Source organism: Danio rerio, chromosome 6 (assembly GCF_049306965.1).
Source record: "Danio rerio strain Tuebingen ecotype United States chromosome 6, GRCz12tu, whole genome shotgun sequence".
Lineage (NCBI taxonomy): Eukaryota > Metazoa > Chordata > Actinopteri > Cypriniformes > Danionidae > Danio > Danio rerio.
This window is the reverse complement of record NC_133181.1, coordinates 35557501-36452500: the sequence shown is the minus strand read 5'-3', so window position 1 is coordinate 36452500 and position 895000 is coordinate 35557501. Positions and strand designations below refer to the sequence as shown.

At 36.0% G+C, this 895000-nt stretch overlaps 12 protein-coding genes and 1 long non-coding RNA gene across 57 annotated transcripts in view; 8 read left to right on the top strand and 5 right to left on the bottom strand.

The window, feature by feature from the left end:
- prpf38a (pre-mRNA processing factor 38A) overlaps positions 1-2937 on the top strand; it is a 4864-nt gene extending 1927 nt beyond the window's left edge. The window contains exons 3-10 of the mRNA NM_001003483.2: positions 10-131; positions 231-316; positions 1709-1819; positions 1901-2007; positions 2112-2138; positions 2260-2363; positions 2482-2530; positions 2633-2937. Of these exons, the coding sequence (NP_001003483.1) occupies positions 10-131; positions 231-316; positions 1709-1819; positions 1901-2007; positions 2112-2138; positions 2260-2363; positions 2482-2530; positions 2633-2678 (652 nt within the window). The 3' untranslated portion in view covers positions 2679-2937. The remainder of the gene's footprint in view (positions 1-9; positions 132-230; positions 317-1708; positions 1820-1900; positions 2008-2111; positions 2139-2259; positions 2364-2481; positions 2531-2632) is intronic.
- Positions 2938-4360: 1423 nt separating this feature from the next.
- On the top strand, positions 4361-10957 carry akr1a1b (aldo-keto reductase family 1, member A1b (aldehyde reductase)). 5 transcript variants are annotated; one of them, XM_005166286.6, is made up of 9 exons: positions 4361-4418; positions 5054-5149; positions 5647-5766; positions 5862-6013; positions 8076-8271; positions 8335-8534; positions 8611-8683; positions 8768-8854; positions 10797-10957. In XM_005166286.6, the coding sequence occupies exons 2-9, from the start codon at positions 5063-5065 to the stop codon at positions 10860-10862; spliced, it is 981 nt and encodes a 326-aa protein (XP_005166343.1). In that variant the 5' UTR covers positions 4361-4418; positions 5054-5062; the 3' UTR covers positions 10863-10957.
- A 2023-nt stretch (positions 10958-12980) lies between these two features.
- Positions 12981-18615, top strand: nasp (nuclear autoantigenic sperm protein (histone-binding)). Of its 4 annotated transcripts, NM_199782.2 has the most exons (15): positions 12981-13164; positions 13841-13879; positions 14175-14288; positions 14908-14988; positions 15061-15170; positions 15380-15979; positions 16197-16261; positions 16365-16441; positions 16534-16607; positions 16718-16906; positions 17020-17192; positions 17360-17428; positions 17506-17580; positions 17882-18010; positions 18410-18614. In NM_199782.2, exons 1-15 carry the CDS (start codon positions 13127-13129, stop codon positions 18443-18445), a joined length of 1869 nt encoding a protein of 622 aa, NP_956076.2. In that variant the 5' UTR covers positions 12981-13126; the 3' UTR covers positions 18446-18614. The 4 variants fall into 4 exon arrangements, with proteins under 4 accessions (NP_956076.2, XP_073809528.1, XP_021332626.1 ...); XM_073953427.1 differs by lacking the exon at positions 15380-15979 and having other exon boundaries at positions 13047-13164; positions 18410-18615; XM_021476951.2 differs by lacking the exon at positions 17882-18010 and having other exon boundaries at positions 13047-13164; positions 18410-18615.
- Positions 18616-18673: 58 nt separating this feature from the next.
- ccdc17 (coiled-coil domain containing 17) lies at positions 18674-32096 on the bottom strand. 2 transcript variants are annotated; one of them, XR_012408050.1, is made up of 14 exons: positions 31180-32096; positions 29332-29430; positions 29196-29249; positions 28974-29091; positions 26825-26966; positions 26632-26739; positions 23803-23936; positions 23206-23328; positions 21661-21836; positions 19776-19837; positions 19472-19646; positions 19175-19397; positions 18922-19026; positions 18674-18848 (listed from the first exon to the last, which is right to left on the bottom strand). XR_012408050.1 is itself a non-coding variant. In XM_001341164.9 (14 exons), the coding sequence occupies exons 1-14, from the start codon at positions 31366-31368 to the stop codon at positions 18816-18818; spliced, it is 1776 nt and encodes a 591-aa protein (XP_001341200.6). In that variant the 5' UTR covers positions 31369-32096; the 3' UTR covers positions 18674-18815. The 2 variants fall into 2 exon arrangements, 1 of the variants encoding a protein (XP_001341200.6); XM_001341164.9 differs by having other exon boundaries at positions 19472-19681.
- On the bottom strand, positions 31808-48295 carry gpbp1l1 (GC-rich promoter binding protein 1-like 1). 2 transcript variants are annotated; one of them, XM_073954336.1, is made up of 12 exons: positions 47817-48295; positions 45054-46174; positions 43786-43899; positions 43495-43624; positions 43094-43410; positions 41791-41866; positions 41479-41675; positions 41155-41295; positions 40178-40333; positions 39513-39631; positions 37229-37328; positions 31808-33568 (listed from the first exon to the last, which is right to left on the bottom strand). In XM_073954336.1, the coding sequence occupies exons 3-12, from the start codon at positions 43843-43845 to the stop codon at positions 33413-33415; spliced, it is 1452 nt and encodes a 483-aa protein (XP_073810437.1). In that variant the 5' UTR covers positions 43846-43899; positions 45054-46174; positions 47817-48295; the 3' UTR covers positions 31808-33412. The 2 variants fall into 2 exon arrangements, with proteins under 2 accessions (XP_073810437.1, XP_021332858.1); XM_021477183.3 differs by having other exon boundaries at positions 48115-48295.
- Positions 48296-51065: 2770 nt separating this feature from the next.
- Positions 51066-54593, top strand: tmem69 (transmembrane protein 69). The gene is made up of 3 exons (NM_001287082.1): positions 51066-51164; positions 51363-51412; positions 53670-54593. Exons 2-3 carry the CDS (start codon positions 51368-51370, stop codon positions 54372-54374), a joined length of 750 nt encoding a protein of 249 aa, NP_001274011.1. The 5' UTR covers positions 51066-51164; positions 51363-51367; the 3' UTR covers positions 54375-54593.
- A 4327-nt stretch (positions 54594-58920) lies between these two features.
- mast2 (microtubule associated serine/threonine kinase 2) lies at positions 58921-265769 on the top strand. Of its 17 annotated transcripts, none has more exons than XM_073954325.1 (30): positions 58921-59930; positions 114456-114600; positions 116199-116344; positions 194446-194477; positions 223296-223387; positions 232653-232728; positions 233324-233344; positions 235738-235816; positions 239004-239140; positions 244706-244781; positions 246052-246261; positions 251602-251703; positions 253941-254073; positions 254364-254434; positions 254528-254643; positions 255730-255938; positions 256046-256184; positions 256315-256447; positions 256543-256708; positions 257533-257634; positions 257849-257971; positions 258112-258221; positions 260059-260213; positions 260316-260608; positions 260824-261033; positions 261239-261465; positions 261562-261684; positions 261763-261899; positions 262024-262208; positions 262449-265769. In XM_073954325.1, exons 1-30 carry the CDS (start codon positions 59850-59852, stop codon positions 264404-264406), a joined length of 5787 nt encoding a protein of 1928 aa, XP_073810426.1. In that variant the 5' UTR covers positions 58921-59849; the 3' UTR covers positions 264407-265769. The 17 variants fall into 17 exon arrangements, with proteins under 17 accessions (XP_073810426.1, XP_009300769.1, XP_073810427.1 ...); XM_009302494.5 differs by having other exon boundaries at positions 238986-239140; XM_073954326.1 differs by lacking the exon at positions 233324-233344.
- An 8903-nt stretch (positions 265770-274672) lies between these two features.
- On the bottom strand, positions 274673-279673 carry LOC137495980 (uncharacterized). 2 transcript variants are annotated; one of them, XM_073954324.1, is made up of 2 exons: positions 279434-279673; positions 274673-279332 (listed from the first exon to the last, which is right to left on the bottom strand). In XM_073954324.1, exon 2 carries the CDS (start codon positions 279319-279321, stop codon positions 278455-278457), a length of 867 nt encoding a protein of 288 aa, XP_073810425.1. In that variant the 5' UTR covers positions 279322-279332; positions 279434-279673; the 3' UTR covers positions 274673-278454. The 2 variants fall into 2 exon arrangements, with proteins under 2 accessions (XP_073810425.1, XP_073810424.1); XM_073954323.1 differs by having other exon boundaries at positions 279490-279673.
- A 59726-nt stretch (positions 279674-339399) lies between these two features.
- LOC141386311 (uncharacterized) lies at positions 339400-459827 on the top strand. Its single transcript, XR_012408049.1, has 3 exons — positions 339400-339695; positions 363854-364017; positions 457519-459827. It is a non-coding gene; the product is annotated as an uncharacterized lncRNA (long non-coding RNA).
- Positions 371287-834177, bottom strand: pik3r3b (phosphoinositide-3-kinase, regulatory subunit 3b (gamma)). 6 transcript variants are annotated; one of them, XM_073952389.1, is made up of 17 exons: positions 684647-684832; positions 683861-684341; positions 683470-683783; positions 559534-559629; positions 555791-555868; positions 518679-518810; positions 503485-503686; positions 499129-499214; positions 385094-385205; positions 381250-381348; positions 380978-381158; positions 380308-380433; positions 379982-380124; positions 379729-379905; positions 379535-379609; positions 379279-379449; positions 376101-377723 (listed from the first exon to the last, which is right to left on the bottom strand). In XM_073952389.1, the coding sequence occupies exons 3-17, from the start codon at positions 683690-683692 to the stop codon at positions 377522-377524; spliced, it is 2103 nt and encodes a 700-aa protein (XP_073808490.1). In that variant the 5' UTR covers positions 683693-683783; positions 683861-684341; positions 684647-684832; the 3' UTR covers positions 376101-377521.
- tspan1 (tetraspanin 1) lies at positions 801676-825734 on the top strand. Its single transcript, XM_017356780.4, has 8 exons — positions 801676-801757; positions 801905-801967; positions 811971-812177; positions 813839-813913; positions 821545-821643; positions 822393-822539; positions 824176-824259; positions 825352-825734. Exons 2-8 carry the CDS (start codon positions 801911-801913, stop codon positions 825409-825411), a joined length of 729 nt encoding a protein of 242 aa, XP_017212269.2. The 5' UTR covers positions 801676-801757; positions 801905-801910; the 3' UTR covers positions 825412-825734.
- A 1096-nt stretch (positions 834178-835273) lies between the features above and the next one.
- Positions 835274-895000, bottom strand: part of pomgnt1 (protein O-linked mannose N-acetylglucosaminyltransferase 1 (beta 1,2-)) — a 125358-nt gene continuing 65631 nt past the window's right edge. For 3 of the 14 annotated variants that reach the window (XM_073953317.1, XM_073953306.1, XM_073953305.1), the window contains 21 exons: positions 853663-853853; positions 850877-850979; positions 847839-847954; positions 847688-847753; positions 846425-846538; positions 846219-846336; positions 845550-845648; positions 845331-845458; positions 844683-844753; positions 844275-844350; positions 844083-844166; positions 843951-843992; positions 843294-843352; positions 841940-842012; positions 841639-841767; positions 839532-839657; positions 838943-839007; positions 838816-838860; positions 838590-838725; positions 838161-838270; positions 835274-836627 (listed from right to left, as the gene is read on the bottom strand). In XM_073953317.1, the coding sequence (XP_073809418.1) occupies positions 836546-836627; positions 838161-838270; positions 838590-838725; positions 838816-838860; positions 838943-839007; positions 839532-839657; positions 841639-841767; positions 841940-842012; positions 843294-843352; positions 843951-843992; positions 844083-844166; positions 844275-844350; positions 844683-844753; positions 845331-845458; positions 845550-845648; positions 846219-846336; positions 846425-846538; positions 847688-847753; positions 847839-847954; positions 850877-850979; positions 853663-853782 (1962 nt within the window). In that variant the 5' untranslated portion in view covers positions 853783-853853 and the 3' untranslated portion in view covers positions 835274-836545. Of the gene's footprint in view, positions 836628-838160; positions 838271-838589; positions 838726-838815; positions 838861-838942; positions 839008-839531; positions 839658-841638; positions 841768-841939; positions 842013-843293; positions 843353-843950; positions 843993-844082; positions 844167-844274; positions 844351-844682; positions 844754-845330; positions 845459-845549; positions 845649-846218; positions 846337-846424; positions 846539-847687; positions 847754-847838; positions 847955-850876; positions 850980-853662; positions 853854-854180; positions 854304-890870; positions 890953-891035; positions 891120-891892; positions 891942-893205; positions 893286-893997; positions 894142-895000 lie in introns of those variants that run through there. The other 11 variants (XM_073953313.1, XM_073953307.1, XM_073953316.1 and 8 more) reach the window with 8 other exon arrangements.
- On the top strand, positions 855601-860021 carry si:dkey-170g13.2. The gene is made up of 6 exons (XM_021471795.3): positions 855601-855678; positions 857308-857673; positions 858235-858279; positions 858388-858426; positions 858506-858593; positions 859823-860021. Exons 1-6 carry the CDS (start codon positions 855648-855650, stop codon positions 859977-859979), a joined length of 726 nt encoding a protein of 241 aa, XP_021327470.2. The 5' UTR covers positions 855601-855647; the 3' UTR covers positions 859980-860021.

Below are 895000 nucleotides of genomic sequence, written 5' to 3'. Positions count from 1 at the left end.
TCTCACCAGGTATGTGCGTTTGCTTGGAGCGATGTATATGCGCCTCACTGGAACGTCTGTGGATTGCTACAAATATTTAGAACCATTATACAATGACTACAGAAAAATCAAAAGCCAGAATAGAAATGGAGGTTAGCAGTTTGCTTGAACATTTAGTAGGTGACAAGACAATTTATCTTCACAGAAAAAGACATTCACAGTTAATGTTGTTGTTGTTGTTTTTTACTCAGAGTTTGAGTTGATGCATGTGGATGAGTTCATAGATGAGCTTCTGCATGCAGAGCGAATGTGTGACATCATTCTCCCCAGACTTCAGGTTGGTTGGACTTGTTATATATGTATATGGGCCTTAAAATTAACACCCACTAAATGCGGGTAGATTTTAGCTGTGGCAAGTTAGACAGACACCCAGCTAGTCACTTTGGCTGGTTGAAAATAACTTTTAAATTGTCAGATCTGCCTCGTCCCTGACGATTACGAAATGTCCTCTTAGAATCAAGATGCGGCACGATTGATAACTGTTTGCGCAAACAAAATAAAGCAGGTGAATAATGAATGAGAGAATGATCAGGTGCACAGTGAGACAAGCGATCCTTGCTTACTGACGTTGTGAGCAAGGCACAGCTATGTGATGCACGCGAGTGCTTAAAAGCTCCCGTTTCCTTGCACAAAACCACCTTGCCTGAAAATGCAACTGGTGCGATCGTTTCTGTTTAAAAATAAATTGGAAAAAAAGGCTCGTGCATCCACAGTCCTGCTGCTTACAAGAGATCTCCAGATTTATTGCATGCAGTAGCTGTTGCCGCTTTCCCTTTTATCATTTTTTTTTAAACCGATTATTACCCAGTGTAACATTACCCATGTATACGAAATCATCTTTTCACTGTCGCAAACAGAATATTTTTTACCTGCTTTCTTTTGCTTGCAGGTGTTTTTGTTAATGGGGTTTAATTGTCATCTATTGCAATAGCTTTGCTTTAGGAGATAACTCCGTTTATCTATAGTTACCCAATTATTTGGGACCCTTCGCCTGTACAAAATACTGTGTACAGTTTTAGATAAATGAGAATAATTTTATAGAACTGTCAACATTAAGAACATTTATACATTTGTATATATGTATGTTTTGACACATTATTTAAAATTTGTGGCAAGGACATAATTAGTTTGGTGTTGCCAGTGAAAAAAATAGCAAATCCTTAGTCTTGAGCCCTAAAAGGTCATGTGAAATTTTTTGAAAAGTTACATTTACGAGGAGGCATGTGGACATAACACAAAATTTTAAAAATTAACATTTTTAGCATGCCAAAGTCAAGATTTATGGTCAGAAAACTATTTTTTCCCAACAAAAAAATTGTGGCTAGTAAAAATGGCAAGTGGCTAGATAAAATGTTGTAATTTCTTTAGGCTAAATGTGACTAAATGAAACAAAACATTTGTATATAATAATAAAATAAATAAATAATTATATATATATATATATATATATATATATATATATATATATATAAACAATTAACTACAGAACAGAAAAGGGGTCAAAATATACAATTGTTAGAAGTTAGTATCGGAAACAAAAATATATTGTGGTGTATGTTTGGTTTGTGTTTTTGTTTTTTTAAATGTGAATTATGAAGGAAGTGTATGAAATCAGATATATCATAATATAGTGATTATCTATTTACTGTTTTTTATTTTCCCTCCATAGAAGAGACAGGTGTTGGAAGAAGCTGAGCTGTTGGATCCACGTATTAGTGCCCTTGAAGAAGACCTTGATGAGGTGGAGACCAGTGAAGAGGAGGATGATGAAGATGAGAAGGTAAAAGTAGATTTACAACTTCTAATAATCTGCACATGCTAATTCTTATAAATGTAATCGTTTTAATATCTTGTGCCACAGCCGGAGAGAATGCAGTCCCCAGAGCCACACAGAAGAAGTTATAGAGATATGGACCGGCCACGCAGGTCTCCATCTCCACGTTACAGACGCAGCCGCTCACCCAGAAGGTCAGTGATGCTATTACTCATAGTATTGTGATTCATAATGATAATATAATTTATTACAGACTGACTTATTGGATGTTCTGATTCTTTTTTTTTTTTCATATTAGACGGAGCAGATCACCAAAAAGACGAAGGTATGTTATTAAATTATAAATAGGATCTCACCAAAATATCTTAGACACTATTATGTGGTCACATTATTACTGCTAAGAATATACAGTTTAATACATTTGTCTAATTACTCTGTTTAATCAGCCCATCACCCAGACGTGAAAGAGATCGGGACAGACACCGCAGCAAAAGTCCTCGTAGGCACCGTAGTAGATCTAGGGAGAGAAGGCATCGCTCCAAATCTCCAGGTAAAGCCAAGCACTTCTCAAGTGCATAAACAAAATAAAATGCCACATTATCTTTTTTCAAATATTTGTAGTAAATTACAAAACTGCTAATTAAGAATATTGGTATATTTTCTTCCAGGTCACCACAGAAGTCACCGACATCGCAGTCATTCTAAGTCACCAGAAAGGTGATATTCATATAAGCTAAATTATTATAAATGACATCTTTATTCCTAGCCAGTCTTCAGTGCTTTTACTTTTGCTTCATGCTTTGTCTCTTTGTGTTCTAGTCGCTCAAAGAAGAGCCACAAGAGAAGTCGAAGAGGAAACGAGTGATCTCAGATTTTTCTTTTTTAGAATTTTTTTTTTTAAAACAGCCATTTCTGTTGTAAAAAAGCTTGACCTTTCTATCTGTAAATCACTGATGCCAGATTTAGTCCACATAATATTTTGATGTTTTTTTTTTACATGAAGTTGAAATTTACAACCAGGTTATTATTCATCCTAAATTAACTGTACTGTGCAAAATAAACTTTTGATGTATTGTAGTTTCCATGTCTCCTTTAAAAAGAAAACAAGTGGAATGGTGAACAACAAAATGTTTATTGTCGTTATTTTGTTGTATGATTTCAGTAAATTTTGAAAAATGTATGCAGGTGTGTATATGACTCAAGAACAAAACTGAATATTATTTATTATTTTATTATTTATTTATTTATTTATTTATATAGCGCATTTATTGTGTATGGCCATACACCCAAAGCGCTTTACAATCATGAGGGGGGTCTCTCCACACTACCACCAGTGTGCAGCATCCACTTGGATGATGCGACGGCAGCCACAGGACAACGGCGCCAGTGCGCTCACCACACACCAGCTATAGGTGGAGTGGAGAGACAGTGATCGAGCCAATTCGGTGTAAGGGGATGATTGGGAGGCCATGATCATAAGGGCCGATAGAGGGACTTTGGCCAGGACACCGGGGTTACACCCCTGCTCTTTCACGAGAAGTGCCATGGGATTTTTAATGACCGCAGAGAGTCAGGACCTCGGTTTAACGTCTCATCCGAAAGACGGCGCCCACTGACAGTATAGTGTCCCCTTCACTTTTACTGGGGCATTAGGACTCACACAGACCACAGGTTGAGCGCCCCCTGCTGGCCTCACTAACACCACTTCCAACAGCAACCTAGTGTTCCCTAGTGGTCTCCCATCCAGGTACTGACCAGGCTCAGCCCTGCTTAGCTTCAGTGAGTAACCGGTCTTGGGCTGCAGGGTGATATGGCTGTGGCCATTAACAGGCTAAAGCAAATAGAAGACAGAATATAAGCCCTTTTACTGTTTTAGTCATTTGGGTTTTAAAATATCTTAAACATTGGTTAATTGAATTCCTAAATTGTATGGCCTCTTTTACCTAACTAACTAAGTTAATTACTTAAGTTTTAAGTGTGGACAGACAGACAGACAGACAGACAGACAGACAGATAGATAGATAGATAGATAGATAGATAGATAGATAGATAGACAGACAGACAGACAGACAGACAGACAGACAGACAGACAGACAGACAGACAGACAGACAGACAGATAGATAGATAGATAGATAGATAGATAGATAGATAGATAGATAGATAGATAGATAGATAGATAGATAGATAGATAGATAGATAGATGTAGTATTTGAAATACTCTTAGAGAAGTCATAATATTTTCCCAATGATCACTGAATTGTTAACTAAAGTACATGGTAAATAAAGGTTAAAAATCCCAAATACCATGTAACTTAGATGGGGTTTGTGTTTGTATACCTTTTTTACTATGTACTTTAGCCAACTATTGTTTTTGAAATAAAAAAATGTTTTGTTTTGTTTTTATCAAGTATTAACCACAAATATGTTTAATTTTTATTTATGTCACTAACTGGGAAAGATTTCAACGAAGAAACTTGAAAACGAAAATGTCGACTTGCTCATTTTCATTGAGACCTTTATTTTGACAGGTGTTTCTACGGGACTTTGAACAGGAAATAAATACGTCGACGTTATGAAAAAAACAAATAATTTTTAATCAACCAGGTTTGTCGAGAAGAATTTTCCTTATCCTACTCACTCAAAGTAAGTATCTGAACAAATACTATATAAACTGTCCTCCGCACAATAATAAAAAAAAACAACCATTGTTATGAAGCGCCACATGGGACGCTAGTTGACCTGATTTCTCAAAGAAATGCAGCATATTCAGCGTGCTCTCCGTCTCTTCATTCATTCTCACAAGTTTTACTGTCGAAGAATGGTACGTTATCCAGCTGACTGAGTGATTCATACAGCTAACTAGATCGTTTGTAGACTGATGAAGAATAACGACTGGGGTGTGACAATAATTAAGCTATACTTGAACTTTAATTTTATAAAGCTGGCTAACTAGGATATACAGGATCCAAAAGGGCAGTGCAGGGAGTTTTATAGTGTTTACATCCTGCTAGAGCTGCTGTGGAAGTCAGCTGACGAGTCAGCAGGTTACACTTCCTTTCATTTACATCCTAAAATTCAGCTCTGGACAGTTTGCTTTAATTCACCTTACATTTTCTGCAACCTTTCTGTTAGTGGCTCGTTTTCCTAGTACGCAGATTAAACCACACACTTTATATCGTACTGGCTATTACATTGCTTCTGTACATACACTGTTCATATTTGTTCATTCTTTTCTCAAGGCACACAAGATGAGCATGAATGATTTTGCTGTCCTGAGCACAGGACGAAAGATGCCCCTTCTGGGACTTGGGACATGGAAGAGTGAACCTGGACTAGTGAGTTTTAGTCAATACTTTGTTCTTCTTTAAGCTTGTCAGTTCAGCAACATGACAGAATTTGGCTGTACAGTAAACAGTTTTTTGAGAATTAGGATGAAGTATACTGTTTCAATTTATATACTTTTAATAATCATATTTTGCAATAATTATGGGCGACGCGGTGGCTCAGTGGTTAGCACTTTCGCCTCACAGCAAAAAGGTCGCTGGTTCGAGCCCCGGCTGGGTCAGTGGGTGTTTCTGTGTGAAGTATGCATGTATATATGTATAGGTGAATTGAATAAGCTAAATTGGTCATAGTGTACGTGAGTGTATGGATGTTGCTCAGTATTGGGTTGTAGCTGGAAGGGCATCTGCTGTGTAAAACATGTGCTGGATAAGTTGGTGGTTCATTCCGCTGTGGTGACCCCTGATAAATAAAGGGCATAAGCCAAATGAAAATGAATGAATGCAATTATTATAGTGTTTTTTAAAAATAATTATGTTATTTATTCCAGGTAAAGCAGGCAGTTATTTGGGCATTGGAATCTGGCTATCGACACATTGATTGTGCTCCTATTTATGCAAACGAGCCAGAGATTGGTGAAGCTTTCCAGGAAACGATGGGACCTGATAAAGTATGTCAATACATATGGATTACATATGAGAAATATACCCTAACACACATATATAAAGAAGCAATTAGTGCATTAAGACCTCTTTCCTCTATCAGGGCATAAGGCGAGAGGATGTGTTTGTGACCTCCAAACTGTGGAACACAAAGCACCACCCGGATGACGTAGAGCCGTCTCTATTAAAAACTCTGAAAGACCTGAAGCTGGAGTACTTGGACCTCTACCTCATCCACTGGCCATATGCCTTTCAGTAAGCTTCCAGTTCTACTCATAATTAATACCACTTTTTTATGCTTTATCATTTTTTGAGCTCAAAATGATAGCTAGCAAGCACTTTTCCAATTATTTACAGAAGAAACCCACTTAAATGCAATTAGGCGTAACAAAAGTTCATATATTTTAAAAGTCTAGGCAAATTTAAAGGAAGAATCCTTCGAAGACAAATTGAAAAGACCATAATAGAGCCCCCCAAAATACAAATTAATTGTCATTTTTTTATTTATCTTTCAAACCAATAGGATTTTATCAATTATCAGCACGTTGTTATATGTAATATAATGACATTTAATAACCTTCAGTCAAAAAAAGAGATTAATGTGAGATTTTTATACTAGTCGTTATATCTAGTCTTCTATCTATTATATCAAGTCTATATTAGGTATGAGCCGGTATAAGATTGTGACTGTATGAAAACCTTGGATAAAAATATTATGGTTTCACTGTAATGTGATTATTGCTCTTAAATATATTCTTTTAAAATTTCTGGGTAAAAAACTACAACTGTTTTCCACATTAAACACAATGTATTTTATTTTGAGAAACATTTAACATATTTTGGAGCAGAAAACATGTCAGGCTAAATAATTCAAATGAATCATTGACCTCTGCTTACTTTATTAGTTTCTAAAACAGAGATTTCTTTACTATTTAAAATGACATTTTAGGATATATTTTCTGCTGGAGATACTGTTGTCCTAAAAACAAACAAACAAAAAAAAAATCTTACATACACCATAGAACAGTATAGCAGAAAATTTTTGTAGTTTTAAAACTTTCAATTTCCAAACTGAGATATTCCTTCAAAACAGTTATCATCTTATGCCTAGTCTATATTCTAGTGTTTAGATAGATGGTCTTACTTAATGACTAACATGTAATCATTTGTCCTCTAACTTATCATCTTAAGGAAAAGAAATATGAAGTATTTTTTGTTTGTTTGTTTGTTTTTTGTCATGGAACTTTTATTCTTGCAAATAACATTTTACATTTTACAACAACCCACAAAAAATCCCCAAATAAAACAATCAACATCTGAAAAAAAAAGAAATTAAATAAAACAAAATAACAAATACAGGAAAAAATATAAATATATATCTTCACTCAATCCACATCTAAGTTTTTTAAGTCATTAAAGAATGCAATAAATTGTTGTCATTTTTTAAAAAACTGTTCAGCCCTACCTCTGATATTGTATTTAATTTTTTCAAGTTTTAAAAAATCTTTGAGCCAGAATGAAATTGAGGGTGGTTGTGGGAAGGTAAAAAAAACAATATTTTGCACCTATCAGGAAGAAATGCAAAAGCCACAATGTCAGCGGGTCTCTGGTTTAAAGGTTGAAATGGAACACCAAAGATCGCGATTAAAGGGCAAGCAGCTAACTTGACCTCAGAATATCAGAAACTATTTTATAGAAAATAATCCAATAGTTTTGCAAATTGGGACAAAATACAAACATATAAGAAAATACAATACAACAATACAATACAACAATACAATACAATACAATACAAACAACTAAGGTTACATGATGAAAGTTTACATTTATCACACATTTCAGAAAGTTTGGCCTTTGAGAGATGAGCTCTGTGAATTGTTTTAAATTGTATAAAACGGAATCTAGCGCACAAAGTGGAGGTGCGCACATTGTCTAATACTGCACTCCAATAGTCATCTTCAAACTTTTAAGTTCCTCTTCCCAGGTCCTGATAGCTTTAATGTTAATAAAGTAGTTGTAAAGGGACAGTCATCTCTTTAGAAACCATTAGAAATTTCTTGAAGAATGCTAACGAACAAAAAGTTTCAGAGCCCATTGACTGTATGGTCAAGTAATGCAATGCTAGTCAACAGAACCGAAAACTTCTTGGTGATCAGCATTCTTCAGAACAACATTTATTTTTGTGTTCAGAAGAAGATGCAAAGTAATACAGGTTTTAAACTATAAAATGATGACAGAATTTTTACTTGAACTATCCATTTATTGTCTTCTGCCTGTTCTCAGATATCTGTGTTTTTATCCTCTTACTTTTGTCCAGACGAGGCGATACCCCTTTTCCAAGAAAGGAAGACGGAACCTTGCTGTATGACGACATAGACTATAAACTGACATGGGCTGCAATGGAAAAACTTGTGGGAAAGGGTCTTGTCAGAGCAATTGGACTCTCAAACTTCAACAGTAGGCAAATCGATGACATCTTATCAGTTGCAAGCATCAAACCCACAGTTTTACAGGTATAAAGAGGATCACTTCCTAATGTATTTGGTCTATAAATCAGTAACAATAGTACCTTGCAGGTGGAGTCCCATCCATACCTTGCACAGGTTGAGCTGTTGTCTCACTGCCGGGATCGAGGTCTGGTAATGACCGCCTACAGTCCCCTAGGATCTCCTGACCGAGCCTGGAAGCATCCAGACGAGCCTGTGCTATTGGAGGAACCAGCCATTGCTGCGCTAGCCAAGAAATACAACAAGACCCCTGCACAAATTATCATCAGGTAAGTGTGTGCTTTTGCATTGGGTTTTTTTCCACTGATTATTTTGTCACATTGTTTCTTCATTGATGTTTGGCAGGTGGCAAACTCAACGAGGAGTAGTGACTATCCCAAAGAGCATTACACAGTCTCGGATTAAAGAGAATATCCAGGTTTCTGCAAGCTTCCCCTTAGTGTTGTATTATGTGGAGGGTTTATAATCACATATCATAACAATGCAATGCATTTACCTACAGGTGTTTGATTTTACTCTTGAATCTGAAGAAATGAGTCAGGTGACAGCTTTACACAGAGGCTGGCGTTACATTGTGCCAACTATTACTGTAAGTTACATTTAATTGTATGTCACAAAATAACATAAAATCCTACATTGCATGTAACTTAGAGGTTACCTTAAAGGTGCAGTATGTAAGTTTGACACCCAGTGGTTGAACTAGGTATTGCATTCATGTATCAAAACGAATGCAAAAGCAGGTTGCCAGATTGAGGACGAGCAGGAGCGAGTCTGACAATCGAGCCTAAAGGCTGAATTAAGTCGTGTTCTAAATAAAAGCTACGGCATGCGATAGATAGAATATTCTCCATATTAATAGGAGTTTTTGTTCTAACCAACACCTCAAGTTGATATATTAGAAACAGTTTCTGTTTCTTGCAGCTGAACAACAGAAAACTGTCAATGTTCACATCAGGTACACCTCATGTGCTTTATTCAGAGTTATATGGTAAAAATTTAAGTCCGAATGCCATTTTACATGACATTTATTTCCATACTACTGAAAGCAGCAGCAGATAGTTCATCTGGAAAATAAAACCATGTGAAATTAAAATTGAGCCATTTGAAATAGAACTGGGACTCAAAACCAACACATAGTGATTCAGCATGTACATTTAATAATGTTAAAGAGGTTCATTATGTATTAATTAGACTATAAACCTTACCATTTCATGAGTGAGTGCATATTTTGTGCTTCTGTAAGGCTGTATTTAAATTTCTATCGTGTTTCATCTGGTGCAAATTGCTTATGCAAATCTCGTCACGTAGCGTGTTGTTAGGATCAAAAATCAAAATCAAATCACTTTTATTGTCACATCATCAGCAGGATGGGTGCTATGATGAGTGAAAAGCTTAGGTGCTGGCTCCAGACAGTAAAAATAGAGACTGCAAATAAAATGACAATGTGAAATTGACAGCGATATGTACACTGATCAGGTATCCACATAGTTGTTGGCAGTATTGTTTCAAGTATGGATCGGTTAAAGTGCAGTGCATGCTTCATATTGATGGTGTGCAGTGAGGGGTGTGGAAGAGTCCGTGTGGGGTGTGTTAAGTGTTCATCAGCCTGATAGTCTGAGGGAAGAAACTTTCCTTCAGCCGGCTGGTGCGTGACCAGATGCTGCGGAACTGTTTGCCTGAGGGTAGCAGAGAGAAAAGTCTATGGCTTGGGTGGCTGGAGTTGCTGATGATTCTCTTCGCTTTCCTCATGCACCGCCTTGTGTAGATCTCGTAGCTCACCTCCTACTACGCATACAGCTGTTCGCACAATCCTATGTAGAGCTTTGCGATTGCTGCTGGTGCTATTCCCATGCCAGGTGGTGATACAGCCAGACAAAATGCTGCCCATAGTGCAGGTGTAGAACTAGCGGAGGATGTGGGGGCTCATTCCAAACCTCCTGAGACGCCTGAGGAAGAAGAGGCATTGTTGTGCCTTCCTCAGCACTGCGAACACACAGGGGTTACAATGTAGCCTGCTCACCTAATGTTTACGCTTGTAATATTTATATTATTTGCTAATTATTAACCTCATGTGGAACTCTGAATATGCGTATCATTTCATAGTCTGCTACTGTCCACCTGAGGTCGCAGTTTGATTATAGACGCATGCTTTAAGAGCCTTTCTAAATGACTGAATGAAATATGCAGTCTTCCAACAAGGCAGCCCGTGGTACTGAATACAACTAGTTAAACTGGAATTGAACAGGATAGAGACTAAAACAAATATCAAATCAGAATATCTGACTTCAGCATTGTTTTTAGAAACACAAGTATGTCTACCCAGCATATTTCTTAAATCTCTTCAAACATATTATGATTTTTTTTTGCTTTAGAAGAGTCAAAAGCTTACATACAGCACCTTTAAATGTTAATCTGATATTGTGTTTCAACAGCAACAACAAAAAACACAGCGTCCAAATGTAGTTAGATGTAAGAATGTTTTTGCATCTGTTTTCAGATTGAGTGTTTTTGTGTCTGTTTATTATTTGTAGGTTGATGGTAAATCTGTACCCCGTGATGCAGGACATCCTCACTACCCGTTTAATGATTCCTATTAATTCACACTTCCACAAGATTCTGTGCCTTGGAACCAGCATTCATTAACTTCTCTGTGTACTTATAAACACATTAAACATTTTGTTATATACTGAAACGTCTGCTTTTTTGGTTTGTTTTTCTTGGAAGAGAACTTTTTGAATTAGGGTTATATTCACTCATTTATTTCAGCTTAGTCCCTTTATTCATCAGGGGTTGCCACAGCAGAATGAACCAACAACTTATCCAGCATTTGTTTTACACCACGGATGCACTTCCAGCTGCAACCCAATACTTGGAAATATTCACATACACCTATTCACACACATACACTACGGTCAATTTAGTTTATTCAATTCACCTGGACTGCATGTATTTGGACTGTGGGGGAAACCAGGAGCACCAAGAGGAAACCTACAAGAACACGGGGTGAACATGTAAACTCTATACAGGAATAACAACTGACCCAGCTGGGACTTGAACCAGCGACCTTCTTGCTATGAGGTGACAGTACTAACCATTGAGCCACCTCAAGGAGTTACTGTAAATATGAAGGATAAATCGTGAAATGTATGAAACCTGTGAAGGATACATCAAGATTGTTACCACTAAAAATAGAAATAAATAAGAGATTATTAAATTAAATATTATTTTAATGAGTGAAGATATGCAGAATCTTGTTACTGTCATGAGAAATCACAATGTTATCACTGTTTTGTTTAATATAATTACAATTTATTATACACCATGGTCATTAGTTGATCTATCATGGGCTTTAAGATGCAAATGTTTGATTTAAAGTATTTGTTTTACTGAGAACAATGATGATCCAAAAGTAGAAAATAATATTTAGACACTCGTTACAATTATGTATTTTTTAAATTAATAATTTGCATATTTTTTATAAACAAAGTAAAATGTTTAGCTAAAATTGTAATTCTGTAGCTACGGTAACTATTGAACAACATAAATTACTAACATTTAACAATTTTTATTTTATGCTGATGTGTGTCATTTATTTTCTTTTCAGCTTTAGTCCCTTTATTAATCAGGGGTTGCCACGGCGGAATAATTGATTTTGTTTTATGCAGCGCATGCTCTTCCAGCTGCAACCCAACACTGGGAAAGCTGATGTGTTTAATATATAAAATATTTAATGATCTTGCACCACCGCCTCTCAAACAATGTGTGATTGTCTGCAAGGACAACATAAGACAGACTAGGTCATCAGTTAGAGGTGATTGTTCAGTTAAACTTGACAACTTTTTTTTTTTTTTTTCAGTCAGAGCAGAAGAAAAATAATATTTTTAAAACCGTGCTTAAACCTCTATGGGATTAATTATGAAATCACATTTTAAAAAATGATTACTATTTATTTCTAGAGAGTATTTAAGGCTAAAATTATTTATCATTATTTGTTTTGTACATTTTACCTTTGACCTTTGTTTTAGTTCGTCGCCATTTATGACTGACTTTGTCCCATCAGGGTAACAAATATATATATAAACTTGTTTGAAACTTCACACATTTAAATGAACATCATCTTAGAACACAGACAAAATAGTATTACAGTGCCTCATTGTACAAAACAACATAGACAGCAACACAGGAAATATGTATTCCTAAAAGCACTTTGTAATTTTTACATGACACAGATTTTTTTTTTTTTATTGTTTTTCTAAAACTCTGATTACACAGCTCTTTAAAAAATCCTAAAATGTACTCTCTCTCTCTCTCTCTATCTCTCTCTCTCTCTCTCTCTCTCTCTCTCTCTCTCTCTCTATATATATATATATATATATATATATAGACGTAAATTAGCTTTATAGCTAACTCTTGCACAACGTCATGTACATTGCCCCTGTATAAATCAATCAATAAATAAAATGCAATGTTTTTTTCCCAATAAAAACACCTTCAATAAATGCAAACAATATGTATTTACTCGTTATTGTGAATTGACTAATCTTGCCTTAGTATAAAATAACTTTTTCAATGAATCCTATATCATTTATTTTTTAGATAACGTATTTACTTTATAAAAATGATACTTTTTTAATCTAGTGCGACTCAACGCATGTGGCGAGGTAGCTATAATACAGTTACTGGCCCTTTAAATTTATTCTCCCGCGTTTTTGTGACAGGGTCGTAGTTCAGCGGAAGTACGGTTTGTGTCCGTATTTAAAGGCGCCAACAAAGACTAATTCAGGAGCAGCTTCACAAACCCGCCACAGACACACGCATCATCCAACAGTACAGTTCAGCTTAGTTTATTTAACGCATTAAAATGCCCGAAGAAACAGGAGCTACTTCAACCGCGGAAAGGTAAATTGCATTTTCAAGTTAAGAGCGCTTCCAAGCCTGTAGTTAAAGTAACCTTATAAGTTAAGTTAAAGGAAGTCTGCGTGAGAGGTTTCGACTGCTTTCGTTTGATAACAAAGCTGCAGCAGCGGCGTCCTTGTCAGGAAAAATGTCTCTCGCTCGTGCGTCGATTCGCTTTTCTCACGCGCCCGGACCCTGTCGCACGCGACGGGATGGCATCACCGTTGATCCCCGCTGCCGTGTTGTTTGTTTGGCTGCCTTGGTTTGGCGGGAGAAGGTTTAATACGAACGGTTAGCTTGCTTTTATGTCCTAAATGAGGAAATTCCCGCTCGGTTGACGCACCGTCATGAATGGCCCGTCAGTGAGCTTGGCGCTGCATTGAAATGGCTGCACACGGCGCCTTAGTTCAGTTTAAAAGGTGGCGGTGACACCACAAACAATAGTCTTTGCATATTATAGTTGCATTATAGAGTGATGTTTGTTAGCTACGTTCACGGCGGAATATTAACACTCTGTTATCCAGTGGTAGCAAAGCGTTAACTTAAACCATACATGTAATTTATGTGAACTTTTTTTTTTATAAAAAGTTTAGTGCTACTTTATTCCTGAAATGTTTTTAGACTACCCAGAAACGTTATATTTTATAACCGTGTGATTCTGTGGTGTTTGTCATTTCAGGATGGAAGAGAAACCTTGCTCCTCAAGCACTGGAGACAGGTGATTTAACTGCACTTTATCCAAACACAAATTAAAATCTAGAAAAATATATATTAAAGTGATTGTTCGCCCAAAATGTTTACATAAGGTCTTTACCTTATTTACAGGTACATTTTTTTTTTTCAGCTGAAAATAAATGAAATTTATAGTAAACTTTAAGCCATTGACATGTACTGTAACGTTAGGATTTAAATAAAAAAAAACTACAGTTTCCAATTTTATTTTGACAAACAGATTTGAAGTTGATGGATATTATGTAAATGACCATTTTAAATGTGTATATATTTTCCCTCAGTTCTGTCGATGTCGCTGAGGAAGCAAAGAAGCTGATTGGCACTGGAAGTCGGCACTTAGTGATGGGTGATGTTGTGTCTGCAGTCAGTGTGTTCCAGGAGGCTTGTGCCATGCTGTGAGTAGAAAGCAGATGATGCATGTGATTTTTTTTTTTTTATAAATGGAGCCAGTGTATCCATTCAATCCATGCGGACACTTTTACTACTAGGTTATGTATAGATGGTGTAAATTTAAACCCATTAGCTGCTAATGTCACTGTTTACAGGAACCTTGGTATCACTAAGGGGGTGGTGTTTGTTAAATTCTAAAGAATATTGCGTTAAAAAATAATTGTCTTTGCTATTTTAAGTTCTTTAGAATTAACTTTCCTGAAACCTTTTTTATTATTATTGAAGTACTTATTTTAAACCTAGAAGCACTAATTAAACTATGCAACTCAAATGACCAGTACTATTCTTGAAAAAATTAATTTGTCCTATGCACTGTGAACTATGAACTAGTGCACATGTTGCTTCTCCTGCATTAAAATGCTTTCTTTGAAGTGCATGGTGTTAAATGATCCGTACTTGTATAATATAATCTTGTTGAAATGCATGAGTGGGACTTTTTGTTCCAAAAATGCTGTTAGGCAGTAATTGCATGAAGATTCAAGTATCCTTCTAGTTACTGAAAAGAGAGAACCAGAACTATTGTTTTATAATTTATTTATTTTATATATATTTTTTTTCTTATAGAGCTGAGAAGTATGGAGACACTGCTGATGAATGTGGGGAAGCTTTTTTCTTTTGTGGGAAGGCCCTTCTGGAGCTTGCCAGGTATATAAAGATTTAGTCAATTTTCTTTTTTGGCATTTTACCATTTGATTAACTTTGCTCTTAATTTTCTAGGATGGAGAACACTGTGCTCGGTAATGCTTTAGAAGGAGTCCCAGAAGAATCCTCTGAGGAGGGTGAGAAGCAGGATGACTCGAAGATCGAAAGTGCTGACAACTTGGATGGTTTGTTAAATATTTTCTAGAATTGTTAATTTTGGTAATTTCATACATGGGGGAAATTCTTGACATCGTATTTGCGAAAGGTGGGATTTGAAGAATCGCCAAATTTAAGACTTTGCTCAAGCCAGTTTGATTGAATTAAAAAACGTTTACATTTCTTAGAGGGACTTTACCTGTAACATGGCAATTTCCCTCTTTGTATGATGATTCAGAGAAAACCAGGGATGAACTTCGAGCACAGGTTTATGATGCCATGTCAGAGGACAATACTCGGTCAGAGGTAGAAAAAGAGGAATGTGGTGAAGGCGAACGGAACAACAAAGAGGAAGATGAGAAGCAGGTAAAGGTAGATGAAGCACCAAAGGAAGCAGATACTGCATCTAAAACTGAGAAACCAACTGAAGATGAGGCAAAACCCGCAGAGAATCAGGAGAAAATGGCTGTAGATGAGGAAAAACCTGCAGAGAAACAGGAGAAAATGGCTGTAGATGAGGCAAAACCTGCAGAAAACGAGAAACTAGCTAAAGACGAGGCAAAACCTGAAGAGAAGCTGGCTGAAGAAGAGACCAAGCAGGCTGAAGACGAGGCAAAACCTGCAGAGAATGAGGAGAGGCCAGCTGAAGATAAGGCGAAACCTGCTTCGATCGAGAAATGTGGTAATGAAGATGAGAAATCCAAGGGTGAGGATGAAGACGCTTCTACAAATAAAGATGTCACTGTGTCAAACGGAATTGCTGAAAAGAATAAAGATGAAAGTGTTGAAGAGAAAAAGGGAAGTGAAGATACTGAAGAACCCATGGAAGAGGATGGAGGTAGTTGCGCTTGGATTCTGGGGAGCACAAGATTTTAGTGTTTCGGTGAATTTACTAGCCTTCACTTGGTAAATCTACTTCTAAATTCTGGTGGAGCCACAGACTATTTAGTTGGAATGCTTGCAGTGTCACTGAGGGTGTCCATGGTGAGGAGTTTTTAAAAGGTCAGTGTTGGAGTTTGACTTTTTTTTTTTTTTTTTTTTTTTTTTTTTTTTAGGTGATGACGATGGTGATGAGGATGAGGACGATGATGAGGATGCAGAGGGTGATGCTAAGGATAAGGTCCGTAATCATTGCATACAGTTCCTTCTCCCTTGTGGTTTTTTTTTTATTTTTTTTTTTATTTATTTATTTATTTTTTTAACTGAGTTTGTTTGCTTTTTAGGAGAGTGAGGAGGATGAAGTTGGAAACCTGCAGTTGGCCTGGGAGATGCTTGAAGTTGCTAAAGTTATTTATAAAAGGTATGTCCTTTATTATTATTATTATTATTATTATTATTATTGTTATTACATTTTTTTTGTCTCAAACCTTTTGTATATTTCTTCCCATATAGAAAAGATGACAAAGAAGATCAGTTAATGGCAGCACAGATTCACCTGAAACTTGCAGAAGTTGGAGTTGAATCAGGTGTGTATGAGTAAATTACTTTCTTTTGAATTCCTCCACCTTTTTAAAACCGATTAAACTGTTCATCACCCATACTTTTCATTTAACAAGTGTCCATTTCAATTATGTAGGAAACTACAGTCAGGCTCTGGAGGACTTCAATGAGTGTTTAACCCTGCAGCTCAAGCACCTTCCCTCTCATAGTCGTCTTTTGGCTGAGACTCATTATCAGTTGGGCACCACTTACAGTTACACCACACAATACAACCAAGCCATAGAGCACTTCTCCAACTCTATCAAAGTCATCGAGAGCCGTCTTGGTAGGGGCTTTTTTTGCAATTGTTTTGTCTTTTTATTCCTTTTAAACTAAAGATTTGTTATGTGCAAACGTTGTATACTTGTGCATTTATCTTGATCCATGCTTGTCCACCAGCTATGCTTCAGGAGGTGATCGACAAGGCAGAAGGTGAAGACTCAGCAAAGGAAGAGAAGGGCGAGTTTGAGGAGTTGAAACAGTTGCTGCCAGAAATTAAAGAGAAGATTGAAGATGCCAAGGAGAGCCAGAGGACAGCTGCAGCAGCTTCAGAGGCCATCCATCAGACTCTAGTGAGCTGCTTCATTCTCTTTTATTCCGCTAATACATCTCATCCATTGCTTGTATTTACACAGCCATGTGCTGTTAATATAAATTCAGTTGTAAGGTTTGGTTTGATACCTGCTACGTACACAAATGGAACCCAAGTAGAGTGTTTAGAATTTGGTTTGTTTTACAGGCTGGAGCATCCACATCATCTGCATTCCCCACTGAAAATGGTGGCCCGTCTTCATCCACTGCTAGTCAGGTGTGTTAATGCTTTATTAAAGTGACCCCTGCCAAAGTGTGCTTTTCCGTATTAAATCTCTCTTCTTTCTCCCCTAGATTGCTGTGAGGCCAGCTGATGGCGCCTCTTCCTCCAAATCTGCATCTGATATTTCTCACCTTGTCCGCAAAAAGGTTTGTCTCCATTTTGATTTCTGATTGGGGGACTTGGCGTGTTTTACATTTACATGCAGCTATCGTGAATAGTATCATAAAGGGACCTCTGCTTTGCCTCTGCCGAGGTCAATTATGCATGCTTTGGTCAAGAGCTGAATTTGCCAGATGAGATTTGGTGTTGCTTGGAGCTTCTGTGGTGACTGCTTCATTATTGTGGCTTGGTGTAGTTGAAGTGTCCGTGTGCTTGAGTAGCATGTAGAGAATAGGTGTTTAGCACAAAAATTTAAGTGGTGTTCTGTCCTGCTTTGTTCTTGCACAGAGGAAACCAGACGAGGAGAGTCCAAAAAAGGACAGTGATGCTAAAAAGACTAAACAGGACACCTCAGTTAATGGCAGCGACGACTCCGCCCACAACGGCAATGGAGTCCAGGAGAAAATGGAACAGGAGGCGAGTTGATAGGCTTACTGTTTCTCTAATAGGGTCAGGGGGCTCGACAGTAAGGACCGTTTAATGGCACCGTGGCCAAGATGCATCGTTGCATCAAGTTTTCTCTTAAGTCTTGCCAATTTTAAATATCCTTTCCATTTACTTAAACATTTGACGTTTACAATGTATATAAAATATTGCTTCAAACATACTAGAAGGGTTGAAAACTGGACCAGGGAATATTTAGATATTTACTAGTACACTCCTAGCAGGGTCTTGAGACGTTTAGTTCCTCTTGGGTTAATTCATATTGACTGAGCTAAAAGAAGAGTTGGAAGTTGAATGTTTCAGCATAAATTCTTCATACCAAAGCTGTGTTTTTGAGTTCTGCTTGTTAATATTTCTATTTTTCTCTTGCAGCCAGCCAACTCTTCCTCTGTGGAGACCTCCGCGTGATGGGCATCTTCTGATTGACTCCTTACCTTCCAACCAGCAGAGCATGCCTGCCTCATCTACTCCCCATGAACAACTTTTTGTCTCTGTTTTGTAAATAACCAGATTTCTTTGTCTGTTCGATTTTTGTATACTTGTAGTAAACTTTCAATAAAGGATATTTGCATATGTGATCACTGTTTCAATAGAATTATTGAAATGGAGTAGAATTGTCAAACTTCTACATAGAATGCATTTTTCCCAGCTCAAAAGCATTTATTTATAAGCTACAGCAAGCTTCCAGTAGTGCTATTCAGATTTAATTAAACCAATCTAACTGGACTTCTCCGTGATTGATCGGTGCCTTCGATGAAGGTAATGAACTTGATGGTTGTTAAATGGTCCCTGAGTTGCTTTTTGTGACCACCTAAACAAAACATTTGAAACCCTTTAAATAACTTCAATTAACATCAATGTAGAGAATTATGCATGTATCATACCGTGAAGTACTTGTATAGGTTGATGTTTGGGTCCATCTTTGCAAAGGACCGAGCATCTCCATCACAAGCATTTACTATTCGAAGACAGACTTCCATCTTACTCAGCTAAGGAAGGAGCACACTGTATTTTAGTCCATTTGAAAACCTGTCTTGTCACCAGCTATTGGCAGTAGCGACAAACAGATATTTAGGCCATGTGTATATAAGAGGAGAAATTAATGATCCTATACTGCCTAGTAATTGATTATTATACCTGAGGCATAGAGTTCAGTTGAAATGAACTTAGAGCTGCTTGAACTGGAAGAAAATGAAACGGAAGCCTCCAGAAACCACTGTGAACCTGGTTGTGCTGGTCAAAGAGTTCAAGTTTAGCCCATCCAAAAGTCGCAAAGCCTTCAGTTTCATGGTTGTAAAAGTCCAGACCTCTAAGAGTCTGTATCTCCATGACCAAAGAGAAATCTGGAGACGGCTGTACACTGAAATGAAACTCATTTAAGAACATATACAGTACCAGCTTGAGATGTCTACCTGTAAGTCTAAACCAAAATACCTTGGCACAGGTTGTTTAGCAGCCAGTATGGCATAGTTCCCAGGAATCTTGGTGGAGAGTAATGACCCTGCCGGCTGGCACTGCACAGGTGGCATTGCGATGGTCTGTCCCAACGGCTGCCCGTTACAATATAACCCTGCCAACAAGCGCACTGATCTCAAAGCAGCTTCAATACCTATAATTATGTCATAGAAGATCATAAAGCCAGCCCTGAAGACACATTCAGAAAAGATTAGCATTTGAATTAAATTAGCATGAAATGTGCATGTGTTGATTTGGGGAAAAGTAAAAGAATTGGTCTTACGCTGGATCATATTGAACAGGACCAAATGCTTCAATTGAATCAGTTACAAGGGAAGTCTGATCCTGCAGTATTGGTAGAACAAAAATACATACATTATCATTCAACAGTCTGGTGTTTTAATCATTTTATTCTAAGGAAATCATACTTCAATCGTCAATAACGAGCCATTAAATTTAAAAAAAGTTACAATAAAACACATTACACCATTTATTGATTAGAGTTAAAACAAGAAAAATAGTTAGGCCTATAAGGATCTGAAATCATTTAGTAAATTCGTAAAGTAAAATGAGCCTATTTCTTTGTCCAAAACAGTTTTACTATTTTTGAATTCATTCAGACGATTTTGTGTCTGGTAAGTGCATTGCATAGCTTAGCTTAGCATAAATTATTGAATCGCGTGGCTTAATTTGTGTCTGAACAAGCCGGATCCAGATTTGGCACCTCTAAAATCGAATCTCGTGTTGTGCCAAAAAACGCACCCCTGCCACAAAATGCACCCCCTCATAGACTTTAATAGCATTCTAAATCTACATAAAAAATAAAATTTAAATAATCAAAGTCCATAATTGATTAAAACTTAAAATGATTATTATTTTGATGGTAAAGCAAGAACAAGAAATGAAACCCATTTTAAATGCACTAGCTTTATAAATAAATGTAAAATAATAATATGGACTGTAGTGTAGCCTAAAATTAGGCTTTTTGATGGGTTTTAAACATTTAGGCTACAGAGAGCACAAAATTTTTGCTGTTTTAAACTAAACAGCACAATAAAACAATTTACATTAAACAATCTCATCTGTATTTATTCATTCTTTCATTTTCTTTTCAGCTTAATCCCTTTATTAATCTGGGGTCACCACAGCGGAATGAACCGCCAACCTATCCAGCACATTTGTACGCAGCGGATGCCCTTCCAGCCACAACCCATCCCTGGGAAACATCCACAAACACTCACACTACGTACAAATTAGCATACCCAATTCACTTGTACCGCATGTCTTTGGACTGTGGGGGAAACCGGAGCACATGCAAGGAGAACATGCAAACTCGACACAGAAATTCCAACTGAGCCGAGGATCGAACCAGCGACCTTTTTGCTGTGAGGCACTACTGTGCCACTGCTTCGCCCCTCATCTGTATATCTTCTGTAAGGGAAGGGTTCCATTCATGAAACTCACCTTAATAACTCTATTTTTATAGAATTATTTCTATTATTTATTTATTTTTATAAATCAATTTTAGTTAATAGATATACATTTCAGAGGGTGTGTATTTTACGGCGGGGTGCACCTCCCGGCACAACACCAGCACCTCATTTTACCAACCCCCCTACTCACACGCACTGAACCTTCCACCCCCTGCTCCTCACTTTCCTCTGCGACTCCCCAACCCTCTTCAATTTCATCCGCCACACCCCGTTAACCCTATCCGTTACCACAATCTGTTCCTGGACTTCGCAATGTACAAATTAGGCACTGGGTAAGACCATTGACACACTTATTTTAACGTAAAAATCAAGAAACTGTATTATGGCTACAGCAGCCACAATGATATTTCGGAGGGCATATAGTTCCTATACAGTGTGTAGTTCCTTTCAATATCGAAAGCAAATAGCAACTTTTAATTTTTCATCGGTCAGTACAATATGTAACTACAAAAGTCAAAGCTTTAAATAAATAAGATTATCAAAACTCTGGTATTTTTGAGTGAGACACTAATGGTCTAATCTGATTTATGCTGAGCTAAGCTAAAAGTGTTACTGACACCCGGAGTTAAATTGAATAGATCCAAAAATAGTTTAAAATCACTTAAATGTTACTTATGTTCAACATTACATCGGCATTCTGAAACAAGATTTGATGAACTTTTAGCTAACCAGTACCAAAGCAGGATGAGTTAAGGCCATGGATGATTCTGGAAAAACCGACAGAGGAGGTTGAAGATGGTGTTGTCTTCTCTCTCGGTCCTGCTCTGTTTCTCCACTTAGAAAGGCAATTTCAGCCTGGAGGCTTTCCATTTGATAGATGTGATCCTTCTGGATATCAACAACCCCTGATCCTTAAAACGTGACACAATATTTAAAATACTAATGCCAAAAGTAATATACTTAGATATTTAAATGTTATTAAAATACTCAAATAATATGCAGATGTACTCTCAGGAGAAGATTTATTTTGTATGACCTGCTAACACTTATGCCTTAAGGATTGCCTTAATTCTTTGTGGTGTAGATTCAGCAGATTCCTCATTGACTGTCTATATGGACATGATATTATCATGTTGCTGTCATTCACACATCCCCCTTTCATCTCATCCTAAAGGTGCTCTAATGCACTATGGAGGTCATTTGAGTTTAGAGTTTTAGAGAACTCACTGTCATGTTCAAGAAACCAATTTGACATTATCTGAGCTTTATGACAGGGTGGATTGGCTAACACATGAGGGATACACTGTGTGTGGTCATACGGTTAAGGACACGATCAGCCCCTGCATGATTTCTGCCCGTGCCATCCAAATGTCGCAACTGAAATAGAGACTCACCAGACCTTTTTCCAACTTTTACTGTTCATTTATGGTAAGTCTAGTATAAGTGAACTGTAATCTCAGTTTCTTGCTCTTAGCTGACAGGAGTGGCACCATGCGCCTCTTTGATCAGATTCAAGGTACAACAACAAAGTTTTGCAGATCATGCAAAATTTGTTGCCGATATGTTTTAGAATTGAGTTGAACATTTTATTGTATGTTTTTAAGCTATTAAATGGCCTGGGGGGGAATTGATCCTTTTGTATCTATTTGGTGTCTTTTTATGTATCGTTGACGCTGTGTGGTATATTGGATGTAATCTATATGTTCTTTCATCTGTTGCTGTCTATTTTTGATCATTTGCTTTAAGGTTTGTACAGCACAATGGTCAACAACTGTTGTTTTATTGTGCTATATGTATATGTATATGTATATATATATATATATATATATGGTTGTAACAAGTGGTTATTACATTTATGTTGCTATCACATCAAACCAGTCTGGCCATTCTCCTCTGACCTTTTCATTTCACCAAAAAAAAGGGAACTCGATCAATGTTTGTGCTTGAAAAACCCAGTAGATGAGCAGTTTTTAAAATACTCAGATCAGCCTGTCAACCATGCCACCTTCAAAGTCCTTTAAATAACCTTCCTGCCTAATCTGATGCTTGATTTGGCTTCATCTCCTCTTGACCATATCCACACGTTTAAATGTATTATGTTGCTGTCGTTTCGTTGGATGATTAGATATTTGCATTATCAAGCAGGTGAATGGGTGTACACTGTAGTTCGTGGTATGAGCACGCAAACTAGACAGAATAAAATAAACATCTTAGCTATCAAAAAGTAAGCATTATTTATAGTTTATTATGTCACGCTCAGTATGTTCAGAACAGATTTACCATTCTCTCCTTTATGCCTCTCCCTGGCCTGCTGGATTCTGAATATTTCCTCCTCCAACTTTTGGTTTTCCTGCTCCAAAGCAAGAATATCAGGATCCAACGATCTCTGAGGGGACTTCATCCCTGATGATTACAGGAACAAAGAATATGTAGACACTTAACTGTACATTCATAGACATGGATTGAATCTTATGGATTAAAAAAACTTTTAGAATAATGGCAGAAGGTTTTTACTTCACCAGCCAAGAATTATCAAAAAGGCCATCTGACCAACATATGAGGCAACCAATCACAATTGGTTTTCTTATCATTTAGTTTAGGTGTGAAAATGTAGTCATTGTCCCCACAATAACAGACCAACATACCTTTTTTCACTTACACTAAATTCCTCAAGCAACCAATAATGTCTTATAAACTAATATGACTGTCTTTGAAAATGCTATGAATAATGTATAAATAGACCATTGATAAAATAAAGATCGAATGAACAATATAAATTAGGAGATGTTTGTAGCAGTATTGTCATATTAAAAACTTCTGCATCGAGTTCAGTTTAAGTGCCCAAATAATATTTGTAGTGGTGTCAGTCCTACTCACTTCTTGCTTTTGTCCTGCCATCAGCTCTAGGTCTTGTCTGCTCCAGTGTAAGAGCCTCTGTTTGAAGGTCATGCATGTGAGCCAGAACTTCTGGATCGGAACCACCAGACTGCATATATGCCAGGCGCAAAGCTCTGGTAGAAAAAGAAACAAGCCCCAGAGTGTTCAGAATGGTTGCTAAGTCATCAATAAATGACTGCCAGTGTGAACTGTGTGATTGGAAGTGTGATCCCTCTGGTTCTACTACTGGATGGATGCACACTTGACTTTGTGTAAGAGGGAAGTGCACAAACAAGGATGTATAAAGACTGTAGCATCTAACATTGGTTGCTAATTTGCTCTTTGGGGACAGCGGAGTGATGTTTACCTGTATAGTTTTTAGAGGCTGGCCAACATTTCACTTAATCTCTTGACCTCTCTACCAACCGCGTCACGGCACCAATTGAACCACTCTTGATCTACTGGAAAGCCAAAGTGGAAGATGGGTAAAGGACTGATAAATGTTGCATGCAGTGGGCAGAATCAGTCAGTAATGCACCTCCTGATTTTAGGAGAGATTCACGAAGGTCCCTAGTGACCACACCAACTTAGGCTATCTAGTTTTGCTTGTCCTGCCCTGAGCAGGTTTCAAACCAGTGTTTCCAGCATCGAGTGCAGATGCATTAATAAGTATGCTAAACACAGCAACTACCTCAGTAGTTCATCTCTTGAGGCTGGGGAAGAATTGGATATGGGCTCTTATTCATCCAGTTTTAAGCGGGTTTTAAATCAGTGTTTCCAGAATGTGCACTAAGGATGTAGCATGTAGCAGTTTAAGTCGAGTAACTAGCATGACTCTTAAAGTTGGGGTAGATCTTGCTAACTCACTTCCATTACACTCAACCTTACTCCCATCTAGATCAGGTCACCCTCCAATTCTACTCACCTTGTATTTAACATGTGTGTGCCCATTAACAATGATACTACTGTAGTTTCCAGCATTGGAGCGATGCACAAACCCAGCAAACAAGTTTGTGTTTAATAGATGTCTAACCGACATCTAAACGTAGACAGCTTGGCTAAAACAAGGCTATATATATTGGGCTGTCAGTGTAAATCTAATAGACATCTAAGAATAGCCTAAAACTAGACCAGTCATCAAATAGACAGATTGGACAGACTTTATATGTGTAGTCATTAATTTCTATTTATTCGATGACTAGACTAATTTTGACCTACTCTTAGATGTCTATTAGATTTTCACTGACAGTCCAAATTTATTCGTATTTTAGCCAAGACGTCTATGTTTAGATGCCCATCAGACATCTTTTAAAACCAGCATATGAAGTTGGTGCACTTACAAAGATATAAAAGAAACTGTATGTTCCAGCATCAGTCACTCGTCAGATAAATCGAGGCCACTTCACAGTTTTTAATAGCCACTTCTAGTCTTATTATCATTAACCTCACTCCCATCCAGGTTAAAGTACTAGAATAACCATTATAGTTCTATTGCCTCAATCCAAGCCTGATTCAAACCACCAGTTTTGACATGGGAGATGGGTACACTACCAAGCACACTAAACACCACAACTTCAGCATCAGTCAAAAACTAGCCTGTGTTACAATAGATGGTGGCTTTTGTCTTTTAAGTAAAGTTAGATTTTAACTTTTTTAGGTTAAGTAGTTCCTAATTAGCCCAATGCAGTCACCACTTCGAGGACACAGTATCGAGGATACAGTATAACTTCAAAGTGATAATATTGTCTTTAAATATGGCTAAACTCGATTTAGAGCATTCATTGAAATATTAAATTTTAAAGTCAATATTTTAAACCCCCTTAAGAAATACATATGTTTTTTAATTTTCTACAGACATCTACTTGTCTAATTATTCTAACTTACTTAACATATTATTAACATAGTTGAACCTTTAAACTGTACTTTAAGCTGAATAATAGTATCTTGTAAAATAACTAGTAAAATAGTATGGACCATGACCAAGACAAAATTAATTAGGTATTAAAACTTTTATGTTTTAAAATGTTAAACAACACTTAGGAAATATTTTTAAAACAATTAAATTTTTTCAGGACTAATAATTTTGACTTCAATTGTATATACAGTTGACGTCAGAATGATTAGCCCCCTTAAATTATCAGCCCCCCGTTTTTCCCCCAATTTATTTTAACGGAGAGAAGATTTTTTCAACATATTACTAAACATCATAGTTTTAATATCTCATTTCTAATAACTCATTTATTTTATCTTTGCCATGTTAACAGTAAATAATATTTGACTAGATATTTTTATTATTATTATATAATATAATAATATATAATATCTCTTTATTACAGCTCAAAGTGACATTTAAAGGACTCAACTAGGTTCATTAGGTTAAGTAAGCAGGATAGGGTAATTAGGTAAGTTATTGTAAAACGATGGTTTGTTCAGTAGACTCAAAAAAAAAAAAAAAAAAAAATATATATATATATATATATATATATATATATATATATATATATATATATATATAGCTTAAAGGGGCTAATATTGACCTTTAACTGTTTTTTTTTTTTTATAAAAAACTGCTTTTATTCTAGCCGAAATAAACCAAATAAGACTTTATCCAGAAGAACAAAAAAATATTATCAGACATACTGTAATACTGTCATTCCTTGCTTTGTTAAACATCATTTTGGAAATATTTTAAAAAGAAAAAAATTCAAAGGGGGCTCATAATTCTGACTTTGTTGATATACAATGTACATCAATATCAATAAAGTTAACAAATATTGATCATTGGCTAATAGAGGGTTAAATAAAAGTACTTTTTTGCACTTTTTGTACCTTATCTGAGCAGAAAGTGGCCCATCCACAGAGGACATCAAGTCAAATGTAACATGCTGTGTCTTCTTTTCCTCTGGTGGGTTAGAAGGGACTTCACTGGGAGCAGGTCTATAACATCAGCAAAGTGTAAACACACATAAAGTGATTGATTCTCTTCTCTGTAAACACCCACTTTGCCTTCAATCTCTCCTACCCCTTAATTGTGTTGATATGAGAGCTGAGCTGAAGCAGCACCTCTTCGTTCCTCTGTTCCTGATATCTCAGCTCTTGCAGCACTTCCTCCAAATGAGCCGTCTTCTCCCGGCCCGCCAGCTCAGCCAGACGCTGTTCAATTTCTAGAATAAACACATAAACATTATTAAAATCATAGTGCTAAAGTAATCAGCATGTTAATTCCTTTTAAGCATTCAACCAATCACAGCATGGCTTTGCAGTTGCTAAGTACAAACAGTGGCTGTGGCCAAAATTGCATACTCACTTGAAACTAAAATGATTGTCTGCAGTATGAATGTACAACATAATCTAGATGTCCAACATTCACTATGCTGTCATCATGATCATGAAGCATTTGCCTGCTTTTTGAATTCAGACATACTTCATCTATCACATATTGTATTTCACCAAGAGAAGTGTGCTATTTTGAGAGAGGTGAGATAAAAGTTTGGCCTTCCTTGTTTAGTATGACTTCAGTATTTCGCTTTTTGCTAACATGCAGTGCAGGCTAATGGTGCTAAAATGATTTTATACATATAGAAAGCATATGTCAAATGTAGATATGTGTATATATATTTTTTAAATGTCTGTGAAATGTCAATATTGTGACGCAGTGGCGTAGTGGGTAGCGCTGTTGCCTCACAGCAAGAAGGTCGCTGGTTCGAACCTCAGCTGGGTTAGTTGGCATTTCTGTGTAGAATTTGCATGTTCTCCCCGTGTTCGCGTGGGTTTCCTCTGGGTGCTCTGGTTTCCCTTACAGTCCAAAGGCATGTGGTACAGGTGAATTGGGTATACTAAAACTGTCCATAGTGTGTGTGAATGAGTGTGTATGAATGTTTCCCAGAGATGGGTTGCAGCTGGAAGGGGCTCCACTGGATAAGTTGGCGGTTTATTCTGCTGTGGTGCCCCCAGATTAATAAAGGGACTAAGCCGAAAAGAAAATGAATGAATGAATGAAATGACAATTGGCAACATGTGGGGTAATTTTCCATTGTCAATCGGGATAACATATATTTATTTATTTCTGACCAATACCTTTTAACTTACATACAATAATACATGGTTGTAAGTTATTTTTTTAAAACTGCTCAGTGACAAACTGGTAAAGCCAGTGTTAAGAATCCTTTACATAATATGGCAATTCATATTTTGAGGCTGCATCATGATACGTTTTTAACGTCATAAAATGATTATTGTTCTAAACATGGCTAACAAGATTTTTTTAACAAGAATTTTTTTATTTTGTATGCATTCTAAACCATAGGTCTGAAACCTAATTCCTGAAGTGCTGCAGCTCTGCACAGTTTTGTCCCAACCCTATCAAACACAGCCGATCCAAATAATTGATATGTTCAAAAAGTCATGAACACCTTCCTTCATTAGGTGGATCAGCCGTGTTTGCACTTTAGGAATTGAATTTGAGATCTACAGTTGAAGTCAGAATTATGAGCCCCCTTTAGAAGTTTTTTCTTTTTTAAATATTTCCCAAATTATGTTTAACACAGCAAGGAAATTTTCACAGTATGTCTGATAACATTCATCAATATTATTAGCCCCTTTAAGGTAAATTTTTTTTTTTGACAGTCTACAGAACAAATTATCGTTATACAATAACTTGCTTAATTCCCCTAACCTGCCTAGTTAACCTAAATAACCTAGTTAAGCCTTTAAATGTCATTTTAAGCTGTATAGAAGTGTCTTGAAAAATATCAAGTCAAATATTATTTACTGTCATCATGGCAAAGATAAAATAAATCAGTTATTAGAAATGAGTTAATAAAACTATTATGTTTTGAAATGTGTTAAAAAAATCTACTTTCCGTTTAACAGAAATTGGGGGAAAAAATAAACAGAGGGGCTAATAATTCAGGGGGGCTAATAATTCTGACTTCTACTGTATGTGCTAAACTATTGTTAAAATTAAAGAAATAGTTAACCTAAAACTGAAAATTCTGTAATCATTTAGCCGACTCACCCTACATTTTTCAAAAACCTGTGAGTTTCTTTTTTTATGGTTGTAAAAAAATGAAGGACCTGATGCTTAAAATCTTTAATTTTATTATTATTTTATAATTTTATTATTATTAACCTGTATGCCAGTTTTAGTCATTCATTAAGGAAAAGCTTACCCTCTCTGTCCTTCTCCAGCTGAAGGTTGCGAGCTCTGATCTCAGCCAGTCTCTGCTCATGATCTTTATACCTCTGCTCATCATTCCTCTGCTGGACTAAACACTGCTCCTTTGAGACCTGAACAACACTTACCCATTGTCAAATATACATAATAACACACACACAATCACAGTATTCACATTAGGACCAGATTTTAAAAGCTTTAGGCTACTGAAACTGACCTCAGTGTGTTTTCCTGCCAGGTTTTGTTCAAAAGAGATCCTGAGTTTTTGGAACTAAAACGTCACATCAGACTTTGTAGTACAAAGCTAGTTTGGTTAATTGTGAGATTTGTTATGTTTGTGTGTGCTTGTCTACCTCTTCAGTGAGTTTGTTTAGAGCTGTATTGTGAGGCCCATTGTCCTGTGCTTTGTCTTGTTCCTTTTCAGTCTGATCATCTCTTCTTTTTTCTTTGAGCTGACCAATGGAAAATCAAATTGACTGGATTATTTCTTGTTTGAAGTCTTAATTTTTACAATTTGTAAATTATAAAATGAAATTAGTAAGAATAAAAATTCAAATAATGTCCTATATTTATATATGAAGAGTTCAGATGTAAAAAAGACTGTATAAGTCCCATTTATTGCAGTCTTCTGTTATGTTGAGTTATTCTAATTTAAAGAACTTGAAAAGAATTTATTCTTTGCCATACAAGTGAAATTACTGAACCTACATGCATAGGAGTCTGATAAAATGCTCATTATATATACTGTACGTGTGTGTGTGTGTGTGTGTGTATAAAACAGTTCTGTCTGGTTCTCGAATCTGATTGATAGTCGTGTGATATTCTGCAATAACAGCCCTTATACATCCTCCTCACCCTTCCGTAATACTCCACAGCAGATTAATAAACTCACTACAGTTTGTCAAATATATTGCAGCTGTTGGACAACGTAATATTTTTAGGCTTTTTTAAGTGAGAATGTAGTTGTTTAGATTGCAACTATGTTTATTTATAAGGATAGTGAATATTTTATATATTTTTTAATTTCGGTGATACACTGCATCGGCATCCATCAGCCTGTCATATTGAGCAGAAAGACGGTTGATATTACACAAGATGATGACAGAGACAGTATAAGTCCATAGAGAAGAAAACTCAGCGTTTTTCAAACTACAGCTGATCAAATCATTATAAAACAGGTAAGAGACTTTTTAAGTTGATCTCTCTCTTTTGTATGTTGTAGTGCTGTATTTATATCATAATTTGGTAGTTTTTCTGGAAGTGTTCACTCTGCTTTGGCTTTTTTCAGGGTTAATTATTGCGATATCCTGATTGCAACAGAAATACTGGGAAATTTCTGTAGACTAATGGCAATTTAAGCTGTTATGCTGTCTTATAATCTTAAAACACAAGCACAATCAGCTGTTTTGTCATCACTTTAGACATTACGCCAGTGAATCATTCATTTGCTAGCTCTAAAGTGACGTTGGTGAAGTGGCAACGGTTTCTGCTGTTCTGACGTCAGCTGTAGATGTGAATAAATGGCAGAAGAAAGTAGTTTCTAATACAAAAGGATTTTGAGACTCTTAGTGTTTGATTTTTTTATGTATATGATTATGCCGTCGAACAGTTGTATAAACGCAATATCACACTCGTGACAGTGCGATGGTTGTATATCATCACTGGTGGGACACTGGCAGGCATGTCTTCCACCAATGCCGATGTAAAGTCATATCGCACTGATACTCATGCAGTTAACCATTCCTCTGCTGTCTTTTTTTTTTTTTTAGACCAAAATACTACTTCTACTATTTTCTATTTTACATTTCTATTAAAATAAAAATAAAATTTAATGTATAAAATTAATGATTATTTCATGCAGCAAAGCTGAATAATGGGAATGCTAAGGTTTTAAAGAAATAAGGTTTAGTGTCTTTCAAAAATCATTCAACGTGTGTTTATAAATAATAATGAAATACATCTTGCTGGTATTTCATGCTGAAAATAGTTTTCAGGAGTCTTTGACGAATACGTGCATGTTTGCTAGATAAAGACTAATAAAAAATAAAAAATAGTTAGCTAAATTTAAAACTTGACCCAACAAAATGGAACACACTACTCAACCTTACAAATTAAATCTATATTTTTATAACACACAGCATAATTTATTACGTAGTTCAATTAGAGATTTAGTTTTGAATAATCAGCATTTACCTACTTACAATAATTAAATCAGGTGTCCTTGCCCTTGTAGGATGCAGAGCTGCTTTCTCTGTTTGTCTTCTCCCCAGATACGCTGGTTCTCTCAGGTCTGTTCCAATGCATAATTTGGCCTTGTGTTTATCCAGGAGTCCAACAGAATGAAACACCATGCTACAATTTCGACAAATCAACTCCCCCAAATTGTCCATCTCTCTAAAAATGACTCAGATGTCTAAAGATGTTATTAACTTTTACCCTATTAAACTGATATGATTATTCTTCATTTGAAATGTCTACCCCAGTTTATATGTAGCATTTGTTGACTAAAGTTTGCTTGTTGGTTACCATCACCTCGGAGATGAATGAGGTGAATAGCAGGACAAATCCACCCCTTGAATATTTTTTATGCTCGTTGTTTTTTTATCCACATTTAGAGCGTTATCCCATCTAAAACACCCCCCAAGTGTTTTAGCAGAAAACGAAAGGCTGGACATGTTTGGCAAACTGATGCAAAATATTTATTACAATTTGTATTCTCCGACCTTCTCATTATGTTGCAGTAGTTTATGTTGCTTCGTCTCATACAGATAAACCCATACACGACACCTTTATCGTCTCAAATCTGTAAATAATGTTATCAAAATAATCTTAATCTTCCAAAACTCACAATTTTTTATTCTTATATTTTTTACAATCCACCCTGAATATCAAGGCTGCAGAAACAATATAATGCAAACAAAAGAAGAAACAAAACTATGTGGGAATTTTTACAGCTGTACCAAAATAATGATAAAAAAAGAAACTTAAATCTGTGATAAAGCCATTTTTATACCCTATCAGCAATAACAAGGTACAAAAAAAAGAAAAGGAGATGCACAATTTACACCAGCAGTCCCTCATGAAATGAAGACATTAAAAGATGGATCTGTACTTCACCGCCAGCAGCAGGGATTGAACTCAGCGGCCAAAAATGAACCTCAAACGAACTGTTTAAACAACAACATAGCAGAACAAAGTGTGTAAGCCATATTACTGAAAGTTCACAGTCATTACAAACCATAAGAGAGCTCGGATCGATTCCTGCACTGTAAACATTACATAAGCCCAACAATGTTTGATGCTTCCTATTCCATCGGCAAGACTTTATTGGGGTTTTTGTGAGGGGATAAGCTCATCGAAGCTTGCTTGTGTTTATTAAACACCCCTTTTAAATCCATTTACATGCAATGAAGGTAAAGCTTTTGAAAATGATTGCCACGGCATTACTTGTGTAAGCACGAAAACGCTTCAACTCTGAAATGTTCAGGATTTCAATATGGTTCAAATCAAACAGCTTTTAGGTTAAAAGGCAAAACTGTTTTACACCATATATGGGCAAGAAGAAGACAGTCTGTTTATGATTTTTTGTATTTTTTTAGTACTCAACCTCAGTGAACTGAACATCTGTATGTTCGCCTGGCTTCCCGGAACGCGACATAAAACATAGACCCTTCCATCCAAACGTATACCTTTATTCAAACTCTCCCTCAAACTGACCTTTAAAGGTTTTCTCACAGGTGTACTTGGCAGACATATGAACTCTGGTATATTAGTATGATTCTGCAGAACGAAACGATTGGAAATGAGCAGAGCTTTCTTGAACTGGAGCCAGAAATGGACTGATGTTCTAGCTGCCAGACTGCGTGCGACAGTCCATTCGCTGTTGCTTTAGTTCTTCCTTGCTGCGTTTGAGTTCATTTCTATGAGGGACTAGGAGCGACGTCGCAGTGAGCGGCTCACGTTGATTGTTTCATCTTAACGCTAATGCTACGAATTGTTTTCGCGAAAAGGAAAAAAAAAAATCTTTTAGAAAGGTGTCAAAGCCATTTTATAGAACATTCAGATGATGCCACGTTAAATCACGGTTATAATTGGTGTTGTTATTATGAATTAGTCTTTTTTTTTTCCTTCCCCCAAGCAAAACAAAGAAAATAATCGATCTGGTGGAGGGTGTGCGTGTGTGGGTGGCTTTCTTTGACGTTTCTAGTTCAGGATAAAGAACAAAAAGTAGACAGAGAGAGGGAGAAAGGGGAAAAAAAATCAAACAGAAAGACATTGAGCCTATGAGGTGACAAGTGACTTCTTTTTCTCTCCACCTGGGATATGACCGATGTTCCTTGTCCAAGAAAAGAATGTGTTGGCTCTTGTTTGAGTTGGAAATAAAAGGTGTGATGGAGGAGAAAGGGAAGTATGGGAGGGGTGTTTAAAGCCACATTAGGTATCGTCGTCGTCGGAGGTCTGGCTGCTACTGCTCGTCTCAGATTCAGAGCCCTCTTCCAGGCCGGGGTTTGAGGTGTTTCTCCAGGTTAGCAGGGCCACACTGCGTGGCTTCAGGAGCACACCGTTACGCCCCTGACCAATCTTCTTCATCTGACATAACACACAAACACACACACATATATATATAGTCAGTCACAGACAAAATAATCTAGAAGAAACAGAGTTACAAACACTTGGTGACATCTTCTGGTGTTAAAAATAAAATACTGTGGAGTAAAAATACTGGATATAATTATTTGGAGGAGATTCCTCTTGATACGGGACAGAACATCAGAATTATCAAACATGAAAGATGGCTAAAGTCATTGTCTACACTAGAAAGCCCTGTGGTGTCTTAATGGATCGGAATGATAACTTAACGATCTAAACCGAAAAAAACACGGCTTCGTATATATTTTGATCCAACTGGTCAGACTTTTGTGACTTCCTAGGCTGCATTTACATTGCAGATCTTGATGATCAATTCCGATTTTGTGACCATATCTGATTTTTTTGCTAACCTGCCCACATCCTCTTTAAAAAGTGACTCATATTTGATTGTCTGTATTTACACAGCATACGGCAAAGGCACAATGACCAGGACGAAAAAAAAGTGGATTCACTCAAATCAGATTCAGGCCTTGTTCATATGTGGAAATTTATCCGATACAAATCAGATCGGTGTTCTCGTGTCTGCAGTGTAGAGATCTGCGCGGGACTAAATTTTGAATCCCGCACCCGCCAGGTTTTAGCCGGAACCCGACCGCTCCCGCTTATTTTAAGAATTTATTGTCCCGCTGCCCGACCCGCCCCGTTTTCTGGCCGCCGCGCCCGATCCCGCTAAAGAGCGGGGGAGAACAAAACCGAAAATCCCCCAGCTATACAGTCCAGACAGCAAAGCTGTCTTTATAAACACACACACACACACACACAGACAAATCTCTCTCTCTCATACGCGCGCGCGTGCGCACTAACACACACAAGGCCCAAGCAGACACACAGGCGTTTGCTGTTATATCAACTCAAAGGCTTGTAATACCATGTATCAAGTACCAATGTAATACCAAAAGGTTTTATATAAAGGTATATAAATACTGAGTCGCGCCAGCTCCGGGCTGCAGCGCACATTACTCTCGGGCCGATTCCGGCGCGGATGCGGCAGCGTTGGCTCGCTTACGGCCGCCGAATCTGGCCCGATTGATTCGGGCCGGAATCGGGCAGTGAGTCCACAAGCATCCGGAGTCCGGCAGCCGGAGCCGGGCTGAGTGGTAAGTCTCCGGCAGGCGAGAATCTAGCCGGAACTGGCCCGAGTGTATTTTGCTATCTGGGAAAGCTCTCTCTCTCTCTCATTCGCGCGCGCGCACTAACATACACACAAGCACAAAGCACACACACACAGGCAAAGCTCTCTCTCTCTCTCTCTCTCTCTCTCTCTCTCTCATTCGCATAGCAATATCCGCGACATTGATAGACAGCGTGCTCCCGTCCCAAATTAAACCCGTTACCGACCGCTCCCGCGTTTTATTCTGAAATTTATTCCCGCGCAGACCTCTACTGCAGTGTAAGCAGGTAGATCGGATTGTCACCTGTCAATGTGAGCCGCGCGTCATTAAAACCATAGCGAATGGCGTCAAGTCTGACACTTTCATTTCAGAACAGACTTCAGCAGAGTCCCAAACCTTAAATGTCATACACGAGAACTTTAACAGCTTTTATATTGTCATATAGCACAAGTATTAAATCATGTAAACAAGAGCGAGAGAGTGCAATGCCCGCCACGTAACCAATATAAACTAATATAAAACTAGTGCATAGCTACATCACGTGCATAAATCACGCCATGGACATTACATTAAGATGCCTAAAGGTTTTTAAAAAAAGCCTATATAACAAAAGAAGATGAACAAATGAGAACCTTTCAGTCATAAACTATAGTAAAACTGCTTGTCAAAAGCTGCGAACAGATACATACAGGAATAGAGAAAAGAGCACTCTTTAATTATCAGCTGCTAGTCAGCGACCGCTCATTTCGCCTTTGCCGTGTACTGTGTAAATGCAGACGATCGGATACGAGTCACTTCTAAAATATTATGTAAGCAGGTCATCAAAACATCGGATACAGTCACAAAATTTTAATTGACCATCAACATCTGCAGTGTAAATGCAGCTTTATATTAGTTTATGTTGCTTTAGTTATGTGGCGGATATTTCTTTCTTTCTCTCTCTCTAACATGTTTAAATACTTGTGCTATATGACAATATAAAAGCTTTTTTAGTCCTCGTGTATATGAGATTTGAGGTTGGGAACTCATTCACTATGGTTTTAAAATGATGCGTGACTCACATTGACATGTGAAAATCCGATCAACTGCTTACACTGCAGATATAAGGGCACAGATATTATATCGGATAAATTTCAACATAAGAACAAGGCCTGAATCTGATTTGAGTAAATCGGAATCCATGTGATTTTTTTCCTGCTTAAGCCGTGTGACAACAGCTGCGATGAGTGTCAATCCAAGATTCATTCATTTATTTTCTTGTCGGCTTAGTCCCTTTATTAATCCGGGGTCGCCACAGCGGAATGAACCGCCAACTAAACCAGCACGTTTTTATGCAACGGATGCCCTTCCAGCCGAAACCCATCTCTGGGAAACATCCACACACACACTCATACACTAAGGACAATTTAGTCTACCCAATTCAACTGCACCGCATGTCTTTGAACTGTGGGGGAAACTGGAGCACCCGGAGGAAACCCACACGGACACAGGGAGAACATGCAAACTCCACACAGAAACACCAGCTGAGCCAAGCTCGAACCAGCGACTTAGCGACCTTCTTGCTGTGAAGTGACAGCACTACCTACTGCACCACTGCGTTGCCATCAATCCAAGATTAGTTAAATTTATTTATTGCCCAAAAATGCATAGAGACTGTATAGCTACTATTAGGAACAGGAATATAGATAACAGTGAGTGTGGTGAAGGCAGAAAACCATATCTAACTCTTTAAACAGAAGATGTTATCTGAACCCATCTACATCGCTTTGTAAACGTTTATTATGACCCTTTGTTGAGTCTCCCCATACAGTTTGATAGAGTGATTGGACCCGAAAGCAACTTTGCCTGACGTCACACTTATCTAGTTGATACTGTAATATTGCTACTTGTGTTCATTTTCTTCTAAGGCCGATATATATTTAATATACTGAAAAGGATTATAAAATAATAAATGGGTATATTAAAAAAAGCTTAATCTCAAATCAATAACTCATTCCCTTTATTATGAGGTGACAACCGATGCACTTAGCAGTATTACTGTATCCTGTGTCACCTTGGAATTATAAGGTTCTATCTGCGTCCTGAATGATTTTGAGATATTGAGCTTCAAAGTTTTTGCATTGCATAAAGCAAACAGTATGTGTGTAATATTTGTTTTTAAATAAAAAGTCTTAAAATGTAAACAACCTATAAAAACATCAAATAATGTAAACAAATTGTCTTTTAATATGAATATGTCAATACCTCAATTTTGACAAAAAATTCTCAGATAGAACCTTATAATTCTAAATTGACGATTTATGCTCTTTAATTGGAAAACTGTTTATGGTATTGAGTTCAATAATTATAATTCAAAATAACAGTAATTTGTTCTGTTTAGTAAATCTGGCCTTGCTCTTTCCCATTTCATATTCTCCTTTTTAGATTTATTTTATTTTAGATTTACTCCTTTTTTTGTTTATTTCCTATTTGTATGCATTTCCCATACCTGTTCAGTTTTAGCTTGAAACTCTTTGAGTTCATCCTCAGTGAGAGGCTGGAAGTCATCATTTTCTGGGTATTCTTGCCATCCCATAGCCTTCAGCAACCTGTCACAGAGAAACCACATGTGAGCGTGAGTGTTATTAATGTGAATTACGTAGGTGGATTGTGGTCAGATCAATGTGTGCCTCTGTAAAAAAAAAAAAAAACTATGTGCCTCAGGTGTCAAAGATACCTCATGTTGGTAGATGTACAAGTTAGAATAAATTTAAGTAAAAAATATTAGATAATCATGAGTGATTTGTACATTCGTTCCATTATCAAAAAAAAAAAAAACAAACAAACTTGGTTCTACTTTATATTAAGTGGTCTCAACTAACATGTACTTGCACTGAAATTAATCATTCATTACAATGTACTTATTGTGTAAATACATGTTATACTTAAGATTAAACACGTGCACATAAACTGTAATTAATTACATCGTTATTTACACTGTTGACCATCCCCCTTTCAACCTACTAATACCACCAGCTTGTCCCTAATCCTACCTTTAAGTTTTTTACAATACATTATGAACACGGTAAGTATGTTGTATTTATTTTTTCATGCAAGTACATAGTAGTTAAGGGCACTTCATATAAAATGGGACCAAAAATTTAAAAGTTACACTTTTGATCATGTTTTACACCTTAACTCACCCTTAAACCAACCCATACCACCAAACCTGCCCCTAACCCTACCTTCATCCCATCTCAGGAGAATCAGAAGTGTTTTGTAATACGTTATGAACACAGAAAGTAAATTATATTTGTTTTTGATGCAAGTACATAGTAGTTAGGGCAACTTAATAGAAAGTGGGAATGAAACTTAAACAGAAACTATCGATGTTTAGACGTAAAAATATTACAGTGTGACTAAGCAACATCAGGGCTTGAAATATTTGCTTTGTAGCACCGGTGCTCCTAACTTAAAATATGTAGGCGCATCAGCCAAAATTCAGTCGCACTTATAAGCACTATTACTACAGGTTTTATACAAACATATTTATTGCATTTGAAATCAACACTAATCAAACTAACAAGCAATAAAAATATGTATGCAAGCGTGAGGAAAATATGTCTCAACGAATCCCGTTATCACAAGAAAATAGATTTTTTTTTAACATAACTGAGTGACCAAAAGGTACACGGACCACTCACTGGCCCTGCATGCACTGCTTGACATGAATGAATCGGTTAACGATTTAACTGTGCTGTTCTTACGGGTTGTGTCTAATATTGCACTGATGTGTTTGACATATGCTGTACCTTATTATATGCATATGTCATGTTAATAGCAATACTTTTCATGAGTAGCGATATTAGTTTACTCAGTGCAAGCCCGTTTGCGATGGTGTACGTGGTTATAAATTTTACATATCGCTGCCACTTGCACGGCAGACAGCATCTGGCGATCATATGAAGGATTAAAGAGAAGCTCTCGTGCTAGATGTGGCAAACAGTTAGCAGACTTTTCATAGCGGACTTGAAGCAAATGGAAGTCTTTTATACACTCTTCGAAAAGTGTTGATGGTGGATTAACATTCAGCACATGATCACTACTGTATCATCATTATTTGTAACTTTAGATGCCGTGGTTTCTAAAACAAAATCTGTCAGTGTTATCTTCATTCTCATCTTCAGCGCTTTACAATTTTTCGCAGTAGTAGCTCTCTGTCATCCCAAGCCAGAAGGCATTGACTGAGTGATTGACAGCTGATATTTAAGTGCTAGAGCAGAGGGCCAATAAGAAGAGCGCGAAGGTGGGGTGAGCATTACGGACTTGGCTTAGTTTACTGCAGCAAGTTGACATAACAACTGTTTTAAACCATTCCTGAGCTCTGCGTTTCGCCATTTCAAGTGCAGGGATGCATTCTGTGTGAATGTCTCCCAAATCCGCGCATGTGGGGAACATTTTGCAGCAAAAACTGGTCGCACACAACAATTTTTTGCACTCGCACAAATACTCCCAAATATATTTTAAGGTCGCATAGATAAAATTTCGGGCGCAAATGCGACCAAAATGGTCGCAATTTTAAGCCCTGAACATGGTAAAGGCCCATCCATTAAAGTTTGTATGATTTATGGAATTGCTGCCCATATAAATCATTCTAATTCAGTAACCTCTGACATGCATGTTAATAGAGGGCAATTGACCCTGTAGGCAGCTCTCTGGGACCAGAAACTGAGCTTAGGAATGTCTGATGGAAGAGAAAGTGTTGAAGTGTTTGTATATGTGGTCGTTCTGACCTGTGTTCCGCCTCCAGAGAGCTGGACAAGTGCTCTGGGTCTGAGTCACTGAGAGAGTGGGAGATGCCGTTCTCATGACTCTCTCCAAACTCTTTTGGTTCAGGGGTACTTCCTTCGCCCTAAACATCAAGACAAATCACAAACGAAAGCTTTAGCACAACACGAACATGTAATGAAACTAAATCTAACAACAAGATTTCTCTTTTTCTTTTATAATAGATACTTTAAAACTTTATAACATTAAATGACCCACAGCAAACATATTGAATAGAACTATTAATAATTACAATTCAAACAAATATGGGGGAAATTTATTGCCATATCAGCTTCTCTGGCTATTTCATGGCAAAACCAGATAAAATTAACATTATATCATCAACAGCAAAAAATAAAATACACAAATAATAATCTAGAAGATTTAAAAAATCTAAAACAGTGTAAGGTTTACCTTTAATAAAAAATTTTACAATTTCGGAAGGATTCACATTTAAAAATATTTAACTTAAAGTCTCTCCAGATAAACAACTTAAAAACTGTCTGTTTGGTTTCTGTTGCAATATTCCGTCTTAACTTGATAATTCACTACTGATAATCTTGATGTAAACAGATAAAGACATTATTGCTACATCTAACAGTCTACAGATCAGAGGGGAATTAATGTGCACCTCTGCTGGGGCTCCTGGACTGTGGCAGTCACTCAAATCCCCGTTTCTCTCATCCTTGAGTCCACGCAGGAACTCGCTCTTGCGGTCTGTGCTGCGGCGCATCAGTTTTAGCCGTGAGGGGGTGATGTCTATTGGAGGAGTGGTGCTGGAAGGTGGCTATGGAGGAGATAACAAGAGACAGAAATATGTATATGCATGACAAGTATGAAAGTGTAAGTAACAGGGGCAAGGAGCCATGTTTTTTAATCGAATACTATGCTTGTGTGATGTATAATGGAAAATTGTAAGTGTAGATAAGATTTATGTTTCATTTTTATGTAGCCAAATTTATTACATTAATAAAAGGAATTTTGTATTTGAGGTGGCAAGTCCTTGTAATTGAGAATCTCTGTATCTGAGATTACAAGGGTAAATTTTCCTAACAGCTAGAAAAAAAAAATCAATCTATCCATCCATCCATCGGTTTGAGTAAAATGTTAATATTTGTTTAGTCTACAAAATCGCATTTCTTGCTATTTATTTACATTTAAATTGAATTAATCCTTATTTTCTATAGAATAAAAAAGATATTTGATTTTAAAAATGACTCAACTATGATTTAATAAAAATTATTTAACTACTTTCATTGACTTAACGTAATTAATAAACAAGATTATAGATCATTTCACAGAAGGATTTATTTCAAACCCTGACTATTTATTAAATGGGTTTGGAGTAAAACATTACCATATGTGGTACTTTCCCATTCTTTCAAAAGTAGCAGCATTTACTACACAATTATCACAAAATAATTATCTTTGACTTCATTGTCACGTCTTTAAATTGAACCGTCTGTGTTGTAAATTCAGCCCCATATAAAAGCATCTGCTATAGATTTACTATTGATCACAGAACTGGCTTTTACAGACAAAATATGCATAACAATTACTTTTATCATACAGCTCTAGTAAAATTCAAACCTGATTTCATTATTTTACCTCTTTAGTAGTGCCATGGGCAGGTGCACTGATGGGTGTCAGAGGTTTGGTCACAGAAACAGGGCTGGTAAAGGCCGAATCCCGTCCAGAGAAATGCAAACCCACTTTAGTTTCCCTTCCATTGGGTTTCCATGGGCCAGGCTATAAAAAGACAATAAAACGTTTCATCTATTAATAGGAAAAATTACACAAATTTCCTAACAAAATCAAAACAACATTAAGCAAAAAGCCTGGTCTTCACCATTAGTAATGTGATCCAATAAGCTGATATAAGAAATCAAAAACATCACCCAGGGACTATTTTCAGATACGCAGGCTCAATACCTTGGTTGGGGCAGTGGCAGGTTTGGGCACCAGATTCTTGTAGACGCTGGGTCCAGGGATAGGAACTTTAGAACCATTGGCGGGCAGAGGTCCAGCACTGGCAAACCCAGCCGAGAATGCAGCACTGGGGTCCTCCTTAGACACTTTCTTAATGACCAGCATCTTAGACATAGTCTGCTTAGCACTAGGGGGGTTCTCTGTAACAGATGTTGCAAAAAAAATAAACTTTCAGAACAAAGCAATACGTACAGCATAACGTTCTATTTCTGTGCAGCTGGAACAAAGTGAATTAATAAACCGAAGCAAGTTTACCCCATACTCCTGCTGGAGTCCCAACAGCTCGAGGTTGACTTGCTGGCTTTCCAGTTGTCTCTGGGTTCAAGGAGGGCTGAGATTCACAGAAAAACAGAAAGTATGAATGCAAATCAAGTGTGCAAGTGGTTCATAAATGGCATGTAAAGTATGGCATGTAGAGGTTAACGAATGGCATAAGCAGTAAACTCATGCCTGGTAGGGGTGTGACTTATTTACACGAGTAAACAAACATGGTAATACTTTTACATATTGTAACATTTGAAACACACAATAACCAGTTTTATTAAAGCATAATAAAACAGGGTTTCTGCAGGTTTCATCAAGTCAAATTTTAGACTTATGCCCATTTTAAACCATCATGTATAAAATTTTAGACTTATACAGAGCTAAACACTAAGACATTTTTTCTAATGGTCCGTTTTTGTTTTGTTTTTGTCACAACAGCAAAAAAAACAAACAAGTTTAGTTATTTCTTAGCCACATATTTAAATGTGTCAAAACAAAAAAACTCTAGTTGTATATATATTTTTTCAACATAAGTTTTTTTATGACAAGTTTAACATTGTTAAAAACATATTCCTTGTGGACCCAATTACAGGAATAAAAATACATATTTTTCTTTATCTGAATGGATTGAGTATAACTCAATATTCAAAATAACTATTCAACATAATGCTTTTCTGTTATAAAACCTTGCTTTGTTCTATGTTCATTTATGTTCTATGTTCATTTATGTTCTATATATATATATATATATATATATATATATATATATATATATATATATACACAGTATGTATATTATGTCCACTCCACCTTTTGTAGATAGTTTTTGTAGAAATGGAAGCTTATGTTAAAATTTAGGTAAAAATGTCTAATAACTGTATCTATTTGCAATAAAAACCAAGAGAAAAGAAAATCTCAGACAGAGTAAAATTAAGACCCGTTTAAAATGTTAAGACCTACAACACAATATTTCAGTGAATTCATGGGTCTGAATTTTTGCTTTTAAAATTTACTACATTTCATGACTTTCAAACCCCACGGACCGCATGATTAAATAAACTTAAAATATAGAACACAAATTATTAATTTTTTTTATCAACTCTGAGAATTTTTTTGTCTCTTCGCTGTCTGATCACTCTGCAGTTTGACACTTCAAAATCATTTTGAGAAGACATCACTTTATAAGATGAGCTGCTTTAGGCATTATCAACAAACAATGTTTACAGCATTCACATTTGGTCATGAAAGCTTAAGCGTGAGAACTTTTGTGTCAAGCGATACCAAAAATACTTACAAAATCCTCATCAACAAACTTGAGCTTGTCATCGTTGCGCTCCTCATCAGAACATCTGTCCTGATATGGACCACCTTTGCGTGGATGGAAGTTTCCATTGCGCTGTCGGTGACCCCCTTGTCTATCCCTCTCACCTCCACCACGTTTGATATGCCGCCCATGGTGGTGGTGTGGACCTTCCTGGCCCCTCTGTGCCCCATGCCAGCTGGGGGTCTCCTTCCACCCTGGTCCACCTCCCAATCCCCCCTGACTCCCTTTTGCAACACCAGAGTCTACAGAGTCATGCCTTAACAGAGACGGCTGTTGCCACCCATCACCTAAAGAAAAAAAAATAAGCAGCTATTACACAGGGCAGGTCAAAAAGCAGGCTACTTCTGTATGCAGAGGAGGCTTTCCACTACCTCCAGGGGCTCTTAGTGGGTCATTGTTGAAAAAGCCATCAGAAGAGTTGTGTCTGCGGCGGTTTACTCCCGGCCGGCTGTCTCCGCGGGGAAAGTGCTCTCCATGCTTTTCAATGGGGGCAGCAGGGGACTGAAAAAAATCATAGACAGAAATTAAACAGGCAGCTTTAGATTTATAAAGCTTATTTTAGAAAAAGCTCAGGAGACCTAAGAGAGGCCGTTAAGCCACACTGTCCTGAATGTAAAAAAAAATCCACAAAGTCAATACAAAGTCAGCATCTTTTATAATACCTTGGCGGGCTGAGGCGTGGAGAAGTTAAGCCAGGCAGGAACAAAGTCATGCTGCGCCATTTAGGTCCAGTGTCTCCCGTCAGTGGATGGAGGCATCAAACCTCATGGCCTGAACTAATAATGCAAAAATCATCATGTCATTAGTGCAAAAATGACATGTCATATTCAACAAACAGCAAAGTCATAAAATATGAAAATGACATAAGTGAAACAACTTGCAAAGGAAAAAAGTAGGTTGAGGTTTGATTTTGTAAAGACTGTTATTATTCGTCATTTCCAGCAAATGAATCCAGTGAATGACTGGCTGAAGGAGAGAAAGGCCTTTTCTGGTCTTCTGATAAACTTAATGCTCAGCATTTGCAGTGGTATACCCAGCAGCATCTGATGTTGGTGCAAAGTGCATGTTAAAGTTGATTAAAGACATAGGCACATTTTGTGGTGAAAAGGTGAAAAGCGTCACTTCAGTAACAAATGAAAAAAACTGACTGATTTCAAACAGGCTTTGAATATCCCTCTCTCCTTAATCAGCTAAAGGTCAGGCAAAAGCTTGTCACTGGTTGAGCCAGCATTGCTGAGTCAGGTTGAATGGGTTACTCAATGAAAGAGAAATGTTTTGAAAGCACCACACAGCCAGTGTTTACACTTTTGTGGAAAATCAACTGCCACGTAACCGAACTACTGTTGTATCTGCATCTTAAACATGTTAGAATTGTTGTTTAAAATACCATGCAGGAAATGTCGCACAACTTGACAGATAAATTAAAAAGATGACTTCAGAAAACTCATCCGTGATCAGCCCTAATATCATCAATACAGAATGAAGCTGTCTCAAACATTTAAACCAATAAGAAAACCAGCTTGAGAAGTGGAGAAGCAGAATTTATACCGACTTAAAGATACATCACCAGAGAAAACTTTGGATGATTGAGTTTCAAGATTAGACTAAACATTTTGAGCTTAAAACTCAAAATACAAAAACATGCATTTTCTAGTTTCTTTTTAGGCCTATTTTAAAAGTAAACAAGATAAGCGCATGTATCGTCTTTTGTCAAGAAAAGCTAACAGCTTCTAGGTTAACCATTAAAACAGCAACTTCTATTTTATTGCTCTTGTGGCTCTTGATAAGATTGAGTGTATTTACTTAGACCCAAGAACTTACTTTGTAACAATTCCTTCAACTTAATGACAAGTCTCACATATCTATGGCACTTATTCAGAATACTAAACAATAGCAAAGAAAGTTCCAGCTGAATGTTGTGGCTTCTTACCCCAGAGACAAAGGCTCTGTAGTTCAATGGCCCTGTTCTTGGCTGTGTCTGTGTAGAGGGCCCAACCGACTCACTTTCTCTGGCTTTGAAGCCTCAGGACAACCGCAGCTCCACAGACAAACTCCAGTTTTCAGGATGGTGCAAAGAGGATGGAAGTGAAACGTGTACAGCCCGAGGTGGAATAGTAAGGTGATGGAAGAGACGGTGACGTGTTGTTCTTAATCAACGGTGTGCAGTTGTGGAAGAGTAGTGGATATGTTTTTGTTCAGTAATGCCAGAGTGACCCTCCACGACACCCTTATTTCATCGACGACTGTGTGCATTCAGGTCAATCGAACACAAATAAAACAAATCCAAGAGGTTTTGAAATGAAACTCTCGCACTGTCCAGTCTCTTATTGTGGTGCTTGTGGTAGCAGCACGTTGTGCCTGCTCTGACACTCAGAAACTCCTTTACGAACTCATTTTTAGCTGAGGACACACACAACAACAAAAAACGAAGTGGATTTGTACCACACAGTGCTGTTTTGTGGAAAGCGGTGGTTTGAATATGTTCACCTCATCAAAACAGCGAAGGTGCTACGTCAGGGCGAAAAGGGGAGGGGGGCTGATTTGTCACATCACAATAGCTAGAAGTGCTATGTGTTATAAAGTCATGAGAAGTGCTTTTGCTTTCAACAGCTCATTCTTTATATGATTCAGTGAACCAAACAATGAAAACTTGACATCTTTAATTCTCGGCCCACATGGCTGATAAAAGGCTGGTGGACCAATATCACGTTAGGCTACCAAAAAAAATTAAAGTAAATATGATTTGACTCCAAACAACACTTTCGATATTCCAGTTCATCAAATTAGAAAAAGCTTCCACAGGCGGGTAAGTTGAAGCCAATGTGCACAGATTCTTGTTAAGCGTAGTTTGCTGTGCATTGGTGACTGAATGAAGCCAAAACACAAGTCTTCAGGTGCAAGCAAACCTTGAACATTCACTGTGAAACAACAGGTGTACTCCAGATTGTATTATTGCATGTAGGGAGATTCTGGGTTTGTTTAAATCCTGCAGTTACAAATCCAACAGGTCGTTTCTCCTCCAGGTCTTCACAAGTAATCTGCAGACCAACTCTGTAAAACAACAAATCAGAATTAGAATGAGATTAATTCGCCAAGTGGAACAAGGAATGTTTTGTGGTTTTGCAGAAGCTCAGGGTTCATACATCCATATCAACACAAGAACAAAGAAGTAAGGTTGTCGTGATACCATTAATTCATCTTTTAAAACTATACCAGCTGAAGTATCACGATACCAAGTAGTATTGCAATACTATAATTCATAACTCAAATTCTAAAGAAAATTGTCAGAAATACTATATACTATACGTTAAAATATGTTTTGAATTTAATTCATAATTCCCTTATTATTGAAAGAAAATGTTATTTGCACCTCACTTCACCTAAAATGTATTCATTATTCTTGTTTATTTTGTAGATAACTGACCAACAACAACAAAAAACATTACAATAAAGATACAAATTATACTTAATAAATTTTGTTTGCAACATTATTAAGCTATATAAAGTGATCAAAAATTGTTTCAATGTTTCCTGTTGCTCTTTTGAGTTTTTCATCTATTGTTTTTTTTTCAGTCTTCAATCAGGTAACAATCCAAAGAAATTCAAAATTTCACTTTGCGAGACGTTCTTTATAAGAGATTGTCTTGGTTGTAGCTTCTAAATCATATTGACAGGAACAGAAATGAACCAATTTAGATGCGTGTTCGAACTGAAGCATCAGAAAATGTGCAATAATTTACTACAAAAGGTGCATATTCTACACAGTTTTGCAATTTTAAAGGGCTTCACAGACTATTCAAATAAAATAGTCTATTGTTACAACGTGTGAGTATTTTAGTGACTTTACCACATGAAACACTATCTTGTAGATAGGCCACTTATGATGATACTACTAGTGGCACCATCAGTTTTTTGGAGCCATAGTATCGCGATACTTCCATAGTACCGGTAAATAAAGGACATTTAAATAGGTGGGAAAAAAAGTAAACAATTAAAATGATAAAGTTTTTCCAAATGTGTGGTTGCAAATTTGATGCCAAAAACAAAACTTCAAACTCTACCAGCAACTAAATTACTTAACACCATTTACAAAAGAAAAAATGATAGATTTAGTCATTTTTATTTATCATTTTAGCATTGTCATATTGTTCTAATCCAAACCAGTAGAAGCCTTTTTCCTCTCAGAGAAACACAAAAAGCAGAATGACAACTATTGTCACAACTGACTTTCAGTGCAGAGGGGAAAAAAAAGAATTAAAGTTAATGACTGAGGCTGATACTGACAAACATCTCTTTTCCGTTCCTCACAATAAAGCAAATAATACAACTTGAGGAATAAATAATTACAAAACTAAAAACAATCCTTACGCCTTAACATGACTAATCATCTTTAAAATAAAATATTTCTACCCATGGTGATTAATATTCTAGCTAACCTTATGGTAATATAAACAAGCTAATTGTAAAATGCAAAATAGTTGAAGAAGCAAGTAAAGTGGAAGACAACTAAAAGCTACTTTATAACTAGCAAAAGAGTTAGCTGCAGAATATAAACAGACTTTGAAAAGTATAACTTACAACATAAACCGAATCGTTCATATGATTAGTCAAGCATTCTGGCGCACTCGGTAATTAAAAATACTCTGAAAATATGACAAACTATGAGTGAATGTTAAGTTGTCTTCCTACTTACTGGACACTCGCTAGCACGGCACACTTAGCATAGTAGGCCATTCAATGTGTCCATAAACCTTTTTGTCCACGTTGACTGATTAAATGTAAGGTTTTTAGAGCAAAGAAACTTTTACGCATAATATAACGGCTACAAAAGGACGAATTATAGCGATGCTTGCTTGTGTCGTGACGGAATGCGTGTTGTTATAGCCGCGGCGCGGGCTAGGCTAAGCTAGCATCCGAACAGAAATAAAGTGTTGTAAAATGGCTCCCTCTCGACACCAAAGCAGCGAATAAACATTTCGATATACACCCACCTTTTGATCCCTTGTCTATCCCAATAAGTTATTTGAAGACAACGATGCGCCGCTTGTCAAGTCAATTTGACAGTTTAGAGGTTGTCGTATTTCTGATTCTGTATTTTGTTTGTGTTTTTTTAATCACACTCGTTCCGACTTTGCCAATCCATCTAGCTTGTTCCTGTCTACTTCTACAGACGAGCTAATCGATCGCAGAGCAGAGCGCTCTCGACGCGTCATAACATTCTCTCATCCCGAGCCAGGATATACTCTCGGGAGTGCTTAAAATGCACTGAGGGCGAAGTTTAAAGTTATTTTCATTTTGTTTTTGTTTAGCTTTTTAAGAAATTACGTTAAATGGTTGCGCAGTTTTATGTAGGCAATATGGCAGACTAGATAGGATGCAAATATGGAGAAATTACAAAAATAGATATATTTTTATTGAAAAGCTTGTTATGTTGTCGCACGTAGACTCTTATTGGAATAGCCTACTATATAGAGAGATTTAAAATTGGGAAAAAAATATGGTCTTTGCAACAAAAAATATTTTCTCACCAAGGTCAAATAATTTTTTTTAATTAATCAAATTTGTATTGTATTAAACAACTAATGAAAAGGTTTAATTCTAATTTTGATGCAAAATGTTTATCTTGTCAATTTCATACAGGTTTTCATTTATTTTAGGTTTGTATTTATCATGGAGTAAGAAACTTGCAAAAACAATAAATAAATTAAAACGCAATTATATAAATAAATGAGTAAATAGTTCCATAAATTCCTGCAAATATAAAATAATAAATTATTAAATATGCAAATAAATAAATAGATAAATAAATATAAAAATTCACAAGTTCCTCCATAAATAAATATATAAATAATTAATAGTGCAGGCAGGTAAATAATTGCACAAATACACAAATGTTGGGGTTCTAAAAATGTTAAACTGAAAGTTTATTCCCTCCCCTTTAAACTTTTATTAATTCGTTCTCATTAGCATATTGACCTGAGGAAAAGTATATGGAAGTATGTTCAAGAAATGAATTAACTTTTAAAGGAGGTGATAAACTTTTAGTTAAGCATTTTCTTATTCTCCCAACAGTCATGTAAGTTATGCAATTAATTACCTGCCCGCACTAATAATTATTTAAATATGTATTTATGCAGGAATTTGTGGATTTTTTTATATGAATTTATTTATTTATTTATTTGCATTTATTTATTTAATGTTATATTTATGCAGAAATTCTGGATTTATGTACTCATTTATTTATATGTTTGCATATTTTTTATTTATATATTTATTGTTTTTGCAGGTTTCATTCTCTATAATTTATGTTGTACAATTTAGCAAACTTATTGGATAATTTTTTAATGACAATATAACAACAAGATGTTTCTGTTACTTTAGATATTATTTTTGATTATCTTTCTCTTCTAAAAGAAATCCTTGCTTTATTATACATTTATTTTTTTTGTTTGTAAATTCCATATCTACAAATGCATTTTTTACATTTACAGTGAATTTCTTTGCTTTCCAGTCTTCTAATTTATTCATTTAAAAATTGTTTTCAGTACCTTTATTAATCAGGGGTCACTACAGTGGAATGAACCGCCAACTTACTAGTCTAGTGCAAGAAATAGTGCAAAACCTACTTATGGCTGTCAGAAGTTTGCTATTTTTATTATGTATCCCAAAACAGTAAATTACTGTTTGCACAAACATTATAAAATGTCATTGAGTGTTTAATGTTGCTTTTAATATGCAAAAATACCCAAAATATTGCAGAAAGAGAGAGAACAATATAGCTAGGCTGCACGGTGGCGCAGTGGGTAGCGCTCTCGCCAGCTAGAAGGTCACTTAAATGAAAATTAATAAATGAATGAACAATAGTTATTAAGTACTTCTATTTACAATTATTTTTTTCACCCATTTAATAAACATTTTAGTTACTTTAACAATTAAAGTTGCTTTAATTTTTTTCATAATCCACTTACTATATATTTATAGTATAGTAGGGCTTTTCTTGCAGTTCAGACATGATGGTCTATCATCTGCATAATATGCTTACATTTAGGTAAAATGTTAATGTCAAATCAAAATTACAATAAAAACAAACAAACAAATAAATAATACAGCAATATACCATCAATAATAATTAATGTCCATCAATTAAACAAAACAGACACCATCAAGACTATTCAAATTTACAAAAGTTTGTTGAAAGATACAGTTGAAGTCAGAATTAGCCCCTTTTTGATTTTTTTCTTTTTTTAAGTATTTCCCAAATTAAGTTTAACAGAACAAGAAAATTTTCACAGTATGTCTGATAATATTTTTTTTCTATTGGAGAAAGTCTTATTTGTTTTATTTCGGCTAGAATAAAAGCAGTTTGAATTTTTAAAATGACAAAGTGACAAAATTATTAGCCCCTTTAAGCTAACTTTTTTTCCCGATAGTCTACAGAACAAACCATCATTATACAATAACTTGTCTAATTACCCTAACCCACCTAGTTTTTGGCTAGCCTTTAAATGTCACTTTTAGATGTATAGAAGTGTCTTGAAAAATATCAAGTAAAATATTATTTACTGTCATCATGGCAAAGATAAAAAAAAAATCTGTTATTAGAAATAGGTTTTTAAAACTATTATGCTTAGAAATGTGCTGAAACAATCTTCCCTCCATTAAACAGAAATTGGGGAAAAAAAATAAACCGGGGCACTAATAATTCAGGGGGGGCTAATAATTCTGACTTCAACTGTATGTAATATTTTATAAGGAACTCATAAAAACAAGTAGGCTAGATTTTTAATGATAGTCAGACGTGACGTCTTTATAAATCGAAAAAAAAATCCAAAACATCTACTGCAGATTTTTCATACGAACAAACTATGCTGAATTACTCATAATTTAAATTTAATTAGACTTCCGCAGGACTTTTAAAAGAACTTTCCAGGCTTGTAATGATGATTCTGGCTTCACGCTGCTAGTGGCTCACGAGTTGTAATGACCTTCCGCTGACTGAAGTCCGCGTTTTATTTTAGTATATTATGATATAACACCAAAGGTATGTTTTCGAGTTTTGACCTTTATAGTAAAGTCTGTTTCTAGCGTAATATACATCACTGCCTATGTGGGCTACACTGCTAGCATGTTAGCATATAATAGAATTCTGTTCAGCGGATAAACTTTTAACTTAATCGACGATTAAGGGTAGTGAATGTTATTAAATAAAGCCTTAATAATATTTATATTTCAATTGCAGGCAAAATGTTGGCAAGTATAATCGGACGGCAAATCCTTGGGAATTTTAGGGTGAGTGAAATACTTAATCTTTCATATTTAGTTGCTGTCAGTCAGTCTTAGTCTGTTGCAAAATTGTGTCGTTAATAATTTGTATTATATAATTTTATATTATTTAAAATATTTTAATAGTTAATTAACGTGACTTTGTTTACATACAAGTTATGTTACAAATAATGTGGGTAGATTACAAATTATACTCCCATTTTCCACCCCATTTCTTTACCAAAGGATTTTATAATAATAAAAAAAAGACAACAAAATTGTTCTTTGGTATAAACCTAAACATGATCAAATGCATTAAGCGTCACACAGTGTTATTCAAATTGATATGATTTAAGAGTTGAATATGAATTGTTTCTTACAATTTCATTAATAAATGTTTACAAAATATATGTCTGTTTATCAGTCTGATCGTTAACCAACAACAGAGAACTATAAACATGCAGGCGTGTTGTTAAATGATTGAAATCTTACAGAGACTTCTAATAAATAATTCATTCATTTATTTTCTTTTCGGCTGGAATGAACCACCAACTTATCCAGCATATGTTTTACGCAGCGCATACCCTTCCTGCTGCAACCCATCACTGGGAAACAACCATTCACTCTCATTCACACACATACACTACAGACAATTAAGCTTACCCAATTCACCCTAAGTACATTAAGACACATTAATAGGCATAAAAACAGAAATGAAATCACCAATGTTTTTCAGGTTTTTAATGTTTATTAAGTTATACCAAGTGTATGCTGCACATGGTGGTGGTGTGTGGAGACCCCTCTCATGATTGTTAAGTGCTTTGGGTGTATGGCCATATACGATAAATGCTCTATATAAATACACATTGCATTTATTTATTTGTGGCATACGTTTAGGGATGCGATGATTAACCGGTTTTACTATTAACCGTGATTTAATTTGTTACGGTTAATTAATCGTAAAGGCTTCTCAACACCGCGTTTCTACACGGAACAGAACTGCAGACACTAAACAAAGTTATGCCAACTGTGCACTAGTTTGTACACCAAGACTAATAATCACACTGGACTTACTATGACTGGGGCTGTTAACTAAGGCAAGCTTGTGCAAGTTTGTTATTTCCAATGGAGGGACACGCACACGACGCTACACACTCACGATTTTCAGGCAAACCTAGTTGAGATGACCGGGACGGTGGGAATTGCAGACGGCTAAAATTTGAGAAAAGCAATTGAAAGTACACAAATTTGCAAACCCTCTTAAAGTTACAAATAATGTCGCTGATGAGTGCGATCATGTGGCGAATGCCAGCCGAGATCAACCAAGTGTTTTTGGAGAGAGTGCTGAAAGACTGAAGCCTGTTTCTCACCGCGAGCGTGAGCTGAGCTTGTTTTTTTGGCGTCCATTTTAACAGATTAGAGCTTTCATACTACACGCAGAAGCAAGGTGTCAACACAAGGCGTGCGCGTCGTTGAAACCGCAGTTGCGGCATAGTTTCGCCACTGGGTCCATTTTTGCCAGTGCGTTAATAATGACCAAAAACACATTGAATCAGCAATTTTATCCAATAAATGCATCGATAATATCTACTAATATATATATATATATATTCAATTAAATGAACTTACACGATTAGAATGGCAACAAATATTTAGTTGGACCCGAACTACAAAACGAAATTCAAAACAATTTTAAACTAGTTTTAAACTAGTGGGGTTTTAAAATCAACTAATGCAAATAATCGAGATAACCGTGAAAGCGTGATTATTTCTTAGACTATAATCGTACAACCAAAATTTATAATTGTTGCATCCCTATACAATTTATAATCAGTGTAGAGTGGCTTCCCTATTTCAGAAGCATGTGCTGCTAATTTTTAGAGAGATCACAAGATTAACTTGGCTTTTCTAAATGACTAATTTTCAGATGTAACTAATATGACTTGAAAGAAATCAATAAACGAAGTATTTCGCTGCTGTTGTGGGTCTAATTTGTGAGACGATTATACCTAAAAACATAACATTGACTTAAAGATAATAACAGAGATCACTAATAGTGATCTAATTTTAATATGGATTATAATCTAATTACAGGTAGTAAATCTTTGGAATCTTATTATGCAATGTAATCCAGATTACATGAAATCATTTATAACCCAGCACTGACTTTATTACTTTATGGTAATAGAGCTGCACCATGTAATAACTTGATGTATTTTCCATTGTTTTTCCATTGTGAAAATTCTTATAATAACTGACATCTCTTTCTTCTCCTAAACAACAGGGGAGCAGCAGTCTTCTGCAGTTGTCCAGAAAGTTAGCCTGTTCAGGGCAGCAAACCGTTAATTTTTCAACACTATTGACTAGATGTTTAAATGGACAGTTTCTCCCAAGGCATGGTACCAGTGCTGTTCTGGGATCCCAGTCATTCCACTGGTCGGTCCACAGACTCAAGAAACAACCTCAAGGAGAAGAGAGTCCACCAAGAGAACTTGATTTACTCCGTTACGACATGAAACACCTAAAGAATGCTCCCAAACCAGCTCTCTATCTGGGATTAGCTGGACTCATACCTTTTGTATCTGCTCCTCTGCTAATGGCTGTCACAGAGCTGTATTACTCTGATGTTGCGTTTGCTCAGGTTGCATATGGAGCATCCATTGTTTCCTTTCTTGGTGGGATTCGCTGGGGTTTTGCCTTGCCTGCAGGAAGTCCTGAAAAACCTGACTGGCTCAATTTGGCCAACAGCGTGGTTCCCTCCCTGATTGCTTGGACGGCGCTTCTTTTCCAGCATGACATTACATCTTCTGCTATGATTGTAATAATAGGGCTCGGGATAGCATTGCATTATGACCTGTCCCTCCTGCCCACTTACCCCAGCTGGTTTAAAGCGTTGAGGGCAATACTCACAATTGTAGCCTTTTTGTCCTTGCTGGGTACTCTTATCATTAAGCAGGTTTATCCTGAGAAGAAGTTTATAAGGGATTAAATTATTTATTTGTGATGTCAGTATTGTGTTAAAAGTACGTGCATCATATCTGTTTCCATTGTCTTTATTTTTGTACCTTCAATTAGATTTTGTGTCCTATGGTTTATGGTTATACAGATATGTTTTGTTTTGACTTTGTAATGAATGAATGCATTCACATAATGTGTGAAATTACATATAAATACTGTTAAATAAAGATAAGTAGGGTTGTCACAATACTAGAATTCGATACCAATCAGTACTGAAATTTTAAAAACGTCTATTTCCCGTGAACAAATGACAAATGAGTGCTGTTGCACGATCTTAAACACCGCTGATTTGCTATTGTGTTCACGTGGTCAACAGAAATGACTGGCCATGTGATTATCCGTGAAGGTCATCGGTAAACACAGATACAGGGGCTCTTTCTCAATTTCAAGAACGCAGAGAATAGACTTCTTGTGAAGACCAGTCTTGCCAGGTGTCCTCGGAAGAATGGACTCGGGAGACTACAAGGGCAGAGAATGCATCCTGTGAGAAATGAGATGCTGCGTTCTTCCTGATAGTCACATGACCCTCATGCATTTTTAAAGAAAAATTATTTAATAATGACAGCATTCATACAACAATCTATTGTTTTTCCCCTAGTCAAAATATATACTATGCATAAAAACGTTATAAATATACATTGCACAATACAAATAAAACAGATTTAAATATAAATTTCAGTAAATAAACAACCTTAATGTGTTTATTCCTTTATTAAGATGTTTATGGTGATGTTTACTTTCACCGTTTTGTTTAGGGAATCTCCTGAGTTAAAGAAGTTATATCTCTGAACTATAATAAATCTAAATAAAATGCTGCGCTTCCCACCTCCAGTCGCAATGACTTCTGGAGCGAGTTCGGTGCATAGATTTCTGCATAGATGCGTCCTTGATATCAAGAACACATCCGAGAAGTTTCATGCGTCCTCTGTTACTGTGGTCTTGAGAATTGGAACAGAATTTCGGCAGCCGATAATGACGTTACACGAAAACACGAGGATGCAAGACCCCTGATGAACGCTTATTGAGAAACAGCCAGGGACACTGGAGCATTTCAAAGTCACGTTGATCAGCTGGTTTGTCTATAAGCTGTCATACAAGTGATCCGCTGATAAACTGCGGCTTTAAAACGCTCCAGTGTTTCTGTATCTGTGGTTACACTCAGTATACAGCAATGATCTTGTCAAACTAATGACCTTCACGGGGAATTGCAGCCATTTCTGTTAAGCATGTTAACACAATGGCAAATCAGCAGCATTTAAAAACGTCCTCACTAGCGCTCAAATATCTATCTATCTATCTATCTATCTATCTATCTATCTATCTATCTATCTATCTATCTATCTATCTATCTATCTATCTATCTATCTATCTATCTATCTCTCTCTCTCTCTCTCTCTCTCTCTCTCTCTCTATATATATATATATATATATATATATGTGTGTGTGTGTGTGTGTGTGTGTGTGTGTGTGTGTGTGTGTAAACACATATACATACAGTTGAAGTCAGAATTATTAGCCCACATTTGAATTTATTATTATATATTTTTTTTATATTTCCCAAGTGATGTTTAACAGAGCAAGTAAATTTTCACAGTATGTCTGATAATATTTGTCGTTCTGGAGAAAGTCTTATTTGTTTTATTATATAGCAGTTTTTTTTAAGCCATTTTAAAGTGAAAATCATTAGCCGCTAGATCCTTGTTTACTTCACTCTATGTCAAAATGTACAATAATATTCTAAAATGTGTGATATTTGTAATTTTTTAAGCTTTCTATAAATAATGTAATTATTTTAGCCTCTTTAAGCTATTTTTTCCAGATGGTCTGCAGAACAAAGCATCGTTATACAATAACCTCCCTAATAAAAAAAAGCTTGTTCATGCTTTTATGACTTCTAGGCTGGATTACTGTATGCTCTGTTCGCTGGTTGTCCAGCATCCTTTATTAATAAACTTCAGCTATACAAAATGCAGCTGCCAGAGTTCTTACCAGGTCAAGAACATATGAACCTATCACCCCAATTGTATCCTCCTTACAGTGGCTGCCGGTTAAGTTTTGTATTTATTATAAAATATTGCTTCTTACCTAAAAAGCTTTAAATAATATAGTTTCTGTTTGTCTAACCAACATTCTGTCTCTCTGCCATTCAACCCGCTCTCTAAGATCTCAAAATCAGGGCTTCTGGTAGCACCTAGAATAGCAAAGTCGAGTAAAGGTTGAGGTTGAGCTTTCTCGTTTGGCTTCTAAACTCTGGAATAGCCTTCCTGATAATGTCCAAGGCTCAGACACACTCTCTCAGTTCAAAACTAGATTAAAGACCTATCTTTTTAGTAAAGCAGACATTAAATAACGGTATGATGCATGAATGTGCTCCACGCGGGTGAGCTGGCTTGACAACCACCTGCAAGACACACTCCTCCTTAATACACCAGACGTTGTGTTAAAAACTCTCATCTGCTTTACATGTTTGTTTCTATGTTTGTTTAAATAACTGCTATTTTCATTGTTGCATCTCGTTTAAATACACTATGAACAGCAGCTACGATAATTATTTTGTTTATTCTCTATTTCCACCTGGGGATACTCATTCTAAAGTCCCTAGAGACTATGCAGTGTCATTAATGCGATCCAAGAACTGTGAAGAGATGATCCCAAGATATCCATAATCATGGACCAGGCAGTATCCTGACTTGATGGTGATGGTTATTGAGGAATGGAATGCATGAGACTGATTCCTGAAAGAGCACTGTGACAGATGCACAGTCACCGCATTGTTCGATTGGGCCAGCCTGACTCCCCAACGACGACCTACTCACACCTGCACCTTCTCCACGATTGACCTCCAGCTTCTCTAGAATCTGGTGTGTCCAGTGTCCTAGACTGCAGCTCTTCAAGTTTGGCCATAAAAATTATGGTTATGTACAACAGAGCCTGGTTCCTCTCTAGGTTTTTTTTTCCTTCACTTTGTCAATGGGTGAAGTTTTTCTTTTTTTCCCTCACTTCTGTCACCAGTGGCTTGCTTGGACTTGTGGAGCTGCACTTCGGTGAGTTTGCTCTTCAGTTTTAATTTTCAGCAGTGAAACATAAACCGCATGAACTAGTTAACTGAACTTCAACTGTGAAATCTGGACTTTACTAGAACTATGTTAAGCTGCTTTGACACAATCTTCATTGTGAAAAGCACTTTAAAAATAAACATGAATTGAATTGAATTACCCTAACCTGCCTAATTAACCTAGTTAAGCCTTTAAATGTCACTTTAAGCTGAATACTAGTTTCTTAAAAATATCTAGTAAAATATTGTACTGTCATCATGGCAAAGATAAAATAAATCAGCTATTAGAAATGAGTTAGTAAAACTATTAAGTTTAGAAATGTGTTGAAAAAAATCTCTCCATTAATTATATATATATATATATATATATATATATATATATATATATATATATATATATATATATATATATATATATATATAGGCGAAGCAGTGGCGCAGTAGGTAGTGCTGTCGCCTCACAGCAAGAAGGTCGCTGGGTCGCTGATTCGAGTCTCGGCTCAGTTGGCGTTTCTGTGTGGAGTTTGCATGTTCTCCCTGCGCTCGCGTGGGTTTCCTCCGGGTGCTCCGGTTTCCCCCACAGTCCAAAGACATGCGGTACAGGTGAATTGGGTAGGCTAAATTGTCCTGTGTGTGTGTGTGTGTGTGTGTGTGTGTGTGTGTGTGTGTGTGTGTGTGTGTGAATGTGTGTGTGGATGTTTCCCAAAGATGGGTTGCGGCTGGAAGGGCATCCGCTGCGTAAAAACTTGTTGGATAAGTTGGCGGTTCATTCCGCTGTGGTGACCCCAGATTAATAAAGGGACTATTTATATGTACACACACACACACACACACACACAAACCACAGAAAAAAGCATTTAAAAAGAAAAGTAAGTTTAAGTGCTAAATTTCCCTGTTGTTAAAGTTTAATTTCTGAACAAATTATTATTTAGAATATGTTTTTTTTCTGTTTTTTTTCCCTTATGCATACTATTGTATTAATTTATGTATTCATTAAAATATTAGTTTTACTTTTTTCATGTTTATTTTTTATTAATCTTTAATATTTTGCATTACTTATTTATATATTTTTATTTCATAATATATTTTTAAATGTTTTATTATTATATGCTGAGCCTCTATTTTTCTCAAATATATAGAATAGGAATAGTACAGAGAGCTTGGATCTATACATTGTTTTAAGCAGGAAGGGTTACTTTAGTCTCAGCAGATGGCAGCAAAAACAAACTAAAGTCGAATTTCTCCAAAAAGCGATCTTTTCACTTGCCCCTTCTAAGCCATTGGAGGAAACAACGTTCCCAGATCAGCCCTCCGGTGTATATGCAATGCAAGACTCCCCCACTTAGTTAGAATCTGCTCCTACACACTGAACTCAGATCAGCTCTCGAGTGCATATGCAAGACTCCTCTCTGAGACTCTGCTACACAGACTGAACTTAGATCAGCATTTGGCGCTCACCGGCGGTCGTTCACTTGATGCGAGCTTCAGGAAGCTACTAGATTTCCTCCTCGGAGAAAAGCGACGGCATGACAGAACACCGGGTCTGATTAGCGATTGTTTTCGGCACCGAGCCGTTTCCCCCGCACCCGGCCGGGCTGACGTCTGAAGAAAAGCGAGACTGAAGGAGAAACGCGGAGCTTCGCGACCGCTAGATATAATGATCCGCGTCAAAACAGAGCTCGCTCTCTAGACTCACGAGACATGATGGACAGTTAAACGCTGTGTTGTGGCTCTGCGGCGAAGTGTATCTCCAGTCTGCTGGCAGTTTAGTGGATGAGGAAATTTTCTGTTTTTATACGTTAGCTCTTTGTTTTGTTATAACTGGAATGCTAAAGTATTGGTTCACCAAGACGAGACAATCCGCTGGAAGACTTCAAACGGCAGCAAACACGTTGGAAACGCGGCATTATTCAGCATAATGATAACCTGTCGTTACACTCTCACGGTGACAGACTCGAGCCCGGCGAGTTCATTTACACATTGCTTTTAAACGATCACTTTCTCAATTTTGGTAAACTCAAAAGGCGTTTATTTTGCGGATGTTGTCAAACTTTATCAACAAACTGCTAGCGAGCTAGCGTGTTCCGCCGGGTGATTTTCGGCGCTAAAACCGCATAGTTTACATAAAACTGAAAACAAAGCAGTATTTGACGGAAAAAGAGAAGAAAAACAGACTGGCTGTCATGGCAGATGGGGTTGTAACTTAAGGTCGAGAGTGCAACACAAAAGCAAACCTGCGTTCATCATTTATTCTGTATTTGTGGACCAAAGTTGAGGAGAGGTTTGCTCACCATGTACCAGGGCGAGATTTGTTTCAGTATCTGAATGCACTGACCACTGGATTCAACAAAATATTAACATTAGAGTAGCGCTCAGCCGCCATCCATCAGAATGAAGAAAACCGAGAGCAAAAACAAAAGGAAACTCTGCACATCTGAGCAGCAGGACAGCAGCACTGAAGGAAAAGACGAGGTGAGTGATTGCGTTTTGACATTTACCTTGTGTATTTATTTCAAGAATGCAAAGTAAACAACAGTACACATGCAGTGGTGCATGTGACGCAGCTGCCCTGCAGAATGAGCGCAGTGCTCGATTTCAGTGCATCCATGAGGCATCAGGGCTTCTTGGTCATGAATATTGACAGGAAGCTTCCCTTGCAGAAAAAAGACAATTGATGTGTGAATGCATGCTGAGCCAGTTTATATGCTATTTTGCGTGTGTGTGTAATCCCTGACGTATTTATTTAGCTTAAATAATTAAATGAATTTTTTATAATGGGCTATAATTGAAGTCAATACAAACTCCAGCACATCAGAGTGGACATCAGGTTTTAGATGTTTTTTTGCTTTGTGCATTATTAGATTTGTGCACTTCTGAATAGGTTTAAAGGACTTGCTCAAGTTTATTACCCACGTTATGTTTGTTTTGGAAGAGTTTTATTGACTCCTTGGTTTTTGTTATTGAGTCTTGTGTTATCATTCATTGCGAGAGGACAGAGTGACACTGAAAGAAATAAAAGGAATGGAGTACTCCTATTGCTTATACACACATATAGTGTGTTTCAGATGTGCTCCAACATTAGGCACATTCAAACCAAGACTGAAAACACATCTGTTTAGCTGTGCCTGTACTGAATGAGCCCTGTGCTTTGTCCGACAGATCGCTCTATCATGTCTTTCTTTTGTTTTTCATTCTTTTATAACCTTTTAAAACACGTTTGATCTGTTTTAATCACTTTTATTATTTGTTTTTATTTCCTTATACTTGTCTCTTTTAAAAACCCGTTTAAACCCGTTTCTGTTTATGTAAAGAAATTTGAGTTAAAATTGTGAATGAAAAGTTTAATTAGGATCACACATTTTGTGCATAGCCATTCAGATTTATGTACTTTATGTTGATTTATGTAATTTATGTATTTATGTTGACATTAATTTGAAATGTTTTCTTGATAAAGCATTGTTGGTGATTAATATAATTATGTTGAAAATCGATCTATATATAAATAAGGCGAGGCAGTGGTGCAGTAGGTAGTGCTGTCGCCTCACAGCAAGAGGGTCGCTGGTTCCAACCTCGGCTCAGTTGACGTTTCTGTGTGGAGTTTGCATGTTCTCCCTGCCTTCGCGTGGGTTTTCTCCGGGTGCTCCGGTTTCCCCCACAGTCCAAAGACATGCGGTACAGGTGAATTGGGTAGGCTAAATTGTCCATAGTGTATGAGTGTGTGTGTGTGGATGTTTCCCAGAAATGGGTTGCAGCTGGAAGGGCATCCGCTGCGTAAAAATTAGCTGGATAAGTTGGTGGTTCATTCCACTGTGGCGACCCCGGATTAATAAAGGGACTAAGGCGACAAGAAAATGAATGAATAAACGTATATAAATAAATCCCATGTAATTTAACTTGTTGTAAAAAATTGATGAATAATGTTATACAATTACTAATAGCCTATTACTTTAGAATGTGCATTCTTTTCATTTTATGGTTTTAGTGCTTGAAAACCCGTTTAAACTTTGACCCCAAAAAGTGTGAGATTTGTTAAAATAGTTTTGTTTCTGGATAATCACCACCCTGCAGCAAGCAACTGATTTACAACATAAGTTTGACAATAATGCTTGAAGAAGAAATCCCATTTAAAGGGGTGGTCCACTACGATATTATATTTTAAACTTCAGTTGATGTGTAATGTAGCTGTGTGAACATAAACAGCATCTCTAAATGTAAAATATTCAAAGTTTAATGCAAAGGGAGACCTTGATTTGTACAGAGTTAGCTTAGCAACGCCTACAATTAACGAATTTTGGGGACTACAAAAAATACTTCCGCCCCCTGTGAGATCACAAAAGTTCGTTATTGCGCATCCCACACTGCGCAGGTAAAGGCCGTGGCCAGAGGCGCTGTAACGTTACTGCAGAGGGAGAAATGCCATCCTGCTGTTTCCACATAGCTGTTCTGTTTCTGTTGTTGGGCTTCCAAATGACACGACCCAAACACAGAAGTGCTTACAGTTCAATATTAATTATGTTCCAGAGAACTATAAAATACATAGCAAGCATGATTTGACAAAACACAGCTTCCAGAATCTCTCCCAGTTCAGTGCTGGATTCAGTTAAAATCTCCTCAAAGATGGAGCAAGGAGACGCTGTGAACTCTGAGTCATGACCTGTAAGTGTTTTTATTTGTTAAAATTGATCATGACATGTACAGTGTCTAACTTTAACGGTGTGTTGTAGCAAAGATGTAAACAACGGGAAATTATGGTAACCGCTAACGACTTAGCTAACGTTACAAATCTATATTTATCAAACGGCTGTAAACGCACACACACACATACACATACACGCTCTCTTGGCCAGCACCTGCGTCTCTCTGTGGGAGACGGCAGAGTTTCTCTCTATAGGCAGCTTTGCTATGCGTTTTACAACTCGGACAATAAAGTCGCAAAAGATATGTGAACGATTCATGTTACTTACACAGGCATATTCCGCATATGCATGAAAGACGTTCTGTAACGCGTTGATTTAAAAAAAATACAGCAATGATTTCCCAACTGGAGTGTAACATCAAAAACAAATCAATCCAGGCTCACAAAGGTCTCATCTCACATCTTGTGCTTTATTCTGTCACCATAGAAAATAACTTAATCCGAGCATGAGAGAAAAAGAACAATAAAAATCTCTCCCGCGCACATGCGCTTCTCGTGTTACAGATACTTCATCGTATACACGCATAAACACACTAAAAGGCACAGAAACAGTTAAAGGAGCCGCATCCCATTTTCACTCGTTACAGACACGTGTTGACTGACTGACTGACTGACTGTTTACACAAAAACGCGCGTGCTTGTCAGGGCGTGACGTGGAGCCGATCGGCGAATCACAGCATATTATGATGATGACCAATCAGAGTCACTTGAGGGTGGGCCTTTTAGAGAAACTAGGAAATATGACAGTCGTTTTCATGTTAGCTGAGTAGCTGTGTATAATCAAAGTGAGATTTATGAAAAAATAACACGATTTCCTTCAAGTTAAACATGAGCACACATTGCTTTGCATCTTATTAACACAACCAAGCCTTAAAAATAACATTCTGGACCACCCCTTTAACTTAAAAATAGATGCAAGAAACCACTTTCAGATGTGTTTATTCATTTGTGTAATAAATTGAGCAAAAATAATAACAATATCATATAATAATATCATTATATGATTCATCCTATGAGGCTTTATAAAACAGTGATGCAATACATGATTGTTCAAGAAGTGCAGACTGGATGTGATTAAAATATAATCTATGCACTTTTTTCCAAAATATACATATATGCTGATTTTCTTGAAGTAGTACTAGCTGATTTCATGATTGTTTATTTAGAGCAGCAGTTTTGCATTCAAGTGTTGTTCTTTTAATCTGAGCAGTAGGCCAGGCTTGTGTTGTTCATGCTGATAACTGGCACATGTTGTCATACCTGTCTCCTTGTAGTAGGTAAGAGGAAGTCAGCTTCACTATATCACTATTGTGATACATTGTTCAGTGTTTTACCTGATGAGATCATCAAGGGAGTGGCAAAGTTTAAGTGAGCCATCAGTCTTTCTAACCTGACCCAGTTGGCATAGTGACCCAAAATGCAGAAATTGTCTTTTTGGTGCTTTTGTGATGCTTATATAGACTCACCGGCCACTTTATTTGATGCACCTATTGTGGTGGAATGGGAGATTCGCATCATAGATGTGCAGGTGACAAATCTGCAGCAACTGCATGATGCTATCATGTCAATATGGACCAAAATCTCTGAGGAATATTTCCAGTACCTTGTTGAGTCTATGCCACTAAGGATTAAGGCAGTTCTGAATGCAAAAGGGGAACTAGAAAGGTGTACCTAATAAAGTGGCCGGTGAGTGTGAGTGTGTGTGTGTGTGTGTGAGTGAGTGTATATATATATATATATATATATATATATATATATATATATATATATATATATATATATATATATATATATATATATATATATATTTAATATTTTTTATATTTATTTTTAGGGGGTTTAACTATTATTTTACTTGGATAGTTTAGAGAGGAGAGAGGAATGAATGAGATGCAGAGAGAGAAGGGAAGGATCGGCAAAGGACCTGAAGCTGGTGTTTGAACTGTAGTCACTGTGAGCACCTCTGTGCTATGTGTCGATGCACTAACTACTAGGCTATTGGCGCCAACAACAGAGCACATTCTAAAGCCCAGCTCACACTGTGCACTTTTTAATAATCCTATGCGATTGTAGCTCGTCGGACTGCACAAACACAATCCCCATGTCTGACTGTAAGATCTTTGTTGCCGTTATGTCAGACTGAACAACCATCAAGATGCACCAAACACGACATGAAAACTCATCTGGCATTTGACATCATCCATCCTTGACACATTAAAATCCATGTGAAATCAAAATGTAAGGTGTTAATTTTGCTATCGCACATTGTTATTATTTAAATGAACGATTAATCTGTGCTAGCTAATTTACTGAATCGTTTGTTCAATTAAAATAAATTTATCTTTATTTCTATAGTGCTTTTACAATGTCGATTGTCAAAGCAGCTTAACATGGAATATTATAGTAAATTGAAACTGTGTCAGTCCAGTTTTCAGAGTTGAAGTTCAATTTAGTTCAGTTCATTTGGTCCGCACCAAGGGTAATAAATGATACATTGTTGCATTTTCTGCCGTCTTTGGGTCGTTTTCACACCACACTGCTGGCTTTGGTCCGAACCAGTTAAAACGAACCAAAATGCAGTCATCTGTAAAAATCCACATCTTTTATTGGCCAGATGTTGTTGAACATATTTCCTAAACTGCTTATATATTGGTCAAAATTCACGTGCGGGAAAATGCCTATTAACTCCCGCAGGTAAACAAAACCGGCAGACACAAAATGTCGCTTTTTACTGTGAAGGGATGACTGCGCTGACTGATTGTATTTCCTGCCGCGGCTGGAAAACAGGGTTTTAATGCATTGCTCGTCACTTTAGGAGGAGGCGTGAATTAACTTAGCTAAACTGCGACATGGTCATCTTGCGGAAATACTACCAACGATCCATCAGGTAATGTTTTCCCCTCTATCTCTCTCTGTTGGTAAAGCGCTGTCAACAAATATTTTTCCTCCATATCCAGCCTGATCTCACGAGAAAACGTAAGTATTTTACGTTTTGCCAGTTTAGTGGCTAATTCGTACGAATTCGTACGATTTCAGTCGTACGAAATGATACGATTTTAAAAAGGAGGCGTGGCACCTAACCCCACCCCTAACCCCAACCGTCATTGGGGGAAAAGCAAATCGTACTAAATTGTACGAATTAGATCGTGCGAATTCATACGAATTAGCCACTAAATGAAAAAGTTACGAATTGCTGTGAGATTGTGTTGCCATATCCCATAATGCACAGCGCATCGGCCTACGGCAGCTGAATTATTCCGAAAGGTGCAGTACTTATTGCGGTTGGACCTGTTTTAGTACGGATCATATTCTCACCACAAACAAACTGCTCCAGGGTTCGTTTGAAAGCGTACCAAGACCACCTCTTCTAGCAGGTCTCGGTGCGCTTATTTGGTCCGCTTTTGGTGTGCACTCAAATACGATTGCTGCATTCTCACCTGCCCAAATGAACCACACCAAAAGGGAAAATGAACTTTAGTGCGATTCAATCGAATTAATTAAGGCAGGTGTGAAAGCACCCTTAATTTTCACTGCTGAAAGTCCAAACACTGAAGAGCAAATCCATCGATGCACATCTCCACAAGTCCCAAACCATGCAGGTCAGAGGCAAGGAACAAAACTTAAACAACAGATGAAAGGGAAGGAAAAAAACTTTGAGAGAAACCAAGCTCAGTTGGGCATGACCATTTCTCTTCAGGCCAAACTTCTTGTGCAAGTAAATAAATAAAAATGGTAGTTATAAACAAACTTGTAAAGCACAGAAATTTTTTTAACGAAATGTCTGTTAGTTTTGGTAATCTCCAATCAAAGTCTGACCATTTGCACCCATGTTTGGAGTGGCAGTTTTTTTGGTTGATGTCAGTTTGACAGCTTCAGTCACAATATTCTTTCCACACACCCTTACCATTAGTTTGCTGAGGTATTAATGCGAAAAATAACTTTCTTAGTTCGACTGTCATCAAGATGTGTCACTGCAGGACAGTGGCTGAAATCTACAGAGACATTTTCGAAACTGGAATTAAGCATCTGTCGGTGGTCCATCATGATGCCAAAAGAAAATCTTCTTCAACATATTCAACAAAAGAACCCAGGCTTTAGGTTTATGTAGATTATAGGTCTCAAACTCAAACTGAAGGTGTTCATGACTCTTTTGAATTATTTGAATCAGATGTGTTTTGATTAGGGTTGGAACAAAACTGTGCAGAGCTGTGGCACTCCAGGAATTGAGTTTAAGACCTAACATGTAGATCTTCAACAGAGATTATGAACTGTGTTTATAATAGGTGCATTTAAAAGAAAGTTTGTCCAAAAATATTATAAAATAAACATTCATATATTTTTTTCTTCTGTTTCACACAAAATGATCTTCTTACAAAATGATTATTATTTTTTTTTTACCCCAGAATTCTTCAGAATATTTTTCACCTACTTTCAAATATGCCTTGGGATAATGATTTTTTGAGTAGCTTTATGGATTCCTTATCCAAGGAGCACTGACATTAATTACTCCTGTAGCTTTTTTGTCTGATTCTGGATCATATTTTTTATAATGTCTTCCATTGTGTTCGAAAGAGGAAATAAACTCATCAATAAACAGATTTGGAACAAGTGGAGTGGTGACCAATTCTTTTAATGCTGAAAGTATTGCCATGAACCTAACATGGTTATGATTCTTTGTTATAAATGCTCTCCATGTGCAGTAAAGCATTTCATCCAATTTAAATGCTCGTCATAGGAGGTTTGGCTTCTGTTTCTTCATGGGATGTTTTTTTTTCTTTATTATAACCTTTTGGTGGTGAGCTAAACATCTGTGGGATTCAGCTTTCCTTTAGGAGATCCTCTCTCCGGTAGTCGTTTAACCACATTTATTGTAAAAGTTTTTTTGACCAGCACAGATGGTCTGGCTTGTGCAAAAAAAAAAAGCTATTACATAAGCAACTCCCAACCCAAATCAGCTTTTCATCCTTGCATTTACTTGCAGAAATATTTTGATCAGTTGAGAGATGAACTGACATAACCGGACTCTGTTAGATAATGGAAAATTGGTCGCAACATGTTGTTGATGTTACTGAAGACTAATTCCCTTTTGGCATGTAAGCTTTATGCTTAACGCTTACACTGAAACCAGGGCTAAAATAAGCCAGTGCTGTGCTGTGAGCCTGTTTACATTGCTGTCAAGAGCTTTCTGTCTGCCTGGTGTTGCATCTGCAACAATAGAGGGTGGTGCCAGATATGCTCACCAATTAATTTTTGGTGTTGTATGAGGTTGTCTGTTCATCATTTGAAGTATGAGTGCCCTCAGGTGACTTAGCCTTCAGTGCTTTTTTTCTTAGTTCATTAGAGAGCATTTAGATTATCGTTTAACTCCAAGCCTTTATGATAGTGTGACTATATAACCAGGAAATTGCTTCTGTGTGCTTAATGAGTCATTGAAGGGTTTCATCGAGAGCTGCAATAGACAGTCAAGCATTAAGTAGAGATGTTGTTTTCCACTAGTCACTTTATTATGCAGAACTGTAATTTAACAGGGCGTAGTCATTTGGTCAAGTGTATTTGTGTGATGTGAAATCCAGTTAAAAAGTTCATCCAACAATTAAAATTTGATTTTTTTTTGTTTCTTTAGCAGAATATAAAAGATTTTGAGCTGAAACCTTGATTAATCATCAAATGCAATTTGTAATCTTTTAGTCTTTTTAAAAAGGTAAAAAAAAGGTGATTTGCATGCACATTTTCTAAGCCATTTCTAGTAAATCATCGGGATGCGCTTTCACTGGCAAGCTATGAAAAATCATGCTTAAAATTAAAGTCAAGTTAATTAAATCGAATCAAGTTATTCGTTCTGTGATAATGACAGCTGTTTGTGTGGTTTCACATTAAACTTTGGCTATGTGTGGTGAATGCTGCTGCATCTGAAAGCATGTGAATTCCACATATAATAATGTTTTTTCTCCAAACTCACTTCATAACTGCAGTAGAGTGTTGTAAATAAATCCTTCTGTGAGGTGATGCCATAATCTTTTGTTTATGAGTCACATGGAATCAATAGCTCCTTTCACACAGTGATGGCGGTAAATATCCAGAAAATTTCTGAAACTACTTTAGCGGTATATTCAAAAAACGCTGTTCACACAGGCGAGGACGTTACAGAATTTTTACGGAAAGGACCATCCACACATCCATTCCAAAATACCGGTAAATTCTGACATCATTAACCAGAAATGAGCTATAAACGGCTGCGATTGTATTAGTAAACATTTGACCACATTACAACCTCTGTGGATGGATCAATATTGTGAACAACTTTGTTGAAAGCATAGAGAAACACTTTCGCATGTCGAGATGGTCATAATATGTGTGTTCTTTACGTGCACACGCGTCAGAGCTTGAAGGTGAATGCGTCTGAGTGTTCTGATTGGCTAAAGTAGACGTCTTACGTCAGCACGTTCCAGACGTGAACGCGCTCTTTCCGACAATCTTCATTCTGGTTTCGCACAGCGCAGCATTCCGGCAAATTACCGGTAATGTTACAACTTCTCTTTTCGGAAATTAACCGGAATTTACTATTATTTTAAAAAAGGGCCTGTTCACACATACAAAATTGCCGGTAATTTTCCGGAAAGGTCTGTATGCGTGAAAGGGGTTTTTGAAAGCATTTAAATCTTCTGTTTTTTCAGCAACATTCGTAGGGATTTTTTGAGTTTCTTCATTTTTTTGCATTTGAAGCTTCTGTGTGAGAGTGCCTTCTGTGGAGGAGATTTATTACTGATCACAGAACTGTGTTTCCCTGATAAGATGTACATGACAACTGCTTAGCCGTATTTGCATTTTTGTTTCAATTAATCGCCCAGCCCTACTCCTGATGACATATTGAAGTTTTATTAAAGAACCCCTATTATGGGTTTTTGAAACTTACCTTCCATGCAGTGTGCAACAAAGCTTAATGAAAACATTCAGCTGAGGGTTAAAGCCTGGTTTATACTTCTGCAAGTGGTCGGCATGACCCACGGCTGCTCTGCAATAACACTTCCGAAATGCTAGCTGGCAGTAGGTGTTTAAGTTTCTCTGTGTCGAGTTTCTTTAATGGTGTTTTGTTTTTTTCTGACGCTAACTTTATGTGCAAGTGGCTCAAACTTGCTCATTTTGAGGCTGGAATCGGCGAACGTGCAACAACTCTAATCATAAAGTAAACACAATACAACAGTCTCCATCTGGACTCGATTCTGTTTCCTTTACGAGACTCGACACTTGTAAACACTTGCCACATCAGGCTTGCCTCTCACCTCCGCCCACGCTCATCAGGGCTACCAAGCCAACTAATCACAGAGCTTTGTTCTATGAGAAATTTTTTTGAGAGGTGCGCGTCCATGCATAGGCTGCGCTGCAGCGTACGCATGCGGTTGACACAGAAGTATAAATAAGCCTTAAATGTAAAAGTGCACCATGTTTAAAATTATAGATAAAAAAAGATTAGATTCAGAATTGTTTAAATGATTTGTTATTCGTATAGATCTTTTGCCTGTTTGTATCGACATCGACACAAAACAATACCAAATACGAACTGCCGAATCTGTTAAAACATGAACGCACCTTTCCCTTCAGAAACTAGCGTAGTGTGAGGGATCATGGGATTGATCATAACGCGAAGATTACTATCACTGAGAGATGGCCAGACATGCGGCTGTGGGGAATAAAGGATTAAAGTTCATTTTCACAACAAAACCACTAGTACAGCCAATTGAGTGCTGTGTTTGTTCTTGTCATTTTTTCGATTATTGATACAATAACCAACACTGCAACGTGGGATTCGCCAGCCGTTTGCTATTAAAAGAAAGTTAGCAAAGACTACAGCAAAGACTGGCTTTTACCGATTTAAATGCATTTTGTGCTTGCGATCTACTGCTGTTTGTTAGTACGGCCACCATCAGCTGTTCATTACCCGCGCAGATCAGTGAATTTTCAAAATAGTTTTGATAAAACTTTTTCAACTGTGTGGATTAATATTGAATGTCGTTGTTTTTACTTGGGGTTGTGTTGGGTCATCAGGCCAATCAGCGCAGAGTAGCCTCACGCAAAGGAAGGGTTTGGGAACAAATGAAATACTGAACAAATCATATGGGAGTCTTTGGGATAATTAGGTAAAAATAAATACATATTTAAAGACAATGAAAGTGTTTCTTGACTTTGCATGCAAATCAGCCTGTTGTTGTTGAGCCCCTAAACCAAACTATGACTTTTTATAATGTAAAATAGGGGCTCTTTAAATGAAAGATCAGTCTGTTCAAGAAACTAAGCTTATTTCAGCATTATGTTTCTGTCCATAAAGATGTGTTTAGGGTGATAATGTTTTTTTTTTTTTTTTTTTACAATGGTAATGGAGGACACATGTTGTTGCTCATCAAAATTGCACTTGTTCTCATCCTGAATGGTAACCAAATGGTGTCGGATCATGTGCAAGATTGTGCCCATCATTATATCACTAGAAGCCTGCACTGCTGAAGAGGAGATGATGTTGTACAAATGTCCAGTTTCTTGCACAGAATGGCTGTTTTGCCCCAAGGAAGCCAGGAGGGGGTATCTATTTTGTGTTGCCTCTGTTTATTTAGTCTAAAGGTGCAGGTATGACTTGCAGTTAATGAATCAACCAAGGATTTACCTAAAGATCTTTTATGATTTTTTTTTACTTAAAAACAGTCACCTACATTTAGTGTTTCATTCTATTCAAATTTTAAATCTAATTTGAATTTGATGATTAAGTGAAATTCTCAGAATTTCGGTGTCAAACAGTGTATGTATTTTGGCCATTGTTTGCAGTGTTTGATCAAAGGAATAAGAGTTCACTTAGACAAAGTGATAAGAGATCACCTAAATATAACTCTGTGGCATCCAGTATTAAACATCTATTTTTACAAATCATGTTTGTGAATAGTGTGAGCACTTTCATTGTTCATTTACAGTGGATACAGAAAGTATTCAGACCCCCTTAGATTTTTCACTCTTTGTTTTATTGCAGCCATTTCCTGCAGTCATTTAAGCTTGTTTTTTCCTCATGAATTTACACACAGCACTCCATATTGACAAAAAAAAAAAAACACAGAATTGTTGACATTTTTGCATATTTATTAGTTTAGATTTATAAGTAAAACTGTAATATCATATGCTCCCAAGTATTCAGACCCATTGCTCAGTATTTAGTGGAAGCACCCTTTTGATCTAATACAGTCATGAGTCTTTATAGGAAAGATGCAACAGGTTTTTTATACCTGCATTTGTGGATCCTCCACCATTCCTCCTTGCAAATCTTCTCCAGTTTTGTCAGGTTGGATAATAAACATTGGTGGACAGCCATTTTTAGGTTTCTCCAGAGATGTTCCATTGGGTTTAGGTCAGAGTTCTGGCTAGGCCATTCAAGAACAGTAACAGAGTTGTTGTGAAGCCATTTTTTTGTTATTTTAGTTGTGTGTTTAAGATTATTGTCTTGTTGGAAGGTAAACCTTCAGACAAGTCTAAGGTCCAGAGCACTCTGGAGAACTCTTCACTGATTGTCGTCTTGTCCCTGCAGCTGAAAAACACCCCCACAGCATGATGCTGCCACCACCATTCTTCACTGCTGGGACTGTATTGCACAGGTGATGAGCAGTGCCTGGTTTTCTCCACACATACCACTTAGAATTAAGACCAAACAGATGGTCCGGATGGTCAGCTCTAGGATGGGTTCTGGTCATCTCAAACGTCTTCTATTTAAGGATTATAGAGGCCACTGTGCTGTTAGGAACCTTAAGTGCAGCTCTTTTGACCTCACGATTTTCATTTGCTTTGACATGCATTGCGAGCTCTAATGTCTTATATGTGGTTTTCCTAATCAAGTCCAATCAGTATAATCAAACACAGCTAGGCTCATGAAGGTGTAGAACCATCTCAAGGATGTTCAGAAGAAATGGACACCACCTGAGTTAAACGAGTGTCACAGCAAAGGGTCTGAATACTGAGGACCCTGTGGTATTCAGTTTTTCTTTTTAATAAATCTGCAAAAATGTCAACAATTTTATGTTTTTTTCTGTCAATATGGGGTGCTTTGTGTACATTAATGTGGAAAAATAACTTGAATGATTGTATCAAATGGCTGCAATATAACAAACAGTGAAAAATGTATGGGGTCTGAATACTTTCCGTACCCACTGTATATATAAAAATATTTATATGACATGGCCAAGACTATTAGCAGTGATTTTAGAGGTACTTATACTTTGCTGTCCTCATTAAGGCACAGAGAGGCTGGGTAATGCAGAGAAGGTGCTGACTCTCATAAGAAAGTAAGATCATTGTCCTTGCACTGCATGCAGTTAGTCACACAGCAGGGGTGTTTCAGTTCGTCTCTCTGCTGCACTCAGCTTTTATTTCAGGAGTGTTCGTAAGCCTCTGCTCTACTAAATTGAACTATTTTAATAAAATTGGAATTTTGTGGTCCTTCGAATATAAGCTCTGAAGCCTTTATTATGCTGTTCTTATAAGCTGATAAAAATTATTTTAAGCAATTAAACACAAAACATCAGTTGCAATTTGCTTTAATTTGTAATTGACACATGCTTAATGTATGACTCCTGAGTGTCACTGCATTATGTTGTACCGTCTCTTAAGATATTAAATTATGCTAAATGTACAATTTTGCATGCATCAGTAATTTGTTTGTTACATTTCTTTAACACTTTAATAATTTTGAATAAATTACATGCATCAACAGCCCTGATTTTAGTGCACCTGAAGCTCAAATTAGATTGTACAATTTTGCATATTCACATGACTAGAACTCCATGCAGCTTCTGTGCTGCAATCCATCGAAAATAGTGTCTCTTAAGAGAAGTACATTAGAGCTGACATAGGGAGCAGATAATTTTTATTTTTTAGCTTCTGCTTGCTTTAGACGTTTTGTTATTTCCTCTTGATCAGATGTGCAAATTAGGCATGAAAACAGTGGCTTTGCCAGGCACTCTGCTGTCATAAATGACAGGAAATGACTGAGCCATTTATGAGCCTTGAAAGTTTATGGCAGTGCCTTAATACCCCTGAATAGTCCAAAACACATTACAGAACCCCTCTTTGTTCTGTGCAGATGTTGAATATGTTGAATTTGATCAATAAACAGAAAAACTTACTGAAAACTTTTTGCTGATCACTGGAACTCATTTAAAAATTCATAGCACGGCACGATATATATGAGTGTATTAAACCATGCATTGCCATAACTGTCTGGTTGTGAGATGTTAGTGACACTGGCTGGCTGGATTTCTGGAGAACAGCACTGTACCATGAGGGAGAAAGAAGTCCACAAGCTGAATCCTGTGTATGCCCTGAAACATGTCATAAAAGCAGCAGTTTTAATGCGGTGGAAAGCATTCTGATCGTTCTACCAGTCACTAGAGAGAGGAGTGGTTCAATATTTTAGTTGTGTAAGGGACAAAGTGCAGTTTAGTGAGTTGAAGCAGATTTTCCTTGTCTTGAACCTTTAGGGACTGACTATCGGGAGTGTCTGTTGTTCATTAATACTTTTCACCTACTTAGCACATGTACAATACCTTAAAGGCATAGCAGTTCATCAAAAAGTGATATTTTATTATTAGTTTACACATTTTCTGGCCATCCAGAACTGTAGTCCAATGGCTACATTAGACATGGGCCGGTGTAAGGTTCTGATGGTATAATAACCTTGGATAAAAATATCACTGCTCTAAAATATATTCTTTTCCGCAAACTACAGTAACATGGCTGAAATAACTCTGAAATTGTGCTTGGCTGTTGCTTGTTACTAGATTGTCACTGGCAATACTTTCAGTTGACTTTTTAGCAAGACACTCCTCATATAGCTTCCTGTGGTGCTTTTTTAGGTGCTGGTTGTTGCATTTCCTTGTGCTGAGGCAACAATTCTTACAAATTGTCTGTTTTTCTGTGACTTTGAAACCAAAATATTCCCATATTACCAATGTCTTTTCTTTGATATTAATTTGTCTTTTAATACTTCTGAAGCGGCAAATGCAATCATCCCACTCCTAAGTGCTTTCCTGTTTTGTTTGTTTGTTTGTTTAAAAAAAAAAAGTTTTTATTGTGGGCATTCTGCATAATTCGGTTGCACAATTCTGATTATAATTAGAACAAATTTAGAATAAAAGTGTGCTAACTCAGATGGCTAGTAAATCTATTACACACAAATGGTAGTCACGCATTTGCACTGGGCAGAGGAAATTAAATAATACATATGTATATTTTATATCGTAGCATCTTGCGATTTAGCTAATCGCAACGTTTCAAATTGCGATTGCGATTTAATTTCAATTAATCACACAGCCCTATTGTGCAGTCCTAGTTCATAGATTCCCAAACCTGATATTTGTCTCAATTATGCAAAAGTAAACTCAGATTCTACCTGTAGATTGTTGTGAATGCACTTTCAGCCATTTTCTTAGGCTTTGGATTAAATGTAACTAATGTTTCTTGCACAGACAGATCGTTTGGCTTTGTAAGACCTCAGTGTGTCGCCAGGGGCCATGGGTATTTTTTTCTTCACAGGTTTAGACCATGAAGTTACAGCTTTACAGAGGATTTGTCTGTGTTTGCTGAAAAGTACTTTGTTACCTAGTATTACGAGGATTTGTCTTTATGCTGCTTTTAGACTTCAGTAGAAAGATAATCTGTTAATAAGTAGATAAAGTCTTGTGTGTTTCCTGAACCTAGCTAATTCATCCTCTAGCTTCCCTCTGCAAATTTAGTAATCCCATTCAAAGACTTCTTAGAAATATGGAGACACCCTTGGAAAAAAGAAATCTATATAAGCTTTTGCTCAACATCTTGTAGAACAAAATCTACAGTTGCCTTATTCACTAATTAAGAAAGATTGCTTCAGTTTTCCCACTTTATTTTACTTGAATTCCTACTATTTGCCTTCATTTTGTTCCTGCTTTTCTTCTCTCAGTTGGCCTTGCCTATAAAGCATTCGCCATTTTCTGTTATCAGTCATTTCTGAAATTTGAAAGCTCTCCAGCACCATCATTATTATGGCTGAGCACACATTGTTTGAGCTGGTGGCACAGATGAAAACCCCTCAGAGGCACAGCCAATTGCATGGCTTCCTTTATCCCTGAGTTTGCATGCCGTGTGTAATTATTCAAATTCCTCTAGATTACAACCCTTGGCGTTGCTTAATCCATGTTATAATAATTCAAACCCACGTAGACAGGGGACTCTAAATCTTTTAAATGTAGGTCTACATACATACAGAATTATTGATGTTAACATGTTAACAGGGTATCTTATATATTTTAAGGTAATATGAGATTTTTTAAGGGTTGTTTATATATGCACATAATCAGCAAGTGCTTTAGTCTGCATTTAATGAATTTTGACAATAATTCCACTCTCTTGTGACTAAAAGATTTGTCTATGAATATGTTTAATCATTTTCCAGTGTTTAGAAAATTCCTGCTTTAGTTTTCAGCAATGTTAACTAGGATATAAATGTTCCAGGATTCACACTCGTGCTTGTATGTGTGCAAATCTTTATTGATTGTGATTCTGCATTGTAGAGTGGTTCTGGCAAGGCTGGAATTGATGCTGTCCACAGGCAGAATGTAATGATGCAGAAACAATCAGCTGACCGACTGACTCTGCACTGCGCAAACCTCAACACAAACACAACTTTAAACCGGTGGAGAGAATGGGTAACAATTAAATGGAGAATACAGTATGGATTTTTCTATGTGAAAATCTCTCCTATAGTCTCACTGTAACACTGTTGCACTGTTTCTATGATATGTTGTTATTTTCACTGAATCTAAGTATAATCAAGCGACATTGCTACATGCAGGAATATGTTTACTTTCTTCCCTACACTACAACATTTTGGCTTTTCTTTGACATCACAGTAAATCATATATAATATCATGAAATATGTTTTTATTAGATTTACAGTGTATTTTTTTTACCCATCGATGTTGTGTGTATAAAACTAAATCCATTACAATTCTTTCATGATTTCTGAAAGAAAAAAAAAACAATGTTTCTTAAGATAAAATCCTGTTCTTGTTTGGGATTCATGGATGTTTTCTGACAGTCTTCATGTTGAAAATGCGTTGACATTTTCAGAAGTTTGAAACAATTATGCAAATGTTATATTTTCTTGGTAGTCTAAATTTCAAAACAAAAATCATATAATGTCAGTGCCGATAGCCTAGTGGTTAGCAAGTCGATATGCTGAGCTACTTGCGGCGACCCAATTTAAAACATTTTTTCCCAGCTCAAGGTCTTCCGCTGATCCTTCCCCTCCTCTCTGCACCCCACGCATTCCTGGCTCCCCTCTCCACTATTCTATCCGAAAAAACCCTAAAATTGTCAACAAAAACCCTATAATGAATCAAATAAAAAAATGTACTGTTAAAAAATACTAAAAAGGTCAATAAAAGTCAAATTTGTAAAATATTCAACAGATCAATAAAAAAGATAATTAAAAATTTAGTAAAATAAAAAGTTATATAATAATAAAAAGCTTTTTACAGCGTCAAGGTTCGTTTGTCCATCAAATATGAAATATTAAAAGAATATTTAAAAGATTATTAAACTTGCCAAATTGCTCTCAGCAGTCTATGAAAAAAAACTCAAACTTGAGATGAATCTATGGATATTTTTATTTATTTATTTATTTATAATAATTTTTTCAGGGTTTTCACCTTTATTTGGATAGGAAAGTAGAGAGAATTGACAGGAAAGCATGGGGTGCAGAGAGAGGGGAAGGATCGGCATATCGAACTCTCGCCGTGAGCACCAGGGTGCATGTTTTGACGCACTAACCACTACACCACTGGCGCCAACTGGATCTGTTAAATGTTACTGTAGTATACCACTAAATATGCCACAGACATGCTAGTTACTAATATCAGCTTAAAATACCACACATAACATTATTTAAAGCACAAGAAAAACATGCATTTGTTTCAGTTTTCACTGCAGATAGTGCCACCTTGTTATCTAAAATGAATTGTTTCAGTTCTTTTAAATTGGACATTTTCCAAACCAGTAGTGCGGACCTTCATTTTAAAATCAGCAATTTAGCCCAGGCTTCAGTGCAGTGTGAAAACGTTTGAAACCCCTTGCTCTAAGACACTTATTTTATCATCTACACTAAAAAAAGTATTAATTGGATTTACTACATTTATTTAAGGTAACCGGTTGCAAACTATTTATGGGATGAATTTTAAACAAACAAACTATGTTGAACATTAGTACATTTAAATTATTTTAATTCAATCCATATAAATGGTTTGCAACCAGTTAAAGTGCTCAGCATATGTGAGTACACCCCCCACAAATCTCTCATTTAAATGAATATTTTGAATAGGATGCTTTACAATATTATATTTGTGCATATACATTAGTTTAGTCAGTACTGAAGCCAAATCTGGAGCTTATCTAACAAAATAACTTACAACAATGGTTCAAAAATTAGTAGCCCAAATTTATATGTTAAGGAAAATATTAAATATATATTTTTTGCAATATTTCACATGATTTTAAATGTATTATCTTTCCATTTCTAAAGATGTTCTATGACTAAAATATTATTTTAATATATATATGTCTGTTTAATAAATCTGTTTTGTTCAAATGCACTAATATATTACCCATATTCACTAAGAAATGAAAAAAAAAAAATCATTTCTACAAAGGGGTGTGCTTAGTTATGCTGAGCACTGTACCTTAAAAAATGTGTAAATTTAATAAATAATTTTTTTTTGTGTATTAGTGTTTGACAAAATGTTGGTTTGGATTGGCAAAATAGCACTGTATAATCTTCTAGATGTTGAAATGTCTACGTTTTAAAAAATAGTATTTATGCCAGAGTTTGAGGTTTAAACAATATTGTATGCTGCCGAAGTACTTTTAGTTAGAGTTGTATTGTTGAGCTTGTTCATGTAGGAGTTTGACTAATAGCCTTCTTCTGTTTGAATCCTGTAAGTAAACAAGCACAGAAGCCTAAACACCCATATTCTTACACCCTTCAGCCACACAGATGGATGTGGATACTGTAGTTTCATGTTTGTGTACAAATCAGATTAACGTTCTGTTTGAGAACTGGATAAAACACACACATTTACATTGAAAACATTCCCCTGTGCACATCGATCCTACCTGACTCTGAACTCTTGTTGACCACAGAGAATAACCTAAAATTTAAGCATGTGTAAGCATCATATGTGTTGTTTTGCCACACCGTAAATGTGTTGATTAAGCCGTTTTCATGTCCACACCAGTGCTCACATGGTTAGTGACTTTCACTGGATGGATTTCCCATTCATCAACTGCACTTGACAGACCAAGAATGAAAACAGAGCAAGGATCACTAAGTTTACACCAATAACTCTTTTTCATGGTCTTTGTTGACAGCAGTTGAACATACGTACAACGCTGATGTGTCCTTTTAAAGTGGTGCCTGAAAAAAACATTACACACCACATCTGAAGATTTAGGACAGTTGTCATAAAATTGTATTTGATTGGAATTGATTATTGCTCAATGATTAAAAAATGTGCCAGGGGTAACAGTTTAGGAACTTATTGGGCATTGCTGAAAAATTTATTCTTACAAATGCTTTTTGGTAATGACATCTTCAATATGCCTCTTGTATGGAGAATGGAGATGCATGCATTGCCCAAATGGGATTTTCCTCCCACTTCAGACTTCAACGGAGTCTAACAATCTTGTTGCTTCTATTGGTCTCGTGTGATCTGTGATCATTAGTGCTTCTTTTTGAAGGTGATTGGCTAAGCCATGCTAGCAGCTTTATTTTCTTGAGGTGCTTTCTAATCTGTAAGAGATTTCAGCTGCTGTCTGGGTTTTCCATGCATTTTTTCACCTTCCTTTCTTCATTTCCCATTCAATACTTTTCCCTGTGTCGTTTCATTTTATTACACATAACTTAATTTCTGTATTTATTCATTTGTTTTATTGGATTGCTTTGGTTGTTACTGATATCTGGTGAGAAGTTCAAGTTAACAGCAACTTTAGAAATGTGTTTTCTGAGAAAAATGTGACCTGTTATGCATTAAGAATAATTTATTCCAGGTCATCACCTGTCTACTTAATATCTGGAGACGTAAATAGGGGATCTGATGTATGTGAGATTTAGCACTGTATCTTTTAATGGAATAGGCTTTGCCACACGGGATAAAAAAAACATGCAAAATAGTAAAGATCATGGCTCCATTTATGACACAATTTAAACAGCAGCGCCTACTGATGAGATGGTAAAGATGAGGTCTTCTTACTGGCAGGCTTAATTTATGTTGAAATAAATCTGAATGTGAAATGATCATGCTATTTATGTTAATCAGTTTATGCAAAGTAAAATCCAATTTAATGGCTGGGATTTTCAACGAGGCGCTAGATCGTGAAAGAGTCTGGAGCGTCACGCTTCAAGGCCCTCTAATTACTGTGGAGGGTTTGAAGTTGCACTTCTTCTTTTATGCCGCTGGTAGACTGAGACAGGGTGCAGAGGAATTGAAAGAAAACCATATATTCTACAATCGTATTTTCTGTATGCATACTACAAAGACCACTATACCAGATAGACCTCTGCTTGAATGACCTCTGAAGAAAACAATTACTTCATTCTTCTAAAATAATCTGTCCAGTATTAAGTGAAATTTATTAGCTTTTCAAATTTTGTTGTATCTCTAATGATTATTAATTAATGCACCTTCTGTTTCAACTAAACAACTTCTTTATATAATATATGCATAATATATTAAAAATAAAAACCAAAAATAATTCATGACTAATTTGACTTAGTAAAAGTACAGTAATCATGTAACATTTCTCCTTTGATATATTTAATTTATTAAAAGCATAATAAAGTTCAATAAAAAAAATCCAACGTTTCTGTTGGCTTCAGTTAAGGCATACTCACACTATGGACAGTTACCTTGAACCGGGCCAAAGCAAGCTTGTCCCATCTCCCCCGACAGCCCACACTCACATTACATTTGGGTCTGGGCATGCTTACGTCATCAATGATGCGCTGTTCAGTAATCGCTTTTGCTCAGAACAGTGGAGATTTCTTCAGTTATATCGTTTTAGTCGTTTGATATGCAGCGACACGCAGTCAAATATTTCACCGAACAGATCAGCCACTTTTGACGCTCATAAACAATCATAAAGTCCTTGTGCTGCAGGAATTAGGAGGTTTGCTGAAGGTGCAGCTGTCGTACAGTGAGAAGTTTGCGTCTTTAACAAACTACGACAGTTTGCGGTCATTGAACAGATGAATGATTAATAAATCCGTATCAAACAGTCCCTTAAAAGTCACGCCTCGCTTTTTAGTTTCAGACTCAGGCATGTTTTGCCCTAACACACAAGCGTACCGCGCCAAAGCCCAAGTGAACCATTTGAGCACTCACACTTTTCAAACAATCCAGAAAACGGGTCTGGGCACGGTTCGGATGGCATAATGCGAGTAGGCCCTTAGTGTTACTACAGTAAAACCATTGTTCTAGTTTTCTGCCTATAATGTAAGTTACAAAGTTAAATGTAAAAAAAATTATAAAAATGTAATTTTATTTTTGAAATGAAATATCAGTAATTATTACACAGCACTTTCAGTTTTCAGCCAAGTGCAGTTCAGAAATGTTATGTTTCAGTTTTGGCCCGTTGAGTGCATATCAATTTAAAGTAGTAGGTAGGAAACAGTTTGCAATGTCAAACACCATAATGAATTGTGTTCAAAAAATATAAAAATATCTGAAAGCACAAGTTACCAGAGGCTAAACGCATAACATTTAATGCTATGCATGTTCTTGCGTAAAATATTGATATGGTTGTTATTAAAAAACAAAAACAAATACTATGTTGTAATGTCAATTTAAATGTTCTATACTGCCTTGGGTATAGCGAATATATAGCTTGAAGGCTGTTAAACTGGTTTTCACACATTTCAAGGTGATTAATGTAATAAATGTATTCATGTGGTTCAGCTGGCGGAGCAGCAAAACAATCTCATTTCTGAAGCCTTCTCCAGCTGATGATCATTTAACTGAGAACCTCAGACACTTTGAGCTTAATGGAAAAAGACAACACTGCTATTATCACAGATTCTGATGGATGGGTTGAAAATCCTTCAGAGGGAGACCCTTTCTTTGCACCTGTCAGTCTAATTTAGCATTTATAAAATTCAGGCCTGTGTAAAAAGGACACAATTACCGAATTAGAATATGAATAGAGACATGCTGTTGTCTAGTTAAAATGTTTGCTTGGCATAATATGATTAACAGTAGCTTAGAAAAACCTCTACTGTTGTATATGTCAAATAAGTAGAGGTGTGAACCTATACTGGTCTCACGGTTCGGTTCGGTTACGATTATCATGCTGTCGATTCGGTGTAATTCGATATCTCTGTGCATCACGGTGCATTGACGATGCTTTCCATACACAGTGTTATATTTTGTGGGGAGGCTATAACATGCTGTCTGTATAAACACACAGACACACAGCACCACACTGTCTCTCATTCACAAACATACACACATAGACAGCACCAAACACACACATGCGCTTGCGCTGAGCGGAGAAAAAAAAAAAAGCGAAAAAAAGAAGCACTTTTCCGACAGTCCATTCCTGAGAGCTCCTCTCCGCATGAGCTTTCACGGCTAAACACATATTGCGAGGGGTTAAAGGGAGCAGTGTTTATAATATCGGGTGAAAAAAAACAGAAAAAGACAGCTGTGAAACATAACCAGCTTTGTCTTTTTGTAGGAAACACACTTTAGATCTTTTTAGGGTAAGAAGTTTTTGAGTTATTGCCGCTATAACTGAATGTGTCTGGAATATCAAAAACAAAACCAACTTAACCACGCTCATTTCTGGCGCCCCCCTGGATTTACAGCACCTTTAGCATTTGCCTATACTGCCTATGCCACGGGCCGGCGCTGAGTTCGCTCCTGAGTGTTGTAAATAGCGGCGCTCACCTCCCTCGCGACAGAGCGCATAGGAGATAAATGACGTCAGTAAATATTAACTGGTTATGATTATTACTAAACCAATACCGAATTGTCCGCATCTGCATCGCGATGCACCGAAAAAACTATTAATTTTGACACCCCTACAAATAAGTGTTTCCACTAGCAAAATAAGAGAAGATCTGTGTATTTGCTCATGTTAAAGGTCAAACCGTACCAATCAAGGCATAAATTCTGTTCTCTGCAGATGCAATTGTTAACTAACTTGGCTCTTGGACGATATTCCAGTGTCTGGACGAGTGCTCTTGTGTACAGGTCCTACTTTAATGAATCCGTTAGTCATTGTAGACATTGATGCTGTACTTATGGCTTGGGCAGCCTATGAACTTTTCTCTTAATTAGCTCAGTGAAAGGGCATTGCTGTCAGGCACAGTGGGGAGTGGGACATCTAGAGGTGCTTTTTTTTTCTTTCTGGTAATGACCTGTGTTGAGTCCCATCACACATTGGGGGTCGATGCTCTGGGCCAAGTGTTTTGATTGGTTTGAAACTGCTGACCCCGCCAGCTAGCTGAATAAATAAATAATCATTGTTTTCCCATACATTTAACAGTGCACTGGACTGTGAATGCCATATTCTTGAAAGAGGAGTCGATTCGCGGTTTAAGCCAATTCCAATGGCTAAATTAATTTGCAAAAGTAGGGTTGTCTAAAATGTTATCTGAGGACTAGAGCAGGTTATGGGACAAATGGTGTTTTTATTTTCTTATTAAAGATACTAATTATATATACCAACTATTCAACCAATGAACAATGGTAAGATCTGCTGTTCTTTAATAGTTATGAAAAAAAGGTCTTTTTGATATTGTTTCTTTAGTGTTTGCATGCGTTATTGTTAATTGTGCTTTTTGACTCAACAGCTGTATTAGGCAAGGCAAGTTTATTTATATAGCACATTCATACACAATAGTAATTCAAAGTGCTTTACATAAACATTAATATAAGAAAAATTTAAATAAAAAAATATTAAAAACAAAAAAAAAATCAAATGTGTTAAAGTAGGTTATAAAGGAATTAAAAATAAATGAAAGAAATAATAGTGTGATCTGTTGGAAGTAGCACAGTGCTCATTCAGTAAAGGACCAGCTAAACAGATGTGTTTTAAGCCTTGACTTGGTTTCCACTACAATCATTCTTCCATGACGGGGCGCCACGCCAAAATTTATCCCGCCATGGCTACATTACAGATTCTCATTCAAGACATTTTATTTTTTTAACAGTGGGGAATAATCGCATCAAAACCTTTTAAAGGGTAATTAAATTATAACAGCGCAAACTTTTCTGTAACTGTAGTAGTGCTGTGCGCCATTTGTTTTTAACCCTTTAAGGTTACATGCTGACTGACTGACTGATGCGTGAGGCCAGCAAACACGACATATAGCCATTTCACTTTACTTCAGGATGCATTAATACCGCTCTGTAGGCCTATTGGAGACGTTCATATATATTTCTAGCAAATTTAATAAATGCTGGAGACATACTCGTTACATAAACGCACTAAACCGCACTTCAGCAGCGTTTGTTTGAGAGCGCACTGCACACAAGAAGAACTGCGCTTGAGCAGCTTATATTTGAGGGGCGTGCAAAAAGTTTTGTGCACGAGCAGAGGAAATTGGCACGCGAGGAACGAGATTTGAAGTAAAGCAAAGAGAAACTGATTGCAGCAGCGGGGTAGCTGAAAGCAGATTCATCCTGCTTTGACTAAACCCTTGGATTTTCTCGTTTATATGATCCGAAGATCTGAGTAATCCGTTTGTACTCAGCATATCTGTAAGGTATTGATGTCCTAGGCCATTAAGGGATTTATAGACAAGTAATAATACTTTAAATTTATTCTGAATGTTACATGGGAGCCAGTGTAAAGACCTGAGGACAGGTGTAATGTACTCTTATTTTCTGGTTCTGGTCAGAATCCTGGAAGCAGTGTTCTGGATGAGCTGCAACTGTCTAACTGTCAGTCTTATTGGAAGGCCAATGAGGAGTCTGTAACAGTAATCCACCCTGCTGCTGATAAAGGCATGATCAAGTTTCTCTAACTGGAAACGAAGCATGTAATTCTTGGAATGTTTTGTTTAGTTACTGCTTTGACATGACTAGTGAAATTTAGACTTGACCCCAGAATCACATCAAGATTCTTGACTTTATTTTGTTGTTGTTTGATCCCTATAGCCAATGTGTGCATTTACCTTGAGAAGATATGTTTCCTTGCTCACATTCAGTAGAAATGCAAATATAGATTTTTTCTTAGTTTAAAAACAAATAGAAATCAGATTTCAATTGCTCAATAAAAGGAACGCTGGTTGATCAATAATTGCGTGTTTTAAATGAGATTTGAAATTGAACATTTCCATGCATTTATTGTACATTTAAATTTCAGTTTTTGTCCTGTTTTTGCGGGTCTTTGTTTTGATCTCACACCCATTGTTTTGTTCTTTTCTTGAGGACTGCTGGCTAGTGACATTTTGTTGCACTTAAACCTGTTAGTTCAGATCAGGGTCAGAACATGTCAATAACATTAATCACAAACTCTTTGACTCCTGAAGGCATTTGTGAAAGAGGCGATTGCATTATGAAATATGCATGCTTGCAGTTTTTATGTATGGTGTCAGAAGGCTTCTGTATGTGACCTTATCTTCCCCTGCAGGTCCTATGTTGTGCCTTACTGTTCTGTACTTGGGAGAGAACGAGCTGGGGCTTTTTTGCCTCAATTTGATGCTCGTTTCACAGCTGCAAGAGACAGATTAGAGTTTGTGCACTAAATATATAACTTCACCTAAAAGCATTGGATTTTAAGATGTGAGACATGTCCCTGGTAAGCCAGAGACATAATCATATATTCACCGACCTATTTATTACTCATTAGTATCTTCATTAATAATAATAAAAATAACAAGTAAAAGCCAACTGGTATGATTGACTAACATTCTGTAATAAACAGATTTGAAACAAGCAATAATTGTGTTTTTCTCTTTCATTTTTTTACCTTAATGTGTAAATAACAGGAGGTAATCTGAAAGTAATGTGAAAGCAGGTGTTCATCTTCTGTGGAGATGGGGTCAAGACACTATTATGTAATAAAGTCGTACATTTTGTTGTAGGGTCGTGGCGTTTACCTATATTGGTCTGATGGATTGGCTACAATCGTCATACATCTTGGTTTCATTCGAATTCTCGCGGCCCATTGATGATGCTTTTTCATCCACAATCTTTCAATTTTACTTCTTAACAAAAGTGTACAGTTTTGTCCTATAGTACAAGCAGACAGATAGATGAATTGTAAAATTAATTTTACGTACTTAAAGAAAACAAGCTTTTTTTTTTGTATGAAATGAAATTAATAAAATTACGATTTTCGCACAATTCTACAGTTGTAAAATAAAGGTTAATATATGTAGGCTGTTATTATTGTTATTTCTCAAACATATGGTAAAACAACAACAATAATATCAGGCCTTTGTGTAGCTCTACTGTTGGTTAAAATGCTAAATTTTGTATAGTTTTTGAATGGTGGACTTTAAAAATGTTCTGGTTGTTAATTCACAGTAAAGTGATGACATCAGAATACAACTATTCTTAATTCTGAAGTTGAATTATTAAGTTAAATTGAGACATAAGCTTGCAATCTGTCATTGACAACATTATTAGACCATTTTTTACTGGTAAAATCAGGCATTTGTCATTATTAGATTCCTTCTTGCATTTTATTCAACATTATAGGCTGGAGTAGTTCTACTGACACTGTTAAACATTTATTTTCATGCACAACACTTTGTTCACTATGAAAGAAAAAACATCAAATGCTGGTCGTAATCATAACTTTACATTGTTATAGGATCATTCAAATGATGTGCGCCCTTTCGGTTTCACTTTCACTGCTGAGTGCGCTCATGTCATGGCTGCTGTCACTTTGAGAAAAAAAACATACATGCATATCATGCTTCTCAAATGATTGTTCTTTCAACAAGCTGAAAGTTTTTTACAACTTTAGGTTTAATATTCACAGCCTTTCTGTTCATGTGCGTGCGTCCTCTCAGTAGTAAACAAACAGTGCATCAGCTCACATGTGATTTAGCGGCCACAAATACGTCATTACATTAAGTCAGAAATTACTTTTTTGGGTAAAATATACCTTATAAAAACAGTACAGGGCTCGAAATTGCGACCATTTTGGTCGCATATGCGCCCGAAAATTAATCTATGCGACCTCATAATATATTTGGGCGCCTTAGTGCGACTGCAGATAATGGTTGTAGTGCGACCTGTTTTGATTTTTTTGTAAAAACGTGCTGAATCGCTCTTCCATGACGCTATATTGGTTCATATTAGCTGTCATTCACTCAAGGTATTCCGCTGTCAGATGACAGGGAAGGAGCTTTTATGACCACGGGAAATGCAAACGGCTGAAGAGTAAAAACTTAAAGCACACAGGTTTGCAAACCCCACCTAAAGTTTAGGCGCAGATGAAAGCGATCATGACACGTCACGTGGTGAATAATGATCCGCCAGCTGAGATCAATCGAGTACGCGCTTCATGGAGAAGGTGCCCGAATCTCCATGCGTTGCATTCACTGCGTGTTCAGCGCATGTCCACTAAAAGTCAAATCTAATACTGTACATATCATCGCCAAAGAAGCTCGCCTTTACTAAGTTTACACTGAAACTGCGGCTCATAACAAAGACCGGTATTGCGCCGATGGTTAGCGCAAGATTCCTGCTCTGCCTGCTCATAAATTGGGTCGGCTGACTCGCCAGCTTTTCCACTAACACAGAAAAATGAAGATCAGCTCAGACTGAACCTTTAAATTGACACAAACTGAAACCAAAACTTTTAAAAATTATTTTTATATTTATTTACTGATGACTGTTTTGCAGCTTTCATCATTGAATTGAATGATATATTATAATCTTTTGTTTGTTTTGTAGCAGAAATATTATTTATTAAATTGACATGCATATAAAAACAGCAGTTCAAAATAAATATTTCTTACTGCAATGCTTGATTTTTGTTTGATGCAAACTATACAATTATTTTTCATAAAGTAACAGACTTTTTATAGCAGATAACCTACATTCATGCACATTCAAGGCAGTATCATAATGAGAAATGTAATTCATTGTTACTATTATTGTCATTTTTTATCATCATTAATATTCTATGGCCTAATTATTAGACATTCATTTTGGAATTATTGCCCACAAATATCAATGTCTTCGCAGCATTAGTTAGATAGTTGTTTCTGGTTTTTGTTAGTCCTATTAATGTTGTTTTAAAACACAATAAATCCCTTAAAAAACAATTTGCAGCGGTGTTCATTCATTTTTGGTGGGTGCTCCTAAATTTTTTCTGGTGCTCCTAAAATTGTTTTGGTGCTCCTAAATATTTGAAGTTGGGAGCACCGGTGCTACCAAGTAAAAAAGTTAATTTCAAGCCCTGCAGTATGTAACTCTTTCAACACTCTTTGTAAGTGTTCACATTGATGAACAATGTACTATGTAAAACAATGTAAAGACTTTTGCGATTCTTTTCTCGAACTTGAAAATATTATTGGCTGAATCATAGAAATGCTGGATTAAGATTGTGTGCGGGGTCGAATCGAGATTGTCATCTTTTTTTTTTTTCAATTAACCGTGCATCCCCATTGACTCTGGTTGGCTCTCTCAGCGCTGTTCACCAAGCAGTGACACAGACACTGAAAAACGGCCATGCCAATCAGCTTACCCCCAATAGAGAGTGTAAGCAAAGTTGCTCTGCAAACATGCTTGTGGCCACACAAGTGTCACTGTAACAGCCGAGAGAGAAAAGGAAACTTTACCACATGAACATGCCACCAGGTCAAAGGGTCCACAGTGAAGAGAGATAGATTGAGATGGAGCTTTACAGTTTTCATTTCCTCCCTAGCAATGAAATAGGGGCTCTACTGTCTTTGAAAGACTCTACAGCAAACCCACAAGCAGTGAAATATGCGCAGTTGTCTGCTTTTTTACTAAGTTGGTGCATTTTATTTACTAGCACCCACCTCAATCGCCATACTATGCTACTACAACTTTTTGCATTTGAGATAAATGACATCAGTATGTAATGAAGAGTTAAGATCTTTAACTGAACCCATACCGTGTATGAATCATGGTGCATTGAAGAAACAATTATTTTTGACACCCCTTCTGTAAATGTCATTTTATGTGTTGCAGATAATCAGTACCAGTTGTCATCATACTTTTCTCTTTACTGTGCCCCAAGAGATCAGTTCCAATCCCCTGGATGTGTGGCTTGATCTTTGTTAATCTCCTTTAAATGACCTCTGAGCACAAAGGTTATGCTCCTCAGTTGAGTTTCACTCCTCAGAGTTTCAGATGTGGGCGATGTAGCTAAACTGGAGGCTTGCCTTCCTGGTAATCATATCCCTGAAATGTTGTACAAAGCATTGCAATGTCCTAGCTTAATCCTGGTACTCCATTTATTAATCTTCAGAGCATCTGATGACATTGCCATCCTCTCAGAGAGTAATTCTGCATGTGGACAGCACCACACAGGATATGTCCTCAATAGCATCCTTGTAAATGTTCCTCAAATTCCTTCCGTAGTTTTGTTGAATAAATATTGTGATAAATTTGAAGTAGCACTTTAATGCAATTTTTGCATATTTTACTATATTTATTACATCTATTCTGCAGATATTAATGCCAAAAAACACTGAAACTGTCATCGGATTCCATCTGGAATTGGTATTATCTTAGATATGGGCTCTAGACAAACATCTTGAATTTGTTTCTGTGTAATCCTCTCCAGTAATCAGTTCTTACTGACATGTATGTGCGCAATAAACCTTTTGCTTAATGCTTGGGCATGTCAAGTCTGTTTGGAAGGACTCAATCCTAAATCTGTCTTTTGTCTCTTGATGCATTCTGTTGATGAATTCTCATTCTCAAACTTTAGTCTCACATTTCATCGCCTCATTTGTCAGGACTTGTCTTGGAAGACTAATCCATTTTTTTTAAAAGAAAGAAGCTTTGATTTAACACGCATAAAAAAACTTGTAAGGATATACATATTTTGAAGCTGCTGTATGCAAGTTTTTGACTCTTCTAAAGCATAAAAATACCATAATATGTTTGCAGATATTTAAGAAACATGCCAAGTGAACATTCTTGTTTATCTGAAAAATGATGCTGAAGTCAGTTATTCTGCTTTGAACATGTCTGTTATGTACCTGTCTTTGTTCTGGTTCCTTTAACCTGCCTGATGCCAGTTTAGCTAATTATATTTCAGCACTCTGGGTTCTCTTCATGGAAAACTGCGTATTTCATTCATTCATTCAAAAAGGCATTTAAAGCATGCCTCTGTAATCGAAATGCAACCTTCCTTGGACAGTAGCAAACTCCGAAATGAGACACAGATTCAGAGTTCCACATAAGGTTATTAATTAGCAAATAATATAAATATTACGGGCATAAACATTAGGTAATACATTTGTAACCATGTGTCCTAACAAGATGCTTTGCGACGAGGTTTGTATTGAAAAGCAATTTGGCTGTTTGTAGCAGATGAAACACGCCAGAATATGCACTTATTTTATGAAATAGTAAGGTTTATAATCCAATTAATACTTATTAAACCTTAGCATTATTATTGCTGAATCATTGATACTGTATGTGTTTATTTTGAGTCAATTCTAAAGTTCAATTTTATTTTATTTTCAAGATCTGAGGTGAACTATCTGCAGCTGTTTTCAGTGGTATGGCAATAAATGTCCTGTAAAATGGCATTCAAACTCACCTTGTTAGCATTTTCTGATGTAATCATTGTCAGTTTTTTGTTGTTCAGCTGTAGAAGCAGTTTCTAATATATAAATTCAAGGTGTTGGTTAGAACAAAAAGTCCTTTGGAAAATATTCCCTCTATCACGTGCCGTTGCTTTTATATGAACACTATTTAAGTCAGTCTTTAGACTCGATCGTCAGACTAGCTCTTGTTGGTCCTCAATCTGACAACTTGTGCTTGCGTTTGTTTTGATATTGGAATGCAATACCTAGTTCAACCACTGGGTGTCAAACTTACATACTGCACCTCTAACCATAAGGAAAAAACAAGATGACAGCATGAACAATGCCTTGGTATAAAGTAGGTGTATCAAAATTATTTGTTTGCTTTGTGCACCGCGATGCAGATGCAGACAATTCGATATCGGTTCAGTAATAGATCATAACTGGTTATTACGTACTGCTGATATTTATCTCCTACGCGTGATGTCACGGGAGAATACTATGGATAATTGTGCACAATTCACTGCTTGTGATTTTGCTGGAAAGTCTTTCATTGACACTGAGAAAGGTATACATCACGAGCCGCTATTTCACTACTAGGGAGAAATGCGGTAAAACTCCATCTCTGCCTCTCTCTCTTTCACTTTGGGTATTTGACTCGCTGGCGTGTTCACGAGGTAACTTTTCCTCTTCTCTCGGCTAATCTAGACACGAGCGTGCCTGTGGTGTGAGATTTCTATCTACTCCATCTATTATGGATTACCTGTGGTTGTTCTTCCCACGTCACTCATTGGTGAACAGCGCTTTAATTTAAAAGCCAATTGCACCCCTTTTTGTTGAGCGGGTGAAGTCAATGACCAATTATAGGAGTGTAAGACCTCGCTAGACAAGGATCAAAAAGCAAGCTAAATAATATTTACATTAGTTTATTTGCTATAAATGCTCACGCTGTCTTCTGTGGTTGTATTTGAGTTTTAAAACATTCAAAAAGAGTGTTTTCAGGTCAAATTAAAGGTACAGATCATATATCTGCTCTCATTAAAGGACAAAATTACATTACAAGTAATATTTAAATACTAATATATTTATAGATTTTAATACAGTTTTTTGTTGTGTTGTGAAGAACAAATCTAATTATGTATGGAAAGTATCGTCAATATACCGTGATGCACCAAGACATAGAATTGAACTGAATCGATGGCATGATAATTGCAACCGAACCAAACTGTGAGACCAGTGTAGGTTCACACCCCTAGTATAAAGTGTTGAATGTAATTCAGTAAAATAATCACTTTTTACAGTTTGGAAAATCTTTTTTTACAATTTAGAAAATGTTTGCACCATCTTACTTTTACGCAGTATGGCAAGAAAACAACCCATAAAAAGTTTTTCCTTTTTGTATGGTTGTTCTGTGAAATTTCTGTGAAACAAACGTTCATTTATATAATAATAAGCTGAACATCCATAAACTCCAATGATTCAAAACTGGTCCAAAGACATTTGGCCTGGATTGCAAGGCAGTGGCGTGATAATAAGTCTGGCTCTTGTTTTGAATAAGTCAGAATTCCAAAATTTCACAGTTCACATTCAGGTCTTGGCATGGTGTCTGCCTTCTCATTTCTCCATTGCATGCAGCATTATTGGTTTGTCCTGGCTTTGAAAGTCAGAGGGTGGTGGGGTTCAGCTGGAGAACTGGCAGAGTCATGTTACACTGTGTAACACACCATTACATAACCTAGGAGAAGCGCTGCTCAACCATTACTCATGTGCCTGGCAGTTTGAGCTCTGATGAGAGTTCTTTCACAGTTCAGAGGTGAAGCCCTGGGCGATGCTGTCGTGGTTGACAGATTTTTGTGCAGTTAGCTTTTTTGAAAACCGGTTTTGTTTAAGAAATGAATTGCCCTTATGTGTGAGAAACGGCATTGAACACCAAAGCTGAAGACTGAATTCTAGCATTCTTTTGTTACAACTGTGTTATAAAATGTTGTTATTAGCTACATAACTTTGGGACAGCGTTTTGTTTGCTTTTTCATGCTAATATGACAAAACTTCTCATTTATCAATAGGAAGGAAAGTAACAGATGCATAAAAGCTGTGGGTGTGTGTCTATATGCACTTTGTGAAAATGGGAACAGCAGATAGAAGCAAAAAAGCTTATCAGTATTACTCAAGATGTTGGACATTCAGTGGTTTAATATAGCACAATTGCATGGATGTGTCATGTTTTGACATTATGAAACTGGAAATTAGTGGATTTTTTTATATGTATTAGTTTACACAATTCACAAACCAGATGATTGTAATAGTGTCAGATTACAACAGTACAGACTACGAAGTTTTCATGGTAAAATACTGTAAGTGACCTTCGCAGTCACTACATAAAATTTTTAAAATTAAGAGTTGGAACACTGATAAAAGACTACTTGCAACAATGTAAAATGACAAATGAGACTCTAGTGGTGGCCAAGAGAGCTTAACATGCTGCAATTTAAGACAAGTTCCTCATCAGTTTGACAGCATATGTGTTGCAAATCCTCACAACCAGGGCTTGATATTTTTGATCACCAGCCACTATGGCCTGTAGTGTTTCCAACATTACTTGCCACTCACCCTTTGCACTAGGCACAATTTTAGCCACAATATTTCTATGCATACACTTGACTTTGGCATGCTAAAATTACTTCATTTAGATTTTTTGTTATGACCACATGAGTCCTCATTCATTTCACTTTTTTCTTTGTTGTGTATGAGCTTGCTCAATTAGCATGAGCAAATGTGTTGTGGTTTCATAGTGTCGCATGGCAATAGTTCTGGTTTCACAAGACTTTTCAGGGCTCAACACTAAGGCTATACAAAATAAACAAATAAATAAATAGTTTAAAATAAATAGAAATTTTCAAAACAAGCAAAATAAAGCTGAATACCAACATATTTTATTCAACAACTTTTCTAAAAATAAAAACTATTGACATTAAAAAAAAAATCTCATCATGTATCTCGAACTGTGCACAGTAGTCTGTCATTGCTAAAGGTCTCAGATCACCAGTTCACTATACATAAATGGGAAGTCAATCTCCTATTAATGCAATGCTATTGTAAAAGATGATAATTAAACCATGAATAAAAAAATAAACAAAACAAAACAGGTGAAAAACATACTGGGCTCTATTTTGACGGTCCATGCGCAGAGCGCAAAACGCAGGGCGCAAACGCTTTCAGGGCATGTCAGGACGCGTTTTTGCTAATTTAAGGACGGGAAATCTGCTTTGCGCCGCGGCGCATGTTCTAAAAGGGTTGAGTTTATTTTCTTAATGAGTTATAGGTGTGTTTTGAGAATAAACCAATTAGAATCTCATCTCCCATTCCATTTAAGAGCCAGCTGCGTCTAGCCAAGAGCGCATTCGCTATTTACAGGACGCAAAGTAAGTCTAAGTGGAAAAAATGAGCATTTCAAAAGCAAACAGTTAAAAGTTTTTTAACAGAAAACTGTTAAACAGAGCATCTACTGCGTGAGAATGAGAGATAATGGATCACTTTCACTTTCGCTCTTGGATAGGGAAACCTTTACGCACAGACATCAATTAGTCTACAAATAAATATTTTTGTTTGTTAAGCGCAAATATTCATTTCAAAACTATTTCTAAATTCAGTTCTAATTTCCAGCAAACGAATAAATGAATAATAATAGCAAAATGTGCTCAAAAACATGAGTTATATCCTAAAACACATGCTGTGCTCCATATGGTCTAAAACCTGACAGGTGGGCAAATCTAAGCTTGTTTTTAATAAAACAAATATAAATATGGATATAATAAATAATACTGCTAATAATAATAACATTATACAAAAGCAAATCGTTATGAATGAACTGAAAAAGCCTCCCGAGATAAAGAAGACATAAAAGCAGTGGTTTTTCATATTTATGAAGGCTAGAAAATAATATGTTTTGTAATATTTTAATCCTTTATATTTATATTCTATATCTATTCTTATTTTATACTATATATATTCTTAATATTTACATTTTTTCATATGTAAAGATATTTGCCTATTGCTCTCTTGTGCGTATTAAGCAGTGCGTAAGCGAGGCACAACTCTGCGCAACTCTGCGCCGGAGTTTAGACCGGGTTAGTTTTGGTCTAATAAAAAATCTATTATAGATTCTCAAAATAGCAACGCGCCAGCGGTTCGCCTCAGAACGCCTTCCTTTTTAGACCAGAACGCCTATGGGCGCAAAAATGAGCGCTAATGCATTTGCTATTTAAACAGCGTAGCGCAACACCTCAAAACGACTCTTGCGCCAAGCTGAAACTACCAAAAGACTACTGCGCCACGCCTTGCGCCACACTGCGCCGGGTGTATGATAGGGCCCACTGTGTGCAGTAATGAAAGGATGATCACCTGCACACTGTTAACGTTAGCCCCAATAATAATCTGGTCAAAGAATGGTTAAAGCGAAAGTGGCAGCCTCTGCTGCATACACAAAGACATTTTTTTAAAGAATCTCAAACTCTTGAAAGCAAGCATTGCTTTTTGTCCAGTCTATTTCAAAGAGAACCAATCACATCATTTGCATTCCCAGACACGGTTGCTAATTTACTCAAGGAAAAGGGAGTGCGCAACCATTTAACTACTTGCTCACAACACATTAGCTGAGCACGCGACACTAATTTCCCTCATTCACACTAGCAGTGATTTTGTAGCTGTCCATTGCTCTGGGTGGTGAACTGCTGCAAACGCAGGTCTGTGTAGGTATATACAGCATGAATACAACCTGCTTCTGAGCGAGTAGAGAGAGGATCACGTTAGCTGTACTCGTGCTCCTGTTGGCTGTCGCTCAAGGTAGTCACTTTTCATTTGCACAAAGTTGAACGCTCGACATACCAATGCTTGACATGCCAACCTGGTCGCCAATGATTGCTATCGATTGCGTAGATGGAGATCGATGAAAGTAGCTTGCTCTTCGTTGAAATGAACGGTTGCTTTGCCACTGCAAGCCGGTTGTAGTGTGAATGAGTCTTAAAGCCCTTGTCAGTGAGTGAGAGTCTCTCCATTTTCGTGATCATTCTCTGCACTCGGTTCTCACCTACTTTCTTTTGCTCACACAAACTCAGTTGTTTTTGTCAGTTGTGCTGCTTCTCGATGGTCATCCTTGTCTAACCCGCCACAGCTGAAGCCTACCAGCATTTGGTTTGTTGCTGGGTGTTCATGCCAAGTCCTGTTCACAATGCAAACAAATAAAAATGGAACAGAAATGATTCAAGAGGACCCTAAACGCCATTTCACACAGAATATGATTAATTTGTGCCAATGTACAATGTAACAGTGTTTTTTAGGCAGTTTTTGTTCCTGTTTCCCTATGACAAAATGAGCCATCCAGTATTTGAGGTTTATATCATATATATGGAGTCAGAGCTGTTATACAAAAGGGTAAAATTGGTGGCACTACAGGGCTCGACAATAAGGACTGCCCGATGGCCCGGGGCCAGCGTGCGAGACACTCGGGCCAGTGTACAGAATGTTACTGGCCCGATCGGGCCAGTGCTGCCTTTTTGCCTGCCAGATCGAGGCAGTGCTGCGACTGTCTGTCAATTGTGTGCAAATACAATCTTACGGTGCTTTCACACATAGACGTTTGTTTCGGAATCTGTCTCGTTCCCCCTGTTAGCGCGGTTTGTTTGGCATTTATCCAGCAGTTGCGCTCAGCGCTCGCATCCGCGCCAAATCAATCAGTCCGACATCGCCTGAATGATACGGTCTCTGCCCTATTGAGCGGATCGATTGTAGTGAGAAAACAAAACAATGCAACGAACTAACCACCCAGGCTATGTCACAGTGTATTATGATTGTGTAATAGCCATATATACGGTTATATGACGAGAGAATGATGAGCAGGGCGAGATGTCATTCTTACCGGTAAATGCGAAAGTGAAAGCATGCTGAAATATTACCGAGAGCTGTTTATCCAGCCTGATCTCGGTTTATCTGTTAGGAAAATTGACCGAAGTTAATATCTGATAATTTTTCCATATTTTAATCATATAATATGTTGTGTTAGGCCAGTTGTTTTGTTCATTTCCGCTCTGACAGCTCGAAAGACAGATCAACATTGATCTTCTTCGCAATCTGATGAAGTCTCGGTTCATATGCTATGTCTCTATAATTTAAGCCTAAAATGCAGAATTCTAGCCAACGTTTCTTTAATAGATTGATTAATTCAATAGATAGATTTTTACAAAACCTGACAATTGAAATGAGGCTCTGTATAAGAAAGTCTGACCTATCTGATTTGTATTAGGTGACAATGTCTCTGGGTTGTTAAAATTAAAGTGCACATTTTCGCTTATAAAATATTCTATACACAACTGGTCAAAAGTTTGGGGTAAGTATAATTGTTATATATGTTAAAATAAGCTTCTTCTGCTCACCAAGGCTGCAATTATTTCATCATAAATACAAATTGTGAAATGTTGCATAAAATAACTCTTCAAAAGTACTTTATCATTTAATTTATTCATTTATTCCAGTGATTTTAAAGACGAAAGTTCAGCTTCATTACTCCAGTCACATTATCCTTCAGAAATCACTAATATTAATTATTATTATATTTATTAATGGTAATAGTAATAAAAGCAATAATGTCTGGAGTAATAATTTTATTTGAAACTATACATACAATAAGAAAGCAGTTATTTAAAATGTTGATGAATATTTAACAATTTAATTTTTTTTACATTTAATAAATGTAGCCTTGATTAACTGAATAATTTTCCTTAAAAAACATTTTAAAAATTTCTGTAAATTATATATATATATATATATATATATATATATATATATATATATATATATATATATATATATATATATATATATATATATATACACTTAAAGTCAGTGTTATTAGCCCCACTTTGTTGTTTTTTTCTTTTTAAAATATTTCCTAAGTTATGTTTAACAGAGCAAGGAAATGTTGATAGTATGTCTGATAATATTTTATCCTCTGAATAAAGTCTTATTTGTTTTATTTTGGCTAGAATGAAAGCAGTTTTTAATTTTTCATGAACCATTTTAAGGTCAAATTTATTAGCCCCTTTAGCTAATTGTTTTTCAGACTGTCTACAGAACAAACCATCGTTATACCATAACTTGTCTAATTACCATAGCCTGTCTAGTTAACCTAATTAACCTCGTTAAGCCTTTCACACACGCACACGCACACACACACACACACACACACACACACACACACACACACACACACACACACACACAGTCAAATAGCTATTAACTTTTTTTTTAGGTGGGGCCAGTGAAAATTTTGGCCGGGCAAGTAAAAATCAGAACCACTGGCCCGATCGCTAAATCCTTAGCGTTGAACCCTGCACTAAATTATTGAAAGCGAAATCCAGAGGCTGAAGAAAAGTGTTGTGTTCAGAAGAAAAGTGTGACTACAAAAGCAGTGATAAATTTCAATGGCAAGTAATTGTAGGGAAAATGCAAAACAGTGGTAAGTTTAATAATTGATTAAAGTCGTAAGCTTGACAGATGGTTTGCGTTTCTGGTTCTGCTGATACTGGTAGAGAATTCCATTTCTGTTTTTTGTCCCTTGTGGTGATAAGTGCCAACATTTAAGTAATTCTTTTTAGTGGTCTAAGAGGGTAAGCCAATCTGTTGAACGCTTGTTTGCGCCACCTAGTGTACAGGCATGGATTTGCTGAAGATCAGTCATTTGCATTCCTTGTGAAAGCACCACTCATCAGCAATTAGCAAATAGCATTTAATCAGCTTTATAGCGGTGTGCTCAGTGTGAAATGACCTTAAAACTGTCATAAATCTTTCCTAAGTGGAGTCCAATTGAAGATGCAGTGCTTATAAGAATCCTGGAGTCAAGGTGCTTTCAGTAACAATTACTTCAACTTTAATAAATTATTTTTTTAAATAATTTTATAATTTTTTTTACCTGTAAAGCATCTCTCCAATGTGAATCTTTATATTAATAAATGCAAAAATGACATGATAAATGTAACTGTCATGGTGAGACAGCTGTTTGACATTTTCAAATACTAAAAGGTTAATATATTTAATATTAAAAATCCATATTACTGTAACACTTATGGCTGGGTGATTTGGCCTAAAATCAAAATCTTGGTTAATTGAATATTTTAACTTGATTATGATTAATTAATAAGAAGGTTTATTTTTTATTTATTTATTTTTTGCACTCATAAATCACTGACAGGTTTTGTACAGTAAATATGGCCACATATTACAAATGAGAGTTTTGAATGAAGGGAGTATCATTTGATTTTAAAATAATTGAAGGAAACACACACACACACACACACACACACACTAGCAAACACAAGCACAAGCACAAGCACACACACTATCTACTATCTATGATTATTTATTAAATATCGACTTGAACAACTGAGATTAAATCACACAAAACCTAAAACCTAAAGCCTGTCATGAAAATAAATAACTTGCACTTTTGGAAGGAAAATAAATAATTTTCAATGTTTTTCATATTAAAAGTAGAAAATAAGAGGTATCTCTTCTAAATAACATAACCCTTGCATATCCTGTAAATAATATTTGAAACATATATTTGAAATATTTCTGTAAACAAATTATTTATCGTAAATAATCATTTAAATTATAAGCTTCCAAGATCAGTGTGCCGATGATGCGGGTAGCTGTGCATTTATACTTCTGCTTGCTGTTTGTGTTGCTTTGCAATAACAGTTCCAAAACGCTAGCTGGCAGAGGGTTATGTTTCTCTCAAGTTTCTTTATGGGTGTTTTGTTTTTTCTGAACGCTATCTTAATGTTCAAGAAGCTAAAACTAGCTCATTTAGAGGGGGGAACCGGCGGAGGTGGAACAACTTTAATCATGTAAGGTAAACACAGAACAAGACACTTGTAAACACTCACTCCAACGGGCTTGCTGCTGTCCGTGCTGCCCGTGCTCATCACTGCTACAAAACAGAACAATTACAGAGTTTGCGCTATGCATCTTTGTGACGTGTAGTTACATTTTGTGAGAGGTGACTGCGCAATGGGACTGCGCAAAAGCTGCACTAAACCATATGCGTGCACTCAACGTATAAATCAGCCTTTACTTTGCACTACATTGATGATGCTGTGCCAGAGATGGGTCACATGACTCCACACACAGTTGGGAAAGTAATCGAAATAATCGACCTACAAAAATTTGATTTTTGAGTATAGGTTCTGAATGTTGATTTCGATTACTTGTGAATTAATCACACAGCCCCAGCAACACATTCTATTGGACTCGCCTGCTTTTAATGACTTCAGAAGTCTTTTTTCTAAAACCTCCCTCGATGAGATATTCAACTTAATTTTACATGAAAATATTTTAGAATTGTTATCATATATTAACATTAACAATCTTATCTGTTATTTGTTTTTAATTGTATATTTATTAATGAAATGTTTTTGCCAAGGAAATTTGTTTGCTGACATTAAATGATGATGGTTATTTAATAATAACAATATGTATCGCTTGATGTTTGTATAGCATTATCTAACTAATTTATAAGAGGTAGTCATTAAATTATTTAAATAATCATAACTTTATCTATTACCAAGCAACCAGAATTGTTTGTTTCTGTTCCGATCTGCTTATCCTGATATGTTATTTGCTTTTCCAAAAATATGAGCTGATAATTTTTTTTCTTTTTTTTTTTTTAATAAAAACTGTGATGCATTGTTTGATGATTCATTAATAAATTGAAACTTTAAATAACTATTTAAAATATATTTATTTATTTGTCAAGTTGAACTGTGTTTTCTTTATTGTATTTAGTTTAAGTATTTAGTAAAACTTTAAATGATAGTCTACAGCAAATTTTTTGATGTCAAAAACACAGACACTTTCAACTACAATTTGACTTTGAGTTCCTCCCATTCTCGGGTTAATTCCAGTGTCACGCTTTTCTTCAATGACTTCTCAAGACCATCTCAGCTGGCTAGGCGGGCCAACAACCTGGCACAGCCCCCGAATATGAGAACATCTTCCTGACGTTTCCATGGAGTCAATGGACAAAACATTCAGTCTTTCGTTTAGCAGAATCCTGGACACCTACAGCACATCTGGAAGACATCAGTAGCACTCGGGCTTCAACTGGCTAATGGGACATTGTATTCTGGTTGTGTGCACATGTACAGTAGGCGTTACACATTAGGCGTGGACAGACACATACGTCGATAAGTCTCATTGGGAAGTTGAGGCATAGAGGATTAGATGAGGATTAGAGGATTACTTACCCAGGTCTGCTAGAGATGATTAAGGATCATTCAGGCCATCACAGTGAATTTTTTTCTACTTTTACATTTTCTGACTGCATATGTGAAAAAATTGAGAATAGAATGTAGATGAACTGATTGAAGTCAAATGTATTAACCAAAGTTCTAAATATATATTTGTTAGTTTCCAAAAATGTTCTTTCATTTGCTTTAGTTCCACAAAGTTTTACTTTTCAGAGTCATGGCAGTTTGAATTGTATCTGATCATCTTTCATTGTAGAGGACATGCTGTGTTTGTGCGGTTATATATTTCTGCTGAGTAGAACAATTCTGGAAGTTTCATGACGAGATTTTATCATCTTGCTTTTTTCTTGAGGTCCACATGGATAATGTTAGTTATGATTCTTGACCCCCATTCCCCCGCAACCTCCCGAGTTTTATGTGATCATTTTCTGCTCTCTGGACAATGAATTGTTGGTTCTCCCCAGAAAATATGAGAACTCCAAAATTCCAGCTGACCATGTTACCCTTTTTGTGCCAATATGTGTATGTAATTGTTAGATTGAGCTATTAAAGGAAGTAAGTCAGAATAATAGACTGAGCAAGTACAAAACTTGTGAGAAGTAAGAGGGCATTCGATTGTGACAAAAAAATTATTGGAGTTGATGTTGATGTGACGTTGCATTATTACTGTCACATATGATAAAAAATTATATGATCATTATTGTCATAATTGATTTTTTTACATCATTGAGCCTCAAAACTGGCCTACAGTGTGACTGTCTTGACCGCTTCAGTTTGCGATCGCCGACAACCACTTCAGTTCATGATCGTGATCTATTGAACTGGGGCTACCTATCAATAATGTTTGTGGGGGTTCCCACTGAGCTCAGTGGGGTTTACGCCACTGAGCTCAATAAAATACAATTATATATTTAAATAACATTGATAAATGCCTCATATTTATCAACATGCAAGCTTCAGATAGAAATGCCAACTGGCCCAGCTGGGGTTCGACCCAGCGAACCTCTTGCTCTGGGGGGATCATGCTACCCACTGCACCACAGTGATGCCCAATAACTAATTCTTAGCCACATATTTTGAGTAAGGTGGCAGTCCTTAGGGATGCAATGATTCACTGGTTTCACTATTAACCGTGCTTTAATTCGTCATGGTTAATTTATCGTAAAGGCTTCTCAACACTGCGTTTCTGCACGGAAAAAAACTGCAGCAACTAAACAAAGTTATGCGAGCTGTGCTTTAGTTTGTAAACCGAGACTAATAACCACATACACTGGATTAACTGTAACTGAGGCTATTAACTAAGGCAAGCTCGAGCTAGTTCATTATTTCCAATGGAGGGACGTGCACGCGATGCAACACACCCGCTTTTCAGGCACAGTAGCTGAGATGGAGCTTTTGTGACCGCAGGAACTGCAAATGGCTGAAGTTTGAGGAAGAAGCAATGAAATTTACACAGGTTTGCAAACTCACTTAAAGTAACAAATATTGGCACTGATCATGCAGTGAATGTTGATCCGCCAGCTGAGATGCATTGCATTCGATGCATTGCATTCACTACGTGTTCAGCGCAAATGGACGCTCGAAACTTCAGCTCAGGGAACAGTATTGGACATGTGGTCATCGCGAGAATCCTATATCCTCATATGTAGGGTCGGCTGACTCGCCTGCTTTTTTTCCACAAACACAGAAAAATGTAAATCAGCGCATAATGAGACTGAGCATTTACAATGACACAAACCGAAACCAAAACCTTTAAAGAGTGGTAGAAGTGAGACCTTTCTTCATTTTTGTTGTCCATTCTTTCTGGTTATTATATTGACATGCGTTTAAAAACAATAGTACAAACTCTATATTCTATATTCTTACTGCAATGCTTCTTTTTTGTTGAAGCATTTGTTACATCCGTAGTCCTTATTGTCTAGCCCTCTTCACTGAAAGCAATGTACTCTGGTGTGACGCCACATGCTAAAGTTTTTTTTTTTTTGCAAGTTATTATTATTATTATATTTTTACATATTTAACTTTTTTGTAACTATTATTACCTTAAGTTTTGTTGACTTTTGGTGTAACGCACTATTTAATGAAAAGCCATGGAGGAAAAAAAATATTCATGGCTTCACATGACATAAATTGCACTATATAAAGTTGGAAGTGTCGAATAATGAAGATAAATGACGCAGTGGCGCAGTAGGTAGTGCTGTCGTCTCACAGCAATAAGGTCGCTGGTTCGAGCATCAGCTGGGGCAGTTGGCATTTCTGTATGCAGTTTGCATGTTCTCCCTGAGTTTGCGTGGGTTTCCTCCGGGTGCTCCGGTTTCCCCCATAGTCCAAAGACATGTGGTACAAGTGAATTGTGTAGGCTAAATTGGCCGTAGCGTATGAGTGTGAATAAGAGTGTATGGATGTTTTCCAGTAATGGGTTGCAGCTGGAAGGGCATCTGCTGCGTAAAACATGCTGAATAAGTTGGCGGTTCATTCCACTGTGATGACCCCAGATTAATAAAGTGGCTTAGCCGAAAAGAAAATGAATGAATGAATGAATGATAAAGTTAATGACTCCTTATATCTCCTCAAACAGTGACTTAAAACTACATAAATATAACTATTTTCTTAAAAAATGGTATTTAACAAAAAAAAAAACTTTTTTAAATAATAAAAAAAAACATGTCAACCACTCAAAATATATAATTGGTTACTACCTATCTTTAATCGATAGTCATGTGTGCTTGGTTTGAATTACTGTCATCACAGTTGAAAATAAACATCAGCCTTCTTCTGTTAAACGTGTGTGTGGTAGGGTTGTAACGGTATGAATTTTTCACGGTATGATAATCGTCTAAAACAATACCACGGTTTGACGGTTTCGCGGTATACGGTATGTTACAAATGTTACAAAATAATTGAACAGTGAAGCAAATTTGACTTTTTCCAAATAATATATTTTTAGTTACTATAAACAACACCACTTACAATGAACAAATAAAAATAAGAAAATAATAAATAATGTGTCAAAGTCCAAATAAAGTCCAAATAAACATGGTGCAAATCCTCAGTAAAAAATAGATATAAATATTTACTATACTATAAATAGTTACATAACGAAACTAGATTCAATATGGGACATCCTTAGGTTTTATGTGCCAGCATGGATATGGTTGTCTATCGATATGGATTTGGATATGCTTGTCTGCAATGCAGACAAACAGCTGCATCTTCATTTGCGTCTTTTGAAATCAGCAAGAGCAGCAGTTCGTCTTTGCTGTGTCACTGTTTTGTCATGTTTCTGTGCTGCTGTGCATGCAAAAGTACTTAGTATGAGAATTATTTCATGCAAAACTTTTTTTTTTGCGTTTTATTTAGCCACGCATTAATGTATGCCTATCTCTCATTCCGTGTTGTTCAAAAAGCTTGGTCCACAAACAAAAGCGAAACCTATGCTTATTGGTTGTGATATAGAGAGTTTGAACCAATCTGGGCATGGAGGAGGGATAATGCATCAATGTATCATGTCTGATTTGTCCGGAGACACAGTGACGTGCGTTTCTTTGTCAAATCAGCGTTGTCAAATGTTGATGACGTAACCGCACTGATTCCGGAGCCTCTGAAAGTCCGCGAATGTTATGTGATACAGCACTGGAAAGCTGAGATTCTCTTCTTTATGCCAATCTTTGAATTGTATGAATCGGATCAGCGGATCAAAAGTTATTAAACATTTAAGAGCAATACTTATTTTTAGCCGCGGGCGGCTGTCTCGGTCTTTAAGGGTTAAAACCGTTGATATGCAATTGTTCATGGTATGATAATCGTGCACGTTCAAATCGTGGTAAACCGTCATACCGGTATATTGTTACAACCCTAGTGTGTGGACTCTGATCTGCAATACAGCACACCTCACCTGCTTGGACAAACAGAAAGGCCAGTAGCTCTTCGACCACAGCAAGGCAGACTGCCAGGGAGTGTGAGAGTGTTTATGTTGGTATTCCTGAGGGATTGACTGGTTTTACGAGCTGTTTTCTGTACCGCAGCGGAGGCCGCACTGCCTCGTGGATGGAGGCAGTTGAACTATGCTGTAATGGGGAAATCATTTGTCATTTTTATAGCCTCTTTAATGATCAGTTGTCTTGAATCTGAGTGATACAAATACTTACTTTCTTGACTACACTTTTATTATTTTAAGTGGTTTAGGATTTTAACACTGTAATTGCTTTGTCTTGTCAGTGTTATTGTCCATCGGCCATTGTTAATCTGTTTGTTATTGTTTCTGGAGGTTTCAGTTTGCTCAAGGACATGTTGTAAGTGTTACCTGTGCATCTGAGAGCAGAGCAGAGTCTGTTTGTCATTGGTTTTCATCAGAACTGTGTTAGTCCACAGGGTGGAACCAGGACAGAGGAGTGGGTGGAAAGAAAAAAAGAAAACATGGGATGTCTTGAAGGAAGAGTGAATCACAAATGTTTAGATTTTGAAAACGCTCTGCCAGATCTGATGCAGTACAGATACAGACCTGTATTTCATTACAGTTTATCAGTTAGTAGTGAACTCAAGTAAACTGCACAGATGCTCTGAAGCATACACACTGACACCTGAGTGAGGGAGAGACTGGTGTACTAGCTGTATGTAAAACTCACTTACTTTTTTTTTTCTCATAGAGCATTGACCTTATGTGGTTGAACAGTGACATTTCTTTGATCCATCACATCCGCAGTAAAAGCAGCCTGTCTCTTCTTTCTCTTACAGTCACATTTTGCACTTTGTGGTTGGATTGTTTACATGTCAAGATGGAGCTTGAAATGACCAGTATATCTTCTTTGGCTCCAGTGTTTCCCCTACCATTATATTAGGAAGGCGTCCCGCCCTTCCAATGGCTGTCCCCGCCCCCCTTGAAGTTAATTGTATTTTCCATATCGCGCCAGATCATGACTTCTTTTAATAAACAAGCTAAATAGCTGTCTTCATTCATTTTCTATTTGGCTTTGTCCCTTTGTTAATCAGGGGTCGCCACAGCGGAATGAATGGCCAACTTATCCAGCATGTGTTTTACACAGCGGATGCTCTTCCAGCCGCAACACAACACTATAACAACTATACACTCATTCACACACATACACTACGCCCAATTTAGCTCATTCAGTTCATCTATACCGCATGTATTTGGACTTTGGGGGAAACCAGAGCACCTGGAGGAAACCCAAGCGAACACAGGGAGAACATGCAAACTCCACACAGAAACACCAACTGACACAGCCGGGGCTCAAACCAGCGACCTTCTTGCAGTAAGGCAATTGTGCTACCCACTGTGCCACCATGCCACCCTAAATAGCCTTATGTAATATCCTATTTACACAATGGCATGTCATTTCTGTCTCTACATGGTCGTGCGTTTACAGATTTCTGCTCTCTGAATCGTGCACGATGGAGTTCCACACAGCCATTCTCTCTGGGAATGAGAGTGTGAGCTACATCTGACAGGACCGATAGTTTCTCAGAAGTTAATCGCTTTAATTTCACAACTGTTGTTTAATTCTTGGAGAAAAGCTAATTTAAACAGATTTTTCTGTATTTATAGTCTCACAGAAGGTCGTCTGACAGCAATAACAACAATGTTTTGATAAGATTATGTTGACATTACATAACACACATGAAATTTGGCTGGCTAGGATGTCACGTCAACCTACAGAAAAATATCAGAATTCTTTAAATGTCTCCAGTGTAGTGACGATGGCAGCACTCGCTCTGCTTGGAGCAGCCGGAGTAGGTCTCATGCTCCGGGTCCCATAGTATAAGGCGCCAGACTGGACAAAAGTCAAGCGAACACACAGAGATCGAATGCACATGAGGCAGACCCAGTGTGCAAGTGAGAGAGACCGAATGGGCGCGAGGTAGACCAGTTTAGGCGAGAGATCGTAAGATAGTAGCGTTTGAATTCCATTCATACTGCACACATTCATACAAATGCAGTACCTACTGAGTAGTAGGCAGTTTCGGACGCAGCCTTGGTCTCTCACGCGCGGCAACACTTGGCTTCTCTCGCGTGAACTCAGTCTCTCTTGCTTGCATCCGGTCTACCTTTTGAAACCTCTTTCTACAGAAACCTTCTGTTTCTCTCATGCTCACTCTCGGTCAAAGGTCAAGTATAAAAGTATACTTTATTTAGTTTGTATACTAATATCAGTGTCTTAGTAGTGTAATTGTGTACCAATAGCGCTTGCGACAAACTGGCCCACTTTCACTTTCCCTGTGAGAGCGACCTCTTAACCATGAACATGGTAATGAATACTTTTTACAACAGTATTTGGTGCTTTAAGTTGAAATCGAACATTTTATGTATTTGCAGGACAAGACAAACATTCGCAACAGGCTGCAGGGAGACTATCTTGCAGCCTGCATACGGCTCTTAATAAATGGGCCACACATTTCTGACTGTCCATACCAAGAAGCTCTTGTAATGTTTTTCCAAAAGGACAGAAAGATGCTCTGTAGTGATAAAAGCTGCAAACTTTGTGGATTAAAAATATATAAAAAATGTTTTTTAGCTTGTATGGGAGTACAGTTCAAATCACCCCTATCCCCCATTATTTTTAATACAAAAAATAATTGTTGTGAAGAGGTGATCACAAACTGAAGAGTGGGTGTGGGGAGTTAAAAGGCGATCGTTACATTTTAAGCACACTCTTTATGAAAGTAGTAGGCTAAAATCCACTGTAGACCACTTTTTTTTTTTTCTTGAAGTGAAGTTAGCACTTTTTTTCTGTAATCCCAGCTACTTCAGGGCAGGGTCCTGTTGGTTTCATGCATGGCAATGAAGTGTCATCACAGGAACCAACCAATTAGTTCTGTCATTTTCATCTGATTTGTTTGCCTCTTCCTCATCAAGGCTTAAAAAAAAATCTTTTTATCTACTCAGATCTCCTTGCCGATCACTTTTCAATAATTAATTGTTTTATTTTTTTTTTATTTAACTGCACAAAAGCTTCTACAAAAATCTCAGCATAGATCCTTGATACATCTGCCATCTCATACATGACATCTGATGTCATGTCCTCCCTTGCTTGAGTACATTTAGCTAAACTTTGTTAATCAGATCGAACCCAGTCAGGCATCTTATGATAAGCCAGCGCGTTTCCTTTGGCTTTTATCCACGATGATTGCGTTTTCATCACTAGTCTGGAGGCTCATCCTGACACACGATCAGTCAGTCTGATTGCTTCTGAATGGAGAGAAATGCCTGGATGTGAGAGTGGCCTGGAGAGATTGATTAGAGGAGACCTGTGGAAAAACATCTGGGGAAGTGAAATTAGCCCAGCCACAAGTGTGCAACGTGAGCTGGGTCTAAACATCCAGCGTTCACTGGAGAGTCATTAAGGCCTGGACTCTGAGGTCATGAGTTAAGTGTGTAGTTTTCCCTTTCATGCTCTGTCAAAGCAGAGTCGACCAAACCAAAGTGAACAGTAATGTATGCTGGTGCATAGAGGCGTGCAGTCTTTGGAGTTTGCCTGACATATTGATATGTTTTTAGAAATGACATGCTGTGACAATTTATGTTGATGACAATAATTTGATTCAAATGACGAGATCACAGAATGAGCTGTTGTGGGTAAAGTACATAATCCCATTGGTCCTAAATATGAGTCTTGTTGTATATTAAGGGCTGTAAAGTAACTTGTAGCCACTCATAGCCATGTGGACTGTGTGCCAACAAGCAGTACAACTGCACTTTGGTCTTTCTGCGTTTGAATCCCGGCTCTCAGACCTTTGATGTTCCTGTCCCCTTCTCCAACTTTGCCTCCTGTCCTACTGTCTTATCACAATAATAGCAAAAAAAAAAAAAGTTTAACTTATGTTTTCCAGAAAAAATGTGTAAAGGTTAGAAACTCATTAATAATATTACCATTGTTCATGATCCTGCTGAAACGTTTTTAAAACATTCAAACCATTTGGCACCAACAATGTGTGCACAAAAGGCACAGTGCCATAAGAATGCAAAAATTCTAACAAAGTTGTACACTGTTAGACTTTGCAGCAAGTTTAAATTTATTTACTGCTAAACACCCACTAAAACATACATTCTTTACAGTTTACTACTATAATATGAACTTCATTGTGGGTCATTTTAAATCTTTTACAGCAACTTACTGCATATTGGCAGTTTGCGGTAGTCTACTGTAATCAAGTACTGTTACTTTAATTGAAGACAAAAATGAGACAGCAGTAAAAAAAGTCAATACTAAAATCAAATACTAAAAATAAAGTTTCGTACTGCTAGTGTAAAAGGTAAAGAATTTACAGTAGAAGTACTGTAAACATTGTCGTACTGTTAAATTAAAATGTTGTAAAGGGCATTTTACTAGGGCTTTGCTATTATTTGAAATTCAGTTTCAATTTTGTTTTTGGCTTCTAATGATTATAAAAAACATTAATCGAGATAAAGCAATTATTGTATCACATACCGCCCCCATTCCAGTTGTACACATTTGTTGCTCTGCAAAGCTCAGTTTCACGTGAAAATGACTAAAAGCAAGTACTGTAATGTAATTTTGCTGCATAGGATGCTCGTTATTCATTGATGTACATTCGAATCATTCATGTTATTAAAAGCGCTCAAGAAATCGCATGTTGTTGTGTGTATGCACTTAGCCTCAGAGACGAGCAGAGCACACACATCTAGGCATGGGACGATAACCGTGTTCAAGGTATACAGCGGTTTGGAAAAGTCAAGGTTTGAAAACCGTTCCTAAGGTATGAGTAAGATTCTTTTTATTTACATTTTTTTGTTTGTTTTTAGGACATCAGTATCTCCACCAGAAAAGCTCTCCAAAGATGCCATTTTAAATTGTAAAAAAAAAAAAAAAAAGATCAGTGTTTTTGAAACAAATGAAATCAGCAAAAGTCAATAATTTATTAGACAATAGAAGAAAGTAAGTTCTATGTTTTTTGTTGTTGTTGTTGAATATCATAGAGTTGGTATTTGTGCAATGATCCCTTTTAAAATGATTCTACTTTCTTCACAGCTGTTTTTACTAAGCCATGTGCAAACACGCTTGAGTTCATTTTACAGCTGCCAGTCATAATACTAGTCATTTGACATTCTTCTGCTTTTTCCAGCCGTAGTAATTATCCACTGCCCGGAGTGCTGCAGTTAATGCTTAAGCCTGCAGCTCATGTCTCGTGGCAGGTGAGAGTGTTTCTCTCAAACCTGTTCCTCACGTGTGTTCACCTGAGTCTCTGATCCTCAGCTCATTAGCCTGGGGACTCCAGGCTTACGTCATGGTCACCCAGCCTCAATCACCAAACCTGATAATGTTTTCTCAGGCAGGATTCTGAATGGCTGCATCTTCTCTAAAAGCCTGTCACTGATGGACTTTTCACTTGCTTATTTGTCTGTAGTTCTCTGGAGTAATTGGACGGTGCTTTCTGTAAATTTAGCTGCACTTAGGGGATGATAGCATGTAGCAATCCTAAGGAGAGTATTGCTGGTAAATCAGTGCTGCAATTCAATGACCAATTCAAATCTTTGCTTCTGTCCACTGTGCAAAACAAAAAGAGAGCATTCAGCCATGCGCAAGGTAAGGGATGCAAGGCATTGTGTTTGTGATGTGATGCAAAAAAGTCTGTTGCTTCTTAATGTTTCTTTTGGCTGTTGTAAGATTACATTCCAAGGTTGTTTATTTGGTCAAAAATACAGGAACACAGCTTTGCTGATAATATTTAATTTAGTAGTAATAGTTTAAGTGATTAAAAAATTATGTAGAATATAAGACGACTATTACTGGACATTGGTAAAAGGTAAAATGTCCCATTACTTAAAAAATGGGTAAATTGTTAAGGAAATATTTAATATTGACACACTGACTTCATATATTAACTTTGCTGACCTCCTGACAAATATTGAGAAATGTTACAATATTGTAATATACACTCACTGGCCACTTTATTAGGTAACCTTACTAGTATCGGGTTGGACCCCTTTTGCCTTCAGAACTGCCTTAATCCTTTGTGGCACAGATTCAACAAGGCACTGGAAATATTCCTTCGAGATTTTGGACCATATTGACATGATAGCATCACACAGTTGCTGCAGATTTTTCAGCTGCACATCCATGATGTGAATCTCCGGTTCTGCTACATCCCAAAGGATGATCTATTGGATTAAGCTCTGGTGACTGTGGAGGCCATTTGAGTACAGCGAACTCATTTTCATTTTCAAGACACCAGTCTGAGATGATCCATGCTTTATGACATGGTGCGTTATTCTGCTGGAAGTAGCATCAGAAGAGAAATCTCTGCAGATCTTATGCAGGTAGTTATGCATTCAGAAGTTGTCCAAACCTGTCTTGACATTATTTCACATTGTTGTTGCAGATGAAATATAACACTTAAAACATGGTTTAAACATGTTCCATTTGGCTAGATATTAATTAACAGTCATTTAAACAACTTTACCGAATCCTCTCTTGACGTTCGGTCTCCATGTTTGTAGTTTGTTTACACTTTTTACCCAAATTTGTAGTTCTAAACAAATTCACATCCAACGTGCAATGTATTGTGGACAATATGAGTGGTTAGAGTATGGACGCTTCTACACTTCGAGTTTTTCCCGGAAATGGTAAACCATCCGGGAACCTTTGTCTACATGTCTAAATGGATTGAGTTGCTGCAATGTGATTGGCTGATCAGATATAGTTAACGAGCAGTTGAACAGGTGTAACCATTAAAGTGGCCAGTAAGTTCATATCTGTGATAGTAAATACTTTGGAGCTTTATTAATGATAAATAGGCTGCCTGCTTAAGATGCCATCTAAATAAAATAGTTTTTTTATATAATAATAAAAATAATAATATTCACATGACATGATTCTTAAGAATTAATAAAAAAAATATAAAACACACTATTTTATTATTTGTTACATTTTTGGTAGAAACAATTATATTGCTGCAGGATTAAAGGAACCACATTTTATAAAAATACATAGAATTATATAAAAAAAATAGCGGTCATTTGTGATCAATTTAATGCATCTTTGCTAAATAATAAAAATATTATTTATAAGAAACAAACGAACAAAAAAACTCTTGACTAGTGTTTTGAAAGCTAGTGTATGATTTGAGTGCGATCGTGAAGCTTGTGTATAAGCAGTTTGTTTTCTTCCTGGTTATTTTTTTGGATATGTCTTCAGTGGTCACTGGTGCATTATTCAGTTTTTTCCCTTTTTAAGTGTGTGCGCGCAAGTGACAACGATGACGTTTGTTTGCTTTAAGGCTTTGTGCTTTGGAGGACTCGTGGTGTGGTTTTATGAGTGCTGTGCGTTTGATACAAACAGGCCTACCAGATGTTTTTGGAATTTCGTGACACCACAGAGAGGATGTGACCAGCACAGGGCGCTTGCCAGATTTCCATGGCAACGTCTGTTTCCCATCCTGACGGAGAACACAAGGAGTATGAATGAATCTGCAGGCATCATGAAAGAAAATTATTTGGCTCCCATTTTGGGTCTGCATTTCTTACCACTTACTTTTGATTGTTCTGTTTCCTGTCTGCATCGCTTCTGTGTTGATGACAGCTTCACTTTGTTGTTGACATTTTAGTGGCTTGTTAATGTAGTGATGGAAAAATACATGCAAGGAAAGAGCAGTTGCAGGTGTTTTGGCTAGGGATTTTTTAAATGTTGGAATGAGTTACAATTTGATTCTTGATTGAGCTTTTTTCTTATTGATTTATTCTGCTATTCCAATACAAAAAGTTGTTGGGTGTTTGCATGTTTATTTGTGTGTCAGCTGAAGAACACAGTTTTTATGGAACATTGTGACCCTTTGTGTTCAGCTTGTAGTTCGAACAAAAATGTGTGGAAATAATTATAAGCTAAGACCTGACCACATTCACACTTGTATGGTTCTTGTATGGTTTCACAATATTTTCTGTACTTGATGTATAAGCAGCTCTGCAGTATCTTTGCTGCTGTCTGAATTAATATTGATTGGATCAATTGTTAATGCATTAATTGTTAATGCATTCATTTCACAATCACCAGCAATCTAATCCACACAGATCATTGGAGACCTACAAATCAGCCACAAAAAGAACTACAAATCCCGTTTTACCTGATTAGTGATTACTCACACACCTGTTCTGGATCACTGGTGACACACACAGACACACAGCTGAAGCTCATCAGTGAATCATTAACTGGATAGTAAAGACACCTTTTTTGACAAAACATATTGCTGAATCTTGTTTTACCCCGTGTAACCTTACAAAGCATTTTTCTTTGTCTTACCGTGATAAGATCCTTTCTTTAATCGTTTTGATTGTGGTGGGCAAAGCAAGGCTTTATGAAACACTGAAACAGCAAATGTGTCGTAGCTTCAAAACGTTTCGAAACCCTATTCTACAGTGATCCTAGTGGTCATTTTTTAATGTTTTACACTGGAACAACTTCAGTAAAGAAACAGTTTAGCAAATTGAGGTATTAAACCCCACGTTGTATAGTTGAAGCTTCAAAGAGAGTTCCTGACAAGTATGCCGAGACAATGGGTTCGAATCCAGGGTGATGCAGCTATAGAAGTTTCTAAATGCTCTGTCCTTGTAACGTGATTTGTTTTAACATTTGGTCTGACATACGAATAAACACTGTGACCTGGGTGTTTCGGAACATGCTTCGGTGCAGTGTTTTGAGACACTTTGGTCTTCACGATCTTGACACTTTTTGCCGTCTAGTCTGACTTTTTACCTGTATTCTGACCACATATTTTGGATGACCTTTATGCTTCTGTTTGCTCCTGTTTTGACCATTGCCTGTCTGACTACACTTATTATTAAAGAACTGCACGTGTATCCTCACCTTCATTGTCATCGTCTTTACGTTACAATTAACATGACTTGATTATTTTTCTCTTCTCAAGTTTGGGTTTTACAATTGAACAAATGTGTAGAATAATTTGATTATCAGAACTTGATAAGCATGGCTATTGTTTACATTGTAATGATAACAATACTGTTTATTGATACTGGTTATTATCGGTACTGTTATTGATACTAATATCTATAATTTGATGTAAAAAGACAAAAAAAAAATTCAGTTATATTATTAATGTTTAAATTTACAGCAGTTTACCAATACCTGCAATAGGGCTGTGCAACATGACAATATGGCTAGTAAATTTATTCTGATTTTGGCGAATAATCAAGGAACTTTGGTGCCATACCATGGCTACGACAGGCGCAATGATGTTACACATTACCTGAAAATAGTACCCAGCTAACTTCCAATGTGACCATCTGCTGCAAATGGAGCATGTGCCGGTTGTGTTGCATAATTTCATTGCGAATGAGTTTTAAATACGAAAAAAAGCTTTAAATACGAAAATGAGCAAACTCTTTGCTCTTTCTTGAGCGAAATGCTAATAGTCTAATCTGCTTCACTGATTCATGCTAAGTTAAAAATGCTCCCGCCAGACCCGGAGATTGGCTGAATGGATTCAAAAATGGTAAAACTCAACTGTTTATCTTGGGAGTTTTTAAAAAAAGCCTTTTTTTTAAGTGGATTGTTCCTTGAACATTGAAGTATATGGAGATAAAGCAGTGCGGGAGTTATTAGCAGTACCATTTTCCCTGAAGCTTATCAGTAGTCCATTATTGACTGAATTATGGTAAAAAAAAACTGTTCTCAGTAGTTATCCCTAATAAGCAAGTGTACTTTTTTGCCTCAAGCTTAATGAAGATTAATTTAAAATTGTTAATGTTATTATTTTCCTGAGCTCCAACAAGAGATTTAAAAATGAAGCGAATGTGTTGAACGTTTCATAAACCAAATAAGACTAGCAGCATTCACAGTTGGCCGGATCAATTCAGAATAGTTAGAGAATCACAGTTAATAGATTTATTTTCCTCAGCCCAAGTGTGACAGGAAATCTTCATTTTGCAATGGATTATTTTAGTATTGAATTTGGTGCAGTGCTTCAGCATGAATGGTGACACTGCAGACATTTTATAAATCAATTTTATTTCTTTGAAATTGATTATGTGGACTTATTGGGTGTTACAACCCACACAACCTTCCATCTGTGTCTTCTTCTGTTTGCCTAAATTATATATTCTGAAGTTCGAAAGTCACTTTTGTGGCATTTCTTAAAACAGTTGCATATTATTGTTTGTCCTTGAAAGTAGGAAATAAACTCTTAATCTGCGTGTGTTTAAACAGGAGCTGCCGGCGCCGCCTCCCCTGCTGTTCAGGAAGCTGAGTAACCCAGACCTGTCTCCTGCCGCAGGAAAAACCAAACTGCAGAGGCAGCTCAGTCAGGATGACAGCAGAGGCCGACGCAGCAGCATGGCTGGCATCCTCACTGGTGAGACACTCTGGTGATTGATTTTAAAGTCACCGTGATATCAAAATTTATAGTTTTTATTTTTAGGGAAAATTGCAGTACTTGTATTAAATTATGTGTATTTATATCACCGGTTAAAAGTTTGGGGTCATTAAGATTTTTCAATGTTTTAAAATAAGCTTATCCTTCTCACCAAAGCTGTGTTTATTTATTCAAAAATATAGTATAAATTGTAATATTGTGAAATGTAATTGCACTATAAATAACTATTTATTTAATCATTTATTCCAGTGATTTTAATAATGAATTTTCAGCTTAATTACTCCAGTCTTCAGTCACATGATTCTTCCAAGATCACTTAATAATAATAATAATAATAATAATAATTATAATTATTATTATTATTATTATTAATGTTAGTAGTAATAAAAGCAGTAATGACTGGAGTAATAATTTCATTTGAAACTGCATACAATAAGTAGTAAATAAATATTTAATAAATAAGTATTTAACAATTTAACACTTTTTTACATTTAGTAAATATTGCCTTGATGAACAGAACAATTTTGTGTGTGTTTGTGTGTGTGTGTGTGTGTGTGTGTGTGTGTGTGTGTGTGTGTGTGTGTGTGTGTGTGTGTGTGTGTATAAAGACAAGGAGAGAGAGAGAAAGAAAGATATCATGTCACTGGAAAAGATCCAGGGAAAGTAAACAAACAAACCTGAAAATGTAATGTGGTTTAGTATGAGTATCGCATTGCAAAGAGTTTGTGTGATCGTATAAATATATATTAAATATAAATATAAGATACAGAACACTGTCATTGTTTTATGTGAGCAGCTCATGATAATCAGTGTCTTGGACCGTTTCAAACTCAAAATCTGCAATTTCTGTGACCTAAATTTTAATAGAATGTGAATTTAAATTTTTTAGAATTAGAAAATGCAGCAAGCATCAAACATCTTTGCAAGCTTCCTTGCATTTCACCCTAAAAACGGAAGCTGTGTTGTTTAACGTTGAAAAAAGCATAAACTAATTTTGTAATTTATTATTCATATTTAAATAATATAATATTATATAAAACAAATATCACTTTAATACTAATACTACTATTAGATACTATTATACTACTATTGCTAATAATAATATGAATAATAATATTACAATTAGAGGTGTTATCATAATTTACAATTTTTTGGCGTTTAAATATTTTATTATTAGCAATTTTAGCTGACATTTACTTGTAAATACACTTTTTTCTATATAATTTAAATTTTAATATTTTCAATTAAATACTTCACAGTTTTAATAGCAAGTAAAACATATTTGTCAGTTTTTGCAAGCTTTTGGCTTTTAGCAGGTGCATCAACGTTTTATTTTTAGGTCCTGTATACATAATACTTTAAGATGATCAACGTCACAAATGTGCTTGCATGTATTGCTCTGGAAAATTGCTGAATTTTGCTCACACTGTATAAAACATGCAGATTTATACAGATGACATGTGGCTTGGCTTTAATTTGGTTTGTAAATGCAGAATGCAGACACACACACTCATAAATATATGTAAAGAAGTACATACAGACCATGTCGTGACTCTGGCTTGTTCTGTGTGCCGCAGGAAAGCAGCTTCTGCCTCTGTCCAGCAGTATGCATGGAGGAGTGAGTCAGCTGGCCTGGCAGCAGCACACAGGGGAGCCCAATAACTTGGTCCGCATGAGGAGTCAGTCCTTTGGCCAGTCTGCCCCGTCTCTCACTGCGGGACTGGTGAGTGCAGTGTCTCTCTGTCCATTTATATTGATTTGTAAGAATGATAGCCTGATGGATCCAGATACGTTTATTGAGCATATTTTTCCCCATTAAGAGCTGTGTGTTACATGTGGCCAAACTTTTAAACATTAGTTCACCTCCCATTGACTTTTGGATCCTGTTTACACCTCTGAACAAGATGTCACACTGACATAACCTTAGGACTGAATGTTCCACAGTTGTGACTGATGATGCGTGACTGGAATACAGCAACAAACAAATGCAAATGTACTTCTTATGAATGATGGAAACTCGCATATTTCCATGTGTGTTGTATTCATCCTGTTTCCCATTGTATATCTAAGCAAATACAATATGATGTGGATGGTTTTATTGTTTAGAGGTGAGGACTTTAAAGAATATAATAAATGTGTGTTAATTTCAGCAGTATAACATTTTCTGATGAAGTCTTTTATAAAGATGTTTACAGGGAGTTTGAGCTTTCTAAAGCCTAGAGCCATAGCTACATCTGCTGTCCATGGCTAGTATTACACCATTTAGGGAAAATGCCAAAAGGCATGTCAAATTAAAGTGCAGTCAGTGGAAGATAGCCTGATAGCCCTGAAAGCCTACATCCCACCCTGCAAACTGCCATCCAAATCCATGCCTCACTAATACAATTCGTCATGTAACAGTCACTAAAAAAACTTGATAGTACAGTAGTTAGTAATTAAAAACTTGACAAAAAAAACATGGAAGGTTATTGATGTTTGCTTGCCACTCTCTGTCTGACGGACATTCTGAAGTTTATCTTAATGTTTGGATGAACCGTTTTGTTTGGACAAACTTTTCTTGGTCCTATACCTTCCACAGAATATATATATATATATATATATATATATATATATATATATATATATATATATATATATATATATATATATATTACCCAAGTTAATGATTGCTGTTAGGATGTTAAGATTTTTTTAGAATTTTAACAAGCATAGAAAATGTTTTATGATGCTAAAAGATAATCCCCTATTTCACCTTTAGGTGTTTCAAATGCTAATATAAATGTATAGTTTTATATAATGATTTAATGTAATATTAGACACCTATCTGCCACTTTATTAACAATGCTTGCTAGTACTGTTGGACATCGTTTGCCTTTAAAAAAATAAATCCTCCTAAATTGACAAACTAATCAACACTCAAGTTGTTTGTAACCTTTGTGACTTAATTTTTTCTGAAAAAAGTTGAAAATAAAATGAAAACCAATTGCCTTTAAAACCAAGTGTTACTTGGGTAAATAAAGTGGTTCAGTTGTCCATAGAAAGATAACAGCTGCATTCTATTCTTATTCTGAATTAAGACCCTACATTGGAAAAAAGCTTTCATTCATCCAATTAAAAAATGTAGGGTAATGATCCACATCTAAATTTGATCACTTGACCCAATGAAAAATAAACAATTTACCTTAATATTTTCTATCTTCATGAGAAGAATTTTATATACCCTAGTACAAAGCATGTTTGTCAGTTAATTAATCTAAACAAGAATATATAGCTTTAATCAAAACAACAATTTTTTTTCAAGTATATTGAACTTCTGTTTAATAGGCATGCACTGGGCTGTGTGATTAACCTTAACATTTTAAATTGGTGAAAACAAATATTTCTTAGTTGAGCTCTTCTAAGTCAAAACAATGTTAATTGTGTTATATATTAATTGTTATATAAAAAAGACAAATAATATTAAACTGAAATGAATGATACATTTTTAATTGGATGAAGTACTACTTGATTTTTTTTCAGTGTATTTTCTAAATGTTCTTGCAAAAATTGAGACTCATGCTCACCAAAACTGAACAAAAGAAGATTAGAAAGAGTTTGTCTGGTTTGATGTGTGTTTGTGTTCTTAGCTGACAGTAGGTGAACCAGTTTGCTCTTTTTGACAAGATCAACAAAGCATGCTCTTCTGCATCTTTAGTTGTATGGGTCGTTCTTGATTTTTCTCTGTCTGACCATTCTTCGCTGACATCAACAAGATATTTTGGTCCCAACAGAACTTTTCTTTGTAAAAACCTGAGGGCATGCAAATCCCAGTAGATCAGCAGTTTATGAAATTTTTATAGCAGCCCATCTGTCATCAAACAGGGGGCCAAATCTATAAATGTCTGACTGGCATTTTAGCTTGCCATGTTTTTTCAACAGATTTGCTCTATACAGCTCATATATTATCTGTAAAGAAATAATCTTTGAATATAATACCTTAAGAGTTCTGTAATTCTCTCATGGATGTTTCTGTCCATCAGGTGGCAGCATTGCATATATTCTGCAAACTCGGAGGCTCTGCCTGACCACTGGTGTAGAACTAAGCATTACAAATCTTGAATGGGTAAAGTGCTACTACACATGTGCGATTATCTCAGCCCTTATGTTTATGGATGAATAATGTACTCACTAATGCAGTGTAGCATGGTGTCCTAATAAAGTGCTAATTAATATGCCAGTGCTTCAGCAGGCCCTCTTTAAAAGGCCTTGTCTGTTGAAAGAGAAGCCATGGACACACTAATTGCTGCTTAGTAGGGTTTATATGCCAGCAAACAGCAGCAGGCTGATATTAACATGGTTCACAATTATTTAAAGTCACAAGGCTTCTTCTTTTAAACCTTGTTCCAGTAAGGATAATATTAAGTTTGATTTGTCTGCAAAAAGTGTATGCGCTAAAATGACTGCATCAACATATCTCCACTCTAAATTTGAATATCTGCTGGTTCGGATCGAATTCATCACCGTTTCGGATGACAAATAATCATTTGATGACAAATTCATAAGTGCACTGAGCAAGCTTCATCGTAAACATGAAATCCATCTTGATGCGGGAGTATATTGAGTTTTTAAAAGGAAATGATTCATTTTGATATCTGCACCATTTATTTGATTAAAAAAGCAGCTTCTCAGGAAATTGCTAATGGAAATATAACTTACTGATTTTTAAAAAATATATATTTGTATCACTGCATGTGAATGATAAAACTTAGCAAAAAATGTTGGGCCCCACATTATATTAAGTGTCGCTTATACCTGTGAACTTACACGCTTACTAGACATGTAAGTAGTATTTTACTACAGTAAGTACACACATTGGTATGTAGGATTTACTTGTGCAATACTGGTGTAGCTACACACATGTAACAACCCACTAAATAGTATGTGTAAGTTCAAATGTGTAACAGGACATTAATAGCAATATCTTTGATAAACTACCCCTTTAATGTGAATCACTTACTGTATGTGATTCTACAATTTACCTTAAAACAACATAAAAACATAAGACATTTGCATAGGCTTAGGTTTTATAAATTACACAGTAATTTGTGACCATTTTAGACTTTGTATTGAGTGGACAGTTCCTGAGGATTTACCTTGTAATTACACTGGTACCACAAGGTAAAACCTCCTAATACAACATTAGATCTGCCATTCTTATTCTAATACAGTGTTTAGAAGTGTATGGTATGCTAACAGGTGTGGAAGTGGAAAAACACCTGCACATGTTGTTGTTACACGATGCACTTATGTAATTCTTGTTACAGATGTGTACTTTTAGTGTTGTTATCAATGTCCTGTTACACATTTGAACTTGCACTAACTATTCAGTGTGTTGTTACATGTGTGTAGTTACACCAGTATTACATAAGTAAATACTATGTACCAGTGTGCACATACAGTGTAGTTACATACCACTTACACATCTAGTTACCATGTAAGTTCACATGTTTAAGTAGGCCCTCCCGGAATCTGCACGCGCAGAATTCTGTAGATTTTCCGCAGATTTTTAGCCCATCATTAATTCTGTTTATTTACTTGAGTAAATGTGTGTATATCTATATTTATTCAGTTTTTTAATTCATTTCAGGGATATTATTGACCAATGTGAATATGTTCATCCGATTTATGTACAATGCAGTTTGTAAAGTGTTATTTTCTGTCTTTTACTAGACATATTATATGAAAAACTTGCTTTATTTACCAAAAAAAATGAGTCTAATTGGATATGCATTTTAAACATTAAATAAAAGTTAAAAAGATATTTTGTTTATTTCTTATGATGAGGTTTTAATTAAGATACTCCAAAAATAATTCAGCAGAAATCAGCAGACTTTTACTAAAATTTTCCGCAGAACTAGCAAAAAACGTCTGCAAATTCCATCTGGTCCTAGGTATAAGCGACACTTCATATAAAGTGGGACCAAATGTTGTATTTGTCTGTGTTAGTTAATGCATTTACTAACACAAACAAATAATGAACAATCCATTTTTACTATATTCTTCTTTGTTAACATTAGCTTAATTAAACGCATTCATAATTCTTGGTACCTCTTTGCATTACCTAATGTAACAAGTACAGCAGATTTTATTAATGCATTAGATTAGAAAATGTTGACCTGTGACTAACTAAGAATGATCAATATATGCACATCATTTAGTAGTGTTTGCAAATACATGAACTTTGTAAAGCTGTCACTTCTTATTTTAATACATAAGAGTGTGGTGAAGGAAATGAACTATGGTTGGTTTGTCCTTTAGTCATGTAGTTCCTAATCCTCCGATCCGGGCTGTGAGGTGCCAAGGGAGCTGCTTCTGTGGTGCTTTTATTATGTGAGTTGTGGGAGAGACAGAAGAGAGGATGGAGTGATTTTAAGGGAACCATGCAGGACAGGCAGATGGTGTTTACCTTCCAATAGAGGCATGGAGCTCTGTGTGTGTGTGTTTTGTACCAGCCCAGTTTTTTCTTCTTTTTGTGTGTGCGCGTGCGTGTGTGTGTGTGTGTGTGTGTGTGTGTGTGTGTGTGTGTGTGTGTGTGTGTGTGTGTGTGTGTGTGTGTGTGTGTGTGTGTGTGTGATATTTGTGATGTGAACCGTAACTGATTATGTAAAGTAATTCATCTGATCAGTTTTCATAAAAATTATTCTGCCATTGAGATACCCACAAGGAGCTGACAAGGTGCTGGAATTAAATTTGCTCATTGGGCTAAGGGATTAAAACCAAGGACATAAAGCCCAAAGTATATTTTTCACTTTGTTTTCTTGAATCTTTTTGCATTTGTACAGTCAAATACACAGCCTTTAATAGCATACTCCATTTGATAGTGAGCATGTTTACAGGGGCTGGACACGTAATTAAAAAACAATGTACATCTTTGTCCACTTTCTGCACGTTTTCTCTCTGAAACACCAAAGCATCAAAAATATTTTGAAACTAGGTTAGAATAATTTTTGGGTAAAAACAAGTAAAGTTTGCAATCTTTGGTTGCCATCTTTATTTTTTATTTTATTTATTTATTTATTTTTCTGACTGTGAAACAATGGTCTGGTGTTGACATCATATAGCAGTACAAAAGTAATTTAAATGTGTGTACCTTATACCAGCTGTTACAAAAAAAGGCAATGTGCTTGTATAGTTTGTACATACCTTTCTGACAGGGATGCTCATAATAACCAATTACCTGTTATCCGAAAGGGTGCGTTTTTAACCGATTAATGGTATCAATTAAATAATTAATTACATTTTTTTTTACATTTTCTTAAAGTTTGGCTGCATAAATGTGCAACACATATTTGTTTACTCGCAGGGTGGTAACACGTGCAACCACACATGCCTACAGATGTATTTTGTCAAAGAAGCACAATGAAAGAACGATAGGCCTATTACTTGTCACAGTTTGACACAGACAAGCTGATGTCAAACCAGCTGTAATGCTGATTGCCTCTGTCCTGGATCCACATCATAAACACCTCCGTTTTTTTTTAACAATTGGAGAAAGAAGCCGCAAAACTTTCTAAAATGTGCTCTGCTTTTTAAACAAGCTCGCCACAAATTGGGTCTGGTTTTTCTCTCCATCAGAGTGGTCTCCGACACCCCTCATAAACACAACAAATAGGCTATAGTTTTGATGATTTAGTGTACAACCATCAAACCAACCTTTTTTCCATTTGGAAAATTACAGTTATCAATAGTTCTTAAAAAATATTAATTAAAAAAAAAAAAGCCTACATAGCCTAATCTACAAATCAAACAAAGCCAGTGAATTTCTTAATTTTTGCATAATAATAACTCCATACCAAACTGAGACTTTCATAGCTTATAAAACATGGATGCAAATTAATGCAATATAAACAACAAAATTCTTCCATGCTATAGTAGCCTATACTTTACAAAAAGTCAACAAATGAGTCTTTCATCACACGTTGTGCATGCATGAACCACAAGTTAGATAAAGAAAATAAAAGCACACAAGCTTCTAAGGTAAAATCAGAAGCTCAAAACATAAACTTTAAACTAAAATGTTGACAGAGGTTTGTGATATAAGAGTTACAGCAGAGCATTAATTAAAAGCGTATTTTCTGTGGAGCGATCGATTTGTGAGAGCCTGCTATTTTTTTTTGACGGGGAAAAAAAACAAAACATGATTGTTTAAAAGGATTCAGTTTGTGTTTTTGTTTTGTAATCTACGTAATTGTTTTGTAATCTACCAGATTTTGCTATAAAAAAGAGGACTTCAGAAATGCAGTTTCCTTTTTTGCTGTTAAGTTTTTCATTTTTAATAAATGTTCATGGAATTGTTTATAATCACATTTAAAAAAATGTGTCTTGTTTTTAGGGATTAGACTGCATATTGTTGTCTTTTCATTATTCACTATTCATATCTTTCAAATGCACACATTCATGGAAGCAAAAGGTTGTTTTGTTTTCACCCTTTGGTGTTCACCGTAAAGTGAGATGACAGAGAGACTGGAATAAGTGAACAGTGGCATTACCATACTGAGATATTTGCATTTTATTTGCATATAGACGGATGGGTGAGGCACTGTAGGTGATATTATGATTCAGACCTTTTGTTTCTTTTTTTGTGTTTTAGTTATGTTAATATGCCCAAATATTTAACTGATGTAACATCTGGTCCACTATAAAAATCTAAAATTGTATTTTATGAGTAAAAGAAATGAAGATAAAGCAGTTTAAGTGTCTTTAAAGTAAACCAGGCTTAAATTATGCAGCGCTTGTATATTTTAATTGTTGATTTGTTTTTCCCTCCCAGGGAATCTGGTCTTCAGTGTGGTTAATGGAGCTTTTAGAAGCAGTCAGACGCCTGCATAAGTAGCTGCTGCAGCACACAAAGTCAATCTTTTGTCAATTAAGTTTTTTAAAGTGAAAGTGAAATATGTTTACATCGCTCTCTTCTGTACTTGATCGATTATTTTTAGTGGTGTGAATTTGAAAACTTTTAACCCAGAGGCGATCAGGTTTTAAAACAGATGCAAAGAAGACAAAGAAAAACAAAAGACCATAACTCTTATCATCGAGGTCACAAACAACCTACTGTAAGTGAGCAACTATGTACAGGATTAAAAATTCAAACGGCAAATATGAATAATTACTTGAAAGTCCTCCACTGCGCTGCCAACCAACCCAATGTGACGACACTCGTGGCAGCGGTAGAGGCTGTTGGGATCTGTCTTTTATTTTTCTTCTGTTAGCTTTGTTCTCACAGTATTTACTCTCTCTGCTTGTTTTCTTTATCTGCCTCTGACAGTTGTTTTGCTCTTTGCTATGCACCTTCTGGTTCTATGTTCAGACTTTCAATCTGATGTTCCTGGCATTTGGCCCCAGATCCTGATCGTGATGTATGACGCAAAATTATGAAAGTAAATGTCTTGGTGTACCTAGAGGGGAAAAAATGCCTTTAATGCTCTTAAAAGTTTGATTTTAAATCTCCCCAGTGCTGTTTGCAATGCATAATTTTAGCATGTCTTGCAGGCAGTAAGAATAAATATCATTTTTATGCATAAGCTAGCATTGACAGCTCAACCTATCATTTAAAGGCATCAAGCAAGATGCGATTACAATTTTTTTTAATACTAAACATCTAATCAGTCAGGCTTATTTTGTGTTTTATAAAAGTTAAACTGTTAAGGAGAAAAAAGAGGAATGAATGAATTATGAAAAATGTATTACCAGTCTCTTAACTGCCCCAGGAAATTAAAATAAAAATTTTAGATGTTAGTGTCAGGATTGTTTGTTTTTAAGATAGATATAAGCTTGTGTGCACCAAAACGATGACAAAATTCATGTTTAGAAAATCTAAAACTGTTGTAAACATGTAAAGCTTGTAGTTTGTCTCTTCTGCCTAAATGGATCAACGGTTTTATTCACCTTCTCTTGTTTCGGGTGAGATTAAGTTAAACATTGAAGAAAAATGCACATATCAAAGCACTTCACTGTAGAGATCTGCGTGGGACTAAATTTTGAATCCCGCTCCCGCCCGCACCCGCCAGGTTTTAGCCCGAACCCGACCGCTCCCGCTTATATTAAGAATTTATTGTCCCGCTGCCCGACCCGCCCCGTTTTCTGGCCGCCGCGCCCGATCCCGCTAAAGAGCGGGGGAGAACAAAACCGAAAATCCCCCAGCTATTCAGTCCAGACAGCCAAGCTGTCTGTATAAACACACACACACAGCACCAAGCGCACGCACACACACACACACACACACACACACACACAGACAAATCTCTCTCTCTCTCATACGCGCGCACGCACTAACACACACACACACAAGCACCAAGCAGACACACAGGCGTTTGCTGTTATATCAACTCAAAGGCTTGTAATACCATGTATCAAGTACCAATGTAATACCAAAAGGTTTTATATAAAGGTATATAAATACTGAGTCGCGCCAGCTCCAGGCCGCAGCGTACATTACTCTCGGGTCGACTCGCTTACGGCCGCCGCATCTGGCCCAATTGATTCGGGCCGGAATCGGGCAGTGAGTCCACAAGCATCCGGAGTCCGGCAGCCGGAGCCGGGCTGAGTGGTAAGTCTCCGGCAGGCGAGAATCTAGCCGGAACTGGCCCGAGTGTATTTTGCTATCTGGGAAATCTCTCTCTCTCTCTCTCTCTCTCTCTCTCTCTCTCTCTCTCTCTCTCTCTCTCTCTTTCTCTCTCTCTCTCTCTCTCTCTCTCTCTCTCTCTCTCTCTCTCTCTCTCTCTTTCTCTCTCTCTCTCTCTCTCTCTCTCTCTCTCTCTCTCTCTCTCTCTCTCTCTCTCTCTCTCTCTCTCTCATTCGCGCGTGCGCACACTAACATACACACACACACAAACACCAAGCACACATACAGGCAAAGCTCGCTCTCTCTCTCTCTCTCTCTCTCATTCGCATAGCAATATCCGCGATATTGCTAGACAGCCTGCTCCCGTCCCAAATTAAACCCGTTACCGACCGTTCATTTGCATTTTAAAACAAAAACACCTTTTCAAAATGCTCCATTTTTGGGGCTCGAAAACTTCGACGTAGTGTTTATGGAAGGCGTAACCATTTCAAAACGTATGCGTTTTAAATCTAAAGCATTTTAGTGTAAACATGGCCTAAGAAACTGTCTAAATAAAGATGAAAACTATAGTATGTTTACACTATGCCAAACATAAACTTTTTATAGTTAAGGTAATCGCAGCAGTTGTTCTTTGTTATTCATGTTGGTTTTCTTTAAATTAAATTGTGTAATTATTCTAAATTGGAATCAGCCATAAAAATGTATATTTAAAACTTAAAAATTTTAATATTTAAAAATAACATTTGAAGACTATTGCAAACAACACTGTAAATCCCAAAACATATATGAAACTTATACAAAATACTGAAATCTTCAGGATGCTATCTGTAATGCAGAAAATCCCTAAAGAAAAACTGCACAAGAGAAAGCACACAGTCCTCATCGTCCTTGTCACTGAAGGGAGTGATGCTGACTCATTCTTTCTTATTAAGGTTAAGCTTTCAGCAAGCAGCAAAGAGAGAGGGAAATAGGAAGAGGAATCATGCATCCAAAACAGTTACTTTTCTCCTCACTGCCCTCAATAACGTCACCTGTCGAGCCAGCAGGACACATCCATAATTCATCTCCAAAAGTAGACTGGATGTACCTGGTCTCGCCTTGGGTCAGAAACTGAGGATAGCTACACTTAGCCTATATCCTGAAGAAAGTATTGAGGCTAGAGCAGGGTTACAGCATTTCCCTCAAAGAGATATAGCAGTCAGAACAGAAGTCCTAAAAGTGTCCTGTCTGTGTCTTATGTAAGAGAGGATGTACTGAGCGTGCTTAACCTGCATTACTATTACATTCTGGAAAGTTACATGTTATCAGTTTATCAACATTTTCTGAATGTTGCATGCTGAGTACTGCTTTACACATTTTTAATTACAAGCTTTTATAGATTGTTATTGCTACAATAGTTTTGTTCCTGGTGTTCTTGATTCAGCTCTTTAGTAGAAAACATTTTTGATGTAAAAGACAATATTTATTCCAAAGAGGCACATAAAACTTGTGTGCAAACTGGATTATCGAATAAAACATTTAATAGTTTAAAAGTTTAGTTTAAGGCTTAATTAATCCCCTTGGGGTAATTCATTCAGACATGGTGGTGCTTAACATAACAAGAATGACACATAAACACAATATACACCGACACTTAACATCAAGTACACAAACAAAAACTGACAAGAAAAAAAAATTATAATAAAATAAAACCATAATAATAATTCATCGATCAACTACATTTATTATATAACGGAATTGCTTCATGTGTAAAAATACATTTATCATGGTTTGTGGAAAATCTTATTGTCCTTAAACGTTGCCCAAGGATCATCTACTCAAAATATTTGTTTAACAATGTGTGCTCTCTCCTATTATTTTATGTGCCATCCTCAAAACCTGCTGTTCATAAGTTTCAAATGAAGAAGCGTTTCCAATCCGTCCAATATCAGAGAGAACAAAATCATCACTTCTTTATAAACTGGCTCTAAATGTCTAAAATACAAATGGAATTGGCAGTTAAGGAGAAGTCACTGTGGGCCTCTTTCTTAAATATTAAATGACTTGCACCTCGGAAGATGAAGATGAAACTTAGTGAAGGGAGACACTCAAGACCCTTCTGAAGGTAATAATACCAAAGCACTTTGATGATAGACTTTTTCTAAGAGATTTTAGAATGACCAACACAACATTTCAGATATTGTTCACAATATTTTCTAGGGGTGTATTCGCATTAGGATTTCCGCACAATGCGCCGGCATGTTTGATTCCCATTTCCCGGTTGTTTGACAAGTGTGAGTGCTACGCCCAGGCATGCTTCAGTTGTCCAGCTCTGACCTGAGAAGAGTATAAACAGAGGTCGGAGACAGCTCCAAGTGGGTGGGACTTGAGCTCCAAGTGGGCTGTACAATCCTGTACAAACCTGTTGTGTTTTAATGACATCTACACCTACCACTTAACCCAGCCCACTTGTGGCCTAAGTCCCTCCCACTTGGAGGTCATCCAGCCTAGTTGAAATAAAATCCCTCCCACTTGAAAGTCTCCGGGCTGCAGCGATACCTACTTGTCTGGCCCGGTTGGAAGAGTTGTGCCAGAGCACGGTTCATTTGGGCTTTGGTGTGGTAAGCTTGTAGTGTGAGTGCAAAGCTTGCCGGAATGCGAAACTGAAGACCCGACATCACTTTTAAGGGACTATTTCGTATAGATAATTAATATTCTTACTTTTTAATGAACGCAAACTTTCATAGTTTATTAAAGATTGTGGCGACCTTCAGCAAACTTCCAAATACGTGCAGCACAATGACTTTCTTGAGCGTCAAAGAGGTGGATATGTTTTGCAAAAGATTTGATTGTGTCTTACTGCATATAAAGCAATTTCCGTTGTGGTGACGCAGTGGCGCAGTAGGTAGCACTGTCGCCTCACAGCAAGAAGGTCTCTGGGTCGCTGGTTCGATCCTCGGCTTAGTTGGTGTTTCTTTGTGGAGTTTGCATGGGTTTCCTCCGGGTGCTCTGGTTTTTCCCACAGTCCAAAGACATGTGGTGCAGGTGAATTGGGTTGGCTAAATTGTCCGTAGTGTATGAGTGTTGGAGTGTATGAAGTTGGTGGTTCATTCCACTGTGGCGACCCTGGATTAATAAAGGGAACAAGCCGACAAGAAAATGAATGAATGAATTTCCATTGTACACACCAGGAGGTCTTCTCGTCGCATCATTGATGATTTAAGCGTGCTCAGGCTCAGAGGGCAAAAAATGCAGTTTGAGTGCGGGCTGAGGGGCGGATGGGAGGGGGCACAATCGCTCATAGTCACAGTTTAAGAAAGCTGTGCCTTGTATGAGTACACCCTAAAACAAGAGCATTCTGGAATTTATTAATTAATTGTGTTTCAATAATAAATGATAATTGAAAAAAGTGTGTCTTAATTATTTCATATTTGTTTAATAATTTCATCTTGGCATTTCCGGTAAATCTTTTTTAAGCAATATTCCAAAATGTGCATAAAAGGTGAACAGGAACAAAGCTACTGATTTATTATTAATGTATTTTGTGTCTCTCAAAAAGCATTTGTCCTTATTTGTCATCATACTCTTATGAAATCTTATTCTTATCTACTTTAAAAAGGCACAAGAACAGATTCTTCATTAATTTCTAATCTCCTCTTCCTTCTCACTGTCTGTGCTGTCATCACCTCCTCCTGCTGTATTTTTTCCCTTTAACATGTTCTTATGCTCATTTGTCAAAGCTGTGACCTTTTAAAACTCAAACCGAGGAAGAATTCAAAATTTAATTGGACAGAATATCAGTTCTTTAGCTAAACTGACTGCTTCAGACCTTGCAATTATAAGCTGGCTCTGAATACATGGTTAGCCATTAAAATTCATATTTACAAATGCAAGCTTATAAGTCTATTATGAGTAAATAGAGTTATTTATGTTTTTTTGTTGAAAATTGTAGGCACTTGATTGAGATTGGTTATACCGGCTGCTTTTTGATCCAAATTGAGTAAATTACCCAGGTCTCCACAGGACTCGCCACAGCCCTTTTGTCTTTCTTCCTCCCCACAGTGAGATTCTGGTTGACTGAGTCCAGATAGCAATTAAGATGCATATGAAAAATTAAACGTGTCTGCTTGAGATCAGCGCACATTTGGAGCGCAGAATCAATAAACACAGCACAACATTACTTTTGGCTTCTGGCAACTCGTTTTCCAAAAATAATTGTCTGAAGAAGTTTTCGCTTTGTTTTTGCAAGCTCTCTTGTTCCTGTATGGCTTATTCTCAGGTTTCTTCCTTAAGGACTGTGAGCTCCAGTGCTGCTGGAGGACTTAAACGAGTCACATTCTTGAAGGAAATCCTCCTTCTTTGTGTTTTGAGCAGAGCAGGAGTGCAAGACACTTTGATGGTTTGTGCTGTGAATTTTCTTCAGGTACCTTATTAACAATATGGGGATTATATATTTCATGCTCTTTGCTCCTTTTTCCATGGCCAGGGTATTACTGACAGACTCTGAGATTGACAGGTGCAAATAATAGTACATAAAATGTTTTTGTGTGAAATCCCAGTGTTATGCAGTTCTTAAACATGTCTTGAAGGGTAAAAGATGGAGAGTAAAACTGTTTTTAACAAATAGGTTTTCTGTTGTTTTAGCTTGATATCCAGAGACAGATTCCCTGTCTTTCATACCAGCAATGAGGATTAATAATGATTAGAAATATATATTTAAAAACTGAATGTTCTTCATAGTGTTACAAGACTTGAGGGGTTTTTCCACTGCATACGACACAGTTTGCTTTGGTATGGCTCACTTTTAGTGGCTTTTTATCGGTGTTCTGTACCTTGTACCTGGTATTTTTTGTTTATTTTTTGGTAACACCTTGAGTGAGGCTACAAGTAAGCCATGCCATTACCATAATGTTGTATACACGCCACTAATCACTGATTGGTCTGAAATTATGTCAATAATAGTGTCATTGGATTTGCAACATGAAACTACAAACCTGCTAAATTAAAATAGTCTGCGGCAATTACTACTGTAATGTTGTTTACACACCTAAACTGTTTTTATACCATCGCAAAAACAAGACACTTGAAATGGCAGCATCATGGTCCATAGAAGAGGTCTAGACATTCCTCTCTTTGGTAACACAGTGCACCCAAACACTGCAGTGCTTTTTACTTCATAAGCTTGCATCAGAGCTGCAGCAATGGTTTGTCTGTTTGTCATCCTTTGAGAAAACGGTTGATGGATAACTAGTTACAGAAATACGGCAGGAGAGCGCGAACTCAAAGCACATTGAACATACTAAAGGAATCCACGCGCTTGTCAATTCGGGTAGAATAACAACACATGTGAAAATGATTCTCGTGACTAGCAGCAGCAGTAGGAGACTACATAAAAAAGGATGTAAGGATGTTGCCAGTGTGGCTTTTTAATTTTTTTTCTTGTGCATCCTAGCCACTAGTTCCCCATCTGAAATGTTTGTTTTTTTTTAGCATAGGGGCTCATGTAGTCATCCAACTTCACAATTTGTAATGTTGCAATATTTATTTGAATAATGATGGATAGTTCCTTTATTTAAAAGCTCAGATTTGATTATTATAATGTGTTTTGTTAAAAGAGTTTGCGGTTTACTGTATCATTATTATTTACACCCTAAAGTTTGCTTTGATTGTTCATTTACCCTTTACCATTGCACACACTTTGTAACATTTTATTTACTTATCAAGTTTAAGAGTCTCTTTAACACTTATGTTTATTTTATTATAAAAAGATCAGATATATTGTTTAAATATTTTTGTTTTTGTTATTAACTATTTGGCTTCGTAATGTTTGTAAATTAAAATAAAGCGGTAAAAATACTAATATTTCTAAATGTATTGTTAAAAAATATTCAATAATTATTGATACCGAATGATATGAAACAAGAGAATTTATTTTGCAATATCGCCCAGCCCTATACTGAACTTTAGTGGAAATGCAAAACTGATGCAAGCCGAGCTGTACCAAACCGTACCGTACAGCTCAGTGGACAAGCAACTTTTGTTACTTTCGTGACACTTCGTGGTGGAATTCAATGGGGTTTTGTAAACAAAAATCTTTTTAGTTGAGAATAGGAGAGTTTTTTTGTTCGACGCAGTGGTGCAGTAGGTAGTGCTGTCGTTTCACAGCAAGAGGGTCGCAGGGTCGCTGGTTCGAGCCTCGGCTCAGTTGGCGTTTCTGTGTGGAGTTTGCATGTTCTCCCTGCGCTCGAGTGGGTTTCCGCTGGGTGCTCCGGTTTCCCCCAAAGACATGCGGTAAAGGTGACTTGGGTATAGGCTAAATTGTCCATAGTGTATGAATGTGTGTGTGTGTGTGTGTGTGAATGAGTGTGTGTGGATGTTTCCCAGAGATGGGTTGCGGCTGGAAAGGCATCCGTTGTGTAAAAGCGTGATGGATAAGTTGGCAGTTCATTCCGCTGTGGCAACCCCAGATTAATAAAGGGACTAAGCCGACAAGAAAATGAATTAATGAATAAGAGTTTTAAAAAAAAAAATCCCAAGTTTTTACCCGTTTTTTGTTTTTTTGTTTTTTTTGTTTAAGGAAATAATGTGAAACAATAATAACAATAATAAAGTGTTATTTTGCCATTTAAACCCCATGACAGCCCTATCAGTTGACATACCACTTTATTCTCATCCTCCCAATGTGGCTGTGGTTCCATGTCAGCCGAAATATCACACTCTCTTTATTTCATCTCAGACAAGGGTTTAGGTCTTCAGCTGTCTTGTTTTAAAAGTGAAAGTAGCTCTCCTTCCTCTCAAGTGGCTAAACAAGCTCTATGAGTCAGTCTTTCATAGAATGTTCTTTTTCCTTCTCTCCACTATTGTCATCATACATTTGCTTTTGTTTTTGCCTGTATAACAACCTTGTTACTTCATGCATTTTAAGTATGACGCTCAATTAGTGCGTGGTTCAATTAAAACAAGTGTTATATAAAGTGTTTATGAACTCTAATAGCATGCTTGATATGTTTTTGGTGAGAGCTTGATTTGAAATGCATTAGCTGGTGCTCAGGGAGGGAGTTTAATTGCTGTCAGCGGTGGACTGTATTTGTGCCTTAAGGCAAGATGCGATGTCTGTTTCAGCTCACCTGCTGATCTCTCAACCCATCTGTTCAAGGATCTGTGTGTTTACTACATGGACAATGTGTCATAGCATGCACACAGTTTGCACTCTTGTAATAAAGGGCTTGAGTATATGGTGTGTGTGTGTGTGTGTGTCTGATTTCGAGGTATGCAGCTGGCTTTTAAATTTTCAAATTTAAATATATATATATACATGCATCTGTTAGCATTTGTTAAATAGGCACATTGCCTTAGAGGGTGGTTTCTTGCACAAAGCAGATGATGTCGGCAGATGATTGTCTGTGCCTTAGGCTTTTGCTTGTCTGAGTTTTGCTAACCTTGGTTGGCTGGGTGAATGATATTGCTGTACATGTATTGTATTTTGAACGTGTGCATCTTTGTTGTTGTTTTATTTTTGCTGATACTGTGTTTATGCTTCATTTTTACAAACAGTGTTTGCACATATTTATTGAGCAGGTAGGAGTTTAAAGCGTATAGTCTAATATATTTATGACTGGATATTTTATATATTATTCATTCATACATTCATTTTCTTTTTGGCTCAGTCTCTTCATTAATCTGGAGTCGCCACAGCAGAATGAACCGCCAACTTATTCAGCATATATTTTACGCAGCGGATGCTCTTCCAGCTGCAACCCATTACAGGGAAACACCCATACACTCTCATTCACACCCATAAACCACGGACAATTTAGCTTTCCTAATTCACCTATACCTTGGGCCGCACGGAATCTGCGCGCTCAGAATTCTGCAGATTTTCCGCAGAATTCCGCAGATTTCTGCAGATTTTTAGCCCATCATTAATTCTGTTTATTTACTTAAGTAAATGTGTGTTGATATAAATTTATTCAGTTTTTAAATTAATTACAGTAATATTATTGACTTGTATGAAAATGTTAATCTGATTTATGTGCAATAGTTTTTAAAGCATTATTTTCTGTCTTTTAGTAGAGATATTATATGAGAGACTTGCTTTGTTTACCGAATGAAGTAAATCTAATTGGATTTGCATTTTAAACATTAAATAAAAGTTAAAAAGATATATATATATTTTCACATATTAAGGTTTTAGTTATGATACTCCCAAAATGATTCTGCAGAAATCTTCAGATACCACATGTTTTTTGGGAAACCAGAGCACCCAGAGGAAACCCATGCAAACTCGGGGAGAACATGCAAACTCCACGCAGAAATGCCAACTGACCCAGCCGAGGCTCGAATCAGCAACCTTGCTGTGAGGCGATTGTTCTACCCACTGTGCCACTATGATGCCTTTATATATATATATATATATATATATATATATATATATATATATATATATATATATATATATATATATATATATTTATTTATTTATATATATATATATATATATATATATATATATATTTATTTATTTATTTATATATATATATATATATATATATATATATATATATATATATATATATATATATATATATATATATATATATATATACACACAAACATACAAACATATATTACAATTTGCCAGTTTTTCACAGACATAATAAAAAATACAAAAGGTCTGCACACCGGAGATGTCCAAAGAAGGGCCCGCTGGCCAAAGTTGACCCATTAAAAGCTTTGATTTAGATTGATTATTGATGGAGAGCCTTGGGCCGGATGCCTTTAACACAGCGATCATAACTTCTAATTTAAAATAATATTTTTTATCGTAACCTCTTTTGATTTATTGCTGAGCTACAAAAAAGCAAACTGAAATTAAATACTTCAATTTAATGTAAATTACTCAGATTTTTAAAGATAAAAATAATGTCACTCGACGAGTAGAGGACTATGCAGAAGACATCGGCGAGCAAATCAAGGCAAAAACTAGGGTAATTCTGTTATAAATTAGATTGTTTTGTTTTTACTGTAATAATTAATAAAGGGACTAAACCAAAAAGAAAATGAATGAATGAATGAATGAATGAATATCTTATGTTATATCTGCTGAAGGAACATCCACTTTATAATGTAAGTATTTATTATATGTGTGGGTGATGTTGTGTCACAACAGATGCATTGGGGACTGATATTAGAAGTCTTAAAAGTGAAAGCAACTATTTATACTTTGAACATGTATTGTGGTGATTTGACATACATTCTATTGACTAACTAAACTTTATAAATGAGATGAAATCATTTTATAATTACACAGAAATCAAGTGAAAGCTCTTTAAAAAAAAAGAAAAAAAATAGTTGATTAATCATATTACGTACTAAACATAATTTTGTGTGAAATAAATAAGTAAAAAGATAAACACAACACACAAATACAAAATGGCAGTAAAATCTAAATTGTACTTTTATGTAGCTAATTTGAAATCAAATGTCCCTCCTCTTATTACTTTTGTCGCAAAAAACACACTAAACATTGAACCTTAGTCTAAGAATTTTCCAATGATATGAATTGTCAAAATTCATTGGAAAAAAGACAAACAGTCTTTGATAAAAAGTTTTGAACCTTCTGTAAATGTATAGTGTTGGGAAAAGGAATTTATTTTAAAAATATTTTTTGTCTTTTAAATATTTTTGTCGTTTTGTTTTCATTTAACAATTTTATTTGTATTGCTTAAGGTCATATACATGAACCAAACTTCTTGAGTGGGATATGCCTTGCATACTAATGAAGTATTTTTGCAGAAGTAGATGAAGCTGATATAAATGCAAAGGCCTGATTGTCTAAAATTAACTTCCTATGAGCAGAGATGGGCTGAAAATGAACACACAATATTTACAGTGTAATTATTGTGTTTTTGACGTTGTGCAGAGAATTAGTAGAAAAAGTGAAAGTATGTATGAGTGCGTCCAATGGAGAACTAGAGAATGATAGTAAAAAGTGTATCTAAAAGACTGTCAGTCATTCTGTCAGAGGGACAGTGACTGCAGAAACGGATGGAAAAACAATTATTCAATCTTAACATTTTTATGAAGACTACAGCTATTAAAAGGGCTGTGTGCATGCTTATTTTTCAGAAGTTCCTTTAATGATTTTATCACTTTAAGCCAGTCTTGTATCAGCATATACAGTTTGTCTTTCTCCTGCATGTCATTCGTCTTTGTTTGTTGGCTGGCTGTGCTCCGGCATCAGGTGCCTATTTGAGGTCAACTCTACCTGAATGCCATCTCACTCATAGATAAGATCTATTTCTTCAGCCAACACTGCCATGGATAAAAGCCACGTGAGGTTGCCTTGGAAACTGTCAGTGCCGTTATGAATGTTGTCTCTTTGTAAATTGATTCACATTTCCATTTTTTTTCCTCTTTGCTCTTTGTGTCACTCTCAGTTACAATCAGTTGCAGGATTTGAGGGTGGAGAAGGCTTATTTATTTATTTAAAGTGATTGAAACCTGTGCACGTCTGGCCACATCCACCCTTGACTTTATATCACAATTTGCATTTACAGAGTTCTAGGTAGTTTCATCAAGTGGGTTTTTATTTGCAGGTCTATTGAAAAATAACTGAAAACAAGAAGACAGACTGGCTGTGACTATTCAATAAATTCGAGTTGCCTTGATCAGAATGTTAATGATGCTGATAATACAACAGAATGTTTCTTTCTGCAATTACTGAAATATTAGCTCTTCCACTATTTAAATGATCTCAAAACAGAGCTGGAAGACTTCAATTCATGCTCATTGCATTACATTTTGCATTCAAATATTTAAACATCTCTAAATCTAGAAACATTTACCTGAAATACAAAATTATAGATTAAGCTTTGTTTTCTGAGAGATCTTTTAATGAAACTAGAATATATACACTCAACGGCCACTTTATTAGGTACACCTGTCCAAATACTCGTTAATGCAAATTTCTTATAAGCCCATCACATGGCAGCAACTTAATGCATTTAGGCTTTTAGACATAGTCAAGATGATCTGCTGCAGTTCAAACCTGGCATCAGACTTGAGAAAAAGGTGATTTAAGTGACTTTGAATGTGGCATGGCTTTGAGACACTGCTGATCTACTGGGATTTTCACACACAACCATCTCTTGGGTTTACAGAGAATGGTCCGAAAAAGAGAAAATATCCAGCGAGCTGCAGTTCTGTGGGTGCAAATGCCATGTTGATGCTAGAGGTCAGAGGAGAATGGCCAGACTGGTTTGAGTTGATAGAAAGGCAACAGTAACTCAATTAACCACTCGTTACAACCAAGGTATGCAGAAGAGCATCTCTAAACTCACAAACCTTGAGGAGGATGGGCTACAGCAGCAGAGAACAGCTAAGCTAAGAACAGGAATCTGAGGCTACAATTTGCACAGGCTGACCAAAATTGGACAATCGAAGACTGGAAAAATGTTGCCTGCTCTGATGAATCTTGATTTCCGCTGTGACATTCGGATGTCAGGGTCAGATTTAGGCATCAACAGCATGAAAGCATGGATCCATCCTGCCTTGTATCAAGGCTGATGGTGGTGGTGTAATGGTGTGGGGGAGTATTGACCACGGTGTATCCATCTTCCATCTACTTTATTGTATTACTTTGTGCATCTGAAGGTAATATAATATAGAATAAAATGCCTTTTTATTTACTGTCATAATACCTTCAGATGCTAATGTAATACAATAAAATACAATACAGTGATATGCTTTTGTGATTATTATAGAAGACAAAAGGCCAGTATCTAAGCATTCTGCTGACCCGTTTATTTCAGCTGACACCCTCATTCATTATTCATTATGGTTCCTGGAGCTTAGATAAAAAAGGTCTTAACTATACTAAGGCCATGTCCAGCTCCTTTCCTTTGTGATCAGATACACACAGACAGGAATTGATGGGCCAGAAAAACAGTTATTGAGTTTGAACAGCGATTGATTGAGTCAAGTCTGGATCAGCCAGAGAGGAACGGATGTCTCCCTTTTAATTAACCCGCTTGTAGCATCTGACCGTCTGTCAATACAGCAGCCAGCCCCGCGTCTCATCGAACACCACTGGAAGACTGTGCAAATAAGCTCGCTCCAGTGGGACAAATTGTTTGATATTTGTAATCTGCACAATAAACAGTGCCGTTGCAGTTGATGGCAGTCCCATGTCATGGGCTGCTGGTTTAATTTAGTTGTGTGGAAGCAGATCTGCGGTTGGTGCAATGCTAGAGACGCCCCATGGAAACTACCGTCTCACACTTTCACAGCCAAGATTTCACACCAGTTACAAGGCCAATGTCTAACCAAGAAACCAAAAAGCAGACAATAAGACAAACAAGCTCTGCTTTTTCATTTATGACCCTCCTGGCGCTTATGCACAAACATAATTCAGCTATTCAGCCAGAGGAAAAGTGCTATGTTGAAAAACAGAAATTAAACGTTGCAGTAAGAAATAAACGCATCTCTGTGAAGACTTTTCTCTGGAGAAATATAAAGAGAGGGGAAATATGTCATAATGACAGATTTGGTTGTGTTGCTCCATCTTCGATAATGAGGCAGGAGCAGGAAAAAGACTACCGTCTACCTCCCAGACTGCAGTATATTCAATCAGTAATTTTGTGATTATGTTTTTGTGTTTGTAATGGAACATATTTTATGCTGCCTGACTGCTGGGTTAAGAACATTTCATTTGGCTGTTCAGTGAATTTGGGAAGATGGAAGCTAGGCATAAGACGATAACCGCTTCAAGGTATACAAGTCAAGCCGAGCTTTATTGTCATTCCACTACATGTGTGGACAGAGGAACGAAATGACATGTCTCGAAGGACAACAGTACTACATAAATTAATCATGTATACAAACAACACTGGACATTAGAACTATTTAAAAAACATGCATAACTAACATATACTATGAAATAAAATACTTAAACTATACACTAGGGTTGCAGAGATGCCATTAATTAATCTTACGATACTATACCAGCTGAAGTATCACAATACCAAGTAGTATTGCGATACTGTAATTCATAACTCAAATTATGAATAAAATTGTCAGAAATACTAGATTTCTATGTTATAATAGGCCTACTTGAGTGTAATTCATAATTCTCTTAAGGCCAAAATCTATTATTTGCAAATGTACCAACTAAAATTTGTTACAAAAAGAGCATTTATTCAACAAAATTAGGCTATATGAAGTGGTCAAAAATTGTTTCAATGTTTCTTGTTGCTATTTTGGGGTTTTCCTCAATTTTTTTTTTCTCAGTCTTATCAGGTAATAATGCAAAGTAATTTAAAATATCACTTTGTGAGTCTTTCTTTTAAAGAGATTGTCGCGGTTGTTGCAGCTACTTAATGATATTACCAGGAACAGAAATGAACCGATTCAGATGTGCGTTTGAACTGAAGCGTTAGAAATTGTGCAATAGGCTACCATAAAAGGGGCGAATTCTACAGTTTTGCAACCTTAAAGGGTTCCACAGATTATTAAAATAAGATGTTCTATTGTTGTACAAACATGTGAGCATTTTAGTGACTTTACCACATGCAACATTATTTATTGTAGATAAACCATTAATGACAGTGCTACCGTTTACAAACCACAGTGGCACCGCAAGTATTTTGGAGCCATAGCAGTGTTTCCTCTAGGATTTTTTCCAGCTGTGGCAGCAGGCCTTTTTTACAAAGGTCTACCAACTGGCGCGTGGCGTTATTTCAATGTCAAATGCTGTGAGTGCTGTATTACAAGTCGAGATCACATTTATGTAATAGCCTACACCATGCGAATCTCTTTGCTTGTGCGCAGATTTCCTCTGCTTGTGCACAAAACTTCTTGCACACCCCTCTTCTTGTGCGCTCTCAAATAATCGCTGCTGAAGTACGAATTAGTGTGTTTATGTATAACTATTTCTCCAACATTCAGGTTTTCAGAGGTGGGTAAGTTGACTAGAGCTGAGGGCTCTAACAGCCTAAGGGAAGAAGCTGTTGAGTAGTCTAGCCAAGCATGCTTTAATACTTCGAAACCTTCATCCTGATGGCAGCAGATGAAAGAGACCGTGAAAGGGATGAGTAGAGAATTTCACAATACTGCTAGCTTTGCTGGAGCAGCTTCAGAGGAAAATGTCCTGAATTGAGGATAGAGGGGCACCAATGATCTTTTTGGCTGTACTCACTGTGCCCTGAAGGGTCTTGCGGTCGGCAGCACTGCATCTCCCATACCAGAAAGTGATGCAGCTGGTCATCACACTTCAATGGTTCCCTTGTAGACTGTGGTGAGGAACAGTGGAGGGAAACTTGCCCTTTTCAGCCAGTGTGGTGTTGGTAGTCCAGGTGAGATCCTCTGTAATGTGCACCCCAGGAATTTAGTGCTGCTGACTCTCTTGACAGTCGAGCTGTCGATGGTCAGTGGGTGGTGGTCAACAGAGTTTTTCCAAAAGTCCAACACAACCTGTTTTGTATTCTCTACATTGAGGGAGAGATTATTAGTGGCACACCATTCAGCCAGCCAGCTGTGCCACTTCCCCTCTGTAGTGCGTTTCATATCATGGTTTGGAAAAGTCAAGGTTTTAAAACCGCCAACATTTTCTGCCATGCCGTTCCTAAGCTATCTGCAGGGCTTGACATTAACCAAATGCGAGTAGAATTCAGCTGTGGCAGGTTAGACAGACACTCACTAGCCACTTTGGCTGGGTGAAAATCATTTTTAAATTGCTATTTTCTTAAAAGCAGGGTTCAACAATAAGAATGGATTAATATTCGTGCAATGGTAATCTTAGAATCGAGATGCAGCATAACTGACAAAAATAACTGGGTTCGCATGAGCAAAAGAAAGCAGGTGAATACCGAATGAAAGGATAATCATTTGCATGCACAGGTGATGTAATGCACGCGTCTTTAAAAAGCGTGCACGCTACCGTTTCCTTGCACAAAGCAACCGTTCCTGGAAATGCAGCTGGTATGAACGGTTCTGTTTATAATAGGCTGGACAAAAAAGTGATGCTTGTGAATTCACAGTCCTGCTGCTCTCAAGAGCTCCACGTGTTTTAAAAAAGTTATTTTGATAAGCAGCAGCAATGGTTGCTGCTTTCGTTTGATCCATTCTTTCAACAGATAATTAATAGACCCAATGTTAAGTGTGCACAATCATCCTTTCATCATCACACACGTGTTTTTCACCTGCTTTCTTTTGCTTACAGTTAGTTTTGTTAATGGTTTAAATATTATTTCTTAACATTGCTTTAATTTATGTGTAGTTAACTGGTGATCTGAGATCTTTAGCCAGGACAGATTACAGTTAATTGTTTTATTTATTTATTTATTTTTTTGTTTAAAGAAAAGTTTTGTTGAATAAAAAGTATACATGTATAATGCTATATATTGTTTGTTTTGAAATATTTGACACTTAAAATTTGTGGCTAAGAAATATTTAGTTATTTATTTTTTGGTGTGGTCAGAGATAAATTAAAGGTAAATCGTTAATTTTAAGCCCTGAAAAGTCATCTGAAATAAAAACTAATTGTGATCAAAAACTATGAAACCAAAGTCAAAGTCAAATTTATGTTGTTTTTGGACAACAGTATTTCCAGCAGAAAAGATATCCAAAGATGCCATTTTAAAATGTTAAGAAATCTGTGTTTTTGAAACTAATGAAGACAGCAGAGGTCAAGGATTTCTTTGAAATATTTAGCCTGAAATCTTTATTGCTCCAAAATATGTCAAATGTTTCTGAAAATAAAATACATTGTGTTTACACAGATATTCAAAAATAGTATATTTTAGAGCCGTAATCACAATACCACGAAACCGTGATATTTTTATTAAAGGTAATCAATACCGTCAGAATCTTATAGAGATACTTGTTTAGTTGAGCTGTAAACACATGCTTTTCTGCCTCTACATAAATGTCTGCACACGGAGGAGTTTTAGATTACACTGCGATTTATCTATAACTGTGATTTATACATGAAGCTTTAATTAAGAGAGAGCTATTAAACATCCAATAAAATGACATCATACCTTGCCTGGGCGATTCACTTGTATTGGTTGTCTGTCATGATTGTTCTTGTGCTAAAAGGCATCTCATTTATCACAGTAATGGAGAACTACATTCAGCTTCCCATAAATGCATAGGTAGAAGTGTGTTTTTTTTGCCTGAAGTATCTCATGGGGCATTTTTGCTTTGATGGAAATGTCAGATGTTTCGGTCTGAGAGTTGTTTTCCCTTAAAACATCTATTAAAGTTGTCAGATAATCTGATGCTATTGTTTTTCATTTTTCGACTAGGGTTGCCCACCTGCGGCAATGTGGGCTGAAATCAGAATGAATCGATGCTTTGAGTTGAGTTGGCTATTCACATTTTATTTTATCCCCCTTATTTTCAGCCTTTGTATTGAATTGATATCTAGAGAATAATCTATACTCTATAGATTCCTTTGTAGACTCAGTATTATTTGTATGTCTGATGTATTGCCTTTCTCCTCCTTTTTTCTCTTCCCCGTGATCTTGACCCATCACGGTTTCCAGCATGGCTATTTGAGCTGTATTGATCTGTTCATCCTCAGAGATCCTATTACCTCCCATTCTTTTATATATAGGTGTTTTTTTTTTGGTGTGTGTTTATACATTTTTAAAAGATCATTAGATAAACTGCACCAATCCATCAGTGTCCTACAGGCTGCTATTGACTCGCGCTCTAAGCCATTAATAATTATTGCATTTTCTTCATTGCTACAGATTTAATGTGGATGCATTTTCCTGACAGCAAGGTTTTCTGGCCTCCAGACATTCATTTAGAGGTGTTCGTTCGCTAGCCTGTTTCTGGCTAGCACCCTAAGACTCTGAGCTCTCCAGTCAGGAGTTGGATTTTAAGCTCTGAGGATGCATGCAGTATTGTGTTTTTGCTTGACCTGAGAGTTCAGATGTTGAATTTTGCTTTAGGTGAAAACATACAAATGTAAACCTACAATGAAAGATATTTATGTTTTCGAATGCTGGGAATGTGTTGGTCAGTTATGGTATTATGTTATAACTGTTTTTCATATTTGTCAATGGTCCTTGCAAACTCCCACACTATTATTTTTGTAAGTGCCTTTCTATCAGAAAAATCCCATAAGTATTTCATTCGCATTATTTGACTTCTTATTGCGGCTGTGTATTAGCAAGAAAATTTAAGGCGAAATGGTCTTTATTAACACGGGATATATTGTTACTTTTCTACAAGTACTGGCTACTAACAAGGTAGCAACGGCCAATACTGGCCTGACATACAGTTGAAGTCAGAATCATTATCCCCCCCTTTGAATTTTTTTCTTTCTTTTAGAGAATTTTGTTCTTCTTCTGGAGAACGTCTCATTTGTTTTTTTTTGGGCTATAATAAAAGCAGTTTTTAATTTTTTAAAACATATTTATGTTTAATTTTTATCCCCTTTAAGCTATACATGTATATATGTATGTGTTAATTACCCCAACCTGCCTAGTAGGTAATGAAGTATTAAGCGTTTCTTCCAAAGAAAACCCATCAAAGCAAAATGCTAGCAGGCGTCTGTATTTTTGCTCACGCTCCGCCTCTTTGCCTTTTTTTGGTCAACGTCATTGGGTGCGTTGAGGCACGAACAAAATGGTGACTGTTGGCCACGCTTACTTGCAGCTACATTTGCGCTCTTCAGAAACTTATGAGTGACGACATGATACTACGTCCATATCTTTTACAGTCTATGGTCTTCATCTATATGCAATGCAGCATTTATTTTTTTTGCCATTTTCACAGGTATGTGTTGAAAATATGTGTCGAAAAATATTAAACTTTTTAAAAATGCAAGGGAAAAACTTTTGGCTACATTAATGTAGTGTAAATATACTCTTAATCTGCTCTTAAAGCCACTTTGACAGAAGTGCTGGCAAGGATCAGTCACTCAAAGCAGTGAACTTGATTTATCACCAACAAACTGCAACTCCTATATCATTATACCCCTGGCCTTGTGCATTCAGTAGTCAGCAGAGGTGAATAAGTTGTCTTTATATCACAAGCAAATGATAGATGAGCCTGTCTGATGGTGGATGAAGTCTGGTATTGATAGTCTGACTGGCTGCTTACCAAAGCCAAGAACATCCCTGAAGAAAGTGCTTATCTAGTGATAAAACTCCCAGTTCAGGTCTGAGAGCGGTAAAGTGATCGTGTTTTGCAATGACTTCAAGATTGAAAAAGTGATGCAAGCGGCTGAAAACTTGCAACATGCCTACCCTGAGCGTATAGAGTTTGTGGATCAACTAACTGTGCTTTTAACCTCTTTGTGAACCCGGCAGATGTTACAATATGTGCATATGGTCGATCATCCCGAGAAATCTCTACATGTGCTCAGAGAGTCCCTTCATTATTCTTTTTAATGTAGATGAATAGGCCATTAAATTACGTGGTTGTAGAATGCTGCAGTGATTGTGTGTTTTTGTTGGCTAAGTTAACATCAGTTTTGGTTCCCCGAATGAAGATGCATTCTCTGGCTTTTGGATTATTCTAAAAAAATAAGTTCTGTGGTTGACAAAGGTTTACAATTACTAAACGTTAGATGGTAGATGAAGGCTTAAATTGACTATTCCTACTCTGTCAGAAATAAAGATACGGAAATTGTCACTTGGGTGGTACCTTTTCAAAAGGTACAGATTTGTACCTAAAAGGTCAATTTTAATACCTCAAAGGTACATATTGGTACTTAAAAAGTACAAAAGTGTTCTTAACACTTTTTAGGTACTAATATATAAATTTAAGGTACCAATATGGACCCTTTAAGTACAAATGTTTACCTTTTGAAAAGGGACCACCCCAGTGACAGCTTGCTTACTTTTTTTTCTGAGAGTGTATGACAAATCTTTAAGACTTAAGAATGTAGAGTCTGTGAAAAATAGGCTGTAAAAAACAGATCAATACATGAGTTTACATTGTTAGTCTGACATTTAGGGTGATTGTCCACCGAAGCATTTTTGCACAGTTGAAAACACCAGTGCTCCCCTTAAAACACTGAGCTGTGCATTCTTCTCCAGGTGTCGGAGCATTTGAAAAAACTCAGTGCCTCGCTTCTTTGATCCAAAATACGGGAAATCGTTATTTTTTTAATCCGGCAACTTGTCGCACAAACAGGTTGGCAGATTGATGAATTTAACCCAAACAAGCGTGTCTGGCGATGATCAAGCCTTAAACTGTAAGCTTTTCAGCGAATGTTTTTGTTTGCGTTAAATGTATTTCTTCTGAATTAATAAACACCTCATGTATGTGTGTCTCATTTAGGAGGCTGCCTGCCACCAGAGGTCACTTTTTTCTGGCAGTGCCCACATACATTGAGGGAGCCTTTAAGACTGAAATGAAATGCACTGTTTTCTGCCAAGGCAACTCGGTTAGCCAAAATATAATTGGCTAAAGTGGCAGTTAGTGTAGTTACACAGACCAAAACAAATACAGACATTCTGACATGAAATGCATATAAAAAAGAAAATTAAAGCATTGTTTTTCAGATATGTTAATGTAGAATGTTTCTTCAAGAATTGCAAACATAATATGGAATTTTTATGCTTTAGAAGAGACAAAAGCTTACATACAGCATTTTTAAAAAAGCTTGACGCTTCTTTTGACAATGACAGAAAAACAACTTCAGGAAATAATGCTTTCGGTGGACATGTACCCTTTATGCTCTCAACTTTTTTGTAAATAAAAAAATAGTTATTTCTGTTGTAATGTCTGTCATACAATACAATGCAACTGTTCAGACTGATACTGACACAAGTAGTCATCGTGGTGTTAATTTATTTCTTTTAATGACAGCAGTAAATGACTGAACAATTATTTGAACTGTACAAAGGTTAAGCTAAAAATATAAACATTTTGGTGTCATGGCAAGAAGCAGCTTTACAGAAAATAATTCATCCATTCATTCATTTGACTTCAGCTTAGTCCCTTATTTAGCAGGGGTCTCCACAGCAAATGAACCGCCACAGAAAATAATAAAACACAGATATAAACACTGGTAGGAAAAATTACAACCAAAAATGATTGAACGAATGAATGAATGTAAGAAATTGCAAACAATACAATTAGGAAACATCACAAATGATAAAAGAAGAGTTCAACATTTCTCAGTCAAGAACAACTTTGTAGCTCACATTTGATGCACAAGAACTTCAAATGCACACCTGTATATCTAATACTTCTTTACTAAAAGGAAATAGGCCTATAAACAATTTATTGCAATAAGTATATTACAAGTTATAATATTAAAAATCAATATTATAAAATAAATTAAGTTTTATTTATCTAATAATTACAGCTGAGAGTGGCTATGTGAACTCCACCGTGCGCGATTTAAAGAGCAGAAATTTGTAATCAGGCGACCATGTAGGTACAGAAATGACATGCTGTTGTGTAAATAAGATATTACATATAAAAAAACGTATTAAAAGAACTTATTAAAAAAAGTTGTGATCTGGCACTATATAGAAAATAACATTAACTTCACTTTAAGGGGGGCGAGGAAAGCCTTTGGGAGGGCAGGGCGCCCCCCTAATATAATGGTAGGGGAAACACTGATATATATATATATATATATATATATATATATATATATATATATATATATATATATATATAAATATTTATATATTGTTATGCATGTTTATTTGTTTTTGAATCAACTTTTCTTGCTTAATGGGTTTTTAAGAGTGTCTTGCTCCAGTACGTCTTCTCAGACACATCGTAATCTCAATGCTTTATTGAAACCTAATTGTTCTGTGGAAAAAGTAGGCTAAACCTTTATTATTGTGCATTTGGCGAGGAACGAGATGCTTTGGAGCTTGTACTGGCAATTATTGTTGACAAAATGCTTATAAAAACAGCTTGTGAACAGTTATTCTACATTGTGTTGTATATTCACTAGCCTTTCTGTCAACATTTTTTCCATTCTTGTCTTTTTACAATAAGATAGCATCTCTGTCATTGGCTTTTTTCAACAGAACTGTCATTCAGATCTTACTTTATCTGTTTGCTTGAGGGGCTGGATTGACCGCTTTTGAGTGGCAAGACTGTGAGTAGTATTGAGATAAAGTAGTTTATCACACTTCTATCTTGATGTTCTCTATGCTTGTTGAAAATGCTTCATCATTGCAGATCTTGCTGAAGCTTGTATGTTTAGTCCCTGCTCAATAACATTGCAGAGTTGTGCACATGAATGACGTTATTAAAGATAATGTGTGTAATATGCGGTTATTTCTGCCTAGAATCTCAGTATGGTTGCTAACTAGGGCCGCTGTATCCTCATCACATTGATGTAGTCACATTGGCAGTCATACATGCATTTTAAGAGTAATATTGCAAAATATTTTAACGATTTAAAATAACCAACAATTTTAAACAGCTTAAAGTCAGATAATCTTAAAAACCATTAATGCTTAAACCTTTCTTCTTAAGTTAAAAGCTATTTTAAAAGTATAAATAACAGTATAAATTAACAGTAAAAACAGTTTAAATCACTATTGCTTAGTTTAATGTATCTTAAACAGAAGAACCTTAAAGACAAAAATAACTCATTGAGCATTGATGTTGATCAACTACACCTCAATATGCAATCTCTAAAATTGCATATTGAGGTGTAGTTGATCAACACCCACCCCCCCCCCCCCCCCCCCTCATGTAAGTTTATATGACATTTTGATATATAGGATGTAATTTCAGGACGTTTTTCTCTTTAGTCCAACAGTCCTTTGTGCGCATTGATATTCTGCACAAACACTTGCCCATAACTTTGCCCGGTAAGTTAAAAAAGATGGCCTATGCTTTTTTTGGCCTAAAGCTTGCTCAGCAATTCATTTTTATTAGCCCCTGACGATGCTGTTTCTTGGAAGCAAACCGTTTCTTCTCTTCACAGACACTTTGAGACATGTGTCCTCGATAGCCTTCTCTGCTGCAGTCTGATTAGCTCTCTGATCAAAACCTGCTCTCTTGAGTGGCATCTGATGACATCTCTGACATGGTTGTATCTACCTTTTATTAGTATAATATTAGTTCATCCAACAATGAATTCTGTTATTAAATACCTTTGGTTTATATTTAGAATACAAATGAATATACTTTAGATCAGAGAGCTTCTTCATCCTCTACATGCAGTAACGATCCCAAAATTATTATTTTTTATTTCTGTGGTTGACAAAGGTTTACAATTCTTAAACATTAGATTGTAGAAGCAGGCTTAAATGGACTACGTCTATGACCTCTTTAAGATTTAATAATGTAGAGTCTGTAAAAATTAGGCTGTAAAAACTCACCAATACATGAGTTTACATTGTTAGTCTAAGGATATTAAGGGTAAGTGTCCACCAAAGCATTTTTATGAAACACAGTGAACTCAAAGCTTTGACCACAAATAGGGTTTAATGTCATATTAAAATGGCATAAAGTATTTTCATCATCGATAAAAATAAAGCTAACTGCCAAACTTAACTTTTAAGGTCTTTACGCACTGTCACATTTCGTATGCATTTTTTTTTTCATATTCATATCCGAAAAATTTGTCTGATGCATATTAATTAATCCATTATGCCCCATTGCACAGGGTGTCAGTTTCAACGCTTCCCATTCACTTTGAATAGGTGACGTCAGCCGTTGCCGAACTGCATTTTGGATCTGTCGGTGCCGCTTCAGAGGCATTGCTCACTGCAGAAGTTGGGACTTGCTCAACTTTTCAAGCGCCGACTGAAGCGTCAGCCAATCAGATCGCTTTATGCAAATACACCAGCTCAGACAATTGCCTATTGCTGACTAATTTCATTGGCTGACGATGTTATGACGATCGTGTCAGCCCCAAATTCAGACACGCCCTCTGTCAAGCGTTGACGCTGAATCCCAGTGTGTATGGGGCGTTAGGGGAACAAATGCAAAACAATTCTGAGTCAATTCAAGCAGTGATACTTTGTTCTCCTGAAGTGCACCAGTCTCTGAATTCAGCATGTAGGGGTTCTCAACTGTCCGCCACATTCTGTCTTATTATATACACTGTGTTTCTCAAGTGACGGCATTTTGTATTTTGCCTTTCACTTGTACAGTGGCTCTGAACTTCAAAACACAGAATGTGTTTTTCCTCTCCAGTACACTATATTTCTATTGTTTTTCAATGTAAACACACTGAATGGATTGTGTGTGTGTTACTCTTGTGTATTAGTAGCACATCCTTACAAGCAAAATGAGTTGTTTAATTTCTCTTGAATAGAAAAGTATAACTCTGTAAAAGCAGTAGTCATTTAGAGCTCACATTTTCTACTGTTTTCCTCCAAAATAAGTCGATGACCTATTTGTAATGTTGTATGTTTTTAAATTAATATTTGATGTGTGTCTTAATTTCCTAAATGCTAATGAAGAGCTCATGTCTGTTTTCATCATTAATTTATGTTTTAGTTCTCAGTAGGCAAACTAACCCTGGTGGCTCCGGAACGAGATTAAATTTGCAGAAATGTTTTCCTGTAGCTAGATGTTGCATCAAATTAATTTTTGCTTTCCTCTTTCCCTCGGGTAGGTCTAAATGTTTTTGTTTGTGGTATCCATCACATATTTGTAATGGTGCACTAGATTAATGGCATCCATTTCTGCTGTCAGGTTTGCTTTTAGCCCTCTATGACTTGCTCATTATGTGCCCAGCGAATGGCGCAAAAACATCACTCTTCAATGAGAACTGTAGTTCACTTACACGCTGTTTTGTTGACATGATAGAACTGCTGTGAATGCTTAATATGTATGCAAATGTTAGGGATGTGCGCCATGACTTGACGTATAAGCAGAAGTTTTGTAACAGCGCTGGTCTAACAAACAATCCATTTAAAATAGCCTTACAAAATCTATAAATCAAACATGCCACTGAAAAATAGGTTTTATTCATTTGATGTTCTTGCAGCATTCACTTATCCAGCCAATGAAGACATTAGGTGGAGACATATACTGAATCAACCGGCAGTGTAGGACCAATGAGTGCAAAGTCTTGATTATTTAAATAGAATTGTTAAATAAAATACAATTAAATTCTTAAAATACAAAAAAATTAACATATATGTAAAGTTGTTGTTGACCATAAGCAAGGCAGCCAAGATGGCAGAAGATACGGTATACACCTAAGAAAAAACTATTACAGTTGACTTGATAATTTATCAAGTTTATTATAATTTATATAGGAACTTACATGATAGTAATGCAATTGTAGCCTTACAAACCATTAAGCAGACTAAAAACTTCTTAAAAAATGCAAAAGAATTAGGAACTAGTGTTTTTTTATGTAAATATATATTATTTATAAAACTATAAATATTTTGATCGCTAAAACCATTAAGTTTTATTCTTGAAAGCAAATTTTAGTGTGAATGTATACTAAACAATGGGTGTTTTTCAGTGATGGGTTGTACCTGGAAGGGCATCAGCTGTGTAAAACATATGCTGGATATATTGGCGGTTCATTCCTCTGTGGCGACCTCATATTAATATATATTGGGACTCAACCAAAAAGAAAATGAATGAATGAATGTTTACTAAATGGAAAAGACATAATCTGTAGAGAGGCCTTTGAAATCTATCTGACTTTGAATAAAAACTGCATGTTTATTGGAAAGAGGCTTATTTTACAGCTCTCCTAGAGTTAAACAATAGAGTTTTACAATTTTAAGTCCATTCAGTTGATCTTCAGGTCTGGCGTGAGCATTTTTAGCTTAGCATATATCTTTGAATTGGATTAGACCATTAGCATCTCACTCAAAAATGAATAATTTTCCTATTTAAAGCTGCACTCTTCTGTAAGTACATTATGCAGCGCTGTTACCATAGTGCTGCTGCAGTCATGGCACGACAGCAAGGTTTTTTGATCATGACGCCAAGATAAGATTATAGTTCCCTGCCCTATCAGCCTCGAAAATAGCTACTTTTCATTTTCTGTTGGACTTGCAGAATGGCCAAGCTTTAAATAGGAATGTTATCAAATCTCTTTTGAGTGAGACCTAATAGTCTTATCTGATTAAGTGATCTATGCTAACCTAGGCTAAAAGTGCTCTCACCAGACCTGGAGATCAGCTGAATTAATAAAAAAAATGATAAAACTCATCTGTTCAAATAAGTGTTTGTTTGTGTGTATTGTGATATAGTTGTCATTGTGGTCATCATTTTTAACCTACACGTACATACTTTACATTTGTTGAACTTTTAATATTGGTGTTTTGCAATTGCTTTTTTTTTGTGAGCTGTGTCATAAACATGCCCTACGTGACCCAAGCATGTAACCTTTAGAATTCATGCCATTGCTCTGTCTGATCAATAATAGTGAACATGCTGTCTGTCTCTAGAATCATGCATAGATCAATGATGTTTTCTGCTGTGTCCCTCAGGACTGAAGCCCAGAATGTGATTTGTGGGGGTTCGTGTCCCGTATGAAACGGGAGCAGTGTCTGCGGAGTGTGTGCTGGGTCAGGACTATCTTATTACATGAATAGTCAGAGTATTTGTCACACGTCAGCTTTTTATGCCATGAAGTGCCTCCCAGGTGCTGGTTATTGAGTGGCAGACTCAGACTTGTAATGTAATACAGGTATTTGAAGCCTCGCAGGATGTTGTTATAATGCAGGCTCATTAGTAATGTATATTTACAGCATACAATTCATTTGCCTCTTCTGTTGAACTAAGTGAATTGTTTTTGGAGTTCTATATGATTCTTAAATTGAGGAACTTACTCGGGTTATGAACATAAAATTATCATAATGCTTTATTATTTCACTATTGTGTTTTCATCTAAATTGCAAATAAACCAGCTTATTTATTTATAACATGAAGACTGTGAGTTTAACAGTTTTTATTAGCCTTGTTTAAGAGATCATAAATTCAACTTCTCATTTAATTTGGCAAAAAATAAAATCTTTTGTGAAAATGTTTAGACACGGCAAGTTTATTTATATAGCACATTTCATAGACAGTGGCAATTCAAAGTGCTTTACGTAAACAGGAATACAAGAGAGAAATATAAATAAAATAGAAACAAATAATATAAAAACAGATGAACACGTAAAGACAGTTTTTCCCTATTCCAAAATGCTGGTGTATCATATTTTCTCATTTTACTCTGGGACTTCCCCAATCTGGTGATCACCCCCCCCCCCCCCCCCCTCTCTCTCTCTCTCTGGACTTTTTCGGTACCTATTAATCTATTGGACGTCTCTAACAGATTAAAATGTTCACCTAAGATCGAAAAGTTAAGCTTTACAGCTCTAATTACGTGCCTCCCCCCAATTTCAACTTCCTTCTAGAAGTAAATTGCACGGCCCATGATTTCTACCACTTCCCGGGAGTAGATTGCTTTAGCTAGCTAAAAAATGTAGATGATATATTTAAAGAGAAAAAGGAAGCACTGGGAATTTGTTGCTTATTCCTGTTGTACTGAACACATATTGCACCGTGACCCCTATGCTGATGTATGTGCCAAACATGTCTTCTGTGTAACGTCACATTAAATGTATAAAGACATGCATTTGTTTATGCTTAAAACTTCATCTAAAAATGCTTAGACTATTTGGCCTTCAGCAATTCTTGAAGATGTTTATGATGCATGTTTAGTATGGCAGGCTGCCTAGCAGATGCCTTATTCTCACACCTTTGGCTGGCTGGAAAATTTTCAGTTACTGGGTAACCGCATGAGATAGCGCCCTCTTTTCAGGGAACAGTTGTCACTGATAAGCCCTGTATCAGTGGGCCATGTTTCCTCTCTAGTCCTTGACTTGACCACTAACCCTTGAACTTCGATGTGATAAATCAGGCTCAGTATCTGTAAGTGCCTGTAAAAGGTTGATCGACTGCTTTATATTTCTTGTTTAGCTAAGCAGTTTATCAAAAATAAAGTTTGTTTACTGTATTTGTTTGCCTTTTGTGGCAGTTATTTCATTAACATTGGTTATTGTTATTGGTCCTAATGTTTATATTGTTCCATCCATGTCACTGAAGATTTTGTGCAATAACATATTTTTAAAAATGTTATTGCAAACATGTCATATAGTTATATGTTGCATTAACTTTTAGTTGGATGTAAAATTCACTATAAGTTCCCTAGTGGGAAAAAAAAGAAAAAAAAAAGAAAAAAAATTATATATATATATATATATATATATATATATATATATATATATATATATATATATATATATATATATATATATATATATATATATATGTTGTGGATATATAATGGCCAGAAATTCAGTGCATCACCAGATAACATAATTTAGGCCCAAGATATGCATTTACATTAAAGCACAGATTTCAGTGCTGTAAATGTGTAAGTGCTAAGGCATGTTGTGAATAACGTAAATCCTGTAACAAGGCCAATGTGCTACAGCACAGTTGCATGGAAGTTTTTTTGTGGAATCACAAGAATAGGCAAATTTGGCCAGTTTTAACATCAAACAACAACATGTAATCTTTGCAGTCAGTTATTAACAAACAACTGGAAATGCCATAGAATAACTGCAGACCTTCATCCATATGTTTCTGAAATTTAAGAATATATTTAAAGAAAATTATTTCTTTAAAAAACCATTAGAAAACTATTAGCTAAGACTTTTTTAGCCGAATAAACTTGCCATTAGGTATTGGGTAGGATTAGGCATGTAAAATAAGATCATACTTCATAAGTTATAATAAACCATTAATAACTTAATAATAGGCAGGTAATAAGCCAATAGTAAATGATAGGGCTGGGCAATTTTATTTGGCCTAAAATCAAAATCTTGAATAATTAAACATTTTTACTTGATTATAATTAATGAATGATTATTTTCTTTCTTTCTTTATTTTTTGCAGTAATTATGCTCACTTATTACAAGTGAGAGATTTTTGAATGAAGGGTGCATTACTTGATTTTAAAATAATTAAAGAAAACACACACTGTCTACTCTCTATCATTATTTATTGAACATCAACGTTGAACAACTGACATTAAAACACACCTAAAACCAACAGTCACTTCTTATAAAAAGTTAAAACTTTTGGACATAAAATAAATTATTTTTCAATGTGAGTCTTCTGAATAAAATATCTCTTTTATCTCCTGTCAACAATATTTTAAATAGTGCATTTATTGCATCTTCTGTAAACAAATCTTAAAATATGAATAATAATTTTAATGTAATGGATATTCGATTCGAATTTCGATTACTGTTCAATTAATTGTCTAGCCCTAGTAAATTATGTGGATTATTACTTAAACTAAAGTGTTACCAAAATTATTTTTCAGCCGCAGTAAAAACAAAACGTATTAAAAATTACTAAGCAAAGTAATTCTGAAAAGTAATTCAGCCCTGCACAAGAAGTTTAGCCAGAGAAGAAATGGTCATGCCCAACTGAGCCTGTTTTTTTCTTTTGTTTGTTTTTTCCTTTATTTTCGTCAATTAAAGTTTTGGTATAGTTTCCTCTGGCTTGCTTAGTTTTGGGATTTTTGGGACTTTTGGAGCATTGATAGATTTGCCCTTCAGTGTTTGGACTTTCAGCAGTGAAAATTAAACCACACTGAACTGAACTGAACTTTAATTCTGAAAACTGGACTGACATAGTTTCAATTTGCTCCTTCTATTTTTGTTAAGTTGTTTTGGCACAACATACATTGTAAAATCGCTGTAGAAATAAACATAAATTGAATTGAATTAAGTATTAATTGTGTTCTCACGGCACACTCACTGTTACTATGGTTTTGTGAGTGATCTTACTGTGCATGCCCAAATCCAAATAACACATAATTTGCCTTTCCTCTGGCACTCACCTGATCATATAATGAGTGTATGTCTGCTATTCACTGTGCGTATGTGTGTGGGAGGACAGAGCTCCTCTCTCCACTTCCCTCTCACTCTGCAATACACATGCATTTTCTTCTATGCTTTACGTTTGTTATCCTGCCTGTTCTGCTGCATCTGTGACGTCAAAAGCAGGGAAAAATAAAAGAGAGAGAAGATTTGGGTGATTAATATACACACCCATAGATGTATAGTACTGTATGTACAGCAGCAGCAGCAATGGCAATGTTCTGCCTATGGACGATAATTCCTCTTGCTTTTGTTCTTGCAGTCCCTTGAGATGAGCACAGCCGTTGCTAATGCATCACTGTACTGAAGGAAAGCCCTGCAAAATCTCATTAGACTGTCATTACCAAATACACTGATATTAGACTCACTTATTATCCTTGTACAAAACACAGACACATCCTATTAGAGCAAGGAGAGACATAAAGGATAGGATATTTTATGGTTGTCGTATCAGTATGTAGGGTAAGAAAAGAAAATGTGTGTTTTTGTGTGTATGTGTATTTTTATGTATTGGGGTAAAGCAGAGCATTGTGAGCAGAATGGCAGAGAAGGGAGTGAAGAGGCGTGGCTTTTTGGCTCCCCCATTCATATTATGCAAATAGCTCTGAGCCTGTGTGCGTCTGATTGGCTGACTGGGTGTGTTGCTGGCTGATAGGACAGATAAAGCAGCATTCAGCAGTGAGGCGCTGCGAAGAGGAGGAGGAGGACGGCTTACAAGGAACAGAGAGCGAGAAACAGAAGATACAGCAGGCTTATATGTACAGCACAAGCAAAGAAATACAGCTCTTTGGTTCCTTTAACCACCTGCATGTGCACTGATAGAAAGAATGTGCAAGTGGAAGATTTAAATGACAAGATTGAATGTGACTGTGCCGTTGCAGCCCCTCCGGCAGGCAGCCCATTCACAAACAGCGGACCGCTTCAAGCGCTTTGACAGGGGAGCAGATGAGGAAATTCTGAGTGACACTTCTCTTGCGTGGAATTTTTCATCTTGTTTTCAATCTCGCTTGTTTTCTGGAGACCAATCTTGGCTGTGGTCCAGTTCATCAGGCTGAGCTGAGGAAGCTGAAAAAAGCCGGGAAGATATGCGAAGGAAAAGCAGACAAGTAATCAGCGAGAGTGCAGCGTCTGTTTGCACCTGCCACTGAAAAGACAGCTCTGCCAGCACGGCTTTTGTCGTCCGCTTGCTTGCCTTCCTGGCGAATGAGAGAGGGAGGCCTCTCGGCCGAGGGGAATGGAATCCAGCCATGCGGCTCTGACTGGAGTTGTTGTTTGCCTTGTGCTGTCAGTGGGCAGCCAGTGCCTGCATTCTCCTCCTGCTGCTGCTACCGACTGTTTCCAGATCATCTCCAGTGTGTAGGCTGAAAATATTCTCTGCTTGCTTCCGCCCTTCCACTTTTAGCCACTCTTCGGTTGAAGCAAGTGATAACAACTTTATTGCTCGAATCAAGCTACAAGATGAATGCTTTCACCAAGTGTTAAACGTAACTTGATCAATTCAGTGCAGGTTTTTTTGCGCCTAACACTGATTCTGCATCTCTGGAGAACTGCGCTGCCCTGAATATTTTTCTATTTTCATCCCCCGAGGTGCCATTTTTATCATTATCTGTCTGCCGGTTATGCAGAGACTGTAGTTTCCATAGAAATGAAGATATCCGGGAATCTCTGGAGACTAAGAGCGTTAGAATAAGGTGAAGGAGAGGCACAGGTTGTGTTTTCTTAAGCCCCCCGAGTGAAAAGATGTTCTGATTTGTTGTAGAGGTCACCTGTTCTGAATGGATGAATGAAGAATGAGTTTAAGAAAGACGCATATTTCCCAGCCATTCCGTACTTTCAAGGAAGCAAAGATACAGAGACAGGCTGTTCTGAACTCTTCTTTCTCTGAACTGCCAGATGCAAACACTGAACTGAGAAGAAGAATGTGAGCCATGTGTTGAATTTCTCCTTCAGTGCCCTGAGGTTGAACTGTGCTCTTGAATTTTTTCAAATTTTGGAATACCTTTTGTGACTCTGTCAAATAGTGAATTATTTCCCCCATGAATGTCTGGTGCTGTACAGAAAGAAAAGTTACCAACAATAGTGTTGTAGCTTTTGTGAAAGGTTGTTCTATAGTCATTTGCTAATCTCATAGGATGATCGCATCAGTGTTTTGCTGGGGATGAGAATGACATCAGCAAAGAGCGAATTCCCAGCACTACTACCCAAAGCCGGGTCTCTGTCAGATCATTTGTGCCTCATGGAGTGCTGTTAATTCTCGAGGAAAGGACTCTATCCTTGATTTGGAAACTGGGACAGCTTCACTAAAGTTTGGGATCCAGATATAAGACAGAAAAATGGATGACTCCAGTATATTAAGGCGAAGAGGCCTTCAGGTAAGCATTAATGTTCTACACGCTCTCTGAAGATTTTGCTCCAGTTTGCTGTTGTTAAATATCCTCTCAGTTTGCTTGCTTTCTCAGTCTTGACTCTTTCTGTGATGTCAGCACAAATTTTAAGCACTGCGGAAAGCATTTTTAAGCACTGACTTGGGATCAAATTATCCAGTTTTGTCAAGCAGAGTCAACCTTTCGAATGTGTCTCGGTGATAACAGATTGCCACGCTCATGGAGGGGTTTCACATTATTTCAGGGGTAAATTCAGCATTTTTCCTTCTCATGTCTGCTAGTCTGTCTCATTATTCAAGTGATTTTTCTTACTAGCTTTCTAGTCTCTGTTTTATTTTTTGATTAACAGGAATCTCAATAATTATCATCATGACATGAGTGCAATTTTTGTTTGGACGGCTGAATGAGACTTAATCAGTTTGTGTTACAATGTGAGCAGAGAAAGCATTTAAACTAGAAATGTTTTTAGATGTTAGTATCAGTATAATAGTCTTAAACAGAGGTGCCCAAAGTTGACCAATGGTAACATTTGATTTGGTCTGTCATGCCATCTGAGAAAAGAGGAAGAATGATGGGGAAGCTTTAGAGATTTGTCATTTAAAATCTAATGTCTAAATCCTTTTGTTTGTTTATTGTTTAAAGCTAACTGAAGTGAATTGTTCAATTAAATATTGCAAATTGATCAGATTTAGTTTAAATGTACATACTGTCACCTGATAGACACTGGACAATGCAGAGAGTTTGTTGAGCAAATCAAGGCAAAGGCTTGACTAGTGTATTCAGCAAACTCCAATATTTACTTGTATGTTTTTATTGCAATAGATTATCATTATAAAAATTATGCTGCATTAGTTAATCTGATTTAAAGTAATTTTTTTTATTTATTTTTTTTTTAAATTATGAAATAAATTAGGAAATTGCCCATGGCAGCTTTAATGTAATATAGTTCCGTATATTTACCTTTGGCCCATGGCTCATAATGATATTTGGTTTTAGGCCCTTTATATTTCGGTTTGAGCACCACTGGTCTCAAGAATATCTACAGTATAAGCAAGTGTGCTCTAAAACAGTGCCAAAATTCACATTTAAGGTCTTTGCACAACAAAGTCAGAAATTTTCGCATGGGTTTTTTTTTCATATTCATATGCGAAAAATTAGTCACATAAACAAACCTTGCACATTAAGTCCGTTGCATATTAATAAATCCATTATGAAAAAAGCAAACCATTTCAATTCAGTTCAAGCAATGAAACTTAGTTTTCCTCTTTCTAGAAAGAAAAAGAGAGGAATAGGCTACATATTGTGTTCATCCAATACTGCGTAGAGAAGAAGGAAAGTTCAGCTCATTATCTAAGATTTGTGCCGGATCATCCTGAAATGCAAAGTTTATTTCAGGAAATGAGTTGAATTTTGATACATAGCTTGTGATACCCACATTCACGTACATAAACAAATCCTGAATAGAGACTGGCAGTACCTATAGACATTATAATAGATGGTGGCTGTGTTGAGATGTTAAAGCAACAGATCAAAAGCAGACCATGCTTTCTATTATAATGTCTATGGGCAGTATGTCAGACGTATAGACACACACACAGCAAGCAGCCGCAGGGTAGAGGTGCGACAGTCACTGAATCCAGCATATAGGGGTTCTCAACTGTCCGCCACGTTCTATCTTTATTTTAGGCATTGTGTTTGTCTTAAAGTCATCTGTAGCTCAAATGATGGCATTCTGTATTCAGCTTTTTGTTTTTATGGAGGCTCTGACTGACTGTCAAAACACCTCTTAAAACACTTTTTCAGATGTGAAAAGCAGAAAAAAAATAGCTTTGAATTTTATTATGACGAACGAAAGTTTCAGAGGCAGTGTGTCAATATGATTCATGCAACGCGAGGTCAAATTTTTTGTATAAAATTACAGACAAAACTTTCACATTCAGTGTGAAATAATTTTTAGAAGATATAAACATCCAAACTTGCAGTTTTATATTTCGGTTTCTTATCAAATCTTCTGATCAATCAAATGCTCTCTAGTATCTGACATTTTCTGTCCCTTTAAAGACACTTTTGCTTTAAGCACTTGAGCTCAACTACTCTTACTGACTGAACTATGATAAAAACAAAATGCTATTGGCTGTTTTAAAAAAGGGGAGTGGCAACTCTGTCCCGCCCTGTACTCATTGTTCAATTCAAATTACGTCACACATCAAACAAAATCGAATACACATTTCAAAGCACAAATCTCCTCATCATAGGGCTTATTTTAGTGGATTTATAATTTACATTCTTCCCTGCTGTCTCAAAAGAACTGTGTGAGGCAATCTGCCTGCGTGCTTGACACAACACAAACATGCTTGTGTGTATATATGTGTATATATATAGACACACATTAACACTTAGTCACCTGACACAGATGCTAAACTCGGGAGTGTAATAACACACATCAACAAATATATTCCTGGCTTTTTGCATTTTGTGTAATATTTGAGCAGTCCAAGAGCCTGTTATTTAACTGCATTCATAGCCAATCCACTAGTTAACTCAATTAGAAGATGAATATACATTATATACTGCCACATTTGAGAATATCACCCCTTGATGCTATAAGTGCCGGTGTCAGGGGTGTTTTTCACATCTCATATCCATATATTGAGTATGAGCTCTAATTGAAACAAACACAGTATTACCTTCACAATGCACAGTGTGATTCAGTCTACTATTTAAGAAGCTATTGGATTGTAATTCAGATCTTTATCCGCAGGGAAGATGAGATGTTGGTAAACAAGATGAAAACAGAACTGACAATTTCCTGCTGTAATTTGAATAATATTTAAAAGACACTTGTGAAGCGGAGCGGTGCAGCTTTGCACTGAAGTGTCATTCACTTGAAAACCTTTCTTCAAGTATTGTCGTATCCAGCAGGATCAGTTCCTGATGCTGTTTGTACTTATGTGTTATAAGCAGCAAGAGCATGGACAGGCGCAGTTTGTTCCTATTTTTCCATAACAGTGAGGGTTTTAAGGCACTTTGCTGTATTTGTGCTCAGTACGGTCTATTGTGGTATGGTGTCTGTGATTTTGCCCGTTGGCTGTTGGGTAGGATGTGGATGAGCTGAACTTTGTATTGTGTCTGTTCGCTCAGCTGTGCAGTAGGGAGGTTTTGTCTCAGTAAATCCACCTTAGGGCTTTCTGTCTGCCAGAGCTGGACAGTGAGATGAAGCAGTGGGCTTATTCCGCTATCTACTGTAACATCTCATTTAACTTCATATCCTGTTTCTACAATAGCTTTTGATTCCGTCAGCAGATTCTAGAAACCCAATCACTATTGTTTAAAAGTAAGGGTGCACAATATTTTCAGTATTAATATCACTATGTGTCTATCCGTAATATTGACATTAAAATATATGCAGTGTTGAGTTGGGATTATAGATGACCAAGAGCCACAGGTCAAAACACATGAGATTTCTGGAGTGCAAGTTTGTCATGTGTATGTGTTTTAAGGCCTGTGATTGTATGAGTATTTCAAAAGCGTTTAAAGCATTCAGGCAGAAGGAATTTTACTGTTTGTAACTAATAAAGATAAATTTTAAATATTTTTTGTATTTAATTTTTTGATTTATCTACCTTAATGCTAGTAGACGTCCCAGGAAACCATAGATTATGTTTTATTTCACTTAATTTTTTGCTTCATTGTGTTTATGTATGACTGTAGTTTGTTTATTTTATGTATATAATAAATTATATAAAAAATGTAGCTATATAAAATAGTAGCTATAGCTATACCCCTGTACATGATTCACTCACCTACATAATCATCCGAATCAATCTAAATGAATGACCTTGGAAATAAGAGGTATTTAAGTCATTTGGTGAAATTGTGTTCTTGATATGTTCATAGCACTATACAGTATATATCACAGAAGAAAAAAAGTACTGTCAGATTATTAGATTTAAAAGTGTAGGGCTGCATTTACTTGTTAACAAAGTGTATTAAAATGATTTCGGCGCAGTAAAATAATTAATATAGAATATTGCTAAATATTAATTGTTTTCTATTGAAATGTATTTGGGCGTCACAGTGGCGCAGTGGGGAGCAGAATCGCCTCACAGCTAAAAGGTCGAGCCCTGGCTGTGTCAGTTGCCATTTCTGTTAGGAGTTTGTATGTTATTCCTTTTGTAGCGTGGGTTTCCTCTGGGTGCTCCGGTTTTCCCCACAGTCCAAAGACATGTGCTTAGGTGTTGAATAATTGATTAAGCTAAACGGGCTGTAGTGTATGTGTGTGGATGCAAGAGTGTATGGGTGATTCCCAGTGTTGGGTTGTGGATGTAAGGGCATCCGCTGCGTAAAACATACAGTATGCTGGATAAGTTGGTGGTTCATTCCACTGTGGGGACTTCTGATTAATAAAGGGACTAAGCCGAAAAGTAAATGAATTTAATATATTTAACATACTTTTACAGATTATTATTATTATTAATAATTATTATTATTGGAAACTTTGGTACTGATAGTATTTTTTGAGGGAACCATGGTCAATTTTCTTAAGAATTAAGCGATGAATTTGAAGTTTCAGTGAAGCACAATTTCTTTATTACACAGATATCCATTTTTGACTAATACATTTATGCATTTTCTAATAAAAATAACAATTTATTTTCCTTTTTTTTTATATCCCAAACTGAAAAACTGTGAAACTAAACTATTTAAATTTAATGAAATTATAAAAAAAAAATTATTAACATGAACTTAATATATAAGATATTTAGTGATCTTGCAATCATATTGTATTAAGCTGAAGTTAAACTGGAGTTAAAAAATTCTAGTAATCTGCATCAGACTGTATAATGAGAATAAGCATTGAAGTAAGTGTTATTTTATGTGTTTTTGCTGAAGAATAATATGGTGAGACTTTTTTTTTTGTGTTTAATTATCTGTTGTATGGATATTTATATGCCTTTATGTAATGGAGAAGTTTTGTAGGATTACCATTGTTTCTATTGGATATTCTTTTATTATTTTAAAATGTTTCGTGAAATTAGCACATGTGTTCTACTAATAATTACTGAAACATTCATCAATGAATTTATTTGACAATAAAACTTTGGTTTCATAAAAAATCTTACCTGTTTACTTAAATGTTTAGGTAATCTATGAGATGTTTTAAGTATCTTAAACTTACTGTGATTTTACAGTGAGTACACATTCACTGGGGGTTCTTGGGTCCATATTTTTTCACGAACTATTGAGTGATTGCTGATGAATAGGTCATTATGGCTTTAAGCCATGCATCCTCTTAATGCACTAAAGTGGTCTGGGCAGTCAGTCACATGGGGGACCGGGCTCAATCTGGCTGGCCAGTGTGAGATGCAGTGCCCTGGAAAGCCACATTTGGCATTGTTTATGGGAAGAGGTTAAAGGCTGAGGGGAGACTAAATCTCTGTAATGCTTCTGAGTGGTCTCCTGAGGCTCAGGCCTGGTAAATGCCTTTTGCTCAATGTCAGTGGTCATCCACATGCCCCTGACAATCAAACACTTTGGCCACAGCTTTAAATTGTTCATTAGGCACTTAGGCATGTCTTGAAGCTCCTTATCAAACTTTTAAATATGCTAATAAAGCAGACGCACAGATAATGTGGCTTAGATACGCGGCACATTAATTTAGAATGGGGAATATTTGAACATATATCATCTAACTGATTAAAATAACTTTCGACCTACCAATTTCCAAAAACACATTTTTGTAAAAGCTGTTTGTAAAAATAGGGCGACGCTGTGGTGCAGTAGGTAGTGCTGTCACCCCACAGCTAGAAGGTCGCTGGTTTGAACCTTGTCTGGCTCAGTTGGCATTTCTGTAGGGAGTTTGCATTTTCTCCCCGTGTTTCCGTGGGTTTCCTTCAGGTGCTCCGGTTTCCCCCACTAGTCCTAAGACATGTGGTACAGGTGAAATGGGTTAGCTAAATGGTCTGTAGAGTATGTGTGTGAATGAGAGTGTATGGGTGTTTCCCAGTAATGGGTTGCAGCTGAAAGGGCATCCGCTGCGTAAATCATATGCTGGATAAGTTGGCGATTCATTCCGCTGTGGCGACCCCAGATTAATAAAGAGACTAAGCCGAAAAGAAAATGAATGAATGAATGTTTGTAAAAATGTTCATCAATTAATAGGATTTAAAAATTAAATTTTGGATGTTTTTTTAAGCAGTTTTTAAATCTTGAGCCACATGGTTAAGAAACAAACTCTATATTTATTCCTTATAAAATTAACAATTTTGTTAAGTTTTTTCTCTATTCACAGAATAGATTCAATAATCTGTAAATCTTGTTGATTTTTTTTGTTATTTATGCAGCTATTTGTGCTTGTAAAACTAAAAATAAGTATATTTTTTCTTTTTCTTTTATTTATTTTTATAGGTCACAACATTCTAATCTTGTTGGTTAATAGTTAATTAGTTAGTGATTGTTTGTTATTAGAAAATTTTTATGAAACAAGCATCTCTAATATTTTGCTTAATTACCTCGTTTAACACTTCAGACTTCACATCCATATTTCAAAACATGACAGCTTAGTACTTTAGTCATTTTCAGAGGTTAAGTAGAGATTGCCCCATTGCATAATGCTGTTTTATGCTCCCATTTATTCCTTTTTTGGAAGTTCTTCTATAGAAAACTGTAGAACGTCCATCCAGCTCATCTCACAGTTCTGCGGATTAGAAGTGGAATTTAATTAGAAGTGAAACTAAAATAAATTACACTTTTGTGATACCAAGAAGCAGTTTTTACATTTCACTCTTATCTGCGGTGATGTTAGAGACTTGATGTTCCTCTTGATTACTCGGGTAAATGTTATGTAATGCATTCATGTAAATTCAGTTTTACATGTTGTACTTGGATGCGACATAACACACTGATATATTTTCACTGTAGTGTTTAGTCTGTGCTATAAAAACATGACTTTAATTTAAACCTCACAGTTTCAGGCAGTTAATCAGTGAACTGTATCCTCTGTTGAGACCTTAGCTCTGGGAATGCAGTTCTTGGTTTTGTAGCTCTATTGTTTGTGTTGATGAGCTGGAGATAGAGGTGTTGGCGTCAGGGCTTTTGGACTGCAGGTGCCGATGAGCTGTGGAGGATTGGAGCGTAGAGGTGCTGCCGGGCTCTTCATTTTTATGTTTCTCCCATTTCCTGACAGGTTAGAGTGTTAAATTGTTCTTATGCCTTGGTGCGTTTGTAGGCGAGGATTTCAGACATCAGAAGATTGTACCTGCAGGCTATATTGAATCTGAAAAGAAAAGCAGAAGGGTATGGAGAGGGAGCAATTTTTGGGGATGAGGTCTTTAGGGGGGCAGTTCAGGTTGTAATGGCGTATTTTTTTGACTCCTATTGCTTTGCATTAACCACACCAGCTTGGTGCAGTGACCCACTTTTCTGCAATTTATTTTCAACTGCAGGAACTGATAAATAGCTTGTCTCCCTGTTCTTGCAATTGGGGATACTTTTCAGCTTTTATATGCTTTTTTTCTGCTTGTATTGTTGCAGTACCAACACTTGAGTAATAAAAAATCCACACTTTTGAATTATATATATTTTTTTCCAGTGTCAGTATATTGCGCACGTTTGAGAGCACTGTGCAGTGATGTATGCCCCCAAGTGCCCATGCGCAGCTTCCTTTATTTAAAACAAAGCACAAACTCATCTGAGGTAAAGCCAAAGACTACAGAACATAGCATAAGTAATATCATAAAAATGGAATTTGCTTTCGTAGGAGAATCTGTGTCAATCTTTTCTTCATTTAATAAATGACTTGCGCCTCAGAAGACTAATGCCGACACGCAATTAATGCGTAGTGGTGTTTGAAGGCATGAGAAGCAGAGCACAGATTCTCATGACAGGTCTGGAGGTAATTAATTATATAAAAACACTAATATTGATTCTGTTAGTTGGTTGATTTCCATCAACCATTTTTTAATGTGCACATCTATAATGCAGACTAACAATTCTCTGGGGAGTGAGCTCAGATTTTGTGTGATTTGAACGTTTAGAAACGAAACTAAAGAGTCAGTTGTTGTTTAATTTTATCAGTAATTCTTAATATGAAATTTTGTCGTTTTCTTTTGAGAATTTGATGTTTCCTCATTCAAATAGAATGTCCGAGCATACTGCTCAAGAGGCATTTCAAAGATGGAAGTGTAGTGAAATAAATTGCACTGAAAGGACTTTGGTAATACAACAGAGGTTGACCGAGTGTGACAAATGATCACGTGCCTTTTGATTAATGTAGTTACTTTTGGGTGCAATCAAGTAAAGAAAAAGTATTCTGGCAGATTGTAAATATTGCTATTTAACCACTGAAGGCATATAGTCTTTAAGTACTTTTAACAAATCTAGAACCTCACTGTCTATGGAGGATGAGGGAGCTCTCGAATTTCACTCAAAAGATATTAGTTTATGTATATGTGATTCACTATCTTCTGCCTTTTTCTGTGTGTTTGTGAATATCCTCTTTAGAAAATTGTATAGTAAGAGTTTAATTTGACAATGCTTTAAAATGTCTAAAGATATATTGTTTTTATTGTTGCTTCCACCCTAAAACAGCATTTACAAAATGCTGAAACTTTAGACAATTTTTTTGGGAACACTTGTATTAAAATAAATTCTCACAGCAAGGGACATCATAGAACCATTTTAAATCTCAGCACCCACAACTCCAGCTTTTGTCATTGTATTTTATTGTTTTGTTTATTTTAAATCTGCCTTCTGGCAGTCTACCAGTATTGAACCAAATGGCTCTAATTCAGTAAGGAATTATTGAATTTGGGCTGTGTAAGCAAAAACAGCAGCATACCCCCTGTATCAAGTAATCGCTTTTACTTCAGCTGATTAAAAACAAGGTGCCTCGGCCCGGCACAGTTCTTATGAAGTGAATGGTGAAGGGCTGGTGTTTTTTTGAGTGTATGCAGGCTACTTCTAGCTATGGCCTGCTCCAGGATACTACCAGCAGACAATGATGAGAACAGAAAGCCATTAGCCTGTAGGCGCTCACTGAGCTGGTATGGAGTCAGGCTGTGCATTCTCAAGGAATCGATACAGGCTGCATCTCAGACTGGGCAGGTGAGAGAGAAATTCTACTATTTAGGTTTTGCAAGCAGTGTCTTCATTTGTTGGCAACATTCCTGTTTACTGACTTTTGGTGGTGTCACAATGTCTCTTTTTGCCTTAATGTACTTATTATGTATGTATACAGCTCTGGAATAAAAGATCACTGCAAAGTTTTTACTGGTTCACTGCATTTGCTATTAATAGATATGCGTTGGAGGTAAAATTTTCATGGGTACCTGCTTCATTCCAGACATCTTTCAGGGATATAGTTGTAGACCTACCTAGGCTACTGTGTATATAACATAAAGATGTTGTGTAGTCCTATAATGTGACTAAGCCGCGGACAATATGCAAGATTATGAAATCGCTATGAATGCGTGTGCACCTTTGCACTTTTTCCGCACTCACATTTGCATGTCAAGCCCACGTGTGCTCTATGTACATTATAAATCCTGCTGCAGGACGCACATTTTATATTATTCTCTGCATCTGTCCTGATGTCTTCATTAATTCAGTGCTACAGCTCAAATCGAATACCTTAAAGTGTCATAAGTTTAGATGATATTACAAATTTATAAAAATATATATTATAATTCATTCAAACTACTAAAAACAGGGACTAAGCCGAGGGAAAGGGATGTATGATTTGTTTTGTGTTAAAGTATATTATGTTGAGTTCAGGCTGCATGATTTAAACCCCAATTTTCATTTGCCGACAAGTTTTGAGAAATCGCAGACAAATGCCAGAAATCACAGGCAAAATTGGTGCTCATGCAAGCGAGTGACAATCACACAGTGTAAACTATCAAAGACATGATCTGAGAGAATCGCAGACGAGTTGCCAATGCCCGTGAGATATTTGGGGCGGTAAATCTCTGGAGCTGTCTGCGAATCAAATCATGCCGTGAAAAATTAGTTTTGACTGAAAATAACACCAATAAAAAAGCAGCATTCACTAGTATGGGTACCTGCTGGCCAGCGGGAGGTTGAAGAAGTTAAAAGCGCTCATTTTCAGTTTATCTGGACCCTAGAGAAATTTGGGAGCCATATCACAACCGGATCAAAAAAGAAGAAAATTTGAGGAGAAATTGCTAATTCCCTTCAAACCCATGTGAGCAACTATGTACATTTTCTACCCATTTTAAGGCTTCTTTCTCATTATGTAGTTAATAACAAAGGATATACTAAGCGTTTTTGGTTGTGAGACATAGTTTGGACAGAGCGATTCTTTCTATTGTAAAGTCATGCAGTTTGAAACCCCCTGTCATCGGTCCATCTTGCAGTGTAAACAAACCAGAGACAAAACAATAGCCTAGATAATCATGCAGTGTGAAAAAAATCTTACACGACTACTTTGAAAATCATACAGTCTGATCTCGGCATTAGGCTACTCAATTCAACTGGACTTAATAATTTTACAGTTCATATCATTGACTGACTAGTTTTTGTCTTTTTTTGTCACATGGAATAAAGAGTCTAGTAAATTACAGGGAAAGTTATATTCTGTGGACACAAGAGAACTAACCCAGTTTGTGTCCTGACATTGAGGTACAAAGTATAGAAATATTAATTAAAACAATTATAAAATTATAAAAATGCTAAACATTTATTTTTATAAAACAAAAAAATATAAACTAAATCATGTGGCCAATAACAAATATTTACATAAACAAAATTATTTATTCTCATCTTCCATGCTAGATTTATGGAACTGACTGAGTTTATTTATGAGATTCATAAATATGTTGTTGAAACATACTACCAAACTCAACAATGTCCACATTATCTAATTAGTGAATAGTGGTATACAGCTCTCTTTTATAAATGTTATAAATGTCACCTGGAAAAGTCTTGGAATTTTGACATGGCATTTTCCAGTCCTGGAAAAGTTTTGGAAAAACAGAAAAACCCACAAAGTTTTGGAAAAGTCATGGAAAACAAATATCTGTTTACTTGAATATAGGTTAGTTGTCTTGACTTCTATTCTGTCCTTGTCCAGTCACATACTCTCACATTATTAGTGCTGTGTAAGCATTATCTAAATCAATTCTACATAGATATAAATATAAATTGAAACTAAATAGGTTGCTGCGCGTTTTACGATATGCTGTAATAAATTTGAACATGCATTGTTTTTCTTTTACCACACATATGTAGACATTGCATGAAACATTAGGTCATGAAAATTTACTTGAAAGTCATGGAATTTTAGAAGTAAAATGTGTATGAATCATGAAATATTTGGTTCTAACCTTTAGCTCAGGAAATTCTTATTAAAATAATTTTAAAATAACAAAACCTCTTCATGCTTTTCTTCATGTCTCTCAGTCTGTTCGTAGCTGAAGGCATCACTGATACTACGCAATTACTGACGCAGCATTGTGTTTTCGTGTTGTGGAAACGTCAGTCTTAGCTATTGAGCTGCTAAATAACTCATGACCGTACTCTGACCAGAACAGCCGCTTACCACCAAACTAAAAGGATCGTTTCTGATGACTCGGCAACGTATTAGAACTGGCATTAGTCTAGTTCCCCCTTGTGATTTATATCTCATTAATACTTCACTTTTAATACAGCATTATGCTAAAGAATAAGGTGATAATTAAAGTGTAAAGGCCTGTAGGTTTATGCATAGCTATTTAGAAAGGATGTACAATGTTTTCTATTTATTTTTTACCTGCATAAGATACGCTTGACTAAACAGGAGCACTGTGGAAGTCAGGTTTCTCTAGCACACCATGCTTTGATTGAAGTAAGCTTAGTCTGTAAGGTCGTTCAGACTGCAGAGAGATGCCTATGCCCTAGTTTTGTCTTTCCTCATAACACTACAGTGCACTCTAAACACTCAGAGGTGGCAAGATCCTTTTCAGTGTTTTTTTTCCCACTACCTGTTTCCCTGAAAATAAGTTTCTCACTGAAACCCGTTTTACATGTTTGTTTTTTGGTAACATGATAAGGCTGTTTTCATTTCATCTGATAGATTTAAATCTAAGGGAAAAAAAAAGAAAGTGTGTATGTGTTTTAGGCTTCTGCCGGTAACACATTTTCTAGTTGTGATTCATTGCTGAAACCTTTATCATGGTATAAAGTACCACGATGTTGACCTAAACTGCAAAAAATAACTTAAGCAGTAAGGCTGCAGCATACTAGGAAAATATGTGATATGCGACATTGTGATATTACATTTCCCTAAATAAAAAATTATTAGCTTAAAAAAATTTAGGTAATGATCACACTAGGGCTGCCCTATATTGCGATTATTGAGGTCAATATTGCAATATGCGATTGCGGTTATAAATGGAATCATGAGTCACCTCAATGGTTGTTTAGGAAAAGTGCACACACAGATTAGTAATAATGCAGAAATGTGTATTTGTTTCAAAATCTTTTTTTTTTTTTAATAAAATGAAATGTTTGCATTAGCGTCAACTTATTTTCATATGTTTATAATTATTAAATGATATATAATATTTTATATGTAAAGCTTTATTATTGTGTTATATATATACTTATTTTATGATCTTTGTCTTGTTCTTGTAAAGCATTCGCTAAAACATGTTTTCTTTGCCTAAGCACAGTTATGTCTGCGTGTCACAGACAGGACTCGATGTCAAACAAATCTGTTCTCACGCCATCAGAAAAGTACCGCAGTAGGTCTGGATTAGGTATTTAGGCTGAGTTTTGTTAGCAGCACGAAAATTAGAAAACTTTTTCAGAAAGTATGTGGTATTTATTTAATATAATCGCTACATTGTCTTGTCATATACCCGCACAACTGCTGACATCTCGATTACGATACGATCGTGCAGCACTAAAATAAAGGTAATAAAGCATATTTTATCATTTAATAAACTTTTCTCTTTTAAAAAACAAAACAAAAACTCAATGTGAATAATTATTGGCTGTAGCATTAGCATTTTCTTTTCATCTCGACTGCCGTCATTAGTGTTTATTTTCATCTCTCGGGTTCACCTTCTAGCAAATAGCAGAACGGCTGCTTCTGGGTTGGTGGGTATAAAAATTTTAGGCTTCAGCCGGGAATTTTTATTTCAGCGCATCCCTAAAAAAAGTTATTTATTGCATCACTCACTATTATCACTATTATGGTAATAACAATAATTTTTGAATATATCATGCAGCCCTATTTAACATTTAAAAATAGTGTATTACTTTATTGTTTGTACATGTATAGAGGAACCAAATGTTTCAATTAAATTCAAATTCAAAACGATCACTTTTTAAATGAAGACTCATTAGTAAACATTAGTTGATATGTTAAAATCAGCAGTGATAGATTGCTTTATGATAGTTTTAAGTAGATTCAAAAACCACAACAGATTTTTCATTAGTTCTTTAAATCTGTTATTAGGTGTTAACTAAAATATTAACATTGCCTAAGATTAATAAACGCTTTTGCATTTGTCATTAAATCGACTTTAGTCAAATTAACTGATATTAACAAAACAAATCTTACTGTACCCACATTTACAAATAATACATGTCATCATCCAGATTAGCATGTGAAATTGTTACTACATGTTAAATTGCTTCATGTTTGAAATAAATCACTTGGAATCACAATCATTTGATGTGATGAACATCAATTACAACATTCTCAATATTCTTAAATGTTGAAATAATAAATGTTTTTTAATCGTATGTGTCCACTGTATTAATATTGTGCATGTTCATTATCACAAGTGATTGAATATGGCCATTGTGTGCTTTTTGAGGTTGAGTTCCCAGAATTTAATATAAATGGGATGTGTGGTGAAAAGACAGGAGGTATAAAGACGGGATTTTGAGGCAAACATTGGAAGAAGGAAGATAAGTGTCTGGCTGCTCTGTCAGCACAGTTGAACTTTATCTTATCCCAAGATGTTTGAAATTGCTTAACAAACCTGGACTTCAAAGCTCCAGGGGTGTGAATCAAGACAATGTTGTCTACATTATGCATTTCAACGTGCTCCATGGGGGAGTCAGGCGGTGCTTCCACCCCCCCCCCCTGTCAGAGACCTGGATAAATGCATTATGAGTGCAGCAATAAGCTCACATTGAGACCATCGTGAGAGCATGAGCTCATCGTTTTAGACTGAATAGAGAAGGAGGGGTGAAGGGGAAATTGCCAGAAAGAGAGTGGACTCAGCTGCCAGAAATCGAAACACACATACTGTACTGTATTCACAAACCCGGACTTGGATTGGTGGCTTCACGGCTGACAGTATTACTTAGCGGTAATGAATTCTGCTCCCCAAGCTGGCTTAATCAGTGTTGTCCCTCTTGTCTTTGGAGATGAACCGTTAAGATAGACAGTAAAAGGCATTCAGTCAATGACGAATGGGTTAAAAATCTTGTTTTATCATTAGCGTAAATCAGACACTGGAAGAGTCAGCATGAAATTGCATACGCAACCAGTTTGACACATGTAACGTGTCATTTGTAGCAAGATGTTCAATGAGTAGAATATTTTGGGTTGGACTTAATTTTACTCATCAGGAATGAGAAGTGGCTCATATCAAAATGCAGTCTGAAAATTTCTGCAGTCAGTAATGCATTTCAGTATATTAAGATTTGTTCAATAATTTATTATCGACACTAGGGCTGCAGGGTATTGAAAAAGAATTACATCATTATTTTTGGCTTTTCTGAGATATAAATTGCAATAAAAAATATATTTCGCCAGATGGCTTAAATCAGGGGTGCCCAAGCTTTTTATATGAAGGGCCAAAAACCAAATATCATTATGAGCCATGGGCTGAAGGTAAATATACCAAACTATATTACATTAAAGTAGCCATAGGTAATTTCCTAATTTCTTAATCAATATTTCAAATTAAATAGAAAACATTAATTTGTATTACCTATTGCAGTATACCTTTTTAAAGTATAACTTATTGCTAAAAAAACCCCATAAACAATCGCATTTACTATATACCGCAGTGGAGTTAAATGCTGAATACAGTCAAGCAGAATCTGCCTTGGACTTGATTTGCTCACCAAAAACTCAGCATTATTGGGTAACAGTATGTACATTAAAACAAAATCTGAATATTTTAATCGCCATTTTATCAAAACATTTCATTTCAGTTAGCTTTTAACAACAAAACAAACAAGGGTTACACTTAATTTGAATTGACAGTCTCAAAAACTTTCCTTGTCATTCCTCCTCTCTTTTCAGAGGGATGGCGGGACAAATCATAGGTTACCATGGGGCAACTTTGGCGCCCAGGCCTTACTTTGGGCATCACTGGCTTAAATAACTTCTTCATTATAATAAGAATTCACTATTTTAGAGTGGTTGCAGGGATTTTGTAGTATAGTTCATTTGTATAAAATATAACAATCTAGACAAAGAAATAATGATACCAAGCCAATAAAATGCTTTATTATTTTTGTAAAGCATTAGCAGTGACAGATACTGAATAATCAAATGCACAACAACACTGCACTATCACTTCACACTAGGGTTGTAACAATATACCGGTATGACGGTTTACCACGATTTGAACGTGCACGATTATCATACCATGAACAATTGCATATCAACGGTTTTAACCCTTAAAGACCGAGACAGCCGCCCGCGGCTAAAAATAAGTATTGCTCTTAAATGCTTAATAACTTTTGATCCGCTGATCCGATTCATACAATTCAAAGATTGGCATAAAGAAGAGAATCTCAGCTGTATCACATAACATTCGCGGACTTTCAGAGGCTCCGGAATCAGTGCGGTTACGTCATCAAAATTTGACAACGCTGATTTGACAAAGAAACGCTCGTCACTGTGTCTCCGGACAAATCAGACATGATACATTGATGCATTATCCCTCCTCCATGCCCAGATTGGTTCAAACTCGCTATATCACAACCAATAAGCATAGGTTTCGCTTTTGTTTGTGGACCAAGCTTTTTGTACAACACGGAATGAGAGAAAGGCATACATTTATGCGCGGCTAAATAAAACGCAAAAAAAAAAGTTTTGCATGAAATAATTCTCATACTAAGTACTTTTGCATGCACAGCAGCACAGAAACATGACAAAACAGTGACACAGCAAAGACGAACTGCTGCTCTTGCTGTTTTCAAAAGACGTAAATGAAGATGCAGCTGTTTGTCTGCATTGCAGACAACCACATCCAAATCCATATCCACAGACAACCATATCCATGCTGGCACATAAAACCTAAGGATGTTCCATATTGAATCTAGTTTCGTTATGTAACTATTTATAGTATAGTAAACATTTATATCTATTTTTTACTGAGGATTTGCACCATGTTTATTTGGACTTTATTTGGACTTTGACACATTATTTATTATTTTCTTATTTTTTTATTTGTTCATTGTAAGTGGTGTTGTTTATAGTAACTAAAAATATATTATTTGGAAAAAGTCAAATTTGCTTCACTGTTCTATTATTTTGTAACATTTGTAACATACCGTATACCGCGAAACCGTCAAACCGTGGTATTGTTTTAGACAATTATCATACCGTGAAAAATTCATACCGTTACAACCCTACTTCACACTATGTACATGCTGTCCGCTGGGTCTTCAATGTCTTCAATTTCAAATCTACAATTTTAGGCCTTACAACTCTTTCAGTTTTAAATTCACAGAAAGAATATATCTTGTAAGCCTTAAATCATCTTAAATGAGTCTTAATTTTAATTTTAATTATTTTCTTAATATGAGTCTTATTTACATTTTACAGTTCAATATCATTTTTTTGTTTTGAAACATTTTTCACAAATGTGGCTATGAAATACTTTTTTGATAGTGCAAGTAAGTTTCTGCTGGCCTAACTAGGCCATTAGTAAAAAAAAAAAACTAGCATTTAGCCTTGTTTAAATCTGAAATTTGATTCATTATGGTCTTAAAATGGTCTTAAAAAGTCTTAAATTTTACTTGATAAAACATGCAAAAACCCTGTATATAAATACAATTAAATCAATATTTGTTAAAGCTACAAAGGCTTTCATTTCTTGTAAATGAATTCTGAAAAAAAAAAATTGATATGAATTCATGCAAATTATGAACTTTAACTCCTTAATGGCTAAACAAAATCTACAACTTGCATGCATTTCAAATTGCATGCATTTCTATACTCCCTACTTGACATTTTGCAATGTGCACATTGCAGTGTTATATTATACATCCCTAATTGACACAGTATTACATTATTACTCAGCATAATGTTCTGCATCACCTACAACAGGAGTCTCAAAATCTTTCTTTTTGGTTATTGATTTGTTATATTTTTGATTTTTATACTAGATGTCGGCATCAACTTAAAATCAAAGTCCTGTAAAGCTGGACTGAGTAATTGCATTTATTGAAAGATTATGAACACAAACACGACATGCTCTGATAAACCATTTGCAAAAAGGTCATAAAAATGAAATGGAACCAATTTTGGTTCATTTTGACCTAAGAGTTCTATGAGAGGTTTTAAATAAAGTGTGTCCTTTATTCTTTCCCTCTTTCATCAAGGACCCAGTCAAGCAGCAATAAGAAAACTCACCTTTATTAAAAGCCTGTCATAGACGTTTAGTTATAGCAAGACTAATTTAGTTCTATATTGTTCTTGATTTTCTAGTGCAGCGATAATATTTGCTCATAAAGAATATTTTTATATATATATATTTATAATTGGTTTGTGGGTGAAGGATTGACAGTGCCAGAATAGTGTCTAGACACCCCCCTCTGCCCACACTTGGCCATGCTGGGCTAAATACTGTTTCCAAACACAGTTTCACAAAAACAACACATTTGGAAGAATGATTACTCTGTAGTCCTTCCCTACACTTCCAGCAATTCTCTCCCAATGGAAACTATAATAGCATGACGTTCACATTTCTATCTGTTCATATTTTTTTTCTTCCTTTTCTTTTGTCTCTGGCACTTGAAGTCAGTGGTCTCTGCTGTAGCACCACTCTCCGAAGGCATTAATCAAATGCACAGCAAAATAGCAGTATGTTGGTAGCGTGTCTGTCTGTTCACACAGTTGGGGGTGGTTTTTGATCGTCTACCTCTCGCGTAGTGTCCTCCCTGGGGAGCCAGACCTCCGTCTACCCTCACACAGCCGTTTTTCTTTTAGCTCGTCGTAATGAGCCCCATTGCTCCTTTTGTCTCTGTGTGTCTTTGGCATCTTTTCGTCCATCCATAGCACGTTCATGGGCTCCATGCCTTGGTGGCTTTCTCTAAATGGGCTCTTTTATTCATCAGGGTGTGGTGTGTTGCCCTATTCCAATGTTTCCCCTGCCTATTTTCTCATATCATTATATTTTCATTATCATTACCTTCCATGATTGCGTTTTCCGCTCTTGTGTTCATTTGCTTTTACATTGTTGTCTACCTGAGAGGCGCGTTTTAGTGGTTGTTTCATTATTCAGGATGATTCTCTAGCTTCTTTTTTCATCTTTGACTATGACAAATGAGGGTCCCTCTCTAGCGTGCAGACATTTTTTTTTGCCGAGTATGTGTGTGTGTGTGTGTGGATTGTGAGGATTTAGGGTTTATGGGGGGTGGCGGATATGCCAGAAGTGTGAATTGAAGATGTTTGTGTGTCAGGGAGTTTGATAGCACCTGGGAGTCGAATACCGGTGAGCGGAGAAGCGTCTGTTCGCCTACTGGTAATGAACTCAGACTCACAGTCATGTGGGACGGGAGGAAGACTAGGAGAATGTCAGAGACAAAGATAGGACAAATATGACTTCATTGCTCTCACAGAGGAGCACCGGATCTGTTTACAAGAAGCATTCTGTTAAAAATGCTCTTGATATTCTTCCATATATTTTGGAAAGTATTTAAGAATATGTTGTTGGTTGTTTTATATATTTTGTAAGGAAAAGAGAAGCTATTAGTCAGCCATTATTTATTAAAGGTCCCATGAAGTGCTTTGAAATATGCATTTTTATTCAGTGTTTGACGTAATCTCAACTGAAACATGAAGAAAGGGTGGGACATAGTGTAGCTCCTCCCTTTAAAAATAAACAGCCAGTAGTGTTTTGTTTTATCAAAGCTCCGCCAGTGAGAACTATTGAGGTCAAGCACATCAAATGAAAAGCAAACGAGAAGGCTCTTGAAGAGGGCGGGGCAAGAAAGATACTAAAGAGCATTTGGTTGGCATGATTGGTTATGATTTGATTAAAAACTGTGGTGTGAGGTGAATAAAACCGTTGATCCTTTTAGACAGAAGTGACAAACTGCAAGGTTTACATTTTTATATCAGTTTTATATCTTCAATTTTTTTTTTTCATTTGTTTTGGAGCACACTAGCTTATAGATATCTTAAAAACTAACAATACTGATACTTACATCTAAAGAGCTTTATTTTAATTTCATGCAGCCTTTTAAATTATTACTGTTGCTATAGTGGTATGTGTATATAATTATATACATGTATTCATCAAAAGACCCCCAACTCCCCTTCACGGCAATGATTTTTAAAAATAATTTCTTTGTATATTTGTTAGATATACACTACTGTTCAAACATTTTGGGTTTGTAATATTTTTGTTTTGGAAAAAAATATCTTAGTAATGTTCAAAACATTTGTTCTCTTTTCCAAATTATTTATTGCTCAGTTATTTCTTTGGAAAATGACATTTGCGACATACAAATTAAATGATTTCTTTTGCTATAAACAAAGGTACTGTATAGGGCTGGGGTCAGGAACCCTTTTTTTCATCAATGAGCCATTTCATATTTTCTTGGCAAATGCATTTTTTCCTAAGAGTCATTGTTGTATACACAAAAAAAATTGTTGCTTGTTCAAGCTGCTTATTTAAAATGAGCTGAAACAACACAATTCTTTAGTTTTTGTTGGGACGACTTAATTGTTTTTCATTCAGTCTACTTAAATTTGTAAAAACTAAGTTAACTAATGTCCATGCACAACTCAAAAATTGAGCAAGTCCATGAATGAAGAAAGGACAATTTATAGAATTTTTTCCTTTCGCCAGCAGCACTCAAGAATGTTAAATTCAAGTGCACGAGGTTGCCATAGAAATGTAAGTTCTTTATTAGTGTTGTGATTTAAGTTTATCCATTGATCGAAACGTCCTGTTATTGTATTTTATTTCATAATTATTTTTAGGAGTTTTTCACTTTTATTGTGATAGGACATTGGAAATCTACAAACAGGTGAGGATTGGGAGCAGAGATAGGGGAAGGGTCAGCAAAGGACCTCGAGCCGGGAATCAAACTCGGGTCGCCGTGAGCACCTCGGCGCTGTGTCGATGCACTAACCACTAGGCTATTGGTGCAGATAAGTTTTTATTATTTTTGCTGAAAAAATAAAAAGGGAATTGTAATTGTATTTTCAATAATTAACTGATTTCTAGTGCGGCTTATAATTTTTTGAACTGTAAAATATTATGGAAGGTCAAAGCTGGAGAGCCACGTATTTTTGGTTAAAGAGCCACATATGCAAAATGACTTTTAATTTTTCAGTAACCCGTGTCAAACGCTTCAGGTGAACTGTATGAAGTTACAATAACGGCACGTTTAAGGTCCGTTTTCTTTAAAAATCAACAATCTTCACTGCCTGATTAATTTGCGATATAAAGTGGGTCTCAGAATGTACAAGAAGCACTGCAAATTAATTACATTTACCCTTGCCATGTCTTTTAAAATATGAACATTTATTTTACCTCAGTATTTTCAACGGAGATTCTGCGATAGCCTGCTGATCCTGACAGCGCATGCATGGCTTTTTACCTAATTTCTCGCTTGAACAGCTAAATGAATGCTTTGGTCTATTTGATGGATTGTATTTTAATTACATTACAACATCGATGCTGTAAAAAGAACTGTATACATTTAAAAAAAAAAGTCACATTAACCGTTTACTGGACGTTTGTTGGTATGGGAGGAACACTAGCTGTGCATAAACCTTATTACAATGTATTTGATTCCTGATTGGTTTTGCAGCTTGTCATTGCAGCATTGACTTTTTAAAATGTGGGTCAGACTCTACAGTTTTTTTTTCTTTTATGATCCCTTCCTGCTGCCTTATGGTTTGATTAATACATTCAAGTGCTTCGAACAACCCATTTTTAGACTACCATTCCCGCACCTGTCACTTAGAGCAAAACAGTACTGAACATCAGCATGATCAAACCAACTGCAGCACTGTATTGTTCAAGCCTCATTGTGGCGAGGCGCTGCAGAGTTGCGAACAATCCTGCAACATTGTTTTGAATTCTCGGTCTGCGGTGGGGGGAATGACTACTGTCACCCTGCATGTACAAGACGGATGAGCTCCCTTTGAAAATCGCAGCCGGTGAGATACCAATGAGACAGCCTGCTGCTACACAAGAAGGGCTTTTCAGAGATCTGACAGAATGTAGCTCTAGAAACGTAGCATTAGCTCGACGCTAATGCAAAATGATCTGTAAAAAAAGCAGTGCTGCTGATAGCTTAAAGCGCTAAAGTTCAAAAAAAGGTAAAGGCAACATAGCTGTCAAACATAAGCACTAAATACGCTTCCATGCCGGAACATCATTACTGCATTTTAATTCCTCAAAACCCGTCTGCCAATCTTCACTCCAGCATTGTGTTTTCTTCACTCTCCATTATCTTCACTCAGACGTTTCATCAAGGAATGTAGATTTAATTTGAATATGCAAATTCTAATTAGGATTAGTGAGTTTTTTTCTCCTTCTTTTTTTATTTCAACAGTTTGATAGTCAGTATGAATAGCTAGACTGATCACTAGATTAGCATCTGAGCGAGGGAGTGCAGGAAAAGACAGAATGAGTGAATTAAGGGCTAGACGTCCTCTTCTGCCAAAAGCAAACCACAATAGTAGGGATAATTACTTGGCGCTTCTTTCCAACAACACGAGGAGATCCTCCTATATCACCACTGCTAATTGTGCCGGTTTAGCCCTCACACAGTTTGACGGGCGGCAGCCAAGTTGTCTTTGTGTGTGAAGATGATGGGGCATCTTTTCAAACCTGCAGCTGCATCTGTTTCACAGCATTTCTCTCTGCATCCTTCCGTTTGCCCTTCCTCCGTTCTGTTATTCACCCTTTCTGTCTCCTAAAGCTCAGCTGCTGTGCATCCTGTCTTCCCCTGAGCCCTGCCTCAGCCATCTTCCTGTCCTACATACACCCCGCACTGGCTTCAATTAATATGAATGAGCTACAACCTTAATGAAACACTCAGTTCACTCTTACACGCAACTGGGTTCTGTCTAATCCATGCATACTTTAGTAAGTGATGATTATGGGAAATTATAGCAACTCCATAGCTATGCCCTGGTTCCAGCATCCCGAAAACACCTCTAACTATTGAGATTAGACAGATTTCTATCTCTTTATCTATCCGAAGTTCACTTAAAGAATTTTAGGATTGAGACTACCCTTAAAATGGCTCCTTTATCAGCACCCTGACCACTGAACAACTTGACTGTTACGATTTAATAAGGTGGCTAGAAAATTATAACTGAAGAAAATGGATGGAAATAAACAAGGACAATCTTAATGTTCAATTAGTTTATTCCTCTATAAATGACTATGATAAAGCCAACAAAAGAGCATATGAGCGTTGTACAGCGTATTTGAAAATAAATAGAAACTATCACAGAATTATAACCAAAAATTACTGGGGGAAAAAGGAACTGGAGTGGCGCCAGAGTAAAGAAACTAAACAAAACCAACAGCCACATAAACTAGATCAACACAAGATCCACTCTAAACTTACTAAAGAAAATAGAAATGTGAAAAAACAACCAAAATCTTTAGCAAAGTCGACAGCAACAACGTATACTGCCTAAATAATAAACAAAAATACAAAAAGCAGCGCTCACCCACTTACCTAATATTTCTGAACACTTCAAGTAACCACGGGCAAAATGTATGTTGCGTGACATTCCCAAAAAGGAATGATAAACTTTTAAACCATATTGGATTTACAGATTTTTTTGATTAGTTTAGAGAGCAACGGGATCAAATCATAATACAAAAAAACAGAAGCGAGTGTACACAACACAACCACACAGCACTTAAAAAAAACAAGGTGTGTCTGTTAAATTTAAAATCTAAGTAGTGACAGGCTCGGGATCCAATCAGCAATACCTAAAGTAAAAATAGCAGGTTGTATAACAGGTGATGGGGCGAGAGCAAGAGCGAATGACAGAAAGCACGAGAGAGAGAGAGAGCGACAGAGAGGGAGAAAGTGACAAAATCCAACTCCAACTTCCAAAGACCGCAACAGTGACACACCCTAGCAGTTTGTTTAGCAGTTTTTTTTAATGACGTACATACACATACATTTACACACACATAAACAAATACACACATGCACACACTGAGAGCAAAGAATGTCTCCCGCAGGTGGTTTGTCAAGCCCACTCACCTGTGTGAAACACTCAAAATTGTTTTCCCAGAATTGTGGAGTGTTTATAAGAAGGTGGCCTTTTGCATATGGAGAGGATAAAGAGTGTGTCCTACCGGTGGTTTGTTAAGCCCACTCATCTGCATGAAGTTCACTAGAAGAAACATGCGCTGCTATGCACTTGTGCACTATACTATTGCACTTACACACCCAACAGCATAGTACATGAACTTACTGTCGTCCCAAACAGAATACTAACGTTTCTGTTTACAATATAAAATTCAAATAATTTTCGTTGCCAAATTAATATAGGTACCAAATAGTACCACACATGAGTATAACTGGTTTCTCCATTGGGGGATTGGCATGATTACTCATGTAGGAGAGTTTGGCTTGCTCATATTAAAAATTAATAAAGTAATCCATCGTCAGTGCTTGATAGCTCTGCCCCTTCATCAGTAGCTCCGCTCTTTCTGCTACGTGCGCAAAGCTGTGATTGTTGAGTGTGTGAAGTATCCAACACTGCACTTCTTTTTAATGGTTGAATAAGTGCTTCATCCTGGTATTTAAAGTGCACTTATTCTTTTTAGAATAAAAGAATTGTTCATTGTTAATTCACTTCCTACACTATTTATAACACAAAATGGCATAGAATAGTGCATAAGTATGCGATTTGGGACACTCAAATGAAGTGTGTCTCCTACTTGAAAATGTTTATAAAGAGACATTTTAATCTGTATCAATTCCTTCTGCTTTGGTGACCCCTGATAAAGACGCAACAATGCAAAAGGAAAGTCAGGGTTTCTTTGTTGTTTGGCATGATTTCCAATACTCCATCAGCTTCTGTTACAGCCCAACAGTTTTCGATCACTCATTATAATGTGTGCTCTGCCACAGGCGTCACGTTCTCCTTCTTATGTTTATTGTTCAATCTGTGTTACAATGACCCAGTTAATTAATATCCTCCTGATACATATAACTCTTTCATTTGCTGTTCCCTCTCTTTCTCGTTCTCACCCCCATCAGTTTCGTTTACGCGTTCATTGCAAGCAATTAGTCTCGACAGGCTTAGTGCTACGCCCCATTTGCTCCACCAAATGATTAAACAGCTTCAGACCTGCTTCATGCAATCACTAGACTACACTCCTTGACCTTTTATTGTTTAAAATAGTGGAAGGAAGCAATATAGGACATGTCAGTGTCTAAGGGTTCACTATGGGGCACGTGTAGATTTATTACTAAGGGTGTCACGATCCTCCAAATCCTCGATTCGATTACATTTTCGATTCTAAAGGCACGATTCGATTTGATTTTCGATTATGAATAATTAATTAATGATCAATTAATTATTTGTAGCCTACCGTTTAATCTACGACTTGCATGATCTTTGTTTTACCCATAAACAAATCATACAGTAAATGAATAAAGGCAAGATAAACACATAATTACCACCTGTCAATCACTTTTTCTGCGGGACTCGTGAATAGGCAGTGATCTGTGTCGTTATAATGGTGTCGGTAAAAAAGACGCACAACCAACAGAAACCAGCCAACAGTATCTGAGGTGTTCGCTAAAATGACAAAGTACAAGTGAGTGAAAGATTGAAGCAGTCCTCTGACTGCCTGGACCTGCTGTCTCGAGCGCTTGGCTGTGTCTGTGTGGTCACGTGATGTGCATTTTCAGAGGTAGAGAGGAAGGAGGGCTGCTCAGAAATGCTACACGCCACTGTGGATGTCAAATCGTTGTCACTCTAAAATGCCATTTAAAAACAAACACAGTGTAAACAGGGCCTGAGTGTGAACTTTTCGCGAGCGGATTTGCAACGGGGGCGGGCGGAGGATCGCGATGCCGGTGTTGTCTATCGGACAAACCGTACGTAATACGTACATAGCAGAGCTTGCAAAACTGTGTTTTTTTGTCGACAACACGAACGTTGTCAACATAACTCACTGGAAATCCAAAATGCTTCCACACCGGCGACTTCATTGAAAGAGGAGAGGGTTTAAGCTCTGTCGACGGGTCTCCTGCTTCTGCAGTTTAACAAGCACTTCAACAAGCCTGTTTTTTCCCCGCTTGGAAAGCCAAGCTGACGTGACATGGGGGCGTGGCAGCATCGACGATTCTATTTTTTGATTCGATAATCGAAATTGAGCATAAATTTCGATCGATTTCGATTAAAAATCGAAATCGTGACACCCCTATTTATTACTGTATATGCACACCGTATACTGTTATTGTACCCTTTTTTTAAATCTAGCATGGCTGCATTCTGCTGTTTAAGTGACAGTAGAAACGTGTCATTTTACTGTTAAGGAGTTTTTATTGTTAAATAATTCTGAAATTTATATATATATATATATATATATATATATATATATATATATATATATATAATTTGTATTGGTTTCCTCAAAAATCTTAATCTTAGTTAAAAAAGTAAAATAAGTAAGAAAAAACAAACATAGTTTTTTACATTAGCGTATTAGAGTGATTTGTTACTGGTAAATAATCTTTGTTTTTTTTTTTGTGATAAATTTTTATTGAACAGGTGGAAATAATCCAGCATACACTGTTATAGACAAGAATAGCAACCAACTTTATTTTCTGTTAATACCGCACCCCACCCACCCCTTGCTAAAATGAATAAATAATTAAACAAAAAAGGAAACAAATCGGAGCCAAAAATAAGAAAAGAGAGAATTAAATACATAAACTAAAAAAGTGGAAAGTTACAATACATGTAAATATGAAACTAAAGTAAATAAATTTACCTATGCATTTAACTTCTTATAAGAACACTTTTAACAAAGGTATACATTGGGCTTTTACAAATACACTGTAAAACAAATTTGTTATTCAAAGTTTTCTTTTTTTTTTGGCAGCTGGGGTGCCGGAAAAAAAGTAAAATAACAGTTTTTAAACAACAGAAATTTACTGTAAAATCTGGAAGGTTTAATTACAGAAATTTACGGTACATTTCTGTAATTTAACGGCTGTTAAAACGGGTGTTGCAATCCGGTGTTTCCAGTGTTTCTGGTCCAGGGAGTGTGGAGGCTGTCAACGTAAAGTTGTAAAATATCTTTGTTAAAGAAACCTGAAAAACATTGTAAGTTTAAAAATAAATAAATAAATAAATAAATAATATACAGTTGAAGTCAGAATTATTAGCCCTCTTTTGATTTGATTTGATTTGATTTTTTTTATATTTCTTAAATGATTTTTAACAGAGTAAGGAAATTTTCACAGTATGTCTGAATATTTTTCTTCTGGAGAAAATCTTATTTGCTGTATTTCAGCTAGAATAAAAACAGCTATTAATTAAAAAAAAAAAAAACATTTTTGGGACAAAGTTATTAGCCCCTTTAAGCTATTTTTTTTCGATAGTCTACAGAACAAACCATCGTTATACAATAACTTGCCTAATTACCCAAACCTGCCTAGTTCACCGTATTAACCTAGTAAAGCCTTTAAATGTTACTTTAAGCTGTATAGAAGTGTCTTAAAAAATATCAAGTAAAATATTATTTACTGTCATCATGTAAAAGATAGATTAAATCTGTTATCAGAAATAAGTTTTTAAAACTATTAAAAATATAAAAATATTTACAGCTATGTGTTGAGTAGCTTATTTATAGGACTTATTTATGTTTGTACATATGTATGGAATACATGAAAATATCAATGTCTATGAGTAGTTGTGCTATTATTGATGTCTTCAAGTACCACAGCTGATGTCATGCTACAGAACTTGTTCCTAGAGTTAAGTGTTATTGAAATATCAACATATGAAATGTAAACGGCGTGCAGCTGTTAAGTGTTTTGAAATTAAGTCAATAATGTATCAATAATGCTTTTTTATTTATAGTACATCAATAACAGATTAGGAGTGTTGGTTAAAGCTGCTTAGCTTTTAGGAGTGTGTCTTCTTTTGTAGTTCCATAACGCTGTCCTTTCCCCAGAAACACAGATGGGGAGGAGGAAGGCCTCCCCTGAGTCCACTGTAATTAGTTCATTAGTCCTTTGTAATGAAATCGGCCAAGACCGCGTCAACATGTCCAAGGGTGGCAGTGTTCTTCTGTCTTTTCCCCTAACACTGTGTCCTAACCAGGTGTCAGTCGATAAAGCTACAAGCGATTAAAGCTATCTCTTCCTTGCTAATTTGAGCAATTTAAAAAGCAAATAGGACCGGGCGTTTTGTTAATTGTGTACTTTCTATTTTTGCTTCAGGCTTGTCCCACCCACAGTGGGATTTCATTGGTCTTCTCCATTTTATAGTGTATAAATGGCAAGGTTGAAACTGAAGAAGTATCATGTGCAGTACAGATTCCAAATTTCTGGACAGGCTATTAACAATCATTGAAGCCCACTTTTAATGGGTACTGAGCATCATTGGCACCCTTTGGTTTATGCTTCTGCATCTGTGATCATCTTTTGAGGAAGTGTGCCAGCCATTCAGTGCTTTTTCGCAGAAATGATTGAGCCACTCTGTCTGTCCTGGCTGTCCTGCATGCAGCATGTCACTGTCAGCGACTGTCCAATGTCCCTGGTGAGATCTCAAGGGAATCGGTGAGCTTTGACTTTTTTGGCTGGAGCTTTCTATCTTGGATGTCTTTGGACACTGTACTGGGCTTTGGCACAAAAGCACTTTTGACAGCTGTCGTCAGCTCTTTAAGTGTCATTGTGAACCTTATTTTTTAGGACTGCTCGGCAAAACAAATGTTGCTTTTACTAGTCTAACTTTTATACTGCCAACTTCCGTTATTTTATTAAAGGTGCAGTATGTACAGTAAGTTTGACACCCAGTGGTTGAACTAGGTATTACATTCGTGGATCAAAACAAACGCAAGCACAGGTTGCCGGATTAAGGAGCGAGTCTTAAAATCGAGCCTAAAGTTTGATTTAAACGGTGTTCCAAATAAAGCAGCATGCGATCGAAGGGATATTTTCCATATTAGAAGGAGTTTTTGTTCTAACCAACACCTCGAATTTAGGCATCAGAAAAGGCTTCTATTTCATGCATCTGAAAAACAGGATGAATTGTAATCACCTCAGGTACACCTCATGTGCTTTATTCAGGGTTGAATGCTAACAATGTGAGTTTGAATTCCATTTTACGTGACATTTATTGCCATACTACTGAAAGCAGCAGCAGAGTTCACCTCAGATCTGGAAAATAAAATAAACCATTTGAAAATAAATATACTATTTAGTGCAAGCCAACATATATCAGTGATTCAGCATCTAAACTGTAATGTTAAAGAGGTTTAATAAGCACTAATTAGATTATAAACCTTATCTTTTCATAAGTGAGTGCATATTCTGTGCTTCTAAATGGCTATATTTAAATTTCTGTCATGTTTCGTCAGGTACAAATGGTCAAATTGCTTATCCCTGCAAATCTTGTCACGTAGCGTGTGTCAGGACATATGCATACCTGTAAACCCTCCCGTTTTTTCAGGGATTCTCCTGCATTTTACAGTTCTGTCCCACTATCATCCCGTAAAGGTATTTTCCCGTCTTTCTCTGAAGGATGGCAATAAACATTAAAGAGGCGAGCCTCCCTATACTCAACCCACACCACCGAACCACCAGGGGCTGTCCCTTGCTCTTAAATGCGAGTCTGTTCTTTGTTTTTGCTTTGTTTAGGAATGAAAACACTTTCAAATAAATATTAAAATGGCGGGATTCCCTTGACTTTTCATTACAGGTGTCGTCTCCCCTTCATATGTAATCCTCAAAACAGTCATATAGCAGTACATGACTCTCAGCTGACACACTCCATAGTGACAAATAGACGCTGTTTTCCAAACTGATTCTGTACAGGTGATTTGAAGCGAAGCGAAACTCTGGGTTTTGGGTGCATGTTTAAACAGACATATACACATAATTAATAATAATCCCTTATTATGGTGGGCATATCCCTTATTTTATATCCCAAAGTTGACAGGTATGCATGTGGTTACAATGTAACCTGTTTACATGAGTAATATTTATATTATTTGCAAGATTATTGATTAGAACCTCATGTGGAACTCTGAATCTGCATCTTATTTTGGAGTCTGCTACTGTCCACCGGAGGTCACAGACGCATGTGTTGAAAGCCTTTAGGAATAATTGAATGAATGAAGGCATCAAGGCAACCCAGGGTGCTGAAAAATAATTGGCTAAACTGCCATTGAGTGGGTTAAAGAAACCAAAACTAAGAAACGGAAAACACGGTTTCAAAGCAGAATAACTGACTACAGCAGGGTTTTTCAGATAAACAGGAATGATCACTTGGCATGTTTCGTAATTATCTGCAAGCATAGTATGGTATTTTTGCTTAAGAAGAGTCAAAAACATACATACAACACCTTTAAAGCCATCGTCTAACAGGAGGTATTACAGTACATTTCGGCACATGATGCTAATGATTTGGGGGGTTTGAGGTAAGCTGTTGTTGCAAATTTTCATTTAAAAGGAAACCCATTTATACTTTAGCAACCTTTTTTTTGATCAGCAAGAATTAATACTTTTAGATTAGCATGGGTACATTAAATTGTTTAAAAGAACTTGTAATTGTTTAGATTTTCTAACTTCATTCAAAATTGTTATGATTGTCACTAAAATATTAAGCCCGCAAATAGCAAGCAGAAATTCAAACATGATTAATATTTGAGGGAAACAACTTTTTACAACATAAATACTTATCTATGTGCAATTCCTTATAGTCCTGGCAAAATTAAGAAAACAGCAATATTTTAATAATTTTCAAAACATTCAATACTAATAAGAGAGATGCAGTAATTTAACACTTGAAATAAACCTATATTAGGCCACAAATGATAAATTCATTAACACATATATTCCTCGTCGATTTAGTAAAGCATCTACTTGCCACAAAAACTGTTTATTTAGTTCTATTACAGTAAATATGCCACTTTATTCTCTTAACTACTGTAGCTATTTGATATGAGTCACTTTTTTTTAACAATTATTTTAGAAATTATACAAACAACTTTGTCCTACTCCAAATTTGTGAAAGTCCTAACATTTTTTTGTTGTTTTGTTTTGTTTTTATTAGACCAAAGGTATCTGCTGCTGTCTTGTGCTATTCTGTAATTAACCAAAAATTCGGTTCACATTTTGGAGTTTCTGCCTTTTTAGATGTTTTATAAACATGTCTAACTTAATGCATGTATCCAGACAAATAAATAGAGTTGGATGTTGTTCCTTATTGGTCTTTGGAGACAAGAGGACCAATTTCCATCTGACCTGCTGTCGCTGCAGCTCTGCTTTATGTCGGTGCTCCAGCATTGCTGTAGCATTATTACTGAGTGCTGTGCTGCTCTTGGATTGAGTGCAGCCTGACTCTCCTATAATGAATCATAATGATACTAAACCAATGTCCAGCATGTGTTTTGTCTTAATGTATGGCTGCTTAGCCTCAAGAGCTCAGAGGCTTTTGTAATTAGCTCAGCTAGCTTGAAATCTGTGCTGGAGGGCACACCACTAAAACTTGGCACTAATCGCAGAGAGGTTTAGAGCTGTCAGTCAAACCTAAAACTGTTGCTCATGATAACTGGATCCAGTCGGGTTCCACTTCACCCAAGGTCACAATGAAACTGCACAGTATCCCGATAGGTTAACTCTGCTGCACAGGTTAACTCTGGAAACTTGAAATCTGCCACCTCAGGTAAGCTCTTAAGACCGTCTAAACAAAGAGTTTCTTATCTAGATGCTGTTCCTGATGTCTCAAACTGTCTCCTGGAGTCCATTTGAGCACCGGGTTGCTGCTTTTGGTCAATCTCCCTGATTACATTTCCCTGCACTATGGCTTCCTGTCATGCTGGACGAACTTAAGAAATATTAATGGGCTCCATTGGGGAGATTGCTTTTGTGGGAGAGCAGGGGTCTGCTCCAAACTGTCACTCTGGCTAATTTCATTGCCCAGCATTTTAGCCCTTGGCAATGACAGAGCCCTGGCCAGGATGCGGTAGTCTGCATCTGTGTGGCTTTGTGCAACTGCTCCTTCAGACTCTCCCTCCATTTAATGTAATCAGTCTGCCAGAACACAGTTGATTTGCTTCAGATTGCATTTTTTAGCACATTGGAATACTTTTATGAGACATTATTTCATTTTCTCTCTAATGTAGATGGAAAAGAAGAAAATAACCTGTGTAAAATTCATTGTTTTAGGGGTTAAACATGATTATGGTTTTAAATAATTATTAATTAATTGTCTGAGCAAGATTATAATAGTTCTAAGATTATTAATACCACAGTTGTCTGATTTCATTTTTTAAATAATCAAATAATACAAAGACACAATTTATATATGATATTGGTGTATATATACACCAATATAATATAAATATAACAATCAGTGGCCTTACATCTAGATGTACTTTCAGAACTAAGACATACACTCACCGGCCACTTTATTGGGTACACCCATCCAACTGCTTGTTAATGCAAATTTCTAATCAGCTGATCACATGGCAGCAACTCGTTGCATTGAGGCATGTAGACATGGTCAAGACGATCTGCTGCAGTTGAGTTGTTTGCTGCTGACCTACTAGAATTTTCATGCTTGACCATGCTTTGGTTTAAAGAAAATGGTCTAAAAGAACAAAATATTAAGTAAGCAGAAGTTCTGTGGGTGCAAATGCCTTGTTAATGCCAGAGCTCAGAGGAGAGTGGCCAGATTGGTTCAAGCTGATAGAAAGGCAACAGTAACTCTAATAACCAGTCGTAACAACTGAGTTATGCAGAATAGCATCTCTGAATGCACAACACGTCAAACCTTAAGGTGGATGGGCTACAGCAGCAGAAGACCACACTGGGTGCCACTCCTGAACAGGAAACTGAGGCTACAATTCGCACAGGCTCACCAAAATTGAACAATAGAAGACTGGAAAAACATTGCCTTGTCTGATGTGTTTTGATTTCTGCTTCCACATTTGAATAGTAGGGTCAGAATATATAAGCACCGGCATGAAAGCATGGATCCATCCTGCCTTGTATCAACGGTTCAGGCTGGTTGTGGTGTTGGTGTAATGGTGTGGTGATTTTTGTCGTGGCACACTTTAGTACTAATTGAGCATCGTGTCAACTACCTGAGTGTTGTTTCCATCTTCTGATGGCTCTTCTTTATGACCTTGTCATAAAGCGTGAATCATCATCTCAGACTGGTTTCTTCAACATTACAGTGAGTTTCACTGTGCTCAAATGGCCTCCACAGTCACCAGATCCTCAATCCAATAGAGCACCTTTGAGATATGGTGGAATGGGAGATTCCCATCATGGATGTGCAACCGACAAATCTGCAGCAACTGTGTGATGCTATCATTTCAGTATGGACCAAAATCTCTGAGGTATTTTCAGTGCCTAGTTGAATCTATGCCATGAAGGATTAAGACAGTTCTAAAGGCAAAATAGGGTCCAACCCGTTACTAGAAAGGTGTACCTAATAATGTGGTCGGTGATTGTATATGGATATTACACTTATTATTATTGTTGTTCTCTTAGCTCTTTGATTTAACTTTTTGATGTTACTACAATATACCATATTATCTAAAAAGTAAGTCTCATTAGACTTTAGTCACAATAGGTAAAAATTGCTTTTGAAATTAACATTTAATATTAATATTAACTGCAGATAAATGCATTTAAAGCAAAACTAAATCTATTGGCTCATTGTACTGTAGATTGTGCTTTATAAATCTTCAAAGTCCTTTCTTTTTTCAACACCAATCCAAAAGTGTGCATTCAGTATACGTTTTGCTTTTCTTTGAGTTAATCCATTGTATAAGTCACTTTGAAATAAGGTGACGTAAATTACATTTTCAGAAAAAAGAAAAAGAAATATCATGATTATCAAGCAATGCAAGTTAGTAGAATATTATAAACCAAAATTTGCTATATCCGAGGTGGGTGAAGGAAAGTAGAAATACAGAAATGGGAAAAGGCATTTAAGGACAGCTTCAGTGCTATCTGTGGTTGTAGTTTTTCCCCCTTCAATTAATATATACTGTTTTGTTTCTAGTGTTAAGGTGAACAAAACTTAGGCCCCGTTTACACTAGTGCGTTTTAGATTGAAAACGCATAAGTTTTGCTACGGTTACGCCATCCGTCCACACTACGCCGGAGTTCTCGAGCGCCGAAAACGGAGCTTTTTGAAAACGCTGGAGAGGCCGTTTTCATTCTAAAACGCTGCTGCTCCGTCTCAGTGTGGATGGGGAAAGACGGAGATATCTGAAAACGGAGGCGGGGCTGCAAACGTTCGCCTATCTGATTGGGGCTTTTCCTCAATATTAAGTAGCCCACACACAGTTCAGTCTCGCATCCTCTTCTTGTAAGTTAAGACTTCGCAAGTTTGATCAAGGCCGCAGTCTCCCCCTTCTCAGTTTGATATGGAAAACATACCGAGGACACGCGTCAATCTTCAAACGGGACAGTGTACTTTATAACTTCATTCACATCACCTTGGCTACGTTGTTTCACTTTCTCAACAATAAAATGTAAACATGATTTAAGGAACTGCCTTATTTCTTTTTAATATTAGCAACTTAACAGACAGCAGAAATGTTGAGGCGTCGTGCTGCATATATGAGCGTGGATATTTATAACAAAACGGAGCATATAACAACTGCCTCCTTTTAATTTAAGTGAAAATACGAAACGCACCCTCTCTTTTGCTGAATATCAGTTTTAATAATCGACAATTATAAAAGTATAACATAAAATAAGTTTATACATTGTAGGAAATAAGGGCAAGCGATCAGTCAATGTACCTGGATTAATCATTAACTTATCTTTGCACTTAACCAAAACATGTTACCCGTGAACAAGTAACTTAATAGATTCCAATGACCAAAGTCAGGGAATTGGCCTATGTCGTTAGATAAAGACAACAACATGAATGAAATATCACGTTTAGCAAATATAGTGAGATTAGATCCAGCGGGAGATGCTTGATGAGAAGTCCGACAAGCAGAGCTCTCATCTGGGTAGAATGCTGGAGCGCTTGCCCGAGAGTGTGTGTGTGGTCACGTGATGTGCGTTTTCAGCGTTTTGGTGTGGACGGAGAGCTGTTCAGAAACGCTGGGTAAAACGCGAGTGTGGACGCGGATCGTTTTCATTCTACAACGCCGTTTTAAAACTAAAACGCACTAGTGTAAACGGGGCCTTAGACTGTGCTCTGATGCCCCAAAAAGTACTGCCAAAGGTGGATAAGCTGCTTACAAAGAGCCTTAGTCTGGTTTTGCCTTATTTTAATCAGTGTAAAATGCTGAGCTGTAAATAACAGGCATGAACATTTCTATGGCACGCTCTCGCTCTTGTCACCCTGAGCACAGCTGGGCTCCGTTCTCAAGAACACTATCACACATACACAACATCCAGATATCAGCCAGCACTGCTATGCTGCACAACTAATCTGATTTGGCATCGAGAAAAGATACTCACTTCATCTTACACACACAAGCTAACAAGGTTTAGTCCATCCAGAGCTCTCCAAGGCTGATGCATCCTTACCTGAGTCAGGTCAGAGCAGTGGGAATGCACTGATGAGCACTTCAGATTTGTTATGGAGAGACAGAAAAGAGGATACAGAGGTCAAGAGAGCACTTTTTCTGACAGCACAGTGGAAAAGTGATCTCAAGTTGACATGAAAAGCAGGAAAAGCTGCTGTATATGAAGCCTCCAGGCATATCTGGCTGCTATCGGTGGAGTTGCTAATTAAAAAGTAGGCTGGTGTTTTGCTAAGGTTGCACTTTGGGAAGTTGGCGTGTTAATATTCTGCAGACAGGTCAGGAGGATGTGAAGGTTCCCTGGCACAGCTATCGATGTTAGGAGACAGATGTCTTCTAGATACACTCCGAATACAGTCTTTTTATCATTATACCTAGTGTTTTGCTACTGGTCACTTTGCTATTGGATCTGTTCTATTGTCTTATATGCTCTTTTTTTCATTGCTGTCAAATAAGCCTGCAGTAATAAGAGCGGCTTTCAGTGGGAGGCTGAAGTTTTTAATGCACTTGAAATGAATTTTGCTCTCAACCAGTTATTGGACTGAAACAAGAATCATTCTCAGGTCTTTAGCAGGCTGTTGACAGCCACGATTGAATCCATAGAGCATTTGAGATGGGAATTGCAGTATATACACTGCAAAAGAAAGTGATTTAAAATAAAATAATTACAATTTTCACGTATATTTTTTTTAGAAAGCGGCCATGTTTTTTTTAATTTTAGTTAGGTTAATTTAGGGTAAAAAAAGTTTATTTATATATATATATATATATATATATATATATATATATATATATATATATATATATATATATATATATATATATATATATATATATGGGCAATTCCATGCAAATGTCAACTTTGCCATAAAAAATTATTTAGTTTTCTCCAAAATAGAGAAACCGTTTTTACATTTTTTGTGTTAGCAAGTTTTTTACAGTACTTTAAAAATACTCGTAAATGTATCTGTCAGTATTTCAAACTATTATATTTAATTTGCCAAAATCACACAAGTGGAAATTTCACAGCTGTCACATCCATAACGGAAATGTGTCACATCCATAACGACACTTTTTCTTCATAAATGCAAAAATGTCAAATTAAATAAAATCAATCATTTTAATTCTATAGTGAGCCGACTCATACCTGTTTGATGAGCATTGTGTCTTTTGGGTTGTGCAGTTTAACTGTCAGTATTTCTAAATAATCTGTTGTCGACTGTAAATTTGCAAACTTTTTTGTCACATCCATAACGCATGTTTATTTTCCTAATTTAAAATATAAAACATGTTTACATATTGATATTTTTCTGCTCCCAGAACTCTGTGGTGAGCTGTTTTGGAAAATATAAACAGAAGTTTCGATATAATGTCAACATATACTTTCTGTGTGAAATTATGTTTTGAGTTTTTACTGCAAATGTCACATCCATAACGCTGGAATCGCTCATATATATATATAACAACACAAACTACACAATTCAGGAAGTTTTGATTCCGGATTTGTTTTTACCACTGTCACTCTTTCTCTTGTGTCCATGTAGTTGCAGTGCCTCGGATCTGTGTTAACGGGTGCACAGATGTACAAATCTACATTTGTTGCCAGACAGTTTGGGCTACTTATTAGAATTATGGGAATTATCGGTCCGACAAATTTTAATTGGATAAACTTTTTTTTTGTCTTCTGCCTTACAAAGAATATATAAAGACATAAATTCATTTAGATCATTTACTTTAATCACTACTATTGGAACGTGAAGAGAAGTTTCTGAAGACAATACTGCACCTTTAATATTAAAAGTAAAATAAAATAGTATAATGTTAAATGCAAAAGGCGTAGACATATCTGGGGTTTTGACAAATGAGTTAATTGTGTAAAAAGCACATTTTCTTCAAAAACTTACAGTATTTAATGAATGTGTTAAGAGCCCTAAGAAATAAATGTTTATTTGAAGACTGCTATGTGCTTGAACGTGACAGCTAAGCCAGATGCAAGGAAACATGGTGTCAACAGAATATGCTCATTACCGAATGCTGGCTTTGTGTTTGGATGAGTTGAATCAGTAAGGATCAGTAATGCGTGGCCTCTGCTTATACACCCACACTGTTAATGGATGATAGGCTTTGTAAACACATTCAATAATTGAATGTAATGACTTATCTAAAAGCCATTGTTTGTGTTGCCTATTTATCTGTCAAGAGTGCTAATACAGATTTTTATTTTGATAAAAAAAAATTAACTCTTCAATAAAAATTATAAAGGGGGTCTATAGACCACAATAGGAACCTTGTAGATCCATAAAAGATTTTCTGGAGCAATACTTCTTGTGACAAGTGACACAAATATCTAATATCACTGTCATAATAGCGAGAAAATAATATAAATATGTTAATGATGTTTTTATTTGTTTGCCAGTTGTATACTTACAATATAAGAGCTCTTTAATCATTTAAACAGCTTGATTTCGTAGATCACATTTTCTTTTTGCAATATCATTGCTTTTCCCTGGATTTTTACACTCGAGAGCAGTTTCGTTGTGGTTGAGGACAGATGGAATCGCCTTATTCTGTGTCTTTCCTCTGTCCCATGGGTCTTCTGGACATGATATCAGTTGTCTTTTCTCTGTCCAGCTAACAGTATGCATTCACTGGTCTGAGGTAGATCTGGCTGAGTAGAATAATGGTTCACTTTTGCCATCTAGTGGTGTTTTACTTTCTTTCACCAATGGTAAAAGACTCATTATGCTGGATACTGGCCATTATTCCACCTAATCATTATTGAAATCATGTATTGAATCTACCACGGCATAATAATTTGCTAAAATCAGCTTGTTAATAATTCAAGTTAACTTGTGAATATTTGTAATGCAGTGTTGGATAAGATGAATTGAGGTCGTTGTATTACGCCACCCGGTGGACTGTTCATTACCTGCAGGATTGTTACTGTATACTGCATTCAAGTTCAAAAGTTCTGGTTTTCACGTAATTATTGTGACACATTTGATTTGTAGTTAATCTTGTATTTTTCTCTTTCTTTATTTCAGAAGGAGCTGAGTCTTCCTAGAAGAGGCAGTTTGTAAGTACAAATTACAAAAAGACAGAGAAAGCTGTGGTGTTTTGTGAATAATTATATAATAGTTTATTTTCTTTATTTCATTTTATTTTGATCAAAGAGGATGCAATGCCCATTCAGCAAAGAGTTATTTTGTGTTACACTGAATCAAATAAAGCAAATACTCAAAGTTCTTTGTTGATGTGCTTTACATGTGCACTGCAAGGCTAATTCATTCTCTTAAGTAGCAGATCCGTATCTGACTATGAATTATATCCAGTTTGTTACGTTATTACATTCAAAATCAACCAGATTAATCCAGGCTGCGTTTACACTAGTATGTTTTTATAGTTATGTTGAAAACGCTGCTTGTCTACAGTATATTGCCGTTTTTACTGCATGCCAGATAAAGGTGTTATGTCCACAGTATGCAGCATAAAATGCATTACATGTGACCATCCACACTCAATGACCATGTGTATATTTTTCTTGTATCCGCACTTGCTGTTTACCAGTTGCGTAATGGTCATATGAGAGCAGCTTTAAGAATCAGCGAGGGATGCGCAATAGTCCAGAAAAGCAGTCAGTGAGCGATTGTGTACAGCCACATGTCCATTTTCAAAAGTCTGTGTTTCAATTCGTCTATATGAAATGGAGCTTCAGCATCTAGCATATAAAACATTACATTATACAGCCACTCATCTATTTCAGGCTTGTGTTATTGCCTTTCTACATCTGGATACTGCTTAATAAGTCAGCATGTTTAATGTTTCAGACACTGCTGTATCAGTTCAGTTAGCATTCCTCCTAGATCACAGTGTCAACGCTGTTTACTGCACATGGACAGGGTCACGGCGGGTCGTAGGTGACTGGTAGGGCAGTGACAGGCAGATTACTCCAAGCCTTTTCCGACAGCTGAGCATTTCTGTTCGTGTTCTGACACACCTATGTATATCTTCCTTTCTGTTTATTTTTAACTCACTGCTAGCAAAAAAAAGTGCCATCATAAGATCACGCAATATCAAAATCATGAGATTGGGGGTGGCGCAGAGAATCTTGGGGTCTCGTAAAGGGTTTTTCAAATCTTGTGTGCAAGCATACCGTCGCTGATCTTTTGGTTAGCGTTTTCTTTTTGCTTTCTTTGTGTAGCTTACAGTGACTGGCAGGAGTGGGCATAATGTCGGCTATTGTGAGGGTTCACTGAGTTTATTCCACCCGCTGCAGGATTACAGGGCTTAATCAAATCAAGCCTTCAATTCCACAATGCTGTCAGTGAACTTTTCTTTTAGTCTTCATGCAGTTAGGGTTTTTGGTTAATTTCTGGGTGACCTTCTCATAACTTACTGCTTTCTGTCTCATCTTTTCACATTCTGGTGTGTTGTTAACCCTGGATAAAAAAAAACTAAATTAACTAAAACTAAATTATAACTATTCAATAATTTATTAATTACTAACCCTGAAATTGTAAATTTTTCTCCCCGGTGTATACAACAGGGTTAAAAATGTAAGAACAATTTTAAACACATTATTGTGTGTGTGTGTATGTATGTATGTATGTATGTATGTATGTATGTATGTATGTATGTATGTATGTATGTATGTATGTATGTATGTACTGTATGTACTGTATGTATGTATGTATGTATGTATGTATGTATGTATATATATATATATATTTGTTTTGTGTGTGTGTGTGTGTGTGTGTGTGTGTGTGTATTTACACCTCTCATCCTGGTGTTTGTGTTTGTTTTATCTGTAGCGTGCTTTTTCATTCTCAGCCTTTCAGTCTAGTTGGTTTGTTGACTTTTTAACCAATAAACCCATCGTGAGTCCTCACTCCCTCATCCTTCCTGACAGTTTAGATCAGCACTCTATTCTGCCATTTCATTATTTTAATGTTTTCTGTTCCAAAGAACTGCTTTAACGATTGGCACTCATCAACCTGAACAAAAATTAGATGGATAATTGGGTGATGAATGCAGGGAAGGAACCACATGTTGATGAGTTGATGAAAGAGCCTCCAATAAACATTTTCATTCACTATGCCATGCAGCACAAGCTGCACCCTACTGCAGAAAACATCATCAAACCATGAAACTTCCTCCTTGAACTTTCACTCACTTTTTCTTTCTTTCTTTCTTTCTTTCTTTCTTTCTTTCTTTCTTTCTTTCTTTCTTTCTTTCTTTCTTTCTTTCTTTCCTTCTTTCTTTCTTTCTTTCTTTCTTTCTTTCTTTCTTTCTTTCTTTCTTTCTTTCTTTCTTTCTTTCTTTCTTTCTTTCTTTCTTTCTTTCCTTCTTTCATTCTTTCTTTCTTTCTTTCTTTCTTTCTTTCTTTCTTTCTTTCTTTCTTTTCTTTTTATTTTTTTTACTACACAATTTGGGTTCAATCTTTTCCCAGTTTGAAGATGAACATAATATGTCTCATCAGACCCAACGCTTTCATCACTAAAGTGATCTTTGGACCAGTTCTCTGTCCACACGACATGCTCCTTACTAATAGTTTTGTGATAGTTGTGATAGTAATTCTATCTCTAAAACTTCAAGACCAAGACCAATTCCTCCTCTGACTATTATGATTTTTTTTTGGTCATTTTTTTGAGCTTCACTTTATCTACAGTAGTCAACATTTGAAGTGGATCAAAAAAAGTCTAAAATTGTCATAAGACAAGAATGGGTGTTGATTAGTTATAGTTAGGACAACTTTGTTAAAAGGTGCTTATCCACTTCTAATGTTCACTACTAGATTCCCCTTTGTTTTCATTTTCTATTGAAAATAACAACCCAGGCATGCAATGAAATTTGGATTAGGAAAAAATATGGTCAGCAATTCATACATGAATGTTCATGTTTGGGACAACCATCACTTGAAGTATACACTCTAGGCGTGGGCCGGTATAAGATTCTGACGGTATGAAAACGTTTGATGAAAATATCAGTTTCATGGTATGACGGTATTGTGATTACTGCTCAAAAAAATGTTATTTTTAAATGTTTGGAATTTTATTTTTAAGAAGCATTTCAAATGTTTTGGCAAAGTAAACGTATCAGGCTGAATAATTAAAATAATTTATTGACTTTAGCTGTCTTCACTAGTTTCAAAGACTTAAAAATGTATCTAAAATTGCACTGACCAGTAGCTTTTGATGTGGAGATCATTTTGCCCAAAAAACTAAATAAAACAGTCTTGAACAACATGTAAAAAAAAAAAAAAAAACTTACATATACTATAAGAACAGTATTACACACAATTTTAGCAGTTTTAAAACCTTAACTTTTCCAAACCGCAGTGTACCTTGAAACCGGCTATCGTCCCATGCCTACTTGCACAGAGACATGTATCATGTGTCAATGTAATTGTATTAGGCTCTCCTGTGGCGTTGTGTGTCAATAGAATCAGTAAGGCTTAACGCTTGTGTTGCTTCTCCTCTGCTCTTTGATCCTGCCTATTGTCTGCTTGGGGCTACATTTAGCCAAAAGCATTCGCCTGGGAACAGTGGATAGGATTCTGATGTTCTCCGGGTTCCCAGAACTGTGCTTATACGCGTGTGTGGGTGTACAGAGACGGACTGGTGTGAGGAAGGGGCAACAGCTGCACCTCCCCCAGGGTCTTGTGATATCATGAGAATGCCCTCTCCCTCATTACATGCTGTGTTTGTGTGTTTCTGACCGTCTTGCCAACATATACACATTAGCAGCAGAGGTCGGAAGCGAGTGAAGCGTCTTCTAATTTGCCTGGAATTGGACCGTCACGCTCTTCACATTCTCCCATCAGACCAATGTTATGGTACTTCACAGTGCGGAGAAAGACACGCGCTCTTGGATACAACTTTCAGAGGACTGTCTTTTAAAAACAAACACCATCATGACCTCAGTTAACACAGAATTGGATACTTGCTCGGGTCGCAGACAAGCTGAGACTTGAAGGCACATTGTGATCTTGTGATCTGACAGTTGATGATTTTGATGAAGATAGAGGAAGTATGGCTGGAATTGCCCAAACCTTCATGAGCAGAGTTGGTCGTTTGGTAGCAGACGTTCGCATTATGCCATGCTGTGTTCTTGGAACCGTAAAGCTGGAGACTCTTCAGTGTTACACTTCTGAGTAAAAGTCAGATTTACGTTTTCGCATATCCATCTGCCCAACTTATGAACATGAAGAAAAGAAAGGAAAGACTTGGAGCCCCTGACCTACACATACAGTAAGAGTTTATTTGGGTCATATACAGTATGTAACTAAGGCTGCACGATTATGAATTTAATTATTGTTAGAAAAGAAGACTTGCTTCTTGGCCTTTACAATCTAGACAACAAGAATAAATTATATATTGTGTAGTAATAGTAACATTACTACTTTATAATTACAATTTTATGTAACAATTTGGCAAAAAATATCTTCAATTACTATAATATTACTGCTACTGTTATTATTGCTGCTATTATTATTATTATTATTATTATTATTATTATTATTATTATTATTATTATTATTATTGTCAATAATCTCATCATTATTTGTACAGTTGCAATCAGAATTATTAAACCCCTTTGATTTTTTTTCTTTTTGAAATATTTCCCAAATTATTTTTAACAGAGCAAGGAAATTTTCACAGTATGTCTGAAAATATATATTTTTTTTGTGTGGAGAAAGTCTTATTTGTTTTATTTTGGCTAGAATAAAAGCAGTTTTAATTTCTTTAAAAACCATTTTAAGGTCATAATTATTAGCCCCTTTAAGCTATATTTTTTCGATAGTCTACAGAACAAACTATTGTTATACAATAACTTGCCTAATTACCCTAACCTGCCCAGGTAACCTAATTTACCTAGTTAAGCCTTTAAATGGCACTTTAAGTTGTATAGAAGTGTCTTGAAAAATAACTAGTCAAATATTATTTACTGTCATCATAGCAAAGATAAAATAAATCATTAGAAATGAATTATTAAAACTATTATGTTTAGAAATGTGTTGAAAAAAATTCTCTCCGTTTAACAGAAATTGAGGAAAAAAAATAAACCGAAGGGCTAATAATTCAGGGGTTCAATAACTCTGATCGCAACTGTATATTATACAAAATTTAAGGAAATACTAATAATTATTAACAATTAGTTTTTTAGTTGATCTGTACACTTTTCCAGATTTCATTTGTTTTCAAACTTCAACCATTGAACTTTTTGTGGGGAACTGCAGGGCACCCTTAAAGCTTCTCTTTTGTTGACAACAGCAAGTTTCTCAGAACTTCTCCCAAGTATGGTTAGATGGTTGGCACGTTATGTTCCCAAATGCATGTTACAAGCGATCCAAACTAAAAGCAGATGCAGAAAGGTGTTCATGTGGAGCATCGTTTACTGCAAACTGAGCTGCGTGTAGAAAGACACAGTGCCATCCTTCACTCTGAAGCGTGCAGCGCATATATTTACTTCATTAAAATAGCAGCTTTTTCGAATGGATAAATCCGCTAAGCTTTATAGCTATTTCAGATAATCGTGCAGCCCTACTGGTCTACAAAACTACTTTGTATTCGTTAACAGAGCCTTTATTCATGCCCAATACTTAAACTTTTACTCGAGTCCAACTGACTGTCAGTCATTTTTTCAGTGCCGTTGAGGTTTCTAAACATGACCACAGCATTAGCTTTATCCAAACAGACCGCAGACTCTGACCTCTTTGACAGTTAAGCACCGGGTTTCCTCTTTCGCTCTCTCACTCTCAGTCCATTTGAGAATCTGATACCTGCTTTCCCCCAGTGCTCTTAGTGGTGGCTGAATTTCTAGCTCTCATTTGGCTGATTGACGGCCACAGTGTGTAGCTTGGTTTACGGTCTCTAAACACAACTCAACAGAAAGCCAGAAAGACTCAAGGAAATTCAAGCAAAAGGAGTGTGTCTGTGTGTCTGTGTCTGTGTGTCTGTGTGTCTGTGTGTCTGTGTGTCTGTGTGTGTCTTTGTGTGTGTGTGTCTGTGAGTCTGTGTGTGTCTGTGTGTCTGTGAGTGTGTGTCTGTGTGTGTGTGTGTCTATGTGTGTCTGTGTCTGTCTTTGTGTGTCTGTGTGTGTGTGTGGGTCTGTTTTAGCATGAATCAGCCATGTCAAATGGCAGCTTTTGCCCACTCAGCCTCTACTCTCTACCGAGAGCACATCTGTCTTGGAGGACTACGCATGGTGACACATGAGATACCTATACATTTTTAAATCAAAATGAGTTCCCCTCAGTATTTTTTAATATAGGTTAATATTTATAACTTTTATTTATTTATTTATTTTTTAATCATTTTTAGGGGTCATTCACACCGAACACATCTTTCCATCTTAAATCTAGAGACTGATCGCTCAGGAATGTTTTTTTTTTTTTTATTAAAAAAGCACCCTCTTCACCATGTTATATAGTCAAATACTGTAAAACCATTGTCATACTGTAATTGCTACTGTAAAGTGAAGCTCGCAACACTTGCCCTTGCCCTCAAGTTCTTCTGATTGGTCCACTGCATTGGAGCTGACGTTAATGCGGAGCTCAATGTGTAAAAGTTGAAATTCTTTTAACTTGACATGACATCCTAAAGATGAGGCACTCGTGCGAGACACTGCGAAATGTGCCAGATGTGATTGTAATGGTCACGCACATCTGTCAAGCACATGCTTACATATAAAAACAATGGAAAAGTCACACATTGTAATGGAAAAACACATTCTGTGTGAATGGCCTTTAAATTCTGTTCACACTGAGATGTCAAAACAAAACAGTGTATCCACATGGATGAAAGCACATTGAAAACACATCTGTTGAAAAAAAAAAACACATTCATGAAAAAAACATCTGTCCAATATTTTAATAAACTGCTTTTGAATAAAAAGTGTATTTATTTAATTATAGATTAATTCAATTTAGTTATGTACAGTTCAGATTTATTTAATATAAGTAAATAAGTAAATAAAAAAAAACATTAAAACAAAAAGAAACTATTTAAAATACAGAATTTGAAATAAGATCTTGTTTTACTTTGACAAAAAGACCATAAAGAATCGTTATCTGCAAGCTGAGCAAAGGGAGGTGACGTGTTTGCTAAATACAAAAGAATCACATAATTACTGCTAGAATATTATTATGATAATTACAGCAAATTGGAATGTTTTATTTTGCAAGTATTTGGTCTAATTTTAATGACAGGTTCCATTTTTCATAACATTCCTTTTCTGTCTTTTTATATTTAATTCATATATGCTACAGTTCATAAGACAACAAAAGTGTTTGCTGTTTTAAGTTGTTTTGTAATTTCACTCTTCATTTGAATGATCTTATATGCCAAATTAGATGGTTTTAAGTGAACCATACAATTTACCAGATATATCAGATCTTATCTTTTGTGTTAGTCCAAGGAACCTCTTTCCCATTGAGTTGTGCTCTGTCTAGCTGTTTAATGGATCATTTCCACTGAGCAATACACCTCAGTACTCTACAGTAATGTATTTTTTCCACTGTCCGAAGTACAATAATGGAAAAGCAAACTGTACCTCTTTTTTGAACCCTTTCATAAACGTACCCAGTGCAACGGTTCCAAAAGGGTTTAACTAGACTTCCTGTGGAACGCTAATGGAATTGGAGAATCATCACTTGTATACCTTCCTCTCTATTAACTCTCTACGTTTTAAATGAAGAACTTTAGCTTGCAAAAGATGCAATATGTGAACGGCCCATTTCTTCAAGAGACTGACATTGATCGCAACTTTGTGTCATGCACCACATTTACAAAGTAAGACTACTGTTGGCAGTGGTAACACAAACTGGATTAGGGAGACCAAGACAAAATCATAATCTACTGAACCATAGAGTATCACGTGGTGGAAACAAGGCATAAAAGAAAAAACAACAACATATCCTTTGTGTTAAAAGTTGTCACTGCCCCAAACTAAAAGTCTTGTTCGAGGTTTAATTAATGAAATACAAATTCCTGTTTCTCAATTATGTAAAAAAAATAAATAAATAATAATAAAACAAAATGGTCACCCATTCCTCTCTGCTTGAAAACCCAGCTTGAATGTGGCCCAAAGCAAAGAGCCTGACAGAACTGTCATCTCATCCTAGTGCCAACCAGCTTTAACTTCACTGTGTCCAGTGTGCGTAACTGTTGAGACTGCCTGTCAGCGGCATCTCTCAGAATAACAGTTCAACTGACTGTCAACAACAGCTCAAAGCAGGATCTTGTTTTGCCACTTTTATTTGGAGCTCATAGTCATATGTTCAATTAGAGTTCAATTCACGCCGTTTCATTGAAGTTTGGACGTATGCTGAGGCAGAAAGCCAGTGTCAGTGTGATATTAAGCCTTTGCTTTGGTCATGTTTATGAACTGTATCCTGCCTTTCCATGTCCTTCACAAGGACAAACACTTCACCTTTTATAAACCACTCGCATTACTCCTTGCTTTCCTCTCTTGCTGTATTCACTTAAAAGAATCTGGCCAACTGCTCAGTACCGTTGTCATGGCAACAGCAGCCTCCTGCAGCATCTCCTGTCCCCTTCTTCCTCCCCCTCTGCTCTGTTCTCCCCATCCCCGGCTGGACCCGAGGGGCCTGCGTCCGCCCCTGTCCTTGCTCCCGGCGCCAACCCCTTCTTCTGGAGGTAAGCTTATGATGTGAGGGCAATTGCTTGCACTTGTGGCTTATTCAGACCCTTTTAGAAGAGCATGCTGGATAACAAGGCATTGTGCGGTTCCTGTTTTATCTAATCTGGAGTGATGTGGTTTAATGACTGAATGCTGGGCACCGGAAGGCCGCATGTACCTGCACTGTGCCTTTAGTTCTCTGCCCTTGAGTAATGCACATTACCTCGGGTTATTCAAAATGGATTGGTCATGTTATGAATATGCTATGTCAGATTTTGTTTCAACTGAAATGACTGCTTAATTATTAATAACAAAAGCCTCAGTGTCAAGCTAAGACAAGATGTAGATGGCATTCTTTCTTTTTTAGTAAAACATTATTATTATTATTATTATTATTATTTTTATTATTATTATTATTAATTTAATTATTATTATTATTATTATTGTTATTCTTCTTCTTCTTATTATTATTATTATTATTTTGGCTATAACTGATTCTTTCAAGGAAAACAAAATTCAATGCCTGTGTTTCCTGATGATACATTCAGGTCTTATGAAGTTAAACATTTGTTGTGTGCATGAAACTGGATATTATTTCCAACATTATTACCTTTAATCTGTAGCCTTGGAAAATAATCCGGTCTTAAGGTCTTTTTTTAGGCTTCAGATGAAAGGTAATAATATTGTGAAGCACAAACCAATTGTTTAACTTCAGAAGACTTAAATGTATCATCAGGAGACAGAGGTAATAAATTAGTTTTGCCTGTGTGTGCTTTTTTGATATAGTGGTGGTCGATGTTGACTTGCCCCCAGCTAGTTCTCTGCAATATTCACATGGTCACCCACTGAAGCTAAGCAGGGCTGTGCCCGGTCAGTACCTGGATGGGAGACCACATGGGAAAGCTAGGTTGCTGCCAGAAGTGGTGTTATTGAGATCAGCAGGGGGCGCTCAACCTCCAGTCTGTTTTGGTCCTGATGCCTTAATATAGTGAAGGGAACTCTATACTGCTCTGTAAGCACTGTCTTTTGTTCGAGATGTTAAACCGAGGTCCTGGCTCACTGTGGTCATTAAAAATTCCAGGATGTCCTTTGAAAAAGAGTAGAGGTTTAACCCTGGCATCCTGGCCAAATTTGCCCACTTTCCTCTGTCTATCTTAGCTTCCTAACGATCCCCATATCATAATTGACTTCATCACTCTGTCTCCTCTCCACCAATCAGCTGGTGTGTGGTGTGCTGTCTGGCGCAATATGGCTGCTGTCACGTAATCCAGGTGGATGCTGCACACTGGTGGTGGATGAGGAGATTTCCCCCAATGTGTAAAGTGCTTTAAATGTCTAGAAAAGTGCTTTATAAATGTAAGCAATTATTAATTAATATTGCTTAGATTTTATGCAACACCAAGGACCTAAAAATCTAAATAAAGTTACATCATAATATTTTAATCTTGTACTGAGGTGGGGAAAAAAGTCACCTACATGTTAAATGGCTTATGGATGATTTATTTTTTCATTTCTGGGTGAACTGTGCCTTTAAGGATGCATGTTTATTTTGCTTGCGATGTGAGTGGTAAATGGAGGGCAAGGTGTATTATGGTAATATATTCATAACGATTTGTTAATGTTGGTAATTAAGTATAATTAACATTGCAGTGATGTCATTGTCCTTTGTGTTTATTCTCAGTGGAAAACTAACAGCGGCTTCGTGATTTTTAATTAGATTCCTTGTCATTTATGTTTGATCTTCGAAACATTTTAAATTTGTTGGGCTATTGTTTATTAAAGTAGCATCATTGCAAGAAATTAAATGATAGTATTTTGAGAATAATCTCCTTGTGTTTTTTTTTTTTTTTTATGGATCTTTTTATTAATGTATGATTTGGTACATAAATCTTTCTCCATTGCTGTAAGGGAGCTGTAGGCGAATTTATGATGGCAGAATGAATCCAAATGCTGGAAGTTTATTTAACAAACAGCGTACATCAAACACAGGCAGAATCGAAATCGTAATCAGGCGAAGTCAAACAAACAGAGAGGCAGTCTAAATAAACAAACAAGGCAAATCTGAAGTCTAAAAAAGCAATAGGCAACAAGGCAGGCAAAAAGGTCATAACACAATTGCAAACACAATAGTAGGAAAGTGCTAGGTAAGCCTGTAAAACTGGCAATACTTTGCAAAGAACAGACATAAACAGTAGCTGCGTCCCAAATCGCATACTTATGCACTATTCTACGCCATTTTGTAGTATAAATAGTGTAAATAGTGCTTTCATACTGAAAACTCTAAAAATAAGAAGTGCACTTTAATTAACCAGATGATGCACTCATTCAGCCGGTAAAATGAAGTGTGTAAGGATGGACACTTCACGCACTTAACGACTGCAGTTTTGCTCACGTAGGGGAAGGGGCGGAGCTATCAGGCGCTTATGTTGAATAACTTTTTATTTTGGATGGTGAAAGCTAAATTTTCCTAAGAGAGTGATTATAGAGCCTCCCAATGGAGAATGCGGTTGTACTCATGGCAGGTATTATTTGATAGTTTGGTGATTTACTTTACTGATTTGGCGACCGTCAAACGTCATCAGGGAAATGGTTTGAATTTGCGATTAGTAAAAAAAACATTAGTGCTCCATTTGGGACGCCACTACATACATATACTATGCTGTTGAGTGTGTAAGTGCATAAGTACATAGTGCATTATTGTATAGTGTGCCATTTGAGACGCAGCTAGCGTGCTTAGAAATGGTGACCACTAAGGTAGTACCCAGTCAATATTCGGGTGAGAGTTCCCTCTGGTGGGTGGATGAATGGTCATCAGCCACATTCATCACAATTGTATAAATTGTGCTGCTGCCTTGGTGAGCTCTCTAACAGCTTTTTTTGCTTTTGTTGTTGACTTTTGTCTTCTAAATGTGTAGTCTACGCCAAAATTATTTCTTTAATCCACTTTCCTGTGCCAATAATAATGTTGAAAACAGTTGTGCTTAACATGTTTGTGGCAGCATACTTTTCAAGATTCTTTCTGTCTCTCTCTCTCTCTCTCTCTCTCTCTCTCTCTCTCTCTCTCTCTCTCTCTCTCTCTCTCTCTCTCTCTCTCTCTCTCTCTCTCTCTCTCTMTATATATATATATATATATATGTATATATATTTTGTTTTAGTTTTTTTTTTTTTATACATCAAACATGTCAGATTTACGTTTAAAAAAGCCTTTTCTTTTGATCCTTACTGAATAAAAGAATTTGATCATTTGTATCTCAAAACTTTTGAATGGTGGTGTATTTTGCCCCTTTGGTTTATCACCCAGCTTTATTCTGCAGATAATTTTAAACAAATAAAATAAAACCAGGTTTGAAATGGTTTGCCAAAGCCTTGCTCATTAACTGAAGTGTGTGTACCTGTGTGTGTTGAATGCCTGTGGAGAAGAATGAGAGCGATTCGGCACTAATGAGCGGCAATGGAATGTCAGAACACAGTGTACTGTCCCATTTGAGTGTGTGTGTGTGTGTGTGTGTGTGTGTGTGTGTGTGTGTGTGTGTGTGTGTGTGTGTGTGTGTGTGTGTGTGTTCAATCACCTTGATCTCTTGCTGATCTCTTGTTTGATGGCACAAATTGCTGAGCACAGTTTGCTCTCTGGTTGTCTTCAGCTTGTGGGTTAAGAATATCTGTGTTCACAATGTAGGAACACAATGTGTGCATGTTTTATGCATTGTAAGGGCTAATTTTAGGATTTTTAGAGGTCACAGTGTTCTTCAGGATCACTGTGGAGTCTTTGACCTTTCATTAACATTCAGTAGAGCTTAACGAATTCACTGCAGTCTGCTTTTTTCTTCATTGCCTTCTTTTGCCTTATCCATTCTCTATTGATCGTGATCACAATAATAAAAAACAGGGTGAAGCATCATTTGCTGCGTGTATTGATTTGATGCAGCAAGCATCATTTCCTTTTTCTAAATGATGTTATCGTCGGAGTGGAAAGGCTGTTTTCTTTTTCTTTTTTTTGTGGTTCCCAATGGGTTTAGACCAAGAGAGAAGCTGCAGGAAATCAACTCCTAAAGCCTTTAGAGCTGAACTCAACAGGGCATCAGAAAGAGAGGCAGCAAACTTTTCAAAAAGACTGCTTATTTCTTTTCTCCAACACTGGGTCTACACTTACTCTCAGTATCCTGTAGTTCCTGTTTTTCTGTAAATATAAAAGCTGCTGTCTTTTGTTACTGTATGTGTAGACTTCTAGTTTCTCTCTTGTGAGCTGTACCAAGCATAAGGAAATTAATTTAAAGCCTAGTTCACACTACATGACTTTAAACATCCGCAGATCATTGTGCCGTTGACACTACATAACTTGATTTTGTGTCTTTGAATCACTGGGGTGTTTACACTATATGCAACGCTTTGTAAATAATCCACAAGAAGGGGGGTCACACACTACATGATCTAATAACAACTTATTTCCCAACAGCACATTCAAGCTACCAAACCACAGCCAATGAAATGTTGTGGGAGGAGCCATTTGAAAAAGCTGAACACTTATATGCTGATGACATAACAGACAGTATTTCAAACTTCACTGAAAGCTTTTAAGTGAGCATTTAAAAACATTGTCAATCTGCTGATCAATCGCTCATCTGCTAGGTTTATGTGGATAGATGTGGCTTTAACACTAGAACTACAGAGGGAGTCAGAGTTTTTTCTTGAAATAAAACTTGCATATGTATATTACCCAGACTTATATCTGTATATATCTGACCCAAAAAATATCAAAAATAAATTTCTTCCAGTGCTATTTATTTATTTTGATCATAAAACAGAAAACAATTGAGTTTTTCTACCATTAATTATAGCTATCAAAATGACTGCATGCATGTCTGCTACTTTTCGCCCTGACTGTATTCATGCCTGTTTTCGCCTAGCAACATCCTGCTAACATAAACATAACTTGTGTTTATAATATGTCTTTCAAAACAGCATATTCTGTGCCTCTAAATAGCTCCCGTCCATGAAAGTGAAAATGAAAGGTCCAGACCGTTGCGGGTATTTTAGTAGCTTAACTAGTTATAGGCTGTGATACCAGCTGAGCTCTGAGCACCCCCAGATTTTTCCCCGATCACGGCCTGTTCTTTCGCCGAGCTTGTAAACTTTCAAATTGGGCTTAAAATCCTGTAGTGTGAACTGTAATAAACCCAAATCTGTTATGATTGACACAGACTCTGTTCAATAACATCTGCATTGTCATCTGCTGATTCATGTACAGTAGATTGTATGTACAGTGATTATTCCTCAGAATATACTCGTACAAATAATTTTAAAAATTGTTGCATCCCTAAGAAGGTATTAGATGCAATTTTTGTAACCGTATTAGGCAATCTTATATTATTACAGTTTGGGATTTCACCAGCATTTTTGATTATTGTCAGTTAGCATTTTCAGTCACAAATGTAACTATTGTAGGCACAGGCTGTCTGCCAGTTAAACCACTTTTTTTTTTTGACAAAATAGGTGGTTCCAGTGTCTAAAGCTCAATCAGTTGGTGTTAATATTGAGTTGTTTTAGCAGAAGTCAGTGCATTATACTTAGCTATTCATTAAATGTTTTATATTCATTAACCTATGCATTTGAATTTTTCATTGAATGTATTTATTTGTTGAAAAAAAGCATGTTTCCTAAAAGAACATTCCCTTATGTATAGTGTCTGCGTTGTAACCTGCTGTTGTGATTGTTTGTTGTAAATGGATGCATGTGGTATTGGGTTGAGGTGTTTTCTCTCTCTTGCTGTTTGTTCTCTGATGTGTATCTGAAGCGATTGAGCCCATGGTGCCGTTAGCTCAAGGTGACACAGTTCTTCTATGCCTGCCTGTCTCTACCCCATTGAAAAACTGCTTACACAAAACACACATTTGATTTCAAATAGAGTGGTGCACAATATATATATATTTTTTTTATATCTTCATTGAGTGTTTTGTGTGTGTGCTGAAACACAAACAGTTTAGGTCTATCATACAAAAAAGCAGATGACTCTAAAACCCCCTGTTAGTGGCAAGCCTGTGTTAAGCCCCGGTCAGATCAAAACGACATCAGATTAAATGACAAATGGGCGTCGTGACACTAGATTCAATCGTTTCTTCTCGTATAATGTGGCATAGTTCACGACACCCGATGTCATGTCTGCGACGCCTTCAACACCATCACAGAAACATGATTTCTCAGTTACTGTATATTAGCGGGTGCTGCCGCTAATCCGTGGATCATCAAATGGTTAAAAAAGGTTATCAATTAATAGGCTGCATATTTAATTATGGGTGGGTCTTGGGTGGATAAGATCAATCATTGGTTATGCAAACGTTAACTACTCCAAAAAAATATATACAAATAATTTTTTTGTTTGTCCCCATCCACTACTGGAGTAGATAATTTGTTTCACTCTGTGAACAAAATAAGGACTTAGTTAATGCATCACTGTGATTGTTAACTATAAAGATCCTGTGATCTGACCAGGGCTTTAATAAGTGATTCAGGAACAGTTTATTTAAATCGTTTGTTTAAAACACCTCATGAGAAACAAAGCAAGTGTCTTTAGATAAGTTAATTAAATAATTTATTTATTTTATCAGCTAATTCAAGAACTAAACATTGCTACACAGAGAACCAGAAACAGGTAAACTGGACAAACAAAAAAAAGTTTCATCAAGTGTAAAACTCATTCAACATTATATTTTGTTATCAATTCTTGTTTACTAATTCCTGTTATTACTTTATTACCTCTATAGGCCAATTACATTTGCGAAAGTGTATATCCGCTTGTATTTGTGAAAACGGTATACTTGAGAAAAACATTGAGAAAAATAGCACCCATCATACATTTGTTGAAACAACAAAAGAAAGATATATACAGTTTTATGCAAAGTTTGTCCACCCCTGATCATTTTCATAATGCAAGCCATAGCCTGCTGACCTTTCAAATCAGCAATTTCGATTGGATATATTTTATATCCTAGGGAAAAAGCGACAATTTAGTTCTGTCATAACATTTATTTAATCAACAGATGCAATGCAATTTAAGTCATAACAAAAACAGACAGGTGGAAGAAATTTTGGGCACCCCAACAGAATAATGACATTATTCTTTTGTGCAGCCACCTTTTGCTGTAATAACAGCCTGTAGACACTTCTTATAGTAAAGAATAAGTCTCTGAGTTCTTGCTGAAGGCATTTTGGACCATTTTTCCTTGCCAAATTTCTTCAGTTCAGTCAAGTATGATTGGTGCCAAGCATTTTTCTTGGTCTAGCACTTCTTCCTTTACAAGAACTGCTCCTGTGGCCTACCATTTTCTATATTCCTGACTGTGGAGATAGATACTTTAAACCTTTGTGATAGATTTTTGCATCCTTCTCCTAGTTCATGTTGGTGAATGATCCTAGTTTTTAGGACATTAGAAAGTTCTTTTGAGGTTGCCATGTTGCTACTTTCAGGTTCATAATATGGAGAAGCACAACTAACAATCAGATACCTTTTCATAATTGGTTGGACCTGTGTTAGGGTTCTTAAGGTTCACTGAGTCACTCAAATAAATGTTTGTGTTGTAATCAATCAGCATTAAGTGACTACAAGTTTTAAAATCCAAACAAAAAAGAGGGTGCCCAAACTTTCGCATTGCCTATTTTTCAGTTTCGGTTTAATTTCACACATCTCAATACTGCTACACTATGTATTTTTGTTTGGAAAACATGTCATTATTCTAGCTTTCAGCTAGAAAGGTAAGCATTTTTTGCATTAGACTGTATATGTTTTATTTTATTTATTTTTTATTTTTTGAAGATTGTTGGCAATCATTATTCATTGACATCTATTGTAAAATGTATCACAGTGTAAATCAGAGGCTATTGGTTTCCAGGATTCTTCAAAATCAGACAAAAGAAACTCAAACATGTTTGGAACAAGTGGAGGGCGAGTAAATCATGACAGTTTTAATATTGGGCTGATCTGTCCATTTGATTTCAACCAGGATTTATTCATCTTTGCATTTTTCTTTCTTACATCTTTCTCTCCTTCCATCTCTCCTCTCCCTCTTCCCCTCTCTCTAAAGATGAACCAGTTTTGACCACACAGGAAATCTCTCACATGCTTGCACTATTTGACCACATAATCCTGCATGTGTGCTTGTGCGTGCGTGCTTGTGTGTGTAGATTAATCCGCTGTCATTCTGTCACTTTCGCCAGGGACGCTTTATTGAAAACCGCTGTCAGATTGAGCCATTTCTGGTTGGCAGGTCATCTAGTATTAAAACATATCTCTGTTTCTCAGAAAATGTTTAGTTTTATTTGCAGACTTCCTGTCAGTTGCAGTTGAGCTGCTAATCTGGAGGTTAAATGTGGAGTTGTACATGCACTATGTATTTGACTTAGAAAGAGAGAGAAAGCAAGGAGGGAGGGTGTAGAGAGACCAGAGAGAGAGAGGGAAAAAAAGCACATGACAGCACCTCACGATAGCTCTAGTAGTGTCACAGGTTGCCGGCAGCAGCAGCAGCAGCTGTTGGATCATCATCTAGAGCTTGCTATCAGAGAGGAAACGCGCTCATTTAGCCAGCTGTTCCTCCTTCTCTGCCGCTTTATCGCGATTGATCTCTGGATGACAGCCATGTTAGTGCATCGATATCATGTCTGACTCCTTCTGGACCGTTCTCTCCAATTTCTCCCTGCCGGAGAGAAGCATGCTCCGCCGATCCAAGAGGTACAGCTCTCCATTTTCATCCATTCTTTTTTTTTGTGTACGGTTTTCTCTTTAGTCATATGAGCTGTAATTGACGGCGTGCTGCTGGCTGTCTTGAGGTTTCGCTTATGTTTGTGTGCTTTGTGAATTTTCTCGGTGTTTGTTTCAGTCGCTCCACATGAACATCATACTGTGTTGCTGCCTCTCTGCCAGTGTGTGCAAAAGTAATGACCCCCCTTTAGCCAGGGGCACGAATTATGACGTGGTCAGAGATGCATGCAGACACACAGGTGAGCAAGGTTAGTCTTTCGTAACATGATGGTTCAGAGCTCTGACCTTCTATGTGAACTTATCCACAGACGTGCGGTTTGGTTAGATGGAAATAGTCTGTAATTGCTTTCCATCCTTCTCTGCTTGTGTTCTTCCTGTCTTCCTGTAGCCTGGAGAGACAGATGAGGGAGGGTACGGTGCTTGCATAGCAACAGAGTCGAGACTGTTGAAGAGTGATCCGCTTCTTTGGTTTCCTCATGAGAAGTAGCGTCACTCACAGAGTGATGCTAAATGTCTGAATCATTCAGTGATCTTGATGTTGGAGCAGAGCACAGTGTGAATGAATGATGTATACATGGGACTAAAGGAGAAGAGAGGTTTGCTGTTAGTTTTATAGTTTTAGCTTCAGTGTTTTACACACCCATGCTTATTTTATTCAGCAGTCATTTCTTCAGTTGATCAAAAGTGATAGATGTCCAATAAATATTAAGCATCATTGCTGTACATTACAAAGCATGTGCTAAGCATGTTAGAATGTTTCTTTGGGGGATTGTGTGACACTAAAGACTGGATTAATGAAATTTCACAGTACCATTGACATTACTCTTTCACATCGAGTGGGCGAAGTCATTGACATCTTGTTGGCTTGAGTTTTCCGGTCTCATTCACTTCTATTGATTTTTATCTGAAGAAGATTCTCGTAATGCTGCTTGATGTTTCAAACTGGTATTTTTAAACGCAATTGTTTATATACTGTATCAAGTAGTTTGACCATTTGCTGCATTTATTATTCCAAGTCTTTTCCCCGTAGGGAAATTCATATGAAGTTTTAAAACAATTAAAGAGAGAAGCTTACTTCCACACTTAAGAATAAGATCAGTAGTTTTTACCGTGTTTTTCTCAAATAAAATCCAGCCTTTTGAGACTTCTGAACCTAGACTAAACTAAACATAGTGCTGGGCGAATAGGTCTAAAATCAAAATCTTGATTAATTGAATATTTCAACTCAATTACGATTAATGAACAATTTTATGTATTTATTTTTTTACATGAGTTTTAAATAATTGAAAGAAACACACACTATCTACTCTCTCGACATCAACATTGACATTAAAACACACATTGCCTAAAACCAACCTTCATTTCTTTTTTATAAAAGAGTGAAAATAAATAACATGCACTTTTGGAAACAAAATAAATTATTTTTCATGTTTTTATATTAAAAGTAGAAAGGAATATTATAATAATATAAAATACTATATATGTAATTAAATGTTTTAATAAACAAATGTTTTAATGTAATGTAAAGTATGCCGTCTCAAGGCATCTCTGGCGCAGCTTCGTCAATCGTCAACGTAGTGCAAAGTAACACAATAGTTACAAATAGAGGGTCACATGACTCTACATGCGGTAAGGTAAGTAACTGAAAAAACTGACCTGGAAAAATTTGATGAATTATTGGTTTTGAATGTCAATTTCGATTACTTTCCAATTAATCACCCAGCCCTATTTAAACGATACACATTATGGTTAGGTATTGTACCCATATCACTGTTTCCTCTATGAATTTTTTTTTTTCAGCTGTGGCAGCAGGCCTTTTACACAGATCTTTCCACTACCTATAGTGGTATTTCAATGACAAATGTTGTGAGCTAAGTTTTACAAGTCGAGATCGCATTCATGTAATACAAGCATGCGAATGTCTTTGCTTGTGCGCTGATTTCGTCTCTTCATGCATGGAACTTCTTGTACGCCCTCAAATAAACACTGCTAAAATGCATTTTAGTGCGTTTATGTAATGAGTGTCTCTAACATGTATTAGTGTGCTAGGAATATTTATGAATGTTTTCAATAGACCTACAAAATGGCATTGATGCATACTGAAGTAAAATGAAATGGCTATAAACTCTAGCAAGGTAAAGTTATTCTATGCAGAACTATAGAACTTTATCTATAAATAAAATATACTTACGGAAACTGTTGTCATCATAATTGAAAGTTATGTCTTGTTTGCTAGCCTCACGCATCGCATAGCCCTGTTAGTCAGTCAGCATTTAACCTTAAAGGGTTGAACAAATAATGCAATCAATTACAGAAAAGTTTGCTTTGTTATGATTTAACTACATTTTAATTTATTTTGGTGCAATTATAACTCGCTATAAAAAACAGCAACAACTGAAGGTTTGGAATGAAATGTAGTGGAGCCATGGTTTTAACGAATTAGGGGGTGGCATGGAAGAATGAATGTAGCGGAAACCATGCATAACTAGATTTAATTTAAGTTCCCAATCCTCTGATTCAGTTCCAATCATAATGTCAACAGGCTTGTTTCAGTTGTTACTATAGCATTGTTTGGCATCTCTTGGCATTTATTTATTTTCTTTGTCTAGCCATCCTGACCTCTATCACGATGTTGACCCCCTGCTACATATTGATGTAATAGATCTGCTTTATTAATGTAATGTATTTGTGTAAATGAGAATATATGGTGCACCCTGTGATCACACCACCTTTAGCACATGCTATTAGGGATTGAACTCACCCGACATTCACACACTTGTCAATTATGGTGGCAACATTATAAGCATGTGTGTTATAAGTCACAACATCTTCTGATAAGGTTATGAGTATAATTGTGATCACTGGTGAGAATTTTGTTGATTATGGGCACACTTACTGAATACTGTACTCTTGTGAATCTCATCATAAATAGTAAAGTGCGGATACAATACAAACAAGAAGGTCATTTTGACAAGTACTTCATTTAATATTGTGCATTAGTTAAGTTAAAGTTGCCATGATACCAAAATTTTAGAACTTGTTATTGATACTATAGACATTTTACAATTTTAAATACTAAATTACTAAATACTTACTTAGATTTTGTTATTGTAAAGCCACCTTTCCACTACACAAGACATTGGCACACGACTGTCAGAATACGCCGCCTTGTGGCAGTCGCACTGAATTTTCAGTTTTGTTGTGCACCGTGGGAGAGAAGCTACTATTCACTATTTCTCACAGTGTCTGAAATAAAGGAGTGCAAAAAGAGTCTTTATTCTCCGTGCATTCGCCATGGTTGAATGAATAAATGAAAACTACAAACTCATAAACTGCGAAAAATTTTGGAGGGAATGTGGAGAATAATTTAAAAAAAAAGTTTCTTATTACTCCTTTATGAATAGATTTTTTTTTTTAATATAGACTTTTTTCAGATTCCAAAAGAAACGGAAAAACTACTATTTCTCATCTCACGCACACAGAACTGCTTGGACAACACTGGAATACATCACATACGGTCGGCCGGTCTCAGGAGTTAAAATATTTTACAAAAGTAATTAAGGCTTAAGTAATATAAATTCATATAAAACCTGAAATATTGCTACAAATTAGTATACATTTAAAACATCAAACTATAATTTACATTTTATGCAATGCAATAAAATATTTTTGTTTTTAACTTTCTTAATTTTTTTTCTAGAATATTTTTCTGTGATACATACACACACACTCATATATATATATATATATACATATATATATATATATATATATATATATATATATATATATATATATATATATATATATATATATATATATATATATAATTTATTTGTGCTTTCATCAAAATGTCCATTTGATGTCTTTTGTTCTTTACAGACAGTGTGTGGGCGTAATGACATGGATATGACATGGGTATTACTAGGAGTAGGTGACTTGTGAGGACATTGCCCATGTCCCCATTTCCCATTTTTCAAAAGACTTCTAAATCATACTGAATGAGATTTTTTCAGAAAGTAAAAATACACCCAGTTTCCTGTGATGATTGAGTTTAGGAATAGGGTTGGGTACAGTTTGACCAGGATAAAAACAATGGAAACCTATGGAATGTCTTCACAAATACCAAAAAATGTGTGTGTTTGCATGCGTTTTTGTGTGTAAAGCTGCTGTAAGTCACCAGTCTCCTCTTCCTCAGTCTCTGGGGTGATGCTGAAGTACCTGCAGTGGAACACCTCACTTGTCAGCTTTCATCAGCTCACATGACTCCACTATAGAATTTCCCAGAGGTATCATGGCTTAATGCGGTCTGTGTAACACGTCGCAAAGAGTATAGAAGCGTATAGAAACATAGTCCAGCAGAATGAGCACAGAATCTCGCAATACATATTTTGAGCCCATGTCCTGCTGTCACAGGCTCTGCAGGGTTTTAATAACTAAAGCCCATTTATCTCTCTTCATCATTCTGCCTCTCTTCAGCATTTTCATTATAGTCACGCCACATGACATTTTAGCATATAAAAAGTCTTTGAATTTCTCATGAAACATTCAGCAGAACCAATTTCAGATCATTCAGACTGTTAAATTGTCCGCTTCCTTGATGATATAGAATGTATGATTGATTTTTTTCGTTTTCCTTTTCATCTTTTTCTGCACTCGCTATAGCACCTTACACTGTGGAAAGCCTTCCTATGCACATCCGAGCAGTCTTAATTATTGATCTATTGTATTTCAAACTGTAGTTAATGGTTGTATGCAATTTAATTACCCGCAGAGGAAAAGCTATAGGCATTTTAATAACTTGTGGCAGCTTTGGGATACCATATTCCTGTCTTTCTCCAAGAAAATTGGCTTCATTTAAAATGAAAATGACTGTGCACAATATTGATAATACCTTGATTACAGGAAGGAAGCTTGAGGGGGAAACAATCAGTGCTGTAATTGGCTTTTTGGCCAACATCGATCCCATCAGACAGCCTTGCATCTCTGGAAGCAATATTTCTGTTGTTTCAGTTATATTATGCATACCAAACCCTTAAATTGGGGTCAAGCTTGCTATAAAAGAGGCAATGCTTTTGTTTTTTTCTGTTATTTCTCCCCCCGCCCTCTTTCAACCTGTCTGCGATGTTGAGTTGGGTGGAGCGCTAGGCTAGCAGGTGCTTGCTCATAATTGCAGTGTTCAGTATTAATTGGCTCCTTGCATCTGCTTATGGCAATTACAGCATTCAGCTCATGGCATTTGGCAGCATGAGTTCTAGACTGAAAAACCAGACTGTTTTCTCAGTCTGTGAGGTGGATAATCAGTTGATATGCTAAACAGAGGAAATTATATTTCCAGAACAGTTTACCTACAGTTATTTAAAGCTTTTCCGATTGTGTTATAAATGTATTACTTACCATCTGTTATCAGTCTGAGCACATGAATAGATTTTGTTGTGGAAATAGTGAAGACGCAAATGGCTTTAAACACCTGTGATATGAGAAGGAATTTTAGCCATAGTCATCAATAGTAACTGCTGCAATGCAACAATAAGGAATAAGCAATAAGGTATAAAGTCTTCTGTGTAAAAAATGCACATTTGTGTGTCATATTATTCCATCAAGACATTTTGTTATTTACTAGGGGTGTAACGGATCATGGTTGATCCTTGATTCGTACAGATCACAACCCATGGTTCGGAACACATGTGACCTGCGGATTAGGCTAATACATTTTTTTTTTTTACTTGTAGATTAATCCAAAATGTGTAACGATCGCAGTGAGATCACCTCTCGCGTCATTCAAATCTCATATATGAAAGCATTTAGGCTTTCCTGTAAAATATAATAATGACGGAAGAAGTTGTGGTAGGTTATTTAGGATATAGTGGGCTTACTGTAGGTTATTAAAGGTGTTTTCTTTCACTACTTGTTTAGCCTGCTTTAATGCATTCAGTGTAAGGTGCACAATTAATCATTAAAAGATCGGGATCTCAACACCCACACAACATTAATTATAAAGGATGGTGATTTGTATATGTTTATTAATCCTTTGACTCGCTGCCTTCAAATCTGTGTTCGAAAAATGCAAAAATAAAAAAAGAGATTGAGTCTTTAGTCTTTTGAATTAGTTATGAAGTTACAAACAGTCAAATAATACAGAAGTACTGGCATAACAGTTTATAGTTTAGATAAAACCACTGATGTTTATGATAAAGATTAAAATCACTATCATATGCATTTAACTTGATGCTCAAAAATGAAAGTTGTAGGCATCAATTACATTATTTAAGCAATAGGTGGTGACAACCAGCCATCAAATATTTGCCACTGAATAATTCTTAAAAAACGAAACATCTAGCAATGAAACATTAAGTTTTATGAATAAATAATCATTTATTTAAAATGCCACCAAAATAGACAAAAATAGCAAGAAATGGCTTATGCACAATGAAATAAATATATTTATCTGTTATGAGAATGAAGTGAATAAAAAGTGTAGAATCTGGTAAAATCTGAAGCATTTCTTTCAGATTAGCACCTGTTGCATCAGATCTGGTTTTAAATGTTTTTTTTTTCTTCTTTTTTTGCAAGTTGTTTTTGCTGGAAACCTGTCTAGACATGGTGTTAAGAAAATCAATCACATGCACTTCTGTTGAAATTGTAAATGCAACGATTGGCCAATCACCACTGAAAATGCTAGTTTGTTGATGGCATACACACTCATTGATTTCTGTGCTCTTGCGGTTTCATCATAAACAAGCTAATGCAGTATATGTCTAAAGTTTTTTTTTGTTACTAGAAAAAACATGCTGTTTCCCTGACATTAAAGTTTTTTGTTTTTTTTTTGTTACTAGAAAAAACATGCTGTTTCCCTGACTATAAATTGTCATAAATAATAAATTTGATTAGCAAGAATAATAATAAGATTTTATTAGTGTATCTTGAACATTTTTTTTGTAAGTTTGCTATATTCTAAATGATTATGAATGATTTTAGAAAATAAAAAAGTACAAAATTATTAATAAGGTGAGTTAATAATAAATTTATAGTAAAATGAGATATCAGCAATGCAAAACAAAAGTTGCTTTGTTATGATTGTAAACTTTATAAGTTGCAACACATTCTGGTTACATGGCTCCTACTGGTTTTTCAAAGTCTTTACTTTGGTTGTAATCGCGTGTCTGCAGTCAGTACAGAAAAATGAGCCGTTGTCGCAGGAAACCTGTCTGGACAGTGTTATCTGCTGCTTGGTGTACAGAGCAAAGTAAAGGCAGTTCAGCTTACATTATCCTGACTCGTGTAGAGGAGTGTAATTTTCTTCTGTTTTCCACCGAGACTGCTTTATTTCTCATGAATAAAGATCCTCCATTATAGAGTCTCATCCGGCTTTTCTATAATCAAGCTCAGATGGATAAAGCTCTCATAGTCTCCCACAAGCACAAACACCTAACTATAGCATCTCTTATCCTCAGGATTTGTACCCAAGGCTGTGCAGTACACATTTAAAAAAAAGTGTATGTTCTCAAATATGGGCATTTTAATGGAGTATTTTGTGCTGGCGGCGTACAATCTAATCCAGGATAAAGGAGCATGAGAGTGGATTATCTTTTGGTTAGTTCAGGTGGCCCACTTTTAGAGAACTGCCATGCCTGTTTGAACTGATATAATCTTGATGAAAATCTAAAACAATCACTCTTTATTTTGTAGTCAAAAACACACAATATAGTTGTAAATATAAGCCATATTCTTCATAGTTTATTATATCCAAAATCTACAAAATCTAATGTCATTCTAAACAGCCATCAACAAATCCAGTCACACTTAAATTAGTTCAATAAAGCTCAATCAGCTCAAACAAATGCAAACGAACCCAAACGAAATTGAAAACAAGCAAGTTTGCTCACAAATAAAATTGACATTTTTTGGGTGTTTAGAAGTCAGAGGGAAGCAATTCTCTCTGCAATTACTATAATTAGGGGATAACTTTCGTATTACGGGTTTGAACCCTACACAGCTGCTCAAGCTATTAGCATGTAAATTGTACTGGGGCTTTTTTTCTGCTACGTTTTCCCTCTTTCTGTTTCCTGATGATGGAATGATGTTTTAATGAGTGTGCGCAGCTCTTTCCAGCAGAATACCTCCTGGAGTTTCACATCCAAGCCCAATTTATGCCAAAATGCACTTTCATTTTGTTCATTTTTGCTAATTCATGTCAATATCCACCCACATGCTCACCTATAAACAATATGTAATTTTCTAGATAAAAGCTTCTTGTAAATTGTCAGGTTGTGTTTAAGCATGTTCTTATGTTCCCTGTGTTGTGTACTGATGGTTTGTGTGTAGAATAGGATATTCTGTAGTAGTCATGCTTAAGTAAAATTACCAGCTCTTTACTGAAAGTGTCTCTGGTGAGAATTAAAATGGCCTTCCATCAGGACCTAAATTAGAAAACAAGAAAGGACCATTTTTATTTTCACCAACTATAACACGAAATCTGCATGAAATTTATTTATTTATTTAAAAATAAATAAATACAAACCTAATTTCAAGCTTGGTGAGATGTTAGTATCCATTCATTTCAATTTTAAAGCTAGTCAATTTAGTATTTTTGTCTCTCGGGTTTAAAATTTGTACCATCTTCCAGACTGAAATTCATCTGCGTCAACTCTCACATTATATTGTATGGAATCTTTATTAACACTGTCCATTATCATTATTCAAATACATATTGCAACATTACAAATTGTAAAGTTGGATGACTACATTACCCCTATACTAAAAAATCTTTTAGATGGGAAGCTTGTGGCTAGGATCCACAAGAAAAGAAACCAAAAAGCCACTCTGGTGACATCCTTACATTCCTTTTTTATTTACAATCTCCTCACTGTTCACTCATTTTTGCATGTGTTGTTATTCTGACCTGGTCAAGCGCGAGCGTGTGGTTTCCTTCACCATTTTCTATGCGCTTTGTGCTAGGTGACCGTTTTCTTAGAGAATGACAAACGGACAAACCATTGCTGCAGCTCTGATGTAAGTTTATAGAGAAAAGTAAAAAGCACTGCAATGTTTGGTTGCGCTCTGTTTGTCTGAGGTATTTAGTCTATCGTTATTACTGAATTGTGTATATTCCATGCAAAATGTGAAGCAGATGGGCATGAATTGCGATAAGCTCACGGCATTCATAAAATTTCTGATGTTTTTCAAGATATACCTGGAAAATGCGCACGTCATCTGTGCGCCACTTGCGCACCTTATGCACATTGTGGAAATCGCACGCTCCCATTGGAAATGACAAACTTACACCCTAAGCTTATAGGCATTGCTTTCAAGGCGTGTGTTTACCAGCCACATTCTAATAAAACTATAGCCTTCATACCAAAAATCCATACCAAACCTTTTTTTTTAATCGTCATTAACAATGGTGTACGGTCAATAAATACCGATGGCAAATTTGTCACCCAGCCCTAATACATCTGTAACTTTAATGAAGAACAATTTTACTGAATTATTACATTTAAGACAGTAATTTACAATTTCCATGTTATTATACAATTTCTTTACCTGAACAGTGTTTGATTCTGCAGAAAATTATAAAGCACTGTTTATTGGACTTTTATGTTTTCTATTTTAATCATTTTACTTGCGATTTCTTTCTTTCTTTATTTATTTTCTTTATTTATTGATTTGCCCATACAAAATCAGCCCAATCTAAATTATTAACTTCTTTTCAAATAAAGCTATTCAAAACATCTGGTGAAATTGTGTTCGTATCGCAACATTTATTGCAGAAAAACAAAACATTGCAATGTTCGATTTTTTCAATATGGCACAGCCCTAGTTGAGAGAAACAGTTGTGTGTGTGTTTTGGTTATTATTTCTCATATATTTAATAATGAATATAAAATAGAACCCAAGGAAGACACATTAGTAAAATGTAAATGCTAATGGGTTTTATATGCCTATGGATGCTTTATCTTCAAACGATTACACTAAAATACATATTTGCATGGAGACGTAACTTTTTGCACTGCCACAGACTTCCACATCTAGTTCCCAGCGGCCGTTGTCACTCATGTCTCTTAAAGTCACCAGTTCTCATTGAAAATGTATGACTTGAGCTCGCTGCAGATCACTGTCAATGTAAGTACTCTTTTAGATAGCCCTGCTTTATTAGGTCATTGAATGCTACGAGTCTTGATCGTTAAAATCAGCATAAATCTATTGACAGCTCATTAATATTTCAGGTGGCTTAGAATGGCTTTGACACAAACAGACTGCACAATAAAAGCGTTCTGCTGTTAGATATTTATTGTAGAGTAAATACATGCCTCTGTGAGGAGGAGATTTCTTTATCGCAACTGTTTCGAAGCACTTTGTGTGCAGCGTGTACAAGATAAACAACACCACAGTACTTTTTTGAGGTTTCGTTCAAGCCAACATCCTTTGTAATAAAAAAATCTCTTAATCCACCACCAAAAGAAATCCTTTCTTATCAGCTACTTTAGAAGAATGGACTTTCTTTAAGCATTAATGTGCTAGCGTTACCTCGTCAGTTATCGATTTTTCTCATACTTTCTCGCTTTTCTTCTTTCTCCCGCCCCGGTCTTTCTCTTTCTCTCCATGTCTCCTGCTGTGACTCTACTCACTTCTGAACCTCCATTACACACAGACTGATGGCTGCCACTGTGAAAGTGGTGCAGGTCTCCTCTGTGATAGTTACTCCTTCTGTAACACTGCTTGGACCAAGAAGCATTCATGTAATTATCCAGACGTCATTTTCATGGTCTGTAAAGAAAAAAATGCAGCATTTTACTGTAAAAATGTGAAAATCTCAAAACCATGACAATGTGTGTTTGCAAACTCAAAATACTGATGTGTTGTATATTTTTCATGGCATAGATGTGGTTTTAGAAACGCTGTGATGTCTCATAGGTCACAGTTAGGCTTTCTGTTCGCTCAGCTATGTCGATATTTTTCTCACAATAAATCAAAGAGCACTCATCCTTTACTTTTCACCACATCGCTCTCCGTCTTGCAGCTTTGAAAGCGCAGCCGGTCATCTCTCTTTTCTGCAATGGAGCGTGAGGCTGTATTGTCCTAGCGTGAGGTCTCAAGGTTCATTTGAGCTGAGTTTCTGAGCTGTAGGTGGCCGTTTTTCTCCCTGTCAGCTTGGGCTGGAGGCTTTTAGCATTTGCGTCAGATGGAAGGAGAGCAGATAATGCTGTGCACTTTCAGCCTTTTAAACTGAGTGTGTTTGTGTGACCTGAATAAAGGAGAAAACTTCCATTTAGTGGTCAATAATTTGCACAATTTGCTGTCTGTCATCTTTCTGAATGGGCATACTCTCCAATTTGGTATTTGTGTTTCATTTAGTTTGATCTAAATATCATCTTCCTAATAAGGGCTTTGGCATTGTTGTATATTTGGTTATTAATTTGCATTATGTAAGAGGCAAATAAGAGGCAAATGATCATACTGAGTTTTATGTGTGTGTGTTTTTTTTTGTTTTTTTTTTTGCAGCTGTCGGACGAGCAACCGAAAAAGTTTGATAGTGACATCCAGCACGTCTCCAACGCTGCCTCGACCCCATTCACCACTGCACGGGCATCCAGGTAAGAGATATATGTCAAATATGTTTACCAGAATGCATTTGAGCTCCTTTGTGCGTCCAAATATGAAGTGCATAACAAACAACAGGCAGAAACCATAGGCAGCTATAAGCTGTAGCTTGGCAGAAGTTTTATTCTCCACAAAAGAGAATTTGTTGCTTTAATATTGTGGTAAAATCATCCAAAATGACAAACAGAGTTAAGGAGCATTTACTAAGCTTGGTTTTGTAGTGTGTTCTACTCATTGGTAGAAGAGAGAGCTTTAAATTGGGAGAATGAAAGCAAAAATGATGAAAGCTAGCAAAGAAATCCAGATGGCACAGACAGAAGGTGGTTCTAGTGTTATTTCATCTTACCTGAGCATTTCAATACGTGATTATTTTCATAACAGCATAGGCCACCTGGAACGAAGAAGGGGATAACGTCATTGATATTCATGGGGAGTTGTAAAATGAGCCTCAAAAAAGTGTTGCTTTAAGCATGTAAATGACAAAATGTGACTATTTTCTTGGCCCTATTCTAAAATACATTTGCACTTGAGGAAAACCACACAGCAAAACATGCTTTTGTTGTAGAGTTTTTCTGTCGTTCCTTGTCTAAATATCATACAATTATTAAATCAAGAAACATTTTTTATACTAAAGAAAAATATTAGCTTGTTTTCAGATAAATATGTCAGAATTAATAGCCAGCATCAGGACGTGGACACACTGGGGCGCTGTTTTTGCATTGCAGTGTTTATGAATAGATTACATAAAAAAGAACGCGAGTAATCTTGACTAACTATACATCAGTCTAAACCTACAACCCCTTAAGCAGCCAGTGCGTTAGTTGTTGGGAAGCTTTTAAAGAATGTATTTGCTAAATTTGTGTAAGTTGTACAGAAAACGCTTATTAGATATAGAGTACATATCATCATAATAACAAGACACACATGCATTGCTGTACATCACATTTTATTTTGAAAGGTAAGAGTTCCATCATGAATTTATCATTCATATACAAACAGACAAAGAAAATGTTGTTTCTGTGACTGTTCTAATCGCAAATTTTGGAATTGTACCCGTGTAAAAATATGAGTATTTTCCATTTTCCTTTACGTTTTTATAATTACAGATTATATAATTAATTACATGAAATATTTATGACAGCAATTTTTATTCCATATGATTGTCTATTCATTTTTTTATGTCACTGTGTCTTCCGGAGACCTGTTGTTTACATTGTTTACTATGTTATTTACGCACGAAAACAGCGTCTTTGTAGTAAAATGCAAGACGATGTGATAGCTTACAGTGTTACAGATAAAATGAAACCGCAAACTCAATAAAAAGTCAAAGTTAAAGTTTCTAAAATCTAAACAAAGCAGTCGAGTATTTTGACGTACTGTATATGCTATCTGTGAGTCACTTGCTTTTAGCCAGTAACTTTAAATTCTAGTTTGACTGATGGAGAATTTAGCCAATGGGTGCATGGTCTTTCGAAATACGGTTATGTTTATTCATCTATTGGACATGTTGTCGTTTTATTGCTCTCTGTGCACGGCCACAGGTTTAGTGCCCTGTTAATTATTACGCAACGCACACATTCCTGCTCTGCTGCTTAGCTTTATGCTAACAGTTCAAGCTAATGGCAGAACGGCTGGTTTGGAAAAATATTAAGTAAAAATTAGGTTGAGTTTTATTTAAGATAAGCTAAATAATCTGCCGATGGGGTAAGCAAAGTAATGTTAATTTAAAGCAAAAACATGATTATTTTGCTTACCCCATTGGCTGGTTTTAAGGAAAAACTCAACTTAATTTTTATTTTATATTTCTGAAAACAAGACATTTTTCATTAGTCGAGAAATTGCTTCTTGATTTACTAATTTTTTAGATGTGTGAACTAGAAACAAGACAGAAACTCTAAGGAGAAACACTTTTTTTTTTGCAATGTATGATGCATGTTTACATATATATTACATCACCTGAATGGAAGGAACTGGTGAGTGGATGAGACTAATCATTTATTTACTGAAAACCCTTGTTATGGAAAGGTTTGTGCACCGGTAGGATATGCCAATGGCAGTTATACTTTTTGGTGACATTATCATTTTGTATTTCTCCAGTTTTGAATATGGTGACTGATGCATGTGCTGCCGTTTCATAAAAAATGCATGTTATGCACATGCACAAAAATATGAGTCAGATTAAAACACTTCATTGTCAATTCAAGCCCTCTTTTATATAAGACAACATCACAAAAACCCTTTTATTAGGTCATTAAATGGTACGGGCCTTCTTTGTTAATATCTCATAAATCGATTGAAGACTCATTAATATTTCAGGTGGCTTGGTATTGCTTAGACACAAACCGACTACACAATAAAAGCTTGCTGCTGTTAGATCTTGATTGTAGAGTAAATAGAGTAGGAGGTGTGAGATTTCCCAATTTTAACCGTTTTTAAGCACTTTGTAGTCAGCATGTACAAGATAGACTACATAACATTCATATTATGCTTCTTCACAAAACCCTGAAGTGAAGCCTTGACCAAAAGAAATAGTTTTTAAATTTCATACTTATAACTCTATTGATTCATATAAGCAAAGTTTTAAACAACTTTTAAAAATACTGAATGTGAGCATACCTACTGGTAATACAGTATTACATGTATTACTAACACCAACGTTGTACAAATACAAAGCTACACTAAAAATATATATCTGTAAACAAGCAGTTTTCTGTATTTGGTGATTCTTGTTTTTTTTTTTTTTTAATTCTTATATTTATGCTTTTAAACAACTTTTAACTTTGAAAAGATTGAAAAAGTGATTTTTATTAGCATTTTTTAAAGTGATATATTGTTGAGTTGGTGTTGTAAATTACGGTACAAAATTTATTTCACTATACTGTAAATTGTTTCTTATGCATTTTATTATTTTAAACTACTAAAATGTCAATAAAAGTCACTATGTTAAACTCTGGAATTGAATTTTTAACATCAAAAGTCGACAGAGCAGAGATCAAGGTCCCAAAATGCAAGTCACAATATATGTAATATATGTAAAGCGATTAACCAACTTCTTTTTTAAAGTGTATCCTTTAACTTCACGTTCAAAAAACTGTTTACTGTTGATGGGTATTTTTATTAAATTAAATATAATATCAGTCTTTTTTTTATTGAGCTTTCTGTTCTGTGAGGATCCAGCCTCAGTAGATAGCTGGCTATGTAGGCAGTATGAACGCTGGACCAAAACTATACAAAATGTGCACACGTCACATGGTGAACATCTTGTCGAAAAAAGGAAATGTGTTGCAGGCAGCTGTTCACAAAATATTACATTATAACTCCATACCAACCATCAAATCTCAGTCTGCCATAGAGTAACTCTAATGTATTACTGGGATTTCTCATCTAATTCATGGCCATTATGAACGGATTGGCAGTTGACATTTTGTAATGCAGTTTCTCAGTATGCATTCTCAGTATCTGTATGCAGACAGATTTGTACTTTCCGTCTTCTCTGAAATACGTCATTCTAAGTTTGAAAAATTTCTTATTAACCTTTTTCTTTATATACCATGAGGCAATATCGGATTTATGCATTCCACTGAATAGTGTGTTTACCTAACAATGTAGTTTTTTAAAGATCAGTGTGTTGTATAAATGGGAGTAAGAAAATACTTTTGTTTTACAGAAGTTATGGCCTCTACCTGTGGATTAAATTATCATTAAAATAAACATTGCTCATTATGAGTAATAACTCCACAGTTAAAGATTATTATTTAGATTATAAATCTGAAGAACTGCTATAAAATTATGCTAAAGAGCGTCTCTTAGAAGTAAGTTTCATAAGGAAAGAATCTATGGGTGGCCAAAAGAAGCCATTAGTCAAAGAAACCAATGTGAAAACACATCTGGGATTTGCCAGAAACCATAATAGTGACCCATTTGTAATGTGGAAAAGATATTTTGTGGTTAAAGAAAGCTTTTTAAGTGAACTCTAATATGATTTACTTTGTGCAAAATGTGATGTCTAACACAGGCCACAAAACACCATATCTGCAGTGAGTTATGATGATGGTTGTTTTATGCTTTCGCCGCTGGCCATTTTATTAAAACAGAAGCAAGAAAGGATATTACAGTACAAAATAGAGGGGATGCTGCAGTAAAACCTTTAAAATAAAGAGACAAAAATGGCCATGACCACAAACACCAAACCAGATGTTGTCAACTAATTGCTTACACTCAGTTTGTTGATTTCAGTTGATTCATTAATTATGAATGAACAATATTTTATTTTCCTGCATCTGCATTCATTAGTGCTCGAATATAAATAAAATGTTGTTCAATGCTAAATTGTTTGTCCATGATACATTAGGTCATTTTACTATGTACAATAAAGTGTTAAATATGTGTATATGTGGAAATTAATCTATTTATTAAATTAATATGTAATAATTGCTTAGAAATTGTTCATTGTTATTGATCTGTAATTGATTAACTATAGCTACTTTTATTAAATTGAACCTAAAATGTTACAAGCTTACAGATATGTGGCAATGAGTGATTGCAATGTTTTAGAATATGTTTGTTTAGTGTTTAAAACATTTTTATTATTAAAATAGATTTATTATATGATGTTTTATAATTCTAAAATGAGTATTAAAACATTTTAGTGTCTAAATAAATAATAAAGTAATTACTCTTTCTTTCAGAATCAAACAAGAGGAACAGTTAATACTTTCCAAACGCACCCTGTCACAGTTGTCACAGTAATGCTTTAATAAAGCTGTAGCTGGTGATAAACACTTAATAAAAGTGCTGTAGCTGCAGTGGGTGTATCCCTTGTGTCACTTGCACATTGTGGAAAATCTGAGCATGAAAGCAAAATGAAGAGATCAGCTGTCAAAGCCAGCAGACTTGGTCTTTCTGTGTGCAGAGAGAGAGATTAAAGAGATGTTTATAACTGATCTCAGATTGTGAGTGCACACAAACCACACCATTTTCATGCTGTTCAGTGACCTAAAATTATTGAGTAATGTGCTAACTGTCCTAATCATTGACGTCTGCTTGCCAATCCATCCACTTACTGATTTACTGAATTAAACCATTGTGTGTAAAAAGTCAACATTGCTTAGTTTGATGCCACACTATAAATATAGAAGATGAATAATTATGTTGTGCTCAGTCCTGATACAAACCACATGAGTTTTGCTGGAAACGGTTTGTTTTTGTTTGTGCTGCATCGCTCAAAGCTGTGTGACTGCAATATTTAAATGAACGAATCTAAAAGGGTACATTAACCCAAACGCGGCTTCGTTTTGAGCACTTCAGAGCCATTAGCAACATTCTAATGCAACTGCCAACAGAAGCAGCGGAAGCTAAATTATTTCAAACTCAACTGAGCACAATCAACAGGGGGTGAGCACTGCCACACAGCACTCATTACAGGCTGTTTCAGGAAGCTGTTTGCCAGGTTATGACACCAGCAGCACAAGAATTAAATACCGCAGTGCTTTGTGAGGTGCCATTATACTTTAGGTAGGAAGATAACTGAAAAAAATGATTAGCTCTGCTGATATGATGCTGCTATTTCTTTGAGTTCATCAGATTGGTCTTTGCAAAACAAAACAAATGAGCATAAAAAAAAAATAAATAAATGAGTTCATAGAAAAAAAAAAGATTTTTTTTTTTGCTACAAAAGGCTGGTGTCATTGCATTAATGCAAGACTCTTTAGGGGTTTTCGCACTAGAAATAGTTAATGCTGGTTCATTCTAAAACCAAGGTAAACCTGATGTTTCGACAATAGCTTCAGATTTCACAGCACATATAATTTCACATTTGTACAATCCAAGCCCTATTTGAATATTTGGGGTACAGTTTGCATTTTTACTGATGCAACATAGCATGTTGAAGATATCCCATGACCCTTGATCCTTGTTTTCAGTTGCTATGTTTCCTTCCAAAAATGCTAATTAACTTTATATGCAAAACTGGAATATTGCATAAAAGATGTGAGAAAAAAGCAGCGTTTCTATCTAATGAGTCAAAGTGAACAAAATAACTTCCTCATGATTAACTGGCACTAATTATTAACAGTAAAACTGGAATGTATTGTGGTTGGAGAAGCTGCGTGAATCTTTTCTTCATTTAATAAACGACTTGTGCTTCTGAAGGCAATCCTGACACGCAGTGAACGCGCGGTGGCGTTTGAAGGCGTGAGATGCAGAGCACTGATGCTCTTGATTTTGGAGGTGATTAATAATATAATAACACTAATACTGAAATGGTTAAGGCACTTTACAATGACCAAAACAACATTTTAGATGTTTTAGTCTGGTCAGCCTGCTGGTTTATCCATTCACACACATTTTTATCATGACATGATCTTTTATAACAAAATCACATGATTTTTTTTATGTGCATACTGGAATTTGTTCCTTAAAAGTGTTTCCATCACTTTTTATTTTTTTATGTGCTTTTCAAAAATTTTTGAGCATCTTGGCATTTCCATCAACTGTTTTTTTCTTTTTTGCGCATATCCAAAATGTGCATAAAAATAGGTGAATGAAAACGTAGCTAATGAAGTGTACATCAGATTAAATGTGGAATCCCAAGAACAGAAATATTATTTACATTAAACTCGTGTTACCAAGACAGGGACTGGCGCATTAGTATTGCATTCCAAAAACTCAATTTTCATGAAACCGTATGACTGGCTGAGTGGCCCAGATCGGCACAGAATGGAACACCTAAGCAAGAGAACTGTTCACCCAATAGTGGAAAAGCCGTTTGTATGTTTGGATGTTTGACATAAGAACAAAAATGCATGCACTCACCACTTCATCTTCATTTATTCTGGTTGGTCACATATATTCCCAGTGCTAACTGAAGAATGGGATCACATCTTTTGGTTGGCAGAACACCTCATGAATTCTTCTGTATTCATATTAAATTAGTGTTTTAAAAGTATATATATCTTATGCAATTTATTTCCTCATGTGAAGGTTCAAAAGTGTCAGATTCTGTGTGATTTTTCACACCATTATCCAAAAAAGTGATTAGTTCCACATTCAGCTGTGGTGTGAATGTAGTATGTGTAATTCAACAGGGTGCTGATTGGTTTTCATATCTCAGCTGTGTCTCATATGAGCAAGTCTCTGTTTCTTTTTGGCTAAACCTGCATCCACTCGAGTTTTTGTGATGAAAAATAAGCAGGTGGTTCACTGTGCTGAGCAGCATTGTGCCCTCTACTAGACACTCCGTGACTGGATTCCACTTTAAGTGGATGCATCTCCATGACAGAATCACACTGCTCCATATCCCAATCCAGCTGTGCGCAGCTGTTCCTACAGTCTCTTCCTGACAAAGAATTATGCTCTCATTAATATTTAAGATTTGGCATAGGCTGCTCAACGAATGCATTAATGCATGATTAATGCATTGGGGATTGTGACCCGAGCCGTACCACATAGTCCAGATAGGAGCGCCCCATTGCTCGGATTGACTGGATTGATTTATTATACCTGGATCTTTGCTTCCTTTATTCACACAAGACTTGGAATAGAATTATTTAGATCAAATTTTCTCTCTTTCTTTCTTGTGTCATTAGTCAAAGCAGTGATGCACGTCTTAATCTATAAACCATACTCTACGTAATTCATTCTAAATTGTGTTATAAAATGCACCACATTGTTAAAGGGTCCATGACGTGAAATCTTCTTGCCATAAAAATGCCACTGGAATTGAAATAAAGGGAGCTTTCATGGCCAAATCCCTTGAATATGAATTTGAGCTTGAGTTAATCAAAAGGTGATTCTTTGCTCATGGCCTGCAAATCATTAAATAACATTCATTATGCAATATCACTGCACTTGAGGCATTTATAATGGAGAGGCCTGTTGTCTAAAGCACTTAAACACTGTAAGTGCTTCACTTTCCAAGCGCTAATCTATTCTCAGAGCTGTGCAGGAGAAAAGAAAAGACCCGTGATCAAAGTGTGTTTTATCCTTCTACCTCTGGCCTACATAAGAGGTACACCCTTCTGAAGGGTTTTGTTATCTTAAAAGGGCTTTGATGAATAAATAAAGGGGAAAGATCAGCAGTAAAGAAGAGGTGAGAACCGTAGGCCAATTCCATTTACTTACGATGGGCATAATATTTTTCCAGGTGGCCTGAAGTATGGTCTTTTCTCATTTTAACAGTCTGGTTATAACAGTGGCAGAGTTTCTGCAGGTCTTGAAAAGTTTGTATTTGTCCTTGTAAAGTTTAAGGTCATAAAAGTTCTTAAGATGGAGCAAAAAAAACTTAAATCTATGAAATTATGTCATTAAATGTAGGATAAACTGCAAAAAGGTGTGTATATATTCAAAGTATTGTCACCAATCTTGCTGTATACAGATATATGTGTATATATATAAATGTGTATATATATTGTATGTATATATATATATATATATATATATATATATATATATATATATATATATATATATATATATATATATATATATATATATATATATATACAGTTGATGTCAGAATTAATGAGCCACCTGAATTGATAAGCCCCCCCAACCCCACCCCCCGTTTATGTTTTCCCCAATTTCTGTTTAATGGAGAGAAAATCTTTTCAACACAATTTTAAGCATAATAGTTTTAATAACTTATCTCTAATAACTCATTTATTTTATCTTTGCCATAATGACAGTAATAATATTTTACTAGATATTTCTCAAGACACTTTTATACAGCTTAAAGTGACATTTAAAGACTTAGCTATTTATTTATTTAATTATTATTATTATTATTATTTATTTTTATTTATTTATTTTTTGCATTTAACACAACAAGAACTTCAACATTTTAGTAGGAGTAATTTCTCAGTGAAATTTCATATGCGATTAGAATAATTAAATGATACATTGTGTAATCAAATACATAAAAAAGTTTTATTGATTTTACAGCTTAAATCTATTGCTTTTGCTTGAGATTCAGAATGTATCCTTTTTTTGAGAAATTGAACAAAATTCAGTAAGTTTCTGCATCCAAAAAAAAAAAAAAAAAAAGTCAATAAAAACATTTCTTCCGTTTTTTAATAGATATGCACAGAAGCATGCAGAAAGACTTTTAATTTTTCAGTAACCTGGGTCAAACGCTTCCGGTGAACTGTATGCTGTTACAAAATTGGTGCATTTAAATATGTAAATATTAAAAATAAAATATGTCTGTGACTTGGTTGTTGTGAATAACCCCCTAAATGTCACATTTCTGTTCTATTTCAGGAAGCAGCCCATTGGACAGCCCTCGCAATTTCTCCCCCAACACTGCAGCCCACTTCTCTTTTGTACCAGCTCGAAGGTGAGAGACATCACTACCTCAGTTCAAAAGCATCTACACAAGCAAAACATTCAACTCTAAAATATTGCATAGTCTGCAAAACAAGTTGTAATAACTTTTAAAACATTTTCGAATTAAAATTAGAGCAAGTTCGGAGCTAGTAATAGCTCTTTGCTCTTCTTGGAAATATCGTCGTCTCATGCTTCTCATCTGCTGGTTATTACAGTCCTCGCTTTCAATTAATTTGTAAAATCGCATAATCCTTCACTGTGGCTCTGAATAATGACACCGGGAATGTTAATGAGTAAATCTGAATTGGTAATTGAGCAGCAAAAGATGGTAATGCTTTAACAACTGGGAAAGAACACACAGAGCTGATGACCCCAGGCTTAATTAAAAGGATTCGTTTGAATGTCAGCCATTGAGTCATCATCCAGTGCAAATCGCTCCTGTTACTACACTGCCACCTAACGGACAAACTGATAATAGCGCTTTTAAATACTAGAACCACGTTTAGATCTATGAATTGCACGAATCTGCTAGTACACACACAGAGAGACACATAGATCACCTTACAGTAGCTTCACTTTTTAATGTTTTACTTTCTCCCATACAGCCATGGACACAGGGCTGACAGGTAATAATCACCCACTTCTCTTACAACATTGTTTTCTGTGTCTGCTTCCAGCATGGCCGTCTACATCGAATATCATGTGTCTGTTTCATTAGAGCTGACTGTCAGATATGTTTAAAAACATCTCAGACAACTTCATTGATGTATCGAAATTATCAATTATTAATCATTCTATCTCATTCAGCCAGCTCGAAACAAACAGCCTGACTGTGTGCTTTGAAGTGTTATTCAGTCTTCAGAAATGCTCCACAAGTTTCCACTTTCATACTTCTGTGCTTGACATATCAATTTTTTCATCATTTGATTTTTTTTTTTTTTTTGCCTTTTCATGTTTGTTTATTTTTGTTGACAAGATATACAGTTGAAGTCAGAATTATTAGCCCCCCTTTGAATTTTTTTTCTTTTAAAAGTATTTCACAAATGATGTTTAAAAGAGCAAGGAAGTTTTCACATTACGTCTGTTAATATTTTTTCTTCTGGAGATTCATTTGGTTTATTTCGGCTAGAATAAAAGCTGTTTTTAATTTTTTATAAACCTTTTTTAAGGTCAAAATAATTCGCCGCTTTAAGCTATATATATATTTTCAATAGTCTACAGAACAAACCATCGTTATACAATAACTTGCCTAAATTACCTAACCTGCCTAGTTAACCAAATTAACCTAGTTAAGCCTTTCAATGTCACTTTAAGCTGTATAGAAGTGTCTTAAAAATATCGAGTAAAATATTATTTACTGTCATCATGGCAAAGATAAAATAAATCAGTTATAAGAAATGAGTTATTAAAAATATTCTTTTTAGAAATGTGTTGAAAACATCTTCTTTTCGTTAAACAGACATTGGGAAAGAAATAAACAGAGGGGCTAATAATTCTGAATTAATTCTATTAATTATTTAATAGAATTAACTAATTAATTATTAATTCTAAAACTGAAAATAATTTGTTTGGTATGTTGTCAAATCAAAATGATTTCAATATTGATTCAAATGATTTAAGTATGGATACTATCATTTAAATGTCTTGGGTGGGTTAATTAATTAAATAATTAATTTAAATTAATTTTAATTAAGAAATTGTATGCACAGAAAAGCTTAATTTATTTGCTAAAATCAATATAAACGGCTATATTGGAAATGTAAATATGCTTACATTTCTTAAAAGTATATTTTAGAATGTGGTTTTTTCCTATGATGGCAAAGCTGAATTTTCTGGTTTCAGTCTCCAGTGTCATGCGGCTCTTCATAAATTGTTCTAATATGCTGATTTAGTGCTCAATAAAGATTACTTGTTATTGCCAACATGGAAACCTTCAACTGTAGACTGTGTATGTAAGGTCCCGCACAAGCAGCTTAGCCATCATCAGATATGCTTATGGCTCTCATATGCAGGTTGCACAGCATCATCTTCATCAAAATTTTCTTGCCAATTTTTTCTTTTTTTACATGGGATAAATCTGTGGTGCTTTACTTGCTCTGATTGTGTGGTATTTAATTATTGAGCATGTTTACATGCACACTAATACACTAATAACTTACAAAAATCAGCTTATTAAAATAATCTTTTGTTACGGTTTACATGCAAACCAATTACCCGGCAAAGAAACTAGGGCTGCACGATATAAAAAAAATATTACTATACTACTATATACTATATTACTATATTGCGCTTTTTTGTTTTGCTATGATATATTGCGATATGAATATAATTTCACCAGATGGGATTTGAATGGCTCTGTTTGGAAAGATTTCACTTATTTAGATCGACTGGGCTGATCGAGATGTTTTCTATGCAGTTCTTTTGCATAAATTGTGATAAATTCCAAGCAAAAAACACATTATTTAAAAGTGCTTTAATTTTCTGGGGAGTCTAACAGTATTCAAGTACAGAACTTGAAAAATCTAATATAAAATAACATGATCATCATTGTATAAATAATAAATAAATTTATAAAATGTAATAATTTCTTTATCTTTTAATATTTATTTGAAGAATGTAATCTTATAATGTGACAATTGCACATAAAGTGCACACAAATAATATATTATTCAGCTGTAAAAGAAAATAAAGTTTGTTCAGAATACTTAATTAATAAATCAATTTATGTGCAAGTATTGACTTCAAAATATAAAGGTTTGCATATGCAAATGGATTTGTTAATTTATGTATATTTTCATGTTTAATATATCATCTAAACCCAGGTAGAGTATTGCGACAAGTCAATGAGAAACTCAAAAATCTAGCTCTTGGTTTAAGCTTGAGTTGTGATAAAAGAAAATGGCTTAGTTGTCAACTTAAGCTGAATGTGCATGTAAACACACTCACTCATTGTCTGAATGTTCTAAGAATTTCAACAGTTTTATAAAGAACTGATTTTCACCTTTTCCTCACCTTTCAGGACTGACGGTCGTCGCTGGTCTCTCGCCTCTCTGCCGTCCTCTGGCTATGGAACAAACACCCCCAGTTCGACAGTCTCGGTGAGTGTATTTGTTTGTGCTCTTGTTCTTTCTGTAGTCCCTCTGTGTTGTATCAACTCCCAGATATATGCATCAATGTTTGGTATTGCATTTGATCCCCAGCCTTAACTTGCCTGGAAGGTTTATCCTATTGACCCTACAGTGGGATAAACTCTAGGTACAAAGTAACCCCCTTGCCTTTAGCTTGAAGTAAAGCCAGTGGCTTCATATCAATGCGTTCACTTCAAAAAAAAGTTCCGTCCCTGAAAATTGACTGTAACTCGGTCTGTCTGTTGCTTTCATTGGGGAGCCAGTTCAAACTGCAACAGTCCCATTGAAGTCTCTGCAGAAAGATAAAAAGAAAATTTTTCTAGTTTAGGACGAATTTTTATTCTGAAGGCTGAGGAGGTTTAATTTAGCTCAAAACACCACAGGAAATAAAATCTACTGAAGATCAGAAAGAATGTCCAGAAATGATTTTAGAATGGAAATGAAGTCTATTGTTAGGTTAGTTTAGCTTTTTACTGTATTTTATTGGCTATTATCAATCATGTTTTATACGAATTGGAATTATTTTTTATTTAAAGTAAATAAAAGTCTTAAATAAAGTCTTAATAGTCTTTAAAATCTTCACTTTCTTTACGAGTAATATGCAGCTATGAAAATAAATGAAAGGGATGCTTCACCTCAAGAAACCCCTTATGTTTTTCCAAACCCTTGACAGTGGTTAATGGACCCAGCTCATTCAAAGTTTTAAAAATACCAAGAAAACATCCTCAAAACAGACTGTATGCCTTCAGTGGTTCAATCTGAATAATATTAGGCTACAAGACTACTTTTTGGTGGACATAAAACAAAAATAATGACTTCGTTCAACAGTTTCTTCTCCTCAGTGTTAGTATAGGGTGCCATAATGAGCTCTGTTCAATGATGTATACCCGTATCAGCAGGGCAACCAAGCACAGCACGCATAAAGAGCACAGTGCTATATACTGACATTGAGGAGAAGAAACTGTTGAATAAATTTGTTTCATGCATTTGTGTTATCCTCTTAGCTTCATAATATTCCAATTAAATTACTGAAGGTTTATGTGTGATTTAAAGGATGTTTTTTTCATAGTTGTTTGGACTTTAAATGAGTTGGAATCACTGTTTTCTATGGATAATGAGAGAGCTTTTCGATTTCACCTTAAATACAGTGCATCTGAAAAGTATTAATAGCGCTTCACTTTTTCAAATTTTTTTTTTTGTGTTACAGCCTTATTCCAAAATGGATTAAATTCATTTATTTTATCAAAATTCTACACGCAATACCCCATAATGACAATTACCTCTCAAGCTCTATCAAGTTGGAAGGGAAGCGACGGTGTACAGCCATTTTCAGATCTCTCTAGAGATGTTCAATAGGATTTGGATCTGGGCTCTAGCTGGGCCACTCAAGGACAAGAACATTCACTGAGTTGTTGCGAAGCCACTCTATTGATATTTTGGCGGTGTGCTTTGGGTCATTGTCCTGCTGGAAAATAAACCGTCACCCCAGTCTGCGGTCAAGAGCACTCTGAAGCAGGTTTTCATTCAGGATGTCTTTTTACATTGCTGCAGTCATCTTTCCCTCTATCCTGACTAGTCTTCCAGTTCCTGCTGCTGAAAAACATCCCTGCAGCATCATGCTGCCATCACCATGCTTCACTGTAAGGATGGTCTTATATTGGTGATAAGCGCTGTCTGGTTTTCTTCAATTGTAACGCCTGGCATTTATTCCAAAGTGTTCAATTTTAGTCCCATCAGAGCAGAGAATTTTGTTTTTTATGGTCTGAGAGTCCTTCAGATGCTTTTTTGCAAATTCCAGGCTGGGAGTGACTTCTGTCTGGCCACTTTACCATACAGACTTGATTGGTGGATGGCTGCACAGATGGTTGTCCTTCTGTAAGGTTGTTCTGTTTCCACAGAAGGACACTGGGGCTCAGACAGAGTGACCATCAGGTTATTGATCACCTCCCTGACTAAGGCCCTTCTCCCCCGATCACTCAGCTTAGATGGCCGGCCAGCTCTAGAAAGAGCTGGTGGTACCAAAACATCTTCCACTTCTGGATGATGGAGGTCCACTGTGCTCATTGGGACTTTCAGAGCAGCAGAAATTTTTCTGTAACCCTCCCCAGCCTTGTGCCTCAAGACAATCCTGTGTCAGAAGTCTACAGACATTTCCTTTGTCTTCATGCTTGGTTTGTGCTTTGACATGCACTGCTAGCCCTGGGACCTTATATAGACAGGTGTATGTCTTTTCAAATCCTGTACAATCAACTGAATTTACCACAGGTGAACTCCAATTAGGCTGCTGAAACATATCAAGAATGAGTGGAAACAGAATGACCTGAGCTCAACTTCACGCTTCACGGCAAAGGCTGTGAATACTTCTTTACATGTGATTTTTCAGTTTTTTTATTTTTAATAAATTTGCAACAATTTCAAAAAATCTTTTTTTACATTGTCATTATGGGGTATAGTGTGTAGAATGTTGAGGAAATAAATTTATTTATTCAATTTTGGGATATGGCTGTAACAAAAAAAAAATTCCGCATGCACTGTGCTTTAAGACAAACAAAGCTCTTGAGTGTCTTAGAGTGACATGAGGATTAATATTTTGCGTAAAATAATGGTATGTAAATGTTAATATCAATATTTACACAACAAAATGACAATGCTGTAACATCAGAAAAAGTTAAGAAATCAATATTTTGTGGAATAACATAAGTCTCAACAAATGAAAACATTAGTTATTCTGACCATATTCTGAACAACAGAACAAAAACAACTATTCACAGGGCGTTATAAAGTAAAAAAAAAAAAAATAAATAAATAATATATATATATATATATATATATATATATATATATATATATATATATATATATATATAAATACCTACAACTACAATAAATCTATTAAAAAAACTAAACATTTTCATTTGAACCTGGACATTTTCAGTAGATAAAAAAAGAAACTTTACGTGTGATTAAATACAAATAAAAAAAATACTGTTTAAGTATTCCCCCCTCTATTTGGCCTAAAGTTTTCAGTCACATTTTCAAAATCGGTCAGCGTTAGCCAACAAAGGCAGTTGACTGACAGTCAGGGCAGCCTATGCAATGCCTTCTGTCCTTGTAATCCCTCCCTCTCTGCTTCTCACAGTCATCATGTTCATCTCAGGAGAAGCTGCACCAGTTGCCCTTCCAGCCCACTGCAGACGAGCTGCATTTCCTCACCAAACACTTCAGCTCGGAGAGCATCACGGATGAGGATGGGAGACGATCCCCAGCCATGCGTCCGCGCTCCCGCAGTCTCAGGTACAAACACGTACACATTCCCATTTCACAGCAATCAGAAGCTGGCCTTCAAGTGAACATGACGGTTGTGAGTGTGTGATGTCAGCTGAGCCCTCAGGCTTTCACTCACTCGCTGTTAAAGGCCAGATCTGCAGCCCTGACAGGAAAACTGCCACACTTCATTCTCTAGACTCTGACTCTCTTCTTCAAGGTTGCAGACATTTATCATTCAGCCTCTCTGCCCTTCACTCAGCTGCCTTCACGTGTTCTTTATGATTCTGTCCATCTGTCAGTACTATGCACAAGTTTCACTGCACCTCAAAATCCAAAGAAATATTACAATTCTGTTTTCATGGGAAGTCTAATAGTATTTGCAAATGCATTATCAAAGTTTTTTAACGGTAATCACCAGTTTTTATTACTTTAATGAAAAAATATACACTACCAGTCAGTTTTTGGTCAGTTTTTAGCTGCATTTATTAAATGTAAAAAAAAAAGATAATTGTTAAATATTTATAAAAATTTTTGAATAACTGCTTTCTTATTGTACATAGTTTCAAATGAAATTAATACTCCAGGCCTTTTTGCTTTTATTACTATTAAATTAATAGTATTAACAATAATAATAATAATAATAAATATTATTATTATTAATAATATTAGAGGATCACTGAAGGATCATGAGACTGAAAACTGTAGTAATGAAGCTGAAAATTCATCTTTAAAATCACTTGAATAAATTATTAAATTAAATGATAAACTAGTTTTGAACAGTTTTTTATAGTGCAATTACTTTTCACAATCTTACAATTTGTACTGTATTTTTGATGTAACAAATGCAGCCTTGGTGAGCAGGTGAAGCTTATTTTAAAACATTTAAAAATCCTACTAACCCCGATTTTTCCATATCGGTAGTGTATATTGAAAATTTTAAAGGCTGTATTTGTTGTACTGGCTTTATTCCAGTTAGCTTTATATTATTTTTTAAATTTTGATTGTAAGTGGAAAAACCTTAATGATATAACTAAAGTCTAATTTTTAAAACATCATATCATAAATGTTGAAATCCATCATGTTGATGACATGAAAAATTAAGAAATGTATTTAATAAAATAAATAAATCAACAAAGCTAACATTGCATTTAATAGATATATATTATATATATACACAACAATTAATTGATTATCCCTTATATACAATATGTATGCGTTTATAGTGTATAGTATTGCATAGAGCTGTGAGATAAAAGTCGTCTGTGTGTGATAGACTTACTAGCCAATTGAGTGTGGATGCATTCGTTCTGCCCAAACAGAAGTGTACAACCAGACTATGTTATTTCTGCTGTTATTTCATGATTTGAGTTTTTCATTTGAGTCTTTTTATGAGACTTGGTGTCATGATACTTCAGCTGGTATAGTACCATAACATGAATTAAAGGTATTGCGACAACCCTTACTGATAGTATTGCCAATGACACTCAATCTAGTAAATGTTGGAGTAAGTTAATATCGTTTCAGTATCTTTTTTAACTAACACTACAGCTTTTTGAGTTGAATCTTGAGTATAAAATTAAATTGCAATGTCTGTCAAAAAAAAAAAAAAAAAAAAAAAAAAAAACGGCACAGCTGTAGCACTACACATGTATAAGTAACTAAAGTGTTATAGCCTTTTTTCCATCACAGTGTGGCCTAAATTCTTCCTGTCCACTTTGTTCTTCCCTGAAGCAGAGTGGTATGTCTAGCAGTCTAGTATGAGTGGACTTGTATGATGAATCTTCCAGTTGCCCAGACTTCTGCGCAACACCTGACAGATTGAATCATTTCTGTTCCGCCGCTAAGAAAGAGCCCTCCTTCATGAGCTTCTTATCTGTAAACACATCTTTCTTCTCTTTCCCCCCTGGCTCTTTCTTTCTTTCTGTTGAGATGACTTATTCAGGAAACACTGGCCTTCCTCTTTCCGTATCTAGACACACTCGGCAGGGGGTTCAGCACTGCAGAATTAGATCTATAAATATTGGATGAGCTGGGGAGGTTTGCCTTTGCCATATCTTACAGATTATGGCTTCCCAGGATTATCCATTTCTACCATTGATGGAAGAGTGAAAAGACTGGACCGTGTGGAGGTGGTTGAGGAGATTCGAAAGCTCTCTGCAGTAAAAGCTTTAGCTAGTTAATTAAAGACTAGGATGTGAAGCAGTATTATGCTAATTTCACACCCTGGACAGCAGACACGCAGAGAGAATTGACAGCGGCGCTTCTTCATTCACTGGTCACATACGGTTCTTCATCATTCTTCACCCTTACATTTTTTTAACTCACTCTAACACACTGGAGAAGTAATGAGCTCAACATACAGCAGTCATCATCCATCATCCACATGTTGAGCGATGTGGTAGCCGTAGTTTCAGATTAGAATATTATTTGAATAAAGAGCTCATTGACAGAATATGAGAAGCATATTCAGGATTCCTTCCAACAAGCAGAGCCTGTCATTTGTCTTAAAACGAACATGCATTAAATAAAATCTAAACGTGAGATGACTATTTGACAGTCCGCATGGATTTCTTGGTGATGTCATCCGCTGGTGTGTCTGTGTGTGTGTTTATGTTAGCGCAGACTACTCTGTCACGGCCAATTAACCAGCTGATTTCCCTGGTTCCAGCTCCTCGGAGAGATTTAGAGGTCATTTCTGAGCTCAACTGTGACACATTTACTCTCTCCCACTCTCTCGCTCACTCGCTCCCTAGCTCTCGCTCTCCATTCCTTTGTTTGTCTTTTGTTTCATGTGGTAACATCCCTTTCCTTTAGTCTTCACATACCTTTAAGATAAGTTTACATTTTTATAGTTCATGAAGAAAATCTGAGTGGGGATTGCTTGTATAAATCTCACCACTGTGATGTAAGCTCATTTTTGATGATATTAACAAAACAAAACAAAAAAAACTATTAAAAACAGTCAATATCAAAAGAAAGAACAGAGCTTCAGTTTTCATGATATTAAATGGGAAAAGTCAAAAAGAGACACTTTACAAATGAAATGTGCAAATATTCAAGTTCAATATTCAAAGTTATTTTTATCAGCTCTTATAACATTTAAATAAAAAAAAATCTTTCTAACATAAAACTGAGAAAATTGCATTAGTTTAAAAGAATTCAAAGAAGACTTGTATTGCTTTGTGGGTCTGAAATTTACTTTAGTATTAAGCAGTTTGGCATAAACTGGCTGGTAGAAAAAAGGTAACACAGTGATGATTTGTTACGATCATTATCTATTAATCCAGAAGAAGCATTAAAATATTTAAAACTGATAGTGAAGACTAAAATATTGCAAAAGATAATATATAACATAATTGCTAATTGCCTGAACCATTTAATAATGAATAAAGGTTTTCAGAGAAAAAGAGCAATACATAAATAAATAATTATTAAAATATTCTGAGATGGATACACTGTAATAAGAAATGATTTATGAGAGTAAAAATTAACAAATTAAAATGATTTCGGAAGGATCATGTTGTGCTAGAGCAGGGGTGCCCAAACTTATTTCTATAAAGGGCCAAAAACCTGATATCATTAAGAACCATGGTCCGAAGATTAATATACAGTAGCAAGTTGCTGTGGCTAATTTCCTAAATAATTTCATATTATTTATTAATAAACGGAAAACATGACTTGAATTGTAGTAAATATGAACCTTTCAAATTATAACTTTCAATTAAATTACATTTATCACAGAAGTGACGTTTAAGGCTTTATAAACTAGGCAAGCAGAATCTGCTTTTGCCTCGATTTGCTCACCAAGGTCTCTGCTTGGTGTTACCATGGGCCAGCTTTGGGCTGTGGGCCCTAGTTTGGGCATCTCTGTGCTAAAGTAATGACTGATGACAATTCAGTTTTGTTATCACAGTAGTAAATTAAATATAGAAATATATTTAAATAGAAAACAACTTTTTAACTGAGTCACAGTGTAACAGTTTCACTGTATTTTAGATCAAATAAATGCAGTCATGCATCTCTAAGTGAGTATGAGAGACACCACTTTTGTCATGAAAAAGGAGAATTCAGGATTTTAATTTAACTAGTAGGTAATCTGGAGATCTTTCAGCTTTCTTTTTTTGTAAATACCAAAATTAATTGTTTGACATATGACACACTGTTTTTAAAATGTAGATGTGTGAAAGCATAAAGTTCAAAATAAAAAAAAGAGCTGTTTGTGTGTACTGTACACTGAAAAAATGATTCTTTGGATTTACAAAATTTTTAGTGGTTTTTAAAGTGGTTGTAAAAGTTGGGCTAAATTTAAAAAAAAAAACTAATTAAGTTGAACATTACTAAATGTAATTAGTTTGATTAAATTCAGCCCATATCAATTGTTTGCAACAATTTAGCAAAAATATTTTATTTCAGTGTGGCCAAGTTAAGTTTAATACTTGGATTTAGAAATTGTTTGCAATTACTTCCTCTCTTTTTATTCCTATTTCTATTTTAATACTGTGCTCTCTAACTCGAGCACTCCACATTACTTTTTCTTTTAACACATTGCATAAGAAGAGCAGTTATTTCTTTATTTCGTCCACTGTTTCCATTATATTCCCTCACAGAACAGATCTGCTTCAATTAAATCCTTTCGGCTTCAAATTATAATGAGAATCTTTTTCAAGGTCATTTCTCCAAAACATTCAAGGCTACACAGACATTTCTGTGTCCATCACAGAAAATAATTACATTCACTAATTATCATCTGTCTGAATGCTGAAAGTTATTGCACCACAGGAGGTTCACGCTGATTCTTTGCACACGCTAAATTCTTGATTTAATAAAACTAGCGAACGGCTTGCAGGCATTTTCTTTCTTTCATTTTCCCTCGTCTTTTCTCTCGATCACACTCAGCAGGAGAAATATTCTCAGTGTGATTGTTAATGCAGCTCCCTTCGGCTGCGAATCAATCTCTGTCAGAGTTAACCTTTACCGCAGACGTGCTCGGATCGTAATTTTTGATTGAAATGGCTCTCAAGTAAGTTGAAGATTTGACTAGAATATTTTCTCGCTGTCTCTTATTGTCACTGACACACCTGTAGGTGAGCCAATTTAGCATATAAGTGTGTGCGCATTTCGGAGCAGCACCCTGGTTAGTGTGTTTCCATTCAGTCAGGTGGTCTAATAGGCTTCGATTGATGACTTATAGCATTACCTCATCCACAAGGTCACATGACCAGCTTACCTTCACTAACCGGGTGAGTCATACAGCACCATCTGCAATCTGTGTCCCTGAAACACACACACATACACACACACACACACACACACACACACACACACACACACACACACACACACACACACACACACACACACACACACACATAGTTACTTATCTACTCTGTATCTCTCAATATTCCCTATGGGACATCTCAAGTTGAAGATGCTACTTTGACATGAATGAGGTTTGATATGCCAAAAAATCACAGGTGCTTCAGTCTATCATCCCCATTAGATTTTAGGTATGGACACTGCTAATCAACTTCTGCTCAGTGACCCTAGGGTTTTGTCCACTTACTGTATGTCTTTCTTTTCTCTGTTTTTCAGCCCTGGACGGTCACCAATATCATTTGACCATGAGATTGTCATGATGAACCATGTCTACAAGGAGCGTTTTCCTAAGGTGAGGTCTTAAACTGAAATACTAGATAGATTATTTTAACAAAGTAATGTACGTTATTGTCATGACCTGGGTAAGGCATCAATACACATCACAACGGAAAAAGGAGATTTAAAAAAAATCACAAATTTAAAATGAGTAAATCTGCTAGAATGTTAAAGGGATGGTTCATGCAGATATGAAAATCACTACTGACTATAGACCCTTTTCACATTTGTGGGTTTCTCAGTAGTGGAAGTCATCATAGTTAGATACACTAAAAGCACAGTGAATCTGAGAGTACAACCAATGATTTTTTTACAATCTTATTTGCTGAAATAATAAAAGAAAAATGCCACGTTGGTGTTATCAAGACTTTCAGAAAAGGAAATAAATAGTGTGAGACTAATAACGGCAGCCAGAGGAGAGAATACTGTCAAATTTACTGTCTTATATACACTCCATTAGAAACAGCTCGCACAAGCGGTACTTCGATTTTGGGCATTTGAAGCAAAGATGATATAATACACAATATAAACATATAAATGTTCAAACATTTTGAAAAAAAAAATTTAATAAATAACTTATATATATATATATATATATATATATATATATATATATATATATATATATATATATATATATATATATATATATATATATATATATATATTAAAAACTTTCAAGAATTTAAGATGCTGATGGTCGTCAAATGTTCAGGCTTGTGAAAAGGGTCCAATTGATATTTCCAATATTGAAAGTAATTAAAATACACAAAGATATTAATTAAGCCAACTGTTTGCACAAAGTAGAAAAATAAACAATGTAAATACATAAATCATCCTCTGTTGGTTTAGATCAGTAGAAATAATTGCATATTTTTTTTCAGTTTTATGTCAGAATTAGTGTACAATGATGTATTTTATTTATTATTATTTTTTATTTATCTGTAACACCACAGCTTAAGTACCAATTCTCACTATTAACTCATGGCTTAATACCATTAAAATATTGCCTGTGTAATTGTACATATTCTGCATGATCTGTCCTAATGCTCCCCAATACCTAAACCCAACTACTACGTTAATAGCTATTAATAAGCCACTCATTAGAAGTTTAACTAGGCAAAATGATTAATGAATTGTTAATATTGAGAATTGCATACCTTAATACATTTTTTTTTTAAAATATCAACTAAAGAAATTAAATATTACAAATCACTGGATGCCTCTCTTTTCAATGGTTTAGCTTTTGTTGAACTCAAACTTACAAGGATCCTTCTGTGCTACAGGCCACTGCTCAGATGGAGGTGCGTCTGGCCGATTTCATATCCTCCTCAGCTCCAGAAAAAGTCATGCCTTTAGCTGATGGCGTCCTGAGCTTCATCCACCACCAGGTTATCGAACTGTCTCGAGATTGTCTGGACAAATCTCGTGAGGGTCTCATCACCTCCCGCTACTTCTATGAGCTACAAGAGAACCTTGAAAAGCTACACCAGGATGTGAGTATGCAAAAACTGCTATGTGTTAGAAATGTATGACGGCATATACACTATCGCTCAAATTATCGAATCAGGTTATGAATATTGTGTAATGATTTTAAAAGAAGCCAATTCTGCTCAACATAGTAACATTTATATAATTAAAGTAAAATCTGTAAAACTGTAATGTATCATTACTATTTATAAAAATTATTTTCTTATTGAATGTAATTTATTCCTGTTGTTAAAAGATTTTATTTATCTTCTTTTGAATAAAATAATCCTAAAAATAAAATAAAAAATATCACACTTTCCTTGTAAGTTTAGTTTTTGTAAGTTAATAGTTTCCTTAGAACTATTAAGCAGGAAATAAAATCACTATTGTTTTTTTTTTTGTTAGGAGCATTGTTAATGATTGGGAAGCAGTAATAATTGATCATAATAGAACAGCAAAGCAGCATTTTATAATGACGTCTTAAGGATCATGTAAGACTAAAGGCTGAAGTAATAATGCTGAAATTTCAGCTTTGAATCTAAAGAATAACTGCATACACTACACTCAACGTTTTTTTGTTTTCTTTAATAAAATAATACAGCTTACACAACCTGACAAAAGTCTTGTCGTCAATCCCAGTAGTAAAAGAAACAAACAATAACCTGACTTCTAGTTGACCATTTAGAAAAGTGTCAGAAGGTAGTTTTTTACGATGCATCATCTGTTGAACTGCATCCCAGTCATCACAAATACTACAGAAATCTATTGGATCCACCATGGACCCAAGATTCTCACAGAAATCAGTCAAGTTTGGTAAAGGAAAAATCATGGTTTGGGATTGCATTCAGTATGGGGGTGTGTGAGAGATCTGCAGAGTGGATGGCAACATTAACAGCCAGAGATATCAAGACATTTTTGCTGCCCATTACATTATAAACCACAAGAGAGGGCAAATACTTCAGCGTTCCTTCTCCTAGTTCAGCCTCCACATCAAAGTTCCTGAAAGCAAAGAAGGTCAAGGTGCTGCAGGATTGGTCAGCCCAGTCACCAGATATGAACATTATTGACCATGTCTGGGGTAAAATGGAGAAGGCATTGAAGATGAATCCAAAGAATCTTGATGAACTCTGAGAGTCCTACAAGAACACTTTCTTTGCCATTCCTGATGACTTTATTTGACTTTTAGTTATTTGAGTCATTTCAGAAATGTATGGATGCAGTCGTCCAAGCTCATGCGAGTCATACGTTGTCATACATTGCCAAGCCATATCACCCATGCAACCCAAGACTGGTTACTCTCTGAAGCTAAGCAGGACTGAGCCTTGTCAGTTCCTCGATGGGAGACCACATGAGAAAAATAGGTAGCTGTTGGAAGTGGTGTTAGTGAGGCGAGCAGGGAACGCTCAATATATGGTCTGTGTGAGTCCTAATGCCCCAGTAAAAGTGAAGGGGACACTACACTGTCAGTGGGCGCCGTCTTTCGAATGAGGCGTTAAACCGAGGTCCTGACTCTCTGTGGTCATTAAAAATCCTGTGGAATTTCTTGTAAAGAGTAGGGGGTGTAACCCCGGTGGTCTGGCCAAAGTTCCTCAGCGGTCCTTACGAATTCATCCTCGTCCATCAAATTAGCTGTATCACTGTCTCTCCACTCCACCAATAGCTGGTGTGTGGTAAGCGCACTGGCACCATTGTCCTATGGCTGCTGTTGCATCATCCAAGTAGATGCTGCACACTGGTGGTGGTGTGGAGAGACCCCCCTCATGATTGTGAAGTGCTTTGGGTGTATGGCCATACACAATAAATCCGCTGAATAAATACACATTACATTACATAATATTAACTCTTTTTTCACCTCACCATGACTTTATATTCTATACTGTACATTATTTCTGTTCAGTGACAGAATTTTGTCTCAGCAAATTCAGATGTTACAATCCGACTTAAATAATTAAAAATCAAAGCATGATCATATTATATTTTGGTAAAATAAGTGTAATCTAGAGGCCTTTGGCTTTCATATAAGTCACTTCTGATACCAAGTGATCAACTAGAAGTCAAATTATTGTTTGTTGTTCCTAAACTTAGATAGACGACAAGATTTTTGTCAGGTACCTTACCTTCTTTTAAATCAAATAAATGCAGCCTTGTGGAGCAGGAAAAAAAAAGGTTTCTTTAAAAACATTAACATTTTTTACTTACACTACCATGCCAAAAAGTTTAGGATATTTTATGTATTTTGATATTTCGAGAGTATTGAGATGAGTCCATATCCATAAATCCAAATCTGCCAAAGTGGTGATGTCATCAAAACAAGTCACTGCTTTTGTTTTCCATCGTTCATTCTGTGGTCACCTGTCACATCTGCATTAGTCAGGAAACAGGTCGCTGATGTCTTGATTAGCTCAGTCACAGCACCAGGGGCCAGTGTTATGACTCCCAGAGGTCCCATTCTCACCCCACAAATCATGTGTGCAGGAATGTACACGACTGTGTGTTTGTTGTGTGTGTATGGTATAGGAACGGGGGGTGCAGCACCTTCCTGATTTTAATTTCACACCCCAGTAACCACCACTGGTGACGGATGAGTATCCTAGACACCCAAAGAGGAGGGTGGGGGGAGCAAGAGAAAGAATGGGTGGGAGTGAGAATGGAAGGAGGGATCAGGTCGGGTTTTCGCCTCTTTCGGTTGGTTGTCCTTAACCATCCGGTTGCTGTTGCTTGCCAGAATCAAAAACACACACGCCGTGATCTCATGCAGTCGCCGTACTATCATCGTAGCCATACTTGGCATTCAGGCGAATTGGGATGACATCATCCAGGCTGTGCTAATTGGCTGTTTTAGTTTGGGAGCCGATGGTGACAGGTGGGCCAGACGGGGATCGCGGTATAAATCGCATCTTCAGAAGGTGCTCAGAATTGCATTCCAGACTTCTCCATTTAACACCTTCATCGCTCGCGCTGAGGATGTCCTGCGTCTCATGGCAGAGGCGGCTGGAGGAAGAGGAGGTTCTTCAACAGATTTTAGAGCGCTGGGAGCAGAGCGCACTCAGAAACCATGTGGATCTAACAGTTGAGTTTCTGGTTGTTTTTACTTTGCAGGTTTGCATGGAATCAAGGTCATATGGAATCATAGGGTGATCAGTAGATGCTGTTTTATGATGTTGATTTGTGGACACACCGGTGGTCCCACAATCTAAACAGGATCTGTAGCTAAACTGTTTTAATGGGTGATAATTCATCTGTTAGAGTTTACTGTATTTATATTCAAATTGTAAATCAAAGTTTTTTTGTTTGGTAGTGTTATAGTCGATAACACTTTAAACTTATTTTGTAAAAGATCCACTTATGTTAAAATGACATGCTGTTACCAACAAGAATTATTTTATTTGACTTTATACTTAAATAAATATACAGTGCTCAGCATACAGTATAGAAGTACAACCCTCATAAATCTATCTTTTCAATTCATTTAAATTCATTCATTTTTTTATAGGACGCTATGCAATATTATATATGTGCATATACATTAGATTAGTCAGTACTGAAGCCGAATCTGGAGCTTATCCAGCTAAATAACTTACGATAACATTCCAAAAACTAGTACACCCAAATTTATGTAATAAAACAATCTTACATACAAATTTAAAAATGAGGAAAAATCAAGAGAAGCAAAAAAAAAATCAATAATTAAAATTTAGTAGGGTGTAATTTCTTTTTCAATATTTTTGCTTGAATTTAATTGTGTTATCTTTTCTACATATTTGTTTTGGTAAATAAAATTTGATTTTAATAATTATATCTGTTTCATTAATCTGTTTTGTTTCAATGCACCAAAATACATTGCCTATAATCACTGAGAAATGGATCAAAATATTCATATTCAAAATGGGGTGTGCTAAATTATGCTGGGCACTGTAGAACTTTAAATGATTGGCACTATAACATTATACTTGAATGTGTAAAATAATTTGTAAAATATAAAGTAATATAAATTGTATATTGAAACAAAATCACTTATATTGGCTCATAATAATATGGATGTATATATATATATATATATTCTCATTAATGGGCTTTTATTTATTCAACTGGTCATTTTTCTTTAGGTCAGACTAGTTTTACTTTTTAAAGTGACCAGCCTATATCATTCAGTCTCCCATGGTTGCATCATTAAAAACCACAGGAGCCAATCTCAAGTGCGGGTCATTTGAGTGACCTGGCTGTCACCATGACGTCTGGCTCTCGTGGAATCCTGGGAATTTTCTATTGACCTTAAGCTTGACCTTATGGGCAGCTGAGTGCAGAGTATCTCATTTCATATAGTTTAAAGTGTGCTAATCCCTTCACCATCCTACTTCTCACTCCTGTTACTTCTGTCTGTCTATAGTGTATTTACTCTGTGCAGAGACCCTTTATTATCCTGAGTATGTGCAATTCACTGGCGGTTTCATTACCTGTATAAATAATTCAGAGGCTGATTAGACATCCCCTGAGGTGACTGTGCTGTCTGTCAGAGATGGCTCTATTACTGTCAGCCGGCTGTTTAACCATCTACTCTAAACGGCTCTCTTCTGTCCCATTGATGTACTCTCTCTATCTGCACCTTTTATGTACTGTCTCTGCACACTGCTTTCAACTGTCTCTTATTCTAGTGTCAAAAATGTATTTAAATTCTGTCTCACTCGTTACAATGAAATTAGTCAAGTTTACCCATGTAGGATGGAATGCGGTGTGCTTTACATCTATTCAGCTAATTTCAACTGTAGGGTTAGGTAGTTTATGTACACATACTATAACTAGTTACTAAAAGTACTAAAGTTACTAAAAGACTTTTCTGCAGAAAAAGCAAAATATAGATTCAGGTAATTTGTTAATTGATTTACCTGCATCTTTATTGTATACAAAATGGTGGACCAAGACATTGGGATATGCTTAAGACAAAAAAAAAAAAGACAAGCTACAGTAGTTGATAACTTTATATGGTATAAATTTAGAGAAGCAGACTTATTTCATATGTATTTTTGTCATTCAGATTACAGCAAATAAACTGTTCATGCTTGAGAAACAATTAAATGTTTATTCAAATATATGAGGTGTATGAAATAGGGTGTCATTTATTTGAAACGTTTTGTATTTTGATACTTGTTTCAAATTTGATTATCTATTTAATTATTATTATTATTTTTTAACGAAATTCTAATTGAAATCAAAAAGTACTGTTTGACTCAGTTAAAGAATTAAGTGAATTTGTTGAGATTTATGTGGATGTTTAGTATTTTGTTAAGGAGTTAAATTAATTGTTGAGGAACTAATTTCATTTTCAGACAAAGCAACTTAACCAATGCTGGTCTTCTGTTTGTTGCCAGGCTCATGAGCGTTCAGAAAGTGGGGAGGTGACATTTGTCACCCAGCTAGTTAAAAAGCTGATGATAATCATCGCTCGGCCTGCCCGGCTGCTAGAATGTTTGGTAAGTACTAATATTTCAATAGATTTACTCTGGAGTTCTTTACATTTTTTTTTTTTTTTTTTTGCAAGATTTTAGATTACTGCTTTTCATTTCAGTAGTTAATAAAGCACATGTTCAGTACAGTTGTAATTATGTGTTATCTACTTTTTAAATCAAGACTATCATTGCAAAGTATACAAATGCACAATGACTTAAAGGTGCTGTATGTAAATTTGACACCCAGTGGTTGAACTAGGTATTACATTCCTTGTTCAAAACAAATGCAAGTGCAGGTTGCCAGATTGACCAACAGGGGCGAGTCTAACAATCGAGCATAAAGGCTGATTTAAGTTGTTTCCTAAATAAAAGCAACAGAATGCGATAGAGGGAATATTTTCCATATTAAAAGGAGTTTTTGTTCTAAACAACACCTCGAATTGATATATTAGAAAAGGCTTCTGTTTCTTGCAGCTGAACAACAGAAAGCTGACAATGCTCACCTCAGGTACACCTCATGTGCTTTATTCAGTATTAAAAGCTAACAATGTGAGTTTGAATTCCATTTTACCTGACATTTATTGCCATACTACTGAAAGCAGCAGCAGATAGTTAACCTCGGATCTTAAAAATAAACCATTTGAAGTTGAACTTTAGAACTGTGAAATAATGCAAACCAGCACAGTGACTCAGCATGTACATATAATAACATTGAAGAGGTTTAATATGTATTAACTAGATTATAAAACTTACCATTTTGTGAGTGCGTGCATATTCGGTACTTTTGAAAGGCTGTTTTTAAATTTCTGTCGTGTTTTGTCTAGTGCACTGCAAATCTCGTCATGTAGCGTGTTTTGAGGTTACACAAGGTTACAATGTAACCTGCTCGCCTAATGTTTACGCTCGTAATATTATTTGCTAATTAATAACTTCATGTGGAACTCTTAATATGCATCTCATTTCAGAGACTGCTACTGTCCAGATGTGGTTTTTCACTAAGGCAACCTGGGGTGCTGAAATATTATTGGCTAAAGTGGCATTGGGTGGGTTAAAAGAACCAAAACAAAGACAGCAGTCCGGCACAGAAGGTCCATTTTCAAAGCAGAATATCTGACTTCAGCATTGTTTTTCAGATAAACAAGAATGTTCACTTGGCATGTTTCTTAAATATCTGCTAACATATTATGGTTTTTTTATGCTTTAGAAGAGTCAAAATCTTACTCACAGCAGCTTAAATTTACTGTACTGCTGAACAAACTATGCCAGATGTTTATATATCATGTGTTGTAAAATAATGTATAGTTTTACACCACCCAAAACTGCTTACATGCAAACACAAATGTTTCTCAGACTCCAAAATGGAACAGCCGGGCTGTGTGAATACGGCCACATGTGTATTTTGAGTAATCTGGTGCATTCAGTAGTTTGACAACACACAGTACAGCTCAGCACTGATGGAGGGCCAGCAGCTGAGAGAGTAAATGAGCTGTTAACCTGTTCTGCTTCATATGCGCACAATGCATCCAAAACACCTCAGTGTGACACCTGGAGACAAACCTGCCTGAATAGGCACGCCAGCAATATTCTAAACTGTTCATTTAATTAATGACAGTCATTTTGGCTCTTACTGAGCCTTTTGTTTGTTTGGCTTTTTCCTTCTTCTCTTACACTGTAAAATGATTAAAGAAACACTCCACTTTTATAACTCCTCTATTAAACAGTTAAATTGTACCATTTTTGAATCCATTCAGCTGATTAGCCTGAGAGGAGCACTTTTAGCTTAGCATAGCATAGATCATTGAAGCGGATTAGCATTAGCATCTCATTATCCTATTGAAATCCTGACTCTTTTATATATATATATATATATATATATATAGTGTACTAAGGCTTTAAAAAAAATGAAATTTTGCTGTTTTCTAGGCTGACATGGCTATAAACTACACTCTCATTGCATAATAATCAAAGAACTTTGCTGCTGTACCATGGCTGAAGCAGGCGCAATGATATTATGCAGCGCTTTAACATAGTTCCCAGCACCAAGCCCTACTATTCCACCACCAGAATCTGTGATATCATTGCAAATTACCTTGCCAGAATGAGGAGTGTTTCTTAAAAAAGCATAAAACTGTAGAAACAGGTGTTCTAACAGTAATCCATTAATCATTATTTTACATTTTTTGTTCTGAAGTGTTTGATTTTTGATCAACTCTAGGCTAGAAAGCATCTCGCATGTACTTAATTCTCCCTATGTTTTGTAGGAGTTTGACCCGGAGGAGTTCTACCACCTGTTAGAGGCAGCTGAAGGTCATGCTAAAGAAGGTCAAGGCATCAAGTCTGACATCCCTCGATACATCATCAGCCAGCTGGGCCTCACCAGGGACCCCCTTGAGGGTAGGAGTCTATAAACAGTTGCTCTGAAAGCATTCAAACCCTAAGCTACACATAAAAAATTAAATGACACACCAAGGCAAAAAAAGAAAAAAGAAATTCAGGTTAAAGCGGACAGTCAAATATATGTTCAGTGTGGCATCTAAACACTTTTTTGGGGAATGTACAGTATGAAGCAGCTATTAAGTTATTGATTTTGCATTCTTAGTTGAGAATACCTAGAGTCACCTAAATCCCAAATAACTTAGAATAATGGAGACATCTGTTTGTTTTCATTTGTTCTCACTCTCTAGAAATGGCCCAGCTGAGCAGCTATGACAGCGGTAACCCTGAAACACCAGAGACAGAGACAGATTCCACAGATGTGAGTAAACAAATAGAGAAAACTTCTGAAATGACTTGGTCACCTTTTCATAATAACATTCGTCTAAGACCAAGTGTTTGTGTTGACATGCAGAGTCGAGGAGCAACCGTACAGCCACTCCAACCTCAGCCTCAACCGCAGCCCAAGACTAAAACACCTCGCGAGGAAGACTTCGAGACCATTAAACTCATCAGTAATGGAGCCTATGGGTAAGACAATAGAATTTCACAACCTCAAGAATGATTATGAGTCAGAGCCTCCAGGATTTCACAATTCCACAATCTCTAAATTTAACACAAAATCAAGCAAATGTCACAAATTTGGTGGAGCTTGCAATTTGTTTTCAATTGAGCCTGATTTTCCTATTTTTGGGGCTGTCAGAATACTGTTCAATATTCCGCCATGCCACAGAGCTCCATCTACATAGTTTTAAATTCAAAACATTGGAGTATTTGCAAATAGAATGTGCCTGTTTGCCGTGCAAAGCCTTGAGTTGTCAATACACACTTCTTGTCCAATGTGTGATCTGCATCATGTGACATTATCGTAATGCACATTCAAAGCCTGTTTAGGCCATGTGAGTTACATCAATAGCTAAATTTCTATACATTGTATAGGCCTTTTCATTTCGGTGAAGTCATTGGCCCATGAACATTTTCTGCTTATTATTAAACTATTTTATAACTGTAATAAAAGACAATTCAGTCATAACTTAATGTTAAAACAGCTATTATAACATTATTTATCAAACAGGAAATATGTTGGGACCATTGTTTTTGTTTACATCCCTTAAAATGGTCTATAAATGCATCTGTCATCATGAGCGTATCGTTCTCTCTTTCTTTCTTACTCTGTTAATCTTAATCTAACACTCAGACACACATGCTCTGCATCTTTTATCAGTGTGTTCAAATCTTCAAACAACACAGACTTAACATATATTTTCAAATAATAATAATATTAATGGTTTCATTTTCAAAAATGATAAAGCAGACTTTAGGGGTTATCTCTGTTTCTCAGTGTTTCCTTTATAAATTACAGAGATCAATAGTTCTGGAGGTAAACAATTAAGAAATTGGTGAATATTTTCATACTAAAACAAGAAATGCTGCAGATTTTATGACATTTTGCAACAAAAGTTAGTCTTTTTAGTAACAAAAATCTGAATCTTTATTTGCAAAATCCTGGAGGGACTAAAAAGTTATAATATGTCATCATCGATTGTATCTCCTGTGCTTTTTCATAGTCGAGTAAAAAGAAACTGATTTGCGTAAAACATACCTTTTTTCACTCAGGGCTGTGTTTCTGGTGAGGCATAAAGAGACCCGTCAGCGATTTGCCATGAAGAAGATCAACAAGCAGAACCTGATCCTAAGAAACCAGATCCAGCAGGCCTTTGTGGAAAGAGACATCTTGACATTTGCAGAAAACCCTTTTGTTGTCAGCATGTTCTGCTCCTTTGAGACAAGGAGACATCTTTGCATGGTTATGGAGTATGTGGAGGGTAAGATATATGGCATCCTTTTGAAGATGTAACTGTTCTGTGGAGGATTTCAGTATGGCATACACCACAAAGTGATGCTCTAGTTGAATTGGTTTGTATGTCTAAAGGTGGGGATTGTGCCACTCTCCTGAAGCACATTGGAGCTCTGCCTGTGGATATGGCACGCATGTACTTTGCTGAAACCGTTCTTGCATTGGAATACCTTCACAACTATGGTATTGTGCACAGAGACCTCAAACCTGACAAGTAAGGAAACCAGCTTGTTTGCAGTTGACTTTCTGTCAATTTAGTTTGCTTTGGTTTATACAGCAATTCTTTTTAATGGATAAATGGTCCTCAAATACCGACTAAAGAACAAAATGTCTGTTTTCTGCAGTCTCCTGATTACCTCAATGGGACACGTCAAACTGACTGACTTTGGCCTGTCCAAGATTGGTTTAATGAGCTTAACAACTAATCTGTATGAGGGCCACATTGAAAAAGATACTCGAGAATTCTTGGACAAACAGGTAGAAGTGACCTGTTAGACTATATATTTTCTTCTCTTTCGTTTATTCTTTTCTTTTTTTTAATACAAGGACAATATTCTCTCTTTCTCTCTTAGGTGTGTGGTACTCCTGAATACATTGCTCCTGAGGTTATTCTGCGACAGGGTTATGGAAAACCAGTTGACTGGTGGGCCATGGGAGTCATCTTGTATGAGTTTCTGGTGGGCTGTGCTCCTTTCTTTGGAGATACACCTGAAGAACTGTTTGGACAAGTCATCAGTGGTCAGTTTTCTGCAAAGAAACAGTAAAAATATTTAAGGATCATAAACCATATAATAAACTTGGTGTGGGTGTTCAACCTTTTTAACTGATACAGAATGCAGTATAATTTATCAAAACTGATATGGACAGTATTTAATTTATATATATATATATATATATATATATATATATATATATATATATTTTTTTTTTTTTTTTTTTTTTCCAATTTATGTTTAACAGAGCAAGGAAATTTTCAAAGTATATCTGATAATATTTTTTGTAATGAAGAAATTCGTATTAGTTTTATTTCGGCTAGAATAAAAGCAGTTTTTACTTAAAAAAAAAAAAAAAAAAAACATTTTAAGGTCAAAATTATTAGCCCCTTTAAACTATATATTTTTTGATAGTCCACAGAACGAACCATTGTTATACAATAACTTGCCTAATTACCCTATCCTGCCTAGTTAACCTAATTAACTCAGTCAAGCTTTTAAATGTCACTTTAGGCTGTATAGAAGTGTCTTGAAAAATATCTTGTAAAATATTATTTACTGTCATCATGACAAAGATAGAAAAAATACATTTTTAGAAATGAATTATTAAAAGTATTATGGTTAGAAATATGATTAAAAAAAAAATCTTCTCTCCGTTAAACAGAAATTGGGGAAAAAATAAACAGGGGGCCTAATAATTCAAGGGGGCTAATAGTTCTGACTTCAACTGTATGTACTAACCTGTAATCTTGCTTGTCTTTGAGTTATCTGGGATACAATAGTACTCTGAAGTCTGATCTGACCTAACAGTCCTCTGGGAAATGTGGTTATGTATGTTTTGTTCAACAGATGAGATAATCTGGCCAGAAGGTGATGAAGCTTTGCCTCCGGATGCTCAAGATCTCATCTCCAAACTTCTTCGGCAAAACCCTCTAGAGCGTCTTGGGACAGGTCCTCTTGCACATTTACTCTTACTTGCACAGATGCTGACTTCTTAATGTATTCCCTGGAAGACAATTAGAGGAGTAACTTGGCTATTATGATTAATAGTATATAAATAAACCTCATCAGAAAATCTTGGGAAGTCTTTGTTTTTTTTATATAATGCTACATCATTGCTCGCTAAGAAATATTTAAAGAAATCTTCTCTTTTTATGTCTAACAGGGAGTGCGTTTGAGGTAAAACAGCACCGCTTCTTTACTGATCTGGACTGGAACAGCCTCCTGAGGCAGAAGGCTGAGTTCATTCCTCAGCTGGAGTCGGAGGATGACACTAGCTACTTTGACAGTACGTCTTCAGGCAGAAGATACTAGAGTGAAATTTATGATAAGACTTTTTTCTTTACCTGCAATGCAAATAAATACCACTCGTGCATACAGTCTGGAAAACACAATCTAAGATCTCTCTCTCTCTTTTTCACTCTTTAGCACGCTCAGATCGTTATCATCATGTGGACTCAGAGGAAGAAGATGACACAAATGATGACGACCATTTGGAGATCCGTCAGTTCTCCTCCTGTTCGCCACGATTCAGCAAGGTGGATTTTACAAATGCATGTTAACTCAACACAACAGAAACTGAATAGTATAAAATTAAGGATGCCCGATTGATCAGCCGAAGATCAATTTTGGACGATAATCACATTTAATGACTCGATCAGTACTCGCCAATCTGGGCGTTCTCGTAAACCAATAGCAGGGGTTTGTTAATGAGCTTACAAGCAAAGGAAGACACACATGTCCTCCTTTATATTATACATAGCCTACAGCAGCCACAACACGTAAGGAGGTAAATAATGTTTGGAGGCATGAGCGTTTGCTGTGCTCGCATCACATAAACTAAAAAATATACCAATGCGGTGCGACCTGTCTATTGGCGCAACTCGTGTGAGTGATGTTCTCTGTGCAGCCAATGTACATCCAGTGTTTTGAGCTGCTATGACGCGAGCAGAGCGATTGCCCCTATCTAGCGTCTTATCCAACCTTATGACTTCTCCCGTAAGCTCCGCAGGTCTCTCCCGCAAATTCATAGTAGCTCTGTGATCCCCAGAATTAGTTAAAATAATTGGAAATCATGGCGACGAGAGTGAATGAGCAAGAGAACAGATCGAGAGAGGCAAAGTGATGTTTTAAGCATTACATTTCTTAGGTTAAATGAATAGAGCAGTAAAGATATCATGAGTGCACATCTTCCTCTCTCATTGAATGATCTGCTGTCAATAGTTGGAGAAAAGCTAAATATTTGAATGGTCTTGCATGTATTTAGGCCTTTCTACATTCAAGTTTTTTGACTATTGCAAGTTCACCAGAAGCTGGCTGGAAATATTAGATAGATAAAACTAATACTTTATAATATAACTTCTTGTAATATACTTACAGCAATAAACGGTAGTTTACAGGCTTATTTCCTTTTAGTATAGAAGTATTAGATTTATAGGTGTGCATTTTGAATTCTTATGCATCAAATGTGTGCTACAAACCTGTTCTTGATTGAGACATGCTGAATTTTTCTTTTATTATTTGCAATGTTTCCAAATTGCATTGTTTGTTTTTTATATCTGTTATATTATTTTCTGTGGTTGTTCATACCACTGTGGCGACCTCTGTTAAATAAGGGACAAAGCCAAAGTAAAATGAAAGAATTAATTATTTTCTGTAAAGCTGCTTCTGGCTATGACATGTTTACACCTAAATGGTTATAAGAGGTATGTTTAAGGTTTTATATGCAACATATTTAATTCTTATTCTTAGGTAAGGCAAGATCTTCTCTTAAGGTTCGTACTTAGAGGGAAAATGTGCTTAATGCATTATAAAGCTTGACGCATTAGAATCGGTACTCCGTATTGACGATCACCAAGACAAGGAATCTGTACTTGTTATCGGCTGAGAAAATCCTGATCGACGTCTCCCTATACAAAATATTCAATAAATATACAGAAGAACAAGTGTTTTCCTTGTATAAAAATTAATATAAATACACAATTAAACATGACACTTGTTTTCCTTATGTAAAAAAGTAGTTGCAATTTAGAAGAAATTGCATTAGCAGTTGAAAAGAATTAAATAAAAATTACATCTGATTTAAACAAATAACTATAAATCATAAATCAGGCTAAACCTTTCCCACAGCTGTAAAATAGGCAGATGTACGAATGAAGGGCTGGCGCATAAATGGGACAGAAGGTGGCCAAAATAAATCGAAATAATAAAATGCATCTTAATTTGGTACATTTATGGAAATGTCAAAATGAATCTAATGAATTTAATCTAGATCCTACAACAGTTCACATTTTCCCCCAAAGTTCAACTTTTTCTACTTTGAACTGTATATATTTTCGTTCTCTTTATATTTAGTTGTTGATCTCCCTCTTTCAGGTGTATAGTAGTATGGAGCGTCTTTCCTTGCATGAGGAGAAACGCACCCCTCCTCCTACTAAGCGCAGTCTGAGTGAAGAGGGAGGAGAGCGGATCGACAGTCTAAGTGGCCTAAAGTCCAGAGACCGAAGCTGGTTGGTGGGCTCACCTGAAATGTGAGTGCAACACCAGAAACGATTCCAATAAAAAAAAAAAATTAAATATGTACCACTGTTTTTGTCAAGCATGATATATTGAACATGTTTGGTCTTTTGCAGTCTCAGAAAGCGTCTCTCTGTTTCCGAGTCTTCTCACACCGAGAGTGACTCGAGTCCACCTCTGACTGTTCGTCGCCGCTGCTGCTCGGCCATCATTGAAATGCCTCGCTTCGCCATATCCAGTGAAGAGGATAGCTGTGTGGGGAGCAGGAAGACCCCTGTGAGAGGCCCTCGAGGGGATGATCTGCCTCAGGCCATACCAGAGCTCCCTGTAGAGAGAGAGCTCAGGCTGGATGAATCGCCCACCACGCCAGGATCCACTTCCAGTCAAATCAGCCAGTCCACACTCACACGTGAGTCTTGCTGAATTAGACTCTGGCATATGGTATAGGTTCTAGATTTAACTGGAAATTGTTTGAAATGTTTTAATGAGATGTACAAATCTCACATAAAGGGATTTAAAAAAAAAAAGCGTATTATTATTGTTTAAAATAACACCGTAATTGATAATTTTGATAGTTGAAATTTTTCTGTATATTTATATGGTTGTTTTTGTGTGTGATTTCAGCTGGTAGTTCTGGTGATGTGTTAGATCGTGCTTCTCGCTATAGTGCTGAAGTTTCTGAAAACTCCACTCCAAGAGCCATCAGTGATTTGGCGGCTCGAAGAGCTCGCCACAGACTGCTTTCAGGAGATACAGATAAACACACATCACGTCCACTTAGCAAAGTCATCAAATCAGCTTCAGCAACAACCCTGTCACTCATGATCCCTGCTGGTAAGTGTACAGTATATGATTGACCATCATGATTTTACAATGTAAGACATGATCCTATATCAACCTTTTGAATCTTAGATCTACTGTCCACATGATTGGGAACATGACACAATCATCTAGTTAACATCACAGTCACTTGATTGGATTTGCTGCCTTTATATATTCAGAAGAAATGTGTGAAGTGAGCTAACTTCTTGTTTTTTAGATCACCATGGTGCTTCTCCACTGGCCAGTCCCATGTCGCCTCACTCTCTCTCTTCGAACCCCTCATCACGTGACTCCTCGCCCAGCCGTGACCTTTCCCCAGCTGTCTGTAGTGTTAAACCTGCCATAATCATCCATCGAGCTGGAAAGAAATATGGTTTTACTTTACGTGCAATCCGGGTTTACATGGGAGACACAGACATATATACTGTCCATCACATGGTCTGGGTGAGTAGTACTGGGTGAATGTAGTTATTGTCGAAAAATACAGTTTGTAAATACAGCAATTTGTAGCGTTACAACATTTAAAATATGTCTTTGCAGCATGTGGAGGATGGAGGACCTGCTCATGAGGCTGGACTGAGAGAGGGAGATCTCATCACACATGTTAACGGAGAGCCTGTCCATGGACTTGTGCACACAGAAGTTGTTGAGCTCATTCTTAAGGTACATTTGTAGCCAAGTTCTTATGAGCCTTTTTGCTGATATTGATATTAAGATTCATTTTTATTTTTTCTGTTCCAGAGTGGCAGTAAGGTGTCCATCTCTGCTACACCCTTTGAAAATACATCAATTAAGGTTGGTCCTGCTCGCAAAACTAGCTACAAGTCCAAAATGGCCCGTCGCAACAAAAGAACCAAAACTAGAGAAGGACAAGACAGGTGAAGTTTAACATATAGCATAATTTAAATTACACCTATATTCCACACAAATGTTTTCCATTTCAGTTCCTTTAAATATGTTTGCTGTTCCAGTAATGGTTTGTATCTAATTTATCCACTTCAGTAAGAAGAGGAATTCCCTCTTCCGTAAGATCACCAAACAGGCGACCCTTCTTCACACCAGTCGCAGCCTGTCCTCTCTGAATCGCTCGGTCTCTTCTGGTGAGAGCGTCCCAGGCTCTCCTACACACATGTCACCTCGTTCACCCACACAGGGCTGTCGTTCAACACCTGACTCCGCCCACTCAGGTGAAGCCTTTGTTTTTATTTCACAAAATCAGTAAGACTGGCAAACATTGTTTAAATGTAATATAGAATATACAAGCCAATGTTACTTCAATACACATACTGCCATGTCAGATATTATAATCATTGATTTTTTTTTTTTTTACTTAATATTAGTTCCCCGTGAGATCATGCATATCATTTTGCTCATTATTTTTGGTAGTATTAATATGTAACCTTGAACCTTCTTTTTTCCTAATACAGTTGGTGGAAACTCATCCCAAAGTAGCTCGCCTAGCTCCAGTGTGCCAAACTCTCCTGCCAGCTCTGGCCAGATCAGACCCAGCTCCTTGCATGGTCTGGCCCCCAAGCTGCAGCGCCAGTACCGATCCCCCCGCCGGAAGTCTGCAGGCAACATCCCTTTATCCCCTCTGGCCCGTACACCATCGCCCACTCCACAGAGCACTTCTCCCCAGCGTTCCCCTTCTCCCCTGCCAAGCCACGGGCTCATCACTTCTTCAATAGGCCAGTCTTTTCCTGTCAAACTGCACTCTTCACCTCCATTAGTAAGACAGATATCTCGGCCAAAGAGTGCAGACCCTCCTCGCTCTCCTCTGCTCAAACGAGTCCAGTCCGCAGAGAAACTCGCCGCCTCTCTTTCTTCTTCATCCTCCTCTCCTTCTCCCTCTTCGGCTGCTGATAAAAAGCTTCCAGTTGGTGCCAGCCGCAAACACAGTCTTGATACCTCACATTCAGAGTTTAAAAAAGAGATGCTGCAGCGAGACCCTAGTCTACAGAGCCTGCAAGAGTCAGCCAGTGAGACTCTTATGGGAGGAAGAGTGTCTCCTGCAGAAAAGGGAAGCCTGCAGAAAAGTTCAGTGCGTAAACTGGGCAGGCAAGAAGGTCCCGAGTCTGGAACAGGAACTCTGGGACTTGTTCCTGGAAAGAGTAAATTGAAAGACAAGCTGTCTGCCATACGTGCTGAACGCCGCGAATCTCTTCAAAAGCAGGATGCCATCCATGAAGTGGATTCATCTGAAGATGAGACAGACGAAGGGTCGGAAGACAGCCAAGATGGGCGCAGAACTTGCTATGCTCCTCCTAGCCATGTCTTGAGGCCTACAACTGTAATGGCCTCTCCCCATACCATCAGAATGGGGCCAGCGGCTCCACCAACACTGGGACTTTTTCCTTCAACAGTTGCACCGCCATGCTCACCTCAGCTCATCAGAGGACTGCAGATACAAAACCAAAGTACCACTCAATCTCAGACACAAACTTCAACCTCACAACCAGCGCAAGCTGCAGTTAAACCCCCAGAACAGAAACCAATAACCTCTGTTAAAGACTCAAGTTCAACGATAATTGATGATTCGAAAAAACAGTCACAGGCACAAGACATTCAGTCCAGACCTTCTCCACATCAACCCAGTCCTCTGTCTAGTACCTTTTCCACCCAAGGCAGCGCCTTTACCTCTGTTAGTAAAGACCCATTTGTCAAGCCCACCACACCTCCATTGGATCCCCGGAGGACCCCAAAAATGTCTGAGCCAAGGTCAAAAACCAGTGGTAGAACTGATTCTAGCACTACTTCTGGAGTAGCCAGGGATACCCCAGTTGCGACTACCCCAACAGGAGGAATCACTAAGGAGATGAAGGAGGCTGACAATCGCAGACAGGCTGCAGCTGCTGCTGCTGCCTCTGCCGCCGCTGCTACCACCTCTGCATCCACTGCCTCTGAAAGTGGAATGGATAAAGTTGTGTCTCAGCTCGCCACTGTGGCCAAGAGTGTGCTTGGACCTGTCAAGCTCAATATCCCAGGTACTAAAGAGACCATGGAACGAACAAAGGACCAGCGTACCCAGGCAGATGCCACCCACCCAAAGATAAAAGAATGTCGCCTGGAGCACCCTGATTCTCCTGACCAATTGAGTCCATCTGCTGCTTCGGGCTCCCAGTCTCCACGACTGACTGAATCTCCATCTAAACAAACATCATCCAAATCTGAGCCAGCCTCAACTTCTCAGAGACCTTTAGAGGTCCCAGGGACTTTCAAAAGACAAACTTCTCCAATCCCTCAAGCTAGGGAAGAGCATCAGGATAGGTCAGGAACTCTGCAAAGTGGCACCACATCAAGGCCTAGGTCTGAAGCACAATCACAGACCCAGCAGGCAAAGCCCAGTTCCACTACGTCACGAGATAAATCCAACAAGACAACGTAGCAGCCTTGCAGAAGACCCAGCTTTAATTGAACATGCCTATTAACAGACAAATACATATTGTAACGCAAGGCTGTTGTGTTGCTTAATGTCAATATCCCTGTGAAAAGATTGTGGAAGAGAGATGATGTTTACAGGCGAGCCCAACAGCTTTATTTCAGAAGGTTTTATGCTCTGCCATTCATAAATAATTGAGGCTGTGTTATTTTTTTGTTTTGCTTTTCTTGCTTTTCCTTTTTAACAATTTTTTTTCTCAGCAGCCACAAAAACTAGAAATAATGTGTAGTTCTGCCCTCTGAGAGAAAGAGAGAGAGAGAGAGAGAGAGAGAGAGCGCAACCACATCCACTATAACAGTGTATTACCTCTTCATATTGTCTTTATGTTACTTTAAGAATCTTTTATTGTAGTAGGTATAGTTGTGCCTTAAAGCTCCACCTCACACTTTCACTTGTATTTCTTTCTGCCTATTCATCTTTGGAAGAAGACATATTGCAGCAATAAGAGTAGCGTATCTGGAGCAATTTATACAAACACACAGTTGATTGCATCACACCTGTAGTATAAGAAAACCAAACTGTTTCCATTTTTTTTCCACTTGCACTCATCTCAGCTTTCAGTTGTGTTGATAAGCTGAGATGTAAGTCTATGAAAATCAACTTGAAATGTTCACAGCCATCACCAATGTTGAGACTGAAACTGACATTGGTATCGCTGCTGTAAATTGGGAGAATGACGGCCATTAAGTGCACAAACGACATCTTTACATGTTGCTCAGTGCTCGGAATTCAAAGATGTTGTTAAAAATGATTTGGAATTACTCTTTATGTGAACTTTGGCCATCATTCACATCTCACTAAAGTGATGTAGCTACAAGCTACACAGTTTTACCTTTTCAGTTTCAGTTTCATCTATTGTTAAACATTTCGAAAGGACCATTTTATTCCTTACTCGGATTGCATATTTTATTTTCCCTCATTTTAATATCTGGACCAATTTGCTGATGTCTCTGTATATCTGTTTGCCTCGTTGTTTTTATTTCAGCAGACTTGTGTCTGGAGTGTGTGTGTGAATGCCTGTGTACAGAAGCATGGTTGAGTGTGTGTGTGTGTGTGTGTGTGTGTTCTTATATAATGCATATTTAAAAAAGTCTGTTCTTTAATTGTTTTATGCCCTAAACAATGGGAGTGTGTATTTGATTGGTGTCCTACATTGGCCATATCAGCTCTGTCTGATTCAGCCCTTTTAATGTATTTGCACAAACTCTTTTTTTATTTTGTGTGTCACTAATATGAAAACCAATAAATACAGTATCCAATTAGATCCCAGACTTGGTTTGGGGTCTTGAGGGGTTTGACCAGTAAGTGAGACTGTGGTACGTTGTCATATTCTCTTGACATAAAACTGTGTTAACACCATAATGTATTGAAAGTCTAACCTGTGGAACTTTGTTTTAACCACATTTTGCATTTTTAATCAAAGCCAATAGTCTCTGTTGTGTTTCTGCTCAGTTTACCGTTTGATTTGTGTGTATTGTTTTAAATTCAACACTTGCCCGTTCTTTAAGATCAAAAACGTCTATTTCCAATACTACTTCCGTGTCTTTGCTCAAGTGTTTTTAGTTTGGGCTTTATGACTGACGTCACATGATGATGGTATGTACAGTTACACTATAACCTAATTCATGTTTTGTCCATATGAAATGTGAATGGATGTCTTGCACATTTACACTTCTTTAGGGAATGGAGCTGTTGATAGCATTGCCGCCTGAAGCTTAATTCCTGATGAACCTAACTAAACTGGGCACTATGAACCGTGGAGATAACTGCACTTGTAACGGAAATGGCATTTGGATGAAGTTGAAATGCATCTGTGGGCTGTCAGGTTTAATATACTGCAGTATTTTCCGTGTTGTGTGTGGAGAACCCCCAGCAAACATTTTTTGCTTTTAAGAGATGTCTAATAGACGTCTAAACATGGTCGTCTTGTCTAAAACAAGTCTAAATTTGGGCTGTTTGTGAAAATCGCCTAAGAATAGGCCAAAACTGGTCGTCAAATAAACAGAAATGAATGACTACACTTATAAGGTCTGTCTATTTGATGACTGGTCTAGTTTTAGGCTATACTTAGCTGTCTATTAGATTTTCACTGACAGCCCAAGTTTAACCTTGTTTTTTTAGCCAAACTATCTGTTTGGATGTCTATTAGATGTCTATTAAACACAAAATTGTTTGCTAGGCATTGATCAGTGTTACATCCCAGTGGCAGAGACACAAATGACACAAATGACACAAATTCATTAAGCAACACCGTTACGCCCAACAACAGATGACCTGCAACTGAATTCCACTCCAAAGTTCCCATTTTCAAACCCAGAAAACCTAAATCTCCACTTGAAAATCGAAGGGCTCATAGAAACTGCCCTTAAATGTTTACATGCGGGAACATTTGTAAACTTCACACTAGTGCGTTATGTCTAAATAATGTATTATGTAGTGCGAGTGCTACGGCACATTTTGTAGCTTAGATGAGGGAAGACAATGCATTTATTATAAGATTTAACAGGGTGTAAAGAATTGTTCACTTGACAAGCCTAGGTTTTTGTTCCTCCTGATTTACATGTACTCATTAATGCGTCTCATTTACCCATTTTGCTTTTAAAGGAACACTCCACTTTGTTGTTAAAAAGCTCCTTTAATGAGTCCCTAAACAGCTAAGTTTGACCATTTTTGAAGTCATTCAGCCAAGCTCTGGCCCATGCGGAAGCACTTTTAGCTTAGCTTAGCATAAATCATTCGATTAGATTAGACCATTAGCAACTTTCTAATTTTGACTCTTGTGTAATTATATTGTTTATAATGTCCAACGGAAAATAGAAAGGCTATGAACTATACATTCATTCAAAGTAATGATCAAGGAACTTTTGCAGCAACAGCGGACACCATGATATGCAGCACTGTTACCTACACTGAAAAAAAAAATGATTCAGAGATGATTCCTTGGATTTAAGCGGTTGTAAACAATTTATTTGGGTTGAATTTAAACAAACAAATTAGGTCGAACATTACTAAATAGAATTTGTTTAAATTGAATTTGTCTAATTAAATTAATTATAGATAATTTTTTTCAGTGTATCTGGGTAGTCACCTGCTTATCAAAACTCCTTTATTATTTTGAGGAACATGCTAATGGTCTAATTTGATTCAATGATTTATGCTAAGCTAAGCTAAAAGTGCCTGCTGCTAAAGCCTGAATTGATTAAAAATTGCAAAGCTCGACTACTTAACTCTAGGGGAGTTGTAAAATGAAAAAGGTGAATGTTCCTTTAATCAGAATAAAAAGAAAACAGCAATTTCCTGCAGCACATTTGTACTCTAAATGTGTTAAATTCACCTCAGCTCCCTTTTCTAAAGTCGTGGGCTGTGAAAGTGAGCGCTAACTGCCTTCTCGTGTACGTGATAGGGATGACGATGATAATGGTAGGGCTGTTTGTCAAGGTGTGAATAAGTCGGGTGTCAGAATGCCTGCGGTGGTCATCCATCAATGTCCTGCAGCCACATGCGCCACCATGCGCGCACTAGTGAAATGTAATCTTGCACACCGTCTTGAGCAAATTCACCCGTCACCTCTCACCTGTGGTTCAGCTCGGCTCTTTATGAATGAAAACCTATGGAGCACACATTTACCCACTTTAAACACACATATAGTCTTATGACCAACCACCACCCTCTAACATCCATGATGGATCACTTTTGTGTAAATATTTTTAAATCTAGTGTTCTGAGTGTCTTTAATATGAAAAGAATTGGAGTTATTTGGTGTGCAATGGCCACTGCCTTAGACATGACGCGTAGATGGAACAATGACTCAATATTATGTGTGTTTTAAGATTTGACACTCAGTTGAAAAGGATTCGATGGAGATCTGGGGGTGTTATGGATATAGGACACTGTCGATGTGTCCAGGACTATATGTGGTTGTACAGATTAAAGTGAAAAGAAATGGGCAAAGAAAAAAACCTGCTAGTTAAACCAGTGCAATATCTTGCAATTTTATATTGTGGTAAGACGCATGTTTGTTGTTAATCCTACCTTATGAATAATAAAGATTTTTTTTAAGTAACTGAACTTGTGGTTTGTTTTTATTCACTGACACACTTCAAGCTAGTTTAAACACTAGTCTTCTGTTGCTTGGATTCCTGCCTTATGTCTGACAACTCAGTTTACCTGTGAAGGGATGGATTTTACTCAGATTTAAAAGTGCCATGTAATAAAAAATAAAAACAACAACTCTGGAATCTGAGGACTTTCTTAAACATATTCTTGCCCTCTTTCCTGAACTTTCCTTCCCCTCTGGTAATGATAAATACTCAGTTGTGACAGGTAACGAGGTTTTGTTCAATATTTGTTATAACTTTTGATTAAATCCCAACAGATGAGTAAATCTTTTAGTCGCTGGTTAACTTTAGCAAAACAACCATCATTGCTCTTATAGGGTATTTAAAGAGAATCGCGTCTGTATCCAGACCGGCCTGTAGTGAAGAACTCTCAAGTTCAACTCAAGCTGTATAATTTGGATTTTCATCTGTACTCTTAGATTTATCCTTGAGTAATTGATATTGTGCATTTACTTCTGAATTGGCTTTTATAGTTTGATTCTGTAACTGGCATGACACACCAAGGTTATTAGTTAACGAAAACTAGAAATAAAATAAAAAAAATATTTTCATTAACTGGATGAAAAATAAAAAACTAGAACTAACTAAAACTGTATTGTGTATACTGAAACTAACTAAAATGATAGAAAATGTCCTTACTGGGCGACATACTGTATGATTTTAACTTTTTTGTTTTTGCTTTGCACCATCTCTCCGTACTGCCTGCCCCCGCAAAATGCCGCCCTGTGCGATTGTCCATATTGTCCATGCCTAAATCCGCCACTGTTTATTCTGATGATTTTAAATCTTGCACCTAACAAATATCCTAATTTACAAAAAACAGCAAAAATAAATAAATAAAAATTAAGCAATTTTAAAATATAAAAACTAATGAAAACTAGTAAGTCTACTGTACCTCAAAAAACTAACACTGGGACTTATAACTGTTTAAACTTACTGAATTTGAAAACAAAAAGTCACAACGAAATAAAACTAAAACTACTGAAAAATCCAAAACTACTATAACCTTGTGAAACACTTTCATTTGGAAAAAAAAAGTGTTAAGTGTTGATGCATTCTGAATTCTCCCGAAATCTTTTTTTTATTCAGTCGAGTATGTGAAGGCTGGTGCTACCTCTGTGTACATAATATCCAAATGAACTGGATTTTCGAAGGACATCCTGTGATTTTTAACGACCATAGCGAGTCAGGACCTTGGTTTATTATCCAAAAGACTGCGATCACTGAGCAGTATAGAGTCCTCATCGGTATACTGTGGCGTTAGGACCCACACAGACCACAGATTGAGCACCCTCTGCAGGTCTCACTAACACCACTTCCGGCAGCATCCTTGCTTTCCTGTGTGGTCTCACATCCAGGTACTAAGTGCATCCCTGCTTAGCTTCAGTGGGCGACCATGTGACAGAGAGCTAGCTGCCAGCCGAAAAAACTGATTACCCCCAATAATTTTTTTTATTATTATTGTTTAAACTGCTCTTTAAGCTGAATACTAGTTTTGCATAATATTAGTAAAACATTTTGTGGACTGTCATCACGGCAAAGACTAAAGAAAGTTATCACAATTACGTACAATTATTATGTAAAAGAATTCAAATTTCACAGGAGGCCTAATAATTTTGCCTTCGAATCTAATTATTGTGCTTAGCAAACACATTATGGACATTCTTAAAAAAAAAAAAAGAAACATTCCTACCATGCAAGTGTGACCTTTTCTGTGATGCAGTTTAATTTAAATCTGTTAAATGGGGCAAAGGAAGCATGCTTAATAAGGACATAACGACGTATTTTATCTTTTAAAACTGATGAATTCACTCTTAGGTTCATTTCTCTTGATTTAAGCATGTTAAATGGATCCCTAATGAATAGTTTTTTTTTAGGTGTTTGCTCACCCACCTGTCATGAGCTTGTTTTAGGGAATTCATTGCCTTAATGAATGTAGAAGACAGTACAAGCAAGATGGATACACCATGTTAATAAGCACAGCATGCCAGAGCTGGGCATTGACAAGATGGCAATAATGAAGCCTGTAACATTCTGGTGTGTATGTGTGTTCTTTCAGGATTCACAGAGCGTATGTTCAAGAGCTGAATGCCCACAGGCAAAGACAAGGGGGTAAAAGGTTAGCTGGCTTTCTTAAAAGCTGCCCACCATAGAGGATAATTGGACTCTGCCCTGCCATCATTTACAACTTTCTCATCAGATTCAAGATCCATAAAGAACCTGTATAAGGTAAAAAGGGGTTTGGAGTGATTGTTTTGTAACCTAATGCAATGTGTGTGGCAATCTCTGTTTTATCATTTAATCCATAATAATAAGGATGAGTGCTACTAGAGAGCTACAGCCGTATATAAATATATAAACTCAATGCATGTAGACATGTGGACAGGGTCAAGATGATCTGCTGCAGTTCCAACCGAGCATCAGAATGGGGAAGAAAGGTGATTTAAGTGACTTTGAATGTGACATGGTTGTTGGTGCCAGACGGGCTGGTCTGAGTATTTCAGAAACTGCTGATCTACTGGGATTTTCACGCACAACCATCTCTAAGGTTTGATAGACTTGACTCAAGTCCCAGAATTAATGTTATGAAGCCTTTCCTCCCTGCCTTATAAGTAACATAAATAGACTGTCACACTTGGATGGTGCATATTTTATCGTCGTGCATATAAAAAAACGGGATTCACACCAGGAGGTGTGCGGTTGAGGTCTGCATTCCCGCGGACCCAACCAGGACCCGACCAGATTTCTGCGGCGCGGGAATAAATTTCCGAATAAATCGCGGGAGCGGTCGGTAACGGGTTTATTTTGGGACGGGAGCGCGCTGTCTAGCAAAATCGCGGATATTGCTATGCGAATGAGAGAGAGAGAGCAAGCGAGCTTTGCCTGTGTGTGTGCGCTTGGTGCTTGTGTGTGTGTATGTTAGTGTGCGCGCGAATGAGAGAGAGAGAGAGAGAGCTTTCCCAGATAGCAAAATACACTCGGGCCAGTTCCGGCTAGATTCTCGCCTGCCGGAGACTTACCACTCAGCCCGGCTCCGGCTGCCGGACTCCGGATGCTTGTGGACTCACTGCCTGATTCCGGGCCAGGTGCGCTGCGGCCCTGAGCTGGCGCGACTCAGTATTTATATACCTTTATATAAAACCTTTTTGTATTACATTGGTACTTGATACATGGTATTATAAGCATTTGAGTTGATATAACAGCAAACGCCTGTGTGTCTGCTTGGTACTTGTGTGTGTGTTAGTGCGCGCGCATATGAGAGAGAGAGATCGGTCTGTGTGTGTGTGCTTGGTGCTGTGTGTGTGTGTGTGTTTATACAGACAGCTTGGCTGTCTGGACTATATAGCTGGGGGATTTTCGGTTTTGTTCTCCCCCGCTCTTTAGGGGGATCGGGCGCGGCGGGCAGAAAACGGGGCGGGTCGGGCAGCGGGACAATAAATTCTTAATATAAGCGGGAGCGGTCGGGTTCGGGCTAAAACCTGGCGGGTGCGGGCGGGAGCGGGATTCAAAATTCGGTCCCGCGCAGATCTCTAATGTGCGGGAATGGTTCTCTGTGCAAATGTATCTGTTTATACACCAATATTGGACAATAGAAGATTGGAAAAAACTTTGCCTGGTCTGATGAGTCTCAATTTCTGCTGCGACATTCGGATGGTATGGGTTAGAATTTGGCGTCAACAAGATGTTTCAATAGTTCAGGGTGGTGGTGTAATGGTGTGGGGAATATTTTCTTGGCATTAATACCAATTGAGCATTGTGTCAACACCACAGCCTACCCGAGTATTGTTGCTAACCATGTCTATCTCTTTATGACCACAGTGTTACCCGTCTTCTGATGGCTACCTCCAGCAGGATAACACGCAATGTCAGAAAGCGCGAATCATCTCAGACTGGTTTCTTGAACATGACAATATATCATTGCTTGTAGGCTATTAGACTGAGATTTGGCAAAGTAGCCTTTTTATTTTGTTGCAGTGATTAGCCTACTATTGTCCTCCTTTGTAAACTGCAGTGGATAAAAGCGTCTGTCAAATAATTAAATGTAGCTAAATGTAGATGGTATGACCTGGGCCACTTATCTGAATCAACCTATTACCTTTTGAATAATTCCGGTTCACATGCTAAATAATCTGATTAGGCCTATATTAAGTTTAGGTCTTTCTAATGACCCACAACCACGGTTTACTCACGATCTGTTTACCTTCTATCAAAATCCACAGGCTTTCCTTTCATTTCCTTCACCATTTCCTTGGCACACAGCATTAGTAGAGCTGAAATCCCAATACCCCGCTCTATTTCTCTTCTCCACGGGCTAATTTATGGCTCTCAGCAACTGAACTTTCACACTATTTGCCTGGCAGGCAACATCAAGTCAGCACACTGTACAGGTTATGGGTGTGCATGCACATTCATCACACCGAAAAAGGCTCATTAAATGTGGCGCGTGGTACCAGAGAGAGCAATTAGCCTATAATGCAGCTTCCACCTGCCATTCTTCTATGCCACACTATAAGCAGGTAAAACTAATTGCTAACATCTAATATCAGATCGAACTGATGAAAGCATTTATTACGTATCCTATTATCTAGTTCGCCCGAGTCAGTCTAGAAGGTTAACGTTCAGCATGTGGCTCGTGCTCGCAAATAGCATGCAATGATTCATGCGGCGGCGTCCAAACTTGTCACATTTAAATTGAATCAATAGGCAGTGAAACCTCTCCTTCCTTTTCATTTCTTAGAGAAAACTTGGAAGTGGAAAAAGTGAGAGGACTGGGGAAAATAAATTCTGAAAAAGGGGAGAATTATTGCCCCCTGGGGCCCTGCTCCCCCTTCGCTTTTCTTCTCAAATCCATTTGGCCTGGTCCCCCCATTAGGCTGGCTGTCAGGCAGGGGATGCTGGGATGGGCGGCCGTGTAGAGAGAGGCAGGAGTGGAATGAATTTACCCGGTCATGTAGAGCGGGTGTCAGAGACAGACTGAGTCGGCAATCCATCAGTGGCTCCGGCTTCCTGTCAGAGTGGGGGAGGGGTGAGAGAAAGGGACACGGCGGGTCATCGGTGCATCTTCATTCTCTAGTGGATCGCAGGCCGTAGTGAGATGGAGAGCGAGGAGGGTTGAGGAGAACAGCCTTTTTACACCTGTAGATCCATTGTTTTGTTTGGATCCATTGTTTCAGGGATTTTGGTTTGTTTAAAGAGTGGTTTACTGCTCTTGCATTCTGATTTATTTGCACTGTTAAAGAGTTGGACTCTTTGGGCCAGGTTTTAAAATAAGATTTGGATGTAACGAAGAGTATTAGTAACTAGTTTTGCTAAGCTTAAGCAAGGGTGAAACTCCTTGTACGGGTGCTTTTCCTGAACAAGTATTTGAATAACCAGCACAAGCACACAACAGAGCTACACAGGACTTTCCTCAGAATGTGCTTTTGGATGTGAGGGAAAGCTTCTCTTAATTTCACACTAAAAGGGCTCCTATTTTACCCCTTTTACAAGATGTGTGATTAGACTTTGGTGTGTTCAGAATGTCTGTAAATTTCAGCTCAAAATACCCATCAGATTGTTTATTAAACAATGCAGAATCTGCTCATTATGGTGTCTGAGGACAGTGCAGCTGTTCTTGTAGCTCGTGCCTTTAAATGCAAATGAGTTGGTTTTCCTTGCCGAATGTTACCATGTGCTTGTCTGTTTCTCACTGTTATAGTGCATCCAGAAAGTATTCATAGCGCTTTACTTTTTTCACATTTTTTATGTTACAACTTTATTCCAAAATGAATTAAATTCATTTATTTCTTCAACATTCTACACACAATACCCCATAATGACAATGTGAAAAAAAGAGTTTTTTAAATTGTTGCAAATTTATTAAAAATAAAAAAGCTGAAAAATCACATGTACACATGTATTCACAGCGTTTGCTCAATACTTTGTTGATGCACCTTTGGCAGCAATTACAGCCTCAAGTCTTTCTGAATATGAAGCCACAAGCTTGGCACACCTGTCTTTGGGAAATTTTGCCCCTTCCTCTTTGCAGTACCTCTCAAGCTCTATCAGGTTGGATGTGAAGTGACAGTGTACAGCCCTTTTTGGATATCTCCAATTCAATTCAATTCAATTCAGCTTTATTTGTATAGCGCTTTTACAATGTAGATTGTGTCAAAGCAGCTTCACATAAATGGTCATAGTAACTGGAACAGTGTGGTTCAGTAACTGGAACAGTGTGGTTCAGGTTTTAGTGTTTAAGTTCAGTTCAGTTCAGTTTAGCTCTGTTCAGTGTGATTTAATCATTACTGAGAGTTCAAACACTGAAGAGCAAATTCATCGATGCGTAGCTCTACCAATCCTGAACCATGCGAGGCAGTGGCGACAGCGGAGAGGGAAAAAAAACTTCACCTGATGAGAGTGAAGAAAAAAAACCTTGAGAGAACCAGACTCAGTTGGGCACGACCATTTTAATTTCTCCGCTGGCCAAAAGTCTTGTGCAGAACTTCATTCGCCGTGGTTTATGCTGGAAGATTGCCTCAATGAAGACTCGTCTGTCCCTGGAGCGTCGCTGGAATCAGACACATGTTCTCCACTCCCCACGACCATCAGCGCAGCAGCAGCTCAGGATATGGCCTGGTCCCGGATATGGAATCCTTGGGATCATCACGTCGCTGGTCTTGGATCCAATCAGTGACTCCGCCTAATCTGAGGACCTCGGGATGAGTATCCCCAGGTGAAAATAGAGAATAAAGAGAATAATTAGCGTAGCTGCTGTTCATAGTGTATATAAGCAAGATGCAGAAGCCTGTGTGGAACCCGCTAGGTGATGCATTGAGTGTATGCTTTACTAAACAGATAGGTCTTTAATCTAGTTTTGAACTGGGAGAGTGTGTCTGAGCCTCGGACATTACCAGGAAGGCTATTCCAGAGTGTAGGAGCCAAGAAAGAGAAGGCTCGACCTCCTTTACTTGATTTTGCTATTCTAGGTACTACCAGAAGCCCTGAATTTTGAGATCTTAAGGAGCGAGTTGGTTCGTAGCGAGACAGAAGGTTGGTTAGATAAACAGGAGCTAGATTATTTAGAGCTTTATAGGTGAGAAGTAATATTTTAAATTCAATACGAAACTTAACAGGCAGCCAGTGTAAGGAGGATAAAATTGGGGTGATATGATCATATTTTCTAGACCTGGTCAGAACTCTGGCTGCTGCATTTTGTACTAATTGAAGTTTGTTAATAGAGGATGCTGGGCAGCCAGCAAATAGAGCATTACAGTAATCCAGTCTCGAAGTCATAAAAGCATGAACTAGCTTTTCTGCATCTGAGATGGATAGCATATTTCGTAATTTAGCGATATTTCTCAGATGAAAGAAGGCAGTTTTTGTGACATGGGATATATGGTTTTTAAAAGTTAGATTGCTGTCTAATATGACACCCAGATCTTTTATAGTAGAGCTAAAGCTAACTTTGTATCCCTCTAATTGTAAATTGAGTTGCGAGATCTGCTGTGTGCAAGATTTAGGCCCAATAAGTAATAATTCTGTTTTGTCTGAGTTTAAGAGAAGAAAATTGTTGGTCATCCAGTCTTTGATGTCTTTGATACACTCAGTTAGTTTAGAAAGTTCAGACGTCTCGTCAGGTTTAGTGGAAATATATAATTGAGCATCATCTGCATAGCAGTGAAAGCTGATCCCATGTCTTCTAATAATGTCTCCCATAGGTAGCATGTAAATTGTAAACAGTAAAGGGCCTAAAACTGATCCTTGAGGCACCCCATACTTTACTGGGCAGATTTGTGAAGGCTGTCCATTAAGATTCACAAACTGGTAGCGGTCAGTTAAGTATGACTTAAACCATTGTAGAGCCTGTCCCTGGACACCTGTAGACTTTAAACGATTTATGAGGATATTGTGGTCAATGGTATCAAATGCCGCACTAAGATCGAGTAAAACTAATAGCGAGACGCACCCTCGGTCAGCAGCTAAGAGTAAATCGTTGGTTATTTTCACTAAGGCGGTTTCTGTACTGTGGTGAGCCCTGAAACCTGACTGAAACACTTCAAAAATATTGTTCGTCTGCAGATAAGAGCATAATTGAGTGGAAACAACTTTTTCTAGTATTTTAGACATAAATGGAAGATTTGAAATAGGCCTATAGTTAGCTAAGTTGTTGGTGTCTAGTTGCGGTTTCTTAATAATAGGCTTAATAACAGCTAGCTTGTAAGAGTTTGGAACATGGCCTATAGATAAAGAAGAGTTGATAATGTTAAGAAGAGGTTCTCCTATAGCAGGTAGCAGCTCTTTCAGTAATTTTGTTGGAATTGAGTCCAGCATACACGTAGCTGGTTTAGAGCTATTTATAATTTTATCTAGCTCTTCCTGTTCTATGATTTTGAAGCAGTGTAGGTTATTATTATGATTTAATGAAATATTTACAGGATTTGGAGTATAAGCCGGTGCAGAAAGTTTGGCATCTCCTATTTTCTGTCTAAAGCCTTCTATTTTATTACTGAAAAAATTCATGAAATCATCACTACTAATTTGCGGTGGAGTAGTTTGTTCCAAGGATGACCGATTATTTGCTAATTTAGAGATGGTGTTAAATAAAAATCTAGGATTGTTATGATTATTTTCTATCAGTTTGCGCAGGTGCTCGGTCCTGGCAGATTTTAGAGCCCTCCTATAGCTGGACATACTGTCTTTGTACGCAATTCTAAAGACCTCTAAATTAGTTTTTTTCCATTTACGTTCCAGGGCGCGGGTTGCTGTTTTGAGCGCACGAGTATGACTATTATACCATGGTATAGTTTTAATCTCTCTAGCCTTTTTTAATTTGATGGGTGCCACAGTATTTAGTGTGCTAGTAAAGATGGCATCCATACTGCTGGTTACTACATCAAGATCATTTGAGTTTGCGGGTGCATTACGAAATAGAGAGAGATCAGGTAAGTTATTTATAAATTCATCTTTAGTTGACGGAACAATAGTTCTACTAGGGCGGAGTATTGGAGCGGGTTTGCTGATTTCAGGTAAACATAGCTTATATAGTAAGAGGTAGTGATCTGTAATATCATCACTTTGTGGTATAATGTCTACGTCAATAACCTCGATTCCATAAGACAGAATTAGATCTAATGTATGCTTTAAGCGATGGGTTGGACCCACAACGTTTTGCTTTATCCCAAGTGAGTGTATTAAATCCATAAACGCGAGCCCTAATGTATCATTAGCGTCATGGATGTTAAAGTCACCTACAATTAGCATTTTATCAGTTTTGACTAGTAAGTCAGAAATAAAATCAGAAAATTCTTTTAGAAATTTGACATAGGGTCCTGGGGGTCTATATATGGTGATTAAAGCGAGAGATAACATAGGTTTTTGTATAGTATCTCGAAGCTGAACATTAAGCGATAATACTTCAAAGGAGCTAAACATAAGTCCGTTTCTCTGTTTAATATTAAGGAAATCACTAAAGATTGATGCAACTCCACCACCACGACCAGTTTGACGAGCCTCATGTTTATATAAGAATCCTGGAGGAGTTGCTTCATTTAAGCTAATATAGTCATTTTGTTTCAGCCAGGTTTCAGTGAGACAGAGTGCATTAAGATTGTTTTCTGTTATTATTTCATTAATGATAAGTGCTTTAGGTGCAAGTGACCTGATGTTTAGGAGACCAAGTTTTACGAAATTTGTATTTTCACTTTCTACTGGTTTTTCTGGTTTGATTCTTACTAGATTTTTCCTGGAGCACACAGTACGTTTATTTCTTAATCTAATAATACGAGGAACAGACACAGTCTCTATAGGATTCGCCAGATATGCGTTACTGATGTTTAAGTGGGGTGAACAAGAGTCTAGGTGGCTATAGTGTGAATTTTGTGAATTTTTACCTGCTAGTCAGATGGTGCGAAGTAGTCTGGAGATGTTGTCCGACAGGAGTTCAGCTCCGGCTCGACTGGGGTGCAGGCCGTCAGGACGGAAGAGCCTAGGACGCTCCCAGAAAAGATTCCAGTTATTAGCAAAGAGCAATTTCTGTTCTTTACACCATGTTATTAGCCATTCATTCAAAGCTAAAAGTCTACTGAACCTTTCATTTCCTCGGCGGTAGGTACGAAGCGGCCCAGAAACGATGATCTGCGTGGCGGGCGAGGTGCGTCGAACCGTCTCGATCAGGCTCCTGAAGTCCTTCTTCAGGATCTCCGACTGCCGGAGCCCGGTGTCGTTTGTCCCCACGTGGAGGACAACGGCACCAGGGCTCTCGGCAGCGCCCAGGATGGTTGGAATCTGTGTAGAAATATTTTTCACACGGGCACCAGGAAAGCAGAAAGTACGTACTTTATTACCTTTTGAGGAGGCGGCACGGACGTGACGAACGATCGAGTCACCGATGATGGCCACATCGGGACCCGACTCGCGGAGAGGGGAGAAGCGGTTCTCCGTGGAGATCTCGAACACAGGCGGAGACGTTCTGCCCCGGGATCTGGGAAGCACCTTGCGCGGCTGCACCCAGGCGCCGTGGTAGCCGGGTGTCGGCGTGAACGACGCCTGGCTGAGCCGCGCCCCGGGTGCGCTGGGCCTGGACAGAGAAGGACGCGGGGTTGAGGTAGAGGGAATGATGTGGTTGTAATTTCCACGTACCTCAGGTGATGAGACGGCCTTAGCATTAGGTACGACGAGAAGCCGTTCCCGTAGCCGCGACCGTCTTACCACCAGCGCGCGGATCTGGGACTCCACTTCTTCCAGCTCCAGCTCCAACGCCTCCATCGATGCTTCTCCTGCACACAAGGACAGAGACGGAAGCGACATTTTACGGGGTAAAGAGCAAAGCCAGTAAGTCAAAAGTGTATGGTTAAAGAGGTTGGTAGCTTTAGCTGACCAGCGGCGCTAGCAGGCTAAAGCTACAAACAACAGGCGGATGCTCGAGGGACAGACCGTTTTTAAAGCAGCTTTGTTTGTATAAATGTATTAAGGGTTTGGTCACCCTAAGTAGGAGAGACAAATACTTAGCGAATGAGGAAGAATTTAATGATTAAGATTTAAATTGCGAGTAAATAGCAAGTCCAAACTTCAAGCACACAGTGTGTGACCGAACGGAGACAGTGACGCCAGTGACGTCACTCGAGCATGCGCGTCAAAAATCTCCAGAAATGTTCAATATGATTTAGGTCTGGGCTCTGGCTGGACCACTCAAGGACATTCACCAAGTAGTCTTCATTGCAAACACGGTCTCTTTTAAAAACATTTTAAACTTGTAAAACTAATTCTTGAAGTAATAATGCATAGCAATGCTTAATGGAAATGCAGAGAAGCATTAACTTGAAAATGTGCATAAAAAATCTTAAACACTACTGAGTAACATAAACAACAATACAATGGAAACAGATTTACTGAATAAATTAATTGGTTGTTGGTGCTAGATGGGCTGGTCTGAGTATTTCAGAAACTGCTGATCTACTGGGATTTTCACGCACAACCATCTCTGGGGTTCACAGAGAATGGTCCAAAAAGGAGAAAATACCCAGTGAGCAGCAGTTCTGTGGGCGCAAATGCCTTGTTGATGCCAGAGGACATAGGTGAATGACCAGACTGGTTCGAGCTGATAGAAAGGCAACAGTAACTCAAATAACCAGTCGTTACAACTGAGGTATGCAGAAGGGCATCCCTAAACGCACAACACGTCCTACCTTAAGGTGGATGGGCTACAGCAGCAAAAGACCACACTAGGAGCCATTCCTGTCAGCTAAGAACAGGAAACTGAGACTACAATTTACACAGGTTCACAAAAATTGGAAAAAACGTTGCCTGGTCTGATGAGTTTTGACTTCTGCTGCAATATTCGGATGGTATGGGTCAGATTTTGGTGTCAACAAGATATAAGCATGAATCCATCTTGCCTTGTATCAATGGTTTTGGCTGGTGGTGGTGATGTAATGGTTCTTAGCATACTTTGGGCCCATTAGTACCAATTGAGCATTGTGTCAACACCACAGCCTACCTGAGTATTGTTGCTGACCATGTCCACTTCTTTATGACCAGAGTGTACCCATCTTCTGATGGCTACCTCCAGCAGGATAATGCACTATGTCATAAAGTGTGAATCATCTCAGACTGGTTTCTTCAACATGACAATGAGGTCACTGTACTCAAATGGCCTCCACAGTCACCAGATCTCAATCCAATAGAGCACCTTTGGGATGAGGTGGAAAGAGAGATGCGCATCATGGATATGCAGCTGACAAATCTGCAGCAACTGCATGATGCTCTTATGTCAATATGGACCAAAATCCCTGAGGAATATTTCCAGTACCTTGTTGAATCTATGCCACGAAGGATTAAGACAGTTCTAAAGGCAAAAGGCAGTCAAACCCTGTACTAGTAAAGTGCTGTGTTGCCAACTATTTCCAATGAAAAGTAGCTAAAGCCTGCCCGAAAAGTAGCTAAATGTTGCCAGATGATGTCATGCACTAATTTGCATATCAGTGACATCCAAATGTAGTCTCTGACAAGCGTAAGCCTGTCATGTCTCTACTCTCTTAGGCGCCGTGTAGCCAACTATATTATATTTAAACATACATTACATCCAGATGCACAATAAATAGGTTTTTATTGACATATTGCTTTGCGTGATGATGTCATTGCGTAATCGCAACTCAAAACTACATCTTTATGTAGTAAAATAATAATGCTTTCTCAAACTGACTGGCCATCTCAGCAAGAACATTATTTGAAATATGTCCATTTAGATTTGTATGAGAAATATAGTCAACTATTTGTAAAAGTTATACAAACACTTTTTGATTATTTTTTTTTTGTTTTTTGCAAATATAACGCTGTCAATGACAATGAACAGTTACAATCTTTTAAACAATCATAGTTTGTGTACTTACTGTTTTCAACTTGTGAAATTAACACATTTGTGAAAGTGACAACAATTATAGCACTATTGCAATTTATTTATACCCAAATTACCAACAATTATACGTTAACAAATATCAGTAAATTAACAGTTATGAAAAACAATCTCAGCTAGCAATTTACTCTGAGTGAAGCCTGCACTTTTTTAAAAATTGCTAAAAGTAGCCAAATGAATGTTAAAAATGGCTAAATTTGTTGCTTGGTGCTTTTTGAAAATAAAGTTGCTATGGTTGTATGAAAAGTTGCTAAATCTGGCAACAAAATTGCTAACTTGGCAACACTGGTAAGGTGTACCTAATAAAGTGACCAATATGTAACAGCGTTTTGGTTACAAAGCTAGTATAATCTACATCTTTCTTTTTTTGCCATGCACGTGGAATAATCTTTTTAAAAGGGTTTTGCTTTTCTTTCTTGTTCACTGAATAAACAGTTGTGGTTAAGTCTCAAAACTCTCCCTCAGTAGGGGTTAATAATGACAGATGGGAGAGTTGGGGCAGTATGAGGGTCTGGCCACTGGGGTCTCCATCACTGTCACTCTGATTGATTGGGACATCAGCCAAGATAAAAGATCCTGTCTTCACCGCACGAGAGCCCAGCTCCTCGGGGAAAGGTAAGAGTGGAACCCCCCCAAAACATACACACCTGCATGTACATATGCTCAAACACACCTGCAGGTGGTCTCCCTGCTCCCCTTCTTTTCTCGGCCCGAGAAACACAGATGTTTCTGCTCTTATATCTCTTGAGGTTCGCCGTGGCCTCTAACACTCAACCGATGCGTCCTTTATACTCTTGCTTTTCTCTGTTATTCTCTCGTCTCTCTAGTTTCACCATCGTCTACATTACAGTGCTGCTGATAGAACATTAAAATTTGATAGCAGAGAATCAACAGAGTTCCTGTGTTTGCCTCAAGACTCCAAGTCTTGGACTTATTAATAATTAATCAAGGTTCTGTGTTTTTGAAAATCTCGACTGGCTGCTATTCCGTAATGAAGGTGCAGACTTCAGCACTGAATAACAAAGTTTAAGTTCTTGTTCTTTTCCATCCGTTTCTGAAAGCATTTTTAGTGTTCATGTTTTTGAGACAAAGACATCGCTGATCTGCACTGTTGCTCGTCAATACTTGTTGTGTTTTTCTAGTGTTTCTTTCTTTTTTCTTTTTTTGTATGGCTTTTGGTTATGTACAGCTACAGTTCAGGCATAAGAACACACCAGAATGCCCTTCAGTGACAAACCAAGTCATCAACAAAGAGTAATAATCCCCCTTCAGCGTTGTATTGATGGTTACACAGTTGAGCCATGGGAGGGCAGTATTTGATTGAATCATGTGCCATACAGAGACTTAGCTTTCTCATTGGGTATCAGTTTTATTTGACTCACTACTTTAGTGGTAATGGATTTGTATTTAATTTGGTTTATTTAATATAATTCTGAAGTTGTAGTTGTTATTCTTATCATGAAACTACAACTATAAATAATAGCTCGTTTTTGTCTGTTTATCTTTCTTAACTCTTTGACTGGCCCTCTACCAAACTGTTGACCATGTTTTTACTGTTTTAAATATTGACTTTTAAAATCATTTAAAGTATGTTTTATAAACTATAAACTAAAGTAAACCATAGTTTTAAATAATGGTTTGCACACACACAGCATTGTTGGTTTACAAAAAAAAAAAAAAAAAAATCAAACATCCTGTTGCACTGCTACATTTGATTATGATTTTATTGTAAAAAAAAAAAACAACAACAACAGCAACAAGAAAGCATGTTAATGAGAATCTAAAATATTTTATGGCGTACTTCAACAAAAAAGGTGATTTAGTATTTAAAAATGTTTTATATTTAATATATATATATATATATATATATATATATATATATATATATATATATTTTTTTTTTTTTTTTTTTTTTTTTTTTTAATTGGTCTTTTGCTTCATATTTTCAGATTTTTCATAGTTTATGTATTTAGCCTGGTACTTTTACCCTAAACCGACATATCAACCATTTGGTAGAGGTTGATATTTTAGAAATGATGGGATGTGTTGATAAAAATGCATTGAGTATGTTAAATTTTGACATTAGAAGTTAAGAAATGCAATTCAAACATTTTTTTTTCTTGGTTGGGTAGTTAAGGGTTAATGTGCAGCTTAACTACCCCATCATAACCAGTATGTGTTGCATAACCCACATACTGTAAATGCTCATTCGAGAGCGAATATGAATTATAACTAACTTTAATAATTATTGTATTATTATTATTCAGATAAGAGATAATAGAAAATAAGCAGATTACAATCAATGATTAATGTGATGAGATTGTTGAGTTGTTGATTGTTGACAGCAACAAAACACTGAAAAAAAGTGATGTCTGCAAAATTTTGTAAACAATGTATATGACATTGTTGAATTTAAACAAATTAAATTTAGTAATGTTCAACTTAATTTGTTTGTTTAAATTCACCTCAAATAAATAAAATAAAGTGGTTTACAACCACTTAACTTAAAAAAATGAGCAAATCCAAGGAATCATCTTTGAATATATATTTTTTTAAATATTAATATCCTTTAAATGAATTTAAAATAAGATTATCATTAAAAAGCTTAACGTTAAAAAGTTAATTAGACTGTTTTTAATTATATTTTTAATGTAAAATGCACTATTTATAGTATGAAACATTGATAAAAATGAGAAAAAAATATATAATAATGCATAGTATTTGAAAAAAAACAAAACATTTATTTGTTGTTTTATTTTTACTCATAGCATCATTTAACCGCAGACGTCTACACACATCCAGGAGTCCATCATATTTATATATAAAAAGTTCTTATTTTTCATTTGTATAACGTGTGTATTGCAGTATTTGTGTAACTGTGTCACTGCCCCCCTGTGGTGACAAATATAACTGCAGAAATGAGAACAAAGCCCCATGCACTCTCAGAGTCCAGTGTTCCCTTCTTCACTTACTTATCCCATTGTTTGATTTCTGTCATCTTTCATAGCTCTGCAAGATTTCTGGAACATACAGGTGCAGCTTGTTCAAATGAATTAAAAAGGCTGTAGTGCTCTGTAATTGGAGCAGTAGTGCTCAACTCATTACGTAATATAATATAAAGACGTCAGATTGAAGGAGTATACTGGATAAATCCCAACACACTCTTACAGTTGAATGGAGTCCAAAGAACAGGCTTTTGCAGAAGAACTTAATAGGGTTAGGCAGCTGCTTTCTTAAGTGCTGCCCACTCCAGACAACAGAGCGAAAGATTCTGCAAGTCAGAGAGTGAGTCTGGAGGGACACATTAATTGATTCAAGGGAGACAATTTTCAAGGAGGAAATTCAGTTTTGCCCTGAGTGAAAAAATGAAGGGGGTGATCAATGTTTTCACACAAAGAGAGAAAAAGGTTGTGTGATTGTGTTCACGTTTGCACAAAAAATGAGCTCTATAGGCTTTGGTGTGCATGTGTAACGCAAAAAGCACTAAATGAGTTGAAAATAAATCAATGAAAGGACGTTTTACAGTTTGCTTGGAAAGTTATTTATGAGGTTTCTCTTGATTTAAATAGATTATACAGAATATTCGATATGCTGCTGCTGCTCATGAGAGCTCAACAACCTAAAATGCATAATTTCAGAAGAAAGAACATCCTAAGAGGCATCTGATTGAAACCTTTTTTTTTGCCACATTCTTGTGCATCATCATTCTCGGTGAGCACTCTCATTTTTGCACCTTGTTTTTTTCCTTTATTTTATTTATTTATTTGTTTTACTTTTTCACATCTCATTTTATTTATTTTTTTGTCCTTTACCCTCCTGCCCTACTGCTTTTATCGTCTATTACTCATAACCTCTCTTATATCCCCCTAGTATCTTTCCATTACCTCATCACGTTCATGTTATGAAGGATCTAGTAGGACACCAGGAACACATTTTGCTGTTATGCACATCTCCTGTTGTCTTGCTCTTCTTAAATGTATTGGCTGTGAATGGATTATCACCTCATCCACTTACATTTAGCCAGCAGATGGCAAGGGAAAGGTTTCTGCTGTAAGGATTCTCTATTCTGTGGAAAAGCTGTGCGGATAATTAGCTGTAATGGGCTACAGTATGGGATACAGTATGGCATACCCATTGACATCTCAGAGGTAAAGAACAAAGGACAATAAAATGTGGTGTGTTTTTTAAAAATATTTCCTTTATCCCATAAATCACCAAAACTACAATATAAATGAGTATGGATGGTTGGGCCCTGTTCTGTACCTACATACAGTGCATCCGGAAGCCTTATTCCACAATAAATTAAATGTATTTATTTCCTTGAAATTCTAAACACAATACCCCATAATGACAATGTGAAAAAAGAGTTTTTGAAATTGTTGCAAATTTATTAAAAATAAAAAAGCTGAAAAATCACATGTACACATGTATTCACAGCCTCTTAAGTTGAGCTCAGGTCATTCTGTTTCCACTGATCATTCTTGATATGTTTCAGCAGCTTAATTGGAGTTCACCTGTGGTAAATTCAGTTGATTGGACATGATTTGAAAAGGCATACACCTGTCAATATAACGTTCCAGGGCTAGCAGTGCATTTCAAAGCATAAACCAAGCATGAAGACAAAGGAATTGTCTGTAGACCTCCGAGACAGGATTTTCTCGAGCCACAAGGCTGGGGAAGGTTACAGAAAATTTTTTGTTGCTCTGAAAGTTCCAATGAGCACAGTGGCCTTTCATTATCTCTAAGGGGAAGATATTTGAAATCACCAGGACTCTTCCTATAGCTGGCCGGCCATCTAAGCTGAGTAATTGGGGGAGAAGGGCTTTAGTCAGGGAGGTGACTAATAACCCCATGGTCACTCTGCCTGAGCTCCAGCATTCTTCTGTGGAGAGAGGAGAACCTTACAGAAGGACAACCTTGGAATTTGCCAAAAGGCATCTGAAGAACTACTAATACTCTGTTGCAGCAGCTTAATGTCGAAGGCTTGGCATCTCAACGCACGTTTTTACACACACAACCAATGTCCAGTCTTGCTTCCTCTTCAAGTTTAAATTCACTTTATTTAGCTTATTATAAATACATACTTGCAATTAATAATGTTGAACCCTTTAGCGACCTCAAAGGTGTGTGAGTTTGGTGTGGTAAAAACTGCATGCGTTCCCTTCCTCAAGTCTTCTTCTCTCATGCAAGAAACACTGACTTTAAAACCCTATGTGCACATATTGCCCCCAAGTGGTGACAGCCCAAATTACATTCAAGTCAACATATAGGCTCCTACATACTCTGAGACTAAAATTGAACTCTTCGGAGTGAATGCCAGGCGTTACGTTTGGAAAATTAACAGGCACCGCTCATAACCAGGTTTTTACCATCCCTACAGTGAAGCATGGTGGTGGCAGCATAATGCTGTGTGGATGTTTTTCAGCAGCAGAAACTGGATGACAAGTCAGGATAGAGGGAAAGATGAATGCAGAAAAGAACAAAGACATCCTGAATAAAAGAGAGGGGTCTGGATGCAGACCTGGTGCAGTGCAATCTGAGCTGCATCCAATGCTTTTTAATACGCTCACCTAACCCCACCCCTAACCCTACCTGTTACGGTGACGTGACTCACTCCATTGGGTGAATTGTGTCTGACATTGCATCGCTGCGTGATGCAATCTCAGCTTGCATCATAAAGGCTGCATCCAGATACAATTAGAATGAAAACCTGCTTCAGAGCACTCTTGACCTCAGACTGGGGCGACGGTTCATCTTCCGGCAGTACAATAACCCAATCACACCGCCAAAATATCAACATCTGCACATCACTAGTCTTTCACATACATCACTGGTCTCTCACACTGATCTTTTCCAATTTTTGGCACAGTTCACTAATTGCAGTGCTTTCTGCGCAAAAGCTTTGTCACTAATGATTTTCTAGAGATTTTCTATCAGGTTTTGATCTGGACTCTGTTCTGCCATATAATTTTTTTTTCAGCTTCAAGCCACATTTACACTACGAGTGACTCGCAGTGGCAAAGCGACAAGCAATCGGTCATTTCAACTGAGAGTAAGCGACTTCCGATGACCTCCGTCAACGTGAGTGACAGAGGCCTTTGGCGACCAGGTGGGCGTGTCAAGCAGTGTGACAAAGTTAAGAATCCTTCAACTTTATGCAAATAAAGAGCGATTTTCTTGAGTGACAGCCAATAGGAGCACCAGTAGAGCTCACATGATCCTCTCTCAGCTCGCTCAGAGGCAAGTTGTATTTTCCGTGCTGTAGACCTACACCGACCTGCATTTGCAGCAGATCGACACCCGCGACAGGCAGAAGTCGTTGTTAGTGTGAATGAGCTATCAGGGATTGGCTGTACCTATGTTACTGTTTGATGGGACTCATTGTCCTGCATGGAAATGACTGGCTCATGGAAGAAACCAGATGGTGCCAAATGAGCTACTTATAAACGATGAGAGTTTTGGTCACTGCAGGGCTTTAGTTTCTTCTGTAAGCCGAGACATTGTTTGCTCAAATATGTATCCTAACCTTGTTCAGCACTGACAAAGAGGGTCATCCTTTTGTCCTTCATCTGGATAGCCTCATGTCAACCTTCTTTAACTGTGTACAGTTTCCGTGTGGGGCTTCCTTGTCACTCATTATGCTAATGTTCTTTTCTGAGATGTTGCCTGGACTGCTCTTGTGAATTAACCTTCTGGCCTGAATCCACTTACCACTTGCAGGTGAGTCAGAGAGAGGTTGCTCTGATCATCAAAGTGAATAAAGTTAACTGACTTAAATGGTTTTAGGATTATCACCGTGCAGACTGAAGGTTTAGTCCTTCTAATGCAGTAAATGATAAGTGCCCCGCAGACCTCCTGGGTCTTTATCTTCCTCTGATAGTGTAGATGTAGATGCCAGTTTTGTAAGGGCAGCTATATGCTTGATGAAATGCATGTCTATTACAAAAAAAATACAATGTCAGACTGGTATTGTAAAAAATGGATTGCAGGTCTGATCCGAGCATTGTTTTGCATGTAGTAAATGCACGCCATTATCTGTTTTATAAAATTAGCAAAATAAAAAATAATAATGCATATTTCATATGAGTCATAAAAATATAATTAAAATCTGTGGCGAGGGGAAGTGGACCATAAAGGGAGGACCGATGGCAGAGGAAGCTGAGAGAGGACCGGGCTCGGACATGTTTTACTTTTACTTTCAGTTTGACGGCAGTCTCCGTGAGGAGCTGCCGTCCGTTTGTTTTGGTTTAGACGGCAGCCTCCGTGAGAGGCTGCCGTCACTGTTATTAATAAATCAGTTAAAAACTGCATCAGTTCTCCCTTTATGGTCCAGAGCTCCTTCCGTGGGATCCGAGGCAGGTGCGCACCGCAGGTGTATCCACTTACGCGGTGGCCTCACCCCGTTCCCACGGCTCTCGGCCACGCCCCCTCGCCACAAAATCATTATTATTCAAATTATTATTATTATTATTTACAGGAAAAACAACATTTTCAGTTTAATAATATTGGAAATTGTGCATGAGCATAAGAAGATACTTCAAATAAATAAATAAATAAATAAATAAATAAATAAATAAATAAATAAATAAATAGATAGATAGATAGATAGATAGATAGATAGATAAATAAATAAATAAAATAAAGTCTTTCTATTCCAGATGTATAATAAATAGATTTTATAATTTCCAAGGATGTGAAAAAATGTTTGCTGATTTTTTTATTTGTTGCTTGTTTTTTTCCACGCTTTAATGTTTCAGATCATTAAACTAATATTATTAATATTCACTAAATATTAGTCAAAGACTTTTTCTCTAAGGGCTGATAGCTTTGGATTTTGTTTTCCCCTAATAATAAAAAACCCTTCATATAAAAACTGCACAATGTGTTTACTTGCGTTAGCTTTGACTAATATTTTAATTTGTTTAATGATATGAAACATTAAAGTGTGATAAATATTCAAAGAATAAGATATGAGTAAGGACGAAAACACTTTAACCACGGTTTGTATTTATCTTATTATTTTATGCAACTGCTTCAATGCTAATATGTCCCTTAGTCCCAGCAGACGCAGGACGTCAACATGACGTCAGATTGACACTGTACCCCAACGTTGTGGGATGTTGCATTTTATTTGGAAATGAAAATCGGGTTGACGTCAGAACCCAACATTAGGCTGACGCCAATGTCCAGCAATGGGCAGAGGTTACATTTTTGTTTTCGAATAAGTAACAGTATTTGACATCAATATGACTCTGGTTTAAAGGGCCATGAAACCCCCTCGTTTCAGCAGGGTGTTTTCACACCTCTACTTTGGAAAAAGTCAGAAAAGTGGGCGTGTCCAGCTCTGTTTAGGGGGAAGTGTCGGAGGAACTAAAGTGGGATGGTGTGGGAGTGTCTATTTGTGCACGCGCAAGTTTCAGAGTCAAAATACACACCCACACAGACAGGAGAAAGTGATGGTGTTTAACCTACATGGACATCTGTAGTCGAATTATTTGCCAAATTATTAAATGTTGGACTTTAACTGCAGTTTGGCTCTTTCATTCAGGGAATTCATTCATGCCTCTCGCGACAAACGAGATATTTGATTCGAGGAACTGCTGCAAGCGTGTATTTTTCATGCAATGTTTGATACCGCACGGCGAATGAGAGAAAAAAAACCTCTGCATTTCCCGGAAACTTAGATGCACATGGCAGGTAGTGTCAGAAAGCCGCGTGTGTTATTCCGGTCACAAAATGCGGTGCTAACATTTCTGCACTCAGTGCAATAGTTAACTTAATTCAATTCGAACAAACTGAATAAACAAAGAGCACTGGTCGCTCACTTACCAAATCTGTAGAGACAGAACAATCACCAGCAACTAGAGCTGCGTCTTTATGAAGAGAATACTACAAGCAAATCCAGATTTCAGCGTTTGCAGATGAGAACAGCTCTCAGGTAAACAATAATCCTCCTTAGACACGTAAGTTATTGTTTTCGAGCGTCGCGTACACTGTTAATCCACACGTGATCCAGATGAGCTCTCACAGAGAGAAAATGAAAACGAAACTTAACAGCAGGAAACTATAAAAGCAACACTTCACGCTTGTTTTGCCAACACAACGTGGCGTCTTTGTGGTGTAAACACGGTGACAATAATGAATATTAATGAAGTTGCACAATAGAGCGCGCTGATTGGTTTGACCCAAGTCTTACTCATGCATTAATGCATCACACTGTAAGACGTAATAAGACTCACTCAGGCACAGACGCCCAGTCTGCACGCTGGAATACACGCTATTATGTCATGGCCGTGACGCAGCTTCAAAAATTTGTTTCAAACTGGAAGTACAAATTTGCTTGAAATAACGCAAAAACAACCAATTTACACTTTTTAGTGAAATATAGGTGTCCTAATAGTGTTTTTAGCAGTGTGGGACACATATACGACTGTCAACAGCTCAAAAAATGTGTTTTGGTGTTTCGTGACCCTTTAAGATGTTGGCTCAACATTGGATTTTTTTTCCACTTTCCAACACAACCTCAATCATCAAAATATCAGTGTCATTTCACGTCATCATTGGACATCAAAATAACATTGTCCTTAGATGTTGGTGACCTAAATCTAACCTAATATTAACATCGTATAACGTTGTGTTTCTGCTGGGAGTCTTTTTAACATGTCTGGACTCAACATCTCCTCGGTTAGGATGGAATGATTACTCCAAAAGACCTCTAATTACCTCGGCCTCTCCGCTCATATCCATACACCCTCCTCTGCACCCGACCCACCACACATCAGAATTCATGCCCTCGTCTCTTCGCCTCCCTTCATCGAACAAGATAGATCACCTCATCCAATGTGTCACTGATTCTGAAAAATTAAAATGCAGAAAAGGTGTTTTGATGAATGCTTTGCTGAAACTCCAGTTTTTGCTCAGAGCGCGAGGAAGGTTAGAGAAACAAGTACCTCGATCCTCTCCTGAAGGCCACAAGAAATGAGTCTGTTAATTATTCATATGTTAATTATTCATAGGTTCATATGTTATTCATATATGTAAATGTTTATTCTGGACTAATAAAAGAATGTCCATTAATCAAAATGGCTAAGACATGTGGGATTCATTATTATTATTATTATTAAGGGGCTCCCGGTTTATTATGCCGTGTTGTGCTACGTGTGCAAATGTGGATCCTTGTCAGACTGAGATTGTGTTCAGTTGCGGTGGTGTTCGATCAGCGGTCAACAGACTGCAGTTACTGCTGTCAAACTTCCAAGTGCTGTGTTACTGCATGGCTTTTCATTGTAAGTGTGATGTGTTGTCAGGCTCTGCGCACATACGTGTCTCATCTGGCTGTGGATTGTGATTGAAGCCTCTTCTCATCCATCACACACTGGAGGGTGGAAAGCCAGTCAGGGAAATTAAAAGCCATGAGCGAACGAAACCAGTCAATACACTCTTCCTGTCACAGCTTGGAATCATCTTTCTTCATCTTTTCTTTCTCGCAGAGGTTTATCACTGCCTTGGCAATCATGGTTGTCAATATTATTTGAACATAAAATGATTTTTAATTTTGTTAGTCTGTTGTGGGGCCATTTCCCAGAGATGGGTTGCGGCTGGAAGGGCATCCGCTGCGTGAAAACTTGCTGGATAAGTTGGCGGTTCATTCCGCCGGATTAATAAAGGGACTAAGCCGACAGGAAAACGAATAAATAAATGTTGTGGGGCCATATGGTTCCCACAATGTTGGACTTGTGAACTATCTATTTAACATGCAATATCTGGACATTTTGGAAAAATTGGTTGTATAGATTAAAAGTAATGTACACTGTCAGATAACTAGTGGCTGTGAAACATGACATGAACGTCATATGCAGGGTTCAGTTCATCAGCATTTAAACATTTTCCATCCATCCATTGTCTGGGTTGCTGAGGCAGCAATCTTAGTAGAGAAGCTCAGATTTCCTTTTCCCCAGACACACCCTACAGCTCCTCCAGGGGAATCTCGAGGCGTTCCCAGGCAAGTCGAGAGACATAGTCCCTCCAGCATGTCCTGGGTCCTCCCTGGAGCCTCCTCCTTGAGAAACACCTTCCTGAACTCCAGAAGGCACTTGAAACGGATACTTGAGCCACGTCAACTGGCTTCTTTCGATGTGGAGGAGCAGCCGATCTACTCCGAGTTCCTTCCTGGTGACAGAGCTCCTCACTCTATCTTTAAGGAAACCTATTTCTGCCACTTGTATCCAAGATCTGGTCCTTTCAGTCAAGACCCAAAGCTCATGACCACAGGTTGAGAGTAGGAAAGTAGATAGATCTGTAAATCAAGAGCTTTGCCTTTCGGCTCAGCTCCTTCTTTACCCCAACAGGCTGATACATCAACATGCATTACTGCTGCCGCTGCACCGATCAGCCTGTCAGTCTCACGTTTCATCCTTCCTTCACTCCTGAACACACCCCAATATACTTAAAGTCCTCCACAAAGAGTAAGGACTCTTCTCCTCTGCCACTATTTCCAGATGAGCACCAAAGCCTTGGATTTGGAGGTGCTGATTGTCATCCCTGCCACCATACATGGCAGCAAATTGTCCCAGTGCAAGCTGAAGGTTCATGTTCAATGAATAGCAGAGATGAAATCCTCTGGTTCCTGAACCAGACCCCTCTGGCTGTGTGTAAATATTCTGTCCATAAAAATAATAAACAAAACTGGTAACAAATGGCAGCCTTGTTGGAGTCTGGACAGTCCTTAACATAGCTGACTCCATACTCCCAAAACATGGCCACAAAATGCCAGGAGGGACATTGAATGCCTTCTCCAAGTCCACAACAAATGTCAGCTTTTCGGGATGGGTGAGTCAACCCCTGCATCCCCAGTCTCTGCCTCCTCAATGGAAGGTATATTGGTGGGGTTGAGGAGATCCTTAAAGTATTCTTTCCTTTAATTAATAACACCTCCATTTAACAGCTCCGCACCTCCATAGTAAACAGTGTTGGTGTAGAACTGCTTCCCCTCCCAAGGATTTGCCAGAATTTCTTTGAAGCCGATTGGTAGTCTTCCTCCATGGTCCTCCATGGACCTATTGTGGAGTTTTCACTTCCACAACCGCTCGGGCTGCAGCACCACATAGTAGGTACCTCACACTCCTTCCAGTGAGGCTCCATTCCATGTCCCAAGAGCCAGTTTCTGTGTCCGAGTATTGGGTTGTCTTGGTCCTGACCTTTCCACATTTCACAATGATAAAGCTGTTCTTGCAGGCCCACCACCTGATAGTCCCATAATGGTCCCTCATTGCTCCTTCAGGCTGAGCCCAGCCAGGTTCCATGGGAGCAAGCCCTGACCCCATACAAGCCCCATCTCCAGGCCTGGTTCCAGGGTGGGGCTCTGGCTGCGCCATACCGGGCAACTTCACAGTCCTTGATTTCCGTTCACTCGTAAGGGGTTTTTAAGCATTTTATTTGGAAAAAGAATTGTTGTCATGTTCAATACACAAAGACCATAAACACTCAAAATATACAAGTTTGTCAAAATAAGGGTTTTCTATAATAATTGTGACAGAAAGTTAGGCCTGTTGCAGTAGAATTTACTTCTCTAAATAATGTAATGACAATAAATCATTTTTTAAATTAAGTTATTGTTAATTTAATTAATTATTAACAAAAATAATACAGAATTGAGGAAATAATTAAAGCATGTTTTAAAGGTTCAATAAAAAATGTGATTTGTAAAAATGTTCTACAAAATGTTAATATTATACAGTTTATTTAATAAATATATATCAGCATGTAATTTGATTAGACAGAATTAGTCACACTTTAGCAATGAATGCCATTAGTTATGGTTAAAGGGATAGATTACGCTAAAATTAAAGTTCTTTCATCATTTACTCATCCTTCACATGTTTAAAACCTATTTGATTTATTATAAGAAAAATAAAAGAGTATAATTGCAAAAATAGTGGGACCCATTGTCTTCAATGTAATTGTTCTCTATAAGTGAACAATATTTGAAAGAATAATAAAAAAAAAGTATACATAAAAAAACATGAGATCTTCGAATTGAGCTTGTGAAAATGTATTGTATTTATATTTTTGTTAAGCATACATTAACTAACCAAGTATTAAATAACTAAGTATTACCCTGTTCATTTTTAACAAACTCAGAGAAAATTTCCTTTCAGGAAAAATCTTTAAGCAGAAAATAAAATATACAACAACAGCACAGTAAGTGACCCTCAGGGTAATGTCGGTTTTTTTTCCAGCTCAGCTGTTTAAATGCAAATAAAGCACTTACACTCACTCCCTTTTTCAATTTTGTTTGAATGCTCAAATCCCCTTTTTATTGGTTGTGTGTAAATGTAAATATATTGGTTGATCTCTTAAGAGATGAGCTATCCAAGTTATGCATAATTTCCATGACAACCAAGTCATACATCAAGGCGCATCCTAGCAACTGGTGACGGTTAGGCTTGTGAAAAACAGGCATATTGTCTTGGTTTCACAATGGAATGAATTACTATATAACAAGATATATATTTTTATATATTTTATATATATATATATATATATATATATTATATTTAGTAAAAACTAAATATGATTAGCAGCACTTGTTGTTTATGGCCTTACGGCCAAAGTACTTCACAATATTGGGGGGGGGGAGGGGGGTCTCTACACCACCACCAGTGTGCAGTTCCACTTGGATGATGCGATGATAGCCACAAGACAACGTTGTCAATGCACTCATCACCACTAGAGCCCTGCATTTGAGCCTGGCCCCACAAGGCCCAACTTTTTGTTGCCCCTAGGGCCGGGCTTTGGGCCAATTTTCACATCATAGCTAACAAAAATATCGGGCCCAAAGCCTGATATATATATATATATATATATATATATATATATATATATATATATATATATATATATATATATATATATATATATATATATATATATATATATATATAAATTTTTTTTTTGTTTGGTCTGTTAGGCCTATCTACCAGATAAAATAAAAGAACTAATAACATTTTAGGTTAAGTGCTTCAGCTACAAAACATGAACTGGAACATCAGATAGAATAATAATCTAGCCTAAATAAAATTAAAGGGAATCATTCACAGTTTCATAGAAGCCTATATTAAGCTGTTTTCCCTGTTAATCAAAAAACATCCTCTATTGCGCTTGTCAATTACAATTTAATTCATAAGCAGGACAGGCATTTACAAAGTAAAGTATTTGAAGTAGTATGTGTTCCCAGATAACCTTGGAAGAACAAGCTTGGTTGGAAGTGTGAGAGAACTCAGAAACTCGTAAGAAGGAGTATGTCAGCTTTATGCCAGTCTGTCAGATAAATTTTTTTAAAACTAAATAAATTCCCGCCCTCTTATGGTAGGTACACGCAGCATATATATACAGTCAGCTGCAGGCGACACTTTGTTAAATTGAGTAAACTCACTGTGTACCACATACTGCTTAGATATCTATGTCACTTAAATTAAATCTTACATTTTAAAAAACTAACAAAAAAGACAAAAATTTTGATAAGCTGCTGGACAAAGTTTGGCGTACAGCCTGTGCGTCTCGGATCAGGACCGGACTAAGGCTTAGATTTAAGGCTGTGCAGGGTTCTATTCACCACACACAAGCTGTTGGTGGAGTGGAGAGATAGTAATAGAGCCAATTTGGTGGATGGGGATGATTCAGAGGCCATCAGGCACGTGCACACATAGGGCTCAACCTGTGCAGTGCACATGCCCTTTTTAGTCTTGGATAGAAAGTGCCCTTCCAAAATGATCAAAAGTGCCCCCGCGATGCAACACACCCTCGGTCCCGCCCTTCAGTAGGCGCGCGACAACACCGCTCTTGAGTACACGCGCGACAACACAGCTGATCAGAACGTGCGGTACAATAACGCTCTTTAGTACGCGCGCGGCAACTCCCCCCCGCTCTTCAAAAAATGTATCCTGCACACAGGGCCGGAGTGGGACTCCTTTTCAGCCCTGGAGTTTCAAGCCTCAGACCGGCCCACCTCAGTTCACGACTGACTATATTAAAATAAGGTCATTTCCAAATCAGTTTCTAATGACACTTTCACGTCTTTTTTTTGAGAAAACAGCTGCTTTAGAACTTCAAATGTTCAACAACCCAAACAGTATTATATGTCTTAACAATAAAAATGAAAACATTAAGTTGCTTTAACGAGGATCGAACCCAGGTCCGCGGCGTCTTAATCTAGCGTGCTAATCGCTGGACCACAATAGCTGCATTCAGAAAGAAGACAAAACTGAGTTTTATAATCATTAAAATAGATGAAAAGAGAAGAGTTGTGGTAAAATAATGAATAAAAAAGCTGTGGTCAAGTAAATAAATAAATTTAAAAAGTGTGACTGCTGAGAGCAACAGATTCTGCAGCTAGGGACACCGGCCCTCGCGGCCAAAAAACGGACCGGCCCACCGGGAATTCTCCCGGTCCTCCCGATTAGCCAATCCGGGCCTGCCTGCACATGCCCTTTGGACGGTCTCTGCACGGGCCTGGAGGCCATGATTGGTAAGGGCTGAGGGTGAAATTTGGCTAGGACACCGGGGTTACACCCTTACTCTTTACAAAAATTGTCATGGGATTTTTAATGACCACAGAGAGTCATGACCTCAATTTAACGTCTCATCTGAAAGACGGCGCTTATTGATAGTATAGTTTCCCCTTCACTATACTGGGGCATTAGGGCTCACACAGCCCGCAGGTTGAATGCTCCCCTGCAGGCCTCACTAACACCACTTCCAACAAAATAAAACAAAAAAAACAATTAAGCAAAAAAATAAACAAATAAATAAATAAAAAACCGCAATTGCCCTGACCATAAAATCATGTCAGTACATTAACAATGACTTGTTTGATATGCTTTAGTTTGGTTTCTTTATGCACATTTGGATCTCTGAATGGGATTAAGCACTCATATCTATTTATAGTAGCTGCAGAGAGTAATTGGCCTAGTGCTCAGTTTTAGTTTCTTTGCAATACTGTTGTTTTGGATAGCTTTCTTTGCTGGGCAGTTTTATTTTTGTCTCTTTGTTCAGGATATACTGTACATTGTATGCTTCCCTGTGCTTGTCAGCTGCATCTGGAGGCCTGTTTATTGCAGATTCTAGCGGTGAACAACACACACACACACACACACAAGTTATCTGAAGTGGAAAGAGTTTTTTTTTGCCCAAGGCTGACGTCTCACTAGCTGCCCAGAAGCAACTCAATTTTGGTCAGGATTGTCACTGTCACTACCCACTGTTTTTGCTGAAATCTCCTCATCTTCTGCCAGAGGTCTGTCACACATTTCAATGTAAGAGTGAAAGATTGGTGAATAAATAAATAAATTCCACTGACATTTCTCTCCTTTTCCTGTCATTTGTCTCAGAATAACAAAAGGGGAGGAGTTCAAACACAAAAAAGTTATGACAGGCTGAATTAGTAAGCTATTGAGAATCTATATATTTTGAAGTGGAACCTTACAATGAGTTTGTGATCACTGTAGATCAGTGGTCCCCAACCCCTGGGCCGCGGATTGGTACCGGTCCGTGGATCAATCAGTACCGGGCCGCACAAGAATTAATTATCTTTAAGTTGGCAGATAAAGTAGCTGCATTTAAAGCCAAACTGGATTTGGGGAGACAGGCTTGAACAGAGGCATATTGGACATGTTTTAAACATTAGCGGGTATTTTGTGTGAGACTGAGCCTGCGCCCTCACTCACTAAGCTGGTGCTCCAGTCTTAGCTGTTAAAGGAGTTTGAGCGCTACTTCCCAACCTCAAAGGACCCACAAACGGCCAAGGAATGGATATGTGACCCATTTGTGAACAAACCAGCTGAATCCAGCATGTCCGTGCAAGAAGACCAACTGCTGGAGATCGCAAATGACGGCGGCCTTAAAACAGTGTTCGAGACAACAACTCTGCCGGTGTTCTGGATTAAAGTCATGTCAGAACACACAGAGATCGCTAACACAGCGCTGAAGACCCTGTTGCCATTTCCAACATCCTATTTGTGTGAAGCGGGGTTTTCTGCAGTGACAGCCACCAAAACAAGGCAAAGGAGTAGACTAGACACAAGCAACACACTTCGGGTGTCAATAGCCCCTTTCACACAGTGATACCGGTAAATATATGGAAAATTTCCGGAATGACTTGATCGGTAAATTCAAAGAAGAGCTGTATATGTGAAAACATATAGAGAAACACTTTCATATGTCGAGATATACATGACGTGTGTGTGCTGGCGCTCATGGGCATGCGCAAAGCTTGAAGGTAAACAAACAACGGCTTATCATAAGCATCTTATCGATAATTATTTACACGGTTGGCATTAAGATGAACATATAAACGTGATCTGCCTAATTTCTAGCAGCTAAATGTGTCTGGAAAAATATTCAAAGGCTTTTATTCTCATAAACCGCGTGGACGTGAATGTGTCTGACTGTACTGAAAGCAGACGTCTCACGTCAGCACGTTCTAGACATGCACGCGCTCTTTCCGACAATCTTCCTTCTGCAATTACCCCCAAATAGGACCATCTCATTCCAAAGAAACAAGCTCTGGGCTCCCATTGATTTAGCTTTATGGACAGTTTTTGATGCTATAATATGTCATATTGTTGGAGCAATGTGTTAATAAAGTAATTACTTCTCAATGTTATAATAGCATTGTAATGTTGGAGCAATGTGCTAAAAAAGTTCCATATGAGTACACAGTCGATTCACATTTATTATTATTTCAACCCCCCGGTCCGCAATTAGAAAATGGTTGGGGACTACTGCTGTAGATCACTGAGCTTTTAAAATGGTTGTGGGGGAACATGTTTAGATGTGCAGAACTATTGGTAATTTCAGTGTTTTATCATCTATAATTTAAGAAGTGTACAGATGTATTTGAATAGTTTTTTTTTTCTCTAAAAGCTTGGAAGTGAATCTAAGATCCTTGAGTCCTTATCTAAGATGTGTAACAGTAAATACCACATATTACCAGTAAATAACACACATGATGCTTCTTGCTGCATGTGTGAACAGTGAGCATAATGACCGATATGAGCATATACTGTGCAAGACGAGCAGAACGTGAGGTGTGGTTTTGGGCCAATCATAATGCTCTATCAGAGCTGTTTACAGTAAGCTGTGCTGCTTTATTCTGTGTAAACATGCACAGGTCAGAATGAGCATAGCAAAGCCTTAAATGCAAGACAAAGTGCTTTTTTCCATTCATCAATGCTGTGGCTCTGCAGTTACCGCATGCTAGTAATTGCAGTTCTATTATACCCTAACTATTCTATGTCCTTTTAAGAGCAAAAAAAAAAAAGTGTTCTTTGTGATCATACCCTTATGGACAGACAAATCAACTGTCCTTGGTCATTTGTAGTGTTTAAAGGTAATTTGGCTTGTAGTCCAAAGGGTTTGTGAACTGATTTATTTATTTCATAGGTTTGAATTCAAAGCCGAGTACAAGTTGACAGGTTTATGTTGCTTATTTATGTCTGTGGAAGAGAAATCCAAAGATTTCCATTCTACCAGTGTAAAATTGTCTCTCTGAAATTGCCAGTGGTGGAAAGAGACCTGAAAAATCATACTCAAGTAAAAGTACCATTACTTGCCAATTAATACCCAGCTAGCAAAATTCATGTGGTTTAAATCCGGTCCACATCAGACACTTACATCCGGCCCACATCCCGCATGGAATGATGGCACTTGGGCACATATTAGCCAGAATTTAACCAGATGAACCAGAACTGACCCTATTCTGGGCCACAGTTTGCTTTTATTCTGGCCCAGATCTGGCCTATTACTTCTAATAATGAATTAAACATTAGTAACCATCAGTGAATTATATTATTTCATCACAGGTTGTGCCTGACTTCGTTTTGTTTGCTGTAATGAACAAACATTTCAAGCAAAGTTCTTAAAAGTTCCTGCAGCCCAAATGAAAATTTGTATTAAAATGTTCAGGGCTATGAGCCCAACTAAAGCAAACACTTTTCTCCATGAAAGTGACTTTAGTCTACGTGGTCCACATATGTTTTAAGATAACTGTGCCACATTTGCCAAATCTCCTGTGGGCCGCTTTAGGCTCACAGCCACATTAGCCAGAGCTAACTGTGCCAAACATCTGCCCAAAGTGGCCCACATTTGTTTTAGGATAACTAGGCCCCATTTGTCATTGTACAGGTTGGCCACTTCAGGCGCACATTCCTTTTGTCTGGGCCGAAGGAATACCACCAGTGCCGCATAACTGCCTAAAGTGTCCCACATTCGTATGCTATCTAGGTATAGTACAAGTAGAGTAAAAGTATCTGTTCAGAATAATACTCTAATTATGTACACTCTGAAAATGATTACACCTTATACACTACCTGACATAAGTCTTGTCGTCGATCCCAGTTGTAAGGGCAACAAATGTGGTTCTTCAGCAGAAGCACTCCTTCTCATACTTAAGCCTCCAGATCAAAGTTCCTGAAATCTAAGAAAGTCAAGGTGCTCCAGGATTGGCCAGCCCAGTCACCAGACATGAACATTATTGAGCATATCTGGTTTAAGATGGCTTACGGTATGGATGTATGGATGCAGTCCTCCAAGCTTGTGCATAGAAGCCACTGCCCCATGCCTATATATTCTACATTATTTCTGTTCAATGACAAAACTTTTGTCCAAGCAAAGTCAGACCATACTTTCCTAATTAAATAATTAAAAATCAAGGCAAGATCATATTTTATTTTGGTAAAATTAGCATAATCTTGAGGCCTTTGCTTTTCATACAAGCCACTTTTGATACCAAATAATCAACTAGAAGTCAGGGTATTATTTGCTGTTCCTAAACAAGACTTTTGTCAGGTATTGTACCTTGTCAATTAAAAATGTAGCTGTTGTCAGTGCCATTTTGTCTTAAGGGTGATTGTAAGTTGTTATTTGACAGTCATGGACTATAAATTTAAAATGTGAAAATAAATTAATGTGAAAACACAGTACATTATACTAATATATGCATATATAATAAGGTGACAGAAAGCAGGTCAATGCGTTTACTTTCGGAGCAAAATCTGTGTACCCTAAAAAAAAAAAAACTATAGGTCTGACGATACGTAGGCTTGTACTTTGAACCCTGATTGACAAGCTATAAGTGTCCAGTTGATGGTGCTGCAAATCAAGCGCTATATGAGCTTAATTTGCAGCACCAGCAGCTGGACACTCGTAGACACTTATAAAATACATGCAATTTGTGCATGTATTTGAAAACGTAACATTCTGTAGTGCATTTAGTTGTTGTTTAAGGCTATTCGGTGATTTTGGTCAGCATATATTCAATTCAATGTCAAAACAGCTTAACATAGAGGTTCTAGTAAATGGAAACTGTCTAAGTCCAGTTTTCAGAGTTGAAGTTCAGTTTGGTTTAGTTCATTGCGGTTTCAATTTCACTGCTGAAAGTCCAAACACTGAAGAACAAATCCATCAATGCGCAGTTCCAAACCAAGCAAGGCAGTAGCAACAGTAGTAAGGAACAAAACTTGATCAATGGACGAAAGTGAAGGAAAAAAAAACGAGAGAGAAACCAGACAAAGTTGGGCACAGCCATTTCTCCTCTGGCCAAACTTCTTGTGCAGAGCTGCAGTCTAGGCTTTGGAAGCTGGAGAACACTGGACATCCATCATGAAGAACTGCAGGTGTGAGTATATATATATGAGGCATCCTGCATCTCTCATCAGTGACAGGCAGCCTAAACAGTCTCTCATTATCTTCTTGGACACTTGCTTCCAAACTGTAGATGTTTGCTGCATTTTTAAAGTGTCTTTCAGTCTGATGTGATTTTTCTATGCATGATTTGATTAGACAAGAATTTTGCTCAGCCAGTCACAGTAGATAAGAACAAATAAAGTAGTGACTGCATGTTGAAGTACAGGGTGGGCCATTTATATGGATACACCTTAATAAAATGGGAATGGTTGGTAATATCAACGCCCTGTTTATGGCACATTAGTACATTCAAGGGGGCTTGTAAATATCTCATGAAAGAATAAAGTTACATTTAAAACCAAGCACACCATTGTTTTTCTTGTGAAATTCCCAATAAGTTTATTAAGGTGTATCCATATAAAGGGCCCACCCTGTACAATAGCAAAAAGTAAAAGTACCAAGACATCGCTCAAATGTACTCAAGTTCACACGTAATTTCTGAGGAAAACCACTTAATAACAGTAATTTAAGTATTTGTGGTCTGACTAAATGACTTGAAACATGACAAAGGCAAAGATCATCTGCAAAAAGCTGAACAAATCTTTCTCAAAGACTATAATCACTGTATTACTGGTACATTGGAACAATCAAAATCCTACTAATGGTCTTTGACACGGTATACGTTGAACTGACAAGCTAAGAGGCTAATCGGCTGGAGTTAAATCTGCAGCATGCCAACAAGGCAGCTTAGGGTCGAGGGATGAGCATAGACCAGAGCTGTCTGAGAAAGCCGACACCTGAAGGTCAGAGTTTAAGACTGCCTTCGTGGTCCTTTCATTCCAGTCATCAGACAATAGCAAGTCAACTTCGATAATTTTGATAAAAAAAATTAAATATATGCTTTTTTTAAGCGGTACTTTTCTATGGAGTGTAAGACAATTTTCGATAAGTCTTCATCTTGAGCATGGGTCTCAGTGTGAGAGGCTTTGCTTTACGTTAACGCATTAGCAAGCTCCTGCTTCTGGTGAACTGAGGACAGGACATCCGTCTACAAAGAAGTCTGTTTACTTGTCAGAAAGCAGGACTATGCGCAGAGATCAACACCTTTGGGATGGACATAAAGATGTGTTGGCTTACACAGTTGGCTTACTAGGTCGAAGCATAACCCCGGGTTAATGTAAAGTTGGCTTAAGAGAGAGGATTTCTCTGTGTGACGTGATATTGGAGGCTGAGAATATACCATGTGAGGTAAAGTTTATGCAAACAGGTAACTTTGGCCTTGTGCCCTATATAAGCACACTACGTAACTATGATTTGATGTTTAGCCCATGCTTTTATTCAAAACATGTTGTGCTCATGACAGAGATGGTTCTTCTAGACCATCCAAGGCTGTAATGCTGGTAGCTTTTACCATGAATTAGTAAGGTATATGCTGTAGTAATTTATTTTTGTTCAGTTTTACTGTAATCTTATTAATTATAAATCTGAAATATTCTGTGTGGAAATCAAAAATATCAATAGTTTACACATAAACCCTTTCACACAGTGACACCGGTAAATATGTGAAAAATTTCCGAAACGACTTTACCGGTAAAAAAAAAAAAGCTGTTCACACAGGCACTGGTGTTCTGGAATTTTTTTTTTGGAAAAGACCGTTCACACATCCATTCCAATATACCGGTAAATTCTGACATCATCAACCAGAAATGACCTCTAAATGGCTGTGCTTGTAAACATAGAAGGGGTCAGACCAGTGTTGCCAGATTGGTCAGTTTTGAATTTGATTGTGCTGGTAAAAATGGCATAGTCGTGTTGACAAAATTTGGGTGGTTTTGAAATGTAAAATATATATGCAACTTATTCAACAAAACATAACTGCGCTGTAAAAAATGTCCGTGATTTTAACAGTAAGAGTCTGTACAATCTACAATGAAAACCTGTTAAATGATTAACAGCTTATTTCTGCACCTACAAGTTGGCTCAGAAGGCTGTTATCATCTATCCACATAGTTAATCATCTATAGATCACATACGGCTGCAGCTGAAAGTTAACGAGAATTATTTTTATTTATTTATTAAATTTCCCATTCGTTGTATTTTATTAACGTCTTCCCCTTCTCCAACCCTTATTCCAACCATTACAGTAATGTAAAAACAGATCTGGATCTGGAGTCTTCTCTATTGGTATAGCTGTTTAACCATGTGAATAGATGATAATAGCCTTCTGAGCCTATATGATAACCAGGTTATCAGCTGATAACCACTGATAACACCCATTTAATTGTGATAACATTCAAAGAGGGTGTTTAAGGTTGCATTTGTTTATTAACTTACAGCAAAATACTGTGAAAACCTGTCATATTGTAAAATACTTCAAGAGTTCACACTTATATATTGCTTGATAATAATAGCAGGTTTGGCATGCTGTTCAGGGAGAGAACCTAATATATGGGAGTAGTTTTAGACAGGTTACTTATAGTGAGTTGGGATTAATCTGATTGGCTTACTAATGATTACAGATAAAAGACCAGCTGCGATTAATCATATCACATGCTCCTCTCGAAGTGAAGTTTATTTATGTACTAATTTCGAGAGGATCACATGCTTATGATTGCTTGCGGCCGGCCTCGCATTTTTCAATTTATGATTTACCAATCAGACGATTCCTAAGCTACTATAAACACCCTAAGTTCCACATAACAGCCATGTTCATTTTGAAGAATCCCCCCTTCAACCCCTACTCCTCCTCTTTTCCTATATGGGTGGCACGGTGGCACAGCGGTAAGCACTGTTGCTTTACAGCAAGAGTGTCACTGGTTCTAGTCTTTAACAAGCTAGCCGACGTTTCTGTGCGGAGTTTCACATTCTCCCCATGCTCATGTGGGTTTCACCCGGGTACCCCGGTTTCCTCCCACCTTCCAAAAACTTGCAACTTATGTTAACTGATTAATCCAAGTTGGCACCATAGACATGCACCTAGTAAGTAGTTATCTCTTAAGAGCAATCACTATCTGTTCATTAGCTACTACAGCATTGGAGTTCTCGAGATCTCCCTGAGCTCAAACTCTCCTCTCGCCTAGCAAACAGAAAAAAGAGCCCTAAGCTCGAGGATCTTATGAGCTCGGGGCTCTCTCCCGGGACAGCATGCCAAACAAGCTTTATAATCAATCATCAGCTAAGTGTGAACTCTTGAAATTAGACAAGTTAACTGTCATCTGTTTTTAAACTTTCAAATGGGATTTATTCTTCATAATGTTATTTTCAATGCTGAATTTTCAGAATTATTACACAAGTTTTAGTGTCACATGATGTTTCACAATTTATTCTTATATGTTTGTTTGATTTCACATTGCTGGGTTGCAGCCAGAAAGGGCATCCGCTGTGTAAAACATATGCTGGTTAAGTTGACGGTTCATTCTGCTGTGGTTACCCCTGATGAATAAAGGGAGTAAGCTGAAGAAAAATGAAAGAAAGAATGAAAATTAGTTTGATGCTCAAGTAATAGCTATCATTTTTCATGATGTTCAATCATTGCCCCAGTTTGGGGGCAATGATTGTTTGAATAACACAATGCTTGAAATATATAGTATTTAAGATTCATAGAATAAAAATTTTACCAGCCACAAACTTTTAACCGTCATTGTGAAAAGTTTGATATTATGATTGTATCATAATATAAACATATCATCAGTGAACGTGTATAAAACGTGGCACAGACTCATCTTGCATGTCTTGTCTAGTGATTTCCATAAGCGTTTGTCCCTGTTGAATGCGGGCCTGTTCTGTGAAGTATGTGTGGTATGCTGGAGCTCAGGGCTCTGCTGTGTGTTACAGTGAGACGGCCTCGGCTGTGTGTGCACATATGCTGCCAGTAACTGATCTCCGAGAGGATGTTTATGAAGGCTGAGAATACACAGACACACCTCTTCAATCAGCCCTGGAAGAGCTGAGCGAGATGTTGAAAATGAGACGACAGCATTTCTTTGCTCTTTTCCTTTCATTACAAATTCATGAAGATTTGAAAACTCTGTTTGGAGCTCATCGAAAAACACAACTCTACATATGAAAAACAGGGAGAAAAAATACTTCCTGTTCCATATTTAATGGCATTTGCTGGTTTGAGGATCTTAATTAACCACAGAAGAAGATTCATGATGACCATCTAACAGTATGTGTAATTAAGATGACTGCTTGTGTGGTGAAGAGAATGTGTAATTGGTTGTTTGTCCCTTGTGAATTTTGACGTTTTATGCTCTTTGTTTCATTGTTGTGCTCTTCCCAAGAGAGCTTCCCAGAACCCTGTCACAGCGGGCCAGGAGAGCATTACTTTACTACCATCAGTGCCAGTGTGCGGACCCTCTTAAGCCTGCATAGCAGCAGGGTGTCTGCAGTGATAAATCTCATTTACTGTAATAATGCATCCTCTCTCTTGGTTAGTGAAAGTCTGAGGAGGACTGTGAAGAATTGCTTGAATTGAATGCATTTGGGTTGCTAGTACATGCAAGCTGTCACCATGAGGCTAGTGTTTGTTGATGGCTGCCAGGACATAGCTAAGTAGTTGCTTTGGTCTTCTGAGAGGGTGGTAGGCAGTTAGTAACTGTTTCAAGTGAAAGACTGAAGACTGACAGCATGAAAACTGACAGCATTTAAAAAAACATATGACATAGAGTATGACATGTTTTCATCCATATTTGTTTTTAAAGTAAAACTCAAAACATCAAGAAGGAAATGCTGGATGTCTGATGGTGCATGGCTATGTTTTTAGCAGAACCCAAAAACACACGGAATGTCTCAAAATTATCAATTTCTCGTTAATACCAAAAGTAATTTGATTAGAAAATAAAGACCTACTCTTATTATGGGTAATTCGTCAACTACGGGAGCTTTCTTGTCTTTTGATCATATATCCAAAAATATATATAATTTTGTTTAAATTCCTTTTTCTTTGTCAAACTAACAATAAAACCTACTTTAAATTTTTTTTACTACCTTTCTATTATATTTTTCATATTATTCAATCTCATTTTAGGTGTCAAAATCACTGTTTTCGCCTTGTCGCGCACCCAGAGTTTTAAACTTCACAATGAAAATAACATTTTAAAATATTATTTATCTGGTATATATTAATGTATCCTTATGACAGCACTAGTGAAATAATTTAAAGACTTCATAGTTATTAATGTGAGACTATTATCAATATTATTTTTTATATAAAATATAGCTGTCGCACAGTATCAGTGTCATTTCCACCACAACAGTGTAATAGCTTTAAAAAGTTTGTGTGAAATTTTATTTAGGTGGTTTCTATGAAAATGAATAGTGCCATCTGAGAACATCTTCAAGAATTTTTTTTTATCAACAACTCTTGGTATTTTCAAAGATGTTTTTAAAAAACAAACAAAATTAAGGTAAACAGGAGTGTTTTGTATACATGAAAGTCTGGTATCAATTCAAAGCTAATCGGTGAAGCTATTTTCCTTTTTTTTTCACAATAAACTGTTGAAATGTCATTTCCACCACTGTCATTTCCATCACCACACACATTAAAAAAAAAAAACATTTTATAAGTTCTCATCACACATTAAAAGTGTATTTACATTGTATAAGTTAATGTTATATTTAATATACAAATTTAGTTTATTTATTTTCTAATAAACTCTTAACCAAATTAATATAAAATTTTAGAGTGTGTCAGGTGTACAATTCAGCAAACAACTAATTTATTTCATTGACAAATGTGTAATATATATATATATATATATATATATATATATATATATATATATATATATATATATATATATATATATATATATATATGTATGTATATATATATGTGTGTGTGTGTGTGTGTGGAAAGACTGATTAAACTAGATACAAAAACGATCTTAGACAATGTTTGACTGCCTTAATTTATTTCATTTTGAAATAAGCTGTATATTGAGATGTATATTGACATTTGTTCAGTTCACGATGGAAAAAAATGTTTCTCTTCTTATCTAAGTTTGTCCTCATACAGATCCTAAAACTAGACAAATTGTTTAAACTTATGAGGCTATATTACTGAACTATAAACTGTTCTCCCAGTACTTCTGTGTTATTTAATTGTTTGTTAAAAAGTTTAAAAGCTGAATCTTTTTTGATCAAACACAGATTTGAATGCAGCGCTTCGAAGGATTAATAAACATATGCAAATCATTATCATTTATCATTTGGGTTGCGTTGGTTTCTATTGAGATCATGATCTTTTAATGTTTAATTGCACCACTTTAGACTGAATGCATTAATGCAGGCTAAACAAACAGTGACAGAAAACACCTTTAATTAATAATCTAAGATAGCATTTAGGTCCCATCATAACTTTTTTCACCATCATTATATTTTATAGGGAAGCCAAAATGCTTTCATACACGTGATTTGAATGACGCGGGAGGCAATCTCCTTGCACGTGATTTGAATGACTCGGGAGGCAATCTCCTTGCAATTCTTATAAATGTTGGATTAACCTACAAGTTAAAAAAAGATCTCCCTGTGTTTGCGTAGGTTTCCTCCAGGTTCTCCGGTTTCCCCCACAAGTCCAAAGACATGCGCTATAGGTGAACTGAATAAGCTAAATTGTTCGCAGTGTATGTGTGTGAATCAGTGTGTATGGGTGTTTCTCAGTGATGGGTTACAGCTGGAAGGACATCCACTGCATAAAACATGTGCTGGATAAGTTGGTGGTTTATTCTGCTGTGGTGACCTCAGATTATTAAAGGGATTAAGCCGAAAAGAAAAGAAATTAATGAATGAAATCCCCCAAATTTTAATTTACTACATACAATGACCATTTACTCAAGTGTTTATTACACACACAACGTATATTTTGAAGAATGTTGGAAACTAATAGCCAGTTTGAAGTCAGTAAAAACAAGTTTCCAACATTCTTCTTTTTTCTGTTTGGAACAAGTAGATGATATTATATGATGACAGATTTTTTTTCTGTCCCTTTATATATACCCAACTTAAGATTGACATATATGCTCATGTAAAATACTAACAGTGATGATAATGATCTAATTTTCACTTTTTACAAAACACACATGTCCTTTTACCTTTTAAGATGATTTTAAGATGCCTCTGAGACTCTATGTTAGCTAAAACAGGGTTTGAATCGATTAGCGCATCATGCTTTGATTTGATTATCAAATCCATCTGTGATTTATGAACAGTCTGTGTTTAAGATTATCCTTAATGTCCCTCTGCAGCTCGCTAGCATCCATCTCCATTGATTCCTTGTCATGTTAGATACATAATGCCTGTGTTTTCGTATTGAATAGAACTAATCAAATGATTCATGCAAATGTCAACATGCTGGAACTATTACAATGTGAACACAATGGTGTATTTATAGTCGCACAAAGTTAAATACCATTAGAGGACTGCATTGATTCTTGATTTCTTTTTTTCCCTCTAATATTGAACCAGTGAAATGGATTTGCATTTTATACACAGAGATTCAAAGGTCAGATATTATATTGAAAATTCAGCATTTAGAATCCTATTCGAACTTGGAAATAATGTTGTAGATTTCTGAACCGTTCAACCTCAAAGCAGAGGTAAACTATTTATACATTTTTAAACTAAACAATTTCCACAGCACTAATCAACAAGTTAAATATCAGCCTGATTTTTTTCCCATCACAGCAAACACAAGAGACTCCAAATGAATTGAACTAAATTCTTTTAGGGTACTTTTGACTCGTATTACCATTTTAATAACCATTGGGACACTTTTGATGTCTTTAATTACCATGTAATAACCTGCATGTATGCAGATATCTAATTAATTTCTGTAATTATATCTATCTGTAATTACATCTACACTGCTGACCCTTCCCCAATCCCTTAATCCACTCTTAAACCTAAACAAAACCTGTCCTCAACCTTAACTGTGTTTTGCGATACAACATGCAAACAATAAGCACGTTGTACTGTATCAAGCAGTTTTTTTTACCTAATTACACGGTAGTATTAAACATCCATTATTGAGCAGGAACATAAAAAATGACTCATTAAAGCAAAACATTAGGGAAAGAAGCTTTTTTTACAGGTTTGTTTTGGATCAAGCAGTACATTTTGAACGTCACAATTGAAAATATGGGACTTTTTTCGTTCAGTATGCTATACAGTGCTGTTAAGCATGAAATGTAATGTACATTTATGTACTGCGTTTATTGCATTAGAATTATGTCATTATGTCATACCAAAAGGCGGAGCTAGATGCATAACTGAACGCTATTGGTTTACAGAGAAACGTCACTATTGCCTGTACAAGCCAGGAGAAGGAAAACAAAGGAAGTGCCTATTTTAAAAACACAGCCAAGACATTACTCCGTTATAATATATACATATAATAACAAGCCATGGTCGACCTGAGCTTGAACAAACATTGTTTTTGGTAGACTTGATGAACAGCCACAAAGCCAAGAAGATAAACCTGTTGCTCCATTGTTGTTTACGAGGCCATCTAAAGCGTGAGCAGTTTCACTTTCCCCAAAGAGCTTGCAATCACTCGTCATTCTATATTTGAAATCACAAACTTTGTGAGCTGATGATAATAACGTATGCTTGATTATTTAAGTGCTTCTGAAATCTGAACAACTCTGTTGTACACCAAGCCAGGCAGTGGAGACACAAACCTGATGAAGGTGACCCGTACCAAACCATACCACACCATACTGTACCACTCAGTGGAAACAAGACATTATGTATGCTCACGGGATGTTAATATTCTTAGAAATGTAAACATTGGCCTTCGGTGGATTTACGAGAAATGGAACATATGGCAAAAAAACATACCCAGTAACGTATTTGAAATGGTCAAAAATGTATACAGCGTCCTCAAGTGTATTTGTGAAAACAAAAATTGCAAGACAATGTAGTCCAGGTTACATATTTGTCAGTACTTAAAAATGTAGTCCCGGGCACATATTTTCAATATGCATTTATTGTATTAGTATTGTACCAAAACGACAATACTATATAAGAATGAGAGACAAACAGTCCATGTTTTCTAATATTAGGCAATGATATTCTGGTTAATGATATGTAAGCATTGTATATAAGTTTACAGGATTAAATAGATGAAGTTTAAAGTTTTCCAGGCAAACAAAAGTTTTTCTTTCCTTCTCTCTTCACATTTAAACAAAAGAGAAAAAAAAAAGACTTGAGAGCATGGGATATGAGATACACTGGAAGTTTCAGCCCCCTTCAGTTTCAAATGATGCGAGTGAATGTGGTGACCGTAGTTTGACTCCTGAGTTGTCTCTCTGTGCGTGACATTGATTTGAGAAGTAGAGAGGGGAAAATGTGACAGGGCAGAGGAAAACGGGTTGGAGTTGGACTGGATGAGTTAGAGCGAGAGAGACAGAGAGCGTAGGGTTATCTGATCCCTCCGCGGAATTGTTAACGAGCTTGCGACAAACTGCTTTAGTCTCTTAGGGGATAATTAAAATCATGAAATAAGATGGAAGCCGCTGCCATGACGAAGACTGCGCACGCCAGATGAAAAGACAAGGATTTGTGTGAAACTTTGATAAGAGTGCAGTTTTTGGAGAAATGACCTAGAAAGGGTTGACTTGATAGACATGATGTACATATCCCATCCGACTTCACTAATTTCTCATAATGGGGGCATCTGTCTGCTGCCTTAATCAGAATAGACAAACCTTATAAAACACACTCGCACACGTACGCACACACAGTTAAATGAGCGTTATTTAAGTGTACAACACTCATCTGGCTTGTCTAATGATTGTGATTTTAATGATCAGGGTTATTCAGCGGTTCGACCAGTCAGGACGTCGTCTGCATAAGCTTCTGAGAGTTCTTATCTTATGACAGATGAACTCTTAGCCTTGCGAGATATTATTTTAATAACTGGCTTATTTCATCTAATGCCCCTAAGACAAAATCTGAGTGTGCTGCAGATGCAGAGCGTTGGCTGGAAATGAGAGAACAGACCTCTGGCTGTACTGGAGGATTTTAGGTTATGCTAAGGTGTGCGTTGAGTGTATTCAACTAAATTAGTGCTAACGTAAACAGTTTTCTCCAATTCTAGTCCAAGTCCTACAGTACTATGACCCTGATGTTTACACCTGGTGTTTAAGGCAATGTCCAACATTCATTTATTAATTTTCTTGTCGGCTTAGTCCCTTTATTAATCTGGGGTCGCCACAGCGGATTGAACCGCCAACTTATCCAGCAGGTTTTTTTTTACGCAGTGGATGCCCTTCCAGCCACAACTCATCTCTGGGAAACATCCACAAACACTCATTCACACACTCACTCATACACTATGGACAATTTAGCCTATCCAATTCACCTGTACTGCATGTCTTTGGACTGTGGGGGAAACCGGAGCATCCGGAGGAAACCCATGTGAACGCAGGGAGAACATGCAAACTCCTCACAGAAACACCAACTGAGTCGAGGATCGAACCAGTGACCTTCTTACTGTCAGGCAACAGCACTATCTACTGCGCCACTGCCAGCCATAATTATTACAGATATAAAAACACAAGCATGTTAATGCCTTTTGAATTTCAAAACAATCAATGCCCATAAAGTTTTGACTAATTTTGACAACACTAATATATATATTAGTGCTGTCAAAATTAGTGCGTTAATGCATGCAATTAATTTTAAATAATTAACGTTTTTAAAAATGAACGCAATTAACGCAGTTGCAGGTTTTTTTATTTCCTGTTGTGGTTGGTGTGTGTTTAACATGCAAAGAAATATGGATAATTACAAGGAAGCACTTTTTTAAGGCAAGTTTTAGTATAAAACAATTAATGTCGCATCACTAGGCTCTCCAGAGTTTCATGCAATTTCAGGTGTTTCATTTTTAACGAACGAAAAAAACAAAAACTCTGCATTTTGTGACTTGGTGGTTCTTTCATAACCGCTGCTTACATGGTAGACTCGTAATAAGAGTATTATCTTATTCATATTAAAATCTGAGTTTTGGTGTTCATGAAGTGCCGGATGAAGTCGCGAGCTGTCAAAAGACAGCGCATTCCTTTGCCTTTCAGCATACGCCCTCCAATGTTTTATTAAGTTTGACGTGTTTCCCCCTTAAACGCGAGTGTATGCTTTGCGTTGTTGTGTCAGAATCCTTGTGAATTACAGCCATACTTTAGAATGCTTAGTTTAAGCAAATTTGATGAACGTGATCATGCGTGTTAAATCTGAAGGGAGTCACTCCGGCTGCGATGTCCTGCGTGCATCTCTCTGTCTCTTTCTCTATCTCTCTGTGTGTGTGTGTGTGTGTGTGTGTGTGTGTGTGTGTGTGTGTGTGTGTGTGTGTGTGTGTGTGTGTGTGTGTGTGTGTGTGTGTGTGTGTGTGTCATTCAAAAGAAAAGGTCAACATTGTCCCCCGATAATGTCAACAGACTGGACTGTTTTAGCAACTGGCTGCATCTTAAGGAGGACAACTGAACAATTCAACTTTACAATGAGTGCAATTTTTTGTATTCAATACTTTATTGTTATTATTATAATTTTCCATTTTCCATATTTGCAATGCCTGTATTTTGGTATTTTTTTTTTGCAGTCCACTTAGAATCCAACTTGGAAAGCCAGGATCTTGATGGTTTATTGTGGGTTTGTTCTTTACATGAAGAAATGTGTTACAAGTTAAACAAAAACTCTAATAAACAATTATGTTTTGAATTTAAATAGTTTTTGTCTTGCGTGTACATTAATTTTACATTTGAATTGCCAGAATTACAAGTTTCAGTTTATTTTTTTAATCGATTGACAGCACAAATTTATATATATATATATATACACATATTTTAATGGAGGTCAATGGCTACCGCCATTATATATTAGTGTTGGGCCATTATCGGTGTTAATGCAAGACTTTTATCGCACAATAAATAAATGACCGCCGTTAATCTATTCTCAAAGTTGGGTTGGGAGCTGCGTCTATTCTACGCAAGCTATATGACTTTCACCTTGATATTTTAGCATGGATGTATACCTGACTGGTGAGCCGTCTGACAAAGTGCCCTTCTGAATCAAATCAGCAGGATGCCTGACTTTAACTGCAGTTCGGCAGTTTCACTTTAACTCATGAACATTTCATTCATGCCACTGTGACAAACTGGGGTATTAGGCGCAAATAAGGAGTAAGGACTGGTGAGAGTGTTATGGAATTTAATAACGCACGCCAAATGAAAAGAAAAAACACAGCGTTTCGTGATGTGTGTTTTTGTGTGTGTGTGTGTGTGTGTGTGTGTGGTCCTTTACTGTGAGTCCTACATGAAGTTATACAAGGCTTTGAACGTCTCCATATGAACCCGAGGCAACCCATTAAAAGCAATGGAATTCCATACTCCACGTCTTAATTCCTTTTCTGTTTTGTTCAATTATGACTTTAGTTGGATTAAGGTGATCAAAAATCGCTGTTTTGAGCTTATGTAGGCCTACAGTTCAAAATACATGTTTAACTGAATAAACAGTTAGTAAACACAAGTACATCTTATTGAAGAGAATTTATTTTCATCACCAATTGTCTTAGTAGAACTGTTTCTCAAGCAGTTTGTGATGCATTTCGGAAACAGGAGAAGAGCCCCTGGTGTAATGCGCCACCTGGCTTGAGAAACCCGTTCTCCAAGTCTTATCATTTGGGTAGCATACATATTCTGAATGCCTTTGGCAGAATTCAAATGAGCCTTTTTAATCTAGATTAATCTAGATTAATTCCGAGATTAATCTAGATTAAAAAATGTATCTATGCCCACCTATAATATATAACTTTTACGGTGTAACCAGTTTGCCCATTAGCTCGCCATGTACGTCAGCGGACTTGAGACAAAGAGAGGAGTTAACCGCAATGATGGGGTTCGTGTCCGGTGTATTATGTTTCCAGAAAGCAGGTAAAGGAAAAACAAAAGGCATAAAATAAAATAAAATAAACAATCTTTAGAATATATGCACACAAAAACAGATGTAGAATAAAAAAGACAGCAACAGTTTTTTTGTTTCACTCTAATATCTGCAAAACTATATACCAAACGCTGAGAGTGAGTGTTAGAATCAAAACTGTCAAGAAAACATTTGATTTTTACTTTTTTTTTTAAATTGAAAGCAAACTTATGATTGCTGACATTGATTGACCACCCATATCTACACTACAACATCAGTCTGACCACATGCATTTTCATCAACCTCTGGAAGTGGTTGAATATAGAAAACCTCAAAACATTTGAGACTGTTTTTACATCTGTATTTTAATTTGTTTCATTTACTTTTGATCCGATCAACTAAAACGCAAAAGCATGCATATTTCATGTTATAATCGCAACTGGATTTTCTTTGCTCAGCATGTATGTGTCTTTATTGCCCATAAAAGAACAGCATCGTTTAAACCTCTCTGTATCCATTTTAATTAACCCCTCGGTTGACCCTCCTCTCTATTATCACTTGCTGAAATGCAAGCTTGGTGATTACAGGGTTAAAGGTATCTCTAGTCTCTCCTAACCGCAACCTTGCTTTACAACCAAGTCTTATTGCTGCGGTATGTATTGCTTTTCTGTCAACACCCCAAACTAATTATTCAGTTGCAATTACAGATGCAGTAACTCTGGATTTAAATGGAAACACATGGGGCTCCTTAAAAGCTGCGGGAAATGTAACTCAAGATATTGCGGGAAGGAGCTACAGTAAGAGAGTGAAAAACAACATCCAAAGCTTTTTGCTATCTCACTTTTCTCTTTCTCCCTCTCTCTCTCTCTCTCTATCTATATATATATATATCCAGATAAAGAACCAGCTTGTTCCCTAATTTCTCTAGTGTTTCCCATGTGAGTTGGGATAACCCTGGAACGGTGCCACCGTTAAACCCCATGGGTCCGGTAGCTTGGCTACCTGTGCATCTGATGGAGGAATAATTATCTTCTCCTTTATGTATTTCTCTGGCCTCTTGGTTGCTCTCATGAAGATGCCTAATTTGTGGTTACTCCAAAAGTGGAAGGTGGGCTATGAATCACTATAGCAAAAGATATGGCTTCCTCTGAAGTGCAGCCAACTCTGAGTCAAGCCACCTTATTTCATGGCTGAAGTAATGGGCTTTTAAATCCATTACATTCAGCTCTTTGCACAGCTATTTCTGTCTCAGACTGGTAAAAATGGGTCACCGTGTGATATTGTTAGTAGTATAAGTTTAGCGAAATGTGTTACTCTAAAATTAGAGGTTGTGTCAGCAGCATATGGACCATTATTACATTTCTGGGTTAATCTCTATAGAAACATGAGAAAGAGTGACCATAAAAAATATAATTTTTGCATTCCCATTTGCAAAAGTAGCCAAATAATTAATTTTAATAATGAATTTAAAAAGTGTTGTTGATCTGATCAAATAGACAATGGTAGATGCAGGTGTAAAAGTGTTTTGAGCTTTCAGAGGAACATTGCAAACCCGGCTGTTGTCACTAATAAAAATATTAAGTTGATTAATATTATTTTATACTTGACATTAATTAAAATACCAAGTTTTGGCATCAAAACTTAAACAGGTGTATTTAACTTACTCATTAGACAGCAAAACACTTTTAGTTCATATTTTAAGTTCACTCAACTTAACATTTTTATTTCTTTAAATAAATATGTCACCATATGTCTGTTTAAAAAGATTGGTTGCACTTGAAATTCTGCCTTGATAACTGTGTTGGGGTGCGTTTCACAAACAACATAACTCGTGGCTGAATTATCGTAGTAAGATGCATTGTTTGGGAAAAGTTCGATGTAGTGATGAGTGTTTTCCAAAATCCATAATTTGTCTCAGATCGATCATTTGAACCATGTTATAGTTACAACGTAAAACACCTATATTGATGGTCTAAATTTCTTTGTGCAAATTATATTGTTTTTCACGCACTAGTATTTTTTTAAAAAAAAGTCCAATATTAGCTTTGGTAAAAACATGCACTCATTTTTCATATTAATTGAAATATATATAAATAGCACATCTAGGGCCTATGTTTCCTTTACAAATATTGTAGGGAATACTCCATATTGTATTCTAAAACATAAAACCACTTGCAAAAAGCTAACAATCTCATAAATTAATAATAAATAAATCATATAAATAAATAATGAGTCTGTTTATTAACATTTAATATTTTTTATTTTTATTAAAATGACATTTAATATTTATTACTTATTAGGAAATGAAAAAACCTTCTTTAATAATAATATTAATATTAATAATGATTATTATTAATAATGATTATTATTAATTGGTTATATATATATTTATTTTTTTATTTTTTATTTTTTAAGTCTACTTTAAGAATTTGACACATGCAAACCACTGCAGAAATGTTGTAATCAACAGGCCCATGTCATATACAGTATAGATACTTAATAAATAACCTACTATAAATTAAAAGCATTAACATGTGCTATATATTTTTGTTTTCACAAGCTTTGGAGACGCAACATAAATTCCACTGTTTGTAAATAATAGGTCACCAATAGCTTTCATCATGAGGCACAGCTGTGTTCAAAGTGACATCAATGTTTTCAATGTGCACTACAAAGGGAGCGCAATTGTCAATATGATCGCTAAACTGAACTGTAAACTACTTTTAAAGCAAGTAACACCTTAGAGAGATGACTTTAATGCTTTTTTTTTTAGATAATTCCAAGTTTAAATATTAGAATGTTCTAAACGGATAGGGCATAGAGGGGATAACTGGGAAAAGAACACAGCCAGGAACTATTTATCTAACTACAGCTCCTAACTACAGGCGTAGTTGCATGCATACAGGTTTGTGACGGAGTGTGTGAATGTTCGTTGGAACGATGGATTTGGGAAACGGCAATTCAACAAACTATGTTTGTAACTTGCGACCTTAGTTGGCTAACAATGGTTTTCAGAAACGCAACCCTGATTGGTCGATATATGTTATATGACAAAAGGTGGTCCTTTTGTTTGTGATGCTGAATTTTGTTGGAGCGCAGCAGGACGGAGGCACTACCTGAACCCATCTGACGAAAGAGAAAGTTAAATTAGTAAGTATAGATATTTAATGCTTATATAAATTTTTCTTAATTGATATACATGCAGGGGTGACATGGGGGTGCAGTGGGTAGCAGCGTCGCCTCACAGCAAGATGGTCGCTGATTCGAGTCCCAGCTTGGTCAGATAGCATTTCTGTGTGGAGTTTGCATGTTTTTCCTGTGTTCGTATGGGTTTCCTCCAGGTGCTCCGGTTTCTCTTACAAGTCTGAACACATGCGCTATATAGGTGAATTGTGTAAGCTACATTGTTCATAGTGTATGTTCTGGTCCTCCAGGTTTGGGGTTGAGCATTGGGCTAACCCACCTCGTAAAAATTAGATGTTACGCAACACCAACATGGTGTGGCTAAAGGTTCAGCTTGAATATAAACGGCCCTGGGAGTAAGTAAGTAAAGAATATAAAGGCTGAAAATTTGTAGGTTTAATGAATTTAAATTAATTTAAGTTAATTCTATGAAGAGACCACATATGGTCAACTCAATTAATTGAGTTGTCAACTTCCCATACTCAAACTGAGGAAATCACTTTCCTCAAATCATTTGAATTGTCTCAACTTAGGGTTTACAGTGTAGTCAAAAGTCTTTTGAAAGCTCACACTCTGCCCTCTAACCCAATTGTTAAACTTTATGAGATGTGTTACTGAAGACTGCTATAGATTCAACCTCTATGTTTGTAAAAATAAATGTACAAATGTAAAAATGTACAAATAGTATGATAGCGTGATCTTATTTTAATCTGACAGATAAGAAAAGGCCCATTTATAGACACTCCCATAAAAATAATAATAATAATAATAAAATTTTTTTAAAAATAGTAAAGTTGTTAAAAGTGTGCAACAGAGAACCAGTATAAAAGGGAGAGTGTGAAAACCAAAAACCACTTGACATATTTAAAAGGATCACCTAAAAATAAAAATTCGGTCATCATTTACTCACCCATCACTTGTTCCAAACCAGTTTGAGCTCCAGTCGAAGATGGCAGTTTATTGAAATGGCAGAATTTGAGCCTGTCCTTTAGCTGGGATTTTTTATGATCAGTGAGTCATGCAATGAATTGTAAAGCTGGTAATGAGTTTTTTTTATGTGGTAAGATTTATGAGAAACAGTTTGTGAAATGCATGGGCATGATCAACCAGAGGTGCATAATTGAGAACATATTATCTTTTTCTCCCCCACATCATTTATGTGACACAATGGATGCGCAATCTCACTACAAATGTGCACATGGGTGCATTATGTTTGTATGGAAATACATTTTATATTAGTGAGGAAGTCTTTGGGATTATTGCTCAAGAAGACAGAATTAAATCAAAAGAAAGCAACAATGAATGGCACTAAAATGATGATTTGATAACTAATTTACTTTAAATTTACAAAAGTTGGCATTGTTTATAAGGGTTTAATATATCATTTTAATTGAGAACACTTTACAGGAAACCCCTTTAGTTAACATTAGCGTAGCTCTATATACATGTCTTGAGATCGCAAATTATGTTGCCAGAAGTACGTGGCTGCATTTTGTCCTTAAAATGAATGCTTTGGGGTGGTATGATGCTGTTCCTTTTACCAACTGTCTTTCGTCTTTCCCACTGTTACCAGTTTGTCCAGTAGCTTGCCATGTACTTCACCGAACTTGAGACGCAGAGAGGAGTTGACCACAACAACTAGGTTTGAGTCTGGCAAAGAACAGTTAAAAAAGTGAGTAAGACAAAAACAAAAGCCAAAAAATTAAATAGACAAAAAATAATATCTGAAAACATAGTAAAGTGAGAGGGCTCTTCTTTTTCTGGATTGCATTTCAAAACTGTCAGTTGGGTTGAGGGAAGTGGGTGAATGGGTGGGTCAATTGGTGCTTTCAAAAACACTATGGGTTGGAGGGTGGGGCAGTCGATCGCATAGTCATTCAGTCGACAGTGGCCTCTGTTGGATTTAAGCGAGAACAGCAGGCACGAATGCCACTTGTGATAGAACTTTTAAATCTCAAAAAGCATACGACAACAAAAACTGCAAAAAAAAGAGGAGGTTTTGGGATGTATTTGGCGCTCTCCAGAAATGTATATATTTTCAGAATAAGCCTGGGTTGCACATAACTTACAAAAACTAACAATGTGCAAAGCAATTGTTGTACTGTAGTATTACTCTTTTGTAAACTTAATACAATTACTGTTCATTGTTCAAATATGAATCAACAGATAGAACTTTGTCTTTTCATTGATCCTTAATTAATGTAGTTAATGTTGACAGTCCTGAAGTGAAATCACTATTAATTTGTCATATGGAAACCCATTTAACACTTTACCTGAAGGTAGTGTTTATAAGACTGTCATGACACTTTTATAATCATGACATGACACATTATGATAATAAATGAGATTTAATTCATGCCTTATTGTTGTTTTAGCTCACTTATGTAATTTTAAAAGCAAAAATTACACGGTTCTTACATCTACACAAATGCGGGTAAATCTGAATATGGCATTTTCACCTAAATCACTCACCAATCATGATAAAAAAGGGTCATCCACACTGATACAACTGAAAACTTTTTTATGTACAGAAAATGCACACAGATGCAAAACTCTTTTACCTGTGTCTAATCCGCCTGTTGTTTTTTTACTTTCCATCTATTTGAAACATTAAGGCAAAATGTCGCAACTGCCATCTGCTTCCGCCACTGATTAATACCTCTCAGTAAACATTCCTTGTCTTTTGAAGAGAAGGCAATATGGAGCATGTACAAACTTTATTAAAGGCGTCAAATCGGACAACCTCCAAAACATCTGCTTTCTATGTTGACCACCATGTTAGCTGAAATGGTCACAAAAATGGCGTTTTCAAATGTATTCATTTTGGCCAATTTTATTAAAAAGTTATTTTACCTAAAAAGGCCAAGTCAGTGTGGACGAAAGGCCAAAACTGAGGAAAAAAAAATGTAGATGTAAATGTATCAGTGTAGTCATGGCCTATCTCCACCTGTATTCGCTTTGTCATGATTATAGTTATTAATGATTTTTCATTAGAGCAAGACAAAAAAACATTAAACTTTTTCAGTGAAAGTGTCAATACTCAAATAATTTTATAACAGTGCAAAGTTTACTGACAATGAATGACATTTCAGTGACATATCAAGTTTGTATTGCTAAACATTTACCTTAAGCTCATAGTTTTTTTTTGTATGATGCGTTTCCACTGTTATGTTATGTTTTGATCTAAAAGCTGTCATTAAAAGCTGTACTCCATGAAGTGGACCACTTCAAACTTGTATTGGTGAGGCTCAAGTTGAGTGCACGAGCATCTCCTCTTTCTATCTCGCTCAGTTTTCTATTGGGTTTGAGTACATTTGGGTCAGACTGACACCACAGCACTGCCAGGTGTTGCCCGTGAGGTCCTCTGTGCTCCTCTCTTCACCCTCTCCATCTCTCAGAGTAGAGCCAGAGAGACATACTGGCCTCATTCATCTCTGTGTGGTGGGAAGCTGTCCGATCCCTTGCCAGTAGTTTTCAAAAGGCTGAACTCTGGTTGACTGTGGCCCAGACGGCTAGCTGTCAGACCTTGAGGGAGGGGGGCTAAGCTCCAAACGTGCATTTTAAACTCAAACCCCCATCCGGGACTTGGCAGGGTGCTTAAACTTCAGAGACCAGTAGGACATGATGCAACAGCACATAAGTTGCGTTGCACATATATCCACCTGAATCCAGGTGCAAGGCACAGAGGGGTTACTTATGAAGCCTCATTTATTTCTAACACTTTCAGAGAGGGCAGAAAGGTGAGTGGGATGAAGGCAGATCGACAGGAGACAGCAGAGTAGCTCAGTCTGGTTTGTTTCCAGTGTCAGCTACTCTTCCTCATAACAGCCTCATGAATTTTTTAAATTCTCTTGGTTGAGCTGACCCAGAGTCAGTTAGCATATCTGCGCTAATGAAGAGTACTGTGTGCAGATTGGCCTTCCGCTCTCGTTCCACCAGGGGGCATTAACAAACTAATTGCCCTTCCGTAGAGGAGGTCTGGATGTCCTCTACATGAACCCAGATCAAAGGCCTCATTTGGAATGAAAATTAATGAGTAAAGTTACTTAATTTCTAATTCATTGAACTGGCAACCTATTTTCCCCACAATAATATTGCTATGAATTATGAAAAATAGGTCATTGAACATCACAGCAAACAAGTTCATCTTAGATCCTTTACTATATTGGGACACTCTGCCTCATTTTTTTATCTTGGTCAATAAAAGGTCCTTCAATGTCATTCCTTCCTGGGAAGGTGAAAAGAGCACCATAAAGTTTGCTGAATTTCATCAGCCAAATCTAATATTCTGTTTGGCACCATGAAACATAACAACTGTTCCTTGGGGCTTATTAGTTGTCTGTTTTTTTTAAAGTTAACTTAAGAGTGTGAGAGTGACAGAAGTGGAAATCAAGAGTTGAACTTGAAAGTCTGTAAGTTCTGAGACTTTTTAGTCTTGCAGTGCTTTGGATATGTGGACATATTCACAAAACATATTTGAACTATTGCATGTCAAAGTAAATGGATTTAAAGCTGCCATAGGGTGCATTGACTCAATAAGTAAAATTGTTCTCTGATATCTATTTATCTGGCTTAGTGTGTGTGGCTTAGGTAAGTTCAAAAATCCTCCAGAAAGTGTTTTATATGCTCCTCTATCAGCTCAAAAATTACTTCTTAGGATGAAAGTTTTGCTTTGACCATATTTGTAACATCGTTGTGATTATTAATGAGATCTGCTCTGATGCTTGCAACTCCTCAGTGCCTGCTCTCTCTCTCTCTCTCTCTCTCAAAACTCTTTGTCAAAAATATTTTAAATTGTGTAGATTGTGTTAAATATTTTCAACTGAAGTGGTAAAGAGGTTTGTTTTAGCTAGAAGGAGTGAGTGAGATATCTTTATGCCACCAGAGTAGCAATAACTAAAGTACCTAAAGATGTGTTGTGGATAAAATATAGGCTAAATTATAAATTATACCCAACAAAATGAGTTGTATTTTGAAGCTTTAGTGTATATGCAAACACAGCTAGGACTTAATCAACCTTTGCATAAACTCAACCTCTGAGTTTCAGTGGCATCCTTTCAAACAAGAAGAATGACAGTAAAGGCTGATTTATACTTCTGCGTCAAGCGCACGTGTATGATACGGCGCAGCCTACGCGTTGACGCATAGCCCTTTGCTGGTGTGCAACTCTCAAAAAATGTTACTACAAGTTGCAATGACGCGGAGCGCAAGCTTTGTGATTGGTCGGCTTGGTACCGCTGATGAATCAGGGCGGGACCGAGAGCCGCGCGAGCAGCGCGAGCCCGATGGAGCGATTGTTTACAAGTTTTGAGTCCCGTGAAGGAGCTCCTGATGGAAAGTTTTGTTTTGTGTTTACCTCAATGTTAAAGTTGTTGCATGTTCGCCGGTTTCTGCCTCAAAATAAGCGAGTTTGAGCCACTTGTACATTCAGGAAGCGTTCAGAAAAAAACAAAACAGCAGCGAAGAAACTTGACACAGAGGAACATTAATACCTCACTGCCCCCCAGCATTTCGGAAGTGTTAATGCAGACTAACAGTGACAGCGCGCAGAGGTATAAAAGCACAACTCGCACGTTACGCCGGTCACTTGACGCAGAAGTATAAACCAGGCTTAAGAGCGGAGTGAAATGACACAATATATAAATACTGCAAAAAACATGGCAAAATTCACATCCCGCTGAGCCAACAAAAGATACATTTAAACAGAGTTTATCTTATGTGTCTTTGGAGTGGCATTGAATACGTTTCTAATCCGTATATCCTGCATTTTTATCCTGATGAGCTAGATGGCTGGTTGAGAACTGTTTCTTAAAGCTCATTGCAATTGCCTTGACACATCTTTTATAATTCTAAACATTGTTTTCTATGAGTGTACATTAGTGCCTCTATTTGGCATCTGCTTATGTTGCTTGGCACCATATAGAAAACATTGTAAAGACAGTGTGATGCTGCAGGTTTAAGTCGCCTCTTGTTTTCAAAATAAGAGTGCCATATAATTTTAAATAAGCTTAGATAAGCTCAAAAATAAGAGTGATACATTGTGGCCAATTAAACACTGCCTGTGGCATGCATATTAACAAAGTCCCTTTATGGCAAGTCATTTCACTTAGCGGCCATCTTTGAAACGTCTCTCAGGTGGTATGCTCGGGCAGTCTGTTTAAATGGGGGAAAATCAAATTCTTCAAAACTATTTTCCAAGCTTACAATCACATTTCATATGTGTAACCACCAATAAACTTAAACAACAACTGTCTCATAAGTTTAGGTTCTAAACATCTGAATCGAACAAAATTTGCATATTTTCTGGTTGCCCAAGCATGCGCACTCAATAGGAATGAGACTACGACTAAGACTAAACTTGATTAAACATCTCATGGCTCTTGCAAACAATCTGGCAAACAATCTTGTAAATTATCTAATGTAGCATTACATTTCATTTGGGCAGGTCAGTGTCCACAGCTTGGCAGTTCACTGGAGAAATGAACTCCACAAAAGAAAATGTGTAAATATTTCTACTATGATGCTTAACTTGTTAGTGGTGTCTTATTTACTGTATATGATCATAAAAATCTGTTATGAAAGTTATGAAAAATGTCATGATGTAAATTATTATATTTCTACAACAAATTGGACAAGAATAATAATTGTTATATTAGATTTAGATGTTAAAGTATAAGCTTATTTATATTATATTATATTATATTATATTATATTATATTATATTATATTATATTATATTATATTATATTATATTATATTATATTATGTTATATTATTCATTTTCTTTTCGGCTTAGTCCCTTTATTAATCCGGGGTCACCACAATGGAATTATCTTGCTATCTTAATATCTAACTTATCCAGCACATGTTTTACGCAGCGAATGCCCTTCCAGCTGTAACCCATCTCTGGGAAACATCCATACACACTCATTCACACTCATACACTATGAACAATTTTGCTTACCCAATTCACCTGAACCACATGTCTTTGGACTTGCGGGGGAAACCGGCACACCCGGAGGTAACCCACGCAAATGCAGGGAGAACATGAAAAACTCCACACAGAAATGTCAACTGGCCCAGCGAAAGCTTGAACCAGCGACCTTCTTGCTGTTAGACGACAGCACTACCTACTGCGCCACTGCGTCACCTAAATTATATTATATTATATTATATTATATTATATTATATTATATTTTTATTATATTATATTATATTATATTATATTTTTATTATATTATATTATATTATATTATATTATATTATATCATATTATATTATATTTTACGAATTAGCAAAATGGTTATGTTTTAAACCTTAATTATTGTGTAATATGCTTAACATTGCTTTGCCAGACATTGAAAGTAGTATGCTGTATAAGTTAAAATATATTATTATGTGTTTAAAACTAAAACACTATCTTTATATAAAAATATATATTTTAACTGCTTACATACTACAAAATAATTGATCATGTACGACTGTATATGTTTATACAAAAAATATATCAATTTGTTATATGTAGCATATTTTGTGCGTTCATGTATTTGTGCCTGCCTTTGCTTGCTTTTAAGTTGTGGTGTGTTGTGGCATGATATGACTGGTATGACTAGAAAAAATGCACCATCCTGGCTACTGTCCCTGCTTCTGAGTGGTACGTAAAAATAGTTTTGGCACGAAAGCCTCATCTGGACACAGATTCTCTGATACATTCAGAATGATTAAGAAATCTTTAAAATTGTTTGTTGAGATAAAAAATAATAATAAATAAAAAAATAATAAATAATATATATAAATGTCTTATTAAGTTATTTTTAAAGCAAACAACATCATCCATTTGCCTCTATATTGGTAATTGTGACGCACTTCAGTTTCTCACTCTGTCTCCTCTCTTTAGGATTGGCCTGCATGTGACGTACTGAAACTCATGGACAGGATATAGATGGGACTCTATCCTAGTAACGGCAAGCTGATTGGTTAAGATGCAGTCTCTCAGAAGCATGCTATTGGTTGTCTGTGCTGTATTTAGATGTGGGCTAGAGCAGAGAAAGAGAGAAACGTGAGGCCATAAAAACTGTAGCACTTGACCATAGGAAGAACTCGACAGACTGCTGTGTGTGAGATGTATGTATTTGTGGGTGTAATTTACATGGTTTGAAGAAATAAATGTGTTTGCATGTTGCTGAGTGTGTTTATGTTATTCAAGTGCCTCAACAGTGTCTGCAAACCTAGGTCAGGACCTCTTGTAAAACAGAACAGATGACTGCATCTGACTGTCGCTTCAGCAGTGGAACACTAATAATGAAATGGCGTCCTGTTGTTGCTTTTTTTGACCAAAAGCTGAACAGATTCTACTGTCGTGCCTGCCATCACAGCAAACATAGCGTCAGTTCATCAAACACTATAACTAGTCTTTAGCTTGTTCAAAGTTTTCCTTTCCTCATGGTATTTTCAGTACTTTCAAACCAATTTGTCTGTCTGCTATGAAGACAGAATGAGAAATTGAGTCATGCACTTGTTGCCCTTTTTATGAAGTTACAGTGGATGGGAATTTCAAGATTTTTAGACTATATTCTTCAGCACCTATTTTACCCTTATTTCAAAATTTAAGATAAGTCTTTTGTGTCTCCAGAATGTGTCTGTAAAGTTTTAGCTCAAAACACTCATCAGATTATTTACTATACCTTTCAAAATATTAGATTTTTTTCTGCTTTGAACAATATGTTGCTGTTTTGCTTGGCTGTGCCTTTAATGCTGGCTCTCCTCGCCCACTGTTCTCATGTGCCTGTCAGAGTGTGCCTCAATCTCTGGCTGTGTCAGATAAACAACACAGTGACAGACATGAAGGAAGCAGATCTCACGTAACTTTTGTGAGAAATACTACTGTAAGAACTTTCCCAATGATTATTTGATGTATTTGCTGTGGTATTAATTCAAGCCTTTCTGCATTGATGAGTCACACACAATGTCATTACAAGGACACACACAGCATGCACAGCAAATTTGACAAGGTTCATGTTAATATCCACTTTTGCATGGACATTCATTATGTTAATGTACAGATGAAGCATCTTTTATAATTGTGCTGACATGTGGCTGTGGTGATTAAGTAAAGATGGTAACATTGATGTTATTCATTACAAACATGCACTGTTTTAAAAACATTTTAAACATGTAAAACTTATTCTTGATTACATTTGAGGACGATTGATGGTCACAGAGAGCTAAACAGATCTTTTAATCCCAGTTGCTTTTCACACGTCCTGCCTTGTTGATATGATTATACGTGTTACTACAGAGTATGTGGCTGCTAATCAAGTGGGCGGGGAAATCACACTCCTACACCACATTGCGGGCCTCAAATGGGAGGGATTTTGATCCTATTTTAACATCAGGAAATTTTTAAAAGAGACTTAATGTCTTTATATCTCTCCAATATGACTCTGGACACACTATACATACACACAGTTCAGTCCAAACAGCTTACAAAAGATGCTTTTCATCATAGGTGCCCCTTAAGTCACACAATAGATTATAAAAAAAAACTTTGCGATATTGAGTGATCTTCCTCTTTAGTGATGTGTTAGTCACTTGTGGTCGGTTTAGGGTTTATTTAAACCCAATCACAAGATAGCAAATCATACAAAGCAATTAAAACAGAGCTCTCTATGATCTTTGTTATCCATGTGGCTTCTCCTGTGTAAACAGGCTAAGGACAGATGTCCAGATATTGTAATGAATCTGTATTTAATTTGAATTTGTTTCTCTCATAATGCATCAGAATACAAGAAATACACAGAATTACATTGTTACATACAGGATCTTCATTACATAAAAAATAACCACTTATTTTCCATTGAGCAAATGAAATAATGAACCCTTTTCACATTGCTGGTTTTCTTAGTAGCGGAAGTCGTCATAGTTGGGTAAACCTAAAGTGCAATGCATGGGAGAGTACAACAAATATTTTTTACAATCCTGTTTGCTGACATAATAAAAGAAAAACTAGATGATGGAGTTATCAAGACTTTTAGAAAAAGAAAAAAAAATGTGCGAGGCATCCAAAAAAGAGATGAACTTGTTTTTTTGTAATTTAATGCAAAGATGATATAATACATACCTAAAATCATATAAATGTACATACAAATGTAAGAAATCAAAATATAAAAAAATTTCATTATAATTACCATTAAACGCGTCACAGCAATCTTGTGAAAAGGGTCTACTAACATCATGAGCTTGTACAATTCATGGGGTTTTGTTTCCTGTTTTTAGGTAAACTATTCCTTTAATACCTAAAATATAACCTTTTAAAGTGTAGGATGTTTACACATACTTACTTTCAACTTAAAGAGCCACCTGCCGCAGGATACCTCGTTTGAACTTGTATCCTGAAGTGACTTCTTTAATGCGTTCAGCACCATCATGAGTCAGGGTAATAGGTTGGACAAGAACGCTTTAGCTTTCACCTCCTAACCCTGGAGGACAGAAGAGAACATGGGGCCAAGACTAGAGCCCTGGTATACTCCAATAAAGAGAATGTTAATCCATTGGCCTGGATTTGAGTGGATCTTACCCGGGAACATCCCTGGCACCGCTAGCCTAATCCGTACTAAACACAGAGCTCACTTACGCTGATAGGACACCTGCTACTCACCATGCAGCCAATAGGGTGAAGGCAGGATGGCAGTGTGCAGACTGATTCTCATTCTTTTTCTCTTGCTGTCTGTCTGGAGGGGAGCTGGGCAAGAGGAATGGCTGTGATTGGTAGCATTTTGGAAGTTTAAGAAAAGTGAGAAACAGAAAAATGAAAGGGAGAAAAAGAAGGAATTGATTGACTGTCTAGCTAGATGGTCTGAATTCCTCTTGCTGTCCATGCCTGGTGCTCATAAAACTTCATTCTTGTGCCTGGCAGTTTACTGACACGTCTACAAGGCAAAAGTATTTATAATTATTTTGAGTGGAGTACCAGCATTGAGTGGATAAATAATTATTTTTCATTCTAATATGAAGTTCTGTCGATGCAATGCAGTTATTTGAAACCAATCATGAAACTTCTTTTAAATGGAAAAATTTTGGGGAAAATGGTAATTATAGCTATTGTGTAATTGTGTAATTTAGAAACATTTTAACATTTGAGTACATGATTACTTTTTCTGTCTCCTGTGTGAAGTCCCGGTTGATGGGAATTTCAAAACACTTTTCAAAAGCCCCATAAAATGTTATAAAAGTAGCTTACTTCATTAAAAAAAACAAAAAAACATTTAAATGATTTTCATTCATTTATTTTCTTGTCAGCTTAGTCCCTTTATTAATCTGGGGTAGCCACAGCGGAATGAACCGCCAACTTATCCAGCAAGTTTTTACGCAGTGGATGCCCTTCCAGCCGCAACCAATCTCTGGGAAACATCCACACACACAGTCATAAACTACGGACAATTTAGCCTACCCAATTCACCTGTACTGCCTGTCTTTGGACTGTGGGGGAAACCCGAGCACCCGGAGGAAACCCACACAAAGGCAGGGAGAACATGCAAACTCCACATAGAAACACCAACTGAGCCGAGGTTCCAACCAGCGAACCAGCGAACCAGCGACCCAGCGACCTTCTTGCTGTGAGGTGACAGCACTACCTACTGCGCATTATGTAAGTTTGACACCCAGTGGTTGAACTAGGTATTGCATACCTGGATAAAAGATAGAGATAGAGCACCAAGGAGTCTGATGACCGAACCTAAAGGCTGATTTAAATCGTGTTCTGTATAAAAGCTACGGCTCATTGTAAAAGGAATATTTTCCATAATAAAAATGATTTTTTTTTGTTCTAACCAACACCTCGAATTGATATATTAGAAACGGCTTCTGTTTCTTGCAGCTGAACAACAGAAAACTGAGTGCTGTTTACCTCAGGTACACCTCGTGTGCTTTATTCAGTGTTAAATGCTAACAATGTGAGTTTGAATTCCGTTTTAAGTGACATTTATTGCCATACTATTGAAAGCAGCAGCAGATCTTGAAAATAAAATAAACCATTTGAAATTGAACTCAAGACTTAAAACCAACACATCAGTGATTCCGCGTGTACACTAAAAATGTAAAAAAGGTTTAATATGTATTAATTAGATCATAAACCTTACCATTTCGTGAGTGAGTGCATATTCTGAGCTTCTGTAAGGCTGTATTTAAATGTTTTGTCTGGTGCAAACAGCCAAATTGCTTATCACTGCAAATCTCGCCACGTTGTTGTTGTTAGGACACGGGGTTCCAATGTAACCTGCTCACCTTAGGTTTATGTTAGTAATATTTTTATTACTTGCTGATTTAAAACCACATGTGGATCTCTGAATCTGTGTCTCTTTTTGAAGTCTGCTACTGTCCACCAGAGGTGGCATTTGGGTCATGGATGCATGCTTTAAGAGCCTTTCTGAATGACCAGCCTGATCTCACAAGGAAAAGTAAGTATTTTACGTTTTGTCAGTTTAGTGGCTAGTTTGTATGAATTCGTACGAGTTGAGTCAAACGAAAATGTTTGATTTTAAAAAGGAGGCGTGGCACCCAACCCCAACAATAAACTCATTCATCATTGGTTGTACTAAATTGTACAAATTAGATCATACGAATTAGCTACCAAATCAAAAAGTTTTGAATTGCCATGAGATTGTGTTGGAATGACTGAATGAATGAAATATGCTGTTTTCCAACAAGGCTGAAATATAATTGTCTAAACTGGCATGAGGCAGGTTAAAATAACCAAAAGCAGAATAACTGAGTTTAGCATTGTTTTTCAGATAAACAAGAATGTTTACTTAACATGTTTCTTAAATATCTGCAAACATATTATGGTATGTGTATGCTTCAGAAGAGTCAAAAACTTACATACAACACCTTTAACATTTACAAGTGTTTTAACAGAGGCTAAACTGAAAATGATCAGACTTTAGTATTTGTTGGCTGGTCATGAATGATGACAGACAGCTCATATGGTCTCTTAAGCATGTGATACACAATCTTTTACACACCAATTTCACATTTTACATTGTGTGTGTGTGTGTCTATGTGTGTGGTAAATGTGCTGTTAAGTGGATTTCTGAGTTCCAGCTGGGATTGAACATGGCCGCCCATCGAGTTCCAGACCCGGGGTGAAAAAGTGCAGGAAATTTGGAAGCACATAGTGGGGAAAATAGTTTGTCACTCCAGGAGTCTGGAGAAAGTCTTCTCACGGCAGTGGAAAATAGAAGTGGTAGAAGTTATATATTTTTTTCTTCTCTCAAGTGATTAATGATCAGAGGCCTGCTTTTTCTCTGACTTGTGCGTGTATGTATCTATCTGTATACACTTGGTCACGCAAACAGTGAGTCAATCAAAATGGGTCACAGGTAAAAGAGAATAGATATAATCAGGGCTCTACATTAACTTTTTTAATCACTGGCCACTGTGGCTTCTAGTTTTCCAATGTTACTAGCCACTCTGCATTTTCACTAGCCACAATTTTGTTGTTGGGAAAATATATTTTATATGCATAAATTTGACATTGACATGCTAAAATTACTTGATTTAAATTTTGTGTTATGTCCACATGCCTCCTCATTTATTTCACTTTTTGTGTGTCGAATATGAGTTTGCTCAATGAGCATGAGCAAATGGGTCATGGTTTCATAGTGTTATATTGCAATTAGTTTTTATGTCATATTAATTATTTTAGAGGTCAAAATGAACGATGTACCAAATTAATCTCTATAAAAACACGAAACAATAATTATTTCTTAGCCACAATTTTTTAATGTGTCAAAACAAGCAAAATATAGCTGTATACTATACTTTTTATTTAACAAAACATTTCTTTAAAATGAAAGAAAACCAATTGACTTTTAAAAAAATAACTATTGTCATGTATCAAAAATATGCACAGTAATCTGTTGTGGCTAAAGATCTCTCAGATCACCAGTTGACTGCACATAAATGTAGAGTTCATCTCCCATTAAAGCAATGTTTAAAAAAATAAATAAATAAAATAAAACCATTTTAACAAAAATAAAAGCAAATAAAACCATAAGCAAATGAAAGCGGGTGAAACATACCGTGTGTGATAATGAAAGGATGATCACATGCTCACGCCATTTAATAATCTGTTCAAAGTGAAAGCAACCGGTGCTGCTTACAAAAAGACACATTTTGAGCTCTTAAAAGCATCAGGACTGTGGGTGCATGTTCCTCACTATTTGTCTAGTTTGAAAGAGAACCGATGACAGTTGCGTTTCCAGAACCTTAAGCAGTTGCGTGCACGCGTTTTAAGCTGTCGCGCGCATCACATCAGCTGTTAGCGCTAGTAATCATCATCCTCTCATTCGGTATTCATTTGCTTTCTTCTGCTCACGTGATCACAATAATTTTACTTCTTGATTTTAAGATGAGCGCTGATGAGTCTGGGCGGGACCGAGAGCCACGTGAATGGTGCGAGCCTGATGGAGCGATTGTTTACAAGTGTGGAGTCCCGTGAAGGAGCTCCGGATGGAAAGTTTTGTTTTGTGTTTACCTCATAGTTAAAGTTGTTGCACGTCTGCTGGTTCCTGCCTCAAAATGAGCGAGTTTGAGCCACTTTTACATCCCGGAAGTGTTCAGAAAGAACAAAACAGCAGCGAAGAAACTCGACACAGAGGAACATTTACACATTACTGCCTACTAGCGTTTCGGAAGTGTTAATGCAGACCAACAGAGACAGCGTGCAGAAGTATAAATGCACAGCTACGCGCATTGCATGCGCAGTGGGTTACGCCGGTCACTTGACGCAGAAGTATAAACCAGGCCATCTAAAGTAGCCATCTAAATCAGAATACAGACAAAGTATTAGGCTTATTTTAATCCCTGCGTCTGAGTCAAATTCTGACGCCATTTTAATATTATCTATAAATGTATCTAATATTAATTAAAACTAGTAAAGCAATTTAAAAATAATTAACTTTGTTATTTTCTTATTCTGATTCCGCTTAAATAGACTCCATTCTCTAACTAACTCCAAACTCCAAACTAACTAAAATACTGAAAATAAATGTTATTTTCTTTTCAAATAGCATTTCATTCATTTATTCATTTTCCTTTGGTTTAGTCCCTTTATTCATATGGGGTCGACACAGTGGAATAACTGCCAACTTATCCAGCATATGTTTTACACAATGGATGCCCTTCCAACAGCAACTCAGTACTGGGAAACACACATACACACTCACACTCACTGCACTACGGGCAATTTAGTTTATTTAATTCACCTGTGGCGACCTGTATTGTTGTCGCCTCAAAGCAAAAAGGTCGCTGGTTCGAACCAGTGACCTTTTTGCTGTGAGGCAACAGTGCTGCTAACCACTGAGCCACTATGCCACCCCAAAATAGTGTTTATCACTGCTAATTATATTGAATATGATAATGAACTTATAAATAAGCATACATTAAAGCATAGCATAAATCAATGAAATTTCTATGCTTATAGCCAGAGGCTGTGCTGGGGTTTCTGTGCCCCCTGGCTAGTTTGTACTCCAGACCCGAGGCCCAATTATCTTATCTTTTAGCCAAATGTAGCAACAATGAATATTAATAAGTATAAGAATTGCAGTAGTCATTGGAAGACAATAAAGTACAACATTTGAACAAATTATTAAATTAACAACAGTTATGTATATATAACTATGACAAATGCACCAACAGCAACTAGAGTATATTTGTAACTAGAGTATAAACAATTAACAAAACAAAACATGTTATCCATGTTAAACATGACTGTTTACATGAAACCCCTCAGAAAAAATAGGCACAGATGAGTTAACACCATTGAAGGAATGAAAGACTTTGTTAATGTCATATAAGATATATTATTCTCATCATCAATTATTACAAATATATTTTTTTTCTCAAAATCTATTGTAAAAATTTACAGTGGATACACACTGGTTCAGCATCATCAATATTTGACAAACTTTTTGTTTTATGTTACTTTAAACAGCTTCTTAAAGACTAGCTTTAGGATCACAACACTGGCTCTTACTGTATGTCCAGTGTTGTGTTCATATTCATGATTGGTTAAATATGTAACCTGCAAGACAACCTTTCTACTGTATGCCCACACATATAACAAAACAATAAAGCTCCATTTGACTTGAAAAATTAATAATAATGAATAACAATTTTTTAAATGACCACAGTGCAGCTTAATAAATATACACAGTGTTTTAATGTCATCAAATTGATCTAGTTCTTAATAATCCTGACATTGTTATACTGTACTACGTTTTAGTGGGTGTTATTTGTTTAACAGTATAATTCATGTGTGCTAGTTATTTTATTACATTATACAGTTAAAGTCCCCATTTGAATATTATTAGCCCCCTTTGAATTTTTGTTTCTTTTTTAAATATTTTCCAAATAATGTCTAACAGTGATAATATTTTTTTTTTAATGATAATATTTTTTATTCAAGAGAAAATCTTATTTGATTTATTTCGGCTAGAATAAAAAGTTATCAATTTTTAAATACCATTTTAAGGTCAAAATTATTAGCGCCTTAAGTTATATATTTTTTTAATAGTCTACAGAACAAACTATCGTTATACAATAACTTGCCTAACTACCCTAACCTGCCTAGTTAAACTAATTAACCTAGTTGAGCCTATAAATCTCTTTGAGCTGTATAGAAGTGTTTTGAAAAATATCTAGTACAGTATTATTTACTGTCATCATGGCAAAGATAAAATAAATCAGTTATTAGAAATGAGTTATTAAAACTATTATGTATAGAAATGTGTTGGAAAAATCTTTTCTCCGTTAAACAGAAATTGGGGAAAAAATATGCGCACACATACACACACACGCACACGCACACACACACACACACACACACACACACACACATAAACTGCTTATTGACGGCATTTTGCATATATGTTAGTAAATATACAACTTGAAAATATATACTTGAACACAAACTTTATGGTGTATTGATCAAGCCTTGTCTGAAAATTTCTAGAATCATAATTGAAATAATTTAAGCAGTTTCCAAGAAGTTTGAAACAGTTGGCATAGATAGATAAAGGGCCCTATCATACACCCGGCGCAATGTGGCGCAATGCGCGACGCAATAGTTTTTTGCTAGTTTCAGCATGACGCAAGAGTCATTTTGAGGCGTTGCGCAACGCTGTTTAAATAGCAAATGCATTTGTGCTCAAATGTGTGCCCATAGGTGTTCTGGTCTAATAAGGAAGGCGTTCTGAGGTGCATTGCTGGCGGGTTGCTGTTTTGAGAAACTATAATAGATTTTTCATTAGACCAAAACAAACCCGGTCTAATGTCCAGCGCAGAGCTGCGCCTCGCTTACACACTGTTTAATACACACAAGATGTAGAGCAATATGCAAATATCTTTACATATGAAAAAAATTTAAATATTAAGGATATATATATAGGATATAATACGAAAATATATAGGATATAAATAAAAAGGATTAAAATATTACAAAACATATTTATTTCTAGCCTACATAAATATGAAAAACCACTGCTTTTATGTCTTCTTCATCTCGGGAGGCTTTTTCAGTTCATTCATAACAATTAGCTTTGGTATAATGTTATTATTATTAGCAGTATTATTTATTATATCCATATATGTTTTATTAAAACAAGCTTAGATTTGCCCACCTGCAGGTTTTAGACCATATGGGGCACAGCATGTGTTTTAGGATATAACTCAGGTTTTTGACCACACTTTGTTATTATTGTTCATTTATTCGTTTGCTGGAAATTACAACTGAATTTAGAAATAGTTTTGAAACAAATATTTGCGCTTAACAAACGCAATTAATTATTTATAGACTAATTGATGACTGTGCTTAAACGTTTCCCTATCCACGAGAGAAAAAGTGAAAGTAGATCATTTATCTCTCATTCCCACGCGGTAGATGCTCTGTTTAACTGTTTTCCTGCTAGGGAAATGCTTAGTTTTTCCACCTACACTTACTTTTCGTCATGTAAATAGCAAATGCGCTTATGGCGCGACGCAACTGACTCTTAAAGGGAATGGGAGATGAGACTCGGATTGGTTTATTCTCATAACACACCTAATAAACTCAACCCTTTTAGACCTTGCGCCATGGCGCAAAGCGTATTTTTCCGTCCTTATATTAGCGAAAATGCATTTTGACACGCCCTGAAAGTGTTTGCATCCTGCATTTTGCGTTTTGCGCTTTGCGCATGGACCGTCAAAATAGAGCCCAATATGTTAGCATGTTTTTTGCTTGGCTGTTCTAAGTGGTTGCTAAGGTGTTGCCAGGTGGTTGTGAGGGTGTTCTGAGAAGTTGCTAGGATGTTGCTAGCAGTTGCTAGGGTGTTCACTGCGGTTGTTAGGAAGTTGGTAACAAATTAGAATGGTTCTAGTTTGAGTTAAAGTGGTTCTAGCCTGATTTAGCATTTTGCTTGCATGTTTCTACAAGTATAAACTAGCATGTTGTTAGCATTGTTCTAGTATGAATTAGCCTGAGTTAAATGAGTTCAACCTTAAGTCTGTATGACAATCTGTAAGAAAGTTATGTCACAAAGTTTGGTCCAATGTTAAGTCATGGTACTTTTCCGAATTTTACAGGTCAGTTATCTGAAAACTGTAGGTTGGATCAGTTGGAAAAGATATAGCAACCCGAATCAGAGCAGTTTGGAGTTTTGGAGTTAGTTTAGTTTTTATAGCTTGAAAGAATTTAGAAATTGGTCTCAGAAGAAGAAGAAGAAGTTTATGTAATATAACAGTAAGTTTGCTTTCTCAAGCCACAATAATAATATATTATAGATGTTATAACATGATATACAAACTATAGAAACATCTGAGTAACCCATGGGAACTAAAAAGACACACACATCGAAACGGTGAAGCCATTCTGGCATTAACAGAGCGGCATTGTGCTGGTATCAGGTGTTGGTGTGACCTAGGCATGTGATAAGGGCAGGAGCGCCCCGCTGACTGAATGTGTTAGGGTCAGCTGAGCTCTTCAATGGGCTCCAGCTCCAACCAACACAGCCACTCTCCACTGCTGTATGGAGCCTTTCAGCTCAGCCCGCACCACTTCCAGACCCCTCTGCTGGGCTTCTGGCCCAGGGGATCAGCCCGGGTTCATCCGGAGATGAGTGTAACCGGTGATTCAGCAGACGCAGACACTGAGGCTTTTTGTCTATATTTGCATTCCCTTTCTGCATCTCTCTCACTCTCACACAAGACACACAATAGTAATCCAGTCATATGGTCGAGACAGCAAACACTGTGACAAAAAAAACCTCGTAAACCACTCTGTCCCTTGCCTCTTGTTTGATGATGTTTGCATTATGTGTTTGCACAATGTGTGTCTTTGTTGATAAAACTGATACTTAGTCTGTTTCGCCTTCGTCTTGCTCCTCATTCTTAAAAAATCTCCCTCTTTGTTTCTTTTAATGCTTTCCATCAGAATACGTCTGCTAAGCCCATGGTCTAAAAATACTCATGAAAGTCTGGCTTTTCCCTTCCCTCCTTCAGGGCACAGAAGACGTGTTGCATTCTGTATGTGTGTATATATGTGCACACTCAGGCTATAATTAGTCAGAGTGAAGGAAAGGTAGTGTTACTTGATGGGGTGTGGTCCGCCATTAGCGAGTGTTGGAGCTAGAAAGAGCTGACGATTGACACACAGCCAGTTGCATGAAGTGTACTGTATGTGCGGCAGCTTCCATGGAGCCATGTACAAACACAGACATCTGATATGCCTACAAACACAGTTGTAGACTCCAATGTGTATGGGTGCTTCTAAATACATTTACACAGTAGGCAGGTCACAAATCTAGATGTTTCGTCAACAAATATTAATCAACTTAAAAAGTACTTTATGTACAGCATATCAATGACAGGTAAAAGTACATTATGTACTGTTTAGATCAGGGGTGTCCAAACTCGGTCCTGGAGGGCCGGTGTCCTGTAGTTTAGCTCCAACTTCCTTCAACACACCTCCCTGGAAGTTTCTTGTATACCTAGATAGAGCTTGATTAGATGGTTCAGGTGTGTTTGATTTGGGTTTGAACTAAAATATGCAGGACACCGGCCCTCCAGGGCCGAGTTTGGACACTCCTGGTTTAGATAATTCCTTGGACTCTGTGTTTTTTGCATGTCATAACATTTAAAACTAATATTTTTTTATTTTAAATTTAACTTTAAAAACTAATTTTAAAATCAGATCAGAGGTTTTAGGCCATACATTATTGAACTTACAATGTTCTTCACTTCACGGATATTAAATTATTCATATTTTTATGCTGCCGTGGAGATTACTACGTAAAAGTTTTCTTACGCAACAGGGTGGACACTAACAGAGTACACCTAAAATTAGCCATTACACTGTCTGAAAAAACAGCAGGCCAACAAAAAAAGAACCAAATGTTTTTTTATGTTAAAATTAGACACACACACACACACACACACACACACACGCACACACACGCACACACACGCACACACACGCACACACACACACACACACACACACACACACACACACACACACACACACACACACACACACACACACACACACACACACACACACACATGCATCTACTTTGTATTTCCTATGAAAGGATGGACATGAACAATGAGGTTAACCACATCAGTTTGGAAAAATAAAATAAGTAAAAATAGACAGTTGACAGAACAGAGCCCCTTACTCTTCTTTTTCCCACAAGGCTGTGATGTAAGCTGTTTGATATGATGTTATTACATTTTGACAACTTTTATTTAAAGGGCCAGTTATAAGCATGCACCAGGGTGGGCAATAGTTTGAGAGACAAGTTTAAAAAAGTTTTATTTTTTTATTATATTATTACAATTTCGTTTTATTAAGAAGTATTTCTTATTTTGAAAAAATGCATTAATGTGGTGGTGCACTACGATATCATATTGTAAACTTTAGATTTTTTGTGTAATGTACCGGTGTGAAGATAAACTACACCTCTGAATCTAATACGCACAGTTCAATGAAAAAGGAGACATTGGCTTTTACAGAGTTAGCTTAGCCAAACCTACAGCGAACTAAGTTTAGGGACTGCAAAAAAATACATCTGGGTCTGTGAGATCACAAACACTTCAACGCGCATTCACCATGCGCATACTCACCACGCAGTGAATGGGCATGGCCAGAGGCGCTGTAATGGTATAGTAAAGAAAGCTAAAATGCTGTCTAAATGCTTCTATTTCCACAAAGCGTGTTCTGTTTCTGTGTTTGGGCTTCCAAAGGACATGACACACAGAGAGAAGAGCCTACAATTTAATTTTAATTATGTTTAATTAAAGGACAGCTTCCAGAATCTCTCTCAGTTAAGTGTTGGATTCGACTAAAAACTCCTCAGAAGGAGCAACTCCAACCATAATAGATGAAGTTGTGGATTGTGAGCCACAACCTGTGAGTATTTTAATTTGTTAAAATTTATCTATTACACTCATAGTGTCTAGCGTTAACGGTATGTTGTAGCAAGGAAGTAAACAGAGATGCTGTTTGCCACCGTTAACAATTTATTTACAAATTCAGATTTTTCCTTCAAACCTCTTTAACTATCTACAGCCTTTAGCAGTGCTGCAGTGTTCCTCTATGCAGCTGCTTTCTGTGCATTCTACATCTCAAATAACAAACTCACAAAAGATATGTGAACGTTTCTTAATACTTACACATGCCTGAATACTGTATATGCGAAGGACACTTATCAGATTTTATTTTAGAGAGCAGGCATGAGGTTCAGCTGTGTCCTTTTCATTTTCTGTCAAATTCAGGCTCAAACTGATACGGCTAACAGCTGCTCTGACTGACAGTGTTTACACAGCAAAGGCACATTGCATGCTATTAGAGGCATGCCACTTTTCCTGGTGACGTGGAGCCAAGCCGCAAATCACAGCATATCTTGTTAGCTGACCAATCAGAGCCTCTTGAGGGTGGGTATTTCACACGAACTAGGAAATATGACAGTCATTTTCTGATAGCTGAGTAGCTGTATATAATTAAAGTAAGATATATGAAAAAATAATGTGATTTTCTACAAATAAAGCATGAACACAACAACTTTGCTTATTATAAACACAACCAAGCCTTTAAAATACTGTGAACCACCCCTTTAAATAAAAAAACCATTCAACAATGTGTGAGTAAATGATGAAATTTTTTTATTTTAAATAAATTATCTTTTTTTTTATTCTAGTGCATTGAGAAGCATAATACAAATAATATTAAATAAATCTCTGCGTGGGCAAACTAATTCTGTTTAACTCTTCCACTGTGAGCATGTCGATATTTTAAGTAAATTTGCCTTTTCCGTTGTGTTTGTCTAAACCTTGCCCTTATTTATTTTTCCATTCCATCACTCCCATTTCCCTTACTATATTTTGTTAGCATTTTGACTGAAGGAAAATTTCTCAAGCGACATCCCTGTGTCTTCCATTACTGTATCTCTGAGGAAAGTTTGTATAACGGCCATCAACTCTTTCAAATGCATGCTATGCTGTGTTGTGTTAGTGTACAAGTCAGCTTTTCCTTTATGATGTGGTCCGTGACCTCATTATGTGACTTTAGGCAACACTGTAAGTGTCAAGCTTTACATAATGTCATATAACTAAGCCTTATGTTCACTTATTAATTTTTTTTATATTATTCCTTAAATGATATGAGACACTGGGTCTTGCAAATGTGTGAATTCCTGCCAATGTGATGTTTTGATGCTGTATATATTTAGACTTTTGCTTTGAGCCACCCAAAAGAGGCAGAAAATCACTTTAACAGACTTTTACATTGAGGTTGTTCATTGCTGGTTGAATGACTTTTATGTCTCAGCAAAAGCTGCTTAGACTTGTATCATCTACAGGAAATTGCTAAAGACACTTTAATGGCTTTATCAACGTCTGACCTGCCATTACTAGCACTTTCTGTATTTTTTTTACAGTATCTAATAAGAATTTTATTTTTTTTCAAATTTTACTTTAAATATGAACTTTAAAATTATTTGTATATAAGCAATTTCTGTATTTGGTGATTCATGTTTTCCCCCCACTTATTTATGCTTTTAAAATACATTATGTGATCTTAATCTTTCCTCCAAAAGCTTTTGATGTTAAAAAGTAGGAAACATTTACATTTTTAATTATTTTAAGTAATATACTGTCTGTGTTTGTGTTGTAAACAATGATGCAGAAACAGTTAAAAACTAACAGTACTTGTTCTTTTATTTTACAGACTTAATTCTCTCTATATTATATCTAAAACAATATCTTGTCAAAAAAACATCAAAAGTAAATCGGGTAGAGATAAAAACTCCCATAATGCAATTCATAATAAAAAAAATAAACAGAAAACAACATGTGAACCACAACATACGGAACCATTTTAATTAGATATCTTTTATAGTGTGTGATGTGGATGATATTTGGTTAGAACTGCTAACTTTACTGCACATGCTAGTTCTAGATTTAAAGCTGGAGTATAGTTGGTAAAAAAAAAATACAATTATATTTTAACATAAAAAAGGCTGAATAAAATGTTTTCACTAAGACACATGAAATGTTTCCACCAGGCAACATGGTAGCAACAACAATGTGTTAACTGAAACTATGCCTTCTTTCTTTGTGTAGACAATAGGGCTGAATTATGCAAATATTTCCAGACAGTGGTGTTGATATGTGAGGTACATTTCACTTGAGGCATTTTCAGCTGCAATTAGCCTTCTCTTTTCATCTGAAAAAATTGTGGGTAACTTAGAATTTTGCAACCTTGCCGATTTTATACATCACAAATATCACACTAAAGGAAAAGGAAAACACACCTTATCACTCCTTTACAACTTAGCACATAAGGAAAGGAAAGGGAAGTCATGACATGTGGCCAAGTGTGGTGCCCCATAAATATAGTGTCCCTGCATTTAACACATCAGTGAGCACATACACTGCGTGAACACACACCCAGAGCAGTAGGCAGCAGTTGGGTGTCTGATCACCTTAGTCGTGGTATTGGGGCGGGTTGTAAAAGCTGCACATAGTATATTACATTATAATTGTATAGTTAAATGTTCCTAATGTAATCATTTTGTGAAAATGAAATACAATATTGAGCTAACTTAATCCTTTCCAGTACATGGACTTAACCTTTGGGTTGCAAGTCCAACTCACTTACCATTACCCTAAGAAAAATGCATTTGTCCTGTACATCAGCAAAATAAAGTATATACTGTATGCTGTTAACAATTCCCTGTAGAATCTACAGCAATTACTGACAGCAGTTTACCAGCAAACTTACTGTAAATCAATTACAGCTAAAATACTGAATTTACATTTACAGCACCATTTATCTTGCTGTATATGTATTTACAGTATTGTATATCTTAACTGTAAAATATACAGTAATGTTCACAATACATCTTTAAAATAGAGTAAAATACTGCATAAATGCCCTACAGTAAAATACAGTTCATATTACAGTAAAATACTGTATAATTTACAAAAATCGCTAACAGTGTAGTTACAGAACAGCAATTAAAATTGTGGTATGTTTACATGACAATGATGTACTCAAAACATAAACATGTTTTTCTTGCTTATTTTGAAAAAGTTTCACATACAGATGGCATTGCTGTTAAAATAATCCATGTTTACACACTAAAATGAATAAATTGCTGTATTATGCTGGTATTGGAGATGTTAAAAAACACAGAGTGTTTTTGAGTGAACGAATGGTCCTGTAGTGTTACCTTTAGCAACAGTTAACATTAGCGTTGTGCTGGTTGTTAATTACTTTTGCATATCTATAGAGTGAACACATTATGAGCACATGTGAGCATGGTCACAAAATCACTCTTTTTTTTTGTAGTTTTTCACAGAGAAAAAAGGTACTTTTTAGGTTAGATTTTTCAGCTTCCATCTCACACCTTAGTTAAAGTTTATAGTTAAAACAGTTAAAATATAGAATATAGATACATTAAAATATTAGTGCTTGGCAAACATTAATCACATCCAAAATAAAAGTGTGTTTTGATATAAGCTTGTGAGTGTGCTCTGTTTATTTATTATGTATATATAAATAAACACATGGATGCATAAAATTGAGAAAAAAGTTGATTTAAATTTAGATATAAAACATATATGTACAGTTGAAGTCAGAATTATTAGCCCCACTTTGATTTTTTTTTCTTTCTTATTTTAATATTTCCCAAATTATGTTTAGCGGAGCAAAGAAATTTTCACAGTATGTCTGATTTCTTATGGAGAAAGTCTTATTTGTTTTATTTTGGTTAGAATAAAAGTAGTTTTTATTTTTTAAAAACCACTTTAAGGGCAAAATTATTAGCCCCTTCAAGCTATATTTTTATTCGATAGTCTACAGAACAAACCATCATCAATCAATAACTTGCCTAATTACCCTAACCTGCCTAGTTAACCTAATTAACCTAGTTAAGCCTAGTTAAGGTGTCCTAAAAATATCTAGTCAAATATTATTTACTGTCATCATGGCAAAGATAAAATAAATCAGTTATTAGAAATGATTTATTAAAACTATTATCTTTAGAAATGTGTTGAAAAAAAATCTTTTCTCCGTTAAACAAAAATTGAAAAAAATAAAAAATAAAAAAATAAACAAGGGGGCTAATAATTCTGACTTTAACTATATATGATACAAATTATGTATAAATTTGAATATCTATGTAACTAAATTGTTTAGTATAATTTAGTTTTTTTGTATGCGTGTGGATCATTATAAATGAGCAATATCACACGAGTAGTGCGAAAACTACATTTTCCCACTATTCAATGACATCTGCAGCTGAGGTCAGAACAGCAGACACCGTTGCTACTTCACCAATGTCACTTTAGAGCTAGTATTTGAATGAGTCTCCAGCGTAATGTCTGAAGTGATGACAAAACAGGTGATTTTGCAGACAATTTAATATTATAAGGTTGAACGGCATGAAATGCCATCAGTCTACAGAGATTACCCAGTATTTCTCTGTATCCTTATAAATAACTGCATAGTTGCAATCTTAACAACATTCTTGCCTGAAATAGCCTCAAAAGTACATTATGTAGTTTAACAGCTGCAGTATTTGCTGTATGTTGGCAGAGTAATACACAAGGGTGAAGAGGCTGAACGATTATTGTTATTTGCATAATATCGCACGACTATCAGCCAATCAAATTCAAGGACTAGACAGAACTGTTGTATAAACAAATATAATACACACATATATACTATGTCAAAACAAACTTTTATTTTGGATGTGATTAATCATGATTAATCTTTGCCAGCATTGAAAAATATAACATTCAGTGTATTAAATAAATATTCACATTTTTGTCTTTTTTTGGCATCACAAATATATCGCATATACTGCTTCAAGAGTCTTTTTTACTAGTATTCACCGGTGTGTAAATACCTGAACTAATCTGCAGTCACGCTGTTCGCACGTCCTTTCACGCTGTTGCAGTCCAGCTAGTGAAAGCATAGACAGCCAGGACTTAACATTAAATAAACATTCATTAAACCATTGAAAGAGGAGCTACACATCTGTTGCGGAGCTCTCATAATGTTGTGGCTTTCCTGTCCACTTCAGCCACCGCCGGGGGAAACTGGAGCTCATTTCAAACATGCGGTCCGGGCCGTAGCATCAAAAAAACAAGGCTACGGCTTAAACAAATACAGCAGAGTTTCTTTAACCTGAGCACAGGGTGGACAAACATAGCCGTTAAAGTGTAACAGTCCTTCCCCCCAGGCCAGAAGAACAGTAGCCCTCTTTCAGAAACTGCCCACTGGACCACAGGCCAACATCACAGACCTGTAATAGACACAGGGTTAAAAGAAGGCCATTGAAAGGGACCTGTAGGTCACTGCTATATTTATAAACATTACTTTGCAGATTTTTTTGTGGCCTGACCACGTATCCTGTAATTTAACCCTCTTTCACACACCCAGCACCACCCTTATGTAAACACTGTCACAGAGGATAGTGCTCCACTTTCCAGCAAAGTGTCAGGTGACAGGTCTTGGGAGCAAACGCATACTGCTTTCACAAGAATACCCGTATGAAACCATCTCTTCTAGTTGCCAGTTCATGAGCAGAGTGAATATGGTGATGTTTTAGAAAACTTGTGTATAACATTGCATATTTACATGATTGTTCAAGCCCTTGCCAAGTCACTAATATAACTATTTTTGGGTCATACACAAGCCATGATGACATACTTTTATTCAACAAGTATGCATTCAATTGATTAAGTGATTTTAAAGACTTATATTAGCAATAAGCTATATGCACAGCAAATGTTTTTCCGCAACTGACAAACTTCTGGTACTATTTTCAACTTCATAAGGTTCCATTTACAGCATCGATAATGTAAATGTATTGACATAGAATCTGTTAAGCATTCATTTAGTTGTTCAAGCCTAAAATGGTGAAATGCAAGTGCAGGCGAGTGCTGAAATTTCATTAAAAATACTGTGGAAATATAAATGTCTATATTCTAAAGACATAGTGTGGTCCAGTCTAAGACCAATTTTTAGTAAGCTACCCTAAGCACTACCGGTAAACAGTTAAGCCATTATAAAATCACCAATTTTAAGATCTAATTTCTTTAAAATCATGATCTTGACTGCCTGATCAAATAATAAGACTTCGTTACAGGGAACTGGACATGAGCCTCAAACACCATTGTTTTACACTCACAAAATTTGAACGAGGATGTGAAAACAATGGGGTTTGAGGCTCATGGTATGTCCAGTTCCATGTAATGAAGTCTTATGTTTGACAATGCCTAGGTATACCCATTATTTCTTTAAAGGGCAGTCTGAGAGCCACTTTATATTATATCTCAATCAGGCAGTCAAGATCATGATTTTAAAGAAATTAGATCTTAAAAGTGGTGATTTTATAATTGCATGACTAATAATAGCGCTTAAGGTGGCTTACTAAAAATGTAAAAAAAAAAATCCCTGAATCCCTGTGCATAAACCCAATTAAATACTATTTTTCCAAAAGTTTACACAAAATTATTTAAGTGATTGCTTAAACTATACAATTTGTAGTTAATTTACTGACTTCACTTTTATTTGAGTGTATATAACAGATTTAAATTCATTTGTACTTTACAATTAACTATATACAGTTGAGGTCAGAATTATTAGCCCCCCCTTATTTTTTAAATGTTGTTGAACAGAGCAAGGAAAGTTTCACAATATGTCGGATACAAATTTTTCTTCTGGAGAAAGTCTTATTTGTTTTATTTTGGCTAGAATAAAAGTAGTTTAAATTAAAAAAATAAAATAAATAAAACATTTAAAGGTCAAAATTATTTGCCCTACAGAACAGCCCTACAGTCTACAGAACAAACCATCATTATACAATAACTTGCCAAATTAGCCTAACCTAGTTAACCTAATTAACATAATTAAATCTTTAATTGTCACTTTAAGCTGTATAGAAGAGTCTTAAAAAATATCTTGTCAAATATTATTTACTGTCATCATTCATTCATTCATTTTCTTGTCGGCTTAGTCCCTTTATTAATCCGGGGTCACCACAGCAGAATGAACCGACAATTTATCCAGCAAGATTTTTACGCAGCAGATGCCCTTCTAGCCGCAACCCATCTCTGGGAAACAACTGTCATCATGGCAAAGATTAAAAAAAAATTTAAAAATCAATTATTAAAAATTAGTTATTAAAACTATTTTGTTTATAAATGTTTTGAAAAAAAAAATCTTCTCTCTGTTAAACAGAAATTGGGAAAAAAAAACAGGGGGCCAAATAATTCACACTTCAACTTTGTCGTGTGTGTGAGTGTGTGTGTATGTATATATATATATATATATATATATATATATATATATATATATATATATATATATATATATATATATATACTATATATATATATATATATATATATATATAGTATATATATATATATATATATATATATATATATATATATATATATATATATATATATATATATATATATATATATATATATATACTATATACACACACACACACACACACGCACGCTCGCACAAACACACACACACACACATATATATACAGTTGAAGTCAGAATTGTCAGCCCCCCTGTTAATTTTTTTTTTTATTTTTGCCTCTTTTTTTTTTTGCAATTTTTTTATTTATTTATTACCGGTATTAACAGGCTTCTGCCAAAGATAATAAGATGATAAGATGTACAAGAGGGATCACTGTGGGAAACAAAATCTCAACTTTTATTTACAGTTGAACAAAAAAAAAAAAATTGCGTCAGAATTTGCCTGGCTGTATATCAGACAATAACCATCACAGCCCTAGGCGTGTGACCCCATTGTGGTAACAAAAACCTATTTTTACTAAACATGTAAAAGTTTGATTAATTCTTTTTTGATTTATTTACCTTTTTGGCAATATTTGTAAAACTTGGCTCTCTTTTCTGCTCTTCCACCATCTTCCTCCACTCCTGCCAACATCTGCAGCTCCTTTGCCAACACCAACATCCACCTTTCCCTTCTGCTAGCTTTCTACACCCCTTTACACACTCTGTTTCTCTGTTTTTCTTAACCAGTCTCTTTTTAGTAGATTCTTGGCTCAACAACATTCAGCTCCAGAACTTGATGAAGTGTAGATGAGAGCAAATGTGTGCCTTCAGAAACATTGCTGCAGTGATGATCGAAAACTAGCCTGCAGAAACTTTCGCTGATGAATTATAGAAATAGTTATTATAAATTAATTGAAACTTTTAATCACACTTTCTCCACAAAGTTTGATAACGTGAAAAAGAGCTGCCTGGATATTATGGATATTAGAGTTAGAAATAAAATATATTAAGGAACTGATTTTGACTTATTTATAAACCTTCATAACGATTTTAAGCTTCTTCATTTTATATGTGCTTTCTTTCATTTCACATACTAAGATTTGACCAAATATTTCAACCAGTCTGAATACTGTACATTTTACCACTAAAAACAAAATGTTTAACATTGTATGTCAATTACTGTGTGATTAAAAACAATAATAACATAATGAAATCACTATTGCTGCTTAATGTTTTTGGTGGAGAAATAGCACAGCGTAAACTGGCTGAACAGATAAAACATGGCAGTGGTTTTTGAAGAACTTGTGCTAATGACAAAAAATGTATTTCACCCTGTACATCATTTCAGCTCTTTGCTGCTTATTATGAAAGAATTTGGAAGAGTAAATTGATAAAAAAAAATTTAATTGAATTGAATATAGAGCAATTGTGCAAACAAAAAACCTTTGCAGTTTTGAGTACTCACTCATCTCAATGGCTCTGATTGGCTGCTCTATTCACAAGTTTAACAGAAACATGTAAGATTGGATATAAGCATGCTGGAAATGAGATTTTTCTCTATGATTTTAATGAAAAATATGAACCGCTTTGACCAGTAAAACCCTGGGTGATGATGACTTATTTAGTTAAATACAATTTTATTATAATTTTACATGCTAATATGTGTTACGTTGGATTTGTGTGTTTCTAAGGGTCCAAGCATAGCAGTGTAACCCTATTGTTATTATTAAAAGGTCTCTTTTCTGCCCTAAAAATGATTTATTAGACCAAACCAAACCTATGTGTCGCAGGGACTCGAAACTCATATGACTTATATAATTGGAATCATTGGAACAAAGCAAGGGGCATGTGTCAGATCCGGACGTCTTTACAAATTTTAAATTTTAAATTTTTTGTAAAACATACTTTTGCAAACGATAAGCCCCATCTGAAACTAATTTGCATAGACAGACTCTCTGGTGTCTGAATATCAAACGTTACAAAAAAAAAAAGTGGCCACTTTTATACAAATTTCCATAACTCTGGACGCAATTGGATATCACCACTATAAAAAAGCAGCTTTAACTGAGGAACTGCTGGTTCAACTGACTGAAAATCATCCAAGGTGGCACCCAAGCCACCATGAGACGATATTATATTACGAGTGTGTAAGCAACTGCAGATTACACAATGAATTTTGGTAAATGCAGGCAGCGCATATAACAGTTCTACTGAAGCAAGAATTTTAAACATCTAGCTGAGGTTTAAATCTGAAAGTACACCCTGTTTAAAATTGTCATTTTTTAAATAAAAGATTTTACTCAAGAGTTGTTTAAATGATTTGTCGTTCGTTCTGATCTTTTGCCTGTTCTAATTTCATGTCAACACAAAACAATACCAGATATGAACTGCCGGAGCCGGTAAAACGTGAACACACCTTTCCCTTCAGACACTGGCGAAGTGTGAGGGATCAAGGTCATTAACGTGAAGACTACTATTACTGAGAGATGGCCAGACATCCAGCTGTGAGGAATAAAGGAATAAAGTTCATTTTCACAATAACACCACAGTATAGCCAACCATGTGCTGTGTTTTTTCCTGTCATTTTTCTGATAATTAATACAATAACCTACACTGCAGCGTGGAATTCACTAGCCGTTTGTTATTAAAGCAAGGGTCGGCAAAGACTACTAATGTATGGAACTTTTGTCAGTAACTGTTACACAGTTTGTATGAACCAGTTTGTTCATCTTACAAATCCTGTAAGTGTTAATCCTTCATACAGAATGTGAAGTATGATTAAAGTGTTTGGCTCATTTTCTGTAGTTTGCAAAATATGTGTTTAATTGTGTGCTGTAACTTGTAATCGCTCCATGCGGCTTGTAATTAAAAATCTGTCATAGATCAGTGCTTGTATTGTACCTCTCAGGTTAAATCTGTATAGGCTATTTCACATTTCGCGTCCAAAGCCACGTTGAAAACTCAATGCGTGCTTCTTCCTTTACCAATTTAAATGCGTTTCTGAACTCACGATCTCCTGCTGTTTGTTGCTATGGCCACCATCAGCTGTTCATACACACGCGGCGCGGTCAATTTTCTAAATAGTTCAACTTTTGCCACTGTGTGTATTAATACTGAATGTGTGTCGTTGCTATTACTTGGGGTTGTGGTTCGGAATAGAGGAATATACTGGTGTTTGCATTGCTTTAATGCAATACTGCATTGGGCTCACACATATACTTCTTAACTTCTGGGCGTTTCTCTCCATCTCAATCACAGCAGACTGGATCATCGGACCAATCAGCGCAGATAAGCATCATGCAAAGGAGGGGGTTGGGAACAAATAAATCGCTGAACACATCAAATGGGAGATGTTGGGATAACTAGGTAATATAAATGCATATTATAAGGCAATAAAAGTGTTTCATGCATATCAGCCTGTTGATGGAGACCCCAGAAACCTCCTATTATTATGCATAATCGGAGCTCTTTATCAACTTCAGCCAATTGGTCAAACAACCACTGTTAAAAAGGTGGAAATTTCCGTTTTTCTTTCTCAATTAGACTGAAAGGTAAATAATTTTTTAGCATTTTGTAATACTTTGAACTAGTTACAGATTTACTTAAGGGTAAATACTACACATATTACTTACACAAACACCTATTGACCTTTCATCAAATTCATCAAATGTATTTATTTATTTTATTTTGTTTATTTATTTTTTTAACTCGAGCCTTGTTTATGACCGCTGACAGCACATGGGGTCTGCAGCCCGTCAGGCAAGGTTCAGCACAGACCTTTCTCTGAAGGTTGTCTGTCTGGAGCGGGAAATATCCTTGTCATGATGTTGGAGAGATATGAGAGATGTATAGGTGATGATATGACTCCTGCTATCTGGCAGACAGCGTCTTCTCTATTCGCTGGGAGTGTGAAGGCCTTGGGCTGCCAGAACAGTCTGACACACGTCACCTGAACTTCCCAACTGCAGTGTCAGCAGCTCTGCCTCAGTCAAGCTCACTTTTGGAGAAACAGACCCAATGGATCCTCTGTAAAGAGGCCAAAAATACAGTCGAAAGAAAACTGTCCAGTATCGCTGTATAAACTATTATTCGACCTCTGTGCAGGAATAACAGGCTCACAAGTTTGAGGAAAAAGTTTGCTGAGTAGTTCTGCTCACTTTCTTTGCATTATTTATGAGCGGTTCTCTGATACTTGAGAAGCTACTTTAGAAATGAGTGTCCAATTATTATAAAGCTAATATTTCAGTGGTTAAAATATAAGATTCTCCTTTTTTAAATTGAAAGTTTTTTTTTTTTTACAGAATAATCAGATCAAATCAGTTTTACATTTTTTCTATATGCCTTTGCACTGATATTTAAGAAGACTTTTATGTTTTACAGTCTAAGCCTGCTTGACAAGGTCATACTGGTCAGTCTTTCAGCGCAGTGTACTCATAGTGTAGTCTACATAGTCTTAGAGACAAAACTCTTTTAATCTGCCCATGTATGGTTTCGGTGAATGTGAAAAATATATACTTCTTTTGTTAAATGTAGGTAACTTTATGTGCTCTTGCCAAATTGGATAAACTTATTATACTTTAAATATATTGCAATATATTATAAATATTTTTTGCTTTAGCTGTTAGTATGTTTTAAAAATAATGTATATTTTACTTTATTTATTTCAGTAACCATTTTCAGTATTAGTTTGGTCACACTTTAATTTAAGGTTCACCTTTCCTTATTAATAAACTATCAACTTTAACTATTAGCTCAATAAACTCCAAATTTGCTGCAAATAAATAGGTAGTATTTAGGTATTGGGAAGGATCCAGGATGTAGAATAAGAATCATGCAGAATATGTACTTTTGTAACACTTTAAAATAACTACACACTATGAATCATTTGTCAAGCATTAACTCTACTTTAACAGTCAGTTAGCAGTTTATAACTGCAGATACAAAGGCTCTATTCCTAACTTGTAAGCACATAAAGTACAGTGCATCCTGAAAGTATTCATAGCGTTTCACTTTTTCCACATTTTTTATGTTACAGCCTTATTCCAAAATGGATTAAATTAATTTAGTTCCTCAAAATTCTACACACAATACCCCATAATGACAATGTGAATTTTTTTTGGAAATTGTTGCAAATTTATAAAAAAATAAATGCCTGAAAAATCACATGTACACAAGTATTCACAGCCTTTGCACAATACTTTGTTGATGCACCTTTTGTAGCAATTACAGCCTCAAGTCTTTTAGAATATGATGCCACAAGCTTGGCACACCTGTCTTTGGGAACTTTTGCCCATTCCTCTTTGTTGTACCTCTTAAGCTCTATCAGGTTAGATGGGAAGCAACAGTGTAGAGGCATTTTCAAATCCCTCCAGAGATGTTCTATAGGATTTAGGTCTGGGCTCTGGCTGGGCCACTCAAGGACATTCACCTTCTCCTCCAATCACTCAGCTTAGATGGCTGGCCATCTCTAGGAAGAGTCCTGGAGGTTCTAAGACAAAAACAGAATCCAAAAAATAAAGCGAACGAGTTCATAACAGGATTAAATTATCATATTGTTATTGGTTTATCCAATTTTACAATAAACTTTGACACTCCTGTTATTCAGCAATGTTTAAACTTTACAGTAATTTTATTTTTTTAGATCAGTTTGCAAAGATAAATTGTTTATTTGATACTGAGCCTTTAATTATCATTTATTAGGGATTTATAAAGCAGAAATAGTCCTCACTTTAGATTAGGTCAAAAAACTGCATGAAGTTCACTTAATAAAGCAGTTATTAACATACAAACTAACTATTAGTATATCCTTGAATAATAATAATAATAATAATAATAATAATAATATTATATACATATTGATTTGAATAGTTTATTATTCATTTACTAACTCATTCTGAATGATCTTCAAAACCCAAACTATTCTTAAATACAAATCATTTGTAAATGATGTGATACTTAGTTTAGTGATGAAAAATTGACCAGTATCAAGTCAATACAGCATTTGTATCTGCAGTTATAAACTGCTTACTAATGTCTGTTATTTAGAGTTAATGCTTAACAGATAATGAATTACATATTTGCTAATGCTAACAGATAAATCCTAGTGTGTAGTTATTATAATGTGTATAATACTTTATACTTGTACTTTATATGTACAAATAAATAAACAAACAAAAGTCTTAATATATAAGGTAATACATTGCTAGTTAATATGAATTGGTACTTAAACTAGTTTTCCCATTAGTTTTAGTTAACAATAAACACCATTTAATCCATTAAAAAAAAAAAATCATGAAATGTAAAATTGTTGGTAGTGTGTATTCGTAACTAGTCTCTATACTGATATTCTCATCACTTTCCTTGCATTTTGTAGGCAGTGTTTCCAGCAAACCTGCCACATCCAAAGAAGGATGTGGAGAAATACAGTTCCCCTTCGGGGGGAACTTCAGCACTATAAGTGGATTTGATTTGTAAAATCCACGCATTGGGAGGTTCGGTTCAGAAGCTACTCGTCTGAAAGAGTATTGAACGGGCCAATTAAGAATGAATTGGCAGCGCAAGCCTGCGCAGGTGAGCGGCATAAGCAATCAACTGAGTATATAAGCTCACCTGGCGCCAGCAGACGCTATCCTTTTCGCTTCAGAGACTTTCTGATCGAGTCGATGAGGGTTCCTCCTGCTGTGACCAGCGATTCTGAGCGAACGAGAGCATTCTCCCGGTCCAGAGTGTGTACACGCAGTGGCAGACGGTCGAGCTGGGTTTCTCCCTTGCCTGGCGTTCTTTGGGTCCGGTCCTCCAGAGCGGTGCGTATAAAGTTGCAAACTTCACAGAAAGAGCAACACAGTCGTGCAGCACGTCCTTATCAGGACGGCGCTCCGACTGTGCGTTTCTGGATGCGGTGGTTTCCTGTCCTCGGATGATGGGCGCGGGCACTGCGTTACATGTCTGGGGGTCCAGCATGTTAATGCGCTGCTCGCGGGCAGTTCATGTCGTCATTGCGATGCCATGACTGTTGCGCAAGATCGCGGTTAGCCTTTGCAAAAGGGTGAACCACCCCAGTTGTCCCCTGCTCTGCAGCGGGCACTCGGGCAGATCTGAGGGTTTCAGCGAGAGATAATCCGTCGCCCACGGGCCCGCGGACCTCCCGCTCCTCTAAGCGCTCCATCCAAGCTTCGGGCGGGGGAAGCGATCCGTCTAACAGATGGTAGCCCTTACGCCCGATGACACCGGAGACCAGATGTCCACCGCGGCATCGGAGGGTGGGCTTTCATTGTCCGATGATGATCCAGACCCGCTCGCCCCCTTCGGGCTGGTGAGCGCTGTCACTACGGATCCTGAAACGGACATGTTAGCCGTGCTTTCCCGGGCTGCTTCGGCCGTGGGTTGGAGATGGTTTATCCCCCAGCTCCGCGGCCGGACCGACTAGAGGGGCGTTCCCTTCTTCCCGGAGGTGCACAGTAGGCTCACGCGGTCTTGTAAAGCACTTTTTTCTGCTCGTGCTGCGTGTTCCTCCACCCTAACCACTCTTGACGGTGAAACAGCCAGGGGGTATGTGGCGATTCCTCAGGTTGAGTGCGCGATGGCGGTAAATCCGCGCGGCGCCTCTTCTTGGCGGGATCCGCCTCGTCTCCCATCCAAAGCCTGTAAGTTATCTACCTCCCTCGGAGCTAGAGCTTACATAGCTGCGGGCCAGGCTGCTTCCGCCTTGCATGCGATAGCCACCTACTAGCGCTACCAAGCGCAGGCGCTGGCCGAGCTGCACGAGGGTGGGTCCAACCCAGGCTTACGAGCTTCGCACCGCCGCCGACTTAGCTCTTCGGACTACTGAGTCCGCTGCGTGTGCGTTGGGGAGGACGATGTCCACATTAGTGGTCCAGGAGCGCCACCCCTGGCTGATATGCGCAAAGTCGACAAAGTCCGCTTTCTTGACTTCCCCATATCCCCAGCCAGGTTCGGCGACACTGTCTGTGAATTCACCCAGGAATTCAAGGCGGTGAGAGAGCAGTTGGTGGGTGATGTCTTATCGGCGGTCCGTAGCCCGCTCCGCCCGCCGTGCCATTCATACCTGCTCCTCGCCGAAGGCGCCCGCCTACGAGAGCTGCTCCGCCCCCGCACACGCCTCAGGCGAAGCGAGCGCGTCGGGCACCTCGGAAGCAGGCAGCCCCCCTGCCCAGAACGCCGCTAAGTCCGGCAACGGACCGCGAAGCGCCCCTGGGACAGGCCATCTGGAGAAGAGGGAACTTGCTCTTTCCCCGCTGGAGGGCGGGGCCCCATTTCCAACGGCACTTTTTACTGCCATGAAAACATTATGAAAGGGCACTTTTCACTTCCCCAGATGTGACAGCCCGAAATCTGCCAGTCTGGGACGCTATGCTTTCTAGCTTGCAGATTCGGTGCGTTTCGCCAGTGGCTCACGAGCGCTGGGAGGACGGTCTCCTTTCTCCCACCCCTCGAGCCTCCCCTCCGGAGCTCGGGTTTGGAGTGAGAGCAAATATCTCACCTCCAGCTTTTCCGTGGGACCCGCGAGCTTCCCGGATCAGCACACCCACTCCGCGCTGCCCCACTGCTGGTACGTCAGCGATTGTAGCGATGAGTCCATTAGCGAGAGCTCTGCCTGCCTGGTTAGCGCGGGCCAGCTCTTCGCGGTGGCTCATACGCACAATCAGACTCGGCTATGCGATTCAGTTCGCGAAACGGCCCCCCAAGTCACGGGTGTGTATTCACCAGGGTCAGCCCCCTGTCCGCCCCTGTCTTGCGAGAGGAGATTGCTGTCCTCCTGGCGAAGGATGCAATCGAGCCGCTCCCTCCAGCCGAGATGGAGAGTGGGTTTTACAGCCCACGCTTCATCGTGCCCAAAAGAGCGGTGGGTCACGGCCAATCCTAGATCTGCGCGTTTTGAACCGCTGCCTGCACAAGCTGCCGTTCAGAATGCTCACGCAGAAGCGCATCCTCCGGTGCGTTCGTCCTCTGGGTTGGTCTGCAGCATTAGACCTGATGGACGCGTATTTCCATGTCTCCACTCTTCCTCGCCACCGACAGTTTCTGCGGTTTGCGTTTGAAGGTCGAGCTTGGCAATACAAAGCCCTCCCCTTCGGGCTCTCTCTGTCTCCGCGGGTCCTCACCAAGCCCGCGGAGGGTGCCTCAGCGCCCCTTCGGCTCGCGGGCATCTGCATACTCAATTTCTTTACGACTGGCTGATTTTTGCCCTCTCTCAGAGCAGTTGATTATGCACAGAGACAAAGTGCTCTGGCACTTCCACCTGTGGGGGTTTCAGGTCAACCGAGAAAAGAGCAAACTCGCCCCCGTGCAGAGGATCTCTTCTCTCGGGCTGGAGCTGGACTCGGTCACCATGGCAGCGCGCCTCTCCGGAGAGCGCGCTCAGCTGATGCTGTACTGTCTGAGAGAGCTCGACAGTAAAATAGTGGTCCCACTGAAACTATTTCAGAGGCTCCTGGGGCATATGGCATCCGCAGCCGCTTCATGCCGCTCGGATTATTCTATATGAGACCACTTCAGCACTGGCTTCACGATCGAGTCCCCAGACGCGCATGGCACGCGCGCGCACACCGAGTCTCTGTTACTGCGCTGTGTCGCCGCGCCCTCAGCCCTTGGAGCGACCCCTCGTTCCTACAGACCTGGGTGTCTCTAGAACAGGCGTCCAGTCTTGTTGTCGTTTCAGCAGACACTTCCAACACGGGCTGGGGGGCTGTGCGTTGCGGGCATGCGGCTGCGGACCTGTGGAAAGGTACCCAGTTGCATTGGCATATCGCCTGGAGCTGTTGGCAGTGTTCCTCGCTCTCCACCGTTTTTTTCCGGTGCTGGAGCGGCAACACGTGCTGGTCAGGACGGACAGTACGGCGGCGGTGGCGTATATCAGCCGTATAGGGGGTATGCGCTCTCGCCGCATGTCTCAGCTCGCCCGCCGTCTGCTCCTCTGGAGTTATCCGCGGCTGAAATCGCTGCACACCATTCATATTAAGGCAAGCTCAACCGTGCAGCCGATGCGCTCTCACGGCAGCCTTGCGTCCTGGAGAATGGAGACTCCACCCCGAGTCTGTTCAGCTGATATGGGCGCGATTCGGGGAAGCCCAGATCGATCTGTTGCTTCCCCCGAGATCGCTCATTGCTAGTTGTTCTTTCCCTGACCGAGTGCTCTCGGCACGGATGCACTGGCTTACAGCTGGCCTCGGTGCACGCGCAAATACGCGTTTCCCCCAGTGAGCCTGCTCGCGCAGTTACTGTGCAAGGTCAGGAAGAGGACGAGGAACAGGTTGCTGGTTGCGCCCCTCTGGCTCAACCGGACCTGGATGTCAGAGCTCTCCCTCGCGATAGCCCTCCCCTGGCAGTCCCTTCGAGAGAGCACCTACTCTCTCAGGGACAGGGCACCACCTGGCACCCTCGCCGATCTTTGAAGAGATTTTAGACGCGAGGAAGACTTAGGTAACCTCCGATTGCGGTGGCTAATACCGTCACTCGGGCTAGAGCCCCCTCCCCGAGCGCGCCTATGCCCTGACGTGGAGTCTATTCACTGAATGGTGTGTCTCTCGCTGAGAAGACCCCCGTAATTTGCCAGATCAGCGTTGTGCTTTCTTTACGCCGAGAGAAGCTGGAGAGCAGGCTGTCGCCCTCCACACTCAAGGTTACGTGGCTGCCATCTCCGCTCTCATAACGCGGTGGCTGGCAGCACCGTGGGAACGCATAACCTCATCATCCGGTTCCTCAGGGGCGTTAAGCGAATTAATCCATCCCGCCCCCTCTCATGCCCTCTTAGGATCTCGCCCTCGCTACACAAGCCGCGTCAGATCCCTTCGATCCTCGACTCAGTATCTTTCTGTCCCTGAAGACAGCTCTGCTGGTCGCGTTGATATCGATTAGAGGGTCGGGGACCCGGAGGCATTTTTCGGTCAGTGACTCGTGCCTGTAATTGGGCTGGCTTCTCTCACGTCCTGAGACCCCGCCCGCGATATGTGCCCAAGGTTCCTACCACTCCGTTTTAATACGAGGTAGTGAGCCTGCAAGCGCTGCCCTCGGAGGAGGCAGACCCAGCCCTTCTTTATTGTCCAGTTCGCGTTTTGCGTATTATCCGGACCGCACTCAGAGTTTAGATCATCTGAGCAGCTCTTCGTCTGTTATAACGGTCGGCAGCAGGGAAGTGCCGTACCGAAATAAGTTCCCACTAGATTGTGGATGCCTTTCTTTCACTATCAGAGCCGAGATGAGCCGCGTCCCCCGAGAGCGCGTGCGCACTCCACTCGGAGCTTCGCATCCTCTCGAGCGCGCGCACGCGGCGCCCCTCTAACAGACTTCTGTAGAGCTGCGGGCTGGGTGACACCCAACACATTTGCAAGGTTTTACAATCTGCGAGTGGAGCCGGTTTCCTCAAGGGTATTAGGTAACCCTTGGTGATTGAGGAAACAATTCGGTAGGGTGTTGAAACACGCTTGCTGCGCCATTTTCCCTAACACGGAGATACGAGCGCCTTTTTATCTGTCAGTAAAGTTCCCCGTCAGGTGAGCCCTGCAGATTCCTCCGTGGCCCCCAGCACTGACTCAGCGGAGGAGTCACTTGCTGGCCCACTACGTTGTAGGTCTGCCCGCTGGTCAGCCCGCGTTTTGGGTAAAGGTGCCTGCTATGCGTGATCCCCACTAGGCGATCCCATATGCTTATTCCGCCACGGTTAAGTCCCCCCCCTGGGCGGACCCGTGTCTTCCCTCCCCGCTAACCACTCTTTTGCTATGCGTACTCCCCCTTTTTAGGGCTAGTCCATATGTAAATTCTGCCATCTATCCCCCCTCGGGTAACGGATGGCCTCCGCAGCGTCCTCCCTATCGGGATTGCATGCTTCCCAACGTACTGTCGTATTTCCTAGAATTATCTAGATGCTCACGACTTCCCAAAAAATATATCTAAATCCGTAAAACTTCTGTTGAAGTAGGATAAATTAGGGCCAGGGACACGTTGGAGGACCGCGCCCCCCATGATGTGGGTGCGTCACGCTTGCTTGACTATCTCCTCATCGGGGGTGTTGGTAAGGTGCAGTCATTATGGCGCTTTCAATGGGCTCCCAATGCGTGGATTTTACAAATCAAATCCACTTATAGTGCTGAAGTTCCCCCCGAAGGGGAACGTTCGAGGTTACTAAAGTAACCCTTCGTTCCCCGAGGAGGGGAACGGAAGCACTATACTCCGTCGCCATAATGACTGTCCCTTAGCTGTTGAAAGTCTCTTCAGCTTAAAAAGGATAGCGTCTGCTGGCGCCAGGTGAGCTTATATACTCAGTTGATTGCTTATGCCGCTCACCTGCGCAGGCTTGCGCTGCCAATTCATTCTTAATTGGCCCGTTCAATACTCTTTCAGACGAGTAGCTTCTGAACCGAACCTCCCAATGCGTGGATTTTACAAATCAAATCCACTTATAGTGCTTCCGTTCCCCTCCTCGGGGAACGAAGGGTTACTTTAGTAACCTCGAACGTTCCTTTATGTCAGTCCTCAGTGCCAGATATTTGAAGCAGTCAGAGGGAAATGTGATAGGATTGGCAACAATTTTCAAAACCAATAACCTGTCAGAGAAAGGAAGTCGTTGAACGGTCATAGCAGCTTCACACACTGTCTTTATACAGTCCACATCTGCCTCGGCTGGGCACCAAAACAAAGTCAACATTTAATTTAAAAATGAAGGAAACTTTGTATGAATATGAAATAATGGAAGGAGCAAGCCATGGAAAACTATGAAGTTATTTTTTCATTATAGGGGTGAATGTTGTCTGTGCATAGAGAGAAAGAGAGAAATCGAATGTGCCCATTAGGGAAAAAGATGATGCAATGAATAATTGGATAATCGTGTTATTTGATTGCAATCAGCAGGGAGCTATTTGGATGATGAGGGTGAGTTTCAACCGCTCTATACATAATATAGATATTTCAAAATGACTGCTTATTCTGCATCATTCTGATCTCATTTGTATCACTGTTAAGTGCTAAATATTTGAATGTGCTCGAATAAACAGACTCAAGCTTGAAGGGCTACCAGACAAATCAGAAATGGGAATTTCAGATTATATCAGTTAAAACTAACTTTCAACAGTCAATAGACAGAAGTTTTGTGAAAATGTGTTTAGAATGTTTCATGTCTTTATTTCAATGCCTGAATATATTATTTTGTATTCTATAAAATTGATTTAGTTTTTATTTATTTATTACAGTATTCATGCTAAAAAAAAGAAGTTCTTCTTCTCCAGAGGGTCTATTACAGAAAGATCCAAACTTTAAAATCTAATCCAATCTTTTTGGTAATCATATCAGTCATAACACATTTAGGACAAAGGCTATTACAAAACAGCATTTCCTAAGTGTGTTATCTTAAATACAGAAAGGAGAGTGGTCCCAGCAGACACACAACATCAAGACATTAATATTAGGTGAGATTTAGGTCATGACGTCAGGTTGCCAAAATTCAATGTCTAGCCAGCATCTAAGGACAATGTTATTTTGACATCTAATAACAACATCAAATTACATTGATATTTGGTTGATTTTAGGTCGATTTTAGGTTGGACATTGGACATTGACTAAGGCCTGACAGTGGGTTCTGATGTCAACCCAATTTTCATTTCCAAACAAAATCCAACGTCACCACGACGTTGGGTTACAATGTCACTGTGATATCATGTTCATGTCCTGTGCCTGCAGGGGTGTTACAAAAACATTGTAACAAAAAATAAAATCATAAAAGCTGTCATATTTTAGGGCAACTCAACAGCTGTTCAAACCTCAAGATTATTCGAAAGCTAACAGAAAAAAAAGTTATGATTGGTTTGTCCAACAATGACATTACATTAATTTATGAATAAAATTAAGAAGTGTAAAAGACTCTTGAAGGAACCTGAACAGCCAATTCAAATGTTATCAGCGGTTATTAGCATACTCCACATGGTTAATCAGCTATAGATCACATAAGGCTGCGGTTGGAAGTTAACAAGAACTATTTATATTATTTATTAAATTTCCCATTAATTGTATTTCATAAACATCCACCTCTACCCAAACCCTAAACCCAACCGTCACAGTAATGTAGAAACAGATCTGGATCTGGAGTCTTCTCTGTTAGTATAGCTGATTAACAATGTGGATGGATAAAAACAGCCTTCTGAGCTTACAAGTAGTCATAGAAGGCCCCTTCTGGCCCATATCTATCTGCTGATAAACACTGATAATGTCCATTCAATCAAGGACTGGCCCATATCTATTAACTGATAACCACTGATAACGCACATTCAATCAAGTGATAACATTTAAAGAGGTGTGTCCTGAAGATGTGTTACAAAAACCACGCAACATGATATTACCAAAACAATCTCGCAGAAATTTGTACATTCCTATTCAGCACCTAATTCGTATAAATTTGTAAGAAACGGTATCATTCGTACAATTTAGTATGATTTGTTCATCCCCCAATGACTGGGGTTGGGTTTAGGGGTGGGGTTGGGTGCCACACCTCCATTTTAAACTCGTACATTTTTGTACAACTGAACTTGTTTGGATTTCAACTCATTCATTTATTTTCTTTTTGGTTTAGTCCCTTTATTAATCTGGGTCGTCACAGCGGAATGAACCACTTACTTATCCAGCATATGTTTTACGCAGCAGATGCCCTCTAGATGCAACCCACCTTGTACGGATTTGTATGACAAAATGTAAAATAATTAGGTTTCCTCATGAAATCAGGCTGAATGTTACAGTTAGCACAGGAATGCAACCAGCTTTACAAAGACCACTAATACATCATTGAGCTTACTGCAAATAAACTCCAAAAAACGTATGGATAAAAAAATGACAGCTGTGGTTGCCAGAAATGTACTGTTTTTATGGCAAATTTAGTTTATTTATAATATTATACAGCAATGTTTTGAAGTACAAACATCTGCACTTATACCTTTGTTACATAGACAGAAGCACAAAGCATGTGGTGATGAGAAAATTATGTCGAAGCAAAGCTCATTAAGATTTTCATTGAACTGCATTCAACATTTCCCACAAGCAGTGAAAAAGCATACAAATAGGGCGCTCTGTGTCATTCACACAACTACTAAACACCAATATGGTAACACAAATAATATTAAAATATTGTAAGAAACATTCTTTATCAACATTGCATCTAAAATAAATTTCTAATGTACATCTCTGGAGAAAAAAAAAACTAAAAAGAACCATAGCTATGTAAAAAAAAAGGCATACAAAGTGAAGTGTCATGCGCAGAATTCTGAGAAAGTCAATTTATTTAAGGTTAATTGTATTAACCATATACACTACCTGACTACCTGTCTTGTCACCAGTTGTGAGAGCAACAAATAATAAGTTGACTTCTAGTTGATCATTTGGAAAAGTGGGATAAGGTAGATTTTTCTGATGAATCATCTGTTAAACTGCATCCCAATCATCAGAAATACTGCAGAAGACAGACCTATTGGAACCCACATGGACTCAAGATTCGCACAGAAAGGGGTGGAGGGGAGGTGGGTGGGGGTCGCGAGAGATCTTCAGAGTGAATGGCAACATCAACAGCCTGAGGTATCAAAAGATTTGAGCTGCCCATTACATTACAAATCACAGGAGAGGGCAAGTTCTTCAGCAGGATAGCGCTCCTTATACTTCAGCCTCCACATCAAAGTTCCTGAAAGCAAAAGAAGGTTAATGTGCTCCAGGATTGGCCAGTCCAGTAACAAGACATGAACATTATTGAGTATGTCTGGGGTAAGATGAAGGAGGAGGCATGGAAAATTAATCCAAAGAATCTTGATGAACTCCGGGAGTCCTGCAAGAACGCGTTCTTTGCTGTTCCAAATAACTTTATTAATAAGTTATTTGAGTCATTGCAGAGATGTATGGATGCAGTACTCCAAGCTCATGGGAGTCATACACAATATTAATTATTTTAGCATGACTTTATATTCTATACTGTACATTATTTCTGTTAAGTGATAAGACCTTTGTCTAAACAAAGTCAGACCTTACTGTCCTAATTATATGATTAAAAATCAAGGCACGATCATATTTTATCTTGGTAGAATAAGTGTAATCTAGAGGCCTTTGAATTTAATATAACACACTTCTGATACCAAAGGAACAAATAGGTCAAGTTATTTTTTTCTTCATTACTTTTCAAGACTTTTGTCAGGTAGTGTATATTAAAGAACATACTTTTAACCAGGTTATGGATTTTTACCATTTTTCACTCTTGTGTAAAAAATGTAAATGCCTAATTTTTTTTGCTGGTTTTGTTCATCTTTTTTATTTAGGCTAACTCATTAGCAGCTTCATTAGCAGAGTGTCGGTTGGCTACTAACAGACTTGAGAGTGGATTGTCGAACTTGATGACACAATTTAAGTCTTCCCAACTAGGAAACTATTTTTTAAGATAAGATAAAAATACCAAATCAAGTTGTTATCAGTTTCTGCAATACAAATTTGTGAAAAATCCTAATTTATGTATCATATTTTAACTTCAGACTTAAGTTTAGAAACCTTCTGTAATATGTTCCCAGGCTCAAAAACATCTACAGAACCACAAGGGGTGAATGGTATCGATTGAGTTGGGTTAATTTTTAATCCCTATTATGGTCTAAATCTCTTCCATCTCTGTAATCTATTATTTTATATCTAATGAGAAAAAAAAAGCCAAACACTGTTATTTGGATTGACACAGGAAAACCTTACCATGGGATCTTTTTCTTGCAGCTTGTATGGATAGTGCTAGGATCTTCAGCTGACTCAGTCGTTTAACCAACCAACCGACTGCAATATGATGACTGTAATGATCTTACATAGGACTTTTCGACTTGAGAACATCCAAAGTAGACGTGAAGGCAGGGGAAGTGCCCGAGGCCATGGCCTGCTGGGAGGTAAGATGACTCAAATATGTCTCTGTGTGATTTCTGTCATAACTGAAAAATGCCTCAGTGGCAGATTTCAAAGGCTACAGTTTCGAAAAGTGATCATTTCTTTTAAAGCGATCCAATTTACACAACTGAAGTAGTGCCGTAAACTTCATGAGTTCAGCAAAACAATCCAATCGCAGATTAATATCTGAGCTGAGGTCTGAGGGAAGCTTCTCCTTTTAATAACTGAAACTATCAACTCATAATATTATCGAACGGCCCGACTCGGAGGCTATTGATTTTGCTATTATTGTGTTTTCTGAAGTTCTAGCAAGGTGACACAGGGGGCTCAAACTCCATCCCTACCCAATGACCCCTCGCTCCCACTGGACGAGTGCAGTTGATAAAGGACGTAAAGATCAGCTGCCCCTTGGCCTTTATAGATTAACGAATATGAGCTGTCAGCACCTCTCATCTCCATTTCCAATGATTTACGTCAAGTTTAATGAGCCTGCCAGTGCCAGATAACACACTCACAATGCTGCATTTTACACACTGTCCATTCTAGTAGCTTTGCTCATGGTAAAATTGCTTTAGTATAGTTAGGGAATAAGTTGTGGAGATTTTGGAAGGCATTGCATTCGGGTGGAAGATTCTGTATTAATGTATTACATGGTGAAGTTGAGGTGTTGCAATAAAAACAATTAAAATTTGCAATAAAAAATGCAATAAAAACAATTAAGATTGCCCTAAATGAAACAATTATTCTATGTCAGTACATACAGGTGTATAGATATTTGCATTTTTAACTGGTTGCATTTAAATAAAGATATGAGAAAACAGCAACACTATGAATGCAGATAACCTCCTAGACTTTTTAATGAAAAGGAAGGTGATTGGAATGTACATTTAAGTATTGGAAATATTAAACTATGACCACATAATAAATACATTTTTAAAAAATCATGTAAAAATCCTGAGGTAACATTTAGAAATTTTACCTCAGTGTTCTAAGTGTATCTTTTTACTAGAACTATGACTTCTATTGCACACATCACGTCATTGTATCAGAAAAATCACTCATTATCAATTAGACAACAAACGCACTATAGTTATTTTTCAAAGACATAAAATTAGGTAATGTAACCTTAAACCCCTCAATTCAGATGATGTGACTAACTCACAAAACGACAAAAAATTGTGCAATAACAGTGTAATAATGTGCCAACTGTCACCTAATGTGCCAACAATTCACAGTACCCATTGCTTAAAGGCACAATATGTATACGGTTTTCATTAAAACATCCAAAAACCATGAAACAGAGTATTATATATATATATATATATATATATATATATATATATATATATATATATATATATATATATATATATATATATATATATGATAATGTTTATGAAAAAGAAAACCAAACACATCTAAAAAACCCTTTTTTATGAGGAACTATTTTCTTCCGCCATTCATTCACATCTACAGCTGATGGTCAGAACAGCAGAAACCGTTACTCATTCACCAAGGTCTTTTTAGAGCTAGTATTTCAATGATTCTCTAGCATAATATCTAAAGTGCTGACAAAACAGGTGATTTTTGCTCACATTTTAAGAATATAATGCTGAACGATCAATCTATAGAGATTTCCCAGTATTTCTCTGTTGCAATCAGGATATTACAATAACTAACAAAGAGAGACAGTTTCTGAGGTGTAAATAAAGCACCATAATATATAACAAACAAAAAAAGATTGAGATTGACTTAGAACGTCACTTACCTGATTTATAATGATTTGTTCAGCTGTAATTTGAAACGTATGCTGAGAAAACGTTGAGTTTTTCTCCCTCCAAAGCCTGGTTTATACTTTTGCGTCGAGTTATTAGCTAGAACCACGCCGTATTGCTTGCGCATTGCCGTGCATTTTATACTTCTGCACTCTGTTTCTGTTGCTCTGCAATAACATTTCCAAAACGTTAGTTGGAAGTAGATTTTTATGTTCCTCTGTGTTGAGTTTCTTCGCCTATGTTTTGTTTTTTCTGAACGCTAACTTATTGTACAAGTGGCTCAAACTCGCTCATTCAGAGGTGGAAACCGGCAGATGTGCAACAACTATAATAAGGCAAACACAAAACAGTCTCCATCTGGAACTACTTCATGGGACTCCACACTTGTAAACACTCGCTCCATCAGGCTCGCCCATCCATACTCGTCAGCTCTACCAAGCCGACCAATCATAGACCTTGCGCTACGCATCGTTGCGATGTGTACTTACATTTTTTGAGAGGTGCGTGTCGGCGACGGCTATGGTGAGGGTTATGCGTCCACATGCAGGCTGAGCAAAAATCACCTGTTTTGTCAGCACTTCTGCGCTTGACACAGAAGTATAAATGACAAATTTTTGGATTGCTTTAATAGAAAACAGGAAAACAGAAATTGTGGTTTTATTAGAATGCACATTGCAGCATTATAACAGAACCATCAAATAGTTTAAGTATATGTATGTAATAGTATAAGTATAAAATATGTAAAGTATACTTTAGTATAATAAAACATTGCTGCTTCCACGTGCATCGAGGTTGTGGTAAACAGCGGCATACAGTGGCTTTAGTGTAACGTCACATTTTTTCATCAGCAGATTGTTTAATAGCTTAGTTATAGCCTTACTCTGCTTCATGCTAACTTGATAATATGTTTTGAATACTTCTGCTCATCCATGAACATGATTTCTGCAGGACTCCTGAAGAATGTAATGAAGACATTTGTTTGTTGTGAATACAAGCACCCTCTAATAGCAAAAACGACCTACTCCACCTTTATAGTTAGTTAGGATGTAAGCTGTTTTAAAAATATGTAAGCCATTTCATTTTAGGGCAAGGCATTGACTGAATCTACCACATGCTAATTTTGAGGTTGTAAAATTTGCCAAGAACCTGGAAAAACAAAAGCTCCTGTTTTAATAGTATTTCAAGTAGCTTCTGTATAAATCCGGAGATTATATCAGACTGTGTAGTGAAGATCATCTGTGCAGCTGGACAGATGCCTTGAATTTGATGTTGTTTTGGTGTAACATTAATTACAGCTGTGTTTAATGTGATACTCGTCTTAGCACAAAGTGTATCGCAGCGCTGCTGACTGATAAAGACTTGGCTCAGAGGACTTAGTCAAAGCTTAGCCCTTGATCCGGAGTCATGAGCAGGTCAGAACAGTCTGGACATGCATGAAGGCCAAACGATCAGGTCCAGGAATAATATCAGACTTTATCTAACAAAACACATTCAGGTTTCTACAGTCTGCTAACTCTTAGAAAATGTAAAAAGGGCAAGATTTACTTTAAAATGTATGTGAAATTATTCCTAGCACAGTGGTACGTTTTAATTAATTGATCCGTTGATATTAAGACATTATTGCTTTCGTTTTAAAACATCTGTCATGGCATAATAATTAAATTAATAATTGTATGTGGGTCAAAGACAAGACTGCATGGTGTTCACATGAAGACAAAGAAAACTAAAAATTTTGTCATAATTTACTCGCACTTTACATGTTCCAAACAGTTTTAGAAGATATTTTTCAGAAAGCTGAAAGCCTTTTGACTGCCATAGTATTCTTTCCTACATAGTAGTTTTTTTCTACTGTCAATGGTTAGCAGGTGTACAGCTTACTTTTAGATGATTTTATTTTAATATCAAAATAAAATATTTTATTATTTCACTGTTAACCTAAATCGTTAACCGTTTTAATGAAAATATATAAGTAAATATAGTTTTAAGAATATTATATATATAATGATTGAATTGGGCAAAGCAGTGACACAGTAGGTAGTGCTGTTGCCTCACAGCAAGAAGGTCGCTGGGTCAGCTCAGTTGGCGTTTCTGTGTGGAGTTTGCATGTTCTCCCTGCATTCACGTGGGTTTCCTTCGGGTGCTCCGGTTTCCCCCACTGTCCAAAGACAAGCGGTACAGGTGAATTGGGTAGGCTAAATTGTCCATAGTGTATAAGTGTGTGTGTGAATGTGTGTGTGGATGTTTCCCAGAGATAGGTTCCGGCTGGAAGGGCATCCGCTGCGTAAAAACTTGCTGGATAAGTTGGCAGTTCATTCTGCTGTGGCAACCCCGGATTAAAAAAGGGACTAAGAAAATGAAAGGGACAAGAAAATTAATGAATGATTGAATTGAATTAAATTTAATTAAGTCGGTGCGTCTCGGTGGCACAGTAGCTGTTTCGAGCCTTGGCTGGGTCAGTTGGCATTTGTGTATGGAGTTTGCATGTTCTCTCCTTGTTGGTGTGGGTTTCCTTCGGGTGCTCCAGTTTCCCCCACAAGTCCAAAGACGTGGTACAGGTGAATTGGGTAGGCTAAATTGTCCGTAGTGTTATGTGTTAGAATGAGAGTGTATGGATGTTTCTCAGTGATGGGTTGTGGCTTGAAGGGCATCTGCTGTGTAAAACATATAAGTTGGCGGTTCATTATGCTGTGGCGACCCCAGATTAATAAAGGAACTAAGCCAAAAAGAAAGTGAATGAATGAATAAATGAAGTAGTACATTAAATGATAAATAAAAACACTATAGCAAGAGCACAGAAGTCTTTATATTCAACATACTGTAACACAGTTTCATCATTTTCCACACAAAATTGGATCATTAGACCTCAAACTTTACATGTAAATGAAATATATTTAGTTGAATAAGACAAAACCCAAAATAGTGTCATCATTCATTAAAAGTGCTGAGATGACGTCATGGGGCATCTGTAATAAATGTCAGTATTAAAGTCAGTTTACAGCTTGATGGTCCTTGACAAGCCCATGCAGTGTGTCATATGTTTATGGTCATAGAAGTGCCGCAGTTTTAGGTGTATTTTAGTTTTTTAAAATTTTTTTATGTTTAAAATTTGAAATAGTTTAAACTTAGAGTGATCTTAATCTTACTGATTTGATCTTAGAGTGTGTGTACGCTTAAATTCATCAAAACGTTTATATTACCAAAAACACTTTTTAATGTGGGAAAGTACTTTTCGACGTCAAGCTCTGAGCACACTGTAAAAAGCTTTTTTTGAGTTGACTCAACTTTTAACCCCAGTACTGCACTTGACTTGATTTAAGTTGAGAAAACTCAAAAATGTCCTGAAGCTGGTTGCCTTAAAATTTTAAGTTAAATTTATTTATTTATTTTTAAAGTGCAGGCATACACACATTTTCTTGTGTCAACGTCGTAAAAAAAACATGTTACCTAATGTTGAGAGTGTGTTACATTCTGTAGGCTGTACAGTTTATTTCATGTTATTTTTTTTTAATTCTTAGGACAATTTGCAAAGTCTTGACTAATGCTTAAAATTCACAATAAATCAAAAAAATCTAAATGAACCCAAAATAAAATAAACATCTGTAAAAAAAAATTTGAGCCAATAACCTTAAACTTTTTTGTTGTTGTTATTTTCATATTATTTATATTTGTACTAAATATATTTTTGTGTTGTTAACATCTCATTAGTAGTAGTATTAGCATTAGTAAACTGTAAAAATAAAGAAATGGCAAATCACATTGTTTTCTTAAACCAGCTACCATAATTGTGTTATACTTTATATATCATATTTATATACACAATCACAGGCCACTTTATTACCGGCCTTCCTAGTACCAGGCTGGACCCCTTTTTGCCTTCACAACTGCCTTAATCCTTCGAGGCATAGATTTAACAAGGTACTGGACATATTCCTCAGTGATTTTGCTCCAAATTGAAATGATAGCATCACGCATTTGCTGCAGATTTGTCAGCTGCACATCCATGATGCTAATCACCCGTTCCACCACATCCCAAGTTTCGATGTGTTGTGGGTTCAGAGATGCTTTTCTGCATACCTCGGTTGTAGCGAGAGGTCATTTGATTTACTGTAGCATTTCTATTAGCTCGAACTAGTCTGGCCATTCTCCTCTGACCTCTGGCATCAACAAGGCATTTGCGCCCACAGAACTGTCGCTCACTGGGCATTTTCTAATTTTCAGACTATTCTCTGCAAACCCTAGAGATGGTTGTGCATAAAAATCCCAGTAGATAAGCAGTTTTTGAAAAACTTAAATCACCTCTCTTTTTCATTCTGATGCTCGATCCATTCTGAACTGCCGCAGATCGTCTTGACCAGGGGTCACCAACCCTGTTCCTGGAGAGCTACCTTGCTGGAGAATTCAGTCCCAACCCTGATCAAACACACCTGAACCAATTAATAGTACCTAAAGCAGCACTTAGTAATTACAAACAGGTGTGTTTGGTCAGGGTTGCAACTAAAATCTGCAGGAAGGTAGCTCTCCAGGAACAGGGTTGGTGACCCCTGGTCTTGACCATGTCTACTGGTTGCTGTCATGTGATTGGCTGATTAGAAATTTGCTTTAACAAGCAATCGCACAGTTGTACTTAATAAAGTGGCCAGTGAATGTATATTAAATGAAAATTAATTTTACATTTTTTTAAGTTTTGCAAGAATATTGTGAAGTGTCACACTTTTTATAAGACTACTGAAACTCGAGTTTCACTTCCAAAAACTGTCCCTGCTCGAGCCTCCACCTCTGTTAGCAGGACCCCAGTTTCAGACAGAATTTTTCTGTCATACACATGCATTGGAATTCAGATATTGGCATGTGCTCTTTTATGTAATAATGATATTAATTTGGGGACGTTTGCAAGGCGGAGATCTGCGAGCAGTCATCTGCGTGTGCACAATTACAACAACTGCTATTTATAAATGTCACATCTGGAAGAGACGTGCACACATTTGTTTTCTCTGAATCGCACACGCGCTTCTATGAAATGATCTTAGAGTGATTTCTCTACATTTTAAAAATAATGCCCCCAAAAAACTAAATTGCATGCATATTATGGTAAATCAACAACATAAACTGTAATCAATCGACTAGAAGGTCTAGGTCACTTTATTTTGATGGTCCGTTTGTTGAAGTTACATTGCATCTACATGCCAACTAATTCTCTTTAGATTACAAGTAGACTGTTAGTTTGGGGTTAGGGTTAGGTAAGGTTACATGTACTTGCAAAGTTTCTTATAGTCAGTTAAATGTCTGTTGAAGGAGCAGTATCATCAGATATTAAGCAGACAGTCTACTAAAACTCAAACGAACCATCAAATTAAAGTGTTACCAAAGGTTAATTCCACTTTGAAACCATACTAATCTTGAAAAGAGATGTGCATGTTAGATTTGGCAATGTTTGACAGTGTTATTAATAATAATAAAAGCTGCTCGCACAAACCAAGACAAATGCACAGAGATGGATATTTTGAACAAAATATTTTTCTTTATTCTGCAAGAGAACTGAATAATGTGGAGTTCCATTGAGTATATACATGAGTTCACCTCATAACAAATGGAGAGTCTACAACCAATACAAACTATCGTAACAGATACAAGAAAATGTTTTGTGTCGGAAGTCGTAACTGAAGAATACCGAGAAGTCTGAAGCAACAATGATATTCAAATACTGAGAGAGAGGATTTCTGACGTCTCTTGTTCTCTACATGCAACGAACAGGAGATCAGTGTCTCGTGTCCTTTTTGTGCCATAACTTGTCCGAAGAAGACATTATACAAGGTTATATGAACCAGAGCCAGAGCAACATGTTTATTTTCATTGGAGTGCTTTTTTTATTTCTCAGACATCAAAGGCCCGTGGCTTATTGCTCAAGCTGAGTCTATAAAAGATGAAAACACTGCTGGTGTTGAGGAAATATTTTGCATTATGCAGAATAAAGTGTGTATTTAAACTATACATTGATCTGAGAGTGAAATTTAAAGGTTTTCCATAAGATGCATTTTACATGTCGGTAGAGGTTGTGCAAACGGTACTGAAAAATCGCTGTCGTCTATTGCTTCAGCTCCTCTGTCTCAGTTTTTCTGAACATCATTTTGAGTTTGTCACTGCAACAAAGGGCTCCAACTTATTTCAGCTGAAAAAAGCATGAAAAAAAGTCATAAGCTATAGTAAAATTTATATTCGACTACACCATAAACAGACAAATAACAGTTTTGTTCCACATCTTATTTTTTTTTCTTTTTACTTTTCCTTTTTTTGTAAGTTTTTTCCATACACAAAACAACAGTCAAGAGTAACAAAGCATGCTGGGTTTTACGTATGTCAAAGTGGGAAGGAGAGTGATCGTTTTTTTCCTCTTTTCCTTTTTCTGAAAACATTTGTTTTTATTTTATTTTATTTTTATATAAGAAATGGGCTGGATATCACGGTAGGACAGCTGTGGTAAGAACACAAAAGACTCCCAACGAGAATCACAACATATTCAAACCTGACTGCAAATAAAACTTTGCAGAACTGCACAAGGGGAAAATAGCCAGTGCTAGTTAACAGTCCGGAAATAACCTTAGCCAGGTCTTCTAGTCATAACACCTGCTTTGTATACCGTGTCTATCTGAAAACTCCAGCAGTTAAGAGTCCAAGAAAAAAAAAAAAGTTGTTTTGGTTCATGTCCAAACCCTCTGAGCTTTTGAAGCAATGCACTGTTGATTTTGTCGGCTTGTTATGATTTGCAAGCTTCCCCCATTCCCACTTCAATACAAAAAAAAAGCACTCTAGTAAATGTCTCTCATACGAATTCCCAATGCAATGCTTTTCACGTCCCTGAAAAAACTTTCGCGATAAAAAACAAATGCTTTCTTGAGTATAGAAACAAAGAAAGCAAGCAATCCCTACTGCTTTCTGCCCTGCAGAGAATGACAATCACTTAAAAAACAAAAACAAATAAAAAACATACATTTCTGTGTGGTATAGGGTTGTCTGTTTTCTTTATGAATTTTACAAAACAATGAAAAAGAGCAAGAAAGAATCTATCTGGAGTCTGCGAGACTATTCTGTAAATAAAAAATGCTTAGAGACACTCAATTTCGCTGACTTTAGTGACTGAAAAGACAAATTAATGACAAAAAAAATCTAAGATGGCACACTCACACAAATAAAGTATATACCCATTACAAACAAGTGAGTGCAAAAATGAACAGCTTTAGGCTGATCTGTTTACTTTGAGGCTTAACAAAACTCAGTTCGGTAAACAAACTATCATTTTTCAAATGGCAAAAACAAAACAAATGCAGCCCAGCCAATCCACAGCGAGCCCTCAAATATATACGGACAGTAACAGATGTTTTTCTGACAAGCAAGGGGATGGCGATAGCAACCCAAAAACTAAGACACAAAATTAAGTTTGCATGAAAGCAAGGCAATTGAAATACTGGGGTGTGGGGGTGGGGTATGCATCTTTTTAAAACTAGTACTAACCAAACAATGTAATCAAAGCAAACTTAAATCTTTGGTCTCGATGTGTGGGAAAATGCTAATAAAAATAGCAAAACAGTGATTAAAACATTTCGTTTTTCTTTACTTTCTTTAATCAATATCATGTCATGGCGTAAATTGTCAAACATAACATGTTGTTGACCAGCCTATTAAATAACTAAAACTCTTTAAATATGATGTGTGCTATATTGGACTCCAATAATCTGTCATATCTGAGCTTTGTGAACATAAATAAACCCCTTTCATTTCGACAAAACACACACGTTGAGTTCTACTCCTAAATATGTCCACCCATGTTTCCATTCGCACCATAAAGGGGATTTCCTGTGTTTTAATATATGTTATATCTATGCATTATTAAAGACATTCAATGGTGAGTGATGCAAGAGTTCAAGTAATAGACAGGGGGGCCCTCAGGACCCAGCTTCAAGCAAAAACAAACAAACAAATAATAATTAAAAAAGAATTGAGGACAGAATAAAAATAAAACTGGACCTGTGATTCTGAACACAGCAACATACAATGTTCCATTGAAAAAATGGTAAAACCAAAGCTCCGCAGATGTTTTCTAGAACAAATCGCACACACAGAACTAAAAATCAACTTTCAGAGGCGAGCATGTTCTGGGTGAGCGAGATCAAGCCGTACCACAGCCATGGTAAAGCAGACGAGACAAGAACACTGAGTTCTGCCAATAACACCCAATCAAACCACAGTCACTTTCAATAGCAACAGGATGAACAGCTGAAATAAACAGTGGATGGGAGAAAAGAAAAAACCTCCATCGGCTGCATGTGGTTTTCATTAGGGCTCGAGGATGTAACTTAATCTCAACAGCTGATTTGACTGAATGCTCTGTCTGTTTGGACCCCATCATCACCACCACCAAACTAACCACCAGAAGACTCCAACTAAAGTTTCCCGTCTCGTATGACACAGCTGATCCAAACAAACAACCCGATCTTGTGAGAAAAAACAGCTATTGTGAGCATCGACAAATTCGTAATCACATATACAATTTGAAAGTTTTCTGGGAGAATATTTTGACAATATAGTTGAATATAAATTTTACTTTTGATGCGTCCAAAATCCCATACTTCTGCTGAGAAAACAGCGTAAACCTGTCTAAGCTGGTTGGCTGGTTTGGTTTCAGAGGGGTTTAGGCCATTTCCAGGCTGGAAGATGACCAGCTAAAACCAGCAAAAAAAAAAAACAAAAAAAAAAAAACAGCTTGACCAGCCTGATTTAAGCTGGACATAGCTGGTTTTGGCTGTGCTCTCAGTCTGGCTAGGCTGGTCAAGTTGGTTTTAGCTGGTCATCTCCCAGCCTGACCAGCTAAGACCTGGAAATGGCGGAAAGCTAGCCTGGAATGGCCAAAACCCCTCTAAAAAACCTAGGCTGGTCAACCCAGCCTGTTCTTACGAGAAAATGCAAGTATTTTATGTTTTGTCAGTTTAGTGGCTAATTTGTATGAATTTGTATGAGTTTAGTCGCATGAAAATGTACGATTTTAAAAAGGAGGCGTGGCACCAAACCCCACCCCTAAACCCAATCGTCATTGAGTGATAAGCAAATCGTACTAAATTGTACAAATTAGATTGTACAAATTCGAACGAGTTTAGTCGTATGAAAATGTACGATTTTAAACAGGAGGCATGGCACCCAACTCCAGCCCTAAACCCAACCGTCATTGGGTGATGAGCAAATCATACTACATTTTTTTAATTAGATTGTACAAATTCATACGAATTATCCACTAAATCAAAAAGTTACGAATTGTTGTGCGATTGCGTTGGTCGACCAGCTAAAACTAGCGAACCAGCCTACAATAAAAAAAAAAATTATTCAAAGATGATTTATTGGATTTACTAACTTTTTTAGTGGTTAAGGGGTTGTAAACTATTTATTTGGACTAAATTTATTCAAACAAATTAAAGTTAAACATCACAAAATTTCATTTGTTAGTTTGAATTCAACACATATAAATTGTTTGCAACAATTTTGCAGACACCATTTTTTCAGCCTAGGCTGAAAACAAAAAACAGAATGTGAGCCAAGTAGTTTGTCCGAATTCCTATTATTTGATAAACAATAGGCAAAATGTACCTGGATGACCTACTACTTCTGGCCAGATTATGAACTGCATATCCAGTGGACACTGGGACATCCAATGTGAATGTGTCACGTGATAACGATAAACGACAGATACTACAAGTATACTATCGATATTATAAAAGGCAGAAAACGATCAAATTTCTCGCTCTACATACAAGTGGGTCCATAACTATACAGACAAAGTAGAATAATATAAGATAATGTCAGTTTTCAATGTAACGAGCCGTTTTTAACATCTGAATATGAATAGAACTGAATAAGAGCGAAAGTCTCAAGCCAAAAAGATTCATATGGCTGCGCTCGCTCGTACGCGAAAAATAAGATGAATATAGAGTGTCCTTTTCTAACGGTTGTGTATTAAATTCAAATTCAAACATAGTATCTTAGTGAGTAGTATGCGATTTCGTTTGCAGCTTATTTGCTGCTGTTTATCAGGCTGTGCATTGAGGGGAACAGTTGGGTAGTTGCAGTGGTGGGTAAGGGAGCTGGCTAACTCTAACAACTTTTCAGTGTATGGCCAAATTGTGAAAAGGGGAAAACTGTAAGAGAACAAAAGAAAAAAAAAAAACCCTATGTGAACTGAAATACTCAACTAGAAAACCTACTAGTACAAAAAATAAGACCAAAACAGGACAGTGATGTAACTGACATACCGACATGCTGTAAATATATTTTCATAAAGGTTTTATTGTGTGACATTAAAAGCAACAGGCAGCCACAATGAAAAGTGTATTTTCTCTTTTCTGATACAGAACGAGTCAACCTGCTAAAAAGAGAAGCACTAGGCAATAAAGGGGCTTTTTTTTAAACAAAACAAAACAAAACAAAATCAATTCTTCAAAAGGTTCAAGTGATTATCGCTTTTTGATGCAACTGAGAGCAGTTTGTTTCTCTCTGACAGACCACTTCGCTACCATCAAAAGCTGGATTGCACTTTTTATTTCAAGTTATGTACTAAAGCACATCTGCTGTAACATACACGCTGCTCCGACGTTTTCTTGATCGTATGTGTGAGCTACACAAATCCAATTGTTCTAGACCAGACATTTAGATGCCACATTAGTTAAAAAAAACAACAACACAGACACATACGTGAATCATTGTTTTTAAATTTGGTGTTTAAACATGCAGCGCTTACTTTTCAGTTCTACATAAGTGCTTTATGTTAACTGTGTCTGTGCATACGATTTTGGTTCTTAACAATAACTTGGTACTCCACAGGACACAGACCCAAACTATTTTGTGTCGTTTGCAAACATGTATTAACTTGCCGCTCATTTAATATAAGCCAAATAATAATAACAATAATAATAAAAAGTCCTCCCCATGCCAACTTTGGTCTTTGTACTGAACTGTAATGATCTTTTCTGGTTAGAAAGGACAGATATTTTGATCCAGAAAAACAGAAAATTAGGACAAAAAAAAAAAACTTTGTTTTTAAGACTACAACACATTTTCACGTGTGCCCTCCCAAACAACCCTCCCACAACCTCTCGTTCAGCAGCAGTCACTGTGAGAACACTCAGAAAGTGTCAGTCGTCTGTTTGCTACATATGTTTTAACTTTGTTAAACACAGAGAAAGAGAGAGAAAGAAAGAGAGAGATGGAGAAATTTTAAAATTTTTTCCTGCCTTACATTTTCGTTAAAGAGTTATGCAAAGACAATAGAAAGAAAGAAAAAAACAGCTGAATGAAAAATGGAAGGATGTGTGAAAAAAAGGCAGGAAGATCGGGGAAAAAAAAGAAGAAGCTCAAGCTAAAAGCTAAAATGGAGCATGTAAAATGTCCCAGCTGGAGTTTAGGTAGCAGCGCGGGTCACCTGAAACTCGCCTCCTCTGCTTCCTTCTGCTTTTTTTCACATTCACAAACATTTAAAACTTCCTTGTGCAAATCAAGCAGTCTTTAGAAAGAATGCCCTCCAAATTGTTCTTGTAAAAATATATAACTCCAAGGTGGCTGACGTGTGTGTTGCAGCAAGTGTTTATTTCTTTTTTTTTTTGTCTGAATGTTTTTTGTTTGTTTGTTATTTGTTCAGAAACTGTCCCCCCCTCCTGGGAGTGTAAAGAGTTTAGTTTTTTCGGGGGGCAAGTCTTCATCTCCGGGGTCCTGAGGGCATCTGTGCATACACTGGGTACGCCAGCCGCACGTTGAGCGAGTCATTGTGCTGGACCAGTGAGGTCTGGTGGTAGTGCAGGACCAAGTCTTTAAGAGTGCTATACAAGTTGTAGGGCTCTGCAAAGCCGAAGCCGCGGGGTGTGCTATAGATGACGCAGTGCTTCACCTCGCCTTCCACACTGTAGGCAGAAAAAAAATGATTATCATGAATGTTCAAATCTAGAATTTGACCTCAGACAAAGATAAAGGCAATTCATGTGATCAGTGGCAAAGTTAATAACGCTCTAAAGGAGACTGATTCAGCCTTACAGAACATAATCAAATGGGATCAGTACAGTAATGTGTTGTGCACTGCGTATCTGTTAAAAGGTACTGGTATAATAAATGCTGAAAAGACTGAGAAATATAGGTGAAGTTTAAAATTAAACTAATTTCGAGAGGAGCACATGCTCATGATTGACCTAGCTCGCCCAGATTAGCTAATCACGATCCTCCAATCAAAGAATGCCAAGTCACTATATATATCCTCCTTTCCTTTCTACAACTACCTTCATCTGGAAGAAACCTCCCTCCTCCCCTTCTTTCACCTTTATCCAGAATGTGCGGCACGGTGGCCCAGTAACTAGCACTGTTGCCTCACAGAAAGAATTTAGCAAGAATATAGTATTTCTGTGTAGAGTCTGCATGTTCTCCCCATATCCACGAGGGTTTCCCCAGGGTTCCCCGGTTTTCTCCCACCATCCAAATAAGCTCTATATTACAGACTAAATAAGCCTAAGTCTCTTTTTCTAAATGTCTTTCAGGAGGTTCACCTTAGCCTCAGCAGCGGGGGAGTTTTGAAGTCAACCTAAGCTCAATCTTCCCTCGCCCTGCGAAAGGGAGGGAGCCCTGGGCCCGAGAATCCCTTGAGCTCAGTGCTCTCTCCTGGGACAGCATGCCAAAAATATAAATCATGAGCTAAGCGTGAATTCTTGAAATCTAGATTATTTAATCCAAATTTTTATTTGCAAAAAGTTCATTTTGGAGTGATAAATAAAAATAGGACATCAGATTCTGTAACTCTCAAAGTGTTTGCTAACTTTTAGCTCACTGGTAAATATTTGATATACCTCCACGTGACAAATAAAGAAACCCAAAATGGCCTTAATAACTTTTTTTTTAATTGAATCAACAAAATGTCCAAATATTTACTTAACGATGACATGGAAGTATGTAGTCATAGATATTGCCCTCCCAAATCATTAGCATCTAGGCATTTGACGACAACTGTTTAAGGTATACCGTGGTTTTGGAAAAGTCAAGGTTTTAAAACCGCCAAACTTTTTTGGTTTACTGATCCTAAGGTATGTATAAGATTATTATTTTTTTTTTTTAGGACAACAGTATCTTCAGCATAAAAGATTTCCAAAGATGCTGCTTATATTGTAAAGAAATCTGTGTTTTTGAAACTAATAAAGACAGCAGAAGACAATGATTCATTTGAATTATTTAGCCTGACATGTTTACTGCTCCTAAATATGTTAAATGTTTCTCAAAATAGTGTTCAAAGGGGAAAAAAGTTGTTGTTTTTGTTTACCCAGACATTTTAAAAGAATATATTTTAGAGCAGTAATCACAATACTGTCAAACCATGATATTTTTATCCATGGTTATCATGCCGTCAGAATCTTATACTGGCTTATGACTAGTGGCATCACACTCACTGAACCGTGTTCTACATCTTAAGATACTTACACAACAGAGCAGGCGTAACAGCCTTTCTTGCTGCTTTCCCGGATGAGGAAAGCTCCGTCAGGTTTGCCATGTAGCAAATCTTCTGACTGCGTTCGGTTCAGGTCCCCCACAAACCAGCTCTTCTCGTCATAGTGTGGCAGATTCTCATCCTCCTCACTGACAAAGTAGGCACTGTGGTAGTTAGAAAATGTGTTAGATGCTTTACAGGAGCCACTTGCAAATCCATGATCTCAAAAGTTAAGTAAACTTTACTTACTCATCTGTGGTCTCATTTTTTAAGCCCAGCCAATCGTTGATTCGTTTCTGTCGTACACCTTTATGATTTAGCCAACTGCGTAATAAATAAAAAGCATTAGTCAGTAGAGTGTTTATACTTGACAGAAAAATAGTCAACTCAAACATAACAGTAATGATGACTTGGAATGGTGTGTGAAGGATGGTTTTGCTTACACAAGGTACTGATCTCTAATCTTTCGGAGCTGAATGAGATCTGGCTTTAAGCTGTTCATTTTCTTGTCCGTCTCCCTGTTGTCCAGAGCCTGCGTTTTCAGGTCCTGTTCAAGCCGGGTCTTACTGTCGTGAATTTCACCCAGACGGGATTTAAGCTTCTCGTAGTTCATCATAATCCTGAGAAAGATCAATTGAAAAACCCTTAGATACAGGCTGACAATCCAGAGCTCTCTTAATTGTGACCTCTGCGTACCTCTCAATCTCTTTGTCGTTGCCCTCTCTGCGGAATCGCTCAATGTATTCCTTACTGTAGCGCTCCTGTGTGTGACACTGTTCTTCAAAAATTTTAATAGTCTCATTGAAGGCCTCTATTGCGGTACGTTTCATCTGGATCTCCTGCAATCAAAGGAAAGATAAATCAATGGATGTGATGCAACCTCAAAGGAACGCGCCTCTTCACAGACTTGGTTAATGGGCTTCTCGCAATCAAATGAATTGTTTGTATACACATTGCGTTTGGGGCTGGAGTTAAGAGGTTGGATGTCTATCGATCAAATAGCGATGTTCTAAGAGGCTTACCTGTGAGGTTTTTGTGTGCTCCTCGTAGAGTCTGTCATATTCTTTACTCTTCTCCTGATATTGATTGTGATACTCCTGGAGCTTCCTTCCCACTGCATCAATGTTGTCCTCTTTCACCAGCTGATCCTGAGAGAGCGAGAGTAAAAGCGTTGTTATTGATATGAATTGCTGAGAGGAGAAAAGTGTGGTGGGGATAAAAGGATTGCTCGCAGCAACCTATGGTAGATTCTGCTTACAAAGTTAAAGCCATTTTTCAGGAATTCTTTTTCCCAGGAATCATTAATAAAAATCTTGGAATCTGTAAGTGCCTCTCGAGGGCCTAAATTTGTGGAACCCCCTAAATAATGAGCACCTGTGTGTCTGAGAAAGATACCGGGCGGGCGAGGGAGGAGGAGCGGGGGAAAGGAATAAATGCCTGGATGGCCTTTCGACACTGTGGATGTGTGCAATTATTTAGGAGGTGCGCTGCTGTGGCAATAAACAAAGTAATATTTCATGCCAAAAGCATCCTGCTGCCTCTGCAGTTTCACTCACAACAAACTGCACAATTCATTCAGCAAACATGCTCTTTAGGGCTGGAGGGAGGGAGAGGTGGGAGGACAGCACGGTAAAAGTAAAGGAAGGGAGGTTGTAAAGCGATACCCCCCACCCACAATCTAAACCCATTTACCTGCTGGTAGCGGGAGACCGGATACATGAGCTTAACGTCCAGTTTTGTGTTGTACTGGGCCAGTGACTCATGTCTGTAGTGACTGATGAGCTCCACCACAGAGTTAAACGTGAGCGGGTCTGAGAATCCGTACTTCCCATCTCGATGGTAGATTTTTATTAGCTTATTGTTTCCACCTTTCCTGCAAGGGGCAATAAAAGGAATTGCGTTGTACTTCAGATCAATACAAACCAAACTGCGAGATCTTGAAGGAGCTTTCAAAATTGTGTTACCTTAGCGTTAATGTGTAATCTCCCTGCATCTTGGTTGAAGCGTCCCGTACCAGGAAAGTACCATCAGGCATGTCTCGCAATTTATCATTCACCTCTTCCCTGCAATGAAAAAAAGGAAAGAGAACGGTTTGTGTTGCAAATAATCCACTCATCAAATCTTGTTCCTATTAATTAAAGCATAAATAAGTTTCCTGTGGTCCCGTCCTTTACTCTTCACACACTAAACTCTGCCTGACAGTATTTGGTCTGGCAGAGGGCAAAGGCACTGGTCTGTGACGATGCTGTCTGCTCCAGCCATCTGTCTGCTACAGAGAGTGAGACATCTTTGAATTCTTTAACTGTTGACCCTGTCCTGCACGCCCACATGTACGCTGATGCCTCCAGCTCTTGTCTCGAAATCAGACAGTCTGCTGCTTTAAAAGTGCCTCCAGACGACCAGCGGAGAAGCTGACAGTCTTCAAAGACTTTCCTACTTTTTCTGCCCCTTCTCCATTTTAGTCTATCAAGGAGGAATGTCACACCCCTCTACTTCCAGCCCTCCTCCTATTCTCCTGACAGCCAACAGCCTAGTCATGCTGGAGCTCAGCTGACCCTGACCCGGTCTCTTAGGAAGAGGTAAATTTAGCCTACTTCGTGCTGCTGAGGTAAGAAGCCTTTGACTAAGCAATACTCCAAATTTTTTTCTGTGGGAGGAGTCATCTCCTGCACTTAGAAATGAACAAATCATGTACATTTTTAGGCTGCGGTGCATCAGCAAGTTCATTGTTAATTAGGGAGGTGTCCTGTAGTAACTGGTTTTGATCAAAGAAGCTTCTAACATACCTTGGCAATCAAAGCAATGTGAGACATTTGTGAACAATTATACTGCTCTCATGTGACACGCTGAAATGAAACAAGATGTTCCAGAAATACAGCATTGCACTTTGGTTTTGAATGCGTTAAAGTGAATGAAGACAGCAGAGAAATAACAAGATTTGTCACTGTGCTCACTGTGTCATACACATGATCTCTAAGTAGCACTGATGCCAGTGTTACGGAGAGAATTTTTGTTTTTCCATTAAAAAACCCCTTGATAAAAAATATATTTGGTAAATAAGGTAAATATGCTAGGCATAACAGCCTTCACCTCGGTGAATAGTAATGATTGTTAGAGTAATTACTAAAATACATGAATAACAGGCCTTTAAAAATTGTGTAAAACAACAACAGGAAGTGAACCCCACATATTTTAAAAGAAAGTCAAAAGTTGACCTCATGTAGACTTTACCTCAAGCTAGGGGTGTAACGGATCACATTTGATCCATGATTCGTGTGAATCACAACCCACGGTTGGAAACACGTGTGGCTTGCAGATTGATACTTTTTTTTTTACTTCACTAAATTTGTAAGAGATTGCCATTTGTGTCATTCAAATCACATGTATGCAAGCATTAAGGCTTTCTTGTAAAATTTAATGATGATGGAGGAAGTTGTCTTAGGTTATTCGGGATGTGGTGGGTTTCTTAGGTTATTAAAGGTGTTTTCTGTCGCTACTTGTTTAGCCTGCATTAACAAATTCAGTGTAAGCTGCACGATTAATCATTAAAAGATCTGGATTTCAACACCCACACAACATTAATTATAAATGATGGTGATTTGCATATGTTTATTAATCATTCGACTCTCTGCATTTAAATATGTTTAAAAAATGCAAAAAAAATCAAGAGATTGAGTCTTTAGTCTTTTGAGTTAGTTATAAAGTTACAAACAGTCAAATAAAACATAAGTACTGGGATAACAGTTTATAGTTTAGATAAAACCACTGATGTTCATGGTAAAGATTAAAATCACCGTCTTATGCATTTAATGAAGCCCAACAATGAAAGTCGTACGCAGCAACTACATTATTTAACCAATAGGTGGCAGCAACCAGCCATCAAAAATATGCCACTGAATAATTCTTTAAACATTAAACATCAAGCAATGAAACATGAAGATTTATGAGTGAAAAACTGAATATTTTTTTGAAAATGAGAAAATAAATAAATATGGGTTGTACAAATTATTATTTTAGATTTCTACATTTAGTGTTATCTGCAACAGGAGTAGTAACAGTGAATTATTTACAGTACTGATTATTTTACAATTAATTTTTATTCAGCTGATTATGTTTTCATTTTATTTTTAATAAAATTGCAGGTTCTAAGTTCTATTTGTTGAAACTAAAAGTGTCTTTCAGCACTGTTTTTGTAATAAATGGAAAGCAAATTACATTCTCCTCCTCTTAGTGGCTGATCCAAAAAAATGGTCCGATTCGTGACTAAAAAACATAATGTGATCTGAACCGTGAGATTTGCGATCCGTTACACCCCTATCTCAAGCATATCAAATCTAACAAAAAAATAAAATAAAGACTTGCAAGATCATAACATGGCTGAACACCATTACTGTGTGATGCAATCGGTCATTAGGCATGGGCTGGTATAAGGTTGTGACAGTATGATAACCTTTTAGAAAAATGTTTCACAGTATTGTGATTACGGCTCTAAAATATGTTCTTTTTAAATGTCTGGATAAAAAAACAATTCCTTCCCCCCCATTGAACACAATAGATTTTATTCTAAGAAGCATTTAAAATATTTTGGACCAGTAGCTTTTGATGTGGAGGGTCCTTTTCTGCTTGAGATTTTGTTTTATATGTTCTAAAAAAACTACATAAAATAGTCGCAAAAAACAAGTAAAAACAATGTAGGAACAGTATACCAGAAAATTCTGACAGTTTTAAAACAGTGACTTTTCCAAACCACAGTAAACCTTGAAACAGGTTATCATCCCATGCCTATACATCACTGCAGTCTCCATTGGATTAAAATGTTCTTAACTGGAACATACATAAAAGCCCCTAAAAAGCTTTAAACATATACTTATATGGTTGTATAGAATAACAGGATTTTGACATTTGTAATTCAGCAATCCGCAGTACCTCGCTTAGGAGTTACTTTATGATTCTTAAACGAGTAAAAGCACTGCAGATGGATATAAAGCGCAGCAAAAAGAAGCTCTGGTTTATCTGGAAAGGGACTGCATGAGTTAAAGGATAGCAAGGGCTTGAGAGATTGGTGAGCCTGTGAGCATCTCTGCAGAATTTCTCCTCACCCGACATCAAACGAGTCTAAAGCTGGTCACTAAGCAGCAGACTAATCTGCTAAAACCTGAGAGTTTTATGGGTTGTGCTGGAAACTGGCCAGACTGCTTGACATTTTGGAGATTTGGGCTCTTCTATCCATGCCCTTAAGTAATGGCAACTAAACCACCCCTCTCTCTCTCTCTCTCTCTCTCTCTCTTTAAACTGTGTTTCTCTCCGCATTTCATTGCCTTTCTGCTTTTGTACAGCTGCGGCAAAAGGAACATGCCTCCAGGATCAGTGAGCCAAAAGAAGGGGAGGATCAAAATAAGTTCACCAGCTTACATAAAGAAAAAAAAACTGGAAAAGTTTGCAGAGCAGCGCCCAGTGGCCTTGTTAGATATCCAGCAGCAGAGCGGACTGCTGAATGAGATGCGAGTGAGATTTCACCTCCAGGCTACCGACATAGAAGCCATCAGAAGGAGGGAATGGAAGAAGAGGTTCTGACATCCTCAAAGGAGAAAAAAACATTTTAAGAATCCAGCAAGATTTTCAACGGCTCTGTATGCAGTCATATTACTACACTGGTACCTATCACCTGACATCTACACTGACATACATGTCAAACACATGATTATGGCAGTGTCATAAGAGTTAACAAGTTTTAGGAAATATTTGAGAGCAGAACAGACAGAAATTCAATCACGTGAGAAATGGAATGTACTGTCAAGTGACTCCTACCTTGATATGTCTCCCCAGTACCATTCTGCTTCTTGCAGTGAGCCGCTGGCGGCTTCTTTCACACCATTGCCGTTTACTGGTGTCATGGGTTTTGTTGGCTTGGGAGGAAGAGCTGCAAAAGAAATGAGTGGAAAATCTTTTAATCTCATGATCAATCCTTGAGATATGAAGTAGATCAAAAGTTACTGCTGTGACCTTACAGATGAAAATCTAATCTCCCTGGAGTCTGAACTAAGTGGATGTCTGTGTTAACAAATGGCTGTTCATTTAGAGAAGTAGACACGCATGGACAATCCTCAAGAATATGTTTGTGCTGCCAAGAAAGTCTAAATTTGAGTTTGAATTGCTTAAAGTGGTTAGAATACAACCTTTTTTAAACTTAAAATACAGATTTACCACAGTACAGACAAAACACTACTCTTCGGAAAAACCTAGCAAGTCAGCACACAATCCAAGAAACAATATTATTTAAAACACTAGTCAAGTAGTAGTACCAGCATGCAGGTTACCGCCCAGCTTTATCCATTGACCTTTACCACATAAAGTCTCGATTTTCCCATAGAATGCCTTTAAATATTTTTCCCAACCTATGACGCCTTCACATCAACTTAAGTCAGGTGAGCTGTTTTGGAAAATGCAACAGTGATTTCCACTGAAAATGCAAAAGATCAGTTTTCACGGAAAATGCAACAACATCATATTCCATTCGGCTCATGTAAGTGTAAACAAAAAACAAATAACCTCCACAACCAATGTTGCTTTTTTTGTGCTACTTGCTGAATCTGTAACTAACAGGTTTCTTTCCTTTGAGTGAAATCCTTCCTTTGTTGCCTGCAAAAGCAAACAACAGCTGCCGCAACAGCATGCTGCAAAGCTAACGCTGATGCTGCTCTTGCTATCTTGAGGGTCAGGGGTTACCAGAATGTTCTGCTCAGCCATGCAGTACATCACGACACCCTTACCATAGACAGATTTCACTATGAAAGTATACCCTGTGAGTTACGTCTTCACAGAATGCTTTCTTGCATCTAATCTTCTGAATCTTTTAACCCCAGCCAAGAACTGAATGATGGTTACAAAAATGACATGAAAATGCAGCGACAACTTTCAGCAGGATTAGTTAAATAGTAAGGGTGTTATAAAAAAAACTAGAGGGTATTAAATAAGGTACAAGTGCTTTGGTAAAAATCTGCAAGTGCTTAGCCAGGTGCAGTTGGCAAAGTCGTACTAATTTGAGGCAAAAAAAAAAAACTGTGCAAGTCCGTCTGAAATGCACAGAGAAGCAGTGTTCAAGCTCTGCACCTAATGCCAAACCAAACTAACCTCCCCCTGACCTAGCTGAAACTCGCAACAGTGGCTTTGACACAGCAATGTATCTTCGCTTTCAATGCACGGTTTATTCAGAAGGCGTTTAAGTGAAACCAAAGACGTACTCCAAGCAATACGTGGTGATACTTTTAAAATATCATTGCGATGTTAAGGAAGGACATGTATGGCCACATCATTATGTAAATTTTTTTTTTAATACCCCACCTGTCCTTAACCTGGCAGAGACAAGTTTGCATGAGAGTGTGTGCATGTCTATGCCAGGACAAAGAAGGGGGAGTTGATAAAGGCATTTTGGGGAAGGCACAATCCAGAGAAAGAGATCATCCAGATATCATAAAAGCTCTAGCAGATTTTTGAAACCCCTGAGCCCCCTGAGCCCTTCTACCCAAGGAAACCACTATCTTTTATGTGAATGAAAGGAGGCAAGACTTATGTCCAATACACCGGAGGTGAGTCAGAGAAATAAAAGCCTACTGGGACATCCAACGCACAGTGCAGCCAATGAATGAATCACTGTGCTGGCTCATTGTGGAATGACCCACTGTTCTGCACACAACTGGCTCCTCTAAAAACACATTTATAAAGTTTATAGTTCATATAACAGAAAAAAATATGTTTTAATGTTGGCAAAAAGTTCTAATTTAAGATTCACTTCTTCCCAACTTTGCAAACATTTGTGGAGTGAAGTTTTTTTTTAAGTTTCTGTATGTGGGAGAGGGGCATTTGAATGAATTTCTTTGAGGGTGTCATTAATTAAAAGCAGTGGCGGTTTTCAGAGTGAAAAAGCAAGACTGTAGTCAGAGTTAAAAGAGACCTGGGAAGAGTGACAACTCCTCCCTCCACAAGCCCACAGGAAACACCTTAGTCTGGTGGGGTGAGCGGCTTCAACCAGTCAAAGTGAAGCCAGCTTAACGGACACATCCCCACCCAAATTATGCTCCTGCAGGTGCGCGCACACACAAACACACAATTCCTACATTTCACTTGGTCTGGAAGTAGATTGGCCAAAATGCCTTCAGAGGAATATTATTTTGTGAAAGAAGCAACTTGAGAATATGGGGTCTCTGTGCAGTTTCCTGTCACAAACTTCAAAGGAAATGCTCACCACATGGTTGAGGACCAGCAATGCAGCTTATAAAGAGTCATTTGACAAAGGATAACCTTCTGTTCCCTTTACGCCAACACAATAATCACCATATTAATATTTCATTTGCCAAAGCACACAAGGCTAACCTTCTCCTCTCCCTAACGTAATTCAGAGACACAGTTGTGAGCTTAAGACAGTCAAAAAACTTTATATAAATAAAGAAAAAGTCTGTCAATTTCTATTTCAGATGCAGTTTATTTCATCACAAAGTGCCTTTCAGAGCTTAAGTAGCAGTCTGCCATCAGAAAAGGAAATGACCCCCTCCTTTTTTTACTCACTCTCTTTGGCAGCCTAAAGGCAGGTGCACAAGCCCAGCTGAAACCTCAAATTCCTGCCTAGCAGTTTTCCCACCATCAGCAAGTCTGTGACCACCTTTATCCTACACATACACTAGGGTATTTTTGTGAGCTACTGTTGGGTTGTGAGTATGGAAAGCAGAAAAAAAGAATGAAAGAAAGAGGCAGAGATGTGACTAGGTGATCTCATTACGGAGGTCAGCCCATCCGTGTTAGTGTCAGAGATATCGCAGCTGGGGAGCACACAATGGAAAGGCCACATAATCGCAGCTTGCAGTCATTTTTAAAGCTACCATTCACCGATTCAAACAAATTACGATCATGATTTATGGCAAAACTAAGCAAACAAAGGGCTGAATTTAAATGACAAATGCGAAAGCATTTCTTTAAAATATATATAATAAACTTAGCCTATCATGTTTCACAAGGTATGAAAAACAAACTGCACAAATATTTCTTTTTTCATTAATAAAAAATATATATAGTTCCTAAACTTGTAAGGAAAGATGAAAGGGCAAAAGTAAGAAAAAGAAAGTGACAATGATGGAAGGATGAGCAATAATGAGAAGATCAGCAGTGCTGCAGAGCTTGGTCAGAAAGAAAGGATGAGAAAGAACGAGGAGGAGTGCAACGCTGCAGAGCTGCGCACGTCTGAACAAAGAAAACTATACATCCATAGGTGAAGCCTATGGCAGTCGACGACCAACCAGTCCATTGTTTAGGAAACAAACATAAATGACAGTGTGCAGCTAAGACCTCAAGGGCTCAATGCTCTACAGTCCTACTTTTTATTTTGTTTTACAAAAAGACACCATCAAACTTCTGGTTCTACAGGTGAGATCTGATGAAGCAACCGTACTTTAAAAGAGAGCACAAACAAGGACTGACACCACAGACAGTTTAGTTTAGGGTTTGTATGTACAAATTAGAGAGTGAATTAGCATGAGAAAAGGCATGTGGCAGAGAGTAATGACAGTGCCATTGAGAGAAGCAGCAGGCATGGACTGCCACGTCCCGATCCAGGGGGAATGAATTAAAAGTGTCACTAAGCACATGGGTGGTTTAAAAAGTCCATCAGGGACACTCACTACCACATGTGAACCTATACAGGCTCCACACACAAATCGACACGGGGCACTGTCACAACCTATTCCTAATGAATGACTAAAAACCGTCCCTGCAATTGAAATCCCACAACAGACATAAGACTAATTTTTCCAAATATACAAAATTACAAAACAAGAAAATGAAATGTATCCGGAATAGACACACACAAAAAGCACAATTCTTATGTTAATAAATGTTGACATCAATGCATGTCTCCATCTACAGAAGATCGAGGACACTTCCCACACAATGGGACAAACACTAATTGTCATTGTGCTCCCCTGACAGTCTATTCAGAGAGTTACAATAGCCATATAAGACAAAAAAATGACGAAAGCAAAGACAGTGACCATGAAAACGCTAAAGAAAAGAATGGTGCCTCCCTTACCGTCCTCCTCGGGATCCTTTTTGAGCTGCATGTATACAGCCTGCACTCAGCTGTCTGTGACACGAGTCCTCTTATTCTCCCTCTCCCTCTCTCTCTCCCACTCGCTCTGGCTTTCTCTCCACCCTCCCTCGCACACTCGCTCTGCCTTTCAGACTAAAGCCAGAGGGAAAATCCCTGCTCCTAAATTCAGATGCTGCTGGCTTAACAAACCCTCTCAATGGAGAAGTCGGCAGCAGCCAATGAGAAGGCAGAAGGGGAGGTGGACACAACCATATGAGATGGAGAAGAGAGAACGTAAAACTCTGGGGAATGATGTAGGAGGGGGAAGCGCTCCTCCCAGAGAGAGACAAGGCAAAGACGCTAACACATGCAGAGGCGAACACATGCAAAGAAACAACTCACAAGCGCATCATTGCTAGTCAAAATCCAGAAAGTAAACTAGTTTTCAAAACATTACAAAAAATAAGGAACTTACATATAGATATGACAGTAATAATGAGATAAGAAATCAATTATTAAGACTAGTCAAATTAGGGTTAATGCAGTTATAAATGTATAAAAATCAGTATATGGATTAAATAAGTGTTTTATTTTTATGCATATATGCCTACATGTTACAGAGTAAGAAAAATGACGCTCTATCACATTCTGCTTTAAAACCCCCCCAAAAAAACCCTGCTTCTCAACATATAAATTTTCTGTCGACATTTATGAATGAACAAGCTAAATAAATTCAGGACTGAACAAGCTGAAAAGGCACAGAACAAAGAAAGAACCATGTATCAAGAGAGATATGGTGACATTTCCATCCCTTGTGTCATACGAATGCCCATTAATGGATGTCAGAAGCTGACTTTCCCTTTGGTGTCGCTGCACTTTTGTTGTCCGCCCAGAACACACGGCTCTGGCAGCCTTTATTACACTCACACATCACTGGGCCTAAGAGACAGAGGCCAACTTTCCCCTGGGGGCGGTGTGGCACCTGTGCTCATTGGACACTGCAACGGAACAAAGCGGTCGCTTGCTTGTTTGCAGACGCACACACATACAGGGCTTTACCTCAGAGTCTTTCACATGAGTTCGTATGTAATAAATATTCTAATGAACATCTGCAAGGGAAGCTGGTCCTATTTCGTTCCTTTCTCAGTCGTTCATTCTAATCTACCAATCTTCTCTAGGGCCAAGCAAATTTCACTGTCCCGCAGTGCTTCTCGAACACAGTCTCTGAGATGAAGTGTCGAGAGTTGAGGAAGAAGCAGATGATAAGTCAATGAGTGGCTATTGCCACTACATAGGGACAAATGGAAGCCTAGAAAAAAGGAGAGATCTGATAAACCTGTGTGCAGTGGCACAGAATGAAAGATAAGATTAATGTGTGGGTTGATCACACAGTGCTGTGCTCATTCATCCCCGTGGCAGAGCAATCGAAGGACTATTCAACCCAGAATCCTGCTTGCCAGATCCGTTCAGTCCACCACAGCTCATTTTCTAGGAAATGAGGAAGTTAGGACAGAGCATTGGGCTTTGTTTCTTTGAACAACGCAGAGAAACATTTTTAATTTTGCATACTGTTTTAAATAGGTTGCATTTGGACCAAGAAATTACTAACTGCGTGTGTACATTTGAAAACAGCACAATCGCTGCAACACTCAAGACAACAAAATCATAAAAATGTTACAGATAAGACTTGAGAAATGATCCACAAAATGTGCTTTACACTTCTGCCTCAAACAATAGTCACATTAAAGAACAACCTCATGCAAAACTGTCAAACACAGTTTCTTTCCCATTCCATTCACATTTCACGCTTCCTAAAGTGTCATTTGTCCTTTTATTGCAGGAATTAACGGCGTGAATTAACGACCCATTGTCAACTATGGCTGTGACTTCTGAATAGGATCCAGTTTCCAGTCTATGACATCATTGTTAATGGCAATAAAATGGTGTCAGCGCTTAATATAAATGACACATGAATAGCACTGAATTTGAATAAAGTGTGCAAAACACCAAAACTAACATTTAGAAAGGTGGGAAAGTCGCTTCTAAAGACCACTGAAAAGCCTTAAGCATTGAGTCCGTTAGGTGACTATAAGCTGTGTAAAGTCCATATTTACTAAGATGCCTTGGAAAAAGAGAACAGTTCGGATCGAGTATAACGTTACTAAAAGTGACAAATCAATTCAGAGAATGCATTCTGAACTCTCCACATTTTGCATTTAGATACCATTTGTGGCGAGCCATGCAAAACATTCGAATCTCCTGAGGGGAAACCTGTCAGACTATAGCAAGACCTGTAACACAATCTTTGTACAAACTTTTTTTTTTTTCATTGAACAATTTACAGAGCATAAATTATATTATGCTAACCAACATAACTGCGTATATATAAAGTATATACCAGTCATACCTTTAAAACTAGTTTAATCTATAAGAAAAATGAAAAATGACCCCTCACTTACTATTTATATACATTACATAAAAAGATGCATTGAAAAGCGAATGGGAAATGAGGTACATTCTGTCAAACATCTAATTTTGTGTGCTACTAAAGAAAAGTCAGATTTTAAACAAAAGATTAAGTACATTTCAGTATTTTCACACTTGGGTTAACAATTACTTTAATATAAAGTAGAAAATTAAACAGTATTGCATTGTATAAGGTGAAAGCTGCTTTAATATGGCTCCCTTGTCTGAAAGAGAAGTCGCTTATCATTAATTTAAAATATGCACGATAATGTTAATGCAGACTTTGTATTTTGAGCACGATTAGGGGCACATTTTACTGACAACCTGTCAAAAATAGAAAGGTTTTGATATGACAGGTTTTTTGTAACGTTGGATGTCAACTCAATGATGATTCATTGTAGGTAACACTACTATAAAATACATTTCAACCATGAAGAGGCGCAAGCTCCTTTTGTCTGAGCCGACTACAATGTTAGATGGCACATTTTGCGACATTTCTTTCTCTTTTTCACGAAGCACAATGGGAGATAAAAGAATGACATCTCAATCGCCATTACTTTTCAATGTATTGTAAAATGATACAATGTAAGTATATGGTGAGTTAGGCTGTCAGTCCCTAAACGTTTCCTTTTGTGCTTCATAAAGGAAAAAAAAGAGTCATATACTGTAGGTTTATAACAACATCGCAGTAAGGAAATGACATAATTTACATTATGAAGGTGAACGAAACGTGCTGTTAGTTATATCTGTACCTGGCGGCTGGTCCATTTCAATGTAAAATATTAATTCAGTGGAATAGGGCATCATCACGTCTCTCCAGTCGTCATCTTCTTTCTCCGTATTCCACACTGTATTGTACATGGTCTGAGTCCTCGGGTGATCGACTAAACGCTCACCAACTTGAGTAAAATCTAATTTTCAACAGATGGACGAAGGAAACATAAAAAAGCTCGTCTGACTGAACGGACAGCCCAACTTTAACAGTCTGAATGCCTGCTTCAGAGTAACTGCGTGTCATATGAAAGCTGTCAAAGCACCAGGCTTCACTCATCCGGTATAACTTGATAAAGCATTTTTATAAAAATCTCTTAAACAGTCCGACAGAACAGAAAGTAGATACCAGCTCTACAATCCACTCCGTCCTACCATGACGAAACGGTAGCTTCATTTCAATCAGCTCTACGGGTCTACCGGCCCTTTCACTTCATGTGGAGTGGTCCATTCAGTGCGCACAGCACGGGGGGGCTCTGTTTATAACCGATACGTGTGCTGCAAAGACTCTCATTGTGCATACGTTTACCTGATAATGTATATAATAACTCATTAAAAAGACGAAAAAAGGCCGAGTTCATAAGGATTTGATTTCATTTCAAAGTGTGCAACGGTGTCGTTTCATTCACAAGTGACATCATAGTTTTGACACCCCTTCTTTGGTAGACAATAGACTCGCCTCAAACGGATCACTGGCACTACAGGGGCCGTGGAGAGCGCACACTCCAGATTTGGAGCCAATCAGAACGCGCAGCACTTCCAACTAGTTGCTAAAGTCTGAGTTTGTACATAATTTGCAGGCGCGTGTTTCTCAAGATCCAATGAATTTGATCGAAGAGCGGAAGTACACATCCCATTGGTCGAACCGTTACTATGAGCTGCAAATCTGATGGAAAGAACAGAGTTGGAGGAAGTAGTGATGATACTTTACGTTGAAACATTGGAATTGTATGATGTAAAATATTGTGTTTACTTGAGATACCTATTGGTATAAATGCATCAATAAGTGTAATAAAAGTATAATAACAAGTCAAGTATAGAATTACCAGTAAGTGTAATAAAAGCATAATAACAAGTAAAATAGGTGCTTCTAAAAATCTGGTTATCTATGTTTGAAATTATCAAATGAGAAATGTCATGTTGGACTAATAAGTTGTGCTGATAAAATAAAAAAAAATATCATTTGAATAATAATAAAAAATATATTAAACATTCATATATTCATTCATTTTTCGAACCAGCAACCTTCTTGCTGTGAGGCGACAGCACTACCTACTGCGCCACTGCGTCGCCATTATTAAACATTAGGTTTACAATTTTGTTATTGGTTTAATTGCTGAAGTTTTAATGGGGAGACATGAGATTATCACAATGTTAAAGTCTGCGTGAAATCAAAACGTACAACCTTCTTTTTTTTACCAGCACATGATGCTATACTTTACGTGATCAATTAATCCATACAAGTTAATCCACTGAAGTTTGTTTTGGTAATCTTTAATCAAACTCTGACCATTTGCTTCCGTGTTTGCAGTGGTGATTGTTCTCTGTTGACATCAGTTTGATGGTATCAGCCACAATATTCTTAACCAGGCCTCCTCTTACCATTAGTTTGTTATGAGGGAATGAAAAGAAAGCTCTTCTCTCTACTCAGTATCCTATTTCAGTTGCAAGTACCTCAACAAACTGAAATAAAAGTCTCAGCAACTTCTAGTTCAAGCGGACTATAACATAAACTGAAAAAAATAAATAAAGAGGGGGATGGTGGTTTTATTTATTCATTAATTTTCTTTTCGGCTTAGTCCCTTTATTAATCAGGGGTCGCCACAACAGAATGAACTGCCAACTTATCCAGCATGTGTTTTACACCCTTCCAGCCACAACCCAGCTCTGGGGAAAACCCATACACTCTCACATTCACACCCACACATGCACTACGACCAACTTAGCTTATTTAATTCACCTATACCACATGTCTTTCGACTGTGGGGGAAACCAGAGCACCTGGAGTAAACCCATGAATACGTGGAGAACATACAAACTCCACACAGAAATGCCAACTGACCCAGCCAGGGCTCGAACCAGCGACCTTCTTGCTGTGAGGTGGCAGCACATAAAATGTTTATAATGTACTAAATGTAACACTACAATGAGGTCTTATTAAGGTCTTAACACTAACAACTAGCTTAATTTTTTAATTGTTAAAGTGAATAAAAATAATAAAGTAAAAAAAAAATTAGTTATTTCGATTTATTTTAATGAGTTATTAAACAATGCATTACAAACTAACATCTCATTAGTTTAACAAATGCTTTACAAGTTTTGATCATACAATTTTCCTCAGTTTAATGAACTAATATTAGGAAATAGAGCCTTACTGTCTTCAATTAACGACTTGGGCATGTTGTGGTGAGCCAGATGTAGTGTACAAATGTATATACATGTAAGTAAGTAGCCTATTAATGTGTTTTATGTATGAACACCATACAAACATTTGAATGCTTTTAAAAGGCATGCACAAACTTTAATTAAGAAATAATTATTCACTATATTTCCCAAAACAACATATAATGGAATAACAAAATATCATGCATGTTTGTTATAACAATATATTCTACATAATATATAGGTGTAAATATTAAAAATGTAATTTCAGTCAAACACAAACTCACTGGCTTGTGTATGTGCTAGTACATCAGTCAACAATTAAACTTCCTTCATGAATTATATTTATCCTGACTATTTCACTAATTGTTGTCTACAGTTCAGGCCTTTTTTAATACATGCCATCAAATGCAGCAGTGGTTGGTGGTCTGCTTTAGGAACAATTGTTTTATGGATGGCAATCTGCCTTCTTGTCTGCCTTTTTCAGGCCCCTCTGTTCACATACATGTGATCTATCCATCAAGAGGGAGGATGTCCTGAGCAAAAATAGGATCACAGTGTTTGCATCTCTTTAACGAAGGACAGGGAGGACCCTCCAGATGGCTCGTGCCTGACAAAGGCTGTCCTTGTCAACTGTGTCAAACTTGCTTAATTGTCACTGTCCATGCTTCAGTTCAGCATGAGCAGATGGATCCAAAACAATGACAAGCAACCGAATAGCCACAGTAATCCATAAATGCTGTGGGAAAATATTAATCACCTACACCCAGCGCATAATGAACAAGTAATAAATGCCACAGGATCATGTAAATTACATCTGTAAGCGCTATAAATTCAAGGCCGGTGGATTTATTAGAGGTTACTCCATTTGTAGGACCGAAAATGTCTGCTTTTGGACCACAGTGTATTGCTAGCCGCCTCTGCAACACCGGAGAAAGACACACGTGACCGCGGGGAATTGAGCGTCAGAAAAGTGTGTGTGCCTTAGAAACCTTAATGCACAACCAACTGCAGCTTGTTATTGGTCCAGCCTGTCCTCTTATTGGACAGTGAGCTAAATGTTAACAGTGTTTCTATGGCATGTCTGCAGGGGACTTAGATTTGGTGGATCCAAGAGGTGTGAGTTATGAGGAGAAAGAAATTGGCAAGTATAATTACCGCAACTTTAAACAATTAGCTAAAGTTATTATCAATGTAATAAAACATGTGAAGGAACATTTGGTTAGTCCCAAAGTATTTGCTGCATTCACACACATAAAAAATGCAAAAATTCAGATAGATAATGAAATAATCTTGAAATAATAGTTTCCAAGGTCTAAAAAGATCCACTTGGTCATGAGGACAATCTCATTATAAATAGCATCTGCCAGATGTTTGTGTAGTCCAGAGATGTATTTTCTCCATATAAACTTTAAAAAAAGAATGTGCTTTGTCACTGTTTAGGAGTAGACTAGCATATAGTTAGCAATTAGCATCAAAGCTAACACATGGTCACAAACCTATGAAATAATAATTCAGTTTGCATAGAGTTTAGCATTAAACTACCTTCTGACATAAAATGGTATTTAACAGTATACCTACAAAGATTTATTATGTCACTAAAACCAATAGGTATGACGTCATTAATGACGTGCAAAATTCAAATAGGCCAGGAAGTGAATCTTCTACATAGGAATCACTATCAGAACAACAAAATGTTTCTGTTTTACATTGTTTATAATTGTTTAAATCAGCCACAATAAGAAATGCTGAACAGCTTTTATAGACTATCAAAAGTTTTTGCTCAAAGGGGGGGGAAAGTTCTAAAAATTGGCTTAAAAACAGAAGAAAAGGTGGAATTTGATAATCAATTTTTAAACACAATCATGTGTACAAACTTTTTTTGAATGTGCTAATTTGTTTGACAGCACCAATACATATTATATACAGATCTAGCTATGTGTATTATATGTTAATGTGTTATATAGATCAGATACAAACACCACCACTTATACAAAATCAGTTATTATTGTGGAGCTCTTTTACCCCCTTACAAAAATAAATAAATAATAATCCATTCTATGTGTCCACACTTTTGTATGCTGCTTTTGATAAAAACTTTAGTTATTTATATTAAACATGTTTTTGAATCACATAGTAAGGTGTATAATGTGTACAACTCTTTGTTAATGAATGCTACAGAATGCAGTAGCATGGTAAACTGATAAACTGTAATAAATACTGTAACGTTAGTGCAAACTGTGGTGCATCATTATGGTTGACAATTATAGTGTAAAAAAACTGAAGCCTATTGAATAATTTGTTTATTACTACAGATGTGTTTTACCACAGCTGCAATATAATTACCACTAATTTAAGTAATTATCTATATTATGCCTCCAAACACTAGTATTTACTATAATATTTTGTCATGTAACGCAATAGCTTATACAGTATCTACCGTCTCGACGACAGGCAAATATATTTTAGTTCAGTGAAAAACTCGGCTCTTTTCATTATGTAAGGATCATGCCCATTATTTGTGGTTATTTTCTAATTATATCTTCTTTGAAATATGGTATAAAGTACAAAAATATGGACATTTCTCTGTGTCACATCACAGGAGCTATTGATTCAAAACAACCTATTGTAAAATAACATAACTATTATTTGAAGGTTTATTACACCAACTCCTTAATTGGAATGCTTTTTCCTAATGTAGATCTGAGCATGTGAGCCCAACAGCCAGGCATGACTAGCAGAATGAGATTCTAATCTGCCTGACTACAAGACCCAGCCAAACGATGTCAAATCCAGTTTGTGAGGCAAAAAATGCAAAGGAAGTTTAAAGGAACATCAATGACGTGCAGATTTGAGGCTTGAGCATCTCATATTTATATGTGACTAGAGCGGAAAGTATAATTTCAGTTCAGATGCAAATAGGTGACTTCATTGTTCCATATTTAACACAGACATGAGGGCGGCACAGGAGAAGCACACAGAACCCAATGCTGTTGTGTGACCACTGGTGTACATTATACATTATTCATAAAGGGGATGAAAGCTGAAAGAAGCAATATCATTGTTCCCCAGCTGATATCACGGAGGGGAAATTAATTTCAATCCACTGTAAATTACACACAGTGAGAGCGATCACCTTTTTTTCTTCTTTTTTTCTGCTGAGCTCATGAGAATCAGTTTACTCTCTCTGTCACTGTCTTCCTTCCTGGAATAAGCCATAAGCTGTTTCTCTCAAAGCCAAAAGAGAAAAAGAAAAAGAACAGAACAACTAAAGAACAACATGTTTCTTTAAAGGAACAGCTCATATGTGAACTTCTATTATCATTTTTTATCATGCTGCTTAAAATTCATATTTCTTCCACTGAACACAAAAGAAGAATGACATTGTTTGCTACTTTTTCACAACCGTTGGGCGAATTAAAGGAATAAATCAGCAAAAATATACAATTTACTTACTATTACTCAGTTAAAATAGTTGGATTAAAAATACCGCAATGTATAATTCAACTACACGTTGTTATAGCTCCTTCCTAACTATGGGTTATTTTAACCCAATGCATTTTGTTATATATTTTCATACCTAACCAACTGGTTGAGTTAATAAATAAATAACCAAATAAAGGTTAAAAACAACAACAACAACAAAGCACCAAATATGTTTAATTCAACCATTGGGTTAAATAAATAACTAAATAAATAACATTTAATAGAGTGTACTCAACCATGTGTGATTTTAAGCCATTGTGAGTTTCCTTTTTCCTGTTGAAGACACAAAAATAGATATTTTGAAGAAAGCTAAAAACCTGTAATCATTAAATTTTATAGTAGGAAAAACAAATAACACGAAAGTCAATCATCCCCATCCACCAAATTGAGTCTATCACTGTCTCTTCGCTCCACCAATAGCTGGTGTGTGGTGAGCGCACTGGCGCAGTTGTCCTGTGGCTGCCATCACATCATCTTGGTGGATGGTGCACATTGGTGGTGGTGTGTAGAGACCCGCCTCATGGTTGTGAATCGCTTTGGGTGTATGGCCATACACAATAAATGCACCATATATATATGTATATATACACCACATTACATTACATTACAGAGATACGTCACTAGCACGTGCACAATTTTTAAATGCACAGCTGCGACATTACGCGTAATAATATATACATATAATAACGAGCCATGGTTGACCTGAGCTTAAACAAACCTTGTTGTCTTCTTGAGGAACTGCCACAAAGCCAAGAAGAAGAGCAAAATCTGGCCTGTCGTTGTTTGCAAGGCCATCAGTGTGAGCGGTTTCATTTTCTCACGTGCACGTCTATATTTGAAATAACAAGCTTCCAAAGCTGATGATAACAACGTGAGCGTAATTATTGATGTGCTTCTGACGTCCTTTCAGAAATGGACAAACGCGAAAGTGACACACAAAAAAACAAGGGAGAAGCCCAAAAAAATAAAAAATAAAAACAAGTAAATGATTCTTTCAGCAGGCTAAAAGATGAACAAACTGCCATGTCTAACTATTATCATCACCTTTTGGACTACTCAGAATGATAGAATCACTTTCTAACAAGAGGTTACATGTGCTGGTAAAGATTAAAGTTACAGATAAGAGGTTTGCAATGACTGTGGGTAAACTGTTGCTTGTTGTTTTTGAACCCAAATAAGGACTAAATGTATGCTGCGTGTAATTTTTCTGTAATTGATAACATTTCAGAGACTGTAAGTGTCTGTATGTGTTCATATATGTTGATTTTATTTATTTGATACAATTGCAGACATTACAGTAGGATATAATAAATCATTTATCTGCAGTTATAATCAAATTATGTTCATAGAAAGGTGAGTAATAAACATTTATAAACAAGTATTTATGTGTATTAAGCATCTGTTTTATGAGAAGTACTTGATATGTAAAGGACCTGTACAGCTTTACTTTGACATGTCCTTGAGCGAAAATGATGTCGACTGAAACTGTCTGTCGTACACCACACCCTAAAAGTACCATTGGTGTCCTTTTGGCATTGGAAATGCAAGCCTGATAAAGGTGACCCGTACCGTACTGTAACACTCAGTGGAGATGGGTCGTTTAAAGATTATAAAAGCAGTCCACATCGCTTGAACTTTAGGCTAAAAGCATTCTGAAGTCACAGTAAATTGTTAAATCATTAAAGTCCTTGTTATACTGAAAAGAGTAGTGAGAATATTCTTCACAAATTCATTGTGTTCTACAGAAAAAAAGCCTTTCAAGTTTAGAAAATCATGACAGTAATTAAATAACAGCAAAGCTTCATTTGGCAAACTGCCCCCTTGCAGCAATCTTCATGATAAATATAGATTATATATGACTAACTTACAAAGTACATCACAGACCGGATGCTCATTATAGACAGACTAGTTCATTATTATCGGATACACCTTCAAGCATGGCTAGATATCAGTCTCTTTTATCCACAGGGCAGCATTAATGGGCACACTCGGCAGAAGGAGTCATGTGTCTTGGATAATGTACGCTCTGATTCGAGTTAAACGATTAGGCATACTGTCTGGTATTTGCTCTCCGCTTTTCATCCTGATTTGGTGAGATTTTGAGGGGTGTGAATATGCATAAATCACCAGTATGGCCGTGCTAGCGTATATGCAACAGAGCAGTCTCAAAAATGACAATGAAGTGTTAATGACTCTGCAAAAATGAAAAAGTAGCACACACACACACACACCCCTCCCTGCCCCCGGCTTATTAGCTAGCAAAGACAGAAGCACCCTCCCTCCGTCTCCATTTCTGGGTGGCAGGCAGTCTGCGGTCCTGTGATGTCATCCTGCAATGTGAGCATCCCACTTGGACTGATGCAATACTCCGGTGACACTCGGTAACAAGCAGCTCGGCGTCTGCCAATCCCCGCCCCCATGCCCCTTTCTTCAGTCTCATTGTCTTTCTCAGCCACTCTCCACCTTTTGGCCAGTTTTCCTACAGCGTTCTCAAGTTTTAATCAGCCTCTCTTTCACCTTTCTACCTTTCTCTCTCGCTTTCCTCCCCTGGGTCTACTTTTCTTGTCATCCTTTTCTTTCCACACGCCTACTCCTCGGCTACCCTTCTCTCTGGTTGTCATGGCATCAGGCACCATTGCTCAGCATTCTGCAGTTCAGCAGATAAAGGACGGGCTGTTTAACTCTTGCCTGTCTGAGCTAGAGCATTCTGCATGACATGCTGATAGTATATCAGCAGGCGTTATCCACATAGCCTAGACTAATTACCAGCTTACGATGTTGATTAAACAGTCCCTAAAACAAAATATCAGGGATGATAAGATGAAATGCTCAACAAACAGAACATGAAAGAGTTGAACTGTGGTTTGAAGTAGCAGTTAGCCTAGCCACATCGCCTGAAACTGCTGCAATAAAACAAGCCCTTTGTTTTCTAGTACTACACCGGTTCAACCGATATCTTTGCATTTCGTCATGAGACTAAAGTGGATAAACGAGGTCTGCAACTACTGAAAGTATGTGTCAACTTAAAAAAGCAAACAGTGGAAGACTAACCCTCTGCCATAATGGCAAGGCTGCACTTACAGATGACAAGTATTGAATGGACTTTATCAAAAGAGTAGAGGCTGAACCTGGGTGTGCCTCAGGATCAGGGTCTAGAAAAATTCAAGATCCTCTTTTTGTTTTATTGTTGTATTTTGTTAACTTTAATATTCTCCCAAAAATTCTGGAGCTTTGTTAGGAGTTAAACTGCCTCCTATTAATCATTTATTTTATGTTTCCCTACAATGATTTGGATAAAAAAATGAACTATTTAAACCAAATGCGTGCTTGTCTGTTTTCAAAATGAACATTTAAGTATGCTCATTTCAAAGAGCCCTTTAAGAAAATTATATAGGGACACAAACACCACATAATAGCATAAATGTACTTTTAGAAGTAATACTGTAAAAATGTTTGGCTTTGAGTAGGACTGGGTGATTCATTGAATTACGATTGTAATGCACATCTTGTCAGGGAAGCACAGTGCAATCTGTAGTAAATTTCCTCCGAAGGCCAGAGGGCGCTCTCTCAGAAACCCATTGCTAACCCTACATTACTAACCCCATTACAACCCAACCCCATTACACTAGGGCTGTTTCTCAATAGGGTATATGCTTTCGGTGAACTGTATGCCATTACAAAATTGGCATGTTTAAGGTCTGTTAACGATCTTCACTGCATTAAATAAAAGTTTTTAGCCATGTCCTTAAAATATTTAAATTTATTTTACCCCAGTATTTCCAATGTAGTTTCTGCGCTAGCCTGCTGATCCTGAAGGGCTAACAGCTTTTTATCTTGTTTTATGCTTGAACAACTAAATGAATGCTGAAGTCTATTTAACTGAATATATTTTAATTACATTACAACATCGATGCTGTAAAAAAACATTAAAAGGAAACAGACAAAAAAAGAAACGGAAATTGAAAAAAAGTCATATTAATCATTCACCGAAAGTTTATCTGTATGGGAAGAAACACTTGCTTTGCATATGCCATGTTCTTGTGGAGACCGGTCCTGCCAAATTACCTTAGAAGAATGAACTTAGGAGACCGCAAGAACAGAGAATGCATCCTCTAAGTAATGAGATTCTGTGTTCTTCCCTGGTTCTGACTGATAGTCACATGATCTTTACGTGTTTTTTTTTTAATGGAAAATTAGTTAAACGTTACAGCATTCATACAACAATTTATTGTTTCTCCCCCTTTCAATATGTATACTACACATAAAGACATTATAAATATACATTGCACAATACAAATAAAACTTATTTACAAATTAAATAAAAATAAGAAGAATTTCAGAAATAAACATCCTTAATGTGTTTATGCCTCGAGTCCAAAAGCGGACCAAAAAAGCGTACCGATACCTAACTAAAACTAAACTAAACTAAAACAGACCTAGCCACAAAAAGTATTGCACTTTTTTGGACTAAATCAGCTGCTGTAGTCCGATGCACTGTTCCATCTTATGGGGTGTGGAGGAAAAATATTTCTTTTACCATAAACTTTAAAGATAGAGAAACGGAAAAAACGTTACCTAATGGATCGTTGGTAATATTTCCGGAAGATGACCATGTCACAGTTTAGCTAAATTAATTAATGTCTTGCAATTAATGGCTGCGCTTTATTTTTGTATTTGTCTAAAGTGATGTATACAAACTATATAGTATACTATGACCAGGGATACAATCAGCCAGAGCAGTCATCTCTCCATAGTAAAAAGCAACATTTTATGTCTGCCAGTTTGTTTACTTGCAGGAGTTCCATTGGCATTGTCCCAGCAGTAAAAGCAGTTTAGGAAATACGTTCAATAACATCTGGCCAATGAGTGATGTAGATTTTGTCACATGACTGCATTTTGATTCTTTCAACTGGTTTGGACCAAGCGGCAACCTCCCGCTCTCCCTCAGGAAGCCAATACGGAAGTAACTAAAACTGCAATTCATCCGAAATTCCGCTAGTCGTGGCCGCTCCTGGCTCCAAAACAGAGCAAATTTCAATTGAGCACACTGTTAGAATGGCCAACTTTACAGCAGAAAAAAAGGTGTTTACAGCCTGGTACAAAAAAAGATTTTGGTTAATACAGGTAATATCACCCTTCATGACAACTGTGAGGGGGGTGAATTTTTTTATAACTCATCCGTTTCCTTTATATTAAATTATATTAAGTTTGCATAATTAAGGGCGTGGCCACTTGAGTGACAGCTAGGTCTCGTTGGTCGCCATCACGTTACCTCAGCTGAATCCTTCAAATTAGCCACTGATCTCGGCATATTCATCGTATTTCTATGTTGTTTTATGTGGCTTTACACACTCAACTGCCTTTTGGACTTGTTTCCTACAATTATTAGATGGCATGGCATGCTGAGTGAACTTAATTGTGCTCACAAACCATTCACGTGGCCTCCGTTTCCCATGTGAGTAAAGTTATATACTTATATACCATCTCTATACATGTATTTGTTTTATTTAAGATCATTTATCATTTATATTTAGAGCTGTAATGCACTCCATAATCTGTCAGATTGATTAGCTGTGGGCTCTAGAACAGTCATCTGAAGCGTTGTTATACAGTGTTATGCTGGATTTCATCAATAGTCTTACATTAACTAACACAGACTAACGTTATATCTGAAGTGTTTGGAAGTAATTTGCGTTTTCCTCCTGTTGAAAAACGTCATAAGAACAATGTTTAGTGGCTCAATGTATTACAGCAGTGTTTTTAAAAGTCTAAACACTTTATTGATATAGTGTACAACCAAGCACAAGTGGTCAGAATACAAACGAGTCACAGGTGATAAAAGTATTAAGCGTTTCTCCCAAAGTAAAGTGTGTCTGAACCAGGTCCAAGCTAAATGCTAGCAGGTGTCTGTAGCTCCGCTCACTCTCCGCCTGTTTGCCCTTGTTTGGTATCCCGCCGTGGGTGTGATGACACGTGACCAAAATGGCGACGGTTGGCCGCGCCTACTTGTGGCTTCTTTTGCGCTCTTCAGAAACCTATGGGTGACGTCACGGATACTACGTCCATATATTTTACAGTCTATGGTTTGGACCAACGCAATCAGTGTGTTGTGAAAAGGACCCAGAAATGTCAGAAAAATGCTACGATGTATCAATTGTTACCCTTGGTCTAAACCAAATGAACCGAACCACAGATGTGGAAGCACCCAAAGAAAGTTAATGATTACTTTCACACTCTCATTTAGGGAAACTATGAGATAATTACAGTAAGTTATATCTCTGAAATTTAATAACAAATTTATACAAAATGCTGTTCTTCCTACCTACTTTAATTAGCCGCAATGACTTCTGGGACGCATCCTCGATATTAAGAACACATTCGGGAACTTTCAAAGGCTAGGACGCAAGAATGCTGAAGAATGCATATTGAGAAACAGCCTAGAACTGGCTTTACTGCAAAGGTGTGTATGAAAATCACCTTTGATTAATTGCCCAGTGCTATCACTGAGACATGAATAATTGTGAAAATTAATAACACAGCTGAAATTAATTGCACAGATGAAAATAAAAGTGATATGTGAAAACAAGATGCGCATTAACTCCAGAACGTGATTTTTGACACGTTTATAAAATCAGTTTTGCACGAGAACAGCAACAAACTGTTTTTATTTTAGGCTTAGAACATTATGCATGAAGGACATATTGCATCCTCTTTCTGTGGTTTTAAAAAGGATGAGATTCTAATTTGCATCTTTCCATTCTTTGTTTGGATGCAATTCAAATGCCTAGCAACACAACCGTGGGAGTTGAAGGCAATCAGCAGTTGATACAATGACATGCGTGTGTCACTGAGTTCAGTCTTCTATCAAGGGATAAAACAGGCATCAGGTGCTGGTTATAATTGTAACTAAGAGCCAGGGGGGAGAGAAGGGGGGTTTATTGGAGAGTTTGTTCACTTCAGCATGAAATCTCATTGGAACTCACTCAGTTATCAGACAAAATTAATTACGTGCACAACTTTGAGATACTTGTTACAATCAAGGTTCCAGGTTAAAACCCTGGAACACTTACACTGAAGGGTCCTCGATGTGTATGTAAATATACTGCGCATTCACCAAGGATTTATGCTTAATTTAACACACTTCATGTATAAAAGATGTGGAGATGATAAGTGCTATGCTAAACTTTAAAGGGGTCATAAACTGTCATGTTTTTGACTCACTCTTTGAAACACTCTTTAACATTTAAAGAGATAGTTCACCCAAAAATAAAAATGTACTCCATATTTACTTACCGACAAGTGGTTCCAAAACTTTTATAAGTTGTTTGTTCTGTTGTAAAGAAAAAATATGTTGAAGAATGCTGAAAACGTATAACTATCATATGAAATACATATACTATTGAAGTCAATGTTTACAGGTTCACAGCATTCTTCAAGGAATGTTTTCTTGTGCTTAACAGAAGAAATAAACTCGAGCAGGTTTGAGGCAGGAGAGTTTTTAATTTTGGGTGGACTATATCTTTAAGACTTGTGGTTAGTATTGTTTGGTTAATAAAAGTGCATATCAAACAATCTGTAACAGACAAAACAAACAGTGACACAATGTAAACTGATTGATTCTCACACTCTTGAATTGCACATCTAACACTGTTGGCAATGTTCTATATCATCTCATGAAAGCTTTGCACTGTGATGTCATATTAATGACAACATTTAAAACAAATCATGTTTCAATCACATGATCACATCATTTTAAATCACATGGCAGCATCCACATGAACGTATCAATGGCCACTAAGTTATAAATAAAGAGGTCTCTGTGATGGACTTAAATTTTCATGAGCTATAAAACATTTTTACAGTACAATGACCTCTTGTAAGAAAATGAAGGAATCTCAAAATGATCAAAGTTAGAACCATGCATCATAATAAATTTTATTCTATATTTCTATATTCTATATTCTATATAATATTTTTATTGCTTATAAGACTGACACTACAGAATCAACACAAATTCCTCAATTCCAGCAAATGGATGCAAAGCTGTTGTGTCATGGTGTTTGTTGCTGATGGTTACATTGAGACATATGAAAGAGAGTGAATATGAAGTGAAAATGTGCAAATACAAACCATATACTGTAAGTAGATGAATAACAAGGCTAAAAAATAGAGAATAAAACATACCTCTTGTATTTAAAGCCTACATTCACAATTCAGTATTTAGTGTCTCAAACCTTAAAATGGATGTTATGCCACATTGAATATTTATATAAAAAATAGCAAGAAAAACAGAAAACTATATTTAACGTAGGACCACATATAAATATAATGCAAACATTATATTTAAAATATCTAAACCTTATGGAAAGGGCCTGAAGCATAGCATATGTGCATGAGGCATTGCACCATAGGCATAATTTGCGAGTGGGACAGGCCCCAAACCACTTTCTATCAAAGTCAATTCTTTCCCAACCACTTTTTGAAAGTTACTGAAGAAATAGTCAAACTATGTGAAAGGATTATAATGCAAAGTAAAAAAAAAGGGTTTTAAAAAAAGACCAATATTTGCCTTAAAACAGTAAGATACTGTTTTTTTAATGTTTCAAATTTAGTTTTGCAATAATTTATATTAAATAATAAGTAATATTTTAATATTTACAGCAAGACTGTATATAGTTGAAGTCAGAACTATTAGCCCCCCTGAATTATTAGGAAAACATAATTGTTATTTTATGTACATATAATTATGTATAATATCCCCCGATTTCTGTTTGATGGAAAGAAGATTTTTTAAACACATTTCTAAACATAATAATTTTAATATATTTTAACTACTTTCTTTTATCATTGCCACGATCTCAGTACATAATATTTGACTAGATATTTTCTCAAGATACAAGTATTCAGCTTAAAGTGACATTTAAAGACTTAACAAGGTTCATTATGTTAATTAGGCAAGTTAGGGTGATTAGGCAAGTCATTGTATAACAGTTTGTTCTGTAGACAATAATAACATTGCTTAAGGTTGCTAATAATATTGTCCTTATTTTTATAAGGTATATTTTTATATTTTCTTATATATATTCTAATTAAATACATATATCCCAAATGATGTTAAACAGAGCAAGGAATTTTTCACAGTATTTCCTATATATATATATATATATATATATATATATATATATATATATATATATATATATATATATATATATATATATATATATTCTTTCTGGAGAAAACAAAAGCAGTTTTTATTAGAAAAAAAGGAGGGCTAATAATTTTGACTTCAACTGTATATTTATACCACATATACACTACCTCACAAAAGTGTTGTCTTCAATCCAATTTTAGGAACAACAAACAATAATTTGACTTTTAGTTGATCATATGGAATGAGAAGTGGCTTATAGGAAAGGCAAAGGCCTCCAGATTACGCTTATTTTACCAAAAGTAAGGTCTGACTTGTCACTAAGTCTTGTCACTGAACAGAAATAATAAAGCTTATAGAATATATAGTCATGGTGTAGTGGAAAAATAATTCATATTTTGTATGACTCCCATGAGCTTGGAGGACTGCATCCATTCGTCTCTGCAATGACTGAATTGATGATGAATTAATAAAGTCATTTGGAAATCTGGAATGGCAAAGAAAGCGTTCTTGCAGAACTCCCAGAGTTTATCAAGATTCTTTGGATTCATCTTCAATGCCTACTCCTTCATCTTACCCCAGACGTGCTCAATGATGTTCATGTCTGGTGACTGGACTGGACAAATTCTGGATCACCTTGATTTACTTTGTTTTCAGAAACTTTGTTTTCAATACATCCACTCTGCAAACACCCCCAGACTGAATGTAACCCCAAACCATAATTTTTCCTTCACCAAACTTGATTGATCTCTGTGAGAATCTTGGGTCCATGTGAGTTCCAATAGGTCTTCTGTAGTATTTGTGATGACTGGGAAGCAGTTCAACAGATGACTCATTGGAAATATCTACCTTCTCTTTCCAAATGATCAACTAGAAGTCAAGTTTTTATTTGTTGTTCTTACAACTGGGATCAATGGCAAGACTTTTGTCAGGTAGTGTATTTTTCTTCTTCAGCAGAACATCAAGGAAAGTTTTTAGTTGAAGGCTTAGTTAGGCTCTTGGTTATTTATGAAATGCAAGTCAATTGCTATGATACGTTGGGTTCTACTGAAAGCAAATAATCAGTATGCGCAATAAACTGAACATAACTTATTTATAACAAAAACATTACCTTGAATCTGCTATCTCAGAAAACAGAGTTTTTTTATGACAGTCTGGAGCAACTTTTTTTCCAGAACTGGGCTGCAGCTGAAAGTTGGCCGTTCATTCAGCTGTGGTGACCCCTGATAAATAAAGGACTATACCGAAGGAAAATAAATGAATGAATTAATGAATGGAGCAATGTTTACTTCCGTATAAACCAACATAATTTAATTGGGTGAAACATGCACCTATATTTCAATAAGCAACAGAATGAGCACTCGGTTTTTACGTCTCAGTCAGTAGTTACCAAAAGAACAACAGCTGACCCTGTTCTAGCCTGCAGAAGGAAATCTGTGTCTGCACAAGCTAAACACCACCACACCGAGGGAGCTGAGAGGCCAAACAGCCCGTGCGTGACGGTTGTGCTGTTGGCACATTTGGAGATTGGACTGTGTGATTGTTCAAGGGACTTGGAGCCAGATGGATAAACAAGGATTCCGCAAAATTCATAAACATGCTCTTGTGTTTGTCTCTCTCTTTACACGCATGTAGTACACACACAGATTGAGAGGAAAATGGTGTTTGTTTGTGTAGTATGCAAATGCACTTTTCAACGCCACATACTGAGGAAACGAAGCACTTCTAGGTTTGAAAAGTACTATTAAAAATGACCTACAGTGAAACAGATTCCCATACAATAAATAATAAGCAAGAAAGAATGATGTGGGGCAAAACACAGTGCTGCTGGCTCAGCAAAATACAGATTTACAAATCTTAAGGGAATATTCGAGAACCAAATGAAGTGGCAGTGTGAGTTTGTTACAATAGGTTGAAAACAACTGCATCATGTTTTCACAGGAAAGAGGTGAGACGAGGTAAGGAACAAAGATGAGGGAAAGATGAGTGGTGACAAGTGGACAAAAGCAAGAGATGGGAAATCAAGCAAGTCTGAAGTGGCAGGGTGGATAAAAAGGCATAGAAAACATCTTTTGTGTTCTTAATGTTTCAAGGCGACTCAAGGGTCCAGAGATATAAAGGAAAGAGTTAATGACAGTAGTGTAAAGAAATGAAAAAGTGGATGATCAATTGTGCATTTCAAACTCGTTTAGAAAAGCAGAATGGAATGAATTCTAAAAAGGCTTTATTTAAAATCAGCTCTGCTCTCTCTGTTCAGTTAAGATGAAGTGCATTAAACCTCCTGTCGTGTTCACCTTCCGTCTCTTACTTTAGTGTTCTCGGTCAAAACTGATTCTGTCACAATCAATTGTGGATAAATCAAAAGAGCAGATTGGGTAACTTCAGTGACTTACTGGCAATTGTTCTCAGTATCTTTCCTTTTTTGGAAAACTACAACAAAGAGGGGAAAATATTTAGTCAAATTTTACTAATGCAAATTTTAATACAAATTTTAATATGCATATGAGGAAAATCTATTAAATGAGATGAGACGGATATTAGCAAAATTATCATATTCACACCACCATCATAATGTGTAACCCATGGAAATGTGTTTCCAAAATAGAGCTTTAGTAAAAATAGAGCAGTTTCAAATATACATTTCAACGTTTAAATCAGCCTTATCTGTATGTACCTTCGACCCCATGCTGAGAAACCAAAAGTAAGTAACCTAAACATAATATAGTACCGAACATAACACAGTCCAAAAGTGCTCCAGTGTCTCCCACAGTCCAAAGACATGCTATAGGTGAGTTGAATAAGCTGAATTGGCATTGTGTATGTGTGTGAATGTGAGAGTGTATGGGCGTATCCCAATACTGGGTTGCATTTGGAACAGTATCCGCTGTGTAAAACATATGGTGGAATAGTTGGTGGTTCCTTCCACTGTGGTGACCCCTAATGAACAAAAGGACTATGCAGAGAAGAAAATTAAAGAATATTGTAATAAAAACTTTTTTCTTTTTTTTGATAAAATTGATTGCGGCTTTAAAATATTAAAATCTAACAAAGCTTTTGAACATTAGTGTACTCTATTATAAAACCACAGTGTTTGAGTGATTTTCATTCTCTGGCAATGCAAAATTAATACTGTATGCACTCTGCCAGGTCACTTTGACCGTATGCAACTATCTGACCATGCGTATGCAATCATAGGACACAACACTCTCCTCCAATGACATCTATTTGTTCTCTAGGCCCAGGCAAGCAGAGTGATTTACTTGTGATCGCAAGATTGAATTAGCCTAAATGAAAAAGGGAACGAAGGAAGACAAATTACAGAATGAAAGGCTCACTTATGTGCATGGACGCAGTTATTGTGGTCAAAAGACAAGCGGTCCACGCATCTTAAAGAGGACAAATAACATTATGTGTCTAAAATTGAGCAAAGCATGCTAATATGCTTTGCAGCATTATTCACAAACACAGAGCAGCTGTGAGACATGAGAGGTTGGTCGAATGTTCCCAAACCAGCTGTGGGAACTCTTGCACCCATCCCATTAATTAGTTGTAAAAGTTAAAAACAAGATTTCAGAATTACATCTGCATTTAATGAAATTATGCTTCCTTTTTTAAGGAAAGGTAAGGTGAAGTGTACTATAACCTCTTACATTCATCCACTAATAAATAAATCTGTATTGGAACAAAACAAAATGACTAACAAAAAAGAACCAGTGGCCATTATGTGAAATGCAGCCAACAACTTATTGCAATTGTGCAAACATAACATACAAAAAACTGAATGTGATTTTATGGCCAAATATACACAAAGCAAAGTGTTTTTGTCTCTTACTAAATGTAAATAGAAGTTGGAAGTACGTTCGCAAAGATTTACAGATGAACATCTAGACTCCACGTGGTTGAGAGTGACACGAAATGTAAATATGTACTAATAATTTAAATAATGTCTTTTATTTTGTTAATCTAAAGACAATAAAACTTTGATCACAAAAAAACTCATACTATTTAGAATATTGTATAATCATTAGCTTCCCAAGCATGTGATAGAATGGAAATGGAATTTTATTCGTGCATACACACATTATTTTGATTTATCCAACAAAAAAAGGGTCTTTAGTCCTTAAAAATCATTGTAAAAGCTTGAATAGAACTTGGCAAAGGTTTTGTTACAACCATCGGAAATTAAAAGCCCTTAAAACATGAACATTTGCTTGTAAAAGCTTGAATAGAACTTGGGAAATGTTTTGTTACAACCATCGGAAATAAAAATCCATTAAAACATGAACATTTCTCTCTATATCGTATTTTGTACTGTTGGCTCTAGTCAGATGTCACAGCTGTTTTTGTCTGTTTCTGCATGTCGAATTGGCGGAGGAGCTAATTGGTGAGACACATTACTCCATAAACTTTGCACACTGTAGTCTGTCTGCTGTGTTCTAGCACTGAAAAAACATAATTTTCTAACCAAGTTAAGTTTTTACACACCCTGCACAAACTGCATGTCAACACATCAACTTTTCACAACGTAATACTCAATATTCACAACTCACAAAAGCCCTGTTTACATTAATATGTTTTAGTTTGAAAATGGCGCTTTAGAATGAAAACACACACACACACACACACACACTCTCTGGCATGCTCTATAGCATATGCGCGCGTCTGAGCTCCAAGCAGTCAGCGGGTGCTTTGAGGACATCTACCCAGATGAGAGCTGTGCACGTCGGACTGTTCATCAAGGATCTACCGCTGAATCTAATCTCACTATGTTTGTTAAACGAGATATTTAATTCATGTTGTTGTCTATATCTAATGACATATTCCGCAACTTTGGTCTTTTGAATATATTGTTCTCAGGTAACGTGCATTGAGTGCAAAGATAGCCTAAGTTAATATATTAATTTATGTGACCACATACACTGACTGTGCACATTTGACTGATTGCTTGGATTTATTTCCTATAATGTGTAAACTTATTGTACGGTCTACTTTTTTAACGGCCATTACTGATTATTAAAACTTATATTCAGCAAAAGAGTAAACAGTAGAGAATTCAGACAGGAAAGCATTGGGAGAAGAGAGAGGGGAAGGATCGACAAAGGACCTCGAGCCTGGAATCGAACTCAGGTCACCATGAGTTGGTGCTACAGTATATGTCAGTGTCAGTACCACTAGGTTTTGTATTTTTAATGAAATAAAAGGAGGCGGTTATGTTATAGGCTCTGTTTTGTTATAAATATGGATACAGTGAAGATGACGGTCTTGTAAATATGTAGCTACACAATGCCTCAACATTTTTGGTGTCTGTTAAGCTGTTAATATCAAACTGAAAATAGGCAGTTCCTTATATCATGTTTTCATTTTATAGTTAAGAAAGTAAAGCAACGTAGCCAGCATGATGTAAATGACATTATAAAGTACACTGTTACCTTTGAAGACTTACTTGACGTGTCCTCAGGAGTTTATTTTCCATATCAAAGTTGTGAAGACTAAACTTTGTGTAGGCTACTTAACATTGAGAAAAAGTCCCAATCAGATTGTCTGCAGCTATGCCTCTGTTTTCAGATGTCTCCGTTTTCCCCCATCCACACTAACATGGAGCAGAAGCGTTTAAAATTAAAAGCATTGCTATTGAAATAGAATTTTCAAAAAGCTCTATTTTTAGGCGCTTAAAAACTCTGATGTAATGTGGACAGATGGCGTAACCTTACGCATTTTAAAACTAAAACATATTAGCATAAACGGGGCCTAAAAGGGCTACTTTTTACTCATGCTTTGAGTAATCTTTACAACAGATACTTTTACTCTACTTGCACTACATTATGGGCATGTAATGGTACTCTCACTTGTGTCTGATTTTTCAGTACTCTTTCCACCACCATCAAAGGCACATGAAAAAGTAACAGACCCTGAAATGCAAATTGACAATTACGTCCATTCAAGGTAAAAAATACTAACAACTTTTTTGTTTTTTGTCATTTTCATTAAATAACAATATTAGAATGCAATTAGAATGCCGGTGCCCCCGTGTCAACAAGCTTGTCCCCCCTCTGGCCCCCCTAAATTTGGACGCGTATTTTTGTGCCAAAACGCCACAAAGAAGCGAGATCAGCCATCTGTGGCGCGCGCAGTCGTATTGCGCGCACTCGCTGTCTCTGCTTTTGCGCGCTTTCTCTCGCTCTCCCTTGTCAGTGTGTGTGACGGTCCTGCGCACTTCAGTTCCCCGCATTCGTCAGAAGTTAACCCCCAAATTGACACAGGTAATGAAAATACTCAACTTCAGTCATGTTCATGTTGTGAAACACTATCAAAATGTCCACTGTCGATTATATTAGACTTCTGTTTTCAATAGCGATTTCAAAACTTTTATTATGGGAAGTGCTCGGCTATGCAGAGGTATTAATAATCAGAAATTGAGAGTACATAGTTTTACCTTCGAAAATGCAGTCGGAAATGCAGTCTTAAACTTACAAACGGTCGGCAAGTACCGGATAACAGATGAAACACATTGATCCAGTTTAGTTTTCAGTCACGCTTATGTAAAGGTAATATTCAACTCTTTTAGTTTTGCCTTCATTCGTTTTTGATTTCAGTCGTGACATAAAGCACGAGTCTTCAACACATGATTTATTACAACACGTTTTTAAACATAATAGTTTAACTAACTCATTTCTAATAACTACTTTTTTATCTTTCCCATAGTGACAGTCAGTGCATAACATTTTACTAGTTATTTAGCAAAATAGTTGTATTCAGACAAAGTCCCTTTAAGTACTCTATAGTCTTTAATTCAGATAAAAGTGTCATTTAAAGTCTTAATTAGGTTATGTTAACTAGGAAAGTTGGAATAATTAGTCAAGTTATTGCATAACTGGTTTGTTGTGTAGACATCTGTTAAAGTTTACAGGTGTAAAAATGTACCTTGATGTACTTGGATGTTAGAAATGCGTTATCCTACATTACAAAGTTACTTGTCAAATAAATGAACATGGAAGATTATTTCGAGTTTAAGTTATTTAATTAGCTTATTTATGAAGGGCAGCACAGTGGCGCAGAGGGTAGCACAATTAGCAAGAAGGTCTCTGGTTCAAGCCCTGGCTGGGTCCATTGGCATTTCTGTGTGGAGTTTGCATGTTCTCCCTGTGACGGTGTGGGTTTCTTCGGGGTTTCCCCCACACTCCAAAAACTTGTGGTGTAGGTGAATTGGTTAAGCTAAATTGTCCTTGGTGTATGAGTGTATGGGTTTTTCCCAGTGATGGGTTGCAGCTGGAAGGGCATCTGCTGCGTAAAACATATGCTGGATAAGTAAGTGGTTCATTCCGCTGTGGTGAACCCAGATTAATAAAGGGATTAAGCCGAAAGGAAAATTAATGAATAAATGTTTATGAAGACTGCAGAGTGATGCATAAAAAATGACTTTGAATAATTGTTTAAATAGTTTGTGATGTATGTTAAAGTGTGCCCCCTAAAAGTGGCCCCTGCCCGGCCCCCCAGTCACTCTGGTCTAGAACCGCCACTGCTAAAAGGGTCCATATTTGTAACTCAAAAGTATATATTAGTACCTAAAAATATTAAAAGGAACACATTTGTACTTTTTAGGTAGTAATATGTACCATCGAGGTATTAATATGGACCTTTTAGTTACACATTTGTACCATTTCAAATGGTACCACCCCAGTGACAGCTCTCGTACCTTTATTTCTGTGAGTGTGTGTGTATGTCCTGGTCCTCCAGGTTGGGGGTTGAGTGTTGGGCTAACGGCCCACCTTGTAAAAATGAGATGTTACAAATACCAACATGGTGCAGCTAAATATCAACTTCAATATAAAAATGGCCCTGGAGGTAAGAAATTATGTAAGTAATATAAACACATTTAGAAAAAGTCAGGGTACTATTATATGGGTTTTATTTTAGCAAAGTTATTAAATTTCAAAGTGTAAAAGCTGTCAAAGTGATTGCCTATGTAGTTCTACTTCTTTATATTTTTTTGCATTGATGCAGGTTATACGAGGTGAACCATAGTTCTTAGGCGTCAGTTTGGTGTGTCCTGACACTTAAACAAGAGCAGCCAAAGTGGCTTTCAGTACCAGGTTGCACAGCATCAGTATTGTTTTGATTTGACTCTGAAATGCAGAACTAGTAAGTGAGTCAATTTGGTTTGACCCCTTCGTCTTTTTCCCTTTTGAGAGTTACGGGGCATTGGGTCTGGTGCAATGACATCACCTCAGAGCATGACAACTGACACCGCAGCTCTCATTGACCCAGTGCACTCTCGGCTTTGTTGACTGAGCAGCCAATCATTAGAGCACATCGTCAATTATTCAAGGTACTGCCATGTCACTTATCCTCCCTGATGAAGACGAATGGGGCCGTGGCGGTGGTACGAGATGACACTAGGGTCTGCTGAGGCCTGACATCAAGTGCTAAAGAGACATACTCATGCGCTGAGAATCTTTAAGTGTCCTCTGTGATTTGACCATAAAGAAAATCCAAGCATGAAGCAGTGTGAGATATACAGTATTGACCTGTGCAAATAAACAAACCAACTAACCTTGTGAATTACAGGGGCTGACATTTACACCTGAAACCATCTTAAAAACTATCACATAATTATTTTTGAAATCAATCTGCATAATAGCTGGTATATGATTATCCAAGTAAGTTTACCAAAATTAAATATATGCTTTCAAAGTTTTGAGTCTCAAGGCCTCAATGAAGACTTTGCTAACAGTAAATTTTGCTTTACCTGCATATTTAACTTTAAAGTAACTTAAGCCATTGACTTAGATTTTATAAATCAACAAGAACCAATGGTTTCAGCTAAAAAATGTTCTTTAATGTTTAAAAAAGACAAGCCCATACACTTCTAAAGGTTTTTTTTACATCCTGTGGTAAAAATTAGTTATAAGCTGTTAGAGAAAAATAAATAAATTAAGGGGTAAAACAGCGTGTCACTTGGTGTCATCTTAGTAACTTACTTGTCTGTTAACAGTGCACTAATATTGAGATGACAAGCATTTATTCTAATAAAAGTAACATTTTCAGATTCAATAGGACACCCTTAAAGTTGAAACAAAACTGTTCAAGTACCATCAACCTCATCAGTATGTTAATCCATTTAGGCCCACCGACAACTACAGTTGCCAAAGTGCATAATTACCATTTTTTAAATAAGTAATTTACTACATGTTATCTATGTTTAATTTCAATGACACACAAGCAAACAACCTAATAAATGATTTTAAGAAAGTAAAAAAAAATTGATTTACTTCCTGTCACATGAGGCTTTCAACTTCCTGCGTTTAATTTCAGGATGCAAAATAAAGGCAAACCCTCCCAAATAAAGGCTATTTTCATGTTACATAATTTGTTTTCTTTACAAATGTATATTAAATAATCATGAACGTATCTAGATTCATTTAAACAAAACAAATGTTTAAAAGATGTATAGTTTTTTGTAAACTTTGTCAAACGTTCAATCAGCAATTGTAGTTTCCGGTGGGTAAATACCTTGTAAGAAAATAAATCATGGGGAATAATGTGTTAATAAGTTAAGAAATCAAGGTTACTGGTCTTGTTTAATGTTTTTTACTTTCATGATACCCCATCTAAATATAACAATTTAACTGATGTCTTAACTTTTTTGATACACAGGAAAATCTTTAGAATAAAATTAACTTCTGCCACAAATAAGACTCAAAATAACACAGCAGCAGAGTTAAAGTGCTGAATGAATGGAGAATAATGAACTCCTGCAGTTAAAAAGCAGAATCAGAAGAAAAACACAAAAAAAAATCTGTAATAGCCTTAGGCCCTGCTGTCCACACAAACATGGGTTTTGTCTAAATTGCAGCTTGGTTTCTACAAAAAACAAACAAACTATCAGGTCACTGAAACCCACATTTTTTAAACTCTTGTCAGGGTGAAGATTTTCGAAAGCGCTAGGGTCTGTGTTTTTTTTCTTTTCTTTTTTTTAGAAAATTGACAAATAAAACGTGGATTTGTGGACATGGCCTTAGGAACTGAATTGAAAAATCAATAAATCTCTCAAAATCGGGATCATTAAACAACTCCACAAACAGAATCAGCAGTTTCACTTATTACTAACCTGTTTAAGAATTTCTGTCAGATGTCTACAAAAGTCCTTAGTAAGTTTCACTGAAAATACTTGTTTTGTTAGATGTCACCATTGTGGAAAACTGTATTTACTTTATTTGGCCCTTTTGACTTTAGTTTTTTAATGTTTCTTTTTTTTCTTTGAGTGCAGTAACATTTTTAATTTATCTTTTTGACACACAGTAGTCTGTTGAGTAAACTAGTGTGCGTTTCATGACTTTTAGACAAATGCATTAGTTCTTTGTGTTTTCATATTCATGAAATTATAGGATAGATACTTTTGGGAGGGTTCATATTAAATGATTTTCTAATTTTAATCAATAAATGTGTTTATGAATATGAATTGGTCTGTTGAATGTAATTATTTTGAGTTAGAATGCTAAAAAAATCTGGAGAAAACAAATGCGAAACATGTTCATATAGGACAGTATTAACAAGGCTACATGCATGAAACTATATTTAACAATGTGGGCACAAATGGGTTAACAATCAGATTTGCTGTCAATGGAATAAATAAGATTTTAAATATTTTTAAACTGAAAATTAAAAACATATATGCAATAATACTCCACAAAATTGGATTACTTAAAGCTATATTTTTGCTATATTTATTTATTTATTTAAAGAGTTTTTTCCCTACAAGGGAAACTGGAGGGAAACGAGAAACTGAATCATAATTTGAACACACAAAATGTAATAAACTGTACACTTTAAAATACAGATGAAAGTTTAAGACAATTCAGTCATTTAAGGTCTTAGTAAACTGACACTAAGAAAAATGGAAAAGCTCATACTGCAAACTGAGAGAAGGAATTTAAGATCCATTGAGAGTGAAGTGTGTGTGTGTGTGTGTGTGTGTGTGTGTGTGAGAGAGAGAGAGAGAGAGAGAGAGAGAGAGAGAGAGAAAGAGAACTCGAGCATTGAGACTTGTAGATGTGGTTAGCCATAATGGGATTAATGGAGGAAAATCTGTGTGAATTAATGTGGTCTAACAAAGAGAGAAGCTGAAAGATGCAGTGCACATCTCATCCAACACTCCTCCATGCACTCAGCTCTTAATATGAGAGAGAAGGACAAAAAAGATAGGAGTTTGCAGAATAACTTAAATGTATGAATTCAATATTCATATGATTATATTAAAACAGCAAAGTTTGGCAAATACCCGGCTAGTACACTTACTATTGCGTTAACTAATTACGTTTTGCCTCAACACTGAGAATTAACTGGGTCAGGCTCTTCCAATGGCCACAGACATATGCTAATGCATGTAACTGTGCCCAAAAATACCACACCCTACCTTAGGGGCTCTCGTCTGGTGAGGTGGCCTACAGTGTCATCTGCTCGCTGCCCAGTGGGTATGAGCAACCAGCATCTGCTGCATGTTAAACATTCACATGTACACACTCGCACGTACGCATAACTGCTGAGAATACAACATATAATAACTCAAATCCCAGCGTTTGGTTCCAATTTATCCTCTCTCTACTGGGACCAGATGGAATCATTTTTAAAGAAGTATCTAAGCATATTCTGGTATGTGACTTCTGTCAAAGATATTTCTTTAACTGGTATTGATTAACTTACTTATTTAACAGTCAATTGGAAACTACAATTGGAATTTACATACATAGCTAGTATGTACGAGAACAGTAGTACTATACTAAACTGAGCATGTATTTGAAGAATGCAGACGCAAAAACCTTTAAGTGCCATCTGAAATTTTCTTCTAAAACAAGCATTTTTCTCAGGCTCCTCCTGAATCCTGTCTTGATTTAGTAATTTCAACTTCATGACAAAGAATAGGTTATTATTATTATTATTTTTTTAGCAATTTTAACATAAACATAGGCGAGGCAGTGGTGCAGTAGGTAGTGCTGTTGCCTCACAGCAAGAAGGTCGCTGGGTGGCTGGTTCGAACCTTGGCTCAGTTAGCGTTTCTGTGTAGAGTTTGCATGTTCTCCCTGCCTTCGCGTGGGTTTCCTCCGGGTGCTCAGGTTTCCTCCACAGTCCAAAGACATGTGGTACAGGTGAACTGGGTAGGCTAAATTGTCCATAGTGTATGAGTGTGAGTTTGAATGTGTGTGTGGATGTTTCCCAGAGAGGGGTTGCAGCTGGAAGGGCATCCGCTGCGTAAAAACTTGCAGTTGGCGGTTCATTCCGCTGTGGCGACCCCAGATTATTAAAGGGACTAAGCCGACAAGAAAATGAATGAATGAGCATAAACATAAGAGGTAGAGACAAATGTTCATTGAAGAAAATTCTAGATGGCATGGTTTTTGCATCTGATCTCTTCATTTGTGTTTTAAAATGAAAATAACTTCTTTTTCTTCACTGTTTTAAAGACCTACTGAGGGAGTAAAAAGCTGCTTATGATGTATATCAAAAACGGCAGTCCAGCTGGGAACCCACTTAGCTTCTGTTGTGCCTCTTTTGTTAACGTGCATGTGAATACATGTGCACTGTGTGTCAGAGTAATGGGCTTGACATCTGCATGTCAACGGTCTCTTTTAACATTAAGCAGAGCCATGCTGGCTATGTGTTGCATGTGTAAGATGCAAACTCAGATTAGATACAATGTATATTTTCTATATGTTATTTCCTATGCTTTTATTGTCCTAAACACCTGGCTGGTTTAGTGTTGATGTGTATACAAGAGTAACAATCTGGATAATTAACTGCGAATTAAGTGATATGTGTGCATACATTTAAAAAACAAAACAAAACAGTTTATTCTGTAAAAAGTAAGGAATGACAAAGCTTGTGAGCTATAAAAATTGCCTTTGCTATTTGGTCAAACTACTTACAGTTGAAGTCAGAATTATCAGCCCCCCTTTGAATTTTTTTTCATTTTTAAATATTTCCCAAATGATGTTTAACAGAGCAAGGACATTTTTACAGTGTGTTTGATAATATTTTTCTTCTGGGGAAAGTCTTATTTGTTTTATTTAGACTAAATTAAAAGTAGTTTTTAATTTTTTAAAAACATTTTAAGGTCAAAATGATTAGCACCTTTAAGCTATATTTTATTCGATATCAGAACAAACCATTTTTATACAATAACTTGCATAAATACCCTAACCTGCCTAGTTAAGCTAATTAACCTAGTTAAGCTTTTAAATGTCACTTTGAGCTGTATAGAAGCGTCTTAAAAATATCTAGTAAAATATTATGTACTGTCATAATGGCAAAAATAATATAAACCAGTTATTAGAGATGAGTTATTAAAACTATTATGTTTAGAAATGTGTTGGAAAAGTCTCTCCGTTAAACAAAAAATGAGGAAAAAATAAACAGAGGGACTAATAATTCAGGGGGGCTAATAATTTTCACTTCAACTATATTTAAAATAAGCTGAAACAACACAGGGCGAGGCAGGGGAGCAGTAGGTAGTGCTGTTGCCTCACAGCAAGAAAGTCGCTGGGTCGCTGGTTCAAACCTCGGCTCAGTTGGTGTTTCTGTGTGGAGTTTGCATGTTCTCCCTGCCTTCGCGTGGGTTTCCTCTGGGTGCTACGGTTTCCCCCACAGTCCAAAGACATGCGGTACAGGTGAATTGGGTAGGCTAAATTGTCAGTGGTGTATGAGTGTGTGTGTGTGGATGTTTCCCAGAGATGGGTTGCGGCTGGAAGGGCATCCGCTGTGTAAAAACTTGCTGGATAAGTTGGCGGTTCATACAGCTGTCGTGACCCCTGATTAATAAAGGGACTAAGCCGACAAGAAAATGAATGAATGAAACAACACAAATCGATTTTTGGGGGACAACTTAATTGTTTTATGTTCAATCCACTAAAATTTGTAAAAAAACTAATAAGTTAACTAAATTCCTTCATGTTGTCCCAACACAAATTGATTGTGTGAAGTGCGACATTTTTTTCAGTGCTGTAAAAAGTGATTAGTTAGAAAAAAGTAAGAATACTTTTTGCCTTCAAATTAATAAGTAAACAAACTATGTTTATAGTTATAAAAGCTAAGTGGACATAACAATTATAAGTTACAACAGAAATACTTAAACTATTAAAAGTAAAATCAACTTGTCATTTCATTTCTCACTTTTTTTAAGAAACCAATTTTTACAGTGTACAAAAACCCTATTACATTTCCTCTAACTGCCACTGCATAAAAAAATCTAAAATGTAAAATATATTAAAGTATATTTTCAATATAATTTAGCTTTAATTATATTAAATTAAATGTGTATATATTTACTCTTTATTTTATATTATATCATACTGGTTTGGTCTCTTGTAGATCCTGATTACATATTTAGCAAGATTATTGTCTTAAAAGACAACAGATTTTGGTCTACTGCAAATTATTATTAAAAAGAAACACACATGAAAAAGAGAGACATGAGAACCTGACAATTTCTTTGGTTTCCTGAAGAACAGTCTAAAGAGTGGTCTATTTTTGACTTAGAAACAGCATTCAACACCTGATTTGGATTATAATACAGATCTTGGAACAAGAGAGCTTTCCAAGTGCTTACAAAGCAAGTGGACGAGGCTGCCTTAGAGTATCTACCAGCAGAGAGAAAGAAAAAGATCACTGAAAATTAAAAGCGATGCAGACATCTGGAGAGATGCTGACCTGAAAATTAAATGAGACCAAGGCAAAGTTGGTGCTACATTTGAAATGCACTTTGTGAACAGCTTGTTTTAGAGAGATTCATTAAGATAAGTTGCAGAATATACATGAATTGATACTAATTCTAATAGGCAAAAGCTACTGGTTTGATAGGGGTATAAAGACTTCAGATAATACAGAGTGATCCTTATGCAGTCTTTTATTATGTAATCAAATGACTCTTGTGCTAAATATGAGACTCTTTAGTATGCAAATTGGTTGCACAACATGTCTTTTTAGAGAATGTCTTGTGTAAATAATGGTTGAAATGTTTGCTAGTCATTAAGTTTGATTCAGAATAGAATTGAGCGGGTCATCTGTAGAGGCATCTTTCTGTCAATTTGAGATATATTATTTGTATATTTTTTGACACTGCACTGAAAATTCAATTGGTTAAAAAAGAAATTATAAGCATAGTGCTTCAGCATGGGCGATTGGTTCAGTAGTTTGTACATTTGTATTATAACCAAAGTATTCCATGACTAATACAATTACATAGTCTACTGAACATGTTGACGCTGATGACGCTCGCAGTTCTGAATTTGGATTTTAATTTGAGTAGAGGCTAAATAAATGAAAGGGAAAATTGCAAAGGCCCACTTTTTTTTCAGGGCATCCATCAGGAAGATGAGCCAGCAGGGTCTCATCCTCATCTGTCTTTGCCACTGTCCCAGACCCATCCTCCTCCCCCCCTCCATGACCCACTCTTTAACCCATTCCCCTTATCGTCACCCCATCAAAAGAGCTTGTGCAGTCGAACGGTTCAAATCAGCTGACACACATGACTATTATGCAGAAATGACATCTCTTATTGTGACATTAGTCAGATGTACACGTATCTAGAATGGGGAATCTCAAAAGTGAGTGATAGACATCAGAACAATGAAGGGAAATGGAAAGAGGAGAATAGAAGTGACAGAAGAGGAGCATCATAAGAATATAAGTTGAATATGTGAGAATATAAATTGAAAATCTAGAAATTTGTGAAGGTGAAATAACTATAATTAAAAATATCATTCGATAGACATGCATTGGAAAGGTTTACATTCAATATTTGCCACATTCACAAAGATCAAAGTCTGTACCTGAAGCCTGGGGAAAATCTTATTACAGTAATACATTCAAGCAGTCATGCACACATCCAGACATCTGTGCATCAAAGAAAAGGTCAAACATCTCTTTCAATGGAAATTATGAGGATCACATACATGGTTTAACAGGTTACGTCAGCAGTTCTTCAGCTTTGCCAGTGGGGAGAATGGCACGTAGCATTTATTTTCAGCCGAATCAAATTTTATGAGGTGAAACTTTGCAATGCGGAGCCAGAAGCACATACAAGGATTTTTGAAATATGACTATTACTATATATACAAGGAGATTGATCAGTTTATGGAAAATCCTGTGGTTAGTGGAAGTAGCACTTCTTCAAAATCAGCATTGGAAAGCCGTAACAACTATATTTGGCTTATCGCTTGGACACAGGACACGGTTTGGTCCAACAATAGTGTCATTATTTACACCCAGATGGAGTGGCCAATTGATAGACGAAGGTGGATTTATGCTTTGAGCTTGAGGAGGGTTGACCTACACCCCTGACCTTCTCTCATCTGTCCCTGAGAGGGGGATTGATGTCTGAATGCACTAGGCCAACAATGGCAGACCTAGACACGGGAACAGAGCTCTCTGGGGGAGGGAGAAAAGAGAATAAGGATCATCAGTGACAGCTATGAAGGAAATGACCTCCGCCTTCATTTGGTGATGTCTTTGTAGTATTTTAGACTATCCATCATGGGCTATTGTAAACGACAAAGTGTACAATGCCAGCAAAAGATTATGAATTCTTTAGTAGGGCTGCACGATATTGAAAAAAATCTGATATTGTTATTTTTGGCCATATATATTAGGTTATAAATATATTTCACCAGATTTAAATAGCTCTATTTGGAATTAATTCATGGTAACACTTTACTTGAAGGGATGTTCATAAGACTTCATAAAACCTTTATAACCATTACATGACAGTACCAAGACAACAAAACCTGTCATGACGACTTGACATTGTCTAGACAACGTAACTTCAAAAAGTTATAAAACTTCATAAAACTATATATCTGTCATAAATATGATTGTGATGTGGCCATTATAATTAATACATATTTTGCCTGTTTATGTTTCCCTTAAATAGATATAGTTCACTCCAAAATGAAAGAAATGACTTCTGCACAACATAAAAGAGCCAATGCGGTTGAAAACATTGATTTTGGATTGACCAAAAATTTAATTTCCCCAAACTTTGGTGATCTATTTATTCCTGAATATAGTGATTTGTTAATAAAGCTATTAGAAAGTTGTGGCTAAAATCACTAGAACACATAACAGATCTAATTATGTATTTTTTATTTATTTTTTTGCCAGATGAATTAAATAGGTCTATTTGTAAAGAATTCATGGTAACACTTTAATGAAGGGTGGGTTCGTGACTTCATGGAACCTTTATAACCATGACATGACACATCAGAGTACTAAGACAACAAAACCTGTCAGTGTCTTTGTCATGACAACTTGACACATCAAGACAAATAACTTCAAAAAGTTATAAAACTTCATAAATTGGTAAATCTGTCATACATATATGATTGTCATGAGACCATTATCATAAATTAATTAAAAAAAAGCATAATATTTTTCTTGATCCCATCTAAAGTGATACAAACTGAATTTGTCATTAAAATGCCAAGTCATGAGGCCATCATTCATTCATTCATTCATTCATTCATTCATTCATTCATTCATTCATTCATTCGTTCATTTTCCTTCGACTTATTCCCTTTATTCATCAGGGGTCACCACAGTGGAATTAATTGCCAACTTATCCAGTATATGTTTTACAAAGCGGATGCCCTTCCAGCTGCAACCCAGTACTGAGAAACATCCATACACACTCATTCACACAATACATCACACTATGGCTAATTTAGCTTATTCAATTCACCTATAGCGCATGTCTTTGAATAGTGGGGGAAACCGGAACACCCAGAGGAAACCCACACCAACACGGGGAGAGCATGCAAACTCCACACAGAAATGTAAACTTACTCAGGTGGGACTCGAATCAGTGATCGTCTTGTTGTGATGCGACAGGGCTAACCAATGAGCCACCGTGTCGCCCCATAAGGCCATTATAATGAATTAATTTTACAAAATATCCTTAAATATTAATGACACTGTTATAAAATGATTTGACAGAGTATTGACATTTTTAATGATAATTCTTAATGACGATTCAGTTTGATTCATTTAAAAAAGTGATCAGAAAGATTTTTCATGACAATTATAATAGCCTCATGACATTCATGTTTATGGCAGATTTATGACAAGTTAGGTTGTGTTGGTAATGTCAAGATGACAGGGCAAGGATGCTGACAGGTTTTGTTGTCTTGGTAATGTCAAGCTGACTTATAGACAAAGACAGGTAATGGATTACTTTGTCATTTTGTCATAAATACATCTCAAACAATGTCATCCTTGCATTTAAAATAACTGAACTAATTACAATTAATGACAGTTGCATAAAACCTCCTTTATATTCATGATGTGTGTCATGTCAAGTTCCAAGTAAAACAACTGATCTGTGTAAAAAAAAACTGAACATTATTTCTATACACGTTTAATCCTAAGTCTTGGTAAATGGTCCTGAGCATGCTCACCAAAGAGGATTGTATTTTGCATGTAATGTTTCCCTTTAGTAGGTATAGTTTTTACCAAAATGAAGGACATGACTTCTGCAGAAAATAAAACTGTTTTGTCCATATGAAAGTCAATATAGAACCAATAGACCACATTTTGGGTGATATATTTAATCCAGACTAGTGATTTGTTAATAAAGCATTTATAAATGTGTGTCCAAAATCATCAGACAACATGGTAGATCTGAATATACTGACCTTTTTCCTCTTTAAACATGATTTAGTTTCATAATGTTCATGAAACATGTAAATGCTTGCTCTAAAGTGAGTCACTGTTTTTATCCACTTCAATATTTGGAATGTCCACCTTGTAACAATTACAGCAGCCCATCTACTGGCAGAGTGTCAATGCATTTCCTGAGAACTACTACACTAATGCTATCCCATGCTTTTTGCAACCGAAGACAAAGGCTTTCACTTGAATTGACTGAAGGAACTTGATTGTGTGATATTGGCAGTAAAGCAGATCCCAAATGACAATTGTTGACTTAAAATTAGGCAAATTTATAGAGCATGACTTTGTAGATATTTGATTCATTTATGGGTAGTAAAATGAGGAATTCAGAAAAGAAAAAACAATAACAAAAAAGGAATCTTCTCCTAAATATGTCAAGTGTTCTAATATTTTTTGCCCACCAATGTATACTGGTCTCCAAGCTCAAAAAGAACCAGAAAAGGGCATACAGACCAGAGAATTAGATGATACCGTCAGTCACAGTATAAATCACAACAAATAACCTCTTGGGTTGTGAAAATGGAGTACTTTCCCCAACAGACGATTGCTACAATAAGACCCACAGTCCATGAAAGATATACAGCTTTTAAAGTACTGTTCCCTACACCTCCTTTGTCATCCAGTCATCCATCTATATTCCTCTGCTCCCAAACACAATCATGTATAGGATTGTAAAACAAAAGAATCCCCTTGATAATTTTACTCCTGAATAAGAAATATGTTATATTTAAAGATCCGAATGTCTTTTTTTTTTGGACTTGGTAAATCTCCTGGGTCACTGCTGATATGCCCACTCGGTTTTCTTGATGGACAAGGCCATCTTTCTTTGTAAAGCCATAGTAATCCGTCCAATCAAATGCATACAATAGAGGTCTAGGTCAATAATGCAAATCCAACAGTGCATGCGCCAACCATTCCATTCTGAAAACATTTAGATTGTAGCTATATTTGATTTAACTCAAACATTGAAAGTCTGCTGATAACCGGAGTCAGTGTTGTGGGAGTTCTTTTGAAAACAGACATTTTGAATGGTAAATGGCAATTTGGATTAAGCAGAGAAATGATTCAGGTTTGCTGAGAGGAAGACATATTGGACAAAAGTACAGAAGGATTTTTTCTCTCTCAAGGTATAGGTTTTTTAACTTAAATTCAAAGAAACAAGCACTATATTTGACTTGGTATGTTGTGATTGTGAAATTTCCATAAATGGGTTATTGTTGCCTTGGAAACTTTGGTGTAGACTAAAACCAAACGCAAGAGAAGCAGATCTGGCAGTGTGGGATAAACGAATTCTACCTCGTCATCACTGCCATCATTTTCTCTGCACCACTGCAAAAGGTAATCTATTTCTTTGCATTTAAGCCATCTGTTCCACAGTACATAAAAAGCTGAATTACTTAAGGTATATTTAGGCTGTGTGTCCAACAAAGTGTTTTTTCTGGTGTTTTCTGGTGTTGTCAATGGTAGCCGTGCGTTTTTTGAGCACCTGCAGTGAAGCGAGGCGCTGAGAGGGTGTTTTACGGTCACCGTTGAGTGCTCAGCGTTTTTTCAGCTGTTGCAAGTTGAAAAATGCAGTGCCCATCAGTGTCCCTTCAGCTAGCTATCCAATCACAATGCAGAAGGGGTGGGACAGTACACAACTAATAACTAATACTCAACAAATAATCTGCTAAAGACTTTTAAATGGACCCTTTTCACAAGCCTGTTATGACATGTTTAATGATCATCAGTCCCTTAAATCCTCAAAAGTTTTAAATATATATATATACATATTTTTTTTAAACGTATAAACATTTATATGTATTTACGGTTGAAGACAGATTTGTTAGCCCCCTTTGATTTTTTTTTTCTTTTTAAAATATTACCCAAATGATGTTTGACAAAGGAAGAAATTTTTACAGTACGTCTGATAATATTTTTTTCATCTAGAGAAAGTCTTATTTGTTTTATTTTGGCTAGAATAAACGCCATTTTTAATTCTTTAAAAACCATATTAAAGTCAATATTATTAGCCCCTTTAAGCTGTATATTTGTGCGACTAAGTACAAAACAAACCATCGTTATACAATAACTTGCCTAATTACCATAACCTGCCTAGTTAACCTAATTAACCTAGTTAAGGCTTTAAATGTCACTTTGAGCTGTATAGAAGTGTCTTAAAAATATCTAGTAAAATATTATTTACTGTCATCATGGCAAAGATAAAATAAATCAGTTATTAGAAATGAGTTATTAAAACTATTATGTTTAGAAATGTGTTGAACAAATCTCTCTGTTAAACAGAAATTGGGGGGGAAAAACAAGGAAGTTAATAATTCAGGGGGGCTAATAATTCTGACTTCAATAGTAAGTGTGTAGTATATCATCTTTGCTTCAAAATAATAAGTGAATTACCGCTTGTGCTAGGCGTTTCTAGTGCAGCATCTATGGGAGAGGACAATAAATTAGATGTTATTCTCTCCTCAATTTCTTTCCTATTTCTGAAAGTCTTTATAACATCATTGTGGAGTTTTTGTTTTATTATTAGAGTTTTCCCAACTATGACGACTTCTGCTACAGAGAAACCTTGAAATGTGAAAAGTGTCTATTGTAACTACAACTGTCTGAAAACAACAACATCAACAACAACAAAAAGCTGTGCTGCAAATATGCTCACAGATGAGCATTATTTAGAACAGTGCTCGTGTTTCTACAGCACAAAATATGTTTTGGTGGACACACAGCCTTAAGGGGTTTTTAAGACATTTAAAACTAAATGTCATTGGGAACATAATCAGGACAAAACAAACTTTGTTTAAAGCTTGTTTTAAGGGTTTGAAACAGTTTGCCAAAGCTGTCAAAAACGCCAGTGGCAGTTACAAATTGTAGACATTTCCCCTAACATTTTTTTTAGGCTACCAAAAATCTATACACACATGATAACACATGCCAAAGTGGACTTCCTGAAGCCTAAATATCTTCAAAATACAAAACATAGCCACAAATAGAAGAGTTTGTCCCTTGTATTTTAGAAACATTTCACGTTTGCATGATAATGCTTTTAAATTGATTCATGTTTACACATTTGCGAAAACGGCCAACAACTCTATTATTACTGTATGTATGCCAGCCCAGTAAATTGTAAACAGTACCTATAAGATAGCAATGACGTGTTGTTGGCGGCTCGGTGTTGGTGCGTATATAGATATTTGCTGTGTGTAAATGATGCGTCACTGCTTTTGGTTGTAATGTGAAGTAAATCCACACATAGACAATGAAGCATTAGGAAGCACTTAAGCAACAACTACATAACCACATACTCCACCATTGTGTGTTTGTACATGCTTGCCTTTAATCTACACCTCCCTGAACATGCACTATGCACATGCATGATGTCTTTGTTTTTATAGACTCCCGTTTTCACAACAATGGCGATATCTTCAAAAACTTATGTGTTTTCAAGATTAATGTGTTTTCAGTCCCAAAAACACAACTGTCATGTAAACATACAGGCAAAACAATTATAAAGTTTCTACATTGTGGTGAAACGGATTGAGGTCTTAACTTCATTCATTCATTCATTCATTCATTCATTCATTCATTCATTCATTCATTCATTCATTCATTCATTCATTCAATCAATCATTCATTCATTAATTCATTCAATCATTCATTCAATCATTCATTCATTCATTAATTAATTCATTTTTAGGTTAGTCCCTTTATTAATCTGGGGTTGCCACAGCGGAATGAACCGCCAACTTATCCAGCATATGTTTTACACAGCGGATGCCCTTCAAGCTGCAACCCATCAATGGGAAACATCCATACACTTTCATTTACACACATACACTACAGACAATTAAGTACTCAATTCACCAGTAGCGCATGTCTTGGACTGTGGGGGAAACCGGAGCACCCTGAGGAAACCCACTCGAACAAGGGGAGAACATGCAAACTCCACACAGAAATGCTAACTGACCCAGCTGGGGCTCGAACCAGAGACCTTCTTGCTGTCAGATGATTGTGCTACCCACTGCGCCACCGTGGTGCCCTCATTTGATTTTACATAACCTGTTTTAAATGACCATCCACAACATGCATCACAAGTCAACACTACTTATTTTTCTTTAAATAAAGTGGCATTTGCATTCAAAACACAGACCCAAAGCACTCAATGGAGCTAGTGATGTCATTGTGAAGGGTAGGGTTAGGTGTGGGCATTAAAAAGCATTGCATGCAGGCCAAGTGCACCAGGTCAGCATCCAGACCCTTCTCTAAAAAAAGTGAAAAATACGAAAGGTGTGTAATGAAAACTTTAGGTGTTGTAGTTTTGTTATCTTTAAATATGTATTTTGTGGATACTGCTGTTCAAAATGTCCGTGATTCGTTTCAAAGTGGCGTTTCACATTTCCACTCTTTATAAATGCACAAATCAAGCAGAATGGCATTGTGCTGGCTTGTGGGAAAATAAACGCATATTTATGAGTTAGTTTAACTTTGAACTGTCTATTCTCTTCATCAAGTTTTCTTTTTCGTGAGAGCGACATTTTTATCCATTCAAATGATCACTTTACTGCGATGCATTAGCCTGCTCGATCACGAAAAGCCTCGTATGATCACTGGATGTCATGACCCTAGAGCAGGGGTGGGCAAACTCGGTCCTGGAGGGCCGGTGTCCTCCACAGTTTAGCTCCAACACTAATCAAACACACCTGCTTATAGATTTCTAGTGATCTTGAAGACACTGAGATTAGCTTGTTCAGGTGTGTTTGATTAGTGTTGGAGCTAAACTGTGTAGGACACCGGCCCTCCAGGACCGAGTTTGCTCACCCCTGCACTAGAGTCACGCACGAAAAATTAAAATATTTTGCCTTTGATTTTATTTCCACCCGTATTTTTTAAACAAAAATACAAAGAAATAAACAGTTGATTTACAAAGTTTGCAATTATCAGTTAGGGAAATTCACAATTGAAATCTTTTACGCATGGTCCTGCAATACGAAATGGAGTCGGGACCGGATTACATACCCTTGCGGTCCAGATTGGGACTAGAGTCCGGACTTTGAGAATACAGTATATTTCTTTATATTATAACTCTCTAAAATGTCAAAAGAAAAAAAAGAGTAGTAAAATAACCAATTACACACTTTATTCTGTGTGCATGTGGGGGCCTGATGCTGAATAGTAGTAACCAATTAAGACAGGGGTGTCAAACTCAATTCCTGGAGGGCAGAAGCCCTGCACAGTTTAGTTCCAACCCTGCTCCAACACACTTACCTGTAGGTTTCAAACAAGCCTGAAGGACTCAATTAGTTTGATCAGGTGTGTTTAATTAGGGTTGGAACTAAACTGTGCAGAGCTGCGGCCCTTTTGGAACTGAGTTTGACACCTGTGAGTTAAGATATTGTGGTGCTTAATCAAATCATTCTTTCAGGCTCTGTCAACCCTCTGACAAACCATAGTGAATAGTGAATACATTTCATTGATACAGTATGTTTGATTGATGGTGTGTTTCAGCTCTGATTTTTAACCTTTACCAGCATTACATCTGAGAAAAGCAAGAGAAAACATTTTTTTTTTGTCTCACAAATAGAAAATGTGTCAGTCTGACCTCCATATTTTGGTTGTTACGCTCTGAGGCAAACCGATTTGAGTTTCAGTTCACAGTTCAAGTGAATCCGTACGCACCAGGCAATCAAAACACAAGCGCTTTCTGCAACAAAATCCAACGCTGAGGCAGCACCAACGGAAAATGCACTGTAACTCGGGAAGCTGGAAATCTTTCATGGGAAACTTTTCATCCACGAGAAGTTATATCATTCTTTAATCCTTTCCAAAATCATTTGCAATTTTCTCTAATTTTCGCTCTACATATCATCTTCTTTGTCTCCCACACACAAAACAACACCGCTGGCTATGTGCGGGTGGAAAACGTCCCATGTCTCTCCATGACCTCATTTAAACCCTCCTCCTTTGCACAGAAAAGGAGTTACCAAACTTAGGTGTATATCCTTCATACCTAGTACACTTAATTAGCATTTCGGATCTCCTCCAAAGCTGCATCGAAAAAGCCTGGACTGGATAAATATACCATGCAGCATGTGAACCTACTTCATTGCTCCTTTTAATTTACAACAGTTTCACACACATGACAGGCCTATTGAATGAGATATTTCTATAGGGACCCCTTTCAAATTACATTATCCAATAAGATAGAGGGGGAGAGAATTGTTGCATTTGAGCCTGGAGGACAAAGTGTCTACCATCAGAATGTAAATACAGCATTGATTTTTGAGACTCAACTACGGCACTTATAAAGAGTGCGCACACACACAGACATCACAGCCTGGCTGACATTTCATGCTATTCGATCCAGGGAACTGGAGAATGAAAGCTTGAATGAGAGCTGAGACTCAAACAGAGAGAAAAGAGAGAGTTGAAAGCAGTAAACCTTGGGCACACATGAACAGCATCGTTTGACAGTTTATTTGATGATGTGATGTAGGCCATCCAGGAGACACTCTGTGTGTGTGTGTGTGTTTTAAGTATGCATGTCTTTGGATCTACAGTATGGGTACTGAGAAAACGCACACACACACACACACACACACACACACACACACACACACACACACACACACACACACACACACACACACATACACTACACACCCTCCTTTAGTTTTGCCATGATCTATCAAGGGTTAAACTTTTTATATAATAAAAAATATATATTATTAATATTATTAATTTTACTAGTCTAACTAAATATTTAAATAAGTCAAATGACAAGGCATGTCTTACTCTAGTCTTCAAGTTCATTTTGCATATATATTAGGGATGTAATGGTATCAGAATTTCACGGTACGATAATACCTCGGTGTGAATTGAACGGTACGGTATTTATTGAATTATTTACAGGAAAAACAAAACTAATGAAAAGACTCGAAAAAAGTGCCAAATCTGTTTATTTACCTTAGCACTGAACATATTATTGACATACAAATTAGATTTCAGCCGTGGCGGGTAAGACAGACAATACCACAAGCCTTTGGCTGGTTGAAAAGAATTTTCCCGGATAATAATTCTGAAAAGCAGGGTTCGACAATGAGGATGGTCTAATATGCACGCAAAGGCGATCTTAGAAATGAGAAGCAGCACGACTGAAAAAAATAACTGCGTTCGCAAGCAACAGAAAGCAGGTAAATACCGAATGAGAGGATAATCACTCGTACTACTGAGGTGATGTTTAAAACGCGTTTAAAACGTGTGTGCGCTTCCATTTCCTTGAGTGAAACAGCTGTGTCTAGAAACACAACTGATGTGAACGGGTCTCTTTTAAAAAGACTAGACAAAAAGTGACGAACATGCACCTACAGTCTTGCTGCTTTCAAGAGTTTCAGATTTTCAAGAGCACCAGTTGCTTTCGCTTTAACCATTTTTTGAACAGATTATTTATGGGTCTAACATTACCCGTGTATGTGTGATCATCCTTTCATGCACAAGGTATGTTTTTTCTCTGCTTTCTTTTGCATTAATTTGGTTTAATTATCAGTTTTTACAATAACTTTGCTTTAATGGGAGAAATAACTCCCCATGTATGTGTTGTTAACTGGTGATCTGTGACCCTTAGCCAGGACAGATTACTGTGCCTATGTTTTGTTAAATAAAAAGTGTAGTATAGAGCTATATTTTGCTTGATTTGACACATTTAAAATTTGTTGCTAAGAAAAAATGTATTATTTATGTTTGGTGTGGTCAGAGATAAATGTGGTAAATCCTTCATTTTGAGCTCTAAAAATTATGTGAAACAAAAACTAATTGTAATACTATGAAGCCATGACCCATTTGCTCCTGATTGTGATATTATATTGTGAGATGATAATCTTTGACAAATAGATTGTTTGAAAGAACAGTATTTAGAAATAAAAAAGTCCATTAAATGTCTCCTCAGAGAAAATCATTTACAATTTATAATATAATAAATTGCGGCACGGTGGCTCAGGGGTTTGCACCTCACAACAATAAGGTTGCTGGTTCGAGCTGGTCCAACATTTCTGTCTGTTCTTTTCGTGTTTGCGTAGGTGCTCGGGTTTCCCCCACAGTCCAAAGACATGCGGTATAAGTGAAATGAATGAAGTACATTGGCCATAGTGTATGAGTGTTTTTGTGAATGTGAGAATGTATGGATGTTTCTTATTACAGGGCTGTGGCTGGCTGTGTGTAAAACATATGCCGGAATAGTTGGCGCCTCATTCCGCTGTGGCGACCCCTGATAAACAAGGAACTAAGACAAGGGTAAATAAATAAATGAAAGAATGAATAAATGAATATAATAAATAATAATAACAGACAAACCCTGTAAACAATGGTGATCACTGAGGTTGTCAACTGATTGTATATGCTTTTGTTTCACATACCTGTTCACTATAATTCAACATATTTTAAAAGTAATTGTGTTTATTAGTGCATATTAATGCTTGATCAGGCTTACTGCAAAAAAAAAAAAAAAAAACACAAACAAAGAAAAACAATGGATCGTTACTCTAATGAAGCAGTGAAAAGATCACTGTCCTCTTTATTTATTAAATCATTTTATAACAAAAAGAACAAACAAATTATGTTTTAAACTTACTTTTTATTAATATTTAACAATAAACCACTAATATTTAGGCTGTTTATAAAATATGTAAATGAAAGAATCAAATTAATACATGAAATAACTATCAGCACAAACCTGAGTGTGTGTGTGTGTGTGTTGTTTATAACTCTTCCAATGTCCTCAAACCACTTCTATGGTAATCCTGACTTCATTTATGAAAATAAATAAATAAATAAATTGCCGCCTCTGGTGTATTACAGCACACTCTGCGCATATATTATTACCATTTGCTGTTCACTCTTGGCATCTGAGTATTTGGACCCAGAAACTGTGAACCATGGCATCAGACTTAACAGGAGGATATACATGTGAAGGTCAGTGAAATGTGGACGTACTGCTTGAAGGAGACGCTAATCTATGGATAGCTTCGATTTCAAGTGTAGTTTTCACTCCATATCGTTTTAACTCATAAAGTATGACAAATATGCCAGGATGCAATTTATTGATGTCATGAAATACAAGATACTCCATACGGACAGGTTTTAGACCTTAGCCTATATAGTGGCATCTGATATGCTATCAGGTGGCCCACAGGCATTCAAAATGGGAAATAACCTCATCAATATAGACTATAAAGACTGGCTGCTGCCTTGACCCCAGAGTGGACTCACTAATCATCTCGGATTGTGCTGCAACCAGATGATAACATTTGTTAATGGCAGCTGAGTTACTGAGTACTCGACATTAACAGTGATACTATAGGCGCTAAACAACAGATCTGATAAACTGGGGATCAAAAAAAAAAATGAAATTAAAAATAAAAATAAAATAATAATAATAATGATAATAATGTATTTGGATTATAAAAAGCAATTAGCTTTTACCAAAAAAAAATAAAATAAAAAAAATAAAAAAAAAAATATATATATATATATATATATATATATATATATATATATATAAAATAAAAAAAAATAAAAAATATATATATATATATATATATATATATATATATATATATATATATATATATATATATATATATATATATATATATATATATTGAAGTTTTTTTTTCAATATATATAGATTGGTTGAAAAATGATAAAAAACAGCTTTTATATTTTGCAAAATATATTGCCTAAATATATATTGAAAAAAATACATATATACACATTTACAAGTAACTTGAAATAGTGTTAGTGGTTCGCTTGGGAACATATGGAGTTCAATAGCTGGATAAATTCATTATTAGTTCAATCACTCATCTCAGTGTTCATACCTGATGTTTAAAACCCAAGGGATCAGGACACATATCTGCTTAAAGTGTATTACAGCATTTCCAGTGAGAGCTTTATATACAGCAAGCAGGCTTATAACTATTGAGTGTTTGTCCAGCACCCAGGGGAAATGAGAGAGCAGCTATGGATGCACATTCTCTCTCTCACACACAGAGAAATGCACACACACACGCAAACATGCACACACGCAAACACACAGGGGAAGCAATGGCATAACTAATATACTGCTACAGTGACAGTTACAGTACATTTCTCCTGCTCCTCTTATTGCTTACTCTTAAAGTTAACCCCAGGTATTAAAACAAGCACTGAAAAAAAAATATTCTACAAAATTGCTGCAAACAATTTATGTGTTGAATTTAAACAAATAAATTAAATTTAATAGTGTTCTTGTTTGTTTGTTTAATTGTTTGTTTAATTTTAGATCAAATAAATTGTTTACAACCACTTAACTCGAAAAAAAAAATGTAAATCCAAAATATATATATATATATTTTTTTCAGTGTGGCTTAATATAATGTAAATTATGTCTATTAATGAAATATGTAATAGAAAACCCATGAAAGGTTTACATTTTTAAAAGAAAAATACACATTTAATTTAGTCTATGGGAAGAGTTTAAACAAATTAAATTGCAAAAGGATAATAAAGGACAATAGCTAACGCTTAAAGAGTTCAGATGCAAAAACCTCTGTGCCATCTGTAATTTTCTCCTACAATGAGAATTTTTATCAGCATCTCATGTTTATGTTCAGTTATTTCATGTTAAAAGCGATAAAAATAACCTATTCTTTGTCATAAAAGTAAAATTACTGAATCAATACATAGGAACTCTTCACTTGACAATAAAATTGAATAGTAAATGTTAGCTAATGCATTAATATCAGCAGTAAAAACCAGCCATTTTAAAAGGTTAATAAAAAATACTGCGTTTTATTAGTTTTTAGCTTATGAACATGACTTTTGATTTTGAAGCATTATTAGGCATTTATTAAGAAATTAACATCAGATAAGATTAATAAGGCTTCTGTAGTTGTTTAGTTAAATGAACTGACGTTAACAAATAGAACCTTACTGTAAAGTGTTAGCAAATAAAAGGCTTATTAATAGTAAGAACTTTTTTCAATGACATAGGCCAGATTATTGTGAAAATGTTAATGTTTGAAAATAAATCGCCTATGAAGTCTTCAAGCATTTGGTTGCTGTTGAGAGTGGTGACTTTTTCAAGGGGAAATCCAGACACTACTTTGATTTCATTGAGCGCAAAAACTAAAATATTGATGTCAAATTCAGTCTATGTCAAGTCTCTAAAGAACTTTCAACTACTTTCAACTTGTTCAGGTACTTGAATAGAAAGCATTCTATGACAATGTTCGTCACCAAGGAGGACACTGGCTCCCAAATTGACAGCGGCCCAACCCTAAACAGACTAAACTGGATTTTTGTGCAGGATCGGGTTTCTTCAGAATTTTAAGAGAAGGCTAGCTGCTTATAAGGCCGTTAACATATCTCTGTCTTTAACAACGTAACCACAGGAGAACTCGTCATATTGGGAGAGCATTTTGAGCATGCGCATATGGAGCGTACATTGCACACCCTTGCATTTCCAAGGCGCTCCCAGTTGAAAACCGTGAGTCACGAGACAAGAACTGACTGATCAGTTTCATACTTTGTTTGGGATATACACATTTTGGTAGACTAATTACCTCAGACAAATAGAGAATACCCAAACACTGCAGTGCGTTTTCATACTATGGATGTTAAAGTTTACAGGTATCCAATTTCTTTCTAAATGTCTTCTTTTGTGTTAAAGAAAGGCAACCAGGATTGGAACATGTGAATGAGAGAATTCTAAGTTTTGGGTGAACTCTTTAAGTCTTTTGAATATGCCAAGCTGCTGTGATCAACTCATTGTAATGTTTTTCAATGAATATTAAATTACTGAAAGAGCTGCAGTTTATTTAGCATTTTTATAGGTAAATTTTGCATGTTTTAAAATTATTTTTAAAGTAAAGTAATTAGTAATCTGATTCCTTTTTACATTAATTAATTATTAATGTAATCAGATTAAAATTTTTGAGTAGTAGTCAGTAACTTGTAATCTATTACTTTTTTAAAGTAACTTAACCAACACTGGAGGCAACATTTAATGTGACTTTTTGTTATAATTATTAAGTCTTCACTGGCTTCCACATGATAAGGAAAAGAGAATGGAAAGATGCCTGTGAACAAATAAAACTTTCTGAAGACTCCCATCCATGTTCTCTCCACTAGCCCTGATTCCTTTGAGGCTTTTAGCAGACCACAGCTACTGAAAGAGCTTACAGGTGGTGATGGACATAAGTGTAGGCTTAAACCAAATGCCTACCATCGATTTTCCCCCAACAAGGAGCCTAAACCATCCTGGATTTCGAGTGAAATCTGTGCTGGAAGTAAACATGCTGAAGATTGTCAGACACAAAAGGAGATTCATGAAGAGGCTTGCCGATTCATCAGATTCACTGCAGTCAGTAAGCGTACAATATACTATAGTTATGACTGATGCAGAAATGCATCCTCAGCATCAAACAGCTCATGTTTTTTTCTATTTCATCAATATCAAACATTTTCAGTATGGATTTTGTTTGATATCCAGTGGTTTTTAGATTCATTGTGGAGAAAAATCAAAGGTAGTGTACACTTTACTTGCTTCTGTTGTGCCAAAAGCTAAATAATGTGGCATCGTGTCAGTATTTTTAGATGAGTAGCCGAGGGTTCCTTTTAACACACCTAACCTTCATATTAAAAGATTACATACATAAGCACGGGCCATAATTCACTCTCTTTCTCATACACACAGCCTTCCAAGCTCATTATGTGTTTGGCGTCAGTGCTCCATGTGGGTCACATCCCGTTGGCCCTAGAGACTTGTGGTCTGGTAGGACGAGGCAGTGCTCATTTACCGCCTGGGGGAACAGCTGATATCCCCCTCCCCCGCTCTCTAGTTCAGACCGGGACACTGACCTAACTAACCCTTAATCAGCTTAAAGTGCGTCAGCCTTACTTTACCACTCACCCGATGTAAAGCTCACAGCCAGCGCAGACCTCAATCTCACGGCCTCTTTCTTTCTTCCCAGCTCAGAGCGCGAGCCTCAGTCTTACATAACAGGGCAATTCTTCCCCAAAGCCCCCTCATACTGAGGAATTAGACCCCTGGAATGCATTAAAAGCCTTTGCTGAGAGCAATGAAAGACCTGCTGTATCCTCTGTTCTATGAAACGTAATTAGGTAGAATGATTTTTTTATACGCTTTATGCCTTTAATTTGACCAAAGAGGGCGAGACTGTACAGTATAAGGGGGATGATGCTTTTAGGCCTAGATTTGAATGTCTGTGATGATCATGCAATAATACCTCCCAAAAATGGGTACTGTACATAATATGATAACTTTAACTTGCCATTCAAAAGTTTAAAGTGTGTAAAAAAAGTTATTTTTTATCAAGGGTGCAATGAAAAAAAATATTCTGCAATATTGTTACAAAAAATGTATGTGTGTAGAATTTACATAAATTAATTCTAGTAATGTTCAATTTAATTTGTTTAGATTCAGCCCAAATACATGGTTTACAACCACTTAACTTAAGAAAAATATAGTAAATCCAAGGAATCATCCTTGAATAATCTTATTAAAATATACAACTGGTTAATAATAAACAACTTTTTTACCCTTCAATTGGGCAATCTAAGAAAAGAAAGGCCAAATTTTTGTAACACTTTTGTAAATATAGGCTAATTTTACAAGTCACCAAGAGTAAATCTATTCAGCTGATCTCCGGTTTTCATAAATCATTGAATTGCATTAGAGCATTAACATCTTGCTCAAAAAGAATTCAAAAAAAGAGTTTTGATCATTTCCCAATTTTCCTAGACTCTTCTGTGGTTACATCATGTACCAAGACCTACAAAAAATCGGCAATTTTTTAGGCCGATGTGGCTAGGAACTAGAAATGTCTTGATCAGATTTTTTTGGCCTTGAGTCTGAACATTTGATTTTGAGTATCTACCAATACTGAAACTAGATCCGATACTTTTATAATTCATAAAAAAGAATAAAGAAGAGCGAATAAAAAAATCCGGGAAGGAGTCAACCTATTGACTCCATTGGCCCCATTTAATAATACATTTTAGATTTGAAATGCATACGTTTTGCTATGGTTACACCATTCGTCCACACTACGCCAGAGTTTTCGAGTGCCGAAAAAAGCTTTTTGAAAACGCCGAAGAGGCCTTTTGCTGCTCTATGTTAGTGTTGATGGCGGGAAACAGAGACAAAACTCACAGTTTACTATGGCAATGTTGTTATCATCAACTTATAATACCTCCAGACTGAAAACATACTTGTGCTTTCCGCTTAAAGCTGCTTCTGTGTTCTACTTTGCCAGCATTTAACCAATAATGTCTCTGCAGCAATGTGATGTCATGCCACAAGCATTGCTGTTTCCGTGTCAAGAAAGCCAAGAAAGAGGTCTAACTCTGTACCACCGCATTTACAGTTAAAGTCAGAATTATTAGACCCCCTGAATTATTAGCCGTGTTTATTTTTTTCCCCCAATTTCTGTCTAACAGAGAGAAATTTTTTTCAACACATTTCTAAACATAATAGTTTTAATAACTCATTTCTAATATCTGATTTATTTTATCTTTGCCATGATGACAGTATATAATAATTGACTAGATAATTTAATTAGGTTAACTATAGGCAGGTTGGGGTAATTAGGCAAGTTATTTTATAACAATGGTTTATTCTGTAGACTATGGGAAAAAATATATAGCTTAAAAACATAGCTAATAATTTTGAACTTAACATGGGTTTTAAAAATTAAAAACTGCTTCTTTTGTAGCCAAAATAAAACAAATACATTCTCCAGAAAAAAAAAACTGACATACTGCGAAATTTTCCTTGCTCTGTTAAACATCATTTGGGAGAGATGCTAATAATTCTAACTTCAACTGTATATAAATATCTATTCGAGTCTTGATCGGGAGGTAACATCCGATTACCTGAACACCCGATTTCCTATCTCCGATCACGTGATCTGATCTGACATTCCTTCTAGGAACTATACTCTTATTCCAGCGTAGTTATCAAGGAGCTTTGCTAATGTACCAAGGCTGCAACAGGTGCAATGATATTATGCAAAAAAGGTCCCCAGTTAAATATGTAACTTCCAACATGACCATTTGCTTGCAAAGGGATCATGTACCGTTCACACTGTCTTTTTGAGAATAGTCTAATCCTATTCAATGATTTATGCTAAGCTAAGCTAAATGTGTTCCTGCCAGACCTGCAGTCTGAATTTAAAAATGGTAAAACTCAATTGTTTAACTCTAGGTGAGTCGTCAAGGAGGTTTAAAATAAGCCTATTTCCAAAAAAAAAAAAAATGTTCCTGACACCACTCTAAGCAATTTTCCTTCTTTTTTTTAAACAAAATCAATGCATAAAAGACCAACCATCAGTTACAAAACCTGTTAAAGAGTTAAATAACTCACAAGTTTTGTTCTGAAAGGATACATAAATCCAAACAATGAAACTCAACATGAACCTTCATCTTATGCACAACACTTTTCTTCTCATTTTCTTCTCCACAGTTGAAAGTATGTCATCACAGGTTGAAAGGATGTGAGGGTGAGTGAATGATGGCAGTTTTCATTTAACAGATAAGCAGTGATGAATTGGAGAGAGGAACTATAGGGAGTCCAGCACAACATAATACCACAGCATGTAGGAGGCAGACAGCAAAGAGAGCAAGCCAGACGTCTGGAACCAAAACATCAAGGCTACATCGACTTAATCGGCCTCTCTGCTTGCTTCCAGCTTAAAATGAGAGAGAAGGGGAAGAAAGAAGGGCTGGTTACTGGTTAGGGCACAGTGGTAGGACCTCACCAGGCCTCTAAGCAACCCCATTAAGAGCTATAGTAATATAACAGACTTCTTCCAATAAGGAGAGAGAAAGAGAGAGAGCGAGCAGTGCTGGAGAAAAACAGCACGAGAAACTCAGGCTTTTGAAGTTCGCTCCAAAATCTATAACTAGTGGTTCAAGGAAAGAGAGATCATGTTTAGATGAACTCTCTTTAACATTTAATAAGCAAAGGGATGTTTTCATTGGCTTTAATGAGGTGCCATAGTAGGCCTGTGCCTCTGGTAATGAATTGATCAGTGTAGTACATTAAGGTAGATTCAATATGCACATAGATCTAGAAGTAGAAAGCATTAAAACATATATAAGACTGAACATGGTCAGATCAGTCTGATTCAATGAAATTGATTGTTTCTGTTCTGTGAAGTCATTAACTTGAAAGTTAACTTAAAAAAGCAAAGCAAAACAAGCTTGCCAAGATGAAGGTCAATCAGTTTTATAAATCTTCAACAGAATAAAACAACAAACAAAACATAACAAACAAACAAACATTAAACAGGAAATTACACTGATTGTGTCATCCATAAACATGGCATGGACCCCAAATTTATTTTTATTTACTTATTTATTTATTTATTTATTTATTTGTTTGTTTGTTTGTGTGTTTGTCTGTCTGCCTGTCAGTCAGTCAGTCAGTCAATCAATCAATCAATCAATCAATCAATCAATCAATCAATCAACCTACCTACATACTTACCAATCTACCTACCTACCTACCTACCTACCTACCTACTTACTTACTTACTTAGGCCCCGTTCACTATGCCAGTTAAATGTGACCCAGTTCTGATTTTTTTTGCTCAAAAGGTAATAGATCTGATCCGTTCTATGACGGTGTAAACACAAAAAAAAAAAAAAATGCATGCATTCGGATATTTAGAGATCAGTTTCAGGCCTCCATATGTGGAAATAAATCAGATATGTGAAAATACGACTATTGTGTAAACAGGCAGATTGTATTTATTAAGGCATTCCATTTTGTATGTCATTAAGCTTGCAACAATGTGGAACTTCTCCGCGGATTGGATACGACCGGCCAGAAGAGCAATATGCACATCAATATAGCAGCATTTTTATGACAATGTATATAACCGTATACACTATATAACAATAGTTTATGTGACAGTAGGGTTTAGGGTTGAGGAGGGGGTAGGCGTTAAAAAATACAATTTATTTGGTAATTTAATAGATAGCATAAATAATACTTAGTACAACTACTGTTTTTACATTACTGTGACGGTTGGCTTTAGAGTTGGGGTGGGGGTAGACGTTAATAAAATACAATAAATGGGAAATGTAATAAATAATATAAATAATTTTTGTTAATTTTCTGCCGCAACCATATCCAATCTAGCAACAACCCTCCTCTGTGGTTTAATGACGTAGAAGAGAGACGCTGTGGAGACGCTAACGCGGTAAACAACAACAACAGAGGAAACATAGAGAGGAAAGTGGTCAGTCGCCACAATTTGCTTCCAACAGCCCTTAGATCTCTCTCATACCCACAAATTCCTCTGAATGCTGGAGGACACCATATATAAACCATAGGCACAAGCTGCGATGACGGTTCTTTCCCCTCGCTGGGCGAACTTAGCATATTTCGCAGAGCTAAAAGCAAGACAATTACTTCCATCATGGCTAGTGTGGCGCAGATGCTAGAATCCACCTTTATGCGCAAGTGCGACATCGTAAATTGTATAGCAAATGTAAACACATGAATCAGATATGGGTCACAATTAAAAGAGCGTGTAAATGGATAGGCAAAACAATCAAATATAGGCAACAAATCTGTTTATTTATTTATTTATAACATATTATGTATAAATATATTACTATATTCCTAAAAATCCTTACTATGAATTATATTATCATAATTATAATTAAAAATTAATCATAAATTGTTTACATTATTCAGTTTTGGGTCTTGTTTTGTTTTTTTGCAAAATGTGCAGTTATTTTGTTTTAATATTCTTTAAATGTATTAAATTATTTATTTTCTGCCATTTATTTAAATATTTTTTAGCCATTTCTCCAAATTTATCCATCCATATGGACACCTTAACACTGCTTTTCAGGCCTTTTTATTAACTAAACGAAGTTAAAATAAACTATAAAGAAAAACTTTCTTAAAGCAGTATACACTTCATGAGCAATGTTCATGGACTGGACAATACCAAAAAAACCCTCCCAGAAGTGAGGCCAGACCACTCTAGAAATGTGTCACATGAAAGCGTCAGACTGAAGCTATAGGAAGTCCACCTCAGAAATGATGATGATGCAGATTAACTGCTTATACTTTACACAAACAGTGTGTCAAGAAGATTAGATTGGACCAGTATGAAGAGATTACACCGGTTTCAAGAGATTACGCAGAGAGGACTGATGAAAGAGCAAGCTATACATCTGTATGTCACAGTCAGCTTTAATGAGGGTTCAGTGACAGGGACAATGTAGGCCTACTTCAGCATTATACTGTACACACACATTCAGATATGACCGGCAACATGATATATCTTCTTGAGCATTAAGACACATTGTACGCACTCACTCAGGGATCAAAGAAATTGAGAAGTAAGGATGAGGAATGTACAGTATAAATAGGAAAGCCACTTTATTAGGTACACCTTGTACCAGGTTAAACACCCTTTTGCCACCAAAACTGCCTTATGCCTTTATTGTATAGATTCAACAAGGTACTGGAAATATTCCTTAGGGATTTTGCGAATCTCCCATTCCACCACATCCCAAAGGTGCTCTATTGGATTGAGATCTGGTGACTGTGGAGGCTACTTGAGCACAGTGAACTCATTGTCATCTTCAAGAAACCAGTCTGAGATGATTCACACTTTATGACATGGCGCGTTATCCTGCTAGAAGCAGGCATCAGAAGATGGGTACACTGTGGTCATAAAGGGATGGACATGGTCAGCAACAATACTTAGGTAGGCTGTGGCATTGACATGATGCTCAATTGGTACTAATGGGCCCAAAGTGTGCCAAGAAAATATCCCCCACAACATTACACCATCACCACCAGCCTGAACCGTTGATACAAAGCAGGATGGATTCATGCTTTCATGTTGTTGATGCCAAATTCTGACCCTACTTTCTGTGACTTTTATGACATCACCACACATTACATCTTCACATTAGATCTGCTCTCTACTATCTGAAGCATCTATCAGAAATCTGCCACTTATTTACATGCAACAAAGCATTCATATGAAGGGTTTGGCTAAATAGTAAGTGTTGACCTGAAGTTGTCTATATTTAGGAGACATGTTAAAAAAGCCAGCATGCTAATAGGCATCATCTTAAGCCCCAAGAGAGAATTTTTTTTTTAACTTCCAGCAAATTAATAAATAAAAAAGAATAACGAAGTGTGATCAAAAAACTATGCATTATATCCAAACACACGTCCAATTTCTATGCCCCATATGGTCATGCATTTGTCTCCAAAACCCAACAGGAGAACAAACCATAACAGAAACGTATAAAAACAATATAAATATGCACGTAGTAAATACTACTGCAAATTCATCATTCATTTATACATTCATTTTCTTTACGGCCAAGTCCCTTTATTATTCTGGGGTCACCAAAGCAAAATAAACCGCCAACTTATCCAGCATATGTTTTACGCAGCATATGCTTTAACCTATCACTGGGAAACATGTCTTTGTACTGTGGTGAAACCAGAGGACCTGAACACAAGGAGAACATGCAAACTCTGCACAGAAATGCCAACTGATTCAACCGAGGCTCGAACAAGCGACCTTCTTGCTGTGAGGCGATCATGCTACCCACTGAGTTGCCCATCTAATAACAATAAACAAATGTCAATTTTCAGGAATAAACTGACTAGAACAGAGCCGGATTCCACCAAACCCTCCCTGAGTAAAAAAAAAGCACGGGAGGAAGTAGAGGTTTTTATATTCAAATAGACTATAATACTTATTTTAACATTTTAATCACTTAATTTTTTATATTTAATTGAGTGTATTGCTATACATCCCTGTATTTTATTAACCAATGCGTATGCTTATTTTAGACCCGCATAACAAATAAAAACTCTGTTCCATTGACTTTAGCGCTACTTTTTGTTGGTCAATGGTGCTGTCTATTTCAGTTGCCTCAAAATAGCAATGCGCCACCAATACACCTCAACACACCTCTTATTTAGACCAGGACACCCATGAGCATCAAAACTAGTGCAAGAGTGGTTCAAATGCAATTTTTGCCCCAATCTGGCACAAAACTTAGTATTTATGTACATATTTCCTTATCAGATGTGAATTCTACTCATTTGTGCACATAAACAGACATTTTATAAAATGATTTACAGTACATCTTAAGATTTCCATTAAGCAGTTTTTTTCGTGCTATATTCCAAAAACATTGCTAATAACCCTGACTGGACAAGCTTTAAAATAAGCCAAACACTATCGACTGTTTTTTTAAAAGAGGAAGGGTCTACTCAATATGTCTCACTCTGTCTTCCTGTTTCAGCTGAAATTATGTCACACACCAAACAAAGTGGCACATTTGAAGGCACTTCAAGGTTCCTTTAACATGATAGGTAATTTTAGTTTCCCACACAAACCAAAGCCTTCATTGAGGACACAGGAATTAAGTCAGAAAGACGGGTTTTTCCTCTGTGTCTGGTTCAGTGCGAGGACACCTTCTTTTAGTGAGGCTTGGATTTCCCACAAATCTCCCTGGGTATAATTTAGCAATGTAAATCCATGCATGGGAATACTTTATCCAGGAAAGTGACTGAACATCCAGCACAATGAGTAGATGCTGTACTGAAGATGAACCTTAGCAGGGTAACTTCAACTGATCTTCCTGCTTCAATTCTGAACAGACAGTATGGCATTACCGTATGGTATTATTTTATGCATAAAAACACATGATATACAACACAAAGACACTTTTAGACAGCACAGTGATGCAGCTACCGGGGTCGGTTTTTTAAATATTAAATAAACCAGTGCGGTAGAAAAAGTTCTGGCTTTTCTAAAAAACACTATTTTACTCTTTCAGGACATGAAAAATCCATGAAAAATCACATTCTATATTAAAAACATGAATGAATTCCTGAAGTGCTGTTCAATGTTTAATTCACAAAGTGCATTAGAGGCTGAGATGTGACCTGTTCTGTACTCCAGTACATTATGTGTGTGACTTGAATTAAATGTTAATATGAAGCACAAAAAATGTGTAAAACAGCTGTAGAAAATCTATTATATATCGTATATGTATTTTGATATAAATTATAGCTTTTTTCTCTGAACAAAAAAATGACTTTAATACTTTTTTTTTAACCATGATTTACAGAAGACACTTACTAAAATGTCATTCAACAACTGTTTATACACTAAAAAATCTATTCAGGCATGTTTAGAACATGAATCATTTAATGGCATATTGAACAGTTTCATTTTAATGAGAACTATTATGCCTTTTTTACAAGATGTAAAATAAGTCTCTGTTGTCCCTAGCGTGTGTGTGTGAAGTTTCAGCCCAAAATACCCCACAAATACTATTTTATAAACAGAGTTGTGTGTAACGCATTCCACAGTAACGTGTTACTGTATTCTAATTCCATTTTTGGGGAATACAGTAACGTAATGAATTACATTTTAAATTTGTGTAATTTGATTACATTTACTTAAGTCAATGAAATTGTGTTTCTTACGTTACAAATATAGATTTGTAGAATAAAAAAAAACACTTATTTTAAATTATGTTCTCTGCAGCAACATCAGTTAATAAGCATGGGATTTTAAAATTGCTGAAGAACGCGAGCTCAAATAGTTGCTGACGAGAGAGGTTGCTTCAAGTGGAAATACAGACATTACTTTCATAAAATTGTGTGTGAAAAACAAAAATATTGCTGTGAAATGCAGTGTATGTCCAGTCTACAGAAAGAACTTTCAACAGCTTTTAACTCGACCAGCAACTTGTTCAAACACTTGAACAGAAAGTATTCTAGGACAATACTTGTCGCCAAAGAGGACACCGCCACCCAAAAATCTGGCCAACTCAGCCTAAACAGGCTATAATGGATTTGCGTGCAGGATCGAGAGTGAACGTTTCTTTTGATGGTGAAGAGAAGCGTAGCTGCTAATGGGGCTGTTCACATATTGCATCTTTTGCACACACAAGTCTGTTATTTCCAGGGGAGGCTTGGAATAATTTTACATTTTACAAATGCTCACACTTTCCATGCAAATCCAGTTGAAAACCCCAAGTCATGTGACAAGAACTGACCAGTCAGCTTCATACTTTGTATGGAATGTAAACATTTCAGTACCTCAGACAAACCTAGAACACCCAAACACTGCAGTGCTTTTTCATATGGATGTCTATGGTTACAGGTGTCCAGTCTTCTTCTAAATGTCTTTCTTTGTGTTCAAAAAAAAAAGAAAAAGAAAGAAAGAAAGAAAGAAAGAAAGAAAGAAAGAAAGAAAGAAAGAAAGAAAGAAAGAAAGAAAAAAACAGGCTTGGAACAAGTGAATGATGAGAGAATTTAAAGTTTTTTAAATTTTAAGAACTCTTAAAGTCTTTTAATTATGTCAAGCTGCTATAATCAACTCATAATGTTTTTCAGTGAATATTAAAACACTGAAAGAAATGCAGTTTATTTGGTATTGTTTATAGGTATGTTATCAGAGTACAATTTTCCAGTAGTAGTCAGTAATTTGTAATCTATTACTTTTTTAAAGTAACTTATCCAACACTGTTGTAACTGCTTTTTTAGGATTTGATCTAAATTGTTATATTGGTGACTGTTGCTTTAATTTGCTCTTTTCAAAAGAGGATGAAGTTATAAAATACCTATGGAGTCTTGAGTGTTCATTTGTGCATCCTAAAACTTCACATTTACTGTATAAAGCCTCTTGGTCGCTGAAATTATCTCCAACAGGCACTGTGAAAACTAATGGTGAACAGTTTCTCACTCAGGGCTGTTTATGCTAATGAGAAAGAGATCATCAGTATTGAGCGCGGCTTTTCCCCTCTGGTGACATGTACAAAGGGAAAATGTCAATCAAAATGTTTCTGCAACCAGTTTTTTTTTTTTTTTTTTTTTTTTATCAAGTGTGATTATAGAAAATAGAATTTTTTTTTACCATTAGAGGCTGGCTATATTCAGACATTGTTGCCACAAAACGGTGTTTAAACCTCTTATAAAAAAAGTTTCATAATAGTGCCCTTTAAGAATCATAATGTAGTCCCAAAATATTAATTATTGTCATTATAAATTTGTATCATTTTGCCATTATCACTTAAACCACTATAGTTTTACAAGTTCATCAGAAGGAAATTTGTCGAAGAAATTTGAAAATTGGTTAGGTATATTAAATAGGCTTGTAGGGTATGTATTTGGACCATATCAGAAGTCAGTGCCACATAAATAAGCTGTCGACTGAGGTGAGGGAAGTAGCAGATTGAAAACATTCTTTTTTTTATTTAAAAGAAAATCAACAGGCTATCATTAACCAGAAAGTATTAAAAATTTGAGCAGCACAATATATCATTTCAGCATCGACATCGCAATGTGCATATACACAGTGGTGACATCGCAAGATCTGCAATGCAAAGTGTAACCATAATCAGGTAAAACATTATCACTTGCATGTGTTTTTATGGCCTGTGTTTGTGTGAGCACTTCAGGAGATTTTAAAGCATTCAGGCTCAAGAAATTTTAGACCTAACTTTAATAAAGGTTAAGTTCAGAGAATTATTAATAAGATAAAGTCAGTGTTGTTTTACAATTTATTATTTCATTTCTGTAGCTGAATACTGTAAAGACTCCTGAGAAAAATTGTAAAGCCCTTTTTCACTTTGTATTCATCAATGCTTGAAAATAGTTTTTATGCAAATGATTCAATCCGTCAAACTAAATTACTAAATTATTTCCAAATAGAGGTGATAAAGTAATTTACATCGCAATATATATTGCAGAAAAACAATTGCAATGGCATAGTATGCCAATATCGTGCAGCCATATTATAAATATTTTACAATTATTGTTAACCTGCATACTGTATGTACTGCATGCAGCTTCATTTTCTATCTGCACATGAAATGTCCAAGAGCTCACACATGTGCTTTGAATTATTTTTGCAGTACTGTTCGTTTCATAGTAGAAAAAATACAGAGATAGAAAAACAGCACTAGTCATGATAGCAATAACCACCGACATAATGTGTTTACAAATACATTTGTGAAGGGAAAAATGGATATCAAGTACTGTAAATGAGTATAAAGGCATTTTATTGATCTCAATTCTTTGAAATGTTTTTTTTTTAATGTGCAGACACTGCAAGTGCATGGCAGACAATGACAGGCACGACTCCAGGCTTATAAGTATCCTGTCAAAATGTAACATTTCTAGTGAAATGTATTGTAGCGATCTCATGATAGTTCTTGACATGCAGTAATTCTCAACAGAGGTGTCTTTTTTTTGGCACTGAAGGCAAATAGTGGTCATATTTCTGCAAAAAAATTAAATAAATAAAAATTCTGACATTTGAAGCTGAACTTTGTAACATACCAGGAATTCCTTTTTTGCTACTGTACTGTTAGTACTGTAACTGTTACTTACGTTAAATTACAGCTTGGCTAGATGGGTCTTCAATTTTTCTTCCATTTGTGTTTATATTTAATTTAAATTGTATATTCATGTAAAAAAAGAATAATAAAATAAATAAATAAATAAATAATTATATTAGACTTGAAAATGTCCTTAGTGGGTTGACTTATTTTTAATCCCTATGCAGATATTTGCAACAATGTAAGTGACAATGCTTACACAAAAAAAAAATAATATAAAATTAATATCAACCACCCTTATTCCAAAGATTTGAAAAAAGAAATCAGGCAAGACATAACCCTACTAAAAACTGACAGAGACTAAAATGTTAGTGTTCCACCTGTTGTGTTTGGTATTCACGTGCCACCAGGTGAACAGATCAATGCCTGCCTTCTGTCAGATGAAGAGTGCTGTCAGTATCTGCTGGATCTCTCCGGAGAGAGAGCCTCAGGTCAGATTCACAGCTCTCAGCCAGACGTCTGGGCTCGCGTGAGAGGACGGCAGAGAAAGCACGCGATGGAATCCCTTGCCTGAAGTGCAACCACTCACAACCTCTCTTTTTTCATCTCTCAGTTACACACACACATTTTTACACACTGCACGGCAAGGACAAGTTTTGCTGGTTTACAGTAGAGCCTGTCAGAAGCAGTGGGTAAGCATGTCACTTTGGGATGATGGCTGTCTCTCTGGGACCTCCTGTCCAATGAATCCTTATGGTCTTAAACCCCTCCCTGCCCTGCAGTAGAGGGGTGTCGAACATGCACGCAAGCTGTGGTAAAAGACAGACGCTCCAGTGAAGCAAGAAATGCATATACAGCGAGGATAGTGTCAGAAAATGTCCAGAGACGGTGTCTATCCACTGCGGTCCTGTCAAGGGACAAGACTACAGAAACAAAGCAATACTTTATTATTAAATATGTTAAAATTATACTATAATATTGTGATTTTTTATTTTTTATATTATTACTATTTATTTGTTTCTTTTTTACTTTATAAAATGTATACTGCTTACGTTGAATTGACAACAGAATGGAAATTAGATGCGAAAGCTACTAAAAAGGCCCCCGCAACACATCTAAGCCAAGTGTACATTACCGCTAAGCCTCGTCTAGACAGACAATCTAGTGGTTGACCCATGTTAGCTGTGTACAGGCTGTCAGCCTCTTTGCATAAATTGCATGAGGAAAAAAAAATTACTTTCATGATGTTAATTTTTTTTTTTTCTGTAACAGCAAAGCAGAGCAGTTTGTTAGAGGTTAGGATTTTTATTTAATTTAAAACTGCTAGTTAATTTCACTAATTAAATATAAATGATTTAAAATAGATGGACCTAATTATAATTTAAAATAGCAATGTTATTTAAAATAAATTATATTCCAATGATATTTTTTATTTGATGTAATAAAGATTATCTACAAAAAGTTACCAATTAAAAAAGTTACCAGAAAGTTATCTTTCCAAAAAATAAAATAAAATTCAATTTGTATCAGGTGTAGAGAAATCAAATAGTTGTATAACATGTTAAATACTATCTACAAGTTATCAAATTTGTTAATTAGAGACTCTTTAATACAATATTGACTTTGTTTGTATTTAATAAGTACATTGTAAAAAAAAAAAAACTTAAAATTCACTGCAACCAGCTTCAGGACATTGTTTTTATCTGTTTATTAAACTTTTACAGTTATAACAAAGTAATTTTACAGATAAATTTAAACAAATAATTTTTTACAGTGTAGGTAGTTAAATGCAATACAATTAGGATAAAATGAACCCTGTCTATGAAAGTTAGCAAACTTTTGAATGACTCTAAAGTTTCTATTAGAGACATTAAACTTTTGAGCTCTGCAATTGTTTGTAAACTTCTTTAAAATAGGACAAAAATAGATTATTTGGATGTAAAGAATACTCCCTACTGTAAGGTTGAATGTTTTCAAAGTGATTTGTGTTTACACATATCTTCAAAAACTGTCCAATTTTTATACATACACTACCTGACAAAAGTTTTGTTGCCTATCCAAGTTATAGGAACAACAAACAATGACTTGACTCTAGTTGATCATTTGGTATCAGAAGTGGCTTACTGTATATGAAAGGCGAAAGCCTCTAGGTTATGTTTATTTTACCAAAATAAAATAAGATCACGCCTTGATTTTTAATTATTTAATTAGGACACCAAGGTCTGACTGTGCTTAGACAAAAGTTTTGTCACTTAACAGAAATAATTTACAGTATAGAATATAAAGTCATGCTGCAGTGGAAAAAGAATATTGTGTATGACTCTCATGAGCTTGGAGGACTGCATCCATACATCTCTGCAATTACTCAAATAATTATTAAAATCATCTGAAATGGCCAAGAAAATTCAAGAGTTCATCAACATTTTTTATTCATCTTAAATGCCTCCTCCTTCATTTTACCTCAGACATGTTCAATAATGTTCATGTCTGGTGACTGGGCTGGCCAATCCCGGAGCACCTCGACCTTCTTTGCTTTCAGGAACTTTGATGTGGAGACTGAAATATAAGGAGTGATATCCTGCTGAATAATTTGCCCTCTGCTGTGGTTTGTAATGTAATGGGCAGCACAAATGTTATAATACCTCAGGCTGTTGATGTTGCCATCCACTCTGCAGATGCCCCCATACTGAATGTAACCCCAAATTACGAGTTTCCTTTACCAAACTTGACTGATTTCTGTAAGAATATTGGGTCCATGTGGGTTCCAGTAGGTCTTCTGCAGTATTTGTGATGATTGGGATGCAGTTCAACAGATGATTCATTTGAATAATCTCCCTTCTGCCACTTTTCCAAATGAAGAAAGAAATCAAGTTATTATTTGTTGCTCTGGGCTCAAAGACTTTTGTCAGGTAGTGTGTGCCAGGCTTAGAGTTGGGACTGTCACTTTGTTAATAGTAAACAGTTAGTAAGCAGTACCTGAAGAGTAAAAAATTAACTCATTCACCAAACATTTGTTCTCCCAGGTCTGATCCAAAATCACTTTGTAAAGACATTTGACGCAGATGTGTATTCAGAATTTGCAGTATGTACATTTTAAGAGGAATCTCTGCTGTTTGTCGTAATATTCGGGAAGTAAATCCATGCATTGCTAAAGAAGCAAATTACCATGTTTTCTGCCATTGTTGCATTTGATTATGTGCACTTGCCTTTAAAACCAACACACACTGCTAAAGAATAAAAGTTTAAAATGTACTATGGACAAGCATGACTTTCCAAATATTTAATAGTTTCATATTTAACAGTTTTCAAATATTTCCATATTGGATGTTTACTCTGAAACGATAACAGTGCCGTTTTCAAAAACACACTTTGAAACAATTTTACAATGTTTAGTGTCCAAAATGCAGTTGTTATGTAAATGCACTAGCAAAATGCATAACAAGTGTTCCGTTTTGGCTGAAAATGTTGTTGTGTTAATAACCTCTTATACACCATCCATTTTATTTAAACTCTGAAAAGGTAAGGAGTTCTGCCAGCAAATATACTTGCTTTTTTTTTTAGTCATAAACCTTTATCAGGGCCATAAAGCATATCAGCTCTCCTCTTGTGTAAACACATCTTAACAATAAAACCCCTGGGTAATCCAAAGCCCATAAAAAAGAAAGATAAAAAGACTAAGTACTTCAGAACCTACAGAAATCCAGAAGCCTTAAAAGTCTCGCAGATCTAAAGGCTCTTGATCTGACTTGGTTAAAGAATTTGTGGAGTAGTGAGGTCAGTATTGGCCAGATTTCGCTTTGATTGCCGCAGTCAGCATCAGCAGGCAGAGATTTTAGTGTCCCAGAGCCACTTCAAGGAACATTAAACATAAATCAGTTAGCCAGGGTCATCTGAGGATAATCAAGACCCAGATTCAGTTTAAGATATGTTTTTGTCGTTGAGAGCTTTGCATTTAGGTTGTTAAAATAAGAGAAATCCGTTGAGGTGTGAGGATTTTTGCATGCTTTCTCTCTTTCTTTTCTCACTCTCAATCCTGTCACCTCTCGATGAACCATTTACCCAGCAATCACCAACCCAAACCTACAATTTAACTGACCAGTGCCGGTCGTGAGTAATACTCTCAAGGTATTAAAGGTAAGGTATTAAAGAGGTCTCAAACTGAGCCTCTTAATGTCTTTGCATAGCTAGACCAAAAACACAGAGGTAGAAGTAAAGATCATTAGAGTGGTTAAGTTGGCTTCCACCGTTAATAGTTGGATCTTGATGGATTAACATTAACGTTCATTGTGACTGAATGGAATTAGGTAATTTGCCATCTTGCCATCTTCATGTCAGCCGGCTTTGGTAGGGTAAGCCCATTTGACTTAAGGTTGCCTATGGATTGGGTATTAAGAAAGGACATTGTTAATTGTACAAGAAGGCCACCTTCGTCTTCTTTGCTGATTAGAAAATTTAATTATTATCTTCGACGTAACGTCCATTGTTCTTTTGTTTCTTACAACAAAAGACTAATCTAAAATGCAATATTTTAAAGTAAATAAGAGCAGTGGCTTTTGTTTCTGTACTGACGTCTACAAAAATGTTTTTTTTTGTTAAGAGAAATTTGCATTTTTTAACCCTTAAACTAGGCTTAGAATTACATTCAGCAAGGTTTAAATCATGTCTTGATATTGCTCTTTAACATGTCCGATAATAATTAAGAAATAGGTCAGGAGTATAGCTATTTTTATGGCTGTTTGAATGCATTCCAGGGACAACACGGTGGCTTGGTGGTTAGTACTGTTGCCTCACAGCAGGAAGTTTGTTGGTTCGAGTTCCAGCTGGGCCAGCTGGTATTTCTGTGTGGACTTTGCATGTTCGCATGGGTTTCTTCCGGGTGCTCTGGAGTTTCAAAGACATGTGGTATAGTTGAATATAATTGGATGAACTGAATTGGCCATAGTGTATGAGTGTGTGTGTGTGTGTGTGAATGTGAGACTGTATGGGTGTTTTCCAGTGCTGTGTTGTGGCAGGAAGGACATCCCCTGCGTAAAACATATGCTGGAATAGTTGGCGGTTCATTCCGCTGTAGTGACCCCTGATAAATAAGGAACTAAGCTGAAGGAAAATGAATAAATGAATGCATTCGACCACATAATTGCTTGAAAAATGAAAGAAAAGCATTTTCAACTACAGTAGCTTAAAAGTGCGTCACCGTTTATAGGTAACAGTGGATTTGCAGTTTATTTTTGTAGTAATTTATCCGCAAGCAAACTGTGCCTTGAGGGTGTTGGTACCAGTGTAGTCAAAATTATACTCCATGAAGAAAACAGATTGAACATGTCCAAGCTACAGTACAGCAACAATGCATGCCCTCACAGACCAGAGAATGTTGAAGAGGTTAGAAAGTACCCTCATTTTTACAATGGGCTGTATGTACAGCTAGTGTTTTTTAGCCAATAATGGTGAGAGATTTATGTGTCTTATGAGAGATTTATGTGACTATTATAAATTCCGTAAGGTTCCTTTAACAGTATTGACACTGTAATATAATTAAAATACAATCAAGTAAATAGATTTAAGCATCCATTTGGATGTTAAAGTGTAAAAGAGACGAAAGACTGCTTAAATACAGGCACTGTTATTAGTCACAGGCGAGGGCAAAAATTCCATTGAAAATACTTGGGTAAAATTAATTTTCATATTTTAAAGAAAGGTGACGCGGTGGCGCAGTAGGTAGTGCTGTAACCTCACATCAAGAAGTTTTCTGGTTTGAGCCTCGGCTGGTTTAGCTGGCGTTTCTGTGTTGAGTTTGCATGTTCTCCCTGCGTTCACGTGGGTTTCCTCCGGGTGCTCCGGTTTCCCCCACAGCCCAAAGACATGCAGTACAGGTGTGGTACAGATAGTATGAGTGTGAATGAGTGTGTATGGATGTTTCCCAGAGATGGGTTACAGCTGGTAGGGCATCGGCTGCGAGAAACGTGTGCTGGATAAGTTGGCGGTTCATTCCTCTGTGGCGACCCCATATTAATAAAGGGACTAAGCTGAAAAGAAAATGAATAAATGATTGAATTTTAAAGGCATAGTGTTGAAAAATGTAATTTAATGCAGTGCTTCTTGTTTGGTCCGATACCCACTTGATATCGTATCTCAGCCAGGCAGCGAAGATCGCTGTTTTAAAAGAAAATCCGATCTTAGATGCGGCGATTTTGTATAGGATGACAATTAACTAGATGTTCTCGAGCTGAATGACTCAATGTTTGTGAAAAATGTTTGTGAAATTTTTTTTGTAATATTTTTCCATGAATTTAAATGTATTATCTTTCCATTTCTAAAGATGTTCTGTGATTAAAATATTATTTTAGTAAATATGCTTATGTTTAATAAATCTGTTTTGTTCAAATGCAACTGAGAAATGAATAAAAGTATTCATTTTCAAAATGGAGTGTACTCGTTTATGCTGAGCACTGTATATTTAAGTCAGCAATATTCCGTTCGTTGTGTTTACATGCAGCTCTTTGGGACTTTGCCAAAGTTAGCAGACAACACAGTTGGTTTTTGTTGTTTCTAGTCCTTTGACGTTGACCTATTGTGTCCCAGACCTTAAATCACAGCAGTCAAGGTCCAAGCTGGTGCAACATGGCAGATTGCAACATGGTAGATGGTCAGCTGTTTAATGAGCAGTTTAGACCATCTACAGTGCTCCAAAACACAGCTTAAGCTAGATATCCAGTTTTAACAACAGCCAAGGGGTTTCACAGCAACCACCAATACCGATTTTGTTTCTTTCTTCTTCCTTCAGGTCCATTCATTCAGTATAAACCTGGGTGACCTCAGCAATGTAATCCACAAATAAACAAACAAGCCAGATATATGTGGGAAGAAACATTGAAAAGAGTTTGGCACACCACTGGCCACGCACTAGAGCCGCATGTTTCTGTAAGTATACAGTACAAGCAGCACCACATTCTATTCCTGTAGCACTTGCTGTGAATGCTGCAATACGTCACTGAGGGTGCAGCCTGGGAAAGAGCTGGTGGAACAGTGGCCCCAGGACTGAATAGTCTGAGGTTGAGGGGATTTTTTTCTCCAAATGTCTAACTCCTGACCAGACCTCACCCTGACGAGACATCTCAAATACTAACAGTGTGGTGAAAGCAAAGCAAAAACTGAGCAATAGGACATTTTTGATATTTTGGTTTTGGGGTAAAAGCATTGGACTTTCTGTTTTCTGTTGTTGTTCACATGCATGGCCACAGTTTTGCTACACTAAACTAACATAGCTCATTTAAAAGTAATGTCTATAGTTTTGGAGAAGCATCAATGCTAATAATGACATTGCTCAGTAGAAAGAAAAAAAATACAGCAGTAGTTTTGTCTTGTACTCCAGTCCAAAGGTCATTCTTGAAAATGAAAGTTGAATACATACTAAATTACTGTGGTAAGGAAAATAAACTTCACATAGCAAAGATGCAGGGCGACACGTTGGCTCACAGCAAGAAGGTTGCTGGTTCAAGTCCCAGCTGGGTCAGTTGGCATTTCTGTGTGCAGTTTGCATGTTCACCATGTAGGTGAATTGAATAATTGGTCATAGTGTATGTGTGTGAATGAGTGTATGGGTGTTTCCCAGTACTGGGTTGCACCTGCAAGGGTATCCGCTGCATAAAACATATGCAGGATAAGTTGGCAGTACATTCTGCTGTGATGATCCCTGATGAATAAAGGGACTGAGTCGAAGAAAAATAAATGAATGAATGGCAAAGATGCAGTAAAGTTGTGTAAAATTGGTTAGTTAGAGGCAAATGTTCGCAGGAAATGCACCCTCTAGATCAAGAGAGTGTAAATTACAAAAGAGCAAAATCAGTGTATTGTTAATTCAAAGCATGTTAGCATTGTCACAATCACCATCGATCTAGTCCATACAGATCGCTGGAGAACTACAAACCCTGTCATGCACCACACATTCACACCTGTTCCAGTTCTTCTTTGGTTACACACACTCAGCTAGGAGCTGCTCAAGGACTGATAACATGGAGCTTATATACAGCACATAAAAACACAAACTTTGCTGTTAAAACTGTTAAAACTGTGATATTATGACATATTTTCCATTGCCTTGTCTAGCAGTGTTTTGGTCCTTGCTTTATTTTATTGCTTATCTTGACTGTACTGTTGGGTTGATAGATATTGCCATGGTCCATCGCCGATACATCACGATGCTGAGCTGGCATTTTATCAAGGATATACTGCTGGATTGCGTCTCATAGCTGTTAAATGTGATATTTAATTAATCTTGTCTCCATATAATGACACTTCTGTCTTTTGAATCGATCAGGTAACGTGTCACAGCATCAGTACACTGCTTCTATCTTTCGCTTTCAGGCTTGTACTTAGTCGTTTTAGCTAAAACCTCAAATAAAGTTGGTTGGCCACTGTTTTTTGTGCACCTTTTTTACCAACCAAGTTTGTCGACTCTATAATCTCGACATTATAACGACACAGATCAATCTGCCTATTCATGCCAGAGTCCCGCAGAAATAGTGATTGGCAGGTGATAATTTGTGTGTAACTTATTTTTATTAATTTATGATTTGGTTATGGGTAAAACTAAGACCATGTGGGTCAGGTAGTTGAAACGGTAGGCTACAAATAATTAATTTGTTATGAATTAATTAGTTAATCATGAATAAATAATTCACCGCCACCTATAATGACGATGCTATCGTCCATCATGATGTTTCACATTAGACATACTCTGATGCCAAATTGGTCGACATCGCCCAACCCTACTTGCCTGCTGCATGTACAAACCGCAGAGCCGTTTATTTGACCTCGACATTAGATTGTCTGCATGTACCCGTTTACACCTGTTTTGATCATTGCATGCCTGACCAATCTGCCTAATAAACTGCACATGGATCCTCATCTCCGTTGTCCAGCGTCTGTCATATAACAACCATTGTCACTTGTATTTAACTGGAATAACTTTTTTATAAAGCAAAATACTCAATGCAATGAAGACATATAATATATTTTAGTTTTTAGTTTTGAGTCTCAGGTCATCTTTAAAAATCATCTTTGGTTGAAGTTCCCAAGCGCCCCCTACATATCTAAAAAAAAAGGTACAAAATAAAAAGTAAATAAAAAAAGCATTAAAAGTTCTTGGTTAGGTTGCGTGCGACGTCGAGAACTGGTGGCTTCTTGGGAGTGCATTTTTCTCTGACAGCATCATTAGGCAAAACGAGTGTGGCCTGGGAGACGCGTTCTATCAATAAAGCACCAGAGACAAGAGGCAGACTGCCAAAGCTTGCCCAAAGAGCTGTGGGTGCAAGCAGTGGCTGGAGGCTGGCCGAGAGCTGCATCCCCAGGGGGTTCGTTGGGAAACACACCCGGCCCTTGCTGCCTACATTTCCTTCTTGCTCCTTCCTCTCTTTATGACTCAAACCCTAGATGTACGAGTCAAATCCTCCAAGATCTATGTTTATACTACCCCTCTGCAAACCGCAGTTTGGCTTTTACCACCGTATATGTGCTGAAAGAACACATAAAGCAGCACAGTGAGCGGATAACATGACAACAAAACAACACAGCCATAACAGCAAGTAGGGCAGAGAGAAGGTCTGATGAGGCCTTCGTGAAAGACGCTCTCCTGGCTTCGAGAAGCTCTTGGCAGCCTGTTCGTTGCTGTTTAAGCAGCGTGAGAGAGATCAGCTTTGATGACAGACCACAGGGTAAATTTCCATTAATCTGAAAGCAAACTCAGCTACAGTCACTGCAAAGCCGACCACAGAAGTCCCTCAAAGTTCCAAAAAGTGTCCAAAAAAATAAAAAAATCAAAGCGCAGATGGTACACACTAAAATGATGCAGCTGTAGTTGATCTTCACTTTCTTTTTGAGATTTTCCTAATTGAAAAAGGGAAAGACACAAATGAGTGCTATCGTTTTGCGAAATGTGCCTGAGGAGCATTACGTGTCCCTTTTGGCACACATACTGCTGCTTAACTGGAAGATTGAGGTTCTTGAACGCTTGGAAGATTCAATTCGTAGAGAATACTCATACTGGTTATATTTAGCAAATGTAACATAAAAAAGGATTAATGAACTGGGTTCTCCTAACACTGAATATTCTGTCATCGTTACCTGTGGTGTCATTTACAATATGACTTTTTTTTTCTCCTGTGTAACAAGATATCATGTTTATATTTACCTTGCATTTTTCATGTAATCCCTGTAATTTCCCCTAAACAATTTAAAGTCAATAGGGTTCAAAAAACAATGGACCATGTTCTAGCACATGGAAATGAAAACAACCCAGCAGGCACAGGACGTCAACATGACATCAGACTGACGTTGTACTCCAACATTCCGGAATGTTGCATTTTGTTAGGAAATGAAAATCGGGTTGACGTCAGAACCCAACGCCAGGCCGACATCACAATGTCCAATGTCAGACAAATTTTGCATTTTGGTTACTTTTCAATGGAACCTAAAACCAACCACAAATCAACGTCTAATGATATTACATCCTGTGTGGACGTTACCAATTTGACATCTATTAGACATTGGATTTTGGTTGCCATACTCGATGTATAAATGTTGTTAAGGTTGGTTTAAGATGTTGGCTCGACTTTTTATTTTGGTCAGTTTCCAACACAACCTAAAATCAACAAAATATCAGCGTCATTTCACATTGTTGTTGGATGTCAAAATAGCATTGTCTTTAGTCACTGGCAACCTAAATTTAACGTAATATTAATGTCTTACGACGTTGTGCATCTGCTGGAAAGTCTATATAAGGCATGTTAGAACATCATGTTCAATGGATTTTACTGTTGTTTAACAAAATATTGACTGTTCATCTGATGAAAAATTTCTGTGAAAAAGAATTCAATAGACAAAAACTTACCTTTATACAGTGTGCATACAATTGTAAAGACTAACACGGTCTACACTTGATGCAACCACCACATAGTAATGTTTTCAGAGTTGTGTGATCCCAAGTTTTTAGCTGAGCTGCATTTATGTATTCACCTGATATTAATATGTATTCAAATGCATCTCGAGACCACTTGGACTCTCAGTAATGATTTTAAATCACGCTACACTGAGCTAAACTGAACTGAACTTAAACACTAAAAACTGAACTACTCTGTTCCAATTACTATGCCCATTTATGTGAAGCTGCTTTGACACAATCTACATTATAAAAGCGCTATACAAATAAAGCTGAATTGAATTGAATTGAATTGTCAAGGTTGGATGAGTCCATTGATATTTCATAATTGTTGTTCTGCCTCTTTTCCACTGTACCAAAGGAGAAATGCTCCCTCATCTGAGCCTGGTGTCTCCCAATTTTTCATCTCTTGCTCTTTCAATTTGTGGAGTTTTTGTTCCTTACTACTGTAGCCTCTGGCTTGCTTATTTGGGATTGGTGGAGCAGGTTCCATCTTCCTTCAACAGTGACATTCATATTAAACTGAACGAAATCAGATTTGAACTAACTAGAATTACACTAGCATTCTACCACTATTTGTGTGACATCTTGAATATCCCCCACAAATTGAAATAATTGTATATTTTCTTTTTTTGTTTACCCTTTTAAAGTGACACAACCTCTCTATTTTATAAAAGGCTATAAAAGAAAAAATAGCTTGAACTTTGTTAAGAGTATTCCCTCATGGCATCATACTATTCATAGAAGCTGGAAAGCAAGTGAGTAAAAAGTAAACAGAAAAAAATGGCCAGAATGTTTGCCTTGAAATAGCACAAGCTTAAAATGTTTTAGGCTCTATTTACACCTGTTTTTGGCCCTGCCACTTGTGACTGGATTGCCGAAAATGCTTCTTAATGTCAGTTAAGACTTCTTTCATAGTTCTCACCAATGTTGCATTTGAGTGCATCATTCTCTATAAAAACATGTTCAAAGGAGACCTTTGAAAAGCAAAAAACGAAGCACTTTTCTATTGATTGACAGTGTTTTTTGAACTCATCCCTATTCAGCAAATAAACACACACAAACAGACTCGCCTAAAGGCATACATTTCGACACACAGACAGACATTACACACTCTAGTCTGAAAACTGTGCGCAGAACTACATGAACAAAGTTTATAATCAGTTATATACAGCTACTTGGCAGCACAGTAGAAGGAGAAGAGAGATCATATTTTTTCCATGCTTATATAACTCTGCTGGAGAATGGAGGAGGAGGGGGAGGTAAATGAGACTTTGCTGAAAGTTAGCTCAGACTCTGAAACTGAGAAAAAGTGGAGCAAAGAAATGGCGTGAGAATCTGCTGAGGAAGGCAGCTCCAGTCGGAGATCTGCCTGGAGGCCATCTCATGCGGTCTTTCCCTCTTCTCTTCCTCTATCCCTCTACCGTTCTCGTCTGCTCCTGAGGGTCAGGAGCATCACAATCCCCTTGACTGTTTCATGGAAGAGGCACTGCGCTCATTATAAAGTCTGAGACTGCCTTTTTTCATGTGTTTTTACCACACTAACAAAGCCCTAAGCATAGTGCTTGCCTTTTTGTTCACTTTAACTGCATTAGAGTCCATCAGCGCAAGAGCTTCGGCTTTCAGAACAGCCAGATTCTCTCAGATCATCTACTACTATAGCAGACAGTATAGAATATGTTGTAAAGTTTGGTTTGTGTTGTGTAGCAGCCCTTATCACTTTGACATTGATTTGTGAAGCTTATTTATAAACTAATTTCGAGAGGATCACATGCTTATGATTACTTGTGGCCGGTCCAGCATTATTCAATTTATGATTCACCAATCAGACGATTCCTGAGCCACTATAAGCACTCAAAAGTTCCAAAACAGCCATCGTCATTTTGAAGAATCCCCCCTTCAACCCCTACTCCTCCTCTTATCCTAGATGGGTGGCATGGTGGCCCAGTGGTTAGAATTGTTGCCTCACAGCAAGAACGTCACTGGTTCTAGTTTTTACCAAGCCAGCTTACGTTTCTGTGCGGAGTTTGCACGTTCTCCCCATGCTCACATAGGTTTTCTCCGGGTTCCACGGTTTCCACCCACCGTCCAAAAACATGCAACTTAAATTAATTGACTAATAAAAATCGGCACCATAGACATGCTCCTAGTAAGTAGCTATCTCTTAAGAGCAATCACTATCTGTTCATTAGCTACTACAGCTGGGGAGTTCTCGAGATCTACCTGAGCTCAAACTCCCCTCTTGCCTTCCAAACTGGAGGAAGCCTCAGGCTCGAGGATCTTATGAGCTCGGGGCTCTCTCCGGGGACAGCATGCCAAACAAGATTTATAATTAATCATCAGCTAAGAGTGAACTCCTAAAACTTTATTTATTAATTAAAACACGGCACAAACGTACAGTTCTAAATGCCCCATGGCTCATTAGATGCAGTCAATTTGCATATAAGTTAACAGTATTTCCATGGAAATCATCACAAATAATCGCTGTAAATCAAATCATCTGTCCTAGTTACAGATTACCAGTGTATAGAAAACATGAAAAATAGTCAAGATGTTCTTTGGGAACCACATAATTTAAACATGCAACAAAATCCAATAAAACATTCTGGCAAGAAACTTGACAGCAGATGCTCCCAAAATGCCAACACTCAAATATCAATTGCCACCATAAAAAGCTATGTCCCAAAAGCGTGCGAATAAATTATATCCGCTTTCCCAGGGAAGACACGATCTTTGTCTCTGTCTTGACTCCTGTGGGTATCTAAAAGGGCACATCTTTGATAACACTCAACAAATCGGCCCTGGGGTTCTTCATTTGATAATTATCAGGTAATGTCACTGATGTAATTGGCACTCATTAGAGTACAGTAACACTTTAACTCTCAGCCCTTCTGAACTTTCATTTTAATGACACGCGCACACACACATAAATTTGTGGCTGGGAGGATTGGGACCTTTGCGGTGAGGGGGGTTATCATAATTACCACCGTAATCAGTTTCTCCTCCACCATGTTATCGTTTCAGTAATTATTGAGGTGCTAATCGGGATTTATAGTAATTAATCATATATCAACATGGCTCTCTCCATCAATTAATGTAAATAAGCAGCCATGTGATGAAAGCCCAATTTCATCTGCTTTCATCTTTCTTCTTGTGGTCTTAGGGGTTAGCAAGGGGGCCTAGGGGTCCTACAGAAGTGGCATTCATTTAACAGATTGAATTCTTTTATGAGATCTCAGAGACTAATAATTTCATAGCTGAAACCCACAACTCATGAAATACATTTCATTTTGGTTTAGATGGGTGGAGTACCATATTGAATATAATTATTTATTCATTTTCTGTATTGATATTAAAGGATTACTCCACCCACAATTTTTAATTTATGTTCTTTAAAGGGTAACAGAGGCCTGCTAATAGAAGCTGCATGGGTAAACCTCACAGACCTCAGGAGGCATGCTAGAAACTAGCGTCATAAGCTATTGGTCTTTAATGTCCTTGTTAGCAAGTCCCCTCCCATGCCAGGGATTTCAGTTTAAAATCCTGGTTGTAGATGGGTAATACCAGAGGGTTTAAATTGGTGCCAAGACTTAGATGAGAATGAGGTTTTTGTGGTAAGTGTAATGGGGGCCTGCTTGTAGGGTTTATGACAGTAGACCTCACTCCTCAAGAAGTGTACTATCGACTGATGCCAGAGGCAGAAGTCTGTAATGTCCTTATTAGTGCACCCTGTCCCATTCTGGAGACACCAGATTGAATCCCACTTGGAGTGGTGAAAGTAGAACCGGTAAAGTTATATTTGGTGCTGTGACCCAGATGGGAGTGAGGGTAACAGAGACCAGCTAATAAGAGCTATCTGTCAAGAGATCGACTGTAGCTGGAACCTGTAGTATCCTTGTTAGAATGCCTTGTTCTATTCTGATGACATTAGTTTCAATACCACTTGGAGCACTGCCAATGCAACCGGAGCAGTTACATTGGTGCCGTGACCCGTAATGATGTGAGAGTAACAGAATAAAGCTAATAAGAACTATGTGGATTAACCTGAAGCCTAATTTATACTTTCGCCTGGCGTCACATAGCGCACCTCCACTGAGTGCGCGCACACCTCGAGAAATGGAAGAGGCTTTTATACTTGACACGTTTGCCATTGAGATATTCTTTATAATGACAGGGAGCGATCAAAAGGAAACCACTTTGAAAATGTTTCCGTAACTATGTCATATCACTAATATTATTAAAGGTTTTTTTTTTAACAATGTATTTGTATTATTTTTATAATTTATTTTAATGATTATAAAGATTTTTATAGCCATTCGGATACAGTTCATATTTCAGACAGTATGTATATTATAGTTTATTTAAATTTGAATGACAAAAGAACATGGGTTGCTCTTTAAATGCATTTTTTTATTATCTCATATTAGGGGTGTCACGATTTCGATTTTTAATCGAAATCGATCGAAATTTATGCTCAATTTCGATTATCGAATCAAAAAATAGAATCGTCGATGCTGCCACGCCCCCATGTCACGTCAGCTTGGCTTGCCAAGCGGGAAAAAAACAGGCTTGTTGAAGTGCTTGTTAAACTGCAGAAGCAGGAGACCCATCGACAGAACTTAAACCCTCTCCTCTTTCAATGAAGTCGCCGGTGTGTAAGCATTTTGGATTTCCAGTGAGTTAAGTTGACAACGTTCGTGTTGTCGACAAAAAAACCCCACAGTTTTGCAAGCTCTGCTATGTACGTATTACGTACGGTTCGTCCGATAGACAACACCGGCATCGCGATCCTCCGCCCGCCCCCGTTGCAAATCCGCTCGCGAAAAGTACACACTCAGGCTTTGTTTACACTGTCTTTGTTTTTAAATGGCATTTTAGAACGACAACGATTTGACATCCACAGTGGCGTGTAGCATTTCTGAGCAGCCCTCCTTCCTCTCTACCTCTGAAAATGCACATCACGTGACCACACAGACACAGACACACACACAGCCATATGAGCTTGAGACAGCAGGTCCAGGCAGTCAGAGGACTGCTTCAATCTTTCACTCACTTGTACTAAGTAATTTTAGCGAACACCTCAGATACTGTTGGCTGGTTTCTGTTGGTTGTGCGTCTTTTTTTCCGACGCCATTATAACGACACAGATCACTGCCTATTCAAGAATCCCGCAGAAAAAGTGATTGACAGGTGGTAATTATATGTGTATCTTGCCTTTATTCATTTACTGTATGATTTGTTTATGGGTAAAACAAAGACCATGCAGGTCAGGTAGTTTAAACGGTAGGCTACAAATAATTAATTGGTCATTAATTAATTATTCATAATCGAAAATCGAATCGAATCGTGACTTTAGAATCGAATATGTAATCGAATCGAGCATTTAGAGGATCATGACACCCTTATCTCATATATATATATATATATATATATATATATATATATACAAATACACACACACACACACACACACACACACACTGACATTGTTTTTATTTAGCCCACTCCAAAATTCACTATTTTCTGTCCTCTATTTATATGCTAAAAAGCCAATAATTGTCCAACATCACCAATAAAACCTAGAAAAACAGGGCATCAGTACAATGTAAACCTGTAGGTTCAAAAATTATTTTCCAGTTATCGAAGAAATTATTTGTTACTTTATTGGAGTTTTGTAACTATTAAATTGTTTTAAATTCAAAATTGTAATAAATACATCAGTGTTAAACCTATGAATGATGGAAAAAAAAATTCTGTAACTGTATTAAAACCACCCGAGTCTCCACTTTTGCCATGGCATCTTTAATGAGTTTAAACAAACGTATTCCTCAAGTTTTTCTAAACTTTTACAAAAACTTTCCTTTTTTGTTTTTCCACTACTGTTGCAATTTGTAGCCAAGAATTATTGGTCATCTGGTTCTCCCTATGATCACGCATGGACGGATCATAAAGGTGTCTGTACAGGTGTATGTGTTTCAGACAAATTCTCTTAAATGGTTTCATATTCAATTGAAATGAAACGTGGCGCCGCGCACAGTTAGCTCGAGTAAAAACAAAAAAGTGCACTTCACCAGCCAAAATCATATCACGTGCACCCAAATTGAATCTGGTGAAGTTTAGTGTAACTATTATTATTATTATTATTATTGAACTTTAATCTTACTCATATACTTTTGTGCTGTCTCCTACAAACCTATTAACATAGAATGCATCAGGACCCGGTTCTGGCAGAAATGCATAATTCAATGTCTTGAGATGATCAGAGATGGAAAAAAAAAAAAAAAACTGATAGGGAATTTTGTCTTATAGAAGGTCTACACTTTGATTTCTATACATCTGATAATCATATGATACTGTATTATGATCCATTAATAAATTAACCCTGTTCGCAACATGGTTTAGACTGGGTTTTACTCACTGGTTTTTGTTCTGGGTGGGATGTGCCATCAAGTAAAATAAAATCTGTAACTGCCCAAGCAATGCATCTATATAAGAATCCTTCAAATAATTATATTATTACATTATTTTATTTGTGCTTAATGTTACAATGTCAAAACAGCACATAAAGACTTTTTATATATGGAAAAGGAAACACAACTGAAACAAGATTCGAATGATCTACCTTATGATTCTTAATAATACAACAAGCCACAGTGCAAATGTAGCACAAGGTTAACGTTAATCTTTTAAGAATCTTCAGTCGATTAAATGCAACTAGCTACAGTATCTACATTCTACATTCAAGTCTTGTTTCACCAACTAAAATCTTTGCTAAAATCCTTCTATCAGAATAAATGTGCAACTTCTACTATGGATCATAGAACATTTAAGTTTCCCCTGCCATCTCGGCATGACATGTGCTCTTGGTCTGTGAGGTCTGGATAAGAGGCTAGACACCGGGGCATGTTTAATTGTATTGCACTGTTGTCTTCAGCCAGCAGAGCTCTGAAGCACGTCAAACTGTAATTGGTGCCATTTAAAGAAACATGATTTATGAAGAGACAGTCGAGCTGGCAGGAGTCAATCAATGTCTTGTATAGCTGTTTTTGGACAGACTGCACACAAACAAAAAAAAAAAAAAACAAAAAAAAAAAACACAATGCTGGAGAATAGAAGCACTAGGCAAGTTTATTATCAAAGTTTAATCTTAAAATTTAAGTAGAAAGTAATCACATAAATCATATGAAATGACCTGTCTTAAAGCTGTTGTTTTCAGGAAAATTTTCCTTAACATTGTGGCAAAAAAATACATAAATAAATAAAATAATTAAATAAATTTTACGGATTTTACAATAAACAGATTCATGTGAATTCTACGCAAACTGATAATGAAATATATAAAATAGATTTGAAAATAAAATCAAATAGTTATTAATAATTGTGTATCATAATGCATAAATATATATCTAACATGGCTCATTCTGAAAAAGTAGCCTTATATACATTTTTGGAGATTGTGAATTTTGTATGAAGAGATTTTCTAGATTGCTTTTTAAAACACTGAAGTTAGGTTTAGGGTAGGAGGTGGGCGAGTCAGTCTGTGCTTTTTAAAACACTATTGCTTGGGTTTAGGGAAGGCGGAAGGTGGGGGATTGTTTGGTTGGTCAGTCAGTAAGTCAGTCAGTCGACAGCAGCCTCTGGTGGATTTATGTGAGAACAGCAGATGCGAATGGTACACACGAGAGAAATTTGAGATTTGAAAAAGTGTACACATCGGCCTCTGGTGGACTTGCAGAAACAAAAACTCCAAAAAAAAAAAGTATTTTGCTCTCTCCAGAAATGTATATAGGGGTACGTAATCAGAATGAGCCTGGGTTATATCTTTTATGCTCTTAATGTTTATACACATATTAGAAATGTTATGGCTGTGCATATATTTGTTAAGTAAAATAAAAATCTTATCTGTACAATTAGTTTCTTTCTTTTAATTTGTCATTTTACTACCATTTCCTTAAGCATCTACCACCCTTTCTGATGCTACTGTATCAGGTGCCGGTGCCACCATCAGTACAAATTAGTGCCAACAGTACACCCATTGTCGTGTACTAGTCTGGTGCCCTGCTTAAAGACATGATGATCATTAGAGTCCCGACATTCTAATTATGAACCCATAATTCATCAAGAGAGAAGAGCTTCTTCTATTCACTCCTATCATCAATCAACACATCTCTAACTCCATCCAAAGTGCTCATGAACTTTTCAGAAATTCTGCTGACTGACCTAAAACGTCATTCAAATGCAGTAAACAAACACTGCTTCTTCACTACGCGACTCACCTTCTGAAATGTACTGTACCTGAGTCGACCCCATGGCCAGGACTAACCCCGTTCAACTGCCAGACGGCAGCCCTGATTGGATTCTGAGGGAGCCTCTTTCAATTTCTCAGTAATGAAATCCAAACTCATTAGAAGAGGGAGAATCCCTTTAGCCAGCCATGCAGAATGGCCCATAACAGCCAGTCAGATTAAGACCCTAAAGCAAGCCTTAGACCATGCACCATGAAGCTCCAGCGCTGCCTTGCTAATTCAATAAGAGAGCCTTGAGCTTCTGGATCCGTGGCAGAGCTTGGCCCTAAATGCATTTGGATTTGCATTCAAATGTTGCAACCGTTGTCCAAAGAACTAGTCGTTTCATGCAACCTTCAAATCTGTCATTAAATTCTTTGATATGAGTGTGGATTTATATTTACATGAATGTGAAATGTGAATGATAATGGAAGTGAAAATACTGTGGATGAAAAAAATGTATTGGTTTGATGCATTTGATGAAGGGTACATTGTAAAAAATGCTGGGTTCCACACAATCCCTTTATGTTGTCCCAGCATAAATCAATTAAGTTAATTTAATGTTATTTAAAAAAAAAATTTTAATGTTATTTTAACATAAAACAGTTAAGCTATCCCAAAAAGGACCTCAAAAACTGTGTTGCTTCAGCTCATTTTAAGTTTAATTAAGTGTATAATATAGAGTAGGGTTTTTATTCTGAAGGATGTGTCCTTTTCAATTTATCAGAGCAAAAATAATGTTCATGAGACATTTTTTTACAATGATTTTCAGAAATCCACTAAAATTTTGTTTCATAAAAAATTATTTATATACCTACAACTATACAGAGACATATTTAAATTATTTGGTGACATAAAATGATTGAAATGCTAATTGATTTCATTTTAAATCTTTATTTTTGCCACAAATAAACAAAAAAAAAATCTGAATGATTTATTTATTTTTAAACATTTTAAAGTTTTATTCCTTTAAAACAAAATACATTTTAGCATGATTGTTTATTTTTCTAATATTTAAGTACAGTGTCTTTCATTTTTACATGAAATTGATCTGTAACGCTGAATGATTATTTCAACCATATTTTGACATTTTTTTTTACAAAAGTTATTTGAAACATTTAATAGACGTTCATTTGCAACTAATATGATTCATATTTTTGTAAAGCCACGTTTGTAAATTTAAATGAATGCCTTTTATTAAATCGGTGTTGTTACATCTAAAATGCCTCATACCTGAATAATCAAACTTATTTCTTGCTCAAATTCCCATCTTTAATGCAAACACAATTAGTTTGACTTCAGTGACTGTAAACTTGTGAAACAAAAGAGCCAAATGAGTAAAAATATTGGATCTGTGCATTGGGCCTTGCTGTGTAAATACAGTGTAATAGACCTGCTGCACTTTATTATGCTGTTAATATTAATTAAACACAAATATTGACACGAAAAAAAGAGAAGCTACTAATTATTTCTAGTTTCTAGTTACAGTTAATTTGAATAATTATTGGGAGAAAAGTTCATTTATTTGAAGTTTATAATCCATTGATTCAGCAATTTATTTAAACACAAATTTAATTTATATTAAAATGTAACTTTAAATTACTTTTTATTAACTTTTAAATACATTGATTTAATAGCATATTAGTTAAATCTGTTCAATGAACTGCTAATGAGAAGCGTGATATTTCACTGGCATTGCTAATGGCTAATGAAACTGAAGTCCAAGGTTAAATATATAAAAACTAATAATATAAAACAAAACAAAACAAAACGTAATAAAAAATAATAAAAATATAATTACAACATAATAACAAATTATATTTATTCAATCATTAATTTTCTTTTCGGCTTAATCCCTTTGTTAATCTGGGGTCGCCATAGCGGAATGAACAGTCGAATTTTCTAGCATATGTTTTACGCAGCGGATGCCCTTCCAGCTGCAACCCATCTCAGGGAAACATCCATACACACTCATACACTTCTGACAATTTAACCCACCAAATTCACCTGTACCACATGTCTTTGGACTGTGGGGGAAACCGGAGCACCCGGATGGAACCCACGTGAACGCAGGGAAAACATGCAAACTCCACGCAGAAACGCCAACCGACTCAGCCGAGGCTCGAACCAACGACCTTCTTGCTGGGAGGCCACAGCACTACCTACTGTGCCACCGCGTTGCCCAACAAATGATGTATATATGTATATACATATTTAGATGCAAAAACCTCTAAATGCCATCTGAACTCTTCCTCTAAAATTAAAAATCAGGCTCCTGTGTGTATGTTCAGTAATATCACTTTTATGGCAAAGAATAAGTTCTTTTCCTGATTTTAAAGTGAAAAATCTCAACATAAACAAAGGAAGTTGAGCAAAAATGTAAATTTTTTATGGAAATTTGAGATGGGATGGCACTTAAAGGTTTATGCATCTGAACTCTTTATATATGATCCGTGCTATATATATATATATATATATATATATATATATATATATATATATATATATATATATATATATATATACACATACATACATATACATACATATATACACACACACACACGCACATACATATATATTTGTACATGTATATATATACATACACACACACACACACACACACACACACACACACACACACTCTTTTAAAAAAAAGAATAGATCATATTTCCACATAACATGCTTTGCCCCCAGTTTATCCTCATGCAGCACTGAAAAAAAATTCTGTTGCATTGCCATCCAAGTTTTTAACTTCCCAGCAAGGATTTACCAATTTGAGAGCAGAATTAAGTATACACTGTATAGGAGAAACAGGTACTGTAATCCACAATTATTGCATGCAGTCACTTACTAAACACACAGGACACAATGTGAAACTGTTTGGCTAGGAAGAAAAATAATGTACTGGCTTAAATCCACAATCCTCAACAAGCTTATACAATAAACAGAGCAGGACATTCTGAACTCCAGAACTAATTGATGCATTGCTGTGTGTGCTAAACACCGTACAACCGAATAACAGGCAGGACACTCTTCTAGGCTCCTCATGAAGTGAGGCTCGCTGGGGATTATGTGTCACTGTCCCATCAGCAATACGCCATTCAGCAAAGAGTATCAAGTTGCACATTCATGGCAGAAGCTGTTGGAGATGTCAGACCCCACAGGGAGAGGGTTTTTATTGTGAGCTCAAGCGCTTCTGTGATGCTAAATCGGCTCGCTGCCTCCCAGGCCATTGTGTTCAACCCACATCAGATGAGAAGAGGCTCTGTCGAGAGTTATCTTACAGTACTTACATAATCGCTTCGGCACATCGGATGTCCCGCTTTAACAGCTGGGAAACACAACTACTGTGTGAAATATGTTTGAATTTACAGGGTTGCGTGTTAAATGGAGTACATTGGGCCTGGTAAATGTTTAAAGGGCACATATTTTATCCCTTTTTCAAGATTTAAGTTTTTTGTGTCTCCAGAATGTGTATTTAAAGTTCCAGCTCAAAACACCCATCATATTATTTATTGCACCTTTCAGAATATTGGAATTTTCTGCTCTAAACATACTGTAAATGTATTTGTTGTCTGTGCCTTCAATGCTAGTTTTCCACACCCACTGTTCCAACATGCCTGTCAGCGTGTGCCTCAATCTCCAGCTGTGTCAGATAAACAGCACAGTGACAGACATGAAGGAAGCAGATCTCACGTATTGTTTGTGAGAAATACTACAGTAAAAACTTTCCCAATGATTATTTGATGTATTTGTTGTGGAGTAAATTCATGCCATTCTGCAACGATGAGTCACACACAATGTCGTTACAAAGTTCACGCACATACATACACACACAGTGCGCATATTTAACTTTGCACTGTTTTTTCAAGGCAAATGTGACAGGACGTTCACAAACCGAGACTGAAGCGTCTTCTTAAATAATTTTATTGACATGACGCTGTGGTGATAAAGACGGTAAAATCGCTGTAATTCATTACAAACATGCACATGTTTTAAAAATGTTTTAAACTTTTAAAACTCATTCTTGATCACATTTGATCATGATTGATGATCATAGAGAGTTGAACAGATATTTTAATCCCAGTTACTACAGAGACATGTTAATACGCAGCTGTCAATCAATTCGGTGGGTGGTGGATCTAAATTTGGATCTTATTTAAAAAGAAATACTTATATTCTTTACACATAGTTGTCTTCAAACAGCTTCCAAAAGATGATTTTCATCATGGGTGCCCTTTAAAATGTTTACATTTATATATATATATATATATATATATATATATATATATATATATATATATATATATATATATATATATATATATATATATATGTTAAAAAAAAACAAGGACAGAGTTATAAATAATTAACAAACTATTAACTTTTATTTAAAAAGTCTTTTATAACTCATTAACTAACAGTTTATTAATGGACTATAAACTAGTTATATTGGATAGTTATTCAAAGTGTTACCAGGTATCTTTCCATGTTAAAATGAGTTTTTGTCCTAACCTCCAACGACGGAAACAAGCCAAATTTCTATTTTAGAAACAGCTTCTATTTTTCACAAAGTCACAGTAAAACAGCAGCATATTCTACTAGGCATGGGACAATAACTGGTTTACCATGGTTTAAAAAATGTTGTTTTAAATCAGTAAAATGTTCTATTATACTGTTGCTACAGTGTATGTAAGAATGTATGTCTTGTCAAAGACAATTTTATTATTTATTTATTTATTTATTTATTTATTTTTATTTTTTTTTTATTTATTTTTTTTATTTATTATTATTTATTTATTTATTCATTTATTTATTTAGGACAAGAGTATCTCTGGCAGCAAAGGAACATCCAAGCTGGTCAGCCCATGATTTAGTTAACATTTGAAAAACAAATCACTTATACACCAATATCCAAGCATGCTATAGACCTGAATAGTGCAGTGGTTTACTTTATATCCTAACAAAAAGAACGATATCCAAAGATACCTTTCTAAGTTGTAAGTGTTTTTGAAACAAATGTAATAGTCAATGAGTTATTTTAATAATTAATTATACTGACATATTTACTGTTCAAAAATATCACTTTTTTCTTTTAAATAAAATAATTGTGTTGAATGGGGGAAAAATATTTCTTACACATTAAATACACAAACTGTAAAATAAAGTGCAATCATTATATCTTAGATCTATTGCCCCTCAAAATTGTATTTCTGTTATCATTTATTGACCCTCATACAGTATATACTCAAAACACAGGCTATTCAAAATATTATTAAAAAAAGTTTATCATATAACAAAGTGATCATGTTTGAGGTCCAGTTGATCCTTTTATTGGGATAGGACAGAAGAGAGTATAGACAGGAAAGCAATGTTGTGCAATGTGTTGATGCACTAAATTTTGTGGTAAACTATATTATATATGGTAAACTAACTACATTAACTCACAACTTGTGGTAAGACTATATCAGATTTTTGTTATCTGAAGGTATATTTCATTTAACTTTAATAAAAAAATGTCTTCAGTAGTGTTGACTAAGTAAAAAAGCTTTCTCACTGGGTTAAAACAAGCAAAGTCTAATAAAACATGCTTTAGTGATGAAGGATTTTGACAAAAAGAATGTTTTGCTGGATCTTCTACTATTAAAAAACGTATGTATCGTCCAAGGAATGGCTTATTTAGCAGCGAGTCCAAATGATCTGCTCTAATTGTTGGTTTTAGTTCCACAGGAGGTATTGTGTAATCTTGAGGTCTGATAATAATGCCTCTTTACCAGCAGTAAATCTTCCAAATACTCAGCAAAACCACGTTTTGTCTATAGGTGACTGTTACTGAGGGATGACAGTGCTTGAAGATGAGGCTTTGAGTCTGTATTTGTAAGATCATTGTATTGCAAGGGCTTTATGTAATGCAGTGCCATGACAACATTTATATCTGCTGTAAAACTCGGCCTATGTTTAAGCATAATATATCCTAAGATCCATAGATCTTGATTATTGTTATATCAAAGATGATTTTGGTTTGTTTTATAACCAACCCATTAAACACTCCCAGCAATGCATTTAATGACAATTATGTTAGTTGAAATTAATTTACACCTAAAAGAAAAAATATTGTTACATTTTAAAATGTGATTTCCATCCATCAAAATTGTAGAAAGTAGGGGAAAGTAGAACAAACGCATTAGAAAATGAGAGAAATCCCTGGAGGAAAAAAATACGAGAGGGTCAGAAATAGATACTGAGTGGTTATGCGTGGAACTCATGGGTCAAATCAACTTGACCTTTGGCACTGAGGTGAAAACCTCACAGAAGAGTCACGGTCATATGGTTGCAGTGTGTGTGCATGCGTATGTGTGAGGACAGCAGAGATGAGAGAGACAGCTGGTCTAAGCTAAGGGCTGGATGCCAGTCTGCCAGATATGACCTCATGGCCTCGCTCAGTAACAAGGATGAGACATGCATTACAAATTTCCTCGAACACCTCCCAGACTAGTTAGACTACTTACCAGATTTGATTTATGACACATGACACATTTTTGACTGAGGATATTTGCTTTAAGCACAAAAGGTGTCACATGCTATTTACTGTTCAAACAGCCAGAGATGCAAATTACAGTAAGTCAAACCTAAGTGTGAATTGTAGTTGGATTTTATTTATACTTGGTGCAAATAGTGATACTATTTGCATCCCTGTCTACATTGTAAAACAGTACAAAACATACATATCAGTGCATATGATGAATGATTCTGTGATGGGACTATGCTGTACTTGTCTATATCCCAAAAGCTCTCAACCTGGGCCTGTCCACACAAAGACTCATTTAGTGTACACCGAAAAATGTTGTGTTTTACAGCCTTTTCACCCAGATGGAAAAGTGTTTTGGAGAGTGAAACCACTATTTTTTGAAACCAAGTCCTGGAGTAATGAGTCTGAAAATGAAACAAAGGTTGTTTCTCAATTCAAAGAATGCAGACAACAGGCTAATTCTTCAACAGGATAACGCTCTTTCTAAAACTTCAGCCTTTACATCAAAGTTCCGGAAAACAAAGAAGATCAAGTTGCTCCAAGTGACAAAACTTTTGTTTAGGCAAAGTCATAACTTACTGTTCTAATTAAATCATTAAAATGAAGGCATGATCAGATTTTATTTTGGTAAAATAAGCATAATCTAGAGGCCTTTGCCTTTCATATAAGCCACTTCTCATATCAAATGATCATCTAGAAGTCAAGTTATTATATGTTGTTCCTAAAACTTGGATAAGCAACAAGACTTTGGTCAGGTAGTGTATATATATATACATAACATAACATGCACAAAAGCCTTACAAATATACTTTGCACAATACAAATAAAACAGATTTTGTTATGAATTTCAACAAACAAACACCCTTAATGTGTTTATGCCCTTTTTTAAGATTTTCATGTTAATGTTTACGCTCACCATCCCATTTATAGGTATAAAATGCTGCTCTTCCCACCTCTTTAATTGAGCCACGATGACTTATGGGACTTCTAAAGTCAGTACTGCGCTCAAACCTGCATCGATGCCTCCTAAGTATCAAGAAAACATCCGGGTTCTTTCACGCGTTCTTCATTCTTGTGGTCTTAAGTAACTGAACTTTGGAGATTAATGATGACGTTACACGAGAACAGAAGGACGCAAGATCGATTAAGAACATATTGAGAAAGAACATATTTAGTGAAATGCTGATGTCATCAGCCCATATCTCAATCCTAGTCAAACACTGCTGCATCACGTAACAGCAACAACAAAAACAATGGCGGACTATATGCGATTAACAGCTTTACTAAAAGCATTCGCCATGTTTGTTTTGTGTCAGTTTGTATACAGCATGCAAGGTTTATGTAAACTTTCCATGTCTTAGTAAAAAAACATTTGGAAAAATAAGAAGCTCTGTCTTCATGTGGATGTATCATGTATCAATGTATTTTAAAGACCATTCAGTTCAGTGTAACAAAACTCAGTGTAACAGCGTAACTAATTCATGACATCGAATCTTATTAATTTTAAGCAAGTTAAAAATAATAAATTAATAAAATATGACTTTTCCCAGTGATGGGTTGCAGCTGGAAGGGCATCCCATGCGTAAAACGTATGCTGGTTAAGTTGGTGGTTCATTCCGCTGTGGCGACTAAAGATTAATAAAGGGACTAAGCCAAAAAGAAAATGAATGAATAAAATAACACTAATGAGTAGTCCCACAAGGAACCTGCGCGCACAGAATTCTGCAGATTTTTAGCCCATCATTCTGTTTATTTACTTGTGTAAATGTGTGTAAATTCATATTTATTCAGTTTTTTAATTAACTTCAGTAATATTGTTGACTAATATGAAAATATTCCTAAGATTTATTTACAATATGGTTTGTAAAGTAATATTTTCTGTCTATTAATAGAGATATTATATGAGAGACTTGCTTTGTTTACCAAATAAAGTGGATCTAATTGGATTTGTATTGTAAACATAAATACAAGTTTAAAAGGTATTACTTTTTATTAAGGTTTTAGTAATGATACTTCCAAAATAATTCCGCATAAATCCACAAATTTTTAACAAAATTCTGAGCAGAAATAGCAAAAAATGTCCGCAGATTCCGTCTGGCCCTGCTAATAAGATAAAACCAGAAGATTTGTTTCTTTAAACTAGATTGTCATGTATATTTATAGTTAAATCCTATATTTTGTGTGTATTTATGTGTTTTTTTCCCGCAGCTCCCAAGTTTTATGTTGAATGAGCTGGTTCTCCCCACCCACTGTTCCTACATGTGTGTCAGAGCCGTAGCCTTCACGTAGCCAAACAATACAGTGACAAGAATGAAGCAGATCTCCCTTACTACAGTAAGAACTTTCCCAAATGTTATTTGTTATATTGGTTTGTGGAGTAAATTCAAGCCTTTCTGCGATGATGAGTCACACACAATGTCATTATTATGGCCATTCGTTATGTTAATGTACAAAATAATGCTGATTCACACACTGGAATTTAAGCATCTATTTTTTATAATTGTACTGACATTATGTGGCTGTGATGATGAATTACGAAGCGATTTTAACGTGTTTATTATAACATACTCAGTTTAAAAAAAACGTTTTACACTTGTAAAACTCATTCTTGATCAAATTGGATGATGATTGATGATCACAGAGAGTTAAACAGATTGGGGGAAACCAGGACGGGGAAAACTGCACTAACATGTCACGTTGCGGTGGGTCTCCAAATGGGAGGGATTTAGATCCTATTTTACATTAGATATTTTAAAAAAGAGAGACTTATTGTGTTTCTATCACTCCAATACGACTGTGGACACACTATAAAGTTCTGTCCAAACAGCTTACAAGAGTTGAATTTTATCATAGGTGCCCTTTAATTTTTTATATATTTTTTTAATACAAATTCTTATGGGACTTTTGCTTTTGAGCCTGAACTCAATACATAAACAGTACATACATTTGAACAAATAACTGAACAAAAACAAAAGGCACCACATCAAATATCACGAGGATATGTAAGAACAAATAGTTATTGTTGCCCCCAAAAGAGACTGCTCAACATGTAATATTCCAGGCTCACAACAACATGCTGCCCTAAGGTAAAACTAAAATATTATATCAACAATCGAAACAAGAAGAAGATGGAAAAAAAGTCATCAATATCAAAACACATAAAGTGCATATAACCAGAATTACAACTCCTTTGAGAACAAATTTCATTACCCAGGCTTCTTCACAACAGGACAGGCCCATATATACAGACCACACTTGTGGGTGTGTGCTTGTGCATCACGGTGTGTGTGTGTGTGTGTGAGTTGTCATTGTGTGTTTTCTTCCATCTTGCCACCTCTACGATCCCCCAGCTGCCTATAAACCTTTCGGCCCATGAGAGGAAAGGTGAGGCAGCTGTTTTATTGAAATGCGAACAGAAATTAGAGCTGTTTCTACACATCTCAGCGCGGGACAATATCAGGGCCCATTTCACATCTTCATACTAGCTAACCTTGACCCCCTGCTCTAAGGGCTTGCTAAAGGCTCATAATGTCGTGCCATTATTCTCGGTGGGCCAGAAAGAGATGGTATCGGCGACAGTGCAGATGACCTGATAAACTGCGCTGCACCACATAAAGGCCGTAAAAAGCCTGAGCCTCGTAAATCACGGCACATTAGAGCCGCAGTCAAAGCGGACAAAGCCTCGGCTGCTCATTTATGCAGCACTGATCTGAAGTTCCTGCTACTTTGACTTTCATCTCCTCGGTCTCTTGGCCTCTGCTTCTCAGGTAATACATGTGTGTGTGTCATGGCAAACAACTTCTGACAGCTTGTCCTCGTCTCACCCTTCCACTCTTCATATGCCACTTTCTGACACGCTAACATGATGATGACAAACCTGAGACTCGAGGGCTTTAAGGCAACTTGCTGTCATTTAAATTTTGGGCTTTGGAGCCCGACCAGGCCAGGGTTATTAGTAATTTCATTTGTTTTTATTTAATTAAATGTTAATTCAAATTATTTTAGTTTCGTGTTAAGGAGAGCATACTAAAATAGTTTAAATTTAAATATAAAAAAAATATATATATATGTATATTTTAAAAAATGATCTATAAAAATATTTCTTTATAATATTTTGGCTAAGTATACTTGGATTCTTCAAATACAAATACGTTAAAATGACTACATTTAAATATACAAAAGCTTGATTTTAACCCTTGTGCACTGTTTAAATTTATTCCCTTTTTCTTATGTTTGGAATGAAAACATCCACTGAATTAAATGCATCAGATAAATATTTGTAATTTGTTTTGGCTTAAATCTGTTAATCAACCTAAGTCCTGATCAAAACCACTAAATTGTTTAGAAAATTACAGGATTTTAAGTCTTTTAATTGGCAAGTATACAAATGATGTCACTGATTTGCTAAAAAAAAAAAAAAAAGACACAATATGACGTATTTTCAATAAAAAAAAAAAAGTAGATTTTACCTTTTATCACGGTCTTGGACGTGTAAACAATTAGTAACAACATTGGCTTTGATGCATTGTAGATTTTCATTTTTTTCGACCGAATTTACTGTTAGTGGCTTTTTTTCTTTTTGCCCCATTGGATTCCATTATAACCACATTTGATGGTGCATAAATGCACAGTCCTTGTTTTTATTTAATCCATGTAGTTCTGAGAGCTGAAATGCTCTCAAGGTATATCAAGGTAAGTGCGTAAAGGTCACTCTCACACTCACAGACACACACTTTCATTTGCTGTTAAACTCCATATAAAATACAGAAACTAAGCTTTTTTAGGACAGGCCAATCAAAAGGGTTAATGGTGCCAACTGATGATCAACAGTAACAATTACAAATTTTACCTCTTCCCTACAGGAAAAACCACCAACAATCAAAAATGAATGATTATACGGTGTCTTGGTTTTGTCATCAAAAAATGTGGTTATAATGGAAGTCAGTGGGGTTAAAACAGCCACCAACAGTAAATTAATAATAATAATCAAAAACACTGCATCAAAGGCTTTACATGTCCAAGACATGATAGGTAAAAAAAATTGTCCACAATTACCTTTTTATTGAAAATATGTCATTTTGTGTGTTTCTTTTTTCACCAAATCAGTGACATGAATTTAGCAATTAAAGGATTAAAATCATGTATTTTTTAGGCAATTTAGCAGTTTTGCTCAGGACTGAAGACTCTGATTAACAAATTTATCTGATGCATTTTTTTACAGCTGTTTAATTCCGTGGATGTTTTCATCCCAAACATAATGAAAGGTAGTAAAGGTGAAATAAAGGTAGATTTCCTCCGGGTGCTCTAGTTTCCCCCACAAGTCCAAAGACATGCGTTAAAGGTGAATTTGGGTAAGCTAAAATTGTCCGTAGTGTATGACTGTGAATGAGAGTCTATGGGACTTTCCCGGTAATAGGTTGCAGCTGGAAGGGCATCCACTGCGTAAAACGTATGCTGGTTAAGTTGGCGGTTCATTCCTCTGTGGCGACCCCAGATTAATAAAAGAACTAAGCCTAAAAGAAAATGAATGAATAACAGTATATGATACCAAAAGCACTGCTACAGGCCTAAAATAGCCTGTTCATGGACTGCTTTTAAACGTTCTGAATAAACCTTATTAATAATTCAGAATTAATCTGTTTTAAAGCAATGCCAAATTTTCTCCAAAGTAATTAAAACAACGAAATATGATGAAACGATAATGAAATATATATGAAAAATAAGCACTTTCAGTATTTCTCCAGTGAGCGGAGGAAATTCAAACTCATGCTGTAGTTAAATTGAGTCTGACACTCTTGCACTTGCCTTAGTCTCTCTCTCAATCCCTCCCCTCGCTCCATCATTCACACGTTCCCGGTGGAAAAGAGTTATACAAGGCCTTGCACTTCAAAAGGCAGTGCTAAAACTGGAAGCGAGGCAAAACAAACAAACGCAACAAATATATGCATTAGACTTGACACATGCTGATGAAACTGACTGGAAACACTCTGAAAGTTGCAGATGGTTTGGACGTCTGCAACACACACCCTCATTTATGACTGACCAAAAGGTTAGGACGTTTTTCATTCATTAAGAAATCTAAAAAGCATGACTAAACGTATGGTCAAATGTATGGCTAAACTATCTATAAAATGCCATATCTGGTATTCTGGACATGTACAAAATAGCAGAGCACAACTGTATTGTGGTGCTCAAAAAGTAATGATTGAATCAAAAATTAAAAAAATATTTTGAACACACTGAAAAAAATTCTGGGTTTCATACAATTCATTCATTTTCAAATCATCAATTATTCATTCATTCATTCATTCATTTTCTTTTCGGCTTAGTCCCTTTATTAATCTGTGGTCGCCACAGCGGAATGAACTGCCAACTTATCCAGTATATGTTTTTACACAGTGGATGCCCTTCCAGCTGCAACCCATCACTGGGAAACAAAATAATCTGTTTAATTAAGTTAACTTAATTTTTTTGCAAGTTTAAGTGAATTGAACATAAATCAGTCACAGTAAGCTGTCCAACCCCAAAAACTCAAGAAATTTATATTGATTCAGCCCATTTTAATAAATAGTTTGAACAACAAACAAAAACAATTTTTGAGTGACATTTGAGTATAGACTCTTTTTTTTCTAGCCAGTTTTATTTTATCCAAAAAACCTTAAATTTACATAACTTTAAATATCTTTACGTTGAATTGTATTATTATACATTAACAATAATTATATAAATCTTATGTAATATAATTTTTATTTAAGTACATTTATAGAAATACAATCTCCTGTAAATTGAATTTGATGTGGATACCAATTTGAATATTCATATTCCAATTCGTATTAATTTTCAAATGTCTGAAATTACAATAAAAAAATCCCCCTTCAAGATATCTGAAATATTTGTGAAGGATACATTGCATACATATGAGAACATTTGTTAGATGCAGAAAAACTCCAAAACATGGTGGATAACTGCATATAAAAACCACAGAGTGGTTTGTGATTATTAATTCATTCTTACAATTTCATCATATATTGTGTGTTAACGATCAAAATGGTATTGAGAATGATAAAAAAAATAGGATATAATCAAATCTCGCAACGAAACATAACTATTTTATGGAATTTCAGAAAAGTGACAAAATATGTATAAAAAAATATGATTTAAAAAAAAAAAGCTGTGTCCCCAAACCTCACCCCTAACCTTACCACTTATTAGGGCATGAGCAATCAGTCAATTGTTCTAAAGCCATGTTCACACTGCACTTTTTGTCCCAAAGACTTCCTTTCATATGTGTGCAAATACGACAGACCGGAAACGCAAGTTTGTGCGACGACAAGTATCACATTACGCTGCATTGCAAGCTTGTTAAACTTTGACCAACAAAATCTCATCATATGATTGTGTAGAACCAATTAAAGATCAAAACATGACCTTTTTTTTTCCTTTTCTAAAAAAATATATTTATTTGAAAGCAATAGTGGCAGTGTGCCAATCATTGTTTGTTCACTATTTTGTAACCAAACACTAACCCTAGCACTCATTGGGGGGATTAGCCAACCATACTAAAATGTGCAAATGTATTATACAAATTATTACAATTGATATCCACTAAATCAAAAACAAATTCTGAATTGCAGTGAGATTGCATTGAATAAAACACAGGAAACTCTCTGGACACTCTGTAGTGACTCTTTCAGACTGCAAATGTGTGCTTAAAAATCAATATGATCAAACACTCAACAGTAAGCTCAGATTGCGAATCATGAGCATTACACTCTTTGCATCCACAAGATCACATTCATCGACACTCTGTACTTTCCTGGCACATAAAACAACTTCCTCAACCACAGGGAGTTTTCTTTGCCAAGTTGAAACCAGGCTGTTTTTTTCCTTCCTTATTTTCAGCCAATTCCCTTTGTTGGCAAAGTGCCAGTGTATCTGCATATGACATTTCTGCATGCGTGTGAGCAATTTGTTATATTAATTGGTCCGGATTGTCTCTCCAACTCTGCCCCTGAAGAGACAGAGCAAGACACGGAGAAAATAAAAAAGAGGAGGGGGTAGAGAGAGAGAGAAAGAGTCAAGGTCGAATAGCTGTGTGTTAGGATTTATTTGCTTTTTATGGTGGTATAAATTCTTTTGTGGCACGCACTTACTCACATTCACAAACGCACAAACACACGCTTACTCTTGTCATGCGCTACTGTCCGCTGAGCCTTTATTCGAAGTCTGTACATGTAGCTTGTTTGCGATCAGAATGCGAGGTAAATCTGTTCTTTTGTCTATATGCAAATCTGACCAAATAAATCCTCATTGGTACAGGGCATGATGTCATGGCTGAACAAACACATAATTGGATGAGAGGCACTGGAGTAAGCAGTAAGCTCTAATGTAAATTCTTAGTTCATTAAGCGTGTGTGCATAATTACTACGTAAACATATACAAGTAAAGGACTGTGTGAACAAAGCAATCTTTGTGGTAATGGGTTTTGTGTTTCAAAAAACAATAACAAAGCTTAACGAAACACGTATACTGAACTGGGGTCAGATATTTGTTTGCACAGTCAGATAATCAAAGCTATTAGAAACAGACAAATGTTAAATTAAAACGTTTAGACTGCAGTACTTCCCTACAGTGTGTATCTGACACGTGTGATGTATTGGTGGTTTTTGGGTCACTTTTTTATGGAAAGTCTCTCATTCCTAAACCACATATCATATGGGAGCGGCTAAGCTAACAGCAAAAAGTTTATGTTTGTAAACCAGACACATATAAAGCAGAAACACTTTCTCTCTCAGGCCTGCATGAAAGCAAAGTTACTTGTATTAAAATAAATATCTCACGACTACAGTAAAGGTTTTATCTATGTGTTGAGGTTGTTCCAACATTCTTAATGTGCGCAAAATACTGGACAGACAGTAATGAGTGTCCTGGCTTCATGCCTATTCTTTCTAAACTGGCCTTCTCGTATCAAATATTTGAGTAAGATTAAGTGGCACACAGCCAAAGGAAGTGATTCACAATGTGTGAGTGTGTGTGTGTCCGCAGGGGTTTACTTTGCTAAACTTTAGTGACAGATTTTTCTTATAATGTTAGCTAAATCTGACGCATCTTCTCTATGGGGACATGAGGGGAAGTGATCAATTAGGACAAATAATTAATAAACAAAGAAGAAAAAGTATCTACCATTTTAGAGTTACTCTACTGATGAACATTTTGGGATCAGTAAAATTTTTCAACCTGCTGTGTAAAACGGATGCTGGGATAAGTTGACGATTCATTCCGCTGTGGTGACTCCTTATTAATAAAGTGACTAAGCCGAAAAAGGACATAAATGAATTAATTTTTCAAAATATTATTATTTAGTACTTTCGTTTTTATTTAGTATTCTGCCCACCAATCCATTTGTTCGCTCAAAAATACAGTAAAAACTGTGAAATGTTCAAATAATATTACAATTTTTAATATTTAATATTTTTATATATTTTTTTACTATTGAATGCCATTGAAACTGTTATTGGCTATATTTTTCGAATTATCCCTGTAGTTTTCAGTGTCCCTCCTTTAGAATTTATTTTTTGAGTGCATGTGCCTTACTGAAGTCTATGGTCTTGATAATAACCCATGAACAATGTATTAATTCAATAGACCGTTTTTTTAAACTAAATTAAACAAATACAAATAAGAAAGAATCAGCACCTCCAAGGCCATGGTGCTCCACCGGAAGAAGGTGGTATTCAATCTCCAGGTTGGAGGAAAGTCCTTACTCCAGGTGGAGGAGATCAAGTATCTTGGGGTTTTGTTTACAAGCAAGAGAAGGATGGAACGTGAGATTGACAGGTGGATTTCCTGCAGCGGCGGGTAAACAAGGAGCTGAGCGTTCCTATGTTCCTTTTCTCACCTATGGTCATGAGCTTTGGGTCATGACCGATACAAGCTGTTGAAATGAGTTTCCTTCGCTCTGTCACCCGAGAGGAGCTCGGAGTATAGCCGCTGCTCTTCCACATCGAAAGAAGTCAGCTGAGGTGGCTCAGGAATCTGTTTCGGATGCCTCCTGGATGCCTATAGGAAGGTGTTCCACGCATGTCCCACCGGGAGGAGGCCTCAGGGAAGACCCAGGACATACTGGAGGGACTATGTCTCTCAGCTGGCCTTGGAATGCTTCGGGATGTCCCAAGAGGAGTTGGAGGAAGTGTCTGGGGAGAGGGAAGTCTGAGGTTCTCTCCCAAGACTGCTGCCCCCGCGACATGGCCCCAGAAAATTGGTTGAAAAAAAAAAAAAGTGCCATCTGAAATTTTCCTCTAACATTAGCAGTTTTCTCAGTCTCCTATGTTTATATTCAGTTATTTCACTATAAGGCAATGACAGCCATATTACCCTGCAGCCCAAGACTGCTTACTCACTGAAGCTTAGCAGGTCTTAGCCTGGTCAGTACTTACAATAGTTGGTAGACCACATGGGAAAACTAGGTTGCTGTTGGAAGTGGTGTTAGTGAGGCCAGCAGGGGGCACTCAACCTGCGGTCAGTGTGAGTCCTAATGTAATGCCCCTGTAAAGTGAAGAGATACTATACTGTCAGTGGGCGCAGTCTTATAGACGAGACATTAAACCGAGGTCCTGACTCTCTGTGGTCCATGGCACTTCTCATAAAGAGTAGGAGTGTAACCCCGGTGTTCTGGCCAAATTCCCTCCATTGGCTCTCACCCATCATGGCCTCCCAATCATTCCTATCCACCAAACTGGCTCTATCACTGTCTTTCCACTCCACCTATAACTGGTGTGTGGTGAGCACACTGGAGCAGTTGTCCTGTGGCTGCCATCACATCATCCAAGTGGATGCTGCACACTGGTGGTGGTGGGGAGAGACCCCCCCCCCCCCCCCTAAGATTTTAAAGGACTTTGGGTGTATGGCCATACACAATATATGTGCTATATAAATACACATTACATTAAAATGGAAATAGCATATAATTTGCAATAAATTACTGAAACTACACACAATAGCCTAAGAAAAAAAGAAAACTTTAGACGGTACTTACAGGTTTTTGCATCTTAACTCTTCATATATATATATTAAATACATTTATATAATTAGTGTTTTATTTTTTTTGCACAATTTTTTTTGTCAAATTGCTGCACAGATAAAACATCTAAAAATGTATAATCTGAATATGTTATCTTGAAGTTGTTCAATTTTTAATTCCATCTTATTATTATTAATACATCCTTGATAAGAAAAAGAAGCAAATACTCACAAAAGGCTAATTTGCTCCATGTCTACAATTGATATGAACCCTTGTATTTAAACGTGCTCAATCTAGAACAACGTCGCCAATCAGCTGAGGCTAATTCTTTTCCAGATCACCTTATCAATGGTGGTAAAACTAGCTAAACAGCTTAAGATCGACCACGTCATTTTAATCGGAGCTAGATTCACCCAGTGCTAAGAGAAGGTAGAGGATCCTTTAAGGAAGATTAATGCATTTTAGAGTGCAACTGAGGCAACCTTAATGAGATTGCTATCTCTTTAATGAAGAAATGGTGTAATCAGACAGAGAAAGCCAGCGAGTGAGCGAGAGAGAGAGAGAGAGAGAGAGAAGGGGAAAGAGAGAGCATCTGCTCTTCCAAAGCATTAAAGCTGAGCTGAATTAGTTCATGGCACATGAGGACAGCCTGATGCTAATATTAATTGAAATATACAGTAAAAAAGTATTACTGAGCAATTTAAGTACACAATAATCCTGAATAGTTCAGCCATTCATCATATCTGAGCTCATCTACTCCCATTGTTAACTCTCTACCCATAATGACCAGGCTTGAGGTCTGCATGATCAAGCAGAATGCCAAATGTGAGCCTGCGCTTGCAAATGACCCTAGATGGATGAAGATAAAGCAAGGGAGAAAAAAAAAAATCGAGCCATGGAACAAAGGCCATAGAGCGAGCAGCTCAAAGATTATTACATGGAACATTGAAGCATGTGATTGTGTGCAGCTGAAAGCACTGGTCATTTTCACTGGGTCATCTGGGACAGCAGGTCAGCCAGTGGGGAATTCCACGAGGCTGCAACATGACCTCCAGACTGAACGTGCGCATGTGTGCTTGTGCATATACGGAGGTTAAAGTCAGTGCTTAAGGGCATGACCGAAAACCGCTTTGAGTGATGGGAAACAAAGGCGAAAGAGAGAGAGAAAGAGTGACAGATATGGATCTGAGTTTTCAACATAAATAAGCACTCCCTCAACCAAAGCAAAGAAATTTACAATTATTGTCAAAAATGTGTCAGCTCAGCACATTACTGAAAGAGAAAGAGGTGCATGGTTGAGTTAAAACAACGGAGATAAAAACAGCAAGCGGAGGCCTATAGATGAGCCAGAGTTCAGTCCATCTGTTTCTAAAATCTAGAATGTTCCATATATAATCTTCTAAAGCAGCTTAACAACATGTCAGAATAAATACATTTCTTTAAAAGATATAAGATGGGATACTTTTCCATATTACATATCCCATAGGATAGCAAATATTTTGCTTTAAAATAGAGATGTGGATTGTGTTTTAATGTGTTGCTGAAATAAAAAGAATTTACTATACGGTGATGCAATTTCAGCCATTCATTCATTTGCAAACCAAATCGTCATTGATCATTTTTAGACAAGCCGATAGCATTTGTATTAAATCTTGAACATTCTTTATTCATATCGAATTGAGAGCTTGCAAATCAGAATTGGGACATTAGAATCAATAATTATTACAGGATGATTATTCTGAGATTGTAAGTTTTGACATAAGACATAATGTTTATTCAGTACGTTAAACAGGTATACATAAATATAGCATATATAAATCTAGTAATATTTACTGTATATATATTATTATTATTATTATTAACTATATATTAATATTAATCTTTATATTAAGGTTCCTTTTTTAGCATAAGTGCGTCCAACACAGACTATACTTGGAAAGGCTGCCCAGGTATGTTCATCAAAATTTTTAATTTTTTTACTATTATTTTCATCATTTTACACTTTTTTGTATCCACCAAATATAAATCTTACACCTGTTTTACAGTGCTTGTTCTGTGTGCATGAGACAGTCACATGTGCTTCGCAGCAAAGACCCACACCTTTTTGCGTCCAGCCAGAATTTCTAAATCTACTAATGTCCAGGATTTGTTTTTGTTTTTGTTTTCTAAGCTGTCGTTAATTTTATGCGCACAGCCACCAGAGAGATATTAAATAATTAATTATTTAATCTAAACAACTCAGAAAAATGTTGCTAAATGCTCAGAGAGGACAAAATTACATCTAAATTGACTGCAGTATATTTGTACACCATTAGAAATGGATAATCAACTCATTTGTCTTACTTAAACAATCTACCCATTTTATTCTAGTAATTATATACTTTTTAGAGATATTGTTTGTCTTTTTTCCTTTTTTCTGTAATTTATTCCTCATTCCATATCGTATACATCTAAAATACTTTAATAATGTTTATAAGAGAAATAGCATAAAAGAGAAATAATGGGTGTTTTTTTTATTTAATTTAACAGTCTTTTCTTTACCTTTATCCATTGAAAAGAAAAAGTTCAAAACAGATAATAACAAAATTTTTGTTAAAAATCAATTTATAATTTGTTTGTAGCATATAGTTAAAGGTGCAGTAGGTGATCTTCCACAATTATAACAGCTTAGCATAAATCTCTGAATCAGTCCCTCCCCTGCCGTCTAGAGCCACGCCTCCTTAAACACGCGCACAGCAAAAGAACCCTCTCTCATGTGTTAAAAGCGACTAGTGCTTGTCCGGTGGTGTGCAAGCCAAACTGACATACTATTTCAGAGCAAATATTTAGAGTTGCATGGTAAACAATATAGGGAGAGACTAGGCGAATAGCGGTATTTACTTGTGTTTTGTTGTTAAACTAATTAAAATCTACATTATCGATGCTGTAAAAGGTCCCTTATGAAACTGAAAATAGTCTTATCAATCTTTCATCGGAAGATTTTAGTGGTTGAACAACACTTCTGTGATATAACCCATTTGTAACAACAACATCTTATGTTACATTCATTCATTCATTCATTCATTTTCTTGTTTGCTTAGTCCCTTTAATCCGGGGTCGCCACAGCGGAATGAACATCCAACTTATCCAGCAAGTTTTTACGCAGTGGATGCCCTTCCAGCCGCAACCCATCTCTGGGAAACATCCACACACACATTCACACTCATACACTATGGACAATTTAGCCTACCCAATTCACCTGTACCGCATGTCTTTGGACTGTGGGGGAAACCGGAGCACCCGGAGGAAACCGACGAGAAGGCAGGGAGAATATGCAAACTCCACACAGAAACACCAACTGAGCCGAGGTTCGAACCAGCGACCTTCTTGCTGTGAGGCGACTTCAGTTTTAAACAGAACATTACCTGTCTAAGATAAATCCTTCAGACATTGTGTCATCCTTTTTCCAGCGTGCAAAGGTAACTCCAATATTGATTCAGGTTTTTGAAAAGTTTTGATTCAGCAGGTTTTTGACGATCGCGTGCGCGCGCATACTCTCTCTTGTGAACACGCGGCGGTTGGCGGAGCTGCATTCAAACGGCTGCGCAGTTGTTCAAATCTGAATTTGCAGAAAGACAGATTGGGCTACTTATCGGAATTATGAGAGATGTCGGCCCGACTCTATTTATGTGAATGAACATTTTTTTTTGTTTTATGCCTTACCCAAAATATAAAAGTATATATAAATACATTTAGATCATTTACTTTAATCATAACTATTAGACTGTGAAGAGACTTTCAATCAGCACAACAAAAAATGCTTCTGAAGACAATCACCTACTGCACCTTTAACTATTTATATGCTGTGGGTAAAAGGTGTGTTTTAATTCGGCCACCACCACAAGTATAGTTTAAACCTTTGGGAAGCACTAATTCATTAATTAACGTGAATTAATTTTCTACTGGAAGTGAAATTAACTATGATTCAGAACTTTTGAATTTTAAAAATATATAATTGTATTCAGCAATGATTCACTAAAATGAAAACAGACTTTTATAATAATTAAACTTTTATAATAATTAAATTAAAATAGTCCTGTTTTCAATCAAAGTTTTTTTATTTGAAAATTGTACAAAACATTATTACAATGTTTTCACTAAAGCCTCATTCACACTACCAGCGACTCGCAGGGGCAAAGCAACAAGCAGCTGTTCATTTCAACGGAGAGCGAGTGTCTTATGGCGACCTCCGTCTCCGTGAGTGAAAGCAATTGTTGGTGACCAGGTGGGCGTGTCGAGTGATGCGACAAAGTTGAGAATTCTTCAACTCTATGCAAATAAAGAGCGACTTTCTTGAGCGACAGCCAATAGGAGCACCAGTAGAGCTCACGTGATCCTCTCTCAGCTTGCTCAGAGGCAGGTTGTATTCGTGGTGTACGTGTATACCGACACAGACCTGTGTTTGCACCCGGTTACCACCCAAAGCGACAGACAGCTACAAGGTCGCTGCTAGTGTGAATGAGGCATAATTGAGATAAAAATAGCATATTATAATGACTTCTGAAGGATCATGTGACAATAAAGACAATTAGATTTGGTAACACTTTGATGGTCCATTTGAGTATTAGTAGACTGTCTGCTTAAAATCTGCTGCTAAACAGACATTTAACTGACTATAAGAAATTTTGAAAGTAGAGTACATGTCAACTTACACTAACCCAAATCAACTTAACAGTCTACTTATAATCTAATGAGACTAAGTACAGTATTATTACATGCAATGCAAATTGATCTGTGTCGAAATAACACGAAGAAATTAAGTATTTACAAATTTAAGTGGTCTATGCATAAAACAATTAAGTTGTCCCAAAAAAAACTCAAGAATTGAGTTGTTTTAGCTCATTTTAAATAAGTAGCTTAAACAAACAGCAAACTTTATTTTTTGAATGTATAAAAAATGAATGCAGCTTAATGTACACAATGCCTTAAAATGTTATGCCACACCAGGTTTTGTAAAAGAGCAAATCACTTATAAATGCTCTAAAATATGTCTTCATAATAAAAACAGAAGTATGTGACAGTGACAGAAAAACCATAAAAGAAGATGTGACCTTTCCTAAACTGTATTCGTCATACCTTTCTCCCTGCTTTCTTGTTTTTGCCCACTTTCCTTTTTTTTTGCCTCCCTCACTTTCCCTCCAGAGCCCATGCTAACAGCCACGGTGAATCCATCAGCATCTGACAAGTGCAGTCATCCAAAAGAGAGTGAGCCCGACGTGGCCCCCAAAAGATTGCTCTTTAAACGCAATGTTTTGCCAACAAACTTTACCAAGCTGGAACACATTAGGGCCAAACTGGAGAGTTGGAGGTACAGGAGGGGTCAGCGGTTTGCTAAAGCACTCTAGGTACATTACTGGCTGCCTCCAAAAAGCAAGTCATACATAAGTTGATGGGTTGTGATGTGAATAGACGTGTTCAAACCCGTTTTTTTGCTTTAGTTGCTATTTTTGTTTTGTACAGATCACATTTTGGCTGGTGAAGAGGTTGACTCTGTACAGGCTATCCATCCTGAGCCATCTGACCCTGTTAATGTAGCCTTTAGTAAAAGAGATGATGAAATCATTAGAAAAGCAGAGCTTATGCTCGCAGTCCCTGCAGATTTGGAGTTAATTTATACACAAATAAATTCACGAGGATGCTCGAGGGCTAGTTGCACTGTGCATGTAAAATATGCAAATGCTTCTATTGTGTTTTCATTTTTCTAATTTTAAACTACCACTCGAAAAAATGTAAGTGCATTTTTATATGGACTAAACTATGGAACAAATAAATTGATTAAAAGTATGTGGATGTACATTTGTAATGTATCAAATGATTTTAATCTCAAATAAACGCTGTTGTTCTGAACTGAATTTTCATCTGAGAGTAATGAAAAAAATGGCAATACTTCCGTTAAAGATCCAATTCTCACTATTAACTAGTGGTTTATTACCTGCCTATTATTAAGATATTCCAGTGTTTCCCACAGGTTTGAAATACACTTGCAGTAGCAGCTGGATTAAAACACATCTTTTACCCATAGCACATGCGACAAACAAAACAAAAAAAATATTACTATATTTTTATTTGTTATGACACTGTTATACACCTTTTCTTTTCAATGGGTTAATGTTATTTAAAAAGGCTGGTGAAATAAAAGTAATCCACTATTTCTCTTTCTTTTATGCTATTTAGAAGCCATGCTGTGCATCTACTGATAGGTAAAGGCTGCTATCTTTCTCTCTGTAAAGTTGCTTTATTGGCATGACATTTATAGTATTGCCAAAGCATTTTAGATATGTTAAAGTATTTAATATAGGAACATCATTAAATTAATAAAATATACACCAAATGAGAAATAAATAATAGAAAAATTGAATAAAAATAGACATTATTACTCAAAATTATAATAATTACAAGAATAAAAGTGTAAATTATTTAAACAAGGCAAATTAGTTGATAAGTCATTTCTAATGGTGTAGAAATATTTTGCAGCCAGTATATTTTGTTCTCTCAGAGTATATAGTAAAATTGATCAGACTTGTTTATTAAATGATTAATCATTTAATGTTTCTCTTGTGGCTGTGCGCCTACAGTCAGCTGCGAAAAGATAATGCATACAGACGTATACAAATAACGGAAACTTTAGAAAGCGAAAATAAAACCAGAATCCTGGAGATTTAAGGAGATTCAGAAACTACGATATGATGCATTTTGATGCAAAAGGCGCATCTTTGTGGGTCTGCAGAGCATGTGAGATTGTGTGAGTGTTGACAGTTGTTGCACAGAGAACCAGCAGTAGGAAACATGCAGAGCAAGAGACGATTTTCCACTGGTTAATCGATCGCGAATGTTTGGCTTTCTTGGGGCGGATACAAAAAGTATAAAAAGATGAAAATAATAGTATTCTAGCATCTCCACTAAATATACTTGGATGGCAGTTAATATACCTGAGCAGCCCACCCAAATAAATTCTACAGTATGTAAGGAAAACAATGTATTGTCTGTTTATTTGTTCGTATAAAGTACATCTTCTGCATGATCTCATTCTACATCCCTAATCCTGGGTAATACCTAAACCCAACTACTTCCTTAATTACTATTCATAAGGAGCAAATTAGAAGTTTATTGAGCTAATAGTCACAGCTAATGGTTTGCTAATGGTAAGAATTGTATATTAAAATAAAGAGTTGCCAACCTTTTCAATGCTTTCCACTATTGGTTCACATTTATGAGAAATGTTTCTCTGGGTGTGTTTACACTTTGTTATGCTGTTAGTTTGGTTGCTTGAGATCATTGTACTCCAAAACAAAAATAAAAGTGATACATATTGTTTGCATTGCTTTACCATTTATAATTTAATATTTAGGATCAAACCATGAGATGTGAGGGAAAAAAGGCTTTTATAAAGGATATTTTGTCGTTATTATCGAACATACATAATATGTTTGTGTTGGGCTAAAAATGCTCATTGTATGTGAACCAATAAAGGTATTTTTAATGGTTAACTCATGAAGAGCTTATATAATTTGTGTAATGATCCAAAACAGCATCAGAAGTTCTTTTGTCACACACTGTAAAAAATATCTGTTATTTTACGTTTTTTCCCAGCAAAATTTGATGTTTTTTTTTCCAGCAGCGGGCGTTAAATTACAGACTGTAAATTACAGAAATTTACAAAAAAATATATATATATATATTAGGGATGTAACGGTATCAGAATTTCACGGTACGGTAATACCTCGGTATGAATGTCACGGTATGGTATTTATTGAATCATTTACAGGAAAAAAAAACTTTTGAAAATACTCCAAAAAAGTGCCAAAAGTGTCAATGACATACAAATTAGCCATCTATCTGTTAGCTTTGAAACAGGAACTTCAATTTTAATAACAAAAAATTATTAAACCATGTAAAAAAATAAAGTTTCAATTTAGTATTGTTGAAAACTCATCACATTTAACATTTAATCACTCACTTAGATAGAGATGGGTTTAAAGGAAAATTATCATATAACTATAATCTGGTAAAAGCTGGGATCTCTGGGTATTTACAATGTCCCCTGCAACAGAAAAAACCCCTCTCATTTGGGACTGAGGTTTCTGGGACAAGAGAGATATGACTTGGTCCATGTTGACAGCAGTGGGTAACGTTGTGCATTGTCTTTCCCCCACTTGAGAAGACAAACCATGAGTGAGATAGAGGTCTCTTTGCGGTACAAGTCAATGTCTGCATCAATCTGAACAGTGTGCTGTGTTTCTGCAGTCCCCATGACTGTTATTAGTCGTATTCCCCAATTTGCAGGCACGTGCACACATAGGGCTCAACCTGTGCAGTGCACATGCCCTTTTTAGTCTTGGATAGAAAATGCCCTTCCAAAACGATCAAAAGTGCCCCCGCGACGCGACACAACCTCCGTCCAGTCCAGCCCTTCAGTAGGCGCGCGACAACACCTCTCTTGAGTATGCGTGCTCAACCCCCCCTCGGCGCTTTACAATACGCGCGCCACAACACAGCTGATCAGAACGCGCGCGACAGCACCGCTATTCAGCACGCGCGCGGCGACAACACCCGCTTTAGGTTCGATCATTTCCATCTTTTTTTCATCTCCGCTACTAGCAGCACACTCCATTTCCGCATTACTGGATCTGTAGCGACAACAGACCGCAAAGGATTATGGCCACGCCGGGGCTGATGGGAAATGAAGTTTCAGCTAGCTCCCGTTCGCTTCATTCGCCTGAGCAAATTTTCTCAGAAGACCTATAGTTTTACCGAGTCATGCGACTTCGGTAATATCGAAAAAATTTAATATTGCGGTATGACGGTATTTACAATACCGTTACATCCCTAATATATATATATATATATATATATATATATATATATATATATATATATATATATATTTAAGGAAATGTCTGTAATTTACATCTGTTATTTTACACTTTTTATTTCAGCACAACAGCTGCCAGAAAAATAGAAGGAAAATTACAGATTTTTGTTATTATTGAAGGTCTGCTGCAAGGAGACATGTTTCTTATACCTGTATTGAACTGTAATTGGCTACATCACAGCAGCCTCACAGAAAAAAAAAAACAAGCTTGAAAGTTTTATCCTTTTTATGGTTTCACATTGAAACATCATGTCTTATGGTTGTTTGGTGTACACCGAGGTTCCCTACATTCAAAAACACAAACATCTAATGAACCAAATTTAATAATTCAATACAGTTCATGTGTAAGTTTAAGTTTTAGAGAGCAGATTTTTGTTGTAAGAATGAAGCTTTAGCTTGCCACACACAACAACCCCTTCAAAAATTGTGTAATCTTTGTGTTACAATCCTAGCTTTTCTTTCATTTTGATCTGTGTATTAAAAAATTGTTTTAAAAAAGCTCCCTGGTTATTTTGTACAGCCACGTTAAACAGTAAATATTACATTATTTCTGGAAAAATATTTTGTTCTCCTGTGTTTAATGAAGCATTGCCTATGTTCCACAGTACATCACACTATATATGTCTAAACGTGAAGTTGGACATAAAACCTCTAACATGCAACTTCTAATCATAAAACACAGAAGGCTCATGTTCTGTTTTTGGCTTGTTTAGATGTTTTTGGTCTGTGTGTGTGTGTGTGTGTGTGTGTGTGTGTGTGTGTGTGTGTGTGTGTGTGTGTGTGTGTGTGTGTGTGTTTTAGTTGAGTTTGTGTTGAAAGTGGACCGAGACCTAACTATTTAATGGTCACGATACAGTTGTTTGGTGCACACCGATGTTCCCTGCATTCGAAGACACAATCTTACCACCACCAAAATGTTGAATGGTAACACATATAGTAACAAACCAAACTGAATAATTTATTACAGTTCTTGTGTAAGTTTAAGCTTCAGAGAATAGATTTTCATTGTAAGTAGGACTGAAGCTTTAGCTTGCAAACCACAACTACCCTTTCAAAAATTGTGTAATCTTTATGATACAATCCTAGATTTTCTTTAGTTTGATGTGTGTATATTAAAAAGAGTTTAATAAAGGTTCCTGAGTATTTTGTACAGCCACTCTTAACAGAAAATGTTACATTATTTCTGGAAAAATATACATTGTTCCCTAGTTTTAATCTCCTGTGTTTAGTGAAGCATTTGCTTATGTTACACTACTGTACATCACACTATGCGTAAACATGAAGTTGGACATAAAACCTCTAACATGCAACTGCTAATCATAAAACACAGAAGGCTCATGTTCTGTTTTTGGCTTGTTCAGATGTGTTTGGTCTGTGTTGTGTGTGTGCTTTAGTTCAGTTTGTTTAAAAGTAGACCAAGACCTAACTTCTGGTCTAAGTACGAACGTTTGGTGCATACCGAGGTGCCTGGCATTAAAAAAAAAACACAATCTTACCACCACCAAAATGTTGAATGGTAGCACATATGACAACAAATTAATTGGAATAATTCAATACAGTTTATGTGTAACATTAAGTTTCAGTGAACAGATTTTTGTTGTAAGTAAGACTGACGCGTTAGCTTGCCACCCACAACTACCCCTTGTCTTGTCGTGGAGTAAAGGTTATGACCCCACAGAAGCTAAAAGGTCGCACAAGGCCCTATAAATCTACATATGTGACCATGGGTGGTAAATGTATTAGGTCTAAGTTTACGTCTGTTACCACATCCCAAACTGAGGCTTTGTGTCTGAGATTTTGTTGACATGAGTTTTCAATTACATCTTAAAATGAAGTTAGCTTTTTACAATTCTAATGCAGAGTTCTGCCTTGAAGTATCAGAGAAATGGTTACTTTCAGTTGTGCATCCATATGATTCCCCACGCTTGCTGTCTTACACATTCAAAAATGCTGTTCAGCAAATTTAGAAATTGATATATTCATAATTGCTCAAGGTTACTGAAAAGCTAATGGCTTGATTGCATTAAACTGAAACACAACAATCTATGTTTTCTTGTGCTGAACTGGTCTAATTCATATTTAATGCATTTCATTAATGTAGAAAGCCGAGGCAAACGTTAACCTCCTAGGACCCCAGACATCTAATGGACTTCAATGGCTAAAATTCGATGTTTGGATTCTGCATAATGAAAGTAGAGTGAGTGTCAAGCCAGAAGATCCATTACAACAACATTTCCTCAGGCCTGATGAGTAAAGCAACAGCAATCTATAAATGCAAGCATGATAAACTCACTATTTCAGCCCTTACAAGCCTACAATGAACACCACTGATCCACAAATACACACATTCATCCTCCAAAATCTGAAGAAGACATCTACTTCTAGAAATGTCCCTCACAGAAGTCAGATAAGCGTGACTTGTTTAGACTGGATCTAAAATCTACAGCAATTTCTCATCATAAACCATCAAACTTACAAGTTAATAACAAAGGCAATGAAATCTACAAAAACAACCAAATGGAGTATAAAAACCCCTCTGGATTCTAAGAAAAAAAGAAGCCTGAGGTAATGCAATTATCTTACATTCACAAAGTATAATACGGAGTAAACAAATAAACTACCTAATGCGGAGAAAATAAATAAAAAATCATCCAAGAAAGACAAACCTACAGCAGTTTTAATAAGTGACAAAAACCTGCGAAAGCCTACCTGGAGCTGCTTGTATCTCCACCAGGCCTCCAACCATGATGAGTGCCTCAAGAATCTTCACATGGTGTTCTGGGTTTACATCCGCACTGGAATAAGAGGGAAAGAGACATTTGGAGAGTAAGTATTTAAAGTAAGTGCAATGGAGATCCAAACTGAAGAAACTATGATTTCCTAAATGATGTTGTGAGAGATTGCTGAGAGAGACTAGTGAAGTTCTAATTATTTTCTTTGCTCTCTATTTCCACCACGGGATGCCTATCCTGAGGCATCTAGATTGTGGAATGCCACTCGATCATAAATAATTCCAACCCTTTGAGGACTTCAAGAGATAATACCACCCATCCAAGAACTTTACCATTTGAACCAAGAACACCTAATACAGGTCATTGAACATGTATGGACCTCACCTTTTTGGAAGCACACTAAATTACTGTATAACTGTAGGTCAGGGCTATTAAATTAGTTTGTCATCTGGGCCAATTCATGGAAAGCATCCCAAATGAGGGGCTGGAGAGATATGACTTGCAATATAAGCAATGAAATGCTGTATGTTTCCTCCTTAAGACACCCACGTTGGTAAATATTAAATTATTTCTTGCTCTTTAGTTTTGATCTCCTGTGTTTAGTGAAGCATTTGCTTATGTTCCACTACTGTACATCACACTATGCCTAAAAGTGAAGTTGGACATAAAACCTCTAACAGAGCATAAACACAGAAGGCTAAAAAAAATAAATAAATAACAGATTCACATAAGCACACACACACACGCACACGCACACGCACAATCACACGCACACGCACACACACACACACACACACACATTTAAACATACACACACAATGAAGGCAAACTGGTGACTGCTTGTTTATGGTCAAAACCCGATTGGATTTTTATAGGCAAATTTTAATTTACTCATGCATTCAGCTGTAATTCAGGTTCTGTGACACCTCAGTGACCTCAGGTAGTGTGTGAAGCTGATGACTAACCAGAAATGGCTGTTTGAGGTATAATGCATTCTGTTTCCCTACGCTCTCTCTCTCTCTCCCTGAACTGCCCCAAAGCCATAAGACAATTGACAGGCCGCTAAGAGTAGGGAAAGTCCCACTGGAGTCTCTTGGCAGAGGGACAGGATAGCTGCTCACAATCAAATAAGTGCGAGGTGACTTAATGGACTACAATGTGCTGACTGAGTTAGCAGTGACTCACTTGCACACTACTCTTTATTATGTGCACTGAGGTCCTTCATTCAGTAAAGCACTTTATGGAGAGTGTGAAGTCTCTGGCTATTTAACTGTGACTAGTTATAGAGATCTCATGTAGCAAAAATACCCAAAACACAGCCCCATCATAGACATGTAAAAATGTTAATAGCACAGCTTTCTGCTGGTATTCATTTAGTAACACAGTTTGCACTACTGTTCAGAGATTTGGAGACTCTAATAATTAAAAATAATATTAATAACATATTGTTTGTATTAATACTATATTATTACTGACAAAATAATTAAATTATTGAATATACAAAAATAATTAAAATAGAATGTGAATTTGTAACACTACAATCCTATTACAATCACAGGGCTGGATGTTAGACTTTATATTATTTATTTTGATTAAAACATTCACACTCATAGGGCTCTATTTTCATAATCTAGGCGCAAAGTCTTAAGCATATGGCACAAAAAAGCATTAGGGGAATGTCCGTTTTTAAGGATGGAAAAATACGCTGTGTGCCCTGGCTCATGGTCTAACAGGGTTGTACTTATTCTCTTAATGAGTTATGGGTGTTTTGAGCAATTATACACTTGATCTGATACATGCTTTTATGCAAGAAACATATTTTTTTCTTGTAATGTAGACATAACTGGATTATACACATTAAACCAATAAGAGTCACATCGCATTTTCTATTTACATGGTGGATTTTGTAAGTGAAAAAACTGAACGCTTCACTAGCGAGAAAACAGTTAAACAGAGCATCTGCAGCGCAAGGATAAAGAATAAGCCTCTTCCATTTGGCCTCTATACTTTCTCTTTACTTTACTTTTACTCTTTACTTTACTCCTTTACAGTGCTGTATGCATTCCACTGAAGACATCCATTAGATCACATATTTAATTTAGTTCAAGATTTTTTTTTTCTAAAATCAGTTCTAATTTCCAGCAACTGAAAAAATTAACAATAATAAAGTGTGGTCATTAACTGAATTATATCTAAACACACGTCCAATTCTTATGCCCATATGGTGATGCATCCGTCTACAAAACCCAACAGGGGGACAAATCTAAACTTGTTCTTATTAAAACATATATAAATATGCATATAATAAATAAACATGCAATTAATATTAACATTATACAAATGCAAACTGTCATGAGTAAATTAAAAAAGCCCCCCAAGATGAGGCAAAGAGGTGGTGTTTTTTTCATATTAAAGTAGTATTTTTTTTGTAACAGTTTAATCTTTTATTTTATTTTCATATTTAAAGATATTAGTGTATTGTTGTTTATCCTATGTGTATTAAGCAATGTGTAAGCGTTTGGACCAGCATAGGCACATATCTAATGCGCTCTGGACTTTAGACCAGCTTTTAGTCGGTCAATGGCACAGTGTATTTCATTCATTCATTCAATTTCTTGTCGGCTTAGTCCCTTCTTTAATCCGGGGTCGCCCGGCAGTGTATTTCAGTTTCTTAAAATAGCAATGAGCCAACACTGAGCCTTGAAACACCTCCTTTTTAGACCAAAACACCCATGACTCCACAAAGTGGTGCAAATGAATTTGCTATCTAAACAACGTAGCACAAAATGTGAAAACTAGGGTTGTGTTCGTCTGAAAATAGTAACAAATCACGCCATACATGTCTTGTGCCTTATTGTGCAGGGTTTAATATAGGGCCTTTAATGTTTTTTAGTAGTTTGGCAATTTACCTTTATCAGTTTAACTGGAATTTGCACAGCTTCATTAAAAAAAATAAAAAAAAACTAACTAAAAATATCATTAAAATCACTTCGTCAAACTTTTCAATATCAAACTTTGTCCAACCAGATATAATAGTGCTTTAATGCATTTTGAAAGCATAAAACACACATGAATCACAAAATTACTAACTTTTTTTGTAAACAGTGGAGTAAATTTTGAGACATTGGAGATAAACCTTAATGACTGCTCCAACTATCACTTTCTTGCAAATGCAATTGCATCAACCATTATGGTAATTCTTATTATTTATACAATTAATTTAGCCACTACAACAGCTACAGTCAAGAACTAGGGCAATCAAAATAATGATTACTTTAACCTGTGGTATAAAAGATTATGTATGTGCTCAATAGTTAATAAAGACACCAATAATGTGATCGTGTATTATGGTCAGACACAAAGATCTCGTACATAATACCAGTCGGGTTACATAAATAATGAGTTATCAACATTCACTCCGGGTACTCTTCAAATGGCATGTACAAGGGATTGTAATGTGGTGCAACACATTTTAATAAGCATTCCCATCTGTTGTATGTTATGTGCGGTTTCTCTCAGGAGATTGTGCTGGAGCTGTAGCCATTAAGGGCTGTCTTACAGTGGGCTGAGGGACAGATCAGAAATAACAGCTCCCTCATCTCTTTCTGCTCCACTTTAATTAAACTAGGGGAATAAAGATATGGTCCGACATATGTTCAACTGGGCTTTCTGCTGAAACAAAGAACACGCATACACATGCAAGTGTAAACGTGAGTGTGAATTAACCACAAAACTGAACATGAAAACATATTACTTGCCTCTTTTAAACGTTTTAAATATAATGCAGCCCGTTCAGGATAGTAATGAGACTGGAACGTGAATGTGTAGTTACACAGTTTGCTATAAATAAAGAGTTACCAAAATTCTAAAAATATTTATTCTGTCATCATTTACACTAAATTGTTAAAATTCTAAAAGCTCTAAATTTTACTTTCTAAATTTAAGAACATAAATTAAGATAATTGAAAATTGATAAAATAAAATAAAATAAAATTCCCAGTGATGGGATGCAGCTGGAAGATCATTCACTGCATAAAACACGTGCTGGATAAGTTGGCGGTTCATTCCGCTGTGGCGACCCCAGATTATTAAAGGGACTAAAAATAAAATAAAATTGGAACTTTTCAGAATACTTGAATTTATTCATAAATTATGGATTCATGAATTATGTAAAAAAAAAATTACAAACTGAGCTTATAAGGTTCCTCTGTAACTGTATAGTTGATCAAGTAAATACAGATCTTAATAATATCCTTAAGCACATTTTATTACTTAAAAACTTGTCATGTGGCAATGTATCTGTAAATAAATCTGTTTTTGCAGTTTACAGTACCTGAAGTGGTTGTTTTTGAAGACGGCTTCACTGTAGGCCAGAGCCAGAATCTTGGGGCTTGCCTGAGCTGCTCCCCCACTTTGGGCCACCTTGCTAAGGTGTCGGGTCAGATGAACCAGGAGCTGGTGGTTAGCCTGAGGGACACTGGGAGAGTCCAGGATTGTTTTTAGCTGTTGTCCACATTCCTCCATGCTTTGGATCTCTAAAATACAGAAAAACTATGTTAAAGAGGCATTCCAATTGTCACAAGTTGATGTCTCAACACTCCTGATCTGTGATGTGAAAGGGAGCAGACAGAGAATAATTTAATAATGTTGTTGTACAAAAACTAATTATAAATTCATATCTACTACAGTGAAAAAACTGTTGTCTTTAAAATTGTTGCAAACAATTTAAATGTGTTGACTTTAAACAAAAAGATTAAACTTAGTAATGTTCAACTTAATGTGTTTCCTTAAATTCAGCCCAAATAAATAGTTTACAACCATGCAACTTAAAAAAGTAAATCCAAGGAGTCATCTTTGAATTATTATTTTTTTCCATGTATACATATCTACTACAGCAATAAAATATATGTAATTTAAGTGCAGTGATACTTTTAAATGGCTGTTTTTTTTTTTTTTTTTTTTTACTTTAAAGGGATAATTCAAACATAAATGAAAATGCAGTAATTATTTACTTTCCTTCATTTATTTGGTTCCAAACCTGTTTGGGTTTCTTTCTTCTGTTAAACACAAAGGAAGATAAGTTGAAGAAACTATTGACTTCCATTGTTTTTATTTTTCTACTATGATGGTTTATGGTTACAGTTTTTGAGCTTTCTTTAAAATGTTTAACTGTTTAGAACAGGGCTATTCAATTAGTTTGGCATGGGGGCCGGTTCATGAAAAACATCCCAAACGAAGGGTCGGAGAGATATGACTTGCTATAGTGATAACACAACTACATATAAGAGCCCATATGCTGTATTTGTGCTCATAAAGACACCCACGTTGGCTTTTTCTACATTAAAATGTTAATATATTGTATTTTAAAACAACTGCATTGTCCAACTGATTTTTTTTTGTTTACAAACATTCAAAATGTTGTATTTTGCACAACCTTTTTGGTTGTACGATTATATAGTCTGAAGAATAATCATGGTTTCACGGTTATCACGTCTAATGTAATTTAGAACAACAAGGTTTATATTAGGAAAGTAGCTATTTAGATTAACTGTTGTTATCATCTGGGTTCATTCGTATATAATCATTTTAATAATAATTCATCTAACATAAATTTTGGTTACATTGCACTTAAAGGCACGCACAACTCTCAACGTGAGATGTTTTCTACTGCGTGCGCCCGGATAGAGGCAAGCGTGTTGCTCTGCTTGTGCGCGCTTATTGACATTCTTACATTAGAAATTACAAACTTGCAAGCGGAAAAGACGTGATATGGGAACGGCCGCTGCTATAGTTAATCCGGTGAGCGTGCTTATTAGCCTCAGTGTACATACTTGGAACTTTAAACTAGTGCACAGTTGGCAACTTGTCATAACTTTTCCGTGCAACAGAAATGCGGCTTAGAGAAACCTATACGATTCATTAACTGTGATGAATTAAAGCGCAGGTAATAGTGAATTCATCTAATCGTTGCATCCCAATTAATGATTACAGTGCATTGTACAAAAGGCATTTTCTACAAAATATATCCAAATGTTTTCGGGTGTCCGCACCACTGACTCACGCTCTGCACAGCCTCTGCAGCTCATACTGAATTGAACAGACGCATGACACTTCATAGCTATAGCGGCCATTTTTCGACTGAACTAAATTTATTTTTATGTCGTGGTCACACTATTTGGAAGGCCAGAAAAAATTGCCTTGGGGGCCGGGTTCGGCCCGCGGGCTGCCAACTGAATAGCCCTGGTTTAGAACAATGGTCTCAAACTTAATTCCTGGAGGGCCGCAGCTCAGCATAGCTTAGCTCCCAACACCTCCAACTCAAACCTGCTTAATAGTCTACTAGTCACCTGATTAGTCGGATCAGCTGTGTTTGATTAGGGTTGGAACAAAACTATGCAGAGCTGTGGCCCTCCTACATTTAAATTCAAATGCATTACCTATGCAGAGTACTAGGCGATTTCGGATGCAGCCATGGTTTAGAACCACTTGAGGGCTATTGAATAGTGAGCCGATTTTCATTTTTGGATGAACTATCCCTTTAGTGCCGAACGATCAAATGATTTGAATGAAGATTTAAATCTGTCTATATTTTTTATATAATGCAGTGTATCTTTTTCTCTCACTTTATTTTCTGTATCTCTTCTGGAAATATTTGTCACCTGCCAATGAAATAACATGGCTATCACAAATTTATTGACTGACTGGATACACATGTTGATACAGTATGTGAGAAATCAGACATTAAGGTAAACTTTTTCGATAGAAATGATTTGCCACCTTCCTTAGTGATTTTAATATGTTTGTTAATTTAAATGGGCATTGATAACTTATTTTCACTTTTTAAATATTAATAATACTGTAATATCTATGCATGTCAATTCCTTAATTCATTTCAAGACTGAATCTCAAAACTTGTAAAATGTTGTCTATGGAAAAGATGATTGTAGATGATCACATTGTACCTACATTGTCCAGCAGGGACTAAAAGGCTAAACATCAACCCTACAGTTTTAATAAAATAGGAGTAACTCATCTGAACTCAGACAGCAGCACTGAACATTTGGGGACATTACAAAACCTACAACCTGGAGACTGGAGAGTCAGCTCACCAGGAGTTAAAGCGCTACCCTAACATTGCCCTCAAGCCCATTGTCTATGAGCACCACAAGGACAATGCAGTTATTTCGACAGCATTCAACATATTGATGAGCTCCTTTGAGAAGGGCTTTCCCACAGCGAAAAGGCCAGCATCTGTGATCCGGGCTTAGTTGAGCTAAAGTGTACCCTGGTGGCAAGGAAAAGATATGAGCATTTCATCCCTAAGTCCCTTAAACACAATGAATATTTGTCTTCATCAGCCACAGGAACAGGGATACGGGATATCAATGCAAAACATCAGCCACTCTGGAAAGTAGAGAACGAGAGGGAATTTCCTTAGAATGAACTGCTGATCGTGCTGTTTATTCATAATGTATGCCTTGTTCTAACTCCTGTCACCATCATTTGATGAATCACGGCAGCTAACTATGATCGATATAAAAAAGGTAAAGCATTTCTTTTATTATTTTTATTATTTTACAAACTGTTTTTGCGGATACAATGTTCAAGAGCTATAAAAATGAAAGGAATTTAATTCATTGTGAGGTAAAGAACATGCTATGCTGACATTTATGATTATAAGCATGAATAATACAGTGGACGTCGAAAGTTTGGGCACCTCAGGTAAAAATGTGCATTGATGTGCATAAAGAAGCCAATAGTGGAAAAATCTCTAAAAGGCATCAAATTACAGAATAGACATTCTTATAATATGTCAAAAAAGTTAGACTTTATTTCCATCATTTACACTTTCAAAATAATACAAAAAAATAAAGAAAAAAAATGGCTTCTGCAAAAGTTTGAGCACCCTGCAGAGTTTATAGCATGCACATTCCTTGGCTTCTTTATGCACATTAATACAATTTTTTTTTACCAGGGGTGCCCAAACTTTTGATTACCACTGTATTATGGAGTGCAACTGTCAATATGGAGATCGCTAAAACTGAACTTTAGAAAATACATTGAAAAGCAAATTACATAAGAGAGATGACTTTAATGCTTTCATTCTTTTTTAAACCATTCCAAGTTTAAATGTTGGAATGTTCGAAAGGAATAGGGTATAGAGGGGATAAATGGAAATAGAACACAGTTGCTTCTATCTTCTACCTGTAATTACAGATCTAGAGAAGTAGTTGCAAATGTTTAGTACAAGTTTGCGACGCAGTTTGCGAATATTTGTTTGGAACGGTGGACTTTGGGAAACACCAATCAACAAACTACAGTATGTTTATAATGATGGAACTTGCAACCTTAGTTGGCTAACAATAGTTTTCAGAAACGCATCCCTGGACAGGCTGATTGATTTGGGGGGCATTCGCTTGCGCTGGCCTGACAATAAAAAAGCAGTTGTTCCCTGTGTAACCTGGTGGATACTGCATAACGCACAAAAGTGTTTTTTTTTTGTTTTTTTTTACAAAAAGGCAGCCATTGCTGATGCATCGCAGAGCATGACTGCACGTGACAAACTGCAGCACTGCGCGTGAAGAATTGCACATTCTCGAACCCATATCTGTGATACAATTTATATTAAATAATTGATAATACAAATTTAACAAATTCATTTGCACATTATGGATGCAGGGTTATGTCAAATACTTTTATTTGTATACATATCAAGTTAATTTCAAGAATGAATCTCAAGACTTGTAAATTGTTGTCATTAGATAATAACTAATAACTTCAATAACTATATGATGCAGTACCTACAATGACCAGCAGGGACTAAAAGGCTAAACATCAACACTGCCATTTTAATAATATAGGTATAACTCTCAAAGTGAGCCGTATATAAGTGTAGTGTAATCAGTCCATGAGCAGCATCAGCTCTGGGAGTGTAATCAATGGAGACTTGAAGCAGGTGTGTGTGTTGCATGACTGGATTTTGTAGTCCAAATACAAGCAGATTTGTAGTTCTTCAGTGATCTGCATGGGCTAGATGGCTGGTGACTGTGTGACTGTGACAAAATGAGTTTATATGGATGTTTCCAGGTACTGGGTTGCAGCTGGAAGGGGATCTGCTGTGTAAATATGCTGGATAAGTTCATTCCGGTTCATTCCATTGTGGGAACCCTTGATTAATAAAGGGACTAAGCCAAAAAGAAAATGAATGAATGAATCAATAAGGTCACACTTTACAATAAGGCTTATTAGCTAATGTTAAGTAATGCATTTACTAACATGAACAAACAATGAACAATGCATTTACTACAGTATTTATTCATGTTAATAGACGTTGGTTAATGAAAATACAGTTGTTCATTGGTAGTTTGTTAACTCATGGTGCATTAACTAATGTTAACAAGCATGGCTTTGAATGTTAATAATGCATTAGTAAATGTTCAATTATGATTAATAAATGCTGTACAAGTGTTGTTCATGATTAGTTCATGTCAGTAAATGCATTAACTAATGAACCTTATTGTAAAGTGTTAACATAAATAATATAGGCAGCACAGTGGTGCAGTAGGTACCACAATCACCTCACAGCAAAAAAAGTCACTAATTCAAGCCTCAGCTGGGTCAGATGCCATTTCTGTGTGGAGTTTGCATGTTCTCTCCGTGTTCGCATAGGTTTCCTCCTGGTGCTCTGGTCTTCCCCACAGTCCAAAGACATGTGGTAAAGCTGAACTGAATAAGCTCAATTGGCTGTAGTGTATGTGTGTAAATGTAAGAATGTATGGGTGTTTTCCGATGGTGAGTTGTAGCTGGAAGAGCATCCACTGTGTAAAACATGTGTTGGATTAGTTTGTGGTTCATTCCGCTGTGGCGACCCCTGACAAACTAAAGGGTCTAAGCCTAAAAGAGTAAATGAATGAATAATATAATATAATATAATATAATATAATATAATATAATATAATATAATATAATATAATATAATATAATATAATATAATATAATATAGGGCGACACAGAGGCGCATTAGGTACTGCTTTTGCAACACAGCAAGAAGGTTTCTGGTTTGAGCCTCAGCTGGATTAGAAAGCATTTCTGTGTAGAATTTGCATGTGTAAATAGTCTGTAATGTATTTGTGCAAGTGAGAGTGTATGGGTGTTTCCCAGAGATGGGCTGCAGCTTGAAGGTCATCCGCTGCGTAAAACGTGCTGGATAAGTTGGCGGTTTATTCTGCTGTGACGTTCCTAGATTAATAATATAATATAATATAATATAATATAATATAATATAATATAATATAATATAATATAATATAATATAATATAATATAGGGCGACGCAGAGGCGCAGTAGATCCTGCTGTTACCACACAGCAAAAAGGTTTCTGGTTCAAGCCTGAGCTGGACTAGAAGGCATTTCTGTGTAGAGTTTGCATGTGTAAATAGTCTGTAGTGTATTTGTGTAAGTGAGAGTGTATGGGTGTTTCCCAGAGATGGGTTGCAGCTGGAAGGCCATCTGCTGCGTAAAACGTGCTGGATAAGTTGGCAGTTTATTCCGCTGTGACTACCCTAGATTAATAATATAATATAATATAATATAATATAATATAATATAATATAATATAACATAACATAACATAACATAACATAATATAATATAATATAATATAATATAATATAATATAATATAATATAATATAATATAATATAATATAATATAATATATCTATTATTGTTCTGATTATTAAAATACAACTAAAAGTGTCATGAAACAAACCACAACTTGTGAATATCACATCCTCTTCATATAAATACCTTTATTGTATAGCTCTAGTCATTTTAATCAATTAAAATAATAATATTTATCATTATTTTCTGATTTCCCTTTTATTTATGTTTATTTGTAAGTTTCCAAGTAATCATAATTCACTGTCAATGGCATCAGATTGCAGATAGACCAGTTTTGCAGTACACTAAGTAAAACCTGTATCAACTCTTTCAGTGTAAATAAAGACTGCACACAGACAGACGCACAAAAAAATCCCTAGCCAACTGCACTTCGCGCATGAATTATGACCATGAACAAAGCCATTAAGGTGTTGGGCTGGTTAAGATGCTTCAGCCACAGTGCTTATAGAAGATAAGTGCTAAAAGGTCAAAGGTTATGAGCAGAGGGGGTCGAATGATGAATGTCTGACAATCTGCCGATCAGAAAACGGGTCAGTACTTTGACCTTGGCCTGAGACGCACTGACCACCGTTACAAGAGCTCTCTATCCACAAGTTGTACGCACACACTCAGTAATGCATGCAGGGACACAGACACCCATGGCCCCAGTCTGGAGCCGGACGGTCCCACCCGGAGATTACCGATAGAGACTGACCCCTGCTCAATAAAGGCCAGCATCATGGGCTGCAGGCCACGGCTGGGAACTTGGCCGAGTCCATCTGGACACAGCAAGACACAACCGGGGGAAGGGGAGCCCTGCAGACGGCCAATCGCATTCTTGGAAGAGGGCACACGGGCTCCTGGCCAGCCAGATGGGCACCGGTGCTCAAGGCATGAGAGATATCACTGAGTAATGCTCTTAGAATCAGACATAGACACTCAACGAGAACGACTCTAGTGAACTTCTAAAGCACCCCATATAGAAATCTAATACTGCACGTCATTATATGCAAATGACATATAAGGCATACAAGTCATTGTTAGGCTTTCCTATATATGTCATATATGCAATATGTATTAAAAAATATTGCACAAATGGCCTATAGCTGAAGTCAGATTTTTTGCCCCCCCGAATTATTGTTTAACTGAGAAGATTTTTTTAACACATTTCTAACATAATAGTTTTAATAACTCCTATCTAATAATTGATTTATTTCATGTTTGTCATGATGACAGTATATAATATTTGTTTCAAGACACTTCTATACAGCTTAAAGTGACATTTAAGGGTGCTCGCACACCTGGGGCCTCATGTACGAAGATGTGCGTGGAAATCATACTAAAACATTGCTTACGCACAAAGCTGTAAATTTGGTACGCAGAAAAAATTCAGATGTATGAAACACTGCGTACGCCGAATCCCACGCATATTCTTTTGTACATCCGAATGAACGTGAAACTGAGCGCAACATGCAAGAGCACAAAAACCCTCCCTACTTCCTCCCCCGTATGAATATGCTAATGACTCTACTTTGGCAAAACCCAACGAAAAAGCAATGGCAAAAGTAAGCAAAAAGAGAAACTTTGAACAGAATGTGAATTGGAGCTGCTGCTTTCGGAGGTAGACCGGAGGAAAACGGTGTTATTTGCAAGTTTGTCCTCAGGAATTAACAACAAAAGAAAAAAATAGAGTGGGGAGAGTTTAGCTGATGCGGTTAACACAGTTGGAACATCGCACTGTGTGGATTAAAAAAAGAAATAGTGTGATTTATAGATGTAAAATGTTGTAGTACCCTTAACAGTCTCAGTGGTGCAGCTCGTAATACGCATGTCAATATGTTTTGACATGTTTGAGCATGAACTCGGTTCGAATCCAGCGTCTGATGAATTCATTCTTCTTTTTTTCCCCCGCTTCATATCAGATTTTGCCAACTATTTATCACGAGAAAGACAAGTAGGAATTATTAATAAGTTTGTGCATCATATTTTATTTGCACATTTATTAAATGGAAATGTTTCTGATTCATGCATGCAAATTCATCTTCGGTTGGTGTCTTTATAGCAATGTGCGTGCAGTCAATCGCTCTGATTACATTGGGAAAACAGTCGACCGCTGCAAATTGCGCTTTAATGTTTGGCTGGTCAACTGTATGGTATGGAAACCTTATGTACCTGCTAGATGAACCTGTCTCATACAGCTGCAATTGCAAGGCTCAAAGACACTTTGTAGAGTGCAATTTAACACAACTGCCTCTAGGAGTCGCCAATAGAAATAAAACAGACACGCACAAAAAATGTGCGTACGCCAGCCATGAAGCTGGCGTGGAGCTGTGTACATTCCCACGTTCATTTCATCGTTAGTAAATCCAAACGTGAGCCATTCTGAGTGTGAAACCTGGCGTACGCAAAGCTTTGTGCGTACGCAGCGTTGATACATGAGGCCCCTGGACTTTTGTTTCGAAACCTGTCTCTTTTACCCAGTTAGTGTGGTTTGTTTGGCATATGTAAATCCAGCAATCGTGCTCGGATTCGCGGCAAAACAATCGGTCTGAGATTGCCTGAATTAGGTGGTCTCGGCTCGATTGAAGCGAACTCTGGACCGGATCAATTGTAGAGAGAAAGTGATACGATCTGAGCCCAGCCATATCACAGACATTCCTCCTGGTAATCACGCGTTCCCCTCCCGGTCTTTAAATACGTTGCGCACTCTTCTCATACCTCCCTACTGCATTTTGACCTTATGTTTTATTTTATTTATTTTTTTATTAAAATTGCTTTTATTCTAACCGAAATAAACAAATAAGACTTTCTCCAGAAGAAAAAATATTATCAGACATACTGTGAAAATTTCCTTGCTCTGTTAAACATAATTTGGCAAATATTTAAAATAGAAATAACAATTTAAAGATGGGCTAATGATTTTGACTGAACTATACTGCATACTGTATATACAGTAGTGGCCATACTGTATATGAGATTTCAGTATGGAACTTTACATTACAACCGGTCATAAGAGATTTGTCTTTTTTTCTATGCTCCTCACCAAAGTAGCAATTATTTGATCAAATAAAGAAAAACTGTGAAATAAAATTACAATTTAAAATGACTTAGTAGTTAGTAAGTAGTCAAATTGTATTTATAACTGTAAATAAATTGTATTGAAATTATTGCAGTCTCATCACAAACATTATCCTTCATAATTCATTAGGATTTCTCCTTAATTTGATGCTTTTAAATCTACTTTAAAAAACGTATTTTTACTCCATGCATGTTATTTCATTTCTGTATGTCAGATATTACATGTATATATATATATATATATATATATATATATATATATATATATATATATATATATATATATATATATATATATATATATTATTGTAAAGCACTTTGGACCAACTACAGTTGTGTAAAGTTGTGCTCTAAAATTAAAGTTTGCCTTGTCTTGCCTTGTCTTCCGTTATATTTTTAGTGTTTAGATTTACAGTTTGAAAACAGTTTTTGAAATCTGTATCATTATTTCTGTCATGCATCATAAAATACTCTGAGTATAACATGGAATTAAAAAAAATGCTTTTAAGAGCCAAAATTGGTTTATGTAGTAAATTAAGGACATCAAGCAAATGCATGCCTCATTTCACGATCAAATACATTTTACGCAGAGAAAAGTAAGGTGATGGCTTATTATTTTATGTATTAAAGGACAGGTCAGATTAAATATGTGCATTTCATTGTTATATAAATGTATCTGTTTATCTGATGAACATATTTATATTTACATTGCACATATATTTTGACACTTTATTTTTACAAAAGATACTTAAAATTTAAAATTACATTTAAACAGTTTTTTTTTTGTTGTTGTTGTTGTTGTTGTTTGTTTGTTTTTAATGTCTTTTTGTAAAAAAAAAATAAAAATAAAAATCCTTGGAGAGCAGAATAACATCCAAAAATCTTGATCCACAAGTTTGTCAAAAAGTGTGTTTTATGTTAGATTTGAAGCTCAAATTGAATTCAGTTTTATAACCCTCAAGTCATGCATTATAAAACTCTAGATTACGTGGTATTTAAAAACTGGATCTAATAGCACAAATTGGTTTGCTGATTAAATTAAGGATATCCAAAAAAGCAAGCCTGATTTCACAATCGAATGGATTTCATCCAGAGAACAGGGAGGTGGGATTTGGCATTGTTAAGAGCACCCCATGACAAAGGGACTTTCCAGAAAAGCTTATTTGCCATAATAGACCATTGATTACTTAGAACGGTTGATGCACAAATGCTGAATATGCCATATGGCACTTTTTACAGTGACTTAGCACTATACGATTTGAAGACACAAAATGTTTTATAACCCCAAGTGTATTATATGGAGTCATTGCCTTGATTTCTGCTCACTGCATCACAAAACTAATATAAGTTTCTTCCATTAAAAGGAATTTCATTTAAAGTAGCTCACATAACAGTGCTGGCATAACTGAAGATAGAAAATTAAATTATTAGGTGCAGAGGCAGATCAATCAAACATGTTCCTGCTGCACAATCTAAATGGAACTAATTAAAGTGCAATTAGACTTACTACTCTGTGGGCCCAATCCTGAAATCAATCAAGACATTATGAAGTAAATGAATAGTTAATGTTTTTGAGGAGATTGCAGACCAAAGGTGGAAACCACAGAGAAATACACTGTAAAAAATGCAGTTTCAGAAATTTCCTTCATTTTGTCCAAACACAAATCGATTAAGTTAACATCATGGTAATTTAAGTGGATTGAACATTAAACAATCAAGTTGTCCCCCCCAAAAACTTAAGAATCGTGTTGTTTCAACTCATTTTAAATAAGTAGTTTGAACAAGCTGTAAACGTCATTTAAGAGTTTATATTTAGTCACAAAGTAGAATGGAGGTTGTGTCATAGAAATAAGCAACAAATTAAGAAACACATTGGTAAAATATTTGAACATGGGTGTTGGTTTTCAGTTAAATATCTTCATTCATTCATTTTCCTTTGGTTTAGTCCCTTTATTCATCAGGGATCGCTACAGCGGAATTAACCACCAACTTTACCAGCATATGTTTTACACAGTGGATACCCTTTCAGCTGCAACCCAGTTCTGGGAAACATCCATACACGCTCATTCACACACATACACCATGGCCAATTTAATTTATTCAATTCACAGAACATGCAAACTCCAAAAATAAATGCCAACTGACCCAGCCAGGACTCAAACCAGTGACCTTCTTGCTGTGAGCCGACAGTGCTAATCACGTGTCCCCTTCATAATGATTGACAGCCCATTGTACCAGTGACAGTGCTGAGAGTGCAATAAAACAACAACGTCACCATATGTCGAAAGAATCATGCAGCCATTGGCTAAATTCTCTATCAGTCAAACTAGGAGCTAGGAAGTAAGTGACTGACAAATATGCATATGTAGAACGCCAAAACACTGGACTGCTTTGTTTAGATTGTAGTGACAAATACTTTAACTTTTTATTCAGGTCGTGGTCTCATTTTATTTGTAACACTGTAAGCTATGACATCCACTTGCTTTTTACTACAAAGATGCTGTTTCTGGATGTAAGTATACATAGTAAACAATGTAAAGAACAGGTCTCCGGCTGAAACAAAGACATAAAGAAAGGAATAACCATCCATAATTCAACACAATTGTGTTGGTGGACTAAATGTGTTTGATGGAATGTTGTTCTGTGGACTCTTACCTTTCAAAATATATTGTGATGTACAGAAATTAATGCGTGTGTGTGTTGTTATTAAGATGACATGTACTCCATATTTAAAAAGCGTTTTCTGTACAACTTAAACAAATTTAGCAAATATATTCTTTAGAAGCTTCCCACTGAAAAACAACTAGCTGTAATGAATAAAGCTGTAATGTGGAAGAAGCGTCAAGCGTGAGTGATTTACATGATAAGTCAATGCAAAGATACATATAGACTTTTGCTGTGCGATATGCGCGAATGAGGCAGCGCGATTGATACGTTTCGCAAACGAATGAGTTTAGCATTTTGAGTTTAGAGTTTGAAAATCTGAACTTCAGGGGACATTCGCACCATGTTAACCCATCAGAAGCTTGCTTTTGTATGGGAGTAATTATGATAGGGAAAAGTATCCCAGGGAAAATCCTCCTGCCGACACTGACAATTTACACCGACAAGTTTCTCAACTGGGCTCAGTCGAAAGCACCGATGAAAGCTTTTATCATCCAGGTACAGTTTCTGGAGGAGTTTATGAACTCACAAAGCTGGGTGCACCTCTGAAAGGATCTAGTGGACTCAGACATGGCTCCAAACGAATCTACGCTGTTTTTGAGCCTTCATAAAGCACATAAACACAGCTATTTTCTCAATAAAATCAATGTTAGCCATTTAGCAACGAAGCTAGAGTCACTAGGCATACAGAAGCTCTGCCCATCACGCGAATCAGCATTTGACGCGTTAATGAAGCATTATACTATACCTCTTTAGTGTAATACTATTCTATGCTTTTGATGTTTTTTTAAAATCCTTTTGTACTTTTTATTTGATGCCGACACTAAAATGGGATGTCTAATTTTTGATCCACATAAGGCCAATAAGGCCTAAAAGTAAATAAAAAAGTTGTCAAAGTAAAATAAAAGTAAAACTAAACAGTTTTTTTAAGCAAATGTGATAATACAAGTTGAATTTATACAAGTAATATAATTAGATATTTAGCAATTCATTTCCTTAAACTTTATTTAGCAAGTTTTTAAACTGCAAAAGGAGTCTCAGGCAACCGAAACATGTAGCGGGACTATTCGGCGAGGTTGCTTACATAATTCTGTTTGTCCTTACTAAGTCATCCAACACTTCTAAGCAAGCAAGCATGTCTAAAAGATGATGCAGACTCTGTGTTTTGCTTGTTTCATTTTCAGTGGGTGTAATGCAGAGCGAGGTCAGAGAGAGAGATGGTGTGAACATACCCTCCGGCACAGTAGCGCCCCCACTAAAACACACACATACACACACACACACACACACACACATATACACACACACACACACACACACACACACACACACACACACACACACACACACACACACACACACACACACACACACACACACACAAAGCCTCTCTGAAGCCTTTTTCTGCCCACTGAAAAGTAAAACATTTATATTTTGAAGAGGACAAACCCACTCACCTATTTTAGTTCTGCATTTTAACTCAGGAGAATTTACACATTTCATTTCTGACATTTTATTAAACTTGCCCATATGCCATTTCAAACCTTTAAGACTTTTATTTTGAACTGGAAGGCACTTATGAAGAATAAATTGATGCTTACAGAAAATATAAAAAGGCTGCAAAATCATAAAAGTGACACCTTTCGGTATTGACTTCATATTTACAGGCATCCTTCACTTACTTTGTTTACAGTTTAAAAGAGATGCAGTTCAATGTTGTTTGATTCATGAACAGTTCATTCTTTTGATTCCTACTGTATTTTTTCAGCGAGTCCAGCTTTATCAGACTGATCCATTTCATTCACTTTTTCTCACATAGAGCTATTGCATCAGCAAATTTTTCTAAAATTTAAAAGCCACCATTAAGAAGATATAATAAAAGATATAATGAAGAATGCTGGAAGCTGGTAAACTTTGACTGTACTTAAGCCAAGGGAAAACTGTACTTTGACAGTATTTGAAACTAGTGCTGGACAATATTGTAAAAAATAAAATCACAATCACAAAAAAAAAAAAAAAAAACAATAGTTTTATATCATTCAATATTGATAATTTTTGAATATTTTTAAAAATACATTTAGGAATATTAGGATGTTTTTTAACCACTTTATTTTATTTGACCAACATTACTAAGGCAAATAGTCTTGACAGTCAAAAACAACAATATTTAAACAAAATATCTGATCTATTTATAATAAAACAAACTCAAGAGTTTAACTCAATAAACTAAAGAGACTCTTAAACTTGATCAATAAAATGTTACAAAGTGTGTTCAATGGTAAAGTGTGAATACTGAACAATCAAAGCAAATTTAAAGTGTGAATAATAATGATACAGTAAACCTCAAACTCTGTAAACAAAAGAAATTATGATAATCAAATCTGAGCTTTCAAGTAAAGGACCCAGCTATCATTATCTAAATATATACTGTAACATTACAAATTGTGAAGTTGGATGACTACATTACCCCTACGCTAAAAACTCTATCAGATGGGGAGCTAGTGCCTGGGATGCACAAGAAAAGAAACCAAAAAGCCACTCTGGCATCATCCTTATATTCTTTTTTATTTACAATCTCCTCACTGCTGCAAGTCACCGCACATGTGTTGTTATTCGGACCTGAAGTGACAAGCCCTTGTTGTAGATTGGAACAAGTCAAGGGCGATTAAATGGTGACAGAGTTCTCGAGTTCTCATTTTTGGGTGAATTATCCCTTTAAGTTCTTAATTACTAATTTATGAACACAATCTTTCTAGATTTGTTGAAGTATATTGTTTAAATAACGACATATGTGACAAGACATATTTTCTAGAGTAAAAAGAAAAACTAAAGCCAGTAAAGAGAAGACTTTGCTTTGTGCATCTTTAAATAGTATCCAACTAATTAAATGACAACTGTATAATTCTTTATATAATGTTTAAATCTATTTTTTTATTATTGTTTTTTCTAAAAGAAGGTCACTGTCCTGAAAAGTTTAGCTTCAACTCCAGCTAAACACCCTTGAGCAAGCTAATTAAGGTCTCACTTTTCATCAAGCTAGGTGTGTTTAGGGACATTGGAGCTAAACTTTTCAGGAAAAGTCTGGCTTACATGTTTTGTGCTGAGCTCCATACGGTCAGCTTACCCTGAGCAGTGTAGACCAGCTCACTGTACACAACAGCTGGGATGAGCGGGCAGGGCAAGTCCTGAATGTAACTTCTCAGAGCATCAGCCAAAGTGGACAGTTCATATTGCTCAAAATCCACCGCTGCTGGGTCTGAAAGAGAGCGAGAGGGAGAGAAAAAGAGAGAGAAAGAGAGAATGGTTAATTATAGGCACCCATGAGTGCTTTCTCCATTATTTACCCTTCCAAAGCATGTGCCCTTGGTGAAACCCTATAACGATTCACAAACAGTGGTGGTCAGATCCCCCTCTGGGGACAATGGTCCAGTCACAAGCTTAACAAAGGGAGTAAATTTGAATGGAAGTCTCCAGGTCAATAACTCAAATCCGGGAAGAGTGCAATTATACAGTAGTAATTTTATAAGGGCCCTTTATTGTGATGAAATTATAATGGCATATTGATATATCGGAAATGCGTAAAAGGCAATGACAGACCTCTTACATATTTCATTTCAAAGATTTTTTAATACACACTTTGGGTGTGATCACAGATTCATAAATACTTTCCTAACTGCACCATACACACTCTGTGCAGGATATTTAAGGAAGTGAATGATGTAGGAAAAAATGTAGATGCTCAGAAGGGTGTGTGCAATTTTGACAGGTTTATTTCACATGCCGGACATCTGAATAAAAAAATAAAAAAAACTGTAAAAAAGAGTTTAAAGCTGACTTTATTTTTACACTAAAGGCTCTAGTTAAAAATAATTAATTAATCTATAGGGATGTAAATACCATCATACCGCAATAGTAATTTTTTTCAATATTACCGTAGGCAAATGACTCAATCAAACTATATTTCTGAGAAAAGTTTGCTTAGGTGAATGAAGCGAACGGGAGGTAGCGGGAACTACAATTCCCATCAGCCTAGGCCTGGCCATCATCCTTTGCGGTCTGTTGTCACTACAGATCCAGTAATGCAGAAATGGAGTGTGTTGCAAGTAGCGGGGAAGAAAAAGAGCTGGAAATGATGGAACCTAAAGCGGGTTTTAAATCGGATGTGTGAAAGCATTTCGATTTCTTACTAAAAAGATACGAAAAAGGAGAAAAGGTGACAGACAAAGAAAAAAACAGTATGCAGGCACTGCCAGACTGTGGTGAAATATAAGTCAGGCAATACGACTAAAAACAGTCATGGGGACTGCAGAACACAGCACACTTGTTAGATTAATGCAGACATTGACTTGTACCGCAAAGAGACCTCTATCTCACTCATGGCTTGTCCTCTCAAGTAATGGAAAGACAATGCACAACGTTACCCACTGCTGTCAACCTTGGCTAAATCATATCTCTCTGTCCCAGAAACCTCAGTCCCAAATGAGAGGTTTTGTTTTTCTGTTGCAAGGGACATGCCCAGAGATCCCAGCTTTTACCAGATTATAGTTATATGATAATTTTCCTTAAAAACCCCATCTCTAAGTGAGTGCGTGATTAAATATTGAATGTGATGAGTTTTCTACAATACTAAATTGAAACTTTATTTATATTTTATATGGTTTAAAAGTTTTTTGTTATTAAAATTAAAAAATTGAAGTTCCTGTTTCGAAACTTACAGATAGATGGCTAATTTGTATATCATTGATATGTTCAGTGCTAAGGTAAATAAACACTTTTGGCACTTTTTTTGAGTCTTTTCATTAGTTTTGTTTTTCCTGTAAATTATTCAATAAATACCGTACCGTACCATTCGTACCGAGGTATAATCGTACCGAAATTCTGATACCGTTACATCCCTATTAATCTATATTTTCCTCTTGGAAGTAATAGGAGTAAATGGGTATGTAAGACAAAAACAGCTAAAATCTCAAAACTCTAAACTTTAAAATTATCAACTTTGCTATACATTTATAATATTTTCTGTTTTAATGTACTTTTTGTCCTAATCCCAATTCTATTTTTGTACCCCTACTCTCTGAAACAGAGTGTGAAAGGGAAGGGCTTCCCCTAGGAAATAAAACCGCACTACAACAATTCAACTCAAAGCTCCTCAACATAGAAGTTCTAGTAAAGTCTTTTCAGAATAGCAGTCCAGTTTAGTTCAGTTGAGTATGGTTTAAATTTCACTGCTGAAAGTCCAAACACTGAAGAGCAAATCCATCGATGCGCAGTTCCACAAGTCCCAAACCAAGCAAGTCAGTGGCAACAGTGGCGAGGAAGAAACTTCACCAACTGACGAAGTGAGGGGAAAAAAAAAACATGCTCAGTTGGGGACCACCATTTCTCCTCTGGCCAAACTTCCTGCGGGAAGCTGCAGTGTAGGCACCGGAGAATGGAGAACGCTGGATGTCCATCATGGAGAACTGCAGGTGTGATTAGGTCACTGGCGGGTGATCATACTGGCCCACAGGATCAATGAGGGGACTCGTCTGTGACTGTGGTCTTTCAGGAACCAGTCTTATGCTCTCCACTCCTCCATGACCAACATAGCATCAGCTTAAGATACGGTCTGGTCCAGGATTATGAATGTCTTGGCATTATTTCTTCACAGGTCATGGTCGCAACAATGGTGCTGCATAATCTCTGGGGGCTTTGGGATAGGTATCCCCAGTTGGAAACAGGGAAAACACCCGCACACGTCATCATATGTCATCATGGTCTCTTGCTTCATATGAGATCAACGATCGTGACTGCTGTAGTTATTCCAGTTGCATTATTTTTTTAGTATTTATATTCAGGAAATCAGTGAAGGCAACGATATCAAGTTATCATAATGAGAAAATGTGGCAATAAACTCGCAACTATATTGTGCATTTATTCCGTGGCCATATTCATCAATGTAAACACACAAAAACAAGCTTAACATTATAGCAGACACTGTAAAAAGCTCATTCCCAGCCACTAGACTTTTCTGACAGGGTATTTGAGTGTCATCGAGTGTCAAATTTCAAAGTATGTTGTGGGATTACTTAACAAGAGTTATTATTATGGATTATAGATAATTTTGGGGTTTTTATTTTAGCATTTTTTTTTAAAGAATAATGGTAAAACACAAACGCTGTTATGAATGTATAATAGCATATGCTTGTTTGTTGTAAAAATTCTAAACGATAACAAAAATACCAATTTGTGCATCTCCTGACTTCCGGGTCCAGCCATGATGCCGTTGTAGATGGTGTGTTCTGGGAAATTTTTGTACCCCTTGGTTTTTAGGGCTATCTAGCCCTTCCCCTAAGCTCTACGCCTTCAAGCTAATGATAATTGGGACACCCCTACCTCTTTATGTGAAAGTGCAAAATGAGTGGTAAAGGGAAGAGGAAGGGCTAAGGGGGAGAATTGGGATTGGGCCTTTATGTCACCAATATTGCATCATTATATTTAACATAAATTCAAGTAACTTTTTAACCACTTTTCAGTTAATGTTTATTTTTTCTTAATATTATTTCATAAAACCAGAACTTGAAACAAGTTGCCAACATGACATGATATAAGCATGACATAAATGACATAGAAATACAACAAAAATAGAATAAAAAAATTTAGAATTAAATGCCATATAAAAATGTAGAACTACAATTCAAACTTTAATACATACTATGGCTACTCAATAAAAAAAAAACTAGTTCAAGTTCATTGCAAATGTAATTAGACACATTCTAAGTAATTAGATATATTCTAGAAAGAGGCCGAGAACAAAAGTGTGTGTGTGTGTCTTTCTCAATAGTGAGTTTTAATTATGGACAAAGTGTCTTTTTATCATACCCTTTCCTGACTATATTACAGTATCAAATAACTAAATAAATAAAAATTTTCCAGTCATTATGCTGATTACCAGTGGAGATTCTCAGAAAGTTGCAAAAAACAAAAGGTCAAGTGTCATTGAAAAAACCTGAGGAAGAGCTTGAAGCAATTGACCTCTCTTCACCTCTTAAATTTTTTACATCCTATGCCATTTTAATATAAGAAAAGTGATTGACCCCCACGGCTGAATTGCAATTGCATTGATCATTCCTCTGACTAATTGTAAAATAAAGTTTCCCACTGATCAGGTTGCAGTGGAATCAAAAACCCATTAGGCTTTGCTGATGACCTTCTCCCTCTAAATGTGATTAGTTTATTGACTTGTCGTTTTGCCTGCTTTCAATGCAAAGCTCGATATTCCAGATGGACTAGGTAAGAAATATAAACTGCTTGGGAGGGATTTATAATGGCAGAGGGGAAACAATAAGGAGAACAAGCCGATAATATCATATCAACATAAAATTATCAGCCCCCTTGAATTATTAGTCCCCCTGTTTATTTTGTTTCCCCAATTTCTGTTTTCCACATATTTTAAACGTTATAGTTTTAATAACACATTTCTAATAACTGATTTATTTTATCTTTGCCATGATGATAGTAAATAATATTTGTTTCAAGACACTTCTATACAGCTTAAAGTGACATTTAAAGGCTTAACTAATTAGGTTAATTAGGCAGGTTAGGATAATTAGGCAAGTTATCATATTGTATAATGATGGTTTGTTTTGTAGACTATCGGAAAAAAAATACAGCTTAAAGGGGCTAATAATATTGATCTTAATATGGTTTTTAAAACAATTAAGAACTGCTTTTATTCTAGCCGAAAATAAATAAATAAATAAATAAATAAATAAATAAAAACAACAAATAAGACTTTCTCCAGAAGAAAAAACAATATCAGACATATTGTGAAAATTTTCTTGCTCTGTTAAACATCATTATATATTTATATATAGATTCCCTAAAAACATGGAATATTTCACATTGACAAATGTACAGTAATTATATGCATAAAAATGGATATTTTATTCATAAGCTAACATTCACAGATTAACATAACAGAACTAAATCCAGAAAACCAATAACAACAATAACATTGAAATGGTCTTTTATTATTTCTGGAGCTGTATTTAACAATTTACATTATTTATTGCTCCCAAAAGTGATATTAGAAGTAATTTGCTACTAATGACCCAACAAATGAAATTAAACCACCCAAATCCATGGCACATGTTACATTGGGAAGAGGAAAACACTTAGTATGTTATTGTTGTAAGGTACTGAACTGACAAAAATATATAGCCTAAAAATGTATACAGTTTCTCATAATATTTAAGTTTTTTTACAATGAAAAAAAAGAAAAATGTATAGAAAAAACACAGGGAATTAAGCCTAAAATGACTGCAATATAATTGCTTATTAATATTTCATCAGTTCTCCCTTGTATTTGATTAGCAGCCATTCTCCAGTGAATTCCTCAGTAAGCATGTTTTCTTGAGTAATTACAAATGAAAAAAAAACTGAAATGCGGCAGTCACTTTAACTGAAACTATTATTCAACTACAGTAGTTAAAATACTATATATTATAGAAACATATAAAAAATAGAAAATACTATAAATATAATACTCAGCATATTTGAGTACACCACATTTTGAAAATAAATATTTTTTATGAATTTCTAAGTGAATATAGGAAATGTATTTAGGTGGATTTACACAAAATGTATTTATTTAACAGATACTCATTAAAAAAATATTTTAGTCATTAAACATATTTAGAAATTGAAAGATAATACAATTAAATTTAAGCAAAATGTCACAAAAAATGACAACCTAAAAAAATGTAACAATTTTTTTTTAGTTTTGTTGCTTCTCTTGATTTTTCATCTTTTTTTATTTGTATTTAATATTTTTCTATTATATATAAATTTAAGTGTACTAGTTTTTGGACTGTTATCATAAGTAATTTAGCTATAAGCTCCAGATTTGGCTTCAGTACTGACTAATCAAATGAATATGCAGAAATATATAATACTGTATATCTTGCTATTAAAAATATGAATTTAAAAGATAGATTTTGTAAGGGGTGTACTTATATATTCCGAGCACTGTATAAATAGTATAAATTAGCATATATACTTCTGAGTATACCCTTCTATTTTTTTACTAAATAATTCCTTTATTTTTAAATCAGATCTATTTTTATTCAGCCCATCTGAACTATGCCACCGCAACTCTATGCACTGCAAATCTAAAAATGTGCAATTTATCAAAGACATAGTGTTCTTCTACATTAAACTCACATGGCTAACAAAAACGCTGAGCTAATATCAGCAGAGGGATTTTCCATAAGCCAAGTCCCACTCTATCACAGAGAAACAGTCAAGCGAGAAACTACCACCTATTGATCACATTTTCTCAATGAATCCCATTTGCTGGTGGTGATGTCCATCCTGAGCTTCCACATGTATTCCTTATTTTTCTAATCATCCTCCCAGTGGATGCCCATCTGCCGATCTTTAATTTCTAGCCTGCCAGTGGCCTAAATCGATTATTTCCCCCTGCTTGGCTTGATCCATATATTGTTTGGAGTGTGCTTTTAAATACCCAGCTTGTAAAGTGTCTAATCCACTAAAAACAGATTTGTTTAGGTCATCCCTGCCTCTCCAAAAACCCTCCTTTTACATGCCAATCAATTAAGGCAAGGCATTACAGGCAGAGAAAACATTTTTTTTTAAGTGTACCTGTCAATTTTACAAATCTTTGGATTTCAGCAAGTGTTTTGTTTTCAGTCTAATGGTGGATAAAGCATACGAATGCACTTTTAAGTGTTTCTTTTGTTGTTGTTTATCAAGTTGTGTCTGTAGATTTAATTTACAATACATATTTTAAATGCTGTTTTCTTAAATCTCTCTTAGATCTTAAAGTGCTTATTGTCTTCTGCACTGAGCCATACATTTCCACTTTAGCAGCAGTACATGCAGAGGTTACAGGTTTATTTATATCTACATTACGAAAGTTTTTACAGTACATAGGGATATTTAAAACTATAATTTGATGTTTTGAATGTTTTGAATGTTTAGAGTATTTTCTGGTTTATGGGGTGGCAAATAAAAATAGCCAAAATTCCCTCTTTAAATGAAAATGATTCAAATGAATGAATCAATGAATGAAACAATGAACGAATCATAAATATGAACATGACATCTTGCAAAAGTTTAACATGTTTAACACGTTTTAGAAAAAAATCAAATTCTTTGGTTAATCAATAAAATGATACCAATACTAAAAAGACTAGTTCAAGTTCATTGCAAATGTACCTGTAATTAGATGTACTCAAAATTCTAGAAAGAGACTTGGATGAGGTAAAGAACAAAGGTGTGTGTGTGCGCGTGCATGTATGTGTGTCAATAGTGAGTTTTAATTATGGACATGATTTTACCTTTTCCTGACAATATTACAGTATCAAAAAGTTTTTAAAATTTCAGTTGCAATTTTTTAAAAATATATGACTTTTACGAGATATAGTACTAATCCAACTCATTATCATCATTAAATGGCTTTTACAGTGAATATAGTGATTATCTTCTGCAGTACCTTCCGTATGAAATTTATACAAAATCTATACTAAAATCAAAGAGAAACACAAGTTATATTTTTATGTAAACCTCATTTGTAATATTTTCAAAATACAAATTACAGTAATTCATTGATTGAATTCATTCATTGATACATTTGTGGCTGCGGTATTTTGTAGTTTATTATGATACACTTCAAATTGAGGTATTTGATATTTTATTTTAAAATACATTTCAATGTATTTTTGCCCAACTCTGTCAACAACTAAAAGATACCCAAAAATCTCCTTTTTAAGATTTTATAAGATTTCCTCTATAAAAAACAGCAATCGAATCTAATGTCTATAAAACATTAATGAAAGAAAGAAAGAAAGAATGACAGAAAGAAAGAAAAGAAAGAGACAAAGAAAAAAAAGAAAAAAAAGAACAAAAGTAAGAAAGATTTTAGAAATATTCCCTCTTTAAAAAAACAGCATTCGAATCTAATGTCCATAAAAACATAAATGAAAGAAAGAAAGAAAGAAAGAAAGAAAGAAAGACAGAAAGAAAGAAAATAAAGAGACAAAGAAAAAAAGAAAAAAGAACAAAAGAAAGATTTTAAAATATTTCCTCTTTAAAAAACAGCATTCAAATCTAATGTCCATTAAACATAGATGGAAGAAAGAAAGAAAGAAAGAAAGAAAGACAGAAAGAAAGAAAATAAAGAGACAAAGAAAAAAAGAAAAAAGAACAAAAGAAAGATTTTAAAATATTTCCTCTTTAAAAAACAGCATTCAAATCTAATGTCCATTAAACATAGATGGAAGAAAGAAAGAAAGAAAGAAAGAAAGAAAGAAAGAAAGAAAGAAAGAAAGAAAGAAAGAAAGAAAGAAAGAAAGAAAGAAAGAAAGAAAGAAATGACAAAGAAGATAACAAAGAAATGTATCGCAATATGAAAGAAAAGTCCTCCTCATCTGCAGTATCTTCCCTTATTGGAAGTCTTCATTAAATTCAGTCCTCAAATCTGTCTAGCCTAAAGCTATTGATCCGCCAGGCCTTTGTTTATTGTGCCTCACACTTTATGTTAGCCGTCAGGACACATAATCAGCAATGATCAGACAGGTCTTACCCCACTCTTTAACAGTGACCCTTTAGTACCTGTTAGGAGACGTCATACAGTGATGGACCGAAAGGTTGTGATAATAGCTTGAAACCCTTCAGACTGGTTTTAGAGGTTAGTGTTGTAAGTTAAAAGCATTGAAACGAGTCATCACCATGATCCGCTGGCTAAAGGTCAGCACTGGCTCTGGATAAAGCAGCCTCAGCTGGTCATTATCTGCTGTTAAAATTTTACAGATGGCTTAGTCCCTGTGGAAGCGCTGACCTACAAATCTACCATAGGCTGTGGAGGAAAATAAAGGTGTAAATTATAGTGGTTTCAAAAAGCAGGAAATTGACGTCATGTGTTTGAATTAAATTGTGAAGGAAATGTAGCTGCCCTGGATAGATGGAGTCTTAGAATGAGAAAACAAGTACGATAAGATAAAAAAATTAAAACGAGATAATAAAATAAAAAAAATAAAATAAAATAAAATAAAATAAAATAAAATAAAATAAAATGAAATAAAATAAAATGAAATAAAATAAAATAAAATAAAATAAAATAAAGGGACAACATAGTGGCTTAGTGGTTAACACTGTCGCCTGTTGTCATGGGTTTCCTCCAGGTGCTCCAGTTTCCCTCCCAGTCCAAAGACGTGGTACAGATGAATTGAATAAACTTAACTGTCTGTCGTGTATGTGTGTGAATGAGTGTGTATGGGTATTTCCCACTGTTGGGGTGCGCTGAAGGGCATCCCCTGTTGCGACCCCAGATTAATAAAGCAACAAGAAAATCGGAGTCGAAAAGAAAATTAACGATTGAATGAATAATAAAAAAAAATAGTAAAAATAAAAAGAAATCAATTAATAATAAAAAATAAAAAATAAAATAAAAAATAACAAAAATAAATAAATGAAATAAAAAGCAAAACAATAAATTAAGTTAAACTAAATTAATAAATAAAATGAAAAATGAAAAATAAAACAAAAACAAAATTAAATTAAATAATTAAATAAAAAATATGAATGAATGCATGACGAGTAAAAAGAAGATGTATTTTTAATTTAGAATAAATAAAACCATTCAACTGAAGCAATTTTAACTGAAATGAAAAAACAAGCAAAAAGAACAAAAAATTTTTTTCAATAGCTTAACTTTTAAATGAGCTAAAACCAAAAAAAAAAAAAATAATAATAATAATACAAAACAAAAAATACTGCCATTAAGAACATTTTTGTTCTGATTGCCCAAGATCGAAACTAGGTATCATGTTCTTTTGTTGTGACTGAAAATCTGTCAGATCTTATTCCACCAATTATTTAACGTTTCTGAATTTAAAACATTGGTATGTTGTCTAAAAAAACAATAAAACATGCCTAAAAACATAGCATTGTTTTTATTTTATGTAAAAACAAATGCTCTAAATGACATTTTTGCTGCACATTTGCAAAATTGTATCAGAATACTTCAGTTTTCACAGCCAAATATTGCCCCTTGGTTCATTTGTGACACATTCAAACTGTTTTACTGAAGGAAAAACTGAGATAAATGTCAAATGATCAAATTATTTTCAGTGAAGTTTCCAAATTAAATCTAATATAGTAGATTAAAGCTAATGGAATGGCCTGATAATACGGTCAGGAAAAATGTGGATAGGTGAGACAGTGGTGCTTTTTTTCCTGCCTAAGAGAATTAGATTCACCGTAATTCCATTTGCCACATTATCTCATCTTTCACTCAGCTGTGCCATGCAGGGTCTCAACTCGCTCACAATGGTGAAAGCTGTGACTGTGTTGCATAAAAAAGGAACAGTTGTCAAAAAAGTCATGGGCCTCTAAATCAAAAAGCACTGCTAAGTGTATTAGCTGCATGGAGACGAGAGATGGAATCAGGGCATGTTTGCTCTGTAGATCTCTACAATTCTTTCTAGTCAGACCAAGAAAATAGTGTTTTTTTAAAAACAGGTTGTTTGGCTTGTTGTACCCAAAACATTGAGAGTCTGCTGACATTCATTTGCCTCACACTGAACTATAAGCTGAGCAGTAATTTGCAAGTCTGACTAAGTAAGGACATAGAATTAATTCAAGGTTTTAATACTATTTAGTATATAAAGCAGCATATTTTAAGGCGGTAGATCAAATTGCTAAATACAGGTTATTATGCTGATTTCTTTTACACATTAGGTCATTTTCCAAATAGATGTCAACCCTCAGAGTATTAGTAAGGTAACAGAAGACTATTAGGGTTTGTAGAACACACTGACATTGTATTTGCAAATACACTACCTTTGCAAAGCTTTATAGAGTCTATAGGAAAATTACTAATCTAAGCTAACTAACTAACTAAGATCAAGGTCAAAATAAGATTTTAAAGGAGGCAGCTATGGCCTGATGATGAGCTTTTAATCTTACACTCGGCATTTCAGTTTCATTGTTTAAAGATATAGGTTTAGACCACAATGATTGCGGCCAATAGAGCATCAATTAATTTTGGAAGTGACATATACAAGTCCTGCACAGTGGCCAGAGCGGTTTTGAGCCATACTTCTAATAGAATAGTGGCCAGGTCACTACGTGATGCTGGTGAAGGAAAATGATGCCTGACTTGCTCCTCCAAAACACCCTAAAGTGGCTCAATAATATTTATATCTGGGAAGTACTGACACTTTCCTTGAGACAACAAGACTTTAAACTTTCTGCAAATACTGGAATAAATGGTTGAGAAGAAATGGAATGTTTTAAATTTGTTGTGGTGCTTTTTATTTACTGCATATATATATATATATATATATATATATATATATATATATATATATATATATATATATGTATATATATATATATATATATATATATATATATATATATATATATATATATATATATATATATATATATGGAGCCTGTTGATCTTTGATATGTAACCCTTAACAAAATTTTATTTTATATAGCAACATTTTATCAACCATACATACAACTGTAAATAAGATTGTATTCGGTGACCTTTGACACTTGTATTGTATGTCTTTTTTGTTCCTATGCTCTTTTGAAAATGTTTTTAATACTATTATTATAATTATTATTATAATTTATTTTTATTAATTTATTTATATATTTTGTTTTGTTTATTTTGTCTAAACTGTTTTGAAAAAATAAATAAATGAATAAAACAATAAATAAAACAATAAATAAATAAATAAATAAATAAATAAATAAATAAATAAATAAATAAATAAATAAATAAATAAATAAATAAATAAATAAATGTTTAGATCTGGTGACTGCAGGCCTTATCTGTATATAATAACTTAAATTATATTAAAATTGTAACCTAGATTGATTGTAATGCCATATTGTGCACCTTTTGTAAGGTGCTTTGAAACGCTGTAAAAAGTGAAAACTTCAACAAAATACTTTGACTTGTTACAATTAAATTAATTAGGTTTGACAAACTTAATTTATAACAGTTTTCACTTAAAAATTAAGTAATTTAATTTAGCCATCGAAGATGTTTAACTTCACTTTCATGTTTATCACACCACTCTGTCCCTGGTCTTGCTGTGTCTATTGATGCATTATAATTCTGATATAGGGCACCGCCTTCAGGATACAATGTTTGAACCATTTGGTGCACATGGTTCTCCGGAATGGTTTGTTAGTCCCTGTTAGTGATGCGCCCATCTAGCACAGGTATTGGGCCTACGGAATCCCATGGTTAAATCTGGTCATGCAACAGTCATGGTGGTACACTTCTTACTAGTGTTTGTGTTTGTTCTGTCAGCATCGCGCTGCTTTATTCTCGGCGCCTCCGTCTAGTTGGTTTCAGTTTTGGTTGGCGCTGAGATGAGGCATGCGCGTTGCTTATGTGTGAGCGCACGGTAAGGTGTTTATCTATCGTGTGCTCGCGTCTTGCGTGTCACGTGCTTTTATCATGTGCTTCAATGTTGTGCTTGTCTTGTCGTGAACATGCGGTTAATGAGTTCTCTCATTGGCTGCATGTTCTTGTCCTGTTTTATGTGAGCGCATGGCTTGTGTTGTCTCTCTGTGTCATGCGCTCTCCCGTCTATTGTCTAGTCCCACCCTCCTTGTTAACTCATTATTAGTTTGTCATGTTCACCTGTGTCAATTTACTTTTTGCTTTATAATCCCTGTCCTGTTGTGTCCAGCCCTGCTTAGTCCTGCCAGTCCTGTCCAGTCAAGTTTGTTTGTTCGTTTATTTGTTTTATTAGAGTTTTCCCCCTCGGGGTTGTTTGTTTTGCCTTTTTGTTTTTATTTTATTATTAATAAAAACCCATTATTGCTGCACCTGAGTCCTCGCTCCTTTTCCCCTCACCCGACCGTGACATATATATGTATTATTTAATTTATCCCACACAGACCAAATGCATGACTGCTGGCTGTGCGTGACAGTCTTACTTACTAATTGAGTGAGCACACTTTCATTCTGCGCCATTCAGAATTGCGCAATCAAACTATGCCCACAATAACAAAAGGAAACAAGGAAAGCGCTGACAAGAGAGATTATGGCATCTGCCGGTACAACAACAGGTCATTTTTAAGAGCTGTTGCAGAATTGTTACCACAGCTTGCAAATTATTGAGCTGAAGCTTAACTACAAAATTAAATCGCAAATCAAATCGCAATCGCAATATCTGTAAAAACAAAAATCGCAATTAGATATTTTCCCCAAATCACACAGCCCTAATCTGCAGCACTAAATTTGCAAGTGTTTTAGTTTCATTATCCAACCCCTGTATATTTAGACTGTTCAACAGCATAATTGCAGATGTATTCATCATTTATTTTACTAACATATGCCAATGTGGCTTTATATTTCATTACTTACTGTAACATCCTGCTCATTGGCTCACCCAATAATCTGTAATATCTCAATGACTTGTTCTATAAAAACATAGAGAGCTTGGATAAGGCACAGCATAAATAAAAGTAGCGCTTAAAAACACTGAGTGTGTGGCTTCACTGCCTTACATCTAAGAAATCAAGGTTTTGAGAGAAAGTAATCAGATTTCTCACAGTGGGAATCACGGTCGGTGTGCGTATGCATGCAGGATGTTTGACTCGGCGCCGCATTGTGATTTTATGTTTGAAGCTCCCACACCGTGACAGAAATGGATCTAAATTTTTTTCCCTCTCTTTCGCTTTCGCTTCACTCCCCTAACTTGCATTTTCACACACACACACATCAAAGTGCTTCCTACATGGCTCAGACGGCATACTGAGATCTCCTCATATGAACCAACATTTTTAAAACTGCAATCATGAATACCAAAGGGCAGTTCACTCAGCTGTGCTATCTACTTTAGTGATCCAGCCAAGAAATAGTTCAAGAAAACAAACAAATAATTGGGTCCACATGGAATCAGCCTGCATAAAAAGCTCAATAGATGTCAGAAAATTAAATCCACATCACTTACAAATGTATACACTTTGTCTGACCCTTTGCATTATTTATTATACCTTTGGTTAGTTTGATAACATTTTTATCTAGCAAAAATGGATTTATTACTTCTGTGGAACACAAAAATCCCCAAATTTTAGTCCTACTAATAATAGACTCAAAGTGATAACTTCTTAAGATATCTATGACACCACCAGAATTGAACAGTCTGGATTGGATCTTTGTGGAACAGCAAACCTGACTCTGACCAGGACACTTTATGACTTTGCATGTAAAGCCACTCACACCCTGTCAAAGCATTCAGTAAAATTATTCACAATTTCATGCTCTATTAAGCCTACTTTAACCTGTGGTGTTACTCTCTGGTCTATGTTCTATGTACACCCAGCACAAGCCTTGATCCCTCGTTTCAGTTTCTCTGTCACCTTCTCTATCTTCCAGTCACCACGAAGCAACTAAAGAGTCTAGCAGGTTTTTGTTTATGATATTTACGGGTGCAAACAGAGAAAGGCATTCAGACACTGGGCTTAGACTGGACACGCAAAGGGTCATTTAAGGCGCTCGAGGAAGCTGAATACCTAAACGGCACGGGGTCAGTTAGTGACAGAGTTTATTTCAGGTAGTGGACCACTTTTTTAAAATAAAATAAAATAAAATAAAATAAAATAAAATAAAATAAATAAAATGAAATAAAATGAAAAATATGAAATAAAAATAAAATAAAATAAGCTAACTTTTTTAAATTAGAAACTGTCCAGGGGAAATACACAGAAATTCTTTTCCTCTTCATTGCAATTATTGTTCTGTTGTTTTCCTAGTAAATGCTCAAGAGCAAAAAGTTTGATCGTTGCACTTGCATATTTTGCACACACTGGGTCATGAATCTGTATTAAAAAGAACACGGGTGCAAACAGAGAAAGGCATTCAGACACTGGGCTCGTACTGGACATGCAAAGGGTCATTTAAGGCGCTTGTGGAAGCTGAAAACCTAAACAACACGAGGTCAGTTAGTGACAAAGTTTATTTCAGGTAGTGGGCCACTTTTTAAAATAAAAATAAAATAAATTTTAATGAAATAAAACAAAACAAAACATAAATAAAACAAAAATAAAATAAAATTAAAGTAAATTAAATATTATAAAATAAAATAAAATAAAAATAAAATAAAATAAAATACATTTTCTTTTCAGCTTAGTTTCTTTAAAAATCTGAGTTTGCCACAGCAGAATGAACCACCAACATTTCCAGCATATGTTGAACACAGTGGATGCCCTTCCAGCTGCAACCCAACACTGGGAAACATCCATACACACTCATTCACACACACACTACAGTCAATTTTAGCATACCCAATTCACCTGTGCTACTTGTTTTTGAACTGTGGAGGAAACCGGAGCACCCGGAGAAAACTCATGCGAACACAGGGACAACAAACTCCACACAGAAATGCCAACTGACACAGCCAAGGCTCGAAGTAGTGCCCTTCTTGCTGTAACGTGATGGTGCTAAACACTGTGCCACGGCATCATCATAAAATAAAAATATTTAATAAATAATTAAATATTTAATTATTTATTTAATAAAAATGTAATATAATTTAATTTAATTAATTTTTCATTTTTTAATCAAAAACTGTTCAGGGTCAATACTTAGAAAACATTTTCCAGTCCACTATAATACTTTTCTATTGTTTTTCAAGTAACTAATCAACAGGAATTTTAGCAAACACACAGCAAAATAAGACGGTAATATTAGGTCAGATTTAGGTCGTCAACATGTAAGAACAATGTTTTTTTTAGTGATGTTTGTAAACAAATTTCGGGAGGAGCATGCGCAGAAGTTTCAGTATCGAATACGTCATTGACAATTATCCCATCATCAAATCAGTTTCTGAGCAACGCCTATATATACCAAAGCTGTCCTACCTGCAGCATCTCACGACTTTAGCATTGGCACATCCAATCGCTGTAGCCTCGTCCAAACAGTAAATTTCCATGAGGATGACACGGCTCCTCTTGCAACTCCAAGCCGGCGTCCAGCGCATCAGCACTCGGCAGAGCATATCAACAGAGTCCGCGGTCTTAACTTAGGCCCGCCACGCCGCCGCTCTTTCAGACACCGGCAACAAACCTGAGCCGCTCCCCAGTTGGAAACCACCGGCCCAGATCAAGCGAGTGCCAGGCCACCGCTCTACAGGCAAAGCGCCACCATCGGCCAATTTGCCATGACAGCGTGAGCACGTCTCCGCTACGGTCTCATCCACCCCCCACGCACGGAACATTTCCACTTAGTAGCGCCCGCAATCCCTGCTCTCGGCGCGCCAAATTTAGGAATAACAAGCCAGTCCGCTCGTGAGTGTGACGTCACGCGAAGCGGCTTCCGGGTCCAAGCGCTCTATTCAACTGCATGGGGAGACCCATGAAATGGTAATTATAACGTTTACAAAGCGATTTATTACTTTCGAAAATCATGATCACAATATATATGTCTATGCCTCATACATGATGCAAGTGATTAATTTTATAAATTGTTAAAAATGTTTGGTATTTGTTATGCAGCAAGCCCAAAAATGGTTGTGTACAACATGACTCTTATCGTGTAATATGTTTAAAATTGATCATAAACAAATAATTTCTCAACTTACTGCATGGGGAGACTCATGAAATGTTAATTATAATGTTTACAAAGCAATTTATTACTTTCGAAATCATTATCACAACGGGGTATATGCCGAAGCATGCTAATAGGACTCTTAATTTCCCAGTAACCTGGGCTAAGCACTTCCGGCGAATTGAATGCCAATGCAAAGCCAGTGCGTTTAAGGTCTATTTTCTTTAAAAATGAGCGATCTCCACTAGCTGAGTGATATCGTCATATCTTTATAATATGAGCATTTATTTTACCCCAGTATGTTTAATGGAGCTTATGCGTTAGCCTGCCGATTCTGACGACCGCATGCGAGTAAACAGCTTTTGTCTCATTTTACACTTGAGCAACCAAATAAATGCTAAAGTTTATTTAACTGAATGTATTTTAACGACATTACAACATCGATGCTGTATAAGGAACCGTACAAAACGGAAAAAGTTTACAATAACAGGTCACTGGAAGTGTATCAGCATGGGAACAGCAGTAGCTCAGCATATACCCTATACATACGTCCACACCTTATATCTGACGGGCAGAAAGTGATTAATTTTTATAAATTGCTTATTGTTTTTTGGTAATTGTTATGCAGCAAGCAATGCTTGTGTACACTGATTTTGTATAAAATTAACTTTATTGTATAAAATTAACTTTATTGTGTGATAAAAATTTAAAGTGATCATAAACGAATCAATTTCTCAACTCAAATGAGTGGCAGCTTGGACCCGGAAACAGTATTACTTACGTCACCAACAGGTCACCACTTAACAAGCGGAGTCTTCCTTCATGCCGCTTGCAGGTTAACCAGGTTTGTTCAGGCCCTGATGCAAGTTCCAGCGTGAGGCTGCCTCCGCTGATGTCACCAACGCCGGCAGCCCCTTCTCTCTTCTCTTTTCCTTCCACCTGTGATCCTAGGGCCATCAGTAGCGCGAGCATGCCTCCGCAATCGGCTCTAGCCCCCAACTTTCTTCAGGCCCCGACGCAAGTTCCAGCGTGAGGCCGCCTCCGCTGATGTCACTAGCGCCGGTAGCTCTCCTCTCTTCTCTTTTCCTTCCACCCGTGATCCTAGGGTCATCAGTAGCGCGAGCATGCCTCCGCAAACGGCCCTAGTCCCCAACTTTCTGTCAGGCCCCGACGTAAGTGCCAGCGCGAGGCCGCCTCCGCTGACGTCACTTACACCGGCAGCCCCTCTTCTCTTTTCCTCCCACCTGTGATTCTAGGGTCATCAGTAGCGTGAGCACGCCTCCGCAAACGGCTCTAATCCCCAACTTTCTGTCAGGCCCCGACGTAAGTGCCAGCGTGAGGCTGCCTCCGCTGACGTCACTTACGCCGGTAGTCCCTCTTCTCTTTCCCTCCCACCTGTGATTCTAGGGTCATCAGTAGCGTGAGCACGCCTCCGCAAATGGCTCTAGTCCCAAAAATTTTCTGTCAGACCCCGACGTAAGTGCCAGCGTGAGGCTGCCTCCGCTGACGTCACTTACGCCGGCAGCCCCTCTTCTCTTTTCCTCCCACCTGTGATTCTAGGGTCATCAGTAGCGTGAGCACGCCTCCGCAAACGGCTCTAGTCCCTAATTTTCTGTCAGGCCCCGACGTAAGTGCCAGCGTGAGGCTGCCTCCGCTGACGTCACTAACGCCGGCAGCCCCTCTTCTCTTTTCCTCCCACCTGTGATCCTGGGCCACGTATAGACTATATTCCTTAGATTCATCGTCTAGGTACTTAACATGTATAAACTTAAGTACGTTATTAACGTTTACATAGACAACACGCGTCTATAAAATAAATTGCTTGATTAAATAAATTTGATAAGTTAATTATGAAGTAATAATAACATCCAGCTGATAAGCAACTTCAGCTCAGAAATCATCCAGAATCCAATGACTAGCTTACCCCATCTATTTTCACAGCGATTCAAGTCGCAATTGCACTCAGTATAAACCATGGAACTCCATTCAAAACTTTGGGTACTGCTCAATGCTCCTCGCACTACCTTAAGTTCCTTTAATCCTATCAATTAAGTTTTCCACAGAAATTAAACCTAAAAGTCAGTGGAAATGCGCTATCGTTGCCCCCTTTTTACCATTTCAACCCCTAAACCTTTCCTAACCCTGGTCATTAACCCCTTCAAGGAGTTCTATTATAAGGTTGCTGCTGCACAGCGACCGCTCTCATTGTGGACGCACACCCTATTACGTACTACTGCAAGCAAGGTGGCTGCTTCCACTCTAGACACACGCCTTATTACGCTCCACTGCAAGCGCTGTGACTGCTCCTATGGTAGACGTACACATCATTATTATGCACCACTGCTAACGCAGTGACCGCTCTCACTGGAGACGCACACCTTATTTATCATGCACCACTGCAAGCGCAGTGACTGCTCCTATGGGAGAAGCACACCTTATTTATCATGTGCCACCGCAAGTGCAGTGACAGCTCCCACTAGAGACGTACACCTCATCAAGCATCACTGCTAGTCCAGCGACCGCTCCCACGGGGGAAGCCCACCTTATTATTATACACCACTACAAGTGTAGTGACCGCTCCCGCTGGAGACGTACACTTTATTATGCACCACCGCAAGTGCAGTGACCGCTCCTACGGGAGACACACACTTGATTACACACTACTGCTAGTGCAGTGACCACTCCTACGGGAGACACATATCTTATTATGCACCACCGCTAATGCAGTGACCGCTCCTATGGGAGACGTACACCTTATAATTATGCACCACCGCAAGTGCAGTGACTGCTCCTACGGGAGACGCACACCTTATAATTTTGCACCACTGCAAGCGCAGTGACTGCTCCTATGGGAGACGTACACCTTATTACACACTGCCGCTAGGGCAGCGACCACTCATACCCCATACAGGAAACACACACCTTATTATCATGCACCACTGTTAGTACAGTGACCGCTCCTACGGGAGACGTACACCTCATAACTATACACCACTGCAAGTGCAGTGACTTCTCCTACGGGAGACGTACACCTTATAATTATGCACCACTGCAAGCGCAGTGACCGCTCCTACGGGAGACGTACACCTCATAACTATGCAACACTGCAAGTGCAGTGACTGCTCCTACAGGAGACGTACACCTTATAATTATGCACCACTGCAAGTGCAGTGACCGCTCCTACGGGAGACGTACACCTTATAATTATGCACCACTGCAAGCGCAGTGACTGCTCCTACGGGAGACGTACACCTTATAATTATGCACCACTGCAAGCGCAGTGACCGCTCCTACGGGAGACGTACACCTCATAACTATGCAACACTGCAAGTGCAGTGACTGCTCCTACAGGAGACGTACACCTTATAATTATGCACCACAAAAACAGCGTTTTTTGGGGAGCGCTCTGGGGCCGGGCTAGATACTTCGCTTGAATCCCAACTCCTCTTTGTTTCCTTATAAGGGGAATAACTCGAGTTGGGGTGTCTCCTCGAGCTCAGAGCCCTCCCCCCGGACAGCACGCCAAATATGCTTTATACTTAAACGAATGCAAGTGTGAACTCGTGAAGTGATGTTTGTAAACAAATTTCGGGAGGAGCATGCGCAGAAGTTTCAGTATCGAATACGTCATTGACAATTATCCCATCATCAAATCAGTTTCTGAGCAACGCCTATATATACCAAAGCTGTCCTACCTGCAGCATCTCACGACTTTAGCATCCCTCCACCACCCCGTCACCTCACCTCTTGCATTGCATTCCCGGGGGGAGCGCTCTGGGGCCGGGCTAGATACTTCGCTCGAATCCCAACTCCTCTTTGTTTCCTTATAAGGGGAATAACTCGAGTTGGGGTGTCTCCTCGAGCTCAGAGCCCTCCCCCCGGACAGCACGCCAAATATGCTTTATACTTAAACGAATGCAAGTGTGAACTCGTGAATGTCGAATAATAGCGTGAAATGAAGTTGAAGTTTTGTTAATTTTAGGTTGAGTTGGAAAGTAACCAAAATCCAACATTGAGCCAACATCTTAAACCAATGTTATATTGACAACATAGAAACAAGGATATCTGAGGTTCATGGTATAGTAATTTCCATGTACTGAACTTATTGAACTTACGAATTATTCGACTATGCCAAGGTATACCAAGACCTTCTTTACAGGTGAGCTTTAAGAAATATTTACAATGGTAAAACAAAACAGCTCTTGACACAGAAAGCTCTATGGTTAAAGGCAGTGTTGGGGGTAACGCGTGTTACATAATAATACTTGTTTTCCAAAGTAACGAGTGAAGTAACGTATTACTTTTAAAAATGTGATATTATTTGAGTTGCTTTTGAAAAAAAAATGTAATGTGAGTTACTTTTTACCTTGCTTAATTGGCTTTTAAAAATATATTGTGAACTAAAAATGACCTTAGTCAGGTTGAATCACTCACTTAATCAGAGAGTGTGCTGTGAGGGAACAGTCTGCTCAAACTCATCACCATCAGATCTTTTTTTTTTTCATAACAGATGAGTCAGTGTACTGTTCTAGTAATTGAATAACTCAGAATATAGTTTTTTTGAGTCAGAAGGGGTCTTTGGTATGTTAGTACTGAGAACACAATCCGTTCCATGAGAACTCAGTTCTATTTAATGAACTGGTTTGACCGATTCACTTAGAAGATCTGGTTAAACTAAACGATTCATTAGCGAATCGCCTGTCATCACTACAGGCAGTTGAAAACAGAAACAATGACAGGCCAGAGACTTACATATTTGCAAAGAATTCTTGTTATGTTGATCTAATTGAAAGAAAGAAATGGATTGTCGTTAAGTGTAGATTATGTGTAAGTATAATCTAAACCCAATAAAAACTAAACTAAAAAATAGGTCTACTGTAGAAGCGACGTTTTGTAATATAGTAATATTTTTTTTCTGTTTTGAGAAACAATTTACAGATTTGTTAAGGTTACTAAAAGCTTCATTTATTTATTTATTCAAATAGTTATTGTGATTTTTTATTGTTTTACTGTTTTAAAGGTTTAAAATCTGTTTTTGTCTTAATATAAATTATTTCATGTTAGTACTCTTAGATATTATTGCAGTCTTTATCTCAACGGGCAGTGAATTTACTTAACTAATAACACAAAACATTTAAAAGTAGCTTTACAAACTCTAATTAATCTGTATTTACAGCTCTGGGCTCAGAAAGATTTCGAAATATAATTTCATCCAACTTTTTTAAGGAAAGTGAAGATGTAGGTTATATAAGTGGCTGTTAAATAAAAAAAAACAACTGCAAGTTCTGCAAGACATGAAACCTCAGGCAAGGAAAGGTAGCACAAAAGTAACTCAAAATTAATATAATGCATTACTTTCCATAAAAAGTAGTGAAACAATTAGTTACTTTCTTGGTAGAGTAACTCAATATTGTAATGCACTACTTTTAAAAGTAACTTTCCTCAACACTGGTTAAAGGTATGGTAGGTGATTTTGGAGAGGTTAGCAATAGCATGCTAGCATTTAAAGCCAAAGATCCTCACCACCCTGCATAACCTCTTTACAAAGCCACACCTCCTTTAAAACACGTAAGTGTCCACAGGCAGTCCGGAGCCTCAGACATTAACATAAGAGAGAGTCAGATTACCTTATGTTTTCTCATGTGCTTGCCTGTGCCTCTTTTAGAAGGTGGTTGTTGTTCACCTTTCACATTTTGACTCTGACTGTGTAGCGCTGATGATTGTTCCTGTCTTCACGAACATGATGTGCAAAAGTACTCGAATACAGGCAGATATTGTTTGGACTGATGGCTTCCACAGATGATATAAATACATTTAACTTAGCTTACTGAGTGCTATTGATATGTGGAGACATTCAAAGAACATATTGTAACGACAAAGACATTTGAACTAAATTTTCTACCCAGACTTTAGTTTTAAAGAATTTAACTATTTAAGAATTAAGAATTGCTTCGACAACAACGTAAGAAGTATCAACTGGTACATCAAAGGCCCATACCAAAGATATAGACTTCTTACAGGGACTTTGGTCACACCATCTCGAAATATTTTATTCTAAAGAGCTTTGAGGGATACGGACACTGTCATCGATGTTAGGCATTTGCTCTTGTTGCTAGGAAATGCACTCAAGCACACATACACACACACTCACACACAGACAATCACGCAATACAGCGCATCCGGTGAGCGACCCTTCAGATTCATAAACACGCACAATCACATTTATCAAATTTGCTTAAGCTAAGGGTTCTAAAGTATGGCTGTATTTTACAAGCAAGCATTCTGACACAGCAACACGAAGCAGATGCTTTACAAAAGTTGCGTGTAGGGGGGAAACACATCAAACTTAATGAAACATTTGAGGGTGCATGGAATCAACTTAAAGGCAGAGGAATGGGCTTTGTCTTTGACATCACGAGACATCATCTGGCACTTTTACTGAGTACATTTACATGGACCTCAATACTCCAATTTTTTGCTTAAGATAATACTCTGATCAAGAGTCCATCATGTAAGCAACAATTTTTGATTACTTTAAAGGACCACCTGAGGGAGGGTAGGGTTTTCTTTCCGTTCGCCATGCGGTGTCAAATTCCATTAAAACAGCACTCTTCCAGCAGTTTTTACTAACAATTGTCAAAGGACATGAACAATATGTTGCTGAATGAAAGTGAACTGCTGAACTGCAGTTAAAGTCTGAAGATTAAAAATGAAACACCCGAAATTGCATTAAACTCTGAAGGAAACGCTGGATAGCCTGCTGATGCCACATTAATTGTTTTATACTGAAAACTTTCCTTCTAAAAGCACTTCCAAGATCTTATCCATATTTCTCTGCACGTTAAACACATGTCGGCCACAACAGGAAATAAAAAAACGGCAACTGCATTAATTGAGTTAATTTTTTTAAGGCGGTAAATATTTCAAATTAATCGCGTACGATAACATGCTAATTATGACAGCACTAATTTTTATAGATCATCTGTAAGCTAAAAACCTTTTAGTGTATGTTTTAGTTTGTTATAATAGGACAATATTTGACCTATATACAACTATTTGGAAATATGGAATCTGAGGGTTCAAATAATTAATACTTAATATACTTAATAATACTTAAAATTCTAATCATGTTGGCATAAAAGAAAAATCCACAATTTTGAACCATTCAATGTATTTTTGACTGTTGACAAAGATATACCTTTGCAACACAAGGCTGGTTTTGTGGTCCAGGGTCCATATGTGTTTTGGTGTGTCTCTGGAAGATGTGTGCTGGCTGTTTTCAGCTACAGCTTTAGCATACTATGCTATCGTTAGCTTGGATTCTGGGTATTTGTTGTTATTTCTGCATGATGAAGAATGCTGTTCCAGTAAGGCACAACCTTTAGGGACAGGGAGGGGAAAATAGCTCCAGAGATGACAGCCCTCATTCCTGTGTGACCGCAAGACCCACTGTGGACCCGGCCAGTTGGGCCATGTTCCTCTTAAAACTGAACTCATTCAACTCCTTCATTGTTCTGTGACAGAACAAAACATCTTTATGGGTGTAAATCAGCTATGAAGTGTGGGATGATTTTCATAAATGTGTATCTGTCAGCACTGTGATGACATAAATCGATTGTGACAGCTACAGTCAGTATGAAGAATATTGTGTATGTAGCCTGCCTGTCATGATGACAAAGATCTTAAGAATTGGCTTTTTTATTCTGCAGAACATAAAAGAAGATCCTTACAAGAATGTCCAAGCTGCTCTTGTCAATGGTTTGACAATGGGTTTAAATGCTCACCGTTATTACATCCAAAAAGTAAAAAGCACCTTAAACAAAACAAAATAAGTGGTCAGGTACTTTATGTTCAGAAATTCTATGTCTTTAAAATGTTTTTACTGTAATGAGAAAGAGAAACAATTATGGTATTCTTCAAGAACCTGAACAGTGAAAAAACCTTAAAATAACCTTTCAGTTATTTTGTGTTAAACATTTAATACAAAATTTACTTATTTTGCACAAAACTAGAAAAGTTTGTGGGTAATCAAACTTTTTCTCATCCCCAAAAACAACTGTCTTATTTATACATTTTTTCATTTTTTAAAAAGGTGAAGACTAGCAACTGTTTGATTATAATCAGAATCTTCTTATTTTAGTCTTCTATTTTAGAATTAAGAACTGCCTTTCTTTTGATGATAAAAAGAAGCTGGTTGAAGCCACATTCATGTTGACATAGGACTAAGGTGATGTTATCTATATGCATGCTTCGTCTCAAAGTCTAAATGAATTGGACTGTTTACCATGGTGCACTAAGATTTATAACTAATTTTAAATCCCTAACTCATCATTGTTTGCTGTATACTAGGCTAGGTTGGTCTGCTTTGTCCATTCATAGGCTCAAACATTGGCACATCCTTTTTTACAAATCTATACTTGGTTTACTCCCATCATATCTACAGAATTACATTTGTAAAAAGCCTTTTCTTAACTTTGGTCTTCGGTCACAGGATATTTATTTACTGTCTGTTCCTAAAGTGCGGACTGAGATGGGAAAAAGGCTTTTAAGTACTCAGCACCTTTTGCTTGGAATAATCTGCAAACACAGTTGCAGTTCAAAGAGCTAGATTCATTACATGCTTTTAAAAAGACTATAAAAGATTTAGAAGTTGAAACAGGTTTGCAGATGTTTTGAATAGTTTGTCAGTGTGATTCATGTTAACTGTAAATTGTTTTTTGTTTGTTGTCTGTTGGACTCATGTGACTTGTGTACTGCCTTATCTTGGCCAGGACGCTCTTGTAAAAGAGATTTTTAATCTCAATGCGTCTTCTCTGGTAAAATAAAGGTTATAATAATACTAATTAAATAGAAATCTAAAATATAAATCAAACTTACATTTTTTTTTATTTGATTTCTTTTAGTAAATAATATTTGGAAAACTCATCATTCATTCATTAATTTTCCTTTAGCTTAGTCCCTTATTTTTCAGGGGTTGCCACAGCAGAATGAACCACCAACTATTCCGCATTTGTGTTATACAGCAGATGCCCTTCCAGCTGCAATCCAGTACTGAGAATATTTTGAACTATTAGATCTTACCCTATAAGATAGGACAGCGCAGTGGACTATGGCAAATGCGCGGTACTTTTTGTGGTTGGTTCTGTTTTAGTTCAGATCATGTCCTCACCACAAACGAACCGCTCCAGGGGTGTAAAAGCATCTCTTTTAGAAGTTATCAGTACGCTTTTTTGGACTGCTTTTGGTGCACACTTGAGTATGATTCCTACATACACACCTGCCCAAACGTGCTGCATCAAGAGGAAAAACAAACTAGTGTGATTCAACCAAATAAAATAAGGCAGGTGTGCCTTTATTCCAGCCTCCTCTGCACAGGAGAAATGGTCATGCCCAACTATGCCTGGTTTTTTAAGTTTTTTTTTTCCCTTCACTTTCATCAATTGGTGAAGTTTTGTGGAGCTCCGCATTGATGGATTTGCTCTTCAGTTTTTGGACTTTCAGCAGAGAACTGAATTGAACTAAAGTGGCACAGTTTTAATTTATTAGAACTTCTATTGTATGTTAAGCTGCTTTGACATCTACATTGTAAAAGTGCTATATAAATAAACACAAATTGAACTGAATAAAAAAAAAAAAACATTTTTTGGGTGAATTTTTTTTAGAACTACTTAAGGATATTTCAAAAACTGTGTTTATTCTACACTGTGACCAATATTTTTTGCAGAACTAAAAAAGATATATACCACAATAACAATCCTGGGCATTTTGTGTATATGCTCAAAAACGCATTTACCAGCAATGTGCAATAATACAGTTCATGACGCCTGTGGCATGCCACTGTTTACCCTCTGGGCTGGGGCAGGAGTGCAGTGAGCATGCATTTGTGTACGTGTGAACACGCATGTGCGAGAGTAGAAAGACGGTGATGACTGTAAAATATGAGTGTGAAGACAGTCACGTAAACCTCTCAGGCGATGAAAGCTAGGGCAAGTGGAGGCAGCACAGACTCTAAGTAATCAACAGAAACTGTCTGACCAACAGAATTATTGCATGGAAAACAGTAGGCCTCATTATAAACCCAACAGTCTAAACTTCCTACTGATTAAAGCTGCAGGTCATTAAACAACTCTAATCTAATAAAGTTAAAAGATGGCAACTTTGCAAAATGATCAATCTTAATTACGTAAAATTACTCTTCCTGCACTGCTAATGAGAAAATGCGTTTTGGCCAGAGATAATACATGGCATGAGTCTACAATTATTAAAATTATATTAAATAAAGAGAGACAAACAAGTAAACAGAGGGGTAAGCACGAAAACAAACATCAGAAAAACAAAAAGCAAAGAGAGAAAGAGAGGCGTTTATGTGTTATTATTCAGCTTAAGCTCTGGTGAACTTAAAATCTAATTTTCTCTGGTTTGACAACTATGCATTATGTGTATCTATTCAATCAAGTCTTCGAGGAGATCATGAAAAGAGTTAAGGGGAGGAAATGAGGGAAGATGAACAAATGAAATGAGTACTTCAGAAGATGGGTGAAATTAGAGAGAGCGGAAAAATAGAGATGATACATCTGTGGCATTAGACTGCAAAGGAAGAGAGCACTGCAAGTTGTATAACATGCTCCTCATTAAAGGGAATTTGGTATAAAAAGGTCAGATCATAGACAATTTCTTTAGAAAAACACACAAAAAAAACCTTCAAAAAAAGAGAACTGAGAACTCAGTCTTCCATCCGTCCATCCATCCATCAGTCCATCCGTCTATCCACCCATCAGTCTGTCCATCCATCTGTTCATCCATCCATCCAATATATGTCTGTCCTTTAAGCTATTTAAATACCAGGCAATTCATCTATTGAATTGTCTATTCATATATTGAATAATTTATTCATATATTCCCATATACATACTGTAAATTCAGTTCAGATGCAAAACCCTCTAAATCCATCAGACACCTCTTTTCCTGTGAATGAGCATTTTCTATCAGGCTCCTCTGATAAGGTTCAGAAGTTTCAGTTTATTTGTAATGATAAGGTTATTAGTTAGTAAATAATATAACTTTTTTTTTTTAATGACACTTTAGAATTTTTTTTGTTTTTAACAAAGGTGATTTTCTTTTGTGTCAAAACCAGCTAAATCCACTAGTGCTTTTTTTGCAAAAACCATTAAATCCATCTATTCGGACAAGATATTGTAATTAGCGAAAAAGCGCTAAATATGTGATTAGAAATTATTTTACCAAACATAAAACTTTACACAGAACATCTAAAATCAAAATACATATTTGTCAAGTGAGTGGTGGTTCATTCTGCTGTGGTGACCCTTGATAAACCAGAGAGTAAGCAGAAGGAAAATGAACATCAATACGATTCTAACAATCTGTAGTCCTTTCTAATTTTTGGGATTTAGATTTAATGTAAGTAAAACGATGTAAACATTGTAAACTAAGCTTCAAATAATGTTGTGTGAAAACATTGTGAAACATCACCTGTGCATTGTCCATTAATATAAAAAGCTTATTAGGCATATGAAGAATATAAACAATGTATAGTTTTACACATTATATTTACCTTTTATAAAATAGCTTAAAATGGCTTAGAACACAAGGTCTACTGGACAAAAATAGGATGTCTCTCAGACACTTTTAAAAGCTGTCATTCATTTATTCTCACCATACCAAATACTATAGATTAGAGACTTTGACCATACTCACGATCCTTCTATCTTTTTCATCTCTTGTTTATCCTCATAACATCCACGTGGGATAAAAGAACGGCATCTTAACTTTGTCTTTCATGAAATGGAGTTGCCATCTAATTTAAAGTAAAAAGGATTCATTCAAAGTAGCGTCGCTGCGCAAACACATGTTAGGAAAGCATGCTACACTTCCGACTGTGTGTTTTTTTTTTTTTACAATGCAGTTTTGAGGTAAGAGACAATTTCATTTGCCATTTAGTGAAAGCCGGACAGGTTTATGCAGTTCATCAAACTCCATCTTTTAAAATGTACGTATGAATCGGAATAAAACAAAGCCGGCTCATCAGCACACTGCTACATTGGAAACATGTTTTGATTCCTGCCTCCTGATTGGTTCTCAGGATATAGCGGCTTTTGCTGTCAAAGGCAAGTGGCGTTTAGAGGCTTTTGCCAACAAACTGTTATTTCTGAATGCGCTGACGCTGCGATTTAGATGATTTGAAGCAAAAAATATTTGTTGAACATGCAATACGTGCTGAAAGCATTCCCTCAATGTCATTAGCTAATTTTTGATCCAGTCTTTGATTATTCATCCAGTCTTTTCATATACATCAATATGGAATAAACAATTCATCTAAAAATTTGAATACCCATACATGCATGCATCCATCTATCCATCCATCCATCCATCCACCACCTCCATTGTAGCCATCCATCAATCCATAAAAATTTCTGATGATGTGTTCTGATACACTATCCAAACGTTTGCACTTCTTTTAATCTCACGCAGCATCTTTAAAACATGCAGCACTCGTGGGAGAAGACATAAATATAGGCAATAAAAGAACTGTGAGATGGCTCACTGTGGTCAAAACACCCACCTAGCACATTTATATATAAAACACTATTTAAAAACTGTGCAGATGGATGCAGGAGTGCATGCTGTGTGAAAGGCCCCTACAGGACGTCAGCGGAGGAATCGATCAGAACATCTCTGTCAGGAAATTTTAAGAGCCAAAAAGGCTGAACAAGGGAGGAGTCTGGCCACAAGTATGTGTGTGAGTGTGTGGAGAGAGAGAGAGAGAGAGAGAGAGAGAGAGAGAGAGAGAGAGAAAGAGAGAGAGAGAGTAATTGAGGGATGACATCATTGTTAGTGATCACTTCCAAGGCTGTATCTGCAGAAACGAGGAGAACGAGCTGGACAGAACAGATGACATGGATGGATTATGCAGGTAGAGTGAGCGTAAACAAAACTAGAGAGGCAATCTTGCAGAAAGGTGAGGACATTTTCAATAAGACTCCTAAAATGATGCTGATACATCTCAAGTTATCCAGCCTGAACAATTACGGTTATTTAGTTCCATACTATGGATATTTATATGGGTAATTATACAGTATATACCCCCAAACACACCATATAACTTAATATGCAAAAACAATTGCACTTCTGCAGTCTTTAAATGGCCTGCATTTACAGACAGCACAAAAAAAACAGCATCATTTGCAATGAAAAACAATTATAACACCACCCGCAGTACAAAGTGATCCCATGGGGGAACTGAAGCGTCTCCCCTCAGAAATCTTTAGGACTTTAGGGCTTGTTAATCAAGACAATCGCTAAAAGACTCCAATAAAACAAGGGTGTGGGAGAGCTCAAGCGGCAGAAGCCCCTTCTGCCCAAGCTGACTGTAAAATGCTGGACTCTAATAGGTTATTGACTATTGCATATGAGACAGGATGACATCACTGGCAGCCAATGAGACAGCAGCAAAAGCGAAAGATGAGTAGAGTGTTTTTAATTTGTGTTTTGCCGAGCTCAGCTTCTCTCACGCAAGAAAAAGATGACAAATGCAACGATGATGAACGTTGGAATTAATAATCGAAAAGGGTAGAGGGGCTGTTGGCGAGTGGGCACGGGTCAGTCGCGTTCTCTGTGTGCCTGTCACTGTATCCAGGGAAACTAGAGATAGAATCGCTCTCTTTTCCTGTCGACTGTGTGTATGTTTATGTTCATGCTTTTGTGCTTCACACCGAATGTATGTCCATGCACAGATTTGTCAATCCTTTTTGACTGTTAGCTAGAATTTACTGTGTGAGCACTTGTCGATCTTCAATACACCTGATTCATGAGTCATTATTGCCTCTCTGCTCCTCTCGTCCTCCTACATGAAACCTTTCCTCACTCGTTCGTTCTCGTTTCACTAAAATATGTCACCCGGTGGCTAAAACGGTTTGCCATCTCTATGACAACACACTGTTGATCCACAAATCGCTGGTTGGTTAGCGCAAGCTCTAGCTGGGTGACGTAATGTTGTCTTCAGTTTTCTGTGGCCACTGGACTTCACCACTTCTTGGCTGAGCTTTTAAATGGCAACCATGGTGCGTGTCTGCCAAAACACTTACGAGAGTGCATGCAATGGTGTGAGTATTTCCAGAATGAGTAACCAAGCCGTTATATAACTGCAGGAAATGGATGCTGGATACATTTTGCAAAGTTTACCGTTGGCTTAATAGTGTTCATTCCAGTCAAAAGGTTAGACATATGTTATAGACGGTATGAATGGTATTGTTGGCCTTATAAACGATATTTTTTTAAGTATATATTATTATTGTTATATAAATGAACAAATTTAAATCTCTAAATTACAATATTGTTTATATGAAATTTGGAAAAGATCTGAATCCGGGCTTTTCAGGCTTGTGTTTCCACAGTCAAAAGGGTCCCAATGGCAGAGTTTTAGTCGTCGTCATTCTTGCTCGAGGAAATGTCACAGTAAAGCCATAAGGGTCGTTCTCATACCATATGAGAAGCACTTCACACAAAACAGATGCTTTATACACATAAATACTGTGTATAAATGTTCATTATAACCTTTTTATGAACAGGATTTGATTATAGATGCAGATCAATGATAATTATAGCCTACTGTAAAAATAGCCGATTGTAACGTCTGCGATTATATAAAGTAAATAAATAAACGCAATATATATGAACACATACAAAACCTTGCAGTCTCATTTGTTAACAATTACAGAAAAACTGCACACAGCATACATGTAGTCCTTAGTCAATGCAAACCTCTCATATGCATCTTTAATCTTCACCAGCACATGTAACCTCTTGTTATAAAGTAATTCTGTCATTCCCGAGTTCATAATAGTCCAGAAGGTGATGATAATAGTTTAACATGGCAGTTTGATAATCTTTTAGGTTGCTGAAAGAATCATTAGCTCCTTTGTTTTTTCTGGCATCTCCTTTATTTTTTCGTGCTTCACTCTCGAGCTTGTCTATTACTAAAAGGATTGGATATCAGAAGCACCTCAATACTTACACATACATTATTATCAGCAGTTCAAGAAGTTCACCTCACAGCAAGAAGGTTGCTGGTTTGAGTGCCAGCTAGGTCAGATGGCATTTCTGTGTCGAGTTTGCATGTTTTCTCTGGGTGCTCCGGTTCCAAAGAAATGCAGTATAGTTGAATGGAATAAACTAAATTGGCCGTCGTGTATGTGTGTGAATGAGTGTGTATGAATGTTTCTTAGTTGCAGCTAGAAGGACATATGCAGTCTAAATCACATGCTGGAAAAGTTGGCGATTCATTCGGCTGTGGCAACCCCTGATGAATAAAGGAACTAAGCTAAAATAAACAAATTTTTTTTTTTTTTTCATTTTAACAATATTTTAAAAACTAATACAAATAATATCTGACCTTTTATTTTTATAATTTTTTAGCATTAATTTTTCTCAGTTTTAGCATTCACTGTCATTTTTATTTAGAATTCAAATTGTATTAGGGTAATAAATAAATAAATAAATCACATATTTTTAATGTGTTCTCAGACTTAAAAGCCCACGGTCTGCAACTTAATGGATAAGTGTTTTGCAAGCATTAAATTAACTGAGGATGGTACTATAAGTGGACCATGTAAAACAAAATGTCCTTAAACCAGAGGGCCCACAAACAATGCCCAAACAAGGGCCCGCAGGCCAAAGTTGGCCCATTGTAACCTTTGATTTGGCCCATCTTCATCTTATCTGAGAAGAGAAGTAGAATATGGTGGAGGGTTGGGGTTAATAGTTTTTTATACACACTGTAATTTTTAATTTAATGTAACTTTTCATTTGTTGCTTTTATTTTTAAAGCAAAAAAATAAAATAAAATAATTAAATGTTTCAATTAAATGTTGTAAATGAAGGTGGGTGCAACTTGACTAGTGTATTCAGCATTGAACTCCATAATGTTATAAATAGAAAATTGAATTCTCATGTTTTCATTATAATTAGTTAATTATAAAATGTAAAAAAAAATAAATAAATAAATAATATATATATATATATATATATATATATATATATATATATATATATATATATATATATATAACAGATTAGCTAATATGTTTGAAGTAATGTTTTCTACTTATTTTTAAACAAACAAGAAAACAATTGATGGAATCTTTGTATTAAAGCTTAATATATAGGAAAGAGTTTGGGCACCCCTGCCCTAAACCAAAATCATATAGCTCTGAGAGCTGCATAATGACCAAATGCAATCTAAACCGGCATGACACATTAATAAGCGACGGTTTTTCTAAGCTTGAAGTACACACACTGACATTCTCAAACATACTGAAGAAATAGTTTAAAAGGCGAAAAGTGATTCTCAAGGTTGATATAAAAAAGACTAACCTTCCCAACACCACTGTGAACTGGCCTTACCACGCTGTCAGAACAAATCCACATCACACGGTTACAACCTGACAGCATCCACCTTACCCACCCTATACATATAGTTCATGAGAGTTCTTACGTGTCAGAAGACATTTTTCACAATCTGTGCAGCAACTCGTGAATAACCTTTTGCCCTTTTATGGATTTGTGCATGTGAGCGTAAGTTTGAACATGTACTTCAAAGAAACTGACATGAACATACGGTTTCTTAGCCATGTTAGTGAACACGTCACGTTGTCATCCTAAAAATTATTTAGAAGGTTGTGAAGCTTGAGTTGTGACAAATACTGCTTTACCTGTGGCACACCATGCATACTGCATACCGTACATGGTTTTGCTAGACCATGTACAGTATATTCATGTATATGTTGCAACCGTAATCTCTAACAAAGCCTCTTCTTAAAACTTAATAAAAGTCTCAGTCTGAAACCACAACAGAATGTGAATCACAGTGATAAACGTAGTTTTCTCCTATGGGAAATTCATGCTTTGCCTAATCATTTTAGAAGAGAGGGAAAAAAAGTGATGAGGTGTGTGTGAGTGTGTGTGTTTATGCATATATTTGGCTGATCTAATCCAATAGCAGAGCAAAGGTTTTTTGGAAGCAGCTTCTCCCAAAAAAGTACGGAGCCAGAGCACTCCCTTGTGGTGCTACTAAGAACTCCAGCTAAAGTTCACAAAACTTTTTTTTAACAGCAATGGCCTGAATCTGCACTAGTGAACACAAGGAGTTGCTGTGCTCAGAACACTATGTATTAATTGCTATTTTTCCCTTGTTCTTGTGTTTTAATCGATAACACAACGCTGCATGTGAATGCAAATGAATGTAATTGGTATCGTCATCATTTAAAATGTAGTAAATGGTTCAACATTTCTTTGTCTCCTATGGACATCTTGTAAAAGCTCCAGTTTACTACATTTAAAAAAAAAAATTTGAGCCAAATTTCCAATGAACAAACAGTCCTATGGTGTTTCAAGCAAAGTTCAATATATTACAGCTCTTCATATATATATAATATATATATATATATAAATCATTATATCATTAATAAATACATCAGGCCTAATCTTACAATGGCTATGGACCCTTTTCACAAGCCTGTTAAAATGCTTTTAACGGTCATCTGCACCCTAAATCCTTGAAAGTTTTTAAAATTGTATGAACATTTATAGGGCGACATGATGGCAAAGTGAGTAGCACAGTCGCCTCACAGCAAGAAGGTTGGTGGTTTGAGCCCTGGCTAGGTTAGTTGACATTTCTGTGTGGTGTTTGCATGTTCTCCTCATGTTCGCGTAGGTTTCCTCCGGGTGATCCGGTTTGCCCCATAGTCCAAAGATATGCTGTACAGGTGTATCTGAGTGTGAATGGGTGTTTTCCAGAGATGGGTTTCAGCTGGAAGGCTATCAGTTGTGTAAAGAAGATGCTGGATAAGTTGGTGGTTCATTCCGCTGAGGTGACCCCTGATGGAAAAAGGGGCTAAGCTGAAGGAGAATGAATGAATGAATATTTATATGTATTTATGTATGTATGTTTTATATCATATTTGCTTTAAATTACAAAAAAAAAAAATAATAATAATAATTACCGCCTCTGTGTCTATGGGACAGGACAGTAAATTTGACTTTATTCTCTTCTCTGGCTGCCGTCATCAATGTCACACAATTATTTTCCTTTTCGATATGTCTCTAAAACATCATCGTGGAGTTTTTCTTTTATTATTTGAGCAAATAAGATTGTAAAAAAAAAAAAAAAATGTGTTGCTCTCTCCCATTCACTGCACTCTAAGTTTTTCCAACTATGACAACTTCTGCTACTGAGAAACCGGGAAATGTGAAAAGGGTCTATTTTAGTAATTTGTTTCATCCACATAGGCAATTCCACACACACACACACACACACACACACGCACGCACACACGCACGCACGCACGCACGCACACACACACACACACACACACACACACACACACACACACACACACACACACACACACACACACACATACACACACACAAATAATAATTGTTAAAGGAAGACGCAATTTGTTGTAGATGTTGACATAAACCTGTAAGTTTTTGTCTCAGAATTTTTCACATATTTAATTTTATTGGAACTACTATAAAATATAAAAGTTTTGTTGTCTTTTGATGTGACACCACTATTCATTGAACATGTCCAACACATTATAATATAAAATTGTCCAACATGAAGATGAATCACCAGTGTGGGCAGACGAGGTGGGAGATGTTAGAGATGGGGTGGATTATTATGGTTGTTATTAGATTTGTGGTGCCAGGTGGGATTTAAGCCTGCAAAAAAAATTCTGTGGGAAAACTGTGGACTTGGCAGCACTGAAAGTGATGGACATTTATAAATGGATCAATCAATACAAAAATAAATGAGTAAAGCGATAAGAATAAAAATATATAAAATAGAATATTATATATATATATATATATATATATATATATATATATATATATATATATATATATATATATATATATATATCTATATATATATATATATATATATATATATATATATATATATATATATATATATATATATGTATATATAAAATATATATAAATAGAATTATTTATAGTATTTATAGAATTATGGCGATGCAGTGGCGCAGTAGGTATTGCTGTCGCCTCACAGCATGAAGGTCGCTGGGTCGAGCCTCGGCTCAGTTGCAATTTCTGTGTGGAGTTTGCATGTTCTCCCTGAGTTCGCGTGGGTTTCCTCCAGGTGCTCCGGTTTCCCCCACAGTCGAAAAGACATTCGGTACAGTTGAATTGAGTTGGCTAAATATGTATGAGTATGAGTGTGTGTGTGAATGAGTGTGTATGGATGTTTCCCAGAGATGGGTTGCGGTTAGAAGGGCATCCACTGCGTAAAAATGTGATGGATAAGTAGGCGGTTCATTCCGCTGTGACCCCATATTAATAATGGGACTAAGGCGAAAAGAAAATGAATGAATGAATGAATTTATAGAATTATGCCAAGAATTGAGTACATGCTGGGATCCACACTATCAACTTATGTTGGAACAACAAGAATAAATTAAGTCAACTTAATAGTTTTTACATGTTTAGGGGGATTGAATATAAAACAATTAAGTTGTCCCAAAAAAAAAAAAACCTCAAGAATGATTTTTATTCAAAGATGATTCCTTGGAAGTTAAGTGGTTGTAAACAATTTTTGGGCTGAATTTAAACAAACAAAATTAAGGTAAACATTACTAAATTTGTTTGTTTAAATTCAGCCCATATAAATAGTTAGCAACAATTTTGATGAAATAATTCTATTCAGTATCAGCTTGTTTTAAATAGGTAGTTTCATTTTTAGCAAACTTCCTTTCTTAGTGTATATAATGAAACTTTGTTTTAATTATTACAAATCGTCACCTTGGAATTATAAGGTTCTATCTGCATTCTGAATGATTTTGAGATAATGAGCTTCAAAGTTTTTGCATTCCATATACTGTAGCAATCAGTATGTGTTTAACATTTTTTTTTGTTTTTTTAATAAAAAGTCTTAAAATGTAGACAACTTATAAAAAAAGTCCCATAATGTAAATAAGTTGTCATTTAATAAAAATATGTCAATAACTCAATTTTGACAACAATGGCAGTTAGAACCTTATAATTTCAAGGTGACAAAATATAAATAAAAGCTTTAACATATAAAGTGTTTAAATGACTAAGCTTGCACATATTTCCCTGTTTTAGCTGTTTGTGAATTCATCAGATCTACTTTCATTAATACAGCCTTCTATACTCTTTGATCTTTATCAGCAGCTTTACTTTTGTTTGTCAATAGGTTTACGTTCATATGTTCCATAGCGATATCTCTTCATCTTCGACTGAAGGGTAAATTTGCGCCAGCTCTCTACATATTTCATGTCATCAGGTGTATGGTACATGTGTCACACATCATGCGCTTCACAGAGTTAATTATCCTGAGTGTTGTGAAACTGCTGAACAAGATTCTGGTTTTGCAAGAGGCCACACTTATAAACACACCCTAAGACTCACACAACCTTTTGTTAACCAATCAATTCAGGCCCAGTTTTGAAATACAATTGTTGTCAATAACTAGATGAATATTATAGGTGGAATATAACATTTAGTAAATATTTAGAAATTTGCATTAATAACTTACAGAATAATCAACTTATGAAAGAACAAAAAAGCATGTCTTTACTGACCTGTTTCCAAAGCCTGAAGTAATTCTGGAGGTCCAGTGGAGGCCTGGCCAGATCGGTACAGTGGCTCATTCTCCCAGTCTTGAGCACAGAACAGAGGTCAAATATCAGGTTTATAATTTGATGTGTTATCATGAAACATTGCAGTAAATTGAAAAGATGGAGAAACTAGGTACATGTTATCCACCTTTAATAACAACTCTGGCAGTAAATGGTAAGAGCATTAAACTGTGTTGTAAAAATACAATATGATTCATACAAGAGTTTATTATTGTTCTCTAATCTAATTGGCTGAGAGGTTTTTCTCGCCACGTAATATTCTACCAGTATCACTATGGCAACTGATTAACTCACTCTGGCTTTCTGAAGTCTTCACGTTGTGTCATGGCAAAGGATAAAATCACTATAGTTTGGTAAACAATGTTGTTTTTGTGTCACATAATGTATTTTTAAAAGACTTTAAAGTAAGAATATAGTTGTTTAGACCCCATACAAGTTGTTAATACATAAGAATATCATCTTATTTGGAAGTCATCCATGATACCAAAGAGAGCAGCTTCACCACAGACACTTTTTTTTTTATCAAAAAGGATCAAAACTAGTATTGTCGTAAAAAAAAATACTCTTATAAGTTGAAACTATTCATTGTTTTCCTTAGCAGAAATTCAAACTAAGGCTTCATTAAGGTGAGACTGGTTCGAAGATAAGACTTAAAGAATAAACACAGAGATGAAGGTAAATTGCACTCTTCCAGTTTATGTTTTCTTTCTCTAATTGTTGATTTCCTGGATGGGGTAGAGTAATTTAAAAAGAACTAATTGATTTTCTGAGTTTGTTTTCCTCCATTCAGTGTTATAATCCTAAAAAAATGTCCCAGCGAGCAAAACTCTCTGATTTGTCATTACTAATACATTGCAACTCTACATAAGGGATTCGCAACCGGTGGGCTGTGAGAAATTAAAATTAAGTCTCAATATTATACTACAATTTTTGGATTTCATTAATAATATGTTACGATATCAAAATTATCGAAGTAATGCACTTTTTCCTGTTCTCTCATTAATTAATTAAAACTCAGCGCAAAAACAGCCTCATGATTGCATCTGCACAGGGGCGGACTGGCCATCTGGCAATTCTGGCAAATGCCAGAAGGGCCGGACCATTTTTTAAATGTGGGCCGGTCAGCTATTTTATTTTATTTTTTTCATATGTATTGTTTTTTACATGTAAGCAGCTTTTATCTCTTGCAAGATGTGTATATTATGATGATGATGATAATAATAGTAAGAATATTAATCAATGTTAAGCATTTGCCCAATCATCAACGACCGGCTGGTTTCGAGATGGGCCGACCCAATCAGAGGTTATGCAGACGTAATCAAAATCTGGCAAGGATGTCAAACACACAGTAAGTGCAACAAATTGATAGAGATGGACCATAAAAAGGGAAAGGCAGTCAAGTCAGACAATGCCAAATACATCAAATTAACTGCACTAGTCTCGAAAGGGGACAGTGCAGTGGCGCAGTGGGTAGCACTGTCGCCTCACAGCAATAAGGTTCCCTCAGCTGGTTCCCTCAGCTGGGTCAGTTGGTGTTTCTGTGTGGAGTTTGCCTGTTCGCGTGGGTTTCCTTCTGGTTTCCTTCACAAGTCCAAACACATGCTATAGGTGAATTGGGTAGGCCGAATGGGAATTGGATAACCCAGTAATGGGTTGCAGGTTTGAGGGCATCCGCTGTGTAAAACATATGCTGGATAAGTTGGTGGTTCTAATAAAGGGACTAAGACGAAAAAAAAAATGAATGACATGATTGCATATATAAATGGGTTGTTTTTGTTTTAGTCACATACATTAAATGTTTAAATATCTCTTAAATATGTTACTGCTTATATAATTTTACCATCTGTACACCAATATAAGTAGTGAATGTGTGTGTCCGTGGGTGGGGCTGTGTCGGTGTGGTAACGTGGGCTGGTGTGGCTACAGTGCAAGGGCTGATTTTTAGTCTCAATTCGCCCCTGCGTCTGCAACTAGTACATGTCTGTTCATTCACAAAGTGCGTCAAGTGAAAGTATCTATTTAATAGCCACAGTTTTCCAAATGAATATCCTGTGAGTGTTTTATTATAACGGACGCACGCCCATGCAGGAGGATCTAGCGAAGCTCAATGGTGTTTCTGCCATAGAATGTAAAATAACCTTCCATAAGAACTACAGAAACACTGGTGGAGTTGTTCACTGTTCCTGTCAGCGATCTCTCAATAATATTTAGCTGCAAACTCAATCGCCATCAGATTAGAAACGTAATAGTAGATTTTCAATCAGTCTAGTTTAAAGCCGAAGTCCTTTGCAAACTCCCTGTTGACCTGTGGTACTCTTTGAATCCGTGTTTGTTTAAAAAATATATATAAATATAAAATTATATATATATATAGTTTTAGTATTATATATAATAAAATTTATATAAAATGTATAATTAAATGTATTTATTTATAATAGAAGTATATACACACACACACACGCACACACACACATATATATATATATATATATATATATATATATATATATATATATATATATATATAAATATATATATATATATATATATTGAGAACCCCTGCTCTACATAATGCATTAAAGAAACTCAAAACTACGTAGCTACTAGTTTTTTTTTGTTTTGTTTTTTTGATTATACGCACAGACTTTTGCTCAGCTGTCAGAATATCAACTTGAGATTTAAATCCAAGGAGAAGAAGGTATTTCTACACTTAAAACGATTCTCAAGAAACATTTTAGTTGGTATTTACACACTTGTGCCATCTAACCGTTGTATAAACACAATATCGCATACATATTAATGCAATGTAGCTTTACTGTATATAAAAACAGCTGTACATGCTACATTTGCTGATATAAGAGACATATTGTTCAGCTACTATTGTAAGTGATTAAAGAGATAGTTTACCCAAAAATGTAAATTCACCCACTATCTATTCACCCTCAAGTAGTGCTAAATCTTTATTAGTTTTTTATTCTGCTGAACACAAAAGAGGATATTTTGAATAAAGTTGAAAACCTGTAACCATTGACTTTCATAGTACTGTAGCTAAGCCAAATATAATGGGAATCAATAATTAAGTGTATGGATGAATAAATGATTCAATGAATTTTCATTTTAGGGTAAACAATGCCTTTAAGAGTTGCTTTTATACTTGTAAATAACATGCACTACTATACTTGGAAATTCTATATATATAGTAAACTACATACAGTTGAAGCCAAAATTATTAGCCCCCCTGATTTATTAGCCCCCCTATTTATTTTTTTCCTCTTTTTTCTGTTTAATAGGAAGCAGATTTTTTTTTCAACACATTTCTAAACATAATAATTTTAATAAATTATTTTTATTACTTTTTTATTTTTCTTATATTATTTTTAACTGAATTTTTTTTATATTTGTCAAGATGACAGTAAAAAAAATTTGACTAGATATTTTTCAAGACACTTCTATACAGCTTAAAGTTACATTTAAGGGCTTAACTAGGTGAATTAGTCTGAATTAGGCTAATAAGTCTGACTTCAACTGTATATTTAGTTTGTCTTTAAAGGCAAAATTTAAACAAATCCCATCTCTACAGTTACGAGAAGCTGTCAATTGCATCATTAGAGACCCACTTAAGTGCACAACTAGTGTTTGACTCTCTTTGAGTAGTTCAATTGGGTGAGGTAGAGGAGCAAACTCACCTAGTCTCTCCAGAGCCTCCGTCAGACGAAGCACTACAACTGGGGACGGGTCAGGCAGAGCACACTGCTCCACAACATCTGCCTTTCCACAGGGGCCTGTCAGAGAACAGAGAGACCATGATGAGAAATCCCACCAGTGAGACCAAATTCCCTGATTAGGTGACTGACTGTAAACCCACATCTCATCACTCCTTGGGGAACAGTCAGGTTGTCATATTCACACGCAGCATGGTAGATATGCCACATAAAAGTCCAGTCTCAGTCTCACAACAATAGAGTTATTGTTTCAGATAGTATTTGAAACATAAAACTAAAACCACGCTTGTTAACCGAGAAAAGAATATTTATTCCTCACTTTAATTAGCTGAATCTGAAAATGCAATGACTAAAATGAAAAAAAAAGCAAACAACCAAATACTTAGTGGTTGTTAGAGAGTTTAGTTGGTTACTAAGGTGTTGCTGGGTTGTTGCTAAGGTGTTCTGAATGGTTGCTAGGTGCTAGCTAAGGCTTTACTAGGTGGTTGCTAAGGTGTCTACTCATTGCTAGGTGGTTGCTAAGGCGTTGCTATGTGGTTGCCTAGTTGTTCTATGTGGTTGCTAAGGTGTTGCTAGAAGGTTGCTGGGTGGTTGCTAAGGTGTTGCTTGGTGGTTGCTAAAGTGTTGCTAAGGTGTTGCTAGGTGGTTGTTAAGGTATTCTGATTGGTTGATAGGGTGTTCTAGGTGGTTGCTAAGGTGTTGCTAAGTGGATGCTAGAGTGTTCTAGGTGGTTATTGTTAGGTGGTAGCTAAGAGGTTGCTAGGTGGTTGCTAAGGTGTTCTAGATCATTTGCTAAGTGGTTGCTAAGGCTCTGCTAGATGGTTGCCTGGTTGTTCTATGTGGTTGCTAAGGGGTTACTCAATGGTTGCCAAGGTGTTCTGAGAGGTTGCTAAGGTGTTGCTAGGTGATTGCTAAGGTGTTGCTAGCTGGTTGCTAAAGTAGTCGGCGCAATAGCCTAGTGGTTAGCGCGCCGACATATGGTGCAATAGCACGTCAGGGCGTCGCGAGTTCGAATCCCGGCTCGATGACATTTCCCTACCCTACCCCCTCTCTCTCTCCCACTTCGCTTCCTGTCTCAATACTGTCCTATCTAATAAAGGCAAAAAGGCCAAAAAAAATCTTTAAAAACAAAAAAAAAGTGTTGCTAGGTGATTGCTAAGTTGTTGCTAGGCAGTTGCTAAGGTGTTGCCAGGAAGTTGCCAAGGTGTTCTGAGTGGTTGCTAGACAGTTGCTAACATAAATTAACATGGTTCTAGTATGAATTAGCATGTTGCTAGTACGATTAGTATGTTTGTTAGTAAGTTTTTAGCATAAATTGATATATTGTTACTATTTTTCTAGTATGATTAGTATGTTAGCATGTTTGTTGGTATGTTTTTAGTATGAATTATTATGTTGTTAGTATGTCCAATGAAAAGTCAATGGCAGTTTTTATTTTTTTTTTCACATCGCAAGTCTATGGGACAGTTGCTAAGGTGCCGTAAATGGTTGCTAGGGTGTGGCTAGTAAGTTGAAAGGTCATCAGTGATTGGCATTGATAGTCTGAGTTAAATTTGTGTAACCATAATTCTGTCATAACTGTATAACAAGTTCTAATAACTTAGGGCAAGTTATGAGGTCAAAACAATTTTTGTCCAGTGTTAAGTCATGGGACTTTTCCAAATTTTCCAGGTCAGTTTTCGGAAAACCATAAGTTGGATCAGTTGGAAAAGATATAGCAACCCAAGTCAGAGCAGTTTGGAGGTTTAGAGTTAGTTTGGTGGTTGTAGTATGAACGGTCTAGGAGAAGATGGATATAGAAATGAGTCTCAGAAGGAAATGAAAGTGTAAAAAAATTATGTAGTATAATAGTATGCTGGCCTTTTTAAGCCACGATTTTTAGAGAAAAAAAAAAAACAATATAATACAACTTTGGGACAAGGATAAAAATTTAAATCCATGACAACCTATTAATTCATATAGTTACTTAATGACACTTAAAAGATTCTCACTGCATCAATCAAAATTATTTATTATTTTCTCAAATGTTTAAATATTGTGTTATGAGCTAACACTGATATCATTTATTAATATTGATTATAAATATCTAATGAATTCATATACTTAAGCATTTTAATGTCTAAATTAATATTCCTTTATTACAAACAAACACCAATGATTGACAGTGTATTTGTGACATTTATTTATAAATGCTGTAAATATAATGATTTGTTCACATTGCCTAGTGCATTTTTTTTCTAGCTCACAAAAAAGGAACCCATATGTTTGGAAAAACTGATATGAATGACAGATATTCCTTTAAAAAACGCACAAAATAAACATTTTGCCCACATTTGTTTTGTTTATTTGTTTTAAATTCAGTATATAGCATGTCCTCCAGGTTTGTCCTCTAGCAGAATAAAATACAATGCATAATGTATCATAATGCACCACTGTCTCTGTCAATCTCCATTGTCCTTCAACTCAACAGTGACATTTTACTGAGGTTACAGTTGGAAAGTGTGCCCATATATACTCATATGTATCAGACTCCAATGGATAAAATCCTTTAGGGGGTTGATTTTTATGTAAATGTAAGAATGCTTCAGTACTGTATGTTTATATATATTAGATACTGCATTAATCAAATAAAACTTTCAGCTAGGCCTAACCTGTTCATAAAATTAAGAGGATGAAAAAAATGGTGTGAATAACTTTGCTAACTCTAGCATGATGGAGTGTCCGTTTCCAATATGCAGATAAAGTCTAAAGGTCACATCGCAGTATAATACATGACCCTCATAAATATATGGAAATTACATAAACATGAATTCATCTTGTACCCAAGTATTCATAATATACTGTATAAGGTCCAATGATTTCCATGATGTACAAAACACAAGCAAATGCAGAATCCAGATAATAGATAATTAGCAGTATAATGTTGAGCATCCCAAAACTTGTTAAATACTGGATTAATTAATCAAAAGTTGTGCTCTAAACTAGATCAAATCACAGTGTGTATTTAGTATGTATTGTCTATGAGTACAAAAAATACTAATAAACTCAATTAACCAAAGACTTTACATTGAATTTAATTATTAAACAAATAATTTTTACCTTCATACGTCAAGGTTTGAACTATAAACATACTAAAAATATTTTAAACTATTTATGGTTAATTGTTAAATATTTCAAGGGACTGAAATCAAAGCACACATTATTTAAATTAAAATTAATTTTTATATTAAAAAAGAAGAAAAGAAACAAACTGTTTCACAAACAAAATTTGAAAATTACACAGCATCTCTTGCAAAAAGATTCCATTTTAAATAGTCATGTTAAAAATAGAAGAAAACCCAAAACTGCTTAAAATAAAAATTAATTTTAAATAAAACAAAAATAGTATTATCTGAAAGTAAGAAATAATAACTTGCATCTTCTGCAAACAAATGCTTTAAACTTGTGTAATTCTCCTAACAAAAGACAGCTCTATGCAATCATTTGATTGAAGAGTGTAAACACTCATCTCTCTTATGCACCCGACACCTTACAAGAACTCAATAATGAAATCGATGTTTACTATAAATGTACTACAATCCTGTTGCACTGCTTGCTACAACCTTAAAAAACTCTTGCACAATATTAAACCTTTAATACCTATTTTGCACCATATCCTGCACAGAATTGTTCACTCTCATGTAAAGGAACCTGTATAGACAGTCTTATGTGTATAGTCAAATATTTTATAGTATACATTAGTTCTGCATAGGTTTTTTAAAATAGCTCTAATGTCCAGTGTTGTGTTTGTATTTATGTGTAATGTCCGTAGCACCGTTGTCCTGCAAGACACAACCTTTCATTCCTATGTATCAACACATGTAGTGGAATGACAATAAAGCTCAACTTGACTTGATTAAATTTGATGTCATAAAAAAGTTAACAAAACATCAGCCAACTAACCAATTTGATTATTAAATTTAGTGATTCTTAACACGTCAAAGTTTATATATATATATATATATATATATATATATATATATATATATATATATATATATATACATACATACATACATACATACATACATACATACATACATACATATATATAAAAAAATTTGTGATTCTTAACACGTCAAAGTTTATATATATATATATATATATATATATATATATATATATATATATATATATATATATATATATATATATATATATATATACAGTAGGTGAGAGTTCAAAGTGGCTATTAACGCCGCGGCTGGTACCGCCGCCGTTTGAAATAGGTGCCGCTCTGTTTTTAGTGTATGACCGCAGTTTGTGAATGAGCCGCCAGGGGGCGCAAAGGGACGGGATGCGAACGGACAGAAATAGCCCATACAGCTACTGTGCTTGTAAATGATATTAAACAATAAGTCAAAGCATTATAATTCCTTCATTAATCATTTAAAATTTGTTAACACGCTTTATTGTAAACTTTTTAAGTGCAAAGAGGATTCGTTTTGGAAAATAGAATTGAAGAAGTAAAAGACAACTAAAATGAAAGCACAAACATTTAGTACAAATAAGTAGTCTTAAATAAATAAATAAATTAATTAATAAATAAATAAATAAAGCAGCCTAAATATAGAAAGATGTTCAGTGTTTGCTATTTTGATAGGACTAAGACAAGACATTTTCATTTATGTTTTTATTTCCATTTTCGTTGTTGATTATATTTTACTATCTCATTTATGTCTCAACAATTGTACATAAACGAATAATGAAAATAAATGAATAATGAAAATAGGCCTAAATAAATTATTTATTTAAAGACATTGCCGTACAGTACGTGAAACACTGAGAAAAATAAATTGACCTACCTTAAGCAGATCACTAAAAGTGTAATAAAAATATTTTTGCCGCAGGACATAAATTAAGTCTTGCAGGTTTATTTTTAATAATTTAGTTTCAGTTCTGTTCAGTTTTTTTTTTTTTCAAAACGTCAATGTTCTCCTTTAAAGTAGCTATAACTGTTGTTTTTTTTTTTTTTTTTACTTATGGCTCAGTATGTTTTGTATTTTAACTTCATATTCAGTCACCTTGCAAATGTGTGTGAAATATAATGCCGCATAACCGCGGAAAAAGAAGAAAAAGCTGTCAAAGGTTAGAGCTAATTCATCAAAATAAGCTATATTAAAATACAGCATTTATGTTAATACAGGCAGAGTGTGAACAAACTCAAGGCTAAGATATGCGCTTGCCTTTTAATGCATTTGCGGCCTTTAGGCTACAGGCAACACATTATGTTATTGATGTAAACTTAGGCTAAAACTTACCATTGATAAACGTGACCTACCTCAAGCAGATCACTTAAAGTATAAAAAAAATAAAGTAGGCTATATATATATATATATTTTCTTAATAAACTTCACAGCCACAAATATAAAAAACACAACTTGTATTAAAACTGGGCGAGGATAAGAAAGAATACGATGCTTGTTATATAATTTAAATTTTGATTCCAATTTCTGCAAGCACATTTTTTCACTCGCTACTCTGCCAGAAACTTCGCCGCCGGAGAGCACCTCAATAATGTAAACATTTGTTTAAAGATGGAGCGCAAGATGTGCCGAGTGGCAACATGTGAAGAAACTAAGTTATAAAGCAGAGTCCCGACCAACAGGACTAAGCATATGCGGTTGGCTCATTCTTCACGAATATAGAATTAAAATAATGGCGCGTTAGGTTCACTAAGCAGCGCATTCTCTCCGCCTCATCGTTTAACCAGCGGGACACACTGCTGAAGCAGGAGAGACACTCCGTCATTCATAATCTTAGCTGATGTATCGGAGTCGAAAGAATATATCAAAAAGGAATTTTCTTTTAACAGTCCCGATATGTTTAATCTTTTTATTATTTTTTTTCGTGTCATTTCTCTTCAGCAAATTAGATATTTTTTAAAGCTGCTTGATTCTTTTAAAACCGAAAGCAGAGCCCGTGGTGTTTTTCCATAAGATAGCCTACTCCTTTATGAATGTTTTAATTTTTTATTAAAGTCTTTAATGTGCTTTTTGATAGTTTTATTTCATTTCAAGCAGCATCTAAATGCGAATTTATCCTCAAAACTTGGCATGAGAGCGATGCAAGTCATGTGTGGCATAATTGCCTTTTTTCCCTGCGCGTGCGAGATCAATTTCTGATCTTTTTGCAACTAAAATGAAAGCATAAACATTCAGTACAAATAAGTAGTCTTAAATAAATAAATAAATAAATAAATAAATAAATAAATAAATAAATAAAGCAGTCTTTTAACCTAAATATAGAGAGATGTTCAGTGTTTGCTATTTTGACAGGACTAAGACAAGACATTTTCATTTATGTTTTTATTTCTATTTTTACTTACATTTTCGTTGTTGATTATAGTTTACTATCTCATTTTATGTCTCAACAATTGTAGATAATAATAAACGAATAATGAAAATTAATGAATAATGAAAATAGGCCTAGATATATTATTTATTTAAAGACATTGCCGACATTGAGCTTAAGTTGAATGCAGCTTCATCAAAAGTAAAAATAAATAAATAAATTGACCTATTTTAAGCAGATTATAATAAAAATATTTTTGCGCAGGACATAAATTAAGTTTAGCAGGTTTATTTTTTTAATAATTTAGTTTCAGTTCAGTTTTTTTTTTTCAAAACGCCAATGTTCTCCTTTAAAGTAGCTATAACTGTTGTTTTGTTTTGTTTTTTTTACTTAATGGCTCAGTATGTTTTGTATTTGAATTTCAATTTCAGTCACCTTGCATATGCGTGTAAAATATAATGCGAGCATAACCGCTGAAAAAGAAGAAAAAGCTGTCAGTTAGAGCTAATTCATCAAAATAAGCTATATTAAATTACAGCATGCATGTTAATACAGGCAGAGTGTGAACAAACTCAAGGTACGGCTAATATGCGCTTGCTTTTTAATGCATTTAAAAAGATTTGCGGCCATTTTATAGGCTACAGGCTATGGTGTACAACAATGTTTTTTTGTTTTTTTTTGTATGGTAAAGGACAATGCACATTGATTTGAAACTTTTAATTGCATTTTTATGTCCTGTAAATAATAAAAGTTGAATCAGATTAATAAAATCGAATCTGAATACCTGCAAACGGGGTCCCAGTTACTTTTTTTTTCACTGACTGGCATGACTGGCAAACGCGTCAGAAAAAAAACTGCTGAATCTCTGCAAATATTTGGTTAACTTATAAAACAAATGTATGGTTTAGTGATGTTAGTAATGCATAGAAAAATGCAAAGCAGAATTATTAAAGTTATTATTTCATTGATCTGAACATAACCATTTATAATATAATTACTAACCCGTCGTCTAAAATATTAAAATAATAAAATATTCTATTATTTTATTCGTGGCTAGAGCTTGATTAAATTGATTAACAAGCCATGTGCTTTTGTTTGTTTGTTCTCGGTACTGGGTATACGCAAAACATTTTCTAAAATGTCAAGCAGTATTTGTCTATAGCTTTAATTAGTTCAAAATATTAAAAACAACAATAATAAAATTATAAAAATACAAAGATAAATAGAGCAGCATTTTGCTAATTATAATAGTCCTTTATATTTATATACATGTGTTTTTGCATATTCGTTATTTCACTTGATGCATTCGTTATTTAATGTTTGAATACTGAAATAAAAAGCCATCGTTTAAAAGGTTATTTCACCATCAAAATGTAGCCTGTTATATGTATCATTAACGTTTTATATAAAACTGATGTGCAGTGTAAATGGGACCTTAATACAGTTTAAAGCGAAGTTGTCTGTAAGGATGATGGGCATGGCATGTCTATTGTTGTGGCTCGCGTTGTGAATATTAGAAAATAACTGTCGGGTGAAGGCTTTATGGTCGTGCGGAATTGTCTGCTGCTGTCATGGCTCAGCAGGCAACACCCTATTCAGCTAGGCTATGTTCGGTGTTTTTATGTACAAATTCGTTTTGGCGAATGCTAGAGCGTAATAGAGATATTTTAAATAACAAGTAGTTCAGTCCAGAAGTTGTTGTGCATAGAAACATTCATTTTCATAAGGCCCCATATGCGGTTTGGTTTTAAAACGCATAGGTTTTGCTACGGTTACGCCATCCGTCCTCGGGAGTTTTGGATTTTGTGTAACCATGTTTGTGGAAAACACTTGAGGGAGGAGACATACCCCTTCCCCCATCTCATAACCAAAAGCTTGTCTTTCAGGTGTTAATGGGCATCGTGAGACCGAAGTCATGTCGCATTTCCACTGTCGGCCTATAGCTTGCAGCGCGTAACGCAAACCCAGCCCCTAGAACGTCCCCCGACTGTTGGCATCGTGCATCCGTTAATAACTCGGTAGAAAATGTATTTTATAACATCCTCATTTAGACACAGTCAAACATTCAGCCCAAATGCACTGGAGAGACCTGAAACGTGTTCCCAAAAATGCTCTGTTTGCACGATTTGATTATTATCATCATATCCAAATACTTTATAAATAATATTCTAAACCTTCTCTGGTGTTTATTGTTTTTAGAAAATATCTAAAATCTTTTAAAAGAAAATATCTTGAAAATAAAAGTTTGATTTGGCTTTAACGGTTTTTTATGTATAGGCCTACCTAAACTGTTATAGCTTGCTTTTGCTTGTTTTATATTGGTTTGTTTATTTAATGCGATTTTATTATATCCGATAATGTAATTCTTTAAATTATATTTCAATGTGGCTTAGGCTTATCAAGATATGACACTTGTTTTGAGTCTACAAAAGGTAATTTGTAAAGTTTTATGTCTTTCTGTTGTATTCATATGGTGTATTATCTGCAAAATAAATAACAAAAAGAAAGAAGCCGCTAGCAGCATCAACAGAGCTGTGAAGAGAGCGCTCTTTTGCTCGGTCTCTCACACACAACCTTTATGTCTGCTGTGTCTTTAATATGGTGTGTAGATTATTATGCGTTATTGAAACATCAAGGGGGACGCAGCAACACTTATAAATTAAAATTGTATTATTCTATGCAACAGCCTTACATTTAAAACGGAAACATAAGGGCGATTATAAGCAAAAAGACCTCAGCCTATAAGTCTAGATGTTTTCTTTTCCTTTTTTATTTATTTGTTTATTTGTTTGGCGCATGTGTGCGATAGGAAAACTAGTGTAATTACGGCAAGCAATCTTTCCCAGACTCGGGGCAAATTCCGCCTTTCCTTTCACTCCGTCCCAAAGCCCCAGCTGGCCCTCCTGCCATCCACTGCGTAAAACATATGCTGGATAAGTTGACGGTTCATTCCGCTGTGGCGATCACAGACTAATAAAGGGACTAAACCGAAAAGAAAATGAATGAAGAATGAATGAATAAATTATTAATAATAAAATAAAAATAAGGTAATAATAAACACAAATGTAATGTAAGTGGCCTTTTTTTTAGAGATGGTACATTTGAATTGCCTCTTCCCACTTCCCCCACCTCGAAATTGAAAGTTGCAAAGAGAACTATAGCTCATTTACACCTTGATGTAGCCTCAATAGCAAAGATCATAGCCCATTTACACATCAACACAGTGCAAGTTTAGCGGAAGAATGTCAAATCAGAATCACGCAGATGAAGCACACCAGCTACTACTATGAAACTATTAAAATTGTTTTGTCATAAATTTGCTTATTTGAAGCAGCTTTTTTCGCGCAACAGAAATGCGGCGTTGGGAAGCCGTCAATGAATAAAAACAGGGTCAATAGTGAAATCGGCTTTTCATTGTATCCCTATTACCTATTTCAGTGCATTGAAGGCCTTTTATGGTGTCATCTCATAGAATAGCCTAAGTTATAAATAATTTAAAGAGCAAAGTTATAAAAACTCACATTACATAAATAAACAATTAAAAATATGTTTAGGTTGTCTATTTAATTGCCCTCGTGATGATGGTGTGCTTTATCATTATGTGCGTTTTACTTATAACTAACCTGATTCAAATGATGGATCTGCGACAGAGAAACTAGGGGTTTTAGGGGACATGCATCACTATATCCTTTTTTTTCCCCAAACTGTGCATAGTTCAGCTGCAAGTTACTGTACGTCTTTTTTTGGAAAAGCACCCCATGTCCGCTAGTGCCGCGCGCCTCTTTCTCTGGGCAAAAATGAGTTGATTTTTAAAATAATAAATAGAAAGAGACATTTATTTCATATTTCACTATGCATTTCATCTGATCTTTATAGCTTAATTAAACACATATTGTCAAAACCCACACATGGGCCTATTGTATGAAAATGAAAAGGGCATTTTTTGTTATTATTAGACTACTATTTATTTGTTGCCTAGGCTATTTTCACATTTGAGGTGCTTTATTGGCATGACAAGTAACTGTACATTCGTTTTGACAAAGCAGTGCGCGTCTCACAAACAAGACAGTGCAAAAAGGGCAGTAGTGCAAACAAATATGAAAATAACATATAATAAAAAATGATTAATAAAAATAAAAATAGAATAAAAAATAAAAATATAATAATAAAAATAAAAATAGATTTTTGATAACATTAAACAGGATAAAGGTATTAATAGTAGCCTATTATCAAAAGTAAGTCCACATAAAGAGTTCCAGTATTTGTGTGTTGAAGACAGGAGCGGGTATTGTTGGGTGAACACACAGCAGCACACACACTCCCCCAGTAAGATGGGTTCTGTTCGACAGGGACTCAAAGTTGTTTTGTATGTGTTGGATTATCGGGTAGAATTTCTCCCGGATCTCGGAGTATTTAGTGCACTCAGGATATGCAGCTCCGTCTCAATCAGCTGCTGAGGGCACAGCCGCTTCTCCACCGGCAGCCATGTTTTTTTTTGTGCCGGCCCGTCTCTACGGCTGGCTGATGTCCGCTGCCCGCTTCTAACATGTTAGAAAATACTGCAAATCAAGCTGTCGGTATCTCCCCGCGGTTGAAATTGTTCGTTATTCGGAAAAAAAGAAGAATAAATATCAGCGCGCAGTAGTTGTTTTCTAGATTATTTAGGCCTATATTCAGCTGTTTTAATCTTGCAATTTTGATAATTAGAGATAATGTCTGTTTTTATCAACTTGTCTGTCATTTATTTCTCATTTGCTACTTATTTTATTAATTTGTTGATGTTAATATACTACATAGTCTTGTATATGCATATCTAAAATCCTTTGGCATTCAAATTTGCTTTGAACTTGAAAGAGAGAAAGAATCGGATTTTACCTGTCAGAGCACATTGCATATGCTTTTTTTGAAATAACATTTATTTAACAAATATTTTAGCACATCGAAAGTAATTAAATTACCTGTCTTTTGATTAAAACCTTTATGCAAAAAGATCAGAAAAAAAGGCAATATGCGACACATGACATGCATCGCTCTCATGCCACGTTTTAAGGATAAATTCGCTTTTAGGTGCTGCTTTGAATAAAATAAAACTATTAAAAAGCACATTAAAGACACTCATAAAATAAAACATTAATAAAGGAGTATCTTATGAAAAAACACCAATTGACGGGCTCTGCTTTCGGTTTTAAAAGAATCAAGCAGCTTTAAAAATATAATTTGCTGAAGAGAAATGACAGGGAAAAACAGATTGAACATATCGGGACTGTCAAAAGAACATTCCTCTTTGATATATTCTTTCGACTCCGACACATCAGCTAAGATTATGAACGACGAAGTGTCTCTCCTGCTTCAGTGGCGTGTCCAGCTGGTTATAAACGAGGAGGCGGAGAGAATGCGCTGCTTAGTTTCGGCTCGATATATTTAAATAAAAACTAACAACGAGCTGCTTATAACGCTCAAAAAGTTAAACTCAAATGCACAACCCTTGTTGGTGGCACCTGCGGGATGCACAATGTACCTAACGCGCCATAATTTTAATTCTATATTCGTGAAGAATGAGCCAACCGCATATGCTTAGTCCTGTTGGTCGGGACTCTGCTTTATAACTTATTAGTTTATTACAATAATCACACTTAGCTTTGCCATTGTTCTTTACCACATAGCCACTCAACACATCTTGCGGTCCATCTTTAATGTTTAGATTATTGAAGGTGCTATTGACGTTTTGAGAAAAAAATTAATAGTACTGAAACTAAATTATTAAAAATAAACTTGCGGGACTTCATTTATGTCCTGCGGCAACATTATTTTTATTACACTTTAAGTGATCTGCTTGAGGTAGGTCACGTTTATCAATGGTAAGTTTTAGCCTAAGTTTACATCAATAACATAATGTGCATTGTCCTTTACCATACAAAAAAAAAAAAAAAAAAAAAAACATTATTATACACCAGTTGCCTGTAGCCTATAAGAAGGACGCAAATATTTTTAAATGCATTAAAAGGCAAGCACATATCTTAGCCTTAGTTTGTTCACACTCTGCCTGTATTAACATAAATGCTGTATTTTAATATAGCCAATTTTGATTAATTAGCTTTAACTGACAGCCTTTTCTTCTTTTTCCGCGGTTATGCGGCATTATATTTCACACGCATATGCAAGGTGACTGAATATGAAATTAAAATACAAAACATACTGAGCCATTAAGTAAAAAAACAAAACAAAACCACAGTTATACTTTAAAGCAGAACATTGACGTTTTGAAACAAAAAACGGAACTGAAACTAAATTATTAAAAATAAACCTGCCAGACTTAATTTATGTCCTATTTTCATTATTCATTTATTTTCATTATTCGTTTATTATTATGTACTATAATTGAAACATAAAATGAGATCGTAAATATAATCAACAACGAAAATGTAAATAAAAACGTAAATTAAAAATATAAATGAACATGTCTAGTCTTAGTTCTATCAAAATAGCAAACACTACATCTCTCTATATTTGTACTAAAAGACTGCTTTATTTATTTATTTATTTATTTATTTATTTAAGACTACTTATTTGTACTGAATGTTTATGCTTTCACTTTAGTTGTCTTTCATTTCTTCAATTCTATTTTCCAAAACGAATCCTCCTTGCACTTAATAAGTTTACAATAAACCAGGTAAAAAAAATTTAAATGTAAGTTGAGGTGATCGCAAGTTCACAACTGTGAGGTGATGTGCTCTACCGGCAGGATAATCTATATTATTTTGCTGTTTTTCATATGCGCACGTTTAAGATTTGAGATTATAACATTGCCATGATAGTCAAAGAAATCAAAACATTATTTTCACCCCAACGCAATTTAATCGGGCACTGAAGGCTAATAACTTAATTCTTATATTTGCTTTTTGACTTCTCACCATGTATCTTTTCTACAGCATAGTATAGTGTAAGAGCATGTCTATTACCAGAAAAACTAAATTAAAATTATATTTTAATTGAACACATAACATCACATACAGTAAGTTACGCCTACAGAACAGTCTGTTTAGCATTGTGAAAAGGCAAAGCTGAATATCTGTGGTTAAAGTGCCACCCAGCGGTCAAATGCTGCTGGCGCATCAAGTACCGCTGTCGCCGCGGCATGAATGGCGGCACAAGGAACACATTGAAGTAGTAACATCTGTATATATATATATATATATATATATATATATATATATATATATATATATATATATATATGTGTGTGTGTGTGTGTGTGTGTGTGTGTGTAAGAATGGTCTTTAAACCTCAGCGGTTCGAACTGTAGTTCTGCCGAGTGACTAAAAAGTAATCAGCATGATGGTAAAAAACTCTACATTTCTAGTCAAACCATTCTTCTGCAGTCTCATACCAAAAACGGAAATAAGGGCAGTATTAATAGCTATAATTGCAGGAGAGCGTTGATATTATGTGATTGTATTGTATTGCAATATGGAACAATTAAATGTTGATGTTAAATCAAAAGTAATTCACAAATACTTGAAAATGAGATGATTTAATGACAATAAATCTCTCTGGTTACAACTGAATTAATAACAAAATACTGTATAAAATGATAAAATATGAAATGATAAAACATATGGTATAAATTGTACCCAGCTTAAATGTAAAATTAAAGTTACCAGAGGTAGAAGGAGAGACACGGAGGGAGGGAGAGACAAAGAGAGAAGGCCCAAAAGCCTGATTGCAGTAGAGTCAGAGAAGATAGACTCCAGAGAAGGAGAGGAGCAGAGCAGGAGAGAGGGCAGGAAAAGGGGCAGAGCTCGAGTTTACCACCTATCTTGTATCTTTCTTGACCATGTGACTAAAGCCATTCAAGACATTCAAACTGACCAATCAACATGTGACCACACCATAAAACCCCCAAAGTCCACACAACAGGCCCTGATCTTATCAGTATCTGCCTTTGTAGTCAGTATGGACCTTCTTGAGTCAAAAAGCATGTTTTGTCATATAAACAAATGCATATGATAATTTAGCCTCTTACATGTGTGTGTATGTGTGTGTGTGTGTGTGTGTGTGTGTGTGTGTGTGTGTGTGTGTGTGTTGATATATAGATATACATCAACAAATTTCTAAACATAATAACTCATTTCTAATAACTGATTTCTTTTATCTTTACCATGATGACAGTAAAAAATATTTTACTAAATATTTTTAGGACAGTTTTATACACCTAAAGTGATATTTAAAGGCTTAACTAGGTTAATTAAATTAACTAGGCAGGTTATGGTAATTAGGCAAGTTACTGTATATCAGTGGTTTGTTCTGTAGACTATCGAAAAAAAATACCTTAATCATTTATAATTTAAAAATAGCTAATAATTTTAACCCTAAAATGTTTTTTTTTTAATTACAAACTGCTTTTATTCTAGCTGAAATAAAACAAATAAGACTTCTCCAGAAGAAAAAAATATTATCAGACACACTGTGAAAATGTCCTTGCTCTGTTAAACATCATTAGGGAAATATTTGAAAAATAAAAAAAAATAAAAATCTAAGGGGAGCTAATAATTCTGACATCAACTGTAAAAAAAAAAAAAAAAAAAAAAAAAACTAATCTCTTTAAAGCTACTACTAATACTCTGGCAGGCTTCTGCATATTATTTACATTGTCCATCTTCACTTCAAAATAATTGTTGAAGTCTAAATGAGAAAAAAACACAACTGAAAATCTTTCATCACTATAACCAAGATGACCACCCGTTTGTACAATGAGTGTGTGCCGGTCACGTTGAAAGTTGAATCTAGCTGGTCAATATTTATTTGCATAATTGTATTGCTCCTGCTGCAGGCATGGTAGTACAGAAAAGTTTGTTGATTAGTATGCTGGAATAAATTGTAGTTCCTAGTCATACTGGTCTACAAAATAGCAGCTTTTCATTTTTCGTCCTTTTCAGTACACAGTGTAACTACAGAAGGTCATGTTGTCAGTTACCTAAGTGGGAAACATTTTCAAGCGTTGCATGCTTTCACTGCGGCTGCTGCAGCCATGGTACAGCAGCAATGTTCCTTGATTATTACGCCAAAATAAAAGCATAGTTCCTAGTCATATTGGCCAACAAAATAGCAACTTTTCATTTTCTGTCCTATAAGTACATAATGTAACTACAGAGGTCAAGCTTTAAATAAATAAAAAAAGTGAAACTCTTGTCATTTTTGCGTGAGATGCTAATGGTCTAATCTGATTCAATGATCTATGCTAAGCTAGGCTAAAAGTGCTCCCACCAGTCGAATGAATGGATTGAAAATGTGGTAAAACTCGACTGTTTAACTTTACAGGGAGTTGTAAAATGAGTTTATTTAAAAAAAAAAAAAGGTGGAGCGTTTCTTTAATTAAAGAATGCTGGCTTTCAAATTTCGGCTAAAGCGCAGCAACAAAAGAATATCATTTAAATGCAGCACGTCAATTATTAGAGGTATGAGAATTGCATTCTCTCTTTTTGCATGTATGTGTTTATAAGTTTATGGTGTTTCAGATATGCAGTGCATTGATTGATATGAACAGGAGGAGTTGCTCACTGTGTTGTTAGTGAACCTTTCAAGCAAGCACTCTGTTACAATGTTCATCCACGGTAGTATATAGTACTTTTAAAGGATCAGTATTCAATGGGATAGTTCATAGAAAAAAATTGATCTTGAAGAAAAACAAGATATTCTGGATAATATTCAATAAAAGTTCCTATTGACATACACAGTAGGAAGACAAAATACTATGGGAGTCAATGGTTGTTTATTCTTCAGCACATCTTTCTTTGTGTTCAGAAACTCAAACAGGAGAATGAGTAATTGATGACAGGATTTTTGTTTGGTGAACTATCCCTTTCCCTTTATCCCTAAAACTGAAACAACTGTCAAAATCAACTCTCAAAAGTCAGGTCAACACTGGAATTTTGGGTTTTATTTCTTTTTAATTAATCACCCAGTCCCCTCATAGTAACTCAGGGGAGTTTATACAGAGTAAACAGCCCAAAAAGTCCATCGGTGTACATCAATTTTCCATTTGAGCACCACTGGTGAGAAATTTAGATGAAAAATGTTTTTGAGACATTGTGTGAATGATGAGGTGGATGAAAGTGTGGTGCTCTTGTAGTGCCGTTTACAGGCTCTTGTGAATTATCATCAGTGACAACACTAATTAGCGCTGATGTGTACCACCCGCTAATGTCTACACAGATACCAGTGCTATCTCTCACTTTTTCTTCCTGTAATTAGGAAATGTCTGTTTATTTAAAAGAATCTCACACACAAGCATCTGCTGGCAGCAGGAAAAGTTTGCATTCACATGCACGGGTGTAATTGGTGAGTTAATCTGCACAGCAGTGGCTCCTGTAGCACCCGCTGCATGCAGTTTACACACAGAAGATTCATGCTATGAGGAGGAGACACATTTCTAAGCTGAACCCTTATTTGTATTACAATTCTCACTCTATTTTTTATTATTGACACTTTGTTTCTCAGAATTTTTGTTTATATTTTACAATTCTGACTGCCTCACAAAGTGAAGTTAACTTATAAACTAACTTCAAGAGGATCACATGCTTATGATTGACCACAGCTTGTCCTGCATTAGCTAACACATGAGTTACCAATCAGATGATTCCTAAGTAACCAAAAATAACCAGATTTTTTTTTTTTTTACCTTAGTTATCTTTGTCTTTTTGTCCTTTTCCTTGATAGGGTGACACGGTGGCACAGTGGTTAGCACTGTTGCCTCACTGCAAGAATGTCACTGGTTCAAGCCTTTACCAGGCCAGTCAACATTTCTGTGTGAAGTTTACTGTGGGTTCCTGCCGGGTTCCTGGGTTTCCTCCCACCATCCAACATACTGCAACATGCAACATACTGTAAGTGAATTGACCAAACCAAATTTTCACCATAGATTAATGGTTTCCAAGATGGGGGTCGTGGAACAATTACAGAGGGGCGGATGCTTAGTGATTTTTCAAAAGTCAAATAAATTTGATTAAACTATTAGAATTATCATATTTTAATTATAACTCACAAAAGATAAAAACAATCATTTTAATAGTATAAAAAAACAACAACAAGCAAATGAAAAGCCATCAGGCTTTATATATTTTTTATTTTATAGGATTGCTTTGTTTACATTAGATTAACAACACAGCAATAGCAGCAGTTGCAGCAGATTGATTTAGCAACAGGTTAAACTTTCTGACATCTTTATGGCAATTAAATACATAAAAAATACAGGCCACAACTGAACGTTGAGAATGATCTCTGATTGGCAGAGAAATACCTTAAAAATTAAGCCAAGACTTATGCTGAAAACACTGTCCTCTAGACTCTTTAGTTGAGGTTAATATTAAATTAAACAAATTAATAAATGATTGTTGCAGTTTTTGTGTTGTCAATATGCTTGTGTTTAGATAGGGCTATTGTTGTGTACGCAACATTGGTATATTTATAACCACCTCTGAGTAATTTGGGGATCGCGTGACACTGGTATTTTTTGGGTTGCGGGCTGAAAAATTTGGGAACCCCTGCCATTAATAACCTCTTAGTCAGAAGCAGGGCTTAAGTTGTGCTGGAACACACCTGATTCAGATCCGGCACCTCTGACATTTGATCAGGCACATGATTTTACCAATGCCCCTCCTCAACCGCCCTCCTCTCTCATCCACTGTTCACTTTCACTTTCTTCAGTGACTCCTCAACCGTCTTCACTTTCGTCTGCGACAACCCCCTGCTCTTCACTCTTGTTCTTCGTCTACGACACCCACCACTCTCAACTTTTGAGCGTGACACCTGTCCATCCTCGGGTACCATGCCGGATCCGTTACCCGGATCTGTTCCGGGACCTCACAATTCACAAATTAAGCACTGGTCAGCAGTATATTACTCCATGGCAATCCCTAATTAGTCATTAGCCTTAAATAAGAAGGGGAGTTCTTGATATCCACCTGAGCTCAAACTTCCCTCTTGCACTGCTAACAGGAGGGAGCCCCGGGCTTGAGGATCTCATAAGCTCAGGGCTCTCTCCCAGGACGGCATGCCAAACACAATTTTGATGCACTTTTTTGGTTTATATCTAAATGTATATTTATGACTTTTCCTCTAATCTTTTCTCTGAAAATAAACTGAATATGAATTGCAATTGGGAGTTCATAAATTAGAAGTGCATAATATAACACTGCATTCCTAGAGAACACAAGTTTAAACTGTAAAATGTAAGAATTTTGATAGGAAAGGTCACAATTACCTTTTTTGTGTTTATTGCAGCAACAAGCTTCAGATTAGGCCTATTATTATAATTAAAGCTGACTTATGCAAATATATAAGTTGCTCTGATCCTTTAGTAGTAAAATAGTTGAAGCTAAAGGAACAGGGAAAAGGGGGAGATGACAGTAATTAAAAATAATTTTAAAAAGATTAATGAAGAGTTCCTTTGAGGATTTTGATGCAGGTGGCATGAAGACATTGAAGGCTTGAGATTATACACATTAACAGCGGAGCACATTGGTATTCCAAAAACACACAGTGCATTTAATTGCTCCACATCCTGCTGGTTTCTCTATGGACCCCGAGAAGTGACGCCTTATGAATGAGCAAACAGGTCAAAGCACGATGGGAGGAATAATAATGCTCTCTCTCTCTCTCTTTCTATCTCTCGCTCTCTCTCTCTCTCTCGTTTCTTTTGTTTTCGAAGCCTCACTTTACTTAATTGCTGATGAACTAAGATTTATAAGACAGAAGATTAATGTGGAGCTTTGCAAACTATATAGCACAATATAGCAAAACTAAAGATGTATGAGATATATTAAGTTAATCAGTTTGTTGATGGATTAACATTTCTTCAACTTTTTACTGTAATAAATGAGACACAGGAATAATTTTGTCATGTGTTGATTCATATTTTGACTAACTTTGACTGTTGCTTTTTTGACTACATTTGACTATTTAAGTGAGAATTTAGCAAATATTCATTAAGTTCTGTGAGTTTTTTGGCAACAAAAACATTTAGTAACATAATTGTTTCCAACACTGATAAAACTTTGATTCTTTTAGCTGAATATTAAATCAGCATATACTTCACTACCTGTCAAAAATCTTGTTGTCTGTCCCAGTTTTAGGAACAACAAATAATAAATTGACGTCTAGGTAAACACGTCTTGATTATGCTTATTTTACTCAAATAAAATATGATCATGCCATGATTTTTAATTATTTAATTAGAACAGTAAGGTCTGACTTTGCTAAGAAAAAAAGTCTTGTCATTTAACAGAAAAATATGTACAGTATAAGTCATGGTGCAGTGGAAAAAGAATTAATATTGTGTATGACCCTCATGAGCTTGGACGACTGCATCCATACATCTCTGCAATGACTCAAATAACTTATTAATAAAGTTTTCCAGAATGGCAAAGAAAGCATTCTTCAGATTCTTAGGATTCACCTTCAATGCCTCCTCTTCCATCATACCCCAAACATGCTCAATAATGTTCATTGTCTGGTGACTGCTCTGACCAATCCTGGAGCACCTTGACTTTCTTTGCTTTCAGAAACTTTGGTGTGGAGGCTGTAGTATAAGAAGGAGAACTATTCTGCTAAAGAATTTGCCCTCTCCTGTGGTTTGTAATGTAATGGGCAGCACAAATGTCTTGATACCTAAGGCTGTGGTTGTTGCCATCCACTCTGCAGATCTTTCGCATGCCCCCATTCTGAATGTAACCCCAAATCATAATTTTTCCTTCTCCAAACTTGACAGATCTCTGTGAGAATCTTGAGTCACCAAACTTGACAGATTTCTGTAAGAACCTTGGGTCCATGTGGGTTCCAATTGGTCTTTTGCAGTATTTGTGATGATTGGGATGCAGTTCAACAGATGATTCATCGGAAAAATCTTCTACCACTTTTCCAAATGATTAATTACGAGTAAAGTTAATATTTGTTGCTCTTACAACTGGTATCAACAACAAGACCTTTGACAGGTAGTGTACAACGATTTAACAAAAATCCTGACAAAGAAGATTAATTGAATTTCTTTTTCAGTTTCAGCCAAACTTTTGCTTTGATGAATAAAACACAAGAATTGACATTGTATTTAACATATTAATCATGATTTTGATTTATTTACATAGACTAATTGACAATTGATTTTAGTATGATTTCAAATATTCACTACCATTCAACACTGTTTGGGTTTAGTTTTTTTATGTTTATTGAACAATATTTCACAAGACACTAAAGACATCTTCCACTGCATTACTAAATAAATATGCAATTATCAATTTTCCTGTTGTTCTTTTCAAACATGCACAGTAGATTAAAAATGAGTACAATACTAAATACATGTGTATATTTCATTGCTTTTTTTAAAGCAAATTATTTTTCTATTGATGTAGTCACTATACAATGCTATGACCAATTCATGCAGAAACAGATGTTAAATCAATTTTCCTGTAACTATTATATAATGGATTGCTACAATACTGTGAAAAACAACTGTACAGTTTAATGAATCAGGAAATAATTTCAGGCATCTGACTTGGTATTCTCCTACTGTATTCTTTAACTATGTGTGCTTCAAATATCAAAACTTAGCCCTTCAATCTGCTCCAGCATAAACTTATGTTTACATTTCTGGCACCACACATCTCTACATGAACTTCCATGTTGATCTTTTTTTTTCTATGAAAAGCAGTCACAGGTAGTTTGACTTTGTGTAGAAGGCAGTGCGCAAATTTCCTTTCAATTGGACCGCTACTATCCGTTTGGTGCTTCGATTAACGTCACTGTCAGAAAACATCACTGAGGCAATTTCTCAAAACGTGAGCCACAAACTGATGGCTGCAGGACAGCAAAGAACAGAGGAACAAGAAGGAAAAGGCAGTGCATGGGGGAAAAAAGACAACAACAAATGCAATGCCACATTACAAATGGCACATTTGAGAAACTGTAATTCCTTACATACAGTAGTACACCCTCCATGTACTACTAAACCTTAGTTCAGGCCAGAAGGTAATGCGATCATTTACTCACCCTTATGTTGATCCAAACCCAAAACAATTCTGCTAATTTTAGAAAACAAAATAAAGATACTTTTAATAAAATCTGTGGTTTTTGTAGCTCCATTAAAAGTTAAAATGGAATAAAAAAAAGTTAATGGAATAAAAGTCCATTAATATTATCTCAGAATTTAAATCTTTACTTGAAACTCACTTGTTTTCTGAATGTTACACTTTTGATTTGATAAACTGACCACTTTGTTTGATCAACCTGTACTTTGCATATTTGTCTCCTAGGACTTTATTTTGTTATATTAGACTTCTTTTATGTTTGTGAACCTAATGATGTCTCTACGTGATTACTTATTACTATTTCTTTAATGTCTGTTCGTACTATCTCCTTTTGCTACATTCTTTGTAAAGTGTCCTTGAGCTCTGAAAAATAACAGATTTTTTGCAAGTCATTACGACATGTACAGGTATGTTGTGTTATGAATATATACAAAATTTTTATAATTTCAGTCCATTGCACAGGCCTATTTCAATGGATATATTTAGTGGCTGAGTGAAGTAAGTGGCATAGTGAATGCTTTCACAGCAGACACAGAAAGCACTGTGGTATGAAACCCATTCATTTCATTGCATCAAGCAAAGCTGGTTTGTTTGTTTTTTTGCAGACCAATGCGAAAGAGAAGCAGAGAATTGCGCACCATGGTCAAAATATTCCTGCTGGCAAAATCACTACTGTGCTGTCATTGCAATGCTGGTAAAATGATGCCTTTCAGTATCAATAAAATGTGTTTTTGTGAGTTCATTTTAAAAAGTCAAAAACTTACATTATTTAATAAAATAATAAATAATGATTACAAAGCATTTTTTGTTTCGGTTTCATCACATAATTTTCATTTCAATGCATCCCAAATAAATTTCCCCAAAACTGGGTTGACACAACTCATCAAGTTACAAAAGCTTTACAACACAAAAACAAATGTTTTTGAGCACCATTTAAAAGCATAATACAAAACATAAAACAAAATGTCATAATAAGTATGCTTTGAGAAATACATTAAACATTAAACCAAAAAAAACATTTTAACATTTCAAAAGATTACCCTAAAATGAACTACTGCAATCATTCAATAATTACTCATTAACTGTTAATAATTACTTACTTTCTAATATGTCACCTTGAAACTATAAGGTATTATCTGCGTTCTGAAAGATTTTGAAATATTGAGCTTCAAAGTTTTTGCATTCCATATAGAAAACAGTGTGTGTGATATTTTTTAAAATTAAAAGTCTTAAAATGTAAACAACTTATAAAAAAAACATCCCATAATGTAAATAAGTTGTCAGTTAATAAGAATATGTCAATAACTCAATTCTGACAAAAATCTCAGATAGAGCCTTATAATTCTAAGGTGACAAATTGTTCCAAACCTGCTGGAGTTTAATTCCTCTGCTTAACACAAAAGAAGATATTTAAAAGAATGTAAGAAACCGGAACTCACTGAGTTCCGTAGGTTTTTCTACTATGAATGACAGTGACTACTAATGGCTTTCAGTTTTCTGTTTTTTAGATATTTCTTTAAAATATCTTCTTTTGTGATTAGAAATCACACAAGGGAGAGTAAATTATGAGTAAATGTTTATTTTAGGTTGAACTATCCTTTTAAAAAGCGAATGAGTTTTAATAAGAATAATTCTTTCCGGTGAAATCAATTATTTTTTTTTTTATACAAACGTTATTTCAAAAGACCTTCAAAAAAGGGCAACATAAACAAAATGTGGCACGGCTGGTAAAGGATCTCCAGGAGAAATACATCACCAGTTAATATCTATTGTTGATCCCATTAGAGGCATTTATGAGAGTAAAGCACAAGACTAATGTTAAAATGTGAGGGTGTCGCTGTCAGCCTACAAAGCTTTCTGTGTGCCTGTTCCAGCGGCTCCCTGAGAACACAGCCTATCAGATCTTATCCATTTTCTATTAAGAGGACAGAAAGCAATTTCTAGGGTTTTCATTGCCCTGTGTGTGTATGTGTGTGCGTGCGCACGAGTGTGGTTGTGTGTGTGCACACGTTTTAACGAGCTGTGGTCAGGATGACAGGAAATTACTGAATGGATCAGCACTTCTGCACAAAGCCATTAAGTGTCCAAAGTCGGGGGTCAGCCAGCTGAAAATGTAGGAAACAACACGTCCCTATAACAAAAACATTTTCTTCAATTGCCCATAAATTAAAATAAGTCCCCTTATTAATTTTTGGACTTACCGAAGCATATTCAGAACATTGTCAGCATAATTTACTCATTTTCTGCACACATTATCTATTAAAACAATTGTTTTTAATTGGCTCCTTCCCTTTGAAGGTTGAATACAGTGACCCACTCTTGCATTGCAGTACTGTATATACAAATCTGATTCACATTCAGAGCAATATTTAGCTGTGACCACTGGGGGGTGACAGATTAGCCACAGCATCTCTGCGGTCCAGATATATGAGCCTTTGTGTGCTGAAGAAGGGACTACAGTGTGTGGGACAGAATCGTATGCTTTGAAAGGACAAATGAATGGTGAAAGATAGTAGTGGGATCTTACATAAGATGTTAGAGAATGTCTATGAATGTCAAACATTCACATCATGCAAAGGGCTGAATGTGAATTTTAAATGCAGTTTCAAGCAGTTTGGTTCACAATTTGGAAGGGGCAATTGTGTTGAGCAAACTGTTATTGTAAATTATTAAAATTGATAATAATGATTGATGATACTAATTATGATTATTATTATTATTATTATTATTATTTCATTATGATGTTTATGATTATTATTATCATTATTATTATTTATTTTTTATTATTATCATTATTATTATTATTATTATTATTTGATTATTATTATTATTAATCATTATTATCAATATCATTCTTAAGACTATTATTACTACTAGCCCAAAATTGGCTGCCTCTACATAATTTGGACACGTACAAGTGGTTGGTACAACTCCAGGACATTATAATGTTTGAATTATCCACAGCTTGAGTGAACTTGGTACAAATGAGTACATTAAAGATTTGGACTTCAGAAGCTGAAAAAATCTGCATGTTTATTGCAAAAAACAATGATCAGGATCCAGAATTATTGCCTTATTTTGTATAATTGATACTTGATACTGTACTTTGTTTTTGTTTTTTGTTTTTCTGTTATCATCTATTTATTGGATACCAGTTTTAAGAGACTGCAAGGGAGGAGGGTGGGGGAAATTTAATTGATATATTTCATTATTTTTTTTTTTTTTAGCCTGTGTGCTTTGCTAACAATAAAAATAGAAGAAAAAAATGAAAGAAAAAACAAACAAATTAAAAATAAAAATAAAAACTTTGAATAAAACATATGAATCTTTATTTCCTTGATATCCAGTATAAATGGTTAAAATAAATAAATGTTAAAATACCATTATTATTTTACTTTCCCAGAGATGGGTTGAGGCTGGAAGGGCATCCTGTGGCAACCCTGGATTATTAAAAAGACTAAGCCGAAAAGAAAATGAATGAATGGACTAATATTTTACCCTAAATATCCAGAACAGCTCTTTCACATTCTTTCAACATTTTTGACCACCATTTTAAAAATCCTTGGTCAAGATCAATGTGCAGCAAGCTAACACTCATTATCATTAAAGAGCTCCTGTTATGGGTTTTTGAAAATGACCTTCGATGCAGTGTGTAACAGCTCTAAGTGAAGTAAAATATCCAGCTAAGGCTTAAATCTGAAAGTGCGGCGTGTTGAAAACTATTGATTCATCTATAAAAGAGTCAACTAAAAGTGGTTTAAATAAATCGCCGCTCTAACGAGTCTTTAGCCGTGTCTGCGTGACGTTGATACAAAACTCAAGCCCTGCTTATTTATTGCACACGCGGACCGGGTAAAATTTAAATCTCCAACCCCACCCACAAACACTGTAGAAAGAAAAAGAGCAAGACAAACACTGTAGCAGATCCCGGGTGGATCAAGCCACAAAAACAAGGTGCTCAGAAGTGTGAGGGAAAGTTATTGTTATTTTCCCTACCCAAAGATGAGGCTGTGTAGAGTCAATGGTTGAAGTTTATTTCTGCAAAAATACCTCAGCATTATAGCCCCAGCCCTGTGCTGTGTTCCCGTCATTTTTCTGACGAGTGCTTTAGCAATCTACATGCTTACAATGGGAAATTCATTGGCTGTTTGTTAAAGGAAGGATCAGAAAAGAATATATTGCACTTTGTCAGAGCTTGACAGGGACTTTACAGTACATAGTTCATGGATCAGTTTCTTCCTCCATTTCACAAGTGTAAGTAAGTGCTATTAAAGTGGTTGCCTCCTTGTTTTCTCTAGCCTGCAATTTATGTATTTAATTGTGGTTTGTTACTTGTAACCGCTTGTACTGTACCTGGTTAACTCTTTATATTCTCCCTTTATATTTATATAGTTTTCCGGGAGAAATAACAAAACAGGAGGGTGGCGGGAGATTGGCCTGAAATACGGAAGACTCCTGGAAAAAACGGGAGTGTTGGCAGGTATGCTCACACATACAATCGGCACTCTGACTACCTCAAAATTGTTGATAAACTATGGTGGGCATTTCTGTCTCATGCTGAATGCAGTCGACCAATCACAACAGACTCGGGCATCAGACCAATAAGCGCAGATTAGCTAAGGAGTGGTTTGGGAACAAATGAATCGCTGAACGAATCATATGGGAGTCTCTGGGATAATTAGGTAAAAAAAAATGCATATTATAAGACCATGAAAGCGTTTTTTGACCTTGCATGCATATCTGACTATTGTTGGAGACCCCCAAAACCAAAATATGACCCTTTTTAATGCATAATAGAGGCTCTTTAAATTAATCCAAGTGGCACTCAATGTAGATGCAACCGATATCGACTCAGATATCGCCTGAACAAGCGCTTGAGATTATATCACGGCAGCGAACAGCCAGATTGAATTTCCAAATCAAATGGGATTTGTCGACAAATTCCACACAATGCAATCCACATAACACAACATGAAAACAAAGCTCCGGCTTAGTCCCTCTACATAACACTCTCTTCATCGCCTTCAAAGTGATGTCACGATAGTAAACTGAGCTTTACACATAAAACACAGTGATGAAAAACACACAATTCAAACAGAGAGAGTTGATGTCTCTCTCTCTCTCTCAAATAAAACTTGAGTATAAGGAGGAGGAGGAGGAGGAGCGGCGGTCAGACAGATGAAGGCTTGCAGCTAACAAAGTGATAAGGGATTAGTCTCTTGCTGTAAATCTCAGAATGTTTTTGAAGGATTTATCCACCCCTCTCACTCACAGCTATAGCCATCTCCTCCATTACAGTGTGAAATTGAAACTCTCCTCTGTTTCTTCACCTGCTCTGCTCTACTGTGTCAATAAGGGCTGTTTAGCCTTTGACCCTGCCATAGGCTAGAGTGATGAAAGAAGTGGACCGGCAAAAGTATACACCCCTTGAACAAGTATGAACTGATTCAGATGCAGCTTTCGAGATATTTCGATCTATAGTGACACACACACACACACACACACACTCCACAGCTTTTTAATTCCTGCAATCCACATCCTTATCAATCACATGTGATAGCAGGTGCCACCCCCTTCAACGTAGGAAAGATTACCACAGCTTGCTTGTGAATAGCCTCACAAAACAGCATCTTGCACTCACACACACTATGCGTTTGGAATACTTTCTTAAAGGTAATGGCAAAAATATGTCAGTAGAAATAATTGAGTTTAGATGCACTATCCAAACCAGTTGGTCGCATGGATTGAAGCGTAGAGCTCTTCCCTCGATATTGATTATGTGCTCATTGTCTATTCCTGATGGGATAAGAAAATACATTACACAAATCGATAGTTCGCACAAATTTTATCAGGATCGCGCAACCCCAGATTAAAATGATTATGAAGTCTGGGGAAGCGATGCCAAGGGGGAGACTGTCAATCTATCAAATTTTGAACCATTTCAGTAAATTTCAACACGAAGACCCCTTTGGGATTGATATGGGGTATAGAAGGGTGAGATTCTCATACTGAATGTATTAAAGGGCTTATCTGGAGAGATGTGTGTATTTTATTAACTTATTGGGAAAAGTGTAGCTCTACCTTCTGGTGCTCAAATAATAATAATAATAATAATAATAATAATAATAATACAATTCACTGCAGTTACCAATTGAATTAAACTAGAGCTATGCTTGTGCACTAGAAAAACAATGAAAATAATGTGTGTTTTTGTCAACATTTTTTTCCACTATAAAGAACATTGTGTGAAATGGAATGTTACGCTGATGATACACAGGGCAACTTTTTGAGCAATGTTTCTGGGCTACTTTGGAAAACGATGCCATAAAAGAACAATCAGGTAAGACACGGGGTAACTAATTAGCACAATGGGTTAAATATTCAATAGTGTTGCTCATTCTTAACAGAAAAGTAGCCAAGCAACAGCGCTTTGCAAAATTGCCCAGCAAATTTGCTTAAAAAGTTGCCCTTAATATCGTTCCGTTAGCATTAGTCAGGCTGTTAAAGGTTTTTCATGGAACCAGTGATGTCATATAAAGAACTTTTTACCACAAGGTCTCTATCCTAATGCATGATTCCTTGTAAAAATATTTAAAGTGATTTATTTAAAAATGCAGATTCTTTTAGAATAAAAGCAATAAAGCAACAGACTGCCGGTGTCTACATATGCCCACTGCAATACTTGTAGGGAAAAAACATGTTTATGTCAGAGATCACTACAGTCACAAAACATTGGTAAAAATGCTTCTGCCTATTTTCTAGAGCAGGAGTGCCCAAACTTTTTTTTTTATGTAGGGCCAAAATCCAAACTTTATAAAGGTTAGTGGGCCGAAAGTAAACATAGTTGTCATGGGTAACTTTCCAATTTATTTAATAATATATATATATATATAAAAAAAAAAAAAAAAACTAACTTCACTTTATAATAACTAATACAGTATAATTGTTTTACATTTTATACTAAACATATTACAATAAAAACAGGGGCTCGCTGATGTCTTCTGCATAGTCCTCTATTTGTCGAGTGACAGTATTTACGTTTTTAAAACTCAGATTCATTTATATTTAATTGAAACATTTAATTTCAATTATCTTTTTTGTAGAAAAAACAAACAAACAAACAAACAAACAAAAAAAGGTTAGGTGAAATTAGAAATTACGATCTCTGTTAAAGGCATTACCCCAATCCTCGCTATCTTTCTCAGATGGGATGGTGGGCCAAATAAAAAGTTACATTGAGACAACTTTGGCCTGCTGGCCCTACCTTGGGCAGCTCTGTTCTAGAGTGCACATCTTGTATACAGCTGACGATTCCATGAGGCCATGGGAAAGGATTTATGAATAAGAGTGAAGCAAAAAAGTTACATGTGAAAAGTTACGTCACTGTAAACACATTACATTCCAACTTCATTGACTACTCAGATTTGCTCTATATTAAACAACTTTTTTTTTTAATTAAAAAAGCAAGTTCAAATACAATCATAGTACATAATATACCACAGGTGTCAAGCTCCGCAGCTCTACACAGTTTAGTTCCAACCCTAATTAAAAACACCTGATCAAACTAATTGAGTGCTTTAGGCTTGTTTGATATCTACAGATAGGTGTGTTGAAGGCTGTGAATAACAGGTAATCAAGTTGTAAATAACTTTCAGTTTGTTGCACAGAGCGATCAATTGGGAGATTTGTATGTGTAGTTGCGTCTCAAATGGCACACTATACACTATGAACTCATGCACTATATACTTATGCACTTACACACTCAACAGCATAGTATATGTATGTAGTGTCGTCCAAAAGGGAGCACTAATGTTTTTCTACTAAGCGCAAATTCAAACCATTTCCCTGATAACGTTTGACGGTTTCCAAATCAGTGAAATAAATGACCAAACTATTAAATAATACCTGCCATGAGTATAACCATATTCACCATCGGGAGGCGCTATAATCACTCTCTTAGAAGAATTTTGCTTTTACCATCCAATAAAAATAAAGTGATTCAACATGTATGCCTGATAGCTCCGCCCCTTCCGCTACGTAAGCAAACCTGCGGTCGTTGAGTGTGTGAAGTGTCCATCATTATACACTTCATTTTGCCAGCTAATTAAATAATTAAAGTGCACTTATTATTTTTAGAGTTTTCAGTGTGAACGCACTACTTACACTCTTTATACTACAAAATGGTGTAGAATAGTGCATAAGTTTGCGATTTGGGATGCAGCTTGTGTGTTTTTTTCTCTCAAAGTGATGGCAGCCATGACATAAGCGCATTAGGCAGTAAAAGTGAAACCAAAAGTACACACATCATTTAAAAGATCATATCGCACTTAAGTTATGATTGCGACAAGCATTTGATATGTTTTTTTTTTTCTTTCATAGCAAACAAAAAGTGTTGTGCATGAAAATAAATGTTTGCTGGGTCAGTATAACTATTCTAGCCTATATAATGTTGCATATAATGCAAACAGGAATCTGATAATGATTCAATGATAATGTCTCATTTTACCAGTGGGAAAAAAAGGTCTAATAATGTTGTCAATGACAAATGACAAGCATATGTCTCAAACATAATAAATCAATTTTAGAATTATGAAAAGTTGTATTCTGATGTCGTCACTTTACTGTGCATTAACAACCAAGACATATTTAAAGTCTGTTCAAGACTACCATAGTCTCTACAAAACATCACATTTTAACCAACAGTAGAACTACACATAGGCCTAATATTATTATTGTTGTTTTACCATATATTTGTAAATTAACAATAATAATAACCTACACATATTAACCTTTATTTTACATTTACAGAATGGTGAGAAAATCGTGAACTTGATTTTAAGCAAAAAAATTGTGATTCTCATTTTAGTCAGAATGGTACAGCCCTAATATATAGTGTTTTGCCATGTGTGTGTAACTCAAAAAGAACTTCATCTATGTTAATCTGCGTTGACAATCTACCTTGAGAAAAGCGCTTTAAAAATAAAGATGAATTGAATTTGTGTGCGTCTGTTTGTGTTCATACTTCTAATAGCATAGTACTCTATCTACACATTTGTGCTGTGCACGTTTGTGCTTCTTCGTCCACCACAGGCACATTTTCCCAGCTGACATTGTGTTTGCAAAGAAAGCATGTGAAAAAGTATGCCAGACAGTGGAAAAACTATAAAATTTCAACAAAGAGAAAAACAGAAAGAAATAAAAAAAAAATGTGAATCACGTTGAAGAGAAATAAAAAAGGAAGACATGAGAAGGGAAGAAAAAGGAATGTAAACAAGCAAAGAGTAAAGCAGGTGATGGATCTAGGCAAAAAAAGAGTGGGAAGTCGCAGTGTGGCCTTCCCAAAAAGATGCCACCTGGCAGGGGCCTGGCCTCGGATGTTTTGCCTGCAGCCAATGACAGAGTCCCACAAGAGGGGCGTAGAGCACATGCCTCTTCAATTAGAGCACTCCATGAGGGAGGAGACCGAGAGGGAGAGGGAAAGCATCGGAGTAGCTAAGCAAAGATTTGTGTGTTGTCAGATGAGAAGTGCAAAAAAAAAAAAAAAGCACTGATGAAAAGGGAGAAAACAGAAATGAAAAACTAGAAGAGTCAGATGAGGGCTGAAGGTTTATACAACTGAGGTTAACATGTCATTAAACAAAAGTGTGCAGCAAACTTTATTACAGCTTCACTAGTTACAATATATGTTTGGTTGGGATTTAGTGTTTCTTTTTTGTGATCAGTTATGCATTTACAGAGAAAGATAGTTTTTAAAACAACAACAAAAAACAAAAAGAGCAATTTTTACTTGAATTAATTCATATTTGATCAACATCAATAAATGCATGCATCTAAAACACAGTTTATATTAAATGAAGCAAATACAAACATCCAGCAGGCATAGTTAGGGCACCTATGATGAAAATCATCTTTTGTAAGCTTTATTGAATTTTATTGTAATGAATTATAGCAATTTTACTGTCACTTTACTTTTTCACCACAGCTGAATGTCAGTAGATGATTCAATCCCAGTTTTTGGACATTATTTCAGGTTTATTTTGTACATTAACATAATGGATATCCATAGAACAGTGGATATTAACGTGTATAACGTGTCACATTTGCCATGTAAAAACAGTGCAAAGTTAAATGCACTGTCTGTGTGTCCTCCATGTGTGTGTGTGTGTGTGTGAACTTTGTAACAACATTGTCTGTGACTCATCGTAGCAGAAAGGCTTGAATTACTCCACTACAAATACATCAAATAATAATAATTGGGTACGTTCTTACTGTAGTATTTCTCACAAACGTTACATGAGATCTGCTTCCTTCATGTCTGTCACTGTGCTGTTAATCTGTAGACAGCTGAGGCAGAGTTTGAGGCAAACCCTGACAGGCACGTGGGAACGGCGGACAGGGAGAACTAGCATTAAAGGCACAGGCAACAAAAACAGCTACAATGTGTTCAGAGCAGAAAATTTTATCTTCTTAAAGGGCACCTAGGTTACCACTTTTTTCAGATTGAATATGAGTGTTTTGTGTCTCCAGAATGTGTCTGTAAAGTTTCAGCTCAAAACACCAATCAGATTTTTTATTATGCCTTTTATAAGTTTCTCTTTTATACCTTTTTGCACCAGGTGGCGGTTTTGTTGTACTGCTCCTTTAAGGCTAGTCCTCCCCACCCACCATTCCTATGTGCCTTTCAGCGTGCCTTATTCTCCTTCCTCGGCTGCTTCAGACAACAGACAGGCTTAAAGAAAGCAGATTTCACATAGCGTTTGTGAGAAATACTACAGTAAGAACTTTACCAATTAGTATTTGATGCATTTGCTGTGGAGTTGCAACGATGAATCAATAGGTGCCCTTTAAGACATCAATAATATTTAGCGAAAGGATTATTAAAATGACTAATATTTATTAATTTAAAACTGCATTCATTAATCGTTTAAATTATGAATATATAATATTTGGGTTTGTTTATAATAAATAAATAAATCCCAAAGTAACTTTATATTTTTATATTTTCAAACATATAATTTCAGAATACTACTGTTTCACTCTATTTAAACGAGTGTTAACACTTTACAATAAGTTAATGGTAATAAAGTTGTTCATTGCTAGTTCATGTTAACTCACAGTGCATTAAATAATGTTAACAAGCAAGATTTTAGTAATGCATTAGTAAATGAAACTATATAATTTGAAGTAATAATTGAACTATTTCATTAGCAAATGCTTTATTATTCATTATAAGTTCACATATACATTGTAAAGTAACCAAAAAAAAGCCTTATAAAACTAATAAAAGTCAAATAAAATTGAGGCTTCTTTCAAAAACAAATTAATTAATTTTTCATTATTTAAAATTAAAGGGAAAAAAAAGACAAGAAATAACAAGAAAATAAAATTATCTGTTCTGTTCTTTGTTTCTGTGTGGAATAACTAGTCTTTGAATGAGGGTGTCTGTATCAGGGTGTACTTTGTGGTGGTCATCCATCCTCTGCAGAGAGAACATTAATGCTCACTTACCGCAAGCCCCTTAATGAGCTATTAAAGACCTCTTCACTACCGTGAGAGAAACTCAAGTGTATGTGTGTGTGTGTGTGTCTGTGTTGCAAATGTATTCGTTCATGAGCGTCTGACCGCAGCCCACTGAGGCATGCATAATTAATAAGAAAAGGGAGATAAAAGCAGACTGAACTTTTTTTTTCTTCTTGATGTAAATGTGTGCATTGCCCATCAGCATGTTCTGTATATGTGTATCGTCTGAGCCTGTGTGCGTTCGTGCATGTGTGTTTCTGTGATAATTTAGCAGCATTCCTCCTAGTTATTGCAATTCTGAAGTAAGATGAGACGAATAGACGGGAAATATAGGCCAACTCTCTCCTGCTGGCCGCTAAATATTTATCACATATTACACATCCAAGCCCGGCAGCTTCATATCGCACATGAAATGCAGACACACACTCCTCAAAACTGAATTTAAGAGAGACTAAAGCTCATTTAAAAAGTGGATATACTGTATGATGACACTTTCTATATGATAGGGCTGCACGATATTGGAAAAATCTGACATGGCGAAATTTTATTTTTCTGCGATAAATATTGCGATATGAATACAGTTTCACGAGATTCACTTTCGTTTTTCTCATAGACTTTAATAAATATGGATGTAGTATCCGTGGCATCACCCATAAGTTTCTGAAGAGCGCAAAATAAGCTGCAAGTGGGTGTGTTCAACTGGCACCATTTTGTTCGTGTGTCATTGCTCCAACCGGGGGTAACCAAATTAAGGCAAAGAGGCGGAGCGTGAGCAGAGCTACAGGCGCATGCTAGCATTTTGCTTAGACAGGCTTTTCTTTGGGAGAAACACTTAATACTTCATTACCTGCAACTCGTTCGTTTTCTGACCACATGGGCTTGGTTATACACTATATCAATGAATTGTTTATTCTTTTAAAAACACTGTTGTAACACATTAAGCCACTAAACATTGTTCTTATGATATTTTTCTACAGGGGGAAAACACAAATTACTACCAAATACTTCAAATATAGTCTGTCTTAGTAAAAGCAAGGCTATTTATGAAATCCAGGCATAACACTGTAAGACAACGCTTCAGATGGCTGTTCTATAGCCTACAGCTAATAAATTTGTCAGATTCTGGAGTGCATTACAGGTCTAAAGAAAATTATAAATGATAAATTATCCTAAATAATACAAACACATTTATAGAGATGGTATAAGTATATAATTTCACTCAATGGTTGCAACTTGAGCAGTTTGTGAGAACAATTAAGTGCACATAGCATGCCATAAAATCTGATAATTATAGAAAATAATTACAAAAGGCATTAGACTGTGTAAAGAAAAAAACAAAAAAAAACTATGATTTATAAGCCGAGTTCAGCAGCTAATCAGCCGGAATCAGCTGAGGTGAAGTGACAGCAACCAGTGAGACCTAGCTGTCACTCAAGTGGCCCAGCCCTTAATTATGCAGACTGAATATAACTTAATATTATAAAAAAGTCAACCCCCTCACAAATGTCATGAAAGGTAAAAATACTGAACCAAAGTCTTTAGGGGTCATTAGAAATTTACTCTATTAAAGAGCCAGGACTAACAGAATTTCAATGAATTGCAGTTTAAGTTACTGCCATATTAGCTTAATGATAGAGAGCGGGAGGTTGCCGCTGCCGTCGTCGTGCCGTCATCGTGCTGTCGAGAGTAACGCACATGCAGATTATTTCTGGTTTTGATTTAATCATTGAAATAAATGTGCATAAGTGCTCTATTTTTACTAAATCTCTATTTTTGTAAATATCCAAGGGTTGCTTGATTATTATTAGTTTTATACCATTTGTATTTTATTGAACAAACACTTTTTCATGGCTTACACCTTATGCTAGTGATGTAACAAATATGCTAATTTTACTAATATTCGCTTTAAAAGGACTCATTTAATAGATTTTCCTCATATGCATATTGAGATTTCTATAAAAACTATGTATATTTTACTGCTGGTTGAACTGAATATGTTAAAGTAAATGTTAATATATACTTCCTCTTAGTGGTAGTTTTACAAAAACAAAACAAAAAAAAAACTATGAAACTAAAAAAAAAAAAACAATTGGCAGTAAAGTCAGTAAAGTTGCTCAATCTGCTTTCTGCTGTTCTTACGCCATCTGTTAAACTTTTGGTAAAGCAACAATCGGTTGGGACAGAATAATAATAATTATTATTATCATTATTATGGCTCTTTAAATGTCAAAATGCTAATTTAAACAGTCACAGATATATATCAGCTGTTGATTTGTTGATTTGTGATAGGTAATGCTTGAATTATAAACATCATGTCTGTTGTCCTAAGATGCACCAATAAAATCACTTTTTTTTCTTGTGCTTGAATGTTAAAATGGCCCTCCTATGAATTTTCAGTCTGAAATGACTCCTCGCCAAATTGAGTTTAAGACCTGTGGTTTAATAGCAATATTTGACAGTTTTCTGGGGAGTCTAACAGTACTCAGGTACAGAAACTGAATAATCAACATGCAAAAAAATGCTTTTCTTACTTTGCTTTGTCTCGTTTGTAGTCAAAATATCAAAACAACCTTGCAGCAAGTAAAAATATTGTTTTGTTATCAACTTTAGAAGTAGCGAGTCAAAATTAAGAGTTAAAACTAGCTAAATGATCTGCCAGTGTACAGTGTACAGATGTTAACACTTCAATATGTTCCCTCTGCCGATATGCTTGCTGCCAATATGGCAAAAGTAAATGCGCCTGCAGCTTTTGACCACTGGGTGGGGCTTTAACCATAGACTTTTACAAAAGTTTTGAAATCTTAACAGATAATAAAATCTGGGTGCAGTGCACACGAGGAGAATGTTTAGCAATTTTATTGCCTCAAAACATGCGCACACTAGAAGATATGAAAATCGCGGCACAGCACACACTACAAGATATTGTTAGAATTATCGTGCCTGATGAAGCACATCACCTGATTGCAGTATAACTTGCTTTATAAATAATTATTATTTATAATAGGCTTGGTTACAAATATTGGACCAACTGCCACTACATGCAGAACACTCTTATGCACTCAAAATAGCTTCCCTTTTGCATAGCAATTAGTGGCTGTTATGAAATTAAATAGATAAGCATATCCGCGCGCAAAGTGAGCGGCATATTATTTATCGTCTGTTCATTTTTCTCTGTTCATTTCTCTTTCACACGCATGTAGAGCGAACAGCCTGCAGAAAGAAAAAAAAATGAAGTAAAGTAAAATAATCTTGTTAGTGCTTTGAGATGTAAATATTTTGACTAAATCATAAGAATCTAAAAATATTTTTATATTTATATTTAAAAAAAAAATTTCAAAATAAATTCCAAATAAATACAGTAATTAATTACAATTATATAGCTTCTGGTCAACTATAATTCAGACCAACCATTGCATATCCTGCAATGTGTCAATTGTGGATGCACACATTGTGATATCGATTATGAAACAACGCAGCCCTACTATGTGATATAAAGTCTTTGACGAGGGATGCTAAACTCATCCGCTTCTTCAGTCCATCCCCATGGGTGATCAGCTATGCAATGGCCAAAATTTATGCATAACATACATGTCCCCAATCTACACGTCACAGTCGCACAATGCAACAGAGCAAAAGACGAAGGGCTTTTATCCAACTGAATGTAAATTAAACGAAAACACACAAAGGCAACCTTGAAAACTGAGTGTTATATTATGCGTGCTTTCAAATCTGGAGGATGGGGGAAAAAAGCGGAGATGGGAAATTAACATTCATTTCACGATTCCCTTTTCATCGTTTTTTTAATTTCTACACACAATCTCTCTGTTTGAAAAAGTTGAAAAAGCAAACAATGGATCCTTTCCTCTTGTGCATCCAAAGCCATTTCCTCCATTTGCTGCATTATCATTCTTTCTTTTTCTCTTCCTACACTTATGGAAGCACAAGAGTGGTCTTTACATTTTCAAAGAAAATCAATTAATTATTCAATTAGTTCAAATCGATAGTAAAGGTGCATACTAATCTATACCATTCAGAAAGAATATCAGATGATTGGGCATACTTTACAATCTTATTCATGAGAGAATATTTTTTTCTCCTAGAACAAGAAACAGTCAAACTTCAAAAGGCACCATTAGAGAAAAAAAGACCAAAGGGATACGGTTCGGTAAGAGCTGGAGTAGAGAAAAGATTAGACTGAATGTGTGTAAAATAGATCTGCTGCTTCAATTGCTAAAGATACATTGCTGGTATAAAATAATTAAAGTGATATGACTGACAGGAGATGTCCGCTGGATCATCTTAGACCAGACTGACGGGAAAGATAGTATACAGTATGAGTATGAATCAGATTTTGTCTACACACATACAATCACCGGCCACTTTATTAGGTACAACTGTCCAACTGCTGACGACATGGTCAAGACAATCTGCTGCAGTTCACACTGAGCATCAGAAACAAAGGGGAACAAAGGGTAACAAATGTGATTTAAGTGACAACCGAGGTATGCAGAAGAGTATCTCTGAACACACAACAGGTCAAACCTTGAGGCGGATGGGCTACAGCAGCAGAAGACCACACTGGGTGCCACGCCAGTCAGCTAAGAACAGGAAACTGAGGCTACAATTCCCACAGGCTCACCAAAATTGAACTATAGAAGATGCATTGTCTGGTCTGATGAATCCCACTTTCTGTTGCGACATTCAGATGGTAAGGTCAGAATTTGGCATCAACAGCATGAGAGATCCATCCTTATATCAACAGTTCAGGCTGGTGGTGGTGGTTTAATGGTATGGGGCATAATTTCTCGGCACACTTTGGGCTCATTAGTACCAATCGAGCATTGTGTCAATGCCACAGCCTATGTATTGTTGCTGACCATGTCCATCTCTTTATGACCACAGTGTGCCAATCTCCTAATTGTTTCTTCCAGCAGGATAACATGCAATGTCTTAAAGCGTGAATTTTCTTAAACTGGTTTCTTCAACACAACAATGATTTCACTAAACTTAAATGGCCTTCACAATCACCAAATGTCAATCCAATGAAGCACCCTTGGGATGTGGTGCAACAGGAGATTCGCATCATAGATGTACAGCTGACAGTTTTTCAAACCTATATGGTAATAGCCACAATTTAAACTACATATATATTTATGTATGTGTGTATATATATATATATATATATATATATATATATATATATATATATATATATATATATATATATATATATATATATATATATATATATATATATATATATATATTAGGGGTGTAGCGATTTATCGTTGTACGATTTATTGCGATGCAAAAATGTCTCGATATGCATCGTGGCGTTATGACGATTTGATTACGATATGACGTCCGTTTTCCCTTATTAGTTGAGCTGTCTGCACGTGAGCTACGTTCCACCTGCTGTCGCACGTGAGTTCAGATTGCAGCAGCAGTAATGTTAGCAGACCAAGATGAGTGGAGCTGAAATAGAGGATGGCCCATCCTCTCAAAATCAGACGTCTGGCAACATTTCGGTTGTACAGTCATTGCTTAAGACTCGTCCGCTTTTTGACACGCATACTGGGTCAAACATCCTAAGTTCTACAGAGGGCGGACTATGATAGACGAGCGCGTATGGCAAGCTGTTTTAGCATTTAAACCTTTGATCTGACTATCCATAAATATATTTAGAGATATCTCTAATTATATTTTGACTAGTCATAATTATAATTCGACTAGTCAAAATATTATTAGCGATATCTCTAAATGAATTTAATTAAATATGAATTAAATATATTTATGGATAGTCAGAACAAAGGTTTAAATGCTAAAACGGCTTGCCATACGCGCGCGTCTGCTTCAGTGAACAGAACCTGCAGGTTGTGACAAATAAAGTAGTAAACAACATTCAGTTTGTGGAACAGAGTGATCTTTCAGGAGCCCGCGTGGGAAGTATGAACAGCACTTAGCAGTGGAAATGAAACCGAAAACGTACACATTATTTAAACAATCATATCGCATTTTAGAGTTATGATTACGACGAGCATTAACCCTTTTGAGTACAGAGGTACACAAAAATGCATGTCAACATGATACACTTGATAGCGCCGACATCAGCGACGCCGAGGAAATAGTAAACCTGCCTAAACTGCTGAAAAGAGCCACGACTGTCCTGTGTACGTTAATGAAAAGACGGCCACCCTGTCACTCATCATGCCCAACATGAAGACAGCCATCCATAAAAACCTCTCAGACAGATACACATAAGTTCAGGATTATCTTATAGAACTGTTGATTACCTGGAAATGTGGATTTTTTTTTGCACACACAAAAAATGCAAGTGACCAAGCAAAGCCTTAAGCTCTTACTGTTAAATTCAATTGAATAGAAAGTGTTTTTTTGCACCTTTGCTTAAATTGTTCCTTAATTTTGTCTCTGTCATTTCAATAATATTTTTTAAGAAGTTTTTAAATTGTTTTATTTTCCAGAGACAGGCCTGTTTAATTTATTTTCTAAAAGAAGGTTCAGTTTAACAAGTTGAAACAAAAGAAATACATAAAAAATAGTTTACTTGGTAAAATTTGCATTTCAGTTAAATTTTCAATTTTTATTCCAAATATCGTGATACATATCGAATCGTGAACATTATATCGTGATACACATCGTATCGTGAGCTGAGTGTATCGTTACACCCCTAATATATATATATATATATACATATACCTGTGACACAAAAAATTGTTCTGTGATGGCTTGGTACTTTAGTTTGGTGTCAAAACTGTCCCTAAATTTAGATAAAACTCAGATCTACTTTAAAATAATACAAATACAAACTAAATCCATGTACTATATTTAATTAAAACTTAATAAGAACATGGGATAATGTTTTAAATCTACACATGCACAATAGGGCTGTCAATTTATTGTAATGTGCAGACATTCTTGTCATATTTGTTTATTTAATATGGTTTAGTTATTTATTAGGTGTTTTAAAGCGACAAGATTACTCTAATAGAGTTTCCACTAACATAGCTTTCGAATGGTAAACATGCATTAGATAAATTACATTAGAAGTCATTTATGCCAGCTTTCAAACGATATGTAAATGAATAAACAACATCATGTTTGCGATACAAATAATGTATTGTGTACTTTGCCTATTTGCATGCAAAAATAATGGAATTTCTCTGAATTGTAATTAAATGAGTGCCTTTTGTAAACAAATATAATCTATATCATATTGAACAATCATAATGTAATTAAACAGATGAAAAAAAAAACATTTTAATTGACTAACAGCTTATAAATAACCAATTAAATCTACGGTATTTCTTCATTTAGAGAACATACTGTAGTTATGCTAGTACATCTCTGTTAGAGTAGAAGCCCCTTCCTGTGAAAATATCTAGAGACAGAGACAGATGACTAGTGACCTCCATCACAGCTACTGACCCTATCACTTCGAGCGGAGAAAAAGAACGAGACATTGGATACGGGCAGGGGAGATTCAACATGTCTCAGTGTCTTTTCTTGCCCCCCTACCTCATCTCCAGCTGTACATCACAGATTGCATCTGCTTAGGGGGCTTTCTGTACGGTGATGATTTACCGTTCCTTATCATACACACCTGTGCTAGGTAACCCATTAGATATGCCCAATCATTTGCGTAGACGCATTAGCTGCAATTCAATTCACATGCTATCCATCCTAATTATTATCTAAAACAAATAAATAATACAAATGAGCATTTTAAAGTTACCTAAATTGTCTTCTACTGCCAGAAATTAAAATTAAATCAGTGTTCCAAATAAAACTTGCTTGGAGCTGCAAACATTTGTAAAAACTGTTAAAAACTCCAAACATGATGTAGAGACCAATGGTCAAAGGATTAGTTCACTTCCTGAACAAAAATTTACAAAAAAACGTACTCAGCCCCTTGTAGTTCAAGTTTTTTCTTTCTTTCTTTCTTTCTTTCTTTCTTTCTTTCTTTCTTTCTTTCTTTCTTTCTTTCTTTCTTTCTTTCTTTCATGGTTTTTTAAGGTAAACATGTTAAGACTTTTAACTTAAGTGGTGAGTTTAAAGGGTTGGTTCACCCAAAAAATTATCTATTAATTAAGAACAAAAATTAAAAAACAAAAATTAAGATACTTTAAATGAAATCAGAGAGCTCCCTCATTCTCCATAGACAGCAACAGTTCTGAGACCAGGTTAGATTTAGGTCATCAGCAACTAAGGACAACGTTATTTTGACATCCAAGAATGACGTGAAATGATGTTGATATTTAGTTGATTTTAGGTTGTGCTGGAAAGTGACCAAAAATCTTTTGGCCTTTTGTTCGTCAGGTATGGCAACCAAAATCCAAGCGATCCAGCCTCTGCAGATAAGGTATACACACGGATCGCTAACAGACTACAAATCCACAATTTCATGGACTACAAGACCCAATCATGCACCACACACACACACACACACACACACACACACACACACACACACACACACACAGCATTTCCTGATCTTGACTGAATGTAAACACACAGCCTGAGGATCATCAAAGACTGATTACAAGGACTTCAAAGACAGTGCACATTGTTGCTGAGTCTTGTTTACTGCTTTTGTGACATTACAACACGTTTCCTTTGTCTTGCTTTACCGTGTTTGGAAACTCGCCTTGTTTTTTTGTTTATTCCTGTCTGCTATCTGCCTGACCATCTGCCTGTGTATTTGACTTCTGCTCTGGATTGTCCGTATGCCATTTGCCCCTGTGTTGACCATTGCTTATCTGACTTCTCTAATAAACCTGCATTTAGAACCACACCTCCTTTGTCAGCGTCATATTTCATGTCAATCAAATTGGTAACGTCCACACAACGTCAAGCTGTAACATAATTAGACGTCGATATTTTGCTGTTTTTAGGTTGCGTTGGAAAGTAACCAAAATGCAAAATCTGTTAGACATTGATCTTTGACGTCAACTTGAATTTCATTTCCAAACAAAAGTCCCACGATGTTGGGATACAATGTCAATCTGACGTCATGTTGACATCCTGTTCCTTCTGGGGACATTCAAAGACCACAAAGTGAAACACAAACATCCCATGTGATTTCAGTGGTTCAACTGTAATCATCCAAGAACACCCTGCACCCTGATTACCTGATGAGAAAGAGCAATCATTGGCAAACAAAGTAATTTTTACTGTTTATTTTGTGCACAAACAATATTACAATTGAACCATTGAAGTCAAATTGAATGTTCTGACAATGTTTTTGGTTCCTTTTCTGGATATAAATGAGTCAAGACCTTTGCTGCCTATGGATCATATTTAATAACGTAATTTTCACTTTTAAGCTAACCCTTTAAACTTTCAAATTGGAGATTAAATGCAGCTTCAAGTCAGATAAGGATTAAGGAGTCTTGTCTAGTTATGATGTTTAAGGCTCTTTGAAACTGCACTTAATTCATTTAAAGAATTTCATTAAAAACCATAAGTTTCTTACGACTAAAGAAAGAAAGAAACATTGTGGATCAATTGGGGGTGTGTAAAATATCTGTACATTTTCTGGAAAAAGAAAAAGTCCTGGATGCAAACTAATCCTTAAAAATGGAGAGGCTTGAGTAAAGGGGTTTCCATAATGAATAATAACTAACCTGATAGTAATAATAATGGCAATATTTAATCTGCAACATCACTGTGACCTTTTATTAAGATTTTGTTCTTCAATATGTTTGAATTTATTTTTGCACAATTATGCAAACACATGAGAGGATTTCTCTGCATGGACCCGTTAATTGCAAATTAATGTTCAACTTCTTCTTAAGTACAGTAGGAAATTGATCATAAAAAATGTGGAACGTGACAAAAAAAAAAAAAGAGTACATACTTTTTTGGGTATAGTATACTGTAAGTGGGCAAATTGGGAAGCAGCAATTGAATCATCCCTCACACCGACTAACAAACCGAATGGATAACAAAAAGACACAGCTGGCTGTGATGAGAAGTCATGCACATTAGAATAATTGAGGGGAAAAAGAAAAATGTATGAGAGAAGAGATAAGGATGGGTCAAAGAATGAACAGGTGCAGATGTGAAGTTCAAGTGCATGTGTGCGGATGACACTTCAGAGGCCAAGGTCCGCTGGGAAAGCAGTATGTGTGTGTGTTTGTCCTGATTAGTGCACAGCAGATGTGCAATAGTAGCAAGCAGAGAAACCAAGGTCCCAGCAAGCCTGTCATTATAGTCCACTACATCTTTTTTTTCTCTCTCTCTCTCTCCATAAAGAAAAAATTATGCTAACAGTTGTGGCCAACACGCTGTGGCCTCTTTAACCTCAACAACACATATTTGAATCAACATCAACAGCTATTTTAGTGGAAACTGTTAAGGTATTTTAATGCTTTAACAAAAACATATGGTTTTTATAATAAATAACTAATGTATATTATAAAAATACAATGTAAGGTCTATACTGTATGCAAACAATACTCAATGCTTACATAACATGCATATATTTTTTTAAAAAGTAAAATACAATACAAAGGGTATTACATCTGAATATCCTGATGATTTTCATTGGTTTTGTCTTTACAATCTGTATTAAGCTAAAGATATTAAACTATTTCTCATACTGTAATATGACTGCTGAACTATCTGAATAAATAGAGGTGCTAAGATCTGATTTTCTTGTGGCTGTGCTTTAATGTTAAATTATTGAAATTTAAGTGGATAGCGCTGTCTGCCTTACAGCAAGAAGGTCACTGATTTGATACCCAGTTGGACCAGTTGGCATTTCTGTATGGAGTTAGTAACCTAATCTGCTTTAAAAGGATAGTTCACTCAAAAAGTAAAACTCTTTTTGTTCACCCCTTACTTATTCCAAACCACTTTGACTGCGTGTGTTCTGTTGAACACAAAATAAGTTATTTTGAAAAATGTTGGAAACCTGCACCAATTGACTTTTCATTTGTTTTTCCTACTGTAGAGGTCAGTGGTGGTTTCTTCAATACATATTAGTTTTTGTTCAACAGAACAAAAAATAATATTACAAGTCAAGTGTAGTGCGTACTCAGTGGTGCTCAATTTGCTACTAATGCTTCGAGATGGCCTGAACCAGCAATGAGAAGAAGGGATTCAACTCAATAGCACAACAAAAAGGGGTAAGCAGAATATGTATTAGTATACCTTATCAAGTTCACAATTCAAAAGAGAATAAACCAGTCACTGAAAATGTGATGACTCGTCTAACATTTTCACTCAGATACTTAAAATTTGCAATTGGTTCAGAAATAACAGAAATATAATTACAACAAGTGATTTGAATAGTACGACCACAAAATAAAGAATTTTTTTTTTGCTCAATTCAAACTGAAAGTCCCAGTGTTCCGTTCGGGCACAGATACAAAACAATCTGAGCTCTTAATGTCCAGTTCCAGATAAAGAGAAAAAAAGAAAAAAGCAGTGCCAAGGGAAAAAAAGTTAAAGCAGAAGCAAAATTCAAGTCCAAAATGTGCCCATTCAACAGGGGTGGAGCTAACCTCTTTTTTTATTTGCAGAGGAATTATTCTGTACATTTTTATTTCTTCCTAAATATTATTGTAAAAATAATAAGATAAATAAATGAATCACCTATGTAAGTTAGATTCTTGATCTGGGTAACACAAGAGGGAGTAAATTATGACAAAATTAAAAACTTTGGTGAACTATCCCTTTAAACGTCACCTTAGAATTACAAGGTTTACATTTTAAGACATTTTATTTAAAAACAAATGTTACACACACACTGTTTGCTATATGGGATGTGAAAACATTAAAGATGAATATCTCAAAATCGTTCAGAACGCAGATAGAACCTTAAAATTCCAAGGTGATGAGTTTTTATTGTCAAAGTCTGAAAAATGTCTGAAATTCATCTTCTAAACAATGCCTTTAATTGTGGTAAACATAGTACGGCTAAGTAAAATAATCACTGTGCTCTGTTGAATCCTTAAAGTAATGAAATAAAAATAAAATATAACTTAACTAAGCTAAATTTCCCATAAAGCAGCATTCTTTGAAATGGTGTTCCATGGATCACCAGCATTGGGAATTTTTTTTATTGAGATAAAACATGTAAAATCCAACCAAGCAAGGCAACAGTCACAACATCAACTGATAATGGGATTCTGCTGTAACGTAAATCTTTTTGAGCCACAGCCTTGAGGGGAACGCACAAGCTCTAATGGAAACTGGGGAAAATACCAGCAACAACCACAACAACAACAATAACAACAACAACAAAAAAACATCTAGTTTGGCTCAAGCTGAAAACTGAAAATCAATTTTAATTAAATAAATAGGTCGACATAGCAGTTCTCTGGGACGGGGTTAAAGCAAGGCCTTGGCCTCCCTGCAGTGTCATACATACATACATACAATGTTGTAATTGATCATAGTTAAAGGGCACAAGAGAAATTCTTCTGTGTCCAGGCCACACTGGACCAATGAAACACATGTTTTCTTCCTGTTATGTGTGAATGTGAGAGTATAGGTGTTTGCCAGTATACTGGGTTGTGGCTGGAAGGGCATCTGCTGCGTAAAACCTACGCTGGAGTAGTTGGCGGTTCATTCCGCTGTGGTGACCTCTGATAAATAAGAAACTAAGCTGAAGGAAATTTAATGAATGAATAAAAAATGAACACAAAACTGGTTTTCCAGAAATGCAGCATACTTGAAGACTTCATAAGGTGTCACGTTTTTTTTTTTTTTGAGTCTTTGCAAAAGTGAAGAATTCTTATTAAGTGGGCGTCATATTTCAAGATAATTTAACTTAGCAAAGTCTCTGAGAACCTGACACCTTGTACTTATGAAGACTCCTAGTAAGCTGCAGTTCAGGAAAAATGTGGAGATTAAAGGGCTCCTGATGGTTTAATTCTTTGTTTAACACCTACGTAATTCCTCGTCTCGTTTCTCACGATTTTCTCTCTCTTTTTTTATTTTAAACTAGCATTTTCCATCGTAGAAATTACATCCTTCTCATGTGTACTGCTGACTTCACAGTGGGAGTTTAATCACGTTTTGGCAGATTTGCATGTAAAAGAAAAGTTGCTGAATTATTATGCATGTGAATTATGGAACTGAAACGCATGTGGATATACTGAATATGTATATTTAACTTTCAGTATTCCTTAAATATTGCTTTATACAGTAGAGTTGGACCATTAATTGAACATAAATTCTCCATTAATTGAACATTGAATAATGAATTATTATTTTGTTTATTTGATTATTTATTTATTTTTAGATAGTTCGCTTTTAATTTGAGTAAATATGCTCACATATTACAAGTGATAGATTTTTGAATGAAGGATGCATTACTTGACTTTAAAAGAACTGAAGGAAGCACGCTATCTATGATTATTTATTAAACATCAACGTTAAACAACTTAAATTAAAATACTTTGCCTAAAAAGAACAGTCACTTATTTTTTTTATACAAAAAAAGTTCAAATAAATCAGTGAAATACATTTGAAAACAATATTTGAGCAGTCCTATGCAGTCCTATGCAATACACTGTTTGTATAAAAATGTAATAAACATTAAGATTGATGTCTTTTAGAACTTGGAAAAAAAATCTATTTGGGAAAAAATCGTGAAGACTTTTCTAGTAAAGGCAAGGCAAGGCACGTTTATTTATATAGCACATTTCATACACAATGGCAATTCAAAGTGCTTTACATAAACAAGAATAAAAGAAACAAGTAAAATAAAAATAAAAACAAATAATAAAAATGCGTAAAAACAAAACAAAACATAAAAACAGGTAAAATGTGATATGAAAGAATGAAGAAGAAGAGAAAAACATGATAGTGCAATCTGTCGGACGCAGCACAGTGCTCATTCAGTAAAGGCACAGCTAAACAGATGTGTTTTCAGTCTTGATTTGAATGTGCCTAATGTTGGAGCACATCTGATCATTTCTGGAAGCTGATTCCAGCAGCGAGGGGCATAGTGGCTAAAAGCCGATTCACCCTGCTTTGACTGAACTCTTGGAACTTCTAATTTATATGATCCTAATGATCTGAGTGATCTGTTAGGTTTGTATTCAGTGAGCATATTTGTGATGTATTTAGGTCCTAGGCCATTTAGTGATTTATAGACCAGTAATAATACTTTAAAATCTATTCTGAATGTAACTGGCAGCCAGTGTAAAGACCTGAGGACAGGTGTGATGTGCTCTGATTTTCTGGTTCTGGTCAGAATTCTGGCTGCAGCGTTCTGGATGAGCTGCAACTGTCTGACTGTCTTTTTAGGAAGACCAGTGAGGAGTCCATTACAGTAATCCACCCTGCTGCTGATAAAAGCATGAACAAGTTTTTCTAAATCTTCACTAGAAACAGGACAGGTGTGATGTGCTCTGATTTTCTGGTTCTGGTCAGAATTCTGGCTGCAGCGTTCTGGATGAGCTGCAACTGTCTGACTGTCTTTTTAGGAAGACCAGTGAGGAGTCCATTACAGTAATCCACCCTGCTGTTGATAAAAGCATGAACAAGTTTTTCTAAATCTTCACTAGAAACAAAGCATCTGATTCTTGCTATGTTTTTGAGATGATAGTATGCTGATTTACTGACCATTGTTTGTTAATATTTATGCACTATGGACTGACAACCACTTCAATTGAACAATTACATTACCTTTTCTTTCTTATTTTGCATTGTGATCAAGTTTAGCAAACATTTCAAGTTATATGTTTGTTTTTAATCAGAATCCATTTTAATAACTACTATATCCGCTGGTAAACTGGTTATCAGACAGTACACTCCAGTAGATTTTTTGATAAAATCCAGACCTCTATTATTCACACAGAAGCTATTTTTCAATGTTATGACACTACTTTATATTGTTTTTCAATGTGAACACATTAGGCAGATGTGTTTGACCATTGCACTCCCATTTCTGTATGACACAGCATTGTAAAAATGTGGTGCTCAAATAAAAAGCTAAAAAAAAAAAAAAAAAACACACTCATAAAAAAATGTCTCCAGGCCTTGAATTTTTTCTCCACTCCATTGCCCACGTCTCGTGTTTTTCAGAGCAAAAACACATTCTGTGTGAATGGCCCCTAACTTCAGGCATAAGTACAAATAATCTACAAATTACATCATGCAGATGAAAGCAAAGGCAGTACATTTAATTACATCTCTAGCACATAAGCATAGAAATTGCACCTTTTTTGCAATAACTAAAAATACCTGTAGGCACTAATTATTTGAGAGGATTGTGATTCCCTTGGGGTTAAGCAGAGATGTGACACATGAGAAGATAATACATTGCAGGCAAACTTAAACAATATATGGGTAGGATCTTAGCCAGACAGAATACATAAAGCATTTGGCATTATAGCACTGTGTCCTGCTGCTGCAATTAAAATATGTCCACTCTGTTAAATATGATGCCAGCTTAAGAGATGCAGCAATTACTTAATAAGCACTATCTACAGTATGAGGGCTTCTCTAAATGATGTCTTCATATAATTGACTGAAACACATGAAGTGCATTAATGTGTAAATTAACCTCATATTACCATCCACAGCTTGAAAAAAAAAATTATTATTATTATATAAATATATATGTGATATAATAATAATAATAATAATAATAATAATAATAGCAATAACAATATTGTAGTGTTTATTATTATTTTTATTATAAATAATATGATTATTATTATTATTGTTATATCAATTCGTGCTGCATGATACTGGAATAATCTAACATTGCAAAAAAACATTTATTCTACAACATATATTGCAATATGAATACAATTTCCCTGGAAAAGTTAGACAATTATTTGGAAAGAAATTATAATATATATGTATATCTATGTTTTTCTTTGATTTTTCAATGAATTTTAAAATTTTAAATGAACATACAGTTGAAGTCAGAATTATTAGCCCCCCCACCCCCCCCCCCCCCCCGAATTATAAGTACCCCTGTTTACTTTTTCCACAATTTCTGTTTAATGAAAAGAAAATTTTTCCAACACATTTCAAAACATAATAGTTTTAATACTCATTTCTAATAACTGATTTATTTTAGATTTGCCATGATGACGGTAAATAATATTTTATTAGATATTTTCAAGACACTTCTATACAGCTTAAAGGGCAATTTAAAGGCTTAAGTAGATTAATTAGGTTAACTAGGCAGGTTAGGGTAATTTGGTAAGTTATTGTATAATAATGGTTTGTTTTATAGACTATTTGATTTATTTGAAAAAAAAAACTGCTTATATTCTAGTTGAAATAAAACACATAAGACTTTCTCTAAAAGAAAAATATATTATTAGGCATACTATGAAAATTTACTTGCTCTCTTAAATATCCTTTTGGAAATATTAAAAAAAAAAAAAAAGTTTCAAGTTTTCAGGGGGTTCAATAAATCTGACTTTAACTGTATACTTTAAAATTAAATGTATTTTAGCTGAATTTTCTGAATTTATAACACCAGGCTTCAGTGTCAAATAATCTTTAAAAAAATATTTGAAAATGATGTTTTAGTGCTAAAGAAACATAACATCAATATTAAAATCAATCTTGTTTCTCAATATTTTTTTCTGAAAACTGTTGTATGCTAACATTCAAAAGTCAAAAAGAAGAAAAAAATATATACATTTCAGCAGATTTGAACACAAAATACAATATAATGCAGTAGGGCTGGCCGATTAATCGAAAAGTAATCGAAATTGATATTGAGAACTTATAATCGATCAAATTTTTCCAGGTCAACTTTTTACAATTACTTTGCCTACAGTTTGTGGAGTCACGTGACCCATCTCTGTTAAGGCTGATTTATACTTATTATATTATGTTTTATATATTATGGTTTATATTATTATGCTTCTGCCAACCGCACACATACGGGCCGGCGCAGCCTTTGCATACCCGCGCACCTCTCAAAATGTAACTACACATGTCACAACGACGCATAGTGCAATCTTTGTGATTAGTCGGTTTGGTCACAGTGAAGAGGGTGGGCGATGCGGAGAGCCGTGTTTTAGGCAATGTGTGCTTTAATTTTAGTTGTTCAGCGTTGATGTTCAATAAAATATCATAGATAATAGATAGTGTGTTTACTTCAATTATTTTAAAATCAAGTAATGCACCCTACATTTAAAAATCTGTCACTTGTAATATGTGAACATATTTACTATACAAAACTTGAACTATGAGGACTAAAACATAAATAATTGTTCATTAATTGTAATCGAGGTAAAATTAATCGAGATTTTGATTTTAGACCAAATCGCCCAGCCTTTTGTTGCAGTATAATATACTTCTCAAGCAATCTACCAGTTCATATTATTAAATAATTTTAATAAACCATTTAAACATCCTATTAATTAACTCCCAAAGTACGCACAGAATAAGGAGATTCAGAAGTTAAATTAATTAATGAGTAAACGCAGTTCTAAGAACCCATGGTGTGAATTGTACTTCCCACCAGTAAGAGAAGAATTAATCAGTTTTAGAAGCTTGGAAATGGACCGGAAAATTGTGCTAAATTAGACATCACTTTTGAGAGGTTTTGTGTGCGCTGAGACAGAATCTCTGTGGGGCAGGTGCCATTAACAACCACCTTTGTTGTGAAACTCCGATCATATGCAGACTCCGGTGAAGTATATGTACGCTTCACTTGTGTGTTTATTAGTGGATTGATTGCATTAGCATGTTTTCTCATTAGGAAACTGTGAGGGACACGGATCAGCATCCTGCTCTACGTGTATCTCCACAGTGCTTCAGTTTCACTTATTTTCCTGCTTTATCGTCACTGCAGTTCTGCTTCCTTTGTCACCAAGTGAGCCGTTGCAGCTCTTTCTCCTTACTTCCCTTTCTAATCAGCTCTCTGAAGGACACTTTTACCAGCTCACAGCACTCAACCTCCACCTCCACTACTACACCATAGATGTAACCATGCATACATAATCACAGGCTTCCTAGAAATTAATTACTTAATATCTATAGTGACGGGGAAAAGTGAAAAGATCCTAGTATATGATGTTATCCTATCAAGTGATTACAGTAACAGAACATGTAAGTACTTGGGTTTAAAATGTACAGAAAATAAAAGCAGTGCACTGCAAAAAAAAATAAAAAAAAAATACACACACACACACATATATATATATATATATATATATATATATATATATATATATATATATATATATATATATATATATATATATATATATATATATATTTATTCATTATTATTATTTTTTTTTTGTATTTGTCTGTTGTTAATAATTCTTAAATCAAGAAGTATAATCTAGACAAGCAAAACATTAAGTATGTTGACATGGATACCAATAATCAGATTTTAATACGATTAAGACAATACTCTGATTAAGAGTCACATTATTGAAGTGTAACACCTTAATCAAACTATTACCATCATTTAGGATTTTCTCTGCATTTTGTGACAGGATAGTCTATACAAACACAGCTGTTTGACACTGTTTGCTGAACCTACCAAATTAGTGAAGGACCACAGATGCCAGCATCGTGAAATGCAAGGCTTTTTTTCCAATACGGTGTATAATATCCAACTCCATTAAAACAACACTCTTCTAGCAGTTCATACTCGCAACTATATATCTCGTTTGTTACTGGGGGCATTCATGAAACGTTCCTGAATGAAAGTGAAAGTGTCAAACTGCAGTAGAAGTCGACAAATTAAAAATAAAACACCTGAAATTACATGAAACTCTGGAGAAAACATGGATAACGTGATGATGTAATGACTTTAATTGAATTTGCTATAACGTAAAACGGGACATTCAAAAAGTAACTCTAAGTAAACACCTTAACCATATTATTGTCTTATTAAGATTAAGGCAAATAATTTGATTACTGATGTCCATGTAAACTTGGTCACTGTCAAATGTATTGACAGTTTAATTTATTGACATTTATAATTTTATGTATTTTTTTTTAAGTTTATCCTTAAACAATCAAAATTATCTGCCAATGGGGCAAGCAAAAAAATATTATATTAAAAGAAAAATGAAGAATATTCTGCTGACCCTATTAGCAGATTATTTTGCTGTAATTTAGGAAAAAAAACTCACTTAATTTTGACATATTATTAATTAAAATGTGACAATATTTTTTGAATGTCTAGAAAACAGATTTGGACTAGAAACAAAAAAAAAAAAACAATGAGTAAGAAAATAACTTTTGCATTGTGAAGTAAATAATCTAACAGTTTTATTAATGAGCCATATTTTGGATGGTGGATAGCACAAGTGTACAACTCTTGTATGTCTTCATGTAAAGCCACACGTTTGAAGAACCAGCCTATTCTGTTTAATATGTTGTCCCTTTTCTCTCTCTTTTAAATCTTTATTTTTCTTTACTTATTTATTTTTTTCTATTACTTTCTTTACGTTTTTTATTACTTATTTTACTTAATACACCATGCTGCCAACCTCAACTTTTGGTGATGACCTGTTTATATGCTTAATTTGTAAAATGAATGCACATCATATATTGTTTATGCACATCACCTACTGTTTGTTGCACAATATGTGGGTTTTAGTTTGGGCTTTTTTATTTAAATAAACCAATTTTGTACTGTTATATATTTTTATGTATTGTATTCTATTTGTACTGTTATTTACTTTTTTACTTTTGTTTGTTTAACTATCACAAAAATTTGATAAATAAATCTTATTAAACATCAATAAACACCTATATACTTTCAATATTTCCTTAATGATGTTTAACAGATTCAGTAAATTTTCACAGTGTGCCTGATGAAATTTTTTCTTCTGGAGAAAGTCTTATTTGTTTTATTTTGGCTATAATAAAAGCAGATTAAATTTTTTTAAATTATTAGCCCCTTTAAGCATTTTTATTCCTGATAGTCTACAGAATAAACCATCGTTATACAATATTTTGCCTAATTACCCTAACCTCCCTAGTTAACCTAATTAACCCAGTTAAGCCTTAAAATGTCACTTTAAGCTGTAAAGAAGTGTCTTGAAAAATATCTAGTCAAATTTTATGTGCCGTCATCATGGCAAAGATAAAATAAATCACTTTTTAGAGATGAGTTATTAAAACTATTATGTTTAGAAATGTCTTGAAAAAATCTTCTCTTTGTTAAACAGAAATTAGGGAAGAAATTAAACAGGGGGGTTAATAATTCTGAATTCAACTTTATATATATTACTTTGTTCAGCTTTTTTTATCATATGTTTTCAAGAAAGATACAAGTTGAGTGCAAATACAACCACATTGTTAAAAATAATATAGTTGGACATTTTTATTTACAGTATTCTTTAACTGTGTATATGTACTTTTTGCGCTCTTTTAAAGCCTGATGAATGTGGACAGACTTGGCAGAGTGGAGATTGCTTTGTTACTGTCTCTCTCATTCCATTGATTAATACAGAGGAAAGGCACACAACGCGAACAGAAGGAGGTCTAAAGAAAGCGACAGTGTACACAGACACTCACACTCATACATGTATTAGAAATACAGTGGGTTTTCAAGCAGTGCACATAATGTCTCCTGTGTACACCGAACACACACTGAGGTGTACTATAACAATACACTGGCATTTCCATCTACTCGACGCATGCAGGTGCGCATACAGTAAACCACACACACGAAGACAAGTGGCCACACATAAAAAACGACAACAACAAAAAAGAAGAACTCCCTCAGAGCACAAAGACAGATTCATCAGGAGAGTCACAGAGAAAAGAGACATGAGCGAAAAGCAATTAAAAAAAGAAGCAGAAAAAAAAACCTCCTCCCTGGTCCCACCTGTTTCATATCAGACAGCCCACTCGCTCACTCCCTCTACCCTGGGATGTTAGTTTTCCCTGAGGAGAGGGGCCCGATTAGAGAAATGCCACCACAGTTTATTAGTACTGACTTCAGTATTCACTCTTAACTGCGCAGATCATTTTCCTTGTAATTAAGATAAGATCCAACTGATGTTGTGATCTATGCTGTTCATTTTGAGTGCCTTGTTTCCCTTTGTCTCTCACTCTTGTTCTCTCTATTGTATGTACGCACACACACACAATGTCAAACAAGCTTTTATCAAAATAATTCATATGATTTGTGATGGTAATGGTTAAGTAAAGTGTTGGTATGTGGATATATTTAGATGCCCTAGTAGCCTTAGTTTCTACCAGATATGTGGAACATAATCGGAAATGTCTAGTTATTTATATGTTTAATTTTTACTATATATCTTCAGCTTGTCAAGCAGTTCCTTTGACCTCATGATTCTCGTTTGTTCTGACATGCTTTGTGAGCTGTAAGGTGTTATGTAGGTGCTTGGCTTTCCTAATCAATAATTTCAGTTTTTCTTTTTTAATAAATCTACAAAAATGTCAACAATTCTGTGGTTTTCTGTCAATATGTGGTGCTGTGTGTACATTAATAAGGAAACAAATGAACTTAAAAGACTTTAGCAAATGGCTGCAATATAGCAACGAGTGAAAAATTTAAGGGGGTCTGAACACTATCCTTACCCACTGTATATTTACATAGTGTACAATGAACAACGACATATAATGGCATGGGTAATATTAAAATAAAAACAGGATGACCTAACTGTTACTTAGTTAATGTGGTTTACGAAGATATGCCTTGTGTGGGCATCAAAATGCCTAAAAATCATACATAATAGGGGCCTTTTTAAATCAGTTTGCTCTGTGTGTTGGGTTTAGAAGTAGCAGTAGCGTAGGGCCATATAACAAGTGTTTTATTGCAGTATAAATACATTATATATATGGAGAGTCCTCATAATCCACAGACAAGTATCTGTGTATTTTTGTCTTCATATGTACGAATTGCATTTAAATGTTAAAATTGATAACACTTTACAATAAGGTTCCAATACTTAGTGTTTACTACTATGAACAAACAACAAACTATGTTTATTACTGTATTGATCAACCCAGGCACGTTCTACATACTTACCCCTATATGCATTTCTGGAGAGAGCAAAATACATCCAAGAAGCTACTTTTTTTGCAGTTTTTGTTTTCGCAAATCCGCCTGAGACAGATGTGTACGCTTTTTCAGATCTCAAATTTCTCTTGCGAGTGCCATTCGTGCCTGCTTTTTTCACTTAATCCACCAGAGGCTGCTGTTGACTGACTGACTGACTGACCAACAAACCAAACCCCCACCCTCCCCTTTCCCTAAACCCAACCGCAGTATTTTTAAAAGCAATTCAGAAAAAGAAAAGCCCTTACGGCAGCCTGACATCGCGGTCAACTCCCCTCTGCGCTTAAAGTCTGCCGACGTTTGTGTCGAGCTAACGGACAAACTAGTAACAGTTGAAAAGCCCTCCATACGTAGGTAAGCGGTCCGCTGGTAAGCAAAAAATTACCTGTGGCATACTGCCCCATAGTGTTCGTTTTAAAGATGAAATGCAGTCATATGTAACACTGGCTACATAATTCGCAATCTCTGGAAACGTATATAGGGCTACGTTTAAAGCCTCCTTTCCACAGAACACGACAAACAACAAGCGACAGACTAGAAGTCATTCATTTACAATGGAGAGCAGTCCGGGAGCTGCGTAGAGTTCCGATCATCTCCATATGCGGAAAATTCGGATCCGATTTAAGCTGCGGATTCGTTGAAAAATTTTAACTCCTGCGACTAGACCGCATGCGACCGGCCGACCGGATGTGATGCATTCCAGTGTTGTAAAAAGCAGGTCCGTACACGCGAGATGAGAAATAGGAGTTTATTTGGTTATTTTTTGAATTGTAAAAAGTCTATATTAAAAAAAAATACATTTCTGTTCATAAATGTAAGTAAGAAAGTAATAAAAATATATATTTTAATGTTGTCTCCACATTCTCCAATATTTTAGCGGCCTATGAGTTTCTAGTAATCATTCATTCATTAAACTATGTAAACACACAGAGAATAAAGGTTCTTGCTTTCGCACTCCTTTATTTCGGACACTGTGAGAATCAGCTTCTCTCCCTTGGTGCAAGACAACACTGAAAAAACTGTGCGACTGACAGAAGGGGGCATATTCCAACAGTCGTGTCCAATTGTCGTGTACAGTGGAAAGGCGCCTTTAGATGGGCCTATGTTAAATAATGCTAACAAAGCACAACTTTGAATTTTAATATTGCATCAATAAATGTAAAGATTTTTATTTCATATTTGTAATTACGCAGATTAATTAACAAATTTTAAATAATTAATCAAAAATCATTGATCTGTTGAATGTTCAGACAAACACCTTTTAATATTAAGAATACAACTGTATGATATTAAAGATTTTTTTTTTCATTTAAAAAGCACTTGGCTCACACATCATTTCTGATGGGCATTAAGTGTCAAATATTGACAAAGCAATAAGCATTCAAATCACCCGTGATTGCTTTCACTTCCTTTGTCTAAAATACAATCATATTAGAATGATGTACATGACACAAAACTATGAAATGCAGCCGGTTCAATTAACAGCCTCATTTTATTACATTCTCACCCCCTCTTTCTCTGAAGCAGCACCATCTGATAACCTGATCATAAAATCAAAATGAATTCAAAAGAGCCCTCCTCCAGAGAAACGGCCATAATGCTTTCACTAACATCCACATTTAAAATGACGGAATGTGCATGCGGCGCTTGTTTTCCATCTCTCAACCATCAAAGCATCTCTCCATTGTTACCTTTCCACCACAATGCAGTTAAAAGGACTTCCACCGCTATTGTGGAAACAAAGAAATCCCATTCTAGCTCGGAAAAGTGATGGAATACAGTCAAAATAAACATCTTATCGCAACAATGATGTAAAACCAAACACATTAGGCTGGAAATGGATTTGGAAAATTCACAGTTTGAACGGTCAGATAGGAGGCTGCTTCTGAACGCAGATAAATAATGGTGAAATATGTGGGAGATGGGGCGGATAACATTTTAAAGCTTGATAAAGCCAAGCTAATCCTATTTTTTAACCTAAAGATTCATTCCATTTCAGCAGCTAAAGGACAAAAACCAGAAGATATGCTTATCTGGACTGGGAAGTTGGGGAGGAGGAAATGCTCCTGACATTTTTCTTCATCCTATGTTTAATGCAGTCAGCAACTAACCTCTGTTTTGAGAGTAAATTAATTTGAATTATATCATCAAGCTAACTTAATCATACTACAGCATATTCTGACAGGTTAAAAGACAGACGGATTACTAATTGGTCACAGTTGTGTGGTTGAACTGTAAAGACTGCGTAATTAATGACAGTTTCTCAGAGTAAACCTACATTAAAAATCGACCCCCAACCCTCCATTCTCAAACTCAAATATTGTTATGTATTTCATTTTGTCACTTTGATTGGAGTCTTTCTTTTTTCAGGTGGCGTTTACTACTCGGAGACATAAATCATTGGTTGGACAGCAAACAAAGAGGCCTATCTCTCTCTCTCTCTCTTTCTCTCTCTCTACACTCCTTTCAACCAAGTGATTAATGGAACATAAAACACATTTATCATCACTAATGTCGTTTTCCTTAAGACGCAATTTGTGCTGACCCAGTAAGAAAGAAAAAAAAAACATACAGAGATGGTAAGACCACATCATCATCATCCGGAATCAAGCTTCAAATACACAAAAACAAAAAGCCACTCCATATGCATGCAACGGACCGAATCAGAGCACAGATTTCAGTGCCAACTAAATGCCCGAGTTGTTGATTAAACTCAATCATGGGCATAGAATGTAGAAAGCTGAAAACACACTTTGTATGAATAAATAAATTGGCTACATTATGAATTAGTAAACTGTAATTCATTTGGCTATACTTTGTAATTTTTAATAAACCTGATTACTGTATGTGTGTAGCTTGATTTTTTTATATATGTGTGAGATGTATGAGCAGCTTGCTTATGTGTTTAAATCCTTTTTAGACAACTTATTTTGTCTGAAATAAAGCATTTACTACTTTACAGTTGGGAAGGAACAGAAAAATGGACAACAACACTACTGTAGATAGAAAAAAAAAAACAAAAAAAAACACAGACACCAAAAGTTGTCAAGCACACATTGGAAAGGAATAATGGATATGAGCTACTGTTCTTCAAATGAGTACAAAGACATTTTATCCATCATAACTATCGAGAAAAAAAAGCACGATATCACGTTATTTTATAATAGACTGTACGTGTATACCTTATATATACACCATATAAGGTATAGTATTACCATATAATTATTCTATAAAAAAAGTTAGATTTCAAGTGAAATGTATTGTTTAAATTATGTCATATGTAAGTCAAGATACTGTTTTTTTTGTTTTTTTTTTGGCAGAGAAGGCAAACTTGTCATATTTCTGTAAATACACCAATATTTGAAGTTGATTTGTAGCATACCAAGAATACCAACTATTATTAGTACTATTATTGTTACTTATGTATTATCATCCCCATCCACTGAATTGGCTCTATCACTCTCTGTCCATTCCACCTACAGCTGGTGTATGGTTAGCGCTATGGTCGGGCCGATAGACGATGCCATCGTCCATCGCCAATGGCCAATAGACAACATGATGCTGAGCTGGCATCGCCCATCCCCCGCCCCGCCCCACCCCCGTCGCAAACTTGCTCAAGAAAAATACACACTTAGGCCCTGTTCACATTAATACTTCTTAATGTCAAAATAGCATTTTAGAACGAAAATGATCCACATCCACACCGTGTTTTACCTAGCATTTCTGAACAGCCCTCCGTCTGCTGAAAACACACATCATGTGACCACACACAGAGACACAGCCACACACTGTCATGCGCTCCTCTGAGCTCCAGAGAGCAGTGCATGCCGGACAGTTTACGATGCCATCGTCCATCGTGATGTTTCACATTACACATCGTACAATGTCAAATTGGTTGACATCGCCCAATCCTAGTTAGCGCCCTGGCGCACTGTCCTGTGGCTCCAAGTGGATGCTGCACACTGGTGGTGGTTGTGGGTGTATGGCCATACACAATAAATGCGCTATATAAATACACATTACATTATTACCCGGCTTTTTGGATTCTGATTTGTTCAGTCATGACATTCAAAAATATGTTATTCCCAGATAACAACCGCAGAAACAATCACAGGCTCATTTAGGTACTTCTGAGTCTACTTGGTTATCATTGAATATTGAATATGCAACATCCATAAACAGTAGATAGATGCCTGTCTGTCACGCCACTGTTTATTGACTGTTTGGTGCCATTTTGTGACTAAATAATATGTAGGTTAGTGTATGCACCATTCAGCTGTTTTTGTCTCTTATTTTTGCTTTTAATTAAAGTTATTAATTAAAATGTTTTATGCCTAATTTTTATGTTTTGTGGCAAGTAGCCATGTAATAAGTGGTATAAAGTACATCCATGCAGTTATTTTTTGCAAAAAATATCTGGAAATTAGCAGTTTTCAGTATTTTGTGATTCATATTTGTATTTTTTCCCTTTTATTTGTTCTTTGAAATTGTATTATGCGACCTTGATATTTCTTCCAACAACTTTTGACCTTTAAATGTAAAAAAGTGACTTTTATTATATTTTTTATAGTTTAAAGGAATATAGTGTCTGGGTTACTGTTGTACATGACAATACAAAAATTATATTATATTATATTATATTATATTATATTATATTATATTATATTATATTATATTATATCAAAATAAAATGTCAATAAAAGTCAATCAGTTAAACTGCAGCGTTTAACTTTCAACATCAAAAGTCTATAGAGCTTATTAAATATTATCCATGGCCATTTTGTGACTAATTTGTATCGATTCAGATACTATTTTAAAATTATTGATTAAGCACCAAAATTGCAAAAAAAAAACAAAAAAAAAACAAACAAGCAAACAAAAAAAAAAAAATACCCAACTCTACTCACGCATGTGCACGACATGCAGATGGTGGATGTTTCCATTCAGCCATTAAACAGTTATTAGTGTCGGTAGACTTTTGCTTGATCATCTCAGCAATTTCCAGCATCCTTTGCCGAACTCATTACAAGCACACAGTTGGACATGCAGGTGTGCGCTTGACATGTAGACATGCTTTGTTGCTTTGACTGAGTGGTGGGCTGATCACTGCAGCCCAGAGTGTTTGATAAATGTAACACAGGCACAGGATTCACAGCTCTCTCCTCTGTCTTTGTGTGTGCGTGTGCATATTGTGGCATAGTTTCTGCCTTCTCGCTCTTTCTATGCCTCTCACAGGGCAGTTATAACTAGACTGTCAGGGGAAGGACTGCACTATCCATTAACCTCTGGCCTCATGCCCCCTGCTGCTGATAGAAGACATAACCTGCATTACAGGGGTCACTTCCAGCTGCTGACACTCACTCTCTCGCACCGTGTCCACTGTAGCTCGCCATGCTCTTTCACTAGGTCTGACTTCTCTAACAAAGAAGAACAGTGAGGCCACCTATTGAGACAAAGATTTTCGGCTCTAAAAGACTTTTAGCTTTTAAAGAAGTTTTGAGTTATTCGCAGCTTTAAGTGAAAAAAAAAAAAAAAAAAAAAATATATATATATATATATATATATATATATATATATATATATATATATATATATATATATATATATATCTGAAAAAACAATTATCTGTAGTAACAATGTAATGACACAAGGAGAAAGTTCTAAATAACGTATTTACTACTTTATATAAAGGCTTTTTTGGTGATGCCAGCTTAAAGGCGACTCTTATGGAGAATGAATTCTCATGACTTCTACGGAGTATGAAAATCTTGATGGTTCTGTTTGTCTCATCTATCACATCTGATCTTTAATTTGTCTTTTCTATTGGATTCAAGTCAGGTGACTGACTGGGCCATTCTACAGCTTGATTGTCTTTCTCTGAAACCATTGGAGAGTTTCCTTGGCTGTGTTTTAGATCATTGTCTTGCTGATGTTTTCCACCCTGGTTTCATCTTCATCATTCTGATAATGTAGATGCTGAACAGATGCAGCTAATATTAAGTTTTAGTATTTCTAAACCTCTCTTTTTTCACGTGTTCAATACTTTTCCCAGTGTAATTTAATTTTATTACAAATAGCTTAATTTCTAAACTAATTAGTTTTGCTTTTTGTTCCTATATGGATGTCATTGGGTGTTACCAACACCCATTAAAAATTTCAAGTTAAAAGCACCTTTAGAAAAATGTTTTCAGAGACAAAATGGTGACATGATAAAGTGTTCAATGCTTATTTCAGTGTCACTTTATTTTGATGATCCCTTTAACGCATTTTGTTGAATTTTACTTACATTGCATCTACATCCCAAATAATTCTCAACAGATTATAAATAAACTGATGGGTTGGGGTTAGTGTTAATGTAAGTTGACATGTACTTGCAAAGATTTGCAATGCAACTTTTAGTCAACAAAATGTGCAATAGGGACCATCTAAATAAAGTCTTACTCTTATTACCCCTACTGTATGATCAAATTGTATCTTATTAATAGCCAAAACTAAAGAGTAAAGGCGAAATGCAATTCACAATGCTAATGTAATGTGATGCTGATGTTATTCTTTTGCAATATGTTACATTTAAACAATGTATTATTGGGAATCAATGCTGTCTGGGAATCAGCTGCGCCCTGGGCTTTCACTGCCTTCCCTTCTTTCTTCAACTTAAACTTATTAGTTTGTTTGTGATGTGTTCAATACTTATTTTGTACCACTGTATGTTCAAATCGTATTTTCTTATGTAAATAGCCATTTAACTAAAGGCCAAATGCAATTCACAATGCTAATGTTATGATGTTATTTCCGTGCTACATTTCGTTCACTCTGTTACATTTCAAACCATGTATTATTGGGAATCAATGATAGTTTACAATATCAAGAAACAAATGCACTAAAAAATAGGTCTCATTTACAACTAAAAATGTAGATGATTTAGTTGCACTATGGGGCGTCACGGTGGCGCAGTGTGTAGCACAATCGTCACACAGCAAGAGGGTTGCTGGTTCCTCCGGGTGCTCCAGTTTCCCCCACAAGTCTAAAGACATGTGGTATAGGTGAACTGCATAAGCTAAATTGTCTGTAGTGTATGTGTGTGAATGGGTGTGTATAGATGTTTCCTAGTGAGAAGGGCATCTGCTGGATAGGTTGGCGGTTCATTCCGCTGTGGCGACCCCTGATTAATAAAGGGACTAAGCCGAAAAGTAAATGAATGAATAGTTGCATTACTTGACCTTGGGATGTTAAAGCCATGTGTCTAACAAAGCTTTGTTTCAAAAGTTAAGCTGGTATAACAGAAAGTTGAACCCTTTGGATTTAAATGCTACATCAAAAAATGTAAATAATGTATAAAATAATATTTTTATAAAATAAATGTAGCTTTACATGTAACCACAAAATAATTTTTCTGTCAAAAAAAAAAAAAAAAACATTTAAAATGGTGCAAAAACACTTTAAAATCAAAACTTCTGGACGGTAGTGTTCTTAAAGCTAAAGTTACAGGCTGCTTCTAATCACAGCAAGGGTTCTCATCTACTATTCAGTTGACTTTGCCTTGCTTTGAAAGCAGAAGTTGAGCTGTCACATTAAGAATTCAGCCCATGAAAAACTAATGCAGCTGCATGCTTTTTTCAGTCTGAGATAAGAGCGCTCGGAGGTGGCAGCACTGCATTGGGAGGGTTCAGACCAGTACATAAAACACAGCTGGACCTGATGTTCTACCATCACACGTAGCAGATGGGGATTGAAATAAGAGGTACGGTGGGATCCATATGCAAACTAGGGACTGCACAAAGAGCGAGAGGAGGCAGAATCAACCTCTAGCCTCAGCAGGTGGATGCCGAAATGGCCCCTGGGAGATTTCTCGATTTGAGTAAGAGGCGTTGACTTGCTTTGATTTTTGGTGGAAATAATGAGTGAGAGATAAAAAGATAGCATGGAGAAGCTTCTGACTGCAGTCTAAATTAAGACTCAGATGTCTCATGATACTCCATTAATATTCCATTATGTTTCAATGATAAATCAAAGTTCACATTAAAGGCCTTTGACGAAAGCAATACGTGTCTGAGAAGAAAAAGTCAGTGCATGGTAAGGCCTGAATATTTCAATGCTTAGGCTTCAGTGAAACATTTATGAGCCAAATTACTTTTTAGCTGCAGAACTACAAAATCACTTGATGAAGATGGTTGTTCAGAAGTGCTTCAGTTTATTAGGGTCATCAAAAACTATTAATGTGAGTGCCATTGATGTTTAGTGATGATCTGGTTCAGTTTTGCAGTATATTATGCACAGACTGCACTAGTTTGACTCAATCTGGGACTTTGACTGAGCATGTTGAGTTGGTGCTGTTAGTAAAATAGGAAAACTTGATTGGCTGTTTAGTTTAGTAAATGAGATGTGAAAATAAATTAATGCCTTCATATATTTATATTGACATTTGGAAAATTCCGAGACAAAAGGGATCAACAATATGCATTTTTAAAAAAGTATGCAACTTCTTTTATTCTTTTTCGGCCACATTTTAAAACTTGTTTATGGTTTGTACTAGGGATGTATTGATTCCAACATATGCTCATTCTGAAAACATAGCCCTATATACGTTTCTGGAGATTCAGAATTATGTAGCCAGTGCTACGTATGGCTGCATTTCATCGAACGCTATGGTGTGGTATGACACGGTTCCTTTTCTCGCTAACCAGCTGACCGCTTGTCTGCATGTTGACGGCTTTCCCGTTCTTACTAGTTTGTTCTGTAGCTCGAAACGTACATTGGCGAACTTTAGATGCATAGCGGGGTCGACTGTGACGATGGGATTCGAGTCCGGTGAAAAACGGTTCCAGAAAGGAGGAGAGATGAAAACAGAAGCTAAAAAATAAACATAAAAAACAAGTAAATAGCAGGGTGGGAATGCAGTAAAATCTGAAAATGTGGTAAAAATCTTTTTTTTTTTTTTTTTCTAAACTGCTTTTCAAAACACTGCAGTTGGGTTTAGGGAAGTGGGTGTACGAGGCAATTTGTTTGGGTTTAGGGAAGCGGTGGGTGGGGGTATTTCTGGTCAGTCAGTGAGTTAGTCAACAGTGGCATCTGGAGGACTTACACGAGAACAGCAGGCGCAAATGACACTCGCAAGAGAAATTTGACACCTGAAAAAAATAAACAACAAATTTAAGGTGAAGAGCCCTTTCAATTTTTTTAAAATGCAGCACATTTTTGAAAAATATATTTTCTGCCATAACTAAATTGCTGTTTTTAAAACAAATTCCAAAAATAAAAAATAAATTTAAAGCAGACTCATTAATATAAACAAGCTAAAACTGTGACTGTGCTGATATTTTACTTTTTAAAAAAGAAATACCAGCATATGTCTGTTTTCTGGCATAAGGCAAGGCAAGGCAAGGCAAGTTTATTTATATAGCACATTTCATACACAATGGCAATTCAAAGTGCTTTACATAGACAAGAAAAAACAAGTAAACAAGTAAAATAAAAAATAAAAACAAATACTAAAAATGGGTTAAAAAAAAAGCATAAAAACATGTAAAATGTGATATAAAAGAATGAAGAAGAAGTCTTTGTACATTTACAACGTCCCCTGCTGAAAAAAAAAAAAATTACTCTGTCAATTTACTCTGCTGCCCCACCTCTTGCTCGCCAACTATGTGCAGGTAAAGCGAGTTTGCACCTATAAACACAGTGCCCCCTCTGTTCAAAAAATGTATTGCCATTCATTCAACATTTCAACCGGTTTGAAGCATCACATATTTGGATCGCTTTTCAACCCGCTCATGGTGAATAGTTACTAATAATGAATATAAAGAAGATACTGACAATAATGCCTGCTGCTACTGATGGTTCTTTCATCCCATGCAAGCGTACTGTAGATTGCATCTGCTATCATTAAGATGTTCATATGTTGTTGCATTTGTAACTATTTTAGTCTAAATTGTAATCATTTCAATTGACTTTATTACAGAATAAAAATGTAAACGAAAGTAATTGTGACTTACATAAACACACATCACAATTAACATGATTTTTGTTTGTTTGTTTTTTCTTCTCAAAGAATAATAGAGTGCAGCTTTCCTGTGGGATTTTAGCATAATGTACATGACCAACATAACTTGACAATATGCTCTGCAACCTATATTAGACAAACTAGTAAGGAACATGTTAACTTTGTGTTCCTTTGTATTGAAAAATGTATTCTTTTCACCACATTATTGCAACTTAATGTTTTAATTTCAACGTATAAATGTGCAATTCCTAAGTTTATATCTTGCAATGCTGAAAACCTATAAAATCGCAATTGCAATACATAAAATGAAAGAATAACGTCAGGACTGCAAAATGAGGTAATAAAAAAGGGTCGTTTTATCCCATCATGGTGCACAGAACAGATTTTTATTGTATAGCACATATACTTAAAAACTTAACTTAAATACTTTTTAAGGTGTGTGTGTGTGTGTGTGTGTGTGTGTGTGTGTGTGTGTGTGTGTGTGTGTGTGTGTGTGTGTGTGTGTGTGTGTGTGTGTGTGTGTGTGTGTGTGTGTGTGTGTGTAACACACTGCATAACTGCTTATATAAAACACGAGCAGAATAAATATAAAGACATGGAAGTTTATCAGATATCATAAAACTTCTCTGAATCAATATTTTACTTTTATCGCACATATCAAAAGAATGAGGAGAGGAAGCAGAGCAAAGCAAAGACTGATGGGATTAGGATTTAGTCTGAATGATAAATGAATAAAGGACAGGGAGTGTGGGAGGTAATCAAGAAGGAGTGAGAGAGAAAATGGAAAAAAATATATAAAGTTCAATAGAGGTGGGAAAAAATAGTGCATAAGGGACATGTGTGGAAAATGTGTGTGTAGGAAAAAGGAAAAAAGAAAAAGTGAAGAAGGTGACTGCCAGTTTTTCTTGTCCTGAGCCAATCAATGAGAACTGGGATTCTGAGATGAAAAATACAGCAGAGAAAGAGATCTTACTTTCATTGGAATTCTCTCTCACTTTATAGTCAGTAAGGTTTTTTGGTGTTTTACAAAACACCAAATCTGGTCAAATATGTAATATCACCAAATATGTTTTGTGTAATATTTTTTTATCATACTATATATCTGAAATTGTATGTCATTTCATATTAAGTATTGAATTTCCAATAGTAATTAATAAAGTGATCTTTCTAACATGCTTATTTAGTTCTAAATTTCTTATCACAGTTGTAAACAGTTGTGTTGCTTCATTTTTATGTGAAATTTGACTAAGTAAAAAAAGAAAAATCATTTTTAATATGATCACTGTCTTTACCTTTTCATAATTTAATGCACACCTGCTTAATAAATACATATTATAAAAACTAATTATAAAGGCATACATTCACTAATAAGTTATTCAGTTTTTCGTACTATTTAAGTCCATGGCTTTTGTTTTACTTACACTTTATTGTGTGTATATATATATATATATATATATATATATATATATATATATATATATATATATATATACATACAACTTTGACTATACACATTATATATATTTTTATATATATAATATATATATATTTGTTCTAAAGACTATCGAAAAATTTTTAAAGACTATCGAAAACAATTTTTTCCTTCAAATGGTGTTTACAAAATTAATAACTGCTTTTATTCTAGCTGAAATAAAACAAATAAGAGTTTCTCCAGAAGAAAAAATATTATGAGACATACTGTGAAAATTTCCTTGTTCTGTTCAACATAATTTGGAAAATATTTTAAACGCTTTAACGCAGCACATTAACACTGATAACAGCAAAATATAAGCTATTAACAGAAAATAATTTGAATGAAATTCATTTCAAGTATTATACACAGTTTTATATCATTTCAGTAATATAAAAAATTCTAATATTTTTAGTCCTTTTAAGAGCACAAAATGAGATAATGCTGATGCTTTCTTTATATAATGAGTGGATACGCTGACCAATCAATCAATCAATCAATCAATCAATCAATCAATCAATCAATCAATCAATCAATCAATCAATCAATCAATCAATCAATCAATCAATCAATCAATCAATCAATCAATCAACCAATACAGCGTTTACATTATTATATTAACAACATATTTTATTAAATAAAAGCATGTCAAAAACAACCTCAAATGTCACATTCACTTTTTTTTTTACTTTGATGTTTACTCCATATAGCTTGACAGCCCACCATCCCAATACTGTATTGATTTTGCTGTATGGAGGGACAAAAAAGAAGCACAAAAGCTGTATGAAATCTGACAAAAAAACTCTCACTCTGTGTTGGATTGATATATGGTTGAGTAAATCAATTCTCATTCTTTCTTTAACTTAGACTCTCCCTTTAACAGGAACTTCCACAAAACCAGCAGAATGGCTTTAATATAGTTAAAAGCATCAGAAGTCTCCTGCTATGAACAGGTTGAAAGGTAAAATTCAAAGCGAAGAGAAATGAAAGCAGCAGATGCTTACGTGAAAATCTTGAAAGGCTAGTGCAAAACAAAAGATTACAACTGGGAGAAAGTGTAAATGTATACACACAGAGAGAAGGAGCAAACAACAGAAGACTCAAAGGAAATAACTGGAGGTTTGAGGAAGAGCGGGACAGCTGAAGATCATGGGTGCAGGTGTCCTTGCCTGAGGGTGTTACCATGTGCCCCGCTAAGAGGGCACATTAAGAGGAGACATGAACAGGTGCAAAGTCCCATGTTTCACTAGCGCAGGCCAAAAACACAGCATACTGCCCCAGTGAGGCATGACCAACAGGGAATAGTCAGATAGAAAGAGAGACAACAAAGCAAAGCAAGGCACTGAGGCAAACAGATAAGAGAGATAGCACATAACAGAGGTAGAAGAATCTCACTCTTTATACTTTGGGACAAGGATAAACTTCCCTTTGTTTGTCCTTTTCTCCTTTCCAGTGATCTCGAACGCACACTCGTGGATCATGCATTGCTCCTGTAGACCTCTAATCCCTCTTCTTCAGGCCCTCCCTCACAAAGTCAGGGCAGAGGTGCAGGGCGACTATGTTTGTGAATGTAATTAACCTTATCGCCGCTGTGCAGCTCTGACAATGACTGTAAGTTAGGATAAAGGATCCCCAGCATTGTTCTTTAACATTGTTGTTTAACATTATCCGCGATTTTAACATAAAGGCATGAGGAATGTGAATATAACCATAGTGTGGCTAGACTAACCAGTTTAACCATGTTATTTGTAATAAAACTGTGGTAAGACAAATGCTAATCAATACACAAAAAAATAAATGTTTACTAGACTTTTCCTAACTGAAAATTAATTTTTGTATGGGATGTCTTCTTGTTTAACATTACCCATGAGTTGAACATGGCACACTTGGGGTTCTATTTTAACGATGTAGGCGCATGGCGCAAAAAGCATTAAGGGCGATTCTACTTTTGCTATTTTAAGGATGGAAAAATATGGTTTGCACTGCAGCGCATGGTCAGGGTTGTGCTTATTCTCTTAATGGGTTATGGGTGTGTTTTGAGTGTAAAGTGTATTAAAACAATCAAAGTCTCATCTCATATTCCCTTTAAGAGTCAGTTGAGTCAGTTGAGTCGTGCCATGTTGCATTTGCTATTTACATGGCGTAAGTGAGTTTGTAAGTGGAAAAACTGAATGATTCACTAGCGAAAAACAGTTAAATAAACAATCTGCAGTGAAAGGATAAAGAACAAGCTTCCTCCTTTCGGCCTCTTTACTTTCTCTTTACTTTACTTTTATTCTTTACATAACTCCTTTACTATCGTGGATAAGAAAACTGTATTGTATGCACTCCACTCAAGACATATAGACGGGCACACCCTGGCACAAAAGGTTTTGCTATTTAAGCAACGTGGTGCAAAACATGAAAATTAGGGTTGCGCTGCTCTGAAAATTGCAACCAAGGCAGAACACATCTTGTGCCTTATTGCGCCGCGTGTATGATTGTCACGGTATGTGGGGGTAGATGGAGAGGAGGCGAGGACCCAAATGCAGGGAATGAAGAGTTTAATGAAAAATAAAACAAAAACAAAACTCAAATCTCCCCACGTGGGGAAAAACACAACATCATATTACACACTCAACTAGACTAGGTCTGGAACTTGACAAGACAATACTTAAACCACTGTTGTAGACTAGAAATCAGCAGATACAACAGTGAAGGGAACAATCAACAACGGACCAGCACGGAACAGAGCACACTAGGAGAATAAATAGGAAAGACAAACCAATAAACAGACAGGCGGACAGGTGAAAATAATAATTACAAACACGGTAACAAGGTGGGTGGGACAAGACAATAGACGGGAGAGCGCATGACACAGAGAGACAATACAAGCCATGCGCTCACACAACACAACACTGAAGCACACGACAAAAGCACGTGACCACAATGTAAACACCGAGCCACGTGCTTTGACAAAAGACGCAAGACACGAGCACACGATGAATGAAAGCACTCACCGTGCGCACACACACGCAGCGTGCATGCTTCATCCCAGCGCCGACCAAAACCGAAACCAACAAGACTGAGACGCTGGGAATGAAACACCACGCCGCTGACAAACGAAAACACAAACACGAGTACAAGAGCGCACGCGTCTGAGTGACGCAGAGCGCGCGCGCGGCCGCGTCAAGCAGGAGCGCGCACACTCTACGTACACCCACGACGGCGTGCGCTCACACAGAGACAGAAACAGGACCCGACATGAGAAGTGTCAGAGCTCTGCCACCAAAACAAGAATTTACAAGACCAAAGTGGCAGAACCCTGACAATGATAGGGTCCGTCATGTGAATACCGAAGTTTTGCTAGACTAACCAGTTCAACCACAATATTTGTAATAAAATTGTTGTTATTTAAATTAATTCGCCAAAAAAAAAAAAGTTTACTACACTAAACCATGATAATTTTTTTCATTTTCATTACACAAATACAACGTCATGATGTAACAAGTTACAAATGAAAAAATCTAAAGTTTTTTAAGTGCTAAAGCTTGCTAACAGTGTGTTAGCATATGCTAGCAATATTTGAAAACACACCAACAAAGTGCTAACAAGTTGCACATTTTAACAAAAAAGCAATTACCAAAATAGGCTAGTATTATGCAGGCTATCAACCCTCAAAACACAATGGTGTTGTGTTAAAATGTGCAAACAACTGGTTAAAAACATGTTTTTTACAAGCAAGTAAAACACTAACCCATTCAATATCCCTAATCTAAGGCTTCCTTTAAATTTAACCCAAAATGATTTCCATTTAAATAAGAACACAACAGAATACTTCTGAGCCCAGACTATTTCAGGATCATTGTGTTTTGATTATGATGTGCTGTTTAAAAAATAATAATCTGGATTATACTTGGATGACACGGTGGCTCAGTAGTTAGCACTGTCGCCTCACAGCAAGAAGGTCTCTGGTTCGAGCCTCAGCTGGGTCAGTTGGCATTTCTATGTGAAGTTTGCATATTCTTCCCGTGTTCACATTACTTTCTTCTGGGTGTTTCGGTTTCCCCCACAGTTCAAAGACATGCGCTATGGGTGAACTGAATAAACTAAATTGGCCATAGTGTATGTGTGTGTATGAGTGTGTATGGGTGTTTCCCAGTGCTGGGTTGCAGCAAGAAGGGCATCCACTGTGTAAAACATATGCTGGATAAGTTGAATGTGTACTGTGGTGATCCCTGATGAATAAAGGGACTGAGCTGAAGAAAGATGAATGAATGAATGAATGAAATTCAGATGGCGCCTGTAGGGTTTTGCCTCTGAACTCCTTATTTCCAAAAAGTTCCTAATGCCATTTTATAATTTACATTTTTCCACATAGAAATCTTTCACAGACAAGACCCATAGCATGCAAAGTGCATCCCACAATTTAGACTGAAATGGAGGCCACAACCTCCTCCCATGGGAAACATCTGTCTTCTACACTTGTGAATTTTTTGCATGTGATCATCAGTTTGTTTGCAATCTCATTTGTTAATGCCATTTCATTAGAGTGTGTGTCCATGCACGATTATGTGTGTGCCATCTCAAGGTTCCTCTGGTGTATTAGAAATCAAGGACTGCTAATGAAGTAATGGAAAACGGTGCTCTTTGGCTCATCAAATGTCTTGCCTGGATTATTTCCCAGTGTGCTTTACTCTCTTGCACTCCTGTCTTGACTATCAACACACGCATATTTGTACCAATGACAAATATAATCATAATTTGACTTTGTAAGATCACAATGTATTGTGTTAAAGCAATAAGATAAAGTCAAGTAAAGTAAAGTGTAGTTTTAATTTTGCATTTAAAAACCCAAACACACATAATTAGATGATTTATGATTAATACGCGTTGAAATGTTTCTGAACTGACAGAATGATATGCATTATAGTTCAACTACTGGTTTCAAAGTGTTTTACATACGTTTACTTGTGATAAGACAAATTCATTGACAGGATGACATCATCGGTGTGAGCTGAGGGCAAGTTTCTGTTTAGTGTCTAACTTGAGTTCAGTTTGTTCGAGTTTTAGAACTGTGAATCATGAAATGAGTCACAAAATGAAAATTGACATAGGCTGAAAGAACGTCTCTGACCACTGGCAAAAGAATGAGTGGGATTTATGCATGAGCAAATGTGGAATAATCTAACTGTCCCCAATCACCCAAGGAAATACAATTTGTTGAATGTATAGGTGAAACATGCAAAAAGGAAGGCAATATGCAAAAAGGAAAATGGTTCCAGGTAAATTCATTTTACATGCTACTGCACAAAAAAGAAATAAAAAATGACCTGTTTTATATGAAAACCTGATGCAGAAACTAGATGCACATGCAAACACACGTATATGTACAACATTTCACATTATCAAATGCCTGAGGGGAAGTTGTCTGAAACCGTGCCAATGCACTGATAGTTAATATGCGCCTGCATTTGAGGCATCGTCTTATTTACATACATATTAAATATGTATACATTACAGTTCTGCGTTTGCATACATTGCACTTTCAGATGTGCATTTAACACCACTAGACACCTGTCTCAGGTCAGCTTGCCTATTTTAAAGACATTTACTGGCTGGTAGTTGTGACCTATAAATCGAGGAATAATACTGCATTCTATATTCTATTCAATTTCAAAAAACGCAAATGTCTGTCTATTTGTGAGGATCCCAGCAGACCTTATTTGATCATTCTAGAATTCGCTATAACTAACACTGGGTCATGCAAAACCATTAGCCAAAATATACAGTACAGTGGATGATGGAGAGGGAAAACATGCACAGCATACATATATTATGTCTAACATGTTCACATATTTCTACCGATGGATAATGGATATGACACGTTAGCAATATTATGATAATATTATGCTAATCTTATGATAAAGCAGTATTATTATTTGAATAGGTTTTATTTTAACACTATGAGATGAATGATACATAGTCTACCAGTCAAAAGTTTGCAAGTATAAATATACAATTTCTGTATAATAACATAACTAAAAATATATATTAAAAATATGAAAAAAATGTTAAGTATGTAAAAGTATGAAAAAAATGTGATAATATTTTACAATTTAACAGTTTTTACAGTATTTTCAACAAATAAATGCAGCCCTGGTGAGCAGAATTGGCTTCTTTTAAAACATCAACAAATCTAACTGTTTCCAAACTTTTGACTGGTAGTGTATGTTGGCTTTTTTATATAAAAAAAAGTCAATGTCAAAAATATGTAAGAATTTTGTCATATTTTTTGACCTGAATTGCAATATTTGATTTCGTATGACTGCTCATGTTGCTATTGCTGATACAAATGGCACTGGAAATAGTTAGCCTTTATAAAAACCAATGAACTCTTCTTGTTAAGATACAATTATATTTATAATACTGTTCTATTTTTCACATGTAAAGTCATAGCTTTTAATATTTTAAATCCTCAAATGTTAATTTTAGTTGGTAATTTGTCTGTCCATCATCCATTCTTCTATTAATCCATTTATTTTTTAATCAATCAATATTTATATTACTTAATACATCTATGTATTTATTTCAATTCATCTGTACATTCACCTTTCAATCAATCATTTAATAGATTTCAACCATCTGCACCTCCTCAATCATTAATCCATCTGTCCAACATTTAACTATCACTCCATCTATTCAACTTCCCATCTATCTGCCCTCTATCTATCAATCCATCCATTAATCTTTTTTATCCATTTCCCCATCCATCTTAAAGTACAACCCCAACAGCCCTCTTCAAAAAAACAAAGAGTGGACACTGCATTTAACACATACACAGCAGAAGCATTCAGCTCTTCTGGCGATGGGGTGTGCGAATGTGAGAGTTACAAAGTGTCAAGGCTTGCCCTCTGCTTGACCACCACAGCATGGCTGTCAATCAAACACTCCACACTGAGAGCTCATAATTTATCACTGAGCCTGCTAGACAAGCGCTTAGTAGTGTCAAAATCCTCACATGAACACCCAGCCTTATACACATGCTCAAACAGAATGTTGGGACAAATGCTTCTGTTTTTATGTAAGAACTTCATTGTGCTTCATTTACATTAGGTTACCTGCAGTCAAACAGCTGGAACCCTTAAATGCAACATAGACTCATTCTGAAAATGGAGCCCTATAAATGGTTCTGGAGATCGCAAATTATGTAGACAGAAGTACGTATGGCTGCATTTCATTTTTAAAAACAAAAGCTGTAAGACGGTATGATTCCGTTTCTTTTCGCACATCCAAATGGATGACTTTCCTGCTGTTACTAGTTTGTCCAGTTAGCTTGCCATGTACAGTCGGTGGATTTGAGACGCAGAGAGGAGTTGACAACAACTAGGGGTTTCGTGTCCAGAGAGGAACGATTCCAGAAAGTTGCTAAGAAAAAAACAGAAGGCGAAAAATAAAATAAACAAATAAATAACGGTGAGAATGTGATAAAATCTGAAAATGTGGTAAAAATCAGGCTACAGCTTTTCTTTTTCTGGATTGGGTTTGGGAAAGTGGGTGGGCAGGTCAATCTGTGCTTTTGAAAAAACTATTGGTTGGGTTTATCGAAGGAGGAGAGTGGGTCAGTCGATTGGTCATTCAGTCAGTCAATCATTCAGTCAGTCAACAGCGGCCTCTGGGGGATTTATCTAAGAACAGCAGGTGCGAATGAACCTCGCGGGACAAATTGGAGATCTCAAAAAGTATTCACAACAGCCTCTGGTGAATTCGTGAAAACAAAAACTGCAAACAAATGTAGCTCCTGGGATTTGACGTATTTGGCGCACTCATATTTATATAGAGGTAAGTTTTCAGAATGAGCCTGGATTGCTTAAATGGTGCATGTCGTATACCCCATTCATGTCTACTGAAAGGAAAAAAAGACCACATACAGCCAGGTCTAGAACAATGAACTGCACAGAAATGCATGTGCAAGCAACATGCGTTAACGTATAGCCTCATCAAAGCTGCAACAGAGTTGCAAAAAGCACTAATTAAATCTGCAAATGGCTAATGCTACATCTTTATGAGTATCTTAAAATGCTAATTAAAAAATACAGAGACAAAGTTCCTTTTGAGCTCTAGACTATAGCTCTACACTACACCTCGGGCTTCTTCTGGAAGAAATACAAGCCAATTAAAACAGCCCCTGAATACTGGACAGCAGCAATTAAACAACTGTCCCAGAATGCCTCGTTTTCTTTCCACAACCCCCACTTTCTCTCTGCTCATCACTCTCTTGATTTCTTCAACTCTTTACTCCATCTGTCATTTGACTCATTTATCTTCACCTTCCTCTTAATTGGGTTTGTGTGAGTGCATGTTTTATCTCCCAGCAGCTTCAAGGGCGATTTAAGGGGCATTTGGCACAGAAAACATAAACTCAACTTGTACATGTGCGGATGCAAACAGCACTGTTTGTGCACATCCCGGAATCTCATTTAGCGCACAGAGTCATATATAAGCACACACGTGCTCGCATTATGTGATAACAGATCGGAACTGATAGCACTACAAACCAGTGACCTTTACAGCACAATCTGACTCAAATCAACCAAAGCCATTAAAGCACAACATTAACGGTGCCATTTTCTTCCAAATGGAACTGCAAAAATAATGGGCTTCATTCAGAAAATGTGAAGATCGAATTTCAGTGTAAATCATTTGTAAAAAGCATTGTAACGTATTTGGAACACTGATTTTTATTAATATTATTAAAAATTTTTGAATGAGCTCGATGACTTACCATCTACATTGATCAGATAGAATGAAAGATATAAAACAGACAGATATAAAGATAAAGAAAATAAAGAAAATAAAGCTAATGCTAATAAAGATAGCAGCAAGATATCAGACAGACCACTAATAACCAATTATAAAGAAGCTGAACACTATAGACAATTTTAATGTGGTAATGTTATTGGACCAATAACATTCCCTGCTTGTTGTCAAATTATTTCATAACTGTAAAAAGAGGAAATTCAACCATAATTCAACATTTAAACAGCTATCATAACAATATCAATACATACAATAATGTTTATCAATATATGGACCTTTTTTGGATTCTTGGAAGCTATGGAAATGACAAAAGCAAAACAGGAAATACATTAGGACCTTTGTTATTGTTTACAGCCCTCAAAATGGTCTATATAAACAGATACTAAAGACAGACAGATGAACAATAGAAATAGAATGAAACACAGACAGATAAAAAGAGAAAGATAGACAGAAAGACATGTACAAACAGACAGACAGATGAACAGACCAAACTGAAATTTTCATCAAACTCTGCCATTTATGATGTCTATAACCATTAAACATATGACTGAATTTAGGTGAAGCAGCCCTGAGATAAATCTGGTTAAAACTAGTTTGTTTGTTATTTCAACTGTTCAAACCCAGCATGGGCAGAGTCAGTGCAAACAGCCTCTGCCAGCAGGCCTGGCTATTTGCACTACATATGTGTAAATAGACAATCCATTTTGAAATTTGTGGATTGATGCAAATCGCTAGAAGATGAAATCTCAATTAATAAGCTCAGTATGTGAATCAATCTTTTTCCCTCACCCCTAATAAGATAAACAGACAAGACGACAGTGTAGAACAAAAGATAGAATAGCTGAATACCGAAAGACAAATAATTAGATGAACAGAACAAGATACAAAAGACATAGAATGGCAGATAGATAACAAAACAACATACAGAGAGATTGACTGAAGTAAGTAAAGGTTTATTTATATAGCACCTTTCTCAGACATTGAGTCACAAAGTACTTTACAATAAGAGAAAACAAAAAGAACACCTTGACCAAAAAGATGCGTCTTTAAATGCTTTTTAAAAAGATCAACTGATCCCAGAGTTCTCAGTGCTATCGGGAGAGAGTTCCAAAGCCATGGAGCCACCACACAGAAAGCACGGTCACCTTTAGTCTTAGGACGAGTTCTGGGAATGGTTTTGGTGTTGGGTGAAGGTGTCAGACGCGGAGCACAGACGCTCTTGATTCTGGCGGTCATTAATAATTTAATAACACTAATACTTAAACAGTAAGGCATTTTAGAATGACAAAAACAACAGTTCAGATGGTTTACAGTGTGCTCAGCCTGCTGGTTTGTCCATTAACACACATTTTCATCATCACATGATCTCTTCTCACAAAATCACATGACCTTTTTTCATGCGAATAATGAAATTTGTGCTGTAAAAGTGTTTCTATCGTAGATTACGCACATTTTTTCTTATCGAATAAAAATTTTTTCCTACTCAGTGGATGGAAACATAACTGCTGTGACACAAAGGAAATCAGCCATGAATCGCTGTCATAAATCTAGTCGAGATTAAGTAAAATAATTAACGCAATCTCACGGTAATTCATAACTTTTTGATTTAGTAGCTAATTCATATGAATTCATACAATCTAATTTGTACAATTTAGTACGAGTTGCTCATCACCTAATGACGGTTGGGGTTAGTGGAGGGGTAGGTGCCACGACTCCTTTTTAAAATCGTACATTTTCGTACGACTGAACTCGTATACGAATCCGTACGAATTAGCCACTAAACTGACAAAACATAAAATACTTACGTTTCCTCTTGAGATCAGGCTGAAATACCTTGAAATAATAAGTACAATAATTCTTTGTTTTTTGGGGTGATGTTTAAATTGTCAGAGTAAAACTCAAAAAATCTAATCAAAATGAGCATTGCAATTGGCTTGAAAAGGTTTTGTAAAGGCAATACTGAAATTCTTTTTTTTATTGCAAATATATATTTTTTTGCACTACTTGATTTTTAATTGCAGTTCTTTATTTTTATTTGTATTTAAAAAAAAATTGTTATTTTTCAAAGCTCAATTTTCCCTTTGCATTTTTTTTTTGGAGATATGCATTATTTTACAATGTTTTGCTTAATAATTTATTTTTTGTTTTCAAGTATATATGGGCCTAGATTGACTCCATAGACTCCTGCCTTAGAGTGAATAGATTTTTTTTTAAAACATAACATTTTTTAAAATTATAATACCGAGTATCTCTTGCAGTGGACTTTGTGTTGTTTAAAAGATCCTAATGTCTAAAAGCAACAGAGAGTACACCTGGGGCAAGCACCTGGGTTAATGGCTAAGAAACTTATCATCTCATGACAAAGAGGCAGATAAGCTCCCGCTCTCACGCTATGAGTATGTGAAATAAATTAAAGCCAGTCCACTTATAGCACACTTGCTTATAACTGATGACAATGCTACTTCAGTGATCAAAGAACCGCAAACTGCGTATTATAGCCCTCGTCTTTTGCATCTTTACCAGCATGCTCCAGTTGTCACAATCAAGAGACAAAAGAAAGGAAAGCTTGTTCAAGCTTTACAAAAAAATAAACCCGCAGCTTCAAACAGGCATGTACACTACAGCGGTGTCAAACAAAGCAAGCTGCACTTCTCCAGCAGAGCGTCATTGAAGCTAAACACACTCTAAAAGGGTCCCGATCGGTTACACTACTTAATCATGCTGCTCCGTAAATGATGCATAACTAATTCAGGGAAAGCATCAGAACCTTCATCACTCAGCACAGGACAAATGGGCAGCCAGAAAAGCGATTTTCCACTCCAGATCTTTTGATATAATTTCATGCAGTCTGCTGACAGTATCTTTGACCCTAACTATAATAAAGTAAGGGCATTTGAGTCTGTTGTCAGGGATTTTTTTTTGTCTTTTGAGGTTTGCAGATGACATATTCAATAGGGAATCACAAGTGTTTTTCGTTGAAATGATGCCAGCTGATAGTTACATCATGATATCAAAGCATTCATGATATCAAAGCACTGGAATCTAATGTGAAATACAAACGTATTAATTTTAGTGTCCATTAACAATGAAAGAAATGCAATACACATACAAAATAGACACTTTTACAATCACTATGAATGAACAGAAAAAAAAAAAGATAAATTTCATAAAGGCTCCTATCAGTTGACAAACAATGTAGCGATACAGTATGCTGTGATATATGATGATCACAATCAAATTCATAAACAATGATAAATGCCAGATGAAAGACGAGTGTTGTCACTATTTTGATTAAAATACAGCAATAATATAAAATCTCTCTATTTTTCCTAATGTATTCCTTTAATTCTACAGCTGAATTCTTAGCAGCCACTGATCCAGTATTTAGTGTCACGTGATCCTTCAGAAAATCCGATTTGGTGCTCAATAAACATCTTATTGTCATAATTTTGTATCGATATGCTACTTAAAATTTAGTTAGACCACAAATTTGACAGATTAAGTTTGAAAGAACATGCATTTTCCAAATAAAAAATAATCAATGATAAATGATGACAAGTGTTGTTAATATTTTGTTATAAAGTTTAAAAATACTGGTAAAACAATTCTTTTTAAATTGAATGAATATATATATATATATATATATATATATATATATATATATATATATATATATATATATATATATATATATATATATATATATATATCCTTAAATAAATTTCATGATGATTGATCAACGTACCCTAAGACAAAACAACAACAATTACTACTTATACTAATTAGAGCAGTCAAAATTAACAAACAAAAAATTCCTGTTGTGGCCGACGTGTGTTTAACGTGCAAATTATGCAATTATAAATAAGACCTTTTAGAAGGAAAGTTTCAGTATAAAACAACTAATGTTGCATCACCTGACATCCCTGAGTGTTCAAAGTCTCTTTAAGGCATTCTGTATGTTTTCTATAGTCTTTGCGGTGTTCGTATCTCTTAAAGCCTTTTAGAATTAAATGTTTAGAGATGGTGTGACCAAAGTCCTGGTAAGAAGTCTATACTCTTTGGTACACGCCTTCGATGTACCCCTTGGACATATTGTCCCCCGATAATGTCAATAGACTGGACTGTCTAAGCAACTGGCTAAATGTTAAGGAGGACTAAGCAAAATTGTTTCTACTTTATAATTAATGTTCTCAACTCGCAATATAACTTTACAATGAGTACAATTGTTTTTATTCAATACTTTAATATTATTATAATGTTCAATTTTCCATATTTGCAATGCCTGTATTTTGGATTTATTTATTTTTTGTAGTCTACTTAGAATCCAACACGGAAATCATTTTTGTTTGTTATTGGCATTGATTGTTTTGAAATTCAAATGGCACTTACATGCGTGCGTTTTTATTTCTGTAATAAATATGGTTTTTCGCAATTAATCAAGATCAAATAAAAAAGTGTGATTAATTAGTTATTTTTAAATCAATTGACAACCCTAATAATAATACATTTTTAGATTAAGAAAATGACTGCTTTAGGGTTTGTTTTGCACACAGAACTTTTTCAAATATGTTTGCTATCTAAAATTCTCACTGTAATGAATCGGTTTTGTTTTTTAATACTTAATTATAGCTTTCTACATTTTATTTGATTGTTTTATTAGGTTGATACTGTATACAAAAAGGCAAAATACCATGATGTACTGTACAAACCATTTACAATTATCATACTTGTGTTTGCTTTTCATTTTAACAAGTTTGCAATACTGTAATAAGATTACTTCCTCATACAGTATAGTATGCTCTTTTGTTGAAGTTTACACAAACAATAGCATTATCATTTAGATCAGGAGTGCCCAAATATGGACCTGGAGATCCATTGGCCTGCAGAGTTAAGCTCCAACCCCAATTAGACACTCCTGATCCAGCTAATCAAGCTCTTACTATGTGCACTAGAAACTTTCTGGCAGGTGTGTTGAAGCAAGTTGAAGCTAAACTCTGACTCTAACTAGGGCTGACTTTGGGCACCCCTGATTTAGATAAACTTGCATTTCAAACCCCAGGTTTGATCATGTAAACGCCAGATTCATATACTACAACACAATATCTCTACATTAAGCGCGTACAGAATCAGCAATATTCAAAAATACCCTCTTAATGAAATATATTGATGTGCACAGTCTTCGGGAGCGATCAATGCTAATAATTGATCCAATTACTATGACGGCCAGGACTCAGTGACACAAAGTAAATATCTGTGCAACACAGTGTCTGGCGAGAGTACAGTAATACAAACTGATTTAATTGACATTCAGCTCAGTCAATTCTACATCTGCCTCTCTTCTTGCCAACACAACAAACAACAGCAGCTCCACAAACACAACCCGATAACATCAGATATGAAAAAGAAGAGCTGTAGTAATACGACTGCTATTCTAATAAGATAAATGCATGTGATACAGCAAACAAACAAAACAAAATCCAATTCACTCTTCTTTCTTGTTAAATAAATATGTGGCTTATCAAATGCTACAGAATTTATGGCTGGAGATCGCAATTGAACCAGCTATTGTTCCATTCTATTCTTCTCAAAGTGTAAGTAATGTGTTGTCCTCACTGTCTGAAAGCCATTCAGCTCTGCAACAGGCGTCCCGTGGGACAGGGCAAGTCAGAGGCTGTAATAAGTCCCATTGTTTTACGTTCAATTTGGCTTAAATAATTAATGGCCTTAGTAGGAAGATGGACATCGCCACCTCCTCATCCCTGTCTGGAGGGAGAGACGTTGCATGACTTGAGGAGCCGTTTAGATGCATCTAAGAGGATTAGCACTAATGAGATGAATATCACTAAATAGATAAAGCTTGATTAATATTGGGCCAGAACGGGAAGTGTTTTTGAGAGCCCTGAAAGACAAATAACAGGGGGAAAAAATATGCAAAGGCACATTCGCAAATCTTTTAACCCCTGCTTCTGATTGGCAGGATTTTGAAGGTATTAATGAGCTAAAACAGCGTAATTGAGCCTTACAAATGCCATGGCTTTACTAGAACTCAACGGAGGCCTTACTGAAATGAACTGAACATATTAAAACCGACAAGACGTTTCATTTTTGATTGGCCGCTGCCAGTTTATGGCACAGTCCAGCTGTTTGTAAAGGTTTATAGAGACTTTCTATGCATTCACTTGCACAATAATGTATGTCTGTGGCAGTGTTACCTAAGGGGCAAGCTGTAGGCTGTTGAACCGTGGAGCTTATCAAAGCATGGAAGAAAGAAAGGGTGGAGGGATTGTGTGAGGCCAGGTGAACAACACCGAGAGATTTTAGAAGGCTCACGCTACACATCTGAACATTAATGTCAGCAAAAATGGGGCTCACAGCTCTGTCGGTGGTCCGTAAGTATACAAAGCCTCTTAGAGATACTACACTTACTAGCACGTTAATAAAAAAAGTTATCCTTTTACTGTCCAATTTTTTAAGATGATATAAAAGCCTGTTTTAACAAGGTTAGGACTTAAAAGTCCATTTACTGTAAATGTGCACACTTTTTATATGCTTTTTATATATATATATATATATATATATATATATATATATATATTTTTTTTTTTTTTTTTTTTGCTTTTGGGGTGGGATAAGATTGCTATTTAAAATATGAACATTTTTGTGAAAAGGATATAACCCTTTAGCTGCCATACTAGGAGAAAAAAATGTAATTGCATTTCTTATCTCCTAACGCAAGTAGTTAACACACTTTTTGTTTTTCAACACATTCCGTAATTTCTAAAATATCAATCTCTACCAAATGATCAATCTGTTGGTTTATGAGAAATATACCACAATTAATACACTACACAAGTGTAAAAATCTGAAACTGAAAAGTGGAAGATTTAAAATTAATTTAAAAATCTAATCAAAATAAAACATTTCTGAATTCTGAATATTTTTTTAGTATGCATGTATGCAATACAATATTTCAGATTCTCATTTAACATGCTTTTTGTTCTTTTTTTTTTTATAAAAACAAACAAAAAAAATTAAGTGTAGTAGTGCAACATGATTATGTTTGTTAGATTTTTAAGTAGACCAAATATGCTGTGTAGTGTAAACCATTAATTTAAAAATTTTGTAGAGCATTCAGATAAAAGGCTAAAAATGTTGTTATACATAATAAATATACATAATTGCAAGCACAATTGAAATATGGACAAACACAGTCACTTGGTTACAATGTTCAACTCAATTAGAACCAAATTAAATTTAAACCATCTTTAACCTAAAAATCAGGTTAATTCAAATAAACACTGCAGCATGTTGGGGTTTAATTATAAGGGTGAAAAACCATTGACATTTTTTTACACATAAATAATAAAAAATCTATTAAAAATAATTTTGAATAATCTCTTTTTTTACTAATGTATTTCTTTAATTCTACAGCTAAATTATTAGCAGAAATTTATCCAGTCTTTAGTGTCACGTGAGCGTTCGGATTTGGTGCTTAATAAACATCTTATTGTCATAATTTTGTATAGATATCCTGCTTAATATTTAGTTAGACCACAATATTGATTGATTAAGTTTGAGTACAGCATTTTTGAAACCAAAAACAAAATGCATTTACTGTTAGTTTTGATTAATTGAATGTATCTCAGCAAAAAAACAAACAAACAAACAAACTTAGATTTCTTTAAAAATTATCAAATTAATTATTTTTATAAATCTACCACCTCTACATGACTGTACAGCTTCCTTAAAAGTTCATTTAGTAGAACTTGCCACTTACTAGCAAATCAATATTTTGAATCCAATTAGTTACGCATGTTGAAAGCAGCTGTGTAATGAGAAAGTTGATGTACACCCAGAAAATATAACTACTTAAGGGCAGTGTTCATTTAGTTGATGAAAAATTTGTGTCATAATTTTCATAACAAACAAGTTTTTACTGACAAACACTAGACAAAAGCTACTCATTCATAGACTCATTCATTTTTTTTTCAGCTTAGTCTCTTTATTAATCAGGGGTCATCATTAACACACACACACACACACACACACACACACACACACACACACACACACACACACACACACACACACACACACACACACACACACACACACACACACTCACACTCACTCACTCACAGCAACTACTGAGAGAAAAAGAAGTCTCGTTTGATCTCAAAACAAAAAGACCTTAAACCGTATGGTGAGGAAAAACCTGATAAAAACAACAAATCTAAAGCAACATCAGCAAAAGACTTGTTAAAAAGACAAGTACACTGTAAAAAAAAAAAAAATAAATAAATTAAATAAATGTGTTATTTTACATTTTTATTTCAGCATAGGGTGCCGGAAAAAAGCCAGAAAATAAGGAAAGGTAAATAACAGACATTTACCGTAAAAATAACGGCCGTTAAATTACAGACATTTACTGTAAAATAATGGTTGTTGAATTACAAACATTTACCGTTAAATAATGGATGTTAAATTACAGACCTTTACTGTAAAATAACAGACGTTAAATTACAAACATTTAGCTTTAAATAACGGACATTCAATTGAAAAAATTACTTTAAATTTAAATTTTACAGTAAATTTCTGTAATTTAACGTCCGTCATTTAACTGTAAATGTCTGTAATTTAACAGCCACCACCCCAGATGTTTTTACAGATTAGTTTGAAACACGTTGAAACAAAGGGTTTGCTAAATAAATGCACAATCCTGCATTTTCAGATGGCTATACTGTTTTTACATGTGGATTGACTGCAGAGACATACTTTTACATATTACTAAGATATAAATAAACAATGCATATCTAATTTTGGCCTTTAATGGACAAGCTATATTCCATATTTTAATTAGACTGTTTCATTTAATTTTAAGTTTAAATATTTTATTTTGGTCAAAAGAATTTGCTGTCAAAATTAACACTAGGGAGATGCAACCCTCCTCTGCTTTACATCAGGGCAATTTATTTATTTAAACGGGCAGCAAAAACAGGAATTAAAAAAATATATATGTCTAAATAAAAACTATTCATAAATGACAAAAATTATAAATATTGTTATACAGTTTTTCCTTCAAACAAATTTCCCTTGAATATTAAGTGGTCTGATAACATGATATTTCAGAAATCTGAGAATTCTGCATGCTCTAAGTCAAGGAGCATTCAACCAGTAGCTTTCTTCAGAATTCCAAGGGCACATATTCCATGCAACTGAAGAAGGCAGACAGATGTATTTTAATCACAGTAATAAGAGAACAGCTGTTGTGGTAATACAACAAAATGAATTGCACTGGTAATCAATAGTGTCCTTGGATGTGATATAATGTGAATGTGAAATTGTTGAATCCAGAAAGGTGAAAGAAGAGTATCAATAATGTCTGCAGAAATAAGAGGATTGATTGAAAAGCCCCTGTGAGATTAAATGAAGGTTGAGATTATGAAGCTTGCGTGCCAAAGGTATATTGAGTATATGAGGGATTGTGTATGCTTGCGTACAATTGTGCACCATCAGAAGGTGAGGCATAATCCACAGAAAAGAGGCTTTGTTTAAAACTACACGTGTGGCAAATGTGTGGGCGAACTCTTTTTTGTTTTATTAATCTTTTTTTTAATTAATATTTATCTTTGGTATTATTGATGTTATCATTGAGTGATGTTTTGAAGAGATCTCATTAATATTTTGTTAATATGGCTTTACTTTTAGTGTTTTCTTTTTTATGTCATGAGCTTGATAATGTATTGGATTGTTCTGTTGGAAACAAGGGATTACCAATGGATGTGTTCCTAGTTCGATCAAAAGCAACATATCGTGAAATGTTACTTTTGGTAAGAATAATATGATGCATTATTTTTATTTACAATATTATTCTACTTAGAACAATAATGATCCCCTGATCATTTTTATGTGGAGCCAGATCAGTCTCAAATATAATACATTTGCATTCATACAATTCATAAATGCACAGCACAATTTGTAAACTCAAAACAAGATTCATAAATCCACAACTCCAATTCATAATTGTTTATCTGTGCATTTAGCCTTTAGGTTATATCCTGAATTTATACAGTATATTATATATTGAATATGTATACTGTATATAGAATAGCTATAGTTGTTGTATTGCAACTATAAAATTGGCACCGCAAATTAATTAAATTACTTCCCTACAGTATTGTTCAAAAATACTATAGTGTTTACATTTTTTGTTTATTTGAAGTACTACAATAATAATACAAAATTAAATTAAACTTTTTTTCATGTAGGTGCACTTGGGCACATTTGCAGAACAAAGAGTGAATATATTTAAAACAAATTCAACACTAACAAGAACATAGCATCAGAATTAACTTTAAAGGGCACTCATAACGAAATCCTATGTTTGGACAGAACTGTCTGTATGTATAGTGTGTAAACTGTCACATTGGAGTGATATACTGTAAACCCAACAAGTCTCTTTTTTAAAAATGCCTGACGTTAAAATGGGATCCAAATTCCGGTGATTTTGAGGCCCACTGCAACATGATGTAAGAGTACGGTTTTCCCCACCCACCAAATTGATTGACAGGTGCCATGTTTCTATATTAACATGTATACACTTGTCCACAGAACATTTTTTGCAAATAAACTGGTTATAAAGTTTTATAGGTTTAAAACATTTTTTTAAACAAAGCATGTTATGTAATAAAGAAAGTAAAATTCTTAACCACTATGATCATCACAGCCACATTGTGTCAGTAAACACTAATGTGTGTGTGTACTGCAAACGGCATTTGTGTGAGACTCATCATGTCAGAAAAGCTTGAATAAACTCCACCCCTTTACCTACTCTGCAAAAGCTGATACGCATGTGGGAACGGTGGGTGAGGAGAAGCAGCTCATTTGGATTTAAAGCCCGAGGCTACAAAAACAGCAACATTGTTTTCAGACACCTAAATTAACAGATTCTTTAAGCTATAATAAATTATCTGATCTAAATCTTATCTGAGCTAAATTTTACTAACACATTATGGAGACACCAAAAAAGGTGCTCTTTAAGACATGTACCTTAAGATATGGACCAGCTTCCGAAATGTTTCTTCTACAGTTATCTTTCCATTTGGCAAGTTTTTTCGTGTCAGCCCAATGATTGATTGGTGACATTAGCGGCATTACCGACCGGAATGAGAGGTGGCAGTAATTAACCAAAAAGTTTGTTTTCGATCATCATAAAACATGAAAAAGAAGAATTCGCTATTCCCTCTCATAGATTAGTATGGACTTACTTTCAACAGCCAGATATCGGCCTGCTCCGCGAATATCGGTTGCGTCACCTTATGATTTGCAATCAGTATATGTAGCTTGTGTGGATGCTACTGAGCTACTTGCTTAATATATTAGCTTCGCTACCAAAAAGATATTTGATTTTGACACTACCGCCATGCTACTAAGAAATGTAGTTAAGCTATTTGCCTCACTACTTGTAGCAACACTAACACCCAACGCTGCCTGTAGGTAATCTTGGTGTTTGTGTGTGTTTTTTTTCACTAAATTAGACTACTTTAATATTCTTTATGTGAGGTTCTCATCACTTCACAATTGCAACTAGAACTTGGCGACCAGACTATTGAAGAACTAAAAAAAGGTTATTATATCCCTCCTATTTTGGTGGTTCCCAATTGACAGGTCTTTCTGTATGTTTCCAAAGCAGTGCATAGAATGCCTCTAGGTTTTTAAGATCAAATATAGTAATAACTTGCATCCTACTTTACTAACTAATTTCAGGGTTAAATGGTATCAATCCTTTGCTTTTGTATGTTCGAAGCTATGAAATGGCCTCCACAGGAAATCAGTTTTAAATGGGCCAAGACCACATGCTGTGAGGCAGATGTTTACATGTCAAAATGAACAGAGTAAAGTTGAGAAAACACGCCAGGAGCACTGAAACAACAAGCCAGGTCTAAAAGAATCCTAATATGTGTTCAACAGTATCATCTCTGTATCTTCACATAAACCAGACTTCTTTATTTCTATTAATAGAACTCTTTCCTATCCATTAACGTTGACAAAACCATAAAGAAGCACCATCTTGAAGTGTCCTGGAGCTTCAAAGCACAAAATTGCACGACATCCTGCTGGGAGTGTGATGGAAGCCAAAGAAACTGAAAGCATGACAGGAGCGCAACATATTTTGCAAAAACTTACCTAACAGGCCCGAGGCTTGCCTTCGTTTAATAGGCGAGTTTCCCAGACTCTTTGAGAACAACAATCACCTGTCATCTATGAAGATGTGAGAGTCTTTTTGTCTTTCTGTGACACGCATGTCCTCATTTAGGTGGATGGATGAATGGATGACAGTGACAGGGAAGGTGACAGTTTAGGTGTTGGATTCTTGAATATGAAGAGTGTTAGGATGGGAGGGAGTGTGGGGGGTGAAAATGGGGTAACCATAAGACAAAGGGGGATGATGCAGAGTTTCTTTAGCACTGCTCTTTTCTTGAGCGGGCAGACTATAATTGGCAATTAAAATAACAAACCGCAGTGCAAGTCTAGCTGTGAAAATGGGCTCACTGAACTAAGTAGAGAACACATAAGGAACGGCTCACTTATGTCAGCTATCTCTCGCATGCAGCAGTGTAACAATTTCCCACAGGTCACTGCATAGACTGGATAGAGTCCTGACTTATATGTATTTTACTGCTATTGGATTCGTTTCTTAGAAGCACCAGTTACGTTGCTGTAGAGAATGGATTATAGAGTAAAGAGAGGAACGGTGTTTAAATCAGGAATTAGAAAATAGAATCTAAGGCCTTTTTATTGCACGAGTGAACATGCTATTTTTCAATGCTGGGAACTAGGTAATAGCGCCATTTCTTCCTTTCACATTTCTCTTTGTTAACTTGCAGAATTACTTCAATTTCTGCTGCATGAATTCTTTCATTGCCAGCAGGCTCTTGGGAGTGAAATAATTCACCTGTGTACTGCTGACTGTAGATCTGGGATTCAGTTTTTTTAGGCCATACACTGAAATTCAATGGAGTCCAAAGTAGGTTGACTGATACATATTTGTTTTACTAATTAAATGTATATGAAAAGAAATACCTTTTTATAGCCCCTTTATCATTTTCTGTATATATTTATAAATATATTTATGCATTTATTTATCAGGAGTCACCACAGCAGAATGAACCGCAAACTTTTCTGCATGTTTTTCACAATACACTACGGTTAATTTAACTGTTGGGAAAACTGGAGCACGTGGAAGAAAACCCACCTGAACACGAGGAGAACATGTAACTACATACAGAAATGACAACTGGCCCAATCAGGACTTAAACCAGCGACCTTCTTGCTGTGAGGAGACAGTGCTAATCACCGAGCCACTGTGCCTTCTTTATACATTTCAAATAGAAATTAAGATCTACAACAGATCTACTTACTTTATTAATTTGTTTTTGTTCATGCTCTCACAAAAATAAGTCAATAATGATGAAGTTTTTTTTTTAAACTGGTGTTTAACAAGACCATACATAGTCGTATACAATACAACATAGAACAATTTACACACTGTTTAAGTTTTTTTCTTTTTCCACTATCCCAAAATAAAATAAAATTTATGAATTATAAACAAACATATCCTCTGAGATAAAAAAAATGAATGAATTAAAAATAATATAAAATGAAAAAAAATGAAAGATAATAATGATTATTAATAATAATTAAGCAAGTTTACAATAAAAAGATAAAAAGAAAAACAAAATCTAAAAGTCTGCGTTAATGTTTCACAGTAATTGCAGCTGTAAGGGCATCCGCTGCATTAAACATATGCTGGATAAGTTGGTGGTTCATTCCGCTGTGGTGACTCATGATGAATAAAGGGACTAAGCCGAAAAGAAAATGAATAAATGACTGAAGTTTGCGTTAAGGAGTCAATATTTTCTCTTTCCAGTTATTTGCTGTGTAACAGAACTGATATCAACTGAACAAAATAAGCCTTTAATATAGTCTAAAACAAGATTCCAGGTCTTGTAAAAAGATTTGAGAGATCCTGCAAGTAAACATGTTAATTTCTCAAGTTTTAAGATTACTCGGATCCACATGTCATGTGATAGAGGAATTACCTATTTCCATTTGATAAGAATGGCTTGTCTAGGTAAAAGAGTAGAAAAAGCAATAACCTGCCAAGATCAACAGTCAAGTCAACTCTCTCTAAAATACCAGAAAGGGTTGTCAAGGGCTCTGACTTCATAGCTCATATAGTGTCGTTAATTGTATTAAAAACACTGGACCAGAAATTTATCAATTAGGGCAACTCCAGAACATATGTAGATGGTTGGACTGCTTACAGCAATGACAGGCATTACTTCTATCAGGAAAATAACAATGAAGTTTAACTAATTATATGCAATGATATTAATTGTAGAATTTTAGTGATTCATTATTAAATAATGAAATGGACATGGCTTCATTAACTGTTAAAATCCTCATTGAGTAAATTAAAAGTAAATAGAAAGTTTTTAATACTACATTAAGTATAGTGTATGTTATATTTGTGTACATAAGAAAAAAATAAATAAATAAAACTATTTTGTGTAATGACCATATTTTCCAAAGCAATATTTTCCAAAGCAATACAACACACAGCTCTGCAGTAGCTCCAGCCCTAATCAAAAACAGCTGATCCAACTAATCAAGGTGTTCAAAACTACTAGACTAGCACGTGTGAGTTGGAGGTGGTGGGATTTAAACTATGCAGAGTTGAAACCCAGGAATCGAGTTTGAAACCATATGTAAATGATGACAGATTTATATATATATATATATATATATATATATATATATATATATATATATATATATATATATATATATATATATATATATATATTAGGGGTGTAACGATACACTCAGCTCACGATACAATGTGTATCACGATATAATGTTCACGATTCGATATGTATCACGATATTTGGGGAAAAAAAATTTAAATTAAACTGAAATGCAAATTTTACCAAGTAAACTATTTTTTATGTATTTCTTTTGTTTCAACTTGTTAAAGTGAACCTTATTTAAGTAAATAAATTAAACAGGCCTGTCTCTGGAAAATAAAACAATTTAAAAACTTCTTAAAAATATTATTGAAATGACAGAGACACAATTAAGGAACAATTTAAGTAAAGGTGCAAAAAAAAAAAGCTTTCTATTCAATTAAAGTTAACAGTAAGAGCTTAAGGCTTTGCTTGGTCACTTGCGTTTTTTGTGTGTGCAAAAAAAAAATCCACATTTCCAGGTATTTAACTCATATTTAATTAAATTCATTTAGAGATATCTCTAATTACAATTGTGACTAGTCAAAACTCATTTAGAGATATCTGCAAGTATTTTTCAATGGAAGTCAATATAGGAATATGACTAGTCATAATATATTTGCAGATATCTCCAATCTGATTTTGTACTAGTACAATTGTAATTGCAGATATCTCTAATTGTCATTCTGACTAGTTGAATTATAATTATGACTAGTCAAAATATAATTAGAGATATCTCTAAATATATTTATGGATAGTCAGAACAAAGGTTTAAATGCTAAAACGGCTTGCCATGCGCGGGCGTCAATCCAATTAAAGTATCCCTTTAAAAGTTGAAAACTGGAACAAAGCATTTTTATTTGGAAGACACATTTAATATTTTATCCATAGTAAAAACAAAGACACTGTAATAAATTCATAAATGACATATCTAAATAAAGGCTCTTTCAGTTTAGCAGTTTAGGTAAAACCATCCATCTTCTTTGTGACCATTCTCTGTGGCCCTCCTGAGAGTCTGACACAAGTACTGAATAAACTTTAATTAAGCTTAAACGTAGACTTAACTACTTTTTTTAACCACAGCAGCAAAATGTGCTGCTATTTCAATAATACAGGAGAAAGCCATTCCTTCCAATTTTAACTAAAACCCTAATCATTCCCCATGCCAGCGGCTTAACGCGCCGTCTCCCCCACACTTCCCCCATATCCCAGATCTCAAGCACTCACCCCCGCCTCATCATGCCCCATTTCTACCAAAGAGAGACCTTCACACCAGCCCGCAGAGGAATGAGGAAAGGCTCTGGTACTGCATGCCGTTTGATCTTTATCCATGGTGCTGCAGATCTATTTTGGGATGCGCCTAAGCTAAAGCGACGATTTCCTGTACTTCAAATGCTTCAGATGGAAGAGAGAAGCGAGTGGGGGAAATATGAAGAATAAAAGAACCTCAAAGAAACAAAGAGCTTCATTTATTATATACCTGGAGGTGCCTGTCCAATAAAAATAACTGTAATTAGCCCCCCACTGCTTAAAACACACACTTAACGTCTTTTTACCATCATGCTTTTCAACACTTTTCTTTGCTGACAATGTGAATGCTAAATTACAGTCTTTCTGTATTTTTCGGAAACTTCTTTCCGAGACTCATAATTGTTATAACTGCCATGATTCCATGATTAGATTCCATTATCTGAAGCTTTTTTTCTGCACTGTTGGAAGTGTCAGGTCTAGTAATGAATATTTAACATTGTGTGTATTTACTTCAGCTGTCTGGCTAACAGCTTATAGCATTCAGCAGTACGTCATTAAATTTCAGTCTATTTTTTGCCACAAACATGCATTTGTTTATTATGCTTTTATGGAAGCATAAAGCAGAGGTTTTTAAATATTCACATATAAATAATTGTGACTTTGGTAACACTTTACATCACAATTCACTGTATTAACAAACCAATAACTAGCACTACTAGTTATTGGTTTGTTGTAATAAACAACTAATTTTCTGCTTATTATTGATTAGTAAGGTAGAAGTTAGGTTTAGGTTTTGGGTAGGATTAGGAATGCTGAATAAGATCGTACTTTATGAACAGTTTATATCTTTATAACAAGCAGGTAATAAGCCAGTGGTTAAAGGGTGGTCATGTGTGGTTGTGACACCCCCACTTTCGGTTCAGGTCTACCTCAGAATTATTTGAAAAGATGGATCATAATGGGTGTGAAGCTCCACAAGCAAAGGGCAGGAGTGGGCGTGGCCAGCACAGGAGAAGGAGGGAAGTGAACAACTGTTGTCAGTTAGCTCACAAAATGAGACATAAACCGTGAGGAGACGTATGATTTTATAGTTTACAAAGTTAAAATGCAAGGAAATAAACAGTAATTTAATGCCCTGATACATTTGTTATTTGTAATTTCATATACAGATAACCACAATTTATATCAATATAAAGATAATCATGTTCATTTAAACACTATAAATGAGGACTTTTCCCTCAATCCCCAGGTCATAGGTACTCCTGACAAAAGACAAACGTCTGCCATTCTCCAATTCTCACACCGCTCTCCCGAAAAAATAGCTTTGCTGTATAGGCCCTGACAGCATCGCGGGGAAAAACATGCAACAAACCCCATGGATCATGGAAACAAACACATATGACCCTTAATGAACAGCTAAATACTGTGTGCCATGGGTCCCAGTCTCACAGCTTGGCACTGACAGGTCTGCAATGCCTTCGGAAAGCATGTGAGGTCATGAATAATTAAGAAGCAGACTCTTCTAATAGGATAAAAAAAAAACCTCCTCTACGAATAATAAACCGATGCGTCATCTTTGCACTTGCAGTTTTGCACCATGTCGCTGATTTTGATTCCGCCCTAAAAATCATTTTAAAACAGGAAGCTGAAATTAGCTGACAAAAGCTCAAAATTATCCAGTTTTTCCCCACAATTAAAGCTAACAGGTGCTAACATTGTCTTAACTGATGCTCAACACACACAAATTTGTTAAAATCTCAAAAGTACTCAAAGGGTTTCGTGAAGCTTTAATAAGGTGTAGTGGCATGCAGTAACAAAAATTGTGACCTAAACTAAAGTGTTACTTAGCCTTTTTATTAAATTTAAATTGCAGTAAGTGTTATTTCCATTGCTAACAAATACAATATACTGTAAAGCTCTCATTTCACAAATATTTTTGCAACCCGGTCTCATTCTAAAAACATACCATTAAATACATTTCTGGACAGAGGCAGGTACTTTTTTCTCAGTTTTTGTTTTCATGAATCCACCAGAGGACACTGTGTATGCTTTATGAGATCTTAAATTTCTCTCACAAGTGCCATTTGTGCCTGCTGTCCTTGCGTAATTTAATCCAGAAATGTATAAGGCTAAAACTTCAGAATAGGCCTATGCAGCATTTTTTTTACATCCATGAGTTTATAAACTAAAAACTACAGTATGAGACAATAACTAGCTAGGTGACATAGCTTTGAATTTTAAAGCATAGATTCAGAAATTGGAAACAAATATTTTGGTTAATATTTCCATAAAAAATTAAATATTTGACAAAATATTGTAATTTTTCTCAATTCCGAAAAAATGGCAGAAATGTTGTATCAAGCTGAAATTACAATTATTATTATGTTTTTATTATTACTGCACACTACCTGACAAAAATCTTGTCATTAATACCAGTTGTAATACCAACAAATAATAACTTGACTTCTAGTTGATCATTTGGAAAAGTGACAGAAGGTAGATTTTTACGGTGAACCATCTGTTGAACTGCATCCCAATCATCATAAATACTGCAGAAGACCTATTGGAACCCAAAGTTCTCACAGAAATCAGTCAAGATCAGGAAAAATCATAGTTTGGGGTTACTTTGAGTATAGGGGTGTGTGACCAAATATTCAACTTGAAATCAAGTTATTATTTGTTGTTCCTAAAACTTGGATAAGACTTTTGTCAAGTAGTGTATGTTGTTGATGTTATTATTATTATTTAGTAAACTTAAAATTTAAAAAAAAAATGCTGAACATGGTGCTAAACATAATATTGATTCATTAATTCTCACATAAAAAAGTGTCAGTCTCTAAACATCAAAAATATAAGCAGTTCATAACTGCAGCATGTGGTTTGGCTTCCATTACATTTAAATTAATTACCGTCAAAAAGAGAAGGTGGTCCCTCCTCAGGCAAATTTGTTTTTTATAAAAGACTCAAGTTTGCAAAAATTCCCAAAGGTCAACTCTCAATAAAAACATGATATCTTAAGCACTTATTAAAAGCTCATGTTGTGCCACACATGTCTAATAAGAACAAAGATTCTGGAGTAAAAGCAATGCTCACAAAACTTTATTCTGCAAATATCCACTCTACATCAACTCATCAGCTGAACAAAAGGACACTAGCCATAAAGCATTAATGAGCCTGTTATAAAGAATAAAAAATGCAAGGCTGAAACGGTCACTGTAGTAAAAAGAAGAAACAATAAATTATTACAAGAAGAAAATGTCCCTGGGCTGTTAAATCAAAGAGAGAGCGCAGGACAGAGAAATAGAAAGAGGAGACTCATGGGTTGGATAATGTGTTGTGACAGTAATCAGCCGCTCCTGATCCAACAGTAGCGCTTGAAAAGGAAAAAAGCAGGTAAAACAAAAAGCGAGTGTGCAGTGGCTCCCATGCGGCTACATATTTTGCTACTGCAGTCCTTCTCTTTTATGGCGTACTTAGAGATAGATCAGCGTGTTCTCTCAGACGGGGATGGGAAAATAAAGATGAATTGTGGTTGTGGGCTAATATACCCCCTATCTAGATCACAATAAGAAACAAACATCTACCCAACATACACTAATGGAAAAGAAAAAAAAAAGTTAATCCATCTGTTTAGATGATCCTTGAGGTTTTTGCAGCACAATTTAATATCCAAACCAGTGTTGAGTAAGTTACTTCAAAAAAAGAAATTAAATTACTATATACATCATTACAGTTGAGTTTATACTTTTCTAATTTACAAAATACTAAAATACACATAGAAATAAACTCCTAAGAGGACATTATAAAACTCTTTTGAACAATATCTCAAGAGAATACCAGATTAATGTATAATGTAACCATATGTAAATGTAACCATATTAACCAAATTTCTCAATTATGTTTTTAAGCATATGCAATGGCCTAATGTTCTTTAGTTGAAAAATAGAACCAATCTTTAGTTTGTTGTTTGTTAAAACTATTGATTAAAAATGAGTTGGGACAATATAACTCTTAAATTAACAATTCTTGACAACTGAATTGTTTTATGTTAAATCCACTTAAAACAGTAAAAACAAATAACTTACACTCGCTTGTACTGGGTTGGACCCCCTTTTGCCGTCAGAACTGCCTTAATCCTTCGTGGCATAGATTCAACAAGTTACTGGAAATATTCCTCAGACATTTAGGTCCATATTGACATGATAGCATCACACAGTTGCTGCTGATTTGTCTGCTGCACATCCATTTTGCGAATCTCCCATTCCACCACATCCCAAAGGTGCTCTATTAGATTGAGTTCTGATGACTGTGGAGGCCATTTGAGTACAGTGAACTCATTGTCCTGTTCAAGAAATCAGTCTGAGATGATTTGCACATAATGACATGGCGCGTTATTTGGTTGGAAGATGGGTACACTGTCGTCATAAAGGAATGCACATGGTCAGCAACAATACTCAGGTAGGTTTTGGCGTTGACACAATGCTCAATTGGTACTAATGAGCCCAAAGTGTGGCAAGAAAATATCCTCCACACCATTACACCACCACCAGCAGCATGAACCATTGACACAAGATAGGATAGATCCATGCTTTCGTGTTGTTGAGGCAAAATTCTGACCTTACCATCTGAATGTCGCAGCAGAAATGGAGACTCATCAGACCAGGCAACATTTTTCCAATCTTCTATCGTCCAATATTGGTGAGCCTGTGTGAATTGTAGCCTCAGTTTCCTGTTCTTAGCTGACAGGAGTGGCACCCTGTGTGGTCTTTTGCTGCTGTAGCCCTTCTGCCTAAAGGTTTGATGTGTTGTGCATTCAGAGATGCTCTTCTGCATTTCTCGGTTATAATGAGTGCTTATTTGAGTTACTATTGCCTTTTTATTAGTTCGAACCAGTTTGGCTATTCTCCTTTGACCTTTGGCATTTGTGCCCACAGAACTGCCGCTCACTGAATATTTTCTCTTTTTCGGACCATTCTCTGTAAACCCTAGAAATGGTTGTGTGTGAAAATCCCAGTAGATCAGCAGTTTCTGAAATACTCAGACCAGCCTGTCTGGCACCAACAACCATGCCACGTTCAAAGTCACTTACAGTAAATCACCTTTCTTTCCAAATCTGAAGCTTGTATTTAACTGCAGCAGATTGTCTTGACCATGTCTACAAGCCTAAATGCATTGAGTTGATGCCATGTGATTGGCTAATTAGAAATTTGCGTTAACGAGCAGTTGTACAGGCGTACCTAATAAAGTGGCCAGTGAGTGTAATTCCTTCATGTTTCCCAACACAAATCGATTATGTGGAAGCCAGCATTTTTTTGCAGTGCAATTTAATAACAGTGACTAGTTACTTTGTAACTACACTGATAACTACACTTTGTAACCACACTGATCCACACGCACATTCATGCAGCTTGATGTCAAAATATATGCAGTCCTTGAAATTCTATGGAAACAGCAAGTACTGTTTGATCCAAACAAGCGAGTCTGCCAGGCCATGATTCGGGTTGGCGCATGTGTTTCGAAGGCCACACTGCTTTAAACTGGGAGTTTCCCCTCAACGAGAGGTATGACCAAAGCTGTGTTCTTCTAAAGGCCAATAAGAGGCCAAATGAGGTCCGAGGTGAGGCCAGAACTGAGCGTAGCCCACAATGATGTGGTCCGTTCTGGCCCAAACTGTCCATTCGCAGAAGCCGCAAGTGTGTGTCAGAGCACTGAAAACATTCCTGCTTCACCATGGCAGCCACCATTTACAATAATCAACAATAATCTCGTCAGAGCAGAGTATTTTGAGGAGACAACCTGGGTGTAGAATCCTCGATGAATTCTGTATTAACCATACTAATAAAACAAAAAGTCTCTGTGGGTCTTTTGTCTTGTAGGTATGTGTCCTAAACAAAGCCATTGTTGTTAATGTTAACACACACACATATATATATATATATATATATATATATATATATATATATATATATATATATATATATATATATATATATATATATATATTTTTTTTTTTTAGAATTCTAAAAAAAACACATTTACATGATTAGTGGGTCCTATTGTGTGTCCTGATGATAATATTGGATAGAAAAGGTGTTTATAGGTCTGGTCACCCTGCCTTGAACTTACTCTACTTGCAATATTACAGGTAGCATTGAGCTGGTCTCCTTTTTTGCATGTCTGGATTTTAATAGGTAAAATTCCTCAAATATTTTAGTGTGTTTATTACAATGTCTAGAACACATATATATTTAGTCATCAGATGTGAGTCCCCCAGCCAAGAGGTCATCAGATCACCTCGCAGTGGATGTACGCAAAGACATGATTGCACATTTCCCAGTAAAGACTTGGAAAGGACGCTGCAAAAACTGCAATGACGGATACACAAACACAGTATGTAGCAAGTGTAATGTTCGCCTGTGCTTCTCAGATGAAAAGAACTGTCTTAAGGGCTATCACTGCAAGTAAACACAGACTTCATTCAAACCGCGCTGAATGTGACCAATTTTTTTCTTTTTTTAATATTTTTATTAATAAATGCTTATTCATAAAAAAATATGATCATTGTCTGATTTCCTTCGGCTTAGTCTCTATTTCAGAGGTCGCCACAGCAAAATGAAACACCAACAATTCCAGCATACTGTATGTTTTACCCTGCGAATGCCTTTCCAGTTGCATTAAAACTGGGAAACACCCATAGACACTCATACACACACACTCATACACTACGGCCAATTCAGTTTAATCAATTCACCTATACTACATGTCATTGGACTGTGGAGGGAAACCAGAGCACCCAGAGGAAAAACACAGTAAAATGCCAACTGGCCCAGCTGGGACTCAAACCAGCGCCCTTCTTGCTGTGAGGCAACAGCGGTATAACCACTGAGCCACCGTGCCACCATCATGTCCATATATTGGCAAATTATTCTTATTTCTTACTGTTTTTTATTAATTGCATTAATTATTAATTAGTTTTCTGAAATTAAGAAGCATTTATTTGCCAATACTGATACAGCTAAACCAAACTTTTACAGTTCAAAACTTTGGTTTGGTTTCATTGATGCATGAAATTGATCAAAGGTGACAGTAAAAAAAACTATATTTAAAAAAATTATTCACTATAACTATATTAATTTCAAATAAATATTGTTCTTCTGAACCATGTGACATACCAACCCCAGAATTAATATATTTCTGATCAAATAACCTGAAAATTTACAAACCTGAGATACTTTTGTTCAAAAAATGAAAAATGATTAAAAAAAAAAAATTAAAGAATACAGAACATAAGAGAGGGCACAAAGGAAAACCTTTTAAAAACTGGACACATGACATGAGTCCCAAATTTTCACAATCCATTTTTGCTGCCTACAGGGAATGAAATGTAAACTCCAATAGGTACTAAATGAGAATGACTCACAAACATCTTCCTTTCCATAAACACTCCACTTGATGTACTTTTGACTTTGATGCCTTTATCTTACGCCAAAAAAACCTAAGGCAACTGTGGTCAAAGACACCCATAAAATGTTCCTGTCATGAAACTACGAAAGAAAAGAGCAAATGAAAAGTCTTTCAGCCCTTTTTCTTGTCAACAGGGAACAATAATCAGGAAGATGACTGCTGTGAACTTTTGTTCCTTTCTGAGCTTTATGGTTTAAATGGACCTACAGGATCCAGAGTGAAAAAAAATTGAGTTCAGACTAAGGTTGTCTTGGCAGTACAGCAGCGGGCAGACTTTAGAGGACTATTAGTAGTTTCCAGTGAGCAAATAAATTGGTGATTTAATAGTAGTGTCCCTCTGTCAGCCTCTTAATTTAGATGAAGGCTACAAAAAGCCACAAGGAGATGATATAGTCATCATCTCCAGATTTGACTCTCTTCATTCAAGAAAGAATGAAGCTGAGGGGAAGAGAAGTTGAACATTTATTTAAGAACATTTATGGATTTCAGGATTCAAGCACACAGGACCACGGAGGGAGAAATGGAGTCATACTTTGGCAAAGGGATTGAACGCAAATCCATTAGAGAGTCTAAAACAGTCCATAATAAAAATGATCAGTGAGAGAGATAAAATAAGTATAAAATACAAAAAATAGAAAAAAAAGGATAAAATAAGTTTTTGAGTAAAGACTTGAGGAATAAATATCAGTAGAATAACCATGATTTTCAATCATTCATTTTCCTTCAGCTTAGTACCTTATTTATCAGGAGTCACCATAGTGGAATGAACAGCCAACTATTCCAGCAAATGCTTTATGCAGTAGATGCCCTACTGCCATTGAAATATGAGCAGATTTGGTCTAAACACACTTTTTTTTGCGCTCATTATATTTTGGTACACAACCTTGTTGTTTCTTATTCTGCATTTAGTTCTCATTTTCGCATGTTATAATTTTACATGCGATGTCAATATTTTGATTTACGCGCATAAATTTTCTATCCGCGACCGCAATACTTTAGGCAGGAATTTGGTCCCATTCACTACGGCCAATTAAGTTCATCTATAACGCATGACTTTGGACTGTGGGGTAAACATGGTGAGAACATGCAAACTCCACACAGAAATGGCAACTGGCCCAGCCAGGACTCGAACCAGTGACCTTATTGCTGTGAGGCGACGGTGCTAACCACTGAGCCACCATGCCACATGATTTTCTACCACAACAGCTAAAAACATCTAAAAAAAAATAGCATTTTCTTTTTCGTAAGCTCTTTTGTGTAGGTTCAGTAATTTCACTTTTATGGGAAATAGAAGGTTATTCATATTCATTTTCTTTAAAGTGAAATAACTATAAACATAGGAGGCTGTTAAGCGTGATGTCACGAAAAGCAGCTTCCGGGTAGGATAGTTATATCAAACTATATAGGGAGACTCAACAAATGGTAATAATAAACATTTACACGACAAAGTATTACTTTCAAAAATCACGATTACAATATATATATATATTTATAATACTTATTAAATTATTGGTGTTTGTGATGCATGTACACCATGATTTTATTCATTCATTCATTTTCTTGTCGGCTTAGTGCCTTTATTAATCCAGGGTCGCCACAGCGGAATGAACCGCCAACTTATCCAGCACTTTTTTACGCAGCGGATGCCCTTCCAGCTCCAACCCATCTTTAGGAAACATCCACATACACTACGGACTATTTAGTCTACCCAATTCACCTGTACCGCATATCTTTGGACTGTGGGGGAAACCGGAGCACCCGGAGGAAACCCACGTGAATGCAGGAAGAACTCACAAACTCCACACAGAAACGCCAACTGAGCCGAGGTTCGTACCAGCGACCCAGCAACCTACTTGCTGTGAGGTGACAGCACTACCTACTGCGCCACTGCTTCGCCCATGACTTTATATAAAATTAACTTTGATGTGAGATATAACCTGGGGCAGACAGAATCTGCGGACATTTTTTCTATTTCTGTGCAGAATATTATAAAAAAATCTACATATTTATGCAGAATGTTTTTGGGAGTATTGTAACTAAAAACTTTCATTCATTCATTTTCTTTTCAGCTTAATCCCTTTACTAATCTGGGGTCACCATAGCGGAATGAACCGCCAACTCAACCGCATACTCATTCACACTTATACACTAGGGATTCACCTATACCGCATGTCTTTGGACCGTGTCTTTGGACCGTTGTAGAACACAGAAACGCCAACTGACCCAGCCAAGTCTCGAACTAGCGACCTTCTTGCTTTGAGGCAACACCACTACCTACTGTGCCCCTGCATTGCAGCGTAGCTAAAAACTTAATATACTAAATAAAAAAATAAAAAACAATACCTTTTTAACTTTTATTTAATGTTTACAATGCAAATCCTATTAGATCCACTTATTTGGTAAACAAAGCAAGTCTCTCATATAAAACTTCTACCATATATCTACTAAAAGACAGAAATGATTACTTTACAAACTGTATTGTAAGTAAATCATATGAATGTTTTCATATTAGTAATATTAAAAACTAAATTAAAAACTGAATAAATATAAATTTACACACAACTGAGTAAATAAGCTCAATGATGGACTGAAAATCTGCAGATTTCAGCATGGGCAAATTCCATTTGGGCCTAGATTATGACTCAAAAATGGTCATAAATGACTATTTTTTTCAATTGAAATGAGTAGCGACTTAGATCCGGAAACAGTATTACTTGTGTCACAACTTAACAAGCGGATAATCATATTTCTTAATTAAAAAAAAAAAAATTTTTCATAAAAATTTGAAAGAAAGGTTATCAGACTTGACAGTTTTAGAATCTGAGAATGTTCAAATGTCTTTTATATCTTCAGCTATGCATAAGTAAATATACAAGGATGAATTATTCACATTCAGACTAGTGAGCAACACACTAATAAATAAATAGGCTCCATTTTCACAGAACCTGCCAACATTTAAAGTAGTTGGCGAAAATTCAAACATCTCAGAGTCCAATGCAATTTGCATCAAGAACTCTGCAGCTTAAGGGATTTTAAAGTTCTCAAGCTTAGTGCCATAAACTGATGAAGACCAGACACGTCAATTAATGAACAGAGGAAACCAGACTTAAGGTCATATAATTAAAACAAGAAATCTATCAACTATCATTAAAGGTGAGATGTGTGTAAATTCCGTACCTCAAGCTCCGTCAAACAAAGCTGCAGCCCATCTGGTGACATCCATTAAATGCAATAACCCACGCAAAAAACAGTTTGACATTCACCTGACAAGACAATACTCCTGAGAATAGAACAAATTAGCCTGGAGGAACAGCTAGTGATACATAAATATCTATAGACGAAGAGAAGTATAGACAAGAGACACGTGAAAGAAGACTTAGGGCAAAATCTCTAGTGCGTGACCTTTAACTTCTCTCTGCCATGATGTATACATTTGATTGAAGACTGTGATTAAAATGATTCTTTCTGAGTTTCTCCAGAAAAAAAAAAAGCCTCTGGCATGTGTAGATTCTCTAGCAAGACTGCATACAATGCCAAGCATAAAAGAGTACACCCCATCACATATCTCTTTTAAATTCATATTTTTCTATAGGTATAGACAATATAGGATATATATATATATATATATATATATATATATATATATATATATATATATATATATATATATATTTATATATATATATATATATATATATATTCTATAGGATAATATATGTGTGTGTATCAGGGGTTTAGCTCCATCTTGCCTCAACCCACCTGCCTGGATGTTTCAAGTATACCTTGTAAGACCTTGATTAGCTTGTTCAGGTGTGTGATTAGGGTTGGAGCTAAAATCTGCCGGACACCGGCCCTCCAGGAACAAGTTTGTTGACTACTGCATTAGATTAGCTAAGTTCAGACTGCATGAGTTCAGCTCTGATTTTGACTCAGCGACAGGTTTTGAGAAATCGCAGACAAACGGCTGAAATCACAGACAAATTTGTGCTTGTTCACACGAGTAACAATCACACAGTGTGAACTATCATAGATGCATTCTGAGAGAATCGCAGATGAGTCTCCGACACCGTGAGATATTTGGCATGCTAAATATTTGGAGCTGTCTGCGATTCAAATCATGCCATGTGAAACGTGTTCTGACTGAAAATGAGATTGGTGATTAGCTACAGTCAATAAGAGAGCAGCATCCAGCTGAGAAGTTCCAAGTTCCAGGGAGTAGTAAGGGCTTCTTTTCAGTCTATTTGGAACCAAGAAACGGAGGGAAAACTAGTGGAAATTTGGCATGAGCACCAGTGTCTGTTCGATGTGTCATCTGAGCAATATCACAATCGTGTCAAAAAAGAAAAAAAGGTAAACAGAAATTGCTAATTCCCGAACCCAGGAGAGCAAAATAAGTATATTTCCCACACCACTTAAGGCTTCTTTCTCATTATGTACTTATGTAAATAAATATATACTATGTGACCTCGCGTCGTTTTCATGTCACTTCTCGCATGCTTTTGGTTGTGAAACATAGTATGGAACCGAGACAAAGTTGTCGGTGGTTCTCCTATTGTAAAGTCATGCAGAGTGAAACCCCATGTCGCCGATCCATCTTGAAGTGTAAACACAGCAGCGACGGAACGCTACCCCAGATAGTCATGCAGTGTGAAAACAATTGTGTTGAGACTACTTTAAAAATCCTGCAGTCTGAACTCGCCATTAGTCAGAACCAAGACAAAACTGGAGCTAACTAAAGACCATGGTCTAAACCAGGGGTCACCAACCCTGTTCCTGGAGAGCTATCTTCCGGGACATTTCAGTTGCAACCCTGACCAAACACACCTGTTTGTAATTATCAAGAGCTGCTTTAGGTACTATTAATTGGTTCAGGTGTGTTTGATCAGGGTTGGGACTGAATTCTGCAGGAAGGTAGCTCTCCAGGAACAGGATTGATGACCCCTGGTCTAAACAATAGCACAACCAAAATAATATGTGAGGGAAAATATTTGAATTAAGAATAAATCAAGAGTAAATAAAAAAAAGTAATTTAGATAAAGTCTTTTTTTTTTATTCCAACGTACATTATTAATATTTCTAATGATATTTGTAGACCAAACTCTAAGGCCCAATCCCAATTCTTACCCTTACCCCTCCCCATGCTCACGTGGGTTTCCCCCGGTTTCATCCCACCATCCAAAAACTTGCAACTTAAGTTAATGCAACTTAAATTAATTGACTAATCCAAATCTGCACCATAGACATGCTCCTAGTAAGTAGTTATCTCTTAAGAGCAATCACTATCTGTTTATTAGCTACTACAGCAGGGGAATTCTCGAGATCTACCAGAACTGAAACTCCCCTCTCGCCTTGCAAACAGGAGGGAGCCCCGGGCTCAAGGATCTTATGAGCTCAGGGCTTGTAAGCTCCTGGGACAGCATGCCAAACAAGCTTTATAATCAATCACCAGCTAAGAGTGAACTCTTGAAAAAGAAAAGAAAAAAACACTAAAATAAAAACCACTAAATTTATTTGTAAATTAATTTATTTAAATTTATTTATATAATCCATAATAATAACTCCTTTATAGTAGTCCCACAACATACTTTCACATCTGACAATCGATGACACTCGAATACCCAGTCTGAAAAGTCTAGAGGCTGGGAATGAGCTTTTTACAGTGTCTGCTATAATGTTAATGTTGTTTTTGTATGTTCACATGAATGAATATGGGAATGGTGTATATGCACAGTACAGTTACGAGCCTAATGCCTCATTATATCATTTTGATTACATGTAATCATAGCCTACAGTGATTTCCTAAAGATACATACCAAAAAAAGAATGCAACTGGAATAACTATAGCAGTCGCGATCATCAATCTCATATGAAGCAAGAGCTTGCAATGACATACGATGTCGTTTGCAGGTGTTGTAGCTGTCCCATTTCTGAAGGGTAAATTTTGATTTCTTCCCCTACACACTCATTTTAAAGGGGTTTCAGGGGTTCCAAAATAGAATTGAGATTGGGCTTTATTTTAATGACTTTTTACTAAAGCTGTTTTGTTGTGCACCAATGCACAAACTACAACATTGCACCAACACCAGTTCTAATACACCAACATTTACTGTCTATATTGGCTTAGAAATGGATAAAATGTTACTTTTATAAGGGGGTGTAGTACTTATTTATGCTGTGCACTGTAGAATATATGTGTAAAAATATATCAAAGTGTGTTCTGCCTCCTCAATTTAATCGGTAGAGCATATGAGACAACCATGACAAGTATGAAACTAGGTTGCCTTCAGGCAGCCATCAGTGCAGCACAAACGCCTCAACTAACTTTCACTGACAGTGTCAGTCTATCTGAGACGTGTTCACCAGTATTTGACATTGAGAAGATCACCGCCAACAAAGACTGATTCTTCGGCTATTAAATTCTCTGATGCACTTGAAACATGGCGTTTGCTTAACCTTAGCTGCCTCAGCAAACAAATTGGTGCAAAAATCTACTTTGAATTAAGAGTGTTGTTTGAGCAAATCAAATACTTTTCGTTCGTTTGGAGAAGAAAGTCGGCCTTTCCCCCCCCCTTTCATGCTGCAGTCTAAACATTATGAAGGTTGTGTGTAGCTCAGAGCAGATGGGAAGACTTTAAACAAACTTGCTACTTGTAAAAGACTAGCAAATTGAAGATGGAGCCAAGGTAAAAGAGCACCACCTGTGTCAACATGGCTCTGTGGGTCATATTTACTGATGCATCATTAATTTCCTTGGAGTGCTGTCTGTTTCGGAGGCGCTGCAAATTTTCAGGAAAGATGAAAGGGGACAGAAGGTTAAGATGGAGAGTAACTATTTAACTTGAGGGCAGCCTGGAAAACTACGAGCTTGTTTAAAGGACTTTTGATGTGTCTGCAAGGACAGGGTATAACCAAGCTTCCCTCAATTCCTGTGATGTTCTCTTTTAGTCTTCAGAAAAAGTGGAACGGGGCTGACAGCTCATGCTGTCACAAGGGAAGCGGTTCACATCAATCCCCAAAATGAAATAAAAAAGATAGCTATGTATCCATCTGCTTTTGTGACACATGACATAAATAATCAATCAATCAACAGGAGCATAGGTAGCTGGGAAGGGTCATGGTTCTTGTAGTTTGCAGCTATATGCACATATGGTGATGGTGCGCAAAAATATGAATAAATAAATTGCATAGCAAACAATCAAGTCAACAGCACTAAACAGGCAGTTGTTCCTGATGTGAAATGAATTGAACTGAGAATTGCTATTAGACTGTCTGAATAATGCATGGCCCTATATTGTCAGAGAATTGTCCAAATGCATTTTAAAATACATAAAGCAAGGGTTGTATGCATTTCAAGTATGCATTAAATAGATCAACAATGGCAGCGAACGATGTCTTTGACATTGTTAGTAAAGAGTTTTATTTAAAATAAATATTTTAATAATAATTTAATAATTTAATAATAAATGTTCTATTTACCGAATAATCTTTAAAACCAAAACGTATTATGGTAGGAACCAAACAAAAAAACTAAATTGAGTTGTTTTGTTTTGATTTGACACTATGCATTAGGGATGACCTGAAATTAATATTCTGGGACGAAACCCAAAATTCTGGATGTGCTTGGCCAGAAACCAAAACTGCTTTGTAATAATTGTTTATTATTTTAATAAATAATATAAATTTGTAAGACTTTATCAATTTTATGCATAACCTAGATTGTACTGAATTTAAAAAAGACAATATTTTAGTATCAATGAGTGAGTCAAAAATCATCATTTTACTAGCCTAGCCATGGCAGCACAGTAGTGCTATTGCAAGCAGCAGGATTAATTAATGCATGATCATGTCTTGTCAGTATGCGCATAACTGAGTAGAATAACATTTTTATTCGATAAGAAAACATTTGCATATACTACGATGGAAACACTTTTACCGAACAAATTCCAGTATGCGCATTAAAAAAAGGTCATGTGATTGTTATAAGTATTAGTGTATTAGTATTAGTGTTATTATATTATTAATTACCTCCAGAGCTTTCAATAGTGTCTGTGCTCCGCTTTTCACGTCTTTAGACGCCACCACGTGTTCATTGCGTGACGGCATCGTCTTCTGAGGCGAAATTCATTTATTAAACAAGGAAAAGATTCACGCAGCTTCTCCTACCGCTGCAAATTACGTTTTTCCTGTTGATATTTGGCACTAGTTAATTAGGAAGTGACGATTTTGTTCTCTTTGACTAGTTGGATGGATACACTATTTTATTCGCACATCTTTTATGCAATATTACAGTTTTGCGCACAAAGCTAATTAAGATTTTTGGATGGAAACATAGCAAAAGTTTTATTTCAGCAGACTTTATTATTCCCATGACCATATGTGGTTCAAGTATAGATAAGCATTGGTTCATAAACATAATATCCATCCAGCAGAATATTAAGCTCTGCTCAGCTTCTTTTTGCACTTTGGTCAACCAAGCAACAAACCTGCCTTAGAATGAAGTAATGAAATGAATGGATTTGATAACGCAGCACTTTCTACGCTCAGAAAGCAATGACTATGGCTGGAGGAAGAGTGAAACTTGCACGCTTAACACTGTTGAGCAGTGTGGTCAAGCATAAGTTTAACAACTCATTTTTTAGCCGTTACTCTCTTTCAACAGAAAACCAAAAATGCCATTTTCCGAAAATAATTCAGTGCATCCTATACAATTATAAGAAATGTACTAAACAAAATTTTTTAGAACTATTTTTTAATCATGATTTGACACTAAAAAAATCTGCCAAAATTTGTTTTGATGCTGTGAAAAGCTGACATACCATCTATATTTTTATATGATTAAACATTTATTCATCATGCAACATACACACTGTCACACAACAGACCAAAAGAAAAACAAAGGAGAAAAGAAAATGTCATGAGCTTTATGAAAAAAGGCATAACTCACCTCTTGACCTTCAGTGATGTTATTTGTTCTTCCTGGCTGAATGAAGATTGCTTCTCCACAAAATTGTCACAGTATATCTAACTGATTTCTTAGAATCAAATATATTTCACCGCAACTAACCCAATTATATGCAGCAACGTCCAAATTTATAGTGCTGCTGAATTGGGTGGCAGTATATTGAAAACTGTCTTGATTGGATTCATGTGTAAAAGATAAAAAAAGAAACACTGTATTGACATACTTCTAAAGTATCTTCTCTATGTATCATACTCAAACATGCAAATATTATACAGTAATCAACACAAAAACAACATAAACCACAATAAATAACACATAAACCCTAATTATATCCACCTTTTATCTAAGCTGCATGATGACTGCTTTGTGTGAATTTTAGTAGTCCAATAAACTAAAGTTCTTTTAAAAAAATATAAGGTGTCATTATTTTCCTCAGAGCATTCATCAAAATGTTTTTAGAATTAACAAATTAAGTTGACTGTAATAACCCTAAACAAGTATTGCGGCAATAATATTATTGACATGTTGGAGCATCATTGTACTGTAGGAAATAAATCTTAAAGCTCTCATCCTTCAAAAATTAAATTTGGTTAATATTACAAGACCACTGTACTTCTTTTAAGTTTTTTTCTCTTGTTTTATGTTACTATTTCTATTTTTGTTAATTGTACTCTACTGTAATTGTATGTTTCTGAAATATTTATGTGTTATTATGTCATGTAATTAGGATATTAAAATAAACGAAAAACAAGTCACCTTTCAAAGACCACCAATCACTTCACTCAGCAACTGTCATGGCATAATAACACATAAATATTTCAGCAGGGTCCGTCCTGTTTTTGGGTCCCCTTGAAACATTTCCATTGTGTTACATGGATATTTGCAAGTGTTGTGACCAATTTGCAGCGCGTTTCTTCACTTGTTTGTGTTGTGACCAATTTGCAACACGTGTGCTGTGAAATTGATGAAGATAATTTCTTTATTTGCTGATGTTTTTTGTAATTGCATGTGCTTTCCTGAATTGCAGCGTGTTAAGCTCTCTCAGCCACCGTACATGTAAAAAGACCAAGAGTAACGTTATTTTCATGACTGACAAAACTAAAGCATAATGCCAAATGTACCTCTCACTTAGTTTTCACTATGCACAGTGTATGGATAGCACGACCTAAACAGAAAGATTTGCTTTAGTTCATTTGAAACTAGAAGTGCAACTCATAATGTGAATAGCAGAAAAAGGTGGATAACACTGGCCCTGCAAATACAAACAGGGGCTCGATTCTCCAAATCCCGTCTGACAGCTGGCATACTGGCACACACACACAAACATGCAATAGCACTTCACCCGTTATACCATGGCTCTGAGTCTTAAAATGCCAACACAAAAAGAGCATTGATTCAACGAGAGGAATGTTGAAGTAGTAAAAGCTGGAGAGGCCAGGAACACTTAAGAATTTCAACCGAGATAAACCTTAAATTCTGACTGCAGGCTTTTTTTCAAGAATGGCCAAGATTAACTATCTGCCTGCGGCTCATTGCAACACTCTTATGGGGATGAGATAAAAGAACAGTTCTTAACAGAGCCTAAAGTGTCCGGTGCACTAGTCTTGCATACTCCATTTCTTGCTGCAAATGTTGCCATCCAGGCATGTGCTGGAGTTTAAACCCCAGGTCAATCTGCACTGCAGCACATTTAATGCTAATGGAAAAATGTACATTCCACACTACCATCTCACACGAGTGGCTTAAAGTTATGTGCTGATGCTATTAAAGGTCTGCTGTGTTTGTAAGACTTGATTTTAAAGTGTTTTTCCAGCTTGCTTGCTAGTTTATTTATGGTTTACATTGAGAAATCATGGTTTTGAAAACATATGCAGGTATTATGTCACAGTGAATGAAGACAAATCAGACTGCATGATTTCAGCCAGGTGACATTTTCTTTGTTTTCACAAAACAATTTTAGTTAAAAATAACTTGCTGTTGTAATTATTTTAGTCTGGTTTGACTTTTGGAATTTGAATTATTTGACCTCTAAAACGGATTGTCAACATTGTACAACATTGCAACTAGTACTTTTTTAGATACTACTATCTATTCCATTAATTACTGATATATTAATATTACTTATCTGTTTTGTACAAGTGCTTATTTTTTATTATCTTTCTAGTAAAAAAAACATCAGCTACACCAGTGGTTCCTATTCATTGGACCGGTACTAGGCCGTGGATCACTTGGTACCGGGTTGTAAGAGAAATTATTAATCATTTCCATTTTATTTTTCATCTGTGTCTGAATGATCTTTTATTTAAAAAATATATATATTTTGTTTAAAAAAAAATGACTGTATTCTTTTGGTTACATTTCTGTCACTTAAGCACCAAAATTTAACCCACAAGCTAGCAAAATGAGTAAGAAACAGACGTCTTTCAAAAGTTTTTTTGTGAAGGGGAAAAGGCCCAGTAAATGACCCATGAACTGCCAAGGAATGGCTCTGCAACCCATTTGTCAACAAATCAAGTGAATCCAGAATGTCTGTGCAAGATCAACTGCTGGAGATCACAAATGATGGCGGCCGTTAAGGTCGATATTGGAAAAATCTGGTATTGCAATATATATTTTTTGCGGTATGATATTGCAATATTGTATACAGTTTTACAAGACAGTTTGAATTGAGCTATTTGTAGGGAAATCTTACAGTATTCAGGTAAAGAAATTGAATAATCACAATGCAAATTCAAGAGTTTACACTTAGCTGATTATTAATTATAAAGCGTGTTTGGCATGCTGTCCGGGGAGAGGGCCCTGTGCTTGAAAGATCCTCGAGCACGGGGCTCCCTCTTGTTTGTATGGCGAGAGGAGAGTTTGAGCTCAGGTAAGTCTCAAGAACTCTCCTGCTTATTATTTGCTAATGGCAATTATGAATTGCTGATTAAGAGTTCATCAATGCTGCCGATTTGATTTGGTCAATTCACCTATGTCATATGCCTTTAGACAGTGGGAGAAAACCGGAGAACCCAATGGAAACCCACGCAAGCACAGAAAGAACATGTAAACATTGCACAGACACGTCCTACAAATAGTAAATTTGTACTAAATTTGAACCAATGACATCCTTGCTGTGAGGCAACCGTGCTAACCACTGGGCCGCTGTGCCATCCTGATAAAGTAAGAAGGGATGAGTATAGGGTGAAAGGAGGGATTCTGAAAGATGAACATAACTAAGGTAAGAAACTCCTGCGTAGATAATGCAGGACTAGCTGTGATCAATCATAAGCACATGATCCTCTGGAAATTTGTTTATAAATAAACTTCACTAAATGTTTTTCTTACTTTTTATAATGCTTTTAGTACAAATATCAATTCTGAGATCAAGTTAAAATATTGTTTAGCTTTCACCGTCAGAAGAAATGTGAAAAGTATTTTTTGTTTTGTTTTTGTTTTTTTGCTTGTTTTAAGTAAATTATCTGTCAGTGTGAGAAGTGAAATTATTTTGTTTTCACTTTGAAATGTAAATATTTGGACTAGAAACAAGACAAAAATTCTAAATAAGAAATGGATTTTGCATAAATCATACAAATTCCATATAAATACAGTTATTAAATACAATTCTGTTTATTCTGGTCAACTATAATTCAGACTGGACATTGCATATCTTGGCGATGAGTCTATTGTGAATGCACACGTTGCGATATCGATGCTGAAACGATATTGTACAGCCCTTAAGCGCCCACAACGAGTTCACATCTCGCATCTTTTCCATGTGCTACAGTGGAGGATTGATGGGCAGGAGCGGTGCAATGCAGAAGCACCTTCGAGGAGAACCAGTTGAAAACATCTTCAGGATAGACCCTTTTCACATTACCAAGTTTTTCAGGAGCAGAAGTTGTCATTGTTGGATAAACTTTGAGTGCAGTGATTGGGAGAGTACAGCAAATATTTTTTGTACAATCCTATTTGCTGAAATGATAAAAGAAAAAAGAAAAGGGGAAGCATAGTAAGTGACTGATGAAGGCAGCCAGAGGAGAGAAAAACATCAAATTAACTCTCAGCCCTACAGATGCTGCATTACAACCACCTTGCATAAGCGGTAATTTGTATTTTTGTAATTTTGCGCAAAGATGATATACTACATACTTAATTAAATATAAATGTTCATAGTTTTTTTTTTTTTTTTAATCTAAATATTAAAAAGTTTTAGGAGAAACTTTCAAGAAAGTTTCAAGATTATGATTTTTTAAAAAACATGAACATTTTTGTTATGACTGTTATGACGCGTTAAATGGTCAAAACGGTCATATAAAAATATTCATAGGTTGTTGTTTTTTTTGCATTTTTTTTAGACTGCAGTGTTTTTTTTTTTCAATAAATAAAACATATCAGAGTTGTAGCAATGTTTTGTCAGCTTATCCTCAGAGATAATGGTTGATAGTCGCTTAGCATCACTCCTTCCTCCCTCCACCGGGCCACGATAAAATTGTCAATTGTTGATCCGTCTGCAGTGATAAAAAAGTTACTTAGGAGCTACAAATCATGAAGTAACAATGAAATATTTACTGTCACTGAAAAGTTTAATCAGTAAAATATAACTATTATCATTTTATTTTGTCAATAGTTGTGAGCAAGGATACACAAAATAGACGATATATATATGCAAGTACATGGAAAAACAACAAGCACTTTTGGACGGTCATCATTGGCTAAATTTTTGTGTTTTGTTTTCAATTTGGTGTATGACAACTAACCAAAGGAACTCCGTTATAACCTGTAAATCCATGACCACTCGGTTTCTACATCAATAACTATTTGCGTTTCAGATTTTACAATAAGTTTAACACTAGTTGAAATCAACATGGTCTTGTGTAGAAACTAAGCCCCACTTGTTTACAAAAGGCAGCCCGCCAGTCATTTTACCCTGGTGCATTTTATATCCTTGCGTATTATGCTGGTTAAATTAGACTGCGACAAATTTATCGCAAGCCTTTTCGGGTCGCATTTAAAATGCACAGATGAAGGGGACATAAAAAAAGGACATAAAAGGCATGTGTCTTTATGGGTGCTCATAAATAGCTAGAGAAAGCGTAATATTGAGAAGCAGTTTTAGCCGTTTTTGTGCTTTCTTCTTGATTTCAGAAAAACCACAGTCCAATCCTGCAGCCACAGCACAGGAATAAGGATAGAAACAGATTTATGATGCAACGTTTTCCCAGGCGAAGGCAGTGTTTATCACCATGCCTGGGCTTCATGGAAAACAAGCGAGAAAGAGAATACACAACAGCAGGAAAAAATGGCACACAAAGACTTGGCTGTCTTCCGCTTGGCATTGCACTGAGTGAAATAGTTGGAGATGGATTTTCAGAGAGATATGACTGAGAGGGTCTGATGCACCAGGCCTCGTTGTCATGCTTAAAGTGAAATCCTTCAAACGTCTGTTCGGGAATGCACATGGGACAAAGCGCTCTAATGCTGAACAGCTGCAGAAACAGGAATGCCTACCTGCATTGCAAATGATGTGTAAAATTAAACATGTCATGTAAATATAAAATGATGATATGCCTGTTTCAAATTTTGGCAATCCAAAAATTAAAGCTATTGCGAGAATCTGCATTAGTCTGAAATTTGGGTTAATTTACAACTATGGCTATTTTGATCATTTAATCTAACACTTATTAGAACAAATCATCAATTGATCATAGCTTATTTAACTGGTTAATCAGTAGACATTGACTAATTTTACAGCTTTTAACAAATATACAAGATCATTTTGAAATGTCAGTTACTATTACTACAGTACTACAAAACTGCAATTATCAGCATGACTTGATAAAACTGGAGTCATTTCATAGCTCCTGAAAAAACAAATTCCACATTGCTACCATCAGATGCTTCCTTAACTGTTGTTTTCTAACCACCTCTCATTTTTGGCTTTGTTACTGAGAGAAAGTGCAACACATGTCTATATTTTCTTTTAACCATTGCTTTTAGCAGTGCGCACTAAGAGGTTATTTTTCAATAATAACAATTAATCTATATTACCTATAAGAAATTAAATAACTCATCCTTCACTTGTTCCAAAACTGTTTGAGTTCCTTTTTTGAGTTCCAGTTTATATTTCCACAAAGAAATATAAACTGAAAAACAATGGAAATAAACACCCATTGTCATTCATAGTATTTTTCGCTGCCACTACAGAAATCATTAACAGCTATTTTTCCAACACTCTTCAGAATATCTTGTTTTGGGTTCAAAATAAAGAAGAAAAAGAATTGTAACCATTGAAGAACTTTTAAAAAATTTAGAATTTTGTGAGTAAATGGTGAGGAAATTTTCGTTTTTGGGTGAACCTTGTTTTAAAACCAACATAGGCTTGTTCTGAAAATGTTCCCCTATGTACATTTCTGAGAAGTGCCAAATACGTCCCAGGGGGTATGTGTTTTTGCAGTTTTTGTTTGCGCAGAGGCCGCTGTGTACACTTTTTGAGATCTCAAATTTCTCTTGCGAGTGCCATTCGTGCCTGCTCTTCTTGCGTAAAGGCCACTGTCGACTGACTGACAGACTGACCAACCAACCGATAACCCCACCCACTTCTTTCTCTAAACCCAACCGATAGTGTTTTAAAATATATCAATAGACCAGCACCCACCCACATCCCTTAACCCAACTGACTGTTTTGAAAAGCAATCCAGAAAAGGAAAACCCTTTACAACAACCTGATTTTTACCACATTTTCAGATTTTACCACATTCTCATTCTGTTATTATTTGTCTTACTTGCTTTCTGGAACCGCCACTGGACAAACTGGTAACAGTAAGAAAGCTGCCCATATGGAGGTAAGCAGTCAGTTGGCAAGTGCTCCAAAGTCTAGACCCTCAGTAGTGATTATTAAACTACACTGAACTGAGCTGAACTGAACTTAAACACTAAAAAACTGAACTAAACTGTTCCAATTTACTATGACCTTTTACTGTATGTGAAGCTGCTTTGACACAATCTACATTGTAAAAGCGCTATGAAATTAAGATGAATTGAATTTAATTGAAAAAAGAACGGCACCATACCCACCTATATCGTTTTTGTTTTTTTTTTAAGATGAAATGCAGCCATACGTAGCTCTGGCAACATAGTTTGTGATCTCCAGAAATGTATATAGTTCAATGTTTTTTAACGAGCCTTTATGTTCTTTAAAACCCATAACAATTTGTCAATCAATACAATGTAACCTCGCCTTAATTCTTACCTTAACATTTGTGTTAAAAGAAGAGCAACATTGTTCCACAAAATGTTAAAGGAATTACCATTCACCTCAGTATTTCCTGTAATGTCCTCATTATGACTACAACCTATCAACTCACAGCTCATATAATCTTAAGAAAATTGCATACAAACTTGTACACCTCAGGTAATGAAATTCTGATGGGGAATAAGTGTAAAATTCTTGTTTATTTGCTGTTTCCAAACACATGCAGTCAGTTTTTTGTAGTTACCAGCTTTTTTGCAGAAAAAAAAAACTTCCATAGTGAGAAATAATACAAAAAACAGAACCTTCAGATATGATCTGCTTTCAAAACCAGTTTTTCCGTTTTAATTTGCTTTGGCCAAGTTCACCTGGGTTGTGCAGGGCCACTTGGTTCAGAAATGATGCTATAACACTGCAATGTCCTAATCTAAGTTTAAAAAGGTTACGTTTTTGAAATCGCTCCACCACCTTCGGAGCTAATGTGGAACTGAGCGGAGCAAAGAAATATGGGAGCCAACAAGTGTTCTGCCAAAGCCTTGGCCGACTCTGAACCTCCCTGTCACATGGGAGCACAAAGCACTACACAAGGGCAAATCGAGCAGAGCTGCTGGAGCCAAAAGCCATAAATGAAGCTTGTAACACTGAGTCTTAAACAGTGGATTCTAGCAGTGGAATCACCGCCAACATTTTCACCTTGCCATTTGCATGGCATACCAAAGAACTGCACAGCTCAGCTTGATATTTTGCACAATAGAGCTGTCAACTGATTCAATTGTTGTCAAAACAGGCATTCATAGAGTGTTGTTTGGCTGTAAATTTAATGGAATATTCACCCAGAACTGAAAATTCTGTCATCATTTACTCACTCTTCACTTGTCAGAAACCTGTTTGGGTTTTTTTTCCCCCTGATGAACAAACAATAAGGTATTGAAAAAAAATGTTAGAAAGCTATAACCAATGACTTCCATAGTATCTTTTTCCCCACTAGTTTTCTAACATTTTCCAAAATATCATATTTTGTGTTTAACAGAGAAATGGAACTTATAAGGGTGTGAAATCACTTTCTCATCAGCAAGTAAATGGTTTGAACTACCTCTTTTACTCTCCCAGCTTTTTTTTTTTTTGGATAAATAATCCATGATTGGTCAGTCAACAAGCTTAGTGCAGGGACTTCATGGGTAAAATTTGAATTGAAAAGCTTTTATATAAACATACATTACTCAAAATGATTTATAGCTTAGAAAAGCTTCATTAACTTACCCAGGCTGAAAGCTTTATTAGAGTAATAATCATGATAAAATAAAAACTTTTATTTAATGCTTTAATATCTTAAGGCAGTGTTACGTGAGCTTATGACTCAATTAAATGCAATTGATAATGATTTAAGCAGAATAGTAAAGTTTGGTTTTACAGTAAAATAAATAAATATATATTAAAAGAGAAAATGAAAGGCAAGGCAAATGCCTTGTTGATGCCAAAGGTCGGAGGAAAATGGTCAGATTGGTTCCAGCTGATAGACAACAGTACCTTAAATAACCACTTGATACAACCGACGTATGCAGAAGAGCATCTCTGAACGCACAACACGTCCAACCTTGAGAGGAATGGGCTACAGCAGCAAAAAAACTACACCTGATTAAACTCCTGTCAGCTAAAAACAAGAAACTGTGGTGACAATTCGCACAGGCTCCCCAAAATTGGACAATAGAAGATTGAAAAAACTTTGCCTGGTCTGATGAGTCTCGATTTCTGCTGCGATATTCAGACGGTTGAGTCAGAATTTGGCATCAACAACATGAAAACATGAATCCATCCTGCCTTGTATCAATGGTTCAGGCCATTGGTGGTGGTGTAATGGTGTGGGGGATATTTACTTGGCACTTTGGGCCCATTAGTACCAATTGAGCACCGTGTCAACGCCACAGCCTACCTGAGTATTGTTGCTGACCATGTGCATTCCGTTATGACAACAGTGTACCCATCTTCTAATGGTTACTTCCAGCAGAATAAAATGCCATATCATAGAGGAAATCATCTCAGATTTCTTGAACATGAGAATTAGTTCACTGTACTCAAATGACCTCCACAGACACCAGACCTCAATCCAATTGAGCACCTTTGGGATGTGGTTAACCAGGATATTTGCATGATTGATGAGCAGGGATCTGTGAAAATCTGCAGTAACTGCGTGATGCTATCATGTCAATATGGACCAATATATATATATATATATATATATATATATATATATATATATATATATATATATATATATATATATATATATATATATATATATATATATATATATATATATATATATATATATATATACAGTATATATATATATATATATATATATTAAAGACAAATCATGTGACACTAATGGCTGTAGCAGTGGCTAATGAATTGTGAGTTTTTTTAATTTTTATTTTTAAAATGTAAATTATTATTACTGTGTTGTTGTTGCTATTATTACATGCTCAAAAACAATTAAAATGTCTTAAATGCATAAAACAAATGTAAAACTAGTTGTCTCTATTTATTAAAAACCAAAACTGGTACAGAACATTTGGACATGCTTTACGGTGGGCTAATTTTGCTCATATTTTTCATCCACACTTATGATGAAAATGCCATGAGCAATTATCACACCTGTTTCCGTGGCAGCACTAGAATCAGCAACAACAACAACATATCAGCCCACGTTAATATTTAAATGTGCTTTTGTATATTTCATTGCTGGCAGTCATTTCAAACTCATAAAGAATATTAGTTTTTTCTCCTCGGTGTACTTTATGGAGGACTGCATGTACAGCTCAGTTCCTCATTAAGTCTAGCCACAAATACAGCCACGATGCCTGACCTCCATGTCTGGAAAATTGATCCCAGAAAGACTTGCTCATGCTTCTTCCCAGAGTCGCTTCGAAAGCCATCATCTCACTTAGCAGCTCACCGACTCATCTATTAACACATCACTGTGTGCTTGATCAGAGCGAGACGCCAAAAGTGGCTTTTCCTCATCAACCATACGACTGCACAAAGCCTTAGAGAAACCCGAGTCAAGTAATCAGGCATCAGTGATCAAACGAGATGGATCTGAAGTCAATAACAAGGATAATGGTGAATGCGAGGGTTGCAGGCTTTAACTGACACTTTCACAGAGCTGGTGGGCAGCTAATAAGTTGATCTTTGCCCCATTACTGCATGGGAACATGCTAGTTTATTCATAGTAGGAAAAACACAAAGAGACAAACCAGCTGTCGAATGCAGCATCTCCACCATTAGCCCGTCCAACAATTGACAGCCAATTGTATGCTTAGGAGACACGACATAGTGCTGTTATTAAGCAAAATGGGCTACGTTTTGTAACACTGGAGCAAATGTGCGCAAACATGAAATGCTAATGACGTCTCTGCTGAGAAGAAGAGATTGAGGGAAGAGCCAAAAATCAAAGAGACGGCTGTTGACCTTATAAAACTATGCTAATGCACAAAGCAGCATATGCTGATTCTTGGACTTTCTCCATTGCAGCATCTATCTAGAGATGACATCAGGTCAGAACAGTCAACACCAAATTACATTGAGGGTTGAAAAGATCAAAATTATTCTCCAAATGACCTACAGACAGATGGGAACAATGGTTACTGCCAACTTTACAACAATCCATTTAGTTTTTGAGTTTTTGAACTGAATATTTACAATGTATATGTGGTGAAGTTTAAAAAGAATTATTAAATTTTATTAAGGGCACTTTCACACCTGTGGATGGATTCTTCTGTTCCAAAACAGGAATTAAAACTGTTACAATGTTGCACTTTGTTTTCTGTGAGTTTTGCTTTCACTGTAATAACAATACACTGTGATATACCCTGGTCTGGATTGAATTGCTTTCTAACTACAATCAGTTCACTCCAGAGATTGTTTTAATCAAGCCAAGACCACCATATTCAGGTAATCTCGGACCGATTAATTTGACGCGGATCTGAGCACGATTGCTGGATTTACATATGCTGGGGACTGGGGAAAAGTGCCAGGTTCCGAAATAAACTTCTAGGTCTGAAGCACCCTAAAACTAAGTTTTGCAATTCAAATTAGGGCTGGACGATATAGCAAAAATGCAATCTTAATGAATTTTTTTCCATACTGAATGATAACGATATATGTTTTGAAATCAGTTGTTAATGCTTCCAGATTTAAAAGAGTACCCCAACAATGACTGAAGCCACAAAAATTCTTTAAATGGCATAACATTTTTAGCCGATACTTTTTATTCTCTATATCAATACACTTTCGATACCTATTGTTGCACATATCTGCAGGTTGATTGGCTATTGAATCAATATAGAGTAAAAAAGTCCAGAGCTTATCACTATTATTGACATAAATTTTATCATAATTCGATTTAATATCTTCTATCGGCCCAGTCCTAATTCAAAAGTTTTGTTCTCTCTTTATAGAGAATTTTGGCTACAATGATTACTTTTGTTGTTTGTTTGTTCATTTGTAGCAACTTGGGTGCATAAAATTTATATAAAAAACTGTTTTTTTTATGACAATCATGAAACCATGTTGGCTCAAAATATAATAATGAGCAAAACAATGATGTTCAACATTGATAGAGATGAGAAAAATTTAATATTTTGAAATCAAAAACAAATTATAAAATTTTACAGCACTTTGTAACAATTTTTCTTTTACCTAATCACTTCCATTTTTTTTTTTTGTATGAAGTTTTTTATTAATTTATTTTTTTTATTTTATGAATTTAAACTGTCCAATTCCATCATTTTTTTCACACAACACTTCCTCCTGTAGTAAACTTTGACATTCTAGAGCAGGGGTCACCAATCTCTTTTTAAGCTAAAATCTGCAGAACACCGGAACTCCAACAACAATTTGGTGATCCCTGTTCTAGAGGTATGTGGTAAATATTGAATAAGTGAACAAGTCAGCAATTTCACACACAGTGTAACACAGAAAATACCTGTTTTTCATGTCTTCTCAGGTAAATAAGAATTCAGTCCTCCATTTCCTAACATCTGTTGTAAGAAAAAGTCTAGACATGAAACAGAATCTTTCATCATTACTTCAACTATTGTTGATACTGATACTAACTACACTCTGAACAAATAGATAAGATTTCTTCATTTGAAAAAAATTAATTGTCCTAAGAATTAACTGTGGAAACCAAATTCAATTTATGTGAAGTGTGAACAACTCAAGTGAGTTTAGGGTCTCATTTGTCTAAAAAACACAGTATCAGATTAACACAAGGGCATTTAAGCAAGTCAACTCAAGACATTTGTCACTTCATGCACCTTAAAACAATTAGATTATTCTTGGATTGAAAAGCACAGTCCATCAATATTCCTGTTGCTGTGCAAGAATGAACAATCTAACAACCGCCAAGTGGCAAATGAGTGTAAAATATTGGTGTTGGTGATTATATGCAGCAGTATTATTCAACAGTTGGCTGGAACATCTTTAATAATTCTAACAATGCCTAAGAGTGTGATGCATCTTATATAATGACAAAATCACAAACACTGCAAAATATATTGCAACACTGCAATTACATAAATACGTAATCTGCTGCACAGCACTGTGGTCTTTTTTTTTATTTGAGCAGCTCATGATAACAGTATTTTTAGTGTTTTTGGAATGGCCTGGGTGGCAGTAAACTCAGCTAAATCTCTGCAAGTTTAACTCAGTTATAATGTGCATTTGCAACTGCGCCAAACCTCTTGGCAAGTGTGTAACAAGGTTTATAAATCTGTTGTCAAAATAAATAAGAGAAGCATTTCAGAAGATAAGTTTCACCACAACACTTAGAAACAAAAAAATAACAACAACAACCAGCATTGCTTTTTGGAATTTTACATTTAAATGTAATAATAATAATAATAATAATATTTTTTATTATTTTTATTATTATTATTATTATTGTTGTTGTTGTTATATTATTATTATTATTATTATTATTATTATTATTATTATTATTATTATTATTATATGTTTATTTATTATTATTATTATTATTATTATTATTATTAATATGATTATTAGTAGTAGTAGTAGTAGTAGTAGTAGTAGTAGTAGTAGTAGTAGTAGAAGTAGTAGAAGTAGTAGTAGTATTGTTATTCCCAGTGTTGTGTTGCGGCTAGAAGGGCATCCGCTGCGTAAAACATATGCTGGATAAATTAGCGGTTCATTCCGCTGTGGTGACCCCTGATTAATAATTGGACTAAGCCGGAAAAAAAATGAATAAATGAATTATTATTATTATTGTTGTTGTTGTTGTTATTATTATCATTATTATTATTATGAATGCTGTTTAATAGAAATACAATGCAAACAGATGTATTTCCATCATTTGTTCTGCCTTTTTTATGAACACAGTTTCAATGCTTTTCATAAAAAAAAAAAAAATTCTCAAGTCACTGGCCATTGGCACGCTTGACAAAATATTATTTTTTGGCTCTGTGAACACACATACTGTATATAGACTTTTCATATTCTACAGCAAACAAGTAAAAACTGACCAATGTGCAGTAAAACAATGACCAATAAACTATTCAAAACAAGGATCAAATTTCATATTGCATGACAACGACTAATTAACACAAATGGTGATTTTGGAAATAATACATCAAATTAATTTCAAAATAATTCAAAATTTGATTAAAACTGAAGATAATGTGTTGCAATGTCTCTTTTTAACATTTTAAACATAAACTGTATTTACACTACTCCATTATTATGCCTTACTTTATGGATTGAAAACAGAGGGCATTGAGCTTGACACCACATCATACTGCAGATATTCACAGCAGGATCGTACATAATTTTGCATGCTTAAAATGTAGTGTGACTCTGCATGTAGGTCATCCACCACTTCCGGCTCTAATGACTTTAAAATGCATCTCTAATATCATTAAAATAACACACAAATGTAACAACAACGTCTATGTGATCATTCTCAACTAGAGTTTAAACTGAAATCCACTTTGCAATACCTAATCGGTTAAAATAAAATCGATTTGATAGATTTGGTAAACTTGACACTTTAGACTCATAAAACTCTCTACAATCAGAGTAAGTGTTTCGTCAGTGTTCCACAAGGATCCCTTGGCACAGGGTGAGTCTCAGGATTGGCTGACTGTCAGCCATCCAATGCACCAGTGATCAATTATTCAACAGAACTGCATGTTTTTGCCTCTCTCGACACTTAGGAATGGCTTTGCTATGCTGTTTATCACCGTCTTTGGCGCCTTGGCTGAAACAAAGGAACTCAATAAGCCACTAAAAGAGGATCTACAGTGAATAAAACACATTAATACCATAAATACTACCTAAACCTTCACCATAAAAGAAACATGCACCCCAGACAGTAAGAGAGAAGAGCGGTCTTTGAACTAGCAGACTTGGCTGTCTGACCTAGTTAGCATATGAACACCCCCACAAGCAGACTGTACCACAGTCAGAAACACGGGGGCAACACAGGCCCCAGAAGAGCTTAACACCACACTTTAGATGTATTTTTGGCTATAAAATACCCTTAGTGCAAGTGCTTATTTCTTATCTTTGCATATGACACATTCACAAATCCTTGACAGAGGCCTAAAATCAGTATTGGAAGTAATGTTTTTTTCCCTAGTTGGAGCTGAAGTCTTTGATTTGCACACAATGTCCCCAAATTTCAAGTGAAGCGTTTTATTATAGGGTTGTGCTGCCTAATCTGAATGTGGAGAGAACATAATTAGCCACCTTGCTCTAAAGATGGGATTATGGATGCCCTATAGATGTGGTATTTTTTTTACCCCATTATATATTTATATATATATATATATATATATATATATATATATATATATATATATATATATATATATATATATATATATATATATGCTTTCATTTTTATTAATATTATAATTGCTTTTATTGTTTTAAAACTTTATTTATTTGTTTAATTGTTTTATCTCAAATGTTTAACCCTTTATTTTAATAACAATTTTCGATTATATTAAACCCCTTTATTTTTATACTTATTTTGAAATGTTATATTTGTTTTAGAACATTTCCACAGACATTTACATAGTTGAACTTTTCTTGTTTTCTACTTTCCACTTTGTATTATTCTTACAAAAATTCATTTATGTATACTAATGTTTCAATATTTATTAATTTTTTAATTGTACATTTCTTTTATGCCATTTCTACAAAGTGTCCAGACTTGATCTATTTTTTAGATGAAATTTTGCAATATTAAAAATTTTTTTTACATTTGTTATGCCTTTTCTCCAAACATTTCTTATATACAAATGTATATTTTATACATGATTATAATATATTAACAAATATGTATTTATTATGAAATCAGAATTATTAAACCTCTTTGAAATTTATTTTCTTTTTTAAATATTTCTAAAATTATGTTTAACAAAGCAAAAAAAAAATTGCAGTATGTCTGATAATATTTTTCTTTTTTTCTTCTGGAGAAAGTCTTATTTGTTTTATTTTAGCTAGAATAAAGGCAGTTAATATAATTAGCCCCTATAAGCTATATATTTTTTAATATTCTACAAAAGAAACCATCATTATACAATAACTTGCCTCATTACCCTAACCTGCCTAGTTACCCTAATTAACCTTGTTAAGCCTTTAAATGTCACTTCAAGCTGTATAGAAGTGTCTTGAAAAATATTTAGAAAAATATTATGTGCTGTCATCATGGCAAAGATAAAATAAATCAGTTATTAGAAATGAGTATTAAAACTATTATGTTTACAAATGTGTTGGAAAAAATCTTCTCTCGGTTAAACAGAAATTGGGGGGGGGGGGGGGGGAAACAGGGGCCTTATAATTCAGGGGGTTTAATAATACTCTAGATGTATTTTTGTTCAATATTTCCTTTTTCACTATTATTTCATATGTATTTTATTTACTTGCTAAAAGATACATAAATATCCACACAGTAGTGAAACTCACCCTCTGAAGCTGAAGCCCCTGGAGGCTGAGGCCCTACAGGTGTTGGTGGCACAGGTCTTGGCCAGGGCTTTCCTGAAGTAAGGCCTGTCCTCACGACCCCAACATACTCCACAAAGGTGCCAGGGAAGTTGCCCTTCTCTTTAGTGCGTTCGTTGGTTCCATGCAGCCAGCCTTTGGGGCACTTTTCATCGCCTTCCTGATACTCAGATGCCAGCAGTGCCATCTTACTGACGGTGAGCAGATCACCAGGCTGCAGAGAGATATCGTCGCCCCGCTCCTGTTTGTACTCGAACAGTGCACGGTACTGGAAAAAACTGTCAGAGCTCATGATTTACTTTTCACATGAGCGCTCTGGTGGCTTTTCTGGAGTTGATGCTTGTTTAAAACTGACCTGGTTTAAAATCCTGAGTGCTAACTCACTTGAACAGTCCTTGGGTTAAATCCTGAGAGCTCATCGACATTCAGCTTGAGTTTCTTGTAAGGGTTAAAACTCCAACAGTACCATGTGTTGGGCTGTTATTGCGCAGTTCTAAATTTAGTCTATTAAGAAAAAGTAAAAACTTTTTTGGAATTAGTTACAAACAGGGTCAGAGAATGCAAAATTCAGCCCCATGGGGAGAACAGGAGAAACAGACCGATTGGGTGGCGGGTGCTGGAGAGTGGCAGCATTAATTTGGGGACACAGTGACCTGGAATCGGGACGCTGGGCTTTTTCTGCAGCGTTGGCACTAGTCCACATAGAAAAATGTACCATTTATTGAAGTAACCTCTGAGTTCATTTGCAGGTGTGGTCAGAAAGATGACATTTTCAGTCTATATATAAAATGAGAGAGCAAGAGCCTTGGACATCTTCTTGATAAACACCTCAAAACCTGAAAGCATTCATTTAAATAGTCAGTTTTACAAATTCTAACTCAAACCAATATAACAGCATTAAAAGAGCAACTTTTGTATTCCAATTTACAGCCTATATATAAAAAAATCTCTGCATTGTTAGAATGCAGCTACTATGCAAACCATGCATACATAGCATAACTCTGTGTGTTTACCAGTCGTAGAGTAACACAATGAAAACTGACATGTAAAAATGACATGTCTGACTTGCAGCGCGTGATTGGGACACTGCCAACTTGTGTACAGCGTGCAGAAACTCGACTCGCGTGATACTATAACTTACCTCCTGTCGCACTTCCTCAAACCGCCCGAAACAAAGGATGCGCGTAGTCCAAAACAAGAGCAAGGAGCGAGCATTTTACGGTCTTTTTAATAAAAACGTGCGTTTAAAATATATTCCCCCAAACAACCTGCGTGGCTGAGTCAGACATCCAGCCAGACTAGTGCTGTAGTACGGTTCAGCCCGAGTGACGTCAGATACCACGCCTCCTCTGTCTGCTTGTCACGCCGTGGGATAAAGTTGGGAAGTCGGGATGTCCTCATGGAGCGGTCAGGATGTGAAGAACGCAATGCAGCGTGAAAATGTTGCGTCGTACTTTTCATCTCGCCACGCAGTTATATAATACACGTCTGACGTGCGCAGATCACGTTAAAGGCACGCATCAGCATAATGCTTTCTCTAGAATAGTTTTTTTTAAACCTTTTATCCAATATTATTTCATTTAAATGTTGCAATATTTTAGGAAAAACGTTATACGTATCAAATGGGTAAGAGCTAGTTAGGACATGTTTAAGACAAACTGCATGGATTATTCAAGATGCATTGATAAGTTATATTTACTCTTACTGCAAATCAGTGTAAATGTTGGCATTGAACATTTGACATTCAATGCAATTTATTTCAAATGAAAAGAAAAAAAAAACAAATCTAAATGATCTAAAGTCATTCTATAGGAAAACAATAAAACTAGAAAATATAAATGCTTAGGGAATAACCATCGTTTGGTAACACTTTAAGTAATTCACAACATTTACTATAGGCTTATTACCTGCCTATTATTAAGATATTAACCTGTTATTGGCACTTAAAAATTATGATCTTAATCTTAATTGTAATCGTACTCGTACTACCAGAACTACTACTGTTATTGACTGAAATATGCAGATAATTATTAATTTTAAATTAATAATTAAAAAAATAGCTATTGGGCTAAAAGTCAATGATTAGCTAGGAATGGCATGTGGTGTACATTAAAATAAACATGTGTGTGCATTACTCCAGTATTTTGTAATTGTGTTAACATTTTATAAACATGACAACCCAACATCAATGTATGCATCTCTAGTGAGATCATCTGTGAGTTAGCCAGTTACAATGGACCTCAACTCAGTGAAAAGCATTTACACATCTCTCAAACTTTCAGAATGTTCATTACTTTTTCTAACAGTAAAAACATTGCCAATCTTCGCAATCTTAAAACTTTAAAACTTAAACATTCATTCATTTTCTTTTCGGCTTAGTCCCTTTATTAATCTGGGGTCGCCACATCGTAATAAACCGCCAACTTATCCAGCATAAGTTTTACACAGCAGATGCCCTTCCCGCTGCAATCACTGGGAAACACCCATACACTCTCATTCACACTCACACACTACAAAGAAATTTAGTTTACCCAATTCACCTATAGCACATTTCTTTGAACTGTGGTGGAAAATGGAGAACCCAGGGTTCACACGGAGACAACATGCAAACTCCCCACAGAAATTCCAACTGACCCAGCTAAGGCTCGAACCAGCAAGGTTCCTGCTGTGAGGTGACATCGCTACCCAAATAATTAAACTAAAATAATGTAATGGTGTCAATGTACTAATATTACTATAACCCTGTTTCAAAAAGTTTTACAATCAACATTTGAAGTGGATCAAACGCTTTCATGAAAGTTGCTCTAAAACACCTAAGAACACCTGTTCTTGTCTAAGAACAATTTGAAAAAAACTTCTTGATCCACTTCAAATGTTGAATACTATATAACATGAATTTATGTAAATATAGTGGTTAATAATCACGAGAACATTCATGCCCTTCCAGCTGCAACCCATCACTGTGAAACATCAATACACACTCATTCACGCACTTACATGGACAATTTAGCCTACCCAATTCACCTATACCACGTCTTTGGAGGAGACCCACGTGAACATGCAAACTCCACAAAGAAATGCCAACTACCCTAGCCAGGGCTCGAACCAGCAATCATCTTGCTGTGAGCCAATCGTGCTACCCACTGCGTCACCATGACTCAAAAAATCATTAAAAATCAAATTTTGAAACTAATATTAAAATCACAAATAATAACAAAGGAGAAAAAAAAACCTATACAAGTGGTAACTAATCTAAAAAACATAGTAAGTTACTATAACAAAATTATGCTAACCGCACACAGATAATATATTAAGCATTACCAAATGGTTAATAAATCATTTATTAAAAATTAATTACATGAATAGACTTTAGTAGCTAGTTTATAAATATACACTCAAAAAGCCAACAAAGCCACTTGCTCGATTTGCAAATAACAAATATGTCTTGTGGAAAAGAATGGAACGAGTTTAGTTCTGTTAATTGATTCATTCTAGTTGTTTGAAACTAAATGAAGAAATAATCAAATGAATTAGATGAGAACTTGTTGATTGAATGAAATTCATATGAACGACTTCACATGAGTTACTGTGCGCCTCCATCACAGTAGGTGGCGGTAAGCTGGTTCGATACCCACCAATAAAACAGCATACGAACAACAATTCACTGTGCATGCTTAGCTTAACAGACTGAATTTTATAAATATATGCACAACTTATTCTTGGCACAAGAAATTTCAAGACAAAAATGCACTTGCTTTTTCTTTTGCATGTCGACGATTTCATTTTTGCACTGTTCCCTTCAAACAAGCTAGGGCATGAACTTGAGCTAGAACAAGACTCATGTAGTGATTAAATAAAGAAGATGTACATTTTTAGCTGGACAGAAGCTGTTGTGGCCAGCGGTTATGACAGTATTCCTTTAAATGTGGTGTAGAGTTAGCTCAGATTGGAACATCTTTTATTGTAATTGGCATTTTATTAAATACCGTTATTTTCTTCTGGGTTACTATTTTACAGCTTTAAAAAAGTTATTTACAAATCCTCTTGTTATCATTTTATGTTTATTTGTGTTAATACATAAATTGTCTCACGCCATGGTTTAACTTAACTGCCAAAAAGATACTTTGAGACATACAGTATTGTGAGGATGTGAGGCAATATTGGTAATTTGGTGAAATCACAGCAGGTCGGCTGCAAGTTAAGAACTTCAATGCTGCCAACTAAGACAAATAATTGAAGAAACACAACAGATTTTAATATCCATACATGGACAAGACTAAAACTTGCTGATGTAACAAGGACGAATCTTGTTGAGTTGAAGGCTTTACTGACATTGAGTCAATAATACATTTAATCAGATAAACACAACACCAACATTTTAATTCAATTAGCTTCAAAGAAGTTGCATGTTGATTTGATTTTTTGATTTGACTTATTTATTTTCGAACAAAACTATCACACATAAAATATAAATAACAAAAGAAATGCATTTATTTTTTAAAAGTTTATATTGTGTTCATATGACACATTCAAAGCAGTTCAAGTTTACTTGATTAGTTTAGATGCACAATGGGTGCTACGATTAAATCATGTTGATTCAATAAATAATTTTTTGATTATAGCTACACACGTTATATTCTTGACCCATATAAGCACATTTATACTGTGCTCAATGATATTATTTTCATAAATAGTTAATAATTTATTTTTCATTACTAAATTAAGTATTGCATTATTTACAAGCCAGTTATTTTAAAGTAGCTGATGGTTTTTTGATCATTCTGATTGAGTAAGAGTATAAGCAAATAATTAATAAACTATTCAAACAAACATCAATGCATTATATTATTCAGGTATTAGTAATATGCATGTTAAGAAATGCTTTATTAACATAACTTAATGCAGTTTTATGACCTTATATAAAGGAGGGATTATTTATGCTTTGTAAATCCTTTAAAAAGGCTCAGTTATATACTATACAGAACAGAAAGGAAATGAAAAAAGACGAACGAGTGACTCATAACAAAAGACATTCATTTAGTGCTTCAAAATAAAAAAATACTTGAATGCTAAGTGTGGCAAAGATTATTAATTTATAAAAATTATTTTAAAATATTGGTGCGATAGCCCAGTGGTTGTGCCGACATGTGGTGCAGCAGCTCTCTGGGTGTCCCGAGTTCAAATCCTGGCTCGTGGACCTTTACTGATTCTACTCCCCTATCTCTCCCACTTCACTTCCTGTCAACCTGTACTGTCCTGTCAAATGAAGACAAAAAAAATCATTATTCTTATCATCATAGTAGTTGTCAGTGATGGAAAGAGCACAGAAAAAGCGTAAAAGTACCATTACTTGCCTAAAAATGTATAGTGCAAGTAGAGTAAAAGTATCTGTTGTAAATATTAAAACAGACATTTTAAAAGTACTCAAGAGTAGTCTACAGTGAGTATTACGCTTTAAAAAGCTGGTGAATTTACATGTTATTTGTAAAATGTGTGTAAACGTACAATCTGTAGTGCATTTAGTTATTGCCCAGCATGCACATGTCATAAGGCAATAATATTAGTTTAGATTTCGGTTGTGATGTCAGGTGACCAAAATTCAATGTATAGCCCGTGTCTTAGGACAACGTTATTTTGATGTACAATAACAACGTCAAATTACATTGATATTTGGTTGATTTTAGATTTTGTTAGAAAGTGACCAAAATTTAACATCTGAAACAAGCGTCATATTGATGTCAAATTCTGACATTTATTTATCAGGTATGGCAATTAAAATCCAACATTTGATAGATAGTGGTAACGTCCACACAACGGTAAGCTGTAAGATCATTAGACGTTGGTATTTGGTTGATTTTAGGTTGTACATTGATGTCAGCTAAACTGAACTGAACTTTAACGCTAAAAAACTGAACTACACTGTTACAATTTACAACAACCTTATGTGTGAAGCTGCTTTGACACAATCTACATTGAAAAAGCGCTATACAAATAAAGGTGAATTGAATTGAATTGAATGTTGGGTTCTAAAATGTCAACCAGATTTTCATTTCAAAACAAAAATGCAATGTCCCCACAAGGTTAGGGTACAACATCAATCTGACGTCATGATGATGCCTCGCGTCTGCTGAGTGTATGAGGTTATTTCGGCATATCATACAGTAAACATCTGTCATCTTCTCATCAGTGACATGCATTTAAACAGTCTCTGGGTCAATGCGTGTAGATATTGGACATTTTCTTGGACACTTTTAATGCTTCCAAACAGTTTACTGCAATTATAAATCGCCCATGTCTTGAAATAGTTAATTATGATGTGACTTACCTTTTATGTGCGATTTGATTGGACAAGAATCACAGGACTGATTTTTCTAATCGCCATAGACAGTAAAAATAAAGTAGTGATTGCAGGTGGAAGGAAAGTAGGGGAGTAAAAGTACCACTAAAATGCACTCAAGAGAAAACAAAGGTGCAAATTTATAAAACGTCCTAGTAAATTACAATTTCTAAGAAAAACTACTAAATTACAGCAACTTGAGTCATTATAATTTGTTACTTTACAGCAGTGGTAATAGTACATATGGTGGTAGTAGTAGTATTGCTAGTATTAGTACTATTGGACTGGAGAAAATGGCAAATCAACAACAAAAACATTCCTGATGACAACAGCAGCTGAGATAAAGTGCTCCCTGACATGGCCCATCAAGCTGTCTTTCAACTGAACCTGAAAGAAGTGCATCTGACCTTTCTTCCATATCATAATGACATAGCTTGTGTAAAGACAGACACAAATTGTTTAGTTCTGCCATTAGCATTTCTGCATTAACCTTCACGGCATCCAGAGCCCGAGATGCCCTCTTCAGCAATCCCTACCATTCGCTTTCATCAAACTCCATTTCCTTTTCAATCAGTGACAGCTGAGCTGGGAAGGTAATAGTCATCTTCAGTCAGCATCTGCTGTGTTCTTCTGACCAGCTTGCCTTCACAAGATTACAAACATGCGGAGAAACTTGTATTTTATACAAAAGAGAAATGTGACAGAATAAAGCCATTAACCCATGGGGGTATTGTGAGGCACTCTATTGTTAGAAATACCATTTGTGAATAAGTGTCAATGTGATGAAAGTTGATGGGGAAGTAAGACCCTTCCTTAATATGCACATCACTGTGGAACATGACTGAGGTAAATGAAAAGATTTAGGGAGCCTTTTCACTGCATAGATTCACTGATGACACTCTTATATACATCAGAAGAACTTCACCTAAAAAAGTGAGTAAACTTGTTGCCTTAAAAGCAACAAGTTCATTCATTCATTGATTTTCTTTTCGGCTTAGTCCCTTTATTAATCTGGGGTCACCACAGTGGAATGAACCGCCAACTTATCCAGCATATGTTTTACGAAGCGGTTGCCCTTCCAGCTGCAACCCATCATTGGGAAACACTATCCACTCTCATTCACACACACACACACACACACATACACTACAGACAATTTAGCCAACCCAATTCACCAGTACCGCATGTCTTTAAACTGTGGGGGAAACCGAAGCACCCAGAGGAAACTCACATGAACACGGGGAGAACGTGCAAACTCCACAGAGAAATGCCAACTGACCCAGCCGAGGCTCGAACCAGTGACCTTCTTGCTGCGAGGCAACATCGTTCCCCACTGTGCCACCGCACCACCCCAAAGCAACAAGTTGACTTAAGTAAAAAAAAAGAGTGAGTAAACTCATAGTAACTTCTAACAGTTAAGTTGGTGTTGAATAAAGACTTTGAATTTGAATAATTACAAACATAAAAAGTTTATTTACTTAATAATTTTAGCGCAATGGGTTTACTCACTTTTTAAAGTAAAAGTAAACAAAATGCTTTAAAAGAAATGGGTTTTCTCACATTTAATCACCTTTTACATTTTGTTACCAAAAATAATGGAATATTATATCTTTTCACTGTTATTCATCAAATACGTAAATAATTTTTTTAGTCAATATCATATCTGCGTACATCAGAGGCATCACTAGACCCCATGTACTGTAGCACGTACCTCAGTAAAAAAAAAAAAAATAAATAAAAAAAAATTCTCTCTCTATATATATATATATATATATATATGCGTTGCTCATACATTGTGAAACCAGCTTAACAGCCTTTAATGCAAAGGTGTCAGCTGCTGTAAGTTTTGCAAGTCGGCAAAACTAAATGTTTAAGTAATATGATGATGATATTATTTTGACTACACATGGCTTCTGTAAGATCAATTCTTTTTTGTATGCAGCAGAAAAGAAAGCTGATGAGTTAGGGAGATTAGACATATTAACATAAATTCTCAGCTATCAGTCTGGTCTCAGACAAAATATAATTTTATACATTATTTTTTTTGGTTTTCTGAAAGTAATATTCATGCAAAAGATTTCTTTGAAGATATTAGCTTATGACTCCAGTTGTGTCTTTACATTTGATTGATTTCTGTTATTTTTTTATAACAATAAATCTATAATAATACTTAATGTAATAATAACAACAATACATTTATTGATTTATTCATTACAGCTTTTTATAGAGTAAACAATATTTTATGGAGGGTTTAGGGGGCCCATGCTCCCATAGAGCTTTATGTCTAGTAACCCCTGGCCTACATCAAATAACAGACACAATGTGGACACATATGCCCATATACCGGCAGCTAGCTCTCTGCAACTCTTACAGGGTCACCCACTGTAGCTAACCAGGGCTGCGCCTAGACAGCACCTGAACGGGAGACCACATGGGAAAGCAAGGTTGCTGCCGGAAGTGGTGCTAGTGAGGCCATCAGGGTGCTCAACCTGTGGTCTGTATGGGTCCTAATTCCCCAGTATAGTGTAGGGGACTATATAAGGTTTAGTGAGCACTGTCTTTCGGATGAGACATTAAACAGAGGTCCTGACTCTCTGTGGTTGTTAAAAATCCCAGGATGTCCTATAAAAAAAAAGAGTGGTTAAACCCCGGCATTCTGGCCAAGTTTGCCACTGGCCTCTGTCCATCATAGCCTCCAAACAATCCCCATATCATAATTGGTTTTAACACTCTGTCTCCTTTCCACCAATCAGCTGGTGTGTTGTCTGGAGCAATAGGGATTACCGTTGTGTCATTCAGGTGGATGCTATACAATTGTGGTGGATGAGAAGATTCCCCACAATTTGTAAAGTGCTTTGAGTGTCTAGAAAAGCACTATATAATGTAATTATTGTTATTATTATTATTAATGTAGTTTAGCTTTAATTCTTGTTCATCCTTATTTTAATGTTTCCCTTTGAACAATCTGTATACCTGAGCAATTACAGTACATCTCATATGTAACTTTCATTAGGACATTAGGTTATTAGTAGTAAGTCAATAAGAAGAAAAAAAAAAAGAAAAAAACAACAACAAGGTTATTGTTCAATGTAAAATTATGTTAAAGTCCTTAATTTTAATAAAATACATTGTCATAGTATTCCGAAAATGATAACCTCTAAAGCAGTTAACTGTTTGAAAAGCAGAAAAAAGCACTTAATAATTGCTATGTGTTATGTTATACAGTTCTTTTGAAGGTTTCATTTTGATTGACTGACATTATTCTAATGTGTGCAACTATTTTCAGTAAAAGTATAACAAAATAATGCTGAAACGAATATCAACACCATCTGAAGTCTATTGGTTTTTGGACCATTCCTCTTGTGGATTTTAAAGCTTTATCAATCCCACACAAGCCCAAGCAAAAACCAATTCACACCGTGCCAGATGTTTTCAGAACACATCTGTTTTCATTTGTCAGACCCACCTACACCGAACCTACTCTTGCAGATACATTTAAGATTACCAATGTCTGATAAAGTAAATAGAAAAAGTTTGGATTACAAAGAAAACCTCCAACCACAATTATACGACCCCCTGCTTCTGCTGAACGCAAAGATATTTTCTACATACTGGTGATGTAGATCTCACATTCAGTTGTCTATGCCTGTACTGTCAATATAAATGCATGAACTGTGAAACTGTCATAGTCTATAATGACAACCAATGCAGGCCTTGAAGCCCTCAGGGTTTGATGCTTGCCTGAACGCTCCCATTTACTGCCCCCTCCAGTCGACATACTGAAGATATATTGAGCCAATCAGAGGTCAGGAATGTATTGGTGGCCCATGGTCAGTATAAGAAAAGTATGGTGAGATAGACGCAGTCATATGTTTAGCGGAAGGTAATATAGACGTTACGCTGTGAATGTAATTTTAGTCAAATTACTGTAGGGAATGTTTATTTCGCTTATCACATGAAAACATGTGTCTTCAAGTGTAGGCGATGGGAGAAAAGCTGCTGAAGTGTGTAATAGAAGCACAGGCAGATTTTAGGCATCGTTTTCAGGAGGTGGCAATCAAGCAAAGAGGCTTAACCTCTGTTTGGTATCTATAGAGGATCTGGTAAAAGCCGACTATAGGTAGACCTTGTCATTTTTAAGCATGAGTGAACACGTCTAAAAAGCGAAATAGCTAAACGTTCAGTCTGACTGAAATTGTTGGGATTCAGGGCACTGTTTCCAGACAGCTAGTAATTGGAGTGCTTGATAGTGTTTGGCTACAGATAAAGCTGATGATTAATGTTTTGAAATCAGTGAGATGATATATCCTATATAGGTATGTGGTGCGCACAAACATCCATCATTATATCTCATGTTGCATTACCTTTAATCCACTGCTTTACAGTAAAACTAATCCTTTTCTGTCCATAAACATTATTACATTTGATTTTTGAATGTAATTGTGTGACATTTACTATGAAATGCTGTTCTCGTTTGACCTTTCTGTAAAATACTAATAATAATAATAATAATTTAAAGATTACACTACTGTAAATGTGGGGAAAGACCACCGATTATGTCACCTTTAGACATTTTGTTGATATTTCAACAGATTACGTGTCATTAAAATCATAGTGAACTGTTCGGTTAATGTCTTCTAACACTCCTCTGACAATTAATCTCTCACAAACTTTTATCTACTAACTTCAACCGTAACCTATACTTTGCTAATACTCAGTTGTAATATACACTCACTGGCCACTTTATTAGGCACACCTGTTTAACTGTTTGTTAACGCAAATTTCTAATCATCAGATCACATGGCAGCAACACAATGCATTTAGGCATGCAGACATGGTCAAGACGATCTGCTGCAGTTCAAACCAAGCATCAGAATGGGGAAGAAAGGTGATTTAAGTGACTTTGAATGTGGCATGGTTGTTGGTGCCAGACAGGCTGGTTTGAGTACTTCAGAAACTGCTGATTTACTGGAATTTTCACGTACAACCATCTCTAGGATTTACAGCGAAAAAGACAAAATACAGTCCGAAAAAGAGAAAATATCCAGTGAGTTGCAGTTCTGTGGGTGCAAATGTCTTGTTGATGGCAGGGGTCAGAGGAAAATGGCTGAATTGGTTTCAGCTGATTTAAAGGCAACAGTAACTTACAACCTCGGATGTAACCACTCGCTACAACCGAGGTATGCAGAAAAGCATCTCTGAATGCAAAACATGTCCAACCTTGCAAATAGACAGTGCATATACCATTGAATTAATTATTTACTTTTTTTTTTTTTTTTTTTGGACATTTTTCAAGCAAGCAAAACATGGAAGAATAAACTTATATTGCTTTAATAACATCAGGGTGAGTATAAATGAAGTGTAAATGATTTAAAAAAAAAAAAATTAATAGGCAATAAAGATACATTTTGACCATGTGCTGTATGAAAGAGTTTTCAAAAGCCTCTTACTGTACATCTTCTGCAGGAAATGTTTAAGAGGAGGTCGAAGGACAAAAACATTAGACTAGAGGACAGAGCGACTATAAAAAAGGACAAAAATACACTGAAGAGGGGTCACCTACCGCCCACAGCATCACTTGTAAAGAGCTGTTACCCAACCAAAATAAACATTATAAGGTGCAATGAATTGAAAGGAAAGTCATGGAAAGAGAAGGAAGACTCTTGCCAAGCCTGCCGCCCCAGGGGTGAGTGAATGCAAGAGGACAGCCAGAGCATGGCAATGATGTCCTCTTAAGCCAGAAAAAAAAAACGGATCATGAAGGACATGAATGGGCATTGGAGACATGCATGGAGAAGTAATAACTGCAGACCTGTAGGGCTCAAAATTTGGCTGGCCGACGTGGGTAACTACACTATTTGGTGCTAATAGCAATTTTCATTGGCCCATTGATGGCCAATAAGCATGGTTTTATCACTACTATGCCAAGAGGGGAAATAATAACAATTTTAATGTAACATTTCAGAATTCCTGCTTTTACCCAAGTAATTATAATTTTGAGCTTTCAGCATTTACTCTTTAATCAGAAGTACAGCTTTAGTTCTTGTAATTGCTTTGTACTTGTATATGTGTAATGACAATAAAGTTGAATCTAATCTAATCTAAATTGCAAGCAATCAGGCTCTCTTGCAATTCTGACTTCTATTTCTTGCTTTTTGACTATAGAGCTCACCAAAAATTCCAAACTGATAGACAAAAACTGCTTATGCTATGCCAGAAAAAAAAACTGCAGGTTAAGCTTCCATTAAAAAGAAGGTAAAATGTTAATTTTGTGATTTATACTTCCAAATTGAAAGAATATTTGTATGTATGTGTACGCGTATGTATTTACATGTGTCAGTATTTAAAGCCTGAAAACATGGAATACTTAATATTGGCCTACAGTCTTTTTTGTTGGTATATTCTTGCTCAAAATTATCATTTATAAAATCAATATAAGACACAAACAAACTTTTTACTCATAATGCATTCCTATAAATGAGAAATCCAGAGCACCAATAATAACATACTCTGTCACTGGCCTGCAAAGTTGAGCTAAAACCCCAAATAGATACACGAACTAGCTAATAAAGCTCTTATAGGTATATTAGAAACTTATTGAACCAATATTGAACTTGGGCACCGTTTATCTATAGCAGAGTGCTGGAGGGCTGGTCTCCTGAAGAGTTTAGCTCTAACTTGCCTCAAAATACCTGCCTGGAAGCTTCTATGCCAACATAGAGCTTGATTAACTGGTTCAGGTGTGTTCAATTGAGGTTGAAGCTAAAATCTGCAGGACACTGGCCCTCCAGGACCGAATTTGGGCACCCCTGTTCTAGAGCTGTATTTTACTAATATTTCATTACTGTAGAATAGGGCTGCATACAATATATAGCATCACCATTGCAATGTGTGAATCCACAATAGTCACATCACACGTCATTGCATATTTTTACCATACTGAAGTAAGAATTTACTATTAACGTGTGATTTTAAGGCCTGTGATTGTATAAGCATATCAAGAATTTTAAAGCATTCAGTCACAAGAAACTGTTTTTGCTTAATTATTTATACAATGAATACTAGTGTTATTTTACATGTGATTATTACATTTCTGTACCTGAAATGTCATTTCTGTCATTCATATGACAATATATCATATCTCAATGCAGATTTTTCCAATATCATGCAGCCCTGCTGTACATTCTCCAGATATTACAGACCTCTACAGTGCACAAATCAAAGCATAGTAAAAAATATGCTCTGTCACAGTCCAAACAGATTCAACTCTAACATTCCACCTAATATATTAACAGACATGTTTATGAGAAATATAAGCCCACCACTTTCTACAGAAGGTCAGTGTTATCATCACATGTTGAGCATATGTGTTCTCAGTGTGGGAGAGAAGCCAGACAGGATTCGTCTGGCGCTGAGAGAACCTTAGGGCTTTGAGTCGACGCCATGACCTAGTAAACGTGTTCATCACAATACACACTTCATCACTGGGTTGCAAACATACCACTGATAATTTTCACTAAGAGGTATTGTACAACAGAAACATCCTGAAAGTTTCAGAAGTCAAATCCAATCTGACCAAAAAGCAGGAATGAGTCTTTATTATGTAATGGTGTGTCTAATCGTTACCTCTGTAGATGAAGATCAACACCTACTTCTACAGTATATCTTTCCCTGTTTAGCCCCATGCACCAAGTGCTGTTGTACTGTACACTGTAAACCCCAACAGTCAACTTTATAAAAATAAAATGAGTGTACAGTAGTTAACTCAAAATTGACTGAAAGTTAATTCGTATCATTTGAAAAGAGTTTTGAACTCAGGGTTGAAGGTAATGAGTCAATTAAATACCTCATTACTTCAACTTAAATGGAGTAAATTCACAGTACTCATATAGATTAGTTTTTTTTAACTCATATTGTTTGTTGTAATCAGTTTGTTGTAATCGGTTTGAGCTCAAATTACTTCATTTACTCAGAGATTAAGCTCACAGTACTCATTAGGATTAGTTTTTTTAACTTAAATGGGTTGTTGCAATCAGTTTCGTCAAATGGTTTGAGTTACTTGAACTTTTTGGGTTTAAGGTTTATTCAAAAACCAAACAATAAGTTATAGCAATATTTGGATCCTTGTGGAATATAAGAAGCTGTGCACTGTACAACAATATCTTTTTAATCGTTTCCGTATTTTGTGGTTCACAAGTGTTTTCTGTTCATCTACGTTTGTGAATTGCATTATTGGAGTTTTATCTCTGCTTTGTCCACTTTTAATTCAACTCTACAGTTTTAAAAAGTGACTTTTACTGACATTTCAGTTTAAACAAGACATTGTTTAAGAAATAATATACAGAAAACTAAGTTTTTAAAATAACAGAAAATGTACTGGCAGCTTATTACCAGGTTTACGCATCATACTTTACAACAGAAACCCAGACAGTAAATCACTTTAAACTATTAAAATATCAATAAAAGTCACTTTTTCAAAATGTTCATCTTGAAAAGCTTTTGGAGAAAAAAAAATCAAGGTCCCATAATGTAATTCAAAAGCATACACAAGTGAGGGGAAAAAACCCACAATTACAAAATACGGAAAACAATTTACAGATATTTTTACAGTGTGTGCTGTGCCACGTTGTGGAAAGAACAACACAATCACAACTTTTTGAGTTAGTTGCTAAGTCATATAAATTTGTACAATTTAGTATGATTTGCTCATCCCCCTATGAGGCGTAAGTTTAGGGAGCATTCATCCTTTTAAAAATTGTATGTATTCATAATAATGAAATCATATGAATTTGTAATAACTGACAACATATAAAAAAAGTTTTGAGTTTAAATAAGACACTTTATTCTGTACAGTCATGAACAGTCAGGCAGCAAATGCCATTCTAGTTAATTAATTCTGATGGTTTCAAAAACACGCAAAGTAGGAGCATCTCACATATTTTGGGAGGGATATACTACAATCTATAAATATAAACACTTTCATCACTTCAAAAAAGAAAGAAAAAAGAAAAATGCTTGACAAGGATTAATCAAACTGTGTGATTCAAAATAAATAGTATACAAATCAGTCTAGTTCTGAAATCATTCTCAGTCTAGCACTTAATTGAAATTTTTATTTAATATTTTTCCCTAACAAATAAATTTGGGCTACTAATTTTTGAACCATTATTATAAGTTATTTTGTTAGATTAGCTCCAGATTTGGCTTCAGTATTGACTATGTATATGCACAAATTGTAAAGCATCCTGTAGAAAATATTAATTTAAAGGAGAGAACTCGTATATGATGAGCACTGTATATTTTTAAGCACAATTGTCATGCAAAGATAATAATATCAATAATAATAATAATGATGATGACAATAATAATAATAATAATAATAATAATAAACAATATTTTATATTATTAATATAACAGTGTTTTAGGAAGTTGATCAGGAATAAGACTTGTTACACAAAGTGGCAGTAAAGGGAGAGAAAATAAGTCCTTAATTTTAATAGAATACATGTTCTTCTTCTTATTATTATGAAGTTACAGCTGAAGTAAACACACATACATTCACATAAAGTTTGCAAATAAACAACCTAGAAAGAGTGCAAAACTTTAAGTGTTTTTCATTTAGCAGTAAAACTTTTCTGGGATGTCTGTGCACTCTCCGCATTCTGTCAAAAAAAGTTTTGTCTCTATTTTACTTTGGCTGCGCCCGGTCTTTTTATCTGTCATGATGTACTGTTGCTTTTCAGAGCCCTATAGAATTACATTTCACTTTGTTGTTGTGTTTGAGTTCTCCAGCAGCGGATATATTTTCTCAGTAGCTGCTATAGTTTTTGTCTCTGTCTATTCCCATATGCCTTCAGGGATCCTGAACAACGAGACTTCAACGGTTCTTAGGTGAGGTCATAAGGAGTTCAAAGCTGTTTAAAGACTTCTCAAGAATTCATCCAGGCATTCAACACTTCAGCCCCAATTCATCACAAAACTGCTACTGTTGAGTTAACATGTTGACTTGTAAATTAATAATCACTTGTGGAAGACATGTCTCCGGATTCTGGCAACTAGAGAGCGAACTTCACTCACAAACCTGCTCATTAGCAGTGATAAGTAGAGCACTCATCATGTGGGATTGCAGACTGTCATACAGCCCTCGCTCACTTACTCTACAAGAACAGTCCTTTTATTCTCTCTTTGCCTTCTCCTTTTGTTCTCATGCTTTTCTGCAGTGACATTCCTCGTCCGTTTCCTCGCTCTCATCTTGTTCAATTATATTTCCAAACTAAATGTTTACTGTGACATAAAGAAGAAAAAAAAACAGGAGAGAAAATATTTATGTGTTATTATTATTATTTAATTTACACTAGTGTTGAGAAGTTTGGGGTCAGAAAGAGTTGAAGTCAGTGCAAACAACACAGAACTTTATTTATTATGAATTGTTGTGAGAAATAAATAAGCACAATTATTTTCAACATTTCTAATAAAAGTAGACATGCACAATATATTGGCAACATCGATATTGGCTGAAAAATGCTATTTTTAATGTTATCGTTATCAGTCCGATATTAAAATCTGCCTGATATCTTTAAAATAAACAAATTACGTAATTGCACAGAACAGTAATTAAAGTGTCAAATGACTAACAATTGTACATTACTGTAACACTTTTTATTTGAGAACATTTGAGCTGGTTTCAGTTCATAGTTTTTTTATTTTCTTTTTCATTTTAATTAAATTATATTTATTTAACTTGTTGGTTAATTTAAGGTTCAAGACACACTGTACTTTTACAGATTTGTGTGTGTTGAGCATCAGTTAAGGCAATGTTAGCACCTGTTAGCTTTAATTGTGAGGAAAACTGGATAATTTTTTAAGCTTTTGTCAGCTAATTTCATTTTCCAGGTTTAAAATCATTTTTGGGGTGGGATCAAAATTGGTGACGAAGTAGGAATTTGCTAGTGAAATGATGACGCATTGGTTTCTCATTATTATTCATAGTGAAGTCTTATCCTATGAGAAGATCCTGCATATTAATTATTCATGAGAGCACATGCTTTCTGAAGGCAAGGCAGACCTGCCAAGCTGTGAGACCCAATGACTGTGTGAGACAGCGTCCACGTATGGTGCGAGTCGTATGCATTTGTTTCCAAGTTGTTTGTTGCATGTTTTTCCTGGCAATGCTATCAAGGGCGATACAGTGAAGCTGTTAGTTTGCAGCAAGCATTTTTTGTCCGGAAAGCAATACGAGAATTGGAGAATGGTGGACTTTTTCTTTTATCAGTTCAGTTCATTACCATTCAGACACATTGCCAATATGCATGCTGCTGTTTTCACCTATGTTTGAAATCCTTCAGATTACCGGCAGGGTTAATGGTTAAAATACATAGCAAAAGAAACCTGCTGCACTGCTATCCACTGTGTCTGCATTCAGACTCTTGGATCTCATAGTTTGTGTCTCATTTTGTGAGCCTACTGACAACAATTGTTCGCTCCCCTCTTTTCCCCCTGCTCTGCTGGCCACGCCCACTCCTCCATCTGCTTACTGCACTCTACAACCCATTTTTTTTTTTTTATTCTAATGTAGACTTGAACTGAAATAGAGGTTTCACAGCGCTTTAATTAAATCCAGTTTTGTCATATAACCTATTATTTTTTATGCAAGAGTCAAAATACATGTTAATTTGCTATGCGAAAAAAAGGAATAATTTATTTTTGGCATGCTGATTTATGTGAAATTGTGAATAGGTCTATATAATTGAAACAACTTGCAATTTTGAAATTATTGCTTTGAGTAGGCCATCCTAAGATCAGTTCAAAATGAATTTTTTTAAATTAAAATCAATTGTTTACTGTACAAAAATATTAAATATTTAAATATTTACATTTATCGGCTATTATATTGGTTATCAGCCCCCAAATCTAGAGATTTATAGGTCATCGGTATCAGCCCGAAAATTCATATCAGTGCATCCCAAAATAAAGGTATACCACCAAATCAGCATACTGACAAATAAGCTTTGTCCTTTCAGAAACAATTACAGTTGTGATTATGCATTTAACATAGAAAAATACTGTGATGTTTATATTTGTTACCCTACCACTGTCCTTTCTCTTTTCCATATTGTATGATGCGTCCAACATGGCATACTCTTCACTAGGTGCTTATTTTTAAGTAAATAATTATTTCTCAACCTTTAAAAAATATCTTCTACATTGTAAACATGTTATTAGACATAACACATTCCTCATGTTGCTATCTTTGTACATTGTGCCAAGGTTTTCATATCACATATACTTTTTTGTCACGTACTGTTTTTCACCTAAACAGCTAATTATAGGATATAGGATGCAGCCCTAGTTTTTTCATGGTAACCTAATCGTTGATTGATTTTGTTCACCTTTGCCTTGTTAAGTTCCTCATCATTCTGTGTATTCAATGGCCTTGATTTTATCAGTTGTTTGTCCAGTAATAACCTTAGATTTTATTGTAAAATGGTAGCATTTACCCGTATGTGTATATTAGCGTTTATTGGTTATTAGCTTTGTTATTTCTGGCAACTAAAGAAACTGCTAAAATTAGATCCTCGTCTCCTTTCCTTACCTTTCCCTTTCATGACAATTACTGTTCTATTGTATTTTAGATCAAATACATGCTGCCTTGATTACCATAAAATACTTTTGCAAAATTTAAATCCTGCCAAAAGTTCCATTTTTTAACTAAGGGATTTCCAAACTCGGAAGGCTCAGTTTAGCTCTAACATGCTTCAACACACCTGCTGGGAAGTTTCTAGCATATCTAGTAAGAGCTTGATCAGCTAGTTCAGATGTGTTTGATTAGGGTTAGAGCTAACCTCTCCAGGACACCGCCCATCCAGGACTGCGTTTGGACACCCCTGCCATGATCTGATCAAAATTATTGTGCTGAAATAGATACAGTATGCCTTTTACAGACCATAATTTCTTTCTCTCTGTCTTTTTTGAAGTCCTTCATGTAGGTACTAGACAAAGTAGTAAAAATTTCAGCTGCCTTCAGTATTATCAGACCTATGAGAAAGAAAAGGAGAAAAGGCAAAAGAGTTGAGTGTCCTTCTGCTCTGATGAAGCTGTGTCGGACACAGATGGCTGCCTGGTCACATCCCAGCTGGCTCTCATTGAAGGCGTCCTCTGCATTGGCTCACCTCTGATTACCACTTTCAGAAAATAAATGTTTATCACAGAACATATGAAGGAAAGTTGGAGCTATATAAATTTATGACTGACCTAGCAAAAGTTCAAACAGCGGTAACTCAGTCGTGTCACCGCAAACCTGAATGACTTTCTTTTTTCTATAATTATAAATGTTATATTGAACGAAAAGTTCACTCTCAGAAAAAAATGCACCAGAGCTGTCACTGGAACAGTATTTGAAAAGGTATCAAAAACCTTTGGCTGGATAATTAATCGAAATGTAATCGAAATTGACATTCAGAACCTATAATCGATCTAATTTTTCCAAGCCATTTTTTTTCAATTACTTTTCCTACCGCGTGTGGAGTCACATGACCCCGGTCTGTTAAGGATGATTTATACTTCTTCAGACCAACAGGTGTGGTCCAGCGCAGCCTTCGCAAGCTCGTATACCTGCGCACCTCTCAGAAAAATTTAACTACACATTGCACGTTTGCACTACATTGACGATGATTGGAAGCTGCACCAGAGATGCCTTGTGACGGCATATTTTCTATTATGATGTTTAATAAATAATCAGATAGTGTGTGTTTTCTTTAATTTATTTTTATTAAGTAATGCACCCTTCATTCAATAATCTCTTACTTGTAATATGTGAACATATTTAATGTACAAAACTTGTCAGTGAACTATGAGGACAAAAAAAAAAAAGAAATAAAATAATCGTTCAATAATCGTAAATGAGTTAAAATGCTCAATTGATCGGGATTTTGATTTTAGGCCAAATCCCAACCCTGCAAAAACCTTTTGAAAAGGTACTGCCCCAGTGACAGCCCAGCAAGCACCTAGACGTCAAAACAACATTAACAATCATGTCAAAAGTGCTAATCTATTTGATGTCAATTGATTGCCTTGATGCCAAAAAGAGATCAAACTGAAATCTACCATTGGTTTCAAAAAACATTTCGCAACACTGAACAGAACTTTTTTGATGTCAATGTTAGATGTAAATGTTGATGTCTTTTTTGCCATTAAGTTTGCATGCATAAGAGGAATAAAATTTGCAATTGAAGCTTTCAAATGAATGAAACCTTTCTTATTTTAAAATAATTTTGTGTCATTATTTTGGTGGGTGGTGGTCAAAAGGGCATCACTGAGGATGTCAAATTGGGTGTCAAGGTTTTGACATCAAATCAAGTAGCTTTTTGAATGTGTTCAAAGGCATCAAGGTGGCCGCTGGGAGCTCTCAGTCCCTTATTTCTTAGAGTGTATATTAATTTTTTTTTTTTTGTGTGTGTGTGTGTGTATGTATAAAAACAGTGCTGAAACTACTCTATAGTTTTTCAAAAGCTGTGTTTTATTCTGAAAGGCTTACCCCTATGCCTATTTGTTCAAAGAGGTCACTGTGCAAACAGCTTTGAAGTGAACTTGTAAGAAACCTTAACAACTGTTCCTTGGAACACACTTTTGCTTCATCTCATAAATTCAACATCCATAAAGAATAATAAAAAATATAGTGTTGTTGACGTTTTTGTAAATGAAATCACATCTGGACAAAGCTAAACAGAAGTGTAGTAAATGGTATCTGAAATGTAAACCTTGCCTTCTGAAATCATAAGTTTCTCTGTTTCCAGTTTTGACACAAAACCCACAGCATTTGACATATAGCCGTTAGCAAAGAATTTAATAAATCAAAAAATAAAAAAAGCATACATGCACCCAAGTATTATTCATCCATATTTTAAAAAATCTGAAAAGTGGTCAGAAGTGGTTAGAAGAGATGAATTAAACAGTGTAAACATCATTATGTCTCCTTCATCTACTTGTGATATGACAAACAAAAAAAGCATTTGACTACCCAATGTAAACAAGACCTTAGAAATCATTTATTCTTAGTAGCACTTTGAAAAGGCTGCACAAATATGAGCCCTTTGGACTGAAACGACCCTTCAATATTGTGGCCCTGATTGTTCTTACTCCAAAGTACCCTTTGGAGACAGATTTATCCCATTTGGAAAGCAATGAAAGCATGCTCCATTTGATTGCATTTGCAAACACAAGCACTCGATACATGCACTAGATAGAATTCATCATTGCCCACTGCTTGTATATTTGTCTTCAAAAGTTAATAATGATATATTTTTTTTATTTTGCTTTAAAATAAAGTTTTCAATATTGGCAATTACAGCTTTTTCTGTCTTTGTTGTTAAAGAGCCATGAAACCCCCTGTCTCAGCAGGGTGTTTTCACACCTCTAGTTTGAAAAAAGTCAGGAAAGTGGGTGAATCCAGCTTTGTTTAGGTGGGAGTGTTGAGTGGCGAAAGAGAGAAGGGTTTGCATGAAAAGGGGAGTTTTAGTACATGCATGTGCTCACTTTTAGGCCCCGTTTACACTAATGCGTTTTAGTTTGAAAACGCATAAGTTTTGCTACGGTTACGCCATCCGTCCACACTACGCCGGAGTTCTCGAGCGCCGAAAACGGAGCGTTTTGAAAACGCTGAAGAGGCCGTTTTCATTCTGAAACGCTGCTGCTCCGTCTCAGTGTGGATGATGGAAAATGGAGACATCTGAAAACGGAGGCGGGGCTGCCGACATTTACCTATCTGATGTGGGCTTTTCTTCAATATTAAGTAGCCTAACACACACAGTTCAGTCCTGCATCCTCTCCTTGTAAGTTCAGACTTTTCAAGTTTGATTAAGGCTGCAGTCTCTTCTTTTCAGTTTGATATGGTAAACAGACAATACCGAGGACACGGGTAAATCTTTAAAGGGAACAGTGTACTTTATAACTTCATTCACATCACCCTGGCTACGTTGTTTCACTTTCTCAACAATAAAATGTAAACATTATTTAAGGAACTGCCTATTTTCATTTTAATATTAGCAACTTATAAATGCAGCACGACGCCTCAACATTTCTGCTGTCTGAGCGTCATCTTCACTGTGTGGATATTTATAACTAAACGGAGCCGATAACAACTGTCTCCTTTCAATTTCAGTGAAAATACGAAACACACCCTCTCTTTTGCTGAATATCAGTTTTAATAATCGATAATGGCCATTATAAAAGTATAACATACAATAAGTGTATACATTATAGGAAATAAAGGCAAGCGATCAGTCAATATACAGAATGTAGGCTACGTGGTTACATTAATCATTAACTTATCTTTGCGCTCAGCCAAAACACGTTACCTGAAAACAAGTAATAGATTCCAATGACCAAAGTCAGGGAATATGTCGTTAGATAAAGACAACAAGATGAATGAAATATCCCGTTTCATAAATATAGTGAGATTAGATCCAGCGGGAGATGCTTGATGAGAAGTCCGACTAGCAGAGCTCTCATCTGGGTAGATGGGCTGCAGCGCTTGACAAAGAGTGTGTGTGTGGTCACGTGATGTACGTTTTCAGCGTTTTGGTGTGGACGGAGAGCAGTTCAGAAACGCTGGGTAAAACGCAAGTGTGGACGCGGATCGTTTTCATTCTAAAACGCCGTTTTAAAACTAAAACGCACTAGTGTAAACGGGGCCTTAGTGGCAACACAAACACAGATGCAGGGGAGACATACAATGACAATATTTATATGGACCTCAGTAATTGAATTATTTGAATAATCTAAATAGAGAATAATAGGATTAAGGTGTTTACATGTGTTGCTTTTTGAATGTTCCTTTCATGATATCGTTTTACATGTTATAACACAATTCGATTAACATTGCATCATTGCCACGCTATCCACATTTCCTGCAGAGTTTCATGTCATTTTGGGTGTTTCAATTTTTGCTTAATTTGTCAACTTTGACTGCAGTTTGGCACTTTCACTTTCATTTTCATTCAGGAACATTTCATGCATACCCGCTGTAACAAACGAGATATTAGATGTGAGGAACTGCAGGAAGAGTGTTGTTTTAATGGAAGTTTTGAAACCGGATGCTGTAAGGGAGAAAAAAAACCTCTGTATTTCTTGTTAGGTGAAAAACTCGGTAGGTGCTGAGAATAGTGTCAAGCAGCAGTGTGTGTATAGACTATCCTGTCACAAAAAGCGGCAAAAATCATATGCTGAGTAAATCCCACACAACGATAATAGTGTGATTAAGGTGTTTACATTCAGAATGCTGCAGATTTTTTAAATTCATAATATTGTAGTGATGTTAATGTACTTAAACTTAGAAACTAAATCACTTTGACTAAGGTATGTTTTTTAAAAACTGAAAGAGTACTGCTGACAATACTAACTTTGCCATTTTGAATAAACAAAAAAAAACAAAAAAAAAAAAAAAATCACACACTTAACAAATCCATAGAGACAGGACAATCAACACCAACAGGATCTGCATCTTTTTTTAAAAGAAGACGAACAGCAAATCCGGATTTTACCATTTCCAGATTTGAAAAGCTCTCGGATAAAAAAAATGTTCCTTATAAACATATGTTTGTCCATGTTAGCAGAGCACTGTAATCCGCAGTCAAATGTTGGCCCACAAGCAGTGGTGCACTCATTGCAGGAAAATGGAAACAAAACTTGCTGCACATTTATAAATACAACACTGATAACCCATGTTTGCACTTGTTTTAATTACGGTTGGCAACACAACGTGGCATCACTCTGCCATCTGAACAGTGTAACAGATAAAAAGTCTTCGAAGCTATATCATGCATATTAATGAAGTCTCATTTACAATAAAGCTCACTCATTGGTTCGAATCAAGTCTTTCTCATGAATTAATGTTAAAAAACTCATTGACGTCATGTTGTACTGGCCGGTACAGACATCTAGTCTCCACACTGGAATTTAAACAACGATCTCATCGCCAAGATGCAGCTTCAAAAATTTTTTCAAACCGGAAGAACAAATTTGCTCGAAATAACGCACACACAAACAATTTTCACTTTTTAGTGAAATATATGGGTCCCAATAGTGGTTTTTAGCAACGTGGGACACATATATGACTGTCAGCATCTGAAAATATGTTTTTGGTGTTTTGTGACTTTTTAATAGTGCTCTGTCTCTTTTTTTGTGTGATTTTGAAGCAGGCATGATTTAGTGTTACTTTCTCTAAAAACCGAGTACACTGTTCGCATGGTTGGAAAAACATGGTTGTGCACATACTGTGCTCATGGCAAAATTTGTGGCACCAATACTTTGTGCCCTCTCCTGTTTACAATAACAGTAAACAATGTCAGAATTTTAATATCGGAGGTGAACATTCCCTTTAAAGCAAATTGCTTTACATTCCTGTGAGCATAACAGCTAATTATTAATGAGAGCCCTGTAAACTCTGTGCTAGGAAAGCAGATGTTAGCACTCAGGGAGTCTTCCCCATCAACAGTCATTAGCCTCTGGCTAATCAAAAGTCCTGTGAAAACACCAGTGTAAAGGCACTGTTAAAGTGGTTGTTCTTGTCACTCATCTTCAGCATCCCAAAGGCAGAAAGATCAGTTGGTCATGTCAGCAATAAGTTTTCAATCTTGAGTGTGTCTACATATGGAACTCCCACAGCTTCTTTGTACATAGATAATGAGAAACATACACATAATAAATATGTGATTGAGCATACTTCCAAATGCCTTATTACCACCAGTGTGGAGCTTTTAAAGTGTTTCATATATTTTTATGAATAAACCATCGCCCTGGTGAGATAATCAATGTCGAACCGTTGACAGATTCCCCCTAGCTACTTTGGTTTCCGACAAAACTCAGATGATGTTTCCCTGAAGTTCATTAAAATTGCACAAAAACTATGTATGAAATAACAATTTAAACATGTCTCCTGCCATTTTGCAAAAGCGCCTATGGAAATGTTCATCATTAAAGCTAAATTTCTGTGCCCTGTACATTTAAGAATACTTCTCGCCACCTTGGCTTTTAACAGCCCACAAATGAGCCCTTGGATTCCCCCTGAGAGGGGCTACTTTTGCGGAGGTTGATCGAGGGTCTGCCCACAAGGCATATAATGTACTTGAGGGTTACAGAGGCTCTAATCACTGGAGAGACTGATGCTGGAGGAGAGATGTGTGCAGTCTCAGAGCTGATGAGATATTCACTGCCTGTATACTGCAGTGAGGGAACTCTCTGACCTAGTTGGGTATTGCCTTCAGTGCTGCTGCTAATGAGTAGAGATGTCACAGGCTGTTGCCCACATCCCAATTAGCCCTGCTTCTGCTTCAAATCAAGAAAACTCTGTTTAGCAGACAACAGAGCTGCGGTCAAAAATTCCACAAGAGGTTAAAGCAGATTAAAGAACGGAGGATATCAGAATTTCAGTGATTTACAGCGGCTGATAACAAGCAGGTAATCACAGCCATGCTGAAACTCTCTAAAACAGCACAATGGCCAGTGGGATGTTACTTTCATGCAGTGGTTTAATAAACAAGAAATCCTAACTTGCATGTTGCCTAACTTAGCTTTTAGACTAAATACTCCAGGACACACTGTCTGGTTTTATGTCACCATATAAAACTGTTCCAAATACAGCCATTGAAGAACTAAACATTTCCAATTGTGAGCAGCAGGCCATTTTGAATGAATTGTTCACCTTTGTCATTCAGACCCAAAGACAGAATTCAGCTCTTTGTAACGTGTCTTTAGCTGGCCAAAACTATTTTATTGTTTTCATTCTGAAAGTGCATTAGCGAATCAGAATTTTTCATTTAATTCCTCTCAAATGAAAATGAACTACATGAACCGACTAATGTGAATACATATTAGCTGAAGGAGGTCCAAGTATGAAGCCCATCAAAGCATTTGATCTTCCCATCTCTAGCTAATGTAGAGGTGATTTGAATGAATGAATCAGTGTTTGAGCAAATGAGCTGAGTGAATGATTCAACGATTTACCTAAAAATTCAACCCAATAATTTTGTTTCTAACTGACCAACAAGTAAAATAACATTTAAAGAAGTCCACAATTAAATGTCCTTTAATGTGTAATATTGCAAAGCACAATATCTACTCTGAGGGTTTCTGAATTGCCTCAAATACCTCAATAATAGTTCCAGAATAAACTCGTCACAATATCCTGAATTAAAAAAAAAAAAAGTTCAAGGATTGTCGGTATTGATAATTATTGAATGTTTTTTAACAATCTGTTTAGGAATATTAGGATTTTTTTTTATTTAACCACTTTACTTTAATTTACCGACATTACTAAGGCAAATAGTTTTATTATAAAATAGACATAAGTGTTAAAGAGACTCTTAAACTTGATGAATAAAATGTTACAGTGTGTTCAATGGTAAAGCGTAAACTCTGAACAAACAAAGCAAACTTTAAGGTGTGAATAATAATGATACCTTAAAATCTGTAAACAAAACAAGATAATCAAGTAATGATAAAATAATTATAATCAAATGTGAGCTTTTAAGTAAAGGAACTAACCTTCATTATTCAAATACACATTGCAACATTACAAATTGTGAAGTTGCATGACTTTATTACCCCCTATGCTACAAAAAAAAAAAAAAAAAAAAACTTTCAGATGGGGTGCTAGTGACTGGGATGCACAAAAAAAGAAACCAAAAAGCCACTCCGGGGACATCCTTTTTTATTAGCAATCTCCTCACTGCTGCTATACGACACACATTTTTGCTCGTTGTTATTCTGACCTGAAGTGGCGATAATGAAACCCAAAACTCACAAGTGTAAGCATGTAGTTTCCTACACCATTTCAATGTGCTTTGCGCTCATGCTCCCCTGCCCTTTCAGCCGCAACCCATCTCTGGGAAACATCCACAGACACATTCACACACACACTCTTACACTACGGACAATTTAGCCTACCCAATTAACCTGTACCAGGGAAACTGGAGCACCCGGAGGAAACCCCCGAAAACGCAGGGAGAACATGCAAACTCCACACAGAAACGACAACTGAGCCGAGGATCGAACCAACAACCCAGCGACCTTCTTGCTGTGAGGCAACAGCCTACCTACTGCGCCCTGAGATAATTATTCTACCATTACTACTGAAATGCATATATTCCATACAAAGTGTAAAGCAGGTTAGTTCTACTTACATGAATCGTGGTGCGCTCGCAGCATTCTAGGTAGAGGTGTGAACCTACACTGGTCTCACGGTTCAGTTCGGTTATGATTATCATGCCATCAGTTTGATTTAATTTGATATCTCGGTGCATCACAGTGCATTCTCGATGATTTGCATACACAATTTCATATTTTATTTCAAAGCACAACAATTCTTGTTTCAAAATTTCTATGTCTATATTATTTGAAACACAATTTTGTCCTTAAATATATATACTGCACCTTTAAAAACTCAGAACATGCACAAAATCACATGAGCATTTATAGCAAACAAACAATTGTAAATATTCTGCTCACTTTCTGAGTGTTGTTGCGAGAGTTCTTATACGCTTATGATTGGTCACATGCTCAACAGAAAGGGCTGCACTCTGGCACTGTTTACTGATGAGTGACACTGATAAACGGCAGTGGCGATCGCAGCTAATACATGATAGGGGCGGAGGAGAAAACTTCCTCTGCAGACACGCTCGTGTCTGTATCTAGAAGTATTGCTGTAAAAGCAGAGAGAGGAAACGTCATCTCACGCCAACAGGTCAAAGGACCACAGTGAGAGAGAGAGAGAGAGAGAGAGAGAGAGAGAGAGAGAGAGAGAGAGAGAGAGAAAGAGAGCAGGGCCGGAGTGGGGAGGGCCGGAGCTGTTTTAGAACTTCAAATGTTCATCAACCCTAACAGTATTATATGTCTTAACAATAAAAATGAAAAAATAAATTACTCAGACGAGGAGCAAACCCGGATCGGTGGCGTCATAACCTTACATGCTAACCACTGGACTGGACTGCAGGCTGCATCTTGCCCACGAGGCTGCGGGAAAATAGATAAAAAGAGCGGAGCTGCAGTAAAATAATGACTAAGAAGACTGTGGTCAAGCAAATAAATTAATTAATTTAAAAAGTGTGACTGCTGAGAGCAACAGATTCTGGAGCTAGGGATACCGGCCCTCGTGGCCAAAAAACGGACCGGCCCACCGGGAACTCTCACGGTCCTCCTGATTAGCCAATCCGGGCCTGAGAGAGAGAAATGGAGTTTACTTTCATTTTCTTCATAACAGTGAAACAGGGCTTCTGCTGTAACTTCTGTATCAGTGAAAGACTGTCCAGCAAACACACACACAGTGAATTGTGCAGAGTTTCTGTATTTTTTAAGGAGTTGGAGTGTAATTACTCGCGCTCATCTCCCTTGCCATAAAGCTACGCAATATAGTGCATATGAGATGAATGACGCAAGTATGTAATAACCGGTTACGGTCTATTACTGGACCAATACCGAATTGTTAGAGTCTGCATCGTGGTGTATCGAAGAAACAATTAATTTTGACAGCACTAATTCTAGGTGCACCTGGAAAATGTGTGTGTGTGACGTGCGTGCCACTTGCACACATCCCTTCCTATTTGCATCGCAAGTCGCGCGCCTCCATTGGAAATGACAACCTTACACCCTAATTGCCATTCCTTCCATGGCATATGCTCAGCAGACACATTTTAATAAAACTATATTGCTTCATACCGAAACTACATACCAACTTTTTTTTAATCATTGACAATGGTGTACAAAATATACCATTCCATTTTTTATCGCCTAGCCCTAGTGTGTTGTCACCATTTCCCAAAATCTCTATTTCACAGATCTAATATAGACATGTAAACCTTTTACATTCACAAACATTCTGAAAACAAATTTGACTACTTTTGACAGTTGAAATAAAAGAGAACTAAGCTTTATATTCAAATCTACCGGCATGCTTTCTGAGTGAGTGCTCAGAAAACTATATTAGGAGTTAAAACTGAAAAGGTTTTATAATGACTGTTGATTATTTGTTTGTTTTGCTGGAGTATGCAAGGCACACACAGTGAACACTCCATCCAATAATAAAAAAGGGGATATGGAGCAGCAACTCATGTACATTTAAAAAGACGCACACAGTGTCAGGGTTGGTGAGGGGAAATGGGGAAAAAGGAGCAAGGACTCAAGAGCAGATAATTGGGGAATTTATTAAATAATAAACATAAAATAAAATGCAAAATAAACTACCCCGAGGGGGAAAACATTAACAAAACAAATACATACCAACAAACTGGACTGGGCAGGCTGGCAAGGATTAGGACTGGACACACGACAGGACAAGACTTCAAACAACGACACGTGATGACGAACTGGCACAGGACAGCAGACATGAGGGGTTTATAAACTGTAGGAAATCAACACACAACCAGCTGAACACAACTAACTAATAATGGGTTAACAAGGAGGGTGGGACTAGATAATAGACAGGAGAGCGCATGACACAAAGAGACAACACAAGCCATGTGCTCACATAAAACAAGACTAGAACACGCAGCCAATGAGAACTCATTAACCGCGTGTTCATAAAATCACAAGCACGCGGTGCATGTAAACACGCACCACGTGCTAAACACAACACCAACAGAAGACTGAACGAAAGACACGAGTACACAATGAATGAAAACACCGTGCACTCACACACGTTTCATCCCAGCGCCGACCAAAACTGAAACCAACTAGACTGAGACGCTGGGAATAAAACCCCATGCTGCAGAAAGACGAAAACAAACACGAGTACAAAAGCGCGCGCGTCCGAGGTACGCAGAGCCCACACGGCTGCATCAAGCAGGAGCGTGCACACTCTGCGTACACCCACGACGGCGTGCGCGCACACAGAGACACACAATGACAGAAACAGGACGAGACAGGGCTAGTGTCCGAGCTCTGCCACCAACACAAGAATTTACAAGACCAGAGTGGCAGAACCCTGACACACAGGCTTTTGCTTAAACTTTGAATTTTTTTACACTATGGATAAAAACATTAAACCTTCATAGAGATACTTTAGACTTACATGCTGTAAAAGCATTCAAAATAAGACCCCCTTTAATTGTTCATGTCTACATATTATTTAGAATGAGATATCCTTGTAGTGGAACTGTCATGTGTGCAATCAGCAGATTAAAATCATAAAATAAGCCCCTTCAGATTCCCGCAAGACCCTGATCTCTCTCTTTTGTGACAATTACGAGCTGACCATAAATTATCCCTCACATGTGTTTCTGCTGCATTGGCCAGCGTTCACTAATGTGCGGTTCTGCAGAGGAAGCACTGCAGTCAGCCTCTTTGTCTCCTTTGTCTCCAGCTCTGCACAAGCCTCCCTTCTCTCCTAGAGGGACCCAGAGAGAAGAACACTCACAACAAAGGCTTCTCTCCCACCCGCACACACAAACTCAACCAGAAAGCACACAAAAGACAAACAAAGTCAACAGAATAGCAATATGTACATATCTCCCATGCTGTTTCATGGGTTTTATCAGATACGACACACCGGGCAGAGCAGCAAACTACATTACATTGAACACAAAATGAAATCTTGGCCATGTATTGATGTTTTCACCAAGCAATTAATTCTGATTTATCGCATTACTTGCTCAAGGATCTACAATAATCACCTGGAGAAACTCTAAATTGCCCTGTCTATTTTAAAAAGCAGTGCACATTCAATACGCCTCTTTAACTATAAATGATTTTGTTACAGCTGCATTGCGGTAACTGAGGTATCGGGAAAACGACTTTATCAACTATCATAACAGGTGTGTGGGTATTAAAATGCAATACTGATCCAAATATGTCAAGGTTCATAATGTGGAGAAAAAAAAAAACATCAATAAACTGTAGCTCTGTGCATTAATATGAGGAATGTGGTGCCGGGCTCTCGTATAATGGCCACTGCTCTCAGCGTGAATGTGCTTATACATTCAGACACCCAGGAAAATGATCTTTGATGATAAGCAGCTATTCACAAGTATGCTCTGCGCTATTTATTTCCACCAAGATGTGGAGGTTTGATTTCATTCACTTATTCCTCATATAACTTATCTGAGGAACAGATAAGAGCCGAATGCAGAGAGAGAGAGAGAGAGAGAGAGAGAGAGAGAGAGAGAGGGAGAGAGCAGAAACCCAAGATTTCTTTGCTTTGCAACTTCAGAAAAAGACAAATAGATAAAAGAAGGTTGTACAGTTAGCCAGTGGAGACCATAACAAAAGCACAAACTCTCTTCCATCCCTGCTGATGCATTATGGGGATATCCTACAGTGTCCTTTGTTCAAGAGATTTTTTTTTGCTGTTGTTGTATATACTGTATAGACTCTATTGTTAGACATTTGTGTCAACAACCACAAAGGTGAACAGTGTGTTCTATAGGCGAGTAAAATGGTTTTGTAATTATATATTTTTTTATTTATTTCACACTTTTATTTAAATTTTAGTCAAGCTCTTAAACATGTAGACTTACACTTTTGTAATGATATTGGTTTATGCTTTAAAAAAACAGTATGTCAAAAATAACTTGTGATGTATTTGTTAAGTAGCAATAAATGTCAATACAATGAAATAAATTTAAATCTTAACCATTATTCAAAATATAATTAATTAATATAATTTTTAAAAAATAATATTCATAAATTTTCTAACAAAAAAATACTTTTTCCACATGATTCACAGAAAATATGGGGAAAAAACTAATGACACTCACTGTAACAGCACCAAAATACTAATTATTTAAAATTATTTGACATTTCCAAAAAAAAAAAAATATATATATATATATATATATATATATATATATATGTCACTATGTCAAAGCACTATAGGTGTTAGCCACTTTTTATTGCAAAGAGTATTTAATAATTAAATGTTATTATTACATGACTTATACAACCCCGAACCATAAAAAGTTGGGATAGTATGGAAAACACACACTGAGGAAGGCTTTGTGCCGAAACGTCTGTTTGTCTGTTATCACCCGTAAAATGTAAGAAAAAGTAAAAATAAAAACAGTATGAAGCAATTGAGTGCAAATCATTTCCTTCTTTTGAATAATAATATGGAAAACAGAAATAAAAAGTAGGTAGTGATTTTCAAATTTACTTTGACTTGTATTTCATTACAGACAATATGAACACAAAATATTTCATGCTTTGTTTGGTCAACTTCATTTCATTCGTAAACATACATCCTTTTCCAACCCAGGCTCACTCTGAAAACGTACCTCTATACACATTTCTAGAGGCAAAGTTTTTTTTGCAGTTTTTGTTTTTGTGAATCCACAAGAGGCCGCTGTGTACGCCTTTTGAGATCTCAAATTTCTCTCGCGAGTGCCATTTGAGCCTGCTGTTTTCTTGCAAATCCACCAGAGGCCATTGTCGACTGACTATTTGAATGACTGAATGACTGACCGATTGATTGACTGACCCACCCTCCCCCTTCCCTAAACTAAATCAATAGTGTTTTCAAAAGCACCATCTGACCCTCCCATTCACTTCCCTAAACTCAACCGCCAAATTTAAAAAGCAATTCAGAAAAAGAAAAGCTCTCGTCTGTTATTTACTACGAAAAGGAACAACATCGTATGACCCTATAGCTGTCATTTAAAAAATTAAATGCAGCCATATGTACTTCTGACAACATAATTCACGATTTATAAAAACATATTGGGCTACGTTTTCAGAATAAGCCAATGTTGTCATTTCCTGTCATTTAGACCTGCAACACATTCCAAAATAAAAGATGATATAGGAGCGATTTCGAGCTAGTAACCAGTAACTTCAATCAGTAGGCTTATTTATTTTATTTAATTTTTTTAACTGGTTAAATAATGATTTGAAACAGATGATGTCAACAGAGGATTGTTATCATGATTTGGCACAAAAGGAGAATCCAAGAAAACTCAAGTCTTTTAGCAGTAAAGATAGGCTGTTAACAGCCAGTTTGCCAACAAATATGTGAGGAAATTATGTAAATGTTTAAAATCAATCTTCCTCAAAGAAAACTATAAAGACATTTGGATATTTCACATTTAACAGTGCATAACATCATTAAAAGACTTAAAGAATCTGGAGGAATTTCAGCGTGTAAAGGATAAGGACACAAGCCTAAACTAAACTACCATTATCTGCAATTCATCAGGCACCATTGTATCGAGATTCATCATTCATTTATAACCAATATCACCACACATGCCAAGGACTTTAAAAAACTTTTGTCAAGTAGAACAATATTACATCAGAAATGCATGTTGTATGGTCCAGACCAAAGATTAAAAGGATCATCCAGACTATTACCAGCAACACGCCCAAATGCCAGGGTCCGTCATGGTATAGGGTTGTGTCAATTCCCTTGGCAAAGATAGTTTGCACTTCTGTGATGGCACCATCAACGCTGAAAAGTACATAGAGATTTTGGAGCACAACACGCTGGATTCTTTTCCAGGGACGCTCTAGCCTTTTTTTTACAAGAAATGCAAAACCACATTTTGCACACATTACAAAGTCCTGGCTGCAGAGAAAGCAGATACACGTACTTGACTGGCCTGCCTGCAGTCCTGACCTGTCTTCAATAGAGAATGAGTGGTGCATTTTGAAGTGCAAAATGCGACAATGAAGACGACCCTGTACTGTTGCCCACTTGCAATGTGCTGCAATAACCAAAATTAGAATTTGAGTTTATTTAAAAAAATAAATAAATAAAATAAAAATAAAAGTTAATAAAGAACACTTCAAATAATGTGCTGTAATAATAAGTAAATTTAGAAATCACTTCTTTCTTTTTATTTTCCATACTGTCCCAACTTTTTTCTGATTTGGGGTTGTATATCTATTTTTTTTTAGATAAATATATCTTAAACATCTTATTTGTACATAAAAAACATCCAAACCTTCACTTTTATTACATTTATATGCTTATATATATATATATATATATATATATATATATATATATATATATATATATATATATATATATATATATATATATATATATATATATATATATATATATACTACTTATTTCCAATTTAATCCAGACACCAAAATGAATTGTTTCATCTTTGTGGAAAAAAAAGAATAGTCATGAGAAAAATACCATATTTCATATTCAATATATTAACGTCCCCACCTATCAGCGTAATCCATCTTTTTTCATACATGTTGATTGTGCACAAAAAAGCAACATCCATCGATCATGTGATAAATCATTTCCCAGGATCGTGAGCACTGTGCAACCACATTTATTCCGCCTCTGTGTGCAGTGTAGAGTCTGCGTAAATTACATGTATTCATTTGTAATGAGATCACACAGAGGAGTCCTTGCATTAAGGCTTAGCTTTTGCATTTAATATTTGAAAATTACACTCTCGACTCACGCTGTAATGCTCTAGGGATGTTTTTTTCCCTTGCCATCACCTTCCTACTTTACTCTCTCTCTCTCTTTCATAAGAAGCATTTTCTTACACTCTGTACTGGGTCTCGCCATCTCTTCAAAGGCCCTGATTGTCATTAGCGGAGTCTGGGTTATGAATATTACATTTGCGGCGTGAGGCAGCATCGTGCTGCATAACCTGCCTCGACAACCACATCAAATATTTAACTAGGTGACTGCAGGCATTCTTGTGGGCATCAGTTTGAAGAGAAGGCACTCCAGGTGAAAAGGGTAAATAAAAACCTAATAGTTATTAGGTGGTTGATTATGTTAAGAATTGCAAAAAAAAAATCATTTTTTCATTAATTTTTCTTTGGGTTAGCTCCTTATTTATCAGAAGTTGCCACAATGTTGAAAAAATGTCTATATTAAACATTTTCAAAAATATTATATTTAAATAGATTAAAAAGATTTTGTTGAATTAAATGTTAGCTAATTTGCACTCCTTTGTGGCAAAAAAAAAGCTTTTTGTTTGTTTATTCTTTATTAATTTGTTTATAATTAAATTTTCATTTTTACTTATATTTATAATTTATATTATATTTGTATTTTCTTTTTAAAATTCTACTTTTTCTATTAATGTTATATGGTAGGCACCTAAGGTCTTATATAATGCAATTTCGATTCTTTATTGTCCTGTATGTCCTGTGTCATGTGGTTGAATTGACAAAAAAGCCGACTATGACTTTGAACTATCATCTTTTGACATATTAAAGTCAAAGGCTGTTGTGTATTTCTTCTTAATCACTCCATAAATCAGAAATAATCAGAAATATTTCAGAATATTGGTTCTTTATGAATAAAATTGTAAAGTTTGGTGTATGTAAATGCTGCTGAATTAGAGATTTATGCAACACAGGCTCATTGTGAATACGTAGCTCCGTATACATTTCTGGAGGGCCCGAATTATGTAGCCAGAGGTATGTATGCTGTGTTCCAGAAAGCAGGTAAAACTACAACAAAAGGCAAAAAAATTAAATAAACAAGTAAATAACAGGGTGAGAATGTGGTAAGATCTGAAAATGTGCAAAAATGTCCTATTTTTTTCTGGATTGCTTTTCAAAACCCAGTCGATTGGGGAAACATTGTCGATTTAGGGAAGGGGGTGGGTGGGAGTATCGGTCAGTCAGTCAGTCGATAGAGTCCTCTGGTGGATTTACGCAAGAACAGCAGGCGTGAAAGGCACTCGCAAGAGAATTTAGAGATCTCAAAATGCAAATACAGCAGCCTCTGGGGTGTATTTCACACTCTCAAGAAATGTATACAGGGGACATATCCATAATGAGTCTGGGTGGATTTATGGCATCATTTAGAGAAAAAAGCCTTTATAATAATGCAATGTAATTGAAATACACAGACACAGATCACTAAAGTGTGATGAAATAGGCACTTAAAAGTACATATTGGATGTTTTCTTTACATTAGACTGCAACTTGAAAATTAAGTAATTTTTTTTTACTTCAATTTGCCTTCTTTATTTAAAAATATATAACATAAAACAATTTACAATGTAAACAAAAAATCATTACAAAGGTTTTAAACAAAGCCCATTTTCAATAACAGAAGAACACAAAATAGTTCTATGACACCATAATCCTTCAAAAATATTTAAAGAGCTTTATAAAGAAAACCTATGGAAAAACCTTTACTTCTAATCATTAGAATTTTTTTTTTGCTTCTATCTCTTCTTCTGATATACGTAGATGGCAATTTTCACTTAACCGAAATAAAATGTAAAAACTGACATTTACATTTCCACTTTTTGACACATTTAGGAGAGAGAGAGGGAGAAAGTGAGAGAGAGAGAGCGTGGCTTGTGTTTGTGGGGGTCGAGGGTTTAAGTTGTTCATCATTTACATGGAAGTGCTGATCCTGACAGCCGCCGCCACCTCATCATACCACTTAGGGAAATGAAAAGAAGGAGACAGAGAGAGATGGTGGCAGAAGGTTAGGGGGACGGAGAGGAGGGTGGAGTGGAGGGGTGAGTTTTAATCAAGTTGCCGTATCAAGCTTGCTTATGCAAACAGGTCCCGGTGTGGATGAGATGCAGCTGATAGCCTTGACAAAATGTCAAACAGTGATGAGATAAAGCGATAGTTGAGATGTGAGTAGAGATGTTTGTAGTTCTGCAGTAAATTAACGTTCAGGCAGGGTAATCATGTATGAATCAGAACGCGTGAACCCGGCTTGTATTTGATCAACAGAAGCAAGCATACAGTATTACAGTCAGGTAACAGCCAAAGCTTTTCTCTTCTTGTTTTTAGTGGATATACAATTTACAGTGCTCGGCATATATGAGTAAACCCCTTACAAATGTATCTTTTAAATTCCTATTTTTAATAGAAAGATACACAATATTATATTTGTGAATATCAATTAGATTAGTCAGTACTGAACCCAAATCTGGAGCTTATCTAACAAATTAACTTACAATAACGGTCCAAAAACTAGTACACCCAAATTTATATGCTATAGAAAACGGTAACACTTTATTTTGGTGGTCCATTTGAGTATTAGTAGACTGTCTGCTTAATATCTGCTGATACTGCTCCTTCAACAGACATTTAACTCACTATAAGAAACTTTGCAAGTACATGCAATTTACACTAACTCTAATCCTAAACCCAACCTAACAGTCTACTTATAATCTAATGAGAATTAGTTGGCATGTAGATAGAATGTAACTTAAATTCAACAAACGAACCATCAAAATAAAGTGCGACCTAGAAAAATATTAAATACAATGGAGGAATTTAATTGTAATTTTGTAGGTTGTCATTTTTTTTTAATTTATTTATTTTTTGCTATATTTTGCTTGAATTCAATAGTATTATCTTTCTATTTGAAAATATGTCTATTCACTAAAATAATACTTTAAAAAAATATGTTTCATAAATCTGTTTTGCTTAATTGCACCAAAATACATTGTCTATATTCACTGACAAATGAACCAAAATATTCATTTTAAAAATGGAGTGTACTCAATTATGCTGAGCACTTTATTACACAATTGGTCAAACATTTAGAATGACTACACTTTTAAAATTCTCAAAAGAAACCAAAACTTGAGCATTGTGTTAGTTAAGGCAGGTCATCAATCAAGCTGTTGGTCTGCTGTTCATGACATGTGACAATCCGGTTCTGACATTTATCACAGCAGACTATATCCATACACCTGGTTTCTCTTCAGTGCTTGGCTACATGCCAGTTCAAATTCAATCAGCTTGTCAAGGCTACCTTTAATTAATCAAAATTTCATTAGAAAAAAAGCAATGTTGTAAAATAAAACTACATTTCAATGAATTTTTATATATTTAATAGCATTTTTTTTATTCCTCAGATTCAAAGCTGAATTTTTAACATTAATTATCCAGTCTGAAGTGTCACTTATCATTGCTAAAGTGAACAAGTTCTCTGTCCACACAACATGCTGCTCAGCAAAGGACAGTCGACTTGATTCTTTCTGTTGGTAAGAGGTTTAGTTTGCTTACGGAGGTGACATATACAGTAATACATACATACATAAAATACTTTTACTGAAACATTTTTATCACAAAGTCAGTTTGTTTTACTGAAAAAAGGATCAGAAAATATTTATGACAAAATTATGATGCGCTCATGACAATCATGTTTATGACAAATTTACTACAAGTTATGTTGTCGTGGTCAGGGATGGACAGAATTTATCATACATGCATTTCAAATACATATTTCAATTTCTATTTTCAAAACAGTATTTTGTAATTTGTATTTGATAGGGGTGATGAAAATGGCTTAATATATTGTATCAAAATACTTTTGTGTCTTGTATTTTTGTAGTTTCAAAATACTGTAAAATACTTTATAAGAAGTATACATGATGACATTATAAAAATGCAACCTCTGACTGGAGCTTTCTCGGGTATTTGCCTAGGCTTGAGATTAGCACAGAAAATTTGTTTATATTGAAGAAGGTGGTCAATGCTTGGAGTATGAAAGGAAATTATCCATCACAGCTAGATCTACGATGCATCAATGGCTGTTTAAATTTCCAGTAGTATAGTTAAATAAGTGAAAAGATGTCTGCCTAAAGATGTCAAAGTGGGACAATACTTGAAACCCTAATATTTATTAATACAGCAATTCAGTCTATACAGACTAGTCAAAAACACCCTGGGTAATACGGCATTAGCAGGATATGAAGAGTTTATTAGCAAAAAATTGCTAACTCATTTTTTAGCAATTTTGAGATATCATGTTTTTATGTTGTGCATTGAAAAAATTATGTGAAAATTACATATGGAAATGACTAAGACGAGTTTTCTAGTTTTCAGAAATCATATACATCAAGTAGGCCTATTAAAGAGTCCCATTTCAATATATATATATATATATATATATATATATATATATATATATATATATATATATATATATATATATATATATATATATATATATATATATATATATTAATAAAAAATTCTGTGAAAAAAAAAAACATTTAAAAATTAAACACTTCATATATTACATTTTTTAAATATCGAATGTTAGGAGGTTGAATAATCATTATACAAAAATGATATCAATTTTACTGGCCACACAATGGCTGGAAACATAATCAACCGATATTATACTATGTTTTAAATTATTATCTGCATTGAACAAGGCTTTCTGCATAAAATTCATACAAAAAATACTAAATGAATAAAAAAGAAACAAGCTAAATAAAATGTAAAGATATCTACTTGTGTACAGTAAGAGTAGAAGTGAATGAGGAGGCAGAGAATTTGCTAAAACTTGCTTAGAGAAAAGCTGTTGCTATGAAATATAGTTTACTTCATGTTTAACAGTGAAGAGATTGATTTAATACGGCCATTCATGGAATGTTTGCAAAAAAGGTTCATGCTTACTTGTAATAGAGTAATACAAAAATACAGTATTTTTCTATACATTTGAGGCTGCTGTTTTTTGTCGTTTATTTTAATACACCTAAAAGGAGGTATTTGGCATTTTATTTTTAAACACATTTCAACATATTGCCCATCCCTGGTTTTGGTAATGTCAAGTTGTCATGACAAGGACAGGTTATGTTAACTTGGTAATGTCAAGTTTTAAAATGTATTTATTTTTGTTAAGGTTAGACCTGGCATTCATACTACTCTGGCGTCTTCGACCTGTGAAAATGTGAGTTTTTAAATACGCTAAAGAAAGCTGGTGTTCCATTTCAGTATAGACCAGGCATGTCCAAACTCGGTCCTGGAGGTCCGGTGTCCAGCAAAGTTTAGTTCCAACTCCAATCAGACACACCTGGGCTAGCTAATCAAGCTCTTATTAGGCTTTCTAGAAACATCCTTGCAGGTGTGGTGGAGCTAAAATCTGCAGGACAACGGCCCTCCAGGACCGAGTTTGGACCCCCCTGGTATAGAAAGAAACACAAACGTTTTAAAATATGGGCAAATCTATCCACAATTGCTCTCTGACTGGTCTTCTAAACTATTGGGATTCCCTGATTTTGTATGCCCCTGTCATATGATTGCAATGCAGAAAAAAATGGTCCCACACCATGCGGTTCTGTATAGTGATGGGGATTGTTTTTCTGAAACTCAAAATGCTAGTTCCGACGAGAAGCGCTTTCAGTCTAAAACGTTCTTTTAAATGAAAAAAAGGACTAGACTAGCCATTATTCTGTCCTTTAGTGATTTTTTTATGGACAACCAGCCTTTTAGTGACTTAAATGAAATGATAAAATATCTAGAAATAATAGATTTAGAACAACCAGCTTCTCTTCCAATGGGGGCTAAATCATCTTGATCTTCTTGATCAATTCAAAGGGAGGCAGTTAAAAATGAATGCAATTGGATTGCTATCATTGTGTAGATGCTTATGGTGGTTGAATATGTTCAAACAGCCACAAAATAGGTATTCATACTTATATTCATATTCAAAATGTTATACCAAAATTTAAATGATAGTTTCCGTCCACCTCTTTCTTTTCATTAGTTTGCTCTACCACTAGCTTACTTAGGTTCAATAATAGGGTGAGTTCTGTCTGTCTGATGACCAAGTTATAAGGAGCAATCAAAAATAATGCACCAATGTAATTCATTTACTATGTAGAATGTTGTTGTTACAGTATATGCAAATTGCATGCTCATGTTTGTTACTGACATTCTATATTTTGTTTATTCATGCATTCAAAATCTATTATGGCTTTTAGACTGAGCAAGCTACAATTTCTGTAAGTAACAGTATTTGAAGTAGGTTAGAGCAATGGAGGAACTGGAAAATACACACAAATACACTCCACAAGGAATACATTATAAATCTGTAATGTGCAGCTTTGGTGCTCTAGTTAAAAAAAAAGAAGAAGCTACTACAAAAACTACATGCATGAGCGATATCTATATTAAAGTCTGCTTTATCGCAGCCCCTCACACTGTGCCCGAAAAAAAGAAAAAGCATAACACATCAAAAGGCAAATAAATTGGGTCAAACTCAAAAGAGGAAAGCAAAAATGAAAGTGGAAGCATGGCAAGGGATACAATTGAATTTCTGTGTAGTTGGGAACTTTGGTGAATCTCATTAATTATTTTAATATTTTATACTCATTTATCTGCTTGCCTTTTAAATTTAAAAAATGAGGTCCAGTGAAACAGATGAACAAAACAGCTTTAGCTTTTAAATTTGAATAGAAGTATCAAATATGCAGATCTCTATAGTGTCAGGAGTCACTGCTACTGTTTCCCTGAGCTTGTTACTATGCCAGGTATTGTTATGGTTGTAAAAGTGGTTAAATCTGTCAGCTAGATGATGGTTAAGCTGCTTCTCTCTGCACTCATATTAAATTAGGTCTGTGTGTGCTCTCTTTGATCTTTCACTCGGCATTCTGGGCTTTTGAGGATGAGAAAAAAAAAAATCAACATATGGAACTATTTCTAATGCCAAGTCTGTAAAACCCAGCCAAATAGCTATTTTATATTCTAATAGTATTTCAAAGTCTGATTGATTGCTGCTTTTTTAATGACTTATTTTTAGATCAAGTTATTCTTATATTTATTTATCGTGTTATTACAGCCATATAAACTGTCCAACATTTCCCATGTTCTCTGTGATTCTAGGAATTAACATGTTTTTTTTTTCTCCTGTTTCTTTTAGAGACAGCCCCCTTGTATCTAAAATGGACAATACTGAGGTCAGATTTAGTCAAATATAGTTGTTAACTTCTCCATCCTTTGAAAAAAAAGCCTGTTTATGGCAATATCTGTCCTGAAGTTTGCTATTGCAAACAAATAAACAGAAGTAAGACTTTATCATACTAGAAGTTGGGTTATGCATTATAAGCTTTACATTATAAAGAGAAATAAAAGATAAACCAAGACTGCAGTTCGGTCAATTTTCCGTATTGCTTTCTCACTACAATCGATCCGCTCCAGAGTTCGTTTTAATCGAGCCGAGACCACCTCATTCAGTCCGATTGTTTTGATGCAGATCCGAGTGTGATTGCTGGTTTCACATATACCAAATGAACTGAAATAACTGGGCAAACAAGACAGATTTGGAAACATAAGTCTAGGTGTGATAGCACCCTAAATCAGTAAAGGAAGAAGCATGCGTCACGTTTTTAATGTGGTTTTAAACGCAATATGTGAATAGCTCCAGAATTAACCTGAGAGATACAGTACAAACAGTGATCTATAATTGATACATGATTGCAAGCCATCTGGGATGATTACAGTGTATAACACACAATCAAACATATATTTGGCAAACTACACAAAACGAGGAAACAATTTTAATTACACTTACATGTTATGATCCGGAGGAAGAAGAATCTGGTCCATGTGAACTTAAACAGTTACTGACAAATAATAGTCTCTGCTGCTTCTTCCTCTAATCGATGAATCCCGCATTGCAGCCTAGGTTAGTATATCAAAAATCAGAAAAATGACAAGGAACAAACACAACACAGGGTTGGCTATACTGTGGTATTGTTGGGAAAATGAACTATTCCCAGCAGGCGAATATCCATCTGTCATTGATCGTCATCTTCCCGCCATGATCAGTCCCGTGATCCCCCACGGCCCGCGCTGCGCTAGTGTTTGAAAGGAAATCGCATTTAAATTTTGAATTGAGTTGTGTTCGGATCATTTGCTTGAACACGTCGACGTCGATATGGTATCACCAAATATATTTATATTAAATATGATTTTATTAAAGAAATAGTCTACACAGAGTTAAATGAATAAATCGAGTTGTGTTCGGATCATTTGCTTGAACATGTCGACGTCGATACGGTATCACCAAATATGTTTAGGTAATACATATTTGGTGATGTACCACATCGACGTTGATGCATTCAAGCAAGATCCGAACCCAACGAACCCCCTCGATTCGTTCATTTAACTATGAGTTGACTATTTTGTTAATAAAATCATTAGTTTTAAACACGGCGCACTTTTCAAATTTAAACCTTAGCTCAGCTGGATGTTTTTATTCACTGAGTGCTGTGTTATACACTGTATGGAAGGTCATTCAAAAACCCATAATAGGGGCTCTTTAAAATCTATTTTTATCCTAAAAGTTTGTCTTGTATTTTATAAGGGATTTTCGATTTCCTAGATATTTAGAATGGCATCATTCTTACCAGAGAATTAAATGAGTTGGTCCAGCAAGGAGCTATGAAAGTCAAAAATGAAAACTGCTGGAGTGAAAGCAAGACTGCGAGTCTCCACACCATTTCCCCCCAACAGTATTCATGAATTATTTCTCCTCAGAAGGTAGAAACAGATTTATTTTGAGGTAAAAGCCAAATAGCTAGAAGCGCTCCAGGCTTTATGTTTTCTTAATGCAGGACTATTTACTGAAGTTGATGTCAGGTAAGCTGAGAAGCTCCCCAGGCCAGTCTCAGCGCAGAGGGCTTGTGTCCAATATTAGACCCTGTCTAATAAAGAGAGCAGGTCAAGGCCATAGGTAAACATATAGCGGCCATAATTCCCACGGAAGAGGACACTGGGAGCAATAAGAGGTGCTATAATGGTAAAAAAAGAACGGAAAGACACAGACAACAGAGCTAATAATCTCAGTATTGCAATGAACATGGTGAAAAGGGCCATCCATCTTTGGGTTTGGGGTCAGTGTACTTATGCTGTCAGACAAAGGGTCGTTGGGAGAAGGGATGGGTATGTGGTTAGGTAATGTAGCCTTTGTGGCGGCCCTTGGGGCAAATATGTTTCAAGTGTGTGCCTGTGTTTATGTACCTCATTTTTCAATCAGGAAACAAATTTGACACATTCTGGACAACAGAGAGCGTTGTCTTTGCAAAGGATATCTGAAAGTCTGTTACTCAAAGGAACATCTTTTTACCCTGAAAATGAACATGCAGTATTTACAAATTATAAGCTTTTTGTTACAAACCCACTTTCTTTCTTTCTTTCTTTCTTTCTTTCTTTCTTTCTTTCGCATCAGAAGAAAGAAAGAAAGAAAGAAGACAAACTGTTCTGGAGCTTTCAAGCTTCAATGTAAGACTCATAAAAATGTGTACCCGCATAGCACTTCGATTAAAGTACTTGAGTCTCATGCTGTATAGACCATTTTATGCTGCTTTTATGGTGCTTTGTGCCATTTTTGAAGATTCTGGAAAGCTTTTGGGTTTGGGGTTTCTCAAAATAAGCATGTCAGATAGAATGGATGAAGCATCTCTGGTTGTCTTTATTTTTACAGATTAAAATAACTTAACTATAATAAACTAACAACTTATAAGTGATACCTTTACATTTAACAATCTACCGCATGGGGTTGCCATATGTTAACAAGTTATTTATGTTCATTTCCCTGCCACTTTAAGACCAACATTAATGTTTAATTTTTATTTTTTGTTGTCACATGACATGGAATGTTTTTCTGTAGCCCGATTTCTATCAGACTGGTGTTTATTGTGAGTAGTTGTTGTATGTGAATGTAAACGTCAATAAAAACAAAGGATCAACTCATGTCAGATACACAAATAAATCTAAAACATCCCCTCCACTGAGTTATGATGGCATATTCACAGCTCAATTTTTTTTTTTAACAAATTCGTTTTTTGAAAATCGATTTAATGAATGTGTTGCCAAATGGCAACACTGTGCAATACTGGAATGTGCAATATTGAAATGGGTTAGCTAGCTAGCAGGGTCAGCTGTGAACTTTTAAGATGTAACAATAACAACGTGAATGCTAGTAATATAATGTTGATTTGAATTGTGTTAATGGCATTTACATTATGGATAATATCTAGTTTTAATGGCAATACTACTTTTGAATAGATATGAATACAGCGAACAGTGTATTAGCGAGCACCACCATGTTCTATGGTAAGTGAAACAAGAAAAGGACAGAACTGGCTCTTCCTGCAGATGAAAGTGAGGATGAGATGGGTTTTAGTGACCATGAGAATGATGCAGATTGGACATTTGATCAAAGCAGATATGCAGACAGTTCAAGTAAGTTAGCTCTGAGGCAGATAAGACAGACGTAGTATAGTATAATATATCAAATTTGTTAGCTGGTAGCTACATTATTCTGATGCATCTGGATATATTAGACATGCTCTTTATTTGTTATAATATTTACTGGAGAAATATTAATACCTATTGCATGTTGTATACATGATAATACAATATTATGTTTGTTTTCAATAATATTCAGAAAAAAACTATTAATAAATGAAAGCTGTTGGAAAATGAGTTGTTTGAAAAGTAAGTATAACGTGTCATTTATTAATTCTGCGTTAAAGCTCATAATACTGCTACACCAATTAAATAATTTCATACAACTAAATTATTAATTATAAGGAAAGTTCTAAATTTTAAACTTCTAAGTTAGATCCACTGCTGGACGCTGTTGCCATATGGAAACAAATCATAAAGTACCTTAATAAAAGATATTTTTCCATTTTTTCTTTTTTTTACAGCTCTTCAAGTTAAGCAATTTTAAGAAAGAAAAACAGTCAAATATTTTTTAATATATCTATCATAATGTGTGTAGTACAAGGTTAAAATTGCCTATTTTCTGACCTTCTGTTGGAAGAATCTGAAAAAAACATAATAAAAATATTCATGACAATGAAGAATGTCAATTTATTGTTGTGGTCAATAATAATATTAATGATGCTGTTATAAAATTATTTGATGAGTATTGACACTTTTAATGAAACATTTTATTGACAAAATCAGTTTTTTTCACTGAAAAGGGTTTGTGACAATTATAAAGAGCCTCATGACAATCATGTTTATAACTTAATGATTTATTACAAGTTATATTGTCTTGTTAAATGTCAAGCTGCCATGGCAAAAAGACAAAAACAATTGACAAAGACGTTTATGTTAAGTTGTCATAACAAAAACACCTGAAACAATGTCATCTTTGCATTTAAAATGACAACTGAGCGAATGACACTTAATAACTTGTCATAAGCATACATAAAAACTCCTTCATGTACATGACATGTGAATTATGAACATCCCTTTCAAGGAAAGTTTTACTAAAATAACTAATTCATTCATCCATTCATTTATTCATTCAATTTTCTTTTCGGCTTAGCCCTTTATTAATCAGGGGTCGCCACAGCAGAAAGAACTGCCAACTTATCCAGCATATGTTTTATGCAATATGCCCTTCCAGCCACAACACAACACTGGGAAATCCCATACACTCTTGTATTCACACACACACACACACACACACACACACACACACTGCAGACAATTTAGCTTATTCAATTCACCTATACAACATGTCTTTGGACTTGTGGGGGAAACCGGAGCACCTGGAGGAAACCCATGTGAACACGAGGAGAACATGCAAACTCGACACAGAAATGCCAACTGACCCAGCTGGGGCTCGAACCAGCAACTTTCTTGCTGTGAGGCGATCGTGCTACACACTGCACCACTGTGACACACTCCTACTAAAATAACTTTCTATATTAAGAGAATCGTATGTATCAATGAACTTTATTATCTTGGTGATGTTAAAGCATGTCAAATACTGACAAAAAGCAGGAACAGAGAATACTGGAGCTGGATCTGAATTTTGGGAAATGCTGCCTACATACATACATGTAGGATATATTCCAAGGTAGGAAAGTATCAAGGGACATCTGAATTCTAATCTAGGTACACTTCCAGAGATATACCTTCATCTGACAGATTTTTGAAGGCAGAATGTATACAGTATATCCTTCACTGCCTTTGATATCAAATGCTCAATCCTTGACAGCTGAGCTGAAAAAATAAAGATGCATCTGAAATCTGCACATGTGTGGGGTGTGTGTGTACATTTTTTGGTCACCTTTTTACATTTTTTTTTTCAAGTTTTCTGTTGAAGTCTGCATTGTAGTAATTAAAAAAATTATATCATAGCTATCACTCATAAAAACCAATTAACAGACAGTTACCAATATTTTTAGATGCAACCAATGTCAAATCATTCACAGTAAACAAAGAATACAAGAAAAAAATCTTAATGGACAATATATGTGGCAATAGCTTGGCATGCGTTGTTAACTGTAACAGTCAAGGGATAATATACAATTTTTTTGCATTTAAATATCCAATAACTTATCCTAAATATCCTAAAATATCCAAGAACAAAGTTATATATTTTGTTGATGTGTATTTCCATTATCCCCAATATATTCAAGTGTTTATTATCTGAACATGTTTTTTCTATAACAGAACATGTTTTATTTTGCCTGTCAATGCATTTATTTTCAAAAACTAAGATAAGCTGGATATAGTGCCAAGCACAGCTGCATGTCTATGTCCATTAAAAAAAAAAAGGTTTAAATAACCCAATAGGATCAGTAAAATGAGGATCAATACTAGAATCTGTATTGCTGCTTTTAACAAGCAAATGGAACAAAATGAGCTGAATAAAATGATCTTTATAAGTAATTTGAGCATACATGACACTGACTAAATTAAAGCTCACTGTTTTGTAATTTAAAATAAATAAGCTGAAACACCATTAACTGATTAACAAACAAATATAATTTAAGTCTTATTGATCATAATTTTTACAGTGTAGGCCTACATAATGTGTCTTTAACATCATAGCCAGATGGACTATTTATTTAGTTATTTTTTAATAATAATAATTAAATAATAATAAAATAATAATAAAATAATAATACAATTATAAGATAATAATAATAATAATAATAATAATAACAACAGTATGGCTAGTATGTCTAGTGGGACATACTAGTAATAATAGCAGAACTAGTATGTCCCAAAATGTAGTATGTTGAAAAGAGTATGCCAAAGGTTCCCGAATGGTTTACTATTTCCAGTTAAATTTTTAAGTGTAGAACCATCCATACTCTAAACGCTGGAATTGCCAACAGTACATTAAGCATTAGATATGAATTCGATTAGAGCTACAAAAGTGTAAATAAACTACAAACATGATGGATGCGAGAGACCAAACATCAAGTAGAGAGGCTTTGGTAAAAATGTTTGTATGACTGATAATTAATATCTAGCCAACTGGGAAATATTTAAATTGTGTTTTATGTGTTATATTTCATCTGCAACAGCAATACTGAACTTAAATAAAGACGTGTTTGAACATTAACGTCTGAATGCATAATTATCCAAAGACCTGAGGAGATTTATCTGCATGAAAGACTCATAAATGGCAGATTATCCTGCTGCTGCTTTTTCAATAAGGTAGGAAGTTAAATATGAAAGAAATGTGGAAGATGTGTGTATGATTGACAGGGCTCATAACTAGGCAACAGAATGATCTGTTAATGAGGAAATAGTATGTCCCTAAGCTTCTGTTACATACTCAAAAAATATAGATTTTTCCTTCACAAAAAATGTACACCAAAAGATGTAGTACAAGTACGTGAATTAGGACGCAATCCAAGACTTGTGCCTAAATGTCTGTTGAAAGTGAGGGGATTACATTTAATAAATTTAAAGCAAGAAATAATTAATAATAATAAAATAATAATAATAATAATAATAATAATAATAATAATTATTATTATTATTATTATTATTATTATTATTAAAACCTCAGCATGAACTATCCTTTAGGGGCACAAGACATTTTTTATTGTCCTTATATATCGTCCCAGAGATGGACAGACCTCACATGGCACGTCCTGCTGACCCTGCAATACATCTATACGGCAGCATGTGATTTCTTTGATTCAATAACATGTCGATTGGTTGAGCTGCGCGATGTGACACTTACATAATCATTTCAATAGCACTTCAGTAGGTCTCTGGCTTAAATAAAAGTGTCCCACTTAAATTCGGTTACTGCTGATCGCATTGGCTCACTCCTATAGCGCTGAGCCCCTCTGCCAGGTCTCTATACCCTTTTCAGTCATCTTCAATTACCGCTCATATAATCCAGGAAATCCATTTAATGGCCTGACGACAAGACCTAACTAAATTTATACTTTAAATTTAAGGTTTTAGAACCGAGTCCACAGAACTTAAGACGTGTATTCTCAAACAATGTATATATCATCATATATGTTATGCATTTGATTTACCCTTAAAATTAAAATAGAACTAATGTTTAACTCTTTGTACAAATATAATATAATATTATTTATTATAATAGTTGTAAAATGCATTCTATTAAGTTTAATATACTAATTTTTTGTTTAAAACAACATATGTTTATCATTGCTCACATCCAAGGGTTTTTTTTTTTTTCGAGAAAACCATAAAGTTTATGTTGTCAGGATGATTTAATAAATGGAATAGGTTGTATAACATGCATACATGCCTTTACTGACACTTTTTGACCAACCAAAAATATAATAATAAAATGTATGACCAATATCCCAAGTAGCACTAGGCCACAGGTACTCACAAGACCAATAATATACAACCATAATGCACTGCTACTTATATTGTGTTTGTACAAAAGCTTGATGGCTGAAGTGTTTGAGAAAAAAAAAAAAAAAACAACCAAGGAAAGTCTCAAAAACCTTCAATTGACCATTTGAACAGCTCAGCAAAAGCTGTTGCTAATTAAAAAACTTAACTTTATAACAAGCATTTGAATTATTCATTGCATTTTGTAGAGTACTGAAATGTCTTACCATAGAGGATCTTGTTCACAGATCAAGATTTAATTTTAAATTCAATATGTTTATTTACTTAGTGCTTTTACAATGTATTTTTGTCAAAGCAGATTGACATAGACCTTCTATTAAATAGTCAAACAGCATAAAACAACATTAATATAATATAATATAATATAATATAATATAATATAATATAATATAATATAATATAATATAATAATTCCAGCCTGATCTCACGAGAAAACATAAGTATTTTACGTTTTGCCAGTTTAGTGGCTAATTCGTACGAATTCAGTCGTACGAAATGGTACGATTTTAAAAAGGAGGCGTGGCACCTGACCCCACCCCTAACCCCAACCGTCATTGGGGGATAAGCAAATCGTACTAAATTGTACGAATTAGATCGTACGAATTCATACGAATTAGCCACTAAATGAAAAAGTTACGAATTGCCGTGAGATTGTGTTGAATAATTCACTCTTAAGCTATCAATGCTTTCAAGAATTTTTTTTCAAGAATCTGATCATTATCCTTTTTGAACACCTGCCACCAAAGGGGATAATTAGTAGAGTCCTCACTCAATGATGCATTTTGGCTGCAAAAAATGGACAAACACCAAGCCTCTATAGATCCTCCGATGATTAGCTTATGTAAATGTCATGGAGAAAATTCACTGTGGACTCAAAACACACATGTACAAACAGAGGGGGAGCACCTGCCTGTCGCGACTGTCCCACAAATGAGGTTTAATTGCTTTACAAGAAGACACCTGCACTGCTTCCTAATGTTGGCAGACATTAAGATCATCATTATCACTGGGAAACATATTAATGGTCCCAAGACAAATAGCTTAAAGAAATTGCTTTGGCCAATTGGTCATTTTATATGATCCTCTATACTGAAGTACTGTACATGGTCAATTATCTTTGTTAATTGCTTTTTTTTCCCCTCCTAAAAAAAAAATCTTTGTGATGAGTTATAGTTCAAATTAACTGACAACTTTTGCAGTAAATGAACTACTAAGACGTGCCGTTATTCAATAATACATATATCATTATAATGAACATGAATTATAGTTGTATATCCTGTCTATTGTATATTTAAATATTCTTGTCATATACATAGGCACTACAAAACAAACATATTTTATTTGAATGCCTTATGAATATTTGTAGTGGTATATTCATTACAGCACAAAAAACTTGACAATTGAATAGGCTATGTATTTGTTGCACTAAAGTTAAATAAAAGTATTTTTAATTAGACATTATTGTTTGTAAAAGTTATTTAACCTGCAACTTTTTAGTTTATGTAATGTATACTGTAAACTGAAGAACATTTTTTGCTGTATTTTTAAAAGTAAATTTCTAGCAACCACAGCTGCCAGTTATTTTTGTACTGTGAAATTTACAGTATTCTCAAGTATACTGTAAACTGAAAAAACATTTTTTTTTCTGTATTTTTAACAGTACATTTCTGGCAACCACAGCTGTCAGTTTTTTTTTAAGTGAAAACATTTCTACAATAATTTTAACGGTAGATTTCTGGCAACCACAGCTGCCAATTGTTTACAGTGAAAACATTTCTATAATAATTTTAACTGTAGATTTCTGGCAACTTTTTTTAAATTTTACAGTTCTCTTATATAAGAGATACCATATAAATATATATAAGTATATATATATATATATATATATATATATATATATATATATATATATATATATATATATATAAGTATTTATAAGTCTTATATAAGTATACCATAACAAAAAAAACATTTCAACCGTATTTTTAATGGTTGATTTCGGTCAACCACAGTTGCCATTTTTTACAGTGAATTTTACAGTTCTCTTAAGTATACCGTAAACTGAAAAACATTTCTACCGTATTTTAATGGTTGATTTCTGTCAACCACAGCTTACAGTTTTATCTTGTAAATTTTACAGTTCTCTAAAGTATACCATAAGCTGAAAAAACATATCTGCCGTATTTTTAAGGGTAGATTTCTGCCAACCACAGCTGTCAGTTTTTTTACAGTGAATTTTACAGTTCTCTTAAGTATATCATGAACTAAAAAAAACATTTCTACTGGATTTTTAACAGTAGATTTCTGTCAATCACAGCTTACCGTTTTATCCTGTAAATTTCACAGTTATTGCTACCGTAAACTTCATGACATTTCTACTGTATTTTCTAAGATAATTTATGGCAACCACAGCTGCCAGTTTTTTACCATAAATTTTATAGGATTTTAATTAATAATTTTCACATAGTAATTTGACCTATACAACATGCCATTGAACAACAAGATATTGATTGATGATGTTCAAATAATTTATATTGTTTAGGTTATATTGGTTAACATCAGTTAATTATACCACACTGACGAGGAAAACTACTTTTGTTCAAATTTGGTGATGTTAGTTTCTTAGCTATAATCTTCTAAACTCAAACTCAAATTTAACAGTTTTATAAAATGAAGCAAATGAAACAGATGTATTTAAGAAACTAATATAACTTTAGTAATGAATATATTTCCTTTGTTGATGTTTGTTAAAGCATTAATCAACATTTATTAATGAGACCTTATTGTAAAATGCACATATAAACCTAAAGCACTTTATAACTCTCTTGCCTCTGAATTAGTTTGACATTTTTAAAAAAACATTTCTTATATACAAGGAAGCAATACACAAAAATACTCTCAAAATAATCCAGTTCATGTCAATGTTTGACAACTATCACAGCAAGAAAAGTTGAAATTGTTATACAGTACACTCAAAACTACTACAAATAAACACATTTCGGCTGTATTTAGTACTTTCAGCCTGTAAATTTCAAGCTCACTCCACCACATTCACCAAAAGCGATCATAAAAATCATTAGACCATATCACAACACACAGTAAGTGTTGCAATTGCCCAGCACTTTCACACGCACTGCTGGGTTAAAAGAATTTTAACACTCAGAACTTCCAGTAAGCTGTGAAAAAAAAAAAGCTTCGGCCTGATTTCTGTCCAATCTCCTGGCGTCCTCTTACAGTGAAGCAGATTAAGCAGTTGGTTTGAGGCTGTGCCTGTTGGCTGTTGTACTGAGAGAAATCAATAAGGATCAGTGCTGTTAGCTTATAGGCCAGCTAATCCTTATCTCAACAAGCGCATCCTTCAGCTTGCTTCTCCACCAACTCCTAACAATCACGAGTCCACCCAAATGAATGAACGAGCAAATGGAAGTGACTGTGGCCTTTAGGCAAGCAGGGTCTGGTATTGATCCAGTACAGTTTCTAGAAAACACAGCTGGGTATCAGAGGACATAATCCAAAGGGCATCTACACTAGTCTTCAGTCCAAATCCAGCAATTTGTGGGACGAGGAACTAGATCAAAGACCCCGGCATCATATTAATAGCAATAAGGGTCAGCGGAGGACAATAAACAAAAGCAAAGAGATTCGATAGAGCATATAGTAAAAAGTGGAAGTCTGATACTATGTTTATCAAATACTATGTTTACTATGTAATACTATGTTTGTTTCAACATATATATTTTTAAGATCCTTTAAATTTGTTATATTATTATTAAAGTGTTTTTAAATGTGTATTATTTCCATTATATTTAAAATATGGAATTTTATAAATATATATTTTTTCACTTTTTCACAAACCAGGCTCATTCTGATTACATACCCCTATATACATTTCTGGAGAGGGTAAAATACATTCCGGGAGCTACGTTTTTTGTAGTTTTTCTTTTCTTTCCACCAGAGGCCGCTACATATGCTTTTTTAGATCTCAAATTTCTCTCAAGAGTGCCATTCACACCTGCTGTTCTCACATAAATTATCCAGAGGCTGCTGTTGACTGACTGACTTACTGACTGACCAACTGACGGACCCAGCCCCTTCCCTAAACCTAGCTGCAAGGTTTTGAAAAACAATACAGAAAAAAATGCCCCCTGATATTTACCACATTGTCAGATTTTACCACGTCATTACTTTGTTATTTACTTGTTCATTTTTTTTTTTTTTTTTTGGTTTTGTTTTTGTTTTACCTGCTTTTTGGAACCGTTCTTTACCAGAACCAAACCTAGTTGTCGAGGTCAACTCCACTATATGTCAATTTAGCCGACATACATGTTGAGCTACCAGACAAACTGGTAACATCGGGAAAGCCGTCAAAACAAAATTGTATATAGGGCTACAGTTTCAGAATCAGCCTGTGTTGTTTTTATAGCACTGCTATTTTAACACAGCTTTATATGAAGTGATGCTGTAATATAATATAATATAATATAATATAATATAATATAATATAATATAATATAATATAATATAATATAATATAATATAATATAATATAACATAATATAATTAGGCATGTAACAATACCAATTTCAACAGAACTTTCTTGGCTATTGATACAATATCGGTACCGATATTGGTCAATTGCATAGACCTATACAGTACTACTTTTCTCCATTAAATGTATTACATTTAAGAAAGGGTAAAATGTTGACAATATTCAAAGGTAGTTTTTCATTTTCCATTCAGTATTAGCGGCTGATCATGGTGCGAACAAGTTGGTCTGCTGACGCACATCTGGCATATTGTTAATAATAGATATTTTGCTGATAATAGTCTGATATTTTGTACAGATTACATTAAGCTTTTTTTCTTTTACAAGTATTTAGTCTTTTTGCTCAGAGAAGCACAACTGATTATTCAAAACACAAGCAACTCATTGCCTCCATGTAATTATCAACTATCAGTACCAGCCTTTTCTTTATATTATTGCCGATGTGCAGACAGCTTTAAATTTAATCCAAATATTGGTCAACAGATCCCTATGATATATGATTTTCAAAAATATGTTTGCACCTACTAGTTGTTCTTTAAATTACATCATGTAAAAATGCATACATTTCATGATTATATTGAAAATAAATGTTCAATCAGCAATTTGGTACACAATATCATTCACAATACACACAAAGACAAAACCTGAATTCTCCTTGCTCTTATAGGACACACAGGCACATATGGAGACTCTGAGGAATTGTCCTCTTCTGCTGTCCCTTCACGTTCATCTATGTGTAGTGTACTAGGATAGAAAATGGTGTCCAGTGGGGTGTGAAATTTGGCTTGCGAAAAGATGAGGTTGCGATAAGGGCCCCAGATCTAGAGCCTGATGGAAGGTGCTCTTGGAAGATAGGACTTAATTTAGAGATGGGATACAGGGCAGAGTAAGGGGAAAAGTCGAGTGGAGGAAAACAAAGTCTGATGGACCCAGTGTGACTGGAATTTTTCAAACCCTGTCCATTCGGTGCTCCAGGTTTGAGCACCTTGTTTAATGTAGCCCATTTGTCTCAGCAGGTAAGGACCTGCCACAGCTTCCTCTCGGGCCGTCCAACAACACCTCTATTTGCTATGCAAGACAGGTCATCGCTGTTCTCCCAGGAGACCAGGGCAGGGAACAAGATGGAAGATTGAAGAGCAGGGGAAGTGAGGAAAACAGCAAGTGAGGGCAAGAGAAGTGGGAGGGACAGGAAATATGAAAGTTCTCCCTACCTATTTGTACCATGTCGACACTATGTATTACCTCGCCGAAATAGATTCTAATGCCACTGAGAGACTGAGGACTTAATCTGCTGTCAATTTGATACAGCAAGGGGGCCCTCGCCCTCATTTTTTAACCCCACATCCCGCTGAGCTGCGAGAGTTAATAGCCTCCCAGCAGCAGGAGCCCAGACAGGGGTGAGGAAAGAACGGGACAGGAGGCGAATGAAGAAAGATGGAAGAAAAGACTCGCTTGGTCATTATGCATCCTCTGTAGCTTCCAGGGATCATCTTTGCACACATTTTGACATTGTTCGGTGGAGTCATCGATCAGGACTTGAAGCACTCAGAGTTGTACCGATGCCTCTGAACAGGTGAAGTTGCAGGAGAATAAAAGAAAGGATGGTGATTGAAGATGATGATCAAGACCATTCCGGGTCACTTTTAATCAAACTCCTGCCCCATACTGCGCCTGCATGACACTGATGATGATGATGATGATGACGATGGTGTTGACGATTATGATGATGTTGATGATGATGCCCACCATTGGGGAAAGTCTGTCCCTTTGGGGCGGCATGCTGACAATTTCTGAATGCCCAGGAACGGTCAATCAAACCTGACAACTGAGTTCCTGTCTCGCACAGATGGCTTTACGCCATATACCCGGTTCAATCCCCTGTGCTCCAAATTAAAAACCAGAACCTCTCAGCTCTGCTTGATGGGATTGAGAGCTTTGAAAACACCCTTAAGGTGATAGTGGATTGGTCTGTTCACTCCCTCTTTCTCACACACACACAAAGAGCTGGGCAGAGCGGTAACCTAACAGTGGTACAGCAATAAAGTCATCAAAAGCCCCCTGAAGTCCTATTCATAATTAAAGTTTTTAATAACAGCTGTCGTGGGTATGGGAAGGCCAACGGGTACTTGGTTGACCTTTCCGAAAGTGATTCCCTGAGTTATGTTCTGTAATCAAAAGTGGATCACAAATCAACAAAAATGAAGGTTACACCACTCACAAACACATTGAGTTTTGTGCTATGTTGTTAGTTTTAAATGGGCTCTTGAGCTCAATCTGGGAGACTGCTTGTTTGAAAGCGTCCCGTTTGCCCCTATGAAACCTTGAGAAAAAAAAAGAAACAACAAAAATTAATTTCACGTTTAAGGTCTGTTTACAGGGCACTATTTTAAACAAAGACACTTGCTAAGCATTTTTTATTGAAAATAGCATGTTGGGGCCTTGCAAATGCAAACTTTTACAAAATGGGTTTACAGAATTATTTTATTTTTTACAGATCGGTATGAACATAAATTGTTATTTTGCTTTTCATTTTTTATGTTATAAACAGATTTAGGAATGTTTCAATATTTTTAGAGAGAGGTAAATTTTCTTGATACAATGTTTTAAATTCATTTCAATATCAAAGTTCATAAGCTTTTAAGCAGTATTTTGTATGGTCACACTTTATTTTAAGAAACAATTCTTGCTATTAAAAACTGTTAACTACTGTATGACTTTTGCCTCAAACTCCTAACTTGCTGCTTTAAATATTAAAGTAGTTAGGTTTAGATATTGGGTATATGCAGAATAAATATCTTAACAATAAACAGAAGAGATGGCAAAAGTACACACATCCTTTACTCAGGTAAGTACAGATACTCATGTTTAAAACCACTCTTGCAAAAGTTGAAGTACTGAACACACTTTTGTACTCAAGAAAAAGTAAAAAAGTATGGCCTGAAACATGTACTTAACTAAAAAGAATTCATTACTTCTAAGTTCTACCTGTTTTAGTTTCATTGTGATAACTACCACATGTATACATACAAAATAACATAGATTTCATTTTTTTTCAACAGCAAATTAGCCAAGCAACATTTTTTTACAATATTGTCAAACAACACTGCTCAAAAAGTTGCCCTGTGTGTATCATCACCTGAACGTATGGCTGTTAAAAACAACAGCTTCCATATACTCTAAAACAATTCTGTAGGCCGTCTATATTTTCATAATTAATAAATGTCTTGAACTTAACACTTAATTTTCTCTAAAACATATTTCAGTTTTTTTTTTTCTTTTGATGAAATAATAAAAAACATATGCAAATAATTTTTGCATTATGGTAAAGCTGCTTCAGTTCTGAAACAGTATCCCTCTTGCAGCTCATACGACTGTTCATATCACCTGTTTGTTTGTAGTCTTGTTCTGTTTGTTTGTTCTTAGAGTATTGTGTGTATTTTGATTACCGGATAAAGTAATTAAAGCTGTTAATACGTTTTTACATCATCTTTTTTCACATAATAAATTCCTGATCCTTCGCATTATAATTCTGTTCATACATCACCCAGTATACATACTTTTATTTGTCTGACAATGCAACAAATTTAAATAAAACATACAGTGTATATAATATACATATTATAACTATAGAACAGTATGAATTCTGCACTAGGAAATATTAACACATTGGAAATAAAGGACACAAATCTCAGTGCATAAGGTGTTTAGCACATATTTAATTGCTTTAGTACTAATTGTACAAACATTAGCAAAAAAAGCACATGAGAAGTAGGCCTACAGTTCACCATGTTCGGAATTGGACAAAATACTTTTTAATACCATGAATGCCGTAAATGCCAGATTTTGAACAGGAATGGAGACATCCCAAGACTCCCAGGACTTCCATGAGTCTCCCACAAATGCATAGAGAATGCCCAATTGCCCGCAAACAACTGATAATCTCCCGGATATTGCGCATCTTCAGTCTGGTCTTCAAATACGTTACACACTCCTCTCCACGGCATCGTCACTTTGGTATTATAAGGTTTTATCTGCGTTCAGAATGATTTTGAGATATTGAGCTTCAAAGTTTTTGCATTGCATAGCAAACAGTATGTGTATAACATTTGTTTTTTAAATAAAAGGTCTTAAAATGTAAACAACTTATAAAAAAAAACACAATGTAAATAAGTTGTCTTTTAACAAGAATATGTAAATTACTCAATTTGGACAAAAATGTCAGATAGAACCTTATAATTCTAAAGTGACGGCATCCCTTCCCGCTCTTCAGATATGCTCTCCCTCTTCGATAGGGTATATGCAGAAGTATGCGGAATGACTTTTAAATTGTAAGTAACCTGGGTTAAGCTCTTCCAGGGAACTGTATACCATTACAAAATCGGCTCTTTTAAGGTCTGTTTTCTTTAAAAATCATCTTTCATCTCCATTGGAGTGATATCCAATATAAAGTGGGTCTCAGATTGTACAAGAAGAACTGCATTAAATTACATTTTTCACCGCCATGTCTTTACAATATGAACTTTTATTTTACTCCAGTATTCAATGAAGCCTCTGCTCTAGCCTGCTGATCCTGGCGGGTACATGCGAGTAATCGGCTTTTACACTTTTTATGACTTTTTCTTGTTTTACACTTAAACAACTAAATTAATGCTGAAATCCTTTTAACTTTTTTACATCATCCATGCTGTAAAAGGAACTGTATTAAATGGAAAAAAGTCACATTAACCATTCACTGGACGTTTATCAATAGGAAACACTAGCTCTGCATATTCCTTATTCAGATACGATGTGCACAATAATCCCCCTGTTTGTACTTTGTATAAACAGGTAATAAGCCAGTAATTCATAGTGAGAATTGGTCCTTAAACTTAAGTTTTATCATCAAATTACTATTAAAATTACTATATGCTATATTGTAGTGTAGGACATGATGATGATCACTATTAATAAATCAATAAATGCCTGATGAATTAATCTTCATCTTCGCAGTGCTAACAATATAAAAAATAGCTTTCCCTCAAGTTTTGTATATCAAGTAAGCACGCATGCAGATTTTATTTCTAACATCTGAAATAAATACTATGAAACATCCAGGTCCACAATAAAAAACATAACCAAGCAAAAAGAGGCAAGGGAGGAGTGTTTGGCTCTGCATTTAGGTGTAATGAAGTTGGTGGTTGAGCATACAGAGGTAGTGAGATGTTTTAGTAGCTTGTGAAATGCAAGTGGTGGAGCCAGACTTGTAAAGTTTTCTGCTTGGCTGGTTCACGCAGACTGGATTTAGGAGTCCAGAACAAAAGAGCAGTGTGCGCACATAAGGAAACAGCTGGCGTTTAGCACACTTGGCACATGCAGTGATACACACGGGCACAGACATGCACATACATGTATACAGACATATATTTAAACCACTGTTAAATATGCAAAGAAAAGAAAAACATTTTTTACATCTGAATACATGTATTAATTATTTAGTGCATTAAATGAATACTGAATTATGCAACACACAACCTCATCCTTTAATGAATCATACTAAAATGTCATTTAACACTGATGATAACCCACTGCATTATAAAAAAACACATTTGGTATTAAAGACATATTGATTATTTGAATGTATTAACTTAAAAATCAGCAGATATCAAATTTAAAATTGCACAAATAAAGCAATTAATATGTAATCAATTTAAGTTTTAAGAATTCCCACTTAGACATGCTTGGCTTTTATAGGTTTGACATGCTGTCCCGAGAGAGAACCCTGAGCTCGGAGATATTTGAGCCCAGGGCTCCTTCCCGGTCTATAAGCATATCAGGGGATCCGAGATCAGGTAGGTCTCGATCGCTCCCCCTTTAGAAGGGGAGAAAAAGGAAGAGATGGGGTGGAAGGGGGGATTCTTCCAAAAAGAATGATTGGATTATTACTGATTACGGATGAGTGGCCAGCAGTGCACAATCATATCACGTGCTCCTCTCGAAATTAGTTTGTGAAACTTAGTACTATACATTAAAAAAAAAAAAAAAAAAAATATATATATATATATATATATATATATATATATATATATATATATATATATATATATATATATATATATATATATATATATATATATATAGGACAGGTCCCTGGTTATTATATAATTTGTGTATTGTTTTATGGTCACGTAAGTGTCTTAAAATACAGGATAATTTGTCATTTTATATACTAGGTCACAGTGTAAAAAAGCCAAACAAAGCAATAATGCAAAATATGAGGATATTGTGGAAGTAATCAGTTATAAAATTTGTTACAAAAAAAAAAAAATTACCTTGAGAGATAAGTATTCCAATTATAAAAGGGTGGGAAAAAAAGGATAAACAAACATCTTGAAAATTGTATAAAGCTGATTTGTTGGGTTCAAATTAAACCAAATCTATCAGTGTTCAAATGTTTCAAGGTCAGTAAGATGCTTATATTTTAAGTGATTACACATTATAATGACATGTTTAATGTTAAAACATTTGTTTCAATGAAATTCTAAGAAATGAAAATCTATCAGTGTTCAAATGTTTCAAGGTCTTTAAGGTGCGTACATATTTTAGGTGATTACAAATTATAAATGAAATTTATAATGTTTAAACATTTTTTAAAAGAAATGTTTTCTATTCAATGAATCTTGAAAATATGTATACCGGTTTGCATAAAACCATTTTCAAAAATGTTCGTATAGCAAATTAGTAGCAAATCAGCATACTAGAATGAGTTATGAAAATATCAGGTTACACTAAAGAATAAATTGATCAACATAAAAAACATCATTGTTATAAACTTAAAAAATAGGGCGTCACAGTGGCACAGTGGGTAGCACAGTGGGCGATCCCTAATAATGGGATGAAGCCATAAAAAATTAATAAATGAACACTTAAAAAAATTATTACTGCTGCTTGTTACAACCACCTGTTTAAAATGAGCAACACCACAATTTTTGAAATTTCTTTGGACAATTTCTTTGTTTCCTGTACGGTCCACTTAAATTTGTAAACCATTAGGTTAACTTAAGCGTTTTCTGTTGGGACAACAGTGTTGGAAATTGTGTTGGTCTAACTACCTGGTTATATATAGGGGATTTGTACTTCCCAGCATGCTTTGCATGGGATTGAATTATGAAAGGGAAATGTTGACAATAAAAGTAATCTTAGGTGTTTAAAGTTGATGAAAAGTCTTGTTAGAGTTAAATCTTCACTTTAGTTAGAAGATTTAAAAGAGTTTCATGTAATGCTTTGAGTTTTGAGATTACCACCTAGCACCCATGATTTAGCAACAACTGTCCTAAAATTAAGTATGAGATCAGTCTCAGTCAACTGTATATGTAACTCATGAAATACTCATAAATACGGCTCTCATTACTTCAAATAAAACTATAGACTTCAAAATGTATGACACATAATAGACATACATGATATTATCAGAACTTTGAGTTTAATTCACATGTATTTCAACTTTTATTTGACAATCATGGGTCACACTTTATTTTGATGGTCTGTTTGTTAATTTTAAGTTTCATTGCATCTAATACTCAGATTATAAATAGACTGTTAGGTTGGGGTTATGGTTAGTAGTTGACATGTACTTGCAAAGTTTCTTATAGTCAGTTAAATATCTGTTGAAGGAGACCTATCAGCAGATATTTAAAAGACAGTCTACTAATACTCTAATGAACCATCAAGATAAAGTTTTACCAAATCTTGTTGGACCAACTCAATTGCATTAATAGTTTTATTTTAGTTGGTGCTAAACACATGTATTGGATGGACATCCTGCAATCAATTAAATTAAGTTCATCCAACAAGATATTTTTAGTGTACTTAATTACATAGACATTTTTTTTTAATTGCAAATTTTACATTTCACAATGCTACTTTTCCCTCTACATTTTCAAATCATCAAATGAATGCAGTCTTGGGGAGCTACAATCTTACCAACCACAAACTTTTGAACAGTAGTGTACATTTCTATCTTGGCACTGGGGACTAATTTTTCTTGATCATGGATACTCGAATGACTCATTTTTCCAGTACCATAACAATTAGGTGAAAAGTTCATGACCATCACTTACTGCCAAAAGCACTACTGCAGTTTCAAATGAGAACATTTGAAGAGAGAAGTCAGACTGGGTCAGTACCTAAGTACAGTCCACCATCTGATGAATCTGCTACATAGACTACTGTTTAGAGTTTCTCTATCCTGCTATCAGACTCAGATGGACCAAAAACCCATTTAATCCCCTCCTGCCCTTTTCCTACCTATTTTATACCACAGCCTCTATCATCTTAATGAGAATTCTTTATGGCAGAGGACTAGATGCATTTGGAGTGTCCAACTGTAATGAAACCACAAAGGCCTGATATTGAGAGCCACACACACACATACACGAACACACACACACACATAGAAGAAAAAGCACCAGGCAGTGGACTGTAAAACAGAGTTGTGATTGGGTTAAACCAAATCCAATCTGATGGCCTTTTTTTGCTGATCGTCATGTGGAATTACAACTAATCGGTGATGTTGTTAATGAATTCAACGCAGTAGAGTATATACATAACCTAATACATATGCACATCTTCTCACCCCTATAAACATAACAGCCTGGCTTTCGCTGTGTTCTTTGCAATCTCATCCCAGCCAATTGCTGTAATCCATCTCAATCTGCCACCTCTGGCCCACTTTAATGAGGACCGCGAGTCAGGCCTCATTCAGCACCCCTTCCCCCCCATTTACACCCATGCCATGATTCCCCAAACTGACGCGTGCCCCCCATAACAGCAAATTCATGAGGGACATTCCAGAAAGACTTATATCCTTTTAAGCCTGAAGCAAGCAGCAATTGCGTGTCTGGTGGGCGGCTTGGAATAAGAGATTTCCCAGTATTAATGGCAGTTTGTGTGAGCCTATAATGAGATGACCTGTAGCAGAATGATGCATCATAATGTGCTCACAAATAGGATCACTGTCCGGCGGTGGTCCTTTCATTTTTATCGTCACGCGCATCACATGTGTGATCATGTTCAGGGGTAAAGGAGTGATGCTGAATTTTTCAGCTGTCAATCATCCGAGCTTGACTGACAGTGTCAGAGGAGAATGTCATAAATAGTTTGCAGCCGTGGCCTTCATTGTGATGTGAATGCTTAAGCAAGGGCAAGGTTTAACTGTACAAAAATAACTCAGGTTATAAGGTGTGTTGTACTGTATATTGAAGGTCAATGATGCAGTATGTGTAGAGTTCAGATGCAAAAGAATTTCACTCTAAAGCAATGGTTTAGAGATTGTCATTTCAAATTTAATGTAAAATATATTTATTTGTTTTATTGTTAAGCTACAAAAAAGCTATCTGAAATTAAATGTTTCAATGTAAATGTTATAAATTAATCAGATTCAGTTTAAAATGTACATAGAATGGATAGAGGATTTCTCATTCAGTTAGGGACTAAGCCAAAAGGAAAATTAATGAACGAAAGAATTTTGAAATTAGCAAATTAGCCATGGGAATTTTAATGTTGGGCATCACGGTGGCACAGTGGGAAGCACAATCGTCTCACAGCAAGACGGTCGCTGGTTCAGGCCTCAGCTGGGTCAGATGGCATTTCAGTGTGGAGTTTGCATGTTCCTCCTATGTTCGCCTGGGTTTCCTCTTAAACGCTGTGAAAAAAGAACCTATTTGCCATAAACTTGAAATCACTGAACCTACGGTAGCCTGAAAAAAGCACATTTTATAAGACAATTTCAGATGACACTTAGAGCGTAACTATAACTGACTTTTTATTCAGTTTGTGGTCTCATTTTATCTATCACACTGTGAACTATGACATCGACTTGCCTTTTACTACAAAGTAATTACTATGTTGGTGGACTAAATGTGCTTGATGGGATGTTTTTCTGTGGACTCTTACCTTTCAAAGTAAACCGTTATGTACAGCAATGAATGCATGTGTGTGTTATTATGATAATATATTCTCTATATCTAATAAGCGATTTCTGTACAAATCACACACATTTAGCTCAAACATTCTTTATAAGCTTCCTATTGAAAAACATCTAGCTGCAATGGCTGCTTGAGGGTTGTAGCTTTAAACTGATGTACAGTTTGTCAAGATTACTTGTTTCTTCTTGATGTAATCAAGTCAACTGTACATAGTGTGTGTTTTGATTAATAAAAGTTTTGATTAATAAAAGTTCTATTTGTGTTTTGAAAATCACAGAGGACGCACTGTTGCTAGATGGAATGAAAACAGAATGAAGTCAAATGTGTGCCATAACTATACAGATTGATCAGAGCAGTCTAACCAACAGTGAAACTTCTTGTGAACTTTTAGTGAATTCAAACCGCAATGAGCAATTGGTGTAGTCCAACTCCTGAATTAATAACTCTTAGATATCGGTTTATAGATTTCATAATGGTTCTGAATGTGATTGCCGCAGTCCAGTCAATTGTGAAAGATCATTTTTTAACTACTTGAACCACTTCACCTAGAGGGACAAACAACTAGCTTGAAAAAAAATAACTTACACTTTGTGATACATACAATGCAATATGGAAAGAAACTTGTGGACACATTTTTTAAACAATCCAAAATTAAGCTTCATAGTGTAATATACCTATACAAAGTGATTATCATAGTCCAATCAATAGCGAAAGACTCTTGTGGACTCGGGGCTGCGTTTCCCAAACACCGACATATCTCGCGGCTGAACTATCATAGTATGATGCATCGTTTGGGAAAAGACAACGTAAAGAGGGGTTTTCTCTGTTATAGATCAATCATTTGAACCTTATTAGTTATTACTACGTAGGCCCACGCAGAATCTGCGCAAACAGAATTCTGCAGATTTTCCGCAGATTTCTGCAGATTCTTAATTCTTAAATCATTAATTCTGTTTATTTACTTATGTAAATGTGTAAATATAAATTTATTCAGTTTTTTAAAATAATTACAGTAATATTATTGACTCATATGAAAATGTTAATCAGATGTATGTACAATGCAGTTTGTAAAGTAATATTTTCTGTCTTTTAGTAGATATATTATATGAGAGACTTGCTTTGTTTAACTTAAATAAAGGGAATCTAATTGGATTTGCAATTTAGACATTAAATAAAAGTTAAAGAGGTATTACTTTTTATTTCACATATTAAGGTTTTAGTTATGAGACTTCCAAAATAATTTCGCAGAAATCTGCAGATTTTTACAAAAAATTCTCTGCAGAAATAGCAAAAAAACGTCCGCAGATTCCGTCTGGCCCTGGTTATCCATGATGACGCTTAAAATGGGGCAAATTATATTGTTTTAAACTCACACACATTTAAAAAAAAAAAAAAAAAACAATATTACTTTTGGTAAAACCATGCACTCACATTCCATATTAATTGAATTATGTAAACGACACATATAGGACGTATATATGTTTCCTTTACAAATATTATTGAGAATATTCCATATAAAATCACTAAGCTAACATGTATTCTAATCTCGTATATAAATCAAATAAATCATTAATGATTGCAGGCTAGGCTATTTATTAGGAAATCCTACTTAATAATAATAATTATTTTTAGTAGTAGCAGATAGTATTATTATTATCCATATCTAATAAGTGTTTTCGGTACATCTTACATAAATATAGCTAATACATTCTTTATAAGCTTCCCATTGAAAAACATCGAGCTGCAATGGTGTAATCTATTCATATAATGGTGTAATCTATTCATAAACACTGATATGTGCAAAAATAACGCCCCAGTGCGTGCACGTCCTGGTGCTGGCTAAGAGGTTGCACTGCGAAGGGGGTGGAACTGTCAAAATAAAGATCGCTAAACCTGAACTGTAAAAATACCATGAAAGCAAGTTATACCTAAGAGAGATGACTTTAATGTTTTTTTATCTTCTAAGTTTAAATTAAATTCCAAGTAGAATGTTCTAAATGAATAGGGCATAGGTGGGATAACTGGGAATAGAGCACAGTCAGGAACTATGCTTCTAACTACAGCTCTAGAGGTGTAGTTGCAAATGTACAAGTTTGAGACACAGTTCGCGATTGTTTGTTGGAACGACGGATTTGGCAAACATCAAACCAACAAACTATGTTTGTAACGACGCAACTTGTGACCTTAGTTGGCTAATGATGATTTTCAGTGAATCAAATACATAAAGCAGAACCAGTGTATTGTGCATGAATTACTCTTCTAAATTGATTCTTTAAAGTTCTTCATATTGTACATTTGTCATCTTAGTCCAATCAATACACCTGGCATGAAATGAACAGCAATATTGTATGCAGTATAAAATAACCCTCTGAGTAACACACAGGTCAGACAAAACTCCTGTCTTTGTGGTCTTTCTTTGAGTCCATACTTTTGTGACATACAGATTAAACTGTCTGTTACATCATCAGTGCATATCGACCAAAAAGGGGACAGACTTGGCTCATGGAGCCCATTGTAAGTCTACAAGTGTACAGAATGTGTTGGAACAAAACAGGATCACTGAAGTGAGAAAGTGAAGCTAGAAGTGGAACAAAGCAAAACCACTAAATTATGAAGGATCAAGATTTAACATACACAATTACCATGGAACAAAGCAAAACTAATGAATTATGAAAGATCAAGATTTAACATGCACAAGAGCATGTGTGCATATGTGACATTGTTTGCGAGCATAATTTATAGCCGGGAGATTTTTTACACAATTATTGTTTAACCATGATAGAAAGCCAGCGGAAAGTGACAGTATTGGCCTATTAGAAGCATGTTCCTTCATAACAAGCGCCATTCATTACATGGGCAAAAATCACTCAGCATAAGTGCTGGACTGAGACTAATTAGACCTCCATCAGTCAGTAACTCAATTACTATGTACATGCTTTTGAGAGCGGCACAACACCAAATGGATCAAAGAAGCGAACAACAGAACGACTTAGTGGCAGGTGTATAAGCAAAACAAAAAAACATTATGATATAAATGAGGTGATTTTACTGTCAGTTTGTCATAGGAACCTGTCCACTTACAGCATAATTACTAAAGACTCCTGGGCAGTTGGGAATCATTTGAGAAGAGCGGAAAGAAAGCCTCTTTATTTGTGCTTATTTCTTGCTCTACCCTTCCCTTTCTTTCACTTGCTCTCTCACTTACACACACACATACAGTTTCTAACTGCCTGGCCAAGCACACTGTTGATTTCCCTCGGGCACACCCAGTGTTCCTGCTTTTATTGTTATGGCCTATTAAATTCCATGATGGAGAGGCCAAGTTGGGGATGGCATCTGTTCTGCCGGCCATCCCAGATGGATACTTGCGCCAAGTTAACCAAAGCAGACGATTTCTGTGGAGCTGAATATATTTGCTGAAAAGGTCAGATCGATTTAGGAATCATTTATTGTCTACTTTAATGTCCCGTTCAAGGCTGTTGGCCTTTTTCCACCCAATATTTTATCTGCAGTTGCGAGGCACTAGTGAACTGTGGAGAGAAGGGTGAAATGTCTCGTTTCAGATATCAGAGGTCTTGCATTGAGCCCTAAAAGGAGAAGACTGATGACTACGCTAGATCTGCTGATGTGCTTGACAGTGCAGATAAAAGCCAGAAAGAGGAAATCAAGAGCAACTGGATGTGCTGAAAAGACCTCAGCCATCAGTTTGTCAGCTAATTTGCTCGTTCCTTTTTCTATCCCGTTACTCTCTCGCTCGCTTTCCCTCTCCATTACATAAGAGTTCAGCTACAAGTTGATGTGAGGTGAGCCTTAAATGCTTAAAAATGTATGTTTCTTTCCAAACCCTTCTGACTTTTCTGTCGAACACGAAAGGTAATTTCTTTTATAATACAACCAGAAGAAAACACTGTCCAATAAAAATACAAATCAAGTTTACTGCAAGTTGTAGGATGCATTTATATGTTGAACAGATTTTAATTAAGGACACTGACAACAATGTATTGAAAAACTAGAGAGTTCAAGTGTGTTTTGAAAAACAACTAAAAGCAAAATGCATACCAAAGCAATATTTGGCTCACATACAGCTTGTTGTCAAGTATTTCTGCATGCATCTCTATAGAGATACCCAAATTAGGGCCCGCGGGCCAAAGTTGGCCCAGGGTAATCTTTGATTTGGCCTACCATCCGATCTGAGAATTGATGGAGAATGATGGGGATGGTTTAGAGCAGGGGTGCTCAATCCTGTTCCTGGAGATCTACCTTCCTGTACAGTTTAGCTCCTACCCTGATCAAACCCACCTGAACCAATTAATTAGGACCTGAAATCCACTTGATAATTACAGACAGGTGTGTTTGATAAGGGTTGCAACTGAAATCTGCAGGAAGGTAGATCTCCAGGAACAGGATTGGCCACCCCTGGTTTAGAGATTGTCATTTCAAATTTATTGTAACCTTTTATTGGTTTATTTTATTGTTAAACTATAAAAAACAGCTTTCTGAAATTAAAGGTTTTAATTCAAATGCTGTAATTCAGTTTAAAATGTACACACTGTCACCGTACCACTGTCACCATACTGGACCATGCAGAGAGTTTGGTGAGCAAATCATAACAAAGGCAGGTTCTGCTGGTGTATTCGGCACTGAACTCCACTGTTTTAAATGTAATGGTTTATGTTTTTATTGCAATAAGTTATAACTACAAAAGTTATACTGCAATAATTGATATGATTCAAAGCATAGTTTTGTATTTATTTGTTAAATATTTTGATTTAAATTCGGAATTGACCTATGACAACTCTGATTTAAAACAGTTTGGTATATTTATCTTCGGCCCACAGCCCTCAATGATTTTTGGTTTTTACCCCTTCATACAAAAATGTTTGGGCACCCGTGCTATAGATTAACCATGCAATATGCATTTCCTTGATGTAATTATTTTCATTTTAGTTCACATAGTTATGACAACACAATGGTATAATTTTCAATACTTTTAATTCAGCACTCTAAGACACATTTGCATTTTCAAGCTTCCAAAATCCTTTGTGTAAATGGCCAACACAAATTATTATTTGAAAATCATTTTGTAGACATACCTAATTCATGACTTACTAAAGCTTTTCCCAACCATCAGTTGTAATATTAGTTCTTATTAACGTCAAGTCTGAGTTAACAGTTGTATGTATTTATTTATTTTCATTTTCCGGATTTAAAAAAAAGAAAGAATATGAAGTAAAAAAATAAATAAAATTGAACAATTGAGATAATGCATCCATGTATTCACTTCCCATAGTTAAATTGTCAGTTCAAATCTTGCTTATAGTGAACTAAGTAGAAACAGAAGGACTACTGTATGTGGAAACAGTGAAACCATGTGCTGTGACCTGGATCAGAGTGAGTTTTGTATGGGGAGAATGTAATATAGGTAAGAGATGTACAACTAAATCTCACTATTTTAAAATAAAACGGCACATTCTAGAGGCTGTGATCTTTAAGGCAAGGCAAGTTTATTTATATAGCACATACACAATGGTATTTCAAAGTGCTTTATATAAACGAGAATAAAAGAAACAATAAAAAATAATTAAAATAATTAAAAAATGATTAAAAACAGAAAAAAACTATTAAAATATGCTGGTTTTAAAGAAATGAAAAAGAAAAGAAAGACATAATAGCGTGATCTGTCGGACGTACAGTAGCACAATGCTCATTCAGTTAAGGCACACCTAAACAGATGTGTTTTAAGTCTTGATTTGAATTTACATAATGTAGGAGCACATCTGATCATTTCTGCTGGTTCCAGCAGCCAGTGACGCGGTAGATAAAAGGTGGATTCACCCTGCTTTGACTGAACTCTTGGAATTGGTCATTTACTTGATCCTAATAATCTAAGTCATCTGTTAGGTTTGTATTCAGTGAGCATATCTGTAATCTACTGAGGTCCTAGGCTATTTAGTGATTTATAGACAAGCAATAATACTTTCAAATCTATTCTGAATGTAACTGGTAGCCAGTGTAAAGATCTGAGGACAATTGTGATGTGCTTTGGATTTTCTGGTTCTGGTTAAAATCCTGGCAGCAGCGTTCTGGACGAGCTGCAACCGTCTGACTATCTTTTTGGAAAGTCCAGTGAGGAGTCCATTGCAGTAATCCAATCTGCTGGTCATAAAAGCATGAGCAAGTTTCTCACTGGAAACAAAGCATCTAATTCTTGCATCTAATTTAATATCCTGCTCGAAGTGGGGTAAGTAAAACCATAGCACTTTGATTATGTATATTGTGGAGAACAGGCAGAATATAAAAATATAGTCAAACTTGAAATTATTTATATTCAACCAGCAAGTTTTTTTCTTCCTCAGAAATGACATAGGCTTCTTCTAAAATATAATAAGACAATGTAATAGAGGCAAAACATTTCTCAGTTTTTACTTATATTTGAACAAAAAAACTTTAAGTCAGAATTTGCCAGGGGTATGAATTATTTTGGGCTTGACTGTATTTAATACCCTTGTGTTGGATATAAAAAGGAAGTAATTTGGCTTTGGAACAACACGAGGGTGAATAAATAATGACAGAATTTTAATTTGTGGGGAACCATTCATTTTATTATGTATTGTGTGGTTGGTTGGATGCATCAACAATAATGAAGTCAACAAAAAATGCAGTGGAACCATTCCAACTAGCTAGCCAGACACATTCCATGACTATCACACTCTTCCCGTTCCAACATCACGAACAATGCTACTGTTTATCCTCATTAGGATTTCCTTCTCCTCAGTGTCATTTCCATCTCAATGAAATTTGGTAATGACAGACCAGACAGTAGAATGGGAATTACAAAAGCAGCGCTTTTGAGGGATTAAGCATTCTGATGACTGACATCAGTAAATGTCAGCATAACAGCACAATTTAATATTCAAAATAGTCAAATTAATCAAATTTCTGTATAACAAAAGCTAAATAAGCCTGCAGCATCTGGTTCGGTAGATAAAGGAGGGTGCGTATTGCGAGCGCTCGGTTTTTATACAACATCTCGTTAACCTCCCTGCTGCCGCTCTCATGAATTTCACATGATTAAAGCTGGAGTTTGGATGAAAAAAGTGGCTTCAGTGGGGGGCTGAGGATGGAGGTGTAGGTCGAGGTGACGGATCAGATCAGACTGCATGAATCCATGCAGGTACATTGGCACGTGCTGCGAGCAGGTGGAGATTTGTATCGCTGTTGAGTTAAAGCCCGACAGGCGGCTCATTTTGTTGTTTAATTCCCTGCTTAATTTCCAGAGGATAACCATTGTCCCCTGCTGTATCGCACGCTGCCTTATCTACAGGCGAGCGGAAAGCACAAAAGTCTATTCCTGAAACATCCCCGGCACAATTAAGCTTTGACAGATGTATTATTCCAAACACTGACCGTGCCTGGAAGACAAAGGAACCTACACTGCTCATTCTCCACAAGCTCCTCTGATGTACAGCTGCCTTCGTGTAATGATGTCACCAGCGCCATGGAGATCTCTTTGAGAAATGCCATGGATACAAACGGTCTGTTTATCATTTCAGTAAAGTGCTCCCATATCGATGTGCTGGCATTAGCAGACAAATAATTGCTTGCGGCATCCAATACAGGGTCTGGCGTCTGGACAAGCCGACATGCAAAACAAACAGAAGTGTACCTGTCTCCAAGGCCAGCTGACTGTAATGCAATATTCACAGAGAGGACGTCATCGAATGGGTCAAATCCATCAATCTAGACTTGCAGCCCTGGGAATCGCTGCTAGCCTTTAATGGGCCCACCCAATGTCAAAAGGAACACATTAGCATGGTTGGTGTTACATAAACTCCCTTAATGGATTATTAAATATCAGGCTAGAGAGAAGTGAAATGCTTGTGAGATGCACTAGGGCTCATGGGAATGTCTAGGTATACGTGAGTGTTATCCGACAAGGCCTTTGGAGCATGAGAAAACCCACAGGCCTGGTTGCATGTGCCAAATGAAAGCATGAGAAAGGCAAATCGTAGCAGATGGTTTCCCAAAAAACAAAGAAATGATTTAAGGGACCACACCAGTCTGACAGAGGGGATCTTATATTGTGCTCTGTTTTTGTGATGTTTTGATTTATGCAAATTTGCTAATTTTACAAAAGATAAGTGAGAGAAAACTGGCTGAGATCAAAGGGAAAATAACTGATCCGGTTTTGAGATGTGTGCACATTGATTTAGTTACAAGTGGACAATGCTTAATACAGGTTTAAACAAGGTTTGAGAATAATCTATACCTGTCAACTCTCCCGTTTTTTCCAGAGATTCTTCCGTATTTTACAGTTCTATCCTGCTATCATTCCATGAAGGTATTTTCAATTATTCTATGAAAGGTGGCAATAGTATTTGAAACCCATACTGACAAACCACCAGGGGATGCCCCTTGCTCTTAAATGTGAGTCTGTTCTGTGCTTTCACATTATTTAGGAATGAAAACATTTTGAAATAAATATAAAAACGGCATGATTCTCTTCCTTTTCATTACAGGTGCCATTGCCCCTCCTATGTAATCCTCAAAACAGTCATATAGTGGTGCGTGACTGTCAGCTGATGTTCTCCATACTGATAAATAGACACTGTTTCCCAAACAGATTCTCTATTTATGGTGGGCATGTCTTATTTTCACATCCCAATGTTGACAGATATGAAATTCTGAATGTTTTTTGAAGGTATAGTTCACCCAAAAAAAAATAATAATAATAATAATTTACTCACCCTTCACTTTTTCAAAACCTATTTGTTTCTTCTGTTAAACAAAGCATTTTAAAAATTTATGTTTGTTGGGAGCCCTTTGCTTCCATTTTTTTTTTCCTACACTTTAAAAAAATGCTGGGCTCCACACAATCGATTTGAGTTGGGCCAACATGAAGGAATTAAGTTAACTTATTGGTGGTTTACAAATTTAAGTGGATTAAACATAAAACATATTTTTTATATGTTAAATAAGTAGTTTGAACAAACAGCAAACATCTTTTTTTTCTTTTTTTTTTGAGTCTACTAATGAAGTGATGAGCAACCAGCTTTCTCCAAATACTCTTTTTTGTTCAACAGAAGAAAGAAACTCATAATGGTTTAAAACTATATGAGGGACAATAATTAATGAGGTAAGTTTCAGTTTTGGGTGAACTATCCTTTTACTTTTGAATTAAGGTGACTGGATTCTTAAGAAGGATTGCAGGACAACAACACACACAAAAGACATCACTAAAAGGTTAGGTAAAACATAATATAATGTTGTGCATATTCTTTTCTTTTACTCCTCTCCTCTTTAAGGCAAGGTTGCACCTAGCTGATGGTTGAGCTAGTTGTTTTGCTGTGTTCCACATGTTGGTTCTCATATTGGAGCTCATTGGCCCAATTTAGCATATCAAATCGTTATCTGCTGAAGAGAGCCATCTGAATGGTTATTCAGCAACAAATTAGAGCTTAAATGTGACAGTGAAGTGACATAAAAGTAAACATTGTGTGCCCTTTCACAACACATCCTTTACAACTTGTTTACTGCTGCTTTTCCCCAGTTAAAACACAGATTCAGTAATTACTGTACATGAGTTGCGACACTTTTCATTAAGTTGTACTGTTTCTTTAAAAAAAAAAAAAAACGATAAAACGGACTGCAAGTTAATGGATATGGAACGATACGGAAATTATTACAGTTTTACCATTACATCATTGGCTACTATTGATTAGCTTTTTGTACGCATGACAGAAGATTACTATTAGCACTCAGCAATGACGAGTTTAAGAAAATATTACATACGCAAATAAAATTTGATTGTTTTTCATAAAAAGTCAAGACACTTAATAGAGCTCAAATATGGGACTTAATAAAATGTCCTATTTCGACCATGGGAACCCACAAATGTTGAACTTGGCCTCTTTCTGTCAAGACATAGTATACTAAAATATACAAACAGACATTAAAACAAACAAACAACCAAAAAAGTAACTCTCAGATAACCGACAATGATTCTTTACTTTTTGTGGCCCTGGACACATTTCTGATGTTGTCTACGCTATTTGCAGACATTGATTTTGAGCTCTCTCAGCCACCGTAGCCTGCCTAAATACTATTCAGAATATTAGACTAGGCCATAAACCCTAACCTCAAATAAATTTGTAAAGTGGTTGAAAGTGGACAAAGTCAGACTAAAGCATCAGGATTAAACAGTATCATCTCCCTTGCATACTTGCAATCTGTTCAAACCAAAATACATTTTAATACCAAGTGCTAACAGGGGCAAATAAGAATTATTCAGATCTTACATTATATCCATGAGTCTTTAAAAAAAAATGTGCTTTTAAACTTTGTACTTTTATCCAAAAAAGATCTAAAACTGAATGTTCTGTCATGGCTGATGGCCACGTTTAGTCAAACAAGCAGTCAAACACAGAAGGCTATTAGTGCTTAGAGTACATTATTAAAACCAGTTAAGTTTAACATTTCACACTGCATACCATAAAGGTATGAAAGAAAAATGAACTGCACGATAAATCTCATATGAAAATTATGACTTCTACAGCGCATAAATATAAAGCATGGTATTTAGTGAAACAAACCTTGTGTCTCTTGGCAGAATAAGCATAACCATTGCAATTTGCAAAGTATTTTGTGTTTTGCAAACAGCTAAATGAACAAAAATGATGTGCATTAGATAGCATCTCTTTTTCAAGAAATGGAACTGAACATTTCTTCTAATGATCTGTGTCCGCTCAGAGCGAGCCGACGGCCATATAGGGTTACACAAACACTAGTTCCCAGAGCAAAAAGAACATCAAGAGACTCAGTGTCGGAATGTGCTTCCATACTAAACAGTAGGATTTGCATATTTTGTTAAAATTATATAAAAATAATTTTTATAATTTGTAAAGTTACTATTATGACAACACAGATAGCAGAAAATTATTTTGTAAAGTATTTTCTCACACAAGCCTAGGTACTTTCCTGTAATCCATGATATTGTTTTCTTTGCATACAGTTGAAGTCAGAATTATTAGCCGCCCTGAATTATTAGCCCCCTATTTTTTCCCAATTTCTGTTGAACGGAGAGAAGATTTTTTTTAACACATTTCTAAATGTAATAGTTTTAATAACTCATTTCTAATTTCTAGGCTTAACTAGGTTAATTAGGTTAACTAGGCAGGTTAGGGTAATTAGGCAAGTTATTGTATAAAAATGGTTTGTTCTGTAGACTATCGAAAAAATATATAGCTTAAAGGGGTTAATAATTTTGACCTTAAAACATTTTATTCTAGCTAAAATAAAACAAATAAAACTTTCTCCAGAAAAAAAAAAACAATATTATAAGACATACTGTGAAAATTCTCTTGCTCTGTTAAATATTATTTGGTAAAAAAAAAAAAAAAATAAAATAAAATAAAATATATATATATATATATATATATATATATATATATATATATATATATATATATATATATATATATATATATATATATATATATATATATATATATATATGTGTGTGTGTGTGTATATATATATATATATATATATATATATATATATATATATATATATATATATATATATATATATATATATATATATATATATATATATATATATATATCTCAAAGGGGGGCTAATAATTCTGACTTTAACTGTATGTCTATATTCTGAACAGGTAATATGTCACAGTTCTATTTTATTTTTTTATTTTATATTTATATGCAACAAATAAACAAAAACATTAAAAAGTCAAATCAAACAGAAAGCAAATAATGGCTTCAATATATTGTCAGTAACAATTGTCATATTTTTTTGCATGTTTCGATCGCAAAAAAAAAAAAAAAAAACTATTGCAAAAAGGTATTTCAATCTTCACTACATAATATACTTAGCAAATTTTCATCATTAATATGCTTGTATAAACCTAGAAGGCTGGGACTTTTAGCTAGTGATTCAATTGAGTACTATAAAGTATCCAGAAGGGCAGCATGAGTATGATGTATAACTGACTAGAAGCAAATAATAGCAAGAAGAAATGCTGTATGATCTGACTGATTCATAATTGTGTGCAACTATTACACACCTTGCTATTCCACAAGTCCAAAGTTGTCATTAAATTATAGCTCAGGAAAATGTCAACATGGCAAAGATAGTAAAAGGGAATATATTTTTACCACACACCTGCATATCAACAGAACGCACTGAAGTAAGCTCCTTCATCAAACTCAGCCCTGAATTTGCCTTTCTCCGCCCAGACCAAAAACCCATCAAACATAAGCCCCAAAACAATAGCTCAGGCTGCCATTCCTGCCGGCGGAGCTGGAAAAACACGGCAGGAACATCAAACAGACTGGTACAAAGACAAATCTAGCCCTGGCACTGTGGCTTATAGACATGTACAAGAGCAATTATAACTGAGCATTGAGAGGGAAAGTCATAGAGATATATATGTGTGGATTAGACGTAGCAATTATTCAATTTTAGAGAGAAACGAGCAGTTTCACCCAAAAATAATGGTTAATAGAGTTATGTAAAGTTCCCCAAGACATCCCTTATGACTGATGCACCCTTGCAGAAGAAGAAAAGTGGATTTAGAAAGAAAAAGTAGAATAATATTAGCATAATTAGTACAGTGGATGTGGAAAGTATGCAGAGTGCTTCGCTTTTTTACATTTTGTTGTTGCAGCTTTTTGTTATAACCCAAAATGGGTAAAATTCATTATTTTTCCAATAGCCCATAATGTAGCAGCTGAAACCCCTGTAATCTTTTGTACAGCCATTTTTATCAGTGGAGGTTCTAGTATAAATGGCATCATGGGCAAACCACAACGTAGCCCCCCCCCTCCTCCCCCAATATATTGCTATTTTTATTTTTCAATTATTATAACAAATGTATCTATATGTATTATTATTATAAATATTACTCAATTATTATTATTATATTTTTTTTATGCAAGAAACATCTAATGGATGCATTTGGGACACATCATCAGTGATGTATATATACACACACACACACACACACATTTTTTATAGAATTACCTGTTGTTTTAGACCCAACTCATGGCTGAAAATTCGTGTCATGGAGTCTTAGGTCCCTGACCTTTTATGCCTCCGTTCTGCTTTATAGCCATACTTGGTGAAAGTAATATAATCGTCATATTACATAAACTTTGTCGACTTGCAAAACTTGCTGCGTGCCGACACCTCTGCACAAAAGATTTCACGACACATAAGCAGTGCATATTTTATTGGCGTGCATAAAAACTACCGTGAATACACAGGAGCGCATATGAGGAATGGTTTTCTATGCATATGTGTCGGTTTGCTTTCACCAGCGTTGTTTTGGTTGCACATCGAGAATAACAAATTTGTGGTGCAAAAGATGCCAAATGTGAATAGCCCCTAACGTTTTTATTCTGGCATTGCCCCTCTAAATTAATACATTTGCATAAAGTAAATCATATCTCAAAGCTTTTACAGGGGGACATTTTTTTTGCACCGTCTCCCCATCCTGCCCCCAGCAAGAATGCTACCCCCCTGAACAATCGCCCATATTGCCCATGCCTAAATCCGCCACTGATCTATATGATGACATTTGATAGATGTCTTGATTTTTATACTGTACAAACTGTAATCCATCACACTAGCCCTAACCATCACAGGAAACGATTTGCATATTTACATTTTCAAAATACATAAAAATATATGTAAAACACACACACGAAAGTCACATGCATTCAAGTATGCACAGCAGTTTTCTCTCTAGGCTTCCAAACAGAAATTAAATTTAACCAAAAGATGACTGAATAAGTAAAGGAACACACCAGGACACGATGACAGAGATAGATCTCTAAAAATATCTCTTAGACTCCAAAAAGCCCTATCCGTACTTACATAACATGCAGATGTTAGCATTCATCAGAGCCAGATGCCAGTCATGCATGCAGCGAGCAAGCTTTCGCCACACCAAAACGGCCTGTCTAAAAAAAGGACCCTCACAGTAACTCAACAAAACACTCATGATGCACTTAAACCTCAAAGGACAAAGTTCAAGAGCAGAAAACTTGCAGCGTTGCAGTTTCCTGGCAATAAAGTCCAATTCACTTGCTTCTAGAAGCTTCAAAGAAACGGGTTCCAGTACAGCAGTCATTTTAGCTGTGCATATATCAGACAGTCAGTGAAAGGCTAATGAGATTCACATTAGCATATTACCATTGGACTGTATAGGGAAAAGTCTGGCACCAAGCCACTAAAAACAAAAGCAACAGCACACTTTTGAATGTTTTGCAGTGTGAACACAATTTATCTGTAATGCAATCAAATTAAAAAAGGGAGGAGAGAATTGAAGCCTTGTGTCTGTCAGACCTTTTTCATGTAGTAGGTGACAATGATGGTGAGTTTTGGTGAAAAAGGTTAATTGAACAATAATTCACTGCCATGGATTGTATCAGCGTGGAGATTTAAGAGCGCAGAAAGCGAACAGGGGACCAGTAGGTGTTTCAGGGGTTAAGGCATATGATGAATGTGCAGTCTCAGGTTAATTCACAAGCAAGGTGTGGGTGAGAGATTGGTGGACATGTATGGTTGGTAAAAAAAGATTGGTAAGTAACTGACCAAAGTTGGGGTGCTCCAGTTTTGTATGTGAATGCTTAACAGACTTTTTTTCATGGCATATATGTCATCTTCCCAACAGGTTACATCACCTTGGTAGAGTTTGATCTGAGCCAAAAGCCAGACTCCTCATGAATCATTCAGGATTGTAGGGACTAAGGCAGCTACTGTAAGTCATACATAAGCTTGCAGGAGTTCTAACAAGTCCATGAGTGCATTAATAGATGAGTGAGAGCCTGAAAATGAGCCATGTTGGATTTAATGGTTTATAAATAGAGTTAAAAACACGGGTGTCTAATCCTGCTGAGCCACTGTCCTGAATAGTGTAGCTCCTACCTAATTAAGCACACCTGAACTAGCTACTCAAGGACTGCATCCGAAATCGCCTACTACTGCCTCATTCACACAAGACTTAACTTTGTAGCTGTCGTTCTGGGTGGTGACCTGCTGCAAACTCAGGCATGTGTAGGTCTACAGCACAGAGAATACAACCGTCCTCTGAGCGAGCTAAGAGAAGATGATGTGGGTACTACTGGTGCTACTACTGGCTGTCGATCAAGAAAGTCGCTCTTCATTTGCATTAAGCTGAATAATTCTCAACTTTGTCTCATCACTAGACATGCCCACCTGGCAACAATCGCTGTCACTCGCGTAGAGAGAGGTGAGCGAAAATCACTCACTCTCGGTTTAAACTGAACAGTTACATTTTGCCGTTTACTAAGTAGGTACTACATTTGAATTACTTTTTTTCCACATGACTTGAGTACGTTCTATACAGTATGATTTTGAGGAATATAAATGGAAGTCGGACGTACTACATCTGCCATTTCTCATTATCACGTGCCTTACCTGCGTCAGTTGCCTCACTTCACTTCCATTCATGAATTGTCTCGCATAGGATCATGGGATAGCGTAGCGTCTATCGGATGTGCACTTCATAATCTTGCTGGTAGTAGTAGGTCATCCGGGTACTTCTCGCATACTGTTCTTCGAATTCCATGATTTTGGATGTACTACTCTGCTTGCATATTGTTTTTAGCATACTAAATAAAATAGAAGTATGCGATTTTGGACGCAGCCAAGGTCATACTAGTGCTGTAGTTAAACACTTTAGCAAGCTGTCTATTAGTAACGAAACAGTATTTTTATGCCTGTCATGTATACAATTGTTACATTAATTAATATTTCATTTTGAAACTTTCAGAGAGGATTCCGCTATATGGTTGCCATCTTGTGGTCAGACGTGGAAATTTACTAGGTGCGCAAACTCACAGTGCATTTAGTGTATTTTCTGCTTGTTGAATGTGCATGGGTTTTACACTTGCTATTGAAGTGCATTGTGGGATTGATTAAGTGCACTTCAAACCGTCCACTATGGTTTCAGACACCACAAAAAAGACAGTTCCCTCAAGTAGTGCATTATTGAAGGGTATCGGGCAGTTTTGTATACAACCTTGGATTTCTTTAAATAATATAAAAAAATGTTTCTCTACGTTATTCAAAAGTGGTGTCATTGTCTTAAATGGCTACAGCTTGGCTAAACAAAACCTTTTTCTTGACCCCACCAATAGTGTTTTCACACACCACAACACCATCATATGGTCTATTGTTCCTGCCCCCAAATGCCTCGCTGGCTCTAACACCATTACACCACACAAAGACTCAGATTCAGTTATGTATGTCTACACTGAGCTGTCTCAAAGTAATGATAAAAGGTGAAAGAGCAGTAAGAAGGGCTTTGAATCTGCTGATGGTGTAAAGTAAAAACAATTGGCGCTTAGAAACAGACAAATGAAAGACAGCAATACAGGAGAGAGGTCAAGGACAATAGTCTGCTGCTCAGCGTTGCCCTCATTATTCTGCTTCAGACAGTTGTTAACAGTTTTGTTTAACCTCAAAAATGCTCATGTTACATTTCTCTTTCGCCATCTCCAACATCATCAGCATCCGTCACTCACTTTAATTGGATAGCAAGAAGCAATAATTGCAGCAATTAAAGGGCAAACGCTTTGCGCTTAGAATATGTTTGAATCTGTACATTTGGTATTTGTTGTATAATTGGAGGGGCCAGCTAAAGATTATTAAGAGATAAACAGAACTGTAAGGGTCAAGTAGATACAACACTTTACTATAGCCACAAACACTGCTTTCCTAGTATTTCCTAATGCACTTTCAATTATTGGAATTCTAAGCTAATCACACTAAAAAACAAATGTTTTAGTAAAATAATATAGGAGACAAAACACACGTCTTGTTCACAGAAATCGCATCTCATAAAGTTTAGATTATAGTAGATTATTAGATTAGATTATTATAGTTTTATGATAATAACTGGACAGGGCTATTTAGAGTATTACATTCACTACACAAAAACCGTGAAAACATCTTTTTAGTTTGTTTTTGCAGTGATAAGGGAATTATTTCAATGACTTCTCCAGGGCGCCAAAAAGCCCCTATACAGTCAAGAGCAGTGTTCATTTAAGTGTCATTTCAGTAGTGTTCAGTGTTCGAGTTTGATTCATATTAATATAGACAGCAGTGATTACTGTATATTATGCTGTTGTCCTACACAGACACAGATCTAACATAAACTTGATTTTATTCTCAGCTCTTTACCATCACAGAAACAACTATGTGGACTTTGTTTGTTGACAAATCAAGTACAATGAGGCGTTAAAAAAAATTATCCTTTTACGTGACGTCTGACCGTCTCCTTGTCTGCGCTTTGAATGTGTACACCTAGAAAATACATGACAATTTGACAATGCTTTAAAATGCAAACAAATGATGTGTGTGCACGCTGCACAATAGACCTCAATCAAAATCAAACTAATGCTTTGCTTTGACAGAATCTCCAAGACATACATTGTAAATGGCTACTCCTTATTCTGGAATAATGAGACACATACAAAAACAATTTTGTGCCATCAAAAATGGGCATTTACTGCATAGTTTAATTGTCTATAGGGTATTGTGGAATGAATCATTAAAGACACACTCCGCGGATAACCAAGATTTAAATTACATCTTGGTAAGGGGTGTACGTTCCATTTAGGTATTATTCCATTTAACCGCCACTGTAAAAACCTTTTATTAAAAACATGTTTAAGTGAACATTTCTGCAGATTACATACACACTGTAAAACTTAAATCGATTAAGTTGACTTAACGCTTTTAACAAATTCATGTGGATTGAACATAAAAAATTAAGTAGTCCCAATGAAATCTCAGGAACTGTGTTGTTTCAGCTCATTTTAATTAAGTAGTTTGAACAAGTAAAAAAATATATTTTTGAGTGCATTGTCAAAAATATTTGATCTGTATTATGCCAACATGTATTTTGTGAATTATTAAAGAAGGCAAATCATGTTTTAACATTTCTTTTAAGTTATATAAGATTCAGCATGATGTTTCATGTCCAGTAGGTTGCGACAAATTGGCATTGCATAAGCTAATCATTTAACAAATTAATTAAAATAAATCCTTTATTGAATAAAATGACAAAATCTGTTGGAACTGCAGTAGCATGGCTGAAAAAAGCTGTATAATAAGTTAAACCATTAAAAATAATGCAAAAAAAAGGAAACCATTGTAAAATCATTGGAATTAACTTTATGTTTTTTCCATATTTCATGATTTGAACATTTTGCCAAAACAGCATTCTATTAAAATAAAGCATGGCTTGGATTGTTTTGCTAACAGTGACCACTTTTTAGATTCACATTACTATCACCAGGTCAGAATCTCTTTATTACTATTATTCATTCATTCATTTTCTTTTCGGCTTAGTCCCTTTATTAATCTGGGGTTGCACAGCGGAATGAACCGCCAACTTATCCAGCACGTTTTTACACAGCAGATGCCTTTCCAGCCGCAACCCATCTCTGGGAAACATCCACACACACTCATACACTATGGATGATTTAGCCTACCCAATTCACCTGTACCACATGTCTTTGAACTGTGGGGGAAACCGGAGCACCAGGAGAAAACCCACCCAAACGCAGGGAGAACATGCAAACTCCACACAGAAACGCCAACTGACCCAGCCAAGGCTTGAACCAGCAACCTTCTTGCTGTGAGGCGACAGCACTAACTACTGCGCCACATTACTAGTATTATTATTATTATTACAATTATTATGATCATAACTTTTATTTTACCAGGAATGACACATTGAAATTAAAAAATTTCTTTTACAAAAGTGTCCTGGCCAAGATTAGGCAGTATACATGTCACAAGGGGCTAACAGACAACAGACAAAAAACATGAATCACACTTACAAACAAACTATTCAAAATATACAAGCCTGTGTTTTAACTTTTAAATCACTTATACTCTTTTTAAAAGCATTTAGTGAAATCAATTCTTTAAATTCTCACGCCGCACTTAAGGAACAGACAGTGAATAAATATCCTGTGATCAAAGGTCATAGCTTAGGACAGGTTTTTTACACATGTAATTTTGTAGATATGATGGGAGTAAACCCAATATAGACTTGTCAACAAAGATATGGCAATGCTTTTGCCTATACGAATAGACAAAGCATACCAACCTAAGGGATTTAAAATTTGTTATAAATCTTAATTCATCATGGTAAAAAGTATCCAGTGCATGCAGACTCTGAGATGAAGCATGCATATAAATTTTTCCCATTTGTACTGACACACCAATTCAATCTCCATGAGTAGTAGTAATAGAACCTAGCTTTTGCTCAGTTTGTTCTGAATTTGAAAAAAACCAAGTTTTAAGTTTGATGCCCATATTAGTCTATTGGCTGTAAAACTACAGTACAAATCCTATGATTCAGCGCTGCATGACATGGATACTAAATGGAGCAGGTTCACAGAATTCTCACATCGTTTTCTAGAAGCCAACAGTTCTACATTCGCATGACATTCTAATCACTGTAACCTGAATATCCTTTTCAGGGTGAGAAATAGCCTTCTTCATCATCATCAGAGTGCACCGTGGATCTTGTCCTTGGGGAGGGATACAGTATTCGCTTATATCCAAACCTGTTCACCTTCATATCTGCCACAGTTCCTCCTCTAGGCTATTCCAACAGAGCCGGGGAGAAAATTGAGCTGTAACTCATCCTCTGCTCAGAGCCGGAGAACAGGTTTGTCAAACCAGTTAGACTGATTATAGAGTTTCTTTCCAAGATTGGGTTTGTGGGTTGGTTCACTCACATTGCATGTGGACCTTTGACCTCAGCAGAAGATATGTAATGAAACTGAGAGATTGACTTAAAAGCAGAGGTGAACAAGGTTTTTTAACCTTGCATACAGATAAGATCAAGAATTATCATATCAAATGCAGTAGTTGTTTACTTTTTCCAGCATGTTATTAAAGATGATATGATGCAGCTATGAATGAAATATTTTGATTCATAATTGCTAGGAACTAAATTAATGTGCTAGTATTTTTCATTACATAACTGTATCTTTAAAACCCCTGAAACAAATGGTGTTTAGTGCACTAAATTGTTCTTACACAATATTTATTCCATCAATGCAAACAAAACACTTTAGTTTTATAAAGTCTATTGTTGTCCTTAATATATTCTAGCATATTTATGGCACAATGCATTTCATATGAATTCCCTCCAATACAGCATCTGAGGCCCATGTCAACACTAATATGTTTTTTTTGTTTTAAAAATGCATACTTTTCTCTTTGTTTTGGCCTTCTGTCCACACTTTTTTTAGGAAACTGTACTTATGTTTGACTTAATGCAGCTCTGCACAGATCGATCGTATTCTGTCTTAAATCGGTGCATGCCGATTAGATATTTTGTCTGGCTTGACGCTGCACTGACGCCACATGACTGCCACATGTGACATCAAAGTGCTGCGACAGTACTACTAAATCAGGCGATCGATTCAACATCTGAAGAGCGACTGCAGGTGCTGCGATAACGATACTGATATTACAAGATTGGCCGTGTTCACGGCTTGACAACAACCACTTATTTATTATTGGACAACTTGGGTCTAACAAACTTCCAAACAAACAACTTTTTATGCATCTCTATTTTGTACACGTCATGCTTATTCAAATTTTCAGCTGCACTAGACCAAATCATCTTTTTTGTTAAATAATTTGCCAATAATTTTATAATTTTCAATAATTTTGGCCATTTTAATGCAGACTCTTACTGTATACAGTTCCATTTATGATTTAAGTAAGATATTTTTAGTGAATAGTCTTACAGACTTGTAATATAAGTCATCATCAATCATGCCACCCTATAACCTTTTCATAACAAAGTGAGATAAATAATTATTCTATAAAATAGTTCTAAAATAATTTACATGTTTCTAAAATAGTTTTTATCTTGTCAAGCCATTTACAGAAATGTAAATCATTGTTATATCTTGCTTTTTCTGTGAAATTTCCACTGAAAGTGTAGCTCACTTAGTTTGGCAATGCCCTTTTGTTCAATATTTTTGGATTTATGTGATTGGATTAATAAACTAATTAATTAATCATTGATCTTGCCATGGGACCTATCATTATGCAGCCAACTACAAGCCTCGAGATGTCCAACCTGACAGCCTTGTTTCAGCTCCACCCCCACCTGCGCACGGCTAATCTCGTTGATTGTTGGCGGCAGCCATGGTTAGTCGAACGCACTATGAAGCATTTAATCATGTGACGGTGCAGTCATGTGACCAGTTCAGCTAACATGGTGGACAACAATGTAACGCAGATGTTTTGGATGCTGTCTGTTTTGATAGCATTATTAAAGATTAATGTCAGTTTGTATATGCTCCTTTACTGCCTCTCTTCAAAGGACATGGAATGTTTACTGGGTTGTTAACTTACTGTTTAGTGGTGGACAGCTGTTGCAACATTTTGCCCATAGAGATGGAAAGTAAATAAATGCTAGGCAGATATAGTTTAGGCGCAGCCACAATCTTTTCTTCTTTCTTTTTTCTTTCTTTGTGGTTGGTTGCACTAGACAGTAAGGTTCCATTCATTTACAATGTACTTTCCCTAGTAATTATTGCGTTATAAAAGTTAGCTAGTGGTAAAGTGTATTATATACCATGATATAAATTAATGAAATTAAAATTAGCTTGGAAATATTATTTAATAAACCTTAGTGTTAACTAACAATTAAATGTTTTAGATAAAATTAGCAAATAACAAAGACTAATTGATAATGTAACGTATTACTCATTAATAGTTAATGAATTAACTGTTAATAAAACTGACCTTGTATTATAGTAAAGTCATTGTTGAGTTAGTTATTATTTAAAAAAATGAATTAATTATTTTAAATAATTATGTAAATAAAATTGGTTTAAAATAATTTTTTCAGTTACTTTGAGTAATTTAATTACTTGAATCAATACTTCAAATATCAGTATAAATTTAAAAACACAGGCAATAAACATTAAACAGTTTTAAATCTTAAAACTAGAGTCAAAAAGACTATTTAAGCTGTATATGTATGTGTGTGTGTGTGTGTGTGTGTGTGTATATATATATATACAGTTGAAGTCAGAATTATTAGCCCCCCTGAATTATTAGACCTCTTATTTATTTTCCCCCCAATTTCTGTTTAATAGAAAGCAGATTTTTTTCAACACATTTCTAAACATAATATTTTAATAACTCATTTCTAATAACGGATTTATTTTATCTTTACCACGATGACTGTAAATAATATTTTACTAGATGTTTTTCAAGACACTACTATACAGCTTAAAATGACATTTAAAGGCTTCACTGGGTTAATTAGGTTAACTAGGCAGGTAAGGGTAATTAGGCAAGTTATTGTATAACAATGTTTTGTTCTGTAGATTATCAAGAAAAAATATAGCTTGAAGGGGCTAATAATTTTGTCCCTAAAATGGTGTTTAAAAAATCAAAAACTGCTTTTATTCTAGCCGAATTGAAACAAGTAAGATTTTCTCCAGAAGAAAAAATATAATCAGAAATACTGTGAAAATTTCCTTGCTCTGTTAAACATCATTTGGAAAATATCTAAAAAAGAAGAAAAAAATTCGAAGGGGGCTAATAATTCTGACTTCAACTGTATATATATATATATATATATATATATATATATATATATATATATATATATATATATATATATATACTAACCTCTCATTAATTTCTTTGTTTCTTAAGCATGTGCAATCTTCTTGAAGAAATGTAACTTTCTTTAGTTGAAAAGTACAGTTATCGACAAAGTGCATTTGTACGTATAACCCCAAATAATTATAGGTATATAAAAATTAATCTGACTGTCTGAATTGATTATAAACAACTGTTTATTATTTTCTTGTGTACTTTTTTTAGGTTAAGCATATTAAACGTAATTGTAATTAAATTGCTTGAAAATAAAAAGCAATCCCTTACTTTAATTGTTAGGCATTTCATACAGAACATAATAGTGCACCATCAAGGAAAATAAATCTCCCAAGCTCACACCAATAAAGTACCTTCTTTGCAATTATGTGAATTACAATTAAACATGTAATTACAAGACCACAACCGCCGCTGCAGATGTGTCCTCTTAAGTGGTGGCTAGAACGGTGAAATGAAGAGATCATGGAAAAAGGAGGGCAAAAGGCCCACCATGGGGACACCAATACCATTAACCAAATCTCATAAGAGCAAGCTATGAGGGGCTGAAGGGATGTGCAATCAATTCCACCACACTCGGCCCCCGGCAAGCTGTTAAGGAGACGTGAGGATTGATCCAGCCATGACTGTGGCGGTAGCCTGAAAGTGGCCCAGAGGTACATCGTGTCATCTGTTTGTGTGGCCTTGTGAGCCATAAGAGTCAAGTTCACATTCAAAAGCTCCCCAAATTAAACAATTGCTCCTTTTAACCTTTGTAAGTTGTATGCAACATGCATCAGGGTTTACATACATTGCACATCCCCGAGGCCAGCTCTTGTATTCTGCACAAAAAGATCAAGCCCATTTAACCTAGCAAGGTCTCCCATAGTTTAATGGAAAGCGCCTCTCAATGGGGTTGAATAGAAAGGAAGCCTCTGGAGAAATCAAATCTGCATGAATGTGAGCTTCTGCCACTTTGTGTGTCTGCAAACATAAAGGGCAAATGAGACAGACCAGTCTTGATTTGTAGAGACTATAAAGGGTCATCTGCGAATCAATACTATCTTTTTCCATTAACATGCTGAATGTTGGGTCTCCCATCGCTTTTGGCTCATTACAAGCTATTGGCTTGTCAAGGAGGCATAGGTAGTTGTTAAGACCCTCGAGGTTGTAGGAATCCACATGTTCATGCAAAGGGCGTATGCCGTCGGCCTGTGTTTGTCAGTGAAAACAATTCACCAAATACAAAACATCCTGTCCCTTAATTAGCCTTTTTGATTTATGCAGTCTTTCTCTTGTGGAAGCCTTGCCATACATCTTTAAACACTCTTTGTCCTCACACAGGCTGACAAGGGAAAGAATTATAGCGACTACGTTCACCCTAGGCCACTAAATGGCGGCTGATGTGATGGCAAATTATGACCCTATTTAGGGTTCGTCTGACACATCCACATATTCAAGGTCAAGTCTAATTCGTTACGGAGGCGATTTTAAATATTCATTGTTGACCCTAGGAGTTTTCTTATGAACTCCTGATCCCTCAGGGGTGAACGTTCCCTTGTTAGTCCCCCCCTCACTCTCTAGAATGAAGTGAACGACATCCAATAGTGTTTGGCCTCAGGCATGAACAGCCATTGGGGTTGAAGTTTAATAAGGATCACTTAGAAGTGCGGGAATGGAGTCCACTTAAGGGTTTAGTCAACGTAAAGGGGTTTACATGCAACGTCCTCCATAAGCAATTTGCATTTAAATTCAGTATGGTTTTAATGCCAATTAAGATTTGGCCCAAGGAGACCTTTTTATTTTATTTTATTGATGCGTATAACAGTGAGCAGTGGTTTTTACTACGCGTCTAAGCACCTGGAGTCATGTTCCAGACCTGCCTGTCTTTTGAGCAAGACATGTTGGCTTTATTAGAAGGTTTCAACGTAGCGAACACCTCTTTAAATGGCACTAAATGCCAATAAACCCCAGTAGACCCGAACAGAGCTTATATAGAGGCCTTCATTTTGGCCCTTTTTTCAGAGAAGCTTGAGTTATATATTGTTCAAGATGTAACGTGGAATCCATTGCTGTATCAATAAAAGATATTTGTGTATTTGAAATGCGAAATAATGGATGTAGTGCACAGAAGAATAAAAAAGTACTTTAAATGCATTACTCAATTTCAATTAAGAGTTTGGTTAATGTTTATTAACTCTTGTTTCAAATCGGTGTCTTTCTTTTCCAAATATTGTTCCACATTATGAAGATTTTTTGACAAAATACAGGACATATAGTGCTTTTTGGTTATAAAGTCCACATGAACCTGAAGCTGTGACCATTTTTTATTAATTTTTTTGTATTGTTATGCAGTTCCTAGAGAAACAGAATATTAAATGAGAAGAGTGGGCTTGGCTTTTTTCTACTGCGAGCTGATTGGATGTAGTAAAGTAAGCATTTATTTCAGAGAGATCTGGAAAACAAAATTGAAAGTTATTATCTAATAGACACCTCCTTCTCACCATTCCTGTTTGTTATCATTGCTGTCAAAACTGACAGTTGTAGGGGCGTGGCTTAGTACGTTTACCACGCCCAATACCTCAGACAGACTTAAGACACAGTTACATTGCACTTTTTGCCCCACAGACTTCCATTCATACACATGCAAAAGCGACAGACCAGAAACACAAGCTCACGCATCAAATTTTGCATGTCGTTGCTTTTAAATTTTCAAACTTGGTGAACTCTGACCTGCAAATTGCATTATGTGATTACATAAGACGATTTAAGATCAAAATATGACCCCTCTGCACAATATTTTTTAAAAAGTGAATGAGTGGTCCATATTTTATTGTCTGATCATCTAGTTTAATCCCACCTCTTTCACAGCACCATACGACAGAATTTCACATACTCAAACTCTAGTGTGACCGCAGCATTAATCTGAAAATTTAACAAAAAAATAAACAGGATATGCATTTTCAGATTTCAATTAAATATTAGTAGGCCGAACTACTGACTGCCTCTTGTTTTTTTGCAATGCGGCTTTATGTCAGATCCTAACACTTAATAAGTGATAGACATATGTGAAATACATTTTTCTATCATATGCAAAATTAGAACATATATCAAAATGTTTTTGCAATGTATAAAAACATTTTAATAAAGCATTACATTGGTAGCAAAGACTGAGTGAGCAAAAGGCATGAACTCAACCCAGTGTGCAGGGGATTGCGTAATCTGTCATGAAGCACAGCTTGGGCTGCCTCACCTAACTTCCTATGCTGTAATTGAGAGGTAGATGCGCAAAACACAGTAATTTTGATTATTAAAAGTTTTAAAATAATTTGAAACAAACCGAAATTGCATTTAGATCAGCAGACAAATATTTAAATATTATGATTAGTATACATGTTATGATGACAGGCGAGGACGATGACAGGTGAGGCACTGCCTCCCCTGACCGCATGTCCCTTCTGAATAAAAAAAAAATAAATTGCATACTCTTTAACACACATACATAGTGTTTATGGGTGTTTCCCAGTGTTGGGTTGCAGCTGGAAGGGTATCCGCTGCGTAAAACATATGCTGAATAAGTTGGCGGTTCATTCCACTGTGGCGATCCCTAATTAATCAAGGGACTAAGCCAAAAAGAAAATCAATGAATAAAAAAATACCTTCCTTCTGCCTCATCTGGTTCACGTTGTTTCTCAGTTCACGTATTTTAGTTTTAGTAATTTCAATATACTTTAGTGAAACTCTTCAACATTAATCAAATCAAACTTCTACATGATCTGCTCAGTTTCAATCCCTGTTGCTTATGAAATACCTAAACTACTTCAGTGCTGAAACATAGCCTAATACACACAAAATTATCATGACACCTTGAAGAATATTCCAATGTCCACAATGCACGTAAATAAAAAAAGAAACCTGTGAATTATCATAATTACTTATAGTTTGTGATACATGTTTTCAAGACCTTGCACAATTTTAATGTTGAAAAGAGTAACAAACTAATTTGAAACAATACTGTCTGGGTTGGCCATGTAAGTTATGGTATAAACCATGTTACGAGCTGCCTGTACATTTGTTATTTTACTATATGTAATTTGTATATGTTTACAAAGTACTTAAAATGTCAATAAAGGACAATTTGCTCAAAATTCACCTTGCTTAATTGTTAAAGTTACCAGTGTAACCAATGTTTAACTGCCAACTGTTAAACACACACACACACACACACACACACACACACACACACACAAACACACACACACACACACACACACACACACACACACACACACACACATACATATATATATATATATATATATACATATACATATATATATATATATATATATATATATATATATATATATATATATATATATATATATATATATATATATATATATCTTTATTTTACAGTGTATAAAAGCTTGCTCTCAAGGTCATTTTTTAGTGAATGTAAAGTAATTCCCTCCTGCCCTGTTCAATAGTAATCTCACTCATACACCTACATAAATAAAGGAAGGTCAACAGGTCATGGTAAGTTATTAAAAAAATATATAAAAAACTATAGCAGTAAGTATAATAAAAACCCCTAGCAGAATATCACACAATGTTGAGGCAGCTCATCAGGATATTCTTCTGCAGAGACGTGACTTGTAGCTTACTGACTGATAAAGAGGTCACTGCACTAACAAAGCCTGTGCCCCGTGCAGCAGCTTCATTGTCAAGACCTATTTAATCAGGTTAGGGGCAGGAGCTAAAGTCGTTGGTGGTGGGTCGACCTTCACATTTTACCCTACATCTCAGTGGTGCCCTGTCCTGTCTTCTCTCATCTATAGTATCTCTTTCCGCCTCCGCTCATCTGTGTCACTATACAGTCACTCATTACTGTACAGTATGAGTTGTTCCCCTGTAAAGCATGACGTCTGAAACAAAACCATACAACATTTTTTGTATTATTATTGTTTATAAAATAGTTTATTAAATTATCAACAAACTTTCTTTAAACCTTATTAATTTAAAATTTCTTTTAAAAAAGTTTAGTGGTGTTATTATCTTATGGAGGTTATTGTATTGACAAAAAAGTTTGATACACTTGATAATAATATTGTCTCAAAAAATCTTTTGTGGAATGATTACTGTAATAATCATTAGTCCGCATGCTATTTTTACTGCAAGCATGGGCCAGTATAAGATTCTGATGGTATGATAACCTTGGATAAAAATATCATGGTTTCACGGTATGACAGTATTGTGATTACTTCTCTAAAATATTTTCTTTTTGAATGTCTGGGTAAAAAAAAAAAAAAAAAAAAAAATGTTTGCCCTTTAAACACAATATGTTTCATTTTGAGAAACATTTAAAATATTTTGGAACAGTAAACACAAAGCTAAATAATTAAAATCAATCATTGACTTTTGCTGTCTTCATTATTTTCAAAATCACAGATTTCTTTACAATTTCTTTAGATATTTTTTCTGCTGGAGATACTGTTGTCCTAATAAAAAAAAAATAATAAAATAATATAAAAAAAATTAAAATCACCCGCATACCTTAGGAACGGTATAGCAGAAAATTCTGATGGTTTTAAAACCTTGACGTTTCCAAATCGCGGTATACCTTAAAAATGGTTATCGTTCCATGTCTATTTTATTGTAACATAAATCGCTTCAATGTTTCCTTCAAAATCATTTATTAGTTAAAGTTAATTATTTGTCTGTATATAAATGTGTCTGTTAATACTACACATGCATTCATGAGAGATCACCTTTCCAGTGGACGACATGAAACTATTGTCAGTGTGCTTCTGTGTTTATATTTCTTAGTAAAACTTCTTCAGAAAAACAGAAAAAGGGTAAAGACCTTTATTTACCTTGAGCTTGAAAGCTTTTTTAAATACCTCAGATTAGAGTTGTAAACACCTGCCTTGAGGATGAGTGAAACTAACCCTTTAAGACAATGAATTACATTTTTACTTGTTTTACTTTATTTGTCAGAAAAAAAAGAGATGGATAATGTATAATTGCTGTAAATGTAAAATATTTAGAAAAATTAGAAGAAACTTGCTATTAAAAAGAATTTTATTTCAAATCTTGTCACTTTTCTATACGATTAGGAACTCATTCATTCATTCGTTTTCTTTTCAGCTTAGTCCCTTTATTAATCAGGGTTCGCCACAGCGGAATAAACTGCCAACTTATCCAGCATATGTTTTGTATGCAGTGAATGCCCTTCCAGCTGCAACCCATCAATGGGAAACACCCATGCACTCATTCACACACATACACTATGTACAATTTAGCTTACCCAATTCGCCTACTGTATAGCGCATGTCTTTGGACTTGTGAGGGAAACCGGAGCCCCCGGAGGAAACCCACACCAACATGGGGAGAACATGCAAACTCCACACAGAAATGCCAACTGATCCAGCCGAGGCTTGAACCAGTGACCTTCTTGCTGTGAGGCAACAGTGATACCCACTGTGCCAGCGCTGCTCTTTTACAAACTCAAGGTCTGTAAAATATGATTTCGGTTTTACAGAGAGAACTGAAACTTGTAGTGTTTTTAATAGTAGTGTTTTTAATTTTAGTGTTTGTAGTGTTTTTAATATGCTTAAAAACACCTTACAATCTTAGGTTACTCATTGATTACCTTTTCCTGTGTCTAATTTATTTATTTATAGGATTTATGCCCAAATTCCAGTTTATTATTCAGTGTGGTCTTTGCATGCTTAATTTAATGTTACATTTGTATTTCAAGTTTATAATTTTCCTGTAAAATCTGCTTTTGTGTTGGTTTATTAAGTACTAAAGTTCAGATTCACCTGCAGAGCCCTAACGACATTTCCACAAGACGTTTTCCAAAAGCTGCGTTTATCAATATTCTACTTACAATATGCACCATACAGCAGTATGTTAACACACACAACACTTATAAATTCATTAATTCATTTTCTTGTCGGCTTAATCCCTTTATTAATCGGCCGCTACAGCGGAATGAACCACCAACTTATCAATCATATATTTTAACCAACTGCAACCGATCACACATAGTACAGTACGGACAATTTTTAGCTTATCCAATTTACCTGTACCGCATGTCTTTGGACTGTGGGAGAAGCCAGAGCACCTGGAGGAAACCCACATGAACATGGGAAGAACATACAAACTCCACACAGAAATGCCAACTGACCCTGCCAAGGCTCAAACCAGTGACCTTCTTGCTGTGAGGCGATCGTGCTACCCACTGCGCCACCTAAAGTTAATAACATTTTTAAGTTACATCTGATCATTTTTTCTTCCATTCAGTTGATGAAGAGTATAACAAGTGAGAAATGTCATTATTTATGGATCATTTTGATCAGTGAACTAACAGACAAGCAGTGAAATAACCATCCGTGAACAAACTCAGATTGGTCTTATGAACTTGTTTACTAGACAAATAAATAAAAATTAGATAAAAACAAATAAAAAATAAATAAATAAATAAATAAAAATTACTCAAGGGTTTCGCCCGGGTGCTCCCCACAGTCCAAAGACATGCACTATACTGTAGGTGAATTGAATCAACTAAATTGACCCTAGTGTATGTGTGTGAATGTGAGTGTGTATGTGGCAGGAAGGGCATCCGCTGTGTGAAACATATGCTGGATAAGTTGCCGGTTCATTCCACTGTGGTGACCCCTGATGAATAAAGAGACTAAGCTGAAGGAATGAAAAACAACACAAAATCACATGACTACTAGATTGAATGAGCTACATCCTATGCTGTTTTTTTTTTTTTTTTGTGGCCATTTTGGAGTAGACAGTCCCAGTCCTTCACTTTAATTAAACTACGAAGACTGACCAGGGGATACTTCACTACCATTTTGTAGAAGAAATACAGTCATACACATCTGAACAAGTCACATCCACCACTTTTGTGAGACTTGAGGAGCGTTTTTTTTTTTTTTTTTTAATAATTTCTAAGCTTGACAGCCCCAGTTCTCCTTTCATTTTATTACAATGGAAAGACTAGCCATTGAACTCTTTTCACTAGCTCTCCTTTTGTATTAAAGAAATGAATTCAAATAAAACAATTTGAAACAACGTGGGTGAATAATGACAGAACTGACATACTTATGGAAACTCTTCTGTTCTGTTCCATCTGTCCTCTAAGCACACGTCATGATGCCATCTTTGTTTATATGCGTGTTTGAAAGTGTGTGCTGGCATGTGATTCCATCTACATGCATGTGTGTGTGTGGTTGGGATACAGGCAGAGGGATGATACCGTCTCTCAGGCTCACTGTGCTGGTTCAGTGAGCATGGAACTGACCCACATTCACCACCATCACATTAGCTCTTCCTGCCTGTCCCTCACATAGACATTGCGTAACACTGCGGCTCTTCTCTGCACTCGAATGTTCCACTTTCGCTAGATTCCGTAAAGAAAACATATGCCTGAAATGCATGCAAATACATAGGCATGCCTGTGGGTGAGCTGGACTCATTGTTCTGCATAAGGAAAAAGTGTCACAGCATCAAAAATCCCCACCTGCGTTTTGACAACATATGTACCTTCTGCCTTAAGCAGCAAATTATATTTTGTTTGACACTTTCTGCAAGACTCAATGTATTTTATCCACTGACCACTGATCTTCATTGTGATGAGATAATAAACATCATATGCCTTTTGAGAACCTCTCAATCAAAAAAATATAAATTATGTTATGTCGCAGGGGGGACAATGAAATCTTGGTTTTAAAGGGTGCAGGAAAAAAGTCTTTTTATAAACGCAGCCTCCAGGAATAGCAGTTTCTTATTTCTCATACATTATTTCCTTTTAACTAGAACAAAATAGGATGAGTGAAACTATACATCTTCTAAGTGTGTGTTCTCTTTAAACAACCTCCTATTGTGCTGCGAGTTTGCACAAGGAAAATATTTATATATGTATTTTTGCTGATGTTCATACAAGAAACACTGCCACTCAGTGGACAAAATGACACACACAGGCATTTCCACTACTGTTCTTTTGTTCCCTTTAGATGGTTTCTTTCTTTCTTTTCCTTCTGTTTATTTGTTATTTTTTCCAACAGTCTGTCTGCTTTTATCCATCCATCATCCATCCATCCATCGTTTATTTTATCCATTCTTCATTCCTTTGACCATTGCTCTGTCTGTCTGTCTGTCTATCTATCAATCTATTGTAATCAATATCTATCCGTCTGTTTATCCATCCATCCATCTGTCCATCCATCCATCTATCTGTCTATCGACCTATTGATAGTTTGTTTGATTCTTTATTCCTTTTTTTACATTGGTCCATCCATCCATCCATGACCATTCATCCATCCATTTGTCCAGGTTTGTTTTATTCATCCTTCAATCCTCTGTTAATTATTCTTTCAGTTTTTCTATCTATCAATATGTTTGTCTGTCCACCTGTCCATTGATCCATCCATCCAACCTTTGTTTGTTTTGTCCATCCTTCATTCCTTAGTTTATTGGTCTGTCAGTCTGTCTGTCTATCTATAAATCTGTCTATTAAACCATCCATCTGACCATCTATCATTCAGTCCTTTGTTCATTTAGTGTATATACAGAACTTCTTAAGTTGAATTTAATACCTTTTAGTACCTTTTTTAATACCTTCAAAAAATGTTTATTACCAGCACGACTTGCACGAGATGCAACTGTGGTGGCATAAATGTAATATATTTCCAAATAGAATAACATATTGCAGATAACATACATTTAAGTAAAGCAGAGGGATTAATCAGGGTGTCACAGTGGGCCTTTGTCCATAGTTTTTAATCAATGTCATATACGTCAATAGTCGCTCTTCCAAGAACAGTTCGGTATGGTTACGGTTGTTTCTCCACTGATTACAATTGCAAACCTTTCTCTGCCCGGAATTCCTGGCACAGTTAGACAACCGTGCAGAACTGTGCTGACAAATTCCGTGTGTCAGGGCTCGAAATTAACTTTTTTACTTGGTAGCACCAGTATTCCCAACTTAAAATATTTAGGAGCACCAGAAAAAAAATGTAGGAGCACCCACCAAAAATGAATGAGCACCACTGCAAATTGTATATAAAGGGATTTATTGTATTTGAAAATAACATCAACTAGGACTAACAAAAACCAGAAACAACCATCTAATTCTGTGATGACTTATTAATATTTTTGCAATAACTTCACAACAAATGTCTAATAATTATAAAATATTAATGATAAAGATGATGACAATCATACTAACAAGGAATTACATTTCTCATTATTCGGCTGCTTTGAATGTGCTTAAATGTGAGTTATCTGCTATAAAAAGTCAAGACTATTACATTATGAAAAATAAATTTATGGTTTGCATCAAACAAAAATGAAGCATTGCAGTAAGAAATGTTTAATTTGCATTATTGTTTTTATATCCATGTCAATTTACTAAACGTGTCAGCTACAAAACAAACAAAACAGTATAATAAATCATTTAATTCAAGGCTGAAAGCTGCAAAGCAGTAATCAGTGATTAAATAGAAAAATAATTTACACCTCAAGAAAGAATGGACACAAGAGGAAAAAGAAAAGTCTCACATTTGCCACTCTTTAAAGATTTTGGTTTGGGTTTGTGTCGTTTTAAATGGTCAGTCTCGTAATGCGCTCATTTACAGGTTTCTGTGTTTGTGGGAAAAAAGCAAGCGAGTCAGCCGACCAGGGCAGAGCAGGATTCTCGCGATGACCACCAGTGCAATACCGCTTTTTTTATGATTCAGTTTAAACTTCATAAAGGGGAGCTTGTTTGGCGATGATGCAGACATCCCAAGTCTCCCAGAAGTTGCAGGAGTATCCCGCAAATGCATAGAGACTCCCGGATGCCCGCAAATGAATGTAAATCCACTGGAAATCGCGCGTCTCCCGCCCGGTCCTTAAAAATGTCACAGACACCCCTCTCCACCGCATCCCTCCCAGCTCTTCAGGTATGCAACTCACCCCCACCTCTCTTCAGATATGTCATACGCAACTCACCCCACCTCTCTTCAGATACGTCACGCGCAACTCACCCCAACCGCTCTTCAGATATGTCGCACGCAACTCACCCCCATCGCTCTTCAGATACGTTGCTCGCATATAGCGGCAATAAAAATCGTCTTCTTGCAGACGTGACTATAAGCCCCGCGGTTATTTCCAACTACAGGCCTAGGCCAGTCTTTAAATCTTGCGTCCTCCAGCCTTTTGCTTTAATTAATTAATCAAAGGCGAGCTCGCCTATATGGTTGGCAGCAAGCCAGCCGGGTACCCGCTGGTTTGTTTCAGCGCGCACGAGAACTCCACCTCACATGACAGTGCTCAGATCTTACTCTCGAGTCTCAACATATAAATAAATCCACACAAAATTTAGAATTAAGGCCTGCACTTGACACAAATTGTAAATCTATCTAAAAATCTGGGCTCGAAAATTTAATACCTCGTCAGATGACGTCTATTACTTTTTAAAACTTTTTAATGGCCTTAATTTTGGCTAATTTCATTTACTACCTTTTACAACCCCGCGGAGACCCTGTCATTATTCTGTCTATCTCATTTCATTTTCTTGTCGGCTTAGTCCCTTTATTATTCCGGGGTCGCCACAGCGGAATGAACCACCAACTTATCCAGCAAGTTTTTTTACGCAGCGGATGCCTATCCCCAAAGGAACCCATCTCTGGGAAACATCCACACACACACTACGGACAATTTAGCCTACCCAATTCACCTGTACCACATGTCTTTGGACCAGGGGGAAACCGGAGCACTTGGAGAAAACCCACGCGAAGGCAGGAAGAACATGCAAGCTCCACACAGAAACACCAACTGAGCCGAGGTTCGAACCAACGACCTTCTTGCTGTGAGGTGACAGCACTACCTACTGCGCCACTGCCTCGCCAATTCTACCTAATCTGTTTGTCTTTCCATCCATCCATCAATAGTTTGTTTTATTTCTCCTTTATTCCTTTGTTCATTGGTCTGTCTGTCTGTTTGTTTGTCTATCAATTTTGTGTCTGTCCATTCATCCCTAGTTTGTTGATTGGTCGGTCTATCTGTCTGTCTGTCCATCTATCTGTTTGTCTATTCATCTGTCCATTCATCCACGGTTTGTTTTATCCATCCTTTATTTCTTTGTCCATTAGTCTGTCTGTCTGTCCGTCCATCTATCTGTCTTTCTGTGTCCATTCATCCATCCATTTGTCCATTCATGGTTTATTTTATCCATCCTTCATTCCTTTGTTCATTGGTCTGTCTGTCTGTCTGTTTGTCCATCTATCAATCTGTTTGTCTGTCCACCTGTCTGTCTGTCCATTTATCCATCTATCTGTTCATCCAACCAACCATAGTTTGTTTTATCTAATTGTCATTCCTTTGATCATTGGTATGTCTGTCTGTTTGTCTGTCTGTTTGTGTCCATTCATCCATCAATCTGTTCATCCATGGTTTTTGTTATCCATCTATCATTCCTTTGTTTATTGATCTGTCTATCTGTGTGTCTGTCTATCTGTCTATCCATCCATCCATCCATCCATCCATCCGTTTGATCTATCCTTCAATCCTTTGTTCATTATTTTGTCTGTCAATCTATCAATTTTTTTGTCTGTCCACTTGTCTGTCTGTCCATCGATCCATCCATCTGTCCATCGATCCATCCATCTGTCCATCCATCCATGGTTTGTTTTATCCATCGTTAATTTCTTTGTCCATTGGTCTGCCTGTCTGTCTGTCTGTCTTTCTATTAATTTGTTTGTCCATCTATCCATCTGTCTGTGTCCATCCATCCATCCATGGTTTGTTTTATACATCCATACCTTTGTTCATTGATGTTCATGATCTATCTATCTATCTATCTATCTATCTATCTATCTATCTATCTATCTATCTATCTATCTATCTATCTATCTATCTATCTATCTATCTATCTATCTATCTATCTATCTATCTATCTATCTATCTATCTATCTATCATCACTTTACCCATCCATATGTTCATGTTTCCATTTAAAATCTATGCACTGACCCACTCCCTTCATCAAATACAATGCGACTCAGAAGGGAAAGAGCAAGAAAAAAAAATTAATCTCATCCAAAAGTACAATCATTAGAGTTGCTTGATTAAGACTTGATTCTGTGGGAGCGTTCAATTTTACAGTCAATGCACATGCAAATTTCCCCATGGCAAAGCAGTGAGAAACAGGTCTGCCCTGTTGGTACGGTACAACACGCTCATCATAAGAGGGTGACACAAGAAGATAGAAGAAGAGTAAGTGAGAGAGAGGGGGGCAGAGAGAGAGAGAGAGAGAGAGAGAGAGAGAGAGAGAGAGAAAGAGAAAATGGGATTCTAATGAGTCAGTCATCCAGAACCACAACCGGTGCCCTGGGGATGATCCGGGGCATACACTCTACCAACACTGTTTATTCTTTCATTTCCACAGGTTAATGGCTGTTTCCTTTATAAAATCTTAATTTCAATCTCATAAGGTGATTTAATGGGGCATTCCTGGATCGGACTGATACGGGTAAAAGCATTCTAAAAGTAAATGTCATTTCTGCATACCTAAACAGCTGCAGATGGATGTGAAAAAAACCATGTGACCTGCTGCTATTGAGTTAATTCCACTTGAGCGTCTGAAGATTTTACCTTCCTATGATTACATGATATTTGCATCTTCAGTATAGAAAAGGTTTCATCATTGTTCTATTATTATTATGGTGCATTCCCTTTTTAAAAGTTAAACAATGAGAGTAGACGATAGAATTAACCATAGTAGCTGCATTACATGAGGATGAAAATTTTAGTAAAGAAATTCCAATTTTTGGTTATGCACAGTGCATGATGAAGAAGAGGAATAGTAGGAAAAAGATTAATAGTGTTTGCAGTCACTCTGTGTTGAACAACCACAAAGCACTTCATCACCTTGTGTTAGTGCATATATGCTGGTCAGGGTCATTGTGCAAATGTCCCCAGAAAAATAGCCGAATGTGAAATCACAAAACAGTGTTGTATGCTGGAAATGGATAAAGAATATATTTTAATTCTGAATTTTAATTGATTGTGAAAAAGTTGACCATAAAAATGTTTACCATATACTGTAGTTCTATTATTTTTAATAGTTCCATGTTCTGATTCTCATGCTTTTCAGATTTATTATTTACACAGTTAATGATTTTTTGTAAATTACACTATTTTACTGTAATATGAGCTGTCATTTACTGTAGGACAGTTATGCAGTAAGTTTTTTTGTATTTTAAAGTTACGTCGCGAAAATGACTATGTTACAGTAAAGATACTGTAAATACATAAATACAGCAAGATATTGCAAATACAGTATTTTTGCCGTAATTGATTTATAGTAATTTGCTGTAGATTATAGTTATGTCTTTTTCTATATTTATATAGTTTAACTTTTTTATAAAGCCCTGTCATAGCCTTTGTATTTTACTATTGTTAACCAGGTCCTGTAAATGTTTAGAAACGAATACAGAGGTACAGTAAGAAAACAAATAGATAATATAGATAGAAATATAGAACGGAAGAAAAAGGAAAAAAATAAAAATATAGGATGATTAATAGAACTAAAACTTGCAATATTATACATTTTAGAAACTAGAAAGTTTGATCTACGGACATGGCAAACAATTCAAATAATTATTGTACATAATGTAACATTGTGGAAAAAATACATTCATATCTTTAAAGGGGTGGTCCAGAATGTAATTTTAAGGCTTGGTTGTGTTAATAAAATGCAAAGCAATGTGTGCTCATGTTTCACTTGAAGGAAATCATGTTATTTTTTCATAAATCTCACTTTGATTATACACAGCTACTCAGCTAACATAAAAACTACTTGCATATTTCCTAGTTCCTCTAAAAGGCCCGCCCTCAAGTGACTGGTCTTGTGTCATAATGTGCTGCGATTCGCGGATCGGCTCCACGTCATGCCCAAACAAGCACGCGTGTTTTGTGTAAACAGTCAGTCAACCTCATGCTCACTCTTTAAAATAACATCTGACAAGTGTCTGTAACAAGTGAAAATGGGGTGCGGCTCCTTTAAGAGAGTGTGTGCCATTGTGTGTGTGTGTGTGTGTGTGTGTGTGTGTGTGTGTGTGTTTATGTGTGTGCGCGTGTATACTATGAACTATCAGTAACACGAGAAGCGCATGTGCGCGGGAGCGATGTTTCTTTTTCTTTTTCTCTGATGTTTGAATTAAGTTATTTTCTGTAGTGACGCTGCTGACAGAAGAATAAAGCACAAGATATGGGATGCAACCTGTGTAAGCAGATTGTTTTGCTGCTTCACACGAGTTAGGTGAGCTCTACAGTATTTTTTTTAACTCAACACATTACATGACGTCTTTCACACATATCCGGAATATGCCTGTGTAAGTAACATGAATCATTCACATATCTTTTGCGAGTTCCCTATCTAAGATGTAAAACGCATGGAAAAGCTGCTATAGAGAAACAATGCAAAGTCGCGCACACACATAGAGAGAGGCTGAACGCGCCAGTGAAGTGTGTGTGTTTATAGCAGTTTGACTGATAAATATGAATTTGTAGCTAAATCGTTAGCGGTGGTGAGCATAATTTCCCGTTTGTCGCGCTCGAACTGTTGAGCGCAGGGGGTGGAGTGGGGGGTTGCGGGTGGGGGGATATGTCGTGCCAAAACTGAAGAGCGGGTTGGTGAGCCTGCACAGGTTGAGCCCTATGTGTGCACGTGCCTGTTGAGGAGATTATAACCGAATCCAGCACTGAACTGAGAGAAATTCTGGAAGCTGTGTTTTGTCAAATGATGCTTGCTATGAATTTTATAATTCTCAGAAACATAAATAATATTGAACTGTAAGCACCTCTGTCTTTGTGTAGTGTCCTTTGGAAGCCCAAATACAAAAACAGAAAAAGCTCTGTGGAAATAGCAGTGTTTGGATGGAATTTTAGCTCTCTCTCTGCTGTAACGTTACACCGCCTCTGGCCACGGCCTTTAGCTGCGCAGTGTGTGTGCATGGTAAAAGTACGTTTGTGATCTCACAAGGCCCAGAAGTATTTTTTTGTAGTCCCCAAAATTCGTTCATTTTAGGCTTTGCAAAGCAAACTCTGTAAAAACTATGATCTCCTTTTGCATTGAACTTTGAGCATTTTACATTCAGAGATGCTGTTTCTGTTCACACAGCTACATTACACATCAACTAAAGTTTAAAATATGATATCACAGTGGACCATCCCTTTAATACTGACTGAGTAAGTGAGGCCATGTGAAAGATTGTAGTTTAGTCAAATTATGCTTAAATTTAGACTGTGATACAAGGTCAGTGAAAAAGTGTGAACAAAAGCGGCATCCTGCCGGGCAGCACAATTTACACTGATCAATATGCGACACGTTTGCCATTAACGTGTGGAATTATCTTAAATAATGTCTTCTGCGCAAGTTCAAAATGTTCAACTTGAAGAGAAAAAATTTGCTTAAGTTATTTAGGCAACAAGTTCATTATAAAAATGTAGCCCTATATACATTTCTGGAGATCACAAATTATTTACCAGCTGACCGCTTACCTCTGTATGGACGGCTTTCCTTCTGTTACCAGTTTGTCCAGTGGCTCACCATGTACATCGGCGGACTTAAGACGCAGAGAGGAGTAGACTACAACGATGGCGTTCAAGTCCAGTGAAGAACAGTTCCAGAAAGTGGATATGACGATGACAAAAGCCAAAAAATAAAATAAATAAGTAATGTAAATGACAGGGTGAGAATGTGGTAAAATCTGAATACGTGTAATAAATTAAAGAATGGCTTTTCTTTTTCTGGATTGCCTTTTAAAACTGTTAGTTGGGTTAAGGGAAGTGGGTGGGCGAGTCAATCTGTGCTTTTAAAAACACTATTGGTTGGATTTAGAAAAGGAAGAGCGTGGGTCAGTTGATCAGTCAGTCATTCAGTCAGCCAGTCGACATCGGTCTCTGGTGGATTTACACAAGAACAGAAGACTCGACTGGCACTTGCAAGAGAAATTTAAGATCTCAAAAAGCATACACAGCGGCCTCTAGTTGAATTTGTGACAACATAACTGCAAAAAATATAATGTGTTTTGGTTATTATAATGTGTATAGGAATTAGTCCCACCTTTTACGCAAGTTCAAAAAGGTCATCTCAAGGGGAAAACTTAAGTATAAATAATCTAGTGTGCAGCACATGGTTAAACAATAGAAAGATAGAAAGAACAAGAGAGGGACACTGGAAACAGTAGAACTATGGAAAAATAGGGCATGGGAAACAAAACACAGAACCAAAGATTGATAGACATAGAACTATAAAACTACAGGACACAGGAAACAACAGAACTATAGAAAGCACAGACAAAACTAAAGGACAAATGACAGACCAAAGAGGTACAGGACATGGAATAAAAATATAAAAAGAACAAAATAACAACAGGATATTGGAAACAGTAAAGCTATAGACAACTATAGATAATAAATAAATAAATAAATAAATAAATAAATAAATAAATAAATAAATAAATTCAACAATATAAAAATAATAGAACTACAGGACATGGTGAATTATAGTAACTTAGACAAAAATACAGAACTAGAACATTGAAAACAGCAGAACTATAGAAAGTATGATAGATCCAGTACGGAAACTACAGGGAATTATATAGGAATATGGACAAAAAATATATACAACAGCAACAGTAATAGAACTTTAGTACATAGGAAACAGTACAGAAAGTTATTTATAAATATTTATAAATATTAAAGATGTAAATTGAAAATTTCTATCTACTGTAGGTTTAAAGTATGTCCAAAAAATTCAGGATTCTCTATATCTTGATTATAAAAGCTCTATTTATTAGTTCTGGCCTAAGCAGGCGGGAACTGTTAATATGATCCTAAAATTCTCAGAACTGCTTGCCATATTTCAGAGAAAACAACAGTCACTAATCTGTATGAGTAATTGCCAATCATTAGTGTGCTAACTTTCTGTGGACTGCAGCTCCTGGCTTGCCGTGCTGTACTGTATCACCGCGCACTAAGCATCTACACGTGTCACACAATACCAGTAACCCATTTGTCTTTATAACAAAAAATGTGTGTTGTGCTTGCGTTCTGGAAGCAGCCTGTCCCATCTTTTCGTGTGGCGACAAGCGGCACCTGTTCTAAGAAGACACATGGCATGAGAGGCGCTGAGTCAGCAAACAGACCTGACAGAAACATGGTGCTCCGTCTCGTCCAAAAAGATGTCCCTCGAGACCACAGCGGCTAGACTACGACAACAACAACAACAGCATCCCGAAGTGGGACACTCATCTCTCACAGGCTGTGGCAGAGTCACGAGATAATGAAGCTGTTGAGAGATAAAGAGTGTGAAGAGGAGGGAGGGCGAATGAGTGTGCGACTGCAAATGCGCCAGAAAGTAATCACTCTGGAAAAAAGAGTGACAGTGTGGAAACAACAAGGGACGGGAAGGCGGGACAGAGATGCCCCCTTCAAGGTCAACTTCCCAGGTATGTTACATGAGAAAAATGAGCTAGCGAAACGACCATCAGCTCCACTCTTAGCATATTACGACTTGACGAGTTTCATTTATTAAATGGAGGGCTTACGTATGCACAGCGCTTGCCGGCAGTCACCTTTCGAGCATCCCAATTAACTCCTCTCTAATTGATGTTGGACGTATTAAAGTTAATGAGGCAGCGGTCCATCTGTTGCGTGAAGAAGCAGAGAGAGGGTATTGTCATTGATAGGGCGAGCGGCAGCATAATGCAGCAAGGACTGTGCTTTTTGACGGTGGCGTGCAACAAGACAAAGAGCTGTTTGGCGAGCGGGATCCATAACGGAGCTCTGTGATGATCCTTCAATTCGTCTCTCATGCATTTTTACGAGTTTCATATATCAGCTATATGAGTCTATATAAGGGATGTATGACACAATGAATGATTCACGGGGGCCTGAACAGCTCAGTATGTCTAATAAATAATAAATCTAATTTTTACTGATGCACACACACTGTGTTTTGCTCTCGATTAAATTTTAATCGAGGTGACGGTGGCCACAGTAGTTGGAATGCCATTGTGAACCGTGCGAATCCATATCATTCTTCTCTTCCGTTGCTTTGTTGTGGATTCATCCTCCATGTGGTTTATCAAAGAGAACTGTTTCAGATCAGTTCAAGTCTCACGGTTTACGTTTCACATGTGCAGCATATGGAAGTGTATATGCTAATGGAAGGGAGGAAATGGGGAAATGAGAAACGCAAGGCGTGGGGTAAAGGTAATATGAAAGATGGAAATGTATTCATTGGATATATGCACTGTATGACTAGAAAGAACTGTTTGCAGATTGGTGGCAGTGCCTTGAGACAACAAGAGCAAGAGCAGTTTGCACGCAAGGAATACTGTAAAAACAAAACAAAACAATCAAATAAAAAAGAATGAGTTCATATATGTGTCAGTGTGCATTTGTGTGTACACTACCTGACAAAAGTCCTGCCGCTTATCCAAGTTTTAGAAACAACAGATAATAACTTGACTTCTGGTGGATCATTTGGTATCAGAAGTGATATAAAAAAAGGCTAAGGCCTCTAGATTACGCTTATTTTACCAAAATAAAATATGATCATACCTTGATTTTTAACTATTTAATTAGGACATTAAGGTCTGACTTTGTTTAGACAAATGTCTTGTCACTTAACAGAAATAATGTACGGTATAGAATATAAAGTCATGCTGCAGTGGTGAAAAAAAAAAAAAAGTTAATATTGTGTATGACTCCCGTGAGCTTGGACGACTGTATCCATCTCTGCAATGACTCAAACAACTTATTAATAAAGTCATTTGGAATGGCAAAGAAAGTGTTCTTGCAGAACTCCCAGAGTTCATTAAGATTCTTTGGATTCATCTTTAATGCCTCCTCCATCTTAACCCAGACATGCTCAACAATGTTCATTCTGGTAAATTGGCTGGCCAATCCTGGAGCACCTTGACCATCTTTGCTTTCAGAAACATTGATGTGGAGGCTGAAGTATGAGAAGGAGCGCTATCCTGCTGAAGAGTTTGCCCTCTCCTGTGGTTTGTAATGTAATTAAACACAAATGTCTTGATACCTCAGGCTGATGATGTTGCCATCCACACTTCAAATCTCTCGCATGCTCACATAATGAAAGTAACCCCAAACCATGAATTTTCCTTTACCTTCCTTCTTCCTTGACAAGAGGCAAGTTTTTGTTTTTTTAATGGATGTCAATGGAAGAGGCTATATCAAGTTTAAATATGTTTTTTTTGAGGAAACAGCTAATCATGTAATCTACAGCCTAACTAATCTTCAACATGTTTTAATTAATTTACAATAGCACTGTATATATTGTAGATTTGTATCTTGTCTAAAACATATTATTCTATTTTTGGTTTCACCTGGAAATATACTTTAATAATAATGAACAGTATGTTTGGCATTAGTCTGATCCTTATATAATGCATTTTAATTAATATTATGAATGTTTTAGTGTTTAATGAAAATTGAATTATATTATTTTTATTTAAATGAATATATTATTTACAGTATGGCTATCATGTCTAGTAGGTCATTAAACTTCAAATCGATTTTGTATGATGATGTTGATGATGATATTTTTAATAAAAAGCTTAATGTGGCTTATTTGTATTTTATTATTTGCTGCTAAAAACAGACAAGAGAACAACAGATTGTTGTAAAACTGCTATGGACATTAACATCATTACTTGACTGGTACCTGTGTAATCCAAGTTAGCCATTACCATTTCTCCAATAGAAGGTAATAATGTCTACTGTCAATGCATACTGTTTGGCTAGTTACTCATCTTGTGTACATTTGTGCCCTCATTTGTCATTTTCCAGCGTTTTACTTTGCATCACTTTTACTTTGATTTTCAAGTTTTTTATTTTTTTATTTTTTTGACCTGGTAACTCAGCACATTGAACAACCCAAACATCAGCAAGATCATTTGACATCACTTCACAAATGGCAGCTAGAGGTAGCACAGAGCTGTAACACAATAAACTTTCAAGTATTTTTACAGCACAAAATAAGTGGAAACCCTACCAATAAAGAGTTTTTCTTTTCTGCTATATTAGCTTTTTGGTGCGATACAAAGTTTCCTTATTTTTTGTTTTTCATCAGCTGTTTTGGACAGTCAGCACTTCTGATTTTTTTTCCAACAAGAATTGGCACAATAACTTAAAATGTTATGAAATATTCAAACCTCACATGGGGAATATGCACATTGAGGTCAGAGGTGGGACATTTAACGGCTGAGTTCTCAGTTCTGATGAAGCATATTTTTATGGGGTAAGTGTTATTTTAATAACTATTCAAATTGTAGAATTTGGGAAATGACCATTTAGGGTTTTTATAAATTAAACTAATGTAGATATTGTTTTATTTTGATGGTCCCTATCACACAATTTGATGACTGCAAGTAACAGGAGGAAATGTGAGGAAATCTGGGGAAAAATTAAGGTCACACTTTATTTTGATGGCCTGTTTGTTGAATTTAAGTTACATTGCATCTACATGCCAACTAATTCTCATTAGATTTTAAGTAGGGTTGAGGTTAGCGTTGGGGTTAGGGTTAGTGTAAGTTGATATGTACTTGAAAGTTTCTTATGGTCGGTTACAAGTCTGTTTAAGGAGCAGTATCAACAGATATTAAGCAGACAGTCTACGAATACTCAAGTGGACCATCAAAATAAAGTATTACCAAAAGTAAAAATGACTTCAGACACCTGCAATTATAAAAAAAAAAAAAAAAAAAAAAAAATTCACCCTTATATACAGAGACTCAAAAATAGAAACAAATGTAAATAAAACAAAAAAAATGCATTTAACTAATTTAAGTTATAATTAACTAAATAAAAAAAAGAAAACAAACATATAGTAATTTCTTTTAAGTAATAACATCAAACAATGATTTCTGCTGTTGGTTCAAACATATTTTGAATTTTTAAATGTGCTAAATAAACAATTCTGAAGTTTTTTTGGGAGGACAACTTAATTGACCTAGATTTAATCTGCTTAATTTTGTAAAAACAATTAGGATAACTTCATTTTTAAGGGACAATATGAAGGAGTTGTGTGTAACCCAGCATTTTTTTTTTACAATTAATGTTCCACTAAACTATTCTGTGCCAATTTTATAAGCTTTAATTTTCTTTTTACATTGGTATCATGTAGATGTAGGTTCCTCACACTGGGGTTCATCAAATGCAACCTTATGAAAATTGAATTTTTCTATTTATTTGTAGTTTTTTGAAGGTGATATTTTTATGCTTTTGCAATTATATTCAAAGCTGCGCATCTAACATCCAAACCAAAGTGAAGCTGTCACACCCCATTCCTTTCTTTGTATTGTGTAACTGCTTTCAGATTAATTGAATGTCTGAATTGCTGAATTATGTAACCACTACTCTGGCTCTGTTGAACAAATCCTTGAATATTAGAACAAGATGCTATTCTCTAAAAAAAGTTGTTATGAAAAAAAAAAAAAAAAACACAAAAAGCTAGAACTCCACGCATTCAGTGCCTCATCTAATTTCAAGATTGAGTACTTCCTTTCTTTTTCCTTTCAAACCAGCCAAACAATTTACAATCATCCAACGCATTAACCTTTAGCAGGCAACAGTGAGCCATCATTCTTAATGCTTTAAGAAGACACTTAAAATGCACGCCTGATAAAGAAAGAAGAACATTCGTTGAAAGGGGTGACAAAAAGAGAGAGAGAAAAAAGAAAGGGTCTGAAAAGCACGACATTAAAGTAGGAAAAGAGAAAAGATGGTTCAACATAGGAAGCGTGGCTGGCATATTTAACCTGCCCATCTGCATGAAATACGGCCGGGTGGACGCAGCTCTGCTTCAGTGCTCCCGAGCCCGTACTTAACATTTCCGTAGGTGAAAGGGGAGGCGTCGTTAAGGGGAGCCGCGCTCCGGGATGCTCATCTCCAGCTCTCCCTGAAACCATTTATTGCATGAGAGCCTCCATATCATGATCAATCCCCTGGAAAGAGTCCATACCACCACACAGGCTTTACAGTTAGACCTCTTCTGTCCCTCAAATGCATCTCTGTTCTCTCTGAAAACAATTTACAGAAGCTTATGTAGCGCCATTTGAGACTTTGCTATTTTCTATTTACTTGATTACTTGGGAAAGACATCTTATAGCTGGATCCCAATAGAGTTGAAGTCTTTTTATGACTTTAACAAAGCCCTTACGGCCTAAAATAGTCAATAGTGGCCATAGTTGGAAAGATGTAAGTGACATCACGAATCTTTAAAAACACCATAAAAGTAAAGCAGTACACTCATGGTATTTAGAAAAATCTTTAAATTGTATGTGTATAGCTATGTTTCCATTCAAAAATGCGAACTAACTTTATGCGAAAAACTCAAAAATTGCATAAATGATGTGCGAATAAAGAACAAAATCATCATTATCTGATTATCTGGTGCCAAATATCAACAGTAAAAATGGAATTTGCTGTGATAAGAAAAGTTGTGTGAATCTTTTCTTTATTTAATAATGGACTTGCACCTCAGAAGACAATGCTGACATGAAGTGAACATGCGGTGGCATTTGAAGTCATGAGACACGGAACACAGATGCTCATGATTCTAGAGGCCATTAATAGTATTTAACACTAATACTGAAATGGTTAAAGCCTTTTATAATGACCAAAACAACATTTCAGATGTTTTGCAATGTGCTCAGCCTGCTGGTTTGTCCATCCGCAAACATTTTTATCATCACATGATCTCTTATAATAAAATCACATGACCTTTTTAATGCGTATACTGGAATTTGTTTGGTAAAAGTGTTTCCATTTTATTTTATGTGCATCTTTTCTTATTCAATAAAAGTTTATCCTACTCAGTTACTTCACAGCAGCAGGCGAGACATGTGCCAGTCGGTTCTCAGTCCTCCGCCACATTTTGCCTTTATTTTCTGCACTGTGTTTGTCATAAAGTCATCTGTGCTTAAAGCAGCACCTACATGTGTTTTAAAGACTCTAAACGGCTAACGGGATGAATTTATTCTACAGTTTTGTTCTAAAGCATTTTCTAAAGTAAATCATACAATTTTATTTAGTTTTTTGTTTATGTGGTGTCTCTAAACTGTCATAGCAGTGGTTTTCAAACTTTTTTCATCAAGTACCACCTTAGAAAAAAATCGTCTCTCCAAGTACCACCATAATGACTAAGTGGCTACAGCTCTGCACATTTCACCAACGTGGCAGATTAATTCTTATTATTATGAATGTTTATTATTGTCACTCACTTTAAACATAATAAATAGTTTGAACAAAAACACAAAGGTAAAAAAAGATAAATAAAACGTCAATGTTTAAATTAAAATGTGATTTTAAAAGTTAATTAAAAATGGCACTGTTCTTAAAAAGTTAAAAGAAAAATGCTGTATGTTAAGTACTATAATAAAGTAGCCTATTCATCAAAACCTGCAAATGTTTATGGAATTCATAAATATAGGTTATACCGTATGTCATATTATTCAGAAATAACTCTGTTTAATAAATGTTGAAACATATGTTGCATGTATATATGACTTTTTGTATATCTTTGAAATCTCAACGTTAACTTGTATTTTAAATATATGAATGGGATTTACATATTTAAATTAGAAATTAGATCTGCTTACTGCTCGTTAACGTAGGCTATGTGTGTCAGAGAAGCAAGTGATTAAATAATACCTGTCAACATTGAGATATAAAAATACGAGATACGCCCCTACAACCGTTACAAGTATGGGGAGGAAAATAACCTCAAATGATAGAATACATAAAAAACATTAGAAAAAAATAAATAAATGTTTAGCCTATTAAAATCAATTTCCTGATCACATGGTTGCTATCGTACGCATCAGTGTTAAAAGTGTATTAATTTTTTTACTTAAATTATTTAGCGATTCCTCTGCGTACTACTAGAAGGAAGCTTGTGTACCACAGTTTGAGAACCACTGGGCTATAGTGAATCGTTATCAGCCTTAAGAGTTAAAATTTTAAGAGTTATCGGTTATCGATATCGGCCAAAAAAATCCATATCGGTGCAATCCTAACTATATCTAAAACTAAATTTGACATAATAACATTTCACATTTAAATACATGGATGATAATAATAATAATAATAAGCAACCATTATTATTATTTCTTTTTATTATTACCACTACTATTTTATAATCATCATCATTATTATTGTTAGATTGTTATGCTGTTTTTTACCGATAATCCCTAACTCTTTTCTTATTTAAGTAATTCGTTGAATTATCACATATTCCACACAAAAATTTTTACACACCGTTCACCATGTTTTGATGAACAATGTATGGAACAAAGGACTAAGGCTATGATGCAGAATAATGTCTCTCTCTCCTTCTCCATAAACTGCACCAGGCATTCCTCCTTGATCTGATTTATAGGCCCAGCCGCCTATGGCATGATGGACCAGCTTGAATTAATATGCATTTGCTTATGGCTTCCTGTGATAAATTAATACTAGGGGAGACAATAGAGGTCACAGGGGAGTCTCTGTGTTTAGGCACAGTCACTACCGCCTCTGTTTGCTGCTCTGCACATTTCCTAATCCCTCACCATGATGAAACGGAAAGTCTCACACAGGGATTTACAGGCTGTGTTTACAATGTGATTATACTGACTGCTGTCAGGGTGGGTTCTCTTGTGGTCTTAATAAAGTATTGGGAATGCCTGATGTGTTTTTTTTTTCTCCCCCATGACTATTCGCATACGGTTTTAAGGGTATTTGTTTTCTCCAGATGGCGAACTTGACAAAAGATTTGTTTCGGGACACTGGAACCGCAGTGTTTTCGTTGTTAATGATATAATAAATCAGAGTTTTCACTTGCCTGATCTTAGCTTCATCTAATCAAACAAAATGGGTCTTGAGATTCTTATACTGAGCCATTATGCTGTTTTGTTGAGGTTGCGTACATCCTCATTAGAGCAGAGCTGCTTGTTTTGCAGGTTTGTAGGTCGTATCATTGGCCAGCCATATATGACACGGGTTCCTTCCTAACAGGAGATTCTTAATGAAGAAATACCCTTCTGGATGAAGAAAAAACAACTATGTATAACCTGAGTTTCTGCTATGGAGAGAACAGATTATACGTAAAGGGGGACAGAAAATGAAATCTGACCTTTCCATGTTAAACTCCTATAATTATATAATATAATATCATTTGTCAGGGTCCGTTTTTATAGCGAAAGATATGCAGTCTTATGTTAAAACTTTTATATTTGACAATAAGTGTTTTGTTCTACAATTTATTTAAGGCTAACAGTTGTGAACTTTTTACAAAAAGAAAAGGAAATATGAGAACATTGTAACAATTATGTTTATTGTGTTGTTTATTTGAATAGGACAGCATGTCTGAACAGATCATGATTTACCATGCTAGATGAGTTGATTCAAAGACCCTGCTAAGGCAAGTCATTTCACTTTGTGACCATCTCTTAGAATGAGCAAACAATAAACTCAAGCATAAAACAGAACAACTCTCTCATAAATTCTGTTGCCCAAACTAAAACCATAGGGAATACATTCACAACACCAACCTCCTTTACGGCTGTTTCTGGAGGATGCAATCAGACATCATCCTTCCAAGCTGTTGTGGTCATTAGCTGGAGTACCCATCAGACTCACTCCAGCTATATAACCTCTCAACCAGCTATTCACCTGGACTACATCTCCCATTGTGCTTTGCATCTCACAGCTGAAACAGTTTACTAATATGTACACTGACACACACAGCTGCTGATCGAGGATTTCGCCTGAGTTTTCTTCTTTTTTCTTGGACTTTTTCTTGTTTGCTAGATACCCTGACCTCTGTCTGCCTGTTGAATAGTTTGATTACCCTTTATATTGTCGTTTGCACTTGTCTAAACCTCTTTCTTCCAGACCATTCTTTTTAATAAAGCTGCAAGTGGAACTTTACCTCTATTGCAACTATGCAACTATGTTGGGTTTGAATGCCAGGCATTTAAAAAATGTTGTGAAGATTAAATTAAATGGACCAAGTCCCTGTCCCAGAGAATCGACAGTTTATAGTGATTAATGATGGGCTCCTTTGGACTGCTCTATTTGTCCCCATTCAAAACTATTCAAGTGAATATCTTATGCATTCTGTAGTTCATGTTTACTCAACTTTACTCAACAACATATGCATAAATACTATAGATCTACCAACCATTGGTTCAGTCTAAAAGTTGTACTGTAACTTCTTCCTCTCTCTCACTGTTATTTTAGCTGCCTGACTTGAACAAGGGTTGGAGAATGAAAACTTAAACACTAATCAATTTAGTGCTGGAGGTTTTCTTAGCTAGATTTAACCAGCCTGGTGGCCAATCTTCATTGAATGCACATTCCACCAAGAAGAGCAGTATATGATAGTTTAACTAGCAGAGTAAAATCACAGTTTTACTTAAAACACTGCAATACACATCTCACTGGCTCATCTGTAACCAACACAGCAAGTCTTTGTGATGTATCAAGAGCCACGGTACACAGGGTAATGTCAGCATACCACCAAGAAGGACAAACCACATCCAACAGGAGAAACTGTGGATGCAAGAGAAAGCTGTATGAACAAGATGTCTGGGTGCTTTCCTGGCGTATATATCCAAAAAATAAAATAAAACTAAAGCTGTCCAACTCGCAGTAGAATTTAATGTGCACCTCATCTCTCGTTTTGGAAGCTCCTCAGGTTCAATATACAGTACATGGCTGGGCTGCTATAGCTAAACCTTTGGTTACTCGTGTAATGCTAAATGTCGGTTAAAATGATGTCTGCAGTGAAAATTTTAATCTGTGAACAATGTAAAACATGTATTATTCTCTGATGAGTCCGCCTTTTCTGTCTTTGCACCATTTGTGAGGTTTACGGTGTGGAGAAGCCTGAAAAAATCATCCCTTGGCCCAATACTTGAACTAGATGGATTAAACAATTCCGGAGGATTATGTGGACTGAATGGTTCAAACATTGTATTATGAAGGCAGTGTCGTGTATTAGGATGATAATGCACCAATACACACAGCAAGTTTAACATGTCTCATGGTCAGCACAATCACCAGATCTAAATATTATTGAGCCACTTTGGGGTGCTTTGCAGGAGTGAGTCAGGAAACCAGGTGCAAGTTTCATTAACCATTATCACTTAGTTACCCATGGTTACTATTCTGCAAGAAGAATGGCTCAAAATCCCTCTAGCCACTGTGCAGGATTTGTATCTGTCATTCCGAAGGCAGACTGATGCCACCCCTTTACTTTGTTGTTTCTGGAATATCAGAATAATGTAAAAAGGCTCTGCCCTCTTTTAGAAAGCAGCTGCTCATTTGCATTTAAAGGTACACACTACATACACAAAAAAAATGTGTTTTTGCTCAAACCCAAATAGACAAAAAAAATACTTGAGTGTTTTAGTAGAACTCTCCAGAAAAATTTTGGGGACATAAGATATTTATTTTACATCTTATAAAAAGGTGTATAACATGTCCCATTTATGTGTATGCAATTTCTCCAGATTTTATCTTGAGAAAGCATTTGCTTTGTAAGATTTAAGTGTTTTCATTGTTAATAATACAAAAAATCAGTTTTTACTAACCTGATCTTAGCTTTGTTTAATCAAACGAATTTGCTCTTTAGATTATTTTACTGAGCTATTGTCCTCTTTACTGAGAATGAATTTGTCCTCATTAGAGCTTGTTTTGCAGGTTCACAAGTCATATCATTGGCCAGCCTATATGACAAGGGTCCCGTCCTGAGAGGAGATCCTTAATGACGAAATGGCCCTCTGGACGAACAAAAACCAACCATGCATCACCTGAGTTTTTTGCCCTGGAGAGAACAGATAATACTTAATCTGGCCAACCTCATTATGGCTGTCCATGTTTTACTGGCTCCAGCGATAGTGCAGAATTTTCTATCGCTTGCCTTAGTTATGATGAAAAAGTGTCCACCTAATATTTTTTTTCTCTACAGGAGTATGTGTGGAGGTTATTAACTGCTTTAATTCCTAATGATGGCTGACAGGTGCTCTTCTTGGTGAGATTAAGGACTGGGTGGGTTAATGATGGGATTGGCGAGATTGTCATAACTCACAATAGGACCATTAAAGTGATATTACGAAGAGGGCTGCTGCTGATATGTGTTTAACTCTAGCAAGGTGGCACCAGGCAATCTGTCAATTTTTTTTCCTCTTTATGTGATTTTCTCGCCTGCAGGGCCCAGTCTTAGATGTGCAGAGAATGTCAAATAATACTGGACAGGAAGATCGGAAGGGGGAATTTAAGTGGAAATGAGACTGAGAGAAGGTACATGAAAGAACTATAGACATAAATAGAGTTATGGAAGATGCAACAACATGCAGAGCCTAAATATGCATTTTTAATGCTAATAATACTATTAAAGGGCCATTTTAAAGAATGTATCATTAAATAATTCTAAAATAAGGATATCGTCAACATTAGGTTCTATTTGCATTCTGAATGATTTTGAGATATTGAGCTTCATAGTTTTTGCATTCCATACAGCAAACAGTATGTGTGTAACATTAGTTTTTTTAAATAAAAATATCTTAAAATAAAAAAAGTTAAGTGTAAATATTCCTAGTAGTAGTACTATGTATCATAAAAAAATTAATAAAAAGAAACCAATAATAATAAAAAACTATTAATAATTAACATATATAGACAACAATAATTTCAAGAAAAGAAACATTCATATTCTAATGTGAAATTGTTTTCCAAAAATGCACTGGATCAAGTGCTCTGAATCAAGAAGGCTGTATGAATGCTCTTTGAATCGTTTTCTGGGGAACTTTATATCTCTATGCTCTTTGTGTTGTTTTTCCATGGATAAAACTGGACAAAGAAAGACATTTTCCTCCACTAAGGGACCATCAATCATCTCCAAGTATCCAGATACCACAATGGTGAACCAGTGAAGACATAAAAGCTGAGAGCCATTGCACTGCAATACTGCCCTCTATTGGTATGACCGTTTGCTTCAGTACAAAAGAACAAAGGAAAGCACACAAAGGACAGTAAAGAATGTGTACTACTGATATGAAGTGACCAAAGTCGACCTTTAAAAAGGGACTGTCCATGTTTTGTCCTTTTCTCTGCTTGACCTTTTGTCTCTGGATACTCTTAGACCTTTGAACAATTTTAACACCAAATTCATGAATACTATTTTTAAATGCATCTTGGTTTTAAAAACTTGATCATTTTTTTATCATTCCACACATCACAAATTGTGTGAACAGCCAGACAAATCATGTTCGGAATCTTTTGTAGAGTAAAAATGCTATATCAGGCATACTATATGCATCACTTAGTAAAATTATTAAGAACACAGACAAATAAAACAGTAAAGTTTGATGTATGAAAGTTGTTTAAACATGAAAATATACAGTATGGCTCAGAAGAAAAAAACTTATAAAGAGAAATCAGCCTTCATTCATTCATTTTCTTTCCAGCTTAGTCCCTTTTTAGGGGTTGCCACAGCGGAATGAACCACCAACTTATCCTGCATATGTTTAACGCAACGGATGCCCTTCCAGCTGCAAGCCATCACTGGGAAACATCTATACACATTCCTTAGCACGCGTATGGACAATTTTAGCTTTCATAACTCAACTATACACCATGTTTTTGGACTTGTGGGGGAAACCGGAGCCCCCGGAGAAAACCCACGCGAACACTGGGAGAACATGCAAACTCCACACAAAATAACATTGAACATATGCATTAAAATTTAATCTGCAAGCTCAAATTGATACAAATGAGGAAAAACACTTCCAATGTCTTTTGGAAGTTCAGATGTTATATCAATAAATACTAATAAAAACCAAAAAGTCCAAAATCTCAGAATTAACAGGTGCATTAAAAGTACACTGCAGGGTCAAATTGGTGTCATTTATTAATAATAAATGGCTTTAAATTGGATAGTTATTTATATTAAAAAGTACATAGAACAGTATCATGCTGTGTTGGAGATTATGATAAATATACCACATATGATTATGAAGTGACATCATGGAGGTAAACCACAATGAAACCACTTTGACTGCAGGGCAAAGCTATAGTCGTATGACACACAAGCCACATTAAAGCCACTCTAACCAGCTAGTTTACATGCAAACCACTCCCAAATCACCTGTGAACGTGTCTCCTTTACTTTATTTTAATCTCTCTTCAGTGTTTTCCCCTGTATATTGCTCATTTGCCAACTCACTCCACAGAGTTTAGATCTATTACTGCACTTTGGATCAAAACAGGTGGGTTGCTTTTACGGAATCAAAACACAATTAGTTTTAATTAGTCACTTACAACATACTGTATATTATGTGTGGATGCATGCACTGAAGAGAATTAAAATATCAAAGCTCAGCTGTGATTTATTGACATCTATCGCTTCATTACAGATTAAAATGGGCTGCTTCACATTTGTCAAAGCTCTGATGGTCATGTTCAACTTGCTTATCTGCGTAAGTATGCCTTTTTTCCTCATTAAATGTATAAATTTGAGTGCAGCGAGAGGGGTGTTTGAAAGAATAATTGCGTTTCTTTATTTATTGACTGAGACTTTTATGTGGGGTGTAAAGAATGAAATAGATTCAGCCTGCCTCCGAATGAGGAACTAATAATTTATCCTCTCCTCTTTACAACAAACGTGCATGGTACACACATAAATTGAACAAATGTAAAACGATAACATGAGTCCATTAGAAAATGCTTCATGGTGAAGTCTTGATAATCACAGGCAAAGTGTGAACGTGAGTAAAGTGTTCGCGCTTGCTCATATGCAACAATTTTCATCTCATTATATTGCTCTCGGCCACTTTGTTTGAGAACTGAAGCCTGCAAGCAGTTGAAATGATGGGTATGTTGGGTTGCTTGGTAGGACAGGAGATTTTTAAGACTGTACAACAAAGGGAAGCATATATAAGCGAGTGCCATATTTCATTTAAAGCATTGCTTGAGGAGAACACTGTTATTTTCTATTTGGTGAACAATTTATCTGATCTGCAACTGACTTATCAGTCTTGATACTTGTCATGGTCTGTAGAGGACAAAACTGGCATTACGTAGGTTATACGGAACAAAGGGTCAAGGCTTTCTGCAAAGATTTCATTCTGTGTCAATTAAAGGCAGATAAATGAGAAATACATGAATAGGTATGCTATTCTTTTTTTGGACAAAATATCGGCATAAATTAATGAGTGTCAATCCATCTTAAGTCTGACAGTGAATCAAAATCAAGTTGTGGGTCAACAAAATTTAAACTAATTTATTTTTAAAAGGAACTTTCTTTATTTTACTAGAAATATGTTGATTATACCTACAAAATAGTAGTGCCATGTGTGTAATAGCTTTAATAGCTTGTTCATGAAATACATGAACTATCATTACCTAAAAGAATTTTACTGTAAATTGTTATAATTCATTCATTATTTTCCTTAGGCTAAGTTCCCTATTTATCAGCAGTTGCTACAGTGGAATGAATCGCCAACTAATCTGGCATATGTTTAATGCAGCAGATGCCTTTCCAGCTGCAACCCGGTACTGGGAAATAATTCACTGAAAATTAAAAATGATCCCAAAATGCACTGGCTCTTAGGTGTATGTGCTATTCTTTTCTCTTTTTTTTTTCAAGTTGAACAAAATCAGAGTGTTATTCCATAATATCTTCTCAGCTTTACAATGGCAGTATTTTGTACAAAAAGCTCAATAAACCTCATCCAACCCACATAAAAAGTTTTCCACTTGTAGACGAAAAGATTTCATTATAATTTTCTTTTGAAGAGATGCATTTTTTGTAAAAAACCTTATCTGCAATTAAAACTTTATAAACGTTATAATGGACTACCAACAATGGACTACCAACAACTGTTGTGTACGTTCATGAGACAACAAATATGGCAGGGCAAAAAGCCACAAGATCATTTTCTAATACATCAAAAACATTTAGCTTTAAAACCTATTTTACATTTCAACATATTCAACATTTATCAGAAATGGTTCTTTTATCTATGCCAGCATGGTGGAATTCCCCGTTTGTATTGTCAATTTTTTACCAACCATTTTAAATTGACTCTCTTTCCTATTTGTTGTCATTCATTACTTTTTTGATGAAAGAGTGTGTTTTTTGAGGCTTTAAAACATGGCCACTGCCATTACAGAGTTGGGAAGAGACAAGTTTTATTTAATATAACTCTGATTGTGTTTATCTGAAGGAATACATTTTTATCTATGGCTTGAGGGTGAGTAAATTATGGACGCTGTGTACGTTTTTGCAACATTTCTGAAATACATACAGTAACTTACATTATGTTATACATTTCAGATACAGTGCTCAGCATAAATAAGTACACCCCATTTTGAAAATGAATATTTTTATACATTTTTCAGTGAATATGGGTAATATATATTAGAGTATTTGAACAAAACAGATTTATTAAACGGATATATTTATTAAAATAATATTTTATTTACAGAGCATCTTTAGAAATTGAAAGATAATACATTTAAATTAATATAAAATATTGCAAAAAAAAATTTATTTAAAAATATTTAATATTGTTTCACCATAAAAATTGGCTATTGATTTTTTAGTCATTATTGTAAATTATTATGTTAGATTAGCTCCAGATTAGGCTTCAGTACTGACTAATCTAATGTTTATGCACAAATATAACATTGTAAAGCATCCTATAGAAAATATTAATTTAAATGAGAGATTTGTGGGGGGTGTACTTAAAGATGCAGGGCATATATAAGCGACCACATAAATGTTACTTTGATTTTACATTGCTTTTTTACAGAGCATCTTTAGAAATTAAAAGATAATACATTTAAATTCATATAAAATATTGCAAAAAAATATATAATTTTAAAATATTTAATATTGTTTCCCCATAAAAATTGGCTATTGATTTTTGAATCATTATTGTAAATTATTATGTTAGATTAGCTCCAGATTGGGCTTCAGTACTGACTAATCTAATGTATATGCACAAATATAACATTGTAAAGCATCCTATAGAAAATATTAATTTAAATGAGAGATTTGTGGGGGGTGTACTTATAGATGCAGGGCATATATAAGCGACCACATAAATGTTACTTTGATTTTACATTGCTTTTATCTCTTTTATAGAATTACAAATCATATAATGCATTTAAGTCCTCTTGGGGTGGAATGCCATAAACAGGCCCATTTGACCAAATCCTCCAGATAAACAAAATATCCATTATGCCCAAGAGAGTTGACAAACCCTGTTGCATTTTCTATTATTTATCAAAGGTTGGTACAATGCCATTGAACGAGTTACTTGAATGCACCGGACATTGTTTTAACGACTTTTCAATTCATCAGCTCAAACAAATGATTATAAAATACAACAAGGTTTGTTAACTCTTTGGTATATTGGATATTTTTACCAGAAAGATTTGGTCAAATGCGCCGGTTTATGTTCCTGCATTCCACTCATGTCAGTCATGCACCAGAATGGATCTTATTGTGGCTTTATGGGCTTATTTTGGCTTTCTTTGCAGCTGCTGTTGTTACTTTATCTTTTTTTTTTAACAAGAATCCAGGCTTTGTCAGTATTTTTATGTTTTGGGCAGTTGTTTTGACTGAAAATCAATTTTCTTTGTTCTTATGTATAGGCCTTTACTTAAAGCATTAGCAAAGCAAACACTGCTATTTTCAGACAATATATTTATAATGTATAATGTAGTTATTATGTACAATATCTCTTCATACATTGTGAGGAAGCCTGATTTGTTCATTCATTGGTTTGGATTGGGGAGAGGCAGTGGCGCAGTAGGTAGTGCTGTCGCCTCACAGCAAGAAGGCCGCTGGGTCGCTGGTTCGAACCTCAGCTCAGTTAGCGTTTTTGTGTGGAGTTTGCATGTTCTCCCTGCCTTCGCGTGGGTTTCCTCCGGTTTCCCTTACAGTCCAAAGACATGTGGTACAGGTGAATTGGGTAGGCTAAATTGTCCGCAGTGTATGTGTGTGAATGTGTGTGTGGATGTTTCCCAGGGATGGGTTGCGGCTGGAAGGGCATACGCTGCGTAAAAAAACTTGCTGGATAAGTTGGAGGTTCATTCACTGTGGCGACCTCGGATTAATAAAAAGACTAAGCCGACAAGAAAATAAATGAATGAATGAATGGTTTGGATTGCTTTGGTGACTACAAGTGACTATAAGTAACTGCTCCAGAGTGTGTTTTCAATTAGACTGAGACTACTTCATTCAGGGGTCTGTTCTTCGTACCTCGCTTAAATGATCTAAGATGATTTGGCAGATCCTGGATCTTTTAATCTTGATAACTGATCTCTCGCTAATTTGGTTCTCCAAACAAGTTCGCGAATCAGATTAGAATATCTGGATGAACTGATCTGAGATCGCTGCGTTTGTTGTTAAGGACAGATCTATCGATCCTCGAAATCATGATCAGCAATGCAACGATTGGCTGACGGCACAGCAGCGTAATGACATCATCTGATTAATAATTAATTATCCATGTGAGCAAAATTACATCAAATTAGCAGTAAACGGCTTGTTAAATATGACACGCAGTAACTTCACATTTGTTGTGAGCGGCAGGCTTTACACTTTCATTTGTCAAGACAAGAGTATTCATCATGTATTTCAATGCAAATCAATGTATTTAGTTCTTCATTTAGAAAAGATTTTCTTTATTATAGTAACCGTTTTTTAATCGGTGTAAAGAATAACTGGTTGTTTCCAAAAGCATTTTGATATTGGTAAAGGCGTCTGCAACTTTTGTGAAGCATCACTGGCATATTAACTGTCAAAACATGTTTATGACTGCATATATGTATTATTGCTTTAAAAAAAGTCACATATTGTGCATTTCTATTATACACAATTTGTACTAAAGCGATCTAAAAAGTTCATATCAATAAGTTTTCTCTTTGCACCACCAGGTGGCAGTCTTTGTATTTTCATTTCGAGGGTGCAGATTGCATACGTTTTATTAATATGTATAACTTTATTTATTTTATTAATGACTATAACTTTTATATATATAGTTAAAAAATATTTACTATTTTCCCAAGTGTATATAACTTTTACTGTAAGAAAATATCAGAACTCGGTACATACTTTCTGTATTATCTTTGCTTGAACTGAGCCGATCTAATCCTGTTTATATGATTTGAACCTGCTCCCGATCAGGTTTGACCTAGCAGATCTGTTGCCATGACAACAACTCTCGGATCAGCTTTGAAGAACGAAACGATCCTGGATCGTGTCAAATCGTCAATATCCAAATCCAGCTAACTGAGTAATCCACATACGAAGAACGGACCCCAGGTGATCTCAGTACATGTTATTGTCTACTTTATATGGAATTTAGGCCAATGCATTCAATTGCAAGAAAAAAATGAGCACCCATATAGCTACAATAACCTTTATAACCTTCAAGTTGCATTTCCAATTTGCTAATATGCATCTCAAACAGCCTCCAAAGCTGTGTCTGAATGGCTATGCGTCTTGATTGTAATATATAATAGAATATCACTCAAACAGTTCCCAACATTGATTTGATCTGTACAGGTAAATGGATGTGAAAAATGAAAATGTACTCAATATTTACTCACCCTCAAGTGTTTTCAAACCTTTATAAGCTTCTTTTTTCTCAATCAGTCACTCGCTCACTTTCTGTTAGCTTATTCTCTGCGTTATCAGTAGTAACAACAGCAGAATGAACCATCAATTACTCTGGCAATTTTTTTACACTGCGCATACCCTTCCAGCCGCAACCCAGCAGGGAGTGCATTTCTAAATGCTGGCAAACAGACACACTCTCCCATTCACACACTACGGCCAATTTAGTTTATCCACTTAACTTATATAGCATGTCTTTGAACTCAGGGGGGAAACCAGAAATCCAGGAGGAAACCCACTCAGACACGATTCTTTCTTTTGTTTAACACAAAAGAAAATATTTTGAGGGAAGCTGAAAACATGTAATCATTGGCTTCCATAATAGGAAAAACAAGGCTGCGTTCGAATACTACATTTGACTTTGAATGTGCTACATGACTGTTAGAAAAGTACGTTCTATACAGTATGATAGTGAGCAGTATGAATGGAACTCGGACGCACTACATCTGCTATTTCTCATCATCAATGGACGTACCTGCGTCAGTTGCGTCAATTCATGTGGCACCATGGGATAGCATAGTGTCATTGGATGTGCACTTCATAATCTTGCCGGAAGTTGTATGTCATCAGGGTACTTCTTGCATACTGTTTATCAAATGCTATGAATTTAGACATACTACTGGGCACGCATACTGTTTTTAGTGTACTATAAAGTATGGGCATATGCGATTTCAGACGCAGCAAAATATTCAATTAATTAATTTTCTTTTTGCTTTAGTCCCTTTTTTAATTTGGGGTTGCAACAGCGGAATGAAACATAAACTTATCCAGCATATCTTTTACGCAGCGGATGCCCTTCCAGTTGAAACCCATCACTGCGAAACACTCATGAATAATCATTCACACACATAGACTACAGACAGTTACCCAATTACTACTACCCTACTACTTACCCAATTCACATGTACCACATGTTTTTTGGACTTGTGGGGGAAACAGGAACACCTGGAGGGAACCGGGAAAACATGCAAACTCCACACAGAAATGCCAACTGACCCAGCCGGGGCTCGAATCAGCGACCTTCTTCCTGTAAGGCGATTGTACTACCCACTTCACCACCGTTCTGCTTTTTTAGTGTTTAATAGAATAAAAGTCATGATGGTTTAAAATAATTTAAGAATGAGCAAATGATGACAGAATTGTGAGTCCAGCAAAGCAACAGATCACACACACCAAGACAGCTCTCAATTTTCTAAATACTAAACTGAAGCTGAAGATAATTCTGCACATTCTTCATGCAGGTTATTCTTCACAAATTTGCACAGTGTTCTCTGTAACTCCCCGTGTAATACCATGGAAATCCAACTCATTTTCCTCCCCTGCCCAAGTCTAATCAGTTTTATTTCAGTGTGCTATTTCATTTCCTTATCTTACCCTTACTCATAATCTGATTCCCCATGTAATGTCTTCAAGAGCATCTTCCTTTGACACATCATTTCCAATATTACGCCACGCATGGTGGCATTTTATCAATGCATTACTCACTTAAAATAAAAAACACACACACCAGAAATAATTATAGCACAGCAGCAGCAAATTCTGAAGAAAAGAAGTCTAAAGTAATGTCACAATCTATTTGCGTAGAGGTGTGTCCATTATAAAAAGCTGTCCATTATCAAGCATCCCAACTATTCCCAAAGCTCCATGAGCACAAACGGGAACTGATCAAATGAAAATGACTCGCATGTTGGAAAAAAATTATATAAGCGTTGACAGAAAGGGCTATTGAGTGTTTCTTGTTCGGCTGTCAGTTGGATGTGAGCTGCCCTGACAGCCGTGATTGTGTCTGACAGAACGTATCAGGTTTCAGAGATTGTTATGCCACCAAATGTGAATTAACATGCTGACACCATCCCGCTCATTAACCCAAACCAGCACCAAGTGTGCTCTGGGGCTTAGACCTTTTGATTTCGCTCTGCCTGGAGACATCACTTAAAATAGGCGATGAATAAACCTGTTCTCACCGTTAAATAAGGCAACCATGGTGTTACGTCTGAAGACACAGATTGACAAAAAATATTGTGCATACATCATCACCCCAGGAGATCCATGCCATAAACAGACTTGGTTATGTGTCAGGGCTACTGTCTGAAAAAGTCCTGGAAGTGACATAATTGAGCAATCGAGCACCTTATGCTGCAGGCTTGTGGCCATTAAGGGCACCCTTTAGTTTTCTATTGAGCCATTGCCATTGTCAAATGACCTATTCTATGGCAGAGCACACATAACTCAGGTACACTCCTGTAATAATAGGAAATCCATACAGGGCCTTTTTTTTCGTATAACGTAATGGTGAGAACAAAAAGGTCATGGGAAAATGCAAACGATATGAGCTGAATCCACAAGACAACAAATGATACATATTCGCTTCTGGTCATACTGCTTTTATGTGTGGAAATTACAGCAAAATAACTTGAGCATGAGGTATGATGATGTTTCTTGAACTGAAATATATAGGTAATCTATAATGTGTGTTGCTCATTAGGTTACAGAGTATCAGATCAGTTTGGCGAGAAAGAAGCAAAATGTTGTAATCTACAATTGCTGGTCACATTAATGTCTTTGATCCTGTTCATATTCAAATAATATACTTTTCTAAATTCATTGTATAATTATGGGTGTATTTTAAAGTCTAAATGAACATTGAAAATGAAAGTGCTGACCAGAGCAAAAGTGCTTGGTGTTATAAGTGGTTCATGTATTAATTAGGGGCTGTTAAGTGATTTTCTTTCTGTAATTAATTACAGTATGCGGACACATACTGTATAATACAAATGAATTTATCCAAACATTCAATTTGACTTAACAATCATCTCCAAAAGAAAATGTATTAGCATTATTGTGTAAAATTAAACCAACACCAGCTGTTGACTTATGATATTGCCTCTATACAACACTTTGAAGGCAAAAGTGTGTAAATTAAAAGAAACAACCACAGTATGTCTTAAAGACCCTTAATTCTACCACAGATTCAAATGTTTTGTAGACAGTTTTAACAGATGAGCAAAAGCCTATGTAGCATCGCATAAAATGTAACAAAGGACTAGTTGCAATATGTAGAGTACTGTATATTCCTACAGTACTCTACAGCTACGTGTGTATTAAAGGGTCACGAAACACCAAAACACATTTTTGAGATGTTGGCAGTTATACATGTCTCCCACGTTGCTAAAAACGGTATTTGGACACAGATTTCACTTAAGTGAAAATTGTTTGTTTTTGCGTTATTTTAAGCAAATTCATTCTTCCGGTTTGAAAAAAAAAAATGTTGAAGCTGCATCACAGCGATGAGATCACTGTGCCTGTACAATGTAACGTCATTGAGTTTTCAGCATTAATTCATGAGAATGACTTCCAGACCGAAAAATCAGACCGTCTATTGTGAAGGAGGTGCAACTTCATTAATATGCATGATATAGCTTTAAAACTGTTTTTACCTGATACAGTGTTCAGACAGCAGAAAGACACCACATTATGTTGCCCACCGTAATTAAAACAAGTGAAAGAAGAATTGTTGAGTTTATAGATGTGCCGCAATGAAGGTTTTGTTTCCAATTTGATTTCCACGATGAGAGCACTGATTGCATGTGGACCTACATGTGTGGTTTAAAGTGGTCTGCTAACAAGCAACAAAAATGTGCTTATAAGGATCATTTTTTGAGCTTTTTGAATCTGGAAATGGTAAAATCCGGATTTGTCACTCAAATTCTTTTAAAAAAGGACGAGGTTCCAGTTGGAAATCAGTTGACTGTCCTGTCTCTACGGATTTGGTAAGTGTGTGATCAGTGATCTTGTTTATGTTTATTTAGATGACAAAGTTAGTTAGTGTCGTCAGCAGTACTCTTTTAGTTTTTAAAGACATACCTTAGTCAAAATTATTTAGTTACTAAGTGCGTTAATATCACGACAATATTTTGGACTGAAAGATCCACTATAAATGCTGCTCTCCGAATGTAAACATGTAAACCCCCTAATCAAACCAAAGCCAAATGTAACTGAATGAAAGTGAAAGTGCCAAACTGCAGTTCAAGTTCATGGCTTTTAAGTCAAGCGTATCTTAAAACCAATAATCTCATCTCAATAAAGCATTAGTTTGAATGTCCACTAAGAAAAGCTATGTAAGTTTTCAACAGTTACAGTGCTTTCCAATGACAATACTTGTTGCGCCTTTTCAATATAAAAATCTCTAGAACTGACTCACACATCAGAATGCAAAATTATCAAAAAATAAATAAACTAACAAGTGCTGCACTCATAAATAATATGCCAGTTCAAAGTTTAAACAACTACATTCTCACCTAAAGAGTCTGTAAAAATACACTGGTGATGCAACAACAACAACAACAGTACTTGTTTAAATATAGTGAATTAACTCTTCTGCCATGGCACTCGCAGTGAGGAACGCTAAACGTGGGGTGACACAAATAGAATGACCTCTCAGCCAATCAGATTCTAGAACCAGAATGAACTGTTGTATATTTACATTTCACTGCTACTTGTTTAATAAGCTAAATATATCATACAAACTGAAATACTGCTTTAATCCTTTTTTCATTCATCCATATAACCAGCTTTGACACAATCTACACTGTATAAAGCACAATAGAAATAAAGGTGTTTAAATATTATTGGGTTTCCCCAATTGGCGGGCAATATTGCCCCTAAAACTGATTTTTGTTACCCTTACATCAGGAGTACTGCAGCAGAACCCCATCAAAACAATTTCAGTTATTGGGAAGACAGTTATTCTATCCATTATCTGATTATTTGAGGTTGTGATGTTTTGACAGCTGGCGGGCATATGTGTGGCTACCGTAGGGATATGGGCGACTGTGTATGAAAACTCCTTTATGAACATTTTACCACCCTTTAATGACAAGATCTGGAGTCACGTCAATGTGGGAATCTTCTGCATCTGTATTGGCGCAGTCATGACATGGCTTGGTATGATTGGATGTTGTGGAGCTCAAAAAGAGAGCAAATGCCTTCTTATAATGGTAAGAGCACTCCTTTAATTAAAGGGATAGTTTACCCCAAAAAAAAAAAAAAATAATAATAATCAAGTCCTTTCGAAGTGTTTTTCTGTTAAAGGGCACCTATAATAAAAATCTTATTTTGGAAGCTGTTGGACAGAAATGTGTGTAGGTATAGTGTTTCCACAATCATTGGAGGGATTTTTTTAAATTTAATGAGGTTAAAATAAAATCTAAATTCCTCCCATTTTGAGGCCCACTGTAACATGATGTAGGAGTGCGGTTTCCCTGCCCACCGAATTGATTGACAGCCACATAACAACATATCTACGTAGTAACACGTATAATCATATCAACAAGACAGGACGTGCGCAAAGCAACTGTAAAAAAAGATCTGTTCAGCTCTCTGTGATCATCAATAATGAGTTTTACAAGTTTAAAATGTTATAAAACAGTGCATGTTTGCAATGAATTACAGCAATTTTACCATCTTTATTACCACAGCCGCATGTCAGTACAATTATAATAGAATACGATTCAATCCAAGTATGTGGACGCTTAAATTAGGTTTAATTAGGTGCAAAGTTAAATGTACACGTTGTATGTGTGTGTGTGTGTGTATGTGTGTGTGTGTCCAGGAATTTTTTAACGACATTGTGTGTGACTTATCAAAAATTTTAAATTTACTCCACAACAAATACATAAAATAATCATTAGGATTCTGACTGTTGTATTTCTCACAAACTTTACGTGAGATACACTTCCTTCATGTCTGTCACTGTGCTTTTTATCTGATGGTAATAGAGACACACTGACAGGCATAAAGGAACGGTTGACAGGGACCTCTAGCATTAAAGACACAGGCAACAAAAACAGATACAATGTGTTCAGAGCAGTAAATTTCAATGTTCTGAAACATGTAATAAATAATTGGTGTACTAAAATTTGAGCTGAAACTTAACAGACACATTCTGAAGACACAAAACACTTATCTTAAATCTTAAAAAAGGGGTCAAATAGGTGCCCTTTAAACAAAAATAAGATATTTTGAAATTGATAGTAGCTACTGATATCCATAGAAAGAAAAATATCACTTTTTGGTGAACCATCTCTTAAACTTACAAGTCAGAATTATTATCCCTCCTGGAAGTTTTCAAATATTTTCCAAATTATTTTTAACAGGGCAGGAAATTTTTTTAGAGTATTTCAGTTTTTTTTTTCTTCTGGAGAAAGTCTTATTTGTTTTTCTTTCAGTTGGAAGCCATTGTAAGGTCAATATTGTTATTCACCCTTTAGCAAATGTTTTCTTCAATTGTCTACAGAACAAACAATTGCTATAATACGACTTGCTTAATAACCTTAATTTGCCTATTAATCTGGTTAAGCTTTTAAACTGCACTTTAAGCTGAATAGTGGCATCTTGACATAAATCTAGTAAAATATTATGTTCTGTGATCATGATTTTTATAAAAGTCAATTATTAGAAATTTGTTAAAAACTACATGAGTTTAGAAATGTGTGGAACAAATCTTTCTGTTAAACAGAAATTTAGAAAAGAACATACATGGGGCTAGTAATCCAGGTGGGCTAGTAATTCTGACTTCAACTGTATATCAAATTCCATATAAAAAATAATGTTGTAAAGTTTTCTATGTAAGTTCACTCTCTTTGTTTCTATACATCAGTTCTTCTCCATCGTCCTGATCATTTGCATTGCTGAGGTGGCAGCTGCAGTAGTAACCCTGGTCTACTCCTCATACGTGAGTCTTGATCCAAACCACTGACCTCTCTGCCAATCCTCCCCATCCCCCAATACTCTTTGTCTATTTTTTCCTTTTTGCTGCATGTAAATTCCCATCATACTCTGGCCATCATTAAATTAGGGGGTTTGAAATGGCTCCAGCACATTCAGCCACTTAATAACTCCCAGATTGCCTCAGGCGCTATGCCAGCACTCTCACTTTGAGCAATTTATTGCACTACAATATTGACGTTTAGGCATTTTATATGCAAAACAGGCGATTTACATACAGAGCTTCACCCATTTAGTGAAATGTATAATAATTACAACAACTTTGAATGAGTTATGGAGGGTTTGTTAAGAGAATAATGCCATTTAATTAAAGAACACAAAGGCCTTTTAGGGCAAATTAAAAAAATTGAATTCCATTTAACAGACAGCAATCTCATTTAAAGCATATAAATATATAAACTTAGGGAGAAAAGGAATGTTTATATTGTACTGTATACAGACTTAACAGTATACATAAATTAAAATCTGAAAGAAAGAAAGAAAGAAAGAAAGAAAGAAAGAAGAGTTTTCTAATATGTCAAATAATAATCAGAAATAATAATTACATGTTTTTAATTTAAATAAAGTTATGCATTATTTTCCTTAATTCTTAAATATGTTCATAATAGCATTTCTTAATTTCTTTAACTTCATTATTTATTACCAATAATTAATTAAGCAATTTAATGGTGTGAACCAAGTTAATTCAAGGTCGGATATTCTTGCTTTAATTATAGTTAACTGAAACCATAAAACCATAGTCATTTACATGTTAAATGAGTTTTTTTTTTTTTTTACGACTTCAGATATACAGCTTATTTATAAAGATATGTCCTGCTTGAAAAAAAAAAGCCCATTTGAAAAATGACGAAGTTATATAGAATTACATTTGTGAGAATAAACGCGTGTAAAACAGAAAATAATAACATAACAAAGCTAATCTTTACTTGAAGTATATATATATATATATATATATATATATATATATATATATATATATATATATATATATATATATATATATATATATATTAGTGCTGTCAAAATTGGTGTGTTAACGCATGCGATTAATTTAAAATAATTAACCCGTTAAAATAATTAACACAATTAACGAAGTTGCTGGTTTCTTTATTTCCTGTTGTGGCCGACGTGTGTTCAACATGCAAAGAAATATGGATAAGGCCAAGGAAGCGCTTTTTGAAGGCAAGTTTCAGTATAAAACAATTAATGTCGCATCACCAGGCTCTCCAGAGTTTCATGCAATTTGGGGTGTAATTTTTAACTTTCGACTTTAACTTTAACTATTTTAATGGAATTTGATACCGCATGGCAAAAGGAAAGAAAAAAACTCAGCATTTTGTTACTCTGTGGTCCTTTAAGATAATCAAAAATCGCTGCTTACATGGTAGACTCTTAATAAGAGTTTTATCTTAATGATATTAAAAATCGAAGTATTGGTGTCCATGTAAGAGTAAAATGAAGTAGCGAGCTGTCAGATGAGCCCTCAAATGTGTCATTAAGTTTGAAGTGTTTCCTCTTTAAACGCAACGAAAGCGTATGCTTCGCGTTGTTGTGTCAGAATCCTTGTGAAATACAGCCATACTTTAGAATGCTTAGTTTAAGCAAATTTGATGAACGCAATCATGCGTGCTGAATCTGAAGGGAGTCGCTCCGGATAGTTTTTGTCTTGTGTTTACATTAATTTTCCATTTGAATAGCCAAAATTACAAGTTTCAGTCCTTTAAATGCGATTAATCGCGATAAATTTTCAAAAAATAGTGTGATTAATTAGTTAATTTTTTAAATAGATTGACAGCACTAATATATATATATATATATATATATATATATATATATATATATATATATATATATATATATATGCAATATCACATGAGTAGCAGTGTGATATGGCAGCCATACCGCACTGTTACAAGTGTGAAAATGCATTTATACAGTTCGATGGCATAATCATGTATATAAAAAAGAAAATCAAACACGGAGAGTCCAAATATTCTTTTTTATGAGAAACTACTTTCTTCTGCCATTCATTCACATCTGCAGCTGACAACAGAAACTGTTGCTAATTTAACCAACATCACTTTAGAGCTAGTATTTGAATAATTCTCTAGCTAAATGTCTAAAGTGATGACAAAACAGGTGATTTTGCTCAAGTTAAGGCTGAAAAGCATGAAATGCCAATCAGTCAAGAGACATTTAGTATTTCTCTGTTGCAATTAAAATATCACAATAATTAACCCCAAACAGGGTAGAGCAAAGCAAACACTACAAGACGTCTATGGTATAAATACAGCAATACAAAATACAAAAGAGAGAGAATGACTTAGAAAGTCACTTACCCATTTTAGAATGATTTGATCAGCTATAGTTTGAAATGACACTTTTTATAGTTTTTCTCCTCTAAGGGCTTAATATGCGGTCTCAGTCACAATCTTGTGGCAGAACGTCAACCATCTTTACTCTGCTCAGAATGACAGGCTGATGGATGCCAAAGCGCTGTATCTCTGAATTCACAAATATTTGAAATAGCCACTATCCTTATAAATAAACTGCATAGATGCAATCTAAACAACTACATTCTCGACTGAAAAAGCCTCTAAAATATATTATGTTGTCCAACAGCTGCAATAGTTGTCAAACTGTAGTGAGTTTACAGTTGTCACTCTATGTGGAAGGAGTAATACAGAAAGGTGAGGAGGATGAACGAATGCTGTCATTGCAGACTATCACACAGCTATCAGCCAATCAGATTCGAGAACCAGACAGAATTGTTATACATTTATATAACTTTTAAACATTAATTTTGAGGGTGTTTATTTTATAACCAGCACATTTTTAGAGCTCTTATTACATAAATATGAACAGACATATTTTTTTTAAATTCTAATTTAAAGCTTGCAATTCTATAATCGATTTTTATTAATAAGCAAATGCAAACCTTTTTCTAATTAATCTATGAAAATTGGCAAGCATATCTATACTAAAAAAAAATAAAAAACACAAAAAATGTTGCTTATTTCTCTGTTTATAGCACGTTGCCATGCTCCTCTTCAAAGCAAACTACAAGCCATTTGATTGTATAACAAAAGTCTAGTATCACAAACAGCAGACTTTATTTTTGTTGAATTTAATGTTCATCTGTAATATGCACCGGTTCCGTGAGGGTTAAACTTCATAAAACTAAAATGGTTACTTCATGTTAAAAAAAACTGAAATAATAGGTGTTGCTCAGATTTACTCATTATTACAGTACACTATTAAACTATTCATCAGATACTTGTAATGATAAAAAAGATGCCTAAACAGATGCCCTTTCACTCATGCATATGGACCACACTGTAGGCTATAACTGTGACATTTGGTAATTGTGGTTCCACTCCACTGGGACTGAAAATGGTCTTCTAGGTATTTACGCAAGCGTAGAATCAGTTTGTTCATGAAACATCATTTATACAGCTATCTGAATGAAACGTGGTACTTCATCAACAAGCCCGAGCGCTTAATGCTACTGGGGAGTCACCAGAAAAGAAGAGTGCAGGACATTCCTGTGAATTATAGATGGACTAAATCGTTCGGAGGAACATTAAGCATGCAAATACCCATTTAATGTTCTGTTTGTCACCATCACACTTTTATCCATTCATTTATTTATTATCCTGACAGAAGAAATTGGCGCTTTAATAATTCATGCGCAAGTCTATGAGCAGCTGCGCCATTGTGGTTTCGATAAGAAATAGGCCTCACAAAGTCATAACAATCACACAATATGAATTTGAATACCATTACATGTTTGCATTAATATGTAAAATTGTTACGGAATAAGCCAAGTCGTGGTAGAGATTGCACTTTTAATGTTTAGTTGGTCACAGCTGTTTACTGTGTGATCCAAAACGTAATCACCCCCATTTCAATAACGTTCCACTGATGCGGTGTCGTTTGGCAATACCATTTTCACTGTTTAAATTAAAGATCGCTATTATGATAAAAAGAAGTGCATTAAATTTACGTTCTTATTTTCAGCTGATGTTATAAATGACATTCGGCGCCAAACACACCGGTCTCAGATCAGCAATTAGCAATCGCTCGGTTGCCTTCCAGCGCTTTGTCCTGTCTAGATTGTGAGGGAATTCCTCCAGACATTGATGGATTAGCTTGTGTGTAATAACTGTACTGATCTGTGCCGCTTCCAGTGCTTCATAGGCAGGAGGGGGAGCTGTTTTAATTGTGTTTTGTCTGCGCATCCCCGCAGGCCTGCTGTGCTGAAGACCAGTCTCGATGACCCCTCCTTTACTGGCAAACACATGCACACGTGTAACACTTAGCAACCGAGTCCTTGTGTGACTGAAACTCATCTTGGGTTTATTAATCAAATTCCAACTAATAAGACAGATGGGGAAATGTATGAGAAGGAAGAAAAGAATGGCGCACAATTCATATGGAACAATGTTCTTTAGATGCAGCCTAATTTAGTTTAATAGTAATTTGGACATCATCTTAAACTTGGAAAGTTGTTTTTACCACTGATTGGCATTTCATAGCAGTGAAAGTTCATTCAAAGGGGACTTTTAACGCAAAAATTGCTTTTATAAGGGGTTTAAACAGTTGTGTGGGAACAGTCTGTGAATATAAGCAGCTTCAAATGGTATAATTTTATTAATTTTATTTTTTATTATCACACATAATAAAAACAGAGACACTTTGATTGACATTCTCCCTTTGTATGTCATCAGAGCGGGAAAGCCCCGCTCATTAGTGCTGATCTCTCCCTCATTTGTATAAGTCTTGTTTTTAAATCTGCTACTATGCTGACATACAGGCATTTGTAACTCCACCCTCTTTTAAAATGAGGGCTGGGAGCACAATCTCATTTGAATTCAAAGCTTCAATCACCAAAGTGGCACAATTACGATTAAAGCCTAAAAAGGGCAGTTTCAAAGAGTTATAAAAAAAAATTCCTGGGGTATTTTGAGCTGAAACTTCACAAAAACAATCTAGGGACATCAGAGAATTATTTTACATCTTGCAAAAAGGAGCGTAATAAATAAGGTTTAATTTTACATTAAGGTTACATTAATGTTAATTACTAGTACAAACAATGAATAACACATTGAAGTAATTATTAATCTTGGTTAATGTTAATGAAAATAAAGTTGTGCATTGTTAACTCACACTTTAACTAATGTTACAAGCACAACTTTGGTTTAGTATAATAATATAAATATGGAAGTGTTATTTATGTAAGGGATAATCAATGGCTTGTCGTGCGTTAAAAGAATTTTAAAGTACAATGTTGAGGCGAAGGACCATATGACCTTGATTATCCTGATTTTTCCATGGTCATTTGTCAAAGTAGGCCTAAGTTTAAACTAGTTTTGCTCTTTGCAGCACAATATTTGTTTGTATTTTTGTCAGCTTTGACATGTTAGATTTGCTAGTCCCTCCACTGAATCAGCAGTGACAGGGAGGCAGAAAGACAGAGAGAACATGTGCACGCTGTTTATACCTGCTAACATAATTAAGATGCAATTTCATTAATCTGATCACAGGTGGACAAATAAGACATTCTCAGTCCCACCTGGAATGTGTTTCCATTCACATTACATATCAGTGTAATATAACATTATTTACAGTCATAAATTATGAAACTTATCTTAAGATCTGCCAAAAAGAAATACACCTCAGAACAAATAATATGTTCAAAAGTCCAAATACTGACCATAAGATACACCAAAGATTAATTATATATAAAATTTTAACAACAAAGATGCAAGAGATGAGATCCAGCAGCAGGTCCTGAGCTAGTTTTGCCCAATATAAAGTTTCTCTTGATGAGAAGCTGTTTGTAGAGCTGTCACTGACCGCCTGGATCTTCTGAAACCTTTAAAGACGTGCTATAGCCTTACACATAAGCTGCCTTGAAACAAACAAATTTGACTTAAAAAAAACTATATTCTTGCTTTAAAAATTCTTAATCTTAGTTGCTTTTGTAACTACAAACATTGGGGAGAAGCACATTTATTTCGAACTGTGATTTCAAAACTGACTGAAATTACCAGTGCATTTCAACGAAAATAACACACTCTCCAGCCAATTAGAATCAAGAATTTGAAAAGACCATGGAATAAAATGCATTAATAAATGTTGAACTATGATTAATAAATGATTTATAACTAGGCTGTTATAACTAACATTAACCAATGTAAGCTTACTTTAAAATCTGACTATACACTTGATTTTGAAAAACGCATGATTTGTTTAAACTTCCTAAATGTAAACCCAAAAAGTAAATTATTGTTTATATAAATGAATAAATAAATAAATAAAAAAGAGCTAGTGTTAATTTGTTAATAAAACAACATTATTAAAATAAAATATGCCAATCAAGTGCATAGAATTGGTTATTAAAAACAGAGCTGTAATTGTTTATGCTAGCTCAAGAACATTAGAAAAATATATATTACTGAACAAAACTTTTTACTATTTTATTTATGCTTTAGATGTATTGCCCATTGTTAGTTCATGTTAACTAACTAAATTAACTAACATATGAACTTGTCAATGCAACATTGACTAGCCTATAATTTCCATTCACTTTCTAAAATATTCTAAAATATTTCATTATAAAAAATCATCCAAATTTTTCATAACCAAGTATCAGTTTGTGTGAAAACATTCTTGACTAGTAGAAAAGAAAACACTGTGGAACAATACATGTATTGCCTACAGCCTTATTTGTTTCATTAAGCCATGATAAATGTCATTGCTAGCGGCATTGTGGAGACAATGGTGAAATAAGTTTTCTGATTTCGTGCCTACAATTCAGAATTTGATTCCAGTTCATTTTGATGGCCCTTTTGGATGTAAATGTGTAACTAAACGTCAACAAGCTCTCAAATTAATATTAGTGGACTCCCTGGTACATCTGATATTAAGATGTACTTTGGTTAGTTGAATAGAAAGCAAATATGGGAGACATTCCCCTAATACCTTGTCTTTAAATTTAGTTTTAGCCACTTCGAAAAATTTCTTTAAAAGTTTAAGGAGTTTCGTATGCATATTCTCTGATCTTTCTCTTCAATGTTGCTAAAAAGCGAGTGCAAATTACATGAGTGTTTAACATTTGTGGTTACTTCTTAACACTAGATGTAAACATGGACTTAGATTACAAATAAGGTATGAATAAAAGGTATAGAAAAAATATATGCATTACAAAATTTTTTTTTAATCAACTCAACAGTTTCAAGTTAAATTATATGTTTTTTTAAGTCAATTATTTTTTAAGTAATTACTTTTTAGTAAAGACAAACTTTTAACAAATATTAAAGAGAAAACCATATTTTTACTCTGCTGTTGAAACCAAAAAAGCAAATGTTTTAAAGAATGTTGGTAACCAGACAGTTGATAAAAACAGAGGGTTTTCCAGGTAATGATTCCTCAAATCTGAAAGACTGCTAATAACTAATGACTGCAAGTTGACATTCCGCACAGTAGTTGCTTAAAAACAAAGGTATGTCTAAATATTTGCAAGTTTCTTTCCGAATCTTTTTGTTTTCTTGTTTGTCTTTGTGATTTTGTAAGGCTGAGATCTTTCTAAGATTGTGGGCCATACCTGGACTGAAGGAGCAGTATGGCAAAAATCAAATCTTCACAAACTTGTGGAATTCAACCATGACCACAGTAAGCCACGGTCAACCAAATGCATTCACTACAATTGATCTGTGCCTCAGGCTTTTCAGTGGTCAAATAATCTTAATCCATCATGTCAAATTCCCAGGTCAAAAATGCCCTTAACAGCAGTTAAAGAGGGGGCTGACTCTAAATGTGAAAATTAGCTTACTAAACAGACTACCTAGAATTTGACAGCCTAATGAAAACTTTGCAGATCAATACGAACATGTATAACATTGAGAACACGTGTAAATGTGTTACACCAACAGTCCTTCCATATTTGTGGATATATATTTGTATTTTGTATACACATTATGTGTGTTGTTTACTGAGCATATTTAGTATATAGACACACAATAACATTACATTTATTACAGTATTTATTCAAGTAATGTTAGTAAATTCTGTGCAATAATGTTAACAAGTTAACAAACACACATATATGTATATATATGTATATATATATATATATATATATATATATATATATATATATATATATATATATATATATATGTGTGTATGTATGTATGTATGTATGTATGTATGTATGAATATATATATATATATATATATATATATATATATATATATATATATATATATATATATATATATATATATATATATATATACACACACATAATAAATAAACAGCACAAACACACATATATTATGTAAAAATTATCTTTTTTTTTGGAAGCGACTAACCCAGCACTAATATATATTGTTCTTACCTTTTCATTGTGTGTAAACAGTTGCAATGCTGTGGCTTTAACAACTACACCGACTTCTCTGGATCCTATTACTATATGCAGAATGGAGAACTTTACCCTCCTGCTTGTTGTTTAGGTCTTGAGCTCTTCCCCTGTGATGAGGACAATGCAGATTACAGCAGAGTTATGGTGAGAAACATATAAAGACTGTTCAAAATTGTAGAAAATAGTTGTAAAACTGGAAAAGATAGCAAAGATTTGGGCATGTTTAGCTGTTAGGTAGCTGCTGTATATGATTTACTACATGTGCATATATGACTGGAATCAAGGAATTGTGTCATAAAATTAAATTTATATAAAAGAGAATTGGAAACATTTTGCATAAATAAATCAAAAGTGCTGTTCACCTAATCACATTTTGGACTGTGACTGTCTGTGAATATTAAACAGTAAAAAATATTATTTAAATAGAGCTCTGGAAAAAAAAATAATGCTTAAAATTATGATATTCTTATTTTGAACTTTTAAAGCTAATAAATAAAATAAATAGTGCTTTTGCAACACATCAGCTTCATCTCTTCTGAAAATGACTTACTAAATGTATTTTGCTGTTTTATATGTGTGAAAATCTATCATCACATCATGTATACACAAACACAAGCATCTTTTCAACATGTAAACCTGCTTTTCAACCTATGAACCTGCTGTAGAAACATAGTGTATACAACAAAATCAGCTACAGATAAATTCGGTGAACATGGACTCAGGCATATGTATGTTTCGGAGTCATTCTTAAAGCTGTTGACATATTGAGGAAATATATAAAGATAGAGAGATAAAAAGGACAATATGGAGACAACTCAAAACTATACATACCTATTACATTTTGTTTGTTTGTTTTTTTTTTCATTTGAAATTTTTGTAATGTTTAAAACATTACTTTATCTTAAAAACATAATTATGAGATGTGAACCCCTAGCAAATTCAGACTTAAAGTTTTTGTTCAAACGTAAATAGAAGCTAACATTTTTTTTTTTTTTTTTTTTGCACAATGATGCCTCTTGTACATCATCTCTTTTTCTTTTGGAAGTAGTCTGTGACATTTTTGGTCAAAAATACTTGCTGGTTAAATAAAGTAACTTTAAGTCAGAATTTGCCAGGGGTATAAATAATTTTGGCCTTGTCTGTTTATTATATTATATTATATTATATTATATTATATTATATTATATTATATTATATTATATTATATTATATTATATTATATTATATTATATTATATTATATAGATTTTTAGATGTTTAATGTTTCATAATTCAAAATGATCTCAATGTAAGCATGATGATGATGACTTAATCATTCTGAAAGCATGTGAAAGGAAAACAGCTTCTGGACACAATTGTTTTGGTGCCAGTCGACTGAGCCATACTGACATGTGATTAATGTTGCATTCAAGTGCACCTGAAAAAATCATACCTCCAAGTCAGGAATTTGTTATTATGACACGTCATGTGTTACAGCTGAATAACAACTGTATTTGAAATGCAGCTTGCAAAAAAAAAAAAAAAAACATATACAACTAGTATACTATTAGAAAATGATGATGTCACGACAGCACCATAACTATAGTGCCCACCGGGCTTACCATTCGTTCTATATAAATTACTAGACAAAAACACCATCTAATTCATATTCATGAGCCAAGCTGATAAGGTATATAGATGTGACCCCCCGTCACATTTCTGATGGTCCCCACGCCCATGTGTATTACAGCAGTGCAGTATGTGATTTTGGCCCTTTCGCCTGATATTGGTTTTCTTCCCAGGGCTGCTTTAAACGAATTGTTAAGAACACCAAAATGAATGTCAACATTGTAGGAGGAATAGCTGCTGGAGTCACTGCCATTGAGGTAAACATAATGCATCCATCATGCTGTTACAATAACGAATACATTGGGTATATAAAATTGAACAGCTCTCAGGATTTGACTGTTGCCTTCATCATGACTGGGTAGCACAAGTTTGGGAAGCACGACAATTTAGCAATTTGCATGTCCAGCACAAACTATGCACGTCAATGTGTATATATATATATATGTGTGTGTGTGTGTGTGTGTGTGTGTGTGTGTGTGTGTGTGTGTGTGTGTGTAATTAAGCAGTTTTTCTTATTTTGTGATTTATTTATGCTTTTGAATTGCATTATAGAACCTTGATCTTTCTCCCAACAAACTTTAACCTTTTAAAGCTCAAAAAAGTGACTTTTATTTCTCTATTTAAATTTTTTATACATTATATAATTTCCAACAACTAAAATGTCAATAAAAGTCATTTTGTTACATTGTAGAGTTGAATTAAAATTAACATTAAAAGTCAACAGAGCAGAGATCAAGGTCCCATAATGCTATTCAGAACCATAAACCAACACTTATAAATAAAAAAAATATGGAAACTGTTATTTAACAGATCTTTTTTTACAGTGTACCTTCAAATGATTCAATTAAATTACCATGCCAAGGTTTGATGCAAGGACCAAAGTTCCTTTAAATGACAAGCAGCAAAGATGATTGGCACTCAATATATTTTTTTAATAATAAAACAGGAGAAAAAAAAATGTATTGGCCATGAGCCTTCACCTGTGTCATGATTCATTATCTCTTTATGATTATATACTCAGTCATTTCAGGTCTTCACAATCAGTTGAGTCACAGATATAATTTAAGTCACATTGGGTTCACATCTTAAGAATTAGAATGCAAAAGTCATGTATCAGGAAGTAGAAAAAAAAATAAAAATCCCAACAATCTAAGTTGCAATGCATCAGACCAATATTATACTATGTTGTACATCTGGTCTTGAATAAAATAAAAAAAAAATTAAAAAAAATAATAATAATAATAAAATAGATTAATCATTAATTCATTTATTTCTCATTTTAATTATCTTTAAACAATGTGTACAATGTAGTACACTACTTTCAAATAATAATGTGTTTTGTTTTCTAGTTGGCTGCGATGGGAGTGGCTATGTATCTCTATTGCTACCTGGACAAAAAAGAAACCTGAAAGTCTTACTAGAATTATGAATGCATTTTTTTTGTTTATGATTCAAAGTAGGGAAGCGATACTGTAGATGTTATGAAATTAATTGTTGATTAGATGAAAAGATTTAATTTGTACGATTTTAACAAGGCAAAGTGGATGATAAAATTGTTATTTGATTTTGAAAAGGAATGTGATGTAAAAAAAAAAAATAATTATTTTCTTTCTGTGTATGCAATGCAATGCCTCAATTCTTTTTATAACCATAAATCCAGTTCATTTGCATTGAAATACAATAATTGTTTTGCACTGAAACGCTTCATCCCACACAAGCTGTTCTAATACATGAAAAATTCGTTTAGGGAGCAGAAAAAAAGTGTTGGCTTAGATTATGTCATAAATAATGCATAAATAACTTTGCACCATACAAAAATATAGCTACTTTCAGTATGTTATATTTGGTGAATGAGAGAGGTTGATCATTTGCTTTTTTTGGTATGTACAGTAAATAAAATGCAACATGATGTGAAGTCAATCCAGTTTCTCCTTGTAATGACTTTGACAGTGTAGATCAAAATAAATGAATGAAGAGGTGGAAATAATATTCATGCACAAACATTGTAACTCACTCTACTAAAACACTCTCTCTGGTGGTCTGCATCATTATGAAATTCCCACTACAACTCCAGCACACACAGTCAAATCACATTTACACAGGGCTTAAACCACACTAAATTTGCATTGATTTCAATATTCACACAATTTCCTTTGCGGCTTCTTCAGGTTTCCACATAGTTTGCCTGCCCTGTTGTCTACTTATCTAAAAGAAAATTATTATGTTTATAACATTAGATATCATTCTATTGAGAAAAACGAAAACTAGGGCTAAATGATCATTTTAGCACTGAAATCACAATTGTACACATTTACAATAGTCACATTGCAGGATGTGCAATATTGAGTTTATATGGTGGGATTACAATTTACCAGAAGCTACAGTTCAGAAAACAGAGCATTTTTGGATTCACTGAAATGTTTAACCATAATGGAGTGAAAGTTGATGATTTGCATGTGTTTTTAAGGCCAGTGACTGTGTAAGCATTCAGGCACATGAAACTGTACTGTTTGTAACTCTAATAAAGATACATTTAATTAATTATTTATACAAAGAAGGCTATATCGTGTCATTTCACATTAGATTATTTAATTTCTGTACCTGAATACGGTGAAGGAAAATATTTCACTTCTATCTTCCCAATAACAATCCAAAATAATCCCCATATTCTAACAAAATAATTCAAATCAGTTTAAAACTAATTCTTTCCAAATTGAGCTATAGCAAAGAATCTGGTGACATTGTATTCATATTGCAATATAAATCAAAAGAAAACAAAATTTCAATATCATGCAGACCTACGCATATATAAAAATATACTGTACATAACACTAGCTAATTTTAACCTTTTAAATATTGTTAATATTTTAAAAGAATAATAAGTGAAGTTTATTCATAAACTAATTTCGAGAGGATCACGTGCTTATGATTTATCACGTCCAGTCTCGCATTTGCTAATCACTAATCTTCCAATCATATGAGCCCTAAGGCACCATAAATAGTCTAAGTTTTCAGTTCACTTTATCTTCGTTTGGAAGAAGCAGCTTCACCGTAGCTAGCTCCGTTGAAGAACCAACTCTAAACCAGCATGGACAACTAAAGCAGCAACAAGCTACAATCTTCAGGATCTTCATTTGGAAGAACGCTCTGCTCTGCTCATCAACTACAAAAGCTACAAGTGCTACAAGCTACAAAAGCTTCAAGCTACAATCTACAATATACAATCTAAAAGCTTCAATCTACAAGCTACAATATACAAGCTACAGCAACAACAACAACAACTACTATTGCTACCATTTCAAACAACTACAACTCCAACAATTTCATCAACAGCTTAAACAACAACACCAAAACCTTCCACTTCAAAGAGCCTCTACAACGCATCTGCTGTGTCTTCAACCTTATTTCCCAGCAAGATATAAGCCAAACTCCAAAGCTATTGCAATAAAACGGAACCCTCACCTTCTCCTAGCAGTACACATGCTATCCATCGTTTAACAGATTGTTTGCTGGAATGTGTTCAGCAGAGCAGCAGCTCCAGCCACAAACAATGTTGAATTTGATCAACAAAATGGCCGCCAGGCTTTTTGCACCTTTTGCATGGCCTGACTGAAACTCCTTAAGCCAATAGCTGTAAAGATAAGCGTCTCCATCCAATGAGCTAAAAGACTGGAGATGGTCCCGCCCTCTCTCTTGACTCTGTTGCAAAGACCTTATGAATGAATAGGCCAGACACGCTTGTAAATTTAGTTAAAAAAAAAAAAAAAAAAAAAAAAAAAAAATAAATAAATAAATAAAAAAAATAAAATAAAATTCCATTTGACATTTAACTTCTGAAAAGATTATTACCCAACCAGTAAATATTAACAAGCTATTGAAAAACATTATGCCATCAAGCACAGAAGTCCAATTGTAATACGCCAGCGACTCATGTGTTGATTTACAAGCGTCATATAAGATTATATAGCAAGTCAGTGGGATGTGAAAACGGCAAAGAAACAAACTTCCCACTTGACTGTTATAAATACAAATTTAAACTTCACTATCACTTCACATGCTCAGTCTTCAAGGGGTACCAGTTTTCCAGGACCACCAGACTAGCCATATCCCATGTCCTCAGCTCTCCATTCATCTGTCATCTCGTTAGGAGACGAACACCCACCCCTACCATCCTTGCACATCGTATCAATGAAGTCATCGGACCATGCATTATCAAAAGCGCTTCCATTTACAGCCGCCCATGCCCTTATTAAGATGCCTCGCATGGATATAAACTAAAACAATTTTCATGTCTGCCATACTTGTATTATTTTGCAAAGATTTAATTTCTGATTCTCTTTGTTTTTTCTATTTTAGAGATCATGACTGCTGGCTCCAGAAGCTGACCCTCATCCAACCTATTACACTCCACATCCTCTTCACAAAGGATACATTCCATTTTTCACTCTATCCAATCTGTCCTAACCTGCAGTCTGCAACCTCCGAACCTGAAACCGTCGATTATCTTATTAAAAAGAAATCGACAACAACTTCATGATTGGAACTCCAAGGCTCCTCCTTTTAATATCTCGCGCATTAGCCCCATTGGTGTCGCTACTCAAAATGTTCTGGCAAAAACGCCTTGTAGTCGACCTTTCGTCCCAACACAATTGCTCCTTTCCTAGCATTAACAGCACTATCCCATTGGACGAATATTTACTTAACTACCACGACATTGATCAAGAGATCTCTCTCATAAAGATAGCCAGTCGTAACACCTGGCTAGCCAAAGAAGACATTTCCCCTACCTTTAAAATCATGCCAATCCACCCAGACTTCTGGCACCTTTTGGCATTTATTGGCGAAATCAATTCTATTTTTCGGATGCAAAAGCAGCCCAAAAAATATTTGACATAATGTCAGAAGCTTTATGCTGGATTCTGTCTAATATTTACGAAATACCATACCTCATTCACCTTCTAGACGATTTTCTTATTTCCCCCCCCGTCATCTCCTCCAGCCAAACACCTAGCGATCACCCAGCAGGTTTTCGCTGATCTCGGAAGGACCCAGTACTTCAATCGTATTTCTGGGTATTAATCTAGACTCGCATAAATTCCAAGCATCCCTTCCTAAAGAGAAAATCAATCGAATAATTTCTCTATCCCAAATTTTCCTTGAAAAACAGATGTGCACACAACGAGAACTCCTACCAATTCTCGGCCATCTAAATTTCGCTATGCGCATTATTCCTTTCATTTCCCACCTCCATCAATTATCCACCACAGTTCATGGTTTAGAAGAAACAATTTTTTCTCTCCAAACCCAGTCGCGATGAACTTTGCTTATGGATCTCTTTCCTTAAGCAATGGAACGGCTGTTCCTTTTTCTACAGCGACTTGATTGCATCCCCTATTGACATCAACACATACACAGACGCTGCCCCTCCAATAGGTTACAGTGGCTAATATAAAGGACACTGGTTTGTCTCAACATGGCCAACCCAATTGTAATTCCATTCCAAAGACCAATGTTTTTCAGCCCTCTTCAAATTCTACCCTATCATCGCAGCAGCCATCCTGTGGGGGGACGAATGGTCTACATCTAGCATTCTCTTTCACTGCGATAACGAAGCTACAGTGCATTGCATTAACAAAGGGCGCTCCCACTCCCAATCGCTTATGCCATTTTTAAGACACCTTATCTGGATATCTGCTAAAAAACAATTTATCATGATTGCTGAACATGTACCTGGTTGCAAAAACCAAATCGCTGACTCTCTCTCTCTCATTTCTCTTTGCAGATATTCTGGCAACTAGCCCCGGAAGCAGACCCTCACCCAACGCCGGTCCCTCCTTATTCAGTAACGATATTTTTATAAACCACCCACTTCATAATCTTCATCAAACTTCTCTATCTCTTATCCTACAAGCAATAGCTCCCAGAACCCTCAATGCATACCTCACAGCATGGAATTCGTTCAAACAATTCCATACCATGCTAGACAACCCATTACACTCAAAATCCTTACCTCATGCATCTACACCCTCTGTAAAGGTTACATTTCCTCCCATACAGCCCGCACCTTAGATGCTATGTTCAATCTAGCATTTTTTGGGGGGTTTCTTAAATGTTCTGAATTAACAGTTACATCCAAATTTAACCCTCTACTCCACCCCACCATCTCAGATCTAGCTTTGCAAGACAGGGAAACTATCTCTTTCCTTATCAAACAAAGCAAAACAGATTAATTCCAGAGAGGACACTCTATCCTCATTTTCAATATTCCTTCACCTACACGCCCATTCCAAACCCTCTTAGCCTAGAAAATCTCAAGAGGCGAACCCACTGGCCCCGCTTTTTACTGATGACGCTAACCGTCCAGTATCTCGATTCTGGTTTCAAAAACACCTTAAAGAAATCTTTCGCCTATCAGGTTTTTTCCCAGAGCCCTTTTCCAGCCACTCATTCAGGATTGGCGCAGCCACTACAACGGGCTCTCACACCATCAGATCCAGACCCTTGGTCGCTGGTCTTCTGAAGTTTTCAAATCTTATATACGTCTCAGTAAATACCACCTCAAGAAAGCCCAACAGGCTTTAACCAACCCCCAAGCACCTCCTCACACGGCTCCAACTCAAAAAGGTGTCTAACAGAGCCTCGACTCTCGCAAGAGTCATCCAAACCAAACCCCGCAGAAGCCCAATTGTCCACCCATGGCACCCTTACATGTTTGCCAAGGACTCCCTCAAGGGCCATTGCAGTTAGCATCTTCTGCAATCACCAATAGCTATTTACAGATGCAGACATTTGTATCCACATGTTCTTTGCGCATTTACTGCATTTGTACATATGTATTATATTTGTGCTTGTTCCCTTCTTCCAACTTTTCCAAATCTTTTATCCTTATAACCCTACTTTTCAGCCTCTCGTTCCTTTCTTCTCTACACTCCACTCCCAACTAATCTATTTTACACTCTACCTCTAATGATCTTGTTTCTCCTGTCTAGACTCTCCAGACACCCGAAGGGGCCCCCTTGAGCTCCAACTCTTGCAGGATTCGGCCATAGCGGCCACAGTCCTTTCTTCTTCACGATGTTACCTATTCTTTTTCCGCCTAGACTCTTTCTCCAAGCTCCAAACCCCGCAGGGGTCCGCTCAAGCTAAAACTTCTTCACTCTACTTCAACTACCTCTCTTCTCCTTATGACTCACCCTCTAGCTCTGACCCCCACAGGGGTCGCTCCGAGCCCCAATCTCTCGCAAGAGTTATCCAAATCCTCTTTCCCACTCACTGATATCTATCTCCTCCTATCCGCAATCTACCCTCAAGCTCTGACCTCCACAAAGGTCGCTCAGAGCTCCAACTCTCACAAGAGTTACTCTCTTCCACTCACTGCTACCTATCTCCCCCTATCTACACTCTACCCCCAAGCTCTGACCTCCACAGAGGTCGCTTCAAGCTCCAACTCTCGCAAGAGTTACTCTTTTCCACTCATTGCTCCTCCCAGCTACACTCTACCCTCAAGCTCAAACCTCCGCAGAGGTCACTCCTATCTACACCCTACCCTCAAGCTCAAACCTCCGCAGAGGTCACTCCTATCTACACCCTACCCTCAAGCTCAAACCTCCGCAGAGGTCACTCCTATCTACACCCTACCTTCAAGCTCAAACCTCCGCAGAGGTCGCTCCTAGCTACACTCTACCCTCAAGCTTAAACCTCCGCAGAGGTCACTCCTATCTACACTCTACCCTCAAGCTCAAACCTCCGCAGAGGTCACTCCTATCTACACCCTACCCTCAAGCTCAAACCTCCGCAGAGGTCACTCCTATCTACACTCTACCCTCAAGCTCAAACCTCCGCAGAGGTCACTCCTATCTACACCCTACCCTCAAGCTCAAACCTCCGCAGAGGTCACTCCTATCTACACCCTACCTTCAAGCTCAAACCTCCGCAGAGGTCACTCCTATCTACACCCTACCTTCAAGCTCAAACCTCCGCAGAGGTCGCTCCTATCTACACCCTACCCTCAAGCTCTAACCTCCGCAGAGGTCACTCCTATCTACACCCTACCCTCAAGCTCAAACCTCCGCAGAGGTCACTCCTATATACACCCTACCTTCAAGCTCAAACCTCCGCAGAGGTCGCTCCTATCTACACCCTATCCTCAAGCTCAAACCTCCGCAGAGGTCACTCCTATCTACACCCTATCCTCAAGCTCAAACCTCCGCAGAGGTCACTCCTATCTACACCCTACCTTCAAGCTCAAACCTCCGCAGAGGTCGCTCCTATCTACACCCTACCCTCAAGCTCTAACCTCCGCAGAGGCCGCTCTAAACTCAAACTCTCACAAAGCTCCATCTTTCGTAAGAGCTACTCTCCTCCACTCTCTGCTCCATACCTTCACTCTACTCTGGCCCCCGCAGGGGTCACTTAGAGCTCCAACTCCCACAAGATTCACTCAAAGTTCTCTTTCCACTGCTTCAAACCACCTATTCTCCCCTTCTTCTTAACCCCGAAAACCATGAACCCCGCAGGGGTTCCTTCAAACTCTAACTCCAGCAAGAGTTATCAGAATCCTCTTTTCACCCTTATTAATCCTATCTAATTAATGCCCATGCATTTAACCTCTTTCCTTCTATTATATCCAGCAGCCGGATATAGCTCTAAATTTCCTGCCTTTTGGGGGGTTTTTTCTTCGAATACGCGGCTGCTGTCCCGAGCGATTAATTTCTGCATTTTGGGGAGTTCTGAGATCCACCGAGCTCAGGCTCCCTTCTTGCTCTGCCAACGGGAGGAAGCCCCGGGCTCGAGGAGCCCTTGAGCTCGGGGCTCTCTCCCGGGACAGCATGCCAAATAAGCTTTGTAAATCATCAGCTAAGTGTGAACTCTTGAAGTGAAGTTTATTCATAAACTAATTTCGAGAGGATCACGTGCTTATGATTTATCACGTCCAGTCTCGCATTTGCTAATCACTAATCTTCCAATCATATGAGCCCTAAGGCACCATAAATAGTCTAAGTTTTCAGTTCACTTTATCTTCGTTTGGAAGAAACCCCCCTCCTCCCCTATTCTCCTCCTTTACCTGTAATTGGGCGGCACGGCGGTCCAGTGGTTAGCACTGTGAACCACACAGCAAGAATACTGCCGGTCCTAGTTCAATAGGACCGGTGAGTGTTTCTGTGGGGAGTTTGTATGTCCTTCCCGTGTCCGCGTGGGTTTTCCCCGGGCTCTCCGGTTTCCTCCCACCATCCAAAGACATTCAACATACTTAACAATCAAGCTGGTCTAATTCCTTACGTTCCCTTAGCTACAGCGGCAGGGGAGTTCTGAGATCCACCGAGCTCAGGCTCCCTTCTTGCTCTGCCAACGGGAGGAAGCCCCGGGCTCGAGGAGCCCTTGAGCTCGGGGCTCTCTCCCGGGACAGCATGCCAAATAAGCTTTGTAAATCATCAGCTAAGTGTGAACTCTTGAAACTAACACATTTAAAAACATGCAAATTGTTCCTATGTCATTTTCGATCCTCTAGCACAGTGGTCACCAAACTTGTTCCTGGAGGGCCGGTGTCCTGCAGATTTTAGCTCCAACCCTAATCAAACACACCTGAACAAGCTAATCAAGGTCTTACTAGGTATACTTAAAACATCCTGGTAGGTGTGTTGAGGCAAGTTGGAGCTAAACCCTGCAGGGACACCGGCCCTCCTGGACCGAGATTGGTGACCCCTGCTCTAGCGCAAAAGTGCCCAAGTTCGGTCCTGGAGAAAGTTTTTAGTATAGGATACCTACTTAGAGCTTAGGTGGTTCAGGTGTGTCTTATTGGTGTTGGAGGTAAACTATGCAGGACACGCAGCTGTAGTGCATAATAAATTAAAACGTATGAGTTATGCAGATTAATATTGATTTGGTTGTTATTCATCTTATGTTAAAATTTTAAATATATGCGCCAATCATTCGAGCAGATAAATTTTCTGATGTTGTTATGGGTTTTGAAGTTGTCAGCTATTATCCTCTGTACATAAATCACTACCACAACAAAAACTCAAGACACTTATGACTTTGGTGACCCGTTAGGTTTACAATTATGATCCATTCTTGAAAATACAGTTCTGCAAAACAGTGATATTATCTAATATCTCTTTTGGCTTACCTGTCGAGTTAGTGTTGATGCAATTTCCTCTAAAACAGGAAGGCAGCGTGGGCCATATGCAGCAGCACCTCCCATTTTAAAAATAGCCAATTCCGTTTATTGGCCAGACCCATGTGACAGCTAGTCGATTCTGTCTAAACGATTGTCGAAGATAACTGCATGATCCTTGTATCTGTATTTGTTGTAATGTACTGTTATTATTGCAATAAATAATAAAAATAATAATACTAATAATAAACAATCAAAAACTTTATTTTCATTAACTGATGTTAACAAAATGAATAAATACTGTCGTTAATGTAAAATAATAATAATAATAACAAAAACTGAACATGATCCTATGACTGAGGCTGCTGTCGCGTCAGGACAAGAGGGGAAAAAGGGTGTGAATAATTATCATCATTATCAGCCCAATAAGAAAGAATATAACTGTTACACTGTCTGAATGGTTTAATTTTTATATAATACATTGTGCAAGCGTTATTAACCGAACATTAAAGCCATTTATTTTGAGCAGCTTCTATTTATATCGCAAGATATTTATATCACTTTATATTTCAGTCAGCATTTGACTGGACAGAAATTCTAAAGAGAAGCTGTAATGCAGTGATGTCATTGAAAATGTTAAGGAAAGAAACTGCCATTTTAATGAGTTTTTCTTTTAAATCTTTTTTTTTTTTTTTGGTCATTGTTTTGGAGCATACAACTTTTGGATAAAACCATAACTATGTTTAATTAAATGTAAACAGGTTTAAATTTTAGTACTAAGTTATTAAGGCAAATCTCTCGTATGTAAGATTTTTTATTTTTCATTTTAAATGAAAGATTTCATGGAATTTATTAGGTTAATTTTAGTAATTGGGAGTAAAACAAATAGATGATTATGACTAGGTTGACTACTGACCAAGGCTCTCATTTTCTAATAAATTATTTAAAAGACCCAATAAATCATCAATCAATCAATACATCACAAGCGTTGTTTCTGTCATTATGGTAAATGTCAGAATAAACTGAGAACAAGTGGTCTAAAGCCACATTTAAAACCTTTGATACATTTCATTCCAATAAAGTAAAACTGTATAGATGACATTATTGTGCATAAAAATCTAGATCATTGAGAAAATAAAGATCATTGAGACAAAAAGTTTAAGAAAACATTTTTATTTTATATTAGAAAACCAATAATTTTTAACTACTTGGATATACAAAACTGTTGGAGAATCATATTAGACATCCTCTGCAAACGGAAGTACAAAATAATATGTTGAGATAATAAACACTTCTATTATGGTATTGCACATGTTTCAAATACTATGAAAATGTTTAGTGGCACCACAAGTAAAAAGTCTGTAGCAACCTTAGTACCGATCTCTGAAACTTACAACAATCTAGTCTGGAATCTCCTCCGTGAAATGATTTGGACATTATTGCGTGATAAATCAATTTTCCACCAGCATCTCTACATACAGTAAGTCACGTTAACACAGGGCAGATCTGTGATGCAGCTGAGATTGCATTGATTTCAAGTGTTAATCTTCCACCGTAAGGCTATTAAGTGGCTGTGTGGACACATAGATCTCACCTAAGCAGCATCACCTGTCTATCTCAGAGAAAAGAGAAATCTTAATGCTCTTGCTGGAGGGCCAACATTTAAAGAAAACCAATTACACACATTGAAATCTGTCATTTTCTGATTGTGCAGTAATGTGTAGCTCACAGATACTGCTTGAATCTTTTCAGCCAGTAAAGAACAAAAATCGATAAAAACACTCAAAAATATGATGACAATCTTTTGATCTGAAAATATATTTGTCTGTACACAGTTTTGTTTGTAAACAAATAAAAAGCGTTTTGTTTCTTGATTACATTTTTTTTCATGTGTAAAACTGAATTCATCAGGTAAAAATAAACCTAGTTATCTTGATATTGACAAAATAAATAGACATAAGTTAAAACATATGTGCAGGGTGGCCCAATGCACTCAGTAGTGTTAAAAGCATCTTACGTCCGACATATTTTAATCCCTTTTCGCAGTATTGTGTCACATTTAGTAACTCACTTTATTGTAGTACCAGTAATACTTTAAAATATCTATCAGTCATTTTCTAAAATAAAACCTTCCAGCATAAATTTATATGAAATGGTGTGACCCCAGGAAAAACTCCAAAACACAAACCAACAATAAGAGGTCATGTCACACACCTTTTGATTTTTTTTAAATAAATCCACTCAAATATCGCTCTAGCTTCAATGAGCCTGTAGTTTTTAGATGCTTCCGGCACAGGGCGGTTCATCCTATCGCTCAGCCCCTTTGTCTTGCAGGGGCTTGAAGTGTAACACAAGGCCCATTATCAGCCTGACACAGGCCTTGTCTGTTAGTGGTTAGGAAAAGCCCTTTGGCTTGGATTAAGACAGGTCTACATCTGTTCCACAGGAGGCCCCTCCTCTTTAGGTGCAGGCTCCAGGTGAATGGGAGTGACATTACTGGGCTTCTTAACACTGAGGGAGAGAGGAAGATTACATTAAAGGTCACATCTAAAAGTTTCAGGTACAATATCATATGTATCATACACACAAAATTGTTTAAGAAACTAAGTAATAATAATAATAATAATAATAATAATAATAATAACAACAACAATAATAATAATGATAATAATAATAAAGTAACATAATTTGCAATGCACTTTCCTTACACTCAAGGTGCTACAGAAGTAGAAACAACAATAAAACATTGCTATTCCATAACAGCAATCACAATGACAACACAATAGTTACAAAACACAACTATAAAATTATAACTTAAAGTAAATAAAGACAGACATGCAGACCAAAAAACAGCACAAAGCAACAAACCATTAAAACAAAAACAGAATAAAACTGAAGGAAAAACAAACACAAAAACACAGAAAAATAAAATACAGAACAAAACAACAACAAAAAACATCAAAAAAGAAAAACATTTTATGTTGTGTATATATATATATATATATATATATATATATATATATATATATATATATATATATATATATATATATGTATATATATGTATATGTATGTATGTATGTGTGTATATATATATATATATATATATATATATATATATATATATATATATATATATATATATATATATATATTAGTATTTTTATTATTATTTTGCTTGTTTTGTGTTTTTTTCTTTGATGTTGTTTTGTATTATATTTTTCTGTGTTTTGTGTTTTTGTTTTTTATTCGTTGTTGAGGAACATTCAATTAAACAAAAATAGAATAAAACTGAAGAAAATACAACAAAGAATAAAACAAACAAAATCACAAAAAACAAAAATAAAATACAGAACAAAACAACACAGAAAAAAAACTAAACAAAACAAGTAATACAGTGGTCCCTTGATAATCGCGGGAGTTACATTCTAAAAACTGTCAAAGGTGAACCGCATTATGGCGATGGATAACTGTATAGCAAATACAACAACAACAAAAAACTAAAATACAGAACAAAAATGCAAGAAAAAAATAAAAAATAAAATAACTGGGCACAGAAAAAAAGCATATTAACTGCCACAACAAATAAAAAAAAATCCTGGAGTAAACAGGATTTCCTACGTAATAGTTTCAGCTATTATTACTAATAATGTGTTATGCTGGCCCCCAGGGAAGGCAGTTGTAAGGACCATATACAATTTTTTGCTTTGACTCTCTTTAAGGTTCATAAAAAAACATGAACGGTGTTAAATTATACACCCAATATATATTTTATTTCAGTTTTATTAGATAGTTTTAAGCATCACTAGCGTTAAAGACAAGTACCTCTAAGATTAAAGACATAAAAAACCATGCCTTTAAAATCCATCTAAAAACACAGGACACTTGAAGACCAGAAAAAAATTTATATGGCAAAAACATTGGTATGCACATTTCACAAACGTCCTATTGATTTGACATATGTGATGGAACATGTGAAGGTGTCACATTTAATAAGCAGTGAGTTTCAGAGCTTTGAGATTACATAAATGCATGTATACTCACGAGTACGGCGAGATTGGAACAGCCACTACCAGGATGTGGTTCTTCTTTCTGAAGAGCCTCCAGAGTCCTTTGTGATAACCTCGTACATCCAGGTCCCACACATGCAGGCACTACAAGCAGTAAACAAGATAAGGCCACAACCTAATACCACAGCTTTAATACCCGCATGACAGTATTTATATATTTATTTCAGTATATTTCCTCTCTCACTGTTCATAAGCCATTTATCTACCCCTGCAGGCTCTTCAAACAACAGCCAGCTATAATCTGCACCTTTTGCTCAGATATACAGGCCAATTTAAGATGCACTGCAATCCACTGTAACAACAAATGCAGGGTAAATACTGCCTAACCTGCTCTGTTCATTGAGATGTGCAAACAAAACCTCTTTAGACCAAGGATCTTTACACTGCACTAAATTCAACATACCTTCGCCAACTCTGTCCAAGTGTTTGTGTCTGTTTCCTGTTCCATTTTGATGAACATGACAAAGGTCTTTCCCTCTGTATCTGGGATAAACGAGTCTTCACATGGGTTTTTACTGTGGTCCAGAACCTCAGCTTCACTGCAGGCACACAAATGAGTCGTTGTAATAATGCAATTTTAAGCATTTTTGATTAATTATCCAATAATGGAGTAGAATGCATTTATTTACCGTAGTAAGTTTTGAATTTCAATCTCATATGGATCTTTTTTCAAGCTGTAAAAATAGAGAGAAAATTAAAAATGACTTCAAGGCATATAAATGAGAAGAAATTAGAGATGACTGGATGAATACATACTTCTCAACATTCTTCATCTGAACATTCGGAATAGTGTTGAACTTGTGCTTTTTAAAGTAAACTTCCTGTAAAAGATAAAAAAAAATGTACTTTTTTAAAACTTTTTTTATTTAGAGAAAAAAAAGAAAAAAAAAGTAGAAATAAAAAAACAGAGAACAAAGTGGTTGTCATACGGGTTACAGAATCAAGTCATGATACATTCGACATACATTATCAGAAAGTGTTTACAATTACATATTCAGACCATTTTTCCCAGTACTTGTTACACTTTTTTTAATCAAATCTTAGATTAAAAGTGAGTCTTTCCATGCAGTGTATTTCCTTTACAATTCCTATCCATTGAACCCTTTTAATGTACTTTTTTAATTGTTAACTTGTAATATGCTTTTAAAAATTGTATAAAAATGCTGCCCTAGAGTTCTCTATTGGAAAAAGATATTTTATTTATTCATAAAAGTTGGTACAAAAATAAAATATGAAAAGCATAATATATAATACAAAAAGACAGATGCTATATGTAAAAAATAAGGAAAATTCAAGGTAGTGAACAACAGTCACTGACAATTGTAAGTATAAGCATCTCACTTACATGGAAGTAACCATTCATGTTTAAGCCAATGATGCCAAAGTGATAAGAGCGGGAAACATCAGGAATGACACACTCTCTTCCCTTCCTCTGCTCTGGCATCCGCATCCACATATCCCAATCCCACAGCTATGGCATTGTAACAATACGAATGGATGAAGAAGAAGAAAGTTAACAGAGACAGGCTTAATCTATTTTGCTAATACACTGTCATTTAAAAGTTTGGTGTAACTTTTATTTTCCTAAAACAGACTGGTGTTTTTATTCAGCATTAAAACTGATTTAAAAAATAATAGCAAAGCGTGTTAAAAAAAACGTGTTATGTTACAATAGATTTCTAATACTTTTGAACTGTTATTTAATGATGACAATAGTAGTGGGCATCAAATTCAAACATGGAAAATGATTTCTGAGGGATTATGTGATACTAAAGACTGTAAAAATGTACATTTGTCATTATCATCATAAGACTAAATGAGCTTTTAAAATTAAGTTTTAAAAAACATCTCATCTCATCTTTTTATTTACCTTTGAATAAAATATTAGTACCGATAAAGTATAAGTACCAATAATCCACAAAATATTTTTATTTATTCATTTATATTTTTATTTATTTTTGGAAGTCTAATTTGACACATCCAAACCACTGCAGAAATGTTCCAACCAACAGGCCCATGTCATATTCAGTACAGATACTTAATAAATAATCTACTAATAATTAAAAGCATTAACGTATGCAATGTTTTTTGTTTTCACAAGCTTTTGAGATGTAACAAATTCCGCTTTAAATATTAGGCCACCTATAGCTTTTATCATGAGCCACGGCTGTGTTCAAAATGACATACATTTTTTTAAAGTGCACTACGAAGGGGACGCAAATGTAAACATGAAGATCGCTAAAACTGAACTGTAAAAATACTTTGAAAGCTAACTACATCTAATAGAGATGACTTTATTTTAATACTTTTTAGAATTCTAAGTTTAAATGTTACAATCTTCTAAACACAGAGCATAGGGGGATAACTGGGAATAGAACACAGCCGGGAACTTTGTTTCTAACTACAGCTCCAGAGGTTTATTAGCAAGCATACAAATTTGCGAAGCAGTTTGCGAATGTTCGTTGGAACGATGAATTTGGAAAATGACAAATCAACAAGCTATGTTTGTAATGATGGAACTTGCGACCTTAGTTGGCTAACGATGGTTTTCAGAAACACACCCCAGATTGACTCTTTAAATGTTAGCAATGTTATTCAACTTCAGTATCAGTCGATGATTACATTGAATGACTCGATCGGTACTCGCCAATCTGGCTGATCTTATGAACTGATCGCAAGTGTTTGTTACAACATGTGAGGAGGTAAATGATGCATGGGGTGTAAGCGATCGCTGCGCACACATCGCAGCAGCTAAAATATATACAGATGTGGTCCAACCACTGTTTATACAGTTTATTGATGAGACTTGCGCGAGTGATGGTCTTTAGTTGCAACCATTGCATATCCAGTGTTTTGAGCTGCTGTGACGAGAGTGGAGCAATCAGCCCCATCTTATGTCCAACTGTACGACCTCTCCCAGAAGCTCCACGAGTCTCCCACATATTATCTATTATTTTCTGTAAAGGTGCTTCTGTCCACACTAAAGGGTTATAGTAAATATGTTTAAGATTATATGCAGTAATAATAAAGTATAGGATTATATTCAGCATCCTTATTTTATTATCTTAGGTAAGTAGAGATCTCCACTTAAATTTTATACAACAGGAAAAATATGCTTTATGCAATGGCAAAGTTACATAAAGCTTGAAGCATCAGAATCGGTACTCGATATTGGCAAATAACTAGGACAAGGAATCAGTACTCCGTATCGGCTGCAAAAATCCTGATTGGAGCATCCCTACAAACCACTAAAATCCATAGTGAGAACAGCACTTCCAAATCGTGAGAGAAGATTTAATCACTTCTAAAAGCTTTACTGTAAGCAAATGGAGTGGAAAATTGTGCCAAATGAGACATTGCTTTTGGGTGATTTAGCTTGTAAACTGTAAATATATATACAGTAATGATGTAGACATAAATTATATGCTAAACACATGCAACGGCTGGCTCACCTTCTCAGGAGTCGGCCATTTGGGTTCCAGCTCATCCTTGTAAAGGCTCTTTTTAAGCACCCAGCCAAGGCCAGGCATGCTTTCCACCCTGTACAGCAGTGATGGGTCCTCCGCCGTATGCTCGTAACCCTTCAAAACAGCACAGCAGAGAGGTCAAGTCCACTGCCTGAAGTAACTTAGCCAACCATTGTTTAGCAGAACAAAAACATGTGAACAGAAATAACAATTACAAACAGTTACCTCTGAGATTCAACAAAGTGAAAATAGCACATTGTCAGCAATCATTTTTATTCCCACTCACTTGGTCATTCCAGGCTGAGATACAGTACAGACTGTCATCCTCATGCAACAAATGGATGGTCTGACCGAGAAAGCTACAGGCAAAAGTGGAAGAAATAAATCACAATTAATGACATTTTGTCAAATGCTGTAACTCAGTCTTTTCTATTAAGATGAGTTGAGCTTCTTGTTTCTGCTCAGTGCACTCATGTATTTCTAAACTAGCCTGATAAGTAATACAGAAGTCTGCTACCATCTAGTGGATATCGTCAGTTTTACATATGGGTTTTCAAGCATTAATGCAAAAATGGTCTATTTCAGCTTCCTACACTGTATATTTAAATGCATGCAATTTTATTTATTTTCTGAAAAAAGTTTGACTTTAAACAGGGTTTCGGCAGGTTTTATCAATTAAAATGTTTAAGAACTTAACTTTAAGACATTAAGACAATTATGAATGAAATTTCAAACAGAGCTAAACACTATGACCTTTTTAATGATAAAGGAAGATTTTTTACTTGCCACAATTTCTTAGCCATATTTTAAATAATGTGTCAAAACAAGCAAACTCTAGTTGCATACATACACATTTTTCTCAACATAATGCGTCTTAAAATATATATATATTTTTTTTAACTACATGAAAAGTCTATCCAGGTCAGTGTCCTTACCATGTAGCTAGACATACATAAAGTACCTTTAAAAAACGTTATTGTAAGGAAGATAATTAAACTATATTGATGAACTTTTGTTAAAAGGTTTAGATGAGGTGAGATGTGTTGATTGTTGAGTGTCCGCCCGATTGGATAGCTATACATAGGCATAAGAAAATGAAGAACTGTTTAAACTGTTTAAGACCAACAACACAATATTTCAGTAAATTTAAGACTTTTTAAGGCTAAAAATCATGTTTTGGAAACACAGACCAACTAAAACATTTTACTATGATTTACAGAAGATTTGTGCAACAATGTCATGCAGTTAAACAATAGTTTCACAATTAGTTCAAGAAGACTTATTTATAAGAATTGAATAGGATTGTTCACCCAAAAATGAAATTGCTGTCATCGTTTACTCACCCGTCACTTGTTTTAAACACATCGACTTTCACTGTATTTGCTGTTCTATGGATTTTAATAGCTACAGGTTCAGCTTTTTTCAAAAATCTTCCTTTGTGTTCAACAGAATAAAGAAACTCAAAGGTTTACAACCATTTGAGGGTAAATGGTGAGTAAATAAAAATTTTTAGGTGAACTATTCCTTTTCTATGGTTTCCATTTACACAAAATCTCTTTTGTAATTGATAAGGACACCAAAATGGGTCATGTCTTTGCTGCACATAAGCACTATTTAAAGATAAATTACATTTTCCATACCTGAAAAAATCTATGGAAATATCCAGGTCCTCCTCGAGGACAATGGCAAAATCTGCATCCTAAAACAGTTTACACAGTCAGATACCTGCAAGCTGTTTTAATATACAGTTGAAGTCAGAATCATTAGCCCCCCTGAATTAATAGCCCCCGTTTATTTTTTCCCAATTTCTGTGTAACGGAGAGAAGTTTTGTTCAACACATTTCTAAACATAATAGTTTTAATAATGAATTTATTTTACCTATGTCATGATGACAGTAAATAATGTTTTACAAGATATTTTTTCAAGACACTTCTAAACAGCTTATAGTGACATTTAAAGGCTGGTTAAGGTAATAAGGCAAGTTATTGTATAAAGATGGTTTGTTCTGTTGACTAAATATATATATATATATATATATATATATATATATATATATATATATATATATATATATATATATATATATATATATATAAATATAGCTTAAGGGGGCTAATAATGTTGACTTTCTCCAGAAGAAAAAATATCATCAGACATACTGTGAAAATTTCCTTGTTCTGCTAAACATCATTTAGGAAATCTTTAAAAAAGAAAATGATTCAAAGGGTGGGCTGATAATTCTGACTTCAAATGTATAACTGCATACAATATGTGCATAAAGTAGGAATTTACTCACTGGATGAAGATTGAAGGTTGCAGTCAAGCTGGCTTTGTAGTGCTGAGACAAAACGAAACATTAGGATGATTTTTAAACATCTTTTAAGTTTTTTTTTTTTTTTTTGAGGATCAATTTACACAGAAATATCACCTGTGATACTCTTGCGTTTTTAATACTGATAGGCGTATGCTGAACTCCTTTAAGGCCGAACAGATCTACCACATCCATGGGCTCCTAATCAGAAATGTAAAACAAAATATGTCAAATCATCTCATAAAAACTTAATACAAAATTGTAAAACGTACTTAAAAAGAATATAAAAATCTGAAAAGCAGATGTAACCTCATAATATCCATCAATAAAAACAGTGATCATCTGTGGATTGACACCATGGGAGGAAAGAAGAGAGCGCAGCATTCTAGGATAGAAACAAACATGGCAGTGAATGTAAAAATGAGTTATTGAATGCATGTTTCCTACATTCTCTCCTGAAATTAAACAATAAATTGCAAATAATATTGGAGGCTTTCACACTAGCATTTTGGGTGGACTATTTGAGTAACGTGAATGTTGTTTTCTGATCTTAAGTGTGCACCATTAAACCACACCGAAGTTTGTCCATCTTCTATTCCATTTTTCTATATGAACAAATGTATAAATACATAAACGCTCTTCCAACAAATGTAACTTATACATGCCATGCACTCATGATGTGGTTTGGTTGTAAACAAAGAAATTTAGTTTACTAACCTATAGAGATAGTTTGGTCTATTTCCAGCGATAACTGCTACTGGGATGTTGTAGACATTGTTGTTAGACAGCTAGAAAAGACATGGAAACATCAGCAAGTGTATGAGTTTACTTTGTTCATCAGAATCACTCTACAGTATTATATATATAAAATATTGTACAGTGATTTTGATGTACAACAATATACCAGCAATTTATCTTACTAAAATAACCTCTCAGCGTCTGACTGACAACTAGTTCATTTAGCACAGTTCAACTTTTCAGACAGTGCAAGAGTAAAATTTGTTGCATGGAATTTATTCAACACATTATGAAATAGTACATTAAAAAATATAAATCACAATAATAAAAAACCTTTAGTATTCATACATCCCTGTGATTCTGATATCAACACATTATGCATACAATAACAACAGCTTTTAAAAGTAATCTAATGGTTTTTAATGTTATTAAACCTGTTCTTATGCTCACCAGGGCTGCATTAATTAAATATAAAAATATACAGTTATAGTATTGATTTAAAGCATTGTTATAAAACAAACCTTTTTATTTTTAAACATTCTAAATACTCATTTCTTAATTTTTCATTAATAACAAAGTTTTAAACTGTAGTGAATTAAGAGCATTTTTAAATAGGATGTGTCTTACTGGGTCTGGATTGAACTCAATGGGAGCTGGATCCTTGCAACTACAAATGCTCCCGTATCCTTCCACTTTACTGCAGAAGAGCTTCCTCCGGCGGTTCAGCTCTGTGTCTGCCCAATGACACTCTGCCTCTGAAAATCACAATGTAAACATACAGTTTGGATTTTAGCGTAACCTAAGTGCAAGATGTGACCTCTACATTCATAGCAGAGGCAAACTTACCTTCAGAAGCTGTGAGCTGCACCTCAGTCTTCAGCAGCACAGGATCCCCCCATGTGGACAGAGCAGGAGATTTTGAATGCTTCTCCCCATACACCTGACCTGAGGAAATAAAAATCACAGAAATATCTCAATATCAAATACATGAGACACATTAATTATGCTATACCCGTCAAAATGTGAAACAATTAATTTATGAATAAAGTTTGCAATTGTTTCATCAAAAATACAACGAAACAGTATAATTTGATAAAATATAATAACATAACATTTTGTGGAAACTATGATATGGTCCGGCCAGTAATCTTTAAGGAAGACATTTATTTCAAATGTAATGATTTTGTAATCTTGCCTGTCATGTTTGATATTAATGTTTAATAAAATATTTTGTTTAAATCAGACTCATCCCTAAATGTAATTGTAGTGTAACATGATTTCCCCAAAGATATTAAGCAACAATTAAATTAATAATACCAAGAAATATTTCTTCAGTACCAAATCAGCATATTAGAATGATTTCTAAAAGATCATGTGTCATAAATGTTATATAAGAGCAGTGATTATAGTAATACTATCCTTTTGACAAATAAATGCTGGTTTTGATAAAATAAAAATATAAATCATTCCAAACTTTTAAAGGTAATATCAAAAGTCAAAAAGCATTGTCCTTACCTCCCTTTTTCACAACTAGAGTCCACATATCTCTCCAACCTAAGGTGACAGCAACTTGACTGCCCAAACCTTTAAGAAGATTCTTGGCAGCATCCTTTAAATGAAAAGTCCCCTCATCCTGAAGAAGCCAACAACAAATGCCCTTATGAACACACAAAACACAAAAACAAAACCAAGAGAGTGCAGGAAAGATGTGTGTATCTAACCTTAATAGTGAAGATAAGGATTCTTCCACGTGTGACCATGTTGAGGAAGAGAATCATGGCTTCATCCTCATGTGGAGAATAAGTATCGAACACTCTTTTGGCCATGACATGACCCTGTTAAAAAAAGACAGACAACTTGATTTGCAAAAATAGCCTAATAATACTTATAATCATGTATAACATGACATGCAATTTTTTTACCCTAAAAAATAATTATAATAATACAGATTTTTAATAATTATAAAATAGCTAAATCATGTAAATTTTAAAGGTTAAGAAATGTAATGTATGAGTGTATTCATAATAGAGTTTAAATTCATAATGTACAAAACATCAAGTAAATTATGTACTTTTTGGTTATAGTGAAACACTCATAGCAGAAGCTAAAAACATTTGGGTCAAGGTTGCAATTTCTTCTGTTACTGGCCAAAATTCAAACCATTGTAATAAGAAATAAAACTGAAAAAAAAAAAAACATACATTTGAAAATCAGAACTAACAACTGTACCTAAGCATGGATGATAACCTTTTTCAAGGTTTACCCCGGTTTGGAAAAGTTTTAAAACCGCTAAACTTTTCTGTTATACTGTTCCTAAGGTATATGTAAACTTTTTTTATGTGTTTTTTTTTTTTTTTTAATGTGTTGCAAAAAAATCTGTGCTTCTGAAACGAATGAAGATAGCACAAGTTAGTTAGATAGATAGTTATTTATTATTCAAACATTCAAAAAGTACTTACTTTAGAGCAGTAACCACAATACTGTAATATCGGGAAACCATGATATTTTTATTTAAGAGTATCATACAGTCACAAACTTATACCACCACATGCCTAACTGTAACTGGTAATAAAAATTTTCTGGTAATTAAGGGGGAAAAACAAGACTTCTTCACCTTATTTATTGTTAAAAACTAAATGATATGAAATTTTCTTAAAAATGTGCTAAAGCAAAGCAAGCACTATTTTTCAGAAATAGAAAGAAATATATACTGGATTTCATCCAGTAAATACTGTATGATGTGAGGTGGTGAAATATATATATATATATATATATATATATAAATAAAACATTTATTCTATTGAACACAGGGAGGAAAAAAGTGCTTTAATTGCAAATGTTTTTTTTTTTTTTTAGTGTTCTAACTTACATTTGAAACATGGAATCATAGCTAATTTTATAGTGAAAGAGTGGACATTATGAAGAAAAAGTAAAGTTAAAGAACACATATTAAGTCATGGGATGTTGTTAATATGCTTGCTTACTGTGGCCTGATTTAGAACAATAACATGAATGCCTCGGCCCTGCTCCCTTATCTCATCTTCCAGCACCTGCAAAAACACAATGAATACTTTAGCTAATGTTCACTTGCAAATGTGTCAAAAACCTTCATGAAACAGGCTTAGAATGACTTACAGTGGTGCCGTCTACTGCCACATACACCTTGGAGCGGCTAGAGTACACCTCAATGTCCAAAACTTTCCTCCCACTGGCTGGTCTGCGTGGGGTTTCCATGTTAGGCAGGGCATCATCTGAAATCAGTACAATGATAGCATAAACGAAATAGCACAAAGTAAAAACTGAAGGACTGGTTACTACATCACTATTTTGAAAAATTTAAAATTCCATGGTTCTTATCTGGAGGACCTCATAGTATTAACCTTATCTCAGATCAGTTTTAAAATGTTGTTTGTCGTAAAACAAAAAGGAATTAGAGTAGTGTCTTGTTGTTCTGTCCACAATAAAGCAAACAATATAAGCTTTTAAACTAAAAAGAATGCATATTATATAGATACCTAATATTTAATGATTTATTAGATAAGCTAAGTGCATTTGATAGGTTACGGCTGTTTCACACCGCAAGCGTCAGCAGCGCGTGTTTTTTCGGCGTCCATGTTAACAGTTTAGAGCTTTCATACCGCACGCAGCAGCAGCGCGTCTGTGCGAGGCTTGAGCGTCGCTGAAGCAGCAGTGCAGCGATAGTTTCGCCGCTGGGTCTATTTTTGCCGCACTGCTCACGCTCATTTAAAGTGACAGTGCATTGATAATGACCAAAACACATTGAGTGACAGTAAAAAGTAGCAACTTTACCCAATAAATGCGTTAATAATGTCAAATTATTCATATATAGTCAATCAAATGAACTTAAACGATTAAATAAATAACATTTTAGGCCCGAACTACAAAACCAAATGTAAAACAATTTTAGTATCAGTTTTGATTAAGTTGCACGCTAGTGTTTCAGGAGAGAGGAAATAAATTATTTAGGGGAGTTGTAGTCCATAGTGAAGTGTATTGTGGGTAGTGTAGTTTGGCACGCATGCTGGATGATGTGAGCTCGCTATGTGCTGTGCAGCTCAAGCACATACACTAGATGTCGCCTGGCCTATTGTTGTCTATTGGACGGAATGCGTCAATAGCGCCGCCATCTTGCTACAGGGTAGCGCTCCTTTGAAATGAATGCGGGACCAATGTACAGTGGAGGACTGTGACCATCCAAAGCCAGAGATATACACATATACACATATATCTATGATCGGGAGTTTTCCTGGATGTTAGTATGTATTTTTTTTTTCTAATTACGAAAATTATAATTTTACATCACTTTTCTACATTGATGGATCAGTGACCGCACGGGCATTCTTGACAAAAAGCTTGTGTTTGTGTGTACAGAAATGTACTATTCACCCTCCCTGTTAAATTTGATCTAATCATGTCCTGAAACACACCTCCTCTCCTGCTTTCACTTTTCACTTTCACTTTCACTACTGACGGAGGGAGCGATTCGTTTGTGAATGAATCCCCCGAACGACTCTTTCACTAACGTCAGCCGAAATTAATACAAGTTTCTGGCAGCGCAGCATCTCGTTGTCATATTTCTTTTGCATTGTTTGCTGATTTTATTCAACAAAACTGGCATAAGCCGAGTGTTTAGTGCGAGTTGGAGCTTCTTTGTCTTATGGTTAATGCAGTAAGTGACTGTTATCATCAATAACGTTACCTGATTAGCACAAAAGTTCAGAACATACAAAAACAGAAAAAAACGTAATATTACCTATGAAATGTTCTGCCTTTGTGCTTTGATTTCTTTGTTTGCTCGTTTCTACACCCGTAGACAGAGCTAAAGTCCCGCATCTTCACATAATAACACTGTCTTGACTAGTGCGGTTGAATGACATTTGTCCTGGGAGCACTGTACCAATGTGGCGGCGCTATTGATGCATGCTTAGGGTCCCTATGCGATATTTAGTGTATATATCTATGGCTTAAGCATAGCAAGAAAGTTTTAATCGGCTTTGTTTTATGTTCACTCGAGTTATTCCTACCGGGAGCTGTTTGCACTTTGAACCTGACAACATGAAAATAAGTAAAAGAATGACATGCATTAATTACTTTTGTCCGTCTCATCCTCTGCACGAGCATGAATTAACGATCTGTTATTCTGCTGCTGGACATCACTGAAGCGGAGAAAGTAACACTAGTTTGATCATGTATAAATATCATTATAACTATATTGTATAAATGTTACTACAACTAGGCCTACAGCAACCTGACGATCAAAAAACAAATAACATAATATAACAGGCGATTGTCTTCAGACTGTAGTAGACACTCATAGAGCGTGAGAAGCATACAGTACTGTTTGATCTATAAAATTTGTAAAATAAAGATTAGCAGGTTAAAGAAAAAGAGGGATCTTCCGTGGGCCTTGGTGCAGATAAAAAGTTTGAAAAGTGTATTTGTATAGAGACACATGGGTAACTAGATAGAATAGATAGAGATAGGTTGATCTCTGCAGCAGCTGCCGAAGAGCTGCGCGCTGCAGACGCAGCTGGTGTGAAAGGCAAACAAACGCCTGCGTGCTGCCTCTGCTCGACTGACATAGGTAATGCTCTGCTCACGCGCCGCAGCTGGTGTGAAAGGCAAACAAACGCCTGCGTGCTGCCTCTGCTCGACATACATAGGTAACGCTCAGCTCACGCGCAGCTGACGCTTGCGGTGTGAAACAGGCGTTAGTTTCAATTTGAAATGTATTTTTTGCATTTACATGATTTAACTAGCATGTTTGGAGCACTAAAAAGTCACTTAAAATCTAAGCACACTTAAAATCCAAGACTTCCAATGGAATCTAAACAAAAGTGGTCAGAAGACATGTTTTTTTATTATTATTATTGTTATTTTATTTTACATATGAGAAAACCATGTTAAACCATGGAAAAAGTAATGCATCTCAGGTGACAACTTGCAATCGAATCAATGAAAAAACAAGTTTATATCAGGAGTAATTTTGTGCAATTTACAGTGTAAAAGAAAAATAAATGTAGCATAGTTATTTGTTTCACATTTCCTGCAGTAACTCCAATCAAGTAGCAAAAACTACATATCTCCAACATTTCCTTTGGAAAATCATGCATCATAAAACAAATGTCCACATAGCAAGTCATCAACATTACCGTATTCTTGAGCCGCATCATCTTCACTGGCAACTCTTCTTGTATCAAGAATGAGTTTGATATTCACAATCACTGTGATCAGTAGAAACAGCACAGCACTAGCCTGCAAACACACAAACAGATGTTTACCTAACCACCTAAACAGGGCCATTTAATACTTTTACTGTTTTTCTATCCTGCTGATTAAACAATATAAATTAAACATAAAACATGCAATATTCAATCACAGTATGTTTACACTTTATATATTATTTGCTTTTTTATTTTATAAAAATTATATTCTTAAAAGATGATTGTCGAATTTAGCTCATTCTGTGCCGATTTTAATATAACATATCTCCACAATATATTAAAGTTATAAAGTGAAAATAAATATAAATAAAAGTACAGAAATGCACATTACGGACATAAACAAAATTCTATATAGTAAATTTTTTCTTTCCTAAAGAAATTTTAGCAAAATAATAGTGCTCTAAAAAGCTGTGAATTTTAATGTATGAAAATTGAGTTTGTTCTAGTTTTTTTTTTATGTTAAAACAAATGCCACTACACCAAAAAAACACCTCACTTTAATTCGCCGAATTCCTTTTTTTTATCAGCGGTCACCACAGTGAAACAATTTACTTATTTACTTTAAAAAAATATATATTTTTACACTCTGAATCACAGATTTTTTAAAATATATTTGCACATTCTAACTTTCTCTTAAATAATATAATTTTTAAAAAGTATTATTGGCCAATTCTAAATTAGGAAATCATATTAGCAGCCAATGATTATCAAAGTACAACAATGTTTACAATAAATTAGCTAATGATTTTTTAAAGTCATTTTAACTTGAGATTCCAGACCATATTCCATATTCAAAGTAGCGTGGTAAACAATATATCCTCCCGAGACCCAAATATTTTTTTTTCTTTTTTTCATCCTTTCGGTTAAAAAAAATAATAAAAATTCTACAATTTAGAGTTTTTACATTTTGTTTTTATTTTTAATTTTACAGCATGTCCACTGTAGTGGACCACAGGACCATTTTAGTTCAAAACGACCGCAACTCAGACAACAAAACTGTACAGGATATGGCTGTAAAGGGATAATAATCCAATATTCATGTAACAAAAGCCATTTTTTCATTTTGTATTGAAATTCCTGAAACAGTTTAGTCTGAAAGAGGCATGTTATTCCAAAACATATTTAACATAAAAGTGATTTAAAACTGCAATTGTCATTCTCTAATTGCCTCTAATACTTTTAAATCAGTGTCTCCCTCAACTATTCTATAAAGAATCCTCTCTGCTTCAATTCTGCCCCCTACAACATGTAGACATTAATTACATTAAGATGGTCCTGGTGTCCACTATAGTGGACATTTAAAAAAGGATATTTTAAAACACAAGTTAACAGCTTTGAAAGCTAAATGTATTGTTCCTGACACTTTAATAAACAAATATATATGTGATAATAATAGTAAAAAAAACATTTAAAAAGCTACATTTTACGTACCTCTCTCCTTTCCATAAAATGTGCTTGTTTATTAGGGGTGTCAAAATTAATTGTTTCTTCGGTGCACCGCGATGCAGACGCGGACAATTCGGTATCGATTCAGTAATAACCATAACCGGTTATTATGTAGTGACATCATTTATCTCCTATGCGCTCTGTCGCGAGGGAGGTGAGCGCCGTTATTTATTTACAACACTCAGCCAACTCAGGGCCGGCCCGTGGCGTAGGCAGCATAGGCAAATGCTTAGGGCGCTGTATATCCAGTGGGGCGCCAGAAATGAGCGCGCTTCAGTTGGTTTTGTTTTCGATTTTTCTGACACACTTTCAGTTATAGACGGCAATAACTCAAAAAACGCTTACCCTAAAAATATCTAAAGTGTGTTTCCTACAGAAAGACAAAGCTGGTTATGTTTCACAGCTGTCTTTCTTTTTTTCACTCGACATTACGAGCACTGCTCCGTTTTTGTGTGTGTGTGTGTTTGTTTGATGCTGTCTATGTTTGTGAATGCGTTTGAATGAGAGACAGTGTGTTGCTGTGTGTCTGTGTGTTTATACAGACAGCATGTTATAGCCTCCCCCCAAATATATAACACTGTATATGGAAAGCATCGTCAATGCACCGTGATGCACCGAAATATCGAATTGAACCGAATCGATGGCATGATAATTGTAACCGAACCAAACCGTGAGACCAGTATAGGTTCACACCTCTATTGTTTATATGTCGGCCATTGTTGGTGCAGTGTAAAAAGTGGTTCCTAACATGCCAGGCAATCAAATGACATATCACTAGAAAGCCCAGGAAGTCCTCTGAACAGTATAACAGAACTTGACAGAGTAGCTCAAAAAATTCTAAGAAAACTAATGAAAACGCAATGTCCACTAAAGAGGACACAAGTCAATGGGCGGGGTCTCAGAAGGATAGGGACTGTGTCACAAGTTGTCACTGTTTAAAAATGAACGAATGTGCCAATATAAAACCAACTTTACCTCAGTGATTTTTTAGTATGGACTGACCAAATGATAAATTACCAAACTTTTCATTTTGCAAAATAACTATAAACACTGTTAGCCATTGTGACACAGATCAACAGTTTGTAATTTGTAATTAATAACACTTATATACATATAAAATATTCTATTGGCAAATGTCCTGATGTTCAACTTAATTCATGTACTTTTGGGGATTTCAAAAAAAAAAGTTGTTAGACGAAGGCTTTATGAGGATAGAAAACAAAAGCCTCAATGTATTTGTTCAGGGATGGGTATAATCGTGCTTTTACCTGGCAGATTCTTCGCACTGCTCTTTTGTTGGTAAGTCTGTATTTCCAAGTAAGGTAGAGGCTGCGCTGCTGGCGGGGGATGAAGGGCTTGGCTCTCGGGTTTGGTGTCCAGGTGTCCATACCTGCAGTCCTGCCCGCTGCTCCTGATCACAACACCTGCCTGCATCCGCCTTTGATCACGTCTTCTTCATCTGAAAAATATAAATCATTATCACGATTACAAATAAAAGGCATAAACACTGCTCAAATCTTCTGACAGTAATGGAAGAGTCACAACTTTAATGTAGGTTATCTAAAATGCTCAACAACCAGGTCCAAAAGACATGCTTAAACTGCAGCGTAGCACCGTAGTAACATGATATTAATATGCCATTATTAACAGTGACTCCTGAAAGCAGATGGTGAGGTAACGTAAGCTCTATTCAGCACAACAGCTGAAATTCTTTCAGAAAGCAATTTCTGTTGACACCGATAATGCATTGACTATATCACTGCACATAATGAATGAGACATTTTACCTCAGAACTGTTTTGTTTCGCACGGAAACGACGTCCCGCCACGCCAGAAAATACGACTGTAATTTAGTTTATGTCGGGTTTACTAACGTTTGGCCATATGCAGGTAACGAGTGTTGTGAAGCCAGATTCAGGACGCCACTTGCATGCTTTTCAAAATAAAGGTCCCACATTTTTCTTAAAAGTCACTATTTCTTGTGTGTTATAAACAAATGCAACATTGTCAAAAACGAAGTTATAAATATAGAACCAAATCATGCTTAAAATTACTATACAATTATATTTACAATATAATATATATATATATATATATATATATATATATATATATATATATATATATATATATATATATATATATATATATATATATATATATATATATATATATATATATATATATATATATATATATATATATGACAATTAGTTAAGTGATATTTGGCTTAAATAGCTCTAAAGAGCTCACATTAAAAAAGGCGCCTATGCTTATGTTTTTAAGATTAAAATGTAAAACAGAGATTTTTATATAAATACCATTAAGAAGAGTACAAAAAAACCTGTACAAACGGTGCATTTCTTTACATGTTTAAGTATTGTGAGCTAGTAAGGCCTTATTTGTAATATATATTTTTAATTTGATATTATTTTGTTTTACTATATTGAGTAGTTGTACATGTAAAAAATGTAAAAGCACATATGCACTTTTTAATAATAAAACATAAAAACTAAACTTGATATCAGATAAAAAATGCTGAACAAATCGTTTTTTTTTTAAACCCGTCACAAGGGTTGTTTTAAAGTAGTTTTTTGTCATCATTGCTTATTAATACAATTTTGGAAAACAAAACAAAATCAATTTGCGCTAATTTTCTGTCTTGTATTTTGTAGTAGCTAACAAAAACAAATAAAATCTAAAACAATTGATCGATATGTAAACATTTAGCTAAAATATGCTTTAAAATGCTACAGTAAATAGTAATTAGTTATTTTCAGACTTAGTGAACATTGGTAATTGTTAATGTTGACTGAAAATAGAAATTCAAGACTTTAATATAAAAATTTTAAAGTTGGAGTCAAATTTGGACTAACTGAAAATTAACAGTTCAAGTAATATTTTGAAGAAAGAAAATAGTGGAACTACTGTACATATAGTTTGTTTATACATATATATATCAACTGCTGTATTATTATTATTATTATTATTATTATTATTATTATTATTATTATTATTATTATTATTATTATTATTATCCTCATTACTATACACTTATCCACATTTTACTGGTAAAGGAAAAAATGGTTATTTCCCAGTTTACAAACAGCGTGTGAACATATTTATCAGATCATCTCTTGCAAGAGGAAAAGGCGGGGTGAATAAATGACTTTAAGTGGTTTGTTGATTGTTGCACTGTCATTATGTCTCTAGCCTACTATTTCTCCCTAAAAAGACCAGTGCTAAAAGAAAACATGAGATTTCTGACAGCTGTGTGTTACTTTGGTGAGTTTTGTTTATTTATTTGCTTGCTTGCTTACTTTTGTAACATTAAACAATTGTCTGTTCAATAAAATAAAAACCTAACAAATGCTTATTCTATTTTTTAAGCCTGGATTAAGCCTAATGGACAAACTCAATAATATCAGCCCTTTTTTATGCTATAACTCAGGGTATCATAGTTCCTGAAGGCTGCAGCTCTGCATAGTTTAGTTCACTGCTTCGACACACTTATGCTGAGTTTAGATTGCTGGATTTTCAACGTCGTGTCACAGATGTTTTCACACTGCATGGTTGTCTGGGATAGCATTTTGTCCCTGATTTGTTTACACTGCAAGACTAGGTTTAAATGAACCGAAATTCAGCACTTTTAACCTTTCCCCCAATCTCCCACTGGCCTGCAGATACCCATACTAGTGAATGCTGCTCTCTCATTGGCTGTATTGCCATCATGGCATGATTTGAATCGCAGATCCTGATATTTAGCATGCCAAATATCTCATGGGTGCCGGCGACTCATCGCCTATTTTCTCAGATACATAATGTGTAATTGTTACTCATGTGAATGAGCATCGATTTGACTGTGATTTTAGGCGATTTCACAACACCTGTCGGTGAGTCAAAATCAGGGCTTAAATCATGCAGTCTGAACTTGAATTTACCAATAGCTTTCAAACAAGCCCGTAGAACTATAAATTAGTTTGATCAGGTGTATTTAATTAGGCTTAAAGCTGAACTGTGCAAAGCTGCGGCTCTCCAGGAACTGAGTTTAACACCTGTGCTATAACTGATGTGTGGATGGCTTTAAATTGATCAAAATATATCAGACAATAAATAATGGTTGCTGATAATTCTGTGCAGCCTGAACACTTACAGGAATGGATTTCATTTAAGTCTAATCATAATTATAAATATTTTTTATGAAAATTATGATTCATTTTTTGTAGATTAACTTTTTTATGTAGAAATAAACTTACATTTTGGGGGAAAACGTAATTAAATTTCACTTTTCTTTTATGCTGATCTTTTTTATTTGCATTTTTATTTCTCACAGTTGAAAACCTTCTCGCAGCTTTTTTTTTTGAAATTCAGAATTTTTCTTCAAAATTGTGATGCTATATTTGTCATATTTCAGGTTTATAGTCTGATTAACTAATTGAGTTAAAACATATTCTGTTTATAATATAATCTGTTCAAAAACTAACAGTTTTGAAATAAAGTTGTGATATAATCTTGCAATTGTGAGATCAAAATGTTTTATTAAATAGATGATTTTAATTATTTTAAAAATGTATTTTCAATCATTCATTTTACTTCGGCTTACTACCTAAATTATCAGGGGTCACCACAGCGACATGAACCGCCTACTTAATTGTTTCAAACAATTAGGATTGTCTTTCTTCTGTTAAACACAAAAGTAGATATTTCAACGAAAGTTGAAAACCTGTAACCATTGACTTCCATAGTATCTGTTTTCCTACTATGGATGATGGATGCCAATGGTTACAGGTTTTCTGCTTTTTTCAAAATATTGTCTTTTGTGTTGAACAGAAGAAAGAAACTCACAAAGGTTTGGAACAAGAGAGAGTAGTGATTAAATTTTCATTTTAATCCCTCTAACTTATATCTTTCCAGTTCTGCTTTCCACCTGGCTGAAACATGGAGCATTAAACGAAATCAGGGAATCTAAATCAAAAAAAGATGCTTCTCTAGAGGTCCGGCCAGACAGCAGACAACATCTCAGAGGGAAAGAGTTCACCCTTCACTGCTCAGTAAATGGTGGGAATTCAACTGGCTGGATACTGAGGAGGCTTCAAGGAGATCAAAAGGACTCTGGATGTTTGTACTTGAATGGTACAAAATCTACAGACAAGCCTGAAGAATGTCATTTTAGTGACATTGACAGTAAGAACAATGGACTGTACTGGTGTGAGAGTCTGTCTGACAACAAGACAAGCAACACTGTCAACATCACCGTGACCCGGAAGGACATCAGTTCCAGTAATAAAGATTCAAATTACAATCCTTACTAATTGATTAAAAGATTTGTACAAAATGGAATAACTGTCCATTTTTATGTTAAAATGTTATGATTGATCAACAGCAATTTTATTAAGCAACATCCTAATATGTTATTTTGTGTTTGGTTATAATTACAGTTGAAGAGTTTAGATGTAAGAACTTCTAAATGTTGTCTGAAAATTTTCTCTAAAATGAGCATTTTTTTTCAGGCTTCTTTATGGTCAGTATATCACTTTTATGGCAAACAAAAAGTTTTTTTTCCTGGTCTTTAAAGTGAAATATCTCAACATAAACGAAGGAGGCTAGAATTTTATTTAATTTTTTTTCAATGGAAATTTTGGACGCCACTTAGAGTTTTTTTTTTACATCTGAACTCTTCAGTTCTTATTAGCAATGCTTAACATTGTTTGATATATAACTGTTATTATAATTTTTGAGATATGTGTTGTTTTTCTTTCAGGATTTTTACATATATATTATAAAGTTCACATTAACAATCTTTTTTTGTTCCACAAAAAAAAAAAAAAAAAAAAAAAACAGAAAGTGAAGTGACCCTTCTGAGCACAGTTAACCCAATGACAAAAGGTAAGCCAAAAAAAAAAAGGGATGTTGGCAGTCTGCGTGTGTTTTGTAGACACTTTTATATAAGGTGTTGTGCATTATTTCATCTGTTCAGTCATTTTGTGTCTGTAGATAACTCCACGTCTGATTCGGAAGAAGAAAATCAATCAGGTATGAGGTCCCGGTATAATGACTGGGATTGATTTTTGCTTTCTGTGCGGAATCCATCTTTATTAATTGTGTTCTGCAGGATTGTTTGCCTGGGTGTCGGGGCTTTGTATGTTATTGGTTCCTCTGGTGACTGTTCCTGTGCTCTGGATATTCTTTCCAAGTTTCAGGTATACACTTTTTAAATAATTAGTTTAACTTTGGACAAAAGGCTTTTTTTAAGGCAAGAAGCTTCAGGTGAAAAAGGTTTTGATTATTATTATTATTATTATTATAATAATAATAATTACTGTTGTTATTATTATTGTTGTTGTTATTGTTATTTAAGAACTTTCTATATTGCTTTTTAAACATTCAAACACAATGACTTACACATTTTGACCAACAAGCATTTTAAAGATAGAGTATACAATCAATTCATAAGAAAGTAAAATAATAACAGATAAATACATGAAGTCAATAATAATAGAAAAAAAATATACAACATATCAAATCATGGAATTTAAGTTTCAATCTAAATTAGTTTAATCCTCTTCGATTTCCTATAAAATTTATTTTTAAAATAATCAATGAAAGGTTGCCAGATTTTATAGAATATTTTTTTTCTTTTTTAGGGATATTTTAATTTTCTCCAATTCCAAATGCTTCATTACATCCCTCATTAGATGTATGGTATATAAGTTAGAGCATCTTTCTGTTTCCAGTTTTAAAAATAATAACATTGGTGCAAGTAGACTGACAAATGAAACTATATTTTGTATTGTACTGTTTTAGCTATACATTTACTTATTATTATGTAAAACAATTATTATTATTATTATTATCATTATTCAAATGAGATGTTATTTCATTAAATTGATCTTAATTTTCAGAAATCGCTACTGCAAAAATCTAAACATGTTATTTATTTATTTATTTGAAATATTAAGATTTTTGCAGAAGGGATTTTGCTAACCTCCCTTTTATCGCTTTACAATTCAGTTATTTAATAATAAATTATAATTTTTTAAAATGTTATAATTGGATTAAAATGCTTTAAGTTTGTTTTGATACAGATTTATTGGTTCAATTGGCCCATTGAAATGATGGGCTTAAACTCATTTTGAGAAAACAAAATCAACAGATTCAAATAGATAAAGTCCAACAAAAACAACACAGTGTATAATGAAGCTTTTCTTTACATCAGACCTAACAACACTTTATGAAAAGACAAAACCCCCCAAATCTCAAAACTGACAGGTGAATAAAAATTATTATTACAATTATTAAATAAAATTGAAATTAATAGGTGAATTAAAATTATTATTATTATTTTTAATTACTACAGCAATGAGGTTAATAGTTCATAATACAAACATTGCAATATCAAAAATCTGAAGTGTTTCTTCATGCTTTTCAGAGAGAAATTGTATGCATGCACAAATGGGGCATATAGAAGGGAAAGGGTCCAACAGGAAATGCCAAAAACCAAGCAGGACGCGACTGAAATCCAATGGGACCTTCCCTGGATGGAGATGGACAATTTGTTGAGCAAGCAACAAAATGCTGGCCGCTGAATCTTTCCTCAAAATAAAATGGACATTGATGGATACACACTTCAGAAGACTTCAAAAAAGCTTCAAAAAAGCTACTCTGCTTTACATCAGAAATAAAGCAGATGAATAAAGATAGTGATGTTTTCACTCTGAACAATGTGTTATCATTAGCTTTAGATCAATGATTAGTGGTCTTAACAGAATCATTTTCCATCTTAAAGTGCAAAATGGCATTATAGATTTGTTTTTTGTTTTTTGATTTGTTAACAAATGCAAAACTGCAGATGATCTTCTGCAAACTATTCCAGGAAAGCAATGAACATACTGTTGCATTATTATAATTAGTTTATTTTATACAGTAGATTTAGCAAGTATTTATTCATTAAAATAAATGACAACAGAAATTAAACACATTTGGTAATATCAATATCATGTAATAAGATTTAAATATATTACATTTTGCAAAGGAATAAACTGTATATGCTAACATTGTGTTCAATCATTGTGACGACATTTTAACATGTTCATCAGTGTCCTTTCAAAATACAGTTTAGCACACTTGATTTTACCCATCACTATTTGAAATTGTATCATGACTAAATGTATTAAAATTTTTCTAATCTTTTCCTCTTACAAAGTCAATCTAACTGAATAAAAAATAATTGATCTTTCAGATTTAAAGAAAGATTGAACTAAAAACAAATGAAAGTTTGTTCTTAAACAGGACCTATTATGTAAAAATCACTTTTATAAGATGGTTAAACACGGTTGTGTGGGAAAAGTCGGGAAATATAGCCAGCCTCTAACAGAAAAAAAGAATTATTAATTCATTATTCATAATCACGCTTGATAAAAATAGTCTGCAGAAACACTTTGATTGACATTTTCCTTTTGTATGTGTCATCAGAGATAGGAAAGCCCCGCCTATTAGTGATGATCTCTCCCTCATACATCAGTTATGTTTTCGAGTCTGCCACTATGCTGACACACAGGCATTTGTAGCTCTGCCCTCTTTTGAAAAGAGGGCTGGGAGCACAATCTCATTTAAATTTAAAGCGTCAGTCACCAAAGCGGAAACAATTTGGATTAAAACCTTAAAGGGGCAGCTTCAGAGAGTTATAAAAAAAATAATTGTGTTGTATTTTGAGCTGAATCGTCACAGGGACATTGACTTACTTTACATCTTGTCTCAAAGTCTCATAATAGGTCCCCTTGAAAATGATATTTGGCCAAACTTAAAGATGAAAGTTATATAAAACTCATATACTATATTCCAATGTTTTTTTTCCATATGGGACACTAAAATATTCTTTTCATGTCAATAGATCACAAGAAGAACAACTTCTAATCTGACGCAGTGCATTATGAAGCACCTAATACTGTATGGCATAGTACAGTATGTAGTAAGATTAGTATCCTCCCAGCATGGGCAGCTATTTAGAAAAATTCATTCACACTCCCCCACCTCTAACCTTCTGTCCTCTCACTCAGACAGGCCTTCTGGAGATCTGGCAGAGCAGCAGGAGTGAGCAGTTTCCCCTTCACTGCACTGTAAATGATGCTAACACCATAGGCTAGATGCTGCCGAGGCTCCATCTACATAGATTGTTTAACAACCAACAACAGGATATTTATACATTTGCATAACCAAGATTAATAAACTGGTCAAAGATAAATTATTAAATTAAATGTATAAAAATTATTTTATGCATACAAGCCAAAATTATAAGACACACATATTTCCCAAGTGATGTTTATTGGACCAAGGACATTTTCACAGTATTTTCTATAATGTTTTATCTTTTGGAGATCGAAAGTCTTAATTCTTTTAGTTTGGCTGGATTAAAAGCTGATTTTATTTGATGTTTACCTATTTAAGGAGAATATTATCAACCCCTTAGGATTTTTTATTATCTACAGATCAAACCACTGTTGTCCAAAAACTTTCCTAATTATCCTAACTTGCCCAGTTGACATAAGCTGAATATTATATTGCAAAATAGCTAGAAAAATATAATATACTGTCACCATGGCAAAAAATAAAAAAATAAAAAAATAAAATAATAATAATTTTAAGATATTAGTTATTAAAAAAAAAAAAAAACATAAAAAATTCAAATAAAATTGGAAAATGTTTTTAAAAATAATTCAAATGTCCCAGGAGGGCTGATAATTTTGATTTCAACTGTACATAGCATATTAAATGCAAGCATACTATATGCAAGTGCCTTATTTTAAAAAACGCTTTTGCGAAAATATTTTTTAAATTCTTATTCATCATAGTTTAAATGACGTTTTTGTCATTTTTACATTTTACAAAACACGTTTTTGTGTTTACATCCTCCACATTTCTTTTTATTTCATAATCTACCATACTGTAGATGAAGTAGTATGTTGTAATGTTGTAATAATGATGCAAATCTATAACTTAAACGTAAATTAGATTATCTTAATACTTTGGACTTTGGGGGAAACCTCAGCACCAGGAGGAAACCCACGGGGGAGAACTTGCAAACTCCACACAGAAGTGCCAACTGACCCAGCCGAGGCTCAAACCAGCAACCTTCTTGCTGTGAGGTGAAAGTGCTAACCTGAACCACCATGCCACCCCATTTATTATTATTATTATTATTATTATTATTTTACCTTAGTTCGCTAGAGTATTTTTTACATTTATTATTATTTATTTAAATTTTTTTAGACAAGATGATATTATAGTTTGTATCTGTACAGTGCATGTTCTCAGGCATGTTTACAAGTTCACAGCATCACTGACTGTAACGCCGGGAAGTGACACATACAACTGAGGTAAGATCCAATATGCAGGTTTATTTGTCGTCAGGCAAGCAATGGTCAATACAGGTACAAACGGGTATGTGTAGGCAGTCCTGAATTGTAATCAGTAACAGGCGAGAGTTCAAAAGGCAGGCGGCAGACAAAGATGCTAACAAGGTTACGGTCGGTACACAGGATAACAAGACTGGGCAACGCGTTGTAGTGCTACTGACAGTAAACAAGACTTGGCAAAGTGAATAGGTGAGTGTGCGGCTTAAGTATGTGCAATCAGTCTCTGACAATCCTCAGGTGGTGCGGGTAATCAGTCTAGAGGAGAAAGCATGTGTGAGTGTGACCGGAGTGCATGTATAAATATGTAGTCCAGAAATGGCGGATTTGTAGTCCATGGTTATTGTTAGTGCAAACCAGCGATCTTATGGGATATGATCGCTGGTAATCGTGACAGACACTGTTCTCCAGAGCAGCTGCAGAACAAGGTCAAATTGTCCAAGAAAAAAGGCTGTCTTGTGTAAAGCTGATTCCTTTAAGCCAACCAGCCTGTTTTGTCTAGTCTGACACAAGCTGTACTGAACCTGCTCTGGACAGTGATGGACCTGACATACGCGTACATTACTGTGTTATATACTGTACTTCTGTAAGGTGGATAGTTTACTAGTTGAGGAAAAAGTGACATGGGACACAGATTTGGAGCAAGTAAATTGGCCATAAATAAAAAAATGAATGAAAGAATGAATGAATAAATGGTTGAATGAATGAATGAATGAATAAACAAACAAACAAACAAACAAACAAACAATGAATTAATGAATTAATGAATTAATTAATTAATTAATTAATTAATTCATGAACAACTGATTTCCCAGGACTGGGTTGCAGCTGGAAGGGCATCCGCTGTGTAAAACATATGCTGGATAAGTTGGTGATTCATTCCGCTGTGGCGACCGAGGATTAATAAAGGGACTAAGCCGAAAAGAAAATGAAGGAGTGAATGAATGAATGAATGAATGAATGAACATTTGAACAATTGAATGAATGAATTATATTAAAGAGGCAATGCATAAATTATAGCCAATAAAACTAGCAAAGTTAAAATTAAATTAAAAGTCAGAAATATAAATAAATAGACAGATAGAAAGACAGACAGACAGATAGATGTGTGTGGCTACTTAGATGATCTACATTTATTTTGTTTTAACTTTTTGCTTTGTGGTGTTTTTTTTTTTAATTTTTATTTGTCTTTATTTGTCTCTGAACAGTTAAATAGCTTTTTCTGATTTTTCAGCAGTGACAGATTTTGAGATCCATCTTTTCACAACTTTTTACAATTAAGTGGCTCTAAAAGAGTCATTGAAAAAAGGACAATTCAAATGCTCACTGATTCTTCAAAAGGGAAGAAAAAAAACTTAAGCAGGGGAAAGATGATTTTGATGAAATGTCAATAAAGAAAGAAAGAAAGAAATATATTTTTATAGTACGAGTTAAAGGCTTAAACTGGATATAATTAAACATTCTAACACCTAAAATTTCACACCTCAGCTTTAAGATTTCTGTTCCAAAGATGCCAATATTATTCAGACTACCACTAGAGGGCAGCGTGTGCCTGCATTATCCTAAAGTGTTCTCTAAATTCCAATTCAATAATCAAGTAAAATAAAATTTCTACAATAAATAATGATAATAGTAATCATAAAAACATCTTTAATTATCCTCTTGGGGATAAAAATATATATTATCCTTACCCTGAGTTTAAGAGTTGACATTTGCTGCTAAAAATACAAATGGTTACAATTAAATTAAGCAGGTAATCAAAATCCTGAGTTAGATTTGTTCATTCGCTTAGTCACTCATTCTGTGCTGCAACTATTTATAAGTTTTGTAATGTTTAATGTGCTTCACAATAAAATTAATAGCTCTATTTTAATGAGTGTACAGTAAAAAACACTGGATCTCAGATTAATTCATCTTACATCTCTCTCTCAAACAAAACTATCAATTTGAAGCTCACAGAATGGCTATTGAAGAGGAAAAGAGATAGAGATTTTGTCATTTTTTATGGCCTTGGTTTAATCCAGGATTATAAAATGTAAATTGTATGAACTTAGAGAATAAACTTGAATTTAAATTTAAATGGTGTGTGAAAAAGCTTTATGTATGCTATGTGAAGAGCACACGCTATTATTCGATCGTTGATGTCTGGTGAATGTATAGTTTTTTGACATTTTGTAATTTTTGATATTTTAATATTATTGAAGAGTCAAGTCTTAGTTTTAAAGTCTCTCTCTCTCTCTCTCTCTCTCTCTCTCTCTCTCTCTCAGTGTTTGTGTTTCTGCAGGCCAACAGTGGATCAGCAGTCACTCTGACCGCTGCTCTGCCCTCCTGCTACTGACTGACAGTTTGAAAGGGGCACCTTGGAGACGCAGGTCAAAGGTCAAAACTCTGCCACATTCACACTGTGGCTAAAAGCAAACTGTGTTTACAAAAGCATTTAAACTGTGGGGGTCAAACATTTCTATTTAGAATGATTGTGGTGTGCCAGATTTAAAACTGTTACCATTATAGTTGTAAAAACAGTTTATTACTTTAAAAAACAAATGTCAACTGAAATTAAAGAACAAAAAGTCAAGCTTATTTTATTTTAACTACAGTTGCCAAAGACACATTTCCCATTGTATTTTGGTTGAATTTGGAGTGAATGATATAAATGGTTAGACTTTTGGTGTGCATTATTTACTAATATGCAGGCCCAGAAAGAGTCTGAGCACTTAAATATCTGTAGATTTACACATATTTTGTGCCTATCAACCAATCTATTTATTTACATATGTAAATGTGTAAATTTATATTTATTCATACTTTATTTTAATTTAAGAAATATTAATGAATAATATGTAGATGTATATATGATTTTGGTCCTCCACGTTGAGTGTAGTGCTAATGACCCACCTCGTAAAAATCTGATGTTACAAAACACCAATATGGTGTGGTAACCAAGTATATATAATTTCTGGATCTAAAGTGATATGTTGAATAATTTGTATTAGCCGTATGAAGATTATTGTGACGTTTTTAACAGCCTGGTGGCACTTCTGTTTCCCATTAGATACTTAATAACTAGGTGCTTTAACCAAACCTACCTCTGAACCTAACCTTAGTTACCTATAACCCAAATTTTTTAGGTAAGTACACTGTAAGTAAAAGCACAGTAAAACAAAATGCAATTAATAGTGTCAATACCACTGGAAAATGATTTAAAAAATGCATCACATGGAACATCGCACAGTAGAGCATGTTTTACTTCATTTTATTACTTTGGTTTTTACTCAAAGAATCAGTGTACAATAAAAAAAGCAATTTAAATACATACAGTACTTTCTTCAACCATCAATTTAGTATAACATTTGGTTTATTTTTTTATGTTTAATTCTTGGTTAAACTGAATGCATAAATTATGCATGTGTCTATGTTTGTGTGTGTCTGTCTATTCTGGTATAGTAATAGTAGTTCAGTACTAGGCTTTATTTTATCACAGAATCAATATTCTACAAAGACTTAAATAAATAAATAAATAAATAAACAAACAAACAAATAAATAACTAAATGAATGAATTAATTAGAATAAGATTCAAAACACAACATCACTAAATTTAAACTAAAATGTAAATACAAAGGAAAAATGTAAAAATAAAAATATATTTTAAACACTACTACTACTACTATTGCCTCAATAATATATTAAATTATCCATGGTTCCATATCCATCACAATATACTAATGTACAAATAGATTATTCCCTAACCACAGTATTTAATTATTATTATTTTTTTTTTTGACAAGGAGTCATCTGTGCATGTGCAAATGCAATTACATAAACACAGCAAGGGCATCTGAGCTAGACTAAAATGTACAGTCACTTTCACATAATTCCACCCCAGAGACACTTCACACTTTCTACATTTCATCCATGATTGCCAGTCAGGAGGCTTAGGATTTTGTAGATTTTTTCCAGCTAAAATACAATCTGGGAGACAAGCTAGAGAAATAAAATAAAATAAAATAAAATAAAATAAAATAAAATAAAATAAAATAAAATAAAATAAAATAAAATAAAAAATATAATAAAATTAAATAGTTCAGATGCAATATGTTTTTTGAAATTTCCTTTCAAAGTCATTTTTTCAGCTTCCAATGCAAGTTATTTCACTTTGAAGGTAATGAAAATGAAAAAAGGAAAACGGCTCATTTTAGAAAAAAGGAATCAGATGGCACTTAGAAATTTTTGCAATGGAACTCTTATATAACAATAAAGTGCAACACGATGCAACAGCGAGCCCAGTACTCTCATGTTGTTGTTTTCTGGCAGGCACACAAAGGACTGCTATTTTAGACAGCGTGTCTCTGTCACAATTTTTGGACTTGAATGGAATACTAAATACTGTATCCAAATTGTGTAGCAAATAACTTTAAAATATTTGTAATTCTCCACAAAAATGCAGTTGCTTAGGTCTAAATTGAATTTAAACGTTTAAGGATGAAAATGCATGTGTATCATTATATTAGATCCATGCATTAGCTTCTAAAGTAACGACAACCTAATATTGCAATATAGAACTTAAATCTCTATCACTTATTATTCACTTATTTTAAAGTTCACTTTTATTTTATTTTAAAGTTATATATATATATGTATATGTATATGTATATATATGTATATGTATATACATGCTGATGGTAATATAGTGTAGTACATAGGTAGTCTCAGTTCATCATGCTTCATGTCTCTCCTCACCCAGTTACATTTCACACAGTGAATACTCTGCCACGCTCCAAAACTGTACATATGGCCTGTGAGCAGGAGTCCTCTACCCCTGTGACAAGCTGCGCAAAACCCCAATACTTGGACTGACTTAAAATAGTACAAATTGTTTTATTCCAATGGTTTGCTTCAAGTGTTAGACGGCTTCAGTAGTAGAGATTCCAGCTTCTGCTGCTGCTGGACTCACATTTTTGATAGGATGCAAGTTCAGGCAGTACAAACACATTTCAACAATTAAAGATTTTTCCCAAATCAATGTTTCCAATGAGTATTCGAAAACTGTATCACAAATTTGTGTGGTTCCCAGTGCTGGGTTGAGGCTGGAAGGGTAAAAATATACCTCAGCAGTTGGCGTTTCATTCAGCTGTGGCGACAATTCAAGTCAAAATAAATGAATGAATTAATGAATTAATGAAATTTGCGAGTTATAACTATAAAAACGCTAAATAAAATGAAGCCACAGCAGAAAAAAACACATTTGTGATTCAATTAGTTTGTCATGGGGGCCAGTTCATGAAAAGCCTTCCAAACGAAGGGCCGGAAAGATATTAATTGCAATATAAGTGATGACAATAGCATATTAGAGCCCATATGCTGTGTTTGTGTTCATAAAGACACCCACGTTGACATTTTCTACATTAAAACATATAAATATTTTGTATTTTGAAAACAACATTACTGCATTACTGCATACTGCACTACACAATGTGGCTTATTTACTAGCATATCCATATTGTATTTACAGGCACAAAATCTGTGTATTGCTTAAGTAGACTTCTTCAGTCAGACACATTCATATGTTATGTTTTGAACTGCCTAACAATTAGGAATGCAACTACAATAGATTTTGGTCATATGATTATATATAGTCTAAAGAATAATCATGGTTTCATGGTTATCATCATTATTACGCATTTATTCAATTTAAAACGCTACTAGTTTAGAAAATAACAAAAAAACTGCTTGTATTTCAAAGTGTTGTTTATTGCTGCTCAGTAACCAAATACAGCACAAAATATTAATAAAATACAAGCAATAGTCTATTACTCTATTTAGACTTAAAAATAAATGATAAGATTTTTGATTTCAACATGAGGGATCATTTTACAATGAAAATAAATGACAGAACAAAATAAATTAAAATAATAATAAATAACAAATCGTATTTGTCTAACGTCAATTTAAGCTACATATTAGCTAAGAATTTAAATAACCTGTTGTTATTTTCTGCGTTCATACATACATAATCATTTTAGTCATTTGTCATTTGTAATAATTGTAATAAACATATATTTTGCTTACATTGCACAAAAAGCCACGCACAACTCTCACCACTAGATAATTTCTACTGTGATAATTTCTCACCTGCAGGGGGCTAGTGCGTTGGTCCGCTTGTGAGCCATGCGCACACCGCTCCCAATATGCAATAAGCAAAAATGCGGCTTTGAGAAACCTTTAATGACTAAAAGCAGGGTGAAATCGGCTAATCATTGCATCCCTGTTAATGAGTGCATTGTACAAAAGGCCTTTTCTATAAACATATCCAAATGTTTTCGGCTGCTCGCACCACTTGCTTAATGTCAGGTGACTCACTCTCTGCGCAGCCTTTACCTGCAGCTTTTGCTGTATTGAACAGACGCACACCACATTCGTAAATACAGTGACTGTTTTTCGACTGAACTAAATTTATTTCTGATGTCTTGGTCACTATTTGGAGGGCCAGAACAAATTGCCTTGGGGGCCTGGTTTGGCCCGTGGGCCACCAATTGAATAGCCCTGCCCTAGACCAAAAACCTGCCACAACCCCATAAAACAAAGGTCCAATCCCAATTCTACCCCTTAGCCCTTCCCTTTACCCCTACCTCTCACTTTACTAATTAAATATTTCATTTTAGTATATTTACAGTAGGACATTTACTAAATGTCTTCATGGAACATGCACTTAATTTAATATTCTAGTAATTTTGAACACATTTCATACTGTCAATTTAGTTGTATTTTTGTCTTAAACAATTCAGTGTTATCTCCAGCCAACACTGTAGTGGTAAATCCATTGATCTATTGTAGTGTAAATCCATTGATTTTGAACAATCTTGTTGACTGAATTATTCAATAACTCATGAAAGATGATTTCACAATAGTTTTGAGGTAAAATCTAATTTTTGTTGTTTGCATGTGCACAAAGCTCCAATGCCTTTATTAGCATTTGTAAAAATATAGTTCTACTATTTGTGCACTCTTTTGTCCACAAATCAGTGCCTAATTCTTGGTATTTAGCTCCAAACAGTTAATTGTATGACATGAAAATAAAAAATTACTCTGAACTATTTTAACAACACAATGATTGTATTGTAAGTATTGTTATGATAATGTCTGTCTTTTTCATAAACAGAGATTTTCAAGTTTGTCCTTTTTGGGCACCCCATCTACTGTTTAGACTGAAAAAATGTATGCAAGCTGATGTTTACCTCTCACCAGCCGGCAGTCATCGGACCCTGCCTCATTAAACTGTGTTTGTGTGTTTATTAGATGACATTCCACAGGCCACTCTCCCACCTCTTTCATTCATCCTCCCCTTATTTCTGCCCATCCAGTGGAATCTTTCTAATCATCATGTCGCCTGTTCTCCTTTCAACAATCTTTTCAGTGGAGTTAATGTGCTGTGTATGAAAGGCCGCTGCTCCCTTGATTATCATGGTCAATAACATTACAGCATTATGAGTAGTTTCAAGGGCATGGAGAAATGAAAAATAAAAAGAGATAAAGAAAGAGCTAAGAGGCAAAGAATTATGGAATGAAGAAAATGTGCTTTCTAGAAAAGAGAGAAAATTAATTGTTTGAACGGGTTAATTCCCTTGGGAGCCACTACAGTGCATTCCTTATTAAATGTAATTAAATATATTCTGAGGCTGTGAGATTGTTGCTTTCTTCGCAAGGTTACTCTACATCATTTGGGGTATAATTGCAGCCTTTTCTATATTAAGAATCAACTTGTGGAACTTAGAAAATAGATAGTAAACATCAGACATTCAATTACTATGGGTCTCAGAGGAATTTTAAACATACAAAACAAAACAAAACCAATTAACAAAAAAATTATAATAAAAAATAGTTTTTTTATACATTGCACCACCATGCAGTACATAAAAACCCACACAGTTTTTTCCCACTGACATATAAACAAATAAAAACAATGCATGGAAATTTGTATTAGAGATGTCAAGAAATGAAATGATGTAATATTTTAAGCTTTTATTTAAAAAGGCTGTACCACTTTATTTTGATGATCTATTTGAGTATTAGTAGACTGTCTGCTTAATATGTTGATACTGCTCTTTCAAAAGACATTTAACTGACTATAAGAAACTTTGCAAGTATACAGTATGTCAACTTACACTAACACTAACCTCAACCTAACAGTCTACTTATAATCTAATCAGAATTAGTTGGCATGTTGATGCCATGTAAGCTAAAATCAACAAATGGACCATCAAAATAAAGTGTGACCAAAAAGGCTGTCAATTTAACATGTTAATTAGATTAATTAGTTCTATAAAAAAAGATCACAAGCAATGAGTTTAGGATTGAGTTTTTATCCTAAATAACCAACACAGGCTCATTGTGAAAACATATTTCTTATACATTTCTAGAGAGCACAAATTATGTAGCCAGAAGTAGTTATGGCCGCATTTCATCTTTAAAATGAACACTAAGTGATGGTATGACACTGCCGCCGGTTCTGTTTCTTTTCATGCTACCAGCTGACTGCTCACCTCCGTGTGGACAGCATTTCCCCTGTTACCAGTTTGACCAGTAACTTGCTGCGTACGTCGGTGGACTTGAGATGCAGAGAAGAGTTGACCAGGACGACAAGGTTCAAGTCCGACGAAAAACAGTTCCACAGACAGCAGGTAAAACCAAAACAAATGGCAAAAAATAAAATAAACAAGTAAATAACAGGGTGAGAATGTGGTAAGATTTAAAAAAGTGGTAAAAATCTGGTGACCGTGAGAACTTTTCCATTTCTGGATTGCTTTTGTAAACACTGTCAGTTGGGTTTAGGGAAGTGGTGGGTAGGAGGGTCGGTCAGTCTGTCAGTCAGTCAGTCAGTTGACAGCGGCCTTACATTTACATTTACATTTAGTCATTTAGCAGACGCTTTTATCCAAAGCGACTTACAAATGAGGACAAGGAAGCAATTTACACAACTAAGAGCAACAATGAATAAGTACTAAAGGCAAGTTTCAGGTCTGTAAAGTCTAAGAAGGGAAGTGTTAGTAGTTTTTTTTTTTTTTTTTTTTTTTTTTGTACAATTAGTGTGATATTCAAAGAGGCAATTGCAGCTTAGGAAGTGAAGTGGAGCCTTTGATGGATTTACTTGAGAACAACAGGCGAAAATATAACTTGTGAAAATAATTTCAGATCTGAAAAAGCGCACAGAGCCGTGCAAAACATACCTCCTGGGACATATTTTGCGCTCTCCAGAAATGTATTCAGGGGTATGTATTAATAACGGGACTACATCACCAATCAGCACACAGTGGGCATTCAATGAAACAATCTGCACTTTGAACAAATCAAATGAATTAATGATTCAGTTGCCTATTTAAAACCATTTAATTAATTCCAAAATGAACCAATCAACCATTTAAACAAATCAAATAATTAAACACATTAGACATTACCTGCCACTAAATTGTTGTTTAATTTCATATTTAGAATGTGATTTCAATAAAATCAGTAAAACAGGGAGGTTTACCCAAAACTGATTATTCGGTTTTCATTTTAATAACCTTCCCAATTTAAACCAGTATAAACTTCTCTCCTTGGCAGAACATTGATAATATAGTGAAGCAAGTTGGCATCCAAATCAATAATTTGCTTGTGTTTAATGGTATGTTACTGTGTAAATATCACAAGTGAGTTTAAAGCATTCACAAACAAGAAAGATACTGTTTGTAGTTTTAACAAATAGATTTAGTGAAACTGTTTTCATATCACTCTATACATCAAAGAAAATCAATAGTAATTCTGCAGCCTTACCACCAAAGATGTTACTGTTAGCGTCCTCGTGACCTCCAGCTGTCAGTGTGAAGGAGGACTTTACAGGAGTAGTAAAATTATACACAAACAGTGAGATTGATTTAAGCTTTCTGAAGAGCAATAAAGACATCACGTCTAGTGTAAACCCACAAAGATGTTTTTTCCTTGGTAACCATAAGCCTCCTCTCACAATGGATAAAATATTTAGACAGTGTTTCATAAACACCAGAGCTGGACTGAGTGATGACAGCTTAGTAATAGTGAGCAGATTTCATGGATACCAAATCATGTTTGAGAAGGAACATCTCATTCTACTTAACATATGAACTAGTTTAAGGACATTTCAGTTGTTTTACAAAACTAAACTAAACTTCAAACTGATTTTCCTTTGATTTCTTATTTTAAGGTGAAGGAGAAAATCAAATATCATAACATAACATAACATAGCATGGCATAGCATAGCATAGGATGACATGACATGACATAACATAGCTTTCCTTTGTGGGGTGATGGCAAAAACATGAATTAATTCATTTTCCTTCAGCTTAGTCCCTTCCATTCATCAGGGTTCACAACAGCAGAATGAACCGCCAACTTATCCAAACTAAACTAAATAAAAACAAAAAACAAAAAACACACAACAAAACAAAACTAAATTAAAAACTAAACTAAAAACTAAACAAAACAAAACTAAACTAAACTAAACTAAACTAAACTAAACTAAACTAAAAACAAAACAAAAAACAAAGCAAAATTAAACTAAACTAAAAACTAAACTAAAAGTAAAAATAAAAACCTCAACTAAACTAAAAACAAAACTAAACTAAACTAAATAATAATAATAAAAAAACTAAACTAAACTAAATTAAACTAAACTAAAAAAAAAAACACAATTTAAAACTAAACTAAAAACAACTAAACTAAACTAAATTAAAAACACAACTAAAACTAAACTAAACTGAAAACAATACTCAACTAAACTAAACTAAACTAAAAACAAAACTAAAAACAAAACAAAATAAACTAGCAAAAACACCAACATTTTTTTTCTACGCTATTACAGTTTTTCTTGATTGCTTTGACCCACATAAAGAAACTAGGGTCCACTTGGCTTTCATCATCATTATTCCAGCAGAGCAGAACACGTTTTTTTGCAAATGTGTGAATCTTTTTACTGTTTTTTGCTTTACATGTATTTTCTATATTGTTTATAGTATTTCAGTTTTCAACCACAGTTTAATTTTCTTGTCGGCTTAGTCCCTTTATTAATCAGGGGTCGCCACAGCGGAATGAACCGCCAACTTATCCAGCAGGTTTTTACGCAGCGGATGCCCTTCCAGCCGCAACCCATCTCTGGGAAATCAACCACAATTTGGAAAAATAATTGTCATGAATTCAATAAAAATCAAATCAAATTATTTCTTATTCTAAATCCAATTCTTTGCAGAAAGGCACATTTGACAGCCTACTGTATATACTGTAGAAAGACAACAAATAGCACTGGCAATAGGCTACAATGACAAGAAATCATGCACTGATTTACACCGAGTTCTGTATTTTGTTGTCTATTGTTTAATGATTTATTGAAAAAGCTCAAATACCTGTGTGCAGGTTGTGTTGTTTGAAGGCAAAATTAGCTTTTTACAGCATATTCTAAAGGGCAACACGGTAGCTCAGTGGTTAGCACTGTCGCCTCACAGCAAGAAGGATGCTTGTTTGAGTCCCAGCTGGGTCAGTTGGCATTTTTTGGTGCTCCAGTTTTCCCCACAATCCAAAGACATGTGCTACAGGGGAATTGAATATGCATGTTTCCCAGTACTGGGTTGCAGCTGGAAGGGGATCTGCTGTGTAAAACATATGCTGGATAAGTTGGCAGTTCATGGTAACCTCTGATGAATAAATGAACTAAGCCGATGGCAAATGAATGAATGAATGAATGAATGAATGAATGAATGAATGAATATTTTTAATGTTTGGGACACAAAGTCTTTTGCAATTTTAACCGTTTACTTCATTCCTGAATGAATCAGCCATTTGAACAAATCAAATAAACTGATTCAATTAAACTTATTAGACATTAACTGCCCCAAATTGTAGCTTTAATTTTATATTTAGAATATTATTTTATTAAAATCAAAACTGAATATTTTACAAACAAAGTGTTTAATTTTGACCATGAGTGCCAATGCTTTGGTCTGTGTGTAACGGTTTTGAAAACATGGCGTTTAAGTTGACAGCAGCATCAAAGCAATCAAGAAAAACCGTATTACCCCTCAATAAAAAAGACTGATATTTGTTGAGCAAGGCCAGAGAAGGGAGAGGAAGTGTGAGTGCAAAGTTCTCATTGGTAATCTGGGAAGACGAATGGTCCCTTGCCTGCTGCCCTGCATCTATTAAGCTGCCTGGAACTCTGCTGGGCTTTAGACAGGCCAGAGTGAATTATGAGCCATGACCAACACAATTCACAATGAGACGGAGCAATAACTTCACTTCACCGTCACAATGTGTGTGCGTCAGTTGACCATGCCTTTCTACCCTTTCATTTTCTTTGCCTTTTTTGTTCCAACTTGTCTTACGTCACTTCATATACTTCAGTCCCATTCTCTTCTCACTTCTGTTGTGCTACCTATGATCCTCCATTTCTTCTTTCAATTCTGTGGTCGGTTTAAGTGTGAGCTGCATCTTAACGTTGAAACTGCCACATGGACTTTATATGAGAATACACCTATATCTATGTTTAGCTTATTCTAAAAAAACCTTTGTACTTTCTTTTACAGTACAGTACATGCATTGTATGTAATTTACTCAACAGCTAAGCTTTGTGACAGAACACTAGACCTAAACAGTTTTTCTTTTATTTTATTTTGGTCACACTTTTCTATTGATTTCAATTCAATGGATGAGCAGAGAGATCACTCTCTTGTGAAACATTTGAGATGCTTTATATAACTGAATCACACCACATCCCTGGATCACTCGCTCTGTGTCTTCTACTACACTAGCATCAGTGGGCTGCTCTTTGCAAGCCTGCCTTTGTCTGGTCCTCAAGGAAGTTTCACCGCATTTGTGGAGTGGGTGTTGAAGAATGATGGATCACACTTCTCCATCTGCCTTGTCAAGGAAAACCTCTCTAATCCAATCCCACTCTCAAAACAGAGTCCAGCCAGCCAACAACTTACTGTACAACAAGGAACAATCAACAAATCTCAATGCAGATAGACAGCCTAAGTCTGACCAAGCTTGCCTTCACCCAGAGCCAGAGCCTCAACTGATTTCTGACCAAGTGTGTGAACCGGCACCACTGTACAGTGCCATGCTGTGGAATTCAATGACATAGATGATGGCCAATCCCAAGTCTCCTTCATCTCATTAATCGACTGACTTAGAATGTACACATTCAGAAATAATAGTACAAAATCTGTCACTGTGGTGGTATATAAAATGTAAACATTTGTATCATAAAGTAGACATCAGCACCTTTAGGATATACTTTTGTACCTTTTAGCCTAGTTCACATTACAGGATTTTAAGCCCGATTTGGAAGTTAACAAGCTCGCCGACAGATCGGGCTGTGATCGGGAAGAAATCTCTGGCTGCACGGCGCTCGGCAGTCTTTATGTGTGAACTACTTAACAACGCATCTGAAGCGTCGCCGACACCTCGCAGACGGAAATCCAATATCTAGCATGCTGAATATTCCAGAGCAGTCGGCCGACTCGACCCCACGTGCGGTCAGATATAGTGACAAGCTGCAGCCAATGAGAGAGCATATTAGCATGAGCTGAACGCCTGTGTGCTTAGGTGCTCAACAGAAACGTCTGTGATTGGGAAGAATGGCCATCAATGCACTTGCTTCATTCTGAGTTAACACAGACACAAAAGCAGGCTATATTACAGTGGAGCTAGAATTCTGTAACTATTAGAATTACCATACTGGTCATTCTGACCGTTCTCATATAAATCATTGTCGAGCCATGTTTACATTCAAATCTTATAATGAGATATTAAAATTAAGCTCTGAATGTCTGGCATCATATTTCATGACCCCATTACCCTAAAAATATTATCTTTTTTTGTAATACAGCCTATAAATATGTAGTTAAGAGACCAGAACGTGCAAAGGTCTGGGCCTCGCTTTCATTTTCACTTTCAAACAGGAGCTATTTCCCGGCACAGAATATGCTGTTTTGAAAGATATATCTGAAGTAAATTTATGTTTTTGCTATAAAAAATTTGTTTATGTTAGCAGGAAGTTGCTAGGCAAAAAAATGCACAAATATTTAATAAGTCACAGTGAAAAGTAGCAGACATGCATGCAGTCATTTTAATAAATTTGATGATCAAAGGTAGAAATGCTCAGTTCTTTACTGTTTTGTAATTAAAAAAATAACAATGTTAGAAAGAAATACACAGATATTTAGGAAACGTCATGGTGTTGTAGATATGTTAGTTTTATTTCAAAGAGTTATTAAATTACAAAAATTGAAAACTTTTAAATAAAAAAAATTATCAATCCACTCAAGCCTTGCAGATGAGCGATTAATCCGCTGATGCATCAGCTGATTGACGATGTTTTTAAAAGCTTCCTTGAAAGCTTGAGACATTGTTAGTGATGTACTGTAACCAGCAAACAAGCAGCCAATAGTGTTCGGTTTTTTTGACGACTCCTCCCTCAACATTTTATTAGCTGTGGTTTGGTAGCTGGACTGAGCTGTAGGGGAACTAGTTGTTGTCAGATCTTGTAGTGTGTGACCCCCCTCTTGTGGATCAATTTACGTAGTGTCGCGTAGTATGAACACCACAGCGCAGCACAGCTATCTGCCGATGTTTAAAATGTAGTGTGAACTAGGCCGTTTACACAGAATTTTTTTTTTTTCTCTCCAATTCGCAGCTTTTGTATTGTTTCTTAATGTAAATACGTACTTGATGACCATTACGATTGTGTCACACAACCAGCGATCGCTTCCCAGAGGATCACTGGTTCTCACACAAACTCTCATGACTACATTTCCGCATTTCCCAGGACTACATTTTCATACATGCACTGCTCCCAAACACGCACACCTGCTCATTCATCTATCCTGATTGCAATCACCAGCTGGACCTTGTTCACAGACTGATATCACTCCATTCATAAGCCACTCTTTGACGCTTCCAGTTTGCCGAGTCTTGTTTTCCCAGTGTGACATTACGAAGCGTTTCCCTGTCTTGTTTCTCTGTGTTTAGATCCTAGCCTTGCATTCCTAGTTATCCTGTTTAGTCGCCTGCCTTTCGACCTTTTGCCTGTGTATATCGACTACGAGTCTGGACTGTCTATACATACCCGTTTGCACCTGATTTGACCATTGCTTGCCTGACATTGAATAAACCTGCACATTGGATCTTACCTCCTGTTGTCCTCTGTCACTCCACCCAGCCGTGGTTACAGATTGTGTCTTGCACATTTTGAAGCACTGTGCACATGAGCGTTTTTTAAAGACGGCATGTGAAGTTAAAAGATCGTCAACTTTTACACACAGTGCAGTTCCACAGCAGGTTACTAATCAGAAATGCTTGGAGGCAGGGCAAGCATTGTAAGCTTCTGTTTAAAGGCACTCAATGGCTGTGTCGTACATTATGCTGGGATTGTATTTTTATTTTATTTTTTATTTGTTTGCATTCTGAACCATTATGTCTCGCATTTTTAAAAGCTAAGACGTTTGATGTGAATGAGCTCTATAATGCAGCACTCATATACAGTAAACAGATCTTCAACAGACATAAGATGTCAGCATACTGTAATGGTCAAACAATTCCTTCAATCACATGTTTACATTGAACAACAATAGAAAAGTAGCACATTGGAAAGGAAAATCACATTCTGTGTGAACCGCCCCTATTGGTGTATTCACACCTACCTTCTTAGGTTTGATTGTATAGAACTCAATTACCGAAAGGAACCATAACAGTTTGTTTGTAACCAAGACTATCTTTTCAGCTGGAATTTTGTCCGTTTGTTTGGTGCATTCTTGGTCAAAAAATCGGCATTAAGTTTGCATGTACACTGAAGTGTTTTTGAGCTGCAAAAATGGCAATTAAGCATTTTTGAAATTTATTTCTGTTTTTGTCAATGGACGCTCCACATTTTGCTGTCTATTTGTCCAGCTTTTGGAGTAAACCTGCTGATATTAGCTCTACTGCACGGCTGTACTGTGCATTATGGGATAAGGCAAAGTGTTTGTTGAAAGTGCTTTACTAAAATTACCCCATGGCAGCTCACAGACAAACACCTAAAGTGTCCATGTGCCTTTGTTCCTCCATCCCTAGACTGTAGCCTAAGCCACCATCCTGGCTGCTCTACGGGTCATCGTCTAGCTTCTGTTTGTTTATTAAACATTTAGACATTATAACTTTTAATTCTGAATTTGTTTTCTGTCTTTATCTTAACATCTCGTTTTTCTTTAAATCTAAAGAAATATACAGTATCAGATTCATATTTTATGTATTTATATTTTCATATTTAATTAGTTAATTTATTATCTTCATGTCTGTGTGGTAACTCTCTTTATTTTCTAGCATAAGAGTAATGTCTGATACGCATGTCTCTAATCCCTCCTGACTGTGTAACTGTGGTCCTTGTCGTGGCCTCGCTCTTGTAACACAAGGCTTAACACATCTCACTGCTGCATTGTCTCCAGAGAATTGATAAATGGGCCATTTTCACTTGCCACTGTTGCTCGGGGCAACACATTGTTAATATCAACAATTTCCTAATGACATGAGGTCATGGCCGTGTCCAAAGGAACATGCGGCACGCCAGACTGATGACCCGTCGTGTCCTCACATGCTTTATTTTTGTCTTTGCCTTCACACTTATCCGTTTCTCAATTACCACGTTTCTGCTCATTGGTTGCTATTAAAATAATATCACTCACCCACACTCTTTTCTTAATAGAAAAATTTTAATGCAGTGGCTGTTTAGACTAGTGTAATTAAAATACTGATCATTATAAGGCTTTAGTTTTTTCCACAAATGGCTTTCACATTAAACAGATTAAAACAGTCATTATTAACAAGACGGGTTAATTTTTTATATAACAGAGGGCTACAGTACTTCCATTAGTCTCGCTGACACAATTGTGCTTTAACCTTTCTAAACGCTTCACACAATTACAGGGAAATCATTGTCTGAGACTTAAAAGCAAATGTACTAATTACAGTACTTCATTACAATACAGGTGAATGAAAATCCCTGCATTTTTATTGTTAAAACAAGATACTGCTGGTGAATAGGTAACAAAAATGAACAACGGATGAATATTTAACACCGTACTTATCTAATTGGTTGATTACATAAAAAATGGCAGTTTTGTATTAGATGTTTTCGAAGTATAATTTATTTGTTATGTTCAAAAATGTAAATGGGAATTTTTTAATGAAATATGTATGGTGGCAGAGAGAGCTTAATGTGCTGCAATTTAAGAAAACAAAAAAAGACAGCATATTTAGAAAAGATCTTCATCTGTTTGACAGCAGTGCTGTAAATCCTTACAAAGCAACCAGATTTTTTTTTTTGAAAATTGCACTGCATTTTCTCACTGCGTAAACAGAACGCACTGTATTTTTTTTCACAAAGCAAATAATTTATGAAAACATGTTGCATTTTCTCACAACACTTTCAAATAGCGCGGAACACAATGAACATTTTCAAGGGGTCCCTAAAATGTGACAATGTGACCGGCTATGGAGTGGAGGAACTATGACATCAATTTGTAAGCCAAAACCCAGAAGCAAATTGGCATTTTAGCAGTTCCGGTTCCCTCTTCCCAAAGTCAATGTTTTTTTTTTTTAAATGGGATTTCAGTTATATCGCTTAAATAAGGTTCGTGGCTAACACAAACTCCAGATACATTCACGTTTTTTTCTATGATATAAAATACATCAGTTAAATCACACTCTTGACTTTTTAAATTGGTTGCGCTTCTTTAAAAAGACGGTTGCTATCAAGTTGCTAAATGGCACAACAGGCGGTGTTGGAGACAATATTTGCATCGAGCTGATCTGGTCTGGAGCGCAGCTCGCTTATCTTGGGAATTTGGATTTGCCTGTTATTTAGGTTTTTCATGAATAGTATTTTATAGTTTGTAGTATTTTTCTAATTGGAAATTCATATTGTGTGGAATTAATTCCTTCACTTGTAAAGACTGTCGAGACAGATTCATTTGTTGATCATTTATTTTAATTAAACGATATTATGAAGATACTGCAGAGCAGCCTGTCTGTCCTGCTCTCAGTAATGTAAATGTCTGAATAAATCTATAAAATTACTTACATATTCACTCTCATTTTAATGTTATTTTTCGCCCTTTTTTCCTTCTTCTGAACACATGTCATTTAACTCTGTCATAATACACTCCTCCTTAAAATTTATAGCATATGTGACTGTTTGGGCTCATTTTTGTCATCTGTTACTAAGGTAAGCAAGCTGTGTGCACGCAAGAGATACACTTATTTAAAGTCCTAATACTGTTAGCACATTTATACATACAGTTTTAAAACTTTTACAACAACCTTGCGTTTGCATTTAAAATCTAAAAGTGCTCAAAGTTTTATTTTCGTGTGAGAATTATCCGGCTGGACAAAACGTGTAAGTGTAATGAACAGTGTTTGAACACTATTTGCAATCTCCAAAAAGCCTATGGGAAAATCCTATAGGATTTTTATTGAGGGAACCAGTTTTATGCTAGCAGCCGATCAGCCTACAGGGTGACATCATAGTTCCTCCACTCTGTTTAGGTTATGGTTATTTAGGCTAATAAAATACAAAAAATATGGAAATCATAATGTTAAACAAACAAAAACTCACATTTCAAAGATCACCTACAACTCCACTGAGCAATAGTCATGGCACACCGGTGTCCATTACGTTTTTGGGTCCCCTTAAAACATCTCTGTTGTGTTTTGTTGCTTTTGCAAGTGTTGTGAAAAAATGAAGCACGTTTTTGTTATTTGTTTGCGCTATAAGAAAATGCAGTACGTTTTTTATAAAAAAATTTTGCATTGTGTGAAAATGCAGCATACTTTTTTAATGTGTATGCATGCTGTCAAACAGATGAAAATCTTTTCTTATTTTGCTTGCGTATTTTGTAATTGCAGTATGTTAAATACCGTAAATGTGTGCTAATTTTCAGAAAATCTTCAGACGTAACTTGATAAAATCCAACAAGCCAATAATAAAAAAAGTATTTTGGATTTTTTCTTGATATTAGTCTAAAAACCTGCCCTCCTTCACCTTTCTGTAGTTTATTTTCTGTTATGTTCAAAAATTAAAATGGGCATTATTTAACGAAAAATGTGCTAATTTTCACACACTTCTAACACAAAAATAAATGCAAACTATCAGGTATAAAGAGAAGTTTATTTAGTAACTAATTTCGAGAGGATCACATGCTCATGATTGCTTGCAGCAATCAATTTATGATTCACTAATTAGACAATTCCTAAGCCACTATAAATACCCTAAGTTCCACAACAGCCATTTTTATTTTGAAGAATCCCCCTTCCACCCTTACTCCTCCTCCTTTTCTAGATGGGTGGCATGGTGGCACAGTGGTTAGCACTGTTGCTTCACAGCAAGAACGTCTCTGGTTCTAGTCTTTACCAAGCCAGCCGACGTTTCTGTGCAGAGTTTACATGTTCTCCCCATGCTAACGTGGGTTTCCCCCAGGATCCCCAGTGTCCTCCCACCATCCAAAAACATGCAACATAAGTTAATTGACTAATCCAAATCGGCATCACGAAAATGCTACTAGTAAGTAGTTATCTCTTAAGAGCAATCACTATCTGTTGATTAGCTACTACAGCAGGGGAGTTCTCAAGATCTACCTGAGCTCAAACTCCCCTCTCGCCTTGCAAACGGGAGGGAAATTATTGTTTAATTTTTTTGAAACTTAGAGTTAAAGGTTTAAATAGATTTTATATTCTCTTTTTATCACTGCATAATTCTGAAGATACTCAGAAAAGTAACATAAAAAGCACATATTCATGATTGTTGTGCACAATAAAAAATGTTATATATTATGGCCTATAATGTATGAACATAATCCTCTGTAAAAACCTACAGAATAAAGATATGAAAATAATGATGTGGCACTTAACAGTAAGTACTGCTTGGAGTTTTCAGAAAATGGCCTTGCAAATAAAATCTACAAACATAACTTGACAAAACAAACAACAAAAATAATTTTTAAAAGTATTTTTGATGTTTTCTTTAAATTAAACTAAAAACTTCAGTTTATGTTCCAATTGTACTGTATGTACAGCCAGATAATAACTATCTTTACAAGTCTATTAAAATTCATCCTGACCTTTTCAGAATATCTTTATTTTCCTCTTCTTTTATAATACTCTTTCAGTCAGTGTTGTCAGCCAGGGATCCATTGATCTCAATGAAGTCTGCAAAGAAGCTTAATGGCCATAGTAATCACATTAATTCTCTTATTCATATGGATAGTGATGGCCAATTAGAAAAACAAGCATGCTCAGTTCAATCCTCCTGATGTTTTTCTTGTCTATTATAACTATTAGATTCATTCTAGTGCAATACATTTTCCACAACTCTTTCCACTGATCAAGAATAAGTATAAGCAAGCGAAAGAGCTGAGATGATAAAAAAAAAAATCTGTGCGAGTCTGTGTCATCCCAACGAGGAGCTTTAATTAGATTTGACAGCAATTATCCAAATGCCAGCACCTCCTCTGCCAGTCTGTGGCCCTTTACACCCCCCGTCCCTGGTGTGGGGCCCAAGTAATGGGGGCACTACTGTGAGGCTAAGGTCAATTATTGGCTAATTAGTAGGTGGACTGTGTCACGCAGGAACGCAAATGTTCACAAAACGCTCTCTAGGGTCAATGTAATCCCTGCACTGTCAAAATTTGAATGCAGAAAAAAAGTGTGGGAAAATTCTATTTTAGGTTACAGTATCAAGTGTTAGAAAGACAAAACTGTTATTTTCTGTTGTGTTTTACATGTAATCAAAAGCATGTTTGACTATTGTGCTTGAATCTTGGACATCTCTACACAGCTGCTTGTGTCTCAGGTTTTTATTGTTATTGTTCCAAAAAAACATTCACAACCTGCATCACAAACTTGTACATTTCAAACTACACCTCTGTACACCCTGTAGTTAGAATCATAGTGTTCTTCAGTTTTTCGTTCTTCAAGTGGAAGATTACCAACATTTCGGTCCATGACTGTACATGTTTTGTTTAATTTTTGTTTATTTATTTTTTTTGTCTTCCATCGATTCCTATGGTTTCCAATGTGTTGAGTGATATTAGTTCTGCTGGGTGCAAAGGAGTGTCTTTATTCAGATTTTCTGAGTTTTTTTTTTTTTCTTGTCATGTGAAAAGCTTATGAAAGAAAGTACAAAATACATTTAGTTTTCACCAGTTTAACATTCATGCTTAAAGGTTTAGTTCACCCAGAAACTAAAATTATATAGTTCAAAACTCCTGGAACCTTTGTTCATCCTCACTTTAGATTAGGTCACAAAACTGCATGAAGTTGAGTTAATAAGGTATTTATTAACATATATAGTAACCATTAATATATGCCTGAATAATAAGACATAAATGTTGATTTTATTAGTTTATTAATAATTTACTAACTCATTCTGAATGATCCTAAAAACCCTCAACTACTCTTAAATACAAACAGTTTGTAAATTATTCGATACTTAATTTAGTAATGAAAAATAAATCATTAACTAAGTATGAAAATACAATCATTAAACGCATTATATAGGTGCTTATAAGTCAAGAATGGAGCATTTGTAGCTGCAGTTATAAACGGCTTACTAACACTTATTAATGTAGATTTAATGCTTAACAAATAATGAGTTCACTATTTGCTAATGCTTAATAAATGATTTATAGTGTGTAGTTATTGTAAAGTGTTACCCTTTTTTTTTTCTTTTCGATCTGGTTGTGGTAGTACTCAGACGACACGTCAAACAGACATGGCTGCTCCTGCCAAATTTCCAATAGTTTTTCTTCCATTTCTTGGGTCCAAATAAACTGAAAATGAGCGCTTTTAACTTCTCCCCCAACCTCCCACTGGCCTGCAGGTACCCATACTAGTGAATGCTGCTCTCTCATTGGCTGTAGGTGATCGCTAATGTTATTTTCAGTCAGAATACATTTCGCACAGCATGATTTGAATCGCCGACAGCTCCAGATATTTAGCACACCAAATATCTCACAGGTGTCTACGACTCATCGGCGATTCTGTCATATCGCGTCTTTGATAGTTTTTGATAGTTTGATAGTTGTGATTGTCACTCACGTGAACGAGCACCGATTTACCTGTGATTTCAGGCATTTGTTGGCGATTTCTCAAAACCTGTTGGCGATTCAAAATCAGAGCTGAAATCATGCAGTCTGAACTCGGCATAAGTGAAAGATCCAGAAGGGCATCCTGCTGATTTGTTTCAGAATGGTACTTTTTGTCAGACGGCTCACTGGTCAGGTATACATCTGCGCTTAAATATCAAGGTGAAAGTTATCATAGCTTACATAGAATAAACTTAACTCCCAACTCAACTTTATGACTAGATTAACAGCGATATTTTTTTATCGCGCAATAAGAGTCTCGCGTTAGCGCAGCACGTTAAAGCCGATAACAATCCACCACTAGTAATTATTGACATAATTTTAATTATTGCACTGTAAAATGCTGGACTACCTCACGTTGTCCCAACACAAATTGATTAAGTTAACTTAATCGTTTTTACAAATTTAAGTAGATTGAGCATTAAACAATTGAGTTGTCCCAAAAAACGCAAAAGCATTGTGTTGATTCAATTCATTTTATATAAGTAAAGGTCATTTTTGAGTGTGATTGAGCTATTTCTTAACCACAATTTTTACATTTAAATGTGCTACATGGCTGCAAAAATGCCTTTGGTGTACAGATTCTCTTGACATCTTCGAGAAATACAACCCAGTCAACAGTCAATCACTACAGTGAAGACATACTCATCCTGCCCTCCTCTTGTTATGATAGTATATTTTATGATGCACACAAGTCTCTCTGCAGCCATGCCTGAGCTTGCCAAAACAACACTTGACAGTCAGCCATCTGTCTGAAACCTTCATTTACATAGTATAGTATTCTTACACCAAGATTATATGTCACAACATTCTTCAACATTGAATTATGTAACAAGGATAACAGAACGGTGCAAGACAAACTGTCCTATTCACATTGCGACAAGGGCACCAATAGGGCAACTAATCCATATACAAACGAAAGAGGGTGTTCAAGGAACATCACCATGGCAACAACATGGAGAAAAAAAAAGCTTGTGTGTTCACTATGCAGCATCTTCAGATGCTCAACATCTTTTGATTCATCTTAATGCTCTTACAAGCTGGCTGTAGCTTTGGAAATCCGCATATTTATAAAGGTTTATAATTTAACATTGAAATTGATTATCATTTCCCCTTGTATGCGAGGCAAATCTCATAGAGTTGATCCTCAGCACACAGGGAAATTACTTCCCAATGCTGTTAAGATGGAATGAATCTATTTCTCAGTATGTGAAACATCAGCAACATCTGTGAGTTCAGCAACAAATCTAATATATTACTGTTTTTGCCCCCTCAAATATGCTTTGACCTTTTTTTCTTCATAAGTTACACTCATGAATGAATTCTCAAAATCCTGGAGGGGAAATTGATTTCAAAGAACTGGATAATGACATCACAACAGAAGCAGACTGAAAAACAACTACAAAATGATGCATTTCTAATTAAACACTGCTTCTATACAATCTTCCAATAAACTTTCTAATAAACACATTGTTTTTATTGCCCGTGCAGGGCCCTAATACTGTACAAGAGAATAAAAAATAAGCACTAAATAAAGCAATAATTGGACAGCTACTGTGGTTTCACTACAGGAAAAAAAATCTAATTTAGGAAATTAAAGTTGTCTTGGAAAACCTCAAGTGTATACCTATTATGACATATTTTCTGCGTGTTTTAGTGCACGTTAATGACAATCTATAAAAAAGGATCACGCCGAATGCTCTGTCTACTCCCATTGTGCATGTTTAATGTGCAGTTGCTGTGCATGTTGGAGAAAAAAGACCTCTGTTATTCAAAATAGCTCTGTACGCATTTCTCACGCTGACAGTATACAATTAGGACACAATTACAGTGATTATTCTGTGATAAAGGCTGCGATTTTGCCTGAGATTTCTACACACGGCACAATTCTTGCAATGCATCGTGAAGACAATTCACTATAACTATTAACATTTACAATGCTGCTTTAATCTTATTGCTATAGTGAAATTAAGAGATGTATCAATATTTTGGCTACTGAAATTTTTGTCGAAATGGTTTTAAAGGGCTGAAATCATTGACAGAAACAGTAATGTTTAATTAGCACTTCTACAGTTGTACAATGTGGCTCCAATGGCTGTTCAGTGTTTATTTCATTCACACAACGTGAATAACATGTCATTCATGCTTTGTACATTTTTATTTTTAGTTTAAATGATTATTATTAGCAATATTATTATTAGCAATCAGGAATTATAATAAATAAACAGTCATTACTCTGAATCAAACATAGTTTTTAGTTTCTTTACTAGTTATTATAGAACATGAAACACCCTAACGGAGTGAGAAGTAGTCTATTTAGTGAGCTGTCTGGTTGAATGCATTTACTGTCAACATTGCTAATTGTATATCGTTTTGTTTTTTGAGAGTGTTGTTGCATTTTGCACTGTCTAGAGCCTGCACCTAGGCTTTTCACTCATCATAGCACACGTGCTGCTGATAATGTGACAGTAAAAGTGATTTGATTTGAATTAGCAAAAAAGGTATGTTGACCTCGAAAACAATATATGCCATGAAGTTATATTTATTTCGAGCAAAACATAAAAAAATGTCCACATGTCTTTAGTTGGAAAATAACTTGAACATTCATTAATTCATTAATGTTTTTTTGGCTCAGTCCCTTCATTTATTAGGGGTCGCCACAGCAAAATGAACCACCAACTAATCCAGCAGATGTTTTACGCAGCGGATGCGCTTTCTAGACGCAACACATACACTATGGCCAATTCAGCTTATCTCTGTCTTTGGACTGTGGGGGAAACTGGAGCAACCGGAGGAAACCCACCCAAACACGGGGAGAACATGCAAACTCCACACAGAAATGCCAACGGACCCAGCTGGGGCTCAAACCAGCAACCATCTTGCTGTGAGGTGATCATTCTACCCACTGCACCACCGTGACACCCAAACTTGAACATATATATATATTTTTTAAATGTACACAGTGCATTAAATATGTATTATTTTTAAACTAAACTGTTAGTAATTTCTTCATTTTTCAATGTATGTTTAAATAAATCTACCTTACTGTAAATCACAACATTAGTAATTGTTTATTGTTTGAATTGCACTGAAAATTTTAGAGAAACATTTTAAGGGGAACACTTTTATTATTGACATTGACGTAAAGTTGACAAAAAGGTTTTATGAGAAATGTATTTTTTTAAAAACTTTTTTAAATAATAATAATTATTATTATTAGTAGTATGATTAATAATAATAATAATAATAATAATAATAATAATAATAATAATAATAACAGAGTGACACAGTAGCCCCTTTCACACATACAGACCTTTCCGGAAAATTACCGGCAATTTTCCGGAAAGGTTGTATGTGTGAACAGGTCCTTTTTGAAAATACCGGTAAATTCGTTCTGGCTATTTTCCGGAAAGAGAAGTTGTAACATTACCGGCAATTTGCCGGACTGCTGCGCTGTGTGAACGCAGAAGGAATATTTCCGGAATAAGCGCGTGCACGTCTAGAACGTGCTGACGTAAGACTTCTGCTTTAGCCAATCACAACAGTCAGACGCATTTACCTCCGCGCGGTTTGTGAGAATAAAAGCCTTTGAATATTTTTCCAGACGCATTTAGCTGCTAGAAGTTAGTCAGATCACGTTTATATGTTCTCCTTAATGCCAACTGTGCAAATAATCATCGATAAGATGCTTATGATAAGCCGTTGTTTGTTTACCTTCAAGCTTTGCGTGTGCCCATGAAACAGCCTGTGAGCGGCAGCACACGCACATATTATGAAAATCTCGACATGCGAATATGATCCTGTGAAAGTTGTTTACAATATTGATCATCAAAAGAGTTTGTAATTTAGTCAAATGTTTACAAATACAAGCGTAGCCGTTTAAAGCTCATTTGTGGTGAATGATGTCAGAATTTACCGGTATTTTGGAATGGATGTGTGAATGCTCTTTTCCGGAAAATTTCCGTAACGTCCTCGCCTGTGTGAACAGTGCTTTTTTGAACATACCGGTAAAGTCGTTCCGTAAATTTTCCGGATATTTTCCGGTATCACTGTGTGAAAGGGGCTAGTGTCTCAGTGGTTAGCACTTTTGCCTCTTAGCAAGAAGGGTGCTGGTTTAAGTCTCAGCGGGGTCAGTTGGCATTTCTGTATGGAATTTGCATGTTCTCTTCATGTTGGTGTGGGTTTTCCTCCGGGTGCTCCAGGTTCCCCCATAGTCCAAAGACATGTGCTATAGGTGAATTGAATAAACTAAATTGGTGTGTGAGGGTGTGCATATAAGAGTGTATGGGTGTTTTCCATAACTAGGTTGCAGCTGAAAGGGCATCCGCTGTGTAAAATATGCTGGATAAGTTGGTGGTTCATTACGGTGTGGCGACCCTTAATGGATAAGAGGACTAAGCTGTAAGAAAATTAATGAATGAATGAATAAAAAAAGAAAACATTTTAAAAACTGCAAAGAACTTGCATAATAAAAAGGAAAAACCTTATTTTTTTTCTCTTCATGACTAAACATAATTGTAGGCTGTAAAACATTTTAAAATGTGTTTTAAAAATACTTTCAACACTGTACAAGTGTGACATGATAATTAAAAAATGTAAAGTTCCGTCTATGAGGTCAATTTGTATTGACCTTGGTTAAAGGGTCAACTAAAAACTGATGCAGCCTTTTTGCTGATGGGACTTACCCAGACAAACAAACACCACACATGCATCGCTCCCACCAATCCAATACCCCACCCCCCCCCCCCCCCCCCCCACACACACACACACACACACACACACAAAACTTCATTAGTGAAGCCACTGTGACCTTTTCATGTGCAGTTTATGCATACTGTAAAAGTTTTTTTTTTTTTTTTTTTTTTTTGCGAGGATGACAGAAATGTTTCCATCTGTATGTCTCCTTCTTTTCCTGCACTCTATCTCAACCCCTCATTTTGATTCAAATTCATCAGCCCCACAGAAAGCCTTACAAATACACTCTTCTTATATCATCTGTCCCTGGAATAAAAACAAATCATGGGGTGATGATCTTGGAGGGACGCCAGCACATATTTTGGATTTGGCAGATTGAACAATGCAGTTTTGACCCACCAGACCTCAGCCTGTCACAACAAATGCTGTTTAGAACAAGTGAGCTGCCATCGTTGTGTCTGATGAACTGCGATGCAGAAATCAAGTAGAAAACTGAACAAAGGAACAAGTGTCGCAGATGCCAATGTTACTTAAAAAAAGAAAACAACAATAAAAAAACACATTAAATGAGTAAGAAATGGTCTATTTAGTGAGTTGTCTGGTTGAATGCATTTTCTGTTTTTACAGGAAGATTCGAGATGAGGGTGAAAGGAATGACAAATGCGCGGTGTGGGGGGGCGGGGTAGGGGGGGGGGGTGAAAATAATCTATTAATGAGTAGCAAAAGCATTTTGTTTCTAATTTTCTGTACTGTACAATGTCTTGCAATGACCAACAAACATTGTACCTAAAGTACAATACAGCAGTATTTTCCAGAATAGCTGCCATGAAGCAGACTGGCATTAAGCAACATGTCCAGGGCACAAATTGGACATGTAGTAGGTCACTAGTGGAATCAGTAATAAGCTCATGAGGCTCAGTATCTCTTCCAATCCCTGAAATCCTGCTATTTAGGAGTTAGCAGACAAGAACCTGTAGATGCTCAAAAAGTGGTAACCTGTAAGGTACACAGTAAGGTGTACTCAGTGCTACAAAGACAAACTGTTGTTTGTTTTGATTTAATAAATGAATAAAGTCAAGTCAATAAACACAATGTAGTTTTTTTCTCTCTCTATATATTTTTTTTCTTGGCCAACTTGAGTTTATAATTTTTTGGAAGTGGGGTGTGTGGTCATCCTACTGGCAGAACACATACCTGTCAACATTGCGCGTCTTGCAGTCATGCATCTTTACATAAACTGACTGTTTTGAAGATTGCACAGGTGGGGCAACAGCGCCTATAATGGAAAGGAAGGGAATCTCACTGTTCTTTCAAAGTATTGTCATGCCTAAATAAAATAAAGCCACAGAACAGACTCACATTTAGGAGCAAGGGGCGTCCGCTAGTGGTTCGACGGTATGTGTTGTGTATAGGGAGGATCGTTTCTTTAGTGTTTTTTGTCACCTTTCATAGAAAGATTAAAAATAAGGGAGAAATACAGGGAAAAATAACTTAACAGGACGATAGCTATGATAGAATTGTAAAATATGGGAGAATCCTGGAAAAACGAGGGTTGACAGGTATAGCTGAACACCAAAAAGCTGCAAGCTGCACCGTGTAGTGATGTTATCACAAAGATATATATCTCTAACCAATAAAATGACATTGCTGTTTTTTACTGCTTTACAAAATGTTGCGTAAGGAATCATATTTTACAAAAACATTTTCATATTTAAAATGTAAAAAAAAACAAAAAAACTTGCATATTCATACAAATTGTTTATTCCGCACACCAAATCACACTGATTGTCATTGTTCATTGGTCAGGTATTAGCCAATAAATCCAAGATGCTCTCGCTGCAGTTTATAGCATGATCACAATACGTAGTGGACGTTTTAATGTTCATGCTGCTGTGAGGGTTTGGTTTCGGGTTGGTGTAGGTCCCGATGTCAATACCACATAATGAAATGAATAATTTAATAATCAATATAATTCTCATTTTAGCAACAACCACTTGCACATGCGCGTCCACAACATATTGGTCGTAATCCAGTACATCATCGTGGTACTGGCTGCAGATGTTATGATCAGCTTCAGCTGTATGTGTGTGTAATTGGTAGTTGACCTGAAACCTGTGTGTGACTGCAGGGCATGATGGGATATATAGTTCGGGTGAATAAAAGGGAGTTTTCTCCGGCTCTTCTCACTAGTGAACATAACAGCAGTGAAGACTCACTCAATAAAACAACGTCATCCCTTCCCCCATCCTTGCAGTTCTCCCGCATCTGCATTTACAACAAGTGCAATTAGCCAAATATATAACTATCAATCTGCAACTTTGAATTTAAAACCCAGGTTTTTGATTATTGTCTGTGTGTGCCAATCAGGAGATTTGTAAGTTCTTATATTCAGACAATCAAATTCTTGAGTTTTGCAACTAAATTACTATCTGACAACACAGCTAGTCTGTGCAGGAAGTTGAACATTATTAACAACATTATTAAGCTCACATATATTAATTTGTGTGTAATTTGTGAAATTTGCCTATACTTTAATATGATACAAGAATATCGTGTCATGAAAATGGTCAAAACCTTAAACCGAGGCTGTGTATTAAATGTAATAATGTTGAATTTAGGTTGATTCAGAGATGCTTAATAAATATTTCACCCATATGTTCACTAGAGCTACTGTATATCCTTCAACATTAAGTGGACCCTTGTCTTGAATTTAATTTGCTTTCTTTGCATATAAAATCACTTTCTATTTATAGTATTCTTAGCAATCTTTGGTAAACTTTTCATTTTGGGTGAAGTTTTGATTTACCCTCTAAAACAAATACTATAGAAGTCAATGGTTACAACATTTGGTTACAAAGGATTCCAACATTTTTTTTAAAATATATATTCTACTGTGTTTAATAGAAGAAATAAAATCATAAAGGTTAAACAAGTAAAGGGTGTGTAAATGATGACAGTTTTTTATGATGACTATCCCTTTAACAATCAGTTATGACTTTTTTCTTCCTCTGCAGAACACAAATGGTTCAACTGTGCAACGAAAGCCACAAACAACAAAAATACTGGAACCAAAATAGCAGAAGGTTTGGAATGACTTAAATGCGATTAAATATTAATGCCTTTAAAAATCACTGTATACCCAAAACCTCTTAAATAAAAAAGTAGAAGAGAGCATAGATATTTTGTATCACTCAATAATCATAATAATTTAATGCAAAATTTAGTATATCAGGTTTACTATGTGCATGCTTATTTTGACTTCTAGAAATAACTGTCGGTTTAAGTAACAATCAATAAAGATATTTTTAAGACTTCTCTTTGAATGAGTTAAGTAAAAACGCATTGTCATTAGTGCTATACTGCAGGTCTCACAATTAATATGAAAATAAACTGAGCCAATGCTGGTAACTGATTTAAATGGAACTGATTTCTTTAAGAAAGTAAAATGTTTCAAATGTAGTGTTTCTGTGTGCACTGATGGCAGGTGTTTCTTTCTAATCTCTTTGCTGCTGACATGCATCCTGCTCACCTCTAAAATGCTCACTTGCAGCCTTTCTTCTCTTTCTGCTGTAGGCTTGTAATGATTTCTGCCCTGAGGATTCACCCTGTCTACACACACATTATTACACAAACACACACACACACACACACACACACACACACACACACACACACACACACACACACACACACACACACACACACACACACACACACACACACACACACACACACATCACAAACAACAAAATCACATGTGTGAATGGTGTAACCAATTAAGATGCAAGATCATATGTGGTCATATATGTGGTATTTAGCATTGTCTATTCAAGATACACATTTTACAAAAGCACTTGTTCACTGGGATCAAACCCATGATTGATAATTTAGTATATTATAACACAACAGCAACACAAAACCACTGTTTTTCTACTGTAATAATAATTTTTTTTTATTAAATGAGTTGTTTTTATTAAAAAGACCATTTTAGAATTTATTCATTATGTAAAATTACAGATGGTTTAGGGTTTACGGGTCATATTGTTTGAGGACCGCTTAAGATGACAGGGTTCAAATAGCTTAATAGTTTGTATGGCATTTGAGATAAATTATTATGTTAGTTGTTTTTTTCATTAAAGGAATGGTCCACAGTGTATTTTTAAGACTTGGTTGTGTTTATAAGATGCAATGCAATGTGTGCTCATGTTCACCTTTAGACATTATCATTTTCATATATCCTACTTTGATTATGAAAATGACGTTTTTTTCCTAGTTCCTAGAGGCTCTGATTGGTCAGCTAACATAATGTGCTTTGATTTGCGGTCAAGTCTAAATTGGATACGTGCCCCATGACTATGTTGCTGCTTAGAGTCCTAATTGAGGAGATGGGGCAGAGTGGCACACGACTCCATGTAGAGATTTACATAGAGTGGAACTGCTCCAAAAGCACACAGATAAACACACTCTACAAATAAGAGAATACACACTTTTTAAAGTTAATTTTAACAAGAAATTTTAGAACATTACTGTAAGTTATTTTGTTAGATAAGCTCCAGGTTTGGCTTCAGTACAGACTAATCTAATGTATATGCACAAATATGATATTGTAAAGCATCCTAGAGAAAATACTAATTTAAATGAGAGATTTGTGGGGGTGTACTCATATATGTTAAGCACTGTATATTAAAATTTCATTACTGCGATAACGAATCATCGTTATTGTGTCTCAAATCATATTGTGATTGTGGGCACTTCAAATTACTGAATACATGTTAATAAACATGTATTATTTGAACTTTTAGAAAGCCTAAACGTCTATTAAATTTGAAATATACATACAGTACATTCACATGTTAATCTGGCCTACAACATGCCTGAGATATTGACTAAAATATTATAATTATCTTTAGGGCTATTGTTCACATTGCACATTTACAATAAGGCTTCATTTGTTAACAACAATCACTTAAACTAAACTGAAAATGGAAACATACTGTGTGAAAGCATTTTGTCACCTTAATTACAAGGTTCTATGAGGAAGGTATGAGATTTTTGTCAAAATTGAGTTATTGACATATTAAATGACAACTTATTTACATTATGTGATGTTTTTGTATAAGTTGTTTACATTTTAAGACTTTTTATTTAAAAAACAGAAAAGGTTTTATATACAAAGTTGAACTCTAGCTTGGCTCTATAAGGTTCTTTCTATGAGCATTTCTCTGATCAGCATTTTAAATGCACACACAAGGACCAATCAGGATCAGCTTTGTTTGTCATTTCTGCTCCGTTGACAGCAGGAAAGACCAGAAAGGAACATAAAA

Coding starts and splice junctions, on each gene's coding strand:
- si:dkey-170g13.2 (XM_021471795.3), top strand. CDS start 855,648: ATGAGATTTCTGACAGCTGTGTGTTACTTTG. Junction 855,679..857,307: donor GACAGCTGTGTGTTACTTTG/GTGAGTTTTGTT, acceptor ATATCTTTCCAG/TTCTGCTTTCCACCTGGCTG. Junction 857,674..858,234: donor CCGGAAGGACATCAGTTCCA/GTAATAAAGATT, acceptor AAAAAAAAACAG/AAAGTGAAGTGACCCTTCTG.
- pik3r3b (XM_021476737.3), bottom strand. CDS start 683,797: ATGAGCTCTGACAGTTTTTTCCAGTACCGTGCACTGTTCGAGTACAAA. Junction 518,811..555,790: donor ACTTCAGGCTTTGGAAACAG/GTCAGTAAAGAC, acceptor GCTCTCTTTCAG/ACCCAGCAGCGGTGGATTTT. Junction 379,906..379,981: donor AACGACAAAGAGATTGAGAG/GTACGCAGAGGT, acceptor GATCTTTCTCAG/GATTATGATGAACTACGAGA.
- LOC137495980 (XM_073954324.1), bottom strand. CDS start 279,321: ATGGAGGCGTTGGAGCTGGAGCTGGAAGAAGTGGAGTCCCAGATCCGC.
- tspan1 (XM_017356780.4), top strand. CDS start 801,911: ATGGGCTGCTTCACATTTGTCAAAGCTCTGATGGTCATGTTCAACTTG. Junction 821,644..822,392: donor GGAATTCAACCATGACCACA/GTAAGCCACGGT, acceptor GTGTGTAAACAG/TTGCAATGCTGTGGCTTTAA. Junction 824,260..825,351: donor CTGGAGTCACTGCCATTGAG/GTAAACATAATG, acceptor TTTGTTTTCTAG/TTGGCTGCGATGGGAGTGGC.
- mast2 (XM_009302494.5), top strand. CDS start 59,850: ATGAAGAAAACCGAGAGCAAAAACAAAAGGAAACTCTGCACATCTGAG. Junction 232,729..233,323: donor TCTTTTGTACCAGCTCGAAG/GTGAGAGACATC, acceptor TCTCCCATACAG/CCATGGACACAGGGCTGACA. Junction 251,704..253,940: donor CCCGGCTGCTAGAATGTTTG/GTAAGTACTAAT, acceptor TATGTTTTGTAG/GAGTTTGACCCGGAGGAGTT.
- nasp (NM_199782.2), top strand. CDS start 13,127: ATGCCCGAAGAAACAGGAGCTACTTCAACCGCGGAAAG. Junction 13,165..13,840: donor GCTACTTCAACCGCGGAAAG/GTAAATTGCATT, acceptor TTGTCATTTCAG/GATGGAAGAGAAACCTTGCT. Junction 16,262..16,364: donor AGGGTGATGCTAAGGATAAG/GTCCGTAATCAT, acceptor TTTGCTTTTTAG/GAGAGTGAGGAGGATGAAGT.
- gpbp1l1 (XM_073954336.1), bottom strand. CDS start 43,845: ATGGCGCAGCATGACTTTGTTCCTGCCTGGCTTAACTTCTCCACGCCT. Junction 41,867..43,093: donor AGTTTGTTGATGAGGATTTT/GTAAGTATTTTT, acceptor TGTGAATCTCAG/CCCTCCTTGAACCCAGAGAC. Junction 40,334..41,154: donor CCCATGGCACTACTAAAGAG/GTAAAATAATGA, acceptor TCTCCTCCATAG/CCACCTTCCAGCACCACTCC.
- ccdc17 (XM_001341164.9), bottom strand. CDS start 31,368: ATGGACAATTTGGGGGAGTTGATTTGTCGAAATTGTAGCATGGTGTTT. Junction 29,250..29,331: donor TAAACAAACTCACTGAAGAG/GTAGACAAGCAC, acceptor GTGACGTTTTAG/TTCCAAAAACTCAGGATCTC. Junction 26,740..26,824: donor CATATCAACACAATTAAGGG/GTAGGAGAGATT, acceptor CTGATGTTATAG/ACCTGCTCCCAGTGAAGTCC.
- tmem69 (NM_001287082.1), top strand. CDS start 51,368: ATGTTGGCAAGTATAATCGGACGGCAAATCCTTGGGAATTTTAGG. Junction 51,413..53,669: donor AAATCCTTGGGAATTTTAGG/GTGAGTGAAATA, acceptor CCTAAACAACAG/GGGAGCAGCAGTCTTCTGCA.
- akr1a1b (XM_005166285.4), top strand. CDS start 4,570: ATGCAGCATATTCAGCGTGCTCTCCGTCTCTTCATTCATTCTCACAAG. Junction 6,014..8,075: donor CACTGGCCATATGCCTTTCA/GTAAGCTTCCAG, acceptor ACTTTTGTCCAG/ACGAGGCGATACCCCTTTTC. Junction 8,272..8,334: donor TCAAACCCACAGTTTTACAG/GTATAAAGAGGA, acceptor AGTACCTTGCAG/GTGGAGTCCCATCCATACCT.